The 923,477-nt window shown below is 34.1% G+C and overlaps 6 protein-coding genes and 1 pseudogene across 9 annotated transcripts; 4 read left to right on the forward strand and 3 right to left on the reverse strand.

Moving 5' to 3' along the window:
* Nucleotides 1–3,645: 3,645 nt before the first annotated feature.
* Nucleotides 3,646–19,142, reverse strand: Amnionless (amnion associated transmembrane protein). The gene is made up of 7 exons (XM_089635237.1): nt 18,240–19,142; nt 15,001–15,199; nt 13,101–13,323; nt 11,971–12,204; nt 9,155–9,332; nt 6,178–6,322; nt 3,646–4,026 (listed from the first exon to the last, which is right to left on the reverse strand). Exons 1-7 carry the CDS (start codon nt 18,575–18,577, stop codon nt 3,913–3,915), a joined length of 1,431 nt encoding a protein of 476 aa, XP_089491363.1. The 5' UTR covers nt 18,578–19,142; the 3' UTR covers nt 3,646–3,912.
* A 59,067-nt stretch (nt 19,143–78,209) lies between these two features.
* On the reverse strand, nt 78,210–82,884 carry LOC149420844 (uncharacterized). The gene is made up of 4 exons (XM_089635133.1): nt 82,485–82,884; nt 81,432–82,124; nt 80,988–81,107; nt 78,210–78,214 (listed from the first exon to the last, which is right to left on the reverse strand). Exons 1-4 carry the CDS (start codon nt 82,882–82,884, stop codon nt 78,210–78,212), a joined length of 1,218 nt encoding a protein of 405 aa, XP_089491259.1.
* Nucleotides 82,885–85,333: 2,449 nt separating this feature from the next.
* Nucleotides 85,334–85,720, forward strand: LOC149420845 (uncharacterized). The gene has a single exon (XM_089635134.1). The coding sequence runs from the start codon at nt 85,334–85,336 to the stop codon at nt 85,718–85,720; it is 387 nt and encodes a 128-aa protein (XP_089491260.1).
* A 29,309-nt stretch (nt 85,721–115,029) lies between these two features.
* Nucleotides 115,030–749,627, reverse strand: LOC149420846 (pyrokinin-1 receptor pseudogene; annotated as a pseudogene). Its single transcript, XR_016302596.1, has 4 exons — nt 749,382–749,627; nt 507,293–508,271; nt 214,714–214,934; nt 115,030–115,212 (listed from the first exon to the last, which is right to left on the reverse strand). The product of XR_016302596.1 is annotated as a pyrokinin-1 receptor pseudogene (transcript).
* LOC149420847 (uncharacterized) lies at nt 264,564–265,716 on the forward strand. The gene is made up of 2 exons (XM_089635106.1): nt 264,564–264,663; nt 265,139–265,716. Exons 1-2 carry the CDS (start codon nt 264,564–264,566, stop codon nt 265,714–265,716), a joined length of 678 nt encoding a protein of 225 aa, XP_089491232.1.
* Nucleotides 749,628–898,356: 148,729 nt separating the features above from the next.
* Stlk (Ste20-like kinase) lies at nt 898,357–908,334 on the forward strand. Of its 3 annotated transcripts, XM_089635239.1 has the most exons (8): nt 898,357–898,624; nt 898,733–898,965; nt 899,353–899,530; nt 902,752–902,950; nt 905,236–905,376; nt 906,271–906,385; nt 907,329–907,450; nt 907,865–908,334. In XM_089635239.1, the coding sequence occupies exons 1-8, from the start codon at nt 898,460–898,462 to the stop codon at nt 907,939–907,941; spliced, it is 1,230 nt and encodes a 409-aa protein (XP_089491365.1). In that variant the 5' UTR covers nt 898,357–898,459; the 3' UTR covers nt 907,942–908,334. The 3 variants fall into 3 exon arrangements, with proteins under 3 accessions (XP_089491365.1, XP_089491366.1, XP_089491367.1); XM_089635240.1 differs by lacking the exon at nt 905,236–905,376; XM_089635241.1 differs by lacking the exon at nt 905,236–905,376 and having other exon boundaries at nt 902,752–902,933; nt 906,245–906,385.
* A 2,024-nt stretch (nt 908,335–910,358) lies between these two features.
* On the forward strand, nt 910,359–921,128 carry Mlc-c (Myosin light chain cytoplasmic). The gene is made up of 5 exons (XM_089635242.1): nt 910,359–910,475; nt 910,565–910,592; nt 917,356–917,537; nt 919,843–919,989; nt 920,706–921,128. Exons 1-5 carry the CDS (start codon nt 910,473–910,475, stop codon nt 920,787–920,789), a joined length of 444 nt encoding a protein of 147 aa, XP_089491368.1. The 5' UTR covers nt 910,359–910,472; the 3' UTR covers nt 920,790–921,128.
* Nucleotides 921,129–923,477: the final 2,349 nt, after the last annotated feature.

A 923,477-nucleotide genomic window follows, 5' to 3' on the forward strand; every position in this document is an offset into this window, starting at 1 on the left:
CGTTTTGTGACGTGCAGTGGTGCCCGGATTCCTGTAGTAAGGTTTTTCACGATCTTGGTGGCCGATGCGACTACCCACCAGCTGCGTTATAGGCCGGATGAAGAGAGCTTGGTTGAGGGAGACCTTTTGACCTCTCGAGCAGGACTCTCTCGGAACATTGCCTAGCACCATAGTAGGAGGGATGGATTTATTCGTCCATCACTCCTGGAAACACTGACCCCCGATTCCTAACCACTCCTCATGCCTTTTTCCTTCCAAAAACATTCTCCCCTACCTTCGATATAAAATACCCCACACCGCACCCCCATAGACGATAAAGAATCTGATGTGTGAAATCAATACTGCCTAATGTCTCAGGAACGTAATGTCTACGAGTCTACTATAGTTCAGTTCCATGCCTAACTGTCACAAAACATCGTTGATATAAAAAAAAAAAAACATATGATACTATTATCAATTTCTTTGCAAATTGTTATTTACTAAAAGGTTTTCTATTGTCAACTCTTCATTGATTGATGAATTTTGAATATACACCCTTCAGTCAGTGTCATCATCAGCCTCCCCATCTCAAATAAACAAACTTTACAGGTACACAAATTCCTAGAATTTACCTAACCGAGTACTGTAATTTCGCGTTCTCTTGTTCAATAATAATATATGTATTCAGAGATGTATTAAATACATAGGTACTACCATTCCACACATTCATGTAGTATAAGGTGGCGTAAAAATCATGTTCGCATTTCAAAATCAAAACACTCTACTTTCTTAATCATGCTTATGTTCGAACTTACTGAAATGAAATACTGTTAATTTATTAAAAAATCTTGTAAATTTTCCTCTTAAAAATGGGATTGCAGGCCTATAACGAATGCATTGAAAGAGTTCCTAACAAACATCCTCATAAAACTCACTTTTTTAACAGGATCATTTATTATCGTCTATTTTTTACAAAGCTCAAAAATGTTTTAGAAAAAAATTACATTTTACAATAACTAACTGTATTCACCGGCTTGTACGGGTTTTATTATAGCTTTGGAAATCAGATGTCAGTAATTTTCCTTCTATTTTGAACGCTATTTTGAACGTCAAGTGAGCAAATCTTCCTAAAGAAGTGTAGGGTAAATTATAGGGAGTTTGCATCTCCCGAAAATAAGTATAATATTATTTTTACCCAGATTCTTGTGAGGCTGGTATCATTGTAAACCTGCGAGCGATACCTCGCGCGTTAAATAATATTATTCTGTCTCCAGCAGTCTTGCCGTCGGGTTGACCCTAAACCTCCTCTAGCGTACGCGATTTATTTGTTCGTAAAATTATTAAAATAAACTAAAATAGAATTATCCAAATTCTCGTTATTTCACACTGAAGGTAATCAGGCAACCTCGGATTCTGCGGATTTGGAGAACCGCAGAATCATTTAGCCAACAATCCATTTAAACTGGCGATGATAACTAATCCTCAGAAGAAGTATCGAAATTCTTCTTCGACGGGTGGGAAAGGGGTGTGGGGTGGTTTTTCAAAATATTATGTAGACAGTGACCTTCTTCTTGTTTTGAAGGTCAAGAATGCAAAATTTCACCAAGCTCGGAATATAACTGTAGTTATGTACAAAAATCAAATAGCGGCCCGCCATAGATACTCTTATTATTTTTGAATGATAAAGTAATGTTTATAAGACAAGGTTTTATGCATAGCACAAAGGATAACAAATAATTATAAGCAATGATTCCCGTAGGCGGCATTTATTTTTACTCGGGAGATATTTTAAATTTGTATTGATATTTCAGGCGACTAATTATTGCTTATAATTATTTGTTATAGATAACTACTCTTTTTATAAAACGTTAATAAGTAAATAAATGGACAAATAGACAGATGTATAGATATACTGTTGATTTTTTACCAACCATGACTTTTAGGCCACCTTGTTATTTCATATGTACCTACATTGTGCAAAGCAAATTAGATAATTATTAAATATCATAAGGTAGGTGATTTGTGTTGGTAGTTTATGAACATGCATGCATTTTAAATAATAACCACTAAACAAAAGACATAATTAAAAATAAGACTTTATTAATCTCGCAAAATCGTGAATCATGAAGATCCACATATTTTAATGAGTTAAATAATTATTAATTATAATTAATAATTCAGAAACCTTTTTCTTACCCTTTTTTAAGGTTATCTCTATATATGTAACATATCATTAAAGAAGAAGATCATACTGACACACCTAAATGACAAATGAAACAGAACAAGATACAGCTAATAAAAAGATAACGATCACAACTGGGAATCGTACCCAGGATCTTTTGTATTACCAGGATAGCGTACGGCCATTTTGACCTTATTATTAAACTTCAAAACTGAGTAGCAATATGATATTGTTAAATCTAAATTTGAAATATAAAATCTAGAAATATGACGTTTAATAATTAGGTCCCAATCCGGTAAGACGAGAGATCTTGAGTTAGATTCCTAGTTGTGACCATTATCTTTTTATTTTCTTTGTTACTCTGTTTCGAGTTTCGCTTAGATTTGTTAGTATTATCTTCTTCTTCAATAAGAAATAATTATTATTTACTGAAAGTTCATAAAATATTCTCTTCGGGTAACTCACCCAAACAAAAACCTGTGTTTTTGTTTCAAAACTATTTTTTTAAATTAAATTGGAAAAGTTTGTGACTGCGAAAATTATTCTCCTTTTTCTAAGCTTTTCTTAATTTTTTTTTGTCTTCTATAGAATCAAACAGTACATAATTTACAGTGATGAAACAATATACAGGAATTAGATATTTCATGTTGGGTACCTATGATACGTTTCCTTGTAATGTCTGCTAAGTGGTATGTCTATTCCTCAATTACCAGGTGACGTGTGTAGTATATATATATGTGTGAGTGTGAGTGTGTGTGTGTGGGTGTTTATTTGTATGTATGCGTATTGAACAGTTTATATTATTGACATGATGCCACGTTTGAATTTGAGCAGTGAATCCGAAAAAATGTCAATGTTTGAGTTTAGACAAATATTATTTAGAGTATGAAAAGCTCGGTTGATAGTAAAAATTAGATGCTGCATTTGTTTTATAATTGAGCGTGTGGAATATAATGCATACATTATAATATATTATGTTTAAGATATTCATTCGTATTAAAAGGAGTGTAAGGAGAATATATGATGAAAATGTGAATAGTAGCAGACGCCGGGGGCGTCCGAGGAAGACATGGCACGATCAAGTGAATCAGATACATGAGTCAGGACAGTTTCATGATAATTCAGTGACAATTCAACACACTTTAAAAAAAAAAGTGATGTAAAGTAATTAGAAACCATGAAAAAAAAAATTTTGAACCAAACCTAACTTAACCCAGTTAATAAAGTTTTTGTTTCATCACTTTCCATGTCTTAATATAACTTTTTAAAGGTGTGATGAATTATCATTTTCATTATTTATCCGGTCACCATCAGGACATATCAAGAATCAGAACAATAGAAGAGTATGTATGAATTTAAATGAGGCAAGGTGTGTGCCAAGACCGAGTTGTTCTAGGATCTCTGCCTACCCCTGCGGTGAAACGACGTGCTGGTTAGTTAGTTAGTTAGAACATTATTTAATTTCTTGGCAATGTTAGGTTCAAGTTTACTTTATTTATACAAATTTTGGTACATAAGTTTTTACATGATTGCGTTTTGGATATAAACAATTAGTTGTGATGTTGTATTGAATGACGATAACTTGTTTATTTTTATAGGTGAGCTGGTTGATAGTTTATTTTAAATAAATAAATATGTAAAATAATGAAGCCTTAACGAGCTATTTATTGTTTCCTTACAATATCAACCACTTTCTCAATATTAACCAGCTGATTAATTATTTAAGTTTTAATATTCTGTGGAACAGGTAGTTATTCCTGGAAAGTAGTTTCCTCCAGCAAATCTTCCTCTTCCGTGTCAGGAGCCTCAGGGTTGCTTTCCTTTACTTCATACTCTTCTTCCTCGGACTCGGCTTTCTCATCAACCTGCAGATATTAAGTTATTTCTTTAAACATAGCAAACTTACGCCCTCTTACACCCTGCCTCACTACCCACTCCCTCTCGTCCTTCTTCAACTATATCTTTTACCCTGAGGATGCCAAGGGTAAAATGCCAATCGCCCACCGTATATTTTTGTGATAACTTATTTTTTTAATAAAATATATATAAATAATAAATAAATATAAAGGCCGTACCTGATAATGTGTTTATGTATTTATAGAATAAAATGGATCTATTCTAAGCAATTTCCCCTGCAAAGCTACTTGTATCGTGGGAAATGTTTTTTTTCCCTTTAATGTTATAACATTTCTAACTAAATAGCGATCTTTACAATAAAAATAAGCCATGTGAGGTTTTCCTGAAAAAATAAATTCATTACTATGACTTTGAAAATGAACAATTATGATATTTGACTTGACATTTTGCGAAGCACTTCTTCTCAGACAAAATAAACATATTTACCAGCTAGAAAAATGTTAAATGACACAATTTTCTTTGCTATAGTAAATTAGTTTGCAAAAAGAATTTTTTAAGGTTAAAAAAAACAATAAAATCATGGCAAGTGCTGAGAGCTACTAGGAAATCCACGATGAATGTCTTAGCACACTAAGGGTTAGTCTATGTCTGCAAATCATATTAACAATCTCCAGTTCTGTTCATGAAAAAGGACCTGCAGGTCTTTAACAAATGAATTTTAAATTTCAAATTACATATTTCCCAACAAACCATTAGTAAAATACGAATGTATTATGAGGATGCCGGGAATACGTATTCACAAATATTGTAATATTTTTGCATTTCATCATTATATTTAACAAGATAAGTGCAGCCGCATATCCACGTGTTCTCATATATTCTGAATGTACTAATATTTAATTATTGAAGTCAATATTTTGTATTGGTATGGCTGAAGTCATGAATTCCGTCAAAACCTTGATCCTTCCTTAACTTGGCATTATCTCTATTGTTTTTTGGCATATTTTTGTCATATCTTTTGTCATAGGATCTTTTATTGTAACATTTCTGTTATATTAACTTTGTGTAGTATGTAATGTGTTAATTGGACTTGGTCCGTTAGTTAATAAATTAAAAATAAAATTTATTAGCGATTCTTCAAAGAAAATTTGAAACGGAAAAATCAGAAAAAGATACAGTCGCATCTAGGACTTGAATTTTGTAAAATATCATTTTGTGTTACCTGTATAATAAAATTGAGAATCTAAAACCAGCGAATCCTGGATAACAGTATTTTCTAGTATTAATAAATGGTTCGACTTCTCTCATGGTGTATGTTTGATAAGCAAGTGGTTCGAATTCTTTCATGGTGTATGTTTGATTAGCAAGTGGTTCGACTTCTCTCATGGTGTATGTTTGATAAGCAAGTGGTTCGACTTCTCTCATGGTGTATGTTTGATAAGCAAGTGGTTCGACTTCTCTCATCGTGTATGTTTGATTAGCAAGTGGTTCGACTTCTCTCATGGTGTGTGTTTGATAAGCAAGTGGTTCGAATTCTCTCATCGTGTATGTTTGATTAGCAAGTGGTTCGACTTCTCTAATGGTGTATGTTTGTTAAGCAAGTGGTTCGACTTCTCTCATCGTGTATGTTTGATTAGCAAGTGGTTCGACTTCTCTCATGGTGTATGTTTGATTGGCAAGTGGTTTGATTTTTCTTGTAGTGTAAGTTTAATTTTTGAGGGTTTTTTTTAACAGGAAGGAGAGAATATGATTCTTGAAGACTCTTTAAGGAGTTTTGTTGTAGAAGGGAGAAAACATGGGGTCTAGCAAATTATTCCACAGGTGAGGTTTTAAACGTAACAATGAGTCGGATCTACACGACACACATTTTAAAATATTAGATAAACGTAGTAGTTCATAGAGCAAAAAATGTACAACTACTGAACCAATGATTTTTAGCATATTATGGCAATTTTACAAAAACGTATTGAGCGATCGCTTGCCATAATCATCCATATTTTGTAGAAACTAAAAATACGGGATACGCGGTGAAATCATTGGCCGTAAGCCGCAGTAAGCACTGTTTATTTGTTTCATTTGTAATCGAACACGGACTACTCATTGCTCGGGTGGTTAATGATAGTTTAATGAAAAAAGCAGATTGAAAGAAGGGGTCTTACTTTTGGCTGGTGGCGTGCTGCAGCGGCGTACATGGGGTTATCGAAGGCCTTGTCCAGAGACAGCTGCGAGATGCCGAGCACCAGGCTGCCCTCACGAGACCGGTTATCGAACCGCGCAAAACTGCGAGCGAATGGGCTTGGAATGCTGCATCAAATATTCACATTATCAAAACACTGATAAATAGACAACATGATTTATTTTTATATTTTATGATAATCTAATGTTTATATGGCAAGGTTTTTTATGCATAACACAAAGGATAAAAAAATATTATAATTAATAATTAGTCTTTTTTCCATTTTTTACATTCTGCCTTCCATTCTATGGTCCACAGACTTGTCACTATTCCGCTATCTAAAGTTAACTTTAATATTGAACTCTCTATAATCAAATCTATTGCCATAAATAACGGATATACCCATACATTAATTGATAAAATCCTTGCAAAAAAACAACAACTCATATTTTTTAATAAATTCCCGTACAATAGTATCCCCAACATCGCAGTAAATAAAAACCACGGTTGGCGTAGAATTTTATACATTAATAAATTCTCGTCCTCATGGTGTTTTAAAATTTCCAACAGAAATTAAAGCTTTTTATACCAATAATAACCTAGGTAAACTTTTAATTAACTCAAAGGATATAGAATAAAATAGGATAGGGAAGAAAATAATTTAAGCCATTCTGGCATCTATTAACTTAAATGTGATGATTGCGAAGCATTTTACATTGGTAAAACTGCAAGAAATGTTTTTATACGCGGGTAGTTGAGCACTTGAGATGCTTAAACAACATAGGTTTTTCGGAATTCGCAACACATTTAATAGATAAAGATCACTCATTTGATAAGCCTTCAGGTATAGAAGTACTACATAAAAACGGGATAGGTCTACGCGTTAATAATTTAGAAGCACTCGAGATAAAAAAATCCCTTAAAATCAATAAAATGAATTTATTAAATAAACAATTAGATACAAACAGCCCCATTTTACATATATTTCCATTCCCTGCACCTATGTTTACCCCCTCTCTCCTACCTAAGTCTTCCACCCTTACCAAAGTTGATGTCCTCTCTACCTCTTCCAGCTTAACTATAAGTACCCATACACCTCTGTAGTTAATTTAATATATTTTTATTAACCCTGATGAAGGTTGGGATTGAACTGAAACCGGTTGGTTATAAATATATACAATAAAGTGGTATTGAAACAAAGTTATTTTATTTTAATTATTATCGCTAATATTTAATATATTAATTATTAATCGCCTGAAATATCCATACAAATTGTATTTTTTTCTCCCGAGTAAAAATAAATGCTGGCGACGGGAATAGAACCCGAGCTACATCGGCTTTTTTCCAACACGCCAAATAATTCAATATGTACTAGTACTTCAATCAACAATTACTGTTTATTGTATTTTTTCACCTGTAAACAACCAACTTTATTTATGTAGGAAAGGCTTTGTTAGTGCTGAATTTCCCACTAGATGGCGTCGAGATATAATATATCTACATTTGTTGGTGAAATATTTTGACTTGTCAAATATTATTATTTTTTTAATGATAAACTAATGTTTATAAGACGAGGTTTTTTATGCATAGCATTGACGGCCGGCGTGGTCTAGTGGTATACGCTTTCGACTACAGATCCGAAGGTCGCGGGTTCGAACCCGGCGTGCGCAAATAAATTTTATTTGATTAATTTGTGTTATTTCACAATTAATATTTCACAATTAATTCATTTAAAATAATATATAGTATATTTTGCGGCACGTTCCAGAGTGGAAGATACTCTCAGTATCGCCCTGGTGTAAGACCACCATTCAGAATTGAAACGTTGCTTGAAATGGCTTTAGCCGTGTTTGGTGACCAGATCTGAATAGCCAGGTACTTCCCCACCTTCCTCTTCCCCATCTACCTCCCCTCCCCAATACCCTCAGCCTCACAACATACCCCAATTGGGGATGCCATAGTCTCACTGGCTCCAGACGGGAGCAGTTGGGACTCTTGTGCGGTAATACTGTAAAAAAAAAAAAAAAAAAAACAAAGGATAACAAATTATTATAAGCAATAATTAGTCGCCTGAAATATCCATACAAATTGAAAATATCTCCCGAGTAAAAATAAATGCCGCTGACGGGAATTGAACCCGCACCTTCTGATGTCCGGTCAGGTGCTCTGGGCCACTGAGCAACGACAAGCTATAAAGGAGGTACCAGCATAATTAATTTATTTCATAAGTTTATTATTAGTTAGTTGAAAAGTGTTTTTGTTTTGTTTAAATGCTTATATGATTAATACAATGAATTTACGTTACTGAGATATTGCGCATGGTTTAACTGATTAAGATTCAGTAGACATATTTTAGAGGACCATTCATATAGCGTATTTCATTCGTACACATATATTTTTTTATGTGACGGGTTAAATTTTGTAAACAACTCAAAGCCAAATTTAATTATGAAAATTAGATTTAAAATAAAAGAAACGATTCTACGAAATCAATTTTTTTTACTTTGGAATTTTCATGGACATTAACGAAATGCATTAAAACCTAGCTCAAAACGCTTCACACTGCAGTGCACCTTAAGAGAGTGCTAATTTGACTGGACCATGGCCATCCTACATTTTTTATTGGCTCCGCAAGTAATTTAATTAATTGACAACTTAATCAGGTAATAAGGTTATCGCACAAAAAATCACTCCAGCACTAAATCAGCTTCGCCTCTGCTCGAGTCGTTCAGAATTCTTCTTTTGAAATTCTATATTATAAGGCAAACTAATCAGCATTGTAATGGCATCACCTCGCCTCAGACAAGATAGTAAAATGAAACGAGGCGGTGCCGATCTGTTACCGTGCTGATATGTGTGAGATAACCTCAAATCGCAGATGGCGAACGTTACTAGGTTTGAACAAATTCGGAACAAATTCATAAATTATATCCATGAGAAAGCTGTGATTTTTGTCTGACCTGAATTGAGTGAAAGTCCGCCTAGCCCCGGCTGGAGGGTAATAGTACATAAGCACAGCGGCCAGTGCTGCCAGCACTGCAATCAGCATCACTAGTGCCTCCCAGCCGCCTTGCATTGCGTCTAGACCGCGCCAAGGGAGTCCCGATACTGCCAGGCTACTCTTGCTCAACTGGAGTACTGATGGAAGATTAGTCAATTGTATTATTGCATTGCGGCATCATCATCATCATCATCATCATCATCATCATCATCATCATCATCATCATCATCATCATCATCATCATCATCATCATCATCATCATCATCATCATCATCATCATCATCATCATCATCATCATCATCATCATCATCATCATCATCATCATCATCACTCATCATCATCATTATATCTTTTTTAGAGCACATAAATTATAAGTAGATTAATAGCAGAATGTGTGACAATCATCGTCCTTGAATGTGGACAGTTATAATTTTTGCCACGGAAACTTTTACCGTCATTCATTGTGGTTTCTGAAATAGAATTAAGGAAAAACGCCAGCCGCAGTGCGTACCTATTACATAACTTAACATTTATTTTATTATAATTAATTTATATAAAATTTGATGGATGTTTTTATTGGTGGCAGTATTATAATATATACAATAATATATCCCTACTTCTCATCACCCGTGTTTTTTCTACAGTTTTAAAACTGTAAATGCTAATATCTCAACATCACTTTCAACGGTCTTGCAGTGGACCCTTCGTATATTCGACGGCCGGCGTGGTCTAGTGGTATACGCTTTTGACTACAGATCCGAAGGTCGCGGGTTCGAACCCGGCGTGCGCAAATAAATTTTATTTGATTAATTTGTGTTATTTCACAATTAATTAATTTAAAATTAAAATAATATATAGTATATTTGCGGCACGTTCCAGAGTGGAAGATACTCTCAGTATCGCCCTGGTGTAAGACCACCATTCAGAATTGAAACGTTGCTTGAAATGGCTTTAGCCGTGTTTGGTGACCAGATCTGAATAGCCAGGTACTTCCCCACCTTCCTCTTCCCCATCTTCCTCCCCTCCCCAATACCCTCAGCCTCACAACATACCCCAATTGGGGATACCATAGTCTCACTGGCTCCAGACGGGAGCAGTTGGGACTCTTGTGCGGTATTACTGTAAAAAAAAAAATATATATTTATGTAATATTCAAGTTATGCTAATTAATGTATGTTTTTATTGGAGAAAACAGAGATTTAGACAGTAAAAAATATTAATTGGAGAATTCGCCTGGGTCCTCACTATTTTAATCATTATATTTCTCACAGATTAACATGACAGCCTTTAAAAATAATATTAATAAGCCTTACAAATATTATTTACATAAATTTGAGAGTTTTATGTAATCTTTATTAACAAACGTTAATTAAAAATAAAAGAAAGTGCACAATACCTATAAATAAATCTTTATAAATATTTTTCAGAGACTAGAGGGAAAATCGATTAATTCGAAAGTGTTATTAAACAGAAAAATGAGAAAATACATAACATTTGAAGGAAGTATGTCAAGGTTTTTGTATTTTACAGGGAAACAGATTTCAATATTTTACTAAAGATATTTAAAAAAAATATGGCGGAACCATTCAGATTTTGATTTTGATTAAATAATTCACACAGTCTTCATATTGGATCCCTTATATCATCATTTGTGCGCGACCGGCTAGTTAGGAATAAGTCGTTAAACTTAGTAGTTGTTCTGGGTGGTATTTGAAAGTTTATTAGTTTGAGTAAGTCAGGACAGTCAGTAACATTATTTATGTACAGAGTCATGAGGTCAATGTATGTTCGCCGGTTAAAGATATATTTCAACATCATATTTATGTATCCCCGTTTACGTGCACTCATTCGGAAATTGAGGTAGGTACTGCAGAATTTTTTTTTGGCTGTTTTCAATAGTGTCTTTATAAATACTGTAAAGTGGAGTCTATAGTTTTCCACTCGTTGACGTGAATTACCCCTGTGGACCAATGTGATAGAGGCTAACTTCCACCTAACGGGGAAAACTTCTCCACTCAGACATTTATTAAATATTATGTTAAGCGGCACACACAGTGACGACGCAGCAGAACTTATGAAAAACGCCGGTACTTCATCATGACCCGCGCCGTAGTTTACATCTAGCTACTTTAAACTTGATTGCATTTATTTTTCCGTTAGTTGAATGATGTGAATATGCGCAAGTCCAGAGTCGCGAACTAATTCTAGTTGGTAGATGTTGATTATGTCATTGATGGAGGAGGGTTGACTTTAAGAATTCAGAGGACACGTTTCTTGGGTATTATTAGATTTACTTTATTTGAAGGACCTAGCAGCAGGATGTATAAGACCAAAAACTTTTGACATTGTTTTGCAATTAACTTTCAATGTTGTCAAAAAATAACTTTCGGGATTCACTAGCTAACATTTGTATGTAACACGTAAGAAAGAAAATTTACAATATTCAGAAAGATCTTTATATGTCTTCCATTTGAGCCAGACTTCATCTTTTTTTCCGTGATAACCTAATAAGTTCAGGTATAAACTAAATATGAAATTACTCATTTATCAATTAAATTGTTTATTATTATATAGGAACGATCTACAGCTTCTTTGTATTGATTGGAAATCTGCTGTTTGAGATTTCGAATCTTTCCCCTTGATTTTCTTTTCCCGAGATTGGAGATGTCGTAACTTTTCAAGTTTGAAAGGCAAAAATGTGATTTTTATGAGTACTTTTATCTTCACAAATGCTACAATTATAAAGACCCGTGCCAGCAGTAAATAAAAATGTACCTTCTGAATGGCTGTCCAATTCATCCTTGACAGCAGGCGCTATTTCGGAGCTAGCGCCTTCGTAATCCTCTGGATCTACCAACACTACCTGTAGCCCCCGGACGTTCTTCCCTCCCCACGGCCCCACCCACCAGCGCACTCCGCGCCCCTCCTGTGCCACCTTCGAGGACACCAGCTCCCTGGTGCGATCTATGGCCGACAAAGCCTGCTCGCTGTGCAGAAGTATCACCGCACCTAAGCCATAAAAAATAATTATTTATTTCATCAAACTCAGCAAACTTATTTGGTAACATGATTTTAATTAAAAATAATAAGTATTAATTTTTTAATTTTTTTATTGGTAATAAACATGTTAATAAAATAAAACGATAATTTTGATTATAATTCACCGATTAACACTAATCTGAAACACACATTGTGTGTACTTATGTACATATATTGAGAGAGACAAAATATAAAATAGAATGAAGGAACAGAGATAGCATTAAATTAAAATATAACATAGTCACAAAGAAAAAGATCTCCTTTATTCTATTTTCTATTTTGTTTCTCTCAATATGTGTACATAAGCACACACTTATCATTATATATACACATATAATTATAAGCAAACACAAATAACATTTTTTTATAAGTTTAATTTGTTACCCTTATAATGCTTGTTTTAAGCGAAACTGGGCAGTCGAAATTAAATACATGACTTTCCTAACTACGCAATTACGATTGAACATCAAATAAATGATTAGCGCCATTTTGTTTTATTGAAATTTTAACAGTCCCGTTAATTGCCAATTCCAAAACTGTGATGAGCCTTCAATTGATTGACCAAATCAGCAAGGTACTAGATCTTGCGTTTAAGGGGAACCGTTCAAATGTTAAAAAAATATGTGAAAATATTAAAAAAATCTCTAAATATTAGTTCTTCTAAACTACGCAACGGATTTTAATAGGATTTTCACTCTCGTTTAGAGAATTATATTTTTTTTTTAATTTGTACTCCTAGTTGAAATTTTTTTGTTGAACTGTCACAGTTTATTGCCGATTCTCTATAGAAATAAAAGTGTTCTCTATAGAAATTATGTTTGACCGACAGACGTAACCATAATGAATAAATTGTTTGAAGTTCTTACCGCAAATCTGGCAGCAGTGGTTCTCCGGCTGTATTGGTTGGAGGCAGCGTGGCACGACACACTTGACCAGGGAGCAGATGCGCGTTAGCCCTTTGAGGTTCTGACACATTTCGTTAGCTGAGGGAAACGAAAATATGAACGGCGGAGGCACTTGGTCCAGGGACTTGATGAAGGTCAGTGGCCTGCTATTTATGAGGAGTATCCAATCCAACATGCTTAAGTGCTGAAAGGGTAAAATTTTATATTTTATTTTTAATAGATTTCTTTATCCAGGTAGTGTATTCTCATTCTTTTTTGTGCAGCCTGCGTTACTCCAAAGAATGGAATTAACTTCTGTCTTAAATATAAATAACTTAAATGACTTATATACAGGGTGTCTGGAGGTAAAGTGTACATACTTTGGGAGGTGATTCTACATGATGGTAGAAGTAAAAATTATATAAAAAATTCATAGAGTTTCGATAATTTTAATATTGTAAACTTTACCCCCGGACACTCTGTGTATAACAAAATAACATATTATATAGGATTTAATTTCAAATGTATACGTACATACCTATCTATAATTCATTACATTATATTAATTAATTTAAACAAAATAAAATTCTATCCGAGGTCGAAAAATAAAATAAATTTAAGTTATTTCCACTGTTCAAGATGTTTACAGAACCACATTCCCCTAATTTTTTCCATCCTCCGAGATATTTCTCATCCCCACAATTGATATAAATTGGCACATTGATAGTCTATCCAAAAAAGCCTGCTATGCCTCAATTCAAAGGACTATCCCATAAAAATCATGAATTAAACAATTCCCCATTTAAAAAACAAAAAAAATTCCTCACTTATTTCGAATAAGGATTGGACATTGTTCCGTTCCTTCTCACCTTTTTAAAATTCACATGCTTTTTTCCTCATATCGTACATTTTGTAGTCTAGAAGTGGGAACTTTAGATCACATATTTTTGGCTGTCCCTCTGTCAACAAATATTCTCTCTTTTATCAAGTTTTATTTAAAAGCCTCCCCTCCATTCAACATTTCATCTCTTCTAAGTCTGAATTCAACTCCAATCTTACATATAATTTTGAAATTTGGCAATTTTAACAAAATTGATGCATAAATTCATTTTTCATCTCTGAATAATTTTAATTAATAATTTCTGTAATTTTTTTAGAAAAATTGTATTTTATAAATTCTAAAATCCATTGTATGAGCATAACTGACAAAAATTCATCTTGATTGAGAGAGTACTACGTTTTTCATTCTTTCGGAAAAAACAATATTTGGCTATTTTCTGTATTTTGCAAGACGTGGGAGAATAAATATGATTTGGGAAGAACTTTAACAAGTAAACGTTGTTAGTCTTACAATAAAAAAAAATTCACAACGACTTTGAATGAAGACTGAAAATGTTTAAAATCGAGTTGGTAGTAATAAACTAATATAAAATTTCTAACTCCATTTTTTTCAAACCGGCAACATTGCACTTTACACTTCACACAATAACTCCACGCGTTGAGAGATTGTGTTACCGCCGTTATCGAGGTGACAGCTATTATTAATACGTCTTCTTATGTTGTTTTCAAAATTCTTGCTTTTGTTCATAAAATGTTCAATTTACTGTTATATATCTTTCCATGAACTATTTCTATATTACGTTTCAATTAATAAACCCATCAAGGTCGTTTTTCATCACGTTTTTTAGTAATAAATCATGGAATAGGGGAATCGCATGTTCTAAAGAATAATGCCATATTCGCTAATATTATGTTTTACGTGCTCTAGAAATCAACAAAAATGTTGACATCTAGAATCAGCTTTTATGAAAAATTACAAATATGCCATCCGACAATATTTGTAGGGTCAATCTAAAATTGTGTGTTGTTGTGTTAATCGTACCTGATTCTTGACAGAGATGCTCTTTACAAAGTGTATTTTGCTGGGCAGCTGAACAACCAGCCCGTGCAGAGCCGGGAACTGGACTGCATCTGTGGTGCAGGGCAGCCGGTCCAGATGGGTGACTGCGGGTCCTCCCTCGCCCGGCATCACCGTCTCCCCGCTCTCCTTCGACGTGCGCCAGTTGTAGGGATCTTCCCAGCTGAAGAGTTACGAATATTATCTCCACGCAGGAAGTTCCCATACATAATAGAAACTTTAAAGATGGGCCGTCAACTGTTGTATTCGTAGATAAGTGACCCTAAAATCGTTTTTGCATACTACTACAAATCGCTTCCGCGCCTGGTCTATCTTTTTACCTACACCAAATGCATAACTTTCATCGATTCCCTGTAGTTGAATCGTTATAGTCGGCACGGTTCAGTTTAGGTATTATCCCCGTCGGTTTCCATTATCGATGATTTCGGTTTAATGAAAAGGTTCAATTTGTGCGAGTAGGGATAATAAGTTTATAATCAATTACTGTTTGTAAATGTACAGTTAATTTGGTACTCAATACAGATGTCTGAAAAATAATGTGTATTCTTCATATTATTTGAACTAATTGCTCATATGGGTACAGAGTGAAACAGTGGCCGGAAAGCAATATGCTTACAATAAACATATCGAAAACCAAATACCTAACATTTGATGCTACAACATTGCAGAACATCCCCAAACACCTCACCACCTCAATATACATAAAAGGTCGTTTTTGAAAAAATAACTCTCCCTAGAAGTGAAGCTTTCGAGTGTGTTAAAGTTATTAATATTTAGGCGTTATGGTTGATAATAACCTCAAATGAAAACACGAAAGTGAAAATTTGCGAAGACAGATTCATATATTTATTTTATTACGGAAAATTTAAAAAAATAGATTATGGTAATGGGTGATATAACTCAATCATAACCTACTGTTGAATTGGGTGGGGGGAGGGATATAGGAAAAATAATATTAAACCTGTTATTATAAAGAAACCTTTCAGATATTCGAGGGACGATCTTTTAAAAGAATTTATGTTTGACAGAAACTATACTAACTAACTATCACGCCGTTTCTCGCAAGGGTTAGGCAAAGAGGACGGACCGCCAAACAACTCGGTCTTGGCACACACTCCTTGCCTCATTCACATTCATACATCATCTCATACATACTCTTCTATTATTCTGACACTTGACATGGCCCGACTCAAGTATATTATTCACTTGGTCGTGCAATTTCTTCCTCGGGTGTTCCCGACTTCTGCTGCCATTCACATTTGCATCGTATATTCTTCTTACACTCCTTTCTTCGCTCATTTTCTTTACATGCTCAAACCATCTAAGCGTCTCTTTCTTGATCTTACTCTACGCTTACATATCAGCCTTGCACTCTTTACGGATCTCTACGTTTAACGTTTTACGATCTTTACTCGTACAAGATCATACATGGTTTTACCACACATACGCCTCAAATATCCCATTTCTACAGCATTAAGTCTACTTTCATCATTTTTCTGCCAGTTCCATGCCTCAATTCCATACATCAGGGAAAGTACCAGCACACCATTGTGGACTGCTGGCTTTGCTTCTTTGGACAGTTTTTTGGTAGCGCCAACTGCGGTAAGTCCTCCATTAACGGAATTACCTGTATTTACACTTCTTTCAATATCTCTGTCAGCCTTCCCATCTCTCGTAAACGTACTCCCTAAATACACAAACTCATCCACCTGCTCTAAGTATTCCTCATTTAACTCATTCGTCATGGACACGAGAGAATGTAGATCTTCCATTCTGTTAGCAATCAGTACCGCATCGTCAGCCTACAATAGGCAACATACTTTCAGATTACTCAAATTGGCGCCCGATCCCACCCCTTTCAATTATTGTATACACTTATCCATTTATAGATTGAATAACTATGGTAATATTACGCAGCCTTGTTTAACACCTTTTGTGATATAAAACCAATCCGTAAAACCACCTTTCACCCTAACACATGCAACACTTCCCTCATACAGAGACTGTGTGAGATTTGTCTTCACTCCATACTTGGACAACACCTTCCATAGCTTTTTTCTATCGACTCGGTGGTATGCTTTTTGTAGATCTACAAAGCCACAGAAAAGTTTCTGATTTTTTTGCCAGAAACTTTTCAGTGAGTACCTATATGCAATGAGAAGATCTGGTCCATGCACCTCCTTCCACTCATAAAAGCACCGTGCACATACCATATTATATCCTTTATTTCCTTTCTTACGCTTTCAATCAAAATTCTACCATACAGCTTGAATTGAACTGAACTTACCAGGCTAATAGCCGTATGATTACCATATTCCAATATTTGACAGTGTTATACAAAAAAGATAATACCCACAATTCTTGATCTGGAAGGTTTTATACTAACATTGCTTGCTAGAGGCAGCATACCGAAGACTATGTAGCAACATCATAAAGCATCTCTCGTGGTGAAAATGGGAGCTAAAAACTCAAACCGAATACCAATTCAATGTCTGATTTTATTGTACCTTTTAAGCTAGCGCTAGCTATACGAGCACTACGAATACCAATTTAGCTCAACAAGACATTTTTTAATTTTTAAAACATGCAAAATATTTTTTTATAAGCTTGTATAATAATATTTTGGTAACTCACCCTCGCATTTTCCCTTTAATTTATCATACTGTCTTACCTTATTTATTCTAAATAAACTTTGGAATCACTGGGTAAATAACATTTTATACTTCTAGAAGCTCAAAAGTGTTTTTAGAATCTTCTCAGTTTAAATCTCAGGACAAAAAACTGACTTACAAAAAGGATCCGATAACAGTTCTTTGTGGTATACCATAAGATATAGTTTTGGAAGCAAAATATTGTACTAAGCGTATTATACTCTAATAATATTATATCATATTTTCATACCCTAAAACTACAGTGGCACTTCTCCCAACTCAAAAAAGATAAATTAATGATTTTTCTTTTAAGTTGGTAAGATAGTAATATTTTACAAAATGCTATAAATTACTAGCTCTTACATAGTTATTACTATGTCATTTATTTCTTTTATTTCTTCTTTGTAAGATTTCTGGCATCCAGCTTTGAACATTAGTCTTCCTTTATTCTTTTTTGCTTTACCTATTGTCAGTTCTCACCCACGCTGGTTAAAAAACACTCACAAGTCAGCTTTTAAATTATGAATTCTTCTATGAAAAATAAAATCTTACAATCGTATGATGTTATTGGTGAAACGCATTTCTTCCCCGGGGCACTTTTCTCCGGGGCGCGTGCCCCCGAGGCGCAGCTCCCCGTTCTCTGGCAGCAGCAGGCCCCCGTCCCTTGGCAGCTGCAAGGCGGCTACCCACACTCGTCCACCTGTCCCGCCAAGTTGCAGCTCATACCTCATGTCAAGGGGGTAGACTATGCGGTCAAGCGAGCACGGCACGCGGGAAGGTGTCCAGTTCAAGGAATTGTTAAAGCTCAAGTCTGGGGTCCACTCCTTGATGGCTTGCTCGGAGTTGGGGAAACACAACAGGAAGAGCAAAAAGCCTAGCATTTCACTCATTTTTGAACTCTCAATGATTATTTAAACTTTTTTGTTTTGTAGCATAAATCCTCGGAAATAAAAAATAACAATCAATGACACAAAAAATCCAACACTATAACTTAACACTTTTTACTAATTTTAGATCAGCCTCAATATTTTCTTACTTAAAATGACGCTGGTATTTTTTTGTGCTAAACCGATTATTTTTTTGGAGCATTAGATGAATTTTGGTTCGAAAATTATTTTTTTGTTATTTGCGGAGATTTATTCAGTGTCCGCTGTAAGTATCTAACTCAGTCCGTCCGATTGCTAATTGAGCGTCGAACCCACCGGGCTATTGGTAACCTCTTTAATATTACTAAAGTTAACAATTAAACCAATACGATGGAAAAAATGTCTCAATAATAGATTTTATATTTCAACAACGAGCACGTTTCACTTAGAACTCACCGATAAATACATTAATTTTCAGTAGATACGTGCATCTCTGTTATACGAATATTACTGTATAAACTAAAACAGGATGAAATAAAAAATAGTACTTAATCGGTACGAGCTAAAAAATGTAGTTGGACCAGCAGCTCTTCACGCATTATCGCGCGGACTGGTTAAAATTGTATTGCTGATATATTGTAAACTGATATTCATTTTGGAGGGCGGTGAATTGGAGATAAGCTGAAATCATCGGTTTATAAATAATGGTACAAACTAGATAGTAAATGATAATAAAGATGGAAAAAAAATATTTCGCAACTGGACGCGCACCTTTAATATTAAATCTTATATATAGAAGTGTTCCAAAATGTATAATACTGTCTTACTCAAATTGCACTTTTTGACTTTAAAAAAGCCTTTGACACATTGGACCATCAATCACTATTTATAGCAATGGAGGAATGTGGTATTATAGGTCCATTAAATAATTTGTTCAAAAATTACCTTTTAGATAGAAAAGATAAAGTTAAAATTAACGGAAAATTAAGTGAAGAAATGACATCAAATACTGGAGGGGCAAGACGGTCGATATCGGGGCCCACGTGTTATATAATGCAAGTAAACAGTCTACCAAATGTAGTAAACCGGTGTAAATGTTACATGTTTGCGGACAATACATGCATTATATGCGCTGACAGAGATCCACAACAAATTGAGGAATTCCTGTAAGCAGATCTAAACAACATAAATAGTCCCACAACAGTGGAATTATTATTAGCGCAAATAAAATTAAATACAAATACATTCACCACATGCCTATTGTAAGACCAAGGAATTGTGTATAAAATAATACATACGATTTTTGGCATACAGGAAACCAATCTTTGCAATGTAAATTCCCAAATATAGAAAAAGTGTACCAATATACATACCTCGGTCTTAGAATAGGTGTCAATTTTAACTGGTCAAATCATATTGACAACATATGTAATAAATTAAGATCTGTGTTAGAGAAATTTTACTTTCTAAAATATTGTTAGCAAAAAATATATTACTATATATATAATGCATTAGCCGAATCAATTATTATAGGATACGGAGTCAAAAGCTATGGATTAACGTACAAAACTTAATTAAATAAAATAGAGCAAATACAACTCCGTTTCCTAGCTAATTGATAGCAGGCAAAAAAATCCAATTATGTGAAGGCGATTATAAAAAAAATGTTTTCATAGTGTAACGTACGTAAAAGGGTAGATTACCAATTAACGCTGGATGAATTCTGGAACACAGAATTCAAAAACCTATTAACCACAATTACCCTACTAGACATAGAAGAGCAGAAATGTTTGTAATTAACAAATCACAAAATGCGTAGATACGGAGATAGTAAGTACAAAGAGGCATAAAATCTCTGAAATTTTTAACGAATTACCTGAAGACATAAACAGACAGACATCTTTGTATATCTAAAATTAAAATCAGGTATTTCTACCTTTGTAGAACATGAAAACGTATACCTAAGTATAAATGAATGTGTTAGACAAAAAATTGTAAAAATGAGAGATTTCTTATAATCACCCTATACTAGTCAGTTTTGTAAGAAACTATGTAAATATAAAAACGTAAAAACAACTGAAATCATTTACAGAAAACATAATAACAAACATAAAGAAGTGTGAAAATACATTTATTAAACTTTTTTGACATTATTTATATCCGACTGCCAAAAAGAGAAATAAATAATTTCTTCTAATGTGTTTGGCGGACCACTATTAGAAAAAAAATATTTAGACCTAATATCACCAAAACCATTCCGGGAAACATAAAACACTTTTTCTGATTCTGTAATCATAATACACTCAATAATCGACGTTTTCCTATGGCTATAATATATAACTTTGAGCTATAAGCCGTACAAAGGACCATTGAGGTATATAGATAGTACTAACATTGGCGTTTGAAGTATGGGCCACAAACATCGGTTAATTGTCCGCTGTCAGATACCGTCCCTTCTAAGTGCTCTGGCAATAAATTCAAAATTCTCACTGGCACACTGAGATATTTATTTATATAAAAATAAAGCCTTTCGGCTTTTACATAATATGATACTTATAGTTGAAGAAATATTAGTAAATAAAAAACAAATTGAGATCCCGTTTAAGTAAAACAGTATTAGACAGAAAAAAATGTATCAAATATGTACATTAAATATTATCATGGAATTTCAGGGTTATATAAATTTAGCGAAAACACGGTAGAGGCTTTAACAAAATTAATAATCGACCCTAGTACCAAACTAAACAAAGAGCAATTTGCCAAAATGGTTCCCAAAACCAACGCCATTCTAGGAACCATTGCGCAGATGACTGCAAAAATGGCTACTCTTGAGGGTGAACTCACAGCCAATAAAACATTAATAAACAAACCAAACTTTGAGTTTAATTTGAGTTTAATAGTAGAAATTACATATTAATCAAACCACTTCTAAACTAAGATATCTTACCTACATATTTTATAGACTCAAGGAAATTTTAAACACTGAAAAATTGAAAATGATCTACTTCTCCCTGGTGCAATCTGCAATCACTTATGGCATAATAGGATGGGGTGGTGCACCTGATACATTTATTAAGCCCCTACAAATAATTCAAAAACACATAATTAAAGTCATATATAACAAAAATAAAACATTCTCGACCAACCTATTATACAAAGAATCCAAATTATTTAGCATTCGTAAATTATTTACATTACAAACAATGAAATATTTATTTAAAAACAAAAATAATTTAAAAATAAATGAAAACAGAATGAGCAAAAGAACAAATAATATATTTTACACCCCCCAAACAAATACTAAATTAATGCAGACACATAGCAGTTTCATCGGTCCTCGCACATTTAATCTTCTACCACTACAAACTCAAATGATAAATAAAACAATAGCATATGTTAAGGAGGTAAAATTATGGCTGAATGACGCAGATATTGAAACGCTTTTTATATAAATTTTTTGATCCTTTCTACAACTCACTTGCTGAAACTTTATAAACTATTGTACATAATGTTTTCTCTTTACTTTTATAATAACTATAAACAAAAAAAAACTTTTTCTACTTATATATATTATACTTAGGTACTTGAAATATAGTAATGGTTTTATATTACCCACATTCAGGCAGTGCCTTAGTGGGTTTTCATTTCTTGTGTATACAATTTTGGTAATAATAATAATAATAATAATAATAATACTTGGATGACTTTTATAGCGCCGTTTTTGTGCAAAAACACCTCAAGGGCGCTGTACAAACTTATAATACATTTGTACAGTGGTCTATGTTATTACTTAACTATTTATGGAGAAAATATACAGTTCAATACTTACCTGATAGGTCACTTGAGATTAACACTTAATTAACATTATCTAATTGTTTATTGGCGAAATTTAGATACAGGATTTAGGACTTAATTGAAAAATTGAATATAACTGGACTTTCTCTTAGGATTGGTATATTTAATTTAAGGATACGACAGCTTAAAAAGGTAAGTGTTTAATTTAGACCTGAATTCTGTTGGACTTGTTATGGATCTTAGTTCCGGAGGGAGTTTATTCCAAGCCTTCGGCCCAGATACTCCGAAAGCGCGATCACCAAACTTAGTATTTGGCTTGCGCATAGGTTCTATCAGTCTGCCTACAGCTGCTGATGTTGCTGATCTAAGCGTTGACTGCCTCAGACCAGTGTTTTCCGGGAAGCATAGTTCAGAGATGTAGGGTGGGGCCATTTCATTGATGGATTTAAACACCATCCAGCACAGTTTGTACTGGATTCTTTCAGGGCACTTGAGCCAATGAAGGTTACGAAGGTGTTCTGAAATGTGCGAATATTTTGAAACCCCGGTTATGAGCCGTGCTGCTGCATTAAACACTGATTGAAGTTTGTCAATTTGATATTTTGGAAGGCTGGCATAAATGTCGTTGCAGTAATCGAGACGTGAGACTACGTAAGAGTTGATAAGTAGTTTTGTTGCTTCTGAAGGAAGGTTTCTTCGGACAGACTTGAGTTGTCTTAGGTGAAAAAAACCGGTGCTTACAGTCCTATTTATTTGACTTTTAAACGAAAAGTCTGAATCTAAATTGACACCGAGAAGTTTGACTGTTGTTTTTGGGATGATATCGCTGCCGGAAATAGTAATAGGTGAATTGTCTATGAAATGTTGACGTTTATTTGTGGCTACCCAGAGAAACTCAGTCTTAGATGGATTGAGCTTCAGCTTGTTTGAAGACATCCAACGAGTTATTGCTTCTAGGCATTCAGTTATACGGATTTTGAGACTATTGATATCATTTGGAGCGCAGTAAAAATAAACTTGCTGATCGTCAGCGTAGCAGTGAGACAAGAGATCAAACGACTCGATTATTTTGGCGACATCATTTGTAAAAAGGATGAAGAGAAGTGGACCCAAAACGGATCCCTGGGGTACCCCTGAAGATAGTGTTGCGAAGTTGGACAATTTATTTCCAACCCTCACGGCTTGTAAGCGATTGGATAAATAGGATACCAGCCAATTTTTTTATGTCGGAATTCAAACCAAATGTTTCCTCTAATCTCCTAATGAGGAATTCATGATCAATCGTGTCAAACGCTGCACTCATGTCTAGGAGTGAGATAAGTGATAACTTACCTGACTCTACGGCCAGAATTATGTCTGATAGCATACGAAGTAGTCCGGTTTCAGTTGAGTGGAACTTTCTGTACGCAGATTGACGTTTTGCGAATAATTTATTTGAATTCAAGTGACTGGTTATTTGTGCGGCAGCAATTTTCTCCAGGATTTTTGAAATAAATGGTAAGTTTGAAACGGGCCGATAATTACCTAAGTTATCGGCGTCTAGTTTTGAATTTTTCAGGATTGGTGTAACTACAGCTGACTTGAGTGGTTCAGGAAAGTCACCCGTGCTAAGTGATTTATTAAAAACGTGAACTAGGAATGGAGCTAAAACAGTAGAACATTGTTTTAATAACCATGTCGGTATGGGATCAAGACTGCACTGTTTATTAGGCGAGCTTGAAATAATTTTTATTACTTCTTCCAGCGTTGTGGGTTTGAAGGAAGACAAAATTCCTTTAGAATTAAAGTGAATATTGGCGGAGGGGCGTGAGACGCGGAAGCACGAATGGATTCAATTTTTTCCCGAAAAAAAATTGAGAAAGCTTCCGGGGTAATATCTATTTTCGTTGGAACAGTGACTTCCGAAATTACTGTCTTTATTGAGTTCCAAAGACGTCGCGGGTTGGTTCGCTCAGAGTTAATCTTTTCTTTCCAAGAGTCTGATCTTTTGGAATTAATTTTACACGTATACTGTTTTTGAGAAAGGATCCACTCATCTCTTGTAGTTACAGAAGAGTTTTTCCTATAGGTCCTCTCTAATTTCCGCATAAGTCTCTTCTGGTTTCGACATTCATCGTCAAACCAGCCGTCAGACTTTCGAACTTTGCGTGTTTTTGATGATGTCGGGGCATATTTATCTAACAGACATGAAAGTGTTTTATTATATGTCTTGACAAGTTTGGTAGGGGTCTTTGTTTCCCAAACATTGGGTGTACATAAGAGAGAGGTCTGTAACTCTTCCAGAAAATCGCTAAAGCAAAATTTACGCCATTCCCTTGATACAATTGTTTTATATGGTACTTTAGGCGGGTTAAAATCAATATCAGTGCAAACGAGCCGATGGTCTGACAGTCCTATATCACGAATATCTGCTGAAAGCGGTGGATCACTGTTCTTTGAAATTAGTACATCTAATGTACCACCAGCATCATGAGTTGGGACGTCGACCCATTGGTGGCATCCAAAGCTGGCTAATAGATCTAAGAATTTAACAGTGTTTGGTGATGTCACGCGCTCGAGACGAATATTAATGTCGCCTGTAATAATGAGTGTGTCGGAGAGTCCGACTGAAACTTCCAAAAACTGTGAAAACTCATTATAAAATTCGACAGAGATTGGTTTCGATCCGGGCCTATAAAGGGTGCACAACATGAACGACGTTCCTGAAGAAGAAACCCTGCATCCAATATACTCAAACGTGTTAAATGTACCGAGAGCTACTTTGTTTAGCCGTAATCCTGGTCGGGCTATTATCGCGACACCCCCGTGATTCACGTGTGAGATATTGTTTGATGGTAGGTCCCTACTAGGTCGGGCTTCTTCAAGAACCACATACCCTAAAGCTCGGAGTCTCTTAATTGAGTACGAATCACTGTTCTCGTGCCAAGTTTCTGTGACAGTTAGGATATGGAGTTTTTGGTCTCTGAAAATATCGTCCACCACCTCTAGTTTGTTGTTAAGGGATCGAGCATTCCAGGAACCAATCGCAAGCTGTCTGCTCCTATAGTTGGCATGTCGTTCTAATCTAATTTCATTTAAGTTGTTGTGGAATTTATCAAAATCGCGGAGGGCTTTAGACGGTAGGTAATTCTGTTTGTCGATCGGTTCGACTACTTGAACATCCAGTACTGACGGAGACTTATTGTTATTTTCATTACCACTGTTATTATTATTATTAATAATTTTTGGAACGTATTGTTCCTCCCTGCAAAAATATTTTGTTTTTTGTCCACCGCGACACCCCCTGTATCTAAATTTCACATTCGGATCACGGACTGGATTGTATATGGTTTCTTTTGCAGTCACTGAAGGGTTCAACACACTATCACTTTTAAAACTTAGGAGTGTAGCCCGATCACTTACAGCAGGAGTGTTTTCGGCCTGTGCTGCATCACAAAGTATTGTGTCATATTGTTCCTTTCTGATGCACAGTGTATGTTTTTTATGATAGCGTCCAGCACGGCAACCACGAAATCTTATTTTACGAGTAGTATCATTATCGCGTCCAAGGTCATATAATGATATTTTTGCGGCTAATTTAGGGTCCAAAAAAACACTTTCACTTTTGAGATGTAGTAGTGTCGCCCTGTCGTATCGGATATTGTTTACAGTCACCATAGTTCAAAGAATACCCATTATAAATCACTTGACGCATTTACACTTGACACGGTTGCTCGCTTGTCTTTCATACTGCACATGTGGCCAATTCTTTCGACCGATTTTACCGATGCTGCAGCGTTATTATGCACTTCTAGAACAACGTGGCAGATTTGAACTTAAAATATTTGAAATTTTGTATTAAAACTTGAGTTAATCTCGAATCAGCGACACTAAAATTATTTTATTTTTATACATCTAACTTAAAAATTATTACGGTTATTTTACACTTTATCTACACCGAAAAAATTAAAAACTTCCCAAGATTTTTCAAAATAAACGCGGAGCGCTTAAAAAAGCAGCCGGCCGCCCCTAGAGCGCCTTGTATTTTATTATTATGTTATTATTTATATATATATATATATATATATATTATGTTATTATTTACTGTCTATTATTATGTATGATATATGTAAAGAAATGAAAATAAAAAAAATAAAAAAAAATTCAATAGTTTCTAAATGTGAAGTGGCCAACGAGCTCGAAAAGAGAAAAAACAGAGTAAAAAACCTTATAATAATAAACGTACAAGTAATTAAAAAAAAAAAAAAAAAACAAATTGAAAAAATCAAGGATGATAATCTACAAATAACTAAATTTCTGAACAAAATAGATAACAACATTGAATCAAACTCCATTAACACTTTCCGTCTTGGAGCACTGAGGCCTGATAAATCATGACCCATAAAAGTTATCTTAAGAAGTTTGTCAAAGGCAATGAATATTCTCCGTAAAAAAAACTTTTGTTTAACTAACTCCCCTATCAATTTTTTTTCCGATCAAATACAAAACCAAAGGAAATACTTGTCGGACCTACGCCAAATAATGGAAAGTCGTATACAAGAGGGTGAAGTTGGGCTAACAATCAAATTTATCAATAACAAGCGGACAATAGTGAAGATTAATCCAAAAAAATCAAACACATCAAAGGATACAGCCAAAACATCAGATGCCGTACCAAACTTTTAGAATTGCAAACTACTCTTCCATTACTCCAAAACATTGATGTATTTCTTTTAACTGAAACCTGGCTTGATCCTGATATTCATATCGAGGAACTTGGATTTTCATATTACAACACCTACCGTCTTGATAGAAATCCAGCAACTAGTACTTAAACCAGAGGAGGGGGATTTCGCAAACCCATTTCAAAATCAACGCCATCCACTCAATTACTACGTAAAAATTTAGACGTGGAACAGGTATTCGTATTATTAAAAAATAAATCAGGTAAAATTCTCTTGGGATGTGTCTACATTCCTCCTGGATCACAGTCTACAGAAACCACATTAATGACGTCGAAGCCTTTAAAAATAAATATTCCGATGTCAGAACAATTTTATTTGGCGACTATAATACCCCTAGCATTGATTGGACGAATAAAGACTATTGTATTAACTTTAGCCTGCCAGAAAATGCTCGCGAATTAATAGATATGACTTACTCTCAATACATCAAGTCAATCAAGTCTACAATAACAATAATCGACTGTTGAATTTAGTCTTCTCCAGTGATCTCTCAATTCATATTGTTAAATCAGTTGATGAGCTCCTCCCCCTAAACTGCCACAAAAAAATTCTAAAATATCGTATATTGATTAGATAAATGGAATCGAAAATTCTATACCTTCCAACATTCAGAACTTTTTAAATCATTTTAAGTCTCTAAGAAAAAAAAAGCAAGGCTTACCCATCTCAATGCATTTCAAAGAAAAGAGTAGTACTGATATGAAAGTAAAGGTTAACTATTTTGCTGACTACTTCAGAAGTGTTTATGACGAAGATATTTCACCTTCATCCATTAATGAAACCATACATATCCCTTCTATACATATCAATATAAACGACGTTTAAACTCAGATTAAATCCCTAGACAAAAACAAGAAAGCCGGACCTGATAATGTGCATCCCAGTATCCTTATAAAATGTATTGATTCACTGGCTGTGCCGATTTGCTTATTGTTTAATCATTTCCTTGATACAGGTTGCTTCCCTAACATTTGAAAACGTTGTTATCTGACACCTAAATTCAAAAAGGGCAATAAATGTGATATAACCAACTATAGACCAATAGGTAAGCTATCCGTAATACCGAAACTTTTTGAAAAACTATTACTAGATAAAATTTCACCTTATGTTATCAACCTCATTGTTCCGAATCAACATGGATTTTTGTCGGGAAGATCAACTTTGACAAATCTCTCATTATATGAAAACTATATATCGAACGAGATATGTATATGTTGGCAGTCCTGATGCGTCACGTGGGAGATAATAACGAATGTGAGGAGTGTCAAAAAGCGTCATAGTTCTGAGTCAACAGTCTTTTATTTTTAATAATCCCCGATATAATAATTAGCAACGAGGATAATCGAAAAAGTTAAATTAAAAACGAGTAATATTAAGTCCAGTGTAAAACAGTGATTTCGTCTTTGTTTTTTTAATCATCTTACTTTGCCAGTGCCGCAATACGAGTTAAGCTGTAAGAGTTTCTGAATGTTTTTAGAACGTGTTCAAATTTATTTAAAAGTAATTAATATTACGGACAGTGAGAAAATTGGATATCTTTGTTTGATTATTTGTGCGGAGAAATATAAAATTTTAAAAAAAACAGTTCATCCGAAAAATATTGAAGAGTTAACTTATAACGGGATTGTAACAACACTTCAAAAAAAATATGAAAAAAAATGTTCGATCGCCCAAAGATATAAATTTTATAATCGTCAACAGTTGAACGAGGGAATTGATGATTACATTTCAGAAATAAAAAGTCTGTCAATATCATGTAATTTTGGAGCATTTCTGGATGAAGCCTTGATGGATAAATTGGTGTGCGGTGTGAAGAATAAAGCCATGACTATAAAATTACTGTCTGAAGATGAATCGCTGAGTTTCGAAAACGCAAAAAAATGTCAAGAATATGGAGACATTAAGTTGTTCTGCAGAAATATTACACGAAGAAGATCTTTCATCGGGTGTTTTCGAAGTAAAGCCGAAAACGTCACGTCAAAGGAGTACTAGTCCGCAACAAGGTCAAAGGAGTTCAACGTCATCAAGTCGTCTTTCATCTCCATCACGTGGAAATCCCAGAAAAAGATGCGAGAGGTGTTTTATCAGTCATCAACCAGAGTCATGTCCGTCAAGGAATTGGAAATGTTACAAGTGTAATACATACGATCATACATCAAAATTTTGTTCTAGTGTAAAATCAATTGTTATTAATCATGTAAATGTGTGAATAATATAAATGATTTAAATATGTCCGTGTCTGAAACAGCTAATATTGATTTGTTTATAAACGGTAGGAAAATGTCTTATATGATTGACACAGGGAGTTCATCGACCTTGATAAGTCACAAAATGTACAGAAAATTTATCAAAACTTATAAATTGAGTCAGTTCTATGGTAATTTGTTGACAGCAAATAGTCAAAATTTATATTGTTTTGGATTTTTTATGGCAAAAGTAAGTGTAAAGGACCATTCTAATTTTTCATGGATTTACCAGTGTTGGTTATTAAAAATCTATCGTCTGAAGCTATTCTTGGTAGGAATTGGATAAATGTTTTGAATCCGTCTTGGGAAAATACATTTATAAATTCTTTTATGTCAAATATTGAAAATGATAATACTGTAAATTTAGTGTCTGTCAGTGGAAAAAATAAATAAAACATGGTCGAAAAATTGTCACAAAAATATTTAAATTCTTTTTCTAAAACGAATAACGACTTACCAATTAAAGAGTTTTCGGTAAATTAAAGTTTAAAAAATAATTCAAATTCTGTTTTCCACAAAGCATATTATGAGGTCCCTTATGTACTGCGTGTAGTATACCAAAAGCTAGATCGTTTTGAAAGCGAAGGCATAATTTCTAAAGTTAAATATAGTAGTTGGTCTTCTCCAATAGTCTGTGTACCAAAACAAAATGGAAAAAAACGTTTATGTGCAGATTTAAAATCTACAGTCGATTCACAATTGAGAATTGATCAATATCCTATTCCACGTCCAGGGGATATTTTTAATAAATTTTCAGGTTGTCAAGTATTTTGTAAATTGGACTTAACAAATGCATATTTACAGTTGTCTGTGTCAGATTCTAGTAAAGAATTACTTACGATTAATACATGTAATGGTTTATAAATTTACAATCATTTATCTTTTGGGTTGTCATCGGCTCCTGCCATATTTCAAAAGATCATTGATACAGTCTTGGGAGGCATAAAAAACTGTGCTGCATACATTGATGACATTTGTGTAGGTGGTAAATATGAAACGGAGTGTTGTAATACTTTAGAAAAAGTTTTGTAAAAGATAAATGAGTTAAATATAAAAATTAATGTGTCCAAAAGTGAATTTTTTGTATTTTCTTTTGAATTTTTAGGTTTTACTTTGTCAGGTCAAGGCAAAAGTCCGTCTTTGTCGAAAGTTGAGAAAATTAAGTCTACTGGGTGTCCAGAAAATGTTACTCAACTAAAATCCTATTTGTCAATGTTGAATTTTTATATGAATTTTATTCCTATGTGTCCTACTGTGCTAGAACTACTCCATAATTTATTAAGAAAGAATGTAAAATTGTGTTGGTCTGATGAATGCGAAAAAGCATTTATAAATAGTTAGTCCCTCTTGTCAGATAAAACTATGTTAGTTTTATTTGATCCGTCAAAACCATTGTGTCTTACAGTCCACTCCAGTGCATAGAGTTTCGGATGTGTCTTAAGTCATGTCGTAAAGAATCAAGAATTTCCTATAGCTTTTGAGTCTGCGACATTAAATTCAGCTCAAAGAAATTATAGCCAATTACACAAAGAAGCCCTTGCTGTTATTTTTGAAATCAAGAAATTTCGTAAATATTTAATTGGTCGTCATTTTACTATACATACTGATCATGCTCCATTGTTGTCTTTATTTGCCAAAAACAAAAAAGTCCCCGTTTTAGCTGCATCGCGTCTCGTAAGATGGTCTATAATATTGTCCGCGTACAATTATAAATTAGTTTTTAAAAAAGGACTGACAATTCCTCAAGCTGGTGTAATGTCACGTTTGCCAAGTGAACAACAATTTAATGTAGGGGAATGTAATTTTGTATACATGTCAACACCCTTAATTCCATTTTCAGAAGTTGAAAGTCATTCTGAAAAAGATGAAATATTATGTAAAGTCATTAAGTATGTTTCAATCGGTTGGATTGAAAACTTGTCAAATCCAGAAATTAAAAAATATTTCAAGTTCAGAAATTTACTGTCGGTCAAGGGAAAATGGCTTTTATTTGGTGACAGAATTGTAATACCAGAATCTCTTAAATCTAAAGTCTTAAATTTAATACATTATGGTCATCCTGGTATAGTCAGATCGAAAATTCTTGCTCGTTCTTATGTTTGGTGGTTAGGTATGAATCAAGATATTGAAGATATTATTTCTAGATGTGAAATGTGTCAGTCGGTACAAAAATCTTACAAAAATGTGCGTCATAATTGGCCTATTGTTGAAAATCCATGGGAAAGAGTCCATTTGGATTTTTTTGACATAAAAGGTTCCAAATACTTATTAGTTTGCGATTCATATTCAAAATGTTTTTACATGAAAAATACTAAATATTCGGATTTGTTATCAAAATTAAGTGAAGTTTTTCCAGATTTGCGTTTCCGAAAACTATTGTTTGTGATAACGGTCCTCCATTTTCATGTAAAGAATTTTCTATTTTTTGTGAAGAAAAATCTATTAAATTATTATTTTCTCCACCGTTATAATCCTAAGTCAAATGGATTAGCAGAACGATCTGTTCAAACATTCAAAAATATTTTAATTAAATTTATGTTTAAAAAAAATTCTATTTTTGTTTTCACCAGCTCAACGTCTAATAGATTGTTTGTATACTTATCGTTCCACTCCTACTTCTGTCACGGATTTGTCTTCTATGGCTAAAATATTTTCTTATGAGCCACGTACACCTCTTCATATTTTGACGCAATCGCAATGAAGCAATCAAGTAAAAATGCATTGAAAGAGTATGAGGAAAATGATAATGCATTGGTATACTTAAGACATCTGAAAGGTCCTATGAAATGGGTTCAGGGAACTATTAAGTTAAAATTAAGTTCATGGGTGTATTTAATTCATTCAATCGGAGGAGAGGTAAAAAAGGTTCATGTTAACCAAATAAAAAAAAGTTACATAAAGTTAAAATCAAATTATGAAAATCCCGATAAATGGTATGACTTAGGAAGTCAAAAAAATAAAAATGTTAGTGATCTAGCATTTCAGCACTTGTGGGAAAACTGATGTAATAACTAGGGATTTCAGATTGGTGAAACCTCCTGTCAGATTTAGTCATAGTGATTATGTTTAAGTGTTTTTTGGTCATTGTAAATTGTTTGAAAATAAAAAATATTAAAGGAGGAAAGGATGATATGTATTGCTATGTTGACAATCCTGATGCGTCACGTGGGAGATAATAACGAATGTGCGGAGTGTCAATAAACGTCATAGGTCTGAGTCAACAGTCTTTTATTTTAAATAATCCCCGATATAATAGAACGCATTAGCTAAAAGAAATCAAGTCGATTCCATATATACGGAATTTATTAAGGCATTTGACAAATTTTGCCATAAAATTCTCCTCGTCAAACTATCTAAGCTCGGTATCGATGGAAAACTTTTAGACTGTTTCGCAAGATACCTAACTGATAGAGTTATATTAGTAAAAATCAAATCGTTCCTTTCCAACCAATTTATAGCTATAAGTGGTGTACCACATGGGTTCTCATTTAGGAACCATTATTGTTTTTTTGTTTATAAACGATATTGTTAATAGATTTGATATAAATGTATTACTTTTTGCAGACGATTTAAAAATATTTAAAAAAGTAAAAACCGTTGAAGATTATATCACAAAATAACTTAAACAGGTTAATTAATTGGTGCACTCTAAATAAACTATATCTCAATATAAATAAGTGCCATTCAATAAGATTTTACAAAATAAGTCGACCAATTATTTAAAATCAGTATTGCCAGTAAGCCAAGGCTTTACTATAATAATCACATAGCAAGGTACCTGCGCACCGCATTAACAAGTTAAGTGCTTACCCGTTTATTGTCTAATCTAGAACATAAATGGTCTGGGACAATCAAAATGCCTTTAATGGCACAAAAAGAGTGATAGAAAATGAAAATTTCACAACTGGAAACATGATATTGAATTTTTTCAATGAATAGTTAGATTTAGCGAATATTTTCTTCTTCATTGCTTACATTGCACACTTAGCAGTTCTCACCTTTTAAAACCTTTTTAAATAAACAATATTTTTTGTACATTTTATACTTTTAGATATTGTAACATTTTATACTTGTTACTTTATACTTTTCTTTGAGTTGTTGTACTTTTACATTTTATACTTTTCTTTGAGTTGTTGTACATTTACATTTTATACTTGTTACTTTTTACTTTTCTTCGGGTTGTTGTGCTATTACATTTTATACTTTTCTTTCAGTTGTTGTACTTTTACATTTTATACTTGTAACTTTATACTTCTCTTTGAGTTATTGTACTTTTAAATTTTATAATCTTACTTTTATTTGAGTTGTTGTACTTTTACATTTTATACTTGTTACTTTATACATTTCTTTGAGTTGTTGAACTTTAACATTTTATGCTTGTTACTTAATACTTTTGTTTGAGTTTTTGTACTTTCACTATTCTTACTTTTGTTAATGGCAACGTTATGCCGTATATAAGAAAAAAATATATGAATGCAATAAGGGTTCTACTTGGGCCCAATGCGCATTTATGCGCTGAAAGGGAGTATGAACAGCGCGTGGCTGTCTCCGACCACACACGAGAGGGAAGAATTGTCCGTAGACAACACCAACTCGAGTTATTAGAAGCTGCCGAAGGAGCGGAGGATGTATTATATGGCCCTGAAATAGACGACTCGATGTAAGTTGAAAAAATATTTTTTTACTCTATGTAAAATGCTTTTCAAACTTTAAACGCGTTTTTTTCAAAACTGTGTTTTTAAAGTCGGTGACCAAGATTTCTCGGAAACGGCTGAACCAATCAGTCACAAATTTAACACAAGCTTTTTAATTATATTTTATAGTTATAGATCGAAGGCCTTTTCTCACCGATAAATATATATATATATATTTTTTAAAAACAATATAATGCCAAAATTTTGTTAAAAAGACGATTTTTTCTTTGTCGAAAAAAAATGTACTTTGTCCTTCGATTAATTAGAGGAATATTTACTATTATGATGAAATTTGTTTGGTTTTTTCATTTTAGATTATCCAGTCTAGAGATATGATGGTCACCGCAAGATGTCTTTTTTGAGAGGAGCTTCTGGAGATCAGTTATAGCAGCTATCAAAATTATTATTTTTACAAAAAAAAATCTTAAAATACTGTTAAACGTTACCATAATATGTATACAAATTTTTACTTTAATAAATTTAAAAAATATCTTTTTTGGGCCTCCTGACTGTATGTAACCCCTTTAAATGTAAAGTGTCACATTTAAAATTTCTTGAGATAAGCAAAATTTTGTCAAAATGTAATTTCCAACATCTAATTATAATGTTTTATTGTCAAAGGGTTAAATGAACTGAAGCCGTAAAAACATTTAATAGTATATTTTATTTTTTACAACATTACATTGATATTTTTTATCGAATCAGAATAATAACAATCTCTACGGTAAATGACATGGAAATTCGTCGGTTAAAAAACCATATTTATTAATTATGAATATTTATGTTTCTTATATGTAAGTAAATTTATTTTAAAGATTTCTTCAAAATTGAAGTAAGCTCGATCCAGCACCACATATCCACTTTAATTTCAGAAAACCATCATTTTAATAAGTATTTCCATTCACAACCGTTGTTTATATTTTGGTCTACTATTGGTCTACCACCCTCCAAACAAGATAAACATTTCTTAAAAAATTAAAGGGTTATGTAAATATGATAATAAGAAGTATACATGGAATGGATTCTTCATTGTTAGGACAAATAACTAAGGACGGGTTGTTTTTCCGTTTAAGTTTTGTGAAAGTCCTATTCAAGTTTTGTTATTATTTCATCATAGGCCGGTGGTTGCACAGTAATTGGATAGTAATAGAACTGGAATATTATATTTGATGAATTATTCAAATTCTGTGAAACAACCCGACCTGATTGTTTATCATAATATATTATCTAATATTTGTGGCTCTTCAGCACTCTAAATCACACTGTTTGGAATAGTTATATTTTTTTAATAAATTCGTTATTTACCCATGTTTTACAAATATCTTCCCATTGATTTTTATGTAATACTATGCTAAATCAGTTGACTTGTGTTAAAAATCAACAATACTTTAGAAAAATTGACTGATATGCCAATTATTATTAAAGAGCGATTCCACGGTCTGTGGCGGACTACAAACCGCAGCGTGATAATAATAATAGTAATAATTATGTAATTTAATTAGTCTGCGGTCTGCCCCTCCGGTTTGCAGCTGCCGCCGACCTTGAAATCTTACCTAGGTTTGTTAAGTTTTCTACTGGCTGATCTCATATTTATTTTCCCTGCGGTGAATCTCTTCCATGTACAAAGTTAGTTCGTCTTGTACGTTTCCCCTAGTCTCTCTACTACATCCGTTGTTAAGGGCATTGGAAACCATGCTGATGGCTTCCTCTTCTGTTTGAGTTTCGTTTTCGACGGTAAGTTTTGTATGGGAGGGGGAAAGACCGTACGGACTCCCGTTGGTTTTAGCTGAGGAAACGCATTTTAAAGAAAACCAGAACCTTTTTTTGTTTTTGATTTGGTGGTTGCTAATAGTGATTCGGTTGAGACAGCAGCCTGGAGACCTTAAGCCGTAGTGGCACATTCCTGTGTTGGTTTCTTTGTCGTTAAAGTGGATGTGGACACTGGAAGGGAAATCGCTATTGTAGGTGACATTTCGGTTGAAAGGCTGACAGTAGAGGCCCTGGCATTGCTTGCAGCAGTGAGCTAGCAGGGCGGCGGGGACGGTGGCCGTGGCTGGCAGTGGTTGGGGCACGCGAGGGGAAGAGGCCTCTCCCCCACCTGCGCGCCGCGCAGCACGACCGTTCCTCAGCGACTGGCAGTACTGCGGCCCGATGCACGGAATGCTCTCCTCTCGGACTGAGTTACCTGAGAAATAAAAGGAAACAATTTTTTAAAGAAAACACAGAAACCTTACTTTTCTTAAATGCCGTAAAGTGTGTAAACACCTCTCTGCCTCGACCTCGCGCACTTGAAGTGAAACAACACAAAACTGCGCTATATAAATGTTATGTTATTATTATTATTCTGCAATCGGAGGTGATTCAGGGAGAGTGCTGATAGGAGTAAAATCGGCGTCTTCTCTACACACCCGCTCCTGCCTCAGTGTGAAAATGATCGTGCTATCAAGATGACGCCAGACCTTCGACACATCAGAATATTGGAATGGCTCTGGCACGTTTTTGCATGCAATTATGTAAAAAAAATTAAAAGGAAGACGTCGGTGAAGAACTGGTTGGTGAATCGATTGGAAGCAAACTGACCATAAAATCATCACGATTTTAAAACATACTGGGTGACTCAACGCTAACCGACCTGATATCTATCCCGATTTGGGAGTTAAGGGCCGATTTGTCTACTCACTTAGTGATCAATGTAGCGATCTAGGTTGCTACCCAACACTGCCCCGATATTACCCCCGGGAGGTGAATAAGGTATTTGTGATTGCACGCCACGTAGGTTAATCAAACACGTTTACAAAGCACGATTTGTATTTTTTCAAAGAGAATTTTCAAAATTGGTTTTCGATCACTCAGGTTAAATTAGTTTACGTTAATTAATTAAATATTAAAGCAATTCGAGTTTGGAAATTCCTTTCGAAAAAGTAAAATCTGCTAGTGAAAGCAGTGCTAATGGGGTTTGGACTGAGTAAACAAGTTTGGAATTTATACTCGTACAAGAACATTTTTTTTTTTTTCTAGTAAAAAGTTATTTAAAGCTAATTTAGTAAGGTCTTACACTAAAAATTACCTAAAAAAATCGTCATAAAATTTACACCAATGTAAACTATAAGTATTACAAATCGGCATTTTTATATTAAATAAATGAATTTTTATTCTTCTAAATCAAAACTCGTTTGTGTTTAAAAATAGTAAATTCAGTTACCAAGCTTTGAATTGGACTTGGATATTATTTAATGACAGAGTTCCTAAACAATGAGTTTACTGACTCTAGCATAAGTACAAATTTGGATTTTTTTTTGAAACTTTACTCGGAATGATTTTATTTTGTGGTGTGAAATGAAATGAAGGATTTTTTATATATACTTAATTGCCCACTCCTTATGCCCACTTTAGGTCTTTTATGTTTCGTAATTTCTTTCTACCTGTATTGAGCGAGAGTGTTAATGGTTGGATTTTCATGTCCGGCTAGGCCGGCACAGAATTTTTCCGAGAGTAAAAAAAATTAAATCCTTTATCAGAGAAATGTTTGTGTCTTTATGTAGAGTGTTAACCTTGATCCACTTCGGTGCATTCTACATTAATCGAATAGCTTTGTTTTGTAGGGCTTGTAATTTATTTAATTGTGTTTGAGCTTCGTGTCTCCAAATAGGTGTAGCGTTTGTAAAGCCCGACCTTATGGTCATCTTGTAGATTAGTAATTTATTGTCTGCTGATAGTCGACTATTTCTATTTTCGAGGGACGATATATACTCATGCCAACGTTCGTTGCTAAATTCATTTCGAGCATTTCTGACTTCACGGGATAATCGGTTATAATGCATTTTTACTATGGGATTGCAACTTTTTTGCTATTCTTTCCGAATAAGATTTTTCTCCCTAATAAGATATTTAATCTTTTTGAGGATTCCGTATCGACTTGTGTGAATTTCAACGGATGCCTCGTTGATGCAGGATTTTATTGAATCTATTAAATTATAAGTTGCTGCGTTAAAACTGGCAACATCAGGAATAGAAGTTGGCACTGTCGTAGTTGAATTAAGTAACTCGATTAGTTTTTGCCATTCAATTTTTTACGTATGTTTTGTATGGGACCAGTAGATTCGAACCACCTGTTAGTGTTAGAAGAACAAGATTGTGGTCGGATGCGAGATCGTACAGTACTCTTAGGGAGTGTATGTGAGACGGATATTTTAGTATGACAATGTTGATTATATCCGGCCTGCCATTTGGAGGATAAAGTGTGGGCATTGAAGGTTACACCCGCCCTGTCCCACCCCGGTATTTTTTTTTTTTATTTTTTTTTTTATTGAAACATATAAACAAGGTTACAATTTTTTTTAACAATATAAACACCAATATATCAATCACTCTCCTAATAAAGCAGCTGCTTGTGTTTAGGAGAGGACAACAAAAATATTTTTACATTTGTTTAAATTAAACAAAAATTATTAGTAATAAAACAAAAAATAACACAAAAAATAACAATAAAAGTAATAAAAATATAGGTTAGTTAATAAATGATTCAAAGAATTTAAAAGGCAAAAACATATTTCTAAACAATAAGTAAAGTTATGAGGTGGCACAAGAGTATTTTAATTTAATTTTTTTTAAATATTTTTCGTAGTTTTCTTCCGATCGTATATCAAGGGGTAATTTATTAAATAATTTTACACCCTTGAATATATAGTGATGTTGTGCTGTTGTGGTTCGTGCTAGTGGCACGGTTAGTCCTCCAACAGATAATATTCTTTTGCTAATATTCAATTGTGGTAAATTATTTTTACTAAAGAAATCTTTATGTATTTGTAGAAGTGCAATTTTGTCATAAATTTTTGTAAGTGGGGGAACCGGGAAATCTTGAAAAACATTTATAGTTGGGTAGTAATATGGCTTTTTTAAGATGATTTTTATTAGTATTTTTTGAATAGTTTCCAGTGGGAGTAGTGATGATTTATATGCACCCCCCCAAGCCACGATTCCATATTGTAGGACAGAGTGCGCCAGTGCATAATAAATATCTTTTAGTATTTTTAATGATACAATATTTCTTAGTCTAAAAAATATATAGATTAGTTTTCTCATTCTGTCTACTGTGGAATTTATTTGACTTTTCCATTTAATGTTATTATCAATAATTATTCCAAGATATTTTATTTCTTTTTTACTACTAATGTTTATACAGTTTGAATTACAGGGTGCGAATTTAAGGTGGCAATTTCTTTCGTGAATTTTTATGTTTAGATTTACATTAAATCTAACATCCTAACATCCCTGTTAGGCTATAAGGTATAAAATGGGTTTTTTCGACATTCAGTGTCAATAAATTTTCGTCAAACCATAGTTTAACGATATTTATTGCATTATTAGCTGATACTACGACCTCATTCCATGAATTTCCTTCAATAGTTATAACTGTATCATCTGCGTAAGATATGATGTTTCCAATGATTGGGAGTTGAAAAAGTTCATTAACATATAATATAAAAAGTAAAGGTCCCAAAACAGTTCCTTGTGGAATTCCAAAATCTATATTTTCTATTTCACTTAATTCGTTGTTGACTTTAACCTGTTGAGTTCTTTGATGGAGATAACTTTTTAACCATGTTTTAGCTTTGCCAGTAATTCCTATATTATTTACTTTATTAATTAATTTTGAATGTGAGACACTATCAAAAGCTTTACTGAGGTCAATGAATATACTTAAGCATTTTTTGCCTCTATCTAATGTTTTGTAAATAAGCTTAGTTAATTCTGCAATTGCGTCTTGTGTGCTAAGTTTATCTCTAAAACCGTATTGACTAGGGTTAATACTTTTTTGGTTATCTGTATAATCAGTAATTTGTTTTTTTATTACTTTTTCGTGTATTTTTGCAATGTTGGATAATAAGGATATTGGGCGGTAATTGTTTACTTCTTTTGGATCTCCGGATTTATATACTGGGATTATAATGGCTTTTTTGTAGTTAGACGGGAATATTCCGTATTTAGTACATACATTAATTATATGCGTAATCGGTTTGGTTAGAAAATTGCAGTATTTTTTCAAGATTTCTGTAGTTATACCGTCGTATACTGGCGCACTACCATTTTTAAGTGATTGTATTATGTTTTCAATATTTTTTTCTGAAGTCGGTTTAAAAATTGAAAGATTGCTATTTGTTATTTTATCTTCATGTATGTCATCAGGTTGATAATTTTGGTCAATTTTATATGCAAGTTTTTGACCGACCGTAGCCAAAAATTTGTTGAAAATATTTGCGCACATTTTTGGTTCACGGATAGCATTTATTTTAGTTCCATTATTGTTTATGACATTTATTGTAGACTTATTTTTATTATTTTTATTCATTATTTCATTTATAGTGTTCCATGTTTTTTTAGGGTTTTCTTTTGTGAGGATTATTTTCTCCCTGTAATATTTTTCTTTTGTGTCTTTGATAATTTTAATGAGTTTGTTCCGGAATATTTTGTATTCGTTTTTTACTTGGCTATTGGAAGGTTTTTTTTTTTGTGTCTATGAAATTTTTTTCTTTTTTCCGGATAGATATGAGTAATCCTTGCGTAATACATGGTTTGATTTGCCTTAATTTAGAACTTGGTTGATTATTTATAAAGGTTGTACAGTCTGCGATATGAGCATTTAAAGTTTCTTCAAAGAAGTTTGCGCACATGTCTGGGTTTTGGCAATTTAGTATTGAGGACCAAGATTCGTTACTTAATTTATTGTTTAATTTTACATTGTTCAATTTGGAAATTATGTTAATATTTTTTCTAGAGCCATTTAATCCTAAGTTTTTATTGAAATCATAAATAAAAATATTTGTATGGTGATCTGTTATATCATTTTTCCATATAATAGATTTAATTTTTTCTGTGTGTTTAATATTGCTCCATATGTGGTCCAGGCATGATGGCGATCGGTTTGCAAATTCTCTTGTGAAATTATTTACACATGATATAAAGTTCATTTCATTCATATCATTTATATAATCTAATTTATTTTTACAGTGGTTATTAGGACCAATATTAATATTTAAATCACCTATTACGATAAAATTTAGATGGTTTTTGTTACATAGTATTTTTTTTAATTCTTCTATAAATAAAGGTACATCAGAACTGTGTGTTCGATATATTGCGATTATATTGAATGGCATATTATTTAAAACAAAATTTAATGACAAACAGTTTGCTTTGCATATGTGTATTTCGGTAATATTGATATCAGTAAATTTTTCTTTAGCGTATACTACAATTCCACTATTTTTATTAATCTGATAATTTGTATTGTAATTTTTGTAGTTTGGGATGATTGGTATATTTATGTTTGCATGTATGTGCGCCTCGGATAGTATTATGAAATCTGGCTGTGAACATAATGTATTTAGGGATACCAAAAGTTCATCCATGTTTTTATTTATACTTCTAATGTTTAGGTGCAAGATTGTTAGTCTATTTATTATATTGTCATAGATCTTATTGCATTCACTGGCTGCTTTACATACGTATTCTTCTATATTTAGATTTTTATCAATTTCGCTTAAGTTAAAATTTTCCATTGTATTTATTTAGGTGTGATAAAATATGTATATAAAATTCTACGAGTAAATGAATAAGTAATAATGCTCATAATTAGTGTAACACTATTCTTGCTCGATTTCAGTTCATATCTAAAATTGTAGGTTTTGATTTTTTCTATAAGATTTATTTTATGTTTAGATAATACTCGGAGACATAGTGAGTGTTTGTTTAATTGACAGCAATAATTAATTTGATTCGTTCCTCTTTTTATAATAATTACAATAAAAAATAGCGTTTGTAAGAATATATCAATAGTACAAGTGAACATATAGTGTAGAGATTTATTGCATATAAAATATTGGCAGCATGATATATGGGTTAGTAATGTATATAATAATAATTTTGACAAATTAATATATCTATAATTAGACTTTAGTATTCTGTAATTTACTAACATTCGATAAATGCAGTTGTGGATTTTTATTGTATTTTCTATTTTCTGGTAGGAATATACAAATGTAGAACGTAGATGTAATGAATTGTAAAAATAAACATAAAAGTGTAGTAAGTAGAGATGTGTTATCATGAAGAAAATATTTAGGTTTTTTATCTTCAATATAGAGAATGATTTAAATTTTTTGGTTTTAAATACATATATCCTGACTTTAAAGTATGTAGAATGATGAAAGATTTGTCGGTTTTTTAATGTATAGACTATATTATTATTATTTTTTATAGCTTGTGAATATTCAAGAGTACATGCGTATTTGTAAGACATTGAGAATAGATATGAAATATTTTTATAGACATCTTTAAAATTTATAACAATATTCCAGTTTTTGTTCCGTGAGAATAAGTATTTTTTTGTAATATTGACAGTTCGTTTGATTATGGACATTTTTTTTTTAATTGTTAGTATCATTTTTGAATATTTCTTAGAATTTTCAGTTTTAATAGTAAGTATACTTGTTTTATATACTAGAGATTGATAGGGAACATCATGTTTTTTTAAAGAATATGTCATAGCATTATTAATTTTGTTAGTTTTTAAAATTTTGAAGGTGCAGGTACATGCATAATATATTGACAATAAACATGAGTTACTATGAGAAATATACCTTGAATCCAAATTAGTATTCAATTTTCTGTTGTGCGAATGCCAGCATTTTTTTATAATATAAACAGTTGGTTTTATCATTCGCATTATGATTGGTAGGAAATGACAGTTGAAATCTGTCATTTTGAAAAGTGCAGTTTACACACCTCGGTTGATTTGTTGAGGCACATTCTTTGAACAAGTGAGCAGCTCCACAGTGCGAGCAGGAAGGCGAATTGTTTTTCTCTTTCTGGTTGCAGTTTCTTGATGTAAGTCCGTAACGTAGACAGAAGTAGCATTGTATTACTGGGCAGGCGTCGCCAACCGTAACTCGCTGGTAGCCAATGTTTATTTTTTCTTTATTTAATAGAATCTTCCTGGTTGTGCTGTCTACTTCTACTATGTAGTTAGCGGTGTCATTGTATTTGTTTTTAATTATTGCTTTTATGTTAAAAATAGAATTTTTTTGTGTTTCTTCCGTTACAATTTTGATATCCTCATTTTTGTTCAAGATATCGTCAATAAAATCTTTATTTTTTTTTATTTTTTTTTTTTTTTATTTGGGAAAATCAACAGATTATTTACATATATAAGAATAAACTAAATAATAAAGATAAAATCCAATAACAGATTTTCACTTAAAATTATAATAATAATAAAAAATATTAAAACAAGAAACTAAGGGTTCTGTACCCGTGGCCTGAGAAATTTACAAAAAATACAAAATTGTAAATAATAAATAAAAAATAATAACAGATCTAGGAACACAAATAATATACTAATAACCAGCTAAATTTCAAAAATTTAAATTTAACTGATATACTAATAACCAACTAAAATTCAAAACAAAATGTATTGTAAAATTTCAACACAGCAGCAATCAATAACACTACACAATAGCAATAATAACAATATAATAAATGTATACCTACAACTAAATTGAACACATGAGTATAAATTGGAAGGTAAGTAACTGGAAAGGATTCAAAGCAATAACATGATAACTTCAAGTAGAATATTTAAAATTATTTAATGTTAGTTATTACATATCTTTTAAAGGTTCCTAAATTACTTGAGAATATGTCCATATCATTAAAATTCTTATTAAATATACTACAGGCTCTGAATATAAACGCATTTTGTCTTATATTAGTAGAACATTTATGGAGATGAAAAAGTGATTTTTCTCTAGTTCTAACGCTCGGAACTCTAAAATTAATTTCAGACAGAAGGGGAGAACAATCAATAAAGCCATTGATAATTTTATGGAGATATATTATATCTGCGGAGTCTCTTCTAGTTTTTAATGGCTTAAGTCCATAAAGGTCCATCGAGCTGTTTACGTCAAGGTTTGAATTTAGTTTGAAATTTAAATGATGGACAAATTTTCTTTGGATGGCTTCAATGCGATTTATGTAAATATTATATTGAGGATTCCATATGGGAGAAGCGAATATGGGAGTTTATGGGAGTAATTCCATATGGGAGAATCTTCTTCATAAAGTCGTTGAAAATTCCCTTGAATATCATTGTTGGTTTTTTCTTTGTTAATTCTTTGCAGTCAATATCATGTAGATCTTTAGAAATTAAAGTTTGTAGTTTTTTAGCGTCTTCTTTATTAACACAATCGATTACAATTCGATTTTGGGAGATTTTTTTAATGCCTTCAATGCATATTCCTAATTGGCTGGTTTTAAAGTGCCTTTGAATTTTATTTTGTATTTCTGTTGATGTATCTTTATTTTTTGGAGTTATTAAGATACTGTACTTGTTTTTTATATTTTTTTGTTTTTTTATATCAGCAGGTTGATTATTCTCCAGAAAGCCCATTTTGGTAGCAACAAGGCTTATATTCCCTAGCAGTTCTGTGAGTTTTGGTGACAATTTCCCCATTTGTTCTTTTGTAAACTTATTGCTTGGGTCCATTATAGTATTTTGTAAGGAATTTATAATTTAGTTTGCCGCAGAGATGAAAGAAAAGGTGTCACTGGTGTCCATGGTACTGCTTCGAAATGTAGAGCGGTAAAAGGTTTAGCGGCCTTGCGTGGACGATGTTGGTCGGCGGTCGAACGTCGTAGCACGTACACACACACACACACACAAACTGAGTTCAACACTGGCCTATTACCGAGTAATCGCTGTTTATCAAATGTTTTGGGAGCAAACTTTTTTTTCAAAAATTCGGATTTAGGTTATTACAGATGTACTAGTACAGCTTGACACTTCTTTACTACACTGCTACTGCAATTCCGTATATATTAGTGCACTATTTTTTGTCAAATACGTTTAGAATATTTACTTGTTTGATTTTAAACAGGAACGAAATTCACAGCGTGTTTCTGTACAGCGGTATTATTGTTGTCTAAAGGTATAGGTGACTTATGGTCACCCCTTCGGAGCTCTCGCATGAATCTTATTTTTGAATAAACGGCTCTACAAAGTATATAAATTAAGCTAGACCTTCAATGTCCCCGCATACGGTGTTAGGAAGCGGTATGCGAGCGCTTACAGGTATTAATCCAAGGACAACACAGAACAATACGCATCAAACAATCAAGTAACAAGTTTCAGGCAAATAGTTGGTGGAGGGAACCCACACTCCAGTACCTGTAAGCACAAAAAAGAACAAAGTGAAATAATAGAGTGACGGGGGAGTTTCGCCGAGCCACGTCTGGCAGTCCTGTTGAGAGATTGGTGGTGGTTGGGGTGACTGGTGCAGGTCAGGACTTCCACACCCCTTAGCCGACCACCCGGTGGTGCCCTGAAGATAAGCATGGGAAAAAGAGGGATAAACCCTAAAGAACCTAGGGGAAAGAAGCGTCAGGAGGTCGGAGGCAGGGTGGAGGTTACCCCAATCCGCACAGTCACCCCTCTGAACACCAACGCTCCTCAAGGGTGGCGCAGGTGATTGGCGGAGTCCCCCGGTAAAAACAAGAAATTAAAAGAAGCTCCAGCAGTGCATGCGGGGACGAGGCCCGTTGTCCAACCCCTATTGGGGAAAAGTAAACAATACAAAACAAACAACGGAGTTCAGTTCTAGCCTGTAAACTCGTTGCCGTTACTGAAAAAAAGAAAGAAAACCAAAAAAAAATACATATAAAAAAGACGAGAAAAGAAAAGAAAAAAAGAAAAACAATAAACAATCCAAAAGTGCCACTTAAGAAAATCGGTAGAATAAGTAAAACAAAAGTAGAAAGCATAAAAATTACATTTGCATGGTCTGTAAAGAGGACAGTATGTGAAGTATAAGATAAAAGACAAAGTAAAAGAGATAATTAGCTAAGCAAAGATATATAAAGAGTGTCTGCAATGTCTGTAAAAAGGACAGTGTGTCTACCTTAGACACAAAACATAAGAAAAGAAAACTGAAAATTAGAAGAAAATAGGATACAAGTTGTTTAAAAGAAATGTAATGTTATGTTTGCACATAGCTTGCAAGAGCTAACTGCGCAGTTATGTATGTCCACACGATTGCAGGAAACGAACCACGCACTGATGGCGTGTTAGATCACCAATACATACACGTACATCCGCGACGTCTCTGCATGACACGGGTCACGCGAGCTATCAACCAATCGGATATCGTAGAATACCCCTTCCACTTGCGCCCGAAGCAGGTCAAGTACTTGCGGCAAGCGGCCCACGCTTCAGTTCCCTGGGAGACGCGTAGAACACAACATGCTGTGTTAAGTTCCGAGTTAACTTTTGCCGCCCAAATCGGTGACGCCGTAAAAATGGACCGGCGGATTTGTTTCACCTTGAGTGCCGCCTCTCGAGTACCAGTTCTCCACTTCAAAGGGATCCCCAGAAACACCAGCACCCTTACATTGTAGAGTTGGGTCATGTCTCCATCTGCCTGAGGTCCACCAGCCCCATTACGTTATATAGTTGGGTCATGTCTCCTCCGTCCAGGCCACATGCTGTCTACGGCCCAGACACCTCTGCTCACCACAGCCGGGTCGTGAAGAACCCCTTGGCGAACCGACCCGTGCTCCAGCTCTTCCTCGCCGCATCCGCCCTTGCAGCGAGCCGCCTACCTCTGTTGATGTCGGCCGCCCTTCCTACCGTCCACGCCAGGCTGAGACCAGTGAACTCGTAGACCCCTGCCTCAGTCCTGGGCGTCTGCCGCTCCAGCCTGTTTGTGTGGAGCCCCTTGGCCCTCCAACCAGTGCCCCCGCCCTGCTCCATCGTCTCTGCGTCTCCAGCCGCCGCCCTGGCGCCCCCTTGGTTGTCCAGCGTGGCGTGCCCTCGCGGCCGTCCTTCTGCACCCATCCTGCACCCTGCCATGGCACCTGCCCTGGTACCTGCTGACCGTCTCACCGCATCCGCCGTAAATTACACGTGAGCTAATAATATACCTTTGTCAATCAGAGCCCTTAGAGTCAATAGATTGTCTAGTATCCAGTTAGGCCTTAAAAAGCTATGTACCTTTTGTAGATCTGTTTGATAACCTGTATTACCTGTACAATAAACCTATAGTATCACAGACATATGTTTCATTTGGGAGACCGACTATAATCCACACCTTGAATGATGGGAGTATCAAGCTCTGCTGCTGTGCCTTGTGCGTCGATGACTATTTGGGTAACTCACCGATAGCATATTATATGGCCATAAACGTAAATGTAACAGTAAACGAAAGAAAATCATCTGAAGCAGCTGGTACAGTAAGGAAAGAAAAATAATAAAAATAAGAAGAACAGAATGCATAAACAATAATCGGAGAATTGTAAAAGAATTAGTCATGGAGCAGGAGCAATACACCAGGGGTTCTCAGTTATCACACTAGTCAGCGACTCTAAGCGCAGACCATCTCTCAACCCAGATCCTAGTAAACTTCCTCAGACATTCGAAATTAACTCTGTTAGAAACAAGATCGGTGTTCCACACCGGTCTAATGGGGGCATTCAGACCGTCTATCATTTCGTCTCTGGCATCCTTCAAGATCTCACAGTGCCACAGAATGTGCTCGGCCGACTGGTAAGTATTGCCACAAGCGCAATTGGGATGGGTAGACAGGGCAAGGCTATGAAGCCTCCCCCTGAATTCCCCATGTCCTGAGAGGAGCTGCGTCATGTGATGGTCCAGTTTGAGGAAGGCCCCTTCCATTCTGAGTTTAACTGATGGGAAGAAGGAAAAGGTCCATCTTCCCATGCTCGACCTATCCCAACGGACCTGCCACTCTTTGAGCGAAAGGTCCCTCATCGTCCGAAGCAGTCCAGGGAGAGTTCCCGGTCCACCTGGTGTCAGAACGACACCAAGATGGGTTGCCGGGGATCCTCTGGAAAGTCTCTGCTTGGTTAAGACTTCCCTAATCTCCAGATCGATTGGAAAAATGCCGGCCAAAACTGGCAAAGCGTCCGAAGCAACAGTACGGTATGCGCTAGATAGTGCCAGCAAAGAAGTTCGCTGGCCCCTAGTAAGAGCGAGGAGTATAAGGCAGTTATCCAGGCGGTGCTCCCAAACAGAGGCAGCATACGAAACTTGCGCAACGTATACGCCTCTGTACAGAGCACGTAGTGCCGGACTGCGTAGTCCCCATTCAGCGGTGGAAAGTCTCCTCAGCTTTAGGAACAGCGCCTGAGCCTTGCTTGAAACATCTTTAACATGATCCAGAAATGAGGACGATCGATCGAGTGTTACACCTAGGTACTTGACCGTGTCTGAAAATTTGATGTTGGTGTCTCCCATCCGGATGGTAGGGTTTCTTTTTCTACTGAGAGAGCCCTTCATCAGGAGACCCATTGTCTTGTGGGGAGCGAAGGTCATCTTATTCCTCTCCCCCCATATAAGGAGGGTGTTCAAACCATCACCAGCCTTTTCTTCAATTTCCTTTCTGCTGTTCCCCGAGACAAGATACATCTTATCATCCGCGTAGTCAATCATGATACATCCTTCAGGCAAGGGGTGTGGGCAGGTCCGGAGCATCTATGACGATTGGATTTGACATAGAGTATTTCGCAAGATCTTTATCTTTTTTATCATATTCGCTGTGCCAGGAGCCGCGTTTTGCATTCAAGTCACCATCTATAATTGTGGGGACATTTTCAGGAGTGAGTCTAGTTCTGAAGAAATCAAATATCGTTTGGGAGACTATAGACAGATATGAATTTAAGTGGGCCAGAATAAGTATTGATTTTAACCGCGGTGGATTCAATGTTATTGTTAGAAAAGGAATGTGCTAGACAATGGTCAATGTTACGTTTTTTTTTTAATTCAATTAAAATCAAATTTGATAATATGATTATTAAGTTCTGTAACTATTTTTTGGCTTTTGTTATTGTATAGCAATATCTTTACCAATATTATTACTTCCCTAAAAGGGAAACTCGATGTTACATGTGGGTAGAATAATTGTGTGCACCAGTAATAAAAAACTCTATTAACAACTTCAATGTTTATTATATAAAATTCTGTTACTACACATATTGCTCTAGGAAGTTAATATCAAGCAAGAGACTCATTATAAAAGCTTTAACTCTCAAGGTGTGTCGAGTTAGATATTACTCGATAGTTGACAAAATGCAAGTCATGATAGTTGAATTAACGAATGGATAAAATGATGCTATAGTGAATTTAATTGGCGCCAGCTCAGAATCACTTAATTTTTAACTTAATTTATATAATTAACAGAGTAATCCCTAAGATACTAAAGTATAAAAAATCAATCTCAATTTAGAAGGCATCTTACGTATATCCTAAGTCCGCTTAGGTCGGCAGCCTTCACAAACGTCCCGTGTCACCCGAGTATCTCGCCACAACTGACGGAACAAATTTACTCGAACCACCACGCTCTTCAGACCAGTAGCTCGCAAATCAGGACAGCAACAGAGAATACTGTCAGCCGCTACGGTAGGAACTCAAAAGCAAGACTGCTACAATTGTTACAGCTGTTTCGGCTTTCAAGGCCATTTTCAAACTGTGGTTTTAGCCACGTTTAGACGACTTATTAATATGATTCTATTTTACCCCCAAAAAGTTAATAATTATATTATTAAATGAGATTTTAATTAATTTAAATAAAAATGGAGTTCTACGAATTAAACACAAAAACAATAAATAATGTTACTTTTTACGAAGATAGCGGTGCCGCCTCCTTTTATGGCGGTTCTGTCGTCACGGAATACGTTATAGTTTGGTATTATAGATTGCGTGATTGTTTTAGCCACGTTTCATTTATAAGAAATACGTCTAGATTACAATAATGGAAAAATTATATGATTTCTTCGTGGTATGCTATTATTGTGCCATTGGCGTTCCAGTACGCTGTTTTTAAATTTTATTTATTGACGCGTTGTCTAGCCATTAAAATTCTTAATGTATGTCTGTATAGAACTTAGCTCTTTGGCGGCATTTTGAATTAGGAATTGTAGCTCAGTAGCCCTTTCGATAAGGGTTTGAATTTGACTAGCATCGGGTTTCAAGAATTTTGGAGAGGGGGGGAGGGTACTCTGGGAGGGTTGGGGGGACTCAGGTCGGCGTTTAATTTAGTTCATTGCCCCATCCTTGTTTTGTTACGCAGTGATTCTACTTGTATACGTAGGTGGAGAACAGTTTGTAAATCGGTAAATATTTGCTTTGAATCTTCATTTTTCGTCAAGTTAACCAGAACTAGCGGAATCGGCTGACGGGACCGACCCGATTTCATATGGTGCACAAAAGTGACCGGGTAATTTTTGAGAGCAAGCTCTTGCCTGACCTCATCTGTGGAGATGTCCTCAGGGATGCCCCTGATCACCACTTTCAGAGGTTTCAGTAACCAAGCAAACTCATTAAAGTTATTTATTTGATTTGAAAACCGGTCGAGCGCGAGTTTTAGGGAGTGAGGAGGGGAATGTGATGGGAAAGTGGAAGTTTTGGAACTATTCAGGTAAGAACTCTCGCTCACAGAACCTAAGTTTCTAACTGCCGAATTTGTGTACAGTATAACACTCAATAAGCAATATTTTTATTTACCGAAAGTTAAAATAAATATTACTTAAACGTTAAAAAATATACAATAATGGTATGATGTGTTCCTATCAAAAATACAATAATGGTATGATGTGTTCCCATCAAATATACAATAATGGTATGATGTGTTCTTATCAAATTCATTTGTGTATCGGATGCCTTTATTCTTAGCTACTTTGAATATATTTTATAAATTTTCAGTTGTATTGAGACTCAGGGGATCATTTTTCCATTTCGTAAAAACACGAGCCTGCGCAAATATAAAAGATAAAGAAGCAGTTGAAAACGTAATCCATAAACCTTCCTTCCAGCAAACAACAAAATTTAAAAAAAGTCTTCCTGGAGGAATAATTGGATACCCTGTTGGGTAAAATATTATGATAATTTGACTGAAAATGTTAAGAAAATATTCGATCATGCTTGTAGGAAAATAACAAGATTCAATTTTGCTACAAAAACAGGGTACGGCAAAACAGATAGTGCAACGTACGGAAAATGGTTTTTTTTTAAATTTTATTTGCTTAATCATGCCGTCAAGCACCATCAGAGAGACGATTCCGCCTAGCAGTACATTGATGAAGGCGATTTATTGAACTTTTTGGCCACACATTTGCACATGTCGACGGGTATAGCGGCGATTTCGTCCCGAATTCGATCTTAGAGTTTTTCCAAAGTGTGAGGCCGATGTTAAAAAACATTTTTTTTCATTCCCACAAGAAAAAAACGCAAATTTCAGCCGGAAGGCCCGGTGGGCGGCGACGAAAGAACTCTTTGGCATCGGTGTATAGTTGGGAAACGAGCCAAATACGCGCCCAACATTCGTAGGTACACGGTCGAAATTTGTATCACACGAGAAAGGGGCATTTTTACGACTCAAGAATGAGCGTTTTCTCCTTGCAACAACATGGATCTATTCTAGACCCATATTCACTCTTTCCTCTTCTCCAAAAAACTCTCAACACAGCATCCCTAGGGATGATATAGGTCCCGTGGAAAAATTATTTTGTTTGGAGTTAAAAATTTTTAAAGCTTTTTAAAAACATGAATACCGCTCAAGAGTCCCAATTGCGCCCAACCTTCTAGAGCCAGAGCTGGTCAAGAGCCTTACCTCTCGATCACGGAGGACAACGAGTATACCTAAATTAACACAGAAATTTTGATTAACACATATTGTCCGTGAATATAGAGGGAACATCTCACTCAAAAGTTTGCAGTTTTATACTCTTTTTAAAAATACTCAACAAATATAACGATCATAAATCGATATTTTTGCCAATTCTTACTCGCCACTTTTTTCGAATTTTCCAAATCCCAGTATAAAGGGTTTAAAATAATTGTTCTCGTAGGAGACAGGAGATCTGAACAAAAGGTCTCTTTTCTTTTCCGTGTATTTTCCATTGAAGAGAAACAGGTGAAAATAACATTGTATTAATATATATACATCTACACAATATTATAAACGACCATATCATATTTCATATTTGGGAGCTGAGAGCAGAAGCTTGTCGAGTGAAGTATTTTTAGCGTAAAAGGGGCACAGTGGAGTATACGAAATGGGAATAATTTAGTAAGAATGATTTAAGCCGTTTCATTAAAACTCAACTTTTATCATATGTTGTATCATAGAAGTTGACCATTATATTTTCAGTTGAATTTTAGAAAATTCTTTGAAAGATGACGTTATTTCTTTACAAAAAAAAAAATTGATATCACACAACTTCCGGTCTCAAAGGTCGATATATCCTTACGCACAAAAACGTTTGTTTTGATATTGGCTGCAATAAAAACTAATTGCGTTAAAAAAATAATAGTTTATTGATAATTTGGTCCGACCAGACCTCTTGATTTACATTTTGCAGCTGCAAAAACTACAATGTGATTACAACGAATTAAAACAATGATAATTTAGTTTTTTTGTCGGCTCTGGGATATTTCGTTTTGCTACAGCTTTGCCGTGTACTAATTATAATTTTAGTCATAACATAATCACATAACGTGGATTCCATTGATATTTTTGTTAGATGTAACGATTTGTTTTATTGAAAAGATGTTGAAGGGTAAAACGAGTAAGTTTTACGTAATATTATGCAAAACTAATCAACTTAACATAAAGATGATTTTCAAATATATTTTTCCAGGTTGTGATCTCAACTGAAAAGGTTGTTTTGCTAAAAATGCATACATAATTAATACCTTTTCATCGGACAGTACATGTTTTGAAAGAGCTTTTGTTTGTCTTGTTGCACATGCTCTGTACGATGACGCTCTAGGTTGCATATAGTGGGGCCTGCACTTTTAGGGTGGGTTGTTTCACAGCATCTGAACAATTCATCGAATTTCAACGGTCATTTTCGGGTTCTGTGAAAGTCCTTTTGAAGTTCTGTTATTATATTATTATACTTATGTTATTATATTATTATACTATATTATATTATACTCAATTACGAGGTATCTCTATTTACGTGTAAAATCGACGGAAGTTGGTTGATAACTTCCCTTTTAACGCCAGCTACGTTCTTCATGTATCAAGCGTGGATTTTTGAATTCCTGCTCTATGGTCGGCGAAAACATAACGAAGATATTAATGTGACATAATTCCAAAAATGACACAACGGAACATGCATATAGCAAATTAATTGGTCGGAACACCTTTTGAAAGAGATCTGGTGGCTTTTATGATCATAATATTACTATTAGTAGTTTTTCTATAGGGTTTGCAAGAGATTCCAAAACGATTCTATATACTTCAAAACGTGGAATTTTTCAGTAAACAAGCTACTTTTTCTAATTATCACAAACTTAAATGTGTTTTGAGAAATTAAAAACAGAAAATAGCTTTTACTGTTTATTATTTTACGTATTCGATAATACAAACAATATTTAAGTACACTGCAAAGCAAGTTTTACCAGGTATTACAATAAGCTAAACAACATCCCAACACCTACACTAGACTACATTTAGGAAAGACACGTGTAGTCAGACGGGTAACTCTTAGATAAGCCTTCATTAATTAGCACAGAAGTAATGATATTTCCATAACGCGCTGAACCCTATCTCCCAGGGAGAATAATTTTATACCTCCGTTAGTGTAGACCGCAGATGAAAACCTATTATTAGTTTTGTTTGTAATTGTAAAGTGTAAAAAGATTTTTTATAATTTAAATGAATATTTTCGTTTAATTTAACCCCTTTCTATTTTTTTTAATCAATTTATATAGTACAGCGTTAGCGGTTCAGCTTATAAATGCTTTTGCTGACTAAGGGGTTTAATAAAGTAACCCTTTTGATGTCGACAAACTGACAGTAAACAAAATATTTTTTATGTGTTCATAAGCAAGTGATGTACCCCTGTAACAGTCAGTGGGCACATGATGAGCTTCAGAGTTTTTATTTGGCGGGAGGTTGGGAAAGGTGAAAGGCGAAAAAATTATGCAAAGACTTTTCTTTGATATTAGAATTTTTTGACGTAAAACTTCCCATGTGTACCTATGCTTCTCTTCTTTGAGACTGTTGGATATATGTTGATATATACACTATGCCTACATATTATCTTTGTCTATTATCTATGCCTAAGATTGTCTTTGCTTCGCAACCTCTTACGATTAAACGATTGTCAATAAGAATGGTTTATTTATTAAACTCAACACAATTATAATCGTGTTCATATTTTACCACAACATAACAGAGACATTCCTTTAAATCAACATGTCTTACGGCGCGGCGCCTAGAGCGAGTAAATTTAAAACCCCCTCTGTCAAAACCAATAGACGCTTAGAAAGGTACACACTGTTATTAATAGTATTTGGATGATTTTTATGTTTGTGTAGCTCTGTTTTAGGTATACGGTGTTAGGTATTATCAGCACCTTGGCAATTCAGCGCCCGGAGCGGACTGCTCCAATTGCGCCCGCCCTGTTTTTTAAAGTAGGGTAGGTAACTTACTTTTTTTTATTTAGGAGAAAAAACAGATACAGATATCAATTGACAAGAATATACAAAACATCAACTAGAGAATTTACCTGCATCCAAACTATTTCTCACGAATTAACATAAACAGCGATTAAAAACATTTACAAATATTTTGACTTATAAATAGGGGAAAAATATATACATAAGAATATTATTTTACAAATAGAGATTTGAAAGAAATGCGCAATATCCTTATAAGAATTTACAAATTATTTTTGAAAAAATTTTGAGGGTAAAACAGAAAAAAAAAATATATATATATAAATAGATAAACAATGTTAAACAGAAATTAAAAAAAATATATATACCTATATTTAAACGAAGTATGTCTAAGTTGTTTCCTTTGAACTTTGTAGGAAAACAGTCTTCATTTTTCTACTAAAAGTAGTGAGTGTATCAAAAAATAATTCAGAGTCCTTGAGGTTTTGATTCTGATTAAGTGATTCGCACATTCTTCTGAAAGGATCCCTGACACCAGCATTTGTACGCGTCCTTCTAATGTGGAATAAGTCGTTAAACCTTGTTACTCTGGGTGATACTTTGAAGTTTATTAATTTCAGTAAGTCGGGACAGTCAATAACGTTGTTACAGATTTTATACAGAGTCATGAGATCAAGGTATGTTCGCCGGTTAGATAGAGTGGATACGTTATAACTCGAGAGCATATTTTTGTACCCGCGTTTGGGTGCGCTCATTCTGTAATTGAGGCATCGCAGAAATTTCTTTTGAATACATTCAATATTTTCTTTAAAGATATCGTAAAGTGGATTCCATATGGAGGTGCAGTATTCAAGTTGAGAACGGACCAGAGTGTGGTAAAGAAAAAGATATGTTTCAGGTTTTCGAAATTCACGGCTGTTTCTGATGACAAATCCTAGCATGCTGTAAGCTTTATTCACAATATTATCAATGTGCGCATCGAAGTGAAGTTTGGAATAAAAAAATACGCCTAGATCTCTTATACAGTAAACGCGCTCGAGTAAATAATTACCAATACAATAATTGTGTTTGATAGCGTTGTGATTTTTAGTAAAACTTATATGTTTACATTTATTGTAACTTAGATAAATTTTGTTTTCATTGCAAAATGTTTCGAACCTTACTAAGGAACTTACTAAGGAACCTTACTAACGAACTTTTAAAATAAACATACCAACCATACTACCATGCCCACTTTCTTAAATACAGGACAACTCTACTGATCACTAATGTTTAGAAAAAGAAAAGAGTATTGATTGAAAAATGCTGACAATTCTGTAAAGCTTCTTGACACGTCTTTCATCGACATAGAAATATCAATGATTAAATCTTGAAGAAGCGAATTAACTTTATACACCTTGCCGAAGGGTAAAAATTAATACACACTAAGACAATTAAAACCCCACTAAATTATGTTTCCTACACATTTCGTTAAATCTTACACATTTTTTAAATGGCATTTCTAATTATGCTACGGGATGTCCGCGTTTTAGTTTTTTGAACGTAAACCGAATTTTGAACAAAAAAAGGTCTCTCAACAACTTTTTGGCTTTTGTATATTTTTTATAATGGCTTTTGCAGATAAGAGAAATTAACCAAACGCGAAATATCGATGTCACAAAACGTAGAAGCGTAAAATCTAAACAAATCAAAAGTTTCTCACTCAGTAATTAAGTTTTACTGCAAATTTTATCAATAGTTAATACAATTTAACATTATAAATTATTTTGTGACACACAAGTAAACTTTTATTTGTAAATGTTCGATAAAATATTGAACGTGTCAGCCAGTAATAAGCATAATAATTTTATGCACAAAATGCAGCAAGGTTAATTTACCAATGGCAATAATTATTTCAAATATATTTTCTTACCTTTGGACTACTCAACAATTTCAAAATGCTATAGTAATAATGTGCCTAGTAGTAAGATCTAAAAAAATATGTTATGTCTCCGGCGATAGCACCAAAACTCGAGACACAATATAACAAACAACGGAACCTACTTAGATGAATTTGTTTTAGCAATAGCGTCTATTTTCCAACTAATGATTCAATAGTAAAATCACTTTGTGGCATCATTTTAATTTAGCAAAAATAATTATCAGTATATCATTGAAGAAGATGATAATACTAATAAATCTAAACGAAACATGAAATAGAACAAGAAACAGAAAAAAAGGTAACGATCTTAACTGGGACTCGAACCCTCGCCCATTGGGTCTTAATTATTTAACGTAATTTTCTTTCGATATAGTAGTTCAAATTCAGAATTAAGAGTATTATCTTCAATTTTTTTTCCATCTTTTTGGCTGCTATCTTTTTGAAAAATATGTATTAAATTGGTAGGTATAACCGTTAAAATTGTTTAAAAAAAATGTTATTTAATTTCACGATAGGCGGTATAATATACCTAAGAATTGGTTATTATTTATTATTAATTATTTGAGATATTTAAAAAAAAAATAACGATTTCAGCAAAGTTTGTTTTCAGGAAATTTTGTATTATAAGATATTCGTTTTTGTGGAAATTGAATGACACGGTTACCTCCGCATATTTTTGGCATAAAATAAAACGTGTTTTAACCCTATCAAATATTCGATAAATTCGCCATTTTGTGTACGTATTCTTATTATTTACTAGTGGACTCCATAATGCTTTGCTACTGCTAATGTCTTTCTCGGTGTTAATGACTCTGACTTCTTCCACCATTCACTACCCCAATGATACTGTTAAAAAACTACATTACATCGACTTAATTTATTTCGGTGCATAAAAAATTGCAATAAGTATTCTTTGGGTGTTCCCGACATTTCTTGCTCTAAATACTCCTGGCACTAATAAGAACAAGCTTTGAATTTTCAGCTATATTGGTCGACTACTTTTTGAGTTTTGCGAGCGCAAACATACGCAGGTTTAATTGGTGTATATTAAGATTAACATTGTTCGTTCAATGCTAATCGTTTAAAAAAAAATCCTTGAAAATTTTTCATTGACAACATGAATTAGCTGTAAATTGACGACATAAATTAGTAAACAAAAAGTCTCAACAGCATCGCCTCCTTAAGGTCCCGTACTAAGCGTTCAAAGATGGTTTGAAAGGGAGATAATATGTAAATACGAATGTTAGAGGGAGCGCGCAAATTTAAAAAAAAAATTATAATTTAGCGAAATTGGTGAAAATACTTAATAAAACACGATTCGTTAGATATAGAGTCAAAATCTCTCGACAATTTCTTCAGTTGCATTTAAAGATACACTGTGAATTTTTCATGCCTATCCTCGTCAGGCCCCGCATCTCCTGGGGGTGACATTAAAAAGGTCCATAAAAGTGGTGTGATTCCAAGGATAATATCAATTGCAAACTAGTTTGCAGTGCTGTCAGTAACTGTTTTAAATTGACATATTTATCAAATAAATGTTAATACCACGGTTTTCTGACAGTTTAAAAATGAAAGGTCTGGGGAAAGGACGTTTTGTTGGTTCATAAATTGGTAAGTGTGATATATTTACTATATTTGCAGCTCAACTGTTACTTTGTGCACTTTTTGGTGTTCTATTATGTTTTTTTTTACTACATCAAATTGAAAGATTTTAAATGTTTTGTCATTCATGTCTGAAAAATGGCCAAAGTCGTATGTCTCCAGGAGGAGACACATGGTCTTAGTGTCAAAAATTTTCAGACCTTAACCATGTTGATATATTTGGAATTATTCATGCATTTCTTTCATAAATATTTAATAACTTTTACAAGTTATTTGAGAAAACAATTCAGATAACACGTTTTCAGGCACATTTTCGTATGCTAATTCATATGATATTTTCTATTTCCAGATTCTGATGCATTTATACGACCCCCAGCAGGCGTGAATTTTGGAATAAATCTGAAGATTTTTTTCCGCTTCCTCCAGCACCAGAGTACGAAGAATTTCCTTCCGAAGCTGTAAATTTGCCTCCATTCAAATATTTCAGTAAATACGTTCCCAACAATATGTATATTGACTTGCAAATACATACAAATCAACGGTTTTTGGCTGAAAGGGGAAGACCGTTGAATTGCTCTCTGGCTGAAATGAAAACATTTTTGGGGTAACCTTAATTTTTTTTTTTTAATTTATTGTAACATATAAACAAGGTTACAATTTTTTAACAATATAAACACCAATATATCAATCACTCTCCTAATAAAGCAGCTGCTTGTGTTTAGGAGAGGACAACAAAAATATTTTTATATTTGTTTAAATTAAACAAAAATTATTAGTAATAAAACAAAAAATAACACAAAAAATAACAATAAAAGTAATAAAAATATAGGTTAGTTAATAAATGATTCAAAGAATTTAAAAGGCAAAAACATATTTCTAAACAATAAGTAAAGTTATGAGGTGGTACAAGAGTATTTTAATTTAATTTTTCTTCCGATCGTATATCAAGGGGTAATTTATTAAATAATTTTACACCCTTGAATATATAGTGATGTTGTGCTGTTGTGGTTCGTGCTAGTGGCACGGTTAGTCCTCCAACAGATATTATTCTTTTGCTAATATTCAATTGTGGTAAATTATTTTTAATAATGTCATACCTAAAATATCTCAGAATTAGAATGTATTGGGCAGCTAAAACTAGAGTTCCAATTATAGCCGATAACATGACGAGGATAAGGTATTTTAATATCCGAAATAATTAAAAAAAATACGTGATGACGCTTTAGCGTTGCCAGAAGAAAATGGAAGTAATAAATTTTGGAAAGTTCAACCATTAAAACTATCCAAAATAGATGCAGTCTGAATCCACGCTCATCAGCGGTATCCATTGATGAACAGATGATACCGTTTTGGGAGCACACATCAGCAAGGCAGTTTGTGAGAAATAAACCGAACCCATGTAGTTTGAAAAATATGGTGGTAACTGCTCCTGATAGTCTACCATTTGATTTTTTTTATTTATCAAGGTAAAGGAGATTCAATCATTTTCTGCGATGAATATAAGAAATTGAATATAGGAGGCAAGACGGTTATACTTTCTGAGACTCTTCCACCAGGAGTTACCATATGCATGGACCGTTACTTTACTTCCATCAGACTTTTGGATTTACTTCACATTAAAGCTGAATATCAAGATACTGGTACTATTCAGGTGAACAGAATTCCGAAAGACTGCAAACTAAAAACAGACAATGAAATGAAAAAAGAAAATCGAAGGTCCAATGACCAGTCCGTGAGAAATGATGGCCAAATAGCTATTATTAAATGGTTTGACAACCGCCCAGTTACATTGATTTCTAGAAAAGAGGGGAAAATTCCTACCGATCTATGTTACCGGTGGTCGAAAAAAGACGGTCGATATATAATGGTCAAAAGACCAGCACTCGTGAAAGCCTACAACACAAACATGGGCGGTGTTGACATGTTAGATCGGATAATAAGCACCTACAGAATAAATGCACGAACCAAAAGATGGTTAGTCCGATTATTGATGCATTTATTTGATTTTTCCATAGCTGCATCTTGGATAGAATACAGACGAGATAAGAAAACCCCGAAGAAGGATATTTTGGATAATTTAGATTTCAGAGTTCAAATTGAAGAGCATCTATCCACAATCATTCACACGCACCTGATCCTAACTCTGATTCCAAATGGGAGCATGTACGAGCACCAAAGCGTTCCAAAGCTGCTGTTCCACATCCGCCAGATACTCTAAGGAAGAAAAACGTACTTCACATGCCAATTTTCCCACATCCACCAACCAAAAATCTTTGTCGCTTACCCGGGTGTAGCTCTAATGCAGCCCGCGTACAGTGTTCATACAAAGTTTTTTTTTATGTTTGCAGGATAAAAAAAAAATTGTTACTTACCAAATTTACCAAGAAATTTAAATAAATTTATTTTATTTTTACCCTTCAAATTTATTACTTTATTTTGCTCAGGAAGGTAGGTATTCACTGGAATAACTAATTAAAGGCTTTTTTTAATATATATTTTTTAAATATGACATACTTATAATATGTCCCACTTTAATAAATGTTTTGCGAATTCATAATAATGTTGTTTTATTAGATTTGTGAACTAATATCAAATAAAAAAATAAAACAGGAGACATACGATTTTTTTTAAAATATGCAAAGATTATTTTTTTTAAATTTTAAACTTTTCTGTTATTTTTTTGAAATACAAATACACAATTTTTTTTTAAATTTTAAACAGCTTTTTCCCTGGGCCCGAAGAGGCCATAACATTTTAAATAACAGAAAAAAAGTGTTTTTAATCATTTTCGGGGCTTAATTTGCGATATTTTTCTATCGAGGGAATTTCATATAATTAAAGTTTTGGAATAAGAAATGTATAGATAATATCTGAAAAATAAAACATATTTTTTGTAACTTGAAAACTTATAGAGTTAACGAGAAACTTGTTATAAATCGGTAGAAATTGGCACATGGTATATACCTTTATATATATACAATATCATTTGTGCCATGCACAGTACGGTACACGTGTGCGCGTTCTACGCCTACGGGAATTTCCCTTTGATTGCCACATATAGCAGTCAGACATGATTCTGCTGATATCCGGCTACGTTGCTGATTTATGACAGCGGAAGCCGAACTGAGTTTGAAATGTTCCGAGAAAGTTTTCGTTTGTAAATTGAATATCGTTAATGTTCGCAAGCGGGAAACCAGAAAAGTTTGTTTGTTGTTCAGTTTGGAGATTGTAAAATGATGTTTTAATTTCTGTGAAAAAAATTATCACACTTTACTTTTTCACAGGTTTTTGTGAATGAATTTGTTTGAAAGAAAATTTGTTTTTTGGTAGAAAAAAATACAAGGTAACTTACATATTCGTTTTTTTTTTAAATATTTTTTTATTGTTGGTCTTAAATAGTGAGCAGTGTATTGATCGTTTTTGTGTTTCATTCGGGTCCAATTAATTTAATTTAAATCGAATCAAATAATTTTATTGTCAAGTTATGCAAGTATTTTAGTTACTATGACAGCTGTTTCCGTGTTAAAGACTATTTTTAAAGTGCGGTCAGGCCGCGTCGAAATGATTTATTCATGTGATTTATTGCCTGTTAAACCGTTTACTGAGAAAGTATTTGTGACAATAGATTATCTATTCCGTGGGGTACTCCCCCCCCATTATATGGCAATGTCAATTCTTTCCTCGAGTCCACCATTTTGCGACAGAAACATTTTCGCTTATAATGATGGTTGAAGAAATTGAAATATTTTCAGATTAAATAATCTGAAAATAGGTTTTATCTGCATTAAATAATGCAGATAAAACCTCACTTCACAAAGAATATTTGATGTGAAAAGAAAATATAAACTTAAAAAATTAAAATAATCTTTTTAATTTTGCCATATTTCAGGCATTTATTTGCTATGACATAAACATACTTCTGATTCAGAAATGTTTTACTCAATAAGGAAGTTGAGTGAAAAATATTCGGACTTATAAAAAAATATGTTCATTAAGATCAAAAAATATTGATTCCAAATATATCTGATAATATATATATACTATTATTGTATTATTATTATTGTCCTAGCGTCTGGACGATGTAGGCCCTCTGATTGGTCAAATTTAAATTGTTTGTTTCGGTTAAATTCCGCTAACTTGAAAATTAACACCCGATTTCATACTAAAATAGGATCACCAGATTTCTTCAAAAGCATCTTTTCTGCTCATATAATTTTTGGATAATATCGAAGAAAATATGGTTTAGAAAGTTCACAATCCATTGGATTAATTACATTACAGAAAAAATTATCCACAATTACGTTTTATATATTTGACGTCTGTCAAGAATCGAACATTCCAAGGTTCCTTTAAAATGTCAATCCCTCCTTTACCGGCCGCTGGAGTAGTTTCGCTATTGGCCGACAAAGCACATAAGAGCGATATACAAATATGTACGTAAAATTTCATTTATTCAAACAACGGTAATTATTTACGTGAAAATACCGATTTAATACGCATTTACAAATAAAACAAACATTTGATTCAACTTAATGACAATAAACAACAACTCTTTGCATGAACGATTTTTAAAAATATTTATATTTAATATTATTTACGGTAATAATAATTTCGCACTATTTGACAGAACACCGACATGAAGTTAACAATACGCGGAAGTATAGGCACTTTTAAAAAAAAAAAAATTATATTTACTCCACACAGGAGGCCCTGAAGAAAATAATTTCCCTCAGGGCCTATGCCATCTTTGGGGATGCTGTGTGGAGGGTCTTTTTGTGGAGAGGAAGGAGTGAACATGGATCTTGAAGAGTCCCATGTTGTAGGAGGGAGGAAACACAGAGGCCGGTAGTTCGTTCCACAGCCGAGCTGTTGAACTTAAGAACGAATCGTAGAAGCGACCCGTTCTCATGTGACAAGTGTCAACTGTGTACAAATGTTGGGCGCGCGTTTGGCGTGTATCCCGACTACGCACCGGTGCCGAAGGGATCAATGACGCTAGTTCCTCAGAGCATCTTCCATTGTAATACCGATAGAACAAGGACAGCATACCTACCTGACGCCTGTGGTCTAAAGATTGCAGTCCGTCTGTTGAGATTGGGGAATCTATCAAACGGACCGCCCGTTTTTGCACAGAGTCAAGGGTTTTTTTCAGGTATTTAGGGGCTCCGGACCAGAGATGGCTGCCAAATTCGACAGTAGGGCGCACTTGCGATTTGTACAGGGTCAGCAGTTGTGTACTATTAAAGTATCTGTGGGCCCTGTACAGTACGCCCAGCTATATACCAGCTCCATAGGTCAGATTAACCTACACAGGTCCCGGGCTGCCACACTGGAGGCGCTGCAGTCCATGTCTGACCTACACATAGACATCCGGGTTGGAGCGGTCATCTTTCTTGGGAATAGGGTGAATTACCACTTTTTTCCAACCAGAGGGCACAGTGCCACACTTCAGGGACATTTTGAAGAGCTTTGTCAAAACTGTAACTATTTCCGCAGCACACCTCTGCAATACCAGGGCAGGTATTCCATCAGGTCCACTAGCTTTATTAACATCGAGCCCCCGTATGACGTGGAGTACATCCCGATGCTGGATCCTCAGCTTTTTCATATAGAAGCCGCAGTGAGGAACCGACGGCAGAACAGCACCTCCGTCGTCGAGGGTCGAGTTTTCCGCAAACATTTTCCCTAATAGGTTAGCCTTTTTGGTGGCGGTGTTTGCTAGTGAGCCGTCAGGTCTGGTAAGAGGTGGCAAACTGGGTTTGCAAAAATTTCGACCTATTGAGCCCGCAAGCGACCAGAATGCTCTGCTGCCATGCGGGCAGGCAGCCAGCTTTTTGTTGATCTGCAGGTCGTGTTCGAATTTTGACCTATTAATGATTCTCTTGCATTCTTTTGCTGATTTGTTGTATGCTGATCTGCTTTCGGGCGTTCGAGATGCGTTGTAGGCTCGGTAAGCCGCGTTTTTTCGTCGAACTGCTTCGGAGCATTGTCGACTAAACCACGGCTTTGAGCCCACACCAGTTTCTTTAGTAGTCGATTGTATGAAGCCATCCATCGCCGATTTGATTACTTCACCAATCTCCTGGGCACATCTTGAAGGGTTCGAAGTCCGAAAACAAACAGCTGACCACGGAAAAGCGTTGAAATGGGCCCGCATACCGAACCAATCTGCTGACCTATAGTGCCACACTTTTCTCCCCAGCCTCTCATTGGTTAGTCTGAGGCTAACGGGGATTGATGTCGTCACTAGGCAGTGGTCAGATGATCCCAGAGGCGCTGTGACGTCAATTTTATAACCGTGTGGCACAGTAGTTAAGAATAGGTCTAACAGATTGGAGCGGTGAGTCTGGACATCAGGAACCCTTGTAAGCTCCTGAACCAATTGCTCTAATCCGTAGCAAATGGCAAAGGATTCCGCCTGTCGGCCAGCCGAGTCCGTTGGGCCTGAGAACTTCAAAAATGGTTCGTTGTGAACATTGAAGTCCCCCAGAACAACAAACTCGGCCAAAGGGTAGCGGGGCAAGAGATCATCAATAGTATCGCTCAAATGTTTGAAGAGTTCGGAAGTGTCTGATTCGCTATGGTTCGGTGAGCGGTAGAATCTTGCCGTACTGGCAAGATTGACGCGCACCCACATTACGTCGAATCTGGAGTTTTTCAGATTCAATAGTCGTACACAGTTGACGTCAGCTCGACTATAGAGGCAGACTCCTCCTTTGAGTTGGAATTTGCTTGCTAGGGTAAAGCCCGGGCAATCCAGATAGGAGGAGTCTGGCGGTTCGGCTATCTGAGTTTCGGATAGGAAAAGAAGGTTGGGACGTTGGGACAAAAGATGGTGATGGACGGAATTTAAATTTGTGTGCAGGCCGCGAATGTTGGCAAAATTTACCAACAGTTTTGGCCCGCACCGGGGACGCCTGCTACTCGCCTCTGTAACGATGTTAAAATTGTTTGTGTTTAAGTTCATGAATTTTAAGTTTTTTTTTTTAAGGGTAGTAGGTGAAAGGAAAGGTCTGGGAAGGAAAGGTTTGAAGGGTGGGTAGGAATCTGAGGTTCAGGCTGTCCAGGAGTGATGAGCGTTTGGTTCCAGCCCACCCACTGCGGTGCTAGGCGATAGGCTGGGAGAGTCCGGCTGGAGAGGGCATCCAATGCGCCCCAAACGCTGCTGCTGGGTCCCCTCCGGTCACGAACCGGCACAACAGCAGTGGCGGGGTTTTTTCACTCGCTGATGGGGCAGCCCACCCTTAGTCGTGAGCCTGAGGGTCGGGCCCCTGTACTATCAAGCAGCCCGGACAGCGGTAACCGGTTGTAAAGAGTCTCCCTCAACCAGCATCTCCCAACCGGCCCGCCACGCAGAAGGTGGGCCGACGCACCCGCCACCAAGACCTGGGCAAACCTTAACCCATGAACCCGGGCAACCCTGCTAAGTCACCAAACGTAGCGAACCACTTGGGGTGACCTGTGGCAGAGGTGTTGGTCATCCAATAAATGGTTCCCAGGGCGGCGGTACCCATTCCCGCCTACCAAATTAAAAATTAAAAAACAAATTAAATTGGCACTGCCAACCCAATAAAATAACATGAAAGACAATCGGAAGATAGAAACGCTTCGTTGATTGTAAAATTAGCCAACAAATCTCTAATCTGACATGTACTTATATGTGTAATAAAACAATCATTTTGCCAGGTATATAATATATATTAAGGTATTATTCGGAATTGCTGGACAAGGATAATACAAATTATTTTTAAATAAAACCTTCGGATTTACCTTAATTGATATAAAAGGAATCTGAATGCATTTGGGAATCTTTTAATTATATCATTTTAATTTTTAAAAACGTAAAATTAAAATTCGCTTTCGTTGTATTGGATGACAGCCGGAATAATTTCTATTGATGACATATTCTTTTTTTGGTATTCCTGATATGAGTGGCTAGAATTTTTACCATTTATTCTATGCAAATACTCGGTAGGTGGTACTATTTTAGCCAAGCTCGAATAAAATAAAGGTATTTTGGTTTCTTTTACAAGTAAGGAAATATTAAAAAAAAGGTTATTTTAGGTTAGGATAGTTTAGGTTGGGTTATGCTACGTTAGGTTAGGTTAGGTTGGATTAGTATAGTTCAAGTTAGTTTATAAGTTAGGTTAGATTAAGTTGGATTATTATAGGTTAGGATAAGTCAGGTTATGTTAGGTTAGGTAACGTTAGTTTGAGTTATTATGGGTTAGGTTAGGTTGGGTTATTATAGGGTAGGTTGAATTTTTATAGGTTAGGTTGGGTTAGGATAGGTTAGGTTAGGATTGGTTCGGTTAGGTTAGGTTGGGTTAGGTTGGGTTAGGTTAGATTGGATTATTATAGGTTAGGTTAGGATATAGGTTAGGTTAGGTTGGATTATTATAGGTGAGGTTAGGTTAGGTCAGGTTAGATTATTATAGGTTAGGATAGGATATAGGTTAGGTTGTATTATTATAGGTTAGGTTAGGACATAGGTTAGGTTGGATTATTATAGGTTAGGCTGCATTATTATAGGTAGGGTTAGGTTATTATAGGTGAGGTTAAATTAAATAATAATGATAAAAATAGCCAAATAAATCATTTGTGCTTTTTAAGTAGGCACTATTTTGCCGGAATATTGTATTACAATATATTTTTTTAATTTACTTTTTTCAATTGTCATTTCAGGAATACCGACAAAAGAAAATGTTATCAACAGAAATTATTCAGGCTGTCATCACATACAGCGAAAGCGAATTTTCATTTTATGTAATTAAAAATTAAAAAGCTAAAATTAAAAAATTCCCAAATGCTGTTCGATTCCTTTTATAGTAATTAAGGTAAATCAGAAGGTATTATTTAAAAATATTTCGTATTTTCCGTGTCCAGCGATTCCGAATATTTACCTATATTAATTTACCTTTAGCCATTCAGGCAATTATTCGGGAAAGGTAAAGTTTTACCTGAACAACTGTCATTCTTATTATGCTTAAACTCCTTCCTGTTCCGTGTTTTAACAATATATACTCACCCTCTCTCTGTGAATGACCTAATATCTAACTATTAAATGTAACTGTTGTAAGTATCACTTAAACTGGGCGAAGCCCAACCAAGTGCCGCCCGAAGTACCTAGCAGAAAAAAACCCGCGGAGCGGGTATTTAACTGCTAGTTTCTATATTATTATTCTTAGAATTAGTTAAACGTTCTTGAAAAGGCATTAAATAGCAATAAACTAAATACGCTCCACGATTCACAGTGGTCCCAAATCCCGATCTAGCTAGAAAAAAATATTTTTCATGGCATTTGATGCAAAAGGGTGACAATGTAATTAAAAAAATACTTAAAAAAATATAGATTTATTTTAGCCATTTTTACAGATTTTTTAAAACAAAATTAATTTCTTATAAAATGCCTATAGTATCATCCTTATGATTTAACCGAACCATTGTTCGGTTAAGTCATAAGGAACTTATTTTAAGTTATTAGTTAAAAATATTTTTTTAACATTATATAAGAACAAAACCGAATGACATTTTTTGTTTATGAATTACTGGCCGAGTCGCTATCGTCAATATCATTAAATGCTAATGTTCCAACATTGGCTTTGTTAACAAACTTCTGTATTTTCTTCGCTAGAACTTCTGGAATCGATAATAATTTTAAGACACAAATAGGTAAGACCCAGCAATGTGTTGTTGATATTTTGGCAGCATCCCGTTTTCCACGTGACTTCAAGCTGATTTGAGTAGTATGAGAGAGCTCTTGTGGACTTCAAGAGTTCAGAAGACATTTATTTTTATTGTTTTGCTTTTTGACGAGCATTAACCAAATTCTTTTTCTGGTCCAACACATAGTCCCTCATCGCGCGTCTCTACAGGAAGAATAAAAACTGTGTTCAGCCATTATGCGTGTTTGAGCTTCAATTTTAAAGTACTTCTTCCGACTTCAAACCATTTTCAAAATATTCGTATAAACGAAGGGAATTTTTTCTTAAGTAAACTATCTTTGAGACTTTTAAAACTGTTTTTCTTCAATAAATATTTTATATGTCCATAAACACACTGCCTTATTGCAGCACAATTCAACTTTGACGTGCCCTTTACTTCTAGAATCTCCAAAATATCCAAACGATAGATTGTAGGTAGAAGCTCTGTAAAAGACAAAAAATCAAGTTTGAGCAAACAAATTTTATAAGATATTATACATAAAGAATGATTTTATATGAAACTAGTTTTGTTTGGTGGTACAAATCGATACACGATTTTGAAAGTTTAATCAAACTTTGGCAAATAGTTGTAAATATTGATACTTTTTTCAGGATTTTTAATTAATAATGAAAGCTATGTTGAATAGGCAAATTATAAAATAATTAAATCAATTTAAAAGAAGGTACAATATATTTCAATTTCTATATTTTTGTAATTTCTCTCCGATTTCAAATAACAATACTGACGATCAAACAGCGTGCACACCCCGAAAGCGACTGACCGCTGGGCGAACGATTGGCACATCCGAAGTGTCGTGTTTACAACGTTGCCACGTATCGCGCGTATTGTTTTAATTTTTTTATCGATGTGAACATAATAATATGGACATTTTTCAATATTGTGAGAATATTTTTGTTCATAAATAAAAAAAAAATCGTTGAATTCTTTTTGTCTAGCTAGTTTCCTCTAAGGGAACCATAGTGCGATTGGTCGAAAGAATTCTGACGTCACATGTATCGTGGCTTGTACGTAGAATGGGTCACCGCAATGTCTATGGTGCATCTCTTTCTATTACATGAGAGATGGTTGGTTTAGATGAGAGAGGTGTATAGGCCAAACGTTTATTTGGGTCAAACCACAGCCGGTCTTCAGTACAAACGGTTTTGCTTCCTATCTCGTAAAATACTTTTTAAGTTTAGTAGTGGATCGCTTGGTGTATTTATAGTTTAGTTAAAAAAGTTCATTTAATACAAAATCTGTTTAAAAAACTACATACCATGTCAGAAATCGGATATGTTCAAGCCCAATCTGACAACCTACCAATAGTTGATTCTGAAATGTTGATTTTATATCTAAGAGATAATACTGATTACATTAGTGCTGAAATTCGTGGAGTTAAAGCTTCCAAGTAAGTATATCAAATTATTAATAGTGTTCATTTCTACGTTACGATAAATATAAAACATTTTTACAGTATAATAATCATTGCGTATTCTACCCATCTGACATTTCGCCATAACCTCACTAGTTTTGTGCAGGTATATTTATTGATTTCGCATGACATGATAATTATTCTCTACTCATTATAATATATATTATAATTTGGTGATGACTTTTAAATATTTCATCTTTTGTTTACCATATAATAAGGCACAGCTGAAAACCAGCTGCATTCTCGGAGAAACCCCTTTGTCTAAAATAGCTCCCATCTATTGTCAAATATATGTAGGTATTTGTTGTTATTATTATATGAAATGAAGATCTTAAGATACATAATATTCATATAGTGCTTTATAATAATATGTTGTTTATTGCATCGCTTAGAAGTTTTTATTATTATACACGTCACTGCGCCACTTCAGACCGCCGCGCAGAAAATTCTCACAGTGAACTGGGCTGAAAACCATTATTTTACTTTTGGTCTTTACTTTTCTGCGCGGCGGTCCTGAATTGGCGTGGAGCACGTCAACAAATAGCGACGGCAATACCGTGCCGGGCGGGAGAAGCAAATATTCTAACTTAAAATATTAATTTAACTATTAAATCTTAATCAATTTTCTTTTTTTTTTTAATAACATCAATTCTAATAGACGGTTAACATTGGTAAAAAAATAATGGAATTCCTTATTGAAGAATTTTTTTTTTTCCACACAAAATGCTTATTCGACGTGGTTCTCACAGTTTGAATGTCACACCCACACCCCGCCTCTTACCGCTCGGATTCCGCTCGTTTTGGCGGGCTTAATAAAATTTAAACTTTGAGAATAAATTTAATCATGAAAACAAACTTTAAAAAAAATATACTAGTATTTAACAATTATTTTATAAGCAATAATTATTAGCCTGAAACACTCATCCACATTGAAAAATCTCTTGATAAAAGATACATGACGCCAACGGGACTTGAACACGGGTTCAAGTCCCGTAGGCGTCATGTATCTTTTATCAGGAGATTTTTCAATGTGGATGAGTGTTTCAGGCTAATAATTATTGCTTATAAAATAATTGTTACCCTTTGTGCTATGCATAAAAAAAATCTTGTCTTAACACATTAGCTTACCAAAAAAAATAATAACTAGTATTTAAGTTTGAATGCGAACATTGATAAAAAAAAAAATTTAAAAATGGACTCAACTTCCTTATTGCAACATCTCTATTCAGTTCTTGTCACAACATACAGCTAAAGCCATTTCCAGCAACCTTTCAATTCTAAATAGTGGTCTTACATGAGGGCAATACTGAGAGCAAATGTAAAATCAATGACTAGTGTTTTTAATGTAATGTCCTCTGCGTGCAAAGTAGTACTTTTTAATAAAAGGCTGTTTATCTGAAGTGACCTGCCATGTAAGAATGTTTTTCTGTATATGTTTGTAGATATTAAGTATGTTTTTCTCTGAATCTGTTTGTATAAAATTAAATTAGATAGAGCCTAGGAATTCGTAATAAATTGTAAAGCGCCCTGAAAAGGATTTTCACAAAACGGCGCCAAATAAATTATCCAGTTTTTATTTTTATGTTTACCACAATACCACAAAACATTGAATAATTTAAATTTGTTATACTTCAATAAAGAACGTTACAAATAGATCACTTCCCGTTACGAAAGTAAAAAGCTAAAAGCCTACCAGAAAGGAACGGATGGTGAATAATTGACCGAAAGGGAAGTGGCTGTTCCAAGAAACCAAAAAAATACTTGTCTCCCCACTTTTAATAACATAGTAATTCTTTTTAAAGAGAAAAAACTTAAAATTAAAATGAAATTCTACAAATTAAGCTTGATAACCACTAAACAAAATCAAGTTTTCCTAAAAATTAAATGAAATTCTCTGTTTTCGGTCGGTTCTATTGTCTTTCAGAAATTAAATCAAAATGCCGCCATTATTTCCTAAAAACATTTAATGAAACACAACAAAAATACAAAAATTACGAGAAATACAAGAATTATAAAATTACACCATTATATTAATTAAATTTTCCCGGTACAATTTTTAAACGTATGATAATTTTAATACGAAAATTACTTACATAAAACCAATTATTACGTATTTGACGGCCGGCGTGGTCTAGTGGTATACGCTTTTGACTACAGATCCGAAGGTCGCGGGTTCGAACCCGGCGTGCGCAAATAAATTTTATTTGTTTAATTTGTGTTATTTCACAATTAATTAATTTAAAATAATATATAGTATATTTGCGGCACGTTCCAGAGTGGAAGATACTCTCAGTATCGCCCTGGTGTAAGACCACCATTCAGAATTGAAACGTTGCTTGAAATGGCTTTAGCCGTGTTTGGTGACCAGATCTGAATAGCCAGGTACTTCCCCACCTTCCTCTTCCCCATCTCCCTCCCCTCCCCAATACCCTCAGCCTCACAACATACCCCAATTGGGGATGCCATAGTCTCACTGGCTCCAGACGGGAGCAGTTGGGACTCTTGTGCGGTATTACTGTAAAAAAAAAAAAAAAATTTAGGATATTTGGCATTTTTAAATGCAAGTAACATAATCTCCTTAGATACGGTGACTATCCGTTAAACAGGGTGTACTTAAAAGATTTTAACAATGTTGTTCTTTAATAATTAGTATTATATTTAATATTAAATTAATTCGTGGCTCCGCGCGCTTAGGCTCGCAAACGTATACGCATCATTACTGTGTTACCGTGCTGTTGGAACGAGATGGAGTGCGTGTTACTTGACCAGCAACCCAACTATCCAGAGGTGAGGTATAATGGAAAAAATGTAAGCTCTTTTTTTGAAGGTCAAGTGTGCAAAATTGCATCAACCTCGGAATAAAACTGTAGATTTGTGTAAACATCAAATTCACACCTGCCGCCCACCACCCACCCGCCACTGACACTATTCTTTACATGAATAGATATAGGTATGTTATATGTTTTAAGCATATATGAGTGCCAATATATGCAATATGTGGGTGCCAACTTAAAACCGAGGCTATAATATTTTTTTTTTACCGTAACCTATCCAATATCCAAGCCAACCATGATAATGGAAACAAGGAACATCTTTGGTATATCAAGAATCCCAAAGATGACCCCATCTTCGAATTTACAAATTCCAAATTGAGAAAATGAAGACAGTTACCTTTTAAAAAATTGAATCTGAGCTTCTAGAAAAAAAAATTCAATAATTTCATAAACGACAAAACTATGACATCATACATAAACTGTCACAAATCATGGATACACCTAAACAAGTAAATGAACTCAAGGAGGAACTGGCAGAAAAAGAAAAGAGACTGGCTACGGAAGATAAAGTTCACCTAGCAGATATTGAACAATCAGCGGTCTAAAATTACAGGACAAAATAGCCCCAGTCCATACTGTAAACAAAAGAAAAGCTCGCAGGCATGTCACCAGAGCATACATTGAAAATTACAACTTCAAAACCAAATTTTCAAAAATCACAATTTTTTGCGTAAATATTAAAAAAGTACACGCCATTTAGTAAATGTGGCATTAATACAGTACCAAAAAAAATCTGCACTGGAACACAAAAAAAATAGTTTAAATATGTGTGGGTAAAATCTGGACACATTCTTTTAAGAGAAACAAAATATTCAAAGGTTATTGAAATAAGGCATTTGAACGATACACCTATTAAGATGATTTAAAAAATTTATACACATAAATTTCAAAAATTATTTTTATTATGGCCTCTTTCACGAAAAAACACTTGACGAACTGAAACCTGAACAAATAATCACCACAGATACCAATATGAAAAACCATATACTTCAGGAAGATTTACCGATCCTAAATATAATTCATCAAAGCATTCGAAAAATTAACAAAAAATTTAAGATTTCATTCTACTGATAAATGAATTCAATATGGAATTCGACATTTTAATCCTTACAGAATGTTGGATAAATTCCTCGTCACACGTACACAAAAACATCAAAAACTATAATACAAAACTTCACAAACATCAAAATGATGGAGTATTTTTTTATTATTTTTTTTTATGTGACACCTCACAAGAGTGTCCCTGCTTGTGCAGTGCACAGACAGGGGAACTATGTCACCACCCGGTTGGGCGGCGAGATCTTGATTGAGAATTGTATCCTATAAGGATAAGATAGAATGCACGATAAAAGAAGTTGAACTACAAGATGCAAACTGTTTTAAAATAAAACTCTAGATTATGCATCTTTGCTCTAAACAGATCGCCTTCATCTACAAATTTATCACCATTACTTGAATCACTATACTCCATACTAAGTCAAGAACGAAATATCAGGAACGTGTTCATCATTGGGGAGATCAACCTTAACGTACTGAATACTGGAAGACACCACCCACAAGCACAGGATTATCAATTACTCCTTCTTTCCCACGAGATATCTGCCGCAATAAGTGAGCTAACAAGAATAGAACATAAAATGTATAAATCAACTCCGACTAAAACTTTCATTAACAAAATAATGACAAAAACGAACAATGGAATATTCCACAATCATACATCAATCCACCAAAATTGAACATTACACTTTAATTCCTTAACATTCATTAAAAAAACAACCGTCCATCGACTTCCATCGACAAATATTTCCAACATTTTTGGCATCTACCTTTTTAAATGGAAATAATATTTCTAATGAAATTGGTTTGTAACCTTTAGGTTAGATAGTATCTTGGATAAACATATCCGATTTTATTTATATGGGATACATTGACCTTTTAAAAATCTAAACGAATAATCAGGAAAACATTTTTCTTTTTTTAAATTTATTTTTAAAGTTATACCCATCAATGTAATAAATAATTATTAAATTCATCTATGTTTCATTCTTTACACCAAGGGTGGAGAACCTGCGGCCCACGAGGTTTTAAACCATATTTAATAAACCATACTACGAGGCTTTAGACCGGTCGGTGGCCGAGTTGACATCGCGCTTGGGTCCCACTCAGTCGTAGTGTGTTCAATTCCTCGGCTGGATAAATCCTCCATCACAACACAATCAACATTTTCAGCTTACTGTGGTGGTAGTAGGAGATTTTCAAATATTGTCAGGTTATTCGTAACCCGGGAATGTTTGTGTTTCTTTAATAAAAAAAATATATACACATATATATATATATCACTTTCACTTTAGGTGAGGTTTAAAATCGCCTTTCTCTCAATTTATGTGAGGTTCTAAACCACCTCTCCCACCTTAGGTGAGGTTCAAAACCACCTCTCTCTCACTTCAGATAAGGTTCAAAAGAGCCTCTCTCTCGCTTTATTGACGAAAAAATTTAAATTTTGGAAAGTGGGGCTTTGACATGAGTGCTTGCGTAAGATATTTATTATATAAGGTGTCCATAAAAGAATGCCCCAGCTTAAATTGTTATTATTATTATTTTTTTTTTTTTTTAAAAGAAAGACAAACATTCCCGGGTTACGAATAACCCAACAATGTTTGAAAATCTCCTACTACCATCACAGAAAGCCGAAAATGTTGCTTGTGTTGTGATGGAGGACTTAGCCAGCCGAGGAATCGAACACGCGACGCTTGGGTGAGACCCAAGCGCTATGCCCACTCAACCACTGACCGGTCAAATTGTATATTATAACATTTAATGTAACCTAACATAGTTTTTCTTACAAATGTCAAATATCCGCACCATTATTACACATCCAACCTAAATTTCAAATCAAAGACAAAATTTAAAAAAATAAATATATAATTTTATCAGTTAGGAATACGTTGCACCACAATTTTTATGTCATCAGATAATGTAATCGATCTGCATTCTTAAAACATTCGTTTTTTATTATGTTATCGTATTTATTCCGTATGCAATTATTAGTATTAAATGCAAGCAACTTGCCTCAGTAAATGTCATTTAAGTGTAAATAAAATAGCACGTAACGACTCTAAGTTAATTATACAAAGGTTCTGTTTGAGCAATGAAAAATAACAAAATACATTATTTGGTTAAGAATCAGACGATGTTACTAACAAATAAAAAGTGTTACCAACAAAATAGGGGTTGTTAGTTACTGAAACAGTAATACAAATAAAATAGACGATTTTTCTGATGAATGAACAACGATACTAACGATACAGACAAGTGACCGGAAACAATTGCATTGCATCGCATTGTTAAATCGCGTCCAAGGAATTTTCTCAGGGAATATTAATGACGTATTAAAAAAACTGCAACCTTTTCACTATCGTTATAAGGAAAACAAAGTAGTAGAAATGTGGCAGTTTTCAAAGAGTATTTCTATAGTGCATTATAATGCATTAGTTTTTTTTATTTTGCTAAACTGTGAAGAAATGTGAATTATTAACGTCATGCAACAAATGATACCCTGCTTTACCCAGGCTTCAAAAATTTGTAAACATTTTTTTATATTATCAAATACGAAAAAAACTCGGTAGCTTCTGATATTGTAATCGCACTATTATGGTTAGATAGTTTGGCTACTTCAAACAAGTAATAAGACGTCATCTTATTGTGTTTTATGGTTAAATAGATAATTGATTACTCAAATCTTAAAACGGTAATAAATTTGCCATCGCCATCTCAAAATATCTGTTTTGAATATTTAGTTGCGTTGAACTAAATATTCCAGACAGAAAAAGCTGAGCAGATGTATTATGACACGAGAGTAAAGTGTCGGAGAGTTTCCGCCACTTCTGAAAACTGGGCATTTTTTGGTCTGTTTTAGAGAAAATATTTATTATCTACATTTTGGTTCTTGTGAGTCGCAGGGTAAATATTTTGAGAGTATTTTTCCTGATACCATAATCCAAAATGTTGTTTTTGTATAAATTATAATGCTGCCGATAATATACTTTGTTTTAAAACAAGAATGGTTTCTTTGAAAATCCACTCCCACGGTGGCCAAGGGATTTTGGTATTCACTCACTTTCACTTCTGTTTACACACAACAACAGCCTGATTTATATATACCAAGAAAATCTAATACAGTAAAAAATTCCTTCCCGGAATTTTTGGTATGCTTTTCATGTCGTCCAATTTGCTTAAAGGATAATATCCGCGATAAGCAAATCTTAAAGGCCTGCCCCTTATACTTAAAAAAAACTGCTTTAAAACATTACATAGCAAATCAGAATCTATTATATGAATTTCTTCTTCCTTTGAATAATTCAAAGGAAAGAGTAATGAATATAAAAAATTACTATTAGTTCAAAAGATATTCGACATGACTAATAACAATACGAAATTCGGTTAAACCCACTAAACGCGCTTAACTTGCAGACCGACTTGTCACTTGTGCTTATGTTCGTAGCAGTTCGTTTTCGATTGCGATTAAAAATTTGACTGCTTTGTTCGCATATTCTGTGGATGAGTCGAAAGCGTGGGTACATATTATTCTTTGCAAATATAACCATATAGAGGACGGCGTCCGAAATAACGGTTTGTTCATTAGAAAATTAAACTAAAACGCGTATGTGTGATATTATTGTCAATATCATCTCTTCAAATTACCTTCTGCTCTTTTGTCAGCGAATGTTCCGCTTACAGCCTTCTTCCATATAAGCATACAAGATAAAAACATGTAATTAAGAGATGAGTGATGCTCAGATTAGTGATTATCAGTTCAGTCAGTTGTCGCCGTTGTCGGGCATTGTCTGTTGAATTCAAAACCTTTTTTGCAGGTTATAATATCGAATGTTAATTGGGTATATAAATTGTATATATATTGTCCTGTTATACCAACATATGATTACATTTGTGTATGTTCATCGTATAAATTAAAAATGAGTTTGATTGTGGAATATATTAAAAACAAAAGGTCGAGTTTTGAAAACAAAGTGATAATAAAAAAGCCGGTCCGCCTAAACCTTAACTGATAATAGTGATAATAAAACAAGAGTGCAAATCTGGATGGAAAAGTTTAATCGATCATTTAACAAAACAATCTATGACAAAGCTTCGTGGCTCTGTGGATGTGATTAATTGAATAGTTTATTTTTTTCCGTGTTTAATTATTAAACACGGAAATTATAGAATTTTAATATAAGGACAATTAAAACCATTGTATTATTCGCGAATCCCTAATTGTGTGCAAGGAGATGATTTTGGAATCTGACAATGGCAACAATACTATCAATCAAACTGATGTGCTCTTACGCTATCTCAAAGAAGAATTATTTATTTATAGTTGAATTTTTTTCAAAAAAAATTGCGGCACTGTGATGTTTTATTCCGATAATTGCAGTTAAAAAGCTTAGTTCACGTTATTACCCGATTGCGAAAAATTCACCGAGTACAAGTCGAATTTCCCAGAACATGATTTCATGTCGAAAAGGTGAACTTTGTGAAATTTACTTACTAACGGCGCTTTGTCAATTTTACAACTTTTTTATAGTACTTGTTTATTAGAAGACTTTTCCGAGACTGCGAAATTACTAAAACTCGTGTGCACCATTCCAATGACCTCAGTTGAAAGCGAAAGATGTTTCTCAACATTAAAAAGAATAAAATCCTTTTTAAGAAACACGTTGAGCCAGGACAAACTGAACACACCATCAGTGCGTTAATTTAATGCCTGATTTCAACACCCGAGGTCTTCGCTAAACAAAAGGAGCAGAGAATAGAACTTCTTTATAAATAGGTATATACCTTTATTTAATTTATTTTCTGAATGTGTACTCCGATGAACCCTCACATAGTCCGGTGAACGAACTCCGGCCGCCACTGTCTCGCAACCTTATGAAATGGATTTTGAAATAGGTACTCAAAAAATAACTAAAATAGAAATAAATCTTTCATAAATGAAGGCTGAGACAAATATTTTTCTTAAATTGCTTGTTTTGTCTTCTTCTCGAGTAAATGATTAAATCGGTTAGTAGTACTAAGCACGAATACATTATTTATTATTATAATATATACATACCTCAGAGAGAGAGCTTAACTATTTTAATAATTCAATATTACGAATATGTTTTAAACATGTCTTATAAGATATTTTTCTTGAGTAACAATTTTACATTTAAAATATTGTTTGTTTACTCTAAGCAAGAAAAATATCATTTACAGCAAAACAATATGAATCCTTTGAACAGTATTTTTTCATGGCTATTTACACAGAGTTGGTATATTGTAATGCAATATCCTCGTAATATGTAGTATTTTTTCTCCTTTCGCAATAACCATTCTGTATGTAGGAGGCAACAACATCTCCTTTGTTTGATTACGGTCAATATTTTTTCAAAGATGTTTTAGAAATATGTTGTTTACACTATATTACGTTCAGACGCATGATGTTTAGCGGTACTTCTAAAGCTTATGGTTCAATATGACCGGTCGGTGGCTGAATTGACATCGCGTTTGGGTCCCACCCAGGCGTAGTGTGTTCAATTCCTCGGATAATCAAATCCTCCATCAAAACACAAGCAATATTTTCCGCTTACTGTAGTGGTAGTAGGAGATTTTTAAATACTCTCAGGTTATTCGTAACCCGGGAATGTTTGTCTTTTTTAAAAAAAAATATATATATATATATATATACATATTCCCAAACAGCACCTTTTATTTTCGATTTGTAATTAGATTTAGAAAGTTCAAAGATTTTTATTAAAAACACACAAACGACTTGGAACACAAGTAAATAAAATAAAAAAAAGAACAAAAAATATATTCACTTCTCCTGTAAATTTCTTGTAAAGCTAAAAATTAGTAAATGGCAGAATACATAAGGATAAAAAATAAAATAAATTATTTGCGTACGATTATCATTGTGTACCCCTGAACCATAGTTAGTAACCTATTAGGGCCAACACGGAAGACAAAAGACAAATCACAAAAATAAAAAAGTTAACTCTCGATTTAAAGGCGCTGATTTAATAAAATTCAAATTTCTTCTGTCTACAGTTCACAAGAGTATTGTTTTCAACAACTATTTTATGCCCTTACGTTTGAATCTTAAACTCTCATCGTTTTACATTACGTGCCACAACTCTTATTTATCCATCAGAAATTCACCAATGATCTGATTTGATTAACCGCTACAACGCCAATTCATTTACTAATAAACCATGTCAAAGGCTACGTAATCAAATAAATACCGACCCTCTTTCAGTTTCTACTGTATTTGCCAGTTGAACTGTGCCAAGGTTCACCAACCAATAATGCGATAAGGAGTAATTACGGAATGGGATGGCGCCTCTATTGGCGGCGTATTTACAAAACATATACCATTTCAGTCAGGGCGACGACTACTGTAGTACAATAGCTTTTGTTGCTGCGAAATCATTAACAAATCCTATACCATTTCTGTCACGGTGACGACTATTATAGTAGAGTAGCTTTAAAGACAACCCAAAAATCTGCTAGGACGCAAATAAAAGAAATCTTGAGGTATTTTTCATTCCCTTGCACTCAAAACATTAAAAAAACGGAGAAAACGTAGACAGTGGGTCGCCAAATTATTAGTTACACATGGAATATTTCATATAACATTTTAAATAGTTAGAATTAAAAAAAAATCTGTGCTTTAGTCGAATTACGTATTTCTTATGCAATTATAAATAAATTGTTTTAATTTAAGTAAAACGAAATTGTAAAAAGCATTCACTTTGTGGCTCATCATAATTTATAATAAAAACACATAAATTTGTTTTTGACCACGATAGTTTTATTTTCACTCTACCGGTTTCGGAAGATCCCTTCCTTCGTCAGGAGAATATTTAAAACTGTTTTAAATATTCTCCTGACGAAGGAAGGGATCTTCCGAAACCGGTAGAGTGAAAATAAAACTATCGTGGTCAAAAACAAATTTATGTGTTTTTATTATAAGTAAAACGAATTTGAGAAAATACACAGTACAAAATGTTTTGAAAAACTCTTAATATTTAGTAAAACTTTCCTTGGCGTCAGTTACAGCTTGAACATTTTTTAAGCTCTAAATGCATTCTCACTTTATCATCATCACTTTTGGCTCTACAACCCCTGGTGGGTCTTGGCCTCCTCAAGAGTCTTCCTCCACTCATCTCGGTCCCGCGCCAGCTCTATCCAGTTTCGAATCTCCAAGGCAGACAAATCTTTGAGGACGTTGTCGCTCCATCTTAATCTTGGCCTTCCCAGGCTCCTTCTCCCTATCGGTCTTGAGCTCAGCAGGGACTTTGGTTCTTGATGCTCGGTCATTCTCTCCACATGACCTAGCCACCGAAGTCTTCCCAGTTTTATGAATTTTGTGACGTTTAGCTCCTTAAACAGAGTATAGAGCTCATTGTTAAAACGTCTGCGCCAAAATCCATTTTCTAGTACCGGTCCGAAGATGCGCCTCAAAATTTTCCTTTCAAAAACGTCCAGTGCTCGCTCATTCTTCTTAGTTAGAACCCACGTCTCGGCTGCGTACGTAAGCACTGGTCTAATTAGTGTTTTGTACACTAATACCTTGGTGGTTCTGGAAAGCAGTCTGGATTTTATCTGTTTTTGTAGGCGGAAATAGCAGCGGTTTGCATTCACGATGCGCTTCTGGATCTCCTCTGTAGTGTTGTTATTGTTTGTTATCAGGGAGCCCAGGTATGTGAATCTTGGTACCGTTTCAAAATTTTGGCTTCCACATACGAGAGATGGGGTTTGTTGGGTACATCCTACGGCCATGTATTTGGTCTTCTGCTGGTTTACTACAAGACCCATATTTTTGGCAGAACTTTCAAGATTTATGAAGGCGTCTTTTAAATCATCGGGATTTTTCGCAATTATGTCGATATCATCAGCGTAAGCCAATAGTTGCACAGAGTTGTCAAATATCGTTCCTCTTTTCTCAATGCCTGACTCACGAATAACTTTTTCTAAGGCTATATTAAATAAGAGGCAGGCCAATCCATCTCCTTGTCTCACCCCGTAGAGCGCTTCAAATGGTTCGGACAGATCACTGCCAACCCTGACTCTACACGTTACTGGGGACATTGTCAGTTTCACCAGATTGATCAGCTTACGCGGTATTCTAAACTCACTCATTGCATTATACAATGCGTTCCTATTAATACTGTCATACGCGGCCTTGAAGTCTACAAAGAGGTGATGAGTCTCGACATTGTATTCTAACATTTTTTCTAGGATCTGTCTCAAGGAGAAAATTTGATCAATGCATGATTTGCCTGGCCTGAAGCCACATTGGTAGTTGCCAATAATTTCCTCGGACATTGGGAGCAATCTTTTGTACAAGATGTTAGACATAATTTTATAGCCGGTATTTAACAACGTTATTCCCCTATAATTACAGCACTCGAGTTGGTCGCCCTTCTTGTGTAGTGGACAAACAATTCCTAGTCTCCACTCTTCGGGCATCTCTTCTTCTGTCCATACTTTTTGAATTAGGTTATGCAGGTATTGAGTAAGCTCTCCACCTGCTGCTTTAAATAATTCAGCCACCAGCTCATCTGACCCGGGGGATTTGTTGTTTTTCAGCTGTGTTATTGCCTGCTTCACTTCCTTCAGCGAAGGGGGTTCAGTAATGTCATTGTACGAGTCATCTCCCATGCTCTCCACCGTGTTGTGCTCCACCTCTGCCGAGTTGTTATTGAGAACCGTATCAAAGTGTCTCACCCATCTCCTCAGGATGTCAGGCTTTTCACTTAGTATCACTACATTCTCGTCCTTGCATATATTTATTTTTGGCTTAAACTCAGCTCTCATGTTATTTACTTTTTTGTAGAAAAGCCTACTCTCATTCTTAAGCCTGAGTGCTTCAGCCTCTCTAATTTCTTTTTGTAAATATTCACGTTTCTTTTTCCTATGCAACTTCTTTTCTCTCTTCCTTGTTTCCCTATAGGTGTCCATAAGTCGTCTTGTGCAGTCTTGTTGTAACGTTTTTTGGTAGAGTTCATTTTTCTTTTTCGTTACTTCTGCGCAGTCTGAGTCAAACCAATGGTTTCTTCTGACAGGGGTTTCTTTACCCGGGGTTTCGAGAGCAGCTGTTGTTAAAAGGTTTTTGCAGGCCGTCCATTGTGAGTTGATATCATTTATGTCACACTGCGCTATCCTGTTGAGTGTAGTTCGAAACTCCATTTTTGTTGCGGGGTCTTGTAGTTTGTTGGTATTAAATTTTGTGATTTTAGACCTTGTTGTTTTACCAGCATTTGATATTTTAAACCGCAGTCGACTTGCAACGAGAAAATGGTCAGAGTCAACATTAGCTCCCTTATAAGTGCGGACATCTAGTAGATTGGATCTATGTCTAGCACTAATAAGTACATGGTCTATTTGGTTTTTTGTTCTGCCATTTGGGTGTTTCCACGTGGCTTTGTGTATATTTTTGTGTGGAAATAACGTACCACCTATGTCCATATCATGAGATGCTGCAAAGTTTATCAGGTGTTCTCCATTCTCGTTTGAGTGTAGGTGGAGACTGTGTTTTCCTATTGTTGGTGTGAAGTGGGGTTCCCTACCAACTTGCGCGTTCATGTCCCCTATTATGATTTTAATGTCACGCGGTGGGCATTCATCAAAAGCTTTCTCCAGCTTGTCATAGAAATCTTCCTTTATATCGGTGGGTTTGTCCTCTGTGGGTGCATGGACATTCAGTATGCTCAGATTAAAAAATCTTCCCTTTACTCTGAGAAACGCTATTTGAGGGCTGAGTGCCTTAAAGTCCATGGCGAGGTGCTTAGCTCGTTTGCTTACCAAGAAACCTGTCCCCTTTATGTGGTGCTTCTCGTGACAGCTGTAATACATGCAGTAGTCTCCTTTTTCAAAGATCCCATTTCCCTGCCATCTAATTTCCTGTAGAGCCGTGATGTCTGCTTTATATGCATTTAGTTGATCTATTAGTGTCTGAAGGGCGCCAGGTTGATATAGCGTTAGAACATTCCAAGTGCAAATTTTTAGATCGTGTGCCTTTTTTCGTTTGCCGGGTCTGTTATCCTCATTCCGTTCCGATGTTTTCCGAGGCTTGTCTTGAGGTGTCGTAACAATATGTTTTTTATGGGGTGGAGTTGTTAGCCCTACGCCCAACCCCCAACCTGGAGGACCAGGGTTTTCTGTTGGGGTTTTCCTTCCCTTAGCTGGCTGGTTCCCGTTTTATGGCGCCGGAATTTCGCCATTCGCCCTCTCTCTATCTGCTGTGATGTTATAACGGTGGTCATCACATTGCCCAGGGTTTGCGGGGTTTTTCTGGTGACCACTCGTAGACGCTAGAGAGTCGAATATTTTCGCTGATTTATTAAAATCCTATTAAAAAGTTGATAGCAGGCAATTTCCTAATAAACTATTGGTGTTTTTATAATATATTTTTTTTAAATACCATGTATTCAAGCAGCTGCGTTATCCTGTTGGAATAGGGTGGAACACTTTTATATGAAATTTTGTTTTTTGAAATTCGAATTGGAATACCAGGGAAAAGTTGCATTATGTAATTCTAAATAACGCTTCTCAATTTGGAAGTTATAGCTCGACAGCTTGAGGTCCCGCCATAGACTTGAAATTTAATTTTTTAAGGTTTTATAGACGTTTTGTATTAAACACCCTATGCACAAAATAATAAGTAAATATAATATATTATGCATCAAGTGATAAAATAAAAGTATATTTTAATTAATAAAAACATATTTTTCAAAATAAACACAGGTTTAGAAAGTTATGTTGGTATGAATAAAATCGTTTTTTATGGCAAAAATCCCTTTTCGGCTCAAACTTTGGCATGAGTTTTCGAGATGCTAATTTAGATTTTAAGAATCCCTCTCGTCTTGTCAAATACACTTAGAGCTGTTTTTGTCACAACTTTTACATATCTTTCCAAAGCCTGGATGTGGCAAGGCAGTCTCATAAACTCCAACACATTTTCAATAAGATCTTGTAACTGCTCATCGGAAATATTCATCAGTATTGAGGGTTCGTATATATTTTATTGCCAGTCAATCATGTCAAACATGCGCGTGTGGGACTACTTTAACTCATCCCACATATGATAACACTAAAATAATTACTCCGCCGCCTGAAGCCCCGGAGGAGCTAAGCGCGGACGGGAAGACGGCTCTCCGTCATTCTAGTTTCAACTTTCGACCAGACCACCACTCTCCACTACCACCGTCTCTGCGTTCGCATAACTTGTAAATTCATTTTCGCAAATAAATTCAACAAAGATTGCAGACCTTTATCTTTCAATCATCCGAATTCCTTGAACACAGATTTACTATACCGGCAGCCATCGTAAATTACACTCCACACATCGCTATCATACTGGCGACACCACGCTGCCATACTGGTGATCCCGACGCTGCCATACTGGTGACCCTCGACATTTCTGGTGATAATAATATTTAGTGGACACGGTAGGTCGAACGTTGAAGCTGGAATCCTGGACAATCGAGTAAATAACTTCCAATCTCATTAATTTCAATCTCATTTTCAACATTTTTAAGTCCAGTATTTTTATTAGAGTCTGATTGTCGAATCATAAAGCACATTTCAAAAAAAACGTTATTGTCCCGCTAATTCTGAAACTTAAGTATATCAAATATACCCACTAATCTGAACCAAAAAACTCGTATATTCGAATAGTATAGTGCCAAAAAATCTCAATTTCAGTGAAACACCGCACCAGCAGCTGCAGACCAAGCATCAAATTCACCGCAGAACGCAACAATTTCTGCAGACCAACATCAATTTCATCGCAGATCAAGAATCTACCGGATTTACTACGCAGGCAGAACCCCAGTCCCGGACCTCGTAACATCCACCACAAATCAATGCCCAGTAATCAACACCAAGTAAAGAACCATAATTAATCCTACATACAGTGATTTTACAGTTAAATTTCCGAATACGAACATTCTAAAATAACTTTTTTAAAAAAATTTTTGCAAGTGTACAATATTGTTACATGTTTATTAAATTAAGTGACCAGACAAGTTGAACTCGTCACAGTACATTCACATTATTTAAATTGTATGCTCTCTAGATTAAGGGATTTTTGAAATTTTTGGATACCATCAATCTAACATTTTTGAATATTTAAAATTTTTTTCAAAATCTAAATTTACTGTCATCATTGCTTTTGTTTCCTTGCTATTTTTACACATAAATCTGCCTATTTTATACTGCCTATTGCTTGCCGTATTATCAAAACAATATATCATTCGAGGATACCAAGACATCGAACGAAATCCACGGTAATAATTCCACAATGGACACAGCAATAAACTCTGTCTCGGTCAAACTACCCGCGTGCTGGCGCGACAACATTGCACTTTGGTTCGCACAAGCTGAAAGCCAATTTTCCAACTCAAGACTAAAGGATGACCTCACCAAGTACAACATTATTGTTGCCGCTTTGGATATGGAGACCCTCACGACCGTAAGCGACGTCGTCATTAATCCTCCTGCATTAGACAAGTACACTCATCTCAAATCAGCACTCATCGAGAGGTTACAAGATTCTGAAGAAAAGCGACTCACTCGTCTTCTAACCGGACTACAGCTCGAGGACAGGAAGCCTTCTGGACTGCTTCGACTCATCCATGAACTCGCTGGTCCCGGGCTATCGGAGAGCCCAATCTTACGCGTACTTTAGCTGCAAAGACTCCCGCTACACATTCAGGCCATACTTACCGCACTACCCGACGACAATCTGTTACAACTAGCATCTGCAGCAGATAAAATCTCGGAAGTTTATCAAAAATCTGAATGTGAAACTATGGACAATAAACATTATAATGGCATCCCGAACTCGAATCCAAACATCAGTGCTATATTACAAAATTTACAAGAACAAATTTCGGCACTCACTCTAGAAGTCAGTCGACTTAAAACAACTCGGAGAGATGATCATGGACAGGCAAACATTAATTTCGAAAACCGAAATCCCAGCACCCGCCGCAAGTGGCGTCATCCATCGACATCGTACCCAAATTCCGCGCACCGACCTCGTTCCAGGTCACGCGGTAGCCAGTTAAACACGAATAACACTTCACACGGCTACTGCAGTTACCACGCAAAATTCGGTAATTTATTTATTTATTTATTGTTTGAAACATTTACAGAGTGTTAACAATTATAACATTTATATTATTTCGGTGGGAATGTGCACATATATTAACACCCCAATTAAAAATGTTCACAGCATGCGTAAACAAGGTTTAGTTGATATTAGGCGGAGATGTGAAAGATAGTGGTGAAAGAAAAAAAAATACAAATATAATAATAATTAAAAAGAAATATAAAACATGAATATTAAGTATGAAATATAAAATATAGTAAATGTACAGAGAAAGGATAAGGAAGAAAAGTAAAGAAAATAATAAAGCAAATATATCTCTTAACTGTTCTCCATAACATATCATGGTAGAAGATGGTTAATTTGTTTTTTAAAATATGCGAGACTGTTTGCGAATATATCTATAAGGTCGCATTCAACTGTATTGTACAGACGACACATTCTAGATAGTGGATTGAAATATGCAATATTATTATTAAATATATCAATATGGAATATATTTTGGCTCCTTAAATTATGTCTATTAGGGACTTTAATATGAATATTGCTCAGACAATTAGTGGTAAGAAGTTTATCATGAATAATTTTATATAAACATATTAAGTCTGCAAATTGTCTTCTTTTTTCCAATGTCGTAAATTTGAAGTTTAGTAGACGTTCTTCATAAGATTTGAGTGAGGCATTTAATCCAAGTTTATATGATAACAGTCTTAGGAATTTTTTTTGCACAGATTCAATACTTTTAGAATATTTTATATAATGTGGGTTCCAGATAACACTCCCATATTCCAATTTGCTTCTGACCAACGAGTTGTATAATGTTATAATGGATTGGGGGTATTTAAATGGTTTCGATATTCTATGAATGAATCCAATCATTTTCATTGATTTACTTATAATATCATTTATGTGTACATCAAACATAAACTTTGAATCAAGAGTGATTCCTAGATCTCTTATAGTGGTGACTGCATTTAATCGTACATTATTAATGGAATATGCAAAATCCTTTCGTTTTCTGTTACGAGTAAAAGTAATAATGTAACATTTTTCAATATTTAAAAACATATCGTTTTGAATGCACCAGCTATTTAGTGTGCAAAGGTCTTCTTGAAGCTTAACATGATCACAATCAGTGGAAATTTTGCGGTAAATCTTGAGATCATCGGCAAATAGAACAAAATCACAGCGTAACATGGGGCCAAGGTCGTTAATAAAGATTAAGAAAAGCAGTGGGCCAAGATTGGACCCCTGGGGTACGCCTGATGTTACAATTATGGGAGGTGATTCGTACCCATTAATAAGTACTAATTGTGTTCTATTTTCTAAGTAAGACTTAAGCCATCTAAAAAGATCACCGTGAATACCTATTCGATCAAGCTTCTGTAGTAGAATAGAATGGTTAACTTTATCAAATGCCTTTTGAAAATCTGTGTAAATGGCATCTACTTGAGTTCTTTCATTGAAAGCATTACAAACATAATCACAAAAGTCAAGAAGATTTGAATTTATAGATCTGCTGGGAACAAACCCATGTTGATTGATGCATAATTGCGGTTTAAAGTGTGAAAATACAGAAATATATATTATAGATTCAAAGACTTTCGCAAAACAAGATAAAATGCTGATTGGTCGGTAATTTTTCACAAAAGATTTATCACCAGATTTATGTATTGGAACAATATGTGCATTTTTCCACAAGTCTGGGAAAGTTCCTGAAGATAATGATTCATTATATATTAAAAGAAGTGGGTTAATCAGCGAGCTGGAACAACATCTTACAAACAAGGGAGGTATTTTATCAGGTCCTGGGCCTTTGGATGTATCGATTTTTTCTAAACAAGATTTAATGGTTTCCTTGCTAACATTAATTTTTCCAAGATTAAATTGGTTGTTTTGTGAAACTTTTGGCATGGCAGTATATAACAAGGGATTAGATTGAGTATAAACGGATGCGAAATAATTAGAGAAAAGATTGGCAATGTGTTGTCCATTATCTGCAGATATAGAATCCAGGTGCATTGATTTAGGAATGCAATTGGTAGTGTAATGTTTTCCCGTCCCCCTTACTCTCGTTAACGGATTAATGTTTTCGTCACGTTTGTTTTGGCTCTTCTCGCGGTTTATCAACCCTTCAATCTTAACGAATTAATATGTCACGTTGTGTCAATTTTTTTGTTTCGACAGGGATTAATTCATTGAAGGATCCTGTTAATTGGTTGTGGTAACTTTGGTTCTTTTTAGATGAGGCGTGTTACATTCTGTATGGTTTGAAAATAAGACAATGACCGACTACCCTGATTTTAACTACCTTTTCCTACCTTGTTTGCTCGCCCAAACGTTTCCGGTTGCTGCAGTTGATAATGTGCTAATATAATGAGACAATTAATTACAAATTAAGTACATAAAATTCACTATAGACAATTCAATTCAAGATGCACAAGATTCTAAGTTAATGATTTGACTATGGATTGTTAGTTTTGTGAGTTATTTCTATGAGTAGGTATTTTCGGGAATAGCTAGAGACAAAACATGTGTTGCTTTCGATTGGTCTCCGTCCAAATCCCACCCATCAACGTGACCAGCTCGAGAGCAGCCAAGTTGATGGTCCAATCCCAACACCTCCAGAAATGAATTGAATATCGCTCAGCGACAGATGAAATAATGACATGTTTTGCCTCCTGCCGGAGGGTGATGAAGGTGGAATGTGGGTCCTTGGTGGTAACTGTTGATGTTGATGTTGATGATGAATGATGAAGATTCATCTTATACCGTTAGGTACAAGGGGCTGCTCCGGTCCGGTGGCATGATAGCCTGGTGTCAGGAACCATTTGGGCCCCGTGGGTAGCGCGAGGTTTAGGTCGCGTCAACCTCCCCCAAATCGATGATGAGTTGAGCTTCGCCAGCATGCCGAAAATTAGGAGTCCACTCTACTAACCTCAAACATAAACATATACTGAAGTGGTTTGCATCAGCAACGTCAGGAGTTCGGGAGTTCCGTGAACACCCCTCTGGTTTACGCTCGTAAGGATAATGATGAATTCAGCTTCAGTTTGTTCGACTTCGCCTCTGCAGTCACGCTACTCCAAATAGCTCCTGGCTCCAGTCTATACAGCTTCTCGTTCCAGTAGAGGTAATGACACATATTTATCATATGTACAATACAGAACATACTTCAAGTCTTTCGTCCACACTCAAAATAGTCATGTCAATATTTAATTTGGATGAGGGCGTCCATCCGACATAACGAATGTTTCCTAGACGGGAGATTTTACCCCACTTCAAAGTCATGGTCACTCGCTCTATCGTTTGTTACCCTCCGTTCGCTTCAAATATCAAAGAATGGTAGAAATTGATATCCTCGACTTCCGGCGCTAAGGATCAGGGATACTGGAATCATCAGGTCGTGAATCTGAAATCATCCGATCTCCGTCAGCTCAAACGGTTTCAGTCGGAGTCAATTTCCAACCTAATTCTGGATGACTTCTCCTCCTATAGTGGGGTAAATACTTATTGAATTTGACAGGAAGGACGTCAGAAAGCGCCGAAACAACTTCATATTAGTCACGATCCCTTCGTTCTGTCAGCGAGAAAATCCTCCTCACACGCCAGCCAAGAATAGCATAGCCCTTATCCGCTTTGTTCCTTCGTCTACCAGCTAACTCAAGTAGGAAAGCCCATTAGCAATTTTCGTTCCCTTCGATCTGAACTCAGTGAAAGCGTCCTCTCACCAGCTGAAAATACTCGAAACAGGGGTCTATTCCAGGTGACTATCTAAGGCTGGTCCGCCAACACCTTCGACAGAAACCGGTGCTTGTACGGGAATAACTCAACCACACCAATAGCAGGGGAAAAAGCCGGCGCTGCTATACTAAAATAGACGTTATATCGGTATCCAGGGTTATCGACTTTGCTAACACAAGAGTCCCTATTAGGCAAGCCAAATTACAAATTTCGTTCCCTTCGCTTTTGTCGCTTTGGTAAGATAGGACAGCCTACGGAAAATTCGTACACTCCGTCCCCGTCAAACTTATGAAAAATGAAAATCTCACTTCATAGAATAGGAATGCCAGACAGATGAATTCTCCCGGCGGCTAGCTGTAACCCGCTGCGTTATCCCGATTCAAAATGAATGAAAAGAGTGATGTTTGAATAAGTTATATTTAATTAAATATATTTTATGAATTCCGTATAACCTAATCGTTAAATATTATTACTGGAGAATTATTAAATCATCTTAAATTGCAGAAAACAAAATTGTCTAGCTCATAAACAATGTCTATTGTTGAATGATCTTAAGCGGCTTCAGGGTAACCGCTCTTAGTCCTTTTGTAATCGCCAAGACCCGGTCACTTCAACGCATTAGGTGATTTATGGCCTCCCTTGCTAACAGGTCCGGACCTATAGTGCTCAAGTTAAATACCCTTACTTCAAAATACAATTGGATTATTCGGTTTACATTAAGGAAATAAGTGTTAATAATTAGATTATAATAGACTTACCGATACATCTTAGTGTCAACAATCCAAATAATTATAAAAAAACAAACACAGTCACATGCAGAAAACTCATGCTGTTAGAAAACCGCACCTTCTACACTAAAAGATTTTAGCCGTGTTTGCGTCCCGACGATTAATTCTTGTTGACGCGCTTCTTAGTTTTTACTAACTCGACTATCTTAAAACGCTGACCGATCCTGATTATTCCTGACCGTCTCCCACCGTTTTCAAAACCTGACTATCAAAACTGACTACCCGCCCGCGCTCCTTAACCACGACTATCGACTTGCTTCTTCCGCCCTTCAACGCTGACTGTCTTGACCGTCTCCCCGCGCTTTCAAATCCAGACTCCCAAAAACAGACTACCCGCCCGCGCTCCTTAACCACGACTATCGACTTGCTTCTTCCGACCTTCAACGCTGACTGTCCCGACCGTCTCCCCGCGCTTTCAAATCCAGACTCCCAAAAACAGACTACCCGCCCGCGCTCCTTAACCACGACTATCGACTTGCTTCTTCCGACCTTCAACGCTGACTGCCCCGACCGTCTCCCCGCGCTTTCAAATCCAGACTCCCAAAAACAGACTACCCGCCCGCGCTCCTTAACCACGACTATCGACTTGCTTCTTCCGACCTTCAACGCTGACTGCTTTGACCGTCTCCCCGCGCTTTCAAATCCAGACTCCCCCTTCTCAAACCAACCCCCCAAATCACCATATGCGATTTCTAATTTATGTTCTTTTGAATTCTGAATGCTTTTTGTTTTCAAAAGACAGAAATGCACTAAAGGAACACATCAATTATGGCCCTAGAACCTGTCACATTAATTTTAAATCGTTTCAAAACCAATAAATTGTTACTTCTCCAGTAAAGTCTAATTCTTTGTTCAAAGGATGAAACTTGACTACCCCCAGTCCAGTGGCGTGTTGGCCCACCAGCATTTTAGCTCGGCTTACTATTATCAACCACCATCACGGAGGTCTCTGCCGATACAGTGCATGTTCCCATTTTTTTTTCTCTACCCTAATAAATCTAAACACTTGTTTCTAAAGCAGCTTTAAGGCCAACATCTGGTAAACTCCTACTTCGTGAAATCAACTGAAAATTTCTTTCCCACCATAATAAATCAACAATAAAAAAAATTTATCCCAGGGCGAGTCCATCACAGCTCCCTTCTGGAAAAATAATAGTGGGAGTAGATACGGAGATAAGCTATTGTCAGCTATTATTGTTCCATCAACTTAGCAGCAGAACACGTTTGAACTCGCCAATAATACATTTTTTTTCCCAACCTTCCTAGGTTTCACTCGCTCCCCACTGCCCTGTTCTTGTCGCTAAAATTGTTAAAACTCCTAATCCCTTTTACTTTTTATTTTATTTTTTTATATATATATTTTTTTTCTACGAAAGATTCCCCAATCCGCCCCTGTCTCGCTCGACGTTCTTATTTTTTTTTTCCTTGGCCACACGCTATCAGTTAAACCTCTGGTAGGTCCGTTATGGGGCCCTCGCTACCTTTTTTGTGTTAGCGCCGTTGTTAATTGTTTTATGACTGAGCATACAGTAACCGAGATCTTGAGAGTTATTTCGCATTAATTATTCGCATTTTTAAGCGTTGGGTAATTTGTTTTGATGTTTTAATTCATGTGAATAGGACTCCTTCTATATGAAAAATCTATTAGTGTACCTATATGTTTTGCGGTAATTCAGTTCCGTCTAATTAGAGTGGATAATCTCTTTACCAATTTAATTGATAAATTATTTCTCGTAGAACCGTGTGTCTAATTTCCTATTGCTCCTTACAGGACGCCTGATAATAATAATTATTATTATTGAATAATTTATATAGCGCCGTTTTCGTGAAAAGCTAACTCAAGGAACCTAATATTGTAGTAGCTACTAATATTTTGATAAGAGTTTTGTTGAACATCTAAGTCGTATTATGGGAAAAGAAGTGTGGAGGGGGAGGGGAAGGAAAAAGGGGTAAACTATACAAATGAAATCTCTTTCAAACTACGCTGTCTTACATTAGCCAAACAATAACGGTGAATGGTGATCAGAACTCAAACATTGACCTCAGCGTGTCTTAGGCTATACTCTAATAGCTGGCGACCCACTTCTTAAAGGTACCGTGACCTACCAGAACCCACCACGCCTGAAGGAAAACGAATTGAGACTTCCCAACACTTCCAGATACTGTTCCAGCGTATTCACTTCTGTGAACCTACTTTACTGTCTCTAAATGGGGAAAGTAATTGCATCCCATATCACGATGCTGACGCGAAAATGTGTCATGTAAGTTTCGTCTGATGAAGCCCTCCTTCCACGTGCTGTCAGACCTACACTTCACCTCTTAGAATCTGTTGTAATTAAGCCAAGATTGCGTTGGCTTACATCAGGTTCCAGGTCGACGCCATTGGAGTATTTGATAGAACTTCAACGGGTTTATTCCTACGGAATATCGCGCGAACATCTCTTCCACATAACCTTGCAGGAACCTCGCAGGTTACCTTCAGCTAGACGCCTTCAACAGCGAATTACGCTCTTTTCATCCCAGAGTCACTCATGTCTTCTCACCCTGTCTGTCATTCCTTTTTACATTGCATAAAACCGCGAAAGAGTGAAGCTTTCAGTATGCCGCGCTGATCCGCTCAGTTCACGCTGGCGTCTTCGTCCACGCGATAGCGCAGGAAAAAAAAACCATTTCTGCTTGCTAATATTTGTGTGATATTATTACAGCGAAACTATCTAATTCTCCAATTATGAAGTTTAATCGTTGGTCGAAAATCGGGACAGGGAAAGGTTTAGTAATGTTGATGACACTACCGAGGTAATTAATGTTGAATTGGTGGGGAGTCTGAAAAAGTATCAGGGAAACCCTAGGTATAAATATGTTTATATGTATACATATTTTTTTTTCACGAACTCTTTATTCATAGTACGCGACTTTTATTAGAATCTTAACACTCGTGTTTCTATTACGTTTCAGGAATCCTATTATTATTCAACCGTTTTGAATTGAAGGCCCCGATCGATTTTACATTTGAACTGTGCTTAAGATGAGTTAGATTATTATTTTTATTAAATTAAGTTGATCCCTACGTTTATTATTGTAGTACATATTTTTTTTGTTTAATTTGAAAGGAATTTAATTGTTTTATTTACAAAACTTAATCACTGATTCACGCCGTAATGTCCTCATCATAACTTTATTCAATTAGCAAGTTAGGTTATATCAAAATTGAATCAATTTATTGTAGATATTCACTGCACAAGGACACGGCCTTCTTTTCATGGAAGAATACCCGTTAGGTAACGAAACATAAATACTCTACCAGTGCACACTTTTATTGTTCACTGAATTTTTTCTAACATTTCAAGATAATATAAATCTGTTCCGTCGACCCACTTATAAATGGTCAAGTTCATAATAAGTGACGTAATAAGCTATTATTTGGTTTTGTCCCCCCCGGGAAGAGGCTCCGGTCTAGTAGTACAATACATCTTTGTTTAGATTTTAGAACCGTCTTAACTTTCTCACCGTACTTCTATTATTGACTTTAAAATGTTTTGTTTAAATTGCACTCTCCCTTCCGTCTCATTTCAAAGTTGGACTTCAAAAAAAACTGTTATCATAAGTGATTTTTTTTTTTTGTTGTCCCTGGTTTTCTACCCCCAAAGTAACACGGGTATGTGCCTAGCATGGTGGTCGAAAAAAATACTAAATGCATTTAATAAATAATTTCAATGAATAAGGAAACATAAAAAAAGGTTTTATCTGTTAATTCAGTCCTTATCGGAGGTTGGACATCAGCCTCTAGAATGAACTGGGTTTGTGTCTACTACTTGAAGAAACTATTTTCTCCCTCCACAATGTAATACCTTTAATAACTATGTCTTATCGGAGGTTGGATGACAATACAAAATTTTGTTTTACAATTTTATTTAAAATTTAAATAATCTAATTTATTCCCTACTGATAAATTCACGGATATTTTTATTACGGATACAATTTTATTTAAAATTTAAATAAACTAATTTATTCTCTGCTTATAATTCACAGATATTTTTATTTCGGATAATTTGCATTTAAAGCAAATAAACTAATGCGCTGGTTTAGGTCTACTACTGAAGGAACTATTTTCTCCCTCCACAATGTAATACCTTTAATAACTATGTCTTATCGGAGGTTGGATGACAATACAAAATTTTGTTTTACAATTTTATTTAAAATTTAAATAATCTAATTTATTCCCGACTGATAAATTCACGGATATTTTTATTACGGATATTTAGCATTTAAAGCAAATAAACTAATGCGCTGGTGTTAGGTCTACTACTGAAGGGACTATTTTCTCCCTCCACAATGTAATACCTTTACTCACTGTGTCCTATCGGAGGTTGGATAACATCATAAAATTTCGTTCGTATATTTTTATTTGGAATTTAAATAAACTGATTTTTACCCTACTGATAAATTCACGTATAGCTCAACTATTATTGTAGAAATTCACTACCTTCCGCAGTTTTGTATTTATAACACTGAACTGTTAGCCCTGGCTTTTAATATATTTTTTCCATTGTCTTGAACCAAACAGAATGTAAAACATTTTAATACCCCACCTCCTGGTCCAACGGCATCACTGTAATGTTTTCCCGTCCCCCTTACTCTCGTTAACGGATTAATGTTTTCGTCACGTTTGTTTTGGCTCTTCTCGCGGTTTATCAACCCTTCAATCTTAACGAATTAATATGTCACGTTGTGTCAATTTTTTTGTTTCGACAGGGATTAATTCATTGAAGGATCCTGTTAATTGGTTGTGGTAACTTTGGTTCTTTTTAGATGAGGCGTGTTACATTCTGTATGGTTTGAAAATAAGACAATGACCGACTACCCTGATTTTAACTACCTTTTCCTACCTTGTTTGCTCGCCCAAACGTTTCCGGTTGCTGCAGTTGATAATGTGCTAATATAATGAGACAATTAATTACAAATTAAGTACATAAAATTCACTATAGACAATTCAATTCAAGATGCACAAGATTCTAAGTTAATGATTTGACTATGGATTGTTAGTTTTGTGAGTTATTTCTATGAGTAGGTATTTTCGGGAATAGCTAGAGACAAAACATGTGTTGCTTTCGATTGGTCTCCGTCCAAATCCCACCCATCAACGTGACCAGCTCGAGAGCAGCCAAGTTGATGGTCCAATCCCAACACCTCCAGAAATGAATTGAATATCGCTCAGCGACAGATGAAATAATGACATGTTTTGCCTCCTGCCGGAGGGTGATGAAGGTGGAATGTGGGTCCTTGGTGGTAACTGTTGATGTTGATGTTGATGATGAATGATGAAGATTCATCTTATACCGTTAGGTACAAGGGGCTGCTCCGGTCCGGTGGCATGATAGCCTGGTGTCAGGAACCATTTGGGCCCCGTGGGTAGCGCGAGGTTTAGGTCGCGTCAACCTCCCCCAAATCGATGATGAGTTGAGCTTCGCCAGCATGCCGAAAATTAGGAGTCCACTCTACTAACCTCAAACATAAACATATACTGAAGTGGTTTGCATCAGCAACGTCAGGAGTTCGGGAGTTCCGTGAACACCCCTCTGGTTTACGCTCGTAAGGATAATGATGAATTCAGCTTCAGTTTGTTCGACTTCGCCTCTGCAGTCACGCTACTCCAAATAGCTCCTGGCTCCAGTCTATACAGCTTCTCGTTCCAGTAGAGGTAATGACACATATTTATCATATGTACAATACAGAACATACTTCAAGTCTTTCGTCCACACTCAAAATAGTCATGTCAATATTTAATTTGGATGAGGGCGTCCATCCGACATAACGAATGTTTCCTAGACGGGAGATTTTACCCCACTTCAAAGTCATGGTCACTCGCTCTATCGTTTGTTACCCTCCGTTCGCTTCAAATATCAAAGAATGGTAGAAATTGATATCCTCGACTTCCGGCGCTAAGGATCAGGGATACTGGAATCATCAGGTCGTGAATCTGAAATCATCCGATCTCCGTCAGCTCAAACGGTTTCAGTCGGAGTCAATTTCCAACCTAATTCTGGATGACTTCTCCTCCTATAGTGGGGTAAATACTTATTGAATTTGACAGGAAGGACGTCAGAAAGCGCCGAAACAACTTCATATTAGTCACGATCCCTTCGTTCTGTCAGCGAGAAAATCCTCCTCACACGCCAGCCAAGAATAGCATAGCCCTTATCCGCTTTGTTCCTTCGTCTACCAGCTAACTCAAGTAGGAAAGCCCATTAGCAATTTTCGTTCCCTTCGATCTGAACTCAGTGAAAGCGTCCTCTCACCAGCTGAAAATACTCGAAACAGGGGTCTATTCCAGGTGACTATCTAAGGCTGGTCCGCCAACACCTTCGACAGAAACCGGTGCTTGTACGGGAATAACTCAACCACACCAATAGCAGGGGAAAAAGCCGGCGCTGCTATACTAAAATAGACGTTATATCGGTATCCAGGGTTATCGACTTTGCTAACACAAGAGTCCCTATTAGGCAAGCCAAATTACAAATTTCGTTCCCTTCGCTTTTGTCGCTTTGGTAAGATAGGACAGCCTACGGAAAATTCGTACACTCCGTCCCCGTCAAACTTATGAAAAATGAAAATCTCACTTCATAGAATAGGAATGCCAGACAGATGAATTCTCCCGGCGGCTAGCTGTAACCCGCTGCGTTATCCCGATTCAAAATGAATGAAAAGAGTGATGTTTGAATAAGTTATATTTAATTAAATATATTTTATGAATTCCGTATAACCTAATCGTTAAATATTATTACTGGAGAATTATTAAATCATCTTAAATTGCAGAAAACAAAATTGTCTAGCTCATAAACAATGTCTATTGTTGAATGATCTTAAGCGGCTTCAGGGTAACCGCTCTTAGTCCTTTTGTAATCGCCAAGACCCGGTCACTTCAACGCATTAGGTGATTTATGGCCTCCCTTGCTAACAGGTCCGGACCTATAGTGCTCAAGTTAAATACCCTTACTTCAAAATACAATTGGATTATTCGGTTTACATTAAGGAAATAAGTGTTAATAATTAGATTATAATAGACTTACCGATACATCTTAGTGTCAACAATCCAAATAATTATAAAAAAACAAACACAGTCACATGCAGAAAACTCATGCTGTTAGAAAACCGCACCTTCTACACTAAAAGATTTTAGCCGTGTTTGCGTCCCGACGATTAATTCTTGTTGACGCGCTTCTTAGTTTTTACTAACTCGACTATCTTAAAACGCTGACCGATCCTGATTATTCCTGACCGTCTCCCACCGTTTTCAAAACCTGACTATCAAAACTGACTACCCGCCCGCGCTCCTTAACCACGACTATCGACTTGCTTCTTCCGCCCTTCAACGCTGACTGTCTTGACCGTCTCCCCGCGCTTTCAAATCCAGACTCCCAAAAACAGACTACCCGCCCGCGCTCCTTAACCACGACTATCGACTTGCTTCTTCCGACCTTCAACGCTGACTGTCCCGACCGTCTCCCCGCGCTTTCAAATCCAGACTCCCAAAAACAGACTACCCGCCCGCGCTCCTTAACCACGACTATCGACTTGCTTCTTCCGACCTTCAACGCTGACTGCCCCGACCGTCTCCCCGCGCTTTCAAATCCAGACTCCCAAAAACAGACTACCCGCCCGCGCTCCTTAACCACGACTATCGACTTGCTTCTTCCGACCTTCAACGCTGACTGCTTTGACCGTCTCCCCGCGCTTTCAAATCCAGACTCCCCCTTCTCAAACCAACCCCCCAAATCACCATATGCGATTTCTAATTTATGTTCTTTTGAATTCTGAATGCTTTTTGTTTTCAAAAGACAGAAATGCACTAAAGGAACACATCAATTATGGCCCTAGAACCTGTCACATTAATTTTAAATCGTTTCAAAACCAATAAATTGTTACTTCTCCAGTAAAGTCTAATTCTTTGTTCAAAGGATGAAACTTGACTACCCCCAGTCCAGTGGCGTGTTGGCCCACCAGCATTTTAGCTCGGCTTACTATTATCAACCACCATCACGGAGGTCTCTGCCGATACAGTGCATGTTCCCATTTTTTTTTCTCTACCCTAATAAATCTAAACACTTGTTTCTAAAGCAGCTTTAAGGCCAACATCTGGTAAACTCCTACTTCGTGAAATCAACTGAAAATTTCTTTCCCACCATAATAAATCAACAATAAAAAAAATTTATCCCAGGGCGAGTCCATCACAGTAGTACGCAACGATTTTGAGTATGCCCAGAAAGCTTTTACATTTACTTTTATGCCTTGTTCAACAGAATTTATATATGATAAATAGCATTCTTTTTGCATTTTTTTCGATCTTTTTCTTAGAATACCAAACTCAGCATAGTCTAGCGGGTTTTTATATTTATTGGTAACAAATCACATAATTGCATTAAACCATGTAATTTTATTAATAACAAGTCGGGAAACGACAATGCCCCACCACATTATACAGTGCCAGTGGGAAACATATAAAAACATACGGTACAAAAACCATAAACCATAAAGGAGCAGACTTCTGACACTTCTTCAACTTAAGCGTCAATAATCTGAGAGAAACCCAAATAACAACCCGCGCAGCTTCATCGCGCGAAGGACGATATTCATGGACTCATCGGGACATCACTGTAGCGCCCTGGCCCCGGCCGTCGTACCAGGCCAGCGCTACATCGGATCTGAACGCCCTGGCTCCTGCAATCGGACCAGCGCTTCATCCAAGCACCACGACCACCACGAGGATACGCGAAATCCTCACTGGTCTAAACACCTCCCGCTCAACCGCCTACAAGGTCCACCGTACCTTCGGCCTCCTGTCAGCACCGGAGTGAAGAACCACGTTCTTCCCCAGCGCCTGACCATCATCGAGTCCGGTCAACAGCGTCCGACGTCGACCCACCGACTCACGCATGACCAGCAAACCACCGCCCGCATCCGGACATCCGGGCATCAAACCCGAATTCAATATCCGTCATACATCATCTCTCATCACGACTACCGCATATCACCCTTAAGCTAATAGACAAGTTGAAACCTGCATTCTTTCAAAGCACAGAAGAAATTCCATCAAGAGGAACCGTCACACAGCCTCCAATAACAAAAATGACAACTCGATCCGGAAGACATGTTCATTTCCCGGACAGATATCAATAATTTGGCAATACCACAATTAAGGCACAGTAATTAGCAAAAAAAAAACTAACCAAAAACCTTATATTGACGTATCCATAAATTTCATAAATTATTTGTAACTATCATATCGCAAATGTCAGCCAATTTCATGTAAAGAGTACATAGATGCAATCAATAAATTAAATGAAGACCTACAAAATATAGCGAAATGGCTGAAATTAAACAAATTAAAACTGAATGTCAACAAAACAAAATATATGGAAATAGGCAACAAAACGCATAACACAGAGTTAAAATTGACAATTAATGACGAAAAAATTGAAAAAGTAAATGAAATTAAGTACCTAGGTGTGATACTAGATTCAAAACTAACTTTCGCAGCAAATTTTGAACATGTGTTAAAGAAGGTATCTAAAAAAGTCTAGAAGATTAAGAAATAAACTAAATGAAAACACTACAGAGCTGATTTATAAAACTATAGTTGCTCCACATTTAGATTATTGCTCTACTATGTTGTATTTGGCCAATGAAGGAAACTTGAACAAGCTAGATGTTATACAGAATAGAGCTATGAGATGTATACTAGGAAAAGGAAAATACGCAAGCATAGATCAAATGAGAGAACATCTAAATTGGATTTCTATAAAAAAGAGACTATTATATAATGTGTTAATTTTTGTACATAAAATCATGAACAACCAAATGCCAAAATATTTTAAGGATGAAATTGTTTTTAATAGAGATGTTCATAATTACGAAACCAGAAATGTAAATAGGATTAGATTGCCACATATGAAAAAAACAAAATCACAGAACTGCCTAATGTACAAAGGACTAAAAATGTATGATGAAATGCCTGAAAGTCTGAAGAATGAAGGAAGAATGAATGTATTTAAAAATAAATGTTATATTTACTGTAAAAATATGTAAAATTACAAAATGAAATATGATCTTGTTTATATTAGTTTATATTCAAATGTATAAACTAACTCAATAAATAATAAAAAATAAAAAATAAAATACTTAGTACCTACTCCCGAATTATGTACCTGCAGTCGAAATCGCATCATAAACAGAGCAACCTACGTACTTCAAGCACCTAGTTGTCTATCGACGACAATAATATCGCAAGTCCGTCTTTCACATTACGAGAACTCGACAGAAGGTTTGAGTCTACCGCCTATGCATAATTGCCGCGTTGTCGAAGGTTCCTGAAACATACAGTCTGTGCAAGCGCCTAGGATTTAGTTGCCATCCATCTACCTACTGCTGCCGTTGGCCGTGTCTCACTGGTCTATGCCGCTCCCGTTCAACTGCCTACAAGGTCCGCCGCACCTTCGGCCTCCGTCAGCACTGAAGTATTGATTCTCCAGATCGCCAGTGCCTGACAGTCATCGAGTCCCGGTCACCAGCACCCGGCGTCGACTCACTGACCCGCGCCTGACCAGCACATCATCGCAGCAACCGGAATATTCTACATCTGTCCTACATCATCTCCTCATCACGGCAACTGACTCAATAAACACAGTGACCTTCACGACACCGCCTTTTATTCCGTGCCTCTCTCACCTGATCTCCAAAAGTTTAAACAAAACACCGCATATCGTAGATTGTCAGGTCCCACCCCTCGCTTCGTCCCGCACTTCTTCCGCTTCTCTGTCACAGCGCCAAAGTAAATTAAAATAAAGAAATATTTGATTTCAACAGCTAGTTAACTATATTTGAATATGTTATTAACTAAAATAAACCTATTTAAATAAATTCTGTACTATTTTGTAGGCCTCGCAAATAGCCCCTAAACTGTCGTTTTTGTAAATGTTCGATGTCTTGACGGGGGCTTTTACCGTTGTCTGATATTATTTATATTTTTAATTGAGGTAATTGATGTCAATTGGCAACTTAATACAACTATTCCAAATCAAAACTAGAAAAAAAAATTCGTTCCGCCCTACTATGCAATAACTAAAGGGGAAAATATTAGAATTATTATGAACACGTGTTCCGACATCGCCATACCTTGACGATGACCAAAAATATAAGTAACAAAATGAAACCCTTGAAACCATGGATTAACCACACCATTATAAATTGCATTCGCAAGAGAAACACGATACACAAAAAACTAATGATAATCCTTATGACCAACTAACATCCAACCATTATAAAAAATATAGAAAGAAGTGTTGTAACGTCATCAAAAAAGCAAAAGAAATTTGATGCTCAAAAATAATTAAAGAAAGTAACAAAAATCCCAAAAAATAATGGGAAATACTAAGAGAAGTCACAAACTCGCAAACTACAAAAGTGAAATAGAGCATAAATAAACTTTCTATTGATGGACATATTGTTGAAATTACGAAAAATCCTAAGCTCGTTACAATTTTTTTTATTAATATCGGTCAAAATCTTGGCTCTCAAATTGCTCAGAGTGGAATCACCCAGTCTACCGATGTAGTGGATCAAGCAAATAACAAAAATACAAAATTTCTATTCCAAACTATTTCATAGGAAGAAATTTTCATTACAATTAAATCTCTAAAAAACACTTCTTCTTCTGGACCAGATGAACGTCTAACCAAAATCCTTAAAACGCTGTCTTCGGAGATTAAATTGCCTCTAAAATACCTTATAAACCTAAGCATTACACACCACAGGACTACTTCCCTTCTAACCTAAAAAAAAGTATCGTAATTTCCATCTACAAATTTGGAAACAAGTCAGATACCAACAATTATAAACCAATTACTCTAATGAATAGCTTGTCTAAAGTTTTTGAAAACCTCATTAATGCACAACTTTTAAAATTCATCGAGAGCCATAAAATACGAAAAAAATAAAATGTGTCACTTCAATCATCAATACTACAGGCCGACCTAATGATGATTACTCCATAAAAATACAGAACTGTACGAATTCCAATGAATGCAATGAGTGCCCCAGTATAGAGCGCACTCCACAGATGTAGTACCTTGGCCTCACCATTGAGCCATACCTATAAATGGAATCTACAAACTCAGATAATTGCAAATAAAATTAGCAAATCAATACATTTTTCAGATCAATAAGAAATCCTTAACTTACAAATTTGAAAAACGATTTATTTTGCAAGCACCCAATCTCATTGAGTATGGTATCATTGCGTGGGGAGGGTGTACGTCATCAGCTCTAGATCGTGTTGAAAAGGCGCAGAAAACAACTGTGAAAATTATTCTCAAACTGCAAAAGTAACATATAGAGAGTATTTGATGTTCGACAGATGTATGTAAATACTATCCTCATGCATCTCTTTAAAAACACGTGCTTTACGAAAAAAAAATTAAGATTTACGCGTAATTCGAACAAAGACATATTGCAAGTTCCGGCACTTTATTCCACCTTTGTTCAACTAGCTTTAGATATTTTTTCACAAAAATATTCAATATGCCGAACTAAAATATTAAACGGAGTCAAACACAGAAAGAGTTAATTTTTTTTAAATATTTGGATTTATTATAATGATGGAGCATATACTGGTGCCCTCACCCAAACGCCTTGTAATTGGCAGGTTATTGTAGTATGCATGGTGCTAAAACTTTCTGTATTTTCACTGTGTATATGCAAACAATGTAACCTAAAATAATGTATTGCTGAATAGGAACCCATATTAAACATTTAAAAGTAAGCCATAGACAAAATGCGAGAAATAATTAACAAAAAAATTCCGCCTCAATACAGGTTCGCCTAGTAAGGCGGGTTATGCACAACTTAAAATATAGTATATTATGCCATTTCTATATTTAAGTTTACATATATACTTTTCTTCTATTAGAAACTGCTCTATTATTGTAACATTAATCTTTCAACAACGTCATTGTTACTAACTTACATATAGGTATATAACTCACTAATGATATATTATATATTCTGTAATTTTTTGATGAAATAAATAAATTTAAAAAAAAGACACATGTTTGTTTTACTTTAATCTTGTTTAAAAAGACATTAAAGAATGATAATTCTTCAAACGCCACTTTTCGGGGCGTCTAATGTAATATTATGTCGTGGGAATAATGTTTTTAATAATAAAAAGTGTGTTTTTGAGAGTTTCCGCCTGTCTTGTAAATCATTTTAATATGAAACCATAGCGAAAAATATGACCAAAAAACTTTTGTTAATTATTGTGTTTGCTTGTAGCGATCTTTTCGAAAAACGCTTAATATAAGCCTTACAGTTGGTATAACTTATTTTATTCCGCAATATAAATAATACTTACTTTTAGTATGGTTCTGGAGAAAGACTACAATAACTCAGAAATAAGACAGTTGATTCAAATGACTTAAACCGTGTTTAGTGACCAGATCCTAATTTTCAGATTAGGATCTGGTCACTTGGTTACTTCAGCCTCACTACCCCGATTTGTCCCACTGGCTCCGGTAAATTGGTAGTCGTCACTCACAATAAACTATGTTTAGTGACCAGATCCTAATATTCAGATCCTTCCCTACTTCAGCCTCACTACCCTTTGTTCTAATATCTAACCCCTCTTAGTCCCACTGGCTCCGGTTAATTGGTAGTCTTCATTCACAGTAAAAATAAAGAAAATTGTGAAATTGTGATTTCCCTTCTAAAAATAGCCCGGTAAAATTCCACTCCCATATCGTCTCATTTTTGTCACCGCAATCAGCACTTGTTGGCTTCCCGGATTTTCAAATCTCTATAAACACGAAGCACAAATGCAAAACTTACCTTCGGCGTTAATCAAATACATCAGGTTTAATGTAGAGAAATTTGCAAGAGATCTGGCTTCGTCGTGAAAACGTTTTTAGATGTTTCTCTTACTCTGTAAAAAAAACATTATCACGTTGTAAGAGGTAACTGAAAGAACTCTGAGTTTTGTTAGTGAATTTTAGAAAATTACTACTTGACATAAATTGTAATTTGTTTCCAAAGAGGAATAATTTTACTCCAAATTTGAATCTTTCAGACAAGACGCACAACTTAATGCAAAACAATAATTATTTCATATCCACTAAAATCAGATTGAATGGATAAACGGTTTATTAACCAATTACTGCGCAGATTTTTTTTATTTAAACTTATAAATTATATATATGTATGTACATAATTTTTTGTTGAATGTTATTTCTCACTGACATGATGGGTGCTACCATATGGTATCACTAGGAGGATACAGTGGGTACAATAGGTGCAAAAATATGGTAATAAGTAATACGCGTAATAAACTCAAAATATTCGTTAAAACAAAAATTTCGCAAGCTTTTTACAATATTATAACAGCTCAAAAATTATCACCGCTTTTAATTATTACTAGCTTTTTACCCGTTGCGGATAACTAATAGGTAAAACAGTGGTTTCTGATTTAATTTTTTAATGTGGATGAAGATAAAGAGGTGCGTGCCAACTTTAATGTTTATGATTTGATGTATGAATATGTATAATTCACATGTGTGCCTACAACAATTTAAATAAATGTTAAAATTAAAAAAAAAAACGCTCTTTGTTTTACTGTGGATGGAGTAAGCAGTGTGTGCCTACAAATACAAAAAACCCCTCTTTTTATGTATGAAGCAAGCAATGTCCTTCACAAAGTGCCAAACGGGTTGTGTATTTCAATGTAGGTAGTTTGATATCACGGGAACTTTATGGCGCCATAAATTAAATATGTAAAAAAAACCTATAGTAACCTACATTACCTACCTACCTACGGTACCTACCTACCTACAGTACCTACCTACCTACAGTACCTACCTACCTACAGTACCTAACTACTTACAGTAACTACCTACATACAGTACCTACCTACCCACAGTACCTACACAACACACGCTTAAATATTCAATTTGGTGAATTCAATGGTTCCTGCCTATCTGTTTGACAGATTACAGTGGTCCCGCGACTCTCATACACATGGTACGCGTCAAAGAAACCACTTACTCGTTCTCCCCAAACATAAAACTACTGTGTTTGAGGGTAGTTATAGCTATACTTCGTTAAAACTTTGGAACGAAGTAATAATAATATTTGAATAATTAATATAACGCCGTTTTCGTGAAAAATCACCTCAAGGGCGCTGTATTCGAATATTGACATCGTTGCATTGCTTCAAAGAGCTCTGCTGCGAATGGTTGCTATCGTTACAATGAAGAGGATACTTAGCTACATGTGATTGCGATTATTATTTTTTTGTTTTTTTTTTTTTTTTGTTTGTTTGTAAATATTACATAATACAATTAATGAACTTAAAATGTCCAACTAGGCGATTGCCCGTTTTAGGACATTCCAATATGATAATGTTTTTACATGTAAATTATGGTACATTATAGTGTTGACTATTCTGTTGTTAAAAAAAATACATATGTATATTCATATTCTAGAATACTTCCAGTTATATCACGACATATTTTACTATTGTTTAGCTGACATAATAACTGAATTAACATAACATATGCTGAATTAATAGATAAAAACCCGAAAATGAATTTGAAAATGAAACTGAATTGAAGTAATTCTGTTGGTAAAGTAATACAAATGTATATTCATTTTTTTTTACTATTGTTTAGCTGATATAATGAACTAAAGAAATATTAATATATAAAACAAGGAAATGAAAAATAACAAAAAATAAAAAATGAAAGTAAAGAAGGAACTTTTCCTTTAAGGAAAAATATCACGAAGAATTGAACAATTTTCGAACTTTCTTTATGTAAAAATACAGTTCCTGTAATGCTAATATAATACCAATATAAGTTAAAATGTAAAGAAGAATGTAAAGAAAAACAAAATTTACAATTTAATTACTGTTTTTTAGCATATTCTCGCATTCAACTCTCCCCAAGACCAGAAGCCAATTGTTTACCTGCATACGCAGAATATTAGTACTCTTTGCCTTCCATGCATCAGGTATGAGATTGAGCAGTTTAGGGCCTAAGTATGAGAATTGTCTCTGTGCTAAAGATGAGGAAGTGGTGGGCGGAACTGTTGGGTTTTTTTTGCATGTCTTGTATTATGACAGTGGTTTACGGAAGCTAAGTAGTGCCTCTGTTTTTGAGTATGTAAAATGATTTTCCTCATGTATAATTGTCTTACATCAAGAACACGAAACTCTGCGAACAATGAATCGCTGGGGTACCTGAAAGGTTTTTTCAGTATGACTCTTATAAGCGATTTCTGGGATTTAGCTAAGGGATCGAGTATGGTTTTAGCACAACCTCCCCAACCTAAGGAAGCATAGTCTAGTATGGAATTGCACATTGCAAAGTAAATTCGTTTCAAATCATTTAGACATAGAATATTTCTTATTGCTATAAACAGATGTGTAAGTTTCCTGACCTTTGTGGAAGTAAAGGCTATGTGTTTGTCCCATCTCAGAAATTTATCAATGATAATTCCTAGGTATCTTATATTGTCCACACATTCTAAGGTATTGCATTTACATGTAATAGTGTCGTAATAATGGTGTATTCTAATGTTAATAATTTCTTGTGGTTGACCCGCTTGAGTTGAACTGAAGCAGATGAATTTCGTTTTATCCGAGTTTAGAGTGAGGAGATTACTATCTAGCCACTGTTTAACTTTGTTTATGCCAAATTCAGCTTTAATGCAAGACTCATTCCAGGTTTTGCCTTCGAATAAAAGTACTGTATCGTCAGCAAATGTAATAATGTGGTCTGCAAATGAAGTATTACATAAGTCATTTATATAAACATTAAACAATATGGGACCTAGTGTACTTCCTTGCGGTACGCCATATTTAATATTGGCTGGATCACTTAGAGTACCGTTAATATCCACTCTTTGGCTCCTGTTTTCTAGGTAACTAACAAACCACTTGAAAATTTGACCCTGTATCCCAATTCGCTGTAGTTTATTCAGCAGAATTTTGTGCGAGATAGTGTCGAACGCTTTAGCTAGATCTAAAAAAAGTGCAATGCATTTACTACCTTTATCTAGATTATTAGAGATGATTTTTGTCAAATTAGCGATGGCGTTTTCAGTGCTTAAACCTTTGCGAAGGCCGAATTGTCTACTAGAAAGGATGTTGTTATTTTCGAGATAAAGGATGAGACGGTTCTTTACAATTTTCTCCATAATTTTAGAGACAGAGTTGAGCAAGGAAACAGGCCGGTAATTATGTATCAGTGATTTGTCCCCACTTTTATGCAGTAAAATGACGATTGACTGTTTTAAATGGTTAGGGAATTTCCCTGAATTAAAGCTTAGATTCGCAATGAACGCAATCGGTATGGCTATGTATACTTTAATGATTTTTAGAAGATTTGATGAAATCTTATCGGGACCACATGCTTTTGATGACTTAAGGTCGTCAATTATCTTCATGACTTCGTTAGTTGAAGTTGTGATTGAGTCTATTTTGTGACCGATCCTAGGGATAGTTAAATTGGCGAGAGCGGTTTCTGATTTCTTACACTTATCGAGAATTTTTTTCGCAAGTGTGTCACCCACAGATGAAAAGTAACTGTTTGCAAAGTTTGCCATATCTTTGGGGACTTCAGAGTTTGATGTGTTAATGTATAGCGATTTTATTTCAGAAGATTTATTGATTTTGGATTTGGTTATGTTGCGAAAGGTATCCCAAAAACGTTTTGGATTGCAGTTGTTTTCGTAAATGAGTTTTTTATAATAATTTTCTTTCGCCGATGTAATTAATTTCTTACACAAATTCCTATATTTTTTATAATAACATTGTAATACCAAATTCTCAGGATATGTTTTTGCCTTTTCATGAAGATGATTTCTTTTGTGAATCGATTTAACTAGCCCCAGGGTGATCCATGGTGTGAATTTAATTTGTTTATTAGATACGGTTGTATTACTTGTGTGTTTTGATATATACTCGTGTAGTTTGATAATAAATTCTTTCATTGCTAAGTCAGTATCTGATTTATCTAGAACATTTAGCCAGTTTTCTGCGCTCAAGTCCTCAATTAACTTGTTGAAATTAGTTTTAGCAACGTATTTAATTTTCGAAGAAGTGGGAGGCTTGTTTTTAAGACAAAGAGATGTTGTATAGTGGTCTGAAATAGTTGAGTGTATAACAAAAGTGTCAATAAAGTTAATATTTTTTACATTGATGTGATCAAGACAGGATTTACTCGAGCCCTGTTCACGAGTAAAGCTGTTAATAGTCTGTGTGAAACCATTTTCCGCGAGTAGACATAGATAATCGATTGATTGACGGTGGTAGTCAGGAGTATGTACCAGTATATTGTTTAATTTGGATTTTTATTGACTATATTATTAATTTGCTTTGATTTGAATACCTACTATTTGTATTTTTATTTGTTTGTGTTGATTTGAGTTTTTATTGTTAATTTTATATCATTGTTCATTATTGTACCTAAATATGTATATATTATTATTATATTGTAGTCACTGCTGAAAACAAGCTGCATTCCCGGAGAGATCAGGAATTCATAGCTGTTAACCATTAATTAACCTTTTTGTTAATATTATCTTATTGGCAAATAAATGTTTTATTATTATTATTATATAATGATTGTTGCCAAACTACACCGAGAAACACGTATTTTCAATCTGTATGGATAAAATCAACTGGTAGCGAGCCACTTGAAGCAACCTATTGCAGAAGTGTTGGTGATCCAATTCTAATTCCCGAGGCATTTGTACCAAAATTAAATGATTATAACAAACAAGCAAAATGAATAAAAAAGCCCTTTGAAAATTTAATTGTTCAAAAAAAAATAATTTTTCCAACCGACATTTTGATTAATTAAATTTAATAATGTTTAACCTTCCCAATTTCCGTGATCCTGGTAAATTACTACGTCCTAGAGGCAGAAATTGCCCTCTAAAAATATCATTATTGGGTGAATAAAATAATTATGACAAACTTAATTTGACTTAAGTAAATATTAACAGAAAAAATGGTTCCTTTTCAATCTCTTTTCAAGTAAGTATCGCATAATAAAAATGATCATATTAATTTTAATTATTAATTAATTAATAATTAATTGAAAATGAAGCATTACTTACGTATTTACGTAAAAGAATTTCAGTACCTACCTACCAAGAAAATCCGAGTATCTATAAGTTTTCGCAAAAAAAAATGTATGAACCTTACGCATACGTAAGGTTCATACAATTTATAATACTTAATTTGATTTAATATTTTGAAATTCGTAATGTTTAGTGGGAAAAGTTCTTACCCAAGTACATAGCTACCTGATAATTACTTTGGTTCCAATTTGACTGGCCGCAGATATTTAAATTTTTCAATGAGCCTCCATTTAATTACCTCCTCAATTTACGTATTTTTTCACGAAATGTCTAAAGTTTGACGCGCTGTTCTGACAAATTTTACATGAAAAGATAAAATTTTCATGGCTAATTAATTTATCGATATCTATTGACGGCTTTAACGTAAAATTTTTAACTGCAGAATCCGTTATTCTTTCGCAATCAGTATACATCCGAAGAATCCTTATACGAAAAAATATGGATGTCATCTTTTACCTATGATTTGACATTGAAATTTAACTTAATAGAGAAAAACACCACCCCGGTTAAATCTTCAAAAGGAGTTTGATAAGACATTCGAAATGGATGATTTTTAAAATGATACCTACACATAATACAGGGAATATTATATTTGTAGCGGTAATAAATAGAAGGTTCGGGAACGTTCCTACGTGCAACCCGCATCGCCTACTGGTAAGACGGCGAAGTGACACAGCTAGAATAATAGCGAAACCTGTCTACTCGCGATCGCACGGATTATTCTCGAACGCATTTGCGCCTTTATAAAGCGGCCACGTCAACGTACCTAACTCAGTCAATATAGTCAACAGTCAGCCCCATATGTGAGTACTAAGTGTGAGCGCCCGCTCTCAACTGAATCGGGGCGGCCACTGTCCAACTACGCCCAGCGTTGCCCAAACGTAAAACAACTTATTGGCCTTGCGATATCATCCCTGGCAGCCTGCGTCCTCCATACGCCTAGGCCCTGTGACATCTTCTCTGGTCTGCATCTCCCGCAAATCTGCCGACCAAGTCAATCATACCAACGGTTCTCTGACTTCACGCTGGAGTGCCAGGAAGTCTCAACGTCATCCTCAGTGCTGAACACCACCTACAAGTCCTTTGCTTTGCTCAATCAGCTGATTGATTGCGCCTCGGCCTCGCGGAATCGTCGTTGGCCTGCATCTCCCGCTCATCTGCCGACCAGGTCCATCGCATCTTCGGCTACCTTGTTCACACTGGAGTACCCAGAAGACTCCACATCTTCACCAGTGTCTCCATCAACGCGGTGTCGACTCACTGAACACCGCCTCGACCACTCCATCGCCGTCATCGCCATCTACACCTGGTGTCGTCCTCATCGGTCCAGAGTCATCTCCCAACTGCGCGACTCTACTGACTCAAAATAAACGCTGTGACACGACACAACATTATCTTTAATTGTTTCACTACAAGATCCCCAAATATGAATCAGTAATGCTGTTGAGTGTACTGCAATATTATTTTTGTATTCAGTATTGAATACCTGCCTAGTATCTTCCTTTTTATCGAAGTTTAGGAAATTTGAAGTAAACTTCGCAACTAAACCACTAACTCTACCTCGAAATATTCCCATAGTGAAATATTTGTTGAATAAAACTTTTCTACCAGCTTTTTGAGGGTAATTTATTTTCCATCTACAATGTTTTGAAGATAAAAATATAAAATCCAATAATGCCAAAAAATAATATTATCATGAAACAATTCAAGAACATGAAACTCACTAATGAATCTAACAGAACAGCTTTTTAAAACAATACCATGATAAAATTAATTATCTTTTGGTCAAAGAAATAACTAAAATATTTTTTCCACAAACTTTGAATACTCTTATTCAGATTTTGTGAAATTATAAAAGGGGATGAGTTTAAACAATGCGTTGAACGGGTCTAATGATCTTACTAAGGATGTTTAAAACATTTTGTAAATGTCGCGGAAGGAAAATTGTCCTTTAAAAATAATTATTAAGACCGATGAGAAAGATTCAGATACTGTAACACATATGTATGTGTCATCCGACACTAAAATAATAAATTTACCGATACAAAATTGTGACCTTTACAAACTTTGTAAAAAAATGATAAATTATTGTGATATTCTGTAGAAAAGTTAATATTAACATGCAGGGTATCCGGGGATAAAGTGCGCTAACTTTGGGGTGTCATTCTACACGATTTTAGAAGAAAATTTTTTAAAATATTATTTTTGAAATTCCAATGTTTTAAGGTTGTTTTTAGGTAAAAAATTGAATTTTCTGTATGGGAAAATAAATATTCTGCAATAGAAAAATATCTTTGTTTGGAAAATGATAATTGGAATTCAAAAAAAAAATCATTCATCTTTTTACTTCTACCATTATGTAGAATCACCTCGCTAAGTTAGCGCACTTTACCCCTGGAGACCCTGTATACCTAAACATAAAACAGACCTGACTAAAATATTTAATTTACATAATATATTTCCCTGCTCATTAAAAATCGAGTAATTTTGGAATATCAACTTTTTTCACAATCACTATGCAAACCTTTCTTGGATTACCTAAGATGCAAAGCCTTTGTCAAAATAATTGAGATATTATTTTAACAAAGGTTTTACATATTTTTTTCGCTACATAAAACCTAATTATAACATTATTATTACTCCTGAAAATTCTCAGAACACTTGTCAACTTTATTATCCTTCTCGTAACTAGGATGACAACTAACGTTACATAGCAGGTTTGAATGATAATAAAGAACGAAAAGCTCCGTCGTTCTTATTAACCACGTGTGTTCAATGCATTTTGGGTCTTCCCAGGACCTCAGGAACTTCACCTTGTAACATCCGGAATATCTAAATTTAAAAAATCCATCTGTCTCAAGAAGAAACTTGGTTTTTACAGACCTTCGAAGGTCTTGTATTTTTGTAGGTGTTCCGAAGACAGTCTTGATGCTTTCTTTTATCAGTATCCTAGCCTTTCTGTCGGTCACATCGTGTTCATAAGGCAAGAAAGCGCAACCTTTTGACTCTTGTTCAGTTCCATCTTCGTTTGGAGTAGATTTGGTTCTAGTGGTTTTATTTGATTAATATTCGATTGACCGATCGGTGGCTGAGTTGACATAGCGTTTGAGTTCCACTCAGGCGTGGTGTGTTCAACTCCTCGGCTAGCTAAGTCCTCCGTCACCACACAAGAAACATTTTCCGCTTGCTGTGGTAATGTAGGAGATTTTCAAATACTATCAGGTTATTCATAACCCGTAAACGTTTGACTTTCTTTTTAATTGGTTTTTAATTTTTTTATGTCTCGCGGGGTAACCGTTTTTATGTAACGCATTGTTTAGCTTGAAGAGCACCTATTCATTTTTAGGTTATTTGCATATTCGCAGGTCACCAACCTATTGAAGTCCTGTTTTCTGCTCTGGATGATGATGCAAATACTAAATTTAGTTACCAATTTGTATTAGTATGTTTTCTATACAAGATGTGCTCTAAAATACCATCACCTTTTCGCAGAACCTTCAAATCTAAAAAATGTAGGAATTTATTTTGATTTTCCATATCCTTTAATTTGGCTGTTTAGTGAATTGAGATGGTTCAGTAATTTATTCGATGTCTCTATTCTATAAGACTAATCGGTGAAGACATCGCCACCATACTTTAGGAACAGCCGAAGCTGTATCGAGTGACACCTTTTTAAATTTATCTACAAAAAAAGTTGGCCAGAAATGGCGATAATCCTTCTACCTGCTCAAAAATTTCACCCCGGAATTCAAAGTGTCACCTTTTGAGGCAGTATTCATAAAGCGTTACAAATTTCCTCTTCATATATAACTCACTGGGCATTGTCATGTCTTCTAGAGGCACGTTAGTGAAAAGAGATACTACGTCAAAACTGACAAAAATATCTCCTTCTTGAGTCTAAACCTTCGCAAGCGTACTGGTCAGATCTGTGGAATTCTCAATCCACTATATAGTTTTTCTGGTTTGCATCTGCAGTTATCTCGAAAGTTATTATGAAAGTTTGTGGCAAGGTGCACCAATAGCGCTGACAATAGGTCTCATTGAGATATCCTTTTCATGTATTTTTTAAGTTTTTAAGCTTCACTTACCAACACGCCCAAAATGTAAACAGTCAACCAACACAAGAATGAGATTGAAAACAACTTTATTAAGTTTTATCTTAATACCAAAACAAAGTTATTAAGAGATTTCAGATTCTTCTTTTTACATGTAACAAGGCATTTTAATAAACAAACATATCATAAACCTGTTTTTACAACTTTTTAACAGTGAAATTAATGTAACCCAGAGGGGAAAAAACTGTCAGTTTCGCCCTGGCGAAGGACCGCCATTCATGTTGTTTGAAATAGCCTTAGTTTTGTTTGGTTACCAGAAACTCGCATTATATTTATGTTTTTTTTAAATTTTGGTTTGTTTCCTTGAAATCAGGACGAAGTTTTTTTTAACTTGGTAACGGGAAATTTAATCACAACGGCATTTTTGCGGCTTTTAGTCCACACGGTACATCGATAAAATTAGATAACTTTTGTGTACTTTACTGCACAAACTGAGATGGACTCATAAAAATAGTTCTATCTCCTTTTGCATTACTGTGATATATATGATTTAAGCAACGTAAGAAAGTGGCGACAACACGCTTTGTATTTAAATTTAAAGGCTTATCCCAGACACTTCCAAATATTCCAAAAAGTCATCGACAGGCATTGTTTACATATTTGCGAAACATTTGCCTAGTTGGTCAATTTAATTTTTTTTTTATATGAAACGAAAATATAGTGAAAAAGCAACAACCTTTATAATGCGGTTCTAATAATTATTTTCTTTATATGAACTGGTATTTTTTTTTTACAGTTTGCAAGAAAAAAACAATCGCTAAGAAAATATTGTAATTTAAAACAAATCTACACTCGTATATTTTCAATTCCATATGTTCGTTTTAAATCTAATATATCCGGTAATATTTCTTAATAAATCATGAATCTGACAGATCATTAAATTAAAGTAACTTGACGACACAATATCAGTATGCTCCAGGGGTTAAGTGATCCCTCATTTTTCTCATGCGAGAATAGAAATACAAAAAATGTATAGAAAGTGTACAAAAAAACTTTATTTAAAAACAAAGAAAAACACATCAACATCGAGTGGTAGAAAATACCACACTTACTGGTAAACATGCAGGGCAAGAATTAATTTGAGTGATTTACCAGAATAATCGGTGCTGTCTTGTCCTGTGACTCCGAGTCCAGCGTGTCGATGTGCGGTCCTCGCAAGCACAGCGTACTCGCAGCCCGGCCCCGTCTCACCGCCGGCCCCGCTCCGGCCGAACCAACTCGCAACTGTTTCCTGAACAGAAAAGCCTGCGATTCTATAAATCACGCCTTCAAATTGTTCGCTAAAATAAATTTCAAATTTATTTACAAATCAATAATATAAGATAAAATATCTAAAAAGCAAGTAGAAATTTAACAAAATATTTATAATTGTATTATTATTTACTAATAAGTTTTGTGAACAGTAGACCTCACGTCCAAAAATATATTTTAAAATTTTCCTTATTTATAACTGATAATAAATCCAAACCAAAATTTCCCCTGAACTCATAAGATTTGTAAGTACAGGGTGTAGCAAAACAACGGTTTCTTAAATACAATAGAATAAAGAAATTATGTGTTCAATACCTAAATAACTAATGTATAATTATTAACCATATATATATTAAAACATTTTTAAATTCAAATAAGGAATTATTCAATATATCCAAAGAAACGTTACTATCTCGATTACAATTATCAAATTATTAGTTTATTTATTTATTAATGCAATTTTTAGAGACTTTTACAAATGGAAAGCAATTATGCATTATACATGGTTGAAACATATTCATACATAATACATAGTTAATACTTATACATAGTTATTATACATTACTGAACTGGTTCAGTGACAACATTTTGTATTTGTTTAGTGATAAATGTCCACTGACTCGGTATAATTATTTCCCTACATTAGTATTCTGGGCAGAGATGAATGCACATGGTAGTTAGTCCCAGAATGTCCGGACTGAAATAAATCCTGCCTTCTACTAAAACTCAGTGGAATCCGAAAGCTTACTATTGCAAGCAATTCTGGACAATCAAATGCATCATTTAGAATTTTATATACAAATACCAAGTCAGTGAAAATCTTATTCTCTGACAATTCAAGTATTTCCATATCATTTGAAAAAGTTTTCAAAACTTAGAAAACGTAAGAATTTATTTTGTATTCTTCCAATATCATGGATCTATATGACAATGAGAGTAAAATTTGGAATATACAGGCCGTGTTTACATTTGAATTTTTTTATTGAACCATTAAAACGGCCACCATACTGAACCGGAAATTTGAGGCAATGCCCATTAGTAAAAATTAGAAGAATGTTACATTTTGTCTTGTGTTTCTTGTCGCTAAATGGAATTTATTAGTGGTGACGATGGCAGGGCTATCAATCAAGTTGTTCTTTGTGTAATACAACCAGGTCTGAAAGAATTCTCTTGTCAGTCAGCGTTATAGATGCAATTGATTTATCAAACTGACATAATTTATGTATTGGATTGGCATTTTGAGCTTATAATTTATATCGCTAAGAAATTTATAAACGATGTTTATCAAAACAGTTGTTTTATTATACACGTACTTTCGTAATTTAAAAAAATAAATTTTATTCTGTTTGTAGTCTGTATTCCTATGCTTACTTTTTTAATTAATAAAAGAAAGACAAACATTCCCAGGATACGAATAACCAATACAATATTTTTAACTGTCCCAATACAACCACAGTAAGTGGAAAATTTTGCTTGTGTTGCCGAGAAATTGAACACACAACGCCTGGGTAGGACCCAAACGGGATGTCAACTCAACCACAGACCGGTCAAATTTGTCTGTCCTTAGCTTAAAAATTTCAATTTTATTTTTAAATTTTGTTATCACTGTAAGAACAGATTTTTTATTCATCTTATATTACGAGTACTCCTTTCCTAAGCACAAGTACCAGCTTACATTAGGAAAGAACATAATGATTAAAAAACTGTAGACTGCGAAATCTGTTAATCATGTAAGATATGTAAAAAAATAATATTACCTCTCAAAAGGAATAAAAAATAAATGATGTAATTTGAGATTTTCACTTTGAATAATTTACAATTTTGGAATCATCATAAGCCATTGACTAAACTAAATTTATTTACTAATTGTATTTTAATATGTAGTTCAATGAATGAATTAGCTGCTGAAAAATCACGTTTCAGGATTGAAATGTTGCTTGTAATTCCTTTAGTCATGTTTGATGCCCAGCTTTGAATTGCAAGTTACTTTCCTTTTCCACATCCTTACTCCTCCTCGACCTCAGGAAAGTATTTTATGTCGTACCGTTCGACTAATCTTATATTCAATTTTTTAATGATATACCCGAACACTGAGTTTGGTGATCGTGCATTCGGAGTATTCGGTTTTCAATAAACTTTCTTTGAATTGAGATGTATTTATAGATGTATCAAGTATCCCAACAGAATTTAGATCCGAACTAAAAACACACTTTTTTACAGTAATTTCCATAAAATCCGTCATTCTATGCAAAAATTGCATTTTTTTTCATTTTCGTTTACTGCAATTGTTGATGCACACATAAATTCTCTAGCGATTCCGTTCAACTACTCATGATAAAATCAAAATGCTATTGACTTGCCTACCAATGGACGATGGACAATATCAGTGGGATAATAACACGTCAATCGGTTTAATTGTTGGCAGAAGAATAATCTAAATGCGGAGAAGATCGCCGATTAATTTAATTTATTCACTTCAATCGCTTAAGATATATACGAGGCGCATTTTGCACCCGTATTCTTAAATTAATTACGAAATAATTCTAATGTTGTAGAACTTCCTTATTCTTCTGGCGCTAGTAAAATTAGAAAGAGTATTTATCGAGTAATTTTTAAATTTAAGTATTATATTATATAAGTTATTTTAGCTGTAAGTTTCTACACATATGTCATGAAGACAGTAGTTATAGGTCTTATTCGAAACATATAAGTCTTAGATTCAAGGAACTGGTTTTAAGTCAGTAGTTTTAGTATTTATTAGTTAATAAATATTATTGGGATAATTTTTCACAAAAACGGCGCTATATAAATTGGCCAAAAATTATTATTATTATTGTCAGAAGTAATTTTGCATAAAATATTATTTAGTAATTTGATCTTCACTGGGGGCTGAGGCCCCCATTTCACAATTTTATGTTACAAATTATTTACGTAATAAGACGGACTGTTTTGAAATTTATTTAATTTTTTTTTGTTATTTGTTTTTGGGGTGTTATGCCGTGTTTATTACTTATAGAGCACGGCTGATTACGGAAGCCATTGAAATTCATAAAAATCCCGTAAACATTAATAGAGACGATGGAGCTAAGCTCAATAGTTCTTGGTATCCGGTAATTGACGGATACACCAGAGCTAAACGAAGAAAACCACTTTAAATAAAAAAATGATACGTTAGGCCACGTCCGCACAGGCAGGCGGCTTGCTTAGCGCCTAGAGTCTAGCGAGTCACCTAGCGAGTAGCTTAGTAAAACAAACGTTCTAGAACACTCGCGACTGACCGCACTGCGCGCTTGGCGTCTAGCTAGTCGCTATGCTAGTCGCTTTGCGGGTATCGAAGTGAACGAACGTGTTGGTTTTTTGCCACTAGGCGCGAGGCATTTTTGAAGAGAAAAATGGACGAAATATTAATTACATCTGTTTTTAAAAGAGAACCTCTGTGGAATCCAGTTAATGAACTTCATAAAAATGTAGTTGTCTTAAAAAAAAAAAATTATTATTATGTCATAATTTTTTTTACAATGAGACGTTAATTATGGTTATGGCGTTGGATTATGTATACTAAGAAGTATATCAAATGATTCTCTGGGCTGGACTGGTAAAATTTTTCGTCAAAATTACGCAATTATTTATACAGAACATTAAACTGCCCATGACTTGACCGTGACTTATTTATGTCATGAACCCAACATGATGGATAAGGCCGTGAAATGGTATATTTTAAAGATGAATTTTCTGTAAGTAGCAGTTTTAGAGCTATTTTTGAAAGTGACATCTCGTCAACTAGACGACAAGCAAATGACCAAGACACCTAGCGACCCACCACGCAAACCACCTTCAGTGCGGACACCGTGTATCCTAGCAAGTAGCCAGAATGCAAGCCACTAGGCTCTAGGCGCTAAGCAAGCCGCCTGCCTGTGCGGACGTGGCCTTAATGTTAGCTCAGAGGGTTGGAGCTGGCAACACGGTATCACAACCTCATACATAAGCTCACATTTTAACACAACCTCAAATAACACATCTGCCCTGATGATGGACACTGCAATGTTGTCCGAAACGTTGGCTGAAGAAGGAGTTAGCGCAACACGGCATAACACCCCAAAAACAAATAACAAAAATACTTTTGGCCGTGAAAATCTTAAATCATATTTTTATTCAATTTGTTTAATTCAACGAATTTAAATGAAATATTAAGAAATGTAATAAAACAAAATAAAAACAGGTTGTGTGTGATAAGTTTACTTTATTTAAAATTTATTTTGTAATACATATAGCCTTTTTTGTTCTTTAATCTATATATTTTATTGCCTGGTATTAGAGTTTTTATGTTTTGCATGTACTCTCATCCAATTAATGGATATGGACAGTTAATGTTAGTTTGTTTGTTTAAATTTAGTTTTTGGGTCAACAATGTAAGTAGTGTTTTATGTAAATTTGGTTTTTGTCTCGTACGTCAAACATGGTGAATATTTGGTCAGTGTCGGTCAATCTATGTTTTTTTTAAGGTACGTATTGTCTTTATGGCAGTTTTTTGTGGACTTTCCATATGAGCTTAGCTGAGTTTGTTGCTTCCCCCCACAAGTAATTATACCGTATTCTAGAATGGATGGAATGGCAAATTTGCCTGTCCTTATCCTAACTTAAATTATCGTACCAATATTACGTATTATATTTCCGATACCCTTCAATATTTTCAAATCGTGGCGTCACTCGGCGAACTGTTGCAAAATGAATTGCCATATTTAATTTAATTAAGGATTTTGCGCACGCTACCACAAAATTTCGTTTTTTCATAATTATACGTATTTTTTTCGGCTTCTGCGTAAAGTGGCTTTTTACTCAAAGGTGATCAAATTGGACAGAAAGCTGCTGAAATAACTGCAAGACCATAATACAAAGGTGAATTACGAGCTGCTATAGCAATATCACCAATTTCTTCGGGCAGTTCGGAATTCACATTACAAAATAAGCTTTTTCTATTATGCCTTAGTAATTTTTAGCATCGCTGGCTTTTGAACACCGAATTTTAACCCATCTCAGTCAATTTGGGAGGTGAGTTAGGGTACCGCCGCCTCGGGTAACATTTATTGGATAACCAACATCTCTGTCGTAGGTCACTCAAAGTGGTTCGATACGTTTGGTTATTTAGCAGGTGTGCCTGGGTTTATTAGGTGAGGTGTGTACAAGATGCGCCAGCCTATCAGCTGCGTGGCTTGCCGGATTGGGATGGGCTAGATTAGGGAGACCCTTTGACCCCTCCAACTGGTCTCTCTTGACCCATCGTCTTGCACCGCACCTCTCGTACCTTTCTTATTCCCAGAACTTTGTGTGTTTAATTTTGTTAAAAATACCGGCGTCCCAAAAGTTGACTTGGGTCTTGAGGAAACAATGTTTTCCTCAAGGCCTCCTGTGTGGGCTTAGTGAAAAAAAAATCTCAAAGTTACATGGGTATATTATGTGATGTTAATGGTTTTGGTTGAGGTTCGAAAAAATATATTAAAAAAAATTGAACAATTTGTTATTATTAGATTGTCAGATTGCAAAACGGTAATGTAGTTTGTAATTACTCAAAAATCGTATGTTTTGATGACTGAGTGCTTTTGCTATGTACAAGACTTTTCATTATACTCTCTTAACGATGCTGCTGGACTAAATACCCATACATGTTGAAGTTATCACATAAGTGCACATATCGATCAAGCAAGGATAATGTAATAAATGTTGGAAAATCCATCCATTATCGCAGCTTACTCAGCCCGCCCGTCAGCCAGACGTCGCACTGTGGACGGAATTAAGATAAAACCCGAATTAAGTGGTTTTCAAAAATTTAAGTAGAAAAAAAAAACTTTTAAGTGTCACACTACTTGAATATGTAAAAAGAAATGTGCAAATATGCAAAAACTACATGTTCACAAATACATTATTCAGTTGGTTCCTAAGCGTGAGCAGAGACGGTTGTATATTAAGTGACTTTTGGATAAATTTACAAATGTTTGTAAATTTTTACAAACGGGTGCATTAAATACTAATTATTTGAAATTAAAAAAGTTTTAACTTAAAATATTATAAAAAAATACCAAACATTTATTTTAAAATTTTTGAACTATAAATTTTACAGAAGCAAACTGTTTTTGAAAACAATTCATTAAGAGACCGAAAAAAGCTGTAGTTAGATTGTAAAGTTTAAAAAGCAAAATATAGAGTGGTCGCAAGAAAAAATAAACCTTTCTTAATTTTCCTGTAGAATAATAATTTTAAAAAAATGGTCTAAGATCAAGGCAGAAAAAAGCATGAACCTACAATAGCGTGTGTCGCTCTCCATAGAGAGAAAAAAAATTGCCTTATTTTTAAACGCCTGGGGTCTCAAAAGTTGCGTATGATCTGTAGCTATTCGAAAACGTAAAAATAAATGAAAATGGTGTTCACTATTAGCTCGCTAAAATGGCCGGAAGTTTTGAAAAAAATTTGATTTCGTGATTTGGGAAAAAAATAAAACAATGGGTCCATATTTTATATTTTGTAGCACACTTAATTTTATTTCCATAACTGCAGTACAAAGAACGAAAAATAAATATTTTTTTATACATATGTGATGTGTTTGTTAAAAATATAAAAGGGGAAAATAACACTTTTTATGGTTAAATTCAAGATACTAAACAATAACGTACAACAACATTTTTGACCAAAATACAACGAATAAAAAATAATGAATGCTCAAAATTGAATGATAACATATTGTTAAAACAGTAATTATTTAAAATCTTGCATAGAATTAAAATTTGGCATTATTTTTCTTGAATGTTGCTTGGCGTAAATATAACCTTTCTAGCATTGTAACCAGCAACAGAAGAAGACGCCTCTGTGGTCAACTTCACACACCTTTCCACTAATTGTGTGTGGCAAGGAAATTTAGGAAAAAAAATTTACATTTCCTTCATCACACAATTTAAGTAATTTCCGTTTTTACGTTGCTCAGGAGTGGAGGTTGTGTCAGAATTAAATTTGTGGCCTGCCAGTCAATTAATTCTATGTAGCTATTGCAGTTGAAATTAATTTTTGGAATTATGAACTCTCTCACTCCTGAAGTTTGAAGGGCCTTATATTTAATTATCCTTCTACATCCAAGCTCCCTTATACATTTATTGTCATCGGTTAACATTGATATAATAATGTTTTCCGGGTGTCCAAAATATGCGTTCCTCTGAATCACGGGGTCGACAATAGCTTTCAATTCTGCTGAAAGATATCTGGAAATGCTAACCATTTTCCAGAGATTACGGGCTCCATCTATACAAGAACTATTGCACTTTATGGTAAACTATGTTGGAGCATATACTCTCATAATAAAGGTGGCCAATATCAGCAAATTTTCTGTTGGGTTTTCCGTTGCAACATATAGCCGTAATATTCTGTTTGCAGTTGTTAGCCACCTGGCATGAGACATTTTCCCTGGTTGTTTCCTTGCCAAATCTGCAGTTATCATACCTTTTGACACAGCCAGACACATATTATATAAATAATTTTGGTCCGTGCTTAATTTTTCTGTTATATTTTCCGGTATGGATGATTGAATGGGAAAAAACCGAATAATTTTCATGTTTAAGTTTCTTCCGATTGGTCCCGAGAAAGCTACAGGTCCGCTAGTCGGTCCATCTAATGAAGATAGCAGATGTCGCAATGGTAGTTTATTGGCGTGCAGCTGGCAGATAAGCCATTGCAATGGCTTTCCAAGTCTCTGTTCCAATCTTGAAATGATTCCATTTTTCCGGCCAGTGTTTGTATTTCTTCCGTCACAACCAACTGCACCAATTTTCTCCATTTGACTATTTTCCTCTTCCAAAAGAGAACATATGGCATTTTCGCTGTCTTTAGCAGTACCAGATGATGGCGTAGCGTGTCCGAGATACACTGATCCTGGCTCCTGCACAAGCGTTATGTGTTCTTCAACTTTTATTCGTCGATAAAATTTACTTCCTTTCTTGATAATAAACATTGTTTTGTCCTTGCGCCCATCGAAAAATAAACTTTCGATATTTTTTGTCAGTTTACGGCTATTTAATAACATATCTCTAGTTTACTTTCTAGTTATTCGTAATCTACTATGATCTATAGCGGAAGACGGACCAGCTTCATTTACATATTGTAAAACCGCAGAAGCAATGGCAGCTGCTGCTCTGTGTGATACGCCGTATCGATCACAAATTTGAAATAACTTCGTCAAGGGATTCTTCATCTTCGAATTATATTTCGAGGAGATAATGTATCATGAGCCACTGCAGATTGATGATCTTCACTTAGCGCTGGTTCCTCGTCAGAATCTGAAAAACTGTTGGAAAGAACAACTTAAACTGGACAAAAAACAAACATCTTATTGTGGCAGGAGTAGGGGTACAGTGGTAGGAGAAGGAGGTGGTGGAGCAGACGAAAGGAAATGGGAGATGTTCATTTGAGTCTTCAAATATCAAACCAAGTCCAATAATTGAAAATTAAAGCAAACTAAATGGCAATGGAAGACGTTTTAGTGGATTTTTACCACTTTTTTGTTAATTTCGGAATTCTTGTAGATTTACTTGCATTAATAAAATTGATTTTTTTATTTAATTTTTGTCAACTATACGCAGTTTTTAATAATTAACAAACGTTAAAAGGTTAAATCATTGTGAGGAAAATATTAATTACCATTATTTAAAAATACATGTTTTAGGTTTTTTTTCTGTTTTTCAATGCATTTTAGCGAGCTAATAACCATTTTTAAAAAAATAATTTTAAATGTAGTTCTCATTTTCTTTGTAAGACGCAACTTTTGAGACATCAGGCGTTTCTGATTTCAAAAGTTGAAATAATTGACACACCCTAACCTACAAGCCCTGGATGGAGCATTGATGCGATTTTGCATAAATGGCACGGCTCATTGTTTTCGATTTGCTCCATCCAGGGCTTTTATGCCCATGAAAAAAACTGCAGATCTGCTACAGATTTAAACTCTTTTACTTACTTAGGTGTTACGCGGTGGCGCCTGGAGAATTTCTTTGGACAATTTTTTTTAGCGCCAACCGCGTTCAGTCATCCGTTAACGGAGTTTTCTGCATTTAGACTTCCTTCAATATCTCTATCATCCTTTCGACAGTGGAATTTGTTGAAAATCGGCTACCAATCACTGTTCGCTGTTCAGAGTGTTCAGACCGCAACGTCATTTTGATATTTTTTTATGTATCTTAGAAACTGTACAAAATGCCACAGTGTATGACTAAAATAAAATAAGTAAATAAATTGATCTATATCACATTTGAAGTCGATTAGTTCTTTTACTTTTTTTTATTTGAGTTTTCGTTTTCAAGTAAATAATGTCCGAAGCTAGAATTTTTCATGCCAAATTTGAAAAAAATCAATCGATAGGGTGTGAATATTAGCTGTTTAACGTATTTTTTAAATGCGTCGAAGCATATAACCGACTAAAAAAGTTTGTTAATCCTTTAGTTACCGAAAATAAGAAAAAAAACTCAAACGCTCAGCTCGAAAAATAAAGTTTTTTCGTGTTCTCTAAGTGTTGTACATACACCAGCTTTTCGTTTATACTACGAGTTTCCGGACACCGTGCATAGTAAATGGATTATTATTATTTTCGTGGAAAAATTACATCAAGAGGGCTTGATTGCTTTTATCGATGCTATGAGGGCGGCGGAGCCTGGAGAAAAAAATAAAAATCCATTCCTTTTGAAAACGTAAAAAAAAAAAAATATATTTATTAAAAAAGCCTTCTTCATTATCAATAAATTATAAGATAAATATTAACCTACGACTACCGTTTTAAAAACGCATTTAAAAATAAAAAGTCATTTGATTCATCCGAATGACAATAAACAACAACTTTTTGCATTTACGATTTTGAAAAATATTAATATTTAATATTATTTACGTAAATAATAATTTACGAGAAAATTTTCCAATTCGCGCACCATTTTGACACACCGAGTTCTCGTATAGTTCGTGTTTGTTTTTACGTAGTGTAGGGCACTGCCAACATAACAATTAAAAAACACAAACATAGTTTTTTATTTCATAGACAATGAAAAACATTTTTTTTAAATGATGTGTTAATTTATTTAAACATAAAAAATATAGTAAATAAAAAACCCGTTATTTATTAAAATTAACGTACTAAGGGAAGGTTTTTTTATATGTTAATAGCCTAACCTATAATAACCTAACCTATCCTTACCAATAATAACCCAACCTAACCTATACTAACCTAACGTATCCTATAATAATCAAACCTACCCTAACATATCCTATAATAATCCAACCTAACCTAACCTAACCTATCGTATAATAATCCAACCTAACCTATCCTATAACAACCTATACAATAGTAACCTATCCTATAATAACCCAACCTAACCTAACCTAACCTATCCTAACCTATCCTATAATAACCCGACCTAACCTAACCTAACCTATCCTAACCTATCGTATAATAATCCAACCTAACCTATCCTATAACAACCTATCCTATAACAACCTATCCTATAATAACCTATCCTATAATAACCTAACCTAACCTAACCTAACCTATCGTAACCTATCGTATAATAATCCAACCTAACCTATACTATAATAAACTATCCTATAATAACCCAACCTAACCTAACCTAACCTATCCTAACCTATCCTATAATAATCCAACCTAACCTAACCTATCCTAATCTAACCTATAATATATCATAATCTAAACCTATAATATATCATAATATAATATATCATAATATCATAATCTATCCCATAATAATCTAACCTAACCTATCCTAATCTCACCTATAATAATCCAACCTAACGTAACCTAACCTATTCTAATCTAACCTATAATAATCCAACCTAACCTAACCTAATCTAACATATAATAATCCAACCTAACCTAACCTATCTTAATCTAACATATAATAATCCAACCTTACCTAACCTAACCTATCCTAATCTAACATATAATAATCCAACCTAACCTATCCAACCTGTAATAACCTATAATAACCCAACCTTACCTAAAATGTAAACGTTTTATTTTAAAAAATCTTAGTAAATCTTTAAATATTAAGAAACTAAATTCATATGATGTTTGGTATCAAAGTTGATCGCCTAACAATTAACGGGTGCGTGTCTAGCAATCTCGAAAAATTGTCTATTATGCCGATTATGCCTTTCATGTTTTCTACACTGCAATTACACAACGCGAATTATGCGCGATGTTCTGTCAAAATGGTATGTCGTACGGAAAATTTTCTCGTTAATTATTATTTACGTAAATATTATTACATATCAATATTTTTCAAAATCGTAAATGCAAAAAGTTTTTGTTTATTGTCATTAAAATGAATCAAATGATTGTTCATTTTTAAATGCGCGTTAAAAACGGTAGTCGTAGGTAAACAATTATTAATTATAAATACTAATTGAAAATCTTGATATTTTCTTGAAAACAAAATGGTTTAAATGGTTTTGGACAAAAAAAAGATGTGACAATAACTTTTGTAAAATATTTGTCTAATAAAATGGGTGTGTGTGTTTTTTTTATTATCAGTAATTTTTGTTACAAACAAATGTGAGGTGAGCCATTTAAAACAACAATAAAATAGCATTAGCAACTTTAGTTTGTAAAAAAGGATGTGCTTATTTCTAATAATAAAAATTTGGGAGCGTATTTCATCACTTTTCAAAAGTAGTTCTTAATATATTTTATTTATTTATCTTTAGATACGAGGGAAATTTTTTTTTATTTCATTGCAATGTGGATATGCATACATAAATACCTTCTGACAGAATATGCCTGAGGCCCGAGGGGTTAAGGTTATTTTACGGAGAAATCTACACTTGCAACTGGCAATCATTAAATTTATTTAATGGTTGTTTAACAGTGGTAAGGTCTTTTAAATTTTACGTGTTATATCCGCATTTAGCCAAAACCTCCTAGATAACAAGGCAGGAACACTCATTCAAAGCAGCCTAACTTGTTTGGGATTTTACAAAAATTATCTTTTAAATTTTGTTTTTTCAATTTATTCTTATTTATTTAAAAAAATCTTAAAATGTTCTAGTTAATTAAAAAAAGCATTTTTTGAAGGTTCTCATACGAGTTAGGAGGCTGTTTGATTCAGTTTTCCGGCCTTGTGAACCACGAGGTTTTGATTAAACTCGACGTGAAATTCGTTCAATTTCCGTCATATTACTAGGATACCAATACAGGATTAAGCTTCCAATGATCAATCAGACCTAAATTTACGTGATTTCCATCAACTGGTTGGTTAAATACAATCAGAAGCATTATATGATGGGGAATTTGAGAAATCTGCCATTGGCGCGATACACGAAGATTATAAAAAACATTCTACGTAAATTGCGAATGTAGAGCACCGAAATATTTTAATGTAGACTTAACTTTACCGGTCGATCGATTTATTTGTATATTGATTTATTAACAGTTTTGAGTGAAAATACATGAATTACAACTGCTAGGAGCCAGTGAGGCTATGATCAAGGGTGTCCAGTTTCACAGATATGACAACGAGTTTTGCACGGAAATAAATGAGTATTGCTAAAAAATATTTTCAAATTATTGGTAAAAACGGGATTGCGAGCCGTTGCCAGATAAACTTTTAGAAAAATGCATTTTTCTTGATCAATCTTCATTTATCATGAAGATATGCGAACACGTATTCCCACATCGCAACTGTTTAGTATTGAAACAGTTTTTTTGAATTACCTACCATTTTTCCTATACTATCCATTTCCTTCCCTAAAAACAGCCCTACCCACATTGGAGATTATGAACATTTATGTTGCACTAATTGTCGCAAATTCAGTCAAATTCGTGTCGAACAACAAGAAAGTGCCACCTCAGTTTTTTCGTCGTCGTATCATTCACATGAAAATACCGAAATTCACTCGTTTCTCGTTCATCTTTTTTCGGATTTAACAACAGTTAGAGATAATTTCGTACAGTGTCATATGCTTTTGGAAGGTTCGAAAAGAGACGAATCTGAAATAGCCACTTTGGAAACAAAATATTCTGAATTTCAAGATATTTATTACGAAATACAGTCACATCACAGTGAGTTGTTTCCGGAAAACTTAGAAAATTATTTGGATAGTAAAAGTGTTACTAAGAATTCGAATGTTTCACTACCGAAAATTAAATTGATATTTTTTTCTGGAATTCCAACAGAATGGGTAAATTACATAAATACTTTTGATTCGTTAATACATTCAAATAATAAAACATTCGGTTAATACCAGATACTCATATCGAGTTAATTTTATCATCTCAAATTGTCAAAGCCTATGATAACTTGAGGAAATTTATTTCAATATTGAAAGAAAACGTAGCGGCTTTAATGGCATTACATTTTCCAGTACTTGAATGGAGTTTCCTATTATTCCATATTGTTTTTCGTAAATTACCAAAAGAATTATGTATTGAATTTGAGATTCAAAATAAATTGGAAAAAATACCTCCATTTGGCCAATTATTACATTTTTTGGAACAACAATGTCTAGTTAAAGAGACCGCTTTAGGCATTTTTCCGGAAAATCTGTCACAAAAGGAAATCTTCAATAAAAACCCCTCGAAATCATATAACATGAAAAATCGTTCGAATAATAATAATAATATTAATTCTTTTGTATCAAATGTCGAAGATAAATCCCTTGTTTGTAAATCGTCACATTATGTGAATAAATGTGACAAATTCTTACGCCTGTCACCAAAAGACAGGTTTTCATTCGCCAAGGAGCACAAGCTCTGTCTCAACTGTTTACAAAATAAACATAATGCAAAAAATTGTCAGTCTCGCATCACACCCTATTGCATTTTATAAAGAAAATGTTTGAAAATTCTGAACATCAGGAAAATTCAGAAAATCAACAGTTTCAATTCAATTCAATTCAGTTAACAACGTTCAACAATAAAAATAGTAAATCGGTAGTGTTGTCCACAGCCTACGTGGAAATATTAGAAAAAATGGCGTTTCTCAAAATGCAAGGATTCTTTTGGACTCGGCGAGTCCGGCTGATTTCATTTCGGAGAAGTGTGCAAAACGCCTTGGGTTTTCTCGTTCAAGTAAACATTCATTATCTATCGTCAGTATTGGTGGCACTCGCACAATTGGATCAAACGGATTGGTAAAAACAAATTTTCGTCCTGTCGCCTCGAAGGAGTCAGGTATTACTTCAGATTTCCTTATTATCAATAACATTTCATCGTACTTGCCATCGTCTCATATCGTTGAACATGACTGGAAACATATTAGAGGACTTAGATTAGGAGACCCAACCTTCTACTTGCCATTAGCAATTGACATTTTACTCGGAAGTGATATTTTTGCATCATTATTAGCAGAGATGTGCTTTATTTCAAATAAATCCATTTCAAATGGAAATGCAAAATGCAAAATGGGTATTTTCCATTTTGCATATTAAATGCTTTTCTAAAAACCATTTTGCATTTTAAAAGATTTTCTCAAAATTGTTTGAAACTTCATTATTCATCATTATTTTACTTGTTTGACCTGAGAAACCATTTTGCATTTTCAATGCATTTTGAAGATAGGTATTTTGCATTTTGCATTTGAAATGCTTTTCTAAAAACCATTTTGCATTTTGCATTTTCAAATTGAAAAGTTTTGACCCATTTACATTTTGTATTTCAAGTGGTTTTGGGTACCCATTTTGCACATCTCTGATTATTAGGCCCAGGTAAATTGGTTGGCAAAGAAAATGAACCTATTGCCATCGAAACAACATTAGGATTGGTTTTAATGGGAAATGTTGGATCGTCAAATGATTCGATAAATTCATTTTTTACTTCAATAGATGACTCAATTGAGGATAAACTTAAATATTTTTTGGAGATCGAAAATGTCCCCTCTTTGAAAGAAATTCGATCCCCTGATGAAATTCGGTGTGAAAAGTTATATTTTGAAAATACCTACCGTAACAAAGACGGGAGGTATGTCGTAGCTTTACCATTTAAGGAAAGCCCGGATAAATTGGGAAAGTCATACGACACCGCATTGTCGCGCTTCATGCATTTAGAAAAAAGGCTGGATGCAAATCCTGATCTCAAATCCCAAAATATTTCTTTTATGAGAGAGTATTTAACTTTGGAACAGTAGGCTGTTTCCTTCTTTCCACTTATTCCCGTGATATTCAGAACCAATTTGCATGAGCTTCTAGTTATCGGTTTTTTTCCATTATAAATTTGTTTTACAGTTCACTTAATGTGTAATAGAATACGTAACATTACATCGTAACATTACATTGGTAATTTTACTAAAAGTTTTTTTTATGTGAATACCGCGCACGAGTGGCAATTGCTCCTAACCATTTGGAGTCAGTAAGACTATGGCATCCCCAATTGGGTAGTAGGGAAAGGAAGGAGATGATGAATGGGAAGGTGCCTTGATATTCAGAACTAGTCACCAAACACGGCTAAAGCAATTTCTAGCAATGTTTCAATTCTGAATGGTAGAATTACACCAGGGTGTTACTGAGGGTATCTTCCACTCTGGAACGCGCCGCGAATATAATATATATTATCAAATGATTAATTTCACTCAATTTCTTCAACAGGTGCAGAATATAGAATTTTTAAAAAAAATGTGTTTGAAAAAGACCAAAGACCGGAGACCAAAGTTTAATTTACTTTCTTACTTCAAATAATGTCAGGAATCACCGGTTAAATAAAGTCAAGTACGTCTCTCAACATCCTGTATATGTTACTGTTACATGATTTATTTTAATTTTATTTTTTCGGTTTTTCGTTGCTGCAAACTTTAAAAAAGCTTTGAATAATTTTAGAGAGGTCATTGTGTAAATATAAAATCGAATAAAATAAAATACATGGGTACCGCATTCCCTTACGTCATACGCCCTCGGTATATAAAAATTTGAAAATATTTACCTAAGAACTAAATAACCCACTCATTTTTCAAAAGTCTAATAACTTTCATTGGCAGCCAAAACAAATTTCTGTATTGTGTGTAAATAGAAATCTTGCTTTTGAAAATATCTCAGCGGGTGGCAAAATATATATCGTTTGTTACGAAAACTCCAAAATAAATCAGAACTATAATGATATCGGTTGCTAAGTAAAACTAGTCGAAAATCTATCTTAACAACTCCCTCGACCGTAAAGATAACTCTTTGATTGCTTTGTATACAAATCTACAGTTTTGTTTCAAGATTATTAAATTATGCAGATTTAATCTTGAAATAAAGGGAAAGGTTATTGTATACATTCGATGTGTAAAGCCCAGGAACGCCGGGGGACTAAATAAAAGTTTTGACTTCCATGTTACTTCCATGTAATTGACGTCATTCACGAGCGTTCAAACTATATTTACTTTAAGATAGTTAGGTACCAACATTATATAAATTTTAAAACTTCTTCCAAAGCACTACTGATAAAGTCAAAACTTCGGCTAAAATTATTTTAAAGTCATGTTGGCGGACTTGACACACTATTATTCTGAACCATTTTACACTAACAATACTAAAAGCATTATGCAAAAGTATTACAAATATCAAATAAATTTTTTAATGATTATTATTATTAATTAACGAGTAGCTCAAATCTTTTTACCTATTGTTAGAAATACATGAATATTTTTAAATAATCTACCTACGTAACAAAACAAAAATAGAAAATCGACTTCAATATTTACTTCGCAAGTCCCGACACTAGAAGCTTGCTCAGTGCTCGTACACTTCATAGGCCGCGCAGGTAGGCGAGTGCAGAGCCTGTACTAATTCAGTCACTTTGATGACTGTGCTAGAGAAACTTTGTGCAAAATCATGTATAAAGCCTATACTATTTCATCACTGTGATCACTGTAATAGATTAGCTTTGTTTGTAGAAAATCATTCACAAATACTATTTCAATGACTGTGATAGCTGTAATAGAGTAGCCTTGTTTATTCAAAATAATTTACAAATCTTATACTATTTCAGTCATAGGTGTCTAAACAAAGTTTTTTTTAAATTATTGAATACAATATTAGCGTTCCTTAAACGGAAACTTGAAACAAAAAAAAATAGAAAACGATACGGTCACATAATATATGACTAGAACCAAAGATATTAGAAGAACGAGATATGCTATGTTGGCCGCCGGACCGTAGCCGGAGTACTGCCTAATTAGGGTACTTTGAACGGTATCGGGACGTGTACGTACAGAAATCTGTTCTATGTATTAGTGCGGATACCTTAGCGCAAGCGAAGGTGTGCAGTAGTATTGGTGAACAAAACCGGCGACACTCGGCAAAACAATTCCACTCAGTACGAACTGCGCATAGCATATCTCGTTCTTCTAATATCTTTGACTAGAACCCACGACTCTTGTCTTGCCGTGATGCCGCTCTACCAACTAAGCTAATGGGACCTTATCTCATTCGGTCATATTTAACTGTATCATACATCAAATAAGAACTACCAACATTTTGACGAAAAATGTTGGTAATATTAAAATTGTTTGGTTTTACTCATTTAGTTATTCCAAACCATAAAATTAAATTTTTAAATGAAATTATAATTATTTGCGAAAGATTATTACTATTTCCATTAACAAAATTGTTTAAATAAATTTAAGGATTTTTTCATCCAGAAAAAAATCATCAACATTTATTTTATTTATTTATTTATTGATACATTACTCTACAGTACTTTACATTTCAATTCAGCAACGTTGGCCTCACTGGGTTGTTCACCCGTGCTGAGGCCCCCATTTTAAAATATACGAATTTATACATTTAAACAAAAAACAACATTAAAATAAAGATAAATTTACGTCAAAAATAAAGATTAGAAATCAAAATCCAATTCTCACACCAAAATAAAAACATTAGAAGAGAATGGACTATAAAGGATTTTAAAGTTATACGAGTAAATACATTTTTTTTTTCTTTGGGAGCTAACTAAAAAAATTCAGCTTGACATTGTGTAAACTTGCGAATATAATCAGAGAAGCTAAGCATAACATAACATTGCCGCATTTCGTCTGTTTGCATAACCGTGGTTTATATTATCTTTCTTCCGCTGATTTAATGTAAAATTCAGACGTTGAGCGGAAACACTATTATTTCTGAGTCAACTGCTTTATTATGCATTAGTTTAATGTTAATATAGTGTACTGACTTGGAATATTAAATTAATCGCAATACATTTATTCAATATATGGACCAAGCTTACCGATTGAACAGAATACATTTAGTAACTTTCGTAGCAAGAGATGTGAAAAGTATTCAAATGTAAGATGTAACCAGAATTCGCTGAGATAAGAACCGCTGCAACTGAAACAATAAACTAGATACCTTCAAATTTTCGAATACATAAAGTTTAATAAAATGAACGTCTGTCATCATATTTGGAATATTCAAAATTAGGAACTTCTACAAAAAAAAAATAAAAGATTTAATTTCTCACGAAATACGAAATACTTTGAAATATCCTTAGTTCTGAATTATCGTTTTTCGAACAAGAAATGAAGGTCAATTATCATTTGTGCTCTGATAAATATGTTTCGAACACAGTCAAGTTATATTCAGAGCTGTATTATTTTGAATTGAACGGCGGTAAATACAATTTTTTCTTCTACCTACAAGTCAAATTGATAGGAATAGCGATTGTAGGTTGACCTGAACAAAGCACCTGCTCACACAGGTGCGTTGCTTGCTTATTTTTTTGTATATCTCGCCTTCATAAAATAAAATTCTTCATAATTGACCGGAAGATTGTTTAGCCTCAGTATCTCTCGACATGCAGGATGTGTCTGTGGAGAGTAAAACCAAACGGCCGTGAACATTTTCAGATGCTTGAGTTTTTGAGCGGTATTACTACTAGCCTGGTATGGAAGTCCGAACTGGTATTGAACAAGCTGAATTTTGATTTCTTAAAAATGTGTTAACGTGTAGGTGGAGAGATGGGATGCGCTTAGAGCGTTGAACTAGAAGAAAATCATTTCTTTGTTTTAGGTGCAAGGTGTGCTGCTCCTTGGGAATTAGAAACTGTGATGTATGATAATAAGTTGAATATTTAAGCGATAGATGGCGCTTGTCATAAAGCTTACTCCAGAGTCCGACAGATGTCGCTAGAGTGTAGCAATTACCTGTGGGATGTTATTGACAGGAAACAAGCTTCTCGAACCAGATAATTACCAACCCTGGAGTAATGAAAAGTGTAGCTAAATCCAGACCTATTATTTGTAACGTAAATAATTACAATTATAAGTAGAACCTTTTACTTTTTAACAAAAAGTTCCCAACCCTTAAATCTTCTAAGTAAGACAGATATAACGGAAACTTACTTAAATAATTTTATCTTTATCATAATAAGAGTAAAATAACTTATTTAAAAACATATTAAAGTTTTGTCAAACATGTGAATATGTTTTTTATATAACCCTGATGAAAGTTCAGGTTGAACCGAAACCGGTTGGTTTTATACATTGAAAATAAATACAATGTATAATATATACAATGATGTATATCCACTAAGTTTTTGCTAAACGTGATTTTTTTTTCTTCATCTATTTTTTATTGTATTTAATTATATCGACTTAATAGCTGACTAAAATGCTTTTATTTATGTACTTATTGCCCGGACAATATAAAATATGTTATAACATTATGAATTTTTTGCTTTCTTTTATTTTTTTTTTCTAGGAATAATACTGGAATCTGTTTTATATTTTATTTTATCTTACTAGCTAAAATTGTACCACATCTTTGTCTGTATTGTTACACCCTCCCCATAAAAAGGTGAAATAGCCCTTCGTTCCTTCCTGGCACAGGTGGTGTCTTTATTTTCAGTCTTATGTCGCCTGCACTGTTCACTGCGCCATCCCTGACGTAGAGGTAGCAGTGAAAGGGAACGTTCCCTTCGAACCTGATCTCCAGTTCTACTGTGGGTCTTGTCAGCTGAAGTGAGTTACTTGGTCCACTGGGTTCTTCAGAAGCCTCTTCTACACTATATCACCGCCTTTATGGGGGTCATGTCTAGCCACTATACTGTCAGAGCCCGTGTAAAGGGTTCATAGGACAACCTTCCCATCTCACTGCTGACTGTAACTCGTCGGGACTTCCTGTGGTGCGCCAGAAAGTCTGTTCTTGCGTTGTTCCCTGCCATGGGAACGTGTTTAAATTTGCTTTCTATTTATTTTTTTCTGTTTTTCTTTAAATTGGTTGTCTCTCCATTAGCTTCAGAGTTCTTTTAAAAAATCAGGTGGTGGAGTTCTAATAGCCATAAAGAAAGAAATGACATCTATCACAGTCCCAACACACAGCTCAAAATTTACAGAAGATTTATGGATTAAATTTAAATTGCATGAAACATCTAGGCAAACCATCAACTTATGTTTGGCGTATTTGCCTCCAGATATACCAATCGAAAATTTCACAGATTTTTTCGAAAAGTGTCAAACAACATATAATAATTTATCATCAGAGGATGTAACACTAATAATGGGTGATTTTAATGTACCATCTATTCAATGTCCACTAAATGTCAACGAAATTCACACCAGACCAGTCATATATAATAGCCAAAAATCAAAATCCCTAGTAGACTTTCAAAATTTGACTGGACTTAATCAGTTCAATCATGTCTCTAATAATATAGATCGAATTTTAGATTTAGTGTTTTCCAACCATCACCTGGTAATTCAAATTGCTTCACATGTGCTTTCTAAAGTTGACTCCTATTATCCTCCCATTGAGTTCGATTTTCTAATGTCTAAATACAGATCCTTACCCACCAACCCAGATCACATCAAATATAACTTCAAAAAAACGGACTACACTAAATGCAATGAAATGCTATCACTAAATAACTGGAACGATCTTAATACTCTGAATTGTAATGATTCCCTACTACATTTTTACAACTTATTATTGCTATCAATTGAAAAACACACTCCGCGCTTAAGAAACAGCAATAAAAGGTTTCCAATTTGGTTCAGCAGTGCTTTGATCCACCAACTTAGAGAAAAAGAAAAGTTTAGAAAGAAGTGGAAAAAATACAAAAATCAATGTGACTATGACAGTTTTTCCATCTTGAGGCTAGAGTAAAATTATCCATACGTACCTGCCTTAAAGCCTATGTAGATTCAATAGAAAATTCTCTCCCTAACAGTATCAAAAATCTGTCAACCCTCATTAAATCGAAAAGAGTTTCTAATTCTCTCCCAAAAATCATGCATCTCCACGAAAATCAGCAACAAATGGCAAAGAAACATGCGAACTCTTTTCTACTTACTTCTCTTCTGTATTTAGCTCACCATCTAATTCTAAAAGTGACGCTTTCGAAAAACGTTTTACAGTGAATTTGGCCAAAATTTTTGGTTACTATACGTTAATCACCCATATTTAAAATTGTGTAAGTACAAGAAATAATATAAGCAAAAAGTGCGAAAAAATTAAATAATATAAAAATCATAAAATTACCATTAGAGTACCAACACGTAATTTTAAACTAGAGCACTTAAATAAGACGCAGTAATATGAATTTATTTAATCTAAGAGCATGTTGACATTTTGTTAAATATTTGAAAGCACAAAAAATAAAAATAATTACTAGTCACGTCGTTAAAATGATTTTGGCTGCTAAATTTACTAATCTAAGGGTAAGTTTTTCAACAAAGTTCAACCTGGAGAATAATTTAACTGGAACTTTCACAAAGTTGTAACGAAAATCAAACATTTGAAAACACAGTTGAGTTTTAAATTTAGTTTTAAGTTGCGTTCATAACGAATTAGGCAAGACTGGTTTACACACGAGTTTTAGACTCTTGTAAAGGTAAACATGTCAATTTTTATTGAAATATGTTCTTACTATGTAAATTTAAACATTATACTGTATTTAATAAAATAAATAAAAATATTAAAAAAAAAAAAAAAAAAACTAATTTCGCTTAAAAGTGTCAACGAGCTTAAATAAACGTTAGACACGGTACAAGCAAGTACTTTTCTTCGGAATTTTGCGGCATGTATTGTAAAACTAGAAGCAAAAATCCACTCGGAATATGCAAACGGTGTCTTTCAAATATAGATGAATGCGCAAGTAGAATTTTAGAAGAATCTAATTAAACTACTTTTAACATAAGATCCATTTAACCAAAAAAAAATCTTTACCCAACACTGTTTTTAAATACAGAGTTAATCCGTGTGCGAATTCCTTAACTTCAATTAAAACTACACCAGAACACGATAATCTGCAAGTAGAATTTATAACTGCAATTCAAACACAAGAATGTTTTCCTTCTTAAATGCGTCTACACATGAATCGATAACTATAATCTTATCTGTAAGCAAGTCCCCAGTTTAATTAGCACTACACCCACAGTATCTTATTACACATTTAATCTCTTATTAGTAAAATAATAAGAAATAAAAATTAAATTTAAAAGGGATTTTGAATCACCTATTTACTTGTGTCAAAACTGCTTTCTAGTAACGTAGGTGCATACGTAAGTACCTGTCAGATAGGTTATACCTTTCTCTAAGTTTTGTAATAATGTTTTAAAATGAATTTGACACCGTGAAAAAGATTTTTTTTAAGTATATTTTTTTGTAATCAACATGCCACACCGAAAGTGCTCTCTGCACCAAAAAGCTTCGTGAGCCGCATGTGACTCGCAGGCCGCAGGTTCAACGCCCCTGCTTTAGACTTCAGACGTTAGTTTTATTCTCGTATTTGATTCAAAATAATTAATCTGTGGTTGAAATTTACTTTTTATTAGAATTATTTTCTGCATTTCTCTTTCACTATCTTTCATCACTGCAAGTTTCTTTTGAGTTTCATGAGCAGAGAATATTGATTTTCGTTTCATCTTACTTAGGTACTCTTTCTGTTGTAAGGGTTTGTTACGTAAGAATCTTTAAAATTTTGCTAGCTACCCTCCACCGCATAAGTTACATAGCCTCTTAAAAAATCTTATAGATAGTACCTAGTAGCATTTAAAATGAAATTACCTTTTTTACGAACAGTTTTTGAAAATTACTTTTTTTATCTTAGCCCAGTAAGGTTGTATCCATTGTCACGAAGTAGATCTCTCTATCGCATTCAAAAGACCCGCGAACCTAAAATTAGACGCAGACAGTTGGCAACACTAGCGTCTGTGCACTTCGCACGGCGCAAGGCACGCTAAAGGGACTGGGACACGGTCAAGCGGCTTGATCGCAAGCACGTAGTTTTTTTGTCTATTGTTGTCTATTGTTGTATATTATTGTCTATGCTTAGCGGCTTGCCAGCCCGCATCAAGCCTCTCCGTCAAGCATGGCCACGCCTTCCTGTGATTTTGTGGTGGTCAAAATGCCTTCCTGTCATTTCGCGACTCGCGACTTACAAAAGTCAATTTTGTGCAAAATGGAATCTGTCAAAGACAAAGCATTCTTGGCTCTTACGTTAGCTTTATGTTTGAATAAAAATAATAAAAAGAAACGAATTTGGTGTCAAGAATGGTACAAGTTAAGGTACCGCTTTACCCATGAGCATTTGCAAAGTGTATTACAGGCTACAGCACCAAATGATTTCAAACATTTTCTCCGAATGGATGACCATATTTACAAATCATTATTACAGATGTTTGGACCTTTTATTAAAAACACAGGGGAAACAAACCAGTCTGGTCTTGTCGCTCTATTCTATTCATGTGTTTTAATAATAAGTATCAATATTTTAGAATGTCAATAGTTTATCAATATTTTAGAATGTCATAGTCTCACTGGCTCCAGATGGGAGCAGTTGATACTCTTGTGCGGTATTCATACAAAAAATATGTTTTCTCCATTGAAAATTCAGAAAATTATTTATTCTACAGTTTGATTATTAATGACCTTGAAAACTGCTGTCATAATTATTAAAAAATATTAAAATACTTCCAGAATTTTTAAATTAGATGGATTTCTACAAATTGAACACAAAAACAATAACTAAGTACCTATTTTATAATAATTTTATTCAATTTATATCATTCTTTATGATACGTGATATTTATTTGTCTATTTTAGTTTGTCTATTCCCACAAAAATATAAATTCGCATCAAGCCCCGCCGCCAGCACGTAGTATTGCGCAATGCTTGCAAGCCAGCTTTGGTACACGGTCAAAATGCTTGTCACAAAGTGCCATAGACAAAAAACTACGTGCTTGCGATCAAGCCGCTTGACCGTGTCCCAGTCCTTTAACTCCAACGGTCTCGGCCATCGGCGGCCACCACTGAAAGTCTGGCCTTGGTCCCGACACCATGTGTGGGCAGTTTGCTACAAAAACGCTCACGAACGCTAGTTTCGTTCTTGACGACATGTGTGGTTGTTTTGCTACTTAACTTAAGCATGTTACTTAACCATTTCCCCATTATGTGCCTTTCTTGTAATGTCTGATAAACAAGCTTGCCAGTCAGAACAAAATACGAGAGAGATTGTTCAATTCTAATAGCCAGGAAATAATTTAGGATGTTAATTGTGTCCTCATTTGTGTCATACAATGTACCTGTTGCCTGTGAATACAACCATTTATCATCCCAATTGGAGTTTCATTTGACGAAAGAAGTTTAGTCTGGATTGTTGAATTAGTTCCCCGTATAAAAGCATTTTGCCGACCTTTCCTGAATAAATTAGATTCTCATATCTCTATGCTGAGCTGCCTTTCCTAACAATGCCGCCAAATGGAGCTATAGCGTGGGGGAGCTCCATTTTTAACACTGGCGCCCTACGTACCCCTCGTTCCTTAACACCATATTTCTCAAAAACCGATAATTTGGAGATTTCCAATTGAAAATCAAATCACAAAGAGAAAGATTGCAATAATCAGTTTTCTTGTACAGTAAAATCTCTTAAACGGTGAGTTTTTCATAGTCTTGAAAGTCTATGTGAGTAATTACCATCATGAGCAATCTATTTGGGTAATAACCACCATGATCAAGTACATGTGGTTAATTACCACCATGAGCAAGTCTATGTGGGTAATTACCACCATGAACAAGGAAGCATTAGACAGGTACTGATTTGTATGAATCATTTTTTAATAGTAAATAGTCTATTTTATATTAATATAAAGAAGAAAGCAGATTTTTTATTTTATTTGGTTCGACGCCCAGCCGGCTTTTACGTGCATTTTAAAACAGAACATATCTTGTAAGCTATGAAAAATTATTAAAAAAGAATTTAAAGCTGATGAATATAAAATAATAGTAAAACGTGTAACAGTAACGTAAAGTATTATAGAAACTACAACAATACTACACCTAAGACAAATCACTAAAATTATATTACCAATGCTAGTCTAATTTGTAAGATGCAACAAAGTGCTTGTATAAATTACGCTTACTTCTATAAATGGAGTCAATAAATATATCAATAGTACCCCCAAACTTGCCCAGATCATGCATCCTATTAGTCAATGAGTGTGTTGGTTATGTATGTATTTTATTTTTATGCAAATTTATAGCTTCATTCCTAGATTGATAAAAATTGGCACTTGACCTTCAAAACAAGAATAACGTCACTGTATTCAATATATTTTTACAAACCACCCCCATCCCCTTTTCCCACCCCTTTTAACGGGATAAATCAAGTACCCCGTTATTTTTTATTATTTGGTATAGACGCTTTACATCTGGCGACACCATTTAACAGCTGTTCGGAGTTTGCTGACGAAATGACACGGCCTTCGTTTCAGTATTCTGCTGGCTGCGATTGCAGTCAGGCGTACGAGAAAACGAACTCCACGGGTTGGCGTTGACAGAAATTCGTGAGATTTTTCCATCTTGCATTGATTCCTCTAGATTTATTTTAAATATTTGTTTACTATAATTTATATAGTTTTTTCTATCCTTATTATATGGAACTGGCGTCCAAATGAATAATCTCGTAATGATATTACATATTAGAATCACTGTTTTATTACCGACAATTTTTGACTTAACATCAAATCACCATGACTGATTATTTTTAATACAAAAATAATATCAACCCACTAATTTTTCTTAGAGGTAGGTAAGTAACGCTTTGGGATTATTCTATTTATTAATTTTGAGTCTCATGCTACAATTTTAAACAATAAATTACATTTTCTATTTATATGGATCCTTTATAACCTCTCAGAAAAGGACTTTTATTTACTTTGTGTTCCTTTGCGAACTGTCAAAACGGGGAAATTTTTGTGTTATTCACGAGTTTTGTTAAAAGCTCCATAACTCACGTTTTGGGAAACGTAGCCTCATTCTCATGTTTTGGAAAGATTATGAAATTCACTATCGTATTGTTTTGTTATACGTAAATATTTGCGTTTCTAAATATACATTTTCTGAAAACGTCAAAAATATGTAAAAATCGCTGACCATTATTTCAAAGCTGTGAAAAATGTACTTTTTTCTGAGTATCATAAAGAAATAACACTTTATATATTGAAGAAATATAATTAAAAACTATTGGTCACCTCAAAATATTAACCGTCCAAACTAAAATATTTTTAATAAATTATTTAAAAACGCAATAAATTACGAACGAACAAGCTGACAGATTCAATCGACTCAGAAAATGCACCTCTAGATTCCATAGATATTTTTGAATGCAGACGCGTAGCGTTATTCATTATCGATATTCTGTTTTTTAAATCATGGCAATCCGTATACTAGTGATGGAAATAAATCGATTTTTGTAAAATCTCGCGCGTTTACGTGAAAAGACGTACTAATATGTTATTTATAATGATTGTCTGTTTGTAAACTAATTATTTTGTCTTTTTCCTTGAGTGTAGCTTTTTTTTTGTCACAATATTGATTAATATTCGTCGCATGATGTGACAATTTCAACATAAATTAATTGATATAAACAGTTAGTAGTTTAATGTTTTTTTTCTTGAATGGGTAGTCATATTTTCAGGTCATATTGAAATTATATTAGCATACCAATTCAATTCCAGTATAATTTAAATTTTAACATTATGTTAGCAAACAACTTTGCCATTGATTTTCAAACTCATTTTTTGTTCATTTGACATGGTCTTTTGAATCTTTATGTTATATTAAACAAATTTACTTTATTATTATTATTTTTTTAAAATATATTGTCCTGTTATGGGAATTAATTAAACTTTCCATCAATGATAAAAGGGAGTTATCATTTGTGTAAGCAATATAATGAAAGATAAAAGTGTGCATTTCAGATTTCTATATTACATCAATGAAATCATATATCACGGGATTGCTCGCTTGTAGTTTTTGGAGGAGACGTCTTTCATCACTGCTGCAGACAACTCCAGTATATTGCTGCTTGATTTTATAAGCATAGCATTAAGAGGTTTTATTATTTTCTTTTTTATTGATAATTTTCTTTGAGGCTGTGCGAGGTGATTGATATTACTTGACGAAATTTTGCACACAAAAAAGAGGAAAATTACATTTTACATCTGATTTCCAATTTTTTTGCATAATGCCCGGAACTTCAGCTTTATAGACCAGTCGGTGGCCGAGTTGTGTTCAATTCCTCGGCTGGATAAGTCCTCCATCACAACACAAGCAACATTTTTAGCTTACTGTGGTGGTAGTAGGAGATTTTCAAATATTGTCAGGTTATTCATAACCCGGGAATGTTTGTCTTTATTTAAAAAAAATACCTATATTTATATAAAAAGAAGGGTCCCGGCATGGATTTATTTTTAATACAAATCCAATGTTTGATTCCGTGATCGATGCACTTTTGCATACGTGAATTTGGTGACATAATATTTATAAAAACTACCCTAATCCCCTTTTTCCACCCCCTAAAGCAGAATTTTGATTCTTTATGATGAAATTTTGCACATTTGACGTTCGAAAAAAGAGGAAATTTACCGTATCCATCTGATTTTATGTCATCTGGCAACGGAGACTTTCTTTGACAGATGCCAAAAATCCATTTTCAAAGCCTTACACTTTTTGCTAAATGCGCAGCAACCAAAAGTTCAACTCGAAATTCAAAGCCTAAAGCTCATACTCAAAACTCAAAGCTAAAAGCTCAAAGAATAACTCCATCAAAGCCTTGTTTCTGTCTGAACTTAACATTATCTTTATTTTTTGCGCTCTATTATTGTCATAGCTGCATTTTTTAAAATTATCCTTTATTGTAACATTTCTCCTTGTATTAATTACCTTTGTGTAAAATGTAATTCCATGTAATTCCGTGTAATTAGACACGGTCCTATATTAAATAAATAAATAGTGGTAACATGTCTATTATGTGATGAATGAAAAAAGGGGTATAAGGATAAATATATGACGTGGGAATGAATGGTATTGAGATCGCCTAAAGAAGATATGGCATGATAAAGTGAAAGTAAAATGGATAAAGAAGATCAAGAAAGAGACGTTTAAATTTTTTTAACATTGAGAGCAAATTAATGACAAAAGGGGTACTTTGGGATTATATGACGTGGGAGCGAATGGTAAAAGATATAAGGGACGCCCAACGAATACATGACACGATCAAATGAATTGAATACCTTAAAAATAAACCTTTTCAATAATTCTTAACTCATTTCAACCTTACTTTGAGCAATACCGGGTTCACTTAGCTCAGCTAGTGTACGATAAAGGTGTAAGAACGAGTGAAGTCTAAAAGTCTGAAGTAATATCAGTTGTTAAAGTAATATTTATGTTTAAAAAAATCAATATTTTGTTGCGTAATAACGTGACAATATTGAATTTGATTTCTCACCACTGCTCTCAATCTGACAGAAACTGATTTTAATTATTAAAAATTGCAAACTGGAAAAAAATCTACCTCTCACCCTTGCTGTTAGGGGTGGGCGTCTTTTGGCAGATTCATTTAATTATTCCGCAGCTGTTTGAACGTTTCTAAGAAAAAATAAATATTTACTACATTTGCGAAAATAGCGTTGAATTCAATTTTGCTTGAATGCGCTGATTTTTTCATTAAAAGTTGTTGAAACGATGGTTGTCCTGATAAGACAAGCTTTTTGTTGAATCGATCTCTCTGGTAGTGCCATTTCAAGACGAAATGAAAGAAAAATTTCGTAAGGATATATTATTTGTTGCACGAAAAAAATGGTATTCCGTTAAAAATATTGTTTTTTTTCGTTGCTTTTAAAATATGATGTTTTTGTAAATAGGTTTGTTTGTAAAAACAGATGTGTTTTTGGTAAATATTTTCAGGTAATACAATATTTTATTTTATCACTTGCCTTGAATATTTTGTTGTTATTTTGTCGCATCGAAAGCAAATACATTTTGAATTCTGATCAGACTGCAACGTTGCTGTAAATTATTGAAAGGTGTATAATTTTCTTTCACAACAGCTCTAATGAAAGAAAATGTAAATTAAACATTTGCAGTGGAACAACAGAGAAAATCGCCAATCGAAACTCTAATGAGGCTTGGAGAAATGCCATCTGAAAAATGTTAAGGTTTGAAATATACGTAAAATGTACAAAAGATACGTTTGCATTTGCTTGTGTCATTGATTCTTCGTTGGTGAAGTTATCAATGGAATAAAAACGGTAATAATTTAGATTTATTTTTCTAGTGAATGAAGCAGTTCGACATATATCGTGTTTTATCCGTTTGATGTTACTAATATTGACGATATGACAGTTTGCGTTTGACAGTTTTAGATGTTTGCGAGAATTTTTTTTGCTGTTTGAGACGATCAAAACAAACTGCGCTCAAATTTTCTCCGAAAGTATTTTATAAAAAAATATATTTCTGATATCATTTTAATTTCGTAGCGCTATACTTCAGATCGTTATTGATATGATATTTCATGCCCTAAGGTGAGCTCATATTATAGAGTAAATTACATTTAGATAACTTATGTACATACAACGGTTGTTTTTAAAAACTACAAATAATATCTTAGTTAATCCTATGCGTCTTCTTCAATTTACAAATTATCAAAACCAGAAAAAAATTGTATCTTTTTATTCTTATAAAAAATGCCCAGTACATTTTACTACAAGTTATGAGGTATTAAATTATTCACCTTTTTTTCGCCGTGACTGCTAGGGCCCCACTCCTGGAAAATAGTAGCGCGTTTTATCGAGCAAATTTTCGTGATGCATGAATTGCAGGTAGGTACTCTCAATGCATTCTCATATACAGGTATCTAAGGAACTTTTTTTTAATCTGGACTGATTTCTCAAGGTATTTTTACCGGTATGGGGCCCCTACAGTTGAGGCGTATTCAATTTTAGACATTATAATGCAATTAAACATAACCATCATTGCTTCGGGAATAGAAAACTGTTTGCAACGTCTTATGACATACCTTAGAAGCTTGTAGCATGATGATGTCAACATCAATATTTGTTCAGAAAACTAATGTTTGGGATCAATGACTACCCCTAGGTCATTGATGGATTTTACTCGTAACAATATATCTTTTTGAATACAATAATCGAATAAGTTGGGGTTTCTCGAACGTGAAACATAATAAATACGTAGTGACACATTTCTATGTATAAAATTTATTTTTATCAGCCCATGATGAAATTGAATCCAAATCAATTTGTAATTTTACATAACCTTGCCCGTCAGAAATCTTCATAAGTAATTTGATTTTTTTATTAATTACTAAGAATTTAATAAATTTCTAATGGTTCAGCACGTTTCAATCAAAATGGTGTAGTAAATTAAGCACTTATTGAGTATCTTGTCTAGCAAAGAATATAATACCATTTATAACAGGAAGCCGTATGAAGCTTCTCCCATACATCGCTAAACCGTTATCACACAAAATGTGTTGAAAAAATTGTCGCTGGACGGGCGGCGGCGTCCGGTGGGAAGATGACACGAAGAGAATGGAAAGTATTATATATTAGATTTCCGATTAAAGCGCAGTAATTGTTCTTGACCTACGGTTTATTTCTGTGAAAATTACTAACCCGATATTTCAGGTTGACAAATTTTACATATTTTTCAATTTGTTTTTATTTCAAGCACCTTTATAAATGTCTATTCCAGCCGAGGCTTTTTGCATGAAATCATTGACCCGTTGTACGTGGGCGTAAGTCACTCCGGGTTTATTATTACTTTTCTGAATAATATTTCAATAGAGATTCAGTTCGTTGTTAATGATTGTTCTATTAAATACAAAAACTTAAAATTAACATCTTCACAGCCTTAGCTAAAATTATTTAAATTTTAATTAAATGAAGAATTAAGAATGAATTTCTTGAATGAGTTTTATTTAATGTTTTTGGAATTACATCAGTCAAACAATGTTTTAAGCCACAGTAAAATAGAAATGAAATAAATTTTAAATCTTTATTAATTTTAATTTACACAACATAGGTAAAGAGGTAGTTTTAGTTTATATTTTTCCACTTAATTGAGTTATTCAACTCTAAATTTTATAAACATGATACTCCAGGGGCTCGATTCTTATATTCAGGCCACTCGCAATCGCCGTCAAAAGAACATGCATTAGTCGAATTTCTTATTCTCGAGTCTCGTCAAATGCGTATACAAGGACGTCAACAGTCAGTGGGTCGAACCAGTCGACACCGACTTGTCTTCGACGGCTGTAAAAATGTAGTCTATTGTATCCTGACTTAAGATCGTTTCGAAGTTTTCGAAGTACAAGCACCGTATATGTTTACAAAGTTGTTTCAAGGATCCATATATTGACTATGTTGGCTGCAGTACATAGTGTAAAGCAATCTGGATCAGCTACTTTGAGACCAACAAGAACGTTTCGCCAGAGGCTCGATTCTTTTGCTAATTTAACAGACGAAGACTTTGCCAGGAATTTTAGACCTAACAAAACCGTAGTACGTCAGCTGGTAGTCATTGTGTCTCCGTTCATAACACCCACCATCCCGTTCTTCAGCTCTAGATGTTGAAACTAAGGTAAGTACAAAAATGACGCGATTACGATTTGTTTTTAACATTTCAAATTATCGCCATAGAAACGTCAAACACATCAGAAACATAGACAACAATCAAAAAGCTGCCAATGTAATTACATCTTCAAGCCTTCAACATTCTAAAATACGTATAAATTAAACATTCGACAAAGTTCGTCGAGACGACGGCTAATTTTATTTTTTTTAGATGGCGCATAACGAATAACTCTTGGGCAGTCGCGCAAAGTTTTCCAAATATTCTCTCCAACACCTAAAGTATTTTGATATCGTGTTCTATGATTTCACTTCAATCTTTAAGGCTATTTAACCATTAATCTCAGAAAAAATACCTACAGAATAAACCATTTATTTTTAAATTATACAAAAAAATTCGATGATCATAATTTTGCTAAGAAATAAATTATATTGAAAATGTTCTTTGTGAAAATCTGAGAACCAAGGATTTGGTGATGGAAATTTAATTTATTAAGTTTACCCTACAAAACACTGAAAATAATATTCCTGTTACAAAAAGCACTTATCTTAGAAATAATTTTGATATAAATATTGTATTATGATATCATAACGACGACCGACTAATGGCCTCCATGGTCGAGTGGTAAGGCTCTCGACAAGCAATCCGAAGTTCGCGGGTTCTAATCGAAAGTAAATTTTATTTTATTAAGTTGTGTTATTTCAGAATTAATTAATTTAAAATATATATGGTACACTTTCGGCACATTCCAGGGTGAAAGATACTCTCTGTATCTCCCTGGTAAAGGACAAACAATCAGAATTCAAATGCTTCCTGAAGTGGCTTTAGCCGTGTTTAGTGATCAGATCTGAATAGCCCGGTGTTCCCCCATTTTCCCCTTATTTATTCTTATATTTATTTTCCTTCTCCTCATTACTACATTCAGCCTCACCTCAATTAGGGATGCCATAGTCTCACTGGGTCCAGACGGTTTGGAGATAATGGGGCTCTTGTGCGTTATTCACATAAAATTTTATCTATTAAAGAACTAATACAACTAAATCATTTGGTTTTAAATCATTAACATTATGTTGAACTGCTTTGAAAACGAATGGATTCATGAAGACCGAATTAAATTCGAGCATAAAAAATGAAATTTTTACAAATCGTTTTTTATTATTATTATATTTACATTGTTCCATGTATCGTTTATTTTCGAAAAGTTTTTGAACGTTGGATCGTAGGTTTAAAAATGCACGTCGTTAATCTTTAATTATTATTTTGTTGGTATTAAGATTGTATTTATTATTCACGAGTTCAGTGGCAAACTCTTAAAATAATCCGACAGATCAGTCAGATCAGATAAGAATTCCAACTTCTCCCAACCGTCTGGAGCCAGTTAGACTATGGCATCCCTAATTGAGGTATTTGGTGAGGCTTAAAGTGATGGGGAAGGAGATGGAGAAGAAGTAGGTCGGGTGACACCTGAAAATTCAGATCTTGTCACCAACACGGTAAAGCCATTTCTAGCAACGTTCAATTCTAATTTACCCGTGTTAAAACTGGTGTCCATCCGCCTTGTAAATTTGATGGAACAATGTGTTCTATGTTGTTCTATGTGGATATCGTTACTTGGGCAATGAGTTTTGAAAGGTAGAAGGTACTTACGGAGGTTGAGGAACATTCACTTGTTGGGATGCTACTTTCACTATAGTTTTGATTTAACAAATCTTATTTATTGCAATGCGTTTGTGATTATTTTCTGATTGATATGCGATGCGTTATAGGTAATATAATGTTCATTCGCGTCACGGCTGTTGGTTTTGGACTGATTGTCCGGGCACGGGGGAGAAATCTCAAGGAGAGGCGAAAGGGGGTTCGGGAACAAGATTTATTGCAAGTAAACTAATTCTCTTTATTGACGTACACAGAGTAAATAAACCTTTATATTTTGATAATAAAACAATTATTAAAATTCACACAAAGAAATATATTACAAACAAAAAATTATCATTATTGAGCCTGCTGGGGTGATTACCTTGCCAAATGAAAAACCACTGGATACCGTACACAGAGTATTTAAGGAGATACAAGTAAATATCGAACCACAAAAAATAAAAAAAATAATACGTTATCAAGAAAGAACACAGAAAATAGAAGACCGAGCATAAAGGTACAAAGTACGACTCCAAGATGAGGAAGCACAGCAAACAGTTTTGAACTCCCGCAAAAACGCAAGAGAGAACAACAAAGGCGAACTCTTAACCCCGCACTTCAAAGAACTATTATGGAAGACCAAGCTAAGAGCCAATGAAAAAATTATCTTTATACGTGGTTTAAAAACAATAAAGTTCTCACTAAAATAAATTCTGACATTAGTTCTAAAATAATAAACATTAAACACGTAACAAGTAAGTAAACAAGTACCTCGGTGTAATTGTAGACCAACATATGAAATGGAACAGACACATATGTGAACTTGTCAAGCGCATTAGAAAATGTATCTATATATTCATTAGATTAAGAAATGTTCTCAAGCTAAACAACCTGAAAAAAGTCTATTACGCACTAGTCCAATCATTACATCAGTATGGAATCATTGGGTGGGGAGGTGCATATGAAAAAATTTTAAGCTCTGTAAAAGTGGTACAAAAACTAATTATAAAAGTAATTTTGAAAAAAAAACAACTTTCTCTTCAGCATCACTGTTCAAAATTTTCGAAGTACCAACAATTGAAGACCTCTATAAAAAAGATGCAATATTACAAATATATAAAGAAACTGTAATAAAAAAACTTAAATTTAACTCATCCTTAAGGCATAATTTAAACATCCAAATTCCTCTATTTTCAACACAACAAATGCACAATAATTACATTTACAAAGGCATAAGATATTTTAATAGTCTTCCCGAAGAAGTGAAAAAAATACCAGATTTTATTTTATTCAAAAAGAAGGTCAAATTTATCTTTAAAAAAACTAATATCACCTATCAAATGTTATAACTTCAATTCATGTTACAACCAAAATTAACGTCACAATCCTCTTTTAAGTTTATATTTATTGTACTGTATTTATGTTAATTACTGATATAAAAATGAAATAATTGTCAAATAACTCCTACGCCAAGCTCAAGAGCTAGCACTCTTCATTGGAGTAGAAATTCAATAACTTATGTTTTTCACTATTACCTATTATTACCTAATTTTATGTACAATGTAACAATGTTATAAGTTAAACAATAAAAAAAATTTAAAAAACACGTCGGCGATTTACATCGTATTATTTAATTGTTTACAATCTTTGTTACTGTCTACTATATATGTATTTATTTCAAATGGACTCACTACTAAATATAGATTTTGAACCACCCAATATTGAAGAACATGTATTCAAAACGACACAAGATTTCAAAGTATTTCACACAAATAACTCGTTAAATATAATCTCCCAAAATATTAGGAGCATTTGTAAGAACTTCGACAGCTTTACAATTTTTTAACACGACCTCGCTCCCATTTTGACATTATAATTTTAAGTGAATGCTGGACAAACGACTCTTACACCGACATCAACTTACCTGGATATTCGACATTCCATACTACTACCAAACTAAAACAAAATGACGGGATAGTTATCTTCGTTACAGAATCGCTAGATCCCTTTATCTCTGAAATAAACCCAACGGAAGCTTATTGCATCAAAATTGCACTAGGATCTGATCTATCTGTTTTTGCTATTTATAGACCTCCATGTTTTAAAAATCTCACACCTGTCCTAATTTCCCTTCAAAAACTTTTAGATGATAATTTGAACACACAACAACTCATTTTAGCCGGAGATCTGAACATAAAAATTCTCAATTTCAATCCGAAAACCAATGAATATCTTAGTCTCTTAAGTCGTTATGGCCTCAAGTCAACTATAAATTCTGTCACATTAAAAAAAAATGTTACTGGACAGCAAAGTGCCCATAACATTTTTTACTCCAAATGTGCTAAGGAATAGCTGGTTAAAGTTTGTCGGGTACGTGCCGATACACCCTGTATAAACTAAACAAAAAAGAAATTTCTGAACTTATATTATCTCTCAAACCACATTGTGCTCCGGGTCCTGATAAAATCTTAAACCAAATATTGATTAATCTGCATGAATATATTACCACACCTCTCCTACATATATTCAATCAAAGTTTCAGACAAGGGATTGTTCCGGATAAACTAAAAATTGTCATTATAACGCCAATCCACAAATCTGGGGACAAAACTCTAATTGCTAACTACAGGTCTATCTCACTTTTAAATTCACTATCGAAAGTTCTCGAAAAAACGATGAAAAAAAGACTATTAATCTACTTTGATAAACATAACTTACTCTCAGCTTGTCAATTCAGTTTTCGAGCTAAAATGAGTACGGAACAGGCTATCTCTGAATTAACTAATTACATTGTTAAAAACACAGATGAAGGATCCAAGGTGATCGGAGTCTTTCTAAATCTTGCTAAGGCTTTTGATACTATCTCTCATGACATTCTGTACGAGAAACTAATAAAATTGGTATCAACGGACTGCCCCTTGCCTGTTTCATTAGCTATACTGAAAACAGAAAACAAATAGTAGAACTAAATAAATGCTACAGTGAACCGGAAGAAATCAGGTATGGTGTCCCTCAAGGTAGCGTCCTTGGTCCCCTTCTATTTCTCATTTACATAAACGAACTTACTGATATTAAAATGGTATCTATCGACTACAAGATAATCAGTTATGCAGATGATACGGTAATTTTAGTCAAAGGTCTAAGTTGGGAAAAGGCCTTCAAAAATGCGGAAACCGGTATGTCAGAAATAAAAAATTGGCTCGACAAAAACTTACTTACCTTAAACATCTCTAAAACAACCAAAAACCCTTCCGCCTTTATACCTACACCCATATACTCCCTCAAAATCCTCATACCACCTCTGAGAAAAAATAGAGCATACTGACAATATCAAGTATCTAGGCTTAACAGTGGACCATAAATATAACTGGGAACTTCACATTAACTCCCTCATAAATTTAAAACTATAAGAAACATCATTTCACAAAAACAATTAAAAAATGTTTACTTCGCGCTATGTCAAAGCCTTTTAACGTACGGTTTATCAGCCTAGGGGGGAGCCGCTGACAAGTTTTTTGAGCCCCTCAACACAACGCATAAAACATTAATTAGGATTATGTTCAAAAAACCATATAAACATCCAATGGAAAATCTCCTAATTACAAATAATATACTAGATATTAGGAAACTATTCATTAAAAGATCATTCAAATAAACTGCATAAAATCCTCACCATGCCACGTAACTCACCCACATAACACAAGAACAAAATCACAGAATGAACTTCAAGTGCCAAAAACTAATTCAACCTTTGCCAAAAAGCACGAATCCTTCCTAGCACCTTACATCTTCAATACCTTCCTAAAAGAAACCACTAACTGCAACACTCATAAACATCCAAACAGTTTACTTAAACATTTCAACACATGGTTACTCTATAAAAAAAGGGCATGCATCAGCAAATTTCTAGCGATCCCTTCTTAGTCTAATTCTCATTCCTTATTTACAAACATGTGTTATTTACATTTATAGTGATTTACTTTTTCTAATTAAAACTGCTAATGTTTTATGCATGTCTAGTTTATCAATACCTAATACTGTTGTTTAAACTATTTTTTGATATGTTATTATTATGAGATTTAGACGCTACCATTTTGTAAATTTAAAGTTCCTACGAAATTCCTGTTTTTATGTAACTATATATGTATGTAACTATATATGCAATGCTTCATGTAATATATATATATATAGATATATATATATATATATATATATATATATATTTATCCCCTCTCGTACTATGTTGATCTCGCGCGACGGTACGCCAGGTATATGTTGATCCGTTTGCATTTGTTGATCCACCCCGGATATGTTGATCCACTACCCAAGCTGGCATACATATGTAAATCCCTACAGATCAACTTGTGTCATCGAGATTTTGCTGTAAGCCACGCCCATTTTTCGGTCGCATATACATTTTACACGATTTATTTTGTTGATCTATATATTTCTGACAAACTTGACCGCTTGCATGTGTTGTAACTTGTAACCGCCAATTTCGCGCGCGTTGTGGTACTTTTTAGATTCCGTTAGAACATCCATATTCTATGAAAATGACTCTGTACTTAAAGAGGATAGACTGCCTCACGCGTATTTATATTGAAATGGAACTTTCAAAAACGTCAAATCCATGCTTAAAAAATCTTTTGAACTTGATTAAACAAAAATGTAACTTAAATGCATCATTTACTACGTTTCGTGACTTAGCAGGGGTGCCCGGGTTCATGGGGTGAGATTTGTCTAAGTCATTTTATAAGAGAAATTTTGAACATTGATTGAATAAAATTTTATTTTAATGTATCTTTTACCATCTCTCCCGACGTAAGTTTCTTGTAATGATTAAGTTGAAACAAAGCGTAATATCCATAATATGTGCCTATTAAAATTGCGGTGATTAGATTGGTGAGAATTAAATTTTTCAAATTTTAAATTGAAATTGCTGAAAAATTTATTCCAATTTGTTTTTTACTAAACATGGCTAAAGTCATTTCAAGCACCGATTCCAACCAACGATGTTTTAGTATATGTTCGTCAATCAACAGGAGCCATAATGTCTGTACATCAGAGCCCTCGAGAATTATTACAATTATGTGTACCGCCGCCCCGGGAGCCATTTATTAGATAACCAATACACCTACCATTAGTCACCGCCAACGATTTAGCGAGATAGTTGTTTATCTTTTGTATTTTTTTACATCGTCTCCACACAGGAGGCCCTAAGGAAAATCGTAACCCTCAAGGCCTATGTCATCTTTGTGAATGCTGTGTTGGGGGTATTTTGAAAGAAAGGAAGGTCAGTGAGTTCTGGGAAGGAAATAGGTATGGATGGGTGGGTAGTATTCTGGGGGTCAGTGTGTTCGAGTGATAAACATAAGATTCCAACTCTCCTACTGCGTTGCAAGGCGATGCGTTGAAAGAGGATTAATCGATCCGGCCCACCACGCATTTGGTAGGCAAGCGCATCCGCCGCCAAGAACCGAACAAACCTCACTCCATAAACTCGGGCACTCCTGATAAGTCACCAAACATATCAAACAACTTGAGGTGGCTCTCGACTAGCAATCCGAAGGTCGCGGGTTCAAATAAATTTTATTAAAATTAATTTGCACTATTTTACAATTAGTGTTTGGTTATATCTGAATAGCCAGGTACTCTCCCACCTTCCTCCTCGTCATCTCCTTTGAGGTCTCCTTTGAGGATGCCATAGTCTCACTGGCTCCAGACGGAAGTTTTTGTAAGTCTCCATATTCAAATTCGGCGGTATGATTTTTTTATGTGACACCTCTCACTAGAGCGCCCCTGTCTTTACACGTTAAATACATAGAAACTATGTCGCCAACCGGTTGGGCAGCGTTATGAGGCGGGTTAAGGTAGGGGCTGTAGGAATGAATTTATTAATGCGGGTCTTAAAAGGCCCGGATTATATTGATAGCTCGTTCCACATGCGAGCCGACTTACGATAAAACGAGTCGGAGAAACGACCCGTTCATATATGTATAGATAACATCAACTTAACTGTGAACGTGTATTCCGCTCGGTCCGTCGAGTATCAAGCACGTGCACGGTGCACCGGGGATCAATGCTGCTAGCTCCTTTTAACAGGCTCTAATAAAATATCTGTAGAATAGACACAGCATACGCACATTTCGTCATACATGATTTTATCGCACATATGCCTCAGGGATCTCATTTCTACAGTATTCTGTCTACTTTCAGCCTTCTTCTGCCAATTCCATGCCTCATTTCCATATATTAGGGTAGGTACCAGCACTCCATTGTGGACTGCTAGCTTCGCTTCTTTGGACAGTTTTTAGTTAGCTCCAACCGCGTCCAATCATCCATTAATTACCCATTATAACCAAGAACCCGGCCTCCCCTACTAAGTCACGAAGCGTAATCAGGAGAGATGGTAAAAGATACAGGTTCAAAATTTCCTACATAACATTATTCCTTTTGCCGCCATTTTGGATTTTTATGGTCGAAAGGTATCCCTCAACCAGTTTCTTTCGATCCGGCCCGCCACGCAGTAGATGGGCAAACGCATCCGCCGCCAGGACTTAGACAAACCTCACCCTATGAACCCGTGTACCCCTGCTAAGTTATGATTTTTTTATGGATTTGTTTTTGCGAAATTTTCGTTTCAATCTACATACGCATACATTTCTTATAAACAATTCAAGAAACACACGTCATTTTGATTTGAAACGGTACCATTTCACAGTCATTTCATGCGATATTCGACTCTAGAGACTAATACTTTGAGTTCAATATCACAAAAGATTACGGAATCACATAAAACCTTGTGATGAACAGTCCACCGATTGCCCCTTGATTGGTTCATTTAGTAAAACCATATATAGGGACACAGATCAACTTTGTCTAATAACTTCTTACCTGGATCAACATACTACGGGAATAGATCAATATATATGAGATCAACATAAGTATGCCAATTTGGGTAGATCAACATACTACGGGAAAAGATCAATATATATGAGATCAACATAAGTATGCCAATTTGGGTAGATCAACATAAATTATGCATCCGATTTCCATACAAATTTTGAAAATTTTACTAACAGTATATCAAATGGTTTTTCTGGCAAACTGGCAACAGTGATAATTATTGTACCACTGTTGTCAATTCATTCATATGTATTCCATAATAGCCAAGTTATATGGTGTTAAAGGTGGATCAACTTAGTCTAACAACTTCTTACTGGATCAACATAATACGGGAAGAGGACAATATATATATATATATATATATATATATATATATATATATATATATATATATATATATATATATATATATATATATGTGTATGTGTAAGCAAATATATGTACCCGCCTCAGAACAGAAATCTTCTAGTGAGGCGAGTTACTTTCATATTTGTAATATTGATCTGTTATTGCAATAAACGCCCAAGTTTTCGGCAATTAATAAAGAAAAATTAGGAATCGATCTACTGCCAATTTTATTGAGAATAGAAGCAAATAGACCACACAGAGTTTTGGTGGCCGGGCGGGAAGAGCCGACAAGTCACGAAACTGGCCGAATGAAACGTGGATCCGTGCAAGAGCGTCGTCCCGTCTTACCACGCTTGTTACGCACTAGTCGGTTTTATGCCCCAGGCTGATAGATGATGAAGATGTTTCACATCAAAATAAACGGGGATGAAGATGGAAAGGTGGAAGGTTGGGAATCTAAGATCTTATCATGTACGAGTATTTAAACTTGTTACCAATCCATTTTAAGCAACTTCTAATATTTTGTTTTAACAAGGCGAAAGTGAGATTATCTACTTGGATCTGGGTTTATTGTCAACCCGTATGTCCAAAAAATAATTTGATAAATGAGATTAATCTTCCGTCGGTGTCGGGCGCATCAGATCTGACAGGCACAATGCAGCTATTTTGTCATCTCACCCCATTGGTACCAGACCTGGTGCTCCCAGTAACTACATCTTTTGACGTGCTCTATGCAACCTTCTCATTTAGTTTTTCCTTTGTTCGCAACGAGAAGTTATTCACGTTATATTCAGAGAATCTCACTGCGCCCAAACTAGCAAACTGCACTCAAACCACCTATACAAAGATGACTGAATATATATTAATACAATTGAATATAGCTTTTACTTGTTGGAAATCGAATATAATCAATTTAGTGTTCCGATATAACTTTGTTTCTAAATTATTAAAGGTGAAAATATCATATTAGGGGCGTGACTAAGGATAAGGGAAAGGAGGAGGAGATATAACGGACGATTAATAGGAACATAACCAAGTTGGGGCTCTAAGGTTTTTTTTTTAATATTTATAATAATCAGAAAAAGTGGTAATTATGATTGTACTGAGACTTTCTCCCATGTATTACGACATACTAGTTTGAGGTTATTATTTGCCGTCTGAGGACAGAGCACAGCAGATATACTAACTAAAAACTTAGCTTCAGTCAAACATTACAAGTAATAAACTCTTCCGTTTTGTCAGCCTATCTGATCACGTTGTATAATTTAGAATCCTAATTAATGCCATATTATTAACAATTTGGTCTTGTTATTTCACAATATAAACATATAAAATAATATACATAATTTTCGTGGCATGTCCCAAAGTAGAAGATACCCTTAGTATCACCCCGATGTGAGGCTACTATTCAGCATTGAAACGTTGCTTTAATGGCTTTATCCATGATTGATCTGAATAGCCAGTTACTCCATCTCCTTCCTCTCCCCACTTGCTTCAGCCTCACAACATCATTACCCCGATTGGGGATACCATAGTCTAACTGGATCCAGATATTTGGGAGGCGTTGGGACTCTTGTGCGGTATTCACTTTGTTTTAAATTTACCCGACACAATTTAACACAATTTACCAGAGCACAGCGGTCAACATATTGTAGTTTAAGTGAGTTTTTCGAACGACTCTTTTCGCTTGCGTAACAATTTGTAATTCTTTGACAACTTCTTCATCTCTTAATAACTGAGTTTCTTCGGGCATGGAATTGAATAATTTTACGAACGTTCGGGGTCAATTGCAAAAAAAAACAGAATAAATAACAAATATTCCTTCTCCTCCCAGTAACCGAGGAAATTATTTTCCTCAGGGCTTCCTGTGTGGAGTTATTGAACAATTGACAAATCAACACACTTTTGAAAAGTGATTAAAAGTTATGAAAAAAGTTGAAATAGGATAAGTTAGGTGATGTTTGGTTTAGGCTAGTTTTAATGAATGCAGGCAATAATATCAATCGTGTTAAAAGAAAATATTAAGAATTGTGCATGACTATAAAAAAAAAACAGAAAACGATGAAAGTAACATAAATACACAAAGGATTACAGAAGGTTTTGAGATCAAATTGAACAAACAATTGAATTTTTTCATCACCTACCTTAACCCTTAAGTTAGGTCATGGGTCCATGGGACTCACATCAAAACTTCCTCCCCACCCCACTGCATCTCTGACCTTCCTACGTACTGACTGAGATAGCGCAGAAGGATAGACAGCTCCCTCACATTGGTACAATGTCTATTTACGAGTCCCGAGAACCACCACGTCACTGAAGTTAATTTTTTTTTTCGTTTGATTTATCTTTAATAATAATAAATGTATATACATATTTTTTTTTACTAAAGTAAAAAGCACATGTAAGTAATAAGGTTTACAATTTAAAATGACAATATTTAATACTACTCTTCCAGAGAAGCATTCGCTTGTGGTTAGAAAAAGAGTGTACAGTATGTTATTGTAGATATACATATAGAATCAAGAGAAGTAGTAAAAAATATATATTGTACGTAAAATGTACTACTAGTAGCTATAATATATAAATAAAAACATGATGTTATTAGTTTCTGGGATAAAGACAATTATTATTATTATTTTTTATTAATATTTATACTATATTGGGAGAAGAAGTTGCTTCTTAAGTAGAATATTTACTATTTTTTGATAATTTATCTCTAAAATATGTTTTCAAAATGCTCAAAGCTTGGCTTTTGTTTTTGTTATTTGTTTTTGGGGTGTTATGCCGTGTTGCGCTAACTCCTTCTTTAGCCAACGTTTCGGACAACATTGCAGTGTCCATCATCAGGGCAGATGTGTTATTTGAGGTTGTGTAAAAATGTGAGCTTATGTATGAGGTTGTGATACCGTGTTGCCAGCTCCAACCCTCTGAGCTAACATTAACGTATCATTTTTTTATTTTATTTTATTTTATTTAAAGTGGTTTTCTTCGTTTAGCTCTGGTGTATCCGTCAATTACCGGATACCAAGAACTATTGAGCTTAGCTCCATCGTCTCTATTGATGTTTATGGGATTTTTATGAATTTCAATGGCTTCCGTAATCAGCCGTGCTCTATAAGTTTTGGGTCTCCCCAGGATTTCAGGAACAAATCCAAAGTAATGCCCGGTGTCAATCAAATGCTCGGCAATTGCCGATTTGTCAGGGTGGCCGAGTTTACAAGCTCTGAAGTGTTCTGAAATCCTTTTGGAGATAGTCCGCTCTGTCTGGCCTACATAGACCTTGTCACATCCGGAACAGCTGAGTATATACACTCCATCTGTTTCCAGAGGAAACTTAGTCTTTGCAGACCTCAGTAAGTCCTGTATCTTTGTTGTTGTTCCGAAGACAGTTTTGATACTTTCCTTTCTCAAAAGCCTGGCAATTCTGTCTGTTACATTGTGCACATAAGGCAGGAAGGCACAGCCTTTCGACTCTTGTTTAATTCTGTCTTCGTTTGGTGCAGATTTGGCTCTTATGATTTGCCTTGTCTGACTTGCTGGGTAACCGTTACGCTCCAGTGCATCGGTCAGTTTCGTAAGTTCCGCTCCGATTTTATGTTCTTCACATATTCTGGTCGCTCGGGTCACCAATGTATGGATAAGTCCTCTCTTCTGCGCTGGGTGGTGGTGCGAATCAGCGTGTAAGTACCGATTTGTATGGGTCGGTTTCCTATATACAGTATGTCCTAGGCTACCATCGTGTTTTCGCATCACCTCCACATCTAGAAAAGGCAGGATTTTATCTTCGTTTTCCAGTTCCATTGTGAATTTTATTTTGCTGTGGAGAGAATTAAGATGGTCTAGGAATTCGTTTAGTTTCTCCGTTCCATGAGGCCAAATGGCGAAGACATCGTCGACGTAGCGCCACCATACTTTGGGGACAGCCGAAGCTTTACTTTGGATTTGTTCCTGAAATCCTGGGGAGACCCAAAACTTATAGAGCACGGCTGATTACGGAAGCCATTGAAATTCATAAAAATCCCGTAAACATTAATAGAGACGATGGAGCTAAGCTCAATAGTTCTTGGTATCCGGTAATTGACGGATACACCAGAGCTAAACGAAGAAAACCACTTTAAATAAAATAAAAATAAAAAAAAATAAAAAAATGATACGTTAATGTTAGCTCAGAGGGTTGGAGCTGGCAACACGGTATCACAACCTCATACATAAGCTCACATTTTTACACAACCTCAAATAACACATCTGCCCTGATGATGGACACTGCAATGTTGTCCGAAACGTTGGCTAAAGAAGGAGTTAGCGCAACACGGCATAACACCCCAAAAACAAATAACAAAAATACTTTTGGCCGTGAAAATCTTAAATAATATTTGGCTTTTGTTGTTTATGATTTTGATTTCCTCAGGGATTTGATTGAAAAGGGTTATTCCTTGGTATGTATAGTAATTTTGTGCAAAGGAAGTGTTTAATTTTGGACATATGTATTTAAGCCGAGTGTGGTTGTCAGTTAGAAATTGGTACTTTTCTTTTTCTTTTATGATTTGAATTAATATTTTTTTATTGTACGGATCTTTAAAGGAGGTACTTCGAATAATTCGGTCTGTTGGGTAGTCCGAATGTTTTTTTTAATATGATTTTAATAATTATTCTCTGCACGACTTCTATTGGAAGGAGGTTAGTTTTATATGCGGATTCCCAACTAATGATCGCATATTGTAAAGTTGATTGAACCAAAGCATGGTATTTTAAATTTATGTTTTTTAGCGACAAAAAATTTATGATTCTTAAGAATATATATATAAGTTTTCTAATCTTTTTTATAACTTGACATATTTGGTATTTCCATTTCAGATTTTTATCTAAAATTATTCCTAGATACTTGATTGTGATAGTTGTTTTTAATATTGAGCAGTTTGTGATACAATAATTTTTATCGTGTGTTTTGGAATTGTCATGTATGATAATGTCAAAGTGTTTAGCGATGTCCTTTGATTGTATTGCAAATGGAATGTTAAATGTTTTATCGCTATTTAGTGCCAGTAAATTAATGTCGAAGAAATTCTTAAGAGTGTTTATGTCTTCTATGGCATTTAGCGTTACTTTTTCCCAAGTCTTTTCCTTTATTATTAGTACTGTATCGTCGGCATATGAAGTAATATGTCCATGTTATGGTAGAAAGAAAATATCGTTAGCGTATATTGTAAAAAGAATTGGTCCAAGCACCGTACCTTGCGGGATTCCAAAGTCTGATATTTCTTTATCACTATTAACCTGATTATTTTTTACGACTTGTGAGCGATTTTTTAAATAGTTAATCCATTTAATTGTATTTTCTTTTATACCTATGTTTTCCAATTTTCTCAGTAGAATTTCGTGGGATATGCTATCAAAAGCATTTCTGAGATCAATAAATATACCTGTAAATTTTTCGCCCTTATCTAATGATTTGTAAATGTGTGAAGTTACATTAGCAATAGCATTTTGTGTGCTGAGTGATTTTATAAAACCAAATTGGTTTTTGTGAAGGATTTTATTGTTTTCAAGGAAATTGACCAACTGTTTTTTAACGATTTGTTCAAAAATCTTTCTTATGTTCGAGATTAGACAATAAGGCGATTAGACGATAATTATTTATTTAAAGTCCGAAAAACACGTGTAACTTTACCATTTGTTTTTATTTTTATGGTCAAAGTAATTGTTGTTTTGTGTACACAAAAATTTCATTTGATATACGAAAACAATGAAGCAGATATCAAATTATTTTCGTAGAATTAACGGCCTCCGTATGAGGCTCGTGACTCGTAAGCCGGAGATCGCGGAATTAAATCCTATCGTGCGCAAATTAATTTATTAAAGATGGCACTGAGTTGAAAACAGTATATATTTTATAATTTTATGCTCAACAATACTTTTGATTCGTGATTACCTATTCGAAAGCTAAATTAATACGATCAATTTTGTTACTTTAGCATATTATTTTTTGTGCGTCATCATCATTCTTAGTCATCGTAAAATAAATGTGACTGAAATACTGGACCATAGAATAAAGAAGAACACTAGAAGTGCCTTCCATGTAAATTTAAATGAAAACAGATGTAAACCAATTTTCACGCAGTCTATCTCTCCTACACTTACCTGAAATTATATATCGCTATCACATTTGAATTTTAAAAAATATTGGGCTTATATTTGGATCACAAAACTCATCCACTAGGCATTTATTGTGTTATTTTTTATTTTAAAATAATGCATTATTTTATACAAATTCAATTATGTAGATATTTTTCAGCCATCCATTGAGTGGTAATAATTCAATATTCTATTTGGTAAAATAGAGTTACTTTTTTGTAATTTTAAAGTTGTTTTACCCCACTGTAAAAATTTTGCACTACTAGCGATAGCTTCATTTTAAATATTCGATAAAACTCAGCCACTTGAATTAATTATTCTTAATAAGGAAGTTGAGTGAAAAATATTTTGACTGATAAAAAATATGTTCATGTAAAAAATATGTTGACTGATAAAAAATATGTTCATCAAAAAATATCGATTATAAATATATAAATATATTTCTATATTATTATTCTTAGAATTAGTTAAACGCTCTTGAAAAAGCATTAAATAGCAATAAACTGTATACGCTCCACGATTGGTCGAAAGAATTCTGACGTCACATGTGTCGTTGCTCGTAGAACGGGTCACCGCTGTGTGTATGGTGCATCTCTTTCTATTACATGAGAGATGGTAGGTTTAGATGAGAGAGGTGTATAGGCCAAACGTTTGTTTGGGTCAAATCAAGTTAAAGCTTCCAAGTAAGTTTATCAAATTATTACCTAATTGTGTTCATTTGTACGTTACGATAAATATAATACATTTTTACAGTATAATAATAATTGCGTATTCTACCCATCTGACATTTCGCCATAACCTAACTAGTTTTGTGCAGGTATATTTATTGATTTCGCATGACATGATAATTATTCTCTACTCATAATATATATTATAATGTGGTGATGGCTTTTAAATATTTCATCTTTTATTTACCATATAATAAGGCACTGCTGAAAACCAGCTGCATTCCCGGAGAAACCGCTTTATCAATAGGATCTATGTGAAAAAAATAGTTCCCATTTATTGTCAAATATATGTAGGTATTTGTTGTTATTATTATATGAAATGGATTTCTAAAGATACATATTCGTATAGTGCTTTATAATAATATGTCGTTTATTGCATCGCTTAGAAGTTTTTATTATTATACATGTCACATTACATGTGATTACACTTCAGGCCGCCGCGCAGACAAGTCTCACAGTGAATTGGGCTGTAAACCGTTATTTTTCTGCGCGGCGGTCAACAAGTAGCGTCTTCAATACCGTGCTGGGCGGGAAAAGCAAATATTCTAACTTAAAATATTAATTTAACTATGAAATCTTAATCAATTTTCTTTTTTTTAATAACATCAATTTAAATAGACGGTTAACATTGGTAAAAAAATTACTGGAATTCCTTATTGAAGAATTAAATTTTTTTCCATACAAAATGTTTAAGCGACGTGGTTTGGACAGTTTGAATGACGTCACACCCACACCCCGCCTCTTTCCGCTCGGATTCCGCTCGTTTTGGCGGGCTTAATAAAATTTAAACTTTGAGAATTAATTTAACCATGAAAACAAACTTAAAAAAAAATACCAGTATTTAAGTTTGAATGCGAACATTGATAAAAAAAAAATTAAAAAAATGGACTCAACTTCCTTATTATGCCCCATGTTTTACCGATGAGTTCCAAAGTTAATTTAACGTTATTAAAACAATATTAAATACTTACCATTTTTATAAAAACCGAAAAAAAAACTTTTTTTTTCAGTAAATATATTGTTGAGTTTATTTGACTAATTTTATATTTGAATCCATCTTGATAAAGGTTTTCAAATTAATTTTCTAACCTCTTAAATTAAAATTCTTACAATTCATAGAGTTGGTAACACATTTTACGCAGCTTTAAATTTTTAGTATGAGTCTGAACTTGATATCTCCACGTAAAACATGGAAAAGAAATCTAATCCTCTCTGGAGGGAGTATTTGACGCACTATTTAAGGAGCTTTTAATATGAAACCAACGGGTATTCATTTTTCTTATGAACCTACTTACTTTTTACCAGTGCCTAGCTGAAAAACCTGGGAAGATAATATTATTAATATTCAGAAAATTTATAAGCTGCTCAATGTTTTGTTAATTAGACACTTCATTGTTCACCTCCTCAAATACACGTCATATTCCTTCAAAAACTCAGTCCTCAATAATAACCAGATCTTAATTAAACCTTGCCATTCATATCCCACTAAAACACTGACAAAATATCGCTGATAACACTGACATATGTAGGCACCAACGGACAAAGATCCTTCAGCAGGTTCACTGCAAGTCTTGGCAAGTGAAGGCTTGGAAAACTCAGATATGTAAACTTGAAACACACGCATGTTCAACACTCCATAACTTTAAAACTAGAATAGGTAGTCAAAAACTGCGTTCATACAATTTGTTTCGTTCTTTCAATCACTAGGCCAGCATTAAAACAAGACGTCGCGACGTAGCATTGAAAGTTTTATTGAAGTACACGCGAATTGGCGGGTGCGGAGTTCTTCAAGACATTCAGACTCCGCCAAATGGCAGAGCTGGCAGTGAACTTGTTAAATACTATTCCATTAAACATTTTAAATGCATGCCACATAATTTGAAATAACCTGATAATTCATCAATACACAAACTGAAAAATAAAGTAACAGAATGGATACAAATTAAAGGTAGACAATTTTTCTGAACACAATTTAATTATTATGTAGATGATTTACGTTTTTAGTTAAATAGACTAATGTTGTATACTTATTAAGAAGTATTTTTGAACACCTGCAATTGAAATATTTGGACTAATAATCATCTGCTTTTGGTTTGTTTTATTTTCTTTTCGTCTTAACTGCACCAAAGGCGACACTATACTGTAAGAACGAGCGTTTGCTCGACGTTCACATTTTAATTATTTTTTTAAGTTTCTAAGGGAATTCCTACGGATGTAAGTTATTTACATTTAAGAATAATAAAAACAGTACCTCACCATTGAAAGATTTTATGTGAAACGGTTTTAAATTTTTTTAATGTTTTCAACTGTAAAGTTAGCGGTAAGCAACAGATTTTATTTTTTTAGACGGTTAATTAGTAATTTTCCGATTGATCCCTCTAGAAACAATTTAGATTATAGTATTATTATATAGTATTGGATATTGTTAATCAGAAATAATTAAAATAATCCCCATGGATATATAGACTTTCTAGGCCAGCTAGGGCAAAGTCGAACGCAAGTCCGTCTATTAAGCCGGGCCACGCATGGGATATTGTTTTTCCATGATTTCACTTATTCGTTAAAATTCCTACTTAATTTTATAGATTTGACAGGGCAAAATATACCGCAGTTATGTTTAATACATTAGGGCCGCGCGTCGCATATTTTTGTGCACGGCTGCTTCACTTACGTCGTTCTGATTTTATTTTAGATTCTGGATTTATTTTAGGGTAATAATTTTCTTTTCGCTAATTTTTTACTACATTGTGTCCATGTAATATTATGATGAAACTGCTACTAACCTAATGTGAATACAAAACTGCCGCAATGGGGTGGAACCACACTGTCTTTTTAGAAAATCTCAAGGGCTGTGCTGTGTTTTTACTTAGGATGGAATAATTACGAAATAATTATTGAAAACATTCGAACACCTCAGCACAGGTTTTCCTAGTGAGGTGTTCACAAAACACTTGTACGGACCCAAACAGGTAATGATTATTAACTAAATAAATATGGGCAAATCTTAAATAATTAGAATAGGACTGGTCCGGTTTTAACCATAGCACATGGTAGTAGTCAAAATAAACTACACTCAAGAAAAATATATATACATTGCCATATATTATATTGTGACATTCATTGTTGCTACGCAATACCCAATTCATGCTTCCAACAATATCAATTTGTTTATTACAGCCAAAATAAATCCTTATATAGTATTTTATACAGTCTATAGATTCGCTAAGCCAAATCCCCAAACACTGGAACAGAGAAATAATTTGGTTAAGTCTCAATATTATATAGGTTTTGTATGTAAAATCTTCAAAACTAGAACATGGAGATAATGCTCTTGGGTCAGATTTATGGACATATTACGCTATTAAAAAGATTTGAATTTTGAACATGAACACAGCTACAGTTTTTAAAAATCACTTTCCGATATTTTTTTTTTACTTCTGAACTGTATCACTTCACTTTTTGTTTGAAATAAAATAATTATTTTAAAAATTGGAAAACCTTGACTGGGTGAACTTTATTTTTACATTAGCTCATCACAGAAGGGTCCGAGGAAAACAATTTCCTCTAGGACTCCTTTGTATTTTTGGAGATGCTGTGTTAGGAAGTAGTGGAAGTTCTGGGAAGGGTGGGTGGGAATCTGGGAGTCAGTATGTCCAGGAGTGACCGACGTATGAATTCATCCCTCCCACTGCTATGCAAGGCGATGGATCGAGAGAGTTTTGCTGGAGATGTAAAAATATCTCTGGAGATGTAAAATGTAGCGAACCACTCGGGGTGACCTGTGGTAGAGGTGTTGATTATCCAATTAATGATTTCCTGTATCTGATAAACTATTATGGCGATTTTCTGTTTTATAGAATCATTTCAAAATTAACTACGCTAAGTCTATAGTGAACTTTTAAACTCATGTAGAAATTTCTGTGTTCAGTTTTTCTAAATCTTTTCACATCATATAAGTATCTTATCACAAAGGAAAAGAAGATAGAAAGAGTTTTATGAGGTCATGTCATTTGTGTCACTGTTGACAGATATGTGGCTCCTAACGATGGTTTTTGCTATTCGCTTGCGATTTACAATGAACTAAATTAAATCTGTTACAGAGTTTATTATCGTAACATCTTTTGTTATATTTTCTACGAACATTCTATCATCAACCATCTGCTTACAACAGGATTATATTCAAATTTTACCCATGATCGAGTCATCATTCAAAATATTGGTTCAAGTTAGTCAATAGTTATTAGGAATTTTAAATTGGCTTATTAAAAATTTTCACAATCATTTTCAGCAACAAAAGCTCCAATAAAGAAATTTCAATATTTAATGTAACTTTTATCAATGATGGAATATTTATTTAGGATGAAACCTTTTCTATAACAGTTGTCTGTCAATAAAGAATAGAATTACTTATTTTCCTTGAGCAAATTATTTGCTTTTGTGATAATTACAAAATTTCATTCAAAAATATTTTTTTATTCTGTGCAAGGGAATGGTCAAAGTACCAGTTATTAAATCTTGTTAAATTAAATATTGAGAATTGATTAAAATTCTTTGTATTCTTAGTAAAAAATAATTGATGATGTTTTTGTAATTTGAATAAAAATATTTTTGGTTAAACACCACTGTATTGAAAATAATATATTAATCAACCGGTTTCAGTTAAGCCTAAGTCTTTATTACAAATATAAATGCGAATGACTTAAAAGAGCCAAAAGAATGTACGGTCTGATCTTAAATTTCTAAAACAGAAATTCAGTTGCCCAGTACAAATTCAACATGTCAACTTTTCATCTGTCTAGTCCACGTATTTTAAGACCCGAATTTCTTTAACTTCATAAATACGTTTTTAAAAGTCAGGAAAAGTTGAGCCTATTTATCACTTGCGTACCGAACAGGGGGAACATGGGTTCACAAGCGAGTGTTTATTTCTTTATTTCAGTTGTGTTTTACACCACTGTTGGGAAGAGGGAGCTTCACAGATGCACTCATAGAGGGCAGTGCATAGAACTTGCATGGAAGTCCACAAGATGGCAGCTGGTAGCCAGTAGTCGCCAGGACCAGGTAAAATGCTCCCAGACAAACCTAGTGTATCAGATTCCATTTTTCCAGCTTCTAGTTAGGTCGACTATCGAGTCACCATTGTAATACGCGGAGTATTAATAAATACCTGATTTATCACAAATAACCATTTATTTATAATCTCCTTCCACGACGAGTTGGAGAACTGTCTGTTGGAACACAACAACCACATACTTTATAATTTAGGTAATTCTAGAAAAACTATTCAGTTATCAATTTACTTCTAAAAATATATAAATCGCATTACTATTTTTTTAGATATTAAATAATTTACAAAAAATTCTGGAAATATGCCCTTCCTCTCGTATCCCACTTTGGCTTAGTAAAATCGCCTGGCGTTTCCCCGTTCATATCCCTACCACCCACCGTCTTCCGAGTACTGCACGTGGCGAGATCCCGCGAGCTACGATTTCGATCATAAAAGTTAAATTTTAATGGAAAGGTATGTGTCGTAATATTTGAGTCACGTTCGATTTGCTACTATCACTTCTTACCTTTTGGCGTTACTTAAATTATTAAGCTAGCCGAAGGTGGCCGTTGGCATAAATGGACAATAATAACGGTAGCAACCAAAGATATTAGTTCTTCTAATATCTTTGGTAGCAACTAATTTCGAAAATACATAAATTCCAATCGCCTACACTGCATATTTCGTATGTCATTTTGCCATATTAAAATGCCTCTTGACGGGCTAAGATGTCAGCCTTTCTGTATGTCACAAATTTCATGAACAAAATTATATCTGTATCTGTTTCTCACATGGAAAATAAATAGATTAGACAAAGACATTTATTTTATTTACAATTTTTGATGTGGACACAAGGAGTTTGAAAACAGAACAGTGTGGTTTTAAAAAGTCTGTCGCAAACGTCTGTTGAATAATTGTGTTTTAGCTTTTGATTCCTCAATTTGTTGTAAATAATTATTTGTGACCACCATTGATTTCAAACGTTACTTGAAATGGCTTTGGCCTTGTTTGGTAGCCCGGTACTTTCCCACCGTACTCTTTCCATCTCCTTTCCTTCCCCACAACCTTCAGACTCACAACATACCCCGTTTGGGAAGGAGCAGTTGGGACTTTTGTGGTGTATTCACATAAAAAAATCAAAAACAGGAATATCTGAGGTTACAATGAAAAATAATTTCAGTCTCAAGTCTTAAAAATACCTTGTTTTTTCACTATTTTCCGAAAATCCGAATTATTTCGGACCTCGACAGACGGCGGCGTTGCCGGACGGACGCGTTGCCAGACGGACGTGTTGATTTGATGTCATTTGCAGTACAAAACCGTTCACCGTTAAAAAGTATTGTACAGAAAATGAAAAACTTCATTTATAGTAAGGCAAACACTACGATTTGACCCTGAATGTAAATATAATATATCAAATTATAAATTAGGAGATCAAATTTAATACTGTTCACGCAATATATATGGAATTGGTAGATATGCATTGGAAAAGAATTGGATAGGAAATCTCAAACCCTGCAATCGTCGTACCTACACAATGTATACATACCAAAAATGTCACCATGACCGGTTGTTGTTGCAAGATGTCAATAAAGTGGTTCCATGATAACTCAACATAGTGACAATTCAACACACTTTTAAAAAGTGATATAAAGTCATTAGAAACGATGAAAAAAAAATTAAATCTAACCTAACCTACTTAACCCAGTTAATAAAGTTTTTGTTTCATCACTTTCCATGACTTTATAAATAACTTTTTAAAGATGTGATGAATTATCATTGTGATGATTTATCCGGTCACCCAATAAAGTAACATTATTCTCATTTGGAGCTACATAGAAGGCACTTCTATTTATTATTAGCTCTTTAACCCATGCAGCAGCACAAGGCTATCAAGGAAATTAGTTTTCAACCCCTTCAGGCTCACATGATAGAATGTCAGCATCCCTTACGCAACATTAACCCCGGCAAAAAGTTGACATAATTCCGCGTATCAGCTGAACACAGATAATTATAACTTGTCTGGGCAACTACATGGATCTATTTGGTTTCCATGGCTCACTGCTCAAAGGTCACAAGTATTTAAAAATGGAATATAAATTGTACTCGAAGTTTGAAGCTCATTCAATCGGGATTTGAAAAATGGTAAAAATTGACAGTTGAAGGGCTTTGACTTTTATTTATGCTGATCTTTTCTTGTATAGATCATGACTCATGTATCACCAATTAAATTCTTAGATTTCACATACAAATATCACACAACACAATTAATGTTGATTTCCACAATACAACGACAGTGAATTTGATTTAATAGCCAATTATCGAGAATAATGATCCGATTGTAGATAACAAGATAAGATAAACCCCCATTGACTACGACGATATTATGGGTGTGGAGCACTTGTCATCTCACCTTCAAGTAAGTAGTTTTTCGAAGTATTTTGCTTTCTTGATAGTAGGTAAGAAGTTGAAGGAAAGAGAGAAACAAGAAAGATGTCATTATAATATACGGGAGTTTGGGATATAGAATAGACTTTTCAATATTAAACACAAGTTAAAGGGTAACTGAACGCCATAAGAACCAACCTAAGTTGTTTCTATTTTAATTGTTTTTATTATCTTATCAAAATTTATAAATAACTTTTTTATACGGCTAATGAAGAATACTAAAAATACATTTTTATTCAAATTTCTTTTAAATACTTATTTTAGTCAATGTTTGAATGGGTTATTCATGTAAAACAATATTTACCAGCCACCATTTAAAAAATGAATAAATAAATAAGTTTTCAGCAGTAGATTGTTAGAGGAAAAGCTTACAAGTAAAAATCTAATAAAAAACATCGTCTAGAACAGTGCTCCGCAACCTTTTCTTACCTACGACACACCAAATTTCTTCCTAGAATTCCGTGGCACACCAAAAGCTAAAATATATATGTATATATTAAATTGATACAAAAATTATACAATAATTTGTTGATTTTTATTTGAAAAGTATACAAACACACATATAACTATAACATATTTATTTTTACGCAATCTTAATAATTATTATAAAATAATAATAAATTAATGAGCGATTAATTGTTAAATTAACCTACGCTTGTTTCAATGAACACAAAAGTTTTATATTCCGCTCGATTTTTGACAGCGCAACCCGAAGTTCTTGGTCAAGACCTTTTAAGCATGACCGCTTATCATTTTTAATTAATACAAGCATTGAAAAATTTTGCTCACATAAATATGTCGTTGAAAATGGAAGTAGTGTTAATAATGCTTTGACGAAAATATGAGGATATTCTTTTTTAACGTAAATCCAGAAAACATCTAATTGATCTTCGGAGAAGTGAATTTTTAATGTCATGCCATTATTTAAATCTGTAAATTCCACTCGAATTTGCAGAGGCAGTGCTTCCGTAGCACTGCATTGGTTGCAAAGGGATTTCGAATCCAATCGTATTGTTCCGTATTAATGGAATAAAAATAGTTACCAAATTTCTGCTGAAGCATACTTAAATGTTGTTGGGCCAGATCCACAGTTCAATGTTTGTTTTCAATTGTACTATGGTTGATCCTTTGGTACATTTCCAAACATCCTTTTTGCAACTCTTTCTGCCAAAGTTCGTTATTAAGTTCATTCAAATGCTCGAATATATCAGCCATGTATGCAAGTTTGGCTATCCAGTAATTATTTATTTATTTTATTTATTTATTTATTTCACGCCTCATTATCATCGAGGTGCTGATATAGTTTGGGCATATTTTGATTTAAAAGAAACTCACACACCTCGTGACGAAGCTCAAACAATCTAGCCAAAACTTTGCCTCGGGATAGCCAACGAATTTCAGTATAAAACAATAAGGATTCATATTCGGCTCCCATTTCTGCACAGAGTATTCCAAAGATTCTTGAGTTTAGGGCTCTTGATTTAATTATGTTTACGATTTTAATGCATTCATTCATCGTGTTCAAAAGTTCCTCCGATAAATGTTTGACCATCAATGCTTCTCTATGTATGCATTAGTGTGTAAATTGTAACGTTGGATTTTTTTTGTTTTACACAAGAGACAAAACCATTTTTACTACCCGTCATTGCCGCAGCGCCATCTGTGCAAACAGCAATGCAATTGCTCCATTTAATATTATTTATTTTGAAGAAATCATCGGTTACTTGAAAAAAATCTTCACCTGTAGTTCGCTCTGGAACCTCCTTACAAAATAAATAATGTTCTTTAATAAAGTCAACGATAAGTACAATAGTTATCAACTGTGCTTTATTTTTAATATCGGTTGTTTCGTTGATCTGAAGCGCTAATTTTTCAGCCAATAACAGTTTTCTAATCAGTGTTTCTAATATATTGTGAATACGTCTTTTAACAGTATCTGCATACAATGAAAAATAGACAATATTATGAAAAATATTTGGTCATTGTGTATTAAATAAAATTGTAAAATGTCAAATACATTGAATTTGACCGCGGCACACCTGTGTCCGGCTCACGGCACACCAGTGTGCCACGGCACACCGGTTGCGGAGCACTGGTCTAGAATGGTGGATAACGTACGATTCGTTCCTATAGATTATTATTCAAACTCCAACGGCTCGGAGGGCTTTGAAACAGAGAATGGACGGTTATCTGCAGTATTAATCTTACGCTCGTAACGGCAGCCCGCACGGTACTGTCTTCGCGCTCCCGTTACACCGCAACGTAACACTTTCATGACGGTAGAAGAGTTGTTAAATACGCTAAAAAATGAAGTTCAAAAAATACAAACCGTTAAAGACTCGAAAACTAAAACAAATATCGAAAAAATTATTATTGATCTTGACAATGAAGTGAAATCTGAAATATTAAAAATGCAACAACAAATAATTCAACTACAAGACAAACTTATCGAAAAAAACGACCAACTGGTGGGAAACTTTGAAAAAATAATGAAAAGCGCATCAACACCATCCTATGCACAGGTATTATCAACAACCAAAGTCACTCCTCGAGAAGAAGAGAGATTCTCAATCATCATTTCGTCGACCAAAAATAATGCTAAAGCAGAAGAAATTGAAAAGATAATAAAAAAAGAAATAAATTTAAGCAACATAAAGATAGGAATAAATGGTTTGAGAAAAACAAAAGAAGAAAAAATAATAATATCATGCCCAAAAAAGGAATATGCAAATACCTTAACCGCAGAAATAAAAAAACTGAATACCGATTTGGTGGTAAATGAAATTCAAAAGAAAAGACCAAAAATAATAATAAAAGGATTAAAATCCAATCTTACTGAAGACGAAATAGTTTGCGGAATAATTACCCAGAACGAAGGAATTGAAGATGTTTACAAGGAAAGTGAAGACAACAAAATCACACTTATAACGGAGATAAAAAACACAAACATAAACGAAAAGCAGCGCCAGTTCACTAGCTACATCATGGAAACTAGTGGCAAAATGCGAAAAAGTCTCCTTGCACTCGGTAAACTAAATATACAGTTTCAACGAGTAAAAATTGAAGATTGCGATCCACTGACTCAATGTTTTCATTGCTGTATGTTCATGCATACGGCTAAAAGATGCCTACACCGAACCAGCCCTCCAATTTGCCCACACTGCATGGGCGATCATATCCTTTCAAAATGTCCGGGAAGAGAAAAAACAGTACCAGCATGTGTAAACTGCACCAGACAAAATTCTAAATATGGAGAAAAAAACACCACGGACCACGCAGCCAACAGTATTAGGTGCAACTATAGAAACAAAATGCTGAAAATTGCGAGGGATCGCATCGATTACGACTAATGATGCATATTATTAATTACAAGTGTAACGAAAACCTAAATAATATGCACAATATTTCAAAAAAATATTACGAAAAGCCCGCCCGCAAAGTGTTAACACGCAGTGATAATGTACAAGCAAACACATATAATATTATAATTGCAAATGTGAAGTGTATTCCCAGCGCCAACATTATTGTTAATTTTATTACTACCTCAAAATGAACGACTTTATAATAAACGCAATAGATAATTCATATAAAATAGACGAAAGGATTTTTGACACGGTAAATAATACAAACGATTTTATAGATATAAAACCTACAGCCAGCCTAATAATAATACACATGAACGTTAGATCTTTGGAAAAAAATTTCGAAGAATTTCTAATAACTATTAAACAATTAAATAGACTTGACTGTATAATACTATCAGAAACGCATTCATCGAGTGAAATTAATTATAATATACCGGGTTACTCGTACTATGCAACAAAATATAAAATTAACAGAAATAGCGGCGTCGCCATATTTGTATCAAATATTTACGCTGTCACAAGTGTAAATGAAATAATGGTGAATAATGTCAATTTATTAAACTTGGAGATAAATTTTATGAATTATTCATTTAATATCATTGCTATTTATCGGACACACTCTTCTGCTATAACCACATACATAGAAGAATTAAAAAAAATATTACAACATCATAGAAACAAAAAAACAATACTCATCGGAGATATTAACTTAAATATCGCTAATGACTACTCCTCTAACGATAAAGATAACTATTTAAATATGTTAGCAGAATTAAATTACATTTCATGTATAAATTCATACACCAGAAACATTATCGGACAACGACCATCTTGTATCGATCATATATTCACAAACACCAAAGATATACAAAATATATCATCTGCGGTAATTAAAACATCTGTAACGGATCATTTTGCATGTATATTTAAATATGACTACAAACATCAAAACCTCTCATTACCAACCACAACGGCCGTTAATAATACTGATAAATACAACTATAGTATTAATATAAATTCTCTCACTAAAATATTAAGTAACGAAAAAGAATGGCAAGAAATATATCAATGTAACGATGTAGAAGAATGCTGCAAAATATTTGATAAAAAACTGAGTTTTCACATAAATGCTTGTAGAAATATTAAATCTAACAAAACATCTTCAAAACTAAAGCCAATCAAACCATGGATAACTCACGGATTAATCATCTCAATTAGACACAAAGAAACACTCTACAAACAATATACAAAACAACCGGAAAATATAACATTACAAAAACATTTCAAAGCTTATAAAAAAAAACTTACATATCTAATAAAAAACACAAAGGATGACTACTACAAACAAAAACTTGAATTATCTGGAAATGACAGTAAAAGGATTTGGTCCATCATAAATGAAATTGTCGATAAAAAACATTTAAAAAATAAAACAATCAACAATGTAAATCATAATGATTCAAAAATCTGCTGTAAAGATAAACCTCTAGAAGCCGCAAATGTATTTAACAATTTTTTTTCTAATGTAGGAAAAAACCTCGCTAAAAAAATCCAACAAGGCCTTACCCCAAATGACCCAAATACTACAGTAAATAATGAGCATAAATTTGAATTATTTCAACCAACAACACCAGAAGAAATTGAACAAATTATTACAGGTATGAAAGGAGGTTCTGCTCCTGGTTTTGATGGGGTCACAATACAAACACTGAAATGTATAAACTCACAAGTATCAAAACCATTAACTCATATAATCAATACAAGTTTTCAAAGCGGAGTTTTTCCATCCATGTACAAACAATCTGTAATTATACCAATATTTAAAACCGGCAATCCGGAAGAACCAACCAATTACCGCCCTATTTCTTTACTATCAAACATTGCAAAAATATTTGAAAAAATTGCCAAAAAAAGAATAACTCAGTTCATAAAGATTAATAATATAATTCACGAAAATCAGTTTGGATTCATGGAAAACAAAAGCACAAAAGACGCCATTGCTAAATTATCTAGTACCATACAAGACGCTTTAGACAAATCATTAAAATGTGTTGGTATTTTTGTTGATCTCCAAAAAGCCTTCGACAGCATATCTCATGTCAAACTAATACAAAAATTAAAGATCGTAGGTTTTAATGACACAGCATTAAGTTGGCTAAAAAGTTATCTTCACCAAAGAACACAAGTTGTAAAAATTAATCACGCATCTAGTCTACCACTCACAAGTGATTTTGGGATACCACAAGGTACTGTTTTGGGTCCTTTACTTTTTATCATGTACGTAAACGATATTTTCAAACAAAACCTCAGTGGAACAGTTATATCTTACGCAGATGATACAATTATCATAATTAAGGGTAATGACTGGAAAATTGTAAATGAAAATGCAAATAATGACATCCAAATCCTAAAAAACTGGTTCGATACAAATCTACTTACAATTAACGCAAAAAAAACAGTTTATATACCATTCACAATAAATAAATTCAAAACTAACCCCAACATTCATATAATAATACACAACAAAAAATGTAACAAAGATGTTTGTAATGAATCATGTACCATACTAAACCAAACAACTGAAATAAAATACCTCGGTGTAATTGTAGACCAACATATGAAATGGAACAGACACATATGTGAACTTGTTAAACGCATTAGAAAATGTATCTATATATTCATTAGATTAAGAAATGTTCTCAAGATAAACAACCTGAAAAAAGTCTATTACGCACTAGTCCAATCATTACTTCAGTATGGAATCATTGGGTGGGGAGGTGCATATGAAAAATTTTTAAGCTCTGTTAAAGTGGTACAAAAACTAATTATCAAAGTAATTTTGAAAAAAAAACCAACTTTCTCTTCAGCATCATTGTTCAAAATTTTCGAAGTACCAAAAATTGAAGACCTCTATAAAAAAGATGCAATATTACAAATATATAAAGAAACTGTAGTAAAAAAAATTAAATTTAACTCATCCTTAAGGCATAATTTTAACATCCAAATTCCTCTATTTTCAACACAACAAATGCACAATAACTACATTTACAAAGGCATAATATATTTTAATAGTCTTCCCGAAGAAGTGAAAAAAATACCAGATTTTATTTTATTCAAAAAGAAGGTCAAATTTATCTTTAAAAAAAATTAATATCACCTATCAAATGTTATAACTTCAATTCATGTTTCAACCAAAATTAACGTCACAATCCTCTTTTAAGTTTATATTTATTGTACTGTAATAATGTTAATTACTGATATAAACATGAAATAATTGTCAAATAACTCCTACGCCAAGCTCAAGAGCTAGCACTCTTCATTGGAGTAGAAATTCAACAACATATGTTTTACACTATTACTTATTTTTAACTTATTTTATGTACAATGTAACAATGTTATAAGTTAAACAATAAAATAAAAAAAAAAATAAAAAAAATCTCGAGAGTATTTCCTCCTGGGGTAAAAATAATCTCGTCGAATTTAATGTTTCAAAGATCCAATCCTGTCTGATTACGTCTAAAAGGGATCCAAATGATAGTCTAGTCTCCTTCAACGGAAGCAATTTTCCGAACAGGCCTTCCATTGATATGTGTTCGCGCAATATATATGGGATTGTTAGGTATGCATCCACAGGCTTAAAGGACAAGTGTAATGTCAATACCAAATCCTGCAAATGTCCTACCTACCTTTTTACCCATCCCAAAATGTCACCATATTAAAAATATTGTTGCGACACATGTAAAATCTGACAAGTGGTGTCAGTTGCTTATCAGAGTTCGGAGTGATAATTAATATCAGACAGGGCGAATATACATATATTTTGTGAAGTGAAATCAACTAATACTCCTGGAGACGTGTGATAGTCATCAACGGGTGAGTCCATCTTTCCTGCATTCCAATCTGGGCTTATCTTGTGCTCCAGAAGCCCAGATTTATACCTTTGATTATTGCACTGTCCATCGGGTTTGTCGGATGCATATATCGTCCCATAACCTATCATTCGGAGTAGTTTGGGACTGGTCCTTTGGGCGTGTGGCATATCACACCACCTTTAAAAAATATAGTGGAGTCGCAGCTTCGCGACACCATTTTTGGTTCTTTCGAGCCGGATTACCAACGGGGTATTTAAAATTAACATATTTAAAGTTATAAATAAATATTATTTCCTCTTTATACTTTGTTAATTTGTATGTACTAGGTTGCATTTGTAATTATTGTTGTGTTTAAATTCCTACATACAATTAATCATGGCGACTAGCGATAGTACTCAGGATATTAAAATCAAGTTAGTAGAATCGAAGATTAATTTGATGCATAATCGTGTTAATGAATTATACGAGAAAGCGAAAAGTATTGCGGACAGGGAGACGAGAAGTTCGGAGGATTTTCTTAAACAAACGGTTAATATAGCTACATATTATGCACAATTTAACACATTTTGTGATGAATTTCATACACTTCAGTTGAAAAAGGATTCAAATTACAATATGAATTTCGATTTATGGAGTAAATTCGAAAATAAGTACTGTTTTGTAGTTTCTATACGCGAAAGCATTATAGCAAAGCAAGATTCATCACGCGATCGACAGAAGTTAAATAATTCACCATTAATTAAGCTCCCACCGATCGAGATGCCATCGTTCGATGGTAATCAAGAGAATTGGTCGATATTTTATGAAGCTTTTAAATTAAACATTCACTCAAATGAAAATTTGAATACGTCGCAAAAGATGCAATATCTGATAGGGAAACTCCAAGGAAAAGCGTTATCAGTTTTTGCGGGAATACTTCCGAACGAACAAAATTATTTTTTTAATTTGGGAAGCTCTCGAAAAGAAATATCAGGACAAACGCGTGCTAGGTACCTTTTATCTGAACAATATTTTGAATTTAAAATTATTGGCACCTAGTAACCCAAATGAGTTAAATAATTTTATCGAAAGGTTTGCGTCTTCCATAGCTGCACTCAAGGAATTAGGTATTGATGACCTAACCGATTTTATAATATTACATGTTGCACTGAAAAAATTAGATATACAGTTGGTGCAAAATTTCGAAATGTCTATACGGGAGAAAGCTATACCTACATATACCGATTTAATAGAATACATTCGGTCGCATGTCAAAATCCTAGAACGAACTGGGCAAAATGATAATAAAATTGTTAATAATAAAAACAAAGTTACGCATTCATTCGCTGTGGTCGAACCGAAGTCAAGTAATAATAATCGTAACAGGTGTCGGAAATGTAATCATTCTGATCATGTTGAATTGTTTAAATGTGAACAATTTAACGAATTAAGACCAAATGCTCGCTTTCAGTTTGTGAAATTAAATAATTTATGTGTAAACTGCTTAAGCGATAAACATAAAACTGTGAAATGTCCATCTAAATCGGATTGTAGAATTTGTAAAAAACGACATCACACCGCTCTGCATTTTGAGAGCACGGTGAATACTGAAAATCAATCGAAAAACGAAGCCATTACATTAATAGCGCGTAATAATAAACATTATAATAATTTTTCTGCGGGTAATATAGCTACGAATGTACTACTGTCAACCGCGCAGTTATTTGCTTATGACAATAAAAATAATCAAGTAACCGTAAGGTGTTTAATTGATTGCGCCTCGCAACAAAATTTAATCAGTTTAAACACTTGTAATGAATTAAATCTTAAAATAATTCCTTTAAATAATTCAGTAGTTAAAAGTGTTGGTTCAGTAGAGACACCAATATTGGGACAAGTTGCGTTAAAAATTAAATCCCGCGTTTCAGAAGATACTTATAAAATTAGTCTATTAGTTGTCGATAAAATAACTGATAAGCTTCCTACACAACATGTTGACACAAAGTCATGTGAGCATTTAGTGGGTTTAAACTTAGCGGATGAATCCTGGAACGTTCCATCCGATGTTGATATCTTATTAGGTGCACAGTTATTTCCATATATTCTGCTGGGGAATAAGGTTTTATCTAAACATAATACGAATGCACCACCGGCTATACAGACAGTATTCGGGTATATTGTAATGGGTGAAATACCTACGTGTACGCCGGAGGTTTCGTGGACGTTCGGCCCCATAACCAATGTAGATTTATATAATGCGTTATCCAAGTTTTGGACGATGGAAGACATGCCTATTAAGTCGTTGATGAGTGCTGAAGATGCAGAATGTGAGAAAATGTACCTCGAGTCAGTCCAACGGGATGAATCGGGAAGGTATATTGTATCTTTACCGTTTAAGATAGATCCTAATAATTTAGGTGATTCGCGCCGTGTCGCGCAGCGTCGATATGAATATTTAGAACGGAAATTTAATACGTCGCCAGAATTGCATTGCAGTTATAATGAAGTAGTTTCTGAATATCTGGAAAAGGGATATATGAGGGTTGAAGTTCCGTCTTCATCTAATATTGATGAGGGATATTTCATTCCCCATCACGCAGTAATTCGTAAAGATAAATCAACAACTAAAACTCGTGTTGTATTAGATGCAAGTACAAAGACCAGTTCAGGGTTATCACTTAATGATATTTTGTATACAGGTCCAAATTTGCAATCTTATTTATTTACACTTTTAATTAAATTTCGCTTATTCGCTGTAGCATTAACCGCAGATGTTAAGCAAATGTATCTACGTATAATGGTAACGGAAAGCCATCGAAAATATCAAAAAATTCTCTATAGATTTCACAAAGATGAACAAATTGGAGTTTATCAATTTAATTCACTCGCGTTTGGGTTGAACTGTTCACCATTTCTAGCAATGCGAACTATACGGCAGCTAGCGAGCGATGAAAGAAATCGTTATCCGAAAGCGGCGGAAGTTGCAATTAATGATTTATATATGGACGATTTTGTATATTCTGTAAATACTATAAGTGAAGGCATCACTTTGGCTACAGATTTAATGGCGATGTTCAAGTGTGGAGGATTTGAATTAGTCAAATGGTCGAGTAATTCTCCTCATTTACTGGCCCAATTACCAGAGTCGCACCGCGCGACAATGGATTTTTCGGATAAATGTAGGATTTTAGGATTAAAATGGGATCCGATATCTGATTGTTTTCAATTTATGATATGTCCGACGGAGGAAAAAACTATATGTAAAAGATCAATTCTTTCCACAATAGCTCGTTTATTCGATGTATTAGGTTTGGTTGCTCCGGTAATTTTATATGCCAAATTACTTTTACAAGAGCTGTGGTTAGAGAAAGTAGGATGGGACGAGGAACTACCCCAAAGTATTGTTAATAGATATGTCAAATTCAAGGAAGAATTACCGATGCTTTCTAATTTATATTTACCTCGATATTTGGGAGTAAAGGAGGACTGCACGATAAATAGTATCGCCTTCGCAGATGCGAGTATGAAAGCATACGGTTGTGTAATATATCTTCATGTCACGGATAAGGGTGGCAACACTACAATGAATTTGATATGTTCTAAATCCAAGGTGGCCCCTCTGAAAACAGTATCGCTCGCTCGATTGGAATTATGCGCTGCGCTTATTTTATCTAGACTCGTTAGATCTATTATAGATACTTATAGAAATCGCGTTTCGATAAACGATATATTTGCTTTTTCAGATTCAAAAATAGCACTTTCTTGGATTCACTCGTCCCCGCACCGGTGGCAAACTTTTGTAGCTAATCGAGTTAGTGAAATTCAGGAAAATTTACCCGCGAAACATTTTTATCACATAGATGGCGTTACCAATCCTAGTGATTGTTTATCACGAGGACTACTGCCTGCTCAGCTGGTCGATCATTCTCTTTGGTGGCACGGTCCGCCCTGGGCTGCGAACCCAGTATCCGAGTGGCCTGTCGAAAGATTTTCCCCCTCACGAGAGGAGGAGAATACTTTGGAATTGAAAAAATCGCATACATTTACGATAACGTCAATAGAGGAAAATTCTCCGATATATAATCTCGCTTTAAAAATTTCCTCATGGCCAAAACTGCTGAGAATTGTGGTATATATTTTACGATTTATGCGAAAGTTATCACGCTCAACAGTTATAAGTTCCACGGAATTAAACATTGCTGAAATGAATGTATTAAAAGCTTTACAGAATAGGTATTTTAGTGCCGATATACAATTAATACAGAGGGATAAATTATGCTCACCTTCAATCCGAAAACTAAACCCGTTCTTAGATCATAATGGCTTGTTACGTATAGGTGGTAGATTAACAAACGCGAATATACCTTTTGAAAACAAACATCCAGTACTTTTGCCAAGACAGGATCATATTGTCGATATAATTATAGACTTTCACCATCGTGTGAATTGTCATACTGGTGCACATCTCCTTATGTCAATAATTAGACAGCGTTATTGGATCTTATCGGGGAGAAATCTAATACGCAAAAGAGTACATGCTTGTAATTTCTGTTTTAAAACTGCACCTTCTAATATTATACCGCTAATGGCAGATTTACCTACATCTAGAGTTCAGGAAGCAAAGGCATTTACACATACGGGTGTAGATTTTGCCGGACCAATAAATATAACCCTTTCTAGGCGTCGTGGGGTAAAAAGTCAAAAGGCATATATATGTCTATTTATTTGTTTAACAACGAAGGCTATACATATGGAAGTGGTATCAGATCTAAGCACGGACAATTTTTTAAACGCATTTAAGCGTTTTCTATCCAGACGCGGACCGGTTTCATGTATGTACAGTGACAATGCGACAAATTTCATAGGCGCAAAGAATTGTCTGGATGACTTATATAATTTTTTAGAGGCAAATTCAACTAAAGAAGTTCTTCGCAATGAATTTAACATTCGGAGAATTGAATGGAAGACGATTCCACCCCGCGCTCCTCACTTTGGAGGATTATGGGAGTCAAATATTAAATGCATTAAATCGCATCTGTATAGGGTTGTGGGTACTCAACTTTTATGTTATGAAGAGCTTCTCACAGTTCTGACACAAATAGAGGCTGTACTTAATTCACGGCCATTATGTTTATTAAGCAGTTCTCATTATCCAGAAGCTCTTACTCCGGCTCATTTTCTGATGTCTACCCCGATTCAGCATCTACCTGCTTATGATTTGACTAATGAACGCATTAGTCTACTGAAAAGGAAAGAGCTTTTGGACCACCTCGTTCAATCTTATTGGAAGAAGTGGCATATAGAGTATCTTCACTCTCTGCAGATGAGAAAAAAATGGAATAGTCCCGCGAATAACATTCTAGTAGGTACCATAGTATTGGTGCATCAAGAGGATGCGCCTCCACTTTATTGGCCGGTGGGTGTTGTTGAGGAGGTGTTCCCTGGTAAAGACGGAGTGGTTCGTGTCGCACGCGTAAGGACCCCTTCCGGGAACTTTAAACGACCAGTCGTAAAATTGTGTCCTTTGCCTACACAATAATTATTATTTCTTTATTTCATTATTTTATAAATTTTCGTTTTAACTTTGCAATATTAATAGCGTATTGATAAGAATATTTATATTTCATCTTTCGTTTTACATTTAACTTTTTACTTTATTTGAAAGTACTTAAAATTTCGGAAGGTACTTTCAACGCCGGGAGAATGTTCGCGCAATATATATGGGATTGTTAGGTATGCATCCACAGGCTTAAAGGACAAGTGTAATGTCAATACCAAATCCTGCAAATGTCCTACCTACCTTTTTACCCATCCCAAAATGTCACCATATTAAAAATATTGTTGCGACACATGTAAAATCTGACAAGTGGTGTCAGTTGCTTATCAGAGTTCGGAGTGATAATTAATATCAGACAGGGCGAATATACATATATTTTTTGAAGTGAAATCAACTAATACTCCTGGAGACGTGTGATAGTCATCAACGGGTGAGTCCATCTTTCCTGCATTCCAATCTGGGCTTATCTTGTGCTCCAGAAGCCCAGATTTATACCTTTGATTATTGCACTGTCCATCGGGTTTGTCGGATGCATATATCGTCCCATAACCTATCATTCGGAGTAGTTTGGGACTGGTCCTTTGGGCGTGTGGCATATCACACCACCTTTAAAAAATATAGTGGAGTCGCAGCTTCGCGACACCAATATGCTTGGTGTAACTATAAGTGACCAGCTCAGGTACGGGGGCTCCATCGAAGCCAGAGTAAAGTTGGCCTCTCAGAAGCTGGGCGTACTTTTCGAGGATCCCACCACTTACCCGCCCCGGTATAGGTAACTTATGGTTACCCCTTCAGGGCTCTTGCAAGGACGCTAATTTTTTTGTTAAGAACGACTCTACATTTAATAAGAACGAAGCTAAACCTCGAATGTCCCCGCATACGTTTTTAGGGAAGCAGTCGGCGAGTGCTTACTGTGTACAATGTTAGTTTGTTAGTAGATTACTTGCCTCTGTTTCCATGTTAGTAGAAGGGGAAAAAAATAAATACAAAAATAAAAACAACTGGTGTAGACTGTTTGTCTACATAGTATGTGAATAGTAATTTAGAGAAAACAAAAGTATAAACGAAAAACATCTAGTGCTGGTCCGGAGAGGAATAATTCACATTCTTCTCGGCGGTCCCGAGGCGAGTCAGTTGGTGATTGGGTTGATCGGTTACAAAGTCAGGGGACCGCTCCCCTTAGCCGATTTCTCGGTGGTGCCCTGAAGAAAGTGTAACTGGGAGCTGGGGGAGTGGATACCCGAAGACCCTAGGGAGAGATGCGTCGAGTCGTTGGAGGCGGGGAGGAAGATCCCCTAAGGTCGACCGACCATCCCTCAAACCTGCTACTGTCCTCGGGGGAGGCGCGGTAGGTTTGTGGATATCCTGTTTTTGGGGTCTGTCCGTTGGCCGTATGAGGGGACGAGGTTTATCCACCCCCTTGTGGGGAAAATGGACATTGACAGAACATTGATGTTCAGTTTCATCCCGGACTCGTGTTGCCCCTAAAGGTGTCTTCTATATGGGTGTATAACCTGAATAACAAAATATAAGAAAAGAAAGCAGAAGAGAAATGTGAGGAAACTATAAAGAAAATTATGAAGCAAAAATAAAACAAAAGTATGAAAGAACGGAGAATTGGTAGAAGCTACAACTACCATAGCAAAAAAAAAATATATATATATATATATATTATTTGTCATTCCAAGGTATCCACAAAGATGGGAGCTGCTGCTACTGGGTCTGGTGTTTATCATCTGAGCTGGGTGAAGAACAATTACCAGCAAAATCTGGCGAGGGTGTAAAAGAGTATACAAATCATGGTCAAGGAAGTCAGGAGCAAGTACACCAGGTGATGATTGATTTTACTCTAGTCAGCGACTCTCAAAGCTGGCCATCTTTCAACCCATGACTTAACATACTTCCTCAGACATTCGAAATTTGTCTTGTTCGAAACGAGATCGGCGTTCCAAACCGGTCTCGTAATAACATCCAAACCCTTCAGTAATTCATCTCTGGCATCCATCAAAATCTCACAGTGCCACAGAATGTGCTCGGCGGTTTGGTCCGTACTGCCGCAGGCACAGTTGGGATGGGGTGACAGGGAGAGTCTGTGAAGTCTCCCCCTGAATTCCCTATGGCCCGACAGTAATTGAACCATATAGTGGTCCATATTAATGAACGCCCCTTCCATTCTGAGTTTAACTGAAGGGAAGAAAGAGAAGGTCCATCTTCCCTTATTCGACCTATCCCACCGAAATTGTCAGTCGTTGAGTGTCAGCTCTCGCATTTGTTTAAGTCGGCCAAGTAGGGTCCCGGCACCGCCTGGTGTAATCGTAATACCGAGGTGGTTGGCCGGGAGACCCCTGGTCAGCTTTTTCTTAGTGAGCACCTCCCTTATCTCTAGATCGATTGGCAGGACACCTGCCAACACTGGAAGTGCGTCCAAAGCAACTGTTCTATAGGCACCAGAAAGTGCCGACAAAGGAGTTCGCTGTCCCCTCTTGAGAGCCGAGAGTATGAGGGTATTATCCAGACGATGTTCCCAGACGCAGGCGGCATAGGTGACTTGCGCCACAAATACCCCCCCTGTATAGGAGACGGATCGCTGGTGTCTTTAATCCCCATTCCGTGGTGGAGATTCTCCTCAACTTCAGAAAAAGGGCCTGGGCCTCGGTGGAGACTTTCTTAACATGGGCTAAGAAAGAGGACGATTGATCTAAAGTGACTTCAAGATATTTTACTGTCTCGACAAACTTGATTCTGGTATCTCCCATTTCGATGGTCGGATTTCTCTCTCTACTCAGAAATCCTTTCATCAGGAGACCCATGGTCTTTTGGGGAGCAAAGTTCAGTCTATTTCTCTTCCCCCATTGGAGGATCATGTTTAAACCTTCCCCTGCCTTTTTTTCCAGTTTTCTCCTGTTGTTCCCCGCAACCAAGAACAATTTATCATCATCGTAGTCAACCGAGATACATCCAGCAGGCAAGGGCAGCCTGGAGGAATCATCAAACTCAATATTCCAAAATTCGGGGGCCAATACCGACCCCTGTGGGCAACCCATGTCCACCTCACGTTCGATGACAAAGTCACCGAAAGTGAGTATAATGGTTTTGTCGTTGAAGAAATCGGAGCAAATTTTAAAGAGCCTCGGGGGGCAGTTTCTACTTTTGAGCTTGGTAAGTATCATCGGCCACCACGCATGATCGAAGGCACCTGTGATATCTAAAAAGATTCCCACCACATACCTCTCAGGCCGAACCTTCACCCATTCAAGCGCATGCATAAGGGCGTGCTCTGTAGATTTACCGGGGACAAAACCGAACTGGCTCGGGCTGGGGGTGGAGAGAGTCCAACGCAGGCGTTCTCTGATCAGTTTTTCGAAGACCTTACCCATTATAGGCAGCAAGGTGATCGGGCGGTAGGCTTTAACGTCCGAGCGTGGTTTGTCGGACCCCTTTGGTATAATCTTAAGCACGCCCCTCTTCCATTCCGAAGGGATGACTCCTCTTCGCAAGCACGTCTCCATGACTTGGAAGAACTCCTCCCGGGCATAGAGCCATACATTCTTCACGATTATTCCATTGATTCTATCATGCCCAGGTGCCTTCTTGGGACCTAAACCCTTTATTATGATATCCATTTCTTCTCTAGTAAGGCGCAACTTGTCCTCCTGGGAGAGAGTACTCGGCGGAATCCTTGACAGATTTCTGATCTGTTTGTGGTGGTCGCTTTCCCCAACTACTGAGTCTACGGGGACTAACTTTCCCAGAAGTGTATTGAGAGTGGACGCCACATCCACTGTCTCAACGTCCCTTCCCTCTAAATTATTGATTACGCTAGAAAGATACCGTTCAGAGTCTTTTCCGGATTTCTCAAAGGCGTTGTGGATTTCCCACGGGTTGGCGTTACCTATTTCTTTAACCCAATTATGCCAGTTAGCTCGTTTTGCCGAGAGAACGGCCAACTTCAAGGTTCTACGCGCGGCGCTGAGGCGTCCCTTGCGGGCAGCGATCTCCTCCTCCGTAAAGCTGCCGCGCCTGGTAGCACCCATCGCCCTGTAGGCCTTCTTGTAGGCCCCCTTCAGCAAAGTCAGCTCAGGCGACCACCAAGGAGTCTTTATGGTCCTCCTTGGGTTTACTCTTCCCAAGGAGGACTCTGCAGCCGACACTACCGCTGCATTGAAAAAATTCCCCAAATTGTCCGGATCTCTTGCTGCTACGTCATGGAAGCCCCTTAAAGTGTCGCGTAGCGCCGCCCCAAAGCTATCCCAATTCGCCATAGTGGTTTTGAAACTCCAAGAGGATCTTGGAGTCCCGGTCTTTTTGACACCCACAGTAAAGGTAATGAGCCTATGATCGGAGGCTATTGCGCATTCATGTACCTTCCAATGCGATATCTTGGCCGCAACAGATCCAGAGCAGAGAGTTAGATCTATGTTGCTCTCCCCGCTGGTATTCGAAAAAGTGTATAATGAGTTAGGCTCATTTAATACAATAAGACCTTGCGCCGCAATAAAATCTTCTACGGCGTCTGATCGTTCCGTCCTAAATTTTGCATCTTGATCGAACCAAATCAGGGAGCGAGCATTAAAGTCTCCTCCAATAACTATGTTACGTCCTTTAAGCGCGTTTAGGGCGCGCGTCAGGCTCAAGATATGCGGTCCAACCGGTTTCCCATACTTAAAATAAACTGAGATCAGGAAGATCTCAGTTTTTCCAAATCTAATAGATACACAGGTCTGATACTCGTTGGACAGACCCACCAGGAGGAGGGGGCTGATCAACGTGGATTTAACTAGGACACCCGCCCCTGGGGAGCTGCCCGTCTCGAGGACCAGACCCGGATGACTTACAGGAGTTTTTCCTCGCCAGGTGTACTGCTCCTGAATAAGCAGGATGTCTATGTGTAGGTCAGACATGGACTGCAGCGCCTCCAGTGTGGCAGCCCGGGACCTGTGTAGGTTAATCTGACCTATGGAGCTGGTATATAGCTGGGCGTACTGTACAGGGCCCACAGATACTTTAATAGTACACAACTGCTGACCCTGTACAAATTGCAAGTGCGCCTTACTGTCGAATTTGGCAGCCATCTCTGGTCCGGAGCCCCTAAATACCTGAAAAAAACCCTAGACTCTGTGCAAAAACGGGCGGTCCGTTTGATAGATTCCCTAATCTTAACAAACGGACTGCAATCTTTAGAGCACAGGCGTCAGGAGGTATGCTGTCCTTATTCTATCGGTATTACAATAGAAGATGCTCTGAGGAACTAGCGTCATTGATCCCTTCGGCACCGGTGCGTAGTCGGGATACACGCCAAACGCGCGTTCAACATTTGTACACGGTTGACATTTGTCACATGAGAACGGGTCGCTTCTACGATTCGTTCTTAAGTTCAACAGCTCGGCTGTGGAACGAACTGCCGGCCTCTGTGTTTCCTCCCTCCTACAACATGGGACTCTTCAAGACCCATGTTCACTCCTTCCTCTCCACAAAAAGACCCTCCACACAGCATCCCCAAAGATGACATAGGCCATGAGGGAAATTATTTTCTTCGGGGCCTCCTGTGTGAAGTTAATATAAAAAAAAAATTAAAAAAAATTATGTTAAAAACGCCAGGATTATTGTCGATGAAATTTAAAATTTCATACAAACACACTACTTTGAGTGTGATCAAATTAAGCAGCGGAAAGACCATTTTAATATCTACATAATATAGTTGTATGTTCAGAGAGCGCCACCACCTCATTTGAAGCGACTAACTTCGCAGCGCACTTTCAGGATTTACAAAGATCCGATGTGTTGAATTAACCCTCCACGGCACCGCATCCTGTTTGAGCACTTTACTAGTGACGCAATTGGAACAGAATACGACGCTATGCAAATAGTTCAAATATATTCAAATTTCCAATTAATTTAAAAAAATTTCAATGCTTTTGTATTTAACGCAATTATCTTGAAATTACTACATAAAATCTCCCTCATTCATAATTTTATTATACTCCAATTTTGCAAATGCTTTACAAGAGAGTGTCTTACTATTATGTATCCATAGAAATTATTATTGAATGAAATTGATATAAAATCTTTACAACCGTAGAAATTGTAACTAGAAAATCGATTGGTGTACGAACAATTCAACTGAATATAATCTTGACAAGAGTTTGATACCGGTTCTTACCGAAACTGATACGCGCGATGATGTACTTCAATAGTTGTCATCTTATTATAATGACGAAAAATCTCGACTAAGTTCAAGTACATAATCATCAGAAACTCTCATTGGATAAAGGGTTGGGTCAAATTTAATTATCTTTGTGCTGCTCGTGTATCGTATATAAATAAACATATCGTCTTGAACACTCCACTCACTTGGTTGTAGCTCAACTGAACAGGAATGTTAAGTGGTATAGATCAAACAATTGCTTTGAGGGTAAGTAAGTACGGTATGTTACACCCTTTGCATACTACTACCTACTCAGAATGAAAAATAACATTACGAACATAATTATTTTCCCCTTATGAGTAACAAATTTGAGACTACCAAAAACAACCGAAATATTGAGGTGTTTTCAAGGAACGGTTAAATTAATTCAATTCTTTAAAAACATTACAACATTTCATTTTATTTCGTTTTTAAGTACATTTGTAAAATGGTATTACATAATAAGTGAGCGGTGTATAAACTATACCAGCATCAATAGAGCTTGCCTTTTAAAGGCAGCTTCACCGATGCTAAATATGTCGATATCCGAATTAATTCTGTTCAACAGCAAGACTGCTCTCCCCACCGGCATGACCATTGGCAAGTCCTGCAGGCCGGGAGATAAAACAGTGTATGCTGTTGGTGACGGAGATAACCATCAGGAACATAGAAACTAATACTCTCCATGATAGTCGGATTAACTAACCATCCACGAATCAGTTTGAAGAAGTGTGATACAATATGCACATCTCTTCTGACCCGTAGATGGTTCATACCGAGCATGCCCAAGAGAAAGTCAGTAGGATAGAGCCACGGGTAGTAGCCATACTCCCTCAGGTAGAGGAATCTCAGAAATTTCTTCTGCACTCTCTCCAACATGAGGGAATACTTCACCTGATGTGGGCTCCAAACCACCGACCCACTCTCAAGCCTACTCCTAACCGACGCAATGTATAGCACTTGGAGAACCCGGGTGTCTCTAAAATTCATCGCAGTGCGTAGGACGAAGCCCAGCATTTTCAGTGAAGCACTACACGTCATTTCGATATGAGTATGAAATGTCAGCCTACTATCAAACATGATGCCAAGATCTTTCATAGTGGAGACACGTTTTAAACTTCGGGGAATTCATGGTATACCGGTAAAACCAAGTATGACGTGCCCGTGTGAAAAAAATAATGAAACCTTTAGAAACATTGAATTAGATCCGATTCCGTTTACTCCAGTCAACAATTCTATTAATGTCCGATTGGAGTCGAATGCAGTCTTCTAAAGTTTTAATTTCCAAGAATAGTTTTAGGTCATCAGCAAAAAGAAGTGACCTGGAATGCAGAATATTTTTTGTAATATCGTTAATGAAAATCAGAAAGAGGAGCGGTCCTAAATTAGAGCCCTGTGGAACGCCTGAGAGTAAAAGGAATAATTTTGACATGAATATTCCATGAGATACAAATTGCTTTCTTCCAGTAAAATAGCTTGCAAAGAATATGAGAAACCGTAAAGAAAAACCTATATTTGACAATTTATTTAATAATATGTCACGGTTTACGGTATCAAATGCCTTTGAGAAATCATTATATGAGCAATCTACTTGGTAGCCCTTATCTAAATATTTGGAAACATAATCTGTGAGTACTAGTAGGTTAGTATCTGTTGATCGACCTTTTCTAAACCCATGCTGTTCCAATATTAAGAAAGGCTCTACTTGAAACAGCACATGTTTATGAATTTATCGATTCGAATAACTTAGCCGGGGCGGAAAGTATTGCCACTGGCCTGAAATTTTCGACAGATGTCTTTGATCCACTTTTGAAAATGGGACAAATTTTGGAGACTTTCCAGGAATCAGGAAATATACCAGTATCTAAAGATAGGTTGAATATAAAACTTAGTGGCATTTTTAAAAATTCAACACATCCTTTTAAAAAAAATACTGGAAAAAAGTCTGGCCCAAGTGAATGTGTATGTTTCATGTTATTAATTGAAGATTTAACATCTGATTCGTCTATATGACTTATATCAATGTTTTGGGCTCCCTTCACATTCATCTTGGAAGCAGAAATGGGATTTAATAATGGAGGCTCATTACTGTACACTGATTGGAAATGAGTTGCAAATGCATTGGCTACATCCGCTCCTCTAATTTCCCGATCACCGTGCATCATGATGTCTGTTATACCACCATCCTTGCGCCGCGATTTTACGTAGTCCCAAAATGCCTTGGGATCATGCTTGATATCACTCTCTATTGAGTCGACATACGTTCGGAATGCTATATGAACATTTCTTCTAACAACTGCTCTGAGGTTACTGAACATTTCATGCTCATTTTGGTCACCAGAAGCTTTCCATTTTTTATGGTGAGCATGTTTTATCTCAATGCTCCTGATAGTATCTCTAGTGAACCACTTCGGATATCTACGTCCACCTCTGTTGGGAGGTTTCCTAGGGAAGCAAGCGTCAAATACATTATATATACATGAATAAAAATGGTGTAGCGCCTCATTAACGGTATCGAATTTAGAAAGTTCATGCCAATCCAATTGGCTCATCATCTGATAAAGTTTGACAAAATCACCCCTACCAAAAATCCATCCCCGCAAAGTGCCGTCTGTAGTTTTAGGTAATTTGGTAGTCTTTGGAGGCTTTTTACAAGAATACCGGAACTCTAATGCGAGGTGATATTTGTCCTCATATACGAGGGGAGAATCGCTATGTATGACATTTAATTCAATGTTACACAAAACGAGATCCAACATCCTCAACTCAGAATTGGGAATACCATTATTCTGGGTGAGCCCAAATACTTCGCATAAAAAATTGAGGTCATTTTCAACATCCTTGCCACTACGCGCTGAATGGATGTTGAAATCTCCCCAAACAATAATATTCCTTCCTCCGAGAAGATCCACGTTTTCGTGAAATTTATCGAAGAATAGTTGATATGTTTCCAGATTTGGTGCCGGTGGAAAATATATTACACTTATAAAAGTAACAAACAAATCGATTGTAATTTTTATCCACAAGTCTTCGATGTCAGCTCCCAGATCAGGCATGTGTTCGGCCTTAAACTTAGTTTTGACAGCCAAAAGGCAGCCTCCGCCTTGTCTGTGGCCACTACCACTATCTCTGTCTTTTCTGAACACTTGAAAACTCTCATTGAATAACTCCTAGTTGCACACACTGGAGTTCAGCCAAGTCTCAGTGAGCCCTATTACATCGTAATTGTTTACCAAAACGTTAGAATAAAATAGAGAACATTTAGTTTTCAGTCCCTAACGTTTTGGTAAAAGAAATGAAAACTATTGTACTGTCAACTAGGTTTAATATTTGGTAGCCGTGGTGTAATTACCTTATTGACCCATTCTTTTAAGAACGAATGCTTAGGCCAATGCTTAGACTGCAGTAATTCTGCCACCGCTGACCCGGGTACACCGACTTTAAATGATGCATATTTTCCCCTCGTTTTGATTTTTGTTATCTTAAATGAGGAGATACTGACAGATTTACTTATTGTTTTGAGGTGCGATGTTAAGTCATCTACTGTAGTGTCTGGAGGCAAGGGGTGAAGATGAAAGTATTTCACTTCCTCCTAGTCCTTTTGACTACCTCGTACGGTGATGGGACGCCGTTTACGATTACGATTAATCAAAGTCCAAGGTTGACTTCCTGGAGTTTGACGTAAGGGTGGTGCATCTGCTTTAGCTCCTTTGGGCGGGGGCGGTGCATCCACATCAGTTTCGCCGGCCAGCGGCAGCGCATCACTATCAGATAGCGTGGAGGTAGGCGCTGTGGAGGTAGACGCAACGGGTGTCACATCAGGAGTACTTCGGGATGAAGCATAAGCGGAAGAAGATTGTCCCTTGTCTGAAGCGTTACGTTATTAATGGGTATTTATACACAACAACAACAACAACAAAATAGGTATTTAATTAGTTTGCGTCAATATTTAACCTACGCATACCGAAGATGGTTATCGATGATACATTCGTTTCAACAGAACTTCTTTTTTTAGGTATTATTTATTTCTTACATAATGTTCTACATGAACAACAGAATTTTTAAATATATTATTTCTTAATTTAGGCTGGTAATTGTGCTCAGGGAAGGTGTTCTTTTAAATATAAATGATAAAATAAAGTTAAATATAAAATGTTCCATCAAATGAGATGCCTTCGTGAGCTAATAAAAAAATTTATGTTCAAAATTATTCGATAGTATAATTTTTATGAAATATCACGAACTATTCAAAAATATTACTTTTTCACATTACCTACCATTTAAAACATGTAATTTAGAGAAAAGTGAGAAAAAACATAATAAATACACACATTTTATTTTATTTTTCGTCCAGCTGGGTTTTTGCATAAATTGTAATAGCAGAATAAACCTAATGAGCTATCGTTATTTATACAAAAATATTGAAAGCATGAAGTAATTGATAAAACATAAAAAAAAACATAAAATTAAAAGTAATTTAAAATAAAATAGAAACTAAAACCATACTATACGACAATCCACTAAAACTAAATCACCTACGCTACTATAATAAATATGCAGGTTTCAGTCATAGACATACGAAATGATAGATTTACCTTAACATGAAATCTGGGTATCATTTCGACGAGCTGGAGCAAACCACATGACCGTATTTTTAGCACAAGGGGGGTTTGAGAATGCTTAGAATAAACAATGACATCATTCGAACATTTACCACCGAAAAGCGCACATTGAAATAACCAGACCTTGCGCAGAAAAATAAAGTTTGCTAAAGTAAGGCAAAGGTTTGTAACGCTGTCTATTGTGGGATCTGAATATTCGTTTTTAAACGAATCACCTGCCGTAGCTGAGAAATTGAATGAGGTGGGTAATTTATGACACATTTCTTAAAGTATCTACCTATCTACCCACCCTCCACTAACAATACTATTACCAATTGCAATAGAGTGTGACCCCCTAATTAAAAATTGTAGTCGTTATTTTATTAATGCTAATTACCAGGCATCAATCATGCACTTAACAAAGTAAATTGGTCTGTTCTCAAGGAAGGTGATCTCAACTATAGCGTAGAACTATTTTACTCTCAACTGAATAGTATCATTTCCGACACAATTCCTCTAATTCATCATAAAGTACGAAATTATCCGATATGGTTCAGCAAAGAATTAATTCAGTTAACTGTTATTAAAAAAGAAACACATAAAAAATATAAAGAACACAGAACAATTCCCAACTATATGGCATTCAACAATATTAGAAGAGATTGCAAAAAACTGACAAAAAGATGTTATAAAAATTACATTAACACGATACTTCATGATGTAAAATACTTTTGGAAATACACAAAATCAATGAAAAACAATGATGCTGGTATTTCTGGTAATATACGTTACAGACAAAATAGCTCCAGTAAAATTTATGAAATTGTTAACATGTTTGCTGATTACTTTAAGGACGTGTATGAACCTGATATTCCAGATGACTTAATTCCTTACTTCAATACGGATTTAAATTTACACTTATCGCAAATACACATTGATATTGAAGACATTATAGTCTGTATTAAATCACTTGAACCTAAAACAAGCTCGGGACCTGATAAGATTCCTTCCATCTTACTTAAGAATTGTGTCCAAAGTTTATCTGTTCCGCTTAATATACTGTTTAATAAGTCACTCTCCACAGGACACTTTCCAAAAATATGGAAACTTAGCTACTTAACTCCTGTATTTAAAAGTGGTGATAAATCCTTTGTTGAAAATTATCGGCCTATCTGTATTCAATCGTCTATACCTAAACTTTTTGAGAAATTGATTCTTAAGAAAATCAGCTTCTTTGTAAACTCTTGTATCGCAACTTGTCAACACGGCTTTATCTCCGTCAGATCAACTTTGACTAACCTAACATTATATGAAAATTTTATTTCCAATGCACTTGCCAACAAACAACAAGTTGATTCTATATATACCGACTTCAGTAAGGCGTTTGATAAGGTCTGTCATAAAATCCTCATTAATAAACTTTTGAAACTCGGAATTAATGGAAACCTTTTATCTTGGTTTAAGAGTTACTTACTTAGGCGTCAGTTAACTGTCTGTATTAATGATCACTTATCCTACATGTTCGAAGCTACCAGTGGCGTACCCCAGGGTTCGCATCTTGGTCCTATACTTTTTAATTTATTCATTAACGACGTAACAAACATATTCACCCGTGTTCTCATTCTAATGTTCGCTGATGATATGAAGATATATAGAATTATTGACAATATAGAGGACTGTCTAACACTTCAATCTAATATTAATAGCTTTAACGATTGGTGTCTTAAAAACAAATTAACACTTAATGTAAAAAAATGTCAACTTATGAGATTCCACAGAAAAAAAAACTCATTGTTGTTCACCTACTTTCTCAATAATCACACCTTATTATCTGTTGATGAAATAAGAGACCTTGGTATAACCTTTGACACTAAATTAACATTCATTAAACATATTAATAATATAACCAGTAAAGCAATGCAAATATTAGGATTTGTCTTACGGATTTCAAAGGATTTTAAAAATTTAAAAACTGTCAAATTACTTTACACTTCACTTGTTAGAAGCCAACTAGAATTTAACACCACCATTTGGTGTCCTTACTACAGTGTACATGAGAATTCCCTTGAGCGCGTCCAACATAAATTCTTACGTTATATTAATTTTAAATTGGGAATACTCATCGAAAACATTAATTACCCCTCTCTGTTACATTTATTGGGACTCGATACATTAAAAGAAAGAAGAATTTGTTTTGACCTATTTTATTTATTTAAAATCGTTACCAACCTGTTGAACTCCCCTGAACTTCTTTCGCTAATATGTTTCCGTGTACCTAGTCGATCAGTTCGTTTAAAATTACCCTATCACTGCAACAATACAGGATCTAACGCTGAACTCAATTCCATAATGAATCGCCTACATGTACTTGGTAATAAATATGTTTTGGATGAATCTATAAACATTGCCAGTTTATCTTCATACAAACACCACTTAATTAAAACTGTATGTCAGCGCTTCTCTGATTGAATATAACCAAATACAGTTTTAAAGTATTAGTTTATCCGGGATTTATTGTAAATTAATTGTTTATATATTTATATATACACATTGTTGCATTGTATTTATAATAACCATTTCTATTGTTCTCTTTTATGTATTTTGTATTTATATTTTTTTTATCTATGTATATTCTGTATTTATAATAAGTAAAAAAAAATGTTATTCTTTTGTAAAAGCCGCTATAATCGGCGTTAATAAATAAATAAAATAAAAATAAAATAAATAGTGTGGCAAAATATTAAATTTCGGAAACAATACCGAAATTCGTTTACCCTACTAGGGCTACCTAATTAAGCTCTTTTACTCAGTCAGCAATTTGCGCGCAATTATAAAAATGACCAGTATTTCTTAGATTTTATTTTCTACAAATTACTAGTTTTTATTTTCAAGTACCATATGGATACTACAATACGTCTGTGTACTGTCAGATTCATATATTGACCAATCACCGAAGGTGGGACGGTCACCGCGCAAGTTGTTTTGTAATGTTTTAGAGTCAATAAATAGAGCAAAAGGATATTTTGGTGATTTTTTTACTCTAGAAGAAGAAGAAAAAATTGTACGTTGTTTTAAAATGTGTCGTTTTTGACTTGCTGCCAAAACGAAATGTTCTTTTGTTGTTCGTGAAGGTCGCGGCGCTCCCACACGCCGGCCAACTTCAGTGACAGCCGTCCAGTCGCGTTTTCTACGCCATAATGACTTATGATAATGACGTTGTAGCTAGTTGGAATCGTTTCGGAATGTGCGGTTTTAGATTGTTTTTTAATTCAATAATTATGAATGAAAATATTAAAAATATACATTTTTTGTACGAAGATCAGAATCAAAAAAAATAATTTTATACCATCCGCATTTTTACGTTATTCATAGTTTGTAAAAATACCCCCATCGGAACCCCAAACGCGTTGCCCAGATCATGCATCATATTGGTTAGTGATTGTGTCTGATTAGTCATGTACGTGTTACAGAAAATTTTTCTCTCGTGTTTCTAGTCGTTACCTGGAATTTAATAGTGGCGAAGATGAAAGGGCTATCAATTAAGTTGTTAATGACTGTATGTAATACAACCAGGTCAGAAAAAATGTCAAACAGCTTAATTTAATGCAATTGATTCATGAAAACTTACGTTATTAATGTTTTCAATTGGAAATTTGAAGTAAAACTTTATGTAACTATCTAGGAAAGGTGCTCTGAACTCGTTCTTTATTGTTAGAGTGAACTCTATGCAAAGGGAACCAAATTGGTGAGTTGTACTCCACTTGATTTTAATAAATGTACATAATAAAACATATAAGTTCCCATAAAAAAATATTTTTGCTTGAATAGAATTTATTTTCTAGTATTAAATGTAATTTCTTACTCTTAAATTGTTTATTGTGTTTATAACTCAAATTTGAAGGCAACTGCTGGCGTATCATCTTGAGAAAATAAGAAAGTACTTGAGAAGGGGAAGGTTAAATTAGGTTTTGTTATCTTCTAAAAGCCTTATGCAAATGAATCCTGGACCTTCCAGGAAGCATGGTACTGCTAGTCACCGCATCCCAGAAACAAGCCCTTCCGTGTTGTCACACCCCAAAAATCTGAAGGGGCCAACGCCCGTTAATAGTGTTGCCACACCATTTTCAAATTAAAGCTACAAGTAAACCACAAAAGAAATGAAAAAGAGCTAAAAACAATAATAAATCGTTTTCAAACCGGTAAATTTAAGTACCAAAAGAGAATTAAGAGTTAAATTTCGTTTTTCTCTTGTGGAGGTAGTCACTATAAAAAAATTAAAGACGGAAAGTGTAAAAGTTGTGGCAAGATTGATCGATTATATTAGTTAATGTTTTGTGCCTTTCCCTTAATTCGTGGCTCGGCTCGCGCTTTTTTTATTTATTTTTTTAAATTTTATTTTATAGATTTTTAAACATTACAATTTTCAACTACCATACTTGGCTAGTGCCCGTATTATGGTAGCCATACAAATAAAACAATGTGATTTTTTTTTTAAATTTGGTTCATGCATGTATACGCAGCTTGAGAGGCGTTAGGTACGTGCGTAGTATGGTGATTATTCATACAGAAATATACAAAAATATATATACATATATTTTTTGTTTATTACTCAATTAATTTTATTATATGTAAATAATAATAAATTATATTATATAACATAACCTATCTTGATAAATCTGATACTTGTGCTCGGGATAGGGAACTTATATTTTACTTACTATTTGTTTGTATTATTTGGAAAAGTTTTAAAAGTTTTTTTCAAGTGAAGTTATAATGTGATAATTTCCAAAGCAAATCTAAAGTGAGTAGTTACAAAGTTATATTATGTTCAAATTATTGCGTAAAAGTTAAACAAATAAAAAATAGTAAATTCAAAGCAACCTAATTTTAAGAACAGCTGACCAAGCGTGGAGTAGTAATAATTATTATAAAAGTGTGTTTATCCCTTGGAGGAAACGAACGTTTTATATGCAGCGCAAAAAAAAGAAAGTTTTCATAACTTTTTTATTCGGGCACTAATAAAAAAGGTCAAAATTTTTTGCACTAAAGCTGGCCTACTGGCTACCGTCTGATGGCTACCGATGCTGGCCACATAAGGCCTATAATGCTGGCTACCGACTGCTGGCCATTGCTCCTAGTCACCTACTACTGGCCGTTTGCTGTAGCAGTCGCCTGCACCATTAGCTGTATCGTATGGCGCGCTGATCACAATCAACAGATGCACAGTGTGCTTCAATCTGAAATCATCGCTGAAAGCAATCCGATTGTCTCAGTTTCTATCTGTGTATTATAACGGTGACCGGATAAATCATCACAATGATAATTCATCACATCTTTAAAAAGTTATATAAGGTCATGGAAAGTGATGAAACAAAAACTTTATTAACTGGGTTAAGTAGTTTAGGTTAGGTTAGGTTTAAATTTTTTTTTCCATCGTTTCATGATAACTCAACACAGTGACAATTCAACACACCTCTAAAAAGTGATATAAAGTCATTAAAAAAGATGAAAAAAAAACAAAATTTAACCTAACCTAACCTAACCTAACCTACTTAACCCAGTTAATAAAGTTTTTGTTTCATCACTTTCCATTACTTTATATAACTTTTTAAATATGTGATGAATTATCATGATTTATCCGGTCACCGCATAGAACACCTCATGGTTTTTTACTTAAATATTTACCCAGGTTGAGGGATGATGGGTGCTGGTGCTTATTACTTACAGTATTTTTTTGTACAGGCAAACACGTCCCGTACACAGGATGTTAGAGGAATTTAAGTATTTTTATGCGTAGCTATCTTCGGAAGGTTTGTCTATTGATAAGAAAATAAATTAAAAAACACTTCAGTTATTTATTTAAGAGCTCATTGAAAAAGATTGTGTCAATTTCATAAAAAAATGTTATTTGGCTTCGAATGAAACCGTCACATATTTATCTCAATTAATTCAATAAGAACAAATTAAAACCTTTTTTACGGATTCTGTGAAATATGAATCTCTTTCTTTACTACCTTTAATATATACATTTTCATTTACAGGTATGATTATCACAACATTTAATTCACGTTTTTATTAAAATTCCAATATTTTGTATTTATTTTCATGTTCTTAAGTCTAGCACTGTTTCGTTCAGCGACACCATCAAAAATATTTCTGAAGAGCAATAAACGTCGAGTGGAACTCGAAATATAGATACAAGTTATATAGATAAAATTATTATTCTCTTTTTATAAATCTAGTGGAACATACAACATATAACATACAACAATGAGAAATTAAAAAAAATTGTAATTGAACGTTGTCTTGACTATAGACGTAATAAAAATTTGAAAGTCTCGAAAATGTAAGATTTCTGAAGTCCCTTGGTTTATTAATGAAACAACTCCACCCACTACTCACTCCCACGGTACAGAACCAACATAATTAATACATAGGCTGCAATCTAATGATTTTTATATTTTTGCAAGGTCAAGCTTACACACAAGGATTTGAACCCGCTTCCTCCGGCTTGCTAGTCGAGAGCCTTACCAATCAACCACAGAGGCCGTCGATTAAAAGCCCTTATCTCAAGCCTTTACTCAGAATCAATTTGAAGTAGGTACAGTGGATAGGTAGTTTCAGTCAGGGACTTACTTGTTTGTTTGGTTTTGTAGCGGTTACGTCACCGCTCCTACGGTCATGATATCATAACTAAACTGCACGAGTTAAACAGCTGAGACAGCAATCAGTCTTGCGAAACTTAAATTGAAATATCGGGACCGCAATACGTAAACTGCTGATAATAGGATGTTTGCATACAGGATGATGCAAACGTTTAAACAATGAACCGAGTCAGCGATCCTGCGGGTTCGAGTTCGAAGTCCAGACGCTACTCCAACCCGTGACAGACAAGAACAAATGAATCAGCAGCTATATAAGCGGTGGAAGACCTAAGTACATCATCATTCCACATCGTTCCACTCAACAAGTTCGACGCGACATCATCCCACTCGAGAAGTCCGACTCGGCGTAGCGGAGGAATCGGCCATTATGGCCGGTTCCTCCCGCGTCACGCTTCGATCCTTCTTCACCTCAACGCCCTGGCCAAGGCTATCATTCCTGGCCAGCGCTAACCTCACGCGCCTAGACCCTGCGACCAGCTCATCGCCGTCTGCGCCTCGGCTCCGCGACCATCGTCGCTAGTCTGTACCTCCCGCTCATCTGCCGACCGGGTCCATCGCATTTTCGGCTACCTCGTTCACGCTGAAGTACCCGGAAGACTCCTCGCCTTCATCAGTGCTGAACAAGTCCACAAGTCCGATCTCCATCAACGCGGTGTTGACCCACGAACCCGCATCTCGACCATTCTACCGCAGTCATTGCCGACTACGCCTGGTGTCATCATCATCATCGATCCAGAGCCATTTCCCAACTGCGCAACTCAACTGATGTGTTTACTGACTCACAATAAACGCTGTGACAACAACATCATATTTTATTATCTCACTACCAATTCGCATAGTTTTATGAATAGCAAAAAATATGCTTAAGCGGTGAATATTGGCAAATAAATAAAGTGTGCTGTACAAACAATAATCCCTGTTGTAGAGTTTATTTATTGGATTGCCAAACGTAGCATAATTTTTTCATTACATATATGGAAATAAATAGAAATTCTTTCAAAGAATCATGAGGAGAATCAAACATAGTTTTTGAAACATATTTTTTCGAAGATAAGTTTTCCTAAACAGTTTTCAGTTTAAGACGGCTTTATTTATTTTTTCAAGGCAAATATCTTTGATACATCACTATATTTTGATACGGTCATAACGATGTAATGATATTTTGATGATGCAATCGCAGTGTTAAAATACTTCGTGCTGGTGAAATGAATTTGAAAATAAATTGAAACAACTATTCTTAATATTTTTCCACTTAACCGGTCTTTCACTTCTAATGACAATTTAATTCCTGATTCCCTTAAACTTGCCCCACTCTTAATCCCCCTCCCCCATTTTTTTTCTAAATATTACCCATATTTTATTTTTAAACTTTTTATGCAGTTATTTATTTAGTTTCTTCTACTTGTCTTTCTTTCACATCTATTTATTTATAAAAATGTTAATTTATGTATTGTAATCAACGTGACTACATTGAAAATTATGTATTTAGAGCGTCAGCAGCAAGCCATAGTGTTATCTACCAAGCTTCAGGAATAGAATAGACTTCACAGGGATCAAAACTAAAGCCTACTTCCAATGAAGATTCTGCTTGGATCATTAAACGAGACTAAGGGTTAAGCTTTGTATTATGACATGATATTAGGCTTGAGGGATGTTGTAAGTACCCGAAAGAACCCTTGAAGCTCAAAAGCGACAAAGTCATGGATAATGTTGTTTTCGAATGTCTTTAAAATTCCGCTGAATATTCTTCAGCGTGTTTCCGCTTAGCGTGCTCCATGCTAGAGTTTTATATTATTATTCAAACAAATTATGCGTTATTATGTAACAATTTGAGTCTTTTAGAACGAAAGGATCAGTTTTTTGTAGTAATAAATATTGTTATTAATTCCTACTGCAAGTTGCATTTCACTATTTGCCTCGCGTTTTTATTTAGAAGTATTTCGTAATGGGGACGTTTTTCTTTAATTGAAATGCAACTTTGTTATTTTAAAGAATGCTCAGCATATAGATTAATTGAATAACTCATAATATAAATCTGTGCAAAATTGTTTTTTTTTGTGTGTACTGCACAAAAGTCCCGATTGCTCCCCACTGTTTCTAGCTAGTGAGACTATGGCATCCCCAGTTCGACTGAAAAGAGTGGGGAGGGAAAGGAGATGGTGAATAAGAAGGTGAGGGAGTATCTGGCTATTCAGATCAGGTGACCAAACACGGCTAAAGCCGTTTCATTTAAATAAATTAATTAGTAAATTTAAATAATACTACTAATAATACTGGTAAAATTGCATTAACGTTTTCATCGCTGTATAATGCTATAAGCTGATGAAATTAGTTAAATTACTTGTCTTTTAGAATGCTATTATACATGTAATATTGTTATGAAACGCAAAACCAATACAACGTGTCAAATTTGAAATCGTAATATGGAAATTAAACTCAAATCTATCACACGTACCGACATAAAATTGAGAAGGGTGTTCGCTTTGTGTCAATTTTTTCCTTATGTACATCACAATGCTTTCCAAAATAATTTTTGTTTTACCATATGTCAAGTTAGTGAAATAATGGTTCAAAAGTTTTTTTTTATGAAGCTGTAAAGTATGAAGGTTTTATAACCACCCACTGCAGTGCTTGTAAGCAATATCAAGGATACCAAATATTTTTTATATTAATATTAATTATTTTATTGTATTTTTAAAATTTTTATTTCATTTATTTTCCCGATGAGTTACAAAACTCATTTTAGGACCGGAGGAACTTACAGTACATAGGTGGGAGATAATAGGTACAATTTTACATTGGTATTTTGATATCAAATTATAAATTTCACATACAAAAGAGTAAAAAAATAGAAAAAGGGAGGTTAAGTAAAACAAATAAGAAAAAACAAAAAAATAAAACAGACAGACACATATTCACAAAATTTACACAAAATTACTTACACACTAATACATTGGTAAAAATAGGTTATGCTCGATTAAAAATACCGGGGATAGAAAATGAGAGAGAAAGAAACAAGACAAAATACAACACGACAAGAATTATGTGTTTTCGTTTTTATATGAAAAAAAAAGTTTATGTCTTCTTTTTCAGCTTCTACAGAAAAAAAACATTCAAAAATCAAAAGCAGTGAAAACTAATTGTACGAATTATTTTTCTTTACATTAATGATTATACCCTGTAAATTGATTAATTATTTAATAAAGAGAAAAAAAAGTTGAATTTTTTTTTCTTTAAAGCATTATTTTTTATATGCAGGCTGTTTTTTATGTTTCCTTGGTACGTAATTATTAACTATGTGAATTGATTCATTACTGGCTAAATGACTACGCATGCAAATTAAATGGACCTCTGAATAAAACGGGTTTCTTAACTTCGAGCAATTCTTTTGAAAATTTAGAATATTCAAATATTTTACAAGTTTGGCCAAAAGTCCCCACTATAAAATTTTCGGCTAGCATTGTCATTTTCCGATTTAGAAATAGATAAAAGAGAAAATTTTACGATTGAATTTATTTTGAACGTTGGCTCAATAATCTCAAAAAAATGATTTATATTGCTTTCACAGAGTGCACACAAGAAACAATTTCATCAAGAATTTCTTTTTGAAAACAAACAATTTTAGTCTTGGTTTGGTGTTTTCAAGAACAAGGGTTCGTCGGGGATCTTCTGTGAAGTGAACGACCCCTCTAGGAAAATCTAAATTGTCGCTAGGCCTGAAATTATTTGAAGGTGATTTGGGGAAAGTACATCAAGATTCGCGAGTGAATATATTTTGATGTTCGTTGGACAGCGCGTTTTCATAATCTTACGGTCCTACGACTGTTTGATGGATTATTGCAAAGATTAATCCTCTGGGCTTAGTATTTTTGTGCATCAATCATTTCTTCAGAAAAACATCTTAGTGACAGAACTGAGCTTTATGTGCTTTTAGCTATTCTTTGTTAATAAAATATCTCTAAGTTGTGAAGATGAAAGTTGTGGTAACTAAAAATGATTTAATTTTACCAAAGATAGATAATAAAACTCTTGTTGTAATAAGCCATACAAATGCGTGGTGAGAAAATGAAGATAATGTTGGTAGTTCTGATTTGAAGTATGATACAGTTAAATATGACCGAATGAGATAGGGTCCCATCAACCCAGTAGATAGAGCGATGCCCCGGCAAGGCGAGGGTCCTGGGTTCAAATCCTAGAGCGACCGTATCTTTTTCTGTTTTCACAGAAGTAAAAAATTTCTTTTAACAATCGAAAATATTGTCGTCAGTAATTAATTATTTATATCGGAAGCTGTTCTTTTGTATTTTAAGAATGAATTTTATATTGTTTGGGTAATATGTTAATCCGCGGATGTGATATTAATAGATTATTTGGGATTGTCCACATTCGTGGAACCCCTGAATCCTGAACCTAGCTATAAGATTGACACATTCCTGAAAAAAATTCTAAACAATAAACAGTAAATAAATGGCCGGCAGGCGGTGGGTACAAACAGGGACCGAGGTAAGTCCGTACGTTACGATGGTAAGGGAGATCCGACCAATGAGAAGCCCGGAAACGGGCCGCCGAACCTTGGCCAAACTTTTTTATGTAGCGTGGTAGAGCCTCAGTGTTAACAAAAAGAGGCTTTCTTTTAATTTTACACTCTCTCTTCCACAGAGTCTCCTCCGCCTCGGACCTATCTCAGCACCAGCTGCCAGCCGCAGCCCCTTTCTGCTGAGTTCTGAGAACTTTATTGGCTACCCTACCTGACCGACTGAAGTGACTCGCCGGCGGTAACCATCGGCGGAAACGTCCTTTTCAGGACGAATGTTATTATTTTACTTTTTACAAGGTCGCATGTGGCGTGTAACTAACCCTTTTTTTACAGTCTGTGTGCCCGCGATATTCTGTCAGGTACATTATTATTTTGTCACTTATAGCGTTTATGTATTGAAAAATCTTGCATAAAATAGGTCAGTAATTTTAATGATTCATGATCATAAATCTAAACTTGTCTTTGCGCAGAATGTAGCGAAGTGACGATTTGTTTATAGACACCTAAAAAAAGGAAGTTCACGTGGGTGTAATTTTCGTCTTATGTGAGAAACAATTTATTTCAATTTCAGCATTGTGTTTCTGTGATTGATAAAAAGGATTCAAACAACAAAACGAGAGATTGTTGTTTTCACAATTTTTTATGAATGAAAACCCCTCGATGACAGTTGAGAATATCAATTCGTAAAAAAAAATTATTTACTTTATCACTTCGAATCCCGTTTGGATTATTTTGAATTGTCAACGTCGTACGGAATAAAGTTGACATGTAATAATTTAATTTATTTTAATAGAATTCAAACGGTCTCTGCTGTTAGATATCGTAAACTTCTGTTTTAGTATGGAAAGTGCAGATTTATTAGGTGAATAAATATATTTTTATAGCAAATATCGATGGTGGGGACGGTTTATAACCAGAATGAAAATGTATTATGAAAATGCAATGCTTGTAATTTTTTTTAAAGTGCCTAAAATATAAATATGCTTCAACTGCTTCGCACATATTTAGAAAAGAGATACAAAATACACTATTCTACTTCAACTTACCTAAGTAAAACCATATTGATCATTCCCTGACAGCGATTTTACATTCGCACTATCAGAAACCATTACTTAGATGATATTGACAAGTTAACTAACGTGGTAAATTTTGTGAGCAATACATACTCCAAACCTTATCTTAAACCTTGTGTTGTCTTTCGATAAACATGTCTAATCGTTTTTTTTTTTAAATTTTCTATGTTTATTATTTCTTTCTTATGTTCAAAATTATTTATCATGTTAAAGTTATACTGCTTATGTATAAAAGCCCTCTGGGTATTAAATAAATAATGCTACATATTATTTAAGAAATATACCAGATCCATGGATGGAGTTAACTTATTTACTATCAAAAGCTAAAAGGGATGTCAAACTCCTACAAATCAATACGATAAGATAAACGAGGTTTTTGGTCAACTGTTATGATAAAATTATTTTTATTTTCTTTTGTAGGTCTTGAAAGACTTGTTTGCTTTACAGCTACATACACAAAATCCTCGATCTCGTATAAAAAAGTGGAAACCTACATGTCAGCCTTGAAGCAATAATATTTACTTTATTTTTACCTCTGTTTATAAAAACATTTTTACGCTCAATCAATTCGGGATGTTGACTTCTTCCAATCTTGGTTTATATCAAAAGTTAAGCTTGTGTATATCAAAGTTATATGAAAATAAATTGACTCGTGTACCACAGTAAACCTCAAAGAAACCAACGAATGAAAACTATGTTTAATGTAATCTTCTATCCTGTTTATCAAAAAGATGAAAGTTAAGATTATTATAATTTTATAGTCCTGAAAGATTTATAAATTCCCGATGCTATCCCGATGATGAGTGTTTTAAACGGGCCAGTTTTAAATCTTTTAATCAACTCTATAATTTTGGAAATTTAAGATGTTTTATAAATTCGTCAACAAAACATTTTGTGAGCTCTTATTAATCATATGGAATTTATTTTTAGAACGTAATTTTTTTATGTTTGATTTTCTACATTATTTTCGTTATTCTATTATTTGTGAGTGGTGTTTAAGGTTCGAGGGGTAAGTAGGAATCTGGGAGTCAATGTGTCTTGAAGTTACGGACCTATGAATCCATCCCTACCACTGCGGTGTAAGGTGATGGGTCGAGAGAGTCCGGCTGGAGAAGTCAAAAGGTCTTTCTCAACCAGTCTCTCCCTATCCTAGATAAACCTCACTCCATGAACCCGGCACCCCTGCTAAGTCATCAAACGTAGCAAACCACTTGGTGCGACTTGGTTATACAAAAAATGGTTAGAGACATAATAACATACCGATAATTTTAATAATTAGAGATATACATAGACAAATAATGTTTTTAAACGTATTCAGAAACAATCTGTTTTGCTACTTAGTGATTTGAATAAAAATGAGATGTTTATTTATGGTTAAAGCTGAGATTCTAATAAAATAAGATCATAGGTTTAATAGTTTTGTCCGGATCGTGGCTAGCATTTAAGTCAACTTCTTGGCTAGCGTACGAGGCAACTTCGTGGCTAGCGTACAAGGCAACTTCGTGGCTAGCGTACAAGGCAACTTCGTGGCTAGCGTACAAGGCAACTTCGTGGCTAGCGTACAAGGCAACATCGTGGCTAGCGTACGAGACAATTTCGTGGATAGCGTACACGGTACCTTCGTAGCTAGCGTACAAGGCAAAAATAAAATAAATAATTATGTAGTTAAAATGGCAAAAAAAACAAAGATTTTTATCGTTGATACTTTTTTGGACTTGTCTAGTTAGATTCGACACATGCCACGTTCGTCTGAACGAAACTATTGAAAATCAATACAAAATTTTAAGAAACGTTTCGGAATCAAATATATTAACGGGCAGTATAAATATTACCATCCAATCTACTGTATAGTAAAGTAATTAATTATCTTATTAAAAGTTGGACAATTATTTAGAAAGTGTAATCAATTAACTAATTTAGTACTGAATAGTAAATTGGAAGGTTGTATTTACACACATGCGCAGCTCAACAGTACGCTATTTTTGCCAATATACAAAATTAACTGGGTAATGTAACATCCACCACCAGCACACACACACACTATAGGTATATATACCTATAGTTTATTATTACGTTAATTGAAAACTCGTCATTATAAGTGTCCCCTCTTCAAGTAATATCATTTTACTTTAATTGTAAAAACATTCGAATGAATGTCTGGAACGGTAACCGATAAAATGAAATGTGATAAAATAATGTACACGCTAGTTTAGTTTTGATGAAGTTTGGTTGGTGTATTTTTTTCCTTCACTTTTGTTCAATGTCCTATTTTGTCATGGAACCGTCCGGAACACAGGTCTGCTCAAAGCCACCTGTTAACATACGGTTTTTTAAGAAAGCGGTGCTGTTATCTAGCGGCTGTAATGTAGCAGTAGAAGACTTCACTAAAACGTTGTCTTTTATACTATACAAACCAGATTATGGCGTTTGTTTTATGAGCGTTGATGTGAACGGAAAGTCAAACATCGGTGCCACCATATGCATGACGGTCGTCATAACGGTGACATACACTTGTTGAACGTTTTTTACCACGTAGCGGTGAACTTTTAAAAGAAATGCATGACCATATAATGTATCGGGAGTATCATATATTCTTATAGGCTTCTTCTTTATCTCTCTTTTATCTACTTACTAGTTTTAAAGCATAACATATAGTCAAGATACAAGTGTACTTCTGGACCGAACAGACACGCGAAAGCGTTCAGTTTGAGACAAAACTCAAGACATAAGGCTTCTGAAGATGGATAGTAAGAATCTGTCCGAAACGTCAGGAATTAAAAAATCCTTTTTATGACTACTTTACGCGGGTAAACAAAGAAAATTATTCTACATCTTACACCCGTGAAAAACTTTACCATAACATATATATAGTTTATAAAATACAATATAATTATATAAATTTACATAATGAAAACATATTTCAAAAAATAATTAACATATTTACCTTTACGAGAGTCTTACACTCGTATGTAAAGGGAAAGTAAAAAAAATCATAAAAACATACAAAGTGAAGAGATTTTTGTTTTTTATATAATAATATATAAAATAATATAACGATATGTCATCGGGATTCGAAATTAGCTAAATTATTTAAAGTTTACTTTATTTTTAAATTTATTATAGTCATGTTCTAACCTGTAATGTTTTCCCCGTCTCCCCTCTATTCTCGTTAACGGATTAATCTTTTGTTATACGTTTGATTTACAACTTCCCGCGGTTTATCAACCCTTCAATCTTAACGAATTAATATGTCACGTTGTGTCAATTTTTTGTTTCGACAGGGATTAATTCATTGAAGGATCCTTTTAATTGGTTGTGGTAACTTTGGTTCTTTTTAGATGAGGCGTGTTACATTCTGTATGGTTTGAAAATAAGACAATGACCGACTACCCTGATTTTAACTACCTTTTCCTACCTTGTTTGCTCGCCCAAACGTTTCCGGTTGCTGCAGTTGATAATGTGCTAATATAATGAGACAATTAATTACAAATTAAGTACATGAAATTCACTATAGACAATTCAATTCAAGATGCACAAGATTCTAAGTTAATGATTTGACTATGGATTGTTAGTTTTGTGAGTTATTTCTATGAGTAGGTATTTTCGGGAATAGCTAGAGACAAAACATGTGTTGCTTTCGATTGGTCTCCGTCCAAATCCCATTCATCAACGTGACCAGCTCGAGAGCAGCCAAGTTGATGGTCCAATCCCAACACCTCCAGAAATGAATTGAATATCGCTCAGCGACAGATGAGATAATGACATGTTTTGCCTCCTGCCGGAGGGTGATGAAGGTGGAATTTGGGTCCTTGGTGGTAGCTGTTGATGTTGATGTTGATGATGAATGATGAAGATTCATCTTATACCGTTAGGTACAAGGAGCTGCTCTGGTCCGGTGGCATGATAGCCTGGTGTCAGGAACCATTTGGGCCACGTGGGTAGCGCGAGGTTTAGGTCGCGTCAACCTCCCCCAAATCGATGATGAGTTGAGCTTCGCCAGCATGCCGAAAATTAGGAGTCCACTCTACTAACCTCAAACATAAACATATACTGAAGTGGTTTGCATCAGCAACGTCAGGAGTTCGGGAGTCCCGTGAACACCCCTCTGGTTTACGCTCGTAACGATAATGATGAATTCAGCTTCAGTTTGTTCGACTTCGCCTCTGCAGTCACGCTACTCCAAATAGCTCCTGGCTCCAGTCTATACAGCTTCTCGTTCCAGTAGAGGTAATGACACATATTTATCATATGTACAATACAGAACTTACTTCAAGTCTTTCGTCCACACTCAAAATAGTCATGTCAATATTTAATTTGGATGAGGGCGTCCATCCGACATAACGAATGTTTCCTAGACGGGAGATTTTACCCCACTTCAAAGTCATGGTCATTCGCTCTATCGTTTGTTACCCTCCGTTCGCTTCAAATATCAAAGAATGGTAGAAATTGATATCCTCGACTTCCGACGCTAAGGATCAGGGATACTGGAATCATCAGGTCATGAATCTGAAATCATCCGATCTCCGTCAGCTCAAACGGTTTCAGTCGGAGTCAATTTCCAACCTAATTCTGGATGACTTCTCCTCCTATAGTGGGGTAAGTACTTATTGAATTTGACAGGAAGGACGTCAGAAAGCGCCGAAACAACTTCATATTCGTCACGATCCCTTCGTTCTGTCAGCGAGAAAATCCTCCTCACACGCCAGCCAAGAATAGCATAGCCCTTATCCGCTTTGTTCCTTCGTCTACCAGCTAACTCAAGTAGGAAAGCCCATTAGCAATTTTCGTTCCCTTCGATCTGAACTCAGTGAAAGCGTCCTCTCACCAGCTGAAAATACTCGAAACAGGGGTCTATTCCGGGTGACTATCTAAGGCTGGTCCGCCAACACCTTCGACAGAAACCGGTGCTTTTACGGGAATAACTCAACCACACCAATAGCAGGGGAAAAAGCCGGCGCTGCTATACTAAAATAGACGTTATATCGGTATCCAGGGTTATCGACTTTGCTAACACAAGAGTCCCTATTAGGCAAGCCAATCACAAATTTCGTTCCCTTCGCTTTTGTCGCTTTGGTAAGATAGGACAGCCTACGGAAAATTCGTACACTCCACCCCGCCAAACTTATGAAAAATGAAAATCTCACTTCATAGAATAGGAATGCCAGACAGAGGAATTCTCCCGGCGGCTAGCTGTAACCCGCTGCGTTATCCCGATTCAAAATGAATGAAAAGAGTGATGTTTGAATAAGTTATATTTAATTAAATATATTTTATGAATTCCGTATAACCTAATCGTTAAATATTATTACTGGAGAATTATTAAATCATTTTAAATTGCAGAAAAAAATTGTCTAGCTCATAAACAATGTCTATTGTTGGATGATCTAAAGCGGTTTCAGGGTAACCGTTCTTCGTCCCTTTTTTAATGGCCAGGTCTCGTAATTTATGGCCTCCTTCGCTAACGGGTACCTATAGTGCTCAAGTTAAATACCCTTACTTCAAAATACAATTGGATTATTTGGTTTACATTAAGGAAATAAGTGTCAATAATTAGATTATAATAGACTTACCGATACATCTTAGTGTCAACAATCCAAATAATTATAAAAAAACAAACACAGTCACATGCAGAAAAACTCATGCTGTTAGAAAACCGCACCTTCTACACTAAATGATTTTAGCCGTGTTCGCGTCCCGACGATTAATTCTTGTTGACGCGCTTCCTAGTTTTTACTAACTCGACTATCTTAAAACGCTGACCGATCCTGATTATTCCTGACCGTCTCCCAGACCTTGAAACTCTGACCCCCTTGACTTTATTTCCCGCCTCCCAACGTTTTCAAAACCTGACTCTCTTGAACCGCTTTTTTCACCCTCGACTATCGACTTTCTTCTTCCGTTCTTCAACGCTAACTGTCTTGAACCGCTTTTTCTAACCACGACCATCGACTTCCTCCTTCCGATCTTCAACGCTAACTGTCTTGAACCGCTTTTTCTAACCACGACTATCGACTTCCTCCTTCCGATCTTCAACGCTAACTGTCTTGAACCGCTTTTTCTAACCACGACTATCGACTTCCTCCTTCCGATCTTCAACGCTAACTGTCTTGAACCGCTTTTTCTAACCACCGACTATCGACTTCCTTCTTCCGTTCTTCAACGCTAACTGTCTTGAACCGCCTTTTCTAACCACCGACTATCGACTTCCTTCTTCCGTTCTTCAACGCTAACTGTCTTGAACCGCTTTTTCTAACCACCGACTATCGACTTTCTTCTTCCGTTCTTCAACGCTGACTGTCTTGAACCGCTTTTTCTAACCACGACTATCGACTTCCTCCTTCCGATTTTCAACGCTAACTCTCTCGACCGTCTCCCCGCGCTTTCAAATCCAGACTCCCCCTTCTCAAACCAACCCCCCCCAAATCACCATATGCGATTTCTAATTTATGTTCTTTTGAATTCTGAATGCTTTTTGTTTTCAAAAGACAGAAATGCACTAAAGGAACACATCAATTATGGCCCTAGAACCTGTCACATTAATTTTAAATCGTTTCAAAACCAATAAATTGTTACTTCTCCAGTAAAATGTCTAATTCTTTGTTCAAAGGATGAAACTTGACTACCCCCAGTCCAGTGGCGTGTTGGCCCACCAGAATTTTAGCTCGGCTTACTATTATCAACCACCATCACGGAGGTCTCTGCCGATACAGTGCATGTTCCTATTTTTTTTTCTCTACCCTAATAAATCTAAACACTTGTTTTAAAATCAGTTGTCCAACATCTGGTAATCTCCTATGTCGTGAGACCAACTGAAAATTTCTTTCCCACCATAATAAATCAACAATAAAAAAAATTTATCCCAGGGCGAGTCCATCACAAACCTCATCTCTGTCGTTAGTTGATTAAACCACACCACTCCAGTGTAAATGTATTAGTGTTGTCAAAACTGGTGTGCATAAATGGAGTGCGTAAGCGACCCATTGTATTTTGCCTATTGCTCTCAACACGAACCATGGCATGGTGTGACTTCAGAGATCTTTGTGGATTTGAAGCAGCGTATTTTTAGTGGATTTTTGGGAGTTTTGGAAAAGTCGTGAGGTTGGGTAATCTGATGGTCTTTTATTATTTTTTTATTATTAGCTTTCGAATGCTTTCCAGCGGTAAAAGTGATGATTTTTAAGTTCCCCATGCAACGATACCATACTCTATTATTGAATGGGCTAGAGCTCAGTTAATATTTTTAAGAATATTCATCTATTATTACACCTAAATATTTCATTTAATTTTTATTTGCTATGCATAAACAGTTATTATTTTGGCAAGTAATTTTTTTTGATGTGCATTTTTTTGTATGTATTTTAATATTTAAGGTAATAAAATGTTTTTTTTTTGTTTACACTAAAAAGTATACAATATGTTTTTTCAATATTTAATGTTAATAAGTTTGTATCAAACCATTATTTTAATGTATTGATATCATTGTTAGCAATTATTTCAAGTTCATTCAACGAATTCCCTTGAAATATAATTGCAATAGCATCTGCATATGAAATGAGTTTTCCTGTTATTGGTAATTTAAAGATATAATTAACATATAATATGAATAGAAGAGGGCCCAAAATGGTGCCTTATGGTATTACAAAGTCACTTGTGTTTTGTTCACGGAGAGTGTTGTTTATTTTTACATGTTGATTTCTATAGTTCAAGAAACTTTATATCCACATTTTAGCGTTATCTATAATTCTAATTTTTTAAAGTTTGTACCATATTTTTTTGAGACTTATGCAGTCGAATTGTTTCTTTAGGTCTATGAATATTGCAAGAGATTTTTTGCCTTTGTCTAGTGTTTGATTTATTTTTCTTGTAAAATCTATGATTGCGTCACGTGTGCTTATTTTTGCTCGAAAAATAAGCACAAATTCCAAATTCTTGGTCACTTATTAATATTATCAGTTACAATAAATTTTAGTAGTTGCTTTTTTTACACTTTTTCAAATTTTTTGAGATATTTGATAATACTGATATAAGTCGGTAGTTATCAATTTCTTTAGTATCACCTGATTTAAAAATCGGTGTAATAATAGTTTTTTCTATAAAGATGGAAAGATTCCTTCTTTAAGACAATGATATGTCTAATAGGTTTATAATATGTGTAATAGGTTTTACAAAAAGATTTTTTTTGCAGAATTTCAACGGTGATCAAATTCTGGTGCGAAAAAAAACTTCCATCTCTAGCAAACTTTAAATAAAAAAAAAAAAAATTTGGCTAAACTTATTTAATTTCGTATGTACCTATAAATTATGCATATATTTGTATTATAAAAGCTGTCTGTTTTTTACAAACAAATAAATAAATTTATGGACGGCCGTTTTGTTACGCCGCGCCAAAAAACTGTTAACAAAACGGCCGTCCACCACAAATATCACGGCCGCTAGACAACAACACCGTTTTCTTAGGAAACCACAGCTTTTATGTGATTGAAGTACTTTGCCGAGCCGTTAGCAAAGACGATGAAAATATGGACATACCTTGAAAGCCTCCCTGAACTTGTTGGACATGATATGGTAGAGCACGGGGTTGATGGTGGTGGACAGGTAGTAGAGCACGCCCGACACGTAGGTCATGATGGCGTAGATGGTGTGCATGGTGGCTGAAGTGGCCTGGTGACTTCCCCTGGTGCCGTAGATGTACACCAGCCTCTGCGCGTGGAAGGGCGCCCAGCAGATGAAGAATGCCACAACCACGGCGACTGGAAACAAAATAAACAATATTTGATTAATTTACTCAAAGTTCTAATTATTATGTGTTATGATATGGTTTGACATCACAAAAGGTGTTAAATAAAGCTCCGAAATGTAATCTTGCTTATTCAATCTAGTTATGGTTAATTGAATGCAAAAATTGAAAGACGTGGAATTGTGCAATTGTGCATGAAATTGAGAAATGATGAAAATGTGCTGATGATGTAGCGCTGATTTCTAACAGTATGGAAGATCTACAGTCACTCGTCTCGGGGATGAATGAAGTATGTACGAAGAATGAGTCAATGATGAATGTAAATAAGTCTAAAGTCTTGGTGTTTGAAAAAGAGAGTACGAAAACAGTGTGTAAAGTAGTTCTGAACTATGAATACTTGCAGCAGGTGAATGAGATTTTTGGAAGTGTGTTGAAAGGTTGATAGAGATAAAATAAAAGAACATGGTAGGCGCTAACAAAACAATGACAAAAGAAACCAAACCAGCAGTCCACAATGAAACCTGTCAAATATATTAATCCATTACATAGAATCTAGTTAGCGTGTCTGCAACCGAGTACGCTCCGTATCGCAAGTACCTACACATTTGTATGTAAAAGTTGAACTCAAATTAAAGTATCATTTTCCAAATTGGAACTGATTGTTTAGACAAGTGATAAAGTTCCTAGGGATCTATGTATAATTATTTAAAAATCTATAAAGTAGGTGCCAAAATCATTCCATTGATTTATATAATTATTTATTTAAAATATAAAGTTTTGTTCAAATTTTTGGCAAAGGATCTGGAAATTTTTCAACTTTTCTATAATTCGAGGCAAATAGATATATATATATATATATATACCTGTACTGTAAAAAATCGTAAACCCGTAAAAAATCAAAGGCTATATAATATAAATGTTTATTTATTTTAAATATATTCACTTCAAAAATCGTACAATTTATAACAGCCTTTGATTTTTTACGGGTCTGTCTGAGTTTACTACATCTTTTTCTTTATTAAAGTTTTTATAAATAAATAAACCCTACTACTAGGAAGTCTTATTTCACAAACAACTTGTGCATTTTTTATATTCTGTTTGTTAAGTTACGGAGAATTTTAAAATATATAATGAAATTCCAAAAAAAATACTGAAAGACGGCGGAGCATAAGGAACTACGTCGTATTGTTGGAAAGCTGTTGACAATTTACAGAGACATTTGATCCGTACTAGAAAAAACGCTATTTCAACAATAGGGGCCTGTCTTATTGCTTACGGGAATAGGCTTTGTTGCCCGCATATACCTTATGTTATCAATGCCCCTTGTTAAACATGAAACGAGTATGAAATTTAAAAAGCTTTATTTCCTGTATTTTTTAACTTGTTAGTATTTAACAATGAAATCAAATGTGTACAATAAAAAAACAGATTTTTTAATGTAATTTTTTGTCATGAATTTGTATTTTATTAAATCTAAAAACTCCCAAAGTCCATCAGGGAGATAAGTATCAGAACTGTAAAAAAATATTTTTCATAAATATTGGTAATAAATAATACAAGGCAATGCCAAGAATTTTAGAGTAAAAAGACGTGTTAGAGAAATACCGATAAAATCCCGTTTCTTATTACAGATTACCGCTCAACGTCGAGATAATCCTCTAATGTAATCCATTTAGCCAACAAGCAGGAGATAATCTTCAAGATACCCGTAGAACCTAACTTTTTGGGAAGGATAGCTTAATTATTTGCCGAGACGAAAATATACATATACCTTCAGACACGATGATCAGAATTGTTTCCAACGCTTAATATATATATTTTTTCATTTTATTTTAGCTACTATATAAAACACACTTTGTAATGAATTTTAAAATATGAAAAATTAGAATTTATGCATAGTTATTGTAATTCTTAGTCCTCTTTACTATGGCGACTTAAGTTATTTTTTATTTGTCTTCGATTTTTTTTGACCTCTTTCAGCCAGATTTTATTCTTTATTTGTACTTATTATACTTTTTTAACAGGGAAAAGGATGTTGTGGAGTTTTTGAATCAGAAAACTTAATGTCTACCTTACCTAGAGAGCTTAGCAAGCTTTTGTTTTTAACGTAATCATAAAAAAGCTTTAGTATTTGGAAAACTTCAAAGATTAATTTTTTTATCAAAAACTATGTATTACAAAGGTAGAATAAATTGATTTGACAAAAGTATTTTACCTACTTACAATTTTTGGTCTTAATCGTAGTGTTCATAATAGCATCCTTATGATAAAATTTAAAAACAATGAGAATAGATGTATGAAGCAATGTCACTGAAACTGACACAACGATAAAACGAGAAGTGTGTTTATTATGTTAACTTGTCTGTTAGGTTGGCTCTTTTTATCGGATTTTTATAAGCCAAACGAAATAAAATACAAATAAAGATCCATTGAGAAAACATTGAATCCATTGAAAAAACATTATATGTAAATAATTTTGTATTTATTAATTGAATAATTCAAATATTTAATCTCTTTACAGACTAGACACCTATTTACTTCGATATTTTGATTCTGAAAAATGAATATAGTGAAATTACATTCGGTGCAAATATTTTCGCTGTTTTTAAATAAATATTTATATTTGAAGTTCTTTTAATGTTCATCATTTATATTATTATTGAAACTGTCCACCTGACGGTTTGCTAATGCCTTCAGAAGGCGAAACAGCTGAAACGCGTAATACAAACAGCAAATATATTTCTTTTTCAAAAACTTTTTTTTTCATTCTTCCACATGTCATCACTGGTAAATCATCCAAGCAACCGCTTAACCCCTTGCATCGACCCTATCTGTCCAATTCATGTTTTTCTTTGAAAATAAAACACGAAGAATGTCACCGAAGACCAAATTTTCATCAACATTATTCACTACAAACAATATCAGAAATCGTCGGTTAAAATATTTCAGGCACGGCTCTTAATACCCTGTATGTATATTATTATATATTATGTGAAATATATGTTTTTATGTTTATGAATGCTCTATGAATTTTGCCTTTGAATGCTATGAACGCCGTAACTCATTTTGTTTTTTGTTAATTTCACTTCACTCTGCAGAAATTTCTAAAATTATTTATCTCAGCCGGCCTGCTTGGTGCCGAACGAGTTTCACCTAATACTATGTTACTTCATAGATACACTCTTATTGTTTCGTGTCACTGAGTTAACCACTTAAGGGTCATTCCGCCGTTTCGTTCAAATCGCATGTTCTTGCAAAAAAGTCATATGAAAAATAATGTTTTTCAAGAAAGTTTTATTGGAAAATGTAGTTATTTAAAAAAGGAAAAAGTAGTATTTACCGGATTAGGCATTTGTTACTTAATAACTTTATGGTATACAAAAAACATGCTAAAATCTCATTACCTTCCCCGTGTAAATGAGGGACCAGTAAATTGATCAATAAATAAGAACATTTTACACTAGTAAAATCACTACATTCATTAATCGACCTGAATGTACAACTAATTTTGCATATTTATTGGTGTTTAATTTATTTTTAAAGTTACTGTATCATAGAAAGAATTGAGATTTTGTTTTTGTCCAGAAAAAATCGCTGTCGTCTTCCGCCAAAGCGGTAATTTAAATTGTGACCGTGTTTGTCACTGTTCGTCAGCTGTACCCCACCCCGCGCCTCCGTTACTAATCAGTGTACCGCTATATCTGGACGGGGGAGGACGTGCGTCGCTGAATAAAGAAATATCTGCGATCTCCGTGCTCGAAAACGACTTTGTCACCGACCAGGCATCATTACCTTCCAGCATTTTTTAAAGTAAGTACATGTTTTAAAAATTCGAATCATGAACCTATAAACTATAATTAGTCGGACTATTTTTTATTGAAACATAAAGATTTGTAATGTCATTATTAAGCGAGTTATTAAGGAAAGATTGTCAAAACCTCATTACCCTCCGTCTCATTACCTTCCGTATCGTAAAATTTTTTGCCGGATGGTAATTTAGAGGTGTGGAGGGTAATGATAAATTTGTAAGGGTTATTTTTACGTGCATCTGGGACCATGTTTGGGGGTTCATAAAAGTTAATATTATCAATAAAAGCAGTTTCTTGCGTTCTAGCGTCGGACAATTTCAGTTTTGGTGAAATACATATTTTCGTTTTATCTATTTACTGATATGGAAAAACAATCTGTTAAAATTTACCCTGCGAATTTTTATTTGAAAATCGATTTTTTTATTCAATGATATAATTATAATTATTCAAATGTAAACGAATAATATATTAAACAAATGGTTTAACTATTCCCCTACAGTCACAATTATTTTCATTACTTATCTTCATTACTTCAGTTGTCTATTAAAACAGATGAATTTTTACAAAATTTCAAGTTTCTAAACAAATCCAGATTTGAACAAAAATCTATATAAAGGGCATTATTAAGAGTCCAACGCAAATTTCTTGATTAAAAAACCATATCATTACTGTTAGATTTTAAATCATTTAGGGAAAAAAATATTAAACAAAGATATAAAAGTAGTGTAACAATTTTTGGGCTCTCCTGTAAAAGTAACGAAATTGAAATTATCCATATTTGTTATTCAACTTCTCACTTGATCCGATACTTATGATAATTTTTCTTTATTATTTATTACAGGCTAAACACCATAATCCACAATGGCAAAGTTAAATAAAAAACTGAAAAAAGAAGAAAAGTTATCCAAGGACAGGCTGCGTAAGCAACAAAAATATGCTGAGATTAAAAACAATCCGGAACTGTACAGTCTTCAGAAAGCGAAAGAAAAAAAAAGATACTTAATGCGAAAAGCGCAAAAAAAGATTTGCAGCATTGAAGATATGAGTGAAAGAGCCCAGAGAGAGCAAAGACGAAGATGGCGAAAGAACTCTGTAAATTATTGGAAGAAAAAAGAGGAGCAGCGTAAAATAGAAACGATTACAGTAGAAAATATGCCTCCAATTCATGAAAATGTCAAGGAAGTACCCAATAATGTGCAAAATACTCTAGATCCTGACCCTCTCGCAGTCGAGAATGAACAACAAATCATTAAAAAAAATGTGCGTGGTCTAACGAATGTTAGAAAATTGAGGTATAGATCATTGAAAATCATTAAGACGTTACAGGACCAGATAAGCAAACTCAGGAACGAGAAAAGAAACGAACAAAAGAAATTGAAGGCGTTGCAGCTACAAAACGTAAATAGACCAATCGAAGATACAGTAGAGAAAAAAGTAAACGACATAGTTAAATACATCCCAATGAATAAAGTCGAAGATGTAAAAAAGAAATTGTTGTTCAGTGAATCGCTGTCTCGAGGATTAAATGAAAAATACAAGGCTTTAAAAAAAACAGAGAAAAGACAGTTTGCGAATGAAATACTGAGAGACAAGAACAAGCTAAAGAAATATAAAGTACTCAGTAAAGTTCCCTTTCAAATCAGAAAGACTTTAGCTGAAAACAAGAATAACAAAACAAATGAAATAAAACGGAAGATACAAGATTTTTTTGAAGAAGATGTAAATAGCCGGGTAGCTCCCGGAAAAAAAGAATTTGTGAAACGCAAAGGTTTAAAAAAACAGAAAAGATATATTACAGATAACTTCAAAAACCTCCACGACAAATTCTGCAAAGAACAACAAAAAATCAGCTATTCGACTTTTTGTAAATATAGACCCTACTGGACTGTTTTTTGCAAGATCCAGATGAGAATGAAAGAGGACAATTCACTTTCAAAAATTTGCCGAACTTTGATTTGAAATAGTTTTCCAGCAAAAACTTTCACAATAATGATCTCAAGTTCCTTAAATATTATGTTCCTATTTAGATGTAAGGCCTTTATCTTGTACTTATTAGTTACATATGTTGTGTTTGTTTTAAGTATCTCTGATTTTATTTTAAACTGCATTTCAATTGACTTCTGATTTTTTCTTATTTTTAATTATTATTTTTATTATTTCTATTTTTCAAATATTACAATGTTTGCTTAGGAATGTGAAAATTTTGTATTTCTTGTGTACAAACCTACTTATAAAACGTAATTATAAAGAATTTGACTATTCCTTATAATTTCTGGGTAAGTAGTATAATAGGAAAATTTTAGTTGTGTTGGGTTTGATGTTCCAGCTGCCTTTTCTTAATTTGTATTTTGATATTTTTTTCCATTATTTTTTAACAATTCATACAGATATTGCAAAAGCATAAGTAAGCAGAACTGATTACGTATGAAAAAATGTATTTCTTGTCTCCAATGTTCAAAAGTCTGAATAAAGCATTTAGTTTTTCACTATAATAGGTTTTTCTTCTTTTTCCTAATCCGCTCACCACGTCAAATGATACTTAGCATGATTTGAAATCTATTTTATTATTCAATTTCTATTCAAATTTAATTATTCACAGACATTTTAAGAACCTTAAACATGTTCACTACCATCTATTAATATTTCATTACCAAACTTCATTACCATCCAAATGTTTAAATGACCATCCAACAGTTTTTCATTACCATCCACACCTTCATTACCTTCCATCAATTTTCTTCGAATCCAAGTGTCGCACAAAGGTGCCCTTTTCACTTTTATACATCTGATAGGTACGGGAACCCATTTCTATAAAAATATATAGTAAAAAGGCAAAAAAAAAAAAATCCGCGGAAACAGGCAAATTTGAACGAAACGGCGGAATGACCCTTAAACACTTTAATATTAAAAACAATGAATGCATTTTTTTAAATCGTAAATATAGCCATCATTTTTCATCGCTGAAAGTGACAATTTTGTAGACAAAATCTCTTAACTACCTAAATGTAGGCAATTTTGGCCTAACTTTGTAGAAAACTCTATAAGCCACTTGACAAATTGGAAACTATCGGAGAACTGTATAGAGCCTCTGTAAAATTAATTGAATAAATCAATTAGAATATAATAATGTCTTGTTCGGGACGCATTTATCGTGGCCTTGAATTTCCGATTAACTATTATATGGTACTAATATTTTTATAATTAACTTAAAGCTTATAAAATCCAAATCAGTTCCTCCCCAGAATTACAAATGCGCTTGTAATATTCACGAGGTCTTTATTTTTTACCACTAGAACTAGATAAATGTTTGTTTTTACGTTTTTTTTTTATTCTCTGAATTCTGCACACTGTATTCAGCTCACTAAACTTCCCCTTTTTCTTGCTTAAGTAAAGGTTTTCGCCAAAATACTATATTTAATCAAATGGTCCAAATGGTTTATTAATCTTCTTTATTAATCCATTTGCCAAATTGATCTGCTAGAATCTCTAAATTCATTAATCACTCCCCATAATAGTGATTGACTTCCTCCACTTACAGGAATTAGAGTTACTTTATAATAAAAACACATAAATTTGTTTTTGACCACGATAGTTTTATTTTCACTCTACCGGTTTCGGAAGATCCCTTCCTTCGTCAGGAGAATATTTAAAACTAATCTACTACACAAAATATTGACACATAAATACAAAAATGTTAAGTGTTTGAGAGAGATGTCGACAAAGTGGAAGGGGTAATTACGGGAATTCCAGGAAGAACAGAGCGGTTAACTGGAAATATGTCAAGAATAGGACTATAAGACAGATTAATTTGGTTATTTATTATACTGGAGTTATTATTGATGGCTTTTCTGATTTCAAGTGCTTCTAAATTATCTAATTTTTTGCCTTTATTACTACGGTGAAGAATTTTAACCCCTGTATCTTTACTAAAAGTATGATCGGTGGAAATGAGATGATTGGCAAACTACGAAAAATTATTGTTATTTAAACATCTTAAATGTTCGGTGATTCTAATATTTATATTTCTAGTTGTCTTACCTATGTAGAACGATTGACAATCATTGCAACATAGTTGGTAAATGCCTGAGTGGCTAAATTTGTGATCTTTATCTTTAGTATTTTTAAGTAATTTTCCCAAGTTGTTATCAGTATAGAACGCGGGTTTAATGTGAGTAGGCAAATTTTTTGTACTAAGTGAAGAAAAATTGGATATGTATAAGATTTTACGCCATTGAAAGGGATTTATGATTTTATTATTAGTTTCAGGTGTACCAAATAAAAATGTATTCGTCGAAATGAGTTTAAGTTTCTTATTCAGGATTTTATCAATTAAGTGTGTCGAGTAACCATTATTTAGAGCAATTTATTTTATTTTTGACAGTTCAATTTCGAAATTAACAGCTGATAGTGGGATTTTTACTAAGCGGTGTACCATTGAATGATAGGCAGAATGTTTGTGTGATATTGGGTGGTTTGACGTGTTATGTATAGTTATATCCGTGAATGTCGGTTTACGATAGATGTTAAATTCAATTGTATTATTTATTGAAGTTAGTGTTAAATCTAGAAAATTAATCGATGCATTACTGCCTACCTCTACAGTGAATTGAATTTTTTTATGAAATGAATTTATAAGAAGAAGGAATTTAGTTAGTTGCCGCTCTGTTCCCGTCCAGATACAAAAAATATCGTCTACATATCGTTTCCAAGTGAGAACATTATTTAAGAGTGATGACTTACAATTAAAAATCTTATTTTCTAAGTTATTCATAAAAATATCTGCCAACAGTGGGCTAGTAGGAGCTCCCATAGGTAGCCCTTGGCTCTGTTGGAAGACGCAGTTGTTATACTATAACTTCAAAATCTTTGTAAACCTAACATCAGTAACCAGTGTCCAGATAAACCAGAACATACATTTTTTGATCGAGTGAAGAATCTCTCTTCCCACGTGTTCCTCCCGGAAGAGATGAATTTACTATCTAAAGGACTAAAATATAATTTAAATTACAATAAAAATAACATACAAAGTGCTATTGAAAATGTGGCAGTGGACATTGAAACGGCTCTATCATACCAACCTAGACCGTTTCTGTACAAAAGTGCTGAGACAATTAAAAATCTAATAACAAGAGATAAAATTAAAAAGGTCATACATCCAGAAATTTTATGCACCAATAAAATTCGCAAAACGTTGGCTGAAAAGGATTTAGTGCTTACTAGGGCAGACAAAGGAAACACTGTGATCATAATGAACAAAATGGCCTACCACGAAAAAATGGAAGATTTCGTAAAAAGTGACGACTTCGTTATTATAAAAAAAGATCCGACTAATAAATTTCAAATAGATATAAAAAATTCAATAAATGCATGCAAATCCCAAATCTTTAAAGATGATTATCCTAACCAGAATTAATTCTTGCAGTCTAATCCTAAAATTCCCAAGTTGTACGGGTTTTTAAAAATACATAAAATCAATGAACCTATTCGTCCTGTCGTGTCATGCTGTGCTTCCCCGAATTTCATAATAGCTTCTCATATCACTAATGTCTTCAACAATTTTAATGTGTTTTCACCCAAATATACCATTAAAAACTCATTTGATTTAATAAATTCAGTTAAGGACTTGTTCATTCCCAATAATGCTAAGCTAATTTCGTATGATGTAATTAACTTATTTCCAAATGTTCCAACTACTGATTGCAAACAAATAATTGTAGATATGTTAAAATCCTCTAATTTAGATAAAGATATGATTGATGACCTGTCTCGTTTATTCAATATGTGCCGTAATCAAAATTATTTCCAGTATAACAACTGCGTCTTCCAACAGAGCCAAGGGCTACCTATGGGAGCTCCTACTAGCCCACTGTTGGCAGATATTTTTATGAATAACTTAGAAAATAAGATTTTTAATTGTTAGTCATCACTCTTAAATAATGTTCTCACTTGGAAACGATATGTAGACGATATTTTTTGTATCTGGACGGGAACAGAGCGGCAACTAACTAAATTCCTTCTTCTTATAAATTCATTTCATAAAAAAATTCAATTCACTGTAGAGGTAGGCAGTAATGCATCGATTAATTTTCTAGATTTAACACTAACTTCAATAAATAATACAATTGAATTTAACATCTATCGTAAACCGACATTCACGGATATAACTATACATAACACGTCAAACCACCCAATATCACACAAACATTCTGCCTATCATTCAATGGTACACCGCTTAGTAAAAATCCCACTATCAGCTGTTAATTTCGAAATTGAACTGTCAAAAATAAAATAAATTGCTCTAAATAATGGTTACTCGACACACTTAATTGATAAAATCCTGAATAAGAAACTTAAACTCATTTCGACGAATACATTTTTATTTGGTACACCTGAAACTAATAATAAAATCATAAATCCCTTTCAATGGCGTAAAATCTTATACATATCCAATTTTTCTTCACTTAGTACAAAAAATTTGCCTACTCACATTAAACCCGCGTTCTATACTGATAACAACTTGGGAAAATTACTTAAAAATACTAAAGATAAAGATCACAAATTTAGCCACTCAGGCATTTACCAACTATGTTGCAATGATTGTCAATCGTTCTACATAGGTAAGACAACTAGAAATATAAATATTAGAATCACCGAACATTTAAGATGTTTAAATAACAATAATTTTTCGTAGTTTGCCAATCATCTCATTTCCACCGATCATACTTTTAGTAAAGATACAGGGGTTAAAATTCTTCACCGTAGTAATAAAGGCAAAAAATTAGATAATTTAGAAGCACTTGAAATCAGAAAAGCCATCAATAATAACTCCAGTATAATAAATAACCAAATTAATCTGTCTTATAGTCCTATTCTTGACATATTTCCAGTTAACCGCTCTGTTCTTCCTGGAATTCCCGTAATTACCCCTTCCACTTTGTCGACATCTCTCTCAAACACTTAACATTTTTGTATTTATGTGTCAATATTTTGTGTAGTAGATTAGTTTTAAATATTCTCCTGACGAAGGAAGGGATCTTCCGAAACCGGTAGAGTGAAAATAAAACTATCGTGGTCAAAAACAAATTTATGTGTTTTTATTATAAATTATGATGAGCCACAAAGTGAATGCTTTTTACAATTAGAGTTACTTTATTTTGTTATGTTATGTTACATTGAACTAGACACCCAGAAACTTAACTATTGCTTGTAATTGAGGCAATAAAAATTCTACGTGATAATAGTATAGTTAAAATAATTATACAATTTCACGTGAAACTAGCTTACAACTGATTTTCAAACTCTATTGTTATCGTCTAGTTAGCGTTGCTGGGGGTTATCCCTAGGAATTAGACATATACCACGATGGAATTTTTAAGATATATAATTCCTTAGTACATTATTTTTGTGATTTAATTATAAAAGATTGACTTTTTTATTACTTTCTATAAACATAATTAGGGATTATATAAACCTTCCGGAAAAAAATCTATAAATGACAGTGAAACCCCTATCAAAATCCGTTGCGTACTTTAGAAGAACTAAGTGCACAAACAGACAGACATGGATTGCGAATTTATTATGTATTATTTAGAGAAACGTAAAATGAATCTTCAAATTTTTTATTATGTTTAAATCGTGACAACTGTAATTATTAATAATTTATTATTCTATGCCTGTCTAATTGGGAAATTCCTAAGTCGAGACAGACGTAGAAGATATATGTATTATAAAAAATGGGTATATTAAGGACATATTTTTTACGTTAATAAAAGATTTTAAAATATGAAATTAATTTTGTTGATGAGAATTTCAATAAAAGATTAGAAAGAAGTGATTATAATATAAAGGATAAGGGATTCATTTTCTGATCTTCAAAGACTCTGTTAAGTATATTTTTCTTCATTTTATATTTTATTTTCATTGGAATAACCTTCCTTTTAATAACTTTTTTTGTTTATACCCACCTTCGTAATATATCATTGAAGAAGATAAAACTAATAAATCTAAACGTAACAGGACACAGAAAATAAAAAAGTTAACAGTCTCAACTGGGATTTGAACTCAGGCTCTGCCTTACCGGAAACACACCACTCGGCCATTGGGCCTAATTATTATACCACATTTTTGTCGATCTCCTATTTCAATACACATAGAGAAAATTAGTTGCAAGATAATATTGTTGATTCTGAATTTTAAATCCACCCCGTGGCCGAGGGGTAAGGCTCTTGACTAGCAAATACCGGCGTGCGCGAGTCATTTTTATTTGGTTCAGTTTTGTTATTTCACAATTTATACATTTAAATCAATAGTTAGTATATTTGCAGCACTTTATAGAGTCGAAGATACCTTTCATATTGCCCTGGTGTAAGACCACTATTCAGAATTCAAAAGTTGCTTGAAATGGCTTTGGCCGTGTTTGGCGACTAGAATAGCCAGGTACTTCTCCACCATCCTCTTTCCCTCCCCCCCCCCATCGCTACCATCAGTAGCGATGGGGGGGTATAGTTCCCTCTATACGGTTCCAAGTAGTTAAGACTTTTGTGCGGTATTCACAAAGAAAGGATTAGATCTTTTAAAGACTGAAATACTTATTTTTTTTATTTTAATCAGTACCTTTGTGTCGAACTGTTTTGAAAATCGAATTAATTTCGTTTAAAAATGAGTCTTTTTACTCCGGTTTCTTTTCAAAATTAATTAAAGTTATATTTCTTCGTTGTTAGTTTCGTTTGTTTTCGGAGTCTGTATTTTAATAATGCAAATATAATAATGATTAATATAAAGCTTGGCGAAACTTTATTTAACAAACAGTGTCGAGTAAAATTAAATCAAGCTGACAAACCAAAAGCTTAGGATGCTTACTTCTTTACACTTTTCAGTTTATATTGAAGTCGTATAAAACATATTTCAGATGATTATTTTTTTTTTACTTCAACCCCGCACAGAATATCTATATCGTCTTTGGGGATGCTGTGTCTAGGGGGTATTTTAAAGAAAATGAAAGAGAAGAAGTTCTGACGAACGAGGGGTGGGTAGGAATCTAGGGTACAATGTGTCCAGGAGTGACGGATGAATGATATATCCTTACAGTTGCGACGTAAGACGATGAGTAAAGAGAGACTGATTGGAGAGAACAAAGGGTCTCCCCAAACAAGCCTCTCCTGATCCGGCACGCCACGAAGCTGGTAAGCAGGCGAGTCCTGAACAAACCTCACCCTACGAACCCGGGCAACCCTGCTAAATCACCAAACGTAGCGAACCACTTGGGTTGACTGATGGCAGAGATGTTGGTTATCCAATAAATAGTTCCCGGGGCGGCGGTACCCAAACCCGCCTCCCAAATTGTAAATTAATTCTTCTCAAAGTTTAAATTTACTCTTTAAATAATTTTGTTACTTTAAAAAAAATATATGTTAAGTCGAGTATCGATTTGCAAATCCCTCTCTGGAAATTTCTGCAGGATCTGATACACTCACAAAAAGTGATTTAAGTAAATTGAAAATAAATAAAATATAAATATTTTTCGCTAAATATCAAAATGTATATTCTTTTTTTTTTTAATTTAAAGAGTTCTAAACTGAAAATGAAATTAAAATACTTGGTTTTAAGTCACTTCATTGATATATTTTACTGTCTACCGGTTTCGGTACCTCAGTGCCATCATCGGGACAGTTATAAAAACTATTCTATTTAATACAGAAGTGCACATATATACACATATTATCAAAAAAAGATACAGTTTATTAGAGTGGGACAGTGCGTCAGTTGTGGAAGAGAGGTGGGAGAGGGGACTGTGGGATGAGTGAAGTAATGGGGAACATACTTAGAATTAGCCTGACATTTAAATTTAATTGGTTATTAATAATTTCAACCTTTGAATTTGCATTTTTTTTTATTTCCAAACTTCAAAATTGTTTATTCTTAAATCTATTCCATTTGTGTGTAGGACTTTCATTCATGTAGCACGGTTAAAAGTACGGTCTTTATTAATTAAATGTTCCGCCAACTCTGAAAAACCTGAACTGGTGTTAAGTGTTATTTTTTTTCTTAACATCTTAAGTGTTCTTTTGTTCTAGTTTCTACATTACGTGATGTTGGTCCAATATAAGTGACTAAAAAGCAAGTGTTTTTGTTTAATTTATTTAAAATAACAAGTCACAATGAGCTTCTTTTGAAAAAAACAGATGTTATAAACAGTTTTTCGTGACCTTACGAGCGAACATTTTTTAAATGTTCTTTTTCAGAGGTTTCATATATAACAGTCTTTAAAATACAACAATATGGTAAGGTGATTTTTGCTGATAAAGGTATTTTTAATACAAAAAAATAATAAATGCTTAAACTTTTTTTAGGTTAATTCGAGAAAACCGTTGATAAAATTACTAACCCTGAACTTTATAAAATGTATAAAAAGACATTAAATATTCAACATCAATGATTTTAAAAATATATTACCAGTTTCATATAAAATCATATTCGTAAATATTTGTTTTTATTTTCTCGTACACAGTTTTTATTTTATGGCTTAAAGAATTCAAAATTACATAGGTGCGTGGGTAATATTTAAATTTACTAATAAAATAAGAATAAATATAAAGTTTTTTTTAAATGAAATACAACATCAATCAAGTTGTATCGTACGGCGTATCCAGAAAGTAAGTGTACTGAGGCTCTCACGACCGAATGAATTTTATTTTCGATATGTTGGCTACACTTACGTGTAGCCTGACTCTTCCCCTCCGCAACGAGACCTGTTCAAGGTCAGTACGTTGAGAAAAGTCGACGCGACAACACGTTTCGTGAAAAATGTCAATCCAATCTCCCGCCAAGTGCGAAATACGCGGCGTCATCCGTTATCTCGTTTGGAAGGAAAAACCTCCGTTTGAGGTTTATAATGAGGTTAAAACTGCATATGGTGATAAAGCTATGAATTGTACGAGTGTGTACAAGTGGTATCGCGAGTTTAAAAACGGTTCTCACCTCTTCACCCTTTACCAAAAAGTTCAAAACCACAATTTCAGCCAGAAAAATCGTGGCATCCGTGTTTTGGGACTGTCAAGGCATAATTTTGATTGAATATCTGTCTCAAGTAGAGACCATCAACTCTGCAAGATACTGTGAGACCCTAAAAAAATTGCGGAAGGCGATTCATAACAAGAGGAGAGGCATGCTGACAAAGGGAGTCAGCCTGCTGCACGACAATGCCAGACCACACACAGCCAACGCCACGAAGGAACTGCTTGCTTCGTTTAAATGGGATATCCTGAACCACCCCGCGCATTCCCTTAACCCAGCACCTTCAGATTATTATCTCTTTACCTCCCTGAAGCTGTACATGGGTGGAAAAAGGTTTTCAACCGACGAGGAGGTAAAGGAGGAGGTGGATTAGTGGACGAAGGGGTTGGCGGGAAACTACTTCGAGGAAGGCATCAAAAAGTTGATCCCCCGCTTCACAACCTGCATTGAGAGGAATGGCGACTATGTCGAAAAATAGCTTACATATGTACTACGGTAACCATGTCATTTTTTTGTTTCAATAAAAAGATTTGTAACCTACAAAAATTCAGTACACTTACTTTCTGGATACGCCTCGTACATAACAATGTTGCGGTTAATTAATGTTATAGGAAGTGAAACATGAAGTTTCATGTTTTATATTCTTTTATTTTTTAGTTTTCTTAAAACATCTTGAGTTATTTGCAAAGAAATTAAAATAACGAAATATAAAATTACACGAACGCTATCCTATTATTTGGGCATTTTTCAATTTTTTCTTGAAAATATTATTCTTACGTAAGCCGGAACAATGTTGGGCATATTGCATAATGCATTAAATCCGGCTTGTTTTATTTTACATATTTTAGCAGTAGGGCTTCAGTTTTCACAATCCTCTTAAAATGTTGGCGCATTTTCCAACAACCGTAGGTAAAAATACAATCTCTTCCTCTTCCTCACAAACGACGCATGTGGTAGAAAGAAAGATTACAGCGGAGCTCTCAGCAGCACAACGATATTGTCGCGTCGTTTTATGTAAAGGGGGTGCGTTTGCCACGGGAAACTCTTTGCGTATGATTATTGTAAGCTCTCTAAACCAAACACACAGTGCTTTATCCAATATAATTTTACCCTTGAAAGAGTGTGTAAAGCCAATTTTATACCGATGCTCTTAATCAGAGCGAAATGTAGTTGTGTTCATGAAGTACAAACTTATTTATGTTTTTAAATATAACAAATATCTTAAATTATTTATAAAAAGGTTGTTACATTTCAAAGACGAATACAATGGGTAATACAATAGATACAGATATCTTTATAATTTTTAGAAATAAAATTAATTTAAAAATAAATCCATTACATATGTTTAAGCTGTGGACCTTTTATAACATAACATTATTCTTTGGCAATGAGTTTTATAAAGGTATATGGGTATTTACGGAGGTGGAGGAACATTCACTTGTTGGGATGCACTTGGATTGCACTGTAGTTGTGGTATTAGCAAAACTTTATTTTTGCGATGCGTTAAGATGATTTTTATTGCTAGGCGATGCGTTTTGGGTAATAATGTTCACCTCGCGTCACGGCTGTTGGTTTTTGACTGACTGACGGACAAAGAGGAGGGTATGAAGGAGAGGAAAACGGGGTTCAGGAACAAAATTCATTGCCATAAACAATTCTCGATGAAACGAAAATTAGCCATTATTTGGCATAAACAAAATATAATCAAAAACATTTTTTTGAAATAGATCTGTTGAATTTATTTTCATATTAATACCTTTAATGAAAATAATTAATTTTAAATTGTTTAGACATCTTTGTTAGGTCTTGATTCCATTGTGTTAATTTATAAATACTTTATGTATATTATTTACATTTTTTATTTACTTGCAACAAATTTATTCGGTCATATTTGACTGCATCGCACTTGGACTAAGAATTCATATAATTTTTTAATTTTTTCTTAGATCTTTTTTCTTTCAAATATTCTTTTGAGAGTGGCTAATATTTATGTTGACCGGATAAATCATCAAAATGATAATTCATCTTTAAAAAGTCATGGAAAGTGATGAAAAAAAAACTTTATTAACTGGTTTAAGTAGGTTAGGTTAGGTTAGGTTAGGTTGGGTGAAAAAAAAATTCATCGTTTTTAATGACTTTATATCACTTTTTAAAAGTGTGTTGAATAGTCACTGTGTTGAGTTAGCATGGAACCATTTCAAAACCAATGGTTTCTTTGTCAGGATAATGACAATTAACAAATACAAAAATAGGTAAAAAAGTTAAGACAAATAAGTACACACAGACAAAATTGTTTTAAAATTAGTAATTATTGAATGTATGTATAATTCAAAAAAAAACTTTTTTAAACCAATAAATAAATAAATATTGGTTCAATGCTAACTCAACACAGTGACTATTCTAATATGTCCATTATTTTGATGAAATAGTGGTATATATATATATACAAACTTATGTATTTATTTTGTTTAAAAAATTAATTAAACTTAATTTTTAAAAAGATATTTGTGTTTTTAAAATTTAATATTCACCATCGACTTCTTCCTCTTGTTCTATAAAATCGGGTGCGGAAACCATCGCTTCGAAAAGGCCTCTTTAGTTGTCTGTCCCTGTTCTATAGATAGTACTTTACCACGGAAAAGGACCCAGCAATAAAAGCTGGCAAATGAATACTAGGTTTACATCCTTTGTTAATTTTATTCATGTTAGTCAGATTTGTTAGAAAAAATGTCAATAAAATTAAAGGACTTAGGTACTAACATATTGCAGAATATAGGTAAGTTAGTTTTGAAGTTGGTATCAAGTGATTCAACTTTTATATATGTCGATAGCTCTCTAGATGTATTCTCTTTTAAAATGCATATTATAGCCAGAATAGGCGTAAAAAAAATAATAATAAAATTTTCTGCCTCAATTCACGTTGGAGCTTATTCGTGGCATTGAAATTTCAACTGTGATGTACATTAGGGTGTATCGATTTTTGAATTTTTTTTGTTTTCAAATTCCAAGTTAAAAAAAATTGCTACTAGGTACCACAAAAAGTTTTGGATTTTTAAAAAAATGTTTAGGTCTCCCGCACAAGGCCTAAAGTTTTAATTTTTTCAAAAAATATCAAATTTTTTTTAAAATTTAAAAAAATTAAATCGTAACTTTTGTGTTTATTCCAAATTAAAAAAACAGTAATATTAGGGCAAAAAAATAAGTAAGAAATTTATTTATAAAAAATGGATTTTTGGTCTCCCGCACATGCCCGAAAGTTTGTTAATTATGATGAAATTTTGTGTACATATATGAATCATTTTTGTTATTTGTTTTTGGGGTATTATGCCGTGTTGCGCTAACTCCTTCTTTAGCCAACGTTTTGGACAGCATTGCAGTGTCCATCATCAGGGCAGATGTCTTATTTGAGGTTGTGTTAAAATGTGAGCTTAAGTATGAGGTTGTGATACCGTGTTGCCAGCTCCAACCCTCTGAGCTACAATAATAATAAGAAAATGATACGTTAATGTTAGCTCAGAGGGTTGGAGCTGGCAACACGGTATCACAACCTCATACTTAAGCTCACATTTTAACACAACCTCAAATAAGACATCTGCCCTGATGATGGACACTGCAATGCTGTCCGAAACGTTGGCTAAAGAAGGAGTTAGCGCAACACGGCATAATACCCCAAAAACAAATAACAAAAATACTTTTGGCCGTGAAAATCTTAAATCATATATATGAATCATGTTTTTTTTAATTTTAAACCACCGGAATTAATTGTACCTTTCTTACAGAAGGCATAAAATGAGACTATATATATATACATAATTCATATATACATATAGTAAACATATATACCACATATATACCATATATATAATATGTTTTATACATGAAAAAAAAATAGTTGGACGGTGTAAATTGTATGAGAAAGGTCTTGAAAGAAACCAATGTTATTTGCTATTACTGTTATTTATTACAAAAGTATAAAAGGTTGTAACATGTCATAAAATGTAGTATAATAACAAAGTACACAATGTTGCTGATTACTTTCCATACGACATGAGTGGCAGTTTTCTTGTTCTGCTGCAAATTTACTGACTTGTTTAAGTATTCGTCCTTTCATCTTGGCTTCAAAATCTCAAATCAAAGTTATGTATAGTATTTACATAGGCCTAGTGAAAATTTTATAAATGTTATTACAGTTCCCAAATGAAGTTTCAATTTAATATGGAAGACAGTATGATAAAGACGTTATTAATCGTTCGACGTATAATTATCCTTATTATTTGTTAAGTGTTAATAGTGTTAATTTTTCTGGAGAGCCAAATCAAGCTTTGTCTCTGTAATAAAGTAAACTCTCCGTAAAATATCAGATTTCCAACATTCTCAATGTAGTGAATATTTTTTTAACTTTTATAATTTACTATTGATATTTAAAATTTTATAATCAGTATTTTAAAATAAATTATTATGTAACTTAAGTATTTCCGATCACAAACATGTTTTGAGAGAAATATGATATTTTGCTTGATTTCAAAAATATTTGTTAACTAACTAACTAACTAACCATCACGCCGTTTCCCCGCAGGGGTAGGCAGAGAGGACGGACCGCCAAACAACTCGGTCTTGGCACACACTCCTTGCCTCATTCACATTCATACATCGTCTCATACATACTGTTTCTGCTATCGTGGTACGAGAACACGCCGTCAGATGGAATGCAGGAAAACACTTCTTCTGTAACATTTAATGCCAATGGGTGGGTGATGAAGAGATTCAATGTATAAATTAATGATGGATCTTTCGATTGTGACATTAATAGGTAAATTACCGAATACAATTATCTAGTCATCTACGCACACGCACTAACTCAATGTAGGTAGGTAGTGATGAGAACTGATAAGGATGATTAAATAATAGAATATTTTACATATCAACAGACGCTAATTTATTAAAACAATTATTAAAAGAATTAATCAAATAAAATAAACATGAGACTCTATCAAAGAACTTATCTCAGGGCGTGTCAAGAATGTACGTGAATTTAACGCCATCTTGATAAATTTTTTGACTAATGAACATGTGACATTAATAAATTTAAAACACTTAAAATCTTGTAAGGAATGTCTGAGCGGGCGCCAGCGAGTTATAAAATAACTACGCAAGAAGTTAAAATGAGTAATCCCTATTTGAATTATAAGTACATTGTTAAAAAGATATAAGTGAAAAAGACCTTTCGTAGATTGCACAGTAGACCCTCATTGTTCCAGCGTCGTACGAACACACCGTAGGCTACCGAGTCCAGCAAGCAACTGAGCTCGACGAAGTGCCGCTCCGCACTCATAGCTCGAAACAGTAGTGCCAATTGTAGAATGTTGACCAATGTTTATCTTAATCGGGTAGGAACTGCCCGTCCAGAAGTACGCACTGCTACACTTCTTGTTGACATATAAATTTATTAATTCACAATATATTTGCTGCTCTGAGGATCCTTTTGGTGGGAGTAATGCGTACCGCCCACCCTTGTGCTGCTCCAACCGCTGTTCCAATTGCAGCGGATGAGCCTGCTATACCCGAGGTTCCATTTGCGACGAGAGAGTCTGCCTTGCCAAGGGCTGTTGCTGTGCAGTTCTTGTGGGCGGTTGTAGTGATAACCGCCCATCATGGAGCAGTTCCTGTTGCTGCTCCATTTGAACTCGAAGAGGCTGTTCATCGTGATCTCCAAGTTCTGATGATGAACTGTGATGTGACTGGTCCACCCAGTCATTGACTCTATCCTCGAGAGTCCGTTGCGAAGTCCTTGATGCAGCTTTTAAAACGAGCGCCGCATGTTGCTTCTCTGCTTCCAATATTGACATTGCTGCAGCCATCTTTGCTTCGGAAGCAGCCATCTTTGCTTCGGCCATCTCCGTAAGTAGGCGGGCCTTTTGTCTCGTGATGTGCACCTTGGTTGCTGAAGCTTTTATTTGAGCCTCCGTCCAGCTGCTGCTGGTTCCCGCCTTGCTGCCGCAGACAGATGATGTTTTTGAGTGTTGTCCCGCTTCCATGATGCTGCTGTTCCCGATCCGGCTCGAAGGACCATATGTTTCTGCTATCGTGGTACGAGAACACGCCGTCAGATGGAATGCAGGAAAACACTTCTTTTTGTTGACATATAAATTTATTAATTCACAATATATTTGCAGAGGATCTTATTTTCATCTGCTAAAACTTAAACTGAAAGAAATAAAGGTCTAATTTCCTCTATTCTTCAGTTTTCCATAGGTTTACATAAACCTAGTAATTATCTCACGACTGACTGCCTAGGTACGCATGTACCTACCAGTTATTTCAACACTCGCTCCTGCGTAGGTACGTCTGTACCTACCAGTTATAGCAACACTCTAATACTGTCCTTTTTCTGGGAGGTATCTGTATTTAAACTAAATTCTGAAGGACATTTTACCAAAATAAAGATGTTCCACCCGCTCGTTGGCAAACAACATTCTTAACATAAATAAAATGCACTTAACTATTCTTAATGATACAAACGTGACTTAAACAATACAAATATTTTAAAGGAATTATTTTAAGGGAGATGAAACTTTATTTGGGGTTTTTATTACTATGGGACAGGGGTGGGAAAGGTATTGGCAAATATTTTTAGGCATAATGGTTTAACTAGGGTGATCATAAAATATAAAGCGAACAGCCCTATTTGAAAGCTGCCGCTGCGTGAAATAAAATGAATTCTTAAATCATAAATGATACAAACAAGACAATATGTTTATAAAAATACCAGGCCAATGAATTGTTTTATTGTAGGGTCGAATGTGCAAATGTGGGAAACTGCACTAACTTTGAAAATACGAACTGTGGGAATGCGCCTGAAGGCTAAATTTTATTGAACAATATGTAAACGTCGCATTCTGGAAGATACACATACTCTTCTATTATTCTGACTCTTGACATGGCCCGACTCGAGTATCTGATTCACTTGATCGTGCCATGTCTTCCTCGGGCGTCCCCGACTTCTGCTACCATTCACATTTGCATCATATATCCTCCTTACTCACTCCTATCTTCGCTCATTCGCTCATGAGCATATAACAAAATATTTGTTAATATTATCAATTTTCTACTTGCCTTATTACGCACGTACTTTAATATAAATTTAACTTTTTTTATTATTAATCTGCATTTTCAAAATCAATAAAAAAATACACGTATTTTGGAATATCAATAAAGAAGTTGTTGCTTAATATTCGCAATATCCTTTAATATTAATAAACTAGCGGAAATAAACCACGTGATATTAAAATGGTAGAATATGTGAAGTGAATATGAAAATATTTTTTAAATAATTGCCTCATGATAAAGCCGACCAAAAATTTACCAATCAAATGAATACCGTTCAATAACTTAAGAAATAGTTATTCAGTCTGTCAAAGTTTTTGATCTGTCAAAAACATAAACCTAATAAATACACATTTCAAACACAGAATTTTAATATTTTTAATACCTACCTAATTTATTACCAGTAGCATCTAATTTAGTGTTTGTCTGATTTTATTTAATATTATTAGTTAAATAATCAGTTCAAATGTATATACCCACTTAATATTATAATCTTGAACAACTTATTGAAATGAAAAGTTGTTAATCTATTAAAAATATGGGCAGAGTATTCGCTTTCCTGTAAAAATGTGACTGGAAGCCCATAACGAATTATTTGACAAATTTCACAACAAACTATCGATAAAGCGCGAATATTTTATGAGGAAGTCAGAACACGTGTTTATAAAAAATATAATACTGTCGCATCTCGTCCATTTTACTTATTCGAACATGGACGTGCGAGAAAAAGTGTCCAGTAATATTTTATTAGTCCACGGTCATGCAGTCACATTTTTAACAGTATTTTGATTTTAAAAAGCTGTACTAATTGTAATGTGAAACCTTCAACGCGTAAATAAATAGATAAAATTTGAAACTTAATTAATTGAACTTTAATATTTCATATTTTACATGCATGCACCTATAGTTGAATATACATAGTATGATGAGTAATGTGATCACCAACTTATGAACCAAATTATGAATCACTTGGTTTGGAAGGCACTTACTTATTTAAGCATTCATTTGAATAAGAACCTAAAATAACTGATGATTCCTGAGTGACCAATGAATCACATCCCTCCTTGTTTTTGGTAGCCGCCAAGAACAACAGCCATTTCCGCGTCCCGTGGACATAATTCCAGCTCGCTTTGTCTAATTAGGTAAATTTATTGAATGAAATAATCCGCAAAACAGTAAAAGTCAAAAAACATATAAACAAAATAGCATGATAAAATTTTTTCTGATCGAACTAGAAATGTGACTGATCGAACAGTCGTAAGTCGACTTATGACAACAGAACTAAAATATTTATTTCTGATACAAAGGACTCGAAAAACTAATGACTTTTTAAATAAAAACTAAAAAAGAATCCTTTTATCAAACTAAAAAATACCCTTTGTAATATACCACTTTTTATGAAGTAATAAATGACACCCAACTAGGTTTCGCTTATCTCAAGCTTTTTAGAGGCTTTTAAATTAATTAATTATAATTACATGCAAACTCACATAGCTCCGAGCCGTTTTTCCACTTTTTATATAGTAAAAATGCCTAGCAACGTCAACAATAAAAAATAAACATTAGAGTAAAATAAAATCGTTGTTTAAATAATAATGCATTTTCTGATTGAAATAAGAAACTAAAATATAACCTACAAATGGAATTGGAATCAGGTTTAATAATATAGAAGCCCTGGAAATTCAGAGATTCATAATAATTCCAACATAATTAATAATCAAATAAATTGAACTAAGAAAACTTAGATGTTTTAAAAAATTTATACATAAAGATGCAAAAGTCGGTCATTTTGAATACATGTAGGATAACGAAATATTTTAAAAATATTTATGTTGAGGGATCAGTAGGATTTATAGGCCCTGTTAGGAGTTCTACCGAGCCGAACCCTCTGATATGAAAATATCTGGAGTTGGTGAATTATTTTTCCATTTGATCTCTGGTGAGTTGACGTGTTGTTCTTGTATTGTTTTGTATTTGTTTTGCTTATATAATGCACTTGCATAATGTTGATTGACTAGATGATCATTTGTGGAAAAGTGTGTGGAAGGGTTTAGTTTTTCCTATGGGAAAGATTTAACCCGGACATAAAATCGGAAAACAGTAAAAAAAAAAGAACTAACAATCCAAAATTTTATTGCATTTAACGCATTATGTTATTTTCTTATATGTATGTGTCTGTATGTAATTATGATTAGTCAATGTAAAAGCCCTGGCGAAGTTTGAGATAAACAAAACCTGGATTTCTGTGATTTAATAATTCAATAAAAGTGGTGTATTATAAAGTGTGTTTAAAAAAATGTAAATGTATATATAGTTTCACAACCAAAGCATTTAATTCTTACTAATTTAAAAAAAATCTTTTATCTTCTGGACTGGAAATTGAATTGAAAAAAGCTTAAGAGTGGGTTATAAGGCAGAATGGTGTTTTTCTGGAAAACAGCTCTCTAAAACGGCTTGATGCTACCTTTCGTATGTCATTCTCAGACTTCATATTTTTTGTTACCAAATAATGGACTATTATTTTTCAGTCAGCCTATTTTTTTGTTGTTGATGTAGGCATTCGACCATAAAAAAATAAAATATTGATACACCATACAACCCACTTTTAAAACTTCGATAATATTAATATTTTAATATATAATGATAATATTATACATAATATTTTTAATTTAAAATATGTATATAATACACACATCTGTAGAAGTACGGCCTTTGATTATTGTTATGATATCTGTCGATATTAACAATTAAAGCAATACTTCATCTTGCACCAATTTTTCAACATATTTCACAGTTTTTTTAATTATTCCGGGATAGAAGCCCCCGTTGATGGCGGTGAAATTATAAGCTCTGTGTTTGACGGCGTATATATTTTGAAAATGCCATCAAAATATTTCATAAATGGGTCCAAAAGTTGAATACCGAAACACTTGAAGCATTGCTAAGGATATTGCATCTAAGGAAGCTAAAAAACAGTAAGTACTCACAAATTCTCTTTTTGCATGTATATTTGTCGCATTGTATTTTTTCAAGTGTCAAGATCTTCGAAACGCGTAAAATACAACATTCAATATTCGATCATGTTCCTAACGGATATCACGAACGTCATGACTTTTTGCAAGTATGTATGTGGGTATGAGAATTCATTGTCTTTACGCGCTCTGACTAAGTGGTGAGAGTGAACGTTTTTTCATATGGCACGTTTGGTAATAAAACCAAAAATTACCACCTCACGCCAGATCATTGTTGGTTTGGTAAAAGCGGACGTTTTAGGTGAAAACAAGTCAAGTTTTTCACTGTTCCGACCTTACATAGCAAGGGGTATTAATAAGAGGAGTAAACAAGTTTATTACCGTTTTTTATCGTTTGATTAAACAGAAAAAAAGTTTTTAAGAAATTAACAATAATATTGCCTTTCTGCGTATAAACACGTAACCATTCACACGTTGTCAAATCAAAGATATTCTATCTATGTGTTGTGTTGTAAAGTTCCAAATAATAATATTTATTATTTTTCTCTTTGTAGATCAATACATGATTTATCTATGGCATCCATTTCAGAGTGGAAGATACTACCAGTATCGCCCTGGTGTAAGACCACCATTCAGAATTGAAACGTTGCTCCAAATGGCTGTAGCCGTGTTTAGTGACTAGATCTGAATAGCCAGGTTCTTCCCCACCTTCCTCTTTCCCTCCCCCACTTACTTTCAGCCTCACAACATCCCCCAATTGGGGATGCCATAGTCTCACTGGCTCCAGACGGGAGCAGTTGGGACTCTTATGAGGAATTCACTATAAAAAATAAAAAAAAAAATCCGGAAAAAATCTTCCAAACATAGTATGTTTCATGTAACGAATGAATGAAAAAATATTATTTTTTAGTTTTACTAAATAACACAGAATAATTTAACAAATATATAAATAAAAAAATTAACTTTATTTTATTTATCGAGGTGAATATTATAAATGATATTATTAACATGTATAGATATTCTCTCAAATATAAATTTTTTTAATTTACCAAAAAAAATCCACCTTCGATCTTCTTGAAAACGAAAGCTCAAATAAAAAAGTCATAACCCAAAATTGACTTTAAATGATAGGTAGATTCATCCACAAGTTATACCGTTTATACCACGAGTTTCCGAACACCGTGTAAAACAAACTTTCTTTGCATCGGAAATTTTCCTCAAATGCGAGTCGTAAAGCCAAAAGCCGTTCAAATCTAATTAGATTTGACAACAGCAAGTGAATGATGAAACATTTATAAAAAATGTCAAATTAAATGCTTTATCAAAATAGTAGGTTCTTTAAATATGTCATACTTTTTTACTAAGTTGTTTGTTATACCTTATATTTCCTATTGCGTACGTTCATTGCTTTGCGACATGGTGAACGCACATTTGACGTTGTATTTTCACAAGTTCATCAATGAACAATTACCGCCGTCTAGCGACAAAAAAATGAAGACATTTTGACAGTTTGAGAAAATTCACTGGCATATAACAAGCGCTTAACCAGCCATGGAATTCCTACAGAAAATGAAATATTATGCTTATTTTATTCGACGTCAAAAACTAAGACCGGATATGAAACACGAACTGATCAGTGAATATATTTATCCAGATTCTTCAACAATTTATTAAAAGTAAGCAGTTCTCGATTCTCGGAAGGTTTCCACCCACTATCCACTATACACCGGATACAATATACTTCTGTAAGAAATGAGAGATGCAGATTAGAATAATGGAATTTGGAATTCCAATACCAAACTTTGAAACCCGATGCAGTCTTGACTGTATCAGGTTTCAAAGCACTGATATGCAATAAAAGTTTTATGAAATATTTCCACTCCCAAGTTTTTTAAATCAAATATATCATTGAAGAAGAAAATAATACAATTAATCTAAACAAATCGTGAAACAGAACAAGACACTGGATTAACTTTTTCGGTTTTATTGTTATTTAAAGTACTATCCCGTTAAACTATAATTAGGCACTTTTCCAACAGTAACAAATAGAAACCAATCGAGTTTCGGTTACAAATAAATTCATTAGTTAGTTAATCATTCAAAGCTGCCAAAATATGGAAAAAAATAGTGGCAAGATAAAAATATTGTTAATTCTTCATTTGAAATATGAGATCGACAAAAACGACGTATAATGATAAGGTCCCAATCGTTGAGTGGTTAATGACATTGTCAAGGTAAAACAAAGATCCTGGGTTCAAATCCCAGTTAAGAGGAAGCTACAAGCCAAAATTGCGTATATTCTTGGTATTCCTTATATTGTAGGTTATAGGCATTAAAATCACTTGTCAAACGGAGTCTAAAAACGTTCAATTTCAAGCACAAAACTGGTTTTTATTTATTTTGTAAATAATTTTATAAGAAACCAAAAAAGTTAATCAAGTGAAACTGTCACAGATAATCTTAGCTATAATACTGTATTTTTTAAAAGTTGTTTCCTTTATGAGTTCATACATTTCTATTGAAAAAAACTTTTGAAGTGAAACTTCTTTACGCGCGTCATGCAATTTCGAGGACCGGAGTAAAACCGACTCATGACCGAAACGAAAATGCGGGTACCCCCACCACCGATTAAAGTTCATTTGATCTAGTCAAAGTTTTGAAGTAACATATAAATGCTTCTTAGCTCATCCCGACAACTGGCGTTGGTGGTGTAATGGTCAGCATAGTTGCCTTCCAAGCAGTTGATCCGAGTTCGATTCTCGGCCATCGCACATTATTTTTTTGTTTTTAACGCCTTTTTCATTCAATATCTTATTTTTTAGTAGGTCAGAACATTTTTTAAAAGAAAATAATATTGCAAAATAATAAAAACACTTATCTCACTGTGATAAAACATTACTCCGCTAGAGCGCGCTTTGCGTTATTGTGTTGGATTAAAATTATTATCTAATCCGTATATTATGATAATTGTATTACATTTATTTAATTAATTTATTTATTTTGATAATATGTAATAATTTACAGAAAAAAAATTAAAACTATCTCCCTCTGATAAAATATCCGTTCGCTAGAGCGCACTACGCGATCTTGTGTGGGATTCTATTTCTGTACATTGTACATTATTTTTAAAAATATATTATATTTTGGGTGTGATGTAGGTAACATTATAAAACATAACAAGCTCTCATATTTTCAGAACCTACATAATATAATCAATTTATGCGGCTTTGCTTACAGTTGGTGCTCAGCGTGGTTGGCTTTCAATCAGTTAAGCGAGGTTCGATTCTCGGCTGTGGCATTTTTGAAGTGAAACCTTGTTGAGGTGGGGGAGCCGCTCACGAACGTTCTCTCTCTTCTCTTCTTTCCTCTCTCTCAGACACCAGCGAACTGCGCCACGCCAAGCATCAGCTGAAACTAGAAGTTTCACTTCTGTCTTGCGTAGGCTTGACACACCCACTTTTTTTTTAGTAGTTTACATTAATATTTTTTTCTTCTATTCTATTCAAGCGAAACGATAGGAAAACCTTCAATTTATCTAAAGCATATTTTTTGGTTTTCATAATGTACACCAATTCGTTATAAAGATTAACCAAAATAGTTATTTGACATTAAGCTTTAAGCACGTTATCGCCTTAAGAACGTTATCTTTTATTTTTGTGACTTGGTCTATTTCACGATTGGCTTAAAATTATTAGAATTATCTTCTTCTTCAATGACATATTATATTGATCGGTTTATCCTTCAAAAGAGTTAGTAAAAAAATTTGATCCAATTAAAAAAGTCAATCAAATATGTTTTTCGATAAATGTACTCATCAGATCTCGCTTGGCTTGGTCTGTTTTTGCACAATACCTATATTATAAACATTAAAAAAATATTTTTGTTTCAAAACCGTGATAAGTAATTTTCACATACAAAATGAGGACTTTTTGGTTAGGGTCTGATTTTTATTTGCCGTGAGAATAGAATACCTTTACTAGACTGGGATTTTAGTTTAGCAAACTAGAAATCAAGTCGGTAACTAATCAAGTTTCTATATCTGTTATTGTTACAATGATAGCGACGGACATGTTTTCGACTAGTTTGGAGAATTTTTAAAGATTAATTATCGTTGATTATTTCTTTATTAATGAATGAGTTTTAGTTAAAATGTAATTTGTTTCTAATTTATAGACTATCACCACATTGTAAATGTGCATTTTTGATATGAAACAGTTAATAATATTACTTTTGTGCTATGTTTATTTTACCTTACTATTTGAAAAATACCCTCTGACGTCCAATGTTAGCCCAAATAAACATAATTTCTAAAAAAAATAAATCCAAAAATTTTCAAATAATTTTTGAGGTATTATCAAGAATTACATATTTTATATACGTGGAAACAATAATGCGGGTTGAAAGGGCTAAGTACAGTCGATGTTATTGTATAAAATTCTAAGTATAAATGTTAAATCAGCTACTATTTGTCTTTGCTGCAAAGATTGAAATGTACATTAAAAGTTGTTGTTGAATTTGGAGGTAAGATATTTTATAAATTTGTTTTGAATACTTTTAATACTATTGTTAATTCGAATTATAAAGCAGAGTGTTCACCACAAATGACCTTGTTGCAGGAGTGATCCTTTGCTTTTGGAATGGACAGAAGAAACTATAAATCGATCATGCTGAAGAAGTTTAAGTGCAACCGAAACCGGGCGACCTACATACATAACTCAACAGAGTGATTGAAAACACTGAAAATAATTTAATTTGTTTAATGTTAAAAGTCCCCAGCTGTCTAGCATTGATAAACACTGTGAGCGGATATGTACTCTTTGAAAGATTAGAAATTAAGTTTTTTTTAAAACCTTAAATTTTTTTATCAAAAACGCTTAGGAAGTATTTATCCCCTTGCACTTACACCTAACCTAACCAGTACTAACCAAACATTTAAAAAAATATGTTTTTGAAACAAATTATTAAAATTTACATCACATTATTTATCAACGTATTAAATTACCCAGTTAGTACAGAAATATTATTTGGTGCTATTTTATTTGCTTACCGTTTTCGAGTCTGTATAATTTCATAATGATTATTTGTAAAATCCTTTTATTTAACCGTCACGAAAATAATCATTCCTTTATTTGGTAAGTTTTTAGATTTTCACGACCAAAAGCATTTTTGTTGTTTGTTTTTGGGGTGTTATGCCGTGTTGCGCTAACTCCATCTTTAGCCGACGTTCCGGACAGCCTGCCCTGATGATGGACACTGCAACGCTGTCCGAAACGTCGGCTAAAGAAGGAGTTAGCGCAACACGGCATAACACCCCAAAAACAAACAACAAAAATTCCTTTATTTCCATAAAATCCTTAATGTCATGGTTTGTGTGACTTCATCTACCAAACTTTCCCATTTTCTAAATAATTCAACCTGTCGTTCCTAAAGTTCGTGGAACATTTTATATACCATATTCCGTATTTATATTACACGTTTCAGTAAATATGCCAAAGTAAATATGCATTAATTATTTCGAAAACAATAAAGTAACTATGCGGAATACCTTCAGATATTTTAGAATTAAAAGTAAACCAATCTAAATTGAAAATTGTTTTAGTTAATATTTAACAGCCAAAAAAAGTTATACACATTGTTTGTACAGCTAAAGAGGGTAGTTTATTCGTTGTATAAACATGAAATTTCTCATCGAATTTCGGGATATTTCCTTGTAATAAATGTCTTTTTTTTGAGATGTCGTAAACCCAATAGGTACCATTTTAGAAAATAAATAAAATTATCTTTTAGATTTCCTATTTGACAATATTTCTAAATTGGAGAATTTTTTTCAACTTTTTTTCAAATTAAACAAAATAACCAAATGTAATTTTACTCAAAATGTAGCAAAGTTGAACAGAAAAAGAAATTTTAAAAACAGATTTTTTATATTAAGTTAAAAACTGTCACTTTTTATCTCGTTTATAAAATAAATAAAAAAATATATTAAAAGTTCCCAGAGAATAATAAAAATTAACCTTTATGTTTCATTGTAAGCGTAATATAAACGTTGATTTTCTGGATTGATATTTGCTTATGTTATGTTATTAAAAATATAATTTTTATGGAATTTTTCCATTACAAAAATAATTTTTCAAATAGAATTATATTTATTTCACCATACAAAAAATTCAACATTTGTATCTGAAAACAATCTTACAGCGTTTTAATTTAAAAGAAAAAACGTTCTTTTTTTTTACTTGTACCATCATGAAGAATCACCCCCCAAAGTAAGCTCACTTTACCCCAGGACACCTGTATATAGTTTAAAACCACAATTGAAAGGTGAATTATTAGCTCTCTCAGAGATACAATTTCCGTAGACATTTTCCAACATTCGGAAAAGAATAAAATCTTTTCTGGAAAGCATATTTTGGTACGTAAATAATATTTTCTTAGACTTAAAATATACCAATTCACTTCATGAATTGTCATGGTAAATTTATTTCGAGAAAAGTGGGAGCACACTTATTTGAAGCCACCTGATGGTGTGGAGTGGAAGTTAATACCAAAATTTTGACTTCATTAAATAAATGTAACTTTCTGAAAAACTAAACTCTACAGATTGGTTTGTTCTGATGAAAATAAAAGCGTAGAATATGCCTATACATAAATATTGTAGTCGCACATTGCATACAAATCAATTTTTGTGGTGAATCATGTTTTCTTAACCTTTCAAATTTACATAACTACTTGGGAAGCCGGTCAACGTTTAGATAGAATTGAGAACTTACTGGGACTTACCGCTAGTCTTCTAAAACACGTGTTATAAGAACACGATTATACTTTTATGGTTCTCTTAGCAGACTCGATTTTATATACATTTTGGGGATCACTTAACGTGTACATTGCACAGGCAGTTTTAATAGAGTGACGTGGTCTCATCATTCCGGTAGGTAATCCAAACTGTCAGACAGGGACAGATATTTGGGTAAGGGAATTCAGGGTGAGGGAATACAAAGTGAGGAAATGCAGGAATCTGTGTTAGTGGGAGATGCATAGTTGCGTCAACAATAATGATATTATATAATGCGCTGTAGTGATATTTCACCTCCCGTAAAATGTCGATATTACCACACCTAATTTTTAATATTGGTTAAATATTGATATGGTATTATTTGTGTGCGAGATGCGGAAGTTTCCAATGTGAAATTGTCCAAACCCACATGGTATTATAATGGTGCACTGCTTATGTAGGACTAGCTTAAATGTTTTAAAATCTATTATCCATATAAGTAGGTAGATAGTGAACTGATAGTAAAGTGATAATGATTGAAAGTGGTAAAATAAGCCTTGGCCATGGGGCTTAGCGTGAAGCGACATTGCAAAAATCAAATGTCAGTATTGTGATAGCAAAAAAAGTTGCGTTATATCATCCACATTCTGGTAACATTATTGTACATTATCTTTCTCGTTATTCTGAAAACGGAGAAAGAAATAAAATAAAAAAATATATTGTTTAATATCAAGAAAAGTGAGCAAAATTACAACACACCTAGATAATAATTGAGGAGCGTTTTCACTAAGCAAAACAAAAGTTATTTTATTATCATATTTAAATTCAAATTCAATTACCTAACTGTTAGATATGATGAAAAAAACTCAATCCCTTTGTAAAAAACCACATTTATTTAATTAAAATTTAAATATAAAATATCACAAGGATGCACTATTCCTGTATAAAGAAGTTAACAATAATATTCAATGCCCAGAGTTGCTAAACAAGATTCCATTCAATGTACCTGCGCGTTCAACACGCTCTTGTCCTGTTCAGGGTTGATCAAAGCAAAACGAACTCTAAGCAGAATTCTTGCCTGAACAGACTATGCAACAATTACAATAGCGTATTATCTAAGGTTGATATTTTTAGTTGCGAACTTACCAAATACAAGAGGTTTATAAAAGAATATTTCTCTGATGGTTTGTGAATTATTTTTATGTCTCTATTGTTAATATCTCTATTCTCTAACCTCTCTCCGTGGCTGTAAATGTATTGTTTAGTAAATATTTCGTTTTATATAATCTTTTGGTTTGTATAATTTTTTTAATTCATTTTCCTTTCTCACAAATTTAAATAACTTAGTCCATAATATTATGCTGTCTCAGTTAAAGTCACAAGGAGGAAATCCATAATTGGTTTTATTTTACTATATAATACTTATGTACAAATTGATTAAAAACTGTCGATTTCCCAAAAATTAATAAATAAAAAATCAAAATAAAAATTGAAATTTTTTTTTTTTAAATAAATATCTACATAATGAAAAATAAAAAGATTTCACAGAGCGAAATACCAAAACATTTTAGTTCTTCTGATTATTGTTTTCAATAAAAATAGAAACTTCTGTTTGCTTTAACTTTTAACATGCACCGAAAAAAATATATATAACTAAATTATTTAAATATAAGTCCTTCTAACTACAGATACGTACATATGAAAAATGCACAAGTAATTAAAACCTAGGAAAAAAATTCGCTAGGGAATCAGAAATATAGTGTTTTTATAAATAACTAGTGGTCTAATAAAATAAATTAAAGTATTTACGTTATATATATATACCTACCTAGTTAAATCAAATTTACATAAATGTAAGTATACGCAGATGTTTCACATTGTGAAAATTTATAATATTCTATAACACATTAGCAGGTAAATAAATAGATTTTATAAAATCTGACCCGGCCATTTCGTAGACACCCACACCCACTTAGTTTGTTGTCGAGATCTCTCTTTGTGAACACGCTCCCCAATTAATAAATGAAATTACGTTACGAAAGTGAAAAAATAAGTACCCTTAATATTACTTTTAACTTTTTTTTTAAACCGTTCGGCATACACTGTTGGGCAATACTTTTACGGCAAAGAGAAAACTGAAAGTAAACAAATCTGACAACAATGAAACAACGCAGCTTTTCAAACAAATAATAAATTAATTTATACTCGTTGCAATGTGGATTTTGGAGCTCTTTTGTGTTTCGAATTCTCACGTTGCTTGGGTACTCGACCATAGCGTGGTATGAAAAGCACAAACGAGATTCTTTTTTACTGTAGAATAAAGTTTGTTAAAATGTGCTATGATTTTGTATTATATTATTTCGTACTATTTATTAATTTTTCGCAACCTCCGCTCCAAAGTTTGACATAAGTATTTTTTAACAAAAGATCCATTTAAATATATTTTATCTACGACTTGGTTATGTAGTACTTCTATCAATTGGTGAATTAACCAACCTTAATTATATTTTTTTAGTTTGTTGGGTAAACAAACAGCTATACAGATTTTATATAAATAATTACATTTTACATGTTTGCATGAACCAGTAAAGTTTCCACATAAAATTTATGTTAGGTACAGAAAAAAATCATAAATAAAAAGAAAAACATTCAGTTAAAACATAAAAACAACTTAATAAAAATAAATGGTTTATGACTTTGCAAAATCATTCAGGCCAACATAATATTTCATAAGCTGTTAGTTTTAGAAGAACATGACCCCTTGAACTAAACATAACAAATTAAATAAGTTGAACCGTATATATTTTATGAAATAAATTTCCCTTATGGGTGGGTACTATTTTTAAAACATTTTGTATCTTTTTGTACTGCTATCTGGCAATTTGAACCCTTTGACCGCAGTATTATTATTATTTAGGTGGTGGCTGAAAAATTAAAATTCCTAGCAGTTTGGTATTGCTTATTTATATATTAATTTCTCAAAATAACGAAACGCCAATTTCTAGGAAGCCATTGTCTTGTTATAAGAAAATACTAACCCTTTGAGCGCCATTGGGGGTGGACTGATTGTAAACAACCCGCTTCCTTATACCCTTGGGTAATCCTCTAAGAAAGGAATATAAATACAACCTTCCTTTGTAGACGTTTTAGCCAATATCTTCCTGTCCGACAGAGGTGTGAGGAGCAACGTTTGGCACTCAGTGAAAGCTCGCGATCAATACAAATTATCCATATTTTACTCAAATTTATAATAGTTTTACAACCATAGAATAAAGAACACAAAAAATGTAATGTGAACGTGTTTTGTGATTCTAAATTCTGACCATTCAAAATGGAAATTCGTTTCATCATGATTATAAAATTTTGATTTAGATCAAAAGTAATGGTGATGTACACGATGTAAGGCAGTAGATATAGGAGGCTTGCGGAGAGTTTTAACTAAAAGAATTTTACAATTTGGGAGGCGGGTATGGGTACTGCCTCACGGCAAGCGATTCGCTGCGTTTGGTAACTTAACACAGTTGCCTGGGTACATAGGGTAATATTTGTCTGGGTCTTGGCAACAGATGCGTCTGCCCACCAACTGCACTGCAATGTCGGGAATGGATCCATAAGTCCGTCACTCTTGCACTTACCTACCCACGGATTCCTTCTCACCGCTGATACTTTTTTCCTCCCCAGAACTTCCTCTCGTTAATTTCTATAAAAATACCCTCCATCCAGTATCCCCAAAGACGGCATAGGCCCTGAAGAAAATTATTTTCCTCGGGGCCTCCTGTGTGGCTGTGGCGGGTGATAGTGTAATAAATAATATGCTTTAGACATCCATTCAATGACATCAATTTAAGATTCATTCCAAGGGCAGGCACTGCTATTTTTTACTCCGACAGTTATTTGAATATGAACACGTAAACAAGTAGAAGTACAGGTCTGTTCCGCATTTTGAAGCTACTTTTTTTCAACTTTTTAGTCAACAGAAAAGCCCTTTCACGCTATTCCAGTTAAATATATTTTTAAATTTGAATTTCTAACGATTTCGATCGTACCCTAGCGTGACACCCAATATAGATCCACGCTGAAGTTTGGCGGTTTGAGGTAATTTTTGGCGTGACGTGATCAAGGTTGTTGTGTACTACCCGACCGGAAATACCTTGACGGGGGTGAGTTTTCCTTTTATAAATAATTTTCAGGTCCCAGGAGACACAGAAGGGCTGTGAAATGGAAGTGTATCAATTGAATATTAAAGAAAAACAACAAAACGGAATTACACACTAATAGATGTAATATTTGTATTTATCTATATAAAAAATAAAGTAATATATTGTATATAAAGAATATATATATGAGTAATGTAATTATATATATGTATTTTATTTATTAATCGAAGCATCGAAATGGTAGCGATCTATATTATTGAAAAAGAAAATATGTATTTATTAATATTCCAGACTATGTAGAATCATATATCTTATATTTATTTATTAATATATGTAATCTTATTTAACGTATTTTGACAATCGAGATATGTGTACATATATATATATTTATATTTATTTTTCACCTAACTTCTAGTAAATTTACTAAATTCGGAAAATGAAAAATAGTTTAACTTCAATAAAGGAATTAAAAAAATATTTAAATTAACTATGCACAATAAACGGTAGCAAAACTGAATCACAAGGAGAGCACGAGATAATTTTTAAAATAAACAATCTCACATCTGGGTTAGTGGGTCAGATGAGATGTTTACATTGTTCAATTTGTTGATAAAACAAAGGATCACTGGAGAATTGGGTCAACCGCATAGTTTGGAAACGACCTTGGCCATAATTAGTTAGTCACAAAGGATTTTATTAATTACCCGAAACAGCTGGAAGATGCGTGCTCTCAAATACCTATCAATCACAAACGACAATTGAAAAATCACGGGTTAGCAAGATTTATATCGAAAAATTACATGAAACATTTAAATATCATTGATTAGATAATCGCATAGATTTTTATTAGTTACCTGAAACAGCTGGAAGCTGCGTGCTTACAAATACTTATCATTCACAATCAACAATTGGAAAATCACGGGTTAGTAGGATTATATCGAATAATTATACGAAACATTTGAATTTTATTGATTGGGTGCTCATACAAAACCCCATCAGTTGCCTGAGACATTTGAGAGTCGAGTACTCTCTAATGTGGCAATCAACTACTTGAAACAATTGGAAAATCACGGGATAGGATGAACAAAAATTAATGTTGAACCCTGGAGGTAAAATTTAAAACAAATACAGTTCATCAATAGGAGGCAGTGGTCGCTCCTATAACAAGACCATTAACCAAATCAAATAGAGATGGCGATTCTCTTAAATAAAAACGTCAAAACCAAACAAACAAAAGCCTGGAGTTCGATAGCTCTCCAAAACAAACTATCAAATAAGACCTTATTCTACTAGTATTTATTAGTATAACCTTATTCTTACGTATATATTCGGTTACCAATCCTAGAGTTTCGCAGAACTCTTCGTGCGAGATCCGAGCTTGGAATGCGAGGTAGATAGCCTCGTATTGCGAGTTATAAACCTTTCCCAAACTGTATGTATACATATATTTATTCGTATGTACTGTTTACTGGAGAATGCGGACCTGCATACAGCTTGCATTTTAGGTCTTATAGACCACTCTCGCATTTTCTTTTAAACGTGGAATGAGGATTCACGACCCGTAAGTCCACACCAACCGTGAGTATATGATTGTATATAGAACGAAACCGGTTCGCCCTAAGTAAATTGTAGTCCAAGGAGGAGTCGGAATTTGGGGGTTTCGAGACCCGAGGGGAAACTTGAAGGCAGTACATGATGACGTGGAAGGCTTTTTGGGACGCGATAACTTAGGTATCAATCAAAGAGCCGTGTCAAAGGATTGTGCAAATTTCTTGTTGACTCACGATCATCTCGTTTACTTGCAGGAGAATTTGGAGCCAAATTATGCCAGCAAATGGGCTATTCCGAGTTCGTCAAATATGCAATTAACTAATTACATTAACCTACTAAATCAATCTTTACATGTACCTTATAGCAGCAGAATCATAAAGGAGTGGCGCCAAACTGACACAAGAGTTTACCAAAATCAAATTTACTAACAATTAACCATTTGAGTTATATTCAATTACCTGTCCAAATAAACATGTATAATATCTTTTATCAGCGTTTAACTACGACTTTGTTAGGGTGCAGGGAATCAGGATAATTACAATAGGAAAGTTAGCTCATCCAGAGAATTCATTTAAGTCTAGGTTTGCAATGGAAAGATCAATTAAATTGTGAAACTCAACGCCTCGATCAGAACCAAGGGGGTTACCACAAAAATGAAGGTTATTAAAATCCTATATCATAAATCAAAAAATTACACAACGTTTGATGGAATTTAATTACAATATAAATAAGGAAATATTTGCGTTCAAGTTCGTAAATAACGTATTAATTATTTAAGTACATATGTCTATAAAGATATATAGTACAAGAGAGCTTTAAGTAGCTTTCTGTAGATATCAAGGAAAAGGGTCCAATTTTCATGGAGGCTTATGTGTTGTAGGGGAGGAATTTTCCATCCCTGCGAACACATATGCAAAGCATTAGAGAAAAAAATTAAATATCGGTCATAGCCAAGAGAGAAGAAAATTTTATATTGTTTTAAACAAATAAAAGAATGGCGAAAAGAGGGGAAATATTACATGGTTATCCAATAAATGGTTTTCAGGGCAGCGGTAACAAACTCGCCTCCCAAATTATAAAAATAATAATTACTGGATATCTTTGACTATTATTCTGATCATTGAGTATTATTAATGATAGTTAGCATAATAATAATAGAGTGTAGATCTACTATTTACAAGTTTTATTTTAGCACTGTTACTTGAAGGAAGGTTTCAGGTAAAAATACTCAATAACAAAGCAGACATATACATTTATGCTCTATTTCGCACACGAATGTCTCTCTCACACCTTTAAACATTGCAATGAATAATATAAAGACACTGAACAAATTAAAAAAAATGTTATGTAGTGTTTTTTTGTAAAAAAAATATTATTTTTCAACCATCGAGGTAGATCTTATGTAAAACACGTCTTTCGGATTTTCCTTACGAAGAATATTTAGTAAAACTTATGGAGATTCCAGTCACATTTTATCTAATATTGGAGATACACAGGGAGAGAACTTTTCAGTACGTATTTGGGACATCAAAATTCAAGTTCCTGGCAAGGTAGGTACGTGATACGATTGAACCTAACCTTTTGAAAGGATCAAAGAATATTAAGACTTCAATTTAAGTTTATATATTAGATATAGAGCCAATGTTTTCAGAACAAAATCCCTCATTAAAATATATTACAAAGCTCGCAGTGTCAGACATATTTATATATTTTCGTTTGAAATATAAAGTATTTTATTATTTTCTAGATATCTATAAACTTTTTCTTTTTTTTTACTGGCACGACAAAAATTTATAAAAGCCGTGTCATATTATGCCAAACTGACATAAAATTTTCTTGTGTAAAAATCTCCAATAAGTACAAGCATGTCATAGTGAATAAATAATATATTCAAAAAGGATTAACTCTTCTTATTGCCTCTTATTGGCATGAATCAACGTCATCGACTTACCATTTTGTGGCATTAGTTCTAAATTGTCCCAACAACCAATTAGCAAATTGTTCAATCTCCATTTTAAAACAAAAAAAAGCTATGTACCAAAAACGATAATTGGTCACTTTACTAAGAATCACTCAAAGTAGTGTGCCCTTTACCTTTACTAAAATAGTTTCATCTTAAACACATATTTAACATTTCATTGAAATACAGAAAACAAAACATCATCTTCTAAAATATTAGCTAATTGTCAATTGACATTACGTACAATGATTTTCTTTTATTTTTAATTATGTTACAGAGTTAAATCATTTATGTTAACAAAAATAGTTCATAACATTAGTATTCACTGCCTTTAATTTTGTTATGTTTCTCTTCTATAGAAGCTGGTGCTTGTGTCTCGAAGAGTGCTGAGCATCAAGATGAATAATATTTAGTGTTTGTAATTATGATTTAAGGAAATATGAATACTAAAAAAATATATATTTAAAAAAATAAATTAAAATTTATAATTAATTAAGAAGATAGTTTCATAATTTTGGTATTTTTTCATTGAACTTCTCTTTAATTGCTTTTAGTAGGTGTTTGTGGTTTTCGATTGTTCTTATATTTTCGGGTAGGCTGTTGAAGTATTTTTTCCCTATATATAATGATGTAGAGCAAAAGAGTTGTTACATTTTTGTACTGAAAATACATGTTTTTGACTAGTACGACTCTATTGATAAAGGAATTAAAATTTCGAACAACTTAAAAAATGTTGGTTTTGAATATCGATATTATTATTTATAAACAAGATTAATTAAATTAAAAACCACAATAACTTTTAACTTAGCAAAATAAAAATAAGGCATGAAATACAATTTACTTGGTGAGTAATAGCACTCTAACTGAAGAACCGTTGCAATAAAAATAAATAAATAAGGATATTTTGAATACTTATTATGACTTTTTATTAAAAGTATATTGCGTAGTAACGTAAACCTATGAAGAATGGTATTAAAATCCAAATTTTGAAATGAAAAAAAATAATTTTCAACAAAATATTATATCACAGGTACCTGCTTATTCGAACACTCAGTTCCAATTTTGAAATGACGTCTAAAATGTTAATTAAACAAGACTTCACGCAGAATTAACCACAAGCACAACTAAAATTTCAACGCCGTTGAAGTGATTCTTCACAAAAATGGCGATGTGCAAGTTTTCAAAAGATTTTTATTATTAGTTTGTTTTATTATTTTTTTATTAATATCAACAAATCAGAAGCTTCAAAAGCTATATGGAGCTCTTATAAGAAAATTAATTAGACTTAATATTACAAAACACACATGCCCATAATGTTTACAAATGGTTTGTTGATGTATTCAGCAACACATTACAGATCTGATGTAAAATGCTACATTTAAAAATTTGAACAAATTCAGACGCTTGTTGTAAAAGGTGATTGATAGATATATACAGCAAATGAATGTCGCCAAACGAACACCCATGTTCGAAAAATAATTACAAAATTTTTGTTTCATGTCGATAGCGGATTGGATTTTGTCATACAATAAAACGTAAATACATGGAAATTTGTCGAACACTGCAGATTTTTTTTAAAAGCTGGTGTCATGGATGGATTTAAAACATTAAGAGGAAACCGGGTGGTGTTTTTTCCATACAAACGTATTCCTCATTTCCCTCTCTGGATTTTGACACTAGAGAAAATATTTTTTTTTACATAATATGAATATTGACCGCAAGCGTGTCGATACGTTTTGATTTTTTTGATAAGTTACTTTTTATAGGAGTTATAACCCTTCAAAAATTGTTAAAATTGCCTTTTTTTAACGCCATCAACAAACGTTCAGTATAGAAATAAGACGATGTATTTTTAAAAAAAGCAAAACGTACAGACATAGAATGTTTTCTTTCAATACATTTGGTAAAAAAAATCTTGGAAATCGGTTCAGTTTTGGAGTAGAAAAATGAGGACTACAAAACCTCGATTTTGACAATTTTATTTAGGTATTATCAGACTGAGGTTCCTGTGTCCCTTTCTCTCAGTATTCGGGGGTGAGGGGGGGGCGGAGAGGGTTTTGTTAAATACGTATACAGTCAACGAAGTGATGTGACATTCTCAATAATTATATCGATACACTAGTCCACTAGTGTTGTCATGTCCCGAGTTATCGATGTTTTTTTAAAATTATTTTTCTGTTTGGTGACTTATCTTGAGTGTGCCAATACTTACCGAGCTTATTTACTAAAGTTATTGTGACAAATTTAATTTGTTTACGTCAAATAAATTAATGGAAAAAAATTGAAAAAAAAACACCTGTTACAGACAGACCCCGAGATGATTCCGTTCCGTATTGCCGAGTTGGATATGGAACACAAAAATTAATTAAAATATTTTTTGATAACTTTTGAAGGTTGTACTCAACATAATATTATCCCTTTATAGGACACTTTTTTTAAGATACAACTACCGAACCAAAAAAAAACTTTTATATTTGACTAAATATATTGTTCTAGATTTTTTTTTTTAAATTATATTTTACAAGAAAATATGTGATGGTAAGTACATACACCACTGATCTTTTGATGGAATGCTGGTACAGCGTATGTTCAGTGGTACATGCATCTACCACATGTTGTTGAATCGATTATGTTATTATAATATCATATTATACAAATGAATATTGAAATCTATGTATAAGAGGCACCATATTGTTTATTGTGCTACATATTAGGTACATACACATAACTAGTTTAGTTTTTATTTAACTTTTTTAATACGTTATATTATTACAGAAAAATGCACTTTTGGGAATACCTCCTACATCACTTGACATTTTATATCTTCTTCAATGATAGATATTAGAATATTTTTTGTTTTTAAACGCTTTATTGTAAAAAAAAATACTGTTTAACATCTACACAATGAAATTAAAACAATTTATGGTCCAGACCTTTCCCTCGCCGGTAAATTTCTTGGTATGCGACCGTCAATTAATTCTGGTAAAAAGCATTGGTGGTAGAAATTTTCTAACAGTGGAACGATTTTTTGCCAGATTTCATCGTCCCTCTCAATTTTTTCATACAGCAAACCTTTTGGACTCCACACAACAAAATAACAATAATTACGACGAGTAATATGTAACTGACCTTGTACTTGGTAGAAGTAATTATGATTCCGTTTTAATGTTAAAGAATGGTCTTCCAATTTACAGTAATCAATTATCTTTTGTGCAATTCCCTCTTCTGGTGACATATTTGCTATACTATAAGGGCATTTAATTTCAATTATAGAATCCTCACCGATAAGGCCATCCGGACTTGCCGCTAAAAAGTTTTTGGTTTTATCGATAAATAGCCCACAAGCGGATACCTGCAAACTTGTTTTTTTTTTTAAATTGCTCTATTGCTAGGCTTTCATTTTCTTTTCCATAATTTGTGGCCATAGTTCCTTTGAATTGTGAGTACAGCTAAGAGTTTAATACTCCTGTAACTGAAGTTTTTTGCCGAAGCTTATATATTTTTCCAAAGTTAGACGCCGTTATCCGCTTACGTCTTTCAATTGCCCACAGATTGTTATTGCTTTGGCCTACCGTATTCCGTTCGAGCTCTTCCTTATTCGTTGAAGATAATTCTTTGAGAAATTCATCTTTTTTCGTTTCAAATATTTCAGGTGGCATATCTGGTTCTAATTCCAATTGACCATAATTTTCATCGGGCCCTGTAACTTTTTTTCTTTTTTCTGTCGTATTTTCACTATACTTTAGTTTTTTTTTTCGACACATTTGTGTATACTCCTTCGAACGTCGTTTTCTCTCTATAAAGTGCTTCGTGTATTTGCCGGGACTGTGGCCATGGATTTTCTTTTGTATTCTTGAATGGGTTGCCAATTCACTATTCCACGAAGCTACTGCTCCAAAACATCTTGCTTGGTAAGATCCTCTTGTAGTAAAATTTACCCTTTTTCCACCTATAAATTTGGCGATAACGTTGTTGAATTGTTCCACAGTGTTATTTGTCACGTCAATAATAAGACTTTCTGCATTTGCTATTAGAGACAATAAGAACTGTTGGATATCAGTCCATATTCCACAATCTCGAAGATCGCTTACTAAATTTGGATCATCAGTATACTTCTCCGGCTTGCAATAGTACGATGCACAATTTTTATGATCACCAAACACATGATTTGCGGTATTTTTTATGTCCATTTTCAAATTTTATTTTATCACTTTGTACTGAGTTTTCTTGCTCTTTCCTGTAATTAACTGCTCTAACTACAGCTCTTCTTATGCGTAAAACGTTTGCTTCAACCTTTTTTCTTATATGAACTGGTACAAAGCCTTTAGCGTTGTTGGTTTTTTTTCCAAGTGCTTTCATTTTGTTGCAAAAATTGCGGAGTAAGTGATGTTTGCACTCTATTTTTTGTACTATAAGGTTAGGACCATATGGCATTTGTTGCATTATTTTTTTCATGATGCTGGAGTCGCCATCACCAACTAGTTTGTTAAATTTCAATCCATGCATTTCCATGCTTCTCGAGAACCCTTCTGCTATAATGTGGGCTTCCATGGCATTAGCACTGTCACGCCAGTTTATGAAGCACCTGTGCTCAGAAGCAACTATGTGTAGTTTAGTAGCTCTAGCACATATGCAGCAGTATGAGTTTCGCACTCCCAGAAATAAAACCTTTTTAGTTCGTAGTCCAACTATGCACCCTGCGCCAGATGAGGAGCTAAATCCACTTTTGTATGACCTCTTTGCCCAGGAGCCATCTGCAACCACCGTTACCAAAGGATAGCCACCCTCGCCTACGTCACCGTTTAAAATGGCTAGCTTTTTTTCTTCTTCACCAGCTGCGATCATTTCTTCTAATGCACATTCTTCAATTGTTGGCGCTAAACATTGTTCTATGTTCGTGTAAGTCTTACAATCCATATTTGGCATATTTAAAACCCCACAAATTTCATTCCATTGTGAATACCCATTTCCTGTACACATCACTCCTTCGACGACAGCAGTATTTATAGACATTTTCCGTTTCGGGTCTTCGGAGTGTACGTATTCTATTTTCTTGCACATTTTGCACTCGAAAACATACATTTCGTCGTTCCTTCACAAATTTTAAATCGGAAAATGTGCAGTTGGTGTGTTCGTGCTTTATATTTGATATCTCCGAAAACAAATATTTTATATCCACAATTCTGCGACCTTCGAAATTATGGGTTTCATCAATATGGTCTGGTTCTATCACCAAATCATCAAGCGTTGTTGATGATGATGAACTTGCGTTTTCGTCTATATTTGGAGCAAATGATTCATCCATGGAAGTTTCATGCATTAGTGAAGATGTAGTTAAGTTCCCAAAAGTAGTTTCGATGACATCCATATCCCTGTAAATGCAAATGATTTATTTATTTAAATTTGTCCATCCCATTTTCCCGTTATACATGCTACATAATACACGGCTCTCATAGCATAAATCTTTAGGTTTTTCTCGTAAGTCGCTCACGTAAGAGAGTTATGGCAAAATTATCAATGTAAACGATACCCATTGGTAATTTTGCCATAACTCTCTTATGTGAGCAACTTACGGGAAAAAAAACTTTACGTACGTAAAGGTAACCTTAGGAAGGTTCAGTAGTAAGAGTAACAGGAAAGCGATATTTCGACTTACCTAGATGTCGAACGTGGTGCAACATGAATCTGTCGTTTGATACTAATAATCGGTTTTTTTCGTCTAGTAGATAAAAACAAACGCGCTTTGTTTCCATTTCTTTTACCCATTATTTATCTGTAAGAAAAAAATTTTTGAGTTGAAGGTAGGCAATATAGTAGTCGATTTTATGTAACTCAATTTCTAAATACACATTTATTATGCTACGTATATATTTGTGAATAGTGGCGTGCACAGAATTTGAAAATTGAAATTTCGGAAAAAAAATCATTTTCAGCTACGACAACATCATTAATGTCGTATTTTCAATTTTAGGATTCTAGCCAACTGAAAAATCAGTGCACGCCACTCTTTGCGGACAGGGACGCGAGCCGAACCACGAATTATGGTAAAGGTACGAAGCAACCGCAAGCGGCGCAGCGTTTCGGGCAGTTTGCTTTTGCTTCGTTCCTTTCCTATAATCCGTTGTTCGGCTGGCGTGTGTATACGCAGCCTAAGACGTAGAATAATAAAAAGATTTCCCGAAAAAATTGTAACAGACGATAAAATAGTCATAACGGATGTAGGAAAAATCGCAAATAAATTCAATGATTTCTTTACAAACGTTGCCGTAGATTTAATAAATAATAATCCCTCATTTCAAAACAGTATACATAAATCAACCCAAATAGACATACCCACCCCCGAACATACTCCTAATTTATCTCAATTTAAACGGATAACTGAATCTGAAATTATAAAACACATTGACAATCTTAAAACAAATACAGCCAATGGTCCAGATGAATTAAGCTGTATCACAATCAAGTCTATTAAACAACACATTTCTATGCCCTTACAACACATTTTTAATTCCTGCCTTGAAAAAAACATTTTCCCAAATGCATTTAAACTCTCAATTATTGTACCCATACATAAATCTGGATCGATCTCTAAACTTGACAACTACAGACCAATATCGCTGATATCCCAACTTGCAAAGATATTAGAAAAAATCATAAAGATACAAGTACTAGAGTTTCTAGAATCTAATGCACTCTTGTCACCACACCAATATGGTTTCAGATCAGGTCTTAGTACTGATGATGCTTTATTTAATCTAACAAAAAAATTATACACCAATCTAGATTCGAATATGAAAAGTTTAACAATATTCTTAGACCTAAAAAAGGCTTTTGATACCGTCAATCATAATAAACTGCTTGGAAAACTTAATAATATGGGAATCAAAAATAATTGTCTGTCACTTTTAACAAATTATTTATTTGATCGCAGACAATCCACAAAAATTGGCGTAAATATTAGTAAACCAGCATCTATGAGACATGGGGTTCCACAAGGAACAGTTATAGGTCCGCTTTTGTTTCTAATTTATATTAATGACCTATGTAATATTAGTATTCCGGGAAAACTTTTCTCGTATGCTGATGATACTGCAATCACAGTTCATGGTAAATCCTGGGACGAGGTCTCTAAAAATGCAAATAAGTGCACAATTATTGTCAAAGAATGGCTCAATCAAAACCTTCTAACTCTGAACTGTGAAAAAACTATATATATTCCTTTTTATAATACCAAAAAAGCGGCACCCTTAACTCATCTAAGTATAAGGTTTCACAAAAATACTTGCAATCCTGTCTTATGCACTAACTGTACAGAAATGAAATCGGGGAATACAGTTAAATATTTAGGAATTATAATAGACAGCCAACTCAAATGGACAAATCATGTAGAAAAGCTTGTAAATAAACTTAGATATTTAACTTATATTTTCAAACGTTTAAATAACATAGTAGATATCAAAAGAATCAAATTGGTGTATCATGCATTGGTGCAATCATCAGTATCTTATGGAATAATTGCATGGGGGGGATTTATAACACCCATATTAAGCCACTAGAAATAACACAAAAACTAATACTAAAAATAATGTTGCATAAAGATATGACCTACCCCTCCTTGCAATTATTCGAAGAGGCTAAATTGTTAGAGATAAGAAAAATTTACTGTACACAATGTTTAAAATATATATTTGCTCGAAATTTTCTTTTTATAAAAAATGAAAATCGGTCTAGTAATAGGGTAAATAATGTATTTAAAGTTCCACTGTGCAAAACAAGGCTTGCGCAAAGACATGCTTATTTTATTACACCAAAAATTTATAATGCACTCTATACCAATACAGAAATCAAATGTGAAAATATATCATCCTACAGGAAACATAAAAATGTAATAAAGTCTTGGATAAATACCATAGATATTAATATTTACCTGCTGTAACATCTGATCTTAATCTCTATTAACTTTTAACAAATCCTTATTAACTTTTATTTTTCATATTTAATCCCGTAAATACAGTAAATAATGATTTTACTATAAATATTTTCATTCTTTTCTTTTCAATTTTCTACAAAGATAAAATATGTATATTTAGAGTAATTTTAACTGAACTGCCTTAAAGAAACACAAGTATACCCACGAACTGGCGATGCCTATGTGGGATTTTTTTGCTATCATACATTTATGCATATTATTATTTTTATGTATATGCTGTTTATGAACTCGTGTGTGTGTACGTGTATTGTGTGTGTATGTTATGTATGGTGTGTAATACACTATATATGTATACATATGTGCATGTGTACATATACTTTTCTGTAATTCGCATTTGTTTCTTTCTTTTTTTAATATGTATGTAAAAAACATAATTTGTATTTTAAAACCATGTATGTAACAAAAAAAAAAAAAATATATATATATTTATTATAGGTTACTAGATATGTTAACAAATGTACCGACTTGCACTAATGCACTTTATGCATACAGTCAAAACTTACTTTACTAATAGTAACAAGATGAATGAACTATGAGCGCAGAAGATATCTATTTTATAGGAATACGCACGCTCAAGTCGCGACGCGTATTGAATTATCTGTTGCAGCAGGCAGCAACCTGTATACACGCACGCACAAGTCTCATTGACTTGTGCGTGTGCAGAAGATGAGCTCGGAGCAGGCAGTCACATGTATATACCTACGCACAAGTTGCGATGTGACTGAGATGATGAGTCAACAGCAGGCACACACACGCATTGGGGTTCACCAATACACCGATAGCGCTTTTGCTGTCCCCGCTGAGATGAACGAAATAGAAATAATTTTTACAAATACCTATCGTTAAAATTTCTCGGCGCTCCTGCGCGCCCTTAACAATTAACAATCTTTATTAAATACACACACCAAATGCGTGACGCCAAAAAGAATAATAAAATTATACCTTTTTAATGACATATTTGTTAAAATTTTATTAAAATTTGTGTAAAATCATATTTGTTAAAATTTGATAAGAGGAATGAAAAAAACATTTGATCAAGAATTTACGCGTTTTTCCAAGAAGATAAAAAAAAAAGCAATCAGAGTTCATTTTTTAAGACTTCATCAGAAGTAAGGAGTAAGTAGTAAGTAAGTATTTACGTAAAAAATGATTTTAATAAGAGCTCCAGACTTCATTGGAACACGACAATTTCATTTTGATGTTTTTGGTACATAATATTTATATTTACTTACGGTGTTTGGCTCCAGTAATATAATGTTTTGGGAAATATTTATTATTTGTAAATATTTGATATTTCGGTTCCACACACATCATGCAAATCAAAAATACAAGGTATTGTATAAACATACTTACTAAGCACGCCGTTTCAGTAGGCAAAGTGGACGGACCGCCAAACAATTCGGTCTTGGCACACTCTCCTCGCCTCATTCACATGCATACATCGTCTCATACATTGCCCTACTAAAGTATCTGATTCATATCTTCCTCGAGCCACCTCGACTTCTGCTACAATTCACATTGGAGTCATATATTCTCTTTACACTCCTTTCTTCATTTATTCGCTCTACATACCCAAACCATCTAAGCTTCCCTTTCTTTATTACTAATTACGCTTACATCAGCCTTGAATTCATTGCGGATCTCCATATTTCTCACGCGATAATATATGGTTTTACCACATATAGGAGAGAACCACCATGAAGAGAACGTTCCATGAAGAGAAAATTGAACATTGTGCCAAAACTAACAACTTTATTGACACATAGATATCCTTCGTATGCTTGTAGTGGTGCCGAGTTGGTTTGCGGGAAGCATGGTTACAGCGTTGTCAGTTCGCTGGCAACAGTCGAGGTGTAAAGTGCTGAGCATCGTTTTTTTTTTCGTGAATTTGTGAAGTCTGTCTACGTTTAACGAGTGCAAGTACACCAAAGGTGATCCTGTCTTATCACACTTAGCTGTTATAACTTACATATCGTGAGTACAATGATGCATTATATTAATCCCTTATTGCCATTTTTATTTTTTTCAAAACCAAACTGCCGTTTCCATGAAAAGAACATAACAAAAGCCCATGAAGAGAACGTTCTCTTCATGGGCTTTGTGTTCTCTCACGGAATATCTAGGCAATGCATATTTTATCAGTCTAGACTTTTTCTCCAGGTGGATGCCGTCGCGTTTTTTTATAAATGATTTGAATTAGTACAACTCAAACTATATTTAGAGTCAAAGTAAGAAAGACATAACTTATTAATTTGGCTACTTATTCAGCAGTTTAAGAATCGAATGCAATCGTATATCCTTTTTATTTTAGATCATGCCAAAAATAAATCGCAAGACTGACGATGAATTCAAGAATGCTATAGATGATGTCATCATAAATAAGAAGAGCATACGAAGTGTGGCGAAAGATAAAGGTATTGCGACCACATTACTTTGGAAAATTATTCAACGAGCGAAGCAAGCACAGGAAACTGGTGAAAGTTTTAGCTACACTCGCAATATAGGGAATAGAAAAATATTCTCTCCTGAACTTGAGGATTTATTAGCATCGTACTTGAGCACTGCTTCAAAAATGTGCCATGGCTTGACTAAACTTCAATTTGGCTTACCAATTTGCTGTAGCTAATAATATTATTCTTCCATCTTTTTGGAGAGTCAATGAAAAGGCTGAAATACACTGGCTCAATGGCTTCATGAAGCGACAAGTCAAGCTTTCAGTACATCAACCAGAAAGTACTTCACTGGGCAGAGCTACAAGTTTTAATAAAACAAACACCAGTAACTTCTTCAACAACTTGTAAAAGCTTCTACAAAAGTACAAATTTCCCCCAAATATTATTTGGAACTTGGATGAAACTTCTTGCACAACGGTTACAAAGCCACCGAAAGTTATAGCTGCTGGAAATACAGTTCCACCTGTTTTTGTTTTTCCAAGAGTACACTTTCAAGAGAGAATGTTAAAAGGGGCACCGATAGGCAGTAAGGATCTGGCCCATTCAACTGGATGGATGACAGAAAACTGCTTTGTTGAGTCACTGAAACACTTCAAACAGCATGTGAATCCTTCGAAGAACAATAGAGCTTTGATTATAATGGACAATCACGTAATCCACGTAAATATTAAAGTCGTGGAGTTTGCACGAGAAAACAACATAATTATTTTGACTCTACCGCTACATTGCAGCCACAGGATGCAGCCTTTGGATATAGTTTATGGTCCATTTAAAACAATATATCGCCAAGCCATGAACAACTGGATGACTACCAATCTTGGAAAAAGAGTAACTGTAATGGAAATAGCAGAACTTGTGAATGTGAATGCAGCATACGGATATTCGTTTTCCATATCAAATATCTGCAGTGGATTCGAGAAAACTGGAATCCATCCTTTCAATAATAATATTTTTTCGGGGACCGATTTTCTTTGTTCGTCGGTTACTGACCGTCCGATTGTGGAAAACGAATAACCAGCGTTTCCATTGAATTCTTCTGCGAAGGAAAACGTTCAACGTGAAATTGAGCGGATAATGGATGTGCTGATTTTGAATTTGAATTTGGGAACTAACCAAGAATTAGAGTCTCTACCATCGATCAGCTCAATCACAACTGATCTGAGCCGTAAGCAGCTTGGGATTGCAGTTGTCTCTCCCTATGTTATAAGACCCTACCCTAAAGCATCTCCACGGAAGAATATTAGAAGAGGTGCATCACGGAAGGGGAAGTCTAGTATCATAACAGATACTCCTGAAAAAGATGAATTGATTCGGATCAGTGACGAAAAAAATTATAAGAAAAAACCGAAAGGGAAACAAACTCCAGGAATACCAACGAAAGGAAAAAAATTTCAACAGAATACAGATAAATCAAAGAACGTTAGGAAAACGAAAGTATTAAATAAAGAAAAATCTACTAAGGAACGAGACAGGAATGACTCTGAATATACGGACACGCAAATATCTATTCACGACGATTCATCAGTATATCTTGAAGATATAATCGATAACGAAGTCTGCCACTTTGCAGTGGCAGATATAATGTAAGCTTTGAAGAATGGATCCAATGTAAAGTATGCAGAAAATGGAGCCACAAATCGTGCGGTGAAAAGGGCTCTTTGAACTTTTTCTGCAGGAAATTTTTCTGAGCGATTTTTTAACTACTGTTTTCTGTATTTAAAAAAAAATATATTAAATAATTAATGTCCTTGATTTCATTCGTTGTTTTACTTTGCATTATTAAAATTATTTTTGGTATCGACAGATAAACAACATACCTAATAATAGTCGAAGTCCAAGACTGTTCTTTTCGTGGGGACCCGTGTTCTCTTCATAGTACACTATACCTTGAAAAGAACTGTATCATACGTATCCAGACCTCCAGAATATTTCAAGAGAATTCATATTTACGCCAAAATCACAAAAACACTTCAACCCCGAAACCGCTCGATACCGTGTCGCCAACACATTTGGAAAACTTTACATCAAAATAACTCAATCAAATGATGTATTATATGTGATTAATCAAGATAGGTACATAGGAATATAATAGCAGAACCTGAAAAACATCTGAAAATAATCATCCAGCACCTCCCTCGGACACACCAACCCATGAAGTGACCACGGCTAGGAGGGCTACCCAGTATTTACGTAGGACCCCCTCCACTACTCCCCGGATCGAATTCCATGATGGCCGCCGTCTCCAACCAATCACAGCACGGCATATCACCTTGACTTTCTTATCAAACACTGATAACAGATTCAAATGTGATTAATTGTGATATCATCAGACTGGATTTACGGGAAAAAGATGCAAGATATAACTACGAAATGAATATCAACATCAAGAAATGATTATATACTAATATATTTGCATGAATAATTATATCTAACTATATTTGTTACCCTTTGGGAAATGTTCAAACCAAAGATATTTAACTTCAAACCCAATATGAAAACTTGTATAATTATTTATAAAATAAATAAACGGGACTGCGGGAGATGGTTTTGGTAGATTGAACTGACTTGGTGAAAGGTATCATATTAAAATATAACTTTCCTCTCAACAAGATAATTGCAGAGAGGAAAAATACCTAACCACTTTGCTCCTCACGAAAGAGGATAGAACACCTCCGAGAGGGTTCGATTTGAAAACGTTCTATAAATAGAGAACCGAATTCCATACAAAGTCAGTTCAACAACTACCTCTGAAAGAGAATCCTCTCTCCTGAAGAAACCATCTCCAAGTCTCCAAAGTCTCAAGAAATATTTTCAAGTGTTTTATTCAGTAGTAAATTCAGTTTTTGCCAGTAATAAATTCCTTTCGTGAGTTCAGATCTGGAATAAATTCCTCTCTGATCGTGGCATTAAACTCCACTTATTACACTGACTTATTAAAGTGGACGCAAGGCCTTGAACGAGCAGATATCCAGATCAACGCCTGATAACTGATGGCTAGATGTGTCGTTCCTTTCAGTAGGTTAAAAAGTACTTGGAAGAGTTTTGCCCTCCGAATACAGCCGGAGATAATGCGCCATGTCTCCTTTCCCGCAAGTATTGTTATAGTATTTTATTTAACTGTTTGATTACTATTATTTTTACTACTGAAGAAACGTCTTTGTTATATGTTATATTATTGTGTCATGTCGCAGTAACCGATAAATAATAACAAGATAGCATGCATAGGTAATGTAACACTCTGATGGTGGTACGGCAATATTTATGAAATACGTAATTGTGAATTGCTTCAAATAAAGTAGGTAATTTACTAACATGATATATATTTTGTACAGCTTACAATTTAATTTTATGTCGTACTATAAAGTATGATGAAAATTTTTTTCGGAAATATTTGTGTGAAATACCGTTATTACAACTTTGGTGTAACAGTTTTCTCCGCCAAACTTTTGCAATTTATGCTTAATTTAGTGTTCTTCGAACACTTTAGAAGATAAATAAAGTTTTCTGGCGTGTTTTTGTGTGCAGTCATTTATCACGTCGTGAAGATTATTAATACTAGTTAGCTTACCCATTTAGCTAAACAGTTTCAAAATATTGTTTGTTATGATTCTCAGGAAGAAAAATAGAGATTTTTGAATATCGTAAGATTTTTACGATAAATTCGTGTTTTAAACAGTCATCAGGAGTATTCAGGAGGCCTTGAGGAAAATGATTTCTCTCGTGGCCTACGTTATCTTTAGGAATGCTGTATGGAAGTTCTTTTTTAGGAGGGTTAAAGTGAAAACGGGCCTTGAAGACTTCGAGGAGGGATCAAACAAATTATCTGGAAAATCGTTTTATAGCCGACCTGTTGAACTCAAGAACAAGTCGTAGAATTGACCCTGACCATGCAAACAGTCAAGCTGTCTACCCTGACCACTGGCGCCTCCTCCAACGTTATTAGAGTGCACAGAGAGTTTTAGAATAAGTCTTATGACCCTTTCTAGTATAGTCTTCGGGATTTTTGTCCTCTTCTTATTAAAATGCATATTTCCTCTTTAGGTCCGGCAATACGAGGTGAAATAATTGTGTATATTTTTTTTTGTGTACTGTATACTTGTTATTGAGTATACATATGTATATGTAAAAACAAACGCTGTATGCAGGGACACTGAAGGGTAAAAAGTAGTTCAAAATAAATGTAGCTTCGTTTTTTTTTTTATTTTAAATAGAGTTTTGGGGATTTGGTAATGAGGCAATTTCCTCAATTGGCGACTAAAGCCAAATGGGTCGAAAACAGTTGCGACAGCTTTCCATCTCAGCAATTCACAAGCGAATGCCAAACTCTGTGTTCATTTTGATGGAAAAAATATTTACCATGACCCGCACCCTCGCTATCTTGGAGTTACTTTGGACAGGACCTTGAACTACCGGCAACACATAGAAACAGTGGGTAAAAAAACTAGTATAAGGCTTTACTTAGTTTATAAGCTAGTAGGCACTAGCTGGGAATGCGATGCCAACACGCTCAGAACAGCATCCATTGTTTTCTCAATGGCTAAATACTGTGCTCCAGTACTGGGCTAGAAGTTCTCACACTTCCATGGTAGACGTTTACCTTAATGCCATAATACGAACTATCTGCGGGACTGCAAAAAAGCGCAACACTTTTGCACGAAAATTTCGTCTCCCACCCGGCATGCCGCTTGAAGTCCCGAAAACCCTTCTGGGCGGAACGAGAGAGGCTCCTCCGATAACCTCTCACCCCAGAAGATAGATTGAAACTTGAGTGGCAAACGGCCAACGTGAGAAATGCCCACCTCATACAGGACCTCACCGAGAAACAGCCTGGGTTCTCACTTCCTCGCAAAACCTGGTCCGCTATCAACACGTTAAGGTGCTCCCATAGCCGCTGTGCCCACATGATGCACAGATGGGACCTTAAAGAGTCGGCAATGTGTGAATGTGGTGCAGGGCAGACCACCAAACATGTGGTCAAGGAATGCCTGCTCTATTTGTTCCCCGACGAGATTGATGAGGTTCACATGGCGACGCCTGAGGCCCTAGAATGGCTCGCAGACCTAGATGTCCTCCTCTGACACCCCCACTATACGAAAGAAAGAAAAAGAAGTGAGGCAATGAAAAATTTGGTTGTAATGTCACACCGTTAATTTGAGTGAGTCAGTAGCGCAGTTGTGAGTTACCTCGTGTTCACGGCGATGACGGCGGTGGAGCGGTCGAGCTCGAATGGGAAAAGTAAAGTGGCAGTGAAGTCGGTGACTCGACACCGCGTTGGTGGAGACGAGACTTATAGATGTGTTCAGCACTGGGAATGACGTGGTGTCTTCCGGGTACTCTAGTGTGAAACAGGGACGATATCGCGGGGAAGAGTAGCAGGCCGGCAAAAGTGTCACAGGATCTAAACGCGTGCGGAGCGCAGGCCAGGGATGATATCTGGGGCCAGGGCGCTGATGTTATCCCGAGGAGTCCATGATAATCCGTAACCTTTCTTAAATGTCCCTGTAAAGCCGGGCGTATATGAATAGCCTGTAGCGGCGCGGTGAAGTAACAGTGAGGTGAGGCGCAGGGGCCGGCCTGCAGGTAACTGCTAATTCATGACTGACTGAGTACGTCTTGATGCGCTCGTTTTATAGCGGCCAGTGCGGCGAGAATCTTCAAGCGTTTATGTAGGTGTGCGCAAAATGCTACGATCGTATCTAGAAAGTTCTGTAAATATATATTCAATTATGTAATGAAATAATTTAATATATCATAAATTAATATATATGAAATTACATTTGAAAAAGGGTTGCATCATGAATAGTTACAAAAAAGATTAACACTTGGTTTAATATAATTAAACTTTTGAAAGTTCGTTTTTCCTACAAAAAGTAGGAATATCAGCAAAAGGTTGACATTCGTTGTTAATTGATTTAAAATTAATGAAGAGAACTGAAAATCTATCTCTTGGAAATCAAAAAAGATTCCTCGACAACAGGATAACATTTAATAGCATTTTTCTTAGCATCTTGACATTGTAAAATCTTGAGAGTAATCAAATTACAAAAACACTGATTAAACAGACAAGAAGTCTTTCAATGTGCCATTCTCCGGCCCTCTTATTTATCTTTTGCACTTTTAAATTTATTCGTGCTTATATAGCTTTAACCTTTAGAACACCAGACCCTTTTTGAGGAAAATCAAAAATGAACTCTAAAGTTTTTCAAGCGCAAGCGATTCTATTACAAATATATGCACTTTTCATGGCATACAGGTAAGTCGCATATAAAAAAAATCTGCTAGGGCTAAATTCCAATGCCAACAGGGCACAAACGGTTAGTCGGCGGGAAAAAATTCTTGTCACTGGTGCACGGTTTTAGAGATATTAAGAAATTGATACGCTTAAATGTTTTTTTTTTACTTGTAATTTCTTTAGATTAACCCCATACTATTTTTTTTTTTTTTACAGTGAATACCTCACAAGAGTCCCAACTGCTCCCGTCTGGAGCCAGTGAGACTATGGCATCCCCAATTGGGGGATGTTGTGAGGCTGTAGGTAAGTGGGGAAAGTTTAGAAAAGGTCGATCAACAGATACTAACCTACTGGTACTCACAGATTATATTTCCAAATCTTTAGATAAGGGCTACCAAGTAGATTGCTCATATAATGATTTCTCGAAGGCATTTGATACCGTAAACCATGACATATTATTAAATAAATTGTCAACTATAGGTTTTTCTTTACGGTTTCTCATATTCTTTGCAAGCTATTTTACTGGAAGAAAGCAATTTTTATCTCATGGAATATTCTTGTCAAAATTATTCCTTGTGCTGTCAGGCGTTCCACAGGGCTCTAATTTAGGACCACTCCTCTTTCTGATTTTTATTAACGATATTACAGAAAATATTCTGCATTCCAGGTCACTTCTTTTTGCTGATGACCTAAAACTATTCTTGGAAATTAAAACTTTAGAAGACTGCATTCGACTCCAATCGGACATTAATAGAATTGTTGACTGGAGTAAACGGAATCGGATCGAATTCAATGTTTCTAAATGTTTCATTCTTTCTTTCACACGGGCACGTCATACTTGGTTTTACCGGTATACCATGAATGCCCGAAGTTAAAAAACGTGTCTCCACTATGAAAGATCTTGGCACCATGTTTGATAGTAGGCTGACATTTCATACTCATATCGAAATGACGTGTAGTGCTTCACTGAAAATGCTGGGCTTCGTCCTACGCACTGCGAGGAATTTTAGAGACACCCGGGTTCTCCAAGTGCTAAACATTGCGTTAGTTAGGAGTAGGCTTGAGAGTGGGTCGGTGGTTTGGAGCCCACATCAGGTGAAGTATTCCCTTATGTTGGAGAGAGTGCAGGAGAAATTTCTGAGATTCCTCTACCTGAGGGAGTATGGCTACTACCCGTGGCTCTATCCTACTGACTTTCTCTTGGGCATGCTCGGTATGAACCATCTACGGGTCAGAAGAGATGTGCATATTGTATCACACTTCTTCAAACTGATTCGTGGATGGTTTGAAAATCCGACTATCATGGAGAGTATTAGTCTCTATGTTCCTGATGGTTATCTCCGTCACCGACAGCATAGACTGTTTTATCTCCCGGCCTGCAGGACCAACTTGCCAATGGTCATGCCGGTGGGGAGAGCAGTCTTGCTGTTGAACAGAATTAATTCGGATATCGACATATTTAGGATCGGTGAAGCTGCCTTTAAAAGGCAAGCTCTATTGATGCTGGTATAGTTTATACACCGCTAACTATTATGTAATACCATTTTACAAATATACTTAAAAACGAAATAAAATGTAATTTTGTAATGTTTTTAAAGGAATAAACAAATTGAATTGAATTGAATTGAAGGGAAAGAGGCAGGTGGGGAAGTACCTGGCTATTCAGATCTAGTCACTAAACACGGCTAAAGCCATTTGGAGCAAGGTTTCAATTCTGAATGGTGGTCTTACACCAGGGCGATACTGGTAGTATCTTCCACTCTGGAACGTGCCGCAAATATACTATATATTATTTGAAATTAATTAATTGTGAAATAACACAAATTAATCAAATAAAATTTATTTGCGAACGCCGGGTTCGAACCCGCGACCTTCGAAATGGCAGTCCATTGCGTTACCACTGGACTATGCCGGCCGTCAAAATACTAGAAAATACTACAACAATAACATTTGGCTGTCATCAGTTGTTTTGTTTTGCTCTATCTAAAATTAATTTTTATCCATCCTTTTTTGTTTTCTGGCAAAAAAAAGTGTAGTGTGTTGTGCCTTGAGGTTTCTTCTCCCTCCTGATCTTCCAGGAGTCACTTTTCGCTGCTGATTTTCAGATATTTATAAAAAATTTTTACTTCTGTTATTTTCCATACTATTATTGTAGTTGTTTACTGTTGTGAATAAGGGAGGAAGATTTCCCTCCTGGACCCCCTACAAAGCCCCCAGATCCCTCTCCAGACCCCCAGACGGGGAAAATGGAGAAATTTCTGAAAATGATTCTGTCATTTTGACTTCTACCAAAAAAAGGAAATTTACTCCTTCTTCCCCAATAGAACTTGACTCTTTTTCGACTTCACAGTCCCCACCAGCACTTTCTCAACTTCCTCCAACAAACTTTTATTCTCCTCATTTCCGTTGCCCATTCATAGTATACGCCCAAAAAACTGAGCAAGGAAAAACCATCCACCTTCTTGAATTTGGCAAATCCCTATCAAATAGCAAGAATCTTTCAATCAAGCCTGGAGGTGTAAAAGCCGAGGGTCGCTTCCGAATCTCCGTCGAATTCCTCTCAGGGTCAGCTGCAAACAGTTTCATCAAAAATATCTTCATTTCATCTAGTTCAAAGTTCAAGGCATATATCCCTACTTTCAATGTCACTCGCATAGGCCTGGTCAAAGGTATCTCGACCAATCTGTCCATCGAAGAAATTTTGTCTTCACTTTTAACCCCCCAACACATTGGCAATCCCATAAAAGCCAGGAAGCTAAATTACAAGGACTCCTCTGAGGGTATAATTTCCTGAAAGCCCTCTTAATCTGTCGTTATCACATTTGAAGGTCAATCTCTTCCCTCCCATATATATTTATTCTTCAACTCATTACCAGTTGAAAAGTATACTTATCCCAACACTCAATGTTTCAATTGCTGCCGTTTTGGTCATACCAAAGCTGCATGCAGATCTCAACCCAGATGTTTTGAATGTAGAAAAACCACGCAGCTGACCAATGTCCTTCATCCTCCTCACCTAAATGTTTTAACTGCTCAGGCTCACATACAGCTATCAACACTTCTTGCCCAGAACAATCTCGCCAAAAAAATATAAAAATTTCTATGGCCTCTCAGAACTTGTCTTTTCTGCAGGCTTCTAAACTATTCCCGCCTGTCAAAAAATCATTTGCTGAGGCTTTATCCAGCAACTCTTCATCCAACCCTCTTCCCTCTTCTACAACAACTTTTTCTCGTTCAACTAAATTCACATACAAAAACGCTATCTCTAAACCGGCTCCTGGATACGATCAGCAACAACACAACTCACTGCTCTTAAATCCTAATGGTTCATCTCTTTCAAATGCCACAAATGGGTGTGCAAATAATTATAATCAGTCCTCAATGAACTCTCTAAAACTTTCTGAAAAACTCTCCCAAGACAATTCTTCATTTATCCAAACTCTTATTATGCTTCTAATTGACCTTATTTCTTCTCAAACTAATCTACCGTGCAACGCTGCTACTATTATTTCCACATTAAAATCATTTATTCAAAATGACTCTTCAAGATGTCAAAATACTTCAGTGGAATAGCCGAAGTGCTATTTCTAACAAATCTGATTTCCTTAACCTAAATTCTAACTTTATTTATTTGGCTGCTATCTCGGAGACTTGGTTTACTCCATCCACCCACTTTAATGTGAGAGGGTATTTCTGTCTCTGCGATGACCGCCCGGAAGGTTCGGGCGGCGGTGCTGCCCTTTTTATTAAAAAATCCATATCATTTTTCCCAATAAAGAATATCAAACCCCCCAATGCTGACTTCCAAATGGTTTCAGCTAAAATAAATGACACATCCTTTATTTCAGTCTATCTTCCCCCAACAGCCCACTTCAATAAACAAACTTGATTGCAAATTGTAAGTCAACTAAGCCCTCATTTCTTTATATAAGGCGATTTTAATACCTATTCCCCGTCTGGGGTTCTGCTTTCTCCGACCGAGATGGTCGAAGTGTGATGGATTTCATAGATGAATCCAACCTTTTCCTTTTAAATGACGGATATCCTACTTGGATCTCAAGCCCCAGCATAAACCCCAGTGCAGTGGATCTCTCGATATGTTCTACTAGTCTGGTTTCTCTCTCCTCGTGGGTGGTGTCCCCCGACCCTTGCTCCAGTGATCATTACCCGATCACCATTACTTATCAAACTTCTTTCCAATCGGACAAGTCTCATATTTCAACAAAGATTAAAACAAAACACACCAAATGGGATGAATTTAACTCTCATATGGACAAGTTCCTACTAAATTTACCCGCCACCGATATATTTTCCGTCAAAGATGACTATAAGAACTTCAAATCAATGCTCATAACTGCAATAAATAAATCAAATCCTCCCCCTAAAACTAAATCTCTTTTAAAAAAACTCCCTCCAACTCCCTGGTGGGATGAGGAATGTTCCAAAGTAGTAAGAATTCGGAAAGCTAAATCTCTTTCCTATCGTTACAATATGACTATGGAGAACTATCTTAAAGACAAAAACGCTGAATCCAATGCCAAAAGAGTATTGAGGTCAAAAAAAAGATCCGGGTGGTACAACTTCTGCAGTTCAGTATCTCCGAACACTCCAATTTCGGAAGTTTGGTCTATGATCCGAAGATTTCGATCCTCCTTCAGTTCACCATCTCCTCGAGCGTCTAAATGGATAGATGAATTCTTGGACAAAATTGCCCCCCCATCTGTACCTAACTTAGATGAAATAACGCCTATCTATAATACTCCTATGTCTAATCATTGGCTAGACTCTCCATTCACCTTAATTGAGCTAAAAAATTGTTTATCAACAGTCAAGGACTCATCTCCAGGCAGAGATGGTTTACCTTACAGCATAATCAAAAATAGTAATGATAATGTTCTAAACCACTTCTTAAGCATCTTAAACAAAATCTTCCAGACTGGTATAATGCCTGATGACTGAAGTTGTCAAATAATCATTCCTATTTTAAAAACAAACAAATCACCAAATTCTGGATCCAACTACAGGCCAATCGCTCTTTCATCCACCCTCAGTAAACTTTATGAAAAATTAATTAAAAACCGATTAGAATTTTTTGTCGAGAGTAAACAACTTCTCTCTCCATCTCAATTTGGATTTAGGAAAAAAAATCCACTCAAGATAACCTTGCCATCATCAGCACTGATATTAATTTATCAATTTCTAAACAGGAAGTTTGTCTTGCCGTCTTTATAGATATAGAAGGCGCCTTTGACAATGTTTCCATCCCAATCCTGAAAAAAAAACTTCTAGGCCTTGGCCTTCCCCCCATGTTTGTCCAATCTATTATTAATCTATTTCTAGATAGAAAAATTTTCATTGAACTTCCAGATATTTCTCCTCAAAGTAGGTTTGTTTGGAAGGATTTACCACAAGGCGATGTATTATCCCCCTTACTGTATAATATATACACATACGATATGCATGTCACTATTCCCCTACAAGTAAAAGTTGTTGAGTTCGCAGATGACATAGCTTTCTTCTTATCATCCAAAATCATCCCTCTCGCCGTCAAATATCTTAACGAAGCCATGAATGCCCTTTGCACATGGCTCACGTTAAATGGTTTTGAACTTTCAATCCAAAAGACTCAGTGCGTCACCTTCTCAAACCGCCATAAAACCCCACCCCGTTCAAATTTTATTTAAAAATTCTCCAATCCCCAACGCTTCTGAAGTAAAATTTTTGGGAGTAACATTTGATAGGAAACTTAAATGGTCTTCCCATATTAATAATTTAGTTACTAAATTCGAAAAAAAATTAAATATCATCAGATCATTATCTAGCATTTGGTGGGGAGCTCACCCTACTTGCATTAAGTTGCTTTACAACGCACTTATTCGAAGCCATCTCGATTATACCTGCCCACTTTTTAGTACTACCTCAAAAAATGTACTTGATAAATTAGACAAAATTCAATCTAAATCTTTGCGAATTATAACTGGAGCGATGCAATCGTCACCCATCAATTCCCTTCAAGTAGAATGTTCTGATCCTCCTCTTTATTTAAGGCGTCAACTATTTGCTGACAAATTTGTTCTTAAATGTTTAAATTCTAAATGTCATCAGGTTATCCCCAGCGTCTCGTTGTTCATTGACTCAACCCATTCATCTACAATCAGAGCTTCAACTAAACCTCTTCCTGACATCTGTAAAAATTTTAAGTCTCTCTCAGAGCTTCATATCATCCAAAATGATCTACTTCCCTTATACAAATTAAAATATAGTCACATCACCCTATCCCCAACAATATTTGAAGGGATCGGAATCCTTAAAAGTCATTCCAATCTCCCGGCCCGAACTGTCAATAATATGTTCAATGACATTATTTTATCTAAATGGCCCAACTTTTCTCTTTTATTTACTGATGGATCCAAATCTCCTGACTCTCCTAACTGTGGTATAGGTATTAACGTTTAGCGCAATAATTCTAATGACAGAATATTTCATTCAATTTCAAATCAATTTTCAATATTTTCAGCCGAGTGCATTGCAATAGTAGAATCTCTCAAATATATAATGAAAAATAATTTTGAACATTCCCTCGTTCTCTTTGACTCTCTCAGTTCCCTCCAAAAACTTAAATCCAGTCCTCTTCTTCATCCTGATGATCAATTTGTATGCCTTATTCGAGAGATGATAGCCTCCATTCAAAGCTCTGGTAAAACTGTAACTCTGATTTGGATTCCTGGACATGTTGGTATCATGGGTAATGATATTGCGGATGCCTTGGCAAAACAAGAAGCGTCCAACCCTGTTGTTACCCTCGTTAACCACATTCCCCTATCTGAAATTTTTTTCATCATCAAAGATAGATTCCGCAATGTTTGGGCAGAGTATTGGCACATTGCTAGCCAATCCAAGGGATCCTGCTATGCCTCAATACAAACGACTATTCCATCAAAACCGTGGTTTCAGCAATTCCCTCATTTTTCCAAAAAATAAATTTCTTCACTCATTCGAATGAGGATCGGACATTGTTCCGTTCCTTCCCACCTTTTTAAAATTCACGTCGTTGACTCCTCAGATTGTACATTCTGTGGTCTAGAAGTGGGAACTTTAGATCACATATTTTTTGGTTGTCCCTCTCTAAACAAATATCCTCTCTTCTATATTTAAATTCACCTTTTATTTCTCAATAACTTTAAATGATGGCTAAGAACACCCTTGAAGGGTGAAAGGAAGAAATAATGAAAAAAAAAAAAACCCTATACAAAAATATAATAATTTTCCTCAGGGCCTATGTCTTATTTGGGGATGCTGTGTGGGGACTCTTTTTATGGAAAGACAGACGATGAAGTTCTGGGAACGAAAAGGTATGAGGAGTGGATACGAATCTAGGGATCAGTACATCCAGGGGTTACGGACGTATGAATGTATCCCTCCCGCTGCGGTGCAAGGTGACGTACCAAGGGAGACCAGTTGGAGAGTCTCCCCAAAGCAGCTCCTGGCTCAAACTAGCAGATCTGGCCCATCCACATCAACCGCCAAGACCTGAACGCACCTCATCCAATGAACCCGGGTATCCCTGCAAAATCATCAAACTTAGCGAATCACTTGGGGTGACCTATATGGCAGAGGTATCGGTTATCCCTTAAATTAAAAGCTATTAGTTAACTTCAGATTAAAACGATTTAATAAAATCATTAACGTTCTCTCGAACCACGGAAAGCTATTATGTTGATTATTAATTAACTTATTAAGTGTTTGCTGACCAAAATAAATCCTAATCTTTTTAACCTCAAAAAAAATTACCGGAGTTTTAGTTGTGCGTATTTTCCAAACAATGGATTATAGAATACTATATTCAGAAGAGATTTGAAATTTTATTTAGTGTATCAGATTCTAGAATAGCTGTGTTATTGATCATCTTCATTCTTCACTTTCAATATTAGGACCTCTTTCATTATCTCTTTTGCCAGATAACGCCTTCTTATAAATAATGTTAATCGGGTAAATGACGATATAATGATATTTCATATTAACATAACAACCACAAGCCAAACATTATGTCGAAGACTTGATTCGCTAAAAGAAATATTTTGTTTTAGTCTATTATACCTTTTTCTTAATGCAAATATATTTATTTATTTGTACAGCTGTTATCTTATGTTATATCTCTTTAGGTTACACCTCTAATATATACATACGAGTATATACACATAATTCTTCGAGGTTGTTAGATTTCATCACTGTTGACCTAGCTCTTGGTTGATATTAAAAAATATATATTTTTGTTGTTTCTGTTTTAATATTAGGTATTACTATTTTACATGTTGGAATACACATGTTCGTTTATGTATTTGTATGAATGTATACATGATATGTGCCTATACATGTACAAATTAGATATATATATATATACACATTTATATGCATATCTATCTTAAACTAAGTAAGTATAATAAGTTTTTCAAAGTTAAACGCACCCATTGACAAACTGCTAAAAAATAGTTTATTGGGACTTTTCTCTTTTGTCATATTATATATTTATAATTATATTATATCATTTATATTTATCTAAATAAATTTATAAATAAAAAATTTCTAGAGTTTTAACCTTTAATGGTTGAAAATTCAACCTACAAAAACATTTTTTCTTAAAACCCAAATAATGGGGGAATTCTAACCTCCCACCCGTTTGTTCACAAGCGATTTTAATATAAAATATATGAATTTAATGAAATGCGTGACTTTTACGGGCTGTCGACAAAGAAAGGAAAAAATACATTAAATGAAAAGATGTCTAGTTTCCGCAGAAATTATGAACAGGTATTATTAATTTCCTTCGGATTAGGAAGAGAAAAAATGCGATTTTGAATAAATTAATTCGTGAAATATAATATTATTACTACATAAGTTAAACGAGTATTCAATTATACTCGATTTGTAATAACTAGATTTTTTTAATTGTCTACTGTTGTGAGAAATAAGAAAGAAAATCATACAAAAACTTGATAATTTTTTTACCAAAAACGATTTTAAAAATAATAACACATTAAAAATTCTGTACACGTATCACTGTGCATATTTTAATTTGCCTCTATTGAAATATTAATCTGTACTAATTAATTTAATATTTGATGATTTGTATAACGCCGTCTTTGTGCAAGGACATACATTAATAATAAATAATATGAGATCACTGATTAAAAATGTTTTTGTTTATGTGTATTCTTTTTTCTTTTAACTTATATAATCTGATAATTTTTCCTTCTTTTCCATATTTTTCTATGACTGTCAATAACTTTCATGTACGTAAATGGCACTTGTGCTGTTAATTTCTAATAAATAAATAATAACATTTTGTTTTGATAAAATAAAATATATTTTTAAAGTTAGAAGATAATTTCGTTTAAATATAATATATAATTTCATTTGAATATAATATAAAGATAACGGTCGCAACTGGAATTCAAACCCAGATCCTTTATTCTTACCAAGACCAACATTCTACCAATAATTGGTATTGTTATTGAGCAACAGTGACCTAAATAAATTCAGAAAACTTAATCAATTTTCATCGATCTCATACTCAATGTCTCCAATTATTTTTCAGGTTTTTAATAATATGCTGCCATTTTTAGAATGATTACAAAGTTCTTTATAGAAAAATTACATTGTCACAGTAAAAAAAATGGCGGAGTCGAGTAGATCTAACAAGGACACGGAAATTTAAAGCACGCTATTTATTGCTTGAGTAAGTAAAATGCAAAGTAATATTCAGGACCACTTTTGAGTCCTGAATCACAATATAATGGAAATCGTGATTAAAAAAAACCGCTTTCTTGCTTATAAAACTGACATATTTCAACATTTGCTTTTATATGTCAAATAGTGAGGGTTATATTATTGCTTTTACTATTCTATACTTCTTCACAATTTTTTTTAATATTAACTATTTAAAATATGTATGTAAAATGGCAGACCGAACGCCCTCGATTTAACAGGCCACGATAACCAGTCAAGCACTCTATATTTTGTTAACAAAACAACTATTGTGAACTTAAAATCTTCAGAATATTTTTCTTTAGAACTATGTATGTAAAAGCCTAATGGGCGTTTAAATAAACAAATAAATAAACATTCATTTCATAAAATATATTTCGCCAGAAAACTTTTGAAAGCAAGATACAAAATGATGACAAATTAAAAAAGCATCACGGATTATTTTTAAATTAAATCATTTTAAAATAACGTATAGAATATAAACGTGTTATTTCCACAGCCCGTCTTCTATCAAAATTGTAAAAAACACACACGTAACTTAAATGGTATCAAGGATAAAAAACAACAAGAACGTTTTTCACGAAAAGGTGGCATAGTGATTTAATGTGAAAATTCTATCCTCCGGAACCATGATAATGGAATCCCTCGCATAACCGTTATGGAAATGAAGGAGGAATGGGAAAGATAAGGGAAAAGTAAAGATTATCTGGTAAATGTCTCTTATCCAGTTTCTGAAAGCATTTCCGAATCGTGATCTCAGAACGAGGTGCAAATATATTTAAATAATATCTAGTTTAAAAATAATATATCCCTGGATTATCAAATGGTAATAAAAGTTTTAAGTCTCTAGTTACGAGCCTAAGGGCGGGTTGTTTCACGTAAATTCAAATTTAACATTGTCATCAAATGGCCATTTAGCGCCCTTTTGTTTTTTTGATAATTGAAAGGTCTCCGTTAAATGCCGATTCTAAGGACGGGTTGTTTCGGAGAATTTGAACAATTCATAAAATTTCAACGTTAAGAATAATAAATTTTACGAATTAACCACACGTGAATTTCTGCCAGACTGGGCCTAAAAGGGAACTTCACCGTCCTCTTGATAAGCTGTCAAAATAACTATCCATTAACTAACTAACTAACCATCTCGCCGTTTTTCCACAGGAGTAGGCAGAGAAGACGGACTGCCAAACAACTCCGTCTTGGAACACACTTCTTGCCTCATTCACATTCAAACATCGTTTCATACTTACACGTATATTATTCTGATTCTTGAAAACCCGACTCAAGTATCTGATTCACTTTATCGTGCCATGTCTTCCTCGGGCGTTCCCGACTTCTGCTACCATTTGCATTTGCATCATACTCGTATATAAATCCTTACACTCCTTTCTTCGCTCATTCTCTCTACATGCCCAAACCATATAAGCGTCCCATTGTTAATCTTACTCATCACGCTTATATCAGTCTTACACTCTTTGCGGATCTCCACATTTTTCACACGATCATACATGGTTTTACCACACATACTCCTCAGGGATCTCAGCATTCAGTGTACTTTCATCATTTCTTTGCCAGTTCCATGCCTCAAATCCATACATACATACATCAGGGTAGGTACCAGCACTTAATTGTGAACTGCTAACTTCGGTTCTTTAGACATTTTTTGTTAGCGCTAACTGCGTTCAGTCCTCCATTAATGGAGTTACCCGCAATTACCCCTCTTTCAATATCTCTGTCAGCCTTCCCATCTCTCGTCAACATACTTTCTAAATATTATCCATTATAATAAATAAATACTGGCAATAGGTACAAAACTCCGCTAACTTATTCGATGTAAAGCTAATATTCATCGGTTCGAGTACCGATTTAAAAAAAACTTTATATACAAACACTTCTGTGGTAAAAAATTATAAAAAAAAAATTGGAAATGGCTCTGGCCTTGTTTGGTGACCAGATCTGAATAGCCAGGTACACTACCTCTTTCTTCTTCCCATCATCTTCTCTTCCCTGATCATTTCAGCCTCACAACAAACCCGAATTGGGGATGTCATATTCTCACTGACTCCAGACGGTTAGGAGCAGTTCTGACTCATGAACGGTATTCACATAACAAATTCTATCTTTATTGCATCAAACAAAAACAACTAATTAAAAAATAGGACTTATAAAAATATTTGTCAAAAGGTCATTCCTTTGATATATTCACAATGGTGAAGATAATTAATTATTAATAAGAGTTTACATGTAGTGGAGGAGGGAGGGAGGGGGGACAGTACAGTAAAACAATATGATAAGGTTCGATACACCAATTAAGATAATGATTATATAATCCATTATTTAAGGAAATATTTGAGTAACTCTATTGACAGGGGGATTCCGTAGGCCCTGAGGAGACTAAGTACAGTGGAAAAGAGAATTTGAGCAACAAAGCAGAAGCTAATTCAATTTATTAAGACAGAAAAGATTTAATGATTGTACTGAGGCATTGTTTCCCCTTGAGTTTAAAAATGCAAATGTTATGTTAATATCGCTGAGCGAATTCTTTAGAACAGATACTAATTTTAATAAGCGTGCTTTCGGAGTGTTTAAGCCTACGATTAACTCACATATGATTTAAATTTTTAGGGCCTAAAGTAAAAATCACGTTTTCTGGCAATCAGCCAGAAACATTTCATCTTCCGTCGGCGATTTTGTAAATATATCTTATGTTACGCCCTTGAGGTAATGTTTACGAATACGGCTTTATATTAATTATCCAAATTTTATTATTATGTATATTTTTGTTTAAATGTGAAACCGTACAAGATTCCCAATGCTCCCAACCAACTGGAGCCAGTGTGTCTATGGCATACCCATTTGGAGTATGTTGTAATGCTGAAGGTAGTGAAGAGAGAAAGGAGATAGGGAAAAGGAAGGTGGGGAAGTACCTTGCTATTCAGATTGATCACCAAACATGGCCAAAGGCATTTCAAGCCACGTTTCAATTCTAAAGGGTGTTCTTACACTGGGCGCTACAGCTAGTTTCTTCCACTCTGGAAACTAAAGAATAGGTAAATAAATGGGTGGAAAAATTCCAATAACTATAGATAATTTCATATTTATACTTTTGTAGTAAGTTGGAGTCTAGGAAGACATATTTGTGCAGGGGTTTTAAGGTGATTTTACACAAAAAACGGCGCTCTACAAGATGCATTTAGCATTATCAGAGAAATACAAGGTTATTCAAAAATATATTGCAATAAAAGATATAAATTTGTTTTAGACCACTTTAATTTTAATTGTACTCTACCGGTTTCGGGAGCACCCTTCCTTCGCCAGGAGAATATTAAAACTTTTTAATACTCTCCTGACGAAGGAAGGGTGCTTCCGAAACCGGTAGAGTACAATTAAAATTAAAGTGGTTTTAAACAAATTTATATCTTTTATTGTAAATTATGACGAGCCACAAAGTAAATTCTTATTACAAATATGCAAAAATATATTGATGGTTATCCAATAAATAGTTCCCAGGGATGCCCGGATTTGTGGGTGAGGTTTGTTTTGGTCTTAGCGGCGGGTGCGTTTGCCCACCTACAGCGTTGTGGACCGGATCGAGGGAAGCCTTTTGACCTCTCCCGCTGGACTCTCTTGACCCATCGCCTTGCACCGCATTGGGAGGGAACACTCCTGGAAATATTGACTCGCAAATTCTTACCCGCCCCTCTTATCTTTTTTCTTCCCAGATTTTTTTTCACCAGGGCCTCCTTTGTTGAGCTAATGTAAAAAAATCTTCTTGAAGAGGTAGGAAGAGGGGGTGGAGCCAGTTTTTTCAAAATCTCATGTAAACAATGACCTTTCTCTTGTTTTAAAGGTCAAGTGTGCAATATTTCATCAACCCCGGAATAAAACTGTAGATATGTCTAAACATTCAAAACCACTCCACCCGCATGGTTTCCGCCACAAACACTCTTCTTTATATAAATAAGATATAATGATACATTGTTTGAAAAGCAAAATCGTTTTCGTTTACAGTAGGTACTTATACTTTTGTTTCCTCTTTTAGTAGGCTACCCTATTCACTAAGCAATTTAAAAAACGTTACAAATTTCCCTTTTCTCGAGCAACGAAAAAAGTGAACGAGCTTTAGGAGATTTTATGAAAAACCTTATTTTATTATTACACTACGGTAAGATTGTTTCAGAAAACTCTCCTTATCGTTTACCTACTACTTGTCTTTGCCATAATATAATGTGTTTGAAGGAAAATAAAACATTATGACTTAGCTCAGAAGTAAGTAGACTTTTATGTGGGTACAGAAAATGGATTTATTTATTTTATTTATTTATACAATTTCTACATTTATTTATAACAATTACAGGTAATATAGCCTAAGACGTTATAATTGTACCTTTTATGCAGTGTAAATGCAATGCCAAAAATCTCGCAAATGCGCTATAGGACACAAAAAATAAATCTATTTTTTATCTACCGCATTCAAAAAGCACGTAGCTCTCCCCACAGGTGAGTTCATAAATAAATTAGTGCGGCTTGCTCTACTATATAGAAGATTGTGATGACGTCCTCGAGAGTGAGACTCTGGTACAAAAAAAAATAATTGGGCCAGTATCTCATTATTAGATAAGTGTAACTAATAAGTTGAAGAAAATATTTAAGGAAAGCAATACCTCTACGTGTCTCTAGGAAGTGGTAATTGGTCATGCCTAATATATAAATCGATGGGTAAAGCCAAGGGTAACGTCCATAGAGCCGCGAGAATAAAAACCTTAAAAAAAATTATGGACTCTTTCAATGCGTAAAGTGTATGTTAATTCATGTGGAGCCCAGATGATCGAGTTTGATTCAAGTACATTTAAGACTAGTGTGTTATATAATAACGTCAGTGTTTTTGTGTTACGAAACGGATATGAGTTTCTAATTAAAAAGTCGAGAAGCCTGTATTCTCTGCTTATTAAATCATCGATGTGTTGGTGAAAAGTTAAAAAGGTAGTTTGCTGTCGTAAATAACTCCTAGATCTTTGATTTGGTTTAGGTGTTGAAGAATAATTTCATTAATTGTATATTCAAATACATGCGGTTTCTTTGATCTTGTATACGAGACGATATTGCAATTGGGTGTACTGAAGTTCAAGCCATTTATTTTGGCCCAGTTTGAGACGCAGTCAATATTACGTTGAAGGAGAATACAGTCAAGATGGTTTTTTATTGAGCGATATAGTTTTAAGTCATCTGCAAATAGTAAATACAGCGAATGTGTGATGACTGAACTAATATTGTTAGTAAAAATCAGAAACAAAATTGGTCCAAGGATAGACCCCTGAGGAATTCCAGAAAAAACTATGAATTCAAAAGAACTGGAACCCTTATAATAAACAAACTGTCTACGATTTAGAAAATATGAAGCAAAAAAACAGAGAAGACTTTTGGAAAAACCAAATGAAGCTATCTTATTTAGAAGAATGTCGATGTCAACCTTATCGAATGCTTTTTCCAGGTCGAAATAAGCAACATCCACCTGTCCCCGATTGTCGAGAGTTTGTGATAAGAAATCTGAGATGCATAAGAGGTTTGATGTTACTGACATCTGGGGTCTTAAACCATATTGACGGTCATCAAGAATTGGATTAACGTGATTAAGTATATATTAATGTAGAATTTTCTCGAATATTTTCATGATGGAACATAGAACGGCAACTGGTCGATAATTCCTGATATCGCGTTTGTCTCCCTTCTTGTAGATAGGGGTTATTTTAGTTAATCTCCAGATGTCTGGGAGAATCTTGTTTTTTAGGCATACATTGAAGAGATGACATAATGGTGGTATTATTATTATTATTATTAGTACATTGGTATAAATGTTGGAATATTGTCAGGACCGATGGATCGAGGTCTCTTTAAATTTGAGAGTGCCTCCTTAACATCTTTTTCTGAAATACTGACCAGGTCGAGTGAGGGCCCAATCTGTACAGTGTGAAGGGTAGAGTAAATATTGAGAGTCGGTTGGACATTTTTGTAAACAGATAAAAAAAAGGTCGCAAAACTATTAGCGATTTTATCATCAGTAGTCAATTCCTCTCCGTCAAGAATCATAGACTTAAATGAGTTAATGGATTTTTTTAGATCTTTAATGTACTTCCAAAACTGTTTGGGATCGATAGACAATTTTTCTTCCATTAAAGTTAAATGATTTTTAAAAGCTTCACTGATTTGACGTTTTACGATGAAGCGATAGGCTGAAAACCTAGCATAGTCCAAGTTGTGACGTGTTTTTTTTCCATTGCTTATGAAAAATATGTTTAATTTTAATATTTGAAATAATACTATTGGTGAACCACTTAGGATATACTCTGTGTGCCGTAGTGCGAGGTGTGGAAATGGGTATACACTTGTAGAATATATTGTAAATTGAATTGTAAAAATTTGTACTTAATGCATTTATGTCTGTTGAACTTTGGCAGACCGGTTACATTCAGAAAGCAATTCATATAATAGGTGGAAATTTTCTTTGTTGAATCTCCAGGCGTTTATGGTTCTAGCTCCATGATAGGAGGGAACTTTTATTGGACTTGGGTTAAAACACGAACTTGAACCACCTGAGTGAGCCTCACTAATACTTATAGACAAAGTAGGGTGGTGCTTGTCCTCGTTTGTAATAGGGTCATGACATTTCTCAACACATTTACAAGATCCTTGGCATTACATAAAACTATATCCAGAGTGTTATTATAATCATTAAATATCAAGTTATATTCTTGCAAACCGTAAAAACATTAAAAATAATTATACATGTTCACAATATTGGAGTTACAGGAAGGGAGGTTCAAATCACCTAATATTAAGATGTTTTTTTCATTGAGAAGATTATAATTACTTTATATTTTTTCGAACATATAACGAAGTAAAAGAACGCGGTAGCACATATATCACACATACAAAAACAGTTGAAGATTTCAAGGATAGCTTCACCCATAGGGATTCAGTGTCGGGGAGGTCCATTGAAGAAATCCTCTCATCCTTGGTTACAGAATCAGCACGAACAGCCATGACGAAACCTCCCGCGCGTGTGAGGCGGTCACAACGAAAGACAACATAATTTTCTGGAAATAGCTCTGAATTATGCACACTTGGTTTCAGCCACGATTCAGTGATTGCTATTAAATGTAAGCTATCTCGAGCAAATATTTAAACGTTTTGATAATAGATAGAGATGTTAGAATTACTTCTCACTCTTAGAGTGTTTCGTTTCATCATTGGTTGCAACATTTCTCCGAAAAAACCACTCATTGAATGCAACATGATTTAGCCATATGTTCGGGTCCATATAAAACAAAAGCTTCGATTCCGAGACTCCGATCCGGAAAGAGGCGTAGTCAGCTTTGGCTGTCAACTTGACAACATCGTAAACAATTTCTTTGTTTATGTTGAGAAGGAATTTTACAATATCCTCAACCTTAGTGTTGACATCGAATTGCCAGGCATGAATATACTTGCGCCTTTTAATGGCTATGAGGCCTTTATACTCAGTCGCGGTACCATGAAGTACTTTTTTTTCCTATGCGTGACTCGGCGCTAATTGGGGTTAGCCGAAGTGGAGGTATAGGTTTCTGTTTCAGATTCGGATTCTGCTGTATCGGTTTCTGCAGTCTTCGATGTTACAGTATCGGTAGGTTGGGCAACGGGAGTTGACATCTTCTTCGGTTTAGATGGGCCGGACAGCGGCCTCTTCCCCTTGTCAATGGTCCCAGAAACTTGATTTGTTTCGCCTTCCTTTGCTCTAGCTGTGGCACGGGTAGACATTCGACCTTTGTTTACGGTAACTTTCGGCTCTGTGCGAGCGGCCGGGTGAGCGGGCGGCGCTGGGGGTGGGGGCGGGGGGGCAGTGACATTGGCTCAGCGGCGGGCGGTGTGCGATGTATCTACCTCGCCTTTACGTTCATTTGATGTAGTTACACTTTAATCACCTATAATTTTAGACATTTCGTTACATTTAGGTACATTTACGCTTATACCGCGAAACTTTGGGTGGTGATTATTCGTGTCAGTCTTAGAAAAAAAAATATACAAAAACAGTTCGAATCGTAATGCACGTTTTCGGAATAACATTTGAGAGGTGTTAGATTCGTGCCTAGTAATAGCGGTTATTCATTTGGAAACATTTCAATTGTCGTTTCAAATATAATTGCATAAGTTCGAAATCAATGTAATGTATTAGAAAGCAAAAAAAAGGCCCATACTCATATTCACGAGCGGAATATTTAGAAAAAATATTACATTAATGTGTCAAAAAATATTGCCGATCTTTGGTTCATACTAGTTCCCATGCTACTGTTGATGATCCCTTTCAAATACTTTATAGTAAATCCCAAAGACAGGAGGTTAACCAGAACATATTTTCGAGTAATGTTCCGTGAAATATCACAGAGCAATGAATCTGACAGCTCTGATTCAAATTATAGTTCAACCTGCGGAATTTCACCAGAGAGACAATCTTCAAGTCCAATTTCTTTTGATATTACATTTTCCACTTTTGTTATCACATCATAAGGATATATCAAAGGATATTTTTTATTGTATTATTCTTATTGTATATAACATAATTTATTTTCATCTGCATAGTTAGAACAACCATGTTTAATTATTATTTATTTTTTAAACGATATAAATATACCATAAATAATAACTGCATGACAAAAATAGAAGTATGAGAAAATTACACTTAAATGTGGCATTTGGAGTACAAGGCATTAAAGGTTTAAAATGAATACAAGCTCTATAAAAATACAAGAGATAAAAGTACACACAAAACTTGTTAGTGGACAAGGTTAAACTGAAATTGATTGAAAAGACAATTTCGACTGTATTTTGGTACAACCCTCTAAGCCACACTTCTTGAGAATTTTACTTTTCAGTGGTTTCATATAGAATAGCCTTCAAAATAAAACATGGTTGCTTCTTCTTTAGCCAACGTTTCGGACAGCATTGCAGTGTCCATCATCAGGGCAAATGTGTTATCAGCGTAACACTGCATAACACCCCAATAATAAATAACAAAAATACTTTTGGCCGTGAAAATCATAAATCATGTATGGTTAAGTAATTTTGCTGATGAAGGCATTTTTAGTACTAAAACCCCATTTTTTTGTATTTATTTGGATTATTTCGAGAAAACCATGGATGAAATTACTCAATTTCTTAAATATCTCATATTTATAAATAGAATTTCAATAGTTAGCATCAAAATTTTGAAAAAAAATGTCACTTTCATGCAAATTTTAAGATTTTTATTTAGTTTTTCCAATCTGTTCATATTTTTTCTCAAAGTTTTCCTGTAAAGTTTTTTATTTAGTGGCTTGAAGGGTTTTATCAAAGCACAGTCGTTATGAAATTATAGTTTTCTTGAATCTACCTTCCGTGCAGTTAAATAAGACCGCCGCCTCTCTCCACAAGCGAGTGTTTACTCAATCCTGATATTGTTTTTAAATTTTGATCTGAGCTGTTGTTGGAGTGCGAGACCATGCGTGCTGATCTGGCAACAGTGACTGCCTAACTGAAAATGACAGAAATTAAAGTACGTCACAGCTTAAGTAAAAAACCATTCAACTAGAGTCTGATCTCCGACCTGTAATGCGGAGAGTGGCGGTGGCAACGGAGGTTAGCCTCTCGTTTGCTGACATTGCCCGCAAACAGCCTAATGATTCTCACCAACTCCCACCACTTACCCAATATAGACATCGTGTCGGAGCACCAAGACTTGCTGTATGCATATTCCTAACAGATGCAGACGCCACCACGGATAGTGACAATACTAAAAAACATATCCAAGACATAATTCGGATATCTGAGGTAGGCATTTGGGTCAAGGGAATAAAAAAGATAGGAAATAAAGGTAACTCAACCAACACGGTAACCACAGGCGAACATAATATGCTCATTGTCGACTTAAAGAATAATTTAAAAAATGATTTAATAATAAGACCAAACCACGCTTTACTAAACCTATCATCAACAGTATGGCGGTAAAATATTATCATGCGGATAGCAAATTTGCTATCAACTCAACCAAACCCGAAGACAGTTCAAAATATTTAAATGATTATTTCAAAAATGAATTACAAGCGGGTAAAACTACGCCAAAAGTAAAAATAGGAAAGCGGCAACATTTAAATACACCGTGGATTGACTCTAAGCTGAATTCTCTAATCAAGGAACGAAACAAGCTTCACAAGCATTGGAAACAAGACCCATGTAATATTACTCTCGCAATGCGTTAAAATAAACTACAAAACATAATTACTAATTACAGGAGAAGATTGAAAAACAAAAAACACAAGTTAGTCGATACCTTGTCGATAACGGAGGGAACATAAGCGGCCTTGGACAAAATCACATGTGGAGTGCCACATGACTCGATTTTTGAACCTCTTCTTTTCTTACTTTACATCAATGATATGACTAAATGTGGCATCTCGAGAAAACTTGAACCTTACGCTGATGATACTGTGATTTACTGTCATTATAAAAATCTGAAGGAAGCTCTAATGAATAAATATCTTGCAAAGCTGGCTAAATGGCTGCGACTAAACAAATTAAGCCTCAATGTTAAAAAAACCCATAACCTTACTTTCGGAAAAAAGATAACATGGGTATGAATATCATTTTTGGAAATGAAAAGCTACAACATGTTCAAGTAACGAAATATTTTGGGTAACTTACAGACTCTAACCTCTCGTGGAACACCCATGCTGAGAATGTAAAATCCAAAATTTCCCCGAAAACCGGTGTACTCTATCGACTCCAAGGTGTGCTCCCCACATATCTACTGCGTGCCACATATTATGCTATGATCCACTCCCACCTAGTTAGTTATCGAGTTATCTAGTTAGTCTCTGGGGCAACATTACATAAAAAAAAAATTCCGAAATACAATTCTTTCAAAATAGAGCCGTACGGAATACATATATAATCTCCCTTGGGATACACATTAGATATGTCAAAAATACATACTCACAGACACAAATACATCATCTTACGATTCTGCATAAGTATTACATCACAACTGCCATTCTACAAATAATTCAACACTCCTCACACACCAACACTAAACCAGTCTTTAATTCCGACATACACCAGCAAAAAACACGATCACATACAAATACCTACACTTATCTTCATCTACTTACACGACTTAATTTAACTCCTTACAATACATTGCACATAAGCAATACAACGCATTACCTAGTAATCTAAAACTTCCGGCAACGTACAAAAAAACATTGGCAAAAGCTCTTAAAAGCTATTTTCTCAGCATTTTAAATAATGACTGACATATTCTTTCTTTGGATCTCCAAAATAACTTCTGCGTTTATTTATTTTTATGTATTTGTGTTGTCTTGTCTTTGATCTAATTTTGTCTTACCCGAAATGAGTTTTGTAAACTCACTAGGAATAGTACATTTCATTTTATTATTATTTTTTAATATATTATCTTGTAATAAAAAATCAATTTAAAAAAGATATTTGGCAGTGAAGCATGGAACTGGCAGATGAATGATGAAAGTACACTGAATTCTGTAGAAATTCTGCGGGTTAAATAAATAAATATTAGAAGATGTCGGCGACGCACGAGGAACACATGGCACGATCGAGTGAATCAGATACTTGAGTCGGGCTACGTCAAGAGGCACAATAATAGAAGAGTATGTATGAGTCGATGTATGAATGTGAATGAGGCAAGGAGTGTGTGCCAAAACCGAATTGTTTGGCGGTCCGTTTTCTCTGCCTATCCCTGCGGGGAAACGGTGTGATGGTTAGTTAGTTAGCTCTCCTTGGTAATTGAAATTCAATGAGGTTAAGCAAATTAGGACTATCAATAATACCGGTTACAATTTTGAACATAAATTGTAGACATAATAATTGATTTATTTGATTCTGAGACATAATAATTGATTTATTTGATTTGATGTGTCTAAAATTAATTTCAAATTATGTAGGTCCTGGGATAATATTGTATTAACTTCTGATTCTGAACCTTCATAAAGCCCATAAGACCTTCTGTAAATATAATTTATCGTTTATTTAATCAATTAATCAACCAATTTTATCAATCAATCAATTATTTTTAGGCAAATAGGCTTTTGAACTTATCTTTTAAGGTAATATTATAACTGTGAGAGACGATCTTGGGGATCCAAAATGGCTCTAAAAAATATATGAACTAATGTTAAAATATTATAATATAGCATAGATGTGTGTTTCGTTTATAAAATGTGCTTGAGACTATTTTAAACTGGTTTAAATGTATTTTAGCTAAAAAGCGTGGATCAAGAATTCTTACTGTGCTTGTTTTAAATAAAAGAAATGAAATCAAATAGGTGGTTACTTTATCACTATCTAAGTTCTTGACAAATCAGTTCCGATTATTTAATAAACCGAAACAACCTTTGGACAAATGAGTTTTTCTTATACAACTCCGTTGCTTTATAATGTGCTCGGTGAAAAAAAATATATAGGTTCGTTATATATATACATACAAGAAAATGGTCGAAAATTCCACACTAGCTAAGAGTGGTGATTTTAGGTTACCCATATCCTAGATTCTGTCATAAATCACCTTAGAATATATTTAAAAAGAATAAATATGTATTTATTATGTAATTTACTTATTTGATTCAATATAATTGTAAAGTTGTTCATCTTGACACAAGAATTCCCTTGTGAGATAAGCCGCGGTGGAAAAAATATTAAAATATTAGCGGATCCATTTTTATCACTCGTCAGAATTCTTGACGCACTCAGTTCTTATTTTGAAAATAACACTGTTCAAAACAAATTGATCAAAGCAGACAATATACAACCACTCTCAGACAGACCCACAACTGAAATTAATAATGTAATATTTAAAAAAATATATTATTTTAAATGCTAAAGATTCGTCAGTAAAGAATCTTAATATGATTCTTAAATATCCGGCAAGGCCGACTGAAATTCTCGAATATTAGGCAAGGCGGACTGAAATTGCATTTCAGCAAAATAAAATAACGATAAATACGCCGGTTTTAAGAAAGAAGAAAAGATGTAGCAAAACCCAAACACGAAAAAAATGAAATACTTACATATATTTGGTATACCTCAGCCAAAGTTGATATTTTTACATCTCGTGATGTTTGAATAACCCAGTTTCTTTGAGCTTTTTCTCCATATATTTTCCAAGTCATTGAATATCTCAGAAGCCATAATATTTCAAAGATCTGGATTGAGAGTTTAATCAGAAGGTAAAAAATCGAAAAGCAAAACAAATCTATGTTTTTACAATTCATTACTATCATTATCAAAATCAAAAAAAAATTTAAACAAAACGACCTAAAAATTTAACCAAACCATTTTAGCACAGAATTTGTAACTTAAAAATAGCTTTTTTTGTAATTATTGGTTTTATAAGACCAATTAAAAAAATATATAAAAAGCCGACAAAGCGTCTTACCAGTATACAGTGCTTTACTTTTTTATCGCAGTTTACAAAAAAAACAAAATTTCATTAGATTGCGTTTAATAATAACCTATAAAACACAAATATTTACACATTATTTTAATACTAATATATTTTTTTATAAATATTTTGATTCTGGAGTTTGGCAAATAAAAATCAGTTATAAACGACAAAAGAAATTAAAATTAATTTATTGCTGCTTATATTATAGGTATATCAAATTATTATAAGAAATAATTATAAGCCTGAAACACAAAAGTAAATTGAAAATATCTTCAGAGGAAAAATAAATCAGCGGCCTTTATTTTTCTCGCAAGATTTTTAAAATTTATTTGTCGGTTTCAGGCTAATAATTTATGCTTATAATAATTTGTTATCTCTTGTGCTTTGCATAAAAAACCTTGTCTTGTTAACATAAGTTTGCTTTTAATAAAAAAATTAAAGATACTCGTTTCCAAGATAAACAAGGAATATTCGGGGCTTAAGACCACAGTGGCCTAACTTCAAAAACTGGTGTTTTGAGTTAAGCTTGGTTTCGGTACTGCCATAATCATATGTACTAGCAGTTAAAAACCCGCTCCGCGGGTTTTTTCTGCTAGGCCCTGCGGGCGGCACTTACTTGGCATTCGCCCATTTTAAGTGATATTAACAACAGTTACATAATATATAGATATCAGGTCATTCACAGAGAGAGGGTCAGTATATATAGTTAAAACACGGAACAGGAAGGAGTTAATGTATAATAATATGCTAAATTTACACATATTAAGAATGACAGTTGTTTAAATAAATGAAATTTTACGTATTTGTGATGGATTATTTCAAATGAAACACTATTATTGACTACTATTATTGTCTACAACTGATTTAAACTGTTACCGTACCTAATATAATTAGCTCATAGGAGACTTGCAGTGCTTAAATATGTTTTACAACCGTCAATGTCTATAAGTTGAATCAATATCGTATAGTTTGTCACAATTCAATATAGTTTTAACAAAGTCGACTTAAATAATAGATTATTACATATTGATTAATTGTACCCGTGTTTATGAATAAAAGGAGGGTAATTGTGCGATGAGATTAGCAGTCGGTTTAATTAAAATGTGTGAATTTTACTCCAACTGGTGGTAATTCTTTACCTAAAACTGTTACTGTATCTAATAAATTTTAAAGTTAGATTATATATACACACCTTCATCGGAAGAGTAAAAATCTATATATAAAGGTAGATTATTACAATATAGCACCCCTGAGGTGATATCTCACAAAAGCGGCACTATGCAAATTATCCAATTAATAAATAAATATAATGTTTACATTTTATTATGAACGTATGCATTGATATACAGCGGAAATAGATAAAATAATGTTATCCGATTAAACTTTATTTTATTAAAAAACAAATAACTTTTTTTAAATCACTTTATTATATACAACCAATACATGTTTCATGAACGAAGTATACACCGAAGTCAAAAATTAAATATACATTACAATTGGAAAAAAGAAGTGGAAGGAGGGGGGGAGGGGTAAGAGTAGGCTGGGTTTATAAGAATTAGGAATTACAAAATGAAAGTCCAGTTAAGTGGGAAAATATTTAAAAGATAGTTTATAAAAAAAAATCTTGATAATTATATCTGCTTTTATAAACATGTTCTCTTATTTCTAAAATTTCTAAACTATTTATTTGCGATGCTTTATATCCTGTGTGAAGTATTTTAATACCTGAAAAAAATAGCATGTAACCATAAAACAATATATTCATAACACTAATAACATTTAATAACGGTTATTCTAATAAATTGATAGTTGAAATACTAAATAAAAAAATTTAACATATTCTCTTCAAACGGTATTTTACCCTATTTCTTAAGATATAAATAAACAATCAGGATTAAAGCATCGCAAATAAATAATTTTTAAATTTTAGATATTAGAAAACATGTCAATATAAAATCAGATATAATTTATAAGCAAAAAAAATTATAAATAATAATGAAAAATGCCATTGCAAAGTTTAAATAAACTTTCAGAAGAAATCCTCTTATGAAACGCTTAATGGTCAAATATTTTTGCATATTTAAATATTCGCGCCAGTTATTTTTGGTAAGTTTTTACACCGCCAGAGGTGCGTTCTGTCGGCCAGCTATTGCCGCGGCCATATTGAATGAACGCGTGCTTTTTTCGTCAAACGTCAAACGTAATCACGTAATTGTGGATAATTTTCACGGTAATGTAATTAATCCAATGGATTATGAACTTTTTAAAACATATTTTCTTCGATATTATCCAAAAATTGTATGAGCAGAAACGATATTTTTGAAGAAATATCGTATTACATGTGGCGATTCTCTTTCAGTATAAAATCGTGTCTTAATTTTTAATATCTTTTTTTTTGTATCTAGTCGCCTGCAAACCGAAATGAACCTTACGGTTGCTTAAAATTGAGGGGCAGATTGGAATTTTTTGCCTGCAGACCCCCTATGCAGAATTTATCAGAATCACACTATTTTAATTTGACCAATCAGAGGGCCTTTATCGTCCAGACGCTGGGACATTTATACTATTAGATTAGTGACACTAAGCCAGTCTGGAATACAGTTGGGCACAAGAGCCTGCCAATCTTTATTTGCGCTTATCTCCAAATATGTTTTTGTAGATAAACGCCCCCTGTAATCCCAAGCCCCCGAATTTTAAAACTATAAAATAATACATGACTGCATAACTACAAAGTTAATACTCACACCTTTTCCTAATAATTCGAACATTATCTGAATAGTATATTAATAATTAATTATAAATGTAAAACAGATATTTATGAAATTTAATAATGTGGCCAACAACAACAATACTAAGTGTCACAGTCAACACGTAAATTTTTGCTCCACACAAATTAATAATTATATTAAAATTAAGAATAGTCAAAATACACTTTCAAAAAGTCATTTTGCTATTACTGAAGATGATGTTCAGATTTTATTACCTTAAATCTACACAGGAGGCCCTGCCGAAAATAGTTTCACTCAGGGGTTATATAATCTTTAGGGATGCTATGTGGAGAGTTTTTTGAGGAAAAGAAGGAGCAAACATGGTTCTCGTAGCGACCTATGTTGTAGAAGGAAGGAAACACAGAGGGCGGCAAATCGTTCCACAGGAGCTGTTAAAACAAGAAGTACCTATTCTCACGTGACAAGTGTCAATCGTGTATTTTAATCAATGATGGTCGTTCGTTACGGATCAATGATGGTCGTTCCTCGGAGCCGTTTAAATACCGGTAGAAAAATGCTAGCATTCCTTCCTGACGCTAGTGCTCTAAGATTTCAAACCATTTGTCGAGATCCCTTAAATAATTTTGTAATATGTTGTTGGTATAAATTTTTCCCTAGGAAAGGAACGGGTGTTCTGAAACCGGTCTGTGTTAATATGATGTCACGCATACATATAAAAGGGCGCCAAATGTCACACATGTGTATTAAATATGACGTAAAATAATATCACCCTCCTTTTTCCATGTGATAAATCTAACCAGAGCAAAGAGAAATCAAATTCAGAATTCGTGGGACAAGGCAATACTGTTATTGATAAAATAAGAACAAAATGCTTCCAATAATCAATATCTTTGGCATATTAAGGCAGGGAGAGAGAAAAATGAAGGGATTTTATGAACGCGTTTTTTTTGGATTGCAGGTAGCACTCTCTTCCAAGCGTGTTCTTACAGGGCCTTCTCTTCTGGAATAATCACAAAAAGGTTCACTTCTCATGTCTGGCATTCATGCGGCAAACCGTCTCCGATCTTTTCTCATCCAACACAGCGATGACAGCGTGGCTCTTGACACAATTTCTGGGCTTGTTATCAACACCGATCAATAGGAGGAACGACGAACTCGTTTGAAAACTCCTTTAAGTACCATCACAAGGTAGAAATGAAACCATTAAAACTGCCGATATTCCAGACAAAATCCGGCTTGAGTCACGCCAAAAAAACTCTGCCAGCTCACAAAAACTCAAATTCACATCAATCGCTATTTTGGCTTTCCTCCCGCTGTCCCCATTTCCACCGGTAAACTTGCCAATGCACAAAAATAAGATGCATCTACATTTCTTGAAGTAATTACAATAAAGAATATAATAGTTTAAAACATAATCATATTTTTCCTTAATTATTATGGATGGCCATGTACTGGACTGTAGATTTAGGCGCCGGTTCCAAACCGTGTCTTCAACCGATGAGAATGCTCCTTTACGGCCGATGATGATGATAGTTGTGTAAATTGATGATGAAATCTGCCTGTGTGAGATCGGGACAATACGGGGACAATACGGGGGACGACTATTCCGCGGTGCGCGTGGCATTAGGCGAGAAAAAATGGAGATTGAATTTTTTAGATAAAAGACCGCGCGGATACCTTGAACTTATCCTTCGGAGACTTTCCGTTTAAATTTACAAAACACAAAACCAACGTTTCGACTCCTGTGTGAGATCGGCCTGTGCTTGTTCGAGTGTTGTGGCTTGAAGAGATGAAAATATACAATCGGTTGTTTGAAATAAAAAATGGTTTTATTTGTGAGTGGTTTTGAGGGGTAATTCCTTGGAGACTGCACTGGATTGCCAAGCATGCTGTTGAGGTGACGCAAAGATGAAGCATCATTGTCCTTTTAAACGTTCAATGGATGCTGAATGATTGAGGATGGCCTCGCGCACTCTATCCCACGAATCTCTACCCGGCGCAATCTGCTCACCGCTGGCGGACTCTCCAAACACCTTCAAACATGATCAAGGTTCTTCAATGCTTTTATACATTATGTCTCCTTGCCTTAGCCCCATAATAGCCCTGGTGATTGACAAGGGTCCATACTCATCAGACGGGACATCAGACGTGACATCGGATGTGACATTGGGCAATCTGTTGGGCACTGGGTGTGCTGTCGCCTCTGCTCGCTTCTGGGGTTGGCGGTTTTCCAGAGGAGGGCCGGCTTGTCTTGAGGAGGTAACACCAGAAGGTTTGGAGCAGAAAACTTGGCGAGGTGAGGCAGATGGTGGGCAGGAGTCACTTGTAGATAATAAAACGCTTAGTTTCGGTGGTAAAGATGAACTAATTTTTATTTTTTGTGTCGCTGCTTATATGCAATAAGCATGACTCGCACCCGACATTGGGCTGTGAGTAGAAAAGTGGTGGGGGATTCTATCCGCGCCAGTAATGTGTTTATATGCCCCGGCAAAATGTCGCATATTCATTTTGCTGGTAGCATAGTCGAAGGTAGTCGCTTAAATTTGCGAGTTTGAAAAGATTTTGAAGGCTTACATGAATAACAATTACATAGTTTAAATGCATAGTAGTTATAAGAATGTGTATCTTGACAAATAGATTTTTTGTTTGTCAAGATACGACAGAAAATAAGAAAAGTTTGTAAATAAAAGTGTAAAAATGATCTTGAGCGATCAAATTTGTAAAATATTGTTAAGTTAGCATTTTTCCTAGGTCCTCCGTAACATAGCGCTCAGAAAAAGATAAGATTCACTATGCTACGAGGTTCCTAGAATTTTGTACACGCAAAAAAGGTAAAAAATATTGTTCAAAAATGGTTATACATATATGTGAAAAACAGCTTTTTTAATATCTCTTCAGTGGTAGTACATAGAAAATAGTGTTTATTTTACTACCGCCGAGGAGATGTACAAGTAAAATACAGACATTTTTATAATACAAAATTGATTTTTCCTAGTAAATTTTACAAAAAAAATGTTGAACATCGATCCGCTCGGCAGGTAAGCGCGCGATGCGGTATCGACGCCGTTCGTAGACAAAGTTTTTCAAGCCGCTTGGCCGAAAATGGGAACAAAATGACCAGTGGCGGGGAGTGATGATTTCGCCAGTGGCGTGGGGTAGGCACATTTTATAAATGTAAAACAGATATTTATGAAATTTAATAATGTGGCCAACAACAACAATACTAAGTGTCACAGTCAACACGTAAATTTTTGCTCCACACAAATTAATAATTATATTAAAATTAAGAACTTAAAGTAGTGTTTTTCACCCACGAGTACTTCACCATAATCAAAAATTAACATTGTGCACCAACAGTTGCAGCTGCCTTACCGGTAATTCTTTATTATTAATTTAAAATTTCAACTGTCACTGGATTCCATTAGACACACACAAACAAAGCTGATTAGAAGGAAGAATACTAATACAATCAAAGTTTTGAAGAGTACAAGTGAAACGCCCACCCACTTTTCGCCATAGACAACGCATGAACAGGGTTGTCACTGCATCTTATATAAATTATTAATATACAAAATCCAATTGCAAGATGAGTACCACTGATGCACTATCATATATCAACAAGGCTAAGGAGGAAATTAGTGCTTTATATAGTAATATTACTGATCCGGCAGTAAAACTAACTAACTATAATGAAATTGCATTAGTACCATTTATCAAAGACCTTGGTGTTATTTTTTACAGAAAACTTACCTTTGATCGTCACTGTGAAACAATTTCCAATAAGGCCATGCAAATTCTGGGGTTTGTAATGCGTAACACAAGGACTTTTTAAAACATTGAGTCAATTAAATTACTCTACTGCTCTCTTGTGAGATCGCACCTAGAATATGCATCTCCTGTATGGTCTCCGATTTATACCTGTAACTTACACCGCTTGGAGAAAGTACAAAGAAAATTTCTTCGATACGTTCAATTTGAATTGAGACAGCCTGTAATTGATATCTGCTATAATACATTAATGTCTGGTCTAAATCTACCACTTCTTTCTACCCGGCGAACTATTAATGACATTCTTATACTTTTTAAATTACTGAATAATCTCATAGACTGCCCTCAAATGTTAAGTGTTATAAATTTTCGTGTCCCTGTTAATTCAACTCGACTCCACCATCTTTTCCACAGTGACAATCATAGCACTAACTATTTGTTTCATTCACCGTTGGCGCGTTTCCACCGCACTGCCAACACGTATACAGACCTTTTTGATATTTTCAAAACCTCACCGTCTTGCATCAAGGCAAAAATACTTGGTTGTGAATGTAACTGATATGTTTGTGAAATGTTAAATGTCTGTTTGTACTGCATCATACTGACATGTTCTTCTTTATGTGTAACATTTGTATGGTGTTCTATACATATAAATTCCACATATATACATATATGTGAAATGTATATGTATAGCATCAATATAAACTGCTTGCTTCAGATGTCTTATAGTGTTGGCTAACGGATGTATTATTTTAATGAAAAATGATATTTTTAATTGTCAAGTCTCTGACAGCCCTGAACTGTGTACTTATAATCTAATGTTTCACATAACTGTAAAAGCCTTTTATGGCGTTTAATAAATAAATAAACTACGTACGTTACAGGCCACCAAATTAAAGCTACACCATAGTTATTTCAGAAAAAAAACGTGTTATATTTTAAATTACTTCATGTTGTGCAAACCACTTAATTGAAATAACACGTCAATGAAATCCTCAACACGGGAGATCCCAGTAAGATTGTAGCGGTTACAGCGCTCCTAGGGTCATCATATCATAACCAGACTGCACGAGTTAAAAAGCTGAGACAGCAACCAGACTTACGAAACTTCTTCTTTTATCGGTACCGCGATACGAAAAACTGCTGATAAGAGAATGTTTGCATACAGGGTGATGCAAACGTTCATACAATGAACCGAGTCAGCGATCCTGCGGGTTCAAAGTCCAGACGCTACTCCAACCCGTGGCAGACAAGAACAAAGGAATCAGCAGCTATATAAGCGGTGGAGGACTTTAGTACGGCATCACTCCAGTCAACAAGTCCGACTTGGCATAACGTTAGTCTACGCCTCGGCCCCATGGCATCTTCGCCGGTCAGCATCTTCCGCTCATCTGCAGACCATCGCACCTTCACCTACCTCGTTCACACTGGAGTACCAAGAAGACCTCACGTCTTCATCAGTGCTGAACGCAGCCACGAGGCCGGTTTCCACGACTCCATTGCCACCATCATCGTCTACACCTGATATCATCGACAAGAACCAACTCCCAACTGCGCAATTGTACTGACTTAAAATAAACACTGTGACACAACACCATCATTATCTTTCACTGTCACAATACAAAGATCCTACAAGGTAATTAATATCTCTAATTGTTTCATAAAAAGGAAGGTACCAACAAAAAAAATTATATTAAATCAAATAAAACACTTTCTTTATTAACCACGACTTTTTTATTATTACATCTACCGGTTTCGCTACAGTCGAGCTTCATCAGGATGTGAAATATAACGATATATATATAAAGTTATATTTCACATCCTGATGAAGCTCGACTGTAGCGAAACCGGTAAATGTAATAATAAAAAAGTCGTGGTTAATAAATGTTGTGTATAAAGCTTCGGGCTTTTAGACACAGATGGCAGTGCTCTTAGTTTTAGCCTCCGACGACAGAGGGCGTCTCAGCTTCAGGTTAGGTTTCTTTTGGAATCCCTCTGGCAGACCGAATCTAGCTAGTTCCGATAAAGGTTGACCAACGCGGTTGTATTGTACACGCGATATATTGAATAAACCAGTTAATAACAAGTAACCTATCTTATTATATCTTCCATCCAAGGAGTGTTGGAAGTACGTGGCAAGAAGTCCACGGCTGACTACCCTGAAGGGTAGAACATCACAGCTGGCGCAGCCGGTAGGATAACTGGAGAATTTTTTTTTGTTGTCACACGGCAGCAAAATTTTGTCAACCGGGAACGTGAGGGCTAAGTCACGGGGTGACTTCCAATTGTGTTTTCCTTCGTGGAGAAGGGAGACAAGATTGGTTATCCAGGGCCGTGGAGGCCTAGGATCGACGATTTCTGTTCTAGGAGTTAAGAGGCAATTTACCAGAGGACCATTTTAACAAAGGAAAATAATCCATTGCCAAGGCGAGCGGTGGAGCTAATTTGGAACAATAAAACATTGCCAGGACGTGCGGTGTTTGCAGCATCTATCTATTGCCAAGGCGAGCGGCGGATAATAACAACTTTTGAAGGAATTTCTGGAAGATTGGCGGCGGAGAGAAGAGTTCCTGTGTTAAGTAGTTGTTTTTTTTTGTTGGAGGTTATTGTTCGGGGTTTTGTTTTTTTTTTCTTGTGTGTTTTTATTGTGGTCTGTGCTTCGTGTAGATATGGAATCGGGAAGAATTCCGAGTTTTAATCATCTCGAGGGAGATTGGTTCGTGTTTAAGCTTCGTCTAGAACAGTTTTTCGTTATAAATGATGAGATTAACGCGGATAAAAAAAGGGCGTTTCTGTTAAATCTTTTGGAGCCGGATACACTCTCTTTGTTGATAAATTTGTGTTTTCCACTTAGTGTTACGGACGTATCGTTTGATAAATTATGGGCACTTCTTGAAAAACATTGTAGTAAAAAGCGTTCAGTATTCAAAGAACGCGAAGTATTTTTTTCAGCAAGACAAGAGGCGGGCGAATCCATTAAAGATTTTGGGGTTAGATTACGGTCTTTGTCAACTTATTGTGAGTTTGAAGCTAGGTTGGAGAAAAATTTAGTAGATATGTTTGCCATTGGATTATTACCGGGTCGCATTAAAGACAAGATTTACTTGGAAGGGCTGAAATTGTCACTTAGCAAACTAGAGGAAATAGCTAATAGTATGTCAGTTTTAGACGTTCCAAATAATTCAGTTAAATCAGAGGTTAACATCATCAGTAAGAATACTAGCAATAGGCATTTTTCTAAGGGCAATAAACAAAAGTTTGCCGCGAGTTCATCTGTAAACAAACCGACGTATACAGTACCATCGGGTGCGAAAACCCAGTGCCGAATTTGCAAGAAAACGGGTCATTGTACGAACTCATGCAAATTTCGCAATGCGAGATGCTACAAATGCAATGAAGTAGGTCATCTGCAAAAATATTGTGTGAATAATAACTTTTCAAATAGTGTAAATCCAATTGTTGAGGATTTTTGTTGTAATAATCATATGATAGCTTCAATAAAACCGTTCACAGCAGACATTATAATTAACGACAAGCATTTTAGAGCGATGGTCGATTCGGGATCTTCGTTAAGTGTAATGCAGGAAGAAATCTTTAAGCGTCATTTTGGTTCATTAAAATTATTGGCGGATAACCGTATCATTACTGGGTACGCAGGGAATCCTTTGAAAGTTATTGGCAAAGTTATTTTTGACGTGAAGTTCAAAAATAAAAACAATAATGTTACATTTATAATTGTTGCGGGAGGTTCAGATCTAATTGTAGGTAGAGATTTCATGGATATTTTTGGGTTAGAAATCGCTTCAGTACAAAATACAATTAATTCAGTGGACCCTGAAGAGGAATATAAGGATAATTTTATTCGTGAATTTCCGGATGTTTTTACTGAAAAGCTGGGTAAATTTAATAAATTTAAGGTGTCTTTTAAGGTTAATAAAGATGCGAGTCCAATTTTTTTTAATGCTAGGCCGGTTCCCTTTTCAATTAAAGAAAAAATTGAGGCGGAATTAAAGTCCATGGTAAAAGACGGGATAATATCACCGGTAACGAGTAGCAATTTTGCATCACCGATAGTACCTGTCGTAAAGAAGAACGGTAACATTAGGGTGTGCGCTGACTTCAAAAGAAGTCTTAATCTGATTACGAATTTGGAAAAATATCCATTACCCAAGATAGAAGAGGTTATTCATAAGATAAGTTCAGGTAAATTATTTGCGAAACTGGATCTAAAACAAGCATACTGTCAGTTAGAATTGGAGGAACATTGTAAAAGATTTACATGCATTAATACGCATTTGGGATTATTTCAGTTTAATAGGCTGGTCTTCGGTTTTAAATCGGCACCGGCAATTTTTGCGAGAACTATAGCAAGTTGTTTGCAAGATTTAAAAGGCGTGGCATTTTATTTAGATGACATTATAATTTCAGGGATCAATGAGCGGGATCTCGAGAATAATATTCGCGCGGTGTGTAATCGCTTAAGAGAATGTGGTTTATGCGTCAATACGGAGAAATGTGAATTTTTTGTTAAAACAATTGATTTTTTAGGATACGTAATTTCGGAAAAGGGTATTCAACCTCAAAGTGACAAATTAGAAGCTATTAAAAAAGCACCGTATCCAGCAGATGTTCAACAATTAAAAAGTTTATTAGGATTTTTTAATTTTTATAGGAATTTCATTCCGAATATGTCTTCAATCTGCGAACCGTTACATAATCTCTTAAAGAAAAATACGAGGTTTGAGTTCGATCAGAGGTGTTCAGACGCTGTGGACAAGATTAAATGCCTAATGAGTAGTAATAGGATACTAACTAATTACTTTCCTAATTTACCTATTAAGCTATATACTGATGCAAGTAGCTCGGGGCTCGGAGCTTCCTTGTTCCATAGTTTCGCGGATGGATCGTTGAGACCAATTGAATTTGCGTCTAGAAGTTTAACAAGTGCGGAAAAAAAATACAGCATCCTTGATTTGGAAGCTTTGGCTATTGTTTTTGGGTTAAACAAGTTTTTTCGCTATTTATATGGAAGAGAATTTACATTATGTGTAGACAATATGCCACTTATGAGGATTTTAGGAGAAAATAAACATATACCGGTGTTAGCAGCTAATCGGTTGCAACGTTATGGGATCATCTTGGCAGGGTTCTCATACAAAATTGAGTACGTCAAATCAGCTAATAATCATGCGGATTATTTATCGCGTTTGCCGTTGGAAAACTCAGAGGAAAAATCGGTAGACGATCTAGGTTCCGATTTCATAGGCTATATAGAAAAGTGTGAACACTTAGATGTAAAGCGTATAGTCGCAGCGACAGGTTCAGACCCAGAAATTCAAGGAATTTTAGGGCATCTTCGTAGAGGGTGGCCCAAGTGGGTAAATCGCGATAGTTTTTTATGGAAATTCTGGATGAAAAGGAATGAATTATCTATTGAAAATGATTGTTTGTTTTGGCAAAATAGAATTATAATTCCAAGTTCGCTTCAGAATATAGTTTTAGATTTGTTACACAGATCGCATTTGGGCATTGTAAAAATGAAGGGATTAGCCAAAGGTTATTTTTGGTGGCCGTCAATGAACAAGGACTTAGAGAAAATCGTTCAAAGTTGCAAAGATTGTGCAGCAGTTAGGCCGTTACCACCTAAGAGTCATTTATCAGTCTGGCCTAATTCAGGATCAGCATGGAAGAGGCTGCATCTGGATTATTGTGGGCCAATTTCGGGGAAAATGTTTTTAGTTATTTGCGATGCTTTCTCAAAATGGGTAGATTGCGTGGAAATACCGAAAGCAGACTCAAGTCATACGATTAATGAGTTGAAGAGAATTTTTTCAAATTTTGGGTACCCGGACTGTATTGTAACTGATAATGGAACCGTTTTTACTAGTCAGGAGTTCAAAGATTTCTTAGAGTATAATATTATTGAGTTTTTAACAATGCCAGTGCGTCATCACCAAAGCAATGGGCAGGCAGAAAACTCGGTAAAAACAGTGAAGAATTTTTTAAAGAAAATTCTTGTTAATAACGTTTTTAAGTCAAATTATAAAGATAGATTATATGAATTTTTAAGTGATTATAGAAATATTCCACATTCCACAACTGGAATTGAACCCTCAGTGCTAATGTTTGGTAGGAGATTAAAATCAACCTTTAGTAGCCTTTTACCTAAAAGTTTTGAAGGAAACGTAGCAACCTCGACAGAGAATTTAGCGAATGCGGATATTATTAAAGGTCAAGAAAATCAGTTTAGGAATTTCGGGGGGGTTGTTTGTAGAAGTTTTCAGATAGGTCAGAAGTGTTTAGCGAGAGACTTCAGACAAGTGAATAAATGTTCTTGGGCAAAAGGAATTGTTGAAAAAAGACTGGGAAAAAAACTGTATATTATTAAAATTGTGGGGACACAGATGTCGTGGAAAAGGCATATTGATCAACTGAGAGGATGTCCGCAGCACAGAGAGGAAGAGGCAGAGAGTGAACCTTTCGCGTCTGATATGACGAAATGCTGGGCAGATGAGGTTGACACGTCACTCCTTTTGAGAGATTTTAACCGGTGTTCTCTTGATTTCAGCTCTCCAGGGAGAAACAGAAGCCCACCACAAAATAAACCAGCACCATGGGCGGGACGACTTCGTCCCAGACGTCTTTAAAATGACCTCCAGGGAAAGAATCAGCTACTTATAGAGTCAACATCTTTTTAGAGTAGAGTCAGTGCTTAATGAATTATTTAATTTTGTGTGTAATGATATATTTTCAAATATTTAGTTCTTGATTTTAATAATATTGATTTTAGTGACATCTGTTTGCGATTGTATAGATTCGTGATTTTAAAAATAATACTGTAACAATGAAATATCGTAGATAGGTTTCTAGTTAACAGGGGGAAGATGTTGTGTATAAAGCTTCGGGCTTTTAGACACAGATGGCAGTGCTCTTAGTTTTAGCCTCCGACGACAGAGGGCGTCTCAGCTTCAGGTTAGGTTTCTTTTGGAATCCCTCTGGCAGACCGAATCTAGCTAGTTCCGATAAAGGTTGACCAACGCGGTTGTATTGTACACGCGATATATTGAATAAACCAGTTAATAACAAGTAACCTATCTTATTATATCTTCCATCCAAGGAGTGTTGGAAGTACGTGGCAAGAAGTCCACGGCTGACTACCCTGAAGGGTAGAACATCACAATAAACAAAGTGTTCTATTTGATTTAATATATAATGTCTAACCACAAAGTGATTGCTTCCTACGAAAAAAAAATAAAATAAAAAAATTATTATTATATAAAAACTAATATATTTTTAATCCCCTCAAGTGGAACTTTAGGAAAAGCTAAAAATTCTTTTGTTTCAATAATGTAAAAATCGTAGCAAAGATATATCTAAAAAAGTGACATATGAATATCTATTTTTTTATTCAGGCAATTCACCCTAAGAAGTGTGTTTTGTCACTGATAGATTCCATAGAATAGAGTGAAATAGCTACCGATCCAAATAAAACTATTGCCGGTAATAAGTATAAAACTTTTCAACTCGTCAAAATATAAATATATTTAAATAATACCAAAAATATATATTTACTCCGAAAATCTCAACTGGAAGTTTTGTTATCGCTTTTGGTTGCACTTAATACATTAGGGTGCTACGTTATTACGTAGCAAGCAGTAGCAGGAATTTAATACCTTTGGGCGGTATGTTTATGAAATTTTTACATTACGCCTTCCTGGCTGGAAGATGAATATTATTTCGTCATACTAAAGCTGTGCTGTTTCATACGAAGAATTCCAAATTATTCAATTAATATTTCCATAAGAAACAACTCTTTTCAGAAAACTAAAATTTTCACGCATTTACCGAAATTTACCGAACGAACTGCTCTGTTAACGTAAAACAATGTAAAAGATTCTCAAACAAGATTTCTCAGAGAGAAAGACGGTAAGTGCAAAATTGACATTTCTAATGAGAACACTTTGAAACTTTTAGCTGGGTCGCAAAATGTTAATACATTTTACTTGTTTCCTTGGATTGGTGAACCATTTGTTCATCAGAGAGATAAATACAATTGATCTACTTTTCAAAAAATATATTATATATTTTCACGTAATGTCTTAGGTATTTCGCCTTTAGTCTAGATACTTATATTGAGACCAAACAAATATATTTACCTTCAATTCTCTGGTGACTTTTGCGAAAAAGGCAAATAATAGATCGAAACTATGATTTCTATCCAACACTAGCCGCAAGTTTGAAGTTTGAACAGCCTTAACGGGTATGGGGCGTGCCTTGAAATGGAGGCAAAATAATCAATTTACCTTAAAAAACTAATTTTTACAATTCGGTGAACTTTGCACCTTTGTGCTCTAAAGGGTCAGTATCCATGTTCCCATCCTGTTAAATCAAATAGCTTAAACTGCGTAAGTACAGGACTTTAAATAATTCATTTGATTTTCTTCGCCAATATTTCCGACATTTAAAATCTCATTTGCTCTATGTGGTTAAGGCTACGACTTTTTCTTCTTCGGTTTTTAGGAGTCGGCAATATTTGATACCATCTTAGATACCTATATGTAATGGAAATGTCAAAATTCCCTGCCGGAAACCAAAATAAATAAATAAATCAGATCAGAAAGACGGATATCCAGGTCTTTGAAAAAAGATACATCGTTAGTCAAACAGGTATGGAAAATATTCTTGAAAACTGGTATTGCTACTAACACGAAACAATATTTTCAAATATGACACATCGGGCATATTTCAATTTGTAACGAGACTAAAGCGCGCGAGCCTGAATACTTTCTCTTTCCAGCTTAAGATGGCATATTTTTCCACAAACGGAGGACATTTTAGATCTCTGATTTATTTAAAATATATGCCGCCGACGGGAATTGTACCTGCACCTTTCAATTGTTTCTATTATATATACATACTTACCCATTGCATAATGTTATTCTATTTTCCTTATAATTAATGTAACTCGCTCACCAAGCACAAGAACCTGTTTCTTCTTTGGTGAGATTGCGAATATAATTATATTTTGTAACCATATGTACTTGTATAACATCACTCTACTCACTTATATATAAAAAATAAAATATAAAAAAAACCTCAGTGGTCAGATTTTTACTCGGGAGATATTTGCAATATGTATGGATATTTCAGGCGAGTAAATATTGCTCATAATAATTTGTTATCCTTTTGTGCTATGAATAAAAAACCTTGTCTTACAAACATTAGTTTATCATTATAAAATAAAAATATTTGACAAGTCTAAATTTTTCACCAACAAATGTAGACATAATATGTCTCGACGCCACCTGGTGGGAAATTCAGCGCTAACAAAGCTTTTCCCACATAAATAAAGTTTGTTATTTACAGGTGAAAATATTTAATAAGCAGTAATTGTTGATTGAAGAACCAGTACATATTTAATTATTTGGCTGGTTGCGAATAAGCCGACGTAGCTCAGTGGTCCAGTTATATTCATTTTTACTCGAGAGATATTTTCAATTTGTATAGATATTTCAGGCGAGTTCATTCTGAACAGAATGAACAATTATTAAATTGGTATCTTAGTATAAGTTAATATTATATCACTTGATCATTTTTAATTAAAATGCCTCATAAATAACGTAAATAATTATCAATTAATGTATTTAATTCACTATAACAATATCAGAACGACCCTCAGAGCATTCTGCACGGCGCACAGCGTCTAGATTAGAGAACACAGAGAAAAATGACAAGAATTTATTTATTTCATTTAAACGCCCATAGGGCTTTTACATACAATGCAATTATGTTTTTTAAATATAATAACAGTAAAGAGTTTACAAATATATAAGAATATAAGAATATACAGATTACATAAAATATAAGATTTAACAATGCATACGTTAACAAAATATAGATAACATGAAACAAGAGTTTACAAAACTTAGGTAACATGAAATTTAAGTAAATGAAATAAAAATATATGATCTGCCAATATCCTTCAGATCATTTGAATAAAAAAGGAATAAATTGTTGTTCACATTAGCCTATAAACTATGTAACTCTAATTAACAATCTCTATTACGCAAGATTAGGATAAGAATCGACAAAAAGTCTAATACAAAAATATTTAGTTAAGTATTACAATATTAAACCAAGTTTCACAATATTAAGTCAAGTATCACAATATTAAACCAAGCATTATAATATTAAACTAAGTATTACAATATTAAGTAAAGTATCATAATATTAAACAACGTACTATAATATTAAGTTAAGTACTATAATATCAAACTAAGTATTATAATATTTATTTATTTAAACGTATTTTGTAGAGTAGTAGAAATAGTTCGCACATGCTCCTTTTAATGTTTGCCAAGTTCATATTTGACATACAAATTTAATAATAATGTGTTTATAGGCTGATAGACATTCAGTACCGTTAGTGTTCACGCAATATTTATTCCCTTCACTGTGTAGTCGGTTCATTACTGAATTTATTTCTGCTTTGGTACCAGCAATGTTACAATGGTAAGGTACCTTCTGACGAACCGTTCTACTAGGCACATGAAAGTCGATCAACCTAAGGAGTTCAGGGGAGTCAAACATGTTATTAACAATTTTATAAAGAAAAAAGAGATCAGAACATATTCTTCTTTCTTTTAATATGGCAAGGCCCATGACATTCAACAGTGAGGTGTAGTTAATGTTTTCAATAGGAATACCTAATCTATAATTTATGTTACGTAAAAATTTATGTTGGATTCGCTCGATAGATTTTTCATGAATATTGTAAAATGGATTCCAAATGGTTGAGTTGAATTCTAAGTGGCTTCTGACAATGGATGAATACAATATTTTTAAAGTTTTTAAATTTTTTAAATCTTTTGAAGTTCTTAATATGAAACCCAACATTTGCATCGCTTTAGTGGTTATATTGTTAATGTGGGAGATAAATGTTAATTTGGTGTCAAATATTATCCCCAGGTCTTTTATTTCGGGTACAGATACTAAGACTTGATTATTCATACAGTATGTGAAAATCAATGGGTTTTTCTTCCTATAAAATTTCATGACTTAACACTTTTTTACATTAAGGGTTAATTTATTTAGGATACACCAATCAGAAAAGCTAATGAGATTTGATTGTAATAATAAGCAGTCATTAATATTGTCAATAATTCGGTAAATTTTTATATCATCTGCGAACATCAAAATAAAGACACATTTAAATACATTTGTAACGTCATTTATAAATATGTTGAAAAGAATGGGTCCTAGATGTGATCCCTGGGGCACACCGCTTGTAGCTGAAAAAGTGTAGGACAGTTGACCTTTAATGCAGACAGTAAGCTTTCGATTAGGCAGATAATTCTTAAACCAGGATAGTACGTTACCGGTTATGCCAATTTTCGCCAGTTTGCTAACAAGAATTTTATGGCAAACCTTATCAAACGCTTTGCTGAAATCAGTTTATAAATAATCGACTTGTTGTCCATTAGCAAGTGCATTTGTTATATAATTTTCGTACAGGGATAGATTGATTAAGGTTGATCTGTTTGAAACAAAACCATGTTGGCAAGTTGTAATGGTGGATTTCACGCTGGGGTTTATCTCTAGAAGAATTAATTTTTCAAAAATCTTGGGTATTGATGATTGGATACAAATTGGAAGATAATTTTCAATTGCAGATTTATCCCCGCATTTAAATATTGGAGTTAAGTTACTTTTTTTTCCAAAGTTTTGGGAAATTTCCCGTTGACCGAGACTTATTAAATAATATGAACAACGGAATGGATAAGCTGTCGGCACAGTTTTTAATCAAGATGGGCGGAATTTGATCCGGCCCGGAACTTAATTTTGATTCAAGTGTTTTAAGAAAATTTGTAATGTCGGTGATGTTAATATTAATATTTGATAATTGCAAGTTTATATCAGAATTAAATTCCGGAATTTGTTCATCTGAAATGTCAGGTTCAAACGCATCTTTAAAGAAATCGGCAAACATGTCAACAATTTTTTTTATGTTGCTAGAACTCCTTGAATGACAACAAAATGTAATTTTTTTCTTACGAGGAAGCTACAAGCCAAAAATGTGTATATTCTTGGTATACGTTATATTATCGTAAATAACAGGAATTAAAATTGCTTGACAAACGGAGTCTAGGAACGTTCGATTTCAAGCAAAAAACTGGTATTTATTTATTTTCTAAATAATTTTATAAGAAAGCAAAAAAATTTATGAAGTGAACTGTCACAGATAATCTTAGCTATAATAATGTTTTTTCTTAAAGTTATTTCCTTTATGCCTTCTTACATTTTTATTGAAAAAATATTTTGTTTTAGTAGTTAACATTTATATGTTTTATTTGGTAATTTATTTTTTATTTGTATTCTACTCAAGCGAAGCGATAGGAAAACCTTCAATTTATCTAAAGCATATTTTTTGGTATTCATAATGTTCACCGATTCGTTATAAAGAAAAATCAAAATAATGATTTGGCACTAAGCTTCGCCTTGCCCTGTACCTACATACTTTTGCGTGAAAAAATAAATTTACCGTCACATTTTTTTGAGTTTTCTTTCGAATTTTGTAAGTTAGGTTGTTTAGGATTAGTGTTTCATTAACAATTTTCGTTCTAAAAAAAATTGTACTTTGCGATCAAGTTTGAAAGCATTCTATGGATGTACCACAAAAATGAATGAAATTCTCGTATTTTTCCAAATAATTATTTTTAATTCATTCCTACATGGATACAATACAAGTAGGTATATCCAAAACTAATAAAATTGCCGAACTGTTACAAATCCATGAACTTATGTAAAATGTTAGGTATATCAAAATAGTGATTTGGCATTAAGCTTCGCCTTAAGGGGTGCAAGCCTGGATGTGGTATTGAAAATAACTCAAAGATATACTAACATTTCTATTTAATTTTTTTTGGTTAAATTCATTCTACTTATTTTTTTTGTTATTAAATTTATTTTTAATTAAATTTACATTTCAAACATCATTTCTTTAATAAAATTAAACATAAGAATCAAGGAATTAAAAAATATTTGATTTTCAATAAGTTTTGTAACAAATAAAAGGTAAGGGCCAGCCCGTCCAGGCGTCTAGGTAGATTCACTTTCAATCAGAGTAATTTGCTGATTTTGTATGACAACAAAGAAGAAAAGAATTTAATTAAGTCCTACTGAATTAAGGCCATCCATCATTTTAATTCGCTTATTAGTTCTGAGTTTGTTTAGAAAGGAAAAATCGAATAATGGTTGTTTTAATACAAAGTTTAAAAAGACAAATTTTTGGAATCTTCTTTAGAAGTAACGTATAAAAACATGGTTTTCTCCTACGTGCGACATTAGTTTGCAACGCTACGATAAATATTTTTTTTTGTGTATCGTGTGTGTACCCATGTGGTAAAAAGTAATGCGAATAACTGAAAAGATAGGGTACTGCACAAAGATTGGGTAATGAACAAAGATAAGGGATTTTGACCGGTCGGTGGCCGAGTTGACATCGCGTTTGAGTCCCGCCAAGGCGTAGTGTGTTCAATTCCTCGGCTGGCTAAGTCCTCCATCACAACACAAGCAACATTTTCAGCTTACTGTGGTGGTAGTAGGAGTTTTTCAAATATTGTCAGGTTATTCGTAACCCGGGAATGTTTGTCTTTATTTAAAAAAAAAGCAAGGGTACAGCGGCGCTCGGTCAGAACGCCTTTTACGCACGGCACACGATGAAAGTTGGAGCTCGCTGGAATCTGGCATACAATGACAAGACAACGACGAGACAATGCCGTAAAATAAAGCCATAATCAAAATATGCAACACGCGGCCCTGGTGTTTTGGAAAGACCTGCGGTTGAATTTTCTCCTTAAAATATATAAAATAAAGTGGGAATCTTAACAACATAAGTAATGAAGTCGTGTTAAAAAAATATTCGGCGCCCCTCGGCGTAATGGACGGACTTACGGTCGACTTTGCCCCAGCAGGTCTAGAAAGTCGATATTGCCGTGCGGTTTATTATAACTATTTCTAATGAACGTATTACTAAAATCTTAAATATTTCTTAAAGTATCCCTCGGGAAGTAACTAATTCATCGTCTCAAAAAATAAAATCTGGTGCTTATGGTTATTTTAATATGTTTTATAAAATTTTCCAACCGTTTTACGTAAAATATATTAATGGTAAGGTCCTGTTTTTATTAATTCTAAATACATCCATAGGGAACCCTCTAGAAGCATTAGTGATTTTGGTAATACATTCTTCAGAAATAATTCAAAAGTGAGCGTCGAGCAAACCGAGTTATTATAGTCTTATGTCGCCCAAAACCGAAAAACGGAAAATGTAGTTGAACCGATAGTGTAAGCAACTCTTTTCCAACTAAGTAGGTACAAAGGTACGTTGATAATTTTGACTATGACATATCCAGCATTCAAAAATTCATCCATAGTGCAAAATACCCTACATATTTGAGAAAATGAATTAACTTTTTAGGTGGAATCCAGCTTTATCTTTTTATCCTTGGTATTTTCCATTTGGATTTCGCTTTTTGTTTAATGTCACGCGATGAAAAGAAATTTCTTAAAGAATTTTCTTTACCAACAACTACTCTTTTTTATTACTACAGGAACGTAAGACGTATAGATAAAACGCGGCTTATTTTCATTTTTAATTATCAGTGTAGGTATATCTCTAATATGCTTTTTTATTATACAGTTTTAAATGATCCACTCCACGAACAGCTGAATTGAGGATTGAGTGCATGGTTTTTACTGCCGCCTGTCAGCAAGTTCTTTAATTCAGCTGCAAGCCAGCTAAATTGGCTAGACGTTTGGGGATCAGGTGTGAGGCACAAAATAAAAGTCGGTGTCGTGAAGTTCACAGTGTTTATTGATGAGTCAGGTAGCCGTGACGAGAGTGGACGTAGAAAAAATGTTGAATACTCCGGTTGCTGCGGTGATGTGGTCCAGGTGGTAGTTGGTGACGGCGCGCTGAGACCGGACTCGATGACTGTCAGGCACTGGCGATCTGGGGAATCAATACTCCAGTGCTGACGGAAGGCCGAAGGTGCGACAGACCTTGTAGGCGGTTGAGCGGGAGCGGCGTAGATCAGTGAGGATGCTGCGTGTCTTCGTGGTGGTCATGGTGGCGTGGAAGAAGCGCTGGCCAGAGACACTGGAACCAGGGCGCTTGTAATCCAAGTAGCGCTGGCCAGGGACGGCAATCTGGGCCGAGGCGCTAAGATGATATCCCGATAGAGTCTATGATGGTACGAGCGAAGCCGGGTATCTTGTCCTTCGCGGGGGGCGCGGTTTGTGTTGCTCCCCTTACTATTTTGATATCTCCAATCCATTCTTTATCTGCCTTGTAAATATTACTTCTGTAGGTTTTACATGCAAAATTTGAACAAAAGTAACTAAAAATTACATTACAATTTTTTTAAGCTTTGGCTTTTTTTTGGCGCATTTTAAGCTTTGAACGCGTTTTACTACAATTTTCAACATAAGTTGCTATTGCATCCAGCAATATTATTACTATTATCATTATCGTGATTTATTTTTATGTTTTTATGTCGCAGACGATGGACGCTGTAATGCTGTCCGGAACTAAAGAAAAGTCAAAACTGAACGTTGGCTTAAAAAGGAATCAGCGCAACAAGACATAATAACCCAAAATGTAATCCGACATAACTTTTGAACGTGAAAATTTTAGCAGAGTAAAATGTGAGTTAGTTCTTTAAATAAGATTTTAGATAGCATTGATGGTTGGTATGGGTGATGTATTAAGTTTAAAAAAAACACAGCTCGCACTCCAAGTTTTCTAATCGGGTGACGACATAACTCCACTGCCTTTACACTGTACAGGCAATGGCGCTCTCGTGAGGTGTTCTCGCAAAACTTAAAAAAATTTCAAAACGTACGTCAAACTTAATATATCAAAATTCAGCCGGCGTATATTTGTGCTCGCAAAACTCGAAAAGAAGTCGACCATATCGCTGAATATCTCAAAGTTCATTTGTATTAGGGCCAGGAGTGTTTTTAAGTTAGGGACGTCCGAGGAATACTTAACGCAATATATCTGCACTGGAATGAGATACAGTCCAATCAAAGTCCATGTAAAGCATGTTTTTAACTGTAACATTGTGAAATACAGTAATGAATGGTGGAAGAAGTTAGAGATGCCTGAAATACAAATAAGCATAGCTGGTCCACTAGTAAATTATAACATTGAGCGTTGGTCTGCCAAACTACACTAAATAATTTATTAAAAAAGATCGCTTCATAAGAGTTTTTGAATAATTCGTCGTTCATTTTTTAAGTTTTTAATAAGGTTGTTTTAAGCAAAATAATGAAGGATAATTTCACAAAAAAACGAAATATTTTTTCCTTTAAATTCAGTAAAACATCACTCAGTTACTAAATTTATTATGACACGCGGGTTCATTATAAAAAAAACACACACATCACGAATAAATTGCTTGGCCTTAGTATTAATATAAATGTTGTAATCTGATAGGTACGGAGCTAGCTTTAAAATTTGAGCTTTACTCAAATAATTTAGGTAACTTTTAACCTTTTGAAATCCGAAACTAATCCCCAACCAGATGAAATAGGTACATGTATTTTTTTCCTTTGTTGTAAGGGTTATAATAATGTTTTTTTTTTTTAAATACCTTTCAAATATTGTTGTGTTCCCACAAACAGTTCTTCAACTCGTCGCGGAAGGAGATAAAAAGCGCGCTCTACACTCGCGGCGCGAACGGCCGCGAAGGCCGCGAAACACGACTGTGGATCTTGTTCACGCCTTCGCAATCTTCGAATTCGCGCTTCGCGCCAATCCCCGATTTTTGTCGGTTTTTTGGCCCGCGACAAAGGGTTTGCAGTTAAAGTCGCGAACAAGACTGAAGCTTTACGAGTGTGGATGGACACAGTTCACGCGCGGATCGCGGCGTATATTCACGGCGTGAATTCACTGCGTGACTTCGCGTGCGAGTGTAGAGCCAGCATTAGAGAATTAGTTCTTTATATAAAATAAAGGATTTTTTTTCAATACTTCGCGTATTACAAGAGCAAATTCGATAGTCAACCTAACTAGCTCTGCAAACACCATGTTTGTCTGTAAGCAGCCTAACTGACCCTAGCGACTACTGACTACTAGCTGCCATCTTGCGGACTTCCAAGCAAGCTCTTTGCACTGCCCTCTATGAGTGCATCTGTGAAGCTCTTAGCTAACTCACTTCCCAACAAATATCAATTTCCGTCAGGCTCTACGTCATCTTTGTGGATTCTGTGTGGGGGATATTTTTTGAAGTGGTGGAAGTTCTGAGAAAGAAAAAGGAATCAGGGGTGCAAAAATGAAAATGTATTAAAATAAACAACCAAGATTTGCAGATTACATTAATAAAATAAACATTGTGTTTTTCGGCACATTAATCGTGGTACGCAAGTACGTACATAATGCTATATTGCTTTATGTGTTTTGTTTTTCAAACTTTGATGCCCAATAAAATGCACGTAGCCATAATAATTAATATTTTTGTCAGAAACACAGAAGAGACAACGCCGGTTGAGCAATGGCGTATGACAGCAGTCATATAGCCTTTAAGAGTAAGACGAATTCGATATATATCTCTTTCGTTCTAAGAAACGTCTGATCTTGAGAAACGTCTTTTGACTAAATCTGATTTATCGAGCGCTTGTCAGATGTCTTTAATTTAAACTTCATTTCCGCTCCAATTACGGTACCCTTGAGCGTAATCTTCCAAACGACCAATTAGCAAGTTGTTCAATCTCGACTTTAAATCTAAAAATAAAGTCGCAAAACGGCAATTAGTCACTTTACTAAGAATTACAACAAATGTAATCTTTACCTTTTTGAAAATTGCTTAAGAGGAACGGCTAAGCGGCCTTTTTTAATAAAAAAATCAAATTTGGCTTTGGGGCCATAATACCCAAGTAATATGAAAAATATATTTTTTAATCTAAAGGTTTAGCAAATTTCTAGTACGGGTATGTAGTATTTTATTTATTTGTGTTTTAAATAATGAAATATGGACAGTAAAAAAAAACAATTTTGCGTGATTTACAGACCACTTTTTTTACAGGAATTTTTTTGCGAGATAATTGAAATGATTAAAAAAATTCTAGAATAATAATAAATCCCGACTTCTAGTATTACGTAGTAAAATCCGAAAGCTTATGAATGCAAGTAATTCTAGACTAGCAAATGCATCATTTAGAATTTTCTATTGAAATACGTAAGTCAGTGAAAATCATTTTGTTGGAAAATTTAAGCATAATAATTTAATTTAAAATAGTGTTGTAGTTAGTTTTACCAAAATTGCTGGGATACCCATTTAAAAACTAAGAAAACGTAAGAGTTTATTTTGTATTCTTTCAATTCCTCGCACATGAATATTCGGGAGAATTGTACTCAAGTTGACCTACAAAGGCAAAATATAACAGTTTAATGCCCTTGATATTGTTGAATTTGTTAGACAACCGAGTTATAAATCCCAACATTTGTAAATCTTTATTAGAAATTTCCGTCATGTGGTTTACAAAAATATTATGTTCAGGAAAGAAAAACATTACATGGAGATGAATCTTTTAAAGCATTCCTAACTTATTTATTACAATTTTTTTCGTTGTTTTGTTTTCCCAGGTGAAATCAAATAAATCCTTCAAGCGTAAGATAGGTAGTACTATGTAGTATAGTACTATGTAGTATAGTACTATACAGTACTGTAATAAATTACAGTAACAGGACGTTTCTACGACTCGTTCTTGACGATTTGCTGGCCTCTGTGTTTCCTCCCTCCTATAAAATGGGTCTCTTCAATACCCATGTTCGCGTCTCTCCTCGAAAAGACCTTCTACACAGTATCTTCAAAGATGATATAGGCCCTGGAATATAAAAAAATATTTTCCTCACCGTCTCCCGTGAGGTAGGGGCCAGGTTACTATAGTCACGTATCAAATGCACCTATGTTCGCAGCAGTTAGTTTGTGATTGCGATCCAGAATTAACCAACTATGTTTGGATAATCTGTGAACACTCGATTTCGTGGGTACGTACTATTCTTTCTCAATATTAGCATTATTGCGGACGGCGATCTTGCTTTTACCACAACATTGAAGGAACAGTTTGTTCAGTAAAATGTTAACCGGGAACGCGTATGTGTGATATTACTGATATTGTTGTCGATATTATGTCTTCAATTTAACATCTCTCTTTTTCAGCCAGTTTCGCTTACAGATTCTTTCGATACATGTTATTATGATATAAGTGATGTCAAGCATAGTCGCACAGTGATATTTTGGCTAGAAATAAGTCCCCATATCTGGGAATTTTTCGTAAATAGGTACAAAATCTTGTGAATTTTAAGCAATGGTGTATTATATTATATTAGATCATCAGTCCTGATAATGTATACTGTAATGCTGCCCGAAACGTTGGCTAAATAAGGAGATAGCGCAACATGGCATAATACCACAAAAATAAATCACTTTAAAATTGTCTAATAAAACATTTTCAGTGGTCAACAAGACGGTCATTGAGTGTTTCGGCAAAAAAAGAGTGGAGAATAGAGCTTCTTTATAAATACATATGTACCTAATATATTATTAAATACATTTATTATGTGACCCGATGTTTTACTCCTGCTCCTGTGTGGAGTTAATCTACAAAAAAGATATTTTTTTTACTCTTTTGTAGAACTATTCTAAGAAGAGATCAATTTTATTTCATAATGAATTTATTTTGGTTAGTATTTACAAGAATAAAAATTATTATTTTCTTCGATTATTTTGTAACTAACACATACATAACTTCAACAAAATACATATTTCTAACTCTTATTTGCAAACATTGTACATTCTCTTGTACAATAAAAACATTAAATGAAATAAAAACATTTATATACATAACGTATTATCATAATGAGGAAATCTATAATTGGTTTCTCCGTTAAGTAGATTTCAAATGTAAAAACTAACCACCTTGTAAGCTTTTTATTTTTCCAAAATTTAATACTAATATAAATAATTTAATATTGCCTTCTTAAATACAACCGAAATATAATCTGGGAAAGTACCCAGTAAATACAATAATTACAATGTTTTTTTAAACGAAACGAGCAGGAAGAACTTATCTGGTTTATTATTTATGTCGCTAATCAAATATGATTTATTTTAGTGGTCTACGCATTTTAAACTAACTAACTAACTAACTAACCATCGCGCCGTTTCTCCGCAGGGGTAGGCAGAGAGGACGGACCGCCAAAAAAACTCGGTCTTGGCACACACTTCTTGCCTCATTCATTCAAAAACCCAAAAAAGAAGTATGTATTATTCTTGCTAGTCGAAAAAGCCGGATTTCAACCTGTAATGTTTTAAATTGCCAAATGGCACATCCAGTGAATAAACGGTTAAACCACTTTATTTCAATCACCAGATTTCAACACATCTCTACCGGCTCCAGAACGGCCTTCTTTACGAATAAGCAATAAATAAACTATTTAAATACGAAAAATATTCACTTGATATATTTAATTACATCAAAATTGAAGCATTTTCTTCCCCACTGCTATATCCATTGAAATATTTTTGACTGTTGTATTATTTCCTACTCCAATATAATATATTTAGCGTTTTAAAGTCAAACAAAATAAATATCAATAAAAATCCCATGTTACCAAGAATATTATAATAATAGCAATAGACACCTGTCTGACAACTAAAATTCGGTGAAAACAATTTAATTGAGGTATTCCCTAAATTAAAAGAAAATTAAAATATCTAAAACCGATGTAATTATTCCGGCTGGTAGTAACCAAATAATAGGAAATTTTGCTGTAAAACAACACATAGCAACGAGGATGGGAAAATTATTATAATTGTTATAAAATCATTGAATATCATTCCTGTTAACCTCCCCCTCCCCCCTAAAATACTATATATAGACCATAGTTTAAGGAATAAGTATATCTACACAGTCTGAAGATGACAATAATAAGCTGAAACCGGTAACGGTCAAAAAATTAAATAAGTGGAAAAAAGTTTTAAATTTGTTTTAACGTTTGTACGTAATAGAAATGTATTATTCAGGATGCACTTCTCCAAGTTAATTGGCATCTTTTAATTATTTCTTTCGTGACGAATCTCATTCTAAGCTCATAGAATCTGGGCCAACAGATTAGTTCATGTTCGGGGCTTAGAATCTGGCGAGGGCAGTAAAATATTTTATCACTGAAAAAAAAAACAAAAACGTTACAATTTTCACCTTGTTTCTGAGTGGTAGACATCTTCTCAATCCTGTTTCTGTGTGGAAAATATCTTCTCAATACGTTGTATTTAATCACCATATCATTTGAAGGGCCTTTAGCAGTACCTATTTTTTAATTTCCTTCTGCTTTTATTTAGCTTTACAACTAACTGATTCTTTCCATTTTATGAAGGGGTATGAGTGAGTTCTAAAGGGATTTCAAGAATACTTTGAGACTTTGTTGAGCTTCTGAGTTGGGGAGAAAGTTTATTGAAGTGCCCGCTTCTGTCTCCGGAGAACACAAATTCTCTAAACTGCAGTTGGGTTATCCTTCAACTTCCCGATAGTGGATAAACTAACATAAAAACAATAAGAACTTTTCTTCTCCGGGATTGAGACAACTTATAATACTTTCCCGGGCGTTCATTATCCATTAGTTAAACGGTTGTTTGCAGTTACCAATGCGCAAAAAAGAGCACCCATGGTGAGCTCAAAATTACTCCTGGAAGCTATAAAAAAATTATCTTTTCATAGTAGTGTTTTTTATTCAGTGGCCAGTTTAATAACTTTCATAAGAATTCTTTATATCTTACTTCTATTGCAAACTAAAAATATATGAAAGAGTTAAAGATTTTCTAACGGTATTGCATTTTTTGTTGAACTTTACATTGGTTTTGTAATTCTTTTTATGTGCGTATATGTGTTATTTAAAAATATTACGAATGTATACTTTGCATACGTAAGAATAAATCTAAGGTTTGGGTCAACTGTTTCCACTTCATCTCTAAAGAGTTTGAAATAAAGTCGCTATCCGCGACTGTCTGTTTGTGCACTTAGTTCTTCCTAAATACGCAATCCAAAGGGTTTTCACTATCGCTTACAAAATTTATCGCTTACAAAATATATATATATATATATATATATATATATATATATATATATATATATATATATATATATGCATATTAATATGGTATATGCCTATATATACCGGTATATGCATATTAAATTTATGGAATTTGTAGAAAAGTTTATATTTTGTAATCAAGTCTTAAAAAATATATTTTTGAGCACTTACATAGCTAACACTAGCTAAACTTTATGAGATATATCATAATAATGTACTACGGAATTGTATATCTTAAAAGGTCTACAGAAAACTTTGTGATAGTATATGTCTATCTCCTAAGGATAACCCTCAGTAATCGTTTTTATCTTTTAAATATATAGTGGGTTATTTGCGCAAAGCTATTTTGACCAATATAATATTAACATTTATCTAAATAAATATATCAGTTACGTTGGGCATTTAATGTTAATCTATTTTTTTAGAGTGGCATATAGTTTAAATGAATATTTAAGAAGATATCATAGATTAAAAAATACAAGAAACCAATTATGAATAACGAAGCCTCTTTGACCGATGTGGTTTTAATCCTTATCCAATTTTTAATCCAGGCTTTATATGTAGATATTTTTTTTTTAAATCTCAGAAGATATTAAAATTTTGATGAAAAGTTATTTTTCAAATACTAAGGTAATACTTGATATATAAAGGTGAAGTGGTTTAGTAAATTTAAAATAAAAACATAAAAGATTTTAGGTTAAGTTTAGTTTTTTGGCATATCATGCTGGTGTATTTGTTTCAGTTATTTACATTTATTTTATTTTTATTCAAATATTTGAATCGTGAGGTTATTATTCGTGTAAGGCTGATTTATTATTATTTTTTTAAATATAATATTATTTGGTTTTCAAAAATGAAACACAAGTTATTCTTATTTTAATGTTGTTATTTTGTGAATATTACAAGTATTACTTCTTTAATTTATTTTTCTGTTCACAATTTTTTTTTCAATTATTTCTCAAAAACTTGGTTGCTCAAATATAGATCGTAGTATAAGGAATGCAAAAAAATGCGTTTTAATGATGAAAACGAAGAAGAAAAGGAATTCTTTCAAATAGCAGAGAAAGTACTTTGTGAACAGAAGTAGAATCGTTTGTTGAACATGAGATTTGCCTGATCGATTGCTCAACGTTGAGTTGTGCAGTTCAGTAAAATCAATACAATACGTTACTAAATATGTAAATAAAGGTACAAATCAAGCTACGTTCCGCATTAAATCACCGAATGAAGTGGATAATTATCAATCTGTTCGTTTCATCTGCAGCTTCGTTGCAGTATAGAGGATTTTATCACTCTATGTGCATGACCGAGCATCCACGATTACTCACCCTACCGTTAATTTAGAAAATGTACAGATGATTAATTTCGCTGAGAACAATATGTTGTTATTAATCCGAGGAATAAAATACTAACAACATTTTAAACGTTATGTGCTCAAGATGACTTTCCAAAAGCACAGGCATATGACAAAACCTTCCAACGGAGAAAGCAAGGTACTCCAGTTTACGGTTTTCCTAGAGTTCAAAACGTATGCTCTTGGGAGGGTCCATGTGGTTCAACCCAATAACATCGAATGTTTTTACTTGAGAATGTTACTTTATGTTGTAAAAGGACTTACATCTTTGCTGGCAAAACTTCAACTTTTGGACACATCAAAACTGTACAAGGAGTCACTTATGATATGTATCAAGCAGCATGCAAAGCAATGGGTCTCTTGAAATATGGTTTTTATTCAGACAACACCTTATCAGGAACTGCTATTTTTGTGGTTCAGCTAGTCTTTGAGGTATTTGTTTACCATTATCGTAGCGTTTTGTCAAGTGGCTGACTATATTAAGTAGTGTTAATCTCAGTTGACATTTAATATGATTGAATCACCTTTGACGAAGCATTATTCGTATTAAACAAAGTAGTAGAATTACTTACCGGTAAATATATTAAGAATTTTATACTGCCAATGCCAACTTAAATAACAAACTCAGATTTTATCAGTGCCGAATACACAAGATAAAACAAAACTGTATAAATTTGTAGCTTAAGATTAACGTCGACCAAAAAAAGTATACGATGCGTTATAACATCGATTGATAGGAACGAAGCAAAAAAATGTTACTATGATGCTCCAAGAGGCGCGAAAAAAAACATTTTCAATCAATTTTCTCAGTCCAAAATTTTTATTTCCAAGTAAAACAATACATTAAAATTATCGCGTGACTGCTCATTAATAGTTTGGGACGAAGCTATCACGTAGAAGACTTCCGTAAAAGCATTAGACAGAACAATGCCCGATTTGCGCAGCAAAAGTAACCTCTGGGTAGATTTAAAATTTTGTTCTCAGGTGATTTTCGTTATAAGAGAGCCCCTGCCCTCCGTCGGAGCTAGGGACTGGGTCCTTGCCCCGCCTACCCCGATAATGGTCAACACCCCCAGGGGGTTACCATATGATAATTTTTACATATACAAAGTACTTGATTTTAAGAAAATATTGCGGGTTTGAATGTTTTAATTGTAAGAAAGTTCATTTCATAACACTGTTTATTAATTAACGACCTTTTTGGGTCTTTTACATATGAATATTAAGAAATATACATTATTTATTGTACATAACTGAATTGCTTCATTAACTACATTTTATATTTGTTTAAAGATAAATTGAAGAAATCCACTAAATTGGTATAATTGTTTCCCTCCATTAGTATTCTGGGCAAAGAGTAATACACAACACATGTCCCAGAATTTGTGCACTGAAATAAATCCTGACTTCTAGTATTACGTTGAGGTATCCGGAAGCTTATCAATTTTAACAATACCGGACTATCAACTAAATCATTTAGAATTTTATATAGAAATACCAAGTCAGTGAAAATTCTTCTGTCTGACAATTTGAACATTTTCACATAATTTAACAGAGTGTTGTAGTTCAAAGTTTGGTTTTTTTAGTTTTTATGAATGGTCTGATTTTGCAATAATTTTGTTTTTAAAGTCCGTTTAAATTCAGCCAAATTCAGAATATTATGTTAGAGCTCAGGGATGTTTTTTTTTAAATGAGCGGGCCAGTTACACGAAAAGAGCGACCATAGTAAATGGCCTGATTTTACCTAGAAACTTCGATTAAACGATTACTTACATCTAAATCTGCTGACCTATCGCATAGTTCCGATAAATAAACCAACCATATTATAAACTGTTGATTTCCCTAAAATAAATTTAGCAAAAAAAAAATATGTATAAAAAGAAATAATTATAGATATGAACTGCAGATATCATAAAAAAAAATATTATACTGCAGTTTCATAATACTTAATTTAAAAATGCACAATACATAACAAAGTGAATGATAAGAAAAAATAGGTACAAAGAGAGATAAATTAATATAAAAATATATTCAACAGCTCCCAATCGATGCTCCCAAATAATTAATGGCTATTAAATAAATGGGGGGAGGGTGATAAATATTTGAATGTCCTTATTACAAAAACTAACTTTTCCTTCTCTGCAGGTAGAATAAATCTACAGGTAGAATAAATCAAATTAACAGATAAAACCAATTACTAATAAAATTATCGACAACTCAAATTAAAGTATCGTAATTAAATTATATTTATCTCTCTTACCTCGGACCCCGAAGGAAGGAGAAATCGTCCGTTTTAAATTAATAATTAAACATTAAAACAAATAAATAACCAAGAAACTAAAATAAATTTACCAAATTTAAAAAAAATATTTTATCTTCACCTACAGCGATCTTTGGAATTTTCAACCACCATAACAAATAGTTACTTGGTTAGAAGTTGCCACTAAAATGCGGTGAGGCGGTGAGGCACAAGGAAAAGGTAAGGAGAATAATAAAGAAAAGAAGGAGGCAGAAAAGGAAGTTGAAGTTATGTAGATACGGAAAGCTAAAGCCATTTCAAGCACTATTTCCCAATTTCTTTCATCGCAGCTACCAGGGGTGGTTGGTCAATGTAAAACAGGCAATTTAAATTGTAAAACATTAACATTTGTACAAATATTTAAGGTCATCTAGACACATCTTAGTGAAAAACGTTCTACCAAGTGCTACATCTCTCTGTAATCTCATCAATCAATCATAGAATAATGATGAACACAATAAACGTCATGTGAGTGTGTTTCGTTTTCCAAATATTTTGTCAATTTGAGCATATATTTCCACCCAAAATTGTTTTGGAAATTCAAATAAGATGGAGATCTACGATTTCAGGCGAGTGTAAGTGAGATGACGGCTGGGCGGTTAGGTTAAATGGAACAATTGTTTCCATTCAAATTTGTATGGTAGAAACTTATAATGTTATTTTCTTTATTTTATGACCTCAATGAATTCTCTGTAAAAGTCCGCTGGTAAGTTCTGACTTTCGAGTTATCGATTGGAGAGTAAACTCCACACATGCTTAGTAGATATCTGCAATAAATATGTTATTTACAAGTTTCTACGGTTTCTTCGACTTTCGGCAGCCGCATAATATGATTGCAAAATAACAGCACTAATACTGTACCGAGGGTTCTGCAAAGGGCTTTTACTGGCCTTAGCTGTTAATATTTGATTATTTATTTCACATAATAATTAAAACTGCTAGAAAACATGAATTTAATGTCCAAAATAGATGAGCATGGTGTGCCGTCCTTTTTTCTCCCCCTTTCCTCTAGCCATTTTCAAAATTATTTGCCTACGACCGCCCCTGGCAAGAACATTGATTCATTAATCGACTGTGTGAACCATGAATAAGTTAGAAGGTAAATTTTGAAATATATTTTTCATGGAAAAAGTGTCACTTTTCAAGGATCATTTCGGTATTTCTGAAAACTATAAATTACTAGTTCTGTGAACAGCTAAGAAGTAGACATCGCATCAAAAAATTCTGTTTCTAATTTTTCAATTATTGAATAAATCAAAACAAATTTTTCTCTGAAATCTTAGGATTTGTAAGTAGGTACTTACAAATCCTAAGATTTCATAAACTTATCTATCTTTACTTTATGTTTCATGAATTTTATCTTCTCTTTTTTAAAATTTCAAATAAGGAATTATATAAGTTGCCAAAAAAACGTTACTATCTCAATTACAATATTATGTTTTCAATCTTTTGAAAATAATTAAAGTAAGATCATTAAATCGGCCATCATCTTGAAACGGAAACGGAACGTTAAAACAAATTAACGAACTAACAACATGCAAAACGGTCGAGTTAAAAAAGAAATTTTCTACGCTCAGTTAATAAAATGGCTGAAAAGTAGATGTAGTCATAGATAAAGGGATAGAAAAGTTTTATAGGAAATTTGAACACATAATATACCTACCAGGTGGTGCCTACCTTTTTGGAGTTATTCGTTATTAACTGATAAAATAATATTATGAGTATAACCAAATTCCAATGATAAGATTCTATAATTATTTTAAATGTGTTTTTATTTTTATTATCATTTATAAACCTTTTTTAAATGTTTTTAATTTTAAATGACAACCTTTTTTAAATAGATTCTTTCTTATTGAACAGATTTCACTACGCTATGGCCACTTTCAGACTGGTATATATTTTATCTGTAATACTAAGATATTTCCACCATCTGGTTGAGGATCAAAAACACCATATTTTTACAAAAATAATATTAAAATGAAATTAACATAAAAAATAATAATGAACAAAACGAATATAATAAATCGTCGGCAATGGAATTCACTGTTATATTTTCTCTGGCTACTACCTGCTTTTGATCTCTGTCGATATCTGAATTACAATTAATCCCCATTGGCATTTATTTTGTAACAAATCTCGAACAGTGAACCATCGAATGCAATTTTCTACCTGCGCAATCTACATTATAAAATTCTTTATAGTGAGTTAATTAAAGTGAACCTATACCTCCAACAAAAATAGCTTCAACGCGGTCTGCATCAGGTGGATACACCCGATTGTAATTTGTTACCATCCTGATTTATTTTCCTTGAACAAATTGTCGATTACAGTCCATTCCCCGCAAGACTCGTGTGTGAATTTTACACTCATAGGGTTATTTTAATAAACCCTGACATAATTGATTTCGGAGTGAAAATTTAACTTTGAGTTAAAATTAAACCTTTCTGTAATACTTGATTACCTGAATTCATAAAAATGTGTTGATAATCATTTTATAATTCTATAAGTCATAAAATAGTGCTATTTTATGCATTCATAATTTTCTTATTTTGAAACACATTATTTAGTAGTTTAAGCTTATATTTTTTATAAAGTAATTAACAAAATAATTTTAATTCTGCTCAATGAAACTACAGATAAAACTTTACTTTATCCAAAGCATATTTTTCGGTATTTATTTTTTAAACGGATACGGTTTAAAAGATGAATTGTTAAAAATATTTTCAAGATACACATAGTATTTCCCGTTCTTATTGGCTGATCACTAAATGACCAAAACAATTTTTTCTGAGAGAGTTGACAATGGTATTTTTGACAAAATCAAAATACAGAGTGTCCGAGGGTAAAGTGTGCTAACTTCGGGAGGTTATTCAACATGATGGTAGAAGTAAAAAAGTTTAATAACTTTTTACGAAATTACAATGTTTATATTCCCCTACAAACATCTTTTTCCATGCTAGAATAATTATTTTCCAATACAAACAATTCAGCTTTTTAACCTTAAAACTTAAAACGTATGAATTTCGAAAAAATACAAATATCTTTTTTTTAAATTTAGAATCACCCTCCGAAGTTAAAGCACTTTACCCCCTAATTTCAGTAATATCCTGTTAAAGATTCAGACCCGACTATAATATAAAATCTGAACAGAGAATTTTCTAGGCAAAGGAACGGCTTTTTCCAATAAATTTTATATTTAGCGAATAACATCAAAGAAGTATTTTCATGCATGAAGTTTCTAAATTTAGAAATTTTATTGTGATGCATTACTTCAAAACACGGACGAATTCCTAGTGTGCATGACGTTTTACGCTACGTCCTAATAAAAGTAAATAAGACGAAAAACAGTTTTTTTCTTTTCGTCGACAGTAGTTTTTTAAAAAATAACGTTTTCATCTATGTATGTGATGGTATTTGCTTACGAAGGAAAGGTCTTTGAACATTACAAAGGAATTCGCTATCAAAGATTTTCCCTAGTAATGAATACTTAGAACCTCTGTTCTAGAGATGAATAGGTTCTGCGTTTTACCGGAGGCCTCCGAGGAGCGCTTCCTTTTAAAAGAACTCGAGTTCTTGGAGTGGGTCCAGGTTCTAGGTTCTTAGGGTACGAACTGAATGACGCACGGTTCCAGACCTAACTCGGTCCCGGCCCCGGACCAGGACTCGCACCTCGCACGCTTACACAATCGCACGTTTCTGGTGCGGGTCCGGACCATGTTCCAACTCGCTCGAGTGAGGCAAATGCGGTGTGACGAGGATACGAAAAGGCATTCGGGTCCAAGTTCTCTAGGAGAAGTTGATTTGAAAAAGGAGTAGGAATGGAATCCGCTTCCCGTAAAGGACTCGGGTTCAAGAACTCATTTTGCCTGAACCTATACACCGCTACTCTGTACTGAAACTATACAAACATTAGCTCATCACTCAAAACACCACAAAAACATTCAAATCCTTCACGCACCGCAAAATAAGACTAAAAAATGGATTACTCAAAGCATAATAAATTGCATTAAAAAACGGGATAAACTACACAAACAAGTCACACGCAACCCAAATGATACTTTTCTGAACTCTTTCTATAAAAGGTACAGAAATACTTGTTCTCTAATTATACGAAAAGCCAAGGAATTATATTACAGAAAAAAACTGATTACTGCTAACTTTGACCCGAAAAGCGTTTGGTCTATTCTGAGGGAAAGTACAAATACACAAAAAAACAAAGATGATGAAATAAAAAAATTACTTATCAACGACGAAGAAGTCGACTTCCAGAAAAATCCTACACTTATCCTTAATTACATAAACAGACATTACACAAATATCGGAGCAAGCCTAGCCGAAAATATAAAACAAAAGTCGTCTAGTAACGATAATCAAGAACCTCAAAAAATTCCGACTCAGTGCACACACAAAAATAGTGTCAGTCTTTTCAAATTACATAGAGTAACTCTGGAAGACACCAAAAAATTAATACATTCCCTAAAGAATAACACAACATCAGGTCCTGATGGAATAGACTCTAAAACAATAATAACACTAAGCCAACAACTACTTACTCCACTAACATACGTTATTAATCTTAGCCTGAAAGAAGGAATTTTTCCGAGCATCCTAAAAAAGGGTCTGGTTATTCCTATTCATAAATCAGGACCTAAAAATAATGTAAACAACTTCAGACCCATTACACTATTAAACACGTTGTCAAAAATTCTTGAAAAAGCAATAAAAGAACAGCTGCAACATTATCTGGAAAACATGCAAATACTCTCAGTTAACCAACACGGCTTTAGAAAAAATAGGAATACAGAAAACGCAATTGCCACTGTAACCGAGTTTATTACACATAATTTAGATGCCAAAAAAAAAGTAATTTCAATCTATTTGGATTTATCTAAAGCCTTCGATACAATTTCGCACAAACAACTTTTCGAGAAGCTAAAAAACATTGGCATTAATGGAATAGAATTGGAATTAATGAAAAGTTTCATGTCTGACAGAACACAACAAGTCAAAATTGACAACAAGACAAGTGAACCACTTTTAATCACGTACGGAGTCCCACAGGGGAGTGTACTTGGCCCACTAATATTCCTCATATACATTAACGAATTATGTGACATTGAAATTGATGGTAAAATCGTGACCTTCGCTGACGATACAGTTCTTCTGTGTCAAGCAGCCACATGGAAAGATTTATTCACAACAGCTGAAAAAAGTTTGTCAATTGTCATAAAATGGCTAAACAGAAATACTCTTACCGTTAACACAGTCAAAACAAAATACATCACACATAGTATAACACAAAGAGGTTAACCTCCTTCTAACTTGAACTTGTTTTTGCATGACTGTAAACTAACATCATCCTATTGCCAATGCGAACACATCGAAAGGGTAAAACAAATAAAATACCTAGGAGTTATTATTGATACACACTTACAATGGACTGAACACATTAATTTTATCACTAATAAACTAAAACGAGTCTTGCACCTAATAAAATCCATCAAAAACATTTTTCCACTCACAATACTCAGATCAATATATTTTGCACTGTGTCAATCCATTGCCACTTATGGAATATTAGCTTGGGGAAGCGCTACAAACATAACAATTGACTCAATTCAAAAAGTTCAGAAGGCAATAATAAAACTCATACTGCAAGTACCATTCTACACAGACACAAACAAAATCTTCAAAACTCTAGACGTCATGTCAATAAGACAACTTTACGCCAAAACTGCTCTCCTACATCTCATCCATAATAATCTTCATATTACAAATCAACCAAAAGCCATAATAAAAACCAGGTCATCAACAAATAAAACACTGAACATTCCGATAACACACACCACACACGGACAAAGACACTTTCAATACTACGCAACCAAACTTTTTAACAGTATGCCCATTACTTTGAAACAACTAATGACTACAAATACATCTACAAACTTTCTCAAAAAACATATCGTAGCCTGGATAAAAAATCAAGATATTCACTTTATTCAAAAGATTATAATTCCAAACCAAACATAACCAAAATATGATAAATAAAATTAAATATTATACACGTTCTTTAAGAATTATGCAAAAATTACTTACACGCACATATATATGTGTGTTTTCATGTTTCAATATGTCTGTGAAAAAAAAAAAAAAAAAACTTTCTACTGCAACACATAAATACCTGTCACACATAATCACAAACACGTTAACACCTCAGCACAGGTTCTCCTAGTGAGGTGTTCATGTAACATTCAATATCACCCACACACAGTTTTACCTACATCAACCTATGTTCTTTATTGTTTATACCTATTTTTCTGTACTTTTTTTCTCTGTACTGCAATATAAACCACTGTAAAAAATTGTAAAATGTGTATTCAAGAATAGACATAAATAAATAAATAAATAAATTATATTAGTATGTTTATGTATAATATGGGAAACATTCAAAAGAAAACCTCTTCTTTATACTTTGTACTTAATTCCAATAACTACCCATTCCCCTTTATTGACCTCCTACGCCAACTCCTAAATATTTATGAATGTTAAGTATTTTATATTTAACGTTAGTTTAAAGTCACTTTGGAAATCAGAAGAGCAATAACTATTAAAAAACAATGGTTTTAAGTAATTTTGTTTATTATGTAATTATGAAAAGCTTCAAAGTAAATGCTTCCTTCTATTACATAATACATTACCTCTCCAACTGAATTATTGAGTCAGGGCAACTCAATCGGAATTTAATTAAGCGACTTTTTCAGGCGGATTATAAATTAATGTGTTTGTTACGAGGACTGTTGAAATGAGCCATCTTGGGTCAAAGGGAGATCTGCTTTTGTCGGTATTTTGTGTCAACTCTTGTATAATGCATTGTATAGGTTTATTACATTTGTTCTACTTCCATTTTTATTCTTTTGTATACTTGTTACTTAGTTCAGCTTTTAAATTTGTTACTTAGTCCTTCTTTTTATATTTTAGTCTACATTCACCAAATACTAAGTTGAATATTACCAATTCAACCATCTGTGTACATTTATAATTGGTCTGTTTCTGTTCCATCCTCTTTTGTATATTAAATTAGTATTAAGACTGTTAATGTTTGTTAAAACAAACAAATAAATTAATGTAAGCATAAATAAAACACGTGATATACGGCACTCGTGTTCATAATACATAATAAATTATATTATTTCACGGATCGCAAGGCACGACAAAGAATGGATAATCATTGCACGCCATACGAGTATGAAAATAATAATAGATATTTAGAAGATGTCGGTACTAAGATAAGTCCTACATGGACCTGAGAAGCATGCAAACATTTTAATTACCATGCAATTTTCCCGATAACAGCTGCAAATATGTCAGTATATTTTCTTTTACACGACAAACCAATCAATGTTATAATTTTGACGAATCAAATTTAGCCAAAACTGCACAGTTATATTGGTGTTTAAAATTATTTTACATTAGCTTGACTGGTAAAATAATAGAAATTAAAAAAAAATACATACTGTTCAAGATATAAGAAGGTTTTGAATTATGCAATATTTATAGGCCCAATACTTTATTCTTTCTGCGTTCAAATGAAAGATACGCTCAGATGCTTTGGGCATATAGAGCGATTAAACGAATTTAGTAGTTTAAGGAAAATATATGACGCAGATATGAATTGTAGAAGAAGTCGGGGACGCCCGAGAAAGACACGGTACGATTAAGTGAATCACTTGAGTCGGGCTTTCAGGAGTCAGAATGACAGTGTTGCATATTGCAACATTCTTCAAGACAATATCAACAAATTATTAATTTGGTGTAATGAAAATAGACTTTACTTAAATCTGTCAAAATTTCAAATAGTTAGATTTTCTCGAATAAAAAATCAGTGAATTTTGATTACAGCATTAATAACAATGCTATTGAGACAAACACAAATCAAAGACTTAGGAATCACTTTTCAATCAAATCTTTCATTCGTTAACCACAAAACAGAAATCTCTAATAAGGGCTTAAAAATGTTGAGATTTATAACCAGGCTAACCAGAAATTTTAACAATATAAAGTGTATTAAATTATTATATTTTGCTTATGTTAGAAGTCAACTTGAGTACAAATCTCCTGTCTGGAACCCACATTATAATATACATGAATAAGCTGTTGAAAGAAAACAAAACAAATTGTTACGTTTTATAAATTTTAAAATGGGCACTCTAGCAATTATGTTGACTTACAACACTTTGTTAAATTATATGAATATGCTGAAATTGTCAGACAGGAGAATTTTCACTGACTTGTTATTTCTATATAAAATTCTAAATGATTTAGTTGATAGTCCGATATTGCTAGAATTTATAGGCTTCCGGATTCCACAGCATAATACAAGAAGTCAGGTCTTATTTCAGTGCCGAAATTCTGGGACTAACTACCATATGTATTCCTCTTTGCCCAGAACACTAATGGAGGGAAAAAAATTTACCAAGTCAGTGGACATCTTCAATTTATCTTTAAACAATTATAAAATGTTGTTAATTAAGCAATTCAGTTATGTAAAATAAATAATATGTATTTCATAACATTCACATGTAAAAGCCCCGAAAAAGGGCGTTAATTAATAAATAAATAAATAAGACGATTTATTAATGTGCATGAGGCAAGGAGTTTGTGCGTAGACTACCTCTGGGGGAAACAGCGTGATGATTAGTAAGTTATCAAATAAATGCTATACTCGAAATTCCAAGATCTGTTCTACTCGCAGTATTTAACTAAAGCATTTAAATAATTTCTGAGCGATTAAATTATTTGCAAACCAAAAACAAATGATTTTTTATAACTTTGATTCGAATCTCGACTTGTTTTAATTTTCGATCACGTTGTTATTATGCTTGTCAGGTGATCATATTTTATTTTAACTATTATTGTAATTGTTACTAGAAATTTTACAAACTAACAAAATGTTTTTTTCAAAATGATTAATTACTTAATTTTACAGCTTTATGCCTAAATTTTGTATCATACCCCGGGGTCGGTTCAGTTATCCATTTCCGATTTCAAAGAAATAATATTATTAGAATTTGGTAGACAGCTAAATTAGCTGCCGTTAACTATAAGTATTTTTTTTCCAAACCTTATACTTACATAAGACACAGAGAAAGTTAACAGTCAAATTGATACAACTGTCCCCGGTCTTCCCTAAGACACACTAGACATATGTTTGGCTTTCTCATGTATTCCTCTTAAGGCGATGCGTAGTGATGCAAAATCATTTGTTTTGTTTGAAAATTTTTATCGCTGAAAAGCCGCAGTTTTTAGCGCGGCCTTCGAGGTTTCAGATAAGCTGTCAATATGCGCAACTAACTAACTTTTGGGTAATGCCGTTCGTCATGCAAAATAACTGGCTTTTTAGTTAATAGTGTTGAAATAACTAAGCTAGCAGAATTGAAAGAGATTGTATAAACGATCTACCTAATAAATTCATCACAGAAGCGATTAATTGATTCCGTTCCAGCTTCCAGAACAAAAGTTGTAGCTGTTATTATTAATACACATTAACATCGACGGTAACGCCAGATTTTTTTACATAAGCTCCACACTTGAGTGCCTAAAGAAAAATGTTTTCCTCAGGGCCTCTGAGTTTTTTTAAGAAAATAAAGGATAGGAAGTTCTGAGAAGGAAAAAGGTGAGAGGGGTGAGTAGGAATCTGAAGGTCAATGGGTCCAGGAGTGATGGACGTATGAATGTATCCCTCTCACTGAGGTGCAAGGCTAATGATCTCTGCGGATCCGGCCCACCACGTAGTAAGTGGGCTGAAAAATTCGCCGAGAAACGAGACCTAGATAAACCTCACCCTATGAACCCGGCACCCCTGCTAAGTCAGAAAACGTAGCAACCAATTGAAGTGACCTATGCCAGGGGTTAGTTAACCAATACATAGATCCCGCCTCTCAAATTGACATACAATACATTATTATAAAAATATTTAATTTCGTACACTTTTTTTGCCTTTTTAAATAATAATTATGTATTTACTAGTTCGGAACCGCTCGCGTGCGCTGTGTGGAGCGTCTGGACGAAGCTTTTATATGCACATAGATCAAAATTAATTACATTCTATTCAAATAATAATATAACTCACTTCAGAGCAAAGTTTTAAAACAGTTACATATTTGTTACTAGTGCTTCTCTTTACGTTCTGTAAAAATAATGCACAAGATTTAAGGGTAAAGTTTTGCTCATTTTCCTTGATGTTGGATATTACGTTATCATACGTTATATATTTCTGGTATATTGATTTTTACTGAGATATTTCAGGATATAATAGAGGAGGATATCAATATGCAAGCAAATAGTTCATGTGAACGTGGTGTCATTCATTTTTAAATGTTCGATGAAGCGAAGCCACAATGGAGTGATGGTATCTACCGATGCAATGTATAGCAGTGAGGCATGTAACTGGTAAAGGAAGGATGAAAGAAGTTTGAATGCTATGAAATTGAGATTCCTGCTGACATCACGTCAGTATTCGCAATTTAGTTTTGTATTCGCATTTTGGTTTTTGATGAAAAAATTCGATTTGAGATTTTTACGGCCAGAATAATTTTAATGATATTTTTGCACATCTGCCCTAAAAGAGGTAACCCAATACGGAATAGTACGCAAAAAATAAATCACTCTTATTAATGGTGACTATGTATAAACCAAATTATCGTTGTTAAATATTTAAAAAGGCTATTTTTATCGGATAAATATAGAATGCATTCATCAATGAAGAGGGTCTTTTTTAAAAAATGAAGGATGGGCAGTTCTGGGAAGGAAAGGTATGAGGGGTGGATAGGAATCTAGGGATTAGGGTTTCCAGATCAAATCCTCATGATGGGTCAAGAGAAACCAGTCGGAGAGGTCAAAGGGTATCCCTAAACTAGCCTCTTCCGGTCTGGCACGCCACGCAGCTGGTGAGCTGGCGCATTCTGAATACACTTGGGATGACCCATGTCAGAGTTGTTCGTTATCCAATAAATGGTTCAAAGGGCGGCGGTAATCACACCCGCCTCCCAAATCAAAACATTGTTATTATTCATTGTATTATAATTTCTAATTATGTGTATAATGTTATTGTCATTACTTATATGTTCAATTATGGTTTACAGTTAATATAATAATATAAAACTTTTTACTGTAAACCTAATTTTCAAATTAGAAATCTAACATCAAAAACGCGGATCGGGAGATTACAATTACAAATGGCAAAAAGGTAATTTTTTTAAGAAGAGTAAGGAATAAATTAGATGTAAATATATTATATATTAGCATCTCACTTAAATTACTGCTCTAGTTTCCTTTTCTTGTGCAATCAAACACAGAAAAAGAAATAAATAATAATTCAAAATAGAGATGCGAGCAGTATTGAATTGTAGTAGGTATTCGAAGATTATTGACTGAGTTGTTTAGATATTCGCTTGCACCTAGATTGCATGCAGTTGGCAATGTTTTCTCAGAAGTAGTTGATGTGTTCAACTGCACGGAATTTAGTTACAAGAAGGCTATAATAACATACCTCATAAATAAATATTAATGTTAGATTTTGTTATATTAGTGCAATATTATTATAATTATATCACATGTTTGTAAAAGCCACCATGGGCGTGTAATATAAATTTTTAAAAATCAATTATGTAAACTTACGAAGTTAACTAAATTTATCTAAATTATCAGAAAGGCGAAAAATATTTGATCTTATTTTACTGTACAAAATTATTAATTCTATTTTTGACAGCCTTGACATTATAAGTTTTCTGTCGCTACATGAACCTCCCAAACATACACAGATGGAATATTTTATTTCACAACAATAACATTGCATTCAATTCAGTTATCGAGAGTTTACATAGGCTGGGCAATGAGTTTATGGATGTCGCTGATATTTTTGTTCTAATTCTAGCCCCGTACAAATCCAAATCAGTTCAGCAATTTTCGGATCATGTAAATAACGAGTAGGTAATCATAATTTAAGTGTAATATGCTTAATTAAATATACATAATATCATTTATAATTTATGGTTATGCGCAAATCTTTCGTACGCAATTGTGCGGGGGGTTGCGGTATTGCGGATGCGATATAGACTAAGACAAATAAAAACGAATTGAATTGCCTTAGTGTTTTGCAAGAGGAAAATGAGTAGGAAAGGCCAAAGACTTACCCTGGTCTCGTTCTCCTTAAGCCGCTGGTTCTGTTCTCTTATCAGTTTGCATACAATCAACATTTGCTCACTTAACACAAAACAAAAACACAGTGAAATTCACTGCGGCGGGTAAAAACGTTTCACTGGACGATTGTGCTCCAAAATAATCACAGCCGAGTTCAACATATGCGGGTTTCAATATGACACAAAAATGTTCGCGGGTAAGATGCAACGATAACAACTGATAACAATACTCCTTGTCTCTGGCCCGGATCGCGGAAAGGGGACAAGGGGCAAAGGGGGGTGAAGGGTACACATTTAAGGCTATTCAATTTTAAAACCTAACGCGCAACTAATTTATTTTTATTTTGAATTAGACGTACATAAATTTAAAGAGTTTCTTTTTATTATTTATTATTTTTTTATACTGTGGTTTTAAATTTATGTTGTGATCTTTATGCAAAAGATAGGGCGTTGATAAATAAATATTTTTTTTGCAGAAAAACTAGGAATGTTAAGTGTGAGACAGCGAATGATTTACAATTCCTTTTACTTATATTTAAGTTAAAAAATAAGATGCTCCCGAAATACATGTTTAAGAATGTAAATTTCAATTTCGTAAAAGATGGCTACCCCACGAAAAACCTTGGAGATTTTAGACCTCCAAAAATAAATTTGTCGGGAACTCAAAATAATCTCTATTTTAAAGGATTTTCAATGGACATTTAAGATTTTTAATGGACTACTGACAGATTTTAATGGAGCTAAAAGCCTTGCTGCTTTTCATGGGTTTTGCCAAATACTATAAAGAATACGTTTTAGATAGATTGTAAAGTGTCCTAAATGTCATAGAAATAAGTTATTAAAAGGTTTATACTAGATATAAAAATGTATTTTTTTTATAACTAAAACATACAAAAAATGACGAAAGTGCAAATGATTCTTTTTTATATACAATTGAATAACAATTATAATGAGATTATGATTCCGTGCTACAAAATTTAGTGCTTTACTGACTACTGACCTTTCAAACGAAAAAACTTCGTTCGCTGTGACGTCACACCCGACAAGCCATATTTTTGGAGCGTTTTGGCGGGCCTTGAAAAATTAAAACTTTGGATTTTTTCACATTCTTATTTTCGAGTCTCGTCACACGCCAAACGTCAAAGGTTATTCTACTTGAACAACTAGTGGGTCTAACCACTCTTGTTCGAGTGGAATGACTTCGTCTACTTTACAGAACCATTTTAATCGCAGCCAAAGTCGCTCAGGATTGTTCGCCTATGCAATACGCCATTCGTCTTTACTATTCGAAATAAACATTACGCATTTGTATACGTTTATTTTGCTGTTGGCTGTATGCAGTATACACCAGTCAGTGTGACAAAGAAGCGTTACATTATAAAAAGAGTGCAAAAGGAATGAAAATCCAGATCTCAAGAAACAATACAAAAACGTGAGTGACCATTTTCTGTTTTATGATAGAGGTTGGGCCTTTTGTACGAAACATTGCAATTACTTATTTGTAACATACCTTCTCGTATTATTTCTTTATGTAAAAAAATTAAATATATAATTTGACTATTAACACGTTGGCCAACATTAAATTCACACAGATTCCGTCAAGTAATTTTTAATTGTCTTGTTATTTTTAAATTCTATAAAATAATGTTACAAACGAAATTTGAATAATATTCGCATTTATTAAATTATTATAATTATTTACATTTCCCAATTTCCCTGTTAAGAAAAAATCATTTCCCAAACGTTATTATTTACTTAGGGTAAAATAAAAAGATAGGATAGCTCGTACAAACTTTAATTTTTTTATAAAATGATAGCTTGTGACTTAGTGAATATTTAATCAATGATATAACATTATTCTCCAGGGGATGGCCTAACTTCCGTTGACTCGTAAATCCCATACGCTCAATAAAATTCGAAGAAAGAAAATGCGACATTATCGTATCGATAAGTTTCTTCCCAATACCTTTCATAATTTTACCGCTCTCATGCGAGTGCTGAATTTGTCCCTCGAGATTTTCTCCGAAATAACTATTAATATTTAGAAAATGTCACATCAGAAGACAATCCATTTGTAGTGAATTACAGTCATCTTACTTCGTTTACACCACTTTATGGAAACAAAAACAATTTTTTTTTAATTTCGAGAACGATGTTCTCTTCAACCGAATGAATAATTGTGTACTACAAAAATGTTATAATGGTTAAGTTTGGGAGAGGGGTTGAGAAGCGGGGGGATGGACATGCCAAAATCGACAGAATAATAGATTAAAGAGTGTAAGGGCTAGGATTTGGGAGTTAATTAGGAAATTGCATGATTATTTATTCATTTATTTAATTATTATTTTACTATTAACACATTTTCTAATCTTCAGTATTTCAGACTTTATTTGCGTTATATCCTGTACGAAATATGCATATCAAATGTATGATCAAATTCTATTAAATAATTTATATTTTCAAAGTAACTATTGTTATTTAAAGTTGTTTGTGAGATGTTTTTAAACCTTTATTACAATTTTTCTAGAAGTTAATAAAAATGATTACGTTTAATTTGGTAAATTTCTAAATTCTTTGTAAGATTATCTCTATATTTGTTATTAGGGATACATTTTGTCAGTTTTCTTGTTCTAAAAACGTGTAAATTCTAAACATATTCATTTGACTATAATTTATTAATATTCTTCTAAAAATAAAATGCCAGTGACTACGACGCCTTTCATGGTGAACGTATCATTAAATTATATTTTAAATGGTGTATTTATTACCAGACGGCGTGTTTGCCTGCGATCCATGAAGAAAAAATGATTTTAAACAATGTTAGCGAATTTTCAAATACTTTATATGCGATTATCATAAAAATTAAAGTGTGCATGTTCTTATGACTGTTTAAGAAAAATCTCGAACAGTGAGTTATGGTTTAAAAAAATTTCAGTTAGAACATTTCAGATAAGGTCAATAATCAGCCACGGAGCTTTGAAATACCCATTCTATCTTGAAAAATTAGACCAGTCGCAAATTTTTTTTTCTTAATTTTTCAATAAGAAAAAAAAGTGTTGAAATCTTAAATTGTGGGCGAAACTGCGTAGAAATAAATTACCCAAAAAATTTTTACGTATGGCTCTCGAATTTAGTGTAATACTTTTTCATTGAGAAGGTTTAAGAATATTTGCTATTTAGTGGGAGTAAACTTGACAACACATGTAGTGAAATATTAAATATTTGTGAATTTGTGAAGCACAAATACGACGCACGTTTTTCCACAAAACGTTTATGTAATTTTGAACAAAATGTGTCAAGCGGCATGTTCTGCAAAAAAATATTATAAACGGAGAATAAAATAATTTTGAAATTCAATTCGTCTGGAACATTTTTATAATATTATAGTTTTTCAAATACTCAACTATAATTTAGTAAAACATGAAAAAAAATTTGAACATAATGATGTTAGAATGATGGAATTGATAATGATATTATTTCTTAAAAATAATGATCAAAACTAAATGGGAAAATTTTGCCGAGGAAATAATGCTTATATCTGTATACACAAGTAGATACCTCCCGTACTCAAACACCTTAAAAAGATAACATAACAGAGCTAAACATATTTGTAGAGAAACTTAAAAACACGCCTATTTGTAAATTGTCTAAATGAAATTCATTTTCTGAAAGTGATCTTTTTCATAATTTTTCAAGAGTCCCCACTGCTCCCAACCATCTGGAGCCAGTGAGACTTTTGCATTCCTAATTTGGGTATGTTGTGAGGCTGAGGGTTGTGGGAAGGGAAAAGAGGTGGTAAAGAGGGAGGCGGGGTAGTAACTAGTTATTCAGATCTGGTCATCAAACAACATCAAAAGACATTTCAAGCAAACGTTTCAATTCTAAATGTTGGTCTTACAACAGGGAGTTACTGAGAGTATCTTCCACTATGAAAATTTTTAGTGAATAAATTTTGAAATAACACAAATTTTTCAAATAAAATTTACTCAACTACAACTCCGGGATTTGAATCCGCGACCTACGTATTGCCAGCCGAGAACCTTATTCCTCGAGCACGGAGTATCATAGGATTGGATCACGTCAGCAAAATATCTCACAACAGATTGTTACATGACGCCAACGGGACTTTTCGAGATTTTTCAATGTGGATGAGTGTTTCAGGCGAATAATTATTGCTTGTAAAATAATCGTTACCCTTTGTGCTATGCATAAAAAATCGTATCCTAAACATTAGTTTAACAAAAAAATAATTATTATTTGTAGGGATTAGCATCTTTAACACATTCAACCGTTCACTAGCCTCACTTGTGACGGGTACCACTGGTGATACATACTTTTATTTATTTATTTAAATAAATGTATGCACCTCGATCATCAATGGTACCCGTGATCAGCGTCTTATAGGAAAAAAAACATTACGAGTGAGGCTTGTGTACTGAACATACTAATTATATTATTACAATTGCACTTTTTTGTGATCACCTCGTCAGTGAGTTGTAAAAAAAAAAACATGTTTTTAAATTTTTTTGTCGTATAATTTTAAATTAACGAAAAGAGAACATAATAATTATTTCACATATGCTTAATTCATGCGTTATGTTTTGTAACTTTACTTTCTTTATAAATTTATAAATCAATACTGTACCGGACATCAGCTGGATGTACCTATGGATGTAGTTTTATCTAATTCACTGTCTTTTACATAAAAAACAGCGAATCTATTAAATTCACAAATTTCTGATGCAATTCGAGAATTTAAAACCTGCGGGGATCTGCTGAGTGACTCTTAAAATAATAATTGAAATAATTAAGGAAATTAATATTTATTTATCTGTTATCAAACATTTTACGATGCCTCATCTTTTATGAGGTTTATCACTTGATACGTATTATGTGTCAAATGGGGTTTAAGTTTTGTAATTTTTATTATTATTAATTAAATTTTTATTTATTTTTCTTGGCTCCTTAATGCTCTCATGCGTGATGAGAGATAAGAATAATTGCTGCACATTAACATGTGCTGAAACGGTTTAATTTTAGACCAATAAATATGCAACTGGCTCAATCAGTCAGTTTTCTGACGACATTTGTGAAGTTGTGTTTCAATTGCAAATCCTTACCTATAACACCCCTGAGAGGTAGGCGGCATGTCACTGGCGTAGGTGTCCAGTACATTTATGGTCATTCGAGCCGGATTTTACTCAGAAATCAAGAAACATGACACCGTCACTGCGCTACTGGAGAGGATTATTGCCGATACCCGAAGACAGCGGCATCTCACACTCTCTTGGGAAATAGTCAGAGCACAACAGGAGAAGAATTGGTGCTTACAACGCCAATTAGAAGAAGATTGGCGATTACAACGTCAACAGAAAGGGACTTTGTCCTGACATAGCCGAGAAATAGGGAGTACACCATATACATATGATTAATATTCATATGTCTGTGGAGTAAACCATCACTGCGCTCCTGGAAAAACGCCAAAGTACCTACATCCAGGGGAGGATTAGTGACGTCACATGAAGACAGCGATAACTCTCATTTTATAGAGGAAATCGCTAGACCATTTGGGGAAGAGCTTCGGAGACAAGAACGGTCATTCTATCGTGGGCAAGAAAAGGCTACACGACGCTTCCACCGCATTCTAGAAGAATCTACTCGACGCTCTCGGCTTAATTAAGATGAGCAAGAAGAGTGCAAACGACGCTTTCGGCGTCTACAAGAAGAGTCTACACAGGGCATCCACGGCGATTCTTACCGAATAACTACACCTGGAACACACTAACATACCTTCTTTGAAAACCATTGTTTTCAACCCCTTAAAAAGATACCTTACTGTCCGAGAAAACCATTTGGTGAAATATATTTTTTCACGTTCGGAGTGTCCCGGACATCAGACGGATGTAACTAAATAGTTATTGAAATAATGAAGAGAATGAATATTTATCTGTTATCCCACATTTAAACTATTAAAGTATTTGCGAGCCGTGTACAGTACATCCAGCTACTATTAACAATTTTTTTCCGTAGAAAACTCACTATTGTTTATGTAGGTATATTGAAATATTAAAAAAGGAATTGAATATGTATTTGGCGCATCACGAGCCTACTCAAAAATTAATAAAATATTTATTTCGAGAAACAAAAAGTATTGACGGTATAAGGGTAATGATAAGACCAAAGATATTAGAAGAACGAGATATGCTATGTTGGCCGCCGGACCGTAGCCGAAGTACTACCTAATTAGGGTACTTTGAACGGTATCGGGACGTGTACGCACAGAAATCTGTTCTATGTATTAGTGCGGATATCTTAGCGCAAGCGAAGGTGTGCAGTAGTATTGGTGAACAAAACCGGCGACACTCGGCAAAACAATTCCACTCAGTACGAACTGCTCATAGCACATCTCGTTCTTCTAATATCTTTGGATAAGACGGTACGAGGGTAGGATAATATTTTTGGAAATAATTTTAAATAATAAAGGGGCATTTCAATTTTTTTATTTTATTGAGTAATAATAAACCATTAGCTAATGTTAATTAAGTGTTAATCTCAAGTGACCTACCAGGTAAGTATTGTACTGTTTATCATCTCCATAAAAAGTTAGTAATAACATAGATCATTAAGTTTGTACATCGCCCTTGAGGTGATTTTGCACGAAAACGGCGCTATACAAGTCATCAAATTATTATTATTATTAAATCACATCGAAATTACGGGAAATAAATTTTGGTTTGGAATTTATGAAAATTGAACAAGAATTATCATATACGTTGTAATTGCACCCCCCATCTGAAAAAATATATTTTGTCAGTCAGTAAAAAAATTGTATAGATTTGATTCCATACAATAAAAGCCATTTGTTGATACGTAGTTCATTCTTGTTTAGTAGGAAGTAATTTTAATCTATTAATCTTCCACAAAAATCGCTTACTTACAGTAAAGTATAGATTATTGTTGATATCAAAAAGTCCAGCGGCTGAGAAACGTGGCTGAAGATGAAGCATGTGTGTTGAAAAATAATGTAACTGAAATAAAATAAATAATTAATGATACAACAAATGTAAGGTTACTTGTCAATTCAAAAGAATATAGAAGGGAGTTAGCGCACTAGTCATGAATTTTCTATATTATTTAACGTTATTATTATTTGGACAGTTTTTGCACAAGGTGACGTTAAAGAAGTTCTATAAAACTAGAAAAATACGAAACTAGACAAAAACTACGAGGCGTATCCAGAAAGTAAGTGTACTGAATTTTTGTAGGTTACAAATCTTTTTATTGAAACAAAAAAATTACATGATTACCGTAGTACATATGTAAGCTATTTTTAGACATAGTCGCCATTCCTCTCAATGCAGGTTGTGAAGCGGGGTATCAATTTTTTATGCCTTCCTCGAAGAAGTTTCCCGCCAACCCCTTCGTCCACTTCTCCACCTCCTCCTTTACCTCCTCGTCGGTTGAAAACCTTTTTCCACCCATGTACAGCTTCAAGTAGGTAAAGAGATAATAATTTGAAGGTGCTAGGTTAAGGGAATGCGCGGGGTGGTTCAGGATATCCCATTTAAACGAAAAAAGCAGTTCCTTCGTGGCGTTGGCCGTGTGTGGTCTGGCATTGTCGTGCAGCAGGCTGACTCCCTTTGTCAGCATGCCTCTCCTCTTGTTATGAATCGCCTTCCGCAATTTTTTTAGGGTCTCACAGTATCTTGCAGAGTTGATGGTCTCCACTTGAGGCAGATATTCAATCAAAATTATGCCTTGACAGTCCCAAAACACGGATGCCACGATTTTCTTGGCTGAAATTGTGGTTTTGAACTTTTTGGTGGAGGGTGAAGAGGTGAGAACCGTTTTTAAACTCGCGATACCACTTGTACACACTCGTACAACTCATAGTTTTATCGCCATATGCAGATTTAACTTAATTATAAACCTCAAACGGAGGTTTTTCCTTCCAAACGAGATAACGGATGACGCCGCGTATTTCGCATTTGGCGGGAGATTGGATTGACATTTTTCACGAAACGTGTTGTCGCGTTGACACTTCTCAACGTACTGACCTTGAACAGGTCTCGTTGCGGAGGGGAAGAGTCAGGCTACACGTAAGTGTAGCCAACATATCGAAAATAAAATTCATTCGGTCGTGAGAGCCTCAGTACACTTACTTTCTGGATATGCCTCGTACATCCAGGAAAGAGTTCAGATAAACATGAAAATTGTTATCATTTAAAAAAGATAGTAGATTTACATAGGGACACTCTCTCAAATGTATAAGAGAAATGATTTTCTGAACTATTATTACCACTACTAAACATTATTTGGGGCTGTATATATGCGTCTTAATTTATTATTTAGAGTTTCATACTCCAAAAGTGCTAATAAGCAGACCGCGTTTCGATTCCGTCAACCTTCCACTAACTATTTAGAGTTTCATACACCGAAAGTGCTAATACACAGACCGCGTTTTGGTTCCTTCAAGCTTTCATCAGCTGTTTAGAGTTTCATACTCCGAAAGTGCCTATACGCAGACCGCATTTTGGTTCCTTCAACCTTCCAACAGCTATTTAGAGTTTCATAGAGCGAAAGTGCTAATACGAAGACCGCGTTTCAGTCCTTCAACCTTCCAACTATTATTTAGAGTTCCATACTCCGAATGTGCTAATACGCAGACCGCGTTTTGGTTCCTTCAAGCTTTCAACAGCTATTTAGAGTTTCATACACCGAAAGTGCTTATACGCAGACCGCATTTCGGTTCCTTCAACCTTCCAACAGCTATTTAGAGTTTCATACACCGAAAGTGCTTATACGCAGACCTCATTTCGGTTCCTTCAACCTTCCAACAGCTATTTAGGAGGTGCATCAGAAAATAAAAATATTTTTTTGTTAACCTTTTTTGAAACATTTGGATCCTTTTCGGTAACCATCATATTATTAATGATATGTGCTGTTTTCTTGTTCTAAAAAATAAGAAGAGGCATGGAATAATATATACTTATTATACTAGTGTTTCATTTTACATATCTAAATTTGGTTTCTGTAAGACATGCAAATAATTGATTTTAACAGTGAATTAAGATACTGTAGGCAGTGTGATTTAAGATTTTCACGGCCAAAAGTATTATTGTTATTTGTTTTTAAGCAGATGTGTTATTTTACAAAATAATATTAATATGTCCATCATCTGCCCTGATGATGGACACTGCAATGCTGTCCGAAACGTTGGCTAAAGAAGGAGTTAGCGCAACACGGCATAACACCTCAAAAACAAATAACAAAAAAAACTGTAGTCAGTGATACATTTCATATTACAACGTTACGTACAATGGTCGGTACATTTACAATAAGAAATGTAGATACTATTTAAATTTGAATTAAATGTGGTTGTTTTCAAAAATTTTGAATGATTCTAACCATAATCTAAATAAAAAAGAATAGTAGATAATACATCATTAACTTACCAACTGTTCATATGCCTCACACGATGAAATTATGACAACTAAGTTGAGCGTGCATACGAAACATTTTGAGAAACTAAATATCAGAAAATTGAGGTCCGTACGAAAGATATTCAACAATTCAACTATTGAAGTGAGACTAAAAAATAAGTTGAACAACCCACTTATGAAGGACAATGCAATTATCACCAAAATCTTTCTTGCGAAATATTGGTTAACGATCAAAGAACTGCGACAAATCTTCGTGTACGCTTGCCATATTAATGTTATTTTAGACACCATGATGTCACGCCTGATTTCCGCAGATTTAACTACCCGTGTCTTCCAGGGAGCTTCGTGTACACTGTACTTAAAAATGACTGAATCGTTTATTAGATCCAACTTTAGAATTTCTCGATTCAAAATTATTAAATCAAGAGAGACCATGTACACAAATGAAAGAAACAGAGCGATGGTAAACGTGATCTGATACGTGGGAAAGTGTAAAGCTACTGGTAAAACAACTGATTTACAATTTATCATATTTTCGAACTGATCTCCGAGGTTAGTGAACAGACAAGTTACTAAGAAAAATCCCAACAGCAGTACGGTCACTCTGAATCGCAGCATGTCGTAAGATCTTCTGCGACCCAAACTCACGAAAATCTCGTCAACTTCGAAAAGCTTTTCAAACGATCTGGCCAAATCGTCTTTATTTACGAAAGTGTCGACCAGAAGAAAAATCCCAGAAATAATTCCGGAAAAAATTTGTAACTGTTCACCAAAAACATTATTTTCTGTCTGCATTTTGGGTCTGATTCCTGATTCATGATTGAAGATCGTATAAAATACACAAATGAAGTATGAAGCCTGCATCACTAAGGTTAGAATGAGGTAAGGGACACTTATTCTGGATTTACTATGTCCTTTTTCGATTTTCAAGGTGAAGGGATTTATCGAAGAAATACGGGCCATGCAGATAACTGAATGCATCACATCCATGACATTATTTGATTTGAACAGTTGAGAAATTATATTTTTAAACAAAACTCTTATATAGTCCAGCATGTTTGTCCACTATGTTGTTAGCAAACTAAAAGACAGCGAAAAGAAACCAATTTAATTTGTAACTTTTAGTTTTGTATAGGTGGAGAATTAAAAGGTAATGTAAAAACCAATGAAATTTTTATGACAGAAACAAACATGATTCAATAAAATGAATATCAAATATAAACTACGTTGATTGCTTTAACCACTCTATTTAACGAGTTTATATACGGGCTCTCATAATGATAAAACTTTAAGACTCTAAAAAAAAATGTAATTTTAAAATACATTATAAAACTATATGAAATATGCAACAGACAACTTAGGTTGAACAACAACGGCTGCGCCAATTCTCGGGCCATTTCTAAAGCTACGTACAGTAAATAGCTCGAATGCATATAAATAAGTAACAACACTGAAAAAGATCAGTTAAGTGGTAGATGAACATTATGAACAACCAATTATAGTATATGACAAACATATATTTCCCAAAGCATTGCAATCACTGAAACAAAGAATGTGTTTCCATTTGAAATAAGGACACCTTTTACCCAAGACAATACTCCAAAGTACCTCACCCATCAGGGACTTTCCTTCCAATTAATAAAAGTTTTTAAAATACGAATGTTTCCTGACAACAACAAAAAATAAGTGATTAACATTTTTTATTATAAAAAACGTGAATACTTGATTAAATTACTTTGCACACACTTAGATATTTCTTCTTTATGTATGTAATGTCATATTGAAGGATAAAATATGCCATAAATTTTAAAGAAGTTTTAAATCATCGTCAGCTGGTTTTCGTGGACACATATTTTGTAATGTGTTTACAAATAAATTATCGTACTTAATAAAAATGAGTTATTAAAATTTTTTTAAAAACATGGCGAAAATTTCCGACTGGTCTTTGAAACTAAATATTTATTTAGCGGAAGTCTTATCACCAGTTTTAAATTCAGGACGATTGACTGGTATCATTCCATTCACTTTTCATGTTGACCCTGGGAAATCAAAAGCATATTTTAGCTTCAAATACAGTGTATTTACGAGCATCATGCTCATAGTATATGTAAGCTGTTTGACTCTTGCCTGTGGGTCCGATTGGTTTAATATTGTGGAAGCAAATAAAGATCAAATTTATATCTATAGTGAATATTCTCAACTCTGTATAGGAGCTACAACACTAGTTTGCATCATCATATTTAGACATTCAAACCGCCATAAGCTGGCCCTTTATCTTGAAAGTATTTCCGAAGTCAATCGAATGCTCGTTGATGAACTGGGTTTTGAAAGAATCTATGCAACCACTAAACGTTTAACTAAACGTCTCATTTATTTACGAGATTTGGAAAAATCTACAAGCATTAAATAAGGAGATCACCAAAATGTACCTTAAACAAGACTTATTGCTTATTGATAATAGAAGCTTCGCTATGTCAAATAATTGGAAAGATAAAAACGGTCAGTCAAAAAGGTTGACAGTTTTGGAAAAGCTTGACCTAATATGGAGAATCTACGCTAAAATTTGTGACAGCAGCGTTGTCCTCAACGAATATATCTCTTTTACGACGTTTTCAGTTCTCTCTGGATCCTTTATATGTCTTCTATTTGAAACATATAACTTGATGAACTTCGTGTTTGATCTACTGAAAGGGACGAAACTTAAAGATTATTTACTAGCAATGACCGCGGTCGAGTTTTTTCTTAATTTCAGTAGTATTTTTGTGGTGATAAGTGCCTGTAATAATTGTGAAAAATATGTAAGTCACTACAATTTTCTGCGAATAAAAAATAGAGATTGCTTCATTCAATAATAATTAAAATTAATTTCGATTTCAGGCCAAGAAAACTACTCGCCTAGTAAATAATATGATGGCCAACGAAACCACAATTGAAATCGCTAAGAAGGTAGATAATATAAGTTTGTTTTCAAATAAGATCATTGTTCGTGAAACATGCTCTGCTGAAATTTAAAAAACGTATTTGCGCCTAACTCCGGGCCCTTCGGTACTCCTGTTGAGGGATTTTATTTTTTGTTTGTTTTAGGAATTATTGTTGTTTTATTAACAAGACTATTTCGCGAACTTTCAATTTGTTGCAGCTTCATCAGTTTTCAACGCATATGTTTCACGCGACGCCTAAGTTTACAGCTGCTGGCTTATTTCTGATAAATAACACCCTTTACTTCACTGTAAGTTGGGACCTTCATTATTTTTATAGCTTATAAGTTGAATTTTTGCTTGGTCTATAAATTTTGTTCTGTAACCCTTAGATTAGATCTAACAAAAGATAATTTAATTATTGAAGACAATATTAGATCCTTAAACGCAAATTTGAATCAGAAAAAGATACGGTCACATCTAGACTTGAACCCAGGACATTGATACCTCTACCAAAGATAGCATTCAATAAAAATGTACGGTGATAAAATTAAGACCATGTTGGTAGTCCTTATTCGAAGTATGATACAGTTAAATTTGACCAAAGGAGATAGGGTCCCATTATCTTAGTAGGTAGAGCGGTGACCCGACAAGGAAAGGGTTCTGGGTTAAAGTATCGCTTATGTTGTCTTCAATAATTAAATATTGATTTTTGAGGTTTTACTCATTTAATTATTTAAAAAACATTACATGGACTTTACCAAGCCACAATTTATCATTTCACGTACAATCATTTTTATTTTGAGCTTTGAAAAGTAACCGTATATCATGCTACTGAATCCATTATTTTTCTTGATAATTTCTGAAAGACAACATTTAAAAGAGAAAAATGAATCAATCATTCAACGGTAAGATGCAAGAACTTTCAAACCACATTCAGCCAACAACTGTTTAATTACTGTCTGGTCTATACAATCCTCCAAGTACTGCTAATTAATTACTTATGGGAAAAAATTCTTGTTTTTTATCGATGTTAACAATCATTTTTTGTTTTGTTTTATGTTTCCGTAATAGAAAATCCTATTACGAAGATACTCTAAATAAATTAGATAAATTAATTGACGTATTTGATGTACTTTTTGAGAATGAAATATAAATAATAATATTAATTTAATTGAAGGAAATCTACGTCCTTTTTTCAGATTGTTGGTGCCATCACAACATACATGATCATATTAATCCAATTTTCGACATCAGGAATTAATTAATAATAACTAAATAATAGAACACCAAATGTGTCATATTTTGTTTTCCATCCTAACGATACAATGTGCGTTTAAATAAATATTAGTGTAGTTTTATAATATTATTATTAGTCTTTTTATTCAAAAAATTACTTTATCCATCAATTATTAATATTTTCAAATGAATTTAATCTAATAGTTTCAATAATTCTTTTGAAGAAAATATGTAAACGTTCTGATGTCGGATAGTAATAATTGGATAATTCATCCAGAGCAATTTTTGTGAAAATTCACCCCAAGGGCACTGTGCAAATTTTACGTACTTGTCTTTATTGAATTACTTACAAATATTTCCTTTCATTTTACTTTTGTTTTTTGTGTTCTAGCGAGTGTTCAATTGTTTTTTTTGTGTGATAGCGAATGTTAATTTTTTTTTCCATTTTTGAAAACAAAAGGATTACACTTTTATGACTCTTTTTGAAATCTTTTTGGCTGTTATTTATTTCGTGATTATATTTTCCTGAATATCATAATTTTTTGAAAAAATTAAAATTATGGTGATTGACATTTTCTCATTTTTTTCTGTCGTCCGAGAGTATTAATAAAATATCTATTTCTAAATTTAAAAAAATGTGCATTTAAAGGTTAATAAAAAAACATGAGATTTTTAAAAACGTAATGGACAACACAGGCAAAAAAAAACAAAAGGTGGCTACTTCACCAGAAGAGTCTCCTTGGTAGGACAAACGCTACCGAAAGAATTAAAAGGTTCGTAAGGTAATTTCTTGTGTGTCGATGTGGACAAGTAATCAAAAAGTGCAGGAATCTATCCAGTTGCCGAGAGAGAGAACGAAACCTATCATAATTTTCACCAACATTTGAGTTGTTTGGTATCAAAACTGGTCAGATTCAAAATTTAAAAAAAATAAACTAAGTATTGAACTGTGTTCATTATTAACAAAAGAACAGTTCTTATTTTTCAAAAGCAGTCATATCCGCATATTTTGTAAGAGAAACCGGTTTAAAAAGCTGCTGTTGTATGAAAAATAGTCAAATCCAGCACTTGTTTTGGTGTTTCCTGGAAATTCACCTAAAGTGGAGTTGACCAGTTTTGATACCAATTGACACATTTCCGAATTTTATGAGGTTTCCGGAAAAATGTGTATTTTTCAATTGTAAAATGTGTATTTTTCATTTGTAAAATATTCAACTAATTTGATTTGGGTTGACCAAAAAATGACTCTTTACAATTTTGTCAAACAATACACTGCTGTAGATTGCGTTAAATATACGAGGCTCTCCTTACTTTGAGTTAAACAAAGACGCAACGCTATTAAAATATTATAAAACTACAACTATCAGCATTCTCAGGAGGGTCTAGAATCGTTTTAAAATACATTTAGCTTTTTTTACAAAAAAAATAGAGTCTTGACGTGTGCGGCTAAGGAGGTTAACACTTCCACCCCGGACCGGGGTTATAATTCTACACTAACTAGAGTTTTAAGCTGTATCTAGATGGTTTTTTACACCATATAACAAATAATTTAGGTAATCTTAGAAAAACTATTCAGCTATCGATCTGCATTTAAAAAATTTATATCGCATTACTACTTTTTAAGATATTAAATAAATTACATCTAAATCTGATAGAATATTTTTTACGGGGCGGGACTTTATAAACGTTTCCACGAACTGGACGAAGATCCTGCCGAAGCCGGTAGCCGAAAGATAAATTTTGCATTGTAATAAAAAGGGCTACACCGTTATAATTGAGTCACGCTAGTATTCTTATTATCACTTTACCATTTTGCTTTACCTAATGATTGACCGGAATTGAAATGGGAGAGGCGGTAACTGGACAATTTTTAAGGGATAGTAAGTAATTTCTTAGTTATTAATGAAAAGGACTTAATCCGAATCGGTGACACAGCGCTTCTCATATGTCCTTTTGAAATACTAAGATATTCACTTGGCGGTCCCAGACCATTTCGTCTGGGTAACATCCGGCGCAGGTGTCCTTATACATTCTATGAGCAACACATTTTAGGAACACAATTAAAATTGCATCCGTCTCTGTTTGTCGTATGAAATACAAATAGACCAGAAAGAGACAATTATTTTTTTAAATTTGTTGGAATTTGGAAGATAGAACTTGCTCAAAAGTTTAAAGTACAGTATGATTGAAGACTGCAGCGAATAAATAGTGTTTTCGGTTATTGCTAACTTGTGTTTTGGTGTTAAATAATTCTCTTTGGGAACGGACCAGTTTCACAGTGCTACGGGCGTCTTCAGATTGGTAAGTACATTTATCTTATGCAATGGCGTATAAAAGTATATGTTTCAGGGGTGTTAACTAACTAACTAACCATCACGCCGTTTCCCCGCAGGGGTAGGCAGAGAGGACGGACCGCCAAACAACTCGGTCTTGGCACACACTCTTTGCCTCATTCACATTCATACATCGTCTCATACATACTCTTCTATTTTTCTGACTCTTGACATGACCCGACTCAAGTATCTGATTCACTTGATCGTGCCATGTCTTCCTCGGGCGTCCCCTACTTCTTACACCATTCACACTTGCGTCATATATTCTCCTTACGCTCCTTTCTTCATTCATTCGCTCTACATGCCCAAACCATCTGAGGGTCCCTTTCTTAATTTTACTCATTACGCTCACATCAGCCTTGCATTCTTTGCGGATATCCACATTACTCACACGATCATACATGGTTTTACCACACGTACGCCTCAGGGATCTCATCTCTACAGCATTCAGCCTACTTTCATCCTTCCTCTGCCAGTTCCATGCTTCACTGCCATACATCAGGGTAGGTACCAGCACTCCATTGTGGACTGCCAGCTTTGCTTCTTTGGACAGCTTTTTGTTGGCGCCTACGGCATTTAACCCACCATTTATGGAGTTACCTGCATTCACCCTTCTTTCAATATCCCTATCAGCCTTCCCATCTCTCGTAAACATACTTCCCAAATACACAAACTCATCCACTTGCTCCAAGTATTCATCATTCACAACTATATTGCACACTGTTTTCATACTCTCTCTTTCAAATACCATGACTTTGGACTTACTTACATTCATAAACATTATTTATTCTCCACAATATTAAAATATTGCATTTTAATAGTTTGCTTTTATTGATGGTATCAGTGTCAAAATTTCTCGGTGTATTATTATTATAACTGCATATTATTGCAGCTTGTTTTTGCGCTTTTACTCAAAATGTTCATTTGGTTCCCATATTCTTTTATTTTATGATAAAAATTATTATATTAATTCTAAATTTATTTTCATGTAAACATTATGTATTCCATTGCTCAAACCATACAATTTATAGAATAATCGTACTACTAGTAGTACTAATAGTACCTACTAGTTTTTCACGCATTAGAATATGACCATATGATTTAAATAGCGCCGTTTTTGTGAAAATTCACCTCAAGAAGCGTTAAATTTAGTCTTACATTAATTATAATTAACAAAAAGGTATCATTTAATTCTTTTCTTTATGTGAAATAATAATTTCAAGATGTTTTTGTTATTTATTTTATTTTATCTTCGTTATTTGATAGATCATTAAAAACATAAAAATGTAAACACATAATCAACGGAAGGCACCCATGGTTATTTTTTGGATGCATAAATTTTCGATTTGAGATATTTTGAGAATATCAATCTCAGATGGGAAGGCTGATAGAGATATTGAAAGATGGGTAAATGCAGGTAACTCCATTAATGGAGGACTGAATTCCGTTGGCGCCAACAAAAAGCTGTCTAAAGAAGCGAAGCTAGTAGTCCACAGTGGAATGCTTGTACCTACCCTGATGTATGGCAGTGAGGCATGGAACTGGCAGATGATGATGATGAAAGTAGACTGAATGCTGTTGATATGAGATCCCTGAGGAGTATGTGTGGTAAAACCATATTTGATCGTATGAGAAATGTGGAAATCTGCAAAGAATGCAAGGCTGATGTAAGTGCAATGAGTAAAATTACAATATGCCCATGCTATTGATTATATTACGACTGGCAATTTAATGTTATTTTTCTTGGAAGCCTCGAACCAGGTGAAGGTAGTTATAATGTGTTGATTGTTTTGAGAAAGGAATTGTGGAGCGGGAAAACGAAAAATTAAAAACAATCATTGATTATAAATTTTATGAATAAAAGTGTTGTTTTCTAATACACTACACATATATTAATAGTAGGGGCAGGTAGGTAGGTACTTACGACTTTTAGAAAACCTATTTTGGATAAAACGAGTAATCGCTCTAAGGAGAAAATTTAGTTTTTTGTGCTCGCTATAACCAAGTTTGACTGTATATATATATTCATATATCGTCTCATATATATATATATATATGAGACGATATATGAATGTGAATGAGGCAAAGAGTGTGTACCAAGACCGAGTTTTTGGCGGTCTGTCCTCTCTGCCTAGGTACCCCTGCGGGAAACGACGTGATGATTAGATATTTAGTTAGTTATTATTGAAAAGTAAGTGGGTTGATGCTACATAATTACTTTTTTCTGATTACAGATTGCAGGCTCTGATTGCAGATTCAGTTACGATATCAAGTTTACCTACTTACTTTTTAAATTTACACAATTCTAAAAAAATGCCCAAAAAATTTTTAAACGCTGAGCAGGTGCGAGCGTTATTAGAGAAAGACTCTGGTAGTGATGAGTCAAACAGTGATTTTGAATTTGAAAACATTCAAAACACATCGGACATTGAAGATCATGTTTCTTTTGAAAGTTCTTCTGAAAGTGAATCCGACACCTCTGACGAAGATGCCGAAAAGATTACTGATGAAACGGAAGAAAAATCTTTTACTTCCAAATCTGGATTTAAGTGGAGTTCCGTTCCTCCGACACAATCCCGTAGTAGGCAACACAATATTGTTTACTCTCGTCCTGGCCTGACAAATGAAAGCAAAAATATTTCATCTATTGGAGACGCATTTTCATTGTTTATTACTGACGATATTCTCAAAGAAATAGTTACTGAAACCCAACGTTTTTGTGTGAGGGAAAACAAGGGCACAGCCGATGATGCATCAATTTCTACGGATGAAATTAAATCCTTTATCGGCATATTGCTTGCTGCTGGGAGAAACCGTTGCAGAAAGATGCAGTTGAAAGAGTTGTGGACAACGAATGATCTATTTAGGCAATTTTTTTATACAGCAGCTATGTCTAGAGATAGATTTGCATTCTTATTTAGTACTCTACGATTTGATGATAGAGTGACTAGGCACGAAAGAATCGCACAAAGTGGGACAAAACTGGAGGCGATAAAATCAATTTATGAAAATTTTAACGCAGCTTGCACTAGAAATTACTCCCCGGATTCCCACATCACCGTAGACGAACGTTTGGCGACGTACCGGGGATCATGTCCTTTCCGTGTATACATGAAAAGCAAACCTGGACGATACGGAATTAAAATATGGGTGGCAGCTGATGCCAAAACAGCCTATATTTTAAATACTCAAGTATACACGGGCAAAATTGGCAATGCCCGAGAAGTAAATCAGGGGTTACGAGTCGTAACTGACTTAGTAGCACCATATTACGGTTCTGGAAGAGGTGTTACGACAGACAACTTTTTCACGTCAATACCTCTTGCCAATAAATTATTGGATAATAATTTGACGCTGACTGGTACATTGAGGTCGAATAAAAGAGAAATTCCAAAAGAATTTTTACCTTCTCCGCAAAGGGAATTACATACAAGCCTTTTTGGTTTTACCGATGCACTTACAATTGTTTCTTATGTGCCGAAAAAGAAGAGTGCAGTGGCTCTTCTTTCAACCGAATTCCACGACGACAAAATTTCATCAGCGTCAGAGTCAAAAAAGCCAGATATAATATTACATTACAACTCAACAAAGGGGGCTGTAGACACCGGGGACAAAATGACAAGGGAATATTCCTGCGTTAGGTCGACAAGAAGGTGGCCATTTCGTATTTTCATGGAGATTTTAGATATGGCTGCCTTGAATGCTTATGTTATTTGGATCACTAAATATCCAGAATGGCATTCAAATGACCGAAGCAGACGAAAAATCTTTATCAGGGAGTTGGCCATGGACTTAGTGAAAAACAACATTAAAAGTAGAAAAGAAAGCGGTGTAAAATTTCACAAAGCGCAGCAATACGGCTTCGAATTATTTGAAAAAGTTATGCCGAGCACAAGCGACGATATTGTATTAAATGAAGTACAAGTTTTACCTACCAAGGCAATACGAAGACGGTGTTATCTTTGCCCGCGCAACATTGATAGAAAAACTAAGCTGTGTTGTTATACTTGCAGGAAATCTATTTGTGTTCTGCACAGGGTCCAAGAAAATTTTTGTACTAACTGTAAAACTATCAAGGACAATGCCAATAATGAATGTTGTTAAAATAATAAAAGTTGCTTAGGACGGATCTTTTGACAGATTTTAAACAATTCATCAAATTTTGATGTTAATTTTCAGGTTCTGCGAAAGTTCTATTCAAGTTCCGATATTATTTCAGTTCTGTGAAGTACCTGGCCTATACTGATATCATAACAGAACTTGAATAGAAATTTCATAGAACTTTAAAATTAACAAACAATCTGTCATTTTTGTAATAAGCATATCCGACCTTTAGAAATTTCTTCTATTATTCACTTTTTCTAGTATTTTTGCTGTTTCTTTTCAAGTCATCACTATACTAATGGTGCCATGATCTGCAATTTTAGGTTTGTCTAGTATTTTAGAATTTGTTCACGTTCATTTGATTACACAAACTCAATTAGTGTACTGGTTGTTTGTGTTATCTTGGTGTATTCTCAGTCGAATTGTTTCATTTTTAAAATGATCACGTTGGAAAATATTTTGCATAAAAATCCGTTTTGTTTATTTCATATTAATATTATAGTTTTTAATAATAAATTACGTGTATTTTAAATAATTAAAGCATTCATGATAGTGCATGTAGTCACTTACTAACATTTGGTAAATGAACAACATATTTTTCTATAAGAAAACAAACATTTTTCGACCATATCTTTTGTGCTTTTAATCATTTCTCTGTTTATCACTTTTTTATAAGAAGTCCCTCTACTGTTTTAGACGTGGTGCACTTTTCTCATTTTCCATTTAAATTTATGTATAAAGGTTTCAATTGCTCAAAGCATAGTGGTCATTTGGAAATTGTTAATTTATGCGATTGTTTATTGATAACTTGATATCAATTTTACAATGTTTTCCAGAACATCTAGTTCACTTTTGCAGTCTTGTGCAATAAGTATATATCCAGGAGTCATTACGCTATAATATCTTACAAGTGAAATGTTGTCAAAAACCGGACATAATATCCAATAGTTACTGTACCTTCTTATAACATTATATTTTATGTTTTTCCATCAAATTACGCAAAAATTGTGTTGTTAACGTCAGCTTGTTTTTGTTTTGTCTTCTTTTATAAATATGATCCCAATTTTAGATTAGATTATTTCTTGGTAATCACTTTGCATTTCATTTTTTCATACAATTTATTCTGGAGTATATTTATTCGATTTACCAATAAATTAAAGTTTGGGATATGTATGTACCAAAATTAATAGCTGACAGAATTATTCGCTATTTAATAATGCTGATTTTATTCCATGTTGTTTGGGTTTAACTTTCATCGTGTTGTGTGTGTTTTTCTAAATTGTGAATTTTTATTTAAAAAGTTATTGTCTTCTAGCTAGGTTATAATTTTCGTTTATTTCATCTTCAATTTTGGGAACTCGTGCCGTGTGTATATGTTACATTCCACTTGCTCAAGAAAAAAAATTCTTTGTAATAATACGATAAAGAGTAAATATCTTACATTTCAAGTTGTGATTTTCATCACGCGATTTGTGTATAATATGTAAATATAACGATCGTCCAGTTGATTAGTCAGACATCTCCGAAGAATCGGAATTTGAGTTGAGTATACAGTTATATGTAAAATGAAAAAACAAACAAAATATATGTTTTCTGGGTTATTTGTAGAAAATTTAAAAATGTCGTACTAATGTACCGAACCGTTATACTTCCCGGTGTTATTTTTTTATAGCATATTTAATTTATAAAATACAGACACATGTAAATAATATTTGGTTTATGGCGAGCATTCGAACATTGCTTTCCTCATTATCTCAAAACTTTGTATTTAGAGATGTCTGACTAATCAACTGGATGATCGACATGTCTTGTTTACCAGTAATAGGTATGTTCATTATACTATATGTGTAATAATTTTTGCTAATATCTAATGTTTGTTTCATAAAACTCATTTATTATAAAGTAGGTACCTACCTTATGTGTTTCCAAAATGTTGAGGTGTATTTTTGTAAAAATATAATATTTTGAGGTGTGTTTTTTGTCTTTTTGTAAATTTCTTCATTTTACTACGATATTATGTGTGTAAGATATTTTAAAATTATATTAAAATTATGTTTTATATTACGAATGTCTTTTTCTATTTTCTATTATAATTTTGCAATTTTCAGTTTATTTAATCAATCCCTATAAATGGTCACCATAAAAGAGATAGCCTCCTAGTATGATGACGTTTCTATTCTAAATGGTGGTTTTTGTTCAGGGCAATACTGAACGCATTTCCCATCCTTGGCCGTGCGGAAAATATATTATATTAAATGCATTATATTTTATGAATTATTTATGAAATATCACATAATTATTGAATTAATTTGCGCTTGCTGGGATTTTGAACCCGCGACCCAGAATCTCAACCATTTGACCATGGGGGCCGTCATTACTAAGAAAAAGAGAGAAATTCTCCGGTTTCTCATATGTATCCTATTACGAGTTTATAAATACCGTTTCCAGATCTCTCATAAATATTGTTTATCAAAAACGGGGAATTCTCAGGCTACAATAAAAAAATATTTATTTCAAGATTGGATTTCAATACTTTAAAAATACCTTATTTTTAACAATTTGAAGTTATTAAAAATACCTTATTTTTTACAATTTTATTTGATAAAACATTACAAAACAAAACCATTCACCGTTAAAAATGTAAAACATACCTACATAAATGGATCAGTGAAAAACTATAAACTCAATATATACCTATTCAAGCAAACGCATCATTTATGATTACAGGTTAACTGCGGCACGATGCTAGATGATACTCTAAATGAAATTATAATAAAAACAATCAGAAATAAGATATTAATTATTTTTTTTTTTGTAAACTAATGTTTAAGACAAGAATTTTTTTTCATAGCACAAAGGGTAACATTTATTTATAAGCAATAATTATTAGCTTGAAACACTCATCCACATTGAAAAATCTCCCGAGAAAAGATACATAATAATAATAAGAATAATTGTAGAAATAAAATAATTTAATACCTACATTAAATATCAACATACAACATTTGTTTCAAAATATTTAACATCCGTACCTAGTTTAGTAGTACGTAGTAGTTTTCATAAACTATAAAAGTAAAAAATACATATCCATCATTTACAGACCACCCTATGCAAGAAACTAGCCACCCACGTCGACGCTTAATCGCCAATCGGCAGTCGAGATTCGGAAACGAGGCGCGATGCTTGCTACGTACCCGCCTTCTCCGTTTTCTTTGAAAACATATGCGTTATGGTCTAAATTCATTAGAACATTAATTATGACTTTATTTATGAAACGATTTTGATAATGACTACTGAAATATGTAATATATACTTCCCTCTAATTATAACCAAAACAAATTTCATCGAATTATGTCATTAACACCTTTTAATAAGCAAAACAAATTGGGGGACTGAGTGACCCCGCTTCGGATCCAATGTGATTTTTTTCTTTCCGGGACGAAAGGGTTAAACAATCAGTTTCCTCACACAGCCGTTGGAAAAGGGTGGATCCCCTCCAATATCAGCATTCTCAAATACCCGTTTCATCAAAAAGAAAAATTGCAAAACGGTTCCCCGTTTTGTGCCTCCTCGCTAATTCTTTCCATAAGACACGTGACGGAAATTACGCCTTTTACATTTAAATTACGAGTACCTTGGCCCAGTTTTACGTCTTTTTTTTATCAACGACACAGTCAACTGCTTTAAAGTGTCAAAGTATTGTTATTTGCAGACGATATAAAAATATATTAAAAAAAACCCTCTTAAACCACTGTCAAAATCTTCAATCCAATTTAGACAACGTGCTACAATTTATATTTAAATGTGGAGAAATGATAACATTTTACCAAACCCACTAGTTTATAATATAGAAAAAATTGAAAGAAATTTTCTACGCTTTATAAATTTGTAGCTTAAGAGGAACGGCTCAGCGGCCTCTCTCGTTCAAAACTTAAATTTCGATTTTAGCCAAAAATTCTCATTTTTGTATTTTTTTTCAAAAGGTATAGAAAATTTCTATTTTGAATATATGCTGCTTTATTTATTTTTGTTTTAAATTATAAAATATTGACCATTAAAAAATTCAATGTTGTATGGTTAAAAGTAATCTTGCCTAACTTGTTATGGTGGAATATAAAATAAAAATAGTTTTTTGAGTTACTACGTAATTGGGTCATTGGTTAGTTAAATTTAAGTCAATCAAAATGCTTTAATTATATATTTTCTCATTTTATATTTCATTTATTTGTCATCATGCTTACAAAGAAAGCAGCAACATCCGATATCAATAATGACATTGAATTATCGACTTCAAACAGTTGGGATTCTTTTTTCTGTTCGAAGTGTGGAGGATTGTTGCAATAGGTTTAGAACAGAGAGAAATTTTGAAGATTGAAAGGCAACATTTTCATATATAAATACGGTTCCCCAAGAAGATACAACAATGAAAAAAACGTTCGATAATTAAACCGTTGAGTTTCAACCACGACGTTTATCACTAAGTCTCTAAAAAACAGCAGCTTTCAATAAACATTATCATTAATTTAATGTGACAGTTACGAAATAATCGTGAAAAGAAATCATTTTAATCAATCGTGAGTTTCCGTTTTGACGGTAGAGATAGGTAAACGGCTCAATCCACTATTTGAGCTTTGCTTAGACAAAACGTTTTTAAAATATTACAAAATAACAACATTCAGCATTCCCAACATTTCGGACAACAGCAAAATATTATACGAACGAGTGAAATTATTCCGAAATGGAACAAATGCAAAATGGTAGCACATACTACGCCTTCTCGCCAGTTCTTTTCACGGGGCACATTACGGGAATTGCTCCTTTTAAATATAAGATAGTCCCAAAGAAATCAAAAACTGTTCTGTACATCCCGACATTTGTTTTAGCCATCTTCAACTTAAGTTTATATATTTTTTCTTTTACCTACACCTATATTTCAGACGATTATAGAAGTTTTATTGGGAAAGGAATTCCAAAGATATATTTTTACATTGAAGTAGCCTCTGTGTATGCTGGATGCGCCACAGTCAGTGCTTTAGTTTTCTTCAGATTTCGTAATATCGACAATATGGCAATCGTTTTTGAATATTTTAATGAAATCGAAGAGTTTTTCAAGAGTCTGGATTGTTCAATCGACTATAAAAGGTTGCATAGGAATTTCAAGTTGACTGTTTTTTTTTCAACCCTGATTTACGCATTCTATTTGTCACTAATATCTTTTATCCATGACGTTTTTCGCTCTTATGATTGTTTGCCTTCAATCTTTGTTAATTTTACAACATCTTATCTAATAGCCATAGAACGATTTTTAAGCGCGGGCTTTGTTTTGCTCATTCAATTAAATTTCAACCAATTAAATATAGCTGTCCAGAAATTGGTTCGTGTAACAATTTCTCATCGACCTGCAGATGATTTCACAGGCTCTAAACAAGTATGTTATTACAAAAGAGTTTCAAATAAATTTACTGACAAAGATATTTTACAGAAGCTTGATTTTATTGCAAAGGCTTACTCTAAAATTTGTGATTGCAGTTTACTTTTAAATGAGTATTTTTCAGGAATAAACTTGTCAGTTATATTTTTATCTTTTTTAATTACTCTATTTAACACGTTTAGTGTTATGATATTACTCATTGGAATTTTTGCTAGAGGGCTAGATATTCCCTCAAGTCAAGTGATTTTTCATTTATTGCGCTGCGCAGGAAATATACCCAACCTTTATGTATTAATCAACATGTGCAATATGTGTGAAAAGGAGGTAAAAATATTTTTCTTTTTAATTTAAAAACAGTTTAAATATTTTTTGCTATATCATAACGTAATTAATAGTCTCGATATTTGATTTTAAATCAGTTTGGTAAAGGTGGAAGAAAATTTTAAAGGTGTGGTTAAGCAGTACGAAATATTTTTGTTCTTCATCCATTATTAATTTTCATATAAACGATGATTATTTTTAGGCAAAAGAAACTGCTAATATTGTGAATAATTTGATGGCATTTGAAACAAATGAAAACATTCTCTTCAAGGTAGATGCGTGTTTTTGATGAATTATACGTTTTATTGTGTGCTGTCATTGCTATTGATTCATTTCGGAAAGTGTTAATTAAGATCGAAGTTTTACGCGTGATATGAACAAAAGCAATATTGTCTGTTTATAATACTAGACAATTGAACAAAAAAATTATCTTTGCTCTGCATCCCGTTGCTGCGTTTTTGTCTCATGTGACTTTTTTGTATGTTGGGTACCTTTATCTCTTAATGCCTAGTATATGTACGTTTTATTTTATTAGATTTCCTTCAGCACTTGCACTTTTTTTATCCCTAGTGTTAATTGACAGGATCCTGTGTCATGCAAGACTTTTTTGGTGTCGGGATACGTTCGGAAAATACTATATTGACAAAGATATAAATGCAAATAACTACTTCACTACCCCGAAGAAATTTATTCTTCTTTGTTGTTGTTTCTGATTTCAGTTGCAGCAAATATCTACTTACATGTTGCATAATAAGCCAAACTATTTCGCAAGTGGATTTTTCCCCATTAACAATACCCTTTTATTTACGGTGAGTGATAAATCACTTATCACTTAAGCGTATTTTTTATTCACAATCCTAGAAGCTAGTTGTTATCACCGAATTAATATTACTTTGATAGATTCACTTAGTTAGTTAGTTTTTTAACATAGCCCGGAGCACAACTTTCGTTCAGACATGTTAATATATATACTTTTTTATGGACAATTACCGTATTTAAAGTGCAATCTAATTGAAATATCAGGAAATGGCTTAATCAGAAATCACTATGGACGTCATGACCCTAAGCATGCAAAGGCATTTTCTGGTAGATGATATTCCTTAATGAATTCTAATTAAAAGACAAATATACTACCAAAAAGGTTTCTTATAATATTCCAGTTAGAAATCATTATGCTTACTAAAAATGTGTTGGTTAATTTGATATATTTCTTTTTACTTCAGATAATTGGTTCAATTACCACCTACATGGTTATTTTATATCAAATAGAAGATAAATAGTTGTTTGTTTGAAAAAGTTTATTTAATACAAAAAGTACAATATTTCCAGTGCTCATTACAGGTAAAATATTAATATGCTTTAGTCAGGTTGATGTTATAAAGGCGCCAAAATTGATAAATATGTTTACCTAATCGGAGAACAACATAGAGGTTCGGTTAATCAAAGTTCTTTGTAATCTCTGGTCACGGCAAAGAATCTGAATGCAAAAGGTTCTTCTGTATTTTACATTTTTTTTATTCAGGTAATGGCATATCCTTCTCAAAAGCAAAATAATTTTTCTGATGACATATTGTGGAGGTTAGCAACAACTTATTTAAAAGTGGCGAAAGCAAAGATCTGTTCAGTTCATTTCTCTCTTCTCCTTACTCATCCTTTGATGTTCAAGGTCTTTGATATGAATAGGCAATACTACTAAAACGTATCCACTCTTTAAAACGGTTTTTCAAGCATAACCATTTTACATAGATGCTTCGCTTAAGAGAAAAATCCCAAAATTACATACTTCTTTTTGAAAGATGTTGGTGCCATCACAAAACTCTTGATCAAATTAGGCAATAAAAAAATAGTTTTAGTAAATTTGTTTAAAAAGTTACGCTTTCAAAAAAAAAATATATTTCAAATAGTACACACACCTGCCCTTTGCCTTCTAAAGCTGAAGTAAAAATATAAAAGCGTTCTGTAAAATAGATATGATTTAAAGATTCATAAGAACACGCCCGTACGAAGTTACTAAGGAAACTCGAAGAGTTAGAACTCCTTTAAAGTACACCGAATCAAAAAACGGTATACATCATGCATCCCAGTGAGCAATTAAATCAACACTCAATTTTGGTGATTGTTGAAGGAGAAGTGAAAGACTGAAGCTGCGTGGGACGTGATTGCTATCAGATTATTAAAAATAAAATTTTATGGAAAAAAACTTTGATGCCACATAAATGAAAATTACAATTCGTACGTATTACAAAGATGTTTAATTTGCACGTATTTGTTGTCATCAGGAAACATAATCACATAAGCACAAAATCAACATTTATTGCAGAATCAAGGTTCAATCAAGTATTGTTAAGAGCATAGGAACGAAATTGGATCCCTGTGGAACTCTTGCGATAAAATTTTGGCAAATCATAAATATCATCAATCGTAGCTTTTTAAAATATTTTTTTTTTAAACAGTTCGGTGGAACATTTAGTTGGTCCTTAATTTTCCGGAATTGTGTATTATAAAATTGTCTGCTTTTTCACCTCATTTAGTAACTAAAACTTCATTTCTAATGCACTTTAACATAAGAAACTTCTGTGGCTTCACTAAAATTAACTTTTATATTTATATCTATCACTGCATATTGTATAAAAGCTGTTTGTTTCTTACAAAAAAAATAAATAAAATAAAATAAAAAAAATAAAATAAAAATCTTTACTTTACTTTAGAAAATGGTTTATATGTCTTGTTCAAGGTGTGGATCCGGTTGGATTTGAAAAGAGAAGAATTTGACAATTAAAATTGCCAAAAACTGAAGAAAGATGGAAGAATTTGAGGGTTTTTGGTATTTCGACAATGTTGCGTGTGGAAACTTGGATTATTGATTGGGCCAACATGATAAACAACTCACAAAAAATCACAACTAGCGGATCTGACGCAAGGTATCCCCCATTCAGGCCACAAGGTTACTGGACTAACTCCAAGTTTTATTAGAAAACACTGTGTGTTTTAGGCTGTATAAGATGGAACAATGTAATTTTTTGAGCCTCGTGTTTGTTTTTTGGGCATTTTATGTGATTATCTGGTATCTTCAATTTTTTGAGCCTCTTGTTTTTTTTGACGTGTGATCGTCTAGTATCATTAATGTCTCATTAAAATAATCAATAAAACAGAAAAACATTTTGTAAGTCCGAAAAAAATAAAAACGTCACTGAATGAAATTCAACCATTATCATTTGACTGCCTCATTTTCATCATGAGCAATAGGCTAGAGAGCTTTTAAATATACAAAATGATGAGACACCTTACTGTGTGTTCCTTATTTTTCAATTGTTCACAAAAAAGGTCTAGGCAACCAATTTAGGTAGGTACTTCCTTGGTTATATTTCTTATACCACATGGTGTCAAAATTTCTGACAATACCGCACTAATTTTTAAAATAATCCTTCAAGAAATACCTATAGAACTAGCCCATCATTCCAAATTACCATGGAATTTGATTTATGCATACCGCTTAAGTCTTGAAATCATTACATTGTCGGCTTAATTTATGGACTGCTTAACTCAGTTTGTATCGAAAAGATTTTAATGCCATTTGGTGTAAAAATTAGTCCCGCTTTGAAAAGTAAAACTCTTTAAAAAGCTCGGAAAAATCGAACATTCAACAAATGTGTAAAATGTCTATGGCGATATTTCGCTGAATTAAGTTAACTTCCTAACTATATTTTAAAATAGAAAACCTTAAATTACGAAAATAAATGTAAAAATATGGTATCTTCTAAAGATAAATAAAAATAAAAACCTGCCCTTTCAAAATTCAACTAATGGTAGATACGCATTCTACGAACTAAGCCTACGATATCATAAGTACGGATCCCTCAATAAAAAAAGAGCAATATAAAAAACTTTTCATAATTAAACTCAAAAGTCTTCAATCAATAGCATAATGATTGTAACATTGTCACGGAAATCATTACGATAATCAAAAAATACTAATTAAGTAAATCGATCATAAGTTGTCACTTTGATGTTTCTGAAGGGAATTGCTATGATATAGTTCACTGTTTAATCGTTGCTTAGAAGTAACGCTTTCAATGTAACAAATTATCAACATTCAGCATTGCTATCATTTTGGATTTCGTCAAAGTATTCGACAAAGTGAAATAACTTTGAATCGGAGAAAATGCAAAATGGTTGCACATTGTACGCCTTCTCGCCAGTTCTTTTTGTGGGGTACATTACAGCAATGGCTCCGTTTAAGTTTAAGATAGTTCCAAAGAAATCAAAAACTGTTCTGTACATCCCGACTTTTATTTTAGCCATCTTCAACCTAAGTTTATTTGTTTTTGCTTTTACCTACACCTATATTTCAGACGATTATAGAAATTTTATTGGGAAAGAGATACCAATGATTTATTTTTACGTTGAAGTAGCCTCTGTGTACGCTGGATGCGCCACAGTCAGTGCTTTAGTTTTCTTCAGATTTCGTAATATCCACAATATCGCAATCATTTTTGAATATCTTAATGAAATCGAAGAGTTGTTCAAAAGTCTGAATTGTGCGATCGACTATAAAAGATTGCATAGGCGATTCAGGATTATTGTTTTATCTCAAACATTGGTGTACGTGAGTTATTTGTTACTAGCATCTTTTGTACGTGGCGGGTTTAGTTCTTTCGATCGTTTACCTTCAATCTATGTTAATTTTACAGCATCTTATCAAATGGCCGTATCACGTTTCATGTGTGCCAGTTTTATTATGCTCATTCGGTTAAATATTCACCAGTTAAATACCGCTGTCCAAAAAATCGTTCACTCAACAATTTCTCGCCGACCTGTTGATGATGTCTTGAACAATAAACAAATATATAATCCCAAAACTTTTTCAAATAAATCGAAGGATAAAGTTGTTTTGCAGAAGCTTGATTTTATTGCGAAGGCATACGCAAAAATCTGTGACTGCAGTTTACTTTTAAATGAGTATTATTCTGGAATAAACTTAACAGTTATGTCTTTATCGTTTTTAATTACCCTATTTAATTCGTTTAGCGTAATGATAATATTAATTGGAATTTTCACTAAGGGGTTGTATATTCCAACAAGCCAAATTTGTTTGCACTTTATGCGCTGCTTCGGAAATATAACCAACTTATTTATATTAATCAACATGTGCAATATGTGTGAAAGAGAGGTAACTACTTAAAATTTTAATTATTTATTATGATAGAACACATATGTATATAATGGCCCTTAAAAACTATTTCAAATTAGGTTTTAATTAATACGAAAAGCCTACATCTATATTATTTTTTATCCTTTATTAATTTTGATAAAATGATTTTGTTTTCAGTCAAAGGAAACTACTCGCATTGTCAGCAATTTGATGGTATTTGAATCCAATGAAAACATTCTCTTCAAGGTAGATACCAATGTACAAGATTTTGCTAAGATACATTTTTGTGTGCCTTCGAGATAATATTGGTGTGGTGACTTTCATAATATACTTGCTGGCCTACATTGATTGATTCGCGCTATACCACATACGCACACATCTGTGATGTACATTAGTTTTGCAGCCCGTTATAATTACTTTACGTGTGATGGCCTCCAACATCAGATTAAAAATCATGATAGAGGGCGTATATCCTATTTGTATTCCGGACTCAAATTTAATACTGTTCGATAACTGGTTTTGTACATTTCTGACTGTTTCCGAATCCAATATGCAATGTCCATTATTCTGGATAGTTTGCAGGGGATGTTATAGTGGAGAAAATTTTCCCTATTTACATTATCGAAAGCTTGTTTAAAGTCCATGAACAGGTGGATGACGGTCGTGCTATATTCAAAGGCCTATTCCATTTTTTGCCACATAAAATGAATGTGGTCAACTGTAAATCCATAATGCGCGAAGCACCATTGGTATTCACCTACCATATGTATATTATCTTCACCGTAGATCAGTAGCCTGATGTGAAATATTAGAGGAGAATACCGTGTGTAGTATTAATAATTGTTATTCCTCTATAGTTCTTGAACTTGGTATTATATCTTTTTTTCTAAATTAAAGCAATTTTTCACGTTTTCCAATCAAGCCGTATTTTTTCCTTCAATTTCATGACGAGCGATGGTTCCGTCCACACGAAGGCCACAAATGCGCTTAGCCGCTCCTAACTATCAAAAGAGCAACACAAATTATACGGGCCTTCCCATCAACATTCAGGTATGTTTTAACTTACTTGCAAGTTGGGAGCAGCTCAGCGTGTTGTGCGGGCATCTCATCACGTCATTTTGACAGAACTATTGAAGCATTTTTGTTTCCAGATAAAATTTGTTTGTCTTAAATTGGTGATAGATACTTTCAACACATTCTAAAATTTTAACTCTAATATCAAAATGAATTGTGAAAACATTTTTGTATTACCGGTTTTTTCTCTGATTTCAGCTGCAGCAAATATCCATTTATATGTTGCATAATACGCCAAATTTTTCCGCTGGTGGATTTTTCCCCATAAACAATACCCTTTTATTTACGGTGAGTGATTTAATTTCCGGGCGTATTATGATTACAAATTCACTTTTTTTTCTCCTAAAGATTTATTTTTTAAATCTTCTTGAAATATTCAAATAATTTATTAATTAATGCGCACGCATATTTACTAAGCAATGATACAATTAATTTTATTTCAGATCATTGGTGCAATTACTACTTACATGATCATATTATACCAAATGGGAGGGAAATAGTTGTTGGTTTACAAAAATACTTATTATTTAAACTAACTTCATTAATTTCCATTCTTCATGTCAGGTAAAATATTAGTACTTTATTCAGGTGTATGTTTTAAAAGGGGAGTTTTTAAAATTGGGATATAAACATTAGTTGTCATAATTTCTAGCATCCGCCGTCCGAGGCGCTTAAGATCATGATATTCAATTCAACCCTTCACTCTCATTCCTCAAATAGCCGTAATCTTTGTCTTCCTGAAGATGTCAGAAACTTCTGAGGATGTGTCATGATTAAGCCGTCGATTATATTTATATTAATATATTGTTGCTTATTAAATTTAACTTCTTTGATGTCAATTTCCTTGGTTGAAAATGAAAAGGTTACAAGTGGTGTTTTTGTTAAAAATGGAATATAATTACATTGAATTTACTTTTCTGCCATCTGATGTTTACACACTGTGTTTATTCAAATACAAAAGTTCCGACTGCGCCTACATTCAGAATAGGTTTCGGTGAAGTTGGCTCAACAACAGTTGGAATCTTATTCGGAACTTATTAAAACAGGTTATTTTTTTAAAAGAAGTTCCAGCAAAGCTATCACATGACCACTTGTCTGCCGGTTCTACATTAGTCTACTACTTTCTCGAGCATGTACAACTTTAAAAATTTTAGCGTAATCGGATTAATAGTGTAAGAACCCGTAAGGGACAATACGAAATATACATATATTTTTTAATATAGAAAGGCAATGAAATAATTCGATTTGTCATAATTTTAGAGGCATTTGTGGCAATTATTAGCGAGTCCGTGGTAATTATTGGTAAAAAAATTAATTTAGTCCTATCTGCTATGTAAATATGGTAAAAATAAAACAAAGAGCGTTTAAAAGGCATTTTGGTAAGCTGAATTATAAATTTTAAAAATACCGATTTATGTGTGGACTTGTCATATAATATTTCAATTTCGGTCGAAAAGAACGCTTTTTGTGTATTTTTTATTATTTTTGATTTCATCATATTTTCAAAGATTGTAAAAAATTATTTTTCTTACTAAACGTAAACTAGAAAAGTAATTTTTATTTTGTTTTTTTTTGATATTTTAGCGGTAATAATCAGTTGAATAATTCAAATAGTAAATTGTTCTATAATTGAGCAGTAATTCCAAATACTAAAGGGTTTATCTAAAACAGCACACAATTAAGAGGTTAAATACAAATGTGTATGCAACCTTTTCGAACTTACTTTATTCTAAAGTTTTGCGGCAAAAAGGTTCCAACTGCTATTTGAGTAAAGCCTTAAAATGTTAGCTAGAATATATTATGCGGTTTAGTTGATTAATAGATTGAAAATTACTAACTATTTGTGTAAAAAAAGTACCCTACAGAGGATTTGTTAAATTATAAAATAAATAAATTTAAAAGTTTGGGAAAATGTGAACTTTAATCATAGCAGTTCAAACTAAAAATAATTGGCAACATTACTAAACTATATCCACTTACTCAACCGGTTTTTCTAACGCATGCATTGCTTCCGAGAAAAACCGTACAATAAATAATTTACGCTTTGACGGCCGGCATAGTCCAGTGGTAACGCATTGGACTGCCATTCCGAAGGTCGCGGGTTCGAACCCGGCGTGCGCAAATAAATTTTATTTCATTAATTTGTGTTATTTCACAATTAATTAATTAAAATAATATATAGTATATTTGCGGCACGTTCCAGAGTGGAAGATACTACCAGTATCGCCCTGGTCTAAGACCACCATTCAGAATTGAAACGTTGCTCCAAATGGCTTTCGCCGTGTTTAGTGACTAGATCTGAATAGCCTGGTACTTCCCTACCTTCCTCTTTCCCTTCCCCACTTACCTTCAGCCTCACAACATCCCCCAATTGGGGATGCCATAGTCCCACTGGCTCCAGACGGGAGCAGTTGGGACTCTTGTGAGGTATTCACTATAAAAAATAAAAAAAAACATCTTTTGCAGGTTTTTGGTGCCACCTTGGAATATTGTTAATAGTGTGCTCTCAATAAAATAAAATAATAACACACGTGTCATTTTCCTTCTACATCTGCAGAAATACAAATTGAATACAATAGTCCAGTTAATGTAACATTGCCATAATGGAAAGCCCGTGATATGCCGGCACGAAGATACTCGATTAGGAAATAGAACTCCTGAAAAGTATTCACATTCATATTTTACTTTATTTGGAAAACAAACAGTTCTATTTACAGATTTAATGTAAAAATATATTTATATCGCATTGAATAAACCACTGAAGTTTCATTTTAACAAAATCAAGCAAAACATCATATATTATATTGATAGTGGAATTGAGAGAAAAATATCAATTGAAAGGATTAAAAACAATTAATTCCTACGTCATAAGATAACGTTAAAAATGTAAATAGAAAAAGAAAAACAACAACGAAAATGAGAAAAATAACATAAAGATCTAATAAACAGCATGTTTCTTTTTTTTAAATCAACAACGTAATTGAGAAAAATAAATAAAGATCTTATACACATCAGGATAATGGATGGAGCTTGCATTATTTCATTTTTAAAAAAAGGTACAATGTAAAAAAACTTGAAGATCATATACACAGCAAGGAAAAGATGGAGCTTGCACTATTTTTTTTTTTAATTTACAACGAAAATGAGAAAATTAACTTAAACATCGGGTACACAGCAGGGTAATTAATGGTGCTTGCATTATTTATTTTTTAAATCAAAAAAAGAACAGTTATAATATATAAAATTGTATTATTATTTATTGGATTATTTGTATAGCGCCGCTTTTGTGAGATATCACCACAGGGGCGCTTTACAATTGATGCAGGTATTATAAAAACTATAAATATTATAAAAATAAAGTGAAGTTAAGTTAAGTAAAATTAAGTATAGGAACAGGTGACACGAAGATAGAAGATGGAGACTCTGCAGCAAGAATCCTGGGTGGTGAAGAAACTGGACCAGCTGGTGCAGCAAGAGAGTCCACCAACAGCGTCCAGGTATGTGTCTGCTGCTAATAAAGCGATGACACCTCACATAGATAAGAGACTCTGGCAGCACTGCTGTGACGTTCGGCAAGTTCATCATTCATCTCCATGTAATCCTGTTCCCGGTGATGGTTGAAGTGGTGCATTTTGCCAACAATAAAAAGTGACGGTCGAGATAATAAATTACACTGGGCTTAGCAAAAAACTTGCCAGGGCCTTCAGAGTTTCCGAGAAGTCCATTGAAAATATCTGGGGTGCATTTACCGATCGGCGTTCATTTTGAATATTTAAGAGCAAAATTTCGGAATATTCACTTTTAAAACACTGCACTCGAATCACATATTATAAAGTTCTAACAACTGGTTATTAAATTTATTTTTATTTAAGTTAAAATGTTGATTGATGATTTTAAAGATAATTTCAAAGGGATTTTGCCTCATTTCCCTTGAAAATACTAAAAAAACACAAAGCGGTTGGAGGACGCGTTAAGACGCGTCCTGCTGCCACGAAGGGCGCTATACTTGATTGATTTTTATGAGAAAAAAAAGTGTTTTACGTATAGTGAGATGCATTAAATAAATAAATAAATACTATATGTATATATATACTTCTTCAATAATCGTTAATTCACTTTTCTGTCATTTAAATTTATTGAAAAATAAATTAATAATTTATACGTTAATCCTGATACTACAAACCAAAGTCCTAAAGGTGATTTTTCATCAAAAAACCTAAATTATCCAGTTATTATTATTGATTTCGAAATATGTCAATTACTTTGATTTGAAAGTGGTAATTACTAACATATTTACTTATTTATACAAAGTAGCATTATTTTATAATAGGAGATAAATATATCAATTATTTTTGACATTACTTCATTTTACAACTTAGTTATAGGAAAAGTTTTAGAAAAATGCAATTGATGACGGTGTAATAGTGAGAGCAATATGATTTATAGTTGGACTCAGTTGGCGTTAATTAACTAATGTGTGGTTGTGAATTACCTTTGTTCTAAATTTGCCATTTAACTTTTTCTTAAGTTGGTTTAACTTTTTGTGTACTTGTGATTTAACTTTTTCTAAACTTGTGGCTTAACTTTGTGTAAACTTGTGATTTAACTTCTTTTAAACTTTGTGTAAACTTGTGATTTAACTTTTACTAGAACGCGTTTAGTAAATTAACCTGAGGATAAAAAGAAGACATCACCGTCTAAAAAAATGTTATTGTATTTTGATGTTCTCCGGTTAAATCAATATCTGGTATAGTTGGTTATTACGTCTGAGATGTGGAATAGTCCTGTTTCGACTAAATTACTTTGCATTTTAAATTAGTTTGTCCGTTAGGTGTCTGGTCAATTCTGTCAAGTTGGTAGCATTGTTTAATAGCAGCACATCTTTATCCTGCCAGAGCGCATAAACGTTTCTAGCTGTCAAGTCGGAGTAATCGATATTACATTATAAGTCTACCGATCAAGAATATCAGGTCATTACATTTATGCATCTCAAAGAAAAGTAACAATACCGTCTTCAAATTAATTTCGTCAATTGTTGTTTTGACCGATTGTATTACAAGTGAAATGAAACAAATTAATTTGACCCTAAATTTGCTCCTTAAGTCTAAAAGTTCAATTTAGGCCATTTAATCAAATGATGATCCGAAACTGTCATATTTTAACAATATATATTTAAATCATCAGTTGATAAGACAAAATCACAATGTATGTAATATAGAGACAAGATCTCTGAAGGATTGCAAAGTGGTACTTCAGATTTTGCAAACTGGAGGAGACGATTCATACCAGTTATTAAAAACTAGCTGTCGACTTATAGTGGTGATTTTTTGGAAAATCTCAAATCATGTCCAAGCCGACTATTTTTCAGAAAAGATTTTAAGGCAAAGTTTTAAAGTAACTAGACATTAACACGAATATTTTATAGAAAAAAACACTTCAATTTAACTATTACTATAAAAGACATCTGTTGAAATTGATGAGATAGAGAATACTACATTTTAACAGCTGTGAGTAATTTGAAGAATGTTTTTCCCAAAGTGTGTTCAAAATTTTTAATAAATGTATTTGGGTTTAATATCTCTGCATAATTAATTTTGAAATTTAGTGTACGTCTAATCCTGATTATGTGAACTTCGTTTACGAAACAAGTAGATGGTGTATATAAATAAAAGTGATGTAAACAAAGTAATTTGTCTATAATATTTGTAATAAATAATTCTTAAAACATCTTTAAAATAAAGAATAATATAGAATATTTTATACCCGAGACAGTTCCGATTATTATTTGAATCCATAGCGGGTTTCGTAAGTCGAGGACTCAATGCAGGTAACTTTTAAATAAGTACGCACACATCTGCGATAACTTTAGTTTTGCATCTCGTTATATCTACTTTTCGATTGAAAATCATGATAGAGAGCGCATCCCCCTATGGTACTCCGGACTCAAGTTTGATGCTTTCCAATAACTTTTTTTGTACATTTATAACTGTTTTACATTACCATATGATGTCTACGTGATGTCTATCAATTTGACTACTTTCAAGGGGATACCCAATATTTTAAGACAGCGGAGCATATTTACACCATGTACATTATCGAAAGATTGTTAGAAGTCAACGAGCTGGTGGATGACGGTCGTACTATATTCATAGGCCTATTCCATTGTTTGCCACATGAAATGAATGTGGTCAATGGTGGATCCATTGGTCTTGAAGCCGCATTAGCATCCACCATACGTATATTATCTTCAGCATAAATTAGTAGCCTGAGGTGGAGTATTAGAAAAGAAGACCGCTAATGTGTTGATGAGAATTTTTATTCCTTTATGGTTCTCTTGGTCTCTTAAGTTGATTGAGTTGAGAACAATTATTCCGTTTTCCATTCCTCAGGCCGTATTTTTCTTCAATTTTATTACGCTTAATGGTTTCATCCGCTCCTAAATATCAAAAGAGCAAAGATGGGAATGTTAGGTTGACTGTTCATGACTTATGAATTATGAAATATTGGCATACAGAGCTCCAGGCCAAAAGGCCCCTTTCTCTTTCATCATGATTTTAAATATTGTTTGTAGGATAATTTTAATTTAATTTTGGTTGTTTTTGGAAAATATTTTTGCTAGGTAACATGGCTGCAATATGGGGGGATTTAAGGTTTACGGAGGATTTGTTTATGTTTTTTATAAGTGTTTATTATATTTTCATCGTACTGTGCGAGGCAGTGTCGTCTGCAAATCGGCCTATTTTGGTGCATACTGGGGCGGGGGATATCGCTTAGGTAGATATTAAAGAGAGCTGGCGAGAGAATAGAGCCTTGAGGGACACCTGCTCTTAGCGATCTCACTGTGGAAAAAAATCCATCTAATTTGATTCTAAATTTACGGTCTTTAATAAAATTAGCTATGAGTTGAAGCATTGAAAGGGGGATACCGAGGAGGTACATTTTATAAATGAGACCTCTGTGCCAGACTTTATCGAATGCTTTGCAGACGTCTAGGGAGAGGACTATAGTGTGTTGGCGAGAGTTGAAACCGTTTTTTATTTGTTCGACCACCCGCAGAAGTTGGTGGAGAGTTGAGTGACCCGATCAAAAGCCGTGGGGATGATTTTTAATTCGTCGACTACTATTTTCAGTCTAGCGAGGATTAGCTTTTCAAGTATTTTACCTGCACTGCGAAGCAGGCTAATCGGTCGATGGTTTATGGCCTGAAGGGGGTGACTGTTCATGGAGGATGGGACAAAGTTTGCTCGATATGATGGAACGTCAGGTATTCTGGTCAGAGATTCAACGAGTTAGCTTAATCCATGCATAAGAGCCAAGAATTCCGCCGATATATTGGTCGAGTTTGTTAGGCCCAAGAAAATCAGCCATTGTTCATTATGAACATTGAAGTCACCCAGAATCACAAACTCGGCCGATGAATATCTCATCCTCAGATATTTAAACAACTCAGCAGTGTCTGATCCGACAAGGTTTGGTGACCGATATAGGCACGTGTATATTGTACCGGTGAGATATATGCGTACCCATAACACTTCATGTTTGGCGCCGAGCGTTTGCTGGACGAGCACAGTATACGTCAGCACAGCTGTAAAGGCAGACACCTCTCTTTGGCCTGAAAAGGATTTTCATTTCAGTTCAAGTAGGAGGTGTCGGGGGGCTAGGCAATCTGGGTCTATGTTAGGAAGATATTAAAAGGTGGTGGTGGATGGGAATAAGGTTAGTTTGCAGATAGCGAATGTTGGAGAAATTCACTTTTATTCGAGGTCCGCACCGAGGACGCCTTCGGTTTGCTGTCGTTAGGTTGATGTTATTTTGTTTTTAGTTTATAAATGTTTTGGTTTATTTCGTTTAGGGGATTTATGAAGAGGTTCGGAAGGATCAAGTTAAAAAAAGGCACTGCAAACACATTTTTAAGATTGAATGTTTAATTTTACCCTATTATTTTGACTGAAATTACATTTCAAAGGGTACGTATGGATATTATATTATTCTTCAGGGATATGAATTTTTAAGGCCTTTTTACTAAAGAAAAGGGGTTTATATACATTTATAAAATTCTCATTGTTCAATCTTTACTGACTGGTTTTCTATTATTTTATTGTTAATAATGCTTCTCTCAATATTAAAAACATGCCTATAATTGTCACTAAAAGCTATATTCCATTGTCATATTTTTCTTCATCTGACAGCTCCGTGTCAAACGTATTCCCTCCTCAAAAAAGTTTTCCCGCGCGCGAAATTCATCTCTGATTCATTCAGTATTGCCAATAAGACACGGCTTTACTATAATAATCACATAGCCAGGTACCTGCGCACCGCATCAACAAGTTAAGTGCTTACCCGTTTTTTGTCTAATCTAGAACTTAAATTGCTTAATATATGGGACAATCAACACGCAAAAGGCACAAAGAGTGATAGAAAATGAAAATTTCACAACTGGAAACTTGATATTGAACTCTTTCAATGAATAGTTAGATTTATCAAAGATTTTCTTCTCCTGTTAATTATTTTCTTCTTCATTGCTCATTCTTAGCAGTACTCACTTTTTAAAACCTTTTTAAATAAATAATATTTTTTTAATATTTTATACTTTCAGATATTTTATTATTTTAACATTTTATACTTGTTACTTTATACTTTTCTTTGAGTTGTTGTACTTTTACATTTTATACTTTTCTTTGAGTTGTTGTATATTTACATTTTATACTTGTTACTTTATACTTTTCTTCCAACTGTTGTACTTTTACATTTTATACTTGTTACTTTTCTTTCAGTTGTTGTACTTTTACATTTTATACTTGTTACTTTATACTTTTCTTTCAGTTGTTGTACTTTTACATTTTATACTTTTATTTGAGTTTTTGTACTTTTACATTTTATACTTGTTACTTTATACCTTTCTTTGAGTTGAATACTTTTGTTTGAGTTTTTGTACTTTCACTATTCTTACTTTTGTTGATGGCACACGTTGTGCCGTATATTTGATAAAAAAAATTGTTTTGTAATAAGAATATAATTTTCAAAGTTGTACCCAGTCATATTGAATATAATGATTGTTGTTTCAAAAAGAATCCTGCTGGTTGTTTATTTGTTATCAAAAATCATCGAAAAAATTGTCAAAAGTAGACTTATCTCCCATTTGGAAACCCAGAAGATTCTCTCGCCCAATCAGTTTGGCTTCCAAAAAAAAATTAGTACAGAATCTGCAATCTTAGATTTGACTGAGAACATCTCTAATAGCCTGGATGAAGGCGATTCCTGTCTAGCCATATTCTTAGACTTAGCCAAAGCATTCGACACGGTTTCCCATCCCATACTCCTAGAAAGGCTATCTCAAATAGGCATCCGGGACTCAACTCTTAACTGGTTCTCCTCATACCTAACTGGTAGATCACAAACTGTAAAAATTAACAACACAGCTGAAAGTAACCCTCTACCAATTCAATTCGGAGTCCCACAAGGGAGTGTCCTAGGCCCTATTTTGTTCCTCATTTACATCAACAAACTCTGTAACCTACCCATAACCGGAAAACTAATATCCTTTGCAGATGACACTGTGCTCATAGCTCGTCATAAAAACTGGAAAGGAGCATTTGACATAGCTCAACACGACATAGGCCTTGTAAAGAATTGGTTAGATGACAATCTCCTGACACTCAACGCTGGTAAAACGAAATTCCTAACCTTCAGTCTATCTATTGCAACCCAACCTACTAACAATCAGAAAATAACAATTCACTCTTGTCCAAGACCTTATTCTTCCTGTACTTGCCCAAACTTAGAAAAAGTATCCCATATAAAATACCTAGGGGTCCTAATTGATCATCATCTTCGTTGGGATCAGCACTTAGCCAGCCTAACTCCCCGAATTCGCAAGCTCTGTTATGTTTTTCGAACATTAAGAAATATCCTTACTCCTACAATAATGAAAACAGTCTAATATGCTCTCTGCCAATCCCAATTAGCATATGGCATCATAATTTGGGGCGGTTGTGCACATTATCTTATTGATCCATTACAAAAAGCCCAAAAAACGATAATACGTACTATCAACAAGCGACCGACAAGATACTCCTCCACTCGACTCTTCACTGAATACAATGTCTTAAACATACGGCAACTCCACATAAAATTTACTCTAATGCATTTTTTGTACAAATATAAGAAAAAAACCCTCGTACACCACAATTACACCACCAGAACAATAACCAACCGACACTACAACGTCCCTACACTACATACCACGTCAGCTCGAAGACATTTCATGTACCTAGCTCCCAAAATATTTAACCTTCTCCCTGTAAACTTAAAAACCGAAACCCAACCCCATAAATTTAAAAAACTAATATCAAAATGGATAAGTTCACTTGGAGACCACAATATATAAAAATTGGTACATAAATTAAATTATATTATAATTTTATCAACTAATTATCAATTATTATTAATATTTAATACCATTTTTATTACTTTAAATACATTTAGAAACCATGATTTTAATATTTGTAATGCAATTAAATTTGTATAATTTAATAACTTTTAATTTAATTTAATTTGTATATTTTTATTACTTACTTATTATTTAATTGTATAATCTAATTAACTTATATTTCAATCTAAATTGCATAACTTTATAACTTATAATTAACTTATTTTATAAATCCAATCTGTAAATATCACCCGCCATAACACAGGGACATCCCTAGCATGGCGGTTGAATTATCAAAAATATGTATAAATGTTCAACAAGTTCTTATAATAAATAAATAAATAAATAAATTGTTAAATAGAACCCAGCTTTCCATCACTGTAGACAAGGATATCAAAGTTTGTAGTACCCATGGGCCCTGTATGGAATCTCATGTTCATCCCTGAAGAAGTAAGCGTCTCGGAAGCTTCCGTGGATATATTCCGGTCCACTCCCAAAATTTTGTGCACTACGTCTTCAGTAGTAAAGTTCACGGACGTATTTGAGACGTACCCTTCGGCTAAAGCTGGCACTTTAAAATTTAGACTGTCCCTGAGGTCTAGTTGCTAGGTTAATAACAAAGCCTACTCATATTACCTTGCCAACGTGATGTTACTTAACAAGCTGATTATTATTTTTCAAATAAAATTTCAGGGAAAAGTTTTAGAGTTACTGAACATGCCTATTACGAAATTTTATTGAAAGGACACTTCTATACAATAATAACCATATATTTTGTAGCTATTTCGTTCAAAATGAGGATAATTTCACGTGACATGTTGATGTTTTTCACGGCATGTTTTCAACTAATGTTTAATTTTAAAGATATATATAAAATTGTCACAGATATCACTTTAATTTTACCAAAGCACCCTTCATTCTCACAGAACATTATTAGCCATCATTTTGACGATATATTCGTCGTCCAACCAGAAAGAATTGGGGAGAATTAAGAGAAAATTTGAGCAAAGATATTTTGTACCGTGTTGTACCGTTATTTCAATACCATTGATTTTTCGAACAATATTTTCAATCCAGTTCTGATCAAAATTGAAGACATATGCTTAACCATCAACAAGAAAGAGCTCATTTGACTTAGCATGATTCTTATTATTAAGAATTCAAAGCTTTAAATTCCACTGTTGCGAACTTCTGCAACTCAAAAACTTACCTACAATAACTGTACCATACGTGTCAAGAAACATGCCAGGATTTTCAATAAAATTCATATTTACGTAAAAAATTTTGTTTTTTTTTGATTTTATGGATTCTTTCGTAATCCTCTAACTAGCTAAGGCTTATAGCAATACCCTTTCATGTTTCTAGCTGACTAGTACTGCGGCTCATTTGGCCTTATTACTATCACCATCTGATGGTTGTATTTACTTGACTGATTTTATGTTACATTAATGAGTTTTATTAGGAAAAATTCTTAACTGGATAAAAAACCTCATACAAATGACAAGAAAAAGAAAAAACAATAAGTTTTGAACTTTTTACGCTGTTTTACCTTTGTGATTTACTGAATGTAAATATTTCATTTTTTCATAATTTAGCTGCGTCCTTTTCGCTTCGGTGGTCTGCAGGAGGGTGGACCTGCGGTGAGAAAATAGCATTTGGGAGAAAAACATGAGGGATAAAAACATTTAGTTATATTAAAAAGGATACTTTGCGCTAATAAACATCGTCCTCTTCTTCTAATTCTTCACTAACGCTGTCGTCATTCTCATGGAACTTAATGATGAGGTGTTTGGGCAACCTATGTTTGTAGTTAAAAGCGAGATCCGCTGGCGATTTATAATTACCCAGCGCTTTAATTAACGGATTATCCGGGTTCAGAGTATTGTAGAATCGTGATGTGAGTTGGTATGCGTGCTCCTGTAATGTAGGTATATCTGGAGCACGCATACCAACTCACATCACGATTCTACAATACTCTGAACCCGGATAATCCGTTAATTAAAGCGCTGGGTAATTATAACTCGCCAGCGGATCTCGCTTTCAACTACAAATTTTTTAAATTTATTTTTTTGATTTTTGTAAATTTTTTTAAGTATTTTTTTTATGGATTCTTTCGTAATCCTCTAACTAGCTAGGGCTTATAGCAATACCCTTTCATGTTTCTAGCTGACTAGTACTGCGGCTCATTTGGCCTTATTACTATCACCATCTGATGGTTGTATTTACTTGACTGATTTTATGTTACATTAATGAGTTTTATGAGGAAAAATTCTTAACTGGATAAAAAACAAAAAAATTGAATGTACACACAGACTCCGAAATTTTCAGATACCGTGTTGCCGACACATAAAAGATCTTTAAAGTCAATTTACTCTATCTAATAATATGCCACATGTAATTAGTAAAGAGAATTACATGCTGATATAGCAACCGAAACTGAAATAAATCTAAAGACACATCTATCTCTTCACCTGGAGCCACCAGACGAAGAAACGACCATCGCCAAGGAACTGCCTCAGTATTTACATTTCCCCCCTCCACTGTTCACCGGATGGAATTTGAAATTTCAAAGGCCGACACCTACAGCCAATCACAGCTATGCGGAAATAAGTGGCATAATTACGAGTTCTAAATAACCATTTCTGATAATGTCGGACGAAATTACGGGAAACTGGTCATACCTAATTATGGCCGAGAAATAAATATCAACATCAAAAAATGACTATACGCTAAAATAATAACTAAAGTTATGTATAAGAAAACTTCCACCTAACTGTATTTTCTGCACTTTTGAAAAAATGTTCAATCCAAAATGTCAAGCATCAAAGCCAATATGTAAAACTGTATATTTTATTGTAAAACAAATAGAGGAGATTTAGGGTGATGGTTTAGGTGAGTTGAACTGATCTAGTTGGAGGTATTGCCCCATAACGGTGCTTTACCATCGGCATACAATCTTGCGATCATACATAAAGATAGTTGCCAATAAAAATGTGCGGTGAAAAAATGAAGACAATGTTGGTAGTTCTTATTCGAAGTATGATACAGTTAAAAGTGACCGAGGGGTATAGGGTCCCATTAGCTCAGTTGGTAGAGCAGTGTCCCGGAAAGACAAGGGTCCTGGGTTCGAGTCCTAGATGTGACCGTATCCTTTTCTGATTTTTCTGTTTCAGATTTTCGTTTAGAAATTACTTATATTGTCTTCAATATTTAAATAAATTATCTTCCAATTTCTTCGCTGGACCAACATTTGTATGAAAGTTTTCAGATCAGCTTCAATGTTAGCGATCTTAATTCCTCTTTGCAATTTTAATATTTGCATTATTGGGCAATTTAAAGATTGTTTATTTTCAATTTTATAATTATATTAAGCACTCGTGATTCATATATAAATAGTTCATTTATTCTTTCAATGAATTTGCTCCACCTCATTGTATCGATAGTATTCAATACTGTATTTTAATGCACTAAAATAGTCGGTCGCCAAATACACTCTAAACTGCAAGGACGTCAATATACGGAAGACGATATACGATTGAACTCACCCAAATTTGAATAGTCTAAAGATTCCATATAACCAGCAAAACATATTTAACAAATAACAATATAAATTTTTCGACTGGAATTTTTTCGTAATTTTTTTAAAACTAAGAAACTAAGATGCAACAATTAGTTCTTTTAATCTTAGAAGGTCTGTTTCAGTTTGTTGAGAGTGGACATCAATTTGGAAGAATTGTCATTAATGTCTTTTAATCAATAGCAATAAAAAAAAAACATAAAACCCACTGGAGTAGATAACACTTAATTAAAAACTTTTCGTTTTTCAAATAACATTATTGAATCGTCCAAAACAAAGCACCTTCCGATATTATCAATAACAAATGAAGAAATATAATAAATAAATGAATAGTAAAAATGTTTCCAACGTTTCAAATAAAAAAATACGTTTATCTAACTATCTTATCAAACTTATGTTGTCATGTCGATGAAACGGAAAACAAAGATTAATGACTAATGTAACGCAATTAAATAATACCACAAACATTCAGAGTTCTCAAGCAAGTGTTTTATAAAACATAAATATTCCGTTAAAATAAATTTTCTTTAAGACATCAGGCACATTAAATCTTCGAAGGGGTGAAAATATTTCGCAATAGAAAAAATGCAAAATGGTTCGACGATACGTGCCTTCTCCCCGATTATTAAAGTTGGACATGTGACAGGAATTACTCCGTTTAAATTTAATGTTGTTCCAAAAAATTCAAAAACCGTTCTGTACATTCCAACTTTTAGTATAGCCATTATAAACTTAATTCTGTATGTATTTACGTTTACCTACACATTAATTTTGGACGATTTTAGAACATTTATTGGAAAAGGACTTCCGAAAATTTATTTGTACATTGAACTATCCTCCGTATATGCCGGATTCGCAAGTCTCAGTTTTATGATATTTTTCAGATATCGTCGTATCGACAATTTGGCCATTAGTTTTGAGTATTTTAATGAAATTGAAGAGTTATTTAAAAATCTGGATTTTGTAATCGACTATAAGTTTTTGCATGTGAGAAGTATGTCGATTGTTTTATTTCAAGCTGTGGTTTATACCTCTTATTTGACGGTAATAACGTATATTGGTGGCGGATTTAGTTCCTATGAACGTTTACCTTCGGTATTTGTAAATTTTACACCATCTTACCAAATAGCCGTAGGACGTTTTATATGCGCCTCCTTTGTTCATCTCATTTGGTTAAATCTTTGCCAATTAAATAAAGCTGTTCAGAATTTGGTACAGTTGATGACTTCTCGCCGACCTGCTGATGAATTCGAAGAAAATAAAGAAGTTATCAATTTAAGAAGATTTTCAAAGAAATTTAGTAACGATGATATTGTGCAGAAACTCGATTTCATGTTGAAGGCGTACTCTAAAATCTGTGACTGCAGTTTCGTTTTAAATGAGTATTATTCCGGAATATCCTTGTCGATTATATTTCTTTCATTTCTATACACTTTGTTTAACACATTCAGTGTAATGATATGTTTTATTGGAGTTTTCATTAAGGGATATGATATTCCGACTAGTCAAATTGCTTTGCATCTTGTGCGAGGCGCAGGAAACATAATCAACTTGCTCGTTCTTATTGACATGTGCAATAAGTGTGAAAGAGAGGTAACTAAATATCTACATATTACGTTATATTTAAATTGGTTGCACTCATACATATATAATTAATTGCAATAATTATGTACTAATTTCAAACAATTTGACGAGAAATTTATTTCCGTTTTTTGGTAAAAAACGCTTAGCTAAGACGATCTAATTGAAATCGCTTTCTTAGTATAAAAGTAACGTGTAACTTATAATTAATGCATAATAAGATTGTACAGAAATTTCTTACTTTCTGGATTTTTTTTCAAATAATGTAGTTGTTTGTACAAATTTGGCGTAAAGAAAACTTGATTCTATTTTCAAAGTATTGTTTAAAAACGGTGGTTCAAAAAAATTATATTTTTATCAGGCCAAGGAAACTGCTCGTCTTGTCAACAGTTTGATGGCATTTGAAACTGACGAAAATATTCTCTTCAAGGTATTTATAACGTTCTCCCGCAATCCTCTTCTCGCCATTACCTATTTGTCATTCGCATTAAAGTCAGCCCGCCTCTTCCACTAGACCCTTTAGCATTACGCTTTGGCCAGTCAACCTCATCCCCTCGAGTCTTTTGCATTATATTCACTCCGTCTCTTCCACTACACTCTTTATCATTATGGTCAAACCATCACTCCCCATACACTGTTTCGCATTATCGTCAGTCCGCTTTTTCCCCTATACTTTTTAGCATTTTGGTCAAAACACCTATTCCCCTTGACTCTTCCATATTATGGTCAGTCCACCACTACCCCTAGTCACTTAAGCATTATGGTCAAACCACCTCTTCCTCTAGACTTTTTCGCATGATGGTCAGTCCGTTTTTTCCCCTAGACTCTTTGGCATCATGGTCAATCCGCCTTTTCGGGTCAGTCTGCCTCTTACCATAGACTCTTTAGCATCATGGTCAATCCGCCTCTTCTCCTAGACTATTTCGCATCTCGGTCAGTTTTCTCTCTTTCTCTAGACTATTTAGCATTATGATCAGTCCGCCTCTTACTCTAGACTATTTGGCATCATGGTTAATCCGCCTCTTCCCCTAGACTATTTCGTATCACTGTCAGTTTGTCGCTTTCCCTAGACTCTTTCACATTATGATCAGTTCGCCTCTTCCTCTAAAAACAGTCGCATTGTGGTAAGTCTGCCTCTTCCCCTTCACTCTTTCCAATGGGGCACCGGCTTGAGCTAGATTTCGTTTCGTGTAATTTGCGTTCATTTAATATGATTTCTTTTCGTGTGATTTGCGTTCAACGACCTGTTGGATTCTTACATTTTAGTTTACTTTAGTTTAGCTCAATAATTTGTACATCAGCAGACTATGACGGGTGTGGAAGCATCTGACTCCAGTTATAATGCGAATTATTTGAAGTAAAAATTTGATAAAGTCCAATAATAAATAAATTTCGGATTCACACTTTAACACGCTACGAAGGTGTGTTTAAATCCCAAAAAAAAAGAACCTGGGGCCTTTATGATTTTTTTAGCTATTCCAGTTTCTGATTTCAGCTAAAGAAAATGTCCATTTTCATGTTGCATAATACTCCAAAGTTTAGCGCTGCTGGATTTTTCCCGATAAACAATACTCTTTTATTGACGGTGAGTGATTTATCCAGTATACCTAGTTACGCTGTGTTATTATCACATTCCCATGTCTATATGTCAGAAGTTATAAGATACATCGATGGAAGTATGTCAGTATGTTTATCCAGTATACCTAGTTATATTATGTTTCTGTCACATTCCCATGTCTAGATGTCAGTAGTTGTAAGATACATCGATGGAAGTATGTCAGTATGTTTATCCAGTATAACTAGATATATTGTGTTACTGTCACATTTCCATGTCTAGATGTCAGTAGTCATAAGATACCTACCAGCAATACTGCTATTTTGCAGAAAATATGTTACTCGAGTTGAAAGATTGCAATTATATTCGTTCCGTTTCTAGAATTTTATCCGCCATCATAACCCAGGACTGAAGTTGATTAATTTTCCAGTGATGGGTGTAATTTTGACTAGCTTGGTGCTCGATAAGATGGTCGGTTAGCACTCAGACAGATCGAGTTATATACTCGAAGCGGGTAATGACTATGCCTATTCAGATTCGTGGTTAAAAGGTCTGCTAACACGACATATTTTCGAGGCTTAGCTATCATAAATGCTGATAGTTTTAACACACTAAAAGACTCATAATATTTAACTACTAAATTGCAAAAATATCTTATTATTCCTTATTTATGTTCGTTGACGAGATTTAACATTTTTTTAAAAATATATCTATTGTTTCAGATAAATGGTGCAATTACTACTTACATGGTCATATTATATCAAATGGGATAGTACATAATATTAACTTCCATGGAAAAGAAAAATTTGTATTCGGTATTCCAGTATTTGTACCAGCCCTTGAAAGCCCTTAAAATTATTTATTTCATTAAACAAAACATAGAGAAGCTCAGCAAAATGTCCGACATTTTTTAATTAATAGGGCATTAAAATATTCAAAATGTTTTCAATTCTGTTAATTTATGTTTTTTTCTGTATGTAACGTGAATTTTATGTGGAAACTTCACATGCGACATGTAAAATGTAATTATTTATTTAAAATTATTAAACAGTTTGTTTCCTCAATATACTAAAATAAATTACCAACCAACAGCATTGAGTTGATCAAAAAACTTATATCTTAAAAATAATGAATAAGAATTTAACAAAAATGTCACGAAATTTGAAGAACAACACAATTATTCAAATCAAGCATGATGATTGCACCAAAAATAATAAACAAGTCGTTGATTTTACTTTACTTAAATAAAAATTGTATATTATAATAATAATAATAAGTGTCTAATACAGAATATATATTTTGGGTAGTGCAATGCAATACATTCCATATTTTAAAATAACAGACAACTAATAAGAATACATAGACAGCCAAACAAATTGAGGAATAGAAGTGAAAAATGTGTGCAAGTAGCCTTTTATGAACATCTCTCGTCTCCGGAGGGCCAACAGGGGGACTCGATGATGATAGTATTATTTGACTGGCGTAGTCTGCACCATAAGCTTCCTACGTGGAGGCGGAAAAGCGCTCTGAAAGAGTGCACTCGTCCCTCCAGGAAAATTTCCGTAGCGCTGCAGTATCTCGGTGGGCGGAATAGTTGGAAAAGTCGGAAAGCATTATTGTACGCGACTTTTCTACCCACAGTTCTGACGTGTACAGAATGCGTTGAATAGTATCCTTTTAACGTTTGTACTGCAAAAGTGAAAACGCCTTAACAGCATACCTGGTCTAACGGATATGGCTCTTATTTGTCTTTCCATAACCTCGATGTATTTTAGGTCTACTGTGATAATATGACGCTATGATTAGCATCCATTTTCCTTCCTTTTAGCCATTCTGAAGGAGTTTGCATGATTTCTTTTTTACATTTGAAAACCATAACGATTTATTTGAACGTAACGACATTCAACATTCTAAAATGCGCATTTCATGCCGCAAACGAATATCTATTCATTTCCTAGAATATTGACCTAGAAAGTGACCTACCAGGTTAGTATGGTACTGTCTATTATCAGCCTATACAAAATAGAAATAAATAAGAATAATCACAAATGTACACGCCAGCATCGCGTTCATCAATCAAATGCATTGTACATATAGCTTTGTATTAGTGATCGACGATCCAGTGGATGCAATCTGTTAGACATAAATTGATAATAGTTTGACTAGTCTATAGTTATTAATAATATAGATCATTCTAAAAAAAAAGTATAATGTGTAGAAATGTAAAGCTCTCTTTAGGTGATTTTGTACAAAAACAGCGCTATGCAAATCATGCAAATATTATTATTATTATGAGAATTGAAAATAATAGGTATAAATAAAAATCTTAAGTGAAATGCCATCTCGCCAAAAACAATTATATTCCTACAATTATACTTCCCTATTTTTATTGTAGCCATTTTTATACTTAGGGCCACCTAATAGGGGTGTTTTAACTTTAAACAACTGAAAAACAACCATTATTAAGATATATATGGTTGCACGTGTTATGTTATTGCTTCTCGCTCTTGCAACTCTAGCTAGTGACTTCCGTAAAGGCTAGAAAGGTAAAAAAAACTTTAGCGTAAAAATGAGTTAAATATACAATTTTGATCGGACAAAAATTTTAATCAAAATTGTGAAATCAACTATTTACTAAATACTTACGCCCTTTTGACTTTCCGGCGTCGATATATATATATATAACTATTTATATTAAATAAATACATGCCAATGAGTTAAAGTAAAAGAGAGATTAGCAATATCCCAGAGTTGTAGATACTTTCAATATTGTCCTGGTGAAAGACCACCGATCAGAATCGAAATTTTACTTAAAATGACCAGATATAATAGCCAGGAATTCTTCACCTCCTCTATACTATTTTCTTCCCTCCGTACTACTTTCAGCCTCACAATATATCCCAATTGGGGAGGCCATAATCTCACTGGCTGCGGACCGTTGGGAGCAGTTTTCATTCTTGTACGGTAACAAGAATGTAAAGCAAATATAGGTTAATATGGTAAGAACTGAAGATTTAAAAAAAAAATATTTATTGTTCTTCAAAGTACAATCCCATTAAACCGCAATTTAGCAGTTTGTCAACAGGATGTTCATGTTCAATTACAATATAACATATTTTCATAATATTATTACTTATTACAATACAACTTATACATCATATTTATCACCAACCACTGCCATAATCAAAAGTATTACTAATACAGAGTATCTCTGCTTAGTAGCCATGTTTTCAGCATATATCTGAAACTCTGAGGTAATTCGCATTTTTTATATTGCTTGGTAACATGTTGAATATTTTGGGCACGTTGTATTCCAGGGTTCGAGGTCCGTATTTATTGTTATGTTTTGGTACAAGTATTCCTTCATTTTTTGTGAATCTAGTATTATGTTCATGTTCGACTTTCCTCTTATATTCAGAGTCAGATATATGCTGAATCAATATTTTGTGCCATAATAAGGCCTGTACCGGAAAGATAGTCAAGTTCCGATACAATAATGATATGTTTCGCCTCTGTGAAAATATCTGTTTTGGAACTAGTAATTTAATCATAGAATATTGTACTAATTGTAGGTAATTTAAGTTAGTTTTGCAAGAGTGTCCCCATGTGGTTATTCCATATCGTAAAGTAGATTCTGCAAGTGATAAGTAAATTATTTTTAAAATATTCACAGGAACGAAACATTTCAATTTGTACAGTTTACCCACTATCGCCCTCAGCCTTTTACAAATTTTGTTTATTTGCAAGTCTCATTTAAAGTTGCAATCAACAGTCACTCCCAAATAAACATATTCATTAATAAGTTAAATACTATCGCATTTGCAGTTCTGCAAAATGTTTTGATGAATACATGCAAAATTGTGGGATATTATTTCAGGTTTATTCAGAACTGAAGTATGTGGAGATCGTATGTGCATCAATTTGGTTTTTTTGGCATTTATGATTAGGCCTGCGTCGTGTGACCATTTTATCAGGGACGTAAAGTCATACTGCATATATTTAATAGTATTAGATAATTGATCATCAAATATAACAAGAGCAGTGTCGTCTGCGTATACAAAATGTTTTACAAATAAAAAAAGTTTTTTCATTATTGATACAAATATTATATAAAGCGTGGGTCCCAAAATTGAACCCTGAGGTACGCCAGCGCTCATTTTTTTCTTACCACTCAGTTTTCCTAATATTTTTACACAGATATGTCTATTGAATAAATAATTTTTAAACAAATTAAGTGGGTTTCCAATTGCCTCTAAGATTTTTAATAATTTTTGTAGATCAATGGTATTAAATGCTTTGGAATTATCGATAAATAGTACTAATACATGTCTTTTATGGTTTAATTCATTATTTATATAATTCAAGAAGTCCTGTAATATTTTTTCTGTGCCTTTTTTCATTTGAAATCCATATTTTTTGCTGTCTATAATGCAAATTTTTTCTAAGTAATTGTTTAATTTTAAAGAAACATATTTTTCTAAAATTTTATCAAGTGCAGGCAAGATACTAATAGGTCGGTAGTTTACTAAATCCGAGTGTTTTCCTCCTTTGTATATAGGTCTAACATTAGCACATTTAAGGTCATCAGGCATTTTTCCTTGTATAATAAGTCTATTAAGAATTAAATTTGAAAAGTATTGGAAATTCCCCGTAGTATGCGTTCAAAGACGGTTTGAAAGAGAAATATGTAAATGCGAATGTTAGATGGAGCGGGAACGACAACAGGTAAGCGAAGATGATGAAAATATTTAATAAAACACTACAACAATAACAATACAAACAATACATTTCTCGACAAATGCTTTAGTTGCATTTAAAGATACAGTTTGAATTTTTTCATGCCTATAACGTGTTAAATAACAGAACAAAACGTTTTTTTAATAATATAAGTACCTTACTTTGCAATTTTTTTCTATCGAGGGAATTTCATATAATTAACGTTTCGGCCTTACAAATGTATAGATATCATCTTAAAAAATGGCATTTATATATAATTTTTTGGAACTTAAAAACTTAAAGCTAAAAAGAAACTTGTTATAAATCGAGAATACAGGGGCTTAAGTTTAAAAATAAGAATGGGGAAAAATGAGTTTCTTAAATACTAAACTTCTTTAATTATTAAGACAATATTAGAGATTCTTAAACGAAACTCTGAAACGGAAAAATCAAAAAAAGATCATTCGCATCTAGGACTTGAACCCAAGACCATCGCCTTGCCGGAGCGCTGCTCGGTAAACTGAGCTAATATGACCCTATCTCCTTCGGTTATATTTAACATAAATACTACCAAAATTATCTTCATTTTCTCCACGCATATTTTTATTGGCTGCTATCTTTATGCATGATCGCAAGATTCAACTCGAACTAAATGCAATCTAGATAATGTCTTAGATAAATATATACCATTTTTGGTTTCATGATAACTCAACACAGTGACTATTCAACACACCTTTAAAAAGTGATATAAAGTCATTAAAAACGATGAAAAAAAAATTAAACCTAACCTTACCTAACCTACACTTTATATAAATTTTTATAGATGTGATGGATTATCATTTTGATGATTTATCCGGTCACCACAATTTTTATGTTATTAAACTTATCTAATAAAACGGGAAGCACAACAAATTTGTAAAACCTGGAACCCTTACAATTCATAAAAAATATTTAAATGAAATAAGTACCTTCGTACTAACAGAAACCTTGCGCAAATTTGTTTATAATTTTCAATTAAATTTTTCTTTATTGAAAAGTAACAATCAACTTCCCCCTGCGGCACCGGGGCTGTACCCGTACAAGTTACGTTCATTCAAACTTCCACCTGATATTGTCATTGTTAACTTTCACAATAAACAAATCACAACAAATTACTTGTTTAACTTTCTACGTAAAATTTGTAAATTGGTTTTATTGAGGATTTTATAATCATTCTACGCTGAAATGAATGCGGTAATCAGCATTTAAATAAAATACTGTACAATCTAGGAATGTGGTTTACGGTGGAAAGGTTGAAAGAAAATCGAGCCGATGGGACTTAGCTATTATCAATTTGAGTACGTTTTAATAATGGGGTTTAGGTGGAGGGGTAGGAGTATTTTATGCCATTCAGCGAAATAAGCTACATTGTATTTCGAATTGACATATCTTCGAGGCTTAGCTACCATAAATGCTGATAGTTTTAACACACTAACAGACTCATAATATTTAACTACTAAATTGCGAAAATGTCTTATTATTACTTATTTATGTTCGTTGACGAGATTTAATATTTTTTGTAAAAATATATCTATTGTTTCAGATAAATGGTGCAATTTCTACTTACATGGTCATATTATATTAAATGGGATAGTACATAATATTAACTTCCATGGAAAAGAAACATTTGTATTCGGTATTCCAGTATTTGTACCAGCCCTTGAAAGCCCTTATAATTATTTATTTCATTAAATAAAACATAGAGGAGCTCAGCAAAATTTGCGACATTTTTTAATTAATAGGGCATTAAAATATTCAGAATGTTTTCAATTCTGTTAATTTATGTTTTTTTCTGTATGTAACGTGAATTTTATGTGGAAACTTCACATGCGACATGTAAAATGTAATTATTTATTTAAAATTATTAAACAGTTTGTTTCCTCAATATACTAAAATAAATTACCAACCAACAGCATTGAGTTGATCGAAAAACTTATATCTTAAAAATAATGAATAAGAATTTAACAAAAATGTCACGAAATTTGAAGAACAACACAATTATTCAAATCAAGCATAATGATTGTACCAAACATAATAAACAAGTCGTTGATTTTACTTTACTTAAATAAATATTGTATATTATAATAATAATAATAAGTGTCTATTACAGAATATATATTTTGGGTAGTGCAATGCAATACATTCCATATTTTAAAATAACAGACAACTAATAAGAATACATAGACAGGCAAAACAAATTGAGGAATAGAAGTGAAAAATGTGTGCAAGTAGCCGTTTATGAACATCTCTCGTCTCCGGAGGGCCAACAGGGGGACTCGATGATGATAGTATTATTTGACTGGCGTAGTCTGCACCATAAGCTTCCTACGTGGAGGCGGAAAAGCGCTCTGAAAGAGTGCACTCGTCCCTCCAGGAAAATTTCCGTAGCGCTGCAGTATCTCGGTAGGCGGAATAGTTGGAAAAGTCGGAAAGCATTATTGTACGCGACTTTTCTACCCACAGTTCTGACGTGTACAGAATGCGTTGAATAGTATCCTTTTGACGTTTGTACTGCAAAAGTGAAAACAGCATACCTGGTCTAACGGATATGGCTCTTATTTGTCTTTCCAGAACCTTGATGTATTTCAGGTCTACTGTGATAATATGACGCTATGATTAGCATCCATTTTCCTTCCTTTTAGCCATACTGAAGGAGTTTGCATGATTTCTTTTTTACATTTGAAAACCATAACGATTTATTTGAACGTAACGACATTCAACATTCTAAAATGCGCATTTCATGCCGCAAACGAATATCTATTCATTTCCTAGAATATTGATCTAGAAAGTGACCTATCGGGTTAGTATGGTACTGTCTATTATCAGCCAATACAAAATAGAAATAAATAAGAATAATCACAAATGTACACGCCAGGATCGCGTTCATCAATCAAATGCATTGTACATATAGCTTTGTATTGATCGACGATCTAGTGGATGCAATCTGTTAGACATAAATTGATAATAGTTTGACTAGTCTATAGTTATTAATATTATAGATCATTCTAGAAATGTATAATATATTTGTACAGCGCTCTTGAGGTGATTTTGTACAAAAACAGCGCTATGCAAATCATGCAAATATTATTATTATTATGAGAATTGAAAATAATAGGTATAAATAAAAATCTTAAGTGAAATGCCATCTCGCCAAAAACAATTATATTCCTACAATTATACTTCCCTACTTTCATTGTACCCATTTTTATACTTAGGGCCACCTAATAAAGGTGTTTTAACTTTAAACAACTGAAAAACAACCATTATTATTATTTATGGTGGCACGTGTTGTGTTATTGCTTCTCGCTCTTGCAACTCTAGCTAGTGACTTCCGTAAAGGCTAGAAAGGTAAAAAAAACTTTTGCGTAAAAATGAGTTAAATATACAATTTTGATCGGACAAAAATTTTAATCAAAATTGTGAAATGAACTATTTACTAAATAGTCGCTTACGCCCTTTTGACTTTCCGGCGTCGATATATATATATATAACTATTTATATTAAATAAATACATGCCAATGAGTTAAAGTAAAAGAGAGATTAGCAATATCCCAGAGTTGTAGATACTTTCAATATTGTCCTGGTGAAAGACCACCGATCAGATTCGAGATTTTGCTTAAAATGACCAGATATAATAGCCAGGAATTCCTCACCTCCTCTATACTATTTTCTTCCCTCCGTACTACTTTCAGCCTCACAATATATCCCAATTGGGGAGGCCATAATCTCACTGGCTGCGGACCGTTGGGAGCAGTTTTCATTCTTGTACGGTAACAAGAATGTAAAGCAAATATAGGTTATTGGGGTAAGAACTGAAGATTTAAAAATTTTTTTATTTATTGTTCTTCAAAGTACAATCCCATTAAACCGCAATTTAGCAGTTTGTCAACAGGATGTTCATGTTCAATTACAATATAACATATTTTCATAATATTATTACTTATTACAATACAACTTATACATCATATTTATCACCAACCACTGCCATAATCAAAAGTATTACTAATACAGAGTATCTCTGCTTAGTAGCTATGTTTTCAGCATATATCTGAAACTCTGAGGTAATTCGCATTTTTTATATTGCTTGGTAACATGTTGAATATTTTGGGCACGTTGTATTCCAGGGTTCGAGGTCCGTATTTATTGTTATGTTTTGGTACAAGCATTCCTTCATTTTTTCTGAATCTAGTATTATGTTCATGTTCGACTTTCCTCTTATATTCAGAGTCAGATATATGCTGAATCAATATTTTGTGCCATAATAAGGCCTGTACCGGAAAGACAGTCAAGTTCCGATACAATAATGATATGTTTCGCCTCTGTGAAAATATCTGTTTTGGAACTAGTAATTTAATCATAGAATTTTGTACTAATTGTAGGTAATTTAAGTTATTTTTGCAAGAGTGTCCCCACGTGGTTATTCCATATCGTAAAGTAGATTCTGCAAGTGATAAGTAAATTATTTTTAAAATATTCACAGGAACGAAACATTTCAATTTGTACAGTTTACCCACTATCGCCCTCAGCCTTTTACAAATTTTGTTTATTTGCAAGTCTCATTTAAAGTTGCAATCAACAGTCACTCCCAAATAAACATATTCATTAACAAGTTCAATACTATCGCATTTGCAGTTCTGCAAAATGTTTTGATGAATACATGCAAAATTGTGGGATATTATTTCAGGTTTATTCAGAACTGAAGTATGTGGAGATCGTATGTGCATCAATTTGGTTTTTTTGGCATTTATGATTAGGCCTGCGTCGTGTGACCATTTTATCAGGGACGTAAAGTCATACTGCATATATTTAATAGTATTAGATAATTGATCATCAGATATAACAAGAGCAGTGTCGTCTGCGTATACAAAATGTTTTACAAATAAAAAAAGTTTTTTCATTATTGATACAAATATTATATAAAGCGTGGGTCCCAAAATTGAACCCTGAGGTACGCCAGCGCTCATTTTTTTCTTACCACTCAGTTTTCCTAATATTTTTACACAGATATGTCTATTGAATAAATAATTTTTAAACAAATTAAGTAGGTTTCCAATTGCCTCTAAGATTTTTAATAATTTTTGTGGATCAATGGTATTAAATGCTTTGGAATTATCGATAAATAGTACTAATACATGTCTTTTATGGTTTAATTCATTATTTATATAATTCAAGAAGTCCTGTAATATTTTTTCTGTGCTTTTTTTCTTTTGAAATCCATATTTTTTGTTGTCTATAATGCAAATTTTTTCTAAGTAATTGTTTAATTTTAAAGAAACATATTTTTCTAAAATTTTATCAAGTGCAGGCAAGATACTAATAGGTCGGTAGTTTACTAAATCCGAGTGTTTTCCTCCTTTGTATATAGGTCTAACATTAGCACATTTAAGGTCATCAGGCATTTTCCCTTGTATAATAAGTCTATTTAGAATTAAATTTGTAAAGTATTGGAAATTCCCCGTAGTATGCGTTCAAAGACGGTTTGAAAGAGAAATATGTAAATGCGAATGTTAGATGGAGCGGGAACGACAACAGGTAAGCGAAGATGATGAAAATATTTAATAAAACACTACAACAATAACAATACAAACAATACATTTCCCGACAAATGCTTTAGTTGCATTTAAAGATACAGTTTGAATTTTTTCATGCCTATAACGTGTTAAATAACAGAACAAAACGTTTTTTTAATAATATAAGTAGCTTACTTTGCAATTTTTTTCTATCGAGGGAATTTCATATAATTAACGTTTCGGCCTTACAAATGTATAGATATCATCTTAAAAAATGGCATTTATATATAATTTTTTGGAACTTAAAAACTTAAAGCTAAAAAGAAACTTGTTATAAATCGAGAATACAGGGGCTTAAGTTTAAAAATAAGAATGGGGAAAAATGAGTTTCTTAAATACTAAACTTCTTTAATTATTAAGACAATATTAGAGATTCTTAAACGAAACTCTGAAACGGAAAAATCAAAAAAAGATCATTCGCATCTAGGACTTGAACCCAAGACCATCGCCTTGCCGGAGCGCTGCTCGGTAAACTGAGCTAATATGACCCTATCTCCTTTGGTTATATTTAACATAAATACTACCAAAATTATCTTCATTTTCTCCCCGCATATTTTTATTGGCTGCTATCTTTATGCATGATCGCAAGATTCAACTCGAACTAAATGCAATCTAGATAATGTCTTAGATAAATATATACCATTTTTGGTTTCATGATAACTCAACACAGTGACTATTCAACACACCTTTAAAAAGTGATATAATGTCATTAAAAACGACGAAAAAAAAATTAAACCTAACCTTACCTAACGTAACCTAACCTACACTTTATATAACTTTTAAAAGATGTGATGGATTATCATTTTGATGATTTATCCGGTCACCACAATTTTTATGTTATTAAACTTATACTAATAAAACAGAAAGCACAACAAATTTGTAAAACCTGGAATCCTTACAATTCATAAAAAATATTTAAATGAAATAAGTACCTTCGTACTAACAGAAACCTTGCGCAAATTTGTTTATAATTTTCAATTAAATTTTCCTTTATTGAAAAGTAACAATCAACTTCCTCCTGCGGCACCGGGGCTGTACCCGTACAAGTTACGTTCATTCAAACTTCCACCTGATATTGTCATTGTTAACTTTCACAATAAACAAATCACAACAAATTACTTGTTTAACTTTCTACGTAAAATTTGTAAATTGGTTTTATTAAGGATTTTATAATCACTCTACGCTGAAATGAATGCGGTAACAGCATTTAAATAAAATACTGTACAATCTAGGAATGTGGTTTACGGTGGAAAGGTTGAAAGAAAATCGAGCCGATGGGACTTAGCTATTATCAATTTGAGTACGTTTTAATAATGGGGTTTAGGTGGAGGGGTAGGAGTATATTATGCCATTCAGCGAAATAAGCTACATTGTATTTCGAATTGTAAATGGGCAACGACCACCTCTTTTAGTTTTCATAGAGTTCATATAGGGTTAGAAGAGTGGTTTTAATATAAGCGAATTTAAATTACGATTTTACGTTTGCTAGATTTGTTGGAAATAATAGACAACATTGAAAAATTTAATAAAGACAACAACCAATAAGTCTCCATGTGACATGTAATTAACAAAAGTCGCCATGCATTTGACGGCTACACGTAGTATTAGTCGACAAGCAGCAGCCATGGCTAGTTATTTGGCACTAGATAAATTAACTTTTTATCTCAGTGGATGAAAATACTACTACTGTGGATTTTGGCTTGCGGACCATTATTTAAAATGCCGGTAATTCTCAATCTGTGGAAACTTTTTTTAATATCATATTAAATTCGCAAAGAAAGCACCGAAAATTATTATCAACAGTATTTTCTGTTATTTAATATATTATAGGCATGAAAAATTCAAAATGTATCTTTAAATACAACTAAAGTATTTGTCGAGAGATTTTTGGTATATTTCAAACGAGTCGTGTTTTATTAAATATTTTCCCAGCAGTAGCTTACGTCTGTTTATTCCAATCGTTTTGAATATTAGCGCGCTCTCTCTAACATTCGGATTTACATAAAAACAATCGTCGTATTAAACAATTATTTTGATATTATCTTCAAAATAACATATATTTTTTTGGAACTTAAGAGCTTAAAGAGTTAACAAGAAACTTAAAATTATAAATCGGTAGAAATTGGGAATGCGGTGGCATAATAGAAAACCAAATTTTGAATTTCTAGCCAAAATACTCAACCGAACTAAGTAATTATTTTTTTTTAATTTGTAGAAAATATCTAGTTCGGATAAAAGCTAATTTACTTATTTTTGTTTTAAATTAACCTTTAATTACCATATAATGAAATATATCGTTAAAATTGCGTTTTTTGCTTGAATTTTAAATTTGTAAAGGTAGGTTCGAGAAATTTTTGTTCAAATGTAGATTTTTTGTTATTTTAATGATAGCCCATTAAAATACAATTGTTTAAATCATTTTATTTTTATTATATTATAGTATATTATCATATTTACATAGCATGTAAATCAAAAATGATTTTTGAATAATTCCAATAACCCACAAATATTCTTTTACAATTGTGAAAAATCGAATTCTTTAATGGCCTATGTTTTATAATTGAAAACACAAATAAATAAAATAGATCTCATCCATACTAGATAATTTTTATAACATTTGAATTGAAAAAAAAAATCTGTTTGGTTCAGAATTTTGCCTAAAATTAAGTTTTGAATGAAAAACGCCGGGCAGCTGTTCCACTTGAGCCCTTTTTTTCAAAGATACCTTTTTCCAATTATTATAGCAGTTGTCAAAAAGCTTTAACGTGCTGAGTACAACCAATTTCACAATAACGTTTTCTGACACATCAAATACTAAAATTATTATTATATTATTATATTGCGTGAGGGTAATTTCAAACGAAAACGGCCCCCCACCCCCCTTTTGTGTACGCGCTATTAAACCCTTCGTTGAATAGGGTGTTGTTCCCGCATAAGTACTGGGACTCCCTCGTCGACCTCTGTAATGGTGTACTGAAACTAGATAGATGGATTTAGCTGTGGTTAGTAAACTTTGGATGTTGCGGATGGGAGTGAAAACGAGAGAAAAGGAGATGGGAACGAATTGAATGATGAGAAAAGGGTTTTTTGCAAACTGGGTCGGCACCTCACTGCCCCAAATGAAATGGTCGCTATTCTTCCAAATGCAAAACCCCAAGAACCAATACGTGTCTGGCTTTCCCCGAGGTCTAGTCTAACTTCTTCTTATAGTCGCCCTGACACCTCCGGACTGCTCACGTCAGAGGGAGAGGCAATACACCTGTTGGAATATCCCAAATCACCCCGCCCCGCTTCCTCCGACGGACTACGTTACTGACTGTAAAAGGGGAATTTCATTGCGTCCCTTGTCATGATGCTAAACGCATGCATGTTTCAAGTAGGTTTGTTCTGGTGGGGCTTTCAACGTCCACTAGCCGCCAGGCCTACTATCCACCTCATGAAGGCTGCTTCAAAGGATCTCGAGAGATTTCCAGTCGAGTTGCATCAACCTCCGGGTAAACCCCACTTTATTATGTGTTCGACCTCCGATTTTGAACCCTCGTTCATCACGCCGACGTCCTCTCCACGCGATTTTGAAAGATTTGGAGCCCGTTCAATTAAACGCCTTCGCAGCGAACCAAGGCCCAAACATTCCAACTTGACATTAATTTTCATACTGCCTTTCGTGTCCTCTCACCCGACCCGGCCCCGCGAAAAGGGATGACCTTCCGGACTCTTCGTGATTCTCCATACAACGTTGACGCCCCGAAATCGCGTGATGAGGAAAGTAGAAAATCTTCTGAGCTGAGGAAGTTGTGTGCTTTCCCAAGACAGCTTACGGACAACAAACTCCAACGGCGAGTCCTAAGCCGAGGCCAAAGGTATTTGGGAATTTGTTAGTGAACATATAAGGTTATACAAATATTATTAATTTGCTTTTTTATTTGTTTTGAGCATGAGTTGGTTGCAGCTAGTTGCTTCCATGTTGATTTGAGGTGCCTCTGCGCGGCTGCCAACTCGGTAGAATGTACGACTTTTGTCGTCAGACACGGTCGTCAAGTGATTTATGAGGGTCCCTTTTCTTCCATTTCGGGTCATGCGTCGACACTAACTGATTACAAATAAGTAGCTCATTGGCCTCGTGCTAAACACAGCTGTTAGAAGCAAGCAAACAGTTCTAAATGTGATACTATCTTATCAGTATCGCAGCCCTGTCCGAGTTGCTGGTTGCAGCCCCATCTTCGTCGCAATTTTAACGTTCTGGAAATATATATGCATGCAAGGTCACTTACCCAAAATCGTAATATTACCAGTCCAGTCGGGATGTCGATGACATGTACATTAATCCACGTCCAGGAACTCATAAGGTAGGAATGAGTAGAAGCCCCTAAACCATTAAGGGTTCGTATTAAATTCGAAACCGATTTTCTATGTCACCCGTCTACTCGCCAGTAGAAACTATAACCATATTGAATCTAATTTTTCTAGTTAAAATTTCTAATTCCATACGCCGCCCCGTAGATAGCACATAAATTACCGGATACTAGATTTCGGAATGTTTAAACGGATCATTTCTTTCAATAGAAGATCTCTTCCTCCCTAACTGTAAATTGATAGTTGACATGCATAGGTATTTGTTGGCCTCCACTGTACCTAGTCTAGATATCTCTCCCTATCGACTATTTCAGAGTATCTAAGTAAGTATTTGCCGAGATCTATCCTGTTTTTATTTCCCGTAAGCAACTCTCGAAGGTTATTAGCTAGTCTTTCATTATCCCTTTGAGTATGAGCGTGTAAAACACGGGAGTAACTTCAGCCGTGTTTTATTGCGAACTATCGGTAATTTGTATGGCGCCGATCTCCTATGGAGAGTCACCGACTCCCTCCCCCTCCCTAGAACCTTTCATATATTATTTGCCACGTTCACTTCGATTTTTTCACAAAATTCTTATATCGTGTAAACCGTTAAAATCCTTCCCGTGCTCGCAAGGAAAACACTGTCTATACCCCTAATTCAAATGAGCAATTTACTCTACGTTTTTATATATTGAAAATGAATTATTATTAATTTTGACCAGAAGGTCCACATGTGATTTACGAATGATGTATTTAGCTCTTATTAAATTCTACTCTCCGAGTAAATTCATTCGCCAAGTTTCTACACGATTTTTATTATTATTTTTTTGATCAATGCCCTGTTCGCTGTCTCTTCAATTTCACGATAAATTTAGAACTTTGACTTAGCCGTTTTCGTCTGGTCATTTGATAATTATTATGGTTCTCTATTTTTTCTCCTCTAATGGCACACGCGTTATTATTAAACATTACTGCAGTTGAGTTTCATCGTTTTATATGAGTCTAAACCAAGAAACTCCAACCCGTGAATTTAGTATTGTCTAATTATGAGTTTACCCTTTTTTTGGTTGAATCTAATTAAATTTTAAAACACTTCAATTATTTCAATTAATATTAAAACCACTCTAACTTCGTGAAAATGCCTTGATTTTCTAAATACACAACTTCACTACATTTAAAACTCTATCAGTTTAGTTTAAAATTAGCACACAAAAGCTGTCGCGACGTAAGGATCCCGAAGACCGACTCCAACCAAGTTAAAACCGAAAAAAACCCTGATTTCCTCCAAACAACGCTTTTTAATAATTTTTTTTCGAATAAATCGACTTAAAATTTGTGCGACTTTCGTCTTTATGAATTCGAGGTTTCACTTCCCGTTAAGTTTAGAATTGCATAACCCCGTTTCAGGTTTTTAGGTTCCCGCCTTCCGATTTGAGGTAAACACCTACCAACCTGTCGAGGCGGGTACAGGCGCGTACTCGGCGGCCTGACCTTCGGGCGCCCTCCCGTAAATGATATTCGGCGATGTAGACTATTGCACAAAATTATTTGATTATTTTTTCTCGTACACGTGTTGTGTCCGTAATATTGGTTGATTTCCGGCCTATAGACTAGGTGTAGCTCATTTCTATATCGTTGTTTTTGAAATCTTTCCGAGAAATTCGCTATTGATATGGATAATATAATCGATAAATTATCCCAACTAACGGAAGCTTTTCACCTATTATGTCCAGCGCTTGCGCAATACAGTATCCTTCCTTGTGTGCTGCCTTCTAGCATTTGATTGGTGTCTACACGATCCGTGGGTGATCCCAGGACACATATACCTTCCTCTCGGTGATGACATACGTAGGCATTCGTTCCAAAATTTGATTCGACACGTTTTTGTAATTTCGCCTACCTGTTTTGACTCTTTTCGTGATATCCGCCGCATATCTTCTGGTAATCTTTCGTAACCCATCGCTGTACACTACCCGAGTCGTTGAAACCCCTTCCATCATGAGCTAAACTACCTTTCGGGTGTCTTTTCGATTCCCGGTCCTTTCTTTTCGGTGATCTACGCCCAGTACATCCCTGTTTTTACAGTTTTTTGCGTCTAGTTTTAGCCCAACCCATATACTCTTTTCTCGCTTCATCTAGGAATTTCAATATATTATCCTCGTAACTTTGTTTACGCGCAAAAAATGTCGTAAAATTTTGATCGTTAATCAAAGACTTCGTGACCCATTAACTTGTATGTCTTTTCTTAATTACCCAACTTGCATCTCCCCCGTGTTAATATAATTAGGCAATTTCGGCCAAACGTCCTATCTTAAGTTAAAATTTGTGTTCTCTGTCACCACTTGAAACAGCACTCAGAATTTCAGCGAACGTAAACAATTCTCTCTATGAGGATCGCTTCGTAATATGTCTTATGGACCAAAACATTTTAAAACACCCTCTTCTTCCACCAAACCGTCACCCCCTTTTTTCGTTATCGATGGTTGGGTATCGCTTCGTTTCTGCCTTAGAATTCAAATTTATCGTCGATTCCCAAGTGCCTTTGCACGCGTCGTGAGACCGGATCCCAAGGTTAACTCAACAGTAAATCAACCTCGAGTGTATCGTGTCTTAGACCGCCCTTAATCTCCGTGATTGGCGAAAAATTATTTAATTGATTTTTGGAATGGTCTGATTCGTTGAGTCCCATCAAACTCCTTTTCAATTATTACGTGGTTAACACCTATTACCGACGTAGGTTTCTATAATAAAGCTTCTAGAATGTCCCAAAGATGTCCATAGTCTGTTCGTTTCTCCCTATTCTCTGAACGTATTTTAATTTATGAAAAAAAAATTATTTACGTTCTTATACCCCAAACAGGTCCATTACATGCTACGTGGAAGTTTGTTATATACTTTAATGGCCATGTAGTCTTGTCCTTTTTGAAATAAAGTTTGGTTTGCTTTTGGGATTAATAAGTTTTCTGTGAACCTTGTAGCGTGTTGAGTTTTTTTTTGGGAACTTTTCTAGAGATGATCAAACTAACAGGCATAACTCCATTATGTATATGTCCGTCACTGTCAGAAGTTTGAGATTAAAAAAATCAGAGTTTGTAATTTTTCGTAGGCAGCTCTTTTGGATGGTAAAAATATCTTTGTCGTTTACTGAGTTTCCTCAAAAAACTATTCCGTATTTTATCATTGAGTATACGTATCCATAGTATGCGGTGATTACTGACTCGATGTTTAAGATATTTTAAAAGGTGCCTACAACAAAAGAAAAGCTACTGATTTTTGCTACAACTTTAGATAAGTACATGTTTTAACTAAAAAAAATAATTAACTATTTTTGTTTAAATCAAGTCACAATAATTATGAATAATGATTCAACAATTGAAACTTTCGTTCAATTGACTTTCAAAAGGTTATCAGGTTTTCCAAGGAAGCTTACTCTCCCGGGAAACAGACAAAAATATTTGTACAAAAATTAATAAAACATTAATAACAATTTAGCTGTAGAAGTTTTTCAAATATTTTCAAGTTGTTTGGGACCCGGGAATGTGTGTCCTAAAAAAAACTTGGTAGGGAGACACCACAAGTAATGTGAGCAGTATTGACCGGTATGAGTGCAGTATATCTGATTTGTACTGGATTGGAGTCTGTGGGACGAAGATGCATCTGATGGTAGCATCGATCTTTGATAGGAATGGGCACCAAAATAAAGTGAGTGACAAAAAAAAACGTTTTTTCATAAAAAAAATTCCAAACGAAAGGTTTTTTTGATGTACCTCTTCTTTTGAAAAAATAATTATACATTTGTAATATTGGTTGGTATTTAAACTGAGTACACAAGTTAAGGTATATTTATGAGTAATCGTAGTTTTCATTAAAATAACAGATTGTTAGTGTAGCGCAAAAAGTCGTTAATTAACATTCAAAGAAAATATAATGTCAATAAGTAGCCTGGTGATTTCTATTTTAATGAATATACATTTTATACTATTATTCATGATTAACGCAGCTGTTCTTTATCTAAAATCATATTGATGTTTTCATGCCTTCAAAGTTTTTATAAAACATAACGAATAGTATTTTCTAACTCAGTTTAACCAAAAATGTTACTTAGTGATTTCTTGTATTACACCGACGGTAATAATGTAAAAGAGATATTAGATAATATGTAATAATAAACAATAAACATTATTTTCTTCGCGAGAACTTCCCTATTACACCATTGAACCTTTAGATTTATTTGTATTTTAACCCCATACGGGAAGCCCTAAGGAAAAAAAATCCTCAGGGACTCATCTGTTGAAGGGTCTTTTTTAAGGAGAGAAAAGTTCTGTAAAGGTAAAAGGTATGAGGGTTAGGTAGGAATCTCGGAATTAGTGTTTTTGGAGTGACGGACATATGAACATATCCCTCCCAAACAGTTAAGGAGATCAAAGGGTCTCCCCAAACTAGCTTCTCTCGATCTGACACGCCACACCATATTCAACCTTTCAGCCGTAATCAACCTTTTTTCTTCTCGGGCCGCATTCCTGTTAAGCGGGCAATTCAGCGAAATGTTAAGCGAACCGCAGGAAACACACTATATGGCGTTTGTTACAAAATAAATGTGATTTTTGCTATTGAGACAAACCTTTGGCTGTTTTTTCACAAATGTGGTTTATAATTACTGCACGCTACTCTCAATAAGTCACCTGTAAACTGATTGCTGTATACATGACTTCTTCGTATATTTCATTTTAGAATAAGAAGATTCGTAAAAATACATTAATGCAAACAGCATGAGCAGAAGGTGGGAACATTTTTGTAGCACTCTTTATTTTTCTGGCACTATTTTCCATTTTTCTTTAAAAATAACATCAAGAATCGTATTGTTTTTGAGGTCAATTATTTCGTCAAATATTATATCATAATCATATCCCAATTCAGCTATTTATGTAATAAGTTCTGTTTTTTTAAGTCTCAAGTATTTTCTATATGCATCGGACAATAATTTAATATTTAAAAACTGTAATTATCAGATGTTTATACATGAAAGCTAGACAGGCCGCATGTTGAGTATGGCTGCGTTATATCGATAAGGAGAAATCAATAAAATATAGAAACCTTCACGATATAAGTTGACATTATATTGAATTGTGTCACGTCCATTCTTGTAGCTGATAATTAAATTATCTACCGCCGTGCTATAGATAAAGTAACTAATTAATTTCGTTTCTTTAAAGCTGCCGAACTAATATGCATATTATTGAATATAGAAGTTTAATAACGAAATAATTGATAACGTGTTGAAATCTTCTTCAAATCTATTATATTTCGTGAACGAAATGAAAAAGAGCACATTAATTCAATAAAAATAGTAACTTTTGTATTTTCATAATTGAGTAAGTAGATTTTAACAATATTTGTGTTTGTTCAATAATAATCAATAAGGAATCAAACATCTCTCCTAAACAGAATATGTACAGAATTTCGTGAAAATGAACGAGTCTGGGGTGTTTTCAGTGATTTTTGTCTATTCGACGAATTCTAGAATAAAAACGATTTTGTTTGATTGTTTGGAAAGTTTTTGTTCAGTTGATCAGTTGAGCTAGATTAATAAAATAAATAATTAATATAATATTTTCGTTTCATAACACACAAACGCAGAGGCTATTATATATATATCACAATAGTCTAGTGTATCGGAGTCAAATTCAATCATTTGGGCACACGAAGTTACATTTTGTGCTTTGAAAGAGTTCAAAAGAAATTTTTATTTTTGCGTCTATACGGATTTAACCCCTGGCTATACCCATTTACTTATATCCTGTACATGACAAAGTACCACTCCTTAGAGACACGTTAATGTATTAGTATGATTAAATATCCAACAATAAAATTCTGGCTCAAATAAATTTCTTTGTGCCAGTATTTCACTCTTGAGGACGCGGACGCAATTTGTTCATGAACGTGGGGAGATCCACAGACTTTCAAAAATTAGTTGATCAAAAGATCGATATGTTTTTCATTTCTCACAACGCTCTTACAAGGTTTTTGTCACTTTAAATACACTGTATAAACGGTAGAATTATAATGATCTAAACCCCAATCTGTAATGTTAAAAAATGTAAAAATTTGAATTAAATAATAAATTGATATTTATATTTGAAACTGTAAACTAGGAGAATCATACTTAGTTCCAATTTAACGATCTTACAGCACTTGCAGATTAATAATCAAAACTTATTTTTAAATGCTTTTTGGTCGAAAGTTAGTTTTTGGGTTGCGGAACAACTTCATTCCAGATATCAATTTGCTTTTTATCAGAACTATTTCAGCATTATAATCACTTCTGACAATGATTATAATATTATCAACTCGAATATCTAAAATATGATAGTTTGCTTGGTGCCTGAAGGAGAAATGTACTCCTCATTACTGCGTTTCGTCCATAAATACGTAGGGTTTATAACTAAGTTCATACATAATCACTCGACTATGTGTTGAGCACCCACTTCCTTTCACATAACATGAAGACGGGAAACCAGAGATGGTTAAAAAATTATTTGTCCCCACTACTACAAATATGTAACTACACTGCACACCTGTACAGTCTACAGGGTACACCGTCAACAGCTGGTTTTCGTTTAATGATCTACTAGATTTTCATATATAACCAACCTGGAAACCAGGCTGCAACGGAATCTTCGTTGCTAAAAAGTGTATATACCTCCTTAATTGTTTTTTTTTAAATATGAATATTTTATCAATTTTTTTTAAGAGAAGCAAGGTAGTTCACCTGGTAAAGGTATTTTATACCCCTATTTCAACTATCTCACAGTCAGAAGGTAGTTAATTGTTGAACCGCAGTAAAGATGCCATCAGCACTAATTAAGCTATTACTTGGAATTTATGCAGCTATGCCAAGCGTTCTCTGTCGGCATTACTAAGTAAATATTTGAGTTGGTTGAATTTGTGGAATAATTATTAACGTCTTTGGGAATTCAAAACTTAACACACATTTGTTTGTGGGACGGAGAAGTGGATTTGTTAATTAGATGTCAATTGCATCGGTCCTTCATAACGCCAATTTGTAATCAGTATGCGAAACTTTACAATGAAAGCCTTTGTACACGCTTTTGAAGTGCGGATTTATAAAAAACTTTTGAATTTACTATAGATAACATGGAAAATAAACGAGTAAGTGAAAAGGAAGGAGATCTTCTAAGCAGTACAAACAGATGAAAAATAGCATAGTTCGTACAGATGCTACCGAGTATATTTCCGGGTAATATTGGTAAAATGAGGAATGTAAGGCCAAAAGATTTATTCGTGACTAAGGAATTTTTGTCTTTGGACGAGTGTTCTGGGTATGTAAGAGCTGTTGAGGCTTGCTAATGACAAAATGGTTGTTTGGCAAGATGTTTCCTAACAATTTAATAATTGAGTAAACAGAAAATTAGTCTTAAAAAAGGCGTGGTTCTTGTTCATAGTGTTTCGTCGGGCCGAAGGGATAAATAAAATATTTACCTTGTTTTGTCAAAGAAAATATTTTGTTTACATTAGCTCCATACAAGAGGCTGTGAGGGAAAAAATCCCCACAGAGGGTATTTTTACGGAAAAGAAGGATAGGAAGTTCTGGGAAGGGAAAGGGTATAAGAAGTGGGTAGGAATCTGGTCAAAGTGTCCAGAAGTGGCGGACGTATAAATCCATCCCTCAAACTACAGAACAAGGCGATGGTTCAAGAGAGTCCGACTGTAGAGGTCAAAAGATCTTCTTCAACCAGTCTCCCCCGATTCGGCCCACAACGCAGTGGGTAGACAAACGCGTCCGCCGTCAAGACCTAGAAAAACCTCACTCCATAAACTTGCGAACCCCTGTTTAACTTAGCGAACTACTTGGGTGACCTATGGCAGGGTGTTGGTTATCGAATAAATGGTTCCCGGGACGGCGGTACCCATATCCGCCTTTCGAATTGAATAACAATAATGTTCAGATATTAATGTTTCTCTAGAGTTCTTAAAATTTGCTCCCCATAACGCTGCAACTTTCTACTGCAGGCTCAATTCAGGCAAAAATTTAATCCCTTGCTAAAGTGAAAGTTGGGAACTTAATTTGACTAATATGTTATTCGAAATCATTTTATCCTCTATATATTACGAAATGCTAGATTATTATGATATAGTTAAAATCATTTAAATTTATGTTACTATAACATAATATAATCAATAGTTGGATCTTGTATTGATTTGAACTGACCCAAGCTTTCCAGATCCGGAAAAAAACCACCTTGATAAAATAAAATTTTGAACGCAATTTTTGAACAGAAAACAGGATACCAGCGGCATCTAATGAATATTATCAAACTGCTACAGAAGGTACTGTAAAAATTAAGATTATAAATAATTTGCTTAATTACTCCAGAGATGTCTTTAAGGAAGTAGGCTGGTTGGAGTTGTCATAGTGTAACAACCAATCAGAAACAACTTTGGTGAACAAAGGGATGATTGATTGCCATATTTGTCTTGAGTTTAATGCACCGTAATATAAACAAACAGCTTTGTGTGGTCGATGTCAATGGGGTCGACAATTTTCGGGCTATGATTCCTGTTTCTACTACCTTGGTACGAGATCACCATATGGTATTCAGGAAAACAATTACATCTCCTTCTTCTCAGCACATCAGTTTTATTTTTACACAATACAAACACAAATATTATTGACTATCAGCCACAGCTGAAGTTTACTAGTAGGTATCAGATGAAAGGTCTAATTTCATTTTTTAAGGGTGGAATTCCACTACCTACTACTTCTGTGACAACTGTCTCAGCCTACTCTCAGATTAAGTGTCTATGTTCCCTTAATCAGTAGTGGTAATACTCTCTACTACTTGTGACAGCCGACTGTTCCAGACTATTCTTCAAGACTGCCTCTCGATGACAGCTCAACATGATTGACTCCGTTGCCTCATTAATATAGTGCTTGTGACTCTCTCAGTCCCGATACCAGGGGTATATCCTTTTTAAATAAAAATACAAAACACAATAAAAAGTTGACCTTGCTAAGACCTTTTTCTCCCACGTCTTGGTTGCCGTGTGGGGTACATTTTTCTTAGCGCAAAACAATAATTTTAAAGGTACGTGACATTAACAACAGGAATTTATTTACATTATCTAAGGGTTGCATTTTGCAATTTGCAAGCTCTTATTTCATTATAGGTTAAAGGCATCCTTGCAATTATTACATTCGGGGCAATAAAGTCCGTCATTGAAGCTGAAATGCAATAAAATTTGAGAGATTTTAAACGATTTTAAAGCAAAACGAACCGACACTAAAAACATATTACAGAGAAATAATTCTTAATCCTAGAAGGACATTGTAATTATAAAATACCATGCTGTTAGATGTTTATTTGGGATTTTATATATCAGATGTGTGAAAGAAATATTCTGTTGTCCTACTGTTAAAATTAAAAATGGTGGGAAAATCAAGTCTAAGTTATATAAAATGGGTTTTGTCGAATTCTAGAATAAAAAATTCCATAAATACAATGGAACATCCGAAAATCCGTTTTAGGAAATTTAACGACATTATCAGATGACAGATGGCTCGAAGTAGAAATATGAACGGACATAAAGGTTGTAAAATATAATGTTAACCATTTAGAAATTGGAAAAGTAAAAAAACGAGTTAAATTTTGAATAAAACGAAAAATCTGAAGAACTAAGAAAGAATTGTCGAGTGCAAACCGGAACTTGAAGATAGTACAACAGACTGGAAAAATAAAAGAAGAACAATAGTTGAGATTGAAACATTTAAACTGCATTATTGCGGTAAGGGAGAACAAGATTAACGACCCCTAGAACACATATTGATCTGGGACAAGGAATTCGATTGAATAATAATGACGTAAATACTACACGGAAATACATCAGTAATGAATTCATTAAAACGTTAAGAGCAATTAGGAATAACATGGCTAAGATAAAGATATTCAAATTAAAAAAAAAAACTTTAAATTTAATTGCTGAACCAAAACAGAAAAATATTCTCAGGGTACACAAAGATTGTAGTGTAAACACAATAATATATCATTCCTGAATAGCATTATCAGAGGAAAAGAGACAAAGGTTGAGGTGGATCCAAAGGATCGTGATAAAACCCCACCTACTTGCAGGGTCGGATAAGAAAACAAAATCGGAGAAAGTTTTTAAAAGATATGAAAAAAAATGACAGAGATTTTTAAATAAACGAACAAAAAAATAACGTCATAGAAAACTCACAAGAAGAACATTGGAACACGCTGGATATTGAATATTATCAATAAGTCCGAACATTTATACGAAAGGATATACAGGAAAACATTAGCGCTATGTTTGACAAGTGAAATTTTTGCAAGAAGCGAAATATTGGAAGGAAGGTGCAAGGTGAATGTATGCAGACCGATAGATTGGCAATAATTGAAATATAAAAGGAAATAGTAGTGCAATAAAATCTATTTAAGAGAAATACAGTAAAAATGCAGTAAAGGGAAGATTTCTATACGTCATAAGAGAATGAAAAGCATATTTAAGAAACAAAATCCACAGAGGGGAATTGGAAAACGAAGAGAAACATGAACAAACATGATTGGATTGAGAGAATCCAGTGCAAACATAAACCTACCTTCTAAGACAAGAACAATAGTGATTAAATTATGAAACACAATCCAGAAAAGAACAGAAATTGGTGGGAAAATTCTGAAAAACGAAAGACATAAATAAGTGACGTAATATTTGAGACGTACAAAGGAAAGACATTGAAGAACATGTACAGTTTTAAGAAAACCACGATAATAAAACAAGGAAAACATTATTTTTCTTTACGACAAACTCTGTGGAAAAAGAATTGGAGATTTCTGATCCGAGCCTGAGATCTAAGATGAACCAGGAGACAGAATTGGGGTGTAAACATATTCTGAGACTGTGATATAGATAAATGACAAAATAGTTTTATTGAAAAATGGCAACGGAAATATTATAAATTACGAGTTGATTAAGAAAAATATCGTATAACGAATAAAATTAACTTATCCCCTATTGGTATTGAAGATAGTATAAAAATGAGTTTATTTATTATACTGTTATACGTGGTGGAATTATGTAGTATTAAAATAGAAAATAAAACATTTTTTAACTTATTTCCACTTGTTTATTTTACCAGTACCGGTTTCGTCCTATTATGGACATCTTCAGGCTGGCAATTGAATTTCAATTGCCAGCCTGAAGATGTCTATAATAGGAGCATCATTTGGGAGAGTTTTTCGACAGTCGGACGGAAGAGTGAACTAACCACCACGCGTTAAGACCCGGCATTTTCAATTTCTACCGATTTATAAGCAGTTTCTCGCTAACTCCTTAAGTCTTGAAGTTCCAAAAAAAATAAATGTTATTTTTGAAGATTATTTCTATACATTTGTTTTGCCGAAACGTTAACTATATGAAATTCCCTCGATAGAAAAAAATCGCAAAGTCAGCTCCGAAACTTATTAAAAACACGTTATGTTCTGTTATTTAATATGTTAAAGGAATTAAAAAAATTTAGAGTGTATGTTTAAATGCCAATAAAACTATAACGAGAGATTTTTTTTCTATTTTAAATGTGTCGTGTTTTATTAAATATTTTCTCAGCAGTCGCTTACGTCTGTTCATTTCAATCGCGTTAAATATTATATAGCGCGCTCTCTCTAACATTCTGATTTACATAAGACCATTTCAAACATCCGTCAGTCCCGCGCAGTCGGCAGGCATAGTGGACGTGTGTCAGAATTTTCGGCATCTAAAATTACGTGATTTATTGTAAATAATATTTTATTTAAAATATTTGAATACTTATTTAACGTGAATATTGCATTTATCGGTTAAATAATATTGTTTTTCAAAAATGAAAAATAATTAACAAACATAAATTAAATGTCCCAAGGCCGCGGCTTGTGTACAAAAGTATACCGATTCGCCGAAAATTTGTTTGCCACAAGGCGATGGAAGCTGATTGTTCAAAAACTGTGAGTTTATTTCTTGAATGAATTCCGCAGTCGTTTTTTGCCACTCTGGAAATATTAGAGTAAAACACGTCAGGTGTTTAACAAATACTGGTTATTCAGACTTTGCCGAACATTTAATTAATACTAACCATTTTTTTGATAAAAATACAGGAGTCAAAATTATACATAAAAATAAAATAGGAATACGCCTTAATAATTTAGAAGCATTAGAAATAGTAGTAGGTTGAGATCAACCGAAACCGGTCGACATATACAGCAAAATAAAGTGGTTTAAAACAAAAAAAATATATTTTGAATAACATATTTCATTCGAATTTATCTATCACGTATACTTTTATAAAATTTACAAATATCTTTATGAAATTTAATTTTTATTTAAAAAAGAAAAAAGTGAAGTAAAGCAAAAAATCGAGTATTAGAAATTATCCTCAAGGGACAACTCTGTATTACAAAACATATTCAACTTTTTCCAGTTGTTTTTATAATTTTATATTATTGTTTAGAAAGCGTCCATTTAAAAACATATTTATTGCATTGATAACTGGAAAAACCGAGTAAGTTTGTTTTGTATTGGCCATTAAATGATGATGATGTTTTTGTTACGTAACTACACACAGGATGCAGGTAATTTTGCGTGATTGTACAAGTAAAAAATAAAATGTTAATTTTTCAAAATTTCAACGCTTTAAGGTCGATTTCAGGTAAATAAGTTAATAAACTAAAGGATAAATAGATATTTTTTCTGTGGAATAATATTGTTCTATAGGAAAAAATTCAATGGATTGGTAACCCTATACGAATTCTATGACAAGTAAAAGTGGTGGGCGTCGCTCATCTACAATTCGAAATGCAGAATGCCGCGTCTTAAGAGGAAGCTACAAGCCAAAAATATGTATATTCTTTGTTTGCCTTATTTCGTGACGAATACACAGGTAATAGGCATTAAAATCGCTTGGAAAATGGAGTCAAGAAACGCTCGATTTCATGCGCAAAAGTGGTTTTTGTTTATTTTGTATAAAAATTTATAAGTACGCAAAAAATTAATCAACGGAAACTGTCACAGATAATCTTACCCATAATATGTTATTTTTCAAAAGTTGATTCATTTGTGCATTCAAACATTTTTATTGAATAAATACATTTTTTGATAGCTTACATTTAAATTTTATATGGAGTAAATAATTTTTTTATTTGGATTCTCCTCAAGGGAAAAGATAAGAAAAGCATCAATTTACATTAAGCATATTATTTGGTATTCATAATGTAAATAAATTCGTTATAAAGATTAATGGAAAATCACTATTTAGCATTAATTAAGCTTTGCCTTAAGTCCGAGTTCTGTTGATTTTATTTCCGAGTAGATCCGATTTTCCGTCAGCACATATACGTCGTAATAGGGGTTTAATACGGTAGATTGTAGTTCATAATGTTATAATGTAAACATATTAGATAACTCTTTAAAATTATTGTACTATTTAAATGAATAAATAAATAATTACAAAAAGTCTTCTGTTTTACAAGTCCTTAGCAGTAACCTAGAGTTCAAACCCTGTTGATATAAAAAAGCTTAAAACAATAAAAAAAAATAATATATGTAATTATTATAAGTATATATAATATACGTGTATGTTATGTAAACAAAAGTAGGTTTAATATATTTATGCATAAATCTTATAAGAAAAACCTTATTTATTTTTTTAAAAACTGTTTTTGACTTTACAGGAGAAATTTTTAAATATGTATTCATTTTTTAAAAGTATGTATCTTTAGATGAGTTATTTTAATTTAATATAAAAATATTTAATTAATTAAATCCGTAATATCCGTAGTTTGAGAATCATGGGCATTCGCACTCCCGCGCGCGTCCGTTCACTAAAGTCGCTAGTATTGGTGTAAAAGTTTAATAATGGAGACATATTGTTTCTGATCTTAGATACATTTTTCAATGTTTTCTTTTATCGTCAACAGATGTAACAAACTAATTAAATTTTCTTATAATTAGGACGATGGTGACTCTTACGAACTTTATAAAAACTAAAAGAGGTGGGCGTTGCCGATTTACAATTCAAAATGCAAAATGCGGCGTCTTAAATTCATCGCAGTAATTTTAAACAAATATATTCTTGAAAATAAAATTTCAAGTCAGTTTAGTGAAAGGGTTTAATTTAATTTAAAATTTCGGTCAGTTTTTGGAAGTCAGGTCAAAGAGTGAAATTGCGGATATACACGTTATACGTTGCGAGAGGTAATTAGTGCAATCATTTTCGGAAGACTTACAAAATTCAATGTTGTTTTAAATCACGAAAATTTTAATCAGTGTACTATGAAATAGAGTTTAAATTCAGGGTTTACGACAAAGATATAATTAACTTATGTGTTAGTGAATGTTTTGAATTATTCAAATTTAATATAAATGTTTTATTGGAAATTTAATGTGAGAAGTGGTTGTGACGAGTGGTTCCGAATAAACAAATTACACCTTTACCTTAAATAAGAGTGAACGAGTAATAGTAAAAATAATTCACATTCAAAAGAAAAACAAACGTAAAATTGAGAGTGAAAATTAATAATCAGCTTATCAATTGATAACATATTAAAGCACGAAATAGAAAAAAATTAAAATCAAAATGAAAGTGACTATAGAAATTCAAAAATAATACCGGAGATAATAATAAAAATTCCCCCTTTTGTTAAAAATAACAAAAGTCATTCTCCTTATGTTTGAAGTTAAATGCTTTAGAGTCGTGATCACATTGCAAAAAATGGCAGACAGTAAATTTAGCTTAGGTTTACATTATAAGAGATACGTACCTATAGGACGGAGAAAAATAGACCAGATAATTAGAGTGGCAAGTAGGTAAATTATTGGAACTTTATTAACAATTATCGGTTGATTAACCCGACAGAAATCAAAGTCGGTAAGTGATAAAACCCAATTATTTATTTTCAGATGCCACAAGAGAAGCTGCTGGGATATGAGAAGAGAAATACTAACAAATACAAACACATTATAATATTGCATGTTTCCTTATATAAAAGATCATGAAATCGGTCCCGCGTTTCAGTAACCAGAAACATCCCACTATAGATAAATAAGATACCTATTACATAGTCAACCTTCTACATTTCCATGGAGAAGGATGGTTTTATCACAAATAACTACATTCACAAGCTAGGTGAATCATAAATACGTATTTCCATTATCAGTTTTAAAATTAGGACATTCCAAAGACCTAACACATTTCTATTCCTACAAATGCAGAAATGCTCCCTATCAAAGTTTCCTAAGAGAAAACTAACAATTTCTGAATACGAGTCAGTAGATCAGGATTATACATTTAAGGACTCTATAGTTTACATTCAAGCCAATGTCAATAAAACATGCATTCGAACCGGAGAAAACAGCTGACTTCTAGGTAACGTGTGCTATACAACACGTTTACCTAATGTTCGTCTTATTAGATATTTTTCAAAAAAAAAATCAATTTTCAAATACCTAAATCGATCTACAGGTACCTACTTTAAATTATGCAAATCCTCAAGATACCTACTGTACGGGACGTGTTTGCCTGCACAAGAAAAGACTGTAAATAATAAGCACTGGCACACATCAGTCCTCAACCTGGGTAATGATTTAAGTAAAACACCGTGAGGTGTTCTATCCAAACCATCATAAAAGAAAGACGATTCGAATCAAAATTCACATTTTAATTACAAGTATTGTTTTGGTGTACAGAACGTACAAAAGGGTGTAGCTTATAGGTACTTCCTATTTTTTTTACAGCCAGCACAATTCACAAGAAAAGGTTATATGTATTCAATACAACAGGGATTTAAAACACAGATAGAAAACTGATATAACCGGAATCCTTTCAGCGATAATTTCAGGTTGGAGCATATTGGGCATCATCGCGCCATACGATAGTGTAAATGGCGTGGGCGACTGCTGCAGCAGTGGCCAGTTCAATTGGTAGCCAGCAGGAATCGGCCAGCTTCTAGGTTGTCAGCATCAATGGCTAATTTAGTCGGTAGCCAAGAAGAATTGGCCAGCCTCTAGGTGTTCATCATCAATGGCTAATTCAGTTGGTAGCCAGGAAAAATTGGCCGGCTTCTAGGTTTTCAGCATCAATGGCTAATTCAATTGGTAGCCAGGAAGAATTGGCCGGTTTCTAGGGTTTCAGCATCAATGGCTAATTCAGTTGGAAGCCAGGAAGAATTGGCCAGCTTCTAGGTTTTCAGCATCAATGGCTAATTCAGTTGGTGGCCAGGAAGAATTGGCCAGCCTCTAGGTTTTCAGCATCATTGGCTAATTCAGTTGGTAGCCAGGAAGAATTGGCCGGCTTCTAGGTTTTCAGCATCAATGGCTTATTTAATCGGTAGCCAGGAAGAATTGGCACGCCTCTAGGTTTCAGCATCAATGACTAATTTAGTTGGTAGCCAGGAAGAATTGGCCAGCCTCTCGGTTTTCAGCATCAATGGCTAATTCAGTTGGAAGCCAGGAAGAATTGGCCAGCTTCTAGGTTTTCAGCATCAATGGCTAATTCAGTTGGTGGCCAGGAAGAATTGGCCAGCCTCTAGGTTTTCAGCATCATTGGCTAATTCAGTTGGTAGCCAGGAAGAATTGGCCGGCTTCTAGGTTTTCAGCATCAATGGCTTATTTAATCGGTAGCCAGGAAGAATTGGCACGCCTCTAGGTTTCAGCATCAATGACTAATTTAGTTGGTAGCCAGGAAGAATTGGCCAGCCTCTCGGTTTTCAGCATCAATGGCTAATTCAGTTGGTAGCCAGGAAGAATTGGCCGGCTTCTAGGTTTTCAGCATCAATGGCTAATTTATTCGGTAGCCAGGAAGAATTGGCCAGCCTCTAGGCTTCAGCATCAATGGCTGATTCAGTTGGTAGACAGGAAGAATAAGCCGGCTTCTAGGTTTTCAGCATCAATGGCCAATTCAGTTGGTAGCCAGGAAGAATTGGTCAGCCTTTAGGTTATCAACATCAATGCAGCAGGGATTGGCCAGCCTCTAGGTGATCACCGGCAGTGGGCAGTTCAGTCGGTAGCCAGCAGGTATTCATCAGCCTCTAGGTTGTCAGCATCAATGCAGCAGGGATTGCCCAGCCTCTAGGTGATAACCGGCAGTGAGCAGTTCAGTCGGTAGCCAGCAGGTATTCGTCAGCCTTTAGGTTGTCAGCATCAATGCAGCAGGGATTGGCCAGCCTCTAGGTGATCACTGGCAGTGGGCAGTTCAGTCGGTAGCCAGCAGGTATTCATCAGCCTCTAGGTTGTCAGCATCTGTGGCTGGTACAGTCAGTAGCCCGAGGAATTCATCAGCCTCTAGGTTGTCAGCATCAATGCAGCAGGGATTGGCCAGCCTCTAGGTGATCACCGGCAGTGGGCAGTTCACTCGTTTGATTATAAGAGCCGGCACACGGAGACGCCCCATTATTGTAATGATGATAGATGCGTCTGGCTCAGCTGATAGAGTGCCGGCCGTAAACAGCTCGTTAGAAATAGTTGTAATCTTTAAAATGATTGTGCCGTGATGGAGGAACAGAAGCGGCTACAGATTTCAGTTAACACTCAGGAATTTATAATTATAATTAACAGATCGCGTTTTAACTGGAGGTGTTCCGTCCACTCATGTTAATTTTTGAAATTTGACTGACGAATATTGTAGTGTTTTTAGCTATTTATAATTTCTCTAGCAAACCCTCTTGTGACGTCAATATCTTTACCACAACTTGTTTTCGTTTCAGACGCAGGTGTTTTTAGGTGAGAATAATAATTTCGCACAGAGACTGGTTTGTCAATATTTTGATTTTTCTCCGGCTCGATTCGCCTAGAAACTGATCATTTTGGTGCATTTTTCAACTCGTAAATTTTATAATATTAAATGCAATAAATTCGTGTTTTCATGTTCGATACACCTACCTTCTCAATCCAAGTCAGCTTTAAATACCTTGTAGTAACTAGGTAAATCTTATCCACCCTCCCGTCTTACGTTAAAAGTAATTCCGAACGATTGTGAACTCCGAATTGCTACCTTTATAAATCTTCATTTGATAGTGAGATATCAACACGTTTTGCTGATAACTTAAAAATCACCACAAAGGAATTCATTAAAGCTTACGAGCTCGAGGCCCTTTTAAATAAACAAACAGTAGCGACCCAGAATTCCAGCTCTTATGAATTCGAATGTAGGCACGAAAACATTCCAAATACCTACCTACAGACGTCAAGTGTCTTATACCTTGAGTAATCTACTCGTACATCTATTTCAAATCTTCGAAGGGGGAAGCAACCTCAATAAAGACCTATGCTGAAACAATCATTCCTAATCATTTGAACCTACCTGAGGGGTGAGGTATCCAAAACCTTCCTACCTACTACAGGATGAGCTAGTGACCTCATTAAAAATAATCTATAAATCTAATGAATTTACACACAGTCCTATCCTTCCATTTGTCATGAACACTTAGGACGGGTTGTTTCGGAGAATCTGAACAATTCATCAAATTTCAACGTTCATTTTCAAGTTCTGTGAAAGACTTATTCAAGTTCTGTTTTTATATCATTGTTGGCTAGTTGCTTGACAAAACTGAAATGAAAACAGAACTTGAAAAAGTCTTTCACAGAACTTGAAAATGAACGTTGAAATTTGATGAATTGTTCAGATTCTCCGAAACAACCCGTCCTTAGACTTTGTAGTCATAGTATGTGAATTTGTCACGGGTCGTAAGCACACAACTCGACGCCCTGGGAACAGTGACAACGCATATTGTGACAACGTCTACCTAGAGGAAAATGCAAATTTGCGAGGGTTGAAATTGCAATATTTTTTTGAGGTTGTATATTTATAGAGCAATGGCCTATGCAAAAACATATCACACAGATGAAATGGACATTCCTCTTCCAGATTAGGTCGAGTAGAGATTATCCTGGAGGTGAAGTAAGTTGGGGTTATTTTGGAATTAGTATGAGACCTTGTTTGTCTTTCCTCCGGCGTGAGAAGGGGTGTCATCGGAGCAAGGTCATCCGTTGAAGTGGATGTAAACCGGCCTTTGAACTATCCAGGACACTCGGATATTGGTGGCTTTTATTGTATTACTATCCACCAGAATTAACTTAGTGAAGTAGTATTCAACTTAGTTTAAACCAATTTTCCTTTCCATTTTTCGCTATTTCTCATAAAATTTGGTGTTTACTGACAATGATATAAAACTTTTATGTTAGATGGAGGTTGCAGAGGTTGAGAGGACTTTAATTGAAAAACTGAGATCCTTATTGATAGTCTAATGTATGTCAAATGTTAATATTTCTTTAGTTGTGTTTATAACGGGTTATGTGCACATCATTTATTACTACGATCGAGGAATTAGGTAAAATTCATGTGTAGAATCTAAATTAGAACAGGGTAGAAAGAATAATTTTATAAACATTTTGGTTTAACGTTTGATTCTTTCTGATTCTTTGACTCACTCTACTATCAATGAATAGAGGTTACCATACAAACATATTACACTAGTCTTTCCATATCTCAAAATAAAAATAATCACAACGTCAGGTGAGGGACTATTGTACGAGAAAACCACGAAGGTCTTATTTACTGTGTGAAAAATCGAAAGGACTCGTGGAAGATAGTTTAGAAAATGCGTAGGTAGTATGCAAAAAGGATTAATGACATGGAGAAGTCATCCCTTAGATCAGACAGCAAAAATAAATAAACAAATAAGTGACGTGAGCAAGAGGAGAGTGAGCAAGTTTCCCTCCCCACGTTAGTTTAGAAATGTTTAAATGAAAAAAAAATATATTTTCATAAAACCCCACTCAACTTTTAGTTTAGTGAAAACCTTCATTCGGTACTCAAAACGCCAAGTTCATTACAACTGGTACCAATTACCATGAGACGTCGACGAACGTTAGTTAATAATTAGTTTAGTTCACTTTTAGTTTAATCAAAGCCAGGATCATTACAATATTGTAAATTAAAAATGTTAGAATATTTAAAAAGGGCGATTGATTTACCAACAAATAACAATCCCAGGATGAAATTTTATTTGTCCGAATTAGTTATCATTAAACTTTCAGCTGTTACACATCAATAAATATGTTGACACAAAACAACACAGTAAATAAGTTACCATGGAAGAAGAAATCAATCCACATAATAAAGTCAAAAAAAATTGTTGAAACGACCAACCTATTCAAAAATACCTCAAAAAAAAATCTCGAAAGAAACTGAAATTTAAATCTTTAAAACAATAAGTTCTATAATATAAACTACTTCAATGGCTATGGAACTGGTAAAACTAAAAGAAGATTATAAAATTTTGCAGGAAAATATAAAAATTAAATATGAAAGAGCGCCGTACGGATCAACTTTAAAAACCAATTATCATCCGAAAACAGAGACTGAAAAACTTTCTTTCAAACTTACCCAGTTATAATAACATCATTAAATATGAGCCAAAATCAATACCAACTCAAGGTAACTATTTTACAACAAAAATATCTACTCCGGACATTGGATTAAATAGTGTTAAAAAATAACTAACAGAAGATTAATCATTACTTACCTTAAAAAAGAAGACAACCGAACCGAACTAAATTATCAAAAATATCCAAAAGAGATATTACAGCAGAAGAAATAACAACAAAAAACCGTGTGTGATAAAGAAAATTGGGAAATTATTTCAAGTATTCTGACGAATTAGAAAATTGTCATCCATGATAATCTATACTTATTAATAGGAACAGTCCGTTCTATAATATGCCCTTATCAGTTGGATAGAAGCTAACAAAACTAGTCTAATTCCCATGGAAATTGTTCGAAAACTCATATTAAAATTATACTAAAAAACCTCCAGACTACTCAACTGAACGTTCATTTGAAGCTCGCTATGTCACCTAACGTAATGAACCACTTAGGGTGCACATTTGAAGGTCATCCAATTATTACGTCATCCGTGGTCGAGGGGTACGGCTTTCGACTAGCAGGCTAAAGGCTCTCGACTAAAGTTTAATTTAATTTGTGTTATTTAACAATTTTCTAAATTAAACTTAATATTTGCGTCACGTTCCAGACTGGAAGATACTCTCAGTGACGCTCTGGTTGAAGACCACCATTCAGAAATGAAACGTTGCTTGAAATGGATTTGGCCGTCTTTGGTGACCAGATCTGAATAGCCAGTTACTTCACAACATTCTTCTTCCCGATCTCCTTCCCCTCCCCACTACCTTAAGCCTCACAACATACCCCAATTGAAATGCTATAGTATCCAAACAGTTGGGAGCAGTTGGGACTCTTTTGCGGTTTCACATAAAAATAAATCAATTAATAGTTTCCGGAGCGTGGTTCCAGCCTTCCTAAATGATTTTTTTTTGTAACTATATTTTTTATTATTAATTTCTCACTCTTATCTCAAAATGTCATATCGATCAATTATAATTTTGTTAATTTCTCTTGAGAATTTATAAAGAGCTTTCATTAAAATTCTTATTTTGCTTACAAATAATAATTAATTAATCCAACATACAAACACCATTAGTGAACAATTGTCATTAACCAAGTCATCAGTGTTGGATGTGATCAAAATTTACACAAAAGAAAAATGAACGACGTTATCAGTTATCAATTAAAACGTGGAAAATTTTTATTTACACTAATAATTGTCATCATAAATAATTTCAATTATTTTTAATTGATAAAAATAGCTTATTCAATAATACCATTGAAAGGGGAATGAAATAGCTCACCCCTCAAGAGGTATGACCATTCTCACATACTCAAGAAAATTTTCCTACGATTGTTTACGTTAAATTATTATAATCGCTAGTAAATAACTATTCTACGACGAATAAACAATAGGGTGAAATTAATTTGAAAGTGCGGAAATAAACAACGATGCAGCGTGCTGTGACCTCCAACCAGTTATTGGGATGACATACACATAATGTGAGAAATCTAAAACCAATTTAAATATCGTTACTTTTTGTTTGGCTATTTTCCTCTTAGGGCCAGTTTCATCGAAAATAATTAAGGTTACTTTTTAGTTAATGTTAAATAAAAGTAACTTTTTTATCATTTCTTGCAAAAAAATGGTTGTTTCAACTTAGTTTAAATAAAAGTTAACTAAGTATTTTTTTTTTTTTTTTTTTTTTTTATAGTGAATACCTCACAAGAGTCCCAACTGCTCCCGTCTGGAGCCAGTGAGACTATGGCATCCCCAATTGGGGGATGTTGTGAGGCTGAAGGTAAGTGGGGAAGGGAAAGAGGAAGGTGGGGAAGTACCTGGCTATTCAGATCTAGTCACTAAACACGGCTAAAGCCATTTGGAGCAACGTTTCAATACTGAATGGTGGTCTTACACCAGGGCGATACTGGTAGTATCTTCCACTCTGGAACATGCTATTTACAAAATAGTTACTTTTATTTAACCCAGCAATGTTGAAAGTTTAAAGTTAGATTTTGGTTTAAAGCTGTCAGATGTCATCCGTCACCAAGGAACGAAATATTGTTTGAAGAGAAAGTAATTAAAAAATGTCTGACCACCTGGGTTTTGATAATCGTTTAATTTTAGAGTATATAGGAAATAGGAAAAAAAACCACGAGCCTGTGATGTATGGAAATAAGGTTGAGTATTTGATCGATAGATGTTGCTAGTCATAAAGCTTACTCGAGAGTCCGTCAGATGTCGCTATAGTGTAACAGGTACTTTTGAGATTATATTGTCACAATCAACATCCTACATTTAACTCCTTACATCATTCCCAAACTATCAACGTCATTTGATTTACATAGGCTTCACCGTTTAAATACACCTGAAGAACAGCTACTGAAAAGGTGTCTCTCGACATGCGGATAATATCACATTATAATTTAAGTTTTCTATGAAGAAAGCCGCGCAGACGTTCCTCTTAAGAAGACACTCAAATAAATCCACTGTAAATGATATTTCCCTTTCACTCTCTTCACTTCCCCTTCTCTCACCATTAAAAGGACATTTGATAATAATGTGTATGTAGTTTTCTTTTGGATGCAAATTTTTCTGGAACCACCGGTAATCTATCTTTTTAAAACACTCTGTTCAGCACGTTTAATGCAGTTATATTTTCTGTTGCCATTCTGCTGAAGGGATGTGTTATTCAGTACCTACAACATTATACCTTGCGTTGTTCGCTTCATTGGAAATGTAGCCATACTGCTTCTGGCGACCAACGTCTGCTATTCTTGAACAGACTTTTTTATTATTTTTAATTCATCAATGTTATTTGTTACATCAATTAACATGTACTTCAAATAGCTTCTTGTGTGATTCGTATATTTCCCTCTTTTCAAAAAATTTTAAAATGGGAAATACTTTTATTGAGTATACCTACCTAATCAACAATATAATATAAATTAACAAATATTAATGAAATCAATATGTAAGTCTGTACTTAACCGTAGGAAAGGAACTTGTTTTGCCTCAATTAAAACAGAGAGTCGGTCAAGATAAACCTCCACCACCTCAACCAGAAGCACGAACCTGCTGTGACTGACAAAAGAATTATTGGGTATGTCGATTTCAACTCGCACGTTTTGCCTGTTGGTCATGTAAGAAGCTCATTAAGCTTCGCGGGTTACAGCAATATGACACTAATTGGAAAGCTGCACGATTTTTTGTTTGGATTTATTGACCTAGTTGGTGTATAGTTTTATTCACTATTAACTTCTAATAAATAGGGTCTAATTCCCAAAATATTTTTTTTTATCTAAAGGTCTAGTATTTATGAACACAATGTCTTCCAACTACGTCTTGTTAAGAAAAAATTGACAATGTGAATTAATCAAGTATTAGATTTTTATGCATTCACCAGTTACCTTAACTATCAAGCTTTACTACCTACCTACCTCCCGAAGCCCTTAGATATTAGTCTATTTTATTAAATCTCACAGAGATTCGTGACAGTTGATTTTCTTAATATAAAAATATAGTTTTGCTACGTTTAACATTGAACAATTTATTTTTATTTTTAGGTATTATATCTTAGCCTTAAAAAATCTATTAGACATTTTCGTTATTTCAAAATATACTTTTCTGTACCTATTGCCTCCTTTTGTCAATTGCTTAAAGTTCGATCAGGATAAATATAGAAGTGTTATGAGTGGTTAAAATTTTCAAAAGAATTTTTTTATCGCAGCCCATTTTAAGGTGAATAAATCAATAATTCAATCATTAATTATTCATGACTTTTGGTAATGATGTTGATAGAAAACGCATTAATCAATTCGGTCATATATAGCCATTTGCTTTTTAACAGCATCGTTGTCAGGCGTGTGTTTAAAATATTATGATTAGGCCTTTTCTGTACTTATCGAATTAAATGCAAACTATGAAAATCTTATATTTGTCCAAAATGCGGGCTTTTTTAGAGGCTCAATTTCAATCAAATTCAATCCTAAATTCCATGTCTCCTATATTAATGTTAGGTCGTCTAACAGGCTTTGTCCCATCCGATTATCAAGTTGTTTATGGGATTACCAAAAGTAAAATAAGTTTTCCATTTTCATGCTATAATATTTTAAGGTTGGCAGGGTTGATTTGTACTTTCATCGCCCTCGTTTTACGTCCCAACTTCGGTAACGTGTGGAAAGAAACTTCTCACGTCTATTTTTACGCGGAATTGACACAAATCTACGCCGGATTTATCACAATGTTTTTTTTAATAATTTATATTTACGTTAACAGCAGTAAAATAGCCACTTATTTTACTCTTCTTGATGAAATAGATAAATTGTTTGAAAGATTAGGTACTAAAATAGATTATGCTTTGCTAAAGATGAAGATGTTTATATCAGTGATCTTGCAAACGATTTATTTTGGATCTTGTATGCTCGTTGTAATTCTGGCAGGCAGCACCTATATTACACTAGAACGTGCTTTAACAATGGTGATAATTTTTACGTCTTGCAACACAACTTGCTTTGGGCAATTTATTTGTTCGTCGTTCATTTACATAGTTTGGTTTAGCGTCAACTCTTTGAATAAAGAAATAATTAAAATCAAAGAAACAATTCGGAGTTATAAAAGCGATACGGATGTAGAAAACAATAAAAGATCTTTAATTGTGGAATGTATTTCTAAACCTGGAGAATGCAATTTACGGGAAAAAATTGAAATTGTTTGGAAAGTTTATGCGAAAATCTGTGATTGCAGTTTCAATCTGAATTATTATTTATCCATGATAACATTTGCATTAATAACACTATCATTTGGAAACACTTTATTCAATGCGTATTACGTGATATATATAATTTCTAGTGGTATTCAAACATATCGCTTCCCATATTTAAATTTATTCCTACGAATGTTGAGGTTCTTTGTAAATGGCTTAAACATTTTAGCATTCGCTTGTTTTTGCAACTATTGCGAAGATGAGGTAATTTTTTCTGTGTTTGTGCAAGAATTTTAGTTCTACGGTCATGTGTCTTTAAAAAATGATTGAATTTTTTTTTTACAAGGCTAAGGAAACGGCTCGTCTTGTCAACGATTTGATGGTTTTTGAAACGGATGAAAACATCTCCTTCAAGGTTTGTACATGTTTATGCTTCTTATTTCAAATTTCTCAGATATCTAATATCTTTCAGAGGGAATATACAAGCATAAATTTATAATTAATGATAAATAAACGCGTATTCACTTCACAGTCCTCCTCACTAGGGATTTCTCTTCCGAGGCGAAGTGTATTATGTTGTTGGATTAATTTAAATTATATTTTATTATGTTTTCTTAATCTTCATGGGTGTCGATGTCTTCAACTCCATGTTTTTTGAGTATGTTTGTTGATTTTCACATATTCAAGTTTGTAGAATTCATGATCATGTTTGTTAATTGTATTTGTTTTTTCCTCAACTTCATGTTTGTTGACTGTTAGTTGAGATCCCCATCATTGAGTTTGTTACCTTTATTATTTTATTATTATTATATTAATTATTCTCCTCACGAAAAGTCTACATATAAGTTGGTATTAGCCGTTTTTTGATATTATATTGTTTTGGTTAATTTTTAATCGTTTTTCATGGAATAATTTGGTATACAATAATTACAATCTTTAATGTCATCTTGTTCATAAAATTATTTTATTTATTTAGAAATTATTCAGCCGTTGGTTTTTATTTCAGCTGCACCAAATGTCCACATACATGTTGCATAATTCGCCAAAGTTTTCTGCTCACGGATTTTTTCCAATAAACAATACGCTTCTATTTACGGTCAGTATTATAAATGCATTCCATACCATTTTGCATAAGTTGTAGATTCTTTCTGATGAAAAATAAACATTACTTGGAATGGCTTTATCTATGCTTAGCGGGCCAGATTTGAATAGAAAGACCAACCGCTTTTTTGCTTATATCTTTACCTTTCTCACTTTCTACAGGCCTAGTAAGATACGCGTATACATAATTTTTCAATTATTTTTTTGTGTCAACACATTGTTATGCTATAAAACTTATGGTTCCATGAAAACTCAACACAGTGACAATTCAACACACCTTTAAAAAGTTATATAAAATCATTAGAAACGATGAAAAATAAATTAAACCTAACCTAACCTGCTTAACCAAGTTAATAAAGTTTTTGTTTCATCACTTTCCATGACTTTATATAACTTTTTAAAGATTTTATGAATTATCATTTTGATGATTTATGCGGTCACCACAACTTATATCCATCTGCAACTATTTAAACACATTATTTTTTTACATTTTTGGTGAAAAAATATTTTTTTCAATGATATCGGTAGATCTGTGACTCAAAGTTACTAATTAAATTGATTAAAAGTAACTAACAAATTGATCTTTCAGATATGTTTTTGGTACTGGTCATGTTTGAATGAATAAATTTAATAAAATGATTTAACTTGCCTGATTATGATAAACCTTCTTACATTGATAAAAAATAAGCTCGTAAGGGTAACTTTTAACCAAAATGTAAAAATCTGAAGTATCATTAAGGTATCTTGAGAAATAAACTGCTAAATAGTTGAGAATTTGCAGTAGGCAAATTTAGTCCAATTTGATGAAATGTGAAGTGCTTTTTTACAATAACTAGTAAATACTCATGATGTTTATTTTTGTTTCAGACAATTGGTGCAATCACTACGTACATGGTCATATTCTTTCAATTAGAATAGAATTTTTTGACAAATGAATACCACAAATGTTTTGGTTTACTTCCCGTCGTGTCGTGTAAATGTTATCTATAATTATCATAATTTACCAAGCACGGTGCCCGGAAACTAGTTGTACAAACGGAAAGCTGGTTAATCTACAGAGAACCGTTATATTACAGGTTTTCGACTTTTTTACGTTTTCCTTTTACGGCAATTAAAAGATTTAAAAAACTTTTGGAGATTGATCTACGCTTTGGCGAGTTTTAGAAGAAAATAAACAACTTAAAGTAACATGTAACTACCATTTTTTCGGATTTGAAAATTAAAAAACCTACTTCGGACTCGATTTACTCGAAAACGAAAGCTCTAACCAAAAAATTTTTTAAGCGAACTCGAAGTCGACTCCAAACAAGGTGTACTTTTTGTACCACTAGTTTTCGGACCCCTTATGTATTTACATAAAAGATAATTTCAATATATGTGTGTGATACAAATATTGTTCAAAATCTGTATCTTAATATATGGCATCAATTTTAGAAAATATATCTACATATATTATAAATACACCTAATCTCTGTTAAGTAATTTAAAAAATAAATATGACATCGGACGGGTTGTTTCGGAGAATTTGAACAATTCATCAAATTTAAACGTTCATTTTCCAGTTATGCGAATGATTTTTTTAAGTTCTGTTTTTATTTCAGTTCTGTAAAGCAACTAACCTATAATGATATAATAACAGAACTTGAATAGGACTTTCACAGAACCCGGAAATGAACGTTGAAAATTGATGAATTGTCCAAATTCTCCGAAACAACCCGTCCTGTTGTTTATTTCGGGTGGAATATTTAAATTTGAATATTTAAATGAAAGAGCGTGGTTTGCTGAAAGTACACGACAGAGAATTCATTTGGACGAACATAATCAGATTGGTGACAAATAATGACTACCGGATTCACCATCTGCTCTCAATGGTGGCGAAGTACTCACTAAAGAAAATAGTGTGAAAAATGGTGGTGTAGTTTATATATTTACCAATAGATAGAGAAGTGTTCGCGGTTTGTTACTAACATTTTCCCGAGGTGGTGGAAAATTTAACCAAAAGCAAAGATCGATGGTTAGATTGTATAACAACATGAGATAATGTAACATAGAAAATTACCGAGACAATATTGTCGTTAACATAGGAGAAGTTTTTTTTGTTGTTGTATAAATAAAGTTAATACAGGATAATTTTTTTTATACATGATAGTCAGTGATCATTACATTTACCCAGTTAGTATAGAGAAATCTCGGGTCTAACTGGAGAGCTAAGTTAAGGTGGTGATAAATAGTTAACACTGCTTTAGTGTTTGTATGTTGAATAAACCATTTAGCAAATTTTACAGGATACGTTTTTTTTGTTTTTACAGGCAAATTCTAAAAAATTCTTGATTTTGCTCATTTCGTTTTATACATATAATATGTGTAACAGGAAATGTTTAAAGATCATATTTCGAAGATTGAAGCCATAATATGCCCATATTATGACTTTAAAGGTGGACGTTGAACATGGCATGAAAATGATGAATGATTATTTTGGATATTGAACATATCGTCTGGAGATTGAACAATTCGGCTCCCATAAGTTTGAGGTATTTTTTGTTCAATTAGCAATTAAGTGGTAAATTGTATATACAGGGTGATTTTCAGATTTCAAAAACTTTACTTTTATTTTAGTTAGTAGTTGACTTTTAAAAAAATGAATTTGAAAATGAAACTGAATTGAAGAAATTCTGTTGGTAAAGTAATACAAATGTATATTCATAATCTAGTATACTTTCAGTTATACCACGACATTTTTTTTTTTACTATTGTTTAGCTGATATAATAAACTAAAGAAATATTAATAGATAAAACAAGGAAATGAAAAAAAAATAAAAATAAAAAATGAAAGTAAAGAAGGAACTTTTCCTTTAAGGAAAAATATCACGAAGAATTGAGCAATTTTCGAACTTTCTTTATGTAAAAATACAGTTCCTGTAATGCTAATATAATACCAATATAAATTAAAAAGTAAAGAAGAATGTAAAGAAAAACAAAATTTACAATTCAATTACTGTTTTTTAGCATATTCTCGCATTCAGCTCTCCCTAAGACCAGAAGCCAATTATTTACCTGCATACGCAGAATATTAGTACTCTTTGCCTTCCATGCATCAGGTATGAGATTGAGCAGTTTAGGACCTAAGTATGAGAATTGTTTCTGTGCTAAAGATGAGGAAGTGGTGGGCGGAACTGTTGGGTTTTTTTTTGCATGTCTTGTATTATGACAGTGGTTTACGGAAGCTAAGTAGTGCCTCTGTTTTTGAGTATGTAATATGATTTTCCTCATATATAATTGTCTTACATCAAGAACACGAAACTCTGCGAACAATGAATCGCTGGGGTACCTGAAAGGTTTTTTCAGTATGACTCTTATAAGCGATTTCTGGGATTTAGCTAAGGGATCGAGTATGGTTTTAGCACAACCTCCCCAACCTAAGGAAGCATAGTCTAGTATGGAATTGCACATTGCAAAGTAAATTCGTTACAAATCATTTAGACATAGAATATTTCTTATTGCTTTAAACAGATGTGTAAGTTTCCTGACCTTTGTGGAAGTAAAGGCTATGTGTTTGTCCCATCTCAGAAATTTATCAATGATAATTCCTAGGTATCTTATATTGTCCACACATTCTAAGGTATTGCATTTACATGTAATAATGTCGTAACAATGGTGTATTCTAATGTTAATAATTTCTTGTGGTTGACCCGCTTGAGTTGAACTGAAGCAGATGAATTTCGTTTTATCCGAGTTTAGAGTGAGGAGATTACTATCTAGCCACTGTTTAACTTTGTTTATGCCAAATTCAGCTTTACTGCAAGACTCATTCCAGGTTTTGCCTTCGAATAAAAGTACTGTATCGTCAGCAAATGTAATAATGTGGTCTGCAAATGAAGTATTACATAAGTCATTTATATAAACATTAAACAATATGGGACCTATTGTACTTCCTTGCGGTACGCCATATTTAATATTGGCTGGATCACTTAGAGTACCGTTAATATCCACTCTTTGGCTCCTGTTTTCTAGGTAACTAACCAACCACTTGAAAATTTGACCCTGTATCCCAATTCGCTGTAGTTTATTCAGCAGAATTTTGTGCGAGATAGTGTCGAACGCTTTAGCTAGATCTAAAAAAAGTGCAATGCATTTACTACCTTTATCTAGATTATTAGAGATGATTTTTGTCAAATTAGCGATGGCGTTTTCAGTGCTTAAACCTTTGCGAAAGCCGAATTGTCTACTAGAAAAGATGTTGTTATTTTCGAGATAATGGATGAGACGGTTCTTTACAATTTTCTCCATAATTTTAGAGACAGAGTTGAGCAAGGAAACAGGCCGGTAATTATGTATCAGTGATTTGTCCCCACTTTTATGCAGTAAAATGACGATTGACTGCTTTAAATGGTTAGGGAATTTCCCTGATTTAAAGCTTAGATTCGCAATGAACGCAATCGGTATGGCTATGTATACTTTAATGATTTTTAGAAGATTTGATGAAATCTTATCGGGACCACATGCTTTTGATGACTTAAGGTCGTCAATTATCTTCATGACTTCGTTAGTTGAAGTTGTGATTGAGTCTATTTTGTGACCGATCCTAGGGATAGTTAAATTGACGAGAGCGGTTTCTGATTTCTTACACTTATCGAGAATTTTTTTCGCAAGTGTGTCACCCACAGATGAAAAGTAACTGTTTGCAAAGTTTGCCATATCTTTGGGGACTTCAGAGTTTGATGTGTTAATGTATAGCGATTTTATTTCAGAAGATTTATTGATTTTGGATTTGGTTATGTTGCGAAAGGTATCCCAAAAACGTTTTGGATTGCAGTTGTTTTCGTAAATGAGTTTTTTATAATAATTTTCTTTCGCCGATGTAATTAATTTCTTACACAAATTCCTATACTTTTTATAATAACATTGTAATACCAAATTCTCAGGATATGTTTTTGCCTTTTCATGAAGATGATTTCTTCTGTGAATCGATTTAACTAGCCCCAGGGTGATCCATGGTGTAAATTTAATTTGTTTATTAGATACGGTTATATTACTTGTGTGTTTTGATATATACTCGTGTAGTTTGATAATAAATTCTTTTATTGCTAAGTCAGTATCTGATTTATCTAGAACATTTAGCCAGTTTTCTGCGCTCAAGTCCTCAATTAAATTGTGGAAATTAGTTTTAGCAACGTATTTAATTTTCGAAGAAGTGGGAGGCTTGTTTTTAAGACAAAGAGATGTTGTATAGTGGTCTGAAATAGTTGAGTGTATAACAAAAGTGTCAATAAAGTTAATATTTTTTACATTGATGTGATCAAAACAGGATTTACTCGAGCACTGTTCACGAGTAAAGTTGTTAATAGTCTGTGTGAAACCATTTTCCGCGAGTAGACATAGATAATCGATTGATTGACGGTGGTAGTCAGGGATAGTGTTAATGTTTAAATCTCCCATTATAATTTGCTGTTCAAATTTTTTCTCATTGTTTAAAATTGCTTGCAATGAAAAAAGGAAGGGGTCAATATTGATGAACGAAGGAGATCTGTAAATGGCAAATATGCATATGTTATTATTCAATACTATTTTCATACAGTTTGATTGTGCTAAAGTAATTTCCTCTACATGAGCTTTAATTCCGTCCTTGATGTAGATAACAATTCCACTAGATTTGTTGAGGTTGGTTGTGGTGTGATATTCAGAGTAATTGTGGATTGATGTTACGGTGTAGTATTTATTTAACCAGCATTCGGTTAATATTATAACATCGAAAGATGAATTAAATAGATCAAGAAAAATTGTAAAGTCATCGAGATTTGATATGCTTCTAATATTCTGGTGTATGATTTTTAGACTATATGAGTCCCAGTTATAGTTGTTTAAATTCTCCAGATCTCGAATTATATTCATATTAATGCTAATTCCAGAATCATTGTAATTATCCGAAGGTAACTGAAACATAATTATGATTAAATTTACTATGATGTATGGTGGTGAACCCGTTGTTCTTTTGCGAAAAGTCAGCAAACAAAAAGTTCAAAACGAAAGTGTAAATTACTGTGTTGTTTATCAGTATTTTATTAATATATTGTATAGTAGATTTAAGTTCTGATAATTCGAGTAGGATGCGTATTTTACTTTGAGATGATAGTTGATTCCACTAATTATATTAGATATAAAAGATGTTATAAAAGATGATGGTGTTGGTATGTTTCGTAAAGAGCAATCTAAGCAGTTGATGATTATGTAGATATCTGTCGTGAAGGCTGCAGATACAATAAATATGAAAACAATAAAACCAATAAAATGGCCAAATGCAAAGTATGTGCTGATTCTGTAGAGGAGTTGATGCGAAAAAAATGCCAAAAAACAATAATTAAATACCATAACATGCGAAAAATGCAAAGAAGAACCAATACTAGGACATATTTATGTAAATTAAGATTTTTTCCAGATTTACATAGATTTGCTGGGAACATAATCTTACAAAGACTCTCGCTGCTTGTGATACGTACATATGAGTTTGATTGAAGCACAGAGAGAGAGAATAGAGAGAGTGCATTATTATGAGATAATGAGAGAACATAATATAACATGAATGATAATGTTGATACATAGTATTCCAACTTAAAATATATTTTAACCGTAAAGTGCATACTATAGTGTATAATGCTTCTGATTGTAATTGTTAGGTGTGATAAAGGACAATAATTAAATTTAGTAACATGTGAAAAATGCAAAAGTATGATTAAAAATGTGCGTGGGCATTTGTAGCGGGATTTTTTCCCTGATATATAAACATTATGTATACGTCTGTTGTATCCTAATGTTAAATACAATGTGCTAATCACGGATGTCGAAAACTGAATATAGAATATTTTACCTTGAATATATAATATTCTGAAGAGAATTATGAACTGACTCTTAATTGCCCACGGATTGAATGTATTGCCGCACTTCAACGAGCGAATAATTAAATACAAGGTAGATGTACCACTCTCATTTCTAGCTTGTATAAGTAAATGGATCAGAACCCGGTAAGTAATAATGCGGAAAAAACATGTAAATAAAACAGTGGTAAAGGTTTTTGAGAAATACAAAAACATTATTTTGACAGAGCTCGAGCATTTGTAGTTAATGTAAATTCTGTAAATACAAGTGAATATAATAAAAGTTAACCAAAATAAAAAGATTATTGAAGAAAAAAGAAGCATCATATAGTGAGTAAATAAGATATTACTACTCTGATTCCTACGAGAACATGCAGGAAGAATAATATTTACACAGTAAACAGATATTTTAAAGAATACTAAAACAGCGTGGTTTTTGTTGCTTAGAGGAAGAGTATGGTTAGAATTTTTATTTGTAAGATTCGCAATTTTTATAATAATTTTGATGTTACTAGGGAAAGCTACTAATGAAAGTAAGAATGAATTATTTTGATAAATATTAGGTATTATGCTTAGGGTGTGTGAATAGTATATAGCGGTAATATTCAAATAAAAACTTGTAGTGAAAGTATGATTTATGAAGATATATAATTTTTCTTAGAGAGAGTTAAAGAAACGTGAGTTACAGTCAAAGGAGGTAAAGTATAATAAAAATAATGAATACTGATATAAATAATTTTCACACTGATATTGTTGCTACATGAAAGAACTCCTAAAAAGAGTAAGAATGCATTATTTTCAATTAAAACATTATTATTTTTAAAGACAAAGAAAAAACTCATAAGAAAACTTGCGATGAAGATGATATTATCCGGATTATTTTTGTTTAGCAGTGCAGTAAATGTTGAGGTACTTTTTATCATCTGTCACAGTTGTTGGCGTTTTTCTCGATCAAGATCAGTGATGTTTTTAACCGTAATAATTTTGGATGTATCCGTTTGTCTTAGCAGAATGCGCCCCGAAGATGACCAAGAGTATTTGTAGTTATTTTCTCTGGCGAATTTTTTAGTTTGGGAGAGTAGGAATTTTCCTTTTTGCGTTAGATGATCGGACACGTAAATCCGTTTTGCTTCTCGAGATAGCCCTAGATCTGCTGTATTGAGTTTGCTTGAACTGGAGGTAGAGGATTTTTTATAGTCTTTGATTTTGAGTAGGAAGTCATCTCGAGATTTAATACTATTGAACGACACTATTACAGATCTGGGATTTTTTCGGACAGTTTTGGTCCTAGTCTGTACATTTTATTGATTTCAGATTGTAAAGGTATCGTGGTATCTCCGTAATTTATGATTTTTGATATTTTTTTAAGAGTTTCCATAATATTTTCATTGTTTGCTTCAGGGATGCCTCTGATGTCAATATTGCACATCTGTGTAATGTACTCCAGCCGGTCAATTTTGTCGTCCTGATGAGAAGTAGTATTTTCTAATACAGCGTTTTGTTTTTTTTAATTCTAGCATATCAGTAATGACCCTTTCTTGCGAGGATTCAATGTCAGTTATTCGTTTTTTTAGAAGGTCTTGCTGATCCGCTAAAAATTTAAATGAATCAAGGATTTCTTTGTTTTGTGCGATAATCGAATCATATTTTTGTTCCACAAAATCCATTATTGTTTTTTTGAAATTGTTTAATTCTAAAATAAACTTATCTGACGTAAGTATACCGCTTGCGCCATCTACGGTTGAGGAAGGAAATTTCTCTGCGTCTGTTGACTCCTCGATTGTAGATTTAGAAGGTTGAGTTAGCTGTTTGGTAGGTTTGCCGGTAGATGGTTCTTGATCGATTTTTTCATCACAATAATTCATATTTCTGGACTTTTTTTTTAGTAAAAGCTTTAGTGCACTTTTTAAATTTCCACTGAGAATTACGAGCACCACGTATGTTTTCACCAATCTCTGCACAAACAAGATGATAGCCATTATCACAGACAACACAAGATATGAATTCGGCTGGACTGTCAATATTTTTGTCACAAACGATGCATAGTGTATTCATGTTGAAATAAATTTATAAAAAGTGATTTCGCTGTGAATAAAATTGATTGAATGATGTATAATATTGATAGTTTCAACACAGTTTAGGCACTTTTGTATTTTTTAACAGCTGGTTCATTTTAGTACAGAATGACAGATTTATTTTTATTATTTGTTTTTTTTTTGACAGTTAACATGCAATTTCTTTGTGAAGACAAAAAAACATGAAAAAATAGCACTTCAAAAGATATAAATGCACTGATTTGAAGCGCGGTCTTTGATTTCTAATAGTTTGGATCTTTGAGTTTAGTACACTTCAGTTTTATGTACTTTTGTTTTACTTTTGTTGTACTTTTTTTTATTGTACTTTTCTATATTTTCAATTGTTATAACCTTATTTGAAAATAAAATAGAACAGCCACTGCAGGCAGTTGTGTGTCTACTACATTTGAACGAATTACCATTGAGAAAAGTTATGGTTGCTCTTAATGGACCAACTTCTGGACCGAACACATTTAGTGGGACTATTGGTAAACAACTTGTAAGCTGCCAAAATCTAGAAGTTGTAAATTTTGTTGCAATTGAAAGCGATAAACCAAAGGTTGATCTTAAACAGTTGAGTACAGACCAAAAGTATTTGCACGAAATATCCAAATCTGTATCAACAGGCACATGTACAGAAGAGTTGGCCAAACGAAACCCCGGCAACATCTCGCACGCCAGGTGGCTTACTCTGGCAAATCGAGTCCTTCGTTTGTATGTAGCCACCGATGATCCGACCCCTCAGCTAAGAAAGCTTGCAGAGTTCATAATGGAGGTCTACATACCATCATGGTTCTCAATTAAGTGCAATCCCCAAACCCCGCAAGCTTCCATTCATTTTTTTAAAATGATTCTTTTCAGCAATTACTTGGAAGATGAGCTAAGAGAAGTCGTCTATTCAACGTTACAGAGAAATGCTTTCATGGCTCACCCAGAGCATGTTTTGATAACTATGCTGTTCGATGAACGAAAACGTATCAGAACCTTGGCTTATAAGAAAATCCAGAAAGCTCGCGCAACCAAAAGGAAAGGGGTAAGGGTAGTTAAACCCCCTCAGATCAATTTCGATTCCAAAGACTATATAGATATGATAGACTGGCAATCCATTTCAGTAACCGAACCCCCTCTTGTTACTGATATGAGCCTAGAAGAGTTAGTCAATTGCGGAAACTGGCAAAAGTGGAAGGGTTGAATTTAGAATTCATTCTCACACTCAAACGGTGGAACGAATTGTCAAGGAAGTCACAGAAGCTTCGAAGCGAGTATGTGGGCTGATCGAAAGAAATGGTTTTATCCGTGCCAGACTGGAAGACCGTAAAGAGCTACCTACGTTCGAGACCAAGAGCCAGTACAAAACCTCTGCAAAGGATTAGAATTTAAGTAAGTTTTTTTCGACAATTTTTAGTTATAATGTTTCTAAATAACGTCTTTATCATACTGTCTTCCATATCAAATTGAAATTTCATTTGGGAACTGTAATAACTAGAGACCGGATTATATGCGACAAAAATAGCCCAAAATATGCATGCAAATATGCAATAAAAATAGCTAAAATATGCACGAAAATCCATAAAAAGGGTCAAAATATGCAACATGAAATAATACAGGAAGTCGTATTTTTACATATTTTTTTTTATTTTAGTAAGCTATTAGTTCTCAAGTATAACAATTATATTTTCGAAAATATCAATTATAAGATGTATTTAACAATAAAATTTAGAATTTACCTTTAAAAACGTATATGACTAAGTACTGTTCTAAATGTTCTGTAGACAAATTGTGTCTACGATCGCTTAATATATTTTTGTAAGCGGAAAAGGAGCGTTCTACGTCTACTGATGTGGCTGGACAGAATTTAAATTTGGGTGCGTTTTTTGAACTTATTGTTCCGGGCAAAATTTCACCTGCCCTGTTGATAAAGTTATCAATTTGGCACAAAGATTCAAACCCTGGGTTATTATTCAGTATGTTTTCAAATTTTTCTTTGAGTTTACTCTGAAATAGCTTTGGCAACGAGGAATTCATAAGGCAAATTTCCTTCATAACCTGAATAGATGCATTCAACGCCAATCCATGAGTTTCAAGCGTTTTTATACTTATTTTTATTTTTTTATTTCATTTAAACGCCCATAGGGCTTTTACATATAATAATGTACATCTTTATTTTTTTAGTTATACATTTTATATTAAAAAAAATACATATAGATTACATATAAAAATGTCAGATTTAGCAAAATATAGGTTACATAAAATATAAGAGTTTAAAAAATTAGGTATGATAGAGTGCAAATAAGTGCGACAAAAAATATAAAATTTGCCAAAATCCTCCAAATCAACGATAATGTTAATAAGAAGGTATAAAATTAGTTGATAACAATAGTTTACAAAGTATGTAAAAATAGTTCGCACATACTCCGTTTAAAGTTGGCCAAGTTCAAATTATTGTCAAATACATTTATATTATTTAAGTATTTGTTACCAAGACTGTGTAAACGTTGTATTGGAGAGTGAAAACTATAGTTGGAATGAGATGTATGTATGTAAAATGTTGATATTTGCCTAGTTGTTCGTGTAGGTATGTGTAGATTTATTAAATGCAGGAGTTCACAACAATCGAATTTAGAGTTCAATAATTTTAATAAAAAGGTTAGGTCGTTTATTTTTCTTCTGTTTTCTAATGTCGGAATATTTAAATGATTCAATAATGACTGGTAATTTATGTGTTCTAAAGGGATGTTAAGTTTAAAATTGACGAAGCGTAGAAATTTTCTTTGAATTCTTTCAACATTATGAATATGTACATTGTAGAAGGGTGACCAAACTATGGAGTTATGTTCTATCAGGCTTCTAACAAGGGATATGTACAATAGTTTTATGATTTGTAAAGATTTAAAGTTTTTAATTGTTCTTAATATAAAACCTAATGTTTTCATACCCTTATTCACAGTTTGTTGAATGTGGGCCGTAAAGTCTAGTTTCTCATCCATTATTATGCCAAGATCTCGCATTTCCTTTACTCTTTCTAAATTTGTTTTATTTATTGAATAGCCAAAAAATTGTGATGTTTTTTTTCTGGAAAAGGTCAAAATTTTGCATTTTTCTACATTTAAATATAAATTGTTTTGTGAACACCACTTATTTAGCATGTCTATATTAGATTGAAGAACTTGACAGTCGTTTAATGAGGTTATTTCTTTATATAATTTAATATCGTCGGCGAATAGCAGTACATTGACATTTTCAAAGCAGTTGACTATGTCATTTATAAAAACAATAAATAAAATTGGGCCAAGATGACTACCTTGCGGTACGCCACTAGTGGCCAAAAATGGTTTAGATAAAAAAGATTTTATTTTAACAAGTAAAGTTCTACCAGATATGTAGCTACTTAACCAGCTTAACATATTTGCTCTGATTCCTATAGCATGAAGTTTTTGGATCAGTACTTTGTGAGACACTTTATCAAAGGCTTTCGAAAAATCAGTATATATACAGTCAACTTGTTTATTTTTAGAAAAAGACTCCAATATATAGTTTTGAAACAGTAGTAAATTTGTTGTAGTTGATCTACCTCTAATGAAGCCATGTTGTTTGTCATTTATTAATTTTGTTAGTGTAGGATATATTTCTTCCAAAACTAAAGATTCAAAGATTTTGGGTAATACAGATTGTATGCATATTGGTCGATAGTTTGAAATGTCAGTCTCGTCACCTTTTTTAAATATTGGAATAATATAGCTGGATTTCCAGTAGACGGGAAAATATCCAGAGGATAGTAGGTGGTTAAATAAAATGGTTAGTGGTTTAGACAATACGGAGGAGCACTGTTTTAGGAAAATTGGCGGGATGGTGTCCGGGCCTGCAGACTTGTTTATGTCTAAGGAATTTAATTTTTTTTTGCAAGATTCTTCGGTGATGTAGCAGTCTGTTAAATGTGTGGTTTTTTTGAATGTGTATGAAGGAATATTTTCTTCTAGTGTTTCATCATCATAAACATTTTTAAAGAAGTCAGAAAAAAGATTTACAATGTCTTGCGTATTGTTGGCGTATTTGTCGTCCATGTGCATTTCTGGAGGATAGTCTGTGCTGTCGTTGTTTATTTTTTTAATAAATTTCCAGAGATTGTTCGAGTTTAAGGCTGTGTTCTCGATAGAATTTATATATGTTTTATAACAGATTTTAGAGAGATCTTTGCATTTTTTCCTACTTTCACTGAAATTTGTATAGTCGATTTTCTTCAGAGTTTTTTTGAATTTTTTATGAAGTATTTTTTTTTGTTGTAGTGAGGCTATTAGTTCTGATGAGAAGTAAGTTGGATATGTATGTTTTTTAGGAGTAAATAGTGGTACATATGATTTGATAGTGGTGGAGAATATTGAATATAGATTTTCTAAGGAATCGTCAGTATTAACATCAGACAAAAAAGACCAGTCAACATGCGAAAGATGAGAATTTATAGATTCAAAATCTGCTTTTTTGTAGTTGAGAGTTTTTTCAACGGGTTTCGGCTCGACGCCACATATATTTAACTTAATATAAAGAGGGGGGTGATGGTTATCAACAGGTAACAGAGGATCATTACATTTCTCAATGAACAATTTAGGATAATTTGATATTGCTAGATCTAGTAAGCGATCATTTATGTTGTATATAAAGTTATGTTGTAAAAGATTTAAAAAATTTGTCATATCTTAAATCTCACGTGCACGATCATTTTGACTTTCATTAACAATGAAACCACTATCACTTGTTTTCCATTTTAGGTTAGGGAGGTTGTAATCCCCGAGAATAATAATTTTAGAGTTAGGATATTTGTAGAGTAGATTTGTATACTAGCAGGTATGTAGGCGAAATGAGTGGTAATCATAGCTAGGTTTTTTTTAATACTTGCGTCGTCAAACGATTCTTTGCACTGGAAAACTTCAAAGCCTCTGCACTATCAAACTCATTGATAACACCCTTGATGGCTTCAAAATGTTCATGGTAAAACATCGCAGCTTCGATCCATGTACCCCAACGTGTTATTACTGGCTCAGGAGGTAAAGGGATATTTGGCAATTTTTCTTTGTAGGCCTTTATACGAGCAAGCGCCTTAGGAAACACTTTCTTTGCTGATGAAATCAGGTTATTTACATTCGCAAACGTGGATCTCACTTCTTTGGCGAGTCTGTGAATTCCGTGAGCAAAACACATCACATGAATCAAATTGGGATAAAATACTTGGAGGGCTTTGCCTACTTTGATCATATAGGGGGCAGCATCTGAGAGCAACACATACACCTTTTCATCCGCAGAAGATTCAGAAAATATTTTTTGTATACCCTCATTCACAAATCTGGCGATCGTAGAATGATTTGCCTTTTCAAGTTCTCTGCAGACCACCAAATAGGAAGGTGAAGGTTCAAGTTTTAATGCACCAACAATCAAATTTGCAATGTAACGGCCGCAAGTGTCGGTGGTTTCGTCAGCTGAAATCCATATGATGTTATCCTTGAGTTCATTGCGTATTTCTTCCAGCACATGTAGATAAATTGATGGTATGTAATTTTTACGTAAAGTAGATTCATCCGGTATATTTTGATTTATGCAATATTTTCTGAGAAAATCCTTCAAGGCCGGATTTGTCAGTTTGTATAGAGGGATATTGCTTGCAAGAAATGCTTCACATAGATCCATGCTAAAGTGATTTTGTTGTTTACCTTTGGAGGTTGCTTCACTGTTACTGCTACTTGCCACTGTAAAAACTTGTTGTCGTGGGCCCTTCTTCTGCACTCCTGCGATATGAACACTGGTTTTGACATGCTGGTCTATTTGGAACTTTTTTGTGCTAGAAATGTTTTTCTCGCAAACTCGGCAGTATAAAACTTTTCCTTCGAATGTAAATATTTCAGGATATTCAGCTATCCACGTATGGGCACTTTTTTATCAGGGGGCATGGTTCACTTTCACAATGTACAACTTCGTGCAAACAAACAAAACACTAGACGAAACTCGAAAGAACAGCGCGTGCGACCAGTCAAAAACAAAATTCGCAATTCACTGAATTACCATAAAAATATACCAAATCACCCCTCATACGAATGAATGAATTGTTTTCGGCAATTAGCCGAATTAAGCCGAGTAGGCGCGAGTGCAGGCAAAGATGAGAGAGGTTCCCCCCCCCCCGCTCCGGCCGCCGGCCGTAGCGATCAGTAAGATCAGTTATCAGATCTTCGCTCAGCTTCGCTGGCCGCGCGCCTTGCTATCTGACGTCTATAGTGTCGCTATGTGAGGCATCTGAACGATATTAAGCGTAAATATGCAAGATCTCAAATTATTTGCTAAAATATGCAACTACCGCTGAAAAGGGTCTAAATATGCATTCGCATATGCAAATGCATATAATCCGGTCTCTAGTTATAAAATTTTCACTTGGCCTATGTAAATACTATACATAACTTTGATTTAAGGTTTTGAAGCCAAGATGAAGGGACGAATGCTTAAACAAGTCAGTAAATTTGCAGTAGAGCAAGAAAACTGCCACTCATGTCGTATGGAAAGTAATTAACAACATTTTGTACTTAGTTATTATACTACATTTTATGACATGTTATAACCTTTTATACTTTTGTAATAAACAAAAGTAATAGCAAATAACATTAGTTGCTTTCAACACCTTTCTCATACAATTTACACCGTCCAACTTTCTTTTTTCAGGTATAAAACATATTATATATATTATAGTATATATGTGGTATAAGTGTGTATATATGAATTATGTATATATATTGTCTCATTTTATGCCTTCTGTAAGAAAGGTAAAATTAATTCCGGTGGTTTAAACTTAAAAAAAACATGGTACATATATGTACACAAAATTACAAAATTTCATCAAAATTAACAAACTTTAGGTCTTGTGCGGAAGACCTAAGATCCATTTTTTATAAAAAAAATCGTTTCTTACTTATTTTTATGCCCTAATATTACTGTTTTTTAACTTGAAATAAACACAAAAGGTACGATTTTATTTTTTTATTTTTGAAAAAAATTAAGATTTTAGGCCTTGTGCGGGAGACCTAAACATTTTTTTAAAAATCCAAAACTTTTGGTGGTAAGTTGTGGTACCTAGTAGCAACTTTATTTTAACTTGGAATTTTAAAATAAAAAAAAAGTTAAAAATCGATACACCCTAATGCGCAATAGGCTCATGAACATATTGGCATTCATATTGGAGTTTCCGGCAACCGTCGTGTCGGAAGGACGTACTGTTAAGATATTTCGTGCAACGCATGTAATATCATTATAAACGAGTGCCTCGCGTTTATCCAAAACAAGGCGGACACTCTCGATGAGATCGCGATCACGCAATTATGTACCTCCGCCTTCTCGGAGGAGGAAATAAAGAACGCGAAGACCATCTTGTTCGACAAACTTCCGGACAAACGAACTCTGCGGAAAGGAGACGGCAGGATTAACCGAGATCTCCAGGACATCCTGAAGGCTTTGAAGGAGACAGACCCTGACAGGCTACCTGTATTCGTTGCCAGACAGCTACATAAATTGCCTCCCGTCAACTTTGATAGTGTGGACGTATCCAAACTCCTAAAGGAACTAAACGCTATGAAAATGGAAATAACACACATTAAAACCGAATTAAAAGATTCTTCGGCCACAAGAAATGATGAGTTAGAACAAGAACTGGCTTTAATAAAAGAACACATTACTAAAATTCACGCTTCAAATAAACAAAGCGATTTGGCCGAGAACTCGCAACAAAATAGTGTCGAAAATGTAGGTAATCCTCATCTCAAAAGTAAACAAATACCGACAGAAGAATCCTACTCAACGGTTGTGACTAAGAACGCATACAACAATGCAACTAACACACACAAGAAAAATACTCAAGAACGCACCGAGCGTAGAAACAGTGATCGCTGTGATCGACCGAGTTTGCACTTCGAACGGCCCGAAAACAACAAACAGAGAACGCGCGAGCACGGCCCGCGGCCCGAACCCCGGCCTTCCGCGACGGGCGAAAACGGATATACATTAGTAACGCGGAAAGCTAACCGAAACTTGAGAGGTAAGGCAACGTCAACAATATTAAAGTCGGTCGACTTAATCTCAACGGTTTACATTTCGCGGTTTACCGTGGAAACCACCGAGGAAGACATCAATGCCTACCTAGCAGAAAAGGGTTTGGAAGGTACTAAGATTGAAAAAATCAAGCCTTTCCGCCCTACGCCTTTTAACAGCTTTAAACTTTCTGTCAAAGCGATCGAAGTAAAGAGATTCCTGGCAGAAGAACTCTGGCCGGAGGGAATTGTATTCCGAAGATTTATAGAATCGCGCATATCAACCAAACATCAAAATGACAAATAACAATTTAAGAATTATATCCGTGAACTGCAGATCAGTTCGCAGTTCTGTAAAATTTAAACATGATCTTTGCGAATCACACGATCTTATATTAGTTCAAGAAACGTGGTTACTCCCTACAGATATTGACTTCTTATCACATATACACCCGGATTTCAACAGCTTGGGAACCTCTGCCGTTAATATCGCCGATGGGCCACTCCTAGGAAGACCGTACGGTGGAGTGGGGATAATCTACAGACAAAATTTAAGGGTTACCGCAATCCCAATGCATAACTGTCGGATGGCCGGACTCGAGGTTAGTTTGATTACTGAAACATTAAGTATTTTTACAATCTACATGCCAACTTGTTCAACTGACAACTTTGAGGAATATTCTAACTGCCTTGCCTCCCTACAAGCAATAATTGACGATAAAGATTACATTAACACAATTATTATTGGAGATTTCAACGCTAATCCCGACTCACTCTTTGGATTGGAGCTAATCTCTTTCTGTCAAGAATTTGAATACGTATGTGCCGACATCAAATTATTACCTGCGGATTCTTACACCTATATCAGTGACGCACACAGCTCTACCAGGTGGTTAGACCATTGTCTGGTAACGAAAAATATTTTGAAGCAAATTGTTGATATGAAAATATATTACGATATTGATTGGACAGATCACCGGCCTCTCGAGCTGATCTTACAAACAGATGGAATAGCAACAATGGAAGTGTTTACATCTGAGTTGAGGGATCCAGCACTATGGAATCCGAATAATATACTCGATATCGGAAAATATAACTCTTACTCGCAAACCTATCTCGTCAAAATCAAGTCAAATAAAACATTTGCTGAGGATGGTGGCAACCCTACACACGCCAAAATAAAATACCTATACGGCAGTATAGTAAATGCCCTGCGTAGCAGTGCCATTTCTGTGTTTATTAAGCGTACTATCCAAAAACATAAGCAAGTATGTGGGTGGAATGAATTAGTAGCGGATAAATACGATGAATCCAGACAAGCGATGCTCACTTGGATAACTAACGGGAGACCAGGCGAGGGTCCTGTCGCAGAGGATAGAAGGGCAAAGCGTGCTGCCTTTAAAACAGCACTGAAACAATGCCAAAATAACTCGACTCAACTCCAGATGGACAAAATAGCAGGGGATCTAGATAATCGTGACTTCAAAAAATTTTGGAACAATTCAAATAAACTGTTAAACATGCGTTGTAAAATCTCGTGCAACATACACGGAGAGACGAATCCAGAAGTAATTGCAAACATTTTTAAAGAACATTTTGAAACTACCTCACCGACTATCGACTCAAGTGAATCACATTTAACTGCTTATGATGATATCGATCTCACCATCACAACTAACATGATAAAATCGGCCATTAGTAACATGAAATCTGGAAAGTCTGCAGGGCATGATGGTTTAAGCACCGAACACGTCAAACATGCAGGGGCAACGATTATGGGACTTCTAGCAACACTGTTCACCGACATCATAAAGAGTGGCTATCTACCCAAAGACATGACAAAGACAATTATTATACCGATAATAAAATCCAAACTGGCAGACATAACTTTACAGGAAAACTACAGACCGATATCCATCGCCACGGCCATCGCTAGAATATTTGAACGAGTTCTCTTAGATCAAGTCGGATACCATATGACAACTAAAGACAATCAGATGGGTTTCAAGAGAGAATGTTCTACTGACTCAGCTATATTTTGCGTAAAAAGAACGTTAGAATACTACAGGAAGAAGAAAACAACAACTTACGCATGCTTTCTGGACCTTAGTAAGGCATTCGACAGAGTTTCCCACCCCTTATTATGGAAAAAACCAAAGGAAAGAGGGATACCATGGAAAGTGGTAAAAATTCTCGAATCATGGCACCGTCAGCAAGAAAACCTTGTAAAGTGGAAAGACGGATTCTCAGAACCCTATTTCTTGAAAAGCGGGGTCAGACAGGGAGGATGTATGTCCCCAGTACTGTTTAACCTATACATGGACGAATTAACCCACAGATTAAATAATGCTGGAGTGGGCTGCCACATCGGAGGTCTATGTGTTAATAATATGAGCTACGCAGATGATATGGTTCTGATGGCACCGTCAATACGGGGATTGAGAATTCTCCTGAAAATCTGTGAAGAATTTGCTCACGAAACCAACATGATCTATAATGCGAAAAAAACAGCACTGTTGGTCATAAAACACGGGGAAGGCCCAAAAAACAATCCCCCTGTCTTTTTGAATGGTGAGATTCTGAAAACAGTAGAAACCACAAAATATCTAGGACATGTCATCAACAACAAGTTAACGGATGATGAAGATATTGACAGGCAGAGGCGTGTACTGAGTATAAAATGTAACATGCTCAGTAGAAGATTTGGGCTCTGTAGTCCACGAGTGAAAAGGACGCTTTTCATAGCATTTTGCACCACCCTGTACACATGCGAGCTCTGGGCTAATTTCAAGAAAAGAACAATGGAAAGGCTTCGGGTGCAATATAACAACGCTTACCGATTGATGTCCGGACTCCCCAGGCACTGCAGTGCCTCCTCTATGTTTACGGAAGGGCGAGTTCCAGGATTTGCAGCTCTGTTAAGAACCAGGATCGCAGGACTGAGGGGAAGGATAAACCATTCCAGAAACATTCTTATCATAGAATCCCGTCTGACTTCAGGATCGAGCATTGAAGACCATTGGAGAAAGATACTTGCTCCCACAATCTTAGATCCGATGGATTCCCGTGTTTCTCTGGTTTAATTTCATCTTTAATTTAATTTTTAATTTTTAATCCCTTTTTATTTATTTTACTATATGTAAATATTATCTGTACTTTTATCCCCTATGGGATGTGTGGGATTGCACTAACCTCCCCACATCCTGGAATAAAGAATTTATTTATATATTTATTTATTTATTTATAACTCAGTTTTGCAAAAAAAGGTCTATTGAACATACAAGATCTAGGACAGCAAGTAGGCATCTTTATTACAACAAAAATACAGTATCTAAGTATTAAAAGGATAAAAGTTAAAAATAATAATACGTAAATAAATTGCAATAGTGCATATCTGAAAATAATCTATCACTGTATAGGTTTTCTGTAAAAAAAGTAATTTCAGTTGTTTTTTCAAATTTTAAATAGTTTTTTTCTCTTTTTATTATATCGGGTAAATCGTTGAATAGCTTAGGGCCTAAGTATTCATAATCGTGTTGTGCAGCTGTCGTGTTGCGTCTAGGTAAATATATATTTCCAGATGTTCTAGGTCTTAAGTTTCTCGTTGAGGACAGTTCAGATTCTTTGAAAACTTTTAAAATAGCACATCTTTGAAATAATTTTAAGACCGGTAGGACCTTAAATTTATCGAATAGTTCACTTGATGGAAAATCTCTTGATATTTTAAGAATAACTTTAATAATCATTTTTTGTGTTATTATTATCGGATACAAGTTGTACACAAAATTACAAAATTTCATCAAAATTAACAAACTTTAGGGCTTGTGCGGAAGACCTAAGATCCATTTTTAAAAAAAAATCTTTTCTCACTTATTTTTATGCCCTAATATTACTGTTTATTAACTTAAAATAAACACAAAAGGTACGATTTTATTTTTTTAAATTTAAAAAAAATTTGATATTTTTGAAAAAAATTAAAATTTTAGGCCTTGTGCGGGAGACCTAAACATTTTTTTTAAAAATCCAAAACTTTTTGTGGTAAGTTGTGGTACCTAGTAGCAACTTTATTTTAACTTGGAATTTTAAAATAAAAAAAAGTTAAAAATCGATACACCCTAATGCGCAATAGGCTCATGAACATATTGGCATTCATAACTCAGTTTTGCAAAAAAAGGTTTATTGAACATACAAGATCTAGGACAGCGAGTAGGCATCTTTATTACAACAAAAATACAGTATCTAAGTATTAAAAGGTAAATAAATTGTAATATTGCATATCTGAAAATAATCTATCATTGTATAGGTTTTCTGTAAAAAAAGTAATTTCAGTTGTAGTTTCAAATTTTAAATAGTTTTTTTCTCTTTTTATTATATCGGGTAAATCGGTGAATAGCTTAGGGCCTAAGTATTCATAATCGTGCTGTGCAGCTGTCGTGTTGCGTCTAGGTAAATATATATTTCCAGATGTTCTAGGTCTTAAGTTTCTCGTTGAGGACAGTTCAGATTCTTTAAAAACTTTTAAAATAGCACATCTTTGAAATAATTTTAAAAGACCGGTAGGACCTTAAATTTATCGAATAGTTCACTTGTTGGAAAAATCTCTTGATATTTTAAGAATAACTTTAATAATCATTTTTTGTGTTATTATTATCGGATACAAGTTAATCTTATAAATGCTGCACCATGCAATTACACCATACTGCAACACTGATTGTATAAGAGCAAAGTAAACCATTTTAATATTTGAAAGTTTTAGGATATTTCTTAATCGTTTAAATATATAAGTTAGTTTTATAATTCTTTTAACACAGTTATCTACATGTTTCTTAAATTTCATATTACTTTCTATAGTGATCCCCAGGTATTTAATATCTGAGATTTTCTTCAGTAATTTTCATCTATCGTTACATTTATCCCCCACACATGAACGAATGTGCAGCAGCACTCCAATGTTTGAGGTAAGGACAGGGTCATTAAGGTGAAAAGGCATATATGATATTTTTTCTACATTAATACTTAGTAAGTTATTATCAAACCATTCCATGTTATTCCTTCGTCGAAGATAACTGTGTCATCTGCATACGATATGATACTTCCACTAATAGGGAGACTGAACATGTCATTGACATATATAAGAAAAAGTATAGGCCCGATTACTGTGCCTTGTGAAATTTCATTACTCAGAAGATATAGGTTGACTCAATGTATTATTTAGTTTAATATATTATTCTCTAGTTTCTAAGTAACTTATTAAGTTTGATATACTATTCTCTAGTTTCTAAGTAACTCTGGAACCAAGTTAAAACTTTGTCTTCTAGTCCAATTTTTTCAAGCTTAGCAACCAACCTAGAATGCGACACACTATCAAAAGCCTTTTTTAGATCGATAAATATTCCTTGCACTTCCGACGTCTATACAATTCCGCATAACTATAGAAATCAAATTTGCAATAGCATCATGAGTTTCTAGATAAGGTCTAAAACCATATTGGTTAGAATGCAGAATTTTATTTTTTTTCAAGAAATAGGAATAGTCTCTTTTTGATTAATTTTTCAAATATCTTAGAAATGTTTGATGTTAAAGATGTATTGAACGTCATCAGCATCATCAATATAAAATTTACATCAAATATCACAAACACAACAAAATGTCATCATATTTACCACTGTCGAAAACTATGTAAAAACTTTCCATAAAACTAATGTTGATAAACCTGCCCTACATATAGGTAACTCATGTTTAAAAACCTGCCCTGCCGTTTTAAAGGTAAATTTTATCACAACAATTGGAAGAGCAGCTGTCTCGCCTTAACGCAAGCAACTATCTCGCTCTCGCGAAGCAAACGCTCATTGGAGAACAAAAAAGCTGGCTCTCCCGTCAACAAGCAATGAGAGATTTAGAAAATATACTAGAATTTGCAAGTCTTTTCTGTAATAATAGGAGACAATGTTAACTAAATAGTTTTTTACAAAGATAATTACATGTTAATTAAATAAGCTCAAATAGACATAAAATATGTTACACGTAAGATAATTATGTACTCAGCAAAACTCTGAAAATGTTACAGAGATTTGACCACTTATCTTGTAGAATATGTCTTATTATAACCAAATAAAAAATATTGCGACAACGTAGTTTTAGCAGAACGACAGCGGTAGACAAGGACTAATATTATAAAATATTCCCTTATTTTTGAGATAAAAAGATTTAATCCTACAACGTGGCGAGCTTCATAACAACAAAAAGGCCAAGCTCGTTACGGGAATCTGATACTACAAACAAGGGTCGGAGACGCGGTCGTAATGAATCTTATAAATACGCCGCAAAAACCGGTCTCTGCACCAGCTCCTCTTAGAGAGAACTTGGTCATCATGGAAGACTGGCCAAGTTCATCCGACGAATCGGAAGCACCATTTCAAACTATCCCCAGGCGCAAGCGCTCTCGCGCTAATTCTTGCGGTTCTATAACCCCTACAAACTCCCCAAGGGCCTCACCGGTACCCAAAAAAAACTTGAACCGGCAATCAAGATCTCCCTCACCGGCAGCATCTACCTCAACGAACAACCGTTTTTCGCCACTTAGAACAAACTCCCCAGCTCCAGTAACCTCGGCGCATACCGAAGCGCCTATTAAATTCACTAGAATACCGCCAATAGTCCTCCATAAAAAGTCGGAGACTAGGACGCTCTTCCGTACCCTGGAAGATAAAGGCATCGATTTCTTCGCCAAAAACATGGGCAACGGCCTACACATAATTACCAAAACGCCGCGCGACCATAATGCGGTTACCAAACATTTATTGTCAATAAAAAAGGAATTCCACTCCTTCAGGCTTCCGGAGGAGAAACCTTTACGGGTTGTCTTGAGGGGTATCCCTGAAGACATTTCTCCCGAGGAGATAAAAGAAGAACTGGCCAAATCGTACCCGGTCATCTCAGTGCACAGAATGAAGGCGGCCCGTACAAAATTGCCGATACCTTTAGTGCTAGTAAATTTAACGAAAAATGAAACAGCCAAGGGCATTTTTAATAACCTCTCATCAATCTTCCGACTGAGGATTCAAGTCGAATCCTTAAGGAACAAGGCGCGCATTGGACAGTGCTACCGCTGTCAAATGCACGGCCATTCAGCAAATTGCTGCCATGGCAGCGAACGCTGTGTCAAGTGCGGTGATCCTCACCGATCATCTAACTGCACAAAACTGAGGGATACCCCGGCCAAATGTGCTCTATGCCAAGGGGCCCATACGGCCAACTATGGTGGGTGCCCTGCCAGGCCCCAAAATTCTAACCCAAATTATAACCGAAACCGTAACTCTAACTACACGCGAAATTACAATAATAATAGGCGGCACCAAATTAATAATCACAGAATTCAACATGATAATAATAGACAATCGGTAAATATAAATTCACATCTAAACCCCCCCAGACAGGCAACAGCTCCCGCAGCCTCCCTAGTGGAGTTTCCCACCCTTCCAACCCCATCTTTCCCAATCTCCCCCCCCCCATAACTCCCCCTACCTCTAACCCTACCCCCACTGCCCGCAAGCCCGCATCCCAACTCCCACGCAACTCTCCAAATCCAATTCCCCGTAGCTGGCCTCAGCCTCATTTTTATAAACAAAGACCGCACCAGCAAGCGAATAGGGGTCCTAGAAATCAGCCCAAAGACCATATGTATCACTCTAACTCTCAGCAGCACAGATTAGACAGAGGTCCAGCTCCCACCCAAGAGTCCCAACTACCCTCGTCCCCGATGGACCCGGCTCACGTTAAAGCCCTCAAAGAGCAGCTAGAAGCTCTTCAAGCCACGATTAAACTCGCTACTGACGAAATGTTTAAAATTCAAGCCACTTTAAGAAATCATAATGTCTAGACACCAAAATAAAACAGTCAATTTACAAACAGCCTATTGGAACGCCAATGGCTCTGTCATCACCCACAAAGGTGAAATAATTGAATTTCTTAAAGAATACAACATCGACGTATTCTTCATTAATGAAACATGGCTCAAACCATCTAAGAAATTTCAATTACCAAACTACATCACTTACCGTGATGACAGATTAACCAATAGAGGCGGCGGCACGGCCATTTTAGTAAAACAAAATATTGACCACCGTCTAGCACATTCATTCTCTAGCAGTAACATAGAATCCACCTCGGTAGTAATAAATACATCTTCAGGACCACTTAAACTCATCTCCGTTTACTCACCACCAAAACGTCCACTGATCCCGTCCGAACTGGACAGTCTATTAGAAGAAAATGTCCCCACCATTATAGCCGGGGACATGAACGCAAAACATGGATCGTGGCACAGTCAACGTCCAAACCTAAAAGGTAACGTGCTGGCAAAATACGCTAGCACTAAATCAATTGTAGTAGACGCGCCGGACATACCAACGCTTCATCAAGCTAACTCAATCCCGGACGTGATTGACATAGTCATCTTAAAAGAAACAAATCATTTGCACTCATTAAAAGTACTCAGTGAACTAACCTCCGACCACGATCCAGTTCTTCTAACATTATCAGGAGGCTCTAATCTTTTGGTCCCCCACGTGCCTATCAAAAAGAAAATTAATTGGAAAAAACTCAGCGATTTATTAGAAAGTAAAATCACAATACCGACATCAATACCTAACGAATTAGCATTAAATACTGCCACCTCCAACTTAATTAAAACCTTAAAATCTTGCATCAACGAAGCGTCATTAGAAAATACTAAAAAGAAATTCAACTCAGCGAAATACGGTATTCCCGAAGAGGTCAAAGACCTTATTAGGGAAAAAAACCAAGTGCGTAAGGAGTGGCAAAGTTCTTTTAACCCCATCGTAAAGCAACACTTAAATAGATTAAACAGAGAGGTACGCGACGCACTCCTCGACCACCGCAACGAGCGTTGGAATGAATTCATTTCCTCCCTCGAAGACGACAGGGACGCTTACTGGAAACTCTCCAAAAGCCTCAGACGTCCAGTAACTAAAATAGCTCCGCTTCAAGGCCTAAACGGTAAAGTTTTCTCTGCAACCGATAAGGCTGAAGCCTTCGCAGATAGCCTTGAAGCTCAATTCACTCCAAACACGGAACACGACGACCCAGCCTTCGTAGCTAAGGTGGATTCTAAAGTAGAAGCAATATTAAGTCTCGACCCTCAGGACCCGCCCATTAAAGCCACTTCTCCAGAAGAAATAATAAAAATCATCAAGGGTCTAAAGAAAAAGAAAGCGGCCGGTCCTGACGGAATATCTAACAAAATCCTTAAATACCTACCAAAAAAGGGCATCTGCGCCCTGACTGCCATCTGCAACGCAGCACTTAGACTACGTTGCTTTCCAAAGGACTTCCAGGAAGCTGATGTCATTTTAATTCCTAAACCAGGCAAGGATCCATTATTAACGGAGAACCATAGGCCGATAAGTCTCCTTCCTTGCTTGGGAAAAGTCCTGGAAAAAGTAATTATTGTAAGATTAAATGAAATCACAAATAAATGTAAATTCTTGCCAGACTTTCAACATGGTTTTCGAGCAGGTCATTCAACCTCTCATCAACTCCTCCGTGTCGTGGAACACATCACGGAGGGCTTCAACACTAATAAGAAAACAGTAATATTATCTCTAGACGTCAGTAAAGCGTTCGACAAAGTCTGGCACAATGGCCTAATATATAAAATGTACCAACTAGGGTACCCACTTAGAATCATTCAACTTATAAATAGTTTCCTGAGAAATCGCTCATTCAAAGTAAAAATAAATAACACATTCTCCACTACGCGCCCCCTATCAGCTGGGGTCCCGCAAGGCAGTCAACTCTCGCCGTCATTATATAACATTTATTCGTGCGACATTCCAAAGCCAATAGATCATAACATCATTATTACTCAATTCGCTGATGACACCAACATAATATCAAGTTCAACTGTCGTGGCCACTGCTACAAGCCGCGTTCAGAAACAAGCCGCTCTAACAAAAAAGTGGTGTAAAAAGTGGAGAATTTCAATTAATCCGACCAAAAGTGTCGCGACCGTGTTTCACAAGTCACGGCCTAAAAGACCCCGTTTCATTAAACTGTTTGGGGAAAACGTACCATGGGAATCATCATTAAAATACCTCGGTGTCACTCTAGATTGTAAACTCACTTGGAAAAAACACATAGAAGAAAAAACAAAAGCTGCAAATCGTTATCTATCAGCCCTATATCCCATGATGTGTAGAAATAGCCGTCTATCAGCAGACAACAAATTCTTGCTTTACAAGTCAACAATCAGATCATGTTTCTCTTACGCTTGCCCAATCTGGGGTCATGCAGCAAACGTTCATATCAATAAACTTCAAGTCTTTCAAAATAAATGCATTAGACTCGCCTTAAATGCACCCAAGTGGAGTAGAATCTCTACTCTCCACAATGACTCTAACGTACCGTTGATTAAAGATTTCATAATTGCACAGGCTACTAGGTTTTACGCTGGCCTAGATAGTCACTCAAATCCCACGATAAACTCTCTCGCCCAATACAGCGAGAATGAACACCATAAATTTAAAAAGCCAAAATCAATCTTACGTAGAAATTAATATTAAAAATAAATCGTACAGAATTTTCCTGCATACAGCCGCAGTATAGTTTTTAAGTTCTCAAGTAAAATACTCCAAATACATTAATAATCAAGTAAAGCATCATTAGATAATCCTTTTATAATTACGCTAGAGCAAGTAAACTTAGGTTTAGGTACTCTGAAAAATAATTAAATCAAAAGTCAAAAAAAAAAGTCTCTGCACCATTCCGTTACAAGCCCTGGACCGAGCAACATCTACCGCTGTCTGCTCTCAGCTCTGCCATAACTCGTTTTGCTACCTAGGAACTAACTCGCCGTGTTTGATTTCAACCCGTTCCCCACCCCCCGCTCCACTTCCACTGTCTACTGCACCTGCCTGCTAGCCAACCTTGGAAAAGAGATCTACTGTTGGCTACTGAGCTGACCTACTCATTGGCCCCGATGTCGCAGAGTCGTTACCGACTGAGCCTTCCCAACAGCCAGCCTCCGGGAGGGGATATGCCATTGCCTACTGAACCAACCCGCCAGCCAGCGCCCCGCAAAGCAATAAAAACCAACCGTCTTTCTCAAGACGCATTTGTTGATGCAAACAAATTACAAATGTCGAATATATCGTGTTTCGCAAGACGCATTTGTTGATGCAAACATATTACAAGAGTCGATATTCGCTGCATTTTTATGAAAATCTGTAACGAATCAAATGAAATACCTCAAGTGCTTTATTTGAATCATTACAAATGACAAAGGTAAATGTGTGCCGGTGCTTATATTTTACAGTTTTTTCTTGTGCAACACGTCCCGTACAAAGATATTGGTCGGTAGTTAGTCATTTCCTCTGGGTTACCAGATTTAAAAAAAGACTAATTCTAGTTGTTTTGTAATTATTTGGAAATCTTCCAACAGAAAAGCTTAAATTAATGGTATGCGTGATGGTATTTTTAAAAAATCTTCAAAAAATTTTATGGTTTCTACTGTTATTCCGTCATATACCGGCGCTGAGCCACACCGTAGTGAATTAATGATATTTACTACTTCTGGTTCCGAGGTAGATTCAAGAAAAAGTATTTTATCTGAATCTATTAAATTACTCTCATGGACCTCATGATTATTACTGGCAGTTGCGGAGTTTGTTTTTTGTTCAAAATCATTATCAACATTAGCAAATAAAACATTAAATAAATTCGCACATTGATTCGGCTCGACTTTTGGTGATGGATTTGGTCAGATTAGAATACTACAAATCAGTTATTCAATAGCTGTTCATTCTTCTTTACAATATCTTGTAAAACCAGTCAAAATGTATTTTATTTGATTTTGTGTGATTTCACAACTTATTTGATTCATTTATTAAATAATAATTTTTCGATGCGTTTTATAGTGGAAGATACTCTCAATATCACCTTGGTGTAAGACCATGTGATGTTTTGGATACTCACATAAAATAAACGAGACAAACATACTCCAAAAAAAAAAATGGTTTAGAATATGAGAAGATTTATTGACAGGCAGGCCGTAAACACGTTCCCACGGGAAGGGAGCAGAGATCGATGGGACAGTCGAGTCTTGAACTTGGGTACGTTGACAGCCCCGAGAAATGAATACAAAGCAGAAGTGATGTGTGAGATTACAGTAAATTAGTGAATTCAAATGGTGTTAGAGAGTATTGTGGAATATTGAATTAAAGTGAAATATTATTGAACCGGTGTTTGTGTGAAGTGAAAGTGGTTGTACTTAGTAGAGATAGGAACAATTGGATAATTTGTAGAGCGCCGTTTTGTGAAAAATCACCCCAGGGGCGCTAAGAGTTGGGCGATCGCGATTATAATATAAAATGTGTTAAATCAAACGTGATTTCGTAAATATGTAGTTCAAACTAAATTACTTGTTTTAAAAACATGAAAATAATAATAATAATGATTACATTGTAAAACAGAGTGAACGTATTTAAAAGCAAGAAGTTTTTTAATCGGGCTAGGGAGGAATTGATTTGACGAGATGGCATTCTATCCACGGAGACCGAAATCCAGAGAATCAAACAAATCATAAACTCGGGTTCGAATCCCAACAGAGATTAGGTAGGTACAATTGTATTTACAGAATTATTTCATTACCCTTTTATAGGCGTAGGGAGGGGACCAAAAGTGAACGAATTGCAAGGATTTCGCTAAAGGGAGGAAAGAAGCCGATATGGAGGGGACCGAAAATCAAACTGATTTAGCTATGTAGTGTGTAACCAGGTAAGTTTCACACGAGGATTTGGAGGTGACTAACAGGGTGAGTTTTTTTAATATTATTTATTAAATTTCAGAGGACCCTTTTAAAAGACGGATACAACCGAGGTACAGGAACTAAGTTTACGACACCTGCCGCCCAAATAATGTTATCATTAAAAGGAATGTGCTAGGCGAACTGTCAATCAGCTGTGAGCGAGAGACGAGCCAACGACCTTTTCATATGTAGGCCGATAACTTTTGTTTTAGGGGAACGCCTTGGACCGAGGGTCATAATATCGAGAATTTACCTACCTGCCGATCTGTTATTCTTTTAAAACATTACGAATCAAATCATGACGTTATCACTGCGGTAGGTATTGAATCGCCGACGAAACATAAAATACCTATTACAAATTAGGCCAACCAATATAAATTCGCAGTATAAAAATACCTATCTACAGGGTACCTACCACAACACTGGCGTACAATTGAAACAGCGAACACTATGATGGATAAAGGCGTTTAGGCTACGACAGTGTACAGTCAGTCGAAGGAGAAGTTTTGCTAGCGTATGACCGCCCGAATAGAAAGCGATCGGATGTGACCAGACAGAACAAAATTTAATACTTTCATCTATTGTTTGACTTTCTAAGCTACGAATTGGGATGGACAAAACAAATCTAGAGTCAAAAGAGGGAGATGGTAATCTCCGAAATAAAACTACCAACCGAACAACTTTTCTCAACAGGTACCTTTCGAGAGGTAGGCAGCCTCTTTAAATTAAATGCAAAAATCAAACCAATTATCCGTTTATACCTACCTGAGAGGATAGGTATTCAATAGAAGTTACCCATACCTAATACACGAGGGTGCTAGTAACCTCATAAAATAAATACTGGAACCAAATATTAAAATACAGACAGTCCTCATCCTAAATTTGGCATTTCGAGTAGACCTTACATATATCTCACATGATAATTGGCCGAATGGGTAGGCACACAACCTATCGCTAAAAGCAGGCTAAATGTCGACAAGATCATCGTGTGTTATCTATATTATTGACCTAGAAAGGGATGTAAATCCCCGACGACGAGGGAGTTACACCGTTTTCTAGAGGTGGCACGTAACTTAGGACCTTACGTGTCACATTTTCGCGACTAGATTCGTGACAAGGGATGTCATGTTTTTCCCCTTCTACACTCAGTAAAGTAGATTTTCCTGGAGGTGCATGAGGTTGGGGCAATTCTGAAATTGGTGATGAGACCTGGTTTTCTTTATTCTGGCGTGACGGTTGCCGATTTGGAACAAGGGGAGACCCGGCCGGTTGTGATATCCAGACACGCAGATATCGATCGCCTTGTTCAAATTATCATCCATCGGTTTTGTTTGGTAAAGAGGAGGAGCCAATCTTAGCTTGAAAAAAATTCATTTCCTTTCCTCTCCTTCCCCTCCCAAAATATATACAGGGATGGCGCCGACAACTAACACCATAAATTTATCGTATGTATATCACATATATAAAATCTAACATTTTATCATATTCACATTACCCTACGATAGATAGAATCGCGTAGCTAGTTGGGGAGCAGGCGACTTAGAAGATAAGGGTTTATGAAATAGCTTTAAAACACAGCGGTAATGGATTCAACTCACTCTATCTCAAAAAAACCGAGGGATACCACACATACATAGATAACTAGGTTTCTATACCGAGAAACAAAAAAAAACCAACACAACGTTCGGTGAAGCCTTTTTATACTGAACCGTCACGTGAAATGAGTACGTTCAAGGTCATACGTCACGTAGACAAACTAGGATGTACACACTTGAAGGGGTGTGTAATAAAGAGAGGGGCAAAGGCTTGAAAGACGGCAGGGAGGACATTCCTACCCCGGATAGATACATAACCAAAGCCTTATGGAAAAGTTACCTATGGGACTTAAAGAAAATTTATCGTAGAAAGAAGAGAAGGAAAAGTAAGAGAGGGCAGATCATTACAACCACCATTCAGAATTCTAACGTTTCCGTAAATGGCTTTAGCAGTATTTAGTGATCAGATCTGGAGACTCGGATACTTCCCCACTTTCCTTTTTTCTATTACTTTTGTCTTCGCACTGCCTTCAGCCTCACAACACAGCCCTCGATTAGGGATCCCATAGTCTTATTGGCTCCGAAATAAAAAACAAAAACAAAAAATTTTAAAGTTTCACCTCAGTTCTACTTAAAGTTATTGTCGAGAAAGGGCCCTCAGCCTGACAGGGATAGGCTTGCTACTGACGAGGGTCACTTTTGAAATGCATACTCGATTACCCAAAGGAAGGTTGAAATTGTGAACTCTGAAATATCAACCGCGTCTGTTGTAGTCTTAACATCGCAAAGCTAATTAATTAATGCCTTAATCTTGAAAAGGTCATTTTTCAAAAAAATAATTTAAGCACTCAGCCTAGCTTTTATCCCGAAAGGGGATAAAATTCGAAAATTATATTGAAATGGCCTTGACTTACCAGATCTAAATTATATTGAAATGGCCTTGACTTCCTGGATCTAAATTATATTGAAATGACCTTGGCTTCCTAGATCTGAATTATATTGAAATGGCCTTGGATTTCCAGATTTAAATCCATCTACGTTCATTAAAATTTAGACCCGATTAAATTGTGTACCAGTGCACATCTTTCCAATTGCTATAACTAAGAAAAACTGTGAAAAAAAATCTGAAATGAACGACCAAATTATAAATTATGGCAACTTTTTTTATTTTTTTATATTAACTCCACACAGGAGGCCCTGAAGAAAATAATTTCCCTCAGGGCCTATGTCATCTTTGGGGATGCTGTGTGGAGGGTCTTTTTGTGGAGAGGAAGGAGTGAACATGGGTCTTGAAGAGTCCCATGTTGTAGGAGGGAGGAAACACAGAGGCCGGCAGTTCGTTCCACAGCCGAGCTGTTGAACTTAAGAACGAATCGTAGAAGCGACCCGTTCTCATGTGACAAGTGTCAACCGTGTACAAATGTTGGGCACGCGTTTGGCGTGTATCCTGACTACGCACCGGTGCCGAAGGGATCAATGACGCTAATTTCTCAGAGCATCTTCCATTGTAATACCGATAGAACAAGGACAGCATACCTACCTGACGCCTGTGCTCTAAAGATTGCAGTCCGTTTGGTAAGATTGGGGAATCTATCAAACGGACCGCCCGTTTTCGCACAGAGTCAAGGGTTTTTTTCAGGTATTTAGGGGCTCCGGACCAGAGATGGCTGCCAAATTCGACAGTAGGGCGTACTTGCGATTTGTATAGGGTCAGCAGTTGTGTACTATTAAAGTATCTGCGGGCCCTGTACAGTACGCCCAGCTTCTGAGAGGCCAGCTTTACTCTGGCTTCGATGGAGCCCCCATACCTGAGCTGGTCACTTATAGTTTCACCAAGCATATCAATGGAAGGCCTGTTCGGAAGATTGCTTCCGTTGAAGGAGACTAGAAACTGGTTATTATGTAAAACAAAATGTATTTGTGAAGTGTAAATATGTAAAGACAATATGATTTGCGATTAACAAATGGAAGGGGTTGTTGAATTTTGAAAGATTCTTCAATACAGCAAGATCAGTTTAGGAAAACATCATTTCTTTTCTATCTTCGACTTAGCAATGTATGCGAGTACCTAAACGTTTCGTTATCATAAAAATATAAACATTTGAAAGTTTTTCTTGTAAATATTCATTTATATTATTATTCAATTTACTAAAAAAATGATTATTTACAAATAATGCTGATGGCATTATCAAACTGTTTTGACGCCACTTACAGATGAACTCTTTATATTACTTCTATATAGTTAGTTACTTGCGTACAGTTAAAATTTAATTCTTTTTCATTTTATTTTCAATGCCCTTGGAGGTCTTGGGTAAAATAATTTTACTCAGGGTCTAAGTCATATTTTGGGATGCTGTGTGGATGGGCTTTTTTAAGGATAGAAAGGAGTAGAAGTTCTGGGACGATACAAGGTATGGACCAGGAGTGACGGACATATGAAAATATCCCTCCCACTGCGGCGCAAGGCAATGGTTTGAGAGGCCAGTAGGAGAGGTCTAAGGGTCTCCCCAAACCAGCCTCTCTTGATCTGACACGCCACGCAGCTGGTGGGTGGGCGCATCTCGAACACACCTCACCCCATGAACCCGCAGCAGAGCTGATTTATTTGATGAAATTTTTTAATTCTGGATGTGCAAAAGATCGTTGGTCCAATAGTTAAAGTTGTCAAATTTTATTGATAGTTCTATATTACTAGGAGTAAAAAAAACATGCTAAAATGGTTTACTAGCTATTTAACAAATCGTAAACTATTTGTTAAAATAAAATCTTTGCTATCGAAAGCTTTCTGTGCGACCAGTGGCCTACCGCAAGGTAGTCACCTTGGTCCGGTTTTGTTTCTCATTTTTATTAACGATATAACAAATTACTTCGACGATGTCGAGGTATTGCTCTTTGCTGATGACATAAAGCTTTACAAAAAAATAACTAATGTCAATCATTACCAAATAATACAGTCAAATATTAATAAGTTTAAAGATTGGTGCGTACAAAATAATCTGTTTTTAAATGTAGACAAATGAAAAACCCTGACTTTCTGCAGAAATAAAAAAACCTGTTTTATTTGAATATTCCATTAACATTAACAGCTATAAAGAGTCACGGAAATGAGAGATCTCGAAATTATTTTTTATGAAAAACTAAGTTTCCCCAATTATATCCACCAAATTGTAAACAAAGGCATGAAAACACTAGGCTTCGTATTAAGAATAACTAAAAACTTTAACTCCATACAAGCCATTAAACTGTTACACATATCTCTAGTTAGAAGCATAATTGAATACAACTCAGTTGTTTGGTCCCTATCTTACAAAATTCACATTAATAACATTGAGCGAATACAAAAAAAAATCTGCGTTTTATAAATTTAAATTAAATATCCCACTAGAAGATTTACAATAAAATTTCTTCTTAAACATTCTAAAAATACACACATTGGAAGACAGGCGTAAAATAAACGACTTAACTTTTTTATTCAAGATTCTTAGCTCTAAATTTGATTGTTGAAAAACTTCTGCAACTCATAAACTTGCGAATACCTACAATAACAACACGACAAGATACACTATTCCATTGCAACACACATAAGCGCAATTACATTGCGAACTCCCCAATACAACGGTTTCACACTATGGGAAACCAATACTTAGGTGATGTCGATATATTTAATATTAACTTTGCGAATTTTGTGGATTAAGTAAAAGACTTATTTCAACACTATTCCTAAATGGAAGTTATTAATATATTTATTAATATATTTATTTTACAGTAATTTAAATATTTATTTTAAAAGTAATTTTGTTTCTTGCATATGTTATATTATTTTTTAATGTAATTTTATTTTTATTATTTCTTTCTTATGTTTCAAAACTGTCATTTAAATTGTACCACCCACATGTAAAAGCCCTCTGGGCGTTAAATAAATAAATAAATTTCTTCTTAACATGTACCTAAAAAGAAAAAGTAAGAAGAAAATCCTTTCCTGTAAAATATTTAAAACATTTATTTATTTATTTATATTTTACATGTATATTTACAGAATAAAAATATCCGTTAACAAAGATACATTATACAATTATAATTGCCTAATTAGCAATTTAAATTTAGTAATAAGTATAAAATATAGTAATAAATGGAAAATGTCGATGTCAGAGGCTAGTGAGTTTAGAAGGCCTATCATTCTTCCGAGAGGCATTGCTAATGGTAAGTTAGTCCTACATCTCGGAAGAATGAATGGTTTGTGTCTACGCGCTCTTGCGAAGTTATCAGGGATGTAAAATAAAATGTTATTCAAAATTTCTGGATTGTTGATGTGACCGTTCAACAAGTTATAGGCCATCATCAGCAACGCAGCTTTACGCCTGTTGACAAGACTATCGATTCCTAGCATTCCGGAAAGGAAGGCTGATGGGTATAAATAGGGATAGTACCCGAAGTCTCTAAGATAAAGATAGCGTACAAACTTCTTTTGTACTTTCTCTACCATAGAAGTGTACGTTGCATTCTCTGGTTCCCATATTATTGAGCCACTTTCCAAAATACTACGTACTAGGCTAAAATATAGCAAGCGAACCACGGCAGAGCTGCAGAAATGCCTGGAGTTACATAGCACAAATCCAAGCATTCTCAAAGCCCTGCTGCATATCGTTTCAATATGAACGCGAAATGTTAAGTGTGGGTCAAAGGTTAATCCCAAATCTTTCGGTTCAGAAATATGTTTAAGAGAACATTGGGACATCCTATAGTTGAAGTAAATCACAGTGTTTGCTCTAGTATAGCACATTATGGCGCATTTCTTAAAATTAAAACCTAATTTGTTAATTTCACTCCATACCACGATAGCATTTATGTCTCTCTGGAGCTGTGCGCAGTTTTCTAAGGTCCGGATTCTTAAAAATAGCTTTAAGTCATCTGCAAATAACAAAAATTTCGCAAACTTTATAGCATGATGAATGTCATTAATAAAAAGGGAAAAAAGTAAAGGACCAAGATTAGACCCTTGAGGAACTCCAGAGTTTGTGGGAAAGTACGTCGAGTTAGAAATACCATATGTTACGTATTGCTGTCTACTTGATAAATAGCTTACAAATAAATTTAAAACTTTTACCGAGAATCCAAAACGGTCTAATTTATTTAAGAGTATCAGCGGGTCTACGGTATCAAAAGTCTTTGCAAAGTCGTTGTATGAGACGTTAACTTGGTTGTTACCGTCAAGAGCTTGAGATACATATTCCGTAAAGACCATCAGATTTGACACAGTCGATCTGCCAGATCTAAAACCATGTTGTTCGTCTATTAAATAAGGTTCTACTTGGGCGTAGATATATTTATGAATTATTAGTACGAACAATTTTGCCGGAGAGGAGAGGATCGCTACTGGTCTGTAGTTAGAGACCAAATATTTATCCCCATCCTTATACATTGGTGTAACTTTAGAGATCTTCCATAAATTAGGAAATGTTCCCGTGCTAAGTGAAAAATTAAAAATGTAAAGTAGGGGTATTAATAAAGGCTCTATACAACCTTTTAATAAAAATGACGGAATAAAATCAGGTCCAAATGACGTTTTCGCTTTGAGTTTTTTAACTGCAGCTAACATATCAGATTTTGTGATGATAGGAATATCAACATTCTGCGCTGCTGATGATGTATAATTCCCCGGTATAAATGAACTTAAATCCGTAACTTGCTGACTGTAAACCGATTTAAAATAGTCCGCGAATGCTTCGGGAATATCAATTCCCGAGTGTTATTGTCCATTCCAAGTGACATGGTCGACAAACCCACCATCACTTCTTTTGGATGAGACATATTTCCAGAACGACCTGGGATCAGATTTGATGTTTTTTTCAATGATATTAATGTAATTTGTATGGGCCAATTGCATACTGCGTTTAACTTTAGCTCTAAGACAACAAAACATTTCACGTTCTCTTACTAGTCCAGTTTTCTTCCATTTTCTAAAATGTCTGAACTTTCGCTTTATATCACTAATAATTTCATTGGAAAACCATTGAGGATACTTTCTTTCATTCTTCGGAATGCGTTTCCTTTTGAAGCACATATCGAAGTTATTATAAATAGTAGAATAGAAATAATCTACGGCTAAATTAACGTTATCAAAATTCATCAAAAGTTGAGGTGATTATAAATCTGTTTAAAATTGCCATTTTCGAATTTCCACCCGCGCATTTTACTCATAAATTTATTATTATTATTAACTGGTTCATTTTTAGATTTTTTTTTCATATATAGAAACTCTACGTCCAGTGATGGATGGTAAGGATCTTCGATAACTAGCGAAGAAATAGACTTGCACACATTCAAATCAAAGTTACTCACAATTAAGTCTAATGAACGTCCTTTCGAATTTAACACAAAGTTTTTGTTTGACATTTGAAACAAATCCAATACATACAAAAATTCAGAAGTAGTGTTTTTGAAATTTAAACACGAGTAGAAATTAAAATCACCTATTAGCAGTTTTTTTTTTGTTATTTAGTAATTTTTGATTTGAGATAATATTTTCAAAGAGGCTAGTATACCTTTCAACAGGTGATGCCGGTGGAATGTAAACAATACATGTGTATATTTTCAATCCATTTAAATTAATTTTCAGCCACATATTTTCTCCGTCAGTCTCGAGATGTTGAAGTCTCTCGGCACGAGGTCCATCGTTATTCCGCCGCAAGGCGACCAGTACTCCTCCTCCTCTTGTCTGTCCTGTGTGACGGTCTTTTCTGTGTACTTCATAGAGCTCATCAAACAGCTGTGCATTATATACACTACTGTTCAGCCAGGTTTCTGTAATTACAATGATGTCGGTCTCTTGCCCTAGCACGCTCATTAGGAAGTCCTGCGATTTCGACCTGAGTCCACGGGCATTCTGGTAGTAGAGAGACGAATGGGTGACATCATCATCGCCATCTAGTCACTTCCGGGCGCTCGGTTCCTTATCTTGGTGAGATGCAGTTTGCGGCGTCGCAGTAGTTTCTCGCGGTTTAAAGTACCTGTAGTGTCGTACCGGCACTCCTCGGGGCCACAAGTCTTCCTGCAGGAGCTTTTCATACAAAACCTCCTTTACTCCGATTCGGAATGCAGCGTATTCCTGAGAGTGTGCGACGAATTTTTGAATTTCACAACCCGTAATTTTATTCACCTCTAAATGCTCACGTATGTGATCCACTGTAGTATCCTTTTCAATCCTAGATATAATTATATTCCTGATCCTTGGAACTACTTTCACATTGGAGGTAATCTGAGAGTTACCGACGATCAGGTTCCTCGCTGTCTGTTGACGTTTTTTGCGTTTGATAACCACCCATTCTTTTTTTTATTTGAAAGAGCTGATTCCGATTCGAGCTCTGTAGCTGGATTCAACTCTAATTCCGATAATTCCGTTTCCTTTGCGAGGGCGCCACTTGCAGATGTAGCCGCGAGTTGGCTTTCAATTATTTTGGTAGCCGCTCTAGTCCGTATACGTTCTTTGGTCACTGCGTCGGTCGGCGGGTCAGCGGGAGCATTGCGGGGGGCTGCGTGCGGCGGGGGGGCCGTGGCGTTTGCTGTAGCGCCCGCTCTGTGGCGGACGGTAGACTCAGGTGTTGTAGGTAGTTTTGTATCTTCGCCGTTGTTCACAGAATTCACGTTTGACACTTGCCGATTCAAAATTGCCTCCACGCATTTCACACGAGTCAATAGTTCATAAATCATTTTGCTTTGCTGAAACACAATGCTCCTTAATTCATGGAGCAAGGAATCACTCATATTTAAGCTCTAAATGGCGTAGTAATTTTAAAAAATTTGGCGCGATGTAGAGACGTGTACGTTCCGTGCGATGTGCGACTGCGACTCATGTTAACTTGTTGACCGCGACTCATGTTAACATGTTGACTACGTTGTTCGACTCATGTTAACAACAACATGTTTATATAAGGCTTACCTACTAATCTACTGCACTGTTAATGATATATTATATATAGCCTGTAAAGGTATATGTAAAAATCTTTTAACAGGTGTAAATAAATAAATAATAACACAAAGTAGTTTTAAATTGTAAATCATCCTCAAATTATTTCAGTACGCTATATTTTAAATGAGCCTTGTGGTTATTTCAAGGAACATCCTTTTTACTTGTTTGATTGCTCCATCTACCAATTTTGTCATCAAGAAGACCTGGCAACTAAATAAGTAAGAACTTTGTTACTTATTTCTTAGAATGAAAAGATAAGTATCTTTTCCGAGAAATCTTAGGAAGTATTTACAATGCACACAAACTCGTGAAGTTTGAACGGAGTGAGACATATTTCTGAGTAGGTAGGCAATGTAGAAACCTTTAAGACGCTGTTTTGGGTAATTTGCCTTAAAGTACACCGTTTTGTATTAAAACTTGAGTTCCAGCCAAATTTAAATAATATAATGAAATTTTGAAGGTTATCCATCGCTTTTCCACCATGGCATAAGTAACAGAAGGTTACTCCTTCAGGGCTCTCACAAGGACTCTAAATTCTTTTTAATTAAATGAAGCAAATTTATGTTAAACTACTCTAGATCCTCGAGTGTCCCTGCACAGCAAGATTTTAGTAGAACCAGTATAGTGATAAAAAGACCAAGCATTCGATTTATGCACTTTTCACGAAGACGATACTTAAAACATGAACTGCTACTTGAACAGCCTCGACCGTGCAGGATAGGACAATATATAGTAATTCGATCGTAGTTCAAAAGCAGACTGCTGTGAAAATGAATACTCTACAACGCGCGTTACGATCGAGTTCGTGAAAAATATTTTTATTTTTATGCTAAGGTGTATTTGAATTCTTAAAGAACGAATTAAATAATAAAAATTAAACAAAAACAGTGGATTAGAAATGAGCTGGGGCGCAGATCTTCACTGGGATTATCTGCAATAATCCTTAAATCATTAAAAGAAGAAAATCCTCAGGAGTATAAATTATTCATTAGAATGTCACCAGATCACTTTGAATTGATGCCAGGCCTCTTTTCTCCTAAAATTTCAAATCGAACATACATTATCTCGAAGTGTATCCCGTAATTTCTATTGCGGCAACAAAATCCTCCATCGCGTTTTCTCTGCACTTTTTGTCTCTATAAGTTGGGCAATCGATGCGCTATAGTCAGTCGTGTTCGCTGTACTTGGTTAACAATTTAGTAATCTCTGACGCTTACACGCGGAGTGGTGGTGGGGGTAACTAAGACTTAACGAAAATGCTTAGATAGCCTGCTTGTCTATCTCTAGGACAATGTCTAGGCCTTGTCATGTCCATCAAACTTCTGTTCACACTAGAACAGTAGGTCAATATAGTCCTGACCCCCTAGTGAGAAACGCATTACACCTATAATCTATACTGCTGATGGTCAACGGAGTTTAGGTATTTAGGCGACAAGAATTTTTAACATTATTCTAGAAAAAAATAAGCAAAGTGAATTCAAATTACAAACACAATGTAAAAATAAGGGTAAATTGTTACGATAAGGCTTTTACCGGTGGACTTACCCAAACGCAATGTTACTGATTGAACATACTTTCTCACAACCACAGAATATATAATTTTATTATCATATATGCACCAAATCAATCTAAACTCACTGCCACAATCTCGTCACAATAATAATATTTTTCCCTTCACTAAAACAAGTATGTACCAACCGCAGAAATAATGATTTTTCATTGCACAAACAGATTGGTAAAATGAATGCCCCAGCGCTTGGCAATTGGCAATTGGCCTCCGTGGGTAAAGCTCTCAAATCGCGGGTTCAAATACCGGCGTGCGCAAAAAAAAATTATTTGATTAATTTGTGCTATTTCACAAATTATTAATTAAAAATAATATTTAGCATACTTGCGGCACGTTCCAGGGTGTAAGATATTCTCAGTATCGCCCTGGTGTAAGACCAGCCTTCAGGATTAAAACGTTGCTTGAAATGGCACTAGCCGTATTTGGTGGCCAGATCAGAATAGACAGATACTCCTCCACCTTTCTATTTCCCATCTCCTTCAACACAACGTTCCCCAATTGGGGATGCCATAGTCTCGCTGGCTCCAGACGGAAGCAGTTGAGTTATTCGTGCGGTATTCACATAAAAAGCACAACTTGCCTAGAAAGGCGAGTGAGGCATGCATTTTTATTTTTTTTATGAAACACCTCATAAGAGCGCCCCTATCTGTACAGTGAAAATATTTACCCGATTGGACAGCGTCGTGAGGCGGGTTGAGACTGGCGCTATAGGAAGAGATTTAATAATGGTGGTCTTGAAGAGGCTCTCATTATACGAAGGAGGAAAAAGAGATACCAGTTAGTTGTTCATTCTACACACGAGCCAACTTATGAACTCACAAACTCATAAACGAGTCGAAGAAACGACTCGTTCTCATAAAGCCAACGTCAATTATGAACGGGTGTAAAGGGCTCGTATCTGTCGAGTTTCGCGCAAGTGCAATGCAAAACTCCATAAGTTTCTATTTTTTTCAATTAATTATATGAAAATGAAATACTTTTTTAAACCACTTTTAATCAATAATAATTTTAAAAAATGTTTTCACTATCCTGACAAAAAGTCACTGTAATCGTTATCGTTATCATTAATACAATAATAATCTCGAAAAGGATGTTTACGAAATTATGTTTTTTTGACAGACCAAACAAAAAGGTAAGAACCAGCAAAAAGGTATAAATGCAGTAATAAAGGTATAAACTTAATAGCAAAAATTTCACAAGATATGGAATGCGTTTTTATAAAACATTTCAATCCACAGTGTTTGGGAATGTTATCTTTTGGTAAAAACACTTTAGGCCACAGTTTTTGGAAATGTTATCTTTTGGCAAAACACTTCAAGCCACATTTTTTGGGAATATTACTTTTCACTGGTTTAATGTAAACCATAATATTTAAAGCACAGCATGGTAAATTAATTTATGCTGAATGGCATATTCAATACTAGAAACTAAATTTATGCACGCGAGTCCGTGTTTTTATCGTCTTCTTTAATACTTTTGTTTCGTAGCTTTTACCAGGGTTTTACAAAACCATGGTTGATTTGTATAGCTTTTTAGGATTTTAGAAGCAAGCAAAAGGCATTTTGCCACAAAATGCCAAATATTTCTAAAAAGAAGTACAAATAAGTATCTTGCAGTATAGAGAAGCGGCGCAGCGTATTTGAGCCAGAAATATAAGGAGAAAGTTCGTGGTAATTGATTAGTTAGTGGATGGTGATTTTAACTTATCCATAATCAATCAAATTACATAACAAACCATCTACAGATTAATAATACTCAAGATCTTAAATAAGCAGACTGTATTATGATTTGTATGATTTCTAGCAAAAGCTTGTTCAAGTTTAGACTTGTCAGAATTTTAATGTTTTGAACTAATTATTAACGCAAGCCAAAACACATTTTCTAAGATTTTTTTAATCCAATTCTGGTAAGAATTATATTTTAAAGGAAAATTTTCTATGAACAATTATTTTTGTATTTCCAAATTTGCGAATGATGTTCATACAAAAAATACTTAGTGATAATATATTCTGCTTTCATTAGCCACCCACCAAATAAATAAAAAACTTTTACAACTTAGAATCCTTTGAACCAATACACAAAGCTAGTGGAATTTAAAAAAAACTGGTGGTAGTGGGTGGGTCTGACTTAAAAATATAAATAAAAGCATAAAGCGTGTTAATTTATTAAAACTTCCTTAATTTCTTAAATGTATTTTTAATGATAAACCAATGTTTTTAAGACAAACATTGGAGAAAAATATTGGCCCCCATAATTATCGCTCCGATGATAAGCTTACAAGATATTTAAATGTTTTATGTTAACACTCTCCATTCTATATAGTTCCTTTTACTTTTTCTTATCATTGTAGTTATATTTTATGGATTGTGTGGGATTGCACTAACCTCCCCACATTCTGGAATAAACAATTATTTATTTATTATTTATATGCAAAGAATATGAAATTATTATAAGCAATAATTATTCGTCTGAAATACCCATTACAGATTGAAAAATCTCTCGAGAAAGAATAAATACTGCCGACGGGAATTGAACCAGCAGACTTCTGATTGCCGTTCAGGTGCTCTAACCACTAAGCTCGTCGGCTTATTAAATTATTTGGCGGACTTGGAATAAGCTGACGTAGCTTAATGGTTAGAGAACCTAACCGCCAATCAGAAGGCTGTGGCTTCAATTCCCATCAGCGGCAATTATTCTTTCTCGGGAGATTTTTTCAATTTATATTATGTTTCAGAATAATAATTATGGCTCATAGTAATTTGTCAACATTTTTATGCTTGCATGATAAGAACGATGCTTTAAATATGTTAGTGGTTGAGCGAGGCTTAGGTTTTACTTATTAAATCGTATCTTTGTTGAACACATATATTAGACTAAATTGTTAAGAAGCTGAAAAATTATTATAATAAAACTACGAACATACAAAACTGCTTTTGTTAGTTTGTCTGTTGAAATACTAAGGGGCATAATTTTTTATGTACCTAAGTTATTCAGAGAAGTTTGGAAAATCAATCAATGTTGAAAAAAAATCGTTGATGGGGTATAAAATGTACGTGGAATAAGTAGCGCATGAGGGACATTACATTTCCGAAAAGTAAATACTCCTACTGATAACATAACACCGATCTTTCCCTTCATGTTATTTCAACCTTAACCATTACCATTATTACCATATATTAACATCTGTAGAGATATCCTTCAATTAGGGCTTCCTAACGACAGATTTTCATGGAATTTGTTCAATCATCAGCGCTATTTATATAGGATACTTCTCATGTATTGATTCACTCATTATTGAAATGTTATATTATTAACTACTATCAACTTTTTTTGTACAAGCTTTTCGTTTATATATTCGATAATATTATTATTCAATTTACGAAAACAGGTTATTTATAAACAAGTTCTTCTGAATAAGTTTTAAACGCGTGTTCCACCGTATGTGGGCATTATCAACCTAATAGGTTGCTTTTTTCTCAGTGAGAACCAACAAAGTTTTTTAATTACAAAGTGCAGAAATCTTATCTCTTCACAAAGTTTTAGAAATAACCTAAACATAAATACTAACCGAACATAAACAAACACCCAAATTCTCGAATGTGAAGGTGAAATCATAAGTCTTGCAGATGATAATATTATTTTAATTAATTCTAATAATTGCACAGAATCATTTAGGATAACAGAAGATACACTAAACACGATCAGAAAATGGCTAGACTGCCGCTCACTGACAATAATGCTAATAAAACCAAATTCAAAACTTTCAAAATATAAAAAATACAACAAAAGTTGAAAATTCATAGCTCTTAAGTAATGAAAGATAGTATTGCTTCATTTGAAAACATTGACATTTAACTGATCTAGTTGTAAAAAATAAAATGATTATAAATGAGTATAAAAATAATTTATAATTAAATAAAGAAGCTTAAATTATGTTGAATTAAATGTTATTCTTTCAAAACAATCAGAAACGTCCTCAGTAAGTTCTACATGGATATTTGTTGACAAACACTTTTAGAGTACGGTATTATCTGATGGGGCAGTGCAAATGACAATATCCTAAAATCACCAATTAAAACTCAGAATCCACAATCAAATTTTTTAACAAACTAGCACTGACGAATTCTTCAACAATCTTAACATCATGCCAATTAAACAGTTCTATTCTAAAACAACACTCATTTATGTTCATAGATACAAAACACAAGAAATAACAACTAACACGTCCATTAGAAACACTAGATCTCAGGTTCAAAAACATATCCAACAATCGACTAAAAATACAAAAGGCTTCCTATACTGTAGCACTAAACTCTACAAAAAAATCCCACTCTCATTCAAAACTCGTCAAAATAATGTTACATTTAAATCTCAAACAAAAAGCTGGATACAAAACATAGGGAGTTCAGAAATATTAAATAAACTAAAACCGAAAACACTCAACTACAATAAAAAACACCAAGTAATAAATTTTTTATTAAAACACAAATAACTTAGTTTACATCACTTTATTTCGATACAAAATCTCAACATGTTTCGTGAACCAAGTTCACATCATCAGGAGCACAAGTATGGACAGAAAGACAATTGAACATTTTCTTAAACTTTTTAAATAAAATACATAAAAATATTCAATTTACATTAGAAATAGGTATAGATAAGAGTTTAAATTTCTTAGATTTAAATTTAACAATAATAGGCAATAAAATAGATTTCAATATTTTCCGTAAAGATACGTACACTGATATTATCATACATAATTCATCAAATCATCCCTTTTCTCAAAAAGTCGCAGCTTTCCATTCTATGCTTAATAGATTAATTTCGATTCCTTTGTCGGATCCTAATTATACCTCAGAATTAAATATCATAAAACAAATAGCATCTAATAACGGCTATCCTTATAAATTGATAGTTGAAATACTAAATAAAAAAATTAAACATAAACTCTTTAAACTTTATATTTATCCTATTTATAAAGATACAAACAAACAATGGCGTAGAATTCTATTTGTAGATAATGATACTTCCAAAATTATAAATAAAAACATCCCCTTCACTATTCAACCGGCGTTTTATACGGATAACAAATTTAAAAAAATATATTCTTAATAATAAAGATATTGATAGTCAAACTAAAAAATCAGGTGTTTATAAACTCAACTGTAATGACTGTAATTCCTTTTATATAGGAAAAACTAATAGAAACTTTGAGATCAGAATTAAAGAACATCTTAGGGCTTTAAAGGGAAACTGTGAATCAGAATTTGCGGATCATTTATTAAATAACGACCATACTTTCGATATTAATTCAGGTTTTAAAATACTACATTCTGGTTACAAGGTATCTCAAATCAATAATTTTGAAATCTTAGAAATAAGAAAACACGTGAATATGAAAGCAGATATTATTAATAAACAAAAAAAATTTATAAACCCCATTTTAAATATTTTCCCAATTACCCGGTCTTTCCCGTCTAATGACATTTTAATTCCTACTTTGAATAACCCTCCCCCACTCTTACCCCTCCCCGCTCCTTCCACCTCTTCTTTCTAGACCTAAGTTCAATTATAACTTTAGTATACTTGTGCTCCTGATGATGTGAACTTGGTTCACGAAACATGTTGAGATTTTGTATCGAAATAAAGTGATGTAAACTAAGTTATTTGTGTTTTAATAAAAAATAAATAATGCCATCACAAAGTGAAAAGCAGTTAGAAGAAGTTTTCTTCGAAAAATTAAAGTAATATATCTTTAATTATTTCAGAAAAAAACATAACGCAACTTATTTTTAATAACTTCATATTATCCATACTACTTAACCGTATAACTCATCAAAATGACAACTCAACACACGCTAAAAAAGTGATAAAAGTGAAAGTCATGAAAAGTGACGTCACAAAATCTGAGTTAAATAGGTTAAGTTTACAGAAAGGTTTTCTTTACATCAATTTTTATGCTTTCACATCACTTTATAAGGTGTGTTGAGGTATTCATGCTACTAAGTTTTAACAATATGTAAAAGAAATCTTTAGCACGGGAGATCACAATGAGAATATATGTGTTAAAAAACACTTTAATATTGTTATTTTATTCATAAGCACCATTTAGAACGAAACAATAACATTGTATCGTATAAATTAGATTATAAATGAAAAGTCTAGATCTGCTAATTACGTGGAGTACTGGAATATATAAAAAGAAAAACCCGTATTCGTCAAATTGAAAAAATGAAAAATAAAGCAAGTACAAAGGTAAATATGACACGATGTATGAACGTGAATCAAGCAAGGAGTGTGTGCCAAGACCGAGTTATTTTGTCACTCGCTGTAGAAAAACGGCGTGACGGTTAATAAGCTTAATAAGGTTAATATTCGAGATTTCTGATACCTACTTTAGAGTTGTGCTGAACATTAAAATGAACTATTTATTTAATGATTTTGTTAATTTTCATGCGCAACATAAAATATTTACCAGGTACCTGCCACTGTTTGACGTCCTGTCAAAACCAAAGACCGCAAATTTGCATACTGTAATTAAATTAATTAATAAATATTATAAAATAAAAGGTAAAATCAAACGGTTCGGTTGGGTAACCTATGTAAACTGAGAATAACAAGGGCCTGACATGTTAACAAGAGAGAAAGCAGCCGGAACGTGTTCACAGTTTATGACAAGTACTGTCTTTAGTTCGAAAACAGGTGATAGTTTTACTGATAACAAACTGATTATTCAGCATAAACGCATATCCGAATAAAATATCTTTGCAACTTGTAAATATATTTGTTATCGACGGGTGCCGTGTGTACAAAGCTTTTACCCAATTAGGATATTGCAAAATATTATTAATTTCTTTTAGTGTATTGAGTTGTAAAATTGTAGATTCAGATGTTATCAGATTGTGGATACTTTGGTTAGGCAAAATGCTTATAGCCATTGAAATATAAATTGAACCTATTCCAGATTAATTTGTGCATTGATAAAAATGATATAAAAATATGATTTCAGATTTTGTGAATATACAATTATCGTTTTGTTTTTTATGTTTTGTTCAAATTGAGATGTTTGAAATAATATTTTGCATAAGATATGTGGTTTAGATATCGTGCAAAAAAAAGTATCTATTACTCTAAGCTCTAAATTAAAACATTTTTCGTAAATCGTAATACTCTTTCTTGCTGGTGACCGGGTATGTTATCAAATTGACAATTCAACACACCTCCAAAAAGTGATATAAAGTCATGAAAAGTGATGAAACAAAAACTAGGTTAAATAGGTTACATAGTTAACTACTAAACCTATTTTTTGTTACTTCACTTTTAATACATTATTCTTTACTTACAGTGTTCTTGTTGTAATAAACTATGAAGCATCCATTATGTCATCAATGTTGTGTTTGTCTGTAATTAGTGATAGTATCAACATTTTAAATGAATGTAATTGTATTGATGACAACCTAAGAAGAAAAAAAACTCTAAATCACTTTTTAAATGATTTCAATATCATTGAACCCAATTATCCAAATATAACTCAAGATGGTTCGAGTGCACAGTAATTATTAAAATATTACTCAAGTTGGTTCGATAGCACAGCAATTATCTAAATATTACTCAAGAGCAGAGAAAATCGGTGAAAACTTTTAACGACCCAAATAACGATCATTGGCAGTTATCAGATTCATTACATCAAAATATTCATGTCCAAAAAAAATCATAAAAATAAAATTCAAAACTAAATTCGAAGAATGTATAAAACCTCAACTAACTTTTCTATCGATGATTTCTTAAAGACTTTCAATTCCTCCGCAAAGAATCCACAATTTCCGGGGTATCATTCTAATGATGCTCGCTTACCTTTACAAAACGAAATTGATCAAATCGAAGAAACCTTATTTTTTCCTGGAAACAATCCATATACTTTATTCATAAATTCAGATTTGTATAAAGGTAAATGAAATAACGGAGTGGTCTACTCAGGCCTAGATTGAAAATATATAGAGAGAACAGCCAGAAATATGCCGTTATTGGCTTCAATGTGACTCTAATTCCAAGGAAAACCTATGGCAGCAAAATGCACGAAATAAGTTAATATGTCATTTCATGCAAATTTTAATGAATACCTTGTTAATCTATGCATTAGTTTCTCATTAACTTCACTGTTTTAATGGTAACATAGAATAAAGAATATCACAAGAAGTGCCTTGTGGGTGAGTTTTGTGATCCAAATATTTGTCTATTGAGGATTAAATTTTCAATACAAAACAGAGGGATGGGATGGAGATCTACGATGTAAGGCGAGTGTAAGTGAAATGAAGCGCTGAGATATTGGACTAATGGAACATGTGTTTCCATTCAAATTTTATTGGAAGGAGCTTTTAGTGTTATTTATAGAAGATCTAAGGCAAATGTTTCAAGGATTACCTCAAGGTTATCTCCTCGCACTTGTCTTATCTTTCTCATTTACAGAAATTTTTTATATTAATTATATGAGAAAATAAACCATAATATAACAATCATACTTAAAACGAGCCTAGAACTAAAAACATCTATTCTTGCGAACTAGTTGAGTTTAGGTTGAACAGTAATTTTTTTAGTATAATAAAAGCTCTTTACCTTATATATTTTTAGCAAAAAAATGTAATGTGGAAAACAGTAATTACGTAAAGAGGAAAAAGAAAATATATTAAGTGATGCTATAATCCCTCCATGTATCCACACAAATTTTGTTGCAATTCAGTTATTCATCGAACCATATTATGCATCTACCATATCTCTAAAATATCTATAAGAAACATTACGTTTCTTGTGGAAAACTTAAATCAAGAATTTACAATATGCCTGCCAAAGCTTTAGTTACGTGCGATAATTCCAAATTATAATTATAAGCAATAATTAGTCGCCTGAAATATCCATACAAATTGAAAATATCTCCCGAGCAAAAATAAATGTTCAGTGGTCCACATAGCACCTGAACGGACATCGGAAGGAGCGGGTTCAATTCCCATCAGCGGCGTTTATTTTTACTCCGGGGATATTTAAAATTTGTATATATATTTCAGACGACTTATTATTGCTTATAATAATTTGTCAACCTTTGTATTATGCATAAAAACCTTGTCTTATAAACATTATTCAATCAATAAAAAAAAATATTAGCGACAGAATTCGTCAAGAACTGCACAGAAGTCACGACTGCTACCAACCAGCTGCAGCCAGTGAGACTATGGCATAACCAATTGGGAGAGGTTGTGAGGTTGTGCGTAGTAGGGAGGAGAAGGAGATGGGGAAGTGGAAGGTGGGGAAGTACCTAGCTATTCAGATCTGGTCACTAAACACACCAAAAGCCATTTCAAGCATTTCGATTCTTAATGGTTTCCTTTCATGAGGGTGGTACTGGAAGTATCTACCATTTTAGAAATTGCCGCAAATATACCACGTATTATTTTTAATTAAAAAATACTGAAAAAACACATATGAATTAAAATAAAATTCATGATGCCGGGATTTGAGCTCGAAATCTAGGGAATCGTTGCCGATTATCGTAACTTCTCAACCATTTAGGTCGTCACTTTAGACTTATGAAAATTAACATAAGAAAAAAAAGTCACAAACGAAAACCCTACAGAAATTGATATTCGACATGAAACAGTGTTATAATTATAAATAGGTTTAATAATATCATATCAGTGTTATAGTATTTAACACAAGAGGGATGAGTAAATAATAATTCGATCTACTTTAGCTGGCCAAGTAAGAGCTTAATTCGTGTTTGAGTTTGGAAGATAAGATTAGCTCTAATCATGTTACTAGATTTACAGGATTAAAATTTCAATTTAATATCTTCTTCAACAATAACAAAATCACTTATGGCATAATTTTTTAAATATTCATTTATATTTATTTTATTTGGCCGTCATAAACCAATACGAATTGAAGAAAGAAAGTGAAATTTTACATTCAAAAAGAAAAAATCTTTCCACTAATAACTAAGCTGTTATACCTAACTTTCATTTCATTTTCTTTCTTACAAAATAACAGCTCATCTTCTACCAACAAGAATCAAAAGGGGCTTATACTTGTAATGTTTTCGCCTTTTCACCATTTTCTTTTACTTGTTTAAAACAATATAAAAGTTTCTTCTCTCTTGGCTATGACCGATATTTAATTTTTTCTCTAAGGCTTTGCATATGTGTTCGCAGGGATGGAAAATTCCTCCCCTACAACACATAAGCCTCCATGAAAATTGGACCCTTTTCTTTGATATCTACAGAAAGCTACTTAAAGCTCTCTTGTACTATATATCTTCATAGACATATGTACTCAACTAATTAATACGTTATTTACGAACTTGAACGCAAATATTTCCGTATTTATATTGTAATTAAATTCCATCAAACGTTGTGTAATTTTTTTGATTTATGATATAGGATTTTAATTACCTTCATTTTTGTGGTAACCCCCTTGGTTCTGATCGAGGTGTTGAGTTTCACAATTTTATTGGTCTTTCCATTGCAAACCTAGACTTAAATGAATTCTCTGGATGAGCTAACTTTCCTATTGTAATTTTCTGATTCCCTGCACCCTAACAAAATCGTAGTTAAACGCTGATAAAAGATATTATACATGTTTATTTGGACAGTTAATTTGATATAACTCAAATGGTTAATTGTTAGTAAATTTGATTTTGGTAAACTCTTGGGTCTGTTTGGCGCCACTCCTTTTTGATTCTGCTGCTATAAGGTACATGTAAAGATTGATTTAGTAGGTTAATGTAATTAGTTAATTGCATATTTGACGAACTCGGAATAGCCCATTTGCTGGCATAATTTGGCTCCAAATCCTCCTGCAAGTAAACGAGATGATCGTGAGTCAACAAGAAATTTGCACAATCCTTTGACACGGCTCTTTGATTGATACCTAAGTTATCGCGTCCCAAAGAGCCTTCCACGTCATCATGTACTGCATTCAAGTTTCCCCTCGGGTCTCGATACCCCCAAATTCCGACCCCTCCTTGGACTACAATTTACTTAGGGCGAACCGGTTTCGTCCTATATACAATCATATACTCACGGTTGGTGTGGACTTACGGGTCGTGAATCCTCATTCCACGTTTAAAAGAAAATGCGAGAGTGGTCTATAAGACCTAAAATGCAAGCTGTATGCAGGTCCGCATTCTCCAGTAAACAGTACATACGAATAAATATATGTATACATACAGTTTGGGAAAGGTTTATAACTCGCAATACGAGGCTATCTACCTCGCATCCCGAGCTCGGATCTCGCGCCAAGAACTCTGCGAAGCTCTAGGTCTGGTAACCGAATATATACGTACTAATAAGGTGATACTAATAAATACTAGTAGAATAAGGTCATATTTGATAGTTTGTTTTGGAGAGCTATCGAACTCCAGGCTTTTGTTTGTTTGGTTTTGACGTTTTTATTTAAGAGAATCGCCATCTCTATTGGATTTGGTTAATGGTCTTGTTATAGGAGCGAGCACTGCCTCCTATTGATGAACTGTATTTGTTTTAAATTTTACCTCCAGGGTTCAACATTAATTTTTGTTCATCCTATCCCGTGATTTTCCAATTGTTTCAAGTGGTTGATTGCCACATTAGAGAGTACTCGACCCTCAAATATCTCAGGCAACTGATGGGGTTTTGTATGAGCACCCAATCAATAAAATTCAAATGTTTCGTATAATTATCCGATATAAATCTGGCTAACCCGTGATTTTTCAATTGTCGATTGTGAATGATAAGTATTTGTAAGCACGCAGCTTCCAGCTGTTTCAGGTAACTAATAAAACTGTGCGATTATCTAATTAATGGTATTCAAATGTTTCATGTAATTTTTTGATATAAATCTGGCTAACCCGTGATTTCTCAATTGTCGTTTGTGATTGATAAGTATTTGAGAACACGCATCTTCCAGCTGTTTCGGGTAATTAATAAAATCCTTTGTGACTAACTAATTATGGCCAAGGTCGTTTTCAAACTATGCGGTTGACCCAATTCTCCAGTGATCCTTTGTTTTGTAAACAAATAATATAAACATCTCCTGACACACTAACCTAAATGTGAGATTTGTTTATTTTAAAATTCCTTAGAAGTCATTTGTGCCTCTTTACTTTTATTGTGCACTATTAATTAAAATATTTTTAAATCCTTTATTAAAGTTAAACTATTTATTTCATTTCCCGAATTTAGTAAATTTACTAGAAGTTAGGTGAAAATAATATAAATATATATATATGTACACATATCTCGATTGTCAAAATACGTTAAATAAGATTACATATATTAATAAATAAATATAAGGTATATGATTCTACATGGTCTTGAATATTAATAAATACATATTTTCTTTTTCAATAATATAGATATGTCCTCGGGTAGGTATTAAAAATCGCTACCATTTCGATGTTTCGATTAATAAATAAAATACATATATATAATTACATTACTCATATATATATTCTTTATATACAATATTTTATTTTATATTTATAAATATATATACAAATATAAAATATACATATATTAATGTGTAATTCTTTGTTTTGTTGTTTTAATTTAATATTCAATTGATATACTTCCACTTCACAGCCCTTCTGTGTCTCCTGGGACCTGAAAATTATTTATAAAAGGAAAACTCACCCACGTCAAGGTATTTCCGGTCGGGTAGTACACAACAACCTTGATGAAGAAATCCTACCTAATTAATTGTATTTTTCAACTAATTTCAAAATAAATCTTTTCGACTATTTATTCCTATTTAATATTTTATTCTCGCTTGAATCGTATAAATTAGCTGATATTTAATTTTTCTTCCGAACGAAATCCTAATCCAGAAAACCCGTTGATTTAATAACACCTTTCTAGTTTAGGCTTTTGAATGATAGCTGTTTCAAATTCTTTTTCGAAATGATAGACTGATGATTAAAATTCTGGTTAGAACGACAAACACTTTTAACACTGTCGCTATACGCACGATGGATTTTAATTGAACAATTTATTAATTCTAAATTTCTTTTTATATAAATTGATAAGAAAATTTTTTCCAAATTGCGCAGACTTTTAATTATCTTGATTCTTAATAAATTAATTTCTTTTCCGAACTGTTAATTTTAGAACAAAGGTTTGAGCATTTGTTGTTATTTCTTTTCGAACTGTCTAGATTGTGTTTATTTTAAACTAAGACGTAAATATTTATTACTATTATTATTATTTTTTTTTTTTCCAAATTGATGTTAAATTATAATCCATTTTTAAATAATCCGCGATCACGTTCACTTTAGTTTAACGATAACAAACTCTTAAATTTAATTTGAATGTTTTCACTTTGAATGAAATAATTATTTTTAAAATTTTAATTAATTCACAATTCACTTTTTAGCACTTCTCACTTTACACTTTTAAGCACTGAATTTAATATCTATTTATTTTCACTGTTTGATTTAAATTAACTGACTTATTAAATTTCACTGTCTCTAGCACTTGTATTTTTCACAAAATTTTCCTAAGTCCAGGGCTTATTTAAAATTTAACACTTAAAGATTTTTCACTGTTAATCCTACCAAAGACGTAGTACTGCCACGTAACAACTTTTCGAATCCTCGGCGCGACTGTCTCCTGACTGATGTGTTCCATCTTTTATACCCCTCTCAGGTTCCAAAAGACGTATCTGAATTTCTCTTGATGCTTAATTCTATCTCCTATCAACTCGTAAATCCGAACACCCCTTCCATCAATATCGATTGTGCTTCCATAAGATGTTCTGCTTTCCGGCTCAAGGCGGTGGTCAGTTTCCATCTCACATATCTAAATCGATAGGGTCCGAATCGGGTAAGTCTGCGTTAATCGCCCAAGCTCCCTTTGTCCTCTGTTCATACAAAAATGTAGTTAAAATCTCATGATTTTGTGTTCCTTTTTTTTCTCAATTCGCGATAGGTCCATCCTCAATAACATATATACAGATCTCAATTTTATGCATCTCGTGCGAAAATTGTTTAAATCCATGTCGAAATCTTTACTACGCATTTTTGAATTTCGATTTGTTTAAATTCTACTTAATTTTATTGTTACTTATATGAGCTTTTCCATTTCCACCCGTACTTTCTATCTCCCTGTCGCAGATTTGAGTTTTTCCTTTATCTTTGAATTTTATTTTTATCCGCGACGTTTTCTTGCACAATTTCTTCTTGATTCTTATGTCATTTCTCATAACTCTTATAATTACTCATTTTCCAAGTCGTATTTATTAATTTCACGGATAAATTCGAATTGTATCGCTTTTCTCCACATGGATCATTTTTTATCTCCGTTCTTTACCCTTCCTTTTATCTTTTCTCCACTTTTTCCGATGTGTGTGGTCTCCAGGAAAATTTCATACTTCATTTATTATTAATTAATATATAGTTTTCCACACTTCTATGGGAGATATACCTAATTAGACTCTGGGATATCTGTCATTTTTATTGCCTGACCCAATCTCCGCCCATTCTCCATCCCTCACTTACAAGATTTCACATAAAACATATGCATTGACATCTGTTTACGTTTAAAATTTTGGTACTAGACTCGTAAATTTAGTTTAATTTCAAACCTATTAATTTTAATCTCTTTTGTCTAATCTAAATACTTCCATAAGGTCCACGTTAAAGTTAATCGCTTTTCTAATCGTTTATTACCTTAACGTAAATAAAAATCATGTTCGGATTTTGATTGTTTATCCTTCAAAATATACATGAGACCGCCAACCTTTTATCTTGTTTCGATCCCTCCGTAATATTGGGTAACTCTAATATATATCTAACCTAATAATTATGTAAAATGTCTACTTTTCCTGAATCTAATCTATCGCTATATGTTTAGTTTTACTGTCTTCTTCTGATACTCGATTTTCACGTCCCTAGGACCTTCGTAGCAGTCCAAAATCTCTGTATTTTCCTTCCATTCGATCGCCGCACTTTTCTAAAATGTGTATTTTTTTGCGAGATTTTTCATTCAAAATTGATTTACCAATATGTCCGTTTCATCTTAAATTGATAACGATTAATTTCCATTGTTTCCAAAACTCTCACCTCTCTTTAGTACGATTTTTATCAAACATGACACCCTCCTTCTATCATAAATAATTTTACTACAGTTGAAAATTCTGCCAGTGATTTTCCTTCGCTTTTCCCGTCCTTTTTTATACTATCACGTTTATAGTTTTTCCATTGCATTTTCGTGTGTGTGTTTTTCAACTTGTAAAATCTTCAAAGCACTCGATTTCAATGGTTCGCCATCACCTAAATGTCTCAGTTATTGTAAACATTTCCAGGAGTTTGTCACCTTGAAAGTCGATGTTGACCCTAAAGTGCGTTCACCTCTAATTTCTGTGAGAATCGAAATGTCGTTAATTATCTTTTTTATTGCCCGATCCAAAGTTTATTCCTTTGTCTGTATTTGGTGTACGCCTCTCCGTTCACTGATTGGTTACTCAAAATTTTATAGCTCTTTGTTCAGATCTATTGGTTGACAAAATTCAATATTTATTTATAGGCCTAGGAAAGGGGAAGTACCAGTCGTCCTAGACGATTTTACGACCTCTCTGCTTTCGTCCCGGAACCTTGATTTAATTTCAACTATTACAGGTGTCTACTGCAAGCAAGCTGGATCAATTCTTTCTCCGCCAGATGTCGTTAGCATGTCCGTTTTCATAAATAATTTGCATATTTTCTTGCAGCTATGGTTTATCTGTTTTTTTTCACTGTGATTTAAAGCCTTTCATCACATACTTAAGCTTAATCAAGTCCCATATAAATGATTTAATTAAAATATGTTGATTTTACGAATTACGTAAAATCCGATTAACATTTAATCTTTATTTATAAAAAATAAATTTATCATAAAAATCTTCAATTATAGTCTTCAATTATACCTTCACAAAAAAATTATACGAATAAATGACATAATTTGAAAGTATACCAAAGTAACTACATTTAATAATTACCGACTCATCTAATAAGTTCAATAAAGAACAACTTGCAAAAATAATGCCAAAAACTACCGAGTTACTGGGCGTCGCGGGACAGATGGCAGTGAAGATGGGGACTATGGAGGGTGAACTATCCGCATACAAAAATATTATTAATAACCAACCTGCAATAACTGGAACTACTCAATCTACTTCAATGGAAATATGTTACGCAATTACCGAGATAACAGAAAGGAATTTACGTTCGAAAAATCTAATTCTGCTGAACGTACCTGAAAGTAGAGAAGAGAATCAAACCAACAGGATTCTGATGACAACAAAAAAGTATGTTCAACGTTAAAAATTATCGATGATACATTACAGATAAATATTTCTAAAATATATAGGCTTGGCGTAAAAAAAACTGACAAGATCAGGCCAATAAAAGTAGAACTCCATGATTCATATTAAGCTAAGCAAATAATCATAAATAAATATAAACTGAAAAATGGCATCAAAGTTAAACAAGATCTCACGGAGCTGCAAAGGAAACAAATGACGGATGTTTGGAAAGAGTTTGAAACGAGAAAAGCGGAAGGGGAAACAAACATAACAATTAAGTACATAAACTCTGTTCCAAAAATAATAAAAAACGTGCCAAAAAACTTAAACAGCACCTAAAATTGTTTGGGTACTACCAAAATGTTCGCGGAATGAGAACTAAATTACAACATCTTAAAATAACTTCTCCCACATTCCCACATGATATTTTGTTATTAACAGAAACATGGTTAAATGAGGACATCAATTCAACGGAATTAGGTCTCAATAAATACAACATCTATCGTCTTGACCGTGACCCCATTACAAGCAACAAATCAAAAGGAGGAGGTGTAATGGTGTGCATATCTAAAAACATTTCATTTAAAAAATTGCCAGTTAAACACAAAAGCGTTGAACAGATGTTTGTAATGCTAAATATTTCATCCACAAAAATCATTATCGCTTGTACTTATATTCCACCAATGTCAGATCTGCAAATATACAAGAACCACATCGAGGATGTAGAAACACTAAAATATAAATATCCTAAAGCCAAATTTATAATTGTAGGCGACTACAATCTTCCGAAAATCGACTGGTCTTTCGATAAGAACAATGAAGTGATTATTAACGAAACAGAAGTGCAGTGTGTCAAATCTAAGGAAATGCTTGATATGTCTTTTTTCCTAGGACTAAAACAGTTAAATAAAGTGCATAATTCTTATAACCGAATGCTTGACCTAGTATTTTCTAGTGACTTAAGTACAGTGGTAGATTGAGATTGCAACAATAACATTTGGCTGTCATCAGTTGTTTTGTTTTGCTCTATCTAAAAATAATTTTATACCATTCTTTTTTGCTTTCTGGCAAAAAAAAAGTGTAGTGTGTTGTGCCTTGAGGTTTCTTCTCCCTCCTGATCTTCCAGGAGTCACTTTTCGCTGCTGATTTCCAGATATTTATAAACTTTTTTACTTCTGTCATTTTCCATACTATTGTTGTAGTTGTTTACTGTTGTGAATAATGGAGGAAGATTTCCCTCCTGGATCCCCTACAAAGCCCCCAGATCCCTCTCCAGACCCCCCAGACGGGGAAAATGTAGAAATTTCTGACAGTGATTCTGTCATTTTGACTTCTACCAAAAAAAGGAAATTTACTCCTTCTTCCCCAATAAAACTTGACTCGCCTTCGACTTCACAGTCCCCACCAGCACTTTCTCAACTTCCTCCAACAAACTTTTATTCTCCTCATTCCCGTGGCCCATTCATAGTATACGCCCAAAAAACTGAGCAAGGAAAAACCATCCACCCTCTTGAATTTGGCAAATTCCTATCAAATAGCAAGAATCTTTCAATCAAGCCTGGAGGTGTAAAAGCCGAGGGTCGCTTCCGAATCTCCGTCGAATTCCTCTCAGGGTCAGCTGCCAACAGTTTCATCAAAAATATCTTCATTTCATCTAATTCAAAGTTCAAGGCATATATCCCTACTTTCAATGTCACTCGCATGGGCCTGGTCAGAGGTATCTCGACTGATCTGTCCATCGAAGAAATTCTGTCTTCACTTTCAACCCCCCAACACATTGGCAATCCCATAAAAGCCAGGAGGCTAAATTACAAGGACTCCTCTGAGGGTATAATTTCTTGGAAGCCCTCCCAATCTGTCGTTATCACCTTTGAAGGTCAATCTCTTTCCTCCCATATATATTTATTCTTCAACTCATTACCAGTTGAAATGTATACTTATCCCACCACTCAATGCTTCAATTGCTGCCGTTTTGGTCATACAAAAGCTGCATGCAGATCTCAACCCAGATGTTTTAAATGTGGAGAAAACCATGCAGCTGACCAATGTCCTTCTTCCTCCTCACCTAAATGTTTTAACTGCTCAGGCTCACATACAGCCATCAACACTTCTTGCCCAGAACAATCTCGCCAAAAAAATATCAAAATTTCTATGGCCTCTCAGAACTTGTCTTTTCTGCAGGCTTCTAAACTATTCCCGCCTGTCAAAAAATCATTTGCTGAGGCTTTATCCAGCAACTCCTCATCCAACCCTCTTCCCTCCTCTACAACAACTTCTTCTCGTTCAACTAAATTCACATACAAAAATGCTATCTCTAAACCGGCTCCTGGATACGATCAGCAACAACACAACTCACTGCTCTTAAATCCAAATGGTTCATCTTTTTCAAATGCCACAAATGGGTGTGCAAATAATTATAATCCCTCCTCAATGAACTCTCATAAACTTTCTGAAAAACTCTCCCAAGACAATTCTTCATTTATCCAAACTCTTATTATGCTTCTAATTGACCTCATTTCTTCTCAAACTAATCTACCGTCCAACGCTGCTACTATTATTTCCACATTGAAATCATTTATTCAAAATGACTCTTCAAGATGTCAGAATACTTCAGTGGAATAGCCGAAGTGCTATTTCTAACAAATCTGATCTCCTTAACCTTTTAAATTCCAACTTTATTTCTTTGGCTGCTATCTCGGAGACTTGGTTTACTCCATCCACCCACTTTAATGTGGGAGGGTATTCCTGTCTCCGCGACGACCGCCCAGGAGGTACGGGCGGCGGTGCTGCCCTTTTTATTAAAAAATCAATATCATTTTCTCCAATAAATAATATCAAACCCCCCAATGCTGACTTCCAAATGGTAGCAGCTAAAATAAAGGATACATCCTTTATTTCAGTCTATCTTCCCCCAACAGCCCACTTCAATAAACAAATTTGGTTGCAAATTGTAAGTCAACTAAGCCCTCCTTTCTTTATATTAGGCGATTTTTATGCCCATTCCCCCGTCTGGGGTTCTGCTTTCTCCGACCGAGATGGTCGAAGTGTGATGGATTTCCTAGATCAATCCAACCTTTTCCTTTTGAATGACGGATCTCCTACTAGGATCTCACGCCCCAGCACAAACCCCAGTGCAGTGGATCTCTCGATATGCTCTTCTAGTCTAGCTTCTCTCACCTCGTGGGTGGTGTCCACCGACCCTTGCTCCAGTGATCATTTCCCGATCACCATTACTTATCAAACTTCTTTCCAATCAGACAAGTCTCATATTTCGACAAAGGTTAAAACAAAACACACCAAATGGGATGAATTTAACTCTCATATGGACAAGTTCCTACTCAATTTACCCGCCACCGATATATTTTCCGTCAAAGATGATTATAATAACTTCAAATCAATGCTCATATCTGCAATAAATAAATCAAATCCTCCCCCTAAAACTAAATCTCTCAAAAAACTCCCTCCAACTCCCTGGTGGGATGAGGAATGTTCCAAAGTAGTAAGAATTCGGAAAGCTAAATCTCTTACCTATCGTTACAATATGACTATGGAGAACTATCTTATATACAAAAACGCTGAATCCAATGCCAAAAGGGTATTGAGGTCAAAAAAAAGATCCGGATGGTACAACTTCTGCAGTTCAGTATCTCCGAACACTCCAATTTCGGAAGTTTGGTCTATGATCCGAAGATTTCGATCCTCCTTCAGTTCACCATCTCCTCGAGCGTCTCATTCTAAATGGATCGATGAATTCTTGGACAAAATTGCCCCCCCTTCTGTACCTAACTTAGATGAAATAACGCCCATCTATAATACTCCTATGTCTAATCATTGGCTAGACTCTCCATTCACCTTAATTGAGCTAAAAAGTTGTTTATCAACAGTCAAGGACTCATCTCCAGGCAGAGATGGTATACCTTACAGCATTATCAAAAATAGTAATGATAATGTTCTAAACCACTTCTTAAGCATCTTAAATAAAATCTTCCAGACTGGTATAATGCCTGATGACTGGAGTTGTCAAATAATCATCCCTATTTTAAAAACAAACAAATCACCAAATTCTGGATCCAACTACAGGCCAATCGCTCTTTCATCCACCCTCAGTAAACTTTATGAAAAATTAATTAAAAACCGATTAGAATTTTTTGTCGAGAGTAAAGAGCTTCTCTCTCCATCTCAATTTGGATTTAGGAAAAAAAATCCACTCAAGATAACCTTGCCATCATCAGTACTGATATTAATTTATCAATTTCTAAACAGGAAGTTTGTCTTGCCGTCTTTATAGATATAGAAGGCGCCTTTGACAATGTCTCCATCCCAATCTTGAAAAAAAAACTTCTAGGCCTTGGCCTTCCCCCCATGTTTGTCCAATCTATTATTAATCTATTTCTAGATAGAAAAATTTTCATTGAACTTCCAGATATTTCTCCTCAAAGTAGGTCTATTTGGAAGGGTTTACCACAAGGCGATGTATTGTCCCCCTTACTGTATAATATATACACATATGATATGCATGTCGCTATTCCCCCACAAGTAAAAGTTATTGAGTTCGCAGATGACATAGCTTTCTTCTTATCATCCAAAATCATCCCTCTCGCCGTCAAATATCTTAACGAAGCCATGAATGCCCTTTGCACATGGCTCACGTTAAATGGTCTTGAACTTTCAATCCAAAAGACTCAGTGTGTCACCTTCTCAAACCGCCATAAAAACCCCCCCGTTCAAATTTTATTTAAAAATTCTCCAATCCCCAACGCTTCTGAAGTAAAATTTTTGGGAGTAACATTTGATAGGAAACTTAAATGGTCTTCCCATATTAATAATTTAGTTACTAAATGCGAAAAAAATATAAATATCATCAGATCATTATCTGGCGTTTGGTGGGGAGCTCACCCTACTTGCATTAAGTTGCTTTACAACGCACTTATTCGAAGCCATCTTGACTATGCCTGCCCACTTTTTAGTACTGCCTCAAAAAATGTACTTGATAAATTAGACAAAATTCAATCTAAATCTTTGCGAATTATAACTGGAGCGATGCAATCATCACCCATCAATTCCCTTCAAATAGAATGTTCTGATCCTCCTCTTTATTTAAGGCGTCAACTATTTGCTGACAAATTTGTTCTTAAATGTTTAAATTCTAAATGTCATCAGGTTATCCCCAGCGTCTCGTTGTTCATTGACTCAACTCATTCATCTACAATCAGAGCTTCAACTAAACCTCTTCCTGACATCTGTAAAAATTTTAAGTCTCTCTCAGAGCTTCACATCATCCAAAATGATCTACTTCCCTTATACAAATTAAAATATAGTCACGTCACCCTATCCCCAACAATAATAGAAGGGATCGGAATCCTTAAAAGTCATTCCAATCTCCCGGCCCGAACTGTCAATAATATGTTCAATGACATTATTTCATCTAAATGGCCCAACTTTTCTCTTTTATTTACTGATGGATCCAAATCTCCCGACTCTCCTAACTGTGGTATAGGTATTAACGTTTACCACAATAATTCTAATGACAGAATATTTCATTCAATTTCAAATCAATTTTCAATATTTTCAGCCGAGTGTATTGCAATAATAGAATCTCTCAAATATATAATCAAAAATAATTTTGAACATTCCCTCGTTCTCTCTGACTCTCTCAGTTCCCTCCAAAAACTTAAATCCAGTCCTCTTCTTCATCCTGATGATCACTTTGTATGCCTTATTCGAGAGATGATAGCCTCCATTCAAAGCTCTGGTAAAACTGTAACTCTGATTTGGATTCCTGGACATGTTGGTGTCATGGGTAATGATATTGCGGATGCCTTGGCAAAACAAGGAGCGTCCAACCCTGTTGTTACCCTCGTAAACCACATTCCCCTATCTGACATTTTTTCCATCATCAAAGATAGATCCCGCAATGTTTGGTGGGAGTATTGGCACATTGCTAGTCAATCCAAGGGAGCCTGCTATGCCTCAATACAAAGGACTATTCCATTAAAACCGTAGTTTCAGCAATTTCCTCATTTTTCCAAAAAAGAAATTTCTTCACTCATTCGAATGAGGATCGGACATTGTTCCGTTCCTTCCCATCTTTTTAAAATTCACGTCCTTGACTCCCCAGATTGTACATTCTGTGGTCTAGAAGTGGGAACTTTAGATCACATATTTTTTGGTTGTCCCTCTCTAAACAAATATCCTCTCTTCTATCAAGCCTTATCTAAAATTGCCTCCCCTCCATTCAACATCTCATCTCTTCTAAGTCTGAACTCGACTCCAATTTTCATTATAATTTTGAAATTTGCCTATTTAAATAAAATTAATATTTAAATTCACCTTTCATTTCTCAATAATTTTAAATGATGGCCAAGAACACCCTTGAAGGGTGAAAGCCAGAAATAATGGAAAAAAAAAAAAAAAGTACAGTGGTAGAACAATCGGATGAATTGTTGTTACCTTTAGACCAACACCATCCCGCGTTAGATATTATTATCACAAATGAGTCTAGAAAATTGCAGAAATTAAAAACTTCATCGTACAATTTTAAAAAAGCTGACTACCCAAATATAATTGATTATCTTGACCATATAGACTTGTCATTTCTAGAAGATGAAAACAATATTGTGAATCAAGTCCAACAATTTTATTCAATCCTAAACACTTCAAAAGAACGTCATGTTCCAAAAGTTAATTTTATTGCATCCCTTTACCCTACATGGTTTTCAAAAGAATTAAAAGAATTGATTTATACTAAAAAACAAACTCACCGAATATATAAGCAATCTAGAAACGTCGATGATTATATAATGTTTACTAACATAAGAAAGCAGTGCAAAGAATTGTCTAAAAAATGTTATAATGATTATATTTGTTTAATAGAAATGGAGGTTCATGATAATGTTAAAAAATTGTGGAACTTTTCTAATGCTCAGCGAAAAAATGATTGTAGTTTACCAAATATTATGTATCTGAATAACAATTGTGCGGATAATACCGAAGGCATTGTCAATCTTTTTGCAGATTTATTCAAAAGTGTTTATGATGATAATATTACCGATAATGAAATCCCAAATGATATATCACTTGAAGAATCACTTAACCTAAACCATTGTTTTATTGAAATAAACGCTATAGAAAAGGCTATAAAAGCATTAGATACTAATAAATCCGCTGGACCGGATGGTTTCCCTCCAATATATTTAAAATCTTGTGTTCGCAGTTTGACTTATCCATTATTTTTACTATTTAATAAGTCTTTGTCGTCAGGGTGTTTTCCAAAACAGTGGAAAAAAAGCTATCTTACGCCTATTCATAAAAAGGGAGATAAAAGCGATGTATCAAACTACAGACCAATATGTATATTGTCCGCTATTCCCAAACTATTTGAATCGTTAGTCCTTGATGTAATATGTAAACAAATTAATAATATTATTGTACCCAACCAGCATGGCTTTATCACAGGTAAATCCACCCTAAGTAACTTGATCATATACGAAAATTACATAACTGATTCTCTTGCCTTGAAGCATCAAGTGGATTCAATATATACTGATTTTTCCAAAGCATTTGAGAAAGTTAGGCGACATATCCTTGTACAAAAATTAAGTATGTTGGGTATCAAGGGTAATCTGTTAAGTTGGATTGATAGTTATCTTAGTAAAAGAGAGCTATGTGTCAAAATAAAATCTGTGGAATCTTACATTTTCGAAGCCACAAGTGGGGTCCCTCAGGGGTCTCACCTGGGACCAATTCTTTTTTTGTTATTTATTAATGATATTGTTAGCATATTTAAAGATGTAGAAGTTCTTCTTTTCGCAGATGATTTGAAAATATATAAAACAATACGCAGTTTAGACGATTGTTATACTTTGCAACTTAATTTAAATAAACTATATCGTTGGTGCATCATCAACTCTCTGTTTCTTAATATTAAAAAATGTCAGGTCATTCTTTTTTGTAAAATACGAAATCATACAATTTATGAATATTCGCTTAATAATGTAAAATTGACAGCTGTCACTCAAATCAGGGACTTGGGTGTTATATTTGATGAACAGTTAACATTCAATCCGCATATAAATGAAATCACAAATAAAGCCCTAAAAATGCTTGGTTTTATATGTAGAACCGCATGTGACTTCAAGTCACTAGAATGTTTGAACACACTGTACACATCTTTAGTAAGAAATCAAGTAGAGTATAATTCGCCTATTTGGTCCCCGTTTTATAAAGTACATTCCAACAATATTGAAAGGGTACAACACAAATTTTTAAGATTTATTAACTTTAAACTAAATATTCCAATCCAAAATATAAATTATATCCAACTCATGCATCAACTAAATTTGATTACGCTATCAGATAGGCGAATTATCTCCGACCTTGTTCTACTAAATAAAATTATTAATTATAGAATCGACAGCCCTGAAATTCTTGCTACAATAAAATTATTTGTACCTTCCAAAAATACGAGACAAAATTCCACCTTTTTCTGTGACAATTTCAAATCTAATTATCATGCGCACATATCGTTAAATCGAATACAAAATTTTGGTAATAAATTTGGTAATGTTGTTGATATATTTAGAGATTCCGTAGCAGTGCTTAAACGAAATCTACATAAACACTTTGCTGAAATGTATGACTTCTCCACTCCATAGTAAAAAACCCATTTTTTAGCTTCTGTTTTTTCACTCTTTTCTTTTATGACTTTTTAACTTTAATATATATGTTTTAACTTTACAAATTAATATTGTAATTTAAATAACAATTCGAATATGATTTTAAGTCCCTATAAATGCTGATTAATTTCAATCCATTTATTTTTCTAAGTAAAAAAAAAAAAAAAACTGTTCTCCATAATGGTATTCTGTATTATTTGTAAAACATTTATGTACTACAGATATAATAACTATTTTATTTATATATGTACGTAAACTTTTAAATGTCACATAGTTAATGTAATAACACTAATAATAATGTATGTAAAAGCCCAATGGGCGTTTAAATAAATAAATAAATAAATAAACTATCAATCAAACAAGTCAACATAATAAATTGTATAGTGTAATGTATAGTAAGTAAGACTGAAAGTGGTAAAAGCATAGCCCATGAGTGTATATATTTAGATTAACAATCTCTTTCCCGATAGTTTGAAAACAGTGAAACGAATAAATAAATTTAAAAAAAAACTGTTCATTAAATGTGGAATAATTTAAATAAATATATATTTTATAAGATAAAATTAATATTGTGATGTGAATATTTTACAGCTTTGATTATGTAGTTAGAAAGTGAAATAAGTATATAATTATTTGACTTTCATATAATTATTAAAAAATTTAAAATGACTGTGTAATTAATTATTTTGTTTAAACCACTATTCTAATAATAAAATATCAATTAATTTCTGCACCTTTTCTTCCCTCATTAGGATATAAGTCTCAACTGCTCTCGATCGTCTTAAGCCAGGGAGACTGTGGCATCCCCAATAAACTGGGGTACATTGTGAGGCTGAAGGTAATAGAGAAGGGAACGAGATGTGGAAGAGAAATGTGGGGAAGTACCTGGCTATTGAAATCTAGTGACCAAACACGGCTAAGGACAATTTAAGCAACATTTCAATTTTGAAAGGTGGTCTTACACCAGATCGATGCTGAGAGAATCTTCAATGTTAATATTAATGGATGTGACAACAACATACAGAGAGTGTACACTCATTTAAATTCGTCCCAACAAAATCACCTATAAACAAACAAAAAGTTACAAAATCAAGATAATTCACGGTGTAATATCTAATTAAAACTGGTGTTAAGTAGACGAGTTATCAAAAACGTATATAGTGCCCGCAAAGTCTGGAAATTGTGTTTTACAAATTAGTTTCTAGTGACAGCTGTTAAAACCCCCCCGTACCCGTCACCCGCCCGTCATTCCCCGCCGCGGTAGCACGCACGAGCCTTGCCAATAAGTCAGAGGTTTATAAACACTAGTAAACACTCGCAATTAAAAATATATACTTATTCGTACAAATAATCATTAAAATAAATAATAAAAAATGGCTCTATGTGATAAAGCTTCTAACTACATCACCAAAGTTAACTCAATAATTAGTGGATTAATTTCGATCGTTAATGATCTTAACAGCAAATTTACAAAAGAAAACATTCTTAAAATTATTCCAAAAACTACTGAACTTATGGGTACTATTGGTGAATTGGCTGTCGATTTTGAAGTGATGCAAGGTGAATTAAATTAACTTAAAAATAATATGCATCTCATGGCGCAAACTACGAACCGTCAGCCGATCGAAACAAATATGTGAGAAATAGTAACCGAAATGGAAGAGAGATCTAATCGATCTAAAAACATTATCTTATATAACGTGCCGGAGAGCACGTCAGGAGAAAAAGTCATAAGCATTGCCGAAGACACAGATAAAGTTTTTTCTGCCATTAAAAATATTATTTTATTTATTAATCTTAAGTTAGCTCACATCTTCGTGTGTGCTAATAGTTTTATAAACATATAAACATGTACATTGTTTGGCAAACATAATCTTTCTTTAAATATTTCAATAAAGTCACAAAAAAGAAACATTAATAATTGAGATAAACATATTTTCTTAATTCATTTTTGAACTTATTAATATTTTCTATCACAGCAATTTCCTTCGGGATTTTGTTATAGAGTTGAACGGCCTGGTACATCAGAGATTTTTGGGTGCTTGTTTTTTTACTTGTTGGCAATCTAATTTGCTTAGAATTTCTCGTCCCGTGTCCGTGTATCTCGTTATTGTAATTTATTTTTCTTTTCAGTTCCTTAGACATCTTCCCTATGATAATTTTATGTATAAAAATAAGTACATTCAAATACACAGTTTGCTTCACCGTCAAAATATTCAGCTCCTTTAACATGTCTCTTATCCGTGTGTATATGTTGCGCTTAAGATAATTAAGATAATTCGCATTGCTTTATTTTGCAGTATTTGCATTTTTTTCATTTTCTCTTTATTGCGGAGAAAAAAAATACTTGAACAGTAATTAATATTGACCCATCTCTCGATCTACTTCATGTAAAAATGTACCGACTGGGTGCCATAAAAACTCCTTACAAAAACAGACCAATCAAACTGGAATTTAATGATAACATCACACCAAAAACTGTGTAACGTAACAGCATAAAATTAAAAAACGGCATCAAAGCTGGTAACGATCTAACTGTTCTCCAGCGGAATCACTTAATTGAATTAAGAAGAGAGTTGCTGTCCCGGCAAGAAAATGGCGAACCAAACCTCACCATTAAATACACTAACTCTTTACCTACCATTGTTGCAACTCTTCCAAAAAACGACACAATAATTACCAACTGAAATGCTACTACCAAAACGTCAGAGGAATAAAAACAAAACTAAAGGACTTCAAAATACATGCCCCGACTCTGCACCACGACATAATCATACTAACAGAAACCTGGCTAGAACCATCTATCAACACAGCTGAGCTTGGACTTCTCCACCATCACGTTTACCGGGCTGACAGAAGTCAACATACCAGGGGCCTTAGCATGAGAATCGATCGAACTTAACGATATCGGATTGCTAAGCGTATCTACCGACGATTTTATAACGACTTCCCTAGCATGAGAACGCTATTGATATCTCTAACGACATCGATAAGGCAATAAATACAAATCGATATACGCTGGCAATACTGGGACGGAATTGTCTATGAATTGGATAGACGTCAAACGTCAGATTTCAAGCGTGACCATTGTAACCGCCGTGTTTTTTTAATATTTTACGATGTCGCAAGCAATGGTAGCTGGGTAAGTTATTTATTTATCTTTTTATGTGAAAGAATTTCCATTATTATCAAAGAGATATACTTACATTCTATTGTGTCAAAATTTTGAAGTTATTTTTACTAATATTTCAATCATACGCAGTATTTTAAGATATTCAAAATGCTGATATTATGATAAATACAGGTAAAGTGCTATATAGTCAATGAATAATGACTATATAGCACTTTAATAAGTTTTTATGTTTCCATGTTAAAATTCGAAGTTATGATTTTTTAAATGTCGGCGAAAAATTATCATCTGGAAATCTCTAGCAATCGAAGCAAATTTATTTATTTCACGTGGTCGTTCCAGTGGTGGATCGATTTATATTGTGTTTTTGTTTTACTAAGATATCAATTACCTGCCTCCTTTCATTGAACTAGAAATTTTGCATAGTGAACGACATTATTAAAAAAATACGTATATCGACAGCCAACCAAAGTTTTAACTGACACTCAAGACCCCACGTTATATTCGGCGGGCTTTTAGCAACCGTCGATCGGAAGTTATCCTATCGATACATTCTCATGCTCGCAATTTTAACGATACCGTCGCTACTTTGACCATAGACAAGGAATTTTAACAATCGTCGGTTGTTATATTTTGATCGTGCTAGCATATGTCGTTAAGTGCTCATTGATGACGTATTTTAACGATATCGTATTGCTATAGGGCTATATCGACTTCTCATGCTAAGGCCCCTGCTCTAAGTCTAGAGGCGGCGGCGTCATGATAGCCGTCAACAAGGTGCATTACTCAAAACTTCTGAAAACCAAAAACTGTAATGTGGAACAAGTTTACATATTATTAAACGGTAAAAACCAAAAAAATATCATTGGCAGTGTTTACGTTCCGCCATCGTCGGATATAAGTGTATACAAAAGTCATTTTGAGGATATAGAGCAATTGTCGTACAAATTTCCAAATAGTAAAATCAGTATCATCGGCGATTACAATTTACCCAAAATCCACTGGGGCACCTGCAATAATTCTACTGATTCTCAAAACTTAACCTTATCCGAAACAGAAAAAGAAATTGTCCATTTATGTGATTTCCTTAACCTAAATCAATTAAACAATGTAAAAATGTCAATAACAGATTACTAGATCTTGTTTTTTGTACCGACACGGCCACTAAGGTTGATAAGTCACTGGATTTGATTCTTGCACCCGACTCCCATCACCCACCTTTAGACATTGTTATATTATGTAGCCCTATGAAATACCAACTTGAAACTAAGACCCAGTATCCAAACTTTAATAAAGCCAATTATGCCACAATACGTGATTATCTATATAACGTTGACTGGTCTATACTAGAGGCAGGTGACCTCGATGGAAATATTAAAGCCTTTTATGACCTCTTGTATAAAGCCATTGAAACATTTGTCCCAATCAGCTTTAAATCATCCTCTAATTTCCCTAGCTGGTTCAACAAGGACCTCATTAACCTAGTAATTGAAAAGAAGATAGCACATAAAATTTACAAAGATACTAAAAATATTTCTGATTATTCAAATTTCAGCATGCTACGAAAAAATTGCAATAAACTATCGAACATTTGTTACTAGAAATAAAATTAAATTTGACCATAATCATCATATAGCTGGCCAACTACTCAAAAAAGTTACACAAATTCGTGATCTAGGTGTTATACTTGACAGTAAACTTACATTTGAGGCTCATATTGATATGATTGTTAAGAAAGCCCTTAGAATGCTAGGATTCTTATTCCGTATTGGAAAAGAATTTAATAATATCATAACACTTAAAATATTGTATTTTTCTTATGTTCGCAGTCATCTTGAATTCGCTTCTCCCATATGGAATCCTCAATATAATATTTACATAAATCGCATTGAAGCCATCCAAAGAAAATTTGTCCATCATTTAAATTTCAAATTAAATTCAAACCTTGACGTAAACAGCTCGATGGACCTTTATGGACTTAAGCCATTAAAAACTAGAAGAGACTCCGCAGATATAATATATCTCCATAAAATTATTAATGGCTTTATTGATTGTTCTCCCCTTCTATCTGAAATTAATTTTAGAGTCCCGAGCGTTAGAACTAGAGAAAAATCACTTTTTCATCTCCATAAATGTTCTACTAATATCAGACAAAATGCGTTTATATTCAGAGCCTGTAGTATATTTAATAAGGATTTTAATGATATGGACATATTCACATGTAATTTAAGAACCTTTAAAAGATATGTAATAACTAACATTAAATAATTTTAAATATTCTACTGGAAGTTATCATGTTGTTGCTTTGAATCCTTTCCAGTTACTTACCTTCCAATTTATACTCATCTGTTCAATTTAGTTGTAGGTATACATTTATTATATTGTTATTATTGCTATTGTGTAGTGCTTTTATTGATTGCTGCTGTGTTGAAATTTTACAATACATTATGTTTTGATTTTTAGCTGGTTATTAGTATAACAGTTAACTTTAAATTTTTGAAATTATTGGTTATTAGTATATCAGTTAACATTAAATGTTTGAAATTTAGCTGGTCATTAGTATATTAGTTAATTTTTAAATTTTTATTTATTTGTGTTTTTACATCTTCTATTATTTTTTATTTATTATTTACAATATTGTATTTTTTGTAAATCTCTCAGGCCACAGGTACAGAACCCTTAGTTTTTTTTTAAAAAATATTTTTTATATCTTTTATTATTATTATTATAATTTTAAGTGAAAATCTGTAATTGGATTTTATCTTTATTATTAATCAGTTTATTTTTATATATGTTAATAATCTGTTGATTTTCCCATATAAAAAAAAAATATATAATAAAAAAAGAATTATTTTAATAATGTTGAACGTTCAATTGGATATAATATAAAACATTTTTTTTAAGTATTATAAATCACTAAATAACAATAATCTTGGAATACCTGAAACTATGCACCATAAACAGAAAAATTCCTGTAAAATTAATGAAATTGTCAATTTGTTTGCAGATTTTTTTAAAGATGTGTATGAAGCAGATATACCTAACGAACCAATTCCAAACTTTGAGTCAGATATAAATTTAGAATTATCCCAGATATATCATATTGAAATTAAAGACATAGCGGCTTGTATTAAACTACTGGAACCTAAATGTTGCTCAGGACCAGATAAAATTCCCCCCATATTCCTTAAAAACTGTGCAGGTAGCGTCTCTTACCCACTATACCTACTCTTTAAACAATCACTTTCATCGGGTAAGTTCCCGCAAATATGGAAAATTCTTCATTTCAACACGGTTTTGTCTCTGGCAGATCTACTCTAACTAATCTTACACTATACGAAAACTTTATCTCATGTGCTCTCGCTAACAGGCAACAAGTCGACTCAATTTATACGGATTTTAGTAAAGCGTTCGACAAGGTTTGTCATAAAATCCTTATAAATAAATTGTCAAAACTTGGAATAAGTGGTAAACTATTACACTGGATTAAGGATTACTTATCAAAACATATACTGACTGTATGTATCAAAGAACACTTGTCTTACGAATTCGAAGCCACCAGCGGTGTGCCTCAGGGTTCACACTTAGGACCAATATTATTTATTTTGTTTATAAACGATGTCACTTCTATTTTCTCTGATGTTCACATATTATTATTTGCTGATGATATGAAAATATTTAAAATCATTAAAAATATCAATGACTGTTTGTCCCTACAGTACAATTTCAAAAAAGTTGCAGAGTGGTGTTCCATTAACAAACTTACACTCAATATTAAAAAATGTCAAATTATGAGTTTTTTCAGAATAAAAAACCCCATCAAATATAGTTATACACTGAACAACCACATTTTACTATCTGTACCTGAAATTAGGGACCTCGGTATAATCTTTGATAGTAAATTATCATTTAATAATCACATAAATGTCATTACTAGTAAAGCAATGAAAATGTTAGGCTTCATTACTAGAATATCTAAAGATTTCAAAAATATCCATACATTAAAATTACTTTATACAACTCTAGTCAGAAGTCAATTAGAATATAATTCGTCTACATGGAACCCTTCCTACAAAAACCATGCAAAATCCATTGAAAGAATCCAGCATAAATTTCTCAAAACAATTAACTTCAAATTAGGAATTCCCTCTGACGACATTGATTACGATTCATTATTTCAATTAATGCATCTCTTATCGTTAAAACATAGAAGAATATTTAATGATCTAATTTTTTTATTTAAAATAATCAATCACCGGTTTGACTCCCCTGAATCAACTTCGTTGATAAACTACCATGTTCCCTGTAGACCAACTAGACTCAAGTCACCTTATTATTGCAACAATACTGGAACTAACGCAGAACAAAATTCAATAATCCATCGCTTGCACAGATTAGGCAATGAATATTCCAACATCGATCACGCTGATTGTCTATTATCATTATAAGAGACGCATAAAACAAAAATTGTCGAATAATACCATACCATCATAATGTTTATGTACTTCAGATTAAAAACTACTAGTACTTGATAGGTAGAAGCTGATATCAGTGCATAATATATCATAGTCATCATAGGTACTATGTAAAACTTTATCGGACTGTCAAACAGTGTCGCACATTATTATTATACACGCGATTTTCCCATTTATTACTTTTGTTTCCTTTTCATCTTATAATAGTATATATTTTATTCTTTTCATTTTCTAAAAGTATATACCTTTCTAAATTTTTTTATTTTATTTTTTACAAACTCTTATTGCCTTTCAGACATTTTATAAGCACTTCATTCTTGCTTATACTACTTTATTGTATATTATTACATATAATTTCTTACTTTGACTTAATACTATACTACAGATTGCTACTTATATTTTATTTATATCTCTTCTTTTCATACTTTTAACCTTACTACTATTTACTGATTATACCGTTATACTTACATTTATATTATTGCATTCTTTATGTTGCTGTACTATTCTCTGTAATTTAGTATGTGAATGGCACATGTTGTGCCGTATATGTGAAATTAATAAATTAATAATTATTTTGTTTTAGCAACTACTACAATAATTACATATCAAAATATTTCGGAGCCAACCAAAAAAGCATTAGACAAAACTGTAACAATAAGTGGAGGAAGAAGGTAAATAATTATAACAATATTTGATGATAATAATATTTTTATATAACAAATAAATATAATTACTATAGAGCCACAACGTTATTTTACAACATATATTATTGAAGATTAGTATTTGCTTACGAAGTGCAGCAGGCTGTTTTTAAAATCGTTGGAACTTGCGGAAACGGTGTAACAAATAATTAAAGGTTTGCTAATATTAAAGACGCGTAACAAATTAAAAGCAAGGCGTCACACGCTCTGGACGCAATTGTAATAATTATAAGATGAAAGCCACGTTGAAGCGCCATTGTAATGACATGAATTTTACTAATAGCAAATGACTCGTTGGGGCCATTGTAACGTAACATCTTTACCGAGTAATGTAATAAGTGAAAATTACCAAGTAATGAGATGACAAACCACGATTGCGGCGTCATTGTAACAAATTAGGTTTTTTATTGAAAAGATTGCATTGTTAAAGAATAAAAAGAATGTTAAAGATAACAAATATTTATTAATTAGCAATTAGAAATTGAATTCTTCAAACAAACACTTCTAATTTTGAAAATGATGACACTTAAATTCCGAGCAAATTCGAGTTGTAGATAAAGTTCATTGAGCTGGAGTTCCATACACATAACCGGCTGCGCTTGTTTGTTGAACTCCGGGGTTATTTCACAACTCTAAGACGAAGCGACGAGCCGAAAATTTGGGAAAAAAGGTATAAATAAATCATAAAATGTTATGATACAACTTTGATCTAGAAACTAACATCTAAAAACAACTTTTCTACTAGGACTAATGTTAGTAGAATTGTGGTTTTCAATTTATTAAATAAAAAACCGGCTTTAAACACTTGGACTTTTATTGTAATAGACAATTGGATCCGATCGTTGGAATATTATAGACCCAGACCACGGGGTTCCCACCTTATTTATTATCCACTCGGATGTACTTATATCCAGCACTCCACAGCTAACACCACCTATTGGTAACCTAGTGCCATCTATGGGTGAGCTCATGTTAATATCAATGATATTACAGCGGCTAAAATCAGTTGGACTTTAACATCCCAGTGGGATTCATTATTAGTATATGAATATAGTGTTGGTACTGAACTCAAATTCTCATAGTAACTATGTACTCGTATCGTGTAAAAGTTAAAGCATTTGAAATATTAGTAAATATCATAAAATCTTACACATTTCACGTAGGAGAATAACATAAGAAAGCGCCCAATCAAAAGTTATAAAATGTATTTTACGGTAAACTATCATAAATAATATTTCATGAAATTAATTTAAGAACGACGTTTAGTGATCGACTTTCTCCTGTCATCAAGGAGGACACCGTCCAGGAGCTAAGGCGTTAATAGAAGTCCAGTTGAAACATTTTTTAACCATTTGTTACTCGTGTAGCTTTCATGAAAACAACTAGATTTTTCATACTAAAAAGGTGTAATTTAATTATGTACAAGCAAAAAAAACTCACCATTGTGCTCAAGTATAACTTCTTAACTCCATTGAGAACTTATACAATAATACCTTCTGAGTTCGTGGCTCCAATGGCCATTTCTTCTTTAGCATATTATGTAGTTGAAATTAAACTACATGGTATCATTAACCGTAAAAATAAGCCTATTTAATTGACATAACGTTCAAATAATACAGTCAAATTCACTACGTTTAGTAGAGCTATTTCTTTAAGGCATAAAAAAATAATTCAGAAGACGTGATAAAACCAAAAGTCGCCACAACGTTATGACCGCTCAAATCGGATCACGATTACGTCACTAAGAGTTATTATTCCGGTCAAAGCATCCTACAATGATTGAAATTGATTAAATTTTCTCTCGGCACCCAGTTAGCAAGTTTTTTTATTTTTTTTTTATTTCACTACGTTTTCAATTAATCCCACTGCTATAGATATGGGATTAAGTTGTACAGATAAACTTAGAAAAATCACTAATGCGTTATTTTCCTACAAAATTTTGCCTATTATTATTGCTTTGTCAAATCTGTTGTCCATTCGAAGGATTTCAAATCAAAATATTGTATTTTGTTGCCCCGAACGCATGACTTATTCAGAAAACATTAGAAGTCTAATTATGTGCTAAATTAATTATTGGGACAAACCTGCAAAACATTTAACTAGAAATACAAATTTTCATTTTCAACTCAACCTTGAAAATATTTAAAATCAAACTGGTTTTATCTATATTTTGATGCTAAAAATTTTATATGTCGATTTGAACTGTTTTTGTAATTGTTTATTTTTTCTTTTGTTTTGTTTACATTGTATATACAATGTAAAGAAAATTATGCTATTATACTCATCAATGATCATTTACGGGTGTATATTTTTTGTTTGTGTTTTAAATTTACATAATTGATGGAGCTTTATTGATTTATTATATTGTTATTTCCACTGATTATTTTGTCTTATAATTAAGTGATTCCGAAACATAATCAAATAAAAACAAATAAAGACGATAAGAGGAATAATACTTAATTATATTATGTTTTTGATTAAAATCAAGTATCGTTATTTATGTTCAATGAAAACATTAATGTTACAGTGTATTAACACGAAAATCGTTTTATCTAGATACTAAATTTTATATATAGTACAAACTACTATAATAATATTCTACTTACCTAATCTAAAACTACTGTAATTATATTCAACTTACCTAATCTAAAACTACTTTAATAATATTCTAATACCTACGTACTAATATTTGTACTTTACAACATTGAAACATAACATCTAAAAGCTTCAAGACTTTTAAAATTTAATTATCTTCTGTATATAAAATTGCGTTGATTATTTCCCGATTAATTCCACACGGTTACATTCCAACAAAAGTTATTTTTCTGTTAAAAACGGGATTGAAGACCCTTTTCTGATAAACTTTTAGTAAATTCCTCGAAAATACATAATGACGAAATGCGAAAATATTACAATTTTTATGAACAATACATTTGTCCTAACGTCAATGATGTAGAAAATAAGGCTATGAAATGTTTGACATTTATTTGAAGAACATGTCATTCTATTATTTTCTTCACTGCCTTCGTAAGAAGTAATTTAGAAAACCATTCACCTATCTGGTCCCCATATTATAAAACACATCAAATTAAAACTGAGAGAGTTCAACACAAATTTCTAAGGTAAATCAATTTTGAACTATCCATAACAATTGACCAAATTAATTATGTAAATTCAATGAAATTACTTGATTTAACCGAAGATCCATTAGTTAACGGCATAATGGATGCACCGGACTTAACTAAACTAATAACTTTCCGAGTACCAAATCGCAACACGAGACTTTCTGAGTTGTTCTTAGTTTATTAATCTAAAACCAACAATGTTATTAATTCCACAGTCAAAAGGCTGCAAAGGCTTGGAAATAAATTCAACTGTTTAACTAAATTAAATAAAAAAAAATTAACTTTTTTTTGCGTTTTAAATTAAAATATTCTAATTCATAAAAATCAAATTATATTTCATTTACATAATCTAAATGATAATGTAATCTTATTTCTAAAAATTGTTTGTTTTTACGACATCTTCTAAAAGAAGAAATGTAGATTTAAAATACCTTGGAAATATTCTGAAATTCGACGAGAAATTTCAACGAATATATCTTTCCACGAACTATTTTATGTCAGATTCTATATTATTAATGTTTTCACATACACGGCCGTTTATTAATTGACTAAAATTTTCACCACGTATTTTGAGCAAAGCTGAAAGTGTTTGAAATAGTCATTGTTCTGAATTTTCTTAGACGCAAATAACGTAATAACGGCGAAATATTTGATCGTAATTAATAGTTAGAGCAATAGTTAAACATGTGTTTAAGTTAGTTCGGAAAATAAACAATGTCTTGGATGGACTTGCCCACGCTCGAGCAAAGTACAACATAATGTCCAACGACTTAGCGTTTGACATTTTCAAGCTATTCATGAACTCTTTACAAATGTAAATATTGTAAAAAATACGTCAATAAATTATTTTCTTAGTAGGCATCGTTATTCCGAATTTTTAACATTTTCCTAATTTTTGTATCCAAGGTGACACGTTTCATAATCCATAAACACCAGAGCAATAAATAAACAGGCATGACCATTCCAAAGTAAGCCACTTTCCTTGTGGGCTCGTCCGTATTTGAGAGGAATGAAAATACTGGGTCATACCTGAGAGCTACTTTACCAAAGGATTGCATCACGAAAATCCAAAATTTGTGTTAAAAGTAATGAAATTTTTAATCTGCCCTTTGCGTAAGAGTAAGACAAATCATTCAAACATTTTCGGACTTGTTCTGTATTTAGTGAAAAAGATATAATGTATTAATTAATAAACAAATATGTGTAAAGCACTTACCCAGCATCTTAAGAACCCGCCTAGAAGACTGGCTGGTAGCTCTCTTCGGTCCTCCCCTACTGGAAGCTCCTGTTCTAAAAGTCCTGTTGTTCTGTCCCAGTTGAGTCCTTTCTCTCTTCATCATGTTGGAACTCCGTAGCCGAAACCCGATCAGCGCGTATAGAACTGTGATAAGAGTCATCGGCATGACAAAAAACAAAAACGTTGAAATCTCAAACGAATGCGCCAGAATGACTATTTTCTGGGTGCAGACCACTGCGTTTTGATGTAGCACTAGTCCAAACTGTAGAGCTTGTGGAATGGCAAACGCCAAAGCCACAATCCAAATCATCATAATCAACTTGATGGCACGCGAAAGCTTTGACATTGTATGCGATAAAAACGGATGGCAGATGGCCACGTATCTCTCAACTGTAAACGCGGTGATGGTCAGTACTGTAGCGTTTGCTGACGTCTCCGCGGCTAATCCTCTTAGAACACAGAACACCTCTCCAAACACGTAGGGATACCTGGACCAAATTGACCACATTTCTTGAGGAAGTCCACTGATCAGCAGCAGCAAGTCTGATATTGCCAAGCTGAAAAGATAATAGTTCGTGGCCGTGTGCATGGACTTGTTCCTCCAAATCACAACGCAGGTGCTCACGTTTCCAACAACTCCAGTTATGAATATCACAATGTAGATGATTGTTACCGGAACAACAATATACAGAGGATCTCGCGTGGGGTCCATTTCTTCTTCTGGGATGGATAAGTTGTTGAATGAATCCAAAACCTTTATAATTTCATCCGTCATATTGCTTTCATCTGCCATGTTAGAGATATCGTAGACAATCATAGCCTAATACATTGTTTTATCTTTTATTCCTTGGATGGATGGTCGAATTTTTTGTCTCCATCTTCTGCATGTTTTATCTATTTTTATTTATATATTTTCTTACGGATTATCATTTTTGTTCTTGAACTGACGGTAACACATCTGGAAAAAAAAAGTTATATTAATTTACTGTATTATCCAAACAAATTTACAAATGGTTGAACATGTATTCAGAATTATTAGAAATCCGGGTGTCTGGGTGATATAATTATATTACAGTACCAAAATAATAAAATGTGATTCTTTACAAAAACCCAGTTGTTAGTTGTTGGAGCAATTTGACAAGTTCTTCTTATATAAATATCGCAGACATATATGATATGATATTATTGAATAATTCAGAAAAAAAAAATTCTTTTCAACTTATTTTGAAGGTTATAGCTATTAATGTAATATATCACTGAAAAAGAAGATAATTAAAATAAAAATAAACGAAACATGAAACAGAACAAGACACATAATTATAAAAAGAAAAAAGGGTCATAGACGATTATGGACGTTTTTTTGTTTTTAAATTGATGGTAAATCAAATTTAATTATTTTATTATTTATTATTAAGGTATGCATCATACATATTCTGTATAAATTAGTTAACAATATTATTCAATGTCCAGAGTTGCTAAATAAGATTAAATTTAATGTCCATTATGCTCTTCTGTCTTGTTCAAAGTAGATCAACGCTAAACAAAAAATATTATCATACTTCTTGCTTCAACAGGCAATGTTAGAATTATAATAACAAAATATAGAAAGTGAACCTTTTTAATTGAAAGCTCAACAAATATAAAAAGTCCATAACCACCCGAGTGCTCGCGTCAATTACTGGAACATGAGTTGAGTGATTGGCGTTGAGTTGGAAATTTCTCGCAATTATTTCATAAAAAATCATACCTCTGAATTTTAACACCGAGCATATAAATTGATTATAGTGCTATAAAGCCAATGAATTCACCTTTATTTTACCGTACATTCTATATTTTTAGGATTTCATAAAAAAATCGTAAATGCGCGAATTCCGCGAGTCAAAATGGCATATTATGGCGTGCGATCCCTTAAGGCGTTTTGCAAACTCTTGAGGGATAAATAATATGCGGAAAATCACTATTTAAACTAGTATTTCTCCGATTTTACATGAGTATGTAATTTTTCTGTTGTTTATATTTATAATTCTGTTATAAACTTAAATTGTTTTATGTACATTCTCTCTTCTAATGGTTACCAATAAATGATTACAGTGACTAGAGGTGTGCACAAAGAAAAAAAATCTGAAGTATTATACTTTTTTGTTGTAGTTTTATATAATACTGTAGTGAACTTATTTTTTTTATAGTGACTATTTAAACATTGTACATACAAAGTTTGATGTTAAATATATATGTATAGTAAATTGTATTTCTCATTCCTCCTCACTAGGGTGACAGAGTTTTTTCATTAATCTCTTTCGGCCACATTTTTATTCTTGATTTGTAATCATTCAAATTTTCTATTCGCTTTATATCAGGGGGAGATTTGTGGAGTTTCGTCGCAAAATAAATATAATTTCTTTGCCCAAATGTGGTTTTAAGACCTGGAATTTTTTTAAGTCATTGTGATTTGACTTTGTTTGATGAATACGCGGTATTGTAGAGGATTCAGTATTTTTGAATAGTTTCAATAATATATTTTTAGCATTTATTTTTTGTACATTTGGTACATCAAAGGCATTTTTATGGGTACTTACAGTATGGTCTTTATGATTTCTTTTTAATTGTATTCAGGTTATGTATATACTTAGATACAGCAGATCCCCATTCTATAATTCCATATTCAATACGAGAATGACATAAAGCGTAATAGATTTTTTTCACGTCCTTTTTATTTACCACATTGCTTAGATTTTTAAAGAAATATATAAGTTTTGTAAGTTTTACCGTGATACCTTTGATATGTTAGTTTCATCTAAGATTTTCATCAACCCCGAGATATTTTATGCTTTGTGACTTTTCTATAATTGGGGACATTGAACATAATGTTCAATGTCATATTCAGCGAATATAGCGGGTTCAAAAACATTTTATGTACCACCTAGCGTATTGTGATAAGCGCGCTCGATCACTTCCTCATTGCACCGATAGACTAAATTTCTACAATGTACGCACCCTTGAACAGAGAAGACTAAATATTGATTTAAATTTCCTTTTCAAAATTGTTAATGCTAATCTAATAAACTGCCTTTTTTTACTCTATCAAGTTATGTTCAACGTTCCTAGAATTGGTTCCCGTCTTATACATTATATTCCGTTACATATTAAAAAATATAAAACTAAGCTGGGGTATGACTCACCTTTACCGAGAATGTGCCGTTATTTTAACGAGACATATAAAAGTCATTCCATTGATTTGTCAATGTCATTATTGGCCACGTTCAAATCAAACGTTAACAAGACTTAAAACTACCTATCGTGTTGATCTAAAAAATAATTACTGTTACTGTTATGAAATGTATATGTAAGTGTATGTATGTGTGTATACATGTATGCATGTAGGTTCATACATGTACATTATTCTTTACTTACAGTGTTGTGTTCTTCAATATTGTGTTTCTCTGTAATTAGTGATAGTATCAACCAAGTTTAATTAATGTAATTGTATTTCGAGAGCTTTGATATGAATCACTGTTGACAAACCTAAGAAAAAAAAATGTCTATGGCATTCGTGTAATTTTAGTTGTAGTGATTTTACTGGTTGACCCCTTGAGTTCATTGAAAATGTTATATTTTTAGTTTTGCTTATATTAAGGATAAGTGAGTTATTTTTTAGCTAATTTTTGTGTACTAATGTAATGTAAAGAGCACTAATCCCCTCTTCAGCAACATAAAATGTTTCCGTCCAGTTTTCTTCTTGAAATAAAATAGTTAATATTATATCCAATACTGTACTTATTTATCATATGATATCCTAATATACCTCCAATTATATCAGAATAAGATTCATAAAATCAATGTGTTTTTTACTTTCCACGAGATTTTTTTTTGGTTTACACGTAATTTTCTTATGAATTTCAATTTTTTTTTAAATTCTCGATATGTTATATTATATGTTATCTTATTTAAAGTACAGTCACAATGGGAAGATCCATATTTGATTTATTTTTGCCTAAACTACACGTACACAAACATAAATTAATCATTGTAAAGTAGTCACATCAGATTTAACAATGCCGTAGACCAGGGTTACGTGGCATCTTACGTGGTAACATAGCATGAAGGAGGACTCTTAGGGGTGCCTAAAATATTTTTATTGTATTACATTGCATCAGTTTGCGGTATCCAATGAAATAATTAGGAACTGCAAGATTGATGAAAAGTTATCACTTCATCAAAATTACTAAATATTACATTTTTAGAACTACTCAATACACTCAATACACTGAGTACTACTCAATACACATTGTAACGATAATCGCAGTGACAGCAGTTCGTGTTTACACTTTGCTCTTGCAAAAAAACTAAAAAAAAAACCTCCGAATTCGTGTGCAAACAGTATTTATATGGAAAATTTAAGTGCCAAAAAAGTTTATTTGATAAAACAGTAATAAAATAATACTATTCTAGCGGATTCTAAACATTTTTATCGAAAGTTTTAAAACAACCTAAGATTGTGTGTTTGTTTTCATTGAAATGTCCATCCCACCGATGCCTGATGAATGCTGCCATCGGCGTAAAAAAAGAATGCTGGATAAGATGACGTCTCCATCACAAAAAAGGCCTCGGGAATGATTTCTCCAGTGGTTGAAGATGAGGAATCTGACGGAGCATCGGACTATTCAGACGTGTCTGAAAATGAAAGTGAAATCCCAGTGTCCTCAGTCCAGATACTGAACGACTCTGAAGCAAGTCTAAGAGCACTCCAAGATGTCCTTGCTGAAAAGCAGTCAAGAGTCTCAAAGAATCAACAACTGCGGATAAGCGCATATGTATCCGCTGTATTCAGATCAGTTTCACAGCTGTTATTGGAACGAGAGGGCTTCAAAGCTGATCTGGCAACAGTCAATGCCAAATTAATAGTGGCAAAGGGAGAGATCGCGATTGAAAAAGCAGAAAACCAACACAGGTTAGAAAAAATATTGCAGTTGGAGTCAGATCTAGGACCAGTGATGCGTAGAGTAGCCGATGCCACGGAAGCAAGCCTATCGTTTACCGATATTGTGAAAAATGGCCCACAGAAGATGATACCATCAATCAACCGCTCAGGACTTAACGTTGGGACTCTCAAACCTGCTGTATGCATCTTCCCAAAGCTGGATTCTACAAAAGATAGCGACGATACGAAACAGCTACTAAAAGATACATTACGACCATCAGAACTTGGAATCCGTGTGACGGGCATTAGGAGTATCCGAAACAAAGGCGTTGTAATCCATACTGCAACACAAAAAGATCAGGATAAAATACTGAAAACCCCATGTCTAGCAAACTCGGACACTCTAAGCGCTCGATTACCAACAAAACGGCTTCCAAGGGTGATTTTCTTCAACGTTCCTCGTGACCTAACGGACGAGTGCTTCCTAAAAAATGCCTTAGCAGGAGCCCAGGACAAAGCAGGCCTAGATTTCGCAGTAAAAAGTTGCAAGCTAAGTCACCTTGCTGGCGCTCGAACTGGATCAACTTGCCACCGGGTCTTCGAGGTTCCTGCCCACATTCGTCACGTGCTGGTGGAGCAGGGGAAAGTCTTTGTGGACTGGAATGTGTGCCGTGTTCGTGACTTCATTGGACTTACAGTGTGCTCCAAGTGCCAAATGATCGGACATTCCTTCAAGTTTTGCAAGGACCAGCAAAGATGTGGACACTGCGCAGGCGAAGGTCACGCCCGGATAAACTGCCCAAAAGCCGCCGCCGAGCCTGTCTGCGCCACCTGTACAAGATTTGGGAAGCCCGCTGCACATCCGACTGGAGACAAGGACTCCTGCCCGGCCTACAAGGCTGCCCTTGCCAAGGACTTTGCAACTATTGATTATGGCGTCTAATTACATTGAAGAAGATGACGAGGTAGATTACGAAAATACTCATAATTTCTGTGATTGGCTAAAGTTTCATAGCAACTACAATATGGAAAATATTAATATTGTTCAGTTGAATGTTAGATCGATTTAAAAATATTGGGATACTTTGAATGTCTACTTAAATACTTGTTGGAAGCATATTCATGTGTTAATGTTATGTGAAACGGCTATAACACCGAATCTTGTCTGTCTGTATAATATCCCTGGATTTAATTGTTACAACTATTGCCGAACTAAAAAATCTGGAGGAGGTATATTGCTATATGTTCGAAATGAATTCACATTTCAACAGAAAACAATAGAAACAAATAATTTTGAATGTGTGTTTGGCTCTATGACACTTCCAAACAAGAGTATTTTAAACATCATAGCAATATACCGCCCCCCCCAACTCTAGCCAACCACAATTTCTTAATGAAATATCTGCCATTCTGCATACTATAAGCCCCAAAGAAAATGTTTTACTTATAGGAGATAAAATCTAGACTTGTTAAATTGTCAGAACCCTATTATTATGGCATATGAAAATATAATGTCCGATAATTATTTAATCAAATGTATTTGTGACGTAACTAGAGAAGCAGTTTTAGCAGGAAAAGTTACTCGTACTTGTTTAGACCACATATTTGTCCGATTTAACAGTGGATGTAAACAAAGCGATTCTCTTTCCTCATGTGTATGTAATAATATTACTATAGCGGATCACTTTTTAACTGCAGTTAATATTAAATATAGTGCAAGGAAAGAAACCCCAGAACACGGGGAAAGAATTTCGTTTTTATCGCAAAACAAAATCGACAAAAACATTAATAATTTTAAGTGGCACTCCTTGCTTGAGGAACAAGATTGCAATATACTATATAGTAAAATTAAAAACAACTTTAAGAATTTGTATGAACAGAGTAAAATCGTTATGAATTATAAACCCAAAAAAAGACCTCTGTCAATAAAACCTTGGATAACTTCTAATATCTTAGAAAACATTAAAAAAAAAGATTCATTGTACAGAAGGTGGAAGAATTTTCCTAGCAATCAATTCTTTGAATTGGAATATAAAACTTTCAAAAACAAGGTGACAAAAGAAATTATTAAATGTAAGTCTACCTTTTTTAACAATAAATTCAAAAATTATTTTGGAAATACAAAAAAAACTTGGGATGAAATAAATAAATTATTAGGACGCAAGTCCAAAAGTAGTTGTGACGAAATAATCTCGAAATATATGTTAAATACGAATAATGAAGAAACCGTAGCAGATAAGTTTGTTGAATATTTTACAAATAGTGTTAGCTCTATGATACATAAATGTGATTATTTAGCATCGACCGTCAGGCCGAATGAAGTGCAACATAGTATGTACCTACCCAGAGCTACCTGCCAAGAAATCAATATTACTGTTAGCAAATTAAACAATTCAAAGTCACCAGGGATTGACAACATTCGAATGTTTGACATTAAGACACATATTAATATTTTAGGGCCTGTTATAACACACTTTATCAATTTAATTTTATCGCAAGCAGTAATACCAGATGAACTAAAAAGTAGCATCATTAGGCCAATTTACAAAGGGGGCAAACATACAGATATTCAAAATTATAGGCCAATAAGCATATTGCCAGCCCTAGAAAAAATACTTGAAAAATACATTTCCATAAAACTTAATAAATATCTAGAATCTTTCTCTTTGTTGGATCCCAACCAATATGGATTTCAAAAGAAAAAAAGTACAGAAATGCTGCTTCAGGAATTTTCAAATCACATAAATTATGAATTAAATCTAAAAAAACAAGTTTTGGTTTTATTCATAGATAACTCTAAGGCATTTGATACCATTGATACAAATAAACTATTAGAAACACTGGAAGCAATAGGAATTAGAGGAAAGCTGCTAGTTTTATTAAAAAATTTACTAACTGATCGACAAATAAGAGTAAAAATTCTTAAAAAATTTAGCAAAAGAAAATATATCTCAACAGGTGTTGCACAGGGGTCAATTCTAGGGCCAACCCTTTATATTATTTATGTCTCAATTATGAGAAAATTGTTTTCATTTGTTAAACATTTTGTATATGCAGACGATACGGCGCTCGTAATATCGCACGAAGATCTGGTTACTGCAATGAACCTTATGCAACATGATTTTATTGCCCTACTGAAATGGTCGCATGATGCAGGCCTCTTTGTAAACACCAAAAAAACTAAAATTATGCACATCAGATCTCCACACGCCAGATGTAATGTAATTCCTTTCTCTATATACACACACATTTGACTGCATACATAAAAATGTTGCACAGCCCTGTTCATGTGAAACCATTGATTTTGTCAAAAGTTATGTATATTTGGGTGTTACTATTGACTGCTACATGAAATGGGATGTACAAATTGCTAATGTTTGTAAACGTCTACGAGCTATTGTGGGTAGGATTTATAAAATAAAATATAAATATTGGAAATGCAATAAATAAGAAATCTAAACACGCTGCAACACTGGTGCATCTGCCTATGAACTGACATTCTTAAACACCAGACTGCAACGCAAAAGTTATAAATACTAATAAAATGACCATGACGAATAAAAACAATAATTTTAACATACATTGGCAGTCCGCGTATACTTTTTGACACTAAAAGGAGAAATAATTAGTTCATGAGATTTTTAATCATATCTCACAATTTCTTTTTCTATCAAGTTGGAAGGGAATCAATTGATTGCGTTTTAGATTAATTAATGAAGATTAATTAATTATACGAATTCTTTGAATTTTAGGAACTTAGTTAGTTCCCTTCCATTAATTAATAAACCAGTTATTTTGCACAAATAACGACATTTTACAAAAAGTTGTGCATATTGACAGCTTATCTGACACCTTGGAGGCCGCGCTGAAAGCAGCAGTTTTTGTATACCGACTGTCGGAATCATATTCTGACAGTGTTCGCAAATATCACTAAGTGTCCATAAATGACGGATTTCCACTTCCAACCATCATTCATTCACAACACAGAAATCATAAACGACAATAATACAATGTTCTAACACGAAATCGCAAGCAGTACGGTGAATACAAGTGCAGACCATTAAATTACCTCAATCTCTGTAATAGCGTAACATAATTTTTATGTGTAGTAAGTTATAATATTATATTTTCGTAGCATCTAATTTCAAGAATAAACACAAATTTGTGAATATTTTTTTCTTTTACATCAGCAAAATGTTTTCGCCGTGTCCGAAATAAGTGTATTATGTTCAAACGTGTTTTGTTCCCAATAACTGCCAACCGTACTCCACCTATCGCATATCATATGAATCTTCTATTGGCGAGAGAAGTTCGTTTCTTCTTATCATCTGAATGACAGAAGGGGACATTAACGATGATCTCCTCAAAACCTGACAATGGAGAAAGCACCCATTGTTGTGTATTCCTGTCATTAGTCATTGTCCAACGCAGTAGACCATCGTAAAGAACAATAATTTATACTAGTAGTTCTATGAACAGTAGACCTCGTGTTCAAAAAGTTTTTCTCTTTAATTTTATCTTATTTGGATAGAACCCAAACTTCTTCTGAAATCATAAGCTTTGTAATATACTTAAATACCTACCTACAATTGTAAATCATTTTTTTTCAATTTCAAATTTCAAAGACAATCAATTTCGACACCCAAATCAGTAAATTTGTTTTTTTTTTTAATATTAATTTTGTTATTACATTTGTTTTTTTAAAATATTATTATTGTTTTTATATTATTAGTTATAGTACATACATGCATATCATTGTTTTATTGTATCTGTTATATGTTCTTATTTGTTCTGTGTTACCACCATGATACGGGCATTTTCCCAGTTAGGGGTATTTAAAAATAAATAATAATAACAATCAAGAATGTTAATAACTAAAAAATATTTGCCACAGAAACTCAATGTACATACATATCAACGTAAGATTTATTTTAGAGAATGTTCGCATGTTTCTAACTACGAAAATAAATTTTAAATATCTGTAAAAAAATCTCTTTTTTTAGTCCAAATAACCGCGACAATTTCACAGGTTTTATTTTATTTGTTTATATTTCAAAAAAACTTTATCTTCTACCGAAAAAAGAATATTTACTGAACTATGAAAACGGTCACCATTTTGAAACGGAAACGGAACGTACAAATAAATTTATAGACAGACGAAATGCAAGACAGTCGAGTTTTAAAAGGACTTCACTACACTCATGTGTTTCTAAGCACCCAGCATCTATGGGTTTCTGCGGGATAAGAGGGGATTGCGGACGGGTGTTCCAAAGTAGTTTATTTTTATTTTTTTTATTTCGATACTACTATTGGTGTAAATATATTGTGAACGGACGTATAAGTCGAGATTTTTGTTGTAAAACGCTATTACATTACCTTGCTTAGTAAATGTGCAATGTACAGTAATTTACGGTCTTTTCTAAGCGCAGAATCATAAAACAGTGTCTAGTAAACAGTTTTTAGGGGTAATTCTTTCGAACTTTTCCAGTACAATTGTTAAAAAAAATTAATTTATTAAAGATAAAGAGAAAACAACAGAAGCAAAACGGTTTACTTCTAGATGCTAAGGCTTGGTTTTAAGCCCGCTGAGAGAATGATAGCAGTTATTGTGGAGATGAAAATATTGAGGGGAGGTCATTTATCCATTTGGACGGGTTTGACCCATCGCCTTGCACCGCTGTGGGTGGGATATATTCATATGTCCGTCACTCCTGGACACATTGACCCTGAGGGAAATTATTACTGGGCCCTAAGGGAGATTATTTTCCTAATACAGTATGAGTAGACATAATGATTTGGAAGATATGATAGAGTAAGGATGCCATTTACCGGGTACTTTTTTTTGATCAGCCATAAAACGAAGAAATGATTGAATTTTCTGAAAATGAGTTTGTATGTGTATAACTGTATTAATCTTTTATCATGTATGTACAATAAAAATAATTTTGCGGCCGTACTTAAAAACACAAAAGGAAAAATATGTGAAAGGAGAAATTTTGTCTTTGAAAAAAAGAGGTCCTTATATCGGGTACCATACCTGCCTTTTATCGGGTACCCGGTGATAGGATGCCTACCATTTATCGGGTACCCGGTAATACGCATAAAAAGTATTTCTACGGGTGCTTTGAAAAATTTTTTTTTTTTTTAATAAAACATAGTTAAATAAGTTATAAAAAGTCTCTTTATTTTCGTACTGTTAAGTTCAACCGTTAAGGCAAATATCACATATGAAATCGAAATTCCCGTTATCGGAACATTCTACGTGAGCCCATTTTTTACATGCAATGCATTTTATCCATTTTTCTCCTCTGAAATTGGATGAATATGCTTTGTTACAGTAAACGCACGCTGCATCTTCTTCATCGGTATCTGGATCATCGTCGGTATCCATGAAAATAACAGAGTCATCGTTACTCTCACCACTGCTGGAATCTGATGTGTCCACTTTTTTTTGCTTCCGTTTCATCTTCGTTGTATTTTCAGTTTTCGTCTGTTTTTTTATAGTGCGTTGTTTACCTTTAACCAAATTTAATTTACTGACGCCTTTCTTATCTTGTTTAGCTAAAGACTCACTTAAATTGTTTTTGTATGGGGATCCTGAAATTAAACAAGCAGATCCGGTTCTTTTACTTGTGTTAGGTTTAACAGTGGGTAGTTTTTTAATGTCAATACATCTAATGGGATCATTGCTTGAAGATGCAGCAGGGGTATCTACAGTGCCAACAGTTGCCAACGCCTGAGTGAGATGTGTGCCAGAATCAAGTAACTCAGCTTCTAGCGTAATATTTTGTGATTCTTCCGGTTCTGGAACATCGTGAGCAGCAAAATCGTGGTCTCTGAATATGAAACGATTGCAAGGAAATATGCCACTTTTGCGGAAACCATTGATGGCCACTTCAACAGTTGCACTACGTTGGTATGCTTGCCCCATAAGACTTGCGACTTGTAATGGAGTCACCATTCTTCCGACATTATTCCTCAACCACGTAGTTACAGCTTTTGAATAATATGTTTTAAATGGCCCCATAAAAGCTAGGTCTAGCGGTTGCATCTTATGAGTTGAATGTGGGGGTAAACAAATTATTATAACGCCATTGTCGCGGGCCATGTTGATTACGTCAATATTTCGTGTATGCTAGTAATGACCATCAAGAATAAGAATAATTTGATCCCCTTTAGAAGGCCTTGTGTATTTAACGAAGTGGCGAAACCAATCAGTAAAAATATTTTGCTGAACCCAGCCTGAAGGATGGCACGCCGATATAGCTCCTGGAGGAGCTCCATCCATGAGTTCTGCTTTCATGTTTTTACGGGGAAATATGAGCATCGGAGGTACGTAGTTGCCAGATGCACTCATACATGTTATAACAGTTATGAGGGCTCCTCTTTCTGCAGATGTTATAGCTCCGACTTGCTTCTTTCCTTTCAGCGATAATATTTTTGGCAATTTACTTTGCACAATGCTGATACCGGTTTCATCTACGTTGTAAATTCTAGTTGGGGAATTATCAACACTGTCTAATTGTGCCTCCAAAATATCAAAAAATTTTGAAACATTGTCTGGGTTGAAACCTTTAATACGTGCCAAAGACGTGCCTTGGGGCTTCCTCTTGGAAAGATGGGGGTGTCTCTGTAAAAATAATTTAAGCCATTTTGCACCAGCAGACCTTTTTTCGACGTTAAACGGATGTGGTATTTTGTTTAAATCGGCAAGTTGAAAAGCTAAACTTTTGACATCAGCCAGAGTGAGTCCGTAGAACCGTTCATCCATTTGAATACAGTACTGTACAAGCTGTTTTTCAAATTCTGCTGACAGTGTAGGCTTTCTTCCAGACTTCTGGGAAATTAGTTTGTCGATGCAACTTATTTGCTTCTTATTTCTCACGTAATCTTCTAAAGTAGTCTGTGGGACATGGAACTCCCGGGCTGCTTTCATATATCCCATCGTTTTGTTTTGAACAGCTTCTATAGCTCTTTTCATATCTGAAGGATCCCATTTTTTGCGTGTTGAAGTTGCCATCTAAAACAAATATTAGCTGAATAAATTAAGCCTTTTATCGGGTACCCGAAGTTGGCCATTACCGGGTACCCGGTATTGTGGATATCACGAATCTGAACAACGAAATGATGACAGAAACGTAACAGAGCGATGAAATGTCCAAAGAATGCATGTCGTGTGAACTTAACTACATAGGTTAAAAGAAAAATAATAATAACTCTAAAAAACACTTACCCTTGTTATCAAAATATGCCGTGTTAAAACTGCCTTGATAAACTATTTATCAGATTTTTTGCAAAAATGCCTGCCACTTAATGAACGTGCGAGTGACGGTTGTCGATCTTCGCCTTATAATGGCGGATGGTAAGATCTCTGTTTTACCGGTCGATTAGTTCGCGCAGTTGGCACCAGTTTCGACATAAAGGGGTACCCGGAATTGGGCAACTACCCGGTAAATGGCGTCTTTACTCTAGTAGTTAAACAGATACGCTTCATCTCCGGATTCAGATTCAATGAGGTTAATTTAATTCAATCTGTCTATCTACCATTTACAATTATGAACATATTATGTAATATAAATATAAAATCATCGCTAGATTTCAATCCATCAAAATTATTCAATCACTTAAATTTAAACGAATGATTTGTCTGTGTGGTTGTTATGATGGAAAATTGTTTTTTTACTATCCTGGTATAAAATATGATATTTACAGAACGACCAATCATATCCAATGCAGGGTAAATTGAACCATTCCCAAGGTCAAATATGATTTAAGATTTTCACGGCCAAAAGTATTTTTGTTATTTGTTTTTGGGGTGTTATACCGTGTTGCGCTAACTCCTTCTTTAGAAAACGTTTCGGACAGCATTGCAGTGTCCATCATCAGGGCAGATGTGTTATTAACAGATGTGTTATAACACATCTGACCTGATGATGGACACTGCAATGCTGTCCGAAACGTTGGCTAAAGAAGGAGTTAGCGCAACACGGCATAACACCCTAAAAACAAAAAACAAAAAACATTCCCAAGGTGATTTAATCAGCTACAACATATTATATCTGTATTTCTCCAGACTAGTCTCAGAGACTAGTCTTGTTTTTAAAAGTCCCGAGTTATTATGATTGCAATTTATTAAAAATATCTTACAATATATCCGGTGGCATTTCAGGCGCATTGAAAAGCAAACAAAAATGTTATTTTTCGTAAAATATTTGTTTGATTATTCCACCATGAAATCTGCTTACCATAGTAAGACAACTTAAACACCACCAAGACAGGTGTGCATTATCAAAATGTTGGGTTTCTCTCACCACGAGACACCCTAATGTTAGCTTGTTTTTTTTTTTTTTTTTTAAAGAAAGACAAACATTCCCAGGTTACGAATAACCTGACAATATTTGAAAATCTCCTACTACCACCACAGTAAACTAAAAATGTTGCTTGTGTTGTGATGGAGGACTTAGCCAGCCGAGGAATTGAATACACTACGCCTGGGTGGGACCCAAACGTGATGTCAACTCGGCCACCGACCTGTTCTTAACCATATATCTACCTGCTTTATACCTTAGGCCCTAGCGAATAGTTGTAATTATCATTACAGTTCAGTACATACGTCACGTCGATCATATAAAAAATATCTACCATATAATGCTCTACACGTTCTATCTTTATTTATAGAAAAATAATCTTATTACCCACCGATATAGTGTAGCTAATTCACTCGTGAACAAATATCATTTTACTTTTAACATTATTGTGACACATTACAAAGCATACCGTGGAAAATAGAAAATATCCTCACTTATATAAATGATGAAGAAGGATATAAATAAATCATCTCAAATAACGTATGTATATATTGTTATATACCTTCAACAGGAAAACCTAGTGAAATAGAAAGATGGGTTTTCAGATCCCCTTTTCTTAAAAAGTGGGGTCAAACTGTAGCAGTTCAATTTTGCCCTGCCACTAATTATCAAACATCTGACAAGACCTCTGAGTTATATAGGTATGTGACGTGTGCTATATGGGCCGTTCTAGAAGTGAGCTTGGGACATAATTTCGAGAAGCGTGGACCGTTAGTACCAATCGGGCAGCCAGCCGGGGACGACGCGACTTCAAAGAAAATACGAGCGAGCGCTCCAGTCGAAAGACTACTGGGTGACGCGATGACGCAATCAGATAGATAAAATTAATTCGCTGGTCATCGGGTTGTACCGCTTCATAATTTAATAACGCTTTCCTAAGTGTTGTTCGGTGCCCTACTCTCGTTTAACAGGTTAGATATTTAATGTCTTTACACAATGTCACACTCAAACCTTTGCAACCAATAGAAATTCCATCCGTGCATTCAAATACTTCGTATTGACGCTCACCCCTGAGTTTAAACTAATTTTGTTGTAAGAGAGATCTTTAATCTCTAATAAATGTAATATTGAAATTCTTTTCTGTTTTATTTCATAATCGTAGCAATCCCGATGTTGGTTTTCCATACCTGTTACAATGGCCCAAACGTGGCTTAACTAATAATATTTAACTGTTACAATGGCGGCCCAACGCGGTTCTAGTTGTTGCAAAACAAGGAGGATGCATGACCACAGTATTGTTTAACTTATACATGGATGAACTAACTCATAGGTTAAACAATGCTGGGGTAGGCTGCCATATCGGAGGACAATGCATCAACAACGTGAATTACGAAGACGATATGGTGTTGATGGCACCGTCAATAAGGGGACTACGAATTTTCCTTAAGATTTGCGAAGAATTCGCACTTGAAAAAAATATAAAATACAACGCGAAAAACACAGTACTGTTGATCATTAGACACGGAAAAGGACCAAAACATTTTCCACAGCCTTTTTGAACGGTGAGCCTCTCACAGTAGTGGACGCTACAAAATATTTAGGGCACATCATCACCAATAATTTGACGGATTATGACGACATCGACAGGCAGAGGCGATCACTGAGCATAGAAGGTAATATGCTTAGTAGAAGATTTAGACTCTGCAGTTCGCAGGTAAAAAGAACGCCTTTTTTAGCTTTCTTTACTACATTAGCAGGATTCGGGTGCAATACAGCAATGCAAACCGTATTATTTTCGGACTTCCCAGGCCCTGCAGTGCCTCTTCAATGTTCACGGAAGGGCGAGTTCCCGGATTTGCAGTTCTAATTAGAACCAGGGTGGCAGGACTAAGGTGAAGGATCAACAACTACAGAAATGTCCTTATCATTGAATCCCGTATGACTCCAGGATTGAGCATCGAGGAGTGCTGGAGAAAGATGTTGCCCCCAACAATTGAAACCCTCTCGAGCCGCTCTAATAAAAACCAAGGTGGTTGAATATTTATTATCACCCTCTTTTATTTTTTTTTTCCTTTTTTTCGTAGTTTTATTCTTATTTTTGATTTTGTTTTTATTTGTAAATATGCTATAATTATACTCTCTATGGAATGTGAGATCGCAATTACCTCCCCATTTTCTGAAATATTTTTTTTCATATATACTGTTAACCATTTTATGAAAATTACGTTACATGGGTATTGGTGAGATTTAACCTATTTCTAGGAGCAAAACTTTGTGCCATGGTAAAATGATAAGCTTGACTCCTAAAAAAACTATAATTTTCAATAGTCAATTGCATCAGTTGGTATATGGCGTCAGTCATGTCTATTATTATGCCAACCGTACGGAATGTGCCGTTTTTATTATATTTATCAAATAATTATATTAAAAAGATAGAATTTTTCTTCTCTTTTTGTTGTTTTGTCAGCCTTAATGATAGTTTACTTAAGTATTTAAAAATATCTATAATTATATTTAATATGTTTATGAAATCAATGAATATATCTCTTAGTATCTACTTATGTTTCATAGCCAAATTATTTGGCAGCAAATGTACGAGAAGTTATTGATATTCAGATCAAAACACTCGTACGAAATTTGCTGCTTATTTGATTTCATGAACATTCAGAAGATATTTTCCTTGAATACAGATACAGAAGCTAAATTCAATTTTCTATTGAATTCTATGAACATGTTGAAAGTTGCAAGGATATCATTACCATTGGGCGGTATTGTTTATTCATGTACGAAATTTTTACATTGACATAAAAAAGTAACAGTTTTTTTGATCTCCCGTAAAATACGAAATTTGTTAGTCAGCCCACTCTGCCAATATGGAACTAGAAAAGAGCTTTATCAAAGCCTTGTGTCTCTGAATTTAGAGTAGCGGGGAAAAATATAAGTGGGATGAATTGAAAATCCATTATTGATAAAACGTTTCACATCCCTGCCACGTTGAGCACCAGGAAGAAGTTCTCAGTGGAAGTTTAAAAATATGAAAAGAAAAGATTATTAAAATCGGGGCTATTTTATATATACAGGGCCCTAAAAACTTAAAATCACTCAAGGGATAGATTCAGTTTTGAATTTGGCCTCGTTCATTTCATAATCATTCTTCCGAATATATAAAACCGCTTGCTGTGGTTAAAATCCAATGAATCCACTTATATTAAATTCCACCTCATCACATATTATTATGTTTTATAAAAATATTGTTTTTAAATTTATTAACGCTTAAACTCTGCATTCCGAAATTGCCATACTTCGTACTTATTGGGGACAATATTGAATATTACTTTTTTGTAAGTTATCCATGGTCTACTGGAAATTTATAATAACATAGACCAAGGTTTGTAGAAAATAAAATAAATACTTACAATACAAAGTAAGCTCAAGTGCATGTCCGTCCGTTAACACTATCAATGTAAAATTAATTGTCTCTCTCTTTTCTATGACAAAGTTCCAATCTTCTTAGTAAAAAATATATTAAAACGTATTGTTTGGGGGAAAGTTGTAACCCACGGACAATTGTAACATATTGTTTCCATAATTTGCATACATCTAAATAATTATTCAAAAATAAACAAACAATTAAAAAAAATTATTTTGTTGGGATTAAAACAAGCTATGATATTGATATTGGTTTGCGTGTTTTTAATGTCTGTAGGTTGAGAATTTAATAGCTTAAAAGAGTTGTATTTAAAACTTATTTTCCCATAAGAAGTTTAACATAACTGGGATGTTAATTTTTTTTAAATGTGACTGTCTTAAGACTCTAGTGCTCACTCGATCTTCAAACATGTATATTTTTAAATTTATAAAGCATGATGATTTTTTAATACAATTTTTTCAAGTTAGGAACATTTAGTTTCATAAAAATAAAATCAGTGCTCGTCCCCAACGGGAGTTTAAGAATAACCTTCAGAATTTGTTTATTTTAATTAGAGTATTTACTAAAAGCTTTCAGGCAAGTATTTGTGAAACTACCCCAACTGATAACACTATATTCTAGGGATGATTGTACAAGAGCACAATAAAACTTTTTCCAGTTGTTTTCTATTTAAAATATCACTAAAATTTAAAAAAATAGATTAGTTTTATCGTTTTGGTTTGTCACATATACATTTCATTTAATAAGATCGTCTATTTGAATTCCAAGATATTTAATACTATAAACTCTACCTATAGAAGGACAAGTACATGGAATTAAAAAGAGGTTACAGCTAGGGATTAATAATAAGGGTCTTAAAATGCTACCTTGTGGAACGCCATTAACCGGTTTTTGAGGATCCGTTCGATTACTATTAAATAATTGCAGAACTATTTCTGGTATGCCTATCCTATCTATCTAAAAGTATTTTTATGGTTCATTTAGTAGTATCAAAAGCCTTCCCAAGATCAAAGAAAATTGCCAAACATAAAGTTACGCTATAAATACGTCGTCTCAATGTGGACTAACCAAAGTTTTAAAATGGCCTTGTAAGCCGAAACAGCTGTCACAATAATAAAAAACTAAAACACTTGCAGAACTTAATAATAATATTATCAAATTTAATCTAAATTAAATTTATAAAAAAAAAAAAAAATGGAGTTCTACGAACTAAACACAAAAACAATAAAAAAAAAAATAAAAAAATATATATATATAAAGTTACGCCACCCGTCCGTTCACCACGCAGACGTCAGCTACAGACATCCTTCTTTATATGACTAGATTAGATAAAATCACATTGTATTGCATTCCTATCTACTGAGCAGCGGAGAGCGATTCATTTTTAATAGATGCATTTGTGTCTGTTTTACAAATATTACAATCGACCGCACAAGGAACTAGCCAGTCTGAAGATGATCTGTTCACCTTTGTACCAGCGAGTAACTAGACGCACAGCAAGTAAATCCGTTCACATTTCTGGCAGCATCAAAACGTTTATTTTATAAGGCAGAACGAGTGGACTCTTTACAACCCCACTTCAACAAAGCTCTTCTTTGTTTACCTTTTTTCCACCGAAATCACAGATAGCCCAATACAAATCCCCCGGTTTTACACAGTACGGAAAGGTAAGGTAGTTGTAGTTGAGAGCTATTAATCATTTTTTTGTAGTGGATGGTAAACGACGTGGAAGATTCACATAAAAAAAATTGTCTAAAAAATAATAAGACCTTAAATCAGCACTAAATTTAATTAAATTAATAAAGTGCTGCATCAAGGGTGAAATAATACCTATGATAACCAAAAACTATGATATATTTAATACGAAATGACAACAGTAAATAGCAAATAATAAATTGGCGTAGTTAAAAAGCGTGTACGTGGTTGTGGATGTGTGTTTTTAATGGTAACATAGGATTTAATATAGTCGTAGGTAGCCATGAAGAAGTCTTTTCGAAATTAGGCTATTTTATATTATGTTGAAATTTGACTTTGAATAAAGATTTTGTCTTCACAGCTTTAAATAATAGATATGGAGAAATTTAAAACTTAATTCTTCAAGAAAACTGATGAATAAAACGTTGAATCTAGAGACTTGCTAAATTTTATAAGTAGCCAATATGATGGCATAAATATTAAAATAGAAATTATCACCAATCTGGTGTCTGCAGTCAAGACAATTCGAAATGAAGTAAATGATAAAAATAAGATTATAAATATTCCAGTAATACAATTTGTCCCAAAAAATTGAATTTTAGTCAAAAACTATTTTTGACTGAAGATACTAGAACGATCATAAACTCATTGAAAAACTCGCCTTCAGCTGGCTCGGATGATTTTTTAAAGATTGCAAAAAAAAAACATGGAATCATATTTCCAATACACAAAGGAAGCTCTAGATGTTCTTATTGTCCAAATTCAATTCTAAAAAATGTTGTATCAAGTAAAAAACAGTTTAAGAGTTTGATATTGCCTTCGGGAAACGAAACAGCTGTCACACGTAAGAATAAATTAAGTGTAATAAAAAATAAGCACAATATGTACAAAAATAAAATAATTTATGATTTGATATTTGCCAAAAGTATTGAAGTGATTTAATTTTGAGGTATTATGCCGTGTGATGGTACCTCCTTCTCTGGCCAACTTTTCGAACAGCATTTTGGTGTCTTGTTTTACATATCTACCCTGATGATGGACACTGTAATGCTGTCCAAAACGTTGGCTTAAGAAAGATCACTATATAAATAATTGCGTTAAACAAAAAAAAAATTAGAGTCCTTGTGAGAACCCTGAAGGAGTAACCATCTGTTACTTATACCAGGGCGGGTAAGCGGTGGATAACCTCCAGTATGTCCAAATTCATTAGTAAATTCAATGTCTAAAGTCTGAAACAATCAACCAGTTGTCTTAGTTAGACAAGTAATCAAAATGCTTGTCAATATCCTTGGACCAAGCTTCTGCTACTATTTCACATTCTAAACTTTTACAAAAACTATCAAACATTGGAATAAATGTTATTGAACTTAATTCTTTCAGAAATTACCTGTCAAACCGTAAACAAAGTGGCTCAGCAATCAATTGCTAATTAGTTTTGGCGTGCTTCAAGGAGGCGTTTTGGGTCCATCTTTGTTCTTAATTCATATAAATGAATGATGTAATTTGCGTATAGATGCGAAATTTGTTGAATGCGAAAAAAAGTTTCACTGATATTACGTTTCTCGTATTCAAAATCAAGTAACTGGAATAATGTTTATTTAAAAACAAACAAGGGCATAACGGTTGTTAAAAAATTGTTAGACAACAATACACTTAAAATGAATGTGACCAAAATCGAATACATTGAGCCTAGCGTCAATCCTTCCTTAAGTATCAGAGAAAATCAAATTAAAATATGTGTTTACCATCTGACAAATGCTAATATTTGTGATTGTCTTTATTTAGAACGGGTGACTAAAATAAAATACCTAGGTATTATTTATGACAGTAATTTAAATTAGAAGTAACATAGTATCACTACAGCAAACAAACTTAGAAAATCAATATACTTCTTTAGACATACCCGCCACTTTTTTTACTTGAATCAACTCAAATCAATTTACTACGCACTATATCAATCATTAATCGAGTACGGTATTATAACCAAACTAGATAGGAGCAAATGCTGCCGCTATTGATCCGATTTATAAAGCGCAGAGACTAATTGTAAAGATTATTCTAAAACGACCGATCCCATGCATTTCAAATCTTTAGAAAAATTTGTGTGTAAGACAATAAGCAACTATATGCCAAAAACATACTAGCATATGTCTTCAAACAAACAACTGATTTTGACAATTTACAAACTGTTCGCAATACTAGAACCAAATATCATGACCTCTTACTTATCCCAATGTCAAAACAGTTGGAATTGATATGTTACTAATTTGTATTATTCTTAATTTTAGTAGCAAATATTTTATCGAGATTCGATTACTCCCATTGCTACAGAATTTATAAAGTATACCTTTGTAGAACAGGAAACAATAAACATTCAATGAATATATACTGTTTGTTCATACTTTTGAAGTATAATACTTATTAAGTAAGTTTATTGTATGAACTGCATAAACTTATTCGGGTGCAAAATTAGGTAAAATGAAAAAGGAACTCTTTAACTTTAAATCCAGTTTAAAATAGACGTTTTTTCAGAAGGCCTAACTCTCTGTATGGTCCCGATAAGATTCTTGCATTAATCATTATCTGTGAAAGAAAAATGACTTTGGAACTTTCCTCTTAAATCTCTAAAGTTGGTCTCTCCATTGAAATATAAAATGCAAGAAAACCGTTCGCATTATTAAAAATGTATGAATCATAAAGCACAATGATTTTTTGATCACTAGACTCGTAAAAAAATACGGGATAGTCTGAATTCTCGAAGAATAAATTCCATTTTTTTAAATAGTTTTTTTTTTTCAAATTTATCTTTTGGGTAGATAATTTATCGTTTTTTTTTAAATTCTCAGTCATACTGTTACAATTTAGAAAATCATACTTAAATTCAAAGTTAATCCGAGTTATAGAATTCATTGAACCAGGGTTACGCAGGATTGACGCTCAACTGAAATTAGATAATTATGAAAATGACATAAAAACTAAAATAATGCAAAAAACATTTAATACACCAACCCGTTTTCGGTTCAGCCTGAACCTACCTCACGGCTTAAGTTGGTCCAATTTAATTAAATTTTATTATTATTATTAAGGGGTATTACATCCCCCTGTTGATAGCTTATCCATAGAATAACTTATTTATCTATACAGCTGAATTTACTGTTCGTTACTCGAACCCATAAATAGTGGCTATACGAGTACATCGGATAAGTTAGCCAAGTTTTCTACCTATCGCGAGTATTAATTTACGAATATACGTTCTCCTGTAGATAAGCTATCAAAAAGAAGGTGAAATACCCAATAATAAAACCCCCTATTTTATAAATTTAATTATATGTATTTAGTAGCTTCTCTGGAGAATATCATTTCTGAAAACTATCAGTTTTAGAACTGCCATGAAAAGAAAGAACATATTTACAAATGTTTCACAAAATTACTAATGGCGACAAAAAATATCATGATAATATTCTCGTTGAAGCTTAATTCGCGTTAACTGGGCGGTAAATGGAAAGCTGTGATAATTTTTCAACTTACTCTTGTTCCTGTAAAAGTTGAAAGATATTCAAATTGTTTGAATTTATTTTCTTCTGAAACTTATTCAGTTCTTAAACTTATTAAAGTTCAGTTTTACTGCTAAAATGACAAAGAAGCATAGAAATCCACATTAATAGACTTGCCTAAACGTGAAATCTGGGTACAATTTCGACAAGCTGAAGACAAATCACGTGACCATATTTTTGACACCAAGAGGGTTCGAGAATGTAATGAATAAACTATGACACCAATCGTACATTCAACACCGAAGTTCAAACGTTGAAATAACCAGTCCATTCGCAGAAAAGTAAAGTTTGCTTAAAGAAAGGCTAAGGTTTGTAGCGCTGTCCATTGTGGGACTTTTGATCCAAATGTTTGTCCTTAAAAAATACTTGCCATAGCGACACTAAAATTGAGTGAGGTTGGTAAATTATAACACATGTGTAAAATTCTCTAAACAAATAGTATAACAAAATATAACATTTTGAAACAAGCCCAAAGTTTTGTTTACCCGATGTATGTAATAAAGATTGATCAAGAAAGGTGGTTTACTCTTAGATGAAGATTATAGAATGGTAGCGGTAGCATTTTTCATTATTTTCCATCGTTCTAAACAATAATCACAATCTGCTGAAATGATCGATATCAAATGAAAGGTCAAAACAATATCTACTGTAGATGTGACTTGTGCATGTGTTTTATGTGTGTTAAATGCATAAAATATCTGATAAAAGATTAAGGGTGGTCTACATAAAATGAGGTCTATATAAAATCCCGTCTACATAGAAGGCGCTCTGTGGCAGGTCAACGTCTGCCTGGGCCCACTAGTAATAATAATAAATATGATTTGTATGGCGCCGTTTTGTGAAAAATCACCTTATGGGCGCCTACTATATATTATATATAGTAATTTGTATTATATACTATATATAATACATACTTGAATATTATAGGAATATTGTGAGTTCCTTTTCTATACTTAATATATAGTCATTTGGGAAACTGCTGTGGATTTCATAATTAAAATCATTATTAAATCAACCAACAGCTAGAACAACTTTTGGCCAGAAATATGCAAAATTTCTCAATAAATTATTTTATGTCCTCCCTCTTGCAATACAACCATTAAAAATTGTCAAACTTCAAAAGAAGAATTAAAGTATGGATTATTGATATGAGAAGGGATAAAATTTCAACCTAACAAAGGTGAACGGTGTGTTATGTTTTCCTTCTAGATACCTACTGCTTTATAATTTCCACTTGCAATATTTTAATATACCTACTCACTATTCAAAAATTAACATGCCTATAAAAGCATAAATTATTTAACTTTTACACAGCCATAGACTCTACTTAACTAAACCATAGATATTGATAACATAGAAGTATTTCAAATAACACGCTTATATTTTTTTGTAGTTGGGGGATTTGAAAAAAGTTAAAAATCACGTTTCTGAAGTTTTAAGTCTCCACGAATTATTCCCATTATGAAGGATCGGCTTACGAAAGATTATGGTTAGATTTTTTATAGCAGCCTTTGGTAATAGTTTTACCCAAAAGAACTTTACAAGGCCACGAACGAAAAAAACTGCGAAATTTGACGTATTTTTGTTTAAACCATTTTTTTTTCTCAATGTCCAAGAAATAAAATTACATCTTTGATTTGTCTCAATATTCTCAGCTCACTGTTTCACTGAGACTCGGTTGCTCCAACACATTTATAGATAAATTATTTTTATTTTGACTGAATTTACATCTATTTTATCGTCAATATGTTTTTTTGAAATTGCAAACATTTATCAAAATTATTCCATACGCTTAGTTACTTCCATTATATATATAAGCTTTTTGACAAAATGTAAAGCTTGCTTTAACTTTTGCTTGAGTCTAACACCGGGTGCTTGTTAGGAGTTTTCCATCGTATGAAATCCATTTAACCCTGCCTAATTGGATTACGAATTATCGAAACGGTAGAAATATTCAAAACGCAGTTGATCGCTCTTCTTCGATTCCATGATAACTCCTCAAAATGTCAAAATGACAAACACCTCTAGAAGGTGATATAAGGTCATTAAAAGTGATGAAACAACCAAGTTAAATCGTTACATTTGTAACCTATTTAACCTAGTTTTTATTTCATCACTTTTCGTAACTTTATAACACTTTTTATAGGTGAGTTCAATTATCATTTTGATGAGTTATCCAGTCACCCAAAATACTATTGACAAAAATAAATATTAAGTTTATTTTTACATGAGAACAATCCAGGTATAAAAACTCAGTTATTTTACAAATAGGTACGTAAAATTACAAAACACTTCTCAGTCAAAGGATACATCAAAAAAATAACATACTCATAAAATTATATAAAAACACACTCAAATTAGAAGTAATAGCGAGAGACGCTAAAATAAAAGAAACAAAGAGAGATACGTGGAGACACAAAAATGATACGTAATATTATATTTAGCTCAAGGATTGATACATGTTTTTGAGCAATACAGTTTTTTTTAATCCGTATATATTATTGACAAAAATGTCTACTCAGGATACTTTATCTTATTATAACGACAATGCATTTGAGTCAGAGAGGCTAAATTAATATTACATTCGTGTATTCAGGTGAAATATGTTTGGCTTCTTCAACGATAAGAATTTATTTCATTGCTGCTAACTAGGATAGGGAACATTTATTTCAATACTGGTAAGACGTGATGAAGTTTCGAAATGATCGTCAATTATTTTATGATAAAGTTTTATATCAACTAATCGCCTTCTAATTTTTAGTTAATTAATGTTTCCGTATTCAAGACGTCCGTCGTGTGATCTTAGATGGTCATGTAGACCGCATCTGAAAGATACAGGCCATAGCATTTTTTTAATCGATTCAATTATGTTTTCGTATTTGCAGTAATGCGGATTCCAAATAGTATTTCCATATTACAGTTAACTCATAATCAAGACATAATGAAGGGTTAGAACTGATTTTGGACCTTTAAATGGCTTCCATGTTCCCATAATACATCACATCATTTTAAATAATTTACGCTTTATGTCGTTAATAAATTAAAAATTATGAGTGATTTCTAATTTGCAAGGAAGACACTTTTTAAAGAATTGTTATAATAATAACTTAGGATAATTTTGAATGATTCTTTTCCGGGAGAAAATTGAAGTGTAACAATTTGCAACATTTAAGTTCATTTACAGCACACCAGTTATTGAGTGTGTCGAGGTCATTTTGAGGGGTTCACGAACAGACGATTTTAGGAATTTTTGAGATTATCGCCAAAAAGCATAACCACCGTTTAATTTTGAAGCCAGGTCCTTTATGAATATTAGAAAACGAAGGGGCCATGATTTGACCCCTGTGGTACACTAGAAGCTATAACTATAATAGGGATGATTTGTTCAATGAGCAATAATTGTGTTCTGATTTTACCAAGAAAAATAGGTCTCCACATACATTACTATTTGATAAAGTTTATTTAGTAAGATGGAAATACGATATTAAAAAGTTTTTATGGAAATCAGCAAGAATTGCAACTTGTAATCATTTATTAAATGAATTTATAAATGATTATTACAAATTCCAAAATATTTGATTTGAAAGATCTGTGAGGAACAAACCCACATTGCCTAGAATACAGAAGAGGCTTAAAGTACACAAAATATGTTTATACATCAGAGAATTGAAAACCTTAACATAATACTGAATGGTATTTTTTAATTATGAAATATTGATCTTCCGATTTGAATGCTGGTACCACATGTGCTTCTTTCCGCAAGCCAGGAAAAGTGATAAAAGATTCATAAAAAATAGTAAATATAAAGAATCATATGTTCTCCATCATTTGCGGAAATATCATAAAGATGCATTACTTCAGGAATACAATAATAGGTTCTCCGTGTTTTGAGTACGATCATAACACCGCTATTAAACACATTAACACCCTTGGAGACCACTTTCGATATAGTTGATGTATAATTTATGGTTATAAGGTAAAGTTCTCGTAAAAAAATTATCGTTTGATGGTAATTAAATGATCATAATCAAATGATCGTAAGCAAAATTGGGATATAAATTTACGAGGCGGGAGTGGTACCGCTGCCCCGGAAATCATTTATTGGATAACTAACACATCCGTTATGGGTCACTCCAAGTGATTCACTACGTTCGTTGACTTAGCAGGAGTGCCCGGTGCACAGGTGGCCCCGGTCTTTTTTTGGAAGATTTTTTCACGTTCGGTGGAGCAAATGTAAAAATAATGAACTTAGGCAACAATAAGCAAATGGTTGTAAGCAAATAATGGTATATGTGTATCATATCAAAGTACAGTAATGCTGATTTACTAAAAATTTCATCAAATGATTGGTTATCCTGTTAGCCCTTCAGGCTTCGGATATATTCAACTTTATATTTCTTAAATAAGCTTTCAGAAAGTCAGCTTATTTTAGAAAAGTAAACACATTTTTTTAAGATTTTAAAATACGCTTTATTAATATTTAACATATAACTAATTCTTGAAATATTAAAAATTATAATATAAACATAAAAAAGTTTTAAAAATGGCTGATTTTACGTCTTTTCGTCTAAACACTGAACATAAATTTTGTGAAAATGTTATCATCTTGATTTTTAACTAACTTTCAATATTGACGTTAAAACATTATGTTTACTATATTCATTACAAATCAGTCTGAATTGAAAAAGTGATGAATGCTAATTATTTTCCCCTGAAGTTTCTGGAAACTCTAGAGATCAATATTATCGATATAAAATTTTTGTTAGTTTTGAAGATTGTTAAGTACAGTGGGTTGCCATATTAATAGGGACAGTTCCAATATTTCCTGATTTTTATGTTTACGTTGTCTCTACTTCTAAATAACTTGGATATGATGGCCATTCCTTCGTTATTTTTGTTACTGGTTTCATCACTGACACTTTCAAGAAGTGGCAAAACTCTCAAAGTGCCACATCCCTCGAAAATTTAAGGTTTTTTGCACATGGCCAGCATTTTTGTGAAAATGCGTGATTGAAGTTCTGGTAAATAAATATACATTATAATTATATTTACGAGTTTTAACAGTTAAGCTATACAAAAATGTAAGTAATTATTAATTGTCTATTAATTTCTGTAATTTTTTTTTTCATATTTTATTTCAGTGAATAGTTTTGCCATATTGAGTCAAATGTTCTGTTTTTTCAGTACGGCTAGGTCTTCAGACACGTCCCCAAGAAAATTTCCGGAAGTGAAGACACTATTGTTTAACACTCAACATTCCCAAAGGGATAAAGCAGCCATTATAGGTGTTTTAAAGTCTGTGGTTAATAGGATAAATTAGAAAATCAATCAAAACCTGCCCCTTGAATTGGATCATATTGGGAAATGTGGCAGAAAACGAATCACTACACCTCTTACTGGCCGCAATATCAAAGACGTCTGTCTCCAAAACTGCAAAAAGAGTGTGGCTCGTCTGACCTTGATAATCAACAGAGAAGTTATTGAAGTCTCCCAAAGGAGAATCCAGAGGATATTGGCTGAGGAGAACCTCATTGGTCATCGGCCAGCTAAAAAACCTAGCCTCACAGTAGATATTAGGAAAAAACTACTGGAATAGGCCAAACGCACCAAAACATGACTAAAAAGAACTGTAATATGGTGATTAATATTTTTGTGGTTTTCAAGCTTTCAAAAAATTCCATTAGTTTGATTATGGCCCTTTTTTAAGGTGTGCTTATCTGACGAGTCCATATTCAAAATTTTGTTGGATTAATCATCCTTCGTCCGACGACGCCCAGGAGAGAAATTTCATCCGGACTGCCTTGTAGAGACGATCAAACACCCTACCAGTATTATGGTGTGGTCAGTCATCTCTTCCAAAGGGATGGGGCGCCTCCACATCGTGCAAGGGACTATGAGGCAGGATCAGTACAGACAAATACTGGAAAATCGATTACTGCCTCAAGTCGGAGAATGGTTGCCTGATGGCCAGGAATACGTCTGTATGCACAACTCCGCACCCTGTCATAAAACCAGGACTGTCACTGCATTCCTGGCTGAAAAAAATATGCAGGTTTTACCTTGGCCGAGGACTTCCCCTAACATGAACCCTATTAAAAACCTGTAGGAACTCACCAAGAGGGAGATTGCCAAGGAGGTGATCACAACGAAGCAGCAGCTCATCGAAACCCTCATCCGGGTGTGGCATCATTCTCCTGACCTAAAGGTTACTGCAAAATTGTGTATTGAAAGTATACCACGGCGTGTACAAGCTGTTATTGCGGCTAAAGGCGAAATTACGAAATATTGACTTTTTGTTCGATTATGTTTAAAAATAATAAAAAAAAAAAATAATCGTAGATTAAGGACAAATGCGGTGTTTAATTTTTCTAAATTCAATGTCCTTGTAAATAAATAATAATAACCGCACCCAAAATCATACACATCTGTGTTTTAGGAACACAAAGTGTAAAAAACACATTTTCCGTAGGTGTCCCTATTAATATGGCAACCCACTGTATTTCATCGTTAAATAATAGCAATGAAACGGGCATCTAAATTCTCATCAAATCAAATTAATAATACATGGTTCTACAGAGTTTCATAAATATTAATATTTAATTACAAAGCAAATTAAGGGTAAACAAAACGGCTTCATAGATGGTGCTCATTAAAATACTTTATAAAAAAATAGTTTTGCATATTATGCTTTAACCCCTCAAGCCTTTACTCAAGATATTACTAGTCAAACATATCACATTATATTGGAAAATGTGAAGGACAGAACTGACCGGGGCGTCCATACATTAAAATCGATTATTTTTATCTTTTCTTCCTATAATGCCGAGATGTATGATTTATTCTTCGTTGGAATAATTATTATTCTTCTCAGTTTTTTTTCAAATATTTATACTTCACTCCAAGGATAAAATTCAAAAAATTATCAAATTATCGGGATTTTTTCGTTGGCAGTTGAATGTTTAAAAATTATTTTGATATTTTTCTAACGTCGTTAATGGTAACGTTACAATTTTTTTTTCTAATTCCCCACAAAAGTAATGTGTTTTCCAAACATTGAATTTGTTCAAAATTATGGACGTTTCGATTCAAAGTGTTTTGGTAAGTTTTTTTTCTTAACAATTTTAAATTTCAATGTTAGTATTTAGAAATATTAATGTTTATTTAAAATATAACAAAGATAATTTTATCTAGTTTCTAAAATGGTACCTTTTTTACGTTAACTTCAAAAATAAAAAAAATATATAGCACATTTAAAATACCTCCTAAATTTCGCCGTATAATTGGGACTTACTTGTAGGTAAAAATATTTTAAAGCATTAAAGGGTTTAAATATTAGGAAGCTTTGATTTTATGGTTGTTAAATACGGAATATGGATAAATAGGTTTTTTCCGTTTAAAAACTCAATAATTATTTCAAAATCTGAATAAAAATTTATTAAGTATTTTATTTAGTCGTTCAAAATAATAATTAAACCATCATTGCAATAATGCATTTGTATTTGTTTTTTTAAATGAATGATGGAGTTTTTATACTGAAACTTTTATCGTTCATATTTAAATTCTGTATGTACAGCCGCAGACAAATATTTTTTCGTTCGAAAGCAACCATGCAATCGTACATAAAGATAACAACCAATAAAAATATGCGTTGAGAAAATGAAGATGACGGTGGTAGTTCTTAGTCGAAGTGTGAAACAGTTAAATATGAGCGATGGGGTGACCGGATAAATCATCACATTGATAATTCATCACATCTTTAAAAAGTTATATAAAGTCATGTAAAAGGATGAAACAAAAACTTTATTAATTGGGTTAAGTAGGTTAAGTTAAGTTAGGTTAGGTTAAAAAAAAATTTTTTCATCGTTTCTAATGACTTCATATCACTTTTTAAAGGTGTGTTGAATTGTCACTGTGTTGAGTTATCATGGAACCGAGCGATGGGGATAGGGTCGGATTAGCTCAGTGGTAGAGTAAAGCCCCGGAAACCGAATCATTTTCTCATATTACTGTTTAAAACAAAAAAATCATCTTACTCAGGTGAATGGCTTTCCTGCATTTTGCAGCATATTTATGGTCTGCAACTAGATTTTATAAAGATAATTTCTCACATTCTGAATGATTTTAAAAATTATTTTTCTTTGCGGTGCTTTCACCGGGCAGCGCTAAAAGGGTCACACCAAATGGCCTCTTGGGCCGCAGTTTCCCACCCCTGTTTTGTGGCATACTAATCCAATTACACGATCTCTTAACTTAGGCCCAGCATTTTCACCGAAATTTAAATGTGACAAACCTTTTCTTCACATGGTCGTTCAGCGCCATTTCTTTTATTTTAAATATAACGCACAGAGCTACAATCATCATTGTTTGTATGTTGATGTTAAACGCCAATTCTTGGTGTGTTTCAGCTATCTATTAAATTGTAAGAATAATAAACTGACAAGCTTAACAACATGGTAGTTGTCCTCTTCTGCTGATTATATTTTTTTTGAAACTGAAATTGACTGAATCGGCATCTAATGGGAACCTTTCAATTATCGAAAAACAAAATGTCGCCGAGTTGTCTAATATCTGCGAAACAGCGGGCCTTAGTATTTGTGCTGAGCTTTGGCTGACAATTACTAACTATTCTTTACTATAAATGCGTATTTTCGGGACTCATTAGCTCAGTTTAAATATGCAAGGCTGGCAGTTCATGCATCATTAAATACTAAATACTACCTAAATAATTAAGTTTGAGCTGAATCCTTTCAGAACACTCGGGTCTTTGAAAATTTCGAAGATATTGTGAACTGCATGAATATTTAGTAGTTATCGCGCTGTAGCTAAACTTTGGTGTCGAACTGATTGGGGTTTATTAGTTTGGAATTTAATTAGATTAGTGTATATATTTCGTTCCAACTATCGAATGTTGAATAGGTACGCGAGTTGATCCCTTTTAATTAATTCAGCCCATTTGGAAAGGTTTCTTAGTACTGAATAAAGTTATTTGCTTTAAAAAAATCTGTGCTGAGAGGGTTTTTTATTTCGCTGCCAAGAGAAAGGATGGAGTGTAAATAATAAACCTCAACTTTTAGAAGATGTTTACTTATTAAAATAATAGTATTGCTGCCAAAATAATAATTGGAGTTATTGTTTTATATTTTTCTAAGCCTTGTAAAGTGCCCTTGGTGTGTTATTTTACGAAAAGCGTAAAAAAAGCATTTTGTACTTTGGGGTGAAGACTAAACAATATTCCTGCTAATTTTTAAAACTTATTTTTTTATTTTAAATACGCACAAGAATCCCAATTGCTCTCAACCGTCTGGAACCAGTGAGACCATGGCATCCCCAATTGGGGTATGTTGTGAAGCTGACGGTAATGGAGAGGGAAAAGAGCTGGGAAAGAGGATGGTGGGTAAACACCTTGCTCATTCAGATCTGGTCACCAAATACGGCTAAAGCCATTTCAAGCAACGTTTCAATTCTAAAAGGGTCGTCTTACACTAGGGCGATACTGAGAGTATCTTCCACTTTGGAAGATGCTGCAAGTATAATGAGGGATATATTTTTTCCCCGTTTATTTTTTATATGCAGAACAATGAGCAGATTACACTGTATCCCATTAACATTAAGTCACTTAACACTTACCGCCCACTTTTCCGCCTACCGAGAAAATTTCGTGAATTGATTGAGCCCTCTTTCAAAGCACTTCTCCCCACCGCATAAGAAGCTACGCCAGTCAAATAATACAATCATCACAGCCATGGCTGCTTGGATGGAGTCCCCCTGATGGCCCGCTGGAGACGAGCGACGGTCACTTATCCTCAATCAACGGTTTCTTGCATTTATTTTCGTGTTCATCATTTTTCACTTCTTTTCAGCATTTTTTATTTTATTTTTTGTTTTCTGTTTTTATTTTGTGTACCTACATATTTTGATTTTACAAAGTTTATTTTTTCTTTTTATATTTATCTACATTATAGTGTGGACGGTATTTTCTTCGATGAGGGTCGTGTAAAGTGATAAGTAACGTCGGTTCAGTTCTAAGTTTTTTGTTTTTAACATCCAATTTTATAATTTCGAACGTTTCATAATAACGTATAAAGAATGTTGTAAACCAAACAGAATTAGAGTATTTTCTTTTATCTTCATAAATGACAAATAACTGAAAAATGTAGATAAGAAGTACTCCTACGAATTGCAAAGATCAATTGGACCAGGCTGATAATGTATTTTTCTTGACTTTATCTTCCTTATGTATATTTTCTTCAAATTTATCGTCGCTTTATTCATGCGTATGGACAATCGTTTTTTTTTCAACAATATTCATACAATAGTCCTTCAACGAACTATTGATATGAAATAACTAGGAAGTCAAAGAAAATGTGACTTTAAAATTACTATTTACTCCGTGGAAGCTTTTTATTTATATGCAACTATCGAAATGTCCGAAACATAACAAATTTTCAAAATAACTCCATCAATGGTTTCGATCTCTCAAATCCGATGATGTTAGCTGGTAAACTTTGAATATGAATTGTTTATTTAATATTTTATTATGGTAATCCTGCTGCCATTCAACCGGAGATAGGTACAACTGCCCAGCCACTGGTTATTAACAACTAGTTGCTCTCAAGAAGGACCTAGCTACAATAAACTATGGAGTATAACATACGATAACACAAGTGCCTGACCATCGATGACTATACTCCCATGAAAAGCTGTCTGCGAACAACGTAAATGAACGCTAGAAGTATACGAAACAAGTTTGACGAAATTGAGGAAAAGGTCAGAAGATTATGCGATATTGTTCATGTCCTTGTCATCACTGAAACGTGGCTTTTTTCCATTATTTCTGGCTTTCACCCTTCAAGGGTGTTCTTGGCCATCATTTAAAATTATTGAGAAATGAAAGGTGAATTTAAATATTAATTTTATTTAAATAGGCAAATTTCAAAATAATAATGAAAATTGGAGTCGAGTTCAGACTTAGAAGAGATGATATGTTGAATGGAGGGGAGGCAATTTTAGATAAGGCTTAATAGAAGAGAGGATATTTGTTTAAAGAGGGACAACCAAAAAATATGTGATCTAAAGTTCCCACTTCTAGACCACAGAATGTACAATCTGGGGAGTCAACGACGTGAGTTTTAAAAAGATGTGAAGGAACGGAACAATGTCCGATCCTCATTCGAATGAGTGAAGAAATTTCTTTTTTTGAAAAATGAGGGAATTGCTGAAACCACGGTTTTGATGGAATAGTCCTTTGTATTGAGGCATAGCAGGCTCCCTTGGATTGACCAGCAATGTGCCAATACTCCGACCAAACATTGCGGATCTATCTTTGATGATGGAAAAATGTTAGATAGGAGAATGTGGTTTACGAGGGTAACAACAGGGTTGGACGCTCCTTGTTTTTCCAAGGCATCCGCAATGACACCAACCCATGACACCAACATGTCCAGGAATCCAAATCAGGGTTACAGTTTTACCAGAGCTTTGAATGGAGGCTATCATCTCTCGAATAAGGCATACAAAGCGATTATCAGGATGAAGAAGAGGACTGGATTTAAGTTTTTGGAGGAAACTGAGAGAGTCAAAGAGAACGAGGGAATGTTCAAAATTATTTTTGATTATATATTTGAGAGATTCTATTATTGCAATGCACTCGGCTGAAAATATTCAAAATTGATTTGAAATTGAATGAAATAATCTGTCATTAGAATTATTGTGGTAAACGTTAATACCTATACCACAGTTAGGAGATTCGGTGGATTTGGATCCATCAGTAAATAAAAGAGAAAAGCTGGGCCATTTAGATGAAATAATGTCATTGAACATATTATTGACAGTTCGGGCCGGGAGATTGGAATGACTTTTAAGCATTCTGATTCCTTCTAATATTGTTGGGGATAGGGTGACGTGACTATATTTTAATTTGTATAAGGGAAGTAGATCATTTTGGATGATGTGAAGTTCTGAGAGAGACTTAAAATTTTTACAGATGTCAGGAAGAGATTTAGTTGAAGCTCTGATTGTAGATGAATGGGTTGAGTCAATGAACAACGAGACGCTGGGGATAACCTGATGACATTTAGAATTTAAACATTTAAGAACAAATTTATCAGCAAATAGTTGACGCCTTAAATAAAGAGGAGGATCAGAACATTCTACTTGAAGAAATTGATGGGTGACGGTTGCATCGCTCCAGTTATAATTCGCAAAGATTTAGATTGAATTTTGTCTCATTTATCAAGTACATTTTTTGAGGCAGTACTAAAAAGTGGGCAGGCATAGTCGAGATGGCTTTGAATAAGTGCGTTGTATAGCAACTTAATGCAAGTAGGGTGAGCTCCCCGCCAAACCCCAGATAATGATCTGATGATATTTAAATTTTTTTCGCATTTAGTAACTAAATTATAAATATGGGAAGACCATTTAAGTTTCCTATCAAATTTTACTTCCAAAAATTTTACTTCAGAAGCGTTGGGGATTGGAGAATTTTTTAAATAAAATTTGAACGGGGGGGATTTTATGGCGGTTTGAGAAGGTGACACACTGAGTCTTTTGGATTGAAAGTTCAAAACCATTTAACGTGAGCCATGTGCAAAAGCCATTCATGGCTTCGTTAAGATATTTGACGGCGAGAGGGATGATTTTGGATGATAAGAAGAAAGTTATGTCATCTGCGAACTCAATAACTTTTACTTGTGGGGGGATAGTGACATGCATATCATATGTGTATATATTATACAGTAAGGAGGACAATACATCGCCTTGTGGTAAACCCTTCCAAATAGACCTACTTTGAGGAAAAATATCTGGAAGTTCAATAAAAAATTTTCTATCTAGAAATAGATAAATAATAGATTGGACAGGCGTGGGGGGAAGGCCAAGGCCTAAAAGTTTTTTTTCAATTATAAAAAAAATTAAAAAATAAAAGAAAGACAAACATTCCCAGGTTACGAATAACCCAACAATGTTTGGAAACATTGTCAAAGGCGCCTTCTATATCTATAAAGACGGCTTCTATATCTATAAAAAAATTTAAAAAATAAAAGAAAGACAAACATTCCCAGGTTACGAATAACCCAACAATGTTTGGAAACATTGTCAAAGGCGCCTTCTATATCTATAAAGACGGCAAGACAAACTTCATGTTTAGAAATTGATAAATTAATATCAGTGCTGATGATGGCAAGGTTATCTTGAGTGGATTTTTTTTCCTAAATCCAAATTGAGATGCAGAGAGAAGCTGTTTACTCTCGACAAAAAATTCTAATCGGTTTTTAATTAATTTTTCATAAAGTTTACTGAGGGTGGATGAAAGAGCGATTGGCCTGTAGTTGGATCCAACATTTGGTGATTTGTTTGTTTTTAAAATAGGGATGATTATTTGACAACTCCAGTCATCAGGCATTATACCAGTCTGTAAGATTTTATTTAAGATGCTTAAAAAGTGGTTTAGAACATTCTCATTACTATTTTTGATTATGCTTTAAGGTATAACATCTCTGCCTGGAGATGAGTCCTTGACTGTTGATAAACAATTTTTAAGCTCAATTGAGGTGAATGGAGAGTTTAACCAACGATTAGACATAGGAGTATTATAGATGGGCGTTATTTCATCTAAGTTAGGTACAGAAGGGGGGGAAATTTTGTCCAAGAATTCATCTATCCATTTAAAATGAGACGCTCGAGGAGATGGTGAACTGAAGGAGGATCGAAATCTTCGGATCATTGACCAAACTTCCGAAATTGGAGTTTTCGGAGATACTGAACTGCAGAAGTTGTACCACCCGGATCTTTTTTTGACCTCAATACCCTTTTAGCATTGGATTCAGCGTTTTGTATATAAAATAGTTCTCCATAGTCATATTGTAACGATAGGAAAGAGATTTAGCTTTCCGAATTCTTACTACTTTGGAACATTCCTCATCCCATCAGGGAGTTGGAGGGAGTTTTTTGAGAGATTCAGTTTAAGGGGGAGGATTTGATTTATTTATTGCAGTTATGAGCATTGATTTGAAGTTATTATAGTCATCTTTGACGGAAAATATATCGGTGGCGGCTAAATTTAGTAGGAACTTGTCCATATGAGAGTTAAATTCGTCCCATTTGGTGTGTTTTGTTTAAATCTTTGTCGAAATATGAGACTTGTCCAATTGGAAAGAAGTTTGATAAGTAATGGTGATTGGGAAATGATCACTGGAGCAAGGGTCGGGGGACGCCACCCACGAGGAGAGAGAAGCCAGACTAGTAGAACATATCGAGAGATCCACTGCACTGGGGTTTGTGCTGGGGCTTGAGATCCTAGTAGGAAATCCGTCATTCAAAAGGAAAAGGTTGAATTCATCTATGAAGTCCATCACACTTCGACCATCTCGGTCGAAGAAAGCAGAACCCCAGACGGGGGAATAGGTATTAAAATCGCCTTATATAAAGAAAGGAGGGCTTAGTTGACTTACAATTTGCAACCAAGTTTGTTTATTGAAGTGGGCTGTTGGGGGAAGATAGACTGAAATAAAGGATGTGTCCTTTATTTTAGCTGCAACCATTTGGAAGTCAGCATTGGGGGATTTAATATTATTTATTGGGGAAAATGATATGGATTTTTTAATAAAAAGGGCAGCACCACCGCTCGAACCTTCCGGGCGGTCGTCGCGGAAACAGGAATACCCTCCCACATTAAAGTGGGTGGATGGAGTAAACCAAGTCTCCGAGATAGCAGCCAAAGAAATAAAGTTGGAATTTAATAGGTTAAGGAGATCAGATTTGTTAGAAATAGCACTTCGGCTATTCCACTGAAGTATTCTGACATCCTGAAGAGTCATTTTGAATAAATGATTTTAATGTGGAAATAATAGTAGCAGCGTTGGACGGTAGATTAGTTTGAGAAGAAATAAGGTCAATTAGAAGCATAGTAAGAGTTTGGATAAAAGAAGAATTGTCTTGGGAGAATTTTTCAGAAAGTTTTAGAGAGTTCGTTGAGGACGGATTATAATTATTTGCACACCCATTTGTGGCATTTGAAAGAGATGAACCATTGGGATTTAAGAGCAGTGAGTTGTATTGTTGCTGATCGTATCCAGGAGCCGGTTTAGAGATAGCTTTTTTGTATGTAAATTTAGTTGAACGAGAAGAAGTTGTTGTAGAGGAGGGAAGAGGATTGGATGAGGAGTTGCTGGATAAAGCCTCAGCAAATGATTTTTTGACAGGCGGGAATAGTTTAGAAGCTTGCAGAAAAGACAAGTTCTGAGAGGCCATTGAAATTTTAATATTTTTTTGGCGAGGTTGTTCTGGGCAAGAAGTGTTGATAGCTGTATGTGAGCCTGAGTAGTTAAAACATTTGGGTGAGGTGGAAGAAGGACATTGGTCAGCTGCTTGGTTTTCTCCACATTTAAAACATCTGGGTTGAGATCTGCATGCAGCTTTGGTATGACCAAAACGGCAGCAATTGAAACATTGAGTGGTGGGATAAGTATACATTTCAACTGGTAATGATTTGAAGAATAAATATATATGGGAGGGAAGAGATTGACCTTCAAATGTGATAACGACAGATTGGGAGGGCTTCCACAAAATTATACCCTCAGAGAAGTCCTTGTAATTTAGCCTCCTAGCTTTTATGGGATTCCCAATGTGTTAGGGGGTTGAAAGTGAAGAGAGAATTTCGTCGATGGACAGATCGGTCGAGATACCTCTGACCACTCTGACCAGGCCCATGCGAGTGACATTGAAAGTAGGGATATATGCCTTGAACTTTGAATTAGATGAAATGAAGATATTTTTGATGAAACTGTTGGCAGCTGACCCTGAGAGGAATTCGACGGAGATTCGGAAGCGACCCTCGGCTTTTACACCTCCAGGCTTGATTGAAAGATTCTTGCTATTTGATAGGAATTTGCCAAATTCAAGAGGGTGTATCGTTTTTCCTTGCTCAGGTTTTTGGGCATATACTATGAATGGGCCACGGGAATGAAGAGAATAAAAGTTTGTTCGAGGAAGTTGAGAAAGTGCTGGTGTGGACTGTGAAGTCGAAGGCGAGTCAAGTTTTATTGGGGAAGAAGGAGTAAATTTCCTTTTTTTGGTAGAAGTCAAAATGACAGAATCACTTTCAGAAATTTCTACATTTTCCCCGTCTGGGGGGTCTGAAGAGGGATCTGAGGGCTTTGTAGGGGGTCCAGGAGGGAAATCCTCCTCCATTATTAACAACAGTAAACAACTACAATAATAGTATGGAAAATGACAGAAGTAAAAAAAGTTTATAAATATCTGGAAATCAGCAGCAAAAAGTGACTCCTGGAAGATCGGAGGGAAAAAAAACCTCAAGGCACAACACACTACACTTTTTGTTTGCCAGAAAACAAAAAAGAATGGTAAAAAATTAATTTTAGATAGAGCAAAACAAAACAACTGATGACAGCCAAATTTTATTGTTGCAAAAAAACGGGAATCTGAAACGTGGCTTGATATTGGAAAAAAAAGTTATTTTGCTTGAATAGTTTTCACAGTGCTTTCACTGTGCTGATGGAGGAGGAGGAGATGTCACCATATGTGTTCTGGATTCTATGAATTGATCATTGAAAAAATTTCCAACCAAAATTCAATTTTAGGTATAAGTTTTTGCAGCAGTGATAGGAAACCAGTCAACATTTATACCATTTATCGAAAACCCAACCCGAACATGCACAATTTCCTAACACATTTTGAAAAAAAATACTGAACAAAAGCAGACAAGATACATTCATACTTGGAGATTTCAACTTTGACACTTCCATAAACACACCTTCTTCTTTAAATTTTATCAACACCTTATTAACATACGATTTCTCAATATAAAACAAATCATATCTTATGAGAGTCACCGATACAAGCAGCACTATTATACATCACGTTATATTAAACAGACAAAACATTTAAACCACCATATCGAATATAGATGACCCGCTTAGTGACCATAATATACCGTTCGCCGTATACAAAATTTGGGTAGTGACTATAAAGATATTGTTGATATATCCAACACACCATTCACCAAATATAAACAAGTCATTACCCAATTTATTACAGAAAGAAGAATATCAAATATAATATAATTTAAATTTAGAAACTACGTAGCTCTGTTTATCTTACCAAAGTTTTGTAATTTTCCTAGTATTATATTTTTCCATCTTGCATGGTGGAGTGTCTAGTTTCCACTTTATTTCGTTTTGACATTGTTTTTGTTAAAGAGGTTGTGTTTTATTATGTCTTATATTTTCTTTTTGATTTTCGATTTTCACTTAAATTTTGTTTTTATTTTATTTTTTATTTAGTTGTTTATTCAGATGTTCTTTGTAAAAAAAAATAGAAAATAACTTTTAAAAGCCCAGCCGGGCGTGAATTTATAAATGAATAATATGATCATTGTTGACTTTAAGAATAATTTAATACAAAATTTTCATAATAGGACAAAACCACGATTTACAAAACTTATCATCAACATTGTGGAGGTAAAATCTTATCTTGCGGCTAGCAAATTTGCTATCAACTAAACCAAACTCGAAGACGGTTATAAAGATTTGAATGATTATGTCAAAAATTCAATAGGAGCAGGTAAAACTACACCAAAAGTAAAAATAGGAAAGCGGCAACATCTAAATACACCGTGGTTTCATTCTAAGCTGAATTCTCTAATTAAGGAATTAAACCAGCTTCACAAGCAGTGGAAACAAGACCCAGGTAATATTACTCTCGCAATGCCTAAAATTAAACTAAGAAACATAATTACTAATTACAGGAGGAGTTTGAAAAAGAAATATTACATCAATAACTTTCGACAAAGCCTAACTAACCCCAGAAAAACTTGGAAAACCATTAACTCAATTCTGTTTAACCGAGTACATAAACCCACCAAAACAATAGATTCTCTCATCGTAAATAATTGTGAACTAACCTCTCGTGAATTTGAAACTGTTTCTATATTATTCACTGGAAAAATATTTTAGTTTGGGAAAAAAAGTATTATCTTTTATACTTCTACGTACCTACTATCATGTAGAACCACCTCCTGAAGTTTGCACTCTTCATCCCCGGATACGTATAGTTTCCGTGAGCACTCGGGCTTTGGGCCCATTGCCCTATCTCACATTTTACATTATTCCTTTGAGGAATGGCAAATTAATTAGACAGGAAACAAATCACAGTAAATTTTTTGAATGAAATGTAAATATAACTTTTTATCTTGTTCATAATATAACGTTACCTGTATTAGTTTAATTTTCTCCACAAATCCTTATCTGATACTTCTCACTTTCTTATTTGTGACTCATTATTACTAAGTATTTGTCTTTCTTTATTTTCTATCGGTTTAACTTTAGTAATGACTGAAAAAGAGTTCTAAGGAAAACGGTCGACAGTTAAATAAAATAAATCGTTAGAACTAGTTGGTTTAGTAACGTGCTTAAAAGTTTTTGGTATATTGACTGGTTGCGCCAATGCGCAATAGACATTAATTTATACATACATCTCATGCACACATACACACGTACCTGCGACCACTGTACTGAGATAGTATTATTGTCCTTTGTCCTACCTTCCTTTCCATTCCTGCTAATTTTATGTGCCCTTTGGGAATCAGTCAGTATGTTGCAATAACCCGAACCGCTCACAATAACCGCATCCGCGCGAGATTTCATCTCCCTTATCTTATTACCTAATTATTTGCGCCGATATCGTGCAAGCCGCTCCGTGTTAAATGACATTGTTGTGAGGAGAAAAGACGGGATGAAACGATTGCCCTTTCCTAATGGCGAGTCCTTCCTTTATCCGTACAACAAATATTGTCTTATGTGCAGTGGTCATTGCTCAATCATCCAAGGTCCTTCGACAATCATTTCTTACACTATCATAAAAACAACTACATAACTTCTTATACACCATAGTTGGTCCGAACGAGCCTGATATTGAACCGTAATTTCCGTAATTTCGGTAATAAACCATAAGAGTGTTATTGCGTTTTACAAACCCGCGTAATTAATTAACTATTACCCGCATTTTATTTCTGGATATTGCTATCCGACATTACTGGATGGTTTGAATGGAAATAACATATTTACCCGCAAATAGAATAGATTTAATATATGCCAATACCGCTATTTAATATCTATTTCGAATAATAATACCGTATTGTTATATCAACCGCATTTAAAATTAACCGCATTTCATTATAAATAATTTGGTTACTGTAATACATCCCAGTATTGGATGTATTATACATAAAAATTATAATACTTTAATAAGACGTAAAGTGATAAATTTGTTCTACCCGTATTATCTTTACTTAACCCTTCACGGCACCCACACTGAGTTAACCCTACGGGCATAAAAGTTAATTTATTGAATTAAAATTGAATATTAATCAATTTACTTTATATAAATATTATTATTTTAATATTTTTTACCGCATTCAATAATAAAATAACCAGAATCAGAAATGGCTACAAGCGCGTCCGGGTCGTCTCGGGAAGAAAGACTTTTGAAACGTTTAAATGCAAAATTGGCCGCTAATTTTGCATGTTTACAATCAGTTTTCGACAAGATGAAGAGGGTTTCTGATAGTTTTAACAATCGGCAATCTTTTTTATCAGGCGCAAGTACATTAGAAAGAATTCGGTCCTAATTTATAACGCTTCTAGATGAAAAGGTTAATTGTGAACTAGAATTGAATCCAGAAGCAGTCGCTGAATATTCTCAATTAAATGCTTTTGAGGAAATTTTCGGCATTATTAAATATACCGAAGCGAACATGCTGGCCAATCCAGTTGAAAAACCTCGCCGTCAAATTAAATTACCGCCTTTAGAAATAGCGTGCTTTGACGGAAAATTAGAAAATTGGCCTCTTTTCTATGAGACTTATGTCTCGATTATCCATTTAAATAGTTCATTAGATAGTTCAGAAAAGATGCAATATGTGATGTCCAAGTTGACGGGAAAGACATTGAATATTTGCAAAACTATCACACCTACCGGTACGAATTACCAAGTGATATGGGACGCATTGTGCACCAAATATAATGATCCACGCGTTCTCGCTGAGTCATACTTTGATCGATTGCTGAAAATACCTGCAGTTACTTCGGTTACGCCCGCTTCTCTAGAAAAAAATGCAGATACATACGCGACTAACATTGCCGCACTGAAACAGTTACGAATCAAGGATCTCGCAGAATTTATATTGCTACAACTTGGCCTTAAACGTCTTGACATAGAGACAGTGAAGGCTTTCGAATCGTCTATTCGGAATGATGAAAGTTTCCCGTCCAGCTCTAATTTAATTGAATTTGTGAGAGGACAGCAACGAATTCTTAATCGCGCGCAAATTGCACAACCTACGTCGAGCCGTCTTGGCTCAAATAATAATAATTCCGCAAAGACATTTATTAATGTTGAAAAAGGCAACAATCACTCTGTCGAAATTTGTTTTTGTTGTCAAAGGGGATCGCACCCTTTGTATCAATGCTCTAAATTTAATGGTTTGGAACCACGCGAGCGATTTAATTTAATCGAGTCATCAAATATACGAGTTTGCGTGAACTGCCTCAGTACAAGGCACGGCACAAAAGCGTGCAAATCAAAGAGTACGTGCAAATCATGCACTCTTAACCACCACAGTTTGTTGCATTTTAAACAAACTGATCAGCGAAAACCACAACGAGACCAAATACCGTCTCCCGCGTCGCAAACAGACGTCGATAATGACGATTCGAATTCTGCAAGCCCGGTATCACTGTGCGTAGCAAATTCATTTCCTATAGCAAATACTACCGCACTCTTAGGAACTGCCGTTTGAACTACCCGAGATGCTAAGGGCCAGGTGCAGACAATACGCGCTCTGATAGATAGCGGCTCCCAAAGGCACATTATTACGCGTAAATGCTGTTTACGTTTGAATCTCATGGTGCGATCATCGCAAGGCACTTACGTCACGGGAATAGGCGACTCAAAAAAATTGACAAAGGGCATGACTTGTCTAAAATTATACTCCCGCTACGACGACACTCACTCGTATATGATTGAACCTTATGTAGTAGAAACTATAACTAGTGAGTTGCCTACTGTTAACGTCAATCGCGCCTTGTTGTCGTATCTCGACAATTTGCCCTTAGCAGATAATACTTTCTGCACGCCCGGTGAGATTGATATTATCTTGGGATGTGATATGTTTGCTCACATTTTTAAAGCAAACAAAATATCAGGTTATCCCGGCCAGCCAATTGCTATCGAAACAACTTTGGGCTATCTCATCCTAGGCACTGCTCCAACGATGACTGAAACCCCAAGTATAAACGCCACACCATCATTTTGTATGTTCGCGAAAAATGATGACTTTTGCCTTTCGCGCTTCTTCGAATTGAAAGACATTCCAGACGAGAAGTTTTTATCGCCTGATGAACAGGAATGTGAAGACATTTTTAAACTCACCACTTCCCGTGACACGACAGGTCGTTACATTGTTGCGTTGCCGTTTCGCAACAGTCCTTCTATCCTCGGTGAATCGTTGCCAGCCGCTGAACGCCGGTTCCGATCTCTCGAACGCCGATTAATAGCTCAACCCGCTATAAAATTAGAGTACGACAAAATATTGCGCGAATACCTACAGAAAGGGTACATTTCGCCTGTCGATAATTCTGACTTACCCCATTACGTCATTCCGCATCATATTGTAGTTCGCGAGGACAAATTAACTACCAAAATCCGCATGGTTCTGGACGCGAGCATGAAATCCGATTTGGGCTACTCGCTCAACGACATTCTACATACCGGTAAGAATTTACAAGGTGATTTGTTTCGGATTATACTCAAGTTCCGATTTTTTGCAGTAGCTATAACCGCCGACATAAAACAAATGTATCTTCAAATTGTAGTGCAAGAAGAATGCCGTCGTTATCAGCGAATACTTTATAGATTTAACAAAAGCGACCCTTTACAATTATTCGAATTTAATCGCGTCACATTCGGCATGTCTTGTAGCCCATTTTTTCTCAATGCGTATACTGCGCCAACTCGCGTCGCATGAATGACCTCGTTTTCCGCTTGCTGCAAACTTGGTGGAAAATGGCTCTTTCTATATGGACGATTTTGTCACCAGTTGTTCGTTGGTCGAGGAAGCTTCCGAGTTATCGACGGAATTAATTAAGCTGTTCGCTGCTGGAGGATTTGACCTTGTAAAGTTCTCTAGCAATGCTCCTTTCTTTTGTCCACAATTCCTGCAGCTCGTCGTGTTAAGCAACATGTGGAATTTAATCCTGATGAAAACCTTAAAATACAAGGGCTTCATTGGATACCCGCTTCAGATAATTTCGTATTCGTTGTACACTCCAACGAAAGAATTTGTACTAAACGAAACATTCTCTCGACGATTGCTCGTCTTTGGGATTTGATGGGTTTCGTTGCACTAGTTGTATTATTAGCCAAGCTTATAATTAAGTCTCTTTGGGAATACAATCCTGATTGGGACAATACTCCTCCTGGAACTGTTGTCACGCTTTGGCGACAGTTTGAAAAAGAATTGCCATTACTGCAATCTATTAAAATTCCTCGTTTTGTAGGAATCGAACACCAATGTGTACTAACCCTTATCGGGTTTTCAGACACAAGTGAACGCGCATTCGGAGGTGTTATTTACTTACATGTTTACTGTCCGAATACTGATAAAACCACAATGTTTATTATGTTCCAAATCCAAAGTCGCTCCTGCTAAGACGATTTCACTTGCGCGATTAGAACTATGTGGAGCGCTAATACTTGCGCGATTAATGCATACGGTCAGTAATACCTACACATCAAATTCAAGAGCTCATACGACATTAGCTTTTTGCGACAGCGAGTTGCTCTAGCGTGGATAAATTCACCGCCTGCGAAATGGCAGACCTTCGTTGCCAATCGTGTGTCACAAATAACAAAACACCTGAGGGCTGAATGCTTCTATCATATAAAAGGGAAAGACAATCCCGCCGACTGCCTGTCGCGTGGTCTTACCCCCACTCAAGTCATAGACCATCCGTTATAGTTTAATGTCCCCGCATTTGCTCAATTACCTAAAAATGATTGGCCTTTACCGCGTTTTGATTCGAAATCTGTATCTGATCCACCCGAACTGAAAACTAAAGTTTTGATGTCCGTTCAAAACAATAACCGCCTCAAAACAATTGCTCCACCTTTACTGTGTGCACTAGCTTCTCGTGTTAGTTCATGGCCGAAATTAATTCGGATTGTTTTTTTTTTTTTTTATATTTCCTCCACACAGGAGGCCCTGAAGAAAATAATTTCCCTCAGGGCCTATGTCATCTTTGGGGATGCTGTGTGGAGGGTCTTTTTGTGGAGAGGAAGGAGTGAACATGGGTCTTGAAGAGTCCCATGTTGTAGGAGGGAGGAAACACAGAGGCCGGCAGTTCGTTCCACAGCCGAGCTGTTGAACTTAAGAACGAATCGTAGAAGCGACCCGTTCTCATGTGACAAGTGTCAACTGTGTACAAATGTTGGGCGCGCGTTTGGCGTGTATCCCGACTACGCACCGGTGCCGAAGGGATCAATGACGCTAGTTCCTCAGAGCATCTTCCATTGTAATACCGATAGAACAAGGACAGCATACCTACCTGACGCCTGTGCTCTAAAGATTGCAGTCCATTTGTTAAGATTGGGGAATCTATCAAACGGACCGCCCGTTTCTGCACAGAGTCAAGGGTTTTTTTCAGGTATTTTGGGGCTCCAGACCAGAGATGGCTGCCAAATTCGACAGTAGGGCGCACTTGCGATTTGTACAGGGTGAGCAGTTGTGTACTATTAAAGTATCTGCGGGCCCTGTACAGTACGCCCAGCTTCTGAGAGGCCAACTTTACTCTAGCTTCGATGGAGCCCCCGTACCTGAGCTGGTCACTTATAGTTACACCAAGCATATCAATGGAAGGCCTGTTCGGAAGATTGCTTTCGTTGAAGGAGACTAGATTATCATTTGGATCCCTTTTAGACGTAATCAGACAGGATTGGGTCTTTGAAACATTAAATTCGACGAGATTATTTTTACCCCAGGAGGAAATACTCTCGAGATAACCGTCCATTCTCTGCTTCAAAGCCCTCCGAGCCGTTGGAGTTTGTGTGCCCTTTGGGGGCTTGTCAAACAAAAAGCTATCATGAACTGTACTGTCATCCGCGTAACAATGAATCGGTGCACATGTCAAAAGATCATTGATGTGCAACAAAAACAAAGTCGGAGACAGAACCGATCCCTGTGAGACGCCAGCATTTATGGAGTGCGAGGAAGAGGTGAAACCGTCAGCAACCGCCTGAATCGACCTATCCCTTAAAAAGTCAGCAATCCACGTACACAGGGATGCGGGAAGTCCGTAAGAATGCAATTTGTTGACAATTCCTCGGTGCCAGACCCGGTCAAAGGCCTTGGATATGTCTAGTGCGACCGTTTGGGTCTCACCGTGACGTTCCAGGCACCGCCCCCAAACATGCGTCACATACGCGAGAAGATCAGCGCACGAGCGGTTCCGCCGGAATCCGTATTGACGGTCGTTGATAATTTTGTTCTTCTCGAGGTATGTGAGCAGTTTGTCTTTGATCACACGTTCCATCACTTTGGACAGAACTGATGTGATCGCTATGGGGCGGTAGTTGGCCGGGTTGGAGCGGTCACCTTTCTTGGGAATAGGGTGAATGACCGCTTTTTTCCAACCAGAGGGCACAGTGCCACACTTCAGGGACATTTTGAAGAGCTTTGTCAAAACTGGAACTATTTCCGCAGCACACCTCTGCAATACCAGGGCAGGTATTCCATCAGGTCCACTAGCTTTGTTAACATCGAGCCCCCGTATGACGTGGAGTACATCCCGATGCCAGATTCTCAGCTTTTTCATATAGAAGCCGCAGTGAGGAACCGACGGCGGAACAGCACCTCCGTCGTCGAGGGTCGAGTTTTCCGCAAACATTTTCCCTAAAAGGTTTGCCTTTTCGGTGGCGGTGTTTGCTAGTGAGCCGTCAGGTCTGGTAATAGGTGGCAAACTGGGTTTGCAAAAATTTCGACCTATTGAGCCCGCAAGCGACCAGAATGCTCTGCTGCCATGCGGGCAGGCAGCCAGCTTTTTGCTGATCTGCAGGTCGTGTTCGAATTTTGACCTATTGATGATTTTCTTGCATTCCTTTGCCGATTTGTTGTATGCTGATCTGCTTTCTGGCGTTCGAGATGTGTTGTAGGCTCGGTAAGCCGCGTTTTTTCGTCGAACTGCTTCGGAGCATTGTCGACTGAACCACGGCTTTGAGCCCACACCAGTTTCTTTAGAAGTCGATTGTATGAAGCCATCCATCGCCGAATTGATGACTACACCAATCTCCTGGGCACATCTTGAAGGGTCCGAAGTCCGAAAACAAACAGCTGACCACGGAAAAGCATTGAAATGGGCCCGCATACCGAACCAATCTGCTGACCTATAGTGCCACACTTTTCTCCTCAGCCTCTCATTGGTTGGTCTGAGGCTAACGGGGATTGATGTCGTCACTAGGCAGTGGTCAGATGATCCCAGAGGCGCTGTGACGTCAATCTTATAACCGTGTGGCACAGTAGTTAAGAATAGGAAAATAGTAATCTATGTTTTTCGTTTCATTAAGAAATTACCGCGAACATTCGAATTAAGTCATATCTTAACTGCAGAAATAGCTGTTATAAAATCAATACAGCAAGAACATTTCTCCGAAGATATAAAGGCAGTCAATGATGGGAAGAAGGTTCGACGAGCTATTGCAAAATTGAATCCGTTTCTTCATCACGGTATTCTAAGGGTAGGAGGCAGATTAAAAAACGCTGAAATAGAATTTGACAGTCGTCATCCCATTTTATTACCCGCGCGTGATCATGTAGTCGATTTAATAATAGATTAATATCATATCAAGAACCTACATACGGGTCCCACTTTACTCATGTCTCTGCTTAGACGAAGATTCTGGATACTTTCATCGCGTAATCTGGTCCGGAAGCGCGTGAATCGGTGCAATACGTGCTTTGAATTTAAGCCTAAACCACAATTCCTAATAATGGGAGATTTACCCGCTTGTCGCGTCCGCGAAGCTAAGGCTTTTCTACACACAGGTGTTGACGAAAAAAGGCGTATGAAATATTTAAATACTTTACAATCGCGGCAGAAATGGAACACGAGTTCAAACCCGGTAACGGCAGGCACAATTGTAATGATCCAGTTTGACAATATCGCGCCTCTTCAATGGCCTATTGGCATAATAGTCAACGTATATCCCGGTTTGGACGGAGTGACCCGTTTTGCTGATGTCAAAACGAACACCGGCATATACCGCAGAGCAGTAGTAAAACTTTGGCCTTTATCGTCGCAATAATAGTCTTTGGAAACTTGGTCATCAGATGGTATGTCTATGGCCCTCTTTTTTATTTTTCTACATTGTTCTGTTTAGTTTAGTTTAAATTTACCGCTGATTAATTTTATTACTAAATTAATACAATAGCATCACATATTAACATTTTTCTGACCTTTTTACAAATTAATATTAATTTTACCGCGTGTTACTACAATTTTGTTCGTTTTAACGTTAAAGCGTACTGACCCTTTTATGGTTTATGGAAGTGGATTCTTTCATCCCCTTCTAGGCGGGGGGCATGGTTGCGCCAATGCGCAATAGACATTAATTTATACATACATCTCATGCACACATACACACATACCTGCGACCACTGTACTGAGATAGTATTATTGTCCTTTGTCCTACCTTCTTTTCCATTCCTGCTAATTTTATGTGCCCTTTGGGAATCAGTCAGTATGTTGCAATAACCCGAACCGCTCACAATAACCGCATCCGCGCGAGATTTCATCTCCCTTATCTTATTACCTAATTATTCGCGCCGATATCGTGGAAGCCGCTCCGTGTTAAGTGACATTGTTGTAAGGAGAAAAGACGGGAAGAAACGAGTGCCCTTTCCTAATAGTGAGTCCTTCCTTTATCCGTACAACAAATATTGTCTTATGTGCAGTGGTCATTGCTCAATCATCCAAGGTCCTTCGACAATCATTTCTTACACTATCATAAAAACAACTACATAACTTCTTATACACCATTGACATTTCTAAGATGTATCCAGATTACCTTTATTTTTTCTGTTAAGTGGGTACCTCCTTTTTTTAGTGAATATGCTGTTGAATTCATTCAATTTCAATATATGTTTACCTTTCCATTCATCAAATAAAAGTGTGTTTAATATTTTAAGAGTGAAAGCATTTAATAAAAAAAGTCAGAATTTATTTCAAAGAATTGTTTTCGTAGTTGAAAATGCCTTTTCAACGCACGAGAGTTTGTAAATAAAACCATAAATTCTTAAGATTGTTTTAACATCACGTTCCACTAAAAACGAAACGGATCGTGAGAGGAAACTCTTTCCAAGATTATTTTTCTTAATAGAAAAACAATTTTTGTGAAATCAGTAAAGATTCAAAAAACAAAGAAATATTTTTCAAGAGAGAATGGATTTTTTTTTTTTTTTTTTTATTATTTTTTATTATCAGTATTAAGTTATTTTACAGGTGTTTTTCGATATTTGTCTCACTAGGATATACCTGTATCAAGACAGACGTATTAACATAAATGAGTATTTACATATTATTTGATACATGCATAACTATAACTAAAATTTAAAATTATAAAGTTTTAATATTACAGTTATACTGATACTGGAACAACTTAAGCACGTTAATGATTTGATATTTTTTTACATCTGAAGAGTCGCAAAGGAGTTTAAGGTCAAAAACAATAATTAAAAATTAATTAAAATCACACCTTGTAGATAAAACAATATTTTTTTACTGCTGAGCGAAGTTTTTAAATACTAGAAAAACGTGTCCATCTGTTAATTTTAATACCACGATTGAATTTTTTTTTAAATGTGCTAAATTTGGTAAGTTCTGTTAGGTTTGAAGATCACTTCAAACATAACAGAACTCTTTTTAAATATTAGTTTATTTACACTGGTACAATTTGGACGATGATTCTGAACTTTTTAATTTCTACCCAGTTCACGGCTCGGCACCTCTTCTAGTTTTGCAGAGAACTGCCTTGATCCGCTGACCAAAATACAACAAGTAATTCTTGAAAAGCTACCCATCTATCCAAAAAATGGGGTTACTAACACAATAACAATGCAAAGACAGAACCCTATGTTTAGATTACTCCCGAGTAGTGTCCTACCTTATCAATAAAAAAACTGCTTTATAAGTAAATAATTAAATCTGTGAAGTCTAAGACGACAGGGGGTTTAGCCGAGCTACCTACCTAAATGCAATATAGAGAGCAAAAGTAGTTATTTTATAATTAATTGCCATTCTTAACAAATTACAAATCAGTATTTATATAGCGCTACATTTAAATAAATTAATAAAATAATTACTTTTATTTATTAAAAAAATACTTTCATTTGGTTGAGGTCAGAAAACTTCTGATACCAAATCATCCAAACATTATTACCATAAATTATAACTTTTCAGCCATTCTTTGCACGGAGAATATATTAATATGTAAATTAAACGGGATAAAGAACGAAAAATTTCAATTTACGAGTTTAGAATAGTTTTGAAAATTGTGTTTGATACTTGGAGGAAATGTTAGAAAAGAAGAATTCAATTAATCGTCGAATTAATTTAAAAATAAACTAAGAACGTTTATGTAATCGTATGAAAAGTTTTGTAATTTAGGGTAAACGTAACGATAGATTTAATTTCATTATTTTCAGAAAATAAACTTTTTGCAAGTAATGCTTTAAAATACCAAGACGAATTATTTGTTTGCGCCCATAGACACGCAATACAAATATGAATAAAAAGTTTTGTCCGTATAAAATCTCAATTCTCTCAAGAAAGGCATCAAGATACAATATTGTATAGGTGATTCAAACGATTAATGTAATTGTTTAGTATTGAAACAGTTTTGGATAATACCTACCATTTTTCCATCATATACCTATACCTACCATCCATTTCCATCATTAAAAACAGCCTTACCCACATTGGAAAGAAGAAGATGATTTTTGTTGCACTGTAAGTTGTCGCAAGTCAGTACATATTCGCATTCGTGTCGTCATGGCAAGCAGTTGCAATCGTTGTGTCGTCGTGAATTGGAGTCGTATATTCACATGCTTTGTGCTCTGTTTGCAAAATATCACCTCGTTTTGGATGAAATTTTCACCCTGTGTACTGTCCAGTTCGTCGAGAGCCATACTGCAGGGATTCATGGGAATTGGTAGGCTGTTTCCATCATTCCACATTTCCCGTGATTTTCAAACCCAATTGAATTTGCTTTATATTTTCGCATCCTTGTTGATATGGTTTACAGTCCATTCCGTATAATAGAACACGATACAAGTAATTGTATGCCTTTCTTAAAAGAATTGAGTTTTGTATACAGAGAAAACTATTTATTCATATTCATATTGCATATGTATGGGCGCAAACAAATATTGCGTCTTAATATTTTAAAGCATAACTCGCAAAAATGTATTTTCATAAAAGAATTCAATTAACGCCATCTAGGAACGCGTTATTTATGATGTTCCTTACGTTTACCCTTAAATGACAATATTAACCCAAATATTCAGCATGAGTTAGTTTCTTTATATAGTTTTTTGACCATATTTTCCAAAAAAAAAGCATGCAAAAAGGGAATAGTTTCATGAGACAATTTTTAAATCCACATAAAATGTCACTTTCTATAGATAGAACTATATAATTAGAGAGGCTATTAAATACTAATATCTTGTCGACACGTTTTCCCCTATTAAAACGCGATAAGCGGTGCGTGAGGACCTGATTCAGTATTTTTAGTTAAAGCAATTGGAGGTCGTTGGAGGCAAAAAATTATTTTTTCGCTTCATGTCTCATCTAAATATAATACATCAATGTTTCTCATACCAATCTGTTTAGGGAATATTTGCAGACACAAGCATTTCTTTAAAACAATGGAGTAGAAAATTCGTACTGTATTTTACAAATATCTTAGCGTACATAATTTTGTATCCTGTCAAGTTTTTAATACAAATTGACTTAATAAAGGCAAATTTATTTATGTACCATATATACATATCAAGGACAGTTGTATAGTATATTTTATTCAATTGTTTAAATCAAATGGTAATGTGTATTTTTCCACCACTTCATTGAACTATACAAAGTCTGATTTCAGAATTCTTTTTAGGTATGTAAGATTAAATTTATGGCGTCATAGCTTAAGTTTATATGAAAATTTGGGCCAACTTGAAACAAATCACGTTTAACATTTTAAATAAATAAAACCAGGTACTTCCATTCCGTGACTATATTTATGTATTTACTAGCGCCCTTTTTATGTAACTCTTACATAAAAATAATTTTCTAAGATTATGTGTATTTCTGTTACTACTAATCATCTTTTTTTATTTTAGTTTTATACGTAACTAAACTGCCGCAGCAACAATCTGTATACGTAACTAAACTGCCGAAGCAACAATCTTTAAACGTAACAGAACTGCCGAAGTTACAATCTTTATACGTAACTGAACTGCCGCAGCAACAATCTTTTGTATTTTTAAGTGATAAATGGAAGATGTCTACTGATTCGGTATAATTATTACATTTCATTAGAATTCTGGGCAATTAGGAGTACATATTATTGCAGTCAGTCCTAGAATTTCAGCACTGAAAAAATCAAGAGTAGTCGTATTGATGAAAATTTATAAGTGAAACTTACAACGGAAATGGAATACATGATATAAATGATAATAACAAGTTCAAACTTTTGCAACAATACCCTTTAACATGTTTTTTAGTACTCATAATAATTACGAACACTCAAAACGCGACGGGTGTTTTTTTTCTCGTCGTCTGAGATCGGGAAGGTTCATCTTTAGAACTTTTGAGTATCTTTGTTGTACTTTACACAACAGGATAGCGTAACTATATGAAAAATAAAAATATGATATTGGTACACAATATTGTACTCATCGATCTTCATTATTTTTTTAATATCAGAGGGAAGAGAGAAACTTTTTCTCTTTCTTAAATGAAACTTTTTCCTTACTGTTTGGGTTTGCTAATTTCTTTGAGGCCAATAGGAATACAGCCTCTCACCCCTGATCTACGAAACGAATAGTTACTGAGGAATGCCTCGAGTTTATCATGCAATAAAGGTTCTTATCACGTCTCACTATAAAAGATAATAACTTCTAATGACCTATCAAGAATAATTCTCACGTAAGCAAAATTACTACTTAAACCCACAAATTCACTTCCGTGCAAAAAACTCTCTTAAAAGTTATGTGATAAATATTAATAGTATTAAAAATTACACAACATTATTCTAGAATTGAAACTGCGCTTCAGCGTTAAGTTTGATTATATGAGATAATATTTTGGTCATAACGTCACTCTCACGAGCAATTCGATTCAAGAAAGCGATTAGATTAGAATTGAACACCAAAGCATCTACTTGAACTGAGAAATTCGATAACAACTACGTCACGTTGTCAGGAAATGCTTTGTGTTTTGTGTCTTCCTATAACCATGCTTTATTTTAGATGTATTTATACTTATCACCCAGTATGTGATAAGTATAAAAAATATTTTGAGATCGTGAAATGTATTAGGATCGTACATGTTTTTTTATTACCCAGCAATAAACATTGATAAGCCAGAAGGTAATCCTTGCATGGTCAGGCTTACCAAAGCCATAACATGATAACGGGTTAACCCATTGTAATGGTACGTGTAATGAAAAAAATAATTTATTGTCAATAATATGGACATTTATAATTACAATTAATGCCTTTGGCTAGCAATAAAGAAAATAATGGCAGTAAGAAGACGTAAAATATGGAACGTGGTTATATGTAACACGGTTAAAATTCAAGTGAAATTTTGTATTTTGAAACCTAAACACGATCAAGTGGCTAACTTATTGAGTTTATGTTGCGATGAAATACGCCTCAAAAAAATTGTCAGAATAATTTTTCAGGATTGCTGAAATTTTCCCAATGTCTGGAAACAGATGTAATTCCATTGTTTCATACATATCACCTCCCCTAATCTACGAAATGGGTAACTGTTTTATCTCGTACTACATGTTTGTACCTACAGTAAGATAATATTATTAGGACTCAAATTCAAATGGTACAGATGTGTTACCAGGGCGAACAATCAGAAGAAGCGCTTGGAAATGGTTATAATTTTAATTAAAATAAATGCGGTAAAGGAATATTGTTTTGAATGTAACAACTATAATTTTTAACGCCGACTGATTTTGGAACAACACTTTCTTCATCAGGGCAAAATAAATTTAACATTATATTACAAAATGATCGAATTAACATCCTGTTGACAAACTGCTTAATTGCGGTTTAATGGGATTTTACTTTGAAGAACAATAAAAAAAATGAAGGCTGGAGAGAGAAGATATAACGCGCGGTGAATGGGAACATTAATATACACATTATAAGGGATATCTTTTTATTTATTTATTTATTTATTTATAATGTATTACAAAAAACATGGTAAGTAACACATTATTCCCAATAAGTTGAGATAAAACTCATTACGGACTTTCTTTCCAAGACTTCTAAGTTTTTTTTACTTTGGACTTTGATGTATTGGTATACAAATCTCAGCGCCAAAAAGGCCTCTTTCTCTTTATTTATTTATTCATACTGGGTTTTTACTGACGATCTCACTTACGCGAGAACAATCCAGATGTAAGAACTCAGTTAATATACAAATAGGTACAAAAATTACGAAAATCTACTCAGCCATAGGACACATAATTTTCATATACCTAAATAAAGATTAAAATATGAAAAAAATAAAAATTCTAAATTAAAAATGTATAAACGCAAATAGTTTTTTATAATATAATCAGTGCAATATGTTATTTAACAATAGCAGAATTTTTTTCCTGAATCCATATAAATTATCGACAAAAATATCTACTTCAGCACACTCAATCTTAATATACAATCGACACATTTGGGTCAGGGGGCTAAAATAGTCGATATTTTTCTTTCATAGTGATTTTATAATAATGGCTGTTAGAAAAATATGTAGTTTACTTATGTTTAAAAATTATTTGCAAGGAAACATGGCTGCAATATGGGAAAATCAATCTTTACGTAGTATTTGTAATTTGACACAATCTCGCCCGCCTCAAATTAATTTGAGATCATCAAAAAAGCAGACTATGGCGTATTTGATGCATTCTTGAATGTCATAAATTAAAACTATAAATTGGTTAGGTATCACCCCTCTGGTATTCGTATATTCGTCGATGAACACGTACTGTATCCTATTCCTCAGAAAAGTGGCAAAAATTTGGAAGAGGCTTGTCGAAACCTATTCTATGCAGTTTTAGTAAAAGTACGTCGTGATCAACTTGGTCGAAAGCCATTGCAAAGTCTGTGTTGATCATATCGGTTTAATGTTGCGCATATAATTCTCTTGTCTTCCCGTTTGATGATGGTTTTCAAGAATTCCGAGCCTGCTTTACTGTGCCCTCGAAAGGGTTGCCGAGATGGGATGGTGATGATCTTATTTGACCAATGCTTTTTCGATGTACATCACATTATAACTTGGGAGGCGGGTATGGGTACCGCCGCTTAGGGAACCATTAAGTGGATAGTCAACATCTCCGCCATAGGTCATACCTAGTGTTTCGCTACGTTGGTGCTTTAGCAGGGGTGGCCGGGTTCATCGGGTAAGATGTGTTCAGTATGCTCCTGCCCCCAGCTACGCGTCATGCCAGATCGGGAAGGGCTGATTTGTGGAGACCCTTTAACCCATTCAACACTCTTAACAGTCTTTTGATCCATTGATCTCGGGCACACCAATCCATTGACTCCTGCACAACCCCCATACCTATCACCTTCCCAGAACTTCCTCTCCTTCTTTTCCTTAAAAAAACTCTCCACACAACATCCTAAAAGATTATTAGAAATTATTTTCTCAGGGTCTCCATTGTGTGCCCTAAATCAAGCATTGTATTGTGCTTGTTTACGACTGTATTTTGTTGCGTTATTCCATTTGAGTTTATAAAACATATATGACATAATATGAAATCTTCAGTTTGGTTTTGCATTGTAATGTCTCTCACAGTAATAACATTCTTGTTTGATAAGAAATTGGCCTTAATTGGTGCAGGTAACTTTGTCGTCTGTGCAGTTAAAATATGCCACACGTATGAGCGCAGTAAGTTCTGTCTCTAATTTGCGTATTCTTTGAGATACGATCAGTTTTAGCAACGCAAGACATATCCCCTGCAGGGCAACGCGACATTGCAGTTAGTTTAGTTTTATTTTTATTTTAAATTAAAGAAACAAACAGTACATGATATACAGAGATGAAACAATATACAGGAATAAGGTATTTCATGTTGGGTACCTATGATATGTTTCATTGTAATATCTGCTAAGTGGTATGTTTATTCCTTAATTACCAGGTGACGTGTGTAATATATAGGTGTGTGTAATGTATGTGTGAGTGTTTGCGTGTGTGTGTGTGTCTTGTGTGAATTTGGACAGTAATGTCAATGTTAGAGTTTAGACAAATATTATTTAGAGTATGAAGAGCTCAGTCAGTTGGCGAATTAGATGCTGCATTTGTTTTTTTAATTAAGCATGTGGAATAGCACTGTATGTCGTGTACGTCTTAAAGGTATGTTAAAGTTAATAAGGGACAGAAGTTCAGTACAGTCGATGTTATTGCTTAAAATTCTGAGTATACATATTGAGTCAGCTCGTCTTCACTTTGCTAAAGTTTCAAATGTACACTCAAAGTTATTGTTGAATTTGTAGATAATATATTTTTTAAACTTATTTTGTATACGTTCTATACTATCTATGTAAAGTTTATATTGTGGATTCCAAATTGGTGATGCATATTCCAGTGCACTTCTGACTAATGCGAAATATATCATTACGATTTTACGCGGATTACTGAATATTTCACTTACACGTAGCACGAAATCAAGTATTTTATAAGACCTAGTAACGATTGAGGCAATGTGCTTATTAAATATAAGTTTGCCATCAAGGTAGACGTCAAGGTCTTTACATTCAGTTTTAGAGATGACAGGTTCATTGTTGAGCAAATAGGAGTACTTAATTACGTGTTTATTTCTGGTGAATATCATAGTATGAAATATAAAAATATTGATATCTAAACAGTTAACTTTGTAATACTTGCAAAGCCTATCTAGGTCACTTTGTAACGCTTCTGAGTCAGAAAGAGGACGAATAACTTTGAATATTTTTATGTCATCGGCATTATTTTTAATTTTGAAAACATGATCCAATGTCATTTATATAAATGTTGAACATTAGCGGACCTAGGTGGGACCCTTGGGTTACACCAGATTTTACCTCGATATATTTTGAGAAGATACAAGATATGATTAAGATAACCTGATTATGGTTACTAATGTAAGATTTAATCCATCTAAACAGATCACCGTGTATACCAAGTAGGACGAGCTTTTTCAAAATAATTGAGTGTATTACGCGATCGAAAGTCTTAGAGAAATCTGTAAATAAAGTATCGACCTGCTCTTTGTCATCCATCTTGAAAAGGGCCAGGTCGGATGTCGTAGACCGACCTCTCATAAATCCGTGCTGATTTGGTGTAATGATTGTGGAAATAGCCGATTATAATTTCAAAAACTCCGGGTAGCCCATCAATTCCTGGTCCTTTTTTAATATCTTTGCTTGGAAGGTATTTCAAGCTGATTTCTTCATTTATTCTAAGTGAGGATATTAATGTGTTGTTCAGATCATCTTCCTTACCATTGAATGTTGGAAATTCATTTCTAAAGACCGTTGAGAAGTAATCAGCGTACTTTGCTGTCGCGTGCCGTCGTCGAATGATAGGTCATATGTTCTGGTATATTGGGATATTTTCTTTGCGTCTTAACATAATTCCATATTTTTTAACATTATTTTGTATATCTGATTCCAATCGAGCAATGTAGGCGTTATGAGTATGACTAGAAATTTTATTTTGTCTTTTGCGAAGAATTGAGAAAGATTGGTAATCTAGTGGATTCTTGTACCGTTTCCAGGCACAAAAAAACTTATTAAAGCCGCCGAATACCATGTTGGAAATTTGGTTGATTTGGTTACTATTTTTGGAACCAGATATCTATCAGTGCATCAATAACACCATAAAAATGGTGCACCGCAGCATCCACGTCCTAATCATTGACGACAGAGGACCAATCGTTATTTCTGATAGCATCATTAACTACTTCATAGTTAACTTTATTGAACATTTTGTGTATCTGAGGTTTTAGGATGGTAGCAGGGAGAGGAATATTTAGTTCAATGATAATAGATTTACGATGTGCATCTTCGATTACTAGTGGCGAGTCAGCCGCGGAGACGATGACTGTGGTATTACAAAGCATGAGATCTAAAATTCGTCCGTGAGTATTATAAATTTCGTTACACTGTGTTAAATTTGAGAACGAAATGCAGCTTAACGTTGCTCAAAACGTTGGCTAAAGAAGGATTAAGTGCAACATATAAGTGCGGCATAACACCCCAAAAACAAATAACAATAATACTTTTGGCCGTGAAAATCTTAAATCATATTTATTTTTATGTTGCTCCTATTGTTTCCATCTCGGCGTACAATATGTATTCCATACTTATTGTCAAATATTTCATTGTCGTAGACAGAGGCGCTCAACCATTAATTCATCTCTTAGGATTAGGATGCCGATTTGTTGTTAATTCGTTTATTTTGGAATTTATACCTTTAACATTCTGATAGAAGAGTTGTAGACGCGCCATTAATGTTTGGCGGTCTTGTCTGATTCGATTTCCAATATGGAAACTTGAATTTATTTACCGAAATAGCGGTGAGCCAGACTTCAGGATTAAGAATCCTTATATTGTTCGGCAATTCCGATTTTGAATGAGCTATATTTTCTAAAATCTTAAAGCTTAACAATTTCGACGGTGTCTTGAGTAACACCTTCCAGGAAGTCTTTAATATTGCTCACTTCTGTTTTAGGACAGAATGGCCAAGCGTGCAGATGGAACTTGCGTTCTTCTGCGTGTAGATTAGTTGCAGCCTTGGCCCGTTTGACAATGGGAGCAGGCTTTTGCACACGCAGTTTACGGGTTTAGACCATCCAGCCAAAATTAATGTCCTCAACATCGTCCAGTTGTGACGATGTCTGCTGCACTATTTTTGGAGGTATATAATATATATATATATTATACGATAGGACGCTTATCCGGACTTACGTTTGTTTTACGCAAGACCGCGTAATAATACGCGTGGCCGCGGTTCGCGGGTCCACTATTGTGGGCCCCGGTGGCGGAGTGCCACAGTCGACCGCTTCGGGTGAAACTAACTTCGCGCATCGTATTGTTTTCACAAGATTTCTACTCACTAATTATTTACTTTAGTTTGGACACCGTTGTTGAGAGCACATTGATTTTCTTAATCAACTCCACCACGTTCTGGTTTATAGATTTCACACTTGGTTTGATCTTGCAACCATATTAATTATATTTATTAGAAGCATTTAAAACACGACTGCACTGATGTTGAATTATTTTTACTTTCAAAGTGTTTTCAAAACGTTTAAATTTATATTATAGTGTTTTCCCGTATTATAAATTATGGAGAATATTGATCACTGTATTTTTATTGAAAAAACTATGACCATTTGCAATGGGGTGATTAGCGAATTCGGAAAAAAATTCAATAAACATTTTAGTTTATATTTTGCCCTGTTGGAGCACGGTTGTTCCGAAACCCGTTGACGTTGAAAGTATTAAGGTTTAAAGAAAGTAGAATTTTTTCAATTAATTAAAATGCATTTTAGCCACAAAAGTGACGGCTAATTACCATGTATTCCTTATTGCCCAGAATACTAATGAAGTGAAATAATTATATCGAGTCAGTGGATCTTTAATTTTTACTGAGGCAGTTTAGTCATGTATAGTAAATTTGTACTGTATTAATATATATATATATTTATCCCCTCTCGTACTATGTTGATCTCGCGCGACGGTACGCCAGGTATATGTTGATCCGTTTGCATTTGTTGATCCACCCCGGATATGTTGATCCACTACCCAAGCTGGCATACATATGTAAATCCGTACAGATCAACTTGTGTCATCGAGATTTTGCTGTAAGCCACGCCCATTTTTCGGTCGCATATACATTTTACACGATTTATTTTGTTGATCTATATATTTCTGACAAACTTGACCGCTTGCATGTGTTGTAACTTGTAACCGCCAATTTCGCGCGCGTTGTGGTACTTTTTAGATTCCGTTAGAACATCCATATTCTATGAAAATGACTCTGTACTTAAAGAGGATAGACTGCCTCACGCGTATTTATATTGAAATGGAACTTTCAAAAACGTCAAATCCATGCTTAAAAAATCTTTTGAACTTGATTAAACAAAAATGTAATTTTAATGCATCATTTACTACGTTTCGTGACTTAGCAGGGGTGCCCGGGTTCATGGGGTGAGATTTGTCTAAGTCATTTTATAAGAGAAATTTTGAACATTGATTGAATAAAATTTTATTTTAATGTATCTTTTACCATCTCTCCCGACGTAAGTTTCTTGTAATGATTAAGTTGAAACAAAGCGTAATATCCATAATATGTGCCTATTAAAATTGCAGTGATTAGATTGGTGAGAATTTAATTTTTCAAATTTTAAATTGAAATTGCTGAAAAATTTATTCCAATTTGTTTTTTACTAAACATGGCTAAAGTCATTTCAAGCACCGATTCCAACCAACGATGTTTTAGTATATGTTCGTCAATCAACAGGAGCCATAATGTCTGTACATCAGAGCCCTCGAGAATTATTACAATTATGTGTACCGCCGCCCCGGGAGCCATTTATTAGATAACCAATACACCTACCATTAGTCACCGCCAACGATTTAGCGAGATAGTTGTTTATTTTTTGTATTTTTTTACATCGTCTCCACACAGGAGGCCCTAAGGAAAATCGTAACCCTCAAGGCCTATGTCATCTTTGTGAATGCTGTGTTGGGGTATTTTGAAAGAAAGGAAGGTCAGTGAGTTCTGGGAAGGAAATAGGTATGGATGGGTGGGTAGTATTCTGGGGGTCAGTGTGTTCGAGTGATAAACATAAGATTCCAACTCTCCTACTGCGTTGCAAGGCGATGCGTTGAAAGAGGATTAATCGATCCGGCCCACCACGCATTTGGTAGGCAAGCGCATCCGCCGCCAAGAACCGAACAAACCTCACCCCATAAACCCGGGCACTCCTGCTAAGTCACCAAACATATCAAACTACTTGAGGTGGCTCTCGACTAGCAATCCGTAGGTCGCGGGTCCAAATAAATTTTATTAAAATTAATTTGCACTATTTTACAATTAGTGTTTGGTTATATCTGAATAGCCAGGTACTCTCCCACCTTCCTCCTCGTCATCTCCTTTGAGGTCTCCTTTGAGGATGCCATAGTCTCACTGGCTCCAGACGGAAATTTTTGTAAGTCTCCATATTCAAATTCGGCGGTATGATTTTTTTATGTGACACCTCTCACTAGAGCGCCCCTGTCTTTACACGTTAAATACATAGAAACTATGTCGCCAACCGGTTGGGCAGCGTTATGAGGCGGGTTAAGGTAGGGGCTGTAGGAATGAATTTATTAATGCGGGTCTTAAAGAGGCCCGGATTATATTGATAGCTCGTTCCACATGCGAGCCGACTTACGATAAAACGAGTCGGAGAAACGACCCGTTCATATATGTATAGATAACATCAACTTAACTGTGAACGTGTATTCCGCTCGGTCCGTCGAGTATCAAGCACGTGCACGGTCCACCGGGGATCAATGCTGCTAGCTCCTTTTAACAGGCTCTAATAAAATATCTGTAGAATAGACACAGCATACGCACATTTCGTCATACATGATTTTATCGCACATATGCCTCAGGGATCTCATTTCTACAGTATTCTGTCTACTTTCAGCCTTCTTCTGCCAATTCCATGCCTCATTTCCATATATTAGGGTAGGTACCAGCACTCCATTGTGGACTGCTAGCTTCGCTTCTTTGGACAGTTTTTAGTTAGCTCCAACCTCGTCCAATCATCCATTAATTACCCATTATAACCAAGAACCCGGCCTCCCCTACTAAGTCACGAAGCGTAATCAGGAGAGATGGTAAAAGATACAAGTTCAAAATTTTCTACATAACATTATTCCTTTTGCCGCCATTTTGGATTTTTATGGTCGAAAGGTATCCCTCAACCAGTTTCTTTCGATCCGGCCCGCCACGCAGTAGATGGGCAAACGCATCCGCCGCCAGGACTTAGACAAACCTCACCCTATGAACCCGTGTACCCCTGCTAAGTTATGATTTTTTTATTGATTTGTTTTTGCGAAATTTTCGTTTCGATCTAAATACGCATACATTTCTTATAAACAATTCAAGAAACACACGTCATTTTGATTTGAAACGGTACCATCTCACAGTCATTTCATGCGATATTCGACTCTTAATACTTTGAGTTCAATATCACAAAAGATTACGGAATCACATAAAACCTTGTGATGAACAGTCCACCGATTGCCCCCTTGATTGGTTCATTTAGTAAAACCATATATAGGGACACAGATCAACTTTGTCTAATAACTTCTTACCTGGATCAACATACTACGGGAATAGATCAATATATATGAGATCAACAAAATCTTTTGAACTTGATTAAACAAAAATGTAACTTTAATGCATCATTTACTACGTTTCGTGACTTAGCAGGGGTGCCCGGGTTCATGGGGTGAGATTTGTCTAAATCATTTTATAAGAGAAATTATGAACATTGATTGAATAAAATTTTATTTTAATGTATCTTTTACCATCTCTCCCGACGTAAGTTTCTTGTAATGATTAAGTTGAAACAAAGCGTAATATCCATAATATGTGCCTATTAAAATTGCGGTGATTAGATTGGTGAGAATTTAATTTTTCAAATTTTAAATTGAAATTGCTGAAAAATTTATTCCAATTTGTTTTTTACTAAACATGGCTAAAGTCATTTCAAGCACCGATTCCAACCAACGATGTTTTAGTATATGTTCGTCAATCAACAGGAGCCATAATGTCTGTACATCAGAGCCCTCGAGAATTATTACAATTATGTGTACCGCCGCCCCGGGAGCCAATATATTAGATAACCAATACACCTACCATTAGTCACCGCCAACGTTTTAGCGAGATAGTTGTTTATTTTTTTACATCGTCTCCACACAGGAGGCCCTAAGGAAAATCGTAACCCTCAAGGCCTATGTCATCTTTGTGAATGCTGTGTTGGGGGTATTTTGAAAGAAAGGAAGGTCAGTGAGTTCTGGGAAGGAAATAGGTATGGATGGGTGGGTAGTATTCTGGGGGTCAGTGTGTTCGAGTGATAAACATAAGATTCCATCTCTCCTACTGCGTTGCAAGGCGATGCGTTGAAAGAGGATTAATCGATCCGGCCCACCACGCATTTGGTAGGCAAGCGCATCCGCCGCCAAGAACCGAACAAACCTCACCCCATAAACCCGGGCACTCCTGCTAAGTCACCAAACATATCAAACTACTTGAGGTGGCTCTCGACTAGCAATCCGTAGGTCGCGGGTCCAAATAAATTTTATTAAAATTAATTTGCACTATTTTACAATTAGTGTTTGGTTATATCTGAATAGCCAGGTACTCTCCCACCTTCCTCCTCGTCATCTCCTTTGAGGTCTCCTTTGAGGATGCCATAGTCTCACTGGCTCCAGACGGAAGTTTTTGTAAGTCTCCATATTCAAATTCGGCGGTATGATTTTTTTATGTGACACCTCTCACTAGAGCGCCCCTGTCTTTACACGTTAAATACATAGAAACTATGTCGCCAACCGGTTGGGCAGCGTTATGAGGCGGGTTAAGGTAGGGGCTGTAGGAATGAATTTATTAATGCGGGTCTTAAAAGGCCCGGATTATATTGATAGCTCGTTCCACATGCGAGCCGACTTACGATAAAACGAGTCGGAGAAACGACCCGTTCATATATGTATAGATAACATCAACTTAACTGTGAACGTGTATTCCGCTCGGTCCGTCGAGTATCAAGCACGTGCACGGTGCACCGGGGATCAATGCTGCTAGCTCCTTTTAACAGGCTCTAATAAAATATCTGTAGAATAGACACAGCATACGCACATTTCGTCATACATGATTTTATCGCACCTATGCCTCAGGGATCTCATTTCTACAGTATTCTGTCTACTTTCAGCCTTCTTCTGCCAATTCCATGCCTCATTTCCATATATTAGGGTAGGTACCAGCACTACATTGTGGACTGCTAGCTTCGCTTCTTTGGACAGTTTTTAGTTAGCTCCAACCGCGTCCAATCATCCATTAATTACCCATTATAACCAAGAACCCGGCCTCCCCTACTAAGTCACGAAGCGTAATCAGGAGAGATGGTAAAAGATACAGGTTCAAAATTTCCTACATAACATTATTCCTTTTGCCGCCATTTTGGATTTATATGGTCGAAAGGTATCCCTCAACCAGTTTCTTTCGATCCGGCCCGCCACGCAGTAGATGGGAAAACGCATCCGCCGCCAGGACTTAGACAAACCTCACCCTATGAACCCGTGTACCCCTGCTAAGTTATGATTTTTTTATGGATTTGTTTTTGCGAAATTTTCGTTTCGATCTAAATACGCATACATTTCTTATAAACAATTCAAGAAACACACGTCATTTTGATTTGAAACGGTACCATCTCACAGTCATTTCATGCGATATTCGACTCTAGAGACTAATACTTTGAGTTTAATATCACAAAAGATTACGGAATCACATAAAACCTTGTGATGAACAGTCCACCGATTGCTCCTTGATTGGTTCATTTAGTAAAACCATATATAGGGACACAGATCAACTTTGTCTAATAACTTCTTACCTGGATCAACATACTACGGGAATAGATCAATATATATGAGATCAACAAAATCTTTTGAACTTGATTAAACAAAAATGTAACTTTAATGCATCATTTACTACGTTTCGTGACTTAGCAGGGGTGCCCGGGTTCATGGGGTGAGATTTGTCTAAGTCATTTTATAAGAGAAATTTTGAACATTGATTGAATAAAATTTTATTTTAATGTATCTTTTATCATTTCTCCCGACGTAAGTTTCTTGTAATGATTAAGTTGAACCAAAGCGTAATATCCATAATATGTGCCTATTAAAATTGCGGCGATTAGATTGGTGAGAATTAAATTTTTCAAATTTTAAATTATGATTGTTAAAAAATTTATTCTTATTTGTTTATTACTAAACATGGCTAAAGTCATTTCAAGCTACGATTCCAACCAACGATGTTTTAGTATATGTTCGTCAATCAACAGGAGCCATAATGTCTGTACATCAGAGCTCTCGAGAACTATTACAATTATGTGTACCGCCGCCCCGGGAACCATTTATTAGATAACCAACACCCCTACCATAGGTCACCGCCAACGTTTAGCGAGATTGTTGTTTATTTCTTATATTTTTTACATCATATCCACACAGGAGGCCCTGAGGAAAATCGTAACCCTCAGGGCCTATGTCATCTTTGTGAATGCTGTGCGTGGGGAATTTTGAAGGAAACGAAGGAGAGTGAGTTCTGGGAAGTAAATAGGTTTGATGGGTGGGTAGTAATCTGGGGTTCAGTGTGTTCGAGTGATATACATAAGAATCTAACTCTCCTACTGCGTTGCAAGGCGATGCGTTGAAAGAGGACTAATCGATCCGGCCCACCACGCAGTTATTAGGCAGGCGCGTCCGCCGCCAAGCCCCTCACATACCTCACCCCATAAACTCGGGCACTCCTGATAAGTCACCAAACATATCAAACAACTTGGGGAGACCTATGGCAGAAGTGTGGGTTATCAAATAAATGGTTCCCGGGGCGGCGGTACACATACCCTCCTCCCAAATTGTGATAAACTTCTACTTTCAAATGTAAAACATAATTTAAAACGTACCTAAATGACGGCCTCCGTTATCGAGGGGTAAGGCTATCGACTAGCAATCCGAAGGTCGCGGGCTCAAATAAATTTTACTAAAATAAATTTGTACTATTTTACAATTAGTGTTTGGCAACCAGATCTGAATAGCCAGGTACTCTCCCAACTTTCTCCCCGTCATCTCCTTCGAGGTTCACAATATCTTCAGTCTCACAACAACCCCAATTGGGGATGCCATAGTCTCACTGGCTCCAGACGGTAGCAGTTGGGACTCTGGTGCGATATTGCACCAGATATACCATCAACTTATTTTACCGTACATATGCCTCAGGGATCTCATTTCTACAGTATTCAGTCTACTTTCAGCCTTCTTCTGCCAGTTCCATGCCTCACTTCCATATATTAGGGTAGGTACCAGCACTCCATTGTGGACTGCTAGCTTCGCTTCTTTGGACAGTTTTTTGTTAGCTCCAACCTCGTCCAATCATCCACTAATTACCCATTATAACCAAGAACCCGGCCACCCCTACTAAGTCACGAAGCGTAATCAGGAGAGATGGTAATAGATGCAAGTTCAAAATTTCCCATATAACATTATGCCTTTTGCCGCCATTTTGGATTTTGATGGTCAAAAGGTATCCCTCAACCAGTCTCTTTCGATCCGGCCCGCCACGCAGTAGGTATTTTTTATTGATTTGATTTTTGCGAAAGTTTCGTTTCAATCTGAATACGCATACATTTCTTATAAACAATTCAAGCAACATATATTAGGGTAGGTACCAGCACTCCATTGTGGACTGCTAGCTTCGCTTCTTTGGACAGTTTTTAGTTAGCTCCAACCGCGTCCAATCATCCATTAATTACCCATTATAACCAAGAACCCGGCCTCCCCTACTAAGTCACGAAGCGTAATCAGGAGAGATGGTAAAAGATACAGGTTCAAAATTTCCTACATAACATTATTCTTTTTGCCGCCATTTTGGATTTTTATGGTCGAAAGGTATCCCTCAACCAGTTTATTTCGATCCGGCCCGCCACGCAGTAGATGGGAAAACGCATCCGCCGCCAGGACCTAGACAAACCTCACCCTATGAACCCGTGTACCCCTGCTAAGTTATGATTTTTTTATGGATTTGTTTTTGCGAAATTTTCGTTTCGATCTAAATACGCATACATTTCTTATAAACAATTCAAGCAACACACGTCATTTTGATTTGAAACGGTACCATTTCACAGTCATTTCATGCGATATTCGACTCTAGAGACTAATACTTTGAGTTCAATATCACAAAAGATTACGGAATCACATAAAACCTTGTGATGAACAGTCCACCGATTGCCCCTTGATTGGTTCATTTAGTAAAACCATATATAGGGACACAGATCAACTTTGTCTAATAACTTCTTACCTGGATCAACATACAACGGGAATAGATCAATATATATGAGATCAACATAAGTATGCCAATTTGGGTAGATCAACATACTACGGGAATAGATCAATATATATGAGATCAACATAAGTATGCCAATTTGGGTAGATCAACATAAATTATGCATCCGATTTCCATACAAATTTTGAAAATTTTACTAACAGTATATCAAATGGTTTTTCTGGCAAACTGGCAACATTGATAATTATTGTACCACTGTTGTCAATTCATTCAGATGTATTCCATAATAGCCAAGTTATATGGTGTTAAAGGTGGATCAACTTAGTCTAACAACTTCTTACTGGATCAACATAATACGGGAAGAGGACAATATAAATATATATATATATATATATATATATATATATATATATATATATAGTCCTCTTCCCGTATTATGTTGATCCAGTAAGAAGTTGTTAGACTAAGTTGATCCACCTTTAACACCATATAACTTGGCTATTATGGAATACATCTGAATGAATTGACAACAGTGGTACAATAATTATCAATGTTGCCAGTTTGCCAGAAAAACCATTTGATATACTGTTAATAAAATTTTCAAAATTTGTATGGAAATCGGATGCATAATTTATGTTGATCTACCCAAATTGGCATACTTATGTTGATCTCATATATATTGATCTATTCCCGTAGTATGTTGATCCAGGTAAGAAGTTATTAGACAAAGTTGATCTGTGTCCCTATATATGGTTTTACTAAATGAACCAATCAAGGGGCAATCGGTGGACTGTTCATCACAAGGTTTTATGTGATTCCGTAATCTTTTGTGATATTGAACTCAAAGTATTAGTCTCTAGAGTCGAATATCGCATGAAATGACTGTGAAATGGTACCGTTTCAAATCAAAATGACGTGTGTTGCTTGAATTGTTTATAAGAAATGTATGCGTATTTAGATCGAAACGAACATTTCGCAAAAACAAATCCATAAAAAAATCATAACTTAGCAGGGGTACACGGGTTCATAGGGTGAGGTTTGTCTAGGTCCTGGCGGCGGATGCGTTTTCCCATCTACTGCGTGGCGGGCCGGATCGAAATAAACTGGTTGAGGGATACCTTTCGACCACAAAAATCCAAAATGGCGGCAAAAGGAATAATGTTATGTAGGAAATTTTGAACCTGTATCTTTTACCATCTCTCCTGATTACGCTTCGTGACTTAGTAGGGGAGGCCGGGTTCTTGGTTATAATGGGTAATTAATGGATGATTGGACGCGGTTGGAGCTAACTAAAAACTGTCCAAAGAAGCGAAGCTAGCAGTCCACAATGGAGTGCTGGTACCTACCCTAATATATGGAAATGAGGCATGGAATTGGCAGAAGAAGGCTGAAAGTAGACAGAATATGATGCCATGCCTCACTTCCATATATTAGGGTAGGTACCAGCACTCCATTGTGGACTGCTAGCTTCTTTGGACAGTTTTTTGCTATCTCCAACCGCGTTCAATCATCCATTGATTACCCATTTTAAATAATTACCCATTATAATCAAGAACCCGGCCACCCCTACTAAGTCACGAAGCGTAATCAGGAGAGGTGGTAAGAAGTTCAAAATATACCATATAACATTATTCCTTTTGCCGCCATTTTAGATTTTTATGGCCAAAAGGTATCCCTCAACCAGTCTCTTTCGATCCGGCAAGTCCACAATGGAGTGCTGGTACCTACCCTAATATGTGGAAGTGAGCATGAAACTGGCAGAAGAAGGCTGAAAGTAGACTGAATACTGTAGAAATGAGATCCCTGAGGCATATGTGCGGTAAAATCATGTATGACGAAATGTGCGTATGCTGTGTCTATTCTAGGGGTATTTTATTAGAGCCTGTTTATATATGAACGGGTCGTTTCTCCAACTCGTTTTATCGTAAGTCGGCTCGCATGTGGAACGAGCTATCGGCATCTGTTTTTCCTCCTCCATATAATCCGGGCCTCTTTAAGACCCGCATTAATAAATTCATTCCTACAGACCCTACCTTAACCCGCCCCATAACGCTGCCCAACTGGGTGGCGACATAGTTTCTCTGTATTTAACGTGTAAAGACAGGGGCGCTCTAGTGAGATGTGTCACATAAAAAAGTCATACCTCCGAATTTGAATATGGAGACATACAAAATGATCTATATTATAAGTTATAACCAATGAATTCACACAATTTTTATCGATTATCACTTTTTATTAGGATTTAAAAAAAATCGTAAACTTTATAATCACATAACTCTTGAAAAGAAAGTCCCAATGATTGGCATAAATCATTCAAATCGAATAAACATTATTTTTTAAATATTAATATTCTGTTTAAATTATTGTCACATCTTACCGGAAATCGTTATATTTTAAAGTTCTCTAAATAAAATTAAATCTTCTTATTTAAAAGAATTATCTCACATTTAATATTATTTAAACAATATGACCGGAAGTCGGCATCTTTCAGTGGAATATACTAAAAAAACACCACAAGGTGGTTACAAATGCAATTATATTTAATCAATTTTTTCGATTATATTTTATGTGAAGAATTTTTCACAGAGGCCCAATGAATATTAATGAAATACAATGAAATCACTTGCTTCATCGGTAGAGGAGACCAAAGCCAATTGAACCAATTTGACTTTAACATTTTCTACGTCTTGCATATAAAGTTTACGAAAAAAATACTTATAATCAACGTCAGACAATTTAACTGCCCACCAAATTCGTATATGATTTTTTTTCAATCTCATATAAATTAAGCTATATTCTCATAAACCAATTGAGTGAAATGCTGCAATGACCCCGACCCCGGGGTTAGTATTAGTTTAATTTAGTTAGGATTAGTTTAAACTTACTCTTCAAAATTTAATTTTTTTTTAACGTAATACACTATATATCCTCAAGAAAATCTGTTTAATCACGAACCGTAACTACTTGATGTAATAAAAAAAGAAAAACAAATATATGTTAATATCATAGTTTGCTTTAATCTCGATAAAAACAGAAGAAGAAAAAGTTTTTTTTTATGAATGAGATAAAACTTTACCCCAAACAACGTGTAAATATATTAATTAAAATCAAAATATAAACTTCACATTAGGAAAGAGGACAACGAACAAATAATTACATTGACTAAGTGTTACGGACGGACATGCACTTGAGCAAGACTTGGGAGCTGTACTCACAGAAACTTAAAAAAAACTTGGGTTTATTTGTAGTACGGGGTCAATTATTATTATTATTATTATGTAATGAGCAGGCAGCATTCTGCTGATGCGCTCATATCTGATTTTACAACAAGTTTGACAGTAATTGAGTTGTACTGGTATAATTATCCCCCGAAAACATTAAAACGGAAACAATATAAACTACTTTTTTAAAAGAAAGACATACATTCCCGGGTTTCGAATAACCTGGCAATATTTGAAAATCTCCTACTACCACCACAGTCAGCTGAAAATGTTGCTTGTGTTGTGATGGAGGACTTAGCCAGCCCAGGAATTGAACACACTACGCCGCGCCTGGGTGGGACAAAAACGCGATGTCAACTCGGCCACCGACCGGTCTAAAATATGACAGAGATCGCTCCAGTGGATAAGTAATAAAACGTAGTTTATAGGCAGTTTATAAAAAAAAAATTGTCTAAAGAAACAGATACATTTTTAAAACAGTAATAAATAAAGTACATTCTGGAATCGTTAATAAGTCGTTTTGAAATATTTAGCCGTGTTAAGTAATCAATAGTATCCGGAAACGCGGTGGCAAAACGTGGAATTCCATAGCCGTTTTTAATTTATTAAAAATATTTATAAAATCAAAGACAAAACAATTAAATGTATTCTAATCAGGGTGTCGTTATAACAAAAGAACGCCGGCATGGATATATCGCGGCGCGGGCGGCCACGCAGCTGCATTATCTTAACAACGAAGTTTAGGTCTGATCAAATTCACAATAAAGTATTATTTTTTAACGAAATTAGTTTTAATACAGAGAATATCCAAATAAACCTTTTTTGTGTATAAAAACATATCGGCTTCTTTGTCTGGATGTGGTGTGATTTGATTTGTATTTTTTTATGAAACATTATTATGAAGCATCGAAGAATTATCAATATTTAAATAAAAAAATATTGAAGTGTTTTACGCTCTCCTCTAGCTGGTATTAGTATAACATGCACGTGTTCGGTTCTAGACAAACTGTGAAAAAAATCAGCTTCTCATTGGGTGGTCATGTAAAATGAGTGTTATTCATTGATGTATTAATGTCACATGTTAGTCTGCTATTGTTACAATAATATTGAAATTTTGCCATTTTGCCGTGCTAAAAACACTTTATTCAACTTCTCAAAATTAGCTGTAGATTTTTAGTTTTGAATACCACACCAGAGTCCCAACTGCTCCCGTCTGGAGCCAGTGAGACTATGGCATCCTCAATTGGGGTTGTTGTGAGACTGAAGATATTGTGAACCTCGAAGGAGATGAGGAAGTTGGGAGAGTACTTGGCTCTTCAGATCTGGTTGCCAAACACTAATTGTAAAATAGTACAAATTAATTTTAGTAAAATTTATTTGAGCCCGCGACCTTCGGATTGCTAGTCGATAGCCTTACCCCTCGATAACGGAGGCCGTCATTTAGGAACGTTTTAAATTATGTTTTACATTTGAAAGTAGACGTTTATTACAATTTGGGAGGAGGGTATGTGCACCGCCGCCCCGGGAACCATTTATTGGATAACCTACACTTCTGCCATAGGTCTCCCCAAGTTGTTGGATATGTTTGGTGACTTATCAGGTGTGCCCGAGTTTATGGGGTGAGGTATGTGAGGGGCTTGGCGGCGGATGCGCCTGCCTAATAACTGCGTGGTGGGCCGGATCGATTAGTCCTCTTTCAACGCATCGCCTTGCAACGCAGTAGGAGAGTTGGATTCTTATGTATATCACTCAATCACACTGAACCCCAGATTACTACCCACCCATCATACCTATTTACTTCCCAGAACCCACTCTCCTTCCTTTCCTTCAAAATTCCCCCAACACAGCATTCACAAAGATGACATAGGCCCTGAGGGTTACGATTTTCCTCAGGGCCTCCTGAGTGGATATGTTGTAAAAAATATAAGAAATAAACAACAATCTCGCTAAACGTTGACGGTGACCTATGGTAGGGGTGTTGGTTATCTAATAAATGGTTCCCGGGGCGGCGGTACACATAATTGTAATAGTTCTCGAGGGCTCTGATGTACAGACATTATGGCTCCTGTTGATTGACGAACATATACTGAAAAATCGTTGGTTGGAATCGTAGCTTGAAATGACTTTAGCCATGTTTAGTAATATACAAATTAGAATAGATTTTTTAGCAATCATAATTTAAAATTTGTAAAATTTAATTCTCACCAATCTAATCGCCGCAATTTTAATAGGCACATATTATGGATATTACGCTTTGTTTCAACTTAATCATTACAAGAAACTTACGTCGGGAGAGATGGTAAAAGATACATTAAAATAAAATTTTATTCAATCAAAGTTCAAAATTTCTCTTTTAAAATGACCCAGACAAACCTCACCCTATGAACCCGAGCACCCCTGCTAAGTCACGAAACGTAGTAAATGATGTATTAAATTTACAATTTTTGTTTAATCAAGTTCAAAAGATTTTTTTAGCATGGATTTGACGTTTGCGAAAGTTCCATTTCAATATAAATACTCGTGAGGCAGTCTATCTTCTGTAAGTATAAAGTCATTTTCATAGAATATGGATGTACTAACAGGATCTAAAAAGTACGACAACTCGCGCGAAATTGGCGGTTAAGTTACAACGCATGCAAGCCGTCAAGTTTGTCAGAAATATATAGATCAACAAAATAAATCGTGTAAAATGTATATGCGACCGAAAAATGGGCGTGGCTTACAGCTAAATCTCGATGACACAAGTTGATCTGTAGGGATTTACATATGTATGCCAGCTTGGGTAATGGATCAACATATCCGGGGTGGATCAACAAATGCAAACGGATCAACAAATACCTGGCGTACCGTCGCGCGAGATCAACATAGTACGAGAGGGGATAAATATATATATATATATATATTCGTTTAATTGGACATTCCGTGCCGTCAATCATTAACCTCGTGTTAGGGTATTTGTCTCTAAAATCAGTTGATGTCCAAAGGTTGAGCTCTTTCCACTGCAGTGATATGAATTTCACCCATGTAATAAAAATATTAGAAACGTCTTTAACAGATATAAAGGTCCTCTGTATTATAACCTCTGTATTATATTTTAGTTTATATTTGTACTGTCCTGATGAAGGTTGAGTTCAACCGAAACCGGTCGACGTATATAAAAGTGGTTTAAAACAAAGATATTCTTTTATTTGTGTGAGATATAAGATACATTCTTGCAATTTCAAAAATTGTTTTGTGTGTTCTCAATATCATTAATATTAAAAAAAATTGTTCAAATGCATTTATATTATTGGGAGGATTAAGTATTTTAAACAGTGTGAGGCTTGTCCTAAGGATTGAAAAACAAACAGCACTTTCTCGTATGACTCTAAACCGGTATAAAAATGAATTGAGGCAGGGTCTTTCTTGTATGTCATTATACTGAACTCAGAGTGTTTTATGGTTTGACTTGAAAATTCTCTTGTTAACCTTTCCTTTTTATTATCTGTCTGAGTGTCTTTATCTAGAGTCGTTCTATCACACGGAGTATCAAAAGGCAATATGACTTCCACTGCCACGTCTTCTATATTCACAGGCAATGCCGCGTCTTGTAGATTCACAGGCAACGCCGCTTCATCTTGTGGTTTTGGTTTTGTAGAATTGATATATGTTTTTTCACGTTTCAGATGCCTTTCCAGTCTGTTTATTAATTCTAAATTACTTCCTTCTACTTTTATCCAGGGAAATATTGAAGGAACTACACCTTTCAGTAGCTTTTGCCTGTACAGTACATCTGAAAATAAAATTAGGCTCAAACTTCCATACTTGCATGATATAAAATACAAAACGGTCTACGTTAAGAAATAATACCAATTTGATTTTTTTCCTAAAACACTCCTACTGAAAATTAAATTACAATTACGAGATACACAGACATTGGACGAGAAATGCAAAGTAAATTAGATTGCCAACAATGAAGAATCAGATGCCCAGAAATCTCGTGCCAGACAGTTTGATAACCGTGTAATAAAATTATTGCAATAATTAAAAATGGTTAACAATAATATGGTTCCTTTAAAGAAAGGAAATAAGATATTATGTCTACCATAATTATCAATGTTAGTTGTGATTGACTACACTTGTATTTACGGTTATTAGTTACGTTTGTTAAATAATGTCAACTGCGAAAGGCAAAATATTGTGTATAAAATTTTGTGCATTCTATGTCAAATGTTTCTTTACTTGTTCATTATATTATTCCTTGATATTATATTGGGTATTCAATTATAGTAAGATATTAATTAAATGAGTCATGTACTTACTGTTATGGTTAATATCATTGACTACATAATCTGAAATGAGCTTTACAGACTACAGATGTAGGAGTCGGTGCCCATTTTAGACGTCTGATGGAATGAATCCATTTGGCTTTTAAGTCTTTAAATCTTTGGGAAACTCGTGCCCACCCCTATGTCTACACATAGGAACACTACAACAGGCATTATTGTAATATAAAACACTAAATTGCGTCAAACGGCCTAAAAAATGTATGGGATCTGACAGTTAAACACAAAAAGTTGGACCGGTAGAACATATGTAATATATATATATATATATATATATTTATCCCCTCTCGTACTATGTTGATCTCGCGCGACGGTACGCCAGGTATATGTTGATCCGTTTGCATTTGTTGATCCACCCCGGATATGTTGATCCACTACCCAAGCTGGCATACATATGTAAATCCGTACAGATCAACTTGTGTCATCGAGATTTTGCTGTAAGCCACGCCCATTTTTCGGTCGCATATACATTTTACACGATTTATTTTGTTGATCTATATATTTCTGTCAAACTTGACGGCTTGCATGCGTTGTAAATTGAAAACCGCCGATTCCGCGCGCGTCGTGGTACTTTTTAGATTCTGTTAGAACATCCATATTCTATGAAAATGACTTTGTACTTAAAGAGGATAGACTGCCTCACGCGTATTTATATGGAAATGATGTACTAACAGGATCTAAAAAGTACGACAACTCGCGCGAAATTGGCGGTTAAGTTACAACGCATGCAAGCCGTCAAGTTTGTCAGAAATATATAGATCAACAAAATAAATCGTGTAAAATGTATATGCGACCGAAAAATGGGCGTGGCTTACAGCTAAATCTCGATGACACAAGTTGATCTGTAGGGATTTACATATGTATGCCAGCTTGGGTAATGGATCAACATATCCGGGGTGGATCAACAAATGCAAACGGATCAACAAATACCTGGCGTACCGTCGCGCGAGATCAACATAGTACGAGAGGGGATAAATATATATATATATATATATTCGTTTAATTGGACATTCCGTGCCGTCAATCATTAACCTCGTGTTAGGGTATTTGTCTCTAAAATCAGTTGATGTCCAAAGGTTGAGCTCTTTCCACTGCAGTGATATGAATTTCACCCATGTAATAAAAATATTAGAAACGTCTTTAACAGATATAAAGGTCCTCTGTATTATAACCTCTGTATTATATTTTAGTTTATATTTGTACTGTCCTGATGAAGGTTGAGTTCAACCGAAACCGGTCGACGTATATAAAAGTGGTTTAAAACAAAGATATTCTTTTATTTGTGTGAGATATAAGATACATTCTTGCAATTTCAAAAATTGTTTTGTGTGTTCTCAATATCATTAATATTAAAAAAAATTGTTCAAATGCATTTATATTATTGGGAGGATTAAGTATTTTAAACAGTGTGAGGCTTGTCCTAAGGATTGAAAAACAAACAGCACTTTCTCGTATGACTCTAAACCGGTATAAAAATGAATTGAGGCAGGGTCTTTCTTGTATGTCATTATACTGAACTCAGAGTGTTTTATGGTTTGACTTGAAAATTCTCTTGTTAACCTTTCCTTTTTATTATCTGTCTGAGTGTCTTTATCTAGAGTCGTTCTATCACACGGAGTATCAAAAGGCAATATGACTTCCACTGCCACGTCTTCTATATTCACAGGCAATGCCGCGTCTTGTAGATTCACAGGCAACGCCGCTTCATCTTGTGGTTTTGGTTTTGTAGAATTGATATATGTTTTTTCACGTTTCAGATGCCTTTCCAGTCTGTTTATTAATTCTAAATTACTTCCTTCTACTTTTATCCAGGGAAATATTGAAGGAACTACACCTTTCAGTAGCTTTTGCCTGTACAGTACATCTGAAAATAAAATTAGGCTCAAACTTCCATACTTGCATGATATAAAATACAAAACGGTCTACGTTAAGAAATAATACCAATTTGATTTTTTTCCTAAAACACTCCTACTGAAAATTAAATTACAATTACGAGATACACAGACATTGGACGAGAAATGCAAAGTAAATTAGATTGCCAACAATGAAGAATCAGCTGCCCAGAAATCTCGTGCCAGACAGTTTGATAACCGTGTAATAAAATTATTGCAATAATTAAAAATGGTTAACAATAATATGGTTCCTTTAAAGAAAGGAAATAAGATATTATGTCTACCATAATTATCAATGTTAGTTGTGATTGACTACACTTGTATTTACGGTTATTAGTTACGTTTGTTAAATAATGTCAACTGCGAAAGGCAAAATATTGTGTATAAAATTTTGTGCATTCTATGTCAAATGTTTCTTTACTTGTTCATTATATTATTCCTTGATATTATATTGGGTATTCAATTATAGTAAGATATTAATTAAATGAGTCATGTACTTACTGTTATGGTTAATATCATTGACTACATAATCTGAAATGAGCTTTACAGACTACAGATGTAGGAGTCGGTGCCCATTTTAGACGTCTGATGGAATGAATCCATTTGGCTTTTAAGTCTTTAAATCTTTGGGAAACTCGTGCCCACCCCTATGTCTACACATAGGAACACTACAACAGGCATTATTGTAATATAAAACACTAAATTGCGTCAAACGGCCTAAAAAATGTATGGGATCTGACAGTTAAACACAAAAAGTTGGACCGGTAGAACATATGTAATATATATATATATATATATATATTTATCCCCTCTCGTACTATGTTGATCTCGCGCGACGGTACGCCAGGTATATGTTGATCCGTTTGCATTTGTTGATCCACCCCGGATATGTTGATCCACTACCCAAGCTGGCATACATATGTAAATCCGTACAGATCAACTTGTGTCATCGAGATTTTGCTGTAAGCCACGCCCATTTTTCGGTCGCATATACATTTTACACGATTTATTTTGTTGATCTATATATTTCTGTCAAACTTGACGGCTTGCATGCGTTGTAAATTGAAAACCGCCGATTCCGCGCGCGTCGTGGTACTTTTTAGATTCTGTTAGAACATCCATATTCTATGAAAATGACTTTGTACTTAAAGAGGATAGACTGCCTCACGCGTATTTATATGGAAATGGAACTTTCGCAAACGTCAAATCCATGCTTAAAAAATCTTTTGAACTTGATTAAACAAAATGTAACTTTAATGCATCATTTACTACGTTTCGTGACTTAGCAGGGGTGCCCGGGTTCATGGGGTGTGATTTGTCTAAGTCATTTTATAAGAGAGATTTTGAACATTGATTGAATAAAATTTTATTTTAATGTATCTTTTACCATCTCTCCCGACGTAAGTTTCTTGTAATGATAAAGTTGAAACAAAGCGTAATATCCATAATATGTGCCTATTAAAATTGCGGTGATTAGATTGGTGAGAATTTAATTTTTCAAATTTTAAATTGAAATTGCTGAAAAATTTATTCCAATTTGTTTTTTACTAAACATGGCTAAAGTCATTTCAAGCACCGATTCCAACCAACGATGTTTTAGTATATGTTCGTCAATCAACAGGAGCCATAATGTCTGTAGGTACATCAGAGCCCTCGAGAACTATCACAATTATGTGTACCGCCGCCCCGGGAACCATTTATTAGATAACCAATACCCCTACCATTAGTCACCGCCAACGATTTAGCGAGAAAGTTGTTTATTTTTTGTATTTTTTTACATCGTCTCCACACAGGAGGCCCTAAGGAAAATCGTAACCCTCAAGGCCTATGTCATCTTTGTGAATGCTGTGTTGGGGGTATTTTGAAAGAAAGGAATGAGAGTGAGTTCTGGGAAGGAAATAGGTATGATGGGTGGGTAGTAATCTGGGGGTCAGTGTGTTCGAGTGATAAACATAAGAATCCAAGTCTCCTACTGCGTTGCAAGGCGATGCGTTGAAAGAGGATTAATCGATCCGGCCCACCACGCATTTGGTAGGCAAGCGCATCCGCCGCCAAGAACCGAACAAACCTCACCCCATAAACCCGGGCACTCCTGCTAAGTCACCAAACATATCAAACTACTTGAGGTGGCTCTCGACTAGCAATCCAAAGGTCGCGGGTTCAAATAAATTTTACTAAAATTAATTTGCACTATTTTACAATTAGTGTTTGGTTATATCTGAATAGCTAGGTACTCTCCCACCTTCCTCCTCGTCATCTCCTTTGAGGATGCCATAGTCTCACTGGCTCCAGACGGGAGCGGTTAGGACTGTATGACTCTGGTGCGGTATTCACACAAGTTTTTATTTGTAAAAAATGAAAAAAGAAATATTGACAATATTATAATCAGATATCATATTTCCTACAAAAAGCTACAGCTTGCTTCGAGAAGTTGAATAAAGTATTTTTAGCACAAACATGGCAGAAGTAGAACTAACATGTGCAGTTTATAGTAATACCAACTCAAAGATAAGATAAAACACTTCAATATATTTTATTTAAATTTTGATAATTCCTTCATGCCTCATATTAGTGTTTCATAAAAAAATACAAATCATATCACACCACATCATAACTAAAAAGCCGATATGTTTTTATTCACAAAAAAGGGTTATTTGGATATTCTCTGTATGAAAACTAATTTCATACAGAGAATTTCATATATTTAATTGTTTTGTCTTTGATAATCAACGGCTATGGAATTATACGTCTTGCCACCGCGTTTCCTGATACTATTGATTACTAAACACGGCGAAATATTTCAAAATGACTTATTAACGATTCCAGAATGTACTTTATTCATAATTGTTTTAAAAATTTATCTGTTTCTTTAGACATTTTTTTTTATAAAGTGCCTATAAACTTCGTTTTATTACTTATCCACTGGAGCGATTTCTGCCATATTTTGCCAATATTGTGCAATATCTTAGTTTTACCTCTCGGTACACAATAGAGTGGGTACTTATGGAATCTAGAAATATGGGATTATTGATTAAATCTAGGTGGATTCGTTAGCTTTAAACCGCATTTAGTAGTTTATATGGTTTCTGTGTTAATGTTTTTGGGGGATGATTATACCGGTACAATTGACCCCGTATTACAACTAAACTCCAGTTTCTGTGAGTACAGCTCCCAAGTTTTATAAGCTCAAGTGCATGTCCGTCCGTAACACTTAGTCAATGTACTTATTTGTTCGTTGTCCTCTCTTTTCTAATGTGAAGTTGCTATTTTAATTTAAAGGAATATATATATACACATTGTTTGGGAATTAAATGACAAAATTGATTTAATATAATAGTATTTGTAACCACCTTGTAGCTGTTTTTTTAGTTCAGCTGATTTCCGGTCATATTGTTTTATAATATTAAATATGAGATGATTTTAAAAGAATCATCTTTAGAGCTATTCGAAACATTCGCAAAAATCAAATCCATAAAAAAATCATAACTTAGCAGGGGTACACTGTTGCGTTTGCTCAGCTACTACGTGGCGGGCCGGATCGAAAGAGACTGGTTGAGGGATACCTTTTGGCCATAAAAATCTAAAATGGCGGCAAAAGGAAATTATTCCATATTCAAATTCGGCGGTATGATTTTTTTATGTGACACCTCTCACTAGAGCGCCCCTACCTTTACACGTTAAATACAGAGAAACTATGTCGCCAACCGGTTGGGCAGCGTTATGAGGCGGGTTAAGGTAGGGGCTGTAGGAATGAATTTATTAATGCTGGTCTTAAATAGGCGCGAATTATATGGAGGAGGAAAAACAGATGCTGATAGCTCGTTCCACATGCGAGCCGACTTACGGTAAAACGAGTCGGAGAAACGACCCGTTCATATATGTATAGATAACATCAACTTAACTGTGAACGTGTATTCCGCTCGGACCGTCGAGTATCAAGCACGTGCACGGTGCAACGGGGATCAATGCTGCTAGCTCCTTTTAACAGGCTCTAATAAAATATCTGTAGAATAGACACAGCATACGCACATTTCGTCATACATGATTTTACTGCACATATGCCTCAGGGATTTCATTTCTACAGTATTCTGTCTACTTTCAGCCTTCTTCTGCCAATTCCATGCCTCATTTCCATATATTAGGGTAGGTACCAGCACTACATTGTGGACTGCTAGCTTCGCTTCTTTGGACAGTTTTTAGTTAGCTCCATCCGCGTCCAATCATCCATTAATTACCCATTATAATCAAGAACCCGGCCTCCCCTACTAAGTCACGAAGCGTAATCAGGAGAGATGGTAAAAGATACAGGTTCAAAATTTCCTACATAACATTATTCCTTTTGCCGCCATTTCGGATTTTTATGGTCGAAAGGTATCCCTCAACCAGTTTCTTTCGATCCGGCCCGCCACGCAGTAGATGGGCAAACGCATCCGCCGCCAGGACCTAGACAAACCTCACCCTATGAACCCGTGTACCCCTGCTAAGTTATGATTTTTTTATGGATTTGTTTTTGCGAAATTTTCGTTTCAATCTAAATACGTATACATTTCTTATAAACAATTCAAGCAACACACGTCATTTTTATTTGAAACGGTACCATCTCACACTCATTTCATGCGATATTTGACTCTAGAGACTAATACTTTGATTTCAATATCACAAAAGATTACGGAATCAGATAAAACCTTGTGATGAACAGTCCACCGATTGCCCCCTTGGTTGGTTCATTTAGTAAAACCATATATAGGGACACAGATCAACTTTGTCTAATAACTTCTTACCTGGATCAACATACTACGGGAATAGATCAATATATATGAGATCAACATAAGTATGCCAATTTGGGTAGATCAACATAAATTATGCATCCGATTTCCATACAAATTTTGAAAATTTTATGAACAGTACATCAAATGGTTTTTCTGGCAAACTGGCAACATTGATAATTATTGTACCACTGTTGTCAATTCATTCAGATGTATTCCATAATTGCCAAGTTATATGGTGTTAAAGGTGGATCAACTTAGTCTAACAACTTCTTACTGGATCAACATACTACGGGAAGAGGTCAATATATATATATATATATATATATATATATATATATATATATATATATACAGGTCCCACAACATTTATTGCGTCCGTGCGTAAATCCGTCTTTAGGCGTCCAGCACTTCTAGTTCTTTTTTTTAGATTGTTTTTGTGAATATTGCACTATGTTTTACTCACAATAATTGCTAGTATCATATTTGTTTAATATTCATAATAATGCAGGTTTTGATGTTTATTACACTTTCATACATTTCTAGCGTCACGTACATACTCACGTCCGGGTGTATATTTTTTGTATATTGAAGGTTCCTTTTAATATAGGTTTCACGTCCGTTCACTCTTATTCAATTGTTACGTCTTCCGTATATTGCTGACTATTCTAATAAAGGTTTCACGTCCATACTGAATATTTTATTCTAGCGTCCGAGTGTATATTATTTGTTTGTTGGATGGCGTTTTGAAGGTCGATTTAATTTTTACGTCTTCCGTATATAAGGCCCTTAAGACTCTTGGATTTGTTTTGAGAGTTTCAAAAGGTACATTTAGGCCGTTTTTATGCCCCTTATATTATAAAACCCCTTAGGATTACATGAATTATTCTGATATGGGAGATATATTTCACCTTAAAAATAATCAATATAAATATTGTTTATTTTAATTCTTTTATATATCGAGACAAATAGACATCTTTAATTTTTGCAATCTTTTTTTTATTTTGAATATCTACTTATGTGAGACTTCTTATCATTTTTACCAATGTATCTTATTTTATTATACGCTTTTGTTGAAACATTTTTTTTTTCATTGTACTTTGTTTTCTCTATTGTTTTAAGTTTGAAGAATTTATAATAACTGCGATACTCAACTATTAAATTAGAATGTAAAAGTCTATTAGGTGTAATAAATAAATTAACAAATAAATAAACAACACAAAATATTTCTTACTCTTCTAGTGAAGTTTTCATGTTCATAGTGAATTGATTAATTAATTACAGCATCTTTGGTTGAGAGGTAAGACTCTCGACTCGCAATCCGAAACACGTAATCTGACAGGCGGACCCGACGTGCGTAAATAAATTTTTATTTGTTTGTGTTATTTCACAATAAATACATTAAACATAATATAAAGTGTGTTTGCAACACGTTCCAGAGTGAAATATACTCTCAGTATCGCCTTGGTGTGAGACCACCATTCCGAATTTAAACGTTATTTCTAAGCTTCTGTCGTGTTTGGTGACCAGATATAAATAGCCAGGTACTTTTCTACATTTCTCCATTTTCTTCCCCTCCCCAATACCTTCACCCTAGTACTCAGATTGGGGATGCCACAGTCTCACTGTTCCAGACGGGAGCGGTTGAGACTCTTGTGCGGTATATAAAAAAATATATGTATATATATATATATGTTTTATTTTTTTGGCATCCAGAAACACACCAGAAATGACAACAAACTGTCTATTGATAGTGAGAAGTTTGAATGAATATCTTTTTGCATCTTGTATACAAACGTACCTACTGGGCGCAGGCGTGCATCATTTTTACAACGATATCCTTAATAAAAATGTACCATTATATAACGCGCCAGTTCGCTTCATTGCAGAGGGCGGTCGGACCTTTTAAGGTTGGGACATCAATTTACCGTCTACTGTAAACTATCTTACAAAAATTTCCACCCGCGTAGGGCGCGTTTTTAGTTATGAGTGCTACGTGGCATCGTTGTAAATGAGCTAAATGTTGCCAAATCTAGCGTTTTGCTTCACCAAGGGCTCAAAAAATACATAAAAATGTACAAATTCGCAAACAGCCATGGGGACGCAATACTATCGACGTAATGCGTGGACGCAGCACGGCCGTCATTATGTATACAAAATAATATCTACTCGTGATCGGTCACGATGATACAATACCATCGACGCAGCACTTTCGTTGTTACGTATTCAATATAATAATATCTGTTTTTATATTTAACTTAATTATTTCAACCTCAAATTGTAATATTTTAATTAATGAGTTAAACTTATTACTATCATTATGTTAAAAATAAAAATATTTTTATTTTTTAACATCTTTAGTGTTACAATATTTACAACATAATATTTCAATCACTTTTCTGATAAATCAGATGCTTGTGCTTAGGAGAAGACAACTATATATTTTTACATATATTTATATTGCAAATATTATTACAAAAACTATTAATAACCTTACAAGAAAATACAATAAACGTAATAAAAACAGGTTATTTATAAATAATACCTAGTGTTCGAAAAACGAACAGGGGTTGGAATAGCCGACTCAAGGGCTATTCCTCACAGATAACAAATAAATTAATTATATGGTTTTTGACAGGCGAATGCGGAAACACAATGCGTAACGTTACTTCACAAGCAACTTACCGGTGAAATGATGGTGAAATCTGCATCAGCCTCATCTGTCAGCACTGGAACTGAACTGGTGGTTCTTTAGCACTTGTTGTTTTAAAGTAAATTGCGATAAAAATACGTCTTAGGATTATTCCGATTAGACAACCGGCGATCGAGATTTGGCGGGACGAACGGTGTTTTTTCAACTGGCTCGGCTCACGGCTTTCCGTCGTTTTAGCTGACTTGTGCGAACTTACACTACACAGTTCAAATTCTGACGATACGATTGGTTAGTACACGGCCTGTCAAAAGCAATTGGCGTTACGGAACATTCCGCCCACCAAAATACAACAACGTGTATTTTAAAGAAAATGTAGAAACCAAAAACGGGCAATGCTGTGAAACGTTGCGTGAATGAAGAACAGTGAAAAGAGAGAAGAAAAAGAAAAAAAAATATGTATTAATAATAATAATGAAAATGATAAGAAAAGAAAATAATGAAAATAAGACTAACGAAAATCGATAAGAGAGAATGCGCCGCGGAAGCGAAGATGATTAGTCACATTGCCTAGGCAATGGACATAATTTGGTTAATGGTCTCGTGAGAAGAGAACCATTCGATGTACGAACCGTAGCGATACGCACAACGCCGTCGGGACATGGGTGCAATTTGTCGACTCGCGCGAGAGGCCAGTGCAAAGGGACAGTATTTTCGAGTCGGATTATCACTACATCATTCACAGACAGTGAGTTGCAATCTTTGGTCCACTTGGCGCGCTGAGTTAGCGATTGGAGATATTCAAACTTCCAAAGTTTCCAAAAATCCCGTTGGAAACGTTGAATGAGTTGCCAGCGACTCAGATGGTTGATTTTTAGATTAGTATAATCCTCGTCCGGCACGGAAGTCAAGGGTTCCAAAGTCAAAAAATGACCTGGAGTCAACACGCGTAAATCGTTTGGATCAGAACTCATCGGGTAAAGAGGCCGAGAGTTTAGCATGGCCTCAATCTGCACGAATAGTGTCGTCAGCTCCTCGAAAGTTAACGTTTGGTTACCGATTAAGCGATAGAGATGAGTTTTAACCGATTTAACCTGAATCTCCCATACGCCACCGAAATAGGGACTCGATGGTGGATTGAAACGGAACTCAATTTGTTCTGACTGTGAAGCAGTCTGCATAAAAGAATTGAGCTGAGTCTTAGCTCCAACGAAATTCGTGCCGCAATCTGAGTGTATGACGTTTACACGACCTCGTCGACCTACAAATCGACGTAGCGCTGCAATAAAAGCTTCGGAAGACAGGTCAGAAGCGACTTCAAGATGTAGAGCCTTGGTGGTAAAACAGACGAATAAGCAAAGATAAGCCTTGTTTATCTTAGCGCCGCGATGGTTGCCGGCCTTTATACGAAACGGACCACCGTAATCAATGCCCACAATCGAGAATGGTTTGACCTGATTAACGCGAGCGGCGGGTAGGTCACTCATGAAAGGTTCTAGAGGTGCTGGATTTATGCGATAACATTGTATACACCTTGACAGACAATGTCTGATGGCGCGCTTGGGGGACAGAATCCAGAACTGCTGTGTCAAGAAATATTGCATTGTGTTAATGCCTGGGTGACAATGTTCTCGATGTACAGCGTCTATCACAAGAGAAGTAAGCTTAGATTCGCGAGGAAGTAGGGCAGGATAGTTATGCTCGAATTCAAGCCCAGATCGTGATAACCTGCCACCCACCCTGAGCACACCGTGGTCGTCAATGAAGGGATTAAGCTTCCGCATTTGTTTCGACATAAGGTTGCCATTTTTCAAGCGCGTGATATCATCATTAAAATGTACACGTTGAGTGCGTTTAACTACTGTCAAAAGTGAAGTGTGAATTTCGGCACGGTTTAATGGAAGATACAAACGACGAGATTCTTTATTCTGTAGGTTGTAGATGAATCTAAGACAGTAACCGAGAATGCGTTGGATTTTCCGAATCGAAGAAAATTTAACTAGTAATAGGTCCACCAGATTTTCGTCCTGTTGGACAAATAACGATCGAACTCGTTCCTCAGAGTGAAGTTCAATTTCGTCGACATTGCCATCGAAAGACGGCCAAGAATCGGATGACTGGATCAGCCACGAAGGCTCCGCCCACCATAACGTGTTATCGATCAGATCGGCTGGAGATTGACCACGAGAAGCGACATCCGCTGGATTATCTCCAGATGACACGTGATGCCAAGAAGTCCCTTCGAGGGTATCTTGAATGTGACTGACACGGTTAGCTACGAAAGTCTTCCAGCGACACGAAGGAGAACGTAACCAAGCGAGCACGATGGTTGAATCCGACCACGCAAAGGTATTGGAGATCGGAAACAATGGTACGTATAAATCTTTGACGAATTTTAATAGATCTGCTAGAAGAACTGCCGCACACAGTTCAAGGCGAGGCAACGAAATCTTTTTTGTTGGGGCGACTCGAGATTTGGCGCAAACCAAATATATTTGGACTTTATCGTCAACATCCGTGATTCGCAAGTAAACTACCGCGCCATATCCAAGTTCCGAACTATCTGAGAAGCCATGAAGTTGACACGACTCCATGTGAGGGAATGACACCCATCGAGGGATTTTGAACGACTTCAAGAGCGGTAATTGTTTAGTATAACGATCCCATTGACGAACAATGTCAACAGGGGGGGTGTCATCCCACCCAACCTTTAGAACCCACAACTTTTGTACTAGGGATTTGGCGAAAAACGTCAAAGGGCATAGAAAACCGAGAGGGTCAAAAACCCGAGCGACTTCACTGAGGATAGTGCGTTTAGTACACTCGCGATCGAGGCACAGGACTTCGAATGAAAATGTATCATGTCGTGGCTCCCACTTTAATTCCAATACCTTGAGAATGTGAGAGTTATCAACATCCATGGACACCAAGTCATTGAGGCAGTATTCCGGAGGCAGATCGGCGAGTAATTCTGGTTTGTTACTAGCCCACTTCCGCAATTCGGATTGACCTCGTTTGAACAGCTCGATAACTTCGGTTTTCGTTTGTTGAGCTTGTTCTAAGCTGTTACAACCGGTGACGATGTCATCTATGTAAATATCCGAAGTTAGCACACGACGCGCTAGCGGTAAATCATAACCTTCATCTTTGGTCAACTGTTTGACAGTACGACGAGCCAAAAATGGGGCAGAGGAGACACCATAGGTTACAGTGTTTAGTTGGTACTCTTGGATGGGTTCCGACGAATGAAAACGCCAAAATATTCTTTGGAAAGCGCGATCTGGTTCTTGAACCAATATTTGGCGATACATTTGTCGTACATCAGCAGTAAACACTACCGATGGTATACGGAATTTCAGCAAAAGCTCCAGCAGGTTCTTTTGAAGCTTTGGACCGATAAGCAAGGTATCATTTAACGAGGATCCGTTCACATCTGTCGCTGAGGCGTCGAAAACCACTCTTAACTTAGTGCTAGCGCTGCCTGGACGAAGAATGCAATGATGAGGTATGTGATACTTTCCCTTGTGCAAATCTTTTCCAGGAACACGAGTCATGTAACCACTGTGTAAATAATCAGTCATGAAAGCAGAATATTGTTCACGTAAGGTTGGATTTGCTATGAGTTTGCGCTCGAGTGAATGGAATCTGCGTAAAGCGATCTCACGCAACCCTGGGAAAGAGATATCCCTTCCCCTTTCTCGGAAAGACAAGGATACGATGTATCTTCCCGAAGATCCGTCCCGTGAGTGGTCAGTGCAGTACATTTGTTCACAAAGTTGTTCCTCAGGAGTAAGGTGTGAAGACTGGGGAATGGTGTCTAACTCCCACAGTCGCTGGACCTCTTCGTGAAGCCGGTCCTCGTTAGTAACGATGAAAGATTTCGTTTTGTGAGCAGTGTCCGAACCAACTGAACCTAGAAGAAGCCAACCAAATGCAGAATTGAAAGCTGATGGCTGACGTGGACCACTATTCACATTACCAGGTCTCAGAAGAGAAGAGAAAACCTCAGCACCCAGAAGAAGATCAATCGGTCCCGGTTTGTGACAGTCAGGATCGGCAAGAGGCAAGTTTCTCAACTGATGCCACGATGACTTATCTAGACAAACAGTTGGCATGTTGCCGTAGATACTAGGCAGCGTAAGTGCCTTGATGTTGAAGAGAACCCGTCCCTTAACACCGATCTCTAATTGAATGACTCCCGACGTGGTTGCGGAAGATTGGCCTAAGCCGCTAACTCTCTGAGAACTGGCTTGACGAGGGATGCCTACGAGCTCCGCAGCGCGATCGGTGATGAAGTGAGCTTGACTGCCCAAATCGATCAATGCGCGAAAGGTTTGGAAACGGCCGGATGAATCGCGAATGCCAACATTGGCTGTTGACAATAGTACTATGGACTTGTCTCCTAAATTGGTGAGGACCTGAATTTTAGAGTCGGAAGAAGAAGTCTCCGGGTCCGTAGACGTCGTTGGGTGTTGATGCTGATCTTCCAAAGAAGCATTTTCGTCTCGATGGAGCAAAGTATGGTGTTTTTGCTGACATTTTTGACATGTAAACAAAGATTTACAATCTTTGAGATAATGAGAAGAATGAAGACAATTGAAACACCAACGGTGTGATTGAGCAAACTGTAGGCGATCCTGAACTGATTTGAGTGCAAATACCTTGCACTTGGAAATGGAGTGGTCTTCCCCGCAACAGGAGCACTTCAGGTAAGTGGTGGAGGTCGAGGACCTATTTGTTTCAGACTGTCCTTTCTTAAGATCGCAAAGAAGCGCTGAAGTGCGTTTTTTGGCAGCCTGATTAAAGTTCCGTGCAAGAGGTTTGTCAATAGTACTGCTATCGCGAGTCGAAAAATGTAAGTCTCGTACAAGAGCTTCGCATTTGTTGTAAAGAAACTCTTTGAGTTTCAAATATGAAGGCAGCTCGGTAGGAGATTGCAGTTGTTCGAATGCGCATCTTGTAGGTGAATCTAATTTCGATAGAATTAAATAACAAAGCACGAAGTCCCAATTGTCCGTTGGGAGATCCAATTCCTTTAAAATTGTTAAATCCTCGTTAAATATATCGAACACGCGACGGAATTCAAAAGGATCGTTGGGCGGAAAATTTTAATTTAGCATTTCCCACCAACACGTAAAGGCGAGTTCACGCGCGTTACGATAGCGCGCGATTAATCTTTGATATGCTTCAACGTAGTGAGCTCCTTGTACTGGAAATGTCCGAATTAACCCTAAAGCTTCTCGAGATAAACATGAGAACAAATACTGCACGCGTTCGATGTTGGATAAAGATTTGTTTTCATGAATCAGAGCGTTAAACATGTCGTAAAATTCGGGCCATTGCTTGACATTTCCAGAAAATATTGGAATGTTTATTTTTGGTAATTTAACGTTTGTGCACGCATTCGCGGTCTTACAATCGAGAGGCTGACTGGTTAACTCCTGGTAAATTTCGACAATTTGATAATACATCTCGTCAAAGGTTTCGCGAATTTTATCCTCATCAATTTCGTTTGTGTCATCTGCCCAGTCAATGAAGGTTTTGCGTCGGAACTAATTCCCCGGAAGCTGAATTTTTCACAGATGTTAGAAAACCTTTAGACATGTATTTTTACAAAAGTCCCCGACTTTCCCCCTTGTGCTTCCTTCCCCACCCCCTATTGAATATATTTTTCAAAGCCTTTCGGAATACGCTAATATCTCCTTAATGGTTTTTTAAAATCAGATTATTTATTTTTTGTTTACTTTTTAATTAGTTATTCTAAAAAATTATATTCTTTCATTTTTGCGAAAAAAGCTATACAATCTCTACAATTTATTAGTAAAGGAAAAATATCAGTTTTTAAAATAGTATTTCAGAATATATTTGCACATAAGTTTTTTCTGAGCCAGTTAACGAACAAAAATAAATCAACAAAACTTGTAGACAATATTTTTAGCTATAAAATAATGTATATAATGATGGGTTTAAATTTATAATAAGGCACGTAGGCTGTTAATAAGGAGCACGGCGCGCGGCGGCTCGAACGCACAGTGGTTCGCGGCGCAGCGAGAAATTACAAAAACCTAAGGAAAGTAATGATTAATTCATATGTTTGCTTTTTTTTTATAACAAATTCATTTAACTTTGAAGAGTTTTATTGTTATTTACCAGTTTTAGTTCGGAGGGGAGGGGGGTAATATAAATATTTTCCCCTGCCCAATGAAGCGCTTTCATTATCCACCAACCGCCGTGCCCCGGTCTGGCTAAACAGTCATATTATGTTGTATGATTGTTTGTAACTTATTATTTAAATAAAGTTATGTGAAATAAGCCAAAAATACCTACAACAGCGTGGGACTACCCTTTCACAACATTAAAATATTGCAGACCTTATGTTATGGCGAAGTTCTAAAACATCTTTTGTTGAAATTCTCACTTGTTTTATTAAGTGCACCTATCAACTAAAAAATACCGAAACAACAAATCACTTAAAATAGTGCATAGATCTAAAATGGTTTACTTTCAAACAAGCTTCTTAAAATATACCTCAAATAATATTATAATGACAAAACGGTTTGTAAATTATATTATATACTTATCAATATTATCTATGACAAAATTAGGCAAATATTCAAATAATTTTCTAGTCAAGAGTCTTCCATTTATTCGTCATACTGGGGTGTGTTGAGACATGATAATCCGTTACGGTTGTAGCACATGGCAGAGCAGGTGAATCCAGATTTTCTGCAGCCACAGTTATTTCCACCTCTAGACTTGCAGGAACAGGACACCAGAGAAAGAAGGTCATCATGAGCAAATGGTTTCAGAAATTTCTTCTTTCCACCATTTTCATTTACATTTTCATGCCTCCATCCCCAGTTTATAGGGTTTAGTTTGTTTCCTAACCAAAACTGTACTTGCAAATAAACTCTCAACAAATTTTGATGACACGATTCTGAAGTCGGTGGTAGTTTTGCCAAGTCAAATTTAGATTTAAAAGCTGATTTTGTCGTTAGTCTGGTAAACTTATAGTATCGAGCTTCGTTTCAATTAGAGTAGCTACCAAGACCATACATGGTGAGAGCAATTTTTTTCTATTTTGCAACAAGTTCTCTTCAGTTGCATCTTTTTCCAGAAATGCCTCAGCTGCGCGTTTTGCTTCGGGATTGTTTTTCATCATCTCAACAGCTTTTATCTTTCCTAACCCATATAAAGATGGGGTCGTATCACAGCCTGTAAAAAGCATGTGTTTTCGAATATCTTTTAACATTGTAGGTTTCTCTATGATGTAGAAAGTTCTTGAAGGGACCTTTCCACCAACATCTTTACAGAAAAAAAATAGATTTTCCTTCAGGAGCAAGACTTACAAGTAATACCAAAAGATCACGATCAATGTCAATATCGGCATCACCTGCGGCCGTGACTGTTTTCTAACCAGATTCACTAAATTCATGACACAGTTCTTCAATCATTATTTTTGTTGTTTTTCTTATTAGGTAAGAAAGCTTCTTTCTTAGTCAAACAACGTGTAGTGAAAATTCAATATCGGACGATGAGTTGTTAGCCAACCTTCGTCTTTGCTCTTCATATTTTACAGTTGGTTCTTCAGGGTATCCATCGAAAACGACAATAGAATGTTTGCCAAATTTAGTATGGACGAAACGTGAGTATGATTTAATGATGCCTTCGTAAGCAGTTTAAGTTTGCCAAACAACAGAGTGTAGGAGGTATCCCCCATCGATGACTATTGCAGCATTTTCCAAATCAACTTCGTCATGAATACTTTCGCTGAATACTTTCGCCATACATGATTTTGTTCCTTTACGAAGGCAGACTTGATCAAAAATAGAAGGGGTCTTAAAGCCAATTCATATCCTAAGTAGGTCTAAAGCTTGCTAGGACTATCATTAATGCACAGTATTCTGTTAAATAGCTGCTGGGGATTTACTGCAGCTTGTCTCGTCCTAATAGTTGCGGATTTGAATCTTGCTGGGTAGTCACCATGTCTTTCTTTTTCAGTCGTATATCTCCAAAATTACATCCTTTCATTTTTTGCATTGCTGCCAGGCCCATCTAATAAGCGTTATCACAATTGACACTATTATCTGAAATAAACCCTGAAGATAAAGACACCAGCTCCCCCGAGAGATTGGTGAACGGGCTGTGCTGTCTTAGCCATGATGTATATTTTCCTGTATCTAGCTCAACCCTTTTCTTCCGTGATTCGCGCAGCTCAACATGCTGTTCAGTAAAATTCAATTCTATACCGATGAATTCTTCAATGCTCTCTTGCATTTTCACGCAGTAAGTGGTTCCAAGTTTCCACTTTGACAAAGCGCTGTCAGTGATTCCGCGCCCAAGTGTCAAACCTCCTACTGACTTCATTGGTCTCATGAGACACTGCTCTATGATCATGTCCGTCTACGTACCGGACCAATATCTGTCGCTTCTTCTTATTGTAAAGTACCCATTTTCAGTGAATAGTTTATATTCTTCTTTAGTTATTCTTGATTCGAGTTTCAACATACTTTGAACTTACATATGTGCTGATTTTGCGTATGGTAAATGTCCTGCCGGGTGAAAAAATGGAAGCATATCAACAATAGTATTTAGGTGCATTTTCCGATTCCCGGACTTCGCTGCAAATATAAATCTAAGCTTGAGGTCAATGCAATGTAGAAGGTAAAGCCACAACTTGGCAGTCCTTATCGATGATTCCTTAATCCTTTCTTCACTTGCTTCAGTATATGGAATCGTCTCTTTTAGATTGTCATCATTATTAACCTCCTCCATATTTTTTTCCACGTAACTAAATCTTGATACATATTTTCTATTTGTCTTAATTTCCCATCAATATCTCGGTATTCTTCTCTCATTACGTGGACAAGATACGCTGCTGTTAAAGTGAGGGCTCTGTTTGCCCGAGAATATTCATGTCCCTGGAGCATGTGGGTTACTGTTGAGGACGCGTAAACTGATTCCCATAAATTTTCCACATAAATTTATTTAAATAATAAGTTACAAACAATCATACAACATAATATGACTGTTTAGCCAGACCGGGGCACGGCGGTTGGTGGATAATGAAAGCGCTTCATTGGGCAGGGGAAAATATTTATATTACCCCCCTCCCCTCCGAACTAAAACTGGTAAATAACAATAAAACTCTTCAAAGTTAAATGAATTTGTTATAAAAAAAAAGCAAACATATGAATTAATCATTACTTTCCTTAGGTTTTTGTAATTTCTCGCTGCGCCGCGAACCACTGTGCGTTCGAGCCGCCGCGCGCCGTGCTCCTTATTAACAGCCTACGTGCCTTATTATAAATTTAAACCCATCATTATATACATTATTTTATAGCTAAAAATATTGTCTACAAGTTTTGTTGATTTATTTTTGTTCGTTAACTGGCTCAGAAAAAACTTATGTGCAAATATATTCTGAAATACTATTTTAAAAACTGATATTTTACCTTTACTAATAAATTGTAGAAATTGTATAGCTTTTTTCGCAAAAATGAAAGAATATAATTTTTTAGAATAACTAATTAAAAAGTAAACAAAAAATAAATAATCTGATTTTAAAAAACCATTAAGGAGATATTAGCGTATTCCGAAAGGCTTTGAAAAATATATTCAATAGGGGGTGGGGAAGGAAGCACAAGGGGGAAAGTCGGGGACTTTTGTAAAAATACATGTCTAAAGGTCTTCTAACATCTGTGAAAAATTCAGCTTCCGGGGAATTAGTTCCGACATTGGGTCTTTTTTTCCCTTCATTGACTGGGCTAATTTCCGCGTGAGACGTTTCAAATTCAAGAACTATCTTTTCCAGAGTAGTATAATGCGCTAACAGTAAGTTGCACTTAGTTGCATCGTGCAAAGCGCTTTTTGCTATTTCATGTGTCTTGACTAACCTATTATTCGCTAATGTCCGTTTCCGGCGCAATGTTTGAATGGCTGGGGCCATGTTGAATAAACGCGATTGGAAACGTACCCAAAAACGAAACGAAATAAATGATAATAATTTAATCTATTATAATTATATGCGCGGTAGGTCGTAAATACTCAAGAGCTAGGTACCTACCTAATTACTGTTCGAATTGATTATTATTCAAAATTTAAGAAACATTTCACACTCCACAGCACTATCCGTTTTGGCATAGATAGATTATAATCTTAAAGTTCCCTAGTTTCGGCACCAAAAATGTTCGAAAAACGAACAGGGGTTGGAATAGCCGACTCAAGGGCTATTCCACACAGATAACAAATAAATTAATTATATGGTTTTTGACAGGCGAATGCGGAAACACAATGCGTAACGTTACTTCACAAGCAACTTACCGGTGAAATGATGGTGAAATCTGCATCAGCCTCATCTGTCAGCACTGGAACTGAACTGGTGGTTCTTTAGCACTTGTTGTTTTAAAGTAAATTGCGATAAAAATACGTCTTCGGATTATTCCGATTAGACAACCGGCGATCGAGATTTGGCGGGACGAACGGTGTTTTTTCAACTGGCTTTCCGTCGTTTTAGCTGACTTGTGCGAACTTAAACCACACAGTTCAAATTCTGACGATACGATTGGTTAGTACACGGCCTGTCAAAAGCAATTGGCGTTACGGAACAACCTAGGAATGATAAGCAGAAACATAATATGTGGAGTTTATTAAACAGAATTGAAAAGTATCTACACGGCACACACGCTCAAGTAATCTTTTTAAAGAAAAACACTGTAAAACCATTTCAAATAAAAATTCTTGTCTTAGAAGAATATGTTCAACATATGTATAATAACATTCTCTCTGATTCTATCTTCAATGTAACCAACATAAATATAAAAACTCAATTAAAAATGTATTAAACGTGTACCAAACTGCATAAAATGTAATGACATATATTATGTAGTAGTATGTTATAATAATCTTCTGTTTTAATAATCTCCTGTTATAATAATCTCTGGGAAGAGAACTGGGAAACCTTGGAAAACATGTATTGTTGGATAGTAATATGGCTTGTTTAAGATAATTTTTATTAATATTTTTTGAATTGTCACAAATGGAAGTAGGCATGATTTATATGCATCCCCCCCACAAGCCACGATTCCATATATTGTAGAAGTGTAGAATGTGCAAGTGCAAAATAAATATCTTTGTGTATTTTTAATGATACAGTATTTCTTAGTCTATAAAGATGAGTTTTGTCATTCTGTCTACTGTGGAGTTTATTTGACTTTGCCATTTGATGTTATTATCGATAATTATTCCAAGATGTTCACACCCTAAGCACCCTGATCAAGTTTCTGAAGGAATCGCTTAGGTACCTGCTCACGCATTTAGTTCGAGTTGAATCCTGCAATCATACATAAAGATAGCAGCCAGTAAAAATATGCGTTAAGAAAATTAAGATTATGTTTTATTTTTATTTTTATAGTGAATTCCTCACAAGAGTCCCAACTCCTCCAGTCTGGAGCCAGTGAGACTATAGCATCCCCAATTGGGGTATATTGTGAGGCTGTAGGTAAGTGGGGAAGGGGAAGCAATGGGGAAGAGAAAAGTGGGGAAGAGAAAGGTGGTAAAGTACCTGACTATTCAGATATAGTCACTAAACACGGTTAAAGCCACTTGGAGCAAAGTTTCAATTCTGAATGGTGGTCTTACACCAGGGCGATACTGGGGGTAACTTCCACTCTGTTGATAATTCTCAGTCGAAGTATATTACAGTAAATATGACCGAATCGGATAGGGACACATTATCTCAGTTCGAGTCCCAAATGTGACAGTGCCCCTTTCAGATTTTTCCGGTTCAGATGTTCGATTGAGTTTCGCTAGTATTGTTTTCATTAATTAAAAATAATACCTGATCTAGATCGGCCACGGGTACGAGATACTATCGATGTAATTATGTATATATCGATGTAATGTCGATTTATTACGCCAATCTTTAAAACAACTCAAATGCAAAACCATTATATTTACCAAGCCATAAAAAACTACAATAATCTCCCTTCCGAATTGCGCTGTATTACGAACCAACAAGAACAAATAAATAAAATCAAACCTTTATTCCAAAAAAACTAATATTAACAAAAAAAATATATATTATTTTATATTTTACACATAACATAATATTATAACATTGAATCTAAGTAAGAATCGTGGCTCCCTTATCAGGCGCAAGAGCTCCTCTTTTCTGATAAGGTATACATGACCAATTATGAACCTAAATATTATATTTTGCAAAATATGTATGTATTAATGTAACCCATATTATCTATATTAAAATAATAAAAAAATTTAAAAAAAGTAATGCGTGGATACAGCACTACCATCGATATGTATTAAAAATAATATCTATTCGTTAACGGACGCAATACTACCAACGTAATGCGTAAACGCAGCACGATCGTCGTTATGCATTAAAAACCACGCAGGATGCTTCTTAGTTCTGAGTGTCAAGCGACATCGTTGTAAATTAACCCAATGTTGCCAAATCTGATGATTTACTCAACCAAACGCTCAAATAATATTCAACAATGTACTCGCGAATGGCCACGGGGACGCATTACTATCGAAGTAATGCGTGGACGCAGCACGATCGTCGTTATGCATTAAAAACCACGCAGGACGCTTCTTAGTTCTGAGTGTCAAGCGGCATCGTTGTAAATTAACACAATGTTGCCAAATCTGATGATTTGCTCAACCAAACGCTCAAATAATACATAACAATGCACTCGCGAATGGCCACGGGGACGCAGTACTATCGAAGTAATGCGTGGACGCAGCAAAACCGTCGTTATGAATTCATAATAATATTTCAGCGTGATCGGCCATGGGGACGCAATACTATCGACGTAATGCGTAGACGCAGTACGATCGTCGTTATGTATCGAAAATTATATCGACCGTCGTTGTATATTCAAAATAATATCTACTCCTGATCGTTCACTGGGACGCAATACTATCGAAGTGATGCATGGAAGCAGCACGATTGTCATTATGTGTTAAAAATAGTATATTCTCATGAGCTGCTACGGGGACGCAATACTATCGACGTAATGCGTGGACGCAATACTATCGATGTAATGTGTGGATGCAGTACGACCGTCGATATGTATATAAAATAATATCTACTCGTAATCGGTCTCGAGGACGCAATACTATCGACGTAATGCGTAGACGCAGCATGATCGTCGTTATGTATCGAAAATTATATTACTTCGTGGACGCGGCAAGATCGTAGAAATGAATAAAAACATACACTGCTCGATATATACATCGTGTAGCGAACCTGTCGGCAAAATGTCGAACGTTCAATATTCGTTTCCAGACATTCTGAGAGATTTTTTGCTTCCACAAAAATTTTTGCCATACGATTCTACATCGTTCTGGCCAATTTTGACGTCAAAACATTGTAGCGTCCGTATATCGGACGCTGTAAGTCGGTGGACGCTACAATGCTATGGAGTTTTTAGGGGTCGGACGCAACAAATGTAGCGTATATATATATATTATACGATTATGATGTATATATTTTACGATTCATATGTTAAGTCCCCAAAAGGGCGTTAATAAATTAATAAAAAAATAAATAGAATCATTGATGAAGGCCTCAGCACGGGCAAGCCACCCAGTGAGGCCAACATTACTGGAAAACTTTGAAATGTAAAAAAAAATATTGTACCAAATAAAAAAAAAATAAAAATAAAATTTTGTCCGAAAAATATCTGTATTTTTTAAACATCTATTAGAATTTCGATCGTAGTTGTGCTTATCTTCTAGGTATTTATATCTTATTTGTTTTGTGCGCATTGATAAAAACCGCCTAATTCAAAGCCTTACGATTGTGTTATTAGCAGTAGTGGCTTACTTGTAATAAATTGTAACACGCCAACTACAGGGTTTTCCAATAAGAGGTGTTATTTTGAATAGCGACGCTATTTCGGTAGATGTTACTAGCTGTCATTTTTTGACATTCGACAAGTAGAAACTACGCCATTAATAAAAATTAGACGATACACGCTCCAACAACGCATTGAAATTATTAAAATTCACTTGAGTGAATCAAATGCAAATCATCTTGAGTGATGAAACCCATTTCCACCTCGGTGGCTTCGTCAACAAGCAAAATTGTCGCATCCGGGGCTCGGAAAACCCAAGAGTTATTGTTGAAAAGCCTCTATATCCTCAACGTGTTACTGTTTGGTGTGGTTTATGGTCTGGCGGAGTTATTGGACCTTACTTTTTCGAAAATGAGGCTGGAGCAACAGTTACGGCGAATGGATTGCGCTTTTGAGAGATGATTAATGATTTTTTATGGCTGGAATTGAATGGTATTGATCTGGACAACGTTTACTTTCAACAAAACGGCGCTACGTGCCACACAAGAAACGAAACTATTTATCTTTTACGATTGAATGTCAAAATAACACCTCTTATTGGAAAATACCTGTACTTGTGCTACACTTTTCAAAATATTTCTAACCGACTTAAATAAGTTTTTTTTTACATTTCACTCAGGATGCCTGAGGAAAATAATTTCACTGAGCCATCTCTGAGAATGCTGTGTGGAAGGTCTTTTTAAGGAAAGGAAGTAGAGAAACTTCTGGTAAAGTAAAATGTATGTGGGTTGGGTAGGAATCTAGAGATCAGTGTGTCAAGAAGTGACGGATATGTTGGCCAGAGATGATGAGTCTAGAGACACCAGTTGAAGAGGTCAAAGGGTTCTCCAAACCAATTCCTCTCGATCCAACACGCCGCGCAGCTACTGCATTATGAACACACCGAACCCGATGATCCCGGGCGCTCCTGCTAATTCACCTAACGTAGCAAACTGCCTAGGGTGAAGTAAGGCAAAGGTGTTGATTATTCAATAATTGGTTCCCGGAGAGGTGGTATGAAAATAACAACAGCCAAATTATAGCATTTTAATTTCCCATTGCACTACCTGACACTAACAACCGCTGAGATCATTTTCAACGGGACTACTTGGTGAAAGCGGTTTAGTTGTGTTGGGTACGCGATGACGCAATTTCATTCATTTTTGTTTTTACGTAATTGATTTCAAATCTATTTTTTTTGTCTTTTATCTCTAATATATTGCTTTCATATTTTAAATTGCGTTGTCTTGAATATTATACTATGAAAGTATTGCATACTGCTTGCTAACCCCGTATGCAGGAACATTGGAGGGTGTAGAGTAGCATGGAGCGACATTGCAAAAATCAAATCTCGGTATTGTAATAGCTGCCAAAAGATGCTTCATGTCATTCATATTCTCGTAAAAATACTTTAAAAAATCTAAACTTATGTCTTCATTCAACAACCTAGCGATTTCGTAACGTAAAAAACGTAAATTTAGCCTTTTTTCCCAAAATCTGAGTACAGTCTCAAAAAATAAAAATATATCCATTACTTTCAATTGCATTTACCTTATTGAAAATTACATCTTTTATAAAAAAAAACACTGCATAAATTGCTGTTAAACTAGTGAGTTTGTGAGCGCTGTGGAGGTGGGGGGGATAATTTCGCTCCTATTGTTTCGTCGCAGAAACTAGATGCGACTTGCATCTAGTTTCGTTTCGGCTACCGCTGACCGTAGACGTGTTAGAATCCTTGTCCGATTAAATTTTAACACATATAATTGTTGTGAAATTGAATGCAAATTACACGAGAAGCAAAATTTTATGTCCAATATTCGGGGCACCAACTGAAATGAACTCTCAAGTGTTACCTACTGTCTCAGAAGTGATTAAACATTATTTGTTCTTACGATATGAGCGTAATCTTAACTCTACAAAAAAACCGTCAGTATTCGAAATAAAAAGTGTTATATCTGCAATTGTTGAAGGAATTTGGAAGCGCGCTTCTATTCCCATTGTTTCACACAATCGAGTGAAGAAACTGATCCAAGATCATTATACCGAATACTTAAAACTTAAAAATTGGCCAAAAAAAAGTGTGCATTATTATGTTAAGTTAAATTCTTATAAAATCAAAATGAATAAACTTTTCGATATTGCTTCATGCAAATGTAACAATCTGAATATGTGTTCCTGCGAAAAGACGCGCAAGGTACCCACCAAAGAACAAGCATTCCTTCAAGACCAAAGATCCTCGAGAAAAATGATGCTGGGAGCAATAGACACCGACACAACAAAAAAATTACATCGGAAAATGAGGATGCAAGCTCGTTTATTTGAACTTGCTTCGAAGGTCAGCTCATCTACAGCATCAGCGACAAAACCACGTCAACCCTTTTTTGATGAAAACCAATCATTTTCTTGACATTCTTTGCCACCTCCAGAAAATTCCCGTATGATGCTAAAACTCCCCACTTTGGCCAGAATCTGCGATCAGTATGGTTTGTCAGACAGGTCGGCATCAGCTGTTGCAAGTGCTACATTACAAGATTTTGGCATAGTTACCGAAAACGACTCTAAAATGGTGATTGATAGGAGCAAACTCAGACGAGCTAGACAAACGTGTCGCACTTCTTTAATAAAAACATGGCAAATCGGAGTCAACAAAAATTCGAGGTCCATATTTCGATGGAAAGAAGGATAAAACACTGTCTCAGGAAAAAATAGGGGATAGATATCATCGGAGAACGATTTCAGAAGAATATTATTCCATTTTATCTGAGCCGGGGTCTCAATATGTTACACCATCATCAAAAACTGGCAAAAACATCGCAAAGAGCATGTTACACCATTTAAAAATGAACGGTTTTAATTTGAATGATTTATCAACGATTGGATGTGATGGGACTGCTGTCACTACAGGCAAAAAAATGGAACTATTAGATTTATGGAATTGGAATTAGGTCATCCGTTACAATGGTTTATTTGTCAGCTGCATGCAAACGAACTTCCCCTTCGCCACTTGTTTCAACACTTAGATGGTGCTACAACAGGACCTAAAGGGTTTTCAGGACCTATTGGAAAACTTCTTTCAAGCAGCTCTAAAAACACCGTTATAAATTATTCACCAATACACTTTGAGATGCACAAACTCAACGCAGAGGAATTGAAAAATTTGAGCACGGACAAAAAATACTTGTACGAAATATGTTTTCCAGTTACAACAGGTCATTGCCCACCAAATTTAACAAACATCCAGGTAGTATTTGTCACTCACGCTGGTTGACGACAGCAAACTCAATACTTCGATTATATATAGGAACAACTAACCCTTCAGTGAACCTAAAAATTCTTGCTGAATATGTTATTAAAGCATATGCTCCGACATGGTTTGAGATAAAGAGGCACCCGTCGTGTAAATATGGGGCATTACATGTTTTTACTATAATAAAACTCACCCGATATTTGAGCACCGATCTACGAGATATAATTAATTCAAAGAAACGCCTATTTTTTCCACCCGGAAAATCTGCTACTATCCATGATAATGGATGACAACCTTATTGTAAGAGAATTGGGTTTGAGACGAATATTAAAGGCGCGAGATAGATGTCCGAGTCCATTTGTTGTTAGAAACTTTATTATTCCAACAATAAACTTTTCAGCAAGTAAATATAACGATATTATCAACTGGCAGGAATGCGAAGTTACACCGCCACCGATACTATCCGAAATCAGTAATGACGACCTAGTCAAAATGATAAATAATTTCGGTGAAGAAAAGGACAGTATTGAATTTCCCAGATTTCCCTGCCACACCCAAGCAGTCGAGAGGTGCATCAAATTAGTTAGTTACCCAGGCATCGTTGTCTACAGTTGGGCCTGAAGCAAGAGATGGATTCATTCAGGCGACAATAAAATCTAGGCATATAATGCCCGAATTTCACACCAAATCTTATTTCACAACACGATAAATATTATAATACTTCGATAATATTTAAAAAAATTCTCTTTGTTGAAGTATTTTATTTAATAAAAAAACATGTTTCTCAAAAACACGAAAAAAACAATAAAAAATCAATAATCCTCTTCAAAAAACCAAAAATAGACCCCGCCTTGAAACTATGGTAATTTTATTTTTATTTTCACATGTGTTATGCACCTTATTAGCTATAAAACCCCTAATAAAATTCTATTTTTGCTATGAATATCGCTTGTTTATAATGCTTGGCAGAGTTTTCAGCGACTTTTTTCATACAATTTTTTTCTAAATATAAATGTGCTGGTTGTTGAATAAAGGAATGTTTCGATCGAGTTGATTTTTTTAGCCGAAATAGGTTTTTATATAAAGGCTACTTTTTTTGCTATTACAGTACTGGCATCTTCAAAAAAAAAGTCCCATACAACGTCACTCCACCCTAGTGTAGAGTACTTAAAATTTGTAATTTCGTTTAAAAACAAAATTAGAGTCTTGTGGTAAGAAGCAAATCGTACGTTTAGTTATAACCCCGTTGAAAAAGTGATGAAGTCCCCTCCAATGCACTATGAAACATATCACAATTTCTAACTCTTCTAAAAGATACTTTAAACCAACTTTATGGCTTTGTTATTTTGTTCATTGGGCCCCACCACTTTTCCAAGGACGGTTGAAACTGATTGTTTCTACTTCATCGTCGTATACATCAAGAATGTAATTTTTTTTAATAAAACTTAGTTATATTTAAATATTAAGAACGACTATATACCCTACATTGTCCCTGCATACAGTGTTTGTTAGTACATATATACATATTTACACTCAATAACAAATATACAGTACATAAAAAAAATATTCCTCGTTATCGCCGAAAGAAAGAAAAAGAAACAAAAGTGAAGTTTATAATTAAATTTATAAGCACATTTTGACAATAATAAGAAGATAGCTAGGGCAGTTAAACTCACTATCACAGGGCTGCCCCATCATGAATATGCGTTATAATTAGCCCGATAGCGAATAAATCAAACGCTTTCCCTCTAAAACCAGTTCATCGAGATTTTTTATGAAGAAGTCTGAATTGAAGAAATGGGGAGAAACTCCTGATAGAAAATGTGGTGATTCTCGGTTATTTTGTACAGAGGGTGCGTCAGAATTTCTCCGTATTTATTAATATTATGTAATCATACAATTCATCAAGAGTAATAGCTGTATTTTAAGCCTCGCCTTACCACACAAGACCTCTTATTTTGACAATTGTTATTTTGTAGTATTAATAATGTAAAACGACTTTATTTTGTTTTTTTTTATTAATGAGTATACCGCGTAATTACACAGCAAACAAAGTGTTTGAATTTTGAATGAAGAACCAAAGTGAAAATTACCCACTTTATGAAATGTTTTAAAGCTGATCAGAATAAACGGTGAAGGAAATCGGGAGAAATTAATTAATGACTACGGTTATCAAAACTCTTTCATGTGTGTTTTTTTTAACGATGAAATAACCCTAATATCTTTAGCCTTATATTATTTACTAAACGAAAAATTATTAAAAACCGGTTATACTTGAAATAAAAACATTAATTTTATAGCAAGCCAGGAATGATTGAAATTAATTTTGATAAATCCACTTTTGTTCAAGTATTCTAATGAAGTGTGATACTAAAAAATGTCTCCAGAAGAAATGACTGTAATTGCTTTTGTATAAAGTTTTCGTCTCATCGAAACCCGTTTGTCTTTGGATTTAACTTAAATAACTAATTAGGATATTCATTGATTCCCGTATTGATGAGTTTTGTTTAAAAGCTGTTTAAGAAATGCTCTTGAAGCATTGTTCAAGACAAACGAAAGGTTAAAGACAAAATTCTTTGAATAGAAGTAAACGTTATATTATGCTATATAGAATGGTAGATACTCGTTCTCAATCTTACTCGTATTTGAACGAACAAGAAATGATTTTTATTTCCAATTGGGGAATTTTATCTAGGGGTGAAAATAACGTGTCGAAAAACTAGACGAATTTAATGTGTCAACGAGCCAATCGTATCTGATTACATCTCAAACAGATCGAAGTAATTCTCTGGTATCCAACAAAAGTAATATTCTCAATCAGCCTTAGACAAACTCGGTAGGCTTCCATATCCATAGATGACCAGCCCTGGCATGGGGAATAGAACGAAGCCTTTCCGAAGTAAGGCGTATAATGTATAAATACGCAGATATAATAATAATAATACACAATGTGTGTAGCTATCTCTGGTAATGAACCCCTAGATCAGTGGTGGGGAAACAGCGGCTCGCGAGGCAATTTGGCATAGCCCGCGAGTATTTTTAGTGCCTAAAAGTTAAACCAGTTTTGTGTTCGAAGTATTACGATAAAATTCCAGTTGTGGATTTATCTGCTGATGCATTTCAAAGGAAACCACTTTCGTATTCCATGTGCAATTATTATTATATTCTAGGCGCACAATATTCTAGATGTAGTTAAAATTAAATCTGAGAACTCGCACACAAATTCACTGTTAAGCTAAAACCGTTCCGATAAAAAATTTCCGAATGAAGTGTTAAAAATTCCACTCGCGTATTAATCTATTATCAAACTTTTCTTTTCTATTATTTATTTAGAGAACTTTGAACATCTCTAATAAATTAATTAATATTAGTCATTATCCTAAGTAAAATCCTAAATAAAACTGGGGACTCGCATATACATTTTGTCTCAAATCAATTCCAGTTTTGTTTTCGGAATGTGGCGACATAATTCCGGTTGCGGATTGAATTTCGAAAATGTAACTGCGGCCCGTGGGTAAAATACTACAAACATCCAAATGACCCTCGATGGCAAAATGGTAACCCCATCTCTCCCATAATACTGTGAACAAATTCCTTTGAGTGAAAACGAGCAATCCGTTTGATAGATTTTTTCACTCCGTCCCTTAATATAATCACCCTCTAAACAGCATCCCCTCATGCACCATTAGCTTCGTACAGACACCCCACACAACGAATACTAGCCTTTCCTTTTGAAGAAAAAAATAATTAAGTTGCAGCCAAAGGAGCAAAAAAAAGAGCATGAAATCAGTAAATTGTTGCTATTATAATGTATTCGGGCCTCTCCATCAACGTTCAAGTATGTATTTAATTACTTGCTTATTAGACGGTATGTAGAGTATCTGGACGAAGCTATTGGTGGAAAATTATCTGTCTAGGGAAAATAAAGGATTTTTAAAAAGTTGTCATGATAGTTGTCATAAAAGTCGTTATGATCTTTCCAGAAAATTTGTGATTATTTTAAAATTTATATTATAATCATAATTGGTATTATTGGATAATTTGTGAAAAATCACGTCAAGGGCGCTGTAAAATGTATTGTGAATTGTACATACAGATACAGACCTGGCGTGTCAATTGACATAAACACACTTATAATGTTATCCCAAAAAAAGTTGTACCGTTTCTCTAAAAAATATGTTCCATTAATTTGAGTATGACAAAGCAAAGGCTTTCAAATGTCAAATAATTGTTTTTTTTTAAATCGGCCATATTATTTTTTTTATAAATAAACGTACCTGCGACGTCCTTGAAATGTAGTAGAAATGACTAATCACACATCCTACGCCTTTTTAATATGAAAAGTATTACTGAATTCAGGAAAAATAAAATAATCAAACTACTTTTCAACGCATTAACTCAAGTCCCGGGCGTCGCGCGAGCTTTACTCGAGAAGTATCTAAATAAAACCGTCATTTTCATCTAGTTTTGATCGTGAAGTGTTTAAAAATTCATCGAGTAGTATCGAAATCCTTGTATAAAAAGAGGGTGGGGTGATTTTTCATTGGCGTTTAAACGGTAATCTTTATTTTATTTTGAAAATCAAGTGTGCAAAATTTCATCAATCTCGAAATAAAACTATCGATTTGTATTAAAAACAAACCTCCCCACCTGAGCGGGACACTTTTCTCCATATATAGATAGATAGATAATAGAGCTTAAGTGCCCGGTATTGCCCGGGATTTATAAAGAGTTTTCAAATCAGATGAAGACGGTCCAAAAGTGTCCAAAATTTTATCAAAAATAATCAAATACAGCTTTAAGGGTTGATGAAAGGGGGATGGAGGTTGTTTTATAAATCTCACGTAGACAGTGCTCTTCATCTTAATGTCAAATGTGCATTCTTTCATCAATCTCGGAATAAAACTAATTTGTATTCAAATCAAATGCACTCTGCCCGCTCCCCCATACAAACATATTGATAGACAATCGATAGATAGATAAGATACAACATAGAGTGTAGCAGTAAGTACATAAATTTTAATTCTATTGCATTGTGCTACAGTACGATGTTATTCACTTTCAATGCGTGTTATCTGTATATTATATTATATTGTCTTGTACTTTTGAATGTACGTTATCGTATTGTCATTCAAAGTGTTAGTGTACTTGGGACGCTTTAGTGAGTTCCATGATTGTATGTAAGAGTCTGTTATTTATTTTATATAACGGGAGACTTATATTGTATTATAATTTTATATTGAGATAGAACCTATAGACAAGCAGCCATGTAGCAACTTCGCGGGACTATCTATACATTGTCTAAAAAAAATGTATTCTCTTAAATTTTTCGATATAAAAAAAAAAAAACATTGATATTGTTTGTCAGAAAATATATTATTTCCAAATCACAGGCACCATTGTAACAACAAACTATACCGAAACTCCAACAGTACTAAAATGTGGTCAAATAATGAACACAACTAAAAGCTTATGATTCTATTTGAAGAGCTAAGGGGTTCGTTGTTCACTTCAGGCTTAGTCATTATGCGATGGTCCCGAACTCCCACGTACCAAAGCTTAGCTGTTAATGTACCAAAACCCTACGAAAGAACCAAAATGTCACAATTATTGTACTTTGGTTAAAAAGCTTTTGACGATTACGTAAAAATTCAATTCCGAGAACATGTATTGTCTTGACTCAGAGAACATCATTTAAAACGATATACTATTATGTCAAAGGTCAAAATAAAAGGTTTGTTTGCTTTCATGCTCAAGTACAATGTGACAAAAAATAAAGAGCTCTTAAAAGAAAGAGCTTTAAAAGCCATTTGACTTGACTTTTCCGAACTTTCTGCTTCGATTGCTCTCTATATACGTATTGAAAAAAAATAGTTTGGCGTCTCGCTTTATTTTTAGAATATTTATTAAATATTTCAAAATTCGAAACTTCAGTAGAGAAATTATGTTGCAAGTTAGAATTAGATTACATTATCTGTGCTTATTTCATGATGCCAAAGGTCACTGCCAGATAGTTTTGACTCTTTCAAACAAAATAAAATATTACTTTTGTGGTGAATAAAGTAACTCGCTTGATATGCTTTTTGATAACAGACAAACTTGCCTTATTATGTATGTAAGGAAAAGAATTTACATATTTTTGTAATACATCAAGATAAATGTAACAAATGTATTGTGTCGCAAAAAGCCTCAAACGTGTCACGAAAATATATTATAACGACTTATCATACTTTTTACGGGTCGTCAGGGGCTTCTTTCCTGAGAGGTCATTTGGTATTTTGTACAGCGTAAAAATGTAACTAAAGTGTTTAACTCTACATCTGTATATTAAAAGTTTTGTTAGGAGAAATAATAGGGTAAAGAATAACACAAAAAGTGATGTTTCGACGAGGCTTAAATTTCCAATAAATAACTGTAATATTTTGTTTATACAAAATAAAAATGAGATTGATATCTACGATATTAGGCAAGTGTAAGTGAGACAGACCGCTGAGCTATGGCTGAGTTGGCATCGCGTTTGGATACCACACAGGCGTCTTGCGTTCAATTCTTCGGTTGGCTAAGTCTTCCATCACGACATAACTAATTTCCGCTTACTGTGGCGTTAGTAGGAGATTTTCAAATATTGTCAGGTTATTCGTAACCCGGAAATATTTATCTTTCATTAAAAAAATGGGACATGTATTTTCATCCAAATTTGTATGGAAGGCACTTCTAGTTTTCTTCTTTATTCTATAGGTAAAATGAAATAAACTGTTCAACTACAAAATTTCATCTGCAGTCATAGAATAAAAAAAAAACAATAGAAAGGCCTCACTCATTGAATATTGCCATCCCATTTGATTTCATGTTGACAATGAAACATATTTCTTCAATTATTATTGTTCTGTGTATATAAAATTTAAGCAACGAATGGTCAGACTTTTGGTTCACGAACCAAGCCTGCAGCAAATGAAAAATAATGAATATTCAATAGCAAAACAAATCTTATTTTTGAAAACGACATCAATATTTTTCATAGAAATGAAAAATCGGAGAAGACACTGACAATAAAAGATTAAGTTGCAAAGATTCGAACTCGGAACGTCTACTCTTTCCAGGATATCTACTTTATCTGCATTATTTACTGACATTTTTTGTATTGGTGAGCAAAGTTTTGCCCGAGCACAGTTACGAACTTGGATATTGTCTTGGATAAATTATCCATTTTTTATAAGACAGGGTTTGATTTGCAATTGAGACCGTTATTTTTTTCGGGGTCTTGTTCTGTTTTATGTAACGTTTAGAATTGTTAGTATTATTAGCTGCTTCAATGATAAATTACATTGATGGTTATAACCTTCAAAAGTTAAAAGAAAAGTTTTTAAAATAAAAACACAATATTAATAGAAAAAGTGAAGTTAACAAACAGGTATCCCGTATAAATAAAGTTCAGATGTTTATCTGAGAAACTATCTAGGTTGCAAACTAATTCTGTAGAACTTTAAAAAAAAGATATCTGCCAAAAACATGGGAAAAATTAGTTGCAACATAATAATGCTTGATTCTGAATTTGAAATATGAGATCGACAAATATGACATGTAATAATTAGATCCCAATGGTCGAGTGAATAAAGACGTCGTCCCGGTAAGACAGAGATCCTTTATAGTGATTTGTTTTTGGGGTACTATGCCGTGTTGCGCTACCTCCTTCTTTAGCCAACGTTCTGGACAGCATTGCAGTGTCCATCATCAGGGAAGATGTGTAATTTACACATCTTCGCAATTTACGCATCTTTCGCAACACGGCATAATACCCCAAAAACAAATCACTATATTACTTTTGGCTGCGAAAATCTTAAATGATACTAGAGATCCTTTGTTCAATTTCCAGTTGAGACCATTATCTTTTTTTTTCTGTGTCTTGTTCTGTTTCATGTTTCTTTTAGATTTGTTAATATTATCTTCTTCTTCAATGATATAATCGTTTTTTTACTTACGAATTTTCAAGTATAGAAATCATTCTATGAATAAATTTAACACAATTCTATTACTGCCACGTTTCTTTATAGACACATCCCTGATTATCTTTTCTGAAATGATGAAAAATTTAAATCTTTTAAAACACACCGTCACAGCTGTAAACGAAAACGAATTAAAAATGCACTTTTAGAATTTGCAATATTTTAGCAGTACCCTGTTCGGTCAGTACACAAGATATATGCAGTTCCCAACAGGTCCAGACCTCAATCCTTCATGTTGGAACAATACGATCCATCACGTCAGGCTGAGTAATCTCCCGGTTAGGGAGAATTCGATTTGAATTTAAATTGAATATTTTTCTTTCACTAGACTTTTAATTTCCAATGATCTCTTTCCAACAACTAGTTTTATACGTGCAACAAGACAACTCCAACAACTCTTATAATAAGCAATATTTTTTTACAAAGCTATGCACCCTCTCACGCATAACACTTCGCTAATTATTTATTCGCTAAACTTATTTCATTCAACATCTCACAAAACGCCTCTTTGTCTTATGTGTACAAGTTGGGAGGCGGGTATATGTACCGCCGCCCCGGGAACCATTTATTGAATAACCAACACCTCTGCCATAGGTGAGACCAAATTTTTCGCTACGTTTGGTGATTTAGCAGGGGTGTCCCGGTTCATGGAGTGAGGTTTGTCTAGGTCTTGACGGCGGATACGGTATCCCACCTATTGTGTGGCGAGTCGAATTTGGAGAGACTGGTTGAGGGAGATCTTTTTACATCTCCAGCAGTACTCTCTCGACCTATCGCCTTGTATCACAGTGGGAAGATTGAATTCAAACGTGTGTCACTCCTGGAAAGATGGATTCCCATATTCCTACCCGCCCTATACAATTTTACTTCGCAGATATTCCTGTCATTCCTTTCCTTTGAAAAACCCCTCCACACAGCATCCCCAAAAATTATATAGGCCCTGAGGGAAATTATTTTCATAAGGTTCTCCAGTTGTGGATCAATTGTAATTTTTTTTTAAATAGTGGAAGTACTCTGCTCCCGGGTGGGCGACTTTGTGAGGAAGGGACTATGAAGACAAGAGATTTGTTAATGTGGGTCTTGAAGGGACCAAGTTTAAATCTAACTCGATCCGTCTGTTAGCTGAGCGACCTACCCAGCGTTATATTGACCAAATATTCGTTATTGATTGACAATTTACAAATAAATAAATATTATTTCGTCAACATTAATAAGAAAATTGTTCTCATTTTAATTAAATAAAATAACAAACTTTGTTTTCACCAATATTTACTAAAAATTATTAACATGTTTCAAAACCAATGGTGTCTTAATCAGGATTCAATTAGTATTTTAAAAAAAGAATATTTTCTCAAATAGGACAGTCAAATTTCAATATTCATACAAATGTAATATTAATGAACTAATAAAGTTGATATTTCAATGTTAAAATTAATATTAAGACTTTTATTACTTACATTTAAGGCGCAGAAAAACAAAAAATTATAAAAGTTAAATTAAAAGTCACGCAGAGCAACATTGCAATTTGTGAAAAAATATATTCATATCCCCAATTGTGAAAATGTACAAAAACGAATGAAAGGCTTAAATTGTGGAAGGATCGTATTACAAGAGGTTTAAGAAGTTCGGAAATTCAGAAAATCACGTCCAGCTTTTCAGTGTTTTAGTGATTTCAGAATATGAAATAAATTCCACATTTTTAACGAACGGAATATTTTTTTCAATTACATAACATAACATAACATTTTTTACTCCGAGTGTGCTAAGGAATGGCTGGTTAAAGTTTGTCGGGTTAGTGCCGATACACCCTGTATACACATGTGTGCTTGCATGCACACATATTAAAAATTATATATATAATTATGTACATTTTTACAATCTAATGCTAATTTACTTCTTTCTCCTTTCTAATTTCTATCTTCTACTTTTCATTACAAATTTCCAAAATTTTAGCTTCATCTATAGTTACTAATTTCATATGTTTACACTAGATTTCATATTTCATACAAAGTAATTACACTCAATTGGTCACCATGAAACAGGCAGCCGCCTAGTATGGTGATTCATTATATCTACTTTATGTAAATTTCAAAACAATGTAACATGTATTAAATAAATAAAATAAATAAAATAAAAAATTCTGACAAGGCAATTGCCAGATTTCTATATAAAATAAAATGAATTTTAATTTAATGAAAAAAAAACATTTTTCGCAATGTTTATTCACAAAGTTTATGTAACAGGATCCTTGAGCGGTATGAAAGGCTTATAATAAAAATAATAAAATATTAGATAAAATAAATGCCAGTTTTATTATCCCTTCATTACATCAACTGTTAATTTAAAATGTATTCAGAATCTTAAACTTTAATTAACTCTCCAACGTGAATAGCCTATTAATCGGGTTCGTTTAACAGGCATTTACTACGTGCTTAAGTATTTCTATCGAGTCAATGAAAGTGAAAAATAAGGATTATTTAAAATAAAAGATCCTTATTTAAATGTGATTTAGTCGTCGGATTATATTAGTATATTCACAGTGACGGCATCCGTGGTCGAAGGGTAAGGCTCTCGACTAGCAAGCCGAAGGTCGCTGATTCAAATCTCGGTGTGCGCAAGTAAGTGTTATTCGATTTAATTGTGTTATTTCACAGAATACTCATTTAAAACATATATGTATTATATTTTGAAGAGTCCACAGAGTGGAAGATACTGTCATATCGCCCTGGTGTAAAACCACTCATTCAGAATTGAAACGTTGCTTGAAATGGCTTAGACCATGTTAAGTGACTAGATCTGAATACTCCCCCACCATTCTCTTCCCTCATCTCCTTCCCCTCCCCACTATCTTCACCCTCACAACATACCTCAATTGGGGATGCCATAATATCACTTACTCCAGACGGTTGGGGGCAGATGGGACAATCAAAAAGTGCATACTTAACGTTCTTGGTGCACATGCTTTTTGCCGGTATTAATACCTATTTTAGCCATAATATAGAAATGGATAACATCTTTGTTTTTTCTTAGTTAGCGGTATTTTAGAACCGGACAATTTTATCAAAAAAGAGACGAATGATTTTTTTGTCATACATCTTATTTACCTCTAGAGTTACCAACACCCTTTCAAATTTGGCCACTAATTTTCTAAAAAGATGTCATGCGATGCTTTTGGTAGTTACTTTTGAAAGTCTTAGAAAATAATTTCGGTAAAATTATTGAACTAACTCTAGATTAATTGTGATATTTACAATCACAATACATAAATATTTTTAGTGTTATTTTTTTCGAAATTTTCGATTTTTTTCACAAAAACCATTGTTGTGCCCTTGGAATAGCAATGTTCAATCTGCCATTTGCATAAAACTGAGATATTGAGATTCAAAATATGATTCCCGATAAAAAAGTGAATCGTCTTGTCGAATATTTATTTATTCAATATCCAAGGTATAAATATACCATACACAATAATAACATGTCATATAATACAAGAATAATAAGAATATCAGTCATGAATAAGCAAATTGTTGAATTTCTGGAACTGTAACCAAATAAAATTTAAAAAGGTCTATATTATAGCCTCATATTATTAATATAATAAAGTATCTTTATATTCAAAATAAATAAAAAAAATTCATAACATACAAATACAGAACTCATTAAAACGTCCCAAGTACACACACCTTTACACGGCAACACGATACAATACATTTAAACACCTCACATACTCACTATGGCAAACAATCCTTTGGTTACGAGGGGGCGACGCAAATACTATTCAAATAATTTTTTTTGGTTAATCCGGGAATTGTTTTATGCAATATTACCAATTAATTAATATGAGTGAAACATCAATTTATAAAATTTAATTAGCGATTTTCAAACGAAAATATGAAAAATAAAATCAGAAAAGATAGCATCCAATGAGAAAACGTGTGGAAAAATGAATATAATGTTAGTTCTTATTCGAAGTACAGTTAAATATCACCGAAGGAAATAGGGTCCCATTTGCTTAGTTAGTAGAGCAGCTTCCCGGCAAAGCGAAGGTTCTGGGCTCTAGATGCGACCGTATCTTTTTTGTAGTTTTACTTTTTTTTAAAAGCTGATATTATCTTCAATAATTAAATAAAAAATATTTTACTTAATTCCCTGCAAAGAATATAAGCCAATGGAATTTTTTAATCGGAATCTGAATGTTGTATTCTTAAATATTCTTTTTTATTTGTAACCGGATATCTCACTAAGTACCGACATTGTAAATTATATTTTATTTTTGATATTTTACATTTAACAATGTCAGTTTAGAGATTTCAATAATCCCACGTTTCTCTAGAATGTTATATTGCAGAAATGTTAACATTCGATGTATAATATAATTATATTGAACGGATGCATACAAGAATATCAGTTCCTAGAATATAAACCTACAAGGAACACCATCCAAATTATGTAACAACTGAATTAGAGCACATCTTTGCTGGGTAAATATATTCATACTTGGAAATTATCTTGTAACTGTGCTCCCTCCTGTTCCCCACTTAACCCCCTGTTCAGTACAGTGAAATCGATAACTTTTTTTTACATTAACCCCACACAGAAGGCCATGAAGAAAATAATTTCGCTCAGGGCCTATGTCATCTTTTAGGATGCTGTGTGGAGGGTCACTTTTAAAGAAATGAAGGAGATGAAGTTCTCGGGATTTATTTTAATATCAACGGTATAAAATAAACCATATACAGTAAATTATAAACACTGACATCAGAATATATACAATTTATAGAAACTCTAGATGGATATAAAAAGTTAGAGATACAAGTACATTCAAAACTTATAGGTAGACTAGGTTAGATTAGTATTGATTGAAATATCTGATAGTATAGATACATGATATAATATATTACAATAGCTAAAATGTATGCATTTATTTTCATGTTTTGGTTGAAAGTAGGTAAGTGCCAATCAAGCTGTTGGTTCACCTAATTGACTATTTTTATTGACCCAAATTTCCTCAGTTCCCCCAGGCAGTTCTTTTTATATACAAATTTATTTTACTTTTTACGTAAGTATGAGTAGACTTAGATTTTATTTTTCATGATTTAAAAGATATGATATTAAAGCCTTTTTGTACCTAGCTTCTGTGCAGTTAAACAGATCCGCTACATCTGCGTACCTATTACTAATTTCATGTAATCTAGTTACAAGCGAGTATTTGAAATGTTCAGTCTTAGAATTGTTACAATTAAAGAGGGTTTTAGAACGAGTAGCTCTTATTGGTATATGGAATTCAATGAGGTTAATTAAATCAAGGCTGTCTACACCACCATTTATAATTTTGAACATACATATTAAGTCGGATATAATTCTTCGATCTGAGAGTTTTAATAAATTTAATTTTTTCATTAAGTAATTATAGTTTATACTTTCAATGGGAATACCGAGTTTAACGTTAATGTGTCTTAGGAATTTGTGTTGAATTTGGGATGTAAAAGGTATGAGGGTTGGGTAGGTATCTAGGGATCACTGTATCTAGGATTGACGGACCTGTGAATATATCCCTCCCACTACGGCTCAAGGCAATCTGTCTAGACACCCCTTGGAGAAGTCAAATGTTCTCCCCAACCAGCTTCTCCGCTTCGGAAACCATTTATTGTATAACCAAATCTTCTGCCATAGGACACCCCAAGAGGTTCGCTGCGTTCGTTGATTTAGCAAGAGTTCCCGGGTTTATCGTATGAGGTGTGTTCAGGATGCGCCTGGCCCACCAGCAGAAATTTCGATCGGTCACTATTAATTTGCGACAGCATTTTTTTTCCACATTCCTATGAAGTATCTTGTTCAGTGAGAATAATGTTGTAACGATTTAAATACCATGAAAAGAAGATGTTTTATTCATATTTGTTTACAAAAAATTTTAATAACAATCATATTCAACGACAATGTAATATTTTTGTTGGTTATGCAAAATTTGTTAATTTAATATTTCAAATTGTTTTAGTTAATTACTATCTACGAAAATGATTTGGATAGCTATTTATCTTAGTAAAATATCATATATTCATTGAGTTAACTAAAATGTTATTATTTAATATTATTTTGATTACGATGATTTGTTAATTGCTACGAGGAAATTGACTCATACCCAAGAGAAGTATTAAATATATTTGTTTGTCGGTACCAGCCTCCAGTTCATAAACTTACTTCAAAGAACATTTTGGTAATTCAAGGGTTACAAGAAATATAATGATTAATTAATTCTCAAAATAGGAAGGTGAACAAACTTGTACTGTAACTATATATCAACTCTTTGATTACAGACAGTCGGTATATTATTTAATGGAATGTAAAAATGCTATCATGATTTCCAGTTTTATTATTGGTATGCCAATAAGTATCGTTATTTAATGGGAATAACAGAACAACATTAAGTTCCACTTTAATTAATGTTCTGCCTAGTGAATTAGTGAGATATGGGGATATTAATTTTTCTTATTTTTATTAAGCAAAATGTGTAGCATTATCCCAAGGGTGCTACACTACTTCCAAGTTTACCTATTAATTATATTTCTATGTAAAAAAATAGTCGTAAATTTATTAAGATTATGTTCACAAGGAAAATAATCTTTTTTCCCTCAGGTAAAAAAGATTATTACTACTCAGTAGGTTGGTAACTTTTCAAATGTATTTGTTTTTTTCAAATTGAAGTGGGTAGGGAAAAATGATTTCAGAAAAAATATAAATAAACAAACAACTGCTAATCTGAATGAGATTTATATTACAAGGCTAGACTCAATGGATGCTGTGCTAGGGAGCAGGACGAACAGTATGCACTTTTCACTACCTATAACGAACGTACTCGATTCTTTGCAACGACAAGATATATCGTATTATTTTGTGTTTCCTATCTATAAAGTTGAAAATGTGTATATGCTGAGCCTAACAGATAATAAATTAAATTTATTATCAAGAAAGAAAATCTGTTGTGTTACCTACCCTGAATTAAACATCTCCTCCATTTTACTAAGAAGTCACGTTTGTAAGAATAGAAACCAGGATTAGGATTTAATTAAAACTAAAGCAACAAAGATAATCAAGGTTTACCACGAGTGATAAAATTATATTTGTATGTTTCGGGAGCTAACAGCGTTCATGAACAGAAGATAGATAACCCGTGCTTTCAGCATAAAATCGCAGCAACTAACAAAGGACTCAAAGGATTTGACATGAAGCTATACAAAATGACGTAGAGGCATAGACATCAAAAATGATAGACTAGCCCTACAAGGAAGAGCCGAACATACCATGTTGCGAGGAGCTGGGAGGGAGCGTGGTCTTCTCCCTTTATGTAATTTGTCAATAAATTAACCTGACAGTATACAGATAACTCGTTTTTTTTCATATCATAATTTTGTTCGCGAAAATAAAATCTGCTTAGGAATTCCTATTCTTCTTTTCAATGGCGCGCCAATTGCTGGCTGCTTAAAAAGCTTAACTACAAATACCAAATAGAGTAAGCAAACTTTTGAACCACTACTTAGTACACTATTTAGTTAGACACTTTTACAAAAAAAATATAATTTTCCCACCTTTCTCATTTTCAGCGTCAGTGGGCAACCCGATTTGAATTCGGTTCGGTTTAACCGTTTTACGAACTCTAAGGAGCCAGCAGCATTGATCCCCGTTGCACTGGTGCACGTGCGTAAAACTCTACGGTCACAAGCGGAACATCCGTTCACAGTTGATGTTGGTTTCATTAAAATGGGTCCTTTCTTCTACACGTTTTATTGAAACGACCTACCGGCATCTGTTTTTCCTACTTCATATAATCGGGGCTTCTTCGAGACTCGCATTAATAAATTCCTTCGTATAGCCCCCACTTCAACCTGCCTTCCAACGCTGCCCAACGCTGCCCAACCGGGTTGTGACACAACCTTGTGGCACACCTGGGTTGTGACACACCTAGGTTGTGACACACCTGTCTTTACACTAAACTGACATGGGCGCTCTTGTGAGGTATCACATAAAAATAGAAAAAGAAATTCCGATCCTGCTCAAAAAAGTCCCACAACTTCGCTGCAAACCGTTGCCTTACTTTAGCAAACATTACTTTTCTACGAAGGGCCTGATTATTTCAATGTGCGCTCTTCGGCGATTAACGTACGACTGATGTCGTAGATCATTCGAAGTATTTTCGAACCTTCCTGGTGCCAAAAATGTGGACAGTTGGTTTGCCTCCGGATTTCATGTTAGGGCAAGTCTATCAAATTGGATATCTATGCGTAGAGGTGATTTTTTAACTCCCAAAGGGCATACGTCTAGCGTAGACTCAATTTTTTTTATCAAAGAGTTTTAAACTTTTAAATTCAACTAAATAATTGTGGGATTTGTGAAGATGAAAGTTTTTAATAAACATTTCCTTCATGATCATTACCTTAAAAAAATAGAGGGTCCGTCAGAAATTATTTGCCTTTCTAATGAACACCGTCGGTAAACTAAAAAAAAAAACGTAGAAAATTAACAAAAGAAATACTTATTTGAATTTTAAAATTATTTTTTAGTTAAACAATTTCGGGAAGTACTTATCTACTTTATCGCTTTGTTCCCACAATCAGTTCCAATTTTTTTATTAAAGTTTAATTCAATGTAAATAATTTTACGAATTACAATACGCAGAAATATTTCTCGTCACGCACATCATCACAGACAATCGAAATTAGTACGTTCGATAAGTTTAAGTAATGGGGTATAGGTTTTTTATTACATTATTAAGTTGTAAAGCACCCGTAACGTAATATGCGCCGTGTTCTCGTGAAAACGGTGTAAATTAATAGTCAACGGAGTACCTGCCTGCTATCCCTTCATACTCAAACAGTCCCCCCAACCTGAGGCAAATAGAACTTTCTCGTCATCGCCCACAACATACATAGTCCTTTGACTGATATTCTCTTTGATTGACCACAACTTCCACAACCACTACCAACTGCCAAATATAATAATTATTTTTTTATGCATTGCACTAATGATAACAAATTATTACAAGCAATAATCACTCGCCTGAAATATCCATACAATATGTGTATTATATGGCTTTATAAGAATATGATATGAATTTGACAAGTAAAAAATATATTTTTTTTAAATGTAGATATAATGTCTCCACGCCATCTAGTGGGAAACGAACTAGCACTAACAAAACCTTTCGTACATAAATAAAGTTGGTTGTTTACAGGTGAAAAAATATAATAAGCAATATTGGTCGATTGAAATACTAGTAGGATTGATATACTAGTACGATTGAAATACTAGTGCAATTGAAATACTAGTACGATTGAAATACTAGTATGATTGAAATACTAGTGCCATTGAAATACTAGTACGATTGAAATACTAGTACGATTGAAATACTAGTACGATTGAAATACTATTACATATTTGACAGGTTGGGAATAAGCCGACGTAGCTTATTGGTTCAGAGCACCTGACCGGCAATCAGAAGGTGCGGGTTCAATTCCTGTTGGCGGCATTTATTATTACTCGTGAGATATTTTAATTTGTATGGATATTTCAGGCGAGTAATTTATTATTGCTTAAAATATAATAATGTTCATTTCACAATACGCTTTGATTTGATGATGTGATCCTGGAAATGTACTACGCAATATGCTGCTTTGTCTGTATGTCATGGTAAAAAAATTCAAACAAGAAAATATTGTGCAGACGATATAAGTTATTTAGATTGATGGCCAAAATGACCATTCATTCAAACGATCACAACAACATTATGCGCTTATTACATTTATGTTGTCAGCATACACGTGAACACAAATTAGAATCGAATTAGATACACGAGGCGGACTGTTCTCTCTTGTGTTCTATGATCCCTTTTGGCAAAGGAGAAATGAGGCGACAGTACAACGAAAATCTTTCACCGGAAACCATAATCGCAATATGCATACATTAGGTTTTATTATTTAAGAAACCTTTTTAAAAACATTATTAGTTTACATTAGCTCCACACGGGAGGCCCTGAGGAAAGAAATTGCCCTCAGGGCATCGATTATTTTTGCTGTTTGGTGTGTCTTTTTAGAGAAAGAAGGAGAGGAAGTTCTGGGAAGGAAAAATATATGAGGAGTGAGCAGTAATCTGGTGCTCAATGTATCCAAGAGTAACGAATGTATGAATCCATCCCTCCCACTGCGATGTAAGGCGATGGATTGAGAGAGACCAGTCTCTCCCGATACGGCCCGTCACATAGGTGGGCAAACGCTTTTGTTCTAGATTTTCTTCGATTAAGCGATAATCCCTCTTTGATCTCAATTTCGGATACATTATGCAGTACTTACTGAGGGTGAGGAAAAATCAAACGATGTCAAAGTTTTAGACAAATTTTTAAAGCTATTCCCGGTAATATTATACATTCAGTCGATACATTATCTTGGAGTTGAGAATAAATTACAATAACGTTAATCGTTAGACAGAAGGTGACTTTGGATTATCGCCTCCTAGAAAATTCTAAAAGAATTTTCTTTATCGGCTTTACAAAAGTTCAACAAAGGTGTAAAGCTCTTTATGATTTAAACAAAAGTAAGGCGATACCTATCAATATTAGATTCTGGAAAATGTTTTTAAAATAGTTAGATTTTCTCTTTCCTAGGATTCAATAACAATTATTTTAACCGCTCGCCCCTTACTTATAAAAGCCGTGTAAATATAACTTGACTTATTACCATGGCGTTTTTTTGGTTGAAACGGTCTTAAACAAAACTCAAGGCCGGCTTTACAACACAAACGATGAACGGGCGTATGAGAATCTAATTAGTAATATGGTCAGTGATTTTAATCATGGTTTTCATTGTGTAGGACTTTGAGAATTAAGAATAATGTAAGAATTAAAACAAACATTTAATATTATTAATATAAGGTCTCTTTGTGTTTGCTGAATTTATTCAAAGAGGTCAAATTATTTAGACTCTTTATAGGCATTCATTTTTTCAATGACCATAAAATGTAACTTTTTTAAAGAAAATCAATTCCCTTATATCATCTGAAGCAGATACTTTATGATGTGAAATTATAATTTAAAACCAAAAAATAACTTTGTAAACTTCAAAGCTCTAGAGGTTAGCCCTGAAGAAGCTACGGTGGTTACGAAAACCGGACGACCATGGGTAAAAAAATATGTTTTCAAAGTTATTGTTTTATTTTGAAACATTAATTTACTCCTAAGTGTGAGAAATCAGAATTTGTGGGGGTTGTTTTTAATTTTTTACTGGTGGAGCACTGTGTGGAGCAAAATTTTATTATAATGCCTTTTTTAAATCTTAGAATCGCTCCGGTAGGGAAACAAAAGGGCTCATACCATTTTCATAAAATAATCAACTAAACGTAACGGAGTCCTGTTTTAACTCGATCACTTTGCATTTTGTCTGTCCTTAAATTTGTTTGTGTGTTCCGTGTGAATCCTGTCAAAAAGATGGGCTGTCAAATCAAAACATTCGACTTACGCAAAGTTCACTGTTCACAATTACTTACTACGTTGTTCGAAACGATAAAACATTATATTATTGTTATTATTTATATTTAAATTTATAAATCTTTTGCGTGGTTTTATTTCGATTAAGTACTATATAATAATGACAAGGCATTTGATAAATAAAGATTCCAAATTTTAAAATTGGAAATTCACATGTCATACGGCATATATTCTGGTCTAGTAATTTGTAATTTCTATCAAGTAAGAAATTGCAAAAAAAAGTAAAGGATTACTTATTAGGATACTATAGGATTCATTTGTCTTATACTGATTTATAAATGTGGAAATTCTAACTATACAATTGTAAATGTTCTCCAAAATGCCTTGGAAAGAATCTCAGACTTGTGATGTCCCGAAAGAAAACATTCATCTGTTCTGAATGCAATTACTAATGTCATCCAAATTGACCCTGGTAATAAATTACATCTTTGCGATTCTTTCAAGGATAAAAAAACCATCCTGTCACTTCGAATGCAATCAACAATGTTCTCAAAATTATTTTGACAGCATCGCCATTCCATTGTAAAAATATTATGTACTAAATACACAATTTGGCTGTCCTGAAACGGGAATCCTTCCCAGTTGGACAGACAAAGGTTCATTTTGATTTGTATTGTTCGTAATTTATATATATAAAATAAATAAATTACTCCGCAATTGGAGCAGTCCGTTCTGGAGCAGGCGCTGATAATGTCCAACACCTGGCACAACGTCCTTGAGGTTTTTACTAGCGGCAGGCGCCGCTTGGTTCAGGGCCGGCCTGCACAAGTCTCTTTATAAAAATCCTCATATTGGATATTTATTTCGACTATCAAATACATGACAACTAATATTTGCTCACATTTTAAAGACCAGAATATTGGTTGGTATAAAATATATTATATCTCCGTTTACTGTCTCATGCTATCCTTGTGTAAAACAATATGCCTATTGTAGGAGAGATGTTAATTTTCACGGTTGATTTGTCTATGTCTATGCGGTTGTTGTAATAACAGAAACACGACTACATAACACGTACGGTTTATATATATATATTCTGTAACTATAATTTCGAAACCAATATCACGAAGAGTCCCAACAGAAAGTTAAAAAAAAAAGTTAAAAGAAAGTTAAAAGAAAAATTTAAAAAAAAAAAATCCTCAAATGTAAGGTTACAATTGCTGAATATCATAGAAAAACATATAAAAAAATAGTTAAAAATTATTATTAAACAAAATGAATAATATTGCTTCATTTCTCTCACAGATACAATTAAACGGAAATTGGTTTGGAAATGTTTTTAATATTTGTGCAAAAATCACAAGCATATTTAACTAATTTGCAAGTTAATATTGAAATAATGTTTATGATAATGTATTCAGTTTATTAAATTCATGCAACTTCAAATGTTTCATCAATAACGACGGCAAATCAACAACGCGGTTATACAGAATAAATTGGAAATAAATTTGTTTAGCCGCTCAGGCTAACTTGTTCGGTGTTTGTGAACGAACAGCTTTACTCGTAGAGTAAATATTCTATACATCATTAAAAAAAATATTTACCATGATCCCCACTCCCACTATCTTGCAGTTGCAGTAGCAGTTGCATTTGCAGTAGCAGTTGCATTGCAGTTGCTCAGTATTCAAAAGTGTCAAGTCATTCGATTTTGTAAAATCCAATGTCAAATAATTTATGAATCCTCTTAATGTAAAACTGACACCAGTTTCTCAAATCAGGGACTTGGGTGTTATATTTTTCGAAAAGCTAACATTTATTCAAACGTAAATGAAATAACAAAAAAGCAATAAAAATAGTTGGTTTTATATGCAGAACTGCAAGGGACTTCAAGTTACTAGAATGCTTGAAAACACTGTACATTATTAAGAAGTCAGGTAGAGTATAATTCGCGAACAATATATAAAGGATAAAGCACAAATTTCATAGATTTATTATCTTTAAGCTGAATGGTCCAATCCTTTTGATGAAACGACTCAATTTGATTACTCTATCAGACAGGCGAATTTTTGTGACCGTGTTTTAATAAACAGAATTATCAATGATTGTATTGACAGCCCTGAAATTCTCGCCAAAATAAAATATCATATGTACCTACCAGAAATACGAGACAAGTGCCACCTTTTTCTGTGACAATTTTAAAATAATATATTAGGCTAAAACACACCTATATATCGGCTGAATAATTTTAGTAAGAGATTTGGCAATGTTGTATGTGTTAAAACATGTTTAACATGTTTAAAGAAACTGTGTTAGTGATGAAACGAAATCATCATAATTACTTTTCCGAATTGTATGTTATTTTTTATTTTATTTTTTAAATACGTTTATATTTAATGCAATTTGAAACGTTTATATTTGTTTATTCTTTAAACAATTTAATTTGTTAATCTTATTTCATATTTTAGAGAAATAAGTTGTCTATATTATACCAAATGTGCTCAACTTGACTTCTTACAACTTTACTTAGTATATAAATCAATATCATGTGCTAGCTTTACCATTGTTACAATGTACAATAAAAACGTAGTAAGGGTAAGAAAGGAAACAAAGGATAAAATATGGGATGTGCAAGGTGCTTTTATGAGTGGAAGGCAGTGCATGGACCAGAGCTTCTCATTGCGTATGCTCACCGAGAAGTTTCTGGCAAAAAACCAGAAACTTTTCTGTGCCTTGTAGATCTACAAAAAGGATACGACCGAGTCGACAGGAAAAAAGCTATGGAAGTTGTTGTTGTTGTTATGGAGTGAATACGAATCTGACTCAGGCAATTGAGTCTCAGTATGAGGGAAGCGTTGCATATGTTAGGGTGAATGGTGGTTTTACGGGGTATTTTTGATATCACAAAAGGTGTTAAACAAGGCTGCGTAATGTCGCCGTGGTTATTCAACTTATACGTGATTAATTGTATACAAGAATTGAAAGAGGTGGGATTGGGCTCGGATTTTAGTAATCTGAAAGTATGTTGCCTGTTGTATGGTGATGATGCAATGCTGATTGCTAATAGTATGGATGATCTACAGCCTCTCGTGTCTAGGATGAACGAAAAATGTATGAAGAATGAGTTAATGATGAATTTCAGTAAGTCTAAAGTAATGGTGTTTGAAAGAGAGAGTACGAAAACAGTGTGCAATATAGTTGTGAATGAGGAATACTTGGATCAGGTGGACGAGCTTGTGTATTTAGGAAGTATTTTTATAAGAGATTGGAAGGCTGACAGAGATATTGAAAGAAGGGTAAATGCCATTAATAGAGGACTGAACACAGTTGACGCTAACAAAAAATTGTCCAAATAAGTGAAGTTAGCAGTCCACAATGGAGTGCTGGTAACTACCCTGATGTATGGAAGTGAGGCATGGAACTGGCAGAGAAAGGATGAAAGTAGATTGAATGCTGTTGAAATGAGATCCCTGAGGCGTATGTGTGGTAAAACCATGTATGATCATGTGAGGAATGTGGAGATCTGAAAAGAGTGGAAGGCTGATGTAAGCGTAATGATTAAGATTAAAAAAGGGACGCTTAGATGGTTTGGGCATGCAGAGCAAATGAGCGAAGAAAGAAGTGTAAGGAGAATATACGAGTATGATGCAAATGCAAATGGTAGCAGAAGTCGGGGACACCCGAGGAAGACATAGCACGATCAAGTGAATCATATACTCGAATCGGGCAATGTCAAGAGTCAGAATAACAGAAGAGTATGTGTGACACGACATATGAATGTGAATGAGGCAAGAAGTGTGTGCCAAGACCTTTTTGAAGTTTTTGGCGGTCGGTCCACTCTGCCTACCCCTGCGGGGAAACGGCGTGATGGTTAGGTAGTTACTTACAGTAAAAACGTAGTTAACACAGCTGTATTACCTACATTTATATTTACTTCATAGGCCCACTAGGGCGTAAATAAATCAATAAATAAATTACTAATAATAAAATTTTAAAGCTTATATCATCACCTTTAAAAACCAGTTTTAAGAAATATTATGGTAAATATGCCAGAGGCCTGGGGGTTTAAAACACTATTTTTTACTGTGTCAAAATAATTCACAAACATAGAAACAAAAATCTTTATACTTATATTTACTTTCATACTTCATCTAAAAAGTGAATTGACAATACAACAAGTAAAACTTCGGTTCAATGAACTCTTTTTACTAAAGTCATTTTTACCAAAAAATTATTGTAACTTTAAACTCGAAATGTAAGTATATCTTTTGTTTATTTTTTTTCCTTTCGTGCTTTTTAGCTAATGTGCAATCAATCAATCCTACAATAATCAATTATGACTAGCAATTAAAAACCCGCTCCGCGGGTTTTCGCTGCTAGGCCCTGCGGGTGGCACTTGGTTGGGCTGCGCCCAGTTTAAGTGATACTAACAACAGTTACAATTAATAGATAGATATTAGGTCATTCACAGAGAGAGGGTGAGTATATATTGTTAAAACACGGAACAGGAAGGAGTTAATATATTTATTTATTTATTTATTATTGGATAATTTGTATAGCGCCGCTTTTGTGAGATATCACCTCAGGGGCGCTTTACAGTTGATGCAGGTATTACAGAAAATATAAATATTACAAAAATAGAGTGAAGTTAAGTTAAGTAAAATGAAGTAAAGGAACAGGTGACACGAAGATAGAAGATGGAGACTCTGCAGCAAGAATCCCAGGTGGTGAAGAAACTGGTCCAGCTGCTGCAGCGAAAGAGTCCACCGCGTCCACCAACAGTGCCAGCACGAGGTTCGTCATCCGTCCAGGTATGTGTCTGCTGCTAATAAAGCGCTGACACACTATCCTCTCACAGATACCAGACCTTGGCAGCACCGCTGTGACGTTCTACGAAGATAGAAGATGGAGACTCTGCAGCAAGAATCCTAAGTGGTGAAGGAACTGGACCAGCTGCTGCAGTAAGAGAGTCCACCGCGTCCAACAACAGCGTCCAGGTATGTATCTGCAGCTAATAAAGCGCTGACACCTCACATAGATAAGAGACCCTGGCAGCACCGCTGTGACGTTTGTCAAGTCCATCATTTATCTCCATGTAATCCTGTTCCTGGTAATTGTTGAAGTGGTGCATTCTGTCCGCAATAAAAAGACGGTTGGGTAATAAATTGCCCTGGGCTTAGTAAAAAACTTGCCAGTGTCCAAGCTTGCCCAGTTTCCGAGAATTTTGTTGAAAACATCTGGAGTGCATTTACCGGTCGCCGTTCGTTTCGAAAGTCCGATATTTTTGAGCAAATTTCAGAATATTCAGTTTAAAACACTGCACTCAAATCACATATTATAAAGTTCTAATAATTATTAAGTTTATTTTTATTTAAGTTCAAATATTGATGGATTGATTTTAAAAATAATTTCAAAGCGATGTTGCCTCATTTCCCTTGAAAATACTAAAAAAAACACAAAGCGGTTGGAGGAAGCGTTAGGACGCGTCCTGCTGCCACGAAGGGCGCTACAATTGATACAATGAATAATAACATGCTCAATTTAGGCATAATAAGAATGACAGTTGTTTGAATAAATGAAATTTTACGTATTTGTGATGGATTATTTCAAATGAAACACTATTATTGACTACATGTCTACAACTGATATTAACTGTTATGGTACCTAATATAATTTGCTCATAGGAGACTTGCAGTGCTTAAATATGTGTTACAACCGTCAATGTCTATAAGTTGAATCAATATCGTATAGTTTGTCACAACAATTAAAGATAGTTATAACAAAGTTGACTGAAATAATAGATTATTACATATTGATTAATTATACCCGTGTTTATTGATAAAAGGAGGGTAATTGTGCGATGTGATTAGCAGTCGGTTTAATTAAAAGGTGTGAATTTTACTCCAACTGGTGGTAATTCTTTACCTCAAACTGTTACTGTATCTCATAAAGTTTAAAGTTAGATTATATATACACCTTCATCGGGAGAGTAAAAATCTATATATAAAGGTAGATTATTACAATATAGCGCCCCTGAGGTGATATCTCACCTCAGGGGCGCTGGGCGGCTATAAACGGCGCTATGCAAATTGTCCAATTAATAAATAAATATAATGTTTACATTTTATTATGTACGTATGCATTGATATACAATGGAAATAGATAAAATAATGTTATTTGATTAAACTTTATTTTATTAAAAAACAAATAACTTTTTTAACTTCACTTTATTATATACAACCAATACATGTTTCATGAACGAAGTATACACCAAAGTCAAAAATTAAATATAGATTACAATTGGAAAAAAAGAAGTTGAAGGAGGAGGGAGGGGTAAGAGTAGGCTGGGTTTATAAATAAATAAATAAATAAATAATTGTTTATTCCAGAATGTGGGGAGGTTAGTGCAATCCCACACAATCCATAAAATATAACTACAATGTTATATACAGAGATACAATTAAGTACAAATAATTTAAAATGTAAGTTTGATAGAGCAAATAAAATATAAGAAAAAGTAAAAGGAACTATATAGAATGGAGAGTGTTAACATAAAACATTTAAATATCTTGTAAGCTTATCATCGGAGCGATAATTATGGGGGCCAATATTTTTCTCCAATGTTTTTCGATGCTCGATCTTGAGGTCTGGCGGGATTCGATGATGAGGATGTTTCTGGAGTTATTGATCCTTCCCCTCGTTCCGGCTACCCTGGATCTCATTAGGGCAGCAAAGCCGGGAACTCTTCCCTCCATGAACATCGAGGAGGCACTGCAGTGCCTTGGAAGTCCGAACATTATGCGGTAGGCATTATTGTATTGAATCCGAAGCCTTTCCATGGTTCGCTTTTTGAAATTGGCCCACAGCTCGCAAGTATACAAGGTAGTGCAGAAAGCTGAGAATAGCGTCCTTTTCACCTGCGGGCTGCAGAGTATAAGAATTAGGAGAATTAAGAATTATAAGAATTAGGAATTACAATATGAAAGACCAGTTAAGTGGGAAAATATTTAAAAGAGAGTTTAGAACAAAAAAAATTCTTGTTAATTACATCTACTTTTATAAACATGTTCTCTTATTTCTAAAATTTCGAAATTATTTATTTGTGATGCCTTATACCCTGTGTGAAGTATTTTAAGACCTGAAAAAAAAATTGCATATAACCATAAAACATTATATTCATAAGACAAATAACATTTAATAACGGTTATTCTAATAAATTGATAGTTGAAATACTAAATAAAATAATTAAACATTTTATCTTCAAACGGTATTTTTACCCTATTTCTTAAGATATAAATAAACAATGGCGTAAAATTCTGTTTGTGGATAACGACACTTCTAAAATTATATATATATAAACATTCCTGGTACTATTCAACCGGCGTTTTACACTAATAACAGAATGAATAAATATATTCTTAATAATAAAGATGGCGAAAATCAAACAAAAAAATCAGGAGTTTATAAACTCAATTGGGCTGGATTGTAACTTATTTTACAAAGGTAGAACCAATAGAAACTTTGAAGTCAGAACTAAAAAACATCTCAGGGTTCTAAATGGAAATAGTGAATCTGAGTTTGCAAATCAACTTTTGAATCACACTTTCGATAAAAATTCAGGTCTTAAAATACTTCACTCAGGATTAAAGCATCGCAAATAAATAATTTTGAAATTTTAGAAATTAGAAAACATGTCAATATAAAATCAGATATAATTAATAAGCAAAGTTGAAATAAACTTCCAGTAGAAATCTTATTATTAAACGCTTGATGTTCAAGTAATTTTGCATATTTAAATATACGCGCCAGTCATTTGATTCGTTCTTACACCGCCAGAGGTAAGCGCTCTGTCGGCCACCTATTGCCGCGGTGCGTATCGGGTATCGGCCATATTGAATTAACGCGTGCTTTTTTCGTCAAACGTCAAACGTAATCACGTAATTGTGGATAATTTTCACTGTAATGTAATTAATCCAATAGATTATGAACTTTCTAAGACATATTTTCATCGATATTATCCAAAAATTGTATGAGCAGAAACGATATTTTTGAAGAAATATCGTATTACATGTGGCGATTCTATTTCAGTATGAAATCGTGTCTTAATTTTTAATGTCTTATTTAAACACAATTTGAATTTGACCAATCACAGGGCCTACATCGTCCAGACGCAAGCGTATTAATACTATCAGATATTCAATCATTAAAATGAGATCACTTTCTTCATTGAAATAAAATATTCCAAAATATATATAAAAAAACCTTCTTAGAGGAGAGTTTTCATGTGAAGGGGATTATTGTTATTAAACTGGATGTCAGTTAGCTTTATATCCAAATATTTTGATGTAATGTTTTTTTTTACATTCAACAGAAAATACGATTTATTCTGACAAACCTGCGTCATCTTAATTCGTGTTATTAAATCAAATCCGTTTATCCTTAGGCTTTGCTTTTCATAAAATAGTATTACCTACTTAATTCGTCAGATTTGCTTCAGAAACTGTAATAACTACTAAGGAATTCGGACAAAGTAAGTTAGTTTCAGGTGGAGCCATTCAAAAGCATTTTACTAAAATATAATGTTTGGAATAATCCTAGTCAACGAGAGAATTATCTGACGTAGTTCATGTCAAAACCAGTGGTAAATCAAACAAAAAAGTGTTTAAAATTATTAATTCGGATTTGGTTAATTCTGTTTCATGTTTCGTTTAGATTTATCGGTATTATCTTCTTCTTCAATGACATATTACATTGATGGGTATACCTTCTTAAGATTTTAAAAAGAAAAGTTTTTTTTTCTATAAGAAAGACTAACATTCCCGGGTTACGAATAACCTGACAATATTTGAAAATCTCCTACTACTACCACAGTAAGCTGAAAATTTTTCTTGTGTTGTGATGGAGGACTTAGCCAGCCGAGGAATTGAACACACCTCGCCCGAGTGGGACCCAAGCGCGATGTCAACTCGACCACCGAGCGGTCATTCCAATAAAAATTGAAAATTTATTTTGACCTTTTGAATTGTAGATATTGTTTGATATCGATCATTTTAGAAGATTGTGATTATTGTTAAATACGATAGAAAATAAGTAAAAATACGACTGGCATCGTTATATACTCTTAAAATTGCATTAAAGTATTTGTCTTTGACAGTGTGAGAGATTGCCGTGCGAATACTATCCATAGAAAACCCTTTCATCATACATTTTTTTATTAATCTCATAGTCGAATGTAATAAATAAAATGAAAATTCTTTATTAATAAAGGATAAAAATTCAATGTTATAAATGAGGTAAATAAAAGTTGATTCTTATGTCTAATCAATTTTATTGTTTTAAGTAATAGTGATGAATTTAAATTTAATGTATTGCGATTTTTTTTATTTTTTTTATTAACTCCACACAGGAGGCCCTGAAGAAAATAATTTCCCTCAGGGCCTATGTCATCTTTGGGGATGCTGTGGAACAATATTTTTTTTCAATCCGTCTTTTGCCAATATGAATAGATTCGATGGTTTACCCGTACGTGAGCATGCAACGTATAATTGGCCATGGGAGAAACATGTAGTCTAGGCCACAAATGGGTATTGTCTGCCCGTATGATTTGTTGATTGTCATCGCGAACGCAAAATGAATCGGAAATTCAAGCCGTTTCAATATTATTGTAGTCTCCGATGGTATCATTGGGATACGTGGCAACAGAGTTATTTCTCAAAATGATTGCTTCAATCACTTTTCCGGTGATCCGTTTGATGACCAAACGCGTGCTTTTGCTCAATCTGTGTGTGGGTTTAAATTACTAATCACAATTATCGTCGAGCCAATCTTCAACCGAAGATTGTGTGGTATCATTCCTGGCATATCTAGTGATTTTAAAAATTCAGTTGGATAGTAAAATCGAAATAAAAAAAATGATACACAAAATAAATCTACTCAAATAATTCATACAATCCATTCAAATAAAACTCAATTCATGTTTATGTTCGCATATCCGTAGAACACTTCAGAAAAATTCCAGCCTCAATAATAATAATAACGTGAAAATAATAATAATACACAGCAGAATTAAAATATACCGAAATTAATATAAATAAAAAAACGATAAAAAATCTTAACTCCCACGATGTTGTTTATATTCGTATATTCGTGGAACACTTCAGAAAAATATTGCATCGAAAAATCAGGAAAACGTTTAAGTACCTTCATCACTTTTTTTCAGTTTTCAATGTTGTCTGTGTATTTCAAATGCACTATTTACATCTTATTTTTTTAATTTTCCCTAAAAATAAATATCTACTCTTTTACAAACAAGATAGAATTATCTATCCGGTGTATGCATTTAAAATAAACATAACTATTTCTAAATAGTAAAATTTTGAATATCGAACTTGAAAAATGTTGTCAAAAACGCTAACCACATTTTTACTTAATTTTTTACTCCAATCAGAGAAAAATTGAGAAAACTCGATATTTTAAAAACACATGCATTTTATTTGGGGAATTTCTAAGAAAACTGAACCAACACTTTTATCTCGTTCAAATAATAAAAAACGAAAAAAAATAAAATTTTAACCGATTATGAATTATTCATTTTGGCTATTTTTAGGATTTTATTAATGGATTCCAGTATAAATCCATTTTATTAATATATTTATACTGGAATCCATTAATAAAATCCTAAAAATAGCCAAAATGAATAATTCATAATCGGTTAAAAAAAATTTTTTTGTTTATATTTGAAGCAAATTAAAAGCATTAGGTTAGGTTAAGGTAGATTGGGTTATTATAGGTTATTACAAGTTAGGTTGGATTATTATAGGTTAGGTTGGATTATTATAGATTAGGTTAGGTTAGGTTAGGTTAGGTTGGATTATTATAGGTTAGGTTAGATTATTATAGGTTGGATTAGGTTAGGTTAAGTAATTATAGGTTAGGTTATTTACATTATAAATTATTAAAAAAAACCTTCCCTTAATACTTTTACAATATTATACTATATAGTTTATTTTACAATATTTTAACACATCATTTAAAAAAATGGTAATTATTTACACTTTTAATATGCAAATATTATATACATAAATAAACCTCCTGGAAGAAATTTTCTATATGATAGTGAAAACCTATAAAAAAAAATATGTAAAATAAAAAAAATAAAAAAATTGTTGCTTGGTTTAGAAGAACTAAGCGCACAAACAGACAGACGCGGATAGCGACTTTATTTTATATTATATAGAGATTGACTCAATTCATTCAAAATATCTTAGTTGGGTAATATTGTCAGGGTTATTTTTATTTATTTATTTAACTTAATATGTACATGCAATAGGCCAATCAATAAAGAGTTTGAGGTATGCAAAAATTCCCCCGTCGATGAAATTTTTGCAGTCACGTGGAGTATCATTTAGGGATGACGAATGACAAGAGATCCAACAAAATATTTAACGGGAAGTTAGTTATTTTTAGCAAAAACTGAAAAAAAATTATTACTCTCGCTGGAAAAGTATTTCTTTCGAGAACTCTTCACATATTGTTAGTATTAATTAATATCCACCTGATTAAATAGAAATCCAACAATATTTTTGTAGGGAAAGTATTTTTTTTAAAAGAGATTTGTTTTTTAATTCTATTGTTACCGGGAAAATTACTCCCTCCAATTTTTGATCACGGAGTGTTTTTATATTGGTGTTTGCTTTATTTAATCAAGAGATCCAACATTTTTTTCTTTTGGAACATGCTTTTTTGATATCAGTCAAAAATATCGCTCCGGAAAAATCATCCGTCCAATTTTTTTACGCCAAGTTGATGGGATAGCTATGTAAAAACGATTTCTGCAAAGATCCAACAAAATTTTGAATGGCAACCTATTTTTAAAATTAATTTCGAACGCACGCTCATTTCGCGTGATTTTTGGATGAACGGGAGCCCGCGGGGTAAGGGGAGGGGTGGGGCTAGTCGCACGGGGGGCAAGCGAGCCGTTCGGCGCGAGATATAGCTGACCGCTGCCCGCCGAGTAAGCCGCGGTGGGGACTTGGGGAGGGGTGGGAAGCCGACTTGATGTTTTTTGTGTTTGGTTGTCCGAAAATGTGAAAAATGCATTGAATATTATACCTCAATGGAAGAATGAATGTTTTAAACAAAAACTGTTTCTATTACTGTAAAAGTGTTTTATAGTAACCATAGAATTAAATTAAATTTTACTAGTGGTTTATATGCGAAGTGCAATATAAACAAACTCAATATATATTTTTAAATTATTGTGGCATTGTAAATGAGGTTGTTTCATAATTCTCAAATTCTCAATAAAAAGCAACACAAACAGGCATTTCCGAAAGCGTTGTTAAAACCAATGAAAGAGACGTAAAGCTTCTATAATATCAATTTTAATTTTAAAATACTTGCATAATATAATGTTATTTTAACCAATTCATTATTTTGACAACTGCCTATTTATGTGACAGAAAATTAAATGGGTGTAGTTAGTGTGGAATAATAATATTAATTATAAGACATTATAGGTAACTACAATACAATGACAACAATTGGGATCAGTTCTTATTTTTAACGTTTTATTGTTGAATAAAAATCTATTATAATATGAAAAAAAGTTTTACACCTTAAAAACATTACTCTGCGAAACTAAAATTAGAGATCATTTACTAACTGACCAAAAAATAAAACAAAAATACAATAAAATAAGGTACAAAGGTTGATATTATTTTTGTTATTATAGAAACAGAAGATAGAAAAAATATAGAAATAGAACTACATTTTAAAATACACATTTTTTTCACAATAAGATCATAAGAAATATTTTCATACTATCTAGAATCTAGATAAAACAAATAACATGTCCCACATAATGTGTTAATTGCGAGGAAAAAAATTAAATTAGCTGTTAATATAAAAAAAAATCTGTGTTTCAAAAAAGGTTTGTTGAATTAATTCGGATGAAATAATTACGCTGCAAACTTGGATTTTTTTGAAGAAGATGGTTGTTCACTTTGCAAATCATTTTCACTACTATTGTCATAATTTAAAATATTGATGCCAATGTATTTAAGAAAACATATGGGAGGGGATCGAATAATGGGCTTGACTATGGGAAACGGCGGACTAATGACCGAGCCTTTCCACGCGGTGGCTTCGGTTAGTACTAGACATGGGCAGATTCATTCAGTTGATATCAAAAGAATGAAACTGGTTTATCATGCATTGGTACAATCATCAATATCCTATGGAATAATTGGATGGGGGGGTATCTATAATAACCACATTAAGCCGCTAGAAATAGCTCAAAAATTAATACTAAAAATAATGTTGCAAAAAGATGCTACCTACCCCTCCTTGCAATTATTTCAAGAAGCTAAACTCTTAGATTAAGAAAAATTTACTTTATGCAATGTCTGAAATATATATTTTCACGAAATGTACATTTTACAAAAAACGAAAATCGTTCTAGCAGTAGAGTAAATAATGCATATGAGGTTCCTCTATGCAAAACTAGGCTTGCGCAGAGACATGCTTTTTTCATTGCCCCAAAAATCTACAATGCACTCTATCAGACTGTAGAAATTAGATCTAAAAATATATCGTCCTACAGCGTATACAAAAATGTAATAAAGACTTGGATCACCACCATTGACACAAATACTTACATGCTATAAAATCCTACCTTTTAAAATTTTATTTTAAATTTACAAATCCTTAATTTTTCTATTTTTCTATTTTTTAACCTTCTTTCTTAATTATAATTTTGTAAAAACGGAATTATTTATTTATTTATTTGTTTTTATAAACTGCACTAAACAAAATATGTATACCCACGAACTGGCGATGCCTATGTGGGATTTTTTTTTTGTATATATGCATACTATTCTATTATATTTTTTATTTAATTGTATCATTTTATTTTTCTTATCTTAAAGCTACCTTTTTTATTTTTTACAGTACCTTGATGTAATACTTGTTTTTGTAATATGTACTTGATTTTTGTAATTATTTTTTTTATGCATGTAACAAGAGAAAAATTTTAATAAAGAAAAAAAAAAAAAAAAAATGAATCAATTCATTCTTATTCACCTGGTCAAGTGAACTAATTCATCGAATTCATTCATTTAATTCCTTGATTCGACACTTCATTTTGGTTTTGTACCTAGATTGCTCACATTTAGGAAACTTAAAGAAAGCAATAATGAACCATTTTTTCGCATTCACATAAATGTGTTCGTTTTGAAAAAAACATTTTAAATAAACACACAAAAAATATCAAATATAGGGATTTATTTTGTACATTGCAGAAGTACATTTATAACTTTACTTAGAAAACCTGTATTTGTAAGCTTTACACTTTATAGCACAGAGTTCTTAAAGCGACGAGAGCTTTGGAGTAACTTTAGTAAAAAACAATATGTCGTTCCACAAAATAAACATATTACAAACTTTATAATAAATATGTTATTTTACGAACAAAAATAAAAAGTAATTTTACAAGTCACTAATAAAATCGTTGAGATGGGTGCCGCAAAGGACACGGAAGGCGCAGGGCGCTGGACCTGGAGAGGAATAGTCGGATGTTTATTTTTTAACTCCCATTTCTAAATTGTGGAGCAATGCATCCCTCCATCTACTTCAGAAAAGTAGCACCAAAGTTCGATCCTTTTTCTGGAAGACATCTTGGCTATTCAATATGTTGCTTTTTCCTATAAAAAACGACAAACATCATTAAACAATACCAAAAATAAAAAGTCCCACTCGATTTTTCTTTTTTTTGCATAGAAATTTTTTGCTGGCAAACTGAATCCCAGAATAAAAATTATTATTATCTTTCTTCGTAAAACTATCTATATATTTACTACAAAAAGTAGGTAAAATATATTATTTTAGGGGCAATGAGATACGTTCTTAAAGCAATTATAAGAACTACATTATTATTATCCCACTTTTGTTTATCCGACCCGTTCACCTGGGATAAGCTTGAAATAAATATATATTATATTTATTTATTTTAATGTTTGCAGGTACTTACCTCAATGGTAATTTTAAATCCATGCGCCAAATAAAAACTGATTGAAAGTCTGAAATTGAGTGGCATACAATTCAGTACAAAAATACAGAAATCAAAACATATTACTTGTTATCATCACACACAATTCGACAGTCAACTGATCTCGTTTTACGTCTACAAGTAGGCAGGTACATAAAAAACATACTTATAGGAACAATAACGTAAACATCGTTTTGTTTCTAGGCGTATTGCAATAATTTTCGTACGTGGAAGGGAGAAGAATATAGGAGATACTTTCGCGTTTTTACTAGGATTCAGATTTATTTTGTGTGGTTGGTATTTCCAGCAAATGTCATATTACTTTGTAGTTGCTTTGAAATCTCGCGAACAAATGTAATATGGCGTTATGATTTTGGTTGACGACCGGTGTATTATCGTATATGTGAAATAATTAAAACGAAATAAAAATTTGAAGTGTATATTTTTTTAGGTTTTCCTTAACATTAAGAGTCACTTTTAGTAATAATATAACTAAATTCAAGTATCAATTCAAATAAACATTCCATATTTACCGTGAAGCGGAATTCCAAATTTACCAAATTTTACCAAATCAAATCAAATTTACCAAAGTGTGTTATGTTTTGTTATGAATTAAATTATTAATAAAAATGTATTTTAATTATCGTTGAATGTGCCAACCCTTATCATAAAGCAACATTTTTTTATGGTTTTTACCCGGTTTCAGGGCAAATATCAATTCGTTTCAGAATTGTGTTATTAATTATTAACTTATTAACTGCCAACTTTATTTTCGATTTTAATAGAAGTATTGTCATGTTTTTTTTTCTTTTCAATGTAACTATGTAAAAAAAGTTTTTTGAAAAGTGTAATCAATTTATTGATAAAACTGATGAGTTCAGATTCTTTTTCGAATAAAAATGGAATTTACAAAAAGTCCATATTGGATTTATTAATCCATAAGGAATTGTGGTTTTAAAAGCTCGAATCGAAAGCAGATATACGAAGCGTTGTCAATAAACCATGCAATTTGCCCTTTGTTAATTTTACACAGACTCTAGAAGCGGCCGTCAAACGCGTAGCGTAGTCCCGAATGGAACTAGCCCTACCCCTCCCCTTACCCCGCGGGCAGCGGTCAGCTATATCCCGCGCCGAACGGCTCGCTATCCCCCCGTGCGACTAGCCCCACCCCTCCCCTTACCCCGCGGGCTCCCGTTCATCCAAAAATCACGCAAAATGAGCGTGCGTTCGAAATTAATTTTAAAAAATAGGTTGCCGTTCAAAATTTTGTTGGATCTTTGCAGAAATCGTTTTTACATAGCTATCCCATCAACTTGGCGTAAAAAAATTGGACGGATGATTTTTCCGGAGCGATATTTTTGACTGATATCAAAAAAGCATGTTCCAAAAGAAAAAAATGTTGGATCTCTTGATTAAATAAAGCAAACACCAATATAAAGACACTCCGTGATCAAAAATTGGAGGGAGTAATTTTCCCGGTAACAATAGAATTAAAAAACAAATCTCTTTTAAAAAAAACACTTTCCCTACAAAAATATTGTTGGATTTCTATTTAATCAGGTGGATATTAATTAATACTAACAATATGTGAAGAGTTCTCGAAAGAAATACTTTTCCAGCGAGAGTAATAATTTTTTTTCAGTTTTTGCTAAAAATAACTAACTTCCCGTTAAATATTTTGTTGGATCTCTTGTCATTCGTCATCCCTAAATGATACTCCACGTGACTGCAAAAATTTCATCGACGGGGGAATTAATGCTTGGGTTAGCCTCATTTTGAACCTTTATTGACTGGCCTACAATGGTTATATGGTAATATACTAAAATACCTAAGAATAGTATAATTCAAAGAAAAAAAAGTAACCAACTACAGTATTTTAACCCTTGCCACTAATGTGACTTTTTTGTTTTCATTCTTCAGAATCGTAGTTCGGCAGACGTGCATTTTAGGTACTACTATTTACTAAGGTGTTGAAATAAAGCGTTCCTGTTAAGAATGCAGATGGATACAGGAATTGATAGTATGAAGATTCCCTCATATACAGGTAACGCATAAACCTCGTTTGTACTTTTTCTATTACTAGGATATGGTTTTTTCAGAAGAGGTCCAAATAATGGGATTAAATTCCAGGATATTGCAAACAAGTGCCCTCGTATTATGCTCTCTGTATTTCTATTCCTTTAGTAAATAAGCACGCATTACGAAGAGAAAATCCATGCATTTTGATGGCACGGGATGCAATGTCAGATATATGGGATTTGAAAGAGAGATTATATTAAAAAATCATGCCAAGGTCTGGAACCTCATTTTTGTTTATTCATGTGGTAGGGGAACAGGAATGTATATTTCTTATGCTTTTGTAAAATGTTCAGTTTTCTGACAATTTTACAAGAGAATGAAGATCGTTATGATGAAAAATGGAATAGACGTGACTTTTAACGGATTTGAAAAGTTTGATATCATCAGCGAAGACCAAATATTTTGAGCTAAAAATGGTCTTACCAATGACGTTAATGAATAATATAAAGAAGAGGGGTCTAAGGTTCAATCCCTGGGGAATCCGGAATTGGGAAGTGAGTTAGCTAAGAGCTTCATAGATGCACTCATAGAGGGCAGTGCAAAGAGCTTGCTTGGAAGTCCACACGATGGCAGCTAGTAGTCAGTAGTCGCTAGGGACAGTTAGGCTGCTCCCAGACAAACATGGTGTGTGCAGTTCTCATTTAACCAGCTCCTAGTTAGGTCGACCATCGAAGTCACTCTTGTAATATGCGAAGTATTGAATAAATCCCTGATGTAATATAAAGAACTTGTTCTCTAAAATATCCTTCCACAACGAGTTGGAGAACTGTTTGTGGGAACACAACAGTTTTGTATTTGTAAGAAAGATAGTCTCCGTAACAGACATCTGACGACGATCGTGTAAGTAGCACCAAATCGAGAAAATTCTGAGAAAACCCGATTTCACTAAATTTTTTAGAATAAAATATAATATTCGACTTTGTCAAATATGTATAAATTACATAGATATGTACACCAATTTGAAATGATTTATTAATGTAACAAGTGAGATTCATAAGGGTTGTTGAAAGTAATAGAGTGCGGCGAAATCCGTGCTGATTCTCAGTGAGTGTATGTTTTATTTAGTTATATATTTGTGAATTAATTATCTATGGTGCTGATAAAACAGCTACAAGTCAATTGCTGACTTTTTGTTTTTTTTTGTGTATACGTGTGAATCTCGTAAGTTTGCAAATTTCAGAAAAGATATTATTACGAAGTTGATGGAAATATGCTCCAGAGGTTGAATTGAACAAACAACTTGAATATCTTTTGAATGTGAGAAGTGGAATGCAATCTTAGCCGACGGAGAATTTAAGTTTTAGCTTGCAAAAAGCGGCATTAAAATTTTCATCTTTAATTTCATGAATTTCTACAGGTGATGACAACAGCTATAGAGGAAATAGCAAGTTTGGAAATATCGTCGCCAAATACTGATTTACTGTCATTAACATTCCTGTAATTAAGTTTGTCACATCCGCGGCGCTTTTCGTTCGTGTAAGACCAACATCGAGTGGGGTCTGTTATTATACTATTCTCTGTCTCTTGTGTAACGTCAGTGTAAGCCTGACCTATTAACCGCTTGATTAATTTCCTTACTTTTTGAAAGTTAGTGAAGGCATGTTCGGATTATGCTTTTTTTCCAAAGATGATATATTCTATTTTTCTTTCGTATGAAGTAAATGATCTTTCCGTTAAACTTTTCTTGATATTGTCCATCTACTTTGAGCATATCTTTTAAAAAAAGGTCGAAAATATTGTTGAGCTGCTTATGAAACATTCAAATAGATAGGTTTACGTCGAGGCAGTCGTAATGATTCTAGTTGTAATATTCTAAGTGTATGATCTTAGTTTTTTTTTGAAATTCCAATCCATGTTTATGTTCGAAAGTAATATGTGATTTAGTCATGTAATCGAATGTCAATAAAAATTAAAGGTGAATAATATCTTCTCTGACCAGTAGAGAATCATGGCGACGGATAACTACGGATAATAATTTTTGATTAATACTAACTCTAACACGTATGCAGTAAACTTTAAAAATAGTCATAAACATCGGTTGTGTGTTTGTCTGAGAAATTTGAAATCACCTAAGATAAATATTTTTTTAAATAAATGAAATGAATACATCAAGTCAAAATGTGTTTACTTCAATTTTTTTTTGCTTACCCTGGATCTGCTTAATCTGCGACCTTTGCGTATGGGGTCAATGAGTTTGAAGTTCTGCCACGGAGATTGGGAAAAAAGTTAGAATCATTGAAACCAAAAAAATGCACAAACTTGTACATCTCATACAAAAGTTTATCAGCAAACGTTTTATTTTTGTAAAAGAAAGACAATCATTTCTGGGTGACGAATAACCCAACAATATTTGAAAATCTACCATCACAGTAAGCTGAGAATGTTGCTTGTGTATTCTTGGAAGACTTACCCAGCTAAGGAATCGAACTCACCACGCCTGGATGGAAATTAGACGCGATGCCAATTCAGCCACTGACCAGTTATAAAGATAATTATAATTTTATATTAACTTCAAGACTGCTTCTACGTATTATGTAGTACGTACAACTTTTTGAGAAGCAATAATGATAAATAAATAATAGTAAACATGCCTAGGAGGAGATAATATAAATAATACTTTTCAATATACTCCATTTTAACTATAATAATTATTAAAATAACTTGCTGAACCCCGCCACTAATTGCTGTGGCTCAGTCTGTCTGTGAAGATAGAGAAACAATAGCGCGTGTTGCTTTTACGTCCAACAGATGACGCTGCTTTTCACAATAATCACGTGTCACTATTAGTGCACGCTAATCTCTGAGACCGCTCAACGGATTTCAATGAACTTTTGGGAATGTGTAAAGCTGGTTCCAGCTTGAAATAAAAGATACTTTTAGACCCGACAGGCGGCGCTGTTGTCGATATCAATTATGTTTTAAAAATTTTTAACGAAAATTATATTTTTATTAATTTTTTTTCAGATTTGTCATCTAAAAATACATACAAACACATTTTCAATTTCCCCTTCAAATATTTATATTTTATGCGATTTTAATGATTTTTATAGGAAAAAAGGGTCTAAATTCATTTAGTTAGTTGTTTAAAGTCTCAATAGATGGCGGTGTGAACAAATCTATTGACATCTGTATTATGCAAATAAAAAAAAAATACCACATTCAAACATCGTTTAATTTTCAGTAATGATTTAACCCTTCCAGCATTTGAGTGTCATCTATGACCGGGCGTCCATATTTTATAAAAGTATTTTATCTTTTTTTCTATCATGCGGAAATATGTATTTTTTTGGCATTAGAAAAGAAATAATAATTCTTTCCAGTTTGCTTCAAATATAAACAAAAAATTTTTTTTTAACCGATTATGAATTATTCATTTTGGCTATTTTTAGGATTTTATTAATGGATTCCAGTATAAATCCATTTTATTAATATATTTATACTGGAATCCATTAATAAAATCCTAAAAATAGCCAAAATGAATAATTCATAATCGGTTAAAAAAAATTTTTTTGTTTATATTTGAAGCAAACTGGAAAGAATTATTATTTCTTTTCTAATGCCAAAAAAATACATATTTCCGCATGATAGAAAAAAAGATAAAATACTTTTATAAAATATGGACGCCCGGTCATAGATGACACTCAAATGCTGGAAGGGTTAAATCATTACTGAAAATTAAACGATGTTTGAATGTGGTATTTTTTTTTTATTTGCATAATACAGATGTCAATAGATTTGTTCACACCGCCATCTATTGAGACTTTAAACAACTAACTAAATGAATTTAGACCCTTTTTTCCTATAAAAATCATTAAAATCGCATAAAATATAAATATTTGAAGGGGAAATTGAAAATGTGTTTGTATGTATTTTTAGATGACAAATCTGAAAAAAAATTAATAAAAATATAATTTTCGTTAAAAATTTTTAAAACATAATTGATATCGACAACAGCGCCGCCTGTCGGGTCTAAAAGTATCTTTTATTTCAAGCTGGAACCAGCTTTACACATTCCCAAAAGTTCATTGAAATCCGTTGAGCGGTCTCAGAGATTAGCGTGCACTAATAGTGACACGTGATTATTGTGAAAAGCAGCGTCATCTGTTGGACGTAAAAGCAACACGCGCTATTGTTTCTCTATCTTCACAGACAGACTGAGCCACAGCAATTAGTGGCGGGGTTCAGCAAGTTATTTTAATAATTATTATAGTTAAAATGGAGTATATTGAAAAGTATTATTTATATTATCTCCTCCTAGGCATGTTTACTATTATTTATTTATCATTATTGCTTCTCAAAAAGTTGTACGTACTACATAATACGTAGAAGCAGTCTTGAAGTTAATATAAAATTATAATTATCTTTATAACTGGTCAGTGGCTGAATTGGCATCGCGTCTAATTTCCATCCAGGCGTGGTGAGTTCGATTCCTTAGCTGGGTAAGTCTTCCAAGAATACACAAGCAACATTCTCAGCTTACTGTGATGGTAGATTTTCAAATATTGTTGGGTTATTCGTCACCCAGAAATGATTGTCTTTCTTTTACAAAAATAAAACGTTTGCTGATAAACTTTTGTATGAGATGTACAAGTTTGTGCATTTTTTTGGTTTCAATGATTCTAACTTTTTTCCCAATCTCCGTGGCAGAACTTCAAACTCATTGACCCCATACGCAAAGGTCGCAGATTAAGCAGATCCAGGGTAAGCAAAAAAAAATTGAAGTAAACACATTTTGACTTGATGTATTCATTTCATTTATTTAAAAAAATATTTATCTTAGGTGATTTCAAATTTCTCAGACAAACACACAACCGATGTTTATGACTATTTTTAAAGTTTACTGCATACGTGTTAGAGTTAGTATTAATCAAAAATTATTATCCGTAGTTATCCGTCGCCATGATTCTCTACTGGTCAGAGAAGATATTATACACCTTTAATTTTTATTGACATTCGATTACATGACTAAATCACATATTACTTTCGAACATAAACATGGATTGGAATTTCAAAAAAAAACTAAGATCATACACTTAGAATATTACAACTAGAATCATTACGACTGCCTCGACGTAAACCTATCTATTTGAATGTTTCATAAGCAGCTCAACAATATTTTCGACCTTTTTTTAAAAGATATGCTCAAAGTAGATGGACAATATCAAGAAAAGTTTAACGGAAAGATCATTTACTTCATACGAAAGAAAAATAGAATATATCATCTTTGGAAAAAAAGCATAATCCGAACATGCCTTCACTAACTTTCAAAAAGTAAGGAAATTAATCAAGCGGTTAATAGGTCAGGCTTACACTGACGTTACACAAGAGACAGAGAATAGTATAATAACAGACCCCACTCGATGTTGGTCTTACACGAACGAAAAGCGCCGCGGATGTGACAAACTTAATTACAGGAATGTTAATGACAGTAAATCAGTATTTGGCGACGATATTTCCAAACTTGCTATTTCCTCTATAGCTGTTGTCATCACCTGTAGAAATTCATGAAATTAAAGATGAAAATTTTAATGCCGCTTTTTGCAAGCTAAAACTTAAATTCTCCGTCGGCTAAGATTGCATTCCACTTCTCACATTCAAAAGATATTCAAGTTGTTTGTTCAATTCAACCTCTGGAGCATATTTCCATCAACTTCGTAATAATATCTTTTCTGAAATTTGCAAACTTACGAGATTCACACGTATACACAAAAAAAAACAAAAAGTCAGCAATTGACTTGTAGCTGTTTTATCAGCACCATAGATAATTAATTCACAAATATATAACTAAATAAAACATACACTCACTGAGAATCAGCACGGATTTCGCCGCACTCTATTACTTTCAACAACCCTTATGAATCTCACTTGTTACATTAATAAATCATTTCAAATTGGTGTACATATCTATGTAATTTATACATATTTGACAAAGTCGAATATTATATTTTATTCTAAAAAATTTAGTGAAATCGGGTTTTCTCAGAATTTTCTCGATTTGGTGCTACTTACACGATCGTCGTCAGATGTCTGTTACGGAGACTATCTTTCTTACAAATACAAAACTGTTGTGTTCCCACAAACAGTTCTCCAACTCGTTGTGGAAGGATATTTTAGAGAACAAGTTCTTTATATTACATCAGGGATTTATTCAATACTTCGCATATTACAAGAGTGACTTCGATGGTCGACCTAACTAGGAGCTGGTTAAATGAGAACTGCACACACCATGTTTGTCTGGGAGCAGCCTAACTGTCCCTAGCGACTACTGACTACTAGCTGCCATCGTGTGGACTTCCAAGCAAGCTCTTTGCACTGCCCTCTATGAGTGCATCTATGAAGCTCTTAGCTAACTCACTTCCCAATTCCGGATTCCCCAGGGATTGAACCTTAGACCCCTCTTCTTTATATTATTCATTAACGTCATTGGTAAGACCATTTTTAGCTCAAAATATTTGGTCTTCGCTGATGATATCAAACTTTTCAAATCCGTTAAAAGTCACGTCTATTCCATTTTTCATCATAACGATCTTCATTCTCTTGTAAAATTGTCAGAAAACTGAACATTTTACAAAAGCATAAGAAATATACATTCCTGTTCCCCTACCACATGAATAAACAAAAATGAGGTTCCAGACCTTGGCATGATTTTTTAATATAATCTCTCTTTCAAATCCCATATATCTGACATTGCATCCCGTGCCATCAAAATGCATGGATTTTCTCTTCGTAATGCGTGCTTATTTACTAAAGGAATAGAAATACAGAGAGCATAATACGAGGGCACTTGTTTGCAATATCCTGGAATTTAATCCCATTATTTGGACCTCTTCTGAAAAAACCATATCCTAGTAATAGAAAAAGTACAAACGAGGTTTATGCGTTACCTGTATATGAGGGAATCTTCATACTATCAATTCCTGTATCCATCTGCATTCTTAACAGGAACGCTTTATTTCAACACCTTAGTAAATAGTAGTACCTAAAATGCACGTCTGCCGAACTACGATTCTGAAGAATGAAAACAAAAAAGTCACATTAGTGGCAAGGGTTAAAATACTGTAGTTGGTTACTTTTTTTTCTTTGAATTATACTATTCTTAGGTATTTTAGTATATTACCATATAACCATTGCATGTACATATTAAGTTAAATAAATAAATAAAAATAACCCTGACAATATTACCCAACTAAGATATTTTGAATGAATTGAGTCAATCTCTATATAATATAAAATAAAGTCGCTATCCGCGTCTGTCTGTTTGTGCGCTTAGTTCTTCTTAACCAAGCAACAATTTTTTTATTTTTTTTATTTTACATATTTTTTTTATAGGTTTTCACTATCATATAGAAAATTTCTTCCAGGAGGTTTATTTATGTATATAATATTTGCATATTAAAAGTGTAAATAATTACCATTTTTTTAAATGATGTGTTAAAATATTGTAAAATAAACTATATAGTATAATATTGTAAAAGTATTAAGGGAAGGTTTTTTTTAATAATTTATAATGTAAATAACCTAACCTATAATTACTTAACCTAACCTAAAATTACTTAACCTAACCTAATCCAACCTATAATAATCTAACCTAACCTATAATAATCCAACCTAACCTAACCTAACCTAACCTAATCTATAATAATCCAACCTAACCTATAATAATCCAACCTAACTTGTAATAACCTATAATAACCCAATCTACCTTAACCTAACCTAATCTTTAATAATCCAACCTAACCTATCCTAATATAAACTATAATAATCCAACCTAACGTTACCTAAACTATCCTAATCTAACCTATAAAAACTTAACCTGAACTAACCTAACCTATCCTAATCTAAATTATAATAATCCAACCTAACCTTACCTAACCTATCCTAATCTAACCAATAATAACTTAACCTAACCTAACCTAACCTATCCTAATCTAAACTATAATAATCCAACCTAACCTTAACTAACCTATCCTAATCTAAACTACAGTAATCCAACCGAATCTATGCTCCTCTAACCAATAATAACCCAACCTAACCTAACCTAACCTATCCCAATCTAAACTACAATAATCCCACATAACCTAACCAATCCTAATCTAACCTATAATAACCCAAACTAGCCTAACCTAACCAATCCTAATCTAAACTTTAATAACCCAAACTAACCAAACCCAACCTATCCTAATCTAACATATAATAATCCAACCTAACATAACCTAACCTGTAATAACCTATAATAACCCAACCTAACCTAAAATCAAAACGTTATTAAGGGGTGCGTGGCCAGCGATCTCAACTAATTCTCTATTATGCCGATTATGTCTTTCATGTTTTCTACACTGCCACTACACAAACAAACGCGAATTATGCGCTATGTTCAAATCGGTGTTCTGTCAAAATGGTGTGTCGAATGGAAATTTTTCTCGTTAAGGCGTATTAACCAGCGACCGAGAATTCGAATTTCGTCAAAAGACAGTCTCGCGATCGGACGTTTTTTAGAACGAGACAGAAATACCATATTCATTCCACTGCCAGCCGTAACTCCGCGCGGCGGTCGAAACCTACAGCATGGTTCCGATGAAATAACAATTATTGTGTTTGAATTTTCGGTTGTAGCTTTCTTCCTTATAAGTAGTTACATACATATTTGTAAATTATACGTCGGAGTGCGTAAACATAAATAAATACAAATGCAGTGCGTTGACATAGTAGGTACAAAATAGGTAGGTATTTGAATAAACATTTTTTTTTTAATTTTTCAAATATTTTTATTCACTTGTTTTTTTTTAAATTTTATTTTACATGGGTTTTACAAAAGTGATTAACATTAAGTTTGATTGTAAAAAAACTCTCGTCTTACATATTTATCCGTTTGTAAGATAGGTATTACCAGTAAGTTTTATTTCTAATACTTAAAGTAAGTATATCAAAATAACCTCGTTTTTTTTCTTCTAAAACAAGAAGCTCAATTCACAATATGACATTATGAAACTGACAAAAAGTAACACTAAAAATACTAAATATGTTGAATTATACCAATGTAATAGGGAATTAGACAATAGAATAGAAATGATTAACAAAAACATGATTTGAATCGCACATCACGAATCAAAACCGTTATTTTGACGGGAATCATATACGCATAGACTAAAATACGGCATTTCCTGCTCTTTTGTAGCCAGTTAAATATATTTATATGAGGAAGATTTCGAAACAGAAATTGTACAGCTTAATGTGTAACTAAGAAAATTTTATTACAAATAAGTTTACATGGAAATGGAATTAATCTCCTTCGAAGTACTGTGCTTGACTAGAGATATACTTATCCCAACGTTGAATCCATGACTGGAAACATTTTACCATGAGTTACCCGACACCGTGTGTACAAGGTACTGTTGCATACGTGTTGCTCGCGCAACGCCGGGTAGTAAATTATGGTTTATGATTATCGCGGTAATTACAGTTGAATCGGTCACCGTAATATACCATGCATTTGCCGACACCATAATAATAATAATAATAATAATTGGATGACTTGTATAGCGCCGTTTTTGTGCAAAATCACCTCAAGGGCGCTGGTATACAAGGGTATGGTTTTGTGCGTGTAACTCGCGTAATGCCGGGAATTATTGATATTTTATAATTACCGCGATATTCACGGTTTCAGTCACCGTAATTTCACCACGAGTTTCCCGACACCGTGTACACGTGGTAATGTTGCATGCGCGTAAATCGCGCAACACCGGGTAGTAAATGCTTGTTTATAATTACCGCGGTAATTAGAGTTGAATCGGTCACAGCAATATACTACACGTTTCCCGACACCATGTATACAAGGGTATGGTTTTGTGCGTGTAACTCGCGTAACGCCGGGAATAATTGCTAGTTTATAAATACCCCGATATTGACGGTTTCGGTCACCATAATATCCATGATTCACAATATATTGTAGGTATTACGTATTTACATAATAAAATAATAATAATATTAATGTAAATTACACATATAATACCGACGGAATTTTAGAGACAATATTTGCTTCAGAATCACAATCATTCGTCGGTAGGTGATTATTTTCCATGAAAATTAACACAAAATTATCGCTAAATGTTATAAAAAATATATGCGTATTCTGACTGATTCCTTTGAACGACCCTGTAGCATATAGAGTACGTACAATGTACAAGGATAATTAAATATGACTAACCCTTTTTTTCTGCAAATATTTCTCCCATGTACGTTTTTGATGACGAAATTTTTGTTTTCTTATAAAACTTTTGTCCGATAGTATTTTTCTCCTCATTTTTAAACGAGGAATTTCGTTAAAATGTTGTCAAGTAGACTGGCGTGGAATAGACGTCCGCTCGCCGCCCTGTCGCAGCGGGGAATGATAAAATTTCGGCTTGCGCCGAGGTAATCAGAAACAACGAACAAACAATAAACTCGAATCGAAATTAATTACTATTATATACTTTAAGAATATATTTCTTGGTCATAAATTATTTTTAATGTTTCAATAATATCATAGTAAATTATTTTTGTAAAAAAATCTCAACTATACCTATTTGTAAGTTCATAAATAAATAGTCAAATTGAGGGATTTTCGTCACAAAACGCGTCCTCGGATTTATTTATTAGTAATTTTATTTTAAATAAAAACAAAATTCTTATACATACATATGATAGATAATTTATTGATTGTTTATACTGTATTATTATATGATTTTAAATATTTGTTGTATAATACAACTTCGCCTTTGAAAATGCAACAAATCTGCGCATCGTCCAACGGTAACACTTTATTATGGTATGAAAATAATATTATTTTTCAAAATTTAACATCTTACTTTAATAGATCAAATAACGATCTTTCGAAATCAATTTGTGTTTTTCTCTAGAAAAGTGTCCATACGTCTAAAACTGGCCTCAAAAATGCCAAATTTCAGGTCAAGTCTACCTATTTCGCCTTAATTATTATTTACGTAAATAATATTAATTATTTAAATTTTTTAGAATCGTAAATGCAAAAAGTTGTTGTTTATTGTCATTAAGTTTAATCAAATGGTTGGTTTTTTTAAATGCGTATTAAAAACGGTAGTCGTAGGTAAATAATTACCAAATTTTCCACCCTCTCTTTAATAATATTTCATTTATCTCTGTCTATTCTTACTATTTTCGAAGAGATTTTGGAATTGGAGATTTTATTTTCATTTACAAAGTTACTGCCTTAGGAGATCGGGTGAAGACTTTAGCACTACCTGTTATTATTGCGTATAAAAACCTAACCTAAACTAACCTACATAACCCAGTTAATAAATATTTTGTTTCATCCCTTTCCATGACTTTATATAACTTTTTAAAGATGTGATGAATTATCATTGTGATGATTTATCCGTTTACCAACATCGTTATAGGAGGAATGTTGTGAAACTACAGGAAGTGTGAAAATGGAAGAGGATGGCTCGGAAATACGTCAGATTTTGTATGATCACTATATTATTAAAGCCATTTCAAGCCATATTTCTACATAATGGCCTCTCACCCCTTTGTATGGTAAAGGAGAATCGATCTTTAATGCTGAAGTTATTCAGCCGGTCAACAGTTTCCGGTAAACTAATTAATAGTAATACTATTTGTATGATTTATATAGCGCCATATTCGTGCAAAATCACCTCAAAGAAAGGGAAATTACCCTATGATGTGTCTAGTTATTTGAATGTATCCAAATTCACTCAATTCAGAATCCTTAAGGTCTGTTTGTGCATCGCACAGCGCAACGTTTATATTGTGTGGTCTAAAAAGAGGTGCTTGTTTTTCAAGTCCACGATGGTTCCACAAAGTGGAATATTTTTAGGATAATACTGATAGTATCTTTCACACTGGAATGAGATGCAAATGTACAATATCTTATTGAATTAATACAATATTTTTTTAAATAACCCATAAATGTTATTATAATTTGCCCACCATAGATTTGAGATAGCATCAATTAGTTGTTAACTGTTAATTAACTGTTTTTCCTCAAAGATCGTAAATATTTTGGAATTTTTGTACCTTTATTTTTGCGCTTATGTTTACTGATTTTCAACTATGGTTTATGTTCGTTATAAAATCTTTAGATTGCGGACTTCTTAATGATATTCTATTGCAGTGCTATGTATTTATTACCAAAAGATCCTCGTTGAACAAGTAATTTTATAAAATGTTAGCTTTATCGTTTTGAATGCAGTTTTGTACCACGGCTAGTAGTGAAAGATTTCATTTTCATTAATGATTTGGAGTAAAGTTTTGAGGTTATGAATTCTAGGATTAACTAAAATCAAATGAATGTTTTTTTTTAATTGAGTTTTAAAAACGGTAGTCGTAGGTAAATAATTACCGAAAATTTGAAATTAAAAACGCAGCGTAGAGTAAATCTGTAAAAATGTTACGAGGATTTAAAATCATTGCCTCCTGCCAGCATGGAATCCAAATGGAGTTATTCGGTGCTAGCACCGTAATCCTGGTTCTTAAAAAATTCCCGGGATGAAAATGTTTATTATATTATTACTATACGCTCTCACGTATTTATTGCCTCTTATTTTAATAGTCTATTCTATAACATATAGCTTTTAATAATCAGAAAATGTGCTTACAAACGCTTTACCGATCAAACACGGCCAACGAAAAATTACAATTGAACTTAAATGCGCAACTTCGTCGTCACCAATGCATGCGGCTAGGGGTGATTTCACTCAGCAAATCACATATATGTGTCTGCACAACATAATATTATCAACTGAGCATAGCGAATGCCTGTTTTAACACATTTCTGGGGATTTTCTCTTCAGTGGGTATAATAATCAAACCGTCAGCTTCGTCAACCGTAATCAACCGAATCGAAAATCGCAATAACCACGGGTAGAGGGTTAATTGACGATAATATATTTGTTTTGACAATTGTGTCACCCTATGTTATCACAATATACTTGAACATAATTTATTTCCTCGTTTGCGCATTTCATGTTTACCGTCTATTAGACACGCAAATTAACATCAACTTTATCGCGTTCTTTAAATTCTTGACATTTTGAACTAATGCAAATATAATTCTCTTTAATCATTGAAGAAGAAGACAAGACTATTAAATCATAATTAATAAATTATAATGAAAATTAATAAAACACAGACAAAAAGGTAACGGTCATCTGATAGTATTATTGTCCTAGCGTCTGGGCGATGTAGGCCCTCTGATTGGTCAAATTAAAATTGTCTGTTTCGGGTAAATTCAGCTAACTTGAAAATTAAGAGGATTTCATACTAAAATAGGATCGCCTCATAATAATACGAGATTTCTTCAAAAGCATCGTTTCTGCTTATATAATTTTTGGATAATATCGAAGAAAATATGTTTTAGAAAGTTCATAATCCATTGGATTAATTACATTACAATGAAAATTATCCACAGTTACGAGATTATGTTTGACGTTTATAAAAAAAATTACGCGTTCCTTCAATGGCCGATACGCACGGCTATAGATCGCTGACAGAACTCACCTCTGGCGGTATAAAAACGAACCAAATGAATGGCGCGAATATTTAAATATGCAGCTCACAATATTTGACTACTTAAGATTAACAAGCGTTTAATAAGAAGATTTCTTATGGAAGCTTATCACTTTGTAATGGCATTTTTCATTATTATTTATATTTTTTTGTTAATTATTATTAATTATATCTGATTTGATATTGACATGTTTTCTAATTTCAAAATTATTTATTTTCGATGTTTTATATACTGAGTGAAGTATTTTAAGACCTGAATTTTTTATCGAAAGTGTGATCATTATTCAAAAGATGATTTGTAAGCTCAGATTCACTATTTCCATTTAGAGCCCTGCGATATTCTTTAGTTCTGACTTCAAAGTTTCTATTAGTTCTACCTTTGTAAAAGAAATTACAATCATCCCAATTGAGTTTTTAAGCTCCTGATTTTTTTTGTTTGAATTTTGCTATCTTTATTATTAAGAATATATTTCTTCATTGTTATTAGTGTAAAACGCCAGTTGAATAGTACCAGGATTGTTTTTATATATAATTTTAGAAGTATCGTTATCCACAAACAGAATTCTACGCCATTGTTTATTTCTATCTTTATAAAGACCGTTTGAAGAGAATATGTTTAATTTTTTTATTTAGTATTTCAACTATCAATTTATTAGAATAACCATTATTAAATGCTATTTGTCGTATGAATATATTCTTTTATGGTTATATGCTATTTGTTTTTTTTTAGGTCTTAAAATACTTCACTATAAATAATTTTAAAATTTTAAAAATGAGGAAACATGTTAATATAAAAGCAGATATAATTAACAAGATTTTTTTTATAAAATCTCTTTTAAATATTTTCCCACTCAACTGGTCTTTCCCGTCTAACGATATTGTAATTCCTAATTATTATAAACCCAGCCTACTCTTACCCCTCCCCCCTCCTTCCACTTCTTCTTTCCCAATTGCAATCTATATTTAATTTTTTACTTCGGTGTATACACAATAAAATGTTAACATTATATATATTGAATGCGTCTCACGCGCTATAGATTTGTTTGTTCCTAAGGGATGTTACTATCAACCCAAGTTTCCAAATTGGTTTAGCTCAAAACTCAAACAGTTAATAATTGAAAAAAAGAAAACTCATAAGCTATTTAAAGACACTGGCAACTTAAACTTGTATCGAAAATTTTCTCATTTAAGGGAACTGTCCAAAATTGAATCAGCCAAATGCTATAAATCTTATGTAGAAGTTACTGAGTCAAAATTACTGCAAAACCCTAAACAATTTTGGCAATTTGTTGCGCAAAAGCGTACTGATAATGATCTTCCTTCTAGTATGCACTATAATGAAACTCATGCTACTAACGGTCTTGACATCGCCAACCTTTTTGCTAAACACTTTTCCTCTGTATATTCTGGTGCCTCATGCAACATCCCTCCACTCAACTATGACTACAACATTGACTTGAATGATTGCCAAATCTCACTTGTAGAGGTTTACCAATCTTTAAGTAAACTTTCTAACAAAAAAAGTACCGGACCTGATGGCATTCCAGAAATTTTGCTAAAAGAATGTAAATATTCATTATCTAACCCAATTTGTATGTTGTACAACTTATCACTCTCATCTGGAACATTTGCTGATTCATGGAAAATTTCATATATTCGACCCATTTTTAAGTCCGGGAACAAGTCAAACATTGAAAATTACAGACCAATATCAATTATATCTTGTATTCCAAAAATATTTGAGTCGATAATTACAAAGAAAATCACTCCTATATTCAAAAATGTTCTGATTGATGAACAGCATGGATTTAGATCGGCGAAATCTACAACAACTAATTTATTGTCCTTTACAAATACCATTGTTACAGCCTTGGAAGACAACACTCAGGTTGACGTACTCTATACTGATTTCTCCAAAGCCTTTGATAAAGTAAATCACTCGATTCTCATGGCCAAACTTTATGCTATAGGCATTAGAAACCCGTTGTTATCATTCTTTCGCTCTTACTTGAGCGATAGAAAACAAAGGGTTAAAATAAACAACTTTGAATCCTTTAACATTGACGTAACGTCCGGCGTTCCCCAAGGAGCTCATTTGGCCCCGCTTCTCTTCAACCTTTTTATTAACGATATCACCAAAGTTTTTTCTCATACACGCTTCTGGCTTTTTGCGGATGATAATAAGATTCTTCAGATAATTAAATCCTACCTTGACTGCTTACATTTTCAACGTGATATTGACTCGTTTAATAATTGGTGCAAAATAAACTGCATGGAACTTAATGTTGATAAATGTAAAATTTTGTCCTTTTATAGAACCAAAAAACCTATTCAGTTTGATTATAAATTAAACAATGTTTGTTTATCTACTGTAACATCTATCAAGGATCTTGGGGTCACTCTAGACTGCAAACTTTCTTTCCGTGAGCACATTAACAACATTGTTAACAAATCACTTAAACTACTTGGCTTCGTTCATAGAATAACCTCTGACTTTAAACATATAAGTACCCTTAAAACTCTTTACTGCTCGTTAGTTCGCCCTCACCTTGAATACGCTAGTGTTATTTGGTCTCCTTTCTATGCTGTCCACATCTGTCACATAGAATCCGTACAACATCGCTTCCTACGAGGAATCGCTTGGAGGTTGGGTCTTGAAAGAGGAGAGTACTCATATGATGAAGTTGAACAAACTTTAAACATTTCTTCTTTGGAGAAACGTAGAAGGGACACTGATCTGATTTGCATATTCAAGATTATCAATGGTATTACAGACTCACCTGCTTTGTTGCAACTTATCCAATTCAACATCCCTTCCCGTAGACTCCGAAATAATGAATTGCTGTTCGTCAATCAACATTCTACCAATTATGGATACCATTCTCCTTTGTCCAGAATGTCGAGACTTGTCAACTCACTGTCAAGTCAAAGCATTGAATTTTGTGGTATATGCCTAAATGACTTTCGACAGTTAATACGCAATGTCTAATTTCTAATGCCCTTTGAACCATCTTCATGCTTTGACTTATTATTATCTCCCATTCTTACTTTTATATTATTATTGTCATTGTTATTGTCTTCGCTCCTCATTTATATATGCTCTCCTTTCACTGTCATCTCTGTTTATAAAACTTATTCGTGTAATTAATATGTTGTTAATGGACTATTTGTCCGTAAATAAATAAATAAATAAATAAATAAATATTTATTAATTGGACAATTTGCATAGCGCCGCTTTTGTGAGATATCACCTCAGGGGCGCTATATTGTAATAATCTACCTTTATATATAGATTTTCACTCTCCTGATGATGTTGTATATATAATCTAACTTTAAACTTTATTAGATACAGTAACAGTTGTAGGTAAAGAATTACCACCAGTTGGAGTAAAATTAACACCTTTTAATTAAACCGACTGCTAATCTCATCGCACAATTACCCTCTTTTTATTCATAAACACGGGTACAATTAATCAATATGTAATAATCTATTATTTAAGTCAACTTTGTTATAACTATCTTTAATTGTGACAAACTAAACGATATTGATTCAACTTATAGACATTGACGGTTGTAACACATATTTAAGCACTGCAAGTCTCCTATGAGCTAATTATATTAGGTACCTAAGATAACATTTAATATCAGTTGTAGACATGTAGTCAATAATAGTGTTTAATTTGAAATAATCCATCACAAATACGTAAAATTTCATTTATTCAAACAACTGTCATTCTTATTATGCGTAAATTTAGCATGTTATTATTAATTAACTCCTTCCTGTTCCGTGTTTTAACAATATATATACTCACCCTCTCTCTGTGAATGTCCTAATATCTATCTATTAAATGTAACTGTTGTTAATATCACTTAAAATGGGCGAAGCCCAACCAAGAGCCGGCCGCAGGGCCTAGTAGAAAAAAAAACCGCGGAGCGGGTTTTTAACTGCTAGTTATAATAATTATCAGATCACAGTGACAGAGTGGTTAGAAGCGTTTTCCCGGTAACACAAGGATCCTGGGTTCGATTCCCAGTTGCGACTGTTACCTTTTTATTTTCTGTTTCTCGTTGTGTTCCATGTTTCGTTAATAATTATGAGTATAATCTTCCTTTTGAAAGTTTAAGTATTTAATGGATAGATATAATCTTCAAAATTTATTCAATAAAATTACTAAACAAATATACATCTGAAACTTTAAAGAAAGATTTTAAATGTCAGAAAGTCCTTGACCGATTGCTTTGAAATATTCAAGCAACGTTGCATTCGCATAGGCGTGACTCTTTATATACCTATATTATATAGATATCACCGGTGACAGGTAAAAACTTTTTTTAAAACAGCGCCATCTGTTGGACTTAAAATTAAAACGCACTATTCTTTTTTTATATGTACAAACAGACTGAGCCACAGCAATGCGTGACGGGGTACAGCTAGTTTAAAATAAATTATAAATTTCAGTGTTTATTGGATTACATAATACATACTGTTCATGTATAACTTGTATAAGTCTTATATATAATTAATATTATATTTATTTTATCCTTATACATGAAAATCTATCGATTACGTCATGTTTTAATGTATTCTTTCTATAGCGTTTAGTACTGAGATTGGGATTAAATATTGTAAAACGCAGTTGGCTTAAATTAAATATTTAAAATCTTTAAGTGTAAATTCATTGCGACAGTTGGTAGACAAAAGTAGCGGCCTCCAACGTGTTGGACAAGCTGTCAATATTCACAACTTTTTGGAAAATGTCTTTCATTAACGAAATAACTGGTTTATTAATCAATGGAGGTCATTCACATCAATGGAGGTAATCTAACAAATCTCTTAGAATTGAGAGAAATCGTAAACACTGTCCATTTAGTTAACTAATTCATCTAAGACGCGATCAATTGATTCCGTTCGAGCTTGGAGAAAAAATAGTACGTAGTTATTAAGTAATAACTAAAGACCTCATTAACTCATTATCTCCCTTTTTGGGGTCAAAAAGTATACGTGGACTGCCAATGTACATTAAAGTAATTACTTCAATACGAAATTGTAAGTTTATTAGTATTTTTTTTCCTTTTACGTAGCCTAGAAATAGTGCGTAGTTTAAAAATGTTAATTCATAAACAGATGCACCAGTGCTGCCATCGTATAACGATTTAATAAATCAAAGTCGATCTGGGTAACAACAGCGTAACCGTGCTCGGAAAATCGGCTTAAAATCATTGGTAGTTGCGCCTATCGATAGATATTATAAGGTTATCGATTTCTCCTTGACCATTAAATACATCTCCCTCCGACTATGAACTACGCGGAGTATGATGAATTCCAGAGAGAACTGGTAAAGGGTTTTATGTTACAAAAGACAATGTTGTTGAAATTGGTGCTGCGACATTTCGTTACTGGACAGTGGACCGCACTATGAAGCAGATATATTAAAGCGTCAAGTTGTATTGTGCTGTTGGCGTGCTTTCAAACTACTGAACTGCTTCACAATACCTAGCTTACATATACTCACAAATAGCTTACGTGTGACCAAGCACCAATAATTAATTGTGGTAAAATACTAACCAGTGTACTGGAATTTCTAAAGTAATTCATAATTTCAATGATGCCCACATGGCGTACAGAATGTAACAGCACGTACCTAAAGAATGTTAACCAGTGAACTTATTTGGAGTTTAAAATGGACGTATCATTTGGCTGTTCGACGACATCTTTTCCAATTAAGAATATACATATATTTTCCATCACACGTCGCTTCTGGGTAGTTGAGTACATCCTAGTGAATCAATTGATACGCACTCCATTCCAGCATCACCGCATAGACGAGACAGAGCGCGTATCACATGGTCCATCACAACGTGTGATAAAAAATGTTTTTAATCGAAAATAAAAATCATCGAACCTTCAAACAAAATCTACATTTTTTACTCGAAATATGCTCAGGAATTGCTGGTTAAAATCCTTCGGTACATGCTGTTACACCCTGAACGGTGAAAATACTCGTACTTGCTAGGCACTATTATAAATTTGGGCGGCAAATTATAAAGATATTATTCCTCAAAATAAGCGTAGTGTTACTGTTAATTGGTACCTATTATAAAGTCATGGTCTTTAATGATAAATGCAAACCTAATTGAATAACAAAATCATGTTGTTTTGTGCGTTTTTGTACCTATAGCTTTGTTTGTTGCTTCGAAAGAGAATTTTAACGAAAATACATGGCCATCTAGCACGGTCGACCGATAAAGGTTCTATCGATGACTAACTGAAGTCATCAATAAAACAGAGAAAGTACAAAGTTGGCGTTTTGAGAAGTAAAAAGTGAGCAAAATTTGATTAATAAGTATCAAAATTCTGATTTAAGGGGTGAGAAAAGGGGATAAGGGTGGTTTTTCGAAATCCTATGCAGACCTCTACATTTTTCTTTTTATTGAAAGTCAGGTGTGTTAAATTTAATCAACCTCAAAATAAAACTTAAATCGAATCCACAACGCATGGCAGAGACACCGTTTACATAAATAAAAAAAAATATGAATATCTCATACTTGTCCCGAACACGACTGCCGATCGCTAACGTACAAACAACAGTTCACGTCAAATAATTAAGAAGATTTGGTCGTTCAGATCTTTACTTTGTTTGTTGGCGATCTGCAGTTACGCTCGTAAACGATGACAAGCTACCGACGCGACATTGTCGATAATATCTTTATCGATCTACCGTAGTTTCCATAGATACCCTGGATGCTACATAAATAATAATTAATCGCACAACCATTATGCAAAAATATTCAAAGTTCCTGACCCAATAAGAGAGGTACCCGTCTTATTTTCAGATTACTTCGAATTCGTTATTTAATTTTGTATCGATACAGCGAAAATCGTATTGAGAAAATAATTAGAATTACCTCCAGCTGGCTGGCGAGCTGTTGTTTTATTCATCAGGATACATTCCGGGTGATAATTGAAGCTTACCGGTCTTATAGTGTGCGTAGACTGTGTATTTCGACAATTTGTATTTTAAAATATTCTATTCTAACTTTTTATAAAGAAGAGTGTCTGCTGCTTGGAATTTATTTTAGACAAATCCATATTTATAATCCAAGATTGATAAAAATTTGCACACTTAACCTTCAAAATAAAAGGAGTCTCGCTATTTAAATAAGATTTTGAAAGATTTCAAACTCTAGACTCTAGACTTTAAACCCATAGCAAATTTGGCGACAAAAAACATATTTAATGCTGTGATTTTAAGATCCTTAAAAATATTTTTTTATGCAAATTCACGCTGAATATATTGTACAACATGTAATAAATAATCACATATTAAACATTTTATTAACATGGTTATTTTAAATATTGATATGCTTTGTCGATAAATTATCTTATCTAAGAGAAATAACATATTTTCAAGAATTACAACCAGGAAGAAATGAGGCAAAAAAATTATAGCCAATTACCAGTAGAATATAAAATCAGAATGAGAGGAATAAACAATTCTTAGGACGGGTTGTTCTGTTCTAGTTCTGTTATTATTGCATCTTGGGCCTTCGGTTTCAAAGTACATGGATAAGAGCAGAAAATGAGTTTTTGAAAGGACTTTAACAGAAATTGAATTTTTACTTTGAAATTTGATGAATTGTTCAAACTCTGTGAAACAATCCGTCCTTGTCTTTTGGTTTGACACTCTTGCACACAAGCCAGGATAATCAATGCTTAAATGGAATTTTTTTTTGAGAGGAAGCCACAAGCCAAAATACCTTATTTTTTTAAAGTTGTTTCCTTTACGAGTTCATACATATATGAAAAAATATTTTTTTTAGTAGCTTCGGTACATTTATATTTTTTATAGAGTAATTTGTTTTTTTATTTGCATTCTACTCAAACCAAACGATAGGAAAACCTTCAATTTATGTAAAGCATAATTTTTGCTATTCATAATGTACACCAATTAGTTATAAAGATTGATCAAAATAGTGATTTAGCATTAAGTTCCGCCTTAATAGTTACTCGTCTCAAATGTTTTTGATATTTAGAGTGAAAGGATGGAAAAAGTAGATAAGGATAAGGATTCGATGTCAGTGCAGCAGTCGGAATAACAGAAACGTATGTGTATTCAATATTTACAGCTGAATGAAGCAAGAAACGTGGAAGCGTTGCATTTATTAAGGTGAACGTTGGTTTCACGGTGTGGTTTGATATCACAAAAAATGTTAAACAAGGCTGCGTAATTTCACCATGATTATTCAATCTATACATGTATAATTTTGTGCTACAATTGAAAGAGGTGGGATTGGGCGCGAATTAGAATCATCTGAAAGTATGTTGCCTGTTGTATGCTGATGATGCGGTGCTGATTGCTAACCGTATGGAAGATCTACAGTCTTTCGTGTCTAGGATGAATGAAGTATGTATAAAGAATAAGGTAATAATGAATTTTAGTTAGTCTAAACTCACGGTGTTTGAAAGAGAGAGTACGAAAAGAGTGGGCAATATAGTTGTGAATGAGGAATACTTGGAGCAGGTGGATGAGTATGTATATCTAGGCAGTATGTTCAAGAGAGATGGGAAGGCTGACAGAGATATTGAAAGAAGGGTAAATGCAGGTAACTCTGTTAATGGAGGACTAAACGCAGTTGGCGCTCACAAAAAAAAATAAAAAATCAAAGCGTCACCGTAGACCTACATTATGTAATATATTTATTAAAATAATACATTTGATTATGACTTAACCAAGATAGACTGAGAAACAGGTATTGGAGTTTGGATCGGTAAAATTGTGAGAAAGGTGAGGGGATGTTGGCGCGCAGGTAATATTAAAATATATACAAAACAATTTTTTTTATCATCCTGAGATTGTATTTTTCGGGCCTAGAATAGAACAGAATTGCCCGTGTAGAAATATATATCATGATTTTTCTTGATCAAGTATTCTTGAAAAGCAACTCGTTTATTTTACTAATTACTTTGGAAGTGTGCATTTGATGATGTGATAATATAGCGCAAATAAAAAAATGTTTCATAATAATTTATTGGTAGTGAAATTCATTTGCGTTTGTGAAATCGTAAAAGTGAACGCCGCCAAAGCTCACGGCTTAATTAAAAACCGAAACCTTCAGTCTCATTCTACGTGCGTACATACACAGTATTGTAGTATACATAATTCTCTCATAACTACCTCTTTATGAAAAATGGACATTGTTCGTTCATTGAATTAATCCTTCCAAATTAACGTTCGTTAATCCAACCTATTCAATTCTATTTGTTTCTCTGTACCCAAAGTCGAATGTCACGTTGTGCAAATTGCTGTGAAGAGGGGAAATTTAAGAAAGAACGAAAACTCTCCTGCTCGACGGTTAAATTTTTGGATGTTTTTTATCATGTGTTTGTAACAAAACTCAAAAAAGATACCCTCTATTGCCCCATTTATTTATTGGCTTAAAGGTGGTTATGGGTGAAAACACAATTTTTGACTGAATACTTCCTGAGTCTGTGAGTATTAATAAAATGAAGAAAACTAAAATATCGTCGTCGAAAAATCGTGAAGATACTTGGAAAATAATAACAGGCATCACAATATATTCATTCATATTACTCTATTTTACATCTGAACTTTTTCTCCAAAGGCATAGAAATTTACTGTAAAATTTTATTTTTTCTCCATATTTTTAAGAAGGACATAGGAACTCATACATCTAAATTATATATTATATCAACGCTTCAGGCCTCTGCGATATTGAGCGTTATATTTATTAAGGATGCTGTGAGAAAGTCCGAGAAATTTTGTGTGCTTTTCCGCTCCTCAATAAAATCCAAATAAATGGAATATATTTATGAACATATTCGAAAACATAAAACTGTTTTAGAAAGGTGACAAAATAAGCTTTCAAATTTTATTATTGGAAATCAACATAAATTTTAAGATATAAAAATTTTAAATCAAACATAAAAATAAAATAAAATACTTTTTACAATAAAAACACATAAATTTGTTTTTGACCACTATAGTTTTATTTTCACTCTACCGGTTTCGGAAGAACCCTTCCTTCGTCAGGAGAATATTAAAAACTACAGTTTTAAATACAGTTTTTAATATTCTCCTGACGAAGGAAGGGTTCTTCCGAAACCGGTAGAGTGAAAATAAAACTATAGTGGTCAAAAACAAATTTATGTGTTTTTATTGTAAATTATGATGAGCCACAAAGTGAATGCTTTTTACAATTACAAAATACTTTTTGTTTTAAAACCACGAGTTTTTAATCATTTTTATAACCGACCGGTTTCGCTTTACTAAAACATCTTAAGGGTACAAATTATTACTGTTTACTCATACTATAATATTTACTAAAACAGCAGTAAAACCATAGTATCATAGTCAAGAGCAACAACAACGCGGAAATATAGCCGACGTGCGCCAATGGTCTTATGATAGCTAGCATGCAATATGACTGGTATTTAGTTAGAGTGGTTTGCAGACAAAGGACCGAGATGGTAGAGGGTTTATTAAGTACAATAGCAAGCTCTATATTCACCTCAAAACGCTTCTCAAGTTCTCATACGTCTTAGAGATGGTTTCTTGTATTATTCTAATAACCCAAGTTCTCGGTATTACCAGCACGTTAATGTTCTATTCTGCTCTTGGAAAATTTCTTTAGATTAATGAGGACGTCACGTTAGTAAATATTATGGAAATAATTACTCATCATGATGATAAACAATTATGTAATGTGTGTCAGTAAAGGTGACTTTTTCAGTAACAATAACTTTGTTGAGGAGATGAGATGGTGAAATGTAACGTTGGATATAAAGGGCGAGAGTAGATGGGAAGGTAGCTTGAGTGCAGTTTTGTAATAAAAATTCGTTTTATGTCCCGTTCAGTTGAGGTAAAATGTGATAATAATTAAAGTTGAATGAATTCTTGGATCTGTAGTTAAAATATCTACAAAGCGTAATTGATAAACTTTTTTTTTTATTTTTTTTTTTTATTTATTATAAATTTTTAAAGATACAGGTATATGCAGTCCCACAAAGCTGTCACACATGACGGCTTGTCTGTAGGTTCTACAAATAATATATCTAAAACATTTTTAATTTTTAATACATGTATGACACAAAATTATACAATAAACAATATCACAAAATAATATATATCAAAGTACCTACCTATATACAAATTATTTAGGCAGGTACGTTGAGATGTTCAGGAATACATCAATAATAAAGTTCAGAGATACATTGATTCGTCGCTTATTAGCCAACGCTTAGTGTTTTTGGGGCAGGGTCTCTCATTATTCTGAGGTTTAAAATAATTATTAAATTTATTGAAAATCTCTGGTATTAAATATTTAAGCGTTCGGCTTCCATACTTATTTGTTACTCTTGGAATAATGAGGAATAATTAAACATCAAAAGTTTAATTTTTATCCATTCTGAACATTAAATTACTTTTAGATAGTTAATTTAAGTAGCACTCGTTAAAATAATTATGAGTAAAGGGGATTTATGAAAAATGAGAGATTCCGTCAGTGGGATTTGATATTTGCTGGAAATAAACTATGTAGTCAGTTGGATTTGGCGAAATTTCAACAAAATATGGAAATATTTTAATGAAAGACTTTACTTCTACAATCATATAGAATCACCTCCCGAACATAGCGCACTTTAACCTCGGACACCTATATATGAATTCATTAACGAAAGACTTTATGTCTACCATCATGTAGAATCACCGCCCAAAGATAGCGCGCACTTTAACCTCGGACACCTATATATGAATTCATTAACGAAAGACTTTATGTCTACCATCATGTAGAATCACCTCCCAAAGATAGCGCGCACTTTAACCTCGGACACCTATATATGAATTCATTAACGAAAGACTTTATGTCTACCATCATGTAGAATCACCTCCCAAAGATAGCGCGCACTTTAACCTCGGACACCTATATATGAATTCATTAACGAAAGACTTTATGTCTACCATCATGTAGAATCACCTCCCAAAGATAGCGCGCACTTTAACCTCGGACACCTATATATGAATTCATTAACGAAAGACTTTATGTCTACCATCATGTAGAATCACCTCCCAAAGATAGCGCGCACTTTAACCTCGGACACCTATATATGAATTCATTAACGAAAGACTTTATGTCTACCATCATGTAGAATCACCTCCCAAAGATAGCGCGCACTTTAACCTCGGACACCTATATATGAATTCATTAACGAAAGACTTTATGTCTACCATCATGTAGAATCACCTCCCAAAGATTGCGCGCACTTTAACCTCGGACACCTATATATGAATTCATTAACGAAAGACTTTATGTCTACCATCATGTAGAATCACCTCCCAAAGATAGCGCGCACTTTAACCTCGGACACCTATATATGAATTCATTAACGAAAGACTTTATGTCTACCATCATGTAGAATCACCTCCCAAAGATAGCGCGCACTTTAACCTCGGACACCTATATATGAATTCATTAACGAAAGACTTTATGTCTACCATCATGTAGAATCACCTCCCAAAGATAGCGCGCACTTTAACCTCGGACACCTATATATGAATTCATTAACGAAAGACTTTATGTCTACCATCATGTAGAATCACCTCCCAAAGATAGCGCGCACTTTAACCTCGGACACCTATATATGAATTCATTAACGAAAGACTTTATGTCTACCATCATGTAGAATCACCTCCCAAAGATAGCGCGCACTTTAACCTCGGACACCTATATATGAATTCATTAACGAAAGACTTTATGTCTACCATCATGTAGAATCACCTCCCAAAGATAGCGCGCACTTTAACCTCGGACACCTATATATGAATTCATTAACGAAAGACTTTATGTCTACCATCATGTAGAATCACCTCCCAAAGATAGCGCGCACTTTAACCTCGGACACCTATATATGAATTCATTAACGAAAGACTTTATGTCTACCATCATGTAGAATCACCTCCCAAAGATAGCGCGCACTTTAACCTCGGACACCTATATATGAATTCATTAACGAAAGACTTTATGTCTACTTTGGCTAGCGTGTGATGCGTTATACTTACCTTGTAACTGCCAATAAATGTGTATAGTGTAGGTTATGATAGAGTGAAACAGATGTAGTTGATAATTTAAGTTTATTGCAAACACGTTACACTATTACACGATTAGAATATCAGAAGGATTTAGTAGGAATCAAGAGATGTCGACCGCCAGGTCAGATCAGAGAAACAGGAATGCTCGTCGGTAATGGATTGGCAGCGAGCTCTGTTTCACGTCGGGTTGCCATCCGTGAAACAGTGTTTCCGTATTAAAATATTATTTTAGGCTGGCAGACAGTTCTTGCCCCCACATACCTTCCCCCCAGTGTCAACGATACATAAAAGAAAAAATTAGGGGTTCTAGAAAAAATATATACATATCACAAAATTTGCATGACGTCGGTTACATAATATAAACAAATTCGGTGTGTGACGTCATCGCAAAATAACATAAGCCTATGCGTTCAGAAAGATATCTCTTAAATGGTGAAGTTACTTTATGAACAATACATTTATATGTTTGTGAACGCATAGTCATGAACAAATTCCTAATAATAACATTATTTGAAAGTTAAATCCTTTTTTTAAAAATGTGTTGATATAATTACATGTTCGGAGCATGTACTGCATCTACGAACTGTATGTTTTTCTTGGAGCATTTACTGCATCGACAAAATTTTACATTTATAATTGGAGCATTTACTGCATCGACAAAATTTTATATTTATAATTGGAGCATTTACTGCATCGACAAAATTTTATTTTTATAATTGGAGCATTTACTGCATCGACAATTGTATGTTTTGTATTTATTTTCAAAACCAAAAGTTGCAAACAGAGTGCATTTAATACTTTAATGTTTGAAAACAATAAATGGTATTACAACATTTGACACAAGTGGTTATTATTTAACTTATCTAAACCTTTTTATATGGTAATGCATCTACGAACAGTGTTGTCGGAGCATATTATGAAATTAAGCATAAGTTAATTATAAAATAAAAAGTAGGAATCTATTTCCATTTGTATATATTTTTAATAATGCGTCTACAAACAGTGTTCGGAGCATGAGTTGTCAATTATTGAGTTATTTTAAAGTTGATTATTCTAAATATTATTTATTACATATTTAAATAACTACAAATTTGTCTTATAATATAGGAACATGATATCAATGTATAAAGTATGAACATAAGTGTTTCTTCAATCTTTGAACAAAAGGAAACGACGATTAATGTCACTATATTATAAAATTATTTATATCCGTGTTATGGAAAAAAGGTGTAAAAAAGGAAAAAAATACATATTTAAATGTTTTTGTAAAAGTACATTTAGCAATAGCATGGCTGTGAGTACTTAACTCTAAATGTTTATCTTTGAGATTACAAGGTAACTAAAAATATAACAAAAAACAACTGTCATATGTTCGTAGAATGTGTTTGTATTGATAATATTATCAAATGGCTATGTTTTCTTACGAACAAATGACAATGGTTCAATTTTGTAAAAAAAATTAATAATAATACATATAGGTCTCAACGACATGTTACATCAGATGCGTGATCAGTACATTTGATTTAACATGGTTAAAAGCATTTATATTTGTAACAGAGTCATCACATATAGTGGTAAGTTATTTCTGAACAAGCTTTATACAGAAGTTGTCGCATATAGCGAAATGGATAATTTCTCCTAGAAAATATATGTATATGAGTTTGCACTATAATATGGTAAGTTAAAAGTTAGCTAGGTAACTTTGTGCGATTGCATGGAATTACTTCATGGTTTTAAGGGATGAAAGTATTCATCGTAATAAGGTTTTTTATAAAATGATAAAAAACGTAGTAATTTGCAAAATAATTATAATAAGAAAGGTCAGGTTTTCATCAAGAACTTGAACGCTTAAATATTATGTATGTAACATTAATTTAGAGAATATAAATGTTGGTATATGGAATTCGATCTTTAAATGGATAGCAAGAGTAGATTCTTAATCAATGTTTCTATCATGAGTTGCAGAAAATTTATATGTAAGAAAAGTTGTGTCTTTTGTGCATTAGTATGTACCGTAACTTATTGGAAAATGGACTTGACGACCTGATCTTGTTGTTGTCTTTGGTTCAGGTTGGTCTGGAACAGATGTGTGATTATCGCAAGGAAGTCTTCCATTAGTTAGTTCGGCTGGCGAACATTTCAATTCCTCGCGAACAGTAGATCTCAGGCTGGTAATATAAGTGGGAGGATTTCCATCCAGTTTTGCTCACCACTTGCCATGAAAGATGCTTTTAAACTGGTTATTGCTTGTGGGTGATAAGCGGTAGTCGTGCTGAGAGATGATGTGACATATATAGAATTCTCCGGGTGCGGGCGATGGTTTGCTTTGCGGTTTGTTGGTCAAGCGCGGGTCAGTGTGTCGACGCCGGGCGCTGGTGACCGGACTCGATGATGATCGGGCACTGGGGAAGAACGTGGTTCTTCAAGTACGCCAGTGCTGACGGAAAGGCCGAAGGTACAGTGGACCTTGCAGGCGATTGAGCGGGAGTTGTTTGGACCAGTGAGGATTTTGCGTGTCCTCGTTGTGGTCGCGATGTATGGATGAAGCGCTGGTCAGATTGCTGGAACCAGGGCGTTCAGATCCGATGTAGGCTGGCCAGGGATGATTCCCGGGACCTGGGCGCTACAATGATGTCCCGATGGAGTCCATGAGCAGAGCCGGGAATATTGTCCTTCGCGCGATGAAGATGCGCGGATTATTACTTGTGTTTCTCTCTAATTGATGACGGCTGATTGATGACTGGTTTGATTTGTTTCATCTGAAGGGGAAGCTTTAGTATTTGTAGGTAAAATACATGATGTATGTTTGCTTCCGAATGTCCTGCGCGTTGGTCTTCCATATTGTTCAACTTATCTTGAGAAATTGTTACAGGTTCTTGAAACGATGAAGGTATGTTTGTTTCTTCCGATGAGGTCATTTCCAATAATATGTTACGTAATACGTTATGCAAGACATAAAAAATCCAAAAAAAACTAGAGAATACTGTGTAAGAATCTATTCCATCTACCGGATATCTTAGCAAGTTATTAGCGAGTTCGCGTTTGTATTGTATTTTAGTGAAGACGCAAACCGCGTCACGTAAGTTATTGTGAAATACCGATATGCAAATATGGCGCTATTATTATATAGTGCAATAATAATTTAAATTTGTTATTACAAAATAGTATGATGTTAAATTACCTCAAAGTAAGGTTTGGCAATTATTGGACAATAACCTTAATATCACTACAATAATGTATATCTAAAACATGATTATGTAGGTATGCTGAACAATTCATTGTTTTGCGAAATGGCAATAAGAAATCGTGATATAGGTTACTTGATTGAGATATGTGGGTAGGTTGGCTTGTTCAACTGCAGGTTGTCCACGTGGATTGTTGCGTCATCTTCCTTGTCCGGGGAGTAGATGCTGCCGTTGTAGGTTGTAGTGGGTAGGTTGTAATTCATCGCAAGATTATGATGCCATGGTTAGCCACGTTGTTGACAGCCTGATTTCAGGATCGTTCTCACTGAAATTAATTTTAACACGCACTTAATTTTCATAAAAATAGTAAAACATTTCAAGCTAGGGATTGATTGACAAAATAGGGTATTGATGGGAACTATACCACGTGTATATTTCCTTAAATTACCGGGACATTTACTAGCATTTATATTAAAAAATTGATTTGTAAGAGATATATGAATTGGATTTTACTTACTGATCTTGCCCGGGATTGCTGTTTCTCTTTTCTGATCCTTGGCGGTGACGGAATGTTGCAAAATGATTTTAAAATACTAAAGTCGGTATATTGTTCTGAGTCGATGGGTCACCAATTTGGCTTATGTGTTGTGCGTGTTAAGCTTACCTTGTAACTGCCAATAAATGTGTATAGTGTAGGTTATGATAGAGTGAAACAGATGTAGTTGATAATTTAAGTTTATTGCAAACACGTTACACTATTACACGATTAGAATATCAGAAGGATTTAGTAGGAATCAAGAGATGTCGACCGCCAGGTCAGATCAGAGAAACAGGAATGCTCGTCGGTAATGGATTGGCAGCGAGCTCTGTTTCACGTCGGGTTGCCATCCGTGAAACAGTGTTTCCGTATTAAAATATTATTTTAGGCTGGCAGACAGTTCTTGCCCCCACACTACCATCATGTAGAATCACCTCCCAAAGATAGCGCGCACTTTAACCTCGGACACCTATATATGAATTCATTAACGAAAGACTTTATGTCTACCATCATGTAGAATCACCTCCCAAAGATAGCGCGCACTTTAACCTCGGACACCTATATATGAATTCATTAACGAAAGACTTTATGTCTACCATCATGTAGAATCACCTCCCAAAGATAGCGCGCACTTTAACCTCGGACACCTATATATGAATTCATTAACGAAAGACTTTATGTCTACCATCATGTAGAATCACCTCCCAAAGATAGCGCGCACTTTAACCTCGGACACCTATATATGAATTCATTAACGAAAGACTTTATGTCTACCATCATGTAGAATCACCGCCCAAAGATAGCGCGCACTTTAACCTCGGACACCTATATATGAATTCATTAACGAAAGACTTTATGTCTACCATCATGTAGAATCACCTCCCAAAGATAGCGCGCACTTTAACCTCGGACACCTATATATGAATTCATTAACGAAAGACTTTATGTCTACCATCATGTAGAATCACCTCCCAAAGATAGCGCGCACTTTAACCTCGGACACCTATATATGAATTCATTAACGAAAGACTTTATGTCTACCATCATGTAGAATCACCTCCCAAAGATAGCGCGCACTTTAACCTCGGACACCTATATATGAATTCATTAACTCTTAAACCCTACCTGGGGTACTGGAGTACCCCCCTGGTGTTTAAAATATCAACAATTTTAACAATATTGCACTGTTACAAAAATCGCTCTAGCTAATCTACTCTCGATAATTGGCGCGTAAGTACGTCAGGAAGCCGTCACCGCCCGGCAAGTGCATTCGCGTACACAGGTGTTCCGGGGTACCCCAGTACCCCGTGGTAGGAATACTGTTAGTTATTCCTTCCAGTTATACTTGAATTACTGAAGGTATTTTTCGACATCTCTCTGGTAAGTTTACACATTATTTATTATTTACTTTACTTTGTGATAATGGTTATGGAGTACAGTGTTGATAGGGAGGGCCTGTGCCCAATAACGAGACATTCATGGACTAATAATGTGTTATGAATGTAATGACAGTGTATGCAGTGTAATGAGGTGTCTGTATTGTTTTCAAATATGGCATCCCAGACTTGAAGTCTTGGGGGGGAGGGTTAAATTGCAGCTGCTTTGTTGGTATCTGATGACGAAGAGCTCAACCTAGGAGAAGATTCAGAAGATGAGCCCGACGGTGTTATCGAGGATTTCCGGGACCATTCTGAAGTCGCACCTCGTGAAGACGGTGATCAAGATAGTGTGGAAGGAGATGAAGAGTATTTAGTGCCTGAAAATGACTGGGCTGGTATAAATGAAGACGGTAGGCGCTTGGTTGATTCTCCATTAGTTATGTATGGAAAAGGTCATAATAATCGACAAAAGTGGACTGGTGTTAAGCCTTCTCGCTCAAGAATGCCTCGCCGCAATATTTTGTTGCACCCACCTGGTAACGTCTTAACAGAAACCTGACATGTGACAATTGGTTCACGTCTATACCCACAGCCAAGAAGTTACTGGAAAAAGTTATAACATTAGTTGGAACTGTAAAGAAGAATAAACGAGAAATTCCTCCTGTTTTCTTGGACACTAAAAATCGAGAGCAAATGCACATCAATGTTTGCCTACGACGGACCTCTCACATTTTTGTCGTATTGTCCTCTGAAGTCAAGAAGAAACTTGTAATCATGTTGTCCACCATGCATGACAGCCCTGACAAGGATAATGAAGTGTACCTTCCAGAAATAATACATTTCTATAGTAAAACCAAATGCGGGGTGGATGTGTTCGACCAACTTTGTAAGAAATACTCGATGTCCAGGAACATCGAAAGGTGGCCCATGTGTCTCTTCTACGGGTTGCTAAATGCCGTTATTGTCAACTCTTGGGTCTCATTCAAGCTGTTAACTAACATTGATGAAGAGAAAATAACCAAGCGGCGTGAATTTCTTAAGAGTTTGTCAATGGCACTCATAAAGCCTCATATGAGAGCAAAATTACAATAGCAAAGTTTACCCCGGGATATCAGAGAAACTATTCGTGCAGTCTTGAATATTCATAGTGAAGATCATAGGCCGGTCCCTAATAATCTCAAACCTGGTCGCTGCTGTTTTTGTCCGCGCACAAAGGACAGAAAATCTCGATCTGTCTGTAACACTTGTCGCCGCTATATTTGTGTTGACCATCAATACAAAATCTGTCCTTCATGTAACGACAAAAATGTCTATTAGTTTTTATTAATAAATTTTATTGTCTTTTCTTATTACTTTGCCATAATAAAAATAATATTTTAAAAAATATCAAAGACTTTTATTTTATTCATTTTTTTTGCGCGGGGTACTGCAGTACTCCGTGGTAGGAATAATTACATTCCCAGAGTGGTAGGGTTTAAGAGTTAACGAAAGACTTTATGTCTACCATCATGTAGAATCACCTCCCAAAGATAGCGCGCACTTTAACCTCGGACACCTATATATGAATTCATTAACGAAAGACTTTATGTCTACCATCATGTAGAATCACCTCCCAAAGATAGCGCGCACTTTAACCTCGGACACCTATATATGAATTCATTAACGAAAGACTTTATGTCTACCATCATGTAGAATCACCTCCCAAAGATAGCGCGCACTTTAACCTCGGACACCTATATATGAATTCATTAACGAAAGACTTTATGTCTACCATCATGTAGAATCACCTCCCAAAGATAGCGCGCACTTTAACCTCGGACACCTATATATGAATTCATTAACGAAAGACTTTATGTCTACCATCATGTAGAATCACCTCCCAAAGATAGCGCGCACTTTAACCTCGGACACCTATATATGAATCCATTAACGAAAGACTTTATGTCTACCATCATGTAGAATCACCTCCCAAAGATAGCGCGCACTTTAACCTCGGACACCTATATATGAATTCATTAACGAAAGACTTTATGTCTACCATCATGTAGAATCACCTCCCAAAGATAGCGCGCACTTTAACCTCGGACACCTATATATGAATTCATTAACGAAAGACTTTATGTCTACCATCATGTAGAATCACCTCCCAAAGATAGCGCGCACTTTAACCTCGGACACCTATATATGAATTCATTAACGAAAGACTTTATGTCTACCATCATGTAGAATCACCTCCCAAAGATAGCGCGCACTTTAACCTCGGACACCTATATATGAATTCATTAACGAAAGACTTTATGTCTACCATCATGTAGAATCACCTCCCAAAGATAGCGCGCACTTTAACCTCGGACACCTATATATGAATTCATTAACGAAAGACTTTATGTCTACCATCATGTAGAATCACCTCCCAAAGATAGCGCGCACTTTAACCTCGGACACCTATATATGAATTCATTAACGAAAGACTTTATGTCTACCATCATGTAGAATCACCTCCCAAAGATAGCGCACTTTAACCTGGGACACCTGTATATGAATTCATTAACGAAAGACTTTATGTCTACCATCATGTAGAATCACCTCCCAAAGATAGCGCGCACTTTAACCTCGGACACCTATATATGAATTCATTAACGAAAGACTTTATGTCTACCATCATGTAGAATCACCTCCCAAAGATAGCGCGCACTTTAACCTCGGACACCTATATATGAATTCATTAACGAAAGACTTTATGTCTACCATCATGTAGAATCACCTCCCAAAGATAGCGCGCACTTTAACCTCGGACACCTATATATGAATTCATTAACGAAAGACTTTATGTCTACCATCATGTAGAATCACCTCCCAAAGATAGCGCACTTTAACCTGGGACACCTGTATATGAATTCATTAACGAAAGACTTTATGTCTACCATCATGTAGAATCACCTCCCAAAGATAGCGCGCACTTTAACCTCGGACACCTATATATGAATTCATTAACGAAAGACTTTATGTCTACCATCATGTAGAATCACCTCCCAAAGATAGCGCGCACTTTAACCTCGGACACCTATATATGAATTCATTAACGAAAGACTTTATGTCTACCATCATGTAGAATCACCTCCCAAAGATAGCGCACTTTAACCTGGGACACCTGTATATGAATTCATTAACGAAAGACTTTATGTCTACCATCATGTAGAATCACCTCCCAAAGATAGCGCACTTTAACCTCGGACACCTGTATATGAATTACCGAAAGATTTTACGTCTTCCATAATTTAGAATCAACTCCCAAAGATAGCGCAGTTAACCCCCGGACACGTGTATATAATTATTATAATTCGTGGCGCACATATTTTTATAAATCATACATTTTCGCTCATCCAGGAAAAGTAAGTAAATTTATTCAATTATTCAAATCGTCTTTCTATAGGGAGACCATTTAATTCATCGTATTTTTTACCAGATGATTGGATAGCCAAATATTCCTATAACCCACGTGAACATTAATTTTGAGGAAGAAAACGCAAAATTATCTTTACCTCATGTTTTTTCACCGTTTTGTATCATAAAAGTAGATACATCAGGCATATCATCTATTTTTTCTAACTTTACATATTACTTGTTTCTTGTAAAAAATAACCGTTTTCTCGAAAAAAATTAAAAATAAAAGTAAAATCTACAAAGTTTTTTTGTAGAAAATGTAGGATTTGTGTGTCAAGGATTTCCTTAAATAAATGTACACGATTTACTATATTTATAATTTTCAATATTTATATTCCTACCTATTACGATGCTCTTACTACCTTTCTCGGCATCTTTTCATCCTCATCAGGAGAGACACACAAATTTCCGCTTTCCTCAACTTGAGTTTTATTTTTAAAATAAACAAGCCATCAAATAAGTTGTCGGGCGGAATAAGTGCGAACAACAGTTGAATCCAGATACTCCCACTCATGAAAAGACTCCATAAATTTTGTTCACGGAGCAGATACAAGATATCGCGTGTGATTTGGGGTATTTCCTGAATACTGATGACAGTTGATGTCACTATATTACCGGTAACCCAAATAAGGGAGTAAAGTGGGTCAAATGATGTCAAAATACATTAAATCGTTTCGAATAATATATATACAAACAGAAACGTAACAAGATACTGACGATGCGCAGTTCTTAGTACAACCAGAGGTATTAACCATGTAATACTATTATGTACATTTGGTGTAGGTACATTTACGTGTAATGTTCTGCACATTACACTTACATCAAATAAACATATTATATACTAACCAACGTGGGCGAAGAGGATGGACTTCCTCACCAAATAGTCCTGTTTGACATAAACTATCCTTTAATATTGCTTTAAGAATCTTACATGGGATAATTCCATGTCCAATATAGGGTGCATAAGATGATTTTAGGTCCAATATAGGGTGCATGAGAATCTTACATAAGATAATTCTAGGTCCAATGTAAGTTGCATAAGAATCTTACATAGGATGATTCTATATTCAATATAGGGTGCATAAGATGATTTTAGGTCCAATATAGGATGCATAAAAATCCCACATATGATGATTCCAGGTCCAAAATAAGGTGCATAAGAATCTTACATAGGATGATTCTAGGTTCAATATAGGGTGCATGAGAATCTTACATAAGATAATTCTAGGTCCAATGTAAGTTGCATAAGAATCTTACATAGGATGATTCTATATTCAATATAGGGTGCATAAGATGATTTTAGGTCCAATATAGGATGCATAAAAATCCCACATATGATGATTCCAGGTCCAATATAAGGTGCATAAGAATCTTACATAGGATGATTCTAGGTCCAATATAAGAATCTCAGACAAGATGTTTCTATGTACAATATAGGGTGCATAAAAATCTTACATACTATGATTCTAGGTCCAATATAGGGTGCAAAAAAACGTGGAGCTAAGGGAGCTGAAAATAATTTGGAACTATTCAAACGACCTTCAAAGTGAATCAAGAAAGTGTATCAACAAATCTGCACCTTTTGAGTTTTGTGGGAATTGTCTTGAATTAGTCTCATAAAACTTTTACCCGCTTTTTGAAATCTGTCCCTTTAGACATATTTAAAAACATATCTCCATGAAGGTAGCTGCATTTAAAGTTCTTGCAAAAAAAATGTAAAGATAATTACTATAAATCAATATTTTTATCCATTTTGAACAATCTTCAAAACAAGGAGAAAAGTTGTTTGGAGCGGTATCGGGTTAAATTAACAAAATTTATTATTTTAATAACTAACTAACTATCTAACTAATCATCACGCCGTTTCCCCGCAGGGGTAGGCAGAGAGGACGGACCGCCAAACAACTCGGTCTTGGCACACACTTCTTGCCTCATTCACATTCATACATCGTCTCATACATACTCTTCTATTATTCTGACTCTTGACATGGCCCGACTCGAGTATCTGATTCACTTTATCGTGCCATGTCTTCCTCGGGCGTCCCCGACTTCTGCTACCATTCCCATTTGCATCATATATCCTCCTTACACTCCTATCTTCGCTCATTCGCTCTACATGCCCAAACCATCTAAGTGTCCCTTTCTTAATCTTACTCATTACACTTACATCAGCCTTGCACTATTTGCGGATCTCCACATTCCTCACACGATCAAACATGGTTTTACCACACATACGCCTCAGGGATCTCATTTCAACAGCATTCAATCTACTTTCATCCTTTCTTTGCCAGTTTCATGCCTCACTTCCATACATCAAGGTAGGTACCAGCACTCCGTTGTGGACTGCTAACTTCGCTTCTTTGGACAATTTTTTGTTAGCGCCAACGGCGTTCAGTCCTCCATTAACGGAATTATTATAATAACTCCTTTGTCAAATGCCTTATTTAAAAAAATATATATATTTCATGTAACTACATACTCAGATTCGCCCGAGCTATAATATTCTTTTGCGGCCGAGTAAAATAAATAATTCTTTTAATTTAGCATTTCGAAAAAATTTGCTCAAAAAATAATAATAACCACTGTCAGAAAAATTATTTGCTCCGGGAATCGAACCCAGAATCAGTCTTACTGGGACAGGCGTTTTAAACCTATTGACCCTTGGGACTTACTTATTAAACTTCATATTTGTCGATATCATATTTCAAATTCAAAATTGACAAAATCGTCTGTGGCAGCTACCTTTTAAAATTATCACAAAGTTATGAAATAAGTTTGTAACCTAGATAGTGTATCGGATAAACATTTTTTATTTGTATCGGATATCTATTGTCAAAAGTATTTTTTTGTTTTTACATTACTCGGAGGCCTGAGGAAAATAATTTTCCTCAGGGCCAATGTCATCTTTGAGGATGCTGTGTGGAGAGTCTTTTTTAAGGAGAGGAATGTGATGAAGGAGAGGAAGGAAAAAGGTATGAGTGGTGGGTAGGAATCTAGGGATCAGTGCCTCCAGGTGTGACGGACGAATGATGAATCCCTTCCTTTGCGACGTAAGGCGATGAGTCAACAGACCAGGAGACCAGGTCAAGGCTTCTCCCCAAACCAGCCTGTCCCGACCCGGCACGTCACCCTGCTGTTGATCAGGAGCATCCTGAACACACCTCACCCGATGAACCCGGGCACCCCTGCCAAATCACCAACCGTAACGAACCACTTGGGGTGACCTATTGCAGAGGTGTTGGTTTTCCAATAAATAGTTCCCAGGGCGATGGTACCCAAACCCGTCTCCCAAACTGTCATTAAGTGTATGCATAAAATAGCTTACGATGTAATATCCCACCTGTGAAATAAAATGTGTTTTTGCTGAAATGTTCAAGGCGTCGACAAACTCGATCGTGACTATGCAAGGCAAATAACATAAAACGCGTCCAGTGGAATTTTAGACATTGGGTAAATTCTGTGGGTGGTGGGTTAGCGTACGCATACAAATCCTTTATTTGGTTTTCCCGCATAATTTATGTTAATATTCACATCCCTTAGTCTTTTATATTGCCTACAGCGATCGCTCTTTTTTACGTACGCCAAAATAAAATACTGTTTTATATCGTATGCCAAAATAAAATACTGTTTTTTTAACGAATGCCAAAATAAAATACTGTTTTTTTAACGTATGCCAAAATAAAATACTGTTTCATCTGCTACTGAAAGCAGATGAAAGACTCTTATAGATTTAACCTAGATCATTTTACAAACAGTATTATTAAAAATATAATTTTTTTATGCAAACATAACTAAAAAAAATCACTATCAAATGGTTTTTTGTAAAATATACCACTCTGCACAAAACAAAACAAAAAACCTAATTAGACGACCGCATTCTTATAGTTTATAAATTTTTTTTCGTATTATTCAAATTATTCCAAAAACACTTTGACCAAGTGAACAGTTTGACGGTTTTTTGGTTAATAGAACTTTTTTAAAATAGTACGGGTGCGTAAAGCTTAAAAGCTTCCAATGGACTTTATTTTTTAAATGTATTGATATAAAATTATTTTAACCATCACAGAAAAGGAGATTTATGCTAACTTTTTTTGTGACATATATAGCACTAAGTGGTCCGAATGAAAATGATATTTTTGTAACAATCTAGACCAGTTTGTCCGCGTATTTTTTTCCCCTTAAATTGTATCCTTACTAACAATACTATCATATTTAAATTTCAAAATATAATTAAACTATCTAAATAATCAGATTCCAACCATTTTTTTTAAATGTTGCTCCATCATAAATAGAATTTAAGTTAAATCGTTTTAAAACGATATGGCAGTTCTACTGATCTAATAGTAAACCGTGTTTTTATTCATTTCCATGTTTTATTTTCAAAATATATATCTGCTAAATACCTACCTTATATCATAGGAGAATTAAATTAAAGATAATATCATCAAAAACTTTGAAACCCACCTATCAAACAGATTTCAATACAACATCAAAATACAAAACATTGTATATATTTAGGAATAAAGTATTTCAACAACATTCCGATTGAAATAAAGAAATTAAAAGATATCAACAAACTGAAACTAAAACTGAAGTTACACTTGTCAGGAATAATTAAGTAAATAATTGCCTGTTTTTCCCTTTCTTTATATTTATTATTAGTCTATATTCATTTCTACTTTATTTTTATGTTTCTTATTACTCTCTTAATTGCTCGGTATTAAGTATGTAACAGAATCCTATATATGTACACATACACATATAGATAATTATAATTAGTGTAACTCGCTCACCAAGCACAAGAACCAGTTTCTTCTTTGGTGAGATTGCGGTTGTAGAATTACTTTGTACCCATATGAAATTTATTTAACACCACTGTATCCACTTATCTACATTAAATTTTAAAAAATAAAACTAATTAATCCATGCCAAACATAAAACAGAACAACACACTGATATTTAAAAAGGTAACGGTCTAAACTGAGAATCGAACCCAGGATCTTTCCGGAACAACGCCTCAGCCAACTCGACCATTGGGACCTACATTTTTTTTATTTTTTATTATCTCTTAAATGTTTACATGTTACATTTTTTAACTACCATACTAGGCTAATGCCCGTGTTGTGGTAGTTATACATGAAATAATAATAAAGATAACATAAAAGAACTAAAAAATACTATTTTATAGAAAAATAAGTGTGCAAGTATGAATCATACATGAGATAATAATAAAAATAACTTAAAAGAACTAAAAAATACTATTTTATAGAAAATAAAATAATATTTTATATTATGTTATTTTACATTACTATGACGTTACGATATTATAGGTCATTTTATCGCTCTCATAATAAATTTCAAATTCAGAATTAACAAAATTATCTTCAACTAATTTTTGGCTGCTATCTTTTTTAATGTAACCTAGAATTTTAATTGTCGTTATAAGTGTTAAGATTTGTATGAATTTTCATGATGACAGCGACGCCTTTTTATTACAAAATTTGGATTTGATTACAAAATACCTAACCGAACTGAATAATATTTTAAAATTAAACAATAACTTTGTAAACATCACTTATAGGTAAATACTTAATGTCGACCGGGTTTCGCTATAACCGTAGCTTCATCAGGACAGTATAATACTAAACCTAAACATCTAAAATATAAATTAACATGTGTTGATGTCACGGTAAGTAGACGGTCTGAGCTACAGTGGAAGAGGTAGGGATAGGTGGGAGATTGAGATGCGAGTGCTCTTTGTCAATAGGGAACAATCTGAGTATAGGGCTTTTATTTAGGTTTATTTGGTTGTTGATGACTTTGCTATTGACGTTTTTGGCTTTCCTTAACTCTAGCGCCTCTAAGTTATCCAACCTAAGGCCTATTCCGTTTTTATACAATAGACTGACGCCAGTGTTTTTGTCAAACGTATGGTTGGTTGATATGAGATGATTTGCGAATTCGGAGAACCCATTACTATTTAAGCATCTCAGGTGTTCTTTGACTCGCGTGTTGATATTACGTGCTGTTTTGCCTATGTAAAACGCGGGACAATCACTACATTGCAGTGAGTAAATACCTGAATGATTTAACCGATGTTCTTTGTCCTTAACGTTCATCAAAAATTTACCTATACTATTGTTAGTGTAAAAAGCTGGTTTGATATCTGGTGGGAGGTTTTTTATGCTTTTTAAAGTCATCAACAACCAAATAAACCTATATAAAAGCTCTATACTCAGATTGTTCCCTATTGACAAAGAGCACTCGCATCTCAATCTCCCACCTATCCCTATCTCTTCCACTGTAGCTCAGACCGTCTACTTACCGTGACATCAACACATGTTAATTTATATTTTAGATGTTTAGGTTTAGTATTATACTGTCCTGATGAAGCTACGGTTGTAGCGAAACCCGGTCGACATTAAGTATTTACCTATAAGTGATGTTTACAAAGTTATTGTTTAATTTTAAATTATAATGTCACATCACAAAGTAACCGCTTCATATGAAGAAATGAATAATATTTGTTTGTAATTTTAAGGTATGGTAAATATCTAGTATAAACATAAATAATAAAAGGGCGTTTCCGAATGGCGAAAAAAGTTAGTTCCAAGTTGTAACATAAATTTAATAAACTGGAATTATTAATAACTTATTTTCATAATTTCCCTTGATTGCCAACTAATTGCAGTTATAATATGGTAATGATTTGCGCTGAATGCATTCAGAATTCCCCTTACTGTTAACTATTATTAACGTTGTGGATAAAATTATATATTAATATTGCGGTTTAGATTTGCAGAGGTAGGTACCTACCTAATCACAATCATGAATGGTATTCGCACAACTGTAATTATATAAAATTGCTCTAGTCATCGGAAGGGGAATGGATGCATGAAGTCATTAATTTGACGTTTGGTTACAACAGTTTTTCCTATTGCCACTTACAATAAATTCACTGGTTCAAGTTTCTAAAAAGACCCAAATTTGAGGAGTGTCCGTGGGTGAACTACGTTAGAAAGGTGACGAAAAGGTTGACGAAAAGGTTGAAGAGGCGAAATGTTACGTTAGAAACACGAACGTATTAAACTTGAGGATTATTGTTGAAGAAGAAAATAATACTTTAATCTAAACGAAACATTAAATAACACAAGACAGAAAAATAAAAATAAAACGTTCACAATTACGAATCGAACCCAGGATGTCCTGTTTCACCAGGACAGGCGTTTTTAACCACTCGACCATTAGGACCTACTTATCAAACGTCATATTTGTCGATATCATATATCAAATTCAGAATTTATAATTTCATCATTTTCAAATTTTTTCCCTTGTTTTTGGCAGATACCTTTTTTTAAAAGATTACAAATTTTCTGATGAAATTACTTCGTAACCTAGATAGTGTCTCGGGTAAACATATCCGATTTTTATTTATTTATTTGTTTAAATACAAACTGTACAACATGTGCCATTAACATAAATATAAATATTAAGTTAAAGTTATTTATGTGAGATATCTATTGTCTAAAGGTATTTTTTTACATTAACCCCTGTCATCTTTGGGAGTGCTGTGTTTAAGGTCTTTTTTAAAGAGAGGAAGGAGAGAGACTTCTGGGAAGCTAAAAGATATGAGGGTTGGGTAGGAATCTAGGAATCAGTGTCTCCAGTAGAGAAGGATGTCTGAAAATATCCCTACCACCGTGGGTCGAGAGAAAAGTTGGAAAGGGCAAAGGGCTTCCCAAACCAGCCTCTAGCGATCTGACACACCACGAAGCTGGTAGGTAGGTGCGTCCTAAACACACCTCACCCGAGAATCCGTGCACCCCTGCTAAATCACCAAAAATAACGAACCACTCGGAGTGTACTATAGCAGAGGTGTTTGCTATGCAATAAATAGTTCCCTAGGCGGTGGTACCCAAACCCGCCTGCCAAATAATGAATATTTAGGAACAACTTTTTAAACTTATTTTGAAGGTTATACCCATCAATGTAATATATCATTGAAGAAGAAGACAATCCTAATAAATCTAAATAAAACATAACATAGAACAAGACACGGAAAAATAAAAAAAAGATAACGTGATGATTATTATCTAACTTTTATGGTGTCTCCCTAGTACCGTGACTCATTGTTAATAACATTATTTAATTAATTCTTACATGAGAAGGACATCACAATTTTCTATACTTTATCGGACATTTGATTTAATTACAATTGACAAGAATGCATTCATTTTAATTTATCAGATTGACGATGTATTGAACAACAAGGTGTGCAAGATTATTTCTAGATTATTCCAAAGACCATTATTATGTCGGAATGTGATTTACAATAGTTCGTACAGGTAAATCATTTTAGAGACCCTTGTTTGCTTAATAGCCTACCGAATAAATAAAAAAATATTATTATATTCTTTTTACATCTGACGGTTAAAACGGTGACAAATTCAATATAAAAATCTTTAATGTACAAATAAAATGTAACGTAATAAAGGGTGTACTTTATAGGTATATCCTACTTCTTACAGATAACCCACACAGTGATAAACATAAAGTGAAAATGTTGTGGTGGTTGAGGGGATTTAAATTAATTCGAACAATTCTTCAAATTTTAAAGTTAAGTTTCAGGTTCTGCGAAAGATTTTTTGAAGTTCTGTTAATTTTTCAGTTATGTCGCCTATAATGATATAATAACAGAACTTGAATATGTTGAAATTTTAAGAATTGTTCAAATTCTGTGAAACAACCCATCCTAAGTTTTTCAGATTTTTTAATATATATATATTTTTTTTTTTTTACTATAGAAATACATGAAAGACTGTTTTGTGTACATTGGTTTATAAATTAGATGAGTATATAAGTTTATCAAAGGAAAGTAATATATAAACAGTAGGTAAAATAAATTTAAATAATAGAACTGTTAATGTAGTTATGTGTTAAGGTTTATCATAGCCCGCCTCACTAGGCTTAGCCTGTGTTAAGGCAGCCTTTTTTAACTTCAATACTAACTTTATTTTGGGCATTCCAAATTACTGATCCAAATTCTTATATTGAGCGAACAAATGTGTTAACTTTTTTCTAAATTTTATTATTATCCGCGAAAATTTGGAATTTTAAGTTGTTAGAACTTGTGCCTATCCTAATATTCTAATAAAGACCTTCCACAGCCGCTGTCCACGAATGGTGCACAGGTGGGGCCTTAAAGAGTCGGCGATGTATGAATGCGGTGCGGTGCAGACCACCGAACATGTGTTCAAAGAATGCCCGCTGCTTTCATTCCCCGGCCGGGATTGATGAGGTCCGCAGGGCGACGCGACACTGTATGAAATAAGAAAAATAAATAGCGGTTTGAATTCTTTTTTTTAAATTCAGCATTTTTTTATTCATTTGGCGATGCCATACGTGGTAATGCAAAATCATGTGTTTTTGGTTTAAAAATTTTGTCGCCTAGAAATGTTTCAGATGCTTTAATTAAATACTGCGAGTAGAATATATCTTGGCCTTTGAAATAATCAAGTATTTTTTAGATAAATCTTTTTATAAGCCCTAAAAAAAATAATGTATAAGGCTTATGAAAACCGCTTTAAAGTTCAAAATCTACTTACGGACCCATTTTCGGTTATGATTTTATTGTATAATGTGGCAAATTAAGTTATTTATAAAATGATCAAACAAAATATTTATGCCTGAACATCCACAAAATAAAATAAAAGGCACTTTTTGGCTATGTTTTTTTCTTGCATAAATCAAAACAGGCGGATGGTGTTAAGCGGGAATTTAAATCTTATCGCCATCTACGCAAAGGTTTTTATTGATAGCGGCTGAATTTAAAATATTACATCACGTAGTGCATCGCCTTAATGAATTAACTACGTGAATAATGAATGGAAAGTCAGACTTCGTTTTATGATTATAACGAAAACCAAAATAAACAGCTAAAAACAATAATAAATTATCATATCACAATATAGTCAAGCAGTTTTCCACTGGGCCATTGAGATCGTCACTACTCCTCCGGATTGCATTAACAGTTGTGTAAAATGTATTTATATAACGGTGAGAGATAGCATGGGTAAAGTGCAGTTTATTCAATTCGGTGAACACAGTCAAATGCAAATACGTAAACAGTATAACTACCTTTTCACTCGAATGCACTCAGAAGCTATGTAAATGAAACTACTTCAGAGGTCAACAATTTTTGGCTTTGAATGTAATTTCAACTGCCTTTTTTCAAAAATGTTTTTTTTTTATTTTTCCTCATATCGACACTGATCACTGAGCTGAGTAACCACCCAACCAATCAAATTTACAATGGCTACCTAATTCCTACTGATTTTCTATGTTTGTGCATACTATACTCCAAATAATGTCAGAAATCACTGATTAAAGTAATTTAAGTACGTCCGTTAACACGCTGTATGTTTGGTGTATTTATTGTTTAACATAAACAAATGTCAATCCATCAGCTTAACTTGAAATAAAAACTTTCTATATAAAAAAAATAAAAGTATCATTTATAAATATCCTGACGTCGTTTTCGACAACAAGATGACATTCGTTCCCACAAAAAATTATAAAGTACATACTCCAATTTGACAATATAAAATATAGTGATAATGCAATTACTTTAACTACCCGAATCGTCACAGCGAAGGATGAGTTATGTTTTACTATTATATATAATCATTATCGGATAGTTAGACAGCCCTGACTTGGTGAGTATGATTAAATACAACACTAGACTCCATGCTCCATTTAGTGTAGTTGCATCTCGTACTAATTTTATGTATAATTTTTGTTTCAGAGGTTGCATTGTGTTCGGAACGAAACTGGCTCTGTAGTCATATTTAACATAGAACATTGCTCGCTTCAAAAAGCAAATAAACATTTAATTTTTTGGTTTATATTATTTTTTAACTTAAAAAGATTACTTAAAAATTAAGATTATTCTATAGACCACGAAAACCTAATAAGTGCCTTAAAATAGAAAAATTATGTTTTTCTTTTTGTGGAATTCGACTTATTTTTAATTAGCAACCAAAGTGAATCTAAAATCAAATGTCTCTTATCCATTCCGATCAACTCCGAAAAAATAAAAGAAGCTCCTTACCGCGAAGGGCATATACATATACAAAAAGTAATAATTTATATTGAAAATCTGTGTAAAAGAGCACGATGTATTCCTACTTCAATAATGAAAAACAATCTGGAGAAGAATACGACATTATTCGGTAAGAAAATAGTACAAAAATATGTCAAATATCTTCGAAGAAAACGACAAAACGGTTTTTTGAAGAAAATATTTGAGCTCCCGTGCAATTGCAGCGATTTGACTATCAAGCAGTGATATTTTTCCTTTTAATCTAACGATTTGGCTTGGCCTTTTATTTATTTTGCGGTAATTGCAGATTATACGACAAACCATTTTTCATGTTTTTATCAATTTCTACTTTTACTAAACATATTTTTATTTTAACTGTATTTTGGTTTACCCTCTGCCGTATCGTATTTATCTTTCACATTAAATATACAATTTTCATATTATTTTTACTTTTTGAGTAGTGCAATAAAGGTATTTCATTCGATATCGTTGAATAAATACAGTAATAAAAATTAAACAACAAAAAACATTTCAAATTTTCAACTTCTTACATTTTTTTCATTTATAAAAAGATCCCTACATTGCCTTAATATCTCTCTCGGCAGTTAATGTGCTGGTTTTCTTTTCAAGTTTTGTTTAAATATATACAAGTTTTTACATCCACCCTAACTAAAATATTGTAGGTGAAGTATTGTTGTCTTAGTTTTTTAAAGAAAAACACAATTTAACCCTCCGTCGGGCGCAGCCGGCCTCAGAGGCCAACAAAAGACATCTTTTCCCTCTCCAATTCTCAAAGGCAGACTCCCGCCCCTTCCCTTATTTTACTCGCCTAACCTTAGGAATCTCATACGGCGCCCGTCTTCAGTCAGTCTTTGGTCTCTATGCAGCTCACGTACACCTTCCCTGGCTCAATTGTGCCTGTTCTTTATGAAGTTCATCAGTATCTTGATAAATAAATGCTGTATTGGACCCTGGCCTTTCAGGCAGAGTGCGCCTGATTGAATTATTATTTCAGTTTTCAGGCATTTTATATACATATGTTTCTGCCGAAATGGCTAGAAAAGATGATCTCTCTCAACGCAATAATGTTGATGATATGGTGAAGTTTCTTCTCCATCATCGGTTCTGAAGTTCCAGTTTTGGTTGAAGATTTAGGCGATGGGAGCGACATCTGACAACTAGCTCGGTGAAGTCTGAATACAAGTGGAATGCCAATTCAGTTGCAAACTCGCTTGAAAAGGTTTTTGCCGAGGAACGTGAAAAAAACACAACCCCTACAACACCTACCAAAAGGCGAAAGTGTGAAATATGCGTATTTGAATCAGGATTTAGGAAGATGACGAATTACGAATGTTTAGGTTGTCATCAACCGATCTGTTTACTCCACGTAAACGCGCTGTGCCAAACTTGTTTTTCGGATGCTGATTTGGGAACCTCAGCGTCCGTATCTGGCTACGGCTGCGATAGTAGAGACTACCACCTACCTTACCTTTAAATATTTATTACTTTTATGGAGCTTCGTTTGACCAATTATTTTGAACACTGTTTTTGGAAAATTGTTTATTTGGATTATTTTAGTTTACGGTTGGTAATTTTTAATAAACTGGTTATTTTGTGTAAAATTTAGTTAAATTCCTTTCTATAGATCCTACTAAAGACTACCCGACAAGTATTTTGTATAAGAATTAATATAGTGGAAGGTGGGGGCTAAAAATATATGGGTGGCCTCTCAGGCCGGGTGCGCCCGATTTCGGTTCCACCATAGGTGCGCCTGACGGAGGATTAAATCAAATAACTTTGTAAGAGTCACTATTTAATCTAACAGGATCGACATGTCTCAAAACCAATAGTTCCTTCGTCAGGATAAGCGTAGAGTGAAAATCAACAAATTTAAGAATAGACAAACAAGTACCTGTAGACAAAAATATTACCATGAACAGTTAAAAAAACAAATATATAGTAAAAAGAAAATAATCATAAAATAGAATTTGCATTTATATGTATAACAATAACTTTTATAATCTAACATATTTTTACTCACATCAAAAACTTTTTAAATCTTACGCATTTATGGATACATCAAAAACTTTTATAATATAAGATATTTATTTTTACATCAAAAAATTTAGTAAGCTAACACATTTATTTATTCATCAAAAAATGAAGGATTAACTGAGATGTCTAAATAATTAAAATAAAAAATTGTTATCAGTGTAGGTATCATTATGAAAATAAAATGAATGATACATATTTAAAAACATATTAAATTGACCATTAACACTCTTAATTTCAAACCCAGTGCATTATTTTTGGTAATAAAAACATTCTAACATAAACACCTACATTTTTTTTTGTTAGTTTTAATAATTTATATTTTTCAATGCCCGCTAAAACGCTCGCAATACAGTACTAAACTGAAACGGACTTCCAAATGATTATAAAATATTCCAAACAGTCGTAGATCGAACAATTTAACATGTTTGCGAAAAATTGCCAATGTTTGGAAATATTTTAAAAATTATTTTATATGAAACTAAAAAAAATAATAAAACAATAACTTTTATAATATATTTGTTTAATTAAATATGTCTTTTTAGTTTCATTTAAATTGGTATTTCTACATTTTACAAGAAAGAAAAAAGTAATTGACAAAAATATCCAAAAAAAATTCCCCCATCTTTGAAATCCGAAATTTTATATTTATATTTCGATTTGTCCAATTGTAATATCAAAATCTGAAAGAACCTTTCATTTGCTTTCAAAACCAGTAATTTATTTTGGTATGTAATCAAAACAGCGAATCTATTAGATTCACAAATTTCCGATTGAAAAAGATAAAATTTTCGTACAATACGAGAATTTAAAACCCGCGAAAGCCTGCGGCGTGACTCCTAAAGGGGCGATGCAGTAATGCCAACCAAGCAGGTCGTTTTGAGGGGAGATTATTAAATTATTTTTTAAATAAAGATTTATTAATTGTACATACATGTAATAGAATTTATATGTTCAGAATCGGCGTTTTTTGACCTGTGTAACTGTATATTTTTTATGTCACAATATTTTTTTACTTGAGTTCCTTATTGTAAGCCTATTGTATTAGTACGTAAAAAATGTAACCCTTTATTTAAATAAAAAGAATGATTTGTTTCCAAAATTTGGTTGGCAAATTCAGAGTAATAATTATTATTCAAACACTATAATATAGCAATTACAAGAAGTCTTGCCCAAGTAAAAAAAGTTATAATTGTAACAATTCTATTCATTAGAATAAAACACATCACTTTAATACATATAACCTCTACATGTTTCATGAACAATGTTCACGTCATCAGGAGCAAGCATATATTAAAGTCAAAGAAAAAAGGTGAACATTGTTCATGAAACATGTAGAGGTTATATATATATATATATTAAAGTGATGTAAACAAAATTATTTGTGTTTTATTCTAATAAATAATGACATCATTGTGATTTGAATGAAAATGAAAATGAAAGCTTTAAGAAGAAATTTTTCTCCGAAAAATTAAATCTAGGTATTCATTTTAAAAACTGTTATAAGCATGATAATAATGTTTGAACAGTCTTTTTTTAATTTTTTGTACGTGAAATTGAACCCGAATCTTAACTGTCTGGAGCCAGTGAGACTACGGCATCCGCATTTGTTGTATTTTGTGAGGCCGATGGTAGTGGAGAGGGAAAAGAGATGGGGTAATGAAAGTTGGAGAATAACCTGCCTGTTCAGATCTGGTTACCAAACATGACTTAAGACATTTCAAGAAATACAACAATTACCTATTTTATGATAATTAATTTTTATTTTACGTAGCTTTTTTTAGTAATTACTAATTAGTCACCGCTCATTGAATTTTTTTCGTCTGTAGGTAGATACTGATCAGTTTAAGCTTGTTTATTTATTCTTAAAGTTGTTTATTTTCATCATACGTTTATCTTGAGCAAAAAAATCATTCGTTTTGAAACATGTCCTTTCTTCTTCCTTCGATTAAATAGTGATTTATTTTATTTAAACTAACAAGACATCACAAAGTGTATTTTAAATTTTTGAAGAAGATAAAATAATTTGTTAAAAAAGACAATTTTGAATGAATTTTCAATTGTAAGCACGCAATAAATTCTTAAATCCTTTTGTAATATTTAGGCTAGTGTCTAGGCTTGGCGTCTGATAGCAAAATATTTAAATTGCTCACAAGAAAAACGGGTTGCTTTTATCATCAAATATCCTGAATGAGAGTATTTGATTCCTAGATACCCAAAAACCTTTTAAGCTTTTGTTGGACCTTATCTAAAATCATTACGACAAGGATCCTTTGTGAGGACGAATTTATGTTCGGGTTTATATATCTAATTTATTCTACAAAGCCTTCCTTACTTTTATGAAAAATTATGGAAACGAATATACCTATACGAACTTATTTTTCTAGGGTGTTATTTCAACATTAGAAGCTATGTTGCTTTATTCATCATTATTGCAACACACACACGGAAGAGACTCTTTAAAAAAGCTAAATCATATGACGATGAAACTAACTATATATTTGAGAATTGGGTTTACTCGAGGCTCCTATTTTAAATATTTGCGATGAATTAAAATCGACCCCTCACGAAGAATAAATTATGTATAAATAATATTAATAAAATAGAACATTATCATTAAAATGTTTTATGTGAAATGGTTTTAAATTTTATCCAACGTTTTTCAACTAAAAGCACCAGATTTTATTTCTCTTTGCAATAAACTAGTGAGATTCCTCTAGAAACATATGAGATTTTGGTAATGCGTTCATCAGAAATAATTAAAGTCAACCCCACGGAAAGATCAATTTTCTAGGCCACATAGGGTAAATTCGACCGTAGATCCGTACATTACGATAAGCTACGCACCGAATATTAATTTTAACCGACGATATCACTTATGTCGGTAAGATTTCCACTTTATTTTAGAGATTTTTTAGGGAAAATTCAACTGTAAATCTGTCCAGTACACAGGACCGCTAAGATTCCCACTTTATGTTAGGGTATTGTCTCGTCTTAAAACAAGGATGACGTCTGAGAAATACATAAATTACAGTCGCCAACTCTACGGACACGGGACGAGAGATGCAAAGCAAATTAGATTGCCAATAAGGAAAAAAACAATGCACCGAAAATCTTCTATGGCCGTCCAACTATTTAAAAAATTTCGAAAAAAATTACTGCGATTGAAAGAAAGTTTTTAAACAGAGAATAAGATGGTTTTGTCTTCCACAATTATTTATGTTGAGTTTCTAATCGACTACTCCTATATATTTATTTGTTTAATTATTTGCAAAAATAAAAATATTTTTGACAAATAATGTCCATTTTTATCGTCAAATATGTTTGTTTTATGTTTGTAAAATTATTAACACTTTTTCAGAATTTTTTCAGGAATGGTTTTTCAGCTTGTTAAAATATTTATTTTGTAGTATTTTTCTGTCAGTAATCACTCGTCATTTGAATTCAGTCCTCCAGCACATATCGCCCCGCCCAAATCATCTTCAGAGGGAACTCTTCATTGGACTGCCATTGGCTCACTTCCTCTGTTGTTTAAGCTTGACCATAGTGTAAATAAATCATTTCTCCCACTCTATTTCCCCTTGGAAGTAAGAAACTAATTTTCTCACTCGGCCTAATTCACCTGGCTGGAAAGCTGAATTACGTTTGTAGACCTAAATCCTCGTCCGGAAGTTGAATGTAAACAAGAAGTTAGAAAAGAACTAAGTAGCAACAAACGATACCGCCTCTTTTTAATTTGAACTTGAAGTTCTTTTTAACGGGCAACTAATTTTACGACTGATTATTCAAATTGTGATATTTCTGTAAACTGTCCAAAATTTCTAGGCATCGAATTCTAGTACATCCGTTCGCAATCTTATGTGGTTTGAGACCACTGAAAGATTCAGTAGTATTTTAGCTTTTTCATAACAGAACTCAAATTCTCTGTTTATGTATTTTGGTACTCCAAATTAATTGGACAACACTTTTTGCTTTCGAAAAACACAAGTCTTTAACAATTGACCTACTCTATTTAACGCAACACGTGTTGTTTATTTTCTGCGCACTAGCTAAAATGAGTACACGTAGCAACACAGAGAAGCTGGCTATATTTTTTGAACCCCACACGCATAAATGACGAGTAAAAACTAGTAATATAAATTTGTGACGCACTGGAGCAAAATATCTGCTTCCTTCACTGGATTATATTACCCAAGATGGTACCAGTAGCACTCAAATCGATTATTTTAAATTTATACAAGAAAATAAAAAAAAAATTGCGACAACTACCTAACTAACCAACACGCAGATTTTTCCAGAGTGGTAGGCAGAGAGGACAGACGGCCAAACAACTCGGTCTTAGCACAAACGCCTTGCCTTAGCCACATTCATACATCGTCTCTTACATAGGTACCCTTCAGTTATTCTGACTCTTGACATGCTTCGAATCAATTTTGGTTCGCTTGATCTTACCGCGTCTTCCTTGGGCGTTCCCGACTTCTTCTATCATTCATACTCGCAACATATATACTCCTTACACTCTTTTCTCCGTGAATCAAAAAAACAACCGAAAATCATTTTATTTCAACATTCGCCGAATTGATAAAATATTACATGTTGAGCGATCAAAGTAAAAAAGTGACGTAAGTTTTTCTCTTATTTTCAATTAACTTTTTTTTTCACTTAACCGCACCCAATTGTCTGAAGTCAAAGATACTATGGCATCTCATATTTGAATATGTTGTGAGGCTGTTAAATTGCTTTAAAACATGGATAATAAAGCAAGGAAAACATTTTAATTTAGACATTGACTAAGGTTGACACATCCAGTCTGAAATTCGAAAAAGTGATGTGTGAAAAAATTGAACAAAATGTTTTCGCTTCATAACCATTTGTCTTTAAATTAAAATGGCACAACTTGAAGGCTGCCATAGATTATAATAATCCCACGTGGCAATTGCATCCGGTCTTGCGGTTATGCAGATTTGGAAAACCAAGAAACAACTTTTCCACTTTTTTACCGACTCATAAACCGGCTTATAATAATAATAATCAGTGTTTTAATTTTAATTTTTCCTTTTAATAACAAATAAAGACAATAACAAGCTCACTGGGATCTCACATGCTGCGGATTACATGTTGTATAATATGAAGAAATTGTAAATACACAAAATTTTTTTCTAAAATAATAATTAATATATATTTGGTGTTGTTTGTTCAGTTGACTGGTTTCGGTTACAGTCTGTATTTGGTGTCTATTTCTGATCTCCCTATATTTTGTAACCAGCTTTTTACTTGAGATTTAAATGTTGCAACTTTTGAGTGGCATTGTGCTGTAGATTTAAGTACCTTAGTATACGAAGCTTTTTTGCCCAAATGTTGTATTTATAGTTGCTTTTTGGTTATGTTTTTGACACTGATATCTACTGTTTCTAATAAACATGTTGGTTGTTATTTCTTGTGTTTTGTGTTTATGAATATGTTTTAGTATAGATTTGTTTAATTTACATAATTTCGAGTTTGAAGAATGATTTTTGCTGAATTATAAAAATCCTGTTAAAAATGTGATGGCAGGCCATTTCCTAACAAACTTTGAGTACATTCAGAATATATCGGGATACGTGTTCATACAGCTGGGCATATATATAAATGTAGACATCTCTTTTAGCTCCTTCATATAATCTGGGCCTCTTTAAGAGCCACATTAATAAAGCCCTTCCCACAACCCGCCTCACAACGCTGCCCAACCGGGGTCAAATACATATATTATGAAGAAACGCGAAAATATTATTTTCTTGTAAATACGTGTTCCGACAACGCAAAAAGATACGAGTATTCGTGTTTTACTAATAGTTTAGGGAACCTGTCAATTCATTTTTTAACGTCCTGTAGTCTCGTTTTAAACCGAAGTTAGAACAGTTTGACCAGATTAATTATAATTAAGCAATATTTTATATCAGTCATGTTTTTACCGCATAAGCAAACTTGTATAAGCCGTATCTGTATTTGAATGATATTCCCTGTAGGCGCTTCGGTACATAAACCTTGGGTTTTTGAACCCTTTAGTTAAGGGTCGTTTCACACCCTGTCACGTGGAACGGAAATCTGTGGGATGAAACTAAATTGCGACCTTCTACCTCTAAGAAAATTTTCTCAATGTTCAAACTTGTCATTCATGGCTGATTTGATACAAGTAAATCCTGGGGGGTTTTTCGAGACATTTTGTTTTGCGAATTGATTAATTATGAATGAAAATTTATAGAAATTTTGTTTTGAATAATACGAAACTTAATTAAAATTGTCCTTCCTAGTCTTAAAACGTTTAAAGACTGTTGAATTTTTTGACCTTCATGCTTTTACAAAATGACAAACACGTCAGACGGCCTCCGTGGTTACGATCCTTGGCAACGAATCTGTGGGTCGCGGGTTCAAATCCAGATTTGTATTATTTCACAACTTCTTAATTCCGTTCCACGGTGGTAGATACATTCAGCATCGCCCTGGTTCATTATTTATGAACAGATACAGAAAAAAATCATACTTACTTGGCAGGTCACATAATATCAGCTTAATTTGTAATAACCAATGTTATTATGTACGTACAACAATGTTTTTTTTTTTATTCCGTCTTGATATGAAATTATTTTTAACGTTCACATAACTTCAACAAATATCAATAGAATAGATAGATATTAACATATTATGAATGTTATATTATATATATGTAAATATTACTAATAATTCATCGTATATTATGTCAAATGTGCCAAACTTTGTTACGTAAACGAAACTCGACGGACATGAGTGGAATACCCGTCTACAGCTGATCTTGGTTCATGAGGTTCATGGATCGTTTCTTCGACTCGTTTTTTTAAGTCGTAGTCGTACTAGTGTATGCTCAGCTGTTATGCCTCCTTTCTCCTCTTCGAAACCCGCATTAATAAATCCCAACCCCTTCTTTAACCCGCCCAACTACGCTGCCTAAACGGTGGCGATACAACTCCCCAGTCTTTATAATGTATGAACAAAGGCACTCTTGTTAGGTGTCATAAAAAAATTAAAATAACCTATTAAATTTTAAAATTCATAATATGTTTATGTGTCTACTGTAAAATTTGATAATTAGAAGTTACCCATTCTACGAATTATCCCGGAAATGTATCAGTTTTACAGTTTTTTTTTGATAATCCTAAATAATTATATAATTCAAATATATTTTCTGTATTATAGATAAAATTTTACCAGCGCATAGCTGGAAGTTAACAGGTTAGACGGGGGTTTTCTTTTTATCGGTTTTTAAATCTCGTCAAGTCTTTTCAAGAATTTTATAATCCCTCATAAAGCTCATCCGAAAATATTTAAATATTTTTTGACTGGCGGATCGCCTTACTAAAACTGAAATGGCAATATTACCCATCTTAAGCATAAGGATAGATTTCTCAACTGAGATGACTAGTACTGTTAAAAAAATATGTGTATATATATATCGTGTAAACAGACATGCATTATAATTGGATCCATTCAAAACAAATACATGCATACAACAATAAATTGTCATTTACAATAATAATTTGCATTCGCAGAATCAGCTGTATTAAGTTCTTTGGTTACACAATGTTGACTCCGTAACCCAGCCTTGTACTAAATAAGAAAACAAATTAATTAGCACTTGAATATAAAATACGTTATTATTTAAATGAAAAATTAATTTTTATGAAACTAGGTTTTTTATGTATTGCAGAAAGGATAATATATTATTTTTAAGCAATAATTATTAAGCTAAATAAATTTAAAAAATCTTCAGAGAGAAAAAAACATGCCCGCGAAAGGATTTGAACCCGCAGTCTTCTGATTACCGGTCAGGTGCTCTGCCATTATATTTTGGTAGACATCAAAATAATTACCCTTTTTTAAAACGTGTGGGAAATTAAACATTTTTAATCTATAGAAAAGTGCCTGATATGAGCAGGTATTCTTTATCCGACAGTTCTCGGGAAAAGTAATACGTTGTTTTATTAACTATATTCCTCCTAGTCCAACAAAGCTCATGCTGCCATGCTGCAGAGATCAATGTGTCCATGTTCTCTTCAGGTGACCTTTAGGGGTGATTATAAAGTATTTTTGCAGGTTCCACTTTTCGACTAAATAAAAACAAAATGAACTGGAAACATCATTTTAATCAAAATATGTAAATAAAATCAATAAAAATTTGCCACTGTTTCTCATGTCAATTCACATTTAACAATGAAACTATTCACATTGACATATACCGAAAATGAATGTCTGCCATTTTCGTAATAAAATGGATTACTGTCAGGCAAGAAATGAAGATCTACTTTGGTTCGAATATTTGCCATTATAAAATAAATTTCACAAACCTGTAACTAAAACGACTTTTGGACAAATAAATTTCCAATATTTTGCTATAAATTTTTTCAACATAAAAGTAAAAAGAATTTTTTTCTTATTTTGAACTTCAAGTACGCAAAAATTCATCAAAAAGTATCAAATACTGCTTAAGGGGGTGGAAAAGACGATATGGGTGGTTTTTTTTTTATATCTCATGTAGACAGCGACCTTCCTCTCGTTTTGAAGATCAAAGCACAAAAATTCATCGTCCTTGGAATAAAACTGAAGATTTGTTTAAAAAAACTAGCCGCCGGCCCGACACAAACAGACACTCCTTTACACAGGTTCACAAGATGTCCCAAAATAGTGTAAAGCGGAAGTCCAGAGGTAGAGCACCCCTATATACCCCTAGGGGTACCCAAATCACCCCCTTGTATGTTCCGCGATTTTTTTTACGTTTCGAGTTACGGTTTTTTATGAATTTTTTTGTGAAACCTTGACTTACAAGATATTGTTGGTCATAGAGACATGAATTATTAAGAAAAATGTTTGATTTTTATTCCAATTAGGTGAATACTATACCTTGTAGACACAAAAATAATTGTGGGCAGATCTGATATCGCCTTCTGATCACGCCATAAAATGTTAAATAAGTTGAAATTCTAAACTTTTAAAATTTTCGAGGACGATTTTAAAAAATCTACAGACTTGATTTACGAACTTGCCGATTGTATCGTCTTTTTACCCTGTAAAGTTCATAAGACTATCTTTATGGCATCATGCATGAAAATTTGTTAAAAAAGCATAATAAGTCCAAAAAACAGTGTTTAAAAGGTGAGCTTAATAAATTGTTTATTATTGAATCACAAAAAGTTTTTCTCCTGTTTCAATTTTGTTTCCGCAAAGGTTGTAATTTCTTTTGAGTAAACTATTTGTAATAACCCCAGACCAAGAAGCACCCCGGGGGCCCGCATATTCTTGTGCTCCACACTGTTGCTCCATGCTGTAGCACAGACTCGTAAAAAAACATGAGATACTCATGGGATGAATCATGGCATAGAGGCGCTATTGCTCACTTCTATCTCGTCGACACTTCACCACTATTATCACGCGAGTAACAGTGCGCGGGGAGCGGATTCGAGAGTTTTCGTTATTTTGAGATTAGAGAGTTGGAGGTCAACTAATTGGAAGTAAAAAAAGTAGGTATTTTAGTAGTAATTTTTTCGCTTCGTTTGTTATCTAATAGGTATAGTCGGAATTCTCGATGGCAATTAAAATAAATTTCCATTAAAAAATATTACATTATGTAGGTAGGTACTTAATCGCTTGAGTGAATCTTCCAAACGAGCACAGTCAATTTCAAAGCAAAAATTCTAGAATTCATTCGATCAGAGTTACAGTTACAGCCGTAATTGATTGTTAAATCATATTAATTTTAATTCTCCTCTGGGATTTCAAATTATCAAAATAAATTCAATGATGTGCAATAAAATTTCGTTATTTCGCCAACAATATTTTTTGTGTACGAAATATTGCACACTTTATAGATATGTAAAAAATTAATATTGTGTTTTTGAGAATTTCCGGATTGTATTTTTTTTTCAAGATAAACTAGATGAGAACCAAACCTGCAACCTTCTGATTGCCGGTAAGGAGAACTAGCCCCTACGATAAAAAATCTCATAATTGTTGAATCAAATACTAGAATTTATTGAATTATTTGGCGGCTTATAAATAAGGTTACGTAGTTACGGGTTCTTTTGTGATATCGATTCACGTCGCCAGCATTTATTTTTTCTCGGAATTTGTTTTTCTTTTTATATGGGTGTTACACGCTAATAATTATTGCTTATACTCGTAATTATTTGTTATCTTTTGTGCTTTGCATAAAAACTTGATTTGTAAACATAAGTTTATCTGAAAAAATATTAAATTATCTTTGCTAAGCCAAAATACTTGACCATTAAATGAAGATATAATATATGTATCTGGACGCCTCGTAGTAGGAGACTTAGTAAATAACAATATCTCTCATACAAAAATATAGTTTTGTGAAAAAATCTAATAAGCAATGATTATTAAATAAAATACTAGTATTTACTGAATTATTTGGTGGTCAAAGAATAAGCCGACGTGGTATAGTGGCTTGTACAACTGACCGGCAATCATAAGGTTGCGGGTTCGATTCGGTTACCGGTTTGTAGATGTGTAGTACATAGCCAAAAAAATCAATTATGAATATTCTCCTTGTGTCTTTAAATCTAATGCTATCATTTATAAAAATAAAAAATATATATAATAGTAAGCAAGTAAGAAAAAGATTTATTGAGCTAAGCCATCGATTAACAAAACATCGATTTAACTCTACTTTTCTTTAATAAAATGTGATAGTGAAAACTCTATCAAAACGCGTTGCGTACTTTAGAATGACTACCTTACTTTATTTTACACAATTTAGAGATTAAGTAATGAACCAGTCAAAATCGAGTGAGGTATGAATATTTACCATCAATGATAAGTATTCTCAAATTCAAACCAAAACAAAATGTCTCAATTTTTGCGTGGGCTTGAAAGGTGTACCCTCGAAATTTAATTGAGGTATTACCTCAATTGTTTTCAAACAAACAGCTGCTAATTAAAAATTCACTTTATTTTCAATACAACGCGCTACGCCACCAAAACAATCAGTTATCTAGTTTTAAACATTAGCTGCCCGTTGTTAACATTGAAATACTTAACGGCAATTTAAAAGAAAACGTTTTATATATTTTGTTGAAAAGAAAATTTAGATTTTTCAAAATTTATAAAATTTTATACGTCTGATGTAAGGTGTTTAAAGCCTAACAGTACAACATCGAATCAAAGCTCATATCAATAACAGCTACCTTGTAATTTCGAAAATGTACTGATTAATAATTCGGTGTAATGTTGATTACTCCGACTTGATAGCTCGAACAGTCGCATCACTTACGCGCTCTGGCGGAATAGAAAGATACTTTCAAACACTGTTGCCATCGTGACAGAATTGACAGGACATTGAACACACAAACAAATTAGCTTCTTCGGACTTCGCCATGCTCCGTCAATAATTGAATCGTGGAGTTTTTTCGAGTGGTTTTGATATGTTCACAAATAGTACTTTGTAAATTAAAAATAATATTAATATTTTTAAATTAATATCAATAATTTTATATTTAGCATTAACGCTATAGTCTTTTTATATTCACATCCTAACAGTTTTTCGTGATTATTTCGAGATTTTAGAAAAATTCCGGAGCTAGTTTTAAACTCCAGAATTCGATGACTCAATTATACACAGAGTACACATAGTATAGTTACTAGCAGTGGATCACTCGAGGTTCTGAATGATGACCAAAAGAAATTGAAGCTCATAGAGTAAAAAAGAAAACTAGAAGTGCCTTCGATATAGATTTTAAAAGAAGAAAATGTGCTAGAAACAAAATTATTTTACACGAGGTCTGTCTCTCTCACCTTTGCCTGAAATTGTATATCGCCATTCCAATCGAATTTCGTAATCATGTTCAAACATGGTTAACATGGTTAACAGTTTTGAGTTTGTATTTTGGGCACTTATTTTGTTATTCTTTTTTCTGTGTCCAAACCCGATAACCTTAAAATGAAAATAGGTTTTCTGACAAAGTTAATTTAATCAAAACATAACAACAAGATTAATATTAACGTTTGCTGCAGATCCCTTTCTAAACGTTTGACTGACAGTGTTGCATTAAATGACAAAGTCACTTGTACGTTAAATTCTATGTAGAAGTAATACTACATGTTTCAACAGTTTCATAACGCCTTAATGTCGTTATTGCTTTCGTCTAAAAACCCAAACATACAAAACGTTAAAATCTAATAAAAGTGGGTGTGTGGATCCAGTTGGTCGTGGGTGGTGGATGACTAGTGGATAAGAATGCTGCCACTAATGCATAAAGCTTTTTAATCCGTGTTAGTGCAATATCATGTAATGCCTCGCTACTTGCATCAACACAAGCGCTGCATCACAACCTTCTATTGAATTATGCACAGAAAGAGCTTTTCTTGGAATATTGTTATGACATGCGACTGGGATGCTGAACTTGTGTATCTTATTTGATGAAAAATATCTGATCTATTTAACTCCTTGACATATTCTATCAGAATTTCAGAGAATTTTCGCCTTGAAATAAAATACAAATCAACGTACCCTGAGTATTTCTGAAGTTAAAAACTGTTTTGGAAATGTAATGAAATAGAATTATTAGAAATAAACCCGTATTTTTTAAACATTAAAATTTTGAATTCAATTATGTACTGCATAGATTTTAAAATTTATTAGACCTTGCTGTTGATAAAGTTAACACAGAGCACCAGGATTAACCAAATTAAATCATTATCACCCTCCATTTGAAATTAAGGTAAAACTTCATTAAAATCAGTTCTTAGAAATTCATAAAAATGTTTTCAATATAACTTCAGGAATGGAAACTACGATGAATGTCAACAAGATCTATTGTCCGTTAATTGGATAACTCTTTAAACTTATACACCAAAAGAAATCTGGATAAAATACGTACAGTATTAGTGCAAATGAAATAAAATGTTTTTTGAGCGAAATAAATTCCAGTAAATGTTCTGGACCTGATCAAATTCCCTCTTTATTTGTTAGTTGCTTTGCAGATTTGTTATGCTTACCGCTTTTTATTATTTTTAATGAATCTTTAACCACGGGGACTTATCTAGATTTGTGGAAAGAGGCACATGTTATGTGGTAGGCAGTATTCAAATTAGGTGACCAATATTTAAAAAAAAATGACAGACCTATTAGTATACGATCATGTTTTACCACGGTTTTTGAATCCCTGATATATAAGAACATTTTTCGCACCTTGAACCCTTTCTCTGCGCTAGGTAACACAGGTTTATTCCTCACAGATCTATCAATTTAAATTTATTGGATTTTGTAATTACATGTGTATTTTTTTAAATGAAAGATTACAAGTAGATACAATTTATACCGATTTCCAAAAAGCTTTTGATAAAGGGAACCACTCCATCTTACTAAAAAAGCTTAGGAACACATGATGACCGACTTCTCTGGTTGAAACCATATTTATGTAACACAACACAGCTAGTGCTTATTAATGAATATAAATCATCCCCCATCTTTGTAACTTCTGGTGTACCACCGGGGTCAAATCTTTGCCCCCTGCTTTTTCTAATATTTATAAATGTTCTTGGTTCACAATTAAGCTGTGATTATGCTTTTTTACCAATGATTTTAAAAATTTTATTAGTTAAATTAAATCTGTTTCCGATCATCAACTGCTTCAAAATGACCTCCTCGCACTCAATAACTAGTGTCCTGTTAATGATATGCACTAAATGTTGAAAAATGTTACCCTTTAGACTTCAGTCGAAATAAAATAAAGGTTTTTTCCTATGTTATTAATAATTTTTTTCCTTAAAAAGTGTCTCCTTTAAGAGATCTAGGTATTATTTTTGATTTTAAATTCATATTTGATGTACACATTAATGACATTAAGTACAAATCACTTAATATTATGGTATTTATTCACAGAATATGTAAAACTTTCTAACACCCTTAATCAATTTTAACCCTTTATTGCGCTTTAATTAGAAGTAAACTTGAATATAGAAGCACTATTTGGAATCCACGGTACTTTAAAAATTGTATAATCGCTTATGAAAAAATTCTAAAACTGTTATCTTTTGAATGGTAACCGGATAACTCATCAGAATGACAATTGAACACACCTATAAAAAGTGCTATAAAGTTATTAAAACTGATTAAACAAAAGCTAGGTTTAATAGGTTACATAAGTAACTATTTAAACAAAAACTAGGTTTAACAGGTTACATAAGTAACTATTTAACCTAGTTTTTGTTTCATCAGTTTTCATAACCTTATTGCACTTTTTGTAGTTGTGTTGAATGGTCATTTAGCATGTTTCTCCTAAATCCATTAAGAAATAATATCGTCTATTTTAGCCCTCCGACCTAAATATGACGACAACATAATAAGATGGAGTGTGTTGAAGTAGACATTCTCGTCGAAAATTTATACGGATTCGGAAAAAATATTCTGCCATTGCTGAAAAATATATTGATCGGATTAAATTATGTCTTACTTGCGTCACTATTTGTGTCACTTTTGTCTCTTACTTTTTTGTACTATTTTACATTTGAGTGAGCTTTCATATTATTTTTCAATTTTGTATTTTAATTTTTATTTAGTAGTATGAAAATTTATTTACCGTCTCGGATTAGATTTTTGTAATTGTTTTTGTATTTGTGTATTAACTGAGTTTTTAAAGCAAGATTTTTTTCTTCAAAATGCGGTCGAAAGTTTTGGTTTCATGAAGGTGTTATTATTCTGTGGTTAACTTCTTGATTTGAATGTGGTGTTTCCTCATCCTAGCACCGTTTAGATCATATTTTTCACCATGTCACTAAGGAAGATACAACGGTATATTTGAGAACAAATTAGTTGTTCCCAAAAGCGAACAAATTAGCTTGAGGGGTTAAAAAGTAGTCATCGCATATTCATTTAAAAAATATTTTTACGAAGTTTTTTATGTAAAAAAATATATTTGAGACTAATTAATCAGCCTTCTTTACCTTCCCATATATTTAACCGCCCCTCTCTTTAGCTTCATTACATACCCTATTTGGGGAATACACATTCCCACTGGCACTTGATAGATGAAACTCTATTCGCTCTCGGAAAATAACTCAATTTTCTTTAAGTAAGTATTGGATAAGTTCGTTGTAAAATTCCTACAATGTTTCTATTTTATTTGGTGTAAGGTACAATAATGATAACCAAAACGATAACTATAATATTTATAAAGCACAATGGTTAAAATGGAAAGAGAACGACAACCACGCGAACAGGTCTTACCTCCGTTCGCGTCGTACGTTCCGTTGTACATTATATTCACTATTTACATAAATAAACTACGCAATATGGAAACCGACGGAAGAATACAGTTTTACTGTTCAAAACTAAATAATGGAATATTGTATTTAATTTAATGGAATTGGGAATCACGCAAGTGAAAAGATGGTTAGATATAAATATACTCACACTAAGCATATCGGAAACAAAACTCACAGTCTATATTATAAATAGCATGGGACAGCAAAAAATAAGACAAACACCATAATAATACACGAATGTACAGACTGTGGTTGCCCAAAAAAAAAGGACCAAATAAAATATCTTGGAATAATAATTTCAGATGGACAATATGCACTTCATATCGAACACATCACATATAAACTCCTAAGAGCAATAAACATTTTCCTAAACATAAGAAACATATTTAAACAATAACAAATGAAAACAACGTATTTTGCACACTGTCAAATAATTAAATATGCAATCATTGTTTGGGAAGGAGCAACAAATTCAGCTTTCGGTCATATGGAAATCGCACAAAAAACTATCTTAAACGAAACACTTAAAAAACATAAAATTACTGGCACTGACAAAATATTCAACATTTTTGACGTACTAGATTTACGCCAAATTTTATTTTGGTACAATATTTTACATTTTTTAGTATAATTTGTTGGCCTCACTGGGTTGCTTACCCATGCCGAGGCCTCCAAAAACACTATTTTAGTACATTATCGGTAAAAAGAAAAAAAATTCAACAAAAACAAACTAACATAAATAGACAAGTTAGACAAGCGTACAAACACAAAAAAATTAAAAGCTTTGTCAATAAGAACATCTTTGGACCAAAATATAATGAATACTAGGAAATAAAACATATTCAACAATCTTACACTCGATTCCTACAAAAAATAGGGAAACAAAAAACATTTACAATACTAAATAAAGCTATGAATAGAAAAATAAAAAGAGCAATATTAAAAAGTTTTATATCTTAAAAGAATAATACTTAATATTAAATATCATAAATTGCACAAGGCGGGCCTCTGCACGGGTAATCCCTCAGTGAGGTGATACATTACTAAAAATAATACTTCAATAAACGTACTCGTTCTAGAAATACTTAAGGCTAAAGAAATTTTTTTTATTTTTTATTTGTTGATACATTTTTTTACAATATTTCATATTTCAATTCAGTAATGTTGGCCTCACTGGGTTGTTTACCCGTGCTGAGGCCCCCATTTTATAATTTAAGAATTTATACATTTATCGTTTCATAATTTGTAAAATTGAATTAATTCCCTTAGATTTTTTTAAATTATTCAATCGGGTGATTTTTAAAATAACACAAATAAATATTAACATAAAATTTACTCGCGCATGCCGGTATTTGAATCCGCGACGTCCTGTTTGCTAGTCCAGAGTCTTACTCATCGACCACGGAGGCCGTCAAATAATATATCTCTAAATATTGAAGACAATATTTAAATATTACAATTTGAGGTTTTACTCAATAAAGTCATTCCGAAAAATAAATAATATATCTCTGTTAATTTATTGTTTTGGAATATGTAAAGATATTAATCATGTATTTATAAAATTAGCATTGGCAACTGCGTTAATATTAACAATTCAGTTTAAAATTTTCACGGGAATCCTCAATATTTTATGGTCTTTTTTGAAGATATCAACGAATTTTGTGAAGTCTGTCGGTTATTATTGTTACTAAGCTTTAAATCTCTTCATCTATTTAAAAAGACCTGGTAAGAAAGTTAAACTTATAATTAATAAATAATCGATTTGTTTTATATTTAGTATTGTTATAGTTTCCATATTATTTTATGTAACTGTTACACGTTTTACTAATATTGTTTCATATTAACCGGTTTACTGTTATATCATGCTTCAAAAGTTTTTTGTATAATTTTCGATAATCACTACTATTCTTAAAATCATTTTAAAAGCCCGAATGGGTAGAAAACCAAATGAAAAATAATAAAAATAAATAATTTCGCACATACCTACCATAACGAGACAGAAAGAAAAAATAAGACTCAAAGATTGGACTTAGTTCCTAGTGAAATTAAAAATTTACGTAATTTAAAGTATATTAATGGAAAAATAGAAAAGATGTTTGTGTAATAAATATTAAAAATAATCAAAGTGCAATTTAAACATAAAAAAATTCCTTTGTCATTAGGCCACGTGAAGTGGGTTTATTTTAAGATAAATTAATTAAAAAAAAAACAATTTTTTGGATCTGACTTTTTCTGTGAGCTTAAAAAGTCTTCTAAGCAAAAAAACAAAAGAGTTCTTAGAAGACCTTTATCGTGCGTTAAATAACGAGTTTCTTCAACTTCTCTTAACTTAGGGGACGCTTTTTCGTCTAAGTTTAACACACTGTCCAAATCTTATTCAGTTTAACTGAATCCAATTTATTTCTCGAACAGCTGTTCCCTAACTTCATTCCGACTTTATCGAGAATGCAAACTGTAAACATTTCCGTGAAAAATATAGTAATAAAATAAGCAAAATAATTATGATAAAAAAATAAATTTCCGTTTTTTGTTAATTAGCCATACACAGGAGACCTTGAGGTAAAAAATGCGTCAAGGCCCATGTCATCTTTGGAGATGCTGTGTGGTGAGTCTTTTAAGGGAGAGGAAGGAGAGAAAGTTTAGGGAAGGAAAAAAGTATGACGGGTGGGTAGGAATCTGGGGGTAAACTTGTCGCTGCCAAAACCTAGACAAACCTCACCCTTTGAACCCGGGCACCCTTGCAAAGTAACATAGCAAACCACTTGGGCTGACCCATGCCTGTCTCACAAATAGAATTGATGTTATTATAGGATTTTTTTCAAATAATGTCGTTATAATAAGTTTTTGTTTTTATTATTATTTAATTTTCTCATATATTTTCATGTGAAAAATATTAATGTAACAACTATAGGTGTGCTTTAGTCGTAACATAAATATTTTTCTGTAATTAAATACACGTTTTTTTAAATGAATATAAAACACATTCCAGATAACACGAATAATGAATATAAATAATGTATGAAAAAAACTCAATAAACAATACATTTTTTGCGTTACGTATTATTTTTTTATAAGTGAATACCGCACAAGGGTCCCAACGACTCCTAACCGTCTGGAGCCAGCGAGACTATGGCTTCCCTGATTGGGGTATATTGTGAGACTGAAGGTAGTGGAAGGAGGAGGAGATGAGAGAGTGGAAAGTAGGTCAGTACCTGGCTATTTAGATCTGATCACAAAACATGGCTAAAGCTATTTTAAGCCGCGTTTCAATTCTGAATGTTGGTCTTACAACAAAGCAATACTGAGAATATCGTGCCTATTATATATATATAATTTTAATTAATGAATTGTGAAATTAATTAATTACATCGCAGAACGCAACCTAACTCCTCGACCACGGAGGCCTTCATTAAATAATGCATGCAAAAAAAATTGTCCCAAATAAATACATTTTATTTGGTAGAGTCACTAATTTGGGATAAAACGTTTGCGGCCCGTTGTGTCTAAATTAAGCCGAATCGACCCTACTACATAATTAATGAAAATTCACGTTTACTTATTTAACACTTATTTTTCACTTCTAATATGTTTAAAACCATTCCTTTGAGGCCGTTAACATATTTCAAGCACTGTGGTCATATACACAAAATGAAATAAATGTTGCAACTTGCATGAACTGTACCGCTGAGGACAGCTTCTGCTAATAGAATTAATTTTATTAAAGTATTTTTTCTTTTATTATCGTAATAACGGACGTGTTTATAATACAATTATTTAATAATGCTGGGAATATATATATATATATATATATATATATATATATATATATATATATATATATATATATATATTCCCAGCATTATTAAATAATTGTATTATACACACGTCCGTTATTTATATATATATTCCCAGCGTAGATTCTTAACTGGTTATCAATCTGAAGTTTGACATTAAATTATACCGAGTCAATTATGCCAAACTTTGGGTTTGATTATTCTCGATATATTCTTGATTTGTTGGGTTAATTTCAAATTTAAACGCGTGAGCGCTTTACGCTTAGTTAACATTGAACTAGATTGTTTGATCATGTGTGGGGTTTTAACGATAATCATTATTTCATATTAATATCATATTGTACCAGTTTCGTGATTTTACGTGACATTTATTTATTATATGAGTTTTTCTAGTTTCAAAACTTTTATTTACTACTAGCAATGTTACCCGGGCTTTTCATAGATCTTTTCATTATCAGACGTGGACAATAATTTCCTCTTATTTTGAACTCTAATTATGCAAAATTTCTCCAAGGAGCATCCAAATTCTATTTAAGGGGTGGGAAAAGGTGTTGGTGGTTTTTTGAAATCTCATAAATACAGTAACCTTCCTCCTATTTTGAAGGTAGTGTGGGCAAAATTCATCAATCTTGGAATAAAATTAGTCTCACTCGAGTACTATACTCTCATAATATATGTGGTCTTGGTATATTTCACCATATCGCTAGAGGTAAATTCACAATGGAAGAGATGTAGCGATAAAGGCCAAAACAATATTATATAGATAGACTATTTCACGTGTGAAGACTAATTCCAAAATAATCTGGTGTCTTATATTATTTTACGGCTGTTGAGTAAATATCCCAGCGTTTCGTTGCTTATTGTTACGAGCTAAGAAATTGGTGCATTTATCTAGAACTTCAAGACAACCAAAACTGTGCCAACTTCATGATGCCAAAGCTCGCCGTTTGTGAGTTTTTCTTTCATAAGACTTTCCGATGCGTGCTTTATTGTAGTAATTATAATTCAGACTTGTTTTGTTAACATAGATAATGTCATTCCTGTAATGTTAAAAGATATTTTGAAACATTTTCACATTCTTCATACAAACTTGTGGGACAACTTCCCATTTGAAACAACGAGATATCACCTACAGATTCTATATTTATTCTATTTAGGGTAGACGAATACATATGCACGTAAATAGAATATTAAACAATACTGCAAATGTCGTTAGTTTTCATCACTGAGAAAGAGAAACTGTTATTGAGGCATGGTTATAAGTTATAAAACTATCTTTGTATTTGTGACCAAGCGATAAATATATGGGGAAACAACAATGGGACCAGAAACAAAATCGATAGGAATATTTTGATCTCAAGTGACAAATCATATCGATTTGATCTTCTAGTTTTATGTACCATAATTATGTTACAAAATCTACATGTTTCGAGAACAATGTGTTCCTGGGATGAAAGAGTATCTCCCTTCTTCGATAATTCTGCCATTTTTTTTATTTTCCCCACCCTTCCCGGCATTCCATAGCCCTCTAACTCATTTCCCAATGTTATATGCATAAAATCAATATCCTAATATATCGGTGCTTAAAGACAAAACCAGTTTAAAAAATCTTGATATATTAGCCATTTCTTAAAATCACCGATGCCTCCGGACTGGATGGAAAGCGTGGGCGGTGTGCGCGCGGTGGAGATTGGTAGCTCGGTTCTTGGAAATTCAGTACTATTCAGTAGGGTGAATTAAGGCGTGGTCCCCGTAAGATAAAAATACTTGGTTCGATTCCCAGGTGCGTCCGTTACCTTTTTTTATTTTCTGTGTCTCGTTCCGTGTTATGATTCGTTTATATCTATTAGTATTAACTTCTTCTTCAATGATTAAAATAACATTGATGGGTATAACCCTAAAAATTAACAAAGTTATTCCAATAAAATTGGGTTTAAAAAAAATATTCTCCATTATCATCCGTTTGTTTGTGAAATAGAATCTGATCAGTATTGAAACATCACAAATAATTAATACTGTTTTCTATATTATTAAAAACTAGAAAGACTCAAGGAAACTATTGTAGCTCCCATTTTACAAGGTACATTGTTTATAATTAACTTTAACTAAACTTTTTTTGGCTGTATTTTGCCGTAAGGTTAAAATATATAAATAGGTTATGTTTAGGTTAGGACCTACAAATGTTACCTACCATTTATAAGAACCGAAAATTCATAAGTAAACGTAAATAAATAAATCGTAAATGCTTGTTTAATTTATTACTTTAATGACACCGAAAAATGCTCACTTCTACGAATAAGATAAACTTTGGGATCGTGAATACAGCTCTTCACTTTACAAACTTGCTCGTGTAGTATGTAGAGGAAACTCGAGTCCTGTAGAGATAACAGAGCTTCCAAGTGAAAAACAATTACTAGTTTGATTATAACATGGACAAAGAAAGGAAATTTAATCTAGCAATTTTTATTTTTTGATCGATTGTTGACATTATTATGAAGAAAACAAATCACGTATTATTTTAAAAATTTTAACGCATCGGAACGCCAAACAAATCAAATCATTTTTTGATCGATAGTTGACAGTATTATAAAGAAAATAAATTACGTATTAATTTGAAAAATCTTAACGCATCGGAACGCCAAGCAAATCAAATCATGTTTTGATCGATAGTTGACATTATTATGAAGAAAATAAATCACGTATTAATTTGAAAAATCTTAACGCGTCGGAACGCTAAACAAATCAACACCTTAGGCATACAATTTTATTTATTTTATTTGACTTTATACACACACAGTCTTACTCATACTCGATAATACCGGGGTATAAAGACGGGTTAGTAGAAAACGTTTCTCATAATCTCGAGCATGTGTATTGTGTATACCAACCGTAATACAGCGGTATTAGTGGTCGCCAGATTTTTAAACTGCCCGACCCCCAGGAGGTAGAACGTATTACGATCGTATTAAGATGTAAATGGCAGACTTTATAAACTATCTGGTTGATTTTACAAACGTTAGTCTATCGCGTAGTGAAAATGTAAGAATGCAGTTATACCCATTTGCAGCATTATCGAAGAAATATTTTAAATCAACATTTCGATTTACCAAAACAAATACGGAACGCACTGTCGAATTGGCTGGATTTCAATCCAATTAAAAGCAGACCGGGTTCCATCGAGTAGCCTATTCATGGTTTGAAAACTATCCAACCGATCTCAACAAATTTTTATCCACTCTGATGACACATGAGCAAAAAAATATCTATATTCTACGGGGTACCTCAAGGAAATGTACAAGGCCCACTTTTATTTATTTTATAAATCAACACAATGTGTACAATGTATATTGGATGCAAGATATTATGATTTTTAGATAAAATAGTATTAGTATTTTAAGATGAATCATGGTAAGAAGTAACTCATAAAACTTATAATGGCCTAACAAAAGTTAAGCATTGGCTAGACACAAACTTCCTCACACATAATATCGACAAAACACAATACATGAAATTTTTTCTACGCAAACATAATGCTTCTAATCACCATCAGTTGTATTTCAGTGCTACAAAAGTGCAGTCGTACACAGTTTCGTATAGTGAACTGCCGCGAGTATTGAGTATTGTTCTAAACTTCCTACCTCGCAAAGTACCTCGCCTGGACGGGCGGGTGTCTAAGAAAGAACATGGTTGATATTCTCGAAGATATTAAGAGCGATCACCTCTGTTAAAGATTCAAGAATAAAACTGAGTTTCGAAAACAAACTTAAGAAACTAAAAGAACAAATTATAATAGAAAATTGTATAAAAAAAAATTACAACATTAACCTCAATATCGCAAATTATTACTCATCCTATGACAAAGATAATTATCATAATATGATGGCAGAATTAAATTATATATGGTGTATTTATTCATTTACAAGAATTTTCAGAGGTCAACGACCTTCGTGCATAGATCATGTTTTCACAAATATTCAAGATATAAAAAACATAGTCACAGATCATTTCGGGTGCATTTTTACGTACAATTACAAAAAAAAATTTTTACCAATACCAACCCAAAATCCGGAGAATGACAATGGCCGACGCAAAACGCTCAACATAAAAATGCCCTAGTACATAATCTAGATAAAGAGAAATGGCACGACATCTTTAATTGTAATGATACGAATGAATGCCTCGAACTATTTAAAAGAAAACTATCAACGCACGTAAGTACTGCACAATTCATTGATTCCAGAATACAATCAACAAAATTTAAACCGGTTAAGCTTTGGATAACTTTTGGATTAATGGTATCAATCAGACACAAAAAAGCACTATACAAAAAACATAATCCGTTAACCTACAAATAAAAGACAAAAAAACACCTAAAAGCATACAAAAACTAACTTACTTCTTTGATAAAAAACACAAAAGAAAACTATTTTTGGGGAAAATTAGAAGCAACGGAGAGCGATGCAAAAAAAGTCTGGCATGTTACAAATGAAATCTTAGACAAGAAAAAAACATTAAAAAAGCTAAATACATAGCATCACACATAACAATATCAAAATACGATGCAAAGAAAGTACAGTAGCTACCGCTAACATATTCAACAAGGTTTTTACAAATTTTTCTTTTTTTTTTGTTTAAAAAGAAAGACAAACATTCCCGGGTTACGAATAACCTGACAATATTTGAAAATCTCCTACTACCACCACAGTAAGCTAAAAATGTTGCTTGTGTTGTGATGGAGGACTTAGCCAGCCGAGGAATTGAACACACTACGCCCGAGTGGGACCCAAACGCGATGTCAACTCGGCCACCGACCGGTCAATGTAATAAAAACACATGTATCCAAGGCTGTTCAATATTGAACTCAGTATCAGAAATTAAATATCTCGGAGTGTTAATAAAAAGACATATGAAGTGGAAGGGATATCTGTGTATTGGTTAAGCGTATCAAAAAGTGTGTATTCATAAGATTAAGAAATATTTTAAAACGAAGTAACCTTAAAAAGTATACTACGCACTAATCCCGTCGTTAATTCAATATAGAATTATTGGATAGGGGGGGAGGGGTCATACAATAAGATTCTAACCCCGATCAAAGTGGTCCAGAAGCTAATCCTCAAAGTAATCCTCAAGAAAACTTTCACATATCCAGCAAAACGCTATTGCAGATTTCGGGGTGCCACGAGTAGAGGATATCCTCAAGAAAAATTTAATTATCCAAATTTATAAAGATAATATCTTCAAAAACTTTGAAACCCACCTATCAAAAAGATATCAAAATTTAATACCAAAATATCAAAATTTAATACCAAACAAATGCCAAATAACTATACCTATTTAGAAATAAAGCATTTCAACAACCTTAAACTAAAACTGAAGTTATACTTTCAAAAATAATTAACTAAATAATTGCCTGTTTTTCCCTTTATATATATTTGTAATCAGTCCATAATCATCTCCACTGTATTAAGATGTTCCTAATTACTCTCCTAATTGCTCAATAATTCGTATGTAACAGAATCCTATATATGTACAACTACACATATAGATAATCCTGTGTTTCAATTGTTCCTATTATATATATGTATACTTACCTATTGCATAATGTTATTTTATTTTCCTTAAAATTGATGTAACTCGTGCACCAAGCACAAGAACCAATTTTTTATTTTGTGAGATTACGATTATAAATATATTTTGTAACCAATTTTTACTTATATAACATCACTGTACCCACCTATACAGGGTGTATCGGCAAGTACCCGACAAACTTTAACCAGCTATTCCTCAGCACATTTGGAGTAAAAAATTTAATGGGCGCTTTGCTGTCCGGTAACATTTTTTTCCATTAAAAACAAAAAATAAATAAAAAATCCACACTCCGTCACTGTCATTTGAATTGTTTTTCGTGTTCAACAGCTGTTATTAGCAAGTGTGTCAAAAAGTGTCCTCGCTCTTTCGTACACACTAAATAATAATAGTTAAAAATGAGACGAATGGTGCCGTGCCATTTCGTTGTGATTGTAAAAGCGCGCCAACGTAGGTACGTGCGTACATTATTCAACGAAAATCGAACAAAATATTGCCAGACGGGTTTTCAAACTTTGACAAAGGATAAAACATTGGTGACATGTGGTGAAAATATGAATAATAATTTTTTATTAAAAAAAATGTTACCGGACAGCAAAGTGCCCATAACATTTTTTATTCCAAATGTGCTAAGGAATAGCTGGTTAAAATTTGTCGGGTACGTGCCGATACACCCTGTATATATATTAAATAAAAATAAAAATTAAATAAATTTTCCTTAAAAAAAAAAAAAGTGTCACTCAATCTAAACACTCATGAAACCTCACATAATATCCATTGTACATGTTCCACCCTAAAATCATCGAAGAAAGTTTAATATATGGGAATAATCATAGACGACCAATTACGCTGGGAGGCTCATATAAATGATATAAAAAATGACACAGTAAAAATACTCAGTAAGCTCTGCCATATATTCTGCTCTCTTAGATCCAACCTAGACTAGAGACTTTTCTAATCCGTAGCAACATATGGTATTGTGGGACGGGGTGGCTGTGCCGAATTTATTATCAATCCAGTTAGTACAGTACAAAAATTAATTTTGAGAATTATATTTAAATGCCAACCTACCCCTCAAACGAACGATTTGCTAAAATTAGGGTCTTAGATATTCGTCAGTTATTTACTAAGACTAATTTGTGCTACATACGGAAAAATAACGTGCTGGTGTCTCCACAACATCAAGCACACACCCGATTTTTAACAAACCTGGGATGCGTGGTCCCTAAAACTAGAACCACACACGCCCACCGACAATTCTGATTCATCGCTCCTAAAATATACAATGCCTTAAACACCGATATAAAGTCGATTATGTAGAAAGATTTACATGTTTAAAAGAATAACTATTAACAAATAATGTTGCATGTATTTTAATCGAAGTTTTAATATTTTTTATTTCTATTTTCTTTAAAATATCTTTTTTATCAATCAATTTTATTTTTATTGTTTATTAAATATGTTTTTTATAATAATATGCAATTTCCTCTTCCCTTATTGTCATGTTAGTCTTATTTAATTTGGTCACTAACACTCTACTATAATAAAGCGTGTAACTAGGCAAAGATACATAATACATCGAAGTAACTAGATTAATATGTAATTTACATATTTATTACCAACGTCGGTAAACTACGAACAATTAAATGATTTAAAATTAGTATTAACTATTTTTTGTAAATTTTCGGGTGAATATTTTCAGATGACGTTTCTGAACAAAGTTGCAATGCCATTAAAACAAGAGCTGATTAATACTAAAAAGATCAGACATGAACATATAATGAACTGACCATCCAAATGCAAAGTAGAATTTACATGATCCACCAAACTTAAATATACCCGAGGGGCGAATCCAGGTCTACGGGAAGACAAGACATTACCCTAAAATAAAGCCAGTATCTTAACGACGTAAGTGAAGCGGCCGTGCACTAAAATATGCGACGCACGGCCCAGATGTATTGGACAGACCTGCGGTTGAATTTGCTTTATTAAATATCAAATAAAGTGGAAATGTCAACGACATAAGTCATGAAGTCATGTAAAAATAATATTTAGCGCGCGACCCGGCGTAATGGACAGACCTACGGTTGACTTTGCGCTAGCAGGTAGGAGTGGTTTATTTTTATTATTTCTATTGAATTTATTACTAAACTCTCATTTTTTTCTAAAAGGATCCCTCTGGAAAATACTAATTCATAGCCAAAAAAAATAAATATGGTGCTTACTGCTAATATTATGGTTCAAAACGTTTTATAAAATCTTCAAACCATTTTACATTAAATATTTTAATGGTAAGCTCCAGTTTTTATTAATCATAAATAAAAACAACTTAAATCCATGGGGATTCCTATAGAAACATTCGAGATTTTAGTAATTTATTCATGAGACATAATTAAAATGTGAGTGTAAGTCACCTTATTGACGTTGCTCAGAAGGCAGTTGCTTTTGCTAGGAAAAGTTACATACATTAAAGTATTAACCCCTCGGGCCCAGACAAACTAATATTGTGTCGTTAAATATAATAAATAATATCAAATATTCCGATTTGACATTCAATTTCTAATAGATTCGCAATGTTTTAACGTGTCCCAAAATATAATGTTTTAAAAAAGAAGAAAGACCCTTTCAGATTTTAATTTTACAAAAGAACATTCAGACGGCCGGCGTGGTCTTGTGGTATACGCTTTTGACTACAGATCCGAAGGTCGCGGGTTCGAACCCGGCGTGCGCAAATAAATTTTATTTGATTAATTTGTGTTATTTCACAATTAATTAATTAAAAATAATATATAGTATATTTGCGGCACGTTCCAGAGTGGAAGATACTCTCAGTATCGCCCTGGTGTAAGACCACCATTCAGAATTGAAACGTTGCTTGAAATGGCTTTAGCCGTGTTTGGTGACCAGATCTGAATAGCCAGGTACTTCCCCACCTTCCTCTTCCCCATCTCCCTCCCCTCCCCAATACCCTCAGCCTCACAACATACCCCAATTGGGGATGCCATAGTCTCACTGGCTCCAGACGGGAGCAGTTGGGACTCTTGTGCGGTAATACTGTAAAAAAAAAAAAAAAATTCATGTGCAATTTAAAATATTAATAGTTTTTAAAATAGCTTACAGGTGAATTATTTTTGCAAAATGTATTTATTTAAATTTTAAGTTATTATTTTATATATTCAATGATAGTATAATTCAATTTATAGAAAACAGTAATAAAAATAAAAGCAATTTGTTTTTCATTGTAAGTAGGTGTCTATATGGAAATAATATGAATATTTCGTCTGTGAATATACAATTTGATAATAACTTCAGAAAACGAAATACCTGTCATGCGTAATAATGAGTCACAAAGCTAGCGAACAAATTCAATTAACCGTTAGATAAGATTTCTCACCATAACAGTAATGAAGTTACAACGATTTCTGTGAGATCACATGAGTTGTTCCTAAAAGCTAACAAATTAGCCTGAGGGGTTAACTTACTGCTCCATAATACTATTTCGTTCACTTTTAACTAAGCTTAGTGTTAAAAAGTTGTAAAAATTAACTTCAATCATTTTTTCCACGAAAAGAATGTGTCCTTACTGCGGTACCTCGTTTTAAGGTCACATTGCACATTTAGTTGTGAATGAATTATAAATAAAGGTCAAGACTTTTTTTAAGTGTGTTCATTTTTTTAAGAGATTGAAATTATTACAATATTATGGATCGCGAGAAGATTCCATGGTTTGGAATATTCCGTCCTTTTTTAAGGTTGTTTGTTGCACAGATAAATATAGGTACGTATAATGTTCACAGATACCAAGTTGAGAAGATGTAGAAGTTGAAAGAGTGCTGAATTCTAAATCCGTCTGGCTCTGCAATGACTGGCTTCCTATAGATGTTAGTTTATGGAAATATTCATCAGGAATTAGATATAATATCCATTTCCAAACGCACTTTGCATGAGCATAATATTAAAATTTCAACCGCGTGTTATTATTAATTTCCAAGTGAGGTTCCAAAGGGGACTGTTGAGATCATCGTCATTCCTGGAAAGATCACACAAGTCACTGGATACTGGATGACTGCCAATAATACGCATACGTGTCAGTTCTTCTAGCTTCCTGGAAAACCCTAAATTATCTTTCCAATAACAAACACTGGAGATTCCGCACGAAGATAGTTAAACATACCAGATAACTGGAAATTGTGCGAAAAATACAAATGTTTCCACGTTTGTAATGCTGTATATACACTTGCAAACCGAACCACAAGTTATGGGAAAGGAACGAAGCTACCGAAAACAGTGCGAAACTTCGAATGCTATTGCTTCGGCCTTTTAACCAGATCCGTGGTTCTGCTCGCGCTTCGGTTCACAATTGTATGCATAACACAACTTGTCTTACTACATGATTAATATTTACAAACGTATACTATTACATTAGATTATGTACCATGAAGCATATCTTCTACCTTTACTGCAATATTTTGCTAAACTACAAACAATCCTATCGTTTTCTTTTATTAAATGACATTATTTCTTTTCATCGTATTATTAAAGTTATGTTGTTTTATTTTGCTCATCATAATTTTAAAAGACATACGTTCTCGTATTATGTAATGTGTAGCTTTACGCCAATGCTGGTCCCGGTTAGTTGGTATAGCAGCACTACAAAAGTGGAATCACTTGTAACAACAATATTATTATAATCGTAGGATTTGTGAAACTGAAAGTCCTTAAAAAATATTTGCCACGGTATCATTGTCTTTCGAAAAACAAATATTGTCAATTTTCTTTATGGTGTTTTAGGTAAATTACGGTTGGCTGGACTGGCCACCCACCTACCATAACGTGTTGCCAGATCACGATAATTTGGATTATCGTTGGATTATCACCTAATGATGAATGGATGTGATTGCGTACCTGCAAGGTTATCTTCCCTATGTAGGAGAGTATAATGCTTTTGTTGATATTTCTGACAGTTAAACATAGATTTACAATCGTTGAGATAATAAAAAAGACAATTGAAGCACCAATGGTGTTCTTTGGTGAATTATAAGCAATCCTGAACCGACTTTAGCGCAAATGCTTTGCACTTGGAGATTGAATGAGAATCCTTGTAAATGGATCACTTCCGGTAAGTGGTCGAAATCAAGGAGCCTTTGAAATGTTTAAAAAAACTAACTCATTGCTTACTAATCTGCACTGACATCAAAAGAAAAATATTATTTCAAAATTATTAATCTTCAATGCCTCACAATAATATTTTTAACCTAAATGTGTACAGCGAAAGTATGATCATTTTCCAAAAATCGAACTCAAAGTAGCTTTTGTTATAGAGAGCTCTTAAATTTTTCTTTTTACTTTTATATCATATTTTCCGGTAGTTCTCCCTATATAAAAGGAATTGCAATCAATATAATTGAGTTTACAAACACCTGTTTTTTAGTGGCAATATTGCTATCTTTATTGAGTTCTCCAATTCCTTTTTCTTATAAAATACCGGTTGAATAGTACCGGGAATAGTTTTACTTATACTTCGTTAACTATCATTGTTACGTTTCACTGACTATCACTATCGCAATATGACTATCAACGAATAGAATCCTACGCCATGGTTTAGAATTCATAGATTGGCGCAAAATTTTATTTGTTGATAAACAATGGCGTAGAATTGTATGCCATTGCATTGTGGAGGCTACCAGAACGATTTGTTTTTTTGGGAAATGCGGATTCCTCTTGAAAACCATAAGAGGTTAAAAACAACCCAGGAGCAGAGAACTAAAATGAGCGAGTTTCACATACGTTTGAAGGTAGGTACTTATACTATGAAAGAATCTTATTTATCATTTATCGTGATTTAGAAATGGCCTCAGGTCTGTTTGCCCTTTTCGAGTGTTGACGAATTAAGCGAAATATTTATATAATAAAAAAGGAACTTAGTAAACACCATATTTTTATACTTAATGCCGACCAGGTTTCGACACAACCGTAGCTTCTTCAGGGCAGTTTAAAACAGTATTAAGATCTAAAATCTACAAGTAACATGTGTTATCAATATATTAAATTTTCACATAGGGTTGCAAAAAGAGTCCCAGTGGAGGAGGTAATAGAAGTAAGTAGGGGGTTTGGAAGAGAGTGATCTTTGTCAATAGGGAACAACTTAAGTATTGGGCTTTAATTTTGTTGATTTGATTGTTGATGACTTTACTTTTGATTCTGTGGTAATTTCAAATATTTTATAGAAATTAATCTTTATATATTTTTTTTCTTTTCTCTTATTTTATAGAATATTTAAATTTTCTCGAGAAGTTTTTGTCCGAAATGTTTTAGAGGATATGAAAATATGTGGGGAATTATAATTCTTGAGATTCACTAAAGATGCATAATTTTTTTTTTCATATATACGGCATAACTAGATTTGATACGATATTTAGATCTGCTAAATCTACTACTACTAACTTACTATTCTTTACCAATTCCATCTTCAATGGCCTAGAAGATAACTCACAAATAGATGTTCTATATACCGACTTCTCTAAACCTTTCGACAAAGTAAACCATTCAATCCTTATGGCCAAACTATATGCTATCGGTATTAGAAACCCCTTGCTATGATTCTTTTATTCTTCTTTAAGCAATAGAAAACAAAGAGTTAAATTAAACAACTTTATGTCTACTATTATTGAAGTAACGTCCGGCGTACCTCAATGAGCACATCTAGCACCGCTTCTTTTAACTTGTTTATAAACGACATTATTAGTATTTATTCTCATACACGCTTTTGGCTTTTTGTGGACGACAATAAGATTCTAAAGATAATATAAAATCACGATGACTGCCTTCTTTTCCAATCGAATATCGAGTCTTTCAATGATTGGTGTAAAATTAATTGTTCGAAACTTAGGGCGGCTTGCACCATAAGATAAATTTGATTTAAATATAATTTTAAACACATTATTTGATTTAAGTCGACTTGGCGTCTTGCACCACAAAATTTAAGTCGTTAAATGCGTTTAAAGAACTGTCAAAGTTAAATACCCAAAATGGGCTGTTTAACCGAGTTAAACGCGTTTAGCCCGACTCATAAAGCAGTACTGTCAAAAATTGTTTAGGTTATCCCTTAGATTTTTGATTGTGGTTAAAATCTATATCATTTTAATTTGTATTCACAATGAACATTTGGGATTTGTATTCTGACGATGATGAAGAAATTATAGAGTTTATAAGTAGACCGTTTATAGTCAGAGAAGTAAACACAAGAACAAATTTATTTGAAACACTCAGTGCCAAGAAGTTTCAAAGAAGATTTCGTCTCTGTAAAAAAACGACATCATAGTGCAAGAAATTAAACCTCAGTTAAAATTCAACACCAATAAAAACATCAGCGAGGTGCTCGTAACTTGAAGCTAACACTCCTTAACGAGGAGTACTTTGCAAGGTTGTAAACTTCTAATCATACCTACAGCATTCTTATAATACTTTAAAACAATATAATATGTAAAAGAAATAAAAAACAAAATTACTCGGATAATTGTTTTATTTTTAATTCCAACAACAGAAGCTCTTTTTGTCTTATTTCATCATTATGTCTATTTGCTTTAACTTTTTCTTCAAAATAAATGAACACACTATTAAACCACACACACAATCACAAAATATTTTGACACTTCAAGTAAAATGAAACATCGTAGCTGTTTTATTTACGCGTTAATGGCGGTAACCACGCGGTAACTGTTTTACCGACGCGTTAAACACGTTTAACTAAAATTGCCACCGAACTGCGTGGTGCAGGACGCAACTAAACGCATTTAAGTTAAATGTATTTAGGGTCTTAAATACGTTTAGTTAAATACAATTTAAGATAAAATTTGCGATAGTTGGTGCAAGTCGCCCTAAGGGCGGCTTGCACCATAAGTTAAATTTGATTTAAATATAATTTTAAACACATTATTTGATTTAAGTCGACTTGGCGTCTTGAACCACAAAATTTAAGTCGTTAAATGCGTTTAAAGAACTGTCAAAGTTAAATACCCAAAATGGGCTGTTTAACCGAGTTAAACGCGTTTAGCCCGACTCATAAAGCAGTACTGTCAAAAATTGTTTAGGTTATCCCTTAGATTTCTGATTGTGGTTAAAATCTATATCATTTTAATTTGTATTCACAATGAACATTTGGGATTTGTATTCTGACGATGATGAAGAAATTATAGAGTTTATAAGTAGACCGTTTATAGTCAGAGAAGTAAACACAAGAACAAATTTATTTGAAACACTCAGTGCCAAGAAGTTTCAAAGAAGATTTCGTCTCTGTAAAAAAACGACATCATAGTGCAAGAAATTAAACCTCAGTTAAAATTCAACACCAATAAAAACATCAGCGAGGTGCTCGTAACTTGAAGCTAACACTCCTTATCGAGGAGTACTTTGCAAGGTTGTAAACATCTAATCATACCTACAGCATTCTTATAATACTTTAAAACAATATAATATGTAAAAGAAATAAAAAACAAAATTACTCGGATAATTGTTTTATTTTTAATTCCAACAACAGAAGCTCTTTTTGTCTTATTTCATCATTATGTCTATTTGCTTTAACTTTTTCTTCAAAATAAATGAACACACTATTAAACCACACACACAATCACAAAATATTTTGACACTTCAAGTAAAATGAAACATCGTAGCTGTTTTATTTACGCGTTAATGGCGGTAACCACGCGGTAACTGTTTTACCGACGCGTTAAACACGTTTAACTAAAATTGCCACCGAACTGCGTGGTGCAGGACGCAACTAAACGCATTTAAGTTAAATGTATTTAGGGTCTTAAATACGTTTAGTTAAATACAATTTAAGATAAAATTTGCGATAGTTGGTGCAAGTCGCCCTAAATGTCGATAAATGCAAAATTATGTCCTTCCATAGATCAAAAAACCGATTGTCTTCGAATATAAACTTAATAATATTTGCTTAACAACTGTTACATCTATTAGAGACCTTGGTGTCTCTCTTGATAGCAAGCTTTCTTTTCGGTATCACATAACTGCAATCGTTAATAAATCCCTCAAACTACTTGATTCATCACTAGAATTACTTTAGACTTCAAAAACGTAAATAATAATAATAATAATAAACGTATATAATACGCTTAGAACTCTTTACTGCTCCTTGGTTCGCTCCCATCTTGAATATGCTTGTGTTATTTGGTCTCCTTTTTATGCTGTCCACATTCGACCGATTGAATCGGTTCAACATCGGTTCTTAAGAGGGATTGCTAGGAGGCTAGGTTTAGAAAAAGGCAAATACTCATATGATGAAATTGAACAAACTCTAAACCTCTCTCCTTTGGAAGTCCGTCGGGAAAGAAATGACCTCATTTGCTTCTTCAAAATTATAAATGGTATTATTGATTCACCTACTCTACTGCAACTAATTCCCTTCAATATCCCCTCGCAAAGACTCAAAAATAATGAACTGCTCTTCCTCAACCATCATTCGACAAATTATGGATATTATTCACCATTGTCCAGAATGTGTAGACTGGTCAACTCAAGTCAAAACCTTAACTTTTTTGGGATAAGTCTGAATGATTTTTGCCAGTCGCTAAAGAAGTGACGGAATTTTATAAGTGTCCTGTGGTCCTGACCCACGGCGTATTCTTGACTTGATTCGACTTGTCACTTTATTTTCTTATATTATATCTACCATATGTCTTTGCTTTCATGTACCTTTGTCTTCTCTTGTATTTTTCATTTTACTTTATTCGTGTTATTATTTTGTAATTTGGACGATGTCCGTTAATAAATAAATAAATAACGTTGCCATCAACAAGAGTAAGAATAGTGAAACTACAAAATCTCAAACAAAAGTATTATGTAACAAGCATAAAATGTAAAAGTTCAACAACTCAAAGTAAGGTATAAAGTAACAAGCATAAAATGAAAAAGTACAACAACTCAAATAAAAGTAAAAGTATAACAACTGAAAGAAAAGTATAAAATGTAAAAGTAAAACAACTGAAAGAAAAGTATAAAATGTAAAAGTACAACAACTAGATGAAAAGTATAAAGTAACAAGTATAAAATGTAAATAAACAACAACTCAAAGAAAAGTATAAAATGTAAAAGTACAAAAACTCAAAGAAAAGTATAAAGTAACAAGCATAAAATGTTAAAATATCTAAATGTAGAAAAAATATATTTTTTTTATGGTTTTAAAAATTGAGTACTGCTTAGTATGAGCAATGGGGAAGAAAATAATTAACAGGAGAAAATCTTCGATAAATAGAACAGATCATTGAAAAAGTTCAATATCAAGTATCCAGTTGTGAAATTTTCATTTTCTATTTCTCTTTTTGTGGCATTAAAGGCGTGTTGATTGTTCCATATATTAGGCGTTTTGAGTTCTAGATTAGACAAAAAACGGGTAAGCACTTAACTTTTTAATGCGGTGCGCAGGTACCTGGCTATGTGATTATTATAGTAGAGCCTTGGTATTTGTCATTATATAATAACAGCTGTATGTAAACGTGTTCCGATTTATTATGGAAGTACTAATAGTTTATTAGGAAATGGCCTGCTATCACCTTTTTAACAGGATTTTAATACATCAGCAATACTCATTTTGCTCTGTGTGGGATGATCAACTTTTAACCAAAGAATGTGAATAAATAGAAACCTGTAAGATACCAAGGTTGCTTGGCATACTGTCTTGTTTCATACCCTCATGGCATATACTTTCGTTCCTTGACCTATGTCAAGACTGTAGCTTGGTTAATTATTACAACTATTATTAAATGTGTCTCTTCATTCCAATCACATTACAAAACATGACCGTAGAAACTTGGTAGAGATCTCAGTGGCAAGCGAAAGATACGGTAATTTCCGTACTTTCGAATTGTAACAAATTTGTCACGCGTCAAGATCGGTCGTTTTCTATCTCTAACCAAATTGCATAAATGAGTGCCAAAATGCCCTCGTGTATGATGAGAAAGTGCTTCTATTTCAGGCAATTTGGGAGGTTTTGGTACAGGCTTGAATACCGCCGGCCCGAGAACCATTCATTGGATAACCAACCAACCACTTTTGCCATAGGTCACCTCAAGTAGCTTGTTCTTCGGGTGAGATGTGTTCAGATGCGCCTGTCTACACTACCTGCTTGGAGTGGAAGATTGGGAAAGGCTGGTTTGCGGAGACCCTCTCCAACTGGTCTCTTGACCCAAAAGGGTTCATAGAAGTCTCATTTAGTACGTATAAGTTTTCACCAGGAAGAGCCTGCCCTACGAAAGAGAATTCTGTATACTTTTGGGTCACAAAAACGTCTACTAGCATGCTGATGCAGAAGGGTTTATAGATTTTCTTAGGTATAAGCTTGTACCAGGAAAAAAGATAATTCCATTTTTTATATATATTTTTTTATAATACCGCACAGTGTACTGGCTAACTATTTGAATCTATACAATCATCGATATTTATTTAGTCAATGTACAAAACATTTTTTTTTGGCTCTTTGTCTCAAGGTAAGTAGAAATACTAATGTGTACGTTAGAATTTATGGTGATGATGCTACACAAATATAAAATATATACTCAACTGCGTAAACAACTGCAAGAAGTGTGAAATCGAATAAAATATCTCATTATTGCATTGATTTAATTAAATTATTATTGTACGACTGGTGCGTTGGGGTCATGAGATGACGATAGGACCTTGAGAAATGCGGTCAGTAAAATAAAAACAAGTCGGTGGGATATAGCTGCATTTTTTTTTTTAAATTTATGTCAATACTGCGAAAGAGTCTAAACTACTCCCAACTGTCTGGAGCCAGTGAGACTATGGCATCCCCAATTTGGGTACGTTGTGAGGATGAAGGTATTAGGGAGGGGAAGGAGATGGGGAATACGAAGGTGGTGGAGTACCTGGCTATTCGTATCTGACCATCAAACACGGCTTAAGCCGTTTCAAGCAACAGTTTCAATTATGAGTGATGGTCTTATACCAGGGCGATACTGAGAGTATCTTTCACTCTGAAACGTGCCGCTTCTAGTACTATGCAGCAGTGTCGGTCGTGACTTTTGGGTATACTAGAGTGCTAATATTACAAAAAATGGCATTATTGATGTTGTTGAAGCTGAAAACGATTTTTATTTTTGTATATGAAAATTTTCAGGTAATTTCAGATTGGCCGCACGGCATTTTAATATAAAAATAAAAAAATTCAGCTACAACAACATCGATAATGCCATTTTTGTAATATTAGCACTCTAGTACACCCAAAAGTCACGAGCCGCCACTGCTAGGCAGTACGACCAAGAGTGTGCAAGGTGTGCGGTATAAAAAATATTTTTATCGTGTTTATCATTTTATTTAATACAAATCGTGGTAATTAATAATGTGGTTCGCAGAAAACAATAATTATAATTTATGATATTGTTGACCTTGCAGTAGGTAGAATGAATCGAAGCCTAGATGTACATAATTAATAAAACCGGTCGGTATTTTTAAAAAAAATGCCACCAGGTTCACACAGGGGGAAGCCCGAGTAAAGCACCTAATTAGTAAATTAATCGCATTTATGTGCTATAAACAATAAACTTTAAGAAAATCTTTTGATTTTTTTTATTGAAACAAAAACAATATCACTTGATATTACATCATCAATATCTGGTAAGACATTACTTGATGATGTATTGTGAAAAACGAATCCAATTACTATATTTTATTATACATTTATTACACCACTTTAGACGAAGTATTGTGTTAAAAATCATATGTATTGTAATCTTGAAGTAAATGAACTTTAACTGAAACTTGTGGTTTTAAAGTATTGCGGAAAATTAAATATGATTCCATTTAGACCCTTGAAGGACCCCAGATTATGTTTGATAAAGTTTTGGAGCGAACTGACCTAAACTACGTAATATTGTTTTCTTTTAGACAAATAATTATGGACGAACAAAAGCAGACTCTGTGAGAAACCAATGTTTTGATGTTTGTTTAGAAATTTCCTTTTCCCACGACTCCTCCACAAGAAAATCCAGTTACCAGAATACCGCATTAACCTGGAAATCTAACCTTACCCAACAGTTTTTTCATCAAAAAATACTTCGAATGTCTTCTAGTTAAAAAATCGATTATGATCGGAAATACGATTTTATTCTCTGCTACGTTGTTACACGAAGCTACTAAAACTGCGAATAGGTAATACCGAGTTAAATTTTCAACAGTGCTAACAACCTAAGAAAGCGACTAGCGACTAGAATTTGAGATGCCAGACAGAACGGCAGAAGTGCTGTGCAGCGGCGACCAAGTCATCTGGCCAGCGACTAGGTCACGAAAATGCCAAACGCGCATTTCTGTCGTGGTTTACTTCGTAGAAGAAGTAACACGTGACGAGTAACTAGTCACACGAAGCGATTTTGTCGCTACTATTCAAGTAGCAGCGACAAATTCGCCTCGTGTGACCGAGACTCGAGTAACAAAGATGGCGACAACGTGCACAAACAATTTTGCACAATTATTTATAACGTGAATAAGTTTTTAAGATTCATGAATAATGGAAATATACGGTTTTTTCCCATCTCTCCTGGCACAAATTGCTTTCATAAACCTGAATCATTCACCCCGTACTTTCCTCAACAGTTCATAAGCCCACGTTTTTATTTAAAAAATCGAGATTTGTGAAATATCTCTGTAGATATTACCAGTTGTAAAACATCTCAGTAGGTTTTACTATTTGTGAAATATCTCAGTAATTATTTCTATTTGTGAAACCTCTCAGTACATATTACCATTTGTGAATCATCTCAGTAGGTATTTCTATTTGTGAAACATCTCAGTAGGTATTACCATTTGTGAAACATCTCAGTAGGTATTACTATTTTCAGCAAGCTACGAAAATAAAATATTTCATTATGAAAAAAAATGTACCTATAGAGGTTATTTAATGTAAATATGAAATTTCTTTAATTATATTTGATTAGTTTCTTGAAAAAAATAATTAAGAAGTTAAGTAAATAAAACTTTTATCGTAAAGCTTACATTTTAAAAAAATATCCTAGTAGCGTTGTAGCCTGTAGCAGATGTTTTTAGCGTAATCAAAAATATAAGTTTTTTTTTTCAATTGATTGATGATTCGTCGGTTATATTTAAAAATTATATAAATATAATAAAAAATAAAAAAAAATATATCATAGTTACGGGAAATGGAAAATAATTCAGTTTAATAGTTATTTGGTTCAAAATACTGATACATTAAAATAGGCTAAATTTTTTGTCATTTTTTTATTTAGCCTATGGGTCATTCCGTCATTTTGTTCAAATCCCATTTCCCAGCAAAAATTGGTATGAAAGTGAATGCTTTTGAAGATAGTTTTATTGAAAAATGTAGCGTAATATTTGTATGTGGGAAAAATTAGTTGCAAAAATGGAGATCATATTGTTAAATCTGAATTTGAAATATGATATCGACAAATATGTTGCGTAATAAATAGGTCCCAATGGCTTAAGACGCCTTTCTCGGTAAGACAAGAGATCCTTGGTTCAATTCCCAGTTGGGACCGTTATCTTTTTAAATTTTCTGTGTCTTGTTCTATTTCATGTTTTGCGTAGATTTTTAGTATTACCTTCTTCTTCAATGATATTGCAAAATGATAGATATAACCTTAATAATTTAAAAATAAAAATAAATGTTTTTAAAAATTATATTGATTTAACTATGGCAATTTGAAAAAAAAGCAGTAGGTGGGCAAACGAATCCGCCACCTCGAAACCTAGACAAACCTCATCCCATAAACTTGGGCACTCCTGATAAGTCACCAAACGTAGCTAACTACTTGGGTTGTGTTATCCAATAAATTGTTATCAGGGCGGCGGTACCCATACCCGCCCACCAAATTGTATATCAAGGGGTACTGATTAAATTATTTTATTCCTTTATGCAAAATAGTGGTGCTTTGCTGTTGTAATTTGAACGAGTGGTATAGTTAGTCCACCAATAGAAATATTTCTTAGGTAATAGTTAACCGTTGCGAAATTATTTTTACTAATGAGATCTTTATGTTACTGAATTAGTGCAATTTTGTCGTATTCTTTTGTCAAGTTGCGAAACCGGTAAATCTTGGAATAAATTTTAAATTTTAAAAACCAAATGAAATGAATGATGTTTGTTGGAATTAGATGATCACACGTTTAGGGAATGAAAGGTACGAACAGAAGGTAAAAAGGGAGATCAATCACTTACCACGAAGCAGCACACGACACAATATAATTTATAAGAGTTCCATCGCGATACCTCGAGGAAATGTCGCCACAACACAACGAATGAATATTTGGAGATCTGATGAGTGGGCACGGAATGAAAGATTTTGTGAAGGTCAGAGTGTTTATTTTGTGAGTCAGGGCCGTGATGAGAGTGGGCGTAGGACTAATGTTGTATTCTCCGGATGCTGGCTGTGATGGCAGGTCAAGCGCGGGTCTGTGAGTCGACGCCAGGCGCTGGTGACCGGACTCGTTGTATTTCAGGCACTGGCGATCTTGGCAATCAGTACTCCAGTGCTGACGGGAAGGCCGAAGGTACGGTGGACCTTGTAGACGGTTGAAGGGGGAGCTGGTAGACCAGTGAGGATGCTGCGTGTCCTCGTGGTGGTCATGGTGAGTGGATGAAGCGCTGGTCAGAGACGCTGGAACCAGGGCGCTGTAATCCATGTAGCGTTGGCCAGAAACGGCGATCTGGGCCAAAGCGCTATGATGATGTCCCGATGGAGTCCATGATGAGAGCCGGGAAGAATGTCCTTCGCGCAGGTGAGGTGCGCAGATTATCACTCGTTGAGCACCTTGTTAACTGATGGCAGATTGATGACTGACTGATTAGATTCTTCATACAGTCGCTTTTTAAAAGGTGAAGAAGCTTCTCGAACAATTTGGTTGCTATGTAGAATTTTCCAAACAAATAAATAAAAGAACATCCAAGAAGCTTGTTTGGAAAAATCGAGACTTCTAGAATTCCGTTCAAATGAAGTAGTGGCGTACCACTACAAATACTTATTAAGCATTTTCAATACTTCCTTCTGTTCAAAGATTATGTAAACGATAACCACAAACAACTTGCTTCCAGTACTTCAAAACTTCTTCTATCTTTACCAAACAAATGCACTCGAAATTTGCAAAGTGTTCTTGTCAGTGTTCTAAATTTCAAATCCTTTTCCAGCAAGGTGATGGTTGAAGATAAGTGGGTACTGGATAAATGACATACCAGCATACATTTGTTCCTCATTGGTAAAAACCCGACGGAACCGATTATTTGACTGCGTGGTCGAGGGGTTAGGTTCTCGATTAGTAAGCCGAAGATCGCGGGTTCAAATTCCGGTGTGAGCAAGTAATTTTTTTCTGATTAATAATTGTTTTTTCACAATTTATTAATTTGAAATAATTTTATATGTTGTGTACTTGCGTCACGTTCTAAACTTGCAGATACTCTCAGTATCGTCCTTTAATAGTGCCATTCAGAATTAAAACGTTTGCTTTTAATAGCTTTAGCTGTGTTTGGTGACAAGATCTGAATAGTCAGGCACTCACCCACCTTTCTTTTCCCCATTTCCATCCCGTCCCCATTACCTTCAGCCTCATAAGATTCCCTAATTGCGGATGCCATAGTCTCACTGGCTGTGCGGTATTCACAACAAAAATGTTTTAAAAAACAGCCGAATAATGTTTTACGCAACTTCATCACTTATGTATAAGATTCCCACTTTATTTTAGAGATTTGCTAGGGAAAAGTCAACCACTGCTCTGGACAATACACTGTGGGAGCGCGTCGCATATTTTTGTTCTTGGATTCTTCACTTACGTCGTTAAGATTCTGACTTTATTTTTTATTTGCGGATAAAGGTATTACAGACGTCTTTTGGTATCCAATCGTTATTAGAAACGCAGTAATCGGTAGTTATTAGAACACGTTGATGGAATCACTATCACAGATTCTGCATGTTGTGCCTGAACGTCCGTTTAAAGTGCAAATATATTTTAAAACACTTTAAATCATTTTAACCCTTCAGGTCACAATTTGGGAGGCGGGTTTGGGTACCGCCGCCCCGGGAACCATTTATTGGATAGCCAACACCTCTGCCATAGGTCGCCCCAAGTGGTTCACTATGTTTGATGATTTAGTAGGGGTTCCCGGTTTCATCGGGTGAGGTGTGTTCAGGACGCGCCTGCCCACCAGCTGCGTGGCGTGCCAGATCGTGAGAGGCTGGTTTGGGGAGACCCTTTGACCTCTCCAACTTGTCTCTCGACCCATCGCTTTGTGACGCAGAGGGAGGGGTACATTCATATGTCCGTCACTCTTGGACACACTCATCCCTAGATTCCTACACAATCATCTTCTTTTACCTTCCCAATCCCAAAAGATGAAATATGCCCTGAGGGAAATTATTTTCCTCGGGGCGTTCTGTGTGGGGTTAATGTAAAAAAATAATCACAAGCTTTTGATGTTATTTAATGAACAAAAATATACTGTTATTTTAGTTTATATTTCATTTAAAAATAAATAAAAATATTTTTGCCCCAAACCTTTGAACAATATTTTCAAAGAATTTCCGAAAGAATACGTTCGTGGAGTAAAAATTAAAATATAAATTTATCAATGTTTTTTTTCCTCAAAACGAAAAAAATATGATTGAGTAAATTTTTCAGAATATAGAATAAAGAAGAACACAAGATATTGAATGCTGTGTTTTGTGATTAAAACGTCTTGCAAATGAGGCCTGAAATTTCAATAAGGTACTTAGTTTTATTATTATTGTGAAATTCTAATGGGATGGCGATGTACGATGTCAGGTAGGTGTAGGTGAGACAGAACGCTCGGTAAATTTATATTCTAAGGTAAAAGGAAGAGGCGAAATTGATTTTCATTCAAATCTATATGGAAGGCATTTCTAGTGTGCATATTAAGTTGTTCGGAATTTTATTTTTATAATTGTTCCTAGACTGAAAAAGGCATAAATGTTGAAAAAAGGGTGTGCCAAGGAAATATATTTTATTATTGAAGACAATATTAGCGATTTCTAAACGAAAATCTGAAACAGAAAAATCAGAAAAGGATACGGTCACGTCGCTAAAGTTATTCCAAAAAAGAATTATATTTTGTTGATAAAAAAACTTTGTGTCCTTCAAACTCTTACAATTCAATTTTAATTAATTATTTTTAACGGAACTACAAGTCTAATAAGGCATGCTCTGTGTGTTTTAAGACTTTCCAGGATTTCAGGAACAAATACAAAGCTATCAAGACTGTCTTCGGTACCACGACAAAAATACAAGTCTTACTAAGGCATGCAAAAGCCGAATTTTCCCTTGAAACAGATGGAGTTTATTAGCTGTTCCAAATGTGACAAGGTTTATATAGGAGAGACAAAACGGATAGTCTCCAAAATAATATCTCATATCTAACACTTTCGAGCATGTAAACTTGGCCACTCTGACAAATCGGCAATTGCCGAGCATATCATTTTTATTTGTTACTGAAATTTTGGGAAGAACTAAAACACAGCGAAAAAACAAAAAACTGATCATCAAACAAACATCCTTTTTTTAAAAACAGCAGTCCGGTCGGTGGCCGAGTCGACATCGCGTTTGGGTCCCACCCAGGCATAGTGTGTTCAATTCCTCGGCTGGCTAAGTCCTCCATCACAACACAAGCAACATTTTCAGGTTACTGTGGTGGTAGTAGGAGATTTTCAAATATTGTCAGGTTATTCGTAACCCGGGAATGTTTGTTGGAAAATTTATGGTACCTACCTGCCTGATGAAAGTTTGTGGTACCTACCTGCCTGATCCTGATGAAAGTTTGTGGTACCTACCTGCCTGATGAAAGTTTGTGGTACCTACCTGCCTGATGAAAGTTTGTGGTACCTACCTGCCTGATGAAAGTTTGTGGTACCTACCTGCCTGATGAAAGTTTGTGGTACCTACCTGCCTGATGAAAGTTTGTGGTACCTACCTGCCTGATGAAAGTTTGTGGTACCTACCTGCCCGATGAAAGTTTGTGGTACCTACCTGCCTGATGAAAGTTTGTGGTACCTACCTGCCTGATGAAAGTTTGTGGTACCTACCTGCCTGATGAAAGTTTGTGGTACCTACCTGCCTGATGAAAGTTTGTGGTACCTACCTGCCTGATGAAAGTTTGTGGTACCTACCTGCCTGATGAAAGTTTGTGGTACCTACCTGCCTGATGAAAGTTTGTGGTACCTACCTGCCTGATGAAAGTTTGTGGTACCTACCTGCCTGATGAAAGTTTGTGGTACCTACCTGCCTGATGAAAGTTTGTGGTACCTACCTGCCTGATGAAAGTTTGTGGTACCTACCTGCCTGATGAAAGTTTGTGGTACCTACCTGCCTGATGAAAGTTTGTGGTACCTACCTGCCTGATGAAAGTTTGTGGTACCTACCTGCCTGATGAAAGTTTGTGGTACCTACCTGCCTGATGAAAGTTTGTGGTACCTACCTGCCTGATGAAAGTTTGTGGTACCTACCTGCCTGATGAAAGTTTGTGGTACCTACCTGCCTGATGAAAGTTTGTGGTACCTACCTGCCTGATGAAAGTTTGTGGTACCTACCTGCCTGATGAAAGTTTGTGGTACCTACCTGCCTGATGAAAGTTTGTGGTACCTACCTGCCTGATGAAAGTTTGTGGTACCTACCTGCCTGATGAAAGTTTGTGGTACCTACCTGCCTGATGAAAGTTTGTGGTACCTACCTGCCTGATGAAAGTTTGTGGTACCTACCTGCCTGATGAAAGTTTGTGGTACCTACCTGCCTGATGAAAGTTTGTGGTACCTACCTGCCTGATGAAAGTTTGTGGTACCTACCTGCCTGATGAAAGTTTGTGGTACCTACCTGCCTGATGAAAGTTTGTGGTACCTACCTGCCTGATGAAAGTTTGTGGTACCTACCTGCCTGATGAAAGTTTGTGGTACCTACCTGCCTGATGAAAGTTTGTGGTACCTACCTGCCTGATGAAAGTTTGTGGTACCTACCTGCCTGATGAAAGTTTGTGGTACCTACCTGCCTGATGAAAGTTTGTGGTACCTACCTGCCTGATGAAAGTTTGTGGTACCTACCTGCCTGATGAAAGTTTGTGGTACCTACCTGCCTGATGAAAGTTTGTGGTACCTACCTGCCTGATGAAAGTTTGTGGTACCTACCTGCCTGATGAAAGTTTGTGGTACCTACCTGCCTGATGAAAGTTTGTGGTACCTACCTGCCTGATGAAAGTTTGTGGTACCTACCTGCCTGATGAAAGTTTGTGGTACCTACCTGCCTGATGAAAGTTTGTGGTACCTACCTGCCTGATGAAAGTTTGTGGTACCTACCTGCCTGATGAAAGTTTGTGGTACCTACCTGCCTGATGAAAGTTTGTGGTACCTACCTGCCTGATGAAAGTTTGTGGTACCTACCTGCCTGATGAAAGTTTGTGGTACCTACCTGCCTGATGAAAGTTTGTGGTACCTACCTGCCTGATGAAAGTTTGTGGTACCTACCTGCCTGATGAAAGTTTGTGGTACCTACCTGCCTGATGAAAGTTTGTGGTACCTACCTGCCTGATGAAAGTTTGTGGTACCTACCTGCCTGATGAAAGTTTGTGGTACCTACCTGCCTGATGAAAGTTTGTGGTACCTACCTGCCTGATGAAAGTTTGTGGTACCTACCTGCCTGATGAAAGTTTGTGGTACCTACCTGCCTGATGAAAGTTTGTGGTACCTACCTGCCTGATGAAAGTTTGTGGTACCTACCTGCCTGATGAAAGTTTGTGGTACCTACCTGCCTGATGAAAGTTTGTGGTACCTACCTGCCTGATGAAAGTTTGTGGTACCTACCTGCCTGATGAAAGTTTGTGGTACCTACCTGCCTGATGAAAGTTTGTGGTACCTACCTGCCTGATGAAAGTTTGTGGTACCTACCTGCCTGATGAAAGTTTGTGGTACCTACCTGCCTGATGAAAGTTTGTGGTACCTACCTGCCTGATGAAAGTTTGTGGTACCTACCTGCCTGATGAAAGTTTGTGGTACCTACCTGCCTGATGAAAGTTTGTGGTACCTACCTGCCTGATGAAAGTTTGTGGTACCTACCTGCCTGATGAAAGTTTGTGGTACCTACCTGCCTGATGAAAGTTTGTGGTACCTACCTGCCTGATGAAAGTTTGTGGTACCTACCTGCCTGATGAAAGTTTGTGGTACCTACCTGCCTGATGAAAGTTTGTGGTACCTACCTGCCTGATGAAAGTTTGTGGTACCTACCTGCCTGATGAAAGTTTGTGGTACCTACCTGCCTGATGAAAGTTTGTGGTACCTACCTGCCTGATGAAAGTTTGTGGTACCTACCTGCCTGATGAAAGTTTGTGGTACCTACCTGCCTGATGAAAGTTTGTGGTACCTACCTGCCTGATGAAAGTTTGTGGTACCTACCTGCCTGATGAAAGTTTGTGGTACCTACCTGCCTGATGAAAGTTTGTGGTACCTACCTGCCTGATGAAAGTTTGTGGTACCTACCTGCCTGATGAAAGTTTGTGGTACCTACCTGCCTGATGAAAGTTTGTGGTACCTACCTGCCTGATGAAAGTTTGTGGTACCTACCTGCCTGATGAAAGTTTGTGGTACCTACCTGCCTGATGAAAGTTTGTGGTACCTACCTGCCTGATGAAAGTTTGTGGTACCTACCTGCCTGATGAAAGTTTGTGGTACCTACCTGCCTGATGAAAGTTTGTGGTACCTACCTGCCTGATGAAAGTTTGTGGTACCTACCTGCCTGATGAAAGTTTGTGGTACCTACCTGCCTGATGAAAGTTTGTGGTACCTACCTGCCTGATGAAAGTTTGTGGTACCTACCTGCCTGATGAAAGTTTGTGGTACCTACCTGCCTGATGAAAGTTTGTGGTACCTACCTGCCTGATGAAAGTTTGTGGTACCTACCTGCCTGATGAAAGTTTGTGGTACCTACCTGCCTGATGAAAGTTTGTGGTACCTACCTGCCTGATGAAAGTTTGTGGTACCTACCTGCCTGATGAAAGTTTGTGGTACCTACCTGCCTGATGAAAGTTTGTGGTACCTACCTGCCTGATGAAAGTTTGTGGTACCTACCTGCCTGATGAAAGTTTGTGGTACCTACCTGCCTGATGAAAGTTTGTGGTACCTACCTGCCTGATGAAAGTTTGTGGTACCTACCTGCCTGATGAAAGTTTGTGGTACCTACCTGCCTGATGAAAGTTTGTGGTACCTACCTGCCTGATGAAAGTTTGTGGTACCTACCTGCCTGATGAAAGTTTGTGGTACCTACCTGCCTGATGAAAGTTTGTGGTACCTACCTGCCTGATGAAAGTTTGTGGTACCTACCTGCCTGATGAAAGTTTGTGGTACCTACCTGCCTGATGAAAGTTTGTGGTACCTACCTGCCTGATGAAAGTTTGTGGTACCTACCTGCCTGATGAAAGTTTGTGGTACCTACCTGCCTGATGAAAGTTTGTGGTACCTACCTGCCCGATGAAAGTTTGATAATGAAACGTCCCTGGTCAAATGGTATAATTTCTTATTTAAGATCGCACGAGCGATATTTAAATATTTTATGGTTTTCTGCATTATTGAAGTCGCCTGGGGCACAGCACTACTCAGTTAAACTCAAATATTTTATACATGTTTATAAAAGGTCAGTTGTCAATACATAAATCTTAAACAATTTTTTTTTCAGTTGTGGTCATACACGAAACGAAAAAAAAAAATTTTTTTTCAACCTACACTACCCAGTGTATATTTTTTCATAAAATATCTAAATATCGATGAAAGTTTTTTTAAACTGCGTATATCAATGAATGAACTTGAATGAAATTAATTTTATGTATTAATAAACGCGTTTTTTTATTAAAGCGACTATTTAAACATTTTACATTCAAAATATAATGTTAAATATATGTGTAGTAAATTATATTTCTTAGTCCTCCTCACTAGTTTTAACTGTGCTGAGGCGGACTAAAGTTATTAATTTCTGTTTTATTAGTTTTCTTTGTCGTTTTTAATGTTTTGTTCAGCGTTTTTTTCATAAATCTCTTTCAGCCAGATTTTTATTCTTGATTTGTAATCATTCAAATTTTCTATTCGCTTCGTGTCAGGGGGAAGAATATTTGAAAAAAATTAAAATGTTGCATATTAAAACAGTATTTAAACCACTGATGTAATTTATTTACATGAGACATGAAGCGAAAAAATATGTTCCGCTGTTTGGCTTCCAACCGACCTCCAACTCTTCCAAAGCTCTAACTAAAAATACCGGTTCCGGTAAACGCGTCCAGCTTATCGCTTTCAAATAGTGGAACAAGTTTCGACGAATTACTACCCAGTAGCACCTCTAATTATGCTCCATGATTTAAGCTATGCTAATTGAATATTTTAATTATTTTAAACAAAATAAATTCGTCGAATTATTTTAAACAAAATAAAATAATTCGACGATCTATTTGGCCATATTCAATTTTTCTCTACACCCAACAAAAAATTAAAAAACAAAGTCCATGGTTCAAAACCACTGGTAATTAAATTAGTATAAAAAAGTAGTGTTATGTTAACATTTCTACTATGAAAACTGGCACTCATAATTTTTGTAACTCACGTGTGTATTAACGTGTATCTTTTATATAAGATTACATTAATTAACTATGATAGGTAATTCAATCAAGCAATTGATTTAGATTAAAGAATAAAAATAATCCCGGCGCTCGAATCAAGAGGTTTCTTTTTTATTGCGTAATATGCGCATTCTGTTTTTTTCTCCTTTGCAATCATCATTATCATGTGAGAATGGACATTAGAGTTCCACGCTTAGCAGAACAAGAAAATCTACCCAGTTGATTAGCAGCAAGACAAAACGCGCAGACATTTCTGTCATCTGTACCTGAACCCTCAAAAGGGAAATACGGGGTGAGAAATACCTGTATTTTAACATATTAGTCTTTTTTATATGTTTTTTCTTTCACCGAAAAAGATTAAGAACCTGGAGGTATTGGCGGTTGGAGTCGGGTGGGGGTTTGTGCGGTTTGTTGCCGAGTGTCCAGTGATAAAATGTGAAGTAAAACTTTACGTTGTTTTATTTTTTTTTTCAATTTTACAGGAGAACAAAATTTCGATTACGTTTTTACTCCAAAAAATGTTGGTATCACTGATTTAAGTAAGTCAAGTACCATTCTTTACGTTATGTATAATATTAAGCATGAGCCTTTCTAAAATGGACTATACACAATAGATTCTCAACCTTTTTTTCTCGTGATCAAGAGTAATAATTATTACTGGTGATCTGGAAACAAATTGTATTTGTTAATTTAAACTATTAAATTTTTAATGTCACACTACGTTATTTAATTTTCATATTAGAAAATAAGTTGCATTGACTGCGCGCTTTGTTTCACTGAACAAGGGGTCCATTTGACATACTTGAGATTTGTGTTTAGTATCGCACGTAAATTCTTTGGTCGGACAAGCTGTCACCGGCTTCCACAGACACCTCGCTCTAGGCTCTGTTTTAGTAAAAAAATCATGTGTTTTTGAGAGGTGCACAAATCGTTCTCGAGCAAAAACCAAATCTGATTTTTTTCCGTTCATAAGTACTTTGGTTAGTTTACAATAATGTTCTTTAGAAATTTATGATATACTAGTTAACGTATAATATATAAATAATAGGAAAGTGGTTGAAAATAAAAAAAGTTATAATTTAAAAATTAAAAAGCGAACCAAATTCATTTTTAGAAAACGAATTTTATAAAATATATTATGACAAAACTATACTGACAGACCGAACGATTAGTCAGAATAGACCCGATATAGTTTTACATGACAAAATTAAAAAAATAACTTATATCATTGATGTCGCTATTCCTAATTCCTGTAATATTCAAAAATCTGTTGATGAAAACATAAGAAAATACACAGATTTAGGAAATGAGATTAAAAGAATTTTTAAATATTTATGTTGAAGGATCAGTAGGATTTATAGGCCCTGTTAGAAGTTCTACCGAGCCGAACCCTCTGATATGAAAATATCTGGAGTCGGTGAATTATTTTCCCATATGATCTGTGGTGAGTTTACTTGTTTTTCTTGTATTGTTTTGTATTTATTTTGCTTATATAATACACTTGCATAATGTTGATTGACTAGATGATCATCTGTGGAAAAGTGTGTGGAAGGGTTTAGTTTTTCCTATGGGGAAGATTTAACCCGGACATAAAATCGGAAAAGAAAATAAATAAATTATTATGTCAAGCGAAAAAGTGATTGCTTTCTGCGATAATATTACGATTTATTAATTTATTTATTCACGCTTTAAATTTATACATTGTTATAGGTAAGTTGTGCAGCAGTACAATTATAAGCGTATACAAGTTACCATAGAAAATTCTGTTGTACAAAGGAAAAATTTTGTTTTAGTCCAAAACTATCCTATATTTCAAGTTGGAACCAACCACATACATTAACAAACTTTCACTGAAATCGGTTGTGCGGTTTCGGAGATTAGCGTGGACAAACACAGTGACGCGTGATTTATATATATTAAAATAAACACGAACAGTTTTTTGTAAAACACGATCGTAATTAACAAACCTTTATTAAGCCCGATTGAGTGTTTTACACTACATAGATAAATTAATAAAAAGATAAAATATGAACTAACTAACTAACCATCACGCCGTTTCTCTGCAGGGGTAAGCAGAGAGGACGGACCGCCAAACATCTCGGTCTTGGCACACACTTCATACCTCATTCACATTCATACATCGTCGCATACATACTCTTCTATTATTCTGACTCTTGACATGGCCCGACTCAAGTATCTGATTCACTTGGTTGTGCCATGTCTTCCTCGGGCGTCCCCGACTTCTGCTACCATTCACATTTGCATTGTATATTCTCCTTACACTCCTTTCTTCGCTCATTTGCTCTACATGCTCAAACCATCTTATCGTCCCTTTCTTGATCTTACTCATTACACTTACATCAGCCTTGCACTCTTTGCGGATCTCCACATTCCTCACACGATCATACATGGTTTTACCACACATACGCCTCAGGGATCTCATTTCAACAGCATTCAATCTACTTTCATCCTTTCTTTGCCAGTTCCATGCCTCACTTCCATACATCAGGGTAGGTACCAGCACTCCATTGTGGACTGCTAACTTCGCTTCTTTGGACAATTTTTTGTTAGCGCCAACTGCGTTTAGTCCTCCATTAATGGAGTTACCTGCATTTACTCTTCTTTCAATATCTCTGTAAGCCTTCCCATCTCTCGTAAACATGCTTCCTAAATACACAAACTCATCCACCTGCTCCAAGTATTCCTCATTCACAGCTATATTGCACACTGTTTTCGTACTCTCTCTTTCAAACACCATTACTTTAGACTTACTTACATTCATCATTAACTCATTCTTCATGCATACTTCGTTCATCCTAGACACGAGAGACTGCAGATCATCCACACTATTAGCAATCAGCACGGCATCATCAGCATATAAGAGGCAACATACTTTCAATTTAAAATATGCACATGAAAAAAGTAGCTCTGTTACTAATATTATTATATATCATTAATCATTATCATTATTACTTAATAACTCAATATTTTCAGATGCATCGATATCGCAGACAACGATTCACATATTTCTAGACCAGTAGTTCTATGATATTATTAATAAATAAAAACCAAAATTTTCTCCGAAATCATAAGATTTGTAAGTATGTACTGTACATACCTACCTACTTGATTACAAACCATATATATATGTAATTATGTACAAGTATCTACCTATTTGATTACAAACCATATACATGTAATGTAACATTTTGTTTTATTTCATATGAGGATTTATATGATATAATCATTGTAGACAATATAAGCGATTCTCAAGCGAATATTTGAATAAGAAAAATCAAAAAAATATGCGGTTGAATCTTTCCTCTTGCCGGGACGCTGCTCTGACACTGAGCTAATCCAACCGTATTTCCTTCTATCGTATTTTATCCATACTTCGACTAAGAACTACCAACTTTATCATAATTTTCTTAACGCATATTTTTATTGGCTGTTAATCATTGATGTATGATCGCAAGATTCTTCCCGAACTAAATGCAATTTAGATAGTGTCTTGGATAAATAAATCCGTTTTTATTTTCATTTTTGATATCTGTTTCTGATTTTTCTGTTTCAATTTTTTTTTGAGAATCTCTTATATTGTCTTCAATGATTCAGATATTACAATTTGAAGTTTTTGAAAAAAAATATATTCATCCTATACTTGCAAAAAAGTTAAGACATATCGAAAATTAAAATAAAAATGGATGTATTTATGCAAGACACTATCTAAATTGCATTTAGTTCTGGAAAAAAATTGACTTTTCCGTTTCAAATTTTCGTTTGAGAATCGCAAAGATTTGAGGTTTTACTCATTAAATTATACTATTTGTCAAAAGAAACGTCACCATCTCAATGAAAATTCTTTTACCAAACATTCTTCAGGCAGTTTGGGATAAAAACAATGATTTTACACTTGAAAAAAAAACTTTTCTGAACGATTAAAACCGTCACTATCACACGGAAACGGAACGTATAAAAAAATTTATAAAAAAGTGAAATACAAAACGGTCGAGCTCAGTGACCTATCCTTTTGACTATACACACATGAAATAAATAATTTTTTCATTTTACCGGGAATATTTTTGTTAGATTTACGTTTTTATGAATTCTGAAGATATTATTATAGAAAATGGAAAATCCTTTGAGACAGTGTTTTTGTTACAAAATCCTAGATCACATCATTGACATAAAATGGACCAAACGGTAATTTTAATAACATTGCCGTTGATGTTATTGAATCTTGTGTTGTGTTCGAGAGTCAGAATAATAGAAGAGAGTGTAAGAGACGACGTATAAATGTGAATTAGGCAAGGCGTGTTTGGCGGTCCGTCCTTTCTGCCTACCTCTGCGGGGAAACGGCGTTATGGTTAGTTAGTTAGTTAGTATTTGAAATACGTATTTTTTTACATTTTTGATATTGATTTGTACAGTTTACTAACGATTTTCATTCGATGTGTAAATTTCTATTCATCTCTAATCATTATTTTTTTTTTGATTGGCAAAGATATTAAGGCAAATATTTTGTAAATAATTTCAACTTCACAAATTAATTTTACGATTTGTAATATATCGTGTATTTCACGGGTCCAAGCTAGTTTTATCAATAATACAGTGGGAAGGACAGAGATTTTTTTAAACACTCAAAAAACCAATACAATGGATATTGATTTAACACTGTTGTTAGTGTTGTATCAATTCCTTTAAATTTTTGCCTCAAGAAAAGGAATATTGTTAGCTGTTTAATGAAAATTAATAAAAAGGGCCGATTGCCCTTAACACATTTTCTCCCTGAACGCATTCTCGAATCATCCGTCAAAGATAATCTGTTTTCTTTGACGGACTTGAAACCTCTGAAGCTTATAATCTCTTTAACTTGTCAGGACAAGGAGGCCCATTATTTCCGACTAAGGGACGCTGACACCGGAAAAGATAGACAACATATTATAATCCTGGTTTATTTTGCAAATCTTTTCGTGAACCAGCGACACTGATAAATAAGTAATAAATAAATAAATTACACGAAGTCAAATTTAAAAAATAAAAATTTTATGTACTTATCCGACACAGGAGAAGAATAGAAGCACATGGACATCTTTGGGGATACTTTGTGGAGGGTCTTTTTGAGAAGGGAAAGGAGTGAAAATGGATCTTGAAAAGTGAAAAACAGTGGCAGACAAATTGTTCCACAGCCAAGCTGTTGAACCCAAGATCTAACCAAACTATTTTAGATTAGATTAGGATGGTTTAGGTTAGGTAAATTACACGTGTTATAAAAAATTAAACAAACATTTTTTAGGTTAGGTTAGATTGGGTTAGTTAGGCAGTCATTTATTTTTGGGGTGTTTAATTCTAGTAGGCGTAATTCAATTAAGTGTTATTCTCCGTGTGTAATTCTGGTAATGTAATATTGGTAGGTAGAATTCACGTGTAATTTCGTCATTAGGTTCGGGTATTGATTTTGTTTTTTTTTTTGAATGCAATTTATTTTTTATACAATTTTTTTATTCAAAATCACTCTCATTACGCATAATTAACAAAAACGATATTTCGTTTCAACTAAATTAATGTAACAGGAAATATAAGATATTGAATTTAAATAGCAATGACGATTACCTTCAAAATTTATTCTTTAAATTTTCCTTCTTGTTTACGACAGTTTTGAATGATCAGTAAGATTATTACTTACTATTAATGAAACATTTGACTTATGTAATTAAAAATATATTGAAATTTGAAGGAAATGCTTCAAATAATTAATAATTAATAGATTGCTATCTCAATACATTATTTATATTATTATTATTTACATTATTTTGTTTATAGTAATTAACTATAAACGAATTACAAATTGTTTTGGGTAAGGATTTGTTTAATGATTGTCAAATAAGAAATATAAACCCGGTTTAGTTTTCCAGGATGCATTTTTTACCAACCTCGATGTTAATTTGTTTTAAAATATATTGCTATAAAACTTACTCGTTTTGAACTTCTAAAAACAATTTAGTAGACATTTTGCTGTCACACATTGACCATAGAAGATTTTCAAAAAGCTTAGCCTATGATTTTCAAAAAGTTTCTGACAATCACTTTGCACAAAAAAAAAAATTATAGATAAACAACTTATTTTCGGGTACAGTAATTATCTTTTTGGTTATCCGACAAAAATCGCCAAGCGTTTCTGGACTTAAAACAGAAGAACTATCTAAGACAGAAGTCAATATTTCTTCTATTTTATTCTAAATTTATTCTGTTTTCTTTTCTTTGCTTTTTCTCTATCTTTTTGTTTTTGATTATATATTTTATTGTATCTCTATATGGAATGTGTGGGACTGCACTAACCTCCCCACATACCGGAATAAACACTTATTATTATTATTATTAAACACGAAAAAATATGTGTTCCCAAAATATTGATTTCTGTTTTCAGATTTTTTCAGTAATAATAAAAAATATCATTGTAAAAATATCATGATTATCTAAAAAAAATGCTAACTTACCTTGTCTAGATTTCCACGTGCAGAAAATTCACAAATCGTTGAAACAAAATATCATTAACACTAGCGCAATAATTACACAAGATTGGATGTGTAATAACTGTGTCTAAAGATTGGAATATATTCACTAAATGACAATAAATCACCTTTATCTATATAGATACTTTAAAACCTTCACATCAACAAAAATAAGTTAACACACTTTTCTCACAAAAAACTTTTAAAACGTAAAGCAAAATAATGCAATGTTGTCATTGAAAACAAACAAGGTTGATTATAAACACACTTGCATAAATTTGAATAAGTTTTCCGCGAAAAGACGTTTCGACGTGCGGCGCCGAGTAACGCGGTTCGCACGTCCGACCGTTTGGTTCGCGAGATGAACACTGAAGCAGCCTCCAGCGGATTTGCGAAAATGCTACCCGAACACAGAGATAATAATGTGGCTCTCGTCTTACGCAAAGCACAGGGCGATGCATAACTGCAGTTCCATTTCACATTTCCATAACTAGACAAAACGGAAGGTTTTATCTATCTAGTGGTAAATCAGGCTTACTATGACATCGCTTGGAGATAATACAGCAAGTATCTATATTTTATTTTAATATTTTGTGGTTTCTTAAAATAATACACTTACAGCCAAAGAAGAGTTAAACCTTTTTTACTGTGTATAAAAAAAAGGTTAAAAAAACATATTCGTGCTTTACTGTTTTTGTTGTGAAATTTGTCAAATCATTCGTTTTAGGCTTCCAGTCCCATTTTTAACTGGAAATCGAATATTTCGACCAGGTTTTTAATAATTTAACAAATCAACAGAATGACGATTCAAGACACTTTTAAAAAGTGATGTAAAATCATTAGAAACGTTGAAAAAAAATTTAAACCTCACCTAACCTAACTTAACCTAACCTACATAACCCAGTTAATAAAGTTTTTGTGTCATCACTTTCCATGACTTTATATAACTTTTTAAAGATGTGATGAATTATCACTTTGATGAGTTATCCGGTCACCCAAAAAAATATATCTGAAAATCATCGGTAAAATATCAACCAGTCGAACATTAGTTTTTTTTTAAATTTGGTATGGCTTTTCTTACTTTTATTGCATCCGGTAAATTGTTTAATAGATTTGGGCTTAAACGGAGAAAAATGAGTATGGCTGATTTATAAAAATCCATTAAACGTGATTGCAATTCATTTCCTTATAAAATATTTCTCCATTCAAAATGTCTCGGAACACGTGTTCATACAACTGCGCTCTTCCTTACAAGTGTAATGACAAAATGTTATTCCAGGAACTCTTATTTTTCCGGGAAGTGCTCTTACCACTGAGCTAATTCAACCATAACAATTTACGTAATTTCTAACGAATTTCAATCTCCATGGTCGAGGGTTAAGGCTCTCAATTAGCAATCCAGAGGTCGCGGTTTCAAATTCCGGCGTGCGCAAGTAATTTTTTTTTCAATAATTTGTGTTCTTTCACAATTTATTTCTTAAAAATAATAATATAGTATATTTGCGGAGCGTGGTAGATACTCTCAGTATTGCCCTGGTGTACCATTAAGAATTGAAACATTGCTTGAAATGTTGATTTTAGATTACCCATATCGTGGCTTTTGTCATAAATCACCGCAAAACCCAATATTTGATATAATCCATATCTATATTTGTATTAAGTACTTTACTTATTTGATTAAATATAATTGAAAAGCTGCTCATCTCGACACGGGAATTCCCTAGTGAGATAAACGGCAGAGGATTCTATTGTTATGTACCATATAATGAATGAATAAATAAATTAACGGCTTTGATCGTGTTTGTTTACCAGATCTGAATATCCAGGTACTTCCCCACCTTCCTTTTTCTAATTTGTCCTCCACATCTCCTACCCCTCCCCACAACTTTCAAAAACATATCATACCCCAATTAGGGATGCTGTAGTCTCACTGCTCACTCTCTCCAGACGACAGGGATAAGTTGGGACTCTTGTGCGGTTTCACATTAAAAAGTATTTTTTAAATTTTTTAAAAGATATTCCAAATGAGCTACTTCTTTTCGAAGATGTCGTAAAAACAAATCCATTTTATGTAATAAGAAAAATAACCTTTTAAATTAATGTATTTGAAATATAAATTGAAGCACTTTAATTTCAAAAATGAAAAATGTTTTTTTAAACACTAACTGACTAACTAACTAACCATCACGCCGTTTCCCCGCAGGGGTAGGCAGAGAGGACGGACCGCTAAACAACTCGGTCTTGGCACACACTTCTTGCCTCACACACATATTTTTTTTTTATTCCAGATAAAAGAAAATTATATTTTTCACTTATTTGATAGAAATAACAAATACATTACACATAAATATATTACACAACGATATTATTCACTTTCATTGGTTTGTTGATTGAGCATAAAACTGAACAATTTTTTTTTAAATGTACCTACACTTTTTTAATTTTTAATTTCGTCTGGGAGGCAATTATATATATAGCTCCCCTCGTAACCAATGGATTGCTTGCCATAATGAGTATGTATGGTGTTTAAATGTATTTTATCGTATTGCCGTGTAAAGTGTGTGTGTACTTGGGACTTAACGTCGAAAGTTCCTTCTCGAGAAAACTGAAAGAAAACTGTCGTCTCACTTTTATCTGGTTTACACAAAAATTTAAAAAAATATTATAATAATTCCCAGAAAATAACAAACAATAAAAATCAGTTTTGAATTCATTGTTAGCGCAATGTAAACTTCGATTTCAATGTGATCAAAAAAATCACTTTCAAAGAATTCTTATTAAAGTCACGCGATAACAATGAACGATAACGCGATAACAATTGACACGCGACAAATAATTTGTCTGTAATAACCTCTCTTTTTCATGACGGAAATTTTATGTGTCAGTCTTCTGAATGCAACGTTGCCAGTTCTTTCGGGGCCCAGTTAAAGATATGTTTTTATTAGTACCAACTAGAATCAATACTTTTACAGTCTTTATTCAATGTGTAACAGTTCAAGTTTATTTTATCTAATTTTGAATTTTTTTAATTAATCATATGAGATGTTTGGTCGAATCAAGGAAATCTGTAGTTGTTTCTCTTGTGTATCGCCATGTACGATTATATAGGTATAAGTTGTAATAATATTGTAAAACTGTTGCTTTTGAGAAGCAAAAACGATAAATTTTTGTCCAAATATGTAGTCGCTAAGTATAGTGATAAATAAACCTTGACAATGCATTGGTTTGTAAAGTATGTAATATTGTCTTTTTCGCACTTTCAAAGTAGATATTGTATATAAAACCTGCAAATTTTCAGGTAAGTGCTGTCCATTGTGCTTGGTTGGGTTAAGACCTAACCTAATAACCTGACCATTTTTAATTAACGTATGCTTGATAATAGCAGAGTGTGACATTGTGATAAGCTTAATATTAACTAGATAACATTCGGCATTGTAGAAATAGTATTTACTTGTGCCTGGACATAATATCCATACAATCTGGGCAAGCCTGGTTTTCTGATTGCTCTGCCAAATTTCTCCGGCCATTATTGTTAATACCAGCACTTCCTTGGTCCTAATTTGACAAATATATTAGTTGTACTTTCTGTATTATAATAAACGTATAAATGCAGCATAATACTATACAGGTATAAAATAAAGCTTCCCAAACTTACACATTTACAAAATATTAAAATTAATTAATAAATTATTGTAAGTAGGTTAATGCTGAGTTCACAGGAGTACAATAAAGAAGACAATACAATATTGTTCTGTTCCAGCTTCGTAAACAGCCTCGTCGTAGTTCAAACGCTGCAAATATGGATACGCGTTACGAGCGATTGGTAGCAAAAAATGGTATTTGGTATCGACATGTATGGGAAAAAAAATCGTGGGAGCGAACACACGTGGACGATGCGGCCTGCCATCTCTAGGAAAATGTCTGCTTCTTTTCCTGCACTCCAAACTTCTGTTCACGCTTGGAGAATTGGTCTGGCATTGGAATAATACGATATTGTCCTGTCTTCGTGTGAACTAGGCATAACATAAAATGGAGTAGGCAACGCATACAGACGGAGACTAGAAGCCGTGTTCCATTTGGTACTAAACGTAAGTTAGCCGAACATAATATGTGGTAACGCAATGTGACAGTTTTTGTTATTTGCGAAAATAATTTTTGTGTTATAAAACTTGTTTTCGCTTAATTAGCATTTATGTAATAAGTTCTATTACTAAAAGTCTTCTCTTTTATTTTTTTGCAAATAAATTATTAAATTTACCATCACAATTTTTATTTTTTGCAGTCGACCTACCTTACTCCTTCCAATAAAAAATAACCCAAATTATTTTTTTTTTTAAATCCACATTTTTTTAATCCACAAAATCTGCACCAAAGACTAGGCTACCTAGGAGTCGATCTGTGCCTTCCATTTTCAAAATAATTTTTCTAAACATCTTTAATATCCATTTTTCTAAGAAGATTTCTTCTAAAGGTAGGCTCTTTGTGATGACGTACGAATGAATAAAAATCAAATTATTTTTCTTACACCATTTCATTGGAAACAAAATCCCCAGGTTTCAAAAATAATGTTCATTTCAACGTAAGGATGAGTCCTATACCAGTTAAATATAGATTAACATTTATTTCCTTATTGTAATATACAAAGAATATTCTCAAAATAGTATATATTTTACAAAACATTATAAGGTCATATTTGGTCATGTATACCTCATCAGAAAAGAGGAAATCTTTTGCCTGATAACGGAGCCACGAATTTTACTTTGATTGTACATTATAATATGGTATTTATAAAATAATGTACATTTTTTTTAATCTAGTTTTTTTATTTTATTTATTTGTTGTGTGTTGGTGTAAGGGTAATAAGTTGGTTTCCATTTCTTCTTAGTTTATAGAAATCTTGATATTCTTTGATATTTTTTTTTTCACATTTTTATAATGGAAACTTGCTGAAATATGTCATCGACAGTTGGTACTGGAAACAGTTCAAAAAGTGATTTTATTGAGAAAGTATTTTTTTCATTACTTTTGATTTCGCAGTACATCCAACCATATTTCAGATGATAATTTATTTATCAAAGGTTCGATATTAACAACAGTTACTTCTTTATTACTATTAATGTTTTTTTTATTTTTTATAGTGAATACCTCACAAGAGTCCCAACTGCTCCCGTCTGGAGCCAGTGAGACTATGGCATCCCCAATTGGGGGATGTTGTGAGGCTGAAGGTAAGCGGGGAAGGGAAAGAGGAAGGTGGGGAAGTGGGGAAGTACCTGGCTATTCAGATTTAGTCACTAAACACGGCTTAAGCCATTTGGAGCAACGTTTCAATTCTGAATGGTGGTCTTACACCAGGGCGATACTGGTAGTATCTTCCACTCTGGAACGTGCCGCAAATATACTTTATATTATTTTAATTTATTAATTGTGAAATAACACAAACTAATCAAATAAAATTTATTTGCGCACGCCGGGTTCGAACCCGCGACCTTCGGAATGGCAGTCCAATGCGTTACCACTGGACTATGCCGGCCGTCGGCCGTTTGTTCGCTATGTTGATTTATCTAATGAGGTATTAGTTAATTATAATGTAGCAAAGTCATATTGTGGTCAATAGTTTTTATGATTCCCGAGGTTACATTATTTATTTCCTTGATGCTTCTGAAAATATGGTCAATGCATGATGGACGTTGTCCATTGACGTTTTCAGCGAATGAATGTATACACGGCAAATAATTCAATTCCGTCATCGTATTTAGGTTTGAACCAATGAACCTTTATTGTTCGATTCATAATCGTACGATATATTTAAATTTATGTCAGCTACTGTATCCGCGTTACAAAAATTTTATAACGTTTAATTAATTGAGTAAATGTATTCATAATTCGTCTATAAAAAAACAAATCGTAGATGAGTGCGTTCTATACAGAGAGATAATCTCTTTTTTTGTTTTAACACATGTTTCAGAGAATTTTTAACAATTCTTCAAATTTAAGTTGATTTTCGATTTCTATGAAAGATTTTTTCAAGGTCTGTTATTTTTCAGTTTTGTCCAACAACTAGGTTATAATGATATAATAACAGGACTTGGATAGGACTTTCATCCTTAGGATGGGTTGTTTCATAGTATTTGAATAATTCGTCAAATTTCAACGTTCATTTTCAGGTTCTTTGAAAGTTCTATTCAAGTTCTGTTATTACATAACTATAGGCTAGTTGCTTGACAAAACAGAAATAGTAACAGAACTTGAAAAAACCTTCACGGAACTTGAAAATTAACTTTGAAATTATGAAACATTGCGATGTTCGTACTGTTTTTGTTTATTTAGTTTGTCGTCGCAATATATTTGGTGAATGGATAATTAACTCATCAAAATGATAATTCATCACATCTTTAAAAAGTTATATAAAGTCATGGAAAGTGATGAAACAAAAACTTTATTAACTGGGTTAAGTAGGTTAGGTTAGGTTAGGTTAAAATATTTTTTTTCATCGTTTTTAATGACTATATATCACTTTTTAAAGGTGTATTGAGTTATCATAGAACCAATATATTTATATCAAGGTACATAGTACGTCACTACACTGCTTGAATGAGTTTCTGATATGCAGGGTTTTTGAAATCATCATTTATTGTTGCTAAAAATTCATCTATGTTCCGTTCTATACTTCTTATGTTCATTGTAGAATTATGGGGCTGCGGTTGATATCGTTTTGGTGGATACAGTATTATTGAAAACTGTTTAATTTCTCATCAATATCATTTTTGGTCTATTTTTTTGGGTTAGAAGTCTGCCGTTTTTCGATTCTGTCACTTGTTACTTTGAGTATTTTATTTTTTTAGGTATAGGATTTTCTGAAAGCCTTGTGGTCTGTGTTAGTTTGTTAAAAAATTAGTTTGTTCGCCAAATTTCTTATTTTGTGATGTGCAGTTTGCAGAAGCCGGTTTTTTTTGCCTCGCGTAAATGTGATCACCGCAATGTGCAATTATTGCAACGTAGGCCTCTGGAGGCTGTGTGCATGTAAAGCAGTGGTAATATAAGAGCTGTAGATCACAATCCTCTATTTTATCGCTTTTGTACTGAATGTTTAGCTTTTAATATCGCTGGTTTCCACGATTTACGAGTAATTTGAGATTTGTACTGCTTTTCATCAGTTTCTTGTGTACATTTATTATGTTTTTCTTTGGGATGTTTATATTTTATTTTAATAATGATTTTTTTTTCATTTTTGATGAGATGACTTGAATCCTCTTGTTCTGTTTGATTATCCGGTTGACAACCTCTTCCGATAGGGTTGATTTCAGTCTTTTAATTTTTGATTTAGGTATTTTATGTTGATTTCTTTAATTGGTTCTAAATTATCTATGTGAACGCATATCCTCTTTTTGGGCATGACATGATGATTTATTCTGTATGTTTAGTCCTAACTTTCGTTGGTTTAATTTAAATGGCTTTCTGGATGTTATTACAAATACCTTCTTTTATGGGATTATTATTGAGAACCTTTCTTCTTTTGAAGATAATTTTTTTTCGTTAGAATTTGCGCGTGAGATGATATTTTATATTTTTTTCTATGATGTTTTCTATCTTCTTTATGAGTTTTTCGAGATTTTGTAAAAAAACATTTTGTAGATTGATAGTTTCTTCTTGGTATTTTTTTCAGCTTTCCAAAGACGACGATCTTAACAATATTTGAACCATAAATAAATCGTTATTCCCAAGAAAAAACACAGTTAACATAAAAACAACATGGGTAACACCATGTTTTTAGCGAATGGAACTTACCTATACAAAATCTTATTTTTGAAAACATATAACATTGAAAACGTACCTCTTTTAAAATATTGTTTTATGAAATAATATTCTCCATATTATAAAATGCTGCATTCGAAACTTAATGGTAATATTGTATTAGATACTAATATAACTGTAAAAATCACGGCATATGTTGCTAGTAAATTAGTAAATCCGTAAATAATTCTTTCCGGATAATGTAAAAGGCGCAGCCCTTTGAAAATCATGAAATCAGATTTTACCTGTAAAGATTAATTAAAAGAAATGCATGGAGCAAGGAGTGTCCTATTTACAAAAGAAACATAGAATCGGAGAAGAGAAAAATTGATTTTTTAGGATTAAAAAAAAGGCAAACGTATACTATTTAAATATTTCAAGTCTTTTGGCTCACGTAAATGAAATTGAAGTTTTATTACAAGAATTGAAACCAGAAATTTTAATGTTAAGTGAAACATGTATAACTAGTGATATTTACGATTCTGAAGTATCATTTATTGGGTATTCAACTGTAAGATGCAATTCATTTAGTCGGCATACGGGAGGAGTTCTAATGATTATTAAAAATAGTATATCTTTTAAAATAATATCAAATGAAGTGTTTGATGAAAAAAATACATGGATACTGGCAGTGCAAATAAGAAAAAACTTTATTAAAGGAACATACGCTGTATTATATCACTCACCAAACCAAAGCCATTCAAAATTCTTAGATTTTTTCGAAAGTTGGTGTAGTAAAAACATGAAAAATCAAGATATGTTTTATGTAACCGGTGACTTTAACATTGACATGAAAGTCAAGAATACCTACAGTAATAGACTTCAAAGTTTAGTGAATAATCTAGGACTGAAACAACTTGTGACCAAACCAACTAGAATTTCAAATACATCAGCAAGCATTATTGATTTAGTCATAACAAATCATTTTTACTTGAATGTTAATGTTATGGATACTCCAAAAATATCTGACCACGAAAACATATTAACAATATTTGAAACGACCACAATTAAAAATGAATCAAGAGAAATTACATATAGAGATAAAAGAAAATATAATCAAACGATGTTTTGTGAAACTCTACAAAATAATATTTCCCAAGTTACCGAATCTAATGACCTACATGACAAAGCCGAGAACTTCGTCAATATTTTGACTTCAGCAGTCGATAAAAATATGCCTTTGAAAAGGGTTCAGTTTAAAAATACGAATAAATGGTATTCAAAACCATTACACAACCTTCAGCAACAAAGAGATAATGCATATAAAGCGGCAAAATTGGAACCATCTGAAGAAAAATGGAATGCATACAAAAAAGTTCGCAATATTTATTCCAAACAAATTAAACAACATAAATGCGATTTTTATAAACAAAAATTAGAATCACAACAGAATGAACCAAGAAAACTTTGGATAACACTAAAAGAAATTATTAAGGGTAAACAAAAAGAAGTTGTAAAGTCAATTGATTTCCCAGATGGAACTGAAGAAGACGTAGAGAAGATAGCGACTAAATTTAACGAGCATTTTATTTCGAGCATAGATCTTATAATTGAAAGTATTCCACAACATCCTGAGAACCAAATAGACGAGCTTGTATGCACCGATGAAGAATTTAAGTTTAAAAATATAGATTTACCATACTTAAAGAGAGTTTTGAGTAATATGAAGTCTAAGGAATCCCCAGATGGTATTACAATAAATATACTCAAAGACTCTATAAATATTATTGGCGAATCGATGGTCCAAATTATCAATGAATCTTTAAATAGTGGAGTATTTCCCAAAACTTGGAAGACATCTGTAATAACTCCTATTCCGAAAATTGACAACCCAAAAAAATTTGACGACTTTAGACCCATCAATTGTTTACCCAAATATGAACAAGTACTGGAATACATTGTAAAGGAACAGTTAAATGAATACATTGAGGCCAAACAGATATTAGTTCGACAACAATCTGGTTTTAGAAAAAAATGTTCTTGTGAAACTGCTATTAATTATGTAATAGACGAGTGGAAAAATTTTCGAGATAAAAAAAGCAAAATTATTGCAGTATTTCTAGACTTAAAACGAGCATTTGAAACAATCGACAGAGATAGATTAATCAAGAAATTAAGTAATATTGGAATTAATGGTAAAGAATCTAAATGGTTCGTTGATTACCTATCAGAAAGAACGCAAGTAACAAAATATGATGGTATAACATCTGAACCACATCACACTAATAAAGGCGTTCCGCAGGGTTCTGTATTAGGTCCACTGTTGTTCATTATATACATGAATGATATTATCAAAGTGTTAAAGCATTGTGCAATTAAACTCTTTGCTGATGATACATTGTTATACATAGCCAGTGAAAATTTACAGGACGCCATTGAAAAAATACAAATTGACTTAAATTGTGTAACACTTTGGTTAAACCAAAACAAACTAAAATTGAATGTTATGAAAACAAAGTTTTTAATTGTGGATAGTGTAGGGGGAAACGAGCAGGCAATACTAAAAATTGATAACGTAAACATAGAAAGGGTGAGTAGTATTAAATATCTGGGTGTAATATTAGATGAAAAATTAAAATTTGATGAACACTTAGAATACATAACAAAGAAAATTGCTAAAAAAGTTGGATTCCTAAAAAGGATCAGAAATAACTTGGATCTAAAGACAACGCGCCTTGTTTACAATTCTATTGTTACTCCGCATTTAAATTATTGTTCTAGTGTTTTATTCTTATGTAACGAAGCCCAAAATAATAAACTCCAGGTTATACAAAATAGGGGGATGAGGATGATTTTAAAATGCAACATTTTTACTAGAGTTAAAATTATGTTACAAAATTTAAATATGATGACAACCAAACAACATATAATATATAATACGTTAACAATGATGTATAAACTTCAAAATAATATGCTCCCAAATTATCTGCAAACAAATGTTATGTACCATGAAAATGTTCACAATTATCCTACGAGAAGACGCAGAGATTTTAGGCTTCCCAAAACTAAACTTTCATGCACACAAAACAGCGCGTTTTATAAAGGGCAAAAACTTTATAATAACCTACCAAATGTCATAAAGGAAGCCCCAAGCCTTAGCACTTTTCGTAGGACATGTGCTTTATATGTGAAAAATAATTTTTGATTGTTGAGCTCACCAATATTATTTTAGTCACCTAGATATCTTATATAATATAATTTTGTGTATTTATCTTTTTCTTTTCAAATGTAATTGTTATTTCTTGTATTTTTTATATTTTCCTACTAGATGTATGAAAAAATTTGCATACATCTAAATAAAGATTCAAAAACAAACAAACAAAAAGAAATACACATTTCAAAAACGGAATTAAAATAATTTTCTTATTGAAAATATATTATTTTATGTGTAGGTACTTTATCGCTTGTCTGAATTTTTTATACTTACATCAGTTCCAATTTTCAAAATGATAATTAAAATAATTTTCTGTAAAATCCGAGTTCATCGAACCCAAATTACAGTTACAGACCGACCTGCAACCGAAAATAGTATGCTTGATGATTGATGAACCTGGTCTTCTGGACTTACTGGGAAATTAAAATCCATTAGACTACTTATCAAAACAAGACGCCAGCTAGTTAATCATTAAAATCACAAATTTACTGCCCGAAAATCCTTTTTTTTCATTTTCAAAGAGATAGAATCCAAAAATATGCGCTCAATATTAGCATAACCTTAATAAAACTGCAGAAGCCAACTTTGACTCAAGTTCATAGAGTAATTTAACCAAAAGTTAAGCTTTGCTAGATCCCACACTTTGAAAAAATAAACCTTCACTCTTATTTGCATGAAAAAAGAACAGTGCTTCGTCCTTCACACCTGTTTAAAATTCTCCTTCTTTACTCAACTCTCTGTATTACACTCACCTTGAAGTGGTATACTTGCTATCAAGCTGACTCTTTAAATTTTCTCCTTCAATATTGCACCTGTCCTTTTTCTAAATAAACTTGCAAACTTATAAACTCACTTAGTAAATACACTTCAACATTTTTATAATAATTAATTTTACCACTCGTACGATTTAATCGAAATAACACCCTTGAAAGTCAGTCAAATGCAAAAATCACTGATGTCATAGAAAATATCCATAATAAAATAAAAAGATACAAACTTCGCTACTGCGTGAAAACCATTTTGGTCGCGTTCAACCGATATATTTGGCGGTCCACGAAAAAACCACCGACACACGGTCTCGTAATTTGTACGAAAATTCCTTGCAATGGTTTCATTAGATCTTCTGTGTTTGTAATATTTTCCACTCCCGCTGAAAAGTCCAGCCGGGCGAAAATCAAGTAAATTAAAAATTAAAATAAATTACTTTGCGTGCCCTACTGACCAACACTACAAGGACGAAAATACCAAATCTACTGAACATCCCAAAATTAAATAAATATTTTGGACAGCAAAACCATAATGTCCATGCTAAAAAAATATGTAATGACCTTCCGATGGAAATGAAAAACATCATGGAGATAAAAAGGTTAAAAACGACATCAAAATGTGGCTAATTAAACATCGAGATAAGGAAATCATTAAAATTATACTAAGTAGAAAGTGGGGAAATCATTATGTTCCACCCATGCAACAACCTATAGTCCACTTCAGAACAGGAATACATAATGAAGAGTACTGTAAATACCTTACTTTGTGTTTCTGAAAAAAGTTAAAAAAATAATATCAGAAATGTTTATTCAATACCAAGAAGGTACTTCACCTTTAAAGGCTTTACTACTCTGACTCGCTTGTAATTCCTGGGTATATTATACAATGGGATGGGATATGGGCATCTTTTCGGTTCCAAAAGCCTGACCATTCTTTGCTTAAACATTTTAAATATGAAAATTTGGTTTCTTATTCGGCGCAAATCTATATAAATAAAAACAATGTTCGTATTTGTGTGCCATATAGGCCAAAAAAGAACTGGACAGATTTTGCTGAAAATTTGTTTTTATTGGTACCTGGAAAGTTTAGAGAGTGTTTTCAATAGTAGAAAAAGAGAAAGACTAAGCGCGTAGTCTCCGCACTGTAATGAGATATAGAGTCGAATAAAAGTCGATATAGTGTAGTTTTCAAATAGTAACAATGTGATATACAGTAATGAATGATAGAAGAGTCAGGAACACTCGTGAAACGCATTATTTATTCACTGGAATAAGATGAATTAACGTTGACATAATGAATAGTTGTAAGGAATAGAATGTTTATAAGGAAACTCGGCAGAGACTTGACTCGGCACGATCAAATAAATCAAATACCTATGTGTGATAAACTGAGGCGTATGTAATGAACGAACAAAGGGGTGTTAGAAGAATGTAAAACATGGAAGCAAATGGTAGAAGTCAAGGACGCCTGGGGAAGACATGGCACAATCAAGTGAAATATATACTAAAAAAGTTAACTTTTTCAACTCTTTACGATAATATAATTTCCAGCTATACACAGAAAGCATTCAAGACCCCGAGCTACGCCGGGTACACATCAGCTAGTTCAAAATAATTTATTGTTTTGGTGTTTAATTCGTAGAACTCCATTTAATTTTTTTAGATAAATTTAAAATAAATCAAATTTAATAATGTTATAATAATTATTAAGTTCTGCAAGTATTTCTCTTATTTTTACAGTTTTTAATGTGACAGCTGTTTCGGCTTTTGAGGCCATTATCAAACTGTGGATATGTCCACACGGCGACGACTTATTTATATGATTTTATTTATCCCCACCCATTTAAATTTCTATAATGTTCAAAAATGATTCATTAAGCATTGGAATAACCAAAATATTTGGGAATCCAGCAGTGTTTGCACACCTGTTAAAATTAATAACCTAAGGGTTTTCTTAATTGTTGGTACGTGGGTGATTAGATTATGTTAAGGAATTATATTGTTTGGGTTTTTTTTTTAAACATTAAGCAGGGGAGAATTGATCATTTTTGTTTGATTATTAATTAGGGTTATGTTTGGATCATTAGTTCTTTTATTTATCTCTAATTGTTCTAGTAAATATAATCTAAAACCCTTTATTTCTATGTGTAAAGGTTTAGGCTCGCTGTTGTCAAGCGGGACGTGGTTTTTCTCCAAGAGGTAAATGTAAAAATAAAATGGTTTGGCGAATACGTGTAAGAGATGGGGACATCAACTAATTCGCCTTGTAAAATAATATTATGTACCGATGAAAAATTCACGAGACTGTTCTTTTCGGACTACAACTTTACATCGAGCTACGATATTTACGAAAATTGTCTTTATGAGCGAACCATCTTTTAGGCGATATAAGACTCTAATAACTTACGCTCTTTAATAATTTCTGATGAACATATTACTAAAATCACAAATGTTTCTAAAGGGATCCCTACGGATATAAGATATTTATATTTAAGATTAATAAAAACAGAACCCTACCATTAAAACATTTTATGAACAACGTTTTGAAAATTTTATAAAACGATTTTCAGCTATTAAATTATCTTTAAGCACCACATTTTATTTTTCTAGAAGATGAAATAGTAACTTCCCGAGAGATCCCTCTAGAAACATTTGATATTTTATTAATTGTTCAACAGGAATAATTAAAATAAACCGCACGGAAAGATCGATTTTCTTGGCCTGCTATGGCAAAGTCGACCGTAGGTCCGTCGATTACGCCGGGCCCCGTATTGAATATTGTTTTTACACGACTTCTTGTTTAATCACTTATTTCGTTAAAATTCCCACTTAATTTTAGAGATTTGATAGGGAAAATTCAACCGCAGGTATGTTGAATACATAAGGCCCGCGCGTCGAATATTTTTGTGCACGGCTGCTTCACTTACGTCGTTAAAATTCTGGCTTTACTTTCGGGTATTTCCTCGTTTAACGTCGTTAAGATTCTGGCTTTATTTTAGGGTATTGTCTCGTTTAAGTAAACTACGTGTAAAATCATTTTCTTTTCACTAAATTGTTACTACATTGTGTCCATGTAATATTATGATGTAACTGCTACTAAAATTCTGGTTTTGTGTTGGGGTATTGTCTCGTCTGCATTTTTTACGAACCTTGTCCTTGCCCAATCACAATTACTGATGCATTGTACCCACTTACTCTGACTAATCCAAAACATTGCCGTGGGCATTATCAATTTAAAAAAACTTAAATAATAAAATAGTTATAATTAATTAATTGTCATAATTAAATTAAATTAAAAACTAGAATTTCTGTGAACAGAAGACCTCGCATCCAAAAACGTAAGCTCCAATTATCTCAAAAAAAAGATATTAAATTTTTCCAAAGAAAAATCGGTTCCATGCTAACTCAACACAATGACTATTCAACACACCTTTAAAAAGTGATATAAAGTAATCAAAAACGAAATAAATAAAAAATTTAACCTCACCTAACCTAACCTAACCCAGTTAATAAAGTTTTGTTTCATCACTTTCCATGACTTTATATAACTTTTTATAGATGTGATGAATTTTCATTTTGATGATTTATCCGGTCACCGAAAAATCACCGTCTAAATGATGGTTCTTTTTTCATTCTTTGGGTACCATAATATAGATTATTCCGATTTGACAGCTCGCAGAAAGAACCACGATCACGCGAACTCTGGCGGAATAAAAATGTAGTATCCAACATGGCATGGCAAGATCTTGAACCGGAACGTAACAAAAAAGTTACAGACAGATGAAATGCAAAATGGTCGAGTTTAAACAGAACTTCGCTATGCTCAGTCAATAATTTTAAATATTATTCCCAAAATCAGAAAACATATGTATGGGTTGGATTTTTTTCTATTATTTTTTTATTTGAATCTTAATTTTGGTGAAGTTCTGGCGTAATGACGCCTGCACATTTTTTCGATTCACGTTATGTTACATATTATAATGAAATATTGCCTTTTCAAAACTTCTTAGAAGTCCTGAGAAGGACATCGAGGATAATGGAGTGACAAATAAGAGACGGTAACCAGACAAATCATCACAACGATAATTCATCACATCTTTAAAAAGTTATATAAAGCCATGGAAAGTCATGAAACAAAAACTTTATTAACTGGGTTATGTTGGTTGGGTTATGTTAAAAAAAAAATTCATCGTTTCTAATGACTTTATATCACTTTTTAAAAGTGTGTTGAATTGTCACTGTGTTGAGTTATCATGGAACCATAAGAGACATATCCATTACAGCAGGTATGTTTTCAAGGAGTTTTCACTTTTTTATCACAAAGCATTCTTCACATTGCTCTAATAATACGTCTGAACTGTGGGTAGATTTTACTGCATTAGCAAAAATCACAATAATACATTTTACGGATACTGCAGTGCTACGGAATTGTTCCTGGACGGTTAGTGCAATCTTTCAGAGTACTTCTCCACCGCCGTGTTTCCAAGAATACCAACATCACTGACACGGCTGCAGGGTTAGAATCCTCGACGGGACGGTCAAATGTTCTCCATAAAACGCTTTTTTTCTTTTTTAGCAAATTAAAGTGTTTATTTAGCTATTTTACGCAACTTATTCATTAATCTTTACCATCAAATTTATATCTTTTATTAAGGATGTTTTTAATATTGCACCTGACTTGTTCTAATAACTAGTCTTGTTTTAAGTTACCTGTCTGAAATTTGTCACACTTCCTGAACAATCATTTAAATCTGCTACACAATATTTTACCAACTGTGTGTATTGTATGTTTCTTTAAATGTGTTGCATTTTGCATTGAAATACCCCTGCTCGTCTTTGGGAATAAATAATTTTATAAATACCACGATTTTATCAAAACAGGATCGATATATTTCTTAATGATAAGTTATAATAATGTTTTTAACCGGAAATTATTTTTAACCCAAGATTTCCTTCAGTTTTTTATAACCCCTTTGACAGCGCTAGTCGACAAAATATTAATCCACAGAGGAATTATGATGTGAAATGCTTAGTTGAAAGAGATTATCTCTACCCCAGCTTTGATATTAAAGTTTAATCTCAACAAAGTTGATTGTCAGCTTAAGCAAAGAACATTCAATTAAAAAATGGAAATCAAATCTCTCGAAAAGTATCAAGTTTAGAATAAATTAATGGCCTTCAAACTAGAAGATGATAAAACTAGGAAAAGTATTTATTTAAGAGGAATAGAAGGGTTAATAACACTAGGAGAAGTATTATTTAGTATGATAAAACTTGGAAAAGTATTAATTTAAGAGGCAGAGAAGGGTTAATAACACTAGGAGAAGTATTATTATTTAGTATGATAAAACTAGGAAAAGTATTAATTTAAGAGGCAGAGATGGGTTAATAAAACTAGGATAAGTATTATTTGGTATGATAAAACTAGGAAAAGTATTTATTTAAGAGGCAGAGAAGGGTTAATAACACTAGGAGAAGTATTATTATTTAGTATGATAAAACTAGGAAAAGTATTAATTTAAGAGGCAGAGATGGGTTAATAAAACTAGGATAAGTATTATTTGGTATGATAAAACTAGGAAAAGTATTTATTTAAGAGGCATAAAGGGTTAATAAACAAAATTATAACACCGATTTCCGATGATGATGTTAACGCTTCAATTATCTTTAAAAAATCTGTCTTTTCTTTCTAGTCGGATATTATAACTTGTTTTTATTTAAATCTTTTTTTAATTCCCATTTTACACTTACACCGTCTTATTAGATTCTTACGCGCTTAATGTTGGTATAGTAAGCCTGGCCATAAGGCCCGTAAGCAGAGATAAATTAATACTACACAACCTTTTTCTTACATAATATACTCCTAGTTTCAACTGCATCCATACTACACGTACATGAGCATTAAATTTGATATATTTTTGGGACGTCTCCAACTGTTTATCATTATAATTGTTTGTACTAACTGCTGAATTACTGAGTACTGAAAACTTGTATCTACTTTACTAGTTTTTTTTTAAACACCGATTTCATTGTAGGTTCCTATAATCCAGTGGTTTATTCCACACTTCTCAAAACTTTCGCATCCTAATCTAGCGCGGCCTTTTGAATGTCGTCTTGACTATCAATATACACAATCAAAGGTATCCGGGGGTATACTCTACATGCTTTTAGAATTAAAAGAGATTTATAACTTTTAGGTTAAAAAATTTTAGGTTAAACAAATTTGAATTGTTGGTATGGGAAAAAAAATACTCTTTCACGGAAAAATAATTTGGTAAGGGATAATAAACATTTAACATGGAATTTAAAAAGAAGTTTTTTACTTCTACCATCATTTAGAATCACATCCCGAAGTTAGCGCACTTTACCCCCGGACACCCTGCATATTGTCTGTTGTATATTGTATCACCACAGTTTTATTACCATGTATATACACTACTTCGTGAATAAGGTCGTTCGTTATGCAAAGTTACTGGCTTATTTATTAAGTACATTTTTAAACATGTAAAACACTTTGTATATGCGGACGATACTGCATTGGTGATATCTCGCAGTGATTTGCAATTGTGTATTGAACTATTACAAAAAGATTACATTGAACCTTTGAAATGGTCTCACGACTCTGGTTTAATTATAAATGCCAAAAAAACTAAATTGATACATATTAGATCACCCAATGCTAAGGCAAATATTATTACACCTGAAATAAAGACACACACTTCAAATTGCTTACATGTTGGTATTCCTGCAATATGTACATTTGAAAATATTGAACTGGTCACAGAGTTTGTATATTTAGGTATTATTATTGATTGTTTTTTCAAATGGGACTTACAAATAAATAAAGTCTGTGAACGTCTGAGATCTATTGTTAATAGATAATATCAATTAAAATTCTATGTTCCAATACGTACACTTAGAATAATTTATTTATCACTAGCTGAATCTATTATAAGGTATGGAATCACAGTTTGGGAACTTTCATGTAAAACAAATATAAACCATGTTCAATCAAAAGAAGGCTAAAGAAGGAGTTAGCGCAACACGGCATAATACCCCAAAAACAAATAACAAAAATACTTTTGGCCGTGAAAATCTTAAATCATATTTCATGTTCAATCAGTTCAAAATTCACTAGTTAAATTATTAGCTCATAAAAGTTTATACGAACAAAGGCATAATGTTCCATACCTTTATCAGAATCTTAAAATTTTCTCAGTAAGATCAATTCTGTGGTATAAAATTATATTTCAGCATATGAATAGCCCTATATACATAAATAGACTGGACCACACTTACAATACTCGTTTTACGATAAATGAAGGACTAATTGTACCTAAGCATTTAAACAAATATGGACAAAGAACACTGGACTACATGATACCTAGTTGCTTAAATATGTTACCTGCTGAAATAAAAAAAATGTACAAATGTAAAAACAAATATTATGTTGAAAAATTGGCTCGCTGAAAGAAATAGTTTGTATTAGAGTCTAATACAAACTATAGGTAGATACTATCACTGTTGTGTATATGTTTTTATATTTTTAAAACAAATTTTTATTTTTTATTGTTATCACTGTTGTCATTAAGTAAAATAAGGTTTTATCTTTTTTTGATATTTTTTATGTGAAAAGTTGTCATCGACAAACTACTGAAAAGTAGTTTATTGGAACTTTTCTGTTTTTTTCTGTATTTTATTTTATAATTTACTGTAATATATATTTTTGTCTTGCTTTCTTTAAATTAAAAAAAAAAAAAAAAAAAAAAAACGAAAGCAGATTAACGAAGTTCTCAGAATTGAAAAACGTGGTATACATGATCAATTGAATCCTTTCTAGCTAGGACAGAATTCAAAATGTTGTTCAAATATCACAAGTTATGGCAAACAACTTAATTGACCAATGAACCTCCATTTAGTTTCCAATGGTAAAGGTGGACTGCGAATTCATTTGAAAGTAAATATTTCAATTCGATTATGTAAATTTATTCGTATTTTGATGTAACCGTTGGACATTTGATGTTTAGGAATGTCGATCTACAGACAGTTCCCGCTAGTTTTGCTATCATAAGATGATATTTTTTATCAAATTTTGTAAAAATTCTTTATTTTAACTATTGCTTAGCCAGTTTTTAAAGGGGCCTTCCAATCTGGAGGTATTGAAACCAGTTTCATTTTAATAATTATCGCTCTATTCATTTTGGAAGGATCTTTCTTCTTCAAGAGTGTTTTAAGATCAGTTCTAATAATTTCCTGATGAAAGAAGGTCTTTTTAGTGGTTTTAAACAAATTTATTTGTTTATATTCTCATTATGACAAGCCACAAAGTAAATGTTTATTAGATTACGATTTCTAATTTATTCGTTGTCAATATCGGCTTGGCTATCGACAGCACTGACAGCGTAATAAATAAAATCGAGGTCAGTTAAGCCTGTCGATCCGAAATCGTTAAGTTATTATAAATTATAGTTGTTATAAATTATAGTTATTATAGTTATTATAAATTATAGTTATTATTTTAAACTTACTACCCAATGCTTCTTTTGTTGACATTTTTGTTTTATTTTTCGTAGATTTGTTACTAAAATTTTGTTTATTTTTGTAACAAAATATCTTTTGTTTACCGGTCTCGAAACAACCGTGTCATTAACTTTTTCTTTTTTGGGTTTACATTTAATGTTATTATTATTTAAGTTTATTCTTTTTTTAATGATGTAATTGTAAAGCTGCACATCTTGATACAGGAATGCCCTAGTGAGATGTGCAGAGTATGTTTTTTATGTTAAAAACTGTTTTTTGAATAAATAAATAAATCGTTTTAAACGTTCTAGACCCCTATTGTATGTAGATCAATATCGTCTACTGTTTCGTTCGAATTATCTTATCATTTCAGTTATTGGAACCTCTTCGAACAGATGTTATAAAAATAAACAATGTTTCACTTTTGAAGCCTTAGATGAGTTGCAAACACAAAAAAAATACTTTTCTGTATAAATTGGAGTAAATTAACATGCTGCGTAATTTATACTTTTTGTTGTTGGGTTTTGTCATTTTTTTGTTGTTTGTGCAATAACTCAAGGATTTTAACCCGCGGTATCATAAGCGATAAAAATAACGAGGTACCTAAATTTATGGTTGGTACCTACGTAGACATTATTATTTTAACTTTTTTCATAATCTAAGACCTTTAATATATACTTTAACAAGTATGAACACAATATTCATACTTGTATCGCGAAGTTATTCTAAAAATTATAAAGAACTTTAAAAATGTTATCAATGCCGCTAGGAATAAATCCAATCGTGGTAAATTATTGTACAGAGTCGCCGTCGGTTGGAAATTTCCCTAGAGGAATTCTAAAAGGAGGTTCAAAATAGAATGTTATTCACAAAATCGCACCGATATGCAATAATTGGTAAATTAATTAAATTTCTAATTAAAACCGTTTTTTTCTAATTTAAAATTTTTGCTATAGGATAAATATTATAATAATTATTATATTCCATTATTGTAACCAAAAAACATCTCGATTCGAAAACCCGGACAATTAAATATTTACTTAATAAATTTCCATAATTTGTGCCTAAAAGTGTGGCGGTTGGGTAAATAATTACTTAAATCACACCACATCAATTGCAATTCTCCGAGCGTTGTACAACACACATTATTCTGGTGAACATTCTAAAGGCTGGTTTACACACTACGAATTATCGTTCATTTTATTGAATTCGACAAATTCTCAGGTAAAACGGGACGTACAGACAGCAGAAGGTTAGTACGTCTTATTGTATTGAAATGAAATTCAAGGTCAGATCGGAGAAATGTCCGGAGATGCATTATTTGTTCATACTCAAGCGGGGGTGATACCGTTCGTTAGGGTTAATTTATTATTTATTATTTTTCCAAATTGTCGTATCATCGAACTTGCGGCAATACTCTCGTGAGTACACCGTACACCGTGTACACCGTTTACGGGAAGTGAAAAATAAAAAAAAGTATTCTCATATGCAAAAAGAATCTTGCATATGAAGAACATTTTAAAAAGTGTAAAGAAGTGAATTCAATGAATTCTTAATACAAGTGTAGGTATGTTCAAAGGTATTAGGAACTAACACGAAAAATTAAATCAATTCACAATTCAACACAGGCTGGCCTAGTGAGGCGGTATTTGAGAAACCTCAAATGTACTTTTATTTTCTTTTTACCTTCACAATATTATGTTTGTATTAATAGTTCTTCTTTTTTGTTAATTTTATAACCTTAAATATAAAAGTTACAAATCAATGTACACCATAATATGTATGTATAGTTGTAATGTGTAAACTTTCCTAAATAAAGATATTATTATTATTAATGACCAATAAAGAGAAATATTTTTAGTCTAATAAATATATGTACCTACACGCACCGCAACGTAGAAATTGGGACTCAGTACTGAGGTGGAATAATGGAGTAAAAACACTTTAACGTACGTGTTTTTATTTTTATTTTTTATTATTTTCATTTCTTGTAGAGCGATCCCGATGAGTTACAAAACTCATTGTAGGACGAGAGGAACTTACAATATATGGATGGGAGTTAATAGGTATAATTTTACATTGGTATTTTGATATCAAAATTATGGGTTTCACATAAAAAAACAGTACAAAAATACAAAAATAATCATAATTGTAAGTTTCACAACAAAACAGTGCAAAAACAGAAAAAAGGGAGGTTAAGTAAAATAAACAAGAAGAAACAAAAAAGGAAACAGGTAGGAATTTAAGAGAAGGTACTTACCCACTAATACATTGGTAAAAATAGATTATGCTCGATTACAAATATAAGGAAAAGGGAAGGAGAGAGAAATAAACAAGACATAATGCAACACGACTTACTTACGACGTACTTACGTATTTTTGTTTTTATGTTTTTTTTTTTAAATACTCTTCTTAAGCCTTACTTTGATTTTTTTGTAAATGCTTGCCGTTTTTATACATACCTTGAAGAGAGTTATTTTGAGTTTTGCATTGCCGACATGTCGTAGCGTGTAAATTGGCCTTAAAGCACATTATTCTAAGGTTATTGAAACATGTTTTACGTACAATGTGGGCGCAGCTATTTCCGAGTAATACTGTCAACAAATAACAAGAAAATAATGAATTTCTCGCAAACAACGACATTTTATTGGAAACAAAATAAACCTTGTTTTGGATCAATCTACCTTTTCCACGATCATCTGTTGGAAAGATAACATGAGAAAATTTTGTTAGTGAATACAACTAAAAAAAATTATGATAATATACTTGGAAATGGTAAATTCGAAATTAATGATATTGCCCACAAGTAAAAAAAAATGGACAAGCCAAAATTACCTGGGAAAATTCGTAATAGAAACACACTAATATTAGGTGTTGGATAATATTCTTTCCGATAATTTTTTTGTAAACTTAATTTTTTTTTATGTAAGGCAAACATTCCCCGGTTTCGAATAACCTAGCAATATTTGAAAATCTCCTACTACCATCACAGTAAGCTGAAAATGTTGCTTGTGTCGTGATGGAGGACTTGCTTGCCCAAGAATTGAACACACTACGCCTGGGTGGGATCCAGTTAGCCATGCCAACTTAGCCACTGACCGGTCAATTTTAAGTTAGATCTTAAAACTTTTGATTAATTTATAAGTAATCATAGTAACCACCACAACAAGGGAATTTGCCTAGCTTCGTGGTCTAAGCATTCTAATAATTTTAAAAACCATTTCACTGAATAAAGAAAAATTAAAATACATGTATTTTGATACTAAGGTCAAGATATGTTTTTACGAGTATTTCAATGAAGCACTTTATTTTGGATTTTTAAACTCTAAATAGCTTTCTTTATATCTATTTGTACTTGAAATACAAATACTACATTAAACGTGATAATACGTTGCACGATCACCACTTGACCTCTAGCGTAAGTGTCTGCTGTAAAGGATTAGTTAGGAGGGTTTTCCAAGTTCTTATAACCTGTGACGCATCCACTGTTTGCTTTCAAGAGCTGTACATATGCGCGTAATCATTAATGTGTAAACAGGAAGCACTTTTGTAGGCTCACGTTTTTTTAATATTATTATTTCTAAAACAGTAAACAATCCAACATATTGCAAAAGAGGCAAAGAATAACAAAAAAAAATATTTGACGTAGTAAACATATAAACATACATTTAATAATATCAGCATACGAGTACATAAGGGAAAAAAATTTACACATAGGTACACACTTTTAAGGCTTTTATAATACTTCGTGCTTAAATTTTTTGTAGGATATGTGAAAAATATCCACATTCCATTCAAGGCAGTTAATTAACCTAGTGAGTCTTCCCAGGGGCATCACCATTGGTAAGATAGTTCTGCAACTGTGAAGAATCAATAACCGGTGTTTGCGGAAACTATCCGGGATATAGATTGAATATCTGGAATTGATAATTAACCATTCAAAAGCTTATATTATGATGCCACATCCCTTCTACAACTAATGCTAATAATATTAAAGTAGTCTCCCAGGGACACTACACTACACGTGTAAATCCATAAAAATATAATGTAAGTAATTCAATATTCCCTCGTTGACCCAGTACCGACCGATACTGGTTAACCTTGGAATAATTTGATATGTAAAGTTGTGTTTAATTCGACCTCCAATAACCTCAATTCTTACGTGTTTCAATTAATTTCTTGTTTTAGATTTGAAGGAACATATTTAATTATTTCTATGCAACTAACAATTCGATAATGTTTCTTGCACCTTGCACCACCTTTTTGCAAGATTCATCAAACTTACCACACCCCATTTAGAAGGGCATAGAAGGAGGGCTATAATATTTTTTTATAAAATGTATTTTTTTAAATATTTATAAATAGATTTCTTTTCGTCCTTTATTTGTTATTAAATTATGCATTCGTGTTTCTAATCTCTTTTCAGGTTCATTGTTATGATTTGTCTAATGACGCTTGAACGCAAACATTTGTTTTATATATTCCCATTTAAATTTAAACGCATACACACTTTTTTTGGAAAAGCAGTTGCTACAAAACATGGATTTCTGATATGAACAACAAAACCAAATAAAAATAAAACAATTTCTTGGTTTATAAGCACAAAATTTTACACACCGAATTTATTGTTTACCTCTAAAATAAGAATCTTTCTTTCAATTGTTGAAATGATCTGGTTGGCAAACGACTACAAATAATAAGTTCTAATAAAATTATTATTTTTATAAAATAAGATTTAAAACTTATTTAAATGGCCTAAATTAATTATTAATCAACCCTGATAAGTGATAAATTAAAGTGTATTTGAATAATTATAATTAAAAAACTTGGTTTTAATACCAATTTATTATAAATATTTTTAATACATAAAACCAACCGGTTCCGGTTCAACCTGAACCTTCATCAGGGTTGTGTAAAAACGGTGACCGGATAAATCATCAAAATGATAATTCATCACATCTTTATAAAGTTGTATAAAGTCATGGAAAGTGATGAAACAAAAACTTCATTAACTGAGTTAAGTAAGTTTGTTTATGTTAGGTCAGGTTTAATTTTTTTTTTATCGTTTCTAATGACTTTGTATCACTTTTTAGGTGTGTTGAATTGTCACTGTGCTAGTGAATTATCATGGAACCGTAAAAACATATTAAATTAATTACTGAGTTACAGTGAATTTTTATGCCATATAGAAGAGAGAGAAAGAACATCAAATTTTGAGAACCTAAAATATGGATCAGGGGAAGCCAGGTAAGAAATAGAAAGGGTAACAGTAGGTTAAGGGAACGGTTATTTGTTTAAAATGGCTTTCGATATATTTATACGTGAGTACTTGCCAGCTAAATTAAAACATTTCCTTTACGTAAATTTGAAATGAGTTCCTACTTATTAATTCTTCCTAAAACGTTAATTTTGGGATCAAGTTGTTTTTGGTCGCTGTCGCGCTTGGCTTGCTCTCATTTGAATTGCTTTATGTCATTTGTAAAACCTTCTAAAATTTAAGGAAATAATACGTTTTATTATTGTACTGTACCGATGTGTGAAAAATACGAGCGTTACGAACAAATTTATCGACGTTCCAAAAAGTTTTACAAAAAAAATGGTAGATGAAATCTTGATGCGATAAGCGATCCGATTTCTGATGTACTCAAATACAAAAACGACATTATATTTGCATGTTTTAAAATATTTATTTGTGTATTAATGGACGTTTATGAAAATCAAAGTAACCTAATTTAAGTAGAAACAATCGATAAAACTAAAAATACAATCACAAATCATCTCAGAATCTCAGATCGTATAAAACTACACAACACAAAACTGGATGGCAACCTCTCCCTCTTATTCACAAAGTACGCATGTAAAAGAAAGAAAAAAATATATGTTTAGTTATTACATTGTCTAAACTTAACACAGATTACATTAAATTTACCATCAGATTTTGTTCGACCAATCATGTAGCGTTTATACAGTATAGCTTTTAAATCAGTTTTCAGGAACGATTTATTATATCTTAGAGTAAAAATATACATTTATGTTCAGAATTGGTGTCTTATTAGCTATATGAGCACATTTATTAAATTATTATAAGCCATAATTATAAGCCTAAAACACCCATACAAAGTAAAAAAATCTTCCGAGAAAAAGATAGAGCACCTGACCGGCAATCAGAAGGCTGCGGGTTCAATTCCCGTAGGCTGCATGTATTTTTCCTCGGAAGATTTTTTCAACTTGTATGAGTGTTTCAGGCTAATAATTATTGCTTGAAATAATTTGTTATCCTTCGCTCTCTATATATTAAAAACTTTTTTTGTAAACATTATTTTATCATTAAGAAATAATAATATTTATTAAAAGTTGAAATATTTTTTTACCCAAATTCTTTATTTACATCAAGTTTTTTATCTCAAGAATTCCTATTTTATTTGATATAATATAACCATGTATGTAGTAATAGCGGCAATTATCTGTAACAAAAAATATCGGAATATTATTATACAATGAAAAATATTGATAATTATTATACGGATTTTATGATGTATTGGTGTGATGTGATTTTAAAAATAAAAATATTTAGCAAAATATTATTTGTGTACTATAGTTGAAAGCCGTCACTTTTTTATGTAGGTTAAACAACTGTTTTTTAGATAATTTTACTAGTGGTGCGTAGTCTTTATTAGTCGTAATATACATTAAATATGACCTTCAAAAATATTATTCGTATTATTTCAATAAACCGCATCATTCAAAACGATACATTTATAACAGACATTATATTTGCCTACCTACATGAATTTCGAATTTTACTACAAATTAGCAAAATTCGGTAAGCACAAAATTATAAATATTCCAGGGGCAGAGGCGCCTTGTGACTTTTGAGTTCGATAGAGTGCTATGTTTGAAAAATTCCACATTATTGATGTTGCTTAGTCCAAAACTATTTTCTTTCGCAAATTCGATTTTTTCTATGAAGATTTTTGGGAAATTTCAGTTTGGCTGTGCGTCGCATAGATTTTCCGAAAATTTTCATATAAAAAATCGAATATTCGAAAAAAAAGATGTCGTTTTCGTCTACAACAACATCAATAATGCCATTTTTGTAATATTAGCTCTCTAGTATACCCAAAAGTCACGAGCCGCCACTGATCAGGGAGAAATTGTTTCCGCACGAAAAAAACTTGCTGAAAGTATTTGTAATCCTATTGAAAATGGGACTGCAGGCCCATGAATTTATATTTTTCATTTTAAAAATGTTGTAAAAGGGGAATGTATTAACGTGACGTCGAAACACGTGTATATAAAAATAATTATATTTTCGCATTTCATCAATAGATATTAACAGGGCAAACGCAGGAGCATGAATACGTGTTCCGCTATGTCCCGTTTTAACAGGATTTTAATAAATCAGCAATACTAATTTCCTCCCTTCATCAAGGCGTGAGTTGGCAAAGGGGAGTTAACCTGGGTCTTGGGGGAGGGGGAAACAGACTCATTCCATAGCCGAACTCTTGAATACAATAACGAGTCGTAAAAGGGAATCGTTATCGTGTGACGAATGTCAACCGTATAAAATCTTTGGCCCGTATTCGGCGTGTTTGCCGGCTGTTAATATTATAAAACAATATCGGTTAAATCACTCACTGTGAATAAAAGAGTGTGGTTTATAGGGAAGAATCCAATTACAGAAAACCTTGGGGAGTTGTGTAACATGTAGGTGGACATTTTCCGGAGCTGAAATCAGACGCACTATCTCAGATCATTTCCTAACATACCTAACTATGTTTTTAGGTATTTTAGGAATTTTGAACCTAGCTATTTTTTCTGTTAACTATTTTTGTATCAATTAAACAATATGAAATTTCCAAATAAATTAAAACACCTTTATTGTTACCTATCTTAATTATGAAGTAGATAAACTTTTTTTAAATTAACTCCACACAGGAGGCCCTGAGGAAAATAATTTCCCTCGAGACCTGTGTCATCTTTGGGAATGCTGTGAGGAGGGACTTTTTGAGGAAAGAAATGACGAGTCTTAGAAAAACCCATGCTGTCGAAGGGATGAAACACAGAGGCAGGAAAATCGTTCCACAGTCCACAAATGTCAACCGTGTATATATGTTGGGTGTGGGTTTGGCGGGTTTCCGGACTTTGCACCGGTGCCGAAGAGATGAATGTCGCTAGTACCTCTTCCATTTTAATACCGGTAGAACAAGGATAGCATATATACCTAACGCTTGTGCTTTAAATATTGCAATCCGTTTGTAAATATCACAGAGTCAAGGGTTTTTTTTTGTGGGGCTCCAGACCAGCGATGACTGCCAAATACAGCAGTGAACACACTTGCATTTTGTACGAGGTCAGCAGTTATGTAATATCAAAGTATCTTTATAGTACGCCCAGCTTCTGTGATGCTAACTTGACTCTAGCTTCGATTGAACCACGTGCCTATTAAAACTATTTCTGATTAAAAATTCTGGAACGTGGCATTATTAAATTATTCAGAATGATGATCACTGTTCATTAGATTTGTAGGTTAATAAAATTATGTTCAATTCGCAACGTTATTTTGATCAGGAGTTGAGGAACTTTTAAATATTCATTTAACCATCTAAATTAAGAGTGTGTTTGAAAAGATTTAATTTAAATTTAGATGTAGCGGATCATACGGATCACTGTAAGCGTTTTTTTTTTCTCTGAAAAAATCAGAAAGAAAAACCCTGCATTAAAGACCATGTTTTCACTGTTATTTTGATCAGGAGCTGAGGATCTTAAAAATATTCATTTGATAGAGCAAATTTAACCGCAGGTCTGTCCAAAGACTAGGCCCGCGCGTCATATTTTTGTGTGCACGGCTGCTTCACTTACGTCGTTAAGATTCTTGTTTTATCTAATTCTTCAAGAAATCAACACAATCCTACCTTGAAGATGATGTTTTCATCAGTTTTAAAAGCCGAATCGTTAATAAGACGAGCGGTTTCCTTTGCCTAGTAAAAAAGAAAAATGTTAATGTATAACATCGATTTCAGAAATGGCCTTCTCGTACGTTCTACGAACAATAAATATATATGTAAGGGGTGGGTAGGAATCTAGGGATGTGTCCTGGAGTGACGGATATATTTTAAATATTACGCCATTTCGTAAAAAAGACACCTAAGTCTCTAATTTGATGTTTTCAAGCCATCCACAACGCATCGGCGACAGAATGAATGAAAATAATGCAAACAACATTTATGTGTGAATAAAAATTTACACGAAAACGAATTCCACAAAAAGTAGGTAAATTATAAACACGTTAACAATGAAATTCAATCTGGGAAGAGGATTTGAGTAACGCTGCCCCGGTAACCATTTATTGGAGAACCAACACCTGTGTCATAGGTCACCCGAAGTGTTTCACTACTGTACGAGACGTGTTTGCCTGCACAAGAAAAGACTGTAAATAATAAGCACCGGCACTCATCAGTCCTCAACCTGGGTAATGATTTAAATAAAACACTGTGAGATGTTTTATCCAAACCATCATAAAAGAAAGACGATTCGAATCAAAATTCACATTTTAATTGCAAGTATTGTACTGGTATACAGAACGTACAAAGGGGTGTAGCTTATAGGTACTTTACAGCCAACCCAATTCACAAGAAATAGTTATATGTATTTCAATACAACTGGGATTTAAAACACAGATAGAAAACTGATACAATCGGAATCCTTCTAGGGATAATTTCAGATTGGAGTACATTGTGCATCATCGAGCCATACGATACAGCAAATGGCGTAGGCGAATGCTGGAGCAGTGGCCAGTTCAATTGGTAGCCAGCAGGAATCGGCCAGCCTCTAGGCTTCAGCATCAATGGCTAATTCAGTCGGTAGCCATGAAGAATTGGCCAGCCTTTAGGTTTTCAGCATCAATGGCCAATTCAGTTGGTAGCCAGGAAGAATTGGCCAACTTCTAGGTATTTCAGCATCAATGGCTAATTCAGTCGGTAGCAAGGAAGAATTGGCCAGCCTCTAGATTTTCAGCATCAATGCAGCAGGGATTGGCCAGTCTCTAGGTGATCACCGGCAGTTGGCAGTTCAGTCGGTAGTCAGCAGGTATTCGTCAGCCTTTAGGTTATCAGCATCTGTGGCTGGTTCAGTCGGTAGCCAGGAAGAATTCATCAGCCTCTAGGTTGTCAGCATCAATGCAGCAGGAATTGGTCAGCCTCTAGGTGATCACTGGCAGTGGGCAGTTCAGTCGGTAGCCAGCAGGTATTCGTCAGCCTTTAGGTTGTCAGCATCTGTGGCTGGTTCCGTCGGTAGAGTGCCGGCCGTCAACAGCTCGTTAGAAATAGTTGTAATCTTTAAAATGATTGTGCCGTGATGGAGGAACAGAAGCGACTAATTTAATTATCTCTCTTACTTTATTTTGTTATCTTATTCAATACTTACTGTCCTCTTTACAGACCATGCAGATCTTATTTTTTACACCTTTACTTTTGTTTTTACTTATTTACCGTTGCCCTTATGTGGCACTTTTTGGATTGATTATTGTTTTTCATTTTTCCTCTTATTTTCTCTTCTTTTTACATGTATTTTTTCCGGTTCTCTTTTCTTTTTTTTTTAGTAACAGCAACGAGTTTACAGGCGAGAACTGAACTCCGTTGTCTGTTTTGTTTTGTTTATTTTCCCCATTAGGGGTTGGATAACGGGCCTCGTCCCCGCATGCACGACTGGAGCTTCTTATTATTCTTTCTTACCGGGGGACTCCGCCAATCACCTGCGCCACCCCTGATGAGCGTTGGTGGTCAGAGGGGTGACTGTGCGGGCTGGGGTAACCTCCACCCTGCCTCCGACCTCCTGACGCTTCTTTCCCCTAGGTTCTTTAGGGTTTTATCCCTCTTTTTCCAATACTTATCTTCAGGGCACCACCGGGTGGTCGGCTAAGGGGTGTGGAAGTCCTGACCTGCACCAGTCGCCCCAACCACCACCAATTTCTCAACAGGACTGCCAGTCGTGGTTCGGCGAAACTCCCCCTTCACTCTATTGTTTATTTTACTTTTATGTGTTTACAGGTACTGGAGTGTGGGTCCCCTCCACCAACTATCTGCCTGACACTTAATCTTGATTTTTTTGTTGTTTATTTTTCTGTGTTGTCCTTAGTTTAGTACTTGTAAGCGCTTGCATACCGCTTCATAACACCGTATGCGGGGACTTTGAAGGCCTAGCTTCATTTATATAAATTGTAGAGCCTTTTATTCAAAAAAATTAGATTCATGCGAGAGCTCCGAAGGGGTGACCATAAGTCACCTATACCGGGGTGGGACAGGGTGGGTGTACCTTCAAAGAAGCGACTACAGATTTCAGTTGACACTCAGTAATTTATAATTATAATTAACAGATTGCGTTTTAACTGGAGGTGTTCCGTCCACTCGTGTTAATTTTTGAATTTTGACTGCCGAATATTGTGGTGTTTTTAGCTATTTATAATTTCTCTAGCCAGCGTTTGTGTGACGTCAGTTTGCAAAAACATGTTTATATTTTTCAAAAGGCAGGTATTTTTAGTGCCAATAACAATCTTGCCCAGCGACTGCGTCGTCAACACTTTGATTTCGTTTCAGAAAATAGGGACATCGAACCGTCTCAGGTTAGATTCAGTCTTCTTGCTGCCTGGTAACAAGATTTTTAGATTTTTCAACTGGTAAACATTATGATTTGGAAAAGGGGTCATCAAACTTGCAGGTGTTCAACCTTAGTCGCAATCAAAATCAAATGCAGCAAATTCATGTTTTCACGATCGATACACCTACGTTTGGTGTTTTCGCAGAGGTGCCCAGGTTCATTGGGTGAGGTGTATTTAGGATGCGCCTACCCACCAGCTGCGTGGCGTGCCAGATCGGGAGAGGCTGGTTTGGGGAGACCTTTTGATCTCTCCAACTGGTATCTCGACCCATCGCCTTGCACCGCAGTGGGATGTACTGCAGGACACAATGATCCCTAGAGTCCTACCTACGCCTCATACCTTTTTCTTTCCCAGAACTCCTTCCTTTCCTTCAAAAGACCCTCCTCGCAGCATCCCCAAAATATGACATAAGCCCTGAGGGAAACTATTTTGTAGGTTTGTTTTTTGCCTCCTGTGTAGGGTTAATGTAAAATTAATTGTTATTTATATTTTAGGTGGTTAGATTGCTAACTAACTCCTTTTGTTATAACAACAAAATAATGTACGTAAATCCATTTATTTTTAGTCATAATAATAAATATAGTATGTATGCCAAGCGGCTTAGTTCGTATTATTTTTAACCAATAATTATTAGCCAGAAACAACTAATAAATTTTTTTAAATCTTCTTAGATAAAATGCATGTTGCCGGCGGGAATCGAACCCGCCGTCTTCGGATTGCCGGTCAGGTGCTCCACCAATTTTGCAACGTCGGCTTATTCAAAACACGCCAAATTTTTAAATTTGTACTGGTAATTTTCATTCAACAATTGTTGCGTATTAGAGTTTTTTCACCAGAAAACAACCAACATTATTTTTGTAGGAAAGACATTGATAATGCTAAATCTCCCACTAGATTACGTCGTGACACATTATATCTTCATTTATTGGTGAAATATTTTTGTCTAATTAATAACTTCCAGAGTGGAAGATACTACCAGTATCGCCCTGGTGTAAGACCACCATTCAGAATTGAAACGTTGCTCCAAATGGCTTTAGCCGTGTTTAGTGACTAGATCTGAATAGCCAGGTACTTCCCCACCTTCCTCTTTCCCTTCCCCACTTACCTACAGCCTCACAACATCCCCCAATTGGGGATGCCATAGTCTCACTGGCTCCAGACGGGAGCAGTTGGGACTCTTGTGAGGTATTCACTATAAAAAAAATATAAAAAAACTGTCAAATTTTAATATTTTTAATGATAAACGAGACGAGACAAGGTTTTCATGCATAGCACAACCTGATAAAATCCTTGATAACATGTTATTTTCTGGATATAAATTATTGCTTTTGCTTTAAAGTTATATTTTATCCCTTTTCCTACGAGTCTCGTTAACATCAGTTTATAATTGAAAATATGAGTTTTATTTATATTTATGTTTGAAAATATTAAGTTACCTCTTTTTCACACGAACTACACATGTCGATTATTGAATACATGTTGTACGAATTTCCTATGATGAGTAATATACGCACCACAATGCTGTGTGACTCAATATGGTGGTATTCTTTCCCCGCTACTACTAATATATGCAGTATTTGAAAAGTGCCAAACAAGGTATTTGTAAAAGACATAAAAATTATTGCGAAAATTGACCCGAAAAAATACTCATCCAAAACAAAACTACAGCCGCAGATTTCGGCGTATGCCTTCCAAATTAAATCAAGTTTTATTTTTATTTTTATTTTATTTTATTTTTTTATTTGGGAAACAAACATACTTTTATAAGAAATTCACGGTCGGTGGATTTCTTTAAAGTTCTTTTAAAATAAAAGATTTGTTTATCTGCATTGAAATTTAATCATTTACAGTTCGACTGGAAATATTTCTAACCTTTTTAATAGCATGTTTCCGAATAATTTGATTTAATTGATTAAGATTTAACCAAATGAGATATATGTATCTGGTACAAATTAAACTTCCAACGGCTATTTGGTAAGACGGTATAAACTTTACGTATATCACTGTTTGTAACATACACATACACAGTTGATAACACACCCAACAATTTTAAGAACTCTTCGATTTCATTTAAATATTCAAAACCAATGCCCAAATTGGTATACCGATGAAATCTAAAAAAGAGTAAAGTGACTACAGTGAATGAGCCAGCGTATATACTAGCTACTTCTAAGTATGAAAATTTCTTTGGAACACCTGTACCAGCGATTTTCAGAATCTCTTCTGTAACTATAATGTAGGCAAAATAAAAAATATAAAGAACTGTATATAAAACCGATAAACCACACGAATAGACGTTTAAAACTGTTTTTGAAGTGAAACTTCTTTAGGCGCGTAATGAATTTTCGGGGACGGAGTAAAACCGAGTCAGGATCGACACGAAAATGCGGGTACCCCCACCACCGCTCACCGTTCACTGTCCCTCTCTCACCATATGCGCTTGTTGAGGTGGGGGAGCCGCTCACGAACGTTCTCTCCCGACACGGGACAACAATCGATGCAGTTTTTGCACGATTCATTAAGGATTTAAGTGCTCATGTATATATCTCGCACTTTAGTTACCATAACCCAATTATCACGACATTAGGAAATGATATTCATGAAATTGACAATGAAAATGGCACATGATTGGTAAATTGTCATTGTAATTTCTTTGTAATTTTTAATTGTAATATTGTTATTTATGTAATATTGTATACTTGTGAATAAATTGAAAATTTTTGGAACTATACATTAATCGAACGTCATTCATCTATAAGAAAATATTAGAAAAAGCAAATCCATGCTTCGTCGTTGAATTATTTAACCTCTAATTTTCAAACTAACCTAAGAGAGAAAATAGAGATGATGAAATGAAAATAGAGAGAGAGGAATACTAGAAGTTTCACTTCTGTCTTGCGTAGGCTTGACACACCCACTTTTGATTTCTTTGGGGCGACTTTCAACTTGAAAGGAGCAATTCCTAAAATATGCCCTGCGATATGTAGTGTGGAGAAGGCATAAAAAGGAGAACCATTCTGCATTTTTATCTACTTAATTTCACTCCATTAACATTTATCAGATGTCTGAAAACTGAGATTTCGGTTTCCGTAATAGTAATTTTATGAACGCTCAAAATGCTTAATTACAAATTATTTAAAAGACATGTCATTATGTCTGAGCAAAACGTTGACTAAATGGTGTACATTTTACTTTAGTAACATTGCTTATATAAGCTTATTTACATTAAATATTAATTTAGAGTGCCAAATATGTCTGTCATTCAACTATTTATAAAATCTGATGAAAGATGTTTCCATTTTTCCAGGACAACTCAATCATACTGAATAAATACAAGAAAATATTTCATTGTTTTCTATTCAACGTCAAACAAATAATAATTTTGGGTTGAACATCGGACAAAAGACAGACTAAAGAATATACTAAAATTCCAATGTATATTATTCTGTTGCTGTATATTTTGTAAGAGATTGAATTCAGTTTTTTTGTCCTTCTCTTGGACTTATACTTTAAGAAACTGTCAGAAAACTGAAAATGAAACACATTGTAACAATCGATACAACTTTTATTATTGAAAATAACAATTTTCATTTTAGTTTTTGTAACGGACATTCTCAAGTTCTTCACATAGACTAGGACGTCGGTCAGTTCTGGAGTAGTCGCTACGTCCATGGTTAAAATGGGCCTGGTCCTAGGGTGCGAGTTCGCTGTTGCAGGTACTTAAGGGCTAGATAAGTCGGGGTGTGCCTAAGTGACAAAGTGTCTAGTCAAACAGGGTCCGGAGTAAAAGCAAACAAAAAACAGTCACAGTCAGAGCGTAGATTCGTGAAGAGAGCAGTTGGCGAGTGTTGTCTGTAGTCCCAGATTACTGAGGTATTTAGAGTACAGAGGTTACTGGTAGCAACTCTGGAATATCTATTTTATTTTTTAGCAGTTTATATGGAAACAACAGATCTGACAATGTACGTCTTATTGTAAAGGAAACATATTATTTGAAGTTTAATTGTATTTCTTGAGTAAATTTTTCGAAATTTTATTCTGTATGCTTTCTATTAAATCTATGTATACCTTATATTGAGGATTCCATATTGTGGAAACATACTCTTGTGGACTTCTGACTAATGAACAGAACAATATTTCTAGAGTCTTAGAACTTTTGAAAACTTTACTTATTCTTAGGATTAATTCTTTAGCTTCTTGTAGGATTTTGATATTATTTGTTCGATGAGCTTATCCAAAATTAATTTGCTGTCTAAGTAAACGCCTAGATCTTTACATCTAGACATAGACTGCAAAAGTTAATTATTCAAGTTGTAAGGATACATGATTTCATTTTTATTTCTGGTAAACGTAATCTAGTTTCCATTAGATATGTTTATGGAAAATTATTTGGATTCACACATAAATATGTGCATACATAAATGATCAAGATCGCTTTGCTTTGCAATCGGATAAAGATTGTACAGGTTTAAAAATCTTCATATCATCCATCATTATGTAAATGTTAAATATGAGTGGTCCGTGATGCGATCCTTGGGGCACTCCTGATACGATTCCCAAGACCCAAGATGCGAAACCAGTAACAATGGTGATTTGGTGCAGATTACTGACACATAATGAGATCCATTTATATAGAGGTGGCCGTGAATTCGTAGACCTAACAATTTCTGTAAAAGAATCTAGTCAAACGCTTTAGAGTAACCCGTATAAATAGCGTTTACTTGGCATCGCATTTCCATTTTATCGTGCAGATTATTTTTATAAATTCAAGATTTGAAATTTTAGAGCGATTTATCATGAATTAAATGAAATGTTGATTATTTAAGATTGAACGTGAGATGGTAGAATATAATTGATCATTAATATTTTTTCCAATACTTTGTTCCTTCAGTTAGCGATAGTTTGAAATTAGCAAATAAGGGGGTGTCAATTTTTTACTAAAATAATTTATAAAGTGTCCTGAAAGTTGGCCTGTCATATAACATGGCGAAGTGTGAAAATAACAAATAAAGATTTGTAAAAGGTAAAGTTAAGTTAAATGCTGACATTATATACAGAAGATATGATAACATCTCACTAGATCATATGACGAGATACGGCAAAATGAGAAAGTAACATATGAAAAGATTTGTTAAAGTAAGCATCACATTTTATACAGAAAGGGGAACCACTTGTGTGTTTAAAACTAAAATATGTTTAAAACTAAAGTGCCATACTTATGAAAACATGATAAACAAAACGTGTATCATGTTTGATGTTTGTAAAAAAGAAAATACTCATGTTTTACGTATAAGGAATATATATAACAACAACCTATTATTTAAAATATGATCAACGTATTAAAAATATGGTATGAAATACATCGTGTTTTCATAAAATATTTTTATTTAATTTACAAAAAACATTTATAAACAAGTTCGCTGTGTAATTATTACTACTCATGACAGCTTTTTCGCCCTCTGAAGGCATTATCAAACTATGGTGAAGCCACTTACAGATGATATGTTCATATTATTTCTATACAGGGTGTGACTTACTTTAACCCGTGATTCCTGACATTATATTATAAGTGTTAATTAAAATATATTGATTTCCGAGTAAATATCGGAATCGGATTTGTTATTAGTTATTACCCTTTAAAGTTTCCCCCAATCATTGTATTGTTTAAATTTGAATGAAGGTGGTCCTTTAATACTAGATTCAAAGAACACGTGCAATCGTGTAAAAGTAATAATAAAATACAGTCACAATTTTGTAAATATCTACTAGATCGGGGGTGGGGAACCTTTTCGGCGTCGAGGGCCATTTGGATGTTTGAACTATCACCCACGGGCCGCACATATATATTGGTCGTGGGGGCGGGTGTCAGAATTTTTTATTCTACCAAGTACCGGTTTAATTTAATTTTAATATAATACCTGACAAGAAGTCTTCCAATAAAAAATGGAAAATGTTCACAAATTTTCTACTAAGAATAGAGTCTACTACTAGGAATTTATGACTGCATTCGGATCGCGAGAATGGTTTTCCTAGAGTTTCGTCTACAGACGAGTCTGCAAATCGAATTTTAGTTTCGTTAAGAACACAAAACTGATTTAAACTGTACCTCTGCATAGTACTGCTTAAATAATCGTCACACGTGGAGCAAACAAATAGTTTTCCTCGGAATTTTGCAGCATATTCTGTGACACTAGAATTTAAACTCCACTCCATTTAAACATGCGACGGTCGCCTTCGAAATGCGTTGGCAAATGAATTTTCAACTGGATTATTAATACGCCATTCGGAAGACAAAACAGCTTTTAACTGATTGAATCCTTCAACAGGAAAATATTAAAAACGAATGTACGAGACCCTCGTTTTCATTAAAACCACACCCAGCACATTCCTCAGATTTTTGCAGGACACAGTCTGTATCTTTTTATATCTGTATTTCGAACACAACAATGTTGTCCTTCAAAATGGGCTAGCAGATGAATCCATAGCTGGAATTTTATCATTACTTTCTACACAACACAAAACTGGTTTTGACTTAACCTTATGCGAGTAACCATCTTTATTTGTTAATTTTTGCTATCAATTTTAATTTGTATAATAACATTAATTTGTGATTTTTATTTAATGTATTCAATATTATTATTATTAAATTCACAAAAAAGTTTATTATTAAACAAGTTCTTCAGTTGTTAGTACGAGTGACAAACTGTCAGTTTGATAATGCCTTCAGACGGCAAAAACAGCTGACACGCGTCATGATAATTACACTGCAGAACTAAATTGTCAAATAATAAACTGTATTTTGTAATTTATAATAATACTATTGAACATATAAAAGAAAAACCAAAAATTCCCGTATTTAATTCAAACCATACCCATAACACGAAAATGGTTTCCTCCGATTTTTGCAGCACATAATCTGCAACTAGAACTTTATAAATTAACTTTAAACACTAGGATGGTTTCCTTTAATGCATCTGCATATGAATTGACAACTGTAATTTTATCAGTAAGTGAGTCCCCAGTTTAATTAGCATTACATTCATAATTTATTATTACACATTTAATTTCTCATTAGTAAAATAATGAGAATTAAAAATTAAATTCAAAAGGGATGTTGGGTCGCCTATTTATTTGTTTCTAAACTTTCTAGTAACGTAGGTGCTTAGGTAAATGACTGTCAGCTATGTTATTTTTCGCAGGGTTTTGTAATAATGTCTTCAAAATGTATCTGAAACACCGTGAAAGAAAACCGTTCTCGCGTTCAGAAAGTAATTTTTATACTCTTTTTTAGTGATCAACTGGTCTCATTGAAAATGCTAGCGGGCCGCAGTTTTCTCACCCCTGCCCTAGATAAAAAAAAAACACTCACCTAACGATAATATTAACCTACCCAGGGAAATATACAAAATAAATCCCTTAAATTCAATCTTTTACATTTCTTTATTCAAATTTAAATAATACAACACATATATTTTTCCAAAAGAAAAAGAAAAATATTTACCCATGCAAACAATCCAACTTCTTAACATAAAAACTATCTTATAACCTTTAAATTTGAAAAAAGATTTTTTTACTTTTTTACTTCTGAAACTCGTGTAGAATCACCCGAATTCAGCGCACTTTAGTCCCGGACACCCTGTATCACCACAATTTGATAATACCTTCAGAGGGCGAAACAGCTGTCACGCGTAATAATATTTACACACCAGAACTTTTAAATTAACTTTTTTTTTTACTTAATAATTATATTATTGAAAATTAAACAAACTCGTAATAATTTATGTCACGCTAAAAATATATATATAAATTAGTTTATTTAATGTATTGAAAGTGTTCTTAATTACTTTACTTAAAGAAAATCAACTCGTTTTTAAACCACTTATCAAATAAAAAATGTCTTCTAACGTGCAAAGTACATTTTTCATTGTATCTTAAATGTCTTCAACTTTGGCGTTGAAGCTGATGTCTGAGTTGCCTAGTCGCCTGGAAATTATCCAGACTTCAGTTATTTTAATATCATTCGACCAACTTATAGCATTTTAAATCCACTAGATCTCCAACTACAGCCATAATCTATTTTTTTTTATATTTTGTCTCACGACGTTCTATTTTATTTGATATAACATAACCATGTATGTAGTATTAGCGGCCATTATCTGCAACAACAAAAATTTTTGAATAATTAATGCGCTCATAAGCAATTGTTATATTGTTAATTATTGTACGAGAATTATAACACATGGGTGCGACCCGATTTTAATTTATTTATTGTTTCGTTACATTGTATCTTTTTTTACGTTAGAATTTTTAACCTCACTAGGACAAGCCCGTGTTGAGGTTAATAATTTTACAAAATAATAAAAAAATAGCACAATGATTATATATTAAGAAAACAATATTGTTACAATAACATTTCTACGAATTAGGTACATACATGGTACCTTTTAATCTAATTCCAACCAATTCATTACAGTATAATGTAGTAAACATGTAGGGTGACCATACTGACCATGATATACTTTGATATTTAATTGCAAGAAAAAATAAATTAAACCATTATTTTAAAAAGTAGAGTAGAAAATTAGAAAGAGAAAAAAAAATAGCCAGAAAATGTTTATATTCCAGTACCGTCTCACTCATAATCCCTGTATAAATACTATAGGGGCGAATAAGGTTGGGATAGTGGAAAACTATACTCATAATCACTGCGTACGCGTAGAGTGGCTTTTAGATTTATATCGGTTGGCCCCATAGCGTAGTCAGGATAGCGCCGGCAATATGAAGAATGCCCGAATTTGTTGATGTTTTTGTTTTGTTCAAAAAATCTGGCATTAATATTAATATGAGTAAAGATTTAACCCGAGTAGTATACGGCCCTCTTCCTCGCACAGCTATACCAACGATTTAGCGACGTATTAGGGAATCTTTATAAGTAAGACTGTTATTGTGGAAACCTATCACTTTTGTATTGGCTAAGTTAAGTTCTAAAACGATTTTTATGAGTCAACTGTTTAACCATATTAGTTCTGATGAATATAATAACGAGTTTTTGAGGTTTTTGCCGGCTGTTAATAATAATTATAAAACAGTGTCGGTTAAATCACTCACCGTGAATAAGAGAGTGTAGTTTACGGGGAAGAATCCAATTCCAGAAAATCTTGGGGAATTGTGCAACATGTAGGTGGACATTTTCTGGAGCTGAAATTAGACGCACTATCTTAGATGATGTAGATAATAATAAATATGTGAAAAAAAATCATTAATGCATTGCATACTTGGGTACATGCCTAAAAATACCACTATAAATCAGTATTGTTCCGATTGAACAGCGAAAAAGTTCCAGATAAATTAAAACGCCATTTATTTTTACCTATCTTTCATTTTAATTATAGAAGGGAAAAAAAACTGTTTGTGCGTCTTACGAAAAACTCTACCCAGAGTATGGTTACCAACACCTCTGTCACAGGCCGCCTGAAGCGGTTCACTACGTTTGGTGACTTGGGTAATATATTTGTTATACTTGGGTATGGGTGTCCGGGCTCATATCTCATAGATAGGCTGGAAGATGGCGGCTGAGGCAGATCTTTTAAGCCGGTTATCGCTGTTCGGGCCGCTGGGGCACGACCTTTGGGCTCACGACATAGGGTAGACAGCTCCTTCAAAAAACCTTGCCTGAAAAAATATCTCCACCTCCGGACTCTCTTGATGACCGTTGCCATTGTCTTGAACCGCAGTCAGAACCTTTCATTTGAAGTATCCAGTTGCTTTACTCTCCAGCTCCCTACCCAACCATTCTAACCTGATCCTTCCCAACCTTTACTTTTGTATCGGTAATTACTAGAAAGTTTGGGAACGTTTATACGTGCAATCCGCATCGCCTAGGAACCTACTAGCAAAACATCTTAGGTACGGCGCATTTACCTACTCGCTGGATTTTTCTCGAACGCATTTGCACCTATATAAGCGACCACGTCAAAGTACCTACGAGTATCTCGATGGGCAAATAACTAAGATGGGCAGTGACCTGTCCCTACTACCCCCGGCAAACCTAAAAGATAGGGTATAAATAATAACTGACCCAACGGAATACAATAGCGCCTTGGCCTTTAGATATCTCCCTACGCGCTTAGACCCTGTGAAATCTTCGCTGGTCTGCGCCTTGGCCCTCCAACATCTTCGCCGGCACGCATCTCCCGGGCATCTGCCGACCAGGTCAATCATACCTTCGGCTCTCTTACATCACACTGGAGTACCAAGAAGAATCAACGTCATCCCCAGTGCTGAACATCATCTACAATCCGCTCTCCAACAACGCGGTGTCGAGCCACCGACTTCATAGTCTCGAACAATTCACCGCCATCATCTCCGCTTACTTCTGGTGTCGATCTTTAAAATAGAGAATTCGCCGCTGACTACATCCACCGACGCGGTATCGGTCTTCGGCCCGGGAATTAACCGTCGCCCACTCCACCAACTCCGTGAGAATCTATTTAGAATCATCTCTCTAATACACTGACTCAATAAACTCTGTTACCCCACAGCCTCTTTCATTTGTCTCCTCACCACATCTCCAAACTTTCATTAAATCCCCCAAACAAGCAAAAATAATTATTCCACAGCAAAAAATACTTTATGTCGGTGCGGACCGCGGATGAATGTGAAATTCACCAATGCACGCGATCTACACATTAACTTTACTCCCATCCATCACCACTTTTTCTCCCAAAATCTCCCCTCCTCTTCCTTGCGAAAGATTGCCGAGCCCCCAAACACCTCCCATCAGAACTGCCTAGGTTATTATCAGGAAAGCCTTTAAACGAAATTATATGAAAACGTAATAACAAAAGTAAAAATTAACCATTCACAATATCAACATTTTGAACTAACAACTAATTATTTAACATGTCCACACAATCTACCTTGAAGATGATGTTTTCATCAGTTTCAAAAGCCATCGAATCGTTGATAAGACGAGCGGTTTCTTTAGCCTAGTAAAAAGAAAGAAAAAAACGTTATTCTTAATTAAGAACGAACCTTGTTATACGAGTATAAAATTTATACATAATTTCAAAAAAAGGACACAAAAACTGCTAATTTAATTTTACAAGCCTCTACAATCTAACAGAATGAACGTGGTGCTTCCAACACAATACAGGACGTCGGCGTCCCTTTGAAATTTTCGCATAGAAATAACATACGAATATACACAAGAATGCACGGCATACACGCCAAGAATAAACACTTTAAATAAACCATATGTTTTATTTTTATTTTCAATGGTATGATTTTGATGTCACTCTTATTTTTAATAACGACAGAATAATTAAAGCACATTCTAGTATTCTTTGCCGTACGATATTTAATAAGCCTAAATAATAGCGACGTCGCGTCTGGCTCAAATATTTAAAAAATTTAAAAAATACCAATTGAATCTGACTAAAGGGTTTTGTTTGTTTTTTTTGTTTTCTAAAAAACGAGGGTATTCAATTTTTGCTTAAATGAAGTTACCTCTTTTTCACACGAACTGCACACGTCGATAATTGAATACAGATTATAAGAATTTGCTACGATGAGTACAATACGCACCACAATGCTCTCGAACTTTATTTGATGGTATCCTTTTACGATGAATTCTAATAAGTATATTAATTGAAATGTACCAATTAGTGTATTTATAAAAGACATAAAGATTATTGAGAAAATTGCCCCGGAAAAATACTCGTCTATAACAAAACTACAGTCGCAGATTTTGGCGTATGCCTCCCAAATTATATCAAGCTTAAGCAAAACTTCATCTTTACTGGATTTCTTTGAAGTTCGTTTAAACTTAAATATTTGTTTATCTACTTTAAAATCATTGGCTGATCGACTATACATTTTAATATCCCTTTTAATGGCATTTTTCCGAATAGCTTTATTCAATTTATGAAGATTTAACCAAATGAGGTAGACGTATCTGGAACAAATGTAGCGCCCAACTGCTACTTGGTAAGGTGGTATAAACTTAGCGTAGAACATTGCAATGGAGACTTTACCAAGAGCGTAATACGCTATAAATGTCAAATAACATGAATACATTAATGTTTGTGATGCAGTAGTCCAATTTAATTTAGATTTCAATTTTTGATAGTTGATAACATAACCTAAACTTTTTACCAACTTTTCAATGTCATTGAAATATTCAAAACCAATGGCCAAATTGGAATACTTGCGAAATCTAAAAAAAAGCAAAGCGACGATAGTTACTGAACAAGCCAATGTATGGGCTATATCTGTATATGAAAATGTCTTATGAATACCTTTCCCGAGTAACATTAGAATCTCAAGTGTAATTATAATATAGACAAACGAAAAAATATAAATAATTGTGTAGAAAATCGATAAACTAAACGCAAAGATGTTCAAAACCGTTTTCGATTCCTTTGGAGCGATTTTCATTTTGAAAGGAGCAATCCCTAATAGGTATCCTACGATATGTAGTGACGAGAAAGCAAAGAATGTAGAACCGTTCTGCATTTTTTCGTGTTTTAATTAATTTCAGTCGGCTGATAAGATAAACCTTTTTCAGTCCGAAAACTGAAGTTTGGGATTCCGTAATAGTATTTTTGTGAATGTTCCAAATTGTTTTTCATGAAATATTTTTAAAACATGTCATTATGTCTCTTAGCAAAACATTGACTAAATCTTGTACTGTAACATTATTACACACGCTTAAATAAGCTTATTTACTTGCACTATTAACTAGAGTGCCAAATAGATAAGCATTACGATGAATTATGTTTTGTGTCTATCATACAATAATTGATACAATCTGTATGTTACGTGCCCATTTTTCCAGGACAACTCAAACATGCTGAATAAATACAAGAAAAAAATAATTGCTTTATATTCAACACAAAACAGGTATTATATTAGGTTCAATATCGAATAAAAGACAGGCAATACACTTAAATTTAAAACATATATTATTATTCAATTTTAAAAATAAAACAATTACTTGGTAAATACATCTTTTATTTTTTCCACTTAATGACGACCGGATTTCGCTACAACCGTAGCTTCATCAGAGCTGTATAATACTGTATTGAAATTTAAAATCTAAAATCTACAAGTAAAATGTAGTATCAATATATTAAGCTTACACTTGAGGTTCCAAAAAATTGGGTTCCAGTGGTGTAGGTTGTAAGAGTAAGTAGGGGGTTGGGAAGATAGTTGTCTTTATCGATAGGGAACAACCTCAGTATTGGGCTTTTATTCAGATTGGTTTGATTGTTGCTGACTTTGCCAATAATTGTTTTCCGTAACTCTAGTGCCTCCAAATTATCCAGTCTGATCCCTATTCCATTCTTAAGAAGTAACCTGGCCCCTGTATTTTTATTAAATTTTTGATAATTCGGAGAAACCAATACTATTTAGGTATCTTATGTGATTTTGAACGATGATGACTCGACCATTATATTAATATCCGGGTCAAAGAGCAATAATACATGCTTTAAATTTAAGTGAATAGCCTGTATTTTATTCAATCTGGGTCAAAGAAATGTATTTAGGCATCTTAGGTGCTCTTTTATCCGGATATTAATAAAACGCGACGTTTTGCCTTTATGAAGCGCGGAACAATCGCTGTATTGGGTTAACTATCTTCCTTCCCATTTATTTTTAAAAATCACACAGATTTGTTAGATCTTAGATAATTCCAGCATGAAGTTATCATTTGGAAAAATATCGAGTTACGTGTGTTGACATATACTTTTGCAAACAGTGTCTAAAAACGTTTCTTACTTACCATAATGTAAAACTTAAACAAATGTGTAATAATCCAGCCGTATCAAAAACATCTCTATGTCAAGCTCAAATTGCATGGTTAAAAACCTACAATATAATATTAACACTGAAAATTTGCCTGTTTGAAACTGTTGCCTCTGTAAAAGCCTGCAAAAAACGTGGAATTACGAAAAAAAAAATAAAAAACCTAAATTTTATCCAGCGTTCAAATAATAACGAATCAGTGATTATATCCATAATCTCATTGATCGGGTACAGAACCACTCGTCGAGTTCCAACCAAACAAGTTAACCCTTCTTTATTAAGGCCTTAAATATGTTGCGTCGAGAAAAATCTATATTAAGTAATTAATAATAAACCACTCGACCTACTAAGTACCTACTCCCGAATTATGTACCCGCATTCCAATTCGCATCGTAAACAGAGCAACCTACGTACTTCAATTACCTACCTGTCTATCGACGACAATAATACTCAGTGGCGGCTCTTCCTTGAGGGTCAATAGGTTTTTGACCCCCCTAAAAATTATGTAACAATTTAGATTTTAACAGCTACTAAATAATTAATTTTATTAAATTTATTTTAATATTTGCGAAGAATAGCGAATCCCATTGCCATCTAGCGTCCAAACGAGAAGCTATTGAATTTTTTGCAGATTCGCTTTACGATTCAGATTACGCTTTTAGCGCCATCTAGTGTCCAAGACAAATGCAATAGTATCGCAGTTTACTTTGGTCAATTCAAGCTTTGACCACAGAACATTCTTTTATCTCATTCTTTGCTATACAGACAAAGGAGGTAAACACGCTTGTCTGGACGCTTGCTTAAAATCATACAAAATATTTTTTTAGTTAAGCTTTGGTGTTGACCGAGGTGAAACAGAAATATCCAAGATCTAGATGTTAGAGAGAGATGTCAAAAAAATCAAACGACAGTTTTGTTGTGTGATATATTGCATTGTTTAACAAGGCCAAGGCCATCTTGGATTTATCTCCGAAATCTCCGCTTTGACGTACGACGTGTTTGTTTTGTAGATTGAATAAATTAAAATGTCGAATTCGAATTCTGTAGATGCCATACTGAAAGATATCGCGAACAATTCATTAAATCACGAAAAACGTATTCAAATAAAGTCACGTGGACGGCCACAACCGGAATTGAAACTTATTTCTGTTACAAAACATAAAAATAAAGATATTAAACGATATTTTATTTCGAAAAGTTATACATTTTGTGATTGGATTTGTGGCTGTGAAAAAAGGAACTTATATTTTTGTTTTCATTGCTTACTTTTTAACTCGACTGATAAACAATGGACCGAGATAGGGGTGAGTGATTTGAAACATTTGAAGGAAAAAATAAAAAGGCATTCTATTTCTACATTGCATATAAATCATTCAATGAGTTTTGTCTTGTTAGGAACCATTGATATTCGGATTCAATTAGACAGTGCATATCGTAAATCACTCGTGGACCACAACGAAAAAGTGGATAAAAATAGATATATTTTAACGAAAATTTTGAAATGCATACAGTTTTGTGGTTCTTTTGAACTGGCATTAAGGGGTCACGATGAAACAAAAGAGTCAGATAATCCAAGTATATTTCGTGGCTTGATTAACTTTATTCAGGAAATAGACATTGTATTAAAAGAACATTTAGAAAGGTCTTCCAGTTTTAAAGGTTTGTCTAAGAGATCCAAAATGATTTGTTAGATTCAATTTTAGCAGTATCTCAGGAAGAAATTAAACTAGATATACAGAAATCTGAGTACGTTGCAATTCAAGTGGATGAGACAACTGACAGCTCCACTAAAACCCAAATGGTATTTGTGATCAGATATTTAAAAGACAATGTCGTATGTGAACGTTTTTGGAAATTTGTTAATCCGCAGGCTTGCACGGCAGTTGGCTTAACTAATGAAATATTGACTCAGTTGAAGATCCTGGAAGTTCAACCGCAACAGCTGATAGCGCAATGTTACGACGGAGCAGCCGTTTTATCAGGGAAAACTGGTGGCGTTCACGTTAAAATCAAAGAAACTTTCCCCCATGCTCACTACATTCATTGCTACGCCCACCAACTAAATCTAATTTTACAAAAAGCATGTACGATAACGACAGGTGTAAAGGTGTTTTTCGCGACCCTGCATTCATTTTCTGTATTTTTTTCAAGATCTCCAAAGCGAATGCATTATTTAGATGAAACCGTTAAAGGTCGTTTACCAAAGGCAGCTCCAACTAGGTGGTGTTTTAATGCCAAATGCGTCATTACCGTATTCACACATAAATCTGATATTTTTAACTGTTTAAATTTAATTTTGGAAAAGGAAAATGATCAAAATACTTAATAAAGTCAAGCACAAAATTTAATAAATAACCTGGAAAAGAGTGTTTTTCTTTATTGGTTAACATTCTTTAACAAAATAATGCCTCACTGCGAAATTTTATTTAAGCAAATGCAAAAAAGAAATTTGGATGCAATATTAATAAAAAAACATATTGGAGAATTTCAACATCACATTTTGGCCATACGAGCAGAATTGAGTTCCAACCCAGCAAATTCAATCAGTTCCCCAGAAGGCGAATGTAAGAAAAGGCGTCTTGATGAAAATAATAATTTGGTTGCGATTGAAGTTTGTGACACTATTTTAGTGGAAATGCAAAATAGGTTTAAATATGGCGATCATCTCATTTTATCGAATTTATTTAATAAAGATAATTTTGCTGAATATAATAACTGTTTTCCAACAGCACAACTAAATTTGTTGGATCACTTTGATGAAATTGATTCATCGAAGTTAAAAAATGAGTTAATAGTGTTTTACCAACGTGATGACTTACACCATGCTAACAGTGCTGCATCGCTTTTAAATTTTTTGTTGACGAATAATTTTCAGGAAATATTTTCAGAAACAATAAAAGTATTAGAATTTATTTGTGTGGTACCAATGACCACAGTTGAAAGTGAGAGATGTTTTTCAACTCTTAAACGTATTAAAACATTTTTAAGAAATACAATGAGTCAAGATAGATTAAGCTCACTTGCAATGCTTAGCATTGAAAAAAAATATATTTCTAAAATAGATAATTTCTACAGCCGTGTCATTGACCATTTCGCAGAAGCCAAAAAAAGGAGGATCGATTTAATATACAAGAAATGTTAGAGTGCTTTTTTATTATTTTTTACTATTAGAATTTAGAATTCAGAATATCAGTACATACCTACACCTACCTATCCAACGCTTTTATCTCGGTTCATAGATTTTTGTAGAATTTTTCAATTATAGGGAATTTCCAGTCATAGTAATAACAGCTCATAATAATAATAATAATAATAATAATAATAATTTAATAATACTGCCGTAATGTAGTACCATATTATGAATACGAACCAAATTCATTTTTAGAAAACGAATTTTATAAAATATATTATGATAAAACTATACTAACAGACCGTAAACTATACTACCTACACCTACCTATCCAACGCTTTTATCTCGGTTCATAGATTTTTGTAGAATTTTTCAATTATAGGGAATTTCCAGTCATAGTAATAACAGCTCATAATAATAATAATAATAATTTAATAATACTGCCGTAATTTAGTACCATATTATGAATACGAACCAAATTCATTTTTAGAAAACGAATTTTATAAAATATATTATGATAAAACTATACTAACAGACCGAGCGATTAGTCATAATAGACCCGATATAGTTTTACATGACAAAATTAAAAAAATAACTTATATCATTGATGTCGCTATTCCAAATTCCTGTAATATTCAAAAATCTGTTAGTGAAAAAATAAGAAAATACACAGATTTAGGAAATGAAATAAAAAGAATTTGGCATTCTCAGACTATAAAAATATTACCATTCGTTATTTCGGCTACTGGCATTATACCTAGCTCTCTAATTAAAAATTTAGGCGTATTAGATCTATCAAAAAAATTATATATAAAGATGCAAAAGTCGGTCATTTTGAATACATGTAGGATAACAAAAGATTTTTTAAATATTTATGTTGAGGGATCAGTAGGATTTATAGGCCCTGTTAGAAGTTCTACCGAGCCGAACCCTCTGATATGAAAATATCTGGAGTCGGTGAATTATTTTCCCATTTGATCTCTGGTGAGTTGACGTGTTGTTCTTGTATTGTTTTGTATTTATTTTGCTTATATAATGAACTTACATAATGTTGATTGACTAGATGATCATTTGTGGAAAAGTGAGTGGAAGGGTTAAGTTTTTCCTTTGGGGAAGATTTAACCCGGACAACTAAATCGGAAGTTTAAAAAAATAATTTTTTTCAAATATTTATGTTGAGGGATCAGTAGGATTTATCGGTCCAGTTGGGAATTCTACCGAGCCGAACCCTCTGATATGAAAATATCTAAAGTCGGTGAATATTATTTTCCCATTTTATCTCTCGTGGGTTGGCGTGTTGTTCTTGTATTGTTTTGTATTAATTATACTTATATAATGCACTTACATAGTGTGGATTGGCTAGATGATCATTTGTGGAAAAGTGTGTGGAAGGGTTTAGTTTTCCTAGAAGGAGGAAGATTTTACCCGGCCATAAAATCGAAAGAATACAAATAAAGATGTAGAAAAACATAATTAATAATATGAACATTAAAGTTTAAAGTTATGTGTTAATAATAAGTAATAAAATAAAGAACATTAATTATAACTATATTGTGCTACCGGCTTCGGAATAGGTGAGTACCGACAAATTAATTATATGTACCTAGGTATTGACTTTTTATAATATTCCCTACGCATTAACTCTAAAGGTATGTATGTACATACTACGCTACGCATAACGATATCTGGACTACTTAGCAAGCATTCATTTTCTAAGAAATAGATATTTCAGAATCACACTGACCACACGTTGCGATGCCTGTGGCCAGTGTGATTCTAAAGCATATATTTCCATAGAAAATGTATGGTTGCTAAGCAGTCCAGATATCGTAATGCGTAGCATAGCGTACGTACGGCGACCCAGTGTGTATCTACCTTTATTCATTTTTTCGATTGACCTTCCACTTTTGGATCCCTAGAGCCGCCTCTGATAATACTGCAGTCCGTCTGGGATACTACGAGAACTCGCCAGAAGGTTCGAGTCTACGGTCTATGCATAATCGCCGCAATGTCGAAGGTTCCCGAAACACACAGTCCGAGCGAGTGGTCTCGATTTAATTGCAATTTACTACCTACTGTCGCCATCGGCCGTGTAGTATAAATAAGCCCGACGCAGCGATTCAGTCAGTCAGTCATCATTCCGCCGTCAGTCTACAAGGATCAACGAGTGTTAACCCGCGCTACTCTTACTAGCGCAAAGGACAATATTCCCGGCTTCGCCCGTACCACCATGGACTCCATCGGGACACCATCATAGCGCCTCGGCCACGTCCATGGCCAGCGCTACTCGGATTACAAGCGCCCTGGTTCCAGTGTCTCTGACCAGCGCTTCTTCCACGCTACCATGACCACCACGAGGACACGCAGCATCCTCACTGGTCTACATCGTTCCCGCTCAACCGCCTACAAGGTCCGCCGCACCTTCGGCCGTTTCGTCAGCACTGGAGTGCCTGAAGACCTACGTTCTTCGCCAGTGCCTGACCTTCATCGAGTCCCGGTCACCAGCGCCCGGCGTCGACTCACTGACCCGCGCTCGACCACCACATCATCGCAGCAACCGGAGTATTCATCATCTGTCCTACATCATCTCCTCGTCACGGCAACTGACTCACCAATAAACACATGTGACCTTCACAACTTTCTTTCATTTCGTGCCTCTCTCCTGATCCCCAAAAATATAATTTAGAATACAATAAAAAGAACTTTATCACTATAGTAGAAAACGTTGCAGTAGACATTGAGACCGAGTTATATAATAAACCTGGTCTACCTCTACAGAAAAATGCGGAAACGATGAAAACTCGTTCCTAAACTTATATCCAGTACTCACCGTGAAACATCGATTACGATCAACATTCTTAAAAAAATTAAATGAGGAACAACAAATTCTAACAAAGGCAATACGGTCATTATAATGAGTAAAGGTTATTATAATTCCAAATTGCAAAAATTTATCAAAACGGACAAAGTTGACACTCTACCTAAAGAACCTACCACCAAATGCCTGGATAATATTAAAAGTGCTTTGAAATTATGTAAGTCCGCAACATTTCAAGACAATTTACATCAAGAAGTAAAAATTGTAACAAAACATCCAAAAGCTCCTAAATTACACGGTTTCTTGAAAATCCATAAAAGTGACAAACCAATTAGGCCAGTCGTGTCATGTTGCAATTCCCCGAACTTCAAAACGGCATCATTTTAACTAATAAATTTAATAATTCTAAAGTGTTCTTTCCAAAAAAATACTACTAACAATCGTTTGCCTTGATTTTTAAACTAGAAAACTTACATATCCCAAGTAATGCAAAATCAGTCTCATTCAACCTAACCTTTTAACATTGTTAACCTTTTTCCAAATATTCCCGTGGTTGAAAGTAAAAATATTTTGTCGTTATTATTAAGAAATTCAAAATTACTCCCAATCCAAAACTATTTTCAATACAATGAACCTTTTTATCAACAAAAGAAGGCTTGGCTATGGGAGCCCCTACATCTCCCCTTATCGCAAACATATTCATGGACAAATTAGAGAATAATATTGAAAACTGTTATTCACCCTTATTCAAAAAAATTTATTATGGAAAAGATATGTCGATGATGTTGTCTGTTTATGGACGGGTTCTGAACGCAAACTTAATTCCTTCCTCCTCTTAATAAACAATTTCCATAAACAAATTACATGCACCTTAGAAATGGGAACCAAATATACCATAACCTTTTTGATATTAAGTTATCAATCATTAACAATAAAAGAGAATTTATATCCCGCCGTAAAACTATTTACTGATATAACAATTCAAAATTTCTCAAATCACTGAGAAATGAGAATATGCTCAGTTCCTACTGGCATGTCATTTATTGAGTTCCTACCTTGCTGGAAAAGTGTTTGAAATTTGAAGCAATGGCAAGAACACTCTAGTAGGTGTGTTTGAAAAAAAAACGGAAGAATGATTGAATTACTGGAAGGGTGTTGTTGGTATATTTCAAGTCCATAATCTTTGAAATGAAGGACAATATTGAAAGTGCTAAATAAAGTTTAAGTACTCATTCATTTTGCTTTGGCGACAATTACCTCGAGGTATTGCAGAGGAACTTATTTACCATATTATGATTACGTTGTGCTTGAACTCTTGATTAGTGATTGGTCTTCCTTGTTCCTTCTATCTATTCCTTGTTTATCCCTACACGTATCCTTATCACTTATTTCCAACAAACACCATTCTATTTCGTATCGTTTCAGTTCATTTACAGTCCACAATTCATGTTCATCTGAAGCTATAATTCGGAAGCAGTTTCCGATGCAACATTTTGATCTGATCGTACCGGTTATCTTTGTGGGTGTTATCATTCGTTCTGTTGAAGTCAATTGCATTTTTATGTTCTTCTAATAATCTTCATATCTTTGTTCCTCACATTCCTGGCATTTTAGCCTTCGAATTAAGCATATTGTCGTATTAAAAAATCGTGGTAGGTTTCACATTTGAGTTTGTTGATATTTTTTTCAAGCATTGTTAGATTCTCATTTTGTATTGGGTACCTACGTTCAGCTTTGGAACTTTGGATCACATAATATTATAACGCGTCTTATTCAGAATAGCTGGATAAATATGCTGGAATGAAAACACGTGAAACTTAGAATAATAAAGTCAAACATTGAAATTAATAAAAAGCAAATTTTTTTAAAACCTTGAACAAAATATTTCAAGAGTGTAGGAATAATAACTAACAACGCCAGAATCGTTGGAAAAACGTCCAACACCACGAACAATGGAAATATAGGATTAGTCGAAATGTGAAACATTTAAACATCCTAAAAGTACATAATCGAAATATCTACACTACAATGTTTCACAATTCCACCCTTACCCCAGTTTTAATAAATTAAGTTCATTGTATAAGTGATATAAATAATAAATTTTAGTGATAATTGTAAAAAGATTGTCTTAATGAATTGTAGGCTACGAAATACGATTTTATTATTTTATACACCATTAACATATTTTTAGTCGGTTGGGTTTCTTCGCGTGGTGATCTCCATATTTTATTTAGTTTAAAGAATTTAGTGAATTTTGTTGGTTTTTGTTTCAGGAATATATTGAATGGTGATCCCACCTTAATATTCAAAGGTCAAAAAAAGCTATACATTTAAAAAATGGGGAAAATCGGTGATTCATCCTCAAAGCCATATATGCGTATGATGGAAGCCATGTCACCTATTTTGATATTAGGACTTCTGACGAGTATTATTCCTTTTTCTTTTCACATTGACCCTGGGAAATCAAAAGCCTTAATACGCTTAAAATACAGTCTGACTTCAATTGTTTTGCTTATAGCATACATAACTTGTTTGGTTTTCGTCAGCTGGAATGGCTGGTCTCTATCGACAGAGTCAGAAAGTTTCAACCAAATCTACATCTACAGTGAATACTCCCAACTGTTTATAGGAGCTGTAACCCTCGGCTGTAATATCTTATTCAGATATGCAAAACGCCATAAGTTGGCCGTTTACCTTGAAAATATATTGGATATCAACAAAATATGCTTGTTGATAAACTTGGCTACAAAAGAAACTACGTAACATTAAGACGGAAAATTCGGATTGCTGTTTTAATTCAGCAAGCGCAATGTTTCAGCTCCATGGCCTTCATTACATACATGAGTCCTGTTATAACCCAAACCTCGGATATACCAGTATTTCTGATGAAATATATTCCTGTGTACAATTTGTCTCTAACGCAATTTATTTGCTCGTCATTTATTTACATAATTCGGGAAGACCTTCAAGCATTGAACAAAGAGATCACTAAAATGTACCTAAAACGGGATATATTGCTTGATGACGACCAAAATTTCGCACTATCACATGAATGGAAGAATACAAATGATCCATCAAAAAAATTGACGGTTTTGGAAAAGCTAGACCTCATGTGGAAAATCTATGCTAAGATAACGATCAGTTTCCATAGATCTAAAACCGCTTTATTATTCGACTACTCAATTAACAATGCCAATCTAAAAAGAGTTTGTGAATTCAATGACCTTGGAGTTATCTTTGACTCCAAATTACGCTTCTTGAATCACATCAATAGCATTACCAGTAAGGGATTACAAATGCTTGGATTTATTCTCAGAATCGCTAAAGACTTTAATAACTTAAAAACTATAAAATTACTGTACACGTCTCTGGTTAGAAGTCAGGTTGAATACAATGCAACCATTTGGTGTCCTCATTTCAACTCTCATTGTTTACAAATTGAAAAAATTCAAAATAAATTTTTACGTTTTATTAATTTAAAAATTGGTATTCCTATTATTGAAATCAATTATGTCAATTTACGCAGTAAACTTAACTTATTTAAATTATCTGAAAGGCGAAAAATATTTGATCTTCTTTTATTATATAAAATTGTGCATTCAAGGTTAGACTGCCCTGACACTATAAACTTGCTATCTTTACACATACCTCCAAAATATACTAGACGGAATATTTTATTCTACAACAATAACTTCGCCACGAATTCTGTGTTAGAAAGAATACATAGGTTGGGCAATGAACTAAGTGATGTCGCTGACATATTTAATTTAAACTTTAATACTTTTTTTTTTTTTTTTTTTGTAATTATTTTTTATTTTTAATAATATGTTTACATGGTGCTATGTTTCATTTTACATCTTGTATTTTTTTACTACTCTTCCATTGAAAGCATTTGCTTGTGTATGGAAGGGGAGTGTACAAAAATGTTGTTGTTAGTTGGTACTTAAATAATTCTTTTTACATAAATGTATGTTTGCTGTAGTATTTTTTTTGATAGTAGTGAAGGATAATATATTAATTTATTAAATTTAAAAAAGAAAGGAAGTTATGGAAAACTAAGGATATTTGTGAGATTAATTAAGTGACGGTAGTTTTTTTTTTCAGAATATTTTTAAAATGTCTCTTGACAGAGAGCAGTATTCGGGTTTTATCATTAATGCTTCTGATTTCTTCTGGTAGACGATTGAAAAAAGTTCTTCCCTGGTAAGTATAATGATGTTGTGAAAAAGACGTATTTAGTTTTGGGCATAGAAAAACATGTCTAAGTCGCGTTCTGTTTTCATTTAAAAATTGATATTTATCTTTTTCTTTTATAATTTGGATTAATGAGTTTTTAATATATAGGTCTTTAAATGTAGGTACTTGAAATTCTTCAAACAGGCGTTCTGTTGGGTAGTCAAAGGATTTTTTTAATATAATTTTAATAATTGTTCTTTGTATAATTTCAATTGGAAGAAGGTTACATTTATACGCGGATCCCCAACTAATAATAGCGTATTGTAAAGTGGATTGAACTAAGGCATAGTAAATTAAATATAGATTTTTTATCGACAGAAAGTTTCTAATTCTTAAAAATATATATATTAATTTTCTAATTTTGTTTACTACTTGACATATTTGTTCCTTCCATTTCAGATTTTTATCAATAATTACTCCTAGATATTTAATTTTATTTGTTGTTTTTAGTACTGCACAGTTTGATTTGCAATAGTTTTGGCTGTGAATTTTAGTATTATTATGTATGACAATGTTAAAATTTTTAGGAGTATCATTTGTATGGATTGCAAATGGAATTACAAATGTCTTTTCTTTATTAAGTGACAGTAAATTAGTGTCGAAAAAATTCTTGAGCGTGTTGATGTCTTCTGTGGCCTTTAATTCTACATTTTCCCAATTCGTATCACTTATTATTAATACTGTATCATCGGCGTATGACGTAATTTGACCATGTAAGGGTTGAAAAAAAATATCGTTTACATATATAGTAAATAGAATTGGTCCAAGCACTGTACCTTGGGGGATTCCAAAGCTTGTAATCTCTTGATCACTATTAACACGATTGATTTTTACTACTTGAGGACGGTTTTTTAAGTAGTCGGTGATCCATTTAATTGCGTTGCCTTTTATGCCAATATTATTCAATTTTTTTAATAACATCTCATGGGATATGCTATCGAATGCCTTTCTAAGGTCAATAAATATACCCGCACATTTTTTACCTTTATCTAATGATTCGTAAATGTATGAAGTTACGTTAGCAATAGCATCTTGTGTGCTGAGTGATTTTATAAAGCCAAACTGGTTTTTGTGTAATATTTTATTATTATCTAGAAAATTTACCAATTGTTTTTTTACTATTTAATGTAATTAGTCTACCACTTTTTAAATGTAATTAATGTATAAGAAATCATTATATTTTATTTCGATTTTCTATTGTTTGTTTTATACTGTTGCTAAAAATGAAATTTGTAATTTTTATGTACTTAAAAGCCCAATAGGGCGTCAATAAATAAATAAATAAATAAATAAAAAAGATATGTGACAGCAGCTTTGTCCTCAATGAATATATTTCTTGGACAACCTTTTCGATTCTGGCCGGATCTTTTATATGCATTCTCTTTGAGACTTATAACATGATGCGTATCGTGTTTCAAATCATAAAAGGAGATGAATTTGACGAAATTTTACTATCAATGACTATAGTCGAGTTTTTGCTCAATTTCACTAATATTTTTTTGGTGATAAGTGTCTGCAATCAATGTGAAAAAAGGGTATGTAATTTCAGGGTTCACTTTTAAAATGGTACACAATATTGTGCGTTGTGAATAAATTTTGAAATTGACGTGTTCTGACTATCTCTTTTCAGGCTAGGAAAACTGCACGCCTAATAAATAATATGATGGCTAACGAATGCAACAGTGATATCGCTAAGAAGGTGTGTATAATATTTATTATATAGTAGCATGCATTATGCTGCTATGTAATAATTATAAACATTTTTAATTTCCTAAAATAAACTTGTATATTGCCGTACCACATAAAAGTTTCCTAATGGAAATTTTGATTTTTACTAACTCGCGAATTTCCAATTTATTTAAGCTTTACCAGATTTCAACGCATATGTTACATACGGTGCCAAAATTTACGGCTGCGGGCTTATTCCAGATAAACAACACCCTCTACTTTACTGTAAGTTGAAACCTTTACTTTACTGTAATAATACTAAACACATAATATGAGGATAGATCATTTCTTAATCTTTTACCTATTGCAGTCTTTTTTCTCCACCGAATAAATAAGAAAACTAGATGTGCCTTCCATACAAATTTGAATAGAAACAAATGTTCCATTTAGTCCAATGGCCCAGGGTATCTATTCCCCAGTCTCGATCGCTCGCAATTTCCGCCGAAAGTACATACTACACGCCATACGTCAAAATTCATTCGACTTGCATCCTGGTGAATTGCCTTATACAAAAAAAAATATATCGTTTCCCGCGCGCAGATTTGCCAGACATCAACTCCGCGTCTGCACCAACCAGCTCTATTAATAGATTTTTCTGGCATTTCGATATGTATCCACCACCGCCATTCATTTCAGAAAAAGTGCGGTAGCAAATAAAAACGTTGACAGAACGACGCGGCAACGGTTTGTTTTTGACATTTAAAAATTAACTCCGTAGAAACCTCAAACACATCAGAATCATAGACAATATTCACAGGGTTGCCAACACAGTCATCTCTTCAACCGTGCGACACTCAAGAATGTATAAATATAGAACTTATGACAAAAGTCGTAGAGATTTTCGTTCGTAGATGGCGCATAGCGAGTTATTCGTGGTAGAGACTCTGTAATAGATACCCTGGTCTTTGTCCAGCGATCTTCATCTATTTTAACTTGGTAAACACAGTTTTACATCGGCAAATCAATCCCCGATCGGGCAAATATTTGGATTACTTAACACGTCCACAAGGCATTTTTTTATTTATTTATTTTAAGGAAAAGGTACATATAAGTAATAAATTTTATAATTACAATGACAATATTTAATATTACTCTTCCAGAGAAGCATAAGCTTGTGGTTGGAAAAGTAGTGGTACATTATATTATTGTAGATATTACATTATGTATTTTGCGCAAAATCAAGGTTTATTATATTGTATAATGTTTTTTTTATTCAAAAAACAGTTTTTTAATTTAAAAAACATACTCTGCACATCTCACTAGGGCATTCCTGTATCAAGATGTGCAGCTTTACAATTACATCATTAAAAAAATACATATATGTAAACTTAAAATAATAATAACATTAAATGTAAACCCAAAAAAGAAAAAGTTAATGAGACGGCTGTTTCGAGACCGGTATACAAAAGACTTTTGTTACAAAAATTAACAAAATTTTAGTAACCAATGTACGAAAAATGACAACAAAAGAAGCATTGGTCAGTAAGTTTATAGTAAGTTGGCAACAATAATATTCTTCTGTAACTAAAGTGCAAGGTACCTGTGCTGGCTTATCAGACACAAGCAAAGGGTAACCATACTAACAATTACATGATGGATAGTATGAATAATAAATTATAAGAAATATGTTCTATGGGTATATTCCCTGTACGGGACGTGTTTACCTGCACAAGAAAATATTGTAAATAATAAGCACAGGCACATATAAGTTCTCAACCTGGGCAATGATTTAAGTAAAACACTGTGAGGTGTTCTATCCAAACCATCATAAAAAGACAATTCAAATCAAAATTCACATTTTGATAAGAAGTAGCTTATTGGTACTTCCTATTTTTTACAGCCAACCCAATTCAGAATATTTATATGTATTTCAATACAACTGGGTTTTAATATACAGATAGAAAACTGAGACAATCGGAATTCTTTCAGCGATAATTTCAGATTGGAGCACATTTTGCATCATCGCATACGATACAGTAAATGGCGTAAGCGACTGCTTCAGCAGTGGCCAGTTCAATTGGTAGCCAGCGGGCATCGGTCAGTCTCTAGGTTGTCATCATCAATGGCTAATTCAGTTGGTAGCCAGGAAGAATTTGCCAGCCTCTATGTTGTCAGCATCAGTGCTGGTTCAGTCGGCAGCCAGGAAGAATTGGCCTGCCTCTAGGTTTTCAGCATCAATGGCTAATTTAGTTGGTAGCCAGGAAGAATTGGCCGGCCTCTATGTTGTCAGCATCAATGGGTAATTCAGTCGGTAGCCAGGAAGAATTGGCCGGCCTCTAGGTTGTCAGAATCAATGGCTAATTCAGTTGGTAGCCAGGAAGAATTGGCCGGCCTCTAGGTTGTCAGAATCAATGGCTAATTCAGTTGGTAGCCAGGAAGAATTGGCCGGCCTCTAGGTTTTCAGCATCAATGGCTATTTCAGTTGAAAGCCAGGAAGGATTGGCCGGCCTCTAGGTTTTCAGCTTCAATGGCTAATTCAGTTGATAGCCAGGAAGAATGGGCCGGCCTCTAGGTTGTCAGCATCAATGGCTAATTCAGTTGGTAGCCAGGAGATTTTGGCCAGCCTCTAGGTTGCCCGCATCAATGCAGCAGGGATTGGCCAGCCTCTAGGTCGTCAGCATCAATGCAGCAGGGGTTGGCCAGCTTCTAGGTGATCATCGGCACTGGCTAGTTCAGTCGGTAGCCAGTAGGTATTCGTCAACCTTTAGGTTGTCAGCATCTGTGGCTGGTTCAGTCGCAGGAATTCAGCGGCGGCATGGTCATTTGATTATTAGGGCCGGCACACGGAGACGCCCCATTATTGTAATGATGACAGATGCGTCTGGCTCAGCTGATAGAGTGCCGGCAGTAAATAGCTCGTCCCACATAGTTGTAATCTTTAAAATGATTGTGACGTGATCGAGGAACAGAAGCGACTACAGATTTCAGTTGAAAATCAGGAATTTATAATTTTAAATTCTAACAAATTGCGTTGTAACTGGAGGTGTCCCGTCCACTCGTGGTGATTCTTGAATGCCCAATATTGTGTTTTTTTTTTGCTATTTATAATTTCTCCTACAAGCGTTCTTGTGACGTCAATATCATCACAAAAACTTGTTTGATGTTCCACACGAAAATTAAGGTGCGAATAATATTTCGCCCAGCGACTGGTTTTGTCAATATTTTGATTAGGTTTTAGAAAATAGGGTTATCGAACTGTTTCATGTTCGATCCAGTATTTTTGCCGCCTGGTAACAGATTAATGCATTATTCAACTGGTAAATATTATGATTTGGAAAAAGGGGTCATCAAACTTGTCGTTGTGCATTTTAGCTGCAATTGATATTAAATGCAATAAAATAAGGTTTCATGTTCGATACATTCCCCAATGCATATAATTTGTAATTTCGGTAGAATTATATAATTTAATTATTAACAGTACGCTATTTTGCTGAAATTTTTTGTTTTTTTTTTTTATTTTAAAATATATTTCTTTTATATAAAAACATAAATATGTTATAGGTACTAAAGAAACTAATTACAATGAAAAAAATATTATTTTCAACTTAACTACCGAATTCAATAGAGAAAAACGTTTCTCGTGGTTGATTTGGGGAGTAGTGCCATTACAATATATTACATTGGGTAAAGAAAAGAAAGAAAGTTTTTATTTATGAAGTAAGAAATAAACAAAATGTATAAAGCATGATAACAAAAGTATAGATAGTGAAAATAGACTACAATAGCAGTTACTAAATTAGATACACAGTAAATGTTAATAAATATAAGAATATATTTATTTACCTTTTACATTAATTTCAGAATAAAAGTAAAATAAAAATAATATTTTTCCATTTCGATCAATAAGTAGCTAGAAGTTGGTATAAGAAATATTGAGTATTTGTTCAGTACACACACCTGACGTACACTGTGACGATAGACTCAAGTACGTGATACATATGTCGGATATTTTGAGAGACCAAAACCGTAACCGCTACATTTGTTGCGTCCGACCCCTAAAAACTCCATAGCATTGCAGCGTCCACCGACTTACAGCGTCCGATATACGGACGCTACAATGTTTTGACGTCAAAATTGGCCAGAACGATGCTTACCCCATGTAGAATCGTATGGCAAAATTTTTTATGGAAGCAAAAAATGTCTCAGAATGTCTGGAAACGAATATTGAACGTTTGACATTTTGCCGACAGGTTCGCTACACGATGTATATATCGAGCAGTGTATGTTTTTATTCATTTTTACGATCTTGCCGCGTCCACGAAATAATAGAATTTTCGATACATAACGACGATCGTGCTGCGTCTACGCATTACGTCGTTAGTATTGCGTCCCCCTGGCCGATCACGCTGAAATATTATTATGAATACATAACGACGGTCTTGCTGCGTCTACGCATTACGTCGATAGTACTGCGTCCTCGTGGCCATTCGGAGTACATTGTTAAATATTATTTGAGCGTTTGGTTGAGTAAATCATCAGATTTGGTTAATTTACAACGATGCCGCTTGATACTCAGAACTAAGAAGCGTCTTGCGTGGTTTTTAATGCATAACGACGATTTTGCTGCGTCCACGCATTACTTCGATAGTACTGCGTCCCCGTGGCCATTCACGAGTACATTTTTATAAATTATTTGAGCGTTTGGTTGAGTAAATCATCAGATTTGGCAACGTTGGGTTAATTTACAACGATGCCGCTTGACACTAAGAACTAAGAAGCATCCTGCGTAGTTTTTAATGCATAACGACGATCGTGATGCGTTTACACATTACGTTGGTAGTATTGCGTCCGTTGTTGTTTTTTTTAAAAGAAAAAGCGTTTTTTTGGGAGCGAAACCCGGTCGGCACAAAGTATAAAAAATGAAAGTGGTGTTTACAAAGTTATTGTTTTATTTTAAATTAAACATTGTTGTCAATTAAACAAACAATTTATAAGTTCCCGAATATTATCTGAATATAAAATAAATCTTATAGAATAAAATAAAAACCTCTAGATATGAATTGAAATCAAGCAAGAATATTGTAACACAAATTGTGAGGATTATTATTAATATATTTATAGAATTATGAAATCAACAAAAAATCTAAATATAGAAGAATACGTATGTGAAACATACAGCGAATGCACTAAAATCTAGAACAATATAATAAATCTACCAACAATCTTGCACTTAAACATAAGGAGTATAATTTGAAACATGGACGAACTTCTGGTATACCTATGTATTTAACATTATGTCCACAACCAGATTTTATAATACTATTCGAGGCACACTCACATGCAAAACATAAAAATATACCAAGTATTCCAAACTACAAACAATATGTCACAAATTATCACAAAAATAAAAGTAGTGGAATTGTAGTCTATGCTAAAGAAAAATTTAGTGATATCAATGTTAACGAAATACCAATATGTAACGCAAACTGTTTGTCAATTAATGAATCTAAATAATAAGCCATTTATTATAATCGGATGTATCGAATACATAGCTATATTATACTCTTATAGTCTAGTCAAGGAAGGGGGTGTAGAGTGCGTGAGTAGGTACCCAAGCGATTCCTTCAGAAACTTGATCAGGGTGCTTAGGGTGTGATCATCTTGGAATAATTATCGATAATAACATCAAATGGAAAAGTCAAATAAACTCCACAGTAGACAGAATGAGAAAACTCATCTTTATTTTTTTTGGGGGTGCGTATAAATCATACCTTCGTCCACTTGTGACAATTCAAAAAATATTAATAAAAATCACATTTAAAAAGCCATATAACTATCCAACAATAAATGTTTTCCAAGGTTTCCCGGTTCCCCTTCTCACAAAAATTTATGACAAAAATACTCGTATATTAAGTGCTTTAGTTACATAATGATTTCTTTGATAAAAATAATATTCCACAATTAATTTTATGCTAAATAATTATTTATATTGGAGGACTAACCGTACCACTAGTTCGAACTACAACAGCGAAACATCATTATTTATTTAACGGTATAAAATTATTCAATAAATTACTTCTGGATATATCTGAGGAAAATTATGACAGTTACAAAAAAAACAATTTAAAATTCTCTAATACCACCTAATAAATTTTCTTATTGTTTGAAATTATTTATTTTATTTCAGGGAAATCAACAATTAACAATGTGGTTCATTTATACATGTGTAATTTACCTAACTGAGAAACCAATTACAGATTTCCGCAATATTCTATTCTATTATGTATATAAAAATTTAAAAACTATACTTACAAGAGCTAAAAAATATTAAATTTATCGAAGAAAGCAAACACTTAGTGGCTTGACATTATACAAAATGAAACAAATACTTTGTTTTACCAATTTATTTTTATTTATATTTCGTCGACCGGTTTGGATTGAACCCAAATATTGCATAAAATAAATATAAAGTGGTTTAAAACATAGTATTGTTTCATTTTGTAAAAAATATTACGTTATTCAAGAGGGAGATTATTATAACATGAGATTATTTTAACTGGAGATTATTATAACAGGAGATTATTAAAACAGAAGATTATTATAACGTAATACTACATAATATATGTCATTAAATAATATGTTCGGGCATAACGCTAATAAATTATAATTATTTTATTACCTACATCCTATTGTTCCCACCTTGCCATCGGGATACAGGGATTTTGTCTGACCGGCGCACGCTAGTACAATTTCTACCACCTACCCATACGCGTCTCGGGTCATACATTTCAATGGACATTTCTTTCGTGGTCGATATCTAGTGACGGAAATAGATTAATACTGTGTGAGTTTGGTGCTATCACGGAAGCTGTAAGGAGATACCAGTACAAGGTAGGACTTTCCTTTAATTCTGGTGGCATCCTCAAATTTCCTATTCCCGTTCCCGTATATCGATCAATTTGCACCCGACAAGACGCTAAAGTTTTTCAAGAGCTATCGAAACATTGGTCTTCAGCCGGATAAGATTTGCATAGAAATTGTATTCAAATAGTAAATGGTTCAATAATCGTACGATTAAAAGATTATTTCAAGTAGTAATTATTTCTTACCGCGCGCCGCGGTTGCATTTCATAGGTGGGTAGTAATTTCAGTACATATTTCAAAATGGACAAGAATGAATCCAAGATTGGTTCTTTAAAGTTAAAAAGGCGAAGATTATTTGGGCGTATACAAGCCGCATATGATCTTATTAAAGATTTAAGTATAAGTTCAAAGTTATGTCAATTTAAGGCTAGAATGGAAAAAATCGAGTCGACATATGAGGAATTTCAAAGCATACAATGCGAACTGGCGGACCTGGTTTCACTTCCCGAATTTGAGTCAAAAAATGATATTTTGGAAGTTTCCCGTGTTTTTGATGAATTGTACTTCGAGGTCACGTCGGCGCGTGACACTCTCGAGGCGAATAAGAATGGTCATAATGACTCATCAGGCGAGGAATTTCAGCGCCCGGGTCGAAGTTTTCTGGCACCAGAAATAAAAATACCATCGTTCAGTGGCCACATTAGAGATTGGCCTCCGTTTTTTAATTTATTTAGGAGTCTCGTTCACGAAAATACAGTTCTCACTAATATTGAAAAATTTCACTACCTACTAAGTTCTTTGAAGGGCACAGCATTATCCCTGGTTAAAATAATTCCAATAATACGAGAAAACTATGAATTAGCCTGGGAAACATTATTAAATCAATTTTTGGAGTCGAGAGCATTATTTATACACTATGCAAACTCTATTTTAAATTGCGATTTCACTAGCAATGTGGAGATATTAAATGGTTTACGTGAAAATCTTTCCGGTCTATACGAACTAAAACGACACAAATTATTCGAGGAATTTATTTGCCATTTTGTTTTACAAAAAATAGATTTGAATACGCGGCGGTCCTTTGAATCTAGGATTGAGAAGGATGAAATTCCGAATGTCGAAAAATTAATTGATTTCTTGGCAACGCAAAACCGCGTAAATATGCTTTCAGATTTAAAAGAAAATCGTAAGTCTAAACGGGTTTTATTTGTTAAAAACGATTACACGAAGAAAATTATTTGCAATCATTGCAAAGCCGATCACCACATTACAAAATGTAAAATATTTCTTGGATTACAAGTAGACAGTAGGAGGGACTTCGTCAAAAGAGAAAGATTATGTTTCAATTGTTTAAATCCACATCTAATTAAAAATTGCCGATCTAAATTTCGATGTAGAAGTTGTAACAAGTCACACAATACCCTTTTACATAGTAACGAAAGGTCACCTTCACCGAACCGCGATTCTGAAAACGATAATTTAGCAAACTGTAATGCTGCGTACACAGTGACAAAACGCTCTATTTTACCTACCGCGCTGGCAGAATTCCTTGACATTTCAGGACGCAGAAAACGCGCCAGAATATTAATTGACTCGGGCAGTGAAATTTCGTTCATGTCTGAAAAATTATATAATGCTTTGGGATTAAAATCGAAGAAATGGTTAGGTACTGTCACTGGGGTCAATAATGCAATAGTCAACAATGTGCAAGGTTTAGTTACTTGTAAAATATATCCCATTCAGAATCATTCTTTTGTGTCAGGACAAGCGATAGTTATTTCAAATATTACGTCCAAACTTCCGCCCGTTAATATGCATGAACCGTTTGAAGAATTCAAACAGTTGAAGCTGGCGGATCCAGATTTTCAATTTCCAGGCGATATCGACTTCTTAGTGGGAACTGACTTGATATCAAAAATATGGAGACCAGGATGTATTTCAAGCCGTAAATGTAATTTGCTGGCCGTGAATACAATATTCGGATACGTAGTCATGGGTTCATGTGTAGCACAAATGAAAGATGACACACAGGCTTTTGTGACGTCAGCTTTAACTGCAGTCGAAAACAACGACTTAAATTACGCGGTAAGACGTTTCTGGGAAGTCGAAGAGATTTCTAACGAAATTATTCATAATAAAGATGATAGTGAATGCGAAAAGATATTTAAGGCAACGGTTAAACGGGATATTTGTGGCAGATATGTAGTAGCGCTACCTTTTAAAAATAAATCGGAAGTAAATTTAGGAAGTACATATGATATCGCTCTTAAGAGATTATATAATTTGGAAAAACGTTTGTCGTTAAATCCAACCTTAGCGGAACATTATCGTAAATATATGAAGGATTTTATAGAGCAAGGCTTCATGTCAAGAGTTACCCAATCGACTGAGATACGGAATACCAATTACATTCCTCATCATCCGGTCGTGCAAAAAATTAGTAATGATATTAAAATTCGAGTGGTTTTTGACGCTTCCTGTAAATCAGACCGACAAATTTCTTTAAACGATTGTTTATATTCAGGTCCCAAATTACAAAATGAGATAGGACAAATTTTATTAAAGTTTCGCATATACCCGGTAGTATTTACTACGGATATTCAAAAAATGTTTTTGCAAATTCGAATAAGAGGAGAAGACACTAGCTATCAAAGGATTCTTTGGCGTTTTTCTCCTTTGCAGCCAGTAGGGCAATACACACTTAGCACAGTCACGTTTGGTGTGACTTCTTCGCCCTATTTGGCAATCAGAACTTTACATCAGCTAGTGCAGGATGAGGGTGCACAATTCCCAAAAGCTTTCAAGGCACTGTTGTCGGATACATACGTAGACGATATTGTTACTGGTGATTGGGAGCCAGACAGCGCCTTTCAGCTTCAGAGGGAGCTGAAAGAACTACTTGCGAAAGGAGGCTTTCAATTAAGAAAATGGATGAGTAATTCGCTGTCGGTATTAAAGGACATCCCGAGTGAAAATCGGATCCACTCAAGTGGTCAGGTTGTATTTAATGATGAAACATCTGGTTCGTTAAAAATTTTAGGCTTAATTTGGGATCCAGAAAAGGATACCTTTTCATACTCCGTGGAAGAAAAGTTAACGGTATTTTCAAAGCGTGCAATACTAAGCTGTGTTGCTCGCATATTCGATCCTATTGGATTAATAACCCCTGTGGTTTTCAAAGTAAAATGCCTTTTGCAAGAAATATGGAAAATCAAGATAGGTTGGGATGACTCGCTCCCTGAAAATATTGTCATTTTGTGGCAAAATTTCTTAAATGGATTACCATCGTTACGTTTTTTACAAATACCTAGACATTGCAATACAATTAAACAGTCAAACTGTATTTTAGTAGGATTTTCAGATGCTAGTGAGTTGGGTTATGCTGCTTGTGTATATTTGGTTACTAAGGAAGCACACCCTAAAGTGACATTACTTACTAGTAAATCTAAAGTTGCGCCACTGAAGACATTGTCAATACCGCGCCTTGAGCTCCTGGGAGCTCATCTGCTTTCGAAACTGATAAAAATGACGAAATCGTCGATTGAAACTCTTATACCAATTACAGATATAATATTATTTTCGGATTCTACAATTGTTTTATCATGGATTAAGGCACCTCCTCATACCTTAAAAACATTTGTCGCGAACCGCGTAATTAAAATACTCGATCAAGTCGAGGACGCAAAGTGGTATCACGTTGTTTCAAAGGAGAATCCAGCAGATTTAGCTTCTCGCGGTTTATATCCGCCTCAAATAATAGATAATGAATTATGGTTTCAAGGCCCTCCGTGGCTAGTTCAGTCGTTACAGAAGTGGCCGTTAGCTTTACCGGAAACATTAAGGGTTGAACAATTGCCAGAGGTAAAGTCTCACGTCCCAACGGTTCATGAGCCGCATGACTATTTTAAGGGTCTAGGATTTTTCCGGTTTTCATCGTGGACACGTCTCGTGAATGTGGTTGCTTGGTCCCTCAGATTCATAAACAATGCTAGGCAACAGAGCAAGAGCGGTTGTAAGCGTGGAATTCTAACCTGCTCAGAAATAAACCACGCGACTATGGTCTTGTTAAAATGCGATCAGCAGTTTCATTTTCCTGCTGAATTCCGAAAGCTCAAAGGAGATGGGGTGACCACAGTGGCTTTTCAAAAATTAAATGTTTTCATTGACAACGAGAATTTACTTCGCGTTGGCGGGCGGCTCTGCAATTCTCGTTTAAATTACAATACTAAGTTTCCAATAATCCTTGCGAAGAATAGTAAAATAGCTGAGCTTCTTATATTATATTACCATAATATATATTTGCATGCCGGATCACGAACCTTGCAGTTCCTGATTCAGCAAAATTACTGGATTATATTTGCCCGCAATAAAATAAAGAATTAAGTCTCAAAATGTGTGAGATGCGCAAGATTGCGAGCCTCACCATCAACCCCTCTCATGGCCAGTCTGCCAGAAGCTCGTGTCACCCCGAGTCGCGTATTCAGTCGTGTAGGGGTGGATTTAGCAGGCCCATATAGCATAAAGGAAGGAAAACGCAGAGGGGCTAAAACATACAAGGCTTACTTTGCGATTTTTGTTTGCATGTCAACGAAAGCGATACATCTCGAGGTACTCTCGGATCTTTCGTCTGAGGCCTTTATCGCTACACTTAATAGATTCGTTTCAAGACGGGGTATCTGTCAAGCCATTTATTCTGATTGTGGTACAAATTTCGTTGGGGCTAAACGCCATTTGATTGGAGCACAAAAATTCTTAAATAAATGTCGTGATGATGAACTTATAATGCGCACATGTTCGGAAAGGGGAATAGTATGGAATTTTAATCCTCCTTCCAGTCCCCACTTCGGGGGACTATGGGAAGGTAACATAAGAGTGGTAAAGAATCATTTAAAGAGGGTATTAGGAGATAGTTCGTTAACGTACGAGGAGTTTACTACTATTTTAACCAAGATTGAGGCCATACTAAACTCGCGACCGCTGTGTTCCTTATCATCAGACCCTGAAGACATTCAAGCTCTCACTCCAGGTCATTTCTTAATAGGTGAACCGCTAATTTCAATTCCCGAATATAATTATTCCGAGGTTAAGACCAACCGACTCAATCGCTGGGAACACCTGCAGAAAATCACGCAACATTTTTGGCAGCGCTGGAATACCGAGTACTTACAAGAGTTACAAAATCGCGTTAAATGGTACAAGGCTACACGTAACCTCCAAGTAAATGACCTGGTAGTCATTAAGGATACCAGGAGTCCTCCTTTAAAATGGCCGCTCGGCAGGATAAGAGAGGTGAAACCGGGTTCGGACGGGGTCGTTAGAGTAGCCTCAGTTCAAACTAACGACGGGGTATATCTACGGCCTGTGACAAAGCTTTGCCTATTACCCATAGAATGAATAGTAACGTTCGTATATATATATTTTTTTGTATTTTTGCACGTGTAATTTTAGTTTCGCGTGCATCTAGTTTGTAAGTAATAGACTAACTGTTAGGATTAAGTTTCTTTCACATACCTACTGTTTTTTGTAGCTTATTTGTTTTTATTTTTTTTTTCGGGTTCGACCAGTTTCGATGGGTATTGAAAAATTGTTAATTTTGGCGGGCGGTATATGTTCGGGCATAACGCTAATAAATTATAATTATTTTATTACCTACATCCTATTGTTCCCACCTTGCCATCGGGATACAGGGATTTTGTCTGACCGGCGCACGCTAGTACAATTTCTACCACCTACCCATACGCGTCTCGGGTCATACATTTCAATGGACATTTCTTTCGTGGTCGATATCTAGTGACGGAAATAGATTAATACTGTGTGAGTTTGGTGCTATCACGGAAGCTGTAAGGAGATACCAGTACAAGGTAGGACTTTCCTTTAATTCTGGTGGCATCCTCAAATTTCCTATTCCCGTTCCCGTATATCGATCAATTTGCACCCGACAAGACGCTAAAGTTTTTCAAGAGCTATCGAAACATAATATAATTACATTTTATGCAGTTTGGTACACGTTTAATACATTTTTAATATAGTTTTTATATTTATTTTGGTTACATTGAAGATAGAATCAGAGAGAATGTTATTATACATATTTTGAACATATTCTTCTATGACAAGCATTTTTATTTTACTAGATTACATGAGCGTGTGTGCCGTGTAGGTACTTTCAAATCAATTCTGCTTAATAAACTCCACATATTATGTTTCTGCTTATCATTCCTTGGTATTATTTATAACTAACCTGTTTTTATTACTTTTATTGTATTTTCTTGTAAGGTTATTAATAGTTTTTGTAATAATATTTGCAATATAAATATGTAAAAATATATTTTTGTCCTCTCCTAAGCACAAGCATCTTACTTATCAGAAAAGTGATTTAAATATTATTTAATATTATGTTGTAAATATTGTAACACTGAAGAAATTAAGAAATAAAAATAAATAAAATATTTTTATTTTGAACTTAATGGTATTAATAAGTTTAACTCATTGATTAAAAGATTGCAATTTGAGGTTGAACTAATTGAGTTAAATATAAAAACAGATATTATTATATTGAATACGTAACGACAGAAGTTCTGCGTCGATGGTATTGTATCCTCGTGACCAATCACGAGTAGATATTATTTTGTATACATAACGACGGCCGTGCTGCGTCCACGCATTACATCGATAGTATTGCGTCCCCATGGCCGTTGGCAAATTTGTACATTTTTATGTATTGTTTGAGTCCTTGGTGAAGCAAAAAGACAGATTTGGCAACATTCAGTTCATTTACAACGTTGCCACTTAGCACTCAGAACTAAAAAGCGCCTTGCGCGGGTGGACATTTTTGTAAAATGGTTTACAGTGGACGGTAAATTGATATCTCGACCTAAAAATGTCCGACCGCCCTCTGCAATTGAGCGAACTGGCGCGTTATGAAATGATACATTTTTACTAAGGATATTGTTGTAAAGAAAATTGTCGCACGCCTGCGCCCAGTAGGTACGTTTGTATACAAGATGCAACAAGATATTCATTCAAACTTCTCACTATCAGTAGAAAATTTGTTGTCAGGTCTGGTGTGTTTCTGGATGCCAAAAAAATAAAACAAATATATATACATATATTTTTTAACTGTTATAATTTTTCTCTGATATATCTAGGAGTAATTTATTAAAAAAAATTATACCGTTAAATAGTGATGTTGTACTGTTGTAGTTTAAACGAGTGGTACTGTTAGTCCTCCAATATAAATAATTATTTTGCTTAAAATTAATTGCGGAATATTATTTTTATCAAAGAACTCTTTATGTAATTGAAGTACTTAATGAACGAGTATTTTTCATAAATTTTTGTGAGAGGGGAAACCTTGGAAAACATGTATTGTTGGATAGTAATATGGCTTGTTTAAGATAATTTTTATTAATATTTTTTGAATTGTCACAAATGGAAGTAGGCATGATTTATATGCACCCTCCCCCCCCCACCACAAGCCACGATTCCCTTTATTGTAGTAGTGTAGAATGTGCAAGTGCAAAATAAATATCTTTATGTATTTTTGATGATACAGTATTTCTAAGTCGAAAAAATATAAATATGAGTTTTCTCGTTCTGTCTACTGTGGAGTTTATTTGACTTTTCCATTTGATGTTATTATCGATAATTATTCCAAGATGTTCACACCCTAAGCACCCCGATCAAGTTTCTGAAGGAATCGCTTAGGTGCCTGCTCACGCATTTAGTTCGAGTTGAATCCTGCAATCATACATAAAGATAGCAGCCAATAAAAATATGCGTTAAAAAAATTAAGATTTTGTTATATTTTTATTTTTATATTGAATTCCTCACAAGAGTCCCAACTGCTCCAGTCTGGAGCCAGTGAGACTATAGCATCCCCAATTGGGGTATATTGTGAGGCTGTAGGTAAGTGGGGAAGGGGAAGCGATGGGGAAGAGAAAGGTGGGGAAGACAAAGGTGGGAAAGTACCTGACTATTCAGATATAGTCACTAAACACGGCTAAAGCCACAAATTTTCAATTTTGAATGGTGGTCTTACACCCGGGTGATACTGGGAGTAACTTTCACTCTGTTGATAATTCTCAGTCGAAGTATATTACAGTAAATATGACCGAATCGGATAGGGACACATTATCTCAGTTGGTTGAGTCACGGCCTGGAAAACCAAAGGTCCTGGGTTCGAGTCCCAAATGTGACAGTGCCTTTTTCAGATTTTTCTGTTTCAGATGTTCGATTGAGTTTCGCTAATATTGTCTTCATTAATTAAAAATAATACCTAATCTAGATCGGCCACGGGTTCGCAATACTATCGATGTAATGCGTGGATACAGCACTACCATCGATATGTATTAAAAATAATATCTATTCGTGAACGTACGCAATACTACCAACGTAATGCGTACACCCAGCATGATCGTCGTTATGTATTAAAAACCACGCAGGATGCTTCTTAGTTCTGAGTGTCAAGCGGCACCGTTGTAAATTAACCCAATGTTGCCAAATCTGATGATTTACTCAACCAAACGCTCAAATAATACATAACAATGCACTCGTGAATGGCCACGGGGACGCAGTACTATCGAAGTAATGCGTGGACGCAGCAATACGTCGTTATGTATTCATAATAATATTTCAGCGTTATCGGCCATGGGGACGCAATACTATCAAAGTAATGCGTGGATGCAGCACGACCATCGTTATGTATATTAAATAATATCTACTCGTAATCGGTCTCGAGGACGCAATACTATCGACGTAATGCGTAGACGCAGTACAATCGTCGTTATGTATCGAAAATTATATCGACCGTCGTCGTATATTCAAAATAATATCTACTCGAGATCGTTCACTGGGACGCAATACTATCGACGTGATGCATGGAAGCAGCACGTTTGTCATTATGTGTTAAAAATAGTATATTCTCATGAGCGGCTACGGGGACGCAGTACTATCGACGTAATGCGTGGACGCAGCACGACCGTCGTTATGTATATAAAATAATATCTACTCGTAATCCGTCTTGAGGACGCAATACTATCGACGTAATGCGTAGACGCAGCACGATCGTCGTTATGTATCGAAAATTATATTACTTCGTGGACGCGGCAAGATCGTAGAAATGATTAAAAACATACACTGCTCAATATATACATCGTGTGGCGAACCTGTCGGCAAAATGTCAAACGTTCAATATTCGTTTCCAGACATTCTGAGAGATTTTTTGCTTCCACGAAAATTTTTTCCATACGATTCTACATGGGGTAAGCATCGTTCTGGCCAATTTTGAGCTCAAAACATTGTAGCGTCCGTATATCGGACGCTGTAAGTCGGTGGACGCTGTAATGCTATGGAGTTTTTAGGGGTCGGACGCAACAAATGTAGCGGGATATATATATATATATAAATTTATAAACTGAATCATATCTGTTGTGTTCTCTTGTTTCTAGGAGCTTGCTTTCCTGATTAATCTAGGTTTTTGTGAAAAATCACCTCGAAGGCATTGTACAAAAGTGACTTCATACCTTCAAAAACCACCTCAAAAATTCTACGATACGAAATTATCAATAGTTACTAACATTTTTTATCCATTAAGTTTCTTCCAGTATCGCGTAAATTGAAATGTTTATGACTTTTTGCAGTGAAATTTCTCGACGCATTTACGTACTTGTGTATGAAATAATTTACATTTTCGGTAAGTGACTATACTAACTAGCTAACCTGGCTATGCGATTTGGTTGTACATTTTTACTATTTGTGGATATGATTGGTTGACTATATCAATTTTTCGTAAAATAGAGACATCTCCAAGTCACTATTACAAATCTACCGTAAAAATAATCCGAAAAGACTTTAAAGAGTTTCAGATGGCAATTCCGATCTTTAAATATAGTGAGTATCATCGTAACTGCTGATGTGGTGATACAACCCAGTCTGCAGAGCACATTTTATTGCACTGCTTGCTTATGAAGGATGCGAGAGAGGAAATGTTTGATGGTTCGACCGGTATGACAAGACTAGCTTAGAATGCTGATCTTGGGTCTAACAGAGAGAATCTTTACTGTTGAAAAGTTTGTCTTTAGGTTGAAAGGTGGCCTGTGCTCAGAATTTCTGACTAGAGCAAATCCGTCTTTCGTTTCAGATGCCAAATGTATTGCTTCTGACACTCTTGGCTTTTGTGTATTAACATTTTATTATTTTTATTTCTTGCGATTTATCTATATTTATTATGTTATGAAACTGCTGTACATAGCTGATAATATGTTTTCACGTCTTATGTTTTTAGTTCAAATTCATTTATTGCTGAGAACCACCTACTGATACTTAAACTAACTAACTAACTAACCATCACGCCGTTTCCCCGCAGGGGTAGGCAGAGAGGACGGACCGCCAAACAACTCGGTCTTGGCACACACTCCTTGCCTCATTCACATTCATACATCGTCTCATACATACTCTTCTATTATTCTGACTCTTGACATGGCCCGACTCTAGTATCTGATTCACTTGATCGTGCCATGTCTTCCTCGGGCGTCCCCGACTTTTGCTACCATTCACATTTGCATCATATATCCTCCTTACACTCCTATCTTCGCTCATTCGCTCTACATGCCCAAACCATCTAAGCGTCCCTTTCTTAATCTTACTCATTACGCTTACATCAGCCTTGCACTCTTTGCGGATCTCCACATTCCTCATACGATCAAACATGGTTTTACCACACATACGCCTCAGGGATCTCATTTCAACAGCATTCAATCTACTTTCATCCTTTCTTTGCCAGTTCCATGCCTCACTTCCATACATCAAGGTAGGTACCAGCACTCCGTTGTGGACTGCTAACTTCGCTTCTTTGGACAATTTTTTGTTAGCGCCAACGGCGTTCAGTCCCCCATTAACGGAATTACCTGCATTTACCCTTCTTTCAATATCTCTGTCAGCCTTCCCATCTCTCGTAAACATACTTCCTAAATACACAAACTCATCCACCTGCTCCAAGTATTCCTCATTCACAATTATATTGCACACTGTTTTCGTACTCTCTCTCTCAAACACCATTACTTTAGACTTACTTACATTCATCATTAACTCATTCTTCATGCATACTTCGTTCATCCTAGACACGAGAGACTGTAGGTCTTCTATACTATTAGCAATCAACACCGCATCATCAGCATACAACAGGCAACATACTTTCAAATTATCCAAATTCGCACCCAATCCCACCTCTTTCAATTCTTGCATACAATTATCCATGTATAGATTGAATAACCACGGTGACATTACGCAGCCTTGTTTAACACCTTTTGTGATATCAAACCACCCCGTAAAATCACCGTTCACCCTAACACATGCAACGCTTCCCTCATACAGAGACGCAATTGCCTGAGTCAGATTTGTATTCACTCCATACTTGGACAACACCTTCCATAGCTTTTTCCTGTCGCCTCGGTCGTATGCTTTTTGTAGATCTACAAAGGCACAGAAAAGTTTCTGGTTTTTTGCCAGAAACTTTTCAGTGAGCATACGCAATGAGAAGATCTGGTCCATGCACCCCCTACCACTCATAAAAGCACCTTGCATATCTCATATTTTATCTTTTGTTTCCTTTCTTACTCTTTCAATCAAAATTCTACTATACAGCTTGCCAACTGAACTTAGCAGGCTAATAGCCCTATGATTCCCACATTCCATACGTGACCCTTTACCTTTGTATAATGGCATAATCACAGCCCTTCTCCAATCTAAAGGCGTATAACCTTCCTTTAAACATTGGTTAAAAAGATTGCACAACCATGTGAGAATTATACGGCTACCTCCTTTAAAATATTCAGCAGCAATATTGTCAAACCCGACAGCCTTACCATTTTTCATACATTTAATCGAACTTTCTATCTCATCCATGCTAATTTCGGTTAAATTCACTCCATCGTCATTCATATCTGATTCGCCACTGGAATCACTGTCACTCACTTCGCTTTCGAAGACTTCCTCGAAATAATTCATCCATCTCTCTTTTATTTTTTCCTCATTCGTCAACATTTTTCCATCTTTTGATTTTATCACTTTCATGCTTCCGTTTTCTGGGCCACTCCGGGACCTTTTGACTTCTTTCCAAAACAATTTAATGTTTTCTTGGAAATGGTTTATCATTTTCATTCCTTCTTCCTCTTCCAGGCGTTTCTTTCGTTCTTTCACTCCAACTCTTACTTTTTTCTTACATTCCTTATATACTTCTTTCGCTCGATACTTCTCTTCGCTGGAAGCACTGCCAGCCGCAATCAGACATAACCATGCTTTCTTCTTCTCTGAGACCAGTGCTTTAATCTCATCATCCCACCATGCATCACCTTTCTTCCTACCTTGCGTACTTATTCCACAAACCTCCCTAGCAGATTCACAAAGACACACTTTTATGTGGTTCCATGTTTCGTCTATGCTTAGTCCATCCATTTCCTTCGCATTCAATCTTATCTCTGCATAATTCACATATTTACTTCTCACATTATCGTTTTGTAGTTTTTCTATTTTGACTCTTGTTGGAGTTAGTACCGTTTTCACTTTAGAGCGCCAACCGCGAAAAAGGTTTACTCTTGACACTACAAGAAAGTGGTCAGTTTCGACCTCAGCCCCTCTGAAAACTCTTGTGTCCTCGGTAACAGCTCTCAACCTAGAGTCAATTACTACAAAATCAATAATTGACCTCTCATTTCCTCTTTCCCACGTATATTGGTGGATACCTTTATGATCGAAGAAAGTATTCGACACAAACAGGTTCCACTCTAAACATATTTCAAGTATTCTGTTCCCGTTGTCATTCGTTCTTTTATCCCCAAACATACCTAAGACCGAATCAAATCCGTCACGTCTAATTCCCACCCACCCATTCAAATCGCCTGCCATTATAATCCTTTCGTTCATATTTTTTAGCCTCATTACATCATTCACATTAGTCCAAAAATCATCTTTCACTTCATCGCTTTCAGAATTAACAGGGGCGTAGCAAATAACAAGAAACACCCTTGTCAAACCAATTTTAAATCTGATCCACATTATTCTCGGACTTACACATTCATACTGCAACATACATTCAATCATTCTGGGAGACAGTAGCGCTGCAACACCTTGACAAGCCCTCTCCGTATCTGGTCTCCCAGACCAAATGACGAGCCTATCATTATGCTGCATTGTACCGCTACCCTTTTTCATACTCTCTGTTATACACAGTACGTCCAAACATTTGCTCACCATTGCATCACACAGTTCGTTCATCTTTCTTTCCATTCCTCCTCTAATATTCCATGTACCAATTCGACATTGATCACGTTCCGTCCTCCTCTTTGCGCCACCGAAGGGTTGGCGATGTGATGGATAGCGAACCTCATCGATATACTGATACTTCAATTTTATAATTTATTTATTTATACGCCCATTGGTCTTTTACATACATAGTTCATAAAAAAATATTCTGAAGATTGGTAGTTCACAATAGTAACAGTAATAATACATATAACCATATCCATTTGACATATTATAACAGCAAGTAAATAATAAATGCATACAATAATTATTTGTAGGTATAAACCTGTTGTACAAAAATAAGAATATGTATTGTTAACAAAATATTGAGCGTTTGACCGGTTATCGTGGCCTGTTAAATCGCGGGCGTTCGGTCTGCCATTTTACATACATTTTTTTGTTTATATAAAAAAATATTGCGAAGATTATAAGTATAGAATAGTAAAAGCAATAATATAACCTTCACCATTTGACATATAAAAGCAAGCAAAAATCAAATGGAAACATGATACTTTTTAGGTATAAGCCTGTTGTAAGAAAATAAGAATACGCCTACTACTAAGGTATAAAGACGAAAATTGTTTATAAGAATGTTACGTTTAGTAATACTAGGTAGTAGTTGTATTAACATTATATGTATGCGACACATAAAAGCTAGTGTATATATTTATTCATTCATTCAATTATCTTTTCACGAACTGGCGGGCTCCATAAGCCAGCCAGTTTGTAAATTGATAAATAAATAAAAATAACAGTTTTACTAAATGATTACAGTAATTACATGTGAAATAATAATGCAGTTGTAGTAATTGCAAGAAGACTACACCTATAATTGTGTCAATCTAGAGGAAATAATTCGATAAGAGGTGCAATTTTATTATTTATTTTTCATAATTTTGTTTGCTCTCTTTTATTTGTATTTACTAATACGAAGAGGCTTACTGCGTGGTAGCTGTTTTTTTTATAATTCTCCCATTCAAGGGTGTGAAAAAACCCTGACCCTGCAATCAGTCAGGCTAAGACAATCTCGAGCAGTCACCTCGTAACCCACTCGCAACTCCTCCAACTTTATGAGCGTGTATGAGGAATGTTAGCACAAATCTGATGTCCCCACTTCTAGTAAACCGAGAATCACTATATTTCACTTAGAGTCTTCAGGAGTTTCTCCCCTCTTTACGAATTCAGATTTCTTGATAAAAACTTTCGTTTAATCGGTATTAGGGGGTAAGCGTTTGTTCTGTTCGCTACCAGGCTAATAACAAAGCATATTCATGATTGGACAGCCCTGTGATAGTGAGATACCTGCCCTAGCTATCTTTTTATAATTTTCAAAATGTGCATATAAATATTATTAAAAACATTTTACTTTTGTTTCTTAAAACTTGCAATAGTGAGGAGAAATTATGTTTTTGTTGTATATTTTATTTTCTTTATGTTTTGTTGTATAATATGCACAAACAAATGCTGTATGCAGGAACACTGGAGGGTCTTGAGTCGTTCATAATAATTAAATATAACTTTAACGTTTAATTGTTTTTTAAATAGAGTCTTGACGTGTACGATGGAGAAGGTTGATCTATTTTCTTATACCGTCGTTGGAAAAGTGGTTGGGCCCCTCCAATGTCCTGCTGGTATGTGTAAACGGTGATGGTTAATTATGTTAAAGTGATATCAGCTGAGTTTTTACCTTTGAACATTGCTTATGGACATTTGTGAACCAAAGTAATATAATAAACACCTTCAAAATGATCCAATTCACAAGATTAATTACACTAGATAAGATATTTTTAATTTATAACCTAATGATACACTGTGCCAGACAGAAGTGCGTGACACACAAGACTGTAAATAGGGCCGGTGATCCCAATCCGTGGAGGCAGAAGGCGTCGTCCTTCAGTGGCGTCGGGGCGTAGAGCGGGGCGTCTCTGTAGCCGTTGTAGCTTGTCCGATGCTGATACTCGTCCTTGCTGTAGAGTCCGGGTCTGGTCGTAGAGGCAGAGAGGTCTGGGGTGAGGCGAGAGTCAGAAGAAGAGAAGGCGAGTAGAGTCAGAAGTCGGAGCGAGGTAGAAGGCAGAGCAGAGAGAGTTGTAGAGCTGGTGGAGGTTGCTGGCTATCTGCCTTTCCAAGGGACTGTTGCCCGTTTTATAGAACCCCGGCGGTCTTTGCTGGCCGAGCGACGTTTACACGGGCCCGCTTTCTCTTTGATTCCTGGAATCGAGGCCCGTGTTTGTGACGCGCTCGCGGCCCGCTGTCGGGTTGGCTACCGCCTCTCGGCTGGTAATTTTGGGCCCGTGGTCGAACGTGACCACGGCCTCTCTTTGTTCAGGCACGATCCTCAGAATCGCGCTTGTGGAACGTTCTGACGGCAAATCACATCGCACGCCGTGACGGCGCACGGCCCTTTGCTTCGGGTCACGGCCGAACGTTCCCTCTCGTATAAGCACGATTCTCATAACCGTGCCCGAATTAAATGCTATGATATCCACCAGCTCTCTCAGTATACTTCTCTGCCCGTGTCCCCTAGCCAAGCTCCGATGTTTCATTTATTGATTACTTTTTACATTTTCATTTTTTACATTATATCATGCATAGTTCAGTTACATAAGTTACATACATTTTATACATTGACATATTTCTCTATAAATTTCTATTTTAATTTTAAAATTATAACGTGGGTGACTGCGGCCGAGCCCGGAGCAGTACGTCCGTCACAATACACGTTACTTTGATGCCTACTAAAGTTGCGCGAAAGCTCAGTCAAAAATGCAGTATTTTGGAAGCTAGTAAGTCCTTTGCTGAAAGTTATTTCTTACTTAACTTTAGTACAAAATCATTTTTCATTGAAGGTTCCGTTTGAGTCGCCGTGATTTGGTCTGTTTGCATTTGATCACATGCAGAGAATGTAGAGAATTTGTGCTTCTGAACTTGTTTTTTCTGCTTTACAGTAAGAAACATTTTTTACAATTTATGTTTCGTTTTTTTTTGCAGATTTTTGGTGCCATCACAACATACATGATCATTTTGATTCAATTTTCTTAGGTTGGGATGTTTACAGGCGATGGTCCTGGGGTTACGTCCTTTTTCGTGTCTTTTTTTGTTAGAACATTGGAAATGAAACACATTATAAAAATGGACTTTTTTTTAACATGGGAAATAATCTTTTGTGGTTATTATGAACGTTACTTAGAATACAAACCCCTATTAGATAATTTAATGGATAATTTAATGTTGTAATTAGATAATTTAATGTCACATGGCAAGTTCTCTAAGTAATTGCTCCAGTAATAACAGTGATTATTAACAAACTAAAATAATCTAACCTTACTTAATTACAACTGTGAATAAAGTGATTATAAAACTGTGTTAAGTGTTATAAATTTACACGTTTATACGTCCGTAAACTGCAAAAACAAGAACAAATAGTTACAGACTTGACAGCTGCAAGCAACTATTACAACAATAATATTTCCAATATCAGAAGTAACTGAAATAAACATTTAATATGCCTCTTTTCGACAAAACTCACTGTGCTCAGTGCAAAAAGGCGACAAACATTGAAAAATACATACGTTGTGCAAAATGTAGTATGTATTTTCACACTACATGTAGCGGCCTAACTCGCGCCGAATTACAGTAATTCACGGCGAAGTCGGCACATACTCTTTCGTTCATATGCGACTTCTGTGTTACGCCAAAAGCTGCCTCTCCTCAGGATGAAAAATTAATAGAGAAGCTGAGCGCCGAAGTGAAAAAACTACTTAAGTGTGAATTGACTGATATAAGCAAAGCAATCGATTTTTTCTCTAAAAAAATTGATGATTATGAGGAAGAAAAGAAAAAAAATTACCAAAAAATAAAAGAAGTACAAAATGAAAACAAAACTTTAAAACAAATGGTCAACAAAATTCAACAAAATGCTCTTGAGACGTCTATAGAAATCCAAGGACTGGAATTAAAAGATAATGAAAATCCTAACATTCCGGTGGAACTCATACTGAAGAAATTAGAGTGCGATGATCTATTTCTGCACAACAACATTGAAAACTGCTACTCAACAAAAAAATCAATCACATTGAAATTAAGAACAAAAGAAGCTAAAAACAGAATACTTTCCCAAAAAAAGAAAGTTGGGTATTTTAATGCAAAGGATATGAAATACTCTTCTTCTGAAACAAAGATTTACATAAATGAGAAACTTGTAATGCTTTGTCTGCTAATTCACTTTTTAAGAGGTCTTCAAAAACTAGTATTTACCTTATTTTTTGTGTTATTTTAAAACTTTTACATGTTACATGATTTAGTTTCTTGTATTGTATCTCTTCAGTAACTCTTTTAAAATAACTTAAATTTATATTTAATATTGTATCTTCACTTAAACCATAGAAATAAGATAAAAATACTTATAACACCCACACTCAGGCTTCGCCTTCGTGGGATTTTTTTAATTATGTACATTTATTTAAATATTTTTTATACATTTTTCAATATTTTATGTAACCATGTATGAATAAAAAAAAAATCAATAAAAAAAAAAATAAAAAAAAATCAATATGTCAATGTTTTCATATGTCTAAAAAGTACAGAAAGTTGTTATGACCAATTTTCCAGAACAACAAAGGCGCTATTGAAGCTATCAAAGCGTTGACCAATTCATTCACTTTTAGATTTAGTACCTTCGATAACACCAGTAACAATTAGATTGGTTAATAGCTGCCATGAATTTAGAGTGCCAAAGATACAAAAATAGTATGGTGTTACCATTTCATTATTGATTATAATCAGAAGATGGAAAACGTTCATTTATTCGGTACAACTCAACAATATTAAAATTCTTTAAAAAATATATTTTTACTTTTATTTACTTCACAACAACCATTTTCGAATGTTCAATAATAAACAAAAGAAAAAAACCCCTTGAAATTCAAAGGCTGTTATGTTTGCAAGTTGCAGACAATTGTGTTTTTATACTTATTTGTCGATAATGGAAATCTGTGAAACACCTTATATTTGATAACAGCAATAAGGTTTGCCTGTCTAAATGTTACGTAGTTTCTTTTGTAGCCAAGTTCATCAACAAGCATTTTTTTGGTATTCAATATATGTAATTTCAAGATAAACCGCCAATTTATGGAGTTTTTGCACATCTGAATAAGATAATACAGCCGAGGGTTACAGCTTCTATGGACAGTTGAGAGTATTCACTGTACATGTAGATTTGGTTGAGATTTTCTGATTCTGTCGATAGAGACCAGCCATTTCTGCTGACGAAAATCAAACAACTTATTTATGCTATAAGCATGGTAATTGAAGTCAGACTGCATCTGAAGTGTATTAAGGCTTTTGATTTCCCAGGGTCAAAATGAAAAGAAAAAGGAATAATACTCGTCAAAAGTCCTGATATCAAAATGGGTGACATGGCTTCCATCACACGCATATATGGCTTTGAAGATGAATCACAGATTCTCGAAAATCCTTAAAAGTGTCAAACCAATTAGGCCGGTCGTTTCAAGTTGTAATTCCCCGAATTTTAAAACGGCATCATTTTAATTAATATATTTAATAATTCTAAAATTCTTCTTCTCTCCGAAAAATACTATTAAGAATTCCTTTTTCTTGATTGCTAAACTAGAAAATTTATATATCCTTAGTAATGCAAAATCAGTCTCATTCAACCTAACCTTTCAACCTTTGTTAACCTTTTTCCAATTACTCCCGTAGTTGAAAGTAAAAATATTTTGTCGAAATTATTAAGAAATTCAAAATTACTTAATAATTTAAATATTGAATTTTAAACTACTGAATAATTTCTGTAACGATTTATCTCCCCTGTTTAGTGTTTGCTAATCCAAAACTATTTTTAACAAAACGAACCTTTTTATCAACAAAAGAAGGCTTGGCTATGGGAGCGCATACATCTCCCCTTATCGCAGACATATTAATGGACAATTTAGAGAAGTTATAATAGAAGTATAATATTGTAAACTGTTATTCACCCTAATTCAAAAATGTTTATTGTGGAAAAGATATGTCGATGATGTTGTCTGTTTATGGACGGGTTCTGAGCGCAAACTTAATTCCTTCCTCCTCTTAATAAACTATTTCCATAAACAAATTACATTCTGTTAAAACATACAATGTAATACATTATTTTCTATATTAATAATGTTAGTTTAAAAGTTGGCAACATGTTGTATGTGGCAACCCATTTGGTTTTCTTTTATCTATGCGCTGTACACTGCTGTCATCTTTCTTGTAATGCGTACATCGTCAATAAAACCAATTATTAAAAGTGTTATATTTTAATTTAATAAACACAGAAGATTACAACAGGTTATGGGCCCAGATCACCACAGGCCACATACCTATCAAAAATAAAAGTACAGTGAAGTCACTAGTTGAAAACATTTACCGGAGAAACGAAAATAAACCTCACACCACACGCGTGTTGGCGTTGGAGGTTAAGTTGCCGGGAAGGAGAAAAATACTTGCTACATTTGGCTGCAAGGAAGAAAAAACTAGTAAGAAAGGAATTAAAAGACACGATGGACGGAAATAATACAGTTATCAAACTGGAAGGAGAAAAAAACTGGAATTTTTGGTTTTTCAAACAATGGTGTTGTTACAGGGTCAAAATTTAATTAATTTCGTTGAAAGAAAAGTTGTAAAAGGGTAAGGCTCCGAGGAACAGAAAGCATGGGAGACACAAGATGCTAAGGCTCAAACAATGTTAGTGACCAGGATGACCGAGGAAGTGATGTTACATATATTATCTTGCACTACTGCTGTAGAGATGTGGCGAAAGTTAACGAGCATTTTTGAACAAAAAAGTGAAACAAGTATTCACATAATCCAGCAAAGATTCTTCCAATATAAATATGAAGAAGGAATGGAGATGTCAGTCTTCCTGTCAAAAATACAGGAGTTACAAAATCAACTCAAACAAATGGGTGAAGAAATTTCGGAAAAATTCATAATTATGAAGGTATTTATGCCATTGCCAGATATCTACAAACACTTCATATCAGCAAGGGAGTCTGCGCCAGATAACAAACAAACCTATGATAACCTTGTCGCTCGTTTGTTAGTGAAATAGGAGAGAGTAAGGGAAAAGGCTGAACTCGCATCGCCGTCATCTGCGTTTATGGTAAAGAAAACTGCTCCAAATAAAAGAAATATAAAGTGTTTCAAATGTAATAAGATGGGACATTATCAATCTGAGTGTATGAGTCATGTGAATAATAACCATCGTAATTCTCCAAACAAAAGTGAAAAAAAGTGTTTTTATTGCAATAAAGTTGGGCACATCAAGAGTGAGTGCTGGCATAAGAAAAGAAAGGAGAAAAATGCATTTGTAGTACAACAAATACCTAAAGAACTGTATCAACAGTCAAAGTGGTTGGTGGACACAGGTGCCAGTGAACATATGTGTCAAGGCAAAAATCTATTTTCGACATTTTCACCAGAAGTGTCACAAAAGTCTGTGATAATAGGTGATGGTACTCAAATAAATGTTATTGGTTGCGGACAAGTGGAACTAGAAGTATTCAATGGACACCGGTGGGTCGAGACAACCATAGATAATGTACTGTGTGTGCCAGACTTAAAAATAAACTTGTTCTCTGTAAATTGTGCGGCTGACAAAGGTTATGTCATGTTGAAAGATCAAAACATTTGCAAGTTTTTCAAGAATAATAAAGTATGTGCGGTAGCAAATCGTGTTGGATATATGTATATTATGGATGTTCGTTATAAATATAAAAACTGCTTTGCAAATGTAACTACAGTTAAATCAAGTTTTAGTGAGTGGCATGAGAAACTTGTACACCAGAATATACAGCAGGTGAAAGACGTGTTAGAAAACAATAATATTAATGTCTCAAGTAATTCTCTTCAGAAGTGTCAAGGCTGCTTACAGGGTAAACCACACCGGCTGCCCTTTATGAACTCTGAGACAAAAGCTGTTAAAACATGTGAACTGATAAATGTCGATGTTTGCGGGCCGATGGAGGCAGTATCTGTCGGCGGGGCGAGGTACTTCTTGATTTAAAAAGATGATTACTCTTGCTATAGAACTGTATATTTGATTAAAAAGAAAGACGAAGTGATTAATTGTATTAAAAATTTTGTAAACAAAGCTGAAAATGTCACGGGTAACAAAATAATCACTTTTAGAAGTGACAACGGCTTAGAATTCATTAATAAGGCTGTGTCAACTTTGTTCTCAAACCGGGGTATAGTACACCAAACTTGTGTACCATACACGCCACAACAGAATGGCAAGGCGGAACGGGAGATAAGAACCTTAACAGAAGCAGCAAAGTCAATGCTGTGTGCCAAGAACCTTCAAAAAAAAATTATGGGCAGAAGCAGTCAACACTGCAGCATATGTTCTCAACAGAACCAGTAGAAGTAATGAACCAGGAAAAACACCCTATGAATTATGGACAAACAAACATTTTAATCTCAGTAACCTACATATCTTTGGTACGCCCGTAGCTGTTCATATTCCAAAAGAAAAACGAAGAAAATGGGATTCTAAAGGAGAAAATGGAATCATAGTAGGGTACGGAGAAAATGTGAAAGGGTATAGAATTTTTTATCCTGATAAAAATGATGTTCTTATAAAGAGGGATGTCATTTTTCTGGAACCTGTTATTGGGAAATGTAATTGCTTAAACCTAGAGTTTTTTAACAGAAGAATACAACGATGAAACTGACAATAACCAGCAAGAGTTAGTAGAAGATGTTGTGAGTGATCCAAACATTACAAATCAGATGTCAGATGGTGAGCAGCACAGCTTATATGAACCTGAAGAAACAAGTGATGAAGATAGTGAACGCGATAGTGATAGTACATTACAGCCAGCTTTTCCTTGTCAAACCAAACGTGTTAGAAAGGCGCCACAATTCTATACTTGCCAAAATGTGTACACTGCAGAGACAGAACCAGGCACCTCTAAGGAAGCTATGCAGAGGAGTGATGCCTGTCAGTGGGAAGAAGCTGTAAAACAAGAACTGCATACTCTCAAAGAAAATAATACTTGGACAGTTTGCGCTGTACCTGAAAAACAAAACATTATTAGTAGTAAGTGGGTATTCAAAATAAAGAAAGTTGATAATATTATTCAATATAAAGCAAGATTGGTTGCCAGAGGTTTTGAACAGAATGATACAAAATATTTATATGAAATTTACTCACTTGTTGCCAAATTGTCAACATTTAGATTATTTGTTTCAGTTGCTACAAAATTAAAACTATCAATATATCAGATGGATGTCACTGGGGATTTTTTTATATGGGGATATAAAGGAAACTGTGTTTATTAAATTACCGGAAGGGGCATATAATGGTTGTGATAATATTGTAAAACTAAATAAATCATTGTATGGGCTAAAAAAATCCCCTAAATATTGGAATGAAAAATTTAACCATGTAATAAATAAAGCAGGCTATGTAAAGTCAAAGAATGATCCTTGTTTGTTTACTAAATGTAATGGAGAAAACCAAACTTATGTCTTACTGTACGTCGATGACCTCTTGATGTTTAGTAATAATGAACAGGAATTAAGCGGTAAGTTTTTAGATTTTCACGGCCAAAAGCATTTTTGTTGTTTGTTTTTGGGGTGTTATGCCGTGTTGCGCTAACTCCTTCTTTAGCCGACGTTTCGGACACTGGAGGTTATCCACCGCTTACCCGCCCTGGTATAAGTAACAGATGGTTACTCCTTCAGGGCTCTCACAAGGACTCTAATTTTTTTTGTTTAACGACTCTACATTTATTTTAAAATTAATCTAGACCTCCAATGTCCCTGCATAGTGGTTAGGCTGCGGGATGCCTACAATATTACACAAAAACACAAATAACAATATTAAAATATGTACAGGTATAGTAAAATAAAATAGGCCTAAAAATAATACAGGACGAAATAACTGCTTAAAGCCTAGGCCATCTGTAGAGAAAGAAAAAAAAGAAAGGAAACACATATACATTCATGTTTATATTGTAGGAATCTACGTTTAAACATATATAAATATTACCGGAGAGTATTACACCCGTCTACTGGCAGTCCCATCGAGAATGTGCATGGCGATCGGTCTGTCCGTACACAAAGAACGACTACCGCGCCTCTCCGCCGGATTACCTGATTATGCCCTGAAGAAAAAGTATGTGGGAAGGTTGGGGGCGTGCCCGAAGACCCTATGGACTAAGTGAGCGTCAGGCATTCGGAGGGTGGGCGGAAGGTTGTCGAGCTTGCTCGGCCATTCCTCAAGCCCGCCATGGCGATGGGGGAGTGAACACTTGTCCGGTGTAGGAGGCGTCTGATTAGGCAGGGACGAAGTCTATTTCACACCCAAAACGGGTTGAAGACGGATCTACCGGATCTGCCCTGATGATGGACACTGCAACGCTGTCCGAAACGTCGGCTAAAGAAGGAGTTAGCGCAACACCGCATAACACCCCAAAAACAAACAACAAAAAAGGAATTAAGCGATCTTAAATTAAAATTACACAATGCGTTTAAGATGAAAGATTTGTGACTAATTTCAAATTTTCTAGGTATCAGTGTTAAACAGAATTTGAAAGATGGTGTAACTGAATTATGTCAAAGATCTTATTTAGAAAATGTATTAAAAAGATCTAACATGGAAAATTGCAAACCCATGTATACCCCTATTGATCAAAATTTTAATGTAAAAATCTTAGAATCCAAAGAATGTAAGTCTAACAAGGATATTGAAAATACTTGTAGGAAAATTATTGGAAGTTTAATGTATGCGGTCTCAGGCACTAGGCCAGACCTTTGTGTAGCTGTATCTATATTAAGTAGGTACCAAAATAATGCAAGTGATGTTTTGTTGACTCACTTAAATAGAATTTTAAGATATATAAAATATACTCTAGATTATAAGGCATTGTGATGCAGATTGGGGTGGTGACACACGAGATAGAAAGTCTACCACTGGCTACTGTTTCAAGTTCTCCAATTGTATTATATCGTGGTGTTCTAAGAAACAGTGTTCCGTAAGCTTATCATTAACCGAGGCAGAGTATGTTGCAGTCAGTATGGCGGCTAGTGAATCTTGTTGGCTGTCAAGTTTATTGAAAGACTTTAATAACATAAATGTTTGTCCTGTACCTATATACTGTGATAACCAGTCTGCCATAATGGTTGCAAATACTGACAATATTAAAAGACTAAAACATATTGATATACGTTATCATTTTGTCAGAGATTTAATTAAGGAATGTAAGATATGTTTAGTGTATGTTAAGACTGAGGATCAAATAACTGATATGTTTACCAAGTCATTAAACAAAAACCTATTGTTTAAATTTGTAACTCAATGTGGCCTAATGTAAAATCTCTCAGTTATAACATAGGTAGTTAAAAGTTATAGGTAATGTAAGAATGTGTTACATTGAGCGGGGGTGTTAAAACATACAATGTAATACATTATTTTCAATAATAATAATGTTAGTTTAAAAGTTGGCAACATGTTGTGTGTGGCAACCCATTTGGTTTTCTTTTATCTATGCTCTGTACAATGCTGTCATCTTTCTTGTAATATGTACATCGTCAATAAAACCAGTTATTAAAAGTGTTATATTTTAATTTAATAAACACAGAAGATTACAAAACATTCACGATAGAAATTGGAACCAATTTTTATTTATTTATTTCCATACATACATTACTATATAATACATAAATTTAGAACTGTTGTTAATATGGTGTTTTTTTTATGCTGGGTGTAAGGTAGGTTTGACTAGGTGACACTGTGGTGGGTTAAATTTTCTTACATATAAATGTAAGTTGGGATTATAATTTTTTTTTAATGGTTATTGTACATTTTTATTTAAAGAAAAAGGAAAAAAATATTTATTTATATGCACATATATACATACACATTTGTATACACAAACATACATAAGTACACATATATGCATGCATACACACATATAAATAAACACATGTATACATACACATTCATCCATGATTATGTTTGGTTTAGTGTTATAATGTTTTGTATAAAGTGGATATCTTGTTTTTTAATCCAGGCTTTGATCAGTTTTTTGTGAATTTTTGTGAATGTATTTCCCGTTAGTAGTAGTTTCAGAGTGGTGGGCATACAATAAAAAAAATTGTAGCGTAATACTGGAAGTGTCTTTGTCCGTGTGTGGTATATGTTATCGGTATGTTCAGGGTATTGTTTGTTGACGACCTTGTTTTTATTGTTGTTTGAGGTGGCATTGGAATGTGTAGTTTCTGTTGGAGGAAAATATACCATAACCTTTTTAGATCTTACGTTATCAATCATAAACAATAAAAAAATAATGTATAACCTGCCATAAGCGGAAAATCTTGATTGTGTTGTGATGGAGGACTTAGCCAGCCGAGAAATTGAACACGCCACGCCTGGGTGTGACCTAAGCGCGTTGTCAACTCAGCCACCTACCGCATATAACCATTCATAATTCATCTAACCACCCCTGTTTGGTTTTTGAATTGAGAATATGCTTAGTTCCTACTGTAATGTAATTTATACACTCACTTCACCTAACCATCATCTTGCTGTATAAGTGTTTGCAATTTGAAAAAAACACAGAAGAAAGATTGAATTACTGGAAGCAAGTTGTTTGTATTTTTCGTGTCCATAATCTTTGAAATGATTGACAATATTAGATGTGCTAAATATCGTTTAAGTACTCATTCATTATTCTGTGGCGACAATTACCTCGAGGTATCGCAGTGGAACTTATTTGATATATTGTGATTATTTTGTGCTTGAACTCACTCATGGTTGGTGAATGGTCGTCCTGTTTTCCTTCTTTCTATACCTTGTTTATCCCTACACGTATGATCACACCATTCCATTTCGTATCGTTTTAATTCATTTACAGTCCACAATTCATGTTCTATGTGTTCTTCCAATAAATCTCATCTATTTGTTCCCACACAGTTCTGGCATTTCGGCCTTCATATTAAGCTTCTTTTTTATTTTGTGCATTACAGAAAGATTCAATCCTATTACAATACACATGAAATATACAAAGCTTTAAATGAAACATTTTACAATAACCGATATTTTAGAGTTCTTGCCCAAAATGACTTTTGAAATCTTCAAAGCCAATGTTGAAAATTTCAAGAGACCTAGAGGTATCATTTAGCAGCACCATACTTCTTGTCATGTTATGCTGGGTCATAATTTCCGTTCTTCCGTGTGGAATACAGAGCAAGTCGTGGCGTCGACCCTAACGGTAATTGTTTGGTATAAACAATTTATAGCATTTAAAGAGGTATGGGCTGTCAATGTAATAGTTCATGATTTTAAAAACTGTTACTTGAAGGGTCCCATTTCTTCTAGATTAGAGACTTTCGTATTGTCTTATTCAAAGCAGATATTAAGAAATCGCGGTAGCTTTAACATTTTCGTTTGTTGATATTTTTTTCAAGCATTGTTAGGTTCTTATTTTTTATTGGGTGTGGATATTTTCCCACTCAACTGGTCTTTCCCGTCTAACGATATTGTAATTCCTAATTCTGATAAACTCCGCCTACTCTAACCCCTTCCCCCTATTTCCACTTCTTCTTTCCAATTGTAATCTATATTTAATTTTTGACTTCAATGTATACTTACTCCTGATCAGGTGAACTTCGTTCATGTAACATGTAGAGGTTGTATCTGATTAAGTGATGTAAATAAGGTTATTTATGTTTTAATAAAATAAATAATGCCATCACAAAGTGATTAGCTTCCAGAAGAAATCTTCTTATTAAACGCTAGTTATTGGTCAAGTAATTTTGCCTATTGTTAGCTGCATATTTAAATATTCGAGCCATTCATTTGGTTCGTTCTTATACCGCCAGAGGGGCAGAGTGGTCGAATTTTGCCTGCAGACCCCCTATTTGGGATTCATCCGAAACATACGATTTGAATTCGACCAATCAGAGGACCTAGATCATCCAGACGCTAGCGTAATAATCAGATTACCAGAATCTTTGGAAAAACATCCAACACCAGAACGATGGAAATATCAGATTAGTCGAAATTAGTCGCTCGTTGAAGTGCGGCAATACATTCAATCCGTGGGCAATTAGGAGTCAGTTCATAATTCTAATATTTCTAATATAATATATTCAAGGTAATATATTCTATATTCAGTTTTCGACATCCGTGATTAGCACATTGTATTTAACATTAGGATACAACAGACGTATACATAATGTTTATATATCAGGGAAAAAATCCCGCTACAAATGCCCACGCACATTTTTAATCATACTTTTGCATTTTTCACATGTTACTAAATTTAATTATTGTCCTTTATCACACCTAACAATTACAATCAGAAGCATTATACACTATAGTATGCATTTTACGGTTAAAATATATTTTAAGCTGGAATACTATGTATCAACATTATCATTCATGTTATATAATGTTCTCTCATTATCTCATAATAATGCACTCCCTCTATTCTCTCTCTCTGTGCTTCAATCAAACTCATATGTACGTATCACAAGCAGCGAGAGTCTTTGTAAGATTATGTTCCCAGCAAATCTATGTAAATCTGGAAAAAATCTTAATTTACATAAATATGTCCTAGTATTGGTTCTTCTTTGCATTTTTCGCATGTTATGGTATTTAATTATTGTTTTTTGGCATTTTTTTGCATCAACTCCTCTACAGAATCAGCACATACTTTGCATTTGGCCATTTTATTGATTTTATTGTTTTCATATTTATTGTATTTGCAGCCTTCATGACAGATATCTACATAATCATCAACTGCTTAGATTGCTCTTTACAAAACATACCAACACCATCATCTTATATAACATCTTTTATATCTAATATAATTAGTGGAATCAACTTTCATCTCGAAGTAAAATACGCATCATACTCGAATTATCAGAACTCACAATCTACTATACAATATATTAGTAAAACAATGATTAACAACACTTTCGTTTTTAACTTTTTGTTTGCTGACTTTTCGCAAAAGAACTACAGGTTCACCACCACACATCATAGTAAATTTAATCATAATTATGTTTCAGTTACCTTCGGATAATTACAATGATTCTGTAATTAGCATTAATATGAATATAATTCGAGATCTGGAGAATTTAAACAACTATAACTGGGACTCATATAGTCTAAAAATCATACACCAGAATATTAGAAGCATATCAAATCTCGATGACTTTACAATTTTTCTTGATCTATTTAATTCATCTTTCGATGTTATAATATTAACCGAATGCTGGTTAAATAAATACTACACCGTAAAATCAATCCACAATTACACTGAATATCACACCACAACCAACCTCAACAAATCTAGTGGAATTGTTATCTACATCAAGGACGGAATTAAAGCTCATGTAGAGGAAATCACTTTAGCACAATCAAACTGTATGAAAATAGTATTGAATAATAACATATGCATATTTGCCATTTACAGATCTCCTTCCTTCATCAATATTGACCCCTTCCTTTTTTCATTGCAAGCAATTTTAAACAATGCGAAAAAATTTGAACAGCAAATTATAATGGGAGATTTAAACATTAACACTATCCCTGACTACCACCGTCAATCAATCGATTATCTATGTCTACTCGCGGAAAATGGTTTCACACAGACTATTAACAGCTTTACTCGTGAACAGGGCTCGAGTAAATCCTGTCTTGATCACATCAATGTAAAAAATATTAACTTCATTGACACTTTTGTTATACACTCAACTATTTCAGACCACTATACAACATCTCTTTGTCTTAAAAACAAGCCTCCCACTTCTTCGAAAAGTAAATACGTTGCTAAAACTAATTTTAACAATTTAATTGAGGACTTGAGCGCAGACTGCTAAATGTTCTAGATAAATCAGATACTGACTTAGCAATGAAAGAATTTATTATCAAACTACACGAGTATATATCAAAACACACAAGTAATATAACCGTATCTAAAAAACAAATTAAATTCACACCATGGATCACCCTGGGGCTAGTTAAATCGATTCACAGAAGAAATCATCTTCATAAAAAGGCAAAAACATATCCTGAGAATTTGGTATTACAATGTTATTACAAAAAATATAGGAATTTGTGTAAGAAATTTATTACATCGGCGAAAGAAAATTATTATAAAAAACTCATTTACGAAAACAACTGCAATCCAAAACGTTTTTGGGATACCTTTCGCAACATAACCAAATCCAAAATCAATAAATCTTCTGAAATAAAATTGCTATACATTAACGCATCAAACTCTGAAGTCCCCAAAGATATGGCAAACTTTGCAAACAGTTACTTTTCATCTGTGGGTGACACACTTGCGAAAAAAATTCTCGATAAGTGTAAGAAATCAGAAACCGCTCTCGCCAATTTAACTATCCCTGAGATCGGTCACAAAATAGACTCAATCACAACTTCAACTAACGAAGTCATAAAGATAATTGACGACCTTAAGTCATCAAAAGCATGTGGTCCCGATAAGATTTCATCAAATCTTCTAAAAATCATTAAAGTATACATAGCCATACCGATTGCGTTCATTGCGAATCTAAGCTTTAAATCAGGGAAATTCCCTAACCATTTAAAGCAGTCAATCGTCATTTTACTGCATAAAAGTGGGGACAAATCACTGATACATAATTACCGGCCTGTTTCCTTGCTCAACTCTGTCTCTAAAATTATGGAGAAAATTGTAAAGAACCGTCTCATCCATTATCTCGAAAATAACAACATCCTTTCTAGTAGACAATTCGGCTTTCGCAAAGGTTTAAGCACTGAAAACGCCATCGCTAATTTGACAAAAATCATCTCTAATAATCTAGATAAAGGTAGTAAATGCATTGCACTTTTTTTAGATCTAGCTAAAGCGTTCGACACTATCTCGCACAAAATTCTGCTGAATTTACAACTACAGCGAATTGGGATACAGGGTCAAATTTTCAAGTGGTTGGTTAGTTACCTAGAAAACAGGAGCCAAAGAGTGGATATTAACGGTACTGTACGAAACAATATACTGTCCGTACAATAACTGTAGATACGAAGGTAGCTGGGTACCCTTTTTAGCGTTTTCAGTCTTGGTAGATGTTGTAGAGCCTTTGTGGTGGAGTTTAATGCCACGATCAGAGAGGAATTTATTCCAGATCTGAACTGACGAAAGGAATTTATTACTGGCAAAAACTGAATTTACTACTGAATAAAACACTTGAAAATATTTCTTGAGACTTTGGAGACTTGGAGGTGGTTTCTTCAGGAGAGAGGATTCTCTTTCAGAGGTAGTTGTTGAACTGACTTTGTATGGAATTCGGTTCTCTATTTATAGAACGTTTTCAAATCGAACCCTCTCGGAGGTGTTCTATCCTCTTCCGTGAGGAGTAAAGTGGTTAGGTATTTTTCCTCTCTGCAATTATCTTGTTGAGAGGAAAGTTATATTTTAATATGATTCCTTTCACCAAGTCAGTTCAATCTACCAAAACCATCTCCCGCAGTCCCGTTTATTTATTTTATAAATAATTATACAAGTTTTCATATTGGGTTTGAAGTTAAATATCTTTGGTTTGAACATTTCCCAAAGGGTAACAAATATAGTTAGATATAATTATTCATGCAAATATATTAGTATATAATCATTTCTTGATGTTGATATTCATTTCGTAGTTATATCTTGCATCTTTTTGTAAATCCAGTCTGATGATATCACAATTAATCACATTTGAATCTGTTATCAGTGTTTGATAAGAAAGTCAAGGTGATATGCCGTGCTGTGATTGGTTGGAGACGGCGGCCATCATGGAATTCCATCCGGGGAGTAGTGGAGGGGGTCCTACGTAAATACTGGGTAGCCCTCCTAGCCGTGGTCACTTCATGGGTTGGTGTGTCCGAGGGAGGTGCTGGATGATTATTTTCAGATGTTTTTCAGGTTCTGCTATTATATTCCTATGTAATTATCTTGATTAATCACATATAATACATCATTTGATTGAGTTATTTTGATGTAAAGTTTTCCAAATGTGTCGGCGACATGGTATCGAGCGGTTTCGGGGTTGAAGTGTTTTTGTGATTTTGGCGTAAATATGAATTCTCTTGAAATATTCTGGAGGTCTGGATACGTATGATACAGGTACTCTAAGTGATCCAGCCAATATTAAATATGGCGTACCGCAAGGAAGTACACTAGGTCCCATATTGTTTAATGTTTATATAAATTACTTATGTAATACTTCATTTGCAGACCACATTATTACATTTGCTGACGATACAGTACTTTTATTCGAAGGCAAAACCTGGAATGAGTCTTGCAGTAAAGCTGAATTTGGCATAAACAAAGTTAAACAGTGGCTAGATAGTAATCTCCTCACTCTAAACTCGGATAAAACGAAATTTATCTGCTTCAGTTCAACTCAAGCGGGTCAACCACAAGAAATTATTAACATTAGAATACACCATTGTTACGACATTATTACATGTAAATGCAATACCTTAGAATGTGTGGACAATATAAGATACCTAGGAATTATCATTGATAAATTTCTGAGATGGGACAAACACATAGCCTTTACTTCCACAAAGGTCAGGAAACTTACACATCGTTTTATAGCAATAAGAAATATTCTATGTCTAAATGATTTGAAACGAATTTACTTTGCAATGTGCAATTCCATATTAGACTATGCTTCCTTAGGTTGGGGAGGTTGTGCTAAAACCATACTCGATCCCTTAGCTAAATCCCAGAAATCGCTTATAAGAGTCATACTGAAAAAACCTTTCAGGTACCCCAGCGATTCATTGTTCGCAGAGTTTCGTGTTCTTGATGTAAGACAATTATACATGAGGAAAATCATATTACATACTCAAAAACAGAGGCACTACTTAGCTTCCGTAAACCACTGTCATAATACAAGACATGCAAAAAAAACCCAACAGTTCCGCCCACCACTTCCTCATCTTTAGCACAGAGACAATTCTCATACTTAGGCCCTAAACTGCTCAATCTCATACCTGATGCATGGAAGGCAAAGAGTACTAATATTCTGCGTATGCAGGTAAACAATTGGCTTCTGGTCTTTGGGAGAGCTGAATGCGAGAATATGCTAAAAAACAGTAATTGAATTGTAAATTTTGTTTTTCTTTACATTCTTCTTTACATTTTAATTTATATTGGTATTATATTAGCATTACAGGAACTGTATTTTTACATAAAGAATGTTCGAAAATTGCTCAATTCTTCGTGATATTTTTCCTTAATGGAAAAGTTCCTTCTTTACTTTCATTTTTTTTTTTTTTTTCATTTCCTTGTTTTATCTATTAATATTTCTTTAGTTTATTATATCAGCTAAACAATAGTAAAAAAAAAAATGTCGTGGTATAACTGAAAGTATACTAGATTGTGAATATACATTTGTATTACTTTACCAACAGAATTTCTTCAATTCAGTTTCATTTTCAAATTCATTTTCTTGTTTTTATCTATTAATATTTCTTTAGTTTATTATGTCAGCTAAACAATAGTAAAATATGTCGTGGTATAACTGAAAGTATTCTAGAATATGAATATACATATGTATTATTTTAACAACAGAATAGTCAACACTATAATTTACTATAATTTACATGTAAAAACATTATCATATTGGAATGTCCTAAAACGGGCAATCGCCTAGTTGGACATTTTAAGTTCACTAATTGTATTATGTAATATTTACAAACAAACAATAAATAAATGACAAATTTAAACATCCTAAAAGTACATTCTCGTAATATCTACACTACAATTTTAATAAATTGAGTTCATTATATTAGTGATATAAATAATTAATTTAAGTGATAATCGTCATAATTATTATCAGATTTTATTAATGAATTGTAGGCTACGAAATACGATATAATTATTTTAGACACCATTAACATATTTTTAGTCGGTTGGGTTTCTTCGCGTGGTGATTTCCAGTTTTTATTTAGATGAAATATTTTAGTGAAAATTTGTTAGTTTTCTCTTAGAAACGTATTGAATGGTGATCCTATCTTAATATTCAAAAATTTAAAAATAAAACAAACTTTCAAAAATGGGGAAAATTGGTGATTCATCTTCAAAGCCATATATGCGTATGATGGAAGCCATATCTCCCATTTTAAAGTCAGGACTTCTGACGAGTATTATTCCTTTTTCTTTTCATATTGACCCTGGGAAATCAAAAGCCTTAATACGTTTCAAATACAGTCTTACTTCAATCTTCCTGATTATAGAATACATAACTTGTTTGATTTTCGTCAGCTGGAATGGCTGGTCTCTATCGACAGAATCATAAAATCTCAACCAAATCTGCATGTACAGTGAATACTCCCAACTTTCCATAGGAGTTGTAACCTTCGGCTGTAACATCTTATTCAGATATGCAAAACGCCATAAGTTGGCTGTTTATCTTGAAAATATATTGGATATCAACAAAATGCTTGTTAATGAACTTGGCTACAAAAGAAACTACGTAAAATTAAGACGGAAAATTCTGATTGCTGTTGTAATTCAGCAAGCGCAATGTTTTAGCTCGATGTCCTTCATTACATACATAAGTCCTGTTATAACCCAAATCTCGGATATACCAGTATTTGTGATAAAATATATTCCTGTGTACAATTTGTCTCTAACGCAATTTATTTGCTCATCATTCATTTACATAATTTGGAAAAATCTTCAAGCTTTGAACAAAGAAATCACTAAAATGTACCTAAAACAGGACAAGTTACTTGACGACGACCAGAGCTTCGCAAGGATCCATCAAAAAAATTTAATGCTTTGGAAAAACTTGACCTCATGTGGAAAATCTACGCTAAGATATGTGACTGCAGCTTTGTCCTTAATGAATATATTTCTTGGACGACCTTTTCAATTCTTGCAGGATCTTTTATATGCATTCTCTTTGAGACTTATAATATGATGTGTATCGTGTTTCAAATCATAAAAGGAGATGAATTTGACGAAGTTTTACTATCAATGACTGTAGTCGAGTTCTTACTCAATTTCACTAATATTGTTTTGGTGATAACTGTCTGCAATCAATGTGAAAAAAGTGTATGTAATTTCAGAGTTCACTTACAAAATTATACACTATTTTGTGTGTCGTGAGTAAGTTTTGAAATTGACGTTTTCTTACTTTCTCTTTTCAGGCTAGGAAAACTGCACGCCTAATAAATAATATGATGGCTAACGAATGCAACAGTGATATTGCTAAGAAGGTGAGTATAATATTTCTTATATAGTAGCATGCGTTATGCTGCTATGTAATAAATATAAACAATTTTAATTTCCTAAAAGAAACTTTTATCTTGCCCCACCACATAAAAGTTTCCTTAATAAAATCTTGATTTTTACTAACTCGCGAATTTCCAATTTATTAAAGCTTCACCAGTTTTCAACGCATATGTTACACACGGTGCCCAACAATTTACAGCTGCGGGCTTATTCCAGATAAACAACACCCTCTACTTTACTGTAAGTTGAAACCCTTAATTTACTATAATAATACTAAATACCTGATATGAGGATAGCTCATTTCTTAATCTTATACTTATTGCAGTCTGTTTCCCCTACCTGATAAATAAGAAAACTAGATGTGCCTTCCATACAAATTTGAATGGAATTGAATGTTCTATTTAGCCCAATAGTCCAAGGCTTTGTTCAACGATATTTATCTATTTGAACTTCGTAAATACAGTTTTGCATCGGGAATTCAAGCCCCGATCGGGCAAATATTTCAATTACGAAACACGCCCAAAAGGCATTTTTTGTATTATTCTTTATTTCGTGGGTCCCTATTGCATATTATTTGTAATGTTGAAGAATTATGTAATTTAATTATTAACAGTATGCTATTTTGCTGAAATATTGAGTAATTGTTCAATACACACACCTTGTGGTGAAAGACTTAAGTACGTGATACATATGTCGCATATTTTGAGAGACTGATCAACTGAATCTTATTTTTCATCTGGAGCATGCTTCAGCCTATCGACTAGCATATTGGTCCACCATTTGATCTTATACTTTATCCACCTTCTAAATTATCTGTTATGTTCTTTTATTTCTAAGATTTTCCTTTCCTGACTTTTTTTATGTGACACCTCACAAGAGCGTCCCTGCCTGTGCAGTGTACAGACAGGGGAACTATGTCACCACCCGGATGGGCGGCGTTGTGAGGCGTAGGGGCTGTAGGAAGGGATTTGTTAATGCGGGCCTTGAAGAGGCTCGGATTATAGGAGAGAGGAAAAACAGATGCCGGTAGCTCGTTCCAGATACGAGCCGACTTACACAAAAACGAGTCCCGTTCTCATGAAGCCAACGTCAACCGTGAACGGGTGTTCAGCTCGTGTCCGTCGAGTTTCGCGCACGTGCACCGGTGCATCAGGAATCAATGCTGCTAGCTCCTTGGAGCAGGCTCCATTGAAATACCTGTAGAACATACACAGCATGCCTACATTGCGTCTATGCATTAGAGAAGGCAATCGGTCTGTTAACTTAATCTAGATAGCACGCATTAGTTCCATATTTGTATGAAACGGAATTTATTAACAATAATAATAATATTTGGCTAATTTATATAGCGCCGTTTTCGTGAGAAATCACCTCAAGGGCGCTGAATAATCTTAAAATTCGTATAGTTCTGTTTTTGTGAAAAATCACACCGAAGGCACTGTTCAAATATGACTTATGTACGCTCTGTCAAATTATTTACAACCTTAAAAAGCTTATAAATTCTACGATACGAAATTATCAATAGTTATTAACATTTTTTATCCATTAAGATCCTTACAGTATCGCGGAAATTGAAAGGTTTATGACTTTTTGTAATGAAATTGCGCGACGCATTTGCGTACTAGTGTATGAAATAATTTACATTTTCTGTATGTGACTTTACTAACCAGCTAACCTAGCTATGCAATTTGATTGTACATTTCTACTATTCATGGATATGGTATATTTTTATTTTTTTTATGATTCTCTGAATAGATGGATTTTAAGGAGCTGGTACTGATCTCATCTTATTATTTTGAATTGTTCTTCTCTCTATCAAGGGGGTGGACTAGACCTATTTCGGACATTAACTAAGGAGAAAGCTCTCAAAGCGGCTGCTTCATAACCCGTCTGCGTTTCCCCCGTCGCCATGAGCGGGCCTGAGGTTTGACTGCTGGGATCGGACCTCTTTCGCCCTGCCTTTGGTTACCCGATGCTCACTTTTATCAATTGGGTCTTCGGGTTCTTTCCTCCTCAATCCCAATACATTCTTCTCGGGAAGCTAGCCAAGGGGCGCGGGCGCCAGTCCCGCTTGCGACTGGTCCAATCGCTCCGTTCATTCTTGGCAGGACTTCCAGACGACTGCAACTTTGGTCAAGTCAAAATCTCATCTTAATATTTCTCTTAAAATACTTGTAATTTTTTTTTTTTATCTTTACAAAATTTTTGCAGAATCACCAATTAGCGAAGATCAGATGTAATCCAGTTATATAACTAACAATACTTACACTGTATGCCTGGACATCGGGGGTCTAGAGTCACTTTTATAAAATAAGTAGCTTCTTCATAAATAAAACAATAGAGTCTTGACGTGAACGGTGAAGGAGGAAACCATCTATTTACTTAGAACGCCGCGCCGTGGAAAAATGGTTGGAAACTATGGAATGCTATGAGAAGACAGAGACAGTCCATGTAACCGTCCCCTGAACTAGCCATAACTGGAAAAAAATTGTGTCATTTGGTCGTTTCGGAACAATCGTTTGATGTACGCCCCTTCCATTCTGTATTTAACTCACGGAAAGAAGGAGAAGGTCCATCTTCCCTTATTCGACCGATCTCAACGATTCTTTCATTCATTCAGTATACTTTTTGACATCACTTTCAGTAAATTAGGCAGAGTTGGGGGGTGAATTTCAATCAGTTTCTCTTGCCCTATTCTCGTAACCTCTTTTCTAATAACAGCCAAACTCGCCACATGCTAGATCTTGCTTCGCCACAAGTGGCAGCACCTGCTGGGCACTAAATGCATTGCTAATAATCACGCACGCCGTCGCCCCCTGGCCCAGTCCTCTTTCAGAATCCTCACTTCAGCGCGTCAACATTTTGCTCCGGAGTCGCAGTCTCGCGCTCCGGAAGCTCAATCTGTATTCAAAAGAATATCCAGACAAACATCTTGATTGACACCTTAAAACTCTGGCCTTTTAACAAGTCAATACGGTATAAACTCCTGGGCGAACTTCTCAGCAAAATTAACTCGTAGGCATATGTTTCAACGTACACTTTGCACGTGGACAATGTCCGTCTACATACGCTCAACGATTGAAGAACCATGTAAGTTTGACCATTCTATCCCCTTTCCATGTGCTTTCATAAAGTCATTGCCGAGAAAGATTGAATTTAGTTAGGAAACCAGTAATTTTTTCCATGCCCAAGTGTATAAAATGTTTTCCATGTGATAATCCTTTATATGTTGTATAGTTGCCCTGTGTTATTATATAACGTTGAAACCTGACTCCTTTGTCTTCACTGAACCCCCTGTACCGTTCTGAATGATGGTAGCAGAAACTGATAGCTCACTCCGCGCCTCGAGTGAGAATCGACACCATGCCTTTATAAGAGCTAGCCTCAGGTAATGCTCAGGTATAAAACCCCTGATGCAATCTATGTGGATCGACTGATTACCTAATTCTAAGTATATTACACTGGCGTCTTACACGTGGGCCTAAGTATATTATAGTAGCTTAGAGGAATCGTAAAAAAGTATGTTTCGCAGTTCCGGGCCAAAAACCGAGCCCTGTGGACAGAACATATCAACTCTTCGTAACATAGAGACATCTCTAGAGAGAGGAAATTTTGAATGGTTCGACCGGTATGACAAGACTAGCTTGGAATGCTAATCTTGGTTCTAACATAGAGAAATTCGACTGTTGAAAAGTTTGTCCAAATTTATGTTGAAAGGTGGCATGTGCTCAGAATTTCTGACTAGATTAAATTCATCTTTCGTTTCAGATGCCAAATGTATAGCTTCTGACACTCTTCGGTTTTTCTTGTTTTAAGATTTTATTATTTTTATTGCTTTTGATTTATCTATATTCATTATATTATTAAACTGCTCTACATAGCTGATAATATGTTTTCATGTCTTATGGTTTTAGTTTTATTTAATTTATTGCTGGGAACCACCTACTGATTCTTTAATTTTATTATTTATTTATCATAATTTTGTTTGCAATATTTTATTTTTATTTTCTAACACTAACAGGCTTGCTGCGTGGTAGGTGGTCTATTTTTATTTTATAATTCTCCCATTCATGGGTGTGAAAAGATCCTGACCCTGCAATCAGTCAGGCTAAGACTGGAGCAGTCACCTCATAACTCACTGGCAACTCCTCCAACTTTATCAGGGTGCATGAGGAAAATTAGCACAAGTCTGATGTCCCCACTTCTAGTAAACCGAGAATCACTATATTTCCCTTAGAGTCTTCAGGAATTTCTCCCCTCTTCGTGAATTGAGATTTCCTGATAAAAAATTCGGTGAATTGGTATTAGTAGGAAAGCGTTTGATTTGTTCGCTACCAGGCAGTATAACAGGACATTGGACAGCCCTGTGATAGTAAGTTAGTCTGCCCTAGCTATCTTCTTATAATTTTCAAATGTGGACATAAATTTTATTAAAATTTCTCTTTTATTTCTTAGATCCGGCAATAGTGGGGAGAAATTATATATCATTGTTTTTATGTTTTATGTTCTGTATATTTGTTATTATGTGTAAATATGTATATGCACAAACAAATGCTATACGCAGTGACTCTGGAGGGTCTAAATTCTAAACTATATTCTATTCTATATAAACTCGTTTTATTAAAAAAAAGAGTGTTGACGTATACGATGGAGGAGGTTGACAATCTGTTTTCTTATACAGTCGTCGTAAAAGTGGTTGGGTCCCTATAATGTCCTGCTTGTATGTGCTAACGGTGTTGGTTAATGTTGTTAAAGTTAATTGTTAACCACACATCAGCTGAGTTTTTACCTGTGGACATTACTTATGGTCCTTATGGACAGTTTGTGAACCAAAGTAATATAATAGACACCTTCAAAATAACCCAATTCACAAGAATAATGTCATTAGTTAAGATATTACCTAATCAAACGCCTTAATTTGATGCCTACTAAAGTTGCACGAAAGCTCAGTCAAAAAACAGTTTTTTGGAAGCAAGTAAGTCTTTCGCTGAAAGTTATTTCTTACTTAACTTTAGGACAAAATCAATTTTCATTAAATTCCAGAGAATGTAGTGAATTTTTTTTTCTGCTTTACAGTATGACACATTTTTTAGAATATATTATTCGTTTTTTGTTTCAGATTTTTGGTGCCATCACAACATACATGATCATTTTGATTCAATTTTCTTAGGTAGGTTATCTTTACAGCTCCCAAAAATGCTTGAAGGATGATCTATATTTTATTCACTATTGAAACAAGCCTAAAATTGACGATTAACGGGAATCATTCAAATGTAAAAAATTAAAATGAAGTTAACAGTCGTTTTCACACAACCCAATCCTATTAATGGGGGTATTAAAAAAATGCAAATTTTTTGCAACAAAAAGGCTTTTACATACATATATAACAATATTTATGAAATTATACTAGTAAATAGTGCAGGAAATGACTATTTAAAACACATATATAAAAAAAAATATTGTTGAATTTGATCCACACAGTATGTAGGTACAAAATATAAATATAAAAAAACCAAAATATTTTTTTTCTTTCAGCCGACAAAATACTTGTAACGTGCAAAATACTGTAATACTGTCAATTTAAATAGCTTTATCAAAATATTCCCCTAATTGATGAAAAAAATTTCAATAAGGTATGCTTATATATTGAAATTGATGTACTAAATATATCAGCAACATCGGAGTACTTGTTTCCTAGCTGTTGAATCCGTCGCATAGGAGTGTAATATTGGTATGTTGATATAGAATTGCTACAATAATATGGTAGGTACTGTCTTGTAACCGACCTGCTTGGAGTATGAAAAGAGATTACATATAATAAATCAGGGGTATCAAACATTGAATTAATGATTTTATACAAACAGTTTAATTCGGAAATGACTCTACGATCAGATAATTTTATTAAATTCAATGAACAAAGTACGTTATCGTAATTTAGGTTTTCTCTAGGAATGCCCATTTTAAAATTTACATATCTTAAAAATTTATTTTGGATTCTTTCAATCGCATGTGAATGAATGTCATAATTAGGGGACCAAACCGTGGAATTGTATTCTACATGACTCCTTACTAGTGACATATATAATGTTTTTACAGTATTGACATTATTGAAATCACTAGATACCCTTAAAATAAATCACAACATATTCAATTTTACATCAAATGTGAGGTGTTTTTTTTCTTTGGATTTATATTGCGTAAACATGCAAACTTTTGAAAATGAAGGGGTTTTAGTCATTTTCTTCAATATTCAACCTGCAGAAATGGCTTTTTTGAAGACTAAAATGATTCCTTTTGAAAGAATATATTTAATATATTATGCCTTGGTCCAATCAACTCTACAATATGGTATCATTAGTTGGGAATCCACATACAAAACTAACCTTACTCCAATAGAAGTGGTACAAAGGTTAATAATTAAAATAATATTACGAAAACCTTCCGATTACCCAACGGATCGATTATTCGAAGAATTTCAAGTGCCTTCGTTTAAAGATCTTTATACTAAAAATGCATTAATTCAAATCATAAAAGAAAAAGACAAGTATCAATTTCTAACTGAAAACCGTACTCGACTTAAATATATTTTCCCATGCCCAAAATTAAACACTTCCTTTGCACAAAATTATTACACTTACTGGGCAAGAATTTTTTTCAATCGACTACCTGAAGAAATTAAAAAGAAAACATTAATGATAACATGCAAATAATAAACACTGTGAAAAAATATTTTAAAGACAAACTTACAAAAAATACAAATGTTTCCAATTGAATTAATCTTAAGAATAACTCACTTCAAATAAGTTTAAAATCATTTTATTTTTAATTACTTACTTACTTATTGTAATAAAACAATGTACACTCCTCTTCCAGCCACAAGCTAATGCTTCTATGGAAGAGGGGTCTTGAAATATTTGATCATATATTGTAACAAATAAACAAAAATGTACTTATATAATAAATGTAATAAATAAAAAATAAAAAAAAATAAAATAAAAAAATAAAAAAAATACATATAATTGAGTTGTACCGAATTAATGTAGGTAGATTTTTCATCATCTGATATTTTCAATATTTAATGGTAACACAAATCCATATATTGTCTCTTCGGCAATCTAAATTAATAGCAACTATCAATCAATAAAATTATTACTCGTTATATCGTAGGTACTAAATTTAAAGGTACACGAATTAGTCAACGCGGTGAGTTATATTCAATAGCGCCTTTTAAAAATATATTTAAGACATGTTGTTCTTAAAAATTAAAAATAGGAAACCGTTGATGATTTAATTACACAATAAGGGTTTTTATTCTTAGTAACGACCTTAGTAAACTAAAATAATTATTTTCCATAATAAAAGTTATGTCGATTGTTATAATGTGTTTCATTTTCAATGTTCTAATTGTTTCCTACTGTTTTCTAGCAAGTACATAAGTCCAAGAGACGGTCCAAAAACTTAATTCCATCCCTCACAACATACATAAGGAACAATATAATATAATTTAGAATTACCATTTACCTACTTGTCTTTTTTCGATATTCAACCCAAGTAATAACAATAAAATATGTTCTTCTATTTGTTCAGTTTGATTGAGTTGTCCTGGAAATTTGGGGAAACACATCAAATTTAATCAATACATTAGAATGATGGGCACAGAACATAACATAATGTTTATCTATTTAACGATCCTTTTTTATTAAATGGCGTTGTAATCAAAGTTATTTGTTTATTGAAGACAATATAAGAGCCCAGAACCCTCGCCTATCACAACATACATGTTCTTTTTGATTATTTTTTTTTAAATTAGTTTGGGATGTTTATAGGCAAGGGTCCTGGGGTTACTTCCTTTTTCGTATCTATTTCTGATTTTTCTTTTTCAAATTTTTGTTTAAGAATCGCTAATATTAGGTTCAATAATTAAATATAACAATTTGTGGATTTACTTACTAAGGATGGGCTGTTTCATAGAATTTGAACAATTCATCAAATTTCAACGTTCTGTTATTATATCATTATAATATATGCCAGTTACTTAACGGAACTGAAATAATAACAGAACTTTCACAGAACTTGTAACTTTGTAATTTGAAGAATTGTTAAAAATCTCTGAAACAACCCGTTTTAAAAAAGAAAGTTATTTATTTCATTTAAATTAAAATGAAGCCACAAAGTGAATTTGCAATTATTGTAGGGCTGAAAATAAATAAACTTATTTGAGCGAACGCACAAAAGTTATATACAAGATTTAGTCAATGTTTAGCTAAGACACAATAACACGTCTTCAAAATATTTTATAGAAAACTATTTAGAACATTCATAAAATTACTTTAACGGAATTCGAAGCTTCAGCTTTAAATCTAATTAGAATGTATCTAATCAACTAAGTGAAATCCTATGCCTTCTCGTCACCACATTCCGTAGGACACCTATTAGAAATAGCTCCTTTCACATTGAAAATCGCTTCAAAGTAATCGAAAATGGTCTTTGCGTTTATAGTGATTTAATTTCGGGTTATCAAACCGTGTTTCTCTACTTCCTTTTTTGCCAACGTTTCGGACAGCATTACAGTTTCCATCTTCAGACATTTTAAATTATACTGTAATACTACTAACTGTATTTACTTTTTTTTTTAAAAAGAAAGACAAACATTCCGAGGTTACGAATAACCTGATAATATTTAAAAATCGCCTACTACCACCACAGTAAGCTAAAAATGTTGCTTGTGTTGTGATGATGGACAGCCAGCCGAGGAATTGAACACACTACGCCTGGGTGGGACCCAAACGTTGTCAACTCAGCCACCGACCGGTACTTGTTTTATATCATTTTGTAATTCCTTATAATGTTAATTTATTTTTATATTTCTTTGTCATTTATAAATGTATTGTGTAGGTACAAATACTAAATCAACAACTTAACTTAATTGAACTTATTGGTCTAGATTCTAGAACATATGAATACCTGTTGAAGAACTGTTTATGCTTAATAACACGACTGTTTGTTTCCTAAATAAAATAAAATAAAAAATATCAATAAAAGATTGGAGTTGGCAGCACTGTATCACATATAGATAAGCACGCTCTGCTAGCAAACACACGCTACACGATACAAAACCTTAGCACGCCACACCATACCACGCCACGCCATACCACGCCACGCTTTACCATACACCATACCAAACAGATACGGTCGCATCTAGGACTTAAACCCAGGACCTTTGCCTATAAAGATCCCAACCTAAGAAAATTTAATCAAAATGATCATGTATGTTGTGATAGGCGAGGGTTCTGGGTTCAAGTCCAAGATGCGAGCGTATCTTTTTCAAATGTTCATCTTCAATAAACAAATAACTTTGTATATGCCACCATTTTATCAAAAAGGATTGTTAAAATAGGTAAACATTATGTTTTGTTTTGTGCTCATAATTCTGTTATTTATTAATTAAATCTGATGTTATATTCCCCCAATTTTCCAGGACAACTCAATCAAACTGAATAAATATATTTTATTGTTATTGTTTGGGTTAAATATAGAAGAAATTACAAACAATCCCATTAATGGTAATTGAAAATTATATTAGATTGTTTCTTATGTATGTTGTAAGAGAAAGAATTAAGTTTTTGGACCTTTTATTGGACTTATGTTCTTGCTAGAACACAGTAGGAAACTGTTAGAACATTGGAAATGAAACACATTATTATAATGGACATCTTCTGTTATTATGGGAAAAAATCATTTTTGTTTTCTTGTATTTATTGAAATTTATTAAGAATATAAAACACTTTTTATATAAATTTAATCAATATGTCAATGTTTTCATATGGCTAGAAAAATACAGAAAGTTATTATGACCAATTTTTCAGAACATTTCTTAAATATATTTTCGAAGGTGCTATTGAAGCTATCAACGCGTTGACCAATCCGTTTACGTTTAAATTTAGTACCTTCAATAACACAAGTAACAATTAGATTGGTTAATAGCTGCCATTAATTTAGAGTGCCAAAGAGACAAAAAATAGTATTGTGTTAATATGTCATTATTGATAATAATCAGAAGACGAAAAACGTTAATTTATTCGGTACAACTCAACAATATTAAAATTCTTTGAAAACGATATTTTTACTTTTATTTACTTCAAAACAACCATTTTTGTATGTTCAATAATGAATAAAAGAAAAAACCGCTTGAAATTCAAAGGTGTTATGTTTGCAAATGGCAGAAAATGGCGTTTTTATACTTAATTGTAGCTAACGGAAAACTGTGAAACACCTTATATTTGATGGAAAATATGACATCAAAATTTTTAATACTCCTTTACTTGGTTTGAGTTGTTTGAAACCACGTCACATTTTATCGACGATTTCCCACATTTGAATTTTTAACTTTTAAATGAATCCCGTTTATCGTCGATTCTAATCGTCTTTCAATTGTGATTAAAATATTGATCAAATTAAAATATTGATGTCAAGCATAATGGTCATGCTGTTATGCTTGCTGTAAACATCCCAACCTAAGAAAATTGAATCAAAATGATCATGTATGTTGTGATGGCACCAAAAATCTGAAACAATAAACAGTAAAAAAAATATTTTTCTATCAAATACGTCATACTACTAACCTTTCAATTTCAGCGATACTCTAATGAATTTCTCTTGTGAATTTGTAAACAAATACTAATAAATATTGAAAATTTCGTTTTTAAAACCATGTACATTTATTTAGTTTTTTGTGGTTGCTATTTTAAATAATTCGATAGAGCGTAAAAAGGCACATTTTTACAAAGATTTTGAGGTAATTTTTCAGAAAACAGCACCATACAAGTCAGCTTATTATTGTTATTAAATTCGGATTCCTACAAAGAGTACACTCATATGAGTTATCCAGATTATTTCAGAAAAGTAAGATGCTAGAAATAAGAGAACCCAGAAGATAAGTATAAGATCAAATGGTGGACCAAAATGCCAGTAGACTGAAGCATTCTCCAAGTGAAAAATTAGATTCAGTTGGTATTCCCAAGACTAATGGTTTTGGTCTCTCAAATATTGGACCCCAATATGAATCACATACATGAGTCTATCGCTACAAGGTGTGTGTAATGAACAAATACTCGGTATTTCAGCGAAACAGAATACTGTTATTAATAACATAATTTTAACATTACAAAAGCACGTGTAAGAAGGGCCCATGGAATAAAGAAGAATACAAAAAAAATCCGAATGTTTGCGCGAACAAGGCTAGATTGTCCGATGCAAAACTGTGTTTACGAATTTCAAATGGATGAAGATCGCTGGACAGAGCTCTCGGCCATTGGGTCAAATGGAAAAATAAGGTAAAATATTAAGATATAATGTAGGTACCTCATATAAAATATTTAATATTGTTTTATTAAATTAAAGGTTTCAACTTACAGTAAAGTAGAGGGTGTTGTTTATCTGGAATAAGCCCGCAGCTGTAAATTTGGGCACCGTGTGTAACATATGCGTTGAAAACTGGTGGAGCTTTAATAAATCGAAAGTTCGTGAGTAAGTAAAAAAACAAGATTTCTGTTGGGAAACTTTTATGTGGTGGGACCACATAAAAGATAAATCTATAACTAGAAAAATCTATATTTGTACTTATTACATAACACCATAACGCATGCTACTATATGAGAAATATTATAAACACCTTCTTAGCGATATCACTGTTGCATTCGTTAGCCATCATATTATTTATTAGGCGTGCAGTTTTCTTAGCCTGAAAAAATGGATAGAAAACGTTACTTTCAAATATTTACTCACATCACACAAATAAGTGTTACATTTTGAAAGTGAACTCTGAAGTTACATACACTTTTTTCACATTGATTACAAACACTTATCACCAAAACAATATTAGTGAAATTGAGTAAAAACTCGACTACAGTCATAGAGAGTAAAATTTCGTCAATTTCTTCTCCTTTTATAATTTGAAACACGATATGCATCATATTATAAGTCTCAAAGAGAATGCATATAAAAGACCCTGCAAGAATTGAAAAGGTTGTCAATGAAATATATTCATTGAGGACAAAGCTGCTGTCACAAATCTTAGCGTAGATTTTCCACATGAGGTCGAGCTTTTCCAAAACAGTCAAGTTTTTTGATAGATCCTTTTTATTTTTCCAATCATTTGACAGTGCGAAGCTTTGGTCGTCGTCAAGTAACACGTCCTGTTTTAGATACATTTTAGTGATCTCTTTGTTCAAAGCTTGAAGGTCTTTCCATATTATGTAAATGAATGAAGAGCAAATAAATTGCGTTAGAGACAAATTGTACACAGGAATATATTTCATCAAAAATACTGGTATATCCGAGGTTTGGGTTATAACAGGACTCATGTATGTAATGAAGGCCATGGAGCTGAAACATTGCGCTTGCTGAATTATAACAGCAATAAGATTTGCCTGTCTAAATGTTACGTAGTTTCTTTTATAGCCAAGTTCATTGACAAGCATTTTGTTGATATCCAATATATTTTCAAGATAAACCGCCAACTTATGGCGTTTTGAATATCTGAATAAGATAATACAGCCGAGGGTTACAGCTCCTATGGACAGTTGAGAGTATTCACTGTACATGTAGATTTGGTTGAGATTTTCTGATTCTGTCGATAGAGACCAGCCATTTCTGCTGACGAAAATCATGCACGTTATGTATGCTAAAAGCAGGACGATTGAAGTCAGACTGTATTTGATGCGTATTAAGGCTTTTGATTTCCCAGGGTCAATGTGAAAAGAAAAAGGAATAATGCTAGTTACAAGTCCTGATGTTAAAATAGGTGACATGGCTTCCATCATACGCATATATGGTTTTGAAGATGAGTCACCAATTTTACCCATTTTACAATTTTTTGTTGACCTTTGAATGTTAATATGGGATCACCATTCAATAGTCTTTGAGAGAAAACCAAGACACATGGATTAACTTTTTTAAGCGAAATGAAATCTGGAGATCAACATGAAAAGTAACCGAACCGACTAATAACCGACTATTAATGTATTAATAGTGTCTAAAATAATTTTGTAGTTATTTGAAGCCCTCACTTCATTACGATAATCTAATAATTACTATGAATATCACTTAAAATTTATGTTTCGATCACTTATATAATGAACTCAATTTATCAAAGCTGGGGGAAGGGGTAGAATAATAAAATACTGTTGTGTTGATATTACGAGAATGTATTTTAGTATTTAAATTTGCTATACAGGGTGTCTAGGGATGAAGTGCGCTAACTTTTGGAGGTGATTTTATATGATGGTAGAAGTAAAAAAGATGGGTAACTATTTTTCAAATTCCAGTGTTTATTTTCTTATATAAACAATTCAACTTGTTTGCCTTAAAACGTTAGAATTTAGAAAAAAGTTAATTCTCTCTTTCACTTGTACTGTCGTGTAGAAGCATTCCCCGAAATTAGCGCACTTTACCCCTGAATACCACCCTTTATTTCGACTAATCTGTCGAAATATAAAAATGTAATACTTCCATCGATCGTGATGTTAGGCGGGCCAAAATAACATGTTTTACCGACATTTCTAGTGTAATTATTATCATCTCTCACTCTTGAAATATTTTGTTTAATGCATTTTGTCATTTCAATATTAATAGCCTTGTTTTAATAGCCGTGTTTACATATATCAATAAATTATGTTAATAGCCTTGTTTGCATGTATTAATAAAGAATGTTAGTGAAATTTCGCCATCTATAGTTAGTATTAAAGTTTGATGTGTTTTTATTCCAGCGAGCCCTTCTGAATAGAATGCGTCATTATAATATATGATCTCCCCACAATAACGAGCCTCTCGAGAACAATTCCTGAATAAATATTATTATTTCTGTCATACTGTAGCATAATATATCTAACCCCGAAAAAGTTATGTGAGGTGAAAAATATATTTCTGAAGGTGCCTTATACAATTTGTTTTATTTTCTTATAAAAATGTGGCGAATTGATTCGTATGTTTTAATCATTAAAATGACACGTCATGGTTTTAGTAAATAAGTAAATTAATTAAGTTAAAAGCTTACCTAAAGAAACAAATTCAATTATTTTCATTGAATTAAATCGATGCCTCAATTACAGAATGAGCGCACCTAAACGCGGGTACATAAATATGCTCTCGAGTTATAACGTCTCCACTCTATCTAACCGGCGAACATACCTTGATCTCATGACTCTGTATAAAATCTGTAACAACGTTATTGACTGTCCCGACTTACTGAAATTAATAAACTTCAAAGTACCACCCAGAGTAACAAGGCTTAACGACTTATTCCACATTAGCAGGACGCGTACAAATGCTGGTGTCAGGGATCCAATCAGAAGAATGTGCGAATCACTTAATCAGAATCAAAACCTCAAGGATTCTGACTTATTTTTTGATACGCGCACTACTTTTAGTAGAAAAATGAAGAATGTTTTCCTACAAAGTTCAAAGTAAACAACTTAGACATACTTCGTTTAAATATATATTTTTTTAAATTTCTGTTTAACACTGTTTATCTATTTATATATATATTTTTTCTGTTTTACCCTCTAAATTTTTTCAAAAATAATTTGTAAATTCTTATAAGGATATTGCGCATTTCTTTCATATCTCTATTTTTAAAATAATATTCTTATGTATATACTTTTCTCCTATTTATAAGTCTAAATATTTGTATTTGTTTTTAACTGCTGTAAGTAAATTCGTGAGAAATAGTTTGGATGCAGGTGAATTCTCTAGTTGATGTTTTGTATATTCTTGTCAATTGATATCTGTATCTGTTTTTTCTCCTAAATAAAAAAAAATAAATAAAATAAAAACACAACATAAATAAATGACGAGTGTCGAGTATAATTGAAATACACTCTTATATATAGGATACAAAAGTGGTTCACTACGTTTGGTGACTTAGCAGGGGTGACCGGATACCGGACGACCGGTGAGGATTGTCTAGGTCTAGACGGAGTATACGTCTGCTCACCTACCGTGCGGGCCGGATTTGGAGTTTGGTTGAGGGACATATTTTTACCTCTCCAGTAAGACTCAAAGGGATGAATTCAAACGTCCGTCGCACCTGGACATACTGATCCATAGATTCCTAACCAACCCTAATACCTTTTGCATTCCCAAAACTTCCTCCCCTTCATTTCCTTAAAAAAGCCACCACACAGCATCCTCAAAGATAATAAACAAGACATAGACCCTTAGGGAAATTACTTTCCTGGAACTGGATTCGACTGGAACTTATGTAAAAAAAAAAAACAACAAAATCTTCCATATAAATATAATGTTATGTTCATATGTCTGTGCCCTATGGACAAATTATTCGACCAACAAATGATACATCTACATCCCTAGACGTATATAAAAGTGAAATAACTAGGTAGGTATATAATGTAATGAGTCATTATTATTTTATTTAATGTATCTGAGTAGGTCCCCAGCTATACAAAAAAAAACTTTATATCTGATTCCCTCACAAATTTTTGCCTAATAACTAATGCATTTGTATGTTAAAATGCGATGGTAAAATTGCCATCGTAAAGTGGCTAAAGAAATCAAATCATTTTCCTTTTCATCGCGAGCCATCGAACGCCTAACTAATGTAATAATGCGTATACATCTGCGAACCAAAATGCAAGCCGAACCACGAATTACGGGAAAGGAACACACCAACTGCAAGCAGTATTTCGCACCATAAGTTGACGTGCTGCTCGGCAGTTAGCCTCGCACATGTATACGTAGTATAAGAGATGGTCATAATCAAACAAACCGCACATCACGGCAGCTCAACCAGACCGCATAAACTCTTATAAAAAAATATTTATTTATTAAGTACATGGAGTGGGGGGGTTGATTTGCTAGTCAGGGCTATATCCATCATGCGGGCCATGCAAAAACATACCAACAAGTTGTTATTGAATATAATCACTTCTTTGATTTTGCTATTATTGAATCACACTTTGAATATTATTTATGAAAGTTAATAATCTTTTACCTCGCAAACAGGTCTTTGATTACTATAGCTTCAAGTGAAAATTTGGATACTATTTAGTGTCAGGATTGAGAAACAAAAATAATCATCATTGCGATCAAACAAATGGACCTCCAGCAATCAGAATGTGGCATGATACCTTGCATGGAAATCTTTGCGCTAAAGAGCCAAGGCATTTGCCAATGACGATTATTGGCCCGGAGCTCTGTATGCCAGTTATACAAAAGACATCCGAACTATATAAACATCGATATTATTGATGATCTCTTGCCCCGCTACCCTTTGGCCGAGTTTATAGTTCTGAGGGACTTCAATGTTCATAAAAAACAATAGTTAAAGTTCTCAGGATCTACAGGCTTGGCTAGATGACTGGCGGAATCCTTTGTCCTTTGCCACGGATCGCAGCAATGGTTTAGGAACTTACAAGGGTTCCTGATGTGCAGACTGACCGCTCCAATCTGTTAGACCTATTTCTAACCACAGTGCCACACGAAAACTGGATTTAAGTAACAGCGTCTTTAGGATCATCAGACCACTGCCTCGGTGACGAAATCAATCCATGTTAACTTCCGACCGCCAAACAAGAGGCTGAATGAAAAAGTGTGGCACTATAAATCAGCAGATTGGTTTGGTCTGCGGGCACATTTTAATGCTTTCATGTGGTCAGCTGTCTATGTTTTCAGACTTTCGATCCTTACAGATGTGCCCAGGAAATTAGTGTAGTCATCATTAGTGAAGGATGGCTTCATACAATACTGATGTCGGCTTAAAGCCGTGGTTCATTTGACAATACTCCGAAGCAGTTCCACGAAAAAACACGGCATCCTACGAAACATTTCAAATATTGGAATACAGATCAGTATGAACAAGAAAATGGCCAAGGAAAGCAAGAGGATCATAAAAAGGTCAAAATTCGAGCACGACCCATAGATCATTGGAGGGGACCCACCCTTTCCCGACGGCTGTGTGAGGAAACTGATTGTTTAACCTCCTTAGCCGCACACGTCAGGACTCTAATTTTTTTTGTAAAAAGAAGTTAAATTTATTTTAAAACGATTCTAGACCCTCCAATGTCCCTGCACGCATGATTGTTAGTAACATAAAAATATACAAGCCGCGTATCGAGGGTAGTTTACCCCACTATCACGGGGCAGTCCCGGCAATAATGAGCGTGGCAAGCGGCCTGGCCACAACGATCCCAAGCACCCGCATCCCTTAGCCAGTTTTCCGAGAGTACCCTCGAAGAAATGTAAATGGGGGGAGGGAGGGGGAGATACTCCCAAAGACCCTAGGGAATGAAGTGAGCCTCAGGTCACCGGAGGCAGGACGGAAGGGGACCGGGCTCGCGCAAACATTCCCCAGGCCCGCTCATGATGCCGGGGGAGGCACCCGTGGTTCGTGGGACAGCCGCACCGGATTAATGTCACCTTACTTTATGCAGGAACAGGGTCTATCCGCCCCCATGGTGGGGAAATGAACAACACAGTACGATAGAGTTCAGTTCGACAACCTATTTATAAACCAATTTGTTAGTAACAATTAAAAAGACAAATAACAAACGTAGAAAATAAGTTGTGATCAACAACAAATTGACCGTTCATAATAGAAAAAAAGAAGGGAAAAAACGATTAACATAGTAGTAAAGAGCTAAAACACAAAAAGAAACAGTATTATCATTATAATAAACAGTATTATCAGGCTGGGTTCTGAAACTTCGTACAAGTTGCGCAGATAGCGGCCTGTGCCTTCTTGGGGCACTCCTCGAAATCATGACCGGCTGCGGCGCAGTGGCGGCAAGAAATGAACTCCTGAGTACAAGATTTGCTTACATGGCCGTACATGTGGCATTTGAAGCAACGGGTAGCTCCCAGGTAGTCACGAACCCGACAGGCATTCCACCCAAGGTAGCAAAGACCGCTATCTATTAGTACCTTCCGGCAATCCGGATGACACGTGACAATCATATTCATAGTCCCGCCTTTACGTTTCCCAAAGAGGGATACCCTCCGCATTGTCCTTAAATGGTCTTCCCTGGAGAGAGTTGATTTTTCTACGACGTTATTACCAAAAATTTCCTTTAAAAGAGCCGTGTCAGCAGCTGCGTCTCCTTTGGGGACGTCATAAATGACTATCTTGGGTAGTATCATATTTATACACAATTTAACACATTTCATAAATATTAATATTAGTATTTTTGTAAACTTTGAAATATTTCTTTATTAATTTATTTACAATTTTTTTACATAAAAAAATAAAGTTATTACATATAAAATACGATTTACATTAGTTTTCTATGTTAAAATATTTTTTATACTACTCTTCCAAGGAAGCATTAGCTTGTGGTTAGCAGAGGAGTGAATAGTACATTATTGTAGTTATTGAGTAATTAATAATACGATAGTTACATGTATTATATTATGTTGTAGTAAGTACATTGCAGAGAGAAAGTATAAAAAAAATACATAATTGGTAAGTGTGATGTAAGTTCATGTATGGGATCTTAAACTAATCTGAATCCGAAGATTCTTGGTCGCTACTAAATTCTAAATCTAGATGTAGGTTTTGACTGGATATGGCGGAAGGTTCGTCTACTTGTTTAATATACTTCTGAACCTCTCCATCCATTTTCACGCCTTTATTTGTAGTTATATTCCTTTTGGATGATAAGAGAGGTTCAGAAGTCAACAGCAATATTCTGATCAGGTCTGTGTTGGAGCTCTCTCTCAAGCATTTACGGGTATGAGATAGTCGATTTTTTCTAACCTCCTTGTGTCTCACCTCTAGCGCATCTTCAGATAAATGTCCTATTGGCAAGGAAAATGGGTCGATTATTTCACACCCGTGAAGTAGTACCTTGTGAACACTGCTAGGCATATAATACCAGCCATAAAGACTGATGTACAGTTCAGTGTCGCCCAAACCTCCAACGGTGTTGGACGCGAGTGAGCGCCGTAAGCGGTGAATAAATAAAATAACACCTTCAATCCAAGACAAATTATATAAATACATAAATTTACGGAAAATATATTTTTTTAACCTGGAAAAATGGAGGAAGCGGTTGATCCGCATGCCTTCATAACAAAGGCGAAACAAAACATAAGTGACTTACATACAATCATCGAAGAAAATAAACTTACCAAAGAAACCAAATCAAAAATGATGAAAGAAATAAATAACATCATGGAAATGATATCGCACATGGCAATAGAATTAGCTAAATTACAAGAAAAGTGTGATATTCAAGAAAAAAACCAAGCACAAAAATACCCATTTTCATACTCTTCTGCAGTAAAAAACTTAATATCACAAACGCAAGAAAAACGATTTCCTATAATAATAAAAAGCTTAAAAGAAGAAGACACTGAAAAAATAAAAGAGAAAATACAAAAGATTAAAATATCGCAGTTGGGAATTCGAGTATGCGAAATTAAAAAAACAAAAAAAACCTTATAATAACATGCCTAGAAAAAGAAGACGCAAAAAAATTAAAAGATAAGATAAATGAAGTCGACAAAACCATAATAGCGGAAGTACTTCTGAAAACGGATCCATGCGTAATATTCAAAGGTCTTGACAAAGACTATACCGAAAAAGAATTCTTAGAAGACATCATTGAACAAAACAACGACATCAAAATGATATGTGAAAAATACCAAGACAAAGAAATATTACAAGTTAAGGCCATCATTACAAACAAAAAAACTAACAGCAAAAATTTAATACTACAAACAAATCCCGAAATGAGACTACATCTTATTAATAAAAAAAAAATTCATCTAGGATTCATGAGAATCTATGTAGAAGACTGCAGTCCTCTTACCCAATGTTTCCACTGTCAAAGATTTGGACACACAGCACAAAAATGCTACAATAGAATGAATTGAAAACAGGAAACTCAGAACAGGAAACCCTAGTGAGAAGGACTGTGAAAAAAATACAAAAAATATACTTATATTATACTTTAAACCTACATAATGTACAAATTTTGCTATTGATATTAATAAAAAAATAAAAAAATAAACCAACATGCAAGCACTGTTCAGAAGATCATTCCATCTCCGAGTGTAAATCCCTGGAACTGCCACCCAAATGCGCTAACTGCAACTCAGCTAACAAGAAGAAAGAAATAAACTCCTTGAACAGTAAAATGAATGAAGTAGACCACCGAACAAACAGCGAAACATGTAAGTTCCGATCTTACATGCTTAAATTAGCCAAAGAAAGAATTAACTACGACATTGAATAAAAATCTTTTAAATAATTTTGTAAAATACAACCGAAAATGCATTAAATGGATGATTTCTTAAGTAACGAATTAGATTTAAATATTAAAATTCAAGAATATGAATGTATATGTACCGATTCGTGTAACAAAATTATTTCTAAAAACATCAATGATATAATTATTATGCACATAAACATCCGTTCAATTCAAAAAAATTTAGATGAATTAATTCTAAAAATAAATAATTTAATTAAAAAACCGGACTTTATAGTGTTATCCGAAACATTTACGAACGCTGAGTCACCGCCTTATCACTTACCTGAGTACAACTATATTTCTACCAAAGTAGACATCAATAAAAATTCGGGAATAATAATATTTGCAAGCAATAAATTTAGTATTGTTAACATAATAGAACATCCAATACACTTAGTAAACTGCATCGAAGTACATTTCAAACTCGGCAAATCCATATACCATCTAATAGCTATCTATAGAACGCATGGCTCGAGTATTATTTCATTTATTAATGACCTCAAATACATATTATTAAAATTAAAAAATAAACTTTGTTTCGTCGTAGGAGATTTTAACGTTAATATTAATGAAAAAATAGAAAATAATAACAAAAATGAATACATCAATTGTATGACTGAACAAAATTTTATATCTTGCATAAATAAAAATACTAGGGAAATAAAAGAACATACTCCATCTTGTTTAGACCACATTTGGACAAATGTAAACATTAAAGATCTTCACAAAATAAAATCAATTGTTTGGAAAACTAACATAACTGATCATCACTCATGCTTACTTCTGTATAATAATAATATTAAACATAAAAAACATAATTTAATAACCAAAAAATCAACAATAGATTTGACTATTCTCTCTGAAAAATTAAAAAAGGAAGATTGGAATAATGTTTTAAACAGTGATGATACTGAAATTTGTTCGACTAACTTCGAAAATATTATGTCACAACACATTAAAAATTCGACAACTGAGATAACAACATACATAAAATCAAAATTAAGATGTTTAAAACCTTGGATTACCAAAGGACTTATTATATCTATCAGAAATAAAGAAAAACTTTACAAAATAACTTTAAAAAATCCCCAAGATGAAAAAGCATATATTTTCTATAAAAAATATAAAAATAAATTAACATCTTATATTAAAAAAAGTAAAGAAGAGTATTTTAAAAATAAAATATTATCTTCAGAAAATAACCATAAACAAATGTGGAAAACTGTTAATTTCGCCATAGAAAATACAAAAAAAAACACAAAACATTAAGTACATTGAACATGATAAAAAAATTATAGATGCCAATATACAGCCTAAACAATGTGCAAACATATTTAATTCCTTCTTTGCAAATGTTGGGAAAAATCTTGCGAAAAATATTCATAAGCCTTCAAACCAAGAAAACCATAAAAATAAAAATATACAGAAACGTAATATACTTTCAATGTTTGAAACAACAACAGAATGTGAAATCTCTAAAATAATAGAAAATATGAAAGGAGGTTCGTCCCCCGGTTTTGATTCTATTACGACACACATGTTAAAAACTATGAAACCTCACTTAATAAAACCTATCACTCATTTAATAAACTTAAGTTTAACAAATGGAATTTTTCCAATGAACTACAAAACCACAATAATCTCACCTATTTACAAATCTGGAGATCCACATCAAGCAACGAATTATCGCCCAATATGTCTAATTTCTAATATAGGAAAGATCTTTGAAAAAATAGTAAAAAAACAATTGGTAAATTTTCTAGATAATAATAAAATATTACACAAAAACCAGTTTGGCTTTATAAAATCACTCAGCACACAAGATGCTATTGCTAACGTAACTTCATACATTTACGAATCATTAGATAAAGGTAAAAAATGTGCGGGTATATTTATTGACCTTAGAAAGGCATTCGATAGCATATCCCATGAGATGTTATTAAAAAAAATGAATAATATTGGCATAAAAGGCAACGCAATTAAATGGATCACCGACTACTTAAAAAACCGTCCTCAAGTAGTAAAAATCAATCGTGTTAATAGTGATCAAGAGATTACAAGCTTTGGAATCCCCCAAGGTACAGTGCTTGGACCAATTCTATTTACTATATATGTAAACGATATTTTTTTTCAACCCTTACATGGTCAAATTACGTCATACGCCGATGATACAGTATTAATAATAAGTGATACGACTTGGGAAAATGTAGAATTAAAGGCCACAGAAGACATCAACACGCTCAAGAATTTTTTCGACACTAATTTACTGTCACTTAATAATGAAAAGACATTTGTAATTCCATTTGCAATCCATACAAATGATACTCCTAAAAATTTTAACATTGTCATACATAATAATACTAAAATTCACAGCCTAAACTATTGCAAATCAAACTTTACAGTACTAAAAACAACAAATAAAATTAAATATCTAGGAGTAATTATTGATAAAAATCTGAAATGGAAGGAACAAATATGTCAAGTAGTAAACAAAATTAGAAAATTAATATATATATTTTTAAGAATTAGAAACTTTCTGTCGATTAAAAATCTATATTTAATTTAATATGCCTTAGTTCAATCCACTTTACAATACGCTATTATTAGTTGGGGATCCGCGTATAAATGTAACCTTCTTCCAATTGAAATTATACAAAGAACAATTATTAAAATTATATTAAAAAAATCCTTTGACTACCCAACAGAACGCCTGTTTGAAGAATTTCAAGTACCTACATTTAAAGACCTATATATTAAAAACTCATTAATCCAAATTATAAAAGAAAAAGATAAATATCAATTTTTAAATGAAAACAGAACGCGACTTAGACATGTTTTTCTATGCCCAAAACTAAATACATCTTTTGCACAACATCATTATACTTACCAGGGAAGAACTTTTTTCAATCGTCTACCAGAAGAAATCAGAAGCATTAATGATAAAACCCGAATACTGCTCTCTGTCAAGAGACATTTTAAAAATATTCTGAAAAAAAACTACTGTCACTTAATTAATCTCACAAATATCCTTAGTTTTCCATAAATTCCTTTCTTTTTTAAATTTAATATATTAATATATTATCCTTCACTACTATCAAAAAAAATACTACAGCAAACATACATTTATGTAAAAAGAATTATTTAAGTACTAACTAACAACAACATTTATGTACACTCCCCTTCCATACACATGCAAATGCTTTCAATGGAAGAGTGGTAAAAAAATACAAGATGTAAAATGAATTATGTACCATGTAAACATATTATTAAAAATAAAAAATAATTACAAAAAAAAAAAAAAAAAAAACATTTGTCGCGTCTCGTTTAACAATAATTTAAAACTATCGAGATTGATGTGGTAGCCGCTTGCGACCACTCTGAGAATTGTATAAAATTTCACAATTAGCTCCTTTTTAATACCCGTAATTTCTGCGCTGAGGTCGGGGTTCAAGAAGAAACGCCTTGCTGCGTTGCATTCGTTTGTAGAGCCATATCCTGGCTTCGGTTTGTCTACTAACAAACCCATTTTTGATTTGAAGTCGGCTTGAATTTTTTGTTTATTGTTATCGACAATTTTCTTTTGCTCCTCCCCCCTAACTTGCCAGGATTTGACAGGTAGTCGGTAGGCTATGTGCAAAATACACTCAAAAAATCGAATCCAACAGTGTAGGGTGGACAAACCGAATCGAAAGTTCTCAGTATTAGGTGGACGATTCAACACGTTTTCCGTATTCATATCATCTGGAGTTGCTCCACAGATTATGCACTTAGACGTGGAGTTTGTACCGGATAATATGTTGCTCACACTACCATCCATCATAGTGAACAACATCTCGCAAGTAACACGACATCTTTGACCACTCTCGGTAGCTAGGTCACAAGCTTGCAAATTACTGATTTTCTCATTCATCTCCTCCTCCTTATTGCGCACAAGCTCTGCGTTTTCTTTTTGGAAAATAAACTTTACTGGTCTGCAGTAGAGTGTTGATGATGGTCTTGGATTTACCCAAACGTCTCGTCCAGAATCTAGATCAATCAATTTTAATGGCACCAATGCTATCAGAAACAAATATTAATCAGTGCTTGAAGCATCCGTGAATATTTGTTTATACTGGCTGTGACCCGAACTGCCATCGAAACCCCATTTACATACAAGTTTTAAGTTATCGCTACCCTCATCCAATGTAGCCAAATTGATAATACTCCGTGCAGTTAGTTGCAGAAGTTCTTGTAAATTAACTTCAGCTGAAGTTTCAGTCACTGTGATTAACGATGGCAGGAGAACATTCTTCGTTTTGTTAAGCTGGTAAAGACTTGGAAAGCAGTTTGGGTGCACAGCATTTACTGCAGCTTTTAACACTTTGTATTTACTTTCTGATAGATCTAGATCGAGATACAGGGCTAGTGCTTGATGAGAAGTTAGTGAAGACGCCCCATCCTTTTCTGGTTTACCCCTAGCCACATCCGCAGCAAACTGCAGCTCGTCTGATTTTCTTCCAGACACGAGCTCCGATACGCGCCTTTTTTTGGTCTTGAGCGAAGCTTCCTCGAATGGCTTGAGGGGTCTTCCGCGGGTACGACTTGGTCCAGGCTGATTGGTTATATCTTGTAGACCTTTTAAACCTAATGGTAACTGTATTTGTTGGTTTAGCCACGTCTCAAAAAAACAGCGCCATCTATTGGACAAGCAATCTTTTTTTTTAAAACAACGCCTTCTGCGCTATATTCCAAGCTATTGTTTCTCCATCTGAACACACAGACTGAGGCATAGCAACGCGTAGCTGGATACAGCTAGTTATAATAAATTTGTCTGTATCGGTTTTTAACATTTTTTTTAATAAAAAGCGTAAACAAAATATCGAATGTTCTCCAATATTCTACAATACGAAATCACGCCGGAAATTGGTTGAAAATAATAATTGTTTTAAGATATTCTACGAATTGGTTTAGTCAAATTTCTTTTTTTAATTTAAAAGGGCTTAAGTTGAAATAAGACGTGAAAATAATATCAGTTATGGGCGTTTCTAGTGGGCGCGGCTATAGTCCTAAACATTTCGTTTACGCCCCGCGTCGGTCAAAATGTCGCACAGTGTGACATGGTTTGATTTCACACGGACAAGTTTTATAAGTTTAAAATGATAATAATAATTTTCATTATTGTTGGCATCAGTCAATGAATTGCTTAATTTGCATGGTGTTTTTAAAATCGTGGTATCTACGTACAGTATATAATCATCTGCAGTATGTAAGGCATCCAAAATAATCATAAATCACAAATTCTTTTTTGGTTATTATTTTTTTTCTTGACAAAACAATCCCGATGAGTTAAAAAACTCATTTTAGGACGGGAGGAACTTACAATACATAGGTGGGAGTTAATTGGTACAAAAATAAACAGGTATAAAAAGAAACAGTACAAAAATAAAAAATATATAATATTTTTACTGATAAAACTTTTACATAGAAAAAAGTTTGTTCATTACAGTTTTTTTACATCTCAGATTTTAGATTTAATTATTTTTTATTTCGTACTAGAGCAATCCCGATGAGTTACATAACTCATTGTAGGATGAGAGGAATTTACAGTACATAGGTGGGATTTAATGGGTAAAATTTTATATAAGTATTTTGATATCAAAAAACCTTTACCGTCCAATGCTTTGTTTTTCTTTTGAAGTGGAAAAAATATGTCATCGGAAACCAAAATGAATGTACTTCTTAGGGCCCGTTCCCACTTCCGTTTTCAAATCGGAGGCGGGTCCCGTTTTAAAAACGGATGCCCTAGTGGCTGTAGTGGATGTGTGGAGCTGTTCACACTTGTCCGACACGATTTGAAAACGGATCCGACATTTTTTGTCGGATGGATCGCCAGCGCAGCGCGTCCGTTTTCAAATCGTGTCGGAACACGCTCGCTCATAGTGTTGTATGGAGCTGTTCACACTTGTCGTCCAGTCGTTCCGGCAGAGTCCCCGCCAAACCCCGACCCCTCCCCGCCCGCTCCCTGTCGCAAGGAAGCGGGCACGTTGCGTGCTTGTATTTGGTTATTTTGTTAAGTAAATAAATCAAAACTACAATAATGGATAAGGAAATAAATCCCGAAAATTTAATACCACTGGTCGAAGAAAGAGTATGGTAATATTTTATCTTTAACTAAATAAAAACAAAACACTTGGTGTACACAACTTTTTTATATTAAAATTTTTATTTTTTTAAGTTTACTTTTTTTTAAATTTTAAAGCTTTAATGAGATGCACGGAAGAGCGTATTAGTTTAATAAACACATAATAAAAAATATTTGAGTTGTTATTGTTTTCTAACTTTAAAATATCGATAGCCTTTCTTCAGAACAAATGCACTTTCTCAATTTTGTATTTTGATATGTTAAGCTCTCTGAAACTCATTCCAGTAGATGGTTAAAGGAAGTGATAGACATTCTCTTAAGCCATTAAGCGCCCTTGAGGTGATTTTTCATGGTGTAAACGGCGCTATATAAATAATCCAATCATTATTATTCTAAAATAATTAAAGAACTTTAGTTCATCACTTCTCAACTCACTAATTAACACTTGGAAAATTCCTACAGAAAATCATTCGGCTATGATTGGGTGTAGGTACTCAAAATTTTCTTTTCACTTTTTTCCTTATTTTTAATAAGTACAACATGACAACAGGAGCTTCATCGTCGTCCATTGCGCACCATTACTGAAGAATGAGCAAATAACATGTTTTTGTTGAATCGACAATTATTTTTTTTCGTAGAGTATGGTCCGTTTTTAAAACGGATCCGTTTTTAAAACGGAAGTGTGAACAGGGGCATTGGCCATCCGTTTTCAAATCGGAGGCGGGTCCCGTTTTAAAAACGGATGCCCTAGTGGCTGTAGTGGATGTATGGAGCTGTTCACACTTGTCCGACACGATTTGAAAACGGATCCGACATTTTTTGTCGGATGGATCGCCTACGCAGCGCGTCCGTTTTCAAATCGTGTCGGAACACGCTCGCTTATAGTGTTGTATGGAGCTGTTCACACTTGTCGTCCAGTCGTTCCGGCAGAGTCCCCGCCAAACCCCGACCCCTCCCCGCCCGCTCCCTGTCGCAAGGAAGCGGGCACGTTGCGTGCTTGTATTTGGTTATTTTGTTAAGTAAATAAATCAAAACTACAATAATGGATAAGGAAATAAATCCCGAAAATTTAATACCACTGGTCGAAGAAAGAGTATGGTAATATTTTATCTTTAACTAAATAAAAACAAAACACTTGGTGTACACAACTTTTGTACATCAAAATTTTTATTTTTATTTTTTTAAGTTTACTTTTTTTAAATTTTAAAGCTTTAATGAGATGCACGGAAGAGCTTATTATTTTAATAAACACATAATAAAAAATATTTGAGTTTTTATTGTTTTCTTACTTTAAAATATCGATAGCCTTTCTTCAGGACAAATGCACTTTCTCAATTTTGTATTTTGATATGTTAAGTTCTCTGAAACTCATTCCAGTAGATGGTTAAAGGAAGTGATAGACATTCTCTTAAACCATTAAGCGCCCTTGAGGTGATTTTTCATGGTGAAAGCGGCGCTATATAAATAATCCAATCATTATTATTCTAAAATAATTAAAGAACTTTAGTTCATCACTTCTCAACTCACCAACTAACACTTGGAAAATTCCTACAGAAAATCATTCGGCTATGATTGGGTGTACCCAAAATTTTCTTTTCACTTTTTTCCTTCTTTTTAATAAGTACAACATGACAACAAGAGCTTCATCGTCGTCCATTGCGCACCATTACTGAAAAATGAGCAAATAACATGTTTTTGTTGAATCGACAATTATTTTTTTTCGTAGAGTATGGTCCGTTTTTAAAACGGTAGTGTGAACAGGGCCATTGGCCATCCGTTTTTAAAACGGGACCCGCCTCCGATTTGAAAACGGAAGTGGGAACGGGCCCTTATACTCCAAATTGAATAAGCTCAGGAATCGCTGGAAATTTATCGAGTGCGTATACATGTATATACCTACATATTTATAGACATATAAAATTAATTAAGCTGAGATTTTGCAATTATGTTCTGTAGAAAATTTTGCCCAAACATTTACTTTTAAGTGTTTATTTATGTAGTACCGTCTCAATTCCGTTAAACATTTACCTTGGTGCCGTCATTTTGTTCGGGATAAAACTCATTTTGTCTTCTGTTTTCCCATATTTAACTGAAACGTACGTTTATATTAGCAAACAGATTTATTATAAATTGGTTAAATTTTCTTTTATTAGCAAACAGATTTATTATAAATTGGTTAAATTTTCCCTTAATTTTGAATATCATTTTAACGAAAGTAAATGCAGTAACTTGGGGAGATAATTCTACAATTCTATCTACAATAAATAATTTTACAATCTAAACGATTGTACAATTAAACAGATGAATAACCCTTTTTAATATTCGAATGACTTTATGTACATTATTAAAAACTTTATTGTAAATTTTATACCAGCTACTTTTTGTAATATCTTATACTAGGGCAGACCCTGTGAATTCTTGAAAAATTTATTTGCAATTTAAACTAAAGCAATTTTATGTTAAAATCTTATATTAGGTATAGAAAGGTATTTTTGGCATGTCTGAATTCTTCACATTCATTTCCAATTTTTCTGTGCCCAAAAATTGGCGTGACTGAAAGCCAAATAAATATAATTTAAATGTAAAAAGAAAAAAATGTACATTATTTATAACAGCGGAATTTTTAGTTTAAAATAATATTTAACTATTAAAATAAAGAAACTTAAGAATTTTAAAAAAATCTACAAAATAAACTGTTTTCATATTTTTTTACTATGTCCAAATTTTTTCTGAAACTTAACCACCGTGCATTCAAATCACTTCAAATTATGTCTAAAATATAATGTTTTCTTTTTTATTGGTGAAACATACAAAAAACCTTTACTCACTTGTGGAAGAGGTCAAATTATAAAAAACAGAAAATTACACTAATAACTTTAAAAGTAATCGTTTGATTAAATAAAAAAAACACGTAATAGAAATTACTGGACATACCGTCCGGGAGTCAGACGACTTTTCCGGCTTAAGCTGTGGCCGTTACTAAAGAATAACGCTGTAAGTGCTTGGGGACCTGCACACGAATACAGTTACGTGCGCCTCAGAGTGTTGGAGTAACGTACGGCGAGTTTTCTTTATCGGGACAGAAGTTTGATATTTCCGAGTGTTTTAATTCATTCTTATGAATACATTAATAAAATCGCTATTTTTTCTAGAGAGATTCCTCGGGAAGTTACTAATTAATCGTTTACAAAAATAAAATCTGGTGCTTCCCGCTCATCTTACAGTTGAAAAACGTTTTATAACATTGGCAAACCGTTTTACATAAGATATTTAATGGTAAGGTCCTATTTTTATTAATCTTATATATAAATAACTTGCATCCCTGGGAATCCCTCTAGAAACATTTAAGAATTTAGTAATACGTACATCACAAATAATTAAAATGTGAGCGTCGGGGCAAATCCCCGTTATCAGGGTATTGTGTCGCCTTAAACGATACAGACCGAACACAAATTTTAATCACTAGGACTCGATCAGAATTTGGTTTATGAAACCTTTTATTTTAATACTCTTCATTTCAAATTCGTTTACTGAGGAATTTCAATGATTAATTAAAAAAAAAATTGTAATTACCACACTGACAAAATAAAATTGTTTTCACTAACAAATAATCGTGTTTACTCTTACCCACTTATATTAGGTTTTGCTTATTAAATAATTTCTACAAATTTCATTTGGTTGAATTATATTTTTTGAAGGGGTGTAGATGGTAGGAACTTAAATTTGTGGAAACGTTTTGATTTGTTAATTTTTTGCCCGCCTTGATGTAAATAACCTATTTGGGTTTCACTTGGGTTGTTTTTACACTAGTCCCAGCGAGAGCTCGTGCAGACATCATTGACGATCGTCTTCTTCCGTGTCACGCGTCTTGCTTGAAAACGAAAAAGATAGGAGATGCTAGAACGATGACATCCCCTACGATCTCTGGCTGGGACTAGTATATACCTAATACCGAAATACCATTGGTTTCTTACTAATTTAATGACGTCGAACTGGAAGAGGAAGGATAAAAATCGTCTGAATTCTGTAGAAATGAGATCTTTGAGGTGTAAATGTGGTAAATTGTCTATGATTTAATGAGAAATGTGGAGATTCGCAAATAATGCGAGGCTGATGCCAGCGTTATGAGTAAGATTAAGAGAGGGACGCTTAGATACTTTGGGTAAGTAAATAGAATGGACGAAGAAAGGCGTTTAAATATATTATAATATGACGCGAATATGAATGGTAGAAGAAATCGGGGACGGTCAAGTGAACCAAATACTTAAGACGGGCCGTGTTAAGAGTAAGAGTAACAGAAAGTTAGGTACGTGTTATACGATGTATGTTTGTGAATGAAGCAAGGAGTGTATGCCAGAACTGAGCTGTTTGGCGGTCCATCCTCTCTGCCTACCCCTTAGGGGAAACGGCGTGATGGTTAGTAAGTTAAGCTTGTTTCTTCTTACCCACAGTGCCGCCCCTTTTCACACGCAATTGGAACAGTCGGCTCCGGCGCCGCCTTGCCAAAGAGCCAAGGATACAAGACACTGAAAATACCTAACACTTAACCCAGCGCCCTTGAGGTTTTTACTAGCGCCGTTAGGATCTAGGCCCGTCCTGTTTACCTACATACTGTCAATGAATATTGATTGATTGCAATTACTTCAAAACGAGTAGAACAGGGGTAATACAATTAGTCAAATCATATTCTTTGCAGCAAACAATTGTTGAGTCTTAAAAATATCGATTTTTTTCATTTTTTTTACACTATCTTCTGCGTTTCAATGTTTGTTAACCGTTTAAAAATGACTCCATGTTGAAAACAATAATCTTCCTTATTACTTTTGTTTCCTTTTCATATTATTATAGTATATATTTTATTCCTTTCATTTTCTAACAGTATATACCTTTCTAATATCTTTTATTTTATTTTTTACAAACTCTTAATGCCTTTTAGACATTTTATAAGCACTTCATTCTTTTTTTTTATATATACAATAATATTATTATTGGGTTTATAAAAACAGTTTATTTTTAAATAAAAAACAGTTGTTTTTACTTCATTCTTCCTTATACTACTTTATTGTATATTATTACATATAATTTCTTACTTTGACTTATTACTATACTACAGATTGCTACTTATATTGTATTTATATCTCTTTGTTTTTTTCATACTTTTAACCTTACTTACTATTTACTGATTATACCATTATACTTACATTTATATTGTTGCATTCCTTATGTTGCTGTACTATTCTCTGTTAAATTAGTATGTGAATGGCACATGTTGTGTCGTATATGTGAAATTAATAACAAAACAGAATATCGCTAAATAATAGATTTCATATACCCACGAGAGCTACTCGTTCTAAAATTTTGTTTAAATGCAACAATATCAGGACTGAGTAGTAGGTTGTATGAAGTTAGTAATAGATACGCAGATGTGGCAGATCTATTTAACTGCACGCAAGGTAGGTACAGGAGGGCTATGCTATCAAATCTTTTCAATCAATATTAATTTAATCTAATTCTACCTTATTTGCACTATAGAAACTTATGTACTTGTATCTCTTGTTTACTTACTTACTTACTCTCTAATGTCATTTCACAATCAAATGCCACATATATTTGTAATTCTTTTTTTAAAATATTTCTACGATTTTAACTGTGACATGTTATCATTGTTTATGGTATATTTATACCGTTGATATTAAATAAATAAATCACCACGTATAATACCTTAATAATCCCACACGATAATACGTCTTTAATGAATTTCTAGATCCATCCTTAATGAATTTCTAGACAGGCAAATGTATACTTCGATTACCGTTCCACTCATACTGATTGATCAAAGTCTAATAAATCCGATTGATCCTGAAATTGATTTTTTTTTTTTTTTTTTTTTTTTTTTATTATAAATTTTTAAAGATACAAGTTTTATGCAGTCCCACAAAGCTGTCATACATGACGGCTTGTCTGTAGGTTCTACAAATAATATATATAAACATTTTTAATTTTTAATACATGTATGACACAAAATTATACAATAAACAATATCACAAAATAATATATATCAAAGTACCTACCTATATACAAATTATTTAGGCAGGTACGTTGAGATGTTCAGGAATACATCAATAATAAAGTTCAGAGATACATTGATTCGTCGCTTATTAGCCAACGCTTAGTGTTTTTGGGGCAGGGTCTCTCATTATTCTGAGGTTTAAAAGAATTATTAAATTTATTGAAAATCTCTGGTATTAAATATTTAAGCGTTCGGCTTCCATACTTATTTGTTACTCTTGGAATAATGAGGCCCTTATTTTCAGTGAATCTTGTTGTGTGATTATGCACCGGTTGCTTTTTATATTTGCTATCTTCCTCATTATCCATTATAATAATGTACCAAAGAAGACCCTTTATTGGAAGTAGGCCCTCAGAACCATACAGTAGTTTTAGATTACTTCTTTGTCTGTAGATATTCGGTGGTACAATTTTTTTTATTATAGCAATTTGTAAGTTTTGTATATATTTAATATAAATATTGCTTGAGTGCCCCCAAGTTCGTATGCCATATCTGAGTATGGATTCGACCATAGAAAAATAAATTATTTTAAGAGTACAATGAGGCAAAACAAATTTCAGTTTATAAAAATTACTTGCAAAAGATCGGAGCTGGTTACAGATTTTAGCCACTTGTTTATCCCATTTAAATTTATTGTCTACTATTAGTCCCAGATAAGTATATTCGTTAGTAAAGTCAATTGTTTCACAGTGGCAAATATTTTCAATTTTTCTATGAATACATTCAGAATTATGAGCAATTATTTTGGGTATATTCCATATTCCCAGGCTTGGTGATTTTACATACATACATTTTGTTTTTTTAACATTAATAATTAAACCAACATCATGAGCCCATTTAAGTAGCTCGTTAAAGTCACTTTGCAATTGTTGAATAGCTATGATAGGACTTTCATTGGATACTACAAGTGCAGTATCGTCAGCAAAAATGAATCTAAAGGCCTTTTTAAAGAGTTTTGACATAACAATAACATATACTCTTTACATTGCGCAAAAACTAATAATTAAAATAATATTAAAGAAATCATTTTTATATTCATCTGAACTCATTTTCAAAGAATTTAAAGTCAGAAAATTAAATACTCTTTTCCTGTATCACGCAACCTTACAAGTTTACAAAGATGATATCCTAAACAAAACCGTACCATTCAAAAACAAAGCAAATCTCAGGCAAAAATACATGTTACCAATTCCGATTTGTAAAAAAACTTTGGGTCAGCAAAACTACAAATACTTAGGAACAAATTTCTTCAATAAATTGCCAGAAAATATAAGATCACTAAATGATAGTTTCAAAGAATTCAAAACACAATTAAAAAAATATACTGAAAACCTAAACTAAATTAAAAAAAAATAAAAAAATAAAAGAAAAACAAAAACAAAAAATTAAATAAAAATCTAAAAACTAAACAAATAATACCTCATCCCATACACACAAGCAATTGCTTTTTATGGGAGAACATTGAAAAATAATAAATATTAATCATATCATAATATCTTATCTTACTAGTGAAATATATATATGTATATCACACATTGTAAATTTGTTTATTGAATAAATTGAATTTGTTTAAAAAAAAAAAAAAAATATATATATAATGTACAATTTTGGACCTAAAATTGATCCTTGCGGTACTCCTGATTTAATATGTCTTCCTTTACTCATATCATTTAAAATCTTTACGTTCATTTTTCTATTAGTTAAGTAGTTTTTAAAAAATGAGAGGAGTTTACCCCGGATTCCAATGTTTTCAAGAACCTTAATTAATTGTATATGGCTGAGAGTGTCAAAAGCCTTTGAGTAGTCAATAAAAAGCACCAGTACATGTTTTTTAGAATCAAGTTGAGAATTTATAAAATCAGAAAATTTTTCCAGCAATTTATCACAACTTTTTTTTTCTGGAACCCGTACTGGCATTCATCTATAATATTCAAATTATTCAAATATTTATCTAAATTTATCGAAATATATTTTTCTAAAAATTTTTCTAGTGCCGGGAAAATAGAAATTGGCCTGTAATTGTTAATTTCGGAGTGATCTCCATTTTTGAAAATAGGTCTTACAATGCTATTTTTTAATTCATCGGGGATGAGGCTCGTATCGATTATTCTGTTGATAAAGTGAGCAATAACAGGGCTAAGTAATTTGACATGTTTTTTTAAATCAAACATACGAATTAGATCTATGCCCGGTGACTTTGAATTTTTCATACCTCCGATAATATATTCAATTTGCTTAGCATTAGCTCTAGGTAAGTACATTGAATGCGGTAGGGATTCTTGCAAGTGATTAGACGCTCGGAAATCACATTCATGTAACAACTTATTAACTCCTTCATCAAAAAAGTTAGCAAAATTTTCTGCCACTGCATCAGAAGATTGTGGCTTTAGGAAATATTTAGATAAGACTTCATCGCAACCAGATTTATTTTTCCTACCCAAAATTGTATTAATTTCATTCCATGTTTTTTTAATGTCCTTGAAACAGTGATTAAATTTGTTATTATAGTATGCCTTTTTTGTGTTTAATATTTGTTTATTAAGTTTATTTCTATATTTTTTGAAAGCGATTTCATATTTTTTATTATTAGGCGTGTTTTTCCACTTTTTCCACATGGCATCTCGTATTAGAATACTTTCAGCGAGACTGTCTTTCATCCAAGTTTTTTGGTTATTTCGAAATTTTTTTGTTTTTAATTTTGTAAAGGTACTTTTTTCATAAATATTTTTAAAAATCGATTTTAATTCTGCATAAATAATGTTTGGTTCAGACAATTTTAACATTGCATTCCAATCGGTGATTTCGATCAATAAATCAATCCTTTTGTCCGATAGTGCAGTGTAATACTCTTGGTGCGATTTGTCGACGGTACATTTATCATAGTAACAGAAGTTAATACTAGCTGCAGTTAGGTAGTGGTCAGCTATTATTGAATCGCATACGCATGAACTGATTTCGGTCGTCTCCTTCACTCTTACATAGATATGGTCTAAACATGAAGCCGTTACATAATTAGTCAATATCGCTTCTCTAGTCACATCATTTATACATCTGGTCATTCCAAAATGAGACATGAGGTTTTCATATTGCATAGTTATGGGTTCGTGTACATTTAATAAGTTAATATTCGTATCACCTAGAACCAATACGGATTCTTTTATATCAATATTTCCCAATATTGTCTCCAGCTCATCAAGAAATAATTTTTTTTTTGTATTAGGCGGTCTATATATTGCTAAAAGATGTAAGCGAATATGTTTGTTTACTGAAATGGTTCCGTAAACGCATTCAAAATTATTAGTCATAATATTTATTTTTTCAAATGTAAGGTGATCTTTCACGTACACAATAATACCGCCACCCGATCTTTTTGTTCGACAAAAATGGTACGAATTAAATCCCGGTAATTTATAAAGATTTATATTATTTTCATTAATAGACGTTTCGCATAGCGAAATTAAGTCGATGTTTCTCAAAGAGCTAGAAACAATTAATAGTAAAGTGTCCCAATATTTAGATAAAGATCGTATATTTAAGTTGAGGGCAGTTATTTTATTATTTCCTAACACATGTTTTTTTGTAGCCCAGTTTTCAAAAATTGACGTGCGTTCATAATCTATTTCTGCTGTATCAAAATCACAGTTCAAGTCACCCATATAGAATAATTTTTAACTGGCAGCAATAATATATAAACATGTATTGGGATTTATAAATATAAATACGATAGATACATAACAATATAGCAGTAAGTATTTCCGATATGTTCCAGGTTAGATTATAGTTTTGTACAGAACAAGGTAGGTTTACTAATTGGCACCAATAATTACATATTGAATTTTTTCTACACATACGAATACACGAAGAGTGCGCGAACATCAATATAATCATAGATTTCAGTATACTAGCGTTTAACACTGTGGCAATGGGATAATGCATTGTAACATAAATGGCAAAATTTTTCGGCAAGGATATGAAATATTTATGTCTCAATAAATTATATACATTACGATGCATAAATGAAAGTGATAATATGAAGTTAAAAAATGAAAAAATTGTGATTAGCATTGTAATTGTTTTTTAGAATTATAATACATACCTAATCATAGTCTATACGACTTTGAGCGATATGCATCATCTTTTTGTAGTAAGAACAATTAGTATTATTAGCTTTGTGATTAGTATTTAGGGTCATCTTGAATAAGGTGTTCTGATGTGCACAGTTACTACATTTTTCTTCAGTGTTTTTGTTAGGGCATTCCTTCCATTCGTGATCTTTTGCGCAATGTAAACACGTCGCACGTTTGTCCTTATTAAAACATTTTAATGCAGTGTGACCAAATTTGAGACAATGGTAGCATTGCGTCAAGGGGCTGGCATCTTCCACTCGTACTCTGCTAAAACCAATGTTAATTTTTTCCTTTTCCATGAGGTATGACCTTACTGCTCCGCTGGTTTCAAATATATAATTAGTGAGTCCATTTTGGTTTTTTGGTTTAAACATTTTTATTAGTTTAATCGTGTTTTTAGTATCGCTATTCATGATATCTTTTATTCCATCGTTTTGTGTTTTTATTGCCTCAATTATGTCCTCTTCAGTTAAATCTACTTGAAGATTTCTTATGAATATTTTTGGATTTTTCTTTCTTAATTCCTCTGCAACCATGTTTTTTTAAGGGTTTTATTGATTTCATCTGTCAATTTCTCTGCATGTTCTTTTGAAGGACAAGATATAATTAATTTATTTTGCGAGGCTTTTCGTATTCCGTTCACTGCGATACCCAAGTTTGCTATTTTAATTTTCTTTACGATTTGTTCTTTAATAGCATCCGATGTCATGTTCGAATCTTCACCTTTGATGATCAATGAGAATTTGGATTCCGGGATTACTTTGAGACAACTTGCGTATGTTTTTTTTTCAAAATTGCTCGTATTCTCGATTTTTTTTTCTAATTTTTCAATTAGTTTTGACTGGAGACAAACAATTTCGTTTTGAAAATATATTTTTTCCTGAGTCCATTTTTCTTCTAATAGTTTTATATTTAATTCCAGATTATTTTTAGCTTTCGAGTCCTTTACCGTAGAAATATTTGAAATTTCTAATTTTATGTTTTCTATTATCGACAGCACGTCCATAATGGGTTAAGCTTGTGACCGCCTCGCGGAACACCTCGCTCCCGGCAAAACTTTGATAAATGTGACAATTCTCTAATAATGTATTGTCTTTCTATAAACACGTCTACACACTACCACGGTAGAATGACGAATGTATAAATGTATAAATGTTTGTCAAATCACCATGAACCATGAATGAAGAGCTGTCTACACCTGAAGTAATGAAGTCCTGCTATCGAAGACTAACAAATAGCCACGTGGCATATATAGGAGTATAAATCTGTACTCTGTAGACCACGAGGCTGAATGTATGTTTTGGGAGCGTCCATAACTCCCAGGAATCCGCCTCCGAAATTTAAAAAAAAATCAACCCGTAGAAATCGAATTTCTCAGCAATTTTGTAACCAAAACCACTTAAAGAAACGTTTAGATATTATTAATAAATTGTAAAACATTTTTGATAATATACAATTTAATAGAATTGAAAATCTTTAGGTGTTCATTCGGGAACAATGAATCGCAACTTTGTGTTTTTTAAAAAATATGTAATTTATTGTTCATCTTTTTTTAAATGTTCCCCTATTGAGGTATATTGTGAGACTGGAAGAGATGGGGAGGTGAGGAAGTACCTAGCTATTCACATCTGGTCACCGAACACGGCTAAAGCAATTTCAAGCAACATTTCAATTCTGAATGGTGGTCACCAGGGCGACGCTTAGAGTATGTTCCAATACACCTTGTACTTTTTTAAATTACTAAATTGTGAAATAACACATCAATAAAATTTACTTGCGCACACCGCGATTTGAACCCGTGACCTCCAGATTGCTAGTCCATAGCCTTCCCTGAGTATATTCGCAACTTAATTTTATAACAACTTGTTATAAGCAATAATTATTAGCCGTTAAAATAATCTTCCTCGTTATAAAAAATAAAATATTTCACCATTAAATAAATATGTAAAATATCTCGACCTAATCTAGTGAGAGATTAAGTAGGTATTTAACAATACCTTTCCTATAAACATAAAGTTAGTAGTTTTCAGGTGAAAAAAAATCAAAAAGCAATAATTGTTAAATGAAATGCTAGTATTTATTGAATTATTTGGTGGTTAAAAATAAGCCGATGTAGCACAGTGGTTCTGAGCACCTAACCGGCACACAGTGGGCTGAAAATCGCCTTTCATAGACATAGAGACTTATGATGATGAGATATGTAAAGCATTTAAGCATTAAAATGAATCATCAACAAAAAAAGATTTTTTTCTACTTAAGAATTTAAAAAAAAAAATCGCACCTTGCGCCACAATATGAAGTATGTCAAAAAAATACAAATAAATAGTAGTATTATCTGTGTGTAAGGATAGAACGGCCAACTTTATGATTCCAGAGATAGCCTCATTTTTAATGTCAGCGCCATACAAATTTTTCTTAAAAAAATTATAACTCCTTCATTTGTACACGCAATTGCTTCGTACGACATTTAATAGCATAGTAATGATCAGCAGAATCCATTTCTAGCCAAAAAAATACCCTTGAAAATTCAAGTCTCTTTGTCTATGAAAGGCGATTTTCAGCCCACTGTGCGGCAGTCAGAAAGTGAGGGTTCAATTCGCATCGGCGGCATTTATTTTTTCTCGGAAGATTTTTTCATTTGTGCTTTGCAAAAAAAACTTCATTTTAAAGTAGGTTTGGATAAAAATGAAGTTGTATAGTGCCCTTGTAGGTTATAGAAATGGTCCAAACATTATTATTAAATCCGCACCCCTTTGTAGTGCGGGCCCGTAAGTAAGCCCAGAGAGTACGGCCGTGTAAACATTAACCATGCCATTATTCATGTCTTGAATTCTCATTTTGTTGGTGTATGTCGTGACTGCTATCACTTCAACACTGTATATAGTATCATTTCACATAATAGTATGGGTACATAAGACGTACCATCATAATAAAGCTAGGCTTATGTGTATGGGGGATACGTTATTTTAATTTTATTTTTTTTAATTTGTGAGGCGGGTTTGGGTACCGCCCCCCGGGAACCCGGGAAATTTATTGGATAACTAACATCTCTGTCATATGTCACCTCAAATAATTCGCTTCGTTTGGTTTTTTTGGTTGTTTTAGTGATGCAGGGGTACCTGGGTTCATCGTGTGAGGTGTGTTCGGGATGCGCCTACCCATCAGCTGCATGGCGTGCCTGATCAGGAGAGGCTGGTTTGGAGAGACCCTTTGACCTCTCCAACTGATTTCTCTTGACCCATCGCCTTGCGCTGCAGCAGGAGGGATAGATCATTCGTACGTTACTCCTGGACACACTGATCCCTAGATTCCATTTTCCCTCCCGAAACATCATCTCCTTAAAAAGATCCCTCACACAGCATCCTCAAAGATGACATAGAGGGAAATTATTTTCCTCGAGGCCTCTTGTGTGGGGTTAATGTGAAAAAAGTGGAAACACGTGTTCATGAAAATTCTTATATTTTTGTATTGTCATGATCAAGGCAAATCGATTATTTTATTACCTTATAATTATTTTAATTCCATGTTAGTTTTTAAATGTTGTCACGTCTGAAGTCCCGTTTGATGTCCCGTCTTATGAGCATGGACCCTTGTCAATCACCAGGGCTATTATGGGGCTAAAGCAAGCAGGCATAATGTGTAAAAAACATTGAAGAACCTTGTTCATGTTGTCACGTCTGATGAGCAGGTTGCGCCGGGTGGAGATTCGACAGATGGAGTGCGAACGAGTGCGCGAGGCCATCCTCAATTAATCAGCTTCCATTTAACGTCTAACGGAACAATGATGATTCATCTTTGTGTCGCTTCGACAGCATGCTTGGTAATCCAGTGTAGTCCCCAAGGAATTACGCCTCACAAATAAAACCATTTTTACTTTCAAATAACTGATTTTATATTTTAATCTCTTCGAACAATACCACTCGAACAAAGAACCGGCTGATCTCGCGCAGGAGTCAAAACGTCTGGTTTATGTTTGGTTAATTTACACGGCAAGTCTCCGAACGATCGGTTCATGGTATTTGCGTGCTCTTTTCCATTTTTGTACAATCTTAATTTTTTCCCGCAAAACGCCACGCACAACGCGGAATCGTACTCTCCCGTTTTTGTTCCCGTATTGTTCCAATCTCAATCTACCCGCGTTATTCTGCCCGCCCGTCAAACCGATCGCAGTGCAGCCACCCGAAAAACTCTCAACAAAACAATAATCGGGCACTACCCTGGCAATCCAAACTTGCACAATTCTTTTACGTTACAATTCCCCGCAACCCCCGGAAATTTTACGCCGCGAAGTGAAGTAAAATTACCTTAAAACAAAAAAAACAAAAAAAACACGCAAATACCTTTCTTTCCCGCGCATGTACATAAAAAAACAAAGCTAGTAGAAATAAATAAGTTTTTACAGAAAACCATAAAACTAAACAAGTTATAAACTAAGAAAACGAAAAGAGAAAACCAATTCGCAGATTGGTGTTGCACAATCGTTATTATTATTAATATTTACATGAGGATTGAACCTTCACTTTTATATCTCTAATATGAGATTCGCAAACACTTACTCACTTATCGAGAGACAATCTCTCTGAGACACCAGTGAGTATGGAGAACTCAAGCTCCCACTTTATTATTTGAAGTAGAAAACAAAAACACATATATATTTTTAACAGAAAATAAATAAAGTAACTACATAAACTCTCTTTCTCTCCCTATGTTTATATAAAACAAATTTACCATTCTAAGATAAAAACTTGAAACAATAGAACTTAACAAAATAAAAATCCACCAAATCTCTAAGAGATCTTCACTAAATCAATTACAAAATTGATGTAAAAAAATGTTCAGAGCAGGGTTTACATAACTTAATGCCAAGAATTTTAGATGAGGTTTTACAATCAGAAGATAAACCTGTCTATTGTGGTTGAATCAGGGTTTACATATAAAAAATACCTAGCATATTCTCTTCGAATGAACATTGCTTGCTCAAGAAATATGACTAAGGAAGTAACCTAGATGGCATTCTAACAAAAATTTCACTTACCATATAAGCAAAGAGTCGAAATTTCTTGGACAAACAAAATATAATTGGTGTTCAACTATGTGCTTTAGATAATTGACACAGGTTAAGAGGTGTACGAGCACAATTCAAGAGATCGACACTTGTACTACAAAATGTACAGCATAACACTGGTATTAGCAATGAGATACTTATGCATATATTACTTATAACTAACCAAATTGTACTTATGACTAACAAAACTGTACAAAGACACACTCTTACGTAGCAGAGGTAAGGTGATAATATCCAGACGGAATTATTTAATAGGTAAGCACGCCAAACAGTATGTACTTCCCTTTGTTTGAAACAACACAATTTGAGAATTTCCTTAAGAAACTAAGACTTAAAAATATACATATATTAAACTAAATATATTCAACCATAAAACTAGTACATTGAATAACTAAAATAGAAATTACATAATCTTGTGTATGAAAAATTGCTCAATTTTTCACACACAAAAAAAAAAATAAGAATCCTTCTTTCCAAGTCCCCTGGAGACTCTTTGGATACTAATAAAACTTCGATACTTGACAAAAGTATAAGAAAACTCCAATGAACTTGTGGAAGAAGGGTTCAGACCAAAGGATAATGACAACCAAACTTATGTCCATTATGCTGACGGAACGTACCAATGTGTGTGTGTGCGTGTGTGCGTCGCACTAATAAGCTCACAACAGTAAGAAGACGAATCGTCTCATTTAAAATAAAAATTACTCAAAACGTAAATAAGAATAAATCTCAGTAAAGTTTAAGTGATAATAAAGAATTAAGACCTAAACTAAATTAATGGGCGCCACTGATCACTAGGATCAGAGAAACATCTTTTGTGAAGATGTTCCTATTCTAGTCCAACGAGGATAAAAAAGAAATCTATCATCAGTACACTAGAATTTTGCGTTTATTCCAAGCACAAGTCCTGAAGGTACCAAACTTCAGAACACGTGACCGGAACAAACACATAAAGAAGGGAATGAAGCAGCATGAAGGGTTGGTAGTCCTTTACACTATTTCATTGGCTTCCTATGATATACTAAACTAAACCTAATCTAAACGAACTATGTCCTTAACATGAAAATTTCCTACTACCTTGCCTTGCATGTCTGCAAGGGTATACACTAAATTAGAAACTTTGTTTTTGATAACGTTTCGCACAAACCTCGGAGCCAATTTGTGCGAAAAGAAATTGGGTCCACTCGATTGGACAAAATTTTTCCTCCACACCACATCTCCAACTTCATAATTTACCGACTTCCTACGTAAATTATAATGTTGAGCATTTTTCCTATAAGCCTGCAATAAGGCCTCCGAAACTTTATTGTAAATCGGAGCCAAGTCCTCTAATTTCTTAGCAAAACTATCTCTTGATTTCTCTAAATTCGAATCCGCACCGCTAGAGGAGATCAAATTTTTATGAAAATTGCCATCAATTATTTGTTCACGCCCGTGCATCAAAAAAAAGGGTGTGTAACCTGTCGCGAAGTTAACCGTATTGTTAAGTGCTGACTGTATTTGTGGCAGAAACCTAGACCAATTACGTTGGTCGGACTCGGTCAAAATAGACAGTGTAGTACCTATCGTTTGGTTATAACGTTCTACGACGTTATTTTGTGGCGTGTAGTAAGCATTATAGAAAGGTGCCGGAACATTATAGTCAGATAGTAATTTTTTAAATTCATTAGATATAAATTGTTTGCCATTGTCGCAAACAAATGTTTGTGGGACCCCATGAATGAGAAAAATGTACTGCTCTACATTTTTAACAATGCTTTTTGTGGTAGCGTTCCTAAGTGGGAAAATCCATGTGTATTTTGAAAACACGTCTACGACTGACAAAATATATGTGAATCCGGAATAACTTCTTGGCAGTGGACCGACAAGGTCAATAGACAGCATTTGCATAGGTCTTGTGACTATTTTCGGGTTGGTAGAAATGCCTGCCGGCGGAGCAGTATTAATTTTATGTGCCTTACACGTTTTACATCTATTAACAAAAATTTTGACGTCATTATACAACCCTGGCCAAAAATAATGAAGTTGAACCTTTTTGTAAGTTCTAAAAACTCCTGGATGACAGGAAATATCCGACTCATGTTCTTTAGATAGAACAGCGCTACGGTCCTCGAAAGGAACAACAAGCTTCCAAGCTGTGTCCTCCTGCAGATCGAAACGAGACTTACTGTGACGAAACAGTTTATTATCTTTAATTTGAAAATTGGTAAAACGTTGTGGATTTGATTTACAATTAGAAAATAAGGTAGTATACCAAGTATCTGTACTCATGGGAACGGAGTCAATAGTAGAGATCAAGGAAACGTCTTTACGTGAAAGAACGTCCGGAACCGTATTTAATTTACCCTTCCTGTGTATAACGTCAAAAGAATACTGTGACAAACGAGTAGACCAGCGAGCAAGTCTACCTGTTGGATTAGATAGTGATACTAACCATTGTAAACTAGAATGGTCCGTTACCACAGTGAAATGGGCGCCTTCTATGTAGGGCCTGAAGTGGTTGACCGAATCCAACACTGCTAGGAGTTCGCGCTCCGTCACGCCGTAGTTTCGTTCATGCACATTAAGACACCTAGAAAAAAATGAAACAGGGTGCTCTTCTCCATCAAATACCTGAGTAAGTACTCCTCCAATTCCCACGTTACTCGCGTCGCAGTGTATCGTGAAAGGAAGCGAAAAATCCGGACAATTAATAACTGGGGCAGAAGTCAACGCTTTCTTTAATTTCTTAAAAGAGACCTCCGCTTCAGGAGACCAAGCAAAATTACTAATCCCCTTCCTTGAACCAGTGAGCTTTGTTAAGGGAGCCGCAATGGTTGAAAAATCCTTGATGAATCTCCTATAATACCCGCACAGGCCAATGAAAGCTTTTACCTGTTTAGAATTTTTCGGAATGGGGTAAGTACGAATGCATTCCAACTTGACTGGATCTGTGCGAAGACCTTTCGCATCCACTATATAACCGAGGTATTTTAATTCATCCTTACAAAACTCACATTTTTTAAAATTGACAGTCAAACCTGCTTCTTTCAGACGTAAGAAAACCCTATTCAATTGTTCTAAATGAGAATCGATATCTTCGGAAATTATAATTAGATCATCTAAATAACAAAAAACGTTTTCGTCGAACTCTGGACCAAAAAGTGCATCTACAAGACGCTGAAGTTCACTAGGAGCGTTTTTTAACCCAAACGGCATCCTAACGAATTCAAACAGGCCATGTCCAGGTACTACGAAAGCCGTTTTGCAGCAAGAATCCTTATGTAAAGGGATCTGCCAGAAACTTTTCGATAAGTCAATGGAGGATATAAAACGTGCACCACGTAGGTTGTCTAAGATACGCGTAATATATGGCAGTGGGTACGAATCCCTTTTAGTGACGCTGTTAAGCTTTCTGGAGTCCAAGCAGAACCTTGCAGAACCATCCTTCTTAGGGACGATCAAAACAGGATTCGACCAAGCCGAACGTGAACGGCGAACAACACCTAATTGAAGCATTTCCTTAAGTTGAGAGTCAAGTTGTTGTTGACGCGTTTGAGACAAGGGGTAATACCGTTGCTTAATGGGATCTCCTGTCGTATTAATTTTGTGCTGAACTAAATGAGTTCGACCCAATCCACATTTTTCAAAAGAAATTGTCTTAAATTTATCTATAACAATATTTAGCCTACGATTGTCTTGAGGGGACAGTAGGGAAGCTGACGTGATTTTGCGAATTTCACCTATAGTATTCTCAACATCACGACCACTGTAGGCTTTTGAAAACAACTGAGGAGCGATGTCAAACTGTTTCCAAAAGTCGACTCCCAAAACACTCACAGGTGAAAGAGACGGAATAACAAAAAAGGTAATATATTTCTTAATATTATTATAAGTAACATGTACCCGCATAGTACCAATTACATTTTGACGTACCCCATCTGCGGTGGTAACGTACGATTCTAACTTATCTAGACTAAACCCTAAACTAATAAAGAAGTTGTAAAGAGAACCGCCAAAACAACTGACAGTCGCACCACTGTCCAAAAGACCCGAAAAGACAAGATTTTGAATAGAAATATTCGCATGAGGTCTGATGTCCTGTCCAGAACTAGCCATCGGCATGCATGCGTCCATGTCACGCCCGAAGAACCGGTTACTGGAGCTATCAACTAAGGGTGATGATCTCCTGGCATCCTTGCTAGCAGGACGCAGAGGATCACACGCTAGTTTTTTGGGTTTGTGCGAGCGGAGTCATCTTTACGTTTACCAGAATTTCTCTGAGATTCAGAGTTCCATAGCCTACAAAATTGTTTTGTATGACCTTGCCCCTTACAATAAAAACAATATAAAGTTTTTCTATTATTAGAAGAAGAAGATGAAGTATGAGTTGAAGAAGAGGAAGTTGCTTGAGAAGAAGTGAAATGCGGTAAGGGTTTATCTACTGAGAGCTTTTCAAATCTCCTACACACATTTACCAAAGAAGTTAAGTCCTTTTCTGCAAAATATGCGATAGCCAAGGCATATTTAGGTAACAGACTATCAGAAACTAGGTCTACCAACTGTTCCTCCGTAAGTGGAACGTTTAATCTGAGATTAGTTAATTTAATGTCCTCGACGTAATCCACAACACTTTGATTAAATTTTTGTTTCATTGCGAATAAGGCTTTTAGGGCCTCTGTTTGGTTAATATAACGGTCAAAACGTGCTATGAGGTGATTTCTCAACTCAGGCCAAGATAAAGAATCTTTATAAATTGTCCGATACCAAGACAGAGCTCTCCCCTCCAGAAGATCAGCAAAGGAAATCACAACCGATGACAGTTCTATATGACGGCATCTAGATAACTCTTCCACACGTTGTATAAAATCCCTAACATCAGAAGAACCCGAAAATTTAATACCCCAAGAATGTACGGACGTATTTGTATTTGCAGATTGATAATAATTATTATTAACTATGTTTGTAGTCTGATTCGCATTATCACTATTGCCTTCATTTTGTTGTGAAGAATCACTACCGGATTGTTTAAAGCTCTTATTATACATACGAGCCTGTTCCCGCATAGCTGATAATGTACTTTCTGGAGTGATATTCACTTCAGAAAGCATTTGTATCATCTCCTCCTTTGTAGCTCCGTTTATATTAGAAATCGCCATTTTGATTGTAATGAAAAAACAAAATTTTGAGAAGTTTTTCAAAAAAAAATTATTTAAAAAAACAATACCTCTGAAATTTAAAAAAACAGTCTGGTACACTAACACGTTACCGCAAGTCGTAACAAATGTGTTCAAATTCTTTATAAGTGTATAGCTCGCATTTACAAATGTAATGACATATCAAATGATCGACAATAATAAACATTATCGCTGTCACTATGTTCAAAACAATATCAACTGACAGGTCCGTGTTACCAGTGGAATAAAACAACGGTACACGAATATCAATTCAGTAGTTAATTTAAAAAAATAAATATTTCGAGCAAATGAGCGAACGAAGCTAGTTCACGTCAAAATTGTACACCGGCTACCGAGCAAAACATCAATGTAAAGCGAACGAAGCCACAACGCAACCACGCAATGCACACATATAGGTACTTCGTAATGCACATCATATCTATACATTAAGCATATTATCAGAGAATTTATACATTAAAAATGATTAAATTACAATTTTTAATCTTAAATTTGATACGATAGAGAATATCCCCTTGCCATAGGCTTAAATACGAGCACCTAAAGTTGTTTTAAAACTTTATTTACGTTGGAGCGCCAATGTCACGTCTGAAGTCCCGTTTGATGTCCCGTCTTATGAGCATGGACCCTTGTCAATCACCAGGGCTATTATGGGGCTAAAGCAAGCAGGCATAATGTGTAAAAAACATTGAAGAACCTTGTTCATGTTGTCACGTCTGATGAGCAGGTTGCGCCGGGTGGAGATTCGACAGATGGAGTGCGAACGAGTGCGCGAGGCCATCCGCAATTAATCAGCTTCCATTTAACGTCTAACGGAACAATGATGATTCATCTTTGTGTCGCTTCGACAGCATGCTTGGTAATCCAGTGTAGTCCCCAAGGAATTACGCCTCACAAATAAAACCATTTTTACTTTCAAATAACTGATTTTATATTTTAATCTCTTCGAACAATACCACTCGAACAAAGAACCGGCTGATCTCGCGCAGGAGTCAAAACGTCTGGTTTATGTTTGGTTAATTTACACGGCAAGTCTCCGAACGATCGGTTCATGGTATTTGCGTGCTCTTTTCCATTTTTGTACAATCTTAATTTTTTCCCGCAAAACGCCACGCACAACGCGGAATCGTACTCTCCCGTTTTTGTTCCCGTATTGTTCCAATCTCAATCTACCCGCGTTATTCTGCCCGCCCGTCAAACCGATCGCAGTGCAGCCACCCGAAAAACTCTCAACAAAACAATAATCGGGCACTACCCTGGCAATCCAAACTTGCACAATTCTTTTACGTTACAATGTGTATTTCTTTTGTTTAAATTTGTTACGGTTAATCTTGTCAAGTAGAGTTACATTTTCAGGGTCTGGGCCGCAAACAATCGCTTGCTGTCCATTGAAGCTGAAAAATGACGAAATATTATAATGAATAATATTAATGAATGCAAAGACTTATGAATTCCAACTCAAATTGATTTCTACATTAAATATTTGCTTAAATGTACACGGTTTCATGTAAAATTTTAAATTACCATTTTCACATTTTGGTATTTTCGGAACTCGCCGTTTTCGAGGAATTCATTGCAGAAAATTTTACATTATTTACGAATTGCCTTCGTTAATTAAACAAGCTTCATTAGTCCGTAAGCGGATATTATTATTGGAAAATAATAAATAATCCACTGAATTATTAAACATAAATAGAATTATACATATATAGAATATGGATGGGATATGTCAGTTGTATTATTAACATTATAATATAGAATTTGCTTAATGAAATAAAAACAATATTTTTTGTTTAAAACCACGATTTTTTATTTTTTATTAATTTTAAGACCGACCGGTTTCGGTGTAGGTAGGTTTCCGAAAGATGTTAAAATCGATTTTATTATTTATGAGAGATAAGGATAGGTCTAGAAAGTTTAAGGATGAATGCCTATCTCTAATGTAAATTTAATATGTTTATGATAAGAATTTATAAGGTTGAGGAAGGAATTTAGTTGACGTTCCGTGCCTGTCCATATACAGTAGTATCATGTTGTAATGCCCCAAATTTTATAATATCGTCATTTATTACTAAAGTGTTTAATAATACCAATGTTTTCACTCAGTATAGTTAACCTTCCTTCTGAAGTCAAACCGGCGTTTTATACCAACAACAATTTAAGTAAATTTTTAGTCAATTATAAAGATAAAGATGACACACTTAGTCATGCAGGAATTTATAAATTAAATTGTAACAATTGTCCAGCGTTTTATATCGGGAAGACAACGCGCAATGTCAACATTAGGATTAAAGAACATCTTAGATGCCTAAATAGCAATGGCTTTTCAGAGTTTGCCAATCATCTCATTGAAAAAGATCATACCTTCAATAAAAGCACCGGTGCTAAGATTCTCCATAGAAAAGACCATAGTAACAAATTGAATAACCTAGAAGCACTAGAAATTAAGAAAGCCATTAAAACCAAAAGTTTAATTCTGAATAATCAATTAGATTTGTCAAAAAGCCCAATACTGGGAATATTCCCTGTAAACTGTAAAATTCCCAGTATCCCTTAATCACCTTACAATTATTAATGCCTATTCTCTATTATTATAATATTAATATACACTAATTGTTTTCTTTTAATATATTGTTGTTTCATTTTTGTTTTAATTTCTATCTCCCTCTGTATGTATATATAATGACACATTTTGTATTATTGATTAGTTTAATTTTGTACCCTGACGATGCTCGAGTGTAGCGAAACCGGTCGGTCTTAAAATTAATAAAAAATAAAAAAATCGTGGTTTTAAACAAAAAAATATTGTTTTTATTTCATTAAAATGTTAAACCACAAAGTGATTGCTTTCTACGAAAATAGAATTTGCTTATTTCTTTATTAAAAAGGGCAGAAGTTGCAAACAAGCTGCTATGCGGTAGCCGCCTTGCAGAGCATTTTTTTTTTGTTAAAATCATTTTTATAATCTTTGTTTTAAAACAAAGCTTGCGGTGTAAAAAAAATATTTTACGTGAATAACCACATACTTTATCACAATTTCATTCAATTCTGCCCCCACTTAGTGCTTAACTAAACGATTTTCGAGCATTCGCAAACATAAACACAAAATTACGTTGGCCAATCTGCTCCCGTATGATTGTCAATTGTCAAATTTTATGTTATGTTAACCTGAAAATGTCAGGTTCATATAATTTGCTTTGCTGTAAAAGCTTAAAATATTGATTTATTTTATTTATAAGCTTTTTAAAAATATATTATAAAATGTTCGGGTCAGATATCAGGGATTATCAGCTTAATTCTGTGCTGACCCAATGCCGTGGAGGTGTGGCAGTTGTGTACACTGCTTCACACAAACCCTCGGGATTAACTGTCGCCATAAAGAGATTTTACCTGGACAGAGCGAAAGAAAGTGCTACATTGATACAGGTATTTTAACTGACAGATAAAATGATATGCTTCATTAACAATTCCGTAAAATTAAATCTTATATGTTTGTCATTCAGCAATGTCAAATTTAGTGCATTTGTTTTCCAGCAAGAGATACTCACAACCCGTCAGCTACAGCATCCAAACATTCTGCCTTACTTTAGCACATTCGTGAATGGCTTGGATCTGTACATCGTGTGTAATTTGATGTCATATGGCTCATGCAGAGATTTGATAAACAAATATTTCAATGAAGGACTTCCTGAGTTAGCGAGTTGTATTATACTAAGGGATACGTTACAGGGATTGGATTATATTCATAAGAAAGGATACATTCACAGGTAAATTCGTCCTTTCATTCTAACACATTATAATAATGTTTATTGTGCAATCTCAATGTAAATTCACAGGGCCCTTAGATGTATTTGTCACATTTAAAACCCAGTATCTAATTGATCTATTTTAAGATATTCATTATTAATTGATAGTGGAGATGTTTTTGTAAGATTTTCAGGCTAGTAGACTTTTGATTCTTGTTGTAGATCACAAAATATATGATGTAATTGAATCTTACTGAACAGATAGATATTTTTCATCTGCCAAAATACTAAATGTAAACCAAAGTTAACTCAGGTTCTCACAGGTCAAATCGAACACACCCAAACTTTACCAGCAAACTGTAATTGCGCTCCTACTTTAATTGATATTAATATTAGTGTCTTTTGCAGAGGAATACGATCGAGTCACATTTTGGTAAGTTCTGCAGGAGAGGTGTGCCTGAGCGGCCTACGCAGTGCTGGGTCTCTACTGCTCCAGGGAAAGAGGCAGAAGGCCCTTCACTGTCTGCCCCCGCCATGCCACAATAACTCCGCACTCATTTGGTTGAGTCCGGAGCTCCTTGAACAGGTACTTTAACTTATTATTTGCTAGCGAATCCGGATACTCTTAAACAATCATTTCTCTGAAAATTTTTGCATTTATTATCAAGAAGTCAATAATCCACCTTTTTTCATCAGTTTGTTTTTATAACCATAAAGTCTTAAATGTATAGTACTGTAGCGATGGGTTATGACTAATTTTATTAAGAGCCACGGTACCACCTCAATACACGGTGTCCGGAGGTAAAGTGCACTATCTTCGTGGGGTGATTCTACATGATAGTACAAGTAAAAAAGACTAATAACTTTTTTAGAAATTCCAACTTTTAGGGGTGCTAACTAACTAACTAACCATCACGCCGTTTCCCACATGGGTAGGTAGAGAAGACGGACCGCCAAACAACTCGGTCTTGGCACACTCTTCTTGCCTCATTCACAATTAGGGGTGCTCTTCATTTAAAAAGGTAAAATTGGTTCAACGTGTGCGTTGGGCATTATTGTTTTCCGTCGTTGCCAAACTCCCATCCCGCGCCTACTGCCGGTTCCCTCAATCAGTCTTGAATTCAATGAATACCGTGCGTTGAGTCAATAACTTGTATTTCATTTGCAAAGTGATCCGATAATTTAATGTACCTAGCAGTGTTTGACTTGATTGTTATAATTAAAACTTGTTAATGTATCTAGTGTGTATTTATTAAGAATTACTTAAAAAACATCTTTATTCAGTGCGTGTTTTCTCCAGACTTACTTTATTTTTGAGTTTTAGACTTTTTTTTTTAACTGTTAAAATTGTGATTTTTTAGTGTAATTTGTTATTTAGTTATTTCGACAAAGCCTTGATTTACCAACGAAGAAAGGACAGAATTCATTATGTATACGGGCCTCATGATTGAAACGTAAATGCCGCAAGCCTGGAATATGCACTTCGTTTTCCAAATCGAAATTTGCCTAACACTTGTGTTTTTGTTCAAACACATGCACTTATTCGTGAACAAGGTATAGGCCGAAGACCTCGAACCAACTTTGCTGATGATTTACCACCGGCGTACGAAAACTTTATCTTGGTTACAATTGTGAATGACCCTACATTGTCACTTCATTGAATTTCTGCAATGACTGGTGTTCCGAAAAGTTCTATCTGGGATCTCTTCAGGAAGTACAACCTGCACTCATTCCGTTATTGTTGCATGCAGGGCCTTCCAGAACGTGTCCCGTATCAAGGATTACATATTGTCAGTGGTCACTCCGTATGCAACTTGACAACCCAAAATTCATTGGGAGCATCGATGTACAAGGCCCAGTTCAACAGAACTGTTGTGATAAACCTGTATAACTTGCACAAATGGGCAGAAGAAAACCCACTCTACATAAGGCAGGTGCACCATCAGGTTCAGTTCTCTTTGAACCTTTGGGCGGGAATCATTAACAATCAGATAATAGGACCATAATGTGATGTCACCTAAACTTAATTCAAGACATTACCTACATTTATTGATGAACCACCTTAACGTACTTTTGAAAGAAGTTGATTTACGTAAAAGTTGTGAAATGTGGTTTCAACAGGAGAGAGCTCCACCACATTTCGGACTTGCCGTTCTTCGATACGCCACAATGTACGAATTGTAAATAGTATTAATTTACGTTTACATGCTTGCCTACAAGCCAATGGTGGACATTTTGAATACATATTTGTTAAATTAGTCAAAAGCAATGACATAACATAGTGAAGTGATTAATATTTTGGTGGAGTTCTATTTGGAATTTGGTTTACAACAGCAACGATTTTGTAACTTATTGTAAATGTCAAAATCTCGGTTTTATTTTATTGTTTACTTGCGGTTTCCATGGATACGGGCTAAACACAAATATGCGACGTTGCCACAGTGAGCTCACAGCGAATTTATCAGGTAATTTTGTACATCACACTAAGGATTTTTAGTAGGTATGTCTTTTTGTATGGAAAAAAAAAGAGTTTCGCCTAAAGTTATTTATCTTTTTTACTCCTACCATCACCTTCCAAAGTTATTGAACTTGACCCCCGGATACCCTGTATATCCAAATATAGATGTCGTTCACGTCTCTGAGTATGCAATAGCAATTAATACTTGGATAATTTAATTTTCTAAAATATCTCCTTATGAAAAAAGAGTAACCGTTCAATTAAGCCTTTTTACTCAGTTGGAATAAGTTAGTTCCCTTGGATGAGTATCGACTTTGACTTCCAAATGATAATCAAGTATCTTAAATCTTATCCATTAGGTTATTGACCACCTCAAATATATTATATCATCAACTTTTACTGAGATGGCCTTGTTTATCTAATGTGAATGCACATTATTTTTTACCTTTGTAGTGATGCCGGAGTTTTAATTTAACCTCGGGTATTTTGAGATTTTGGATTTATTTAGAAATATTCCCGAATGACATTAATTTTTAAATAGATTCCTTGATTTTTAATGTATACCATAAATAAATTACTGTTTTTAAGTGCAGATGAAAAACTGTTTCGGATTTTAATATTACAAACAGTTTTAATATGCAATAAAAAAATTCAAATAAAAATTGAGTAATTTTTTTAATACATAATTGTTTTCTTGCTTGCCAATTGTTTTTTCTTGTAAAAGGTAGAAATACCACTTTATACGAAATTAAAAAGCATATTTAATTACACTAACGTATTGTAAAGTTTACTGCCACTTAACTTTAATTTTTCTTTCATATAAAAATAATTAACTAAAAAATTCATAAACTTTTACAAATCTTTCACAAACATCAAAATTTTATGATTGATGACTTTTTGGAATATATTACAATTATTTGTAAGTGTATTGTAAACTTTTGCAATGTAAATACAAATACAAAATGTGATGTTGTCTATTCCTAACACTGCTTGAATCATATATCGTAATAAAAAAAGATTATACAACGACTTTTATGAGTACGTCTCAGTTTGTACCGTAGAGTGCACAAAAATACCCGAGGGGTTAACTGAATCTCCATCTCATTCTTTAAAATCCTCACCAAGATAAATGAAATATATATTCCATAAAGTTCAGATGTTCTAAAGATATAAAAGGAGAATGTTTACCCATGAACGTTAGGCCTATAACCTGCTTAAATCCCGCATCAGGGATGTGCCCTTTGTGGTGACTGTATCCCACGTTCTGAGGGTTGAAACATGTACCTTCTGTTTTTGTTTGTTTTGCAACAAGCTTTGACAAAATTATATATGTTCTTGGTTTATTACAGAATTTAAGCGGCTACGATGAAAAGTCTGATATTTACTCGGCGGGAATGGTGGCCTGCGAACTAGCAAACGGCGCAATACCATTCTCAGACATTCCCACCACTCTGATGCTGACTGAGAAAGTTCGGGGGCACACGCCCCAGTTGTTGGATTCAACAACATTCTCACACATCAATTTCCAAGATGACTCTGAAGTGCATGGTGAGACTATTCAATTAGAATAACCACAAACATAATTAAAAAAATTACAAGAATACATGTAAATAATAATATTTCATTTTAATTATTCCAACACATTGTAAAGTCCTTTATTGTGCACGTAAAAAGTATGTACATGCCATTTAAATAATTTTATTATGTATTATTATAAGTTATTAAACAGTCGGGCGATGGGGTCTTTACAAAATAGATGCCTTGAGCAATGGAGATTTCCGGACATTTTTGGATTCAACCGCACTTATTAAAAAAAATCATATCTCCAAATATTAATATGATTACTGTGGTTTAAGTTTAAGGCCGACGTTACCAACTATATTTCATTATCCATATTTGTAGGTATTTTTATGTAGCGGTCTTAATCGAAGTGGATAATAATTAAGTCCAGTCAATTTGCTCTCTGTTTCCCTGAATTTATGTTACAAAATTGGCACTGAATTTATGAAAGCACATGGGAAGAGGATAGAATGGTCAAGCTTATCATGGTTCTCCTATCGGTGAGCGAAAGTGTAGGCGGCCATTGTCCATGTTCGCTCGGATTAAAACATGTGAGCACAAATTAGTTTCACTGAGAAGTTCGGCCAGGAGTTTATGCTGTATCGCCTTGTTAATAGGCAAGGTTTTTAATGTGATTATCTATACGTTAGTCTGGATATTCCTTCATCGGAAAGCATCCCTGTGTATTAAGTGGATTCAAGTATCCGGATTGAATTTCTGGGGCGCGGGGCGCGACTAAGGAATCACGTAGTGACGCATTAAGGTGAAGATTCTGACTGGAGGCAAGGCAAGAGTGAGCGGCCAGTTCCGTCTCGGGCCGTGCGGAGCGTTGATATCGAGAACTTAGTGTCCGAGAGGTGTCGCCGCTCTCGGCGATCGCAAGGACTGGCGTCTAGCAAATTCGACTGAACTTGATTATTATCCACTTCGATTAAAATCGCTATGTAACAGTATATAACTGAGCCATTTTGTGGGAATTTCGAAATAAATTCTAAAAAATCGTTTACCTAAATTTAGACCTCCGTCGCTCAAGTCTAGAGCTATGAGACCTAAATATGGGTAGCCATCGTTAGACTGATTAAAGCTACCATATAATAATATTAACATTTTTATGACTAACTATTTATGCTCTTGCATGCTCTAAATATCCTTTGTACGTGTTTATTTTATCTTTGTGGTCTAATTTGGCTAATGTGTTTTTATTTCACTAATATGTTTATCAGAAATTAGACTTAAATGTATTATATTCACATTAAAACTATATTTTGCACACTGGCGTAATACACAAGCACATTGTAAAAGCATTCAACAACCACTATACTGCCGTCATAAACAAAAAGACAGCTGGAAATTTTCAATGGTCACATTCGTTCATGTTTATCAACCAATTATAATAAAAAGATATCAGAATGTGAACATTGAAAATTTTCAGCTGCCTTTTTTCTTATGATGGCAGAATAACCAAAAACACGAAATATAAAAGTCTAGAAGTAATCCTTACATCATTGTTACTGTAGAATATTGAAAGGAAAGAACTCTTTTCACGTCACTTATAAAGGTTAACTTATTAAATAATAAATTTTTCCTTATGCAGCAATCACACGACGACAGTACAATACTGTTTTGTCCAGCCCCGGACCCATTTTCCTAGTGTGAACAGTAGTTTGGAAGACAGAACAATGAACCAAGACACTGTCCCAGAGTTAGATTGGCAAGCTATCTCCGCAGTATAGTGTCTTACTCCCACCACAGCGCCCGACTGCATTTTCAAGTAAAGGCATTTTAACAAGATATGACAATAGCCGGTCGCTCCGTGCGTACGTATCTCGGCTCTTGGCGCTCAGATCTCGTATTTCGGCTTAAAAATATCTCATAAATGAAACACTACAATTCATCTTTGTATAAAAGCGCATCGTCGTGTATCCATTTTGACAGCGTTTCGCTTTTGAACTACGTTAGAATTGTTGTATTGACCCATCGTCCTGCCCTTCGCGGTCGAAGCCGTTCACGGAGCAGGGACATGACACTATTGTATTGTCTTCTGTATTGTCCATTGTGATCCCGACATTATCCTGCATTATAAATGACTATGTACTCACAAAACAACCAACCGAATCTATTCACTGGTAAATATCGGCAGTGGATTTTGAGTCATAGTAGTTGTTGGTAACATTCCTATCTAGACTTGTTATGTTTGTGTCTTGCCTGAGAAACGATATATTATGTATATTTATATTACACAACTCATTGTTTTGTTTTATTTTTGTTTTTAGGCGATCATCCTCTCACACACTCGAACTCCTTCCCCCTCCCCGAGTCCTCCAGTTCCTCCAGTCTCATCCCCCCCGAACAACTGGCTCTCTACCACCCCTCGATCCCCCACAACCTCTTACAAAAATTAAACCAAAATGTAGGTTAGTATGAAAATCCATTGAAACTTACATCGAATTCTGTAAAAAAAGATGTCTCGTAGGTGACAAAATAAAAACACATCAGCTTAGAATAAACATTATAATGTTTTCGTAATGTCGCTTACGAGGTTTCTTTTCTTTTCTCAAACCTAAACATATTGGTAGGTATGTATATTGTATATTCTTTATCAATATTGATTATGTTTTTGCCTATTATAATTTAATATGATTTCTTTATTAGTTCAAAAAAAATTCTTTAGTGCTTCTAAAAACTTGTCATTTCTTTCTACATAATATTAATATTTACTGGTTTCCAAATAAAATACTTTTTTAAATTTTCACTTGCTAGATATAACTTAATTAATTAACCCTTCAGGCCTCTGGCATATTGACCGTTACATTTCAGATGCTGTCAGAAAGTCGGAGAATCTGTGTGTATTTCTGCTTCTCAATAAAATACAAATAAATGAGATATTTCTGAATGTATCTGAAAACTAGTAACTGTTTTGAAAGGTGATAAATAAGCCTTAATATTTTATTATTCGAAATAACCATAAAAAGCTTTAAAGACGGCTCACCATACGTTTTTTCGTTTAAAAACTGTACTAAAATTACTGATATGAAAAAAAAAATTATAAATACATACAAATGTATTATAAATATTACTGCAAAATCATTTTTTTATCGTTTCGTATGAAAATCTATAAGAATAAGAATGTAATTGTTCGTTTGTTCAATATCTTAAATCCTGTTAATACAAATTAGCCTGAGGAGTTATTGAGTTTATTTTTTATCCCATTTATCTACAAAAATATATGAAAGCAGCATAACTAAAGGCAGTTTACTGAAGAAATTGTTTTATATATTTATTTAATGACCTGTCTGTGTGTATTACAGATGCCGGTGTGGGTGACAATGTAGCAGGGGGGAGTGCCCAACATATGAGGCAGGTGTACGCAACCCGCAGGTTGACTGAATCTTTCCATGAATTCACCGAGTTGTGTCTGCAAAGGTACTACATTATACTCTTATAATATTTATTTTTATTTTGTAATATATATGTACATATTTCCATCTCATTTTATTCTATGTATGACGACCTACCATTCACTAGAAATGCGTAGATGTTTTGCTTTGTTCAAATATATATTTTTTTAATTTAATCAATGGCCACGTATCTGGCACAAATCAACAAATTTGTGCCAGAATCTCACACTCGGGGAAGTCGCCACAACTTGTTATATTGTTGAGTGAGTCGTTGCAATCTGTATCTGAATTCACCTGTGAGGAGTGCTATCCGCTATCTGAATACAGTGGATGACAAATTTGGCGTTTTCTTTGAAAACAAGATTCAAAACATTATAAATGTATCGACGGTACTTTAACAACCAATTAAGTATTGTTATATAACCTTTAATGTTGTAATATTACGTAAAAGATACATTTCCTTTGAATACGGCCATGTTCTTTATAACAAAAAGACCTCGAATTTTTAAGATTTTTGCAAATTAACAAAATGTTATGGTGGAATCTTAAAAATGTCATTGGTATGACGAAATGAGGAAGATTTAGATTAAACTCTACTCACATAATAATAACAATTATTTGGATGGTTTGTTTAGCGCAGTTCTTGTGCAAAATCTCCTCAAGGGTTCTGTACAAGTATATAAAATATGTCTACAGTGATCTTTCTTATTACCAACAGTCAAACTATTATCAACTTATGGCTAACAGATTGCATCCACCGGTTCATCTATGGATATAGTGTTTCTGCACATGCCATTGTTGTAGTGTTTAAACTTACAATTGAAACATAGCTATTGGGACGGCTGAATGGTGCTGCACATGCCATTGTTGTAGTGATTAAACTTACAAATGAAATGTGAAAGTCTCTAAACAATTTTGTAAATGTAGGTCCTTAATCTTCTGTTAAGTTAAGCTTATATTGCTCACAGGGAGCCGGGCATGAGGCCAACGCCATCACAACTTCTGCATCACTCCTTCTTCAAGCAGATACGCAAGTCTGACTCCCTACCACAGATGCTGCAGCCTGCCCAGCTTATTGAGGATAGAACTGGTTAGTATCACTTTTGTTTATAATCTTCCATTGTTTTCTTATGCTAATCTAATGACTCTATTGATTGTTCTACCGGTATTTCAATGGAATATGCTAGCAAGAACTAAAGTCATTGATTTCTTTGGCACCGGTGCACAGCTGGGACACATCCTAAACGCGCGCCCAACATTTTCGCATGGTTGACATTTGCCACATGAGAACGGGTTGTTTCTATGATTCGTTCAAAAGATCAGCTATAGAATTATTTGCCAGTCTCTGTGCTTCCTTCCTCCTACAATATGGGTTTCTTTAAGAACCGAGTTCACCCCTTGCTTTCCACAAATAGACTCTCCCCACCTTATCCCCAAAGATGACATCATATGTGGAATTAATATATGTAACAAAAAATGTATATACCTATGTCTTCTGTTTCAGATAACCTTCCTGCTAGTTTACTAGAAGACCAGATCTCAGAGATGGCTCTCGACGCGTCGTGCGAATGGGACTTCTAATGTTTCAAATGTGATATTTAGTTTTAATGCACACTATACTGGAGGGTATGCAATTATTTTTGCAACTCCCGCTTTAACATGTTTATCAGTTAAAACCTTATCATAACACATATACATAAAATTATATTATAGACAATTATATTTATAGAAAAAATGTTTTTTTGTTTGACACATGCTTTTGTTAATTATTCTAATATAGCAACTATATTTTAAATGAAACACTCTAGAGACAATAAATGATTTGCTTGTTTTATTTTATCCTTCAATTTCATATTATGGAAAATCTCGATGAAGATAGGACATAAATAGACAATTATATTTATAGTGAAAATGTTTATGTTTGACACATGCTTTTGTTAATTATTTTAGTATAAGAAAAATATTTTAAATAAAATACTCTGGAGACAATAAATAATTAATTTATGGTTTTATTTTTTCCTGCAAATTCTCTGAAATCCTGATCAGAAAATAAATAGAACCTACTTAGAAAAAGACATTATTGTATGTACGCAATGCGTGAAAAAAATAATCCAATCATTTTCAACTTCTTTTTCCACTGCGAAATATACACCACAATAATAATACTGATTATTCAGATCAACTGAATTTTTCGAATTTTTATCATAATATCTTTTAATTATTTTCTCTATTCTAAAAACTGTTAAAAACACTTATTTTAACGCAACAGGAAATTATGACTGTAACTCCAAAATAAGTTGGGGTTGGAACCAATTAAAAAAAATTTAAGAGAGAATTGAGTGTGCTGAGGTGATTTTTCACAAAAACGCGATATATAATTGTCCAAAATATTTGGATAACAATGGACTCGTATTAAACCATTATATTCATTGGAATTTCAATTTCGATTCAACATAAATAATACATATGACTTAACTGCTGATTATTCTGAAGAACAAGGATACAAATATAATAATTTAAAAAAAAAACTGTTAATTAAAATTCAATTTTACCTGCGGAAAACCGTAATTTTAAAAATGCTTATTTGAGTGTCTGTAGCTCCGGTTCAATAATGAACTCCAGACCCTTTAGACCAGTCATACTCAACCTTTTTCTTCTGCGGGCCACATTCATATGTTTGTAAAGCTACGCGGGCCGCAACACTATACTGGTATGACAAAAAATATCATGAAACCCACCACCCCCCTTTTTTTGGAAAACCATTTGAGATTTATAAAAATATAACCAAAACAGAATAATAATAGTACATATCACTTATCAGCATACCCATCGTTAAAAATTACAATAGTGAAAAAAATAAAACTCAAAAGTAACATGTATCCAAGCGTTTATTTTGAAATTAGACTTTTGACATTGGGATAAATTTTCAACAATTTTAGACAAATCAGGTTTATAATTGCTGCATGCTACCCTCAATACGTCATCAAGGTGAGAATCAGTAAGTCGATTCCTGTTTACGTTTTTTGCATATTTCATTTTGGAATATGATGACTCACAAAGATATGTTGATGCAAACAATGTGAGGAGCAGGCAGGCACAATTTTTGACAGTCTTGTATTTTTCAGGAACTAATTCCCAAAAAATGGATGTACTCCTTCCCCTCTCTTTTTTCTTCAAAAATAGCTTTCAGATTAGTATCGTTCTTAAATTAGAGAAATTCACCAAAAAGCACTGCATAATCATATACCAATGTGGCTAAGTGTGTTAAAGTTGCTGTTTCTAGGTGCCAACGTGCCAGGGATTTTCTATAAGTAACAAACAATTCTTGATACAACGTATGTGGAGATAGATCTAGCGTGTGCAGTAGCAACACTCTTATACCAGATCTGATGTTGACACGACAATGACTATCCTCTTCAAGTTTCAATGTATGTACGTCAAAGTCGCAATTAATCTCAAATTAACGTGATATAGAATGCCAGATTTTGTAAATCATGTTCCTGATATTAAATGTATTGTGGGCCGCACAAAATAGCTTGGCGGGCCGCAAGCAGCCTGCGGGCCGCAGGTTTAGTATGACTGCTTTAGACTATCTTAGATTTGTGTTTTCAGTCAATTTTCATTTTTGAAAATTGGAACTGTTTGTTTGGACAAATTCAGACAAAAGATAAAATACTTACTTTCTTTGGTGCATACCTATTATTTTAATTTTCTTTTAAAAATTTAAATTACAATGCACTATGATTTTACTGCACCAGTAATACATATAATACCAATTTCGGTTGTGTCTGTTACTTTGTTACAATGAATGCTTCGAAATTTAAAAAATTGAAACTGGTGGCCTGAATTCATACAAACGATAAAGTAGGTACCTACCTATAATAAGAAAATTATTTTATTTTTATAACAATTATTATTCTATACTGAAATTATATATGTACCAATACACAAATACGGAATATTGTTAAATTAAATAACAGATTTCTGTTTGAGCATGATTTGAGCCTAGTTCAGATAGTTGCCGCGAGAGGAGAACACTAGCACACTAAATAACCAAATATTTGAACTATTGTGACGTCAAAATCTGACAGCGCCCGGGTTTACACACGAAAATGGTAATGATTCCACTATTATTGCACAAATTCGCTTATTTCCATTGTTATTAACCGTTAAATTAATGTAAACTTATTTCTTTATTCCGCAGGCGAACTATTCAGAGGACCAGTTGGCCGGTGAGTATTGAGAAATCATGTTTTTGTTCAAATTCTTCAAGTGCACGATGGTACAAATTTTAACGGACGTGGGTATAAATAATTATTCCTTTTTTGGATAGGTATTTTAAAAAGGTGTTCTCTTAAATCGTTATAAATGTATTACAACCAGGTTTTAAAGTTATTTGATTAAAAATAACTTTGTTTAGGCGTTCTAAGCATTTCGTGAAATCTTTTTACGCTGACGCAGGTTCAACGTTATCTTGAATGAGTCAGCAAGGCGGCTCTGTTGATACAAATACCCCACATTCCATATAAGGCTGTATTTTGAAAGCAATATATACAATTTAAACTTGAATGACCATGTACATGACTGCAATGGATGTCATCAGCAATAATGCCTGCAGTGCTGAGGTCTGGCACCAAATAGTTTCTCACACTTCCCTCAGTTCATTTTCTGTCAGTGTGTGGGAGTGTTATCTCTTCGAAATATCATTAGTCATTTTACCTGTTAAATATTGTAAATAGTATTGGGATGTATGAACAACCAAGCAAACTCAAACTAACTTCAGTTGAAGGTACTTAAGTGTTTTTTAAGCGATTTTTAATGGGTTTTGTGCCCAGCTGCGAAATAAATAATCAGGTCATTTGGGTTTTTTTTTAAAACTTCATCCAAATTTTGTAGATTTTTTTTTAACATTACCTCCACTCAGGAGGCCCTTAGGAAAATAATTTCCTCCTCATGGCCTATATCATATTTGGGGACGCTGTGTGGAGGGTCTTTTTGAGGAGAGAAAGGAGTGAACATGTTGTAGGAGGGAGTAAACACAGAGGCCGGCAAATCGTTCCACAGCCGAGCTGTTGAACTCAAGAACGAGTTGTAGAAGCGACCCATTCTCATGTGACAAATGTCAACCGTGTGGCTACAGAGATGGTTGACACCTGAAGTCGGTTGTCACTGCAGTTCCAGTTACCGGAGACGGAAGTGGAACTGGTTCTTTATACTTTTAGAACCGTTTCCTCAAAAAGATAGGGGGGGTTATTAGATAATTTCTGAAAAAAGAACTGGTTCTTCAGAAATTTTGAATTGATTATTTTGTTTTGGACATTTCTTCTGTTGTTCTCATATTTCTGCTTTTGGCATTTTTATTAGATTTAATCAAATCGGCACGTGCGACATTCCATGTAAATACCAATCATAAAACGTTACCACATTACAAAATACCTTTTTTTATTCTGCACAACTTAAATCTTCTGTAAACATCATTGGTCCGCTACACATTTACAGATTTACATGTCATACATTGCTTTTTTATATTTCTATTTGTGACATTATTTCAATACCAATTAACTTTACGTCTGGATGCTCCAAATACATGCAACCGAACTAACTCAAGTTATAAAAAAATTGGACACTATGTTTGTTATTTATTTGCAAAATCTATTAATGATTTAACTTGTTTATGATTTAATAGTATCATGCCTAGAATAAAGAAGAAATCTACTAGTGCCTTTCATACTAAATTGAAAGGAAACAAATGTTTCATTTAGCACGCACTCTGTCACACTTACACTCGCCTGACATTGTTGATATTCAACCGTAGATATTCGTAGTTTTGGAAATTTAAGGCCCGATTGGCCAAATATTTGGATCACGAAACACGTCTACAAGGCATTTCTTATGTTCTTCTTTATTCTGTGGCCTCATAATAGCGATGAATCGTTCATGAGCGAGCCGCTCAATTGATCTAGCTCTTTTTGATGAGCCGTATTCGTACAGCTCCCGGAAAACCGTACCACGGCTCAATTGAACGGTTACTTTTTTTATGAGGAGATATTTCAGGAAAATTGCGCCATTAAAATTATCCAAGTATTAATTGTTATTACATACTTAGAGATGTGAACGGCGTCTGACAGTACAACATCTGGACTGGGATATAACCTACACCTACTGAACTCAATTGAGCCGTCGTTCAATTGAGTCGACTCTTTGAGTCGTACGAAAATATTGAGCTGGTACCGTGGCTGCCGCTCTTAATAAACTGAGCCCATCGCTAAATCATCAATTCAATTGTTATTAGGATTTGCTGATCTTCAAAAAGTTTTCTTTTCATCAATAACACTTTTATAAAACCAAATGAATATCTCTAAATAGTTTAAAATGGTTCCATGATAACTCAAAACAGTGACAATTCAACACACTTCTAAAAAGTGATATAAAGTCATTAGAAACGATGAAAAAAATTTTTTTTTCAACCTAACCTAACCTACAAAACCCAGTTAATAAAGTTTTAGTTTCATCACTTTCCATGACTTTATATAACTTTTTAAGGATGTGATGAATTATCATTGATTTATCCGGTAACCGTTTAAAATAAAGTCGCTATCTGCGTCTGTCTGTTTGTGCGCTTAGTTCTACTAAACAACGGAACGGATTTAGATAGGGTTTTCACTATCATTTAGAGAATTTCTTCCGGAAGGTTTACATATATAATACACGCATATTATATTTATAGAAAGTCAATGTTTTATAATCAAGTTGTAAAAATATATTTTCGAGCACCACATTGTTAACGCTGGCTAAACCTTATGTGCTACATCATAATCATGTACTACGGAATTGTATATCTTGAAAAAGCCTACAGAAACGTCCGCGATGATATATGTCTATCTTCCAAGGGTAACCCCACCAACGCCGGGTACACATCAGCTAATCTTTTATATATTCAGTTTTTAACATTATCTCTAATTTTGTCATTTAACACATCCACTTATATTTTTTATTATATTTCATTATTTTACACATTAAAAAGTTGAATGTAGTTGTAAGAATGGATTATTTTGCTGGCATTCAAATGTTGTAACATGCCTTTGGGTTGTTCAACCATATGGTGCATTGCGTAACACTCCATATTAAGTTACCTAGATCAATCTATGGCCTATGCTAAATGCTGCCATGGAAAAAGTTAAGATTGTATAACAAATAACATGTATGTACCTACAGAGTTGGAAATCTATAAGAATAGCATGGATGATTTTATCACCTAAGGGAAAATGTATTTGTTCGGTTTTGCAAACAGCTATTGTCCGCAGAATCATTTTGTTTGCTTTTCTCATAGAACTCGTTGTTTCCCTAAATGTCAAGATTATAAATATGAACTAAACGGTGTTAGAAATAAAATCGCCACGCTTTCAAATTAAAATCTAGAAGTTAACCACAGAAGAATTAAAATGTATGTACGCCTCTAGAAAACCAAGGGTTCCGACTGCAATTTGAGAAAAATTGATGAAACTTTGTGAATTATTTATAATTTTTTTTTATATGAAACGACTAAAAAGTGAGGCTTTTTTTTGGCGGTTTTTTTTTTTTTTTTCTTATCAGTTATGTTCGGTGTATATATTGTGTGCCATTTTTTTAAATTTTGTAATGTTTGATTTTAATTTAATTTTAATATTTAAAAAATAACATTTTTATTTCTAATAATGAAATATAAAGGTGTATTTCATGACCTTTCAAAAACGGTTTTTAGTTTTCGGGTATGTTCAGAAATATCCCATTTATTTTATTGAGTAGCTGAAATCCACACAAATTCTCCGACTTTCTGACGTTAATCTTGTCTGAGGGTTAATAAAATGTAGTAGAAAAATAAAGCAAGAATTGAACAATATTATTTTAAATATGCTTTTGTGAATTATAAATGCACAGGTTTTTGTTAACTGAAAATTAAAACGATATCCAATTCTCTTCACTTTATTATGTCATACGGCATTGTGTATTCTGTAATATTATTCATTTGTTGAAGTTTTACTGTGTCAAATGATAAACGCGACAACATGTCTGTAATGTATTCTAAAGTTATAATTAAAATATTGTCAGGCACTTGTTAGTTCAGAAGAGATTGCATGGCTACTTGAGGCAAATTTATATTCTGCAGACCAATTGTTTCAGACTTCGAAGGGCACCCCAGGATTAGATCACAAAAGAAAGAAATATTTAACTGTGTAATTAGTCAGCCAAAAAAACAACCATGCATCGATTGGTTCTGTAATTTATCTTTGCTGTCACTCTGTTTGTTTTATTTGACTGCATACATTATAAACATCTATTTCTGTATTGATGTATGCCTGTGTTAGCAAATGCCATGATTTTATTTAGTTAAATGGCTTGGAGCTTTGAAGTGCTCAATAGTGTATTTTATCAATCAGTATCTTTCAACTGCTGTAAAGCCATTTTGGCTACATTAAACAATACATCAACCAGAAAAAAAAATATTTTTGCAAAAAGTAAAATTGAAAAAAAACAATATTTTAATATGATTTTAAGATCTATTATTTACTACGAGGGAGGGTTTTTAAGTTCGCGGAATGGGGGGTAAGGAGTGGAAATAAAAATCCAAATTTATTTTTCCTTTTCAATATATTCACCAGCTATGTACCACATTTTTCGGATCTTTCAATTAACTTATGTATACCCTCAAAAAAAAAAGATTTGTCTTTGTCTAAAAAATACGCCGTAACTGCATCCTTCACTTCTTCATCACTTGAAAACTTTTTCCCACAGAGTTCTTTTTTCAAGTTTGGAAAAAGGCAATAGTCACTAGGAGCCAGGTCAGGACTGTAGGGTGGATGTGGCAAAATTTCGAAGCCCATCTTCTGTAGGGCAGCCATCGCAACACGGCTCTTGTGAACAGGCGCGTTGTTGTGCAGAAGGAGGACACCTTTGGTCAATTTTCGCCTTCTTTTCTCATTGATGGCTTCCTTTAATTGCTCTAGAATTAAAGCGTAGTAAACTCCGGTTAAGGAAACAACTTTATCTTTGTAATCGATCAACAGGATTCCTTCTGAGTCGCAAAAGACTGTCGCCATGATTTTCCCAGCCAATTGTGACACCTTAAACTTCTTGGGTGGTGGTGTGCCTTTCTTGTGCCACTGCATAGAGTCCTATTTAAACTTAGGTTCATAATGATGAACCCAAGTTTCATCACCAGTAACGATTTGAGCCAACACTCCATCTTTGTATTCCCTACAGAGGTCCAAAAATGCACAAGAACACTCCATGCGCTGTTGTTTTTGAGGCGGCGTGAGCATTCTCAACACTTATCTTGCGCTGACTTTATTCATGCCATACTCCGACCTTTTCTGCGAGCTATTTCTTCTTTAGTCGGGCATCTTCTATTATTAATATTTCGACTTTTTGAATAATTTCCGGAGTGGTCACCTCGATAGGCCTTCCTGGCCGTGGGTCGTCTTCAAGCGACTCCCTGCCTTGTTTAACCTTTCCGGGAGTAAGTTACGTAATGCTGGCCGTGCTCTGGGGAGTGAGTTTTTTTTACATAAATAAAAAAATATATTTTTTTATTAAATTTTATGATAGTATGCAAAATAAATAACAGCCGATGTCTCTGTCGATAATGATGTAAAATGTTTAAAATTGGTGTAAAGTTACAGGAATATGCCCATAGATGGCAATACGATGCATATTTACAGAATATGCATTGTATATGAATATGCGACCCCTGTCGTCCATACTCTTTGGCGAATGTGTGTACCGTCTTTCATTAGCGTCCATACTCCCGGAAAGGTTAAAGAGGGTATGCCACTTATAAAACCATAGTTTTACTTGGACCTGAAAACGGATGTCATCTTTTCCATTATGATCTGAACTGATTTTCCTTGCTTGGTAAGGAATTTTATAACAGGGCGGAACTCGATTTTCTCGATATTCACAATTCTCCCCTTGATTGACTTGTTTGGTCGACGATAGCTCAAAGAATAAAGACCTAATTACGATAAAACTCGGTATTTATACTAATAATGAGTTGCTCAATTAGTACCTAATTCAGCGACACCCCCACTAATCACCTACCTACCCATTCCGCGAACTTAAAAACGTTCCCTCGTATGATTTTAAGATCTAAGTGGTGTGAGACCACCATTCAAAATTGAAATGATTTTGGAAGGGTTTGGTGACCAGATCTGAATAGCCAGGTACTTCCCCACCTTCCTCTTCCTCATCTCCTTAACCTACACACTACCTCCAGCCTCATAACATGATAATTGGGGATGCCATAGTCTCACTGGATTCAGACACTTGGGAACAGGTGGAACTCTTGTGCATAAACAAATTGAACCAAAAAGCCTTTGCATTTATTGGGTTGGTATTATTTTGGACAGCATTTATAATGCCACATTTTGTTATATTCGGCAACAAAAAACACTTATAATCGAGGAATCCCTTCTCCTATCTCCCTTTTTACTTGTGCTAAAAGAATACACACAGAACAAATTTACAAGTTAAAAATCCACCCGTAATGAAAACAATGTTTTTTTTTTTTACTATTCTACACCATTTTTTTTTATTTTTGGGCCATTATACGATTTCAGAGAAATGAATGTGTGTGTGCGTGAATACCACCAAAAGTTTATAGAATGCATTGTCATCGACAACAAATCTATCTGCCGAGTTTCAGTTCGATAAGATGTCGGGAAGTGGGTTAAATTCCACTTCCAAGATTTGCATTCATTCATTCATTCATGTAAACGAAATCGAAAATGGAATGTATTTAAAAAACTATGAATTTTCTCCTTATTTTTATTATATTTTTTTTCAATGATGGTGAAGTTAAATGTTTTTCTTTTCTTAATTATTTTTGAGGCATATTTCCTATTGCCATTAACGATTATTAATTCTATCAATAATATGAATTTGATCATTGAGGTCCTTATTACAGAATTCTTATGAAATTTTGGAACTGTTATTTACACAGTCTTTGTCTTTTTTCAGAGTTCCAGGAGGCATTCCAGTTGTTCGATTCGCGCGGCGATGGCAAGATCCACGTGGCGCAGGTGGGGGATGCCCTGCGCGCCCTCGGCCAGAACCCTACGGAGTCTGACGTAAAGAAGTGCACCCACCAGCTCAAGCCCGATGAGAGGATCTCCTTCGAAGTCTTCCTCCCCATCTACCAGGTAAATAACACCACATTCCTGTTGTTTGATTCACACGGCGATGGCAAGATCCACGTGGCGCAGGTGGGGGATGCCCTGCGCGCCCTCGGCCAGAACCCTACGGAGTCTGACGTAAAGAAGTGCACCCACCAGCTCAAGCCCGATGAGAGGATCTCCTTCGAAGTCTTCCTCCCCATCTACCAGGTAAATAACACCACATTCCTGTTGTTTGATTCACACGGCGATGGCAAGATCCACGTGGCGCAGGTGGGGGATGCCCTGCGCGCCCTCGGCCAGAACCCTACGGAGTCTGACGTAAAGAAGTGCACCCACCAGCTCAAGCCCGATGAGAGGATCTCCTTCGAAGTCTTCCTCCCCATCTACCAGGTAAATAACACCACATTCCTGTTGTTTGATTCACACGGCGATGGCAAGATCCACGTGGCGCAGGTGGGGGATGCCCTGCGCGCCCTCGGCCAGAACCCTACGGAGTCTGACGTAAAGAAGTGCACCCACCAGCTCAAGCCCGATGAGAGGATCTCCTTCGAAGTCTTCCTCCCCATCTACCAGGTAAATAACACCACATTCCTGTTGTTTGATTCACACGGCGATGGCAAGATCCACGTGGCGCAGGTGGGGGATGCCCTGCGCGCCCTCGGCCAGAACCCTACGGAGTCTGACGTAAAGAAGTGCACCCACCAGCTCAAGCCCGATGAGAGGATCTCCTTCGAAGTCTTCCTCCCCATCTACCAGGTAAATAACACCACATTCCTGTTGTTTGATTCACACGGCGATGGCAAGATCCACGTGGCGCAGGTGGGGGATGCCCTGCGCGCCCTCGGCCAGAACCCTACGGAGTCTGACGTAAAGAAGTGCACCCACCAGCTCAAGCCCGATGAGAGGATCTCCTTCGAAGTCTTCCTCCCCATCTACCAGGTAAATAACACCACATTCCTGTTGTTTGATTCACACGGCGATGGCAAGATCCACGTGGCGCAGGTGGGGGATGCCCTGCGCGCCCTCGGCCAGAACCCTACGGAGTCTGACGTAAAGAAGTGCACCCACCAGCTCAAGCCCGATGAGAGGATCTCCTTCGAAGTCTTCCTCCCCATCTACCAGGTAAATAACACCACATTCCTGTTGTTTGATTCACACGGCGATGGCAAGATCCACGTGGCGCAGGTGGGGGATGCCCTGCGCGCCCTCGGCCAGAACCCTACGGAGTCTGACGTAAAGAAGTGCACCCACCAGCTCAAGCCCGATGAGAGGATCTCCTTCGAAGTCTTCCTCCCCATCTACCAGGTAAATAACACCACATTCCTGTTGTTAGATCCACATGGCGCCGGTGGGGAATGCCCGGTGTGTTTGATTCATGCCGAACATAAAAATATTATATCAATGAACTTCATTTTATCGTAATCATCAATACTTACTCAAGTAATGTATTTGGAGTGAGGTTGTGGTTAAGGTGTTTGGATTGGAAATCTAACAGGAAGCGGCTGTCGTCATTGGCTATGAGAATGGAGTGTTTCTATTCTGAAACGTTATTTTTTAAACTTAGCACCTCGAGCGTTATTGTTAAAGCCGTCATTCTTCGAACTAGAGAGTCTTTAATTTTGTCTGAATTGAGTTTATGTGTAAAATGTCATACCTACATTCTTAAGCATTGTAAATCATTGTAAATCGTTTGACTTTCGGCTGATATACACTAAAACAATCCTAACTCATCTTTATGTTAACATACATACATACTATGAAAAAAGATTAAACTCTCGCTGTACTGGATATACTTACAAAGATAATAGTAAAAAAATGTGATTCACAAAAAAATTCAAACATAATGAAAAAATTTGGATCAAAAGTAATGATAGGGTTTTTACCGAAGCACTCACCCAAATTCGAAGTAATTGATTTAACCAAGATGTGGGACAATAAAGTCAGGTGTTTGACTTTGTAGTGTAGAGCGAGACAGATATATTATACATAGTAGCATAAAAGGCCATGTATTAGTTTCATCTCTCACTCTCTTTCACATCCCAGCTCGCAATTAGTAAACACGCATCTGTGATCAATTAACAATAAACGGTAATCAATCTCGTAGTATCATTGTATAAATAATCCCAGAACCTTACTATAATAATAGTGGTACAGCCTATAACCATATTATAACCATCCAGCGAACCTTTTTTTATTAAAGTATTCATTCAAAGGTATTAAAATATATATTGCCAAATTACTGCCTCAACACAGACCAGTGTATTGAGGTGGGTTATGAGAAACCTCAACTAAAAACTATGCATTTCTTTCTATTATTTGTTATTTCTAGGCCATCTCCAAAGCCCGTTCCGGCGACACAGCTGATGATTTCATCGAAGGTCTCCGGCATTTTGACAAGGATGGCAATGGCTTCATCTCCTCAGCTGAGCTGCGTCACCTCCTCTCCACGTTGGGGGAAAAACTAAGCGATGACGAGGTACAGCATGAAACGATTACAATGATTCACAAATAGAGCATGCTTGTGAATCATTTATTTTTTTAAATTCCATTTGATCCAGTGTTCATCTTCAAAAGCCTTTGACAGAGTACTTATATCCACCATTAATTATAACTTAACTTATTCTCACCTAACCTATGCCAAGCTAACCTAACCTATTGTAAGTTAACTTAACCTATTTGATAATAGAAGTCGAAGAGTATTTGTATGAATAACTTGCAAAACTAAAATTTAAAATTAACCCTAAAATTTTATAGTATCCATTAGTTATTTTTTATAGTAGTTTTACTCTGATGAAAAAAAAAGGGACATTTTACAGTAATAAATAGTAGTTGAGTCATTCCTGTTTTTGTCCAATGAATCATAGGTCAAATTTATTGTTGAGTTAGCATTTTTTTTACATGCTTATATGATTGTTAGCAACACGTAAATTGCACCAAAAACTGCCAAATAAAGTATATTTCATGGAAGTGACAAAAATAGGAAATATTGTTTCATAAGCATAACAAACTTAAATATTTTGTGACATGATTAAATATACATATTATCGTGTTCTGATATTGTTATGTGGCACATTAGGCATTTCTTCATTTACTCTGTCCTATAAATTATTTATATACATAATTTCAATGTGTCATTTCACCAATATTATTCTTAGAACGTTGAATAATGAATAATTGTTAATTTTCTTCCAGGTCGAACAACTGCTTCAAGGCCAGGAAGACTCGCAAGGTAATATCAACTACGAAGAGTTTGTGCGCCTTATCATGCAAGGCTGAGAATCTTCCTTGTCTACTATAAGTTTAAACTTCCTCGTTTCTTTTTATATTAATTAATTAAAATATTGCATTTCTATATTCTAAAGATTGTCGGGTGCTTCAAATGTCCGAGTAATATTAACTTGGGAAACATTTGCAGCAAAATAAATTGTTCATTCCAAAATTTTATACGACTGTAGTTTATAGCAAATGTTGATTTATCTTTATATGTATTTATTCTACTACCATCAAGCAATGATTTATCTAATAGACAATATAATTATTGTGCAGTAGTGTAAATTACAGTTAAATATAACTATATTTAATAATATATTGTATAAAGATATTTTATACCTGCTCCATACTTTATTTCATTTCAAAACATTTCCCCATTCACTTTGAAGAAACCAAATAGTGAATACGATGTATTAAAGTGTTATTTATTTATGTGACACATCGTTGACGACACGCCTTCATCACGTGGGTTAAGGCAGGGGCTTGAAGAAGCCCAAATTTATCAAGGAAGTGCCTGTTTACATAAGAACTAGTCTGATTTGAAAAAAAAAATTACGCCGCACAAGAGTTCCAACTGCTCCCATCCATTTAGAGCCAGTGAGACTACGTCATCTTCAATATGGGTATGTTGTGAAATTGAAGGTAATGGGAAGGGGAAGAGGAAGGTGGGGAATTATCTGAATATGATGTTTTCGATTTTTTCCGTCTGAAATTGGTGATATCTAAAATTTTAGATCGATTGATAAAATAATTCAGATGTAAATGTGTGATAAAGAGATAATCATCACTAAAAAGATAATAATTCTTTTTAAGTATATATAATTTGTCATATTGTACAGTTACGAAAATATATTATGATGTGGAAATATTTATGTATTTTACGATATCAAACTCAATGTTACAAATGCCAAGATTGTTTTATTTTATTTATTAATTGAATTATAAAAATAATATCACACAGATGGTTAAAGCTAATATTTCACAAAGAAAATCGTCTAAATATAATCATTTCAAACACAAAGTAAAGTAATAAACATGAATCTTCTACATACATTCATAATCGGATATTATTTGTGCATGGAAATTACATAAGTTTTAAATTAAATTATCGAGAAATCAAATATGTAGTGATGTTATTATTTTACTAAGTAGTTTATTAACATTTAATACAAACTCCACTCACACCAACCAGTTAATAGAAACAAGGGAGACAGGTCATGAACTATCATTAGTATGGAACTGTGCACACCACAAGTCTAGACAGGGCGTGTGCATGTTAAAAATGACACCGAAGCCAAAATTATTGGTTCCAAAAATTGGGTTACAAAAAAATTTATGAAAAAGAAAGTGCATTATTTTGCTATCTAAAGATCACAAAAAGCATTATTTTTATCTTTTTTTGGTTTGCAAAGACCAAATTAAGTGGTGACAGATTACGCTATATGCGTCAAAGCCTTATTATATAACTCTATATCGCTCTCCATACAGACCTGGCGAATGATGTGTTATAAGTGTGGGCGTGGCGACGATGACGCCCTGTGATCTGCTAGCCAGGCTATATTTGAATATTATGCGACCCCCTCTACTGCTTACTGCGGGAGAGAGGTTCAGTTCAATTTACGGAGAGCCGTGATCACACGGGAGTCATCTGTCAAGGTGACAGATCCCATACAAAGAAATGATATTCTGCGGTAGTTCTCCAGCTGATCTGACCCCCTCTCCTGAGGAAGATTACAGCATAGTGTGACACCTCAACATGTAATCTGTTTAGGCCACGCCCAAAAAAAACTATGATGCATACAGCGTGGTCTGTTACTACCCTAATGCTTTCGAAGCGAGGCGACATAATCCAATGCTGAGTTTGGTTATAAAATTACTCATTGGCCCACCAATGAGTATTTTTATTCAACCGAATTTGTACGACGCCATATCTAGAGTTGATATATCGACGACAGGTTATTTTTTAGTCAATATTCTGGTTCAAATTAGGAGGGTAGGTAACATCATCGTTAATTCATTAAACAATTATAATTTTTATTGGTAACCGTAATAAAGATAAACATTTTTTTAGTCACTAAACAGCAAAAGCAACTAATATCGATGGGGACGAAATAATTTTTAGTTGTGCTAACAATATTCTATATATTAATCATTTGGTTTCAAAATACAATATCCGTCAACATCATAATTATTTTAATATTACCTATAATTTTGAGTCAATTTGAGCAAAATGGTCTATTAAATATGAAAAATAGATAATTAGTAAAATAGTTTTTAATCAGAGGACCGAAAAAAAGTATTTTATTACTCTAGAAGTGGAAGGACTCTATTAATATTTAATTTTGGAATAACCTCATGAGTAAAATCTTAAATTGTAATATTTGATCATTGAAGATAATAGTAGCGACTCTCAAACGAAAATTTGAAACAGAAAAAGATTTGGTCGCAACTAGTAATTGAACCCAGGACCTCAGCCTCGCTGGGGCTTTGCTCTGTACATAAAGATAGCAGCCAATAAAAATATGCATTAAGAAAATGAAGTTAACGTTGGTAGTTCTTCTTAGGTGAAGTGAAGTTTGATGCAGTTAAATACATATAATCGAAGGGGATACGGTCGAATTAGCTCAGTGGTAGTACCGAATCTTTTTCTGTTTCAAATTTTCGTTTGAGATCTTTAATGATTAAACTGTATAA

The sequence above is a fragment of the Hesperophylax consimilis genome, chromosome 9 (assembly GCF_061612785.1).
Source record: "Hesperophylax consimilis isolate HC1 chromosome 9, BYU_Hcon_1.0, whole genome shotgun sequence".
In the NCBI taxonomy this organism is placed as follows: Eukaryota; Metazoa; Arthropoda; class Insecta; order Trichoptera; family Limnephilidae; genus Hesperophylax; species Hesperophylax consimilis.

Bases quoted from the DNA above. Each gene is read 5' to 3' on its own strand.
- Amnionless (XM_089635237.1), bottom strand. From the start codon at position 18,577: ATGAGTGAAATGCTAGGCTTTTTGCTCTTCCTGTTGTGTTTCCCCAAC. The intron at 9,333-11,970 runs GTACATTTTTAT...ATCTTCCATCAG, and splicing joins ATTGGACAGCCATTCAGAAG to TACTCCAGTTGAGCAAGAGT. The intron at 4,027-6,177 runs GTAAGACCCCTT...TAATATCTGCAG, and splicing joins CAGCACGCCACCAGCCAAAA to GTTGATGAGAAAGCCGAGTC.
- LOC149420844 (XM_089635133.1), bottom strand. From the start codon at position 82,884: ATGTATTACAGCTGTCACGAGAAGCACCACATAAAGGGGACAGGTTTC. The intron at 82,125-82,484 runs GTACGTTATTTC...TTTTAACAACAG, and splicing joins TCATGATATGGACATAGGTG to CTGCTCTCGAAACCCCGGGT. The intron at 81,108-81,431 runs GTAATTATAGGG...CAATGTCCCCAG, and splicing joins GGGCGACCAACTCGAGTGCT to TAACGTGTAGAGTCAGGGTT.
- LOC149420845 (XM_089635134.1), top strand. From the start codon at position 85,334: ATGGACACAGCAATAAACTCTGTCTCGGTCAAACTACCCGCGTGCTGG.
- LOC149420847 (XM_089635106.1), top strand. From the start codon at position 264,564: ATGCCAAAAATAAATCGCAAGACTGACGATGAATTCAAGAATGCTATA. The intron at 264,664-265,138 runs GTATTGCGACCA...AGCCACCGAAAG, and splicing joins AAGTGTGGCGAAAGATAAAG to TTATAGCTGCTGGAAATACA.
- Stlk (XM_089635239.1), top strand. From the start codon at position 898,460: ATGTTCGGGTCAGATATCAGGGATTATCAGCTTAATTCTGTGCTGACC. The intron at 898,966-899,352 runs GTAAATTCGTCC...TGTCTTTTGCAG, and splicing joins AAGAAAGGATACATTCACAG to AGGAATACGATCGAGTCACA. The intron at 907,451-907,864 runs GTTAGTATCACT...CTTCTGTTTCAG, and splicing joins GCTTATTGAGGATAGAACTG to ATAACCTTCCTGCTAGTTTA.
- Mlc-c (XM_089635242.1), top strand. The intron at 910,593-917,355 runs GTGAGTATTGAG...GTCTTTTTTCAG, and splicing joins TTCAGAGGACCAGTTGGCCG to AGTTCCAGGAGGCATTCCAG. The intron at 917,538-919,842 runs GTAAATAACACC...TGTTATTTCTAG, and splicing joins TCTTCCTCCCCATCTACCAG to GCCATCTCCAAAGCCCGTTC.